Source organism: Triturus cristatus, chromosome 6 (genome assembly GCF_964204655.1).
Source record: "Triturus cristatus chromosome 6, aTriCri1.1, whole genome shotgun sequence".
NCBI lineage: Eukaryota > Metazoa > Chordata > Amphibia > Caudata > Salamandridae > Triturus > Triturus cristatus.
This window is the reverse complement of record NC_140589.1, coordinates 1,558,640,736-1,559,794,168: the sequence shown is the minus strand read 5'-3', so window position 1 is coordinate 1,559,794,168 and position 1,153,433 is coordinate 1,558,640,736. Positions and strand designations below refer to the sequence as shown.

Below are 1,153,433 nucleotides of genomic sequence, written 5' to 3'. Positions count from 1 at the left end.
GGATGGGAGAAAGGATGGTTAGAAGAAAGGGTGGCTATTGAATACTTAGATAATGGATTGGAAAGTTTGGTGAAAGAGTGGATGAGAGAAAGTAAAGCTTAATCCTGGTGGCTATCAGTGAATTAGAATGAAAAGATGAATGCATATTTGGATTGTTTGAATGAATAAGTATGCTGCTCACCTACTTTGCTTACTTGGTGTATGTAGGGTTATGCTTCAAAGCTATGGTTCTAAGTGGGGGCTATATTTTATTCTTTATTCTTCTCCCTTGACTCGTTATATTTGTTAAGTGAGCCAGATGTGTCCCACCCATCATTCATCATCTGCCCTCCCCACCCTTGGTATTTTTGCGACTAATGACCAAAGTGCAGTAACGGTCAATTTATGACTGCAGTGTTGGCTGTGAAATGTGTGCCTGCTTCAGTCAATGTGGCACTTACCATGTTTGCAATGTATTGCAAACCTTCCCTTTGCCCACTCAGTCACCTCTTAGTACTTCTCTCCTTTAATGTTTCCTAAATTCTTCCATCCTAGTCTACCAAATTGAAAAATCCAAAATAAGCCAAAGATGACGAATCGATGATCAGTGTATTGACGCCTCTATTCAATATCAAAAACGCTCTACCCTGCCTGTCTAATCCCTCTGGTCTACCCTCTGCAGTACAGTAAGTCAAGTTTCATTTCCTTGCTTATTGTCCAGCAAATGAATTTGTTGAAAATATGCAGTGGTAGGCGAGGCTAAACAGTAAAATGAGCGCAAGTGCATAATTTGATGTCAAGTTTGATGTATGGGATACACAGTGATGAATGTGTGATACACAGTGATGAACGTGCTAAATACAATCGTGTTAACCTGTTCCTTTCCCTCTAGTGCAGTCAATCAGATTCAATTTTCCCAATGTCTACTTACGGCAGACAGGATAATATTATCTGCATTTCATATGTGAGGTGTGTGATGTAGTATCTTATTTAATATGTATCTGCCTCTTTAGAGGCAGGGTAGAAAGAGAAATACATTTGTAGAAGAGCAGGGCCAGTTGAATTAAATATATATATTTGTCAACTACAGCTGCCCCAGCTGCAGCCAGTAGCAAACTACCCAAAGAGCTGGCTAGCAATGAGCATGGCTTAATTATTTTAGCACAGCTCACAACTTATACACCATAATGTGCATAGTCATACTCATTAATGGGACGTCCTTTATTTTTCAACCTAGAGTATCTTGTTATAGTTACTTAAAAAGCCTTTAGAAGAAAAAAATTATCAAATTACAGTTTTTTAAATCCTGTGATGTTATTCTGCCTTTTAACTTTTCTGCCACACAGTCAATGTTTTTTTATGCAAGGCATGTGTAAGTAAAACATAAACTTGGCCTTGTGACTCTCCTAATCATAATCAAATCAAATTCCAAAGGCCCTCGGGGACCAGCAATGTACTGTAACTGTGCCTCCCAGTAATTTAAAATAATTATTTGCACAGAGCATTATTTACTATTTCTTTTTTTTGTTTTTCTCAATATAGCTGCTTTTGCTGGTCTAGCCGCACCACTCAACAGACAGGAGACAGCAGTCCGTTTGCGGCAGTATAGGCTGGAGCATAGCCATCAAGAGTAGCAGCGGGTGGTGGTCCTGGAAGAGGAGTAGGAGCAAACAAACGCACCTCAGCCTGGCCCCAGTGCAGCCGGCCATACCATCCCCAGCACCGCCGCCAGCCAACTACTGCCACTCCCTACCACACAGACAACAGGCCATTGCTGGGCGGCATCTTGTGGCAAATGGGCACCATCGAAGGCCGGCTTACCATGATGGAGCAGAGCCTGGACCAGCTCCGGACCAACATCCACAATGCCCTCTTCTAGCTCTTTTTAAATGTTTTGCTTTGGTGGGAGGGACTTTGTGTTGGGGTTGGGTGGAGAGGGTGGGAAGGAAGTTGAGACTTGAGTGACATTTTCCTTGAACATTTTGAGTTTTGGAGCTTTGGGCTTGGATCATTTTTATTTGGGAAGAGGAGTGGGCATGTTGTTTGGGTGGAAAGGGTGGGTTTCTTTGTAAATAAATAAAGTGAAAAACTATTTTATTCAATCTAAATGTATGCCTGAAGTAGTTTGTTTTACTTTTACTTTGCACTGCTGCCTGCAGCTAGTTTTACGCAGCCTGTTTATTTGCTTGTAACTTAAGAGAGAGTGCTGCGCTTAGTTTTAGAGTTATACTTCTCTAACGATCTTGACCATTAGGGGAATGCTGCCAAGATGACCTACATTGTCTACAACAACCTAGATATGCAATAGAAGCAGTTAGTTACTCACTTACTAAGTTAACTGGTTCACTTTAATCCATACTAGTTGTTTTACCTGACTATAGAAGAAGCAATAACAGGGAAGTCGTCACAACTTCACAAGGAAGTTCCCACTTTCAGTTCCACCCAGGTGAGCTCCAATTGTACGAATAATCTGAATGATTGATTGATTGACTATCCATCATAGGTAACTAAATGGAAATAAAAATGCAGAGTTAGTGGAATATATTTTATCAATGCTTTACAAAGAATTGACACCTGACTACTACATGATGACACAACGAGAACGCCTGAGAGTGCTAACATAAAAAAAATAGCAATGCTTATACGTTTTGACTAATGGGGAGGTAGTAGCATTATTTGTGAAATCCTCTAGTTATAAAACATTTACTTGAAGTCTGGAGTGGACAAGCTTAGGTTAGGCATTCACGGTTACGGAACAGAAGGCCTGACTGCTGATGCTGATGACTGATGTTCTTCATTCTATATCTAAAATATGGATAATTTTCATGCACGGGGGGGTAATTTGCTAGTGTGGGCTATTGCTTAGAAGATCCTGTGGTAACTTGGTGTTGCTTTCACCACATCTGCCCCTTATGTGTGTGATCCATTGATGTTGTAAATTAAGCCACACCTCAATAAATCACATAGCCCAGGGGAAGAGGGTTGGGGCTTTGGTGAATGGATGGAAGGGGGGATTTGGGAAAAGGTTTGACAAAGTCAAACACTACACAAGGACAACATTCGTCTGGGCAATGAGCAGCAGCACATCATTCCCCAATAATCTTTTGTGGCAGATATCTAAATGTTCTGTCTACTACGTTGGGGAGTAAACACACCCACCCACTTCTCCAAATATGATTGATAAAGGAAATCTTAGACTGTATTGCACAATTAGGTGGCGCATCTGCATTCTCCTCAGGAATATCTACTCTTTGGTGCCTGTCTGGACTGGTCTGGTAGGTAAGCAGGAATGTTGATGAGCTCAGCTTTCGCCTTCCATTCATGCAGGAGACCTAAAGAAGGCCTGCAATTGTAAAAGAGAAACTGTATTTTAGAGTGAAGGAGAAGGAAACAAGGAAGGGACGCCTCATGAGGAGTGTATGAAGAAGACTCAGAGGCAGAGCATAAAAAACAAGCAAGGGACTCAGAGTTTCACTTTTGCCACAAGACCAATACACACACACACACAGCAGCAATATTTCACAAATGCATCTCTCTCTATTCCACATAGCTGAGTATTTGGCCTCAGACTCTTGGTTTACCTTTCAACTGAAGTCGATAGCGTCTTGCCTATAGCTGTTGAGGTAGTCTTGCAGCTCCCGCCCTGAGGTTTTGCCATCCTCCTCCTGTCTCTGAGTAACTCCGTCCCAGACAGGTCATCATCATGACCCGAGCAGGATAAAAGTGTAGTGCACTGCTGTTGAAGATCATGTAGATAAACAGAATTGCAGAATTTTGAATAGGTTTTTGTTTTTTTAACTAATGTGACTGTCCTGGTATCTAAAGAACCAGAAAAAAAGGAGAGGACCTGGCAATTAAAAGTGTGTAAGAGCAGATTAACTCCAGGGAAATAAATGATCACCCATCACTCAGGCCCCAAGCATTGCAAATCAATAATCATCTCAAGAAATGTCCTGTATTGCAGTACAACACACCCTCCCTCACTGTTAGCCTCCACATCAATCATCACTCACACTCACTCGATAATCTGATCACTTATTGGTGTAAAGGTTACTTGTTCCAATCCAAGCACGGTGGTAGGTGCACTATATCCCCTTTAATGCAAGCAGCAGATTGGAATTTAACATTCTTGGCAATAAAATGATTGTCTGAGGCAGCCATCCTGGAAGATGAAAGACAGAAGGATCATAGGAGAAGACCATACAGGTTAATTCATTTCCGACTAGGAACCGTTTGTGAAGACTAATCACCTCCAGGTAAAAAATGATTACTCAGGCCCCAAACATTGCAATTCAATCCTCCGAGTCAAGTTCCCACATGATAGTTCAACAACTTTTCTCACTCTCTGCCACCACATGAATCATCAATCATCATCATCGCTCACACAATCAGTCACTCACTGTTGCAGTAGTTGAAATTATCTCTTCCAATCAAGGCATGGGTTGTTTAGGTATTAGGTAGTTCATCTTTGATGTAGGCAACACATTGGAATTTGGTGTTGGCAAGACCTTCTAGTGCTAAGTGATGCAAAAAGGCATAGGCAATAGGCATGCAGGGGGGCGGGGTAGGCATTGTCCCTAATGTCACAGGAGTTGTTGAGGCTTCTACAATGCACGCTGGCCCAACTGGAATCCGCCAATATATGTGAATAATAAATAAAAAAGGAGGGACAGCATAAATGTGACACAAAAATATTAATGTTTCACTGGCACTTTTTTTGTTGCAAAGATAGAACTAAGTTCAACAAGAAATAATTGAAAAGTTATATGGGGGAACTGGCACACTTAGTCCAAGAAGTGGAGTTCGTCGTCAAACTCAGGTGGTTCAACGAGAAGTTGGTCAGCTAACACATTATATTAAATTTCGGACCAATCACCCTCCTCATGTGATGCTGTTTCAGAATTGTGTAATTGTGTGGTATAAAATGTTGGTTCATTTTGATCATAGTCATTCCGTCCATGTTTTAAGATGAGAGACTGGTCCTTCTCACTGTAACAACCTAACCAGTTGCACTAAACACACTGGAGACAGGACAAGCAAGATACTTTATTGCCAGCCTACTGAACTCTGGCCATTGGCTCACCTTCCCATACCAATACGTCAATGGAATGTGATCCACATAGGCCTCTTTTGGATCATTCAGATACTTCTGGAACATCCTGCAGCTGGTCATTGGTGCTGCCACTTGCTCAACCTGTTTTGCCATCACCTCTGCACTGGACTTGAGCCATGTCAATTGAAACCAATACAATGCAAAGGTTGGGTAGAGTCCTTGTGTTGCTGTTGTTGCCAGTGTTCTGGTTGATGGTGTTGTTGGCTGCTCTGAGACATGACTGCCCTCTCTGAAAGTTGTAGGCGGCACTCCAGAACTGCGAGGTGGGCCTCAAAGTTCTAGCCGTTCTTCTTCCAAGTCTCCTTTTGCTCTACAATCCACCTCTTGTACTTTGAAACATCCTCTTCGGAAAAAGGAATAAAAGTGGATCAAGTGGTGTGGCATAGATGTACTCTTTGGACACAATGATGTCATGTTGCAGCCTTGCATTACAAGCTAAGCAAAGGATTAAGGTCTCAGCGGCCAAAGTATGAGCTTCTGTGTTTTCATTCACATCTGTGGGGGTGAACCTTTCAGACATCTTCTTTAGCTGGTCCTGTAGGAGATGCAACAATGGAATAGCTTGACCCATCATACTGTCCTCCTGCTAACTTCCAGTGTGAAAACCTCAAAAGGGAGTAGCATCTGTGTAAGCCATTTGACTAGGCCCCATTTGTATGCATCCATGGTAACAGCTTTCCTAACTGCATACCCTCCTCTTTGAATGACATAGTCATTGATTTGTTTGTACTGCTCAAACCGATGCTGCAACATGTACAAAGTCCAAGTTCCAACATGTTGGCACCTCTTGTATCAAGGCTTAACTGGTGCTCTATTATTACCCTGAATTATTCACAACTACTGCTGGGTTATGAAAAGTATGTCTGAAATTAGTGCATATTCTTTTGCAGGTGGTCAGTATGTTGCTGACTATGTCTTCTTTTTTGACGAAGTCTCGCACCACCAGGCTGATGCAATGTGCCAAACACAGGACCCTGAAATATCATCCATCTGACATGGTATTAACTATGTTACTGCTATTGTCCGTGGCAACAAATCCAATTCTGAGACCTCTTAGTCACAGCCATACATACACCGTGCTGTTAAATTCCTGCAAGATGTTTACAACTGTATGTGATTTCTCCATGGCAAACATGGCCACTGTTGCATGCCGCCCAACGCTCTTAAAAATGTCTTCAGGGACAAAACCTGAAGATATCTTTTGCTTTAACCGCACAAAAGAGATCCAGTGTGCAGTGATGCACATGTAATCAGTCACCTAAAGTCAGGTCCACTTGTCTGTTGTCAAGGTGGATGGTGTGCACAACACTTTGCTACAAAGCTTGTCCAACCAACTACAGCACATTGTGATGCAGTGCTGGGATAGCAACTCTGGCACAATAGGTCCTACTTGGTACCTTCCATTTCGGGCAGATGGCTGCCACAAATTCTAAGAATCCCACTCCTTCCACAAAAGAAAAAGGGAGGAGGTCCAGGGCTAAAATTTTTGCTAGCTTCCCATTGTACAAAGGTGTGGTTGGGTGGCTCCGCTCATAGGGGCCCTCCTATCTAAACATGTAGTAGCCTGGATTTTCTTCTTTTCTTGGGGCACTGCCACAAGGGTCTTTCGGGAAGTAGATGGTGGTTGTAGACTCAATGTGCGTCATGGTGCGGCAGCCACTGTATGCCGTGGTGTCTTCATCTCACTCCGAATCTTGTGCCATTGTAAAGTTGCAGTTGTGGGTGAATCTGCTGGTGCACTGCTGGAGACAGGGCTACTTTGTGTGAAGATGTCACCCTCTTCTTTCTTCTCACCATCCACCATGATTGCACTTGTAAATGATGTGCCCCGGCACTCCTTATCACCATGACCATGTTCAGCAAATTTTTTTAAGGCGCTCCTCCCACTTGATCGTATGGTATTTTTTAATAAGGGTCATGTGGTTCCCAGTACCATGATTTGTACCAGGTTTATCGCGATGAACACTTGTGCTGCAAATGCTGCATACTGCAATGTGCTCCCCCTCTTTGCAAACCGGAAAAAAAAAAAAACTCAGTAGGAGAACTTTTTTACTGTGCCACTGCTAATGCCTGAGGAAGAACTGGAGGTAGGTGGGTGTTAGACTTGGCACCTTGGCGTGGATCTCACTTCCATTTTTCGCTGTTGCCTCATGTGTTTTTGCTGGTGTTAGATGCTTTGGGCACTGTGCCACTGCTGTCCAGTGCCACAGTGCAAGTGCTCACTATTGTAAATTGATGTATGGATTAGTGATTCCATGATTGGCTGATTTGGTTTACTTGTCAGACCCTAGTACAGTGCACCAGGAGTGCCCAGGGCTTGTAAATCCAAATGCTGCTGGTGTGCTTGCAGCACTGGTTGTGCCACCCACAGAAGCAGCCTGTAAAAGCGTGTCTAAGGCCTGCCTTTGCAGAGCCTGTGTGCAGTCCGGTACTGTCATGCTGACTGGGCAAGTGCACCCACTTGCCAGTTCCTAAACCTTCCCTTTCCTTCATATCAGACACCCCGAAGGTAGGCCCAAGGGCAGGGTGCATTGTAAGTATAAGGTAGGACATGCTCTGGTGTGTGTGGTATGTCCTAATAGTGAATTACAGACTTTTTCTTTTTTCACTATTGCAAGGCTACCTGTTCCCCATAGGCCAGAATGGGCAGTTTGATTATTACATTTTATAATCCTAACTGACACAGGGAACATGGAGGAAATTCAAATTTAGTATACCTGAGCTCAGAATGATAAAATACATCTTTTAGTGAAGTTGGTTTTACCATACTGTGTTTGAAAATACCACTTTTAGAATGTAGCCTCTGCTAGGCTGTGTTTTCCTTGTCTGGAGTTTGAGTGACAGGGGCTGGGGAATTCTAGGAGACAGGGTGAGTCAGCACAGGGCTGAATAGAGATATCTGCATGTAGATGGGTGGGAGGAGTTGCACCTGGGACCTGAATAGGGCTGTGCCTCCCCTCCACAATGCTGTCTCCACCTCCTGTGGTGCGTCTGATGTCTCTGCCCTGCACTGTGAAAGGAAAGAAGAAATCTTGTCAACAAAGACTGACCAGAACTGGTTTGGAGTTGGACTAGGCAAAGGCCTCTCTGCTTTCAGAGAAGAAAGTGAAACTGGGTATAAATATTGGGCCCCAAACCCAAGAACTTTAGATCACTTTGGGAAACAAGAAGAAACCCTTGCTGAGGAGTGGAACCAGAGAGACTGTGGAGAGACTATCCCTAATCTTGAGGGATTGGCCTGCAGTGGCTGCCTGACTGCCAAAGAAAGGAGAAAGGACTTTGTGTGCACTTTACTCAACTTGTGAAGGATCTCCAAGGGCTTGAGAAAAGAGCTTGCCTCCTGCTGAAGTCTCAGGGACAACACACTTCACCCACCAGCTCCCCAAGAGTTCTTTGAAAGTGCCTGCTGTTTTGCAAGGCTTTCTAAGGGACTGCGTGTCACAAGGAGCTGGAAGCGCGACTCACGAGCAAGAAGCATTTCACCGAACTGCCGCTTCACAACAAGAAGCGCCTCGCATCACCGGAGAAGAGGATCGACGTCGCAGCAGATGCGACCGCATCACCGGGAAGTGTGTCGCAGAAGAATCGTTGAGTGATCGCAGGTCCACCGAAGCGCCTAGCATCGCCAGGGGAGAGGATCAACGTCGCAGCGGATACCGCCGCATCAATGGGAAGCGTGTTGCAGGGCCTGTCGTGGCTCATCGCCGGAGAAGAGGATCGACGTCGCATCAGATGCCGCCGCATCTCCGGGAAGCTTGTCTCAGGGCCTGTCGTGGCTCATCGCTGGAGAAGAGGATCGACGTCGCAGCAGACGCCACCGCAACACCTTGAAGAGTGTCGCAGGGCCTGTCGCGGCTCGCATTGTGTGGAAACATCTCGCAGTGCCGGAGAAGAGGATCGACGCTGCATCAGACGCTGCCACATCAACGGGAAGCGTGTTGCATCAAGAAGAAAGCGCTATCTTTGTTTCTTTGCACCGAATCTTCAATGCATCACCGTCCTTGCAACACTTTTATTGTCTTGCGTTACGCATCTTCAGGAACACTGAACTCTGAGTGTCGCATTTACCATCTTAAGAGAACTAAGCTAAATTCTACCATTTTAAAGTAACAGAATTGTGGATTTTTGTCGTTTGTGGTCTTGTGATAAGTCTATATAAAGAATGCTTATTTTTTATATGAAACTTGTGTGGTGTCCATCTGTAGTGTTGTCACTTGATTACTGTATGTGTTCACAAATGCTTTACACACTGCCTCTGAGATAAGCCTGCCTGCTCGTGCCAAGCTGGCAAGGGGATGAGCAGGGGTTATTTTAGGAGCATACCCCCTTACCCTGACTAGACGCAAGGGTCCCTATTTGTCACAGGTACCTACCTATGACAACTAGAGAACCCCAAATCTAACAGTGGGCATGTGGTTGATTGCGTCACTGCTTCTCGTAAGGTAGGGGTTGGTGCAGGTCTCAGCTGAGGCTTTGCAAAAATGGGAGCTGGTAGCTGTACTACCTGTGCCACATCCCTCGAAGTAGGTTGAATAGCAAGGTCAGACTCCTCTGTGTCACCTTCCACTATGACTGCCTCATCATCGTCGTCATCCTCCTCATCTTCCCCCAATAAGTCTATGTCTTTCAGGAACTTTTTGTTTTCCTTGCCTCTCCTGTTGTCTCCTGGACTCTGCTGCGGTCCACTCCATGGCCCTATCATCATTATCAGATGTGAGGCTTGGAGAAGATGGTGCAGTAGTACCTATCCTTTTCATGTTGGAGATCTGGGAGCCAATGATTCTAAAAGAGGAGGTTCAATTTCTTGCTCAGTAGGAAGCTCAACCTCCTGTTCTGCTCCAACATTAGGCAAATGTACTAATGCTGGGTGTGGTTGCTTTCCACTTTGCTCTGTTTCCTGAAACAATTGTGTACTACTTTGAGAAAGGGACAAATCCAATTCAGCCTCACAACTGGTCGGCATCTACAAGATTACACTGGCTGCCTCACTGACAGATATGGTCCTACGCTTAGGTTGGGGGGTTCGGTTGATGCAGGAGTGCTGCTCTCAGCTTGCTCGCCAGAGTTTGGTGCAGTAGGTACAACTTTGCCAAAAAAAGGTTGTGGTCATCATGCTAGTGAAGGAAATCTGCTTCTTCTCCTCCCCACTGTCCACTTTCTTGGCAGCACCTTTCTTTGGGGCTATCTTGAAGGGGTCAGTTGGCAGTGGCACTTAGCTTCACAAGCTGAAGAGATGCCCGTGTTGCGTAATCAATCACACATCACGTCGTGCAAAGGCCTTGTGTCTGGCAGTACTGTGGATGATATCTCTTCTCTTGTTCACCTAAAAGCAAACCAGCAAGAAGAACATCAGTGAAACGTTGCATTGTACAGTTCAATTAGTAGTACAAACCAATAACATCATTTAGTGTGGTTACTTAAGTTATTTTAAATAATTAGCAATACTGTCTAGTCTAACTATCCATTCGTAAAACCACCCCAACATAAACTTTAATGGTATACAGTACACTCAGAAAGGATCCGAAAGAGCAACAACAACATACAGATGTAACTGTTTGCTTAATCTACATCACGTTGGAATGTAGAACTCAGGAAGGTGCAGATGACAATGGAATAATGCTGTTGTGCAGTGCACCTATAGCCGACATAGGGTTGATGCCAGATGTTAGGAAAATGGGATAAAAAAATCTATATGAAAGATAATTCAATAAAAAAAATCAAATAAAAAATTCAAATTAAAAAAATGTAAATGGGATGTGTAATAAAATTAAACTACAAAAAAAACTAAAAAAACTAAAATTAAAAAATAAAAATAAAAACATATATTTATGTGAAATTATTAGGCCTGGGCGGTAAATTTCGATCCGCTTGCGGAATTTGCGATATATTGACATTTTGAGAGCGCGAAAATGTCAAAACTTTTGCAACCTGCTGCGAAACGTAAGTATTTTTCTTGTTTGCGCTTTAAAAATGCATTCTCGTGCGTGCGGTCGCGACTTACCTGGTCCCTGCGTTCGCCAACGAGTTTTCCTATACATTCGCAGGCGCCACAAGATGTTGGATTGTTGGTAGCCGGTCGCGCTATCCTGCGAGAGTTTGCGATCGCGATCACGTCATTGCGATCGCGAACAGGAAATAAGCATCGTGAGCAAGATGGCCGCGCCCATTAGCGACCGCATGGGCAAGTTGGAGATATATTTCCCCGCAAGCACGCAAAACACTTCGCGAACGGGCGGGAAAAGCAATCTCCGCATCTTCGCAAAAGTTTTGCATGCTCGCGGAGATTTTGCGCAATTTCGCGATAATTTGCGAAATTCAATTTCCGAAATTCCGCCCACCCTTAGAAATTATGCTCAAGCATATAATTTATTAAACTACTATCTCAAAGATCCATGCAAGCATATGGCAAAGGGCCACACTGGCTGGACACACAAAATGTCTGCCTGCCAGTGCCACATGGTCATTAACACCATCAATATTGAGCAAGGAGGCATTGCCTCAACAAAAAAGACATGCAGGCTTATGGCAAAAGCACACTGACTGCCTATGCAAAATGGATCCATCCACATAGTCACAACAAGCAGAAGGCCTGGAAAACAAAGAAAGCATGCAGGCCCATGACAGAAGCACACTGGCTGACTACACAAAATGGCTACCGACCACATGGTCAAACAGCAAGCAAGGAGGCATGTCCACAACAACGAACAAATGCAGGCCTATGGCAAAAGCACACTGGTTGTCTACACAAAATGGCCACCATCCACATGGTCATAACAACAAGCAGGAGGCCTCGAAAACAAAGACCACACGAAGGCCTATGGGCACTGACTATACAAAATGGACCCTGGCCACATGGCATTGAGAACAAAGACAAATGGTGACCTATGGCAAACACACTCACACACTGGCCAGACAAGGGAGGCAATGTAACACAGAGAATACAGCATTAATTCAGCAATGCAAAAAACGGAAATTAACAATGCGAAAAATGTTTATAACAACACACATCCTCCAAAGGCATTACCCCACCTATACACTGTTTACAGGAAGAAAACAAATGTGAAATACCGTAAAAATAAACATTTTGTATTTCAATCAATTGCCATACATGGCCTAAATGATGTTTCAGTTCAACAGACTCTGCAGAAACAGTTGTTTCATGCACCCATGATTAGTACTGGGCCTACTGGCTGGAAGGCCCATTGGCATTCTATGCCCTCAATGAGAATTAAATTAATATTGCATGTTTAGTAAAAAAAATGGAGAACATGTAGTGAGCTGTGCAACATTTTTCCTGTGTAAAAGAAGAAAAATTGCATGCAAAAAACAACAACAGCCAGCAAGGAGACATGTCCACAAGAAATAACACATGCAGTCCTATGACAAAAACATACTGTCTGCCTACACAAAATGTGTGCCAGCCACATGGTTGCAACAAGAAGCAGGAGGCATGGCCACAACAAAGAACACATGCAGGCCTATGGCAAAACCACACTATCTGCCTACACAAAATGGCCACCAGACACATGGTCACAACAAAAAGCAAGAAGGCATGGGGAACAAAGAGAAGACATGCAGGCCTATGACAAAGCACAATGGCTGGCTACACATAATGGCCTGTAAAAGAAAGAAATTATGCAGGGCTATGGACAATGACTATACAAACACACATGGTGGTCTTCGCAGGTACACTCTCACACTGGCCAGGCAAAGGAGGCATGGGAACACAGAGAACACAGCATTAAATCAGCAATGCCAAAAACAAAAACTAACAGGGCTGAAAATGTTTTCAACAGCACACATCCTCCAAAGGCATTACCCCACCTATACACTGTTTGCAGGATTAAACATGAAATACCACAAAAAACATATTTTGTATTTTAATCCAATGTCATCCATGGCCTAAATGATGCATCAATTTAACAGCCACCACAAAAACAGTTGTTTCATGCACCCGCGACTAGTACTGGGCCTACTAGCTGGATGGCCCATTGGCAGACTAGGCCTCATACTGAATTCAATCAGAATTGCTGATTTATTAAAAAACATGGAGAAAATTTAGTGAACTGTGCAACATTTTTCCGTTATAAAAGAAGAAAAAATACATGCAAAACATAACTAGGCCCCTACTGAAACTGCAGGCCACCCACCACAATACATTTTCAAAATTGATTAAAAGTATAATAAATCCAGGTGCATGTCCCCAATCAAACAAACAACACCCTTATGCACCAGTTTTTCAACGTACTTGTGAAATCTCAAATACAAGGTCCTTAAATCCAATAGTAAATATGCAGCAGACTAGGAGAGCAATCCTTCCAGCTCCAAATCCCAATGAAAAGTGACCACGAGAGGGACAAAGTAATAGGAGGAGCGCGCTGGACAGGAACAGTAAGTTGGAGTCTCTGGGAATTTCCTTCCAGTTTGAAAAAAAAGTTTGAAAAAAAGGCTTCTCACTCAGAAAAATCAATTCCAGAAGCTAGTTTGAGAAGGAAATCCACTCCAAAAGCCTTTCAGCTGCATCTCTAGCAGAAAAGCTGCTCGGCTGCTCCATTTGCGAGTGGCAGTAGATTGGTGCTGTTACGTATGGAAGCCATGCAAGTGAGCCTGAAGTCCTGCGGGAGCTCGCTAGCGGTGGGAGGACTTGCGTGAGCTTGCAAGTGGTACAACGCAAAACAAACTGTAAAACCTCCTCTTTGTGTCTGAAAGGTGGAATTCAGGAACTCGGCATTCCTGCGCAGAGTGCCCAAATTCCACCAAATCCTCGAGCAGAGCAGAATTTACCATCAATGCCTTCTGCTACACAGGAATGTTAGAGCACGGTGGAGGGGTTGTAAACCATGAACTTCAAAGGAAGAAGGGGAAAGGCAGAAAATGGCAGGTCCATCTACAACCATCCCCTCTGAACCAAGCCAGATGACAGGCTTAAGAAAGAAGGGGCATATTATCAAGCACAGCGTTAAAATTATTGCCGCTTTAGCGGCAGAATACTTCCGCTAAAACGGCGATAATGGGCTTGATATTATGCCCGTGAGAATTCCAATAGAAGCCCATGTTGACACCAGAATATGGGCTTCTATTGGGATTCTCAAGGGCATAATATCAAGCCCATTATCGCTGCTTTAGCGGCAGTTTTCTGCCGCTAAAGCGGCAATAATTTTAACGCCGTTTCTTGATAATCTGCCCCGAAATTTGTAGATGTCAGGGGGAGGAGAGCTGTGGAAATGAGCCATACTGGAGGTTGATTTAGCTAGCTCTTGCTCTTCTGCTGAGATTTCAGCCATATTGTATTTTGGAAGAATAGCGTTCTCTGGGAGACCATTGTCCACGCTTTGTAGGAAGTGGTCATGCTCTGGGGTGTTGCCCTGCATCTCATTGCCTGACCCGAGAGAACACTGAATAAGTATCTGAGAGGGGCAGAGCCTTTCAGCTCTGCTGGAAACTAAGAGAAGAAGAAGGATTGTCAAGCTGGAAACTTGATTTGCCCCAATAGGCCCTGCATTTTGACTGACTGTGCCTGCTGCGTTATCTGGAACTACACATCTTTGGATGTACCTTGCTTCAAGAGTAATAAAGAGTCAGCTCCCTGCAAGCTACAGGTTAACAGAGCTTACCTGTGTCAACTCTACCAAGAGTCCCCTGCCTGGAGTACACTCAGTGGACGTTAAAGGATTTTTTGCCAGGTGCATAGTGGGAATTGTGGTCACAAACTTTCAAGGACCATCTTGGAGCTTCCAGGCACTTGGATTGTGTTTTGGGCTCTCTGGACCCTCAAGAGAAACTTCAGGAAGAAGTTCCAGAAGTTTTTAGCAATTTTGGAAGAAATCTCCATGCGGTGACTAAGTGCTACAAAGTGGGTATTCTTTAAAAATTCACATCTCCGGTTACCTACATTGTATTGTTGTAATTTTGGTGTCATTAAGATAGAAATATTTCCCATTTATATAAACTGATGTGGGGTTTTTATTGTGTGTTGTGTCTTAATTACTGAATTGGTGTTTTAAAATGGTTTACATAACTGTCTCCTAAATTAAGCTTGCCTTCTCGCAGCCAAGCTACCCAGGGTTGAGCATGGGAGTAATTTATTAAGACCTGTACTGCACCCTAGGCCGTGTTAGTGCCCTTATTGCCAGTGGTAGATACATATTTACCACTACTAATAAAAAACTTTCCAACAAGTGTCAAAAGGTTTAAATTCCCCCCAGCAAACATAACTGGTCTAGTGTAAGGATATCAACTTTTTCCAGGCTTCCCAACCTTTGGGAGGTCCCCCTACAGGGATACTAGTATTGTTCCAAATAGGTGCACATGTATGCAGTTGGGCATCAGTCTTGAAAACGTTATACTCGTGTAGCCAGGTCATCACTATGTTTTGGATCATGGGTTTCATGGACTGTGAACATGGGGTACTGTGGTTATATAGCGTGTGATAGCCTGATCCACAACATGTGATCTCCCTTTCAATGTAATCCCATAATAGGGTGTCTCCAATCTCAGCACATATGTACCAACTGAGACAGCTGGGGTGCTATGTAACACATGGTAAACTCATGGCACCACATTTATTATGGGCTCTTCATTTTGAAATTCTCAGTCTTTGTTTCCTATTACCACAGACAGCGTTTTTCACTCTCTTGTCAATAGTTCGCAAAATAGAATTCCTAGAATGTAAGTGGCACCATACCCAATATGGTTATGAATATAGGAAACACTACCATTTTCCCTGCTTACATTCTGCCACCTAGCAACTGTGGAAATATGGATTTTTATGATCAGTTATGTCCCCTATCTTGGACCCCAACGGTTTCATGTATAAATCACAAATACATGTATGTTTCCTCCAGTTCCAGTTATAAAGACGCAAACACATGTGCGTCCACCGTCAACATGTCCTCTTTCAGATCCGCCATGAATGGGCCGGATATTCTACTCCTAAGTATGAAAGGCCACCGGCTTTATATGGTTCATTTATCCCATTTTACAGTCCAGGCGAGTAGGCCCTGATTCTGCCATCAAGCCTTTCCTGCCTTCTGCCTATGAAAGCTCCAGTCTGAGCTCGCATCTGTATCCATGAACTTTGTCCTACTCCCTGCGCGGCTAACGGTGCCTGACTCGGCCTGTCGGCCTATCTGCCTGCCAAAAACTGTATTTCACCTTCTTAATTATCTGCCCTGCTCCGCTCCTCATCCGATGCATTCCTGTCTAGTAGTTTAGGTAAACATTCTTCCAGCTTCCGTGCAAAGGGGCCAGGCCTCGCTGCCCTCATGCAAGTAATTCATAGCCCTGTTACCATGGAATATTCCTACCCCCTCGCATCTAGTGTAGACACTTAGACGCTTGTACACGCACTAACAGTCAGTATAGTCAGTATAGAATAAGATTCTATCCTAAGAGACCTCTCTTTTTGGATAACACAGTTCTTTAAACATAGGATATTAGATATGATTTGGGATTAGGTTGACATAACCCCAGACTTCTGTCTCCACATGCAGAGCTAAATGTCAAGTCCCCTTCACCCTCTAGTTACACGTCAATCACACGTCATGCTGCTGCGCGCGCATCTCTGCCAAGTATTTCTGCTGACATTGCGAAATTCTTTCATGAAACCACCCATTTATGACATCATACCTGATGACGTTCTTTAGTTACGCCCAGTTACACCCATTTTAGTTACGCATGTATGTTTTATCTTTGTTATCAACTGTTACGCCTCCTGCATCTGTTTCACTGTAATGCCTATTGTATAAAAATGATTACTTGTCAATAAAGTTGGTCCTTCACTTCCTGAACCTTCGTGGTGATGGAATATGGAGTCCATCAATTCGAATTGATTTTGGAATAAAGCCCGTTCCGAACCTCTAATACCACGGATTCTGCCTCTTATTTTACTGAGCTATTATTATAGATTTTCCGCATCAAATTAAGTTCCGGTAATTAAATTATTTACCACATAAATGGCGCCCGAACAGGGACACTTTCTCATCTCACGCGCCGGAGGTGCGTTGCAGGCCCGGTCTCCTGCCACAGCTGGACGGACAACAACGCGTACCCACAGGATTTCCTGTATCTCCCTCCTGCCGAGCGGGGGTAACTGAGGCTGCGATCAACACCCAGACGAGGCGGTGAGAAGTGCGAAGTATCCCGACCAGAGCCTAGCTGAGAGAGCAAGATCCGAGGTATACAGAGGCCCACCAGTTCCGAAGTTCCGAAGTTTCGAGTCGAGTCCAGTCCGGTCCGAGTCCAGTTCAGTTCAGTTCCGAGGCCTTCCGTTCCGAGCTACCCGGTGAGTACCATTGTCGGGGAGGCGTTCTGACGTGCACATAGGTTGTGCCGGTCAAGACGGGTTTGGGTACACAAATCCGGTCTGCACTGTTTCAGCAGTGTATCTGTACTGTTCAGCAGTATATCAAGTATGTCTAGTATATAATTCAGAATTACCTAGTTAGTGTCGAGTATTATGCTTAGTGACTAGTTCCCTAAATGGCCATCATTGTTGTTCATTAAATGTTAAATGTTAAATGTTAAAATGTTTTAAATACGTTTTGCATATTGTGGTGTGAATGACTGTTCATTATTGTGTTCTGTTGTATTAAAACGTGTTCAGAATTAGGTATCAGATCAGTTCTCAATATGCCGCTCTTTTCGAAATTAAGACAGATCAAAACTAGAAAAGGGGTACTCGAAGAAGCTGTTCCCATTCCTCCTAGGGACACTCCAGGGTATTTCATGTATCATAAACACGGCCTAGACGCCATACTATTTCTTGATTTATGGGTAGACTACACCAAGGAATTACCAGAAAGTCAGAGGTGGCCCGCAGCTGGGACCTGGGATGCAGATTGCATCATGAAAGTAGAGGAAGAATTATGGAAAAAGAAAGCTAGACAATCACAGAAAGATGCCATTGAATTATGGCGTAAAGAATCGTATAGACGTACAGAAAAAGCACGTAGACAGGAAGAGAAGAGTAAGGAGAATTCAGATAAAGTCCGAGAAAACCTATTAATTGAAGAAGGTACTCGAGTAAAAGCAGAACAAACAGACAGACAAAGAAATGCCCTTATGAATGGTATGTATCCTCTTCTGGCCGAAGGGTTACCTAAGGCTACTCTGGAGATACCCAAAGACTTGCCACCCCCATTGTTTCCGATAAAAGCACATCCCAAAGGGCATCCCAGAACCGCAGAAGATGTTTTTCTTTCTTCTTATTTAGACGACGCAGCTCCCGAGTATGCTAGTACCGCGCCACATAGACCGCCTGCCGAGGGGGTTCAACGCCAAGACCCTCTTCCGTCTGTACCTCCGCAACAACAAACTCCGACACAAGTTCCGGCAAGCACATCTGTTTCTACAGCTGTACCCACACCTATGGTTGCTATATCACGTTCAACGAATCCTTTCACACCCAGCACCCCAGGCGGTGCTACAGGAGGTACAACAAACATTTTTTCCACGCCACCCAGAGTAAATAAACTTTCCTTTCAAGAATTAGCCCACCAACGTACGCCCAAACTAGTAACTCCCGACGCGCTTAAGGAACTTCTAATAGATTGTAGATATGACCCAGTGCCCGGAAAAGGGGACGAAATGCTGCTGGCATCATTACGTATCCGACGAGCTGCAATATATTTAGGGAGGCTACCAGGAATGACTACACATTTAGAAAATATATATCACTTTGTCCAGTCAGGACGAGATTCTGAAAGTATTAATAGAGCCTTGGAGTACCAGAAAGTGGAAATACAGGGGGAACTGTTACGTTTCCTCATAAATTGTGTGATCAGAAATCAAGACCGACCAGGGGTAAATCCGGAAGAAATGCAAATTCTTACCACATGGAGTCGGAATATATCAGAGGGGAGACATGATAAACGATCATGTATAGTAGCTATGTGCCGCAAGATCCGCAAAGAAGTAGAACGAATACACGAAGAAAGATTAGCAGTAGACCAGCCTGAACAAACCGAAGAGGAGGAAGAATTAGAACTGCCCACAGGACAGTTAGAAACAGTGGCCTATGTAGGTAGAGGAAGATCTTGCAATAATACTAGATGCTTTACTGATCCGATACGTCCGATACGTCCAGATAATAACAGAAATTTCCCTCCTATAATAAATATAAGGTCCCCCGAACATGCGTTCCAAGCCGCTGACAAATTACTCCGAGAACGAAGGGGTTATCATATACTCGATTCTATGGACGAACAAGAATTAGCCAGGTCAGCCGTTCACTGGGTTGACAGTCCCGGAAAAAATAGTGATGATACACTAGCACACACGTTTTTGAACCTCAACCCAGATGAACAGCGTTTAGCTGGTATCTATATGATTCAACAACTCCTCGTATTATATAAAAGCCAACACTCTGATCCTGGTCCCTTACCTGATATATTGACTGAATTACTCACGAATAAATGGAGAGGTTCAGGTACTGAGTTAATTAGAGAAATACTAGAATCCAGAAAGCAGTACATTCTTTTTGTATGCCCCGAACATGTCTCACTGCCCATAAAAGAAAGAACGACGTATTACATGGATAGACAGAATCCCTTACGCGAAGTGCACCCGATAAAAGGTGATGACAATCAGTTTAAACGTGTGTTTGTATACACACCCATATCTAAAATAGAACTATTAGAAATGAAGAAAGTGGTACCCAGTCATGACAAAGACCCAGCGGGTTTCCACCGTGAAATTAAAGACATGTTGCTCATGGGAGAGTATACCTATCCCGACATTATGACAATATTGAAGGTATTAATGTCCGCGGGCATTTACGAAAAACTCAAGGAAAAGGATTGGGAGGTGGGAGACCAGAAGATAGATTGGACAGCATTAGAAAACGAAGAAAAAGCTCGAGGTCCAGGTTCAGGGCTTGGGGAAAAGACCAAAACACTACCAGGTTTACTAGTACAGGTACTGCCACGTTTATTAACTACGAAAAAGGAAGACTGGGGTGCAATCTCAGCCTGTAAACAAAAACAAGATGAAGACACTAGTGATTTCTATGCCCGATTCGAAAAATGTTTTGGTATAAATAGTGGAATAAAAGCAAGTAGCGAATCGTATCCACATCTGTTTGTGACCAAATTAGTTGAAAATGCCCTGCCCCAAGTTAAGAATAGAGTATTGAAATTCGAGAGTACCTGGCAAGGTAACACTCCGTCACAAATGTTACAAATGCTACAGTACCATCACAATAGAATTAGAGAGGAACAAGAACATGAACAAAGACGCATGAAAGACACGAAAATGAAAATGCTAGTTTCTCAGACAGTTCCAGCTGACGGTCATAAAAAGGGTATGACACAGTCCAGTGTTTCAGCAGGTCCTGTAAAAGGGACATGCAACTATTGTAAACAGCCAGGTCATTATGTACACGATTGTCCAGTTTTAAAACATAATATCGCCATAGGTAATACAAAAGAAAGACCACGGCCACTTAGACAGGATCAGAACCAACAAGGAGCTCCGCAGCATGCACAGGCCATGCCAGCTCTGCAACAGTCTATGCCAGCCCCACCACCGCAGCCTATTGCTGCCACACAGACAACGACACGACAGATGTACCAGACCGCACAGTATGACTATCCTGATTATCAACGATACTCATGAAACAGCCTAGAGAGGGAAGTTGGCTTACCCCTTATAGAGGTCCCTGTAGATCAAGAAGGACCTTATGTACACAGTGAATTATTAGGCCAAGACAGAAAATTTCTACTTGATACAGGGGCAAGCCGAACAACCATAAAACGTAGTGAAGTTCCAGGGGCACCCCTCTCAGGCTCACAGAATATTTCCCTTGGTTTTTCAGGAAAACCTATCATTAACGAGGTATCACAGCCTCTTCCCCTTACGATTGGTCCCTTGACACGAACTACAGATTTATTGCTTACTAAATCATGTCCAGAAAACCTGTTAGGTATAAAAACTTTGAAAGCTCTAGGAGCTATAATATGTTGCTCTCCGGAAGGAGTAAGATTGTTTTTACGTGATTTCAAAGGGCACTACGTGTCCCGAGACATGGATCACCGACTGCAGACTTTACCCACACATTTATGGGCACAAGGCCCTACAGATGTTGGTTGCATGAACATTACACCATATCGAGTCACACTAAAGACAGGAGTGGTACTACCACGAATGCGACAATACAAGTTACCCACAGATGCTGTATTGGCTTTACTGCAAATCATTGACGAGCTTATTACCCAAGGAGTGGTTGTGGAAACGGACTCCAATGTATGTAATTCCCCGATAATTCCGATTCTTAAACGAACTGATCCAAAAGCCCCGCCAGTATATCGATTGGTTATTGATCTGCGCGAATTAAATAAATGTATTGTACCACAATATCCCGTAGTTCCAGACATTTCTTCATTACTGACAGCCATTGATTCCGAAGCAACGTTCTTTACTGTAATTGATCTCAAAAATGCCTTTTTCAGCGTCCCAATAGATCCGGAAAGCCAATACTTGTTCGGATTTAGTTTAAATGGACGAAGCTTTAAATTCACACGCGCACCTCAAGGATTCACAGAAAGCCCCAGCATCTATAGACAAGCACTGAAACGAGAACTTGACAGTATACACATGCCAGTCAACACTGCCCTGCTTCAATATGTCGATGATCTGCTGATCACCGCTAGAAGCGAACCTGAATGTGAAAAAGCCTCACTGACGGTTTTACAATTCTTGGCCGAAAAGGGGCACAAGGTGTCCCCTTCTAAGCTGCAATTCTGTGTCCAGCGAGTTGTTTACCTTGGTCACTCGCTGTCCAAGGAGGGAAGGCAGCTTACACCAGATCGCATCCAGTTAATTGCTAACATGCCAATACCCAAGACACAAAAGGAGGTACGAGCTTTTATAGGCCTCACTTCATATTGTAGGCAGTGGATCCCTCAGTATGCATTTCTAGCAAAACCACTCATTCAGTTGACAACACAGGAGGCGGCCACATCGACTGTCCTCCCTTGGACTCAAGAACATACACACGCCTTTGAAAGCTTAAAGAAAGCTTTATGCCAAGCACCTGTCCTAGCAACACCATGTTACAGTAAACAGTTTACACTCTTTGTTACAGAACGCGAAGGTACTGCCTTGTCAGTACTCACACAGGAACAAGCAGGATCACACAAACCATGTGCTTATTTTTCTAGTACATTAGATCCCGTAGCTCAGGCTCTGCCTGCGTGCCTGAAATCAGTGGCAGCGACAGCTTTAGCAATCAGACAAAGCGATGCCATAGTGTTAGGACATCCATTGACAGTACAAGTACCACACGCAGTAGAGGTTCTCTTGAACCGCACGCAAACACAACACTTGACTATAGCGAGACTCACCGGTTACGAACTGACATTGTTTCAGCCACACATAGAAATCAGACGTTGTAGTACATTGAATCCTGCCACACTTTTGCCAGTAAACGGAACAGACCCACTAGCACATGATTGTATTGAAGTTATTACTATCACGACGAAACCCAGACAAGACTTGACAGACGTCCCATTGTCAGATCCAGACCTGACGTTGTATGTAGATGGTTCATGTATGAGAACAAATACAGGAGAGCTAGTGGCCGCGTATGCAGTCACAACAGACACTGAAGTCATTGAAACAAATCGTATTAATACCTTGTCAGCTCAAGCAGCAGAGCTCATCGCTCTGACACAAGCCTGTATTCAAGCCACAAATAAGAAAGTCAACATATACACTGATTCACGTTATGCATTCGGAGTTGTACATGACTTCGGCGTGCTGTGGCGAGAGAGAGGTTATTTAACTTCTCACGGTGCCCACATTCAGCACGGACCCCTCATTCATGCCTTATTAGATGCAATACATCTACCCGCTGCAATATCAATTATGAAATGTAAAGCTCATACGAAAGTTACTGATATCATTTCACAAGGCAATGATCTAGCTGACAGAACAGCTAAACAGACTGCTCAAACTCACACATCTGACATGACAAAGACAATAGTTCCGACACCAACACATTGCATGATGGTTAAGGATCCCGCTCTAGACGTAATTGACATACAGACACATGCTACACCAGAAGAAATAAAGAAATGGACTGAATTAGGAGGGATCCAAACGGATCAAGGATGGATGACGAAGGAAAAATCTGTATGGTTTCTTCCCGACTCAATGGTCCAAGTTATCATTAATACAATACATAGTCCAGCGCACCTAGGAGAAAAAGCTATGCTAGACAGCATTCAACACATTTGGTTCAACAAACATTTGCGAGCAGCAGCTAAACAAAAAGTCCGTACCTGTATGATCTGTTGTCAGTTTAACCCAGGTAAAAGCATTCCCGTAGAACAGGGTGGATTTCAGCCTCCTGAGCACCCTTTTGAAGTCCTCCAGATGGATTATATCCAGATGGAACGATGTCGAGGATTTAAATACGTTCTTGTAGTTGTTTGTGCTCTTTCCCGTTGGACAGAGGCATACCCGGTTTCAGATTACACTGCCCCGACTACTGCCAAACAGTTAGTTCGAGAATTCTTCCCACGGTACGGTTTACCACGTGCTGTCTACTCAGATAACGGCCAGCCGTTCTCATCCGAACTAATGAAACACGTTTCACTTTTGTTAGGTTATCAATGGAGATTTCACTGTGTCCGACACCCCGAGGCAGCAGGTCTCGTGGAACGACATAATCAAACTCTGAAAATTAGATTGTCCAAAATATGTAGAGAGAAAGGTGTCGACTGGGTAGTAGCTTTACCAGTTGCACTCTTTTACATGAGAATGGTAGCGCACTCTCGAACAGGGTTATCCCCGTATGAGGTGATCTTCGGTAGACCACCAAATATGTGGGGGACGCCTATACCTCGTAAAATAACTGACGTTGACTGTAATATGCTGACAGATTACTTGGCTTCCTTGATGTCTGCACTACAATCTTGTCGTTCACAGGTAGCTGCAGCCTTTCCCGACAACACCGAGGTGAAACCCCATGACGTAGTTCCGGGGGACTTGGTGTTAGTGAGGAATTTTGACCGGAAGTCTCAGCTGGATCCTAGGTGGAAATCGCCTCAACTAGTACTGCTCACCACGAGGACCGCCGTGAAGATCGAAGGTCGAAAAGGCTGGATACATTCGAGTCATATCAAGAAATTTTATGGACTACCATCCGATATAGAGACTAAACCCCGTATTGCCTCAAAGACAGACTCAAAGCTCCCTTTGGTTGAGCAAACGAACTCAGAACTATATAGACAAAAATTGAGGTCCAGTCAGTCACACAATTTGATTGTTTAAGTCCTCTCCAAGGTGAATCGGTTGAATTTGTCTCTGACATGTATTCTCTGGACCGGAATAGAGAAAGAAATAATCAAATCCAGTTGAAAAAACATGCGTACTGTAAATCACTGCGTAGTCATTGCACAGTGACGTTATTAATTCTGTTTTTCTTATGTCTTTTAATAATAGTTGCAAGTATATTACTGCACATATATTATCCTATTTCTAAACATGTTTACAATGTTACTGCTGAACATTCTTTTAGTGAATTACCCCCGCATGAGTTGTCATATAGATTTGCGCTGCGCAACAACACTTTTATTAGTATGTTACATCATTCCCATCAGGCTAGCAATGCTACAAATTGTTGGATATGTGGCCGACTCCCTCCCTATCAGAACTACAAGGGAATTCTGCCTCTCTTTCCATATCCGTTCACACACAATGGCTCCTGTGGAGCATGGTTTAGTTTAATTAATTCCCTAGATTCAAATTTCGCAGTTTATCAAGACAACTGGGTATGGGGAAACCTGAACTTAGTTTTGCTTAAAGTCTGCTACCCTAACAAGGAGGGACTTCCCAAAAGAACAGGAACTGATCTAGAAAATGAAGTATATGGATTAGGTAATTTCACGCTTAATCTCATGATCCTGAATATTGAATCCGAAGCTGCACCAATTTGGCCTGCTATGTCAGTATTTCCAGTTAAAGGTGAATTGTGTATAAGAAAGAATGGCTCCATACATATGGGCCATAGTAAATGCACCACTATAATAGAATTCAGTGATCAAGGCAAATCTACATTTAGAGCTTCTCGTCATTCCTACTTTATATGTGGCCAGACCGCATATATACGTTTACCTCTAGATTGGGATGGTACCTGCTACATCGGATTCCTTTTGCCACCTGTTTTCTTAGCTCCTCCTGATTATCATAGAAATACTCATTTAGTACACCATAGACAGCAGAGAGATCTCCCAATTGTCGATTACACTGAAACAGCATGGGAAAAATACACAGATTTCAATAAAGGTTTCTTTCCTTATATAGGTACAGTCACTAATAGTAAGTTGATACGAAGATTAACCAGAACCCTTGAAGCAGTAGTGAACGAGACTATTTCCGCCTTAGGCAATTTAACAGAAGAGCAGTCTGCTATGCGGATTGTTGTGCTTCAAAATCGTCTTGTCCTTGACGTCATCCTGGCCGATAGGGGCGGAGCTTGTAGGGTCATCGGATCAAGTTGTTGCATTTTCATACCAGAAAATTCGCCGTCAGTATATAAAGCCATAACCCGCCTTCATAAGATTGTAAGCCAGATACACCAGAATCCAGGCACCTGGACTTGGTCCGGTTGGTTTTGGAGTGTATTATCTACCTTTGGATGGAGGGTCCTATCCTTCCTAGGTATTGGCTTTCTCATACTATTCAGTTGCTGCTTATGCCTACAATGTGGACCAGCGATTTATGGTCTGTGTGCCACATCGTGTATCCCACATCCAAGTTTTCGCTCAAGATCCCGGAAGAAGAAAGAAGAACAAATGATGTTATATGAACAGATCAACGGATTGATGAAGATTGATATCTCTTAAGGGCAAGTAGGGGGCAAGGAGGGAATGTGGAAATATGGATTTTTATGATCAGTTATGTCCCCTATCTTGGACCCCAACGGTTTCATGTATAAATCACAAATACATGTATGTTTCCTCCAGTTCCAGTTATAAAGACGCAAACACATGTGCGTCCACCGTCAACATGTCCTCTTTCAGATCCGCCATGAATGGGCCGGATATTCTACTCCTAAGTATGAAAGGCCACCGGCTTTATATGGTTCATTTATCCCATTTTACAGTCCAGGCGAGTAGGCCCTGATTCTGCCATCAAGCCTTTCCTGCCTTCTGCCTATGAAAGCTCCAGTCTGAGCTCGCATCTGTATCCATGAACTTTGTCCTACTCCCTGCGCGGCTAACGGTGCCTGACTCGGCCTGTCGGCCTATCTGCCTGCCAAAAACTGTATTTCACCTTCTTAATTATCTGCCCTGCTCCGCTCCTCATCCGATGCATTCCTGTCTAGTAGTTTAGGTAAACATTCTTCCAGCTTCCGTGCAAAGGGGCCAGGCCTCGCTGCCCTCATGCAAGTAATTCATAGCCCTGTTACCATGGAATATTCCTACCCCCTCGCATCTAGTGTAGACACTTAGACGCTTGTACACGCACTAACAGTCAGTATAGTCAGTATAGAATAAGATTCTATCCTAAGAGACCTCTCTTTTTGGATAACACAGTTCTTTAAACATAGGATATTAGATATGATTTGGGATTAGGTTGACATAACCCCAGACTTCTGTCTCCACATGCAGAGCTAAATGTCAAGTCCCCTTCACCCTCTAGTTACACGTCAATCACACGTCATGCTGCTGCGCGTGCATCTCTGCCAAGTATTTCTGCTGACATTGCGAAATTCTTTCATGAAACCACCCATTTATGACATCATACCTGATGACGTTCTTTAGTTACGCCCAGTTACACCCATTTTAGTTACGCTTGTATGTTTTATCTTTGTTATCAACTGTTACGCCTCCTGCATCTGTTTCACTGTAATGCCTATTGTATAAAAATGATTACTTGTCAATAAAGTTGGTCCTTCACTTCCTGAACCTTCGTGGTGATGGAATATGGAGTCCATCAATTCGAATTGATTTTGGAATAAAGCCCGTTCCGAACCTCTAATACCACGGATTCTGCCTCTTATTTTACTGAGCTATTATTATAGATTTTCCGCATCAAATTAAGTTCCGGTAATTAAATTATTTACCAAGAGTATTCTTTAAAAATTCACATCTCCGGTTACCTACATTGTATTGTTGTAATTTTGGTGTCATTAAGATAGAAATATTTCCCATTTATATAAACTGATGTGGGGTTTTTATTGTGTGTTGTGTCTTAATTACTGAATTGGTGTTTTAAAATGGTTTACATAACTGTCTCCTAAATTAAGCTTGCCTTCTCGCAGCCAAGCTACCCAGGGTTGAGCATGGGAGTAATTTATTAAGACCTGTACTGCACCCTAGGCCGTGTTAGTGCCCTTATTGCCAGTGGTAGATACATATTTACCACTACTAATAAAAAACTTTCCAACAAGTGTCAAAAGGTTTAAATTCCCCCCAGCAAACATAACTGGTCTAGTGTAAGGATATCAACTTTTTCCAGGCTTCCCAACCTTTGGGAGGTCCCCCTACAGGGATACTAGTATTGTTCCAAATAGGTGCACATGTATGCAGTTGGGCATCAGTCTTGAAAACGTTATACTCGTGTAGCCAGGTCATCACTATGTTTTGGATCATGGGTTTCATGGACTGTGAACATGGGGTACTGTGGTTATATAGCGTGTGATAGCCTGATCCACAACATGTGATCTCCCTTTCAATGTAATCCCATAATAGGGTGTCTCCAATCTCAGCACATATGTACCAACTGAGACAGCTGGGGTGCTATGTAACACATGGTAAACTCATGGCACCACATTTATTATGGGCTCTTCATTTTGAAATTCTCAGTCTTTGTTTCCTATTACCACAGACAGCGTTTTTCACTCTCTTGTCAATAGTTCGCAAAATAGAATTCCTAGAATGTAAGTGGCACCATACCCAATATGGTTATGAATATAGGAAACACTACCATTTTCCCTGCTTACATTCTGCCACCTAGCAACAAGTGCCAATTTTGCATAGTCTGTGTTAGTTTTGGCACTAAGTGGATGTAGGTTGTCTGAGATCAGTTTTTCCACACAGCTGCTGATATACCCCTGGCATTTAAGGTGCTCAGGTTTCCATTGGAATTTAAAGTGTGTTAAGGCTGCCTTTTTTGTAACAATAGATAAAGGAAGGGCCTCAAAGTTGTTCAAATTGATTCTATAAACCAATATCGCTGAGAAATTAGAAATGTTTGACATGAGAATTGAGAGGTAGGTGTGTAGGTTAGTGAATGTAAGTGAGATATTGTACACATATAGGTAGATCTTGAGGGACCAGCTAGTGTGGGTATCACAGTTATTTATTCTAATTGTCAGATGGCTGTTGCCATAGGCTTCAGAGCCAATAAGAAGATTAAGGGCAACAAGGAACATCCCAGCGTGTCCCTCTTAAAACAGAAAAAGAATCTGACAAAAAAAATAGTTGACCTGAGATGAGGGAGCCCCATAGAGCCATGTACATTTGGTAGTGAAGTCATCACATCGTCCAAGTCTCTGAACCTTGTGAAACATATTCCCATTCAATTCTGTCAAATGCGTTTCTGGTGTTGAGAGATAAGGCCGGTATGCATTCCTTAAACTCTTTGGATAACCATAGTGAATGAGTCAAGGTGCAAATGTGGTGTTATGGACGCCAATCTAGGCCTAAGTAGATAAACAACCTTCACCTACATTTGTCCTACCTTGCTCTGCATAATGATTCCAGCACTGACCTTTTTACCTAGCTATGTGCTGAATAAATGTTGATCAGTATCCTTGAAACTAGCCTCGTTTATTATGCATGAGGATTCTTGGAAAAATCCCCTGCCCATGGCGTACATAACAAGATTAACATACTCTGTAAAAAAGCCATGGTCATTTTCATCCTAGGGTGAAAGAACTACTTTGCATAATTGCAGGTATTGATTTAGGCTTATTCACATAACCATACTCATAACATATCGATTGTGTTAGGAGCCCATCTTTATGGTATAAAAGAACTAACCCTTTAGGGGGGACAATTCCACGCTGACACAAGAAATGGAGGTCCCGACCTGCAGAAGCTCCAGCACGCAGTGGTCTGAATGTCCAACTTGAGACCAAAGAGGGAGTCCTTCATTCTCTCCCATCAGGTAATGAGATTGGCTCTTTCCTAGGGGATTCTCGGCTTCGCGCCCACATATGTTCTAGGTACACTTAGGTACACTTAGGTAGGGTTGCAGCATAGGAGTATGCTTGATTACTGTCATGTTTATATGCCTGCACATAATCACTGTTTTAGCTCCATGGTAGAATTCTTTATAAGCTTCATATAGTGACTCCTACCTTTTATTTACTCTGTTGGTGCTTGAAATCTTTTACATTATCTTCTGTCTATTGATTATCGCACCACACATTTTTAATACTAGAATGATGCTGATTCAATAAATGCATATTGAAAATGTCCCCATCATTTATTCTGTGTCTCTCTCTGAGACTAAGTGAGTACGATTGACTGTGCGAAAAGTACCTTACTGTTTCCATGATCCTTGAAGGATCAAGGGTTGTCATGTTCAATAGTTGCCTGAAACTATTCACTCCTTGGTAAGGTTAGGGGGCCTATGGTGGCACTTTGAGCTAGCTGATCAAAAGGCTAACATATCCTTTGGGAGTGACCAGAATCAGTCTAGACACCAATAACCTTAGTTTATGTTGTCTGACCCCGCAGATCATATGGAACTACATGACAATGGTTGTGGGGTGTCATGTCTGCCACAAATTTCACCTGAGGGTGGGGGTAGGGGTCAGTTTCTTAAGTCGGATAGCCAAGATCTCCGCTAAGATCTTAATGTTCACATTCAGCAGGGAAATTGAACAAAAATTGCTACACATTAGTGGAAATTTCTCTGGTTTGTGAGATTTGCAATTTGTGCCTCGTTGGAAAGTGAAGATAGGCTTCTAGTCATCTTAATGTCTTTATGGGCTTCATATAGTGACTCCAATGCTTTGTCTATGACCCATTTGTAGAATTCTCCTAGGATGGTGTCTCCCCCTAGAGCTTCATTATAGGGAAGAGTGGAGATTGCCTAAGCTATTCCGTCTTTTGTTATTGCCCCCTCCAGAAGTCCTGTACCATCCTGTTTGAGCCTGGGGGCACCGGTTCTCAGACGAACTTGTTTTTGCAAGCACTATCGTATTCTAATTCAGAGCTATACAGCCCTCTATCTGGACATGCTGTGGCTATCCCCTGTGGCACTTCAATTAATTGATGTTTACAATCTTGTATGACAGGGAAAGCTATTCTAACCTATTTCTGTCTGAGCTGGACAACCGTCAGCGGCCTGCTCTTTCTCCATGTGAGAAAGTGCCTCTTTTGACATGGTTAGTCTCAACTTTGTGCCTGGAATGTGATGTGGTTTCAATTGAAAGAGCACAGGGTCCTTGTCAATCATGTCTCCTGTGCCAGAACTCCTTTACTAAAATGGTACTACGATTGGCACAACTTCAGATCCCCCTGTAAAATCCTAGTAAATGGTACATCTGGTACCAAGGCATGAGGACTGAACAGGGTCCTCTAGGGACCCCTCACCAAGGCAATGCAAACTGTCACTCCAGCCTGCATGTCTAGGTGCAGAGGAAAATGACAAAGTCGACATGGCACACTGTCTGTGTGCCATGTCAAAGCAACACTACCTAAGTTATGGGTAAGTTACCCCTCTAGCAGCCCTTACAAGCCCTAAGGCAGGGTACACTATATCTCAGGTGTGGGCATATCTGCCGGAGCAGATACTTCTCTACAATATTTAAGTTGATTCTTAATATTGTAAGAGCCATAGAAGCCTGATGCCAAAAAGCCACAGCAGCTAGAAAGAAGAAGGACCAGTGATGACTTGGCACCTTGCTACAAAAGTTGATCCTCATGCAGGCCCAGCGACCTCCAAAACCCTGGGAGGACTGCCTGCCTTCAATAAAGATCAAGAAACTCCAGTGGACAGCGGACCTGTCCAAGAAGAAACCAACTTTAAAACTGAAGAGCTCTGTCTTGAGGAAACGTGAAACCACCTCCGACCTACCTCTGCACTCGACTCCCATGACCCAAGTCCAAATCCTCTACCGGTCCTTCGAAGGATCCCCAGCAATTCTGAGCCAGAGTCCACCATGGCCTGACCCCTGCCAGACTCTACCTTGACACCTGCAGCCTCAATCTGAAGACTTCCCCTGACCACCACCTTGTTTTTTTTTTTTTTTTAGTTGACATGTTTTTATTAGGGTTTTGCATATATTACATCACGAGAAACATTCACAGTTATAAACCTGAATCACTGTACTGTAACATCATAGGCCGTTGAGAAAGCTATAGGGTGTGGAAGCTGTAGTCCATTAGCTGTTGGGTCTCCCGTGATGGCCCGAGAGACCTGTCTTCCCTTATGCTGGTTCCGTCTGGCCCCCATGTCTACCGTCCTGGTCTTGCCTATATCTTCCGTTTCGAGCAGGGGTAACGTTACCTCCCCATCTCAGTCTATGTAGCGTTCCCCTTTCTTTTTTTTTGTTTCTCAGATTCCCTATCATGTCATGTAACAAAAGCAACGGTATATAAACCACTAACTGGGACTATCTTCGCCTACACGGCGGCTTGGAAAGGGCCCTGGGGTGGGGGGGTCCCCGAAACTGAGTATGATATGAGAGGGAGGGAGGTAGTGAGTGAAGTATGGGAGGGGGGGTAAGGGGGACGCGAGGCCGGCGGATGAGGTGCTTCTGCGACGGAGTATGTATGGGTTGGTGGTAGGTGTATGCGGTGCGCTCTAGGGCTCCCCGAGGGGAGGGGGGAGGGGGTGGGCGGCTGGGCTGACCACCACCTTGTTGATAAGCAGTTTCTGATGCAAAAGGACACCCCTGCACCCGAAGCCACAGAGCCTTGGGGAGCTTGACCAACGTTGTTCTCATGTCCCCTTGCATCAGAACCTACCTGGAAAGCTGTGGGCTTTCTTCGATCAGCCTCCTGGCCCTAGCCTGCATCCTTTCTCCAAAACCGACTTCCTCAATCGATTCGCATTGGGAGCCCGATGCTGTGTTCACACTCTGCACCCAGTTGTCCCTGTGCTGCTGAGGGTGTAAGGAAGGGGCACCTTCTTGCACAAAAACAATGACTACAGGCATTTTCCACTTTCAATGCGTGCTGTATAATACAGCATGCATTGAAAGAGGAAAAAAACGAGGAGGGTGGGGTAGCACTCTGACTCATTTTCAGGTTTACGATTCCTCGTAAATCTGGAAATGTGTCTGGTTCCATGGATGTTGCGTGGGCACACCCACAGCAACATCCATGGAATGCCCCTTTCACGCAAAGTGCTGCATGTAAAGGGTCCGTATTAACAAGGACAGAAAAAGCCACGCAGGGTGCCTTATCCTATCCATGTAAATATGGGGCAAAGAAATGCGCTGCCAGTGCATCACAAAAAGTGACATAGTGGCAGCGCAAGGCACTTATAAATCTGCCCCTCAAAGTCTATAGTTAGGTCCTTAGCAGTCCTTAGCATTTTTTATAAGTTCCTAATAAGCTCCCATCTACTTTAAACATCATGTCTGAGAACCCAGGGACCTCCCAGGAGCTCCGTCTGGCCCCTATGCACATCTGGGAGTTCCAGAACTCTCCTGCAATGCATGATACACAGAAAGATAAGAGTGACTCACCAGCCCTCCCTCTTAAAAATAGAAAGTGGACAGAAGGAAGAGCAGCAGCCATTCTGGCATTGGCACATTCCCACTAGCCCTTCACCACACCAAATGAATGAAGGCTGGAAATCTTTATTGAGCAATGATTATTTATGTTTTGAGCAATAGTTCAACTAAATCAAAGGGAATGTGGAGCATATTAGGTGTGCTCAATAAAACACCAATCACAATCCCAAGTATATACATTTTCTCATTCCCTCCCCAGTCTCAAATACTCACTCCTCGCACCGTACTCTCCCCCCACCATGGCTACAACCATCACCAGCCCTATTGAAGGCTCACTTTCACAAGTGGGCTTCAATGCCTTTAAGTTTACTTACCTCCCTAACCTCACTAAAAGTGCTGCTAAGAAACTCAAACATAATATAATCAAAAGACACCCGGAAATGCTTATATCAGACACATATTTCTCTATGTCTACTGGCAACATAGTGACTGACCTAATAATCTTCACAAACAGAAGGGCCCAATGGAGGAAAACCCTCATATCCTTCTTTCAGGTCAAGCAGATAAGGAAAACACCTCATGGTTTTAGGCTTTCCATCACTTCCTCTCCAATCTTCAAAGCCGATCTCACCATTACCATTTACAACAATGGGATCGTACTCACTCAATCATTGAACTGAAATCTAGAGCAGTTTGACAAACACTTTACGAAAATTAAAAAATCATTACCTAATAATACAACTCCCCTGCAACAATACCTAGCGCTAGCAACTACAACAGCACACTATAGCGCTGCTCCACCTAGTTCGCTGAATGCTCCACCTAGTTCGCTGTCAGCAAGCCAGATGCTCGGTGTGCCCCCATCGGGATGCCCTCCCAAAACATAACCCCTCCCATCTCAGCCGTAGCTCATTCAGCTTGGGCCTCACCCTCTAACCCTTCCTCATTGTGTGGAAATATGGATTTTTCTGGTCAGTCATGTCCCCTATCTTGGACCCCAACGGTTCTATGTGCATATTACAAGTACATGTATGTTCCCTCCAGTTCCAGTTATGAAGACGCAAATACATGTGCGTCCACCGTTAACATGTCCTCTGTTGATCCGCCATGAATGGGCCGGATATTCCATTCCTAAGTACGAAAGGCCACCGCCTTTATATGGTTCACTTATGCCATTTTACAGTCCAGGCAAGTAGGCCCTGATTCTGTCATCAAGCTTTCCTTGCCTTCTGCCTCTGAAAGCTCCAGTCTGAGCCTGCATCTGTGACCATGAACTTTGTCTCATTCCCTGCGCGGCTCACGAAGCCTGACATCAGCTTGCTGCCTGCCAAGAACTGTATTTCACCTTCGAAAATTATCTGCTCCGATCCCTGCCCAATGCATTCCTGTCTAGTAGCTTAAGTAAACATTCTGCCAGCTACCGAGCAAAAGGCCCGGCTTCTCTGTCTTCATGCAAGTAATTCATAGCCCTGTTACTATGGAAAATTCCTGCCCTCGCATCTAGTGTAGACACTTAGACGCTTGTACACGCACTAACAGTCAGTATAGTCAGTATAGAATAAGATTCCACTCGAAGAGACCTCTCTTTTGGATAACATAGTTCTTTAAACATAGGATGTTAGATATGATTTGGGATTAGGTTGACTTGACCCTCCAGACTTCTATCGCCACATGTAGAGCTAAATGTCAAGTCCCCTCACCCCCTAGTTGCACGTCAATCACACGTCATACTGCTGCGCGCGCATCTATGCCAAGTATAATCTTATAGATCCACCTATATATGACATCATAACCAATTATGTTCCTTTTTACTCCTCATTACACCCATTTTCGGTTACGCATGTGAATCGTCACCTTCCTTATCAATTGTTACGCCTCCCGCATCTATTTCATTGTAATGTATGTTCTATAAAAGTCATTTCTTGTCAATAATGTATGTACTTCACTTCCTGAACCTTTGTGGTGATGGAACCTGGAGCAACCGATTATAATCGACCTCTGGAATAAAGCCCATTCCGAACCTCTAATACCACGGATTCTGCCTCTTATTTACTGAGCTATTTTATTATGTTTCTGTATCAAATTAAGTCCCGGTAATTAAATTATTTACCACATAAATGGCGCCCGAACAGGGACACTTTCTCATCTCACGCGCCGGCGGTGCGTTGCAGGCCCGGTCTCCTGCCACAGCTGGACGGACAACGCGTACCAGCAGGATTTCCTGTATCTCCCTCCGGTCAAGCGGGGGCGACTGAGGCTGCGATCAACACCCAGACGAGGCGGTGAGAAGTGCGAAGTATCCCGACCAGAGCCTAGCTGAGAGAGCAAGATCCGAGGTATACAGAGGCCCACCAGTTTCCGAAGTCCCAAGTCGAGTCCAGTGTCCGAAGTGTTCGAGTCGAGTCCAGTCCGGTTCAAGTTCAGTCGAGTTTCTGAGGCCTTCCGTTTCCGAGCTACCCGGTGAGTACCATTACTGGGGAGGCGTTCTGGCGTGCACATAAGTTGTGCCGGTCCAGACGGGTTTGGGTACACAAATCCGGTCTGCACTGTTTCAGCAGTGTATCTGTACTGTTTAGCAGTATATCTAGTATATCAAGTATAAAAATTCAGAATAATTCAGTTCAAGTCGAGTATCATGTTTAATGATTAAGTTTTTCTTAGATCATCGTCATCATCACTGTTGCTCAGTTAAATGTTAATTGTTAAATGTTTATAGTACGTTCTGCATATTGTGGTATGAATGACTGTTCATTATTGTGATTACTGTATTAAGTTTGTTCAAGATCAAGTATCAGATCAGTTCTCAATATGCCGCTCTTTTCGAAACTAAGACAGATCACAACCAGAAAAGGGGTACTCGAAGAAGCTGTTCCCATTCCTCCTAGGGACACTCCAGGGTACTTCATGTATCATAAACATGGCCTAGACGCCATATTATTTCTCGATTTATGGGTAGACTACACTAAGGAATTACCAGAAAGTCAGAGGTGGCCCGCAGCGGGGACCTGGGATGCAGAGTGCATCGTGAAAGTAGAGGAAGAATTATGGAAAAAGAAAGCTAGACAATCACAGAAAGACGCCATTGAATTATGGCGTAAAGAATCATATAGACGCACAGAAAAAGCACGTAGACAGGAAGAGAAGAGTAAAGAGAATTCCAATGAAGTCCGAGAAAATCTATTAATTAAAGAAGGTGCACGAGTGAAATTAGAACAAGTAGACAGACAGAGAAATGCCCTTATGAATGGTATGTATCCCCTTCTGGCCGAAGGATTACCTAAGGCTACCCCAGGGATACCAAAAGACTTGCCAACCCCATTATTTCCAATAAAGGTACATCCTAAGGGGCATCCTAGAACCGCAGAAGATGTTTTTCTTTCCTCATATTTAGATGACGCAGCTCCCGAGTATGCTAACCCCGCCCCACATAGACCGTTGGCCGGGGAGGTTCAACGCCAAGATCCTGTACCTGTACCCTTACAGCATCAAGTTCTGACACAAGTTCCGGCAAGCACATCTGTTTCTGCATCTGTCCCTACAACTACTTCTATAGCTGTATCCACACCTATAGTTGCTGTATCACGTTCAACGAATCCTTTCACACCCGATACCCCAGATGGGGCTACCGGAGGTGCTACCAATATCTTTTCTACGCCACCTAGAATAAATAAACTTACTTTTCAAGAGTCAGCACATTCACGTACCCCCAAACTCATAAATGCCCGTACGCTTAAAGAACTTCTTATAGATTGTAGATATGACCCTGTGCCCGGAAAAGAGGACGAAATGACCCTAGCATCATTACGTATCAGACGAGCCGCAGTGTATTTAGGGAAATTACCAGGAATGACTGCACATCTAGATAATATATATCATTTTGTCCAAACTGGGCGAGATTCTGAATGTATTAACAGAGCTATGGAGTACCAGAAAGTGGAAATACAGGGGGAACTGTTGCGTTTCCTCATAAATTGTGTGATCAGAAATCAAGACCGACCGGGGGTAGACCCGGAAGCAATGCAAACTCTTATCAGATGGAGCCAGAATATATCAGAAGGGAGACATGATAAGCAAAAATGTATAATAGCCATGTGCAGAAAGATCCGTAAAGAAATAGAACGCCTACACGAAGAAAGATTAGCGGTAGACCAGTTCGAACAAAGCGAGGAAGAAGCATCAGGACTGCCCACAGGACAGTCAGAAACTATAGCCTATGTAGGTAGAAGAAGATCTTGTAATAGTACTAGATGTCTTACTGATCCGATACGTCCGATGTGTCTAGAAAATAACAGGAAATTTCAAACACCAATAATAAATATAAGGTCTAACGAGCATTCATTCCAAGCAGCAGATAAATTACTCCGAGAACGAAGGGGTTATCATTTTCTCGATTCTATGGATGAACAAGAATTAGCCAGGTCAGCCGTGCATTGGGTTGACAGACCCGGGAAGTATAGTGATGACACAGTAGCACACACATTTTTGAATCTCACCCCAGATGAACAGCGTTTAGCTGGGATTTATATGATTCAACAACTTCTTGTACTATATAAAAGCCAACATTCAGATCCTGGTCCCTTACCTGATATATTGACCGAATTACTCACGAGTAAATGGAAAGGTTCAGGTACTAAGCTAATTAAAGAAATACTAGAATCAAGAAAGCAGTACATTCTTTTTATATGCCCAGAACATGTCTCACTGCCCATCAAGGAAAGAACCATGTATTACATGGACAGACAGAATCCCTTACGAGAAGTGCACCCAATAAAGGGCGAGGACAATCAGTTTAAACGGGTATATGTGTATACGCCCATATCAAAAATAGAATTGTTAGAAATGAAGAAAGTGGTACCCAGTCATGACAAAGACCCAGCGGGTTTCCACCGAGAAATTAAAGACATGTTACTCATGGGAGAGTATACCTATCCCGACATTATGACAATATTAAAGGTATTGATGCCTGCTGGCATTTATGAAAAACTCAAGGAAAAAGAGTGGGAGGTGGGAGACCAAAAGATAGATTGGACAGCACTAGAAGCAGAAGAAAAGGCCCGAGGTCCAGGTTCGGGGCTTGGGGACAAAACTAAAGCACTACCAGGTTTACTAGTACAGGTACTGCCACGTTTATTAACCACGAAAAAGGAAGACTGGGGTGCAATCTCAGCCTGTAAACAAAAGCAGGATGAAGACACTAGTGATTTCTATGCACGATTTGAAAAATGTTTTGGTATAAATAGTGGCATAAAAGCAAGTAGCGAATCATACCCACATCTGTTTGTGACAAAATTAGTTGAAAATTCCTTGCCCCAAGTGAAGAATAGAGTATTAAAATTCGAGAGTACATGGCAAGGTAACACTCCATCACAAATGTTACAAATGTTACAGTATCATCACAATAGAATTAGAGAGGAACAAGATCATGAACAAAGACGCATGAAAGACACGAAAATGAAAATGCTAGTCTCCCAGACAGTTCCAGCTGAAGGACATAAAAAGGGTACGACACATTCTGGCGATTTAGCAGGACCTGTAAAAGGGACATGCAACTATTGTAAACAACTAGGTCATCATGTACACGATTGTCCCGTCCTGAAGCGTAATATCGCCACGGGTATTACAAAAGAAAGACCACGGCCACTTAGACAGGATCAGAATGAACAAGGAGCTTTGCAGCATGCACAGTCCATGCCAGCTCCACCACAGACTATACAGTTTGTACCAGCTGCACCAGCGCTGCCTGTTGCTGCTACACAAACCACGACACGACAACTGTACCAGACCGCACAGTATGACTATCCTGATTATCAACGATATGCATGAACCAGCCTAGAGAGGGAAGTTGACTTACCCCTTATCGAGATCCCTGTAGATCAAGAAGGACCTTATGTACATAGTGAATTATTAGGCCAAGACAGAAAATTTTTACTCGATACAGGGGCAAGTCGAACAACTATAAAACGTAGTGAAGTTCCAGGGGCACCCCTCTCAGGCTCACAGAATATTTCCCTTGGTTTTTCAGGAAAACCTATTGTTAATGAAGTATCACAACCTCTTCCACTTACGATAGGACCTTTGACCCGAACTACAGATTTGTTGCTTACTAAATCATGTCCAGAAAACTTGTTAGGAATAAAGACATTGAAGGCTCTAGGAGCTATAATATGTTGTTCTCCGGAAGGAGTAAGATTGTTTTTACGTGATTTTAAAGGTCATTATGTGTCTAGAGACATGGATCCCCGATTGCAGACTTTACCTACACATCTATGGGCACAAGGCCCTACTGATGTCGGTTGCATGAATATTACACCATATCGAGTTACACTAAAGGCAGGAGTGGTACTACCACGAATGCGACAATACAAGTTACCACCAGATGCTGTAGTGGCTTTACTACAAATCATTGACGAGCTTATTGCCCAAGGAGTGGTTGTAGAAACAGACTCCAATGTATGTAATTCACCGATAATTCCGATTCTCAAACGAACAGATCCGAAGGCCCCGCCAGTATATCGATTAATTATTGATCTGCGTGAATTAAACAAATGTATTGTGCCACAATTCCCTGTGGTCCCCGATATCTCATCATTACTGACAGCTATTGATTCCGAAGCAACATTCTTTACTGTAATTGATCTCAAAAATGCCTTTTTCAGCGTCCCAATAGATCCGGAAAGCCAATATTTGTTCGGATTTAGTTTAAATGGACGTAGCTTTAAATTCTCACGCGCACCTCAAGGATTTACAGAAAGCCCCAGCATCTATAGCCAAGCACTGAAACGAGAACTTGACAGCATCCACATGCCAGTTAACACTGCTTTGCTTCAATATGTCGATGATCTGCTGATCACCGCCCGAAGCGAACCTGAATGTGAAAAAGCATCACTGACAGTTTTACAATTTCTAGCCGAAAAGGGGCACAAGGTGTCCCCTTCTAAGCTGCAATTCTGTGTCCAGCGAGTTATTTACCTTGGTCACTCACTGTCCAAGGAGGGAAGGCAGCTTACACCCGACCGCATTCAGTTAATAGCTAACATGCCAATACCCAAGACGCAAAAGGAGGTGCGGGCTTTCATAGGCCTCACTTCATACTGTAGACAGTGGATCCCTCAGTATGCATTTCTGGCAAAACCACTCATTCAGTTGACAACACAGGAGGCAGCCACATCGACTGTTCTCCCTTGGACTCAGGAACACACACACGCTTTTGAAAGCTTAAAGAAAGCTTTATGTCAAGCACCTGTTTTAGCAACACCATGTTACAGAAAACAGTTTACACTCTTTATTACAGAACGAGAAGGTACTGCCTTGTCAGTACTCACACAGGAACAAGCAGGAGCACACAAACCATGTGCTTATTTTTCTAGTACGTTAGATCCCGTAGCTCAGGCTCTGCCTGCGTGCCTAAAATCAGTGGCAGCGACAGCTTTAGCAATCAGACAAAGCGATGCCATAGTGTTAGGACATCCATTGACAGTACAAGTACCACACACAAAGAGGTTCTTGTGAACCGCACACAAACACAACATTTGACTATAGCAAGACTTACAGGGTACGAACTAACATTGTTTCAGCCACATATAGAAATCAGACGTTGTAACACATTGAATCCTGCCACACTTTTACCTGTAAACGGAACAGACCCACTAGCCCATGACTGTATTGATGTTATTACAATCACGACGAAACCCAGACAAGACTTGACAGATGTTCCATTGTCAGATCCAGACCTGACGTTGTATGTAGATGGTTCATGTATGAGAACAAGTACAGGAGAGTTAGTGGCCGCTTACGCAGTCACCACAGACACTGAAATTATTGAAACCAAGTGTATAAATACCTTGTCCGCTCAAGCAGCAGAGCTCGTCGCTCTGACACAAGCCTGTATTCAAGCCACAAATAAAAAAGTCAACATATACACTGATTCACGTTATGCATTCGGAGTCGTACATGACTTCGGCGTGCTGTGGCGAGAGAGAGGTTATTTAACTTCTCACGGTGCCCACATTCAGCACGGACCCCTCATTCATGCCTTATTAGATGCAATACATTTACCCACTGCAATATCGATTATGAAATGTAAAGCTCATACGAAAATTACTGATATCATTTCTCAAGGCAATGATCTAGCTGACAGAACAGCTAAACAGACTGCTCAAACTCAAAAATCCGACATGACAAAGACAATAGTTCCGACGCTGACACATTGTATGATGGTTAAGGATCCCGCTCTTGATGTAATTGATATACAGACACATGCTACACCAGAAGAAATAAAGAAATGGACGGAATTAGGAGGGATCCAAACGGATCAAGGATGGTTGATGAAGGAAAAGTCTGTGTGGTTCCTTCCTGATTCAATGGTCCAAGTCATTATTAACACTATCCATAGTCCAGCGCATCTAGGAGAGAAAGCAATGCTAGACAGCATTCAACATATTTGGTTCAACAAGCATTTACGAGCAGCAGCGAAACAAAAAGTTCGTACCTGCATGATCTGTTGCCAGTTCAACCCAGGAAAAAGCGTTCCCGTAGAACAGGGTGGATTTCAGCCTCCTGATCACCCTTTTGAAGTCCTCCAGATGGATTATATCCAGATGGAACGATGCAGAGGATTCAAATATGTTCTCGTAGTTGTGTGTGCTCTTTCCCGTTGGACGGAGGCATACCCGGTTTCAGATTACACTGCCCCGACTACTGCCAAACAGTTGGTTCGAGGATTCTTCCCACGATACGGTTTACCACGTGTTGTTCACTCAGATAACGGCCAGCCGTTCTCATCCGAATTAATGAAACACGTTTCACTTTTGTTAGGCTATCAGTGGAAATTCCACTGTGTCCGACACCCCGAAGCAGCAGGTCTCGTAGAAAGACATAATCAGACCCTGAAAATAAGATTATCCAAAATATGCAGAGAGAAAGGTGTCGACTGGGTAGTAGCATTACCAGTTGCACTCTTTTACACAAGAATGGTAGCACACTCTCGAACAGGGCTATCCCCGTATGAAGTGATCTTCGGCAGACCACCAAATATGTGGGGGACGCCTATACCACGCAAAATAACTGATATTGACTGTAATATGCTGACAGATTACTTGGCTTCCTTGATGTCTGCACTACAATCTTGTCGTTCACAGGTAGCTGCAGCTTTTCCTGACAACACTGAGGTGAAACCCCATGACGTGGTTCCGGGGGACCTGGTCCTCGTGAGGAACTTTGACCGCAAAACTCAGCTGGAACCTAGGTGGAGGTCACCTCAGCTGGTGTTGCTCACCACAAGAACAGCTGTGAAGATCGAAGGCAGAAAGGGATGGATTCATTCAAGTCATATCAAGAAATTTCATGGACTAAAATCAGACGTGAATACCTCACCTTGTGTGTCTTCACCCATTGACTCAAAACTTCCTTTTGTGGAAAAAAGTGACTCTGAACACTATAAACTAAAGCTTAGGCCCAATCAGTCGAGCAATTTGATTGTTTAAGTCCTCTCCAAGGTGAAGCGGTTGAATTGTCTCTGACATGTATCCCTTGGACCTGAATAGAGAATACACCCGAAAAATGCTGAAACGACAGGCGTACTGTAAATCACTGCGTAGTCATTGCATAGTGACGTTATTAATTTTATTTTTCTCAAGTCTTTTAATAATTACTGCAAGTATATTGTTGCACATATATTATCCTATTTCTAGACATGTTTACAATGTTACTGCTGAACATTCTTTTAGTAAATTACCTCCGCTTGAGTTGTCATATAGATTTGCGCTGCGCAATAACACTTTTATTAATATGTTACATCATTCCCATCAGGTTAGCAATGCTACAAATTGTTGGATATGTGGCCGACTCCCTCCCTATCAGAATTATAAGGGAATTCTACCTCTTTTTCCATATCCGTTCACACACAACGGCTCCTGTGGAGCATGGTTCAGTTTAATTAATTCCCAAGATTCGAAATCTGCAGTTTATCAAGACAATAGGGTATGGGGAAATCTGAACTCAGTTTTACTTAAGGTCTGCCACCCCAACAAGGAGGGACTTCCCAAAGGAACAGGAACTGATCTAGAAAATGAAGTATATGGATTAGGTAACTTTACGCTTAATCTCCTGATCTTGAATGTCGAATCCGAAGCTACTTCAATTTTGCCCGCTATGTCAATACTTCCAGTAAAAGGTGAATTATGTATAAGAAAGAATGGTTCCATACACATGGGCCATAGTAAATGCACCACTGTAGTAGAAGTTAGTGATCAAGGCAAGTCTACATTTAGAGCTTCCCGTCATTCCTATTTTATATGTGGTCAGACGGCATATGTACGTCTGCCTCTAGATTGGGATGGTACTTGCTACATTGGATTCCTTTTGCCACCTGTTTTTCTAGCTCCTCCTGATTATCACAGAAATATTCATTTAGTATATAATAGAGTAAGGAGAGATCTCCCAATAGTCGACTACACTGAAACAGCATGGGAAAAATACACAGATTTCAATAAAGGTCTCTTTCCCTATATAGGTACCGTTACTAATAGTAAGCTGATACGTAGATTAACTAGAACCCTTGAAGCAGTAGTGAACGAAACTATTTCCGCCTTAGGCAATTTAACAGAAGAGCAGTCTGCTATGCGGATTGTTGTGCTTCAAAATCGTCTTGTCCTTGACGTCATCCTGGCCGATAGGGGCGGAGCTTGTAGGGTCATCGGATCAAGCTGTTGCATATTCATACCAGAAAATTCGCCATCTGTATATAAGGCCATAACCCGCCTTCATAAGATTGTAAGCCAGATACACCAGAATCCAGGCACCTGGACTTGGTCCGGTTGGTTTTGGAGCGTGATATCAGCCTGGGGATGGAGAGTTCTATCCTTCCTAGGTATTGGCCGTCTCATACTATTCAGTTGCTGCTTATGCCTGCAATGTGGACCAGCGATTTGTGGTCTGTGTGCCACATCGTGCATCCCACATCAAGATTTTCATTCAAGATCCCGGAAAAAGAAAGAAGAACAAATGATGCTATATGAACAGATCAATGGATTAATGAAGATTGATATCTCTTGACGGGCAAGTAGGGGACAAGGAGGGAATGTGGAAATATGGATTTTTCTGGTCAGTTATGTCCCCTATCTTGGACCCCAACGGTTCTATGTGCATATTACAAGTACATGTATGTTCCCTCCAGTTCCAGTTATGAAGACGCAAATACATGTGCGTCCACCGTTAACATGTCCTCTGTTGATCCGCCATGAATGGGCCGGATATTCCATTCCTAAGTACGAAAGGCCACCGCCTTTATATGGTTCACTTATGCCATTTTACAGTCCAGGCAAGTAGGCCCTGATTCTGTCATCAAGCTTTCCTTGCCTTCTGCCTCTGAAAGCTCCAGTCTGAGCCTGCATCTGTGACCATGAACTTTGTCTCATTCCCTGCGCGGCTCACGAAGCCTGACATCAGCTTGCTGCCTGCCAAGAACTGTATTTCACCTTCGAAAATTATCTGCTCCGATCCCTGCCCAATGCATTCCTGTCTAGTAGCTTAAGTAAACATTCTGCCAGCTACCGAGCAAAAGGCCCGGCTTCTCTGTCTTCATGCAAGTAATTCATAGCCCTGTTACTATGGAAAATTCCTGCCCTCGCATCTAGTGTAGACACTTAGACGCTTGTACACGCACTAACAGTCAGTATAGTCAGTATAGAATAAGATTCCACTCGAAGAGACCTCTCTTTTGGATAACATAGTTCTTTAAACATAGGATGTTAGATATGATTTGGGATTAGGTTGACTTGACCCTCCAGACTTCTGTCGCCACATGTAGAGCTAAATGTCAAGTCCCCTCACCCCCTAGTTGCACGTCAATCACACGTCATACTGCTGCGCGCGCATCTATGCCAAGTATAATCTTATAGATCCACCTATATATGACATCATAACCAATTATGTTCCTTTTTACTCCTCATTACACCCATTTTCGGTTACGCATGTGAATCGTCACCTTCCTTATCAATTGTTACGCCTCCCGCATCTATTTCATTGTAATGTATGTTCTATAAAAGTCATTTCTTGTCAATAATGTATGTACTTCACTTCCTGAACCTTTGTGGTGATGGAACCTGGAGCAACCGATTATAATCGACCTCTGGAATAAAGCCCATTCCGAACCTCTAATACCACGGATTCTGCCTCTTATTTACTGAGCTATTTTATTATGTTTCTGTATCAAATTAAGTCCCGGTAATTAAATTATTTACCACAATTGTTTGAACACACAGGACCGATGTCACTGATACAACTTTATCCTAACACACCTAATCACCCAACGAACACCTCCACAACATCACACTACTTGTCTCCTAACAACTTTCAATCCCCTGCCACTACTTGCAATCAAGCAGGGTCCCCACAAGTTTATTAGGATGCATCCCCTCCCCCGGACCCTGGCACCACATCTCAGCTCAGGCGACAATCACAAGTGGTCCCCTCTCTCTTCAGGACCCCTCCCCTAAGCTCCTTTCCTTAAACCAACACTCAGATTTGAAGGCATGTCTGGACAAGCTATCTCTCCAAGTGAACCTTCTCACCAAGAAGTCCATGAACTGTTAGCTCTCTTGCTTAACCAGCTGCCCCTGCTCAATTCTCTGAGCTCATCAGGAAAAATATCCACAGTCCCCACCAGAGCACCCGCGGGCCTGGACCACCATGCCTCTCACCTAATTTCCAGAACGTTACCCCTCCCTAACGCCCCCTCCCGCCCTAAAAGAACGATGGTCGAACTTGTGTCCAGTGAGTTTGAGGAACTACTCTCTTTCTCAGCCACTCTAGAAATGGACAAGGTCCCTATGGCCCAAATTCATTCCATTCTTGTCAACCCACACGGGGAACCCTTGAACAAACACAGATTCGTAAATAGCGAGAACCTCAAGCAAGTGAATATCGCCCAGACTCCTACATCACACACGCTCATAAGACTTAAATGTGCATTACTCAATTGAAGTTCAGCTAACAAACATGCCTCAGATATCTTCGATCTCATACAAAACAATGAGCTAGATATTATCATCCTCTCGGAAACATGGCTAAATCCTTCCTCCACCCCCATTCTAGATCTCCTCGTGCCCCCTAGTCACAACATAACCCGTCTAGACAGAACAACAAAACTGGGCGGTGGACTAGCTTACATATACCGGAACACACTAGCTGTCTTCCACATGAAGACCCCCTCCTCACCTTTAGTTGAATACCTTTGTCTCAACATATCTAGTAACCACATCTCGGTCTGCAAACTTCACACTTTCTACCACCCTCCTGGCGACAACCTCCTCTTCACTGAATACCTAATGGAAATTATATCTTCCAATGATGACTCATCAGTATCCCAAGTATACCTTGGTGATTGAGGGCTAAAAAAGGTAGATTTCCCGTATATAAGGAGTATCGGACCTACATTATGTTAGCATGATGCATCTATGCGTACATTCCCTGTTTGATATATATGCTTTTGCTTGGAGGAAACTCGTTTATTTCCTCTCTCTATATCTATTGCTAAAAAGAGTAGGCCAAGAACCATACAGACTCCATCTTTTGAACATATGCTTGAGCACGGGCCGTGATCACGCGTTGATCACGTGCAGTTGTCAGGCCCCAGTTGATTTGAGTTACTGGTAGCAGCTGAAGGTAGTCTGTTTACTCGACTGTTCCAAGACTCAAGGTCGCATCTGCCTTTGGGGGCGATAAGCGCATTCCTGGAGGCGCCGTGTCTACACTCCCAGGCACCAAGACGAAAGGGAGTCACCCCTCCTGACCTCATCAGTAATAGATAGTCAAGCCTTTGTACTGGTCTGATGTGTGCCATATATAGTCCTTTCCTGGAGCTCGAGGGCCAACTGGTGTTTTTCCTTTTACAGTGATTGCATGTAATGAACCGAAAAGTATATAACCTCATGTTTGAATATGAGCCAACAGTCTTCTCGGCGCACCTGATGGGTGAGGTTCGAAGAGGCTCCTCTATAGAGTATTTTGTTTAATAAACGATTGAACCTTGTTTACTGCCAACTGACTGATTATTTGGTAATGGTTATGGGACTATTGGTAGGTATAGTCCTTTAGTTTATTTTTATGGTACATCAGTTGGCGACTCCACCGGGACTCCGTGACTGGGTAGTCCTTCCTGTAAACGGGTGGTAAGGACAAGGGGTAATTCTGGTCGAGCTGGTGGACGGAAAAAGGATCCTTTGAAATGTAGCCATCTTTGGTATGAACTTACTCCGCTCTCACGATCAGAATATCCCCAGCTGCTAGTGACCCTTCACTGGAGTCCTACGGGCGTAACCCAGGAGCTGACCGTGTTGGTCTTCAGGAGTTGGCAGTGGAGAACACGCAACTGTATCTGTGTGCATCAGGTGAGTGGAATTGTTTTGATGTTCATGACATGCACTGTTGAGCAGTGCTTTTGAAGCAGTTAACTGTGTAAGTATTTGGTGGTCAGTGTACCACTGAGAATCTTGGGAGTCTGACGGGGCAGCAATGTGGTGGCTGCACGTATAGATGCTCCATGGACCTTTTGTGAATAATAGAGACGCCGATCGGACGCCCGGTGTGGCACGTGTGGTGCGCACCCGGCCGGACTGCTCTCGGAAAAGCCTGTGGCTGTACCTGGGTATCCTTGGGAACACATCTGAAGCAGTGCTAATGAAGCGGGCTTAGTCAGAATAGTCCCAAGAGTGAACCAGGAAGGCTGTGGGATGGTCCGTAGGTCGGTCTGGGGTAATACCTGTCTGACGGTTTCTTGGTAGTCTTTGGACTGCTTGATTTTGGTATCTGTCGGTCTTGGAATCTGAATTTGATTGATTCTCCACGAACGGGCTCTGTTCTTTGTTTGAAAAGACGTCATTTTTTAATATCTTTGTATGTATATACTGTGTCCCACAGCATCCTCCTTGGGCGACTTGAGGAGACGGGTATTGGCGGCTTGGCATTGCAATGGTTCCGCTCCTTCCTAGACAACCGCTCCTTTTGTGTTTCCATTCCTCCCTTCAAGTCCAGGTTTCTGCCTCTGGCCATGGGGGTTCCGCAGGGATCCTCGCTGAGTCCCACGCTGTTTAATATCTACGTGAGACCGCTGGCTGATGTCGCAAGGATGTGGGGCCTAACCATGGTCTCATATGCCGATGATACTCAGCTGGCGGTTACTCTCAGCGGGGATGCGGCGGAGGATGCCCCCAGGTTTCAGTCCGGACTGAAGGCGGTGGCTAGCTGGTTGACAGCTAACTGTCTCCAGCTCAATGCCACAAAAACTGAAGTTATGGTTGTCGGGAAGGGAGTGGAGCTTTGGGGCGACCAGTGGTGGCCGAATGAGTTGGGCCCCACTCCGACTATAGTTTCGGAGGTGAGGAATCTTGGGGTCTGGTTAGACGCTGGACTTACATTCATAGGTCACACTAAAAAAATTGCAGCTTGTTGCTTCGGTCTATTAAGGGGCTTACGGCCGGTGCTTAAGTTCTTTGACGCCCCCACCAGACAGCTCGTGGTCCAGGCAACTATCATCTCTCGCCTGGATTACGCTAGCTCCTTGCTGGTGGGGGCTAATCAGGCTGAGCTAACCCGGCTACAGCGGGTGCAGAATGCGGCTGCTAGAGCCATTGTTGGACTTCCCAAGTTCTGTCTCATGTCATCCGTTCTTTGCACTGGCTTCCGGTGAGGAAGCGGATTGTCTTTAAGGTCCTGTGTTTGACCTTTAAAATCCTCAGAGGCATTGGCCCTGAGATCTTGGCCAATACCATTTCTTTTTATGTCCCCACCCGCAATCTTCGATCACAGGGTCAGGCTCTCGCTGCTGTCCCCAGATTTAGGCTCAGCAGGATGGGGGGTCGGTCCTTTAGGGTGCGAGCCGCGTCAATCTGGAATACTCTTCCAGTTGAAATCCGGCTGATAGAGGACCTGCTGATGTTTCGCAGAGCCATAAAAACCTTTTTATTTTAGTCTTCCCTTTCGGTTCCTCTCTGTGGTGCCATCTCCTTGTTATGTTATAATTGCTCCTTGTCTCGGCGCCGGGATGCTCCTTCGCTGGAGTCGCTGTGCGCTTAATAAATTGTTTTAACATAACATAACATAACATATATGTATATTATTATCTTGTGTATATTTGAATGAGCGTGAGGTGGTATGTTTTGTGAATGTTTGAACATGGCCATGTTTGGAAGTTTATATTTATGATCGAATGAGGAACCCGTGACGACAATTACCATGCCGTGTTTTAGCAAATTGAGTTGTTTTGGATGTTGTTGCCGCCCTAATGATACGCGTTTGGCTGAAAGTCAACCTGCCCCACCTGAGGGCATCCCAAGTTATGATATGTATGTAAAGCATGGTATTACACCTCTCTTGTTTAATACACTATGGCATAAATATACTAAAGATAATTGCAATGGCCTTTAACCGGGTCTTTTGATGAAAAAAAGATACATTTCCTGCAGGATCCATTATTTTCTAAACGTAGTTGACAGTCAATGTTTGACTCCCTAAACCTGTGGCAGAAGGAAGCAATGTGTAGACGTATGCGGGAGGAGAAAGTATGTAGGATGAAAGGAAATCAGACGATTACGCAGAAAGCTATAGCCTATGATAAAGCACACACTGAACAAAGGATTAAAAGGGGAGATAGACAATTTAGATTGCAAGTGGATTAGACTTATGTGGCTACGACTGAAGCGGAAGATGAGATAGAGGATTTATTGGATACTCGTCCACCTCCACCTTATGCTCCGCAGCGTATATATCCCGTTGTTCCCCTGACTCTAGTACAGGCCCCTTCAGCTTCCGCCCCTGTTGTTTCCTCTTCCCTTGCCTTTCCGGGAACGTCCTCTGTTTTGTCTCCCTCAGTGTCTGAGACGGCTACCTTATGGCCTGTTACAATGCCGTCTTCCGTTCTGTCCACAGCTGTTTTGTCTCCCCCCACCACTGTGTGGGCTTCCCTTTCTGCGAGCACGACCCCATCTAGAGCTGTTTTGACTCCATTTTGTGCTCCGGGGGATTTCGACGCACAAAGGTTGTTTACCCGTTCGGCTGTAGGACCAAATGAGAAACAGATGATTGAGAATCAGTCATCTCAGTGGATGCGACAGCCTATGTACACTATAACTGATATATGGAACACGCTTTGAGACTATGAGCCTGTTATGCAGCAACATGCCTTGAAACACATGGCTGCACGTATTATTACTCTCTGGGAACAGTGTTTTCCAGGAGGGATGGCCCCCCAAGTGATGTATAACATCCGGGACAGGGCTCATAAGTCTGAACTTAGCCCTGATGAAGTGTATAGAAATGTGGAGGTTTTATTAAACTATCGAGAATGGATGCATCAGAAGTGTCCCTCGTGGGACACTCAGCATCCTATGCGAGAAGTTCATCCTATCCTTCATCCTGAAATACCGGAACTAAAGGATGACCATGGCGTGGTGAATAGACCTCGTGTAGAGGCCCAAGTGCAGGAGCAATGGGTTTACACCCCCTGGAAGAGGAGTGAAGTCCTCTCGCTAAAATCACAATTACCCGACCCCTGTAAGAATCCCACAGCTTATTATAAAGAACTCACAGAAGCGGCCTCTTCGGCCGTCATGACCTTAGCTGACATAGAGCTATTTTTTGCGTTGTTAGTTCCCGTTGACGTATGACGTCAGGTGCATGATCAGGACCATGTTCAAGAATAAGCCGGAACATGGGAGCAGATGAAAGATTGGGACAAAAATCGTAAGCCTGGAGATAAGCCGAAACTTGAATTATTGACATTACCTGGCCGTATTATCACTTACATGCATTCCTTAATTCCGCCTCGTAAGGTGGATCGGGACAAATTGACCGCATGTAAACAGAAGAAAGATTAAAGCGTTTCTGATTTTTTCACTAGATTTGAGGGCGTATTTATTGATTTTAGTGGACAGGATTTATCGTTGGAAGACGGTAAACGATTATTTGTTAATCGTTTTGTGACAAATTTGTTACCAGAAGTCTCTGCACGGCTACAAGCCGCTGAAAGTAACTGGACCACTTCCACGCCCTCGGTAATATTGAGTATGGCCCAATATTACGAACATAGAGAAAATGAGAGTAAGGATAAGACGGAAAAGAGAACGAAGGATCTTAAAACACGGGTGTTATTGCAACAAGTTGTTCAAGGACGAAGCAGAGAGAGAGGCGGGGGAGGGTTTGTCCTGAGGGGGGCGGGAACTGGATGAGGCAGAGGGCCGGCTGTCGTTTTGGGAATAAATCAGGGTGCTTATTGTAAGGAGGAAGGGCATTGGCGATTTCAGTGTCCGTTGTTGCAGACCCAGAACGGGGCTATGAGAAGTAGAGGAAGAGGTCGGGGAAGTGTGGATCGCAGTGATATGCGACGAGAAGAGGCGACACAAGTTGGACAAGAAAATAATTATTTTGATAATCCAAGAGGTAGGCAGTATTATAATGAGGAATGTGTAATGGACGTGACCGAAGGGGATGCTTATAGATAGGATAGCCATGGACAGAGTGAGGGTCAGGTGTCAGTACCCGTTGATCAGCAAGGGCCTTATGTAGAGGCGCATTTGATGGGGACATCTGAAAAGTTTTTGGTTGATATGGGTGCAATGAATAGTTCTATTTCTCGTACCACCGGGATTCTCGGGAATTCCGGTGGTGAGCCCCATCTCCAAACCTATTCCTTTTACAATTGGTCCTATTAAGATAGACTCCCCGTTTCTTTTGACTTCCCGTTGCGGCAAAAATTTGTTGGGCTTGGATTTGTTGAAGAAATTACATGCTAAGATTCATTGTTCACCTGATGGTGTTTACTTGACTATTAATTCTCTTGGGAAGCATACTTTGCAGTGTTTCACAAAAAATGAACCCCTCCCTCCTGAGTTTGCTGCTATTCCAGCAACATTGTAGGCCACTGGTTACACAGATGTAGGATTATTAAAGATTCCGCCCGTTTCTATTACTTTGAAGCAAAATGCTTGCCTTCCTCGTATACCTCAGTACAAACTTTCTCCAGCTGGCGAGAAGGCTTTGCTCTCCATCATACAAGATTTGGTAAAAAGGGGTGTGGTGGAAGAGACAGCTGCTAATGTGTGCAACAGCCCCATTTTTCCTATTTTAAAAAAAGCCCCTGTTGGCAGCGATCCTGACTATGCTGATACCTATCGTTTTGTGATTGATTTGCGTGAAATTAATAAAATAGTGGTGCCTCAATACCCAGTGGTTTCAGACATCACTACTATTCTCACTATGATTCCTCCTACTGCTAGATATTTCTCTGTGATTGATTTAAATAATGCTTTCTTTAGCATTCCGATTCATCCTGATAGCCGCCATATTTTTGGCTTCTCATTATCTGGTCGCAGCTTCCGGTTCGGCTGCGCTCCCCAGGGGTACACAGAGAGTCCTAGTATTTATAGTCAAGCTTTGAAAACATTGTTGGATGATTTGGTCTTGTCCCCTGGTAATGTACTGTTGCAATACGTAGATGATTTGTTAGTGGCCTCTGATACCGAGGAAGGTTGTAAGAAGGCCACTGTACAATTATTGTCTCATTTGGCTGCTAACGGCAATAAAGTATCCCTTTCTAAATTTCAATATTGTCGACAGGAGGTGACCTATCTCGGTCATATACTGTCAAAGGAGGGGAGGAGACTAACCCCTGAGCGTGTGACTACCATTTTTAATATGTCTGTACCTCGTACTCAGCATGATGTTCGTGCATTTCTTGGCATAACTTCTTACTGTCGCCAATGGATCCCTAATTTTTCCCTTCTTACTAAACCCCTTCTGTACTTAACCACTAAAGATGTGCATGAACCTTTACCCTGGACTGATGCTTGCCAAGATGCTTTTGACTCTTTGAAATCTGCGCTTTGTTCTGCACCTGTTCTTGGTACTCCTGACTACCGAAAACCTTTTGTGCTTCACATTCACGAGGTGGACGGTTGCTCGCTTTCTGTGTTAACAAAAGGATTTGGTGGTAAGCAGAGACCTTGTGCCTATTTCTTGGCGGTGTTGGATAACGTCGCCAGAGCACTCCCTAGCTGTTTAAGAGCTACTGCTGCGGTGGCTATTCGACAGTCGGAAGGGCTCGTTCTGAACACTGACCTTACAGTGATGGTACCACACGCTGTGGATACATTATTGAACAAAACAAAGACCCAGCACCTTACGAGTGCGCGTCTTACCGGATACAAATTGACTTTGTTTGCTCCACATATTACGATTAAGCGATGTGCCACTCTGAACCCTGCTATGTTACTACCCCTCCCTTCTAATAAAAAGAACAATGATGTTCATGATTGTATATTTCGGACTGAGGAAGAAACGAAGGGAACGGTAGACCTGACTGACACTTCTCTATCTGACCCTCAAGGGGAGTTGTACGTAGATGGCTCTTGTTTCAAGTTACCAGATGTCACGACAACTGCTGCATATATACAATAACTACACTTCACACTATAGTTGAGGCTTCTCGAGTACCCTATCAGTCAGCACAGGCAGCTGAATTAGTGGCATTGTTTCGGGCCTGTGAGTTAAGTGAAGGACTGAGAGTAAATATTTACACCGACAGCCAGTACGCCTTTGGCGTGGCTCATAGTTTTGGCCGACTTTGGGCAGAAAGAGATTTTCACACTTCTCATGGTCAGCGAATACAGCATTGACATTACCAGAAATAGTGTCTGTAGTCAAATGTAGTGCACACAAGGCAGTGGTTGATGCAGTAGGGGAGGGTAATGCCTTTGCCGATCAAGTAGCTAAGGAAACTGCGAAATCCAAATTGACCTCAATGTTTGTGACTAGCTCTGCTAGGTGGGTGGCTGAAACAGAGATGTTTGATAATACCATGGAGAGTGTACGAGCAATACAGAAAGAAGCTACCCCTATTGAACTGGCTCACTGGAAAGAGCAAATTGGGAGATTAGATGCAGATGGTTGTTGGACTGATCTGACAGAAAAGAAGCGGTGGCTGTTGCCTAATGCATTAGTGAATGCGGTGGTGACAATGGCACATGGTTCAGCTCATATTGGGGTGAAAGGTATTTGTGCATTATTAGATCCTGTATGGGACAATCCCAATATTTCTAGGACTGCTGCTCATTTGGTACAATATTGCATGGTTTGCTTACGACATAATCCAGGGGGCAGGGAGCCTGTTCTGAGTGGAAACTTTGCACCACCATCTTTGCCTTTTGAGGTGCTTCAGCTGGAGCGCGTTAACAATTTGAAGTAAGTGGGTGGAAGCCTACCCGACAAAAGAAAACACTGCTTTGGCAACGGAAAAGGCGTTGGTAAAGGAGTATTTCCCTCGCTACAGATTGCCTCGTGTGATCTGGAGTGACAACGGAAGACATTTTAATGCAGAACTCATCACACATATGTGTAATGGACTACAGATTAAACAGAAAATCCATGCGGCTCGACACCCCCAGTCCACTGGGTAGGTCGAGAAGTATAACGGGATATTAAAGCTCTAATTAGCTAAAATTCAAGAAAGTACTGGATTGAAGTGGCCAGATGCTCTGCCGCTGGCATTAATGTCAATACGAGTTATTCCACATTCTCGTTCTGGTTTGTCTCCATATGAGGTAATTTTTGGGCGCCCTGCTAATGTTTGGGGCGTCCCGAGACCCAGAACGTTTTGTGATATAGAGTATCCTATGCTGACAGACTATTTGTATGCTTTGACTAAAGATCTTCGTTCCATTCATCAATAGGTCTCAGCAGTTTTGCAGCCCCTGCCGGAGTGTCCGGGACATCGCTTGGAACCAGGACAGTGGGTTCTGGTCCGTAATTATCAGCGAAAATCCAGTTTGGATCCTCAATGGTCTGAACTGTTTCAAGTCTTGTTGGCCACGCGGACGGCGGTAACAGTGAACGGCAAGCGACACTGGATTCTTGTGTCACATCTAAAAAAACTACCCCTCCCGCTTCCATATGATCAGCGAATCCAGGACGGGGTTCTGACTCAGGAAAGTGAGCGAGTTCCTCGATTCATCCCTTTTTCTGACGCCCAGGTAATTGGAGGAGGGCAAGGAGAAGGTGCACCGGCTCGGAAGGGGCTCTGTCATCAGCACAATTGATCGCCCCAGATTCTGTTGTTCCTACAGCTAACCCAGAGGCTCGCAGTACCCCTGTTTCACCGGATTCGTCATCCTCTGTTTTGTTCTCTGATCAAGAAGTGCCTGGCCATACTCGATACAACCTGCAGCCCAGAAAACAACACAGTACACCAGGTGAACATGGTAGGAGATAGGGAGAGACTTGAGTTATAGGGTACAGACCTGTGCTATGATGTCTGTTAGATACGCTTCTGGTGTACTGAGCGAGACACTTGACAGAACGCGCTGAGAGCCTTGAACATTTGTTTGCTCTGTTCAGAAAGAAAGACTGAATTTCATGTTCAAAGGGGCCCAGGTTGTGTTTTCTTCAAGGGTTGTGTGAGAACATAACTCCAACGTGAGAAGTTTGTTTTGGTATTATCTGTGATGAATGATAGGAGCCTGCCTGTGAGGCTCTAAATGGACACAGGAAAGAAGCACCCTCTGGGAGGTTGGACTGCATTGCCCTAGTTTATTGTTGGACTTTTAGTTCGCATGTATCCCTTTGCTCGTTTTGTTCCTGAAGAGGAACGTCCTTTTGTACCACGCTATTTTCCTACATCTATGCCTGTTTTTTCTAGTTGGACCAATCGTGTTAAAATTGCATTTATAGCTACTATAGCAATATTGCTAATTATATTACTGGGAGTATTCATATATCTAGAATTTCGCCACCCTATGCATGCTGTTTTAGGACAACTACCCCACCTCTGGAACATGTGTTTCATACTTTAGCCCCTCATAAGGAAAGGCATCGTCAGACCTATGTGAAAAACGCATTCATTGAAATGCTTCATCAAGCACACAGTGCCACCAATATTACGAATTGTTGGGTTTGTGGTCTTTTACCATCTGTTATGCACAAGCACGACTTATTTATATCTCTATCTTTGTCTCATCTGGGAAGTTGCGAGGCTTGTTTCAAATTGCTTTCTATGACGTATATGCATTACACTGTGGACTCTCAAAGGTTTTCAGAGAGGGATTATGAAATGATTTTAGCATATATTGAGGTTCATCAGGGATTTAACCCCGAAGGCAATAATGGAGAGGGAACCCTAGATCCGAATGCTTGTATGGATATGTATATAACGTATGAAAATACCACTTGTTTAAAAACTGAAATTTTGGACTTTGTTGAATTCAATTTCACTCAATATTATTGACACTTTCAGGACTGTAATGTTACTGAAGATAGGGCTATCCCAGTGCCTGTATTAAACAGTACCTCTACGTTTTGTGTTCAAGGAGTATGGTACATATCAGTAGGAGAAAGCCGATGTAATTATACTTATCAGTTGCATACCTTTAGTAGCGCTCCGTTGTTAACCCCTCCTAATGTATAATTTGTCTGTGGAGAAAGTGCCTATACTTGGCTTCCGCGAGGTTGGACTGGACGTTGCTACCTGTCCTTCCTGTACCCTCCAGTCTATATTGCCCCTTCTGATTATCACAAGGATCACCGACTAGATATACGTAGCGTGCTTATTAGGAGAAATAAAAGGGTGATAGATACCCCCGATATAGATCAGACCGATACTCCACTGCAGCATTTTACCGACATTATGAAGGGAGTGTTACCCTTTTGGGGTCCATGATTACTAGCTGAGAAGTACGACGTTTGTCTAGAGTAGTTGAGGGGGTAATTAACACCACTGCAGGAATACTGACCAATATAACAGTAGAGCTACAGGCGACCAGACTCGTTTCGGTTCAAAATCGTATGGTTTTGGACGTTATATTGGCAGATCGAGAAGGAGCATGCCGTGTGATCGGCAGCTCTTGCTGTGTTTATATTCCTGACTCCACCTCCTCCGTTCATTTGGCTATACAGAAGCTACATCGTTTAGCTTCCGAGATACATGTAGAAACTGGTACGTGGTCTCTCTCTGGTTGGTTCTGGGGTTTGCTGTCTACTTGGGGATGGAAAATGTTGATGGTGCTGGCATGTATAGCCGGTATCATATTCACGTGTTGTGTTTGTGTACAATGTGGACCTGCATGTTGCTCTTATTGCGTGACAAAACTCACTTCCTCTGTGTCTGGTCCATCCCCAACAGCGGTAAAAGCTCAGCTAGTTCAGCAGGAGCTCAAAGACCTAATGCAGATTGATGAGGGAATATTTGAAGATTGAACTGTTTTAGTTAGCTACATCATGCTAAAAGGGCTGTTCTGAGGGATAAAAAAGGTAGATTTCCCGTATATAAGGAGTATTGGACCTATATTATGTTAGCATGATGCATCTATGCGTACATTCCCTGTTTGATATATATGCTTTTGCTTGGAGGAAACTTGTTTATTTCCTCCCTGTATATCTATTGCTAAAAGAGTAGGCCGAGAACCATACAGACGCCATCTTCTGACCATATGCTCCAGCACGGGCCGTGATCACGCGTTGATCACGTGCAGTTGTCAGGCCCCAGTTCATTTGAGTTACTGGTAGCAGCTGAAGATAGGCTGTTTACACGACTGTTCTAAGACTCAAGGTCGCATCTGCCTTTTGGGGCGATAAGCGCATTCCTGGAGGTGCCGTGTCTACACTCCCAGGCACCAAGACGAAAGGGAGTCACCCCTCCTGACCTCATCAGTAATAGATAGTCAAGGCTTTGTACTGGTCTGATGTGTGCCATATATGGTCCTTTCCTGGAGCTCGAGGGCCAACTGGTGTTTTTCCTTTTACAGTGATTGTATGTATTGAACCGAAAAGTATATAACCTCATGTTTGAATACAAGCCAACATTCTTCTCGGCGCACCTGATGGGTGAGGTTTGGAGAGGCTCCTCTATAGAGTATTTTGTTTAATAAACGATTGAACCTTCTTCACTGCCAACTGACTGATTATTTGGTTATGGTGTTGGGACTATTGGTAGGTATAGTCCTTTACTTTATTTTTATGGTACATCAGTGATTTCAACCTTCACTGGTCCAAACCCAATGACCAGGCGGTGATCTGCCTTAACGCCTTCTTATCTGACCTAACCCTGGGCGTAGTACTACACTACGCTTGCGTAGTTTCCGCAGTTTGCACAACTACGCGAATTGCACGTAGCACAGTGCAAAAACACGTAGCGTAGCGGGCTTTTTTTGCTTGCTCGCGGTCCTCAACGTCAAGTTGGCAACCGCGAGCAAGCAAAATGACATCCCGGCGAGACTTTTTCCTCCTTCACGATCAGCAACATCAAGTTGCCGATCGCGAGCATGGAAAGTAAACCTCTCGGCAAGATTTTCAATGAGGGGAGGTCAGGTTTCTCATTGTGAGTGGTCGCGTCTGCTCGCGACCGCTTGTGATGAGAAACTACCAGTCCGCGTTGAGAAAACTGCCGCTCAAGTACAAATCTCCTTGAGCGGCAGAAAACGACCACTTGCACTGTGCAAGATGCCGTTTGGAATGATTGCACAGTGTGGACAAGCATCTGGCACTGTGCAATCAGTGCAAACAGCATTTTCCCTACCGCACTATGCAGCTCGCGTAGCTACGTGTAGCTTGCATAGTGCAAAGGGCACTTCACGTAGCATAGCGTAGCGCCACTACGCAAACTACGCCCAGAGTTAATCTGACCTGGACCTTATCCAATTCTGTGATCGGCCAACTGAAAACAAAGGAGAGATTCTGTACCTCATTATCTCAAAAGTTAATGTAATCACATTGGAGAACATTACCACGTGTGATTGGTCCGACCATTCCAGTATCTTCTTCTTTATCAACAGGGAGGTGATATGGAAAATGGCCCAACCAAAGAAAATTAAACAGTGGAAAAGAGACCTCAGTAATATTAACACGGACCATTTAGCTATCGGCTGTAAAAATGCTTTGTCCTCCCAAATTGACGTGACAGATGTACATGATCTCACTGATTTCTATGGGTCTACTATCTCTGGTATCATGGACTCAATGGCTCCACTACAGCAAAAAAATGCCTCTGACAAAATCTCCAAACCATGATTCAATGGCAACCTAAACTCTAAACGCCACAACCTAAGGGCTGCTGAATGTCTATGGAGAGCTAAATCCACCATCTATCGTCTAAAATTCCTTAGATCGGTTGGGAGTTCTTACAACAAAACAATCAAGATGACAAAGGCCGAATACTTTAGAGTCCAACTCACTCAAACCTCAAATCGTCCCCAAAAACTTTTCAAAATTGTCAAACAGCAATCAACAGTCACCTAACCCTCCTGCAATGATCTGGCTATCTTCTTTACGGAAAAAACTAAGCTGATCAGTCGTGAGCTCGAATCTAAGAGGGCCCTACTTACACCATCTGCGAGTTGGCCTGTTCCTGTCCTCTCAGAGGGGCAGATTTACAAGCCCCCTGCACCACCAGTACATCACTTTATGTGACGTACTTGTGGCTCAGGGGGCTCCTGCATATTTACAAGGACAGGAAAAGCCACCCTCCGTGACTTTTCCTCTCCTTGTAAATACGGCCCACTCACAAGCATCACTTTGCGTTGACGGGGCGTTCCATGGGTGTTGCTGAGGGGGTTCCCACGCAACACCCATGTAACAAGACACATCTCCAGATTTACGTGAAATCGTAAATCTGGAGATGCGTCTGCATGCTACGCCACCCTATAGGTGGCATAGCGAGGCGCAACGAGGAGAAATTTTTTAATTTCTCCTCGTTTTTTCCTCTTTCAATGCGTGCTGCATTCTATAGCACTGAATGAAAGAGGAAAAGGCCTGTAGTGATTGTTTTTGTGCAGGAAGGTGCCCCTTCCTACACAGAAACAATCTTCCCACGACGCAGGCATCCTTGTACCATGGTGCAATGGTGCCTGCACCAGCGCATTGCTGCAGTTTGTGTGCCAGCGCAGGGGGGAGCACAGAGATGCAACATATTCTTGTAAATATATTACATCCCTGGGATGCGGTGTCACACTGCGGCACTTCCTTGTAGAACTGCTCCTGAGAGTCTAAAGCCACTTAGTATTAGCACCAAGAACATGCCCACCTGGAGCTCCTTTTCCCCCTCAGTGAAAACGACATCTACAAAACTCTGTTGAACATCAACCCCTCTAATCATTCCAGCGACCCTTCAACCCCGTCTGTGTTCAAAGAAATCAAGGGCGCCCTTATACCCCTTTGGACAAACATTGTCAATGCCTCCCTATCTCAAGGCAAGATCCTAGAATGTTTAAAAGCAGCTCAGGTCTCGCCCATTCTCAAAAAACCTGATGCGGCTAGATCTGACCTCAACAACTTTCATCCCGAGGGGCGTGGCTTCGGCGTCTTCGGTGATGGCCGCCGTTTTCGGGAGCTCCGCAGTACCGTGACACAGTTCACCCTCTCCAGGATATTTTCGCTCCTTTTCGGAGCGCGGAAAGGACATATATCAGCATCGGAAGTGTATCCTGATGCAGCGCAATATTTTTTCCACCGTTTGGTGAGCTCCTAACAGTTTTTTCTCCTCAAAACGGCTGAAATGCTCTCACAGCCGCCATTTTGTTTTCATTTTTCAGGCGTTTTTCACATATCCTGATATTTTACCTCAGAAGTTGCATATTATCGCCTGAAATGTCTGCTTATCCAGATTTTTTCTACTGCCTCATTGATTTCCAGTGGTAGGATGTGCTTGGGTCATCGTATCTGATCTTTCCAGCTTTGTTACTTATTTACCAAAAGTTATTTTGCTCCGCATCTGGTTCTGGTCTTGTGGGTTAATACTCCTTTAATCAGATTCCATATATCTACCAGCTTGCCGTGTGTTACAATACTCTCTGGGTCTGACTCTTTTGAAGCCATCAACACCATTTCTGCGTCTAGCATATTTCTACACTATGGCGGCAACTCGAACCAGTCGTAAAGAGGCGCCACAGTCTGCTGGTGCCTCTTTAGAGGACTTCAACCCTTTTACTATATTGCCAGAAACTACAGATGAAGCTCTCAGCGACCCTATGGCCATAAAAACCGCCTCTTCGTCTACGACTCGTTTGGGCTCCAAGCAGGGGTCTAAAATTCCATCTTCGGCTCCCCTCACCCCTAGGAAGAGAGGGAAAGCGAATCCTCCATCTCCCACTGGCTCTTCTACACCTCTTTCAATGGAACTTCTTCTTGAGGAGATTCGTGAGATTAGAAGATAACTGGTCTCACACTGAACAGCGGGTGGAGGGTCTGGAGAAGCGTGTTGATGCAGTTCAGGAGTTTGCTGACAAGGTTCCTCTTATCCATAAAGATGTTGAACGTCTTCAGCAACAAGTTGAACAATTGGAAAATCGTAATAGGCGTAACAACCTGCGAATTTATGGTTTGGCGGAAGGTCTGGAGGGTTCTAACGCTATATCCTATTTTCAGTCATTCCTTCCGACTCTTCTTGGCCTTCCGGAGTCTCCTCCATTAAATATCCAGCGTGCGCATCGTTTGGGCCAGAGTCCCCGTTCCTCATCTCCATCAACAAAACCCAGAGGAGTAATTTTGTACTTTCTGGAATATACGGATTTACTTAAGGTCTTACAAGCAGCCAAACAGCGGGGAAAAATTTCCTGGAACGGTTCCAACCTCTTCTTCGCTCAGGATTATGCCAAAATAACTGCTGATCGTCGAAAAAGGTTTTTAGATATGAGACCAGCTCTACGCAGTTTGAATGCACGTTACGGCTTATTCCATCCCTGCCTTTTTAAAGTGACTCTTAACAATAGAACCACCAACTATGAAGATCCAGCTGTCCTGCAACAATTTTTGGACTCTTGTAAAGGAATTTCCATGGATATCTCTAAACCATGATATGTCGTGTAGTGTTTGTTGTGTTTTTACCCATTATTGTACACTTCGTGTGTATCAGTCAGTTTCGTGAATTTTTGATGTCATTATCACTTAACACATTAATTGTTATTTTATTTTATTTTTTCTCTACCAGGCTGTGTTTTCCGTGCCTCCCTACATAATATTCTACGTTTCGCCTGGATGGTGTTTCTCTGTGTACTTCGCGTCCTGCGTCCTCCCGTCTGACGTGTGGCCCTCCCCATATGGCTCCACCTACCCCATTACTCTTGTTCTTTTGTGGTATGTTTTTCTGTTATTGTACTGTTTTATCAATTGTTAGCTTTAATTTGTTCCTCTGTTTTCTATTTCTTTCTCTCTTTCCCTCCTTTCTCCTCATTCCTCTGTTCTTCTTTATCTTTGGTTGTCCTTTTATATTTCTCATATGTCTACAATGTTTCTCTTATTCTTACTCTCTTTTTTCTACACTGTTTCCTGATCTTCTCTGTTTCTCACTGCTATTTTTCCACAATAAGAAGTTGCTTTCATGTTTTGTTGTGTTTTTTGAACACTTCTGTCTTTATGCACAATTCATTCTTTTACGAACCATTTTGAATATGTTTAAATAAGTTCTATTATGTCGTTAAACATTATATCTTGGAATGTTAAAGGCTTGGGTTCTCCTATCAAACGCCAACGAGTTTTGTCTCATATTGCAAACTTAAAAGGTGATATTGTTCTTCTACAAGAAATTCATATTCCCGACACTGAGGTAACTAAATTGAGACGATGTTGGGTGGGCAATGTTTTCGCATCGCCAGGTTCTGGAAAACGCAATGGCGTTGCTATTCTCTGTCATAAACGCTTAGATGTTCAGCTCATAAGTCAAGATAATGATGCAGAGGGTAGATGGGTTGTGGTCTCTTTACTGATTGACAAGATTCCTTTCACCATTTTTAATGTTTATGCCCCCACTTCCCCTGATAAATTGTTTTGGCCTCAAATTCTCTCCCGTTTAATGCAATGTACTGATAATTATTTAATTTTTGGGGGAGATTGCAATATGATTGTGGATCCTTTTATTGACAGGAATTCCAGCTCCAGGTTTGTCCCGTCCTCTATGCATTCTCAATTTATGTCTGCTATTTCCCAAAGAGCTCTTGTAGACTCTTGGAGGCTTTGTCACCCCACACTACAAGAGTATACTTACTACTCTCCTGCCCACTCTTCCCAATCCCGAATAGATTATCTTTTTATTTCTAAACCTCTTCTTCAACACATTTCTCATTCGGACATAGGTTCTATCCTACTCTCTGATCATGCTCCGGTTTCCTTGAATTTAGATCTACTTCCTCCCACTAAAGGAAATAGACGCTGGAGATTCAATAACTCTCTTCTTTTAGATCCTAAGTTCCCGCCAGCCTTTCTCGAATTCGCTTCTTTATTCTTTAAAGAAAATGAATCCCCTCAATTATCTCCTCAACTTGTATGGGATTCTTTTAAGGCTGCTTCTAGGGATTTTATTATCTCCTTTGTTGGTCGGAAAAAACGTGCAGCTTTTCTTTTTTCCCAAGCACTTATTTCCCAAATCAAAAATCTGGAACATCTTTACTACTCATCGAAAAGTCAGTCTACCTTGAAAGAATTAATTAATGCTAAACTCTCTTTCAATAAGATTTCTACTGATTCTGCAAATTTATATTTACTCAAGTCTAGTGCTAAATTCTATAGTGCGCAGAACAAATCTGGCAACCTTCTTGCTAAATATCTCAAGATCAAAAAGGAACGTACTAAAATCGATTCTATTGTATCCTCTACTAATGCTGTGCTTCATAAAGACGAAGACATTCTTTTGGAGTTTTCTAATTTCTATAAATCCCTATACACCCCTGAATCTACTCCTCTTTTATCTGACATTGACCAATATTTAGCTTCCATTCCTCCACCTCCTTCTTTAGATGTTGATTTATCTGTTTTAGAATCTGATATCCAGACCAAGGATATTCTTACTGCTATTCAGTCACTTAAAAAGGGCAAGGCCCCAGGTCCTGATGGTTTTACCATAGAATTTTATATCCACTTTTCCAAATTACTTATTCCTAAATTACTCAACTTATTCTTGTTGTTTATATCTTCCCGAAAATCAGAAGGTTCTTTTCAAGAGGCTTTGATTTGCCTTCTTCCAAAAGAGGGTAAAGACCATGCATTGTGTAAGAACTATAGACCCATCTCTTTAATCAATCTAGATTATAAGATTTTTGCAAAGATTCTTGCACTTCGTTTGGATAATATTTTACCTCATTTAATTGGCAAAGAACAATGTGGCTTCATTAAAGGTCGTCATCTCTCAGACAATACTCGCCTCTTTTTCAATGTCCTTAGTAAATCTCAATCCCATAAGTCTTCGTTAGCAGCTGTAGCTTTGGATGCTGAAAAAGCTTTTGATAGAGTTAATTGGCAGTTTATTTTTTCGACTCTTACTTGGTTTGGTTTTGGCCCTAAATTTTTATCCTATATTTCTTTACTTTATTCTTTTCCGAGATCGTTTATTTTAGCTAATGGCCTTGTTTCTTCCTCTTTCCCACTTCTCCGTGGTGTCAGACAAGGGTGTCCTCTTTCCCCCCTTTTATTTATTTTGACGTTAGAACCCTTTTTATCTAAAATCCGGATGAACGAAAATATTACTGGCTTCCCCTATAGGGACAAACACTTAAAGATCTCGGCGTACGCTGATGATATTCTTTTATTTCTTTCTAATCCTCAGACCTCTCTACCGGCTTTTCTTTCGGAAGTTTCTTCTTTTTCTTCTGTTTCAGGATACAAACTTAATGTAGATAAATGTGAAATTCTTCCATTAAATAAATATTGTTTTCATGCTGATTTTGTATCTTCTTCTTTCCACTGGAATCCTACCAAAATTAAATACTTAGGTTTATGGTTCACCCCTTCTATTAAGGAAACTGTATCGCTCAATCTTAAGAACCTCCAATCAACTTTAATTAGTTCCACAACACGATGGCATCCCTTGTTTCTATCTTGGTGGGGTAGATTGGATTCTATAAAAATTATGTTGGTCCCTATAATCTTATTTTTCTTATCTAATCTGCCAGTTAACATCCCTAAATCCTGTTACAAACAATTATATACTATTTTATCAAAATTTTTGTGGCAGAACAAAAAGTCTAGGATGTCCTTTTCCAAACTTAAACAGCCTAAAAATTTGGGTGGGGTTAATTTCGCTGATTTTGCATTATACCATACTTCTTTCTTTCTTAAGAATTCTTCTTCCCTACTATCTCAAAATACGACTGATTTGTTTTCATTGCCTCTGTGGGTAGATATTGAATCCTCTTTCATTTACCCTCTCTCATTTGATGATTTTTTATCCATATCAAACACTCCTCAGAAATTCTCCTTTCCTATTCTTAAACATATTCGTAAAACTCTTCATCCTCTCATGCTGGATGGTTTCGATGATCGTACCCATTTCTTACAATCACCGATTTGGTATAATACTCGTATTAAGATCAAGAATCGGACCCTTTTTTGGAAGGAATGGTTCAATCTTGGTCTTAAATGGACTCATCAACTTTTCATAGGTGATACTTGCATTCCTTTCCGTATATTGCAACAACGCTTCTCTCTTCCCTCCTCATTTCTTTCTAAATACAAATTACTGTCCTCAGCTGCCCAAAGTTCCTATGATAAGCTTCCGGCTTCCTCTACACAGATTTTTTCTTCTCCTGTTACGATTTCATTTTTGAAATCGAACCCCTCAGCCTCTCAAATTTACAATAAATTGAGACACATTAATCAAACTCGGGACAAATCTGGAGTTGAAACTAATTGGGAATCCGATTTATGCACTTCCTTTTCCACGTCAGTATGGGATAACATCTGGATTAAGATAAGGAAATCTTCTAGAGCAGCAAATACTACATAAACATTATTTTTTATATACAATAGACTATTGATTACTCCAGCCAAATTACATCAGATTAACCCTAGCTCTCCCTCTACATGTTGGTCATGCCCAGCTCCTCTTGCGGACCTTAAACATATGTTGTTTACTTGCCCAGTCATTCATCAATTTTGGGTTAAAGTTTGGCAACAAATTAACAAAATATTTCACACTCATATCCCCTTTTCCTTCTCTCACATTTTTCTAGGTAGTGTTGCAGAAGTTTGGCCCTCATCCACTTCCCTTAATACTCTTATTATTGACTTACTCATTGCTGTTGCCTTTCAACAAATCACTAAGTCGTGGAAAAATGCTTCTAATGTCTCCTTTCAAGCCTGGTGGTATGGCGTTTGTTATAACCATAGGTTAGATCGAGCTTATGTTTACCCGATTACTCTGGCTATCAAACGTGACTTGTTATGGCTTCCTGTTACCAGCTTTTTAGATCTATCTGCTCAATCATTGCCATCCCATGTTCCTGCCATAGAAGAAGTTTCCAAGCCTCCTTAAATTAAGTTTAAGTTTATTAAGGTAATTTAAATGTTGTTCTATTTTATATATATTCTCAATATATAAGTGAATTTGTGGTAGTGAGTTCATTACAATGTACCTGTTATATTTGGTGTATAATATTGTTCTATGGTATTGTTATAGGAATTATTTATATTTTTCCTTTTCTCTCCTTCCCCCCCCCTCTTCTCCCCTCTCTTCTTTTTCTCTCCCCTTAGTATATATAGTGTATTTTCTATTGATATTACTTCTATATGCTAGATTGTATTATTGATGTATCTATTACTTATTTTCAATAAACTTTCTTTAAACTTAAAAAACAACTTTCATCCCATCTCCAACATCGCTATTCTGTCCAAGCTCCTTGAAAAATGCATCCAATTGCAATTCTGCTCGCACATTGATACTTTCAATCTCTTGGATCAACATCAATCGGGGTTTAGGAGCAGTCATAGTACTGAATCCGCGCTCCTTCACATCATGGACGACATCCTAAAATTGTTAGAACATAACAAATCCTGCTTACTAATCCTCCTTGATCTTTCCTCTGCATTTGATACGGTTAATGACAATATCCTCTTAGCCATTCTGGAACACAGGATGGGCCTTTCAGGTCAGGTACTGCAATGGTTTGCTTCCTTCCTTCACAATAGATCCCTAAGAATTCAAATAAACCATACGATATCCTAAACATCCACAGTCTCCATGGGGGTTTCGCAAGGGTCGGCGCTCTCTCCCATACTCTTCAATATATTTCTGGAACCACTAGCAAGGGCTCTTAAATCCATGAACATACTTTTTCATATGTACGTGGATGATACGCATCTTTACCTGAAAATCAACTCTTCTGAAGACCTCATTTCACTCAACTCCTACCTGAGGATTACCCAAAACTGGCTTACTGAGAACCATCTCCTGCTCAACACTGCCAAAACTGAATTCCTTCTCATATCCCCTCCTAAACACCCCCTCAAGATTGACCTCCGGTTGAAGCACCTCACTAACTTCAACTGCTCCCCTATTATCATCGATCCAGCTAAATCTCTCGGAATCACCCTAGAATCACACCTGAACATGAAGAAAAACATTAGTATGATGTGTAAGGGCGCCAACTACCAAATGAGGCTTCTTAGAAATCTAAAACCTTTCCTCTCTCAAGAGGACCTCAAGATGGTGGTTCATGCGCTTTTCCTGCCAAGACTAGACTATGGTAGTGTGACGTTATGTGGCCTCCCCAAACATACCTTGGCACCACTCAGGGCTTCATTGAATGCAGCTGCCAGCCAGACTGATCACTGACACAAAAAGAACTGTTCACATCTCCCCAGCACTAAGATCTCTAAAGTGGTTACCCTACGAAGCAAGAATTAAACTAAAGATTGCCTGTCTAACGCACAAAGCCCTCCACCTCAAAACCCCTGGCTACCTGGCTCAAAAACTAGAACTATCGGGGGGCAGACCATCAAGAAGTACAAATGCTCTATTATTGAAACCCTAGTCTTTTCACAAGACTTCGAGCCTTCTCAGGTTTGGCACCAAAGATCTGGAACTCGCTCCCTCCGGAAATCCGCAGAATTTCTTACACACCTGCTTTCAAACATGAAGTAAAAATACCTCTAATGGACAGGTTCCTGCCGTAAATAACCATTGGTCATCTGTTTTCTTCAAGCACTGTATTATCCAGGATTGTCTACCTTATTGTACCAAGTAATTATCATGTGCATTCTATTAAATTTTTATCACCTTATTATGTTATCCTCCACTACCGCCTTACAATGTTCCCTTTTACCGTGTTCTCCTCTCCAATTACTGTGAAGCGCTCTGATACCACTCGGGCTCTTGTTGGTGCTATATAAAACTTTTTAAATAAATACATTAATTAAATAAGGAAGGGAAACTTACCATGGGTCTTAAACTAAAAAATGCCCATCTGCAATAGTTGTTGGCAGAAAATGACAGGGCCCTGGCAAGATAATATTTCCCCATTGGGAAAGAGGATGATGGATTCCAAAAGGGAGAGGAGTATGTAGAATCAATTACTACCCTATCAGATAGCAACACCACTGGAAGTAACACCAGCATAGTTCTAGAGGAGGCAGATACTGAAGATGCAGCTCTGCAGAAGCTGGCCAAAAGGATAGCCTTAGAAATCCTCAGAGTGATTGTCCCAAAAGAGCCAATTGCCAAGTGGCATTGCCACTGGACATTGTATAGAAAATGATTATATGGAATGTGATGCCATGTGTATAGATGAATGGAGAAGACTAGGAATAATATCAGGGATAAGTAGGAAGGCTACCTTGCAGGTAATCTCCTTTGCACATTGGTGTCTTCCATCAGCCCCCTTTGTAAGCTCTCACATACCAAGAAGTGATTAAGAATCAGGCAGTAGACATGTGGTGTCTCCTCAAGTGTGCTAGGTCAAGTGGAAGGATCCTGTAAAAAGAACTAGTGTGCCTCCAAGGGTCGATTTCTTAATGTCCAGGACCAGGTAATCAAAATTGGAAAATGATTAAAATCCTGCATAGAGGTTCGTGATGAGCGCTGTTGGGATGAAAGGAGAGGTCCTGCTACTTGTGGGCAATTCGCAATTGTCAAACAAGTACTCAATCTCCTCTCTGCAAAGTGATATCTTTCACATGATTTTGCTTATCTGTATAGATTTCATTTTTTGTTTACGACCAGAATCTTCTTTGCAAATGTCTTTCTCAGTCTATGATCTGTGGTTGGGCCATTGAGTTAACCAGGTCATCATGGCTCTCCAAAACATTAAGGTTGCAGGGCTTTCCCTTGTAGTTGAGTGAGGGGTTGATTGGTAAGGTCAAATGTGGTATTTAAAACAACCTTGTAGTCCAGCTTCTCTAATGCAGCACACTGAACATCCTTCTTTAGAGTACCCATGAACCATTCTATGAGGCAATTGGCCAGGGGCCAATGAGGAGTGCTTTTTTGATGCTTTACATTTGAGATGTCTGAGAAAGTCTCTGAACTCTCAACTATGGAAGAGCTGGCCATTGTCAGATTTCAAGATCACAGGGACACTCCATGTCGCAAAGATGCCCTCTAATCTTTCAATAATCTTTTCATCAGTAATGGATGAACGATCTTCTACCAATGGAAAACCGGAGTATTCATCAACAATTACCATTAGATGATGTCCTTTCTCAAGAGGACCAAAGAAAACAACAGCAATTATTGCCCAAACATGCTGACATGTTTAAAGGGTGCTGAGTAATATGCATAAATGACAGGCATTTAACTATTTTTTAACTCTTTATGGAGATGAGGAAACCAGACTCTGTCTTGAAAAGCTCTCTTTGTGGCAGCTATTACTTGATGTCCCTAATGTGCAACTTTAATTATTTGTTGCTGTGGACCCTCTGGAATGACAATTTGTGTACAACGCAAGATGAGGCCTTCCTGAGTTACAGACAGTTTATCTCTGATATTTCTGAATTTTAAGTACTCACTGTCACTGGCGAGTAGTCGAGAGTGCTGGTTCCACGATTGATGAGCAATGATGTCTTTCAATTTCAGCATGTTACTATCTTGGCTAGTGGCAGTGACAATTTGTTCTAATGACACAGAAACTGGTGTGCTCAGTTTTACGATGTGATTTATGTAGGCTTCGGCCATCTTAGATAGAATGCCAGGGCATTGTAGTGACACTTTTGAAAAATAATCAGCAGGATTTTGATCTTTTCCTAGACATTGAACATTTTTGTAATTGTTTTCTTGTCATCTTAGACCCCGACGTTCAATACGGGGAGGCATCTTTGCTTTTGGATTGCCAAATATTGTCAATAGTGTTTAATGATCGGTCACAACTGTGAAAGGCTTTCCATATAAGAATATATGGAAATATTTACAAGCCCACACTACTGACAAGTTTTCTTTCTCATGTTTTGAATATCTATGTTCAGTTGGTGACAAGCATTTACTGGCATAAGCCACTATATGTGACTAGCTATTGTGCTTTTCAAGGATTTCACTTAACCCAATAGGGCTAGCATCAACTACAACGTATATATGAAGCTTGGGATCAAAGTGGGCCATTTCACTGCCATTCTTAATGGCTTGCTTGCTTGTCTTGAAACTTTGCTGGCACTCACGTGAACAATGAAACACAACATTTGTTTTCATCATTTCTTGTAATGGTGCACTGACCAAGGCAAAGTCTTGTATGTGCTTGGAACAGTAACTGGCAATTCAAAGGAGTGAACTTAACATAGAAATGTCCTGTGAGGAATTCACAGTAGATAGCGCTTGCACTTTAGCTGTATCAGGTGTCATACCACCATCACAAAAGATAAGGCCAAAGAATTTCTATTTTGTCTTATTGAATTCACATTTGTCAGCATTCAAAGTCAAATCAATATAATTTAGCTACTGACATACTTAAATTAGAGGTTTATCATGCTCTTCTTGTGTATCTCTGAAGCCTTATATGTCATTACTATAGTTGAAGGCATTTACAACATGCTGTATAATATGTAGAATGACATCTTGGAAAAGGTTTGCAGTAGAGGATACACTAAAACTAAGTTGCTTATAGTGAAACAGACCAATGTGTGCAGAGAAGGTTATAATATACTGGCAATTCTCTTCAAGTTCCAACTGATGATATCCTTTGTTTAAGTTGAGTCATGAGAAAAACTTTGCACCCTTCAATTGAGTTATCCTATCAACAATGTGATGACTTGAATGTTGTTCTCTCTTGATTGCCTTGTTAGTCTGATGCATGTCAAGGCAAATGCATGCTCACTGTCTCTTTTAGGCACTACTACTATGGGAGACACCAATTGAACCAGTGGAGCGGTCAATGATATTGTTTCTGAGCAATTAATTAAGTTGTCTTTCAACAGCTTCTTGCAAGTGAAATGCAATTTGTCTGTGGCTTTGGGCAACAAAAAGATGATCCTCGTTTTTATGTAACTGTAATTCCATACTTTTCAGTTTTCCTAAGCCTAAAATAATGAAGAAAATTGACTTTCTATTTCATGATGAACATTTATATTGTATCAGTCCCATATCAGCAGTGCTGTTAAAACTGAGCAGACAGGCACATGAAGCCGTACCTTGCAGTACGTCAATAGGCACCTGGACCAATATTTTCTTGTGTTTCATTGTAGATACAAATTAACCTTGACTTTTTAAAGGTGTCGACACAGCCCATGTATATACTGTAGTTTTTGATTACGTAAGTTGTGGTAAAGGAGACAACTTACAATATTTCTCCTCAGGCACAATGTTTATTGGTACTTTGCCATCAATAATAAAAGGTATCGAACACCCATTTATCTTCAGGGTAATCTTCAGAAAATGTTTGCATGTCTTTGATGCATTTTCATGTTGATCTTTCTTTCGTCTGTGTTTTTTCTCACATTCGACTAGTCTCATATGTGCATGCCTCTCTGAAGTAAACATCAATATTGCACAATTATCATTGTCACATTCACTTCAAATCAAACACTGAGCAACTCTTTGATAATGATTTTGATGATGATCGACTTCATATGGTGCTGATTTTCCTCAGTTGGTGTGATCGCTTCATCATGTGGTACCGCTTTGAACGTCGTTGATGCATCACTCCGTAGGCCATTTTGTCTTCGCACTGTGATGCACTTACTTTTCATTTTAACATGCAAATCATCACAAAATGGTTCACTTTGCCATGGCCATTGCAAATCTGTCCAATGGGAAAGACATCTACAGTCATGTGGAAAAGACAATCAACATCTGGATCACACTTTTTTTCCTGTGGCTACATTGCTGTGTGTCCCTTAGCTTTATGCTTTGACTTACTTTTCATGTTCATGACTGACGCATTATGGGCACCACCGGCCTCCATATCAGTGGATTGTCAACTAGTAGGCTCTTCTGCTCTGGCAGCCATGATGACTTGCACTAAGCTCAGAGTTTCCATTAGCATTTATCATCCAAAGGAATCTAACAGACATCCGTCTATAACTCTGAGGTTTGTAGCTTCCTCACAATTAAATTCTTTGAACTTACAGTTCTTTATAAGGATATCAAGTCTCTCAACAAATTCCTCAATGATTTCACCTACCATCTGGCATTCTTGACCAAAGATGTATCTTTCGTAATCTACATTTGGCACTGGATTGAACTTCACATTCAAGGTTGCTTTTGCTTGATCGTACGTCACTTCACGATCTTGTGGTATCTTTTTTATAGCTTCTTTTACAACTTCACTAGCCATTTTCTTCAGATACTTGATAATCGCTCTGTCATCTGTTTCATTCATTGCATCTATGAAATCCTCAAATCTCTCTATCCAAGCAGTCCATCTACTTACAATTTTGTGTTTCTTGGCAGTATCAAATGATGATGGTAATTTTAAGAAAGCAACAGCAGTATAGGCAATGGTGGACAGCAGTGATCTCTATAACGCTTCATGATAAAAATGCTTATGCAAACCCTCTCTAGACTCTTGTGACGTGCTGGTTTCAGGGTCATTCTTGACAGTTGGAGGAGTTTTGGCCTCGCCCTTGCTCTCCATTGGAGCTCTTTATTTTGATGGAGATCTGTAGGGTAGTTGTGAGTCCCCACTCTGCAGCTTTGGCGGTGGGCCGCTTCATTTATGGACAGCTCCACAAGCACAATCCCGGCCCTCCCTCTGAGGCCACTTCACAGCAGGCTGTGATATGATGACTCTCTTTAGTTGCCCCATTAAGTAGACAAGTATTTATGTGTTTGAATGATTAGATAAGCAGATAACATTATGCTATTCAATTGGCTTTGCGCTTAAATGTCTTTATGAAAGCAACTGGTTGATCTCTGCTTCATAGCACATCAGATCACAGCTTAATTTGCACTGGATTATCACAGCATGCTGTTTTTCAAAACCTGATTGCATCCGCCTTTAGCATTGTCACTCCATATTATGTTTTGCCTTATTTTGCATAGTAGCGCAGTACCTCAATTTATGGCCGTTTCATTTGATTCTCTGTTACCGATGAGTTGATTTTTGATGATGCATTCTTTATCCTCTAAAGTTTTACGCAAGCTGGTGTTGTTCTGAGACTCCGCAGGAGCCAACTTTGATTCTGCACTTTGACTGAAGCACACGTGGCACACATGAGCAGTTTGCTGGACCACGGCAAACTCTCTATGAGTGCACTGGAGATCTATGGGTTACTTATCCCCGACTCATTGTTGTAGCATCCTAACGAGCCCGCCCCCTTGCCAATTACTACACTACACATGGAGAGTAGTTATACCTTTCTTTATTCTTCAGCATGCAAGCAGGAACTCAAAGTTTTGATCCTGCATTTACTTCATTACGCTCCAACGCCTACATCATAGATCTATGGAGTCCATTGGTGACCAAAAGGGTTCCATCATTCTTTATTTGCACAATAGTACACTGTTGTAATTTTTTTTTCTGAGAACCTTGTTAGCCTATTATATAAATTAGCTTTGTGCAACCTATTTAAGAGAGCAGAAGGGGGACTAGGATGGCATGTGGGCACAAGGGCTACCTTTGTTTTATCTTGCAGAGAGAGGCCGCCTAAGCTTTTTTAAGCAGTTAGGTTAAAGGTGTTCTGCTCCATGCTTCAAGGGGTGAAACATAGGAGAAAGCTGAAAAGGGAAACAATCAAGATTATGGGCCTGGGAATTCCTGGTCTAAACTGCAAATGGAGCAGAACCTTTAATAACAACCTGCAATGGAGTCACACTTATAGCTAATGCAGAAAGTCCTACTCATACAGCTTTTTCCCAATGTGGCAAGAAGCAGATTTAAACTATCTTGGATTGAGTACAATCTGTGTACTCAACCACTTGGCCCCTCCCCACCCATCTATGACAACTAGGGGACACCACAGGATTCCTTGCCCTGCCGCTATCCATGCAGTCCACTACCTTCTTCGACTTAATGTATCTGATGGAGCAGAAATTTAGTTTTATTTGTAGGGGTGCATTATAATCAGATGTACAACGCATCCGCATATAACTTGCAAATTTTGTTAACATGAGGTGTTAGAATTGTGAAATGTATTAAGGCAATTTTGTCACATGCTTTAGTTTATGGACTAATGTCATGGAGAATTAGCGTAGGAAAAATAAAGTAACTAGCAGAAAACATCAACATGTAAAACGTGCGCTGTGAAGTTAACACCTTTAATATACTGAGGGGCAGATTTACAAGCCCCTTGCGCCACTTTTGTGTCATTTTTCCCATGTTAAAAATGACGCGAACGTGGCGCAAGGTGCTTGTAAATCTGCCCCTAAATGTGTTTAACAATAATATTTCTATAAGTAGGTAAATGTATTTGTTGAAATGCTACAATGATTATGTGAATTGTTTTGCTGAAAGTGACACGTTCCTATGGGCTGAAATTTAAGTCCCTGAAATCTCTTACTTTATAATTATTAGTTGAATTTTATGTGCACTGCAGAATCTGTTCTACCTCACGCTTCCATTACAGGTGGAGAAGCATCCGTTAGGAAAAGTTATGTCTTTGTTTTAGTGTTTCACATGGGAGAAGGAATGGGAGCCAAGGACAAATTTTTACGAAGAAGGTACATGGACAACACCATGGAAAGATACGTACAAAACTGCACCCAGAGTGGATGGCATGATACGAGGTGCATTATGGGAATGCCACCTGTGGACAACTGTTTGTTGGAACTAGGGAAAGTGCCCACTTCTTTCTTGATTTCGGAAAGAGAGCATTTAGAACCAGCTCTTTCTTTGTCATAGTGGTTTTATGCTACTTGACACTTTAATGGTGGAGCAACCTCTTAGGAAGGCTCCACACACTGAAAACGTCCTTTTTACTTTTCACTGAAAATGCTTATGGAGGGGTATCACCATAGTGCTAGTGCTGGAGCAGAGTTTTCTGTTGAAAATGTATCATGTTTTAGGCTCCAGTTTTGTTTATATGTTACGATTAAAAATATTAATTTAAAAACACTAATTAATAGTTTGTTTCGTTAAAGTCTGAATTAACCAACATTACTAATGAGAAGAAACGATTACACGTGGGATGCATATATGTTGCTTAATAATAATGTGCGGTTTAATTAAATGAGTGTTGTAAAAGTGCTATTTGTTTCATGTTTATGCTTTTAAAATAACGTGTACTAATGCTTTATTGCGTTGCAGAAGGCTAGATAATTACATACACATATGGGTATTAGTGGGGACTAACACTGTTTAATCATTATGCTGTGGTAACGTTGTTTTGTGTTTCTTTTAATTAAGATGGTCCGTTTTGGCCTAAAACAAGATGGCTGCCTTTTACAGCCTGCACTCGAGTGATTGAATTTTGACGAGAGGCCTTGCTGAACATGGTCGAGAGTCACCTGACCGCAGCCTTTGCCTGGTTAGAAAGTTTTCCGTGAGGACAGTAGCTCTGGGATCGATTCCAGCTGCCCTTGGACAAGGATAAAGCCACAATGAACAATGACTAGTCTGCGGTGGCTTTGCTAAGATATCAAGAAAGAACATTTACGAAAGATACATTTGCAAACTCGAGTTTCCTTCTTCCGTCTTTTTATTTTTGTGATTTTTCCTGAGCGGAGGTTTCCTAAATGTAACTGAGTGACATCCTTTCCTGTTCGCTCTGCTCAGTGGCTCAACGGATATTCAACATTTGTTTGTTACTTTTTATTTGTTGTTTTCCCTATAAATATGTTAGACTAGAGAGGGTCTGGGTTCTTTGGTTCCATTGCGCTTATTGCGTTCCTTGTGGTTCATCGTGTTTTGGACTTCTTCCTGAACCTATGCTGAGGACGGCAGCTCGAGAGACTTTACCGAGAGACCTGTCCTGACCCTTTTAGCTAGAATAGGTAACTATGAGAATAATGATTTTGCTAATGATTGACTTTCATCTTGAACTAATTTAGATAAATAAGCATTTGTTTGAATTACAGTGTTGGGTGTTCATTTCTTGTCATTTATTGAGTTTCAAATGTATTTCCTATGTTTAAAATCATGACTCAGGACAATATCATTCAGGTCGCATTGACCTCATTGTAGATGCAGATTGGTTTAGGTTTCCTCTCCTATATTCAGTGTGGATAGAGTAATAGTGTGAATTTAGTGTGATGGGCCCTAGCGTATGATGTGTGTTTGTGCGTGTGACTGTAGGTTTACTCTGTCCGTGGAAGCAGGGAGAATTTATATGCGCCGATCTGCAGCAGTTTCCTGGTAGCAGAGGATGGTTTGATTATTGTCTTGATCAGATTAGATTGCTTGTACATTGGCTTTGGATTCATTGATTATTGATTGATGTTGGTATATGTACTAATACTATATGTTGGAGTTGTCGTGTTGAGTTTTATGTAGTGCTTCTGGAACTTGGGAGCTGGTGACGGTTCCGTAGTAGGGCAGAGGGAAGTGTGTGCTGCTCTCGGGAAAAACGGGATTGTTGGAATTACCTGTACGTATGCAGGAAAAACGTGTGACAATTGAAGTTGCGCGTCACATTGTCTGGGTTCGGAATCAGTGACATCGTCGTGTGTTACTATTAGAGATATATTTTCAGTATAAAAGAGTGTGTATGGTAGCGAAGGTTATCTGTGAAACTCTGCTCATAAGTCCCAGGGATCCGTAAGGTTTGCCGTTAAACCTTATCGCGGGAGGAGTAATAGGTATTCTCTGAGCTTGTCTGAAGGACTGGGCAGAGGTAAGCGCTGCTTGGTTAATGTGTGTTATAATTCTGTAGTGGGACAGACTGTTCGCTGTTCTCGGGAAAGGCAGGATTCTGTGTGCATGTGCTACATTTTCTGGTGTGAAAGTGCGTGAATGTATGAGCATTTAATTGATTGTAAGACTCTTTGGAGCAGTCCTAGAGGAAACAGTTGATGGATGCATGTTAGAAGGGCAGAGTAGAGGGATGTGCTACTGTGTCAACGTAAGTAATTATTCCGTGGTAGAGCAGAGGTAAGCGCTGTTCTAGAGAGAAGCGGGATTCTTGTGAGAAAGAATTTTCTTTACTATTCTGTGGTTAGCGAAGCCGACAATGGAGATGTTTATATGTTGTAACTAATAGATTTTGTGAAATCTGAACCGAAGTCTACTGAGAAGGCTTTGTAAAGGAGGGGTAGACGAGTGACAGGAGACAGAGCAGAAGAGACTGCAGCGACTGCTGACGTCATACAGACCGCGCTCTGATTGGGTAGTGGATCAGAACAGTGCTCGCGCTGGGATTGGTGCGTTAGTGTGAGCCGCGCAGGGATTGGAAGGAGTACAGGGTGACGTAGACGCTCCAGGATTGGTGCGTTGGTGTGAGTCGCGCTGTTATTGGACAAAAGATCGTACAGTTGCGGAAGGGACTAGAGAATATTGGTAAACGTTAAAATGTATTACCAACTGGAGGAAAAGATGAAGAAATCCTTGTTCGGTAAAATAAAGAGGTGGTTCGACAAGGATAAGAACATAATAACTAGAGAGGGTGAATTCCTACCTCCAACAAGAACTCCTGCATCCTTCATGGTTGCGAAGTATGAGTATCATACCTGTATATGGTTAGATAACTGGGCTAAGTATACTAAGGAAGATGGTGTCTTAGCGTTTCCGGAACATGGTTCATTTAATCTGGCCGTGTTGAGAAATTTACGAGAAAAGATGATGTGTCTAGAGCCTAGACCAAGGCCGACACAGTTCGAGGCGTTGGTGGAATGGGAAGATGAGGTGCATGAGCGAGAAAAGCAGAGGAGTGGAGGCAATTATAGATACATTTTTGGGAGGAAATATGATCGTGAAACTCATCATGATCGAATGAGGAGATGGCGAGATGCTAGTATGTCAGAGGGATTATATCCTATGAGAACAGTTGAGGAAGCAGAAGGGAGGAAGGGTACAGAAAAGGTGTCTGATGCAGAAGTGAGAAGGTATGGGGCTAATGATAATGAGGATGAGGTCTTGGATGACATGATTTACAAGAGACCACCTCCGTATAGACCAGAACCAGAAGAGAGCACGCCAGTTGCTACTCCTGTAAGAGATACTTTGCGAATTATTAAAACTGAGGTTGTGACACCTGATCTGAAAGGTGGTAGCTCTTTCACGGAAAGGGAGAGAGAGAGAGAGCGAGAGAGAGAGAATCGAGTCAGTGATGAGAAAACAAGAGAATTAGCCAGAACGACAACCGAGCTGGCTGCGAAAATTAGAGAGCTAACGAAAAATCTTGAAGCTGTTACAGTGCCTGTAACTATAGGTCCGGTTGTGCCTATTTTTGATAAGCAAAGAATGGGTGAAAATAGTTTGACAGTTTCCTATGTTGGAAATGGTTTGGTTGGTTCTTGCACTTTGGAGGAATCAAGAATGAGGACGGGTGAAAATAATTTGAGGCAGTCGAGACATGACACATGTAGTGGAGGATCAGATGTGCAGCCTAATTCAGGATTGAATACTGGTTGTTTGGGAGGAACGATTTTGGAACCACAGAGGATGGCAGAACAAGTGGGTGCAGTGAAAAAGTCTACTGAAATAACAGCTGAAGATTTGAATGATTGGTTGAAAGTTCTTCAAAAGAAGGATAAAGATTCACAGGCAATTGATGTAGCCAGGTTGCGCATAGAATTGGAGGAGCTTATTGCAGGAACAATTCCTACAGATATACTGAAAAACCATCATGATGGAGAGTTGTTATTCATGTGTAAAAGTATCACCTGGAGGGCTAAGAGTACACATGACAGGTTAAAGGCAATAGCGAGTGAACAAGGAGTTGACATGGATAAGGTGAAAGTTTTGCAGAAGTCTTACAGGATGGATTTCCCGGACAAAGATATTGAGAATCTAAATGGTGCTGGCAGAACAGGACAGATTAAAGAAATGATTGCCTTATTGCGAAAATGGGGTGATGTAGAAAGGTGGAAGGATAGGTGGTACAAGAAAAGGGAAGATTCAGTGGACAGGACTTATTCAGCTTTTCCTATGAGAGAAAAAGAGAAAACAGTGGATGCTTATCCTATGAGAGAGATTCCTGGAGGAGGATATGTACATGTTCCATGGACTAGACAGGATATTCTATCATTTACGAATGATTTCCCTCAACTGAGAGAAAAGCCTGTCGAGTGGTATAGGCAGGTAGACAGGTTTGTGAAATTGTCAAAAGTTCTGTGGATTGACCTGAATAGTCTGTTTGATATAATTGTTCCAGCAGACTTGTGGGCAGAGTGTAAAATAGTTGTAGATTGGCCTGCTAAGGAGTATCCAAGAGATCCAAAAACAGGAGCACCAGATCCAGAGGTTATGAAGAAATACGATCGGGTTATAGTGTTCCTGAAAAATAAAGTACCCCCGAAAGAGACAGACTGGGTTAAGATAGATCGAACACATCCAGAAGCAAAATAATCAGTTCATGCTTTTTACGAAAGGCTGATACTGGCTTTTAAACAGTTCAGTGGAGATGAACACCTGGGTGACAAGGATTTGAGTCATTTTGTATACAGATTTGTATATGGCCTGAGACCTGAAATAAGTGAGAGAATACGTGAACACACAGTTGATTGGCAGAGTAAAAAGATTGATGAAATCCTGAGACATGCAAAATACTTTAGTGATGAGATTGAAGCAAAACAGAGAAAGTTGAAAGAAAAGGCAATGTGGGCACAGGTGAAAGTTGCTGAGAGACAAGAAGCACAGTTGATGGAACAGGTAAATAATCCAGGAAATAGACCCAGATATGCAGGAAAAGGAAAGGGGAATTTAGAGGAGGCCAAAAAGAAGTTCCCTTATCACAACTGTGGACAATTGGGGCATTGGAGATCCGAGTGTACCAATCCACCATTAGTGAGTAATGAAAATAAACCCTTAAATCAACAGGTGCAGAACGAGGGGTGAAATCAACAGCAGCAACAACAGAAGGTTGTCAGACAGCAGAGTCAAGAGCCAAAACCGCCCTTGCCGCAGAATAGAGGGTCCCAAAAGTATAACCAGGACTCAGGATTCTACAATGATGAGCAGGTAAACAAACCGAGACGTTCAAATCTGGTACAACAGTACTGGTTAAAGAATGAGGGGAGTGAGTCTGAAGGGGACTATTGACGGTGCCGAAGAGAGGAGGAAGAGTGCATACTTGGTGCAACTCTAGAAATAGACCAGGCAGGACCATTTGTAGATGGGAAAATAAATGGGGAGAGTGTTACTTTTTTGGTAGACACAGGAGCGACGAGATCAACTGTCAGGTCAGCAGATATTAGAAATCTTCCTCTCTCGGACGAAGCAATCCAAGTGGTTGGTGTAGCCAATACACAGATTAAGACTCGTCTTACTGAACCAGTAAGTGTGAGAATAGGGAAATGTTCAGACATGCACAGATTTGTTGTCTGTGACACTAGTCCGGTGAACTTGTTAGGTAGGGACCTATTGTGCAAGATAAACTGTACAATTTTCTGTACTCCGGATGGAATAGCTTTTGAGACACCGGATGAGGATGTTTTGTACCGGATGACTCTAGATAATAGAGAGAGTGAGATTGTTGGTACATATGCAGTGTTTAATCCAGATGATTTGCCTCAGGAATTGAGACACACAGTGAAAACAGCAGTTTGGGAGTTTACTGGAGAAGATGTGGGATTGATGAATAATGTTGATCCAGTGAAGATTTCAGTGAAAGAGGGGATTGTTTATCCTAATATTCCTCAGTACAGATTGACACCAGAAATAATTGAGGGAATAACTCCTATAATCGACAAGATGATTCAACAGGGTGTTTTGAGAGAGATACTGAGTAGCCCGTGTAATTCACCGATAATGGGGCTGAAGAAACCTAATGGAAAGTTCAGGATTGTACAGGATTTGAGAAAAGTTAACAAGATTGTGGTGGCATGTTGTCCCATTGTGCCAAATCCTTCAGTGATTTTGTATCAGATTCCTCATGATGCTGAGTGGTACACGGTGATTGATTTGTGTCATGCTTTCTTTTCAATTCCATTGCATCATGACAGCCAGCCGATTTTTGCATTCCGGTTTGGCCAGCGTATTTTAGCATGGTGTCGTATCCCACAGGGGTATACAGAGAGTCCTTCGATATTCAATCAGTTATTAAAGAAATCATTGGAGAGTTTGATCATGCCTGAAAGCTCAGTACTGGTGCAGTATATCGATGACTTACTTGTGGCATCGAAGACACGTGAAGCTTGTGAAGTAGATACCATAGCTTTACTGAATCATCTGGCAGATGGAGGGTTAAAGGTATCTCCAGCCAAATTGCAGTTTTGCAAGAAAGAGGTGCATTATCTTGGACACAATATTGAAAAGGGTCTGAGAAAGGTGACTGATGACAGGATCAAGATTATCAGAGGAATGAGAGCCCCGATGACCCAGAGAGAGGTGAGAATGTTTCTGGGAATGGTGGGTTATTGTCGTCAGTGGATAAGTAATTTCTCCCTGATAGCAAAGCCACTGATTAAGTTGACAAAAAGTGAGGTGAGAGACCCATTGGAATTGGATGGAGAACAAATGGCAGCATTTGAAGAGTTGAAGAGCAGAATGTGTGAAGCCCCTGCTTTGGGAATGCCAGACTATGAGAAAGAGTTTGAGTTGTATTGCAGTGAGAGAAATGGATGTGCACTTTCAGTGTTAATCCAGAAGCATGGACAACTAAGAAGGCCGATTGCGTACTTCTCATCGACACTTGACCCCGTAGCTGTGGGTTTGCCAGGTTGTCTGAAAGCAGTAGCTGCTACATGCAGAAGCTTGGAACAAAGTGAGGGTATAATAATGGGATATCCTGTAAGGGTATTCGTACCTCATGATGTGGCTATTCTTTTGACAAGAAGCAGGACTCAGTACATGTCACATAGTCGGCTGACTAAATATGAGAAAATTATTCTGGGAGCATCAAATGTGACTCTTGAGAGATGTGTGAATGTGAATCCAGCGACACTTCTACCAGATGCTGACAATGTGAATGTGGGAGATGATGTTGATCATGATTGTTTGGATGTGCTTGATTACTGCACAAAACCTAGACCAGACATAAGAGATTTACCATTGTCTGAGAGTGATCATGTGCTGTTTGTGGATGGATCATGTCTAAGGACTGATGATGGTGTGCTGAGTGCAGCATATGCAGTGTGCAAGGTTTCAGAAGTTATGGAAGCTTCGCCTTTGAAAGGAGTGAGATCTGCTCAAGGGGCTGAATTGGTGGCATTGACGAAGGCTTGCAAAATTGGGAAGAATCTGAGAGTGACTGTGATGACTGATAGTCAGTACGGATTTGGAGTCGTTCATGACTTTGGTCAGCTTTGGCTACAGAGAGGTTTCTTGACGTCGAGTGGGACTCCAATAAAGAATGCTGAAGTGATTGGAAAATTGCTTGAGGCGATACAGCTGCCTAAAGAGTTAGCAGTTGTGAAGTGTGCTGCTCATGGACAAGGAGATGATTTTGTTACTCTTGGTAATCGTTTTGCCAATGACATAGCACAGTATTGTGCAAAGAACAATCATTCGATTAATAGGGCACGAGAAAGGGAGATGTCTTTTTGTTCTGTGATGTTTACTAATGTCCTAGAAACGTGGGATGAAGTGAAACAGTTGCAGGATGAGGCAGGAGATGAGGAAATGAGAGATTGGATCAAGGCAGGTTGTGCCCCAAGAGAGACAGATCATGTTTGGATCTATGGAGATGGTAGACCAGTCATGCCTAACTCCATGCTGTCGACAATGGCAAGAATGTATCATGGCCAGGGACATCTGGGGAGGGACGCAATGATTAGGTCATTCAAGCAAACCTGGTACAATGCAAAGTTCAGGTTGATTGCAGAAAGCATCTGTCAGAGATGTTTGATTTGTCAGCAGTTCAATACTGGGAAAAAGACAGTGGTGAGTTTAGGAACAATAGGCAGAGAAGGAGGTCCTTTTACCAGAATGCAAATAGATTTCATTGAAATGCCTCAAGTGAACAAATTGAGGTATGTTCTAGTGGTAGTCTGTTTGTTCTCAAGATGGGTGGAGGCCTATCCGACTAGGAGAAATGATGGAATAACAGTTGCAAAATTACTGTTGAGAGAGTTGATTCCTAGGTACGGGTTCCCAGTGACAATTGAGTCTGATAGAGGTGGACACTTCTACAATGAGCTCATGGGTTTAATTTGTGAAGCATTGAGCATACAGCAGAAGCTACATTGTGCATACAGACCAGAGGCTTCTGGCGTCGTTGAAAAGATGAATGGCACAATAAAAAACCGAATTGGTAAGATGTGTTTAGCCACTGGAATGAAATGGCCTGATGTCTTGCCTCTAGTGCTGATGACCATTAGGTCTACTCCAGATAGAACCACAGGTTTGAGTCCGCACGAAATCTTAATGGGACGTGCGATGAGACATGCATTTGTGCCTGTCAACAAGTTGATGACAATAACTGATGACATGATTTTGGATTACTGTAAAGGCCTGGCTGACGCAGTTCATTCTGTGTTTCACCAGGTTGGAGAAGACGCTACCACACTTGAGAAGAAGCAAGCCCATGATCTGAGTCCAGGGGACTGTGTGAGGATTAAGGTACACAGAAGAAGAAATTGCTTGGTTCCAAGGTGGGGAAGGCCGAGACAAGTTATTCTGACTACGACAACTGCAGTAAAGTGTGCCGGTGTGAAAAACTGGGTGCATGCGAGTCATACTCTGAGAGTTCCAAATCCAAAGGATGGGACTGGTAAAGAGTATTTTGAAGAGTCAGATTCGAGTGATGATGAAGAAACTGAACCAGTGAGGAGAAAGAATCCTGAAAGAGCTGAAGGAGAAAGAGAGTCAGGTGATTCTTTCTTTCCAAGAGAGGCTTCAAGAGAAACATTGAGAGTTTCAGAGGAAAGATCAGATTCTGTAAGAGTGCCTGAAGTTCCAACAAGCAGTGGAGAAGAAAGAAGAGAAAAGAGTAATTCCACAGAGACTACTCCTGAATCAGATGAGGAGGTTGGAATTCCACTTGAGATTACACTTGAAGAAGTAAGGTCAGAAGAAGATAGAGAGGGACGGATTGCGGAAGACCCCCGAGGAGGTGTAGGGAATATTCCTGATAAGCTAGGTGAAGGGACAAGTAGACAGCAAGAAGATTGCGTGTCGGAGACCCGAGGAGGGACAGAAATAGGGAAGTCTCAATCAGTGGTGGTAAAAACTGTGGAGCAAAAGGAAACTGCTGAAGAACAAGAGGCAAATGAGACAGAATCAGATGAGAGTGAAAATGAGAAATCAGAGGGTCGAGTTCTGATAAAGAGAACTTGGATTGGAGAGAGAAATAGTAAAGAAGTGAGACCAAAGAGGGTTGTAAGAGGAGATCTTTGGCCTAACAGGATAAAGAGGCTGAGGTATAGACTGACACGAGCAAATTCATCAAAAGCTGAACAGGTGAACGAGGTGTCGAGTCAGAATCAAGCAAAAGGTGAAAAACAAAAGGTTACAAAAGAACCAGAGGAGATCAAGAGAATAAGAAAACCTAACCAGAAGGATAGGTCACCGGAATGGACGTATGTGGCACTGTCTGATGGTGAAGAGGCAGAAAGTCAAGGAAATCCAGAGGGGACCGTACGAGAAGTGGTTGAGGAGAAGACTGTTGGAATCCTGAAAGTTATCTTGACTGACATTGGAGAAGAGTCAGATGTACAGGATGTTGTTGATGATCTAATACAATTTGATGTTGCTGAAGAAGAAGTGAAAAGTGATGAAAATCCAAATTGAGTGAACTGAAGGAGTCATTTGGAGAAGAGTGAAAAGAAAAAAATCTGAGATTAGCTGTTTGAAATAATCTAGAGTTCCAAAATTTAGTAGTGGAGTAGAAGAGGCTAAGTCAAAAGACACTGCCAAGGTAGTAAAATGGCTAACACAGAGAATAATCAAAGTAGATGTGCCTTTTTGAAAAGATGGTGTAGAATGTGCTGCTGCTGTACTGGATTATTAATGCTACTATGGGGTGTACTAGCTTTACTAGTTACTTTTAGAGTTAGAATAGATACTTTTGGAATACATACTGAGAATGTGACCAATGTAGAGAAAAGTTCACAAAAAGTAGTTCCAACTAAAATTATCAATATTTACATACATAAAGATAGGTCAATTAATGATTTTTCTAGCAATGTTTTTTCAAAGTTATTGTATGAATACGTAAAGACAATGGAAGTTAGGGATTGCTACGTTTGTATGCAATTACCTGCATCCGTTTCAGAAGGTGTTACTTATCACCATTTACCAGCTACGTATGGAATTTCATGTAGTGTGTTAAGTAGTGTTTTTTATTTGTTAGGGAAAATAGATTATGAGATGTCTAACAAAGATAATATTTTTGGGCAATTGCCTATGAATAAAAAGCTGAATCCAGCTAAAGAAGCTAACATTTTTGGTGAGATTTTTATTGAGAAAGAAGAATTAACATTAGATTACATCTTTAGAAACAATTTAACTTGCAGTTTGAAAGAAGAAGAGAAGGCTTTCCTAAACATGGTAGAGGAAAGAGAATAAGCATGCATGAGAAGGCAGGGAAATATAAAGTGAGTGAGACAATTTGGGACATTGAAATGGGAAAGGAGTTGAAGAATGGGGCTAGTCCAACTTTAGCTTTAGATGCACCACAGAAGGGTAAACTATGCATTACCAGAAAGAAGTCTCAATATGATACATACTTCATTGCAACAGGATGGGGTTTTAAAGGTGGAGAAGATCCAGTTTTCCCAGGAGTGTATTATGTTTGTGGGAACAAGGCTTATTACAAGTTGCCTGACCATTGGTATGGCACGTGTTATGTGGGCCTGGTCTTTCCAAAGATTTTTCATATAAATAGGATAGAAGATGTAGAACACATTAATTTACTAACACGTTTTAAGAGAGAAACTTGGTCAGAGATAGTGGGTGATATTTTTGGTGCTTTAATTCCAGCAGTGGGAATTTCTTTAAATGCATATGGGATTCGAAAACTGTCAACAGTGGTGGATCGCTTATCGACAAGTACCGCTGGAGGGTTTCTTTTGGTAAATACGGAGATGATTGCCGTACGTGCCATGTCTATGCAAAATCGACTTGCCCTTGATTTTCTATTGGCCAAGGAGGGTGGAGTCTGTGGAATGCTGAAAGTTCAACATTGTTGCACTTACATTCCTGACGAAAGCAAAGACCTAAAGGTCTATATCAAAAATATTACTGATTTGCATGAATAATTAGTACCCCTGGAAGCTGAAAGTATTTGGACTAAAATAGCTAATAAGATAGTTGCTGTTAAGGGTTTTATTGCTAAGATAGGTAGTACCTTTATTGGTAAAATATTATTCCCTTTGACATGTGTAATTGTTGCTTTACTGATTCTAAGATTGGGGTGTTTGTGTTGTAAAAACAGGGGAGGGAAAAAGAGAATAATTAGAGGAAATATTGACAAGAAACAAAAGAGATCAAGGAGAGATCAGCAAGAAATAGAATTAGAAGAATTGAGGGAGAGTGTTTATTTGGAGTCAAAGAGGGATGATGTGAGGGAGTCTGGTGTTTAATGTTGTGATATAAAAGACATTTTCAATTTCTCCTAAAAATTGGGACTAATTTATTTTTGGGTTGGTTTTTGTGGTGATAAGATATCACCAAAGGGGGGATTGCTGGAGCAGAGTTTTCTGTTGAAAATGTATCATGTTTTAGGCTCCAGTTTTGTTTATATGTTACGATTAAAAATATTAATTTAAAAACACTAATTAATAGTTTGTTTCGTTAAAGTCTGAATTAACGAACATTACTAATGAGAAGAAACGATTACACGTGGGATGCATATATGTTGCTTAATAATAATGTGCGGTTTAATTAAATGAGTGTTGTAAAAGTGCTATTTGTTTCATGTTTATGCTTTTAAAATAACGTGTACTAATGCTTTATTGCGTTGCAGAAGGCTAGATAATTACATACACATATGGATATTAGTGGGGACTAACACTGCTTAATCATTATGCTGTGGTAACGTTGTTTTGTGTTTCTTTTAATTAAGATGGTCCGTTTTGGCCTAAAACAAGATGGATGCCTTTTACAGCCTGCACTCGAGTGATTGAATTTTGACGAGAGGCCTTGCTGAACATGGTCGAGAGTCACCTGACCGCAGCCTTTGCCTGGTTAGAAAGTTTTCCGTGAGGACAGTAGCTCTGGGAACGATTCCAGCTGCCCTTGGACAAGGATAAAGCCACAATGAACAATGACTAGTCTGCGGTGGCTTTGCTAAGATATCAAGAAAGAACATTTACGAAAGATACATTTGCAAACTCGAGTTTCCTTCTTCCGTCTTTTTATTTTTGTGATTTTTCCTGAGCGGAGGTTTCCTAAATGTAACTGAGTAACATCCTTTCCTGTTCGCTCTGCTCAGTGGCTCAACGGATATTCAACATTTGTTTGTAACTTTTTATTTGTTATTTTCCCTATAAATATGTTAGACTAGAGAGGGTCTGGGTTCTTTGGTTCCATTGCGCTTATTGCGTTCCTTGTGGTTCATCGCGTTTTGGACTTCTTCCTGAACCTATGCTGAGGACGGCAGCTCGAGAGACTTTACCGAGAGACCTGTCCTGACCCTTTTAGCTAGAATAGGTAACTATGAGAATAATGATTTTGCTAATGATTGACTTTCATCTTGAACTAATTCAGATAAATAAGCATTTGTTTGAATTACAGTGTTGGGTGTTCATTTCTTGTCATTTATTGAGTTTCAAATGTATTTCCTATGTTTAAAATCATGACTCAGGACAATATCATTCAGGTCGCATTGACCTCATTGTAGATGCAGATTGGTTTAGGTTTCCTCTCCTATATTCAGTGTGGATAGAGTAATAGTGTGAATTTAGTGTGATGGGCCCTAGCGTATGATGTGTGTTTGTGCGTGTGAGTGTAGGTTTACTCTGTCCGTGGAAGCAGGGAGAATTTATATGCGCCGATCTGCAGCACTAGAGTAGTGATAGATTAATACTTTTCACTCATCAACCCTCGATACAGGGACATTTGGAGTCATGCTTTTTCATTCTCTGTATCCTTACCTGCAGGAGGCAGAAGGTGCCACACAGGTAGGCCCTCAAAGTTCTCGCATCTAAGCTGAAAATGAAGATGTACTATGTATGCGCACTGGACTTTGCTTTCACATGTGTATAAGTAACGGGATTGTTTATTCATTTAGGGGCATATTAACAAGGGCCCCACATAGCGGTAGAAATATTATCGCCATGATAACGCTATAGTACCAATACATAGCGCTATGGCGATAATAATTCAGCGATAACGGTGTTTACCATGGAACATCGCTGGTTTTCCAGCGATGTTCCATGGAAAACAGCGATAACATTGCTGATACAACCCTGTGGTCGTGTCAGTATAATCCACCTACCAGTATTAGTATGCCTTAGTCTGGAATTTAACAGACGTTAAATTCCAGCTTTGAGGCCAAGGTAGCGCGATTTTTTTATCGCTGCACCTCCTTGTTAATATCACGAAGCTGTCTTCACGATATTTTTATGTGTTGTTTTCACAGCCACGCCTTCTTTGCATCTCATTAGCGATGCGAGGCGAGGCGAGGCTGTGAAAAAACGAGCTCTACATCAAAGAAACACGCGCTAGTGTGTCCTTGATGATATTGCGATATAATTATCGTCGCTTCTTGCCTGAAAATGGACTCTAAAGTGGCGATCATTATATCGCCAGTACTTGCTAATATGCCCCTTTGTTTCTGGTACTCTATGTTGCTCACTGCTTGTGCCTTACGAGGTCCTTCGTTTCTGGTACTCTATCTTGCTCACTGCTTGTGCCTTACGAGATAGGTATTGTTTCAGTTATTTTTAAGTGCACCAGTTGTTCACCTTAGTCCGGTGATTTTTAACAAAGAACACTATCTGTCCATTTCTATCTTGGACCCTCGGTCGGAGTTGGCTTCTGAGCGAAGGCTGATCACTCGAAATAGTTTCTTTTTAAATATAATTCGATCCCCAATCCCCACCAACTGTACCTGAACACTGGTGTGGAAAAATATCCGAAAGGTGTAATTCCATTGGACTTGCAGAATTTCAAAATCACATAGCAGTTTCAATTCTCTTAATCGGTCTCAGTGAAAGTGCTAAACTGCAATCTAATGTTTAGCCACCAGATGACTCTGTTATACTGTCTTTTATTTTTTTACGACCAGACTCGTACACAAAGCTTTGAACGTTCCTTTTTTAGTTTTTAGACTACCACTATCATTAAAGTGTCATTTAAATAATGTAAAACGTTATGGCATAATTTGAGAGATTATGCATCACACAGACCTTGCTGAAAAATCCTGACGGGTGTGATTACATGTTGAAGAGGTTATGTGTGACAAGAATCTTTCTTTAGGCATAACTGTTATGTTGCATTTCATTGCTGCAGTGATGTTTCTTGTGCTGCTTGTGTTTTGTACTGCAGCAAAAAAAAATTTATAACACAATTTATTTTTCAAATAAAGAATAACATTCACATTTCATTGCAGATAGTCACTTTACAAGCCAATCAAGTTGTACCTGACAGTTACGTACACAGTGGTAATTATTATAGCGTTGTATACTTAAGTCAGGCCTGGAATCCAGGCCCATCAGGCAAATAAATAAACACCCCGGCCTCCTCCCACACTCACAGTCCCAGAAATTTGGCTAACCGATCAGCAATGCCAGCCATGTGCAGCAATTGAACACGGATCAAGTGGAACTCGCCATGCAGCACAGGAGAACCGGGGCTCAGAAAACATCCACTCAGGCCACTCCCGCAGGCGTTATCCCGACACTAGCCTGTGTGGCAGAGGCTCGCTTAGTGGAATCAAAGTAGGTTCTCAGTGGTCCCCAAATATCCCTTGGGTGTCACGTTGGTGGCATAAGACTGGCGTATATCTCAGCATTGGTGTTGCAGTGTGCCAGACTCCCCAGCCAGTCTTGTAGCTTAGGAGTGGACTTCCTGCCCCAGTGGATGGCAACCTCTCTTTTAGCTAAAAGCAGCCCCAAAGATGCTAGTTTCCTGACTCTCTTAGGAATCTGTACCGTATACCCTAAAAGTGCTATTTCAGGGATGGGGACCATTGGAATGCCGATTATCTTCCCCAGAGTCACATGCACCGCAGACCAATAGGACTGTAAACGGGGACAGGACCATGCCAGATGTATAAAATTGTCGTGCGGTGCAGTGCATTTCAGACAGGTGTGTGGTTTATTGGCGTCTATCCTATGTGCAAGGCTGGTGTAAAGTAAGCACGGCGGAGAAATCTGAAGTGCAGCAACTTATGGCGGCTGTTAAGTGATATGTCCTTAGTAACCACACAGCACCTGGTCCATTGTTCATCTGTGATTGTGCAACCCGTGTCCACCTCCCAGGCCTGTCTGAGGCTAGAGTCATCCGCCGGCAGCATCTTAGCGCAGGCTTTGTACATTTTAGAAATAAGGCGTCTGCCACCAGGGGCCTCCAATACCAGTGTGAGTGGGGGGAAAGAGCCAGGCTCAACCGGGTAAGAGGGAAGAGCAGCACGCAGTGCAGATTTCATGCGGCTCAGGTTGAATTGCATCATAAAATTCCAATCAGTGAACCTGGCGCCCTCATCTATCGAAAAAATATGGCCACCCACTTTTGCAATATCTAGTGTGGACAGCGTGTTCTGAACCAGCCTCTCTCCAGTGATTGGGAGCCATCGGGCATTGGGCAAGGGGAGGGAGGAGGAATATAGTTATGTCGCACCCGTGCACTTTTTCAACTTGCCCCACGCCCAGGCAGTGGTGGACACTGTTTGTATGTCGTGCCTGTCTTTTGGAAAACCCCCCAGCAGCACCTCGCATAATTTGTTGGGGAGAACCAGGTCTGCCTCCGGCCGTAGAAAGGGTATACGTGCATCGGGATGGAACCAAGCGAACGCATAGTGGCATTGCGCCACTAAGTAATATAGTTGGAAGTCTGGCACATTGAACCCGCCCCTGTCATACGGTAGAGTCATTATCGACCAGCGAACATGTGGTCTCCTCCCGCCCCATATCAGTCGAGTCATGAGTGTCTGCAAAGTGCAGAAGAAGCCATCAGAAAGGGGGATCGGGATGTTGTTGAAGAGGTATAGGAATTTGGGAAGGACCACCATTTTCAATATAGCCACCCTGCCAGCCAGGGACAGCGGCAACCTCAGCCATCTGTCAACTTGTTCCTCCAATTTTTGAAAAGTCTGCCCATAATTTAAACAAATGATTTGCGTGGTGTCCAGATGAATGTGTATAACCAAGTATTTTACCGAGTCTTGGCACCATTCAAGAGGAAATTCGCATTCCCATTGGGTTGTGCATGCCGTAAGCGGGAATATGATCGATTTGTGCCAGTTTATGCCTAGCCCTGAAAATCTACCAAAGCGAACAATTTCTTGAATAAGGGGGGACAGATTGGTGTGTGGCTCCCGGACCTAAAGGATAGTATCATCAGCATAAAGGGAAGCAAGGAGCGGACCAGTGTTGGACTGCAATCTTCTATGCAAATGGCGTTCCTGGAAATGCCTCACCAAAGGGTCCATGGCTAGGATGAATAAGAGCGGGGACAAAGGGCAACTCTGTCTGGTCCCCCGGTATAGTCGAAATGGCCTGGACAGGGTGTACTGCAGCAACATTAATGAGACAGAAAGAATGCTTGAATCAAACTGCCAATCGGTGGGGTCGCATTCCAGTCCATCCTTTTTTGCCCTTCAGTTTGGCCCAGCCATGTGCAAATCAGCTTTGATCCTGCTCCTCATGGGAACTGTCCACCCTGAGCTCCGAGTTCAGGATCTTGTTATATTTTGTATTGGCTGGGTGAGTCCATCAGGTGCAGAGACGCTAGGGGTCATTGAACAGGAATAAAAGGCAACCAAGGACTGGTTTTGCCCTGATTAGGGCTCATCAGCCTAGTATATCTTGTGTCCAGTGGTATAGTGATCGTGGGAAACAAGTCGGCCATACTAGTCACACTTAGGGCGTCAACTGCAACAACAAGCAGATGGATGGGATGTTTAAATTAATCTTAGCCACTGGCAATTGCCCTGGCCGCATTCCAATCCATTTTTTGCCAGTAAGTTTGGACCTAGCCATATGCAAATCAACCTTGAACCTGCTCCTCAGAGGAACAGCCCAACCTGATCTGCTAAACCGGGTCCTCCTTGAACAACAATACAAGCAACATAGGACTGGTTTCATCCTGAAAAGCGCTCATCAGGCAGGTATAGCTTGATTCCACTTTGGGCATTGAGCAAGGTATTCGCGTCTCGGCAGGGCTGTGTGTGTATATATATACTCACCTGTGATCAAGGCGGTATTCCGCTGAAACACGTAAGGACATTGAGTATAAAATGCTGCACAGACGAATAAAGTCTTTCTTGGAAATAAGTCGGTGTTGTGGCTCTGCATCCTCTGTTGCTGTAGTGAATTCCTCCAGGATCTCCATTCCTGACAGCATAGCCCACCCTGCAGGGTCGGGGGCCCCCAGTAAAATGGAGCCTTTGCTTGTTGTTATTATCGAGGGGGCATGACCCGCGCATCCCACGTTCCAGCCATCAGAATTTCCATGGGTATTTGGCATTGCAGGAATGCGAAAGCGAGACGGGGAGGTGGCATCCTCTCTTTTAAACCCGCTTTTTATGAACTTATCAAGAAGATGCGAATACAGAACTTTGTGCACTTTTATTTTGGACACTGTTTTTCTAATTGTTTTTGCAAGTGACATTTGAAACGCTATTTCAGCATAAAGGAAATTGTCCGTGCCATGAAGGAAAAGAACTGTGTCAGTGCATGATGGGGCCTGTAGTTGTGTAACAGGCCATGTCACCACTTGGCTTTAATTTTACTCACCTGTGATCAAGGCGGTATTCCGCTGAAACGCGTAAGGACATTGAGTATAAAATGCTGCACAGACTAATAAAGTCTTTCTTGGAAATAAGTCGGTGTTGTGGCTCTGCAACCTCTGTTGCTGTCGTGAATTCCTCCAGGATCCCCATTCCTGACAGCAGAGCCCGCCCTGCAGGGTCGGGGGCTCCCAGTAAAATTGAGCCTTTTCTTGTTTTATATATATATATATATATATATATATTACCTACTGGCGGTCGCCAGTAGGTAGTTATAGTTGGGACCACATTTCCATAGGAAAACCTCAACATTCTATTTTGAATAACTTTGGCGCCGGTCGACGAATCCTCGCGAATTTCTCAAAATAGGTGGGGCGCTACGCTCCGCTCCTACCCTGAAAGTCTCGGGGGGATCCGTCAAGCGGGGGCTGAGATAAAAGGGGGGTCCCAAAACGCGTTTTTCCCATGCATTTTTCCATAGGACCTTTAGAACGAGCTACAGCCCGAACGGCTGAACAGAATTACTCAAAATTTGGCAGAGAGGTAGTCCCTAGGTCAAGGAAGTGCCTTTTGTAGGTCTGGTGTAAATCTGTTCAGTATTTCCGGAGAAAATAGCATTTAAAAGCATATATATATATATATGCGCGCAGGGTGCGCGCACCGTGCGAGCACCGTGCGAGCACCCTAACGTGCGCGAGCGTAATTCTGATTGGTGGTTACATGTTAGTCAACGTTCGAATCGGTCGAAATCAGGAAGTGTCGGCCGCCATTTTGTTTGTTTTCAGTGCGAGAGTGAAAAAGGAAGGTGGCGAACGTGAAAAGGGGGCAGGGTAGAGAGTTCCTGACCCCCTAGCCTTTGTCAGGGGGTCCCTGAAGGACCCCGAAGGCAAAAAAAAAAATTTTTTTTTTTTTAAAATCGCGGGGGTGCGCGCACAGTGCGCGCACCCTGAAAAACACAAAAAAAAATTTTTTTTTTTTGCAAAAAAAAAAAAATAATTCGCAGGGTGAAAACCAAAAAAAAAAATAATAATAATTTTTAATACGTAGTTTATTGCAAAATAAATATATAAAAAATAATACATAAATAAATTAGCATTTAAAAAACCGTACAAATTCACTGAAAAAACCATAGGTTTCACACACGTTATAGTTAGGAATTAGCATTTAAAAAACCTTGCTAATTCACTGAAAAAACCATAGGTTTCACACATGTTATAGTTAGCTGGACATTTTACTGATAAAAAACCAATGAAATTCCCCCGTTATAGTTACTGTAGGCAACTATAACTCACGCGACCGTAATCCTCTGCTGATGACATATGTGTCTTTATGAAAAAAAAATATTTGTAATATATGTATAGCTAAAATTTAATGGAAGAAGACATGGGCAAATAAGTGTCTAAATACAGTATTAGCATCAGCAGAGGATTGCGGTCGCGTGAGTTATAGTTGCCTACAGTAACTATAACGGGGGAATTTCATTGGTTTTTTATCAGTAAAATGTCCAGCTAACTATAACATGTGTGAAACCTATGGTTTTTTCAGTGAATATATATATATATATATATATATATATATCCACCAGAAAACGCCGAAACGCTTGAGGCCGCAACACAGCTGCAGGTAGGTCAACAAACCTTTATTCAAGCAAAGCAGGCAAATTCGCATCCCTTTAAATGTCCCTGGCCTGATGCATTTCGGAGCGTCTGTCTCCTTCCTCAGAGGCCGTGTGTTAAAAACCAGTTCATCACGTACGCTGCCACTCCCCTTCACATTTCAAACAATGCCTTAATTGGCCTCCGGTGTACTCCGGTATTCAATGTTCCACATGTATGCTGGGAGATGCAGTTCAATTAGTACCTTTCAATGCCCTCCAGTGGGCTCTGGTTTTAGCACCATTTCAGGACAGTTCATGGCTCTCTATTGAGCCTCGGATAGGACCTTGCCAGCTTTCAATGTAGGCTCCTGCAGCGCCAACACGTGAGGCAGTTCACCCTCGGTTGGACCCTCCACAGCTCTCGGGTTGCGCGATCCCTCTGCGGCTTCGGACCAGCCGCATAATATATCCACCAGAAAACGCCGAAATGCTTGAGGCCGCAACACAGCTGCAGGTAGGTCAACAAACCTTTATTCAAGCAAAGCAGGCAAATTCGCATCCCTTTAAATGTTGACCTACCTGCAGCTGTGTTGCGGCCTCAAGCGTTTCGGCTGGATATATTATGCGGCTGGTCCGAAGCCACAGAGGGATCGCGCAACCCGAGAGCTGTGGAGGGTCCAACCGAGGGGGAACTGCCTCACGTGTTGGCGCTGCAGGAGCCTACATTGAAAGCTGGCAAGGTCCTATCCGAGGCTCAATAGAGAGCCATTAACTGTCCTGAAATGGTGCTAAAACCAGAGCCCACTGGAGGGCATTGAAAGGTACTAATTGAACTGCATCTCCCAGCATACATGTGGAACATTGAATGCCGGAGTACACCGGAGGCCAATTAAGGCATTGTTTGAAATGTGCAGGGGAGTGGCAGCGTACGTGATGAACTGGTTTCTAACACACGGCCTCTGAGGAAGGAGACAGACGCTCCGAAATGCATCAGGCCAGGGACATTTAAAGGGATGCGAATTTGCCTGCTTTGCTTGAATAAAGGTTTGTTGACCTACCTGCAGCTGTGTTGCGGCCTCAAGCGTTTCAGCGTTTTCTGGTGGATATATTATGCGGCTGGTCCGAAGCCGCAGAGGGATCGCGCAACCCGAGAGCTATGGAGGGTCCAACCGAGGGGGAACTGCCTCACGTGTTGGCGCTGCAGGAGCCTACATTGAAAGCTGGCAAGGTCCTATCCGAGGCTCAATAGAGAGCCATGAACTGTCCTGAAATGGTGCTAAAACCAGAGCCCACTGGAGGGCATTGAAAGGTACTAATTGAACTGCATCTCCCAGCATACATGTGGAACATTGAATACCGGAGTACACCGGAGGCCAATTAAGGCATTGTTTGAAATGTGCAGGGGAGTGGCAGCGTACGTGATGAACTGGTTTTTAACACACGGCCTCTGAGGAAGGAGACAGACGCTCCAAAATGCATCAGGCCAGGGACATTTAAAGGGATGCGAAGTTGCCTGCTTTGCTTGAATAAAGGTTTGTTGACCTACCTGCAGCTGTGTTGCGGCCTCAAGCGTTTCGGCGTTTTCTGGTGGATATATTATGCGGCTGGTCCGAAGTCGCAGAGGGATCGCGCAACCCGAGAGCTGTGGAGGGTCCAACCGAGGGGGAACTGCCTCACGTGTTGGCGCTGCAGGAGCCTACATTGAAAGCTGGCAAGGTCCTATCCGAGGCTCAAAAGAGAGCCATGAACTGTCCTGAAATGGTGCTAAAACCAGAGCCCACTGGAGGGCATTGAAAGGTACTAATTGAACTGCATCTCCCAGCATACATGTGGAACATTGAATACCGGAGTACACCGGAGGCCAATTAAGGCATTGTTTGAAATGTGCAGGGGAGTGGCAGCGTACGTGATGAACTGGTTTTTAACACACGGCCTCTGAGGAAGGAGACAGACGCTCTGAAATGCATCAGGCCAGGGACATTTAAAGGGATGTGAATTTGCCTGCTTTGCTTGAATAAAGGTTTGTTGACCTACCTGCAGCTATGTTGCGGCCTCAAGCGTTTCAGCGTTTTCTGGTGGATATATTATGCGGCTGGTCCGAAGCCGCAGAGGGATCGCGCAACCCGAGAGCTGTGGAGGGTCCAACCGAGGGGGAACTGCCTCACGTGTTGGCGCTGCAGGAGCCTACATTGAAAGCTGGCAAGGTCCTATCCGAGGCTCAATAGAGAGCCATGAACTGTCCTGAAATGGTGCTAAAACCAGAGCCCACTGGAGGGCATTGAAAGGTACTAATTGAACTGCATCTCCCAGCATACATGTGGAACATTGAATACCGGAGTACACCGGAGGCCAATTAAGGCATTGTTTGAAATGTGCAGGGGAGTGGCAGCGTACGTGATGAACTGGTTTTTAACACACGGCCTCTGAGGAAGGAGACAGACGCTCCGAAATGCATCAGGCCAAGGACCTTTAAAGGGATGCGAATTTGCCTGCTTTGCTTGAATAAAGGTTTGTTGACCTACCTGCAGCTGTGTTGCGGCCTCAAGCGTTTCGGCGTTTTCTGGTGGATATATTATACGGCTGGTCCGAAGCCGCAGAGGGATCGCGCAACCCGAGAGCTGTGGAGGGTCCAACCGAGGGGGAACTGCCTCACGTGTTGGCGCTGCAGGAGCCTACATTGAAAGCTGGCAAGGTCCTATCCGAGGCTCAATAGAGAGCCATGAACTGTCCTGAAATGGTGCTAAAACCAGAGCCCACTGGAGGGCATTGAAAGGTACTAATTGAACTGCATCTCCCAGCATACATGTGGAACATTGAATACCGGAGTACACCGGAGGCCAATTAAGGCATTGTTTGAAATGTGCAGGGGAGTGGCAGCGTACGTGATGAACTGGTTTTTAACACACGGCCTCTGAGGAAGGAGACAGACGCTCCGAAATGCATCAGGCCAGGGACAATTAAAGGGATGCGAATTTGCCTGCTTTGCTTGAATAAAGGTTTGTTGACCTACCTGCAGCTGTGTTGCGGCCTCAAGCGTTTCGGTGTTTTCTGGTGGATATATTATGCGGCTGGTCCGAAGCCGCAGAGGGATCGCGCAACCCGAGAGCTATGGAGGGTCCAACCAAGGGGGAACTGCCTCACGTGTTGGCGCTGCAGGAGCCTACATTGAAAGCTGGCAAGGTCCTATCCGAGGCTCAATAGAGAGCCATGAACTGTCCTGAAATGGTGCTAAAACCAGAGCCCACTGGAGGGCATTGAAAGGTACTAATTGAACTGCATCTCCCAGCATACATGTCAAACATTGAATACCGGAGTACACCGGAGGCCAATTAAGGCATTGTTTGAAATGTGCAGGGGAGTGGCAGCGTACGTGATGAACTGGTTTTTAACACACGGCCTCTGAGGAAGGAGACAGACGCTCCGAAATGCATCAGGCCAGGGACATTTAAAGGGATGCGAAGTTGCCTGCTTTGCTTGAATAAAGGTTTGTTGACCAACCTGCAGCTGTGTTTCGGCCTCAAGCGTTTCGGCGTTTTCTGGTGGATATATTATGCGGCTGGTCCGAAGTCGCAGAGGGATCGCGCAACCCGAGAGCTGTGGAGGGTCCAACCGAGGGGGAACTGCCTCACGTGTTGGCGCTGCAGGAGCCTACATTGAAAGCTGGCAAGGTCCTATCCGAGGCTCAATAGAGAGCCATGAACTGTCCTGAAATGGTGCTAAAACCAGAGCCCACTGGAGGGAATTGAAAGGTACTAATTGAACTGCATCTCCCAGCATACATGTGGAACATTGAATACCGGAGTACACCGGAGGCCAATTAAGGCATTGTTTGAAATGTGCAGGGGAGTTGCAGCGTACGTGATGAACTGGTTTTTAACACACGGCCTCTGAGGAAGGAGACAGACGCTCCGAAATGCATCAGGCCAAGGACCTTTAAAGGGATGCGAATTTGCCTGCTTTGCTTGAATAAAGGTTTGTTGACCTACCTGCAGCTGTGTTGCGGCCTCAAGCGTTTCGGCGTTTTCTGGTGGATATATTATACGGCTGGTCCGAAGCCGCAGAGGGATCGCGCAACCCGAGAGCTGTGGAGGGTCCAACCGAGGGGGAACTGCCTCACGTGTTGGCGCTGCAGGAGCCTACATTGAAAGCTGGCAAGGTCCTATCCGAGGCTCAATAGAGAGCCATGAACTGTCCTGAAATGGTGCTAAAACCAGAGCCCACTGGAGGGCATTGAAAGGTACTAATTGAACTGCATCTCCCAGCATACATGTGGAACATTGAATACCGGAGTACACCGGAGGCCAATTAAGGCATTGTTTGAAATGTGCAGGGGAGTGGCAGCGTACGTGATGAACTGGTTTTTAACAGACGGCCTCTGAGGAAGGAGACAGACGCTCCGAAATGCATCAGGCCAGGGACATTTAAAGGGATGCGAATTTGCCTGCTTTGCTTGAATAAAGGTTTGTTGACCTACCTGCAGCTGTGTTGCGGCCTCAAGCGTTTCGGTGTTTTCTGGTGGATATATTATGCGGCTGGTCCGAAGCCGCAGAGGGATCGCGCAACCCGAGAGCTGTGGAGGGTCCAACCGAGGGGGAACTGCCTCACGTGTTGGCGCTGCAGGAGCCTACATTGAAAGCTGGCAAGGTCCTATCCGAGGCTCAATAGAGAGCCATGAACTGTCCTGAAATGGTGCTAAAACCAGAGCCCACTGGAGGGCATTGAAAGGTACTAATTGAACTGCATCTCCCAGCATACATGTGGAACATTGAATACCGGAATACACCGGAGGCCAATTAAGGCATTGTTTGAAATGTGCAGGGGAGTGGCAGCGTACGTGATGAACTGGTTTTTAACACACGGCCTCTGAGGAAGGAGACAGACGCTCCAAAATGCATCAGGCCAGGGACATTTAAAGGGATGCGAATTTGCCTGCTTTGCTTGAATAAAGGTTTGTTGACCTACCTGCAGCTGTGTTGCGGTCTCAAGCGTTTCGGCGTTTTCTGGTGGATATATTATGCGGCTGGTCCGAAGCCGCAGAGGGATCGCGCAACCCGAGAGCTTTGGAGGGTCCAACCGAGGGGGAACTGCCTCACGTGTTGGCGCTGCAGGAGCCTACATTGAAAGCTGGCAAGGTCCTATCCGAGGCTCAATAGAGAGCCATGAACTGTCCTGAAATGGTGCTAAAACCAGAGCCCACTGGAGGGCATTGAAAGGTACTAATTGAACTGCATCTCCCAGCATACATGTGGAACATTGAATACCGGAGTACACCGGAGGCCAATTAAGGCATTGTTTGAAATGTGCAGGGGAGTGGCAGCGTACGTGATGAACTGGTTTTTAACACACGGCCTCTGAGGAAGGAGACAGACGCTCCGAAATGCATCAGGCCAGGGACATTTAAAGGCATGCGAATTTGCCTGCTTTGCTTGAATAAAGGTTTGTTGACCTACCTGCAGCTGTGTTGCGGCCTCAAGCGTTTCGGTGTTTTCTGGTGGATATATTATGCGGCTGGTCCGAAGCCGCAGAAGGATCGCGCAACCCGAGAGCTGTGGAGGGTCCAACCGAGGGGGAACTGCCTCACGTGTTGGCGCTGCAGGAGCCTACATTGAAAGCTGGCAAGGTCCTATCCGAGGCTCAATAGAGAGCCATGAACTGTCCTGAAATGGTGCTAAAACCAGAGCCCACTGGAGGGCATTGAAAGGTACTAATTGAACTGCATCTCCCAGCATACATGTGGAACATTGAATACCGGAGTACATCGGAGGCCAATTAAGGCATTGTTTGAAATGTGCAGGGGAGTGGCAGCGTACGTGATGAACTGGTTTTTAACACACGGCCACTGAGGAAGGAGACAGACGCTCCGAAATGCATCAGGCCAGGGACATTTAAAGGGATGCGAATTTGCCTGCTTTGCTTGAATAAAGGTTTGTTGACCTACCTGCAGCTGTGTTGCGGCCTCAAGCGTTTCGGCGTTTTCTGGTGGATATATATATATATATATATATATATATATATTATCTACTGGCGGTCGCCAGTAGATAGTTATAGTTAGGACCGTGTTTCCATAGGAAATCCGCAACATTCTATTTGGAATAACTTTGGCGCCGGTTGACGAATCCTCGCGAAATTTTTAAAATAGGTGGGGCGCTCCGCTCCGACCCTGAAAGTCTCGGGGGGATTCATCAAGCGGGGGCTGAGAAAAAAAGGGGGTCCCAAAACACGTTTTCCCCATGCAATTTTCCATAGGGACCTTTAGTCCAAGGTACAGCCCGAACGGCTGAACAGAATTACTTGAAATTTGGCAGAGAGGTAGTCCTCAGGTCAGCGATGTGCCTTTTGCAGGTCTGGTGTGAATCTGTTCAGTAGTTCCTGAGAAAATCAAAAGTAAAATCATATATATATGTGGGCGGAGCCTAACCACACATCTCATCCTGAGATCTGATTGGCTGTCAGCACTTCATCCAAGAAGTGTTGGCAGCCATCTTGGGACCAATATACACAATAGCAGCTCATTAAAAAGCATTGCAGTTAATAGAAGGTTTTAAGACTTTAGTTACATTATAAATCATTTGTTGATGGTACCATACTCATTTTAGGAATTGTGGTGTGTTCTAAGGTGATTTCACCATGTGAAAAAGCCTTCTTCTGGGATATCATGATCGAGAGAAAAATATTTTCTCATGCTTTTCCCACAGAGGTTTGGAAGGTGATCTATAAGCTAAACTGAGAGCTTATTTTCTGTAAATTAGCATTATCTTTCTCAGTCATGTGAGAATGAAGTCTGACATTCTCAGTAAAACATGTACATCCAACAAGGGCAGAGACTGTCAGTTGATTCCTTTGTGTTCTACTGCAGCTTCCCAGAGTGTTTCAAAGAACAACTAGAGCGCTAACAGTCCTACTTATGATAAACGTATGGCACACCTGAAGCCATCTTGCTTGGATTAAAGTGGTAACTCTTAAAACATTTAATTTAAAAAGGAACAAAATGAGGGGGTTCATTTTTCCATAAAAAGTATGATTAGTGCTGCAGAAAGAAAAATTAGGGCACATTTTGAGTGACTTCTCAAATCCTCTTCTATTTCATTAAAAAATTCTGACATGCAGACTGAAACATGCACTTTCAATACCAGCAGCAGTTTTCCCTGGTGAGCAGTAGCTTTACTACAGTGATCTAATGAGCAAAAAGAGTGCTAACATTCTGAATTTATGGCAAATGTGTGACACATCTGAATGCCTTTGGAATCAAAGTAAAAAACTGAAAGTATTTCCTACTGAGGAGACTGCAGTAAATGAGGAAATTAGGAAACTTCCTAACAAATAAGTCTGCCAAGATGGCCACCAGAGACAAAAGAGCCCAAATGTAGCCCAAATATCACCCAGTTGTAGCCCAAGTATAGCCCAATGACAGAATGTCCCAGAGTGTTCTTAAAAACAACTAGAACGCTTACTGTCTTCATTATGACAAAAGTATGGCACACCTGAAGCCATCTTGATTGGAATAAACTGGTAACACTTAAAACATTTAATTTAAAAAGGAACACAATGAGGGGGTTCATTTTGCCATAGAAATTATGATTAATGCTGCAGAAAGAAAATGAGGGCACATTTTGAGTGACTTCTCAAATCCTCTTCTATTTCATTAAAAAATTCTGACATGCAGACTGAAACATGCACTTTTAAAACCAGGAGCAGACTTCCATGGTGAACAGTAGTTTTACTACAGTGATCTAATGAGCAACTAGAGTGCTAACATTCAGAATTTATGGCAAATGTGTGACATATCTGAATACCTTCATGATGGAATCAAAGTAAAAAACTGAAAGCATTTTCTACTGAGGAGACTGCAGTACATGAGGAAATTAGGAAACTTCATAACAAATAAATCTCCCAAGATGGCCACCGGAGACAAAAGAGCCCAAATGTAGCCCAAAATCACCCAGATGTAGCCCAAATATAGCCCAATGACAGAAGTGTGCAAAACACTTATTATTTTGTGTTTTTGCAGTGTTATATAGTGCAGACTTGTCAGGTATTGGAGTGCTTTACATGAGCATTGATTACATCACAAAAGAACAAATTCATTTTGGTTGTAGACATGGGGAGACTAAGTGATTTGACCAGAATCACAGAATGTCGAGCTGAAGCAGAAACTCCGACCTGGTTCCCCAGTTGCAAAGTCTGCAGTTCTGGAAGTAACACCACATCCTCTCCCCTAAGTGCAACATTTAATCAAGTGGTCAACTGGATAAAAAAACATAAAGGTAACAAATAATTTAAAAGTGCTTTCTCGCTATTTGAAAACTCAGAAAATATGTCCTTATTTTAGTCTTTTAGAGCACTAACCATAATTTTGATGCCAATAAGACCCTCTCATATATGTAATTTCTAAAGGAAATGCTCTAGGTATTACAGTTTTGATTACATCAAGATGACATCAGGCGTTCCACACTTTTGTAATAAATATAGAATGTTAGCAATCTAGTTGTTCATTAGGATACTGTTGAGAGGCAGAGGCCAGGGGCACGGACTCTGCAAATTGAAGGCAGGTAGGAGGGTGCAAAGGCAACAATTTAACCATACTGAGCAGGCAGGAAGGGCCGTGGCAGCACAACAGACTATGGAGGGCAGTGGAAAGGGGGGCAGGGGCAACAAACCAACAATACAGGACTTGCAAGAGAGGCTGTGGCAATGTAATAGACTATTGTGGGCAGAAGGAAGAGGCAATGGTAGTACAACCATACATGCCAACAGACCCGATTCAGCCAGGAAACGTCCAATGTTTTTAAGCTCAAATGGGCTTTATTTTATCTGTCTCCTGTCTACAATCTCCTCTTTTTCAATGTAACTCAAAGGGGAAAATCAATACCCCAGTTTTTTTTTCAAAATCTCCCTCTTACCAAGTTCAAAATGTTCGCAAGTATGGTACATTGGATCATGGAAGGAAATGGGGTAGGAACATGGACTTGGATAACAGAGGACAAGAGGGACATGGAGAGGTGCACCAAACTGACCCTGCAGGGAAGGCATCAGGGTTTGCAGCAGCACAATACACCACACAGGGCATGCGGGACAGGAGTGCAGCACAACAATCCATAGAAAGCAAGAGGGAGGGGACAGGACCATGCACATGGACAAAAGAGAGCAGAGGGGCAAGAGGCAGGACCATAATGTACAGACAGGAGAGATAGCAGCAGCATAACAGACCATAAAGGGCAGGAGGGATGGATCAGGGGCATTACAATGGAACAGACAAGCCAGGAGGGAGGGTGTAGGGGTCTGCACATGTAAACAGAGTGCTGGGGGCAATGGGGCAGGGCAGGAGCAGCAAGATAGCCATGGAGGTCAGGTAGGATGGGCACTAGAAGTAAGACACACCATGAAGAGCAACAGTGAGACTGTGATGGCATACACACAGACCATGGAGGGAAGGTGGGAGGGGTTCAGGGGCAGCTAACTGACCACACAGGGAAGGTGGGAGGGGCCATGGCAGCACAGAAGACCATGCATTGCAAGTGGGAGGGTTAGTGGTAGCACAATGGCTATGATGGGCAAGAAGGAGGGTGCAGGGGCATGCACAAAGGATGATGGAGGATAGAAGGGAGGGTCAGGACCTGTGCACAGACAAGAAAGTTCAGGGGAAGGGGCCTCACAACAGACCGCACGGGGCAGGCAGGAGGAGCAGTTGCAGCACAACAGACCAGGGAGGGCAGAAGGGTGTGGCAGTACAATGGACCATGTAGGACAGGAGGAAGAGGATAGGGGCATGGCATGTGGACAGGCAGGGTGGAGGTGGCAGGGACAGGTTACAGTCATCTGACAATGCTAGGCAGGTGGGAGGGTAGTGGCAGCTCAACAGAACACTCAGAGTAGATAGGAGTGGCAGGTCCATGGAACATGGTGGGCAAAAAGGATGGAGCAGGGGCATACACAAAGACATCGGAGGGCAGGGGGAAGGAGAATAGGGGCAGCAAGCTAAGCACAGAGTTTAAGCAGGAGGTCAATGATGGGGCAAAGAATTGGGCAATGGAGGGCAGGAGGAGTGGACTGGTACATCATACTAAATTGAGGGCAGTGGCAGCACATCAGACCATGCATGGCAGGAGGGAGGAGGCTAGTCCATGGATTCACACAACAGAGGATAGGGAGGAGGGGGATGGGGCAGCAAGCTAACTGTTCAGAGAAGGCGGGTATTAGGAACTTTATTGTTTTTAAAAGGTGTGTCTGTGCGAACTACTTAAAATATGAACAAGTATGCAGCATAATCTCACTTTTATTCAGGAAGAGGAGGACGTTTGTGACTGTGACTCCGGGCTCACTTGGCAGAAACACCCCCTGACCCTCCACCCCCTATCGCAAAATGTAATGCCCGTGAAAAGGGTAGGTGAACACAGTGTTATATAGAACATAGTCCTGAGAGCACGATTGAAAATGAAAACTAGATATAGTGTATGGTATAAACTATGCACCAAAAAGTGTGATATAAGATGACCCGGGCGTGAAATATAATATGCAATACATTGTGCTCAATGACAGATTCATTGGAGAGCGCGAGATAGCACAGGCACTAGCGCGTGCTATGCGATATGCGCCTTGGAGTGTAATATGCACAGGGCAGTGTTGTGTAACCTAACTAGTCTCTAAAGTTGTAATATAAAATATGTGCTGGGGAGTGTAACGTTGCATATGCACTGTGACAAAGATATGGATCCCAGATTGTAATATGTATGCCATAGCACTGTGCGTTATAACATAGGCATCGAGGAAGGCACGTTAGATGGGGCAATATAACCCATGCGAAGACAAGTGTGGCATGACATATTCACGGGGTGGTGTTACAGTGCACATGGGCTAGAGAGTGTCATAGCATATGCACTAGCTAGTGGAATACAACACAGAGGTGTGTGGCACTCAGCAGGCAATGGTGGGTGTAACACAGCATTGGGCTCTGCCAGGAGCGCGCTGTGACTCTCAAGTGATGTTCGTCCCCTTTCCAGAGAGTAAAATAAAAAGTATTACACATCCGGCAGTGGATGTGTGTTTTATTAACCGTGAGGGGGGTTTCTTGCATAGTTTTGGTCGAACTTTTGTTGAATCCCCTTTGAATGGCTTGGTGTGCATGTGTATTAAATGTGCCCGTCAATAGCTACCCATGTTTGTATAAATAAACGACAAGGGTGTCTACCGGGATTAGGCACGGTAGGGCATCAGACATGTCAGAGCTTCACTAGTGGTGTAAATACATTCCACGTGGATTCATTGTATGCATAGTCGCCTTTTAATGAATATCACGCAAATTGTCATGGTGATAGGTACGTACGGTTTGTCCAGCATGTCCTAGGTGTGTCTATAAATATATATTTTTTAAAAATAATAAAAAACAGTGGCCGGCCCTGGGGATTGGGGTCAAAAAAATATAATTAGGAGACAGGCCCTGGGGGATGGGGTCATCAGGGCCAATAAATTAGAATAAGAAGGGGAACCACACAGCCCCCCTTCTTAAAAAATTAAAATAAATAAAAGACTGGCATCGTGCCGGAGGCCACGCCCCCTCCTTGCAGCACTCTGCAAACGCGCCCCCTGGCGAGTTGTAAGTTGGGGAATTAATTCCTCTTCAATACTGAGGGTCCCTGAGGGCCAACTAGCCCAACAGGCATCTCCAGTATGCACTAGGGAGCTGCGCTGCAGACAGGTGTTCTGAGGCCAAGCCCCTTTTTACACCTCTCTGCAACGCAGCTCTGTGGCGCTTACTGGAGGTACCTAGTGGTCTAGTTTGACCCTAGGGACCCTTAGGATTCAAGGGGATTTAATCTCTCAACTTAGAACAGCCACAGGGCGCGTTTACACAGTGGTGAAGGGAGGGGACGGGGCCTGAGGTGACGTGTGCAAACACGCACTATGGCACGTTTTAAATTGGGGATATAATTTTCCTTCAATACTGAGGGCCCCTGGGGGCTAACTAGCCCACCAAGTGCTTCCAGTAAGCGCCACTGAGCTGCATTGCAGAGTGGTGGTCCAGGCCGTGCCACTTTTTACACCTCTCTGCAACGCAGCTCTGTGGCACTTACTGGAGGTACCTAGTGGGCTAGTTGGACCCTAGGGACCCTCAGGATTCAAATGAAATTAATCTCCCAACTAAAAACGGACACAGGGCGTGTTTACACAGTGGTGAAGGGAGGGGACGGGGCCTGAGTTAACGTGTGCAAAAACGCCCTGTGGCCTGTTTTAAGAGGTAGTTTTAATCCCCCTGCCCTATTATATACTAGGGGCTTACAGAGGAGGTCATGCTAATCACAGGGGGACCCCAATGCATAATGTTCCCCAGTGTATGTAGGTGTTTTCACTGTATTCTAAGTGTCTTTTAACATAGCACTGGCTCTAGGACTGGTTAGTCAGACTCAGTTACCACCAGTATCCATCTGAAAAATTTGAGGGTACAGGATGATTTTGCAACAAGGCTTCTGTCTGCTCTTCTTTTTGTTCTTTCTGCACGTTATCCTTCTTCCTGCACTTTTCTTCGTCTTTGAGGACTTCTGTTGCTTCTTTCTGCACTTCTTTTTTTTCTTTCTGTGCATGTTTTCTTCTTTCTTCACATGTCCTATCTCTGTAGGCATAGTTAGAAATTAGCATTTAAAAAAGCTTTGAAATTCAAAGAAAAAACCATAGGTTTCAGGCATGTTATAGTTAGGAATTAGCATTTAAAAAACCTCAGAAATTCACTGAAAAAACCATAGGTTTCGGGGGTGTTATAGTTAGCTGGACTTTTCACTTGTACAAAACCATTGAAATTTCCCGGTTATAGTTAGTTCAGCTAACTATAACTCGCGCGCCCGCAATGCACTGCTGATGACGTCACATATTACATTACTCATGACATGGTCAGTGACATCACTCATGACATCACTGATGACATCTCAAATGACATCACTGATGACATCATCCTTGTGATAGAGTGGCAGACCTCCTCTCACCCTAATATAACCTTTGACACACACATTCAAAAATAGAGACTTAACTTTTCAAAACAATGGACATACCAATACCAGTTACAACAACCTCTTCAGTAATTCTAAGATCCACATACACATCCACTCATTCACCAACAGTCCTATACAGTCACTCATACATGTATTCACTCATCATATGTACTCATACACCTATACATCCTGTTACACAATGCCACTCATCCATAGAGTTACTCACACACATAGTCACTCATGCTAATAAAGAATCAAACATACATTTATTTGCATATACAGTTATACACACACCACCACACTTACTTCTACGGAAACTTACACATACTTAGTCTTTTAAACAATCACTTATAGAAACACATACTTATTCATACAGGAACTCTTTCAATCTCTCACTCTCACATATACTCACTTATATACACCAATAGTCACATATACTAGTTTAAAACATATGTAGTTACTCATAAAGACACTATTGAGACAGTCATTCACTCACTAACACACCCATACACACACTCATCCACCCATACAGTCCTGCACACATGCTGTCTTCAGCACATACAAAGAGTGAGTCACTCATTCATGCACCTATGCACTACGTAATACCCACACCTAACCATGCAGACACTCAGACTGATACTCAAAAAAACAACTAATAACCTATATAGACACCCACGTAGCTACTCACCAACCCATGCAGCCACTTATACACAAAGTGAGAGACTGATACAGATATTTACATATTTAAACATTACTCACTAAGCCATGTATTCACTATGATACACTTAATCAGTCAGTTACACAATCAATTTTTCAAAAACAAATCATCCATTTAGACACTTATATACCCATTTATTCTTCCATCGACCCTGAGATATACATATATAAAACATATTTAATTTTCAGAAAAACACACATTCACTGGATGATGTCATCCGTGATGTCATTTGAGATGTCATCAGTGATGTCATGAGTGATGTCACTGACCATGTCATGAGTGATGTAATATGTGACGTCATCAGCAGTGCACTGCGGGTGCGCGAGTTATAGTTAGCTGAACTAACTATAACGGGGGAATTTCAATGGTTTTGTACAAGTGAAAAGTCCAGCTAACTATAACACCCCTGAAACCTATGGTTTTTTCAGTGAATTTCTGAGGTTTTTTAAAATGCTAATTCCTAACTATAACGTGCCTGAAACCTATGTTTTTTTCTGTGAATATATATACATATATATATATATATATATTTATTGTGATACTTCTTCTTGTGTTTCCTTCCAACAAAAGAACAGAACGGACTGCCATTACGCGTTTCGGGCCACCCAGAGCCCTTGATGACATGACATGCTTGGTTTTTCCCTGATTTTTAAAGTGACACAGTGCTTAATAGTGTTCATAGATATAAAAAACAGACTAATCCTCTTGTTCTCTGTTCTTTATACTATTGCATTTGTAATTTGTCTTAATAAATATTTTAAATATTTAAAAGAAACTTCATCACAATGTTTATATAAAATACATACATAAATAAATATATATATACTTATTTACACAACCATTTATAGATATTCAATTATGTTACTGAGTATTGGTGACTGTCGCCCTGAATATATTGACTTTTAAAACGCATACCTATTAATTGATTGCCCACAATTGGTTAAACAGGACCACAATTTGTTTATATTATTATCAGTGTCCATCTCTTTCCCACATATCCGAATAAATGCGTGTATTGTTGTCTATAAATATTATTCACAACTACTGTTTTCCTGAAAAATATACTTTGTAAAAATACTTATTTTACTTATACAAAAATATAAACCATGACATATGAAAAAATTATTATTCCAATTGGGTCATCCTTTTAACGTTTGGTATCATTATTCTGTTGTTACTGGATAATCCATATCTTCCCATTTCAGTCATTAGTGTTAGGACTCACTTATATGGTTGTGTTGAAGTTCTTAATACAGTACATGACATGTGCACAGTACGCTAAAAAAAGTGCTGAAGTGCTTGTTTATCAAAAAGTGAAACCATATTATAGTGCAAAAGATTTTTTATCTAGAATTTTACTGTATACCATGCGCCCATGCTACTACTAGTAAAAATATCGGGTATTATAACAGGACGGAGGGGCAGATTAAAATATCTTAATATATTCACAACATTGTTATTATTGTTTTCTATGTTTCAGAGTCTTGAGTTTAAAGCCAGGTGTACAAGTCTTCAGTGGTATTCAAACCGTGCGGATTCATACTATCTAGTTCTAAAATGTATTTAGTTTCTAGACGTCTGAGAATTGCCTCCCTATTATCACCTCATCTCAATGGGGGGACATTGTCGATTACATAATACTTCAACTGATTCAAATCCTTGTTATGTGATTCACTGAAGTGACGGGCTACCGGATATGAACTATCATTGTTAGTGATAGCCCGTAAGTGTTGAAGTATCCTCTTGTGGACCTGTAGACGTGTACTGCCAATATATCTTAGTCCACAAGAGCACTCCAATATGTAAACCGCAAATTCAGACTTACACGTTAGGAATTTACTAATAGGGATAGGTTTATCACTGAAAGGTGAGAGGTACATGGTTTTACTTTCCCCATATTTACATGCCTTGCATGTTGCACACCTTACAAAACCTTTACGTTTAGTCAACCAGTTGGAATTGGTAGGAACTTCAGGACTGCTGTTGACTAAGTGATCACTCGTACTGCATGCCTTTCTGAAGGTGATAACGGGAGAGGCAGGCATTTTATCACCAATAACTGGATCACTCAGGACCAGATGGCAATTATTTTTAATTATATTCCTGATACAGTTTTTTTGATTATTGTATGTTAAAATTAATCTGGGGCTATTTGTAGCATTCTCACTGTCGTTTTATCGTTTCTTGCTCTTGTTACGTGAAGGTTTGAACAATAAATCACTTTTAGTTATTATTTTAGTACGAGCAATTTCCTGATCCAACACCTTCTGTTCATAGCCTCTAGCCAGAAATCTAGATTTACACTCCTGTTGTGCTATGTTTAGGTCGCTGTCATTGCTGCAAATCCTGCTTATTCGCAGCATCTCCCCATATGGAATACTTTCAATTGTATGTCTTGGGTGGAAGCTGCTACTATGCAAGATAGTGTTCCTTGAAGTGGGTTTCCGATCTAATCGTGTTTCTATACTGTTGTTTTGTATGTATACCTCTACATCTAGGAAACATATGCTGCTTACTAATCTCTGATGTAAATTGTAAATTCATATCATTTACATTTAAATCCATAATGAACTGTTCTGCACTGGTTCTATTGCCTCGACATATTATAAACAGGTCATCTATGAATCGAATCCACTTTACCATATGTTAGTCCAACAATCAATATGTTTGGTCTTCAATACTTTCTCCTCCCACCAACCCATATGGAGACAGGCGTAGCTGGGCGAAAAACTTGCGCCTATAGCTACGCCTCTCTCCTGGTGGTATATCTGCTGTTGAAAGGTAAAATAGTTATTGTTTAGACGAAAAGTGGTAAGATCCATCAATAATCTATTGTGTGCATGAAATTCTATGGGTCTCATGCCCAAGAAGTACTCTAATGCTCTCAATCCATCCCTATGGTGGATTGAGGTATACAAATTAGAAACGCCCATTGATATGAGCACATATTCATCTTCCCATTTAAGTTCATGCAATTGTTTTAAAAAATCCGTAGTGTCCTGGATATATGATGGCAAGGCCCTCACGTGTTCTTGCAAGAATGTATCAATGTAAATTGACACATTTTCCAATAGACTGTCTTTAGCGGATATAATAGGTCTGCCGGGAGGCCTTAATTTGTCCTTATGAATCTTTGGAATAAAATAAATTGCTGGACTTCTTGCATGTTCTTTTTTTAAAAATGTAAATTCTTCTTGGTTGATTAAACCTTTATTTTTCCATGCCACTAATTTTCCAAATAATTCATCTTGTTTTGCATTCATGACAAGTTTCGAACTCAATTTCATAGCAGTTGCGATCGCCTAGTTGTTATACGGCTTCCTCCATATATTGCTCCTTGGGCCAGATGACTATATTGCCCCCCTTATCGGAGTTGCGTATGATTATGGAATCGTTTGCACGCAATTTTTTCATTAATTGGTGATATTTATGCAACTTGTTGTTGTATTTTCTCTTCTGTTGTTGAGTTTTTAAATGCAATTTCTGGACTTCAGATGTTATTACTTCACTGGAGGTATCAATGGAATCCCTGGTCATTATTGGCACAAACTTCGATTTTGCTCTAAAATTAGTTGTTGGTGCAATGTTGATGTTAGGGTTAGATTTCACTCATAGAAAACCATTGAAATTCAGTAGTTATAGTTACCTGAGCTAACTATAACTTACGCCCAGCGATGCACTGCTCATGGCCTCACATATTACATCATTCATGACATGCTCAGTTACATCACTGATGACATCTTAAATGACATCACTAATGACACCATCCAGGGAGTGTAAGTATTTTGTAAGAGTTTATGATTATCAAACATAAATACTATGCAACTACAAAAGTTAACGTAGTATACTAGGTTTACTACTAATTGAGATGTCATCAGTGATGTCATCAGTGATGTCACTGACTATGTCATGAGAGATGTAATATGTGATATCATCAGCAGTGCATTGCGGGCACGCGAGATATAATTAGCTCAACTAACTATAAGAGGCTAATTTCTCTGGTCTTATATGAGTCAAATGTCCAACTAACTATAACGTCCCTGAAACCTATGTTTTTTTCAGTGAATTTTAAGGTTTTTAAATGTTAATTCCTAACTATAACGTCTGTAAAACCTATGGATTTTTCAGTGAATTTCGAAGGTTTTTTAAATGCTAATTTCTAAGTATCACGTCTCTGAAACCTATGGTTTTTTCAATGAATTTCAAAGGTTTTTTAAATATCAAACTACTATTGTGTATTAGTCATTAATACTATTTTTTCTAACTTTTCAACTACATAAAATAAACTGCAAAAGTACTATGTAACGTAATACATTTCACAAATTACAATGAGTTTTTAAATAATACAAAACAATTTAACATTCAGGTAACAATTGTTCTCCCTTTTTTTGCTGTCATCAGCTACTACTTAACTTCACTATTCACAGTGATGCCAGTGTAGTTTCATCATAAACAGCAGGGGAAAAAAACAATGAACTACATTGTTAAAAAACCCCAAACCCTAATTCTCTCAAATGAAATACAAAATCAATACAAATAACACATCCAATAGTACTTCAAATGTTCAAAGCTTACCTTTACTTCGTAGATTGTCTGCAAATAATTTACCCAATACGCCAGATAATGTATCAAAAATGATGCTTTGAAAGCACCCAGTATGAATTCCTTCAAGATCTTATGTAGTTTCTCTGCACATTTTCCCAATACGCCAGATAATATATCAAAAATGGTGCTTTGAAAGCATCCAGTATGAATTCCTTAAAGATCTTGCGTAGTTTCTCTGCACAATTTTTCCAATACACCACATAATGTATCAAAAATTTCGCTCTGAAAGCATCCAGTATGAATTCTTTAAAGATCTCAAGTAGTTTCTCTGCACAATTTTCCCAATACACCAGATAATGTATCAAAAATTTCGCTTTGAAAGCATTCAGTATGAATTCCTTAAAGATCTTACGTAGTTTCTCTGCACATTTTCCCAATACGTCAGATAATGTATCAAAAATTTTACTTTGAAAGCATCCAGTATGAATTCCTTAAAGATCTATACACCTTCCCATTAAAGCCGAATAGTGTATCTAAAATCTTTGTTTCAGTAAAATTAACTATGAGTTGGGTAATTCATAAGGCAATCTCGGTTTCATTTCCAAGTGTGTATCATTACAGTGACTCCAACCATTATTACACTTTAAATAAACTGTATAATGTCCACTTGTAGTAGTACTTCCAGCATGGAAAACAATAGCAATTGTTGCAAAAGTTCTTCCAGAAATAGATACTTGATAAGCAACAACATTTTTATTTTGGTTTCCACTTTTCTTCCATTTGGTCGACAGCGTTGCAGCATCATAATCAAACATTTTCCATATCTTTGTAGGCATAATGCAGATAGCATTCTTGATTTACAACGAGAACACATCATCTCATGATCAGCTTCTTTTACTAATTTGGAAAATGGTACAGATTTGCAGTCAGGTATTGTTAAATATAAAAATCGTTCTCTGTCAACTATAGTCCTTGAAGATAATAAACACTCTTCACATTTATGTTCCCGTTTGTAACTGGAACATAAATGTTGTCAAAATAAACTCTCAATCTGAATTCCTTCATCTTCTAGTACTCCAAGCATAACCATCAGAAATTCTTGTGCATCTTGCTGTATATTAGCACTGAACGTTAAAGATCCAGTACATGTATCCAACAGTTGGCGAATACCAGAAACAGAATGAATCTTACTTCTATCAGTTCTCAATTCTTGAAATAAAGTGTAGAGTGCAGAACATAAAGTTTTTTCCTGAGCATAAAACCTTCTCAAACGATTATATTCTCTTACACAATTAACATCAGCACTAACCTTGTTCTCATCAAAATCAATTAAATACAAACCAGAGAACGTTCTAACTCGAGATAATGCAACATATACCATTTCCTCTTTAAAGACAGTTTTTCCAAGATTTACCAAAGCATTATCTACACTTAAACCTTGTGATTTGTGAATAGTTATTGCGTATGCTAAACAGAGAGGAAACTGTTTTCTATGAACATACAAGTCTTTTACAAGCAAAAAACGTGCGGCAGAACGTGCAATCTGTCTTACCTCTGCAATCTGATCAAATTTAGCTTTCAAAATTTCAATTCCATTTCTATTTTGATATTTCACAAAATCAACAACTTTCCCCATTGCTCCATTCACTAAACCTTCTTCTACATTCAGATTACGCTTCAAAATTACAAAAAAAATTTCTAAGCCAGCAGTTTTTGATACAGACTTTTCCAAAGTATCCAATTTAGTCTGTAGTTTTTCTGAAAGAACAATTGTTATTCCTTGATGCTCTGTTTTATCAATAGCTTCAATGTGAACTATTTCTTGATTTTCCAATTTCAGAAGCTCTCTCTTAAATGTATAAAACTGTAGGCATGAAGCAAACTATAGACTTTTTTTCTTTCATTTTCTTGTACATTACTTCTGCTGGTGTGTTTTCATTTGTAAACAAGTTCTTTAGTGGACGACTTTGAAAAGCTTGTTTACCATGTTTGCTTAGAACACCAATTCTTACATCTTTTAGAATATTTGCAGAATCTTCATCTCTTGCTCGTCGCATATTCTGAGTGAGTTCTTTATATTCAAAATGTAACCACAGATTCACATTTCCAATACTTCCCAAAAATGTCTTAGTGTCTTCATGTAGAAGAGTTTTAAACACAGGTTCTCCTTTTACAGGGGTTAGTTGTAGCAGATCTCCAAATACAATTAAATGTTGTAATCTGTTTTTAATACCTGTTGCATTCTTAAGTGTACAAAAGCAAGGATTAAGTTTGACACCATGCTCACCTCATCAATAATTAAAAGATTCATTTTCTTCAGCACTCTTGACACTTCATAAGAAGCTTCTCCAGACAACTTCTGATATTCTAATTTATTATCATGCTCCACTGGTAACATCAATAATCTATGCAAAGTAACTCCTTTAACATTGTGTGCAGCTAATCCAGTTGGAGCTGTTACCACACAACATAAATGTGAACCAGTAGTTTTTTTAAGATAACTGGTCAAAACTTTAATTAAAAAACTTTTACCTGTCCCAGCTTGACCACTGATGTACATCTGAAGAGGTTTAAAAGATGAACACAGACATTCTTTTTTTCATGCAACAAACCATGTTCTATCCGTTCTCTCACTTGCACATATATTTCTTTCTGTTCAACATTTACTTGTTCTTCTAACTTTTCCAGTGTTATATTCTCCTCAAGTGCGTGTTGCATTGCAATTTTGACTTCATGCATAGCAATCGCTGCTTCATTTTCCAGCATTGGTTTTCCAAGATGATCTTGACTACATGGACCACTACTTTGACTATCTTGAGAACTTTCATGAGCTATTTCAGCTATAATAGTCTTTTCCTGTTCAACTTCATCATTCAATATTTTTAAATATGTAGGGAAAATTGGACATCGAATGCTATCTTTACAAGCATTAAAAGAATCTTCGTATCAGTCAAACTCTCCAAGTAATTCACTTTCGCTACGCCATGGTTTAAACAGCTGCAGAAGTGCTAAATAGTAAAATTCTCGCTTATCTGGAGTTTCACTTCTAAGTTTCTTGTGGTTTATAAGATTACCCTTTGCATGTTTTACTAAACAACCATGACATCCAACTACTGCAAACGTCCCTTCTTTTAAATTCTCTTTAACATTTCTTTTGAACTTGTAATGTTGAAGTACTTCATACAGACATAGCTGTTCCAGAATTTGACTCCTTTTCGGATAGTATGTGTCCAACATATTAGTTTTAAGAATGTCTGTATTATCTGGCTCATTTGCTGCTAATTGTTCAATTTCTTCCAATGATTTCAACACTCTATTTTGTTTGCAGGCAAGACCTAAACTTACCCAAATGATTCCTCGTGACTTTGAATATAAACTTGAAGACCACAAGTGGGCTGAACATTCTACGATCCAATTTCTCAGTGGGAAAGCATTTTATAACTAAAGCTGTACGATTGTTTGCTAAGACTATTCTCTTGTGCAATTTCTTCCCACATTTGTTTAATCTCTGTTTTTTCAGATTTTGTTATTTACGATGTAACATAACGTGCAACAGCAATTGAGTTATCCGCAACATACTGGATGTCCATGTTCGCATTCCACATTTTTAAAATGACTGGATTGTAGTCATTGATATACTTTGACACTTCTGTTCTTTTTAAGTTGTAGGTATTCTTTGGAGATTTCCGAGTTATTGCGTGCCTCACAGAAGAAAAAAAATAATTTACTCTTCCTTTACAAATGACTGGACGGGGAAAACCAAACCGACATTTGGTGTAAAATGTTCCTTTAGACTTGTATTTTCTTCTGCAATACTTTCCACAACGGTGACTTTGGAAACATAAAACTTGCTGTCTCAAGCGTCTATCTCCTCCTTCTCTTGGAATCTCACATGTCACATACTGTTCGATGAAAGACAATACTGTTTCACCAGAATCATTTCCAAATATAGGTGCATCCTTGATCTATACTGGCATATGTATATGAGGTGTACCTCTTGCTTGATACTCCTTTCTCCAAAAGAAATTGGTAACTTCTCCAAGAGGTGAATTCTGTTTATTACAGATAAAAGACATCATAGCTTGAAACTTATGATTAAAATATCTGCACGCATTTACAGGATCCAATGAACACAGTTCACCAGGAGTCTTTATTTCAACATTTTTTATATTAGAATTCGCTTCTCTTAAAAACTCAAGCAAATCTTCCCATGCATACTCTGCACAGCTAAGTGTGACAAACCATGTTGGTGTACCTAAGTTCCGTAACATACTCTTGAGTTCTCCATGAGGACGATACCAATACTCATTTGTTCCACGTTGACATGCCATCAAATTGATTAACGGTGCTTCTAAATTTTCATCTGTTTTTTTAACTTTTTCCACAAATTCTTTCGCAGAAAGAAGTGATTCATGAACTCCAGTTTTAAGAATATGATTCACTGCATACGAGAGAGAAGACTGATCACTTTCAAACAAAAGGTGAAATATGTATGGAATGTACTGTCGAAATCTAGGATCTTCAGAATATAATCTTGTTGAACGATATTCTGAAGCTGGAATCCATACAGGTCGGTCATCATATCGTCCACCTTCTCCAGTAGGAAACAACTGTGGAAAACAACGAGCTTCCAAGCTTTTCTCCCATACACTCATTGGAGTGCCCTGTGCTTTTTTCATTTGAAATAACTCAATGCTACTTCCCATCACTTCTTTTGAATGCAAAGGACATATTGTATAATGTTCATAAATCTCTTCAGTCCTTGACTTGTCCACTTTCTCTGTTTGACCACTTGAAATTTCAAAATCATCTTCTAAACGTCTTACCTGTTCATCCACATTTACATTTTTGTTATAAATATTGTTCTCTATAAGATATAAGGTAGCCTTTTCAACTTTATTAACCTCCACAAATTATTGCCATATTTTCCAACTCTTTGTGGGTACACCATTCACTAAAATACCTACTGCCTCATCTTCCTCTTTCTCTCCAGCAATAGTTTCAATGCTTTTCTTAAAATCCAAAGGTAAGTACACCACTCTTCCTTTCAGCCCTCTTTGCAAGTCTGTTGGTGGCAGTTTACCTCTTTTAGGCTCCATCTGAATTATACCTTGAAAAGGATGAACAGATTGAATTAGAACCAACTCATATGTATTCAATTTGGCCAGCTCCTGCAGAATAGCTACTAACTCCAACTTATTATGCACTGCTCTAGCAGGCATTTTGTTCTCTTCCAATTTGTTGCAACAATATTTACATATACATTGATCAATACCTAACTCAAATCGACCTCCAACAAACAAGTAAGTTGCAAATTCTTCCCACTTACCATTGTTCTCCTTTTCACTTTTCCAATACAAATCAACATTCCTACTTTGACTTTTATAATGAGTACATCGACAACAAACAGAAACGTAGTTTGGTATTTCAGAGCACACTATATTAAACTTTCCAATTTCTTCTTTAAACTGATCAGTGCTAATCACTTTCTCATCTCCTTCAACATTTGTAATTGTCAAACTTTCACTTTCTATGCACTGCTCTTCTGAACTAAAATATCGCATTTCAATATCATTACACTTTTTTTGAACATCTGATAAAGAACCATATAAAAGACTTCCATTCAGTTCACTTAAACTTAATGCAGGACTTTTTACATAGTACAGTTTCTTTACAAAGTTCTGCATTTCTGAATGGTGTACTGCTAACTTCCTCAAATGATGAAAAACACTTTTGCAAACTTTTCTTGAAAGACAAGCCAGAGAATGCCCATACTTCTCAGTATATTTTCTTCTAGTCCTTGTAACAACTAATCTTCTGTTTTATACTTTTCTGAGTATATTCTCCTAGAAAATGTTGCATTATATCAATGGATTCCTGTCAAATACTACAAATGCTACGACAACTCCACTTATACACAGGAGCTCGTGGACGTTTCCCTTGCACTTCTTCAGCTATTAACTCTTCTGCACTTTTACCAACCATTTCCTCCTTTGGAAGAGGAACGCCATCTTGAAATTCGTACCAACGACCTCCAGTATCAACTGCAAATGATAAACTGTTTTCCTGGAAGCAACTTTCCTCATTAAAAAAAGGCTCAGTACTAGAAGTATGTCTCCAATGTCCACTAAAGATTTTACAAAAGTTGGTTCTGTTCACAAGTCCTTTTTTTCTACTTTAGTCTTTCAGTACTTTGACTATTTTATCCAAGACTTTCATTCTCTTTAAAATCAAAATGACCTACTTCTGTTTCAAATTGAAAGCAGTATCCACTATATTTTCAACACGCTGCTTCTCTTTGAATTGGAACATTCTTCTTTTATGTTTGCAGTATGTTTTCAATAAATTCTGAATCACTCTATATCGAAAAAGTTTCTGACGAATTTCTTGAAATTGTTTTTGTCTATGAGTACCAGATACTATTTCTTTATCATCTTCCCTTTTCCCCATATTTGAAATTGAACTCTGCTTCACCTTACTTGAAAAATTCTTCTTTTTGCTTTGTGTGATGTTTTTCTCATTAAATGTTCGTAATATTTTTTTCAAAAATTGTCTTTTGCTTTTACTGGAACAAACAGTTTCTCTACTACTCGCATTTTTTTCTACTTCAAGATCTTTCCTTTTCGTCAAATATATATTTTTCTTCTCTTTTCTTTTTTTTCACTTCTTCTAGGCATTTCCAAATTTCAATCCAAACGAAATAATTTTCTGAAAAACAAAAAATAGATTCAATTATTTTTCACATTTCTTCACTATGTTAAAATAATAACATACAATTGCAAAACTTCCACTAACAACTTCCAGACCCAGCGCTGCAACGTGATGGAGCACGACAGATGACCACTAGGATGACAAGTAGTACCATAGTACATACAGCAAGAATTTATTTAATTATTTACATACTCCTTTACAATTTATATATAACTGCACTACCTCATACTTTTCACCTCTCCACCACACCCCACCACCCCACACCACTTTCTCTGCAACTCACCGCACGCAACTTTATAAATAGTATTTTTTTAAATGTTAATCTATGTACTTAGAATGATATTATCAACCAAACAGCACACATAAAAATTTCCATTATTACGTAACAATTTTATCAACAACTTCGCAAACATCACACTGCACCCAGGGCTTTAACTGGAGGGGGTGTCTGTGGGGCTGTGACCACCAGCACTTTATTTTTGGGAGCCTCGAAACGGGTCTTTATAGGGCTCTATTTTCCGACCTCACAAACGTAATCAGTTTTTTTCTTTATTGCACTGCAGTGACATTGTGAGAGCATGCACATTGCTCACTACTTAGAAGTGCAGACACCATGCCAAGTGCCTCGCATTGTAGGAGAAGGGAAATCCTTTAAAGAGAGCCATTTTCTCTCAGTATTTCCCTTCTCTATTTGCAACGCACCAGCAACATCATCGTGGGGTGATTAGCAGACAGACCACCAGGCGCGCAACACCCATTGCCCCGGACTCTCTGACACAGCTTCCCGGGCGCACTCACAGAGCCACACCCGAGTACTTCACTGGTCTTCAAAACATCATTTTTTTGTAAAGGAGACTATGTTCTTTTTCACCCCTTTTTACAACCCCTACATGCCCACTCTGCCTATTTCTGAAAGAATTAGGCTCCCCGACATTTCTCTCTGGTTGCGCCTCTGCAATCGACCACAACAAGGCAACTCCAGCACGATCCTGCTCTCACCTTACACACGGTCTTGTTTTAGTGCTACGAAAACACACACTTTGCCTGCCTCACTAAGTTCTCACACCCCCTCTTTAATATGAACATAAAAGCTTTCCAATTACTTTTATTCCTCTACCGTACTTCACATGGAAATATAGAACTCAAGGTTCTCACCACCCCAAATTAGTTCTCTGGTATACTTTCTCAAATATAAGAAGTACAGGTATTCAGTATCTGTCAGTCATGGCCACTTTAAAACAGTGTACCTATAAATAACTCGACAAAACGTTATGTTTCTAAATTAACGTATTACACTTAAAAGCTACTTTACATTTCTTTCGCTAGATGTACCTTTGTTTAAAACACCACCAGAAAAGGGTGTTGAAGTATGCTCCACAAAGAGTAACTCAAAGCTTTGTTATGCTTTATTAAAAAATCTGCCTGTCAATGCTTTTCGTAAGCCTTTTCAACACCTTAAGAGAGTAGCTGGATGAGTATAATATGTCGTATTTAAGATCGGGGTGGACGATGCATGGATATAAGAACGTATAGTTGAATAAAGGGCGAGTGGATGCATGGCCAGATGCATCAATAGATAGATACATAGATCAATGTATCAATGTATGGATGGATGCAAAGATGAGTGAATGCAAAGACCAGTACTTACGATAGACGGGTGGGCTGATAAATGCTTAGGAATGATTCTGGGCTAGATATATCTATGCATATATAGGCAAATCGCTGCATGAATGGCACAGTGCTTACTATAGGCGAGTGCGCTCATAGATGCTTAAGATAAGCGGATGAACATATTTATGTATATATATATATATTATTTACTGGCAGTCGCCTGTAGATAGTTATAGTTAGGATCGTGTTTCCATAGGAAATCTCAAAATTCTATTTTGAATAACTTTGGCGCCGGTTGACGAATCTTCGCGAAATTTTCAAAACAAATGGGGCGCTTCGCTCAGCTCCTACCCTGAAAGTCTCGGGGTGATTCGTCAAGCGGGGGCCGAGAAAAAAGGGGGTCACAAAACACGTTTTCCCCATGCATTTTTCCATACGACCTTTAGTCGAAGGTACAGCCCGAACGGCTGAACAGAATTACTTGAAATTTGGCAGAGAGGTAGTCCTCAGGTCAGGGAAGTGCCTTTTGCAGGTCTGGTGTCAATCTGTTCAGTATTTCCTGAGACAATAGCATTTAAAAGCATATAAATATCTATACGCAATTCTGATTGGTTGTTAGATGTCAGTCAACATTCGAATCGGTCGAAATCAGGAAGTGTCGGCCGCCATTTTGTCTCTCGCACTGAAAAGCAAAGGGGGAAAAAAGGTGGAAAATGTGAAAAGGGGCAGGGAAGACAGTTCCTGACCCCCTAGCCTTTGTCAGGGGGTCACAGAAGGACCCCCATGGGTGAAATAAACATTTTTTTTTTATAAAAATCGCGGGGTGCGCGCACGGTGCGTGCATGGTGCACGGGGGCGCAGCGCACCGTGCGCCCAAAGTGCATGCACGGTGCGTGCACGGTGAAAAGCCTTTAAAAAAATATATATATATTAATAAATACATAACTTAGCATTTAAAAACCCGTACAAATTCACTTAAAAAACCATAGGTTTCGCACACACGTTATAGTTAGGAATTAGCATTTAAAAAACCTTGCAAATTCACTTAAAAAACCATAGGTTTCACACAGGTTATAGTTAGGTGGACATTTCACTCGTAAAAAAACAATGAAATTCCCCCGTTATAGTTAGTTCAGATAACTATAACTCGCGCGACCGCCACTTTATCACAAGGATGATGTCATCAGTGATGTCATGAGTGATGCCACTGACCATGTCATGAGTGATGTAATATGTAACGTCATGAGCAGTGGATTGCGGGCGCGCGAGTTATAGTTATCTGAACTAACTATAACGGGGGAATTTCATTGTTTTTTTACGAGTGAAATGTCCACCTAACTATAACCTGTGTGAAACCTATGGTTTTTTAAGTGAATATATATATAAGTAGGAATATATCCACCAATTAAAAGATGGTTGAATGGCGCAGTGCTTAGGATGCATGGATACTGCGCATTAATTATCTGGGGTCTGGGGACCGGCACTTATTTTCAGGCAGCCTCCAAACGACTCTCTACCAGACTCTATTTTCGGCCCTCTCAAAGATAGTCAATTTTTTTTTTTATTACACTGCAGCGACAGCATGCACATCGATGTACGCATGCTTATTTTGCTCACTACTGAGAACTGCAGACATCACGCTGGGTTACCCACGTTGAAGAAGAAAGGGAAATCCTTTAAACAATGTCTTTTTCCCAACATACGATAATTGGACAGGATTTTCTAAAGCACACAATGATACTTATCTTGATTTAGACCACGCCCCAACTTGCATAGCCCACACCCCATTCAGAGCTTTGCCACCCCTTTTAGAGCACCCCCACTTTTTTTTTCTCCCACTTAGAACCCTAACTACACCATAGTAACAAACAAACAGTGTAACCTTCCATTAAAATCTACAATGGCACCAAGTTTAATAATTTTCCATCAATGTATCAGCCTTCTACCATAGTAAAAGAGTGTCTATCAGCAAGAAGATGTCCTATCCACAGAAATGTTGTGTAATTTCTGTACCTGTCTGCTGGAACACTATTCACCAAAAAGTATTAAAATATGGGAATTTGCCAGAAAAACATATAAAAGCGATACATAAATGGGCACACTGCCACTGCACCACCCTCTTCCCCATCCTTCCTTAACTTTACAAAATTAAAGAAAGAGCCACACCAAACCTAGTAAACACACTATACCAATACAATAACTTAATTTCAACAACCGTCTACCGGAACGCTCATGAGCAAAGCGTATTAAAACATACAAATTTGCGGGTAAAACATATACCATGTCATGGGGCACTTTATAAGTGCTCCCAGTGGTACTACATCACCTTCTGTAGCTCGACATCTGCACGTTACTAAATTCTGTGTTTTAATCAGAAACATACCCACCTCCCCCACACCCACCCCCGCCCTTCATTAACTGTAGGAAATCAAACAGAACCCCCCACAGTAGCACCACTATACCCATGCACAGGCTTAATTTTAACAGGTGTGGGTTGGAACACTTATCAACAAAAAGTATTCAAACATGCAAATTCGCTGGAAAAACATAAATAATACCATAGCACGGTTAATAAATAGGCCCACTCAAACTACATTATCTTTACTAACTACACATGGCCACGTTACAAATGTCCATCTTATAATCAGCAACATACGCACATCGCCCACCCCCACCAATACGCATGCTTAACCTTACGAAATCAAACAACGAGCCCCTGCACTCCTGTTACCGCCACTATAGCCATAGATAGACTTAATGTCAACAGGTGTCTGCCGGAACGCTCATCAGCAAAAGCTATTAAAACTTACAATTTTGCAACTCAAACATACACCATACCATAAGACGGTTTATAGTCACAGTACCACTACACCACCTCAACACCCGACATTGCTTAACTTTGTGCAATAACAGAAAGAGTCCAAGCAAACGTAGAAACGCCACTATAGCCATACACAGCCTTAACTTCAACAGATGTCTCCTGAAAAGCTCTTCAGCAAACCGTATTAAAACATGCAAATTTGCGGGTAAAACATATACCATGCCATAGGGCGCTTTATAAGTGCTCCCAGTGGTAATACATCACCTTTAGTAGCTCCAGATCTCCACGTTGCTATATTCTGTATTTCAAACAGCAACCTAACTACCTCCCCCACACCCACCCCCACCCTTGGTTAACAGTACAAAATCAAACAGAAACCCCCCATTCCTAGTAGCGCCACTATACCCATACACAGGCTTAATTTTAACAAGTGTCTACCGGAACACTTATCAGCAAAAACTATTCAAACATGCAAATTGGCGGGTAAAACATAAACCATCCCATAGCACTGTTTATAAATGGGCCCAGTGAAACTACATTATCTTTAGTAACTACACATGCCCACGTTACAAATATCCGTCTTATAATCAGCAACATACGTACCTCCCCCACCCCCACCCATCCCTTGCTTAACCTTACAAAATCAAACAACGAGCCCCAGCACTCCCGTTACTGCCACTATAGCCATACATAGGCTTAATGTCAACAGTTGTCTGCCGGAACGCTCATCAGCAAAACCTATTAAAACCTGCAATTTTGCAACTCAAACATACACCATACCATAAGACGGTTTATAAATAGTCACAGTACCAATACACCTCCTCAACAACCGCCCTTGCTTAACTTTATGCAATAAAAGAAAAAGCCCCAGCAAACGTAGAAGCGCCACTATAGCCAAACAGAGGCTTAATTTCAACAGATGTCTTCCGAAACGCTCATCAGCAAAACGTATTAAAACATGTAAATTTGCGACTAAAACTTATCCCATGCCATAGGGTGTTTTTTAAGTGCTTCCAGTGGTACTAGATCACCTTTAGTAGCTCGACATTTGCATGTTACTATATTCTGTGTTTCAATCAGCAACATAACCACCTCTCCCACCCCCACCCCCGCGCTTGCTTAACCGTACAAAATCAAACAGAAACCCCCACCATTCCCAATAGCGCCACTATACCCATATATGACGTTAATTTTAACAGGTTTCTGCCGGATCACTTATCAACAAAAAGTATTCAAACATGCAAATTGGCGGGTAAAACATAAACCATGCCATAGGGCGCTTTATAAGTGCTCCCAGTGGTAATACATCACCTTTAGTAGCTCCAGATCTCCACGTTGCTATATTCTGTATTTCAAACAGCAACCTAACTACCTCCCCCACACCCACCCCCACCCTTGGTTAACAGTACAAAATCAAACAGAAACCCCCCATTCCTAGTAGCACGGTTTATAAATAAATGGGCCCAGTCGAACTACACTACCTTTACTAGCTAGACATCTATATGTTACGAAAGTCGTTTAAACACTCTTTAGAGTGTATAGCAGGGCATGGGGAGAGTAAACAAAGTTCTAATTCACAAACTTTTGATATACAGTCCCTTTACTGTATCTATATTAAAGATATTAAATGGAATTAATAAATTGACGAGTGTCTCAAAAGGGATAGTGAAACTCACCATCAGTAAAACAAGAACCACTTCAACACCTACATATATCCGCCACAGACGACACAGCCTGACAAATAGTATCACTTATAATCACATGTATTTCTCTAATGTCAACAAAGTCAAACAGAAAATATACTGCACATTTACATTATTTTTATCTCTCACACATTTATAAAACATCTCTTCTAAAGAAGCACTCCCCAACTACTTCTATTCCATAAGAACAGACAATAATTAATACGTTTACTACCAAATATTTTAGTATATCTACCTTTTTATTATTCACTAGTCAGAAACTACAAAAACTATTCACTATACCCAAATGTAAACCAGAAACCATATTCATATTTATTTCAACTTAGGATCACATTATTCAAACTATGCGTACATATAAAAGGAACGTATCACTTTTCCTATCTCCATCTCCTCTCCACGTAATCTCCAAACACTGTACACGGCCCCACTGTACAACAACCTACCCCGACTTACATTCAAACCTACCTCTCAGTGTCAAAAATAAGACAACAACCTGTCCACATAATATTTCTGCATTTCGTTTTATCGCTTTTAACTTAACAACACATACGTCTCCTACCACCACCCCACTATTTCCACAAGAAGTATCAGTTGCAAACGTGCAACATTTTCTTTATCTCCCCAAATACATTACAAACTCATTAACGCTGAACCTCATTTTCAAAACAATACAGTCCTCTAAAGATGACAAACTACACTTCTTTTCTGTGAAAAATTCCTAAACATATATACAATACTTATATAACAACAGCTCAAATTTTATGCATATTTCACAACCAATATCACACACCACACTTTACTAACACTATATTACTTTGAAATAAAAAATACTTTCAAAATTAAAAACATTACCTCAAATACTTAATCAATACTATAAAACACATAACACACCTTGTTTATTTCTAACTCACCTTATAGTTGTTATCCAGATTTCAAATGACACACGCATACAATTCTCTCTTTCTCACATAGTACATGTAAAGCTCCGACTTCATCAAGAATGAAACCAGGAATGGCACAATTTCTATGTCGCTCCATACATAAATACATGTAAAGAACAAATCAGAATACTTCATTCCTTTAACGAAATTCCAAAACTTACCTTCTTTGGTTAATTTTGAATTTTCCTTCCGAAAAGCTACGTATTATTCCGTGCCACATACAGGTCACAAGTTCAACCTATTTTATCACCACACTTTCTGGAACGTTGTACGACACCTGCAGGTTAAAAGTTCATCTTTTTTTTTTAACCTAACGATATACTTTTGTAACATTTTATTGAACATTCCATGGCACGTGCACGTTAAAAGTTCACAATAGGTGTCAGCAGTTCATCAGCTTTATTCCCAAATCCAGCAGCACCTCACCTTATGCCCCCAGCGCCATCAGACCCGTAGGAGTCAGTGCTTTCCACTTTCCAAATACCAAATTCATTTCATACACACAAATTTACCTTGGCACTCCCTATTTAACACCCCCTAAGCACCATACACAAGTTACAATGTTTAAAACAAAAGTTCCTCCAAGTAGCTATAACTACATGCTGACACTACTTGCACAGATGTGGCACAGCAGCCAGAGCACATGACTTCACAGCATATGACACACAGTTTGGGCTCATGCTTTCATCCCAGAGTCCTGCAGCAGCTCAGCTTAGCAGCATGAGACTCTACACACTACCTCACATATTTTCCGTACCCCAGAACTTTCAGACTAGTACGGGTCAGTAGTTCATCCTAGTAGTTATAAACACATGCTGACACTACTTCCACAACTGTACTGCAGTGGCCAGGGCACATGACTTCACAGCATAAGACACACAATTTAGACTCACGCTCTAATCCCTGAGTCCCGCACCACCTCATCTTAGCAGCATCACACTCTAGGCAATACCTCACTTAATTTTCGTAGCCTAGCACTTTCACACCGGTAGGTATCATTAGTTCACTTCGCACCCCCTCCATAGCACACCGTAAACACCCCACAGAGGTTACAGTGCGCCTACCTTCCTATTTCCCACTTTTTCCCTCCTTTTTTCCCCTTACTCGCTTCAACGGAATCAAAAAATGGCGGCCAACACTTCCTCCTTCCATGAAACTCTAGACAATACCTTACATATTTTCCGTACCCAGGACTTTCACACCACTATGGGTCAGTAGTTCATCCTAGTTGATATAAACACATGCTGACACTACTTCCACAACTGTACTGCAGCGGCCAGGGCACATGACTTCACAGCATAAGACACAGAGTGTGGGCTCACGCTTTAATCCTCGAGTCGCGCACAAGCTCACCTTAGAAACATCACACACTATCCAATACCTCACTTAATTTTCATAGCCTAGAACTTTCACACCGGTAGGTATGATTAGTTCACTTGGCACCCCCTCTATACCACACCCTAAACACCCCACAAAGGTTACAGTGCTCTTACCCTCCTCTTTCTCACATTTTATGCCCTTTTTCCCCCTTACTCACTTCAACGGAATCACAAAATGGCGGGCAACACTTCCTAGTTGCAAACACTTGCAGCGCTCACAGCCAATCAGCAGCAATCTCGTGCTCGTAACGCCTCAGCCAATCAGATAGCATAATTCCCAAATATCGATATCTGTAAATTTTGATATTTCCCAAAAACTACTGAACGGATTTACACCAAATAAACAAAAGCGTGCTTTCTAGACCAAGACCCTTCTCCCTGCCAAATTTGGGGTAATTCCGTTCACCCGTTCGACCTGTAGCCTTGTCTAAAGTTTCCTATGGAAATGAACATTGAAAAAATACGTTTTGGGACCCCTCTTTTTTTCAGCCCCCCCTTGACGAATCACCCCCAAACATTCTACATAGGAGCTGATATCAACAAAGAACTAGTTTTGAAAATTTCACGAAGATTCATCAATCGGCGCCAAAGTTATTGCAAGTAGAATGTTGCCAATTTCCTATAGTAACTAGGTCCTAACTATAACTACCTACTGGCGACCGCCAGTAGGTAATATATATATATATATATATATATTCACTGAAAAAACCATAGGTTTCAGGCCTGATATAGTTAGGAATTAGCATTTAAAAAACCTTAGAAATTCACTGAAAAAACAATAGGTTTTCGGGGTGTTATAGTTAGCTGGACATTTCACTCGAACAAAACCATTGAAATTCCTCCGATATAGTTAGTTGTACTAACTTTATCTTGCGCAATCCACTGCTGATGATGTCACATATTACATCATTCATGACATGGTCAGTGACATCACTGATGACATCTCAAATGACATCACTGTTGACATCACTGATGACATCATCCAGTGAATGTGGTTTGGTTAGTTATTTAAATATGTATGATATATATATATATATATATATATATATATAGCAATTTGCATCGAAGAATGGGTGTATATATAAATATGAATATCTGGATGAAGGATTTAGTAGCAGAGTGATTGACTGTTTACTTGACAAATTTATAGTGTCTCCCTAAATATATTGGATAGTGACAAAACTGTGTGAATATCTGTATCACTTTGTCAGTTGTTGTGTAAACTGCTGCACCAGTTGGTTACTAGCTACGTGAAAGTCTATATTATTTATTGATTAGTTAACTGAGTATTTGAATGAAAAAGTGAATGTGTGTGTGGTTCGGTGGGGGGTATGTGACTGCCCAAAGATGTGTGAATAGTTGATTCAGTAAGTATCTGAAGTTAAAACTACATGTTATAACAGTTGTTTGGGTGAGTGAATATCGTTATGGGTGTGGCAATGAGCCAATATATGTCTCAATGGTACATGTCCAACAAACTAGAAAAATAAAAGCCAGTGTATGTGTCAGTTGTTGTATATAAATAAGTATACATAAGACTCAGTGATTGTATGAGTGACTGTATGGATAACTGTATAGTTATAATAGTGTTTTTATAACACACTAAGTATGAGTTATTATCTATATGAATAGATGTAGTGGTGTTTTTATAAGTGTATAGCTAAGTAAAAGTAAGTATGATCCATTGTTTGCATAAGTGAGTAGGATGACTTCATAAGTGATTAGGATGTGTGCTGGTGTGTAACGTCGATATAGGTGTATAAGTATATTTGATAGTGTTCTATTGATCATTGACAGCATGTATGAGTGAATCTATAGGTAAGTGATTAGATGTGTGTATAGATCTAGAAATCACTGACTGGGTGTTTAGAAACTTGTATTGGTGTGTCAATGGTTTTAAATCTGGCACTCTCTATTTTACAGTGAGTGATGAAAGGTTATACTAGTGTATGATGAGGTGTATCTGATGGTCACGTGGATGATGTCATCAGTGATGTGATCAGTGATGACATTTGAGATGTCATCAGTGATGTCACTGACCATGTCATGAATGATGTAATATGTGACATCATCAGCAGTGGATTGCGGGCGCGCGAGATGTAGTTAGTAGTACAACTCACTATATCGGAGGAATTTCAATGGTTTTGTTCGAGTGAAATGTCCAGCTAACTATAACACCCCTAAAACCTATTGTTTTTTCAGTTAATTTCTAAGGTTTTTTAAATGGTAATTCCTAACTATATCAGGCCTGAAACCTATGGTTTTTTCAGTGAATTTCAAAGGTTTTTTCAATGCTAATTCCTAACTATATCAGGCCTGAAACCTGTGTTTTTTTCAGTGAATTTCAAAGGTTTTTTAAATGCTAATTCCTAACTATATCAGGCCTGAAACCTATGGGTTTTTCAGTGAATTTCAAAGGTTTTGTAAATGACAATTTTTAATATATTAATTGTTATACTGATTTTTTTGATACTGATTTACTACATTGTTTAAACTGTTTATTTTTAGATATTTTAATTTTGTATTTACATTATACATTACAATACAAAATATACTTTGTCAGAATGAATTACTTTAGTTTAAATACTTTGCAAATAGGCAATAGACTTTTAAGTACAGTAGTTACAGTTGTTGCAATGGGCAACACAATTTCAAACACAAAGCAACATTGAGCTCAATGTGAATTTCTAGTCAAATGCAATTAGTTACTTTATGGATTACTTTTCTAACCACAGGACTGGATGGTAGATTGATTCCTTGGACATCTCCTGTAAACAGTTGAGTAAAAGCGTTTTGGTTACAGTAGTAATTTTAAGGATTATTATTGTATTTTAAAAGTTGACACTTAGAACATTTTTCACATAGAATCACCAATGTTATCCTATGGCTGAAAATTCACTTAGCAGGTAAGTAGTGTTATCGTTACTTTTTCTTACTCAGTGGTGGATCCTGGATCCAGCACAGGTGAATCTCCTGTAAACAGTTGAAAGAATGTGTTTAAGTCATACAGACGATTTTTCAGGAATATTTTTAATTTGTGAAAATAGACACTGAAACTTTTCTACTTAAAAGCACACAAAGGATTCCTATGGAAGGAAATACAAGTTACTGGTAAGTATGCTTAAAATTATTTTTCAGGGTCAGTGCTGGTCTAAAAGATGCAGCCCTGGGCTCTCTCCTTATAACAGGTGAGTAAATCGTAATTCGTAGTTCGGCTGATTTTAGAGGAATATTTGTAAGTTTCAAAAATGGACATTTAGAAACTTTTCTGCTGAAAACCACACAATGGATTCCTATGGAAAGAAATACAAGTTACTGGTAAGTACGCTTATAATTATTTTTCAGGGTCAGTGCTGGGCTAAAAGATGCAGCCCTGGGTTCTCTCCTGAGAACAGGTGAGTAAATCGGAATTCGTAGTTCGGCTGATTTTAGAGGAATATTTGTACGTTTCAAAAATGAACACAAACTTTTCTGCTGAAAACCACACAATGGATTCCTATGGAAGGAAATACAAGTTACTGGTAAGTAAGATTAAAATTATTTTTCAGGGTCTGTGCTGGGCTAAAAGATGCAGCCCTGGGTTCTCTCTTGAGAACAGATGAGTAAATCGGAATTCGTAGTTCAGCTGATTTTAGAGGACTATTTGTACAAGGGTAAAGGAAGGGGGTGGGGCCTGAGGTGACGTGTGCAAACGCGCCCCGTGGCGTGTTTTAAGTTGGGGGATTAAGTCCCATTGAATCCTGAGGCCCCCTGGCGGCCAACTTGCCCACCAGGTACCTCCAGTATGAGTCAGGGAGCTGCGTTGCAGAGAGGTGTTCAGAGGCCACCCCCCTTTTTACAACACTCTACAAAGCAGCTCTGTGGCGCTTTCTAGAGGTACCTGGTGGGCTAGTTGGCCCCTAGGGGACCTCTCGATTGAAGAGGAATGAATGCTCCAACTTAAAACGCGCCACAGGGCGTGTTTGCACAGTATCACCTCAGGCCCCGCCCCCTACCTTCACCACTGTGCAAACTTAAGTTGGGGAATTAAGTCCCCTTGAATCCTGAGGTCCCCTAGTGGCCAACTAGGCCACCAGGTACCTCCAGTAAGCGCCACGGAGCTGCGTTGCAGAGAGGTGTAAAAAGGGGTGTGGCCTCATTACACCTCTCTGCAACGCAGTCCCCTGGCGCATACTGGAGGTTCCTGGTGGGCTAGTTGACCCTCAGGGACCCCCAGTATTCAAGGGGAATTAGTTCCCCCTCTGCAAACGCACCAGGGGGCACGTTTGCAGAGTAGCCCCCCTTTTTTCCCTTTTTTTGGCCCTGGGGACCCCATCCCCCAGGGCCTGCCCCCAATTTTTGATTATAAAAAAAAAAAAAATGGGGAAGGTGGCCGCGTGGCCCCCCCTCCCGAGGCCATAATTTGCCCCGGGGACCCCATCCCTCGGGGCATGGCCCTTTTTAAAAAAAAAAATGTTATGGAGGGGGCTGCGTATCCCCCCTCCTCTGGCCACTTTATGGCCCCGGGGACCCCATACCCCGGGGCCGGCCATTGTTTATTTATTTTTATTTTTTTTAATTGGGGAGGGGGGCCATGTGGCCCCACTCCCAGGCCACTTATTGCCCCGGGGACCCCATTCCCCGGGGCCTGGCCTCTGTTGGGGGCCTGGGGGGTTCCCCAATCCCCCCATGGTCCCAGCCGGCTCCCCACGTCCTGCGGGAGCTGGCATTGCTTTTCCACATGGGGAGCAGCTAACATGCTGCTCCTCATGTGGAAAAGCAATCAGCCTTGCTTCATTGAAGTGAGAGCAGTTTGCAATGACAGGGTGGGAGCTGCGAGGCTCCCGCCCTGTCATTGCAAAGTACAGTGTCCCGGGGGTGGGCACCCCGGGACACTGCAAGAGCAGGCCCTGGGGGGTGGTGGTCCCCAGGGCCTATTCAAGGCTCCAGGAGGGGGGCCACGTGGCCCCCCTCCCACACGGACAAGTTGCCCCGGGGGTGGCAGTCCCCGGGGCTGGGGGGGCCTGAGAGCCCCCCATCCCAAATAATTTTAAGCTCCTGGGGGTGGTGGTCCCCGGGGCTGCGCGGGGGCCGTGAGCCACCCGCATATAGTACCTCTGATCCCTGGGGGGTGGCGGTCCCCAGGGCATTGTGGGGGGGATTGAGACCCCTCCCACACTTTTTTTATTACTGTCCCCAGGATTTGCCCCCCCCCCCGGGGGCCAATTACCAAAGAAGCGCGGGAGCCCGCGCTTCTTTTTTTAAAATTTTTGGCCAAACTTTGCGCTGGGTGCGCGAATCTCGCCGATTTTATTTTTGAATAATGTTTTTTTTGGCACTGGGGTCCTTGTGGGACCCCCTGATCAGGCCTAGGGGGTCAGGGGGTTTCTACCCTGCCCCTTGTCACGTTTTTCGTGTTTGTTTTATAGGTTTCTTGTGCCTCGGTTCTACCGAGCCACAAGATGGCTGCCAACACTTTCTGATCTGGAGTGTTGACAGCCAATTAGAATACAGCTCGTGAACGGCAAGGTGCGCGCTGGGTGCGGGGAGGGTGCGCGGATCCTCCGAGGCCATAGATATATCTATCTTTTATCTCTAATTTTCTCAGGAACTACTGAACGGATTTACACAATTTAAGCAAAAGGCACGCGTCTGAACTGAGGACTACCTCTTTGACAAATTTGGTGTAATTCCGTTCAGCAGTTCGGGCTGTAGCTGCGTCAACAGGTCTTATGCTAAAATGCATTTGGAAAACGCGTTTTGGGAACCCCCTTTTTTCTCGGCCCCCGCTTGACGAATCACTGTGAATTTTTCGGGGTAGGAGCGGACCGGAACTGGCCAAAAGTTTGGAAAATTTTGCGAAGATTCGTAAATCGGTGCCAACGTTATTCCAAATAGAATGTTGCGGATTTGCTATGGAAAATAGGTCCTAACTATATCTACCTACTGGCGACCGCCAGTAGGTAATACACACATATATCTATGACATGCTTATTCCAAAGGACGACACAGAGCACTCGCGGGGAGACGTCCATCAATTTATTGCCACAAGTAGACGCGTTTCAGCATTTCACTTCTTCAGTACTTGTTAGTGGCACAGCAAAAACACAATGATATTTAAATGCAAATTCTGTACTCCCATTAGAGGGTGTTTCCAGAGTCAATGAAGGAGGACTACTGCCATCATGTCATATACCTATTACTTCCAGCAGACATAGATGTAAATAAACATGATGAAATACAAATCCTGCATTTCAAATGAATAAATGTTCGATGTAGTCTCAGATAACAAATGAACCATCAAGCCTTTCACAGATAAAAGGAAACACGGTGCTTTTTGATGTCAGCTGCAAAAAATGATGTCTTTTGCATCACTCTCTCACAATGCCGAAAATTTCCCAAATTGTTTTGCTGGCAAATTAAGTTCAAATTAATTAATTCCCCTTGCCACAGCTGTACTATCACAGACATTGGGCACATACCTGTGTGAACCGGACAAATGGCCAGAAGGAACCACTGAAGAGCACTTCTGGACCTAGTCAGAGGTATGAGCAGAGCCACTGGAATTATCGACTGTTTGGCTGCACCGACTTTCTCGCAATTATACATTTACCGCGTTAGCCACATACTCCTTCATCTGCAGCCAAATCTGCAGATTAGAAGAAAAAAAGACTTGTTTCTAGCTCAAACGTTACCAAAAATGCAGCGACAAGTGTTACAGCATGGTGGAAGGCCCTTGGCACACCTAGAGTGGTCACCTGTTACTTATTGCTAAATGTGGGTGTTAAATTGGTACTAATGGTGTGCAAACCACACTTGCTTCCTGCTGCACCTCTCTTGCCTCTGTCTGCATTTCTGTTGCTTCTTCCTGCACCTTTCTTTCTTTTTCTGCACTTCTCTTGCCTCTTTCTGCACATCTCTTCTACTTTCTGCACCTCTGTTGCCTCTTTCTGCACCTCTGTTGCCTCTTTTTGCACCTCTGTTGCTTCTTTCTGCACCTCACTTGCTTCTTTCTGCACCCCTCTTCCCTCTTTCTGTACCCCTCCTGCCTCTTTATGCACCTCTGTTCCTTCTTTCTGCACTTCTTTTGTTTCTTTCTGTACCTCTTTTGCATTTTTCTGCACCCCTCTTGCCTCTTCCTCCACCCCTCTTCCCCTTTTCTGCATCTCTGTTGCTTCTTTCTACACTTCTCTTGCCTCTCTCTGCACCCCTCTTCCCTCTTTCTGCACCTCAGTTGCTTCTTTCTGCAATTCTCTTGCTTCTTTCTGCACCCCTTGAGCCTCTGTTTGCACCCCTTTTCCCTCTTTCTGCACCCCTCTTGCCTCTCTCTGCACCTCTGTTCCTTCTTTCTGCACTTCTTCGGTTTCTTTCTGTACCTCTCTTGCTTCTTCTTCTTGCACCCCTCTTGCCTCTTTCTCCATCTCTCTTATCCATCCTGCATCTCTGTTGCTTATTTCTGCACCTCTGTTGCTTCTTTCTGCACCCCCTTGCCTCTCTCTGCACCCCTCTTCTCTCTTTCTGCACCCCTCTTGCCTCTTTCTGCACCACTGTTCCTTCTTTCTGCACTTCTTTAGTTTCTTTCTGCAGCTTTCTTGCTTCTTTCTGCACCCCTTGCCTCTTTATCTACCCCTCTTCCCTTTTTATGCACTCCTGTGCCTCTTTCTCCACCCCTCTTCCCCCTTTCTGCATCTCTGTTGCTTCTTTCTGCACTTCTCTTGTCTCTTTATCACCCCTGTTCCCTCTTTCTGTACCTCTGTTGCTTCTTTCTGTACCCCTCGTGCCTCTTTCTGTACCTCTGTTCCTTCTTTTTATACTTCTTTTGCTTCCTTCTGCACATCTCAGGCTTCTTTCTGCTCCCTTCTTCCCTCTTCCTGTACCCCGCTTGACACTTTCTGCACTTCTTGTGTTTCTTGCTGCAGTTCTCCTGCTTCTTTATGCACCCCCTTGCCTCTTTCTCCACCCCTCATCCCTCTTTCTGCACCTCTGTTCCTTTCTGCACTTCTTTTGTTTCTTTCTGTACCTCTCTTGCTTCCTTTTGCACCCCCTTGCCTCCTTCTCCACCCCTCTTCCCTCTTTCTGCACCCTTCTTTTCTCTTTCTACTCCTCTGTTCTTTCTTTCTACACTTCTTTTGCTTCTTTCTGTTCCACTCATGCTTCTGTCTGCACCCTTCTTCCCGCTTTATGTACCCCTCTTGCCTCTTTCTGCACCTCTGTTCCTTCTTTCTGCACTTCTTTTGTTTCTTTCTGCACCCCTTTTGCTTCTTTCTGCACCCCTCTTGCCACTTTCTCCACCCCAGTTCCTCCTTTTTGCATCTCTGTTGCTTCTTCTTGCACTTCTCTTGCCTCTTTCTGTACCGCTCTTCCCTCTTTTTGCACCTCTGTTGCTTCTTTCTGTACTTCTCTTGCTTCCTTCTGTACCCCTTGTTGCTCTTTCAGCACCCCTTTTCCCTCTTTCTGTACCCTTCTTGCCTCTCTCAGCACCTCTGTTGCTTCTTTCTGCTCTTCTTGTGCTTCTTTCTGCACCCCTCCTGCCTCTTTTTGCATCTCTTTTGCTTCTTTCTGCACCCCTCATGCCTCTTTCTGTACCTCTTTTCCTTCTTGCTGCAGTTCTTTTGTTTCTTTCTGCAACTCTCTTGCTTGTTTCTGTACCCCTCTTGCCTCTTACTCCACCCTTCTTCCCCCTTTCTGCATCTCTGTTGCTTCTTTCTGCACTTCTTTTGTTTCTTTCTGCACCTCTCTTGTTTCTTTCTGTATCCCTGTTGCCTCTCTCTGCACCCCTCTTCTCTCTTTCTGCACCCCTCTTGCCTCTTTCTGCACCACTGTTCCTTCTTTCTGTACTTCTTTTGTTTCTTTCTGCAGCTTTCTTGCTTCTTTCTGCACCCCTTGCCTCTTTATCTACCCCTCTTCCCTTTTTATGCACTCCTGTGCCTCTTTCTCCACCCCTCTTCCCCCTTTCTTCATCTCTGTTGCTTCTTTCTGCACTTCTCTTGTCTCTTTATCACCCCTGTTCCCTCTTTCTGTACCTCTGTTGCTTCTTTCTGTACCCCTCGTGCCTCTTTCTGTACCTCTGTTCCTTCTTTTTATACTTCTTTTGCTTCCTTCTGCACATCTCAGGCTTCTTTCTGCTCCCTTCTTCCCTCTTCCTGTACCCCGCTTGACACTTTCTGCACTTCTTGTGTTTCTTGCTGCAGTTCTCCTGCTTCTTTATGCACCCCCTTGCCTCTTTCTCCACCCCTCATCCCTCTTTCTGCACCTCTGTTCCTTTCTGCACTTCTTTTGTTTCTTTCTGTACCTCTCTTGCTTCCTTTTGCACCCCCTTGCCTCCTTCTCCACCCCTCTTCCCTCTTTCTGCACCCTTCTTTTCTCTTTCTACTCCTCTGTTCTTTCTTTCTACACTTCTTTTGCTTCTTTCTGTTCCACTCATGCTTCTGTCTGCACCCTTCTTCCCGCTTTATGTACCCCTCTTGCCTCTTTCTGCACCTCTGTTCCTTCTTTCTGCACTTCTTTTGTTTCTTTCTGCACCTCTTTTGCTTCTTTCTGCACCCCTCTTGCCACTTTCTCCACCCCAGTTCCTCCTTTTTGCATCTCTGTTGCTTCTTCCTGCACTTCTCTTGCCTCTTTCTGTACCGCTCTTCCCTCTTTTTGCACCTCTGTTGCTTCTTTCTGTACTTCTCTTGCTTCCTTCTGTACCCCTTGTTGCTCTTTCAGCACCCCTTTTCCCTCTTTCTGTACCCTTCTTGCCTCTCTCAGCACCTCTGTTGCTTCTTTCTGCTCTTCTTGTGCTTCTTTCTGCACCCCTCCTGCCTCTTTTTGCATCTCTTTTGCTTCTTTCTGCACCCCTCATGCCTCTTTCTGTACCTCTTTTCCTTCTTGCTGCAGTTCTTTTGTTTCTTTCTGCAACTCTCTTGCTTGTTTCTGTACCCCTCTTGCCTCTTACTCCACCCTTCTTCCCCCTTTCTGCATCTCTGTTGCTTCTTTCTGCACTTCTTTTGTTTCTTTCTGCACCTCTCTTGTTTCTTTCTGTATCCCTGTTGCCTCTGTCTCCACCCCACTTCGGCTGTTGTGCATCTCTGTTGCTTCTTTATGCACTTCTCTTTCTTATTTCTGCACCTCTCTTGCTTCTTTCTGCACCCCTCGTGCCTCTTTCTGCACCCCTCTTCCCTCTTTCTGCACCCCTCTTCCCTCCTTCTGCACCTCTGTTCCTTCTTTCTGCACTTCTTGTGTTTCTTTCTGCACCTGTCTTGCTTCTTTCTGTATTTCTCTCGCCTCTTACTGTACTCAAATGGAAAGTGCAAGCTGTCAAGTTGAAAGGTCTTGTGACTGAGGGATATGTCTACTTGTATATGTATTCTCACATGTGTTATGCATCTGAAGATGGTAGTTTAAAAAGTGGGTAGCTTCTCCTATAGGTGGTCATATTTTCTCAGTTCTGTTCTCTAGGTAAAAGCAGAGACACGCATGCATACCTTCACAAACTTGGTTAGACTTACAACAGTGATATGCTTAGGATTGCTGTTTTCTATTTGGCAGGCCTAACATTCTGAGCAGTCATTGAATAGTGAACCTTCAAGAGAAAAGTGAGGTTTAAGACTTCTCGGAAGAAGGATTAGTGATTAGGCTACTTTGTGTGAGTCTGTTGTAAGGTACAGTCAAAGTAGGCCTCTTTCTGCACCTCTGTTGGTTCTTTCTGCATTTTCGTGCTTCTTTCTGCACCTTTCTTCCTCTTCTGCACATGGCCTACCTATGTAGGTATATTTAGAAATTAGCATTTAAAAAACCTTAGAAATTCTGTGAAAAAGCCACAGGTTTCAGGGCCGTCATAGTTAGGAATTAGCATTTAAAAAACCTTAGAAATTCAATAAAAAAACAATTTCACCAATTGTACATAGCAACAGCAACTTTAAGCACTTTATATATCAGCACTTTATTCGGCACCAATAAGCACTTTATTGGTATATGGACGATTGATGATTATTAATAAAACAAGAATAACAAGGCACAACAGTATTTTACGCATTATTAGTTAGCACATAGATATGGAAATGTATTATACTGATAACCATGTGCTTAAATATGTGATGACAGCACTGTCAATATAACGTCTGTCCTCAGTTTAAATTGCTAATTATTTTAAGGTTTTTACAAAATTCAGTCAACTGTTTTTACGCATTCAATATTTACATCTACATATATTTATATATTTATTTATTTATGCAATTGTTGACTCAGAAAAACGATGGGTAATTCCCTGTATATGATTTGATGGAATGCCATGAAATTATATATCAACAAAGCTTGTGAATGGAAAATGTCTTCTATGTCCATTACCAATGTGAACTTTTCACGTAGCACTTTGTCACTTTAAAAACAAACAAAAATGGCACCGCAGTGTTATGTCATGTGATCAAGGCTCTAGTGGAGCCGAAACATGTTATGGCGGCATCGAAATAAAATAATGCAAATGAACACTTACCTCATGGTCCGTGCCCAATGCTTTGGAAGGCATTCACAGAAAAAACAACGGAGAGCTGAATATATATATATATATATGCACATGGGAGCTTGGGAGGAACTGGTCCTCAGGATACAATTTGAAGAGATTATGAGATCTAACATTGTTGTTTGGTACCGATTTATTGATGATTTATTTGTAATCTGGCAGGGTGACAGGGAATCAGCCGAAACTTTTGTCAATGCCATCAATATCAATACATTGAACCTTAATTTCACCGTAACTATGAGCCAAACTAATGTTACGTTTCTAGACACAGAGGTCTACATTAAGAATGGAACAATTGAAACTAGACTATTCAGGAAAGCAACGGCCGGCAACACCATATTGCATGCGGCCAGCGCCCATCCTCAACACCTAATTGCAAGCATACCCTTTGGTGAGATGCTGCGCCTGCGTAGAGTTTGTAGTAATGAGGAAGAATGGAACAAAGCTCAGGCATCAAGTAAGGTCAGATTTCTACAACGCGGCTACTCTAAATCAGTGATTGACAAGGCTGTAACCAAAGCTCAAGCAAGGAAGAGACAGGGATTATTGGTGAAATATGGTCCACCTGTTATTAGTGATTTGAAACCTGTCAATACAGCCAATCTACCTAATGAATTTAGATTCATTACAGGGTACAATAATCAACATCGGGAATTGTACCGTATCTTAAACAGGAATTGGCCAACATTAAAAAGTGATTCGGTTCTAGGTCCTACTCTGCCTCGAAGGGCCACTCTCACCTTTAGTCGGGCCCCCTCAATGAGGGATAGCCTTGTCAATACCAACCCCGAGACCATAGAAAAATCAACGTGGTTGCAAACCAATGGGGGATTTTATAAATGTAAAGCTTGCACACACGGGGTAAATTCCAAAACTTACAAAGATGGATTTAGTGAAAGAAAAAACAAAATTGAGAAGGTACTAACCTGTAAAACTGAGTACGCTGTATATGTCCTTCAGTGCCCTTGTGCACTTAGATATGTGGGCAGCACTAAGTTAGAAGTACACAAACGCATTCTACAACATCTTAGGGCCATTACGAACCAAGATAATATGTATCCGGTGGCCCGCCATTTCAAGGAGGCACACCGCAGTAACAACAAAGAATTATCATTCTTTGTTATTGATGCAATACCGGCTAGCAGGCGAGGAGGCAACAGGGAAGCATTGCTTCGTAGGTTAGAAACCAAATACATACTCCGCCTTGATACCAAATGGCCTACTGGTTTAAATGTTACTGAGGATTTGTATACTGGCCTTCACTAGAAACAGTAGTCTAGCTATAATATGCATACTTAGGTAAGGCTACTGTATTACTGTAACTTCTTGGCTTATTGGTCCTAAAGTGCACACAGATTTTATAGAATGTTTTATAAAATATTTTATGAAATATTTTATGGGATATTTTATGGAACATTTTAGGAAATATTTTAAGGGTTTTTAACACGCAGAGGTTGACATTTTATCTTCTCATGTATTATTTATTATTTTAGGTATAATAATGTTTACCAATACTGGATTTCAAGGCAATGAATCTTTATGATCTACAGTTGGTTTTATATATTGAGTTACAACTAATGAATGCGTGATATCTTCTATACCCTGGCACATTTGCACACTTTGTACCTTAGCACTTGATGCACTTTATTCTAATTGAACCTCGTGACTGACAAAGTATCTGTTTACATACACAGTGACTCATGATTACCAGACATAGTAAGAAATGAAGCTATAAGACCCACTATGTTTATTGGGAAGTCATCTGGGAACGACACTGTTTTTAAGGCCGCCCTTGCGGATGTGGTTGGCTCGCTGGCTCCTAGGTGTGCTAACTTTAGCATAGTAGGTGACTTAAATATACATCTTGATCAGACGTCATCTCCATCCATCAGCTCCTTGTTAGCGGACCTGGAAGCGATGCAATTTAACCAACTAGTCACCTCCCCCACCCATATAGGAGGTCATATACTTGACCCCTTTTTTACCACCTTAGTTCGGGCTAGATCATCTGACCCGATGGTGGTGGGTTGGACTGACCATCTGCTGGTTAAGGTGTCATGTCCCCTAGAAAATCCGCAATTTAAACATGTGGATAAACAGATCTTAAAGCGCAACTGGCGTAAACTCAAGTTGGAGGAGTTTGTCAGGATATTGGAGGCACAACCTCTGGGCAAACTGCAGAATGTGGAACAGGGATATGAACAGTATTGTAACTGGGTCCTTACTGCCCTCGACTCTCTTATACCTCTGCGCTGGGCTAAATGTCACGTTAAAAATCGCAGCCCTTGGTATAATGAGACTCGTGCCGAACTCAAGAGAACTTGCAGGCAAGCTGAGAGGGCCTGGCGAAAATCCTTTGATCCCACGTTAAAATCACTGTACTTTGCCCAGCTTAAAACCTATCACAGAGCTATCTGTCAAACCCGGGCTGCCTATTATGCAGCTGAGTTTTCCAACAGCCCTAACCCTTCTAAGTTAATCTTCAAGGTACTCAAAGACCTGATGGGGAAACGGGCCACCTCGCAAGAAATCTGCACGGACTCTCACTGTGAAAGTCTGGCATCCTTTTTCGTGGGGAAGGTGCAGACAATCTATCGAGGATTTATACCTTCTGTTTCCGGGGATGCTCTTAGTGATATGAAGGTCTCGGTGTCCGAAACTCTGTCCATCCTGCCGGCCATGTCTAACGAGGCATTTGACACTCTGAGCCTTAAAATTAAATCTGGCTCCCCCTTAGACCCACTGAAGCCGGAGTTCCTTATCCGTCTCCCGTCTCTCTGTCGTGAACCCATTCTGGACGTGATTAATCTTTCCCTCAGTGAGGGTGTGGTCCCGCCATCCTGGAAGCAAGCTGTGGTCAGCCCCATTCTGAAGAAACCCAACTCTGACCCCTTGCTCCCGGAGAATTACCGGCCCATCTCCCTCCTGCCTTGGACCGCCAAGGTCACTGAGGCACACGTGAATTCCATCCTGTCTGCCCATCTCTCTCGTAATAACATTCTTGACGAGAGCCAAAATGGTTTCCGCGCCCAACACAGCACCGAAACTGCTTTGCTCTTCATGACCGAGCATTTGCGGTCAGTGCTGGATGCGGGGCAGACTGCGGCGCTCCTACTATTAGACCTGAGCGCCGCGTTTGACACGGTGTCACATGACATTTTGATGCGGCGTTTGGAGGAAGTGGGTATTGAGGGGAAGGCTCTTCAGTGGTTCCGCTCCTTCCTCTCGGACCGGTTTTTCAAAGTAGCCATTCCACCTGGCCAGTCCTCTTTCCATTCTTTGGAACTGGGAGTCCCTCAGGGCTCTGCTTTAAGCCCCACATTGTTCAACTTGTATGTGAAACCGTTGGCCGCTGTCGTCAGGCAATGTGGCCTTACTATGACATCGTATGCCGACGACACGCAGCTGGCGGTGACACTCAGTGGGGACCCTGAGGTGACTGCGCCCAGGTTCCGTGCAGGACTTATAGCTGTGGCTAGTTGGATGCGTAGCAACTGCCTACAGCTTAATGCTAAGAAAACCGAGGTCCTGGTTGTGGGGAAGCAGGCGGAACTTTGGGGAGACCAGTGGTGGCCTTCTGATCTGGGGGTGTCCCTCATTCCAGCGGCCGAAGTTAAAAATCTGGGGGTTTGGCTGGATTCCAATCTTTCTTATACCAGCCATACAAAGAAGATAGCAGCTACCTGTTTTGGTATTCTGCGAGGGCTGAGGCCAGTCCTCAAATTCTTTGACCCCCCCACTCGGCAACTGGTGGTTCAGGCCTCTATTCTTTCCCGGCTGGATTACGGGAGTGCCTTGCTACTTGGAGTCAACCAGGCTGAGGCGACTAGGCTTCAGAGGGTGCAGAACGCTGCTGCACGGGCCATTGTTGGCCTTCCAAGTCGAGGCTCTGTCTCTGCTGTTCTGACCTCCCTGCACTGGCTTCCGGTCAGACAGAGAATCAAATTTAAGGCTCTCTGTCTGACATTCAAGATCCTGAAGCTTTCCTCTCCCCCTGCTTTGGCGGGCCTTATTTCTCCATACGTCCCCACGCGGTCTCTCAGGTCTGAATCTTACCATCTGGCGACCAAGCCTAGGTTCAGGCTGAGTAGGATGGGAGGTCGCTCTTTTCGTGTCCTGGCGGCTGATCTATGGAATTCCCTTCCTTTACACATTCGCGCCCTAAATAGCTTGACTCTTTTTAGACGCGCCATTAAAACACATCTGTTTGCCTCTGCTATTTGATCTTTCTCTTTCTTAGCCTTGACCTGTTGTGTTGTGTACCTGATCAGGTGCCAGGACGCCCCTTTGCTGGGGCAGCTGTGCGCCTAATAAAAGTTATTAACATAACATAACATAACATCTACTGATAGCCCATATATATATATATTAGGTGGTAAGCCTGGGCTCAGTCCCCACTATATTTATTTTCTGAAACAGTCAATTGCTGCTACTCTGGTTTTTAATTTGCTAAAGCTTAAGTTAATATAAAAAGCAAAAATACATTAATTATACATAAGAGTTTTTTTTGCTATTTGCACATATCACCAGACACTTTATTATAGCCTTCTAGGCTAACCTGGCTACAGGAATCAGGAGATTGATGCAAATGCTGATCAAAACAGTTGCTAACATGGAGGGATTAAACCCGTTAGAAACTGTTATTTATGGATGAGATCAAACAGACAGTTTGGAAAGTATCAACACGTAAGGCATATTCAACATACAGTATAATACTTTTTGTTGACAGCAGTGAATAGACAAGATAATAATGTATTTACATATCTGTGATCTAGATTTAACTATTTTACAGTCTGTTCAAGAATTGCCACAATTTATGCTTGCGTGTTGTAATCTCTTCACACTCACCTATTGTAAGAGCATCTCTCATGTGATTGATGTACTACTCGCAATCTTTCTACCGTGTCTATGCGTTGGTACCAGCATCACGTGCAGAGTGAGTTACGCCTACATAAGGGTGGTTCTTTGTTTTACACGTTGTCATGTGAACAAGGCTCAGGTGGAGCCGAAACGTTATGGCGACTAGCACGCGAGATTTATAAATAAAAAATTGCACTGAAGACCGAGGTCCGTGTCTGTATTGTTGTGGACTGGCACCAGGAGCGGGCGGACTCAACGCAAACTACGGAAAATAGCGGATATATATATATATATATATATATATATATATATATATATATATATATATATATATATATAATATATGTATGTATGTATGCATGTGTGTATATATATATATAATATATTTATACTAGTGCAGCAGCCCCTCAGCGTGTTTTAAAAAATGCTTGGCAACAAGGCCTGCTCGGCACAGGCTCACTCTACACAGCTCAATGTCCAGCACACTCATGCGTCCCATGCCATCGTAGAACACTGATAACTCTTGCTAAAAGCGAACAGTTCTCTGTGCCGTGGTGTTTAGCAGTTGTATTCGGCTATCATGAAGTGGGGAGTCTTCAACAGATATCCTAGTAATAACACACCCTAAAAGCAGTGTATTGTGCCTGTTGATGGAGGTCATTTGTGGCCACAGGCGGTAGATAATGCACATTACAATCTAGATTATGTCCATAGGTTTGTAGCCAGCTTCTACAAACTCTGGCAAAGCGTGCATACCACAGCAGAAAGTAGAAAAGAACGTTGCACCCTCCTCTGTTGCTGATGGGTTACTGGGTACTCTTAGCTTCTCATAGAGGAGGGCCTGGATCAAATCAACAGCTACTCGAGTAGGCCCATCCGCCGCAGAACCACACAAGGTTCTTTGTCTCTACCGCAGCTCCGCATGAGGCCTGGCAGCCACAACAACATCCAGGTCATCTCATGCATGGTGTTGGGATCCCCCATGGTCACACACAGTGCCACATTTAACTCCTCACCTTCTGTTTGCTTTTTATCCACCACGGTGGGCCAGGTGTGAAGCGCAGGAACTCCTGCGACAGGGCAGCCACAACGCAGCCATGCCCACCTCAAGACCAAGGTGATCGCAGACCTCAATCACAGCCGCCGCGCCCGCAGCATTCTCAGCTGGTTCCTGGGATCCGCATCAATGTGGAGATCGCCCTACTCTGCACACTCTCACCAGGCGGCGGGCCACGCCAGGTCCTACACCCACTCCAGATGGGCCTCCACAAAAGGATGGTCCTCACCCAAGATGGCGGCCAAACTCCGTCTTGGTCTGAAGGGCAGGACAGATATTGTGGGAAGCAGCATGTCGCCAGCCATCGGGACCACAGCCCAAAGCTGCCTACTTGTGGCGCAATTGTTGGGTCGCCTCAGCAGATCTCATACCCGACCTCCATTTGCAGGCCTCGTCTGTGCCACCTTCAGGGAGCAGAGCCCATAACACAGCCAGTAGGCAGACCCCCGCTGGGCTCCCCTGCCAGTCATGGCAGCGAAAAATGACTCATCCGCTGCACCTCCCCACAGGTAATGATTTGGCGCAGTTAGCAGGGAGAGATGTCTCTCCTGTGTCACGGATGTTTACAGGATTTTAGCCCGGCTGGCAGAGTGCGCTCTGCAAGTGGCCATCTTGCAGCGTGGTTAGACCACGCCCCCCACAAGTTTTATACTCAACATCAGAAAGGTGAAGTCCGTATTGATGAATTTGTTTCAAGACTTCCTGAATTATTCACCAAGAGCAATTTTGGGGTAATGACAGATGAACTTATAAGAGACCAACTTATTGTTCAGTGTGCCAACAAGAAAGTCCAGGAGAGATTAGGGGCTGCTAAAAATCCTAGCTTCAGTGATGCTATAGAGATAGCCAAATTCTGGAACAATCTAATTTGTGCATGAAGGAGCTAGAGAGGACAGAACAAAAAGTGTGTGTTTCTGAGGTGAGAGCTGCAAACAAATTCTCCCAACCTAGTTCTTCCCATGTAAAACACTTTGATCAAAGAGGTAGGACTTTGCCTTCTCCTGCCCCTTGCAAGTGTTGCAATCATTGTGGCAGCCTCAAGCATGGTTCTGATTCCAAGTATTGTTTTGCTCAGAACAAGGAATGCTTGAGATGTGGTCGATTTGGACACTCTGCAAAGTTGCATGTGTTGTTGAGGAGACTGCCCAACAAGTTAAAAACCATGATAGAATTTTATGTGTCAATGGAGGGAAGCCTGGGAATGATGAGAATGATTTATCGAGATTTAACAGACCCAAAGCATTTTTTAAAGTGAATGGCAGAGAGATGTCACTTTTGATTAGCACAGGTTCCAAGTACATGATTGTTCCCAAAACTATTTTTACATGCTTGTGGGGCGGTGAAGTTCTGGAACCCAGGGACATTACACCCACAGGTTGCCAAGGGTAAACAATCGACATTATAGGGTTTATAGAATCTTTAATTGAGTTTGGAGGGAGGTCTGTTTGTGGTAAGGTCTCTGAAAGTGGGCCTGCTCTTTTGGGTTGGGTTCATCAATACAATCTCCACATCAAAATTGATCCAAGAGCTCCAATGCAAGTCATGGTGGTAGAGGATGAATCAGTTGAGAACATTTTGAAATCATTTAAGCACGTTTCAATGAAAAATTGGGTCTACTCAAAGGTTATGTTCATAAGATTGTTCTTAAAAAGGTGCAATTCCTGTGCAACACAAGCTCTGGAGAGTCCCTGTTATTGTTAGAGAGGGCGTAAAAGAATTATTGGATGATATATTTAAAGGAGGGGATTATTGAACCAGTGGAGGTCTCCGATTGGGCTTCACCAGTGGTAATCACACGCAAAGCAGATTGTCGCCTGAGATTTTGCGTGGACTTGAGGTCTCTCAATCAGAACATCATTGCTGACTCCTACCCACTGTCAAACATTAATGAACTTGTTATGTTGCTGGAGGGAGTAAATTCATTTCTAAGCTAGACCTTAAGAGTGCATACCACCAATTCAAGCTCCACCCGGACTCAATGCCCCTCACAGCTTTCATCACTCTATAGGGAACTTTTCAATTTACCCGCATGTCTTTTGGTCTTTTGTCCATGGCAAGCATTTTTTAATGCATGATGTCAAAACATTTTAAGGGTGTGGCTAACATCTTGTATTTTTAAGATTAATTCTTAGTTTTTGGTGTTACGGTCCGGGAACACAATGCTGTGTGGAAACAGACCCTACAAAGAATTGCTGATGTAGGAATTACCTTGCTCAAGGAAAAGTGTTTTTTCTCACTGAGAGCGCTGAATATTTGGGTTATACCTTGTCATCTGAAGGTGTCAAACCTAAGCTAAGCCTTCTCCAAGCCATTGAAAAAGCCCCAGGACCCATTGATAAAGATCAGCTGAAATATTTCATGGGTCTTATTGAATATTAAGCAAAGTTTGTTAAGTGTTTGAAACTCAAGGCCCTCTTGAGGAAGGGTCAATGTTTTTTATGGAGCTCCGAACAACAGGAATGCTTCGAGTCTACCAAGAAAGAAATTTGTGGTGCAGGGATTTTGGCTCCTTTTGACATCAAACTACAGTCCATAATAAGTGTTGATGCTAGTGCGACAGGCTTGGGTGCTGTCCTCTCTCAAAAACATTGTGGAGCTGAGAGGACAGGGGCCTTCGCATCTAGGACACTAACTAAGTCTGAAAGGAACTATTCAGTTTTTGAGAGGAAGGCCTTGGCTGCCGCTTGGGGTGTGGAGTAATACCACACGCTTGTGTGGGGCACAGAATTCTTATTGTTCTCAGATCATAAACCCCTTCTTACTATTCTCTCTCCTGGAGGGGCAGGTAAGGGATCAGCTTGACTAGCCAGATTGGCAGCTAGGCTGCAAGAGTATCGTTATTCCTTGAGTACATTCCAGGTTGGCAGAATAAACAAGCTGACTGCTTATCCAGGGTGGCGTTAGACAGTTCTCAGTTTGACGACACTATGGTCTCCTGTTGCTTCTGTGGAGGATGTGGTGTGAGAAGAAGCAGGTGCTTTCTCCTTGGAGGAGTGGAGGGAGGAGATAGCTAAAGACAATACACCTATTGAAGTGATGCGTCTGGTGACTTCTGGTAGAAGAAGAGAGAGTTGTGTATCTGCATCTGTATGCCCCTTCCTAAAAACTTTGGATGAATTATCCACTTGTGGTAGCAAGGTACTTATGAGAGGGCACAGGTTTGTTCCTCCTTTTGGCTTTAGGAGCAAAATCATTAGAATGGCTCATGAGGATCACCTTGGCCAGGATTTGACTCAGCATTGGTTCAAAACTCAGTTTTGGTATCCAGGCATGGATCATCAGATTTTGGAGTGTGTCGTTAGTTGTGAGATTTGCAAGGAGGGTGAGGAGAGACTCAAGGTTAGAAAACAAGCAGTCATGAGTCTCATCTCCAATCTTGGAAAGCTTGGCTCAGTGTCTGCATTGATTTCATTGGTCCCATGTCAGAGTTGGGCGAAGACTGCAGGTTTGCTTTGGTTGTGGTGGATGTGTTTTCCAGGTCAGGTGGCACTCTGTCTTTTTTTAGGGAAATTACCACTATAGCCACCATTGTGAGTCTTTTTTGATAATAAAGTTTATTGGTTTTACACAAAAACAAAGTGAAAACATGGTGTGAACAGTACAGCATGAGTCTCAGCTTCGCAACATGTAGAATCCTGTAAGCAAACACCTTTGTGACAGTATACATTTATAATTGCACTCGCACAGCCCCGGGAATGGTCTTGGGGAAATAAGGGTAATAATCAACTCGACATACCTAGCCATTTACCCCATACCCTGCGATGTTTGGCCGGACAGCCTCCGGCTTCATATAGAGGGAGTTCCTGCGCAGCACACCAGTCCACCCCCTGCGCCATTTAGAGATTTTGGTTGGAGAGGGATTTTTCCAAGCCATTGCTATATTGCGTTTGGCCAGTACCAGGGCAGTGCCAAGAAACTTCTTGTCTGCTCTCGACCCGTCCAAACCATCTGTGACGCCCAGTAGTTTATTCAGTGGGTTATGTGTGACTACCCATCCCAGAACCTCTGTGAGCTTAGTTTCCAGGGCATTCCAGTATAGAGTTATGGGTGGGCATGACCATACCACGTGAAAGAGGTCTGCAGGTTCGGTCCCACATCTTGTGCAGGAGGGGCTCAAAGTGAGACCTGCCTTCTGTAGGCGGGCGGGAGTGAGGTAGGAGGCATGGAGATAGTATAGTTGAACCAGGCGAAGCCCGGCTGAGGTCATAATGCTTCTGGGGGCCAACAGAGCATCTCTCCAATCCTCCTCCTCCAGAGGGCCCAGCTAAACCTCCCATCTGACTTTCAGTGAGTCGAGGGATGTCGGACCAATAATTGTTAGAGGGCGATATATCCGTGAGACACCCCCTTTCCCAAGGTTGCCCATTGTGATCTGAGCTTCAAGGGGGCTGTGTTCTGGCAGGTGTGTGCCCATTTGCAGGTGTGTGTCTAGGGCATGACGAAGTTGCAGGTATCTGTAAAATTGGGATGGATGAAGTGAGTGTCAGAGTTGCAGGTCTGCAAAAGATCGGATATGATCGCTGACCCACATTTCTCCAAGCAGGGTGATACCGATGAGGTCTCAGTTTTTAAATCCCTTTAAGCCACCCACCTCCCGCAACCATGTGCCATGCCATAAGGGCATTTGCTGTGTCAGTTTACCTTTCCATTGAGTGTGTCGCAGGGCGGTCTTCCATTCTAAGAGGATTGCGCTGGGCACCGAGGGGAGATCTTTAGGAAATGGGCGATCCATGCATCATGGCCTGAATTTGTGGGAAACACAATTCTTGAAGTTCGGTTCTGTATGCAGGGTCAGGTCACCCCCTATTGAACCAATCGTGTAGGACCAGAAGGCGGGTTGCAAGATAATCGAAGTGTAGTTTGGTGAGCCCCATTCTGCTGTCATAGAGAGGGATCTGGCAGCACGAGAGCACAGACGCAGCCGTCAGTCGTTCCAGAGGAACTTTGTAATAAAGCTGTCTATACCTCTGAACCATATACATGGCAGTGGAGCAGGGTATTCTGAATAATGTAGAGGAATCAGGGGAGGATCATCATTTTAAAGAGTGCTATCCTCCCCAGTGTATTAAGTGGCAGCTTTTGTAATTTCTGCAAGTCTAGTTTAGTTTTGATGATTAGATTAGAGGAGTCACTTTAAGTGCCCAGGCAGGTTCAGGGAGGAGGGCAATCCAAGGTATTTAAAGGATTGCCGTCTAATGCAGATGGTGGATTGCCAGTCAAATCAATCCCGTGAGAGATGCAGAGGGATTAAGGTCGATTTGGCCGGGTTCATATGCAAGCCTGAAGCTTATTCAAAGGAGTGCAATATTTGTAGGCATCTGGGATCAGGTCTGTGAGATACAGCAGGACGCTGTCAGCATAGAGGGCATTTTTGTCTTCGTGTGATCCCAGCCAGTTCCAGCCTTGGACTTGGTTGTCCAATCAGATTAAATTCGCCAGGGGTTCCATCGCTAAGGCGAAAAGGAGGGAGGAGAGTGGGCAATCCTGCCGCGTTCCCCATCTGATCGGAAAGGTCTGTGAGAGGGTCCCATTAACCTGCACCCGTGCCGTTGGCTTGGAGTAAAGAATGTGAATCATGTGACGAAATGTAGGGCCCATGGTAATCCCAGTCAATCAAGTCAAAAGCTTTCTCAAAGTCAACTAGGAGGAGAGCCAAGTATGGGGTAAGACGTTGACAATTAACTAAAGCCAAGTGTAGATGCCTCAGACAGTGTCTGGGGCTGCGTGAAGGCATAAAGCCACACTGATCGGGATGAACTAGCCTCTCAAGGTGTGGCTTGAGACGCTGTGCCAGGATTGTGGTGTATATTTTTACTTCTGTGTTAATTAAGGATATGGGTCTATAGTCAGCACAGGCTGATGAGGGTGGTTGTGTTTTGAGAATTAGGACAATCGTAGCTGTATCAGTCTCCGGGGGAAGGAACCCTTTTCTATAGCTTCTTCATAAAGGGTCGCAAGATGAGGGACAGGTGTGTTGCGGTAGGCCGAGTAATATTCTTGCGGGGAGATGTCTGGGCCGGGAGTTTTACAAGCCTCAACCAGCGACAGAGCGCCTCGTATTTCCTCACATGTGATCGGGTTCTCCATACCATCGGAAGCAGTTTCTGCAAGCTGTGGAAGATGAAGGTCCCCCAGAGCGACCAACTCCATCAGTGAAGACTCTGGTTTCTGGGCAGAGTACAGGTTGGAGTAGTAGTCTGCGAAGGTGAGGGCCATCGCTTGGGGAGAGCGTTGGATGGTGCATCTTGGGTCGCGGACCTCCGGGATGATTTGGTTTGCTAGTGGTTATGACACCAGTCTGTGTAAAATTTTCCCATTCTAGTCGCCCCAGCCGTACACTCGGTCGATGGAGGATCGCCATACGATTTTCGCAGAGTCAAGGGACATTTGTCTCAGTTAGTCACGCACCAGGGTCAGTTGGCGTCTCAGAGACTCATCTGCTAATCCAGCCTTTTCTCTCTCAAGTTGGCAGGCCTGAGCTTCAAGAAGGATATGCCTTCTGTCTTGTGCCTCCCTTTGAGCTTTGAGGTGGCTTTTGGTGAGGCCACTAATAGTGGCTTTACCCGCCTCCCATAGGGTTCCTGCGTATGAGACTGAGCCTTGGTTCGTGAGGAAGTAATGTTTGACTTCATCATGGAATGCTTCTCTGAAGTCCTTATCTTGGAGGAACCAGGCATTCATACTCCACATTGGACGAAGAGCAGTGGCTGGGTCGCCTAAGGTCAGGAAGACAGGCAAGTTGTCCAAGATGACCCAGGGGAGGATTTGCATGTATCTGAATTTACGACAGTCTGGTGCCGGCATGAAAAGCATGTCGAAGCGAGAGTGACTACCATGTGCAGCTGAGGTATATGTGTATTGGGTTGCCCATGGGTTCCAGATGCGCTATATGTCACAGATACCCATGGCTTCAGTCCAAGTCACCAGTTGTTTGGCCTATGAGATACAAGCAGAGGGAACCCCTGTGGCATCGCGGTTGGCTTGCATGACGCCATTGACGTCACCTCCCACCACTGTTGTACCATGGGGAAGAGAGAAGAGTATGTTACCTATATGGTTTAGGGTTTGCGTGTGGGTGGCTGCGGGGATGTAAATGGAGACGACATTCATGGTTTCTTCACCCAGTGTACCAGAGCGGGCTACAAAGCGGCCATTGGGGTCTTCGACAGCTTGGGTTGGTACAAAGGAACGGTTTAGTTTCAGGAGAATTGCGACTCCACGTGAGCACGTTCATGAGACGGGAGTGCCAGGCTCTATCAAAGCCATGCCTTGCAAGGAAGAGGCACATGTTGCCCTTCAGGTGAGTCTCTTGGAGCATAAGAATGTCAGGAGCTTGTCTTTGGGCCTGTTTTAGGGCCATGGTCCGTTTGATCTCATCTAGCAGGCCATTCACGTTCCACGACATAACTTTGAGTGTGTTCCCCCTGGCTGTCATTACGTCGTGGGTAGAGGAGGGAGCCTGGCGTGACCCATGGGGCAGCTGTGTAGGGGATATCCCAGAGGCTGTCATGCAAGAAGCATGGATATCATCTGTTGAAGTGTGCTTGCGGTGTCATGCTGCGGACCTAAGATTGTTGAGCAACTAGAAACTCTGGGCAATGCACCAAACCCTCCTTCATCTTCCCACCCCTCCACCCTATACTTCAGGAATGGATATCATCTGTTATCCCTAACTCTTAAAATTGAATAAACTATAATGTTTAAAGTCAATGAAGCGTGGTGGACCCCTCATGTTGCAGGATCAGAGAGTACATTGGCAGAATTACCTGATTAATGATGAGTTTGTTACTGCACAGTTGGACTTTGGTTGGTGTGACCGCTCTCCCTGCAGCCTTCCATGGGGAGTTCAGCTCGGGATAACTGGACTGTAAGAGAGGTCAGAGTCTGCGGAATCAGTAGCCATGACTTTGTCGGGGATGTCCACAGCAGGAGAGCGATCTCAGGAATCAGAGCTCCCTCAGGGGCTGTCATCAGGCGACTGGACCCAGCGCTGGAAGGACGAACATATAGACGTTGGCAAGCCAGACGGCCCTACCCGTCTGCCGGCCTCTGCTGGGCTGTGTACGTCTCCTTCACGGAGAGGTGTTCTATGTAGAAGTGGATTGGACTCCGGGATTCGATGTAGGGGAGTGGAGTTGGAGGGGACGCTCCTCCATTAGCCAGATCCACGCCGCTTCGGGATTATCAAGGAAAAGTGTTTTCCCCTGGAAGACCACCCGTAGTCTCGCTGGAAAGATAAGCATGTACTGTAGGTTGATGGCGCAGAGCTTTTGTTTCACTTCTGTGTAGGAACGCCTGTGCGCTTGAACCTCTTTTGTGTAGTCTGGAAATATCATGATGGTGTGGTTTTGATATTTGACAGTTTTCAGGGTACAGGCTTGTTGCAGGATGGGGTCCCTGTCTCTAAAATTGAGGATCCACACTATGATGGGTCAGTGTGCAGCACCAGGAGGTGTTTTTGGGCCAGGGAGCGGTGTGCTCGCTCCAGTGCAAACCAGGTCGAGAGCTTATCCTTGGGCATCCACATTGATCTAATTCTCGATAAAAGACTCCATCGGATCTTGTTCTGAGCCTACCGGTATTCCCACAAAGCGTAGGTTGTTACGCCTAGACCTGTTTTTGGCATCTTCTGCCCTTCTGTGAAGCTCCCTGACCTGGGTCTGCAGTTGGGCCATTTGATTCCTCAAGCACGATACATCATCTTCAACAGAGGAGATGCGGGATTCAGTTTCGGTGATTCTGGCCATTGCATTACGGAGGACTTGTCGGAGCAGGGCCATGTCGACGTGCACCTCCCCGATCTTGTTCTCAATGGAGGCTTGAGAGGCAGAGATGGCTTGAAGGATCGTGTTGAGGTCTCCACCGGTCGGAGTACCCCCATCCGTAGCTTTGGACCAAGTCCCGGTCTTGCTGACGGTGTACTGATCTATCTTGGTTTGCGTCACGGGTGGCTTTGCAGTCTGGTCCTTCCCCATGGCCGGAAGGTGTGAGGTGATTCCTGGGTAGGTAATGGTTTGAGCAGCCGTTAGATGGAACCACTTGAGAGTAATGGCTGCTACACATAGACAGTTGGTGCAGCTCTGTGGGTTCTTTGCGGTCCCACGGTCTCGGGTCACCGTGTCAGCTTGATAAGATTATCACAGTTGAATGGCCTCCCCAGTTTCCCCGGGCCCCGTTCTGGGCTCGAGGCAGTCCACTCCACCGAACGGTTGGTCTTTCTAAAAGGCCCCGTGTTATTAAGCAGTAGCTACCTGCCGCAAAGCTGGACTGCATACACTGATGCTCTGCCAAGATCTGAGATGTGGGGGCCAGGCCTGACCCAGGGACCCCGCTGTCTGACCACAACAGCTGAACCCCCTGTTGGAGGTCCCCAAATGACTATGGGTATGGATACCAGCAGGTAAGGTATAAATCCCTAGGCAAATATGCTTAAATTGTCTGTAGTCTGTTGGTATATCTATGCCCAATTAGTGCATTTAAATTCTTAGAGATATTGGAGTGCAACTTATATAAATTCGACTAACACTTACTATATTTAAAAACATTCATTTAATGACATATTAAAAAACATTTCATAATACAAAGTGAAATACAGTTATTAAAATTTCTAAAATATTACACTTTTATCACATCACATAATAATTACAGTTACATGAGTACATATTCTTTAGTGGCTGACGAGTAGATTCTTTCTCGACGCGCGTTTCGACGCAAACTGCGTCTTCATCAGGAGGGGCCACACGTTAACCTACAACATAATGTGATAATTACATTCCAATCACTGATGTTTTACAGATCGACATTTTTGGACCTTCACCATCACCTCTGTGACTCAATTTATCTAATTGTTATAATTCTAGCTTTATACTTTTCAATTAGTGCTTTTATTCTTTTATTAGCCATGGAGATTTAAAATGATATTTTTATTGTTAATCTCTTTTGTAGCTGTTTTTTAAGAGCATATTGCTAATCATTTTCTTCTTTTAATAAATTCCTTCAATAATAATACATGCTTACGTTGTTTGTATCTTCAATACGTTTCCAACGGTCTAACAACGTTATTTCTTTTACTTTATTGTCGCTCTTGTATTAAGGCTGATTCTTCGTACTAAAAAGCAATAATATTTATTTAAGTCAAATATATATCTCCGTCGTTAGTTTGGAGACATTGACACTTCCCTTCATTACTTACAGTAGTTTGTTCTCTAGATTTGGAAATATCTTCTTTTTTATTTCATAATAACGGATGTAATTCAAGGTATACTGAAACGAAGAGACAAAACATATATACATCTCAATGTTTAGTTCTCCAATCGGATTTAATTAATATTCTATTGAAAGATTTTATGAATTTACCTAATATAACGTATTCCGTCGTTAAATGATATGAGAATAGTGATGAGGGCGACGGTCTTTTTTTAGGCAATTATCTTCATAGGGATGAAACTAAAAATAAAATGTAATATATACTCAGGCAGTTGCTATTTTACTTTTCAGTTTTTTTATGTTAATTTAAAAGACGTCGTAATTCATGAAAGTGAATATCGGTCCTCGTGATAAGTATGTCTTTACTATCTTAAAAGTATACGACATTTAGTCTAGACTAGTTTACGCATTGTTTTTGAATAAGGACTTCTAGAATCTAATTAGCACGTTATACTCTTAAATCGCCTACTTCTTTGGGACCATATGGGTCAGCTTAGTAAAACTAGCAGTCGTAGGTTCCTTACCTTAAAATATTTTTGTCGATGTATGAACCGGCGGCGTCTCTGCGTCCTACTCGGTCTGTTACGGTACGTTCTATATTTCCTTTTCTCTCTGTGTTATTTAAACATATCTTCGCGCGTGGGATCTGGTTTCTCATTGGTTAACAATTGTGTCTAAGGTCCTATTCTCTCTTGTAAATTCTGATTGGATATCAGCGGTGTTGTGACTTGACGCTGCTCTCCAATTGGTTACCTAGGGTCGAGTTAGATTCTCTTTCACAGAGTTAAGTTGGATATCAGAGGTATTGCAGCGAAAAAATCGTTTCCAATTGGTTCCTTAAGAGTAGGTTTGTAAGAGGTTTCGCTACAATCTCTCTCATAGAGTTTCATTGGATATCGAGGGTATCACACCGGGGAATTCATTTCCAATTGGTTACCTGGGGGTAGGTTAGTGCGGATTCGCTACATTCTCTTTCTACGATATCTAAGGAAAGCTGTGATAGGATTAGAGTTATACCCTGTGTTTTCTTTTTCGAATGGGCAAACTTTATTGGCAAATTATATATGATAATGCAAAATAATAATTATAGAAGGGTGGATAATCGTCTTTGCAGTTATATAGATTCTCTTATTGGGTGTTCGTATAGTATAATGTGTCAAGGTCCTAGATCCAATATAGACATTTTTCTTCTATATAAATATTAATAATTCAGGAAATTCTACTAAATTTGAGCTGTTTCTCTATAATATATATCTAATCAGATCGCATTTTCCCAAGGTAGCTCATTATTGAGCCCATTGGTTGCTGTATTAAGCGAAAAAATCCAATAGACTTCTCTCAACTTTCGGATTCTGCTGTTTTCATTTTCTCCTGAACATTTGATTTTTTCTAGTATTCTCCATTGCATTTGTTCAGGTTTATGCTCTAAATCAATGTAGTGTTTCACTAGAGGGGCAGTAAGTTTAGCAGTTCTGATTGCTGATCGGTGTTCAGTTAGTCTTGTGTGGATTGCTCTGGAAGTCTCTCCTACGTATCCTAATCTACAGGGACATATGATTAGGTAGACTACATTTTGTGTCTTGCAGTTCCACATTTCTGATGCACGAATCATATAATCATTAAAAATCAGAACTTCTCCTTCTAAGACAGAGTCACAGGATTTGCAGGATAGACATTTATAGGTTCCTTTTAAGGGTTGATTTCCATCAATTGTTTTCTGTGTGAAAGTATTAACTTTAGAAAACCGTGAGTGTACTACCATATCTTTAATGTTCTTATTGCGTTTATAAGCAAATAGAGGTTTCGGTATGGTGTACTCTTGTGTAGGATCACTATTTAAGATATGCCAGTTGGAATTTATTATTTGTTTGACTTTAGCATTGAGTGTCGAATGTTTAGTGACACATACAAGCTGTGTGGTTCTTTTTTTAGAAGTTCCTTTTAGGAGGTGATCTCTGTCGTAGTATCTGGCTCTTTTATATGATTCCCTCACCAATCGGTGTGGGTATCCTCTAGCTATGAATTTTTGTTTCATTGAGATGGCCTGATTATCAAAGTCTATTAGCCTCGTGCAGTTACGTCTAACTCTTAAAAACTGGGAGAATGGTATACTTTGTTTTTGTGTTCTAGGATGGTAGCTATCGAAGTGGAGAAGTGTATTTCTCGAGGTAGGCTTTACAAATAGGTCTACTTCTAAAGTACCACAGTTATGTTTTATGAGAATGTCCAGAAATTCTACTTCTTGTGTACTTGAATGTGCTGTAAATTTGAGATTAGGGTCAGTAAGGTTTAGCCATGTTAAGAATTCATCAAGTTCATGATCCTCGTTGGTCCAGATAAAAAAGATGTCGTCTATGTATCTAGACCAATGAGTAATCGACTCAAAGAAGGGGGCAATTTCATTAAAAATATTCTTGGTTTCAAACAGAGCCATGTATATGTTTGCTACAGAAGGCGCTACAGAGGCTCCCATACTTACGCCTTTAGTTTGTCTATAAAGGCTATTTCCAAATTCAAAGTTGTTTTCATTTAGAACAATTTCCAAACAGTCAAGTATAAATTTTGTAGGGCCTGGGACTTCATATTGATTTATGAACCATGTTACGGCTTCTAAAGCTTCCTTTTGTGGAATATTAGAATATAATGATTCTATATCAAGGGTTACTAATGTACTCCTACCTGGATTAAATTCAAGACCTTCCACTTTGTTAATTATGTCTCTAGTGTCTTTAATATAGGACTGTATCTTAGGAATATAGGGTCTCAGTTTACAGTCAACATATTTCGACAGGGGTTCAGTTACCGAGCCGATAGTGGAGACTATAGGACGGTAGGGAGGATCTAATTCATTCTTATGTACCTTTGGGATTCCATATATGCATGGCATTTTTTCAAGGGAACTATTAAGGTATTCATGTTCCTTATTACTAATTTCTCCTTTATCATGAGCACTGTCTGTCAAATTTTTTATTTTATGACTGATTTTTTTAGTAGGATTAGATTTGATTTTGGAGTAAAATCTTTGATCATCAAGCATGGTGGTCATTTTCTGTTCGTATATGGCAGTGTCAATCACTGCAATGCCTCCACCTTTATCGCAGTTTTTTATGGTCAATGTAGAGTTCTCTCTTAACTCTTTCAGAGTTAGAAATTCTTCTCTATTTAGATTGTATATTGGTTTGGGGATAAATTTACATACTTGGTTCAGACGTTTTAGCACTGTGTGTTCAAAAACGCCTACTTCTGGACCAATTTGTTCAAGTGAAGGTGTGAAATTCGATTTCACATGTAGTTCGTTGTATTCCGATGTTTCCATGCAATTATTATTGTCTCCCAAAAACTTTTTTAGTCTAATCTTATGAAAAAATGAGATAATATCTCTGTGTAGTTCAAATTTGTTGGTCACTGTGTGGGGGACATAGGATAAACCTTTAGATAGTAAAGAAAGGCTACTTGTGTTAAGGGGTTCTGTGGAGAGATTAAAGATTGGTATTTCCTTCCTTATCTCCAATACTGTCTCTTGCGTGTCTCTAGGACATGGGATGTTTCTGGTTGGTATTGGTGATTCTGATATTCTTCCCTTGCTGGTAGTTGAAAACTCACTCTCTGTCTCCCTCGTCGTCCCCCTCGTTGGGTTAAAAAAGGACGACGTGATTGTTGGTTTGGTTGATATGGTCTTTGTAAATTCTGAGGTTCATAGTAATTAGAGTTATCTTCTCCTTCTGAATCTGTGGTATCTGAGAAAGTTTTAACTTTTTGTTGTCTAGGGATATTATCACTAACATATTGGTTTTGTTTATAGAAATTCTCTCCTAAATAGGGGTACGTTTTTTCTAAAGAGTGATAACGTTTGTCTTTACTCAACTTCTCTGTTTTCCGTTTCGTTAAATAATCAGAGAAGGATGAAAGTTCTCTCTCAGAGTTCTCTAATTTCTTTTTTGCTTCTTCAAATTCATTGGATTTCTTAATTTTATCTTCTAATTCTGTAATTTCTAGTTTCAACTTGTTTACTAATTCTTTTGCAGTTTCTATAATTAAAATCATGAAATCTCTGGAGCACCTGTTGGCAATCATGCTCCATTTTTCTAGGAATTGTCTATACTCGACAAAGAGACCCGGAATATTACGAATACGTAATCCTTGTGGTATTATTCCAACTTTAAGATATTCGAGCATAAAAGCTCCATGGGCTTCCATGCGCTTCACTTTTTTCTTAAGGTCTATTAATTGGTTTATATCTTCATTATTACGAATATTTGTGTTGGAAATGTAAAAGTTACATTTCCAACACAAATATTCGTAATAATGAAGATATAAACCAATTAATAGACCTTAAGAAAAAAGTGAAGCGCATGGAAGCCCATGGAGCTTTTATGCTCGAATATCTTAAAGTTGGAATAATACCACAAGGATTACGTATTCGTAATATTCCGGGTCTCTTTGTCGAGTATAGACAATTCCTAGAAAAATGGAGCATGATTGCCAACAGGTGCTCCAGAGATTTCATGATTTTAATTATAGAAACTGCAAAAGAATTAGTAAACAAGTTGAAACTAGAAATTACAGAATTAGAAGATAAAATTAAGAAATCCAATGAATTTGAAGAAGCAAAAAAGAAATTAGAGAACTCTGAGAGAGAACTTTCATCCTTCTCTGATTATTTAACGAAACGGAAAACAGAGAAGTTGAGTAAAGACAAACGTTATCACTCTTTAGAAAAAACGTACCCCTATTTAGGAGAGAATTTCTATAAACAAAACCAATATGTTAGTGATAATATCCCTAGACAACAAAAAGTTAAAACTTTCTCAGATACCACAGATTCAGAAGGAGAAGATAACTCTAATTACTATGAACCTCAGAATTTACAAAGACCATATCAACCAAACCAACAATCACGTCGTCCTTTTTTAGCCCAACGAGGGGGACGACGAGGGAGACAGAGAGTGAGTTTTCAACTACCAGCAAGGGAAGAATATCAGAATCACCAATACTAACCAGAAACATCCCATGTCCTAGAGACACGCAAGAGACAGTATTGGAGATAAGGAAGGAAATACCAATCTTTAATCTCTCCACAGAACCCCTTAACACAAGTAGCCTTTCTTTACTATCTAAAGGTTTATCCTATGTCCCCCACACAGTGACCAACAAATTTGAACTACACAGAGATATTATCTCATTTTTTCGTAAGATTAGACTAAAAAAGTTTTTTGGAGACAATAATAATTGCATGGAAACATCGGAATACAACAAACTACATGTGAAATCGAATTTCACACCTTCACTTGAACAAATTGGTCCAGAAGTAGGCGTTTTTGAACACACAGTGCTAAAACGTCTGAACCAAGTATGTAAATTTATCCCCAAACCAATATACAATCTAAATAGAGAAGAATTTCTAACTCTGAAAGAGTTAAGAGAGAACTCTAAATTGACCATAAAAAACTGCGATAAAGGTGGAGGCATTGCAGTGATTGACACTGCCATATACGAACAGAAAATGACCACCATGCTTGATGATCAAAGATTTTACTCCAAAATCAAATCTAATCCTACTAAAAAAATCAGTCATAAAATTAAAAATTTGACAGACAGTGCTCATGATAAAGGAGAAATTAGTAATAAGGAACATGAATACCTTAATAGTTCCCTTGAAAAAATGCCATGCATATATGGAATCCCAAAGGTACATAAGAATGAATTAGATCCTCCCTACCGTCCTATAGTCTCCACTATCGGCTCGGTAACTGAACCCCTGTCGAAATATGTTGACTGTAAACTGAGACCCTATATTCCTAAGATACAGTCCTATATTAAAGACACTAGAGACATAATTAACAAAGTGGAAGGTCTTGAATTTAATCCAGGTAGGAGTACATTAGTAACCCTTGATATAGAATCATTATATTCTAATATTCCACAAAAGGAAGCTTTAGAAGCCGTAACATGGTTCATAAATCAATATGAAGTCCCAGGCCCTACAATATTTATACTTGACTGTTTGGAAATTGTTCTAAATGAAAACAACTTTGAATTTGGAAATAGCCTTTATAGACAAACTAAAGGCGTAAGTATGGGAGCCTCTGTAGCGCCTTCTGTAGCAAACATATACATGGCTCTGTTTGAAACCAAGAATATTTTTAATGAAATTGCCCCCTTCTTTGAGTCGATTACTCATTGGTCTAGATACATAGACGACATCTTTTTTATCTGGACCAACGAGGATCATGAACTTGATGAATTCTTAACATGGCTAAACCTTACTGACCCTAATCTCAAATTTACAGCACATTCAAGTACACAAGAAGTAGAATTTCTGGACATTCTCATAAAACATAACTGTGGTACTTTAGAAGTAGACCTATTTGTAAAGCCTACCTCGAGAAATACACTTCTCCACTTCGATAGCTACCATCCTAGAACACAAAAACAAAGTATACCATTCTCCCAGTTTTTAAGAGTTAGACGTAACTGCACGAGGCTAATAGACTTTGATAATCATGCCATCTCAATGAAACAAAAATTCATAGCTAGAGGATACCCACACCGATTGGTGAGGGAATCATATAAAAGAACCAGATACTACGACAGAGATCACCTCCTAAAAGGAACTTCTAAAAAAAGAACCACACAGCTTGTATGTGTCACTAAACATTCGACACTCAATGCTAAAGTCAAACAAATAATAAATTCCAACTGGCATATCTTAAATAGTGATCCTACACAAGAGTACACCATACCGAAACCTCTATTTGCTTATAAACGCAATAAGAACATTAAAGATATGGTAGTACACTCACGGTTTTCTAAAGTTAATACTTTCACACAGAAAACAATTGATGGAAATCAACCCTTAAAAGGAACCTATAAATGTCTATCCTGCAAATCCTGTGACTCTGTCTTAGAAGGAGAAGTTCTGATTTTTAATGATTATATGATTCGTGCATCAGAAATGTGGAACTGCAAGACACAAAATGTAGTCTACCTAATCATATGTCCCTGTAGATTAGGATACGTAGGAGAGACTTCCAGAGCAATCCACACAAGACTAACTGAACACCGATCAGCAATCAGAACTGCTAAACTTACTGCCCCTCTAGTGAAACACTACATTGATTTAGAGCATAAACCTGAACAAATGCAATGGAGAATACTAGAAAAAATCAAATGTTCAGGAGAAAATGAAAACAGCAGAATCCGAAAGTTGAGAGAAGTCTATTGGATTTTTTCGCTTAATACAGCAACCAATGGGCTCAATAATGAGCTACCTTGGGAAAATGCGATCTGATTAGATATATATTATAGAGAAACAGCTCAAATTTAGTAGAATTTCCTGAATTATTAATATTTATATAGAAGAAAAATGTCTATATTGGATCTAGGACCTTGACACATTATACTATACGAACACCCAATAAGAGAATCTATATAACTGCAAAGACGATTATCCACCCTTCTATAATTATTATTTTGCATTATCATATATAATTTGCCAATAAAGTTTGCCCATTCGAAAAAGAAAACACAGGGTATAACTCTAATCCTATCACAGCTTTCCTTAGATATCGTAGAAAGAGAATGTAGCGAATCCGCACTAACCTACCCCCAGGTAACCAATTGGAAATGAATTCCCCGGTGTGATACCCTCGATATCCAATGAAACTCTATGAGAGAGATTGTAGCGAAACCTCTTACAAACCTACTCTTAAGGAACCAATTGGAAACGATTTTTTCGCTGCAATACCTCTGATATCCAACTTAACTCTGTGAAAGAGAATCTAACTCGACCCTAGGTAACCAATTGGAGAGCAGCGTCAAGTCACAACACCGCTGATATCCAATCAGAATTTACAAGAGAGAATAGGACCTTAGACACAATTGTTAACCAATGAGAAACCAGATCCCACGCGCGAAGATATGTTTAAATAACACAGAGAGAAAAGGAAATATAGAACGTACCGTAACAGACCGAGTAGGACGCAGAGACGCCGCCGGTTCATACATCGACAAAAATATTTTAAGGTAAGGAACCTACGACTGCTAGTTTTACTAAGCTGACCCATATGGTCCCAAAGAAGTAGGCAATTTAAGAGTATAACGTGCTAATTAGATTCTAGAAGTCCTTATTCAAAAACAATGCGTAAACTAGTCTAGACTAAATGTCGTATACTTTTAAGATAGTAAAGACATACTTATCACGAGGACCGATATTCACTTTCATGAATTACGACGTCTTTTAAATTAACATAAAAAAACTGAAAAGTAAAAGAGCAACTGCCTGAGTATATATTACATTTTATTTTTAGTTTCATCCCTATGAAGATAATTGCCTAAAAAAAGACCGTCGCCCTCATCACTATTCTCATATCATTTAACGACGTTTACGTTATATTAGGTAAATTCATAAAATCTTTCAATAGAATATTAATTAAATCCGATTGGAGAACTAAACATTGAGATGTATATATGTTTTGTCTCTTCGTTTCAGTATACCTTGAATTACATCCGTTATTATGAAATAAAAAAGAAGATATTTCCAAATCTAGAGAACAAACTACTGTAAGTAATAAAGGGAAGTGTCAATGTCTCCAAACTAACGACGGAGATATATATTTGACTTAAATAAATATTATTGCTTTTTAGTACGAAGAATCAGCCTTAATACAAGAGCGACAATAAAGTAAAAGAAATAACGTTGTTAGACCGTTGGAAACGTATTGAAGATACAAACAACGTAAGCATGTATTATTATTGAAGGAATTTATTAAAAGAAGAAAATGATTAGCAATATGCTCTTAAAAAACAGCTACAAAAGAGATTAACAATAAAAATATCATTTTAAATCTCCATGGCTAATAAAAGAATAAAAGCACTAATTGAAAAGTATAAAGCTAGAATTATAACAATTAGATAAATTGAGTCACAGAGGTGATGGTGAAGGTCCAAAAATGTCGATCTGTAAAACATCAGTGATTGGAGTGTAATTATCACATTATGTTGTAGGTTAACGTGTGGCCCCTCCTGATGAAGACGCAGTTTGCGTCGAAACGCGCGTCGAGAAAGAATCTACTCGTCAGCCACTAAAGAATATGTACTCATGTAACTGTAATTATTATGTGATGTGATAAAAGTGTAATATTTTAGAAATTTTAATAACTGTATTTCACTTTGTATTATGAAATGTTTTTTAATATGTCATTAAATGAATGTTTTTAAATATAGTAAGTGTTAGTCGAATTTATATAAGTTGCACTCCAATATCTCTAAGAATTTAAATGCACTAATTGGGCATAGATATACCAACAGACTACAGACAATTTAAGCATATTTGCCTAGGGATTTATACCTTACTTGATAGTACCCTGCCCTAGGAATTATACAACTACTGTACAGGGGGCCCTTGCTTTTTCGTTTGAGTATGGATACCAGCAGGCCAGGGAGCCACACCAACGCGTCTGCACCACGACTCCTAAGATAGTAGCAGGCACGGGCCTCCTCCTCCCAGTGCGGCACAGCCCGCCCGACTCACCTCCTCAATGGAAGTTCTTTGCCAGTCTGTCAGCAGGGGGGCCACAGGACTCCACTCCAAGCCCTGGCCGTCTTGATTGCCTCAGAGACCAGCGGGCATCCCAGGCTTCAGGATTGATGCAGCAGAGGAGGGGTGCTCTCTTAGGGCCCGCTGCACAATACAATGGCCGGTATCCCTTTGAGGCTCGTCGACTCAGGTGTGGTAAAGGGGGAACCCGCCTTAGGTCTCACATCTCCTGGCGGCCGGGAGCTCAGAGTCCTGTACCAGTCCGCCGCTCCGGAGATTACCTACCCCTAGTGGGGTGTTCGGATCCTAGGCGTCGTTGCAGAGCCCGGCAGAGGGCCATCTGCCATGAGAGTTTGTCCGTCTTCTGGAACCGGTCCCCAGGCCCGGGTTATGACCCGGTGGTTGCCACCCTTTTGTATGTGGGCAGCTGAGGATTCAGGTGCAGCCTCCCCACTGTGGTGGTCCCAGCTTCGGTTTCACAGCGTCAGCATGGAGGTCTCGGTGCTAGTCAGGTGCTGGCAACAGGTAGGGGCAGAGGTGACTGTCAATGGCGCTGGATGTTGGAGCGGATGACGGAGGGGTTCGGAGCACTCTTAGAGTGCGACCGCCATGTTGAGTCTCCAAGCCACGCCCCTTTACCATGCCATTGTGAGTCTTAACAAAATCTCCCTGGAAGAGGGTACCCCTTCATTCCTTATCACTGACAATGACACCCAGTTAGTTTCCCAAGACATTGAAACCTTTCTCAAGAAACATGGTATCACTCATCATTGCACTGCTTTATACAACCCCCAAGGTAATGGCATAGTAGAGAGGGCCAACAGAATGGTGAAAGGAGTGATACAGATGATGGTGTCTACTGGTATAGATGTTAAGAAAGCGGCACAAGATCTAGTTTGGGCCTATTGCACTCCCACTCAGAAAACAACATCCAAGTCCCCCTTTGAGATCATTGGAAGCAGACCTCTGGGAAGCAAGTTAGTACCTTCTTGGTTGAAGGAGTGGGTATTAAGAGATGGCTCCCAGAGCCCTGAGTTAATGAATGATATGATTTCTAAGGGAAGAGTGGTGGAATTCAACTGGGTCAAAATCAGTTCTGGTCGCACTGGTAAGGGGTTGTCTAAGTTTAAAGGACTGTACAAAGGTTTGCGTGCTTTTGACTATTATACCATTCTGGAAAATGGCAAGCGCTGGAATTGGCGCAGAGTTCCCTTATATCACGAGGAGATGTTTGTGTGAGAAAAGAGGAGAGGGAGTGTGATGGCTACCTGTTCATGGATGACGCAGAGTTTGGTCACTGTGAACAAAGAAGGCATGCTCCTGCTGCATCAGGAGAACCTGTGTTTCTCATGAGTTATGATGAAAATGGCACCACTGTTGGGAACTTTGAGGGTGGTGCAACCTCTCGGGTTGGTAGAGTTTGTAGACTGCATGTGTATTTAAGAGATGACGTCTCTTAATCTCTTATCCTTTTCTTTTCTTTCTGCCTTCATCTGGCTTATGTTTTTTTTCCTTCCATTCCTATTTTCTCTGTTTTGCATGATTCTCTTGTTGAACGAAAGGGGATGTGTTATGTAGGGCTTGTGCCCCTGTACCACAAGGGCTCGAGGACACCTCGCAATTTAAGGTCTCGTGATCAACAAAGGATTGGAATGTGGGTGGTTTGAACATATTGGTAGCAGTTGGTGGCTAGCGGGGACTGGAGTCTGTTGTACCGGCCAAGTGTTGAGTCCACTCTTACCTGTGTCTCCTCAATAAATCCACGTATCCTAATCCACACAGTTGTCCAACGTCTTCTTCTTCATAACAGGGACCATGGCCCAGAGATCTGAGGAGCCACCTTCATCCCACATCAAGCAGGTGTTTACTTTTATACCAAGAGGTGGGGGCCTACTTTCCATACTTGCTTTAGGACTCACGGCACCTTTGCTACACCACTGCTCATTTGCTTTCTGGATGAAAAATTTAGTACAATGCCAGCAATTGGTCATTGCAGATCCCCCGGCACACATTCCTGGTATCAGTGCATTTTATGAAACCAAAACAGTTTTCAATGGAACATATTGCTATATGAAGAGAAGATGGGGAGTAGTTAAAAACACAAGGAGTATTCTAGAATATTACATCTTTTTCTAGTGGAGGAAAATAGGAGTTGGATGTATTTTTCAAAAAGAAAACTAGTAATGAATAAGTAAATTGTATTTTTTTATCCATGAGGAAAACAACATTCCATTGAAAAAGATACCTTCAATTAACCTCAATTTCCCACACTGAATACCATGCACGTACTTGTAGTTATTCAATCACTCATACTGCAATTATAAGTACTTCTTTTTACCTTCAGAACTGATAGAGCGCCATGTTATTCTGAAATTGTAGGGGTGCATTATAATCACAGGTAGTCCGCACCCATATATTTAGAAGAAATATATTAACGGGTGGTATTAGAAATGTAGTACTTAAGTAGTGTATAATAGTGCGAATAGAAATGTAATCATGTCCTTTATGAAGGTCAATGCAGTGTTTAATCGAAAGTGTACTTTAGATGAAGCATAATGAATTAGTTCACGTTTAATGTGATGCATTAGGTTTAAATGTGCACCATATTAAACTCTGCACGTGTAGTAGGTTTATTCATGTATGGAGAGTAATGAATTCAATGCTTATACTGTGATTTTAGAAATGTGTGTTTAAATGCCAAAGCCTGATCGCATATACGTTTACGAGAAAGGCCTATTTGTTTGTATGTTAGCCGAATATTGTAGGCCGAAAATTGTTTCCTTTGGAAAGGATCTGGGTTTTAGAAAAGTCAGCAGATCTCAGAGAGTGGAAAGTTTCTTGTTCCCATGTTTATGTTGCAGGTGCAAGGACATCTAGCTCCTTAGGAAGACTAACCCTTTGTTTTAGGAGTTAGGACGGTAGGAGAAGCAACCATGGGAGTACACTGGAATGCAGATACGATACATTCAGCAAAGAAGGTGCCTGGGACCCAAGGTCTCTCCAACGGTCTTTGGATGAAGTAAGAGTTTCGATGGAAAAATACAGAAGGAAGACCTGGCCGAGTAGGGTGTGTTCTACTATTTTGTGATTTTGAATTAGGGACTGTGCCCCGAGGGTTGAGCAGTCAAGGATTAGGTGGAAAGCTAGAAGGAGCAACTTAGGACAAGCTCTATAGCTTTGGGTACTGATTTAAGCAAAGTGAGTGTACTTCTATGGAAGTCTTCACTACTGACACCTTTTTACTCTCTTACCTGGGCAAATGCTAAGTAGGGATGTCATCTTAGAGACAGTGTAGGGATAGACTAGTGGTTCTTCCTTTATAGGTTAATGACTTCTAACATAGAGATTGGAGCAGTTATTGGTTGCCTAATGCTTCTGGAGCTAACTATTCTTCTTATTCTTAGAGTCGGATGAGACTCCTGCGTAGGATTTTCTTTGTATTAGTGCCCATTTATTTCCTTAACCTCGTGATGAGGTGCTTGTATGTGCAACTATTTTTGGCTTTGTAATACACCCTAAATTTTGGAATTCGGAGTCAGTGATCTTTGAAATATAAGGTTGAAGTTTAATTTGCTACATTGAGAAATTGGATTTTCTTCCCTTCACACTATTCAGCAGGTAAAAAGGTTCAGTCGACCTGAGGATTCTTAGGGATGGTAAAATACGATAAGATAAGAATCCAGCTTTATCAGTTGGTAGCAGAGTAGGATGGTTATCTGTGATAGTAAGGGGAGATCTAGATCAAGATAAGAGATTATCGGGTTCCATAGAGTTCAAGCGATGGTGATCCATTGGATTGTGAGCGGAGGATGACGGCAGTTGATGAAAACCGATGGAGAGTGTGTGATGTCTTGCAGAGTTGGAATGAGAGTCATGTGATTGAGGTTTGGACCGTGAACGCGCGCGGGCCAAGAGATTTGATTTTGATATCCCGGGATAAGAGATTGTGGTGTAGAAGACACCCAGAGTTGAGATTGATGACCAGAGATTATGGGAGTCATGAGACGTCGTTGACAACCCACGGATGATAGGGAGCGTATGTGTGAGTGCGTGAGTAACCGACGCTGGTCGTAGGATGCTGTATGTGGAACATTGAGAGAGTGAATCCTATCGATTGATATAGAGGAAATTGTCCAGTCGTTTCGCGGACAGACAGTTGCCAGATTTGAGGTCAAGAGTTTCGAGAGACTGTCCGGTTGTTTGGTGGACAGACAGTCAGAGAAGTGATTGTCCAGTCGTTTCGTGGACAGATAATTACTTCAGAGTGTGAATGAGACATGTGAAAGGGTGAGAATCGAATTGTAAAGGAGGGGAACTGCTGCGAGCGGAGAAAGGGTGACATCAGACGGTGCCGCGCTGCGATAGGTCTGTTGGTGTGAGTCGCGCTGGTATTGGTGGATTGACATCAGGAAGTAAACAAAAATACTGTGCGTGAACGAAAATCAGTTTCATCATTAAATGTTTTAAATTTTTACGAGAATTTTGTAGAGGAGATAGACATGTGGTTACTCGGGGAGGAGAAAAAGCCCCTCCCGAGGATACTCCAACACACTACATGGCTAAGAATGTGGGGTTGCATACCATAATTTGGCTTGAAAATTGACATAAAATGACTCAAGGAGAGGGAGAATTGATTTTCCCACGATATGGTACTTTCAGGTTAGACGTGTTGTACCAGTTGAAATCTGTGATGTCTTCTTTGCGACCTCTGCCTAGACCGACACAATTTGAGGTGCTACACGCATGGATTAGAGCAGCGTATGACAGGAAAAGAGATCGGAGTCAGGAAAGGGTGAAGAAGTCAATCAGGGCATTCCAAGATGCGAGATGGGATGCATTGGAGAAAAGGTGGAGAGTGGAAACAATTGAGGGGGATAGATTATATCCGCTAATAGAAAAGACAGGAAGTGCACAGGCGAAGAGCGTAGAGGAAGATGACAGTGATAAAGAGGACAGCTTGGTAGAGAGATTGTTGTCAGAAAGACCACCTTCATTTAATCCAGATTCTTATGAAGGAAAGTCGACGCCAGTAGAAGGGATTGGTGGACCACAGACTCAGTCGAATGTGAGATTAGCAGGGAAAATCTCAACAGGAAAAGAGGACATGAAAATACAGTCTCCAGTAGGTGCAGAAGCAGCGGGAATTGTGAGGTTACCGGATGCTCTATCAGTACTGGTTACCATTGGACCCATAGTATCGGTATATGACCCAGAACAAGAGAAAAATGGCCGCCTAGCACAGTCAACTGCAGGAGTGCGAATCAATACTGAAGGGAATGGCACAGTGAGTGAGATAGCACCGGCTCCGAGACCTATAGAATGGAGTACGCCATTGCCAGCCACTGCAGACTCCTCTAGAGGACAGGTGGATGGGAGACCGGTGAGACCAAGGTCTTTGGCCGAGTCAAGATCAGATCCGAGAATGTGGGTACCACCCGCAAGGAATCAGAATGGTAGGACGACAGGGAATAGTGAGCAAGATAAATCAGGAAACAGATAAGTCTCTAGGAACATGGTAGAAGAGAGTAGTTCTTGAGACCAGAGCTGCGAGTATGATGAACGGAATGGCGCAGCTTGTCGGGAAATGTTGAGAGGTGCAATGAGGGCAAGGATGTTGGCTGTAGTGAGGATGAAGGCAGAGGTAGATGACATAATTAATGGAAATCTGCCTTTGGACAGGATAGAAATGTATGAACAAGATAAGCTGCTTTTTGTAGCAAAGGATGTGACTCGCAAAGCAAGGACTGCGCATGAGAAACTGGCAGACTTGGCAAAGAAGTACGAGGTGGATTTGTCTAAAATGAAGGCGTTGCAGGGAAGCCATAGGTTGCAGTATAGTGATCAAGAACTGGAAGAAAAGTGGGTCATAGGATTGAGGACACACATCAGAGATTTGATTGTAGGGATGCGTGCATGGATCATGCTTGATAAATGGGAGGAAAGGTGGTCTAAGAAGAAGAGCTCCAAAAAGACTGCATGAGAGAGACCACCTACGGGTGGAGGGACGTTAGGGGTAGAGAATTACCCTTTGCGAGAAGTACAAAATGGAAGATATGTGCATGTGCCTTGGAGTAGGGGAGATTTGGCAGCATTTACAAACGATTTTCCTCAGCTGAGTGAAAGGCCTGTGGAATGGTACAAACAGGTTGACCGTTTTGTTAAAATCTCGAAGGTATTATTATTAAGGGAGTTTTATAAAGCGCTTGGTTACGCTCGGAAGCGTGTTCCCGCGCTGAAACTGAAAGACTCAGAGACAGAAATGAGGAGTGGGCCCGGATTATCTAGGGAATAGATGTGTTTTTAGTTTCCTCCGAAAACTAGATTCAGATGGATCCATGCGAAGGTTAAGAGGAAGAGCATTCCAGCTCTTCGCCACCAAATACCGAAAGGATCTTCCTCCCATTCGGGCCCTTCTCATCCTAGGGACCTTTAATAGGCCTCCATATGAGGAGCGCAAAGTGCGTGATGGTACATGCCTGATGACTAGGTTCTGGAGTGGTGCAGGCGCCTTCCCCTTGAGGATGCGATGACAAGTACAAAGGGCTTTAAATTCAACTCTGCTCCTTACTGGCAGCCAGTGGAGGGTCTGAAGATGGGCTGCCGCATTCTGTAACACCTGAAGGCGATTTATTGCCTTACAGGATGCTCCCAAATACAGTAGGTTGCCGTAGTCTAGACGCGATGTGACAAGGGCGTGCACCAGCTTTCTACGGGCGGACGTGGGGAGGAGAACTAGGACCTTCCGTAGAATTTTTAGAACACTAAAACAGCCACCCGCCACCCGGTCTATCTGGGGTCCAAAAGACAGGTCGGCATCAAGCCAGACCCCAAGGTTTCTAACTTCTTGACGGGGTGTAGGGACCTCACCTAGGCATGGGGGCCACCACGCCGACAACCACGCAGATGGGCTCCTCCCCACCACGAGTACCTAGGTCTTGTTGCCATTTAATTTACGACAATTAGTGGACATCCAGGTTGCAAGATCTTGCATGCAAGCCCTGAAACTGTCCATGGCAAGGCCGGGCGCGAGTGAGAGGGAGATGACCAGTCGCGTGTCGTCTGCGTAGGACACAATTTGCTGCCCATGGCCCATAGCAATCGGAGCCACTGGGGAAACATAGAGAGTAAAAAGGGTGGGGCTCAGGGACGATCCCTGGGGAACGCCCTGGCCCAATCCTATGTCCCTGGAGTAGTAGTCACCCTGGCGGACCTGGAAGCTTCTCCCAGTCAGGAACAATTGGATCCATTGAAGTGCAGCTCCAGATATTCCTCCACTATTCAGACACTGTAGCAAGGTGGTGTGAGCTACAGTGTCGAATGCTGCACTCAGATCCAATAGGATGAGGGCCATAGTATGACCCTCATCCGCCCCCTGGCGTAAGGTCTCCACGGCTATCAGGAGCGCGGATTCCGTTGAATGGCGGGGACGGAAGCCAAATTGGGTATCGTGTAATAAGGCAGACTTATCCACGAAATCCATCAATTGCAGATTGACCGTTTTTTCGGCCACTTTGGCAATGTAGGGTAGGAGGGAGATTGGCCGGAGGTTCTCTAGTTTATCAAAACTGACATTGGGTTTCTTCCTAAGGGGTAGAACCACCGCCTTTTTCCAGTCTTTCGGCACAGTCTTGGTGCTGAAGGACACGTCTAATAGATGTCTAATGTAAGGTTTCAATACCACTAGGCTATCCGCTAGACGTTTTGGTGTAGTAGTGTCCCGCGGAGAACCCGACTTCACAGATCGGCAGATTTTTAAGAGATCTTCTGGAGGCGGGGTGAAAAAGTTGGTCAATCTGTGTCTATCCCCCCATTCCCTAGGGCTTTCCACAAATTCAGTCCCCTTAATGGGTTGAATCGGAAATGCCAGATACATTTTAGATATTTTTTCAGCAAAAAAATCTGCGATCCTCTCGCAGGATTCAGGCGAGCAATCGTCTGGAGCGATAGCTGGTTTTCCACTCGAGAGGGTTTTATAGAGCAAAAAAATCTCCTTCATCGAGTTTCCAGCTTCGCTAATTCTCGTCGTGTAGTATGCTGTTTAAGACTTTATAATTAGCCCATGGTAAAGTCGCCTCTTAGTCAAGTAGGCATCTCTAGTTTCTTTGGAAAGAGCTCCGCGCCATTGTCTTTTGACTCTCTTCAGCGCGGCTTTCATGACTCGTAGTTCATCGTTGAACCATGGGGCAGTTTTTTGAACACGGCCCCCTGATTTGACTTTTGAGAGTGGAGCTATATAATCTAGCGCCTCATTGATGCGCTTACAAAGATTAGTATTGGCCGTCTCTGCGTCATCCCCCCCAGGGCTCCCCCCTTTAGTCAGCGCCTCACAGGATTTAGACTGGGAGAAGGTGGCCCATCTCCGCCTGTGGTGATACAGTGTCGTTGGCTGCGGGGGTCTTCCTCCAAAAATTTGCATAGAGAAAGGTACTATATAATGATCCGACCAGGGGATGGGGATAGCGGTCATGGCTTCTACTTTCCCCCAATTAACGAATATAGGATCAAGCAAGTGTCCTAACTGATGAGTAGGACCCTTTACAATTTGATTTAATTGGAGGGCTCCTAATGCCTGACAAAAATTCTTACTAACATTGTCTAAGGGGTTGTTAAGGTGTAAATTGAGATCTCCAAGCACCAGAAATTTATCTTTACATAACGCAGTCTCCATAATGCCCTCAACCAGACTCTCCTCAAACCTGGCTATAGGGCCTGGGGGTCTATAGATTAACATGCCCTTCAACGTACAGCCGTTATTCACTTTAATAGTGAAACTCCCTGCCTCGCTGTCCAGGATAGGGGAATGGTCTAGTTGGCATCGTAGACTTTCCTGGACTACAATTGCAATACCCCCTCCTCTACCTGTGGATCTATCCAGTCTATGTATTGTGTATCCCTCTGGGAGCGCCTCCAGGGCGTCAGGTGTAGATCCGTCATCTAGCTATGTCTCAGTTAGAAACACAAGATCCCACTGTTTCTCAGTGAGTAAATCATATAAGTCCAACTTGTGTTTCCGTAGTGAGCGTACATTAAGCAGCCCACAATGCATGATGTAGTCCGTAGTGGCCATGTTCCTACCAAGATCATAGGAGAAGTGACAGTATTCGCAGCCTATGTTATCCTCCACTCGCAAGTTGTGCCTACAAGACTCAGCAAAGTTGCAGCGGAAGGTAAGTAATTCTTGCTTGCTCCAGCGTATGGGGTCCTCCCCAGGGGCATAGAGTATGGCCCTGGACCGCGTACGATCGCGGATGGGCGCAGACGGGCTTGCCTTAGGCGCGCCTTCGGCGCACTGACGGCGCGCCTGCTGCGCTCGTCTGCTGCGCTTACGTAAGAGGCACATTTTGTAGGTGGAATTGATTGGGCATGGCCTAAAAAGTGGGCGTGTCCCAGCGTTCGAGCCGCGAAGGCGGCAGTGGAATCCTTCCCTGTAACAGCGCTCAAATGCGCTGTAACAGGGTGAAAGCTGGTGATTTTCGAGGGGAAAGGTGCTCAGGGTAAGTGGACACAAAGGGATTAAAAACACAGAATACACATCAAGTTTAAAAATATCAGCAATTCCTCCCGGCTTCCGCCTCAGGAGTCAATCAGTTGCGTGTTTTGGCGCGCTAACAGATCAGCTGTTATAAGGAGGTTAAGGCAAGTGGGCGTGGCCTAAAAAGTGGGCGTGTCCCAGCGTTCGAGCCGCGAAGGCGGCAGTGGAATCCTTCCCTGTAACAGCGCTCAAATGCGCTGTAACAGGGTTAAAGCTGGCGATTTTCGAGGGGAAAGGTGCTCAGGGTAAGTGGACACAAAGGGATTAAAAACACAGAATACACATCAAGTTTAAAAATATCAGCAATTCCTCCCGGCTTCCGCCTCAGGAGTCAATCAGTTGCGTGTTTTGGTGCGCTAACAGATCAGCTGTTTTAAGGAGGTTAAGGCAAGTGGCCGTGGCCTAAAAAGTGGGCGTGTCCCAGCGTTCGAGCCGCGAAGGCGGCAGTGGAATCCTTCCCTGTAACAGCGCTCAAATGCGCTGTAACAGGGTTAAAGCTGGCGTTTTTAGCGGGGAAAGGTGCTCAGGGTAAGTGGACACAAAGGGATTAAAAACACAGAATACACATCAAGTTTAAAAATATCAGCAATTCCTCCCGGCTTCCGCCTCAGGAGTCAATCAGTTGCGTGTTTTGGCGCGCTAACAGATCAGCTGTTTTAAGGAGGTTAAGGCAAGTGGGCGTGGCCTAAAAAGTGGGCGTGTCCCTGCGTTCGAGCCGCGAAGGCGGCAGTGGAATCCTTCCCTGTAACAGCGCTCAAATGCGCTGTAACAGGGTTAAAGCCGGCGATTTTCGAGGGGAAAGGTGCTCAGGGTAAGTGGACACAAAGGGATTAAAAACACAGAATACACATCAAGTTTAAAAATATCAGCAATTCCTCCCGGCTTCTGCCTCAGGAGTCAATCAGTTGCGGATTGTGGATTGATTTGAACACATTGTTTGACATTGTAGTACCAGGTGATCTATGGTCAGCTTGTAAGGTTGCTGCTGAATGGCCGACTTCTGAACCAGACAGGGATCCTGTCACGAATGGTCCATCACCTATAGTTATGAAAAATTTCGAACAAGTCATTACATGGTTGAATTGAAGATCTCACCTCAGGATGTTGATTGGGTTAAGTTAGACTGAACTGTTCAGGAACCGAAAGAGACGGTGCATGAGTATTACGAACGTCTTTTGCAAGCCCTCAAACAGTACAGTGGGCTAGACACCTTAGACAGCAAGAATATGGGACAGTTTGTTTCAAAGTTTGTTTTGGGATTGAGGCCAGAGATTAATCTCATGATACAGCAACATTTGATCTGTTGTCAGAACAAGCCGGTAGATGACATTTTGCAGTATGCAAGGTACTGTAGTGACGAGGTAGACTCGAAGCACCGGAAGGTGAAAGACAAACTGATGCTTGTCCAGATGCAAACGGCTCAGGTCCAACCTAGTGGAGGGACTCTGGGGAGAAGACAGGGAAATAATCAAGGGAATCAGAATGTGCAAGGGCAGGGAAAAGGAAAACCTGTAGACCCTAAGATGGGGATAGATGTGGCGACATTGAAGAAGACCACTGCGTGTCATCTTTGTCATCAGATTGGACATTGGAAACTCGAGTGTCCCTTGAACTTGAGGTTCTGTAATTCTCGAGTCTGACTCCATTTTGTTATGTGCCACCATTTTGTGTTGCCCTCACGTAGGCCTGTGAAGGAAGCCTAGCGAATAAAGTGGCCTGGCCTTCTTAGTTCATGTATACATTAACTAGGTTTCTTTTTGACTCTGAAATGAACTGTAAGAAACTGACCTCTGCACCTGAAACTGACCCCGCAAAGCCAATTTCCCTGATCGATCTTTGTCTGAGATTGCCAATCAATGTTCAGGACATCGTTAACTTTTAGTTTCCTTGCACATGCCTTATCTTGTTCAGCATCTGTTACCGTGTCTTTTTTTATGTTTCTTCATTACGTGGGTTATGCTTTCAATTATAGGTTTGTCCGGCTTGTAGAGATTGAATTTGGGACATTCCTAATAATTAACTTTTGGGTTGGGATACTGTAAATTGAGTTTTTGTTATGTGACACTTTGTTTGAAAATGTACCTTATTGGCTAGAATAGATCTTAAGACAAGATTTTGTACATTGATACATAGCAAATGTTTTATAATATTGTGCGTTTTGATGTTTTTAAGTATCACATTAGCTTGTGTGGGTTGGACTGTCTATGCTACACAACAGACATCTGCACCCACCTCCCAACCTATGCTTTCTTTCACTACTGTTTCTTTGCACCAGTTTTATACGTTGCCTGAACATGAACAGACAAGGAGATCAGAATTTGTCAACAACTCGTTTATACAGTTGTTGCATCAGCATCAGTTAGTAGTAAATACCACTAATTGTTGGGTTTGTGGTCTTATGCCTCATACGACAGATAAAGGTATGCCATATTTGATTTTGCCTTTTTCTTTCAATGGGTCTGTGTGGGCTTTTCAGACCATGTTTATCTATGCAAATGAGGTACGCCCCTTACGTTCCCTTAAAGATAACTCAAGCAATAGTGCCTTAATAAGGGGAATAGTAGCTATGATCCGAGATATTGATGCATATAATGCTATCCCTAAGGATGAGGTGCAGGCTTACGTTGGTTGGAACGTGACTGGATATAGTACCAGTTTGACAGAGAAGGAGAGACGAAAAAGGTCTCCCCCTATTTGGATTGTACCCCACCGAGGCCACTTTTGTTTTCTAGGTAATGGTCGGAATCCGAAAGCTCAGCTAGGTAAGAGTGTGTGTGCTCAAACCTATGTCTATTCATCTCGGACTTCTCCACCGTTTGTGCCAGCTAAAGGCACATATTTTGTTTGTCATGACAGAGCCTACACATGGTTGCACCTGATTTTTCAGGAACGTGTTATGTGGCGTTTCTACTTCCCCCTACATACACTACTGCTTCAGACTATCATAGAACGAGATATGGTAGAGGTGTCTTCAATAAGCAAGATACCGCAGCACACGAAGTAGGAGATTTCTTCAAGGGCTTCTTGCCCTTTTGGGGTCCTATGATCAATAGTAGGCATATTCTACAGCTTGTCCGCGTTGTTGAAGCTACTATTAATGAGACAGCAGGTACTCTTAGTAATGTTACAGCTGAGCTTCAAGCGAACCGCCTTATGACTTTGCAGAACCGTATGGTATTAGACATCATACTTGCAGATCGAGGAGGAGTATGTAAATTGATTGGATCCAGTTGCTGTGTTTACATACCAGATAATGCCCCTACAGTGTACCAAGCCATCTCTAGGTTGTATAAAATCTCTGAGTCTATCCATGTAGACGAAGGAGACTGGTCATTGATGGGATGGTTTTGGGGACTGCTGTCCAAATGGGGATGGAAGATTTTGACATTCCTTGGTATAGTTTTAACCATCCTTTTCTCTTGCTGTCTTTGCATCCAGTGTGGTCCCGCCATTTGTAGTCTTTGTGCTACTATGTGTGTTCGGAGACCTGTCCCGAGAGAAGTAGAGAATAATAAGATAATGCTACAGCAACACCTTGATGACCTAATGAATATCGACATAGACCTAGATTCAGATTAACATGAGTCTTAGGTTATTGCCTACGTAATGGCAAAAGGAGGGTCTGAGGTTCTGTAATTCTCGAGTCTGACTCCATTTTGTTCTGCGCCACCATTTTGTGTTGCCCTCACGTAGGCCTGTGGAGGTAGCCTGGTAAATAAAGTGGCCTGGCCTTCTTAGTTCATGTATACATTAACTAGGTTTCTTTTTGACTCTGAAATGAACTGTAAGAAACTGACCTCTGCACCTGAAACTGTCCCCGCAAAGCCAATTTCCCTGATCGATCTTTGTCTGAGATTGCCAATCAATGTTCAGGACATCGTTAACTTTTAGTTTCCTTCCACATGCCTTATCTTGTTCAGCATCTGTTACCGTTTCTTTTTTTATGTTTCTTCATTACATTGGTTATGCTTTCAATTATAGGTTTGTCCGGCTTATGGAGATTGAATTTGGGACATTCCTAATAATTAACTTTTGGGTTGGGATACTGTAAATTGAGTTTTTGTTATGTGACACTTTGTTTGAAAATGTACCTTATTGGCTAGAATTTTGTGCAGTGGGTGTACATTTATAATGTGAATATTGGGTATAAAAGGAGACGTCTCGCCTTAGTAAAATGAGCAGTCTCCTGAGAATTTACACAGTGATGTATTTCTAGGATCACTGTTACTAGCTGCAGCTAATAAACTTGGTCTCTGATGCCATCCAGAAGTATTCCGTGTCTCTGTATACCAAGACAGGTGAACTCGAAGATCTTAGGCATGCCCCTGACGCCGCTGGGTTAAACCCCGGTTCTTCAAACCCAGCAAATCAGGTGCAGCAGGAGGTAGAAGTAGTTCAGGTACCTGCGCCCGAAGTGGTCAATACAGTGAAGAGGCCAAGATCGATGAAAGGGGAGACATTCAGTCCGCAGGTACAAGTTCCCCAGCCACCAAGGGTCCCACAGGGAACTCAGACCTATCAACAGATGCCTCTTTTTGAGGGGTATGATGAGTACAGCCCAGACCCATTGGCATGACGGTGCCTGAGTGGGGAGGAGGACTGCACACTTGGAGCAGTCCTGGAGGTAGACCAGAGGGGACCGTTTGTGGAAGCAGATGTTGACGGTCACCTTTTAGGTTGACACTGCTGCTACCCGATCTACTGTAAGATCAGCAGTAGTTTCTAACCTACCCATCTCGAGACAATTGATCCAAGTTGTTGGAGTAGCGAATAAGAAAGTGACTAACCCCTTCACAGAACCGATTCCTGTGAAAGTAGGAACTTTCCAAGAACGACATCAGTTCGTGGTGTGCAACTCGAGCCCAGTCTGTCTGTTAGGAAGAGATCTATTGTGCAAGTTAAATTGTACCATCTATTGCACACCTAAGGGGGTTGTAGTAACGCAAGATGACGATGCCACCTTTAAGGTTGCCAATCAGCACTTGTGTATAGAAATATACCCAGCATTGACAGTGGAAGAGCTTCCACTCGATCTGAGAAATTCTGTGTCACATGAAGTGTGGGACTTTACCGGAGAAGAGATTGGGTTGATCAAAGGGGTAGAACCAGTGAAGAGTCAGGTCAAACAGAATTTTGAATTCCCTAGAACGCCTCAGTACAATTTGTCAACCGAGAATATTGCAGGGATTAAACCTGTGATCGAGTCTATGATCAAGCAGGGCATTCTGAAGGAGATACTCGGTAGCCCATGTAATTCACCTATCATGAGACTACAGAAACCGAGCGGGAAATTCAGGATTGTGCAAGACCTGCGAAAGGTAAACACGATAGCTGTTCCATGTTGTCCAGTGGTACCGAATCCATCAGTGATACTGTTTCAGATCCCATGTGAAGCCGAGTGATTGACTTATGCCAAGCATTTTTCTCGATACCACTCCATGAGGAAAGCCAATTTCTTTTTACTTTCCGGCTGGAAAATCGTGTGTTAACGTGGTGTCGTATCCCTCAAGGGTATACGGAGAGCCCATCAACCTTTAATCAGATCCTGAAAAAGAATCTTGAGAGTCTTGTGTTGGCACAGAGCTCAGTTCTCGTGCAATATATAGACGATTTGCTCATTGCCTCAGAGACAGAAGACGCTTGTAGAATTGATACTATAGCCCTACTGAATCATTTGGCAGAGAATGGACACAAGGTGTCTCCGAACAAATTGCAGTACTGTCTGAGCGAAGTACAGTACTTAGGTCACAGAATGGAAAAAAGGCAAGAGGAAGGTGTCACCAGACCGAATTGAGGCAATTATGAACATGGCTGTGCCTACCACTCAGCGGAAGGTCAGAATGTTCTTGAGGATGGTTGGCTACTGTCGTCAATGGATTCCCAACTTCTCTTTTGATGCGAAGCCCTTACAGAGGCTGACTCACAAGGATGTGAGCGATCCGGCACCATGGGTCAACGATTGTTTGATGTCGTTCTTAAGGCTGAGAGAGGCCATATGTCGTGCCCCGCCTTTGGGAATGCCTGATCACAACACGGTTTTCTCGCTGTTCTGTTGTGAGAGAGAAGGTTGCACATTGTCAGTCTTGACTCAGAGTCAAGGAGGTGTCCGTAGACCAGTTGTTAACTTTTCAGCTACTTTAGATCCAGTAGCTTCTGCGTTGCCTGGATGTCTCAAATCCATTGCTGCAACAGGTGTCAGTATTGAAGGATGTGAGAGCATTGTGATTGGGCATCCCTTGACTGTGTACGTACCACATTCTGTTGAATTGTTAATGACAAGGACCAAGACACAGCACCTAACGAACACCAGATTAACACGCTACGAGCAAGTCATACTTACCGCGGAGAATGTGACTCTGAAAAGGTGTTCTGGCTTGAATCCTGCTACATTGATGCCTGTACCGAATTCGGATGCTGAAGATTGTGAGGACCATGATTGTCTCGATGTGACTGAATTATGTACCAAGCATTGTCGATGAACCACTTCCTGACCCCGATGAAATTTTCTTCGTAGATGGTTCATGTCTAAGAGATAACGTTGGTCAGTTGACAGCAGCATTTGCTGTATGTACTATCACAGGAATTGTTGAGGCTGCTTGTCTAGAAGGAGTTCACTCCGCACAGGTAGCTGAAATCCTTGCCTTGACTCGTTCCTGTTTGGCTGCTGAGCAAATCTGAATCACGATCTACACTGACAGCCAGTATGGGTTCAGTGTGGTTCATGACTCTGGACAGTTATGGTCACAGAGGGGATTCATGACATCATCTGGTTCGCCCATTAGGAATGGGGCATACGTGGAGAGCGCTAGGTGGCGCTAACCAAGATGGCCGCACTGATGTGAGGCTCCTGGATGCCTGACCCCTCGTATCCGACCTGAATCCGCCACGACTGTCCTAGGTGCGAACCGGCGGTCCCCGCATGTAGCAGAGCTGCTGCCCTACCCTCGGTGAGATATCCGGCTGATTCTGAGCCACCGGAGCCAAGATGGGAGGTCCGTAAGCCACACCGGGGATAAAGGACGCACCCGGACGGTTCCGCGGCCGGCACTGCGAGCCATGAGAGCCCGCGGCGCACCACGAGGGGTGAAGGCCGCGTGACCAGCGGCGGCTGGCTGCCGGTCGTGGGAGCTTGCGGAGTGGAACCCATGCCTTCATCGGACCTCCAGTGAGTTGGGGGAAGCGACGGCTGGTGAGCCCCCCCAAGAGCTGCCGGGGGGGTGGTAGCCCGCGACTGGTAGCAGGGAGGCCCTGTCCGACGGGTGGACCGGCCCGAGCCGTGTGGGCCTGCCGGAGAGACCAGACACGGCATTGCTGTCGCTGACGCCCACTCTCCGCTTATGCTGCAGGCCACGGATCGGAGCCGACCCCTGGCCCCTCATCAGCCTACCCTGGGCGCCCGATGGGGGTACTCTTGCCTGGCGATCCCCGAGGCGGTGACGTCCCCGCCGGACCCTGAGGGCGGCCGCCGGACACGGGGCTGTGACGTTTCCTTGGTGCCCACGGCGGTGGCCGGTTGGGGATGCTGGGACGGGCCTGGCGACCGCTGGAGACCACGTTTGCCCTGCACCTTTGACCAGGAGGAACTGCCGGTAGGAGCACCCCCCTTGACCGTCTTGACCGGGCGGGGTGGCCCCCGGCGCTGTGCTTGGCTTGGTGGGGGTGGCCCCTGGCCCTTGCGCCCGGGGGGATCCGGCTGTCGGCCCGGGACCGAAGCTGGATGCGGAATTGCCCCGCTGACTGGGACGGCCCTGTGGACTGGGGCGGACGACAGTGATTCGACGGCCCGTGCGCTGTCCCTCGACTGGTGACCACCACGGGTACGGACTACAACGGGGTGCCTGCGGCGAGGTGAGTGAGGCCCAGTCCGGATCTCCCTGGGGAGGTGGCGTGCCCGTTGGATTCTGGGCCCTCCCTCACCCTTTCCTCACTTTCTCCGTCTCCGGCCCAGCGCTGGGGGCCGCTTTGCCAGGCGGGTGAGGGCCGTCTGGCGGTCCACCGCGCCCGACCTCGGGCCCGGTGCCTGTTCCCTGGGGGCCACCATGGGCAAAGAAAGAGGTCCCAGACCGCCGTCAGCGTCCCACCAAACGAAGATTGACCAATTTGCGAGCTCCGAACAAAGAATTGGCCGTCATCCTCCAGGCCATTGATGCCTCCCGCACCTCCTTGGAGGGGATGGTCGGGGAGGTGAAGGTGGATGTTACACTCCTGCGGCAGGACCTCTGCAATGCCACGGCCCGCATTACGGAAACGGAATCCCGGATCTCAACGGCGGAGGACGACATTCGCCAGCTACAGGACCAGGTCCGGGAGCTCACGACCCACTCCAAGGAGCTGCATAGATGGGCAGAGGATGCCGAAGACCGCGCCCACCGCAACAACCTTCGCTTGGTGGGCTTTCCGGAGGGGGTCGAGTCTGGCCGAGCTGACGACTTCCTGGATGCTTGGTTCAAGTCCTGGATGCCGGCGGCAAGTTTGTCAACTTGGTTCGTGGTGGAGAGGGTGCACCGGTCGCTGGCGGCCAAGCCTCCAGTGGGAGCCCCCCCGCGCCCCTTTATTCTTAGGATCCTCAACTTTAGGGACAGAGACGCTATCCTGCGGGAGGCACGGGTGAGCGGCCCCTTGACTTTTAATAACCACACCATTATTATCTTCCCGGACTACACCCGGGAGGTCCAAGAACAACGCCGCTCCTACACGGATGTGAAGCAAAAGCTGCGCTCCCTGGGCCTCCACTACCAGCTCCAGTTCCCAGCTCGCCTATGTGTCATTTTCCAGGCCAAGACACTGTTCTTTGACACTCCCAGGGCAGCATGGAACTGGCTCACCGAGGAAAGACCTATGCGCCGGTCCGGAGGGGTGTCGCCCAGTACTGAGCCCCGGGGCCCTGTTGCAGTTGGGTCCCAACGATCACGGCGCAAGAAGCGCACGCACTCCTGGCAACGCCGTGGTGCGACAGGGGCCAGGACCCGGTCCGCGAGCCTAGTTGGAAGAAAAATGAGAGACTCCTCTGCCTTGTCTGGGACATCCTCTCTTGCGGCTGGGGGGTCTCGGAGCCGTCTGTCGACTAAGCCGGGTGGGCCTCCGACCCCCCTCCAAGCGCCAATCGACCTGTCAGACCTTTCCCGCAGCCCTGCTATATGACTTTATCTTTGTTTTCTATATCCACAAGGGGAGGCGGCGACCCTGCCCGGTAGTGGGGGTGGGGGGCTCTTCAACCTCACGTTTTCTGTAGCAACCTAGGACAAGACATTGGAATCCGTACTTCAGGATGGGTCCACCACGCTCTTTACACCCGAGCGCCCACTTTGGGGCCTTATAAATGTTGGTTCAGTTAGGGCGACAGATGCTTCCTTTCTTGAAGTGTAGGGTGAGGGGTGGGGGGTTGGGGTTGGGTATTCGTTGGTTGTTCCTCCTTGGGAGGGTGTTTTGTTTGGTTTGGGTTTGTTTTCCAATGAGCCTCTCATGCAGCACCACACCACAAGTGTCGTCACGCTCCTCCGCACAGACACTGACACGCACTCCTCCGTCGTCCGTTTTCCGCCGCCGTCCACTGGCTCTCCCTAGCGTGCGATCTGTTGTAGGGTGTCTTCCTGGCGTCCCTTGGCCGCGTCGCTCCCAGCGCGTTCCGCTCCCGCCGCTGTCATGGAAGACCTAATTCCTAAGGCCCAGTTGCGCATCCTGTCCTGGAACGTGAACGGCTTGTTGGATAGGCTCAAGCACGCCGCCGTACTTAAATATGCCCAGCACGCAGAGGTAGACGTGCTCCTGCTTCAGGAAACCCACCTGCTTGCCGAGAAATGTCCCTTTCTGGCGCGCTATGGGTATGACCGGGTGTGGCATTCCGGGTTCTCGCGCAGCTCGCGGGGGTTTGCCGTCCTGCTGCGCCGCTCCCTCCCTTTTGTCTTTACCCGGGTGATCCATGACCCCCACGGAATGGGGATTACCGTTTGCGGCACGCTTGAGGGTCGGCCGCTCAGCTTCTTATCGCTTTACGCGCTGCCCTCTGGGCTGTCTCAGGCTTTAGCTCAGGTCGCCTCTCGGCTGGCAACTCTCCCTCCGGGCACTATTGTTCTGGGGGGGGACTTCAATGCTGTCTCGGCCCCGCAGCTCGACTCCTCGGGTCCGGTTTCAGACTCCCGCGCCGCGCGGGCGAAGCAGCTGGCGGGTTGGGGGAGGCTCAGGGCTTGTGCGACGCATGGCGGACCTGGCACCCGCACACACGGCAATATACTCATACTTCAGCCGCCCATCACACCCATGCACGCATTGACGCGATCTTTGTCCCCTCCCCCGCCGACTGTGTAGGCATCCAGGACATCCGCATCCTCCCCAGGGCGATTTCCGATCACTCTCCGGTCCTCCTAAGCCTGGGCCCCCCGCCCCGCGGGGCCCGCCAGATGTGGCGTTTTAACGCTTGGTTCCTCCAGGATAAGACGCTCCGTAAGGAGGTGGGGTCCGCATTGACGCATTACTATGGTGATAACGACGGGTCGGTCTCCTCGGCGGGCACCCTTTGGGAGGCCTGTAAGGCCACCATTAGGGGGGCTGCCAAGGCACATGTGGTACGGCACCACCAGACGCAACTGCAGCAGCTCACCGCCTGTGAGGCCCGTGCGCTGCGACTGGAGCAGTCTCTTTCCGAGTCCGATGATCCGGCCGGGACTCGGCAACTGCGACTTCTGCGTGATGAGATTCGTCAGCGGTCGCTTGACGTGGCTAAGTTCCTCTGGCAATCCTCGCTGGCGAGGGTGTACGGGTGGGGCGATAAGAACGGTGCGCTGCTGCACTGGTTGGCCACTTACCCCAGGGCATCACGCATCATCCCGGCAGTGGCCGACTCTGATGGCGTGCTCCAATCTTCCGCCGTGGCGATAGCGGAAGCCTTCGCTCAGTACTATTCGCAGCTATATCGGGCCCGGGCGCCGGACCTTTCCCTGGCCTCTCTACTCGCCGCTAGTAACCTACGACTACCCCAACTCCGGTCAGGAGACTGGGAGAGTCTGGAGGCGCCCATTTCTCTTGAGGAGATTGGAGATGCGATAGGGCGCACGTCCTCGGGGAAGACCCCGGGACCGGATGGCTTCCCCCAAGAGTTTTATGCCACTTATAAAGATCACCTGGTCCCACGGCTGAGTGATCTCTTTGCCGAAGCGGTCAAAAAAGGCTCCTTCCCTCCAGAGGCCGACATTGCCACGATTGTGGTTCTGCCCAAGTCTACGCCGCCACCTTGTGACAGGTCGGCCTACCGGCCGATCTCTCATATTAACACTGATATCAAGCTTTACGCAGCAGTCCTGGCCCAGCGGCTCCGACCCTTTTTGTCGTGCTTGGTACACCCGAACCAATGCGGCTTTATGCCGGACCGGGGCACTCGCCACTGCCTCTGTCGCCTTCACGTGGCCTTGGCTCACCACCATCGCTTACCTCCATATCTCACCCTCCTGCTCGCTGATTTCGAGAAAGCTTTTGACTCGGTTGGGTGGGCCTACTTGTTTGATGTCCTGACCCACATGGGTTTCGGCCCCAAGTTTGTCGGAATGGTATGGGTCCTTTACGCGCGCCCCCGCGCCAGAGTGTTGGTTAACAGGGCGCTGTCGAGGCCATTTCAGATTGGCTGGGGGACGCGGCAGGGGTGCCCGCTATCGCCCCTTCTCTTCGCGCTTGCAATGGAGCCCCTGGCTCCCCTGATCAGAACGGATCCTCTCCTTCAGAGAAGGGAGTGGCCGGGTTTGGAGGTGGACAAAATCGCCCTCTATGCAGACGACGTCCTGTTGTACCTTGGTGATCCGGCGCACTCAGGCCCACGCGCACTCCACCTCTTGGGCCGCTTTGACCGCGCATCTGGCCTCTACCTCAACCCGCGGAAATCGGTCCTTGTGCCTCTTCACCCCTCCCGGGAATGCTTTGACTGGCAGGACACTATTCCCCTCCACCGGTTGTCCTTCAAATACCTGGGCATCTGGGTCTCCCTTCTTCCGGAATTGAGCTGGGCACTTAACGTGACACCCCAGGTCAAGAAAGCCAAGGTGGACCTGGCAAGAAGGCAATCACTCCCGCTCAATCCGCTGGGGAGGGTGGCCCTATACAAAATGATGATCCTCCCCCGGTTCCTTTACGTGTTGCAGAACACTCCCGTGTCTTTCCCGAGGCTGTGGTTTCGCGAGCTGGACGGGATGGCGACCAGATTTCTCTGGGGTGGTGGGAGACCGCGGTTGGCCCTGTCGACATGTCGCCTGCCTACCTTTGATGGAGGGCTAGGCATGACTGATCTCTACCTCTACTACCTGTCTACCCGCCTTCTGGTCGTCCATGATTGGTTTGGGGGGGGATGGTCCGACCCAGCCTATAGAGTGGAATTAGAGGACCTGGGGTTCTCCTGTATTCAGGACCGCCTGTACGGCGCCCCCGGCCCCGCCTCCTGCCCAGACATCACCAAAGCGATCTTCCTGGCCTGGCGGGCGGCGCTTCGCCACACCCGGGGACCGGGAAGTTGACTCGCGCCACCCCCCTCTGGCACGGGACTTGGATGCGGGAGGTTGCGGACCTGGAGGGCTTTAGATCGTGGGATCTACTCGGCATCTCCCAGCTGGGAGATGTCTGGCGGGGGGGACGCATGTGCTCGTACTCAGAACTGCAGGCGCGCTTCTCCCTCCACGCATCCCAATTTTATAGATACCTCCAACTGCGCCATGCCATATGCACTTACACCCCACTGGACATTAGGCTGCCGGATCACAGCCCCCCGGAGGCTCAGGTCATGCTGGGCAACCTAGGGAGGGGGGGTATTTCCAGGATATTCCGTTCTCTTGTTAATAATACCCCTGTGTCCCGGGAAGACCTGAAGGAATGGTGGGAGGTGTGGGTAGGTCCCCTGGACAAGGCCGACTGGCGGGATGCCCTTATGGCCCCCAGGCTGGTGACGGCCTCCGCCAGACTGAGGCTTATTCAAATGTATTACCTCCACACTGCCTACCTCACACCGGCTCGCCTGCACCGCGCGGGCCTCTCCGTTGACGCAGCTTGCCCCCGCTGTGGCTTTGAGCCGGCTGACTTTATACACATGGTGTGGTCTTGTCCGGATCTGGGGGGGTACTGGAGGGGCATAGAAGCCGAGCTCATGGAGGTCCTGGGGTGGGAGGTGCCGCATGACCCTAGACACACCCTACTGGGCATCACTGACGGCCTAGATGGCACACGCTCAGAGAAGTTATTCCTCACGACAGCGTTAATGGTAGCGAAGCGAGACATGGCAGCGGCCTGGAAACAACCGCAGCCGCCTAGCTTGGCCAAATGGAGCACCGGAGTGGACTGGTGTGCGGCGCAGGAACGGACTCTCTACCAGGCAAGGGTTGCCACAAGAAATACCGCAAGGTCTGGGGGAAATGGTTGGGCAATGTATTATGAGCAGGCGGTTCGGGGGGAGGGGGTGGGAGGAGGGTTTCGGGGGGGGGGCGGGGATGTGGCATGTTCTCATGCTGTGTTGTTGTAAGCTGATGGATCGACGGGCTCAAGGTTTTTATGTTGTATCACTCAAAACAATAAAAATGGGGCGTACGTGAGACAGCTGTTAGATGCATTGCAATGTCCTAAGGAAATAGCAGTTGTAAAATGTCCAGCTCATGGGAAGGGGACTGATTTTGTCTCTTTGGGCAATAATTACGCTGATGAAGTTGCCCGTTTCAGTGCAGAGCAAGGATGTATATTTACAGGAGATTACACAGGAGAGGGCCAAGAAAGAACCAAGCTCAGCATGATGTTAGCCATGGCAGACACCTGAGAGGAGCTAAAACGACTGCAGGATGAGGTTACTGAACAGGAAAGTGATGGATGGATCCGATCAGGATGTCATAAAGGAGATGTTGACTTTTGGGTCTCAAGTGATGGTCGAGCAGTGTTACCAGAAAATGTATTGAGCTCAATGGCAAGATTGATACATAGTGCAGTAAATCTTGGCAGAGATGCAATGGTGCGAGTGTTTAGACAGACATGGTACAACCCAAAATTTCGTGCAGTTGCTGAAGCAGTGTGTCAGAGGTGTGTTACTTGCAAACAGATGAATGCTGGAAAGAAGACTGTGGTTACCTTGAGTCACATTGGGAGGACTGGAGGACCTTTCAATAGGATGCAGTTGGATATGATTGAAATGCCTAAGTGTGTTTTTTCACGATGGGTGGAGGCTTACCCAACATGTAGGTGTGATACTCTGACTGTAGCTAATCTGTTATTGAGGGAGCTTATCACCGAGGTTCGGTTTTCCAACCTCTTTGGAATCAGACAGGGGGACACATTTCCACAGTGAAATCATGAAGTTGCTTTGTGCCGCATTGAATGTGGACCAGAGGTTACATTGCAGCTATCGACCAGAGGCTTTTGGGATTGTGGACCAGGTTAACAGGACTTTGAAAGCTCGAATGGCAAATGTGTGCACATCGACGACTCTGAAGTGGCCTGATGCATTGCCCCTTGTGCTCATGAGCATCCGCAGTGTTCCAGACAGGAGAACTGGATTGTCCCCGCATGAGATTCTGATGGGGAGGGCGATGCATGCCTCCCATACCCGCAGAGTTCCAGCACCCTTGGAAGAAACAGCCCTTTCGTCAATGAAAATCTAATTGATGTGGCAGGGCCACATGAGAGGGCAAGTCTAGCTGTGAGGGTCGCGGAAGCAGCTGGTTGTGCACCAGAATAAGCTGAAGGGGGATGCATCAATCAGAACCCCGATTTTGATTCAGATGAAGGAGGTGTTGCTGTGGGTGGAGTAGAGTCAAATTTAGCAGAAGGGGGAAGTGGTGCACAGGGTTTTTAGGGAGAGAGCAGAAGTACGACCAGAGCAGACGAGACTTGGCCCGCGAGTCAGAGGCGACTGAATCTGACCTTGTTCCGGTGTCTGAGATGTCTGAATTGGAAACAAGTGACGGAGAACAGGCAAAAGGAGGTCCGAGAAGGTCAAGTAGAAAAAGAGTGCCGTGTCAGAGGTACGCCATCCCAGAGTAGACGTACGTGGTGACTGATGTCAGGAGTGGTGAGCTCAGGGAGGTTGAGGTCCGTGACAGTGATCAGCAAGATTCCTAACGTGAAAATCGACGTGGGATCGTTGGTTCCAGGACTTGAAATCGAAGGAGTGCTGACTCTAACAGTTCTGAATCCCCCACTTCTGAGTAGAGTTCGCCATCTGATATTGCACAGATTGACCTTTCCCGATGTTTGGTTTTGAGCCGCTGACTCATGAAACGATAATTCTTCGTCTTGTACTTTTGCAAAATGTTTTAGAGATCCTTGGAGCTGATCTTATTTTGGACTGAGAGTGAACTTTGTTGTAAATAAGACTCTACAAAGAAGATAACCTAGGCCCGAGTGAAAGAAGAATAAACTTAGGAGCTTTCCGCAGAGTCAACGAAAGAGAGCTAGGGAAGTCTTTTTGTGGACTGTGTAAATAAGGAACTGAAATTGCAAAAGGGGATTTCCAGCTTTTCTGAGTGTTGTCTGAACTGGTTAGCAAGCGACATGTGGAAGAGGAAAGAGACTCTTGAGTGTTTGCTGCTAAAATCAAGAAGCTTTTGAGAACTTTTCTGAAATCATGGAGGCTGGAGATACACACCGTAAATCTAAATTAGTAGTAGGTACATTCATAGGTGGAGTGATAGTTTCCATAATCATAGTAGTTGTGGTTTCATATATAGCCCCACATGAGCAGGCAATGGAGGTGCAAGGGACCCCTACACCCACCACTCCTAGCCAAACGGAGGTCATCATAGGTATACTAATCGAAGAGAGTCAAAGATTTCACATAGATTTGTCTAGAGGTGATTTTAAGCTTAATGCATACGCCAGGCTGCTATACGAATATGTGGATGTGATGGATGCGAAAGACTGCTATGTGTGTATGCAGTTACCTGCTTCAGTGGATGAGGGTATTAGGTATCACCACCTTCCACTGACGTATGGGATTTCATGTGGTTTGTTGCTCAGTATATTTTATGAAAGAGGTAAGTTTGAGTATTTCTTTTCCAACTACGATGCAGTGCTTCCTGAGTTTCCAGCTTACAAGCATTTGAACAAGTACAATTACTATTAACAAGAAGATAGGCTTGGAAATTATTTCATACCATCTTTGGAACTAGATACAGCTCATAGACACATTTTAACATGCTCATTATCAGAAGTAGAGAAAAGGTTTGTGGATCAGGTAGAAGATAAGTACAGAAAACTAACACAGACATGAGATACAGGAGACAGTCCAGTAGATTGGACTGAGGAAGAAAGGTCTAACAGGGCAAAAGGGAGTTATGGCCCTATAGCATTGGACAAGGAGCAGAGGGGAAAGTTGTGTGTGAGACGGTATCAGACCTATTATGAGAAGGTCCCAGTGGGACAAAGTATGTGTGATCACCTTTTTTCACTATGGAGGACTCTGCTAAGAACTTCCTGCAAGGTTCTGTACAAGTGATACCAACTGTTTATCATGTGTGTGGAAAGAATGCTTATGTTAGGTTGCCTCCGAATTGGTATGGTATGTGTTATTGGGGGATTATTTTTCCGAAGATCTACCATGCAGAGGATTTGGAGCTTTTAGAAACTGGAAAGTATTCGAGAGTGAAAAGAGCTGAGAGTGCAGGAGCAGTGATTGGAGATTTGGAGTGATAATACCAAGTTTGGGAGTCATTCTGAATGATGTGAAAATTAGAAGATTGGCGACTGTGGTTGATGAGTTGTCGATGAATACAGCAAAGTCGCTGTTACTTGTGGATGGAGAGATGTTGTCGATAAGGACAATGGTTTTGCAGAACCGCCTTGCTTTAGATGTTTTATTGGCAAAAGAGGGTGGGGTCTGTAAATTATTGAAAGTTCAGGAGTGCTGTACTTATATACCAGACAATAGCAAAGATCTGGAGAAATACATAAGTAACATCACTACCATTCATCATGAGATAGAGGATTTGACTGAAGAAGGGGTTTGGGAAAAGGTTGGGAAGGGATTCAGTCAGGTGGGAAGTTGGTTTGCAAATCTGGGGAGAGGTTTTCTTGGCTATGTATTGAGACCTCTAATCATCATTGCAGTTTGTGTGGTTTGTTTATGGGGATTTGTCAGAGCTTATAAGTGGTATAAAGGAAACAGAGTTGAGAGAGCTCTTAGGGAGAATGAGATGAGAATGCCCAGACAGCAGGACAGTCAATATCAGAACCTCAAGAATTTGGAGAGACTCCGACGGGGGAGAATGGCAACAAGTTCTGTTTAGGTCGGTTCTTTCTCCAAGGAAGTTGTGTAAAGGTGTGATGACTCTAGTCATCAAAGGGGGGAACTGATAGAGCGCCATCTTATTCTGAAACTGTAAGGGGTGCATTATTATCACCCATATATTTAGAGGAAATATATTTAACGTGTGGTATTAGAAATGTAGTACTAAAGTAGCATATAATAGTGTGAATAGAAATGTAATCATGTCATTTATGAAGATCAATGCAGTGTTTAATCGAAAGTGTACTTTAGATGATGCATAATGAATTAGTTCACGTATAATGGGATACATTAGGTTTAAACGTGCACCGTATTAAAGTCTGCACGTGTAATTTGTTTATTCATGTATGGAGAGTAATGAAATCAATGCTTCTACTGTTATTTTAGAAATGTGTGTTTAAATGCCAAGGCCTGATCGCATATACGTTTAAGAGAAAGGCCTATTTGTTCGTATGTTAGCCGAATATTGAAGGCCGAAAATTGTTTCTTTTGGAAAGGCTCTGGGTTTTAGAAAAGTCAGCAGATCTTAGAGAGTGGAAAGTTTCTCGTTCCCATGTTTCTGTTGCAGGTGCAAGGAAACCTAGCTCGTTAGGAAGACTAACCCTTTGTTTTAGGAGTTAGGACGGTAGGAGAAGCAACCATGGGAGTACACTGGAATGCAGATACGATACTTTCAGCGGAGAAGGTGCCTGGGACCCAAGGTCACTCCAACGGTCTTTGGATGAAGTAAGAGTTTCGATGGAAAAATACAGAAGGAAGACCTGGTCGAGGCGGTGTGACGAGGGCGTGTTCTACTATTTTGTGATTTTGAATTAGGGACAGTGCCCCGAGGGTTGAGCAGTCGAGGATTAGGTGGAAAGCTAGAAGGAATATCTTAGAATGAGCTCTATAGCTTTGGCTACTGATTTAAGCAAAGTGAGTGTACTTCTACGGAAGTCTTCACTACTGACACCTTTTTACTCTCTTACCTGGGCAAATGCTAAGTAGGGATGTCACCTTAGAGACAATGTAGGGATAGACTAGTGGTTTTTCCTTTCTAGGTTAATGACTTCTAACATAGAGAATGGAGCAGTTACTGGTTGCCTAATGCTTCTGGAGCTAACTATTCTTCTTATTCTGAGTCGGATGAGACTCCTGCGTAGGATATTCTTTGAATTAGTGCCCATTTATTTCCTTAACCTCATGATGAGGTGCTTGTATGTGCAACTATTTTTGGCTTTGTAATAAACCCTAAATTTTGGAATTCGGAGTCAGTGATTTTTGAAGTATAAGGTTGAAGTTCAATTTGCTATATTGAGAAATTGGATTTTCTTCCCTTCACACTATTCAGCAGGTAAAAAGGTTCAGTCGACCTGAGGATTCTTAGGGATGGTAAGATACGATAAGATAAGAATCTAGCTTTATCAGCCCCAAGCATCTCCCAGTTGTAGGCACTGCCTGGAACTTTTAATTGAGGACCAGTGGGAAACTGAACAACCGGGTGCACTGAGGCTTGTGTATACATGGACACTGCACTAATATAAGTGAGTAGACTAGCTGGGTCTGTGACAATCCTCGGTGTCCGTGAGTTCCTGTGAACAACTATTCAATAGAGAATTGTGGTAGATGGCCCAAACTGAGAGGCTGCTGGGTGTGCTGCCTAGGGACAATCATGACACAAGTGGGGACCATAGACAGCAAGATGACTATGGAACAATACCATTCACACTCAGGCTAGTGATTCCAATGCATAACACCTCAGGCGCAGGGATCTCAGAACATGTCGGAGATTAAAGCGTAATCTTTGTGCACACCTAAGAGAAATATTATATAGACTTTACAGGCAGCATACGCATCTCTACACCCTTTCCTGAAATCTTTTGTAGTACGTCCAGACAGGTGGAGCAACAGAAAGGCTCCCAAAGCTCAACAAGGTGACCTTGGCGATTACGCCTTTCTGTGACATAGCTCTGAAGGGGTGCCAGATACTTGACAATGAGTTGCAGAGGGAATCTGTCTCTAAACTATCATTAATAGATGTGATTTTGGCTCCAAAGGAATCAAGGTCTGCTTTAGAACATATTATCAACACAGTGTTGACTTCAGGAAAATATTTGACTGTTAGACCTGGCTTTTACAGCGGGTTTATCCCCAGATTTTTTGCTTTGTGGCCTTCTGTTTCTGACCTGTTTATGTTGGTTTAATGACTTTGGGCACTTTACCACTGCTGATGAGTGCTAAAGTGCATATGCTCTCCCTGTAAATTTTATGTATGGATTGGGGTTTCTATAAATGGCTGATTTGATTTACAAGTCAGTCCCTAGTACAGTGCACTGTGTGTGCCCAGGGCCTGTAGATAAAATGCTAGTAAGTGTTGTTGAACAATCTGCTGAAGATAAATCAAGAATGGGAGCTTAGACCACCATGAAACCTCCCCAATCCAACACTTAAACAATGATGGCTAGCATGAAAGATGTGGAAAGCCAAGCGAAAAAATTAACAATTTCAGGATAGTTTGAATTATGGAACAGTGTGAGTGCCCAAGTGTAGATCCTTTTACAGAAGAGTTGATTTTTAACTGTTAGAAATTGGGTTTCTGGTTGGCAGATGTGTGCACACTGTCCAAGCAGGAACCACCATCCTAGTCAGGGTAGGTCACAATACAAACTTAATTATCCTGTGCTCAACCTCCGGCAGCTTGGCACAGAGCAGTTAGGTTTCACTAAAGGCACTGTTTAAAGTATTTGTGCTTCAAACAGTAACACAGTGAAAACACCACAAAAATACTCCATACCAGTTTTGAAAAATAAAGGATATTTTTGTAAATGAAATAAGACCAATATGAGAAAAGATTCAATTAGTATAAGCTGAGATATGATTTTTTAAGAATAAATGTCAAAATAGTGCTTAGAAGCAAGAAGCTCTTAAATGAGTTATCTGGTCGCAAAAGACCAGGGCAAAGTCAAAGGTTCAGGCCGACTGCGAACCGCTGAACCAGAGTACCTTTATCAGGGATGTGTAGTCTTCAACGAGGAAGTGATGTGCAGCTGAGATGATTCATCGGTATCGAGCAACGCAGTGGATGAGATGCATCGATTTTCTGCCCACAACTGGGGATGCGTCAGTTCTAAGTGTGAGGTGCAAGTTCCAGATGTAATGTGCAGCTGCTGTTCCCATAGTAGGAGATATGTTGTTTCCGAAGGCGGTGCACTGGTTCCGAGCGCGAAGCACGGGGGTCCACTCCATGTATGTTGAGGATTTACTGGTTCTAAGGGTGATGCACAGAGTCTGCTCCACATGACAATTAGGATGGTCTGTACATATCCTGCCTTTGAAATACATGGCACTCTGCCCTGTGTGATACACAGGGTCTACTATAGGGCCGACTTATATGTATAAAAAGTGAAGTTTTAGGCCAAGCAAGAGGGTTATCCTGCCTTGTCAAAATGGCAGTTTAAACTATACATACAGGTTCTGCAGTGGCAGTCCTGAGCCATGATTAGAGGGCAACCTAAGGGAGTGGCACAACGAGCGCTTCAGGCCTACTAGTAGCATTTAATTTACATGCCCTGGGTCAGTAGCGGCTGCTGCCTGGAAGCAGCAGTGGGGTAGGTGGGGGGAAGGAGCAAGGGGGTGGGGAGATCACCATAAAAAAATAAACCCTTACCTCCAGGCCAAACAGCTGGCTGGCCGCCGCCACCTCTCCTGCCTCCCCTTCCTGTCTTTTTGTAAGAAACAAGAAGCACATGTATTTTGGTGATGTACTTCTGACTGTTATGGTTTTTGTTTCAAAAGCCAAATAAAGTTTTATTGATTGATTAGAAATGTTTTCATTTGTCCGCTTTTTTTACGCTTTGCATGTGGGATAATAAAGCATAGTTTGTGCTCAAAAACTTTGCTGACTACAATGCAGACACCCTTGAACTATGTTGCAAGGGTGTCTGCAATGGCTCATGGCAGCCAAAAGTGCCAGAAGGAGAGAGCAGAACAGCGCCACATCTTAGTATTCTAGCACTGCTCTGCTCTGTCCTGTTTATGTAACACATCACAGTAACCTCATTTGCTGTGTTGTGCTGTGTCATTTATTTGTAAGTCTGGCTCCAATTTGGGACGTAGCATGGCCTAACGCCACCCACACATGGGATTTGCAAACACTGCAAAAGGCCTGATAGGCAATTCTGTGACACTACAGAGAAAGTTGCAGTGTAACACATCAACGCAACACAATTTGACATGTTTAGGTGTACATCTGGCATTAAATACAACAACTGTAAAATATGTATTGACTTCTAAAAAGGCCAGGTTATTAAATTGCAAATGTCAATCTTGGAAGTTATGCCAACATGCATGATGTCAATAGGAATACAGAAGTGAAAGTGATTTTCCTTCTAATTCTCTTCTTAATACTTATCAATTCCTTTAAGGTTTGGGTAAGTGTTAGAAAAGAAATGGAAGGCTATTCAAGAAAAGCCTTGGTTCAGTCTTTTAACTTCATTTTAAAAGTTGCTGTGATGAAAAACTCCATGGCGAATGGTTAGAACATTACAATTCAAAGACAAAGTTGGATATATACTGCTTTTCAACAATTAGAACAAACAACACATTGAAATGTGTGCTTTTATTCCTGTATTACTAGCTTGAACGTTTTAATATGCTCTGGAAAGTAACTAAATCGCACCAGCTGATGCAGTTTCTCTATATCTGATAATATATAATCAATGTTGCTTTCTCTAGAATGAATTGATTCTGTTTGCCATTTGTTGAGGGGTAGAGTGTGAAGAATGTGAGCGCTAGAGACAGCAAAGTAGCAGTGATGGCTAGAGACGGACGTGGAATGATTGTTTTCCTAGACTAGTAGCTACATTTTCATTGTGTGATTGAAGAAACGTCCCTTCGCCGCATACCACCCTTGCCCATCGCCCAAGCCATGGCTTTCACATTTGCATCATCAAGTTATGTTCAGTTCACATTCTGTATGCTATAGAACTGGGCGCCACTAAATTAATAATCATAAGGCGATGCCACAGAAACTAATTTGAGGAATAAAATATTTTAATAAAAAAGCAAAAGGTATATTTGCTAGGATGAGAAAAAAATATCGATACTTTATTAAACCAACATTTATCTTTATGCTTGTTTCCATAATCTCAGTCATAAGTGCGAAAAATATAACCAACCATCAATTCATTTTGCTTCTATATAAGACATTTAATGTGTAAACAGCGAACTCCATAAGTACAAGAATGCAAAGTAAGTTACTGTACACTGTCACGGAAAATGTACACAAGAAACCCCCGAACCTTAATGACTTTTTAAAGTCAATTAAAGACAATATAATCGATGGCTGTGATCTCTTTCTTTAGCAAATACAAATTCACTGTAATTACAGTAGGTCTACGTGTAACATCTGTTTACTTATGTAATTATTCATGGAAGTCTATATACATTATATGCCTTGGAGCAATGTGCGGGTGTTCAAGCCTGTGTGTTTGTGTGGGTGGTGTTCACTAATGTACATGTACTGCAGTAGACTTTGGTTTATTTTCAAACTTTTTAAATGGTACCCTTTACCAATATGAACCAGCGACTCTTCAGTTTCATCAGAGATATAATACTGACTCTCCATAAATGGAACTTTAGAAAAGTCGGCATAATATGCCTTTTTATAAAATAAATGTAAAACGGTACGTTCTATGAAATTATATGTACACATCCACAGGTGTTATTAGAATATCACGTGTCCTATTTGTATTTGTGGCGTGACAAATGTGTACATTGTTATATAAATCCCAAATGTAGGTTGTGCTTTTAAAATACATTTATTTACCACCATGAAACGTAGTTATAAGACAGTTTGAAAAGAACTCTAGATTACTTATTGCAAAGGACCGACTGACTTTCAAGCATATACGTTAATGTTTCGTTTTATGGTAAGGAAAAATAAAGGAGGTATTTAACTGTGAATTGAGCGTATTGTTGGCTCTTGCTCCAGCTGTTGTCCATCTTATTGAAAATAGTTAAAATTTATTAGCTACATTACTGAAGCCAACTCGGATAACACATTGGAAATACGCATGGGGTGCAAATGGCAGGGTAAAATTTGTATTTCAATTTCTTTCACAAAGAATTTATACCACAACATGATTTAGGGAAAAGATGTCACTGTTTAATAGTTAAAATATTACCTATGGTATAACACAGAAAATTAATTTACAGTCACAAACTGTACATATTGTTGGAATAGTGAAATTATAGCTTATTTGTGGTTTAGTAAAAATAGGTTTCTTTAAAAGTAGGGACATGAGTCGTTGACAATATAGAAGACTATAAATCAATGAATTAAGATAAACAGGCTAAGGTTGACAATCTTTTTAATATACCTTACACAGAAATTTGGATAGCGTTTCAGGGTATCAGGGAATAGAAAGGAAAGTGAGAGGCATGCAACATGGTGCTAATTCTTGCTCAATATACTCTTGAGACTTCTCTCTACTGCCTCGTCCAGTTCTTCCTCCAGTTCTTCCTTCTTGGACATGGCCAGCTTGGATTGGTAATCTCTCACAATTTGGTCTATATAAGGGGCACTTTGCGTCCCATGTAGCATGAGGGTCCACTCCTTCAGCACACCCCTTTCCGGAATACTTCCAACAAAGCCAACTTCAAGCACCCATGTACCTCTAGGGTCTTCCCCCCATGTGTGAGTTGTCATGAAGGGCCATTTGTCAAAGCCCACCTTGGAGTCGTCATCCCTGGGGCGCCGACTAAGCAAAATAGATTTAGTTCCCATGGGCGATGTCATGTTGATGTTAAGATCTCCACGCCTTGTGGCATTTACAGTAATAACTGCTTGGACATGTTCAAGATAGCGAACAAAGTTTTCCTTTCCTTCACAGGCATCAGTTGAAAGTGTTAAAACAAGCTTGCCATTGGACGGGATTTTCCTGAAAGTTAAAATAAAGAACAAGATTAAAACAAGAGAAGCATGACTGCAGCTATAAGGCTTCCACTAGGTTCAATATTGTTCTTTTTATTTTCACTGTTCTTTGCCCAAATTCAGTCTTTCTGAATACCCAAATATGTGCAAATAGTTTTGTATTAAATAAAAACAAAAAATTATAAAGACAATATAAAGTGACGAGAGGTGCATCAATGGAAGGTTAAAATCACTTCAAGAGTTGTTAAATATTGATTAAGTTAAGAGCTGTTGTGATCACCAAACTAACTCAAAACATGCACCATTTGATGCTCTCTTTCTCACTCCCACTCTCTCTCTATCCCACTCTACACCTGTTATGGTATTTAACTATTTGGAGAACAAAAATGCTAAAATATTAACCGCCATCAAGTCTTGCTGAGAAGAGATGTGAATTCGATAGCCTTCAGAATTTGGATAAATAAGAGTTGAATCAACATTTCATTGGCAATTTAATGGAACATGAACATTTCTCCACAGTTTGTATAATTTCCTTTTCAGATGTGAGTATTGAAACAAATTGCCTTTGTCTGCATGTCACTCCAGATGCTTCACTTTTTCTAATCCATATTTTTGTTCCTCTTAGGTTTCTGTGCACTAAGACACTGATATTGGGAGCCACAATGTGTGTATGCTGACTGTAAAATTATATTGGTAAAACTGATTTCACTCAATGGTTTATTTAACTTTCCTGTAGGGATGTAGTAGGTGGTACAGACAATGCACTTGAGCGATAAATGTCATATGTGGGCTACAGTGCATATTCGAACCACTCAAATGTATGACAAAAATATATGATTGCCACAAGCACCACTATGCTCTGTCTGGGCTGCACTTTATATGCACTGCAGTAACACTTGGCAAGGAAAAGGGACTTCTCTCTACTTTATTGTTTATTAATAAGCAATACCTAAAGTGTTACTTGTAATAACAAAGGGCAGAGTGACTGATATAAAGGGTGGTACACTGTATATTTAAAAAGTGTGTCCTCACTATGATTGAAGTAGGTATTTAACACAAGGGAAACCCTAGTAAACACTGAGGAAATGGGACGGACAGTAGAACAAGAAATAATGAGCCCTAGTCACAAAAATATGCAATGATTCTGTGAAGTCAAATGACAACTATTAATGAAACAAATAATCAAAGAAAACAAACAGTGCAGTGAACACCAGTGCAAACCAACATGCCTAGTGCTCTTTTATAGGTGATACACACATGTGATAAACGTGATCATCTCCTGTATCAAAGTAAAAAGAACAAAGCAGCCCGTTGTTATGTTTCATAGGGTACCCCAATATAGGCCAGAGTATTCGCCTAACCTTTCACCTACATTTACAATACCATTACACTACATAATGGGTTTTGGTATTGACCTTTTTACCTAGTTAAGCACTGCATAAGATGTCGTGTGGTTAGCCCTGAAAAGAAGCCTCATTAATTACACATGAAGATTCTCAGAATCGCAGCAGGATTGCCATCTTCTGCATAATACCTATGCATAAGGTTCATCCTTTCCGTCATCCTCGGCCGACATGACACAGCAAGGTAGAATCCCCTGAGGATATGTATACACCATATCTTTGCCAAGGCAGATAGGGGAGAAAAAGACTTCCATGCTGACACACTGACGCAAGATCGCTAGCTCGCAGTGGTCTGACATCTCTCGTCGGGTGTCCATCTCGAGACCAAGACGGGGTCCCACAGTCTCTCACTTCAGATAATGGGGTTGGCTTCATCCTAGGGGGATTCTCAGCTCTACACATATATACATGCTAGGTACACTTAGGTACATCTAGTTAGGGCTGAATCATGGGAGTACGCTTTATTACTGTCATGTATTTAGATACCTGCCTGTATTCATTGTTTCAGCACTATGGTAGGAATATACCATCCTTTCACTTTGTTGGTGCTTATAATCATTTATATCTGTTTCTGTCTAATGGTTGTTTCAGCACACCTATTTTACACTAGAATGACTCTGGTTCAATAAATACTTATTGAAAACCCCACCGTTTATTTCTGTATATCTCTCTTAGACAAAGTGAGCACAAGGGACTGAGCGAAAAGTACTGTACAGTTTCCACGATCCCTGATGGGACAGAGTTGTCATGTTTGATAGCTGCCAAGAACTATTCTGTCCTTGGTAAGAGGGGTTTACAGTGTCACTGTGAGCTAGCTGGTATATAGGCAAACATGCCCGGTGGGGGTGTCGGGAATCAGTCTGGACACCAATCCCACACTCTATGTTGTCTAAACGAGCGGATTCTATATAGGTTTCTAGGAACTACACGACACTGTGACATGAAATCAAACTCAAAAACTGGTCAGTGGCTTGGTCAGTCAATTACATTTTGATCCCTAATACGATTGTGGTATCATGATCAGGACTCTAAAATACTCATGAGCCTGAGAGAGTATTTACGAAGGCACTGAGAAGGGTTATATCTTCCAAGCAGACATCCATGGAAAAATGAACCTGTCCGAGTAGTCTGAAAATCTTGGGGGAGGGTCAGTGGCCGGAGATCACTCAGCAGGATTCTGGTGCATGCTAGTACGGAAGCATTAGCTAATCACTCAGCTTCCAATCACCATGGAAGAAGGTAGGCACATACAGGGGCGAGAAATAAATGAGCGGCTGCAGGGGAAAAGCCAGTGATGGAGTCCTGTCAGCCATTAAAAGCCAAACTGTTGTGGGAACAATTGCTGCCTAGCTTGGTTGCAGAGATGCTGGTAGCAATGAAAATGAAATGCTCATGGCACTTGGGTGCTGTGATTCACAACCTTGCAGGTTTTTGGTCTTTTGAGACATCAAAAACTTGTGCTTCAGTCGGCATCAAATAAAACACTGGCCTCTGTATTTTCAAACAATGGTATGGTTCACAGTACTGAAATTATTCACATATGTGGAGTGTTGTCAGGGGTAGAAGCCTCCTTCCCATGTAACTGTTAAAACCACAAACAGAACTTTTATTCCCAAAATTAAGGGTAAGGTATGATAAGTCACTATTCCATGGTATTTTACATTGAATTGGTTTGGTGTTCTTATTATTGTCCATAAAAAGGATGCAATCACTCACTCACGCAATTCAACATGTTTCATCCTTGGGGTGTTCTTCATCAAGGACTCAAGTCGAAGGTGGGCCAAATTTACGATCTACATAGATTGGCTATCTATAGATATTGACTATCTAGAGAAATAGGTAAGGTCCTACAAATCTTAACTATAACCTTGCAGGAGTGTGGGAAAATTAAAATGTAATACCCATCACCACACGATTTTAATCCCAAAAATTGCCTTGTATATCCACAGAGCAACAGAATCACCCAACTAACCACATCTAGGAAGAAAGTTAAGGGTCCAGATGTATGACCAATTTTTGCGACACAAAGGGGTTTTAGGCCCGTTTGTGACCGCAAAAAACGTGTGGGCCATATACAAACCCTTTTGCTACTCAAACCCCTTTGCGATTCGCAAAATAGGTTTAGCGGCTAGCTATTATGAAGGGGTGTTCCAAGGGCGTGCCTTCCTAATAGCAACTCCAAAAACAACGTATGAATGTTTTGCCACCGCAATTGCGGTTGCAAAACACTCGCAGTTTACCACCCTTCTCAGAAGGGTGGTAAAGCACTCACAAACGGGAAGGGGTCCCCAGGGAACCCCTTCCCCTTTGTGAATGCATGCGCAAATATTTTTTAAGGGCAGGCAGTGGTCCCAGAGACAACTTCCTGACTTAAAAAAAAAATGGAAAAGTTTCATTTTTATTTTTTAAATGCATCCGGTTTTCCTTTCAGGAAAACGGGCGGCATTTGAAAAAACACATGCTTTAGGCTACCATCCCTGGAAGTGCCAGCCATTCCCAATGGGGTTGCAAATTGCGAGAGCCTCATTAATATTCATGAGGTATGCAATTTGCGACCCCATTGGGAATCACAAACAGTGTCTCAGACACTGTTGTACATTGAATTTTACGACTCGCAATTTGTTGCAATTTGCAAGTCGGCAAAATTCAATGGTCGTACATCTGGCCCCATGAGCCTGAATTAGGCCCAATTTGGACTTGCATTATTGAAGGGGGGCAACCCTATGATGAAGCACGTTAATTTATGGAGTAATAGGAACAACTCAGCAAATGAACTTCCAACACCATAAAATATATTTCTTACCCTTCCTTACATTGTTCTGTTTGTAGTCATTACATTACTTAATGCCATTGAATCAAGTTTGCTGCGTTCTTTCCTCGGTGTCAGGTCACCAATGAGGCATCATTAGAGGCCTCTGGAATCCTGAGGTGTACTGGCACATATACCCCATGCCACAGCAAATCTCTTCACATTTTACTTTGTTCCTTTTTTTGAAAAGGGAAGTAACTACATGGATATATTTGTGACATATTCTGGTGGTAAAATCAAAAGTATTTCTTGCACAGTAAGTAGAAGCTGAACCACAATGCTATTTTTTCATATTTGTGTACTTTGTCATCTGGGTAGGACTAGTCTACCGTGCATTTTTACATTTTCAGGAGGGCCAATCTGTTTGGTCAGTGCATGAGCCGATTTTGTGGTTGACTGTAGGTCAGTTTTGTGGCTGTGTGTGGGCTGGTGTTTTAAACATCTTTCAATAAAGACCGGGCAGTTGTAGCAACCAGCACTGTACGTGCTGTGAAGGCTGTCATCTCATGGCATGCAGGGCAGATGGAGCAATCACACTTTGTAGGTAGAAGAGCAGGGATGAATCAATGTTTTTATCTTTTTGAAGGGGAAAGAACATCGAGAATGTTAATGCTGCATTCTTCTAATATACCACTCACATTTCCTTCAGCAAGCACAGACACCTGCAGTTCCCCACCTCTCAGAGATTATATAGAATGCATTTCTTTAAAACACCAGTGTTGCTTGATTAACAAATGTGTGCCACCTTTTTTATACTTCCCAATTCATAAATGAGGACTGGGTACTCGCCAATGACTGCACCACACATGGAGTTTAGTATAACATTTCTTTATTTATCTGCTTGTAACTGCAAATCCAACATTTTAAACCTACATTCAGTTTGCTAAACTCTAACGCTTACATCACAGTTCTACATAGGCCATCAGTAGCCACAAGGGTTCCGTCATTGCTAACTCACACAACACTACATCACCCCTCTGTTAGATATCAAATTAAATTTTTTACAAGTATGTACGCAATCATAGCGCTTCAATGAGTCTTCATGGCACTTTGATCATGCAACCTGACCGTGTCTTCGGAAACTGGGGTCAGGCATTAGAAGTTACCATGACCTGCGTTGGTGATGAAGAAACAACAGCAGTCAGGAGGTCTTCACTTGTCCTTTCTCACCCAGTCTCGACATTAGCATCAGTGCCTGACGAGCGATGAGCCATATGTTGAAAATCGCACGTAATGACTTCCCAAGACATTGGGCCATCACCATGTGTCCTTTGCTGGTCACAACATGAAAGTAATCAGCATCGAAGGGAGCATCAGATTTTCATTTTCTAGATTGACAGACAAGCACTTGATCTCTGCTAGTGAAAATAATGTTGTTTGCATGTCGGCACTTGTATGCATAGGCCTTCATTTTCTTTTTTCAATCCAGGTCTTTCACACGCATTTCTTCCTCAGTACTTGATCTTCTGGTGCTCCATTGAGGAAATCTGGTCGTCATGGCTCTCCCAAAAACCAAGGTTGCAGGGCTTTCACATGTGATCGAGTGAGAGGTTGAACGGTAAGCTTGAAGAGTAGAATTCAAGACAGTTTTAAGGTCGAGCTTTTCCAAAACAGCACACTGAACAGCTTTCTTAAGAGTATTCATGAAACTTTTGACAAGGCCATTGGCCTTAGGACAAAGAGATGTGCTTTTCAGTTAATTTACATTAAGATGACTGAGAAAATCTCCGAACTCTTGACTGTTGAAATGGCAGCCATTGTCAGATTTTAAGATTGCAGGTAACGCCATGTCGCGAAGATGCCGTCTAATCTCTCGATGACTTTCTTGAGAGATAGATGAGAGATCTTCTATAAATGGAAAATGGGAGTACTAATAAGCAATACCCATCATGTGATGTCCATTGTAAAGAGGACTGAATAAGTCAACAACAAGTCTTTCCCATACACACGTTGGCAACTCTGACGTTTTTAAGGTGTGTTGAGCGGTTTTTGATGAAAGGAAGTTGTATCGATGACATGCATTCTGTTTTAACTCTCTCACCAATATGTGGCAATCAGACCCGGTCTCAGAGAGCTAGTTTTGTGGCTACGATTCCATGATACCCTTCATGGGCAACTTCTATTATCTGTTGTCTCAGACTCTCCGGAAGAACAATTCTCAAACCTCTTAGGATAATGCCTTCCTGAGTAACGGTAGTTCATCTTTAACATTTTTAAACTTTTGGTATTCACTGTTACTGGTAAGAGTTCGAGGGGGCTGGTGCCATGACTGATGTGTAATAATGTATTTTAGTTTTAGCATGTCACTATCTTGACTCGTGGCAGTGACGAGTTGTTCCAACAAAATGGCAGGTGGTGTGCTGGATTTCACAATTAAATTTATGCATGCTTCAGCCGTCTTGGAAAAGGTGCCAGAGCACTGCAGGGGCATTCTTGGGAAGTAGTGAGCAGGGTGTTCATCTTTCACTGTATGGTGTATGATTGTGTAGTTGGATTCTTGTAATCGTAGACCCCAACTTTCATGCAAGGAGGCCTCTTTGCTTTTGGAATGCCAAGGAAGGTTAACAATGTTTGATGATCTGTCACAAGCATGAAAGGCTTCACATACAATAATACATGGAAATGTTTACAAGCCCACACCTTTGCTAAGCTTTTTTTCTCAGGTTGTGAACAAGCATATTCAGTTCAGGACAAACCTGCTTTAGTGGTGTTCTGCTTTTTTATGGACAGGTCTGCAAGTGTAACCCCAGGTGCTTCCTCAAGGCTCACCCCCCCCCAGCTCGGTGGCATTAGGATCCTTTTTACCCAAGTTCTGGTAAGCAGATTACCTTTTCTTGCATTTGACTTGCTCTGCTTTTCGGCATCACTTAGTACTGTCTGACACCTGGTTGATCTCTGCCTTGGAGTGCTTCAGATTGTAGCATTATCTTGAAATTTGATGCTCTTTTAAAACCTGGTTGTATTCCCCTCTAGCATTATCACTCCATATGATGTATGGTTTTAGATTGTGTAGTAGCTCAGTAGCTCTCTTTGTGACCTTCCCATCAGGTTTTTGGCCAATGATGTGTAGATTTCTTAGCAAAGATTTCATTACATTGGCTGAAGCTGCACTTTGAATCCACATACGCCAAACGCCACTTGTGCACTTTGACGAAGGCACATGTGGCACTAACTAGCAGTTTATTGCACCACAACAAACTCTCAGGGAGAGCACTGTCAAGCTTCGGGTTACTTATTCCCTATCTCGCCAGCAGTTGTAGAATTCTCCCCAGCCTGGGTATTTGCCAATGACTACGCCACACACTGAGCTTATAATACGTCTTTATTCATTTGTGTGTAACCACAAACTCAACATTATAAACCTGCATTCATTTCGCTATACTCTTATGCTTACGTCAAGATTCTACAGAGTACATAATGAGTCACAAGGGTTTCATCATTGCTAACTCACACAACACTGAATGGGCTACTTTTATTCTGGTGCCCAGACATATTTTCTGCCCTATTCGGACCCTGACTGTCATATCTATAAAACAAGGCTGCTCTGTAAAGACTCATCCTGATTTTCTTTTGTTTTTTAGTTTCTTTGAGGGATTTAATGTCTAGATAAATCTATGTGTAAGAGGGTTTCATAGTCTGATGTACTCATAATTATAGTAAATGAGTCAATTACATTGGTGCATTCAATTTAAACTTTAAAGACTATAAAAGTAATCAACGTAAAAAATAATAATAAATACAATAGCCATATTACTTTTTGCACTCAGGCAATAAAAATATGTGATAGAAAACGACATTCTAGTGATACTAGAGTCAGCTTCCATGTATTTTATTTCTTGTAGTTTTAATTCATTTTTTGAGTAATTACTTAGATCGTACACTCAGTGCCATTACGGTGCTTGCCTACACATGCCCGAATAACCAGATGCCATGCAACAAGATATGCAAATATAAATGTTCTATCCCACCCCTCTCCAAAGGAATCGCAAAACTAGAAATATCTGAATATCAGAAGATAAATTAAAAAATTTCATCAAATATAGGAGACATCAGTTCTTGAAGAGGAAGAATTTAATTATTGCCAATTAAGGAGTCATGCGGCATCTGTAAGTCAAACATAAAATCAAGATGAGTTGATTACAAGGTCTGTTCAGCAATCGTGATGTATTTCTGTCACTGAGTGGGAGGCAGTTTGATAAAATCATGTACAGTTGCTGTGCAAGTGTTCCATCCTCATTGCCTGGGGCATCAGGGAACAGCAGCTTGAACGAGGCAGCTTGGACATACTTGAGTAATGGAATGAGAAAAAATTATAGCATTTTATGATAAGAAAAATGTACACGCGTGAGCGTTCTTGGAATTCAGCATTCGATTATATTGAGGAACCCGTGCAATCGGAAATGTACCAGAACATTTTGTCAAAATTACCTTCACATTTGCATAATTTTTCCAACTACAGAGGATATCAAATATTGGTACTGAGATTTGAATCCTTTGAAGGCATCCTGTTGTTCATATGTGGTACACTTTAGTTTAGACAACAATTACGTGTTTTTATTTTTATTAAATATTGGTGTTTCTTTTTTTTGTTAGGCAAAGTTTTCCCGCTTCAAATAACTGACTAACATATCCACCACCCAAATTACTTTAATATTTTCACTATAAAAATTCACCACTAATCCTTTATGGGTTTCCAAAGTAGCGTGCTTCTCGCTGAAAAAGCGCTTCAACACCCCATCAAGGGAAGCAAGCGCTATGTAAATACAAACCTTTTTCCCTCTTTTAACCCTCCACTATACTTCTCAATCCAAATAACTGACAAAAATATCCACCACTCAAATTACTTTCATATTTTCACTATACTAATTCACCAAAAATCGTTTATGGGATCCGGAGTAGCGTGCTACTCACAGAAAAAGCACTTCGATGCCTTTTTAGGGATAGTAAGTGCTATGTAAATGCAATACAATACAATACAATACAATTACAATACAATACATTATGTACCCAGGGCTTGTAAATTTAAATGCTACTAGTAGGCCTGTAGCACACACTGGGCCTCCACTCACTAACATCGTACCTTAAAACTGGTTTCAGGCTTGCCATTGCAGCCTATAATACAGTTTTTTTAAACTGCCAATTTGAACTGACAAAATAAACCTTTTGCCAGGATTAAATCTTTTTTTATAATACATATACGTCACCCCTATGGTAGGCCTTAAACAGCCCATAGGGCAGGGTGCAAGTTATTTAAACGTTTTGCATGTCCTGGTAGTGAAAAAATCCTAAATGAATGTATTACTACGGTAAGGCTTACCTCTCCCATAGTATAACTTTGGGTTACCTTATTACATTCTATAAGTGCTAACGGTTGATTGGGAGCAGGTAGAAATCTCATGTTTGTACTCAAATGGATTGTAATTTAAGATCCTCCTTAGTAGTAAAGTCAGACTTTAAGTCACAGTTGCACTTTTAGAAAGTTGGTATTTTTCTGCCCAAAAGTTTCTGAGGGCTTCTAGGAGTTCCCAGTTGCAGTTGCTGGGCCTGATAATGGCTCCCCCATTAAGAATTCATGTTGGGCCCAGACATGGAACAATAGACCTGGGTGTAGCTGGGAGAGGGGGATCCTGCCAGGATGGTTGAGGGCAGAGCTGTTCCCTGCACCACTAACATTTCAAAGGGCTGCCTTCAGCACACACACACACACATATACACAAAGGAACCTGACACTATTCTTTTGCCACCCCATACTTCTTTGAGCCTTGGCAGGGGAATGGAAGAATTTCCAGAACTAGTTGTGGGCATATTCTAGAAGAGTCACCCACTTCAAAGGCTGGCAGCAGGTATACATAATGGACCGCCTGAGTCACTCTTGAGTACACTGCTGGAGCTGCTGACATTATAGAAGAAGGACTGACTTTTTCCATAGAGGATGGCCCTGCTGCTTAAGGCTTGCCTTGTTCAACCAAAGGACTGCCCTGCTGCTTAAGGCCTGCCCTGCTGTCTGTGAAGGAAGACTTGACCTGCTTCCTTCATCCCAAGCTACAGAGTGACTCCATGGGTCAGTTGGCTGACCTCCTATTCTGAGCAACAAGACACAACAAGCTCCAGAGGCATCCCTGCAAATCCCCAGCTGACCTGAGCAACTAGACCTTCCTGGTCCTGCAGCTGGACCTTCCTGAGCAGTGCTGGTCTCTGCTTGAATAAGTCCTGGAGCCCCAAGAAGTGCCTCCCCTAGTCATGGATCCTTGACTGGCATCAGAGTGCACTACTCTACAAGAGAAGAAGAAATCCTGACATTCTGGACTTTTCAGTTTGCACTGGACTTTGAATAGGAACTTTTTACAGCAGGACTAACCTGGTCTCTGTATCTGGCCCATGCTAGATTGCAGTTAGCCTGAATTTTTGACTTTCCCATGGTTTAGCATGACCAGATATCCACGAGTGCTTTGTGCTTTTAGTCGTCATACTTCCTAAAAACGTTGAAATTGCATATCTCCAGTTCTACTGATTGGATTTCTGTCATTTATGTGTCATTTTATTTGTTAAAAACTTGATCCACTTTTTCTAAATTTCGTTTATGATTTTTTTTGTATTGCGTTTTCACTTTATTACTGTTTGTGTGCTGCATGAACACAGGGCCTCAAAGTTAAGCCTGACTGCTTTTGTGCCGAGCTACCAGAGGGTTAAGCACAGGTTAATTTACTGACTTTTGTGCTTCACCCTGACAAGGATTGTGATTGTTGCTTGAGTAGGAGCTCACCCACCTCAACCAATAACCCAATTTCTTACAGTAACCACCACAAAAACGCTCATAAGATTGCAAATATCTACAAAATTTGAGTTGACAAACCAATATACATCCTTTTCTAAGAGGGGTTAACAAGTTTTTTTTAAATTGCAACCCTTCTCCCTCCCGGTTTGTCAGAGGTGTAGACCAACACTAAAACCCCTGGCTATAACAGTAAATTGTGACACTTCATGTAAAAAGTAAATGTCTACAGTCATTAACATAGTGTAATACCAATCCTTCTTTAAAGGCCTATTGACTTTAGAATATGCTTTTTACAATAAATAATTCAGGACTACTGCTTTTTTCAAAATGGTTCATAATAAACTGATCTGACCTATGGTATTTGACATAGCTTTTCCCAATTAACCCCTCAAGTCATTACCCTTCGTCATTGGCTTGTCACCATAAATCACTCAGGATTACTACACTCAGCATAAGCTTTCCCACACACCATCAATCATTCATAAAGTTACAAATCCATAGAAAATAACAGTTGGCAAAACGCTGTACAACTCCTTTCAAGAGGGCCTAACAAGGATGACTACAGTGTAATTCTTCTAACCGCAGGAATTGCCAGAAAGAGTGACAAACACCAAAGCCCTTACCTACTATTTTAATCTGTGAAATTCCATGGAACAAAATGCTTGTACAAAGACTTCAGCACATAATAAGAACACTCCATCCGTAAATGACTTTTATTTATGTTTTTACAATAAATCCATCAGGCTAACTGCTTTCATATTACACAGATAAAGCCTACAGCATTTTACATAACTTTTCCCGGTGGACCAATCACACCTATAGTATTTATCATTGTTTTTTACCACAAAAAACTTAGTTTGGCTTTATTGCACTTAAGCTTTCACACAAGGCAACCACTGGACAGACAGTCCTTACATTGCAGATATGTATAAATGTTGGCAAAACAATATAGAACCTCAAATGTGTTTAACAAGGACTGCCAAAATGCATATCTCCTAACCCTAGCGCTTATTAGGAAGGGTACCCAAAACCCCAAACTTGGCTTCTACATAATCTGTGAGATTCTGTCCAACAAAGTACCTCTCTAAAGGCATTACTCCCGTGTAATAACAATCCACCCTTTAATGCCTACTGGTGTTAACATATGCTTTCTTAATACATATGTCATGTGTATATATAACAGATCAGGCCTAAAGCCACATTGGTTTATCACCATGATCCAATGTACTGAGTATATGCTTTCTCTAAAACAAAAATGGAATACAGGCACTCTTTTTCACAACTTCTGCGCAGCTTAATGCTATACCCAAGGTTATCCAGTTGTGAGTGCCGCCAAATTCACTCTTTTAGTCATGCTTCTTACGTCTCTTTTTTCTGTTGACCATATAAGGTTTTGCCACAGCAGCTCTGTCAAGCCAGACCTAAAATCCTTCTTTGATGCTAATCATGTTATTTATCCAACTTTGATGGGTTATAACTGAGTAGATATTGCAGTCTTTCTTTCATAATGAAGCCCTTTGCTGTGAAGAGAGCTTGTGCATTCGTAAAATGTAAATATGAAGGGTGTATTATCCCCAAGCAAGTCATTTTTTGAAAAGCTAAAACCATAAACAGTACAGTTGATTGAAACTTGTTTTTCAAAACCGAACGTGTTTTAATCTCTATTGCGTGTAGTTAAATGTCCCACACCATAGATTATATCCTAGCAGGTAACTATGTGATTTAATAAATGTCCCTGAAAACCTTCCGTTTGGCAGTGGATTTCGTTAACCAGTGGGCTCTGTTCTTAATGAAACTTTCATTAGAACAAAGTTGAATCATTGCTTTCAATTTCATTATATTGAAGAATTGCTCTAGTCTCACAGTCTTAACTGAACAGTGATGTTCTCTCGGCACTTCCAAAACCTTTATTGCTGGCTACGATCGAAACAGCGCCAGCGCCTCGACACCCTCATGGGTGCTTTGCTGCGCTCTATAAATGAGTGATTGATTGAGTAAAGGGCGAAAGTAGCTTGGTACTGGAGGCTCAATTCCTAAACACCTCCGCACACTTAAGTTATTTTATGTCTGCCAATGGCTGTTCTGCAACCATCATTTCATGTTTTCTATTCACAAAGCATAAATCCACACTCAGAAATCAATTTACTCACGTATAAATTTGCACAAGTATTATGCCACTTTGCATGTGGGAAAATGGGAGCTGAGGGAGAGGGGACCTCGTGCAAATGTGCGAGTTTAATGATAATTCAGAAGGCACATTTGGATGCTAGACACATTAAGAGATCTGGGGGCTTATGTATCAAAATCTCCATTTGCGAATCTCAAATAGCGATTTTTTGAGAATCGCTATTTGAGAATTGCAAAACGGGATGTATTTAAAAATTCGCACATATTTTGCGAACTCTTAATATTCCTTAATTGCGATTAGCAAATTACAAAATCGCGATTAAGGAATACCTTCCCATTCATTCCTATGGGCCATGAGGCCCATAGCACTGAATGGGAAGTCATTCTCAAATTGCGAATCGCAATATGCTAATCGCAAATTGAGAATAATTTCAAAGGTGCAAGGGTGTCATGATGACACCCTGATGCACCCCTGAAATTAGCATGTGTGCGCATATGGCGCACATACATGCCCTAAGGGCATGTATGTGTGCCACATGGCACTTTGAAAAATGCCAAAAAGTGCATTTTTCAAAGAAATCGCAAATTACCACCAACTTGAAGTTGGTGGCAATTTGCGATTTCTTAAGGAGAAATCGCACAACTTGGGTGCGTGTTACATAGCATTTAAGGAATCGCAATTTGCGATTCCTTAAATGCTTACGCAAAAGTAAGAAATCGCAAAATTAGCGATTCCTTAATAATGCGATGCTAAAATGGCTCATACATCTCATTTTGCGATTTTGTATTCGCAAACGCCTTTTTTTTGCGAATCGCAGCGTTTGCGAATACAAAATCGTTTGATACATATGCCCCATACTCCTGTCAAGGTGTCGGCCTCGAGAAATTTCCCCCTCCGACAAAAAATAAAGACAGCACGTTTTAAACTTCAAATACATTGTTTCTAAGTATTTTAAATGTGTAAATGTCCCCTTGGTTCACTTCTGCAAGAATAAGTTCACATGTGAGAATTTTTGAAATTGCAAAATAAATTAAAACTTCTCATTGGAAACTGTGACTTTGCAATTTTCCCAAAACATAAAGGTGCTTCACACCTCTGTGCAAAAGCCGGCACGATTGCATTTCTGGCTGTATTGACAATTGTCCCCATTTTGATAATTTTACTGATTTTACATATACAGGCCGAAAGAAGAGGTACACACGTTGCCTTCTGTTTTCAGAAAGTAAGAGCTGGAAGCATGCACAATAAAGGGTGTTGTAGCTATGTGGAATGCAGACTCCCCAGTGACAAAGATAAAGACACATTTATTACTGTCTTCACAAAATACATGTTCAGCGCTGCAACTGCACACACTGCACATAACAATTGTACTGCTTGCAACTGATTGCATTTGGAGAAAGCCATGGCCATGCATCGTAGATCCCAGATCCAATGGCCTTGGACTATTGGATTTGCCAAGAGGACATTTGCCAGCGGTGTCAGCTACAAGCACCTGCTTCAATCTATCCTCTCTATTAATTGGTATTTAAATCATTTGGGATTTTGACCACTGTTAGCAATCTAGACTTACAGCACCAATGTGCTTTTTCTCCCTCCTTCCCCAGTTCATTGTGCAGAACCTCAACATCCCCAGTATGCTTTTCTTGAAATGCTGCATAGTATGGCCCAATGTTAGTAACCTTGTGTGATTGGAAATGCACCATTTCAGAGTACATTTGCCCTTAACTCATCCCAACCATACCTGACTGGTTCCCTACCCACTAGCACACTGAGAAACACTAGAGGCCCTATTAAAAGGTAAACTTACACTTTTGGTAAGTTTACACTTCTAAGGTATTCACAAATGATGTAATAATAACTTTACGCCTGGGGAAACTCCACAGTCGTGCAGAGAACTCTGCACATAAAAAGATTTGCTGGCAAGTTTAGCTTTGTGAATCGAGCTCTGGCGGTTCTCACATACCGTACATCCTACTCCTGCTGACAATACTCTTGAACCCAATGAAAAATTCAAAATACAACAATGTCTGTAGGGGTGGGCATGTCCTATACATGATGTACAGTTGAGTAGGCTGCCTGTGTGTCCACCTTTGAGTATCTGGTGTCCCATTATCTTGATTATTTGGTCCCAGCCTCATACTATATTATTCTGTAATTAAAGGCCTAAGTCTGTCTTTGATATGCAACTGGTCCTGCACCTGTCCTAGACCTAGAGAGGGGCAACAAACAAGTCCTCAGTAGTGACAGACCACTACTGACACTGTCACAAAATAATGTATGTAGTATGGTGGTGGCAACAAACGGTGTTTAGCAGTAAAAGTAGTGTGACCAGGCCTTTTTTGCCTGCATCACAAGTGAGTGCCTACCTCTGGTAACGGTGAATCCACATTCCTACCTCTCAAATCCTGAGTGCTTGAATGAATGAGCGTGTACAAGGTGTGTTAGTCAATGCATGGGTATCTGAGTGAACCAAAGTTCACAAGGTGGAGGTGAGGTTGCAAAACATCATAGAATCATTTTAATGCCAATCCAATTAGGAAAGCATCATAGCTCAGAATTCAAGACAACATTCGGAGAGATTTGTGCTTTCCAGTAATGAACTACACCTTTGAAACATTAAAAACATTTCTATAAATGGTTGTATGTGATTGCATAGAAAATAATTTCATGGAATACCATCAACCTTTTACCTCCCCTACACTCCGTCCATCTCTGTACCCTAAAACCTGTTTCTATGCCCAAACTCCAATTATTCCTGACCCCTAAAACCCCTCATTATCCTAAACATTATCTATCTTTGAACCCAAACAACCCACACTGTTCCCTTTAATTTTCGATTTATTTGTATTTCCTTAAAATTGTCTTTCCTTAACATTGGTTTTTCATGATTTGGTTTCCTCCAATGTGGTTTCAGTTTTCGTTTTCCATCAATTCACACACATCACTAGGGGTGGGCGGAATTTGCGAAATTCACTTTCGCAAACTATCGCGAAAATGGTAAAAATCTATACAAAGACGCAGAAATATCGCGAAGACGCGGAAGTTTTTTTCCCGCCCGTTCGCGGTATTTTATGTGTGATCGCGGCTCACCAACTTACCCATGCGGTTGCTCACAGGCGCGAGATCTCTATCATCTCATACTCTCGCGGTGCATGATCGCGAGAAGAAAGACGTGATCGCCCGACGAATGACGTGATCGCGTGACAAATGACGTTAATGCGGGCGCAAACTGTCGCGAGACAGCGCAAATGGCTACCAACAATCCAACATCTCGTGGAGAACGCGACCGGATCGGGAAAACTTGTTGGCGAACGCGGGGATTCAGGTAAGGCGATCGCGCGCACGCGAGAATGTATTTTTTTACAGCGCGAGAAAGAAAAAAAATTCCGGTAAGATGCGGATTGCGGAAATTTTTACATTTTCGCGCTCTCCGCAGAATGCGAAAATGTCAAATTATCGCAATTTCCACGAGCTGAACAGAATTTTAGCCCAGGCCTACACCTCACTCTGAATACATTCTTTATGTTGTTCAATGTTCAATTTCGAAAATATAGACCAGAAGAATCAAAACATAAATCTTTCTTTTCATCCTTTAAACGCCAGCTGTAATAAACTATTAGAGTTGAGCAGTTACACTATTTTCTTATTACAGATGACTAGAGAAATTACAACTCCACTGTATTAAAGAAATTCGATACCAGCTTGTATTCAATAAATGCTTACTTCCATGGGTTGCATACTATTTGATATTCACTTTTTGAAAATGTAAGATTATTATTTAAATGAATGCGAATTTATTTATTTTTCTGTTTCAATGTATTTCATAAACCCCAAATGCATGTTTACAATATAAAGTAAAAGACTGACGTTAATTCTGCATATGACATAATTTATAGATCTGGTGAGCTACAAACAGATGCTCATGGCAAAATGTTTTATTTTCATGTTTACATGCATTTCAGAAAGCTCTAATCTTCGTTTTTACTATAAAAAGTAATAAGATTGCCGAAACTTCTGCAAAGAGGCCCAATGAACCCCTAACAGATTGCATTCTGTCTTGCTCTAGAGACTCTCCTAGGATCGACTGTGTCATGTTTTGTGTCCTGTGGGTCTGTGGCAGGCCTGTAATTTGTAACTTGAGGGCACTGGTGAGGTCTCCACTAAAAGGAAATGCAATCTTCCCTGAAACCTCTGCCTACGTCAATATTCTTCATTGTTACGTTGGCGCCGAATCCACAGCCAACGTTAGGGTATATTTGTTCGACTCTGACTTTATAATATACTTTGCAGGCAGCCTATTTTCCTTGATTTTAATAGGGACTCCAGTGTGACAGCTGGGTTGAATATATGAACCTTGTATAATAATTACTGTGCAGACTCAAATCGCAGCGGTTTGACTTATCCCTGCAGAGCTGCATTTCTGAGCCTTGAAAAAACGCCTGGGGCACGCAGGCAACTCGCTGCTCTTTTCCTCAGCAGAGAAAATGACATGTAAGAGGAAAACATTTCCAACATATGTCTACTTTCATGTTGTATGTGGAGATTTCCCTGATAAACAGAATCGGAGAAGGAAAGTTTCGACAAACCGTATAGCACACGGCAGACCAGTTTCAAACTAAGGAACAGGAGCTCAAAAAAATCCAGTGAGATCTTGAAGAAGCACCTTTTTCAGGTAAATGTTATATAATGTGGTCATTTATTAAGGGTGTTTGTAGTACACCCTATATATATCATTAAATCTAATGTAAGACAGATTATTTGCAGCACTCAAGCCTTCAAGACTGTGGCTGAAGAATTTAGATAAAATGTGATGTGCATGCATGAACTAGTCCTAAATTGTTAATAAACTCTGTCTATTACCATGTGGGAAAAAACATTCACATCTACCCAATGACGATATACACTGGGCCTCATTTACGAGGAAATTATGCTGTGCGGCGCGGCAAGCCATCTTACTGTGCTAAACTGCGTCATTTTAAAAGCACGAGGAGGCCTCATATTACAGCAATACGAAGCATCCCTGTGCTTTCCTCTGTGCTGGCGCATGATTGGCTGCCTAGCGTTAACGTATGGTGCAAGGTTGCCTGTGCTGCAGGGATGATTGTTGTGCAGGAAGGGACACCTTGTTGCATAAAAACAATAATTGATGGTGTTTTCCTCCTTCTATACAGAAAGAACTACAAATAAAGGTATTTCTCCTCGTTGGTCACTCACATGCCTCCCCTGGGGAGATATAGGATTCTGACGCATTTCCAGGTTTACAAAACCTTGTAAATGTAGGAATGCAGCAGAATCCATGAGTGTTGTTTGGGAACACCAACAGCAACACACATGGAACGCCCCTTTCATGCAAAATGCGTGGCCATATTTAAAAAGCTATGATAAGCCACACAAAGACATTGTAAATATGGGCAAGCAAACTGCAACGTAGGTGTGTCAATAAAAGTGATGCACCGGGGACGCAAGGGGCTTGTAAATAAGCCCCTCTGTGTTTTGGGTCACTCTGACCTTAATTATGAACCTAGCAATACTCCCCTCCCACAAATAATCTGTCCCTGCCCAATGACAGCCTGATGGTTCTTGTGTGACAGGGCAGACATTAGTGATTTACATGTTGTTTGCTTGTAGCCAAATGTTTAGCATACTTTCTGGCTTCAGTGGTAGCTGACTTGTGAAACAAACTTTGCCTAGCTGCACTTTATGTGTTTGCAGCAGCAACTGTTTCAAGAAAAGCTGGATAAGTGTCAGCAAAAAACACTTTCCACACTTTGACATCTTATTTTTGCATTTGGGCAGAAAATCAATTTTAAATCCAGAAAGAGAGATGATCACTAGTAAATATGCACATGAGTAAATCTACAAGGGTATATTTATCTTTGTGAATATGGACCACAGTTTTCACAAGACCAAAGGAGACAACTGAAGCCTCCTACCAAATATTTACCATGAGTACTGGCAGGTGCTAACATGTAAGCATTTGGAAATCTAGCATTTGTTAATTTATGAATAGTTAAAACTTGATCCTGCTTTATTCCCTCCACAATGAAAACATTTTCCCTTTGGAATAACCTCTTACCCTACACTGCTACCAGTCGTAGTGTTGATCCTTCATTTATCCCATCTTGCAAATTAATATACTTCATGCTTATTAAATGTAAACTTCGAATTGCTTGCTTAACTAACATCATACCACTTTGAAGAAATTTAGTCATATGTATGTTTAGGCAGTCCTTACGGTATGATTAAGAAAATTAATTTACAAATGGAAATTCACAAGTAGTGAATTGAAAAGATGAATTTGCAGCTGTAAATGCTGCTACTTTGCTCAGTTAAGTATTCATTAGGTACACAAAAGCTTTCTGAATCAGGCCCTAGAAACCATTTGGGGAAAGGGTTAGAGTTCCTCATACGGGGAGATCCTGGGGGTAGCCACAACGTAAAAATAAGGTATATTATCACTTTTAAAGTCCCACACCACCAAAGTCGAGTTTAAAGAAAATTTTAAATGCAGTGCTGCAACATAGGGCTGCTTTTACCTCAGCAGTGCACACATGCAATAAAGGCTGCTGGTCTCTAAACTGCCAGGCCTTATTATATACTAGGTACTTATAGGTAGCTTTCATCCCCTGGCCCTATTATCTACTAGGGACTAATAGGTAAGTCATGCCAATTATAAGTGTACCTCAATGTATGTGTTTGTGTTTAACATAGCACTGGCCCTGGGCCTGACTAGCAGAGCCTAGGACACAGTCAGAGTCTGTTACCACCAGTTCCATTCAGCACAAACAAATGGGGGTGAAGAGGCCCAAAAGGGTAATTTTCTAAGATGGCCCACTAAAACAGAGTTGAGGGGTAATTAACCTGCACCCAGGTAGTCTTTCTCATCAGCTAAGTGGAAAACCTTGAAATTCCATCTGCATTGGCATCGGCAACCCCAGGTCTGTGTTCCACTGTATAGTTTATACCCCGTAGGGAAATGGACCACCTCAATAGCTTGGGATTCTCCACCCTCATCTACATAAGCCACATGAAGAGTCTGCTGTCAGTTTGAACACAAAGGTGAGTACCAAACAGTTATTGTCTCAGCTTTTTCAAGGACCACACCAAAGCAAAGGCTTTCCTCTTATTGACACTCCATCTTTGTTCTCCGTGGAGAGATCGCCTGCTAATAAAGACAACTGGCTGATCAACGCCCTCTTCATTTACCTGCACCAACACTGCCCCTTTCCCATGTTCTGAATCATCGGAACAACACATTCCTTGGTGTAGTCAGGGGCCTGCAACACTGGGGCTGAACACATAACATCTTTCCAAGTGTCAAAAGTCTTCTGACACTCTGGGGTCCACAAAACATTCTTTGGCCTTGTCTTAGAAGTGAGTTCTGTCAGGGGAGCCACAATGGTCCCATAGTTCTGAACAAACCTTCTATAGTGCCCAGTCAGTCCACGGAAGGCCCTGACCTGTGTCTGGGTAATAGAAGCTGACCATTCCAAAATGGTTTGGATTTTGTCCTGGAGAGGCTGTACATGGCCTCCACCTACAAGGTGTCCCAGTACACCACAGATATCCGCCCAGTTTGCCACTTGCTGGCCTTAATAGTCAGGCCTGCCCGCTGCATGGCCTGAAGCACTTCCCTCAATTGGTTTAAGTGATCCTCCCAGGTAGAACTGTATACAGCTATATCATCCAGGTAAGCTGCACTGAACTGTTTCACCCCAGTCAGAACCCTGTACACCAGCCTTTGGAAGGTTGCAGGGGCATTCTTTAATCCAAAGGGCAATCTGCCAGTAGCTTGAAGACAAATCAAATATACTTAGATTCTTAACAGCCCATAACCTATCAATGAGCTCATAAGCTCTAGGATATAGGGTGAGCATCAGTCTTTGTGACTGCATTGAGTCCTATGTCGTCCACACAGTACTTTAACTCCTTCTATCTCCCCTGGGGATTAGGTTTGGGCACCAGCACAAATGGGCTGGCCCATGGACTGTCAGAGGGCTCATTTACCCCCAGCCTGGGCATCTTAGCTTCCTCATCCTTAATGCTGTTTCTGACATGATCAGACAAAATGTACAGTTTATTTTGACAGGTAGGCTGTCCCCAGTGTCAATGTGGTGCACACACCAATCAATGACACTTGAGGCCAATGAGAACAGGCCAGCAAAGTATTCCAGCACCAGCTTGCAGTCTCTGTGCTGCTGGCCTGTCAATGTGGGAGAGTATACAACTCCCTCCACTGACCCATCATGCACACTGTTGGAGATGAGAATGGGCACTGGCTCAGTCTCCCCCTCTCCACCCTCATCGGTGACCAACAACATGCTCATGTCTGCCCTGTCATGGTAGAGTTTCAATCTGTTGACCTTCAAGACCTTGTGAGAGTTCCTGGGGGAGATAAAGTCAACCAGGTAAGTAGCCTCACCCTTCTTTGGAATGATTGGATAGTGCCCAGTCCACTTGTCGTGGATGGCCCTAGGAGCCAAAGGCTCCAGCACCCATCCTAATTGACTTGGAGCATACTCAGGCATTGCAGTCTTCAGATCTTACCAGTGCTTCATGTGCTCCTGGCTGGCTTCCAGCTTCCAGCTTGCCTTGTACATGTACTCTACCATGCAAGATCCCAGCCCTAGTACATACTCAAGCACATTGTCCTTCTTTGTGAGGCTTCTCCAAAGTCTCTCTCGCAGCAGGTTCAGTGGCCCCCTCACAGGTTGCCCAAACAACTCAACAGTACTGGATCCAACCCCTTTTTGTTAGACCTTCCTATAGGCAAACATTAGGCACAGGAGGAGAACATGCCATATCCTCCTGAGTTTGTGAGACAACCCATTGAACCTCGCCACCAGACCAGGGTGATATAGGGTTTTGAACTTGTAGGTAATCCCACATTCATCCACATTGCTTTCGGACAGCTGGACAGGAGGTTTTTGTCCCTATCTGAAACAACATCCTTTGGGAACCCCACTCTGTTGAACACCCTGAGTATGGCAGTAGACACTGCAGGAGCAGTGAGTGTTCTGAGGGTTATTGCCTCAGGGTATCTTGTGGCATGGTCCACTGTTACCAACATATACTTATTCCCTGATGCAGTGGGTTTCATTAGGGGGGCAACAATATACAGCACCACCCTCTCAAAGGGCCACTGGCCTGAAAGGTGACACAGGATCTACAGAACTCCTTTACCTTCTCAGACATTCAGGCCAGTAGAAATGGTTCACCAACTGGTTCCAAGACTTGGTATGCCACAAATGTCCTGCCAAGAGGATATAACGACTTAAAGTCAGGATGAATACTTTGTACTTCTGGGACGCCACCACTCTCCTGGTGACCCCTTCCTTGAGGTTTCTGGCCTCAGTATAGAGCAATCCATCTTTCCAGTAGATTTTGTGACTGTCATCCCCCTCCTCTTGCTTTAAGGCAATCAGCCTCAAACTCTCAAGAGTGGGACAGTCGCTTTGTCCCTGACACAACTCCTCTCTGCAGAGTTCACCTACTCGTGTGGTAGGGATGGAGTCCCTTACTCAGAGGCCAGATCCACCCCTTCAGGGTCAGATTCCTGCTGCGCCTCTGGAGTTGCCTAGGCGAGCCAGATCCATTGCCCTTGTCCTGCGATGCTTGTCCTCTTGTTCCAGAGGATAAGTATTCCCCATTTCCCTTCCGGATAGTCTCTTACCTGGTCACAGAACATGCCCACTCACAGAGCTCCAATATTCTCAATATTATTTCACCACCTGACCACTCAGAAGCTTCAAGATTATTTCCCAGCAAACACTGTAATAGGAGCACAGGAGACACAGCTATCTCTTATGGGGCTGTCACAGCTCTCCATTCCAAATCCACCCTAGCCAGGGGATGGAGCTTTGTGCTGCTGTCTGCCTAGTCACCTGGTAAAACCCACCAGGTAGGATCTACTCTTGAAACACCAGTGTGCTCGTAACCATAGTCACACTGGCCCCTGTGTCTCTCAGAGCTTCCACCTCAGCCCCATTGATTTTAGGCCTCTGCCTGTACTTATCCATGCTTGGAGGTAAGATAACCAAGGTTGCAATATCCACCCCTCCCAGGGAGACTAGGGTTGCCTCTGTCCCTTCCCTACCCCTCTCTAGGGCACTCTCCATGCCCACATTTATACCAGCAAGACCTGTGGACTGTCCACCAGTGGAGAGCTTCTTGGTGCAGACTGTATCTCCCTTTTTTGCCCTGGCTGATTACAGTCAAAGCACTTTCCCAACTTTGAGGGGTCAAAGAACCTACCATTATTTCCCTGGCACCCCCCCCCCCCCCCTTTGAACTTGGGTTGGCACTGACTACCCCTTCTTTGTTTAGGTTTTTGTGGTTCTTTCCCCGGGGCTTCCCCCTTGGGGGAACCTGCCCTTCCTTCTTTTGATCATACCCCACAGGACCTAACTGGATACCCAAGTTCTCACCCACTCATCAGCTTTCCTGGCCAGTTTCCTAGGATTAGACAGCTTAGAGTCCACTAGGTACTCGCATAACTTCTCTTGCCCAGAGACAAAATATGTTCCTTCCTAGACAAATGATACAACCCTATGTGTGTTTACTTTGTAACCATCAATATAGCCTCATAGTGCCTTCTCTGAGCGATCCACATAGCCCATCCAGGACTGGGTGTTGACTTTCTGGGTATCCCTGAATTTCACCCTTTACTGTTCTGGGGTCAAACCAAATTTCTCAACTAAACGTTGCCTCATGTGAGAGTAGGATTTCTCCTCATCCCCCTGCAAGGTCAGGAGCCTAACCCTCCCAACTACTGGAATCAGTTCCCACAAAAGTGAACCCCATTGCTTGGAACAGATCCCTACATCTCAAGGGGTTTTTCTCAAATGCTGTGAGTCATTTGTCAATGTCCCCCCCTTTGTACCTGGGCACTATTCACTTGGGGTTAAACCCACTCTTCAATCTCTTCATCGTTATCACTGAAACCATTTCTTCTGTCTCTCTCTTCCCTCTCCCACTTTTTTCACATAGTATTAACTCCCATTCTCTTAGGGCTATCTCCCCCTTTAAGGGCCCACATAGAGCCTTGCTTAGGGGAGCCTGTCCTCCCCCCATCAACGGGACGCATTAACTTGGTGCTAGAGGAAAGGAAAAGGAGATCATCACCCACTTCCTGGAGGTGGTTGGAGGGGTTTCTAGAACTGATCTTCCCCAGGCCTTAAGGAACCTAACCCGCACTGCCTTCCTAATCTTGTTAGTAGCAGGTAGCCCCCTGGCCTTACAAAGAACCCTAAGCTCAGCCAGCCTGAGTTTAGTCAGTTTAGTCCAATCCAGCTCCATGGTATCCCTAGTTTTGAGTTACAATAACTACTAGTCAGACCTAGAACAACTTTAGAAAAATCAAACAATGGATTAAAAATCAGTGAAAAGTATTTCACAGCACTCACAGCACCGAGGTTGAATGTGTTGTGAATTTCCTACACTTGGGAGAAATATTATGGGCAGATTTCACTCACCAGGGTTTATAAAACCTCTTTTATAGGGACCCTGCTTATAGTTGCATTAACTCCTACCCCTGGAACACCTGGGAGAGACCTTGAGGGTACCCACAATGTAAACATAAGGTAGATTATACCGTTTAAGGTGCCATGACACCAAAGTCAAGTTTGTAGTGAGTTTTACTTTTAAAAGCAGTGCTGCAACATAGGGCTGCTTTTAAAATTACCTCAGGCTCTGTGCAAGTGAACAAAGGCTGCTAGACTCTAAACTGCCAGGCCCTATTATATATTAGGGACTTATAGATTGTTTTCATCCCCTGAACCTATTATATAATAGGGACTTTTAGGGTAGTTCATGCCAATTATTAGTGTACCTCAATATATGTGTTTGTGTTTAACATAGCACTGACCCTGGGCATGTCTAGCAGAGCCCAGGACATGGTCAGAGTTAGCTTTTCAAGGAACAATGTCTCATATGATAACCCATAGCCTAACTCACCACATAGACATCCCTTGCCTCTCACTTTCTATGACATTAACCACCCAATGTTGTCTCATTATTGGGAAACCTTGCCCCTATCGACATTGACATCCCCTTCTTCACAGTTAGTACCCTCCCATGTCACCTCTTTGAGTGCACCCTGCATCCACCCTCAACCAGGAGTGGCCTGTGCAGGTAAGAATGGTGAGCGGGGCATGGGGAGATTTGACAGACGACGAGGAGGGAAAATAAAATGTTGCACACGCCACATCCCCGATGCAGTGAGCGCAAGGTAGGTGTTTTGTTAATTTGTTTTATTTTCCCTCATCATTGTCTGTCAAGTCACCCCTAGCTCGCTCTAGTGCTCTAACTAGCACAGGCTGCTCCTGCCCTCAACTCTTATTCATCGTTAGTATGAACCTCTCTCTTATTCAGCATTCAGGTGTTTTGTGGCTGTAGTTTTGTTATGTACTTCCAAAACGTACATACTGACAATAGGAGATTCACACTTACTGCATTTCTTGGATTGAACCTCCAACACAGTGAAATCGCTCAGGAACCATCTTCCACTCTTTCGCCATCTTAACCATCGATCCCGCGTCCAATACGCCATAGCCAAAAAGATGATTGAACTCCAGGCCCACACCATTCCTCCGCCACTTGTGAACTTCATCATGGAGCTGGTTCCTTTTCGATGTGAGTACTGTCAGATGCTGCATGTCTCTCCAGCTCAGTTCTGGGCTAAATAGGATAGAAATACAAGGTTGCCCTTATGTACAATGTATTCTTTATGGTTGATTTTGCAGAAATCAAATATTATATTTAAAAAGCACAACATATCTCAAACATTATCTTCTTGAGTGAATTAGTTATAATAGTTATATTTCCCATTAAGAAAATCTTCATGCATTACAGATTCTTCTGAAGAAAGAGTTAATTATTCGCATTCATAGAAATACCAAAAAAACCACTGTTTTCTGAATAATGAGCTAAAAAACTTAGCACGATATAGTCACAGAAATGTCAAAAGCTGTTATTTTGCAGCACTTTCACATGTTTTCGTTTGATGTGTCCTGGAATGATTTACACTCGAATTTTGAATACATAAACGTTCTTGAACAACAGAATATTAACAATAGTTTGTAATTGATATTTACTAGGTGCCATTATCGATGTATATGGCTGCGAAATAAAACGTACTCTGACTACTTGCATTATCCATGAAGGAAAAGAAATAGAAACAATTTATCCAAATACTATTAAAAGCTTTGTATAATTGCTAAAGTGAATTAAGCCTCTCAGGGGGACACTGAAGCATAGAAAAGGAGAAATCGAAAAATTGCTGAGATTATCGGCGTGGAAAAGCCGTTTTTTGATAATTTTCTGCTAACTCACATGCTGAAGGAAAGTGCTATAACACTCCCCATTTTTCTACGTTTGGCGAAACTTCCCAAAAAAACAAGGTACAAGGTGATACTGAAATTAGCCAAAAGAATTCAATTATTTTTAAATCGCGAAATATCCCTCGATTTCATGCATATACCCATATACAGGATTGTGAAGCAGAAGGTCTCCTACTGTCCAGAGGGCTTTATCAGGTATGACAAGAGTTAGGTTTTCTCCAGCTAGGGAATTTTTATAATCACGAAAACCTAATCACCTGGGAAACGGTTCGACTCCGAGCCAGTACACTGACTACTGGCCTCTTTCTTAGGGGCATATTAGCAAGGGCCATATCGCCGCTTTAGCGGCACTTTTTGCTGCTAAAGCGGCGATATTTCTATCGCCCTATCAGCAAGCTGTCGCTAACAGCAGTTAGCGACAGCTTTTAGGCGATAGCGACCGGTTTTGGGGCCCGCTTTGCATGTCAGCGATATTTATCGCTAATGACATGCAAAGTGGGCGTACCCAAACTGTTAGCGACTGAAATCAGTCGCTAACACAGCTATCGCCTATTAGCAAGGCAGGCGAAGCGATGAAAAAAATCGCGCTAAGCGCGATTATCGCTATAACCTAACGCTTGCTAAAAACATGACTTACCTGTTTATCCAATGGGAGGTGGATCTTCAGGTTAAGTCCCCATTGGCGTTAATGCGTGAATATCGCTGGATTTCCAGCGATATTCATGCATTTCGCCGCTATCGCTGGATATTTTAGCACAATGGAGAAAAACGTTGCTGATAGCATATTTTTCCCGCTAAAATATCCAGCGATAGGCAGCGATAAAAACGAACGCGCTAAGCGTGTTTTGCGATAAATATCGCAACTTCTTGCTAATAGGCCCCTTAATTTCTTACAGCTAGCTAATTTCCTTAAAAACAATTATACCATGTTGGGCGAAATGGCACATCAAATCACTAAGCAGATGGCTAATAAAATGGTGGGGGTCGGATGTTGGTATCGGCTGCTTCATCAAGCGGCCCATTCTGACGAGATCTTGACAAAAGAACTCCAAAAACTCTACTCGGAGACTGGCTGTAAGTTTAATGTCAAAGAATGGAAACAACTAAGTGAGTTAGCAAATAAAGCATTTAGAGGCGCTAACTATAAGAGAATGAATTTTTTATCTAGATGGTTATTATATTATACACCCGAAAGACTCTCCAAAATGTTTCAAACAAGCCCGAATCAATGTTCTCGATGCAACAAAAATGGTAATGGTGGCTGGGTGCATATATTCTATGAATGTAATGATTTGCAGCACTTCTGCAAGGCAATTTTTGCCGTGATGTCTCTTATTTTGTCCTTGCCAATTGTTGGTGTTATTTGGCTCATCAGGAGAAATCAAGTGTTTCACAAAACATCAGGAGTATTTTATATTAATTTTTATCGCAGTTGCTAGGTCACTTGTCCTTCAGAACTGGAGAACCAATAAACAACCTAGTATTGAGCATTGGTTTAATAAAACTTCCAGGACCTGCAGATTAGAAGAGGCCTATGCCAAGCATATAGGAGCAACTTTAAGATTCAGAGGTATCTGGCAAGATTTTTCTTTTAATGTGCTTGAGAACGAAAGGTGATTATAGGATCTAGGTGATTCTTGCTATTAGCACAACACACTTTAAGTTTTGCAGGGCCCTCTTGTATCCTTCAAACAAATTTTTGCACATGGCACTTTTGAAACGATTAGAAGTATATCTGCTGCTGGATTTGTATGCATTTTATTCTTCTGCACATTGCACTTTTTTAAGTGATTAGAGGGATAACTGTCATTATGATTCTATGCACTTTAATCAAGTAAGAATGATTTCTACTTAGGGTTTGTCAAAAAAATGTTTTAGATTAGATTCTTGCTATTAGCACAATGCACTTTAAGTATTCCAGGGCCCTCTTTTATCCTTCAAACACATTTTTTGCACATGGGACTTTTGAAGCGATTAGAAGTATATCTGCTGCTGGATTTGTATGCACTTTATTCTTCTGCACATTGCACTTTCTAAGTGATTAGAGGGATATCTGCTGTAAGGATTGTATGCACTTTAATCAAGTAACAATCATTTCTACTTAGGTTTTGACATTCTTTAGTAGAAACTATAGGGAATTTCTATATCTTTTAGTGGTACCTTAATGTGGACCTTTTGGAAACATATTTTAAATTACTCAGATAAGATGTATTACGAATTTACTATGGAGTGAGTTTTAAAGCTATTATAAAGTGTGATTTCACAATTATGTGGTTTGGGTTTAGTTTGTAGCTCGTTATTATTTATGCTCTATATCTGATGCTATATATCTTGACTGTGCACTCTCTTTTTTGTGTATTTTCCTGTTCAAATAAAAAAAAAAAATTTAAAAAAGAGATTATCGCATGAGAGAATTTCATAACAAAATTTAAATTGGGAAGAATGAAACAATCAATCAATGGTAAGGCTATGGGTCAAAAGCATCAACCTATTAAATATAATTACTATTACATTGTTTTGCTAAACAAATCACCCTTGCAAAAGGGGGTTTGTGACCCATTAGGAATTGGAAACAGGAGGGTACATGAAAGGCCACACCCCTCCTATTTGGGAGTCATAGGGGAATGCATTAATGTTTTACGATTACATCTGTGGTCCTAAACCATTTATCAGATACTGGCACCTCAAAGTTGTTAGTATCGGATTTGAGAAGGGAAGCTGTTTGTGAAACATGTTTCTTGTTATGGTAGTGGAAGTCATTGTGAGCTTTCTGCAATGTTCTTCTTGTACCTATGCTTGAATATTTCTAATTCAAGAGTTGGACATGGAGAAGATTGTCCATAAGTTGACTACCATAGAGCCTGACAAGCATCTGGACTATCCCTCTTTCACAGGAAAGAGGCATCGGCTCTCTCAGTTCATTAATTATTGATGAAGTTGATTACCAGCTTGTGCTCTAGAACACATTTGACAGGTCTCAAGAAATGTGTTTTTATTAGGCAAAGTAATATGCCAAACTCTTGGCTTCAGTATTGGGAAGACCAAACAAATAAATGTTTATGACATTGAGGTATATGTTGCTAATTTACTTAATGATAAGAGCCTGCATAGGTGGATGGCAGTGTAGTTTGTTCAAAACAAACTATCTTGATGTACTGAATCTCAGTTGTGGTAAGCCATTCAGCCATATGCATGCACTGGCTCAGGTTATTACAGTAATATGGCTGCACTATTTTATTTTGCTTATAGTTCTTACGGGTGTCAATCTCACCTATACTCAGACTCACATTGTAGGAGCACACTACACAATACTAAAAAAGGGCTCAGAGTGTTTCTTCTTTTATTACCTTTTAGGGGTTGTTATACCTGACAGCCTCATGGTGTTCTTCCTTCTAACATTTGGTCTTTCTCCTCCACTTTTCTGACATAGTTTTTGCTAGTATTAGGATTTTGCACGCTTTTCCACAGCTTACCAGTGCAAAAGTGTTTGTGCACTCGCCCCTAAACAGTGGAATATTGGTGTATCCTCAATTTGCATATTTAATTTACGTACAACTCCCTAGTAAAGTAAAGGCCTGTAAATTAAATGCTACTAGTGGGCCTGCACAACTGATTGCCCTTAAGCCAAGTTTCAGACCTGCCATTGCAGAACCTGTTTGCAGTTTACAACTGCCATGTCGACCTGCCAAAATAAACTTGTGTCAGGCCCATAGCTTCCCTTTTTAGACATATTAGTCACACCAAAGGCGAAAGTCCTGGGAAACCCAGAGGGCAGGGTGCACTGTATTTAAATGGCAGTACATGTACGTTTAAGTAGCAAATGTCCTGGTAGTGAAAACTATCAAATTTGTTTTCACTACTGCAAGGCTTATATCTCCAATAGGGTAACATTGGGATTACATTTGTACATTTTATAAATGTATTTTCTAATTGGGAAGAAGACATAAACTCTTTAAGTCTGGTGTCTCTGGAATCACAAGGTAAAATCCAAACTTATGATAAAGTTGAATATTTATTTGCAATTCTGAAAATGCTACTTTTAGAACAGTTGTATATAGATTATGTGACCTATATATACATATATATTTTTAGAAAGAAAGATTTTGAACATCGTATTGATGCAAATATCGCGCTTGTGAGTTGTTTTCCATTTTTACCACTTGGCAGTAAAAGTCTGTTATATAGTTTTACATAGGTGAAGTGACCTTTTTATATGGAAATCTTTTTCAGAAAAAATAATTTGAGCATCAAGTGTATGCCAATGCAGCAACCTTCACGAGTTAATTATAGCTACTTTATGCTGAGGTATTTCAGACCCATTATGGTATTATGGAGATAGTAAGGTGCATTTGTTTGTTTTTGATTATTTGTTTTAGCGTGGATAACAGTTCTGTGTCCTGAGGATAACCGTTAAATTGTTCTGCGGGTTCAAAACGTGTTGACAAACATCTGTGCGCCACTGAACAAAAATAATTGGCACCTAGAACCGGTCAATTAATGAATGTACAGGAAAGCCATCCTTAAAGAAGAGACATCCCGGCTACTTGTGAAGAGATTTACCCGATCCTAACATTTACACCCTCGAGTTCAATAGTGTGACAAGACTGAAACTTGCAGTTGTAGGTATAGAAGACAAATCTGGGGCAAGATAACAGAAATGAGATAGCTAAAATGTACAACTCCCCTCATGATCCATATCTATCTTCTAAGGTGGAAGGGTGCACACATGGAAAAGGAGAGTGGAATAGGAAGAATCAATGGTCAAGTAAAGGAGATTTGGGGCAGTGATAGTATGTATAGTTGAGCAAGTTCATGGACACTGTAGGGAGAAGTGACGGAACTGATCTCTGACAAAAACTGAACTTGCCCATAGGACAATTCAAGACTAGTAGGTCTGCTTAGAATCTTTGGCTGCAGGAGTCCAGAGGAAAACTAAGCTGTTGATTATAGGATGCTCTGTCTGTAAGGACAGTGTAGTTCACCCAAGAACACCAACATAACATTTTAATAGCACTGCATAGGCTATGCTATTTATTAACAAATCTTTTTTCTAATGATAGGTACACGCTCTTGTTAGACCTTACACCCTTGGGTATTTGTCCCCCAAACGTTTTGCCTTCACCCTCCTAGTTTGCTGAATCATTTTTGTTGACTCTTAGGACTCTGCACTACCCACTGCTAACCTTGCTAAAGGGCGAGTGACCTTTACAACGTGGTTGTTACACTGCAATACGTTTACAACGTGGCCATTACAACGCAAGTCGTTACAACGACTTGCGCTGGATGGCACTACACACTAAGGAATAGTATGATTTACTATTCCAACACCTTCTCTACTGTTACGTAGGCTGGAGTTGGAATAGTCAAGTCAAGTCAAGAATACTTTATTCGGTTTTAAAGACAAAAAACCATGAAAGTTACAGCATTAAATTACAATTTAAATACAGACACAAGAAGATATAAAAGGGAGAAAGGTAAACTTAAAATACATCTAGACTCAGTGATTTCCTAAGTTTAAAAACGTTTTTTAAATAAGTTAAAACTGCGGTAACAGTAAGAACAGTGTCCATTCTCTGAAACTCTAAGAAGGCCAAGCGACATTTGTTAATTTTCCACTCTTTGAGGAGTGGAATAATATATGTCTTACGTGGTAAGGTATAAAAGGTGCAGAAAAACAGAATGTGAATGTCTGACTGGGATGAAAAGTCATCACACGGACATAATGGTAGGCTCAGTGGCCAAGAATTCATAACTGGAAAAGACAATAATCTAAACACAATAGACAATCTAAAACGAGTCAAAATAAAGCGTTCATAATTAGACATCGGCAAAGTTAAGTAAGGCTGCAGGCTACTGCTCGTTAGAAGGGAAAAATGCAGAGACACAGATTTTTTCTTCAATTCCTCTTGGCTTCTATTTTCTATAAGGTAATCCAGGGATAGCTTAGACAAAAGATTCCTGGATAAACCTTCCATTGAGGATGGATCTGCAAAATGGTGTTGGCGACCAATTTTGGCAAAAAATGATTTGATGTAGTTTAGCCAATCTAAACGATCCACGTTTTCCAGTTTTATAACATCCTGAAGGATAGCTCGATTCAGGGAGCATTCATCAGTTGTCCAAACCCTGTGCCACAGAAGAATAGGTTGAATTCTGATCAAATCAGATATATAGTTTAGGCCAAGTTCAGAATGACACATATAGGTCGCGACACTTTGGGGGACTCTCAAAACATGTCTCAGAAACCTATTCTCAGCTTTCTGAAGTAGATCAATATTAGTGTGGCCCCAGAGGCCCGAGCCATACATAGCAACCGAGGTACATGTAGCTTTATAAATAGTTAAAATTTCCTTAATTGGTTTCTTTCCCAGTTTTTTAATAAAATTCATTAGGGCCATTGTAGTTTTTTGAAACAAGAGAGTTCTTGCCTTTACCGCGTGAGACCACGCCCCAGTTTCATGGAACAGTACGCCAAGGTATGGGAAGATAGAGGTAGATTCCAGTGGAACGTTATTTAAAAACATTATTTTTGCATGATTGCCAGATTTAGTGCCACAGTTCATTGAAAAAGTTTTAGTGCAATTAACTTTTAAGTCTAGACTAGACATAAAGCACTCAAAAGATTTTATCAAATTCTGTAAAGCCACGGGAGTGCGGGCCATTAAAACCGCGTCATCCGCATACAGGAGTGCGGGGATAAACCTCCCCCCAACCCTAGGTATGTCCCCGCGATCACGCAGAAGATGACGCTCAAGGCCATTAATATACAACAAGAATAAAAAGGGTGCCAGGACGCAGCCCTGGCGAACGCCCCGGCCAACCTGAAATGACCTTGTGCATTGACCCTCACGGCCGTAGCGGACCGAAGCTGAGGCACCTGAATAAAGATCCTTCAAAAAACAAACAATGGAATCTTCCACACCTATCTCTCTTAAAATGGTCCATAATTTAACATGGGAGACGCAATCAAACGCCGATGAAAGGTCGACGAATGTGAGATAGAGGCGCTCCCCCTTAATCCTCAGGTATTTTGATTGTATAATCATTAAGTTTAGGCACTGTTCTTGAGTTCCAATACCCTTTTGAAAACCATATTGTAAATCGCTCATTATTTTATTTTCTTCTGCCCAGGTTTGCAGTCTGACCAAAATGATTCTCCCAAGAATCTTGACGGACGAATCTAATAGAGAAATTGGTCTGTAGCAGGCGCAGGATTGCCTGTCGCCCTTCTTATAGATAGGTACAATCACGGAGGTGAACCAAGACGGATTTAGGCCCCTAGCCAGAGCTGCATTAAATAATTGCACAAGCATGGGGCCCCAGAGCTCAACATTATCTTTAAACAGGTCAGCAGGGATACCATCAGGCCCTGCAGCCTTACCACCCTTCGTTGCATTCAAAGCCAAGTTGACTTCTTCCAAATTTACAACCAGTTTAACTACCTTGTCCGCTGTATGGACCCCGGGAGAAATATCAGTAATATGAGGATTGTCATGCGGTTTATAAAGACAAGAAAAATGCATGACCCAATCCTCCTCAGTGATGGCATTTTCTATACGCGCCTTGGTGTTATCATAAAGATGAGGGGTATTAACAACCTTCCAGAAGGCAGATGCATCCTTCTGTTGTGACGCTTCGCATAGCGCTTCCAGGGCCTCCTTTTTTATAACCATTTTCCTGTTTGTTAGGGCTTCATTATATGCTTTCCTGCAGATTCTTATTTCAGTAGTATTACGTGGTACTTGGTGGATAGCTCTTTTCAGGGAGGTTAAGGAGCTGGTGCAAGCGTTGTCAAACCAGCTCCTCTTGCTCTTTGCCCTATCATTTGCCACAACCCATAGATCTTCCTTAATAGTGAAAGCTATTAAGTTAAAATGTTCAATTATAGAATCAGGACTAGAATTATCGTCCAAGCATGTGGCAAAACTGGTAGAGCAGGTACCCAGTAATTTATCTAAAAACCTTTCCGGGACCACCTTATTCCATTTTAGGCTATACCCGTTTTGTCTACCAAGGACCACGTCCGAAACTACATGAAGCGGAAGCACATCCATTTGTTGGTCCAAAAAAAGATTTTCAATTTCCATAATCTGAGGCAGATGGTCACTCACTGGCTGGTCTATAATATTGAACTTAATAATATTATGGCGACAACTATTAGAAGAAATAATAAAATCAATAATAGACAGTGCTCCTCTACCAACAAAAGTTGGCACAAAGATAGAGGGCATTTGAGCAATTTCATTTACAAAACCTAAGTCATACATAAACAATATGTCATTTAGTAAATCCCCAATCAAAGAATGTTCAAAATGAGTTGAATTTGTTTCCTGTTCGATAGTTAAACCGCATAAACCCTGCTTGCCTTTAGTGCAGAGTTTACAGTTAAAATCCCCCCCCCCAAACAAACATAACTTCTCTATCGGTTTTGTCTATTTCATAATGTATATCATCCCTCAGCGTGGATAGAACGCTGGGGATTTCTTTCCTTGGTATATTATTATAAAAATTAATTACAGCGACATTTAGTCCCTTGCTATTCCTTAAAATTATTAAATGATAAAAACTAGATTTAGGAGAAAACCGGATAACCTCGTATTTAAGCTGATTGGAAACTAAGGTTAGTAGACCACCCTTAGCTCTTCCATGGGTGCTCCCCACAGCTGGGGTGAAAAAACTTCTGTATCCATTAATATTTACCGGGTCCAAGGACCAGGTTTCCTGGAAAGCCAGGATATCATGGCCCTCAATAATGGAGCCCCATGATGGATTGTTGATTTTCTCCCTTAAAGCGGCCACATTCCAGAATAAGAATGTACAGGCTTTCCTGATTACTTTAGTACCTTGATTACTTTGGGAGGAAGATACCTTTGTTTCCTCAGGTCGAGTACAAGTAGAGGCACCAATAGGTCCCTCAACATTTGATTTGAGTAAGAGGAGAGCCTTATGAGTGTTACTACAGCTAACCTCACTTATGTTGTCAATGATCAAAGTCTGGGTAATTTGTACAGGGGTAGCGTCCTCAGTGAGAGGTAAGGGGGCCTGAACTTTGGGGATCAACGGGACATTATCGAGTTTAGGCCCTAGCCTAGTGGAAAGATTGTCGCATACAATATTCCTATGTCAATCCACAAATTCCAAACCTGAAAAAACATCGAAATGGTTTTGAGTAGGCAGATTATAAATGGACGGGGCAATGTCATTCCCGCCCCCTGTATAATTATTCGGGCCTCTATGCAAGGAGAAAGGGTGTCTGAAGTAATGATGGTGATTGAATGGACCACAAGGTTGTACAAAAGGAGTCCGGCTATGACGATGATGAATGCGAGCAGACCTAGTGACTGTCTGCCATCTATCCGCCTGGTTCGTAGGGGATTGAGTTGGCACATATGGATAAAAATAATTCAAGTAATGTGTGGAAATAGCATCACTACTACTATGGACATACCAGTCCCCAATGTGCCTAACTGCCCTATGATCTTTAAAATTCACAATAATTACGTCCCCTTTTTTGTCTTTGGGACGCACCCCCACCCATTCACAACGCCTCACATGCAATATTTCCCCATTAATATAAGCAGGCAAGGATCTGTTTTTACGCAACCAGTAAACAACTTTGTTCCGAAGACCTTGATAATCTTCCCTAGTCCCAATAGGGAGCTCGGGAACGCCGGCTAAAATGATTACGTACGGGGCAGCTTCAGGAGGAAGGTCCACTATTGCGCGATGTTGCCGGTCTTTATTAAGGTCACTTCCAATCCCAAAGTCTTTAATGGCTGGGTTATCAAGCCTTTGAGATGGGACTGATTTTGAGTCTAAACTTGGATTGACTTTTGAATTATCAGATGTCTTACTGTGTGCAATGTTATTTGTTAGTGTGGGTGTTATAGGGGGATAAGATGGCAGATATCCTTTCTGAGTAGATGGTAAAATAGTAGGATGGCTTGGAGGTCCAGAAATAGTGTTTGTCAAGGCTTTAGCGGGTGTATAAAAAGAACTAATGTTTTTTAAACCTGACACGCAGCCCGAAAGAGCAAGAGTATTATCTGCCAGCTTTTTCTCTATAGAATCCAAGCGAGTGTTTAATAATGAAATATTATCCAGAAGGGGCTGTATTAGGGGTTTCATCACTTGGTCGATTTTGGCCAGAGTGTCGGTCGCAGTCGTGCAACCATAATTGGTCTGTGAGGGCAGATTAAGAACAGACAATTGGGCCATCGTATCCATCAAAATTGGGGTGATAATTTTCTTCAGGTTCTCAGATAGCCATTTTAAAGTTGAATCTTCAGAGCCATTCTCACAATTAGTCCCTTTAGATTCCCCATTAGTTAATATAGGGGGTGAGGCAGGAGAAAAGCTGAGCAAATTTGGAGAGCCTTCATTAACACTGCTAGAGCAGAAGCTCAGCAGAGATGCAGAGGCATTGATGGGCGTGTTTAAGGGGGAATTAGTTACAGAACAATTAACCGCGCCTGACCCTGTAAGATCTTCAACAGCAGGTTTACGAGGTGAAGTAGGAAATAAAGGAGAATTATTTGTTTGAAGCGTTAAAAATGGCACTGCATCCAAATGCCCTGAAGCGGGGTTTTTATTAAAAAGGAGACTGTATTAGGGAGCAAACTTTTTGTTTAAGGGTTGCTGAACTTTGTTGTGCATGCTTCCCCCTTTGTCTGCGTTTTACCTTTGTGTATTTTCTAGCCGTTTTGGCAGGTGGCAATGGGAGCTGTGAAGTAGCACTAGAATGCCTAGCGTTATGCACCTGCGCGGTAATCATAGTACTTTTATTTGCTCCACAAGAGGTATTACTAGTCATGGTAGTTGGAGCCAGTAAGGGAGGGGTTATGTCTTCAAAAAGTCTAATGGGACTCACCTTGCCCAAGGAGGCCCTCCTATCAATGTTAATCTGACTTACTTTTTTAATAAGATAGCTATCCATAGGGCCTGTGGTGTGCAAATGGCTCTCGTCTTTGCCCTTTGTCATCAGGGCAGATAGTTTGCCCACGTCAGTCATTACAATCAGGTTCGAGAGGAGAGGAACTGCACCCAAGGCAAGCCCGCTAAACCCACAAATATAGTAGGATGAATAACCCCCTCAAATAGACTACCAGAACATGTAAAAATAAACAGCTATGAGTTATAATTGTTGTACGAAACACAGCTACAAAGTACCTGGCCCAGTCCAGTCTCTTCGGGCCTCGGAGGGCCACAGAGGGCCCGCCCTTTGCCCGGGCTTCGCCCGGCGCGACCCGCGCGCGATCCCGCGACGCGGGAGCAGCGCCGAAAATTTTAACGCCTCCTGGCGCGCTCGGATTGGCCAGGTGGTTGTGTCCGCTAGGGCTGCTGGGGCATGTGGTCCCGTCTCCCCACTGCGGCTGCGATGGTCATCACGCAGCGGCGGGAGAACGGGATGGCTGCGGTGAGTAGAGCAACAGGAGCAGGCAAGGCAGAAATCCGCCGGTCAGGAACAGCAGGTGGGAAAGATAAACCACGTAGATGCTGGATAGATGCTGGATACTATTCCTAAGTCCAGTGCCCTCCAGCGCAAGTCGTTGTAACGACTTGCATTGTAATAACTGCGATGTAACGTACCGCAATGTATATCATCGCGTTGTAACGTCACATATTCTTGCTAAAGTGCTTGTGCTCTCTTCTTTAAACATGGTAGAATTGGCTTACACCCGACTAGCACATTCAATTTACTTATAGATCCCTAGTAGAGTGGTACATCATGTACCCAGGGCCTGTCAAATAAATGCTACTTTTGGGCCTGCTGTACTTATCTTATTATGCCACCCGCTTAAGTAGCCCTTCAAAATGTGTCTGCCCTTGTTCAGTTTTAAATTACTATTTTGAACTGGCAAAATAAAAATTTTGTCAGCCCTAAACTTTCCTTCCTATTAAATATTAGTCACCTTTTGAGTAGGCCCGAAACAGCCCATAGGGCAGGGTGAAGTGTATTTAAAAGGTTCGACATGCACTTTTAAGTTGTACATGTCCTGGTAGTGAAAAACCTCTAAATTCGTACTTAACCACTGTAAGGCCTACCTCTCCTATAGGATAACATTGGGTTACCTTATTCCATTTAATACGTGATATGTTTTGCTTCGGGAAGAGGAAGTAATGTTAACTTTCTCTCTAAAGAATTGGTATTTAAAATCCTCTATAATGGTGAAATCTGATTTTAAGTCACATTTCTGAAAATGCCACTTTTAGGAAGTTAATAAAAGTAAATAAAAAAAACCCGGGTAGGTACCCAGAGATTCAAGATGCACTACTTTAGGTTGTCACTTAATCCTAAGTGTACAGTATTTTTCTGTAAATCTAAAATATAGTTATCATGGTATTGGGAAAATCTTCATCGAAACAATAATGATCAAAATCTAAAATTCCAGCAAATTCCACAATGTCACAAAGTGAAGAACAAAGTTAATTAATCTACTTTTATTCCATCCATAGCAGAAGTTGGCTTTTTCTTGCCCTAACATTTTGGTGCATGAAGCCTGTGTTTGGGATCAGATGAATAGGTGTAGTTGGCAGCTGGCCTTTATGTAAAACTCCCAGACAGTATCACACAGTGGGACTGGGTGTTGACAGGATGGGAGGGGGCAGAGCTGTCACCTACCATATTTTCACTTCAATAAGGGCTGTCTCCTGTACTCACAAAGAGCTTCACACTAGCATTTAGTCACCCCACAAATCTTGGGACCGGGGAAGGGGAAAGAAGGGAATTCCAAAACCAGATGTGGGAGGAAGTCTAGAAGTTTCTCCCACTTCAAAGCTGGCACCAAGTACAAATATTGGACCACGAGAGCACTCTTCAGATCACTTATGGACCTGTGGAATCAATCAATCAATCAAACGCATTTATAAAGCGCGCTACTCACCCATCAAGGGTCTCAAGGCGCTGGGAGGGGGGGGGTCAGTGCTCGAAGAACCAGGTCTTGAGCTGCCTTCTGAAGGAGAGGTGGTCAGGTATGGCGCGAAGGTGGCTGGGCAGAGAGTTCCAGGTCTTCACTGCTAGAAAAGAGAAGGATCTTCCTCCGGCGGTGGCTTTGCGGATGCGGGGTACGGCTGCCAGGGCCTGTCCGGTGGAGCGCAGAGTGCGCGGGGGAGTGTAGAAGGAGACGCGGTTGTTGATGAGTTTGGGTCCGAGGTTGTGAAGGGCTTTGTGTGCGTGGGTGAGCAGTCGGAAGGTGATCCGCTTGTTGACGGGTAGCCAATGGAGTTTTTTCAGGTGTCCGGAGATGTGGTGGTGGCGAGGGATGTCCAGGATGAGTCTTGCGGTAGCGTTCTGGATCCGTTGGAGTTTCTTCTGCAGCTTGGTGGTGATGCCGGCGTACAGGGCATTCCCGTAGTCCAAGCGGCTGGTGACGAGGGCGTGGGTGACGGTCTTCCTGGTGTCGGTGGGGATCCAGCGGAAGTTCTTGCGGAGCATGCGGAGGGTGTTGAAACATACCGAGGTCAACGAGTTCACCTGTCTGGTCATGGTGAGGGAAGAGTCCAGGATGAAGCCGAGGTTGCGCGCATGGTCGGTGGGTTGGGGAGTGCTGCCTAGGGCGGGGGGCCACCAGGAGTCATCCCATGCGGTGGGAGTGGGGCCGAGGATGAGGACCTCCGTTTTGTCTGTGTTCAGTTTCAGACGGCTGTCTGTCATCCAGTTCGCCACTTCCTTCATTCCTTCATGTAGTCTGGTCCTAGCTGATGTGGGGTTGTTAGTGAGGGATAAGATGAGCTGGGTGTCGTCGGCGTATGATATAAGGTCGAGTCCGTGTTTGCGTGCGATGTTCGCCAGGGGGGTCATGTAGACGTTGAAGAGAGTGGGGCTGAGGGAGGATCCTTGAGGTACGCCGCAGATGATCTCCGTGGCTGTGGATCTGAAGGGGGGGAGGCGGACTCTCTGAGTCCTTCCGGAGAGGAAGGAGACGATCCATTCCAGGGCCTTGCTTCTGATGCCGGCGTTGCTGAGGCGGCGTATCAGGGTGCGGTTGCAGACCGTGTCGAAGGCTGCAGAGAGGTCCAGGAGTATGAGGGCCACGGTCTCTCCCTTGTCGGTCAGGGCTCTGATGTCGTCCGTTGCTGCGATCAGGGCGGTTTCGGTGCTGTGGTTGGCCCTGAAACCGAACTGTGTGGGGTCGAGGGAGTCGTTGGTTTCCAGGGCGTTGGTGAGTTGAGCGTTGACGATTTTCTCAATCACTTTGGCGGGGAACGGCAGGAGAGAGATGGGCCGGAAGTTTTTGAGTTCGGTGGGGTCTGCTGTAGGTTTCTTTAAGAGGGCGTTGAGCTCTGCGTGTTTCCAGCTCTCCGGGAAGGTGGCGGCGGTGAGGGAGGCGTTGATGACGTCTCGGAGGTGCGGTGCGATGATGTTGTCGGCCTTGTTGTAGATGTGGTGCGGGCAGGGGTCCGATGGGGATCCGGAGTGGATCGAGTTCATTATGCGGGTGGTCTCCTCGGTGGTGGTAGGGTTCCAGGTGAGGATGGTGGTGGTGTCGGTGGCGGGTTCCGGAGGGGGGCTCGTGTCGGTGGTCGGGAAGCTGTTGTATATGTCGGTGATCTTGTGGTGGAAGAAGGTTGCGAGGGAGTCGCAGAGGTCCTATGAGGGAGGGATGGAGTTGTTTTATGCTTCCGGGTTGGAGAGCTCTTTGACGATGCCAAATAGTTCCTTGCTGTTGTGGGCGTTGTTGTCAAGTCTGTTCCGGTAGGCTGTTTTTCGTGCGGCGCGGAGGTGTTGGTGGTGTTGGCGGGTGGCATCCTTGAGAGCTGACATGTTCTCTTCGGTCTGGTTAAGGCGCCACGTCTTCTCGCGGGCGCGGCATTCTTTCTTGGAGTTCTTGAGGTCGGGGGTGAACCAGGAGTTTTTCTTGTGGTTGTTGGTGCTGGCTTGAGTCTTCAGGGGGGCCAAGAGGTTGGCGCAGTCGGAGATCCAGTTTGTGAGGTTGTTGGCGGCTACGTTGGGGTCGGTGGTGCTGGTGGGTTGGTTCTGGGAGAGGGTTGATGCGAGCTGTTCCGTGGTGATACGATTCCAGTGTCTTCTTGGTGGTTGCTGGGTGGATGTGGAAGACTAAGAAGAAGAACTGCTCTGCTGCACTGCTGCTGGAAGGGTGCCCTCTTGAAAGAAGGACTGTTCTGCTGACTAAGTAAGGAAGAATGGACCCCCTCCTTGAACCCACAATGACAGAGTGGCTCCAAGGACAAGCTGCTTGGCCTCCTGATCTGAGCTACAGGGACATAACAAACTCTAGAGACCTGCCCTGCATGTGTCCAGCTGCAGGGCAGGTCTCTGTGACCTGCTTGTGCCCTGCTCCTGGCATCTGCAAGAGTGAGTCCTGATCCCAGAGAGGTGCCTCTCAGGTCCTGGACCCATGGCTGGCATCCCAATGAACTCCTCCTAGTCCAACTGTGGGCGTCCTCAGAACCGATGCAGCCCTTGGCATCTTTATGCAGGAACTCTCAACACAGCACATCACAGCTCCTGATTGGCTGCCTCATCAGAACCAGCGCAACACATCATGCTACAGGGCCTCATAGCATAGCACCTCACAGCTCCTGATCGGCAGCCTCATCGGAAGCAGGATGCAGCCTTGGCGCTCAACAAGCAATCAATCAATCATTGTACTCATAGAGCGCACTACCTACCCGTTAGGGTCTCAAGGCGCTGAGGGAGGGGGTGCTGCTACTGCTCGAAGAGCCAGGTCTTGAGGAGTCTTCTGAAGGTGAGCAGGTCTTGGGTCTGTCAAAGGTGGGTAGGGAGGGTGTTCCAGGTTTTGGCTGTGAGGACGGAGAAGGATCTGCCGCCAGAGGTCGTTCGTTGGATGCGGGGGACAGCGGCGAGGGCGAGGCTGGCGGAGCGGAGCTGGCGGGTGGGGATGTAGAAACTGAGTCTGCTGTTGAGGTAGGCTGGTCTGGTGTTGTGGAGTGCTTTGTGTGTGTGGGTGAGGAGCTTGAAGGTGATCCTCTTGTTGATGGGGAGCCAGTGTAGGTATCTCAGGTGGGAGGTGATGTGTCTGCGGCGAGGGACGTTGAGGATCAGTCGGGCGGAGGTCTTTTGGATGCGTTGCAGTCGTCGGTGGTGTTTGGCCGGGATTCCTGCATAGAGTGCGTTGCCATAGTCCAGCCTGCTGCTGACGAGGGCCTGTGTCACGGTTCTTCTTGTTACAGTAGGGATCCACTTGTAGATCCTGCGGAGCATGCGGAGGGTGTTGTAGCAGGAGGAGGAGACGGCATTGACCTGCTTCGACATGGAGAGGCAGTAGTTAAGGATGATTCCTAGGTTGCGTGCGCGGTTGGTGGGTGTTAGTGCTGCTCCCAGCGTGGTTGGCCACCAGGAGTCGTCCCAGGCTGAGGGGGTGTGTCCGAGGATGAGGACCTTTATCTTGTCCGAGTTCAGTTTTAGTCGGCTGCTCCTCATCCATTCAACACAGCACATTGCAGCTTCTGATCGATGGCCTGCATCGGAATCAATGTAACTTAATACAGCACGATGCAGGATCTCGTACCTCAGACCAAGTACAAACAGGTACATTGCCCAGCAGGCCGAACTAAGTCCTATACCCGGCTAGCTCTCCATCCGAGTTGGCTTGAACTTGGGACTTTGTCCCGGCCAGGTGCAACTAGATAACCACAGCTGGCGCTTTGCTTTTTTTGATGCTACTTTTACCTAAGACTTTGACACTGCATGTCTTTAGTTCTACGAATTTCATTTTTGTTGTTCTAATATCATATTATTTATTCAACTTTACTCTATCTTTCTAGATTAATGTGGGATTTTTCTTGTGCTCTGTTTTCACTTTATTACTGTTTGTGTGCTGCATAAATAATTTACATATTGCCTCTAAGTTTAGGCTGACTGTTTTGTGCTAGACTACCAGAGGGTTGTGTGTGGTAATTTGTGGTTAGTTTGTGTTTCACTCTGACAAGAACTGTGGTTGCTGCTTGAGTAGGGTTTCACCCCCTCAACCAGTAACATGATTTCCTACATTTATCCTATGTAAGAAAGTATATTATTAGTTGGGGTGAATGGAAGTACACTGCAAGTAATAGAGTCACTAGTCTGTTAGGTCTAGTTAAATGTTTTAGTAATTTAAACCTTAACTCAACCCCTGCCATTTTTGGCACATAGCAGTCTGGTTTAACTTGTAGAAAACATGTAGAGCATTTAAATTTACCAAAGCAGTTAACAAGTAAAAAAATTTAAAAAACACAATACAAATCCTGTCAAAATGTGTAATGAGAGAAAAGTAAATAAGTAAAATAACACCAAAACAAGACAAATCCTATTAGGGGAACCCAAGATATGCATTTGAAAGAGTTAATTTGCAAAAGTGCCAAAAGTTACAGTAGACTAGAACCAAGGTGCACTTGCAGGCCGGCCACAATTGAGCTTGGATCTGCAGTGCTAAAATGGTAAAAGAATGAGTGCCAGTGCCCACAGCTCCGCTCAGAAGCCTGCAGCCGGAGCAATTAAATGTCGGCTCACCAAATACCAAGGCTGCATAGCCTGGAATCCACCCTTATGTTTCTCTAATCCACTGCCAGATATTCCATTCCCAATTATCTCACTCTTCAGCCCTGCTTTCTCCCTTTATGATGTTTTTTCTGTCATTCTCTTCCTCTCTCTTTACATTTTGTTTGCTTTTCTCTCTCTTGATCTCGGTAAATATACGAGGCAGAAAAATAAGTGTCAGTCCACAAACCCCAAAAATTTGTGCCGGTTCTCCCCACCTCCCACCACCAGCTCAAATTAAGCACCTATCAGTCGTATACACCAATTCGATTTGTCTTGGTGAAAGTCTGGATGTCAAAACGTTGAAAAGGTTTGTAAGTCCCAATTCTAAAGGGGACAGTATTACTGTTTTTCAAGGAAAACATTGAAAGCAGAATGGGGCTTTGTCACTTTTTGTGCCAAGCTACTAGTGGGTTAGGCATAGTTTAATTGAGTGACTTTTTGTGGTTCACACTGAGGAGAATAATGATGATAATAATGATGAGAAGAGTTTCACTCCCGCTCAATCAATAACCCAATTTCTCACAGTTCTGAAAGAAAATGAATGATTAATTTTGTTGGATGGGAGTCCTTCAAAAGGAAAAGCCCACAACCTTGTCAGGGTAAGTGTGAGAAGGTGGTTCTTACTAGGCCTGGGCAAAATTTCCGTTCCGTTCGCGGAATTTGCGATAATTTGGCATTTCCGCGTTCCGCGGAGAGCACGGAAATGTCAAAATTTCCGCATTCCGCAGCTTTGCGATAATTTGGTTCTTGCTCGCGCTGTAAAATAATACATTCTCGCGCACGCGCGATCGCCTTACCTGAATCCCCGCGTTCGCCGACAAGTTTTCCCGATCCGGTCGCGTTCTCCATGAGATGTTGTATTGTTTTAGCCATTTGCGCTGTCTCGCGACAGTTCGCGTCCGCAGTGACGTCATGCGTCGCGCGATCACGTCTTTCTTCTCGCGATCATGCACCGCGAGACAACTGAAAACAAGATGGCCGCGCCCGCAAGCAACCGCAGGGGTAAGTTAGCGACCCGCAACCATGCAGAAAATATCGCGAACGGGCAGGAAAAAAACTTCCGCATCTTCGCGATATTTCCGCTTGTTTGCGGAGATTTTTAACATTTTCGCGATAATTTCCGAAAGTCGCTTTCGCAAATTCCGCCCACCCCTAGTTCTTACCAACTAATCCACCTGAATTTTTTGCTTTTTTATCACCTTATTTTTTACCTTTTAGTGTGGGAGAGCCTCATGCCCACGGTGAATTAATGTTAAAATGGACTGCGCATGTTTACTACCAGTTTCTTCCTTTTGAGATAAGGCCACTGTGATGCAGAGGTGTAAGGGGTACTGGACTGGTTACACATCGACACATGTGCTCACCTGTGTGCACACGTGTGAGGCATGCGCTTGGAAGAGTCCTGGCATGCTCAGCCCAGGAACTGTGCACAGGTAGCCTGGTGCAGAAGGGCCTATGCAGAGTTTTGTGATGATCCGGAATAGGCCTTATAATAGGGGGTATACATTTAGGGAAAGTCAATGTGCTTTACTGTCTTTGACAGTAGTGAAAATTAATTATGCTCCTATGTGAAAAGAGCGTTTCTGCAAAGTCCAAAAGCATATTAGTACAGCTTATCGGTCATCCAGGAATGCCATATTTCTCAGAATCAGCTCAGGATCAGAGCCCAGGCCTTTTGTGACCCTGCAGGGTTGGGTTGATTCTTTTACTCCCCAGATGCAGGAACAAAGGCATCACCCATCAAAGAAAGCATTTGATAGGGCATAGTTCAACTCTCCAGGAGGAAGGGAATGGCTGTAATTGCTCTGCATCAATCAGCCAGCTGTCATCCTGTACCATGAAGAGGGCCTGCTCCATGTCACTCCACAAAGGGGGGACCCCAGACCTCTGGAGCAAAACCAAAGGGGCGCTTGTTTGAAGATTTGCTGGAGGAAGACACTGGCAATGATGTCAGCAAGGCGGGAGCTGAGACCCAAGAGCACATGTGGTAAGTGACTCCTGGGTGACACTATCTTGAAGTATCCCAGAAGCCTGTGCAGGAAAGTTGAAACATGGGCAGAGAGGTGATGAGACACCTCAGGATAGGCCAGAGGTGCATCCCTGTTGGTGCCTCTCACCCCCAGTTAAAAGTTCTTGCGCAGGGAATGAGCTTTTCTGAGAAACACTGGGATTGGAGGCTGATGCCATGGACAATTGGAAGGAAAAACCACCTGAATGTCCCCTGGGCTAAGGACTCTGATTGACTCCAGAACCAGTGGGGCATTCACCAAGGACCAGGGACACTGGTCCCCCGATGCCCTCTGAGGACCAGTTGGGGGAAAGACTGGGCTTCTGCACCAGGAAGGAGGGAAACCTAGAGGAGAAGCAAAGTGAAAAGATGGCACATGGAGCCAGTAAAACGCGCTCCCCACAAATTACGGCATCCTTGGAGGTCAAGAGGTCTGAAGAGAGTGCCCTAGGTGGCAAAGGCTTGCCACCAGCAGAAAAAGGAGACCAACTCAGTCAAGAGAGACCCAAAGGAGGCCGAGATCTGCCCTTGTGAAGTTGGGCATCCTCTGACATTATGCGATGCACTGGTAACGAAGCTGGAGTTCCGCTGCTCTTTTCATCCATGCCCCATAGAAGATGTAGTGAGGGAGCGCCATTGCGCTCCCCTGTGAAAACGAGAAGGAGCCCAGGTCCCCATCCTCAGACCCCAAGAAAACCCTTGTTGCGAGAGAGCACTTTTGTGCTCCCCTGTTGGAGGGAAGAAGGGGTCTAGGACCCCATTCCTGGGCCCTGAGAAGAAGACAAAGGTAAGGGAGCACTATTGCGCTCCTCGCGAATGCAGGATGGCCAGCCCCCACAGCACGTGTATGCCTGCAGGAGAGGGCAGTCCAGAGTGAAGCTGCCGGCTCCCAAAGCAGCATGCCAGTGTGCTGGCCATGTGGGGAGCTGGTGAGAGCGGCCGGGGGGGCACCCCGAGCTGCTCTCCAACATAGCCAGTGCATGCGGAATGCCTGGGTGGGACTGGGTACCCCAAGATCAAACCAGCGCAGGGCTGATTCGCCAGAAAGACACAAAATAAAGCAGAGAACCATCGCAGCTCTCCCCAACACAGCGGAAGAGCCGCTGTCCATATATTCCCTGAAAGCATGGAGGTGCATCCCATAATGCCCTGCGGGGCTCGAAGATTTGGCCTGCATTAAAAAAAATTAAAAACACTCGTTTGTGGCTCATGATGACCCTAAGAGAGCGGGTTCACCGCCAAAATGGTGGTAGCATACGGGGGAGCAGCAGAAGCAGTGCACCCTCCCCCAAAAACTGACCAGCATACCCATCGTAAGTTAGCTGGAACTATAAGAGAATCACGTTTCCAGGATTTCCAAATGCCTTCTAATCTTACCTTTTAACAAACAAATGATGGATGGAATGCTGACAATGCAGACATTCTCCCCCAGTCAAGAGATCTGGGTTAAATCCATCGTTCTTTTGCCCACTACACCACCCCAGTTTAGACATGGCCATATGCAAATCAGTCTTGACCCTGTGCCTCATGGGAACAGTCCAGCCCGAACTGCCAAGCCATGTCTTCCCTGGACCGGAATCAAGCATCCTAGGACCGGTTTCTGGCTATCAGCCTTCATCAGCCAGGATAGCTTGACTCCAGTGGCGTAGTGAGCACTGGTCCCACGTCTGGGAATACCCATCCCACTTAGGGCGAAAAGCGTTACAACAAACAAATGATGGACGGAATGCTGACAATGCAGACATTCTCCCCCAGTCAAGAGATCTGGGTTAAATCCATCGTTCTTTTGCCCACTACACCACCCCAGTTTAGACATGGCCATATGCAAATCAGTCTTGACCCTGTGCCTCATGGGAACAGTCCAGCCCGAACTGCCAAGCCATGTCTTCCCTGGACCGGAATCAAGCATCCTAGGACCGGTTTCTGGCTATCAGCATTCATCAGCCAGGATAGCTTGACTCCAGTGGCGTAGTGAGCACGGGTCCCACGTCTGGGAATACCCATCCCACTTAGGGCGAAAAGCGTTACAACAAACAAATGATGGACGGAATGCTGACAATGTCGACATTCTCCCCCAGTCAAGAGATCTGGGTTAAATCCATCGTTCTTTTGCCCACTACACCACCCCAGTTTAGACATGGCCATATGCAAATCAGTCTTGACCCTGTGCCTCATGGGAACAGTCCAGCCCGAACTGCCAAGCCATGTCTTCCCTGGACCGGAATCAAGCATCCTAGGACCGGTTTCTGGCTATCAGCCTTCATCAGCCAGGATAGCTTGACTCCAGTGGCGTAGTGAGCACGGGTCCCACGTCTGGGAATACCCATCCCACTTAGGGCGAAAAGCGTTACAACAAACAAATGATGGACGGAATGCTGACAATGCAGACATTCTCCCCCAGTCAAGAGATCTGGGTTAAATCCATCGTTCTTTTGCCCACTACACCACCCCAGTTTAGACATGGCCATATGCAAATCAGCCTTGACCCTGTGCCTCATGGGAACAGTCCAGCCCGAACTGCCAAGCCATGTCTTCCCTGGACCGGAATCAAGCATCCTAGGACCGGTTTCTGGCTATCAGCCTTCATCAGCCAGGATAGCTTGACTCCAGTGGCGTAGTGAGCACGGGTCCCACGTCTGGGAATACCCATCCCACTTAGGGCGAAAAGCGTTACAACAAACAAATGATGGACGGAATGCTGACAATGCAGACATTCTCCCCCAGTCAAGAGATCTGGGTTAAATCCATCGTTCTTTTGCCCACTACACCACCCCAGTTTAGACATGGCCATATGCAAATCAGTCTTGAACCTGTGCCTCATGGGAACAGTCCAGCCCGAACTGCCAAGCCATGTCTTTCCTGGACCGGAATCAAGCATCCTAGGACCGGTTTCTGGCTATCAGCCTTCATCAGCCAGGATAGCTTGACTCCAGTGGCGTAGTGAGCACGGGTCCCACGTCTGGGAATACCCATCCCACTTAGGGCGAAAAGCGTTACAACAAACAAATGATGGACGGAATGCTGACAATGCAGACATTCTCCCCCAGTCAAGAGATCTGGGTTAAATCCATCGTTCTTTTGCCCACTACACCACCCCAGTTTAGACATGGCCATATGCAAATCAGTCTTGACCCTGTGCCTCATGGGAACAGTCCAGCCCGAACTGCCAAGCCATGTCTTCCCTGGACCGGAATCAAGCATCCTAGGACCGGTTTCTGGCTATCAGCCTTCATCAGCCAGGATAGCTTGACTCCAGTGGCGTAGTGAGCACGGGTCCCACGTCTGGGAATACCCATCCCACTTAGGGCGAAAAGCGTTACAACAAACAAATGATGGACGGAATGCTGACAATGCAGACATTCTCCCCCAGTCAAGAGATCTGGGTTAAATCCATCGTTCTTTTGCCCACTACACCACCCCAGTTTAGACATGGCCATATGCAAATCAGCCTTGACCCTGTGCCTCATGGGAACAGTCCAGCCCGAACTGCCAAGCCATGTCTTCCCTGGACCGGAATCAAGCATCCTAGGACCGGTTTCTGGCTATCAGCCTTCATCAGCCAGGATAGCTTGATTCCAGTGGCGTAGTGAGCACGGGTCCCACGTCTGGGAATACCCATCCCACTTAGGGCGAAAAGCGTTACAACAAACAAATGATGGACGGAATGCTGACAATGCAGACATTCTCCCCCAGTCAAGAGATCTGGGTTAAATCCATCGTTCTTTTGCCCACTACACCACCCCAGTTTAGACATGGCCATATGCAAATCAGTCTTGAACCTGTGCCTCATGGGAACAGTCCAGCCCGAACTGCCAAGCCATGTCTTTCCTGGACCGGAATCAAGCATCCTAGGACCGGTTTCTGGCTATCAGCCTTCATCAGCCAGGATAGCTTGACTCCAGTGGCGTAGTGAGCACGGGTCCCACGTCTGGGAATACCCATCCCACTTAGGGCGAAAAGCGTTACAACAAACAACTGATGGACGGAATGCTGACAATGCAGACATTCTCCCCCAGTCAAGAGATCTGGGTTAAATCCATCGTTCTTTTGCCCACTACACCACCCCAGTTTAGACATGGCCATATGCAAATCAGTCTTGACCCTGTGCCTCATGGGAACAGTCCAGCCCGAACTGCCAAGCCATGTCTTCCCTGGACCGGAATCAAGCATCCTAGGACCGGTTTCTGGCTATCAGCCTTCATCAGCCAGGATAGCTTGACTCCAGTGGCGTAGTGAGCACGGGTCCCACGTCTGGGAATACCCATCCCACTTAGGGCGAAAAGCGTTACAACAAACAAATGATGGACGGAATGCTGACAATGCAGACATTCTCCCCCAGTCAAGAGATCTGGGTTAAATCCATCGTTCTTTTGCCCACTACACCACCCCAGTTTAGACATGGCCATATGCAAATCAGCCTTGACCCTGTGCCTCATGGGAACAGTCCAGCCCGAACTGCCAAGCCATGTCTTCCCTGGACCGGAATCAAGCATCCTAGGACCGGTTTCTGGCTATCAGCCTTCATCAGCCAGGATAGCTTGACTCCAGTGGCGTAGTGAGCACGGGTCCCACGTCTGGGAATACCCATCCCACTTAGGGCGAAAAGCGTTACAACAAACAAATGATGGACGGAATGCTGACAATGCAGACATTCTCCCCCAGTCAAGAGATCTGGGTTAAATCCATCGTTCTTTTGCCCACTACACCACCCCAGTTTAGACATGGCCATATGCAAATCAGTCTTGAACCTGTGCCTCATGGGAACAGTCCAGCCCGAACTGCCAAGCCATGTCTTTCCTGGACCGGAATCAAGCATCCTAGGACCGGTTTCTGGCTATCAGCCTTCATCAGCCAGGATAGCTTGACTCCAGTGGCGTAGTGAGCACGGGTCCCACGTCTGGGAATACCCATCCCACTTAGGGCGAAAAGCGTTACAACAAACAAATGATGGACGGAATGCTGACAATGCAGACATTCTCCCCCAGTCAAGAGATCTGGGTTAAATCCATCGTTCTTTTGCCCACTACACCACCCCAGTTTAGACATGGCCATATGCAAATCAGTCTTGACCCTGTGCCTTGTGGGAACAGTCCAGCCCGAACCGCCAAGCCATGTCTTCCCTGGACCGGAATCAAGCATCCTAGGACCGGTTTCTGGCTATCAGCCTTCATCAGCCAGGATAGCTTGACTCCAGTGGCGTAGGGAGCACGGGTCCCACGTCTGGGAATACCCATCCCACTTAGGGCGAAAAGCGTTAAAAAAAACAAATGATGGACGGAATGCTGACAATGCAGACATTCTCCCCCAGTCAAGAGATCTGGGTTAAATCCATCGTTCTTTTGCCCACTAATCCACCCCAGTTTAGACATGGCCATATGCAAATCAGTCTTGACCCTGTGCCTCATGGGAACAGTCCAGCCCGAACTGCCAAGCCATGTCTTCCCTGGACCGGAATCAAGCATCCTAGGACCGGTTTCTGGCTATCAGCCTTCATCAGCCAGGATAGCTTGACTCCAGTGGCGTAGTGAGCACGGGTCCCACGTCTGGGAATACCCATCCCACTTAGGGCGAAAAGCGTTACAACAAACAAATGATGGACGGAATGCTGACAATGCAGACATTCTCCCCCAGTCAAGAGATCTGGGTTAAATCCATCGTTCTTTTGCCCACTACACCACCCCAGTTTAGACATGGCCATATGCAAATCAGTCTTGACCCTGTGCCTCATGGGAACAGTCCAGCCCGAACTGCCAAGCCATGTCTTCCCTGGACCGGAATCAAGCATCCTAGGACCGGTTTCTGGCTATCAGCCTTCATCAGCCAGGATAGCTTGACTCCAGTGGCGTAGTGAGCACGGGTCCCACGTCAGGGAATACCCATCCCACTTAGGGCGAAAAGCGTTACAACAAACAAATGATGGACGGAATGCTGACAATGCAGACATTCTCCCCCAGTCAAGAGATCTGGGTTAAATCCATCGTTCTTTTGCCCACTACACCACACCAGTTTAGACATGGCCATATGCAAATCAGTCTTGACCCTGTGCCTCATGGGAACAGTCCAGCCCGAACTGCCAAGCCATGTCTTCCCTGGACCGGAATCAAGCATCCTAGGACCGGTTTCTGGCTATCAGCCTTCATCAGCCAGGATAGCTTGACTCCAGTGGCGTAGTGAGCACGGGTCCCACGTCAGGGAATACCCATCCCACTTAGGGCGAAAAGCGTTACAACAAACAAATGATGGACGGAATGCTGACAATGCAGACATTCTCCCCCAGTCAAGAGATCTGGGTTAAATCCATCGTTCTTTTGCCCACTACACCACCCCAGTTTAGACATGGCCATATGCAAATCAGTCTTGACCCTGTGCCTCATGGGAACAGTCCAGCCCGAACTGCCAAGCCATGTCTTCCCTGGACCGGAATCAAGCATCCTAGGACCGGTTTCTGGCTATCAGCCTTCATCAGCCAGGATAGCTTGACTCCAGTGGCGTAGTGAGCACGGGTCCCACGTCTGGGAATACCCATCCCACTTAGGGCGAAAAGCGTTACAACAAACAAATGATGGACGGAATGCTGACAATGCAGACATTCTCCCCCAGTCAAGAGATCTGGGTTAAATCCATTGTTCTTTTGCCCACTACACCACCCCAGTTTAGACATGGCCATATGCATATCAGCCTTGACCCTGTGCCTCATGGGAACAGTCCAGCCCGAACTGCCAAGCCATGTCTTCCCTGGACCGGAATCAAGCATCCTAGGACCGGTTTCTGGCTATCAGCCTTCATCAGCCAGGATAGCTTGACTCCAGTGGCGTAGTGAGCACGGGTCCCACGTCTGGGAATACCCATCCCACTTAGGGCGAAAAGCGTTACAACAAACAAATGATGGACGGAATGCTGACAATGCAGACATTCTCCCCCAGTCAAGAGATCTGGGTTAAATCCATCGTTCTTTTGCCCACTACACCACCCCAGTTTAGACATGGCCATATGCAAATCAGTCTTGACCCTGTGCCTCTTGGGAACAGTCCAGCCCGAACTGCCAAGCCATGTCTTCCCTGGACCGGAATCAAGCATCCTAGGACCGGTTTCTGGCTATCAGCCTTCATCAGCCAGAATAGCTTGACTCCAGTGGCGTAGTGAGCACGGGTCCCACGTCTGGGAATACCCATCCCACTTAGGGCGAAAAGCGTTACAACAAACAAATGATGGACGGAATGCTGACAATGCAGACATTCTCCCCCAGTCAAGAGATCTGGGTTAAATCCATCGTTCTTTTGCCCACTACACCACCCCAGTTTAGACATGGCCATATGCAAATCAGTCTTGACCCTGTGCCTCATGGGAACAGTCCAGCCCGAACTGCCAAGCCATGTCTTCCCTGGACCGGAATCAAGCATCCTAGGACCGGTTTCTGGCTATCAGCCTTCATCAGCCAGGATAGCTTGACTCCAGTGGCGTAGTGAGCACGGGTCCCACGTCTGGGAATACCCATCCCACTTAGGGCGAAAAGCGTTAGAACAAACAAATGATGGACGGAATGCTGACAATGCAGACTGATTTGCATATGGCCATGTCTAAACTGGGGTGGTGTAGTGGGCAAAAAAACAATGGATTTAACCCAGATCTCTTGACTGGGGGAGAATGTCTGCATTGTCAGCATTCCGTCCATCATTTGTTTGTTGTAACGCTTTTCGCCCTAAGTGGGATGGGTATTCCCAGACGTGGGACCCGTGCTCACTACGCCACTGGAGTCAAGCTATCCTGGCTGATGACGGCTGATAGCCAGAAACCAGTCCTAGAATGCTTGATTCCGGTCCAGGGAAGACATGGCTTGGCAGTTCGGGCTGGACTGTTCCCAAGAGGCACAGGGTCAAGACTGATTTGCATATGGCCATGTCTAAACTGGGGTGGTGTAGTGGGCAAAAGAACGATGGATTTAACCCAGATCTCTTGACTGGGGGAGAATGTCTGCATTGTCAGCATTCCGTCCATCATTTGTTTGTTGTAACGCTTTCGCCCTAAGTGGGATGGGTGTTCCTAGACGTGGGACCCGTGCTCACTACGCCACTGGAGTCAAGCTATCCTGGCTGATGACGGCTGATAGCCAGAAACCGGTCCTAGGATGCTTGATTCCGGTCCAGGGAAGACATGGCTTGGCAGTTCGGGCTGGACTGTTCCCATGAGGCACAGGGTCAAGACTGATTTGCATATGGCCATGTCTAAACTGGGGTGGTGTAGTGGGCAAAAGAACGATGGATTTAACCCAGATCTCTTGACTGGGGGAGAATGTCTGCATTGTCAGCATTCCGTCCATCATTTGTTTGTTGTAACGCTTTCGCCTTAAGTGGGATGGGTATTCCTAGACGTGGGACCCGTGCTCACTACGCCACTGGAGTCAAGCTATCCTGGCTGATGACGGCTGATAGCCAGAAACCGGTCCTAGGATGCTTGATTCCGGTCCAGGGAAGACATGGCTTGGCAGTTCGGGCTGGACTGTTCCCATGAGGCACAGGGTCAAGACTGATTTGCATATGGCCATGTCTAAACTGGGGTGGTGTAGTGGGCAAAAGAACGATGGATTTAACCCAGATCTCTTGACTGGGGGAGAATGTCTGCATTGTCAGCATTCCGTCCATCATTTGTTTGTTGTAACGCTTTCGCCCTAAGTGGAATGGGTATTCTTAGACGTGGGACCCGTGCTCACTACGCCACTGGAGTCAAGCTATCCTGGCTGATGACGGCTGATAGCCAGAAACCGGTCCTAGGATGCTTGATTCCGGTCCAGGGAAGACATGGCTTGGCAGTTCGGGCTGGACTGTTCCCATGAGGCACAGGGTCAAGACTGATTTGCATATGGCCATGTCTAAACTGGGTTGGTGTAGTGGGCAAAAGAACGATGGATTTAACCCAGATCTCTTGACTGGGGGAGAATGTCTGCATTGTCAGCATTCCGTCCATCATTTGTTTGTTGTAACTCTTTTCGCCCTAAGTGGGATGGGTATTCCCAGACGTGGGACCCGTGCTCACTACGCCACTGGAGTCAAGCTATCCTGGCTGATGAAGGCTGATAGCCAGGAACCGGTCCTAGGATGCTTGATTCCGGTCCAGGGAAGACATGGCTTGGCAGTTCGGGCTGGACTGTTCCCATGAGGCACAGGGTCAAGACGGATTTGCATATGGCCATGTCTAAACTGGGGTGGTGTAGTGGGCAAAAGAACGATGGATTTAACCCAGATCTCTTGACTGGGGGAGAATGTCTGCATTGTCAGCATTCCGTCCATCATTTGTTTGTTGTAACGCTTTCACCCTAAGTGGGATGGGTATTCCTAGACGTGGGACCCGTGCTCACTACGCCACTGGAGTCAAGCTATCCTGGCTGATGACGGCTGATAGCCAGAAACCGGTCCTAGGATGCTTGATTCCGGTCCAGGGAAGACATGGCTTGGCAGTTCGGGCTGGACTGTTCCCATGAGGCACAGGGTCAAGACTGATTTGCATATGGCCATGTCTAAACTGGGGTGGTGTAGTGGGCAAAAGAACGATGGATTTAACCCAGATCTCTTGACTGGGGGAGAATGTCTGCATTGTCAGCATTCCGTCCATCATTTGTTTGTTGTAACGCTTTCGCCCTAAGTGGGATGGGTATTCCTAGACGTGGGACCCGTGCTCACTACGCCACTGGAGACAAGCTATCCTGGCTGATGACGGCTGATAGCCAGAAACCGGTCCTAGGATGCTTGATTCCGGTCCAGGGAAGACATGGCTTGGCAGTTCGGGCTGGACTGTTCCCATGAGGCACAGGGTCAAGACTGATTTGCATATGGCCATGTCTAAACTGGGGTGGTGTAGTGGGCAAAAGAACGATGGATTTAACCCAGATCTCTTGACTGGGGGAGAATGTCTGCATTGTTAGCATTCCGTCCATCATTTGTTTGTTGTAACGCTTTCGCCCTAAGTGGGATGGGTATTCCTAGACGTGGGACCCGTGCTCACTACGCCACTGGAGTCAAGCTATCCTGGCTGATGACGGCTGATAGCCAGAAACCGGTCCTAGGATGCTTGATTCCGGTCCAGGGAAGACATGGCTTGGCAGTTCGGGCTGGACTGTTCCCATGAGGCACAGGGTCAAGACTGATTTGCATATGGCCATGTCTACACTGGGGTGGTGTAGTCGGCAAAAGAACGATGGATTTAACCCAGATCTCTTGACTGGGGGAGAATGTCTGCATTGTCAGCATTCCGTCCATCATTTGTTTGTTGTAATTCTAATCTTACCTTGGCTGGAGCTGTGCCTCTACAGCTGAGATGACTTTGCCCTCTGGTGGCAAGGAATATGTTTGCAAGGTTTGTGACCAAAAGTTGCTCAATGTGAAGTTTCTAGGTTTGATTGACACCCTCGAGGGGTGAAAGACTGAAATTACATGTGTAGTGATTACAGAAGTGGTGTCCTTTAGGGACTATGTTTAAAATGTAGTATTGTAGGTTGGAAGTTTTTCAATGAGTATGCTGCAAGCCCCTTCAAGATGAATGATTATAATTGCATTTATTCCTATAATAAAATGCTTGTTGAAATAATAAGGTCGACAGCCACACCCTTTGGTACTCAAAATTATGCTCAACTCTTGGCATTTAGGGACAAGATAATGTTTAGACATGTTAGTTGTGGTACTAGACCCCCTCTTTAGGGAGGGGTACGAATGTTTATGAAAAGCCATCCATAAGTGTGTGTAATACATGTACTTTTCCTTTTTCTAAATAAAAAGCACACACTGGACAATCATTTATTGAGTGTGTTTATTGTGTACCTGTGAATGCGGATTACTAGCCAACACCACCTCCCTTGAGTAGGCCTTGGACTGCTCTGCTTCGCTACCCTGTGTGATTCAAGCGCTTCAATGGGGTGTTTTGTTCCCAGTGGAGGATAATTGTAGACCCATTATTTGTGCAGGCCACACAACTAATGACTCATTTTCTAACAGTAAGTCAAAGTTTCAATAATTTGAACCTGGCCTCTACCCCCGGTAGCTATTGGTAGCTATGGCACGGAGCAGGCTTTTCTTAGGAAAATGTAAAAAGAATTTAGCAGTAACAAAACAATTAAAAATCAAAATACAACACAATAAAAACTCCACAACCAAATTAGAAAACTAGAGAAAAGTTTAATAAGTAAAATGACAAAAATCCAATAAGGGAACCAGAGATAAGAAGTATTGAAGATTTAAGGAAAAAACGCCAATAAAAAATTAAGTGACAACCAGTAGTCATTGTTCACAGCTGATAGGGACATCAGAGTGATATCAGGCTGACCGCACGGGTCAGATACACCATGCGGGTACATCTTAGTAAAAGATTTTACGTTCTGACTTAGTCCCTGAAATGGAAGTTGCAATCCTCTGGGCTGTATATGCAAAAGTCCCCTCGAAGCCAGTCAGCCACCTGGATGAGGTCCTGATGAAGCTATTGGTATTTGTGGGAAAGTCTCTGACTTGGAGAAATTAAAATGTTGCAGACAGTGAAGTTCTTGTGACAGGCAAATTGTTTTTGCACCTTCGCCTGGTCAAGGTTTCTGCCTTCTGACTTTTGTTTTATTCATGCCTTTTTTATAGTGTTCAGAAACTTCCATCGAGGCAAGTATGAAGTTGTATTGGGTGACGTATGTTTGAAATCAGACTCCTTAGCCAAAAGATCCTACCGCAGCTCCGAAGGTCTTGGAAGTCGAAACATTTTCTAAATCCCACCATTTCAGATTTTCAGGAGCCGCTCCTCCTGGTCACTTCTAAGGCTCCAAAGACCTCAGGGAGAGCACTTGTAGGCCAAGATTCAATCCAGACAAGGCCATAAGCAGGTTCCAGTCAAGGCCCAATTGCTATTGGTCAGCTGGGCACTTCAGGAAAAAGGCCACTTGCCGCATGTTGTAGCTCTGCCAACTGACCCTTCGAGTCCACTTCTTAGTCTGCAGGCCCAACCCTCCACGTCTCCACACAGGTTTCAAACAGCAGTTCCAGTCCTCTTCTGTTCCTCGCAGGTCCAGAAAGTAGTTTCTTGAGCTGTGGTTTAGGTGCCAGCTCTGTAGGTTTCACTATACTGGTGTGGGAGTGACTCCTGGACACTCACTAACCAGTAAGAAAAAAAAGTCACTGGGGCAACTCTCCCCACTTTTGCAGCGCATCCCATTTGCTGGACTAGAAACTATCCCATGGCGCACTATTCTGAAGCAAATCTATTATGGCAGAATCTTTCTGCCACTGAAGAGAACCTGTTTACCAACCAACTTTGTGCTTAGGGAAATGAGCAGTCCTTTCCTCCTCAGCTACACTAAACTGTCTCTGGGAGCAGCTCCTTCTCCCACTAAACTGTTGCCAAACTGGCAACAAACTGACTGGGCGAATAAAGACTTCTTTTTGTCAAGTCTCTCTTTACACATAACTTTGAATGGGCAGGCCTTACCCGGGTCCCTTTCTAGTTAATGAAGATGCCTCCCCAGCTGCCCTTTCTGAGCTTATATGTGTCACATACCTTGCACCCAGATCATTCTGTGAAAAGGTCTAAGCCATTGTTATTGCTCTGAAAGTAGTTTTCATACATCACTAAGGGGAAGCACTTGCTGCGTAAACTAACAGCAGAATAATGCAATTTAGCCATGTGTAGGTTCAGGCAGACAAAAGTCTAACTTTTTTAATGTCACGTTTCCTAAATATTTTTTCGAAATCCTATTTTATCACAGAATTGGATTTTTAAAATATTGGTTTTAATATTATGTATCTTGTCCCAAACTGGAGATAGGAGAGATATGGTTTTATTCTGTTTTTTTTCATTTTCCCTAAGACAGCTAAAGCATTTTATGGGTAAAATAGCTTTATAATGTTTGTCACTGTAGCTAAATGCCAACATTAAATTCTTGCATATACCACTTTCAAATACTAGGTACCCTACCTGTGGGCTACAAGGTCTAGTTAGAGAGGACTTTTTGAACATTTTATATTGGGGTTCCATCCTGTCCAAAATGTTCTTTTGACAAGTTTGTCTACCAGTTTAAAAGCTGCAGGAACCAGGCTGCACAGGTACACCTGACGCCATGTTTCCTTTGTCAGCCTAGTGGATGGCGCAACATGTGCTGCAGTCTACAGGTGACATTAAACTTTTCCATACCTTAGTTGTATTCCCTCCACTATATACTATGGCCTTATTAGGACGTTAAATATGACAATTAGGAGTTAGGCAATTATATCATGTTTAAGGGGTCACAGTACTACATTAGGACTAGAGAGCCGCGCACCAGTGTTCTGAGCTTAAAAATCACCAGCACCATTCCACCAAATAAGTAGGTGAGTATAAAAAAGAGGCACTTTCTCATGAGTTTCCACCTACATTATTTTAATGTGATTTTCAAGTCAAAATGCTGTTTTACTTCAGATTAACAGAAAGACTAATTTTCTTAATTGCATTGGTAGACTGAACAAACTTTGCTATGTAACACTTATTAGAATTTCGGTATTTGAGCCCCACAGAATAAGTGTTCTGCATTTTCATATGATATATTACCATTTGTATTATAGAGCGAGCTTGCCATGAGACAAGAAAAAAGTAAGGCATATTGCGTATTTTGTCTCCAACTCTACTAACGTAATAGACAATAGTAGGCTAATAAGGGGATATATGTTAGTTAAAGAAACCTGTTATACTCTTGTATTTTGTCAAATGATTTTGAATCGTGGTTATATTATTTAGCTTCAAATATACATGAAAGGAAAACATGACTGGAATATATGGTACAAAAAAAAAATGCATTACCTATGTGTCTATAGCATATTTTTTCACGAGGTTTTTAGTCTGCCTTTAGGGTTAAATAAATGTTGTTGGCCAGTTAATCTGGCTGGTTTTTAATACTCCGCAAATTGCAGTTTATTCTGGTCCTTTTTACATTCTACTGAATCTTCTTTCTTCAAAGAAGGTGAATTGTGTATGCATTACATGTAAGAGAAATCATGCTATTTAATCTCTCATATTGCATAAATATATTTCCAATGTCATGCATAAATTATATTCAGCAACTAGTATTTGAAATTTTCATGATGCAATAGAATTTATTAGCTCAAAGGAAATTAATATTTTATTGGAGCAATGACAGTTTGCACATTTTGATGCACTCACTGAATGTCCAATATGCGGACAATGTCACTTGTCTGTGCCCTTACAGAACAGGTTTAAAACCTTTTCTATAAATGTTTAATGAAAAAACTGGATTTACAAGAAAAGTTTACAGTAAGGTATTGCGAATACATTTGAAGCAAAGCAAAGAAAATTTCAGATTTAATTTTAAATGTTTTTTCCCCTGTTAACTTGAACAAGAATAATTTAAATGTAACTATCACTCTCCCTTATGGATCTTGTTTACATATGGACTTTCACAGTGGAAGCGCCACAAATACTCTGAGACTATTCAGCATACTCAGTTGTATTAGTGGAGCTCTTGAATGGAAAGTTTATTATATTAATAAAAAAATTACCCAATAGTGGGAAAGTTTTGGCTCCATCAGGTAATGGTAAAGGCTGCGCTAATGCGCTGACTAAAAAGGTGTCCAACACGCGATTAGCACAATGACCTACCCCACTATCTGCCACCTTGGGGGGCCAAAACTTTACCACTAGTGGGTCTGTTTTTATTAATAGCAAGGTATACTATATACTCTTAGGATTATTTTGGGTAACTCTGTACAAACACACACCTTTAATAAACACAATCCTTAGTAGATTGGGCTTCAGTCCTGAAGAATTGCCCAGATCAACAATGATTTTAAGTGGCAAGAAACATGTCGACAACTCTATGAGCTGAATCAGACTATTACATCCACATCCAGCTACTCACTGCTTTTAACTATAACAAGAGGCAACATATAATACATTTGTAAGGGTACCTCTTAGTTCCTTTTAACTCACACCTCACCAATCTACACTTATTCACACTTGGAGCATTGCCAGTCATACTTCACAAATGACAACCGAATCAAAAGATCTCCGGCAAACAGCCCCTTTGAGGGGCCCGTTGGGCATTGCAGTGCTGGCCCAATGAGTAGCTGACATATGATGAAGAATAACACCCATTTGAGTGTGTGAGGGCCATTGCTCGTGAGCAATCATATTCCCCGATCTGCTTTCTCAGTTTACCACTGACCTTATCTTTGGTGCATTTTTCACTACACTTGATAGGAATTGGCCCTATCTATGGTGTTGCAGATGCTTCAGTCTAGGGTCTTGCTCTCCTTCAGGTTCTGTGGTGCCACTTTAATGCCCAATCCAGCCTGTGGGTGGGGGGCACCTCTTTGTCTAACCCTATAACTTGTTCGGGTCAGTTCATCACTCTGCCCTGGGTTTGTCTCCAGTCCGGCTAGTAACACAAAAGGCTGGTTTCAGGTCTCTTAGTGTGCTAGGGAAAGTCCCTTGAATGTGTAACCAGGGTATGGACGAACTCCACCCCAGCCATCCTGTCAAGAAGACCCATTCCACTCTACACCCAGGCCCTTTTGCGCATCTTCAGGCACCAATATGCATTTACCACTGCCAGAGTCATCATGAGCCTAGGAAGCTGGAAACTCACATAAACTGTAGGCAGGAAAATGCCAACTCTCTAAAGGTGGGATTTCTAAAACAATATTTTAAAATCTGATCCTCCCATTAAATAGGATTTTAAATTACAATTCAAAAGAGTGTAAGAATTGTTTTTCGAGCTGCTACAACTGGAATTTAGCATTCAATAAATGTAACAATATAGCCCAATTATTCCCTATGGCAGCAGCCAGTCTTGCTGCAGTGAAAATCATTTTGGGGGATTTTTCCTTGTAGGGACATGCTCAACATTAATTTCTACATGTCCTACTTTTAAATATGTGCACCCGGCCTTTATGGGCAATAAAGCCTTTATATGGATGACTTATACATATTTAAAAGTAAGGTTTAGGCCTGTTAAACGGCATATTTTGTCAGATCAAATTTGCAGTTTAAAGCAGCCACAGTCAGGTTATATGTGTGCAGCTACCAACCAGCTCACTACTGTAGAATCTCAGGTGCAGACTGTTCCCGTGCACACATGTTCATGTGTAACCAGCCCAGTGCCCCTTACTCTAGCTGCGTCACAGCAGCCTTATCTTAAAAGGTAGACACGGGTGGTAAACACGTTCAGTTCAATTTACCATGAAATTACTGAGATTCAGAACACAGGCAGTAAGACTCAGTCACCATAGAGGTCCAAAAACTGGATGATCCAAAGCAAAAACTCATGGGGGCAGATTTACAAGCCCCTTGTGCCAACTTTACACCACCGTTGCGTCACTTCTGTGAAGCAGCGGTGGCGTAAACAATGCGCCACGATGCACCATATTTATAACGCGACGCATCTAGGGGGATGCGTCACGTTGTAAAGCCCTGTGCTACATTATACCTGCGTCAGGTATCGTGGGGCAGATTTACAAGAACTGACGCATCCCTGCATATTAGCAGGAATGCGCTAGTTAACTTGTGTGACGCAAAAATAGCCTTGCGCCACCATGGATGGCCGCGTTTACAATGCGGCGCACCGTGGCGCAAGGATAGGCAGATGCGTGATGCATCATGTCGGTGTAAGGACAACGCATTGCTGGAGTCCATCATGTGGAGCACCCCATACAGGCGCTGCAAGTTCAGTCAGTTGCACCTATGAGATATGAAATCAGATTGGTCTGGATGCACCAGGGAGGTAATCACCTCCCGGAGCCTACTTGCTAGGATCTCTGCTTGTACCTTTGCCTCAACATTCAGGAGTGAGATCGGTCTATAAGAGCTGCACTCCATTGGTGGCTTACCGGTCTTGTGAAGCAATACTATTGTAGCCATTCTTTGATCCCTGGGAAGGCAACTTGTTGCACCCGCTGACGGGAACATGTCTAGCATTGGTTTGGCCACCTTGGTCACGCAAAGTTTGTATAAATCTATTGGCAGCCCATTTAGGCCCACCTCCTTGCCGATTGCAAATTACAGTTATCACTTCTTCTTCCGTTAAATCATGGTCCAACCTCTCCCTGTCCCTGTCCTCTCCCGCAAGAGCATGCAGGCCTATTCCATGGAGAAAGGCCTCACATTCTTCCTCTGTCTTACCCGTGATCGAGGTATACACCTCCTCATAGTACCTAACAAACGTCCATGCTATTCTGGCATTGGCTATCTGGACTGCACCCTCCTTGTCAGTTACCCCTAGCACCCAGGACCTGGTCTGGTCTCTCCTTTCTAGCCAGACCAGTAATTTACCAGCCTTGTCACCCAGCGTGACTCCTTGCCCTACTCTCCACCAGGGCTCTCAGTTCATCCTGTTTAAGCCTCAGTAAATGGGTGTGCCCTTCATTGTTGCCCTTCCTTCCAGGGCCAACAATTCCCTCTCAGCCGAATCCCACTCCAACCTTTGGCCCTTCTTTTTCCCCCTATCAGGTACTGTACCTGGCCTCATAGAATGGTCTTAAATACTTCCCAGAGATCAGTACCTGACTCGACTGAGCCCTGGTTTTCTGTAAAGTACAGCTCAGTTCCTTTCCGTAATTTGTCACTCTCGGAAGAACCAGGTATCTATTCGGGGAGCCCGTTAAAAGTCCCTGAGGGGCCCATGTAAAAGAACTCCTATGGGAGAATGATCAGAGATCCTCTTGCATAGTGTGTGGCCTCCTTGAATGTCACTGCCATTGTGTCATGTGAGAAGATATAGTCAAGGCGAGAAAAAATATTTTCTGCTGAGGAAAGGTGCATGTATTGCCTATGGGATAGATTGTGTAGCCTCCAAATATCAACCAGTCCTAACGCTTCCACAAAGGAGTACAGTGGGCCTTTCCCTCCCCTGTGGATCGCCTGACTTGTTCTGTCTGCTTCAGGATCAAACACATCATTCATGTCCCCTCCTAAAACCAGTGTTCCTGGTGGCATTGCTAAGACTAGGGAACTCACTTCTGGCAGATTCGCTTCATGCAGAGGAGGTGGGACATAAACAGAGCAACGGTGGATCATCTGACCCTCCATAGTACCAGTGACAGTCATATGCTTCCACTGTGAGTCATTCCATGTGGAGTGTACAATAAAGGCCACCAACCTTTTAAGCAGTATACCCACCCCTCTGGAGCTAGAGGTGTATCCTGAGTGAGCTATCATCTTATATCCAAAGCGATCAAGTGCTCAGTAACGTGTGCCCCTGAGGTGGTTTTCCTGGATCAGGACTACATCGTGGGAATGTCGCTTTAACAGTTGTAGTACTAGTGTTCGCTTGATTTTGTTCCCCAGACCATTGGCATTCCAGGACTATATGTTCAAAACTCCCCCTCTTGAGCATGCCATGCTGATGTAAGTGCGGTGTGCGATCTCCGTCTTATCTGTGGGGGGCACACTCCAACTCCTCAATCTTCTCCCCTCCCCCAGCACTACCTTGTGATGACACATTAACATAACTGAGAAAACCAACATCTAAACCTCCCTCTCAACCCCCGCTCCCTGCGCAGTGGGATTGAAACTACCCACCACCACAACTTGCAGAGTGCCTGTTGCCCCAGAACTAACATAAGGAAACGTGGTTAGGCTGCCTTCACCGCCACCACCAATATTATATGGATTACATTACAAATCAATCCCTTGTTAAAGACTTCCCTATGGAGGTCTCGTGATGATGCCTCAAGGGCCCATCACACGGCAAGCAAGAATTACATTTCACATTACTAATTTTTCAATCCCTCTGTCTCCTACAAGCAAATACCTCCAGCGTCTCATGTCCATGCAAACTTTCCACTTCGAGGTACCCGTTTCGCCCTAAAACACAACCATGAATTGCTTAAGAGCCCCCAGGGGAGTCCGTAGAATGAAGCCTCTCAGCGGGATCAGGCTCCTCGATCCGTCCACTGAGATCAGGCCCCTTCCGCTCGCAGTCTTCCTCCTTTTTCGACTCACAGACCACCATCCCTCCACCCAACTCCACGCATCCTCCAGGGAGGTGAAGTGCCATGACTTGCCTTCAGGTATAATGCGTAGCTTAGCTGGAAACATCATCATATACTTGATGTCTTTGTCCGTCAATGCTTTCTTCACAGGTTTGAAGCTTTGCTGTTGTTTCTGCACTTGTAAAGTGAAGTCTGGGAATTGTCGAACTGTTGCATTGTCTATGTATGAGTCACCATGCTTTCGTGCCACCTGAAGAATCACATTGCGATCTCTGTGATTGAACACTCTAGCAATTATTGCTCATGGAGGGGTACCCTGTTTCTGGCGTGGAGCCAGCGCCCTATGCGCCCTTTCAATTAAAAAAAATTTGGACAATCTCTTTAGGTGCAAGATATTCAGGGTCAAGTCTTCGAGAAACAGATCTATGCTGGGCCCCTCCAATCAAACAGGGACTCCCACCACAATGACATTATTTCTACGAGATCTCCCCTCTTTGCTGTGAGAATTGTATTTTACGTCAAGAGCGTCTGAACTTGCTCTTCCATCCTTTTAGACGTGGATTGGAGGCCGGCAATTTGGGTCTCAGTCATTTTAACTTTGTCTGAAATATTGGGAACATCTGCTCTCAGAAGATTGACACCTATTGTTACTGCATTCAGCTTTGGCTCCAAGGTGCCTTGCAAGTCTTTGATAGCCACCATTATTTTGTGTATTGAGGGTATCTCTTCAAGACATCTGCCGGGCTCAATCTCCAGGGGTCGACATTTACAGAGTGTATTTATTAAGCCTGTTCGCTGGCATATCTGAAGGCTGCCAGAGGAGGATGGATGTTGCGGCCAGCCTCGTGGGTGAGATTCTCCCCCAGCAGCAGACCAGTCCACAGACCTCTATCTTCTGCGGGTCTTGCCCTCCCAAGGCTAGCACCTTGGCACTCGGTGGCCACTGGGCCATCCCCACCGATAGCTTCTTGTTGGGCCTGCAGCAACTCAGTGCACACTCACTGGTCGGCGAGCCATAGTCAAGGGTAGGGAAAGCGTGCCCACCAGTCCCTCAGGCATGATCACTCCAGGCTGAAGGCCATTCCAATTCCGGCCCCAGCCCTCTCTGCTCCTCTCTGCTCACAAGCACCCCGCGGGTCGCCACACGTCTTGACTCCCGTAGAGCTTCGCTGGGTACTTAGCTTCTGTATTCCCTGGCCACCAGGCGCCTCAAGCTGCTTGGCCCCTTCGACAGGGCGATCGCTGCGTGTTGCCGCCCAGGCCTAGTCTCCTCCGAGCCGGGTGACCCGCTCTCCGCCAGCTGTTATATCCTGCAGCAAATGGCCCTGGATCGCTACAGACCCGACTGCGGGTGCACACGAACCTCTGCCACCGTTATGGGCTAGAGCGATGTTGGCACCTCACGGATAATGAAGGATTTATAGGGATTAAGTCACTGGCAGCTGCGGAGCTGTCTCAGTGTGTGGCCATCTTGGTCAGCGATCAGCCACGCCCCCCTATTCAGAAACTTTTAAGTTGTCACACATATGACTTTCCTTTACCAGTGGACATAGAAAGTGTCCTTAAGTTTGAAAATTCCCTTAGTGCTGGGAACTCTGTACCACCACCTTGCCTGTAAATCTAAAACCTACCATGCAGTGAAATAAAGCCATTTCTGATCTACTCTGTAATGCCAGATCTGTGTTAAAACACAGGGCTCTTGTTGCAGAACTGTGTGATTCCTTTAATATAGACCTACTTTGCCTCACTGAGACTTCACGTCACGATGCAGTCAATCCTATTCTTGATAAATAAATTCCACCTAATTATTAAATTAATTTGGAAGCACAGCGCCAGCAAACAGTGTGGCAGGGTGGCAATTATTTATGAAAACACCTTTAACAACAGATAAGCCAACTGTCAGTGATCCTTTTCAGGAGAATGATTATGCTGCGACTTTTCGTACGGTTCATCTGTTTTCAGTATCACCCCCTCAACTTTAGAAAACACTGAAACATTAAAGGAAAATATGCAAATTCAGCAAAAATAACCAACATGCTATTTTGCTGATATATTTACATTTTCAGCTGAAGCAACCAGACTGGGAACCCAAAGAGCCCCTGACAAATTATGTCAGACCAGCCCCTTTATGGTGCATAGCGCGTGAGTCTGACCACCACAGGAGGGGCTCCCCCAAGAAAATTTGGGCTAAAATGGTGCTTTCTACAACACATTTTTTTCATTATATTTTCAATTACATCAGTTTTTAAAGCAAAGTAAATGATGACCTTACACTACACCAGGATACGGCAATTTTTATTGGGGATCTTCAATGATTGGATATACAAAGACCTCTGCAGTGCTTTTAAAACTGCTGCACTGCTACAAAACTGGAGCCTGGTAACAAAAGTGGCCCCCCACCCTTCCAACCGCTTGGGGAGATGCCCCATGCCCTGTATTATCAATCCGGACATGGAAGAAACCCCGAGGTATAGTAAGGGCCGGACTGGGAACCGAAACCGGCCCAGGCAAACTGCTCTACCGACAACCCCTGTGGGGCAGGGGGGTGGGGCCGAGCTGTTTGCTAGGGCCGATTTCGGTCGATTTTGTTACAGGGGGTTGATATTGCCGGCCCCTGGTAACAAAAACGGCCCCACAGGGGCCCAAAACTGGCCCCCACCCTAGCGCCCACCAGGATAAACGCCAGGTGCCCGCTAGGGCTAGTCCGGCCCTGGGTATAGTCTAGGACTTTCTGAGCAATACACCCTTTTTTAAACTTTCCTTGTTAAATCATAAGCCCACATGTGTCAAACCATTTGCTAATGCAATTTTTATTTCACCAGGCTCACCTAGTAACATTAAGGTATACGTTCAACAACTATGGTCTGACTGTTAGATCTGGGGGTCTCTAGTTGGCAGAGGTATACACCTTAGACCAAATAGGGACCCTTGCTTCTAGTCAGGGTACAGGGACACACACGGTAGATAACCCCTGCTCACCCTCTAGGTAGCTTGGCTCGAGCAGACAGGCTTATCCCCAAGGCAATGTGTAAGGTATTTGCACGTAGACACCACAATGGTCCCCCTTCCGTACACCACAAACTTAGACCACACAGGTGAGTTATATCAAAATTAATATATCTTTATCTAGTTTCCGCAGTTGAAATCAAGCATCACAGGTTTACACAATATTCGCTTTCTTGGTTGGTCGGGATCGTAAGACGATAGTCTCTAGTCTCTTGTGTGATTCGATACTCACTGAGAATGAATCAGTTGGTAGGCTCTTGATGTTTAGGCAGCTACGTTGCTCCGGCGGTGTCGCTGCACTCGTTGTAAAAGCGCTCCTCGGGCTGTTCGGTGCAAGGTTTCCACAACTCCCTCGACGAGCCCCCAGTGACGATGTCGACGTCACTGGAGTCAGCCACTCACAGCGCGGCTTCGTAGAGCAGGGAAGTACGACTCTCGATCTGCTTCAGGCCTCTGGGTCGCGGCAAGGCACGTGCCGATGAGCACGTCGGTCTTTTTGATGCGGCGACAGGTGTCAGGCCTGGATCAGCACGGCACTCTCCAGCAAGACAGAGAGCAGCCAGCCCACTTCACAGGCAGATGTTGAGAAGCTTGGTAGAACAGTCCACGGTCCCTGCGGCACACAGCAGCGCAGGGGGGGACACAGCAGAGTCTTGAGTTTTTGGCAACCTTTCTATCCCTGGGTTGCGAAACAGGAGGCCAGCTCTTCTCAGGCCCTTGGAGATTCGGTTGAAGACACAGCACACAGCAAAGTCTTGTTTGGTCAAGTGGGTAGGGTCAGCACATAGCAAGACCCCTTCTCCTCCTCAGCTTCAGTTGTCCAGCAGAACAGGTCAGCCCTTAGAGCACACAGCAAGGCAATCTTCCTTTAGTTCTTCAGCGGTCCGTCTTTCAGCAGAGGTTCCTCTTGATGGTAGAATCTAAAAATCTGTTGTCAGGGGTCTTGTACTTATATCCCTAAAAGTCTTTGAAGTCTTTGTGCAAGTGGGTCCTGAGCCCGGTCTGATCCAGTTCTGGGTGTTGCTGGAGCACTTTGTTTTCCTGGCTTCTGCTTTCTTTTCAGAGTGAGGGGCAGAGTCGTCAGCCGCCCAGCAGGAGGTGGAGCAAGCAGTGTGGCAGGCAGGCACAGCCCTATTCACTCCCAGGTGCTATCTCCTCCCTCCACTCTCCTTGCAAATGTCGCCATTCAGCAGAGGGCTGACTCAGCCAACCTCCCGGGGGATCCCCAGCCCCTGTCACTCGCAAGCCAGACAGTCAATCCACAAGCGCGCCCATGCACACAGAAGGGTCAGACAAGAGAACAGCCACTCTCTAAAAAGTACTGTCCTCCAACTCAGGATTTAGAAACAACCTCTCCTAAAAGATGTGTTATTAAATGCTGAGCTCAGGGATATCAAATACTCATGTCTTATCTTGTTCCTATGAGAAGATAGGCCGATAGCCATTGGCACCGGCCACCCCCATGTTAGCCTATGGAGCAAGATAACCTTGCAGCAGTGAACACGCAAAATGGCCGCGGTTCACTACCAGCGCATGGTACCTGCACTAGTACATGCGCTACCTCTTATATGCACTGCACCCTGCCCAGGGGGGTACCTCGGGCCTTCCATAGGGATGACTGATGTGCACCAAAAGGGAAGGGTTAGGCCTAGTCAGTGTGGACACCGACCAGGGTGACATGGCAGTTCGGGGACTGCGGTAGGCCTGCGGCGGCAGGCCTGAGACACCATTTTAGGGCTACTCGTGTGGGTGGCGCAACCAGCGCTGCAGACCCACTAGTAGCATCTGTCATCACCCGCCCTGGCACACACAGTGCACTTTACTCGGGACTTCCGGGTGATACAGATATGCCAATCAGGTATATCCAATCAATATGATATTTTACACAGGGAGCACTTACACTCTGGCACTGATTAGCAGTGGCAGAGTGTCCAAAGCATCTAAACCAGCAAAAACGAAATCCAGCATAGCATCAAAATCCAGGTAGCAGAGGCAAAAGATAGGGGAAAAACCCACGCCAAGGATGTCACGTCTAACACTGACCATATGGCCTGCCCCCTTTCTCCTTAATATTGGTGAACATTTAAGTAAAAATCACCAAAAGCTTGTGAATGTATGGAGTGTGGAGACAATTATATTGAAATATTATTGCTTCAAACCTATTTTCTGAATGCTTAGATTAGTTTCTACCTGTGGAAACTGCTCATCTCTCTATTAATCCAAAAAGTTCATCGAATCACTTGTTCACCTCTGCATTAGCTGTATTAGGCTGCACTGAGCTTGAAAATCATGAAGATATAAGGAGAATTTGTTGTGATCCTAAAGCTAAGATTTTCAATTCACAAGTATTTTCTAGGCACAAACAAAATATCTGTGCACCTAAATGTGAATAATATTTTTCTCATTTAATTCATGCACCCAACCTGGCTAGGTAATCACTTGCTGGGCCCGATTCACAGAATTAACTTAAGACAAAATCCTAAACTTAGTACCATTTTGGTATTCACAGAATGCACTTACTACTTCTGGTATTCACAGAATGAACTTACTACTTTTGCGATTCACAGAATAAACGTATTACTTTTGCTATTCACAGAATGGATTTACGACTACTAACTTTACGTCCGCACTCGGGCCGGAAATTCCGGCCCGGAGGCGGAGCTTCCGGCCCGGAGGCGGGCTTCCGGGCCGGAGGCGGGGCTTCCGGGCCGGAGGCGGGGCTTCCGGGCCGGAGGTGGAGATTTTGGCCATGGCTAAATCTCCGCCACTGGCCGGAATCCCCACCTCCGGGCCGGAAGCTCCGCCTCCGGGCCGGAAGCTCCGCCTCCGGGCCGGAATTTCCGGCCCGAGTGCGGACGTAAAGTTAGTAGTCTTAAATCCATTCTGTGAATACCAAAAGTAGTAAGTGCATTCTGTGAATACCAAAAGTAGTAAGTGCATTCTGTGAATACCAAAAGTAGTAAGTTTAGGATGTTGTCTTAAGTTAATTCTGTGAATCGGGCCCGCCATCTTTGTCATTGATAAAACTGTTACAATTAGATTTGAAATAAATTCGGTCCTCTTTTATCTTAATAGCTTAATTGCAACAATCTTATACTTTCTCTTTAGGCAAGTAACTAAAGATGAAGTTTGAAATCTCATTTGGCCAGCCAAAGCAACAGGTTCTCTCTCTGATATATGTCCAGCTAAGCTTTTGAAACCTCTGACCCTTCATATTATGGCTGGTCTGGTATGTCTGTTGAATTATTATTCTTATCAGAGTAATGTACCAGATGCCTGGAAATCCGCTATGTTCAGACCTTTTCTGAAAAAACTCATGTTTAGCGGTGCACGATCCAGAAAACTATTGTCCTGTTTTCTTTTATTCTTACTTTGCAAAATTAGTAGACAAACTGGATTTTAGCCAACTTCAATCCTTCATAGAAGCCAACCATCTACTTTACGTTTTTCAAGAAAAGGGTTTGACCTGGTTCAAAGTGCTGAATTGGTGGCATTGATGCTGGTAAACCTCTGTTGTGCGGCTGACATTGACAAGGTATGTGTCTTGATATTCATTACTGGTCCAATCTGCAGAATTTGACACCATTGACTACACCTGAAGAGAGCGTGCACCTTTGTCCTAAAGGAGGATGTGATTTATTAGATTGGCTCATTTTTGGTCCACCTTTACTAAACAATTTCATTTTAGTCAAGTGCGTCATCTCAACTCCTGTATACTGGGAGTCCCTTGAGGACCTAAAATATCTCCCCTTTAGTTTAATATGTATAGGGCCCCTCTTGCATTGAGCACTACAAAATATGGGGCCCACTTTTACATATGCGTTGTTGTCACACAGTTTCTGTTTAAACTGGGCTCACATATGCGAATCATATTCCTTCTAGTAGTTTCAAGTATAATGACCGTGACTTTGTCTGTTCCTGGATGGGCTCAAGTTTTTTTTTAATTGAATGTCACCAAAATGAAAATAGTATCTCCAGGATCCTTGCAGCTAGCTGAAGTCCTAAATGCTGGCCTTTTTGTTGGGTCCACCTCCGCTTACTGTTAACACTGTTAAAAGTCTTGACATAAATCTGAATGCAAGTATGTCTCTGAAAAATCATGTCTCAGAGGTCTCCAGTTCTTGTTTTGGCATCTTAAGTTGTTAAAAAACAAATGTCAGCCTTGATCTAAAAAAGTTTCCATAGACAGAGCGTTACTCCAATTTAGTCTAATCAAGGTCTGCTTACTCATGCTTTCTAGCGTCCCCCAAAAAACGTATAAGAAGTCTTCAACTAATTCAAAATACCTCGAAACACGTGTCCAGGGATGGCTAACGCGACACTTATTTTCATTTTAAACTTTTGGCATAGGCGTACCCGCCTACGCTTCTTCATGGACCACAATACTTTGGAGTAACACGCTGGTAGGACTAGCAGAGTGCGGCCAATCAGATTTTTGTTTACATTCAGGCTCCCTTGAGCCGGTGGGGCTGACGAGCTCATGGCTACGCACCTGCGCGCCTTGAGTGGTACTTTACCTGAGAATATTTTTTGGCAGCCTACGCAGCAACCCTACACACATACCTACTCCCTGCTGACGACAGGCAACTACCTCGAAACACGTGTCCAGGGATGGCTAACGCGATACTTATTTTCATTTTAAACTTTTGGCATAGGCGTACCCGCCGACGCTTCTTCATGGACCACAATTCTTTGGGGTAACACGCTGGTAGGACTAGCAGAGTGCGGCCAATCAGATTTTTGTTTACATTCAGGCTCCCTTGAGCCGGTGGGGCTGACAAGCCCATGGCTACGCACCTGCGCGCCTTGAGTGGTACTTTACCTGAGAATATTTTTTGGCAGCCTACGCAGCAACCCTACACACATACCTACTCTCTGCTGACGAGAGGCAACTACCTCGAAACACGTGTCCAGGGATGGCTAACGCGACACTTATTTTCATTTTAAACTTTTGGCATAGGCGTACCCGCCGACGCTTCTTCATGGACCACAATTCTTTGGGGTAACACGCTGGTAGGACTAGCAGAGTGCGGCCAATCAGATTTTTGTTTACATTCAGGCTCCCTTGAGCCGGTGGGGCTGACGAGCCCATGGCTACGCACCTGCGCGCCTTGAGTGGTACTTTACCTGAGAATATTTTTTGGCAGCCTACGCAGCAACCCTACACACATACCTACTCCCTGCTGACGAGAGGCAACTACCTCGAAACACGTGTCCAGGGATGGCTAACGCAACACTTATTTTCATTTTAAACTTTTGGCATAGGCGTACCCGCCGACGCTTCTTCATGGACCACAATTCTTTGGGGTAACACGCTGGTAGGACTAGCAGAGTGCGGCCAATCAGATTTTTGTTTACATTCGGGCTCCCTTGAGCCGGTGGGGCTGACGAGCCCATGGCTACGCACCTGCGCGCCTTGAGTGGTACTTTACCTGAGAATATTTTTTGGCAGCCTACGCAGCAACCCTACACACATACCTACTCCCTGCTGACGAGAGGCAACTACCTCGAAACACGTGTCCAGGGATGGATAACGCGACACTTATTTTCATTTTAAACTTTTGGCATAGGCGTACCCGCCGACGCTTCTTCATGGACCACAATTCTTTGGGGTAACACGCTGGTAGGACTAGCAGAGTGCGGCCAATCAGATTTTTGTTTACATTCAGGCTCCCTTGAGCCGGTGGGGCTGACGAGCCCATGGCTACGCACCTGCGCGCCTTGAGTGGTACTTTACCTGAGAATATTTTTTGGCAGCCTACGCAGCAACCCTACACACATACCTACTCCCTGCTGACGAGAGGCAACTACCTCGAAACACGTGTCCAGGGATGGCTAACGCGACACTTATTTTCATTTTAAACTTTTGGCATAGGCGTACCCGCCGACGCTTCTTCATGGACCACAATTCTTTGGGGTAACACGCTGGTAGGACTAGCAGAGTGCGGCCAATCAGATTTTTGTTTACATTCAGGCTCCCTTGAGCCGGTGGGGCTGACGAGCCCATGGCTACGCACCTGCGCGCCTTGAGTGGTACTTTACCTGAGAATATTTTTTGGCAGCCTACGCAGCAACCCTACACACATACCTACTCCCTGCTGACGAGAGGCAACTACCTCGAAACACGTGTCCAGGGATGGCTAACGCGACACTTATTTTCATTTTAAACTTTTGGCATAGGCGTACCCGCCGACGCTTCTTCATGGACCACAATTCTTTGGGGTAACACGCTGGTAGGACTAGCAGAGTGCGGCCAATCAGATTTTTGTTTACATTCAGGCTCCCTTGAGCCGGTGGGGCTGACGAGCCCATGGCTACGCACCTGCGCGCCTTGAGTGGTACTTTACCTGAGAATATTTTTTGGCAGCCTACGCAGCAACCCTACACACATACCTACTCCCTGCTGACGAGAGGCAACTACCTCGAAACACGTGTCCAGGGATGGCTAACGCGACACTTATTTTCATTTTAAACTTTTGGCATAGGCGTACCCGCCGACGCTTCTTCATGGACCACAATTCTTTGGGGTAACACGCTGGTAGGACTAGCAGAGTGCGGCCAATCAGATTTTTGTTTACATTCAGGCTCCCTTGAGCCGGTGGGGCTGACGAGCCCATGGCTACGCACCTGCGCGCCTTGAGTGGTACTTTACCTGAGAATATTTTTTGGCAGCCTACGCAGCAACCCTACACACATACCTACTCCCTGCTGACGAGAGGCAACTACCTCGAAACACGTGTCCAGGGATGGCTAACGCGACACTTATTTTCATTTTAAACTTTTGGCATAGGCGTACCCGCCGACGCTTCTTCATGGACCACAATTCTTTGGGGTAACACGCTGGTAGGACTAGCAGAGTGCGGCCAATCAGATTTTTGTTTACATTCAGGCTCCCTTGAGCCGGTGGGGCTGACGAGCCCATGGCTACGCACCTGCGCGCCTTGAGTGGTACTTTACCTGAGAATATTTTTTGGCAGCCTACGCAGCAACCCTACACACATACCTACTCCCTGCTGACGAGAGGCAACTACCTCGAAACACGTGTCCAGGGATGGCTAACGCGACACTTATTTTCATTTTAAACTTTTGGCATAGGCGTAACCGCCGACGCTTCTTCATGGACCACAATTCTTTGGGGTAACACGCTGGTAGGACTAGCAGAGTGCGGCCAATCAGATTTTTGTTTACATTCAGGCTCCCTTGAGCCTGTGGGGCTGACGAGCCCATGGCTACGCACCTGCGCGCCTTGAGTGGTACTTTACCTGAGAATATTTTTTGGCAGCCTACGCAGCAACCCTACACACATACCTACTCCCTGCTGACGAGAGGCAACTACCTCGAAACACGTGTCCAGGGATGGCTAACGCGACACTTATTTTCATTTTAAACTTTTGGCATAGGCGTACCCGCTGACGCTTCTTCATGGACCACAATTCTTTGGGGTAACACGCTGGTAGGACTAGCAGAGTGCGGCCAATCAGATTATTTTTTTTTTTTTAATTCAAAATAGTGTTCTGTTTAATCACCATTGGTTACCAGATGAATGCAGAATTTGTTTCAAATCCTGCTTATGCTCCATAAGATTCTTTGCGAGCTGGTTCCCGCTTTTGTGGTCAAAAAGGTTTGCATGTGCTTTCCAACTCGAACTCTATGTGTGTTGGGAGAGAAAAGTCCCCCGCATTGTGATTGATGGGCACTCCTGCCATGAGTGCCCAGCTGGAATAATGTCTGGATCCCTAAAGCTGTTTTTTGTTGTCATGAGCAAACACATATCATGCATGTGCACAATGACATAGGCCTGTCTCATGGACTGCTGACTTTTTGAACCAGGAAGGGCATCCAAAGCACTACCAACATATTGGTGAAAGGCTACTGCCTTCAACAGGAGTTAAGCTGCATAGGCACGGGGGTGGCAGCATACTGTGTAGTCATCAGTAGGAGTGAACAGGTCCTTTTTACTTTCATCACAGGAGTGAAGCCTACAGGCTCACTCTTTCAAAGTATGGTGTCTGTGTGTTTAACTCACCTTTGCCCTACATCAGTTTGGTGTGGTGTGGTGTGCAGTGCATATGTGGTACACATGTGCTGGGTGTATGTTTGCCTGTGAGTGGTACAATACAGGGACAATGCAGTTCTGTGCAATGCATGTATATTATATTCACGTGCTGGATATATGTGTGACTGTGAGTGGTATAGTATATGAAAGATGAAGTGCTGCACAGTGTGTGTATTCTACATGCATGTGTTGGGTTTATGTGTGCCTGGAAATGGTACAACATACAGAAGATGCTCGGTACCATTTTGGCAGACCCAGGGATGACTGGAGAAACATGAGGAGAAGAGATAGAGGGAATCCGCCCGACAGATTTGTGGAGGGCTGCATTCCTGTGCTCTTTGATTCATAGAAAGGCCATTGGCAAGGAACCTGGGCACATCTCAGGAAGGAGATGGGGCTGATATGAGAATCATAAAGAGTAGGACTGAGTCCCTGGGATGACCTCTTGATACACATATCACTGTGGGTGACATCGATGTGTGAAACTCTAGTCTCTCCTGTTGTGAGACTATTAGAGTTGCTCCTGCTGTGACGGACTGCTTTCTGGAGGACGGGTAGGGCAAAGGAGAGGGCATTTCAAAAAGAAGCAGATTACCAACATAAACTTCAAAGACTCAGATTTTAAATCACATTTGGTGCATGGAAATGGACTATGAGAAGGGGAGCTTGAGGTCCCCAAAATGGTCACCTGTTAAGCAGCAAGTCGAACTCTGCAAGAAGGAGAAGCTATGCAACACTTCTGCTTGTGATCAGGATTGGGGGCTAAGGCCTTCCAGTCTCTAAACTGGCTATGGTGTCATTATCCAGGGTTTTGAAGACTGGAGCACCAGCACCTGCCTGTTTGCCATGACCACAGTGCTTGTGAGGCAGAGAAGACTGTTGGTTGGAGAGAGGTCTAGTGGGGGATCATAGCGATTGGATCCCTGTAGCAAGGTGTAAGAATGCATCGGGCTGTAGTCCATGTGAAAAGCTAAGCTGGTGACCCCGCATGTCATGTAGAACAACCATGAAGAGTGTTGCCTGGCCAATTGGGCAACAGCCCATAAGCGGGGCTTATTTGGTGAACCAAATGAAGATTGCTGCTGTGCCCATCAAGTCATATGAAGAACGGTTACCCTGTGTGCCAGGGGAGCCACCGGAACAAGGCAAGGATTGTGGCCTGCTTAAGACAGTCACATGAGGAAGGAAGCTGTTGTGGTGACCTGAGTGGGCCCAAACAGTGACTGAGGACCAGCACCAGGAGCATTGCACAACCCCATCTTTGGGGTGGATCCCAAGGAATCTACCAGCATCAGAGAAGCATTAAAAATCTGCCCCAGCAGCTGCTGGTCTGCATGTGAAGAACTTCAGGACACCTGACAGCAGCCCTCCTGGGTCACGAGTGGAAGGCTTACTGGAGAAAGCTACTGCAGCTTAAGTGCATCCTGCTGGTGTGTGTAACAATGATCTACGAGCCAGACGGCCCCAGGGGAAGTTGCCTGCCATACAGCACTTCAGTGCTGGAACACTTTTTTACTTTATAGGAGTCAGAGTGGGACTCCGGAGATTCGGACTACTAGTGGGGCTTAACTTGAATGTCGCCTATAATGAATGGGGAATAACAACTGCTGCTATAGAGAGGGGAGTGGGACACAACAACCCGCCTATGAAACACTAGACCCCTGACCTCAGGGTACTGTGTGTATTATTTGTGAATGTCATAATTTACTTTGGAATCATGTATAAATACTCATTTATTTTTTTAAAGAAGCAAGTATTTGACTGAAAACTAATATAAGCTGCAGAGCCAATTTTGAGTTTTGACCCTGTGTTCACCCCCTTGTGTTTGTATCTCCTCACTCCTGAGAATCATTGGGCTGCTAGACCCATGCTTACACTGAGAGTCAAGTGCTGAAGCTGTACTAGATCCAGATGCTCAGGAACCACGATAGGTCAGACATCAGGATTAGGAGGTCTCAACCCCCACGGCTGAGCCCAATAGGTCCTTTTTGTACTGGGGTCCTCTGAACAGGGTTTTGACAATGCCCTCGTGACAAACACTTCTCATTCCAGAAGTCCACACCAATACTGTTGGCTCTAGGGCTTTTTCCTATTGAGTAGCTAGTAGGTTGAACCTTCTTCTAATCTCCCTTCTTTCACTATCTTCCCATTCTCTTTTCAGAAAGCAGTTGAAAATCTGGATGTTTAAGACTGCTTTTCCTCTACTTTAACCTCTGGGCTTGTTATCAACTTTGGTTGTCAGGTGAGTAATTATTTTAGAGCCATTAAGCTACAGTGTTTTTTGCACTTAACACATAGCATTTAATAACAAAACATCCTGGAAATTCTGTCAGTCCATAAGTTGCAGACAGCACACTTTGAGAACATTGAGAGGCAACCACTGGAGTGAAACATAATCAACTCTGCAATTGCGGGTGCTTTCGATAAAACAGGTTGAGTGGATGGTTAAAAACTAATTTTGGGAAGGCAGCCAGGTTCTGCTTTACTAACCTCTGCATTTCTGAGCTAAGACATTGCCTTAATATTTATAGTTTAACAGGTCCGCACTATCCATGAAGTTGGAGGTATTGGGCACTTGGACATCACCAGGCGTCATAATTTCTAGCTGGGCAAAACTGATAGAAATAAATTATAGAGTCATGCATGTAGTGCATTTTGCACTATCAAACTAAAAGCAAATAGAGCTGTATCTCTGTTTTTACCTTTAGCTCTACTGGCAATGTGGTTTTGCATAATGGAATGCATGACTTTTGAACAGGGAATAGCAAACCCACACCGGTAACTTTATAACAATACACACTCTCTGTTTTATAAAGGCATTTACATGGAAACAAAACTATTACAAAATAAGAACAGAATCATTCCTGAATGCCTACTGAAATTGATGAAGAACCTTTGTGATGTTTTGTCATTCTCATTTCCCAAGCCTTTCTTTTAAAAAATGAATGGGTGACATTACTTTTACTACAGTCAGGAATAATAGTCCCCATTGACTTTTAAAAAGAGTGTCAGATTTATACGTAAACACCAGCATAGTTGCTTGTAAATATGTGGGAAAGTTGCTCAAGATTACCTGATGACAGTAATTTAAAAAGGTGTACACATCTTGTCACTTAATTTGTGTGTTTTTAATCAATAACTTTCATAATCTAAAGATGCTATTCAAACATATGAAATTTGGCAGATTTTTCAGTCACAAGAGAAATTATACATAGTGAAGATCAACTGACGTTTGAGGAAGGGATATAGACCAGAGGTGGCACCAAGGACACAAGTCATTCCTGCAATTCTTGTCCAGTCATAACATTCTGGTTCCTATACTCACTGTCTGAATAATGTTATTGCAGCTGAGTGGGCCACAATACCACTTAACACAGAGGCTGTTATCTGATACCCTCAAAAAACTGAACAGTGAAGTAACCTTGTGTTAGTCCAAGCAGCCTTTGGTGTGGTTATCCCCCAAACTATTTGCCTTCTTCCATCCTGTTTGCTGTACTTCATTATGTTGGCCTTAGGACTTTAAAACTGCTAACTAATGCTAAAGTGCTTCTGCTCACTCCATTAAACATGGCTAAATTGGCTAGTATCCAATTGGCACCTTTAATTTACTTATACATCCTTAGTTGAAGTGGTGCTACAGGTACCAAGGGTCTGATACTTAAATGCTACTATTTGGCCTGCAGCACTAATTGTGCCACCCAACACATGTTTCAGGTCTGCCTTTGCAGCCCATGAGCTGTTTTTAAACTGCCAATTCGACCTGGCAAATAAACTTTCTGCCAGGCTAAACCTCCCTTTTTGATACAAATAAATCAACCTTAAAGTAGGATCTAAACATACCATAGGTCAGGGTGTAGTGTATTTAAATAGTTGGACATGTACTTTTAAGTTTTATATCTCCTGGTAGTGAAAGATCTCCCATATTTGTTTGTCACTTCTGGAGGCCTACCTCTCCCATAGGAAAACACTGGGGCAACTTATTACATTTAAACATCTTCACATTTGTTTGTGGACAGGTACAAATGTCATGCTTGGTCTCAATTTCTTTTAATTTAAAATCCTATTTAATGGTAAAGTCGGAGTTTATGTAATGATTCTGAAAGGCAGCATTTAGAAAGTTGGCATTTTCTAGTTCTAGCATTTGGTGCCTGCAGCCTGTATCCTGGGTCACATGACTGTGAATAGTGTGGCAGTTGGCCTTGTTGTATTCCTGAGAGTACAAAATCAAAGGGAGAGCTAGGGAGAAAGTACAGGGGTACGTCCCTTCCCCAAATCAATACAAGACTTAAACAATGTGGACGGACCCACTATGTGTATGTAAATGCACCTAGACCAATAGTGGCTAAAAAACTGTCACTAAGCATGCACAGAAGTAAATTAGTGCTAAAAATGTATGGGGCAAATATGCGGGAAAATCGGGTCTCGGGGGGAGGGTTCATCCAAGTAACCGATCTGTAAATAAAAAAGGATAATCGCTGTGAATACAGAGTCTGTAGGAAAACCCCTCGGAGCACGCCTGATCTTACTTGGTGTTGGTAGTCCCTCCGCTGCAAACCTGATTCGGTCCCTCGCAGTCCCGGCTGGTGCTGGGAGTGCTGAGGGCAAGCAGCTTATATCGCGAGTCTGTAATACCCGGTACGTGTGAAAATACACGTCCAGGTCTGGCGATAACAAAGCAGAGGGTAGTACGCGCGTGTGCAAGCCTGCGTAGTACGGTTTTGTCGTGGTGACGTTAGCGTTGGGTCACAATGGCGGCCATCTTAGGGAGCTGTTTATAGTTAATGCGCCTACTGTACAGATACTCTTAAAGGGTGCCGATCTATGAAATATCAAAGGTTATGGCGAAATTGCTTACGGCGATTAAAGAGAAAAGTACACATGTGTCTGCCCCACTCAAACTAGGTCAGACTAGTGGGAACTCACGGGGACTAGAGGTAAAATGATAACAGGTACTAAGTGACTGTATCAATACCGTTTATGGATGGTATGCTAGAAAAGGAAATACGTCGCTGCCCATCTGTTTGTGTGATTGCGGCTGTCAAAGTATAGTAGGGGGTGCAAACCTCCAGTTAGTGGAGCACCCTTTGGTACAACAAGAGAGTATTGCTCACAGACAGTGAAACAAAGGGGGACAATGTGTTGGCAGGATGGGCATTTCTTTCGGGATGAGAGGGGCAGGTCTGTTCCCTGCCCCACTTGCATTTTAAAGGGGCTACCTCAGCACACTAACAAAGAACTTGATAACAGTCTTTTGTCACCCTAGATCTCTTGAAGTCTGGGCAGGAGAGGAAGGTAAATCCAGAACCAGAAATGTGGGATGTCTAGTTGGTTGGCCTCCTGTTCTGTTCAGGTACTGAAAAGAGTTCTGAGAACCAACAAGACTGGGAGCGAAACATCAACGCATTACCCAACTTTATTATAGAAATTGTTAACACCTATTCGGAGTCTAGTATTTTCTTTAAACTCTTTCTAGTTGTATGTTTAGAAAGTGGGCATAAAGTACATTATCACATGGTATATAAATCCTGAAATATACTGTAATGAACATTGTCAATGTATGATGAGATTTATGTTCTGACTCCCTGTAATCATTTGCTAAAATTTCTGCTTTTTCAATGTACATTTGATAATATATACACCTGCATTTTAGATTCTTTTTTCTTCGAAATTGTCCCAAAATGCATTGGGTAGCATGTAAAGAGGACGTGCCATGAGGAATATTGAACCCCTCTAGTGCTGCCAAGAAAAAGCCTTAAGAGGCACTTTTGAAAATTTTGTTAAAAAATATTAATAAAAATTGAATGATGAAGCATGACAAATTATTGGATTGAATATGGAATACCATTGGAATAAAAATACAATAAAATTGTTGAAATTATGGATATAATTTTGGCTGTGCATTTTGTTGGGGGACCTGAAGAGGCTTCTTTTTGTGAAACAAGAGGGCTAACTTGCCAGGTCGACATGACAGTTTAAAACTGCACACACAGGCGCTATAGTTGCAGGCCTGAAATATGCTTGAAGGGCTAATGAAGTGGGTGACACAATTAGTGTTGCATGCCCACTAGTAGCATTTAATTTACAGGCCCTGGGCACATTTAGTGCACTTTACCAGGGACTTATAAGTAAATGAAATATGCCAATTTTGCATCAGCCAATGTTATCATGTTTTAAGTACAGAGCACATGCATTTTAGCACTCATTAGCAGTGGGAAAAGTAACCAGAGTCCTAAAGTCAGCAAATATGAAGTCAGCAAAATAGGAGAACAGAAGACAAAAAGTCTGGTGAAAGCATGCCAAGGATGCCAGGTCTAACAGAAGGTTTATGGGGTTTTTCTGAGCACCAACTAACCAGATATGAAGTGCAGTCCCATGGGAAGGAGATTCAGTGAGTGGGGCTTACAACAGATATTGCTTACCCATCAATTATGGTACATTTAGCAACCTGAATAGCAGGCCCAGTGAATGTGACTGAAGAGAATCAGCTTCTCCTGGAGAAAAGAGGGGCTGCTACTATACATGAACAAATTAATAATACGTAACATTTTCAAGGGTAATCTCTGATGACCTGAAAGTCAGTGGAGTCTCTTCCTGACCACCAACACGTGATAAAGACCACAAATCATACTAACTGCAAGGGTATGAACCCTTCAAGCTCTCCTAAAATACAATCTTGGAGCTTAAATTAGAGCATATTATGTTAATCCACATGTAACATTATACAGCTATTATTTCTAAGGGCAGAGTATAGGAGAGGAAATATTTCCTTTATCATGTGGAAATCCTACAAACTCACTGGTATAATCTGATTATTTGCTTAGTCACTGTTAGAATCTTATCACAAGTGTAGGACTTGGCCTTTTGGGCAAAAGTTCCCTAAACTTTTTGCTTTCGACCTAGACCGTTTTCCTGACATAGAGTTGCCAATTCAGATGCTTTGGGTACTTTGCCACTGCTGATCAGTGTCAAAGTACAAGTGTTCCCTTTGTAAAGTGTAATGGTAATTGGTTGGCCATGATTGGTATGTTTGCCTTACTAGTAAAGTCCCTAGTGATGTGCACTGTGTGTACCAGGGCTAGTAATGCAAAGGTACATGGAGAAGGGAACTCAGGCCTACAGTGTAGGGCCTGCGCGCAGTTTGCTAAGTTAGCATGTTGTCCTGACAAGTGCAACCACTTGTCAGGCCTTACTTTCCCTTTTGCGTACACAGTGGGCACCGCTGTGGTAGGTCCCAGGTAACCCCTGGGCAGAGTGGGGTGTAAGTAAAAGGCATGACATGTACTGAGGTGTGTGCTATGTCCTGACAGTGAAAAGCACTCAATTTTGTTTCACTGGTGCAAGGCCATCCTGCCCATAGGACAGAATGGGGGAGGCTGAGTATTGTGAGTATTAGCCTAGTTTCCCATAGATTTAAATGGAGAGGTGAAATTCGGTATGTATGAACTCACAGTGTCATAACACATCTTTGTATGAAAGTGGTTTTGTCACTGTGTGTTCAGAAGCCAGTCTTTTAGAAAGGGGCTGAGTTTTGTATTTAAAGCATGTCTGTGTGTTTCTGCTGAATGTGTATTGACTATCTGGATCTGAGAGGTTAAAGGAGCTGGGGGAGGTCTTGACCCAGGGAGGGGTTGAGATGGCACCAGGCTGCCCTGCAGCTGGAGAGAAGTCCCGGGAGGTGAAGAGGCCTGGGCTGCTGCTATAAACCAATTGACCCATCTCAAGCTCAGTGATTAAGGATCCAGACCCCAGTATCAAAGGAAGAAAGGTGACACTGGGAGGGAGACACCGAGAGCTGATTTAGGCAGGGATCCGGGACCCCTGAGCACAAATGAACTCCAAAGACAATTAGGGGTATAACTATGAGAGCTGGGACCCCTGAACGTTGGAATGGAATGGAACAGAAATGGATTGAAACTGAAAAGGATTGGACCCATTTTGTGGTCAAGAGGAATCTCTGCTAAGGAAGAAACAACTGAAGAGACTGCTGGGGAAGAACTGACCCTTGCTTCGTGATCTGTGGCTGTTCTGCAGTTTGCTGTTTTAACCAAGGAAGAGGATGTTGGGACTGTGCTGTGGGCGCTGGGTCCCCCTGCTTGACAAAGACTGTGCTTTGTGCCGTGTCTTGTAACCCCAAGGGCCCGAGGTGAGCTGGCTCTCTGGTTGGAAACACAGGAACATAAAAGTTTCCGGAGAAGTTTCAAGCCGCGCGGTGGGTACGTGTTGTTGCAGCTTGAGACCCTCGGAAGGTGTGCCCTGTGATCTTGGACACATGAAGGAGGAGTGAGACTCGGACGCACTGGGTGCGTGTCGTGGTGCACAGGAGGCGTTGATGAGGAGCGCCATTTCAACGTGTACATCAGAAACGGAGTGAGACTCGGACTCACTGGGTGCGGGTCGTGGTGCACAGGAGGCATTGGTGAGGAGCGCCTTTTCAACGTGTGTATCGGAAGCGGAGTGAGTCTCGGACACGCTGGGTGCGTGTCATGGTGCACAGGAGTCGTTGGTGAGGATCGCCTTGTCAACGTGTGCATCGGAAGCAGAGTGAGACTCGGACGCACTGGGTGCGTGTCGTGGTGCACAGGAGGCATTGGTGAGGAGCGCCTTGTCAACGTGTGCATCGGAAGCGGAGTGAGTCTGGGACTCACCAGGTGCGTGTCGTGGTGCACAGGAGGTGTTGGAGCGCCTGGTCAATGTGTGCATCGGAAGCAGAGTAAGTCTCGGACGCACATGGTGCATGTCAGGGTGCACAGGAGGCACTAGTGAAGAGCACCTAGTCATCGGGTGCACTGGAGGAGAAGTGAGACTCGGACACGGTGAGCATGTCATGATGCGGCCGAAGGCGTTGGTTAAGAGCGCCTGGGTATCCGGGCACCGGAGTTGGAGTAAGTCTCAGTTAAACAGCGTGCGTGCTTTGGTGCAACCTGGGACTGTGGAGGTGATCGGCTGATCATCATGTGCACCGGAAGAAAGTGAGTCTCTGCAACGCGGTGTGCGTGTCTTTGTGCCTAATGAGACCGAAGGAAGGAGTGCCTGGTGAACAAGCACACGGAGTCGACGAGAAGTCCTATCAGCATTGTTTGTGGCTTTGTGCCAGAAGAGACCCGGAGGGTGCGGTGGTGAACGTGCACCCGGAGTAACGTATTCTCAGAGGCGTGGAGTACATGTGCCCCGCGGCTGCCAGAGACCTTCGTAACAGTTGCGGCCAGGACCGGCAGCCGCAGAGGAGCTGAGCTGCCAGGCTGAGCCGCTGAGGCCCATTGAGAAAGTTCGCTGACAGAGGAGAGGAGAATGGGGTCGCACCCTCAGGTAACATGGATCACTTCCTGGGCAAGGTGCGGGCTTGGAGGGACACTCTCTCAGCCTCTCATTCCTGCCGGCGACGTGAGCCTTTGCTTCATCTCAGATTGGGGCCCGTACTGACCCAGGGAGTGGTCGTACTGGGGCCAGAGCGGGAAGCTGTACTTTAGGTCATCATTGATACATGTGGGGGCAACTGATATGGAAGAGGCTGATTGTCGTAATACACATTGCCAATATTGCTGCTAACGAACTGACGGACTGTCTTATGTCTCCTGACATTATTGTTGCATAATGAAGTACACGATTGTAGCACTACGCATTGAATTATTTCTCCTTTGCAAAATACACAATTGCATCTATGCACTGCATTATTCCTTAACTGCAAAGTACATGATTGTAGCGGCACGCATTGCCATATTTCCTCATTGCGAAGTACGTGATTGGGGGTGTGACGCATTGCCTTATTCCTTCATTGCGCAGTACATGATTGTGACGTTACGCATTGCATTATTTCTCCCATTGCAGGTTACCGGGGTGTATCGTTAAGCATTGTATGATTTCTCCTTTGCCAAGCACAGGATTGTATCGGTACGCAGAGCATTATTGTTTGTCAATTGCAAAGTGTGTGATTCTGGCATTCTAGCGGTGATTGGGATTTGAACCTACCAACCAGCCAGAACAAATATTACACTTTATTATATGTTGGCTTTTGTAACGAGTGGTCTGATTGTATATCTTTTTATATAAAGTTTATGCACGTTTTATCAAACTCATGTGGAGTCCATTTGTGGTGTCACCAGTGGGTTGCTGTGGGCGTGGTTGCACACATTGTACACTCGAGCCTTGGAGATAGGCCTGGCTGTTCGTGCCAAGCTACTAAGTAGGAGAGCAGGGCTATCTCAAACGATGCCCTTCCTTGGCCTAATGTTGAGGGAGGAGTCCCAGGTCGCGCATTTGGCGACAGTGGTGCGGGACGGGGACTCCGGCTTCCAACAATGAGTGATAACTTATTTACTTAGTCTACTTACAAAGGGCTAAACCCATCAATAGTGGTCAGAAGAGATACCTCACACCACATGAATTATTTCTCAGAAGTATAGCTTTTTCTTCAAAGTTTATATTGAGAAATCTCTGGCTCATCCAAGATTGGATAGGGAATAGTCTGAGACTGAAATTGATTGATGCAATATTGACAAAGCAGGAAAATGGTCTGCTTATTGCCAATATACTAGAAGTATCTAAAGACAAATGTACTAATAAGAGCATGCAGAGGCTGGAAGCACACAGTAAAGAGTTTCGGAGGCAATACAGAGCCCTCTGGGATGATACACATAATAGGAAAGAAAAGGGCCTTGACCTAAAAAGGGAGGACAAATATTTGAACCTAGTCTGGCAAAAAAAGAATAGAACCAGTTGGTGACCATCACATAAAGAGCAGTGGCCATTAATCTCACAACTAGAGTGGCATATTTGATTGTATCACGTACAACACAGAGTACCAAAAAGACAAGCACTGCTGCACTTGTGAAGTAAACAATTATGCACAGGTCTTCAAGCAAAGCAGTCAGAACTGATTATGCATCCATGGTAGGCCAAAAGCCTAGTTAATTGAAATAGTTTTCAGACCTAAGATTAGAAGAGAACCAATGATGATTCTTCATGCACCTACCAGGTCCAGTAGATTAGGTAGACACTGTGGACTAATAACATTGAAAGTTGTTTGGAAAAAAGTTATCTACAGGGCAGTTTCTAAACCTCAGTGAGTACTCATTCTGCTACTGTCATGTCCAACCTCGACAAAAGTAAAATCACTCTCGAGGAAAATAGTGATGGAAAGAAGTGTGGGGTCAGATCTCACTCTGATTATGAACTCAAGCCAATAGTGATCTATCCTGGTCAGTGGGCATCTGCCTGGAACTTGTTGCATAACAGGTCTAGGAAAATTGAGTTCCAATGTTTGCACTTATTAGTGGGTAGGAGTATTAGACAGCTATACAGGAGCAAACCTTCTTAATGTGATATAAAATCTGAAGTGGGGCAGAGGAAGAGTCTTCCGCCCACAGGTGACATCTTAATTTGCTGTAGTTGATTAACCGTAATGTCAGTCTGCGTATGACTGCTGAAAGAAAACAAACATAGTACTTAAAAGAACAGAACAACTCACTACTGGAAAGAGTTTTGTATGTAATGGCAGCAGCCATGTGACATGGCCAGTCTCTCTTTGACATCCACATCCCTGGAGTCAGTCTTTGGTGTTGCGAATTGGTAACAGAGGTCCACTCCACTTTGCACTTGTGAGTGATGGGTTTGAGGCCATGCGTATTGGACCATTTTTTCAAGGGGGTATTTAGATTAATGCAGGAAACTAGACCTCATCTTACTCATCTCGTATTTCTCATGGGCAAGTAAATACATGGCCTGCTGCTAAAATCCCAGTTCGCCTATTGTTTACAGTAGGCCCGGAAGATGGACGTCATCCTTCCCACTGAATGCCCCCATATTTGCAGACCAGGTGTGCTGGCTCTCAGCACATTGAATACCTTTTGATTGGCACCAGTTCTCATATATAAACCAGGACTTGACACAATGTGGAGCCGGGGTCAATACCATTTTCAAAACGCAAAAAAGGTAATTAATGCTATAAGTACATTGTATTCCTGTATCATTTCTCGCAGTATTCTCCAAGAAAGCCAATATTGTAAAATTATTTTAAAGTTTTATTTTTTTATATTTACCTTTGCCTGTAGTGTCCCACTTTAGGTTCCGGTGGAAATGATAGAATTTACTAGGTAATTTGGAGACACAAAGAGAACCTGACAAGTCTATTAGGAATGATCAACATTTTCCAAATGTTCTACCTTTTGGTGCTCTCAATAGGTTTGCTTTTCCTGATGCAAATGAAACATCTGTTGCTCGAAAACATTACTGCATCGACAATAAAATAATGCGATTTCCATAACCAACTCATGAATTTCCCAGGGCAATTTATAAATAAATTATGAATGTCTGCAAAAAAGTTTTCAAAGTGTTTTGAAATAGGTCGAACACGGAATGAATAATACATTGGTCTGAGCATAGTTAATAATCTAATTAATTATGCATGAAAGTAGATGTGTTTCATATTCTGAAAGTACTAATTATATGCATTCTTTCAGACATTGCAGACCATCACACATTTACTTGACCTTGATTCTAAGTTGGCAATGAAATTCAGAGCACTAGGGTCTGACAGAAAATTTGTGAGACATCTCTCCTACACTCCCCAAAATAAGAGTGCCCCTTTCTGCAGCACTTCGATATAGCCCAGATGTGAAAAGGGTGTTTTTTTTATCATATGTAAACAAATTATGTTTGAAATGGAAGATGTAAAGATATCGTCTGAACAAAAAAAATGTTCTAGAAATGTTCTTCATGCATGTGATTTACCTTGTTTTGACATGCCAACTACACACATATCTCTATGGGAGGACTGCCAGATGCGGGACATCGATCAAACGTAGGCGGAGGTCCTGTTGAGCCTATTAGAATGTATACATAGGGATACACTCTAAATACGATGGACATGACTGCAGCTACATTTTGCCAAAAGTAACACATCAGTCAAACGCTAAATAAGTCCATATGTGTTTCAATGGTATAGCTTTTATTGTGCTGGGTTTAAAAAATAGTATAATCGCATCAGTAGAAACAATATGCAATGCAATGTTAGTCACATTCAGAGAAAATGTATTATAGTTAACGAATTGGTGAAAGTGCATTAGGGAGAGCCTATGATGATAATCAGCACTTTACAAAATGTACAAAAAAATCAAATAATCAATTCAATGTAGTACTTGATCGATGACTGCAAAGTCTTTAGAAGTACAAAGGCAACTCAATTCTAACTGAAGTAAGCTCTTGATACTGATCCTGCTGAGAGTAAATCATAGTTAGAGGGAGCAGCCTCTAATCTTAAGAGAGCGTCTTAAAATGTACCGGGGCCGTATCATACATGCAGCATATTTTCCATGTAGTGTTGAGCGCACCTTTTAGCGCAAACATGGAAAATGTGCCGTATCCGGATGAATGCGCTGCCCCCAGGGCTGACGCAAACCTCGTGCTGCCCCCATGGCAGTGCATTCATGTGAAAAACGGAGCTGCTCCTTCGAAGGTGCTCCATATTTAAAAATTTAGGCGACAACCCACCTGCACATATAATGGGGATTATAGATGCCCTTGCAGGCAGGTGCAGTGAGTGACTTCCCACTCCTGCAAGAGGGATGTTTGGGGTGTCCATTGGACCCCGTTAACCCTCTCCAGAGTGCTGCCCTCGGTGGGTGCACTGACAGTGTGCCACCTTCTTGGTGGTGCACTGTCAGTGTGCCTCCTGAAAGCTTCTTTGCCTCTTTACCCACGTCTGTAATACAGTGCAGAGGCAAAGGAATTCTCTCATTTGCATGGGGCCGCGCCCCCATGCAAATGAGGAAACGCCCTGTGACGAAGTGCCCGTTTTCACCTGAACTACCTTAGAAAAGTGAAACCATTCATTACTACGTCAGACCTCAAATTGGCAGTTCAGTCATTAGTCATATCAAGGATTGAATATAGCTGTACAACATTAACAGGTCTACCTAAAATCTCCACAGCACCACTAAAAGCCTGACTCAATGCAGCTGCAAGACTCATTACAGGATCAAGAAAATATGATCAAATTTCTCCACACTTGAAGGCATTAAACTGGCTACCATATGAAGCCAGAATTCAACTGGCATGTATTACCCACAAAGCGCTCCACTACAAAACGCCAATGTACTTAGCTCAGAAAATTGAGTTATCCAGTGGAGGCAGACCATCCCGGAATGCCAGAGACCTTTTGCTGAAACCTCCCATCTTTCAGAAGAAGAAAACGTATGACCGAGCATTCTCCGGAGCTGCCCCCAGAATCTGGAACTCTCTCCCTCCAAACATTAGAAAAATTCCAAACACGTCAACCTTCAAGAGGGAAGCAAAGATCTTCCTAATGAGCAAACTCCTACCCTAAACAACGATTGATCATCATCTGAAGAATGGATAATTACTAGGCGCTGCATAATCCTGTCAGATATGGATACATCCTACACAAGAAAGATCACAAGACCACCAAAACAGATATGGATACATCCTACACAAGAAAGATCACAAGGACACCAAAACTGCCATCTACAAAGATCTAAGAGTTATGCCATATAGATCTGATATAGGTGTTTACTTCAACAGGACAATAACGTATGTAAGGATAAACCCAGCAGTTAGCTAAGAAGGCACGTCGGGCGGTACATTTCTACACGTAATGGACCCTAATCGTGATTTTTTACTGTGGTACCTGTTGTACTCCAAAGTGAACCTAATTTTGTTTTTGTTGTTGTTGCACAGGAACCATATGTATATGTATATTATTACTGCTATACATGTTATATTCTAAACGACTAACGGCATATAACTGTGAAGCGCTCTGATGTTCGCGCTATACAAAACTCTATAAATAAATAAAAATTATATCGCTGGTGCTTTATTTGCGCCAGCACTATCGGTATTACAGAGGGAGAAGCACAAGCATCTGTAGCCCCATCTATAAAACCAAAGTGCCCCGGGGCAGGAAAAGGGAGCGGAAATGCCTGTTGCGTCCATGGGGCTTTTCCGTAATATGGTTCCTGGTGCTCAATTTGTACTGTGCCTAGTTTCACAGTAACCAAGTATATACGTGTATTTCATTAATTTAATAGCTTAGTGCTTTGCAATTGGCATAAAGTTCTTCAGTGCCAGAGAAAATAAATGGCATTTGCAAGATTTTCCAGTTCCTGATCTCTTGCATTGCAAGGTTTCCAACAAAATAGCTTTCAGGTGAAAACCTTGAAAGATCTTCATCTTTGAATTTTGTTTTTAACGCAAATTTCCTCCTGCTTTGAACCACCCATTGGATAAAAGCGAAGTCCGCTGTCCGAGGGTTAAGGTGGAAATATTTCCAAATGAAATATGTGCGGTATGTTGTGTTGGCTACTAGAGGACATCAGGTCCCACTACAGGTAAAACGTTCTCCACTCTGGCACTCACTGTTGTCTTTGGAGCTCAGGGAACGTGATTCTGCTTTTGGATATTCCATGAGGAGAACAAAATGTATATTACTGCAAACCATTTCCAGGCTTATGCAGAACTGTTAAGCACCAAAGAGGCCAAGTTTTACACTGAAGGCCTAGGTCACAATGGTAAACTTATCCTTTTATGCAGGTTCACGTTTGTTGTGATATTCACAAACATGGAGTTAATTGTAAGTTTACGATTGCAGAAACTCCAGTCGGGGCAGAGAACTACGCACATTAAAAGACAGGCATATCTTATCTTTGTTTGTGCGGGTTCTCCACCCACAGTCGTAACCTTACTATTAACTCCGTGTTTGTGAATACTAAAACAAACATAAACTTACACAAAAGCGTAAGTTAACCTTTGTGAATCAGGCCCTGAGACGTCGAACAGTTATAATGGCAACACAGAAATAAAATGGCCATATACAAAGATAACATTTATGTAGAAAGTATATACAATCAACTGTAGGCTGATTGTTTAAAGGGTCTATCCTGCCTAAATAGCTGCAATTGAAGTAGAATCAGACTAAAAGCCACTATAACAAAGAAGAAATGTACTACATATGGCCCTCAATATGATAGTGGAGCAGGCACGAATGTTAACAAACCTCCGTCTCCTCAGAAGTACAAGATCCCTGGTAACTGCGGATCATGAGTATTTAACTAGGAGAATATGCCTGCTGGATATAGGCAAAGTCTCTGGGTCAAGTATGAAGAAAAACATTCTGGGAAATAGCAGGTATTTAAGCTGTCACATGTCTGGCACTTGTGTATTCATCCTTTCCATTAACATGTTCATGATATCTTTTTTTTTACCTGGAATGTATAGTATTAAAATGTGTAATTAGAGAAGGGATGTCAGTTAGCATACCATCTGACTGTAAGGATGTGTAATTTCCTGGTATGGGCATAGTGATTTTGGTATCTTGTGAGTTAGAGATGATGATACCCTTTTGGTTCCTAAAGGACTCTGTAGAACAGTGATGTAAGTGCATGGGTGTGGGTGATTGAATTCATGATGTAAAATGTTCAGTTAAGAGTTACACACTGAGGAATAAAGACGTGTAATACCAAGCTCTGTGTGTTGGATGATCGTTTGCACGCACCAGGACAGGGAAGGGCACCACAAATTGTGACAAGGTAGGATATTAGGTAAATCCAGTGACTCGAAGAACAGAAAGTGGTTTCCCGGAGAGTTTGTTGTGGTCCAGCAAACTGCTTGTGAGTGCCACATGTACCTCAGTCAAAGTGAAAATCGTCAACTGGCGCATGTAGAGTCAAAGCGTCACTACAGCCAGTTGCAGGCCTGTGAAAAAAGTGAAGTTCTTAAAGAAAGTTTGTTTGTAGTTGGCTAAAGATTTGCGCATAAAGTTGGGACAAGATGTACTGTGCCACAACGTGACACAGAGTTGTCATTCATATAGGACAGCCACGCTTAAAGCAGCGACAAACAGGTACAGAGAAGTGCTGTGCTAGCCAAGTGCAAGGAAATGCTAAAAGTAGAGACATTTCTAACCTCAACAAACACTAAAGCCAGTGACAACCAGGTATGGCAAATGCAGGGAGCGGCGACAGCCATGTGCAAGAGAAACCTTTGAGTAGAAGCAGGTGAACGATTTTCAAACACAACTGCTTTCACAAACCATTGCTCCATAAGATGTTTCATACCCCCTCCTATTTGCTATTTAGAAAGGGTTGCAAAATCCCTTTTACGGGTTAGAAAGACTCATAAAAATCCTTTTGTACATTATGAAAAAATCTTTGTGGTTGCAAACACTGAAATTTTGTGAATCGCAGGGTTGATGATCTCAAAAGGACTTTGCATATATTGTCCACTTAGTTTGCATAACAAACAGAGACTAGATAGCAGCAATCTATAGATACCAAATAAGGTGGACACTTACGTGCACAAAACATGTTGGTGTCTATTCTCAAAACTGCATTTTGTAGCATGTGAATTAGTACTAATCATCTACGGTAAAATACTATTCACTAATCTATCTGTAAAGACCTCAATCACTCCTATCTATTCTTTATGGAGGTCTTCACCACACGTGCAGAGATCTCCCCACACATTAGTCTATGTTTTAATAGTAAATTTGTGCAGGATGGGGGACTGGTAGGAAAATGGGAAATGCTCACACCTATATTGAAAGTGATTAGGAAGGGGTAAGGAGTGAATTAGGATGGGAAATGCAAATAAGAATAACAGCCCACAAAAGACAAGGTCCATGTTCTCAAACTACACTTTAAAAGGTCCTACAAACAAAAAGGTTGCAAAATAATAGCAAACGTATTCTGGTTCAAGCTTGGAGTAAGTCTAGCAGCACACATGCCCACCCTCAAATACTGCAATGCTCTGCCTTTAGAAAGTATTGGAGACAGAGACTTAAAATAACAACACAAAAGAGCTAATGTGGGATTAGTACAATTATTTAGACTTTTAAAATATATATGTTAGATTAATATTAAAAATGTGTAATTAATATTTTAATGACATTTAATAATACGAAAACAATAGTTTTTCATTTAAAATTATATTACGCTTTTGTTAAACATTTTAAGATATATTAAATAAGAGTAAACATGTAATTGTAGGTGGGATTTTTTTTATTACTGAGTAGATTCTTCGTACTGGCAACTCTGGCAGTAAACCTCATTAAAAATAAGTTCAAGTTACTTATAACTTTCATCTGGGCTGTAAAGCATAGATATCTCGGCAAGATGACAATAAACTATATTCCTGTCAAAAATACATTTACCACTAATCTGATATGAACTCTTATTGGAAAAAATATTCCAAATAATTTACAACGTCATAAAAATATGTTTTACTTCAAATTAACTATTATTTACACTTTTGGTTATTTATCTAGCTAGCTGGACAGACGGACGGACGGACGGACGGACAGACAGACAGACAGACAGAAAGACAGACAGACAGTTAGACAGAGATAGATAGATAGATAGATAGATAGATAGATAGATAGATAGATAGATAGATAGATAGATAGATAGATAGATAGATAGATAGATAGATAGATAGATAGATAGATAGATAGATAGATAGATAGATAGATTGTTTATAGCTATATTAGCAAGTTATGTTCTCAGATTTAACTTGATGTGTATCTGCAAATTGTAACTGGTTGAAATTCAATGCAAATGCAATGCAATGTAATTCAATTGTTTTGAACATCCACAAACTCAACTTTGAGGTCATTCTCAAGCAATTGCAATCAACTTTCTACTCTATGTGAAAATGTAGATCGATATCAAAAGGTAGGTGTAAGTGGTGCGGTCAGCATGGGGAAGGCTTAGAACACTCCCATGCTGTGTGGGTGTTTTGCAAAGGATATTTCCACACGTATCACCTGAAATGCGCATTTGCACACAACAAAATATTTATATAGGATAAAGTACACTCCTGCCCCGCATTATATGCCACTGAGGAATTTCTTGATCATAAAGAAAAACGAGGCCAAATATGCTGTCTGTGGGAGACTTGAAATCCCTGAAGCATGGGATGGTGCGATTTGTCCTCGAGGTGAGACCTGGACTGGTGAAGGGCAGTATCAGACCAGACAGCCGGTGGGAGATCTAAGTCCCCAGAGCTCCCACCCAGCCACAGTGCCAGGAAGTAAGGCAGGGTTCGCAGTGGTAAAATAGGCAACAATGTACATTATTATCATACTTTTCCTGGTCTAGCATGTGTTTTTAAGGTGGTTAATCATTCCTTTCTTACTTATACCCACCTGGCTGTCCGCTTATCCTTCACTTCAGTTTCTCAATCCAGCCTTTCATCTACATTTTTCCATTCCTTTTGGTGTTTCGAAAGTCTACGATCTGTGACCTCTCCAGTGAGCCTCTCATTATTTCTATCATTAAATTTCCATAGTCATTACTAAACTCATGATTCTCATGTCTGTCTTCCTTTTCTCTGCTTTTTACTCTAGATACCAGATTCAGTCTTTTCATGTTGGTTTTCAGTAACTTCTTCTGCCTGTGGTCTAGCATAGCCAAAGTTCTCTTCCTTTCTGATCCACAACACTACGTATGATCTCTTATTCTCTCTACTTTCTTTGCTTTTCCCTTACCATGTATACTTCGATTCATAATTTGGTTTTTAGTTTGGTTTATTTTAGTTTTTTCCCTAACCACGCCATTCTTGTTGTCTGCACCTGCAGGTTGTATTTATTTAACATTAAGAAAGCCTACCCCTTACTCACCTTTTCTTTTATTAAACATCCCTATTCTTGCCTTTGATTTTGCTCACTTTTAATACTCTACCCATTTCATGATACTGTTAGGTATGTTTTGCATTATGCATCAACACATATCTCTCCTCTTCGCAGTTCCCTCCACTGGCCTTGCTTCTCCCTTCTACCCACATCTCAAAATATGCTCCTTTATTATTAAGTGTAAGAGAACTTGTGGATTAGCTCAACGTGTTTCTTTCCTAATGAGTGTCTTCAATACATGCCTCCCTGTGATCTTCACTAAGTTTCTAAAGAATTGCTGTCTTCTCTTCTTTTTGGGCTCTGTTTCATTTTTCTCCTTTTTGATCTACCAAAATATTGTCATTCTCCTTTACTTTATTTTGGTTCTGCTCCCAGTCTGTGGGAGTTTCAGTTGCTTTCAGGAACATATTCTCTAAAATGTTTAGTTTAGCAGCGTCCCGATGCTATACACTATTATATTTTTATACATCACATTTTTCTTGTACAAGTTCTAATGTTGCATAAAGTACTATTTGATGAAAGCTCTCTATAAATAAATGCATTAAACTATGTTCTCTAATGATACCTGGAGTTTATTAAACCAAAAAGTGATAGCACAATAAGTTTATATTACGTTTTTTTAAATTGTCTTAATTTTCTTTTTTTGCAGAAAAAGGAAACCACCAAAATACCTATCGTCCTTGATTTCAAGTTCTTCTGATGAATTAATTTTTCAGCCTCTGTAAGGACCTGTTGCTCACTTGTGTAATAATCTGTTTCACCATTAAACGGGCAAAGCAGCTAGTTTATATGAACTTTGAAAGTGTGTGCTTAATGTCGATTTATACAAATAAAAACATAGGTTTAATGCATAAAGAACCTATGTTGTAGAGCATGATCTTTTGTTCTGATTAATAATCCTGAGCATTGCCCTAATTAATGCCAGTGTGCTCCCTGATTGCATAAATCAAGCAACCTGGAGCTGTATCATGAAAGGCTACTCTGCCGCAAAGCTGAGCAAAGCACCTGTTGTATGCATTGGCCCCGTTTACAGAGTATACCCACTGCTTCATCTGTAAAAGAATGAGTGCCAGTGCCCAAAGCCCTGGTCAGAAGCCTGGGGCAATTAAAGAGCTGCAAACCGAATACTGAGGCTGTGCCGTCCTAAATCTACATCTTGCCTTTTTAATCCACTACCAAACATTTCCAGCTCTTTTATCTCACTCTTGCAGGATCCTGCTTTCTTCCTTTGTGTCAATTTTCCCATCTTCCTCTTCCCCACATTGTGTAGTATTCCCTCACATGCTCTAGACAATTGTCTAATCGCAAAGATAAGTGCTGGTGTGCTGGTCCCCAAAAATGAGTACCAGTGTCCCCCACCAGCAACCACCGGCTCAAATTAAGCACTTCTTAAGCACTAAGTATACCTTTAACACAGAACTTGTTTGAGTTAATGCATGAACTGCAGAAAGTGCAAGTCCAAAACTGTGAGCAGTGATTGGCTTTCTCTGTTTCTGAGCTTTGCGATATATAGATCTGAAATTAAGACATTCTTAGCTAAATGTATGCATGTTAGACAGTACAGGCACATGAAAGAAGGCCCTCAGCTCTAAGCAAGCGTAACCGTTCATAATATGTCCATGAGCAGCAAAAGAAGAAAAATGCACTCTCGCTCAGTCACAGAGTTGGCAAATTCACTGAAAAGACCAGCAGGAAAACATTTCCGGACAGAAGACTCAGCTGACCATAGATGGAGGGATCTAAAAGTCACTCTCAGATGTGTCACTGTGTGGGATGCGCTTGCAGAGACATTAATGTCCATGAAGGTGCATCCTAGGCTGAGACATTCCTCGCCCCCTAGTAGACTAGCCGCTTTATCGCTTTGACGCCGTTGGGCATTTGTTCGCGCTTTATAAGTTGTTCAATCAAATCAGACAATCCGTGAGTGCTTCCACTGCACGTGTGGCTGCTTGTGTACATGTTGTGCGCAAGTCATAGTCTAGTTTTTTGGGAAACCTGAGACGATTATTGAATTGACTCCGACATACTCATAATGAGTATAAACTGGCTGGTATAATTGTACTTACATCTGATGTGTATAAAATGTTTACATTTAATTTTGTACTTACTTGGCCTCTAGTGCCAAGGCGAACACTCCCGCTGCTTCCGGTGCCGCTGCAGATGTCCCGGAGTGACGTAGGGTACAGTTGCCGTATAAATCTGTCGTTGCCTGTAATGAAGGAGTGCAAATCAATGGCAGATTCCATTTCTTCACATGCCAATACTTGCATTAGAAGGTGGGCAGGACATACGGGTTGAGACAAACACTTCCATTTAAAATGCAGTCTACTGACAAGTGAATACCTTGACCTGAATAATAGAAATCCGTCTATAAAAGGATTAAAGTGACACCTTCCTCCAGGTCATTAGGTATACTGGGGCAGATTTACAAGAAAGTGACGCATCTGTACAGATGCGTCACTTTCCCTGCGCCACCCTTAGAAACCCTTGCGCCACCATAGATGCGCCGTATTTACAATACGGCGCACTATGGTGCAAATTTTGACAGATGCATCAGAAATTCTGACGCATCTGTTGGCGGAAAAGTCACGCATTGCTGGAGTTGTGTCGCAAGCACGACGCAACTCCAGCAATGCGTGTTGAGGCCTATTCCCACTACACTGCGTCACTACTTACACCTGCTTGCAGCAGGTGTAAGGTTTTGACGCAGAGGCGTCCTAAAAGTGGCGCAGTGAAATCTTCTAGATTTCACTGAGTCACTTTTACGAGGCCTTCCTGCGTGGGAACGCCCACCCTGCATACATTATACCTGACGCAGGTATAATGTGACGCAGGGCTTTACAACGTGACGCATCTCCCTAGATGCGTCACGTTGTAAATAGGCCGCATTGTTTGCGCCGCTGTTGTGTCAAAAAAGTGACGCAACTGCAGCGCAAAAGTCACACAAGGGGCTTGTAAATCTGCCCCACTGTGTCTAGTCTTAGACTTTTCTGTGATAGCCTGGTGCAATGTGGGGCTTGTTTTGCCTCTGTTGAACTAAACAGACTGACATACCCGAACTTCATGATTGAGAAGCTCAGGACCGGAGGCAGTGGGACTTAATTAGAGATTGGCAAATCGGATATTCTATCATAAACATGACAGATATTCCATCGGACCTATAGCAAGCCCATTGTAGCCTATGGCATTTACATTTTATTGGACGAGATATCTGCCATGTATGGCTCTTCTGCAAAATGCAAACTGCAGCCTAGAATGAAGTGATGCAATCATTCTAGAAGTGATGCCTGTGCTGGTCTGTAGAATAATTCATTGTACATTTGTTACAGTATTTTTACATTTGCCATCAAAGAAGTGTGATTTCTAGGGTTGGGTAGAACTCGGCGAGGTTCACTCTGTGGAATTCCGTTGAGCTATAAAAACTCTGCAAGATTCCATGGAGTTCCAAGCGCAGGTGGAATTCGGGACGTTGAGCTGCTTGCGGTGATTTTTAGGGCCGAGTGGCAGCTTTCTCAGCGTGAATGGTCGCGACCTTCCGTGACTACTCGCATTGAGAAATCTGGCCAAGAGGCATTGTGATAGGGGACGCAAATTCTCACTCATGCTTACCAACTCAACATTGGAGAACTGCGTGCGAGAAAAAAGCCAGTTTTGTAGGGCAGAGTTTTGTCGGAACTCCGTGTTTCAAGTGGAACGCGGAGTGAGTAAAACTCCGCGAATTCCACCGGCGAAGCAGAATTTTCACCCACCCCTAGTGTACAAGTGTAATTTATGCATTTCTGCCCTCATGCAGTTTGCATGCTAATAAAACTGCAATTTACCATACTGTGAAAATATAGTATCTCTGAATTGTTTGCACCAAGTGTTGCATCTGTACAGCATGTCATGCTTTTATCCTGGAACATTCGATGAGATCAGTCTTAGGCGAAGGAGCAACAGTGTAGTGCAGTGATTCAGAACTTTTTGGCTTCTGTGAATACCCACTTGATAGTTTTAGGATTTCAGGGACCCAGATTTAATCATTATTTGAATCCAGTGATCCCACTCTGTCATTATGAAAGCTGGGGAGCGCAATTTCGATAATTAAACCTCAACACAATACACAAAAATACAGAAACAACCAACCATCAAACAAATAAACACATTTTGAAATTGTTCATTTAATTCAAGGACAAAAATAAAAAATGCTAATTTTCATTTTAGGGGGAAGTTTCAGGCTTTTCTAAATTCAATTGAGTCCACCTATTGTCCACACTAGATTCTCTTTGATGCATTGCAGTGCTTCCAGGAACTGATCTGAGGACACCATCTTAATTTAATAGCCTTCAATTTCAAATTCCTTCACATTTACGGAAAGTTATAAATTTTCAGTTTTGCATTTTGCTTCACTTTCATAAAATGTATTAATCTGTTTATAATACTTAATTTTCTTATTATCTAAGCAGTTGCAGACCCCCTGAGTAGAAGCCCTGGTTAGGAACTGTTGGTGTAGTTTAATTCTGGTGAACAGTATTCACTAAATGCTGAGTTACTTCACCCATACCGATCTATTTTGTAGTATCCGCTTGCTTTCTTTCATGCATTTATTGCTGGTGCCATTTTGTGTCCCGTGTCCTTCCACCAACAAGAAATGAATAGCGCGATATGTATAGTGCCAACATTTTTGCAGCTGTTTATTCCCATTAAAACGAGTTGTTTATAGTATCCCATACCTCTACAGTACTTGGCCTAACTGATTGCTGCACTATGGAGTCAAACAAAAGCTAAGAAGCACCACAAGTTTATAAAAGAATTTAACAATAGTAATATATGTATATATCAACTTCAATTAAGAAGGCTGAGTATTTCTTGATTTCAATTTCTTTATTCCAATTTCAATACAGTGCGGTACAGCCGACGCGTTTCGTCCTGACACAGGACTTCTTCAGGGCTGTTAAAAATACATAGTTATAAAATTACAATTACAAAAAGAGTTTTTTTCTCTCAAACAATTAAAAAATTATCACACATTTGATGATAAATTGATACACGCGGCCTACATTGTGACAAACAATTTTTTTCTTTTTCATAAGGTCTCTAAAATTAAGGAAAGTATTTACAATCCAATACGGATATAATTTGTGTTATACATCATATCCATATTTTCATAATGAACCCCACAATGAGAACCTAACATAGCAGCATTACATTTGTCATATAGAGTTTCCATATTAATAATCATCTTACATCAGCATCAAGTGACTACTCGGAAAGGAAAGGAAAATGAAGAGAGGAAAAGAAAAGAAACTGGAAAATAAGGGGGAGATTTGTATTGCCATATGGATTTATTGTTTCGATCTGTCTTATTTCTTATCAAAAGGGTCATTCCGTAGTTAGAGATTTTTTATGTGTAATACATTTGGAGGTCCTACCCGAATCATAAATTATAGTAAGTATATATGGTACCTACCAAATCTATAAGTGAAGATTAGATCACTCCTATAGATATTGATCAGACTTTAAGCAATATAAGCTGATGGTCTCCTGTCCCAATCATACTCCTCCATCTAAGGTGTAATACAGATGCTGAAAATAAACCAAAACAAAAACAGTGTGTGTACGTATCTAATATATATCATGGACAGGTACGCTATATATAAATGAAACATATTATTATATTTATTGTTTATTATCAACAATATTCACCTAGAGACATATAGTCGCTAAAGATCAAAAAGTGTTTGATTTAATTTATGAATCAGAATGCATGGTTCATACATGCATCACATGCCTTACCAGTATATAAAGAGTTCCAGAATCGTAATCTTTTCACGAGTTTTGTGTAAGAAAAATTATTCGACACCATTAAAAGGCTGAAGGCATCCACCTAATTGAGTGGAGAAGTACCCAATCCGATCTGAAAGGAGGAAACCAGATAAGAAAGCGCCTAAGTTTGAGCTAAATTCCACTCTAGTGCTACAATAAGTGTCAAGCAGGGCTGTCTCTTAGTAGTTAACCTAGCTGAACCCATACTGGAGCCTACTTTTGTTTCAGAACCTATCCCAAAAGCCACCCTACACACGAAAAAGTAATAAAGTAAGAAATTCCTAACTACTTCTCTGTTGATCTAAGTCCCTGTCTGGGCCATATCCCCGCTCAGTGCTCACTTCAATTCCTGATATAATAGGATAAGGGGGAGATATCCCTCCTAAGTACTTGTCTTGCTTAGCCTATAGCAATCATATTTTACCTACAAAAATTGGCATGTACTTACCGTAATATGCTAATTACGGAAAGGCAAAGGGGCGGCAATACAGTCTACGGCCACACGAACGGTCCCACGATCCGGTACCCCCTTGTACAGCCAATGCTGACTTTATATAGTTTTCAAATAACCCGGCAAGTTCATTCACCTGTGTTGATTTCCAAGGTGACGCCCCTTACTGATCACATGATATTTGTCGTTTAGGTTGCGGCCATCTTTGAATATGTAATCTTTCCCGATATGGTAAAAAGCAAGACCGGCAGATTGTATAACAGAGACAATCTTGAGAGTAACGTATGCGTGAGTGAATAATAATGAAGGACTTTAAGGCAGAATGGCCAGATAGTAATCATATCCTATAAGTTCCTCCGCGAGCCTTCTCAACTAGACGCCCTAGTGGATCATGTGACTAACGGCGTAAACAGAGTGGCCATCTTTGAAAGTACATCCAAGGGTCGAGAAGTAAAGAAAAATATTTTAAACGGCCTAATTAACCGCCGAGACATTGGCTTAAGTGTAACTTACGAATACATAGAGAGCATTAATGGGTATAAAGTAGATGGGCCAAATAATAATCTTCTTCCATAAGTACCTCCATTAGCTTTCTACATAAAACACTCATATGGGTCATATGACTAGCGATATAAGTAGCGTAGCCATATTGGAATGTCTAAATTACCCGTCCCAAGGTCCAAAACAACCGGGAAAGGTGTTTAGAGCGACCTGATTTACCGCTGATCGAAGACCAAAGACTAAAGCGTGAAATATAAGTTAAAGACATGGGGCGGTATAAATATTGGAAACTTGTATGAATCCCGACCTGTATTACCATATAACAAGTCAAGAATAGACTGTAGAGATCAATGTTTATTATGGACGGAGTCCGCCCATGTAGATAACTTATATATATATATGAAGTGCAAATAAAAACTGAGAAACGATCATTTTTTCTACCTAGTAGCAGAGCGAATAAAAACTATGACTCAAGAATATATATATTAGGTTCCATATGAGAACCATTCAATACGCAATGAACAAATTTGCGACAAGTCAAATATATAATCATTCTGGCAAACCCAATTGTATACGCAACCTAAGGTCACACCATAGCTTCAGTCTATCTTGTCCATAGTTACATTATTTTAACTTGGGGATTATAATTTGATCTATATGTACACTGTTCTGATTTAAAATGTACCCATGGGAACACAGCAATATTTTGGGGGATACTTCATGGGAGTTCACTATTGCCTTTCAAGTGTGCAGGAAAGAAGCATAGACAAGAGTTTAAAGGGAGATTGAGTGACAGTAGTGAAACAAAATATAAGAGACTTTGTGACAACATTTTTACATGGTTCAATATACATATTGTTTTGACAGCGACTGGGTTGGAACATGCCTCAGACAGGACCAGGAGATGTGTTTCAATATCTTATAAGAAATAGTGCATCTCATTATCACTGTTGTGTCCCATCTCAACACTCCGTAGTCTGCATATCCACCCCGCTTCCTTCTTTCTAAGTGCGAGTTCTCTGTTTCCACCCCTGGGGTGTTCTGGAACATGATCAATACCCATAAACCGAAGATTGTCTGTGTTGGGATGTTTTTCCTGCATGTGAAAAGTCAAGGGGTACCTCATGTCCCCATTTCGGACTGCTCGAACATGTTCTTGGATTCTAGTCTTTAGGGGTCTCTTTGTGCTGCCCACATAGATTTTATTGCAAGGGCAGCATATAATGTAAACTATGTATTTTGAATTACAATTGATAAGGTGTTCAATTGTATGTTTCCGTCCAGTATTAAAACTGAAGTTTCTAGTCTTGTTCATGCCTAAGTTGCAGACGCTACATTTGTTACATGTGAAAAACCCTACTGTTTTTGTGGTGAGCCAGGTTTGTTTTTTAGGGGTAGTAACATAACTTGGGCAAAGCATATCACGAAGATTTTGTCCTCTTCTATATGTTATCTTAGGTCTCTTACCCAGTTGCTCATTTAGTCCTGGTACATCTGTTAGTAAGTGCCAGTGTTTTCTGAGAGTATTATACACCCTACTACTTTGTTCATTAAACTGTGAAGAGTCAGTGGGGGCTGCAGATAGTGAAACAAGGTCCAATACTTTTTTATTGGAGATGGAGAGGCTAAAACTAAGTGCAAAAACAGTGACAAGAGATCAAAGACAAGAAGGGGAGGGAGGAAATGGCAGAAATCAAAACAAAAACGACAAAAAGAAATCGAAACTAGAACCAGAAATCAGGGTTACGAGATCCAAGAGAACAGGGAAATAATGGGAATGAATGAGGAGGGAACATCAAAGACATTAATTGTGAACCTTTCCAATAGAGAACTGTCTAGAGATGAAATATCTGTCTTAAATAAGGGTTTGGGATTTTGCCCTAATCAACTGGGTGGTGATGTTGACATCTTTGTGGATCTATTCAAGTTTGTTAGATTGCTTAAACTTAAAGATCACTTTACACGTAATCCACCGATCTGTAACCAACCACCAAATGAAATAACATTGTCTACGTATACTGTACAAGAAATAAAAACTATTCAAACAATGATGTCCATAGAGTTGGAGACTTCAATTGATATGGAAACTGTATGTGACGAACTCAATGTTGTTGAAAATACATGCATTGACAGTGGGTTGAAATTAAAGTCTAAGTTTGTACCCATTAGCACTCATCCAAATATAGACGTCTTCTTTGAGAGAGTTACACAAGGTTTTCATAAATTTTCATCAAATCCAATCCGTGCGAATAAACGTGCCCATAATATGACTTCTGGCGAAAAGGCAGCTCTGACAGATCTGAGAACTGATCACACAATCGTCATCCGTGAGGCAGATAAGGGGGGCAATGTGGTCCTGATGGAAAAGGACTGCTATATGAAGGAAATAGAACGGCAACTCATGGACAGTAATTGTTACAAGAAAATCACAACCAACCCTATGGGGGCACTGGGGGACCACATCAACATGAAGCTAGTGAAGTGGCGGGAGGATGGTCTGATTAGTGATGAGGAATGCAGATATCTTAAAGTTGTAGAGCCATCCTTCCCCTGTATCTACATACTACCTAAAATACATAAGGGCGGCCCTTTTCCACCTGGCCGCCCTATCATCTCAGGAGTAAATTCTCCGACAGAAAAATTATCGGAGTATGTGGACCAATATATCCAACCCTTGGTACAAAATTTACCTGCGTACATAAAGGATACGAAAGATATCTTGGGCAAATTTGAGGGCTTTACATGGTCAGAAACCCTACTCTTTGTCACCTTAGATGTGACAAGCTTGTATACCTGCATTAAAAAAGAATTTGGTATCATAGCGTTACAAACCTTTCTGGGCCAGAGAGCTGCGGACCATTTCCACCATAATGAGATGCTGTTGGAAATGACAGACATGATCCTTTCCAAAAATTATTTTCTCCATGATTCTAGTTGGTACCATCAAATCCAGGGTACTGCTATGGGCTCCAGGTTTGCTCCTGCTTACGCCGGGCTCTTTATGGGCTGGTTCGAGCGGGGGCATGCCTGGGGCAAACACGCGTCAACATGGATGCACCATGTGATTTTTTGGGGCAGATATATTGACGATGTCATTATACTTTGGGACGGAATGGTAGAAGATTTGATGTCATATTATGATTACCTTAATGACAATCCATTCAATGTCAAATTTACTATCAATCATAGCTCTGAAAAAATCGACTTTTTGGACGTAACTTTTTTCATACAAAACAACCGTATCCACAGTCGAACACATAGGAAGTCCACTGCCTGCAACAGCACTCTACACTATCAAAGTTCACACCCGCAACATGTGATCAATAATATCCCTTACGGGGAAATGATCCGCATGCGTCGGAACTGCAGCATGGAGGAGGATTTTATGTCAAACTTGAGGGAGACAGAAAGACTTTTCTTAGAAAGAGGATACCCCAAACAGATTCTAAACAAAGCTCAAAACAAAGCCAAGAAAATTGACAGAACTACCACGTTAGCCATTAAGCCAAAGGGGGTGCCCAGCAAAAGTCATATTTGCCCAAGTTATGTTACTACCCCTAAAAAACAAACCTGGCTCACCACAAAAACAGTAGGGTTTTTCACATGTAACAAATGTAGCGTCTGCAACTTAGGCATGAACAAGACTAGAAACTTCAGTTTTAATACTGGACGGAAACATACAATTGAACACCTTATCAATTGTAATTCAAAATACATAGTTTACATTATATGCTGCCCTTGCAATAAAATCTATGTGGGCAGCACAAAGAGACCCCTAAAGACTAGAATCCAAGAACATGTTCGAGCAGTCCGAAATGGGGACATGAGGTACCCCTTGACTTTTCACATGCAGGAAAAACATCCCAACACAGACAATCTTCGGTTTATGGGTATTGATCATGTTCCAGAACACCCCAGGGGTGGAAACAGAGAACTCGCACTTAGAAAGAAGGAAGCGGGGTGGATATGCAGACTACGGAGTGTTGAGATGGGACACAACAGTGATAATGAGATGCACTATTTCTTATAAGATATTGAAACACATCTCCTGGTCCTGTCTGGGGCATGTTCCAACCCAGTCGCTGTCAAAACAATATGTATATTGAACCATGTAAAAATGTTGTCACAAAGTCTCTTATATTTTGTTTCACTACTGTCACTCAATCTCCCTTTAAACTCTTGTCTATGCTTCTTTCCTGCACACTTGAAAGGCAATAGTGAACTCCCATGAAGTATCCCCCAAAATATTGCTGTGTTCCCATGGGTACATTTTAAATCAGAACAGTGTACATATATATCAAATTATAATCCCCAAGTTAAAATAATGTAACTATGGACAAGATAGACTGAAGCTATGGTGTGACCTTAGGTTGCGTATACAATTGGGTTTGCCAGAATGATTATATATTTGACTTGTCGCAAATTTGTTCATTGCGTATTGAATGGTTCTCATATGGAACCTAACATATATATTCTTGAGTCATAGTTTTTATTCGCTCTGCTACTAGGTAGAAAAAATGATCGTTTCTCAGTTTTTATTTGCACTTCATATATATATATAAGTTATCTACATGGGCGGACTCCGTCCATAATAAACATTGATCTCTACAGTCTATTCTTGACTTGTTATATGGTAATACAGGTCGGGATTCATACAAGTTTCCAATATTTATACCGCCCCATGTCTTTGACTTATATTTCACGCTTTAGTCTTTGGTCTTCGATCAGCGGTAAATCAGGTCGCTCTAAACACCTTTCCCGGTTGTTTTGCACCTTGGGACGGGTAATTTAGACATTCCAATATGGCTACGCTACTTATATCGCTAGTCATATGACCCATATGAGTGTTTTATGTAGAAAGCTAATGGAGGTACTTATGGAAGAAGATTATTATTTGGCCCATCTACTTTATACCCATTAATGCTCTCTATGTATTCGTAAGTTACACTTAAGCCAATGTCTCGGCGGTTAATTAGGCCGTTTAAAATATTTTTCTTTACTTCTCGACCCTTGGATGTACTTTCAAAGATGGCCACTCTGTTTACGCCGTTAGTCACATGATCCACTAGGGCGTCTAGTTGAGAAGGCTCGCGGAGGAACTTATAGGATATGATTACTATCTGGCCATTCTGCCTTAAAGTCCTTCATTATTATTCACTCACGCATACGTTACTCTCAAGATTGTCTCTGTTATACAATCTGCCGGTCTTGCTTTTTACCATATCGGGAAAGATTACATATTCAAAGATGGCCGCAACCTAAACGACAAATATCATGTGATCAGTAAGGGGCGTCACCTTGGAAATCAACACAGGTGAATGAACTTGCCGGGTTATTTGAAAACTATATAAAGTCAGCATTGGCTGTACAAGGGGGTACCGGATCGTGGGACCGTTCGTGTGGCCGTAGACTGTATTGCCGCCCCTTTGCCTTTCCGTAATTAGCATATTACGGTAAGTACATGCCAATTTTTGTAGGTAAAATATGATTGCTATAGGCTAAGCAAGACAAGTACTTAGGAGGGATATCTCCCCCTTATCCTATTATATCAGGAATTGAAGTGAGCACTGAGCGGGGATATGGCCCAGACAGGGACTTAGATCAACAGAGAAGTAGTTAGGAATTTCTTACTTTATTACTTTTTCGTGTGTAGGGTGGCTTTTGGGATAGGTTCTGAAACAAAAGTAGGCTCCAGTATGGGTTCAGCGAGGTTAACTACTAAGAGACAGCCCTGCTTGACACTTATTGTAGCACTAGAGTGGAATTTAGCTCAAACTTAGGCGCTTTCTTATCTGGTTTCCTCCTTTCAGATCGGATTGGGTACTTCTCCACTCAATTAGGTGGATGCCTTCAGCCTTTTAATGGTGTCGAATAATTTTTCTTACACAAAACTCGTGAAAAGATTACGATTCTGGAACTCTTTATATACTGGTAAGGCATGTGATGCATGTATGAACCATGCATTCTGATTCATAAATTAAATCAAACACTTTTTGATCTTTAGTGACTATATGTCTCTAGGTGAATATTGTTGATAATAAACAATAAATATAATAATATGTTTCATTTATATATAGCGTACCTGTCCATGATATATATTAGATACGTACACACACTGTTTTTGTTTTGGTTTATTTTCAGCATCTGTATTACACCTTAGATGGAGGAGTATGATTGGGACAGGAGACCATCAGCTTATATTGCTTAAAGTCTGATCAATATCTATAGGAGTGATCTAATCTTCACTTATAGATTTGGTAGGTACCATATATACTTACTATAATTTATGATTCGGGTAGGACCTCCAAATGTATTACACATAAAAAATCTCTAACTACGGAATGACCCTTTTGATAAGAAATAAGACAGATCGAAACAATAAATCCATATGGCAATACAAATCTCCCCCTTATTTTCCAGTTTCTTTTCTTTTCCTCTCTTCATTTTCCTTTCCTTTCCGAGTAGTCACTTGATGCTGATGTAAGATGATTATTAATATGGAAACTCTATATGACAAATGTAATGCTGCTATGTTAGGTTCCCATTGTGGGGTTCATTATGAAAATATGGATATGATGTATAACACAAATTATATCCGTATTAGATTGTAAATACTTTCCTTAATTTTAGAGACCTTATGAAAAAGAAAAAAATTGTTTGTCACAATGTAGGCCGCGTGTATCAATTTATCATCAAATGTGTGATAATTTTTTAATTGTTTGAGAGAAAAAAACTCTTTTTGTAATTGTAATTTTATAACTATGTATTTTTAACAGCCCTGAAGAAGTCCTGTGTCAGGACGAAACGCGTCGGCTGTACCGCACTGTATTGAAATTGGAATAAAGAAATTGAAATCAAGAAATACTCAGCCTTCTTAATTGAAGTTGATATATATATATATTACTATTGTTAAATTCTTTTATAAACTTGTGGTGCTTCTTAGCTTTTGTTTGACTCAACTGATTATGTTCCTTAGGGAACTAGCACTGTAACAATGGGTGCTATTCAGAATGCACACATCCCCTTGATTTATGTATGATGACATGTTATTGAGGGTAAGAAAATAATAGGGTGATATTAATTTCAGGTGCTGGTAACATAGAAGGTTCCATTGTTAGTCCTTTTGGCAGTTCTGATTGCTGCACTATATTGCAGAAAGGCCAAAACTGTTGAAGTGAGAGCAATATTGACTCACAGCATGAGAAATGGTTTCATTCTTTATAGCTTGGGCCCTAAATATGGAAAGAGTATTGTTAGAAATGGGATTTCTGGTTGGCTAGGGCTTGCGCCAAAGCCAGGCAGAAACCACCACTCTAGTCAGGGCAAGGAAGGTACACGCCAAAGATAACCCCTGCTCACCCCCTTGGTAGCTTGGCACGAGCAGTCAGGCTTATCTCTGAGGCAATGTGTAAAGCGTTTGCGCGCGCACCCAGCAACAACACCCAAGGCCCACCACAAAGGAAACTCCACATGAGGGGGCAGATTTATGTTTGACTTGCGCCTCATTTACGCCGCCGTTGCGTCACTTTTGTGACGCAGCAGCGGCGCAAATCCTGCGCCATGGTGCGGGGTATTTACAAACGTGACGCATCTCCCAGATGCGTCACGTTGTAAAGCCCTGCGCCACATGTAGGCGTTCCAGGGCAGGTGGGGGCGTTCCGGCGCAGGAACGCCTCCTAAAAGTGGCTGAGTGAAATCTACAAGATTTCACTCAGTCACTTTTAGGCCCATGCTGCGTCAAAACCCTGCGCCTGCTTGAAGCAGGCGTAAGGATTGACGCAGCATTGTAGAGATAGGGCCCCCCAGATCATTGCTGGAGCTGCGTCGCGCTTGCGACGCAACTCCAGCAATGCGCCACTTTTCGGCACAGATGCGTCACGCATCTGTGCCGTTTTTGCCCCATGGTGCGCCGCATTATAAATGCGGCGCATCCATGGTGGCGCAGCTGTGGCGCATAATAACTGGCGCATCCCTGCTGATATGCAGGGATGCGCCAGTCGTCATAAATCTGCCCCGAGGTATTATATAAAAATAGCCTTTGTATTATACCAAAACACATTAGATAAAAACACACACTTTACAATGTGCCAACAGGCACGGGCAGAATTTACAAGGGATTATATATACAGGGGACAGGGCCACATGGACCACTGTCAGGAATTAGCACTTTGTAGAAATTAGCACTTAGAACATAGGAATAAAATTACTGTAGCACAAAATAACATATATGGTAAATATTTTAATTACCTGTACTATTTTTGATGCGGTAAAATACAATAAGAATAACTCAGTAAAATAAGAGGCAGAATCCGTGGTATTAGAGGTTCTGAAAGGCTTTATTCCTTACAAAGGAATTATTATGGGTCGACCCATGGCAATCAAATTCCATCACCACGAAGGTTCAGGAAGGATAGGCAATTCATTATTGACAAGTAACAATATATATAGGAAAAGCATTTACATTAAGACAGATGCAGGAGGCGTAACAGCTGATAATACAGATAAGAATACACATACGTAATGAAAAGAGGTGTAAATATAGGCGTATACTAGAAACGTCACTAAACATGATGTCACAGGTGGGTGGATCCAGAAGAGAATCCTGCAATGTCAGCAGAAATATATGGCAGAGATGCGCACGCAGCAGCATGACGTGTGATTGACGTGTAACTAGAGGGTGAAGGAGACTTGACATTTAGCTCTGCATGTGGAGACAGAAGTCTGGGGGGTCAGGTCAACCTAATCCCAAATCATATCTAATATCTTATGTTTAAAGAACTGTATTATCCGAAAGGAAAGGTCTCTCGGGCAGAATCTATTCTATACTGACTGTTAGTGCGTGTACAAGCGTCTATGTGTCTACATGAGATGCGAGGGGGCAGGAATCTTCCATGGTAACAGAGGCTATGAATTACTTGCATGGAGACAGTAAGGCCGGGCCCTTCGCTCGGTAGCTGGAAGGATGTTTACCTAAACTACTAGACAGGAATGCATTGGATGAGGAGCAGAGCAGATAACTTGAAGGTGAAATACAGTTTTTGGCAGGCAACAGGCCGAGTCAGGCACCGTTAGCCGCGCAGGGAGTAGGACAAAGTTCATGGATACAGATGCAGACTCAGGCTGGAGCTTTCAGAAGCAAAAGGCAAGAAAAGACTTGATGACAGAATTCAGGGCCTACTCGCCTGAACTGTAAAACGTGGAAAGTGAACCACATAAAGTCGGTGGCCTTTCATACTTAGGAACGGAATATCCGACCCATTCATGGCGGGTCTGAAAGAGGACATGTTGACGTTGGACGCACATGTATTTGCGTCTTCATAGCTGGAACTGGAGGGAACATACATGTACTTATAGCATGTACATGGAGCCGTTGGGGTCTAAGATAGGGGACACAACTGATCATAAAATTCATATTTCCTCAGTAGCACAAAATAACATATATAGCACACAACCAGTAATTACTGGCATCAGGTAAGTACCACCTACGCAACCCTAACCACCTTAGGAAAATGCCACGCAGGGAACTAGGACCTCACTAGCATCACCTGTACTAGGAGAAAACAAACAAGCACCTAAGTATCACAATACCTGTAGGGGTAAAAGCATAATACACATGACGCATAAAAATACATTCAGAGGTGCAGGTTAGGAACAATAGCGCAAAACTCACATTAGCCACCACCTGTGGCAGTCCCTAGGCCAACTGGCCTTGTAGGGGCTCAAACACCCTGGGTCCAGCAAAGTCAGGGCACGACTGCGCAGACCAGGGCGCGTGAGGCACAACCTACACGTTGCAGCTGCCCACTAAGTGCTGGGCAGCTGGAGAAAGTGAGCGTGGGCACCCCTGCGCCTTCTAAAACAAATGTGGCACTCTAGACAAATGGTGGGGCCAACACTGGAGCCTCACCGGGCTCTGGGCATGTCTAATGCCCCCAAAGCGACGTAGAAACCACGGGGACTCTAAACCAATACTCTGCCCCTTCGTTGGAGCCTCGTGGGCTCAGGACAACAGGAAATGCCCCCTAGAGCCTCGTGGCTCAATAACAAAGGTGCCCCGTTAGAGCCTTCAGGCTCTGAAACCAAGAGTGGGGGCCAATGTTGGAGCGGCCCGCTGCCTTCCGGGGCCGCTCTTTCTCAGTAAAACAACTGCCCCTGTATGTTGGAGCGCCACTAGCGCTCAGCAACCACCTAGGCTGCTTCATGCCCCCCCCTCAGGCCAGAGCCCCACTCACCAGACTTCGTCGGGGGAGGCTCTCTTCGGTGGCCTTGTCGGGGGAGGCTCTCTTCAGTGGCAGCACTTCTGGGTTGCGGGAGCGCGGGGTAGGCTCCCGCCCGCTCCCGCTGGCTCCTCCTTTTGGTGGCGTTCCTCTTCCCGGCGCGGGGCTTCCTCGGCCTAACGGGAGCCCCGCGTCCGTCAGCACGGACTTCCGGCTTTGACACGCCCACGTCCTCACCGCGGCTGCCTGGCTTCCTGGCCAAGCCCGGGTCGCGGCGGTGATCTTTCTTCCGTTTTCGTGGCAGCGAGGGGTGGGCTCCCTCCAAGGAACAATAAAACGAGGTAGGCACCCGCTTAGCAAAATTCAGCGAGAACGGGAAGGTCCCTGGCGGGGTGGGCACCCGCTGGGGATATTAATTCCTTAATAATGCGGGGTAGGCACCCGCGATGGTACCAGTACGCGGGGTGGGCTCCCGCCTTTAAACCACGGCAAATAAGCGGGGTGGGCACCCGCGACAGCCCCAGTATGCGGGGTAGGCACCCGCTATCAGAAATAAAGCGCTCCTGGCGCTAAGGGCAAAGCGCTTTCTGCACTAAAGGACAGTCCAGCGCTCCCAGGCGCTGGAGGCTTCAGCAAAGTCCCACATCAAGCGCTCCTAGCGCTGTAAGTCAAAATAGAAGCACTTCCAGGCGCTTCAGGGGAGAATGTAAAAGTCCAGCACAATCCTGGAAGGTAGGCAGGGGGCAAGGCTGGGCCAGGGGCCAGCTCACTGGGCCCTCCAGGCAGGAAGGCAGTCCAAAGTGGCGGTTCCTCCTGGCCTCCAGCAGCAGCAGCCCCCCTCAGGATCCTGGAAGAGAACAGCTTCTGTGGGGACACAGCCCCATTTTTATATAGTAAAGCCCTTTGTTCGTGGTTCAGGGTGAGGGGGGAAAACCAGTCGCAGCTGGTTGGGGAGCACCCTTGATGTGCTCAGCCCCTCACTCTATTCACTGGCAGGGCTAGGGTCGTCAGTCGCACCACAGGGGGCGGAGCCAGCATTGTGTGGGGAAAGCCCTGCCCTATTCAGGACCCAGGTGTACTCCTCCCACCCATCTAGCTGCTGATCACCCTATTCACCACCGGGTGACTCCTCCTGACTCTGGGGAATCCCTAGCCCGTCACATGACTCAGCCAGCCAATCACGCGACAAGGCACACATTTTACACTGCACACCGAAGTGTCCACTTCTAGAAGTGGCACTTCCATACTAGGTACATGCACGCCGCACACATCATCGCGCAGCATTCAATCACACGAGTCCGCACATACCAAACTCGGGCCTGCACACACCACGCATCAGGAACTACTAGGGACACATACATTCCCCATGCATTCCTATGGGAGGGCAGGCCTATCTCACCACATGCACTCAGAGTGCGCAGGAATCAAAAACCACTATCACCAAGTCGCCAATAAAAGCAAAAAAGTTCAGGGGTGAACCTGCCAGAAGGGCCAAGTCCAACAAGTATTATACAATGTAACTCTGCTTTACGTATGGACTAGGTTCTAGGACATCAGTGGTCCAAATTAAATCTACTACAGATTATGCTTTACCCACAGTAGTTCTGCTGTAGAGTATTTATGAATTCCCCAAAGTTCCAACATTGTACGTAGTCTGAACTTTCTTTGTCACTCATCTCCTGACTTTCCTCTGAAGCCACAGAAATACAGGATGTTGAGCCAACGCCAGGGCCGGACTGGCCGTAGCGGGCACCAGGCATTTCCCCGGTAGGCCACCAGGGTGGGGGGCGGTTTTATGCCCATGGGGGGCGTTTTTGTTACAGGGGGCAGGCAATATCAGCCCCCTGTAAAGAAATTGGTCTAAATCGGCCTTAGCAACCAGCTTGACAGCACCCGCCACCTCAATCCCAGGGAGCCGGGCGAGCGGTTTGCCAGGGCCGGTTTTGGTTCCCAGTCCGGCCCTGGACAACATTATGACTCAAACCTAGCTTGCTCAGTTCCAAAGTTGGAAGCTCTCGCTGTAATTCCACATCCTGATGAGACTTAGGGTGGCACGATGAAAGTTCATAATAGTTCGGCTCATTATGGGCTCGAATTACCAACAGGACCTCAAGCTGAGCCAGAACCAGGCTTCAGGCTAAAGCCCGGATGAAGTTTTCAGTGCCTGTCTTCCTAGTGTGTAATGTCAAGGCTCAGGTGTGGTAACAGGGACCTCCTTAACCTTAAGCTGCTATTGCACTCTGCTTGGAATCCTGGTGCTGGTGCTAAAGCACAGCCTGCTGGAAATTATAAGAGTTGAGCTGTTGAGTATAGGCATCAGCTGCTACTCTAAAATAACTCTCTAGATGCTCTGTATGCCTGTGGGTTCTCAATGGTTTGACCTGAAGGCAGGAAAATGCTAGGGGGGATGGAACTACTGGAAGAAGGAACCCCCTCAGTTATCCTCATTGACAATTATCAGATGGTATTAAGCAGAGCAGGCCATGCTGGATCTACCACTATCACCACTGTATCCTCTCGCTTCAACCTGATTAAGACCCGCAGAAGAGGAAAAGACGGAAAAGCATAAAGGATCCTGTTTGGCCAAGGACAAGACAGCATCCACTGGCCAATCATCCTCCTCCCTTATATTTGAACAGAACAGGGGAAGATGGGTATTCTGAGCTGATGAAAACAAATCTGCTACTGGGGTCCCCCACTCTTGACAAATGCTGTGAAAGGCCTGCTTGGTCAGACAAAAGTCATGAGAGGAAGGAATTTTGATGCTCAATTTGTCCACTCTGACATTCAGTGTCCCCTGAATGTAAATCGCTCTCAGTTCCAATACATTGTTCTGAGCCCAAAGAAAGATCTGATCAGAGATTCTCGACAGTGCTGGAGATCTTGTGCCCCCCTGTTTGCTCCAATAGGATGTGGCTGTCTGTCCGTACAAGGACACTTTTGCCCTTCAACATAGGAGCAAATGCCATCAGAGCCTGATTAATCGCATCCAGCTCCCTCCAGTTTGAGGACCTCAACTGCTGCACCCTTGACCAAAGACCCTGCACCTGCCGTGCACCAATCCAAGCCACCAACCTGTCGAGCTGACATCGGTTGTCAAGATGATCGGTGTCTGGGGCATTAAGCTGATCCTTTTTCCTGATGTGTGCGGACTCCATCCACCAAGAAAGCTCCTCTCTCATCACCGTTGTCATCAGAATCCTCACAGACAAATCCTGAGATCTCGGGGACCAATGACCCAGAATCTGTCTCACCACTTTGTTTATTTATATAATGCCTGAATTGCGGACATATGAGAAAGTGCAGATACTATGTGAGGCGTCTAAAACAGGAATGTTTTCTGGGATTTTCTAAAGTAAAAATGGTCCGGGCACTGCCTCAGTGTAATAGGGAGCGAATTCCAGTTCCGGGGGGCAAGGTAAGAAAAGGCCTTCCCCCCAGTCCTAACCTTATTAATACGGGGAACTTTGAGGAGGGATTTGGAGCTGGATCGAAGGTCTCTAAGGGTAATGTATTGACTGAGCTTCTCCACATGATATGGTGGACCATTGCCATACACCGCCTTCGTACGATGCAGCAAACCTTGAATTTTATTCGTTTGCGTACCGAAAGCCAATGAATCCACCTTAGCAGCGGACTCGAAGAAGATCTATAGGGAGCAATCAGTAGTAGTTGCTTTGAACTACCTGCAGGCGATCTAACAGGGCCTCAGTGGCCGAAATCAATAAAGCATTGCAGTAGTCAAAACCACTCAAGACTAATGTCTGAATGAGAGTCTTTCGTGTATGGTCTGGGAGAAACGGAAATACTTGTCTCAACAGACTCAATACATGAAAGCATGAGCTTACCGTATGAGTTACCTGCTCCTTCAAATTCAGACTCTGCTCAATGCGCACCTGTAGGAACTGGGGTCACCAGTCCCCCTGGGGGTAGCTTGGCACGAGCAGGTAGGCACCCACAGGCTTAAGTGTAAAGTGACCATACAGCACACGCATCCACTGAGACAGGAAACGCACGCAATGACTGACACCACACCAGTAAGGTTGAGTAAAAATCAAACTGCTTTTATCTAGATCAGAGTCAGGTATTCATCAAAGCATTTCATTAGACCGTTTCCTTAGAAATAAACCTGGCATTCCATTAACGCATTTCACTAAAGCGCCCAACATAGCATTTCATTAGAGGGCTAAATAGGGCAATGGCATTAGGGCGCTAAACATAGCGTTTAATCAGAGCGCTAGACATGGCATTTGCATCAGCACACTAAACGTAGCATTAAATCAGAGCGCTAAACATGGCATTGGCATTAGTGCACTAAACGTAGCATTTAATCATAGCGCTAGACATAGCATTTGATCAGAGGGTTAAACATGGCATTTACGTTAGAGTAGTGAACATAGCATATTCATTAGATCTCTTCAGCAAGAATAACCATGGCACTCCCTCAGGGCATGTCAGTAAGAATGAGCAGGTCAATGAAGGCCACTAATCAACTTTAGGCAGGAATAACCTTCTGACCGGTAGGGTTAACAGTTCCTTCAACCGGAGTAGCTTCAGCGATATCCTTATGCCCCAAATTACCCTGCTCGTTAGGCGATCAATTAGCCCTTCTGAGGGCGAGAGTTACTGGGGCCATGGGGCCATGGGCCGGCTTATTCCCTGTTCCTAGGCAGTGGGGGGGCCAACAGGGCCCAAATGATAGACTACCCCGGGGGAAGGGCGAACTCTGGGCCTCTCTCCGGCCTTCCGCCCTCCTCCCCGGGGGTTACCTGTGTCTTCGGCCTCCTCAGGGCCCTTGCGGCGGTCTTCGGCCGGGTGGGGGGCTCACTCTCCTTGGAGCCCCTCCCGCTTAGCCAGGCTCTGAGGGGGCTTCAGCGGGAGCGAAGTGTTGTGGGGCCTCCGGCGGGTCTCCAGGCCGGCCGGTGAGCCCCACGCTGACTGGAGGCCGGTCCCGGGCCCTCCGACGGCTCCTGGGACCCGGGCACCGGCAGTGATGGCTGCAGTGGATGCGCGCCCGCAGCCACCAACAGCAGCGCGGCCTGCGGGGGCGCGGCCTCCCACACCACTCTGCAGACGGCGGGGGCGGCGTTCCGCAGTCCACCCCAGTCACGTGATCTGAGGCGACGGCCTCCAGGCCCAGCGAGGCCTACTCGGAATTCCGGCGGCCCTGTCCTTGCAGAGGGCCGTCGCGGGGGCAAACAGGCTCTGGGCCTACAACGGGGGGTGCCCCGGTCGCTACGACGATGGCGGGGCCCCGCACCACCCCCAGGGGCCCTGGAGATGACGGCGGTGCCGGGCTGCGGCGGCGAGTTGAGCTACAGCACCTCAGGGGAGCAGGGCAGGCCACACACGACAGTGGCAGTTCCACTACAGGCAGGTCAGTTCACCCACGCTGGGGCAGGTCAGTTCACCCACGCTGGGGCAAGTCAGTTCGGGGGCCCCGGGGGGGGAGTCAGGGAGCGCAGGGGTGATACAGCGCTGATACCTGGTCGATCCCCCAGCAGTTCTGTGCGAATTGACTAGGTCTTCTTCGGCGCTTGCTGGTTCCTGCGCCCTCAGGAGTTAGTTTTTTGAGGGGGGGGGGTAGTTTGAGTTGGTGACTGTAGATAGGTTAGTCAGTCTCCACAGGTCGTCCATGGGTTCCCCACCCGCCGGGCCAGATCAGTGGGCTAGTTCAGTGTTCCTCACGCAGCTTAGAAGGCAGCACCTAAGCCCTGTCACTCCCAGTGGTATAGGTCCCTGACTAGGCCCTACCGCCTAAGTCTCCTGCGTAGGTTCCCCCAGGTCAGCGTTGCCCCAACTGACTAAAAAGTTTCCCTCCTTTCCTTAAGTATGCCCAGGTCAGGTGACCACTCTCTAAGGCGGCAAAAGCAGACCCCGCCCTTATTCTAGAAGGTTCCAGGAGCTTCCCTAGTCTAGCTATGGGGGAAAAAGGTGGGCTGGTGTGGCAACAATGTTTAGGGCCTCAGCCAGCTCTTGGCAACTAGGGTGCTACTAAAAAGACCACTCCGCAGTAGCAGGGGCCTGTGGCAGCCATGTTGGGTGAAGAGAGCACCTGCACCTTAGCATTGATTAGCAATGGGAAGGTGCTCGGAGACCTAAGGCCAACGAAAAAGAGGGTGGAAAAAATGAGGCAAGGGCAAAAACACAGGGAAAGACCACCCTAGGGCTGACAGGTCTAACAGCACCCCTAGATTTTTACTGATGTCTTTGAGGCAGGGGGGACACCCAGCCCACCCGGCCACCACTCTGGTGTCCACAACAATGCGGCCTCTCCGAAGAGCATAATCTCTGTGTTCGCGGCATTTAATTGGAGAAAGTTGTTACACATCCACTGAGAGATTGCTAGCATGCCGGCAGAGAAGTTGATCTGAGCTGCTGTGGAAGATTTATCAAAAGAGAAGGTAAGCTGGGTGTCGTATGGGTAAGGTATTGGTAAAAACCCATATGTCCTCATAAGATTGGCCAAGGGAGCAACAGAGATATTAAATAAGGTAGGGCTTAGACAAGATCCCTGCGGAACTCCCTTGGTCAACTTCTTAGACTTAGACCTATAAGGTCCCAGGTTCACTGTCTGGGAACGGTCGAAAGGAAGCTAGTCATCTACCGCAAGGCCTCTTCTTTTATCCCAGATTCCTCTAATTTCCTGAGCAGAATTTGGTGGTCGACTGTGTCGAACGCCGCCGAGAGATTTAATAGCACCAGAAGAGTAGATTGTCCTCTATCTAGTCCTAGCCTGATATTGTCCATGACTGCCACTAGGGCTGTCTCTGTACTGTGTTTCGGCCTAAAGCCTGATTGTGACACATCCAGGCCATCTGACGCTTCAACATGGGCTGATAAATGCTTGTTGGTATGCTTTTCCAAGATTTTGCTCAGGAGCGGTAGGAGGGATATTGGTCGTAAATTTGACATATCTTTCATAGAAGCCTTGGTATTTTTGCGTAGTGGGATGACCTGTGCTGCCTTCCATTCAGATGGTAAATTACCTTCCTTTAATGACGCGTTTAGATGGAACCTGGTCCAAGGCACCAGAAAAATGGTTGCTGCAAGGTTTCCCTGCACCTGAATCCAGTATGCTGCAGTGGGATTGGCCTGCCCCATCAATTCCGACAAATGAGAATGAATCTTGTTGATCCTCTTCTCTGTCAACGAATACTCCTGTGCTGTTCAGAAACCTTGCGCCAATGAAAGTCTGGTCCTGAACAGGAATCAGGTGGGACTTCTTCTGATTCACCAGAAACCCACGATGTTACAGAACCAAAAGAGTTCTTGTGACATGAGCCACAGAGGTTTCCAGGGAGGATGAGAATACCAGGCAGTCGTCGAGATATGGCAGGAGTGCGATGCCCTCCTGACGCAGAACTCCTACCAGAGGAGCTAGGACTTTGGTGAAGACCCTTGGTGCTGATTTCAGACCTAATGGCAGCACCCAAAATTAGAAGTGCAAGGGACCCACGGCGAACCACAGAAATCTCTGGTGACGTCTGTAACCGGGGACGTGAAGGGAGGCATCCTGAATATCAATGTTGGCCAGAAAGTGACCTTTTGATACCAAAGGAATAACTTGCTGCAAGGTTAGCATTTTGAAATGGAGTGTCTTTACCCACCAAATCACTCCTCTTAAGTCCATTACTGGCCTGTACCCTCCATTTGCCTTCTGCACCAGGAACAGAATAAAGTAAACTCCTTTGCCCCTTTCCGGAGCTGGAACTTCCATAATTGCCCTTTTCTTCAAAAGGGCGAGAATGCCAGACCACAAAGCCTCTTTCTTTACTGGATCCCTTGGAATAGAAGAAGGGAGAGTTCCTGAACTCGATCATATAGCCTCTACGAAGTAGACTGAGCACCCATTGATCTCTGATGGATTCTTGCCAAACGTGGTCAAAGTCCAACAATCTCCCTCCAACTGGGCCATCCCAATCCCAGTCGCAGGGGGGACAAGTCAGGAACAATTCTATCATGTTCCCACCTGTTTACCAGAGTCCTGTGACTTGGAGGATTTCCTAGGCAGAAATCGTCGTCTTCTGGAAGAATAACCCTTTGCAGCCTTCCTAGAAAAATCATTACGGTCCCTACTCCAACTTAGGGGGCCGTAAGACCTATAGGATCTAGAGGCAGCCCCCTTATAGGGAAAAGTGTGCTTCCTATCTTTGAAAGACTTTGTTATGGTTTCATCCAGCTGGTCTCCAAACAACTTCTTCCCTTCAAAGGTAATTTTCAGGAGGTAAGCTTTTTCTGCATAATCTGTTTTCTAGTACTGTATCCACAAATGGTGGCATGCCAGGATCGACGCACCAGAAGCCACTGCTGACGATCCAATAATATTTGAAGAAACATCAGCTAGCATCTTTGCCTTCTGTTACATTTGCAGCAGTAAATCAGAGCAGTCTACATTCTCCTGGATGGTAACAGAAAGAGACTCAAAGTCCTTTACTAAAGACTGTGCTGTGTAAGTAGCGATCTTCATGGAAACAGAACTGGCAGCAAAAGACTTCTTAGTAGCACCATCAATCCACAATGTTTGCATGAGAGCATTCCTCTGGGTTAATATCCGCCCTGCCAATCAAAGGTGCCAGAATAGAATCCAGCTTAATGTTGGCAGAAATGCCTCCTTCCATTCAGTTAGGGCATACATATTTTGCAGGAACCTTGGTACACTGGATTGATCCACCTCCTTCGAATGCCTGAAGATTAAGTCCATTATCCTCTTGTGAAGAGAGAGAGACAAAAGCAATGGCTTAGCATACTGAGGGAAGAGACCTTCTTCATCTGGCTGGGTTGAAGGCTCCTAAAAGCCCAGGTTATGTCTAACATGATCCAAAATCTGGACCAAATCCTCTCTGGAAATGTACTTCCCATAAGCTGAAGTATTAGGGCCTTCTGAACCTGCATCTTTCCCTTTATTCGGAAGACGCCGCTTCCTTTTCCTTCTTTAGGCTTTGCAGCTAAGGCCTTAGCCACTGCCAGCTCAATCATGGACTAGACCTGGGCCTCAGTCAAATAAGCAGGACTGGCAGGGGACTGTTCCCTGGGCTTCTTAGAACCCTGAGCCCCAGGCAGGCTCCTCTCAGAGTCAGAAGAGGAGGAAACCATTTGCCTTCTCTGCTCACACTTCTTGCTCTCCATAGCAGAAAAACACACCATGCACCATGGAAGAAAATCCACAAAGGACAGAAACTAGGGATCCTTATATTCCCTGTTCTGCCAACAGAACAAATGCAGTAATTAAAACTTTTGCTTACAAATGCACACACAGCCGTGACCAATAAGCAGCCCTACAAAAAGCAGCCTAAATGAACTCAACTGCGTCCACAACAAGAGAACATAATTAACCGTGAGCCACCCTGCTACCCTTCAGGTGCAAACAACTAATTGGCAGGCTACTCCACCAGTGCTCAGCAGCTCAGGAGACACCTGCCCCCACCTTTCCGTCATCCGCTGCGCCTCCGAACAGCAACCAGCCTGACTTCTTGAGTTGCGTAGATGCATGCCTCTAATCACAGCTGTAAAGTATTCCCAGGTGCCAAGCACTGCTGGTAAACGTCCTTCCTCCGTGGGCATATTGAGGCTGGAGCACACAGAGAGTCTCCTGCGCCACCCCATCAGGCACTCTGCAGCCCGAGGGGAGCTTGTCCTCACATATTTTGAAACAGCCCAGGTGCTGCCAAAGACAGGAAGAATGTACAAAAACCACCCCGCTGGCTTTCCACATTCAGAAAAAGTCAAATTAAAAAGCCAGCTTGACTTCCTGTGAAAAACAACACTGTAGCTGCAACTAGGTTACGACCTCCTGGGTGTCTGCAAGACACAACTAAAACAGGAGGTGGTGAGGGGGAGGGGCTTTTTAACGTTTTGGGAAGGGAAGTGGGTGTGTCTGTGAGGCTCTGCGGCCTAATTACGTAATTAATTAGGAGGTAATATCTTTTTTAGAAGCTTGTGTTGAGCAGTTGGTGATGGAGAACTTTCCATTATCAAATGTTGCCCTCATTGGTAAAAATGTTGTGCCATGTTTTTTAGCCTCACAAAGATAGCTGCTAAGGACTTGCTCAGGTCCTGGTATGATAAGGTGATAATGTGCATTCTTGGTCCACATTTGTATTAGAGCTAAGGTGCGCACACAGTGCTTCTTTCATTTTTTTGTCTGTCTTAGTTTTTTGTGGTGAATATTTTAATTTGACGCCAGTGCTCATGTCTATGTGGATCGACCAGAAGTTGGAGTTTTTGCCCTGTCATTCTGCCTGCTCCTCTGAGGAAGTCATTAGGGTGACTCCAGCCACCTCTTCGGGCTCAGTCTAGAATTCTGTGTATTGACCTTTTTGACTGGGGATGGTACTTTGAGGTAAGAAGTCGAGATTCATGAGTCTCTCTCTTCGGGCATGGTGGTGTGGTCATTAAGGCATGCTGTTACCCCCAAAACTCTTTGGCATGATATTTTTGACAGATCCACCACATGGTCATTTTTGTACTGTTTACCACCAGTGATGACAGTGACACACTGGAATATTTTAGAGTTGTTGTTCCTTTCTTTGTAGATTTGCTGTTGCTTATGATTTAGATTCTAGTAGCACAACTTCTTCCTCAACTCTTCTTGTCTTGAACACTTTATGCTACACTAGATGCAAACAGGTGTCACCAGCAATTACACAAAGGTGCTTATCCTACAGACCTCTACAGGATGGACAGCCCTTTCAGGACCCAAACGTTTCCCTGGCTGATCTCTGCATCTCTCAGAAATGAACACTACGTTATATTGGCTCCTTGTCTGCTTGCACGTGAAACCTTTCAGCCATGTGCCATTCAACTAAACTTGAAATGCACTGTCATTTGGCGTAGTCCCTATAACAAGAGGCAGTGTGTGTCTTGTCTTTGTGGCCACTGAGTGCTCTATCCTGATCCTCAATGTCTGGCCCTATCATTTTCCTTTACCCTCACAATCGTAAATTCTGTTGTTTTCACTGGGGACATATCCTAGTGTGTTGGGGGCGGGGGAGGCGGAGGGGGGTTAGTATGCCAAAGATGCAGTGAAGCGTGGTGGGTTAGTGCCCTTCGAATTCAAGACTGTGCTGGGGTTCAGCATTCTTAAGAGGTAATGAGATCTGAGAGGTTAGTGTTTCCAGGAGGCACTCTGCTCTTCAATATTCTTAATGAACAAAGGCCGTATGTATAAACATTTTCAGTCACGAGATGTTTTGTTACTTACCCTTCATTTGGAATTATTGTCTAAGAGCACGGAGTGCTGTTGAATTTGGTGCATGCTCTCCAGAATGCAATGCAAATTATTCGCGTTATGTTACCATTGTGTTTTCAAATTATTTGCAAATCTACTCATGGCATTGCAATAATGTAACCTGTAAGAGTTTTTATCTAGCAATGATTGCCCAAATGCAAGATAGCTCAGGAATTAATGAAGAGATGTATGGACTTGTATGCATTTATCTGACACAAGATGGAACTCTATAGGATTGGACCAGCTTCTAATGGCTTACTTGATTCCATCTGAGAAACACTAATAGGAACCATTGTTTAGATATGGGGATATTTGTATGAAATGTATTACACAATCATTATCCATTAATCTGGACACAAAGGGACATACTGTTGGTTATACTATCATAAAATTACAGGGAACTGTGGAAATATATGTCAAACTCCAAGACACCAGGACTAACACTCCCAGGCCACTTACAGGCATCCCAGTGACACACCAGGCATTCTCCTGACTGGCTGGTGCACTCACACACAGTTATTATCTACACAAAGTCATTTGCAGATATACAAAAATAAAGTCACCAGGGTAGGATTAAAAATTGTTGATTTTATAAAAAGCTAAGAGAAAAGACTTCAAACATCATGCTTCAGGGACACCACAATAATACAGTGTTTTATGTTTTCAGTTGTGGTGCAGTTAGAACAGAAACCTGCATTCACAATCTTTGCAAACAAGCATCGTTTAGCTATTGTGGCTGGCTGCTGATCCTGGCTTTTCCAAAGCTTGAGGAATTGTGGTGCATGCATTGGCAAAGCCAATAGTTGCAGGTGGTGATCTGGGAATTATATTTTGTATACTTCCAAGATGGCAGTTACATTGCAACTGACCATAATGTGTTTTCTTGGAATGGTATACGAATAAGAATGAAAATTAACATCATTATACAGTTTCAAGAAATATTTGACACATTCACAAGGATTTTAAAAGTAAAGTCTCCCCCTACAGACAGAGAGGTCTTAAGGCACTGGCAAAGCAGGCTATTGCCCAGTGCCCCCACCTTTGAAGGCCCCTCGGGACAGTGACATTTCTCTCCATTAAACCTCTGTCTATTCTATTTCTGATTATAAACCTCTCTCCCTCTCTGCCTAGATGTACCTCTGACTCTCTCTTTCTCTCCCTCTACCCAGTGTGATCTTTAGTATTTTTGGGGTCCTAGCAGACATACTGTTTGTTGAGACCCTGTTAAAGTTGAACATATAAATCAGTATTGTTTGGCATCATGCCAAGTTGAATCAACAGGAAATGGGCAAAACAATCTAAATTTGTTTGTTATAGGGGCCCCCAAAATATGACTTGCCTGGGGCCCCACAATCCTTAACATGACGCTGTCTCCCCCACTTGGTTTTTGTTCAGTCAGACTTTACTAGAGGAACATGTGTTAAGCATTTCAGAGTACCAACATGGACGTTAAGTAATTAACATGACTCAAAAAATCCGACATCAATTTATAACAATAAAACAGATTTTTAAATACATTTCAGACACCAAAATGAAGTCAATTGGATACGTATAACTAGAGATATGGATTTTAGAAGCAAACTGAAAGCAATGCAAAACATTACTGCAAACCTTCAGCATTGCATTCATTGGGAAAAGGCAGTAGTGACAATCAGTCTCTTACAGGTCGAGTTGCATGAAAGCTAAGGAAGGTTTAGGTGATGTGGGACCTAGGACCAAGCCACAACAGTTAGTTTGATTTTAACTGACTCAAGAAGTCCATGTGCAGAGTTATCCTGACTGTCCTTGGTGTTAAAGCGGGAGCCAGGGTGGGGTGGTTGCTGGTGTTACCACTTACACAGTGCTGGTGAGAAAAAGGGTGCAAAAAACCAACAACAAGGCCATTGCTGGTGTCGGATGAAGGTGTTGTGGAGTTCCTTTGAGTTGCAGCATTTAGTAAAGTTGGTGGTAAGCTCAGCAGAAAGTTATTTTGATGTCCGGAGGAGAACGGTAGCCACCTGAAACTTGCTGGAGGTTAGGACTACGTTTTCCACAATGCACAAGCCTAACGTCTTTTGGGTGATACCTCGAAGGACTCGATGCGCAGCAACTCTTTGGTTCCAGTACATTGTTTTCACCTGCAGTGTGTAGAAGACTAGTAAGTCTGGAGTTGCCTTTGGCTCTCAAAGTGGTTCCTATTTCTGAGGGAACCAGTCTTTGGTCCAGGATGAGTCACTGTCCTGCAGTTCCAGGAAGGGTGCACAAGTGCAGGGTATCATGCCTTTGGTTTGTGCAGCTCTTCTTGTCTCAGACTCGGGTCTCTTCTGTGTCCTTTGTTGCAAGTCATTAGAACTGAGGCTCTGGTGTCAAGGATGCCCCTTAAATCCTACTTTTAGGGGAATTAGGGGTGTGCCGCAAGTGGCCAATGGATGCTAGTCTCAGTGGCTAATCTGCCCTATAAGTGTGTGTGCGTGCCACCTTTACTACTTAGAACCCTCTGTTTTGCCACTTTTAAAAATGGTAGAAACCTTTCCTAGGTGTACAGACCGGGTAGTCCACCCTAGAGGTGTGACTAACTTTCTGTGGGTGTACACCTCTTGACTACATATCTATCCCGCCTGCCGGGCGCAAATGTGCCTGGGTGCAGAGGTCTCCACAGTAATTCCCCCAATGAAAATTTCAGACACCTTCTCGCTCTGCATCAATCTGCCTCTTTCGTAAATTGTTATCATAGTAGGTCACAGCGAAATTTGTCTTGTATTTACCTGGACACTGCATTCCTAGGCTATGCCCACCTTTTTATATCAAGACAGAATTTACATAGAATTTTAGCACCTTTACATGCATACCACATATCTTTTCACTCTATGTATTTTTGACTTTATATTGCACACATAGCCCATGTCAAAACCTTTTGTCACTCGTCACCTATGTTTTTTATAGTGATCAGCCTTAAACATTAAAAAGGATGGGCCCTCATTTCAGAGTCAGAAAGGGATTAAGGGAATCCTGTTCAAGGGAAGTACGTAATGTAAGCACTGAAAGTACCTCCTTAAGCAAACTTCAAAAATGACAACTAAAAAAACTCTCATAAAACATATGGTTGCACATTACAGATGTATTCTCCAGTTATCACGCACGCTGAAGATGTATATTTTGATAAATGAGAGAATACAGCAGAGAATGTATGTCGGAGATGTGTAAGGAAACACACGTCACCAGCCCCACGTCAGACTGCATAATAGTGAAAACAATTGCAAGGTATACAAATAAACCAAACTGTTCTCCAGATAATGGCACGATTTGAAACCTTTTGAATTTCAAATGAAAGGAGCCATAAAACCTCAGGCTGATTTGCTATATTAAATATTAATATCCCATATCGTGAGCTGACAGCAGATGCATCACTGGATATTGTGCACCTGAAAAATTCATTGCATCAAAGGGACATCTGCTGTCTCCAAAGGCAGCATGCGACTCAATAAGGGGAGGGGAGCTGTGTGCTCGAGGGTGGGAGAGGGGCGGTCGGAGAGAGGGCGACAGAAGGGCAGAGAGAACAGTAACTTTGGTACTTACCACCCCAGCCTCGGGATTTCTCTTCCTGCCGTTGCTGAATGTGGAGGCCAAGGTGGAGGAGCAGCTTTCGTCATAGAGAGCGGTCCGCCCATCATTAATGGCAGAGTTAATAGAAATGGTCCACATGCTGGACGCGTAGCCATCACAGTTACAGTCATCGTAGCTGCCTCCATCTCCAGAGGCCCAGACATAGATGCTTCCCTTGCCACCACGGCCCTGCGGGATGATGAAAGTATTAGTCATGTATACCACACACTTTTGAGAGAATCAGCTGTTATTTGTCCCATTAGGTCACGATGAGAATGATATTGTCAAGGACTGCGCAAAATCGAACAATGTTTATGTACAGGTCCTAGTGTACATCTTTCCCTGACATGTTCTTTTTAATTCAATTACCTTAGGATACAAATGATTTCTTGTAGTAATTGAATCGATAGAATAAAAATAGAAATAGTAAAAACACAAACAAGAAACAATAAAACATGATTATGGGATATAGTCGGTGCCTAATTTGAGCCGGTGGGACCCACCTGCACTCATTTTTGGGTACCGGCACTTATTTCCCTCATCAGATATTGACAGCGAGCAAGAGCAGGAAAAACAGAGAAACCGAATTAAGGTGGAAGAGAAAGACAGAAAAATGGACACAAAGGGAGAAATCAGGGACCAGCAAGAGTGAGATAAAGATGCTGCAGAGTCTGGTAGCAATGGCCTAACTTAACTTGAGGGCCCCCCCAGCAAAGTATATGGAGGTGGGCCCCCACGCTCCGGACCCCTTTCAGAATATAGAAATCAAGATGCAACATTACAAATTGGAGTTATCAATACGCCCGTGCACAGTGCCCCTGGAGCTTGGCCTCACCACTGGATTGGGGGGGCTCCATGGTCTATTGTTATGCCATGGGGAGCTCTTAGGTCAATTGTTATGCCACTGCCTGGTAGCAGATTAAAGAGCCCTGAGGCAGTGCTTAATTTGTAAAAATAGAAGTGACAGGGCCCTCTGCAGCAGGCCACTTCCGCTTGCACCGTCCATTGCCACTGCCGGCGCTGCCAATAACAGGAACAACACAACTACTAACCATCACACACCTACAAGTGTGTCAATTCTGACTATTCCAGATCCCCACAGCTATAAAAATAGCTTTGGCAGCAGGTATTAGTCATTTTTAAAGTGCATTGTATGAATAAACAACTGGTGTTATGCTCATCTCTAAATGAGAAAAAGATCACCACAATGCAGCAGACAGTCATAAGTGCCAGTGTTGACAATTAAGTCCCGGTGCTAAGCACCAGAAACCCCCAGCTCAAATTAAGCACTGGCCTGAGGAAATTCAACACTTCGCAGCCTTGGTATTTGATGCACCGATTTTTAATAGCACTGCTGGAGCAGAGGTTTGGGCACTGGCACTCCCTCTTTTTGTTTTTAAACAGATTTTTTTACGTTTTTGCAAAAATTAAGCACAGGGTAGTACATAAACAGGGTAGTACATAAAGAGGGTAAAGGAAATAGGGCTTATAGAATAGATAAACACAGAGGGCTTCCCTGTTAAATACATAAATAATTTCACACAAGATAGAAAATGGGAGAGTTCATGTGGCATTTCCCCTTACATTCCTAAATGAAAGTAATTTATATATATATGCATGCACATAATGTGTACAATTGAATCAGGAAAACAAAGGTTTGATGATGACTCAACATTGCCATTCATGGCTAAAACAAAATCAAAGGAAGACTGCTTAATTAATCCGGTGTCATTAATAAAACAATTGAAAAATAGGGAAGAAAATCAATTACCCTGGGATTCCGCTGCCAAAATTAATCTTGATGTAAATAATGATCCCAGTATAAACACATGCACATAACATGGTACTTACCTGCTCTGGCATACCCACAAGGTTTTAGAACAGAACAAGTATTAATGAAGCCAATAGGTCTAACGTTTAATCCATATCTCGAGATTGGCATATAAAGGTATCAATCCAGAAGTAGGCAACATTTATATTGTAGCATGCTGACATAGTTAAAACAGGACCACAGCTTCCATTGTTAAATGTTTATCCTATGTAAGAACGCGCATTATTAGTTATGGTGGATGGAGGTACACCACAAGTAATAAAGGCTGATATGCACAAAAGCATTTTTGCGGTCAGAAAGTGCCAGATGCGCTGAATGTGGGCGCACCAAATACTAAGGCTGCACAGTCTGGAATACACCTTGTGCTACTTTAATCCATTACCAGACCCTCCATTCCTCATTATCTCACTCTTTAGGTTCCTGCTTTCTCCCTTAATAACGTTTATTCTGTTGTTCTCTTACTCTGTCTTTCCATTCTGTTTACCTTTCTCTCTCTTGATCTTGGTAAATGTCTGAGGTAGAAAAATAAGTGCCAGTCCCAAAAAAATACATTTAGTGCCTGCAACCTGTCTCTGGGTCACATGACTGGATGTAGCTGACAGTTGGGCTTTGTGCTTCCTCCTAGACAGCCCAAAACGATAGAGAGCTTAGGAGGGCCTGGGTAGGCCATCACTGACATGATGGATGGGTGGAGCTGGGCACAGCTCTACTTACACTTGAACAGGCTGTGTCCTGCCTCCACACACAGGGCTGCATACTCACTGTAATTAGTCTGTAGCCAGGACAGGAAAGGCAGGATGCATGTGGAGTTGAAAGGGAACTTCTAGAAGCTTCTCCCACTTCAAAGGAGATCCCAAGTATAAATAGTGGACCACAGACAACAACTTATGAGTACACTTCTGGACCAGTGAAGACTCTGCCAGGAAAAAAGGACTGCTGTGCTGCTGAAAGGATTGCCACTCTACTGGATTATTGCCCTCCTGGAGTACTGCCTTTCTGGACTGCTTTCTTGCTGGATTGCTGCCCTGCCGTCATCCTGCTTGAGTCAGAAGGATTTGAATCTGCACTTGATCCCAGGACTCCCAGATTGACTCCAAGGGCTAATCTGCTGGCCTCCTGGCTAGAGCCACAGGAACATAAGTGGTGCCCCTTAGGTCCTGGAGCCTTGTTGCAGTCTCAGAGAGGATTAATTAAAGTTTTGGGCTCTTCACAACTGCGAACAGGCCAACCAAAGAGAAGTTCCGTCAACCCGACTCTTCACGCTAGAGCATCTACCATTTGTGTAGAGCAACACTAAGAAGCTCCAGTCAGCTGCTTGGGATGTTGACAGGACCTTCAGGCTACAGCGATGACTGTCTGTGACTCTAGGCCTGCTCTTCACGCTACATTGATGATTGTCTGCGATGCATCTTTGCTCCTCACGCCCCCCCTCCACCATGAACAGGTCTCTTTGAACTGAACTGAGAAGGTAAGGTTTCAGTGGGACTAATCTGGTCCCTGTATCCAAACCATGCTGTATCGTGGTCAGCCTGAACTTGTGACTTTCTTCGGGTCGCCTTCTGTCTTAAAAATCCATAACTCAGGTTCTACTGATTGGATTTTCGTTGTTTTGATCTTGATGTATTTATTACATTTTGCTCTTTGTTTCTAAATTGGTTTGAGATTTGTCTTGTGTTGTGTTTTCACTCTATCACTGTTTGAAGTGCTGCATAAATACTTTACACATTGGCTGTAAGTTGACTAAGCGTGCCACATTTATGGTTGACACTAGCTAGTGGGAGAGGTTGATTTCCAAGCACTCCCTAACCACTGAGTTAAAAGTTTCCAGGGGCATCCATACTCACTTTTTCAGTGTTCCATGTGCCAAGAGGCAATGCGAAGATGGCCGAAGTCTTCAACTATATTAAAACGTGGGCTCTAAGTGCTGTGGCTTGTGTAAGGGAGGATACTATGGGGATCGCCGATGTCCTCCAACATCTATCATTAAATTCTAGTTTGAAGCAGTTCCTGGGCCCACAACAAATCAGGAAACAGAAGTTTGGAAGGACAAAAGTAGGATCCTTCAGCAGCTAGGCAGGAGGATACACCAAAAGTGCATTGTGGACCTGTTTGATCCCTTTTCAAGGGTGAGAACATTTTACATGCACCTCAGAAAGACTTGTCAGGCAGGAGTTGACACTAGTGTGCCAACTGGGGGTGGGCAGGGAAGTAGCCCCCACATTGAAGGTCTAGCTGAGGACATAGAAGTCACCCTGCCCATTCAGGTTGACTTGTCAATCAAAGTGGTCTTGTATGTCGCTCCTGGGAGGAATATCACACCTCATTAAGTTTAAGTACTTGATTGACAGCTGCAGGAGAGCTAATGTAGATTAGTTCCTGGAGCTTCAGGCAGCAAAAGGTAACTTTTTAAAAGTTACTTTCCCAAAATATCTACAAAAAATCCAACTTTATCAATGTATTAGGCTTTTAATTAATATTAAAAAGAGTGAGTAACTTATTTTTTTATCTGGTCCCAAAATCAAGATAGCAGAAAGAATTTTTAAACTGTATTCAAGATTTTGTATAGGACAGCCAGAGCCTTCAACAGTAAAATCAGATTTTGGCGTCTTGTCACTGTAGGGACATGGTAACATTACATTTCTACATCTACCCGTTTTTAAATACTATGCAGCCTACCTTTTGGGCTACAACTCCTCCATTGCAATTACTTATTCATATTTGAAAGGAAGGTTTTCCCCCTCTGTAATGGCTGGATTTTCTGTTTAGATGGGATCAGCCCCCAGGGGCCCCTGTGACCCAGCCAAAACGTACTCACCTTCCCTTCTTAGATCGTATTTACAATGGGTAGATATAAAGATGAATATACAGGTCGCACCTAAGAATGGGGAATGACAATATACATATATGGATTTTCTACAATATCTTATTCACATCAGTTGGCCTCGCGGTCGCCCTGACCCAGACCGTTCTACCCTAGGGCAGATCTGACACGCAATCCGGCGTGTCTACACACGGGCCTGCAGAACCCAATGCTCCCTTTTCCAAATCGTTCGCGATCCTGCGAAACTTACACGGCGGTATCCCTCCCGCCGCTCTCATTTACACACGGGCTGCAATCCGGCAGCCCTACACGCTGGTAATCCTCCCCAGCGCTCTCATTAACGCCGCATATCAACGACGACCACATTCCTATGAAACATTATTAGGATGATATCTTAGCAATCTACTTAGGATAAAACTAAAATAATAACTTTGGATATGGATTCAGATTATATAGTGTACTCCGTGCTTACGACATCAAAGGTCCACTCACTCCCTCTTTATTTGATAACTATTCGTCTGATCGGGATTTCTCATCCGTTCGTCTAAACAGTGCTCAACTAGGAGCATCATTTACCAAGATTGGACACAAGAACCAGGTACACGATAATTCTATATGAATTAGGGCATTTATTAACCATAAACATAAATCACATTACTATGCAGCATTACATTTGCACAAGAAATAAAAGAGAAAGATTAGGGTGCACGCACTATAAGAATCGGTCGGACTTCACCTGGTTAATGGGAAATCGGGACTCGGCAGTCATCTAGGCTCCTGTCTCGTCTCTGGGTCCTGGCTCGCCTTGCAGTCACCCTCAGCCGTCACAAGTACACGTCTGCACTGATAGGCTCAAACTCGTCTGCTCTCCCTCAGGACCTCGGAACCTTGCTGTTAATTAGCTACCGTCTCTCTCTCTCTCTGGGTTAGTGCGCTCCGCGCCACTTCTCGTTCAGTCTATCTTCAGAGAGTTTCGGTCTTAAATCTTTCTCCGACTTCAAAGATGGCGACTTGTCCACCATGAAAATGAATAATGGCAGAGATGCTAACGGCTAGATGCCGCCTACGGACTGACTGACTGAAAGACTAACACCTTTGCTAATATCAAAAGCCCGTTCCTTCATGGAAATTCACGGCCAGTAACCTGCCGCCCACCAAATTCTTGTACCTCCCCGTACCAAGGACACTTTCCCAGCTGGCCAGCCTGAAGTTGTGTCTTCGGAGTGGAGAAAAATACATTCCTTCGATAAGGGTCAGCCTGAACCGGTTCTCTCCAAGCGAACAACAGCTTAAAACTAAAACATCACTTTTAACCTAGAAAGCCTTCTCGAGCTACCAGGCAGAAAGCAAAATGGAGTCTGTCTCGCTTAAGGCCTACGGAGCCCATAATATGCATAGCTCCATAAGAAACAGATCGGCATGTTAGCAAATGAGTAAATCATGACTAATACTTATATATCTAACCCCTCACTTAAATTCATAAGCCTTACTCTAAGAGAAATGGCACGAAAATGCCCTTATATCTGTAAGACAAGGTCCCTGTTTATCGGCCTAATCCCTATGCTATGGGGGTGATAGGCTGGAGTCACTCTCCATCATTCTCCTTCTCCAGAGAGCTGGCAAAAAGACAGCCATAACACCCTCTCAAAAGGGTTATTTTGGAAAGTCAGACTGCAGGTTTAAATTGCAGCAGACAGGCTATGCCAGTAGGCCTAAAGTCATGGTTACCTTGTCACACTAGTGGATGGCACAATTGATGCTGCAGTCCACAGGTGAAATTTAATCTTCTATGCCACAGCTGTATTTTCTACATCATATACTAAGGCATTAGAAAAAGTTAAATAAGCCAGTTAGTGATTAGTCAATTTCTATATATAGTCAGAGCACATACACTGGACAGCAGTGCCCCAGTGTTAGAATTGGGGGTCTCTTGTTGGCAGAGGTAAGTACCTTTGTCCAAATAGGGACCCTTGCTTCTAGTCATGGTAAGGGGGTACACACTGTTGATAACCCCTGCTCACCCCCTTGGTAGCTTGGCACGAGCAGACAGGCTTATCCCCAAGGCAATGTGTAAAGTATTTGCACCAACACACACAGTAACACAGTGAAACACCACAAATGGACACTACACCAGTTATTATAAAAATAAATTTCTTTATATTTCTTAGGTCAGATCAAAACGTCAGAAAAATGCACATACGTAAACTATTCTTTCTTTAAAAATGTCCTTGTTAGGTTTCTTAGCAAAAATAAACTTGTAGGTTCCCTTGGAGGGCCACAGTTCACTTTAGTAATGTGCTCTTTGCTATCAACCCAGTTCATTTTAGCAACACAAACTTGGGGAGCAGATGCCACAAATCAACCCCGGGCTGAGCAGGCACGCAGGAGCTGTGATGCTACAAAACTCGGGTTTCCAGCATGGGGAAAGTCAATTCCCAACAAGGTACTCGATTAAGCAACAAACGCTGGTTTATTGGTACGGTTCCTTTTTCCTTTCAAACTGGTGTTCCCTTTTCACCAATGCCCCCGCTGTAGCGTGCGCGTGTGCCGATCTTCAGCAGCGCGCACGTCTGAGCAATTTCCCCCGGGGCCGGCTGGCTATGCTAATGCGGCTGATTACCTGAACTCGCAGGACTGGACACTTCGCGCTGATCTCCGGCACTCTTCTTTGGTGCACGAGCGTGAGGCTGCCCCGGTTGCTAGGGGACGCCTCGCGCTCCAAACGACGTGACGCGGCTCTTCCTGGACGAGCCCCTCGGTTGCTAGGAAACACTTGGAGCGGGAACCAATCCCAGTGCATCTCGATCGTGATGATTCACCTGCCTCCGCTCCAGCGGCGGTGATCACAAAATCCCTCACACAACTCCTCATAGCTGACGGCCTTTCTGCTTACTTTAGTGATCACCGGATGCAGACACAGGCCGGCGGTGGTGAATCCCACGCAGCTCGTCGCAGCAAAGATCACCTAGATAGTCACAGGTGTCTGCTTGTAGGACACGAAGGAAAGCCCTCCTCAGTAACCTGGGCTCCTTGTAGTGCACCAGCCAGGTTTAAGCGCACACACACAGTGCTTCTTGGGATCGTGGAAACTTTTGTGACCCTGTGTTTCGGTAACAGGAGGCCAGCTCTCCTCAGGCCCTTGGACACTCTTAGGACACAGCACACAGCAAAGTCCTTTTTCTTCAAGCAGGTGGGGGGAACACAGCACACATCAAAGTCCCCTGTCCCCTTCCTTAGTAGTAACAGCAAACTGTAGGTCAGCCCCAGAACACAGAGCAAGGGCAGTCTTCCTTTCCAGTCTCTGCAGCTGATCTTCTTTGGCAGGGTTTCCTCTTGTTGGCAAAAGTAGTCTTCTTTGGCAAACTTTTATATCCCTAAGTTTCAACAGGAGGTCAGCTCTTCTCAGGCCCTTGGAGATTTCCTTTTTAGAAGGTGACGCAGCACACAGCAACAAGTCCTTCTCCTTTCCTTGTCAGAATAGCAACTGCAAGTCAGCCCCATAAAACACAGCAAGGGCAGTCCTTCTTCTCAGTTTCAAGCGCTCTTCTCCTTGGCAAAGGTTCTTCTTACTTCCAGGATTGATCTAATTTTACAGGGGTTTCAGGTCTTACTTTTATACCCCAAAAGTCTTTGTTCTTCATGTGTGAGGGGTCCTGGACCCAGTCCAAACCAGTTCTGGGTGCACTCTGCCAGTGCACAACTCTTCCTTTGTCAGTGGGAGCCAGGGTCATCTGACGCACCACAGGAGGTGGAGCCAGCATTGTGGAAGGCAGGCACTGGCCTTTTTAGACCCAGGTGCAACTCCTCCCACCACTCCAAATGCAGAAAGGTCTATTCAGCCTAGTGCTGACTCACCCAGCCTGCTGCAGCCACCCTCAGCCCCTGTCACTCACAAACCAGACAGTCAATACACAAACAGGCAGAGGCACACAGAAAGGTTGAACAAGAAAATAACCACTTTCTAAAAGTGCTATTTTCAAACACAGAATTTAAAAACCATCCTCCCTAAAATACGTGTGATTAAATTCTGAGTTCAGGGATACCAGATTTAAATTTTCTATCTTGCTCCTATGGGAAGATATGCAGGTAACTATGATACACAGCATTACCCATTCTAGCCTATGGGCAAGATAGCCTTTCAATAGTGAAAAACAAAAATGGCAGTATTTCAGTATCAGGACATGTCACCCACACTAGTACATGTCCTACCTTTCACATACACTGTACCCTGCCCAGGGGGGTACCTTGGGCCTACCATAGCGGTGTCTAATGTGCAAGAAAAGGGAAGGGTAAGGCCTGGCAAGTGTGTACACTGGCCAGGACAGCATGGCAGTTAGCAACTGCATACAGGCACTGCGGTGGCAGGCCTGAGACACCATTTTAGGGCTACTTACGTGGGTGGCACAATCAGTGCTGCAGGCCCACTAGTAGCATCTTAATTACCAGCCCTGGCACACTCAGTGCACTTTACAAGGGACCTATTGGTAAAACAAATATGCCAATCATGGATAACCAATCATAATATAAATTTAACAGAGAGCATATGCACTTTAGAACTGATTAGCAGTTTTAAAGTGCCCAGAGTCCTATAGCCAACAACCACAGGTCAGGAAAAACACAGGAGGAAGAAGCAAAAAGCTTGGGGATAACCCTGCAAAAAGGGCCTTTTCCAACACCCAGTGTGTAGAGCGTAAATACCTGCAATAAGATACAGCATAAAATGAGGGTGACAATGCAAAAATGAGCATTTCCTTACATCCTGTTGTGGAAATTGGTTCATAGAGGAAAAATAGAAGCTATGAATGTATATGTCATTTGTTATTCATTTGAAGATTTATGTAGCAAGCCAAGATCAGACAGATAGATGTAAGGGTGCTTTAAATAAATCAAAGATGAACAAAGGCAATGAAAACAGATTACAATAATGAATGTGGTAATTGCATCATATTCACAAATGACAGTAGACAGGAAAAAGCAAAAAAAAGGGAAATTCAAAAATAGTGGGGACTCAAAAAAGTGAAGCTAGCTGAAGGTTTGAAAAAGTTAATGGTAGACCTGACTATGAAGGACAGTAAGTAATACGAGTGTGACATTAGCTCAGGAATCATTTTAATAGATGCATTTTAAGTTACTTTTGCACACAAGTTTACTCGTAGTGAGTACCAAGTGGAAGCTTGCGCCTCTGAAAGTGTTAACAGGCTACGGTAGACTTGAATTTGGGGCTTCCATTAGCAGTGAGTCACTACAGCTCAGACTTTTAATTTATCCTGTAACGGTCAAGAGAGCAGTCGGGTAAGGAGGAGTGTTTTCATGACTAACATTATGAGTAAGGGTACAGAGTTGGAAAGTGATTCCGGCTGGGATGGAAAACCAGTGAAGGTCACAGAAGATGTGTGTGGTGGGTCTGATTTTGTTTTGCTTGACTCACTATTCAGGTGGTGAAGTGGAGGATAGGATTGAGGTGGCAAGGTAAAATAGGGACTCTTGCTGGAACTGCATCTCCAAAGTGCAGTCTTGAGATGTTTAGGGCATGTGATCATCACAGAGTTTACATGTTGCATGGTAGTGTTGTATATGAAAATTATTTTGTGTCATTTTTATGCGCAAGTCTGTGAAGGAAGGGCTCTTATTCATTTAAAGTGGAAGGGAGTATCTTGAGGTTGATAGTCAAACCAAGTTTGCAGGATTGAGAATTCCAGAGAAAAAGACACCTTGCTAACAACAGCTAATGCTTATTGCCTACAAGTATTATTACAGTAGGTTTTGCTTGTTATGTGAGTGTGAATGCATATGTTACTGCCATTTGTACTCTATGTTTGGAAAGCATTCGCCTCATGTGCCCATGATATATTCCCCTTCTACTGCCCCCTCCCCATGGAGCATGCTGTTCTCCATTTCTCCCCTTCTCTTCACTTTATTGTAACTGTACCATTCTATAATCTACCCCTGTAGTCTATTCCTTTGTCCCATCACCTCTCTCTACCCTTGCTGTCCACCATGCCCGTGTTCAGCCACTTACTCCAATCACTGAGTCTCACTATGCATAATTCTCACATCTTGTTTCTTCCTCAAGCATGATCAAGGTTACTAGTTGTGCATCTTACCCCTCTGTGAACTTAGCCTGTGGTCCTGCTTGATGGGGAGGTTGACGTATTGTGGTCAGAGCGGCCAAGGCCTGGAACAACCTACCTTCTCATATCAGATCCATAACTAACCTCCTGGCCTTAAGGAAAACACTGAAGACTTTGTTGTTTTCCTCTCTTTAGCATCCATGTTGAATAATTTCCTTGACCTGTAGTTTTAGCCAGCATCAGGGTGCCGTTCTTGGGCATACGAGTGCTTTATAAACATATTACCATAAAATAAAATCCTGTATGTGCCTTGCATCCTCCTACCTCCTTGACTCACCCTGGCCTTGATGTTGATCCCTCTCATGCCCAACTACATTTTATTCTTTCAAGTCTCTCTCACTTCCCTTTGCAGAAAATGTAGGCTCAGTGCAGTCGGGAAAACAGCGATCCGTGACCGGGCCCAAAACCCGATATCCTGGGGGAAGCGGAAAACGCAAGAGAAACTTCATACCCTGGAAATCCAAATACTAGACTTAGAATGGCGGTATCTGTCGGGAAGGGACCCACAGGTGCTTTGGCACTTGACTGATATCCAACAGCAATATAAAGCCTTAGCAACGGACGAAGCCAAAGCACAGGCACTAGCAACCCTACACAGATTATATGACGTTGGGAACAAGTCCGGAAAGCTATTGGCATGGCTAAGCCGTAAGGAAAGGGACGCCAGGTGGATAGAAGGTGTGGTCGATGGACAGGGACAGCTACGGAGGGGGGGATGCCCAGATCATTCAGATGTTTGCTTCCTAAATTTGGGAGTTCTATAAAGCCAGGAAATTAGGTGAGTCAGAAGAGATCATGGCTTACTTGTCTACTATTCAAACCTCGATCTTAATGGACGAAGAACAAGGAGACCCTCGAAACCAACATATCGGCCACTGAAATTAGAGAGGCAGTAACCAGACTCCGACCAGGGAAATCCCCAGGTCCAAATGGACTCCCAGCTGAATTTTTTAAAAAAAGGTGTTGATTTGTTGACGCCCCACCTATTAGCGTTCTTAAGGACGCAGCCCAAGAGGGTACCCTCCCACTTGACCTACGAATGGCCACGATCATACCTATATATAAACAAGGCAGGCCCCCTGAGGACTGCGCGTCTTATAGACCAATCTCCCTCCTGAATGTGGAGGCTAAGCTATTGGCGACGATCTTGGCCCTCTGCCTGCGCCAGGTGATTTCAAGCCTGGTGCACCAGGACCAGACGGGATTCCTGCCAGACAGGGCGACTAGGCAAAATTTATGACGGACCCATAATTGGCTTATGGAGGTGAAGGGGCAGGAGGATCCACATATGTTCCTCTCTCTTGACGCTGAAAAAGCGTTCGATGCTGTGCACTGGCCCTTTCTGGAGGCGGCTCTGATCAAGTTCGGCGTTGGCCCTAACTTTAGGAAATGGGTGGGTTCTATATGCAGACCCCAGAGCCCGGGTTAAGGTGAACGGGATCCTATCTGAAGACTTTCCTATTAGGAGGGGGACCCAGCAGGGATGCCCCCTGTCTCCACTGCTATTTGCCCTCACTATTGAAATAGTGGCCTGTGAGGTCCAGCAGGCTGAGGAGATACGGGGATTTCAGATATCGCAGACCGACACGCAGGAAGAAAAAATTTAGCTATACGCGGATAATATTCTGTTATATGCAGCTCAACCGGCCACTACAGTCCCCGCACTGTTCATGCTCCTGGGTAGGTATGGCTCCTTCTCGGGGTACACGATAAACTGGCATAAATCGATCCTGCATAGCCCACGACAGGAAGAGGAGCGGCCCCCTCTGCCTGCCACACTCCAGGTCACCCAGACAGGGTTTGCGTACCTGGCGATCTACCTGACTACAGACAGACACCTGTCCTATCAAAAAAAATCCAACGAGTGAGTGTGAATTTTGCGGACGATGCCCTTAGATGGAAGACCCTTCACCTCACGATAGTAGGCCTAGCCGCAATGTTTAAGATGATTACGTTGCCTTGTTTTCTATATGCCCTACAGAATGACGTTTAAGGTGATAAATGCAGAAATGCGCTCTCTGCTGTGGATGGCGAAACAACCGAGAATAGCCCTGGACACGCTCTAGAGAAATCAGTATAATGGAGGGATCTCCTTGCCAAATATGGAGGCATATTATTGGGCTGAACACCTGGCACCGATAAACGAATGGCTCCACGCGTCAGCGGATCACCCGACGTACATGCTGGAAAGGAACACCATGGCACACCGCACCAGTTTACACTATTTGTATGGGGGTGCCGGAAAGAGGCGGTTACTCCCGGCCACGCAGATAACCATAGAGGTCTGGGAAAGGACAACAAAGTTGATGGGGTGGACACATAAACCAACAAAACAGACACCGATATGGACTTGCCCATGGCTGAAGGAGCTCCACAAACTCAGGGGTTTTAGAGGATGGGATGATATCGGGATCTCCATGTTGGGGGACCTGGTGGCAAAAGGGGAGCTTAAACCCTATGGGACCCTGGCGGCAGAGTATGGACTACGTCCCGCTCAGTTCTTCAAATAAGCGCAACTGCGCCACGCCGGGAGGGTGCTCTCCTCTCCCTTGCCAGAATATGCCCCATTGGAGGGTCGCCTGTTGCAAGAACGGGTACCCAACAAGCTCGTATCCCTGACATAAAAGACCCTGAATAATAACACACCGGATAGATTGGGGAAACTGAGAGCAACCTGAGAGCAGGACTTGGGCGAGATGGACACAATAGACTGGGAAGCAGCCCTGATGCATCACAGAGAAGTCGCGATTAAATCCCGACTACAACTCATTCAATATAAGATACTACACAGGGTATACTATGATAGGGTTAGGCTACACCACATGGGTCGAGCCATTGACTCCTGTTGTCTCCAATGTCATATTATCTGGGACTGCCCCATTATCCATACCTACTGTACACAAATACTGGGAGAGTTGAGTAAGGTGTTAGAGGCAACGCTTTCTGTGGAACCAAAATTAGTTTTACTAGGGATAATTTCTGATGTAGATTTGAGCCGCCCGCACCTGATCTTTGCGATGCCAGCCCTGGTGGTGGCGAAAAGAGATGTGGCTCGTGCATGGGGAGCACCATCACCTCCCCAATTGGGGGAATGGAGGAGGGGGATGGATATGTATATGGCGGCGGAAAGGGTCACCTACAAAGCAAGAGGCTGTCCCCGGAAATTCCGCAGAATATGGAGAAAGTGGAAAACAGCAGATGAGTGTGGAGTCGGCGTGGAGATTTTTGAAGTTCCGGTGTCGTTTGGACTACTATTGGAGCTGATCAGCCCACCAGTAGCCATATACAAAATACAGGAAATTATTGGCCATAACTCCAGTGGCAGGGCACTACAAATATCGAGATAAGGAACAATTAGAGGTGGCCCAATCCTGTGTATTATTATTTTTGACGTACAAAAACGGAAGGAAGAAAGCCCAAGGGTGAAAGCATTTGCGGTACCCCTATTGATCATATGTGGGTGGTTTGTAGGTGTCGTAACCACGCTGATATAGGAAGAAACAAAGAGAAAAATTTGATACCTCGCCCTCCCCTGATCGTTGATAGTTATGACACCGGAAACTTGGGGAGATATTGATTGATCACATTAAGCCTGAAGAAGGTGGTGAATTGAATTGTGCCACCGAAACGTGTCGCTTGTTCAGCTTGTCCTGTGTTCATCTAGCACTTGAGTATCTTTCAAAGGTTAATAACAATAAAGAAAAAGAAAAAAGTGTTGATCTTGATATACTTCACCTTATGTGCTAAATGGACAAGATTTATGTTTATGTCCCCAATCAATGATTGTTGTTTTTAAATATGTTTATGTTTGTTTTTAATTTTTGATGCATAATGATGATGTGCATTTGATGGTAATAGCATCTCCTTGAGAGAAAATTATAAATTTTAATAAATAATTTTTATATCACTTTTATTGGTTCCGATTGCATGCTGGTGATGTGGATGTTGTATGCGTAATGGTTGAGAATAGGTGTATGCCTCAATAAAAGGTGCCCAAAGGGATCTTTGTTTTTGACGAAAGTGGAGAAGGTACAATGGTCTTGATGGGGGTCTGGGACCAGATTGATGCACTGAGAGTCCTTCCACCTAAAACTTTGTTCCAAGTTGCCGGAAGGGGGGGGGCCATGGGCCCTAGACCTGTGGGGAGTCGTTGGGTGATAAAAGAGTATAGCAGACTCATGCATTGTGGGAGGAGGCTGGATTTTGTTGAGCTGAGGTTCACAATGCTGTCATTGCAGATGGTGGGTGGGGGGACGGGGGCGCCTGGGTGTGTGGATAATCACCTGTGACTTGTCAGCTGTGTCTATGTTGGTTAAAATGCAAATAAAAATATTTTTAAAAAAAAGTCTCTCTCACTTCTCTGCTGCACAACCTCCAGGACTCCCTCTGACCCAACCAATCCCATGTTACAATCCAAAAGTTCTTTCCCACCCTCATTCCTGCATGTTGTCAGCTCGTTTAGCCTGGTCTTCTCACGACTCCATCTTCCTCCCTTGCCCTTCATTTACCCCTCCAAAATTCATTCATTGCTTGTTGGCAGCTTGTTTTAGCCACATCATCTTCCCCCTCAACCATCTTCCTCCCTCTCCTTTTCACAGTTCTTTCAATGCACATTACCTTACTTTCATTGACTGGGAAACTGCTCGTTCAGGCAGTTTTATTGTCTGATATCAAAATTATTGTTTGTGTCGTACTGAAATGTGCAAATGCGCTCTTATGCTTCACAGTGCATGAGGGCGATATAGCACTGTTAAATAAATAAATAAACAAAATAAATAAACAAAATATCTCTGTCAGTTAAGCTTAACATCTTTACTGTACACAAATCCCAAATAATTTGCACTATGAACGAGGTGAACTGTGTGAAGGAGTTTGGAAAGTGCAGGTACCACGATGGAAATCCTAGTGCAAGAGGCATTGCAAGGTTCAATGCATAATGCATACTACAAGACCACAGGTTTTCTACACGAAGTGCACTGAAAAGGCAAAAGTATTACTCCATTGGAAAAGTCAAATTCCATGGCATTCCCATTGTACAGTCTAAATCACTTCAGAAAACACTCTTTCTGTACACTGCCCATATATTTTAATTTATCACTTGTTTAGTGTTTGTGTACTTCCAATCTAATGCTTATGATTTCAAATATATTGCTATATATAAAATCAACATCAGTAAACATAAATCCATGCAAAGATAAATAATCAGTCTAAATAATTGAATACATAAATAGTAATTTTATAACTACATAATCCTGCAATATGTATTCTTCCTTACAAGATCCTAATCAGCAATGCTGTTTTCAGGAGCAAAGCTTATTTTAGTGACTGGCAAACAGTAAAAAATCCTTTCTTTTTTAAGCTTGCACAAAAATCGAATTGCGCTTCTGCCTGTGAGAAGCAATTCATGTTGTGCATGTTTATTTCAAATTAGAAAACAATCTCACTTCCAATCTGCCACATTCAATGTATTAGCTTAAAATGGAATTAACCAAACATAAGCACAACTTTACATCTAAAATTCTAAAATATTGAAATGTATTTATACTGTGACTATTGGAGATCTAAGCAAAATTAAGGTAGGGCACATGTTGTTCGCTCCCCACTACTTTTTTAGAGAGTCACAAGAATTGAATCCAAATCACTACACGCCCTTACAAGGCGTCCAAAATGGATGCCGGTATGAACACTTGGGGGTCTATTAAGATGGCGGGTGGAGGGCTGCAGCCGGGCCAACGGTGGTAACCGCCGGACCAGCGGTGGACATCCGTTTGCGATCGCAACCCTAAAAACCGCCGGTCCCATTATCATGGCAGTGACGACCACGGCTGTGAGAATCTCCGCCCGCCACTTTTCCGCCAGTACCAGTCCGCACGCATGCCTAGCAGGCGGACCTGGACCACTACAATGATGCCGGTGCAGGACCAGGCTCCGCCGGCATGATTATGATGCCGGCGGTAGCCAGCATTTCTGTGGCGGTGGAACCACCATGGAAAGGCATGTGGAGAATGTCTCTGGGGGCCAATTGTGGGCCCCCAATGTGTTGGGGGTGTGTGTGGGTGCACTGGGGGGGTACCCATGTACCAGGTGGAAGGCACTGTGCAGTGCCTGCCATGCAGTGCAGTGACATGCATGACATACTCCTTTTCACACCGCGGCGGTGCTGCTGGCAGCAGCAACCGCCGCAATGTTAATTGCCAGAATCCGATCACCGCAGTCGGATTTCGACTTTGGAGCATCCTAATTGGACCGGCGGTTATGCAGCGGTCCTTGCAGACGGTCTTTTCCCTCTACCATGGCGGTCGGGGAGAATTTCCGACCGCCATCCTATTATGCCGCAAGATTGGAGAGAGAGACAATATTAAGCCGACAGATGTTTTCTCTACCAATTACACTTCAACAGATAGGTGCAGAGGCTCTTACTCAGGGAATTCCTTTACTATGGAATGTCCTCCTACTTTGCCGAAGTCATTAGATATTAGAAGAAGGCACCTCTCCCACAGTTAATTGTGGCATGCTTCATCATAGGTGCTTTCCTCTCATTCAGGTAGGTAAATGCCCCCCAACTAGGCTCAACCACTACAAGGGAGCTCATTATAATGATTTTTTAAATTTATTTATAAAGTTTTGTATAGCCCGAACATGACCCAAGTGGGTATCAGAGCGCTTCACATTTAGGGTTGGTAGGATACAGTAGTGGGAAAAGAACATTTGTTACATATATGTGCAAAGCATGCTAAAGCTGGGATTCCCAGGTTTACAACATTGTAGTAGTCAATCAGAGCATCAGCATAGAGGGCAGGTAAGTAAGCATTAGAGCCAAGGCCTTTTAGGGCAGAAACTTGTTCATTAGGATTTTTTTTCACTTCCTTTTTGAAAGAAGCGGTGGATGAGATTTGACGGACTCCCGGAGAAAGCTCTGTGATATGGCCTTTTTTTGTGGAAAATCTGTGGTTTCAGGAGCAGTGAATTCACACTTTGTGGCGGTCTGCAGCCCCCTGATAATTCCAGCTTTTGAGCCAGATAAATGGGGGTCTTAAAATGTAGGGCTTTGTGAGTCATGCAGGCAATCTTTAGCAGTACTCATGCTTCATATGGCAGCCAGTCTAGGGTTTTTAGGGCTGGGAATATGTGATAGTTTCTTTTTGTACCAGAAATCAATCTGGCTGCAGTATTAATGGAAGCCCTTAGTGGGGCCAAGTTGTGTTTGGGAAGAACATAAAGCGTGGAGCTACCCCAGTCTAGCCTTGGCACTACAAGAGCTTGTACCGCCAGCTTAAAGTCATCCTGTGGAAGGAATGGTTTGAGATTCCTTAGCTTACTCATCTGGGGTTTAACTCACTTGGTTGCATTGCTGATATGATTCTGAATGTTCAAGAGCATGTCTGGAGTAATTCCAAGGGATTTAGCTGACTCAATAATGTGGAGAGAAAAGTTGAATGCTGTAAGATGTTTCATCCAGAGGTCGATCTTAGGAGTGTCAATAGGGGGAGCAATGAGGAGGAATCCCATTTTGGAGGTGTTGAGCATAAGGTGGTTCTAAGTGAGCCAGTTTTGAGTGTTCATCAGGGTAGAGTTGAGTGAAATGAAGTCTTCTGGGGAGGTGATTTTCAGATGTAGGTGAGTGTCATCCGCATACATATGAAAAAGGGTGTTTGCTGAGTTCAGAGCATTTGCCAGTGATTCCAAGAATAAATAAAAGAGTATGGGTGAAAGGGAAGACCCCTGAGGAACCCCCATAGTTACTGAATAGGGCTAAGATAGGGATTGATTTACCTTGACTCTCTCGGATCTGTTGTGGAGGAAAGAAGTAAACGATTGCAAAAGTGGCCCTGAATGGTCCATCATGTGTTCTAGAATAGATAGTAGTTTGACGTGATTAACAGAGTCAAAGGCAGAAGATAGGTCAAGGAGAATTAGGATGCACGATTCATTTTGGTCTAGCTTTTTTAAAATGTCATCCATAATGTGAATGTGTACAGATTCCGTGCTGTGACCTCTCCTAATGCGAGATTTATGTTGACCCAAAGGTTTAAATTTCTCAATCTGAAAGTAGAGTTACGATTGCATGCACTTTTCCAGAAGTTTTGCCAGAGTGAGAATGTTGGAGATAGGGCAGAAGTTATTAATATCAGAGCTGTCTGCATTTTTTTTTTTAGAATGGGGGTTACCTGTGCTGCTTTTAGGCAGCCAAGCATTGTGCCTAGCAATAGTGAAGTGTTGGCAATCTTTAACCATAAGGGGAGGGTGGCAGTTCTTTTTCTTTGAAGATGGGAGGTGATAGAGGGTCGCTGAAGTGGTTAGATGGGTTGATCGCTAGACGTGTGTTGTAGATCTTGCTTTCGCTGAGGGAAATGAAGGTGTGCCAAGAGGCATTGTTCTTGGGGCTACCACTAGAGGAACAAGCCATTCCTGGTGGGAAATAGGAGCAGTGATCCCAGAAATTGGAAGAAGAGCCCTCTTTGATTCTCGGTCGATATCAATGCATTTTGTTTTCTCAAGGAAGAAGGCGGCCAATTTGTCGCATATTGGACAGCCATTACCAAGGTCAGGGCGGTTGGGTGCCTTGAACGATTGTTGTTTAACAATTTTGAAAAGTTTCTTGGGGTCGTTTTTGGCTTGATTAAGTTGGGTTCTGCAGAAGTCGACTTTTACAATCTTGATTTATCTGTTGTAAGAGTTCCTAACAGATCTAAGATGATTTCGATGTTCGGTAGAGGGTATGGATCTCCAGGATCTTTCCGCTGCTCTTATGTTGCGACGTTCCGAGTTTAGGCTGTTGTTGAACCAAGGTTTGAAGATTATAGAGGAAGCATTTTTTTGTTGTAAAGGGGCTATAGAGTCCAGTATACCAGAAATAGAGGAATTATGGAAATCTGTGAGGACATTTACATCTTTCATGTCTGCTTGGGAAGTCAAGGCATTTTTACATTGGGTTGCTAGCTGTTCAGTGTTAATGTTGCTAAAGTTCCATTTCCATTACTTAATTTTCTCAGGGTTGGTCCCTCTTTGGGGACACCTCCCTGTTAATAAAGAAGAAGATGCAGTTGTGGTCAGACCATTCAAATGGGATAATTGAATCCAATGTAATGGTGTTTCCTTTCGATACGATGAGGTCCAGAGTTTCACCCTAGTTATGAGTTGGGCTGTCACAGAATTGTGTCAGCTCATGATCCGATAGGAAGGATTTTAGACAGTTCACTGCATGATCGTTTGGGTTGGAAAGGTGCAGGTTGAAGTCTCCCAGGAAGATTTGGGACACTATAGTATCGTCGTTGGGTGAGATGATTTCCATTAAATGCTCAATGAAGGAATGATTGTCTCCAGGTGGTGGTAGAATGTGTGTCGTTTGCATACAGGTAAGTTTTTGCTTCAAATGTTGATGCATAGACTGGAAGTCGGAGTGGTGGTTTCTGTTTGTGATACAGAGAGTGTATTTCGTTGTATGCAAGCTATTCCTCCCCTGTTTCATAGTTCTGTCCAGACGAATTATGTTGTGGCTAGGTGGGACAAGAAGGTCACGGAGGATAATGATATCAAGGTCATTAGTTAGGATGAGGTCATAGATATTGGGGCGTGTTTACTAGCTGATCTGCACTTGAGTAGTAAGCATTTCAGTTGGTCAGTAGAATGGGAGGTAGGTGTCTGGAGGATGTTAACATGCTTGAAGTTGTCACTATTTATACTTCTGAGGTTGTGGGAGGGTTCTCTGTATGGGTTAGCGTGAATGGCTTGGATTTGACCGGGTAGAGTCTTGTCAGTGTCTAATGGGTGGGAATAAGAGAGGAGTAGATCACAGAAATCCCTGGTCGATAGATCAGCCTTCAGTCCTCTGGGGCGGGAGGATGCATTTGGAAGGGGTAACGTTTTTGAGGTAAGGTGAGTGGTGTGCGGGTCAAGGACAGGAATTGGGTCTGTAAGGGTGACGGGTCGGGTCCCTAAGGTACTAAAAGTTCTGAGCAGGGAGAAATGATCGATAGTGATGGCGTTCAATTCCTGGAGTTCATCCGTGAGAAGGCGCAGGTGGATAGAGATCTCATCAAGGCGAAAATGATATTTTCTTCAAGATAAGTTCAGGGATCCATTTTATCAGACATAACTATTAACATGCCCTAAAGATATCTAAATGTATTCATTGGTTAACAATGTCATGGATGTGTTGAGTAATTCAATGGCTCATACATACAATCAATACTTGGATTTCCCTACATGTTTTAGCTGATTCTAATCATCTCATTTGGGTTTTTGGTTTCTTCAGGGACTACAAGCTCCCTTCCTGTCGGCTTTTAACTCTAGAAGACATGCAGTTAAAAGTAGAGGCGTAAGGATCTTATACCTAATTGTTGTTTATAAACCCCAACCGTTTACCTCAGTATAGACAGGTACCCACCTTGCCTGCAAAAAGTGAGGGCATCTTGGCTAACTAGGATGTAAATGTACAATACGCAATGGGTACAAACTTTGCAAAAGCTAGTTCTTTGTTATAAGATTCACTAAAATACACCATAATTTTAAAATGATTCGCTATTCAAACCTTTGTGATATCTGTATTTAACTTGAAATTTAGCGGCCAAGCAGATTAAAGTGCACTTAAGCTCCATATCACAACCTCTCAAATGAAAATATTATAAAGTAATTGTGATAAATGCATTCTATCCTCTTTTAAAATTGCCATGTATTTAATTAACCTTTGAATGATGGGTGCCAGTGCCTTTTTGACTGAGGTGCAATCACTCTTTTCTGTATACCTTTTTTTCTGAGAAATCTTACATTTCAGTTGAGAGGAAGGTAGACAAAAGCTGTCATTCATATTAGTTTTAGTATTTCTTCTTTCCATTTATCATTCTGAATTATAAGTCCCCTTCTTTGTGTTTATGGCAAAGACTCAGAGTAGATTTTCATACTCAACCCTATACCTTTTAACCATGTTGTGGAAACAGTAGGGAGGCAGGCTTTGGCCTTTCTTTGAAAACAATGTGTCTGTTCAGGTCAGGATAACGGAATGATACTGGAATACCTCTTGTAGGTCCCTAAGGCTCTGTCAATCTGCCTCAAATCTCAGGTAAGATAATTTTTATTATACACATCTAAGTTTACCCTTCAGCAAGGGATGGGGCAGGTTGATGCCTAACTCTGGGCTCATAACAAATTACCAACCTAAAAACACTTGCAACATATCCCCCCCCCCAAAGCCCTAAGTAGAGACTTTGATTCTGAAGACATTTTTAAGCAAAGTTTTTTCTTAAAAGATTTTTAGATGTGGAAAACATGCAAAAAACAGTAAAAGCTGGACGTGCTGCCCAGTTGGAGGATTTGCTAATTACAGGTTAGTTCGCATGGCAGTCAGACGTGCACTGCAAGTTCCAAGAAACTATGGTCTCAATAAAGATAGGCAGAAAAAGGACATCTGTCACAAATCGTCTGTATCCCCACCTGCAGTCATTCACTTAACGTAGAGTGCAGGGGAACGCCGTTCCTGATCCCAGAGGTACCACCAGCCCCACTGTGGTGAGCACTCTCTCTTTGTTCCTCGCACTAACTGGAAGGGCAGTGGGGGGACTGCCCAATAAACGACGGCCCCTTTATTTCTTTCCTGCTTGTTGTTTTTTGTTGTTTTTCTGCAGATTTATATAGCGCAAACTCGACCCAAAAGTATTCCAGCGCTCTACATGAGCACCAGTTACGTTACACAAGGATGCATTCATTTTTTGGTAGTTGCGGGGAGATAAAAGTGATTTGCCCAGAATCACAGGTAGCTGAGCTGACACTGAGGCTCGACCCTGGTCCCTCAGCTCCAAAGTCGGCAGCTCTGGCCATAAAGCCACAGCCTCTCCCCAACAACCTTCTGCCTGGAACTGCCATAAAACAAAACCCCGGAGGTCCTGAACACAAAAAGCAATTTAAATGCCCCCAAGTACTGGACGAAACTCTGGGTGCACTGAGGACATTGGTTGGGTAAGTCGTCGAAACCTTTCTAGAATGCTTTTATTGGATCTACGAATCCGAGAACACCAGTTTTCTTTTGTATTTCACCATAAATGTGACTATATACAAACACACACTGTCATACAGAGTACGGGATAAACAGGGAAGAACTGCCTTTTAAAATATATCCACACTATCACTTCACACATTTCAGGATCTTTCCATGAAACCAAAGCAATAGAAAAGGCCAGCAACAGCAGGCTCCCTAGATGCTCTCTAAAAGGTGATCCATGAGGCTGCATTTAGGAAAATGACTCCAAGAGTTCTAGATAAACATGTTGTTTGTCTTACTGCTGCTGAAAGGGGTCACAGGGTTAGGTGTTACAGCTACAGAGAAAAGTTACAAAAATAGAACACTATCAATGTACCTCATATAGATTGATGGTGCCTTTAAATAAACCTGCCCTGCTTTTTCATACTGTCTCCTGTACTTGTACAAATCAGTTCTGTCTTTCTCTTGTATTTACTGATGTTGCATGGGAACGTAAAGTGCCTTGCCAGGTTATTTTTTATCTTCTTAAAATGTCTCGCTTTAATACGTTAGTGCTTCAGCATTGTATCCTACCTGCCTCTGTCCACCAAACAAACTTGCATGCAGGTTTCCAATATATGCACGAAAGAAGACTTGAAGGAAACTATTTTAGTATGACAAAAGACCACCAGAGAGTGCCACTGAAATGGGTATCAAGCAAGAATTATTTAAAAATGCCCAGAAAATATAGGTTGCAGAAGTGCTTGATTTGTGGAATCGTCTGGAGACCACTGTAACGTGCACCACCCATTGACCCTGTCAGCGCTGCCAATGACATAACCAACACAACTACTAACTACTAAGTTCCTTCAAGTGTGGCTATTCAGATTATTCCAGCCCCCCCAAAGTTATAAGAATGGCTTGGTGGAAGGTATTAGTCATTTTTAAGGTATATTGATTTGACAAACGCCTGTTGTTGTGCTAGTTTCTGAAAAAATAAACAGCGCCAACCTGTGTGCAGACCATCATAAGTGCCGGTGTTGACAATTAAGTGCTGGTGCTGAGCACCGAAAACCACTGGCTCAAATTAAGCACTGGGTTGCAGACCTGTAGATGGGTTTGATATCTGCTTGCTTTTGAATATCGCTGGTGCTGTCTCTGTACTGAGTTTGTTCCTGAATGACTAGAGAAAATGGAGCATAAAACAGAGGCAAACCCTAAAGAGTGTGATATCTGCAATGGATGACACCCTCAGATAAAACTGAGCAGTCTTCAGGCATACTGGTTTTTAAGAAATTGGGTTACTGGTTGAGGGGGGTGAAACCCTATTCGAGCAAAAACCACAATCATTGTCAGGGTGAAGTCACAAGCAAACACTAAATAAACCTGTGTTCAACCCTTGGTATCTTGGCACAGACCAGTCAGGCTTAACTCAGAGGCAACGTGTAAAGTATTTGTGCAACACTTAAAGCAGTAACACCTTGATAACACACCACAAAAGTCTCCCATACCAGTTTAGAAGAAGATAGTAATTTGTCATAAATAATTCAAGACCAGAATGAAGAAATCCAATCAATAGAATGGAGATATGCCGGTTTAAAGATTTCAGTGAAAATTGCACCAAAAAGTACAAAGTGTCAACTGTGGGTATCCTGTCGCACCGGACTGGTACAAAATAACAAGTTCAGGCCGACCACGATGGAGTGTGGACCGCCTACAGGGACCCAGTCAGGACTACTACACAAGAGTACCTTAAATCCTGGTTGTAGAGCATTGTGAGGTCCCGCACTGAGGATGTGTCGGTCCTGAGAAGTTGCGAAGTGGGAATGTGAGGGCCTGCGCTGTTGTAGAGGATCCCATTGACAAAGGTTTGTGATGCAAAGTCCGGTGTCAAGGATGTGTTGTGCAGTCAAGGCGATGCATTGGCTCTGAAGAGCTGTGAGGCTGCAATGCGTGAGCCCATGTCACGTCGTAGCTGATGTCGACTATAGTTTAGCAATGCGATGGCCTGCATCAGGAAAGCTTGCACAGGCAGAGGGTTTTATGAGTCTTCTGTACCTGAAACTCTAGTCCAGAGGCCAGCCACCTAGCCCATGGAGTCACTCTGGGGACCTGGATTCAACAAATGCAGGTCTAGTCCTCTCCCAGGCACGAGGGCCACCTGTCATCACAGCAGAGGAGCAGTCCTTCAGAGTGGCAGTCCATTCAGCAGCACAACAGTCCTTCTTTCTGGCAGAGTATCCACAAAATCAGAAGCGCACTGCAGAGTTGGTGTCTGAGGTCCAATATTTATACCCAGTTCTGCTTTTGAATTGGGAGAAGCTTCTAGAGGTTTCCCTTTGATGTCCCCAAGCATCATGCCTTCCCTGTCCTGGCTACAGAGTAACTACAGGGAATATGCAACCCTTTGTGTGGAGGCAGAACACAGCCTATTCAAGTATAAGTAGGATTGTGTCAATCTCTGCCCTCACATCTTGATGCCCATCCAGGCATACCTACATTCTCTGTTGTGTGTGTTTGTCTAGGTGGAACACACAAAGCCCAGCTGTCAGCTACACCCAGTCATGTGACCCAGAGACAGGCTGCATGCAGTAAATGGCTAATGCAGGATAATGTCAACACAAAAAAATGTAATTTCAAAAAGTGCAATTTAAAATATGACTTTACTATAAAATAGGGTTTTTAATGACAATTCCAAAGATACCAAACATGAACTGGTCACCTATTCCCATTTTGAAGGTACTGCTTATTAAAGGTAATAAGGTAACTCCAATATGAGACTATGGCAGAGGTCGTCCCTGCAGTAATGAAAAACTACTAAAAGTTCATGTCTAACATTTTAAATACACTGCAACCTGCCTTTTGGGGTGTCCAGGGCCTTCCCTAATAGTGACTTATATGTATTAAGAAGGAAGGTTTGACATGCAAAAGACTTTTTTAAATCGCCTCCGGCTGCAGGCTCATTACAGCCCGGTTCCCCGACGGAGAGAGCGGTGTTCCTTCCTGAGCGGTTGCCAGGTGGAGGTGAATTTTCCACCCAGTTTTCACGGGTGATGTTTGAATCATAAAGGAGACGTACACCCTACAAGCAACTTTGGGGTGTTCACGGTATCCTTTGATACGTAATTCTTTCCTTTTTTGCAGTAGCTAACCAGGTCCTGATGAAAGCCGAGCCTAGTTAGGCGCCTTGGCTGAAACATGTCGACCATTGTCTTATTTAATGCACCATTGGTTATATTGAACTAGTGGGTCTCTCACTTTTTAATCTAGCATCGGTACGGCGGTGTTCAAAGAGATTCCTCCTTGCCGTCCCGTAACTAGTTTTAACACACTCTTACTGCACTATTATTTCATCAGCACTGCACCCCCCACTCACACCCAGCTCTTCATACGTGGATTTAGTCCACCCTTCAGTGCAAATACATAAACATTGTTGAGCTCCTACCTCTCGTAGAGGGGCTTGCGGCCCCCAGAGAGACTGAGATTTTTCTTTGGGATGAAAATCCCATGTGATGGGGCGTGTTACCCAGGGTGAGTGAGTAATTACGTTCCTAAGGGATTTCCCTTTCACTTTGTGCATTGGGCTTTTGTTTCTCATTTCACACACCACCTTTTCATCTTTCTTTCTTTGCTATTCCAGACCTCAGGGTTTTTAGTGTCTTTAAAAGACTTTTTTAGCCAGGTCGAAACTGCAGTATAAAACTGCACACACAGGCTGCAATTGCAGTCCTGGGACACGTTCAGTGTGCTACTCACGTTAGTGGCAAAATCAGTGCTGTAAGCCCTCTAGTAGCATTTAATTTACATGCCCTGGTCACGGGTACTGCCACTTGACTAGGGACTTACACGTAAATTAAATATGCCAATTGTGAATGAATTAATTCCACAATGTTTTAAGGAGAGAGAACAAGCACTTTAGCTCTGGTCAGAAGCGGTAAAATGTGCATAATTCGAAGGCCTGGAAAAACAAATTCTAGGGTAAAAGCAAAAAAACTATTTGGGGCGACCAAGCAGAGAGGGCTAGGTCCAACACTGGTGATCTCCTGACCCCACTCTCATTTCCTCAATTATTCTATTTAGATAATAAGTAACTTGGCCACTAATATCTTAAGAAAGTATAAAAAACACACTGAAGTAATCAACAGACTGTGGCACTTATTCAGAAAGGAAACCTACACTTTTGAATAAAATGACACTAGGAAGCAAGTTTACTACTTTGGGCATTCACATACTACGAGTGTAAACCTAATACAAAAGTGTAAGGTACATGTTTCCTCCCCCGGAGTAAAGTAAATGGCTTACTCTTTTATGAATGTCACCCCTCACGAAGCCTCCCCCAAACCCCTCCATGACCCTCCCTAAGCCCATCTCCTTTAGGCATAAGTCTGTCCTTTTACCCGCCACTTCCCTTTGCACTTCCCACATTTAAGTGTGCAGAGACTCAGGAGTCGAGGCAGAGAACTCCGCACAGATAGGCATGGGTAAAACGTACATCATAAGTACAATTTGTAGAACGTTTTGTAGTGCTGGAAACATATCTATAAAGTGCAGTTTGTGAATCAGGCCCTCAGTGCCCATATGGACCCAACGAAACTGACATGGAGATGGTGCAAATTGTGCATAGATTAAACACTGGCATTCTATTTGTGCATTTTCTAGACTAGTGTCAGGATTTTATTTTTGATGCAATTCAAATGATACCAGATACTTTCCCAAAGATATATTGTTTACATGCTCAATACCTGCTAATGTCTCCTGAACAGATGTAATATAAATAGCAATCTTGTCAGCATAGGAAGATAATTTAAGCCCACTGAACTGACCCACCATCCATGACCAATGCTCGACCTCGTTCTTCAAATGCTCTTTTCGCAGCAAAAGGAATGCATTCTTAGGAATTCCATATGAAGATGCACTGTTCTGCCATGGGGGGAGGGGGTATATGATGGTGTGTACTTTCCCATTAAAGAACCTGATACGTGATATCACCTAAATGAATAGTTTAACATATAACCCCCACAATAGAAAAACAATGAAATAGTCATGAATTACATTAGTTTAACCTTTGTTTTTTCAATGTATTTCTTAATGCCATAACTAACCTCCACGGGCTCCAGGCACCTGTCACGTATGGCCTAGTGACGAACTCCCTCAGTGAGTAGGACCTGCATCTAGTCCTCATGTGCTTCCATGGGACAAACCGTCAAGATATCTCTTTTTTTCACCTTTTATTTAAACCATAGTATCTTTAAAATGGCTAAGGAGATTTACACCAAATCACATAAAGCAAGCTTTCTGGATGATGGCCCGGCTTTCTGCCTAATTTTGTGCAATTCTATTCAACTGTTTTCACTCTATTGTTGATCAAAAATCCCAATGAAAATTTGCATTTGGGACTCACCCCCTTTTTATTGACCCTGCTTGACAGATCACCCTTAAATGTTCCATGACGTATCCCGAGTTGGATGAACCTTTTCATGGAAAATTTTGTTAAGATTGTTAAGATTGGCCACCAAACAGCGCCAAAGTTATTAGCAAAACTAAAAAAGCTCTTCCAATGGAAAGTCTGACTTAAGTATAACTGCACAGTGGCAACTGACACTTTGATATATATATACATAAAAACTCTGGGTATTTCCCAAGTTTAGGTGGAAAGCAGCTCAACAATAGAGCACCTTACAACACCAGCAACACTCTGAACCTGCTCACCTCAAATGTCTGTTTTTCCAGCAAAGATTTTAAGAATAGGATTAGCATAGTGTCATCCACACCAAGGTAAAAAGGGCCAACGTTTTTTGCCATTTCGACAGCAAAGTCTTTAAGCATAGGATTAGCACAGTGCCATTCATGCCGAGCTGTAAAATGACAAAAGTCTTTTACCACTCCAGACACAGTATTACAGCTTTGGATTGGTAAAATACAATCCAACTTGGACTGAAAAAACCAACCCCTGGCATGTGCTTCACTATCATTCTAGCTCTTCAGGGAGGTTTGACTGTGTCCAGAAACAAGAGAGCACCCAGTATGAGTCAAAACAATAATCTTTCAGGCTTAAAGTGCATCATAAATTATGCAACAAAAAGAAGCAGAGAACTTTGAGTAGTTTAGTAAAATATACACAATAAGTGAACAAATGCAACAAGAGCTATGGCACACATCTTTAGATGAGAATCAGTTAGCGCGAACTCATTTTTATTATAGATGGCTGTTGTTTGTGACTTTTTATTTAAACTCTGGATTTTCATCATTCTTGGCACTTAATAAGCTCTCATTCTGTTCAGCAGTTAGACCTTTGTAATGTATGATCCTGGTAGCTCCCTATGTGGGTATCAAAGATAACGTGTGCATCCGCCCAGGCGCACACTCTTGAGGAAGCAGAGGTCCTGACTGATGTAATATGTGAGGTCATAACCAGTGAATGGCAGGACTTAGTTATAATTTTAGTTCACATTTATTTTACCAGTATCAGCCCTCAGCAGGGGAGTCTGATAAAGGACTGAAGGGGTTGCTGAATCCCAGTTTCAGTTTTGTTTTACCGCCTGTTTGCATTGTAGCGCTTGATCATAGCGTTAACCATAGCCATGCCCCCTGCACTCGTCAGACTATATATAGAAATATGGTAGTGCATTCGCGCTGCTGGCACACAGAAGGCCGCACCCTGACTGCTCCTAATACCAGATCCACTTAACGTTTTAGGTCCATCAGTCTTACAGGACACAACACTCCCCTGAGGCTCTTCTAGGATTGAATACCTCAGGTAAGGACAAAGGCCGCACCTAAATCGATTTCAATGCCCTCACTAATATCTTTAATTTTACTTGCCACAGTTGGAACTCTGAGTTGCAACTCCGGTATAGAAATTCCATCATCTCTTATGACCAAGTACTAGGCCAATATTGTATACACCTTTCCTGTTAGTATGTACAGCTCAGTAACGTGCGCACTGATTAACAGGAGATTGCTCATAAAATAAAAACAGAATTCACTGAATTCCTCAAAGCCCATTATGTAGATATTATTTTTGTAACTGAAACTTGAGCAGATCATGCCTCAGATCCTGATCTGGTCTCAGCCACCTCCAATGGACATTCTCTCTTTAGACTAGATTGACAAAATAAAAGGGGTGGAGGCTTAGCCGTTCGTTATCATGACTTCATGCAAGCCACATTCCAACCCACTCGGTTCCTAGAATGTGAGGCGCTTGCATCTAACTTTGGTATAACTCACGCCCAGACAAGTAAGAGAATACTAAGTTATCGCCCACTGGGTCCTAGAAATAAGTTCATAGACAAAGCTACTGCCCTTCTCAAACCTTGCTTACACTATCCAGAATACACCATTTTAGGTGATGTAAATTTTCACCTGGAGGTGGTAACTGACAAAGATACAGAGGCCCTAACGGAGCTGATTGATTTCTATCTTTGAGCTCACCCAAAAGGTCAACACCCCACCCATCTGACTGGCCACACACTTAATGGTATCTACACAAATAATCCCGCTTTAACTTATTTTAGCACTCTTCCATTAACATGATCAGATCACAACACAATATTACTTGTAAATAATAAAATTGGCCCAAACAATCCTTAGAACAAAACCTCCCAATATACCCCAAGCCGTCAGGGCATTTAATAAGATTCAGCCGGATCACTTTAACTGCCTTTTACTGGAATCTCAACCACCTACAATCGGTGAACCATAGCATTTGTCTATTTTGTATTCCAATTGGCTTAGCTCTACAGTCTTCGCCTTGGCACCAAATAAGCAAAAAAACCTCATAGAGGAAAATTGTCTGCACCAAGGTTCTTGGGAAGACTGAGAACACTTAACCCCTTGTGTGCCACGCCCTTTCCCCGCCCTGTGCCGGGCGTTGCATTAGCGGGCGGGGTTCATGACGAGCTGGACTCGTCATGGGCACAGCGCAACCGCGGCCCATGACGAGTCCAGCTCGTCATGGGCACACAAGGGGTTAAACAAAAAGGTAGGAGACAAGAACGTAAACGGAGAACAAACTACAGTACCCTTGAGCAGGAAAAGTACAAACAGTATCTTGCTAAATATAAAATGCTCATAAAGGAAGAAAAATAACATTACTATACTCAAAAAGCGTTTCGGCCAAAAATTCAACTAAAGACCTGTTCCTGGTAGCTAATAAACTTTCCACCTTACCCAGCAATGATGCCACCAAAATCAGAAAGTCCTTCTTTATTACATTAGCGAATGGCTTTCTTAACAAAGTCAAAGTGATCTTCAATAAGTTTTCCTCCTGCAAAAAGCAAGTGATAAAAGACAGTATCTCAGATTGTTCTCTACCAGAGACTGCAAGTATTTCCCAATGTTCTCCTATTAAAAAAGATCAAGTAATCAAGCTATTTATCTCATATAAATCAAGTTCCCTACTAGAACCGTGTCCCCCTTTGGTTGATAAATTGGCCTCTGACATTATTGCAGACAAACTGACAACAATCTTTAACTTTATCTTTAATACCAGACTTTAACCAAAACAATGGAAAAAGGTAGCCTTGCTCCCTCTAATAAAATAGTTTAACCTGATCCCGCAGGACCCTAACAATTATCACCCCATTTTAAGGATTCTGCTCACAGCTAAAATTGTGGCAAAACTTATGAATCAACAATTGTCCACTTTTTTACAGGATAACCAATTCCTTGACCCAACTCAATTCGGGTTTAGAAGTGGACACAACTCAGAAACTACTCTGACTACAATTACTGTGCAGACTAGAGCTACACTTGATAAAGGAGGGAAAGCAATCAATCAATCAATCACGGAATTTGTAAAGCACACTACTCACCCGGGAGGGTCTCAAGGCGCTGGGGGAGGGGGGTAGGTTACTGCTCGAACAGCCAGGTCTTGAGCTGCTTCCTGAAGGAGAGATGGTCTTGGGTTCGCCGAAGGTGGGTGGGGAGGGAGTTCCAAGTCTTGGCTGCCAGGTAGGAGAAGGATCTTCCTCCGGCGGTGGCTCTGCGGATGCGTGGTACGGTGGCGAGGGCGTGGCTGGTCGATCGTAGCTGGCGGGTGGGCGTGTAGAAGGTCATGCGGTTGTTGAGGTACTTGGGGCCCAGGTCGTGGAGAGCCTTGTGTGCGTGGGTGAGGAGTCTGAATGTGATTCTCTTGCTGACGGGGAGCCAGTGCAGGTCTCTCAGGTGTCCGGTGATGTGGCTGTGTCGGGGGATGTCCAGGATGAGTCGTGCGGAGGCGTTCTGGATGCGTTGGAGTCTTTTTTGAAGTTTGGCTGTGGTTCCGGCGTAGAGGGTGTTCCCGTAGTCCAGTCGGCTGGTGACGAGTGCCTGGGTAACGGTCTTCCTGGTTTCAGTGTGGATCCATCTGAAGATCTTTCGGAGCATACGCAGGGTGTTGAAGCATGAAGATGAGACGGCGTTGACTTGTCTGGTCATCGACAGGGAGGAGTCCAGGATGAAGCCCAGGTTGCGTGCGTGGTCCGTTGGCTTGGGAGCGGTGCCCAGGGCCGGGGGCCACCAGGAGTCATCCCAGGCGGAGGGTGATGATCCCAGGATGAGGACTTCCGTCTTGCCTAAGCAGCACTTATTCTACTTGATCTCTTAGCAGCTTTCAATACGATCAATCACACCGTGTTCATTGGCTCTCTTTCGGAAATCGGAATTAAAGGGAATGTATTAGCCCTTCAAAGTACTTTTCTCAATGCGAGAACAAGCAGTAATATTAGGAACTTTTGAATCTGACCCTTTTTCCTTGCCTTGTGGAGTCCTGCAAGGGTCTTCACTCAGCACCACACTATTCAACATATACGTAACATCTTTGGCTACCCTTGTTCAGTCCTTTGGTTTCTCTAATATGTCATACGGTGATGATACCCAAATTGTTGTGTCTTTAGCCAGTAACAATGAGACCACCAACAGCAATTTAGTAATTGCATGTTAGTAGTCAATGAGTGGATGAGCTCAAACTGCCTTATACTGAACTCAGGAAAGACAGAAGTCATCCTCTTTGGCAAAGATACTTTCTTCTGATCACCTATTTGGTGGCCTCAAGAATTGGGTAATCTTCCAGTGCCATGGGTATATGGGCTGAACACTGCTCCCTCTACCCCTGAACTGTTCTATATGGCACAAGATACTTAGCCGGGGGCACAGAAATGTAACCAGGGATGGGACTTTTTTGCTGTGTTAAGCGCAGATCTAAATAAATCTCATACTTCAAGTATACCTCATCGCCATATGGCACAACAGTTACAATCTATCATATCTGACAACAAGTTAACAAACATCTGGCACGATAGGCACCCTCCTGACTGTGGAAGGTACATGTATCTTGATTGCATAAAATGGGTGATTGTCTGGTGAACACCAAAAGGAAATTTCAATGCATAGGACAGCATTTATTATCCTATCTAATGCGCATTGAGTTCAAATGCTTCAGTCCTCCAAAACCTGTAGCTCTCCTGCTTCTCCAAGTGATTAAATAATGTACACGCCCGGCTTACATGGCACACCCGGATTATTGCTTCAGCGAGACCCCCCTCTCTTTCGCACCATTATGGAGTATATGCTCGATGTCCTACACCATGTATCACACCACAACCTGTTTAGTTGTTTTGTATAAGTTGACATGATTGGTGTTTTCATTTCTCCTTCTCTTGGAGCCAACCTGGCCTTCGGAACTAGCGCACCCCACCTGCGAGATGCCCCTGACACTGCATCTTTGCACGCATGGTGGGGGATACTTGGGAGCAGACGCCTCATCAGGAACACAGTTGGGATTTAGGATAGCATGGGCCATGACAATGCCAACATGGGGACACATGTACATCACATTTACTACTGCAGATTATGTCTCAGGCCCTCCTGCTCTACATGGTTTGATACCCCCCGGGTCCCTTCACTGTGTGAGCACCCAGCCAGTCTGAAGTGGTTGTAGGCGACTTGCTGTGTATCTCCCGGCTCAATTGGTGTCGTTCTCTGTGTTTACGCTGCTGGCCCGGTCAGGGTTGTAGGCACCACGCTGTGTTCAATGCTATTTGTTTTTAATAAAGGTTTTTAAAGCTAAAAAAAGTATTTTTAAATGGGTGATTGCGGATTGATTATTGATTAGTCACTAAAGTCATCAGTGTTTGAGTCTGCAGTGAGGTGCACCTGCCCCAGACATTATCTGATCACACATCGGTGGTGCTCACGCTGGCCATGACTACTCCAGCCATTTACTTGTAGACTTCTGATAAATACACTCAGACAACCTCTCTATAGGGTTGCACTTAAATCAGAAACTGTAGAATTCTTTATGATTAATGAGTGCTCTGTAGAGTCCCTCTGCATGCCTTGGCAGGTCTTTAAGGTCTATATCCGTGATGCTTGCATGCCCAAGCAGCTGGCGGTACTACATGTCTGCCTGCACTTCTTACTTTGCTAGAACATGAGATGTGTGCACTTAAAGCCTAGTATTTTGCATCCGGGAATGTGTGCTTCCTGGCACAGCTTTGTGCCAAAATGAAGTATAAAGAAGATGTGTGGCAGCAGGCCTATTTCTTGTATAAGGTTGTACAGGGAGGGCAGCAGGGCTGTTAAGACTGTATTACCGAGCTGTTGGCCAGATATTACACAGGTGCTACATCAATACTACTTTGGCCTATATCAGTCGATCTCCTGTGGAGATTCGGAGAAGGTTATGAAATATTTTAACTCAGTCCAGTTAGTATAGCTGAGTATCAAAGGCAGCATCTGTATGACCCCTTTGACAAGGAAACCATTTTCCGCATAGTCCATAGTTTGCCTGGAGATAAGGGGCTGACAGGCTAACAACCCAGCACTACAAGGAATGCGTGGAGAATCTTGCTTCCCATCTACTGTTTATCCATCAGGAGGTATGAGGAACAGGTTGTCTCCCCAATCTGTTAGGGAGGCACTGATTATAACAATAGGGAAACCAAATGAACCAGCCAACAAGTACGACTACCATTCGCCACTTTCCATGATTACCTTGGATATTAAAATACAAGCTAAATTGGTGTGGGAGAGGATTGTGCCTCTTTTTTCTAACATAGTCCACCCAGATCAATCCAGATTCACGCCAGGACACTCCACTTCATATGATCCACGCACTTTCCCTGCCCTGCTCCATTCCATAAATCTGGAGATTAGGGTGACAGCGGTCTTCCTAATTGCCACCAATGAGCTTGATTGGAGTGGCCATACTTATTTGCCCTGATCTGCAGGAACAGCTTCACTCCGGCCTTCTTCTGGTGGACAAGTCTGCTATATGTGCCACCCCTCACATGAATATGGGTAAACTGTACGGTCTCAGCCTCGTTCTTGATTAGCAGAGGCATCAGAAATGGATACCAGATGTTCCTGATTTCATTTGCCTTTGCTGTGGAACCTCTTGCAGCCAGATTGCAGCAACACCATGCTGAGCGCAGCCAAAACTACACTACATGGTGAAAAGCGATATCAATTTAAGCAGATGACATGAGAGCTGAGCTCAACCTCATGCTCATTCTCTCAGAATTTCTTCAATTATGCGGCCCCAGTGGAGTCCCAGTTAGCTTAGTCCAAGTCAGTGATTTTCCTGCTCACTGCTGTGATACACAGTTTTGTTTGAAATGGGCAGGAGCTGCAATCAAATATTTGGGGATCTGATTCAATAGAGACGTGGAGAAATGATCCTGGCCAATGTGGACAAGCTCACTGTTAAGATGCTTTGCCCTGCTAAGAGGCGGGTGGTGATGCACTGGGGCCTAAGAGACTATCCTGGCGTGAACCACTGGCTAGCAGACATGTTGGACTGCCAGGAACAGCTGAGTGAGTACTAGACTTTGATACCACCTCAATCCAGATTGAAAGACATTCAGAGTCCTTTATGTATATACCTGTCCTTACGAGTCCACGATGAACATGAGGACAAGGAGGTTTGATCCTGGACTGATGAGTATACAATTGATGTGCAATATTGTATAAATCAGAACACCCTCATTGTAGCTCCTGACATAATTGCCTCAATGCCCCAATATGGAGCTCATGTAAGCACCTGCGACTGAGGAAGGGCTAAGACACAGACCCCCAGATAAAATCAGAAAGGGTATGGAAGAAGTAATTTGGTGGACCCCAGATTGTGAATGTAAAGGCATGTAATTCAGACTTGCATACAGTGTGATGCTGGAATATTATAGTGGAATGCACTGTTGACTATGTGTTTTGTATTTTCATAAAAACTTAATTTAAAAATATATATATATATATAAAGGGTATCATTCACTAAACACACTAGTTTACAATGATTCTTAACATTTATTTTTTATGACCGAATTAAACATTTATTACATAGCTGGGTGGTGCTTATACTGATTTTCATAAACTATTGACAATACAGAATGAGAGGAAAAAACAAAACAAAATAATATTAATTAAAGAGAGGTGCACACGTGAGAGAAAAAGTTTACTACTTCCATAAAGATTTTTACAATGCATTACATTAGACAGTAACTTTTCAACATATTTAGGATACTAGCGTTAAATATTTTAGCACAAAGCACTTCTATGACCCAGAGGCATTTCAAGGAGACAGTTCTTAATTGAGTGAAAGTGAATGCTGTTCCAATTTTGAAAAGTACTTGCTGTTTGATAGAAATCTTTTCTAACATATGGTTAGGTCTGTACATCATGTTTTAATTACATAGTTTACTGATAGTATAGCTGTATTACCTTACTCTCCATAGGAAGGTACCTACATCTTATTTGGATTTACAGTGTGAACACTGCAATATCAGTTACATAGTTCACTTATGTTTTTTCTCACTTGTGTTCACGTTTGCTGGGCGAGTTACGCACAAAAATCTATTTTCTCATTTGAGCCATACAACAAATTGTATTCATATCTTCTCCTATTCAGATTCCACAATGTTGTTTAATTAGCCAAGAGACCAAAACCCTGACATGCTTCCTCTTCTTGCCACTTTGTAGGCATCTACCATCCTGCTCACGTTTGTGTATTAAATTACCAACAGACCTTTCCTCATCACGATTGTATTAGCATTTACATGACACTCACTTAAGAACTGTCTCATTGAAATCCCTCCGGGTCATTGAAGTTCTGTTTGCTAGAATATATAACACCACTATAATAAACATGTTGAAAAGTGACTCTAACATAATGTGCTGTCAAAATCTTTATATTTTTTTAACAACAAGGGGACCCAGTAAGGTAAGCAAGGACCTATGAGTATCAATTTGTTTAGTGAACAATGGTCCTTATCAGAGAATAATACAGGAGAATTAATATAGAACAGAATCAATTCTATATGAAAACTTTCCAGCCGGATAGTGGAATTTAATCCAATTTATTTTAAGTAATCAAAACATTAAAAAAAACAATAGTGGGATACAATCCTGTATCCAAAGACATAAAAGTGAAGGGGTTCATGAAGAATTGGTGACTTATAAGTGAGAGAGTAAAAAACAATCACAAGATATTCAGGCAAAACAGGGAGCTTGTTGAAAATTGTGACAGATGAAACAAGCCATCGCGCTACCTGAAATCTGCATCGACCCGGTCCAGGACCCCCAGGACCCCCAGCTTCCGGCACATCCTTTCTCATTGACCCCCAGGCTAAATATCCGCTCATCGAGCATCAAGTTGCCGCCCATCTACTCGGCACATTGACCACTGTTGCTGCATTGCCATCCTTACTGTTGATCAACTGACCCCCCGCCACCGGCATAACTAATACCAGCGCACATGAAGGTTCCCTTGACTCGGCCACTTTTATCTTGGATTTAATCCCTCCTTGCCGGTTACTCCTACATCTTGACCGCCATTGACTCCTATGTATGTTCTCAGGCAATCATTCTCTGTCCTGATGATGATCCCATTATTGTTGTAAACGGGATCGAAACGTCGTCGACCTTTTAAACACCGTGCACACAAATTATCTTTGTACAACTGTGTCACGGTCATTTGAATTATTTCGCTGGTTTCATCTTTCACAATTTTCAACAAGCTCCCTGTTTTGCCTGAATGTCTTGTGATTGTTTTTTACTCTCTCACTTATAAGTCACCAATTCTTCACGAACCACTTCACTTTTATGTCTTTGGATACAGGATTGTATCCCACTATTGTCTGTCAAAATCTTTATGGCAGAAGTAAACATTTTCTATCACATGTACGCCTCTCCTAAATTAGTATAATTTTTCTTTTTTCTTTTTCCTTATTTTGTATTCTCACCATATTCTTTCTAGCTTATAACAAACCGTGTAAGCACCACTCTGCTATGTAATGAATGTTTAATTCAGTCACAAAAATCTTTGTAAAAGGACTGTGTTTGGTGAATGATCCACTTGTTTGCATTATTTCTGCTACTGTTTGAGCACAGCTTTTGGCCTTGTTCAGCTGGATGCCTGGCCTAGCTTGGGGCCAGGCACTACGCCCAATCTTGCGCAGGTACACAGCCGAAAGCTGTGCTCAGTGTAGGAGTTGGGTAAATATAATCAAAATCAACCATCCAGATATACCTATTTTTAACTCTTTCCAGATCACTCAAACTTCTCTTTAATGCAAATTTCTTGAAAACAGCTCACTGGATTACCTCCAAGTCATGATAAGCATACTTTCGAAGTAAAGTTCAAACTTCCTGTCAAATTTGGAGCCATTCGGTTTAGTCGCTGTTTTCTGTATCTCTTCCCACAATGTTATGTTGGAATGAAAATAGGAAAACAATGTTTTTGGACTCTCCCATTTTCTCGGCCCTCTTTCAAAGGATCATTCCGGTACAGGGAGCTGCGACGGATGACATTTATTTTTAGAACGTTTTTTCAGATGGAGAGAAAGTTAGCAACAAAAAAAACGGCCTTCCTGTGGAAACCCTCATCTGGCTATAACTACGGTGGCAACCACTACAAGTGGCTCAGGATTTTTCGAAGCGTATTCAACCCTGAAGGATTGGGATTATTAAAAAAGTATCCAAAATGTAAAGCCTGTACATAATCCACCCTAAAATATATTTATGCCGCAACAGAAGCTGATCATTTCTCTGTGAAATTTAACCTAGAATTGTATTGAGATTTCCTGATTTGGAAATAATGGCATTTCCCAATCTAAATAGTCAAAGTGTAGGTGAAATATTTTTGTCAAAATTCAGACGACAACCTTTTACTTTACCCCCCACTATTATAGATTTACAAAGCAATGAGGATAGCGCTAAAGTTCCATTGAATGGATTTCTAAATGATCTAGAAACAAGCAGGATCATTGCTTTGTTCTTAATTGAGGCCAACACTTTGTATTGAGGTCAAAATACACCACCGATACGATCCAGTTTATAATTCTGGTATAGAGTTGTATCCATGGATGCCTCCAAAAAAAGGACGGGAGCTATAGTATAACATTTTATGTCATGTAAATGAATGTAGAAAAGATCATGTTCATGCTATTTTGGAGACCTTTCTCACGGAAATCCGTGTATGCAAATGGAGTGCATGGTAATTCACGTAAAATACTTTGTTGGACAGATAAAAGAGCTAGAGGGACGCCACTGATCACTACCATTGAAAATAAATCATCCTGTATCTTGAATATAGATGTGTAGGTTCGATGCTTTAGATGTAACCTTATTATAAGTGGGTGTAACAATGAGAATTGGGCCAAATGCTATAGTTTGTTTTGCTATCCCTATCTATCTAGGAGCTTGGGCTTACTGGCAAACTATGCTTCTGACAATTATGGGGAAAAGGTACCAACTTTGGAACTTTGCAGTTACCAACATTTAAAATGGTAGGAAGCAATTCATACTAAAACTAAGTTTGTGCAAGGCTTCTCCCACAGGAAAAAGGGATTGTGAGAAAAGTTTCACTTTAGGATGTGTGAAGTTGACAACATTTGTGAAATCATGCATTTTCAAAATTGAATTCTGCAAACCCCTTTCTAAAACTAGCTGGGTTCTCTGGTCAGCACTGGCTTTACCAACAGAAACACATTTATTAATTTGAAGGATCAGTGTCTCGACAACAACAATTTATGTAATAAAAACATCAATTTCAAATCCAAATTAGACCCATATTCACCCTGTATCTAATACTATTGATGAAGAGGTGGTACAACTTATCACAGTATGTGGGAATATTGTCATAGGTCCCACTCAAGTAATAGTTCCCTGTTTTGCATCTCCAATTTCTTTTGCTTGGGGCTGTTATTGATAGACATCCCATTTCTGGTTTATTTTCCTTCTGTAACTTTGTGCATGCACAAATTATGGCATTTCCCCCAAACAGCACGAACACAGATCAGGGAAAAGGCTTTGAGAATCTGGCAAATTGTGTTTTTATATTTACGCTATGATAACTAGAGTCAGTTTTCACATAATACAAAAACAGCCAAGAGCAGACTGTGGATAACTGTGGATGAGGAGCTACCTGCAAAAGTGAAAAATCCAAGGAGAACTTGCTTTTAGATTGATCTGTCACAACACAAATTGTGTGGGGAGAAAAAAGAAACTGCCAAGAGTGGAGAAAAGAGAGTAACAGAACAGTAGTCAATATATGCCCTGAGATTAGATAACTTAAAGCATACCATGGCAAAACAATGTTAAAGAAGGAATAAAGATAAGTATCCTCGGTTTGTGGTGTTATGTTTTTGAACAAAATATTTCTGTTAAAGATGATAGAGCATAGGAATTACATTCCAAACATGATTATTACACAGTGAGCATAAAAATGCTTTTTTAGAAGGCTTGTACTTATACCTCAGATGATGAAATGCAACAATTAATACTGTTCTCAAGACATACTTAAATGGGCTGAAATTATTGATTTAACAGACAGCCCACATGCCTGGACTGCAGTTATTATTTTGATACGGGGTTACTCCTACCAACTTTATAAGTCAGGTTAAAATACAGTTCTGTGAGAATCTATGCTCAACCCCTGGTAGCTATGACATGAACAGCAGGTAATCCCTAGGAAACTGTATGTTACGTTTAAGAAATACCACCAATTTTATAGTAAAGAACACAACAGTATTCCTAAACCAATTGAGAAACAAATGATAAACCAAAAGACACCAAGATCATTAAAATAGGTTAGGAGGAACTGGACATGTGCTATTAGGTTTTTAAGACAAAAATTAATGTTCGCAATTGACCAGGATCTAGGGACAGTTTCAGGCCAACTGCAATTGAGAGTAGCTACACCAAGCTGGTCATCCCTTTTACGTTTACACTTTCAGATGTAGTCTCTGAAATGGAAATCAAAATCTTTGGGTGAAGCCCAAGGTTCTGGCTAGGAGGGTCACTCACAGTCAAATACATCATTGTTGAGCTCCCACTAAAGCCTTGGTTTTGACACCAAACGTTTTGAGCAGAACAAACTTGAATTTTGGAGCTACTGATGTTGCTTCGAGGGTCGGATACATGTACCACCACATCCTGGTCCAAGGCTTTCCCTTCGTACTTAGTCACTTTTTTGGAAGTCAAAATCCCCCAGCGAGGTAAGGGTGCAAGCTGTAGCCAGGTATGGCTTCACTGGGCTAGATACCAGTGTTTCAAAAATCTCCAAGTGGGATGAACCTGATTTTCTTGTCTGCCTTCTGTGCAACCTCCTTCTCCTGGTTCTTCAAAGGTAATGAAACTGACAAATTCCCATTTTTTATCAGACCGTTGACAAATGTCCTCTCGGTCATTTCTGCAGCTCTTCAGGTCAGGCTTCTAAATACCAGGTTTCTCTCAAGCTAGAATTTCTGTTGGGTCCAGTCATCTGTGGACAGTTGGGTCTTCGTGGAGTCAGGAGCCCTTCTACTTTTTGTTGTGTGATGAAAACAAACAGACGGCCTATAACCAGACCCTTTAGAGCAGTTTCAGTCCCTAAATGCTAGCAGGATTCGGGAGTCTTTGAGTCATTATGTGAGTCCTCTACGTCTGGCAGGATCCAGTAGTATTCTTGCCATAGAGTCTTCTTCTTCAGAAGGTGTCTTCCCACCTCCAGAACTGTCCTGAGGAGGTAGTGGTTCAGGTGCCAAATTTATATTGCGCATTAGCCAGTGATTGGAGGAATTCTACAACGCAATACCTACTATTTTCTTGCAGCACCCCCCACTGCCTTTTGCAGCACTTCCTCTATGCCTTACTGTAAAAAACCTGGGAGCTCTGGTTTCAAGATTGCAGAATCCTATCTGTCAAGAGAAAGCCTGTCTTCAGCTCCTTAGCTGCTCCCTATTAAGAACGAGCTCTCTCCCTGTCTGCTAGTGTCAAAACTGGTTCTCTCCCCTACTCACGCACAACAAAAAAAATGTAGTCACTTCTCCGACCACAGATCCCAAATCATCCAAATTAATTGTTCAAAAGTAAAGTGGCAAGGGAGTGAAATTCATTCATTGACAGTGAAAGAAGAAGAGTTATTGATATAACTTAATATTGAATCCATAACAAAGCCTAAGATGTAACTAACATCAAAAAGCAGAGCATTTTCTATAATGCTATATAGTCTTGGAAAACTACACAGGAGTTGTAATGTGCAGTTAATTGTACTTAGTCCAAGGTAGTACTTTCTGCTACTTACAATGCACAGGAAGCAATTCATAGAACATCAAATGTTAACAAACTGAGCGCCCAAAAGTTTTGTAACAAAAAATATTGACAAAGTGCAGCAAGTGATGATCTACTGAATATGTACACGTTTTAATAAGTACTGAAATAGACCATCACTGATCGCGTGGCACTAGCAAGGATGTGAGTTATTTCCATTAATTGTACTGTGGCATCTGTACTACAATGATTAATACAGTGTAATGCTCTCATGCTTGTAACTTACTATAACCAGCCTTGGTCACACATACGTGAACCTGCATTTGCATGATACAGGTATCCATTTGGACTTAATATGACCACACAAAAGCAGCTCTTTGTACTGGTATGTCATTGACTTTTTCTGAGAAAACGTAACGTGATAAACAGATTTATATCATTAACATTACTACAGTAGCAACCGTTTTTAAAGGGGCAGATTTATATCGGACTTGCGCCACTTTTAGGCCGCCGTTGCGTCACTTTTGTGACGCAGCGGCGGCGTAAACCCTGCACCATGTTGCGCCCCATTTACAACGTGACGCATCTAGGGAGATGCGTCACATTGTAAAGCTTGCGCCACATGTAGGCGTACCTGCACATGGGGGGGCGTTCCGGCGCAGGAACGCCTCCTAAAAGTGGCTGAGTGAAATCTACAAGATTTCACTCAGTCACTTTTGAGCCCATGCTGCGTCAAAACCCTGCGCCTGCTTGAAGCAGGCGTAAGGATTGACGCAGCATTGTAACCATAGGGCCCCCCAGAGCATTGCTGGAGCTGCGTCGCGCTTGCGACGCAACTCCAGCAATGCGCCACTTTTACGGCACAGATGCGTCACGCATCTGTGCCGTTTTTGCCCCATGGTGCGCCGCATTGTAAATGCGGCGCATCCATGGTGGCGGAGCTGTGGCGCACAATAACTGGCGCATCCCTGCTGATATGCAGGGATGCGCCAGTCGTCATAAATCTGCCCCTAAATATATAGAACGGATTACAGAGCGGCAATTGAATCTCAAAAATAGGTGGCAAGATTATAGCTCTCAAAAAGTGTAATCCCGAAGGCTGTGTGAAAGGGATGCCACACTTCCTTTTGTCGCTATTGTGCTGGCATTTCTAAAAAAGTGCCTCCGTTTCAGACACTGCTTCAACACGGCATCTGATCAGAGCATATAAGGGGATATGGCAGCTTGTTTGCACGTTTTAAATTCATAACTTGGTGCACTAATTCAAAAGCTGTTGAATATGTCTCTCGTAAAAGGCACATAGACACATTTCCTAGTGTGAGGGCCTCCCTGTTGTCCTATATCGCAGACAAAGCTTTACACTTCGATATCCCAACTGACATGGTCAACAAGCAACTGAATTAGAACAGCTCTCTGTAAAGCGATACATTTTTTATATCTGCCCCTATGCACAATATCTAGGGCATAGTGTCTGGAAGTTTTAATTAAAGGACATTTCGGGAAAACCTGAATTCTCCCAGAAGACATCTGGGGGCATATGTATCAACATCACCATTTGCGATTCTCAAATAGCGATTTTTAAGGAATCGCTGTTTGAGAATTGCAAAACGGGATGTATTTAAAAAATTGCAAACTTATTGCGATTTCTTAAAATTCCTTAATTGCGATTAGCAAATTGCGAAATCGCAATTAAGGAATACCTGCCCATTCATTCCTATGGGCCAGGAGACCCATAGGAATGTATGGGAAGTAATTCTCAAATTGCGAATCGCAATTTGCTAATCGCAATTAAGGAATAATTTCAAAGGTGCAAGGCTGTCAAGATGACACCCTGATACACCCCTGAAATTAGCATGTGTGGTCATATGGCGCACATACATGCCCTAAGGGCATGTATGTGCGTCACGTGGCACTTTGTAAAATTACAAAACGCGCATTGTTAAAAGAAATCGCAAATTAACACCAACTAGTAGTTGGTGGTAATTTGCGATTTCTTAAGGTGAGTGTTACATTTCATTTAAGAAATCGCAATTTGCGATTTCTTAAATGATTACGCAAACTTAAGAAATCGCTAAATTAGCGATTCCTTAAATTTGCTTTGGGAATTTGCCTAATACATCCCGTTTTGCGAATTTTTAATCGCAAACGCTGTATTTTGCGAATCGCAGCGTTTGCGACTAAAAATTCGCTTGATACATATGCCCCCAGGATTCATAATATGGAAAGAACCCCAAATGCAACAACAGTAGTGTGCTGCTATTTATGTGCCCCTGTGGTATAACAGAAGGGGCAGCGGGCACTTATACAGCCCCTTTGGAGATAGAGACCCCGCCGATGCAGAATGGGCGCCAGTGAGATCTCAAGGGGTTGATCCCACATTTGCATGGGGATGGGGCACTACGCAAATAAGGGATTCCTTTGCCTTTGCATCAGTGCCATATGACTAATAGAGGCACAGAGGCAATGAAACCGTCAGGAGGCTCTGTCAGCACACACAGTCACTCTGCCCCGAATGCCACTTGTTGGAAAAGGGAGGGAGAAGGGGGCCATGGGGATGTTTGCAAAAAGAACTACTGATTGACAAAATGCAGAACAATGTCATACATTTACCCCAGTACAGAGATCTGGGTCTAAATCCATCGTTTTTTTGCTCACCATGCCATTCCAGTTTGGACCAAGCCATATGCAAATCAGTCTTGACCCTGTGCCCAATGGGAACAGTCCAGCCCGAACTGCCAGGCCAGGTCCTCCTCGCTCGAAAGAGTTGGTATCCAGTCTTCTTTGTTTGTTCTTAATGTGTTCCTAAAGGGTGAGGTTGTTATTCAGGGAAAATTCAAGGGCCACATGTACAACCATTGCCTTTGGTGACTCACAATTTGCGAATTTTCCTAGTGGATATAAGTTTGTTGCTCCCTTTAAAGGTTTCTCACCTAGACATAGCTAGAGGAAATGCATTTGTCTGACCCAGAGTCACATATATTTTCAATAGATTGGGTTTCACCAAACAGTGCCCAAGTTTAATAGCTTTAGTTCACGGTGTACCTAGGGGCTTTTTAGGTCAACCCTAGCGGCAGTATGCGCTGCTCGCTCTGCAAGACTGCTGTATTAAAGTATGGGAGAGAAGCCACTCCCACTCTCCTCCCATATTTTTGACAGCCTTGTGTCATTGTCTTTTGTGAATGCTTGCTTTGGATTCGTTAATAGGTTTGTTAGACTCTCCTCAGTACGGCCTTGTCTTCATTTGTACCCTCACATGGCGACTGACCCTTTTACTTCGGTTGTTACACAGGACCTGTTATTTAGTCTGTAAGCACTATTTACTTTATTGAACTTCTCTTACTGCAGGCCGGGCATGCACTGCTTCAGCTGAAACTTCGCTGCTTCAGCTGAAACCGCGTGGGTTTTTTAAGCAGCCCGGCTGCCCCCATAACACAAGCGCCTGCTTTCAATCACTTTAACCTGGTATTATCTTGTGTCTGCTTCACCACCCCCCCAAGTAAAATGGATTTAGAAATGATTAACAAAAGTCATGAGAATTCCAGGTAGCACATAATCCTATGCTAACAGGCTGAAGCTGACAAAAGCACACCTGTGTTACACGTCATCTGTACTAAAGCCCCCTGATGGGTTGTTTTCAAAAGCCTGTTTTATTAACAACAACACCACCACCACCACCACTATCACACCTCCACCTCCACCAACACCACCACCATCACCATCACCAATACCACCATCACCACAATACCACCACCACCAATACAACCACCAATACCACCACCACTACCAATACCACCACTACCAATACCACCACCAATACAACCACCACCACCAATACCATCACCAATACCACCACCACCAATATCACCACAACCAATACCACTACTAAAACCACCAGTACCACCATAGCCAATACCACCACCACCAATACCACCAAAACCACTATCACCACCAATACCACCACCACAACCAATACCACTACCACTACCACCACCTCCACCAATATCACCACCACCAAAACCACCACCAACAATGCCACTACCAACCACCACCACCAATACCACCAATACCACCACCACCAACACCACCACCAATACCACCACAACCAATACTACCACCAGCACCAATACCACCAGCACCAATCCAATACCACCACCACCAATACCAATACCTCTACCACCAATACTAATACCACCACCAATACCACCACCACAGATACTACCACCAATACCACCACCATCAATAACACTGCCACCTAAATCACCACCACCACCAATACCACCACCATGAATATCACCAACAATACCACCACTAATACCACCACCACCAATATCACCAATACCACCACCACCAATACCACCAGCACCAATACCACCAACACCACCAATACCACCCCCATCATTACCACTACCAATACCACCATCACCAATACCACCACCACCAATACCCCCAATACCAATACCACAACCAATACCACCACCAATACCACCACTAATACCACTACCAATACCACCAGCACCACCACCAATACCACCACCACCAATACCACCAGCACCAATACCACCAGCACCAATACCAACACCACCAATACCACCACCACCAATACCACCACCAGCACCACCGATACCACCCCATCAATACCACCACCAATACCCCCATTACCAATACCACCACCACCAATAGCACCAATACCAATACCACAACCAATACCACCACCACCACCAATACCACCACCACCAATACCATCACCAGTACCATCATCACCAATACCACCACCACCAATACCACCACCACCAATACCAGTACCACCAGGAATACCAGTACCACCACCACCAATACAACCACCACCAGCACAACCACCAATACCACCACCACCAATCCCACCACCAATACCACCACCACCAAAACCACAATCACCAATCCAATACCACCAAACCAATTCCACCACCACAAATACCACCACCATGAATACACCGCCAATACCACCACCAATACCACCACCACCAATGCCACCACTAATACCACCACCAATATCACAATACCACCACCACCACCAATATTACCACCACCACCACCAATACCACCACCAATACCACCACCATCAATACAGCTACCACCATTACCACCACCACCAAATACAACCACCACAACCAATACCACCAATACCACCACCACCAATACCACCACCACCAATACCACCACCACCAATACCAATACCACCACCAATGCCACCACTACCAATACCACCACCAATACCACCACTAATACCACCACCACCAATACCACCACCACCAATACCGCTGCCACCACCAATACCACCACCACCAAAACCACCAATAATATCATCACCAATACCACCACCAACAACACCACCACCACCAATACCACCACCACCAATACCAATACCACCACCAATACCAATGCCAATGCCAATACCAAAACCACCACCACCAATACCACTTATACAATACCACCACCACAAATACCAACACCACCACTAATATCAGCTCCACCAATACCATCACCACCAATACCACCACCACCAATACCACCATCACCACCAATACCACCACCAATATCACCACCACTGCCAACATCAATACCGCCACCAATGCCACCACAACCAATACCATCAATGCCAATACCACCACCACCAATCCAATACCACTACCACCAATACCAAAACCAATACCACAAATGCCACCACCACCAATACCACCACCACCACCTCCAATACCACCACCACCACCACCACCAACACCACCACCACCAATACCACCACCACCAATACCAATACCACCACCAATACCAATGCCAATGCCAATACCAAAACCACCACCACCAATACCACTAATACAATACCACCACCACAAATACCAACACCACCACTAATATCAGCTCCACCAATACCATCACCACCAATACCACCACCACCAATACCACCATCACCACCAATACCACCACCAATACCACCACCACTGCCAACATCAATACCGCCACCAATGCCACCACAACCAATACCATCAATGCCAATACCACCACCACCAATCCAATACCACTACCACCAATACCAAAACCAATACCACAAATGCCACCACCACCAATACCACCACCACCACCACCTCCAATACCACCACCACCACCACCACCAATACCACCACCACCAATACCCCCACCACCAATACCACCATTACCACCAATACCACCACCAATACCACCACCACCAATACCACCACTGATACCACCACCACTACCAATACCACCACCACCAATACCACCACCACCAATACCACTGCCAAGAATACCACCACTAACAATACCAGTACCACCACCAACACCACCACCAATACCATTACCACGACCAGTACCAATACCAATACCATCACCAATACCAATACCAACACTAACGCCAATACCAATACCACCACCACTATCACCACAAATACCATCACCACCAATACTACCACCACCACCACCAATAACACCTCCACCACCAATACCACCACCACCAATACCACCACCATCAATACCACCACCAACACCACCACAACCAATACCAATGCCATTTCCACCAATACCAGTACCACCACCAACACCACCACCAATACCACTACCGCCATTACCAATACCATCAATGCCACCACCACCAATACCACGAATACCACCACCACCAATCCAATACCACTACCACCAATACCACTACAACCAATACCAATACCACCACCAATACCACCATTACCACCACCAATACCACTACCACCAATACCAACACCACAAATACCACCACCACCAATACCACCATCACCACCAATCCCACCACCTCCAATACCAATACCACCACACCAATACCACCACCACCACCAACACCAATACCACCAATACCAGTACCAACACCAATACCACCACAACCAATCCCAGCAATGCCACCACCACCAATACCACCACCACCGATATCACCACCACCAATACCACCACTACCAATACCAATACCACTACCACCACCACCAATACCACCACCACCACCAATACCAATACTACCACCACCAATACCACCACCTCAGCACCTCTCGCTCACTAGTAATAGCAGGGGCAGAGGTTGGGGATGCAGCAGAGACCATCCCTCCCTCCCTCCATACCTGCCATGAAACACAGCCCGCCCTGCACCAGGAGGTGAAGATAAGACCCTACTCCAGCTGGAGTTTTTTTTATTAGGCCAAAGATAGGAATGACATTATGCAATGCCACACTGCACACTCAATTCACCGAGAGGGCAGGAAATAGCCCCCCTCCCTCTCTTCCTCCTGAGCCGCGACAGTGTAATCACAGAGCGAAAGGTGTTGGAACACTTTGTTAGTGTCTATAGCTCGGATCATATGTAACTCTCACTTCACACTTTGTGTCAGTGTAATTTACAACACTTACACATCTTCTTCACTGCACTATTTATCACTACTTAAAAGACGTCAAAGGCCAGTCTCTTCCTCTGATATTTAAAATCTAACAACCGGTTGAGGAGGCCCTTTATTGCAATGCAATAAGTCTCGCATTTTCGAGTGTTTAAGCTATTAGTATTGTAAATGACAATGCCTTTTATTTATGTTTTAAAACCCAAAACATAAATAAAAGGCATTGTCATTTACATTGCCAATAGCTCAAACTCGTGTGAATGCGAGACCTATTGCATTGCAAATGCTTGTTTTTAAAGAGTAGGCAGTGGGCGATGGGACCACTGCCTGTTCTTAAAAAACGTTTCCGCTGCCAATCACAATGAAGAAGGGGTCCCTTGGGGACCACTTCCCTGTTTGAGTGGCAAACTGTGATTGTTTTGCTACTGCATTCCGGTTGCAAAGCCAATAGTACAAGCCCCTGCCACTCACTATTAGGTAGGGGCACCCTTGGCACTCCCCTTCCTTATAGCGACTCGCAAACCATATTTTGCGAGTTGGTAATAGGTTACCGACTCACAAAATAAGGTTGATACATGCAACAAACCTTTTTAGCATTCATAAATGACCCAAATCACCGTTTGCAACTGCTAAAAATGGTAGCACATGTGGCCCCGAGAGACTTGGCATTTATTGAAAGTTGGGGCTTGAAGCTATCAAGGTTTAAATCACTGAGCCAGGTCTGTACTGTTTCTTATTTGTTATTCTTGGTAAATAAGAGGAAATCTGTCTTATTTAGGTTGAGCTTCCAATAGGTGGTGGACATCAGGTCTGGATGATGTTCAGGTAGAGTTTGAAGCATTGGATGTCTGAAGCAGAGGAAACTTTAAAATTGACGTTGTGTATCATTGACGTATTGGTGTATCATGGTTTTATCTGTGAGTAGAGCACCCAGTTGCTACATCTGAGGATGAAGAGGACAGGCGACTCGATGGAACTCTGTGGGACTCCACAGGTGATAGGGTATTTTTGTGACCATGGCACCCATGTGAGCAAGCTAGTGTCAGTTAAAAAAAGAGAAAAATACCTTTAAGAAACAATTTCAAGAAAGAGGTATTGGCTCCACTCACATATTGATTTCCTTCAGTGCAATATTTGTGTGGGCAAGTATTCTGAGCTTCCACTGAAAAAGAGTGCCTGTATTCCAGCTTGTGCTTTGTAGGAATGCCTCTGTTCAATACAACAAGCCTGATTTTGTTTGGGTGGCAAGCTAATGATGAAGATTATAGGACTGATCTGTTATCAGTTAAAAGTTAAGACAATAGCACTAGGCCTGACTAATTTATTGTGAAAAGCATATGTTATGGCCATTATGCATTTAAGAGTAATAGTTATTTTGCTGGTTTATAACCTGTAGGCAGGTATTTAGTTACATTGAATATAACAGATTTCCATAAGAGTCAATGGATTTTGTGTTGATTTCCCCCTTGGGCAGATCCTTCAAGCAGAAGATTTGAAGGCATTCTTGTTAGGCGCTTTTATAAGTGTTTGTATATTTTTTTGCCAAATATAATTTAGTACATTTTTGTGATTTTAAGACTATAAACCTAATAGCTATACTGAGTGAAATCTTCTGTAGTACGCCTGAGCTGGATATGGCGACAGTCCAACGATAAAGGCTACAGTACTAACTGATTTAGTGGAAAAAGTTATGTCAGAGGCCATAGATCTGATCTTTTTATTATAAAAAGCTGCAACTGTAGGCCTCACCTACTTTACAGTGAAAAAAATATGTTACTATTAGCCCTTCAATGGTGGATTGGTATTACTCTGTGTTAAAGGATGTAGTCAGGCACAGTGCTATATAAAATCTTCTGTATTACTGCAGTAGTCAAGGTTTTTGGTGCTAGCTACCCCATCTAACAAACCCATGGGGTATAGGATTTCCACTTTAATATTCCTTAATATTCCTTATTACCAATCCCGAGATGCTTGTGTCTGGTCCAAGGAGGACCTGGCTTGGCAGTTTGGGCTGGACTGCTCTCAAGAGCAGCAGGGTCAAGACTGCTTTGTATATGGTTGGGGTCAAACTGGGGTGGCACAGTGAGCAAAAGAATGAGGTGTACCCAAGATCTCTTGACTGGGGGTGAGTGGTTCAAACGTTTCAGCACTCCGTCCATCATCTTGTTGTTTTTGCTTTATTCCTATTAGGCCCAATTAACAGGCATTGTACTTTGTTTTGCTTACTATTAATCTAGTGCATATGTGTAATTTTCTGACTGTGTACATGCTGGTTGCCTAGTGACAAAGCATGCATTCAATGTAGAAGGCCTGGTTACGGTGACAAGCTAATAAGTTCTCAGGGAAATGCTATTCCAGATTCCATTAGTATGATCTGTTATTTTGAATTGCAATGCCAAAGAAAATAGTTGGACTTGGCCCTTTCGACAGGGTCACTCCCAAACATGTTCTCTTCAACCCCCTGTTTTCAAAGCCTTTTTGTTTTGTTTTATGACTCTGAACACTTTACCACTGCAACCCAGTGCTAAAGTGCATGTGCTCTCTCCTTTAAACATGGTTAAAAGAGCTTACATCTCATTGGCACATTTTATTTACATGTAAGACTCTAGTCAATTGGTGCTACATCTACCCAGATCTGTACATTAAATGCTACTAGTGCCTGGAGCACTTTATGTGCCACCCACTTAAGTAGTTTTTTAAACATGTCACAGGTCTGACATTGCAGCCTGTGTGTGCAATTTTAAACTGCCATTTGAGCATGTAAAATAAACCTTTTGCTCATCCTCGAAGTGCTATTTGGCCGGCCTCTTTGTCAGTGCCTCACGGACAAAAGGGGCTCCAACCACCTTGATCCCAACATCTGGATTCCGTCTACTGTGAGTACTACCCCACAAGTGGAGCCGTCTCATGCCCTAGACCCTTGGAAGAGGGCCTGAAAGTGCTCTGCCAGCCCAGCTGTGGTACTGTGATGCAGCATGATGTATTCCTTGCAGCTGCATCGGAACCGCCTCTGCATGACACATTCTGGCCACAGGGCCACACATTACAATCCAAAGCTTCCTTGAAACTGCCACTGCGCAATGCATCCTCAGTGCAGGCTGTAAAATATGGGATTCCTGGAATCATCACTCTAGTCAGGGTAAGCTAGATACACACTAAAAGGTAACCTATCCTCGGGGGTGTGGCGTAACGCTGAACCCATAAGTCGCAGATTTTGGAGTGCCCCATCCGACAACATCCTGCTATTATTCTAAAATTGTGGGCCCTCAAACACACCAGTGAGCCCCTCAGAAACTGCTGCAAGCTACAACTTGCACTGGGCGCCCTCCACCACCAGGGAAATCAGAGAAACTAATGCGACTGTCACAGATCCAGCGTGGTGACACTGACAAAATGGCAGCCGGGGACAGCTGAATGCAGCGTTCAGCACTGGATCCATGCCGCGGAATAATCCCTGATGGTTCTGAGAAGGGTGAGTGCCGTGGATGTGCCTTTGATGTGCAGGGATTGGGCTGCTCTGCCTGCAGGGACCAGAAAGCAACCATTGAGGACTGCAGGAACCCTTGATGCCAAAGGAACCGGCTGCACTGAGAAACGCCAGGTGAGGTGGAGGAGAAGGCGAGGTTTTTGTGTGGTGACTGGGTCTGAGCAGGCGTGGGCTACCAAGATCTACATGCTATGCCGCCTATCGGTGGAACCCTAGTATGGTCCTGATTTGGGGATCGAGCTTCTGCCTCCGCAACCACCATACACTGAAATAGATGCGGGGGATGGTGATGCATCATACTGACCACCACAGGACACCTGCCACCAGACATGGCTGAGGGCCACTGACTCCCAGTCGGGCAGTGATTAAATGCAGTTTAAGGCCGTCGGTGGAGGTTGGTGGCACCTAACTCACTGGGGAATACAGCAGCACTGGTGAATAATGCCCTGCAGGGTGAAGTGGAGTCTCCGCTGTGATGTGCCTCTACCTCATGAACTAAGTGCTGGCAAGGCATATATATCCAAGCAATAGAAAGGGAGGTCTGTTGTGACTGGATGGCCATCCGCTGACCCCTGGGGGCGACGCTGATTGTCTGCTGGGCCTGGTGACCTGCACATCTCCCTCTGGGGAAGAACCAAATTATACCCCAAACCCTGTGTGCTACACAGCTTGCAGTTTCAAGCTGCCTTGGCACCTGCAGAGTTAAGGCAAAACACAATGGGTGTCCTGAATTGATAGGGCCCTGCAGTAACGATTATGAACATGCAAAATTGGCCAACTGAGTGCCCTGACCACGTGCTCTATAGTAACTGAATCGCTGACTTCCTGGTGAGTCCTAGGGAGGAGGATCTGGGTGCCACCATTGTGGAGACAGGCTCCGCAGGTCACCCTGAGTTGCATAGGGTTGTGCTCGTGTGAGTCATTATCCTCGCTAAGAGACAAGCCCTGTGCCCCAACTTGACTTATCAGCTCCCCAGCCTGGCAGCTGAGTGCACTCTTCAAGACATCCTGCAGGCCATTACCCCGTCCAGAGAAGCTTTGGAAGTGAAGATTGACATCCTGGGGTCAGAACTGAGTATCCTGAAAGACGATCATAGACGTCTCAGATATGGCGACAACAACGTACGAATGGCTCACACTCATGGAGGACCTAGTCCAGACTCTGGAGGTCAGAGCAGTAGATAGCAAAAATTGTTCACGTGGAAACAACATGCAAATTGTTCACGTGGAAACATCATGCGCATCATAGGAATTTCAGAGGGCATTGAGTGGAGAAACATTTTGGTTTAGCTCAAGCAATGATTGCACAAAGAGGTGGCCCCAGAGGATCTCTTTTCATTCTACACCCTAAAGAGGGCACACAGGGTTCTGGCTCCTTTGCCCCTGCCAGGCGCACCACCATGTCCAGTGGTTGTCCGACTCCTATATTATAGGGCCCGCAATCACATACTTGTCCAGCCTAGGCACAAAGGAGACATCAAAGTTGACAGCAGTAAAGTCATGATCTTTCCAGACTTTACAAAGGAAGTCCAAAGGCATTCCTAGATGCAAAACAACAACTTTGCCAAATGGGCCTACACTATGCCATGGTATACCTGGCCTGGCTACAGGTGGTGAACCCAGAGAGGGTGCATTTCCTCCTGGTGGGTGCATTTTAATCCAGTCCCGGGAGGTGGGGGACTGGATTAAAATTCACTCGCAAGCTGGCCCCAGCCAGGAGTCTCAGAGACGCACACCTGAGCATACAAAGCAAGGTGATTAGGTAGCGCTGTACCAGAAGGGGCCCTGTCCAGTGCAGAGGCCCAGAGGGAACAACAGAGAGCAGTGGAGGTGGTGGTGGCTATCAGCACAGGAGGTACAATTACAACCTCATCACTGGGTGAGGGAGATGTCCGGGACTCTGACTTAACTCATGACGCCAGCTCTACCTGAGGACTCGGACAGTGATCTACCTAATGTCACACCTGACACAGCAGAAAAACTCATTTAATGGCGATGACGAACTGTGAGGTTTATGCTGATTATTGCAGAGGAACCCTCAGTCGTTTATATGTTACTATGAGCATGGGTTGGTGGGACCCCTGAAGACACACCATCACTTAGTTCATCTGGGCAGGTGCGGGACAACCAAATGTGGTGTTCTTGAATAGCCACTGTCTTCATTAAGTTGAGTTTGTTGTGGGTGCACCTACAAATGGATGTGCGTTGTCAGATTGTGTGGATGGGGAGTGTTGTCCTGCTTGTCCTGGTATGTGGGAGTTAGGGAGTTTTTTGTTTGCTAGTTGAAGGGAGATGTTTGTGGTGTGCCCTGTGTTGCTGTTCTTTACAATGCTTTGGTGGAATGGTTTCCTATGCTTGGGACACTGGAGTCTGATGGTGCCATCCGATTTGTCTTTACCATACACAATGAATAACTCCATGACATACAAAGTCCTCTCTTAGAATATTAGGGGGATGCATACAATGACCAAGAGACACAAAGTCTTCTCATAACTTAGCAGACAATAGGTTCAATTGGTGCTCCTTTAAGACACACTCCTGACTTCCAAGGAGGGAACAGTGCTGTAGCGTAGATGGCGAGGACAGACCAATTATACCACATACGCAGCCATTGCGAGAGGAGTCATGGTGTGGATAATTCTGGGATCCCTTCCAACACACTGGGCCCCTGGTAGATCCAGCAGGCCCCCATGTTGTTGTCAGGGATGGACTGGGAACAGAAACCAGCCCTGGCAATTCCGCTCGACCAGCGGGGCTGCTTCTGAGAAACTCCGCTGCCGCTTTTGTTACAGGGGGGGGGGGGCGATATTGCATCACTGCTGCAAAACCGGCCCCAGTAAGAAAACCATCCACCATGGGTCAAAAATGGCCCCATCCTTCCGGCCCACCGGGAAAATGCCCAGTGCCCGCTACGGCCAGTCAGGCCCTGGTTGTTGTTACTGGATGGCTTGATGGCTGGGACATCGCTATAGGTAGCATATATGGGCTTGATTATCCTTGGGTGAGATTATAACTGCATAGCTGATCCTGTGTTGGAACATTCACACCCTACACTGCGGGATTCTCAGACAATCTGAGTAGTCCATGCGTTCTCTGTATGGCAAGTTTACTGGGGCTTAATTGACTCCTGTCACTTGCACCACCCAGAGGAATGGGACAATTCTTTCTTTTCCAATTTACATGGCCTCCATGTGCACCTCAATGCCCTCTTGTGTATGATGGACGTGCACAGTTTGGTTTGGACCACCAAATATCTCTCTAGGACCATCTCTGATCATAAGTCCTTCTTGTTAGGGTTGGGTGGGAGAAAACACAGCCCTGCATCCCATCCTGGAGGTTAAGTCTGGAGGCAATAGAGGATCCAGTCTTCTGTGACACGGTTGGGACTGCCACTTGACGTTCTTTTGATGAAAACACTGACTCCACTTCGTCCCTTCATGTGAAGTGGGACTCCTTAAGACTGTTATCAAGGGGTAAATGTATTTCTGGGTTGGAAGGAGTCTGGAGGACTTTACTGACAGAAGTCTTATCATACGAGGCAGCTTTGCAGACTCTGCAACAGTGCAGACAGGGGCATGGACAGACTACCTAGACAATTCTAGAGCGCATACCCAAGGTGTCTAGGAATGCCAGCTTTAAACTTATCAACCTTTATGTACTGCACAGTGCATACCTCACCCCTGAAAGAATCAACAGGTACTTTGCAGTGGAGAGTACCAGGTGTCCGAGATGCGAAGAAGTGATAGCTGAGTTTTTATCATTATTTTGGGAATGCTGAGCTCAGCAAATTATTGGAAGAACATTACTGGAGTACTAGCTGTGATCACCGAGTGGGAGGTCCTGTGCACATTGTCTTTTGAGCTGGTTCCTGTACACAGTCAAAACTAAAGCTCTGAGCAAATTCCAAGATCTGCAAAGAGGCAAATCACTATCAACTGGAAGGATCCAAAGGGACCACAGATGATGTTCTAGAAAATAGAATTGATAAGATGGGTTGGCTATGAAAGCGTAGTTAAGCTCCATGAGGCCAAATGAGGTCATGGCTCACTCAACATAGTCAGGGCTCAGGAGACTTTGGTAGATGCACTTCAGAACCCTGACCCATCTACACCTGAGGAGATTCGGAGTACCCCCTAGAAATAGTAGCTACACTGTTGGCTAGATTTCCCCATGGAGTTCACACACAAGAGACAGAGAGAGATGGAACCCCATAGGAACATGGGAGGGCATGTGGAACCACATAGAGCCACTTCCACAAAGATACTGACACATATTCCACCTACGTAAACTAGAGCAGACCTGGGGTAGGGGATTTGTGAGGAGAGAGTTATGCTAGTGGGCTGGTATGGAACGAAGACGACGATAGAGATATGTGGGGACTGACACTATTTGGGAGAGTGTTAGACTTGGCATTATTGGCGTGGGTTTCCCCTGTAAAATGTTGCCTTTGCCTCCTGTGTTTATGCTGTGTGTTGGACTTCGATTTGCTGGTCTAGATGCTTAAGGCACTTTGCCACTGCTGTTCAGTGCCAAATTGCAAGTGCTCCCTTTGTAAATTATTGTTATGGATTGGTGTTTGCTTAATTGGCTTATTTGATTTACTAGTCAGTCCCTAGTACAGTGCACTGTGTGTGCCCAGGGCCTGTAAATCAAATGCTGCTAGTGGTCCTGCAGCACTAATTGTGACACCCACATAGGCAACCTGTAAATGAAACTCAGACCTGCCATAGCAGAGCCTGTGTGCAGTCTGGTACTGCCATGTCGTCCTTGCAAGTGCATCCACTTACCAGGCCCTAACCTTCCCTTTTCTTACATGTTAGTCACCCATAAGGTAGGCCCAAAGTACCCCGGTGGGCAGGGTGCAGTGTATGTGAAAGGTAGGACATGCCCTGATGTGTGTGGCATGTTCTGATCCCTTAGGATAGAATGGGAAGTTTGCTTATAACATCTTATAAGCATAAATGCCCATGGGAACAAGATAGGAAAATAAAGTTTGATATGCCTGAACTCAGAATGTTAAGATTCATCTTTCAGCTAGGGTGATTTTTACATTTCTGGGTTTGAAAATACCACTTTTAGAAAGTAGGTATTTTCTTGCTTAGCCATCCAGTGTGCCTCTGCTAGGTTGTGTATTGACTGTCTGGTTTTGGAGTGACAGGGGCTGTGGGTGTACATTTTGTTCAGAGAGCCACTTGGGGGGTTGAGTTGTTTCCTGAATTTCCAGGGTGAGTCAGGGCTGGGCTGAATATACCTGGGCTGCATTCAAAGTAGGGGGAGAAGATTTATTTCACACCTGAATGGGCCTGGTCTGCCCAAGACAATACTGTCTCCACCTCCTGTCAGGAAGCTGCACCAGAGAGGACAGGACTGGTGTTGGCTGGGGACAGAGCTTCTCAGCCACAGAGAACAAAGGATTTTACTGTATAAAAAGAGGGGCCCAGACCCCAGACATTTAGACTACTTCTGAAAATCAAGAGGAACCTCTGCCAAGGAGAAGCTGGAAGAAACTGAAGGAGGAGTGCTGGCCCTTTGCTTTGTGCTGTCTGGGATTGGCCTGCATTGACTGTCTATGTAGGGATTCTTATAAAGCGCAACTGCTACTCCAAGGAGTGTCCTGGCGCTGATTACCGAAGAGTGTCAGCGGGGGCAAAAAGGACCTATGGGCTGGAAAAAAGCCAAGTTTTCAGCTTCTTCCAAAACACAGGCGTTGACTTGATGCTTCTAAGGGTCAGCGGCAGTTTGTTCCAAGGGGATGGGCCCAGAAAGGAGAGGGCCTTTCCCCCTGACCTAGCCTTCTTGATACGTGGGGTACTGGCCAGGAAGAGATTCACAGAATGGAGATTTCTCTGTGGGGCATGGAACAAAATCATGTTTTTTGGGTAGCCAGGGCCCATGCCATATAAGGCTTTCTGGGTCACAAGCAATGTCTTAAAGATTAAAATTTGCCTCACTAGCAGCCAATGAAGACTCCTAAAAAGGCTTGAAACATGAGCATCACTGAGAAGCACGAAAATAGTTTGGGCCGCTGCATTCTGGACCAGCTGAAGCCTATCCATAGGGTACTTAGGCATGCCTGAGTAAAGACTGTTCCCATAGTAAAGGCATGAGATGAGCAGGGCTTGAATCACTTGCTGTCTAGCTACCATGGACAATAGGAACAGAAACTTCAGAAAGAGTCACAGAAGGGAAAAGCAGGTGCCCACTACCGATTTTACTTGGGTATGGAATAGCAATTGACTGTCAAATTTAAAGCCCACGTTTTTCACCACCTGATTTTTGATAAGAGGGTGGAGCGTCTGATGGCCAAAAGGACTGCAAGGAGAGGAACTGTGTGTGTATCCTGCTTGCAAAGTGTCTCCAAGGGCTTGAAGTGGAGCTTGCTCACTGTTCAAGAGGTCTCAGGAACAGCAAAGACCTCATCATCCTTTACTGGGCACCGTCTCTGATTCGCTGGTTCCAGTCGCAGCAGAAGAAAAAAACAGCCAACTCTGTCACCGAGTCTGTTGCAGACTCTGTGTCCTGAAGGCCCTGCAGAGAGCACCAGCTTGTTTTGCAATGCAACCCTGGTCTCACCGACTCCATCAACGAGCAGCTGCTTGCAACTCGTCTTGTGGACACCGCTCTCCGCACCGCTTTACTACACGCTACATAGATGTCACCGACTCCATCACTGCCCAACTCAAACATTTACCGGCTCCGTCACCACACCGTGACCTACCAGCACCGCATCGAGCATCGTCCCACCCTGCAACGCAAGCCTTGGTCCTACCGACTCCGTCAACGAGCCGCTGCCTGCACCGAGCCGTGAGGACACCGCATGCTGCAACGCTTTCATCTCACATCGCAACCAAGACAGGTGCCCCGACTGACTCGCATCAATGCGCTGGCCACAACAAGAAAATTACTGTTTCCTCCTAGTCTGTCGACACTTTAGCTGACCCATACCGATGCAGTTGGCTGGAATTGTTAGACTCAGTCGTGTTCAGAATTGTGTTTTCACGTTATTCCTGCAATTTAAACGTTATTTTGCAGAGTAACTATTTTGACAGTATTGTATGTTGGATTTTTGTCGTTTTTGCTCTTGTTGGTTTAGATAAAGTTTTCCTTTTTTTCTAAACTGGTGTGGTGTCCATTTGTAGTGTTTTCTCTGTCTTACTGTATGCATGGAGAAATGCTTTACACACTGCCTCTGAGATAAGCCTGTCTACCAAGGGGGTGAGCAGGGGTTATTTTAGAAGTGTATCCCCCTTACCCTGAATAGAAAGATGGGTCCCTACTTGGACAACAGTAGAAATCATTGCAGACTAGAGACCCCCGTTTCTAACAGAGAGGATGGGCTATTGTAACCAAAATGTGTAAGTGTTGTATCTGAATATATTTGTATGCTTTCATTATAATTGGATGAGCATTGAAGCACTGTACAATGACTATGTAAGTTGACACAGCACTGTACTCCATCTAATGATGTATGCATTCCTTTACAAATCCAATAACATGTGTTTAAAAAAGAACTAAAGATAACCTGTGCTCACCCTCTGGTATCTTGGCAGAGAGCAGTCAAGCTTATCTAAAGAGGCAATGTGTAAAGTATTTGTGCAACACACACACAGTAACACAATGAATACACCACAAAAAAGACTCCACATAGGTTTAGAAAAATAGAGATTATTTATCTGAGCAAATAAGACCAGAAGGACAAAAATCCAATCAGTAGAAGTCAAGATATGCAATTTTAAAGATTAAATGCAAAAATAGTGCTTAGAAGTCATTAGTAGTCAAAAGGTTACCTGAGGTAGCGAGGGACCAGTGCAAATCCACAGTTCAGTGTGACCGCAATGGAGGGCAGTCCGGCTACAGGACCCATGCAGGGCCTGTTAAGAAAGTACCTTGGATGGAGCAAAGTGTTGACGCTGAGGGCTTAATGCGTCGATCTTTTCCAAGCATTCGGGTCAGTGTGTCATCATTGAAATTCGCTGAGGTGAAGGCAATGCGTCATTGTTGGGCCCGGCAGAGCTTCATTGTCTGGAAGCGCTGGCTGTAGAACTGCTGTAGCCGAACAGCTTCTGCATCTGTGTTGAAGGGCGATGCGTCGGTTCTGATTGGCGCAGTGGTGAGGATGCATCGGTTTTGAAGAAACAGCTGCAGAACGCACTTCTGAGGGTACCACAGGCAAGGGTAGGACTCTCAGATGCCAGAGTCCAGCAGCACCAGCAGAATTGCAGGAAGTCTTTTCTATCCCTGAGACTTCAGCAAGCAGGAGGCAAAACAGCAATCCCTTGGATATCACTTGGAGAGAAGGCAGAGTTCAGATCCCCTACTGCAGAGTCAGGAAGCAGCAGGCCAGCAAGCAGCAAGCAGAAAAGTAGTTCTTCCAGACCACCAGTCCAGTTGAGTCTTTTAAGCAGCAAAGCAGTCATTCTGACAGAGGTTCAGTTCAAGATCTAGAAGTGTAACACACTAACCCTGGGAAGTCCCAAGGGAGGGAACTAGCGGCACAGGGTATTGAGGTTGAGCTGGCCTCCATACTGAACTTGTATACACAAAATAAGCTACCCTGAATGTAAAATGACTGAGGGTTTAAAAAGTACTTGATAGAGTACCTGGCATCTCAAAAAAAGTGAAGGACTGTCCTCACACACCACCAGGTGTCATGCTTCATCATTGGCAGTCCTCACTCTCTAGAAACTCGGTTTGGTAGAGAGCGGTCCTACACCTGGAGACAGTGAGGCACTTCTAAATCTAAGTGGAGGCCCGTGAAAGTAAGTGCTTATTTAAAAACCATTGTAATTGCCAAAATGCTTTTATTTAAACAGGGCAACTGCTTGGTATGAAAATGAAAGAATGGGGAATTGGTACCCCATCAACATGTTTCTGCCCAAATGGCCCAAGGGGTCCACGGCATACATCAGGATGGGAAAAAGAATGTGGGTTCCTATCTTACCAAAAGTTAGTTCGAAATTACCATTGTGTAGGGTGACCTATGTCAGACTCTACCTAAAAGACTTTCCTTAAACCTGTAATGTAAACAAAGTGAGATTGCCATCAGAAACAGATTTATCTGAAAGAAATTCGGTCAAAACATTGCCCCACATGCATCAGTATACATATAGTGGCTATTTTGTGTGAAACAAGTGTCACTGCAATGGTGAGACACACATAGTTGTTTTGCACAAAAGTGTGAGACCAGCTCACAACCTTACCCTAATGGAGGTTCCTAAACACCCCATGGGAGGAGGGTGAAGGAAAGAACCCTGTAGTCACACTCTGGAAGAAACATTTGGAAGAAAAATATAAAATGATTGGGAAATAATAAATTCAGTATTTTCCTCTGAGGATGGTAAAATTGCACACTAGCATGCATTCATACCACCACTCATACTCTTCCTACATCAAGGTGTGTCTCTTGCCGTGCACCTAGTCGTGTTCGCTCCTCTTCCCCGATGTGGAAAGAAGGATGCAGGATTTTAGCCAAGTAGGTCCCTTGATTATTGAATTGGTAGCATGTGTGTTGGCAGGCTTGTTAATTGGGATTCCGGTGTCCAGAAAACAGCCTGCATGTTGATGATCAGGTGCCTGGTCTTCGCTTCAGAAAACTGCCCTTTGACTGATTGCCAACATTGCTGCCGGTAAATTAGACACGTGTGCAAACCCCGGTGTCCCAGTTTGGACTGCCTGGGCCCTGCATCAGCTGTGCGCTCTGATCAGCGGTGCTCCACTGACCTCGTTCAAGCCCATGTGTCCAAGCGAGGACTGCCTGGGCTTCGTGTCTCGGCATCACGTGTCTGGGCATGGTACGAGATATCGAGTTCTCAGCATCACCAGTGTAGTGGTGCGAAACGTGTGAGACTGAAATGCAAACCTGATTGTGATTACAATTATACTCGCATTGGGAATTCACGATAAGAGAGCACAAGGAAAATACATACATTAGTGTAATGAACTGTGGCGGATTTATGTGTTCCCTAAAGAGGGGTGCCCATTATGGCTAATATATCACTCAATGTATATCATATTGCCAAATGTTTCAGTATGTTTCAGAAACTACATTTCTATTTGCAAACACTCAGAGAGGCCAAACAGTGTCATCTATTGGTGTACCATCTATGGGGCCATTTTCTGAGCAGTCACACCCCTCCTCATGAAGTCAATTAGTAGTAGGGATGCTAGGGGTAAATTTCTATTAAATTCGGTGTACACCCTCATACTCAGATAGTAGGTCATTGAGGACAGTGTGTCCTGAGTATATATTTTTTCCTTTTTTTGCTAGGAGAGCTTTATGTTCCAGTGAGCTTGTGTTCACAGTTACTCTATTTCCCAATATGTAACCATGGGATGTCATCATTCAATCCGGTTTCCCATGTCTGGAGGCGATACACCCTTCATTGTTCCCGCATGTGAAGTTTTTTCTGAATGTCTGGACTTGTCCTCTTTATTACTTCAAGCACCACCCATTTCACATCCACATCCCTATGGATTTTTTCCAGGTAGTATCGTGTCAACTTGGTATTTGTCTTCTTGCACCTGATGGTGCTCCTGTGTTCGTTGATGTCTATCTTAATCTTTCTAGTGTTCATTCCCACATACATCAGGTTGCATGGGCACATGATAAGGTAAATTAAATTTTTGCTGTTGCAATTGCTGTAATTCTTTAACACCTATGGTCTGTTTGTCTTGATGCCGACCTCCTTAGTTGTACTAGTGTAATTGCATGCTACACAGTTGCTGCAAGGGAAATGACCGACTAGTCTTTGGTTTGGTTGCACCATAGTGTCGTCTGATTCTGGGTCTGTGGAGACGGTGATTTAGCATGGGCTAGTTCGTCCCGTAAGCTTGTGTTTCGCTTAAATGCAAAAAGTGGTTAGGGCCAATGTTTAGTTGTTCCATTGAGCGTGTGCCAGTGCTTCCGTACAAGGTTCTGTACTTTGCTTGATATCGGGGTGTACGTATTGACACACACTAGTCTGTCATTCTCCTTCTTTTCTTGGTTTGCAAGCAGTGCCTCTCGGTTATTATTTCTTGCTCTTTTCCTTTCCTTCTTGATTAGTTTTCTCGGGTAGTGACGTGTTATCAGTTTGTTTTCCAGTGTCTCAGCTTGTTCGTCAAATGCTTCAATGGAACAGCAGTTTCTTGAGAACCAAAAACAGAAGGACATGGCTGCCATGTCGGTGGTGGTGGCTTGCTTTCTTTTTTACTTTTACTTATTTTAATATTGTAAATGCCTGTTGAGTGTGTGTGGGTATTTATTATGGACGTGTAAGTGAATGGATGCACTAATAAATCAGTAAATGTATGTATAAATGAATGAGTGCAATGATGAGTGGTCTAGTCCATGCATGATGACTTATTAAGTACCTAATCTCGGGGCTATTGAAGACGCACTTTCTCTGTAGACCAGACCCATTCGCAAAGCCAATGCTTGTTGGATGGTTGAGAGGTCTAGAGTGGGCAGCAGGTTTTATTTATAAGTCTCATTTGTTTTTCTGTCTATTTATTTACGGTTAGTGGCTCTTTTGTAATGATTTGTATTATTGGAACAAAGAAACTGCTCAGCACTGCTTACCAGATCGACTGATTGCAATAAAAAATGTAGACTTAAATACTGTAATTTATGTTTGAATAAATTGCATCGTATTTTTAATATGAAAGAGGCAAGGGGAGAGTTGTTCTTCATCCTTAAGAGTGAAGACTAATGATATGATTCACTTTAATTTGCATCAGTTTCATGTGTGACGTTTTTGTGAGGAATATGGTCTTCAGCAGATAGATTTTTAGTCGGAGTAAGGTTCAATCTGATTATGCTTAGTTGGTGAATGTCTGATGTAACTGCTACCGTATGGGAATTGTCCATTTATTGCATCATAAACAGTTATTTGTAGTCACAAGAAGATTGATGCGGCAGCTTTGTCCTCTTGACAATTAAAACATATTTGTGAAAATGTAGTTTGTGGAAATCAGAAGCTGACGTTGCAATCCACTCTTCCCAGTCACGGAATGGCTCAGAATCCCACTTTTTAAAACAGAACAATGAAATGCTGAACGTTTTATTGGCTTTTGTTAATAGTAATCGTACAACAGAGTACCTGTGATGCTGGCCTGGCAAATCACAATATAATCAGAAAGCAGTTGATCTGAGAAGACTTTCCGATTGAACAAGGCAGGGAATTCAAATGTCATTCAAGTGGTTACTATTAATTATCTTCATTAGTGAACTTAATAGCATTTCATCTCATAAGAGATCTCTCATGTAATACATTCTCCGCTCAAATAAAATCTTTTAATAACGTTTCTATTTATTGAATGCTACAGAATAACGCTAGACTGGAAAGAAAATGTATTGTGTCAAGCTACACCAACTCCTGAATTACAAGATCTGTTCATGGGTTACAACACATCAACGATGAGAGCAACTCTATGTTAGAAACATTTTCATTCCGTTTATAAAAAGCAGAAGGGAAAGGGGACTGATTTAATTCGAGAGGAAGTCTACTCCATAATCAGGAACAATACAGCAATATTTTTGACATTATATGACATTTGATAATCATCTGATAAGTTCATGATATCTTTCAGCTAGCAGGGAAATATGTTCTAGGAATTTAAGGACTAAGGAGCAGATTTATGTTAGACTTGCGCCACTTTTACGCCGCCGTTGCGTCACTTTTGTGACGCAGCGTTGGCTTAAACCATGCGCCATGTTGCGCCTTATTTACAACGTGACGCATCCAGGGAGATGCGTCACGTTGTAAAGCCCTGCGCTACATTAAACCTGCGTCAGGTTTAATGTATGCAGGGTGGGCGTTCCATCGGAAAAAGCCTCGGAAAAGTGACGCAGTGAAATCTACAAGATTTCACTCAGTCACTTTTCCGACGCTGCTGCGTCAAAACCTTCCAGGGAAGACATGGCTTGGCAGTTCGGGCTGGACTGTTCCCATGAGGCACAGGGTCAAGACTGATTTGCATATGGCCATGTCTGAACTGGGGTGGCGTAGTGGGCAAAAAAACGATGGATTTAACCCAGATCTCTTGACTGGGGGAGAATGTCTGCATTGTCAGCATTCCGTCCATCATTTGTTTGTTGTAACGCGTCAAAACCTTGCGCCTGCTTGAAGCAGGCGTAAGGCATGACGCAGAATGTTAGGTATGGGCAGCCCCTAAACATTGCTGGAGTTGTGTCGTGCTTGCGACGCGACTCCAGCAATGCGCCGCCCTTACGCCATCAGATGCGTCACGCATCTGTTTATCCTTGCGCCACGATGCGCTGCATTGTAAATGCGGCGCATCTGTGGTGGCGCAAAGGTAAATTTGTGTGACGCATCTTTCCTGGCGCATCCCTGCTGATTTGCAGGGATGCGCCAGGAAACATAAATCTGCCCCTAAGGGCCCCATTACAGTGTAAGGTGAAAGGCCATCGGACAGCTCGTCGGTGGCGTTCTACCCCGACATCCGAGGCATCAGTCCGACTGCCATACTAGGATACAGGTGGTCCAACGATGCCTGTGGGGGGAATTCGCTCCGCCTTTGACAGGCTCAAATAGCCAGCGGAGAGGATGACGGATCGTCATCTACAAAACAGAGGCAGTGTCTGCTCAGGCATCTCTGTGGGGATTACAATGCATGTTTCCTACAGCCTTTTTTTTGGCGTTCTGACCACCATAGAAAGGCTGTTGTAAATGGACTTTGGAGGCTCCTAGCAGCGCCCCTGGCCTCCTGCAGCCTCGGCTATGAGGCCTCGGGGGCACCTCTGTAGCCCCCCAAACAGCCATACATTGTGTGGCAGGCACTGTATGTTGTCTGCCACACGGTGCATGGATGTTTAAAAAGTGTTATTTTCCTTTTGCGGCATGTGCGGCAGCCCGCAGAACAAGCCACAAGAGGAAATTTGCACTTCCCAACTGCTGTAAAGGTAGTCGCATCCTAATTAGGGAAGCGGGACCACCGACTCCTTGTCAGGTGGTCCCGTTTCCATTGTAGTGAGGCCTTAAGGCTTTAACTTAAGAAATATTTGCCCCAATTAGCAAAATATTTGCCTCAGCACATGAGACACCTGGTGGCACAATGTCTAGCACATTTTTGCACCATAAGTTGACTCGAGCTTTAAGCCAGGCATGTATAGTCAATGCAAAATGAGTGTAATGGGGTAGGAAAAGTATAAAACACCAACATGTTTTCACAAAAACCATATCGACTAAATTAGCCTGACCTAACTTTGTTTGAAATCCTAATTTAAATGAGCCCAGGTGCAGACAAAGGGAAATGGAATTGTTGCCTGGAGTTTCTACGTGATTACTGTGCAATTATTACACGATTATACATCTTACACAGCCTATTCTTGGGCAGTTGTCATCATGTTGATATTTCATCCGCATGTGACTCATGATCACTAGGTCTATTTTCTGAGCTTTATTATTCTAATTGTTTTAAAGAATTTTTAAAAGGAAAGCTGAACTTGGGGGCACTGTGGGAATGTGTATTGGGGAAATTGAAGTGTGTTTTCATTGTGGGGAAATTAGTCTCTTAGCGGCCACTATTGGCCCATAATTGGAGAGCGGTTAGGGCTCTAGTTGACAGCAGCCTGTCAGCTGCTCCAGGCCGGTGCTATTAAATGTGGTTGCGGTGAAGACGCGGCGATGGAGCACCGAAGGCAAGACCGTTTGCGCTGGTCTGTGTCTGAACCTGTCCAGGGGCCAGGAACACTACCCCATTGTTCTTAGGTAAGCCAACGGTTTCGCTTATCAACTGCTTACCCTTCACTCTTTTGCTACAGAGGCTTGACCCATTCTCTTATTTAGACCATATTATAGCAGTTAGAAAGTGCCCACACTGTAAGTTCATGACCATTCCCCTGCATTCAAAGCTTGTGCCCTCTTTAGGGAACCAATTGGAGCACGGCAAGCCTGTCTCTGCCCAGAATTACCATGGTTTTCAATTTTTAAAGCAAACTTGTCATTCACTTGTAAAACACCATTGGACATATTTAACTTTGTTAGGGACCATGACCATGATGCCGTCCTTTTAACAGAAACTTGGCTCACTGAGACTTCAGGGCCAGAGGTCATCTCAGCTTTCCTCCCTTCCTAGAGCATCCTGATAATGGACAGTTAATACAAATAAAAATGGGAGCTATTGCTATTAGTTTTGAAGAATTTTTTATGTGTAAAATAGATAAGTTGACAATCTCCGAGTGTGCAGCTCTTCTTTTTTCATTGCTTTTAACTAAGAACTTGACTTTGTCTGAAGCCCTTATCTTTCGCCTACCTGGCAATGTGACCACGTGGACCTCTAGTATCTCCAAAATTCTTGCATCACCTATTCTTAAATTCTCCAACTTTACATTATTAGGTGATCTCAAAATCCATTTTGATAAAGTAGATTATAGTGTGGCTTCTGTTATAGAGGATTCTGCGTTTCTCAATGTTCATCTAATTTAGAACTTCCCTACTCACGCTGCTGGCCATATGCTGGACCCTATATTTTACAACCTTAGTGGTATGCAAACTGACAAGCCTATCCCTTTAACATAGACTGATCGTTTTGCAGTCCCTTTCTCCTTGTTGATCCAATCAGGACTCCAAATGGGAGACATTCCGAAGACATCTTATGGTGGGAGCTGGTCTAAGCTTAATGTTCCAGAACTCAATTATTTTCTTGAGGCCAACTGCCCCACATAGAGTGATTCAGTAGAATTGGAAGCTCAGACTTTAGACTCTTGGATTAGATCTTCTCTTGACGGGTCAATTCCCACTTCTAGTAAAATAAATGAACCAACTCTCTACCCTTCCTGGTGGTACAATGACTCATTGTCCCAAATTAACAAAACTGTGCAAAGGGCCAGAAATAGGATGGCGTAACACCAACAGTCAGGAGGACAAATTGAGCTAACAAAGTAACCTTAAAACATTATTAGAAAGAATGTAGCATTGCTAAAGTTAAATTCTACTCAGATAAGACACAGTGATAAAAAACTGCCCTAATACCTTATTTAGGGTACTCAAGAATCTCTCACATCAGGCAAGTACCATCCCCACTACTCCTCTCACACAAGTGCAATGTGATGAAATTGCAGAAAGTAGCAGAAATGCAGTCCTGTTTTGTCGGCACTTCTGTGGTTAGCCCCTCCGACTTGTGCTTTGAATTTCTTCCATCCTCTAGATGTGACTTCATTCAGCTCTCTGCTTGTAGCTACTAGAGCAGGCTCTCCACTCAACCCCTGTAACCCCTTGACACAGGGCAAACCTGTATCACCAGTTATGGTGCAATTTACTCAACTATGCAATTCCTCCTTGACAGAAGGTGCTGTTCCGCCAGCGTGAAAGCTTGCTCTAGTTACACCTTTATTAAAAATAGAAATTTGGACCCTTTTGCACGGTCAAACTATAAACCTATATCCCTCCCACATTGGCTAAGGTACTGGAAAAACATGTCAACCTACAGGTCTCAACTTATATTTAACTAAATGGTTTATTGCATCCTTCTCAATCAGGTTCTGGTCACAGTACAGAATTTGCCCTTCTCAGCGTTTTGGAATACCTGGGCTGCCAGCATAACTGCACTGATCCTTTTTGCATCACAGTGCTGCATTCAACACTGTGAACCATTACATTCTGTTGTCCAGGCTAGGAGATATGGGCATGCAGAGTGCAGCCATGGTGTGGCTGAGCTCTTTCTTACATGACAACACCATTCAAGTGCATTCATGGCATCATAGGTCTAACTCACACCACCTAGTTTACGGGGTGCTGCAGGGCTCGATCCTGAGCCTCTACTTTTCAACCTACATGTGAGACCATAAGTTGAGACTGTATGGGCTTCCATTGGTCTTGTATACAGATGATACCCAAATTGTGGTATCCTTATCAACTAAGGATAACCACAAGGCAGAATCTCTTAACATCTGTCTTACCCAAGTTTTCATCCTGGATGACTGGTAATTCATTAAAATTGAATGGAGACAAGATGGAGGTTCTGCTGGTGGGTAACCAACCCCACCTTCGGGGACCTCATCTGTGGCTATCTGCTATGGGTACCACCCCCTTGCCAGTCCATGAGCTAAAACATTTATGGGTAAGGCTCGAAAAAGTTGTCTATGAGCCATCAGAGCACCCTTAAGTAGTTATGAAAATCTTGATGTGCCTTTCAGCCCCTGCTCAAAGAACAGTAGTCCAGGCTACGGCAATGTTCTATATTTGGGAGCTGCAGCTTCTCAGCTTAAGTGGTTTCAGACCATACAAAATGCGGCGGCATGGCTCCTTCTTCATCCACCCAGATTAATATCATCAGCCAGTATGTTATACAGCCTTCACTGGTTGCCAAACAAATGTTTGGTTCAGTTTAAAGACTTATGCTATATGCATAAATATCGTTTCAACACAGGGTCCATGTAGTTAAGACATTTGGTGTCCTGGTAGACTCCTAAATGCTCTTTCTGCTCCAGACATCTGAAGCTGGCTGTAATCCCCAGAGTTAAGAGCATTTTGCATATTTGGGAACTCAAATGTGGAACACCATCATCGAGAACCTGCAAATCGCTTACAGTTTCGTAAACTGCTCATAAATCTAGTGCCACCCAATTTCTTCCTACCCGTGCAATGGAGCATGCATTCACTGACAGAGAAATATAACTAAAATTGGAGAAATGCAATCTGACGTTCTCCTGCCAACAAATACTTGGCAGCAGAATAAAGAGTGGACCTTTGGACGTTCGATGAGATTTGTAGAGTCCTATCGATAGGGGACTGGGCTAGTCAACGTGTGGCGACAACTATACAGTTATTTTAATGTACGAACATGGTATGAAAATCTTAAATCATTTGAGAAGGCTGTATTTGTGGTGTTTGTTGTGTATTTATAAAACCTAGATAAATAAACTGATATTATTTGAAAAACGCCTCCATAGATCTCAATCCATCATGGGAAAATCCAACATAAATTAATTAAAAGAGAAAATAACTTACTCATAATAATAAAGACTGAACTTTGTTTCTGAAAATAAATACCTTTTACATATAATCACCTTGCAAAGTACTCTAAATCTCTGTATGTTTAATTTGAGAGATTATCATCAATATCATCCAATGAAGGAAGCATTTTTAAACCGTCATGTTACCCTATGTTTTAAGTAGTGCTTTATATGGGCAGGTCCTGTCTGGGACTGAGTATCTGGACTTCTTTAATTGTAAAAGGAGAGTATTGCACGTCTCAGCACTGCTGCAAGGCATTTCAATGAAACGTTCCAGCACTTCTCAGGCACAAACATGCGCTATAAATAGTGAGCACCTGCACTTCTATATTGCCATTTAAATAACTGGTTATAACTTAAGCATGAACAAACTTACTGCCCTACCACATCGGATATCAAAAGCGAGGACAGAAATAAATTAACTGACTGTTGTTCTGCCTTAAAATCGACAGGGCTTGATTACAATAATTATTCCTAGGTTTGCTTCGCAAAGATCAAATTTCTATATAAATTGATTTCTGAAATCATAAATGGGGGACTTTTACATTCAAAGGTGCATTTGCAAATTCTGAAAATGTCACCATTTTAGGTCTGCGTATAAAAGGTAGAAAAAGAGAGAGAACGCCATTGTATTACGCGAGACTGTAATGGGAGGCTTTTTATAACAAAACTCATTTCTGCCTGGAAAAGATGAAAAATAACTAGGTTGATCCACTTCTAGATTCCATTTCCACGAACAGAAATTTCTACCTGGAACATTTTGTGCTTGCTAACAATGTGCCCGCTGGTGTACTCCAGGAAATCTCACACTGTTAGAGAGTGCCTGATTTGCTGAACTCCTCCTGGCATTGTTTATGAGTCACTCAAATTTGGGGCATTAACTTAAAAAATAGTAGCAATCCTGTGAAATTGTTTCCGAATTTGTATTATTGGTCTAAGTGCAAAGTAAACTGCACAGAAACGTGCATCTCTTTGGGGTTAATTCAGAGTCATTAAAACCTAAGCAACATCTAACTTGTGATTAATAGATTGCAGTTTTGTGCTGTGCCTAAATGTCTGGGGCATATGTGGAGCATTAGGAGGAGGAGCCTCCTTATAATTTTATGATATTAATCTATGGAAAAATAACTTCACTTTTAACCGATAATTGTCTCTGTATAAGGTGAAATGTCCACCATTTGCAGTGATTTTAACTTTTTTTTATAGGCTGTTTCCAATGATTCCTCTTACCTGTTCTATATTTTTTATCTGTATTTGTGTGGTTGCAAAGACCTTTGATGGCATTTGGTTGCCAAAATAACATTATTTCACTAAATAGGTGGAGTTGCTCTACAGGAAAAATACTTGAAGACATGCAAAGACAAAAGCGAATTTTATAGTTTTTACCTCTAAAAGGAGCTAAACAAAAGACGTATTGAAAGGCTTGCAGAAAAGGTCACTCCACAGGTCTCCAGCTTACTTCCAGCTCTTCAGCATATGTCAGACAAACATAATGTGCTGAGAAAAAACCTTTCTGTGAATCAGTGCATGCGACTCATCCATTAGGTAATGGCTCAACAGGGTCTATCACAATATGCATCATTATCCTCCTGCTGCGGTTGGCTCGCGAAGGTCACACGTTGGCAGTCATCAAATCTCCCACTTCCCCTTGATGGACAAACAATACTGAAGGTCCTCACATCAGACATCATGGACAGTATTTCTTTCATTCTCTCTCAAATGACCTCTTTCGCGAACTGAGCAAAGGCAGGATCACAGCAAGAAGCGCAGCTAAAGAAAAGGAATGGTCAGATGAACATGTGAGGGAGGGGACATGGCAGGTGTCAAGCTGTACTCAAATGTATGAGATGCATGACTACTGAAACATCTTTCAAATGTGGTACAGTGATCGGATTCACTGTTAGAAACTTACCAGTTCAGATAAAATTCTTCTCTATGTAAATATTTCTCTCTATGTAAAGGTTTTTGCAGATACACCTATGCCTGTGTGTATTAATACATACATTTTGAGCACCTCACCATAGAACATCAGAGTAAGAACACATTAGAAATATACCGGGTGAGAGGAGGAAATGCCTCAAGATTGTTCACAATAAGAAAATGGGGATTTCTGTTGTCAGGTTAGTGGGCAGAGAGGCTGCAAGGGTGCATTTTTCATTGTCAGTAAGGGAAACTGCACATTCATGTTGTGAAAAGTCTTACAGTAAGTTAATATAGCCATGGTCTGTAAGCCAAAACTATGGTTCAGATTGGAAGTATTATTTTAACGGTGTGTTGTTTGCTACTTTTTTCTCTTATTATATGGTCTTGTTGTGTTCTGTTTATGGGTTAGAGTACTGTGTCTTGGTATTGGAGTGCTGGAGTGTTGCTGCATAATTTGAATTCTGGTGAGTTGCATGTTTTTTATGTTGTTTTGCTGCCTTTCTGTTGTGTTGTGCTGCTTTGGAGATATTATCCTGCGGTGCAGTGTGTTAGAATAGAAATGATTTTGTTTGTGCATTGCTCTAATGGAAGTTAGCATTTGCGGTGCCATTTTGTATCTGGGTGCCATTTCGAATCATGATCAAAACTAATTCTTTGCTATTTCCGAGAAACAGCCTCTGCTAGGTTCTTCAAAGCTGAGTTTTGCTAAACAAATGAATGCACTGTTCTTATTAGCGCATACCTTTCCCACTAGATACAGGCCTTCTCCCACTTGTCTTGTGGCAGGGATGGCTAGTGCGACCTTGCGTGGTAAATAGCGTGTGCCCGGCCTTAGAATAAAAACGTACTCCCTGTATTTCTTTGTTTAGCTGCATCTGTTTGGAAAATTCCATTGTGGGTATGCCATCGTTGGTGTTGAAATGTACATAATGTATCTTTATGCTTGCTGATATTAGTCCCTCTGCAGCACTCCTAGCGACTGGGCAGACTGGGCTCCACTCTGAGTGTACCCGAATAAACAGTTATTGGTTTGTATTCTCTGCTGTCTGACCAACTCTTCATTTGGTACGGAAGGCTAAGAGGTGGTCGTGAGTGACCCGGGTGACCCTAATCGGGCCACATCCTTCAAGTGTTATTCAATTGTTGTATGTGGTAGTGTGGTGACATTATTGTGCATTGTTATTCTCATACTTCGAATGCAGTTTATCTGCTTAAATATGCACACTGTAATCACTTTTCACATCTATCTCAAACCCATTGTCACAATACAATGGTAAAAGGTGTTTGCTACAAACAATGCCCTATCTACAACAAAGACTATGTAATAGTACCACACAAAAAAGGTGTGATTCAGCCAAATTACTTCTCAAAAAGGGACTCATAGAAAACCAGAAATTTGGCTGAACAGTAAGTGCTGTCAGGATAGGAAAAATATTCTACTTAATAAGAATTTAAAAAACAATATGTTTATAAGCAGTTGAGTTGGTTTTGTGATTTACTGAATCATCCAAAAGTGGAACGGGTATCCTTTAATTGAGATGAGGCAAAATAATTTCTATGAAAATATGGATGGAGTTTCGGGACTACTATACTGCTTTCCTGTCGTTGCCATTCAGAATATGGAGCACCAAATTATTCTGCTACATTATTCTGCTACAACAGTATTGCAGCCAGAAAATCAACTACAAAAATATCATGAAGGTATATATATATATATATATATATATATATATATATATATATATATATATATATATATATATATAGACAAGGTACATGTATGTGAGGTTAAGTATAGTATATCTATCCTAACTATTTAATCTATATTTTTATTCTTTAACTTTCCCTACTTCTCTTTTTAATTTATTTGAATTTTGTATTATTTGTTCTTTCTTTAGTCTTCTTTAGTTTCATTCTTTTTCCTAATTCTGCTTTTTTTTCTTGGTAGAGGGTTTTTTTATGCTTCATTATTATAACATGTGCATTTAGTAAACTCTTTTCGTTCTTACTTATTTCATTTTCATGATTTTTCTGACATTTTTTGTAATTTTCTTTTATTTTTCCTTCAATTTTCATTCTATTCTTTCTTATTATTGTTCTCACAGTTTTAATTGTTCTTCAGCTTTGTTTATTTTAGTGTTTTCTTTTTTTTCTTTTTGTTTTTGAGCCTTAGTTTAACTTTCTACTGCTTTGTCTTTGTTTTTCATACAATTCACTTTTCTACCTTTCTGTGTTTCTTCTTACTTCCTTGTTTATTCTATTACAATAAAATGTTTTAATTAGATGGTCTATATTGATAAGTATAAACGTAAGAAATAATATTTTTTTATTTTATTATGCAGAAGTATATCTAATTTAAAGAGCATTTTTATATATTATGTACATAAATCTGTTTACAATAAGCAAAATGGGCAATGATATATGTATTTGTGTTTGATGGCAATGTTAGTTTTCCTTTTTTGTTTTTGGTAAGATGAATAATATTTAATATGGCTCATTTCCAAAGGTTTATTTTTATTGGAGTTGGTAGTGATCCATGGTACTGCAGTCTTTCTTAAAAATAGTTTTACGAACTTATCTCTTTATTTTTGTAAATGCATACCTTTTTCCTTTAAGGGAAACAGGTTTCATTTTTTAAAAAAAGGGCTTTATTTAATAACAATCACAGGCCACTGTTCCTCTGATGACAGCAAATTCTAGCCATGGGCAATTTGCAACCTACCTCATTAATATTCATGAGGTCAGTCGAATTGTGATTTGGTATTTTGTAAACTAACCTATTAATACAAAGTTCTGTTAACATAATATCGCTGGATTCTCTAAAAGTCAGTGCACAAATTGTGACCACTTTTAACGAATCCCATAAATATACAACTTGGCCCATGGTTCTATAAAATTTTTTAACATTTTTCTGAGAGAACAGTAGCCGATCGAGTGTTCCTTCTTGTAGTTCCTGGTATACTTTTGTAATTGTCTCCAAATGTTTCATTTGGGCACACTTTTCATATTCATTTGTCTATAGACAGTTATAACACATGGCGCACGCATTGATTACTCATTAGCAGCCAATAGGATGCATATAATGGAATTATCATATAGTTGCATTACCAGGCAGTGCATTATATAATTTGATTTGCCAAATAGCAGCCCAGCAATGAGTTTAACAGCTTTCCCTACCCCAAATAAACTTTTATACTTGATAAAATGAGGCTCATTTGTGCTTTTTGATCTTACCATGTCTTCTTATTCATCTTAACATACTTTTCACATGCTATCTAACCATCCTATATGGTGCTCCTAACTGAAGGATAGACTGAGGTAAATTGAAGCACACACAAGTGCAATTATATTGCATGTTTAAATTCATGGTGTTGCAATATATCTATAAAACCGGAATATATGTATACAAGGGGAGAGTGGATAAAGCAGAAATGTTACCTTGTTGACCCCATCTGCCATTGCTTGTAATGTAAGTTCTCTTGGTCCATCTACGGTCTTGCCATCGTCTGTTGGTCCCCAGCTGGCACTATAAATGTCTATGATTTGGGGCATATGGCTGATGGAAGAAGCTTCAATGATATCTGTCATAAATGGTTGGTCTAACATACGAATACCTGTTCAAGTTAATTTGAAACAACAGGAGGAAAACGTTAGCATGAATCCCTAGGATGTAATATTTGCATAAGAGACAACAATGCATGGTGTAACCCTAAACCAGAAACACAACTAGCACATGCACAAAGAACAGAGAACTAGAAGGGGCTCATAAGGAATGTTCATATATACATAGAGCATTTTCATTCTAAAGGAGAATATGATTAATACCTTAAATTTAACAATAATTTTTGTTTACTTCTTTATGGTTGATTAAAGATTTAGATCTCTTTTTTACACATTGAGGAGTTTGCATATCATGAAGTAAATGCAATTGAATCTATCGTACTGTTCAATTTTGAAGGCTTATGAAAAGTAATAAAACACTCGGGTTCTGTACAGCGCTGCAAGTTTCCACATCCTCCCCACCAGTGTGCATCAGACTCAGTCAGAGAGTAAACACATTTAAGTGTCCTACATATTTCCAAGGCTAATACCAACAGCGCCACAGTGTACCACTTGGGGTGATGATCCACGTGTAAAGGATGTCTAGTGAGACCATTAGCTCATTTCGCACTGGCCAATAAGAAAAACACATTACTGTAGGAGAGCCGGTTCTCTGCAGACTTGGGTAAGAACTGGATCGGCTGCCAAGACTCGAACTGATGGGCAACTCCTAACCAAATATTTTTATATGTATAGTCCTGAGAATCAGAGCACTAAGTAATACAGACATGTACAGACTAGAGCATTAAGTGTGCACCCTAGGTACTACTCATACAGTGTCACCCTTATAATAAATGGTTTACAAAACATATATGGCTGGACCTTAAAGCTCTACCTCAGTCTAGCAAAACATGCAAACCAAGAGATGAACTGTTTCTTTCTCCTGCATGTCATCACAGATAGAAGAGAAACAAGATTGTAGCCCTCTCTGACTATTTCAAAAAGGTAATGAAACAAAGGTTGCTAAATGAAGCATTTCATGCGATAGCTCTTTTGATCTCCCTGTTATGATTCCGCGGTGCATCTAACATATCGTTGGACACCCAATAACACCTTTGGAGAAACCATCTAGAATCAATTCTTTATCCTAATAAAGGTTAACTACAGAGAGAAAAACTACATAATACCAAATGGAAAACCACTTTTAAATACTATGGTCCTTATTTAGAGTTTCGAATGTGGGCGACTCTGTTCTAAACGTGGTGGATGTCCCACCCTCTGTCTTACAAGTACATTATAAACTGTGGCACTTGTAATACAGTGGGCAGGATATCTGCCACATTTTGACGGAGTATTCCACCTGCAAAACTCTAAACAAGTCCCTCAAACTTTAGAGGAATAGCATTTGTAACTCCCACAGAGAAAGTGTTTTTAAGTACTCTGTAACCAGTAAGAAGACAGGATATACTTGGAGTCAGTTGCTTGAAGGACCTGTCATTTCACCACTTGCTGAGCAGGGCAACCAGTAGTATTGCAAAATCATCTCACATTTTATTGAACTGAACCAACTGATTTCTATGTTCTAGCGAAGTTGTGAAAACCCTGACACTTTTGTACTGTATAGCCAGAGACAGCTTGAATGTGTTTTATTCTTCTGCATTTGTTCTTAGTGCAGTCCATGTCTTTCAATAGTTCCTTGATCTTTTGTTGCTAAACAGAGTTTTCAAATTGCACTACAACTGCATGAGGGGACATTTTTCTATTAACTGCTTACCAGGCTCCGTCAAGTGATACTTGTAAGCCACCTGCATGAATCTGTTCCTACAAATATTTTTTTCTTCTTTCTCCAAGCATTGTGTGACTCTCAGATTCTCTGTCTCTTTTCAGGCTAAAGAGCACACTTCATATTGATTTTCTATAAAGTGACATGAGCTATGGTAAATCTACCACCTTTTTACTAAGCCATCCTCTTTAAATGTTATCTGAACAACTGCTACATATAGCAGTAGTCTTGTGGCTTTATTAGCTGCAAAAATCAGAAATATACTTTTGGTAGAAATGATTGCCATACCAAACTAACACTGCATTGGCATCAGATACAATCAATCTCAAACTTGAAAATCCTCCACATCCATTACCACTGTTCAAGAATCACTTTCTACAGAGATCTTTTTCCATGTTCTTACAGTAGCTGCGGCTTGCTTCTGAAAGCTCAAAGTATTCAGGACTATTATTTCTTGCCTTACTTCCTTAAGTATGGTTACACTTGTTAATATACATTTGTGTATGTTTAAAGTCACGCATTACATGTGACCAAGCCGAAAAACTCAAGTGCACAAGTTTCAACCCTCAAGCTCTTCTCTTTGCTTGCTTTGTTGGCTGCCACTAGAGTGTCTTGGAGGGCACTCTGAATCATTTATTAAAACTATTTACAGACAAAGAAGCAATACTCCTTGCCAAAAGTGTCGTAAGACATGTTATTTGCCACACGATGCATTCTCTTTACTGCAGAAAGAACATAAACTGGCTTCTGGTAATGCATAAACACATTAGACACAGTTCAGATTGATGATGTTCTATCCAGTATCATCATTAAGGTAATAGCTGGTTATCAGTGTTCACCAAAGTAGTAATTCAGGGCTGTGTTAAAGAAAAATCAGATCTTACAAGGGATACTGCACTTGCACAACAGAGCTTTGCTACAAGGCAGCAGGCCTTTCTCGGATAAAAATGTGTCTTAAGTCTTTAAAGTAATACCAAATATTAACATTAAAATCAAGACACTAAACAATAAAATTAGAAGAACATTTATTAGGTAAACCACCACCAAATGATACAAATCGGAGGAGTAGATCAGAAGCTGACAGAACAGCCAGTTAGTGGATGATTTCCCCAATGGGTGATTTAGACTTTGGTGAGAAATCTTGAAGGAGGTACAGAGTTCTGTGGTGTGTGAGGAAACTGCTGGGGAAAGATCAAATTGAAAATGCTGGTATTGTATTTACTCTTTTTGGGTTTACTCCTAGATTCATAATTACAATGTTTGCTTTTTAGATGATTAGCAAAAGCAGGACCTGCCATATAAGGCTGCTGACTTGGAATTTCAATGGACTAAATTCTGAATGGAGGCTCAAGAACAATTGTTCCAACTGAATCTTTACATTATTTGGATATAAGAGGCCAACATTTCAATAAAGAGATTGCCTGCTTTTGCCGTAACTTTGGTTTCCAGTTCTTCAAGTTACTATGCAGACTTGTCCATTAAAGGAGTCAGAATATTATTTAAGGGCTAATCTTAATGATAAAGTTGGTTAGGCTGGGGCTATGTTAGAACATGATGAGAGACTAGCAACCATTGGCTCAGTATGCAGTGCAAATATTGATGATTCTCTATGTATGTTCAGCTGCTTCGGGAGTCATCATAATCGGATAGCCCTCTACTTTTTTGTGAAAATATCAATGTATTATTTAATCTTTTGATGGCTAACTCTAGCAAGCATGGAAGTCAAGATGCATACTGTTCGGATTGCTATTGGGCAATTATTGAAACATTTGACTCAAACAACAGCTGACCAATGATCGTTGGAAATGCAACAGGATCGATCTTTTATTCTAAGCTACACAGACATTAATTCTGCTGTGATATAATTGTATACACCTTCGGGTTAATGCAATATGCAAAAATTCAAGTTTATCCTAAGACTCTCTCAGATGTAGCAGACTATAAATATTGTTTTAAGTCACATTGGCATTGCTCTCATATTAATGCTCATCCTAACATTCTTTCAGATCATAACCCAGTGGCTTTGGATCTGGTTGAGTTATCAGTGCAGACTTCTGGACAGCCCAAGATGTGAGTGAATGACCACTTGCTGCTACTAAATCTCGATTATAGGCATGTAATAGATAATGCTGTTCAAGAGTATATAGCGCTCAATTTTCGGTCTTCATTGAGTATAGTACAGGACAGACTAAGACACCAACTCAGGGGACACATTGAATTGTGCTATAAATTGAGACAAGAAGGCTTGTCAGGAGATTGAAAGTTTTGGTAATTGATTGCTTGGGATGAACCATGAGTATGCATGGCCTTTTTCAACACAACAGGCATCTGATAAAGAAGCTGATATTTTATAAGCAATAAGTGGCCATCAGTTACTTGCTTGACAGGCAGATGTTTAAGGCATGGTATGACCATTGTTTAAAATATTTGAGCGTAGTGAGTCAGTGAGCAACGTGCTGGTACTTAAATTAAAAAAACATGCAATGAGGAATGACATATCTAGGATTGATAATGAAGAGAGTCCACAGGTCCTCTGCAATTATGGAGGTTTTCATGGAGTAATTTTCTGAGACACCTACAGCAGGAGACTGTCAGAGAAGTATTTGAACTCAGTTGACAGGACTCCTGTTCATTTGGAATACGTAGCTCGATTAGGTGTGAAGGTCGTAGGGATTGAAGCTTCTCTCACAAATGTATAAACCATTTTAAAATGTAATTGTCCTGGAATTTCCCTGAGAAAAACAGGGACCCTAGGACTGGTGACTCATATTTTCAATTTTTGAAGTAATTTGGAGGCAAAACTCTGTCCTGAATTCTAGCTTGCCTCAATGATAAAGTTAAAGGTACCTATGCACCATTGCTTCATACCCATTCTTGACATTACTGCTTACATCAATTTGGCAACTGCAATATTAGATATAGCTTGTCACAGGGACTGGGGCCAGGATGCACCTGCTGGATGCTGAGAAAGCATTCAACAGTGTCTCTTGAACCTATCTCTGGTTCATCCTGGCCAGATTGGCAATAGGTCCTATTTGTCTAAATCAAATACAAATGCAGATTTAGGGTCAAACTGTGTTGATTGTAAGCATGAGTGTGTGTTCCGGACACTTTGACATTGCCCTTGGTAAGTGGTAAGCCCAACCCCTTTTACCCAATGTCATTTGTGCTGTATTTAATGTGTTAAATGTGTCATTTGGACATATCCCAGGATATTTCCATAGTTAATTTGGTGAGTATGGCAAATAGAATGTCTCCCTATGCAGATGACATCATCACTTTCAATCTAACCCAGTGGCAGCAGTACCAGCGATCAAGAGGGGGACTTGAATTTTTGGTCAGGTCTCAGGATATTTGATGGACATTCGTAAAACTCAGATTTTAGTCAGGCAAAATATAGTTATTGTGGATAGATGTGTTTGTATCGCTGAATATTTTAGAATAGTTATTATATCTAAGGTTAACAAGATGATTGAACTTTAAGCCAATGCTGCATGAATCAGTTGCTCAGATAGAAAGGAGAATTTGACTTCTGATCAGTATAATGCATGGATCAACATGATTAGGATGGACATAATCCATAAATGTTTATCTCAGTTTGGAGCCATTGCTTTGCTCTGCTCAGTGGTATATTTTTGCTTTGAAGAAGGAGCCTGGAGAAGTTTCATATTAAGCTATAAAAAAGATATTAGGAACTTCTGAAGGATGGTGGAGGCTGTGCAGGATGGTGGAGGCTGGGCTCTCATGGATCTAAGGCAAAAAGAACAGATGATGGATGGAATGCTGAACAATTCAAACATTCACCTCCAGTCACAGATCTGGGTTAAAACCATTGTTTTGTACTCAACATGTCAGTCCAGTTTGGACCTAGCCATATGCAATTCAGTCTTGACCCTGTTCCCCATGGGAACAGTCCAGCCTGAATGGCTAAGCCAGTTCCTCCCTGGACCAGAAACAAGCATCCTGGGACAGGTTTTGTGCATCACCCCTCATTAGCCAAGCTATCCTGAATCTGGTGGCATAGCAAGCACGGGACCCACGTCTGGGCATACCCTTCCCACTTAGGGCAACAAATGCAAAAATAAATCAAACTTTCATCCCCAGTCACATATCTGGGTTAAATCCATTGATGTTTTGCTTGCCATTTCAGTTTGGACCCAGCCATATGCAAATCAGTCTTGACCCTGCTCTCCAAAAGAATCAAAGATTCAAGGACTATGTGTACCACAAAACATTGGGGCCCTATTGAAGGCATACAATAGTTATACATTGCTCCCAAGATCTATGTTGGCTCGTGGTTTATATTTCAGTGTCAAAGATATTTAAGGGCATATTTACAAGCCCCTATCGCCACCACAACATCACTCAGTGACGTTGTGATGGCGATAGGGGCCTCACCTCATTTCCAAGGCAGCGTTTAGCCACTTAACGTGGCTAATGCTACCTTGTAAATGAGGCACTCTTTCATGCTGTGTTTAGAGTGAAAGGGAGGGCAATGGCTGTAGCGGTGGGTGTTCCACTGCAACACCGATTGATTTTGACGCTGCCCCCTATTTACAAGGGTAGCGTAAATAGGAGGCAGCACCAAGATTAAAAGCAGGGAAATCCTGGTCTTGAACAGGCAAAACAAGGAGAAACGCTTTATTTCTCCTCGTTTTTGCTGTTTCCATGTGTGCTGTGCTGTGTAGCACAAATATAAACAGCAAATTGCCTATGATTGTTTATGTGCAGAAAGGTCCCCCCTGCATAAAAGCAATCATTTAAAAACAAATGCTGCTTTGCAACTTCTTTGTGTGCTGCATTGAGCAGCACACATAGAAGTTACAAAACTGCATTTAAAGATTGTTTATGTGCGGGAAGGAGGACCTTCCTGCACATAAAGCATCTTCCCCTCAACACAGGCACCCTTGCACTATGGTGCAAGGGTGCCTGGGTAGGCGCTAGGCAGCCAAATTTAGCGCCAGCACAGGGGGAAATGCAGGACTGCACCATATTCTAGTAAATATGGTGCAGCCCTGCGTTTCTAAAGTGACAAAGCATGTTGTTAGCCTTCTTGGCTTAATGACACGCTTCGCCACTTTATTTTAAATATGGCCGTTAGAGTCATCAAGAGGGTAAACGCAGGGTTGGCCTACTTCAAACAAAAGTCACTATTTTATTCAATCAAAACATGGGTGCAGATTTGCAAAGTTGTTCCCAGACACTGTGCAGAAAACAAAGCTGCATTGGAGGGAGAGAGCAGGACAGTGCCACATCTATTTAAATGCAGCACTCTCCTGTACTCTCCCTAGCCCAGGACCACAATCTGGCTCCCTAGCTCAACACACACAGCTGTGCAGCATAGTGCAAAGTTGTTTGCATCATGACTAGTATAGGTTTTGTACCGGAAGGGTACCATTTAGTATGAAATACTATGCCTAAACACACTGACTCTTTTTCTAGCCTCAATGTGTGCTGTACAGTGAAGCACACATACAAAGTTGCAAACGTTTATAGAAACAAAAAGATTTCTGCTTTTTGCACCTCCCTAAAAGTGTCATTATTCTTTATCACAAAACCCTGTCCACTACTTTTAATAGATAGTGCTTTTCCTACAGTGAGTAGCTACATCGATCAAAATCTATCATCCAAGGACCACCCTCTTGAGGCAAAGTAGTGCAAAGCCGTGCTTACCATTACTTTCAGGTAATTTTCCAGCAAAAAAGTAAATTGCAAATAAACATTTTATGCCGGGCTGCTTCACTTTTGAAATGGAAAACAAGTGCAAAATGTTAGTAAATCTGCTCAGTAGTGTTAAAAAGCATTGTTTACTCTATATTTAAAGTCATGTATAAATAATACAGTTGCAAAAGAAGCATCTGTAATAATAATATCTGTAGTGCATCTCAGTCTAGCGCCAAAAACAAATATGCTGATGAATCATATTGAGTAAGGTGCGTCACCTGCACTTCTATTGGCCTGTCGATGTGGATAAGGGCTTCATTGGATTACGAAAAAAGAATGTTTATTTCAGAAAGTGGACTCAGACTTCCGTGATTGTGTTACAGGTCTAAAACTAGACATAGGGAAACTCATCAAATGTAATCAATACAAAATTAGTGGTGACCAATGTCAAAACCATGCAGTATTTATAAGTGAAGAATTATCCCTGCAAATCATGCCAGGTTGCTGATTGTATGAATGAATTAGAGCGTGATGCACTTCTATGCAAAGTGGACTGAGTGTGTTTAAATGTCTGGACAGTGTCAGAAATGGCAGCAAGAGGCACTACCTTTGCCACTATTGAGTTAACCTTTAAGCCTCAACTTGTTAATTTACGAAATGCTGCAATAAGCATTGCAAAAATGCAAAACAGAATGCATGTTATTGAGACAGTACAATTTGTACACAGTCGTGGCCTGTTTTATGATACTAGTAGCTAGTGTGTGTTTTATCAAAAAAAGTCAATACAGTTTTCACACCTGGAAGGACAGTGATGTGGATGATCAATTCGTTAAAGACAGTTGCAAAGTTACCAAAGTATTCTCAAACACTTTTTAAGTTGGAAAACGTAGTATGTGACCCTAAGGTAAGCTGTATGTCATCATATTAGAACCTTATTTACAGTCTAGAATTGTGGAGCGATTTGTGTAATAACATTCTTTCCCATGACTGTTCTGCTGAGGAGGCCTTTCGTGCTGGATGTGCTGTTCCTGCATGCGGGGCGTTGTAATAAAGAATCCAACATATTCATTTACTTTGAAGCGGATTTATTTCAAGAATGCTACATCAATTGGGCGACAAGGATGATCAACCCCCTGCCATCTAATTCAAATAAGGAAAATCCGTTGGATTTCATATTTCAACCGAGGATTCAACTCTTTCTACATTATTTACAAATATCGTGCGACTACCTTAAGGGAAACGACGACGGACAACTCCGCTACTTCGTGAGTTTAGTTGTTGTACTATTTTTTTTCTTTTCCCCACGCTATTAACCTCTACTGACTTTTATATTGGCCCCAACTGCCACTACATAAAGAGAAGCAACGACGGGCAACTCTACAATTTTGTGAGTTAAGTTGGTTGTGTTGTTTTTGTTTCACTTTGCGCTTTAAAGCCCTGCTGACTTTTAAAACGGCCTCAACTGCTGTACTATTAACAGTTTCACCAGCACAAGTGTTTGTTTACCTTTGATTCATCTGTTACTGCAGTTCCGCGAGCGTTCTCATTGATGCACGGACCGCTTCTGAACGACGCTCCTTGAGACTGTATTCTACCAACACACCGCGCTGATGTCATAGCGCATAAACAATAAGGTCACGCAGCGCGACCCCGGCGGCCATTTTAATTTACCAATCCTACATAGTATTTTATTACAAATCGAGCACACCGTTTGCATCAGTGCCACTAACAATTTCCTCACATCCGGCTGATCTTTGCAATTCATTTCAACTTGATGTGCTCTACATTACAGTAAGATTAATTTTTACTGTTTTTAATATTATTCTTTTTTTCTTTTCTTCACTTTATTTCATTTTTATTTGTTTTTATTACAATAGGGATGGAGAATCCAATACAGCTTCCACAGCATGTAATGTTGCACAGAATGCAAGTGTTAGCATTACCCTAAGTAATCCGAAAGAATTTTTAACTAATCAAGGAGAACCTATCATAAAATTACCAGAGTGGAAAGAATATTATATAAATTATATTGCTACTCTTGAAGACAATGGTAGTGTCATGTCTCCAGAAAGAAAAAAAAGAATTTTAATGCATTGCTTAGGACCTGAAGGCCTCAGAGTGTATAATCAAATGCAGAAAATTGAAAGAAGTGGTGACATCGATGTCTTTAAATGTGCAATAGCCGATCAGGATGACCACTATTCACCGATTGTATGTGCAGCAGTATCTAGACGCACGTTTTACAAACGTAAACAAGATACTAATGAATCTATTGAAGATTACGTGTCTGCCTTAAAAAATTTAGCTATCAAATGCAAATTTGGTTCTTTACATGACATATGATTAGAGACCAAATTGCTATGTGCACTAAAAATAAAAGTATCCAGGATAAACTTTGGATTGAAGGTGATGCTAGTCTCAAAGATATTATCATTTTGGTTACGAAGGCCGAACTTTCTGAAAGGTGCACGAAAGCAGTATCTCTTTCTAATGAAGCAGTCACTGTCAACAAAATTAGCTACAATAGAAAGGATAAAACTTTTACTAACAAACAGCCAAGATCTTACCAAAATACCAATTGGAAACCATTCCAAAACTCTAATTTAATTAAATTTAATTAATGTAAAGAAGAGAACACTTCTCAATCCGGTTTAGTGTGCTACAGATGTGGGAGTACATCTCACACAGCAAGATTTGATAAATATACTGCCAATTGCTGGACATTTCTCTAAGGTCTGTAGAAAAAAACGCTTCAAAAAGTCACATTTTACCTGTATTACAAACAACAATTCAGACTTATCTGATAATAATGAAGATGAAGATTCCTTTGAAAACTCTAATATCTCCAAGAACGCTACCAGACATGTTGTGTTTAATATTACAAGTGATGACAGCAACAAACCTTTATGTATGATCTCTTTTGGTCGTATAACTCTATAGGTTGCAGCTGATTCTGGATTTCCGTTTACCATCATTGCTAAGTCAATTTGGGATACCAAGTTTGTTAATTCTATTGGCCCACATTTAGAACTGACTGATGTAAATCCAGAAAACTTCACTGGACAAAAAATTTAAATGCTTGGTTTCAGATCTTTAATGTTTGAATTTAAAGGTAGAAGAGCATTATGTAAGTTGTATGTAGCTATGGATGGACCTTCAGTTTTAGGTTGGAAAGATCAATGTTCTCTTGACATTATTTAGAATCCAAATAGCCCTGAACAGGTTTTAGTAATGTGTGAAGCTGAAAATACAAAAACATGGGTTTTGGATGAATTTCCTAAAGTTTTTGGTGGTGGTATTGGAAATCTTGATGGTTTTACACACAAGATAATAGTCAAACCCAATGCCATTTCCAAAATTCACAAAGTGATTCACATTCCACTAATTGTATGGGATGAAGTAAAAACTGAACTTAAGAAATTACAAGATGCTGAAATAATTGAACCAATTGAAGCATTTGATTGGATTTCTCCGATTGTGATTGCCAGACTTGCTAATGGCAAAATTTGCATGTGCATTGACTTAAGGTATCTAAATGACAATATAATCATTGATCAATTTCCTCTGCCGAGGATTGACTAGATGCTCTTGTTAACTAAAGGTGCTAAATGGTTTTCAACCATTGACTTGTCCTATGCATATCACCAGATCTCTCTACACCCCATGAGTAAACATCTTGCAACTTTTTGTACCCCTTTTGGTTGTTTCCAATTTCGCCGCATGCCATTCAGATTAGCTTCCACAGCTGTGGTATTCTAAAGGCTCATGTATGAACTATTTGGTGATATGCAAGGAGTAGTATTTTTTTCAAGATGACATCCTAATAATGGGACCCAATAAGAAAGTCCATGATGAACGTTTTAGAAAAGTTGTGCGTATCTTACAAGATAAGGGAGTCACTGCTGAACTTTCAAAATGCAAATTTGCAGAAAAAGTGTGACTTATCTAGGACATGAAATCAGTTCTTTAGGCATAAGGCCAAAAGCCAGCCTGGTAAGTGCTATTAAGGATGCCCCTCCACCCAAGTCCAAAGAAGACCTTAGATCCTTCATAGGACTCGCAGAATTTTACTCAATGTTTGTTGATAAGTTTTCTGAAAAAACTCATGTCATGAGATCTTTGCTTAAAAACAAAACACAATTTAATTGGTGTGTTTCTTGCCAAAGATCTTTTGAAGAGATTAAAAAAGCTATTGCCCAAGCACCTGGTCTTCAAGGTTTTGATCCTTTTGCAAAAACTATTGTCACCACCGATGCCAGCAGCAAGGGTTTAGGAAGCGTATTGACCCAACTAGATGTTAACAATAGAGAAGTCATCATCACCTTTGCATCTCGTTCTCTCACTCCTACCGAAGAACGGTATTCTGTTGTTGAACGAGAGACCTTAGCCTGTGTCTGGAGTCTAGAGCATTTTAGGAAGTTTCTATGGGGCAGGACATTTGTTTTACGCTGTAACCATAAACCGTTAACTAAATTACTAACTACTGATGGTTTAACCAATGCTACAGCCAGAATAGCTAGATTATCTATGACATTTCAGGATTTCATGTATGACATACAATATATGCCTGGAGCTAAAAACTTTACTGCTGACTTTTTAAGTCGCATGTCCTTACCATTAATTGAACTTGACAAGAACTCTTGGAATGATTTTTCAGTCGCTCAGATAAAACTCAGAGTCGTTTTAGTAAAGAAGAGTTGCTTGAAGCGGAGAATTCTGACCAAATCTTACTTGTTCTTAAACAGTTGATTATGAAAGGTTGGGATGGTATGGACAAAATGTTTGTCAATGATGATTTAAGAGGTTTTTGGGAGGTTCGTGATGAACTCAGTCTCTGTGATACACTTGTCTTACGAGGTGACAGAATAGTGCCACAGAAAAATTAAAGAAAGAAAATACTTGATTTATGTTATGAAGGACATTCCGGAATTACACATACCAAACTTTGTTTGAAAGAGCTATATTGGTGGTAAGGGATGGACTTAGATGTTGAGAGGAGTGTAAGGTTGTGTGTCAAATGTGAAGTTTCTGATAAAACACTTAAAACATTTAATCCACCTTTAGTTTCTCCCCATTGTCCAGAATTCCCTTGGGAAGTTGTTACCATTGATTTTATGGGACCGGTCAACTGGCAAGATGGATCACAAAAGTACAATTTAGTGCTTATTGACACTTTTTCAAGATGGTTAGAAATTTTTGTAGTGGATGTTATCAAACTAAAACTGTAATTACATTCCTGGATGATATTTTCTTGAGAGAGGGTTTCCCTAAGTTCATTTTATCAGATAACGGTGTACAATTCAAATCCCTTGAAATGAGGAACTATTTGGCTGCATCTGGTATTCAACAAAGAGTCACAGCTTTATATCATCCAAGTGGAAATGGTATTGTTGAGAGAGCCAACCGTAGTATTAAAGGGGTTCTCCAACTTGCCAATAAGAGTAATTTACCTTGGGAAGAAGAGTTAAAGAAGTTACTTTTGGGCCTATAGCAGTACTACATGCCAAAGTCCTTTTTCCTTAATGAGAGGCAGAATTCCACATTCAAAAATTAATCCTGGTTGGTTAAACAAACGTGGAATGACCCAGTTTGATATACCTACTGTGAGAGAATACATTAAGGATTCTCAAATAAAGAATAAAACCTACTATGATCTAAGACATGGCACTAAACAAGTGGATTTATGTAAAGGTCAATGGGTTAAAAATGCTAAGAAAGCCTCCAAATGTGATAGTAAATTTAGTGAACCTAAATTAGTTGTAAAAGTCATGAACAACACTGCCTTGCTACAAAATGGTGAAGAGTGGCATTTCAGTCGCCTTGCACCAGTATCGTTTAATAGTAAAACTGAGAATGCGTAAAAAAAGCACAACATTTTGGTGGTGGGATACATTTGATTTCACACAAGATACTGATGATTCTAATTTGACTGGTGATAGATGTACTGTTGTTCCTGAATGTGTAACCATTATAGTATCCCTTCGATGTTCTGTGTAGACTCTCAACTTTCTGAGGATTCCGAAAAATCCCATAAGTACTCCTACTTCCCTAAACGTAAAGCCTGATTTGCATATACCAGGTTCCTCTCCGAGGTGGCATGGTGAGCAAACAACGATAGATTGTGATGCAGCCCTGAGTAATTACCATTAACTGAGATTAATTCAAGCATTCCACCCATCACTATTTTGTTTTCTTCAGTGAAGCTCCCTAAGTGTGGCACGTAAGCCCAGATGTTGGTCCTGAATATACTGGACTCATGTTACACCCAATTGAAGAGACTCAAATAGGCTGAAAGTGAAACCAGTCTGGGGTTGCTTGTGTTCCCATTTAGAGGGGACCTAGTGTGGTAGTTTGGGCTGGACTGTTCCTGCTGGAGCAGATCAAAGCTGACTTGCATATGGCTTGTTCCATCTGAGGTGGCATGCTGGGCAAAAAAATCATGAACTGGGATGTGACGCGAATAATTACCAGTGATGGAGATTAATTGAAGCATTTGACCCATCACTTTTTTGTTTTCTTCACACTTCTATAAAAAGCATTGCAGGATGAGTTCAATGGTGATTTTTGAGTATTCTGGGAGATAAGGATCGCCAACACATGGAGTGATGTGAGTGATACGAACAGGATAATAATATCAAGTTAAACGCTTGAAGTGTGCCTAAATGCATTTGTCGTTCAAAGTTCTACAGTTAAATTTTCTTCACCGTGCTAATTGTACCCATAGAAAGTGTGTAGAATTTTCTCCTCGACTAACTTCTTGTTACTCAGGTGTGACACTGCAGAGGCTAAATTCTACCACATGGTGTGGGGTTGTACATTACTGGAGAAATATTGGGAAGCGAACTTGCTTACTTAATGAAATACCAGGGACGGCTAACTGTTTTAATTGGAAATTTGCTTATTAAGCCTGTTGTTCAGACCCAAGAAGAAGAAAACTAGTTAAAGGTGTGTGGACAGAAGACAAATAACTATATGGCAGAAATGATCAGTCAAGATGACTGAATTACACAAGTGGGCAGAAACGTAAAGCTAATTATACGTCAAGCAGAGTGCATTAGAGGGGCTTAAGGGGCAGTGGAAAGGGAGAGGAATGCGGATTGGTAGGAGTGCTAAGTCCCACAATTTCGTAAAATAACCACACTTTTTGAGTACTTTCAAAACGGAGATGAGAGAGTGTCTGTGTTTTTGTCACTGTATGCATAAACAAATGCCAGGGGAAATCAGGCAGGCATCTCACCATACCCTACTGAAAGCATCTGTATCCAACGAGTTATCATAAAATACATTTATTAGGGGGTGTAACACCCATACACCCCCCTGAAGCTACACCCCTGTGCATTTCCAAATTCTGGCACTGGGCTTTGATCGCTTTTGATCTGTACACGATGCAGTGCTGTCAAGGCACACCACCTGGTCCTTCACAAGAGCCCAAAGAGCTGTGTAAGCCAGTTCCAACTGTAGTTTCTCCTAAAATCCTGCCATTCTCAGATATGCCGCGCCTCAGGTTAAATGTCAAGTCAAGTAAGCAGTGGGGGCCAAGGGCAGTTATTAAGTGTCAGCTCTATATTTTTTTTCACCTGTCTCACCCCATCTTGCACTTTTATTCAACAGTGCAGCAGCATATAGCATCTTCAATAAAGTGCCAATGCTGGTTATCCAAACTGCCTGATTTTTGTTCTTTAAAGCCCAAACTGGGGACCCTGTGAGGTTATGTCAATACTAGTTGGAATTACTGTTACAGGTTTTACCTTCCTTCCTAGAATCGAGCCCCTACCTGACAGCATGGTCTATGATCCCCTCAAAGTTAGATTCTTGTAAAAACCTCATCTTGGGAGTGCGTAAGTCTGTGTTACTATCTTTCATGTTTCACAATGCAGCCACTAGGCGGATTGCAAAGTTTCGTGCCATGTCCAAATATTCCTAGGATGTTCACTCAACTCCATTGGTTACCGGTGGAGCCGCATATACAATTTGCAACCTTTTGCATAGTACATAAGGGTTGTCAGAGAATATGTTCTATATACATTGTCCACCCGATACTGACCCTTGGCTCGCCAGGCATGGGTCTTCTTTAGTCCCATCCATTTAGCAGACAGCAGATAGTAGGCAGAGCACTTGGGGTTCAGGCTACTAAACTCTGGAACCCCCATACCTTCGATCCATGTTGAATCCCTGCTTAAGAAATTAAAAACACCTGGCCTTAACCTGAGCTTATGGGTCTAAGTCCTATTTAACTCGGTAGTAGCTTTTTGTTTCCTTTAGCACTATGAAGCTTTGAGTATGTGAACACGCTATAAATCTATAGAAAAAATACAGATAAGTGTCGGGGAAAGAAGCTCAGTAAATCATTGTAATGCTTCGCGTCGCATAAGAATGATCTGTACCCATACTTAATTTGTAAGAAATTTAATTCCAGGGCCCAAGGCATTTCACAAGGGTCTACTGCCCACAAGTCACTTTAAATTGTGAGTTTAAGTCTGAATTTTATAGTCTTTTTTTATATATATTGCATAGTTTAATACTCCACCAATGAACTATGCCTACACATACATACACAGTTCCATCATGTGGTGGATTCTCATAAATATGTGCCCTCCCCCCCCCCCCCCATTTACAAAAAAGTGCTTGGCTGAGCACCGGCAAACTCCGGCACAAATCAAGCACTGAGACTCTACATGTCAATCAAGTGGCCTGGGGCCTTTCTGTGCATGGATGATCATGTGGATGATTTTGTTGAATTCGGGAAAAAAGTTGTAAGGATTGATGTACCTATCTCCATACTTTCTACTTTTTCTGCACCTCATTTCGAAAATCTGCTTCACACCAATGTTTTTACCTTGGACCTCTTCAGCCTAAATCTACCAAAACTGTCCTGAATTAACAGTCACATTAGGACTATCTCTAGACCATAATGTGGGTTAGACCAGTGGGAAATTACCTAGGGATAGCTTTCCTATTTCTTTTTAGAAGAGGTAGAAAAGTACATTTACAACAGTGTTCCCTGTGCCTTTGAGCATTGGCACAGATAGATCAATGTACTTTTATAAGCAGATTTGGCGTGGAAATAATATCATATACTATTTTTCTCTCTTTGTGCATTGACTCCCTTAGTGCTGGAGTTGTTATGCCATGGCACAGCTAATTCGCTCTAACCCTCAAAGTTAATAAATATATATATGGAGAGTAGCTTTGCGGAGCTGGCTACGTCCATGGTCAAGAGCACATCTGAATGTTCTGAGAATCATCATCAATCACATCTAGTGACTGTGATGGTGCCCTCGGACCTCAAATACATGAGTCCTCACCCTGCTTCATCGAGTAACCAACACATTTATGTGATTCGGAGCACATCACAGTATCTCTATGTTTCTCAAATTGTAAATGTATGTAATATAAATATCGGCAAGGGCATGTCAATGTACACTAAAAAAATGAGATGTCTAAAAATATAAAAGTGTTTCCCTCAGTTCTATGCATAAACCACGGAAGTCCATGTTAGACTCAAGAGCTTTCAGTAAAGCTGGGGTCACTCCTTCAAGACTGAGATGATACAATGCACTCAGTCGCTGTGCATGCCAAGTACTGCACGCCATTGTTCCTCTGAGGCAATAGAAGAGGCTCAGAATCCAATATAAAGGCTTTACAGGGGCCTGTTGCTTACAATAGCAGCAATCTGACTGGTTCAAATGCAGACTTAAGTGGTCTGTGTGCTGTTTGTTTATCCTGCTTTAAAAGTATAATCATTCATCCTGCGATGATGGCTGAAGGAACACTGTGTTGCTATGGTGTTTCTGGCTACTGCAGACAAAGCAGGCTGAAGTTCTGAGTGACTAAAGAAACATTTTCCATTTCTGTTGTCATTATCGCATTAAATCCACTCTGCGGTAGTTTCCATCATTCTGTTTATTCCCTTTGACTTCGTTATGAACATGTTGTCTGTTTTTGGATATGCCCATAAAATAGGAATTTCGCTTCTGCGCATTAGAAAGTCTGGCCTGTATATTTTACACTCTATCTGCATCTTTGCTTATGAAAGGTAATTGAGCCACCTGGTGGGCCCTATAGCAAAGCAGTGAGTGCACAACTAATCTGGTGTGACTTATCTAATTCTTTGCACCCCGCAAGATATAGCACAACGCAAACGTCTTAAAATAACTGAAGAGCTACACAACTAGAAATGTATGCCTTGACTTAGAGATTGGCAGACAGGGTACTCCTGTGCAAACACAACTGAGTACCCTGTCCACCAAACCCGAAGTCAGCCCACTTCATTTGGAGATGGGAGGACCTTAATTGTTCCATTGACTGTGCCCCTGTTGGCTTCATCGATGTAAAAGAAAGAAACTCCAAGGGTGTGGGGGTCATTATTTTTTTGTTTCTCTGAAACAAACTTCAGCTTCAAAACTGATGGCAGCCATCCACCAAATGTTTTGTACATTAAAAGGAGCCACCATGATGATAATTATTTAGTTGTAGAAGAAAAACCTACAACTTCAACAACAGTAAAATAAAAAGGAAGTATAGCACAGTAACATGATTGCAAAAGTAAGTTGGAGTCCATTGCTCCATCTCTCCAAGCTTACACTAGCTTCCACTCAAACAGAGGGTAACTATTAATATGCTTTGTATCAGTCAAAAAGAATACTGGTGTCAAGGCCAGAAATATTGTTCTTACTATTAATATCAATATACCCTCTTGAGGTTGACATTTGACAACATGATCACCTCTGCTTCCTTTAACACTTTTCTAAAATTCATAGAAAAACATGACCTTTGCAACAAGAACAAATCAAATTCAGGAAAGACCCAAAAACCATCTTGTTTCAACAGGCCTTCCAAGACTGATGTGTGTGAACTAATGGAAAATGAAAACTGACAAAGCAAGTCATAGACAAACAATTTTAAGGAATTATCGTTTTAAGGAAGTACAAAAAAATCTAAAAGTAAAGGAAACATTTAAAGGAAAGATAATTATAAGGAAAAATCCAAAATTAAATTAAACTTGGGTGGAGTTTAGGACTACCGTGGAGTTTTTGGGTTCAGGGATGGGTAATTGTTAAGTTGATGAGAGTTTTTTAGGAGTTAGGTATAGTCGGAGTTCGGGCATATAGAGGGTTTATTAGGGTTCAGAGATGGGAGGAGTGTAGGGGTGGTGAGGGATTTTTAGGTTTCACGGATTTGTGACATTTAGGTGTGTGGTGTTTTTAGGTTTCAGGGATGGATGAGTCTAAGGTTGTTGAGGGGTTTTAGAGTTCATGAATGAGAAGAGTTTAGGGCTGGTGAGGGATTTGATATTCAATAATGGGTAGCGACAGAGGTGGTGAAGAATTTAGGGTTCAGGATGGCATGAAGTTTAGGTTGGTTAGGGGTTTGAAGGATTCCCGGATGGGTGGACTTTAGATGTAGAAAGGAGCTTTTAGGATTCAGGGATGAGTAGTTTAGGGTGATGAGGAGTTCTTATGGGCTGGTGTTTAAGGGAGGTGAGGCTTATTTAGGGTTGAGGGACAGGTGGAGTTTGAGTGTGCTGATGTGTTTTAAGGGGTATCGAATGGGAAGGGTTTAGGCATAGAAAAGGGTTTTTAGGGTTGTGGAATGGGTGAAGTTAAGAGTAGTGAGTGATTTTATGGTTCAGGGATGGTGTATTTGTGAGGTAGAAAGGGCTTTTAGGCTCAAGGGATGCATGTAGTTTAGGTGTAGCGATGAGTTTTAGGGGCAGGGATTGATGGTGTTTAGGGGTTGTGATGGTTTCAGTGATGGATGGTGCTTACGGAAGGTGACGGATCAACAAATTAAATGCATCTACTGTTTGACAATGTGAAAGTATAAAATAATTTCCCCTGAAGTAGAGAACTGAAATAAATATCTCAGATAAAACAATTTCTGAAAGTAAGACCTGAAACCATTATATTTACACTTAAGAAATTTAGCATTCAAAAGCCAATTTCGACGAAAAATACATTCGATAAATTGGTTTCTATGAAAAGGTAAATACCATTCATTCTGAAAATTTCCATTAAACAGTTTAGATGAAACGGTTTCTCAGTAATGGTATTCCGTGAAATAGTTTTTCTATGACACCACATACAACCTTCCAAGACACCACATTTGAATTTCTTCCACATTCTGCCTGAAGGGGGGCCAGCAGATGACTGTGCTCCACTGGTAGGATTAAGTTATTCTTTCCTGCAAGGAACCATTCATTTTGCTATACATTTAAAGATTTTTCACCTTTCAGCACAGGAACTGGAAGGCTTCCTTCTATTGCAACTCCTCATGTGTTCATCTTTCCTACTCAGCAACCCCCCCCCCCCCCACTCCCTCTTTCTCTCTCTCTCTCTCTCTCTCTCTGGCACTCTCAATTAGCTTTTTCACAGCATGTACTGCCTTATAAATCACCAATACACAAAAATATCTAGCTCTGACGTGCATCATCACATCCGCATATTTTTTTATCTGATCTTAGAAGGACCCCACAGACCGTAGTGTTCTGTGTCCAACGCCTAATGCTTGAGATGCTGTGGCTATGAAAATGTTTCCTGTTGAAGCTAGACCTATGCTATATTAAACACCTTAAATACAATGAAATATCAAGGTAATACTAACCTATGCAATTCCTTGGAATACCTGTCAAAAAGGAGTGCTCTATGGCATTCTAAATTGTGTTACAATTTCAGCTGCTACACTCACGTCCATTAAGAACTGTTCAAGACCTCAACTGGTGTCAAAATATGTGTTTTTATAACCTTTAAATGTTGTTTCAATGTAAGCACTCACTTCTAAACACCAGCAGAGACACCATTGAGCCTCCCCACTTCTCAATGCATTGCACATTGAGGGACATTGCACTATATGTTTGAAGGAAAACACCCCTTTTTGCATGCTCAATCCCCAATTTTTGCTAGGTATTATTGCTATTGTAGGGACTCTGAACCCAGGGACACTGCTGCCGAGTGCCCCAGACCTAATAATGTGTAGAATTAGTTAATCCATGATTGGCATATTTAATTTGCCTTTGAATCCTTATTCCCACCGTATCCTATGGAGATAAGATAATATTGGGTGAATCTGCTGCCATCTTGGAGAAGCTCATATTACGATCGTACAAAGAGGTGTTTCAGCCACGGAAGCCTGCCTCCCCTGCCCAAGTCAGACTTGAATATTCTCTGGTAAAACAATCTCTAGCCGGTCAAGGAGCTTTTGTTAGATGCTGTCATAAAATGAGGATCGCCCCTGAAGATTCATTAGCACATCTTGCCTGGGCGTAACTAATCAACAAAGGGGGAAAAGTTATTTTGCCAAGTATCTACAGAACAGCAGAGAGAATCCTGGTCTTTCAGATGTATGGCAACTGAACTCAAGTGAATAACTTTAAGAAAACTCTGAATAAATGCATCCAGCAGAAAAGTCACCTGGAGGATAAATCGACACTGGCAAAAATATCACATGGGTGGCTGGTGATAAACTCTTATGATATCAGCATGGAACAACCCTATTTGAGGCAGCGATTTCTGTAAACATCAAGAGAGAACTTATAAAAATGCGACTTGGCCTCTTTCCAACTTTGGGGGCATATTATCAAGCCAGGCGATAAAATTATCGCCGCGTTAGCGGCAGAAAACTGCCGCTAAAATGGCGATAATGGGCTTGATAATATGCTCTATGGAATTCCAATTGAAGCCCATGTTAGATGTCCTTCACATCTAACATAGATAATTTTATGGCCTGGCTTGATAATATGCCCCTTAGACTTTACACCTACATGGCAGAAGAAGGGACTATTGGAGGATATATTGTGCCGTCTGTGCCACCAGTCAAATGAAACGTTCATGAGCCTACTTGGTTCATGCCCTCATTTACTAGTACACCGGAGGGCCCTGTCACATAAAAACGTTTTATCCCTGGGAGTAAGAACCTGCTGGTTGGGCATAGCGGCTCTAAACCCACAAAACCTTATGCTGAACATTCGACTGGTGCAGTTTCTAGCAATTTTTAAAAATCAAATAAATGCACTGTAACTAGTGTTATTCTCTATGGCTTAGATGAGAGCATGGGATGGTCCTTATTATACTATGGGTGCTAAAGGGCGAAAAAAGAGAATTATAGAACCATATCACAGCATTGTTGTGAATTAGTCAAATGGGTGGGCTACTAGGGGAAGGGTACAAGGACGCTCGTGCACCTAGCATGTTTTATGTTCCCATCTGCTCGCACAAGGCACTTTGGTGCCGATTACGATCCGGGAAAAACTGGGTACGAACCGTCGGTCGGAGCGTTTTCCCCGTCCGACTCGTACCCGGTCGTAAAACTGTACAAACATGGAATTACGATTCGCACGGAAACACCATTTCCGTACGAATCGTAAAAAACACCGACCGACGAAAATATATAAACGAATGTGATCCGGGAATGCTGCGACGTGACGTCGGGACGCTTTCAGGCAGCGTTTCACGACCCAGGAATTACGATTCGAACCGACAGCAGTCCGGACGGCAATATTTCCACGGCACCCAAAAAGTGCTGCAAAAGCGAAGTACGGCGCGAATCGACCAGAGTAGGTGGGCCGGTACGCACCGTACCCCCCCCAGCCCCCGTAGGTACGCGCCGACCCCCCCTCCAGCCCCCGTAGGTACGCGCCGACCCCCCCCAGCCCCCGTAGGTACGCGCCGACCCCCCCCAGCCCCCGTAGGTACGCGCCGACCCCCCCCAGCCCCCGTAGGTACGCGCCGAACCCCCCTGTATGTACACCCGTGTACGTGTCGAACCCCCCCGTGTACGTTCGAGTCGAACTCCCACCCGTGTACGTTCGAGTCGAACCCCCCCCGTGTACGTTCGAGTCGAACCCCCACCCGTGTACGTTCGAGTCGTACCCCCACCCGTGTATGTACAGTGCGTACCCCCAGCGCGTAGCGCTGGGGGTACGCACCGTACATACACGGGTGGGGGTACGACTCGAACGTACACGGGGGGTTCGACTCGAACGTACACGGGGGGGTTCGACTCGAACGTACACGGGGGGTACGACTCGAACGTACACGGGGGGGTACGACTCGAACGTACACGGGGGGGTTCGACTCGAACGTACACGGGGGGTTCGACTCGAACGTACACGGGGGGGTTCGACACGTACACGGGTGTACATACAGGGGGGTTCGCACCGTACATACACGGGTGGGGGTACGACTCGAACGTACACGGGGGGTTCGACTCGAACGTACACGGGGGGGTTCGACTCGAACGTACACGGGGGGTACGACTCGAACGTACACGGGGGGGTACGACTCGAACGTACACGGGGGGGTTCGACTCGAACGTACACGGGGGGTTCGACTCGAACGTACACGGGGGGGTTCGACACGTACACGGGTGTACATACAGGGGGGTTCGGCGCGTACCTACGGAGGCTGGGGGGGGTCGGCGCGTACCTACGGGGGCTGGGGGGGGTCAGCACGTACCTATGGGGGCTGGGGGGGGTCGGCGCGTACCTACGGGGGCTGGGGGGGGGGTCGGCGTGTACCTACGGGGGCTGGGGGGGTCGGCGCGTATGCGGGCACGTCTCCATGGTTGCTATGGGAGTTCGGTGCGGACGGTGTTTTTTCCATACGGTTGTAACATCGGACGCACGGGATGGATCGTGATTCCTCGGTCGGACTTCACCTTTCACGTTTGTACGGTAAATCGTACGAGGACGTGTCGGACACATTTTCCGACCCGAGGACGTGTGGGGAATGATTCCCAATGCGGTTCGTATGGACTTTTTACCATGCGAATCGTGATTGCCAGTTCGTACGGCACTTGTACGATTCGTAGGGTAAAAAGACCGGATACGAGTCGCACGGGGATATTTTTTACCGGATCGTGATCGGCACCTTTATGTGTGATTTCCCTGCGTTTAGGCATGTTGATACAGGTTTCGTTTATTTATCTGAAATTGTTTAGCTGTTGTCTATCGTTGTAGATGAATGTATGATTTTATGATTGCTTGAATTGCGCACGCTTATGATTTTTATTAACTAATAGACTAATAAAAATGAAAACGGAACTATGAGTCGCTATTAAATAGTACTCTGTGTACCCAGGGCCTAAATATCACAAGTGGACTGCAGCACCCATTCTGCCACCACTAGAGTTGCACTCTAAACTGATTGAAACTCATTTATGGACAATGAAATATAAAAAAAAAAAAGACTACATTTTGAAATTCCAAAATTCAGAATAGGGAAAACATAAATGAAACTCTATCCTGGAATACATCCGATCTATTCAATATCTACTGGCTTTTCTTGATAGACTAAAAACATACCTCCTGTAACCATATCTCTAATTCTCTCTGCCAGTTATCCCTCCCTTTCTCACTGTTTAAATATGTTCTATGTTACAATTTAGTTGCAAAGTGCATAGTTGCCCCTGTGTCTAAGTCCACACTAAAGAAATACTGCAAATGAGTAAAAAAAAGTCTTATTATTTAAATTGAATATAAACAACCTGAAATCACTCATACTACTAAGTAGCTGATTGTTGACATCAGTTTTAACTTTTTTACCTCCTCCACGGTATGGACCCAACAATCATTCGGGTAGGGCGTCGGTCCACATTTCACCCACTCCCAGAATCCCCATTTTTAGGTCAAGAGTCAGAGAGTATAGGCTGTCTGCAAAAAATGTGTTGTTTTCACTGTACAGAGTGTAATCCCACCTGCTGCTTCTCACAGGTTCACTCCTACCTTGGACTTCTTTGCTGACTCCTCATTGGTTGGTACTCCCAAGACATCACTTCCGTTTCTCTCTCAGGAGCAACAGCCACAGTTTCCTTACACTGTGGATGTTCATGTGTTTGGGGACTATTTTTTAAATTTTCTGCTCAGCGAGCAACACGGAAAACAGTCTTGAGGTACAAAAGAAATGCTGGTGTTTAGGGCTTGTTGTATGTTTTTTTTATAATGCGAGGCACGCCTCACTTAATCTTCAACAACTGTAGCCGTGCGCCTTTTGTTTATTTTGCTCGGCTCGCCCAAATGTATGTTTTACTAATATATGCTTTTGAAAACAAGCACATCATGCCGCGCTTGATCTTTAATAATGGCAGCCACGCGCCTCAGGGAAAACAGTCAAACGTTCTCCGCAAGCATTTCTTCAGTATGGATGAAAACAAAAAGACGACATAGTCAGCTGGAGACTGATTCACTTCAGAGTGAGGCAAGGTCAAACTGTGGCAGTTTGCAGGCTAATGACCATAGAGCCCATCCCACACAACCTCACAGCAGGGTAAGAGTGCACTGCATTTATCTGCGCTAACTGTTCCAAATGCAGTAAATGATACATTATTGGATCCAGACCTGCAGCTCCTTACCAACACTAACCTCATTTAAGTGTCAGTGCGCCACCCTCACCCGCCCCCACCAGACTACCCCACCCCCCGTTCATACCTTAAGCCTGCTTCACAGGAAGGGCCTTTCTCATCTGCTCAAGCCAGCACACTTTAGTTCCTTTCACCCCTCTCCCTCCCAAGCCCTCAACTCCTCCCTGCCCCAAGAAAGTCAAGAGCGAACCACCAGGATAGAGACGGCTGCTTTCTGGTGCTATAGATGACGATTGCCTTGGGACACTGGTCCAGGCTGTGGGGCAGACTGCCCGAGATGTCTCGGCTTCTGCTAATCCTCTTCCTTCTTCATTGCTTGGTCAATGCACATGGGTTCAGGGTGAATGATGACCGGTCTGTATACTTATAAGACACTCTTGCCGGTTCTAAACATAATGCTCCATAAGTACACTCCGACACCCATGCACCTTTTCCTACCTCACCTCTCCTGTCCCTTCTATTCCACAGGTCCTTCTCCTTTCTTCTGTCCCCTCAATCTCCTCTCTCGTGCTCCTTCTCTTTCTTGCTCCTCCTCTTTCTCACATTCTCCTTCCCCCCTCTAAACTACTGTTCCCCCTCCCATTGCCCTGCTCTCTTTGCCCCAACTGCCTAATTCTCACCTCTCCCCACACAACTCCCACCGAATCCCATCTTCTTCCTCCTCGCCTCTGCTCCATCATTCCTCTCTATTATTCCCACAATCCACCATGCCCTTCCCTGCTTTCCTGATGCCCCCCTTCTTTCCACTAATCCTTCGCCCCTTTTTTTCTTTTTTTCAATCTCCTATCACTTGCTTCCTCTTTGCTGTACGGCTGCTTTCCTGCCTTCACTCTCGATGGTCATATGCATTGTGAAATTCACAGACGTTTGCTTCTTTATATAGTTTGTAGAAAACTGTTGGTGTACTTTTTGTTTGTGGTCTTATTTAGAGAAATAATATCTAAGAGAAAGTACTCATTGAGGAAAGAAACTTACATACACTTTCTAGGGTAAACAGACATAATATTGAATAAAAAATATCGACAGGACAGAATATCGAGTTTTTAATATAGAATGGACAGAATATCGAATTGGCAAAATATAGTAGTGAATAATATCGAAAATCAGGTAAGAAATATCGATTTAAATAATATAGAAGTAAGTAATATCGACAGTAATAATATAGTTGTTAAAAATATCGAATTTGTTTATAGTGTTTTCAGTGTTAGTATATGTGTTAAAAGTATGTGTTAATTTTGGAATGTATGTTTGAATATTTTAAAAGTAATGAATTTTAGGTTATTTAATTTGTGTGTAATTTAATTCCGGTGCGGGTTGTGGGTTTATAGGGGATTAGGGTGGGAAGTAATTTAATTATAGTACATTAAATAATAATTTTTAGGAATTATTAATAATTTTTAACTTAATTTTGCGTTTTACTTCTGTAGCGGGTTGTGGGTTTATACGGGAATAGGGTGGGAAGTAATGTAATTGTTATTAGGTAATTATTAATTGGTATTGAAAATTAATTGGTTTTTGATTAATTATTAATTGGTAAATAATTTTTATTAATTGGTAATTAATTTGTATTAATTGTTTAATTGATAATTATGTTAATTGTATTAATTTATTATATGTAGCGGGTTGTGGGTTTATAGGGGAATATAGTGGGAAGTAATTTAATTGTAAATAATTAATTATTGAAATAATTTTTGTATATTGATAATTAATTTACTATTAATAATTATTAATTGGTATTAATTGTATTTATTATTTTTTGTTATTGAAAAATAACTGGTTGTTAATTAATTATTAATAGGTAATTAATTAAAAAAATAAATTATTGGTATTTATAATTAATTAATTATTAAATATTGTGTTATTGGTAATTTATTTTAATACTTTTATTGTTGGTAATATTAATTTATTTATTTTTAATAAAATATTACATTATTATGTTCCCTACTATTGTACTCACTGGAGTGGGAATAGTAATTTTTACCCCTACGCTATCCAACGCTTTCCCTACTATTGCACTCACTGGAGTGGGAATAATAAATTTTACCCTCCCGCTATCCAACGCTTTCCCTACTGTTGCACCCTCTGGAGTGGGAATAGTAATTTTCACCCCTAAGCTATCCAACGCTTTCCCTACTGTTGCACTCTTTGGAGTGGGAATAGTAATTGTTACCCCTATGCCATCTGACGTTTTCCCTACTGTTGCACTCACTGGAGTGGGAATAGTAAATTTTGCCCTCCCGCTATCCAACGCTTTCCTTACTGTTGCACTCTCTGGAGTTGGAATAGTAATTTTTACCCCTACGCTATCCAACGCTTTCCCTACTGTTGCACTCTCTGGAGTGGGAATAGTAATTTTTACCCCTACGCCATCCAACGCTTTCCCTACTGTTGCACTCTCTGGAGTGGGAATAGTAATTTTTACCCCTACTCTATCCAATGCTTTCCCTACTGTTGCACTCTTTGGAGTGGGAATAGGAAATTTTTACCCCTACGCTATCCAACGCTTTCCCTACTGTTGCACTCACTGGAGTAGGAATAGTAAATTTTACCCTCCCGCCATCCAACGCTTTCCCTACTGTTGAACTCTCTGGAGTGGGAATAGTAATTTTTACCCCTACGCTATCCAATGCTTTCCCTATTATTGCACTCTCTGGAGTGGGAATAGTAATTTTTACCCTCCCGCTATCCAACGCTTTCCCTACTGTTGCACTCTCTGGAGTGGGAATAGTAATTTTTACCCTCCCGCTATCCAACGCTTTCCCTACTATTGCACTTACTGGAGTGGTAATAGTAAATTTTACCCACCCGCTATCCTATGCAAAAAATATTGAACATTTTAAATTAATATTACGTTAATATATATGTATTATTATTTTTTTTTACTTACATTAATTATTTATTAATGTTAAAGTTATTTAAGTATTTGTAAGTATGTTTCAGTTAATTATATGTATTATTTCATTAATTTTACATTACTTTTAAGACAATTAAAAAATTCGATATTTTGACTAACTATATTTTTACAACGATATTTTGGATTCTATATTTTTGTACTTACCTGTTTGGAGATAGGTATTCGATATTTTGGCATTCTATATTTTTCCTTCTATATTTTGGTAGGTCGATATTATCCTTCTCGATATTTTGTCAGTGATACACTTTCTAGCTTTGAATAACATGAGAAATCAGCTAGTAATGTAACTCCCACTGAACAGTCATGTTTGGCTTGGCCGGGTTATTTTCATGTTAGTAACCTAATGATGATCTTTTGATGCAGAAAACAAGTCCAGTAAAATTTTCGATTTTACTAATAAAAAGAGCTCCTCCACCCCCTTAGCACAGGCGTTTTAGCTGCAGAAATGTATGGCATTGCACTGTAGCTACAGCGACGGTAAAATCATCACATCTTTGCTTAACATGGGAAACAAGACAATGTTGCCTGCCAATGATGTGCGAGCTGAGCTTTAAACTTAGTCCAACTGGCTGGGAATTTAGGGATTTGGATGGAATTTATAATAAAGATGTCTTGGACTTTCTTATTTCATTATTTATTTGTTCATTGTAGATCATAAACTTCACAATATTGTGATTCAGAGACTTGAACAGAAGGTTTGAAATTCCAAGCAAATAATAACCAGAGCTGTTAACCAGCACAAAAGAGAAGCTTTTTTACAGTACATTGTTCAGAAATTACAGAGGGCGAGAGGATTGCAGTGCACAGGAAGTATACAATAGTAAACAAGAGATAAGTACATGAGAGGTGAAAGATTTGCTAGTCCTCGAAACAGTGCTGCAGCTGCTTCTCTGATCCCAGTGGTAATTCCTCATTCTCCGTCCTCTAGGCAGTGCTGCTAGCTGCTTCTCTGTTCCTGTTGGTAATTCTTGGTTCTAAGTCCTGTAGGTAGTGTTGATAGCTGCATTTCCGGTCCCATCAGAAACTCATCCATTCTAAGTCCTCTAGGCAGTGCTGCAGCTGTGTCTCTGGCTCCAGTGTTAATTCCTCCATTCTAAGTCCTCTAGGCAGTGCTGCAGTTGTGTCTCTGTTTCCAGTGGTAATTCTGCATTCTTAGTCCTTTAGACAGTGGTGCAGCTGCGTCTCTGGTCCCAGGGGTAATTCCTCATTCTAAATCCACTAGGCAGTGCTGCTAGCTGCTTTTCTGGTCCAGTCAGTAACACCTCAATTCTAAGCCCTCAAGGCAGTGCTGATAGCTGCTTCTGTGGTCCCATCAGTAACCCCTCCATTCTAAGTCCTCTAGGCAGTGCTGATAGCTCTTTCTGTGGTCCCATCAGGAACTCATCCATTCTAAGTCCTCTAGGCAGTGCTGATAGCTCTTTCTGTGGTGCCATCAGTAACTCCTCCATTCTAAGTCCTCTAGGCAGAGCTGCAGCTGTGTCTCTGTTCCCAGTGGTAATTCCCCAGTCCCAGTCCTCTAGACAGTGCTGCAGCTGTGTCTCTGCTGTCTACACTCCAAATCAAAACACATAGATAAGAGACATTGTAATTTACAATGCCATTAGGTCTAACGCTAAAAAATGCAAGACCTACTGCATTGCAAATGCTTGTTTCAGAATGTAACTTCAGCTCGTTTTTACCCATTCAAACGTTTATCCCACCAAGAGTTTGCTGAAAAATACCAGCCAATAAATTCCTGTTCTCCAAACAAAAAATATTTTGTATATCTATAGCTTAGGAACACATTTGGAGGCCCAAAGATATTAGTATCATTAGTAATCACAAACACATTGACTAGGAAAAAAGTGCTGAGTCCTGGGGCACATAATAAGGAATGGGGAGGGCTTTTGAGGAAAACAGGAGCGAGAATCAATTCAACCCAGGCTACCACAACACCTCCTCATTTTCTTGTGGCTCAACTTGAGTTAGAGGAACTGGAATACAATACGAGCCACCTATTTTGATCAGTTAGAAATGGTAAGTGAGGTATAATTCCCACAAGAGTCCCAGGGTTTGTAGTAAAATCAAGGCAGATGGTCTTGGAAGTCACATAAACGGTTAGTAGAGTCAGAATGCTTTAAAGCACATTTTCAAGGATTTGTGAAAGCATTATCTATGATTTGTAAACTGTTAGTTTCAGTACAGCATCTTGATATAAACCCGCACTGGAAGTCATCCAAAAGGTTGTTGTCTATGATGAATTTTTTGACCTGTTTGTTTATTTAACATTCTTCTAACTTTAGAGAGAAATATGAGTCCCAAAAGAAGACAAAAGTTGCTGAGGTCTTGGGATCAGTGGGGATTTTTTAGTAGCTGTGAGACATGACCTACTTCACATATTCAGTAAGGATACCTTGGCAGAGAGTTAGGCTGAATAGGTTGGTCCAAAGTAGTGTGAGACGTAAACTCATTTCTTTGCTTAGAGGGTTTGACAAGAGTTCAGCAAAGTGGGACCACTTGGTAGGAGCTTTTCTGCATATGATAGAGAGGAGTGGTTATTATGGGAAAGATCAAAAAGGACTTTGATCAGTCTGACTTTTTAATCAAAAAAGTAAACTTCATGTTTGTTTGTGTGGTCATTGACAATGATAGAAAGGTGGAGTCAGAAGATGGATTGCACCATCCGAAAACATTTTTGTGTAGTTTGTACTAGCTGAATCTGTGATTCGAAAGATTGTGTTGGCTTCAAATGTATCTTTTTTTTAAGGGGCTGCACAAAGGTGTGCAATGCTGGATATAAGTTTTTGATTGTTCTTAGAGCTTACTTCTCTGCATTTGGCTCCCTGATGTGCCAGAGAGCTTATTTCTTGCCCACAACTCTTTTTTTCTTTCAGGGAGGCAAAAACATATATAATGTCCTAATCAATTTTAAGTGGCAGTAACACTGTTCACCTCCTGATCCTGATCATCTACATCATTAAAGATTACTTTAAAAAAATTACATTTGACATGGAGTTTTTATGGACATCCAGCGTGGCCATAAGGTCTGTGAGCCCTGCCTCAGGGTCTGCGATGGGGAATAGAGAGCTGGGAAATGTAAAAGGATGAGATGGCAGGAAAACAGTAAAAATATGGAAGAGGATGGAGAGAGCGATGCCTATTAATTTTGGTGGGAGTGCAGTGTATTGGTTATATGAAGACATATAACTTTATCTGTATCTGGTTTTAAAAAATGGATTGGGTCTGTGTATTTTGACTGGGATAGAGGACATGCCATTAGAGCATTGCAAAAGATTTGTACTCTTGTACTGTATTTCCTGGTTTGCACCCTGACCACCAGATACGGCTGCCTTGTAAATTATTAAGTAGGTCTTGAAATTGATGAAGAGGAAGAGCTGGAACCAGTGATTATAGAAAACTTCCAAACACCTTAAATTAGATGATCTGCTGCATGTTAGACACGCTTCAGGGGTGCATACTGGGTCTCAGGATGCCGGTCAGTATATCATTGCTTCCACTAGAAGAAGACAAGAGATACTACAAGCAGTGATGTACCATTTCAAGGAACTGCAGGTGGATGACTGGACAGCAGTTAGTGAGTCTATCTTTATCCAGTTTAGGCTTCTACAGTAGGAATATGGATTGCCTAGTCTTGACGAGTCAAGAAAAACACCCAGGGTCATTGGCGTGTTAAAAATGTTCGGCTGAAATAACAGATCCTCTTTTATTTTTTTTTATTTTAGTCCTTATCACCATAAGAGGTAGTCCTCTCGTTCATTTTCCGATATTTCGGTACCACAACCTTTATTTTCAAAGGGTAAACAACATATTTCAAGGACATTTGAGAGTTATATGCCCCCCTCTTCACCTAGAAGTTTAATAGGACTTTTCGTATCATACAAATTTCCTTTTCTCTTTAATCATCTCATCACAGAGGCGGGTCTAAAACATTATTTTCTTGTTAGGATTTACTATGTATTTCTCTATTTTGACATTAATCACACTTCTCTTCTAATCTTGGCAGGTTGGTAGAAACTTCTCTTCCAATTTTGAAAGGTTGGTATATTTTCCAAAGCCCATTGTTTACATATCTCTCCCCTTGTCAGCTAAATGACCAGTTGCCTGTGCTGCATGCTACCCCTATGGCTGCCCATCTCCTCATGTTCAATATTAAAAATAAAGGGTTGCGTGCGTACCTCTATAGATTCTTCAAATGTTTTGGCTAATGCATTACTTACTTCATACCAAAATGTTTGGTGGCCCCGATATTCTGCACACATATGTAGATTGTCTGCCTCTGGAGTCCTACATTTCTTACAAGCATATACCTGGTTCTTCGCCATTTTTGCGAGTTTGGCTGGGGTTATATATATTCTATGAAGTGTAAAGAAGTGATTCTTTTTTAGACTAGCAGCAGTGATAGTGGAGTATAATGTGTTGATGGATACTTGCTAGAAGGTTTGTATTTTTTGACTTGGCAATCTCCTCTCCCATATTCCATATGGTGGAGCCATGTTTTTTCATCTGACTCACACAGCGATGCGTACCACTTTGCCACGTCTTTTTTCTTTAGGCTTATGTCTTGTATTTCTCTTTCCATATCTATAAGTGCCTGTTGTTTTGTTTTCTATGCTGAAATCAAAGAACTTAGTTGTGTGTACTTAAAGCTCGAGATATTACCCTTAGTTCTCTTCACAATCTCTTCCCATTTGAGCAGACCCTCTTCGTCCATCAAGGCCTCTCACTTCAATATCTCAGCCTCTTTCAGTAGCTTGAAGAGTTGATATTTCATACCTCTGGCATTCCTGGAGATAGCCATATTGGTGCTAATCTTCTATAGTACTGCATTACCCATTTTCTCCTTATAATGTACCATGCCCTGGCGGCTGCCTGCAACGTTTTTCAGTTTTTATCGCATTTTTGTGAGGAATGTTGGTTTGCCGAATTTGTATGGTAAGCCTCCTTGTCGGCATATTCGACTGGCCATTGCCCAGTAGATTAGCCATCTGCTAGATTCATCTGTCACCCCTACCAACACCCAACAGTTTTTAAATTGGAAGTTGGAACAATAATAAGATGTGTCTGAGAAATGAAGACACCCTTTCAAGACTTTCCTTCTTAACTTTCTCCATGCTAAACTACATCCTTCTAATTTTTGGCAATAAACACATCTTAATTAGACTAGCCCTCCCAGAAATACTTAATATGCAGATTCTGCCACTTCCTCAAAATGATATTTGTTCCTTTTGATACTTTTGACAAATATGGTGATGTAAACTCCTGTAAATTATGAGCGATAGTAATCCACAGGTATCTCATCTCTTTCACCTCAGCCCCAGTTTCGCAGTTCCATGTTATCACATTTGTTTTTATCTTTGCTTAACAGGTATCCTTTGCTTAACAGTTATCCTGAGAATTTACCAAACTCACGGGCTGCACTCTCTATAATTGGATTAGCAACTTCAGGTTTGGGTGTATAAATAACAACATCATCGACTAATGAGATATTAATCTACAATAACCTGCACATGGAAAGGGCTGGATTTCTTCATGCCCTCTAATTCTGTTTGATAAAGGCTCTAGATATTAGGCAAAAAGTAAAGGGGAGAAAGGGCATCCATGATATGTTCCTCTTTGTATTCTTATACTTTCTCTTAAATTCGTGTAACCAGTACGTTGGCGCAAAGTTTCTTTTTAAGAGCTTTAATCACTTGAATGAAACTGATGCTGATGCCAAAGCTTTCTAAGCATTCGTACTGGTTAAACCATTTGACTCTATCGAAAGCCTTGGCGCCATCTAATGTTATCACTCCAAATGGAACTTTATACTCTTCTGTCAAATCTATTATGCCTATCATTATATGTGTAAGATCCTGCAGCTGCCTTCTGTGTAAAAGAATCTTCAGGGGCCGTATTATGGAAGTGCCCCGGGGGTGCAACTGGCGCTTGTTCCCGCTTTCTGACCCGGGGCACTTTTGAATTACAGAAGGGGCCACAGACCCTTGTGCGTCCGCTTCTGTAATACGGATAGAGCTGGTGCAAGGAAATAAAGAATTGTTGAATCCACTACCTCAACTTTTGGATTTCTGTGTGCCCATAGAACTTTGTTGTTGATTTCTGGACCTCTCCAGTTGAGGAAGGATAGGTGGCTCTACCTCCTCCTGAACACCAGAAGATATTTGGACACTAAACAAAAAAGACTTATACATTTTACTGGACTTTTGACACTGTGGTAGAGTCTGCGTGCTATCCCAGCCACTTTACCTCTTTTGTCCTATGTTATATATGGGTAGGCTGCACCTCCAACTATATTGTAAGAATAGAGTGAGAATTAAAGGTTACTATATCAAAGGTACAGGAGAGAGAAAAAATTGGCAGAGGAGCTGTTTAACAATTTAAGTTCAAGTATAACAATGCCAACTAGATCAATCAGAAATCAGGGTCTTAAGGAGACATTAAAAAAATTGGAAAGACTAAAGATGAATTAACAATCCAAATGGTGGGATTCAGTTACCCAAAACAATGCATAAAACTCAATAGAAATCCTAGGGGATTGCATGCCTAAATCTTTCCCACTTATGATAATCTCGAGGATTATCATAGTATAATACATTCCATCTTAGTTACTCACTGCATACAACAACTTACATCTGTCTTTTGTAGAGTAATACAAGAGCAGCAAAAAAAAACATATACTGTAATCCTTGTACATTTATCTACACCACAGTGTTTGAAAAACCTGCAACTACAGAATTCCCTCACTCGAACCCACCCAGGGCATGAAAAATACAACATCCGCCCAATACAGTACAACATAATTAACAACAAATACCTGCAACTTCTTCACCCCACATGATATACCTTACCCAACCCCAGTGGGGACAATACCATCTAACTGTTGCGAAGCCAGAGAGGTGTTTAAGTTTTCCAAGTAGGCCTTGAAGGGCCCCCATATATCTTTTGGGCAAGACGCTAATGGCTGAATTTCTGCATGTAAATCACTATTCGTGTTACAGTAGGCTAAGCTCTTGAAAGAGGAAGAGCTCTTAATAAGATGGGAAAAAGAATTGACTAATAATTCCATGAACTTAGTGATAATATTGATCATTAATTCAGAGACAAAAGTTAGCAACCTACAAACAGAAATAAAAGCTATTGAAAAACAAAATTTAAGACATGAGTTTTCGAGATCCCATGAACAAAAGCTATGAAATCCTACAGGAGGTACTTAGGAAACATCAAGAAGCTATAAAGATGTGCAAAACAAGGAAGGCAAAAAGAGACAAGAACAACTACCTGGGAAGTAGAGTTTTTATGTTTGCAAGGAGGTTCAACCACCTAATAAATAAACAACTGACAGACAGTACAAGACTGTCAATGGAGACAATCAGTACTAGCTCTACCAGTGTACCAGCCAGTGATAATGAGATTAATCAAGACCCAGGTGAAGGCACATAAGAACATGGGAGGAATGTTTTTTTAGAGGAAATAAGACAAATAAGGATATGCAATCTGAAGGCCGATACACGCTTACACCATATAAAAAGGCCAGGCGAGGGAAAATATCAAAGGGACCAATCAAGAGACAGGGCAGGAATGCACACAAGGTCTTGGGCCAGGAAGAAACAGTCATTAGTAATGTCAGCAATAAGAAAATGTATGTAATAGTTGTGAATTTATCTGATATGGTTCTATCTGATGATATGAATAAAGTCCTTAAAAAAGGTCTCAGTTTTTGTCCATCTACAAATTTGAAAATTCATCTGGTTGAGATTGATATTTACAAATTCGTCCCTAGACTAAAACTTTAATAAATCCTTTTCTACACATGACATTGTAAGGAAACCCAATGAGAACGCACCCACACTGAGCAACTTTTCAATACAAGATGCTGGTTCCACCACAGCATTACTCTCACTCACATCGGAAGTGAAAAGGGGGACCAGTGTCAGGGAACTCCTAACACACCTGGATATAGATACAGAGCATACTAGTGAGAGTAGGATTAAACTCAGAACTAGATGGACCCCGAATCTTCCTATTGACAATTGCTGTGACTTTCCTTTTATGAATGTATGTAGAGATTTGGATTGTATTCTAAATAGAGTAATGACCAAACAATGGACAGCCACAAATAATCTTACGCCTGGAGAAAGGACAGCACTTAAACACCTACACGATGATGACACACTAATTGTGAGGGAGGCAGACAAAGGTGGGTGTGTTGTAGTCATAACCAGAAAAGACTACAACAATGAAATCTACTCACAGTTGAATAGTTACAGTTGTTACTCTCCCCTGGATATAAACCCAATACCACGCATTTCAGCAAATATAAATCATGATGTGAAGACCTGGTATGAGTAAGGGCTAATACCGTCCGAAGAATACATGTGTTTAAAAGTTGACAAACACAGATTTTCATGTTTTTACACATTGCCCAAGATACACAAAAATGGCACCTTTCTCCATGGCTGCCCTATTGTTTCTGGGATATGGGGGAGCCTACAGAAAGATAATCACAATTTGTAGTTTCTTTTTTACAGCCATTGGTCTCTAACCTACCTTCATACATTAAAGACACTAAACATGTCCTAAACCTGATGAGTGACATTGTGTGGGAGAAGGGCATGTTCCTGGGTAGACCGGATGTTATGTCATTGTAGACCAGCATACTAACAGAGTTTGGAACAACTATTGTCACACACAGAAATGCTACTCCAGATGGCACAACTGATATTGGACAAAAATGCTTTCCTATTTGAAGGAAAATTGTATCATCAGATCAGCGGGACTACGATGGGCTCCAGATTCACTCCTTCTTATGGCAACCTCTTTATGGGTTGGTTTGAGGAGGAGCTGGTTTGTGGCCGCATTGGCTCATGCTGCACTGAATACATACACTATTGGGGAAGATGTATTGATGATATCCTGATGATATGGACTGGATCTGCAGAAGATCTCCAAGAATTCAAAAGCATTTGAACAAAAATCCCAACAACATGTCATTTACTATGAATTTTGATTACCATGCAATTCATTTTCTTGATATAGAACTGTATACGTGTGATTCTAAACTACTGTGCAGGGTAGTGCCCACCCTAAGCATCACATTAGATCTATACTCCCCATGGAAGCAAGAAAAAATTGCAGTTCAGACACAGAATACACCAATAACCATGTTGATTTCAAACAAAGGTTCCTCATCAGGGGTTATGAGAGTAAAGTCATTAATGAGGCTTAGATTAGGGCGGTCAAACAAGACAGACATTTGACATTCGCCTACAAATAACCCAGGAAAGGTGTCTGTACAGAGACCATCAAACCAATAATATCCTATGGCAATAATATAGGCAACATCAGCAATGTCTTGAACTGACATTGGCACCTTTTGAGAGGAGATAGTAATATTGTACAACACATTAGTAAGATTGTGAGCATCACATTCCGGAGAAGCAAAACCTTGAAAGGAGTAATCAGCCCAATCTACCCAGGTATCAATACTAGAACCAACTGGCTGACACGTTGTATTAAGGGTTTTTACAAGTGTGGGCATTGTACAATGTGTAGATTGAGAAAAGATAGCCAACTTTTGAATAGAATCATACCCCTATATACCATATTGCCCATAGCATTCATTGTACTACACAATTTGTTTTATATGTACTAACATGTAAATGTGGGAAGATTTATGTTGGCAGCACTATTAGAATTGTGAAAGAAAGAATAATGGATAACTTCAGAGCGGTGAAACAAGGGGACCCAAAGTACCCCTTTGCATTACATACACTTGCAAGCGACTGACAGGGTCACCATAGGACGTTCCATTTTCATGGTTTGGAAATGGCACAACAAAATGAGAGAGGTTGGAATCGAGAACTCCAACTGAGACGACAGGAAGCCATCTGGAGAATGCGTCTCAAAGTAGTAGAAATGGGTTTGAACATTGACTGGGAATTCCATTACTTCCTGGGTGACTGATAGAGTTTAAAATATAATGATCGTCTGATAGGGAAATAATTAAATAATCTGCCTTTGTTTATTGATATTGATTTAGGAAATGCATGATGAAAACTGGGTGTTATCAGGCCATGTTCCCAATGAACTGAAATTGTGCTAATGTTATGTTTGAATTGTAAAAGGAGGCAGAATAACTATCCACCAATATTTATCTTATGGTGGGGCAGCTTCTTCCCCTGTGGGGGGCAACTCATAGGAATTCTCACCACCCCATTGTGGGTCACCAACACTGAATAAACACACTGGGATTTATTCCTTTCTTCATTTTCCTTATTGAAAAACTAACATTAAAATCTAGTACGCACACAGGGATACTCTCAAGAAAATAACCATAACATCTTCTACAATATATTGGGGAGATAACTTTCATATTGTAGATATGAAGCCCATCTGCCTTGTGGAATATAGCTCATAACATTATATGTGCCTTTCTCTTTCCAGAAGACCTAATGAGTATAACACTACCGGAATTCTCTTCTGAGATTTTCCTCCCAGGTCTTGACTTATTAACTCCCAATTGTGATTGACTATCGTGAATTGATAGTGTACTTTCCTACAACCGATAAGAGAGATACTTGTGATCATTTACACGCGTACATTTTATGCTAAAACCTTTGATCAGATCACAAAGCCTCATGCGAACTGGCCATGCACTTCTTAAAAACATATAACAACCATTAACTTGAAGTACTAGTTGTAAAAGGCAATAACTATGGAGTTATCAGTACATATTCTGTGTTTTTTTTAGTGGATCGATATATCATTGTTACGAATTTCACACATTAAGATGGCCACTCCTGTTTCTCAAGGTGAAGGATGATACCTGATATGGCAAGTACATCCTCGGTTTCTAGCGGCTTTTAAACGGCGGCTAATATGGCGCTCAGGTACAATGCCAATGCTCCTGATAATGCCCGCTCACACAGCGGGATCAGATGCAGCACGGAATTGAACATTGAAGAAATTAATTAACAAGTAAGTTTCTGTCACTGTTGCGTGAGTGCGCCCAACTTGGAGGTGCCTTCACTCTTAGCATATTTTGGATACTGAGGGATCTATAACTCTGATTTCTAACCCCACACGGACACTCACAGATTACACGTACACGTGGCCAGTGACAACCTATTGTGGTCTGACCTATGCAATACGAAAAGGAGACATATTGAAATACCGCCTTTTATTTACCATAACAACTGGACGGGGCAATACTAGAACGCCTATACCTTGCTGGAACTGTTATGGTTTAGCGGATCGTCTCTTTTTTTACTGATACATGAAAATAGTAATGTAGTTATACCAGTCCATGTGGGACACCGACATATGGACGAGTTTGATAAATGGCTAATACAAGGTAACATTTAACCATAGTGTGACTGACCTGACTCTCAACATCTTAGGGTAACAGGTACATTTGATGATAGATTACTAGCCTCACAGCATATTTTAGAGTCGCATACACAAGATTGGGACATCGTAAAGTAAGACATGACCTTTTCTTTTACTCTAATCCAACTGCCGGAAGTAGCTTTTATGACATTGAGACACTAAAGCTTGTGTGTCTTCCCAGATTAATGTTATGGTTCACTCCCGAAAGCTTCTTACATAAAATACATACCAGCCATGGACATTTGGAACTGAATGAGTATTCGATTGATCCTCAAATACATTTTATTATGAAAATAACTATATCCATTGACACCTAATATACACGGAACTAGGGGGATGATCTAAATGTAGCACATGGTGATGTTGGGGGATTTTCCAACATGATACCTGGTGATCAATATAGACATCACCTCATGCTCTGACTAATCAGTGCACATCAAATATCTGTCCACCTTACTGCCAAACACACATGGTACATTCGGGAACACTTGACCCAGGTGGCAGGTTCTACAACCTTCTAGATGCTCCTCCTAACAAGATTATGGCTTTGATTGAGATTTATAGTCATGATGAAGTCTGCTGTGACTGTAACAGCTAGAAATGAAACACGGGTTGGCAAAGGGTGTATGTGGGAACAAGGAAATAAAGAACTGTTGAAACCACGACCTCAATGTTTAGATTTCTGTGTGCCGGGAGAACTTTGTTATAGTTGATGGATGAGTTGGTGCTGTGTGGTTGATAATGGAAGTTTATCATGATGATCTGGGTTAATGATAGAAGGAAGTGTCAGAAGAGGAGTGATACTGTTTTGAAGATGTTGAAGAACCAGTGCTACTTACCAAGAATTGGTCACACAAAATAAGTAAAATATTAATGCTAGTGTAGATGGAATTGGAGAGCCTGTGGATTCTGGGTTTTTGCTTTTAACAGTGTATCCAACATATATATCTTAATAGTAGATCCAGAAATATTTATGGATTCCAGAAATCTTAAAACATACCTGCAACTTTTGAATTGTAGGCTACACCCACTCCACAAATGTTGTTGTTCGCTGCAGCAGATACTTCACCAGCACATCTAGTCCCATGGCTGTGGAAACAAAAAGTAATATTAATGCCAAAAACACTGTAGTAATCAAAGTAAAAGACAAGGAATTTATTAGGGACAAGGTAACCATTCCCCCTGCATGCTATCATCTGTGCAACTTTCCTCAACTTTAAAGCTCTTGAAAACATATTTAGGCATTATTCAATTGCTCAATGTTTTGGTTTTCCTTTCTAGCCTCAGAGAAAACTATGATTTAAAATGTAGGTTGCCCAGTACTAAAGCTATCTCAGAAAATATTAGTGCTACATAGAGCTCTTTAGCTGCTGACTCTTTAGCGATTTGCATGACGCAGAGCACTACACAGTATACCAAAATCCTCTAACTAGGTCCACTGCAGCCAATTTCTCAAAGTACCTTGTTTCAGTGTGCTAGGAGCCTACTAGATTATGGGTGCATTGGGTGTGTTCTCAATGTGGACTCATCATGTTAGTTATAACCAGGGCTGGCTTTAGGGGGGTGAGACTGTTGTGGTCGCACTGAGCGCGGACCTGGGGGGGGGCACTGACCTCATGGAGGGGCACTGTGTTTAGCAATAACTTACAATTTAAAAGCACATGCTGCAGAGTTCCTTGTGCTCTAGCTTTCAGTCAGCAATAAAAATGTCAAGATAACTTTTGTGATTATTGTTCCTGCTAGACAGAGAGAACAGAGTTTTGTTTAGTGGTAGGTTGGACTAATTATAAAGTAATGCAGAAGGTTACTATGCCTGTTGCAATGAACAGATCCTTATGTAATGTTGATAGCTGAGTGGATTAGTAAAGCTAACCTTTACCAGCATTTTAAAACATTTGGTCGAATGAACAAATTCGTTTTTCACTCGAAACGTGCTTTAACTTCAGCTTCAGCCTTCTACTTTCAAAGAAATAACAATCCTACAGATTGCTTCAATGGGTGATTAATCTTCAACAATATTTTTAATCTGTGTATTTCCCTTAAGCTTTAGTCTGCTTCCTATCTATCTATCTATCTATCTATCTATCTATCTATCTATCTATCTATCTATCTATCTATCTATCTATCTATCTATCTATCTATCTATCTATCTATCTATCTATCTATCTATCTATCTATCTATCTATCTATCTATCTATCTATCTATCTATCTATCTATCTATCTATCTATCTATCTATCTATCTATCTGTCTGTCTGTCTATCTATCTACCTATCTATCTATCTATCTAAAACAAGGTTTTGTGAGGGAATGCGTTTGTGAAAAGAGTGAAATTTAAGAGGGACATGAATCAATCAATCAAACATTTATAGAGCGTGGCAAATCGTCCATAAGAATTTTAAGGTGCTGGGGCTGTTTGCTGCTGCGTGGAGGTTTGATCATTCAAACATCCAGGACTTAGCTTCTCTTCTGAATTGCTGGAACGATGATGCAGTCCTGGGGTACAGGGGAAGGTTGTTCCAGGCCTTTAATACAAGGTGCAAGAAGGAGCATCCTCCGCTGTTCCAGTGTCTGCTGTGAGCCACCTGAAGATCTGGTGGAGACACCTAAAGATGTGGATGTAGGAGGATGAGACTGCGTTTACTTTCTTCTTCATGGATAGCTTGCTTTTCAGGATGATGCCGAAGTTGAGGAAGTGGCCTGTTGGGGCACGGAGTGTGCTGAGCTCCGAGGGCCACCATGTGTCTGTGTTGTTCCCAAAGATGAGGACTTCGGTGTTTTTCAGTGTTGAGTTGGAGACAGTTGTCCTTCATCCAGTCCACGATGTACATCATCCATCTGTGGAAGTTATCTTTAGTGATAGAGTGATCGTCGGGCAGTGAGTGGATGAGCTATGTATCATTGGCATAAGAGAGGATGTTGAGTCCATTTGATCAGTCTTGGCAGCCAGGGAGGCCATTTAAGTGTTGAAGAGTGTCGGGCTGAGGGACGATCCTTGGGGGACTCCAGAGATGATCGTGCCGGTGACGTACAAGGTGATCCATTTGAGGGCGTTTCCTTGAATCCCGATGTGGTGGAGTCAGTTGATAAGGATGTGGTAGGAGACAGGTCCAGGAAGATGAGGATTCTGTTTTCCCCGCTATCCAGGAAGGCTCTGATATCATCTGTGTCTGCAATCAGGGATGTCTCGGTGCTGTGATTAGCTCAAAATCCATATTGGCATGGGTCTGGGATGTCATGGTCATCTAGGGTTTGAGTGAGTCACTGGTTCACTACTTTCTCAAGGACCTACGCTGGATAGGGAAGCAGAGAGGTTGGCAGGTAGTTCTTCATTGCGGCTGGGTCGGCGGATGGTTTTATGGATCCAGGAATGCTAGTATCTACTCCCCAAAAATCACAATTGCCACTTAATAAAAAATATTCTATACAATGAACTAAAATTACAGATATAACTGAACAGCGATTTATAGTAAAGTTCTTAAGACTTTATAGTTGCAATCCTCTAAATAATCTATCTCCCACCATTTAGTTTTCATATGTTGCACTCCGAAGAATAATTGTTTTAGGTTCACATAATCATGAGTGTTCAATTTTCTTCTACCTTAATATTTGGTTTTCAGGACACAGAGCTATGTACTGATGTTCATAATAGACCTGAAGTGAATGGTTTGCTTTTAATTAAGGGTGGGCGTAGTGGGCGTAGTGGGGCTACGTGAAGCAGCACGTAGTGTGCCCAAATCTACGCACACTACGCGCTTCGCGTAGCCCCACTACGTGCCACCCACCTCCCGCCCGCCCTTCTTTTAAATAATATAAGCATTGAAAAATAAATTAAAATAAGTCGACTTACCCGTAAGCGCGGCGTCTCCGGGGCTCCCTCTTTCTGTTTCTAATTTCTTCTGGCAAATGCGCATGCGCGGACGCCCGCGCATGCGCATTTCTCGCGAGAAATGCGCATGCGCGGGTGTCCGCGCATGCGCATTTGCCAGAAGAAATTAGAAACAGAAAGAAGGAGCCCCGGAGACGCCGCGCTTACGGGTAAGTCGACTTATTTTAATTTATTTTTCAATGCTTATATTATTTAAAAGAAGGGCGGGCGGGAGGTGGGTGGCGGGTGGCAAGCAGCTACGCTTCGCCCTCGGCGTGTGCGTAGCGCTGCCCTGCTTCGCCTACTTCGGAAAGTGCGAAGCAGGCAGCGCTACGTACACTACGTGGGCGAAGCGTAGTGCTACGCCCGGGGTTACTTTTAATAAATAATTTCAGGGCTAAAGTGACCAAATCCTATTTCTAATAAATTAGGCTTTAAGCATTTGTTCTGGTGTGGAAATATGTATAATTTGTAGTCAGGGTGGGCATTCCTGCCTGGACAGTTGGGGCAGAGCTGTTCTCAGTTCCATCTATATTTCAAAGGTTTTGCCTCCAGTAAAAACAAAGGAACCTGACACTGTTTTTTTGTCACCTCAGAATTCTTGGATCCTTGACGGGAGAATGGAAGACCTTTCCAGAACCGGGTTTGGGGCGGTATAGGGAAACCCCCTGTAATCCCGCGCCCTTCCTGGGCGGGATTTCCAATACGGGCCCAGAATGAGACAAAAAGAAAGTGAGGGTAGTGCTCTAAGCGTGGCTTGGGCTGTGAAGAGGCTGCATCCAATGAGGGTAGAGTAGAAGAGCTGGTAGTAGAGGAACGAAAAAACTATGCTGAGTCATGTGCCAGAGCAACGAACCACACAGATCAGCTGGCGGTCATTGTTTTGGGAGGAGAGACACCTGCGCCTAAGGAAACAGGACGAGTGCCCGAGGAGTGATGGGAAGATGCTGAACAGGAGGAAGTAGTGGAACGACAAGACATCCCACCTAGAGGCAATGCCAAACAGTCAAACTGACCCCAAGAGGAAGAGGGTGGCGAGACTCCCTCTGCCACAACCCTGGAGGACCGTGGCTTACGGCAAGTACCTTTTTTAAAATTTCTTCATGTCTGGCAGGTGGCGGTTGTGGCACAAATAGTCTTATCCTGCACATGGTTGTTCTAGTCACTTTTTTTTTACACTAATTGCACTACCCAGACCTGGGTGAAGGTGACAGCAGAAGCACCCTTAATAAGGACCAACAAACCCGATTCTATTTATCCAGAGGGACACAGACAAGCCCCCCTCTTTCTGGTGGGACACAAAGAAGAAGTGGAGATGATCCCAGCACAGGACCAAGACTCCTTTTCAAGAGAGAGGGCCACCCAGAAGTGCAGTGAATTAACTGGCACTGTTAAAACTGTGTATCCCTTAAATGTTTTAGTTTTGAACCTCCCCCAGCTGTGCTGGTACCTGTTGCTTAATAAAGAGACAATAACACACCACCTCCGCCAGGGCATCCTGTATAACTGGGTGACCACCCCCCCCCCATTTTAAATGCTGGCACCAGGTATATATATTGGACCTTCTGAGACACTTATCAGTACACTCCTAGACATGTAGACACTACAGAAGAGGACCACCTTGTACCCCAAGGACTGCCTTGCTGCTTGAGGCCTGCCTTGTGCCTCAGAGGAATGCCTTGCTGCTATCAGAGGACAGTTCTGCTTTTTGAGTCCTGTCTTGTTTACCAGAAGACTGCCCTGTTGCTTGAGGCCTAGCCTACTCTCACCGAAAGAAGACTGGACCTGTTCCCTTCATCCCATGCTAACCTGAATGACTCCAAGGATCAGTTGGCTGACCTCCTGTATGGGGATCAGGCACACAACAAGCTCCAAAGGCCTACCTGCAACTGCCAAGCTGACTTACTGCAACTGGACCTGCACCTGGACCTCCCTAAGCCTTGGTGGCCTATGCTAGAGGTCCATGATCCCTAAGAGGGGCCTACCCAGGTTCTGGAACTTTTGCTGGCATCAGAGTTTACTCCTCAGAAGAGAAATGGGATATCCTGAAGTTTTGAGCTCTTTGCAATCGTGAACAGGCTGATTTGATGCAAGACTCTGCCAACTGTGATGACCACCAACTTGAAGCTTCAGTGAACCCGGCCCTTCACGGTTCAGTAATCTTTGTCTTTGAGCTAGGGCTATGACAGTCTGTGGTGACCACCCATTTAAATCTCCAGTAATTACCTTTTTCAAAGCCCGACTGGAACTTCGTTGACACCAGGCCTGCTCTTTGTGCTACAGGCATGACTATACGTGATGCTCTCCCTGCTCCTCACGGCCTCCTCCACCATGAATGGAACTCTTCACGCTAGTCTTTGAGAAGGTAGCTATGTCAGCTGGACTAACCTGGTCCCTGAGTCCTTCCTGCACTCCATCACGGTCACCATGAACTTGTGTCTTACCCCAGGTCTAACACGACCAGATGACCTGCACTTTGTGCTTTTAGATGCTATATTTACAAAAAATGTTTAAATTGCATATTTCTGGTTTTAATAATTGTATGTTTGTTGTTCTGGTGTCATTTGTTTGGGATGTTCTGTTTTCACTTTACTACTGTTTGTGTGCTGTAAAGATACTTTACACATCGCCCCTGAGTTAAGCCTGACTGCTATATATATATATATATATATATATATTTATTACCTACTGGCGGTCGCCAGTAGGTAGTTATAGTTAGGACCCCTTTTCCATAGGAAATCCGCAACATTCTATTTTGAATAACTTTGGCGCCGGTCGACGAATCCTCGCGAATTTCTCAAAATAGGTGGGGCGCTACGCTCCGCTCCTACCCTGAAAGTCTCGGGGGGATTCGTCAAGCGGGGGCTGAGATAAAAGGGGGGTCCCAAAACGCGTTTTTCCCATGCATTTTTCCATAGGACCTTTAGACAGGGCTACAGCCCGAACGGCTGAACAGAATTACTAGAAATTTGGCAGAGAGGTAGTCCCTAGGTCAAGGAAGTGCCTTTTGTAGGTTTGGTGTAAATCTGTTCAGTAGATTCTGAGAAAATAGCCTTTAAATCAATATATATATCTGAGCCAGCTTACGGTACGCTTACCGTAAGCTTACCGTACGCGTACGGTGGCGTGCGCGAGCGCGATTCTGATTGGCTGTTAGATCTTAGTAAACATTCGAATCGGCCGAAACCAGGAAGCGGCGGCCGCCATTTTGTGTGTTTCACTCAGAAAAAAAAGAGTGAAAACAAGAAAAGGGGGCAAGGAGGAGAGTTACAGACCCCCTTACATTTGTGAGGGGGTCAAAGAAGGACTGTAAAGTACAAAGAAAACATTTATTGATTTTAAAAAAAATCACGGGGTACGCGTACGGTAAGCTTACGGTAAGCGTACGGAAGAAAAAATAAATAAAAAAAGAAATGAAATGCAGATTTAAGTGTTTAGATATTAGGGGGCTCTAAAAAGAGCCGTTGTGTTTAAGAAGTGATTTTTTAAGTGGTACCTACAAGTAAGTACCGATGCAGAGTCTAAGGTTCAAGAGGAAGACTCTGTTCCCTTCATCATTGAAGTGCACACCATCTCCTCTATAAATGTCTTGCATGTCATAACGCAAGTTGTTGTGGTAAATGGCACCCATACCATAGTCACGGAGGAAAGCAGAAACAGATTTGTTGACGTGCTTTCTTGCTTTGTCAATTTGCGGACAGAAATGATTGGACCAGTTCCATTTTTGCCTTTGGCATATGTTGGAAAACACAAAGGCAGTTTTAGGGAAAAGTGAAAACAGTTGTGCAAAGGTGTCCTTCATAAGCATTTCCAGACCTACCCCAGTCAAAGTGCCTAGGTCATTGCCACCACAGTGCACTATTATGAGGTCAGGGTGTTGGATTTGCATGAAGGATTTCACCAATGGCATCAATTGGTGCCACTTTAACCCTCTCTGACCAATCCATTTAATGTCTACATTTGGCAAAGCAAGGTCTCTCACCATACCTGTTTTCTCTGCAAACTTTTCACTCCAGAAGACATAGCTGTGCCCTACAATCCACACTGTGAACATCTTCAAAGGAGAACTGGATGCACTCAGGAGGTGTCTTTCAGTAGAATGGCAATATGAAAAGAAAGACAGTTTGGAAATGGAGGCATACATATTTTTTTCAAAACAAAAAGAACTGATTGGCTGTTTCATACCATTCTAGAATAAAAACTAGGCTGTATGTGTAAATTAATAGAAGCATGTTTTGTATTGGTACAAAAAAATGTGTTACCAAAGAACAGTACTATGGATTTGCTGTTAGGTTTGAAAAGTCAAGCACTCTTGCTCTGTGGAATTGAAACATTGTGTGGCGAACTTCTGACCTAACTCCACACAGCAGTGTTCCATGAGCTGTTGCTATGGTAGCAGGCAGAAGTCAAGTTGGGGGAAGGGTACTAGGCAGAAGTCAAGTTGGGGGCAGGGTACTTTTGGAAAAGGGTTGGTTTTTAACCAATAGAAATGTGTGATTACATTTGAAAAAAAGGGGGAAGCACTGAGATTTGAAACTTACATGTATATGTGTGGAAAAATAGAGGGAAAGTTTGCCATTATCTGGTTCTGCTGAGAGGAGAGAGGTGTAGAGAACAGAGATCCTGGCTCTGATAATCTGCTGTTTGAGTGCCACATTTCTTTCACAACTAACTAATTTTAAAGGTGAGTTTAGAGTTTGAGAGGGGATGTATATGGTAAATTAAGAAATGAATAATAGAATTGGAATTCCTTTTGTAGAAGTTGTGTTTATTATTTTCTGTTTTGGGAGAAATTTAAATGTGAGAAACATGTAAAATAATATGGACAATTTTTTCATGATAAATTAAGGTGTACTGGTAAAAATAAGGAATACTTTAAGGGTTTGAGGTTGCAGTCAGTAATGCAAATACATTCAGCATCACTAAGGCTGGTTGCCCTTGCTGGAGTGTAGGCAGTCACCGAGGATACACATGGTGGTGGTCTGAAAAAGCAGTTTGGACATGGGCTTTTTAAAAAAATCTAAAAAGTGGATTCATAATGTGTCAGTCTGTAAAAGTGATTTTCACTTGCCAAAAAAAAAGAGCAGTAAGTGTGCATTTAAATTGGCAAAGAAATTTCGTTTTGTGACTAATGAAAAAACATGACTCTGTGTGCAAATAGGAATTACAGGCAGAGATTTATTGCGTTTTGCTCTGGTGATTTCACAGTTGCATTAGTAGGAAAAAGGGGGAGCGATTTTTTGGGGGAAGAAGCAGACTCTTAGCACACACCCAGCTCCTTTCCATGTATAATCATGCACAGTATTTAGAAGCGAGTGGGGTTTTCAGGTTTCAGTCTGTAATGCAAATACATTCAGCATCACTAAGGCTGGTTGCCCTTGCTGGAGTGTAGGCAGTCACCGAGGATACACATGGTGGTGGTCTGAAAAAGCAGTCTGGACATGTGCAATTGAAAAAATCTAAAAAGTGGATTCATAATGTGTCAGTCTGTAAAAGTGATTTTCACTTGCCAAAAAAAAAGAGCAGTAAGTGTGCATTCAAATTGGCAAAGAAATTTCGTTTTGGGACTAATGAAAAAACATGACTCTGTGTGCAAATAGGAATTACAGGCAGAGATTTATTGCGTTTTGCTCTGGTGATTTCACAGTTGCATTAGTAGGAAAAAGGGGGAGCGATTTTTTGGGGGAAGAAGCAGACTCTTAGCACACACCCAGCTCCTTTCCATGTATAATCATGCACAGTATTTAGAAGCGAGTGGGGTTTTGAGGTTTCAGTCTGTAATGCAAATACATTCAGCATCACTAAGGCTGGTTGCCCTTGCTGGAGTGTAGGCAGTCACCGAGGATACACATGGTGGTGGTCTGAAAAAGCAGTCTGGACATGGGCTTTTTAAAAAAAATCTGAAAAGTGGTTTCATAATGTGTCAGTCTGTAAAAGTGATTTTCATTTGCCAAAAAAAAAGAGCAGTAAGTGTGCATTCAAATTGGCAAAGAAATTTCGTTTTGGGACTAATGTGAAAACATGACTCTGTGTGGAAATAGGATTTACAGGCAGAGATTTATTGCGTTTTGTTCTGTTGATTTCACAGTTGCATTAGTAGGAAAAAGGGGGAGCGATTTTTTGGGGGAAGAAGCAGACTCTTAGCACACACCCAGCTCCTTTCCATGTATAATCATGCACAGTATTTACAAGCGAGTGGGGTTTTCAGGTTTCAGTCTGTAATGCAAATACATTCAGCATCACTAAGGCTGGTTGCCCTTGCTGGAGTGTAGGCAGTCACCGAGGATACACATGGTGGTGGTCTGAAAAAGCAGTCTGGACATGGGCTTTTTTAAAAAAATCTGAAAAGTGGTTTCATAATGTGTCAGTCTGTAAAAGTGATTTTCACTTCCCAAAAAAAAAGAGCAGTAAGTGTGCATTCAAATTGGCAAAGAAATTTCGTTTTGGGACTAATGTGAAAACATGACTGTGTGGAAATAGGAATTACAGGCAGAGATTTATTGCGTCTTGCTCTGGTGATTTCACAGTTGCATTAGTAGGAAAAAGGGGGAGCGATTTTTTGGGGGAAGAAGCAGACTCTTAGCACACACCCAGCTCCTTTCCATGTATAATCATGCACAGTATTTACAAGCGAGTGGGGTTTTGAGGTTTCAGTCTGTAATGCAAATACATTCAGCATCACTAAGGCTGGTTGCCCTTGCTGGAGTGTAGGCAGTCACCGAGGATACACATGGTGGTGGTCTGAAAAAGCAGTCTGGACATGGCCTTTTAAAAAAATCTAAAAAGTGGATTCATAATGTGTCAGTCTGTAAAAGTGATTTTCACTTGCCAAAAAAAAAGAGCAGTAAGTGTGCATTCAAATTGGCTAAGAAATTTCGTTTTGGGACTAATGTGAAAACATGACTCTGTGTGGAAATAGGAATTACAGGCAGAGATGTATTGCGTTTTGCTCTGGTGATTTCACAGTTGCATTAGTAGGAAAAAGGGGGAGCGATTTTTTGGGGGAAGAAGCAGACTCTTAGCACACACCCAGCTCCTTTCCATGTATAATCATGCACAGTATTTAGAAGCGAGTGGGGTTTTCAGGTTTCAGTCTGTAATGCAAATACATTCAGCATCACTAAGGCTGGTTGCCCTTGCTGGAGTGTAGGCAGTCACCGAGGATACACATGGTGGTGGTCTGAAAAAGCAGTCTGGACATGGGCTTTTTTAAAAAAATCTGAAAAGTGGTTTCATAATGTGTCAGTCTGTAAAAGTGATTTTCACTTGCCAAAAAAAAGAGCAGTAAGTGTGCATTCAAATTGGCAAAGAGATTTCGTTTTGGGACTAATGTGAAAACATGACTCTGTGTGGAAATAGGAATTACAGGCAGAGATTTATTGCGTTTTGCTCTGGTGATTTCACAGTTGCATTAGTAGGAAAAAGGGGGAGCGATTTTTTGGGGGAAGAAGCAGACTCTTAGCACACACCCAGCTCCTTTCCATGTATAATCATGCACAGTATTTAGAAGCGAGTGGGGTTTTCAGATTTCAGTCTGTAATGCAAATACATTCAGCATCACTAAGGCTGGTTGCCCTTGCTGGAGTGTAGGCAGTCACCGAGGATACACATGGTGGTGGTCTGAAAAAGCAGTCTGGACATGGGCTTTTTTTAAAAAATCTGAAAAGTGGTTTCATAATGTGTCAGTCTGTAAAAGTGATTTTCACTTGCCAAAAAAAAAGAGCAGTAAGTGTGCATTCAAATTGGCAAAGAAATTTCGTTTTGGGACTAATGTGAAAACATGACTCTGTGTGCAAATAGGAATTACAGGCAGAGATTTATTGCGTTTTGCTCTGGTGATTTCACAGTTGCATTAGTAGGAAAAAGGGGGAGCGATTTTTTGGGGGAAGAAGCAGACTCTTAGCAGACACCCAGCTCCTTTTCATGTATAATCATGCACAGTATTTACAAGCGAGTGGGGTTTTCAGGTTTCAGTCTGTAATGCAAATACATTCAGCATCACTAAGGCTGGTTGCCCTTGCTGGAGTGTAGGCAGTCACCGAGGATACACATGGTGGTGGTCTGAAAAAGCAGTCTGGACATGGCCTTTTAAAAAAATCTAAAAAGTGGATTCATAATGTGTCAGTCTGTAAAAGTGATTTTCACTTGCCAAAAAAAAAGAGCAGTAAGTGTGCATTCAAATTGGCAAAGAAATTTCGTTTTGGGACTAATGTGAAAACATGACTCTGTGTGGAAATAGGAATTACAGGCAGAGATTTATTGCGTTTTGCTCTGGTGATTTCACAGTTGCATTAGTAGGAAAAAGGGGGAGCGATTTTTTGGGGGAAGAAGCAGACTCTTAGCAGACACCCAGCTCCTTTCCATGTATAATCATGCACAGTATTTACAAGCGAGTGGGGTTTTCAGGTTTCAGTCTGTAATGCAAATACATTCAGCATCACTAAGGCTGGTTGCCCTTGCTGGAGTGTAGGCAGTCACCGAGGATACACATGGTGGTGGTCTGAAAAAGCAGTCTGGACATGGGCTTTTTTAAAAAAATCTGAAAAGTGGTTTCATAATGTGTCAGTCTGTAAAAGTGATTTTCACTTGCCAAAAAAAAAGAGCAGTAAGTGTGCTTTCAAATTGGCAAAGAAATTTCGTTTTGGGACTAATGTGAAAACATGACTCTGTGTGCAAATAGGAATTACAGGCAGAGATTTATTGCGTTTTGCTCTTGTGATTTCACAGTTGCATTAGTAGGAAAAAGGGGGAGCGATTTTTTGGGGGAAGAAGCAGACTCTTAGCACACACCCAGCTCCTTTCCATGTATAATCATGCACAGTATTTAGAAGTGAGTGGGGTTTTCAGGTTTCAGTCTGTAATGCAAATACATTCAGCATCACTAAGGCTGGTTGCCCTTGCTGGAGTGTAGGCAGTCACCGAGGATACACATGGTGGTGGTCTGAAAAAGCAGTCTGGACATGGGCTTTTTTTAAAAAATCTGAAAAGTGGTTTCATAATGTGTCAGTCTGTAAAAGTGATTTTCACTTGCCAAAAAAAAAAGAGCAGTAAGTGTGCATTCAAATTGGCAAAGAAATTTCGTTTTGGGACTAATGTGAAAACATGACTCTGTGTGCAAATAGGAATTACAGGCAGAGATTTATTGCGTTTAGCTCTGGTGATTTCACAGTTGCATTAGTAGGAAAAAGGGGGAGCGATTTTTTGGGGGAAGAAGCAGACTCTTAGCAGACACCCAGCTCCTTTCCATGTATAATCATGCACAGTATTTAGAAGCGAGTGGGGTTTTCAGGTTTCAGTCTGTAATGCAAATACATTCAGCATCACTAAGGCTGGTTGCCCTTGCTGGAGTGTAGGTAGTCACCGAGGATACACATGGTGGTGGTCTGAAAAAGCAGTCTGGACATGGGCTTTTTTAAAAAACTGAAAAGTGGTTTCATAATGTGTCAGTCTGTAAAAGTGATTTTAACTTGCCAAAAAAAAAGAGCAGTAAGTGTGCATCCAAATTGGCAAAGAAATTACGTTTTGTGACTATTGTGAAAAGAAATGTAGTAATATATTTAAATAAAATAAAGGATTTTAGTTTTTTTCAGGTATTGCTGAAGAGCAGTGGACAAAATTTAAGATGCCTACAAAATCCAGAGTTCAAAAAACGCACAAAAAAACCTATATTTGAAGACAACTAGAGGACCAAAGTTAGTAGAAGATGCTCATGTTGGGAAAAAGAAAAAATCTTCTGGTAAGCAGAAAAAACAATTTCTAAAAAATATATTCAAAAGAATGAAAAATGTACAAAATGTCTGTACTCGAAAGGATGTTTTGAACAAAAAAGGAGAGGAAAAAATTGACAATTTAGTTAATGCAAATATACCTTCAGCAACTGAAAAGATTTATATAAATAGAAAAACAGCGTTTAAAGAGATACGTAGAAAAATGTTTCAGAGAAGAGTTATGTCCAATTTGATGAAGGATGTGAAGAAATATAAGAAAAAGACAAAGTTTTATAAAAGAAAAAAAGAAATAGAAGCCATTGCAGCAAAGGCATTAGAATTAAAAAGGAAACTATTCATTTTAATTTTGAATAGGATGCGTACATTAGACAAAATGGTTAATGTACTGAAATCACATAGCAAAAGGAAAAGAGTAGTGAACAGAACAAACTTTTGTAAAGTGTTTTTAGGAAAGTGGATGCATAGTTCAAGTAGTGAACCTTTTTTTAATGAAGAGAGCTATTTTCAAAGTAATAGTTTGCTGCATGCAGTTGACACCAGAGGTCGTTCTTACGAAGTAAAAAATGGTTGCATAATGGAGAAGGAGATAATGGTTCCAAGAGATGAGGTACAAGTGATGGCAGATGAGGCTATGGGGAGACGTCCTAAAGCCCCAGTGTACACTTGGAATTGTAGTAGTATTTGCACTGTGCGTCAGGAATCTATTGACAAATTTCGAGAGTTTCTAAGAGAATATAGTAAAAAAAGTATAAAACAGAAGATTAAGGTGCTTCAAAGTCTGGATCCATGCAGAGTGAGAGAGAATACTGGTTTGCAGGGTCATTCTCTGGCTTGTCTATCTAGAAAAGTGTGCAATAGTGTTTTCCATCATTTTAGGATGCTGGCTGTTCATCATACTGAAATGAGAAAGTTTGTGAGACGGTTGTATTTTGCCAAAAGTCCAGCAATAAAGTTAAATGAATTGAATAGGGCTCTGTTCCGAGGAACGGTATCAGATGTAGAGAAGGTTGTTGATGAAATTCAGTTTTGTTACTTTGGTCCTGAACAAAACAGTGCAGAGAAGGACACAGTAAATGAGGAAGAAGTGGAAGAGAATGTAGAACCCTCTGTAAGTAACACATTTAATGATCATATAACAAAATTTGCAATAGTCTCTAATGAAAGACCAAATTTTACTTGTATTTGTTGCCGCAGAACTCATTATAGAAAACAAACTAGGAATGTTGATCTCTACAGAAAGAGTGAAAATGAAGATACATTTTGCTACATATATATTTCTAGAAAATTGTTTTGATTCGGGTGAAGATCAGCGTATTTGTAAATACTGTTACAACAAGTTAGAGGAAAATAGAATGCCGACCAGAGCTGTACATAATAATTTAGAATTGGATGCTATTCCTGCTGAACTTTCTGAATTAAATACATATGAGTCTATACTCATTCAATGTGTTCATCCGTTCCAGACCATAGTACGTATGGAGCCCAAAACTGGTAAATTACCTCCTTCTGATTTACTGAGAGGTTTAAAAGGAAGAGTGGTGTATTTGCCCTTGGATTTGAAAAAAAATATGGAAACTATTGATGCGGATACTTTGGAAACTGAACCATTAATTATTCTGGTTAATGGTGTACCTACAAAGAATAAGAAGATTTGGCAGGAGCTGGTAGATGTGCGGAAAGTACAAAGAGCAAATTTGTATTTGAAAAGGAATAACAAATGGTATGAATCAATTTATATAGAAGAAGAAGATTTACAAGAAGACACAGAAACACCAACTGGACAAATTGAAAAAGTGGACAAGTCAAATGAAGAAGAAATTTATGAACATTTTAGCATACATCCTCTTCATTCAAAAGAAGTTATGGGAGACAATATTGATCTGTTTCAGATGAAGAAAGCAAAAGGAACTCCCGTGAGTGTATGGGAGGAGAGCTTGGAAGCTCGATGTTTTCCCCAGCTGTTTCCTAAAGGAAAAGGAGGACGATACGATGAACGTCCAGAACAGATTCCAGCTTCTGAGTATCGGACTACAAGACTATATGCTGAAGATCCCAGATTTCGACAAAGTATTCCTTATTTGTTCCATCTTTTATTTGAAAGCGACTTGTCTGCACTGTCTTATGCAGTAAATCACATTTTAAAAAGTGGAGTACATTTACAAAATGTGTCTGCTAAGGATTTTATGGAGAAAGTGCAGCACCGAGATGATCATTTGGAAACACAACTGATCAATCTGATGGCTTGTCAGCGTGGGACAAATGAATATTGGTACCGACGCCATGGTGAACTAAAATGCATGTTACGGAATTTAGGAACACCAACATGGTTCGTTACCCTAAGCTGTGCGGAGTACGCTTGGGATGATTTACTGGATTTTCTACGAGAGGCAAATTCAAACATTAAAAACATTGAATACAAGACAGCAGGAGAACTGTGCTCATTGGATCCGGTTAATGTTTGCAGATATTTCAATCATAGATTTGAGGCTATGATGTCCTTCATCTGCAATAAAAAAAATCCACCTCTTGGAGAAGTAGTAGATTTCTTTTGGAGAAAAGAGTACCAGGCAAGAGGTGCTCCTCATATTCATATGCTTTTGTGGATCAAGGATGCCCCAAAGTTTGGAACAGATACTGATGAAGCAGTGTTATCTTTCATTGAAGAATATGCAACATGTGCTATACCAAAAAGCACAGAAGAGAAAAAGTTAAAGGAGCAAGTTTTACGTTTCCAAAGTCATCGGTGTGGAAAATACTGTTGACGGAAATACAAGAGCAAAGATAAATACTACACTAAATGTCGATTTGGATTTCCTAGACCTGTTCTTTCAAATGGAAGAGTCAACAGTTTTATGTCAGCTGTGAGACATACTATCACAAGGAAATCACCTAAGAATACCTACAACCTAAAAAGAAAAGAAGAATCCAAAAATATAAATGACTACAACCCAGTCATTTTATCCATGTGGAACGCTAACATGGATATACAGTATGTAGCTGACAATTCCATTGCTGTTGCTCGATATGTAACGTCTTACATTACGAAATCAGAAAAAACAGAATTGAAGGAAATGTGGGAAGAGATTTCTCACGAGAAGACCCTCAGTAAGAAGCTGTACAGTTTCAGTTTGAAGATGTTATCGCATCGAGAAATTGGATCCTACGAATGTTCAGATAGGTTATCTTCTGCAAGTCTCTACTCGAAGTCAAGAAGAATAATTTGGGCAAGTTTAGGCCTTGCAGCAATGAGAAATCGGGTACTGAAATATGTTGGAGAAATTGAATATTTGGCCGAGAATGACCCAGAAAGTACAGATATTTTGAAATCAAACATGTTGGACACATATTATCCCAAGAGAAGTCAACATCTGGAGAACATATGTCTCTATGAAGTGCTGCAGAACTACATTTATTCACGGAAAGCCGCAGAAGACATCAACAATGGAAAATATAAAGTCGTTGGTGAGGAAGGATGTTTGGTGAAGCAAACAAAAGGAAGTTTGATAAATCACAGGAAGCTGAGTTGCGACACTACTGACAAGAAGGAATTTTACTACTTGGCTCTTTTACAGTTGTTTAAACCATGGCGTACAGAGGATGAACTACTGGGAGAATTTCAAAGCTATGAAGATTCTTTTAATGCTTGCAAAGACAGCATACAATGCAGTACATTCTCAAGTTATCTGCAAATGTTAAATGAAGAAATTGAACAGGAAACTACAATTGCAGCAGAAATAGCTAGAGACAGTTCTCAGGACAGCCAAAGTTCAGGAACACTCAGTCAAGATCCCCTAGGACAACCAATCGTTGAAAATGAAGCATCAATAGCCATGAATGAAGTGGAAACGGCTATGAATCAAGCTCAAGAAGAATTTATAGACTTAGAAAATTTGGAAAGACAACTGAATCAAGAGCAGCAACAAATTTATGAAGAGATCAGAAACAAAATTGAACACGGATTTTTACATGAAAAAAAAGAGTGCTCATGCACATCATTTCATCCAATCAGGATGTATGTAAGCGGACAAGCTGGAACTGGAAAAAGTTTCCTTATAAAAGTCATCAGAAGCTACCTACAGCAAAAAACAGATTCTACTTTGTCTTGTGTGGTTACTGCTCCATCTGGGTTAGCAGCATATAACATAAAAGGAATCACTTTACATCGTTTGCTAATGTTACCAGTGGAGCATGAGAACAAAATACAATACAACAAGCTAACTGGAGAAGCATCCTTGGAAGTTTCAAGAGTATTGAAGAAGATGCAAGTTCTCATTATTGATGAGGTGAGCATGGTATCAAACTTAATGCTTGCCTTTGTGCATTTAAGAATGCAGCAAATTTTGAAGACAGACTATGACATGTTATTTGGTGGAAAACACGTCATAGTTTTTGGAGATCTTTTGCAACTTACTCCAGTTAAAGGACAACCAGTGTTTAGTACTGTCACACATGAAGACACGAAGAAGTCATTGGGAAGCATCGGAAATACAAATATTTGGTCCTTCTTTGAGTACAAGGAACTTACTACTAATATGAGGCAAGCAAGCGATGAAGAATATGGAAGTATTCTGAAAGATATCAGAATTGGACTACTCACAGAAGTTGGCAAAAAAGCATTACAGAGTCGGCTGCTACATAATTTATTTCCAAAGGAAGAAATAGTTGCAGAGAAAATATACAAGAACATTGCAGAAAACAAAAGTGTCATCTGCTTAATGCCAACTCTACGTGAATGCTCAATATTTAATGAGGAGCTTTTGAAATTGGAAAAGGAAGAGATCAGGAAATTGGAAGCAGTGGACAAAATTGAGGATGGAAGAATTACTGTCACAGTAACAGGCAAACTGAAAAATAAATTGGACTCACTAGAGAAGAACATCTCCAAAACAGCTGGATTAGAAAAAAATCTATATGTTTGCATGAACTGTAGAGTATTTTTAAGAAGAAATTTGGATGTTGAAAAAGGTTTAGTTAATGGAGCTATGGGAAGAGTTGTGGGTTTTATTAATTATCAGAAAAAAGATGGAATTGAATGTTTAAAAATAAAATTTGATCAGATAGAAGAAGTTAAAGATATTTGTCGTTGTACAGTTCGTTTCATGCTTGTGAAAGACTTATATGTACGTAGGAAGCAGTTTCCGTTTTCTCTAGCATATGCTGTAACTATTCACAAGTCTCAAGGATTGACTGTAGATTGTGCATTTGTGAACATTGGTTCAACTGTGTTCAAAGAAGGTATGGCATATGTTGCTTTGTCACGAGTGAAAACATTATCAGGTTTATTCATGATAGACTTTGATGATTCAAAAGTTAGTGCTGATACAAACTGTGTAAAGGAGTATAATAGATTAAGAAGAAGCTATGCTCCTCATTTAGGTCAGTATCCTGTGTTGGAGAAACGTGTAGTTTCTCGTAAAAGAAAAAATGAGAATATCTGTAATGAAGATGTAGAGAAGAGGAAAAAAAAGAGGAGTGATGTAATTGCAAGCAAAAAGAAAAAGGAAAATGAAGAACAGGTTGTAGGATGTCATTTTGAAAATAGCTCTGGTGTCAACTGCTACGCAAATGTAGTGCTGAATGTTGCATTTTATCTGGAAAGTTTGCAAGAGCAGATAATAGTAAATCAGGGAAAAAGATTCTGTTCTGAGCTGAGTCTCCTTTTTCAAAAGCTGAGTAAAGATAAAACTCAAATAGAAAGTGCTACTGAAATTAGAAAACTTTTAGATATATGTTCAGGACGAACACAGTTTTCTCAAAATGTACAGCAAGACGCACAGGAATTCTTGATGTATTTTCTTCAGGTACTGGAAGAAGAAGGGGTTCCCATTGAAAATGTATTTGGTCTCTCTTATAAATGGGAACATAGTTGTGAAAACTGTTATAATATATGTGGCTCTAATATTGATAATGAAAGGTTTATTTATTTGACATTGCCAGAGAGTAAAACAGTCACTTTTGCTAAATTAGTTAAAGATGCTAATCATAGCATGCAATGCGGTGAGTGTCAATCTGACATGTTTTCAACATTAATTTTAAACGAATACGGACAGTATGTAATTTTAATGATGCAACGATGTAGAGCTGATGGTTCAAAATTGGATACTTTAATAAAGAAGTTTACAGGACAGCAATTATCAATTTCAGGAAAAACTTTTGTAACTGTTGCAATAATTTTCCATGATGGACCTACTGTTACTTCTGGACATTACACAGTTTATCTTAAATGTGAAAAAGGCTGGACACTGTGTAATGATTCCCAATTGGTTTTCAAACAACGTTTGCCTTTTGATTTAGCAAATTCCTATCTAATCTTCCTGAAACCTAAATTTTAGAGAGACTTGGCAAGATCTGGACAAAATAATTTTACCATTTTACTGGATTACCATTGGAATTTTCTAAAAAAAAGATTTTTTAAATTATCATTTGGCCTAATGGAAAGATAACCAATTGTAATGTGGACTTTTTTAATTTTTAATGAAACTTTCAAAAACCAATAATTTAGAGATAATCGGTAACATCTGCACAATTTAAATTTTGGAATGTTATTGGAGTGCCATTGGAAATTTTTTCAAAAATGATTTTAAAAATTACTATTTGGCCATGCGGAAAAGTAACCAATTCTATTGTGGACTTAATAAATTATTCAAAAAATTTTCGTGAACCAAAATGTTACAGAGAATCGGTGAGATCTGGACAAATTAAAATTTAGAATTTTATTGGATTAACGTTGGAAATTTAATCCAAATTTTTTTTTAAAATTACTATTTGGCATAAAGGAAATGGAATCAGATGTATTGTGGAGTTATTTGAGATATAATATTGTGATTATACTTCTGAAACAAACATATCAGACGGTATTTTAAAGAAATAAGCATTGGTATTAGATGATATTTTTTTAGAATATTATGTATTTTTTATAATGTTAAGTTTAAGTAAAAAGAGATTCTGGGCTTTTTTAATACAATCTTTGAGATTGTTATTTTTTTTTGCCCGCTGTAAAATGATGAATGCAATTGCTTTCACAATTTATAGTGAAATGCAATATATTCTGAAAACAGCAAAAATAGGGCAAAAATATTTTTTGATAAATATGTAAATATGTGTACTGTATTATAAAATGTTTTAAAAATATTAATACTTTTTTCTTTTTTTTCAGATAGAAAATTTTCGAAAACTAGAACCATTTTTAAAGCAATTTTTTTTTAAAACAAATGAATAAATATTTTTTTGAGTGGGTATGGTAAGTCAATAATAATAATTGTAGTCTCTCAAGGACCTTGTAATGTGATAATTGATTTTTAGTGTTTTTTAAAAAAAAAAAAAAAAAATTACGCGCACCGTACGCGTACGGTAAAAAAAAAAAAAAAAAAAGTTTTTAAAAACATATATAAAAAATAGATGAAAGGTAAGGTTGGCTCTTAAAAGAGTCGTTGTGTTCATGCAGGGACAGAGGCAAGAAAGATTGGGAATATTAGACGGTACGACAAGTGTGCTGATCTATTTTACTGTTCACTAGGGAAACACTGGTCTCTCTATAAGTAATTAGATCGTGACAAGTGGCGCACCGTACTTCAACCCTCGCAAACCGAGGGTTAATTTCCAGAGGGCCAGCAAAAGGAGATGCTCCCCCCACAGATGAAGGGCTCACCTGACCGGCAGAAGAAGGAGTCAGCCCTGCAGATGATGGTCCAGGCTGAGCTGCTGTGGATGTGCTTGGTTCACTTACTGAAGGGTTACCTCCAGTAAGTCGAGCATGTGTCCTCTTGTGTACATCCTTGAGGTGCCTCATCATGGTATGATTCCCAAAGGAATACTTCCTGTCAGGATTACCTCTTGAAAGTACACGCTTACACAGCCTACAAGTTACTAAGGGTGCATTTACCTTTTGCTGGCCTTCAGGAAAAGTAAAATAATCCCATACATAAGAAGTCTTTTGTTTCCTCGCTCTCTGCCTCAAGGTAGTGCTGCTAGTGCTAGCCTCACTCTCAGAAGGGCTCTGCTGGTCTGCCATCGTATCACAAAGACAACCCAGCTCCTTCTCCTAAGGGATCACAAGCAGAAATGAGGGGAATGGGTGTGGTGTAGGAGAGTTCTAGAACTGAAAGTAGTTTCAACCAATCAAAAGTTGTGTTTCATGATCACATGACCTACCGTACGCTTACGGTACGCTTACGGTACGCTTACGGCAAAAGTGCGCATGCGCGTAAAAAAGACACGCGCTTGCACGCATGCGCATAACAGTCACTACCCGACACTTCCGCGTAACGTGCGCGTGTAGCGTACACGCGTACGCGTCCCACGCGGAGTACGCGCGGCTACGCAAATTGCGTAACTATACGCAAACAGCGTAGATAAATTACGGGCATTGCGTAAACCGTACGCTTACCGTAAGCTTACGGTACGCGTACTAAAAAAAAAAGGAAAAAATGTACTGGAAAAAATTATAACATGTTTATTTTATGAAATATATTAAAAAAAAATATTAAAGAATTTTAAAAATTTAACAATAGTCTTTAGAAAAGGTTAGAACATTAAATTAAAAATATGTTTAAAAAAATAGAAGAAAAAAAAAAAATTAGCATTTAAAAAACCTTGCTAATTCAATGAAAAAACCATAGGTTTCACACACGTTATAGTTAGGAATTAGCATTTAAAAAACCTTAGAAATTCAATGAAAAAACAAAAGGTTTCACACACGTTATAGTTAGCTGGACATTTTACTCGTAAAAAACCATTGAAATTCCCCCGTTATAGTTAGTTAAGCTAACTATAACTCGCGCGCCCGCAATGCACTGCTGATGACGTCACATATTACATCACTCATGACATGGTCAGTGACATCACTCATGACATCACTGATGACATCTCAAATGACATCTCTGATGACATCATCCCGTGAATGTGTGTTTTTCTGAAAATTAAATATGTTTAATATATGTATATCTCAAGGTCGATGGAAGAATAAATGGGTATATAAGTGTCTAAATGGATGATTTTTTTTTGAAAAATTGATTGTGTAACTGACTGATTAGGTGTATCATAGTGAATACATGGCTTAGTGAGTAATGTTAAAATATGTATATATCTGTATCAGTCTCTCACTTTGTGTTTAAGTGGCTGCATGGGTTGGTGAGCAGCTACATGGGTGTCTATATAGGTTATTAGTTGTTTTTTTGAGTATGAGTCTGAGTGTCTGTATGGTTCGGTGGGGGGTATTACGTAGTGCATAGGTGCATGAATGAGTGACTGACTGTTTGTATGTGTTGAAGATAGTATGTATGCAGGACTGCATGGGTGGATGAGTGTGTGTATGGGTGTGTTAGTGAGTGAATGACTGTCTCTACAGTGTCTTTATGAGTAACTACATATGTTTTAAACTAGTATATGTGACTATTGGTGTATATAAGTGAGTATATGTGAGAGTGAGAGATTGAAAGAGTTCCTGTGTGAATAAGTATGTGTTTCTATAAGTGATTGTTTAAAAGACTAAGTATGTGCAAGTTTCCGTAGAAGTAAGTGTGGTGGTGTGTGTATAACTGTATATGCAAGTAAATGGATGTTTGATTCTTTATTAGCATGAGTGACTATGTGTGTGAGTAACTCTACGGATGAGTAGCATTGTGTAACAGGATGTATAGGTGTATGAGTACATATGATGAGTGAGTACATGTATGAGTGACTGTATAGGACTGTTGGTGAATGAGTGGATGTGTATGTGGATCTTAGAATTACTGAAGAGGTTGTTGTAACTGGTATTGGTATGTCCATTGTTTTGAAAATTGTAGTCTCTATTTATAAATGTGTGTATCAAAGGTAATATTAGGGTGAGAGGAGGTCTGCCACTCTATCACAAGGATGATGTCATCAGTGATGTCATCAGTGATGTCATTTGAGATGTCATCAGTGATGTCATGAGTGATGTCACTGACCATGTCATGAGTGATGTAATATGTGACGTCATCAGCAGTGCATTGCGGGCGCGCGAGTTATAGTTAGCTTAACTAACTATAACGGGGGAATTTCAATGGTTTTTTACGAGTAAAATGTCCAGCTAACTATAACGTGTGTGAAACCTTTGGTTTTTTCATTGAATTTCTAAGGTTTTTTAAATGCTAATTCCTAACTATAACGTGTGTGAAACCTATGGTTTTTTCATTGAATATAGATATATATAGATATATATATATATATAAAATATATGTGTATATATATATGTATATAAAATATATATATGTGTGTGTGTGTGTATATATATTTTCTTTTCACTGGAAAATCCAAAGGTTACAGGGACACAGGGTCGTTATAGTTAGGGTCAGATTTCACTCGTACAAAACCAGTGAAATTCAGCAGTTCTATTTACCTGAGCTAGCTATAACTTATGCCCCTGCAATGCACTGCTTATGACCTCACATATTACATCAGTAAAGTGACATCACTGATGACGTTACAGATGACATCTCAAATGACATCAGTGATGACACCATCCAGTGAGTGTAAGTATTTTGTAAGAGTTTATGATTGTTATACATATATCCTAATGTACTATAAAACTCAAAGTAGTATATTAGGTGTACTAAAATGAGTGATACTCCTTTTAATGTATATCATGTGAGTGGTTGTGTGACTTTATGCATCCTTGTGTGTATGGGTGTGTGAGTGGCTGTAAAAGTAGTTGTGTATATAAGTGTGTGGGTGAGTGAGATGCTATGTGAATGGCTGTATTGGTGAGTGAGTAGGTGTGCTACTGGATATATGGGAGGGTGAGTGACGGTGTAAGTGGCTCTTTCAGTGTATAAGTGGGTGTGTAGTGACTGTATGGGTTAGTGAGTGGATGTCTGAATGGCTGTATGAATAAGTGACTGGGTAAGTAAGTGGCGGTATGGGTGAGTGAGTGGCTATTTGAGTAGATGTCTTGTTTATTGACTTTGTGTATGATTGACTGTATTGGACAGTGAGTGTCTGGGTGACTAGCTGTATGGGTGAGTACGGGAATGTGTGAGTGGTTATATGGATGTGTGAATGGGTATGTGAGTGGTTGTATGAGTGCTTCTATGGGTGAGTGAGTGCCTATGTTGAGAGGCTGATTAGGTGAGTGAGTGGGTGTGTGAATCTATAGGTAAATAAGTGGGTGTATGAGTAGCTCTATAGATGAGTGTGCGGTCATGTGGCTCGCTGTATAGATGAGTATGTGTTTGTATGAGTGGCTGTATGGGTGTATGAATGGCTCTATGGAGGAGTGAGTGGGTGTGTGAATACTGGTGTAGGTCTGTGAATGGATATGTCAGTTTTTGTATGGGTGTGTGAATGGGCATACAAGAGGTTGTATAGGGTGTGAGTAGGTGTGTGAGTGGTTCTGTGAAGGATCTTATCAGTGGTGTCATTTGAGATGTCATCAGTGATGTCACTGACCATGTCATGAGTGATGTATTATGTGAGGTCATAAGCAGTGCATTGCAGGGGAATATGTTATAGTAAGCTCAGGTAACTATAACTGCCAAATTTCACTGGTTTTCTATCATTGACATTTGACCCTTACTATAATGTCCCTGTAACCTTTGTTTTTGTCAGCGAATTTCTAAGGTTTTTTTAACTCTATTTCCTAACTATAATGTCCCTGTAACCTTTGTTTTTTCAGTGAATTACTAAGGTTTTTCAAATGCTAATTCCTAACTATAACTTACCTGTAACCTTTCTTTTTTCAGTGAATTTCCATGTTTTTTAACTAGTAATCATGTTTGTAGAGTGCTAAGGAAAGGGGGCTGGGCGTTGAACCAGCTCTTAGGAATCCCGCTGTGTAGGAATTACAAGAGGTACTAGAAGGGCTTCTTAGCCCCCAAGGTCCCTGAGGAGTAAACTGGACTTCATCCCCCAATCAGTAGTGCACCACGAGCCACATTTGCAGAGTAGTGGAGAAAGGAGGAGTGTTCCCCAAACACCTCTTACCAATCCTGCTGTGTGGGACTTACTGGTGGTATGAGGAGGGGTAGTTGGCCCCGAGGACCTCCTTGGAGCCCAACTACCCCTCCTGTTACCTCCAGTAAGTCCCACACAGCAAGATTGCTGAGACTTCATAGGAGGCCACGCCCCCTTTCTCCTCCACTCTGCAAACGTGCCTCGTAGCGCACTATTAGTAGGGGATGAAGTTCCCTTGGCTACTGAGTGTCCTTGGGTGCCATCTACTGCTCCTGTTACTTCCAGTAACTCTCACACAGCGGGTTTGCTGAGAGGTTTTTGGTGGCCAAACCCCCTTTCTCCACTACTCTACAAACACACCTCCTGGTGCATGACTAGTTGGGGGATAAAGTCCCCTTGGCTCCAGATGGACCTTGGGGGCCAAGAAGCCCTCCTGGTATCTCCTGTAAGCCCTACGCAGTGGAATTCCTGAGAGCTGGTTGGAGACCCAGCCCTCTTTCTCCACCACTCTGCAAAGCGACTGCTAAATAAAAATCTTGGAAATTCACTGAAGAATTCAAACGTTACAGGGGCGTTATAGTTAGGAATTAGCATTTAAAAAAACCTTAGTAATTCACTGAAAAAACTGAGGTTTCAGCGATGTCACAGTTAGGAATTAGCCTTTAAAAAACCTTAGAAATTTAAGGAAAAAAATAATGGTTACAGGAACGTTACAGTTAGGCTGCCATTTCACTTGTACAACACCCGAAAAATTCAGCCGTTATAGTTAGTTGAGCTAACTATAACTCACGCCCCCGCAATGCAATGCTTATGATGTCACATATTAGATCACTCAGGACATGGTCAGTGACATCACTGATGACGTCTCAAATTACATCAGAAACTCTGACGCGCCGACTCAGACTCCCATATAACCTTTCATACACCCACTCAAACTTTCACACTACCCTTCTCAAAACCATTGACACACCCATACCAGTACTTACATACTCAATCACTCATTTATACGTCTACACACACATCCACTCACTTAACCATACAGCCATTTATGCACCCACTCATACAGCCACTGACATATCCACTCATACACCCATAGAGCCCCTCACACACTGTCAGACACTCATAGAACTACTCACACACCTATTCACTCATGCCACTTACTCACCTATACAGTTATATACACACCAACTCAATTATTCATACAGATACTAACACATACAGACTCACCCATACAACCACTCTCAAAATAATTCACTCACACATACACTCCCTTATATACTCCAACACTCACATATACTGTCTTTGACATATGTAGTTACTTACCCATATTCGGCTGAGACATCTGTTTACTCATGCACATAGCTATACGCAAACTCACTCAACCATGCAGCCCTTCTCAGATGCACTCATGAACCCATACAGGCAGAGATTCACCCACTCACTCATCCATGCAGGGAGTGACACACACCCTCACCCACCCACACAGAGAGTCATGCACCCATACAGGTACTCAGACAACCAATCAATAACCCATATAGACACTCTTGTACCTACTCACCAACCCATGCAGACACTTATATGCCAACTGACAAATTGATACAGACATTCACACAGATTAGTCACTCACCATACATTCACTGAGACACATATATGTTATACCTGCTGCTCAGCCACTGTGACTGGGGTTGCAGAATGTTGGTGTGGTGATGCTGTGGAATGTTGGATGAGTGTGGAGTCAGTTGGAGAATGGGCTGAGCAGCAGGAAGGCTGCTCATGGTGGGGCTCTTGATCTTAACATCTAACTTAATAAATCAACCTACATATCTATACTGGACTTTTGAATGTCATTCTACTACAACAGTATAATCACTCACTTATACAGTCAGTCACGCACCCATTAAATCATCCATACAGGCACTCATAGACCCACTCATTCTTCAATATACCTTGACGTATATATATTTAACACTCAAACTTTGTAGAAACACTCACAGTCAATGGTGATGTCATCAGTGATGTAATTTGAGATGGCATCAGTAATGTCATGAGTGATGTCACTGCCCATGTCATGAGTGATGCAATATGTGAAGTCATAAGCAGTGCATTGCGGGGGCGTGAATTATAGTTAGCTCGGCTAATTATAACAACTGAATTTCTCTGATTTTGTACAAGTGAAATGCCAGCCTAACTATAAAGGAACTGTGGAGAGCGATTATTTTGGGGTCTGCTTTGATAGACTTCCAGGATTTTTAGTGCTACTGACAAAATGCGCTGTGTTGGCATTTGCAGTTGTTCATATATTAGAACTGTTACTGGATTAATGGTGGGTATTTGCCATGTGTATCTCCTTTTTCCTACAGCAGGCACACCACTTTGGTTGATTGTTTAATTGCAGCATTTGGAGTGCATGCAGCCACCACTATTTTGCAGGCTCTTTGATTTCAAGACCATCATTTTACTCGTGTTTGCATGTGCCACTTCATTGTACTCGTATTGCGCTCTCAACTTGCAAACCTTTTTTTGTTTAGCAGAATGGAGTGATACACTTGGTTACTGCTAATGTTTTTCACTCTCTCCTGCCATGCACTTTTTTGTGAGTCCCTGAATAGCACTTCTTATATGCTGGCATTTTGCATCTATGCTAATGTCCCTGTCTGAGGAACGTTTTTATATAATTGGTATTCTGTCCCAGGGAACTGGTATACTTTCTCACCTGGAAGTTAATATGCTATAATGGCAGGTAAGGATGACAATGGTTGTGCTATGTCTCAGAAAAGGATAATCCTCTTGTTTGATGTCGATTAGTGACTAAAAATGGTTTAGCACACATTGAGTCCTTCCTTGCTGCTAAGCAGCGTTTACCCTATTGAGCAGGGAATTTTAAAACACCCAGTCTTGAATTATCTAAAAAGTGTGTTCCAGCTCGAGAGAGCTGGAGCAGAGGTACTCACCTCCACAAAGGGTACAAGTCTAATCTATGGAACAGAGATAAACATATCTTAGGATGTGAAAAATCAAGCAGAGATGTAGAACTGCTCTTGATTTTCATCTTACATTAGGCAGATATTGATCCAAATATAGATAGGTGCAAACTATGTAAGATGGATGGCACAGGTATGCAAAGGAAAAACAGCACTGTAAAACTCTTTGAGTACTGGATATAAATTCATATTTATGGCTACCTGTATTTATTTATGTATCTATAACGAGCAACTACTAGTACAACCCTTAGCTGCATGGTGCCATATAGCAGCTAAACTAAAATGAAACTGTAAGGGTATGCATAGATTCAAACATTTAACTGGAACAGCCCAGAGTGGCGAAGAAATTAGATGAAATGAAAAATAAATATGAAATCCAGTATTTGTAAAGCACACAATTACCCAAGGGTGTCAAGGCGCTGGGGGCCGTCTGGAAGATTAAGCGAGCTATTGCCCAGAGTCACATGGTGCTGGACTAACCTGCCGCCAGCCCCGGGGATCGAATCGTGAACCCCATGGTCTGGAGTCAGGCACCCTGGCCGCTGCACCACACTTCTTCCACACAATTACATTATAATAGGGTAGGATGAAGAGGAAAGAAGGAGAGCACATAGAAATGTACAAGGTGCATGAGACATACAATATTTCAAACAGGGTCTTGAGCCAGTAGTTGCAGGTGGGGCCCAACAGCAATCATTTTTGGGGACCGGCACTTATTTTTCCACATCAGACATTTATCGCGAACAAGAGAGGGTTAAACAAATAAAGTGGAAAGACAGAGAAGTGAAGGATGAAAAAAATGTCACAAAGGTAGAAAGCAGGGTCCTGCTTGAGTGAGATTAAGGAGCAGGAAGTGCCTCGTAGTGAATTAAAGAGGCACGTGTTGAAGCAGAGCTTTGGGCAACAGCATTCACTCTTTTACAAATGAAGCACAGATATTTGGTAACTACAATCTAGTTTTGCCATGAGTGTTAGACCAATCATCCTCATCCTTAGGGTGGTCTTCGTCTAGACTGTTTGCCTTTTACCTCCTGTTTTTGCTGATTCTCTTTGTTGCTCTTAGGACTCTGAGTACTGCTAACCAGTGCTAAAGTGCATGCACTTTCCCCCTAAATATGATGACATTGGTGTGTACCTGATTGCCATATTTGATGTACTGGTAGGTCCGCTATCAAGTGGTATATCATGCAGCCAAGGCCTTCACTTCGAATGCTACTGGGCCTGGAGCACTAAGTGTGCAACTCACACAAGTAGCCTACAAACCTGTCTCAGGCCTGCCACTGCAGTGCCTGTGGGTGCAGTTTACTGCCACTTCGACTTGCCATTTAAAGCAACTTTCCAAGCCTTAAATTCCCATTTTATCTATAAGTCATGCCTAAGGAAGACCTTAAGTAACCCTAAGGGCAGAGTGTTATGTAGGAAGAAGTTAGGACATGCACTTTCATGCATTCAACCATGTTACAGAGGCTGACAACAGAGAAGGTCACTATCCATTTCAGTGAGGTGGGGGGTCAGGTCTTCTGAAAGTTGCAGTGGGCCCTGCCATGCCTGTGGACATTTTGTTAGGTAATGAACCGGACACTACCTGGAAGGAAGTGGAGCTCACGGCTCAAGTAGTGATGTCGGGGTTACCTGAGTGGATCTGTGCCATGACAAGGTCCATAGCTGCCTGGGAAGGGAGTCAAGAAGGGCTTGAGCCTGGAACAATGGCCCAGTCAGCTGATAAGAAGGAGAAAGGAAGAGTGTGTGGTAAGTCAGCCCTTGAATTTATCTCCAGTGAGATAGATACAGAACCTGTGGTGGCTGCCCCAAACTCCACTGAGGAGGACATTGCTTCACTTGGTTACCTGCATGAGATTGCTAGATGGCATGTGGAAGAAGGTCTCACCAATGAGGAGTTCTATAGGACACACAGGGAGTGCCCAACCCTTGTTGGGATGAGGCAACAGGCTGACACTCAAGCAGCAGGTGATGCCTCTGAAAGTCACCACATTTACCTACTAAGGCCAACCTCCTGTACAGTGAGCCTAACGCTCCTGGGCCTGAGACATCAAGGGCCCTGGTGGTCTCCCAATGCCACAGGGCCTTCCTGATGGAGTTGGCTCACGAAAGACAAGATCTTTATCTTTGCAAGGCTTGCCCCCTACTCCTATTGGCCTAGGATCACAAACTCCTCAGATACGTTCTGTAGGGCTTGTGTGATCTGCCACACCAGCGGTATGATTTTGCAGAGGCTTAAAGCCCCCCTTTAACCTTTGTTTGTCATTAGCACCCACTTTGAGAGGGTGGGCATTGACATTGTAGGGCCTGTGGGTCCCCAGACTGCATCAAGCAACAGTTTCATCCTTGTTCTGGTGCATCATGCCACTAGGTACCCAGAGGCAATCCCTCTGATGACTACTACTGCACTCACAGTGGCACAGGCCCTAATGGGGAATTTTAGCCAAGTGGGTTTCCCCAAAGAAGTTGTGTATGACAGGGACACAAACTTCATGTCCTGCTTATATGCAGCTGGCAGAAATTGGATTTCTGGTTGGCTAGGGCAAGCGCCTAAGCCAAGCAGAAAGCACCATTCTAGTCAGGACACGGGAGTTACATGCTGAAGATAACCCCTGCTCACCCCCTTGGTAGCTTGGCACGAGCAGTCAGGCTTATCCCAGAGGCAACGTGTAAAGCATTTGCGCAACACACACACACAGCAGTGACACACTAGGCACACCACAAAAGAAACTCCACACAAGGTTATATAAAAATAGCCTTTGTGTTACTCCTAAAACACATTAGAACGTAATCACAAATATACACTGTGCACCCCGGCATTAGGTATCACTTTACAGGGGATTATATACACTACAGGGCAAATCGGGCCACTGTCATCACAATTAGAATTATCTGAGTGACAATAAAACAACCAGCAACTACTGGCAAGAGGCACTTAGCATAAACACAGTATGCATAAACATATTAGGCATATATCACAACTTAGCACCAGTACACCACATAATGCATAGACATTCTAGCAGTACTTGGAATAAGACGGAACAATATCATCAGCAGCAATAGAGGGCAATATCACCACACCTCAGGCCCTTCTTAGGCATAATCATAATGCACCCTGTGCCACCATGTCCCTGGGAGCCCACTGGTCCCCTTCCGGCAGTCCCAGCGCCTATGCACTCACCACCTGGGCTGCTTGGTAGTCCAGAGTGATTCCTTCCCACTTGGGGACTACTAGAAGTACTCCCCTACTTTAGTAGGGAGGGGGGCCTCTGTCTAGGTCGCCCCAAATTATCATAACCCTCAACAAGGCCTCGGCCCCAAAAGGGGCCAAATGGCGCTGCAGAGTGCGCAATGTAATTCATTTTATTTATTGTATTTATATACTTAACTCAGTTCAGCTGTGTGCCGGAGTTTACTTCCCCCACCCTGCCCCACCCTGCCCCTCACTGCCCCGCCCACCGCCCTGCAGCACTCCCTCAAGGAGCCGCCACTGGAACCTGCCAAGCAGAACAGCAGTCCCTTCAGCTAACAAGCAGAGCAGCAGGTCAGTCCTCCAGTGGCAGTTCCTCCTGGCTGTACAGTAGCCTGCCAGCCGCAAGTTCCCAGTAAGCACACCAGGCCTTAAACATGGGGTCACAGCCCCAATACTTATATCACACACTGTTATTGTTCTCCCCCTTCCACAGGGCTCTGTACTCGGTCAAAACCAGTTTGGGGGGCATGCACACATTTCTTTAAGTGTACACACCAACATCCTTTGTTGGTGTAGGTTCTGGCCCCAGACACACCACAGGGGGCAAAGCCAGCATTGTGTAAGGCAGGCACAGTGCAATTCAAGTCCAGGTGCTACTCCACCCACTACTCCAAATGCTGATCAGCCTTTTCAGCCTAGCGCTGACTCACCCAGGCCCTCTGGAGCCACTGCACCTCTCCAGCCCCTGTCATCCAGAGCCAGACATGCAATACACAACAGGCAGGCATAAAGACACATAGCACACAGAAATGTCCACTTTTAAAAGTGGCATTTCTAAAATACTGATAATAAATCTACGAACACCAGTATGCAGCATTTGCTGCCACTGTTCCAAACATACCAAACTTGACCACGCTACTCCTCCCATGTCAGGAATTACCACTGAAACAATTCAGGGAATCCCCAATGCATTCCTATGAGTGGGCAGCCTCACAGTAGTGAGAAAACAAAATGGCTGTTTTTCACTACCACACAGTTAAGGCACCCAGTTAAGGCACATGTCCTTCCTTTTACCTGTAGCACACTCTGCCCATAGGGCTAGCTAGGGCCTACCTTAGGGGTGACTGATATGTAGTAAAACGAGAGTCACAGACGTGGCACCCACTTTATGTGCCATGTCACAGCAGCAGTAAACTGCGCGCGCAGGCCCTGCAATGTCAGAGGCCTGTGACAGGTTTGAAAGGATACTTTGGTGGGTGGCGCAAGCAGCACTGCAAGCCCACCAGTAGCATTTAACTTACTGGCCCTGGGTATATGAGATACCACTTTACAAGGGACTGTTAGGTAAATTAAATACGCCAAACAGGTGTAGACCAATCTTACCACGTTTACCATAGAGAGCACATGCACAAATAACACTGGACAGCAGTGATAAAGTGCCCAGAGTCCTAAAACCACCAACACCAGGTCAGATAAAATACCAGGAGGAAGTCAAAAAGTTCAGGGATGACCCTGCAAAAAGGGCGAAGTCTAACAGCAACCAATGTGGAAGGAGTTTGGGGTAACATACAGGTTCTCTAGCCCTTGCCATACACAAACCAATGGGCTTGTTGAGGGGTTCTGCAAGACCCCGAAAGGCATGATTAGAGGCCTGCCCAAGGCCCTGAGGAAAAAGTGGGATATCCTTTCACCATGCCTGTTGTTTGCTTAGAAAGAGGTGCCACAGAGAGGAGTGGGTTTTAACCTTTTTGAACTGTTTTATGGCACCCAGTCAGAGGATGGTGAAAGAAGGGTGGAAGCACGCTCTCAGGAAAATACCTCAGGATGTAGTGAGCTACATGCTGGCCTTCAGTGACCAGATGGCTAAGTTATGGAGGAAAGCTTCAAGTAAACTTGAAGCCAGCCAGGAAGTCATGAAGGAGCGGTATGACAAATTCTATCTCTGTAGAATTTCAACATGGTGGAGCTCAAAACCCCTAGGTAACCCCACAGGATGTTGCATGTAAATCGCCTCAAACCAGACTTTGAGAGGTCTGAGCTCATCATGCTGTTGGGAACTGACATAGAAGAGAAAAAGGAGAGCAAATCTCTCCCTGACCTCTTGGACTTCAAGAATAAGGATGGTCTGTGGAAGGAGTAATTCTTTCTCCCACTCTAACTCCTGAACAGCAGAGAGACTGCCACTACCTGTTGGGGCAATACCTGTCTATGTTCTCCCTGGGACTACCCACCTGTGTACCCATGATGTGGGCATGGGGGACTACCTCTCTGATAGGAATAAATCTTACATATTGTCTGATAAGGTAAGGTAAGGTCCAGCATTAAGGCAAAGTGTCCAAAATGCTAGAGTTGGGAGTGATAGAACCCTCCAGTAGGCTCTGGTTCCAAAAGCTGCCCCAGCAGGCACCAAACCTGAACTGAATTTCTGTGTGGATTATAGAGGGCTAAATTCTGTGACAAAGACCGATGCTTATCCCATCCCCAGGACGGATGAGCTCATTGACAGGTTAGGGGCTGCCCAGCGCTTAAGTACCTTTAAAATTACACCAGGGTACTGGCAGATTGCCCTAATAGAAGGTGTGGTCAGCCTTCTCCAATCCAGTGGAGAACTATCTGATTAGGGTGGTGCCCTTTGGATTAAAGAATGCCCTTGCCACCTTCCATAAACTAGTGAACAGGGTTCTTGTTGGTATGGAAGCCCTCTTTGCTGCTTATCTGGATGACATAGCTGTCTTTGCTAGCAGCTGGAATGATCAAGTTTTTCATCTGTAGGAAGTACTTCAGTCTCTGAAGCAGGCAGGCCTGACTATCAAGGCAAGTAAGTGCCAGATAGGGTAGTGGTCTGTGGTGTACTTGGGATACCTGGTGGGCAGGGGGAAGGTACACCTCCTTCAGGCTAAGATAGAAACCATAATGGCCTGGCTGCCCCTCAAAACCCAGACTGAGGTCAGAGCATTCTTGGTCCTCATTGGGTACTAAAGGAGGGTTGTCATGGCACCATTGTTCCTCCTTTGGCTGAACTGACCTCCAAGAAGCAGCCCAGAAATAAGATTTGACAGAGGCATACCAAACTGCTTTTGACTCGCTGAAGTAAGCCATGTGAACAGCTCCTGTGCTCAGGGCCCCTGACTTCTCCCAAGAGTGTATCATTCATACAGATACCTCAGGTCATGGCATAGGGGCAGTGCTACCCCAAATTAATGAGGAAGGGCTAGACCAATCTGTAGCCTTCATCTCCAGGAGGTTACTCCCCACAGAACAGAGGTGGAGTGCCATTGAAAGAAAAGCTTATTCTGTGGTCTGGGCACTGAAGAAGTTGAGGTCATATCTGTTTGGCACTCACTTCCTGATTCAGACTGAACACGGACCCCTCAGGAAGCTCATGCAAATGAGGAGTGAGAATCCAAATCTGTTGAGGGAATCAATTTCCCTTATGGACTTCAGGGTGGAACACAGACCTGGGGTAGACCCCAACCAATGCTGGTCTATCTAGGTATTTTCACCTTAGTGATGAGAACTCCCAAGGGGTTGGCTGGATCGCCCCACTTTCAGCTGGGGGTAACGTGTTAGACCTGCCATTCTTAGGGTGCTCTTCACCTAGACATTTTTCCTTTTACCTCCTGTTTTTGCTGTTTGTTGTTGTTGCCCTCTGGGCACTTTACCGTTGCTAACCAGTGCTAAAGTGCATGTGCTTCTCCCTGAAACAGGATGACTTTGGTGTATACCTGAATGCTATATTTGATGTACTGGTAAGTCCCTTGTAAAGTGGTATACCATATACCCAGGCCTTGCACTTCAAATGCTACTGATGGGCCTGCAGCTATAATTGTGCCACCCACATAAGTAGCCTTTGAAACCTATCTCAGGCCTGCCAAAGCAGTACCTGTGTGTGCAGTTTACTGCCACTTCGACTTGGCATTCAAAACTACTTGCCAAGCCTTAAACTCCCAATGTATTCACCAATAAGGAAGGCCCTAAGTAACCCAAAGGGCAGGGTGTTAAGTAAGTAAAAGGTAGGACATTTACTTTTTATGTTTTGCATGTACTGGTAGTGACAAACAGCCTACTTCATGTTTCCCTACTGTGAGATCTACCCCTCTCATAGGCCAGCATTAGAAATTCCTTAATACACTTTTGAGCTGTAATTCTTGACCAGTGAGGGGTAGCTTTTTCGTATTTCATATGTTTGGAATGGTAATGGTAAATCCTCTCTACTGGTGAAATTGGATTTAACATTACTGTTTTAGAAATGCAACTTTTACAAAGTGGACAGTGTTTTGTATCCACTTACAGCTCTATGTGCCTGACAGCCTGTCTCCAATGCACATCTAGGGTGCGTGACAGCTACACTTTGTGCATTGCCTCTAGACAGCCACAAACACAGGAAGGTTAGGCTTATCTGCATTTTGAGCACTTATCTGCATTCATCTGCATCCTGATAGGTCTTCCTGGGCAGGGAGGAATGGGAGGGGCTGACACTTACACTTCAATAGCTAATGTGTTGTCTACACACAAACCAGTGATGTACCCCCATAGACAGCTTGGCAGACAGGACTGGGTTGAAAGGGATTCATGTACACTTCAGAGAGCTGCTTTGAAGTCACTCCCTACATCAAAGACACTTTCGGGTATAAGTGCTGGGTCTCTGACCTCTTCAATTCAATTCAATTTATAATCTTTATTCGGTTCTTAAAAAGACACCATAAAAGCACAAATACAATATAAATATGCGCAAATTAAAAACACAGCAAGTGATATTCAGTTTAAAAGATATAAATATTAACATTTCTGTACTCAGGTAGAGGGCCAGGGGATTTGTAGAGATTAAATGTTCAGATCACTTTTTTAGGGGCCAATGTCTCTGGTGTTCCTCAGTCTTGTTGCAATTCGAATAAAGTTTATCGTGCAAAACAGGGTGTAAGCGTCCTCCACTTCCTGTAAGAATCTCAGCGCCAATTTTGCATGTTTGAATTTTAGCTCTTTCAGGATTCCCACCAGGAACTTGCGTCTTGGCATTGTGTAGAAAGGACACAGTAAAACGAAATGAAGGGTATCCTGCGGAGATCTAAGATCGCAGCCGCAGGTACCCTTCTCCTCCACTGTGTGGGTGAACCCAGATGGCACTGCAAGGATATGGTGTAACATGTTAAATCTGAAGCGGGTCATGAGGTAGCGATCCTGCGCATTATACATGACCCTCAGATAAGGTTCCATCCCTTGCTTCACAGTGAGGTAGTTGTACAAGTGATTGGTGGTTTTGTGCTTCTCCTTTTCAGCCCTTGATATCTTCAAATGTGTGAGAAAAAGTTTTTTAACCAGGGTCTTGCTCTCCCGGGGCAGAGAGTGTGGGGCTGAGAAGTATTGAGAGCAGCCAATCTCTGTTAGCGACTTCTTAACAAATTTCAGCCAGGGGATTACGTGGCCTTTGTCTCTTTTGAGGCAGTCCTCAATAATTTGTCTCGTAAGGGCCGCCTCAGGGTTGGTCCATACTTTCACCCATGCCAGGAGGGGTTTGGATTTAATTTTATCCTCTAAAAAGGGTTCTCCTACCTCTTCGTGTATAATGTGGGCCGAAACACTCTGTGGGACTTTTAATATTCTTCGTAAGAATTTATTTTCTTCAGTCTGGAGCGGCTGTGCTTTTTTGCCCAGAAAGCCCCACACTTCTGCCCCATAGCTTACTTTCGCACAACAGATGGATCTGTATAAGGTCAGAATTTGTTCGGGGGACCATTTCCCTAATCTTTGCCCATACCCCATGATTGCCCCAACTGCAGCTGCCAGTTTAGTAGAATGCTTCTCAATCAGGGGTTTGAACGATAAGGCGTGATCAAATAACACCCCCAAATACGTAAAAGACTTGACCTGATCTATTTTGTGTGACCCGATGTTGTAGGTGAAAGTTCCTTTTGTGGGTTTCCCAGATGACATAATGTAGGACTTTTCCAGGTTTGTTGCCAGGTCCAGTTTCTCCATGAATTTGACAAACCCGTCAATTAATTTTTGCAGTCCCAAAGGTGTTCTAGAGAGCAGGACCGCGTCATCGGCGTAGAGTAGTACGGGCACTGCTCGATGACCAATTTGGGGTGAGTCAACTTGGAGCTTAAGGAGATCCTTTTCCAATGCGTTAATGTAAATAGAGAAAAGGAAGGGCGCAAGGATGCATCCCTGTCTAACTCCACTATTGCAGGTAAAGGGATCGGTCTTTTTGCCTTCCTGACTGTGCCTTACACTTGCAGAGGTGTTCCGGTGTAGGTTTTGTAGAGTGTCGACTAGTGATTGGTCCACACCTAGCTCCTTTAACATAGCCCAGAGCTTTCTCCTGTTTACGCGATCAAAGGCCGCTGAAAGGTCCATAAACCCCATGTGTATAGACCCCCTCCCGGCAATGGTATATTTTGCAATCAGGAGGTATAAATTTAGGCATTGATCGGTGGTAGATCTGCCTTTCCTGAAGCCGTATTGGATTTCTGAGAGGATTTGTTGCTCCTCTGCCCAATCTTGCAATCTCGATAGGATGACTCGCCCCAGGACCTTGGCTGACACGTCGATGAGGGAAATAGGTCGATAGCATTGGGGGTCATCACGGTTGCCTTTTTCATAGATGGGGACTATGGTTGCCGTTGACCAGGACTGGGGGAGGCCTACCTCCCCTGCCTCGTTTAGCACCCTCATGAGTAACGGAACCCATAGTTCGGGTCTACTTAGGAATAGGTCTGGTGGAATTCCGTCCGGGCCCGCAGCTTTATTTTTGCTGAGCCCGGTTATTCCTAGTTCGACCTCCTTCAGGGTAAAATTTAGCTTTACGGGCTGGTGGGCCTCCGCCAGCTCCTCCTGGGATTCCTTGTTTGAATGGTTGTATAAGCCCTGGAAGTGTTTCTGCCATTGTTCCGGCAGAATAGTATTCATGATTTTAGGAGCCCCTTGGTCCTGGAAGAAGGGGGCATTGATCACTTTCCAGAAGGCAATAGAATCTTTTCTTTCTGCGGCGTCCCTTAAGTCTTCCCAGGCCTGGTTTTGTATGCTTTGCTTTCGTGCCTTCAGAGCTTTTTTGTATTCAGCTCTGTTCCGTGCCACCTTCGTTTTGTCCCTTGGTTGGGCATGAAAGCTATCCTTCAGGTTTTTCAGCGCCTTTGTACAATTTGAATCAAACCAGCGGGGGTTTAGGAGCGTTTTGTTCTTAGCTCCTGGGGTGTGTAAGGAGTTATTTACAACCTGTGCGATTTCTTCAAATGCCTTCACCACCTCAGCTCCGGTTACACAGGGGTCAAGACATTTATCAATTGCTGCTGGGGCTTCGAGTAATAGTTTTTTGTGAAAACTGTCCGCATCAATTTTGGCCCATTTAATTCTTCTGCCCTGGTCCACTACTCTTTCCATAATGGCAGGTCTCTTTTGGAGTGAAAAAACAAAACCTTCCATTTTAATGATCACCGGATTATGGTCACTGAAACTACTGGCCTCTATAATGATTGTACTGATGCTTCTTTTTAAATTGGGAGAGACTAGTGCAAAGTCAATGTAAGAGTGACAACCTCTTCCTTTGAATGTTGGAGTTAATTCTCCTTTCTCGTTAAATGTGACAAGGTCTAGAATTTGGATTAGGTTGTACCTTTTCATGAGTCTTTCTAAATCCCAGCCCTCAGTTGAATGGGTAAAGTGAGGGCCTTTCATGATCGTGCATCTTGACCAGTCGTTGTTGAAGGGTATTAGTTTCTCACAAAGGTGACAATTAAAATCTCCCATTAGTATTAAATCCGTGATATTTGGTGTCTTGGATAAAGAGCTCAAACAGTTTTCTAATTCATTTATGGCTATTCCCTTGTCCGTCATAGCCGGTGCATTGTACCAGTTCATAAGCAGGAATGTTAAACTTGGTGAGATGAACCTTAGTACTTGGAGGTTGGGTGTGGCCCATTTGGTGTTGGACCAGGTGCCCTTGATGTCTAGATTGACATAGACCGCGAGCCCCCCACTTGCTCTCCCCGAGGTGGCTTTTTTTGCAGGGACAAAAAAGCTTTTATAGCCTTCCAGGCTATAAGCGTGCGGTTCAGTGGCCCAGGTCTCTTGCAGGCACAAAATATGGAATTTACTTATATAGCTGCGCCAGTCCTGAGATGCGAACTTGGCCGCTAGCCCTGCGATGTTCCAGGTGGCTATTAGTAGATTGTCATGAATCATGACCTTGGGTGTTCTTTTTCCCTCGCCTTGCAAAATCTTTAATTGATTATCCGTTGCGGGAGCAGCAACCCGGCTTGGTTGCGGCCTGTGGGGGGTAGCGATTCTTCTGTGAGTAGAAAGGGAGTTGTCTATTGTGGGGTTTATCCCCTCCCCTTTTCCCCGGTTAGTATTCGATGGTGTGTTGCTGCCTCCTATGGTGTGCACAGGATCCAGAGCCTCAATTTGGCCCTGGTCGCCTCCATCTTTTATCCCTGTTGGTGGTAGAATTGGCTCCTTCCTATATTTGATTTTTGAAGGTGATCGGCCCAATCTCAGTCAGTCCACCCCTTCAAGTGTACTAAACCTGTTCCAGTGGGCGTACTGTGTAATGGAGGAGTCATAAGTTGGGAATACAGGGTTTGGCCTTTGCCATTGCGGTGGGCCAGGTTGGAAACCCAGATGCGATGTTCTGTCAGGGCCAATATTCTGCCTGGGCCTTTGAGGTGCGAAGGGGTAAAAGTAGGATAGACGAACCGGGTGAATTTGTGAGCGAGTATGACTCGGGGGGGCATTGCAGATGAAGTTAACAGCCGCCCTGTCTCTAAAGTTGACCGTAATGATATCCCCTGCGATGGTCTTAATACCTTTGCCAATCCACTCACCCCTTCTCACTGCAAGGATTTCCCCTTGAATATTAGGGGGCAAGGGTCTATGTATTTGCAGCCACTGTATGCATTTATTTTTTAGTTCAATCTGTGATTCCCGTTGACCCTCCTTTAAAGGGGGAATTCCTGTTAGGACGACTACAAGGGGCAGAGCCTCAGGCGGAAGATTGATTGTCCTGAAGCATGTTGCAGTGGTCTTATCGTCAGTGGTTGTCGCGATGGCAAACCGTGGGGACTTAGAAACCACCTTGTGGGTTGGGGCCTTATGTTTTTCTAACGTTTGTAAAAGTACGGATGGAGGTTTATTATTGCTCGTAGATGTTTGGTTTTTATTTTTGCCTGCTTGCGGGGTAGAGGCGACCTTTTGTTTTTCCTGGGCTCCTTTCTGCGTGATACTGATATTATTTAGCTTATCCCCCCCATTGATTGCTAGAGAGGCCTTATCTCTTGGTAAACTTCTTGGTGTAGGGTCCTTTAGTTTTGTCAAATCCCGTTCCTGCACAGGATAGGTTTTCGGGCTAATCCCCTTGTTATTGACCAGTGAAGTCAGTCTATCTATTTTTGCTATGAGGGGTTTTAGCAGCACCGAGATGGAATGCTCCAGGTCTAATTTAAGATCCGCCACCATGTTGGTTATCCAGCATGGTATTCCCGGTGTAGATGGGTTTATGGGCGTGATCAAGTTGTGATTACTGGGTTTGACATGACCTTTTTTCCTCCCTTGTTTGTGGGCTTCCCTGTGCGGCGTTATTTCCGCCGAGGATATGTCTTTATCATGAGTATTTATTTGAGTGCTTGTTTGTGCACCATGTCTATCCCTGCTGATTTCGGCGGGTGGCTGGGCACAAGGAAGGTCCACAAAGGATGGTGGGGTTATGGGCCGGCTAGTATCCATCTCCTCTGCCAAGTCTTTGGAAGCTTCTGATAGGTTAATCAATGAATCCTGCGTATCTTGAATAATAGTTACAGGAGGTAAGGACATTCTTCTCTCGGTGTTAGCTATGGCATCGGAAACCGCCCCTATAGTCCGTTTGAGCATTTTGTCGATGGCAGTAAAGGTCGGTAGTGGGGATGGATGATCTGATTTGGTTTTTGTACTCGATCTTAGGGTAGGCATCCTTGTTTTCTTGGTAGTTTTCCTCATTACGGGGAGTACTATATTGGGTGGTAACGAGCAGATATAGGTTGTGTCGAGGGGATAGCCAGTGGTCCGGCTAACTGTCGTGGGACTATTAGCGGTGTATTATTGGGAGGGCAATTTTAGGGGGCTGGCCCAGCCCAGCCTCTTCTGGCCCCTGAGGGCCACAGAGGGCCCGCCCTTTGCCCGGGCTTCGCTCGGCGTCCCGCTCGCGTCCCGCTAAGCGTTACCGCGCTTTGTTTGTAGGGGGTGTTACGGCCGGGGGCGTGGCTTGCTGGGGGTGCGGCCGTGCACACCTGTGCGGCGCAGGGGCTCCTGGTCTCTGTGGTCCCTGCTTCACTCGCCACCAATTGCCTTACACGGTTGTTTCTTCCTCCCGGGTGCTGGATGCTGGGTATAGACCTGCTGCCTCGACCCCACACCTGAGCGCCGCGCAGCGGCACCCGCGAAGCGGGTGCTGCAAGCTCTTAACGCGGGCCTCAGGCGGTCAGTCCCTCCTGGGATACAGGGAGGCTGCGGGCGTAAGTGGCGGTTTTCATCGGTGAGTAAAATCAGACACTTCTGGTTCTTGAACTGAATCTCTGTCAGAAGGACTGCTATGCAGCTTAAAGGACTCATCTGGACTGCTTTTCTGGAAGGACTGCTTTTCTGGAAGGACTGCTCTTCTGGAAGGACTGCTTTTCTGCTTGTTGACTTCTTCCTACTGCTCCTTGACTCTGCTGAAGGACCGATGGACTCTGCCTTCCCTCCAAGTAATCTCCAAGGATTTGCTGGCTTGCTTCCTGTTTTTGGAAGTCTCAGGCACACAAAAGACTTTCTACAATCCTGCAGATTCTGTTGGACTCTGCCTTCTGTGAGCCCTTCCATTGACTGCCGGTCGGAACTGATGCATCACCCTTCGACACCGATGCAGAGGCTGTTGGACAACAGCGGTTCTACAGCCTGCGCAGCTCGACAATGACATATTGCCGTTACTTCAGCGAAGCTCGATGATGACTCAGCAACCCGACTGCGTGGAAAAGATAGACGCATTGTGCCCTTAGCGTTGATGCATCGCTCCATCCAAGGTACTTGCTCAGCACTGCGTGGGTCCTGTAGCCGGCCTTCAATGCATCACGGTCGGCCTGAAGTTTGGATGTGCAACAGTCTACTGTGACCTCAAGTAAACTTTTGACCCCTAGTGACTTTTAAGCATTATTTTTGCATTTAATCTTTAAAAATGTCAGAACTTCTACCGATTGGAATTTTGTCCCTTTGGTCATTTTTTAATCAAGTAAATATTCACTATTTTTCTAACCCTGAGTGGTGCCTTTTTGTGGTGTATTTATTGTGTTACTCTGTGTGTGTGTGTTTGTTGCACAAATACTTTACACATTGCCTTTTTAGATAAGCCTGACTGTTCTCTGCCAATCTACCAGAGGGTGAGCACAAGTTATCTTTTGTGTGTATCTAGCTTACCCTGACTAGAGTGGAGGTTCCTGCTTGGCCTCGGTGCATACCTCTGCCAACCAGGAATCCCATTTCTAACAATGAGGTGATTTGATTGAGGATTTTTCGGCAGGGACTGGGTACCTGTTGCAGAAGTATGTTTTTGAGCTGTTTAGATTGACCTATTTTCTTTAGTACCTAGGTAGGTAGTTATGCAGTGTAATAATACCTTACTTTCACACTTTTATTCACAATGTAGGTTGAACCAATGCACAGAAACAGTGGTCTTAGATGACCAATTACTAGAAATTGAAATAAAGTTTAAGGTCCTTTACTTATCCTTTTAGACGTGCCTGGAGATTTTGACATTATACTCCAAGACTTGCTACTCACCCATATAACACATGGTTTAGGAATTTGCAGCAATGCTCTCAGGCATATTTATTTATTTCTCATAAACAGAAAGCAAGATGTTAGGCTCAGTCCCTTTACATTAGAGGAGAAGCCTCTAGCCACTGTGGTGTCCCATCAGACAGAACTATACTCACTCAAATTTACTCACTTACTAAAAAAGTAAAATCAGCATTACATAAATTAGGAGCAGTGTTAACATCAAGATCAAGGTTCCTGAACATGCCGTAGACCTATGTATATGCATATATGACTTAACTGTAGATGTGACAAATGACATTTTTTAACAGAATTAGAATGAGCAATAAGCGAGGGTAGGGTTATTAAGGCTAAAGACAACTTATGAAACAGTAAGTTCCAGTCCAGCACAAAGGTAGCTGCAGGAGTGAAAGAGTGAAAAATCAGCAAAGAATTTGAGGTATGGGGAAGGGGGTGGGAGATATTCTTAGTGTTCGTATATCAAATTGAACTAAGGATCTAGCAACTACAATGAGGTGGTTATATGCAAATTGTGACTTGGAAGTCGCGATTGGTGATTAGTCAGACAAGCAGATGTCAGTAAAGACAAACGGAAAGGCAAGGGCTCTCTAGCACAAATATGCATTTCCACAAGAGCGTCAGGGGAGAATACAAAATTGAGTCCATCTTTGTAGACATTATTACTGTAACAAGAGTAGGGGTGGGCGGAATTTGCGGAATTAACCTTCGCAAATTATCGCGAGAATGTTTAAAATTATCGCAAACAAGCAGAAATATCGCGAAGATGCGGAAGTTTTTTTCCGGCATGTTCGCGCGATTTTCTGCATGGTTGCGGGTCGCCAACTTACCCATGTGGCTGCTTGCGGGCGCGGCCATCTTGTTTTGAGTTGTTCTCGCGGTGCATGATCGCGAGAAGAAAGACGTGATCGCGCGACGCATGACGTCACTGCGGGCGCGAACTGTCGCGAGACAGCGCAAATGGCTAAAAACAATACAACATCTCATGGAGAACGCGACCGGATCAAGAAAACTTGTCGGCGAACGCAGGGATTCAGGTAAGGCGATCGCGCGCGCGCGAGAATGTATCATTTTACAGCGCGAGCAAGAAACAAATTATCGCCAAGCTGCGGAAACCGGAATTTTTGACATTTTCGCGCTCTCCGCGGAACGCAAAAATGTCAAATTATCGCAAATTCCGCGAACGGAACGGAAATTTTGCCCAGGCCTAAACAAGAGCACCCAGTCAGAATACCAGCCATGCAGGGAGAGCTACCAAGACATGGAAGAACGTATGCAGCATTTGGCTATGTTGGTGTCTTTCCCACATAATTTACCATGTGTCCTTGAAATTGTGATGTCTTTCATAGCTTTTCTTATCCCTAACCACTAGTGAGGGCAAGCCGCACAGTGTGTAGACTAAAGCAGTCAACCTTCCTGCATCTAAAGCATTGGAACCAGGACTGAGATTTGTGGGCTTTAATCTGCAAGACGACCAAAAACAATCTTGAAAGATTTTGAAGTATGTGGACCTAAGCCAAGCTTCTCTAAGTCTCTTATCAATGAGTTCTGACCAGTCATCATTTGCTAGTTCCAACTATAAGTGTACTTGTGACTCGTTTTAAGTGATGATGTTGTTGTTGTTGGCTTTGAAAACAGCTGGGCAATTATCGTGCTTTCTCTACCATAAACGTCTACATCAGACTAGTAGATGACACCAGATGGAACACAGAGGGAAATTAAGTAAGTGAAGATCTAAACAAGATTTCTGGCAGTGCATTAACTGCCAACAACTCCATACCCATGGAGAGTCAGCCTATGTTTGGTTTGTAGGTTGAAGATGATTTCAGACAATCACCAGATATATCTTTCAGTGTGTTGATTCCCACCATCAGCCAGGTTGAGTAATTGAGGAAGCAATGACTAATTTTATCTAGGATGTAGGAACATCTGCATGTAGGAAGTGGTTTATATGGAGTATTCATGTATAGAGTGTGAGGACAGGGTTGTGCAGTGCAAAATATGGGTGACATTTCTGCTGATTTCCATAGAATTACATTAAAATTCCGCAAGATTCAGCAGAATTTCGTGACAGACAGGAGTGGGCCTTTGGCACTATTTTATTAGCGCAAAATGCACCCTAGTGTCTAAAAATGGATGCGAGGATGCCTTTTGTGCTAAGAAATAGCACTGCCAAATATCAAATGCACTGCAGTGCATACCCCTTGGCACCCTTACATACTCTGCAGTGATTACTGCGGAGTATGTAAGGGCACTGAGGGGGGTGGACTGTAAGTGCATTTGGTATTTGGCAAAGCAGTGCATACCCCTCAATGCCCTTACATACTCGGCGTATGCAATGGTGGGAGGAGTATCCACTGCTGTGCATACCCCTTGGTGCCCTTACATACTCTGCAGTAATCATTGCAGCGTATACGAGGATGCTGAGGGGTATGCACTGCTGTGCATAACCCTTAGCACACTTACATACTCAGGGTATATACACCTTATATACTCTGAGTACGTAAGGGTGCCAAGGGGTATTCATAGCAGTCCAGTCAGTGAGTTTTAAACAGGGCCACAAGAGGGAGCTGTCCATCTATGTTTAAAAGTCACTCCAGATTAAAATTTAATCTGCAGAGGTTTTTAAACATAGAGGGATTGCTTCCTCTTCCAGCACTGTTTAAAAACAAAACACTGCAGATTAATTCTACCGGCAGAGTGGTGGAATTTATTAGTAATTTCACATTACAAGAGTAATGTGGAATTACCGAACTCCTCCAATTCTGCCCACCATTAATTGCCATTTCCCCCTTTGTAAGGCTCACCATTTTGTAAATCCATGGTGGTAGTTGACATCAGATCTTTTTTCGAAACTTAGACACAAAAGTTTAATTGAAGGTGTGTCTAGTTGTGTGAGACAAACAAGTTGGTGAGCCACATAATAAGAGTACATGTGAGATAATCAAAGACCACCAGATCAAATTGTGGTACATAGTTTTGAGATCTTTACTTGCAGTTTAGTAGTGTCCCACACAAATCTTTTTATGTTATCATCCAGAGTTATCAGGAGATGTTTAGGCAACTTCAGTGGTACATGCCAAGCACATCATTGAAGTGAGGGGCTATATTGGTCTTCATCACATGTTCCCTTCGCACACTAATAGATGCTGATGTTATCATCTAAGAAAGGCTGCCAACATCCTCTGTATAAATTGGTGAAGGATTCATGCATATAAGGAAAATTCATGGGAACATACTTGAAGTGATAATTTCTAAGTCAGGTCTTTCAGATGTTGAATATCATTGCCCATCCCTCCCTTAGGAAACCTCAATCAATCAATCAATCAATCAATCAATCAATCAATCAGGGTTTTTGAAGAGCACTATTCACCCATGAGGGTCTCAAGGCGTTGGGGGGGAGAGAGTGCGCAGCTCCGTTGAGGTCATTCGAAGATCCAGGTCTTGAGGTCCTTCCTGAAATTTGGTGCAGTGTTGGGCTCTGTCGAAGGTGAAGGGGGAGTTTGTTCCAGGACTTGGCTGTGAGGTAGGAGAAGGATCTTCCACTTGCTCTGGTCCTGTAAACATGTGGGATGGTGGCTAGGGAGAGATCAGCTGAGCGTAGGTTTCTCTTGGGGGTGTAGAAGGAGATTTGGTCGTTGAGGTATTGGGGTCTGGTGCTGTGGAAAGCCTTGTAGGTGTGTGTGATCAGCTTGAATGTAATCCTTCTATAGAGGTGGAGCCAGTGGAGGTTGTGGAGGTGTTGGGTGATGTGGCTGTGTCATGGGATGTTGAGGATTAGTCTAGCTGCAGCGTTCTTGATGGTCTGGAGTTTGCGGAGGAGTTTTTTGTTGATTCCGGCATAGAGGGTGTTTGCGTAGTCCAGTCTTCTGGTGATGAGTGCGTGAATGACGGTTTTTCTGGAGTCGGGGGGATCCATTTGACAGTCTTGCAGAGTATGTGAAGGGTGCTGAAGCATGCAAAGGATACAGCGTAGATCTGGTGAGTGATGAGTCGAGTATGATGCCGAGGTTACGTGCATGGTCCATAGAGGTGGGTGGGTTTCCGAGGGCAGGAGGCCACCAGCTGTCATCCCATGCAGAAGAGGTGGAGCTGAGGATGAGGACTTCTGTTTTCTCTGAGTTGAGCCTCAGGCAGCTGTTCTTCATCCAGATCACAACAGCTTTCATCCCTACTTGGAAGATGTGCCTGGTGATGTTGGGTTCTTCGGTGAGGGAGAGGATGAGCTGATTGTCATCGGCATATGAGACGATGTTCAGCCGTGGTTTCTGACTATGGCAGCGAGAGGGGCCATGTAGAGGTTGAAAAGTGTGGGGCTGAGGGAGGATCCTTGGGGTACTCCGCATCTGATCTCTGTTGATTCTGAGAGGAAGGGTGGTAGTCTTATTCTCTGTGATCTGCCAGAGAGGAATGATCATATCCAGTCTAATGCCGTTCCTTAAATGCCTGCGTCGTGGAGCCTGTTGGCTGGTGTGCACTGGGAGACGGTGTTGAATGCTGCTGATAGGTCCAGAAGGATGAGGGCTGCTGTATTGCCTTGGTTGAGGAGGGCGCAGATGTCATTGGTGGAGGCAAGAAGGGCGGTCTTGGTGCTGTGGTTGCTGCGGTACCCGGATTGCGAGGCATCTAGGATGTTGTTGATTTCTATGAAGTGTGTTAGCTGGGGGTTAACGGCCTTTTCAATGACGTTGCCTGCATAGGGAAACCGAGAGATGGGCCTAAAGTTCTGAAAGTCCGTCGGGTCTGCAGCGGGCTTCTTTAGGAGGGGTGGACCTCGGAGTGCTTCCAGTCATTGGGGAAGGAGTAGTTGATTGTTTGGCGTAGCTTGGGTGCGATGGCTGCCCTGTGGAAGATGTGTGGCGGTCAGAGGGTGCAGCGGAGTGGATGCTCTTCATTGCCTTTAAGGTGTCTTCGGTGGTGAGAGTGGTCCAGGAGAGGAGGGTTTGTTGGGTGGCAGTATGGCTTGTGCAATGGTCTTGGTCATCGAATTTATCATAGAGTGTCTTGAGCTTGAGGTGAAAGAAGGAGATGAGTTTGTCGCAGAGGTCCTGAGAGGGAGGGACATTAGCTAGTTCAGGAGTCCTAACTTTACTACTCCTAAACTGAGAAAAATCCTAACTTTAAGACTTTTGGTATTCACAGAAGGCATTTAGGAGTCCTAAATTTAGGAGTCCTAACTTTACTACTCCTAAACTGAGAAAAATCCTAACTTTAAGACGTTTGGTATTCACAGAAGGCATTTAGAGTCCTAAAGTTAGGACTCCTAACTTCTGTGAATACCGAAATGAGTAAGCGCCTTCTGTAAATACCAAAATGAGTAAGTGCCTTCTGTGAATACCAAAATGCTAGTAAGTTTAGGATTTTGTCTTAAGTTAGTTCTGTGAATCGGGCCCTTGGAGATCCGTGGTGAACCAGTTTTCTTTCTTGTTGTGTCGCCTCGTGGAGCTCTGTAGGGGGGCGAGAGTGCTGGTGGTTGGCGATCCATTGGTGGAGGTTGCTTGCAGCTGTGCTGGCTTTTGTTGCAAAAGGTGGTGGAGTGCAGGTGAGGGCGGAAGTGAGGTGTCCTTCTGAGACTTTGTTCCAGCTTCTGCGTGAGAGGTGGCACTGGTGCTTAAGTGCTGTGGTTTTCGTGAAGGAGAAATGGATACAATGGTGGTCGGTCTAGAGCAGTTCCGAGGTGTGGTTGAAGCAAATGTCGTTCCCTTCAGGGAAGATGGGGTCAAGTGTGTGTCCTGCTGTGTGGGTGGGGTTAAAGATGAGTTGCTTCAGTCCTATGTTGGTAAGGCTCTCTAGGAGGGCGGTGGTGTTGGGGTCATTGTGGTTGTCCTTTAAAATTATATCAATTAGTTCTGTTATTGAAGATTAAGGTTGATGCAAAGTAAGTAATAATCTTTTGTGGGCCTATTGATGATTTATTACCCTGCGTCCTCTCCTTTTGACATGTGTATGCTGCCAATGGTTCAGAGGGGGCAACAATAATGGGGAAACAGTCAACCCCATCTAATGCCTCGCTAAATAAGTAAGGGCTCAGACAAACTCCCCACAATTGAGTCTCATCATGGAGTTAGAATGCAGATATTTTGTGGTTTATAAATTCATTGCCCAACTTTCAGCTGGCTTCTGATAACTACACTCAACACAGTCAAACGCCTTTTTGGTGTTTAACGAGAGCTCTACTTCTCATCCTGATTATGATAACTTGCCATAAAAGATGGAAAATAATTTTTATATTATTCCCAGCGGACCCCCCTACAGAACCCACACTTTTGACAGGTGGGTGGGAAATGTAATTACCTGATTCAGTCTATTGGCCAATACTCTAGGAAGGACTTTGTTGCCAGTAAGAAGGTAGACATATAACTGGAGGTTTGCAAGGTATATTTCACAGGTTTTCATATACAGAATATTAGAGCTTTTTTAAATTCAATCTGTGTGGTGCTCAAGGACTCCTTATCCTCAAGTTACTGCAAAGCAGAATTGATACTCTGGATTTATTGATTTTGTAGAATTCCACTGGGAATTAATTCTCTCTGAGTGTCTTTCCCAATGTCATGCTTACAACAGCTTTTTATAGCTTCTTTTCAGTGATCAGTTTCAGAGGTCTGTAGGGAACGTTAGTAATGTGGCAGTTGCAAAATAGTTTTCTATTAGATCAGCAGTTAGAATTTAGTCATAGCTATTATGGAGCACTAGTCCAAACTCTTCAGGTATTTATGTTGGGTGTGCAGAGTTATGTTATGTACCATTGCTATGGTCCTGATTTCGTCCACATGGTGTAAAAGTGCTGCAAGCAGTCTCCATGCTTTCTCACAAGACTCATACTGCCTCCGTTTTCTTCTGGACAATAAGAATGTGGCTTGCAAGACAAAGCAGGTGTTGAGGTCAAATTTGGCTTTCAATAGCTTACTGAATTATGTTGATTCTAGCGATGTTCTTCAGTCATTGACTTTCTTGTGTTTTAGGGCAGAGTCACACACCATGGACTCACTACTACATGTTTGCCCAGCTTCCCACAATGTTCGGTTTGACTAAACAGCCCCTTAACTATTAATTAGAGAGCAAGATACATGAGATTGTAGTTTTTTTTAGTCAGGTTGTCTGTTTTGGGACATATTCATCAGCCATAATTGTTCTGGGTGTCTTACAAGACTCATAGAGAGCCTAGTATAACTCAGGAGTGGACAGATGGACAGTGGGCGAAGAGGTGTGGTGTAGCGGCCAGGGTGACTGAAGCCGGACGCTGGGGATCACGGTTTGATCCGGGGCACCGGCGGCAGGTCATCCCAGCACCATGTGACTCTGGGCAATAGCTCGCTTAATCTTCCCAACGGCCCCCAGCGATGCCTACGGGTAGCTGTGCGCTTTACAAATACTGGATTTACATTTGCAAGCAGGGGGGCACCCCTGACCAATGGGGTGCAGGGTGCCACCCTCAGGTATGGCAACTTCCTCCAAAGTGTGGCATATGCTTGTCTCAGAAAACTCTATTCCTTTAAAATCTGAAATACAGAAACTCTCTCCTGGAGGTTAAGATCTGGCTAAGCCAAGTAACTGGTGTGGCTACATTTCCCTAACACTCCCCTTCCAGCCCCTCTGCTAATTCAGTTGCTTGGGCTCCTGCCTGACAGGGGGTGCAGCATATAGAGGTGAGCCTGTGTTCTATCCAAACTGGCATTCCTTCTTTGAAGACCAGTTTGGTTGCTCCGGCCCCATCCTGCCTTTTGTTTGACAGCTGCAGATATACAGCCACCAGAAGTCCTTTGTCTCTATGCAGGCCACTTCACACCTCCTTAGAGCAGTTTGACTCAGCCTGTAAAAGGCTATCTAATCAGGAGAGGCTGCTGGAAGGCTGGATTTTGGCACATCAGAAACGCAAGTATTATTTTAATACTTTGACGTGTATTTTTAGCTGGATTCTCTCAGTATTTATACTTTATTAAGGTATTTCCTTGTTTGCCTATGAAATCAATATGATACAATGGGGAAAAAAGAAATTGGCAGCTTGTCTCTCTCCAGGGCATATAAAACATATTTTATAATGTCCCTGCTTGTATTTACAAAGCACACTACACCTGGGGCCCCTAGGGGAGACCTTAGGGGTGACATATGTAGACATATGTAAACATAAGGTAGTTGAATACTTTGGAAGTACCTTTAATTCCAAAGTCAAGTTTGCACATAATTTAATTTTAAAAGCAGCAGCAAAGCAGGGCTGCCTTTAAAATGACAACAGGCAACATAGCAGTGCACACTTAAGTGCATTAAACCTACTGGGCCCTCTAAACCTACATACTAGGGACTTACAGGTAAGTTGACAGTACCGATTGTAATTACTCCTAATTACCATGTACTTTTAATCAGAGCACAGGCCCTGGCTATGGTTAGCAGAGCCGAGGCCACTATCAGGGTTAGGTAAACAGCATCTAGTAGTCAAAATGGGAGGACAGTGCAAAAAGCCCTGGTTTCTCACACAACCCCCACCTCCCCAGCCAACAGCCCAGAAGACTCAGCCCAAACCTGCCAGATGCATAGTACCGCTCAGGGTCTTACCACATCTCACCTATCCATAATGAAAGTATTTTCTGAAACAAGATTGTTACATCCCCTTTTTTGCAAGCTGCCAGTCTTGTGTCACCTATAGTCATTCTACAGGTGCTACATGTTTGCAGTGCCTTATTCATCCATTCCCCTATTTTATCGGATTTTTTGGTGAAGACAACATCTTTGACAAAGAGTCCACCGCAATCGGCGAAACTCTTACCTTCAGCCTCAATGCCTGCATCAACAGAGCCACCTTCCCAGAAGCTTGGAAATATTCAGCTGTCAATGCCCCTCTGAAGAAGCCCACAACAGACTTAGCCATGCTCAAAAACTAATAACCAATCTGCCTCCTATCATACCCAGCCAACATCCTAGAAAAGGTCATGAATGGACATCTTGTTGACCAGTTCACCAGCTCCTCAATTACATTCAATCAGGATTAAGTCCAAACCACGGTACAGAGACAGCCCACGTTGCCGCAACAGATGACATACAGATGATCCTTGATATAGGAGAAACTGCAGCCCTCATCCTACTCGACCTATCTGCAGCCTTTGACCCAGTCTCCCACCCCACCCTGCTCAAAAGACTGCACAAGACTGGCATCCAAGGAACTGCCTTCTAATGGATCAGCACAGTTTTCATGGGAAGAACACAAATCATCAACTTGCTGCCTTACTTCTCAGAAGCCCAGGAACAAATTCTCAGAGTCTCGAACCTCATCAACATTTATATGACTCTACTGGCAAACGTCAGCCAAGCACTCAATATCAACATACTCACCTATGCCTGTGGCATGAAACTGATACTGTCCCTCTCTGATAAAACACCCAGCACAAGGCAAAATTTCAACTCCGACCGACCAAAGTGGCCACCAGGATGAAAACCAACTTACACAAGCTGAACACAGATAAGACCGGAGACCTCGGACATACTACCACCTCCAGTCCAAAAGCAAGAAACCTCAGAATAATCATTGTCAGAAAGCTGGACATGTCCATCCAAGTCAACTTTATCTCCACGCCCTGCTTCCATAATCCCATAAGATGCTGACAAAAATCCCCAAGTGGACCAATCAATACCAGGAAGACAGTCACCCAAGCCCTCTTCACCAGCTGACTTCACAACAGGAATGCTCTCTACGCATGAATCACCAAACAACTCATGAAAAGACTGCAGACCCTCCAGAATGTAGCAGCCAGTCCTCAACCTCCCAGGCCAGTCTCACATCACCTCACACCCAAGGGAACTCTACTGGCTCCTGATACACAAGCACACTCAATTTAGGCTATCAGAAAAGCAACATACACTTCCACTAACTGTCCAAGCATCTCCACTCAGCCAAACTCTAAGTAGCACACATCCCACACATACACAAAAGCAGGTCAGGAGGTGGTGCCTCCTTATACATCATAAAGCATGAAACAACCTCCCACTCCAAAGCAGAGCCTGCTTTCTTCTTCTCTACTGCAAGAATCTGCAAGAATCTGAAGACCTGACTTTGCGAGTAATCCCCTTGAGGCTAGCCTCACAAGCCTTAGCTGCGCCATTTTACCTGCATGTGTGATAGTGCAATATAAGAATACATGAAACATTTCATAACATAACATATGTTATGTTATGTTATGTTATGTTATGTTATGTTATGTTAGCATTGGTCTTATATAGCGCACGGCTACTCTAAAAGAGTGTCCCGGCGCTTTTATTAGTAACTACCTGAAACAAAGAACACAGCACAACAAACAGAAAAACGGCGAGCAAAGCAGGAGAAGTGCAGCCAGACTAGAGAGCAAAAAGCCAAGTTTTAAGGCCCCTCCTGAAGGTCAACAGGTTAGAGGTACTGCGCAGAGCCAAGGGCAAAGCATTCCAGCGCTGCGGTGCCAGAAACTTGAAAGAACGCCCTCCAATGCGAGCTTTCTTAACACGGGGAACTACGGCCAAGAACAGAGACTCAGACCTCAAAGCTCGGGCCGGATGATAGAAGACAAGTCTCCTTTGAAGATATTTGGCACCTGAAGCATCAACTGGCACATGCATCAACAAAGACTTTTGCGATTCCTTAATTGCGATTTTTAAGGAATCGCAATTAAGGAATTGCAAAAGCCTATGCATGTAGGAATCGCTATAAAAATAGCGATTCCTACAAATTCCTTAAATGCGACTCGCAAATTGCGAGTCGCAATTAAGGAATGCCATTCCATTCATTCCTATGGGCCTCCAGGCCCATAGGAATGAATTGGAGATTGCATGAGCAATTTGCGAGTACCAGTAGGTACTCGCAAATTGCTCATGCAATTTCAAGGGTGCAAGGATGTCAAAATGACACCCTATTGCACCCCTGAAATTGATCTGTGCACATATGTTGCACACACACATGCTCTAAGGGCATGTGTGTGCGCAACATGAAACTTTGAAAAAAGCACAAAAGTGCATTTTTCAAAGTTTTTGCAAATTACCATGAAGTTCAACTTCATGGTAATTTGCTCCCCCTATTAGCGAAATCGCTAATTTTTTCACTTTCATGCATTGCATTTAAGGAATCTCAATTTGGGATTCCTTAAATGCAATCGCAATTTAAGGAATCGCAATTTAGAGATTCCTTAAATTGCGATTTTTGCATTTGGGATGATGCATCCCAAATGCAAAAATACCGGTCGCAAAGGGGCAGATTCTGAGAATCTGCCCGTTTGCGACCGGTTTCTACATTGATGCATGTGCCTGGAAGAGCCTTATGCGTTAAAGTCAAGGCCTTAAAAACAATCCGTTTCCGAATCGGAAGCCAGTGAAGTGACTGTAGAAGGCTAGAGGCACTGGCTCGCCTGTGCAGGCCAAAGATGGCTCGCGCGGCCGAATTCTGGACTACCTGCAACCGTTGCAGAAGATATTCCGGTAGGCCAAGATATAGGATGTTAGAGTAATCCAGTCTTGAGCCAATCAAGGCCTGCACCGTCGTCTTCCTGTGCTCTTCTGAGAGCAGGGGAAGAAACTTACGTAGCATTCTCAGGAGGCCGAAACATGTTCCAGTGAGACCAAGAATCTGGGATCTTAACGACAACTCATTATTCATCTTGATCCCCAGATTCTTTGCTAGCTGAGAAGAGCTCGCTGGAGGAAACATGTTAACAGGCCACCATTCCTGCCAATAAGGGTCAGACGAACAACCAAAGAAGAGTACCTCTGATTTATCTGAGTTGCACTTGAGACTGTTACCCTGAAACCATTTAAAAACAGCCCCAAGGCACTCCCGGATACTCTCCCCGTCAAAGTCTTCGCCCTTCCTACACGTAAAGAGGAGCTGAGTATCGTCGGCATAGGAAACGATCCGAGCCCCCCGAGACTCCGCCAAAGCCGCCAGAGGGGTCATAAAGATATTAAAAAGAGTAGGGCTCAACACAGAACCCTGCGGAACTCCTACTCCCAAAGGCGGCAGAGCTAGGTGGGACCCAGACCGTTTGCTGCCGGCCTTCCAGGAAAGATCTAAACCACCTGAGCACCGTCCCCCTCAGACCGATGTCATAAAGTCTGGCGAGGAGACCCTCATGGGGGACGGTGTCAAAGGCTGCCGACAATTCTAGCATAACAAGCATTGCTTTGCCCCCTGCATCCAGCACCTCTTTAACAGCCTCAGACACTTCCAGAAGCGCCGTCTCAGTACTTAAATTGGGGCGAAAACCTGATTGAGATCAGGCTATGGGCCTCCAGAAAATTGGAGAGCACGAAATGCACATGTTTCTCCAAAATCTTGGCCAAAGCCGGAAGGAGAGAAATAGGTCTATAGTTGGCCAAGGCCTTTGGATCCAGACCAGGCTTTTTGAGAAGAGGGATAACCGACGCCTGCTTCCAGGCTCGCGGAACCAACCCCCGACTGAGGGAGAGATTTAGAAGAGGATTAGCCAATGGATTGACAGCTTCCGCAACCTTCGCCAAGAACTAGGCTGGACACGGGTCCAGGGGCGACCCAGATTTAAGATTGGCTATAAGTGCCAAAGATGATGCAATCGAGATAGGCGGGAAAACTGCCAAAACGGGGCCCGTAGGAATCCCCGAATCTAGGCCATCCTCAGAACTGGGACGTACCTTGGCGATACTCGAGGGAAGAGTATCCTGGATCAGTTTGATCTTAGTGACAAAGAAATCAGCAAGGGCCGAGGCCCACAACTCAGAGGGAGCAGCCACAGTCACATTTTGTCGTGGAGACGTGAATTCCCTGTCAACCGTGAAGATCTCCTTACAGGAGTTAGAGGCAGCCTCAATCCTCTTAGCCAGGTAATCCCTTTTTTCCAAGAGGATAGCACGATGGTATGCTTTAACCGTCATCCTATACGTCAGCCTTGCCTCCGGATCATACTGCGACCGCCAGGCCCTTTCTGCCACCTTGCACTGCCGGCGGGACGCCGACAGTGCAGCGGTGAACCAAGGGGCCGAAACCCGTTTAGATAATAACCGGGGGGCCCTCTCAGGAGCCAGATCGTTCAGTCTCTCTGTTAGCCAGACCTGCAAGGATTCTAGGTCGCTCTCCAAATCTCCCGTAAAGGAACAGGGATAATCACGAGATGCCTGAATCAGCATTTCGGGGGTCACCCGATGATATGCCCTAGATGAGCGTCCCTGGTGTCTAGGCACAATACTATAAGATTTCTTCACGCCTAATACATAGAATTTGGCCAGCCTGTGGTCCGACCAAAGCACCGGTAGAAGTGCAAGTACTTCTATAGCGGACATTGAAAAGACCTGGTCCAAAGTATGGCCTTTATCATGTGTAGGTCCTGTGAGATAAGGAACAAGACCAAGGGGAACCGTAACATCAAGGAGCTTCATCGTATCCGAGTCCGATCTGTCTTCCATATGAAAATTAAAATCCCCAGCCAGAACACAGTGCTGAGCTCTCAGAGCAAGCACGGCAATTATCGACTGGAGCTCATCAAAGAAAGAACCAACCGGACCAGGAGGTCTATAAACTAACAGCCCTTTCAAGGAATGATAGGGCGCCAATGCTAAGGAAAAGGCAAGGCATTCAGATCCTGTGATGGCATCTGTAGGGATGATGGAACATGCAACCGAATTGCTCACTACCAAAGCCACCCCCCCGCCCCTCCCGCCCGATCTATCATGACGGAAGATATTGTAATCTGGAGGAATTGCTACCGCTACATCAGGGTTGGAGGACTCCCCCAACCAGGTCTCAGTCAGCATTAAACAAAGCGGCTTTTCGGTGGCTAATAGATCGTAAATATCCTGTGCATGTCTACGCATGGATCTAGTGTTAAGGAGAGTGAACAAATGCCTTGCACAGCCCACTTCCATATATGGAATTCCTGAAGTAGAGCTATATCTGCTGTGTTGGTAGCTGAATAGGATAAAGTATTTTTCCTCATGATGCAGCCAGGATCATGTAAAAGATTTACGGAGGTAAGTGGAGAATTAACAAGGAAGCACACTCTGAAGATTAGTATCCCTACTCACCAGCTTATGCGAAGTCCAGTGGTATATAGGAAAATTTAAAGAGCATCACAATGGAAAGAGTGTGCCTGCACTAGAGCGAATACAAAAATAAAATTTTGGGTTGTTAAGTTTACTTCCTTCAAGTCTATGTAAGAGAAGTGGGGAATATAGGTGCTGTGTTTATACAGGTAAGCAAATTAGTGAAAGTGCAAAGACTTGGAAAGCGAGACAATATAAGCAAAAGGGGTGGCTGAATAAAGGTGATCAAAGAGGAGATCTCAAATGTCAAGTGGAAGGAAAGAAGAAAAAAGAGGAAGTAAAAAAGGCTTCACTCCATACTATAGTCGAGCAAGAAACTCTCAGGCTCTACTGTTTCATGGAACAACGATTCCCTTAAAGGGATAATACACCTGATAACAAAGCTGTACATATTGAAATAAGATTCATAAAGGGTCTTTGTCAAGTTGTGTTGAATATCTTTTTTTTCCTTCTTTTTTTGGAGTATACCGCAAACTTGACAGGAGGGTAACAGAGCGCTTTACATGAGCACCAGTTGCATTACAGACGAACACACTCATTTTTGTTGGGCACGGGGAGATGAAGTGATTTACAAAGAATCACAGGGTGTTGAGCATACCTGCCATGGCTTGGACCCGGTTCCCCAGCTTCAAGGTAGACCACGCTAGCCATAAGGCCACAACCTCTCCACATTATCTAGCTCCATATCCCGCTCAGTGGTCACACACAAGCTTATAAAACTATTGGTGGAGAATATTAGTACCAGTGGACGAGATATTTGGATTACCGTGGTTCCTGTAGGAGTCAGTAGATGGCATACTTCCTAATAGTTATAAGATTATGCTTATACATTCTCTAGGTGGAAACTGTATTCAAATTTCAGGGGAAGATTCTGGCCTTAAGGAAGGAGGAGAAAAGGGGGAATTACCTTGAAGGTTATTCTTAATTGGCTTATAGCCAGGTCTTCAAAGGTGATGTAGATTTCCTATAAGTGGGTTCAACATCTTGGGACTGATGCACTATGTGTTTTATCAAGATATGTAGCCTTTGAAGTTATCTCTGCCATATTACAGTTAGTACTAGACTGTGAATTGTCAATTGCGTATGACTCTATGGTTTCTAGGAACTTCCCCAGTTGTTCTGGTTCCTGAAACTCCTTGTGTTTCCCATCTATGGTCAGGTGCATGGTGGCAGCTCCCAGAGCTCTCTGCCTAATGTCCCATTTTTTAGTTGAGGTCTCAGTGGCAGGAATTTCTTGTACTTATTAGTAGTGTCTGGTGAAAAGTGTAGCCTGGTTTCAGGAGTGATTAGAACTTGTTTGATGAGGCATTTCGTCAAAGGTCTCAAGTGTCCACAATGGAATGAAGTAGGATAAACAGGATATAATATCTCTCTGTTCTTCATCCTCTTCATTATCTGAGAACCTGATATTGTCTAGTTGTTTTTCTCTTCAAGGTTGATAGTTTTCATATGCTGGTTCCACTGCTCTTGACCCTAGTATGGTGGCCTCTGCATTCGTTCATTGGCAGCCATTAAAAAGTGGCATTTTTTTTGCATTTATAGTTATTTTGATCCAGTTCAGTTCTTCTATCAGCGACTCAAGTATAACCTCAGATATTTTGCTGATTATTTTAGATATAGGTTCCACTTCTGCCTCAAAAATATTAACCGTTAAATAAGGAAGGTCACTTTTCCCAGCTTTTGCTTGGGGAGGATACCATCTAATGGAGGCTACCTATGTGCTTATATCCCCTAGTTGCATTAAAGGAGCTTCCATGGCAGCTATAGAACACTAACTCCCCATGGGGTGCAGCAGTGCCCTAAAGGAGAGCAGGCATCATGAGTGCAGCTTGGTCTTTCTTCCTCATCTTCACTTGAGGAAATATGAATTTTTATGGTCAATTGTGTCCCCTATCTTAGACCCCAACGGCTCCATGTACATGCTACAAGTACATGTATGTTCCCTCCAGTTCCAGCTATGAAGACGCAAATACATGTGCGTCCAACGTCAACATGTCCTCTCTCAGATCCGCCATGAATGGGCCGAATATTCCATTCCTAAGTATGATTGGCCAGCGACTTTATATGGTTCACTTTTCTAGTTTTACAGTTCAGGCGAGTAGGCCCTGAATTCTGCCATCAAGCCTTTTCCTGCTTCTACCTCTGAAATGCTCCAGCCTGGACCTGCATCCGTATCCCTGAACTTTGTCCTACTCCCTGCGCGGCTAACAGTGCCTGACGCGGCCTGTTGCCTGCCAAAAACTGTATTCAGCCTTCAAGTTATCTGCTCCGCTCCTCATCCAATGCATTCCTGTCTAGTAGTTTAGGTAAACATCCTTCCAGCTACCGAGCAAAGAGCTCGGCCTCGCTGTCTTTATGCAAGTAATTCATAGCCCCTGTTACCATGGAAGATTCCTGCCCCCTCGCATCTCATGTAGACACATAGACGCTTGTATATGCACTAACAGTCAGTATAGAGTAGATTCCGTCCGAGAGACTTTTCCTTTTGGATAAAACAGTTCCTTAAACAAAGATATTAGATACGATTTGGGATTAGGTTGACCTGACCCCCAGACTTCTGTCTCCACATGTAGAGCTAAATGTCAATTCCCCTTCACCCTCTAGTTGCACGTCAATCACACGTCATGCGGCTGCGCGCGCATCTCTGCCAAATATTTCTGCTGACACTGCAGGATTCTCTTATGGATCCACCCACCTGTGACATCATTTTAAATGACGTTTCTAGTATACGCCTGTTATTACGCCCATTTTCATTACGTATGTGTATTCTTATCTGTATTATCAGCTGTTACGCCTCCTGCATCTGTCTTAATGCAATGCTTTTCATATATATATTGTTACTTGTCAATAATGTATTGTCTATCCCTTCCTGAACCTTCGTGGTGATGGAATAGGATTGCCTGGTTCGAACTATAATTCCTTTGTAAGGAATAAAGCCCTTTTCAGAACCACGGATTCTGCCTCTTATTTTGACTGAGTTATTCTTACTAGACTTTTCCGCATAAAAAATAGTACCGGTAATTTAAATATTTACCACATAAATTGGCGCCCGAACAGGGACACTTTCTCATCTCACGCGCCGGAGGTGCGTTGCAGGCCCGGTCCCCTGCCACAGCTGAACGGACAAAAACGCGTACCCGCAGGATTTCCTGTATCTCCCTCCGGCCAAGCGGGGGTGACTGAGGCTGCGATCAACACTTAGACGAGGCGGTGAGAAGTGCGAAGTATCCCGACCAGAGCCTAGCTGAGAGAGCAAGATCCGAGGTATACAGAGGCCCACCAGGTTCCGAAGTTCCGAGTCCAGTCGAGTCCAGTCCGGTCCAGTTCAGTTCAATTCCGAGGCCTTCCGTTCCGTGCTACCCGGTGAGTACCATTGCTGGGGAGGCATTTAGACGTGCACATTAATTTGTGCCGGTCCTGACGGGTTTGGGTACACAGATCCGGTCTGCACTGTTTTAGCAGTGTATCTGTACTGTTTAGCAGTATATCCAGTATGTGTTGTATATAATTCAGTATTATCTAGTATTAGTATTATGTCAGTAACTAGTTTTCTTCTAATTATCATTGTTCGTTAAATGTTAAATGTTAAATGTTTACAGTGTTTAAAATTGTGGTATGAATGAGTGTTCATTATTGTGTTTATTGTATTAAATTGTGTTCAAACCTAGTTCAAGTAAGAATCAAGTAGCAAGGTTTAAAGATGCCGTTCTTTTCAAAATTAAGACAGATCAAAACTAGAAAAGGAGTACTCGAAGAAGCTGTTCCCATTCCACCTAGGGACACTCCAGGGTATTTTATGTACCATAAGCATGGCCTAGATGCCGTATTATATCTTGATTTATGGGTGGACTATACCAAGGATCTAGCAGAAAGTCAGAGGTGGCCCGCAGCTGGGACATGGGATGCAGATTGCATCATGAGAGTAGAAGAAGAATTATGGAAAAAGAAAGCCAGACAGTCACAGAAAGATGCCATTGAACTATGGCGTAAAGAATCGCATAGGCGCACAGAGAAAGCGCACAGACAGGAAGAGAAAAGTAGGGAGAACTCAAATAAAGCCCGAGAAAACGTATTAGTTGAGGAAGGTATCCGAGTAAAAACAGAACAAGTAGATAGACAACGAAACACTCTTATGAATGGTATGTATCCTCTTTTGGCCGAAGGTTTACCTAAGGCCACCCCGGAAATACCGAAAGATTTGCCACCCCCGTTACTCCCGATTAAGGCACATCTCAAGACCGCAAAGGATATTTTCCTTTCCTCCTATTTAGACGATGTAGCTCCCGAATATGTTAATGTTCCGCCACACACACCACCTGTCGATGGTGCTCAACGCCGAGATCATCCGCCCCCAACTCCGCAACCACAAACTCCTCCGCAAAATTCAACATTTCCTGCATCCACAGTTTCTACCTTACATCCCACAAATCCTTTTATGCCTAGCACCTCAGAAAGTGCGACAGGAGGTGCGGCAGCAATTTTCGCCACACCACCATTACGAAGCAAATCGTCTCTTAGAGATTTAGCAAACCAACGTACACCACAAATAGCAACGTCCGACATGTTTAAGGAACATCTTGTAGATTGTAGATATGATCCAGTGCCCGGTAAAAATGACAGAATGCTGCTATCATCACTACGTATACGACGAGCTTCAACGTATTTAACGACATTACCAGGAATGATTAAACATTTAGACAATATATATCGCTTTGTCCAAACAGGGCAAGGCCCTGAAAGTATTGACGAAGCCATGGAATACCAGAAAGTGGATGTACAGAGACTACTGTTACGCTTCTTCATAAACTGCTTGATCAGAGACAGAGATAGGTCCGAGGTAGATCAGGATGAAATGCAAGTCCTTACCAGATGGGGTCAGAATATATCAGAGGGAAAACACGATAAACAGACATGTATAGTAGCTATGTGCCGAAAGATCCGCAAGGAAGTAGAACGAACACATAAAGCCAGATCGGAGGCAGACAAAACTGAATCAGAGGGAGAGGAGGAGGAAGAATCAGAAATGCCCACAGGACAATTAGAAACGATTGCTTATGTAGGTAGGGGAAGACCTTTTAACAATACCAGATACTTTAATGACCCGATACGTCCGATACGTCCAGAATGTAACAGACATTTTCAAGCCCCTATGCTAAATGCGAAGTCCCCTGAACACTTATTCCAGGCTGCTGATAAATTACTCCGAGACCGAAGGGGGTATCATATGCTCGACTCTATGGATGAACAAGAATTAGCCAGGTCAGCAGTACAATGGGCTGACAGTTCTGAAAAATACAGTGATGATGCGTTAGCACACACGTTTTTGAATCTTACCCCAGACGAACAGCGTTTAGCTGGTATATACATGATACAACACCTCGTTATATTGTATAGAAGCCAACGTTCCGATCCTGGTCCCCTACCTGATATATTGATAGAATTACTCACGAATAAATGGAGAGGTTCAGGTACTGATTTAATTAAAGAAATTCTAGAATATCGACACCAGTACATTGTCTTCGTATGCCCAGAACATGTTTCAGTTTCCCCCAAGTTGGAAAGAAAAACGTATCACATAGACAGACAGAATCCCTTACGCGAAGTACACCCAATCAGAGGTGAAGACAATACTTTTAAACGCGTGTTTGTATACACGCCCATAACTAAAATTGAATTATTAGAAATGAAGAAAGTAGTACCTAGCCATGACAAAGACCCAGCAGGTTTCCACCGTGAGATAAAAGACATGTTACTCATGGGAGAGTATACTTATCTGGACATTATGAAAATATTAAAAGTTTTATTGCCTGCCGGTATTTACGAGAAACTCAAAGAAAAGGAATGGGAGGTGGGAGACCAAAAGATAGAGTGGACAGCATTAGAAAACGAAGAAAAAGCCCGAGCTGCAGGTTCAGGGCTTGGGGAAAAGACTACAGCATTACCAGGATTATTAGTGCAGGTACTACCACGTTTATTAACTACGAAAAAGGAAGACTGGGGTGCAATTTCAGCCTGTAAACAGAAACAAGATGAAGACACTAGTGATTTCTATTCCCGATTTGAAAAATGTTTTGGTATTAATAGTGGCATAAAAGCAAGTAGTGAGTCGTATCCACATCTGTTTGTGACAAAATTAGTTGAGAGTTCCCTGCCCCAAGTTAAGAGTAGAGTATTAAAATTCGAGAGCACTTGGCAAGGTAACACACCGTCACAGATGTTACAAATGTTACAATATCATCACAATAGAATTAGAGAAGAACAAGAACATGAACAAAGACGTATGAAAGACACGAAAATGAAAATGCTCGTTGCTCAGTCAGTTCCAGCTGACGGTCATAAAAAGGGTACGACACAGTCCAATGATTCAGTAGGTCCTGTTAGAGGGACATGCAACTATTGTAAACAGCCAGGTCATTATATACACGATTGCGCAGTTCTCAAACATAATATCTCTACGGGTATAACGAAAGAGAGACCACGTCCGCCTAGACAGGATCAGATCCAACAACAAGTACCTCAGAATATACAGCCTATGCCAGTTCCACAACAGACCGCACCACAACCACAACAACAGCCACAGCCTATTGCTGCAACACAAAACACGACACAACAGATGTACCAGTATGCACAAAATGACTATCCAGAGTATCAGCGCTACACATGAAATAGCCTAGAGAGGGAAGTTGGCCTACCCCTTATTGAGGTTCCCGTAGATCAAGAAGGTCCTTACGTACAGAGTCAAGTATTAGGGAAAGACAGAAAGTTTCTACTCGATACAGGGGCAAGCAGAACCACTATCCGTCACAGCGAAGTCCCAGGGGTACCCCTCTCAGGCTCACAAAATATTTCCCTTGGTTTTCAGGAAAGCCCACTATTAACGAAGTATCGCAGCCACTTGCATTCACAGTCGGTCCATTAACACGGACTACAGATCTATTGCTCACAAAATCATGCCCAGAAAACTTGTTAGGTATAAAAACATTGAAGGCTCTAGGAGCTGTAATATGTTGTTCTCCGGAAGGAGTACGACTATTTTTGCGTGACTTCAAAGGTCACTATGTGTCCAGAGACATGGATCACCGGTTACAGAATTTACCCACACATTTATGGGCGCAAGGCCCCACTGATGTAGGTTGTATGCACATTACACCATATCGAGTCACACTCAAAACAGGAGTGGTATTGCCACGAATACGACAATACAAGTTACCCCCAGATGCTGTAGTGGCTTTACTGCAAATCATTGACGAGCTCATTGCACAAGGAGTGGTTGTAGAAACGGACTCCAATATATGTAATTCCCCGATAATTCCGATTCTTAAACGAACTGATCCAAAAGCACCACCAGTATATCGATTAGTTATTGATCTGCGAGAATTAAATAAATGCATTGTACCACAATACCCCGTGGTCCCAGATATCTCTTCATTGCTAACAGCCATAGATTCAGAAGCAACGTTCTTTACTGTAATTGATCTCAAGAACGCTTTCTTTAGCGTCCCAATCGATCCGGAAAGCCAATATTTGTTCGGATTCAGTTTAAATGGACGAAGTTTTAAATTCGCACGCGCACCTCAAGGATTCACAGAAAGCCCCAGCATCTATAGCCAAGCACTGAAAAGAGAACTTGACAGTATCCATATGCCTGCTAACATTGCCCTGCTTCAATACGTCGATGATCTGCTGATCACCGCCCGAAGCGAACCTGAATGTGAAAAAGCATCACTGACGGTTTTACATTTCTTAGCCGACAAGGGGCACAAAGTGTCCCCTTCAAAGCTGCAATTCTGTGTCCAGCAAGTTGTGTACCTTGGGCACTTGCTGTCCAAGGGGGGAAGACAGCTTACACCCGACCGTATCCAGTTAATTGTTAACATGCCGCCACCCAAGACACAAAAGGAGGTACGGGCATTCATTGGCCTCACTTCGTACTGTAGGCAGTGGATCCCTCAATATGCATTCCTAGCAAAACCACTCATTCAGTTGACAACACAGGAGGCAGCGACATCGACTGTCCTCCCTTGGACTCAGGAACATACGCAAGCTTTTGAAAGCTTAAAGAAAGCTTTATGTCAAGCACCTGTTTTAGCAACACCATGTTACAGCAAACGTTTTACACTTTTTGTTACAGAACGTGAAGGTACTGCTTTGTCAGTACTCACGCAGGAACAAGCAGGATCACACAAGCCATGTGCTTATTTTTCCAGTACATTAGATCCCGTAGCCCAGGCTCTTCCTGCGTGCCTGAAATCAGTCGCAGCAACAGCTTTAGCAATCAGACAAAGTGATGCCATAGTGTTAGGACATCAATTGACAGTACAAGTACCACAAGCAGTAGAGGTTCTCTTGAACCGGACCCAAACACAACACTTGACTATAGCAAGACTGACGGGTTATGAATTGACATTGTTCCAGCCACACATAGAAATCAGACGTTGTAGTACATTAAATCCTGCCACACTTTTGCCATTAAGTGGAACAGACCCATTGGCACATGATTGTATTGAAGTTATCACTATTACGACGAAACCCAGACAAGACTTGACAGATATTCCATTATCAGATCCAGACCTGACATTGTATGTAGATGGTTCATGCATGAGAACAAGTACAGGAGAGTTAGTGGCCGCTTATGCAGTCACAACAGACACTGAAGTTATTGAAACAAATTGCATAGATACCTTGTCAGCTCAAGCAGCAGAGCTCATCGCTCTGACACAAGCCTGTATTCAAGCCAAAAATAAGAAAGTCAACATATACACAGATTCACGTTACGCATTCGGAGTCGTCCATGACTTCGGCGTGCTTTGGCGAGAGAGAGGTTATTTAACTTCTCACGGTGCCCACATCCAGCACGGTCCCCTTATTCAAGCTCTGTTAGATGCAATACATCTGCCGACTGCAATATCGATTATGAAGTGTAAAGCCCATACAAAAGTGACTGACATTATTTCTCAGGGTAACGACCTAGCTGACAGAACAGCTAAACAGACTGCTCAGAATCAGACTCATACAACTGACACGACAAAGACAATAGTTCCGACACCAACACACTGCATGACAGTTAAGGATCCCGCCCTTGATGTAATTGACATACAAACACATGCTACACCAGAAGAAATAAAGAGATGGACTGAATTAGGAGGGATCCAAACGGATCAAGGATGGATGACGAAGGGAAAATCTATATGGTTTCTCCCCGACTCAATGGTTCAAGTCATCATTAACACAATCCATAGTCCAGCGCACCTAGGAGAGAAAGCTATGCTAGACAGTATTCAACACATTTGGTTCAATAAACACTTGCGAGCAGCAGCTAAACAGAAAGTACGTACCTGCATGATTTGTTGTCAGTTCAATCCAGGAAAAGGCGTACCTGTAGAGCAGGGTGGATTTCAACCCCCCGATCACCCTTTTGAAGTCCTCCAGATGGACTATATCCAGATGGAACGATGTCGAGGATTCAAATATGTCCTCGTAGTTGTATGCGCTCTTTCCCGGTGGACAGAGGCGTATCCCGTCTCAGATTACACTGCCCCGACTACTGCCAAACAGTTAGTTCGAGAATTCTTCCCACGGTATGGTTTGCCCCGTGTTGTGTACTCAGATAATGGCCAACCGTTCTCATCCGAGCTAATGAAACATGTTTCACTTTTGTTAGGCTATCAATGGAAATTCCACTGTGTCCGACATCCCGAGGCAGCAGGTCTCGTGGAGCGGCATAATCAAACTTTGAAAATTAGACTGTCCAAAGTATGTAGAGAAAAAGGTGTCGACTGGATAGTAGCTTTACCAGTTGCGCTCTTTTACATGAGAATGGTAGCACATTCTCGAACAGGGCTATCCCCGTATGAGGTGATCTTCGGTAGACCACCAAATATGTGGGGGACGCCTATACCCCGTAAAATAACTGATGTTGATTGTAATATGCTGACAGATTACCTGGCTTCCTTGATGTCTGCACTACAATCTTGTCGTTCACAGGTAGCTGCAGCTTTTCCCGATAACACTGAGGTGAAGCCCCATGACGTGGTTCCGGGAGATCTTGTACTGATAAGGAACTTCGACAGAAGGAACCCGCTGGAGCCTCGCTGGCAGTCGCCTAAACTCGTCTTATTAACCACAAGGACAGCTGTGAAGATTGAGGGACGTAAAGGGTGGTTGCACTCGAGCCATATAAAAAAATTTCATGGACTATCATCCGACTTGAATTATCAGCCCTGCATTCCCTCACAGACTGACTCAAAACTCCCCCTGGTTGACAAGACAGAAAAGGAAAACTATAAACTGAAACTAAGGTCTAGCAAGTCAGACAATTTGATTGTTTAAGTCCTCTCCAAGGTGAATCGGTTGAATTTGTCTCTGACATGTATCCTCTAGACCGAAATAGAGAGAGAAATAGACAGAAACAGCTCAAGAAATATGCGTACTGTAAATCACTTCGTAGTCACTGCATAGTGACATTGTTAATTATGTTTTTTCTAAGTCTTCTGATTATCATTGCCAGTATATTATTACACATGTATTACCCTATTTCCAAGCGTGCTTTCAATGTTACTGCCGAACATTCTTTTAGCGAATTACCCCCGCATGAGTTGTCCTATAGATTTGCGCTGCGCAACAATACATTCATTAGTATGTTACATCATTCTCATCAGACCAGCAATGTTACAAATTGTTGGATATGTGGCCGACTCCCTCCCTATCAGAAATACAAGGGAGTTCTGCCTCTCTTTCCGTATCCATTCACACACAATGGCTCCTGTGGAGCATGGTTTAGTTTGATTAATTCCCTAGATTCAAATTCAGTAGTTTATCAAGACAACTGGGTTTGGGGAAACCTGAACCTAGTTTTACTTAAAGTCTGCCACCCTAACAAGGAGGGACTTCCCAAAAGAACAGGAACTGATCTAGAAAATGAAGTATATGGATTAGGTAACTTTACACTTAATCTCATGATCCTGAATGTTGAATCCGAAGCTACACCAATCTTGCCCGCTATGTCAGTATTTCCAGTTAGAGGCGAATTATGTGTAAGAAAGAATGGTTCAATACACATGGGCCATAGTAAATGTACCACTGTAATAGAATTCAGTGATAAAGGCAAATTTACATTTAGAGCTTCTCGTCACTCCTACTTCATCTGTGGTCACACCGCATACATACGCCTACCCCTAGATTGGGATGGTACCTGTTACATTGCATTCCTTCTGCCACCTGTTTTCCTAGCCCCGCCTGATTACCATAGGAATACCCATTTAGTACACAATAGACAGCAGAGAGATCTCCCGATTGTCGACTACACCGAAACAGCATGGGAGCAATACACAGATTTCAATAAAGGTTTCTTTCCCTACATAGGTACAGTCACTAATAGCAAGTTGATACGTAGATTAACTAGAACCCTTGAAGCAGTAGTGAATGAAACTACTTCCGCCTTAGGTAACTTAACAGAGGAGCAGTCTGCGATGCGGATTGTTGTTCTTCAAAATCGTCTTGTCCTTGACGTCATCCTGGCCGATAGGGGCGGAGCTTGTAGGGTCATCGGATCAAGTTGCTGTGTTTTCATACCAGAAAACGCGCCGTCAGTATATAAAGCCATAACTCGACTTCATAAGATCGTAAGCCAGATACACCAGAATCCAGGCACCTGGACTTGGTCCGGTTGGTTCTGGAGCGTGTTGTCAGCCTGGGGATGGAGGATCCTATCCTTCCTAGGTATTGGCTTTCTCATTCTATTCAGTTGCTGCTTGTGTCTACAATGTGGGCCAGCGATTTGTGGTCTGTGTGCCACATCGTGTATCCCGCCTTCGAATTTTCATTCAAGATCCCGGAAGAAGAAAGAAGAACAAATGATGCTATATGAACAGATTGATGGATTGATGAAGATGGATATTTCATAAGGGTCCGTAGGGGACAAGGAGGGAATGAGGAAATATGAATTTTTATGGTCAATTGTGTCCCCTATCTTAGACCCCAACGGCTCCATGTACATGCTACAAGTACATGTATGTTCCCTCCAGTTCCAGCTATGAAGACGCAAATACATGTGCGTCCAACGTCAACATGTCCTCTCTCAGATCCGCCATGAATGGGCCGAATATTCCATTCCTAAGTATGATTGGCCACCGACTTTATATGGTTCACTTTTCTAGTTTTACAGTTCAGGCGAGTAGGCCCTGAATTCTGCCATCAAGCCTTTTCCTGCTTCTACCTCTGAAATGCTCCAGCCTGGACCTGCATCCGTATCCCTGAACTTTGTCCTACTCCCTGCGCGGGTAACGGTGCCTGACGCGGCCTGTTGCCTGCCAAAAACTGTATTCAGCCTTCAAGTTATCTGCTCCGCTCCTCATCCAATGCATTCCTGTCTAGTAGTTTAGGTAAACATCCTTCCAGCTACCGAGCAAAGAGCTCGGCCTCGCTGTCTTTATGCAAGTAATTCATAGCCCCTGTTACCATGGAAGATTCCTGCCCCCTCGCATCTCATGTAGACACATAGACGCTTGTATATGCACTAACAGTCAGTATAGAGTAGATTCCGTCCGAGAGACTTTTCCTTTTGGATAAAACAGTTCCTTAAACAAAGATATTAGATACGATTTGGGATTAGGTTGACCTGACCCCCAGACTTCTGTCTCCACATGTAGAGCTAAATGTCAATTCCCCTTCACCCTCTAGTTGCACGTCAATCACACGTCATGCGGCTGCGCGCGCATCTCTGCCAAATATTTCTGCTGACACTGCAGGATTCTCTTATGGATCCACCCACCTGTGACATCATTTTAAATGACGTTTCTAGTATACGCCTGTTATTACGCCCATTTTCATTACGTATGTGTATTCTTATCTGTATTATCAGCTGTTACGCCTCCTGCATCTGTCTTAATGCAATGCTTTTCATATATATATTGTTACTTGTCAATAATGTATTGTCTATCCCTTCCTGAACCTTCGTGGTGATGGAATAGGATTGCCTGGTTCGAACTATAATTCCTTTGTAAGGAATAAAGCCCTTTTCAGAACCTCTAATACCACGGATTCTGCCTCTTATTTTGACTGAGTTATTCTTACTAGACTTTTCCGCATAAAAAATAGTACCGGTAATTTAAATATTTACCACACACTCCTCCTCACCATGTTCATGTTCCCTGTGACAAAATTTATTGCAACCAACAGTTTCCTCTTTCAGATGTTGCGGAATAATATTCAGATCATCTTGTATCTACCTGAAGGTAACCCAGACAACAAAACCATTTCCACATGCCTAATACCCATTAATCATATATAGACAGTAAAAATCTTTCTCAAGCTGCAAGGGACAGCTTCCATGATTCCAGGCAACCACTCCATTCAGCAAAGGGCCATCCTCAGCCCAGTCCTTTGGTCATCTGGTTTCTCAGGAAGATGTCCTTCTTGCCCTTAACATTCATGTGACCATAGTAGACCAACTGTCCTGAGGCAAGAGATACAGTTCCATTTCTTAGCTGCAAGGGAAAGGAGGCTAGATCTTATTAAACTCTAAAGGGAGTCTGACATCAAGTTCTTCCTCAAATTAATTTTTAAGTCCAACTGTGTTCTGAGGTGCTGCCGGCAGGAGACCATCAAACACAGTTCCTCAGCAATGTTAGATGGAGGGATCTCAACCTATCCCCCAAAAGGCCCTAGCCCAACATTGTAAAACTTCCTCTGACTTGGGGCAAAAATATACTAGGCGGCATTACTGGAGATTTTCAATTACAACAGGACCTTGGTGTTATTGTATAGTGATCTTTATGTCCACCTAGGCACTTTTATATTATAAAAAGGGCACTCTCATTCATACCCTTGGAAATCACACCTAGATTGGTTCTGGATGACAGGAGTCAGCCTGGTTGGCGGCAGACCACCATCAAAGTCAAGCTTCACTCTGGAGCCCCATTTACATTAAACTACGAGAGGAACAAGCGAACGGGCTTCATAAATGAGTGATAGGTATAGGACATCATAAAAACGTTTTGCATGTCTTGAATATGGCCCATTGAGAAGGGAAGGATGCAATGCTCCTGTCCCTTTAATTCTGGAAGACCTGTGATAGGGTGGGGTGGACATTCTTTACAGAGTCCCTGGTAACCAGGGACTTTGGATAAAGGTTCCTGATTTATGGAAATGTCTAACTACACTAACCCATATTCTAAAGTAACAGTGAATGTGTTAGACTCCTCCCACATCCTGGTGGGAGGGGGAGTGAGACAGGGATGGCCAGTAAGGCTGAGTGGTTCACAATGTCAAAAGCTGCTGATAAGTCAAGTAGGCTAAGTATGCATGCATCACCAACATCTAAGGATCTATATATGTCATCTGTGATATTAAGCATGGCAGTTTCGGTGCTACATACTTTCCTGAAACCTGATTGGAAGGAGTCAAGTAGGTTGGAATCCTCAATATGTCAGCTGAGTTGTTGCAAGACACACTTTTCTATAGTTTTGTCTAGGAACGGGAGGTTGGAGATAGGTCTGAGGTTGTTGAGATCATTCGGGTCAGCCCTGGGATTCTTGCGAATGGGTGTGATTTGACCTGGTTGAAGGGAATCAGGTACACAGCCAGAGGCTAGAGAAGAGGTAATGATTTTTGTCCAACACGTGGCGATAATGTGGTTAAGGTTATGTACTATTTTAGCAAGGAGGGGATCCATGGTGTAAGAAGTGGGCTTTAGTTTCACAATAATATTGAAAACCTCAAGTTCTGTCATGGGTTTGAAGACCGACCAATTTGCGTTATTTTTCAATTGGATGTTGAAAGGGTTGCCGCTAGTACAATTTGGAGCCTTTTTTTTGGCGAGGTCCACAGGAGTGACTGAGGTAGCGTGGGGAGTGTCACAACAGATTGGTTGTAAGGGGAGTGGGGTCGTGACTTGAAGGAATGATTGATCAATTTTAAAAAAAAATTCTGTGAAGAAACTGGCAATTTCTTCACAACGTTCCTTAGAGGCTATGAATTCATGTGTGGAGGAAGAAGTGGTTTGTCATTTGATAATGTTAAATAGCTCTCTGGGCCTGTTTTTTGCACGGTCAAGTTGGTTGCGGAAGAAGGTGGCTTTTTCTCTGAATATGTGCTTCATGTATGTCATCCTTGCAGTTCTGAGTAGCGTAAGATGTACTGACGATGGGTTTGTCTCCAGGTCCTTTCAGCTTGCCCAAGATGTCTTCTATCGTTGTTGAGATCTGAGTTAAACCAAGATTTTGATTGAATTGATCTTAGTTTTTTTAATTTGAGAGTTGCAACGAGGTCAAGAGCTTCAGTTACAGCAGTGTTGAAGTGTGTGGTCAGGTCATTTACGTTATGTGAGGAAGGGTGATGTTGTAGTTGTTCACAAATCTTGGCTTCAAGGTCCGTAAAAGGGACTTGTTTGATGTTTCTGGTCCATTGCTTAGGTTTAAATGATGAGGTTAAGTATGGTTTGTTGGAGGTATCAATGTTGAACAGTATGAGATGGTGGTCTGACCAGTCTATAGGTAAGATGGCACTAAGGGAGACCAGTTCATTTTTGGTGATAATCCCATCAAGTGTAGTGCCTTTTATATGTGTTGGTTTATTGCAAAGTTGATTTAGGTTGTTCATTTCTAGAAGGTTCATGAGGCGCCTGGATGTGGAGTCTTCGGCGTTGTTCCAGTGTAAGTTAAAGTCTCCCAGGAACACGTCCTACGTGTCTGTTAAGGAGAACTGAGTTAATAGGTCTGATAACTCTTCAGCGAGGAGGGCGCGATTTCCAAGGGGGGTGGTAGATGGTGTGACATTTTTATAGCTGGGGAGTCATTACCTTTAATTTCGACACCGAGGTATTCGAAGGTCGAGTATTCAGAATTATTTAGTAAGGATAGATAGATTTCAACTTTGTGGATTATGGCTGGACCTCCACCAGTTTTTTACAGTCTGTCTTGTCTTATGATGGAGCAACCAGGCTGGGTAAACGCAGATCAAGTATGGCATTTGAGTGTTCACTGAGCCAGGTTTCCGTGAGGAAGGCGATATCAATTTCCTCACTGAGTAGGGTTTCAACGATATCTGTAGCATGTTGAGCTGCCGATCTGCAGATGACGAGCACGCAATATAAAGAGGAAGGAGTGTCTTTAGCCAGTTGTAGAATCTGGATGGTGGTGAATTGAGCAGGTGGTCTGGGCGGGTCAGAAGTTACGTGAAATCTATTTCTGCCCACTATAACTGGGATGGTGGAAGGATTGTGTGCCAAGGTTTGGGTCTTTGCAGCTGATCTGCAGTTTGCGAGCATGCAAGATAACAGGCAGGGATTGTCTATTACAGATTGTAAGGGCTGGATGGTAGTGAGTTGGGCAGGGAGCCTGGGTGATTCTGTAATAACAGGGGTTCTGTTAATGCCCATTATTACTGGAATGGAGGAGGGAGGGGTGAGAACAGTAGTCTGGGGCTTGGGGAGGTAAGAGTGGCTGAGAGCCACAGCTTCCCGTATAGATAGGGGGCAGTGAGAAGGATAGGGCCTATGGGTCAGCCGGCCCAGTCGGGTGGAAGGCCAAGGGGTGCCTTGTAAGGCCATCAGTGAGTCTGAGGTAGGAGGCCATTTTAAGCTCTCGTTGGTGGGAGAGCGGGTATGAATGGCCTGAATCGATAGGTCCTGTCTAAGATGTGCTAGGTCAGTTGTGAAAGAGTCGAATATACGCTCCATACGGTGAAGAATCTGAGTGAGAGTGTAATTGATATATCCCTCATAGGAGGTGGGGAAGACTTGGCAAGTCCTGTGCATGTGAGAGTAGAGGTTGCTGTGTTATTGGGGTGCTTGGGCAAGCATCCCAACATATGCGGTGGATCTCAAGAGGCTTAGTTATAGTGTGATTGTGTGTAGGTGAGGAAGCAGGTGGGGACCTGCTTCCAGGCAATTGACTGTTGTGAGAGTTGGAGGGGGTGTCAGGGATGATGGTTGAGTGCAGGGGAATTCCAGCGTTGGATATATTGGTAATGTGAGGGTACGTATTGAGACCTGTGTGTAGGGCAGCAAGGAGCTCAAGTCTACACGGGAGGACAGTGTAATTGGGTCTGGCATTGCCGATCGTCTCTGACGTCAGGGTAGGGCTTGCATTAAGAGGAATGGGGGAAACTGTAGCCAGATTGGTAGAAGACGGTCTAAGGCTAACGCCCACTACCCGAGGTTTGGTGAGAGAGTCGTCTGGGTAAGTCATTGTGAGGGAGGGAACCAGAGAGGTCATTATAGGGGACATTGGTTGATGGTGTGTGTTGGAGGGTGTGGCTAGGGAGGGTATCAGAGAGGTCATTATAGGGGACATTGTTCGACGGTATGTGTCGGAGGGTGTGGCCAGGTTGAAGGTAGTGTTGGGAGGTGGGGGCGCGCGAGGTATTTAGTCCAGTTGAGGGAGAGGGAGGGTCTGTTTGGGATTAGCAGATAGTGGTAGAGGAGAGAGAGTAGTTTAGGGTATTTGGCCCTGTTGTGTGAGTGGAGTGGTCAGTGAAAGAAAGTGTCTATCAAAGAAGGTGAGGTAAGGGTCAGTGGCTTGGCAGTGGGTATATTCCCTGTTCTGAAAATGGATATGTCAATTTCTCCTATAAAAGATAGGAAGGGGGACGTCATCAGTTTTATTCCATAGGGTATTTTGAGTGATTTAGTGACTTGTAGGAGGAGGATGAAGATGCTTTTCTTGGTGCCATCGAGCACGCTAAGGCAGGTATCGGCTATTAGTGTTTCCGAGTGCAGCTTCAGTAGCTTATGTTTGAGACTCGTTTTTGCGTACTTGGAGAAATTTTCAGGATACAAGATGTTCAATGAGTTTGGGCCATATCTGGTCAGGGTGGAATCCAGGGGCTTGTGTAGGTCCATTGCTAAGGAAGTTCCTTGATTGATTTATGAGGAATCATTCATCCTGGTTCGAATTGGGAATACTATTCAAACATAGCATAGGTATATTAGCATGGGGCTGACTTTAGAGTAAAGCAACAAGTATACTGGGACAGTTCCCAGAAAATGCCAGGACTAAAAATTGACGATGAAGAGACATTGAAAGGAAGGTCCTTGATTGTGTTCTGAGGAATCATTCACCCTGATTTCAATTGGGAAATACTATTTAAATATATCATGGGCATGATAGCATGGGGCTGACTTTAGTTTCAAGTAACACGGATGCTGAGACAAGTAAAAGCCAGGACTGAAATTAACGATCAAGAGGCACCGTTGTAAGATGGCCGCTGCTTTGGGAACTAAAGAGAATAGTCTTACCTTTCAGTTCATGCAGTGATAGGTTGCACACAGTCCTACTTTACTTTCTGTTCATGGGCTAGAGTGCAAGTCCTATATCGGTTTCCCTCAGGTTGCTCAGGTCACCATCTTGTAGAGGAAATCTTTATTTTTAAGGATAAAAATCCACATGAACAGATATTTTGAGGATAAAAAGTCGCCGCTCTGCGATAAGAGCACCACGCACAATTCATGGGCTATTCCAGAGTGCACTTGTGTGGGACCCTCATCGTGTCAAATCCAATTTGCTGCCGTATCTTGTTTTTCAAGCAAGGAGCTCTGTCGTTCATGGTGGCGGGCTCTTATATAGCGAAGCAGAAGCAGCCAGACAAACATTTATCACAATGCAAGCGTATCCTGCTCGATCGCATTGGCAGATGTGACATGCACCACTATGGGGCCGGCAGGGCTGTACGGCTTTAGGTATAGGAGTGGGCACCAGACCCAGGTAGACAAATCATCATAGTCATCTAGACGGGAAGATCAAAAATCAGGAAAAATACCCCAGGTCATCAGATGATGGGAGGAATAACTCACTTTGGAAATTCTTCCAAGAACAGCACATCGTTGAGGTATTCCAACCGGGGCGAGACCCAAACAGCGCCTTTCCGATTGATGGAAAACATGGGAAGCAGGCCCCGCCAGTCCAGAGGAGATTAAATCATGTGCCTAGGGATATCCGATAAGGGCGACATCCAGGGACGGGAGAAGTCAGACCAGCGTGGTAGTTAGTGCAGCAAGTGCAGTTATAAGGACTCCCACTGCAGCAGCGAGAAGGCACAGCTCAGCTGCTGCGGGTAGATGAAGGTCAATCATACATGCATCGGGATTGAGCTGAGAGAGAGAAATAAAATAGAGGTAAGTGCCATCAGCTATGTTCCAATGCCGTTGTCGTGTTGATGCTGTAAGGCAATGGGTTGGATGGCAGGGCATATCCAGGGATATTTACTGTTCGGTGAACACAAGCCCCAGAGCGCCTCGGCTGAGCTCCGGCTCGGCAGCCATCTTATCATCTATATATCTCACCAGTCATTCATACCACTCTAAAGGTGTGGAGCTCAATATGTATCAAAGGCAGACTCACAAGCTGCTCCGTGCCTTTATGGCAATTTTTGGAAACCCAGGTTTCACTCTAAGCCTTGACAGCTTAGTAAAAAATGGGTGATGTATTAAAATGGGAGACGTTCCCAAGATCAAGATCAAATGAAGTTATAGTTAGGCTATGGAAAGGAGATGGGTTTAGATATACACATAGTCAACCCACTGTTATGCATTTGTGTATCAAGGCACGGTCAACAAGAGATCTAGCAGGTGTATAAAAGAGGCAAGGAGATAACTTAATCTCGGTCTCATCTAAACCACTCTGATAGAATCCAATAGGGAGATTAGGTGGCAGCTGCTATGGCATGGGTGGAGAAATCAGGGTCCCATTTTAACAATGTGCAAAGGAAAGAGATCACGGTTTACACACACAAATAAATCACACTTGTTCAGGGAATAGAGGAGGGGCTAGAAATTCTCACTCTGGTTAGACTCTACAGAATTAGTGATGAAAGGCTACATAAGTGTTTGTGTGGATGTGGTCAAAGGAAAAGTACAACTTTTATTACTAAGCTGGCTGCACAGTGAGATAACACTTTATATATTGTCACTAAGCATGTATGCTAGCTCCATATTTAACATGCATCAATACCTAGCCTTTGTAGGTGCCAGGACCTAGTTAGTGTATCTTGTCTAATGTTAAACCCAGGATGATCAACAGGTTAAAAGTGTTTATTTTAACTTTTGCTGGCTACTGTTTCTGGTTACAGATGTTCAGGGCTGAAGTGGCACTCCTACAGCCATGCTATTAAATGACTCACAGGGGTAGCATAGCACAATACATTCCTTAAGTGATAGCTGACTTTTATGCCAATGGTACTAGTTCTGAGCCATACTATTGTGGGCTTACCTAAAAGTCAGCCTGGCCAATTCTGGTTAACCAAATATTTCCCACATACAGAAGTCAGAACATATGAACTAGGAGACAGATTATCAGGTCACCCATTGACCAAGAGACCAATTTGTGCTAATACCAAAAGGGAGTCACTGTTCCTAAGTAGAGAGAGAAAGAAGGGAAGTAAGAGGTACTCCCATTGTGTGCTACTCTAATTGTGGGGTGCAGTGTGTCCTCATCTTGATGCTCTCACACACCCCGAAGGATGTCATGCTTCATCATTGCGGTACAAAAGGGGGTGGTGATGGACGGAGCATCAGAACCAATCAAACACTCACACCAAGTCAACAGATCTGGGTTTGATCCATCACCGTTCTTTAGCCCACTCTGCCACCCCACTTCAGACATGGCCATATGCAAATCAGTCTGACCCTGTGCCTCATGGGAACAGTCCAGCCCGAACTGCCAAGCCATGCCTTCCCTGGACCGGAAACAAGCTTCCTAGGACTGGTTTCTGGCATTTCAGCCGTCTTCAGCCAGGCTTGCTTGAATCCAGTGGCAAAGTGAGCAAGGGATGCTTCATCATTGGGCTTTTGCTCCTCATCGGGCCGGCGCGGCAATGCCCTACGGGCCCCCCTAAGGGTCTCTTTTTCGGAGATCTTTTGATGAAGCCGTATGGGTGCGTGGGGGTAAGAGGCAGTGAAGTCCTCGAAGGTGTATTAAAAAATGACTGGAGGGACAGTGATTAATTTTTATTTAAGGTGACCCCCTCTGTCATTATTATAACAAAGTGTATGGTGCTGGCCCATTTCTAACAGGTATTATGTCCCTTTGTAGCTGAGTAACTATAGTTACCCATAGGACATTGCAGTGCCGGCCGAAGGATAAGCAAAAGACCAATGATGAAGCATGACATCCTTTGGGGTGTGTGAGGGCATCAAGATGAGGACACACTGCCCCCACAATTAGAGTAGCACACAACGAGAGTACCTCTTACTTCCTTTCTTTCTCTCTCTACTTAGGAACGGTGACTCCCTTTTGGTATAAGTTTAACTTTGGGTGCACGGGTCACCGGACCTTTTGAATAGCTCCTAGAGTCCCCCTCTTTTGAAAAATAGGCCAATTTATGCTAGCAAATTACAGTTGACAAAATAGGGAAAATACAGAAGAACCACACAAAGAGATGTTTTCCTACAGGCTACTAGACTAGTGCATACTTAATAATACAGATTTTATGTGTTTGTGAATGGAGCAGGATAATAGCCTTTAACTTCCCCAAATGATGGAGGCAGCCTCAGAGTACAGATTTATTCTGTACAGCTAAGGACATGCCGGTATCAAAAAAGGATACCTAAGTTCATCACCTTTCTAGGTAGGCTGCTTAGAGATGGCCATCGAAGTTACAGAATGTGTTTGAAGGGTAGCATGCCTTACAGTCCCAAATGAATCAATTCAATAATTGAGTTGTTGAATTCTATGTAGGTATTGTACATCTATGATTCTATCTCGTTGTGAAGATTTTGTAGCTCACACTGGGTCAGTGTTTTGTGACCATATGATATCAATGTGTGTGTCTTTGGTAGAACACCAGGCTGTGAATTCCTAAAGGTGTTTAGTAATGGGTCCAAATACATATAAAAAAAGGGCAGGGGCAGTGATAAACCCTCAGGCAACTCAACAAAAGATGAACCTCTTGTGGAAGAAAGGGGCCCAGTTATATCTATTGTTGGAAAGGCAGTAAAAAGGACATGTCCCAACATTGGCATTTGGGTCATCACGGGCCAGTGAAGGCAGTCTTCTTAATAAGACATAATGTCAAATAAGGCAGATGGATTTTAGTAAGCAGTCTGTTCCTTTATCAGTTTAGGAAAGCAAAACCTCTTAAAAGCCTAAATTGCACTTTCTGGTCTGTGCCTTGGTCTAAAGCTCGGCTGAAGGGGAGAGAAATGGTTTTTATTGTCAAGATGTTTTTGTCAAGTTGGTGTGCAATGATGTCCTTTTCAAGTACCTGGACAAGAACGGGCAAATTAGTTACTTATCTTTAGGAAGCTGGCATGATACCCTATCATATGAATGAGTTCAGCAGCGGGCAGCTCAGTAGAGTGACATCCCGAGCGAACTGCCAAATCACCCACGCCCCTTCTTAAAGTGACTTCCGATACAACATCGGACACACATCTTTGTTACATAAAGCCAATTAAAGGTGGAGCTCTTAGTTTCTGACTGACTGATGTATGCTCTGTCATGCGGTCTGCCTTCTGAAGCTTGCAGGCTCCAGTGGTTATTAATTTGGAGCATAAAGAATGTATGCCTGGGAATCAGAGCATCTCCAGTGAAGGAACTCCTATGGGATGGACATACATCAACACCAAGACCTATTGAAATTTAGGTGAGACTTGAAAGACTGCCTATAGTTTCAGTAAATTCCATCACTGGCATGAGTGACTGCTGGTTATTGCTAGTATCAAGAAGACCCTGGGTGTAAAGTGCGCTCTATCGAAACAACAGGAAAACAAAGACAAACTTGGGAGTATCTATTTGCCCGACTGTGCCACACGTACCTGTTAAACCAGTCATCTGTGTAACGGGGGTACGGGTATGGGTCATTGCTGCTGAAGTCATAGCTTGCTTCTGCATTCTAAAAGGTAAAAATAGTTCACTAAATCTGCATTACATCATCAATAAAATGCACAAAGATTCAAAGCAAGGTAAACAGAAAAGAACAAAGTGCAAACAAAACACAAACTCCTACATTTTGGAAAAGACCTTTGCTTTTACATGTTGTTCTGCTCTTAGATTCTGTACATCCAGTTAATAGGAGAGATGAAATTGGACACGAGGCTGTTCCTTCTTCCCTTCATTATCAGTCTAAGTAATATGCTATGTGGAGTAAAAAAGAGTGTATATTTTTTTTATACCACCTTTTTTATTTTCTTACCACCTGTGGTACTATTTATATGTTCACACTGACTTTCAGTCTCCTTATTTCTTAGTATGTTTTGTTCTATTTCTTAGTATGTTTTGTTCTATTTCTTACTATGTTTGCCTTCATTCCTTTCTCTTTTGCATATTTCATTTGGCAATTTATTCTCCCTTTCTTTAACTCACAAGTCTATCTTCCCCATCTTTCATACAAAGTTAGGTCTGCCAAATTTTTAGCATTTTGACAGTGGTAGAAATCACCTGCTATGGCTCAAAAGGTGATGTTTTCACAGTTAAAAATCATTTATATAAGATACCTAAAATAAGGATCACTAGTAAGTTCTTTAACAATGGGCCAGTGATTTAAATTGCATAGTATAAGCTAGTTTGTTTTACCTTATCAAAATTGTGCTGGATGGCGCCAGTTCTTTGCACTATAAATCATGCATAATTTCTCGATTCTAATGTGATTCAGAATACTTTTCATGACTATCAGACTTAACACTTATGCGTTTTTACAAAGCATGCCTTAACCCAACAGGCATTAACATACATTGATTTTTACAACGTGTTGTAATACCATGCAGTGCGTTACCACGCATTTCTTTACAACGCAGTGAATTGGTATTGTGTGATATTCACTTGTGGGAGCAAAGTATATATACATTTTTTGGGGGGTAACTCCTAACCTCTTTTATTGAAAAAAAATGTTTTCTTTTTTTGTTTTGGGGCAACCTCCCAAACCCACCGTTTCCTCCCTTTGTCACCACCCACCTATCAAAACTAAAAAACATCTACCTTTGTTTACATTTGCCTGCCATTAAACCCTAGATACCACTTACCTCCCTTTACCTCTACCCTCCATTACACTCACCACCCTAAACCCTTATATATCCCTTTACGCCTAAATTCCTTTTTTTAAATGACATAATAATTATGACATTTAGAAAAAATACCTGTGTGGGAAAACGCCATGTAGTAAAGTATCAACAATGGGCCTGTGTGGTACTTACCTGTGTGGTACTCTCCTGCTGGGTAAAGACTATGGGGCATATTTACAATAACTGGTGCATCCCTGCATATCAGCAGGGATGCGCCAGTTATTGTGTGCCACAGCTCCGCCACCATGGATGCGCCGCATTTACAATGCGGCGCACCATGGGGCAAAAACGGCACAGATGCGTGACGCATCTGTGCCATAAAAGTGGCGCACTGCTGGAGTTGCGTCGCAAGCGCGGCACAGCTCCAGCAATGCTCTGGGGGGGCCCTATCTTGTGAATGCTGCGTCAATCCTTATGCCTGCTTCAGGCAGGCGCAGGGTTTTGAAGCAGCATGGGCCTAAAAGTGACTGAGTGAAATCTTGTAGATTTCACTCAGCCACTTTTAGGAGGCGTTCCTGCGACGGAACGCCCCCCCCCCCCCCCCTGTGCAGGAACACCTACTTCTGGCGCAGGGCTTTACAACGTGACACATCTCCCAGATGCGTCACATTGTAAGTACCCCGCACCATGGCCCAGGATTTGCGCCGCCGAAACGGCGGCGTAAATGAGGCGCAAGGGGCTTGTAAATCTGCCCCTATATCCTCTTTATACACCTAGGGCCACAATAGATACATTCATCAACGGAATGCTCATTTTCTATCTGTGCTACACTGTGCATGGGTGGGGGTGCTATGGCGAATATTTATTTGGGAGAATAGATAATTTGTCAATCCACCATGTTTAATCTACTTCTTGACAAATAAGTGTCCACTGGCATGTTACCTAATGTTCTTATCTGTGGCACAATATTATTGACCGCACTCTTGTTTTGCACTTACTTGCCCCATATTTAATTCACTCATGGCTACTGAGAGGTCCTGACCCGTTCTCCTCTCCCTGACGACCATAGATAGGTAGCGCCCATATAATTCACATAGCACCCTCTTGCGTTTTTCACATAACTGTGTTCTGAACATGAACTACAGATGTCTTTCAGAGATTTCTTGAGATTGGTTTCCGTGCATCATCACTGCGATTTTATTTCCTCATAATTAATTGTGCTTCACATGAGATTATTTTCAACTTCATTAACACAGAGCAGCATGTCTCAGAGGGATTGGGTACCCAGTAAATGCTCTGTGCCTCCTGTGTAAGGTCCGCAAAGTAGAAACAAGTGTGGGAAGTCTTGCACCTTGCGGCATTCATTTCAGGAAAATGCCATTCCTTGTTGTATGGGCACTCGTTTGATAATCGGGAGGCCGAAGTATAAACTCCCATTCGCGCATCAGAATATTGATGGCACAGCAGTGCTTAATGTGTAAATAAAGTAAGTGCCAGGGCCCTTCTCAGGAGTCCACTGCAGCCTGCACTACGAATTATGCCCTGCCAACACTGACAATAACAGTACCAAAATTATTACTAACCATTGGACTCTTAAAAGTGTCACAATTCAGACTATCCAAGGCCACCCAAAGCTACAAGAATGGCGTGGAATTGTCTAAATTGGTATTTTTTTTTAATGTATATTGAATTAGTAACACAGTTGTTGTGCTCTTCTCAGAATTAGACAATAGAGCGCCACCGTGTGGTAGACTGTCATTAGTGCTGGTGTTGAGAATTAAGTGCTGGTGTCCAGCACCAGAAACCATCTGCTCACATTAAGAACTGTGCACAGAATATTGAGGACAAAATATCAAATCCAAAATATTGACCGATAATTATAGATTCTTTGGGCCTCATTTATGAAAAGTGACGCATTACTGCGTGAAAACAGTGATGCGCCACTTTTCACTGCGCCCTCCCTGCGACTCCAGTGATGCGTCATATTTACAGTATGACGCATCATGTCGCAAGGAGTCACAGATACGTCAGTATTTCTGACGTATCTGTAGGCGCAAAAGTGACGCATCGCTGGAGTGTGTCACAAAAGTGACGCAACTCCAGCAATGTGTCCTTTCACATGGGGCAAGCCCCATGTGAAAGGGCCTGCGTCAGTCTTACGCCTGCTGTGAGGCAGGCGCAAGAAATTGACGCATTTGCACACTAGAAGTGGCGCAGTGAAATCTCGTAGATTTCACTGCGTCACTTCTACGACCCTTTGTTGCGTCAAAACGCCCCCCTTGCATACATTATACCTGGCGCAGGTATAATGTGGCGCAGAGGTTTACAAAGTGACGCATCTACCTAGATGCGTCACTTTGTAAATATGGCGCAACATGGCGCATGTTTTCTGCCACTGGTGCGTCACAAAAAGTGACGCACCGGCGGCGCAAAAGTGACGCAGGGGCTCATAAATGAGCCCCTTTATACCTAACTCCACATATATGTATTTGAGTGATTTATACATCTTCAAGGGACACAGGTGTGAAGTTGGTGGCAATAGTAGATTTATACTCACCTACATGAACTTACCTTTTGATATTTTATTACTTGATATTCTTGATATTCTTATACCACAATATTTTGGATGGGGCAATATTTTGGGGTACAATCTAATTTTCACACTCACTGGTTTGTGAATGGGTGTGCCATTTGCGATGTGGCCTATGCACTAACAGGTCATATCGCAAACAGTCCATTCACAATTAATATTTTTTAAGATCAATAGTAATTAACAATGATTAGAGTGGTTCACTTTGCGACCACGCTGATTCACTGGGAATGGAAGGCTGGAGGCCTCTCACCCTGCATTTGCGTTCTCAAACCTGGAACATTTATTTACCTCCATGCCGAATAAACAGGAGCGGCTCGTCCACTAGGGCGGAGGTCCGTCGCCCCACTGCTTTCTCGAACTGCTAGAAGCAGAAACATAAAATGGTAAAACTACCATTTTATGTTTCTGCTACTCGCACTGCGAGAAAGCAGAAGTGTTTGGTTGTGGGCAGGCGGGGCAGGGAAGGAGTGGTGTGCCCACTCCTGAATGCCCATGACTGATTTGGTCGGCCCTCTGGGACCACCCAAACCAGTCATGCACACTCTGCCCTTTCTCCATGCAGGCTGCAATGAAGCCTACATGGAGAAAATGATCTCCCATAGGCACCTGGCTAGGAACCCTCCCGACTAATCACAATGCTGCCATTGCAGCATTGTGATTGACTTAGGGGAGGGGAGGGAGGCTGCCTGCTTTGTATTCCTTAGAGCAGAAGCAGGCGCTGAGAAAACACGGGACCCAGTCGGCCGGTGGACAGGTAAGTCTTAAAAATGTATTATTACATTTCCCCTTCTCCCTATATGATCCCGCTCCCCCACCCGCGATTAATGACAGTCGGGTCTGCCAATAAAGGGACAGATGCTGGTCTATTAGACCAAAAAGGAATCTATCTCACTAGGAAAGTTTCTTCTTTGCAAATAATTTACCAACCAAACATAGGGGTTGGCAATTTACCAGTGGTTCGTCGCCGAAGTTGACTTGATAAAAACATTTTCAACTTGTGAATATGATAGGGACGCCCCTTTCCAACTTCCTCCCATTTTCAATTCAGAAAGGGTCGCAAGAGCCCTTTTATGGGTCAGAAAGTACTTCCTGAGTCATTAAATGACATTTGTACATTGTATACAGCCATTTTGCAGTAGCAAAACCGGTGATTTTGTGAAATGCTGTATTTGCTACGTCTTTAAAGCCTAGTTGATATGAGATAGCATCTGATTGTACTCCTTTACATGGTTGATGTTTGTAAAAAGCTGTCTAGTCATTGATATTTAGGACATTGACTGGACCTTTAAATTCACAAGTGTTCAATAGCTTATGAGCCAGCAAATTCTGGCTGCCCCAAGTTGCAGATTACAGGTAAATCACATATCATCTTAACCTTTCTCTTAGAAGTGTATTTTTGATAGTTAGAAATCTCCTTCTATGCTATGATTTTGTTTATTACACTCATCCCATCTTTCAGAGGAACGATATGTGGAGAAGGTTTTTTACCCAGTTCAATATCATTTTTGATCATGAAGACGTTTATCCAGCGGCGGATCCTACCCTAAGGCGGATGAGCGCCACCCCTCTGAGTGGTAAACAGCAGTGGAAAAAGGAAAAATAGAATGAATTGACACTATGTTATTATCATTTTATTTTTCCGTAGTGAGGCAGGTTTACATGGTGGGGCAGGGCTGGGGTGTTTTCACAGCCAGCAGGGGAGGAGTGGTTGGGGCATTTAAGGGTGCATGATGGTTTGGCCGGCCGTCTTCGACTGGCCAATCAGTCATGCACCCTTTGCATGTTCTCCAACAGCTGTGTGGTACTGCCTGGGTGGAGAACATGTACAGACTCATAGTCCGGTCTGTGCACCAAACCACGGAGCTCAGACCAATGATGACACTGCTGTCATGGTGACAGCAGGATTTTGATTGGCTTAGGGGAGTCTGTGTGTGCTTCCTGCTTCCGGAAGGAAAATAAGAGGAAGGAGGCAAGGTGAGGTGGCAGCCGGCAGCAAGGTAAGTCACTTTTAATTTATTTTTCTATCCCCCACCCTCGCCTCACCTGTACTGCTCTGTGGCAGCCACAACTGAGTTCCTTATGAAATTAATACCTTGGTCCGAAATGCCAACAACATATGTTGAACTCTTGATCATAGGTAAGCGCATTAATAAATTACACAAGATGAATGAATGCAAGAATACAAGTTATAGGGGTATAAGGTTTAACCTCTGTCTATGAAAACAATGCCTTCTAATCTGGACTACTTGTGCAATTATTCAGCTAGACCTTGACACATCATTTTCAGTGACAAAATCTTTTTACATTGTTTTATATGGAAAAGTTTGTCCTGGGACTAAAGTGATCATTAAAATGATACACTGGAGAACACTATGGTACACTGTCATTTGGATTATAACTCACACAAGTAATTTTCCCTTCAACTAATAATTATAGTTCTGACTGAAGTAAAATACAAGTAGACCTGCAGATTGTCAGTGCTCAAGAATCTCCCTAACATCCTGAGACATGGTTCCATAAATGTTAGGGGCATCATTAACCCTTGTGTGCAAGTCTGCTATCCTGTCATGGTGGATAACTACACCAGCCATGATGGCAGATAAAGCACTCTAGTTTGGGGAGCTGATCTGCCACTGTTTCTAATGGATTCACTCCGGATATTGAGGGGAGATCTACGTGGTGGACCCAGAGGTTTTTTCGGTCTACCCAGCGACCTCTTGACTCCAAATAGGAAATAAGACTTGTATGCCACCAGAGGCTGGGGAGGAGGGTTCATATACCTGTTTTATGGCAGATTGCCCATTAATGTCATTCTCTAAAGCAGGCTTCTGGGGCCAGACATACGACCTGGGCATTTAGTGACTTGCAAATTGCGCTCAATTACAAGTCGCAATTTGCGAGTCGCTAAATGCCACGTACAACAGTTTCAGAGACACGGTTTGCGATTCCCAATGGGGACACAAATTGCATGCCTCATCAATATTCAAGAGGCACTTGCAATTTTCGACCCCATTAGGAATGGCTGCCTTCACAGGTATGATGGCCTACTGGGCTCAGCAGATCTCCATGTCTGGGACTGCTTTTCAATAAAGCAGTGTTTTTTAAAAAAATGCAGCCCGTTTTCCTTAAAGGAAAATTGAATGCATTTAAAAAAAATAATGAAACGTTTTCGTTTCATTTTTTAAGGGCAGGTAGTGGTCCCTCTGACCACTGCCTGCCCCTTAAATTTATTGTTCCCTGTATTTGCAAAGGGGAAGGGTCCCCCTTCCCATTTGCTAGTACATTACCTCCCTCTTGAAGAGGGCAATTGTAGTGGCAAAACATTCTTACATAGAGTAGCGAGTCGCAATTAAGAAGGGACGCCCTTGGAACGCCCCTTCCTAATTGCGAGTCCAAATCCTATCAAGCAAGTCTCAAATAAATCACGACTCGCTAAATAGGGTTTGTACATTGCACTATTAGTTTTTGCATGCGCAAATGGGTCGCTAACCCGTTTGCGCATGCAAAAATGGGTCGTACATATGGCCCCTGGTTCTGTGAAGATAACCAAAAGAATATTTTGTGCATAGACTTTGCCTTTGATTTCGGCAAATAATCTAATCCCTACATTAATGCCTGGCTTTTTCGTTAGCATATGCTATGTTATTTGTTATTAAGCACAAGATTTGCTGAAGCTTCTTGGTTCTAAGAGTAATGCCTGAAAGAAGCTAGGCAAGTAGTTTCATTGATTAAGGAAATAGGTGATCAATACTGCAACCAAAAGAATCTGTCTCCAAAACTGACGGTTCTAGCTTTTGACACTTTTATAACAGCCTTGAGTTTGACCATAGAGCATGGGGAAAATATTGGATTTTGTACAGAATAGGCACTGTCCAGAATCCCTAGAGATTTAAAAACAAGCCTTTGATTTGTCAGGAGCTATTGTAGCTGTGAAAGAATAGGTGTAATGTGTGCACTTTTTGGTTATTGTGTGATGAGGCAGGTCACTGGATATTACACTAATTGCATTCTGTGTATAAGGGTGTTAGGGAACGAAAACCAGACTGAACTTTCATGAGCTAGTTTAGCTTATTTTACATCATTTATTATGCGTATATACAATTGAAGCAAATACATGTTTTTATTGATTGTAGTCACCAATAATATATCTTGCCACTTTAGACACTGTCCTAGCCAGAGAACGATCATTATTAATGTTGATGTTGAAACTGGACATAGACCAGGCCGGCATTAGGAAAGGTACCATGTTTGAAGGCTAGTCCAGAAATTCAGCTGATTTGAAACTTCTCTTGTAAGCAGGATCTAGGTTATGCTGGTATTTAACTTCAGGAAATTCAGATGCATCCACAATTTAGTGTATTGTAGGCTATGTGCAAGAATAAACTGGCTGGGATTTCATAAGTCAATCTCGCTGGTCAGTCTGTAGACGAATGTCATCAGTGTACATGTACAAATAAGATCCCATCCTGTGTGAAAGGGATGAAAAGGGGTGCAAGTAAATATTAAATAACAGTGATGACAGGGTGGACCCCTGGTGAACCCCACAATTACATTCCTTGTGTGTTGCTCTAAAAAAGGGACAACCGCAGACCGATTCCTGTCATAATGAAAGGAAATTACTCACTGTAATGCTGTACCGCTGACGCCAAAGTCCTGCAGTCTAGAGAATAGTGTAAAGTTATCATTTGTGGTGAAGGTTGCAGATCTGTCCCATATTAGGACACTGATCTCATCCCTGTCTGCTACTCTTCTCAGGTCATCCACTAGCTCTGTACTTTGGCCTAGTCAAAAAAACAGCCTGGTGGTCATGTAGAATTAAGTTTTACTCCAAATAATTATGCACTCGCTTATAGATGATTTTTTATAGGAACCTATACAAGAAAACAAGTTGGGATATTGGTCAGTAGTATTAGGTTGTGCAGGTGGTAAAGATGGCTTTTATAGCGACCACACTTCTTTCCACTAGCACAATGACATAGTTTAAAGAGTTTTGAAAACCTTAATAAAAGCTTCAGGAATTGGTAAAATTAAAGATTTGGAGAACCAGGGGGCGTACTGTTTTATAATTTCTAAGAATGAGGGTATAGTAATCTCTTGAAAATGTTCAGTGTTATTGAGCCATCAAAGACCTTGGAGATTGTCATCATGCAAACATCCTTGAATAGTATACAAGATTTGCAAATTTTCTTATTTGGAATTTCTTGACGGGTGTTGCTGGGCCTGGCACTTTTTGCAGGCCCACCTTCAGATTTGTACCCTCTGCTGCTGAAACCATTTTTTTTGCCAGTTGGTCTCGGCTAACCAGTGGTAAAGACCTTCTACTCTCTCCCTAAGACATGGCATAATTGGCATCTACCTAAATGGTGCTTTTAATTTACTTGTAATTCCCTACTAGATGGTATTGCATATACCCCAGGCCATCCAAATTAAATGCTTCTAGTGGGCATGCAGCACTCATTGTTCCACCCACTAAAGTAGCCTTTTAAAAGATGTCTCAAACCTGCAGATCCAGCCTGTCGTGCAGTCTTAAACTGCCATTTCGACCTGTCAAAATAAATATTTTGTCAGGTCTAAATCTTCATATTACTTATAATTCACCCCTAAGCTAGGTTGTAAAGGCTCATAGGTCAGGATGCATTGTATTTAAAAAGTAGTTGATGTGTACATATGTTTTACATGTCCTAGCACTGAAAAAATTCTAGAAGCGTTTTTCACTGTGACTACACAGGGTTGCCTTATTACACTTAATAAGTGCTAACTTTGGACTGGAAACAGATACAGATATGCTGTTTACTTTCAAATTAAATTCTCTGTAATGGTAAAGTCACAATTCTGAAAATGCCACTTTTAGAAAGTAAAAAAAAAAGTAATACTGCTGTCCTAGACACAAGGTGCACTACTATTGCTCACTAAAATAATGTAAATCATTTACAATGAGTATGTAAACAAATTTCAATACTGTACATCCATACGATGAATCCAAGAGCATCAACCACAGTGTGCCGGTGGCGGTTTCCCCGCCATAGTGAAGAGCTTTTCCGCCTGCCATATTACAATGGCGGGCAGTGTGCTGGCGGATGCAAAGTCTGTCTGCCACGGGTCCGCCACAGGCAATCATTGCGATTGTCTAGTGGACCCGCCAAGCATCTCTAAAATGGTGGTGGTGCCTATGTGCTTTAGGGGCCTGTAGTGGGTCCACCTTCAGCAGGGGCACTCCAGTTTTGTACATGGGGGCACCAATGGTGCCCCCCAACATTTCCCTGCACCATGTGGCAGGCACCGCGTGGTGCCTGCCATGTAGTGCAGGGTAATGCAAAACTTGCATTTTTACCATTGTGGTGAGTGCTGCAGCCAGCAGCACCCTCCGCAATGGTAAAAATGCACAATGAGACCGCTACAGTGGTGGTCGCATTGTAATTCCATGTACTGAACCGCCGCCATATAGATGGGCGGTACCAAGCCCCTGGACGATGGCAAACGGACTAAAGCCCATCCGCGATCGTAATCAGCCCCTTAGTGTGGGGTTTTCCTGTGTTGTGTTTTCACTTTAATGTTGGATGTGTGCTGCATAAATTCTCTACACATTGCTTCTAAGTTACGCCTGAAAGCTTTTGCACCAAGCTACCAGAAGATTAAGTGCAGGTTAATTTAGTTACTTTTGTGGTTCACCCTCACAAAGATTTGTGGATGTCGTTTGAGTGGGGCTTCCAACCCACCTCAACCAATATTACAATTTCGTACAGATATTAACAAACTTATCTTAAAAAAAGAGTCATAGAATGTTGCAAAATTCTTGGGATGATATCAAATCAGGGATAAATGCCTGTGAATAACGAAGCGAATTTGTTTAGAGCTTATAAAATAAATTAGCTTAAAAAATTCTTTGTACACATTCACTGAATTTGCAATCCTCTCTGGGACATATTTTTTGTAGTTTTATTCTGTTCTTTATACATTTTCAAGCGTTATTTATATTTGATGTTTGCCTCTGCGTTTTAGTCTGTTCACCATTTGCGTCCTACCCAGCTGGCAGGTACATTGGAATTTGAATTTAAAAGCTCCAGCATTATTCTCTCTTATAGGCAAGAAGATATTTTGCAGATTGACTAGATTATTATTAAACGTAGATACCAGCAGATTTGCATCTGTTACTGAGGGCTCTAGCTTAAACCGTCTACAAGTACAGTGGTTATGTTGCTTGGGCAAGAATTGTTCCAGTTTCTGTGTTTAACCAGAATTCTAATTACATTTGTTTGGGGTGTGCCGTCTACAAGAAATATGAATGTGATAGCTAGATGGTCACACCATCAAGTTCAAAAGGCTTATCCAATGTGACTGATTTGATTAAAAAAGATGAGATCCAGTAGGTGTCCTTTTTATGTGTTGGTTTGGTATAGTATGATAATATTCTGGTGACAGTGCACAAGTCGCATCCAGAGTATACAGAACCATTTTCAAGCAGACTGGAACCACATGGATCAGAAACAGGAAAAGACGTGTGGGCACAATGAACATGGAGGCAGAACAAGGACTAAGGCCAGAAACCTTTAGCCACCATGACTACTCTCATATCTGCTCCTTTCCTCTGTGACAACTGCAGTCACACAACCACAAATAAAGTAGGAAAACAAAAAGCACCTGTTTCATAGATCCAGAATTTGAAACTTACACCTGAAAATTTCAAATAATATTAAATGAACACAATATATATCCTCTGATTGAAAGATAACCATGTTCTAAGTCATTTATTGCACGAAAGAAAGGACAGATACGGGCATATTAGCAATGGTAAAAGAAAGCATCTATTCAGAGTGGAGCATACATACGTTGCATAAAATATTATTGTCATGTCCACATATCAAGGGAATAATATGTAGCTAAACATATACACCTACATCACATTCACCATGGCCAATAAACTCACAAGCTCATGCACACCTTCACACAAACATCTTTTGATGACATCAGCAGCACACATTTCTACTCTAATGCTTTTATCAAAGGAAATGCCATGTATCTTTCTATTGCTGAGTACTGGAAAAATAGCTCATCCTTCTGGAAATGGAACTCCGGCTAGCACACTTACTCTTGCAAGATTTCAGGGCGAGGCAGAGAGTCAACTGGAAAAGAAAGATCATGCAGGATGCAACTGCCAACTCCTAAATCCACTGGGATTGTCTACAAAGGGGTGGGCACGCCTGAACATACCTCTGATATGTGATGTACAACTTCACTTTGCCACATACTCCTAATGCATACCTGGGCCCTAATATGGTGTTCCATCTTGGTTTTATTAGAGATATGACATTAATGCAATAACTATGATGTAGGAACAGTATGCTACGTCGTGGGTTGTGCACCGTCAGCTCTACTCCACTTACTATTGTCTCCACACACCCGCCTGATGGTGACAGCAGACACCATCTGAAGCCATGGCTGATGAAACACTACCATAACAAAAGGAAACAGAGCAAATACAATATCATACCCTTCTTAATACAGGGTACCATTAATTGAGCTTGGGGGGGGGGGGTGATAAAACAGAGATTTGTTCACCTGCATCAAATAATCTGTCAAAGAACATTAACCCACTACAAGCAGCACATCTGCCGTATGTCTGCCTTGTGCTTCATAGCATTATCAACCACAGAACTTTACCAATTTAGGATGACTTTGGAGCTTGGGAACCAGGTTTGAGTCTTGGCGTTGGCTCCAAAAACTAAAGGTGTCCTTGTGTAATGTAACACCAATTGCTTAATCAACGTTACTCCTATTTTAGTCATTGCTGTCAGTACTGTCATGTCTTAATAAAAAATACCATAAAGTTTGTGTATAAAAAACAATTGAAATATTGGTGGTTTATAAGCGGTATCTTATAAGCTGTATGTTTATGTAACAATCTAGTTTTGTGCAATGAGCCAGAGGGCAAAAAAATAAGGTTTTAATGGCTCTAGATACGATCATTAATTGCTAATAGAGTGACAGATTGTTGCAGAACACAAAACCCTTACATTTCCTAAGGCTCATTACCTGTGGCCAGGCTGTCAATAAGTTATTATTTTCCCTAGTAATATAAAGGTAAAATTAAATGTAAGAAAATATTTGGAAATTTGCATTTGGTGAGAAATCTTAACATCTGATTATCGTAAATAAAATATGGCAAAACTGAAAATCAGTGCTTGGAAAATGCATGTAGATTGCAAGTGTCTAGAATCTGTAGTGTGTGTTACAGGCTGGACCTATGGTTCTCAGCTAATTGTAAGAAATTGGGTTACTGGTTGACTGGGGTGTGAGCCCTGGTCAAGCACCAACCACAATTCTTCTCAGGGTGAAGTCACAAGCAAACCTAAATTAAAATGTGCTCTGCCCTCGGGTAGCTTGGCACAGAGAAGTCAGGCTTAACTCAGAGGCAATCTGTAAAGTATTTGTGAAAACACATTACAAAAGGATCCCACACCACTTACGAACAATAGAGCAAATATAATAAATAAAACAACAAAAATCCAATCACTATAACCGGTGTTATATATTAAAATTTTCTTTAGGGTGAAATAGTGCCATTAAGCGCTAACCGTGGATATCTGGTCATCTTGGACCTGTTCAGGCCGACCACGATGGAGTCAGGTTGGTTACAGTTAAGCCCACTAAAGTTTAATTTCTCAAATCCATGCCAAGGGTCCAGTTAGTGGTGGAGGGGGCTGCGAGCAGGAATAGTGTAGCGGAAGGCTGCCTGTGTAGCTCGTAAAACAGGCCAGTCGTCTGAGACAGACATTACTGGAGCTTTGCGTTGGTTGTTTCAACCTAGCAGTCAACGCTGTAGCGCAAATAGACGGCTGCTGGAGTTTCGCTTTGAATTGTGGTGCAAGCGGAGAGGTTTTGGTGCAAACGAGTACCGTTTGGGGTCGCGAAGAGCCCAAAAACTTGACTACAGCTCCCTGAACCACACTAAAGGTCTAGATACCTGAGGGGCACAACTTGGGGGTCAGAAACTCACTTCTTCTGCGTCCAAGGGCTGGGGCAGAATGTGGGGAGACTTTTATGTCACTGAAGCTCCGATCAGGAGGCCAGCAGACTAGCCATTGGAGTCACTCTGGTGTCCTGAGATCAAGGGTGAAGTTGCAGGTCTAGTTCTCTTCTCACCCAATGAAAAGGGTAGCATTCAGCAGATCAGCACAGTGGGGTAGCCGTTCTTTCAGAGCAGCAGTCCCGCACAGTGGCAGTCCTTTCAGCAGCACAGCAGTCCTTCTTTCTAGGAGAGTATCCGCAGGTTCAGAAGTGTACTGAAGTATTGGTGTCTGTAGTCTAATAATTATATCTGACACCCTCTCCCCGTAAAGTGGGAAAAGCTTCTAGAAATTCTCTTTGAACTCCACAGGCATCCTTTGTCTTCCATGTCTTAGCTCCAGACTAACTACAGGTGGTATGCAGCCCTTTGTGTGGAGGTTGAATACAACCTATTCAGCTGTATGTATGGTTGTGTCCAGCTCTTTCCTACCATCTTGCCAGTGATGGCCCATCCAGGCACACTAAGCTCCCTGTTGTGCAAAGTAAAACCAAAACACATTCCACCCTGTAGCTTCGGAAATCATAACAAATACAGCACTGAATCAATAACAAAAATGCTGCATCAGTAAATTAAATCAGCTTAAACTGTAAAACATTGAAATGCTACAAACACGTGTTTTGGTTTCATTTTGGGTGGGATAATGCATTATGGGTTCTGTAGTCGGATTAGCCGATTTACAATAATGGAGGCATTTCATTTGATCTTAGTAATCACGTGGTTATATTGAAAACACCTGTGGGAGCTTTTCAAGTACTATTAGAGGCAAAGGGAGCACAAGATGACTTTTTGGGAATGAAGGCCGGCATGTAGAGGTCATAATGCTGAACACGGCTTACATGAGGTAACTGGGGTTTGTTTTTATTTTATTTTATTTTATCTGTTCATGAGGATGTGAATTCACGAGGGAGGGTTCAAGGGTGGTGATTCCTGGGGAATCATAGAGGCAATATTGAGCACGTTTTGTTTTGAAGAAAGTATTTCGTTTTTTCTGGTGAATGAAGGAGGGTTGGAATTGGGAGGTGACATCTGGGTAGAGCAAGAGGGGAAACTAGGATTTGTAAGTCGCAGAGGAAGGTCTGTCTGCGAGTGGTTGGTTAAGCGGATTCTTTTAAGGTTTTACAGCGACCCCTGACGAAGAACCGTACAGGTTCGAAATGCATTGGGTTTTACTGTGAGTCCTGAGGAAATACGATGGGCCGCACATACTTATGTTAAAGCCTGGATTGGCAACAGAAAGTATTTGAAAATGCGAAAATAAAGTATTTTGCGTAATTATGCTGTCTCCGGATTGAGTTTACGAATGTACAAGATTTGGATAACTTGAATTGAGGATTATTTGAGTACTATGGATTAAATATGGTCGAGTTTGAATAAGTGGTTTATATTGAGCATTGTTCTCACTCAAGCAGTGCAGCAGCTGGGTGAGCAAAAACGCACCCTTTTCCAGTATCTTTGATATGCTGTGAAGGGGCGATACACAGCGCTGCTTGCACGCATCCATTTGGCATTTTCAGCCAAACAATGTACATTTCTAAGAGGAGGTGTGCATTCATACATAACCTCCTAAAAGTGGCATTTTCAAAACTGTAATTTAAAATCTGACTTCAACATGAGTTAGGATTTCTTATTACAATTAGAAAGACACCAAACATGAAGGGAATCCCTGTTCCCATTTGTAAATTACAGCTTATTAAATGTAATAAGGTAACTCAGTACTATTCTATGGGAGAGGTAGGCCTTGCAATAGTGAAAAACGAATTTAAGAGTTTTTCACTACCAGGATTTATAAAACGCAATCATTGCTGTAGCCGGTTGGGGACTCCAAACCCCACAATCCACCGCTAACACAGGAGGGAGGAGCAGAGCAGCAGCCTTGTGGTCAAAAACACGCACCAACACCCGCGGCGCGGGATGCAATCATTGCTGGAGCCGGTTGGGGACTCCAAACCCCACAATCCACCGCTCGCCCAGGAGGGAGGAGTAGAGCAGCAGCCTCGCGCTCAAAAGCGTGCACCAACACCCGCAGCGCGGGACGCAATCATTGCTGTAGCTGGTTGGGGACTCTCAAACCCCACAATCCACTGCTTACCCAGGAGGGAGGAGCAGAGCAGCGGCCTCGCACTCAAAAGCGCGCGCCAACACCCACGGCGAGGGACGCAATCATTGCAGTAGCCGGTTGGGGACTCCAAACCCCACAATCCACCGCTCACCCAGGATTGAGGAGCAGAGCAGCAGTCCTGTGCTCAAAAGCGTGCACCAACACCTCCGGCGCGGGACGTGCGCAGGCCAAGGGCGGGCCCGTCCTTGCCAGGAAGAGGCAGGGCTGGGCCTGCCCTTTTGGTTCGCCATCCTTGTCTCCAACTGAGCAGGCTCTGGATTTTTGGACTATCGTGTGGACCCAAGGTACTATGCTTATTATTGAGGTCTGTAGTTGGGTTTGCTTCCTGGAGCAGCTTTCCTCAAATTTCGTCCATTATAAAAGATACATGCTACTGTCGTGTGGGGCAGGTTTTGAGGGGTTCTCAGTTTGGTATTCTTTCTTTTTGTGATATTCTCACATATTGTTAAGTAGCAAAATTAACATTGCTTTGGGTCTTTAGGGCAGATGGGTAAAAGGAAAGATCATGAGAGGGCCTCAGGCCATGACAATGCTAAGAAGAAGAAAAATTCACTTGGCGCAATTTGTCACGAAACTATGGATCGTATCGATTTGATCCTATTAGAGTGCCAGGAGATAGCTGCTCCCACACCAAAGTTGTCTACTGTTGTAGAAAACTTGGCTAGCCCTGTTACATGTGGAGAGCTTGCTGTAGAACCTGGAGCTGGGTCCCCTGGCTTATTCTTGCCCCTTACCACCCAAACTTCAATAAATAAATCAAACTCGGTAAAGAAAACCATAAACCTAATAGAGTCCTTAACTAAAATCCCTAGAAAAGATGATGTTAAGAGTTTAAGTCTATGTCACGAGCACCTTTTCAAAGAGGCTAGGGAACTGCTTAGCCGGCCTGCCAAAACAATAGGAAGTGTTACCCATTGCACTGGTACTAAGCACAATTCTAAAAGTACATGGTTTAATCAGGACTGTAGAAGGTAAATGTAAATGTCAAGGTACTTATAGAGCGCACTGTCACCAGACGGCCACCTTGCGGTATCGCCTTTTTGTGGTTTCCTGGCGCTGATACTCATACCGCTGTGGAACCCCTCCTGGCTTTCCCTGTGAAGTGTCCACTCCTGGGCAGCCCCAGGGTGAAGCCAGGCATCCTTAGCGCTGTTGGGGCCGGTGTGGAGGCTAAGCAAGCTATTGCCCAGAGTTGCAGCGTGGGGCCCGTGATTAGAATAGGCACCGAGGCGAGAATAGATAGGTCCGAGGAAATTGAGCCCGAGCCCCGCCGAGGCGGGAATCGAACCCTGGTCCCTGGCCAGAACTCTGCTTCAGGGTCTTCCGCTCTAACCATTGAGCCACACTCCTCCACCAAGGTCAAAGAGGGAGCTTATCTGTGCTATAAAGCGTAAGGTTCATCCTGAAATTGTGACTGCTGGAGCCCAGTACAGGTGGGCCGTTGACAGTGCCAAAAAGGAGTGGGAGAGCTCACTATAGCTAGCTTTACACACATCACTAATTGGTAAATATCAAAGGTCCTTTTGAAGAGAGGCAACTAATTGGCTCAAGGGAGAAAAACCAGAGTTGGAATACAATATTCAGCCCGATGAATGGATAGCCTACTTTGGGTCTCTCTATGCCAATGAGAGTTACGGTAGTGGCGAGATGGGTGAGTCGCCTGAGGAGGGGTTGAGTGGGGATTTTGAGTCCCTGATCTTTTCCATAGTAGAAACCTATTAGGCAATCTCTTCATGTGAACCAGTGCGTGCCCCAGGTCCAGACAGAATCCCCAATGATCTGTACAAAGAAGACAAATGCTTTTGGGGTCGGTATCTAAATATGTTATCCAGCCTGATTCTGTCTGGAGCACCTATTCCACAATCGTGGCTGGTTGCGGAAATTGTGCCCATCTATAAAAAAGGAGATAAAACCAAGCCATCAAACTATAGGCCGACAAGCCTAATAGATTCTCTCCAAAAGATCTTTTGTAAACAAGTCCTAAGGCGGCTCCATGACTGGATGATGGAATTTCACATTTTAAGTGACCTTCAGGCGGGCTTTTGTTCTAAAGTTTGCACCCTAGACCAGGTCTTCAGCTTCATCTGCATTTATTGGAAGGAAGTGGACCTTAAAGGGGGTAAATTATACTTGGCATTTGTTGACTTGCGCACAGCTTTTGACTCCGTGCCCCGGGCAAAACTGTGGAGAGTACTGAGAGAATTGGGCCTCCCGGCAAACGTCTTAGATATATCCTAATCAGGCTACACGCCTCAAACACAGCCCAAGTCAGGTGGGGCCCAAGAAACGAAGTAATAGAAAAACTTCCTGTAAATTGTGGAGTGAGGCAGGGATGTGTGTTGGCACCCACTCTTTTTACTCTTTTCATAAATGGGGTTATTAATTTCTTGGACAGGAATGGTTGCGATGCCCTAAAAATAAACGATAGAAGAGTGCCCACTTTGTTATTTGCGGATGATGCCCTTTTAATTGCTAAATCTTCCCAGGGCCTTCAACAACTTTTAAATGATTTTATACAGTTTTGTAATGATACCAGGTTGTTTTTAAACGAGGGAAAAACCAAATATGTGATTTTTGACAAAAGTGGGACAAAACACTCCAGTAGTTCTATTCGTGCAGGTAGCACCCTACTTGAACAAGTTGATGTTTTTGCTTATCTAGGAATTTGTGTATCCCCATCAGTAAACTAGGATGCACAAAAGGAGAAGGTTAAGTTACACCAAATATTCAAATGTAATCATATTAGCAAAATACACAGAAAAACATCATCACGGCAGATTGCTCCTGCACTTGAAATTTATAATTCTAAGGTATTGGGGGGATTAATGTACGGTATAGAGTTGTGGTGGACACGAAATATATCGATTTAATAGCTGTGGAAAATAGTTTTCTTAGATCTTTGGTTGACCTCCCCGCTAGCACCCCTTTGAAACCTTTGTACATGGATCTGGCACACAAACAACTGAAACACAAGGCAACGTATCGATTGATAATGTTTTGGTTCAGGCTATGGACTGTAGAAGAGCTGGAGACTTATCGAGAGACTCTGTTAGATCTCCTGAGATTTCCTAAGGCTTCATCAATAAACTGGTTTACCACACTACGGAAATCTCTGGCAAAATCGGATATGGATGCCTACTGGACAAATCCAGAAACCATGAGGCAAATCTCAAGAGAAAAAATGAAAGAAGTGTTTTGGGATTTTGTTTCAAAAGAAGTTCTTTCAGCTACAGTATCCAGCCTGACCAAAGTCTTTCTCAAATCTAAATGTTCTCTGTTCTTTGAGTCAACCATTAATGAAATTGTTCCACCGATGGCACGGAAACTTTTTCTGCAGTTTCGCTATAAAACACTCCCTACCAAATTGTTTTGTTCAAAATGGTCTAGCAAAAATGATTTGGTTGATTTGCGTCACACTTGCCAAGTTAGTCCTAAATCCATAGTACATTTACTCTTTTTTTGCCCGATCTATCAGTCGCTGAGGAAAAAATTGATTTTTCTTTTATCCTCCTTAGTTGGCCAGGGGCATTACTTAGAGGTCTTAAGACTTTTGTGTACTAATACTAGACAACCTATTGTATTTGGTCTTGCTAGATTCTGGCATGCCCTTTGGATTAGGCATAGAAAATTATGTAGCTGCGACACCGCGTTTTGGAAAGCCTTGCCAGACCAGAATTTTATCAAAACTTTTAAAACTTTTTGTTAATTTGTACTTGTAGGAACCCTAAGCACCTTCATTTGTGCCATACGATTTGCTGCTTTGCACATATGCACTTTACAATTGTCATGGGGGCCCTGTCATTCTGAATTTGTGTACTAATGTTTTAATGGATTTTTATTCTATATTCTTATATCTATACCTTTTGGTGTATATGTTTTAGAAATCTGTGCTGTATACTTTATAGGATCTGTGTGATCGTAATAAAGTTGTTGTACCGAAAACGTAAAAGAACATCTCCAGCATTTTAAATACACTGCATCCATCCTGCCCTCTGGTCTGTCCAGGAACTACATCAGGGTTGATTTATATGTACTGAAAAGGAAGGTTTGAGCCTGGCAAAAGGTTTACTTTGCCAGATCGAAGTGGCAGTTTAAAACTGCACACACAGGCTGCAATGTCAGTTCTGAGACATGTTGGAAGGGCTACTTAAGTGGGTGCCACAATCAGTGCTGCAGGCCCACTGGAAGCATTTAATTTACAGGCCCTGGTCACATGTAGTGCTATTTTACTAGGGACTTACAAGTAAATTAAATATGCCGTTTTGGTATAAGCCAATGTTATCATGTTTTCAAGGGAGAGCGCACGCACTGGTTAGCAGTAGTAAAGTGCACAGAGTCCCAAGGCCAACAGAAAAGACTTCAGCAAAAAGAGAGGCCCAGGTCCAACACTAATGTTTTTCACTAAGTGTTTGCTACATTGGTTTTAGGTTATGTAGAAGAGATGACTATTAATCTAGGAAAAATTATAATTTTCTGAACAATTGTTTGTAAAATTAATTTGCTCTGCATGCCTTAGCATTGCTGACACATCTCATACTACAGCTGCCAATGGGCGAACCTGAAGAGTTTACTAAGCAATGGGGAATTTAATAGTTCATTTCTAACAGAGTGCTCTAGGCTGTTTTCCACATTTGATACACTTCCCACCACCTGCAGGCTCAGCTTCACGTCCCAGAGCACAAACACAGTACATGATAACATTTGACAGTTGCTAGGAGGAGGATGGGAGAGCCATGTTTCACCTGCTCTGCAGATTTTTATTATGTTCTTCTTTATCTTGATTTTCTTCATCTTGATATCTTAAGAAAACAGGGTGAACTCATTCTTACTCAAGCACGTGTGTGTGTATTGGGGGGAGGGTGTGTATTTATTTCAGTTCATCACTTTGGGAGGGGAACACTGTAATCCTTTGGTTGACTAGAGCACAGGCTCATTATAAATACAACCGATCTCAAAACCTAGCCTTCAGTAGAGGGCACCCACGTTTATTTGATTATTTAACTGCCACCCATTAGAATTTGTTAAAAGTAACCAAGCTTTCCTGTGGTAGCCACTTCAAGGAAATTGGAGGAAGTTGTCAAAAATCAGTGGCTCATTTAGTCAAATTTTAAATTACATATAGAGCACCATTAATGGAGCCCTCAGTGGAACGGTAAATACAATGGGTGTGCATGGTTGTCCCTTAACCACAATGATCACAATGTTAAATTTACAAGAAATCATCCAGCAAATGCTGAAAATGTCTCTTCCACTCATCTCAAAAACCTTGACGAGGCCTTTCAACTGGAGCCCTCTGCCATTAAAGCCGGAGTCGCTTGCTCCTCAAGCTCCTATTCAGATTGATTCGTCGCTCAAGAGAATGAACTGCGATCCTCTATTAGAGTGAGCTCAATTAAGGTTGTTCCATGTTTGCTCGTAAGTAGTTGAAAACATCAATGACATTTGTGACAAAATATAAAGTCCCCAGGATTGCTAAGGTGATGAATAATCCTATTTCCAGAAACATGCTTTTCAACAACACCATTAAAGAGTTTGGTCCAAGCAAGCATGCATTAGAGATGTCAAATCATCGCTGAATCAATAGAGAGGACTTTAAGCCCAGGGGGACTGTAGAGAATAACTCAAATTTCAAAGCTAAGAACAGATAGGTGTCAAAACTGAGGGGGATATGTACAATGAAGTGATGGAGCTTGCCGTTAGCCTCCTGTGCTTAAAGACACGCTCTGCCACTTCGAAAACGCAGGCTGCACCATATTTACAAGAATGTGGTGCAGCCTTGAGTTTCCCCCTGAGATGGCGCTAAATTTAACAACTTAGCACCAACGCAGGCATCCTTGCACCAGAGTGCAAGGGTGTCTGTGTGCAGGGGAGGTTTGGGTATGTGAAGGAAAGTGTCCCTTCCTGCACATAAACAATCCTAAAATGCTATTTTGCTACTTTCATATGTGCAGCTTCACGAAGCACACATGAAAGTTACAAAATGGAATTTTTTTAAAAGGTTTGTTTATGTACAGGAAGGGACACCTTCCTGTACATAAACAAACCATGGCATTTGGCTTTTTCCAAGTGTTCTACACAAGGCAGCACACATGGAAAAAGCAAAAACGAGGAGAAATAATGCATTTCTCCTTGTTTCCCCGACTTAAGGGCAGGATTTTCCTGGTTTTCATTTTGGAGCTGCCTCCTATGTACGCCACCCTTGTACATAGGGGGCAGCGTCAAATACAAGGGGTGTTGAGGTGAAACGCCCTCCACAACACCCACTGCACGCCCCTTTCACGCTAAACATAGCGTGAAAGGGTGCCTTATGTACAAGGCAGTGTTAAGCCTCGTTCAGTGTCTTAACGCTGCCTTGTACATAAGGCAAGGCCCCTATCACCACGGAAACGTCACAAAAAGTGACGTTCCCATGGTGATAGGGGCTTGTACCTATGCCCCAGAGTACATTAAATGGGTCTGCTCGGTTTCGCCAAGCTTCAATCATGAAGTTACAATCTCATCAAAACTTCAGAGTCTTTGGGAGAATCGAATTACTTTTTAATCTACAGAGTATCATTAAACAAGATAGTGTTTGGTTGAGGCAGACCTTTTTTCTAAGGGTGGCAAGCCTCTGCCTTGGCCGAACAATCATACAGGAAATTTGTCATGGTGAGAGCAGTCCCGGGATTGGAGCCATATCTCTTCCTTGAAATGCCAAATTTTCGGCATCGTTTATTAACTTATTTCAGGCTGAGTTTGGTTAATCAATTGCTCTATCCTGAGAGGTAATGGTTCAAGAATTCAGGGCTGCCTTATGATCCTGTGATCAGTTCTCAACATGCGATACTTTGCACATTATACTTATTTGCCCTATTCATATAACTCTTTGTCATAGGTTTTTATAACCTCTATTTTCAACCACTGACTTTACAGGTTAAACCTGCTCCTTTGTATCTGCAACTTTTAGCCACGCCGAACATTAGCTTTTATGTGTCAAGTTTTCTCACGGGGGATTATAGTTCAGGCATCCAGGGTGGGTTATCTGCGTGTGGGACATAAATGACTTTTTTGTTTGTTTAAATCTAGATATATTTATGTCATATGTATAACAGAGGTAGCCCACCTTTAACTGAGCTGCTGTGGCTGTTTTTTGTGTTTATCTGAATAATTTATCTCTTAAAATAGAATAAAGAGTATTGATTGGTTGAATCACATACAATCAATGGTATGTGCTGCTTGCTTATCACGTGGAAGGGTTAACGTGAAAATGACATTTGTATCTGGTGAAATTCACGGACCAAAATAAAACCGATCATTTTGTATGTATGCTTAAAAACAATGCATCATTTATAAAAATTTAAAATATAAACAAACACGATTGACGTTTGGAATTTATAATTAAAACAAATATTCCCTGCTTATATTTAACAAATGGCTTAAAAATAGTTTCTCTGATTCTCTTAAACATATGGAAGTTCAGTTCAATAATATAGTGCAATCCCGTCCAAAAATATAAACAATGCTCTTTTAGCCATGCTTTAAAGATATCCACTTACCATACCCTGCATATTGTATCTTAGTAATACCACTACTAATACTACAACTAGTACTAAAAGTGATAATGTTATAGTTTATGTCTCATACCCCAGGTTCTACAATGTATGTGCACTGATTACTATTCCCCAATTTAATGATGACTAATTTATCAACCTCAGCAAGATTAGTTGCTGAGCAGGCCAAAACAGATTTCAAACCTTTGACCAACAGATTATGCCACATGTCTGAAGCGAGCATTTTAACTCTGTAAACTATCTTACAAGCTATAAAAAGTTTTTAAAAAACATTAATTCCTTTTGATGTTTAAAAAGGAGTCTTTAGCAGTAGCAGACGGGATGTAAAATGATCACAAGAATCATATATAATTCCAAAGATCAAATGTAAATGTGTCGCACTGCGGATGTAGATGAGTTATTTATCGATGGATTGAGACATAGTTTAAAACTGCCATTGTATAAATCCAACTCAGTCAGTAACCTAATGTAAATCTCTGAAATAACATGCACCCATTAAACGTCTACTCAGTTCGTTTCTGATAATTCCATGGAGATGAATTTAAGGTAAAATGATGTGTTGGCATTGACAAAATGCATTGAATGCACATTAACAATTTAAAACGTGTTCACAACAAATGTCTGCCTACATATCTTGCCCTGGCATGTACATGAATTTATTAAACAGTAGCTTTCGCATTGAAAACTGTCTTTTGCACAATAAAAGTTAAAAAAAGGTTCATTAAATACAAGAAAAGTCAACCTTAAATATACATGGTAAGAATAGGTTAATTAAAACCAGGAAGGAGAGTAAGCATAACCGTACTAATTATGCATAGTACAGAAAGGTCCACCTTCAATTTACTGCTGCAGTGGCAGTATCTTAAATCAACTTCACTACAGTGAAGAAGTCTCTTTTTCTCAATGTGTAAGCCATAATTAAGTCATAGCTCTGTATATATTCATGTACTTGATTGATGTGAACGTGGACCACGTTTGCTGCTTCCACAGGATGACTGTCTATGATGCATTAGAGCATCATTTTTCAAGTTTTTTTCTCTTTGAATCCAGCTTCTTATGAGAAATCTTTTTGACCCTTTTGTTATTTCTTCAGGGATATTGCTAAGCAGAAAGAACACAGTTCTCCATCATCGTCCGGTTGTTCATGATTGAGCAGGTCTTTGAAGCTTTATTGTTTGATCTTGGCATAGAGTTGACAATTCAGCAAAACTTGGGTTTGATCTTCGATTTGTCAACAGAGGCATGTCTCAAAAGGTGCTTGCATCCATCGCTTTTGGGACATATATTTAGTGCTACAATGCCATATCTGGCTTGAGCAAACAACCTTCTTTCTCTGTAGTTTGAAAGCTTTACTAAGTAGGACTAAACATGCTGGGAAGGATCAAAAAGACCTCCTTGGCATATTGGGCGAATGTTCTCAAGTTAGTAAACTGTTTGTTGAGGGTCATATTCCTCTGTTTTGTTGTCATGATCCTTAGAGCAGGATTTTCTTGGGTTAAAACGAGTCCTTGTCTCTTGGCTTCTCCCACAGGGCGACAATTTTTGACTTTTTATTAAGGATTAAATGCTCTCTCCTAGCTAATAGAAGTTGCAATGTAGCCACAACATCACAAACAGTTGGAAATTCAATAAATTATATTGGGATAACGTGATGAAGGACTATACAAACTCTCGAGTGCTTCTCACTTTTTTTTAATTTATGTTACTTAGCAGGTTTTCTAGAAGTTGAACCTTGGGGGATAGGCACCATAGTGGACATATTATTGAAACTTAGACCAGTGTGGTGGGGTAGAACCATTACTGTTACATCTTTTGCGTGTAAGTCCCTAATATCAGTTTGGTGAAATTTTGCAATCAATTTCTGCTAGACCACTTGGTCTGTTTTATTTAGGGTTGTTTTTAGGACCCTTTTTACACAAAAGGTGCAATTATGCTGTTGTCATGATTCAGCACTTGTGTTAGATTCATCATTCGTGATGAAGGTTGCTGTTGGAATGCTTGGCCACCATTAAGGGTTTTGTTTGAAGACCTATGCTGGTATCAAATTTGGTGCTTGGGCTTTCCGTTTTGCTTGGTCTTTCAATGCCAATATCTGGTTCTTCTCTGTGAAGATACTTTGAGCCACATTTCTTCTTAAACCCTGTCACTGTTTGTATTTTTCCTCCTAGTGAGGAAATTGTTCTTTTATTCAGCATAACTTTCATTGTATGGACTAAATATTGAATAGAAGTGTTGCATCCAATTTACCTATCATATTTTGGCTACTGGGACATTTCATTTTGTTCCTATGCTTTCACAAATTTTGCGCCATAATAGCTAGAGGTCTTTTTCCTGAGCAGCTTTTTCAATTGTTACCCACTTGTTTCGGAGAGATTCTTCTTTCTTTTGTTTCATCAGTCGTTTCTAGGAAAGTCTTGCTTTCTTGAAATGTTCCGGTGCTCAAACTGTCCATCTGCACACTAAAGTTTTTAAGACTTGTTCTATTACTCTGCATTCTTCATTGAACTATGCTATTTTTGTGAAATGCAAGTTCATCAACTCCTTCCATATTTCCAATGGCATGGTAAATCTGCACTTCTGTAGCTTTTTGCCGGTGGGAACAATGTAGTTAGAATGCCAAGTAACTAGTAGAAAAGGGGATTGATTCTCACAAGATGCTGGTCATAGTGCAGTGTTAGCAGTGTGAAGGTTTCTCAAATGAAAGGAATAGTCTGCAAAAGGTCACAAACCATCTGCATTACTAATATGAATGTTTAAATTACTTAAAAGTAGTCTTTATTACTCCTGGTCCTGTATGTCCTCGGCCCATTCATTACCAATGAGGTGATCTCCACCTCAGGACACAGAAAAGAGAACAGTAAATGCAAGTATCAGTGTCCCTCCTCTTTAGGTACTAGCCTATAAGTGTACACTTTACCCAGCATTCCACCTGGAATTCCAAGATTTCCATACATATATGAAAGTCTTCATTCTGGGAGGGAGAGAGGTACTTAATGATGAGATGAGGACATACAGGACTAAGAGTAATGAAGATTACTGGTGAGTAATTGGAGCATTACCCCCACATCCTAATGTCCTTGTCTCACTTCATTACTATTGAGGATTACCCAGGCAACCCCATACAAGACCTTCATATTCAATAAACAAAAACACTTGACATCACTAACTGAATACTGCATGTATCCCAAACGTTAATCCAAAAAAGGATATCCAGAGTTCCCAGACCAAAATTCTCATGTTCCTGTAACACATTTTGGAGATGATGTTAAACAAACATACTAGGAGCAGGCCTTGTGGCTGCCTGACAAATCTCAGAAATTGAAACTTTTTTTATTTAGTCCAGGATGAGGAGACTCCCCTTATATATAGCCCCTGAATTCCAACTGGGGTTGGAGTGCCTAGCCGGAAAATTGCCTGCTTGATCCAACGATTTATTGAAACAAATAAGCTTTCTCTCCCCTATTAAAGGAAGCAAAAGAAACAAAAAGAGATAAAGACTTCTGAAAAGATCTTGTTATATCCAAATAAACCTTCAGAGCCCTCTTCACATCCAGAAATTGCCACCCAAATGTCTGAGAAGACTCATCCCCATCTACAAAAGCAGGAAGATGTTTCTCTTGCTCCCTGTGAAAAGAAGAGACCACCTTAGGAACAAAAGATAGGTCAGGTCTCAGGACAACACCATCCTCAAAGAAAGTTGGGAAAGACCTCCCTGCCAAAAGAGCCCCTGTCTCTCCAGTCCTCCTGGCTGAGGTAACTGCCACCACAAACACAAACTTCAAAGTCACTCAAATAATATCTGCCTGCTCTAGGGGTTCGCAGAGATAAGTAGTCAAAACTTTCAATACCAATGGTAAATCCTATAGAGGAAACAAACCTTCACCACTGGAAGGGAAACAGAAAAACGTTTCAGAAGACGAGTCTTTCAAATCCCCCAATGGATGACTAAAACCTTTCACCTTCAGCATTAACATTTGACATAAAAAGGAGAGACACATAGATAACGATAGATACCCATTTAGTGGCTGATATGTACAAAGTGAAACAAGAAAACATGGGATTAATCCCGGCTTCCCCACTTAAGCAAAGGCAAATATTTTGTTTTACAAATCTCCCTTTTTCTTCATTAAACCTCAATAAACCTATAATGTAACTTTTTAATGTCAAAGCTACCACATGTTAATGAAATATGCTTTTTTTTAAATTTTGATGAGACTTTATTCTATTTTAAGTGATGTTTGTTGAATGATTTACGTTGCAAACATATCTCGAGCTCGACTCATGCAAGGTCTCTTAGAAACAAGCCAGACCCTTGGTTCGGCCTTCCCTGTAGAATTGTTGGCTCCCCACCACTACATTTTTCTTCACAAAACTAGCATTTTCTAAAAGAAATACACAAATTTCACAAAATCATCACCAAACATCACAAAATAATTTCTAGAAGAGGTGAAGACGGACTGGTAACACACATTCTCTACACGCTGAAAAAAGTCTAAATACATTTCCCCCCTCCACACACACTCTCTTGCCCCCTCACACACTTAAACACTCATTTCATCCTCGCTGAATCACATTTAGTTTCACACAAATACACAGTGCCAGTTTTCATTCTCACAGTCATACCCTCACTTGCAAACTCACACACTTATTGCTTTTACTTCCTTGCCCTCACACATTCTCTTTCACACACACTGCACAACAGTGGAGGCTCTCAAAAATGTTCACAGGTGCAGCACAAAGTCGGGGTGCACTTTTTATACAATGTACATATTGAAAAAATTCAGAGACAGCCCCAGGTATGTCTCATTGGAGTAGAGTTACTTAGGAGAGGATTTGGCTGCTGCAAATCACATACATTTATAGTTCTATAACAAATGTTTATAAATAGGTGGCATGCTAAAGAATCAATACTAGTGCTGCAGTTGTTTTCAAAATCATGAATGAAATGATTTAAGTCTTAATTCCTGCCTAATATTTTCACCTCGTGCATCAGCAGGGCCTGTAGCATGGAGGATGCATACTCTGCCAGCATGTGTCTTATCCCTAATATAAACAGATACCAGAGACAGAAGGATTTCTGACAGCCTAGATGACTGCATGAGGCTACACCTGAAGCAATGCACTGAAGAGGACTCCATTTTCAACACCAAAGAACCAAAACAACGTTTTTTTGTTGATATTTGTTTTGTGCATGATGTGTGTGGACTTCCACAAAATATGTGGTAGGGGCTTGCTAGTTCCAAAGTGACACCTTGTCATGTGACATGGTCATCTGTTCCTGATTTTTGCAATACACACATTGCATGCTGGGATTTTCCAAATCTCTTACTGAGAATGAGAAAAACAAACTACAAATCCCAAAATGCAAAGGTTTGCCAGCTAACATCCAGAACTGTATGAAAATATCTCACCTACCATCAAGCCTCCTATCGAAATTGGTCTGGTTTTACATCTGAAGCAGTAGGTTGCCACTTTAAAAAAAACATTTATTTTGCTTAGTATGCCATTTTTCTTTTAGGTTAATCAGGGAAATTGGTGGACAGAGCAGAGGTTTTCTTTCATGCCAATCCGTTTCATTTAAATTGCTGATGGGCGAAGATTTGCTGGCATTTAAAACAATGGGCCTGCTAAAAAGCTGCATTGCCTTGAACAATGTGTCCCACTCCCACGCCTATTAGGTTTCATGGTCACCTTTTAGCTCGAGGAAACACCCTGCAGCAGCGATACGCCTCTTCTCAGAACTTCCAGAGCAGCACACATAGCGCTCTGAGTGCTACTGGAGACAGCTGCTGTTCTGGCGCTTTTGTACCAGCTCAGCCCAGGCTTCAGCTCGGTTTGAAAGGCACTATAACCCATTGTAGAAAGTGCAGCCGAGGATGGAGCTCATGAGCACAGCATCAACCAACTGCTTCATAACCGGGCCCTTATGAGTACTGGTACTATCCTTGTCCGAGGTGAGGTCCTGGTACTCAAGGGGAGAACATATAAAAGGGCTGGTACTCAGTACCAGTGAGTACTGGCCCATTTAAAGCAATGGTTTTAATTGAAGAATGTGGTGGCAGGCAAGTTTCGAAGTAGGGTGAAAAAACAAAGCAATGCACACTTTGTTCGCCCTTGTGTGCATGCATGGGTGAAACCCCCTCAGTAACAGGCAGATGCATTTGTTAATGCAAATTGATAAAATGTATGTATATTTTTAAGAATGCTGCATTGTAAGGAAGCATTGAACTACATTTACACAAAATATGTCAGACTACCATCATCCACGTCCTACCCGGCAGCAAAACACACAAGATGAACTTAATGTTTTTGCTTGTTTGCAGCATTTGCTCAATGAGTAACACCAGAAATGTTTTTTTTACCTCTGATTTCAGTAAGCTGATGCTCCTGGCCTTCACTCAAAGACCAACTTATAGTAGTAGACGTCAATTTTAGTGTTTAAGATCATGTTGTGCCAGCACTGTGAATCCTTAGCCATGAACCTTAACAGGGTATGGGCCACAATGCTACAAAAAGTTGCACACTGTGTTCAGGGCCGGACTGAGAGCTCAAACCAGCCTTGGTAATTATGTCTGACCGACCCACGGGGGTTCGGAAGAGGCCGGTGCCGCCCGTACGCTGGTGAGAAACACTGCTGCTGCTTTTGTTACAGAAGGCCGAAATAGCAGCACTGCTGCCAAACCAGTCCCTAGTAACAAAAAAACGGGCCCCACCAGTCCAAAACCGATCACCACCCTTCCAGCCCACAGGGAAAACGTCCGGTGCCAACTACGGCTAGTTCAGTGCTGACTTTGTTTCTGACACTGTGGTTGTCCCTGCACCTCCCAATGTCAGGAGCTTGCAAACGCAGACTGTTAGCTGCAATATTTGGACCGCTAACTTTGTCATTTTTTTGCAAATGCCATTGCCACGCACTAACCTTTCCAATCACCTCAACAGCAATAATGGTCACAAAACAGGTTTGTGTGTCATTGTGGATCTAAAAGGAGGGGAGGCACATCTTTGTCTTACTTTCCCCTGTGATCTAGAACTTTGCAAATGTTTGGAATTTGTAACTGTAGTTATGTTATGTTATGTTGTTATGTTATGTTATGTTATGTTATGTTATGTTATGTTATGTTATATTATGTTATGTTTTGTTAGGAAAACCTTTACAGGGCACGGTTACCCTGAGGTGTCCTGGTGCTTTCTGCAGTCCTCCCGCCTTTCACAGATTGCTGCCAAAGTGGTGTTCAGAACAACCATGTTTTCAACGCCGTCCTAAAGGCCAATAGATCATCAGAATTTCTCAGATAGAAGGGGAGCTCATTCCAAGTCTTTGCTGCGCCAGCGGCAAAACTTCTGCCTCCCCATCTAACTTTTTTTATAGGTGGTACTACTGCTAGTTTCGCTCCTGATGAGCGTAAAGATCTTTTGGGCACATACCACTGGAATTGTTGTTTCAGATGAGCTGGGCCTGTACCTTGAAGAGCTCGGAAAACTTAACAGAGTGTTTTAAAATGGACCCGTTTTTTAACGGGCAGCCAATGAAGTTTTTTGATTGCACTAGAAATCGATGCAAATTTCGAGGTTCCAGTGAGCAATCTGGCTGCTGCATTTTGCAACATCTGTAGTTTTTGCATACCGCGCTCCTGCATGTTTAAGTATTGACTATTACAATAGTCCAATCTCAACATGATCAAGGCTGTAACCACTGTGCGCTGACTGTCTTCTGGCAGAAGAGGCAGAAGAGGCAGAATTTTCCTTGTTGTCCTGCGAATATGTGTTGTGGCTGAGACAACGGCATTGACTTGACCGCACATGTCAAGATGGTCATCTATTACCACTCCCAGGTTTTTAACTTTCCTGGAGGGTATCGGTAAAGTCCCCATTGAATTAGGCCACCAACTTGGGGTCCAGAAATTAACATTGTTCCCAAACAGGATGACCTCTGTTTTGCTGGAATTTAGATTTAAACAGTTTTGAGTCATCCAGCTTCCTACTGCCTCCATACATTCCTGGAGCCTCTCTCCAGTTGCCTTCTCCTGCCCTGGTCGAAGGAATACCACAATTTGAGTATCATCGGCGTATGATGTAAGACAAAAGCCGAATTACTCGATCAGGGGGGCCAACTGTGTGAAATCAAACATCCTGAAACTCGAACGTCATTTTACACTATGATTTGACAATATCTTAAATAAACCTCTCATCAGTTCATTTGAAATATATTGCACCGCAATTGATTTTTTACAAAGAATATAATGTAAACTAAGGTATAAATAATTTAAATAAACTCGTGTTGCAGAAAATCCCGCTTCTGCTAATAAAATAATCTAGAAACCAGCAGTGCAGGCCTGAATTCTGGAGCTTTCCTTCAGGCAGAGTTTAAATCATCAAAATCAGCAGCTATCCATCACCAGGAGACGAGGCTTCTATGTGGGTCAGTTTTCATATTACAGAAAAAATGAATTATGCGCTGCGCAGCCCTCAAATGTAACTGTCTAAATAATGCACATATTCGTCTTGACAGGAGCTTTCCCAGTGGATCCAACTGTATCTACAGATGGTTTTTGTGTTTCATGAATCTCTTCATTAGTTGACTCAGAGCAGGTCAACTGGTAGAAAAGGCCAAGGAGAAGTCACCCCACCAGGACGGAAACTAACCAGATCAGGGACTCCAGGAGCCACTGAGTAAACGTGAAACTGATGCGCTGTAATAAGCAAACTGACAGCAGGGGACATTCTGGAAGCAGCAGGCGCAGAAGAGATAACATATTTTAAAAATACTGTGGTGAGTATGTATTATTTACACTGCATCTTGATGTAAGCAATAATGCCTGTCAATTAAAAATGACCTGAGCCAGACGAATTACTCAATGAGTTGGACTGTCGGAGATGAAAGATGCAATGATCTGAAGGTAACAAGTTCAAAACATGGTATTTGTTTTTGCTGTCATTCGATAAATTGATCAGTATTTTTAGTAACAAATTAGATTTACAGCTTATAGTAACGTGGTCTGAAGCGCTGTAGAAAAAATGCAGAATCATTTAATGAATACAAGTCTGATCATTGGTAATGTAATGATGAATCTATAATCCAATTTCAAAAGTGCGTAAAAACTGTCTGAAAAACAAATAGAAGTTGTTTTTGCAACCAAATATAATACAGATGGGCAAGCCAGTAAATCATACAGCAAACACAACATAAAATATTATAAAGTCTCTTCAAAATTAAAAAAACTCATATTTCTTTAATGCGTGAAATCTTTTCCATTAATACGTCACGTTATAACTGCTCTGAGAAGTTAAGCTGGCTTCAGGGCAGTGCAACCAGTGCAGCCCCACTGGGTGCTGACCTGGACAGAGGGCACTGACCTCAGGGGGGGCGCTGTGCAAAGCAAAAACTTAAGATTTAAAAGCACCTGCTGCAGAGTCCCTTGTGTGTTCAGCTTTTCAGACAGAAATAACAAGCATTGGCATAGCCAATAGGTCTCGCCTTTGGGACTGTAAAAGTGTTTACCCATGCAACAGTTGATGCTGTTGCACCAAGGATATTGTGCTGCATAACTAAATACTTGTAAGGTCTCAAAGGCGAGACCTATTGGCTATGCCAATTATTGTCTTTAAGGTTGCTTCATATGTGCAGAGCAAAAACCAGCCAACGCGTTTCGTCCATACACAAATGGACTTCTTCAAGGCAGAAAAGAAGTTGAGAAATCTATTGTGTAATCCACTTGTGCAACAAGTTAGTTTCACCAGTCGATCCAGGTACAAGTCTTCCTAGAACATTCCATCAAAATGTTTAGAATTAATGACATTTCCTCCATCCCTTCGTCTAAGGTCCATGCGTCACATATGTTTCAAACAGATGCAAGAATTAGGGCAGGTCAGCCCATTACCGAACACTACAATTGGGCTCAAGTAGGAAACGGAGAAACACCCCTCTCGACCGCGGTGCCACAAGACTAACCGACAGAATATAATGCAGCAACTTCATAACAGCCACAACACAGGCACGACCCTGCCACCCTGACCACCACAAAGTCTGTCTTTCTGACTAAGCGCTATAACAATACATACAATGCATGCATGTGATAAAGAATTACATTTTGAGGTCCAATCTCTGGAAGACCTAGTGCATGTTTCTGGTACATAGACCATGTGTATAGCACCACAGAGTGGTCACATCGCTTATAAACACCGAAGTCATACATATGTACTTCAGATCTATTCCATAGGTCCCACTATATATGCACAGATATAAACAGTGAAAATAAGAGTAAAGGCAACAGTCTTTGATAAAAAATTATATGTGATGGAACACTCCCAAAATGACTTGTAGGGCCCTTGTCTCAGACTTGCGTTATAATTGTGGTTACACTGATGAATTGGTCTTGCAAGCCTCGTGAAACAAACAGAATTGCCTCTAGGCGCTTTGGGTAATGTTCAGAAAATGTATTCTTTAACTCTCAGCAAGAAATTCGAAAAAACATACCATCCAAACTGCCATGAATCAAATCTAAAAAATAAGAAAACTCAAATTCTGCTCTTGCGACACCTGCACCGCCCCCTTACAGGCCTTGGGTGCCTTTAAATACCCTTGCCTTTCTTTCCGTTTGCCCACTGCTCGGTTGCCCCTTCACTATGTTTGATCCAGGGGTGCAACTAGAGGCAAATTTCCGGTGGGGGGGGGCTAAGAAAACATTTCGGGGGGGGCTGACTCTTCCAGTAGAGTGGAGATGTAGGGGCTCTAGAAGGGGTGAAAAAAAGTCTTTGCTAAAAAGTTTCCTTCATTGCGGAGCTTGAAGTGTTCCATGCTACAAAAGGTATGTATTTAAACGTGCTTCATTGTGCGTGCCCGAACGTTAGGGAACGAGTGAAAAGAAAGAAGGACTCTGCGTGATGACGATCTTTGTACAGTGTTAGTCTACTGTGGAAAAAAAGTTGAGAAATACAGCGGTCAGGAAATGGGTTACAAGTACTGTGTATGTTGGATGTTATGTAGGGTGACCAGATTCTCAAAACAAGCACTGGTAAAGCTAAAAGGTCTTGTTATGGCTTTTGGACCTGTGCAGCGGAGCTCAAGTTTATAGAAAAAAAATCTTCGAAGTTAGCGGCGTGTCATTATGTAGGCGCACGCACCATGCATGCGCGCGCCTACAATAAGGCACCGCTGTTTTTTTCACATTTAATTATCATTCGGATTTGGATAGGTAACTAAAAAGAAATTGTGCAATAACGTTTCTTAAGCAGCTGATTGGGCTGAAGCAACACGAGGGAAGGTGATGGGGGTAACACCAACGAAAGCAACGGAGAGTGGAGGGGATGCATTGGGGGAACACAATGGAGGGAAGCAACTGGGAAACAGAGCCACACGGGGTGCAGGGGTAGAGAACTCTGTACATGATGGAGACAGCTTAAACAAGCGGCCGTGCGGCCGAGAAAGTGATCGCGATCACGATTAAACATCAAAGTGAAAGTAATCGGGGTAAAGCGCGGTGCCCGCGCACATGCACTGTAGCTCTAGGCTGGCCTGGTAGCACTTTTTGGAGCCCCCTCAATAAGTCTCGCCAGACCAGCGCATGCGCTGGGTCAGTCGAGACCTAAAAATGTCAAGATAACTCTTGAGATTAATGTTCCAGCTAGAGAGAAAAATGGGAGTTTTGTCTAGTGGCAATTTTGGCTCCCCATAAAGTAGGGCATTGGATGAAAATGCCTCCTGCAAACAACCGACCCGTATTTTATGTGGATAGTGGTGTGGATTAGTAAAGCCAGCCTTTACCAGTGCTTTAAAACACTTGGGTAGCCATTACAAAAATGGGGTATCCCAGTGGTCAAGGACCTGGGTGTAATCTTAATACAAAAAACAGTGGTCCTGAACCAATGATTGAAACATGCAAAAATTGCTCACTAAGTTATATTATTTACTTAGTCGCGAGCTAAATTATTGAAATGACTCACAATATTGAATATGAAATTAGAAGGAAGGGGGAGAAGAAGAAAGGGGACAACATCCAGTACGTAGGTTACTATACATTTATTTCTTTTTAGAGCGATTTTAAATTTTAATGTTTGTAATAAAAAATTCGGGAAGACAAATTGTTCAGTCACCAGCCTTGACTGAATCTTCCTTCTACTAGATGTGATCATGGGCTTTTGAAGATTCCCAGATACCCAGCTTCATACTTCCAAGAACATTTGGTATACGTCCCCAATTTAATTGGATCCTGTATTAATACCAGGCTCTCGATTTAATCCAAAGTCACTCAGGTTGCCCCGCCGGTCCTGATGAAGACCCGCACGGCCAAGGGTTAAAATTCCGTAAGGCCATCAAGACGGGTCGAAACGTCGACGCTCCTCCCTCAATCGCCTGGGACACATAACCTTCTTCCGTGCCAGAACATTAATTGGCTTTCACCTAATTACATAAATGTATCTTTGTAATTTGTAAATGTGGCCAGGTTATGTTTCATTTGTATTTTGACGGTGATTTACAACCAATTTATTTGTGAATTCAAATAAGTTTTCTATTTACTATGTTTCCTTTTTCTCTGTCTCACTCACTCACCCTCTAGCACCTCTTGCTTGATGCACGTTCCCTCGGGAGCAACCTTATGTGTTTTTATTAAAAACATTGAAATTTAAAATCGCTCTAAAAAGAAATAAATGTATAGTAACCTACGTACTGGATGTTGTCCCCTTTCTTCTTCTCCCCCTTCCTTCTAATTTCATATTCAATATTGTGAGTCATTTCAATAATTTAGCTCGCGACTAAGTAAATGATTTAACTTAGTGAGCAATTTTTGCATGTTTCAATTATTGGTTCAGGACCACTGTTTTTTGTATTAAAACACTTGGGGGCAGATTTACGAGAAAGTGACGCATCTGTAGAGATGCGTCACTTTCCTTGCGCCACATTAAAAAATGCTTGCGCCACCATAGATGAGCCGTATTTACAATATGGCGTACCATGGCGGATGGATTGACTGATGCATCAGAAATTCTGACGCATCTGTTGGGGCAAAAGTCACGCATTGCTGGAGTCCTGTCGCAAGCACGACGCAACTCTAGCAAAGGATTTTGTGGCCTATTCCCACTACACGGCGTTAGTCCTTACGCCTGCTTCAAGCAGGCGTAAGGTTTTGACACAGTGGCGTCCTAAAAGTGACGCAGTGAAATCTTGTAGATTTCACTGCGTCACTTTTACGAGGCTTTCCTGCGTAGGAACGCCCCCCTGCATACATTATACCTGACGCAGGTATAATGTGACGCAGGGCTTTACAACGTGACGCATCTCTCTAGATACGTCACGTTGTAAATAGGGCGCATTGTTTGCGCCACCATTGCGTCAAAAAAAATGATGCAATGGCGGCGCAAAGAGGCGCAAGGGGTTTGTAAATCTGCCCCATGAAATGTATGTGAGAGAAGGGCTATGGAAAGATGAGGGGGCAATTTTGTTGGGTGGTAGTGAGGGAACCTGAGAAGCAGGCCATTGGAGCGCCAAAAAACGATTGTGGCACCAAGGTCCTGCTGCGAAATACTCATTAAAAGTGTCAGTATTTATACATGAACAATTAGTGAGCTAAGAAACTAAATATTTGTCATGTAAACTCTGTACCTCACCCAGATTGTTATGTAGAAATATCATAGGTTTATTAAATCAAACACAATAGGTTTTTATACAACTGGTATTCTTAACTCACATATTTGAAAGTGCTTTCATACGTGATAATGTAGAAAAAAGTGCTTTGGTGAAAAAGTATCTGCCTAAACTCACACAATTGAAGTTCGTAAGACGCGATTTATCCAGGTTTTCTGATTTCACTTTGTACAAGTCAGCCTCTAACTGGGTATCTAATTGTCTTTCCTTATGTTAAGGCTTTCTTTTTTCTCTGTGCTTTTATTTAGCGTGTACACGGAGTGCTTTACAGGAGCACCATTTACATTGGGTCACGTTCATTATTTATAGGCTTGGGGAGAAGTGATTTACCTGGAATCACAGGAGGTGGAGCTGACCCTGAGATTTGAACCTGGATCTCCAGTTCCAAAGTGGCAGCTCTGGCTCTAAGCCATATCCTGGGTAGAGAGAGGGTGGCAAGAAGAAGTCTCATGAAAGCTCGGCTTGTTATGGGCTCGAGGTTCTGACTGGACCTCAAGCTGAGCCAGAGCCAGACTTCAGGCTTGAGCTGGCTCCAGCTTTCAGTGGCTCGCCCACCTCTAGTATGTAATAATATCTAAAGATAGGGTTCAAGTTTCCAGTTGTGTTTGGTTAATAAAAGTAGAGAAAATACCATTTTAGCTAAATCAAAAAACTGGAAAAAAACGATAAAACCAAACAGCGCTCAGGGCAGACGCCTCACGTTGAGCCCAATGTACATGCTAACATAGCGGTATGGCTCCTGGTATGGCAATGCAATCACGACTCCTCCCCCTCCACTCCAGCAAGCCTCACAAGACTCAAGCAAATATATCAGATGGAAGAACCGATTTCAAACTTTCGACTGATAAAGAATTCCCATGCATACATGTTGAGAGCAGGATAATCCATTTCTGTACATGTGCTTGTAGTGGACATAATATTCTCAGATGGATCTAGAAATACCTAATACATAAGTACTTGCAGCCCTATAAGCAGCTACAGCAACCTCCTAAAAAGCATGCTGAGAACAGAATGATGCTTCGATTGCCTTTTAAGAGAAACTTTCAGGTTCTGCTAAATTGATGGAGATTTTTCAGTGATGGGAATGGTAAATATGAAACCCTGTCCTAATGTCCTCCTTGTACATGTAACTTTACTTGTATCAAGATCTGTTTTTTGCAAAAATCGACCTTGCATATTCAGGTCCATCTTTGAAATATAAAAAATATCTGGGCGGAAGAGGGGCAGACGTTTTGTTTTTAAGAAGCAACCTTTGAGCATCTTGCTGGCTTTTTAAGCAGTGTTTGTGGAGGAAAGTGGCAGTCGTGAATGTTGATTCACCAAAATGCCAGGGTTAGTGGAAGTGATGTCACACACCTTTTGGCCTTAATGACATTCCAAGGAGTGACTTAATATGACCTTTGACCCGACATGTTCTCAAGAAGTGATTTCACATGACCTTAAACCTGATATCCAAAACAATATTTGACAAATCTGAAGTTACACAATCCCTGCATGACTAATATAAAAAAGCAACACAGGAAATGTATTTTAAGCTCATCCTTTATTAGGGTGCTGATATGATGCACTATCGGAACATTTCTCAATTTCTTTTTTATTACATGAAATATTATGTGTTCATCTGATGTGGATATCGTACGGCAATACACATATTAGCACTGGGGACCTAAATTATTTATATCAAAACTTGTTTTGAAATATGTTTGTTTATAGTTTATTTTTCTTTCTCAGTCAGAGGAGTGACAATTGCAACGCTGATTTTACTGAAAGGGCACAGTCCAAGTCCCAGTGGAAGCTGTAGAAAGTTAACAGAGCTTATCAAGAAATGGTTTACCTCCTGTTTTTACAGTGGCGGCTGGCGATCTTTGAAACTGAAATCACAAATGGCTACTGCGACTATTTGAGACTAAAGATCCTCGGTATCCTTTTTGCAGGAAATATCCTTCCATAGAAGACCCAAGTATGCTGAAATGTCATATACACAGTCTGAAAATATCCCAAAAGGATTGCCAAACGAGCTAGGCAACGCACATGCAATAACAACAGAGACTCCCTTTTGTGAACTCATCATAAAGAGCAATCAGATAGACTCAGCTGAGTAACCACCTTCTCACCTATAACACAGTGAAAAAAATAATTTGCTAAAACTGGAATATTCTCTGCAAAATAGGAAAAGACAGATCCCTTCCTCTCTTTTCATTAAAACAAGGACCCTGCCTAGAAGACAGATTAGTACACACAAATAGTAGCTCCCCAATACTTACAACAACTGCCCCTACCACCATTAGGGGCTTACAACTGGTCATGTGACACTACCCATGTGGCAGATGTTCCATCTGACCATTCGCCAAAGCCTATAAGGCGATGGACATTGGGATGATCAGACACCACATTCATTATAACAGGGAGAATGTTGTGTATATGATCATGTGTCCGTGTTCTTTGAGATACATGGCAGTGACCACACAAAGTTCGCATCAGGATCGTTGAGCACTGTAGTACTATCAGGTGCAGAAAGAGTTCCCCCACATGACAAACCACTTCTTTTAACAAAATCACTGTGACAGAGATACCTCATGGGTAGCCTTCAAAAGATAGTTCTAAAACCACATATTAATACAATGTAGACCCTCTTAAATGGAATGATGGTTATATCCCTTGAAAACCCAAATCCAAGGCCTGAATGATGAAATGCCCTGGTTGCAAGTTACCCCACGAGAACCTTAGGTTGAGTCTTCTATGTACAATGATTTTAAGATCTCACTTGGGTCCATAGAAACCCCCATTGACAAATATCACTCATGAAACTGAAACAAAGTGGTAATATAACACCACCACCTGCCATACAGCAGTTTCCCTGCCCTGACACCTTAGAGAATTATTGTTTTTATTTTTACTTATTTTTGGATAGTGAAGCTTTTCCTCAACTTTATTTGAAGGTTTATCCTTTTACTAAACTTTACTCGGTTTACCTCCCAGGAATTCGAGTACCTAAGGGTCTACATGTCACAGGAATCATTACTATTATACTTGTCATCGTTAGGGATGCCTGCTTACCTCCACTTTTTACTTTATCTATTTGTTGCCATTTGGACTCTGAGCACTTTACTACTGCTCACCAGTGCTAAAGTGCATGTGCTTCTCCCCTAAACATGGTGGCATTGGTGTATACCTGAATGGGATATTATGTTACCGGTATGTTCCTTATAAAGTGGTATCCCATATACCCAGGACCTGTACTCTAAATGCATAGGGTCAAGACTGATTTGCATATGGCTGGGTTAAAACTAGCATGGCGAGCAAAAAAACGATGAATTTAGGCTCAGATCTCTGTACTGGGGTGAATGTATGACATTGTTCTGCATTCTGTCCATCAACTGTTGTTTTTGCATTTGTCACCCCGAGTGGGACGGGTATGCCCAGACGTGAGTTCCATGCTCTCCATGCCACTGGAATCATGCTATCCTGGCTGAAGAGGGGTGAAACCCCAAAACCAGTCCTAGGATACTTGCTTCCAGTCCAGGGAGAACCTGGCTTGGCAGTTCGGGCTGGATTATTCCCATGAGGCACAGGGTCAAGACTGAGTTGCATATGGCCGGGTTCAAACTGGAACAGCATGGTGAGCAAAAAACACGATGGATTTAGGCCCAGATCTCTGTACTGGGGTGAATGTATGACATTGTTCTGCATTCTGTCCATCAACGGTTGTTTTTGCACTACTGGGCCCGCAGCACTGATTGGGCCACCCACACAAGTTGCCTTTTAAACTAGGCCTGGGTGTGAAATTCTGCACTGCTTGCAGAGTTTGCAGAGTTTTTGCCACTCCGTTTTGCATGCAGAGTTATGAAAAACTCCATTATGTTGAGCAGAGTTTTTTCCTTGCTCGTGCTCACTAACATTAAGTTGATGAGCGCAAGTGAATCTTACTCCAAACCACCTCACGGCGAGATTTCCCAATGCAGGCAGTACCGGATGGTGCTAAAGCTAGCATTGAGAAACCTTCTATTCACGTTGAGGAAGCTGCCACTTGAGTACAATATCTACTCGAGTGGCAGAAAGAAGCAGCACCCTCTTGCAATACTCATGGTGACTTTCGGGCTGATTTTCCAGCGCTGGACAAACACTCGACACTCAAAATCAGCGAGAATGGTGTGACCTAATGCATTTCACAGCATGCTGAACTCCACGTAGCATGGTGGAGTTTTTTTGTCACTTCGCGGAGTTGCGCATAGCGGAACTCCACAAACTCTGCCCAGGCCTATTTTAAACCTGTCTCACGCCTGCCATTTCAAGGCCTGTGTGTGCAGTTTACTGCTGCTTCGACTAGGCATTTACAACCAATTGCCAAGTCTTAAACTCCCCTTTTATTATACATAGGTCCCCCTTAAGGTAGCCCTAAGGGCAGGGTACTGTGTAAGCAAAAGGTAGGACATGTACTTTTAAGTATTACATGTCCTGGTAGTGACAAACAGCTACATTTGCGTTATACTACTGTGATGCATACTCCTCTCATAGGCTAGCATTGGGAATTCCTTAAAACACTTTTAAGCTGTAATTCCTGATTAGAAAGGAGTAGCTAAATCATGTTTCATATCTTTGAATTGATAATAATAATTCCTCTTTAATGATAAAGTTGGATTTTACATAACTATATTAGAAATGTCACTTTTAAAAAGTGGACACTTCTCTGCTCTTAACTTAGCTCTGTGTTCCTGCAGCCTGTTCCAATACATGTCTAGGCTGGGTGGCAGTTATACTTTGTACATTCCCTCTAGACAGCCACAAACACAGGAAGGGTGGGTGTGACTGAGACCTCATCTGCATTCATCTGAATTCTGATAGCCTTCCTGGGCAGGAAGTGGGAGAAGAAGCTGAAATTTACATCTGAAGAGGCTTTTTCCTGTCCCACACAAAGGACTAATTGCCCCCTTACAGATAGCCTGACAGACAGGTCTGGGATGAAAGGGGACCTGTGCACTTCAAGGAGCTGCTTTGAAGTTACCACCCACTTCAAAGGCACTTTGAGTATAATTACTGGGGCTCTGCCCCTACCAGACCTGTACATTACTGGACTGGTGAAGAACTCTGCCAGGAGTAAGGACTGCTGAGCCACAAGGATTGCCACCCTGCCTGACTGACTGTTCAAGGAAGTGCTTAACTACTATGCTGAGCTGCTCCTGCATCCTGCTGATTTCTGACCTGCTGAGGACAAGGTATGGACCCATCTCCCTTGTACCCAGAGTGACTACAAGGGCTTGCTGGCTTGTCTCCTATTTTCTGACGTCTCAGGAACACAAAAGATTTCTTGCAACTCTGCTGGTGCTGCTGGACACTGCAATCCGTACTGCTCTGAGACCTGAATTTCCACCTTGACACCATCAGTGAACCCAACTCCACCACCCTCCTAGAGAACCTTGCCAACATCAGACTGAAACAACTCATCACTGGCACAACCCACACGGCAGGACACACTCTCGACCCCATCTTTGCCGTTGGAAACAACATCTGTTTCAGTCACACCACGCTACCTTTCTTGACAGACCACCACTGCCTCCACTTCTCCTTCTCGAAACCCACTGTACACAAGCCAACGCCATGCCTCCGATGCAGAAACTGAAACAAGATCACCAAAGAGCACCTCACCTCCTCCTTCAGCTGCACCCCCCGCCATGACCGACACCAACTCTGCAGCCAAGGACCTCCACCAATGGATCGCCAACTGCGCCAACACGCTAGCCCCCCTCTGGAACTCCAACAGATGACACAACACGAAAGCCACCTGGTTCACTACAGGTCCCCAAGAATCCGAGCGCTTGTGTCATTGGCTGGAGAAAGCATGGAGGAACAGAAAATCTCCAGAAGCACGCATGTCCTACAGGGCTCCAATGACAGCATACCACCAACTCATCAGATCTATGAAGAAGAGAAGCTTCATTCAGGACAGAATCCTCTCCAACTCCCACAACTCCAAGGAACTCTTCACCATCATACAAGAATTAATCAGACTCTACAGTGAATCCTCCGACATCGTTGCCTCCCTGGACCTCTGCAAAAAACTCACCTCCTTCTTCCACCACAAAATCAGGACACTCTCTACAACTTCAGCGACCAAGTCCAGGGCATCGACCCAACACCATCCACCAGCAACACCACCAAGCCAACCCAGCCATCCCTCCTCACCTGGACCCCAGTCACCACAGAAGACACCACAAAGACTATGATGAGCATCCACTCCGGAGCACCCACTGAACCCTGCCTGCCGCACATATGCCACAGAGCCACCTCCACCATCGCACCAGAACTATGATAGATGATCAACTGCATCCTTGAAACAGGCGCGTTCCCCGATGACTGGAAAGGTGCCATAGTCAACCCACTCCTCAAAAACATCTCCGCACACCCGACGGACCTAAAGAACTACAGGCCCATCTCTCTCCTCCCCATCGCTGCCAAAGTTACTGAGAAAATCGTCAACACCCAGCTAACACACTTCATAGAATCCCCAAAAATCCTTGACTCATCTCAATCTGGCTTCCGCAGCAACCACAGCACCAAGACCACCTTCCTAGCCGCCACAGACGACATCCAAGCCCTCCTCCATTGAGGCCACACTGCAGCCCTCATCCTACTAGACCTCTCAGCAACCTTTGACACTGTCCCCCACAGCACTCTAGCCACCAGACTCCATGATGCCGGCATTCAGGGAACTACCCTGGAGCGGATCCGCTCCTTCCTCTCTGGCAGAACTCAGAGAATAAGACTCCAGCACTTCCTCTCCGAAACCACAGAGATCAGATGCAGAGTACCCCAAGGATCCTCCCTCAGCCCCACACTCTTCAATATCTGCATGGCCCCCCTCGCAACCATTGTCAGAAAACATGGACTTAGCATAGTATTCTATGCCGACGACACCCAGCTCATCCTCTCCCTCACCAACGAACCCAATATCAACAGGCACTGTTTCCAGGAAGAAATGAAGGACGTCGCCTCCTAGATGAGCAGCAGCTGCTTGAAGCTCAACTCGGAGAAAACAGAAGTCCTCATCCTCAGATCCACCCCACCGCATGGGACGACGCCTGGTGGGCCCCTCCCTTGGATCACTTTCATCTCCACGGACCATGCCCGCAACCTTGGGATCATACTCGACTCCTTGCTCACCATGAACCGACAGATCAATGCTGTATCCTCCACATGCTTCAACACCCTCCGAATACTCCGCAAGACCTTCAAATGGATCCTCCCAAATCCAGGAAGACCGTCACCCACGCACTCATCACCAGCAGACTGGTCTACGGAAACGCCCTCTACTCAGGAATCAACAAATCTCTCCTTCACAAACTCCAGACCATCTACAATGCCGCAGCCAGACTCGTCCTCTGCATACCACGACACAACCATATCACCCAGCACATCCGATACCTCCACTAGCTCCCCGTTGAAAAAAGAGTGACCTTCAAGCTGCTCACACTCCTACAAAGCCCTCCACAACACCGGATCCCAATACCTCAATGAAAGAATCTCTTTTCCTACCCCCAAGAGAAACCTCCACTCCGCTGAACTGGCCATGGCCAAAATCCCCTGCATCCACAGAGCCAGAACGGGAGGCAGATCCTTCTTCTACATCACAGACAAGACCTGGAACAAACTCGCACTCAGCATCAGACAAAGCCCTACACTGCAAACCTTCAGAAAGGACTTGGCACTTCAGATGACTTCGAAGATGCCGGAAACCCCATCCCCCCAGCGCTTTGTGTCCCTAAGGGTGAGTAGTGTGCTCTATAAACCCCTGATTGATTGATTGGATCTGTGAGCCCTACCTTTGCCTGGGCTGCCCTCTCTAGTCCTGGGCCTTAGAAGTGGGCTCTGCAGTTGTTTTTCTACAAAACCGACGCCTCATTCCACTGCGCCAATCGGAAACGATGCAGTGCCCTTCGATGCCAACACAGTGCCGAACCAAAGATATCCATGGCTGACTTGAAAACAAAGCAGCAGTGATCTGATGTCCTGACAATGAGGTTCAGATCCGATGCAGCAGCAATCCAAGGTCCCGACTGCAAGGCTTGACTTTGACGCATTGACCTGACTGAGTGAATTGAAACCGACAAATCAGACTCTCAAAGACGACGCTTTGCTCCATCCAAGGTACTTTGTCAGCAGTACCTGTTTGAGTCCTGTAGCTGGCCTGTCCTCCATCACGGTCGGCCTGAATTTTGGATTTACCCCGGTCTAAGGCGACTTCAAGTCACCTTTTTGTGCTATTGAATTCTAAACACTTGTTTTGGATTTAATCTTTAAAAATTCATACCTACGTTTCTACTTATTGGATTTTTGTCATTTTGATCTTATTTTCCTCTGCTAAATATTCAATATTTTTCTAATCCTGTGTGGAGTCTTTTTGTGGTGTTTTCATTGGGTTACTGTGTGTGTGTGTTGCACAAATACTTTATACATTGCCTCTTAAATTCACCATGCCTGCTCTGTCCCAAGCTATCAGAGGGTGAGCATTGGTTAATTTAAAGAGTGTTACTAGCTTACCTTGACTGGTCAGGCTGACTACATTTCCAATAAGCACCGCACCATCATTCACACCCCTGAGATTTTTGAGTGTACTCAGGACAACAGTCTCAGACATGCACTATCATTTGTCTTACTACTACTGCAATTCCCATGAGTCTGGCTATGCCAATAGACGTGGTGATGTCACAAGAATGCCCTGCTCCCTCAAACGATAAAAACAAGCACAACATTGTCCAGATTCATTGTTGGGAGGAGTCGTACGCCAAAGTAGGTTTAATAGCAGGGTGAGAACTTCGACGAAATAAGTGACTGTAGTGAGGTATTTGCTCTTAATGTGTTAATCGGTATCACGCGCCATGTCAAGAATGTTATACAAAACAAATAATACACAGAATACATTTTTTGAGTAGAGCACGTTTAATTACTCTCTCTTTGGTTATTACTCTAAAAGGATTCTATCAGAATATTTTTCACATACTACATATATTACCGGTATAGAGACTAACGAACATCCGTTGTTTGCATCCGGATGGTTGGTGGACTACGGAGTTTCAGAATAGCGAATGGACCCGTGTTTAAGTCAAGTGATTGTGGCTTCTATATCCAGCAGAGGAAAGGAATATCAATAGCGATATTTGCGCTGTGGACCGGCAGTGAGCCGTCATTCTGGGTTAGGGAGGTGCACCTCTCTTGCTAGTTCCACGTTAATTTGAATTCCCGCCTCATTTGCAAATTACAGCGGGGGGACTCCTTTACCTGCATATGTCTGCAGTAATGTGTTAACCTTTCCTGAGGAGGCCGAAGAAGGATTAAGGCCGAAACGCGGTCGCGTAGACACTTCAAAAGGAGGAGTCGTGGAAATATAATATTGCATTGATTTAGTTTGATGGTACACTAGGATGGCCTATATTAATTGAGAGACCTTAAGTGTATTATCTAGACTACCTCCTAGTGGTCCTTCCAGAAATTGTAAGGAGGACACTAGTAGAAAGTAATTTGCTCTAGGGTTAGTATTGATGTTCTACTGTATGGTCTGATTTATGTCATTGTGTATGTATATTTCTTTTGTGTATACATGTTCTTCTTCATGAGCAGATGCCATTTTCTATGTAGTATGTGAAAAATATTCTGATAGAATCCTTTTAGAGTAATAAGTATGCCCTAAATTACATCTAAAATACCAGTGCTAGATTTGTGCCACTAATGAATTCCATATACCATGGATGAGTCTATGTCAAAAACGTACCTCTACTAAGACAGTGCGAGCATTTTGTCATGGCTGTCTCACTCTCATATGCCATGATTGTCCTACTTTCTGCCTAAGATTACATCCAATGCGTCAATGCGAGCATTTTGCCACTGGTAGCAAAAGAATTCTCAAAAAGGTCACTGCCTGCATTTTTATCATGAGTGCTCCTGAGAACAAGATTGCTTCTAATATGCCAATCCTGGTATGCATCTCCTGATGGCATCCCTCTGGCGGGAGGAAAGGGGGTCCCTTGGACCTCCCCAGACATTCGCTTGCAGCAGGGTGCAGTCACTGACTGCATTTGCCTGCAAGGGTATCTCTAATCTCCTTCAAAAGTGAAGGTGGCAACCTGTAAAGCAGCCCCTCCGTTTTTCACCTGAATGTGCTGCCCCCAGGTCAGTGCAAGTTTCTGGCTGCCCAGGGGGCAGCGCATTAATTGTACTAGGGTGCACTTTCATTGATTATTCCGGGCGCACCATTTTAACCCCTTCGACGCGCATGACGGAACGGTTCCGTCATGCACGTCGGTTGCGCTGTGCGCATGACGGAACCGTGCCGTCATGGCCCCGCCCGCGCACGGAATCTTCAGCGCGGCGCGGAAATCCGCGCCGCGCTGAAGGGGTTAAAGGTGCGCCCGGAACAATAAACAATAAAAATGTGCTTATTGTGTAATGTGGCCCCTGGAGATGACCTGCCTTAGAGAAGAGAGAGTCAACCCTATATGAGGAGCTGAATGCCTACACGGATAAGAGCGGATGACCCTGGAGCTGTGTGTCCGTTTACCTGAGAGTCCCAAGAGCTTGATTGTTGTGCGCAGCACCAGACTTTGCCTGAGAGCATTGCACCTGTGCACACATCTGTGCACACATTACCCTAATGCTGAAAAAGAGAGGGGACTTGGAGGGGGGAAACAAAATGGGGTAAACTCACCTAAAGGTAGAGGTAGGTGTAACTGGCATACTTTTTTTCAGCGTAATTACTCGAAATTAACACAAAATTACTTATAATTATGCAAAATTATGTTAGAAGCATATTTCAGCATTTAGTGCCATTTTCATAGTGCAAAGTGCACACTTGCATCCAAAATGGGCTTGAGTATGTATTTGAGAAAATAGTACTAAATGATGCAGGTAGGGGTTGGTGTAACTGGTGTAATTCTCTCTAGTGTAACTACTCATACTTTCCACACAATTACTTGTAAATATGCTTAGTTGTGTGAGAGGCACAATCCCGCATTTAGGGTTATTTTCTTCTGAGTCGGAGAATGCATTGTACAAGAAAATAGCTCTAAATTCTGCAGGACACTACCAGCAGAAGCCACTCGCTCTCTCTTAGTTCATTGCTCCTGCTACCTTGTGAGTGATGTCACAGTACACCTCAAACTGATGCCATCAAACAAAGCAACATTTTAGAATGTCAATAGTTGCTGACTGCTAGTTCTGTGCTTCTCTGCACTGGATGACTCCTTTCAGGGGGGAAATATACAACTGTAAGTGTGGCGCACTCTAGACTGTGATTGCCCTTGAATGGTTACGGCTGATTTCAATAGAGCTCATAGGCCTGTCCAAGGATTACACTGAAGCATTTGCCTCACTGCCATGATGCAGGGAAACCTATCTGTGTCAGGTAAAGTGAGGCACCAGATTACAGCACTTTTGTCATCATACCTAAATATTTCTGACCCACTGAGATACACAACACCCTCCCTCCCCTAATAGATAATGCTTTGTATCAGCCTAGACTCAGAGCAGACAAAATGGCACCACAGCAGCATACTAACGTCACCTTCAGATAAAGTAGAGGAACAGTTTACCTAACAAACTGTTGCACGTCTTTTCCACAAGATCACCTATTCTAGTGGCCGAGATGGCAATCTGGGCAGCAGCTGGTAGGAGGACCCCATGGTCATACAGATGAGTCCCGGAGTAGGCCTTGTTCTGAAATGTACACTGAATGTGCCACTGTGGGGCTATGCCGTGCAGCACTGGCTACACCATGAGTGAGATGCAGGCCAGGACAGTGTGAGTGACAGAGCAGAATGTTCAATATATATCTACACCTCCTAGGACCAACACTTGCAATCTCATTTTGTATAGCTACACGTGCAACAGAAGATCAGCCTCCTACACAAAACAATAATTAAATACCTCCATCATGTGTAAGTGTCACCTAGCAATATATTGTTGGTATCCCACACAACCCCTCCTCCACCATCACAAAATAATACACCTGGGGCTGCTACAAATCATGTGAAAAACATTTCCCTACATAGCATTCCCAGGTCTTTCTCGCCATGTTCTCTCTCCACTTCTCAAACAAGCTCTATATAATCTAACCATACTATGCTGTCCAGGAATCTGCACCAGTGAAGGTTTAACGGTGGACTTTTGTTTCATATGCAAAATAGAGGACCCATATGTCTAGCATAATTCATAAAAACATCTGATCATTAACTGAATAATGTGCTTTAAGTCACTCTGCATTATACTTAGAGCCCTCTATAAACATAACTCCAAATAGCTCATCAAGAAACTAAAAGTCTAGAAACTTTCACACACCCTAGATTAGCATCAGTTACTCCCCGTATTGTGTGTAAATATAACAATACATAATGGGAGAACGGTGACTTTCACTCAGTAACGTCATCCTTTCTTCCAGCCTATAAACTACCAGCAATGAACAATTTACTTTTAGAAGAGTTTTGGAAATCTGTATTTTGTTTAGAAAACAAACGATTGCTCTCAGTGTCAGAGCAGTATCCCTGCCAATCACCACAAACGCCCACTCACAACGACTGACAAATCTCAGCAATCCCAAGTCACCTTTCAAGTCAGCGAACACACAGGTGAGCCTGCAACCAGAGATGCAGCCGGGGGGCAAAATGACCTATCTACACCCTGCACTTAGCTGAACTTAGCCACAACATGCAATACAGATGACCTTAGTGATGATACAAAACAACAACATGACATGAAGTCACGTGACATGGCGGGTTTGGGATCACACTAACTGGAATATTGATGGACGTTCTTTCAGCTACAACATTTAGGCATGTATGGGCTATTTAGTTACTACAACACCGACTCCTTATTTTTGTTTCATAGATTATGTTGGCCCTACATTACAGTTCATTTGATTTCGGTTGGTCACCCATATAAGGCGTTCTATGGCTCACTGCGTGTGGATTTCACATGAATGTCAATGCCTGATTAACAGAACATTTCCTGTAGGTAGCTGAACCATAATCCAACCTTAGCTGAGATATGCTCAAGAAGTTTCTGAAGTATCAAACGCTTATTCACAGTAAATGAGCTTTGATTCACAGAACTTTTGGGCATGCCTTATTCCTAGAAATACAAAGGTAATTCACACTCCTTCCTGGAATACACCTGTGAGTGTAGGCAATTTCTTCTAACGCTGTTATAATTAAACAATTGTTGATTTATCTTTAAGAGATGACTTCATCATTTAATATTACTCAGATGTTCCTATCGGTTCTGGCTGGCGAGATGTTCAAGCACAGAAGGTGGTTGTGCAGTGTGGGTGAGTGTTACAGCACAGCATCACGCTCACTGTTGATGTATTGTATGATTGTCTCTGGCTCACAGAATAGTTTCAGAATATCAACTGATGTCACAGAAAGATACCAATCCGGGGAGTGGGGGGGGGGGGGGGACCATGCCTCTTTGGATTAGATCTGGAATGTACCAAATGTCAAGTGATCACAATTTCACTGTTTCACTCCTCGACCTATTCCATCGCTTGTGGTGTCTACAGTGTTCCTTGGTTTCACCCTTCTTTTGTTTTTATTTTTAACGAGCTGAACCATTCTTTTTGAGTATATTTTTACAACTATGCCAATGACATTCGGCTGGGATATAAACTGTAGCCTCTCTGGACATTGTCACTTTGAACAATTTATCAAATTGTTATCTTGTCGTAAATCAATAGAAATGTAATGAAAAATGAACCCATCCACAACTGATACATTTGAAAGAGGTACAGAATACTGAATGCTCAGAGAGATCGTCTGCTAGCCACAAGCTCGTCGCCCTTTATGTATTTCAAACAAATAATCTAGAAATTCGTTTCTCCTACAGTGTAGGCTTGCTGCTCAAGCCATGTTCCAAAAATGAAAGCCAAGGATGCATAGCAGGGAAACCGGTTCACCTTTGTTCACTGTGCTGTGGTACATGCATACCATGCTGCTCCTCACAATACTTATTTGCAGATGTAAGAGGAGATGCATAGCCTAGTGGGCACCGACGTGGCTTTGCCAGTATCCAATGCTTTCAGTTACTTTCCCAGCAATAAAACATGTTTTCGTTCACAGTTAGTAGAATGATAATTGGCTTCTTCTTATGTGATGTGATGTCATGTCATATCATGACAATTAGTAGGGCAAACATCTCACCAAGGAGGTATCCAGGTACTAGCCAAGAAAGGGACTGAGCTGGCCGCGTCTGAGGTCCAGGTGAAGAGCCATGTCTTCAGCTTCTTGTGCAATTGAAAGATCTGAGGAGGCGACTCCGCTCTAGCGTCACAGCACTTTGGTTACAATAAGCTCGACTTAAAGTGAGACGGTAATTGGGAAATCTTACAAAAATCAGCCCTTTCCCCATTCCCACATTCTCATTTCCTTTTCACATTGGACAAGAACAAACATTGAGTTTCCAGCTGCAGAACATCAGCAAGCTCTGCTGTTGCAAACAAATTGCCAAGGAGCCTTCACCCACCATACCCCGGCCATACTTGGGGCATGTCTTTAAACACTCTTTTTCCTGCCTAAGAATGCCATGCGAGGCTTGGCAGTTCAGGAAAGGAAAATAACAATAATGCCCCCCCAGGCTCCAAGAAAGCGTTCAGCATGTCAGGGACACCATTTTCTTTTTTCCCCAGAAATTATTTTCCATACTGGGGGTTTGTTTCTAAGAAGCAAAACAAATGCCGCATGGCTGGCTGAGCTGCAATAAGACGGTGGGCCTCGCAGCATTAATCCTTTTTAGTGAAAGTGATGCCAATACTTAGATCCACACCAATAGGACTGGGAACTCAACATTTAGCAGACGGGTTGCAGTGGATTGGAGGAGGTTGAGTCCCACATCTGCTACCCCAGTGGCTTGTCAGGCCATCTGCCAAATGTTAAATGAGACCCAATTTTGTATTTCTTTTATTCCGTAACTTTAGAAATACTAGGAAAAATTATATTATAAGAATGAACAAATACACTATAAGAAGAAAAATGTAATACAAATAATTGCCTACTAATATGTATATTACAGTTGGATACTGTAGACGAACATCTGGTGGAAATTACCTATCTACATACTGTACACTGACTTCTTGAGTCAACTATGCATCAACCACCCATAATATTAATTAGCACATGATTTAGCAATCTGTGTTGGATGTAACCCTGTACCTAAATCAGCCACTATTTCCTGAATTGGCATAAGTATGGGATTTAAAACAAATTTCTTTTTATTCAATCTCAAGTGCTGTGCTTTTTGGGGAGACCAGTATACTCACCCCTGTTGCTTTGGTAAAGTTTAATTTAGTTGTTTGCTTTGCTCCCCGTGACCAGACACCTTAACATCTCTTGGAACAGTTCCTAATCTTTTTACACCTCAAATCAATCGTATCTTTTTCTTGTGAAACTGAAAAAATAGCTTCAGCAGGGTTATCAAAGTTTGCCAATTTTAGGTGGCATGTCCAAAGGCTATGTAGCTAGTCTGCACTGGCCAGTTGTCAAAAATGATTACAGTGTATAAATAACAAAACATGATGACTAAGAACAAACTTAAAAACTTGCAAGAATCTTCTCACTGTTTACAATCTTTGTTCCACCAGTACCACCATAAACATGTTGGGAGACTTAGAAATTGTAACAAACATATAGCCCCATGCAAGGCTTCGACATGCACAGCTGAGATTACCCTTTGGCTGGGCTTTGTCTGTGTGATGGTTGAGCACTGGTCGTTATCCTACTTACACTCGCCACCAGTTAGAGTCAGGATTGGCGAGGGCAAGATGAATGCTGGGCACGGAAGTCCACTTCTGTGGGCAGTAGCAATAAACTCGACATTGGTTTTTCAAACCTTGAGCCTCACCATGCACAGCCCATCAGTAATCTGTCTCAGAAGGGGCTCTGAATACTGAGAATGGATTTCACTTTCAATCAAAAGCTGTGGTAAGGAGGACCTCATTGGTACACACCTGCTACACGTGAGTCCATCAAAAAGTACCCCTCTTTCAACAAATTAGAGCTGGATTTGGGAGCAGGGAAATGCTCTCTATCTTGGGGCTGTAATTCCTCTTCTGTGGTGCAGCAGTGAAGCTTGATGGCTCCTTGGGATCAGTGGACCTTCAAATGCATATTTACAATGAAAACATGTAGGGGAAGCTTCAGGGACTTTGGGAACCAATGTATTAATTCCTTTAATTATGATGATTTAGCGGAGGTATAGAACGCAAATTGAGGGAGAGTCACTTATGAGCTGGAAAACAAATACAGCCCCACATATGGAATGTGTTTCAATAGTGAACACTCTTTAATTTTATTTATACCTATCTAATCAAGAATGCCATTGCTTTCCAACAAGATAACTAAAATCACTTCGCCGAATTCACAAAAGTATGGATTTAGACATGTACACTGCACCGTGTAATGTAGTCCTGCGCATAGGCACATTCGCCTTCCATGCGCGTATTGTTATGTTTGTGTTTATGCAGAATGCCTAGCTTAAGAAAAAGATAGGGGGGAAATGTTCTGGTACATGTTATAGGATGTATGTTTAAGTAAGTGTTTTTTTAGAATAGTTGATTTATAGATATTTGTATATAAAGGAATAATATGTCTTTAGATGATATTGGGGAAGGAGTCATTGTTGTGGGATAATAGTTACTTCATAGGATTCCTCAGTATAAGTTGATCATTTAGTATGGTAAGGTTATTTCTGCAGATCGGTGAGCAGGTAGGTCCCGGTCGCCTCTCAGCTCTCAGAGCACTTTTTTCAGTGTTTTGATCGTGCACAAACGTCCCTTCCTAACAAAACACATATTTATATACGCGACTGAATGATTCACTTTCACATGTGTGGTGTGATCCGAGATGAGAGCAATCTAAGGGGCATATTATCAAGACAGGGGATAAAATTATCGCCGCTTTAGCGGCAGAAAACTGCCGCTAGAGCGGCGATAATGGGCTTGATAATATGCTCTATGGAATTCCAATTGAAGCCCATGTCAGATGTGAAGGACATATAACATGGGCTTCAATTGGAATTCCATTGAGGATATTATCAAGCCCATTATCGCCGTTTTAGCGGCAGTTTTCTGCCGCTAAAGCAGCGATAATTTTATCGCCTGTCTTGATAATATGCCCCCAAGACTCTAGCACGCAGGTAAACAAAATTGAAGTTTATTCCATCAGTAAGGACTCCAACTTTCATCCACAGCATCCAGTCCCAGCTGTCGTTCTTCCAATCATAACCGATTGTAACATGGAATACAGAACAGAGCACAATAACCTAACACGTGTCCCAGAGTAGAGCGCAGCAGATACCACAACATGCTTTCTGAAAAAAATTACTTTGTGGTTGGCCACCTAATGTGCAATATTTTTCCCCATCTTTGTCTGTAACACTTCCTAGGGGATACTGGCATTTCAAATCTAGTGGTATTCAATGTCCTGTGATGCACCCAAGTGAGAAGATGTGGCTTAATGGCTAAGGCGGTCGATCTCAAATCTGGCGAACCAGATTCGAGTCTCGGCAATGACGCTCAACATTCTGTGATTCTGGGCAACTCACTTAATCTCCTCGGGGCAGATTTACAAGCCACTTGCGCCACTTTTGCGTCACTTTTCCAATGTTAAAAATGACGCAAATGTGGTGCAAGGGGCTTGTAAATAAGCCCCCACGTGTCTAACAAAATGAATCCGTCCTTGTGTAACGAAACTGGTGCTCATGTAAAGCGCTCTGATACCTGATACCTTCGGGTCAAGTTCGCGCTAAATAAAACTAAGAAAAAGAAAACAAAGGGACAAGTGTTGCACGCACATGTATACTACGAGCACGCTCTAGCTGTTCACATCATTATTTCAAGCCAAATCCGATTTAAGCATAGACAAAATAATTTGTAGACCCATCCCCTGAACAGTGTTTGCAGTATTGTATGCTAATGTAGAAAAGTGGAGTTCTGTTAATTGATTGTGATATTACATATTTATTTTTGTTCTGATTTGGCTGCCAAGCTGCAAAGATGAAAATGCACAGGCACTGGCTAAACCAGGCCACCCTTGCAAGTTCAGCCTTTATCAGCTTGCTCTGTAAACTGTTTGGAAAACAAGGACAGTAGAGCTTTGTAAGAGAATCCAGGTAATCTCTCTGAGGAAGAGAGTGCCACTAGATTATTAATGTAAGCCTGGCTGAGACAGTTGCAGAATGAACATAAGACCAGCACCATCAGGGCCATTGGGACCACCGGCCCACGCCTCTTTACAGTAGATTTGGGGATTTGAGACTGAGACGAGCTGCCATAGCGACAGGATTGTGGAAAGCCTTTAGTCGATGTGGCCCTGAGACTCTTCCCGCGTCTCTGAAGCCTTATCATGATCTCACCTGCAAGACATCAGTGTGTAAATATTGTACGAGTCTTCTGTATAAAACCACTTCTGCGGACATCCTTCAAGCGTGGCAATTGCTTCGGCTTTATTTGAAGAACTTGTCATGCACCATGAAAAGTAGGCCAACAGCGAGAAAAGCAGGAAAAGGGAGATGTCAAGAAACGTCAAGGAAGTGGCAAACGCGACTAATGATGTAGGACTGAAAAGAAAATGTAGCTCTCTTGGTAACCCCGTCACAGTGGAACAAAGACAGGGAGCTGAAAATGGGCTGCACTTTGTTTGCTTTGAGGATGATATCACGGAAAATGCCTCGAACAGGAACGCTTTTCCAGGGTCAGTTCTGCCACTGACTCCAGAGGAGGCATAAAACGAATGGGTACTCAGAAATCTCTCATATAATACTGAAGCCATGCACACACTGGGCCGAAACCTTCGATGCTCTGTCAGAGGACAAGAAATGTAATTACTGTTGCAAAGAACAGCAGTATTAGGAGTGATTGCGCTATATGGTGATGATATCAGTTAATCACCACACTTTACAACTTCCTGGTCACAGTTCTCACATAAAAAATTAAGTTTTGACATATACTTTTCGAGCCTACAGAAAAAACACAACAAGAGCATCCATAATGCTGCACCCATGAATTGTTACGGAGTAAATGATCAAGCATTGAAGTACCCGGGATCCAGGGGTTGTATAGAGAGAGATGTGACGTACTGGCAGACTACACTCCAAGATGGGCCACCAAATATCCGAATATGTGAATGAAAGCTGAGTTTGTATTACGTAAACTATTAGTGCAAATAGTTATGCAAATCTTTTTTTACACAGTTTCAAATAGAGTAGGTCAGAAACCTAAAAATGAGAGAGGTGCACAAGGATATAAGACTTTCAAAGTAGTCATCCCTGAACAAAAGATTGACTGGATGCTTCTGCCTCAAAGACTTTACCAAACAAAGTTGTCTTGTCCCCCTGGAGAGGCAATTTACCATGTTCATCCGGGAGAAGCACAGCTGCCACAAAAAATGACACCCGAAAAAAGGATGGCTAAATTAGTCTGTGCCACATGTTAGCCATGAAATCAGTACTGGTCCAAAGCAGTCAAAGTGAGCAGTCTGTGCTCAGGAATGCCTCGGTGATGGGCCTGATGAAGCCCTCTATGTTTGGACTTAGAAACTTTTCTGGGAGTCAGATCTTCTTCCGTGGGGCAATTGAGCAAGTTGAGGCCGACTGGTGATTCGACATCAGTGGCTACAGATTCTACAGCAATCCCGGTCTCCATTGGTTCTCCAGGCAGAAAGTTTCTAAGTCCTAACTTTTGCAGTGTGGGCAGGAGAAGTACGCTTTAACTAACACTAGCCAAGGGTCGAGGGCCTGGGGGGCAGTACCTGAAGGTTAGGACTCACTCCAACAGAGGTCAGAAGCAGGGTCCCGGGCAGGTCTCGTTGGGACTGGTCAGCTGGGTAGTTGCAGTGAGGGAGGGCTCTGGAACATGGTGTCTTAGTAGTTCAAGTAAGTGGTCAGCCAACTGACCTCTGGAGTACCTTCTGGGGTTCTGGGGTCAAGGCAAGCATGTCTAGTCTTTCTTCAGGTTCTTCAGACAGTAGGGCAGTCTTCCTTCTGATTGTCCACAGGTCCAGGAGTGTTCTGAGGAGGGTACTGGGGGTGCCACATTAATTCCCATGGCCAGCCTTTGGGATGGGAAACTCACAGCCACTCCATAATCAATGGGGTAAATGTTCCCAGGGGTGACCTTACCCACTTTTGCAGCACTTCCTGTTTGCTTTACTGTAAACTATCCCACCGCGCCCCTCTCTATCTAACTTCAAGTTGACAGAAGCTTTCTTTCCCTGCGCCCACCGATAGGTGTGCATATAATATTGGGAAAACCCTCCCTTGTGGTCACTCCAAACCAGTTCTGGGGCAGCTCGTCCTTCCCACTAAGTTTGGAGCCAAACTGAATAGGAATAGGAAAACAAAGGGAGGCAGGACTAGGAGCGAGCTGCATCTGCAAGTGACAAGGTAGGCATCCTTTAAAGCTCAGGAAGGGCCTTGGCACAGCCCAAGGCAGTCTTGCTCAAGCGAGAAAAACACATCTCCACACCTAAGCTTTTTGTGAACTATCAGAGAGCAATCCACTTTGCCTCACAGTGGAGCCATCTGCAGCTAAGTGGCACTGGTGGAAAGGCCCCTTAGGCTTAGGCAAGAAAATTAAAAAAAATTAAAAGTGATATTTCTAAAATAATTATATAAAATCTGACTTGGCCATTAAATTGGATTTAAATGACTATAACGACGAGTCCTTGAATCATTTTTATCGCTGCTTCCAAACTGAAATTATGCATTACAAGTTGTTATAATGTAACCCATTGTTTTTCTAAGAAATCCAGCCTTGCCAAAACGAAAAACATTGTTTTCACTGTTAGGGCATGGAAAACATTAACTATACATGCCTTTTGTTTAAAATACCACGCACCCTCCCCTATAAGAATTTAGGGCATAGGTTTGGTGTGAGTTATAAGTCTTAAAGAGAAAGGTTTAAGTTTTGCAACAGCTTTATCTTTCCATGTTGTAATTGCAGTTTTAAAACTGCACACTCAGGCTGCATTGGCAGGCATAGAGGCATGTTTACATTGCTACTTTAGTGGTGGTACAATGAGTGCTGTAGACCTCTAGTAGCTTTTAATTTATAGGCCCTAGGTGCATGTAGTACCATATATTAGGAACTTATAAGTAAATGCATTATACCAATTAGGACTATGCCAATTCTCTTTAGAGAAGAGAGCGCAAACACTTTACCACTGGTTAGTAGGAGTAAAGTGCATAGAGTCCTATGGCAAACAAAGCATGCTCAGCAACAGGAGGCAACATCTGGGATGACAGTGCAGAAAGGGCAAATTTCCAGCAGGGAGGATTAGGGAGTAACACTGTAAATATCACTCTCTCTTAGACACAGGAGGTGAGGTACACCAGTTTTGCTTCAATATGAAAAATTGCATTATTTTTCCCAGTCCAAATTATATAACTATTTTGCAACATGGGGGCAATGAGGGAAATGGATTGCTGAATTAAAAATGTGACTTATAATTTGCTTAGACATTTCAGATGCTTAATGTATGTTTTGGCAAAGGTAACATGCTCTACAACTGACAAATACTAAAACATACACACAAATACACAATATATACACCAAAGTCTATTTCCATAAAATCAATCTAGCATTTCATGCCTGAGTAGAAGAGGAAATATTTTTACTACGTCTAATTATGAAAAAACAGTAAACATAGACGGATCTTTATTCCTCTCTCTTGTGAATTTTTACTTTGGAGCAAACAAACAATGCTCCATTCATTGTCCATCATGCAAGCGGCTAACACGGTGTAATATATATTCCCTGAATATTTGCTATGGTGTAAAGCTTTATATAGCATGGGGATAGATCCTGGTAAGGATCCTTGAAACCGTTAACATAGGCTTATATCTGTTAGTGGGCTTTACATTTAATTTCCTGAATTATTTATTTCAGTCAAACCATTTTCTACCTCTTTGCTTAAATAATTGAAAAAGTTCAATGTAAGAGTCTAGAGATCATACATTTGGTGGCAGCATGACATGGAGGCCGACTATATTAGATCCAAGGTTTTGCTAAACACATTGACTGAGCTGGTAGTACAAAGCCAAATAGGATTCTCGCAAAGTTAGTGTTATAAATGGGGCTTCTGGTTGGCTAGGGAATACACCTAAGCCAGGTAGAACCCACAAATCTAGTCAGGGTAAAGGAATTACACACACAAGATAACCCCTGCTCACCCTCTTGGTAGGTTGGCAGAGCAGTCAGGCTTATCCCAGAGGCAATGTGTAAAGCGTTTGCGCAACACACACAGCAGTGACACACTAGGCACACCACAAAAAGAGACTCCACACAAGGTTATATAAAAATATCCTTTGTATTATACATAAGACCAAGAATCACAGAAATTACTGTGCCGCTAGGTACTTGTCCTAAAAATGCATGTAAAACACATATAACAAAGAATCACGCAGATCACTGTGCCACTGGGCACTTGTCCTAAAAATGCATGTAAAACACATACGGCCAAGAATCACATAAATCACAGTGCCGCTAGGCTCTTTTACTAAATTGCATGTAAAACATAACAGTTAGTGCCTTAGGGAGATATTCATCAGGGGCACATGTAAAAAGAAGAGGATAAAAAACTAACCCTTCCCTGCAAGGGAAGTACCAGAACGCTTTCTTCCAAAATTGTGGGCCCCCTTGACCCAGCTGGGCGTGTGGTGCTTGGCCTGCAGGTTGCAACCAGCCCGACTGCACCAAGGTAGCCTGGGTGGAGGCGAGAGTAATTTAGAGGCCCCCAGAGAGCGCTCCCACCAAACACATGGTTGCGGGTCATGCTCCCATCACTCCACCCTCACAAGTGGCTGCATGCACCCCAGTGGCACCACAGTGAGGGATTGGCGATGTGATGAGGTAGGGGGAGAGGCACTCACTGGGTCTTCAGGCTGGGACCAGCGGGTTCAGCGTCCCTGCTGCACTGTGCGGGAGGTGCAAGGGGTTTATGTTCTCCTTTGTGCAGTGAGGCAGATTCGAGTCGCAGGAGCACATCCTCAAGGTCCGCAGGCAGGCATCCAACTGGGTGAGACAACATCGTGGCTGTTTTCCCTGGAGTTGAGAGGTGGATAGGCAGCGCCTAGTGTCCTGCAGCGTCGACAGAGCAGTCACCCGCCGATCTCAGATTCCCTTATGTAAATGGAGTATCCCGGCCCCCAGACTCAGGCCCAAGGCAGTGAGCGGGGCAGCTCTCCAAGCAGGCTACTTGCTCTTCCCGGCACGTCACTGAGAGCCCAAAAATGCCTGCAGCGCTGAGGCAGATCAAAACATGGCACTGTTACAAATTCAGAGCACGCTGAGAGCAGCCAAAAATGGGGTTTTAAACCCGAAGTCCAGGGAGCGCTGTGCAGAGGAAGTCCTGGGAACGGAGAGCACACAGAAACTTTGATGTCCCTGAGTTTCTACAAATGGGAGGTCAGCACACACAAGCCAACAGAGAGTCCTTCACAAGCACACTAAAAAAAAGTGTCAGTCCTTTTTCCCCCACCACAGACAGAAGCAGCAACTGCAGGCCAACCCATCCCTTACATAAAAAATGCAACGCTCACACAGTCCTCCCACTCTTCTTCTTGGCAGGGTCCTCTTGTTCCTTGAAGTATCCTACAGTTTGGATAGCCTTTCAATAGTGAAAAACGAAATACACTGTATTTCACTATCAGGACATGTCACACACACCAGCACATGTCCTACCTTTCACATACACTGCACTATGGCCATGGGGGTACATTGGGCCTACGAGAGGGGTGTCTTACTTGTAAGAAAAGGGAACATTAGGGCCCAAATGGGTGCACTTGCCAGGTCGATATTGCAGTATAAAACTGCGTGCAGACACTGCAGTGGGAGGTCTGAGTTACATTTGCAGGGCTATTTAGGTGGGTGGCACAATCAGTGCTGCAGGCCTACTAGTAGCATTTGATTTACAGGCCCTGGCATACTCAGCGCATTTTACTATGGACTTACCAGTAAATCAAATATGCCAATCAGGGAGAACCCACTGTAATAACAATTTACACAGGGAACACTTGCACTTTGACACTGATTAGCAGTGGCAAAGTGCCCAAAGCATCTAAGCCAGGAAAAAACAAAATTCAGCATAGCATCAAAAATACAGGAGGTAGAGGCAAAAATTCAAGGGAAACCACGCCAGGTATGCCAAGTCTACCATGTGTCCCCTCCAGCTGAAAAGTGGGGAGAACTATCCACCCTCTTGGGAGTTCTCATCACTAAGGTGGAATAATCTGGACAGACCAGCAGCATTGGCATGTTATGTACTAAGGCAGTGTTCCACCATAAAGTTCATCCCCTGTGGGGAGATAGACCACTTCAACAATTTTGGGATCTTACCCCTCATTTGCATCAACCATCCGAGGGGCCTGTGGTCTGTATGAACCCAGAAGTGAGTCCCAAACAAGTAGGGTCTTAGCTTCTTCAGGGCTCAAACCACAGCAAAAGCTTCTCTTTCAATTGCACTCCACCTCTGTTCCCTGGGAAGTAGCCTTCTACTGATGAAAGCTATGGGTTGGTCCAAGACCTTGTTATTTAACTGTGAGAGTACTGCTCTCACACCATGCTCTGAAGCATCTGTCTGCACAACAAATTCTTGGGAGAAGTCATGCAGATTTCAGGGCATCAAAAGTGGTCTGACAAGCATCAGTCCAGATCACTTTTCAACAATGGTGCCATATCCCTTGACAAACCGTCTGTAGTAACGGTGGGAGTTAAAAAGGCTCTCACCTCTGTCTGGGTCTTGGAGTTCTCCCAAGCCAGAATGGTGTCTATCTTAGGCTGTAGGGGCACCACCTGGCCACTTCCTACCTGGTGCCCGAAGGAAAACACTGCAGATCCCTGCCCTATCTGGCACTTACTGGCATTGATATAGAGGCCTGCCTTCTGCAGAGCCTTCAATACTTCACAGAGGTGTTGTTCCTCCCAGCTGGGCATGACACAGAAATGGTAGTGCCCCTGTGGCATTGAAAATGTTGACTTCTCTTTTGCCCCATCAGTAAAGGCAATTTGCTAGTACCCAGACGTTAGATCAAACGTACTGGGGTACCGGGCTGTTCCCAACTGATCAATGAGCTCTTCAGCTCTGACGATGGGGTGCACGTCAGTCCTGGTGATAGCATTGAGCCCACGGTAGTCTACACAGAAGCGGAATTCAGTAGTGGCACCGGGTGCATCAGCTTTCGGAACCAAGACCACTGGGCTAGCCTAGGGGCTGCTGGAAAACTCTATCACCCCTAATGCCAACATCTTCGAAACCTCTTCTTTAATGGTGGCCCTGACTTTGTCACTTGCTCTGTAAATTATGTGTTTTACAGGTAGACTGTCCCCAGTGTACACATCATGGGCACACCAATTGGTAATTCCTGGAGTCAGTGAGAACAGGGAGGCAAACTGTCCTAGCACCTGACAACAGTCCCTCTGCTGCACTGGGGTCAGGCTAAACCATGCATGCATCTACAATGCTGCCCTAACCTCGAATGTGCCTGAACAACACATTCCTTTACCATGCATGCCTTTACCACGCATGCCTTTACCATGTAATTTGTGGAAAAGGTATGGCTGGTAAAGGGATATGTCTGGTAAAATTCACACCTGAGCCCCTTCCCCCGAGCCTTAACAACTACCCTGACCCCCCGCGAGTCTTAAAAACTACCCCACCCCGTAAGCCCTAAAAACTACCCAACCCTCCTGGGAGCCCTAAAAAGTACACTGACCCCTCAAGCCCTATAAACTACCCCGCCCCCCCCGACCCCTAAAAAATACCCGACCCAGCTGAGCCCTAGAAAGTTCCCTGCCCAATCCCTAAAAACCACCCCTGCCCCAAAAACTACCCCAAATCCTCTGAGCCCTAAAAACGTACCCAACCCCGGAGCCCTGACATCAACCCCGACCCCAACCCTAAAAATACCCCAACACTTAAAAATTAACCCCACCACCCCCAAAACCTGGCCCCAGATCCATTTAACTCACCATGTATTTCCCCGATCATTCTTGTTCCTGGACCTGCCCATTCCAGTATCTAGACCACGCATATGCCATAACCACGCATATGCATAATAAAGGCATAGCCATGGTTAAGACAAGCATGATTATGCTTGTGGGAAAACAGCATGCGTGGCTTGGCCCGCATCATAAAGGCTGTTTCTCCATCACTGTGCTTCCATTGGATGGTGGCCACGGCACCCATGTAGGAAGGTAGCTTGCACTTTATACGCCCTGCTTCTTCAAATGCCTGAACTCTTGGATCCTAAAATGGCTGGCTCATATACAGATGGGCAAGACCATTTATCATTGCTTAATTTGTAAAAGAATGAGTGCCAGTGCTCAAGGCTCTGCTCAGAAGCCAGCAGCCGGTGGTATTAAACCTCATCACAGCGAATACCAAGGCTGAGTTGTCTTTAATCTACCTCAGGCCTCTTTAATCCACTATCCTCCCTTCCCTGCCCCTTTATCTTACTCCTGAGTTCTCCCTTTGTTGTGGTTTTCTGGTTTTTCTCTTCCTCCTTTTTTCTCTCTGCATTTATTTTCTCTTGACTTGGTCAATGCCTGGTAGGGTGAAATAAGGGTCTGTCTCGAAACAAGAGTGCCAGTGGGCCACACCGGCAACCACTGGCTCAAGTTACGCACTGCATTTACCCGTTAAAAAACACAATATGCAGGTAAAAGAACACATTGTCAAAATATTTAAAGCATCACAGGGGAGTGCTTTAGAGTCAAAATGTCAATAACAGTACATACACATTAGTACCCTGCCTACTGCAGTGCTTAGTCACAAATGTTGATACTTCCGTTGGCTTTATAGACTTTTTAGCTTGTGTATTGAACTTGTCCAGCATCAAGATTTTTAGAAAACATATCTCTTTTTTTTTTTTTTTTTTAATTGAGCAGAGCAGGGAAAAAATAAATAAATAAATAAATAAAAAACAAATACAATCAAAAGAAGTCACTCTTCATATATGTCACATTCATATTCCAAATAAAACATAATTGAAAACTTTTTCTATACTATTAGATATGAAAACAGCTGATAAAACCACAACAACTTCAGGCCATATCAAAATAATCAAAAAACTGCCAGGTCTTCTTAAATTTACTCAATGCTCCCACCCTCATCGCATAAGCTTCTTCAAACGCCCTAGTACGCTTCATTTTATTGAACCATTTCATAAATGAGGGTATCTCAGGTGATCTCCAATTTTGCAAAATTAACGATCGTGCCATCAGTGAACAAATCATAACAAAAGCCTCTTCATATTTAGTCAAACCAGAGAGAGTTCTAGAAATTCCAAATAAGGCTATCTTTTCTTGAGGATCTATCGATTTATGGATGGCCTGACTTATGACTTATGGCTCGAAAAATATTTCGCCAAAATTCATTAAGCTCCGGACAGGTATAGAAAATATGAAGCCAGTTCCCTTCCTCTCCAGCTCGACAACGAAAGCATCTACTTTCTACGTCCGGAAATCGTTTACTCAGGGCCGCAGGGGTAAAATATGCTAGCCATCTACTTAGAAAAGCCATCCGTTTAAAATTAGCCGCTCTCAAAACCTTATGGCCTAGCTGAGCTTGAAGTTGCCATTCTTGACTTGAGAGAGTGCACCCCGTTCCCCGCTGAACCTTGACCAAAAAATTATTCAAGAAAGGGAGCTCACTATCCTTCCGTAGAAAAGAATACCATTTTCCTATGCCTTTCACTTTAATTTCATATAAAAGAGAAGACAGATATATCGTCGCGGAAGGAGGGGGGAAATTGGCCGTTTGGAGAAAATGAGCAATCTGAGAGTAATCAAGAAAATTAAGCACACTTTGATCTGGAAATTTGTTTTGAATCTCCTGCCACGAGATAATCCTATTATTCATGAAAAAATGTCGCAATTCCACTAAGCCCATTTCATTCCATTTCAGAATACGTCCTGGATGTAGAGATAATCCTAAAGCCTTGCATTCTTGAAGCTTTAAGTAAAGCCATCCTGGGAAACTATTTTGTTTAAATAAAGATAATAATCTAAAAGAAAAATCCCGTAATGTTTTATACCTAGTTTTTTTTCGCAATTTGATGATTTTCAAAAAAATAGGAAGTTGTACACCTGCCTCCTGAAGCATTTTGTTTAAAAAAAATGATCTTCTGAGTTATTAGTGTCTAAAAAACAAGCTATTTTATCGAGCATGACTGCCTCATAATAAGTTAAAATGCGAGTTATTTTAAAGAAATCGATTCTTTATTCAGGAACTTTATATGGGCCAAGAAGGCATCCAGGGTTAAACTTGAGGTTCTACAACTTGAGGTAGAAAATGGGGGGCTCGCCCTTCCAAAAAAAGAAAACATATCTCTCTGAGTATCTTTTCAGACATCTATCACTTGGATATATTTTCCCAGTCCTTTGTTCACTGTCTCGTCATGACTTCCATGAGGGTCAGAAGTGGAATCCCGCCTTTTCTCGCCTTAGCTAATTACGATAATGAGGTAGCCGATACTTAAGGATTTAGCAGATGCAATTAATAATGTATTCCTTGCTAAGGGCGACAAATCTGTGAATTTGCTTCAGTTTGAGTGACTGAATTCTATGGTTTAATTAGTTAGAGATAATTGCCTCTGCAAAACTTCAGAGACTGCCATAGAAAAGTACTCAATGAAAAGGATGCATTGCTGGCCCCCCGGTCGGCTAAAGATAGAATTTCATTTACATCAAGCAGAATGTTTACATTGTCTGCTCAGCTCCTCTGCACTGCAGTATGTCTTAATGTGGCGCAAAAGCACTCAGTGGGAACGAGGCTCGTGGGGGGAACAATGCACTCCGTGCCAGGAGACAGAAGCACATCTGACTGCAGATGTTCCTTGTGGCTCTCTGGGTGCTCTTCATGTACAGAGAGACTGTGGAAAGGCCACCAAGGGTCCATTTAAAATGGTAAGTGATTCAAGGGCAATTTATCAACCTGTTTACATTGTCCCATTCTTTCATATACGATTATTCCAGCAAGTCTTCGAAACCTTTCATGAAGGCAGTCTGGCAGGGACCGTTCAGGCTCTCCAGGGATAAGGGGAAATATACTTCGCTTTTAATTGAAAATGGAACGAATGGCGTAAAATGAGCCGGCAGTTCATACAGGACCCTTTTGAGGTAGGATAGTAGTATTACTAACAACACCAACCTCCCTAAGAAAGGCAAGCTAAGAAAATAATGCAAATCAATCTATTTATAATAGGATGCAAGACATAGAGTTCCAGAGTCATATTTTTGACAACTTGAGTACTGTCTGCTGAAATGAGCTGACATATGGCACCCCAAGGCTGCCAGAAATGAAAAACAGCATCTGTGCAAGAACCACCATGAAAAGCAAGCAAAACCCTTTGATGACTGTGCAGCAGTGACATATCAGATGCAAATTACAAACCACAAGTCTAGCAATGCAATCAAATATCACAATTTACCTATTGGTAGGTGCAGTTACCCTCATTCTATGAAATGATGGACAGGAAACTGATAATATGAACCACAGGCACAGGCCATGAAAGCTTGATGGCTGTAATGGCAAGAATGTGCATGTTTTTGAAATGTGCTTCAACTGAGTACAGACTATATCAAATCCATATTAAAAATGTAAAAATGGTAATTCAATAGGAGGAGCTTAACTTCCTCACTGATATATTCATCCACGCTGTCGCTAGCAACACTTTCCTATCAAATGCTTGGATGCAAAGTGTAATTACATTATATTCAGAAAGGTTCTATCCCTCAGCAGAGGCTGCTAGAGAAAATGAAAATCTAAAATTACAGGTTTTAGCAGTGAGTAGGCCACATACAGCCCTCGCTCTGACTCTCCATATCTGTACTTTGCAAATGCGCTGGGTTGCTCCTGCACAAAGGGAATTGTTATTAGATGTCAAAATGGCAAATATGCAAAGCAAAAATGGGCAAACACAGTAAAGAGAAGGATTTCTTTATAAATGAAAAAGTGGAAACTATAGCTTTACGAAATAGAATCCTGGTCCTCGGTTTGTTGCCTCCACTGAACCCAGGTGAATTTGGCATGGTGTGTGGAGGCTGAACACAGTTTTGGCTTCAGGGATTCTCAGGCTTCTTGTCAAGTGTACTAAGCAGCAGCGTAGCTGGGGGGGAGGGGGGGCGGAACGACCCAGGCGGCACTATTTAGGGCAGAGGTCTTCAAACTTTTGGATGCCGAGACCCCCCTGTCAACATTTTGAGGCGTAAGGACACCCTCCTGACAAAAATGTCTAAACCTGTTGACTAAATTGCGTGGGATGAAAATGTAAATGAGGTTATGTGATGCCGCGTATTTTGGGATAGCATTGCTTCATTATTTTGATATTTGTTACACACAGTAACGCTGAGGAAAGATTTCACCCAATCAGTACCCATTTATAACCAAAATACAGCAATTATCATCAGAAAGATTTCAAGTCAACCTTTGTGAAGGGCCTTCCACTCTGCAGCAATACGTGCTGCCACATTAGAAGCTCACCTGGCCCTGACCGGAAGAAGCAGGGGTCCCTTAAAACCCTGGCGGTTTTGTGTAGAGTTAAGCCGTATACCCATGCAGCTTTCCTCTCACCCGCTCCCTTCCATCCCTCTCTCCTCTTCTAACCCCGGATCCCTCTCTCACTTTGCAGGTCATTTTCTTTCACCCCTTTTTACAACTTTTGAACTCTCCCCATTCAACCTCTCACTTCACCTTTAATCACCTCTTGCCATTCTGTCCTTTCACTGCCCTCATCTCTAACAGTCTCTCACATTTATCTCATGGCCTCTCTGGCCCTGTCACCTCCCGTGCCCCTCAGCACTTCTCATTCACCTCGTCTCTTCATTCAAATTTTTGTCTATTTGTATCTTTCACCTCTCCAGTCCCCCCATTCCTCTTTCACATCTCCCCTTTGTTCTAACAGAAGCCCTCACCTTTGGATCACCCTCACTTCTTGCGTGTCCACACTTCTCTTCGGCAATTCACATTTCTCCTCATCCCTGACCTCTTCAATCAAATTCTCTCACTCCCTTGCTGTCCTCTCTCATTTTGGGTGCGGATGCAAGTTCAGAATGGGATGAATGAATGTATGATTACTGATGGGCTTGTTTGAGTGAGTTGCATATTGAGTAGTGAGGGGGACAGGTGAGTGAAGTGTCACATGAGTGCAGGATGAGTAGTGTACTCGTGTGACTGCAGGTTGAGGTATAGTGTGAGCAGGACAAGTGCATTTTGAGTGCAGAGTGATCACTGTGAGTGCAAGGTGAGCGGGTGAATGGTGCAAGTGCATGGTGATCAGTGTGAGTGCATTGTGATCACTGTGAGTGCAAGGTGAGCGTGACAATAAAGGGCGAGAATGAGGAATGAGTTGTCTGAATGCAGGGTGCATTCCCAGACCCATGAAGTAACTCAGCATGTTATTGACGGGGGCGTAGACTTTAAGATCTAAGTTAAACTATTGCGGCATTAATCGGGGATCGAGGGTGAAGGAAATAAATAATGTGCTGATCCTGTAACAAACTTCCAGTCCTATGGTTAGGGTTACCAGCAGATTATTTTGATGGCCCAGTCGGTACAAAAAAAAGCAGTCACCTAAAGCGGTATTTTCAGCGCTTATCTGTGCATACTTCCCAGGGCCGGCTTTAGTGCTGATGGCGCCCTGTGCGACAATGTTTGTTGGCGCCCCCCCAATGACCACCCCCACCACGGATTCTCTCACTAGCACCCTTTAACAGTGACCAAGTCTCCATAACCCCACACTCTCAGATGCATTGAATTAGTTATATAGTGCCACTCATACCAGTGTAGGGTGTCCGAGCACTCTGCATCACACACACATTACACAGAGACAATCAATCATAAGTGTGTAAATCAGTGTATAGGAAATGTTACATAAGCCAAAGGACTAAAAGTATAGGAGTCACATGTCATCCATACTGGTAGGCAGTATAGTTCAAGAGTGCTTGGTGTGGAGAAGCACAAACTCAGAGTCGAAAAAGAAACAGCATAGTTGGGAGTTTCCTTTAATAATAAGAATTGATTTCTAGCGAAATTAACCCTTTTTGCAACATTAATCAATGGTCTAATAATGTATTCTTTGTAGTGTGCATGCTGTTCTAGGATGAAAGTTAATAGCTCACTATTCTATATTAGGACTTTAAGTTATAATTTGCAAGTAACAAAAGGATGTCTCTTTTGAAAGCAGTAACCTGCTGATCTGTTTACATCATAGGCACTCTGTAATCTACTGGGTACACGTTCTTTGCAGCAGGCATATTAACCCTCTGCACTAACTTCACCTAAGTCAAAACCTCAACTATACAAAATTCTGATCTCTCTCCAGGAAGATAATTAATCACACGAGTTATCTTGACATTTATGTGAGGCCTGGTAATTGCCGGGAAAGAAACGCTGCAGCAGGTGCTTCAAAAGCACAATAAACTTTCACACATGGCGCCCCCAGGAAGCCAACTTTGTATTCCTTTCCATGAAATGCATTCTCACACTACGGCAGTGAATGTAAAATCCAAATGTAAGGAATAGGCACAGTGGGGACCCAGGGGGTACTGGAACCAGCAAAAAAACCTAAGCCTCTGTAACCAGTTTACAAAGGCATGTTAAAATGCAAATGGTCTTTAAAGACCTGTGAAAAAACACTGTGCCGGAGATAGGAATCCAGACACTGCCCAGCTGAGCCCCCAGCAGCTCAAGTTTCACTGCAGCAGCCCGGCTGAGACACAGGACGGGGGAAGTGTGGGGGGGGGGCTGAAGCCCTTGGGCCTGGGCAGAAGTGTGACTGGGAAGGCGCGACCCCCTTTGCATCACTCCACGGCCCCCCTGGGGGTCGCGCCCCACAGTTTGAAGACCCCTGATTTAGGGGGTGGTGGCCGCGCGGCACTGGCCCGTTGTGGCGGCCTTTATAGTTTATTTGGGGACACTCACTGATACTACTGTCAGTCAGTGTACCCATATAAATTATAAAGGCCGCCGCAACTGGCCAGTGCTGCGCGGCCGCCGTTTGAAGTGCAAGATCTGCGCATCAGCACCGCACGTGACGTCCTTCCTGCTCGATGCGGTGTCAGTGGGTGTCTGCAGTGCCTCTGTGCCTGAGAATGAAGTTGTGGGAGGCTCCAGGGGCAATGAGCGCGCCTCACATGCAGGAATTATTTTAAAAAATGTGTCCCTGTGAGGCTGCAACCGGACCCACCCGACCCAACCCAACCCCAAGGATCGCAGCGGCCTCTGCAGCACAGGGCACACCGTTGTGCAGCTTTTGCTGCTGAACCTGAATCATGCCCGGGCGGCATGGTTTGCCCCGGGAGTCAGTGGGGCCACGAGGAGGCCGGGCCATACCGAATTGCCGCTCGCCTGGAGTGAGGTAATTATATCTCTCACTCTGCTAGTTTTTAATAAAATTAAGAATGTGCCTTTAAATTATACAGCAGTGAGCCACACTGTGACGAAGTTGTGGTAAGCTGTGGTGGCAATCAGCGCTGCTGGCACCACGGGAATTATTTAAAACATCAAGTGAGCCCTGCCGCCTGTGACCCTCCCGATCCCGCCCTACGGACCGCGGCGGCTGTGGAGCCCAGAGCACTCGGTTGTGCAGCTTTGCTGCTTAGCTATGTTTGAATAATGCCCGTGCGCGGGCGGCATGGTTTGCCCCGGGAGTCATTGCGGCTACTATGAGGCAGCGGCGCCGTACCAAATTGCCGCATGTCTTGAGTCAGTGAAGTAATGGTTCCATTGAAAAGTACCCATTCTTGGTCTCTTAATTTTATCATAAGGCTTTTGAGAGAGTGCCTCACACTGACCTATTACTCATACTCTAGATTCACAGTGTGGTACTGGATTCTGCCAGTTCATTATACCGAGACTTTATGACCCTTCTGAGTTCATTTTTTCGATCCTTGGCACACTCTTTCCTTTCTTTGCCAAATCCTTTCATAGTTTATACTTTGGGATTTTTCCAAGTGACACGGCGTTTCTGTCCCTTGTAGTAAGTAAATAATAATCTTCTTACACTGCCATACATACCAGCCTGCTAATTGGGTTTAGAAAAAAGACTGAAATACATTTTTACTCTTACGTTTTTCACAGAGCTCTGTTTAAGCTAAATAACCTAATGCCCTGGTGAGGATGATGTCTTAAATAAACACGGGTCGAAATGTCGTCAATGCACTTTATAATTGGACCCAATAAATTATTTATTAGTTATATATGTTACAATTAATTCACTTTGTACCATTAGTTTGGGTTTGTACGGTCCATTGCTGGATCTCGCGTGTACACGCATCTTGCTCTTCGCGTATTCTTGCTCTGCTCTTCTACTAACCTTATGCAGCATTATATTATTTTTGATTGCTGTGTCCAATTGTACGGCCTATGCATGCTTGAAATTTTTTTTTGTTTTTTGTTCAGCACATCGATTGCATTTAAAATATATTCTATTTATACTATTTCAGAAGAAGCATATGTGCATTAATCATCTTTAAAACAGAGAGCTCTTGCAGTTCAAGTCTTCTCTTCTGTCATTTGTTGAACTCACAGTAAACCTCTCCCTTTCAAAACAAAACAAAAAAATATAGAGCGAAGTAATGGTATCTCTCACTCTACTAGTTTGTCATAAAATTAAAGATGTGCTTGCTGCCTTTTAAACTGGTAGCGCCTAGTGCGCAGTCATAAATATCTTCAGCTGCCTGCTCTGTTACAAGATGTAGTTTTGCAGTCACTCACAGCCTGTGTCTGTTGAATCACTCGTTTTCACGAGATGCGCCACTCCACACATAGCAGCACTAAAATCGTGTTAGGCCGCTCGACGTTTCTGAGCCACACTGTGTCACTTAAGTCAATAGAGCCTAGTGTAGCTCTGACAGCATGTGGGGGTCATGGTGTGATCTGTGCCTTGAGCAGATAGAGGTTCCCCAACCGGGGGAGGGGTGGGCGTGGACCTCTCAGGGTTAATGATCTTTATTACGGTTGGAATCAAGTTAGCTTTTGGAAAAAAACATTTCTACTCATTTATGTTGCATCGTTTATTCAACCCCAGCGTGTTTCCCTCGTCTTCATTGCTTAATGTTACTCTCGTGAAGGTGTCACTCATTGTCATTGAAATGTCACTCATAATTTCACTGAAATTATGAAAGGTCACATAGCAGTCTGAAACCTTGGCAGCTATGGTGCTTTCTCTGTTATGTGTAGAGGGAGTAGGTTGCAGGCTCTGGCCTTGGCCTTGGACGCAGGGACAAACCAGCACAGTAACAGGGGCAGTGTGTTAAATGGGCCTGCACTTCAAAATACTCTGATCTTCAGTAATGGAACATTTGTTTCGCAGTTTTGTAGCAGTACAGAGGTGTCAAAACTAAAAGTACTGCAATGTTCCTTGTATATTGAGCAGTTTTCGGGCAACACACAGTGTCAAGTAAACTCTGGTGATTAATTTACCTGCTGGAGAGAGATGGGAGTTTCATCTAGTGGCAGGTTTCATTTGTGTGAGGTAGCACAGGTGGTTAGTATCATAGCTGCCAAGTATTCATGATGCAGTGAAATGTAACACTTCAAAAACATTTTATACTGTGTTAAAATAATGAGTTGCATATTCATTGTGCTTTAAGTCATAGGTTGGGACATCGTAGCACTTTAAATACAGAAGTTGATAACCACCACTCCTTACCCACCACCACCAGGAATCTATTCCTTTACTGTCTGGTTACACTCATCTGTATTTGTAATTAATCAATAAAATATTATAATGCAAACAAATGCATTTCCTACCGATTACTTTAACTTGGATTTATCTTTAAACATACAGTGGGCCTTTATTTTATATGCTGTTACCTGAAGGTGAAGACAATCGAAACTTGGGAAAAAATAAACATATTTTGTCCTTCCAGCTTTGTTTTTCTCTTACTGCCCCTCCCAACCCTCTTCCCCCTCATCCGGCCTGGTACTGCCCCAACTACAGAACTCAAGTTAGTCTAGTGATCAGGTGCATTGGACTCACCTGTAATATCCTGAAGGTGCTGCCAGGGGAATCGTGGTCAAACCCGGTGTGGTGGACCGGTCTGCAGTCAATGCTGAAGTCATGGACAGGGCAGATCGGGGACAGGGGACAAGGGTCCTGCACAAGCTGTGATGTTATGAGTGAGATGTCACAGACAGGGTAGGTAGAACTGATGTAAGTTTTGGGTTTCCTTCTGCTTTTTCTTCAGCGGCGTAGCTAGGTGGGGGCGGTTCACCCCAGGTGGCACTATTTTGGTGACGGGGTCTGTCTAGCCCTGGACCATGTCATGTATATGCATGTAACTTGCATGACCGAGGTAGCTATTAGCGGCGCTACTACGTGTCTCTCGGACCTCTTTCAGGTGCTCGCCGTCCTTTTTCCCCAGCACCACCCCAGGGGGGCGGCAATCTGAAGGATAGCCCCGGGAGCCACAAGCTCTAGCTATGCCTCTGGTACAAAGTAAAGGCACACTTAAGGGCCAATGGTTGCCATGCACATCTCTCACTTTTACTGTCGACCGTCTTGACACAGGGACAAACGCACAGCCATGATTCCCAGTTTTCATGAAAAGCCCAGCGGCAGTCCCTCAGTCTTCCACTGATACTAAGCCATTTTGCACCTACAGTTATTTGAGTCGCCTACAAACAGGCAAGTATTGCAAGGCAGGAGACAAGGTTACTCCAAGAGTTTATTCCAGTTGGACGAAAGGGATGCGCTTCGTCTTCACTTCAAGAGTCTTAATGGTCCACAACATCTACAAAACGCAGTGGTTTCAGTGTTTCTGGCGATGCCCTGTGGCCAGGGGTGGCTCCACCGCTTAAGCAGAGGAGCGTTGCGCCACTTCAATTCCCCCCAAAGCGCCTAGGATTGGTGAAGAGAGTTGTAGCATCCTGTTCCTGTGGGCACCGGCGAAAGAAGAGGACGTCGTGTTTGATAAGTCTTTTCATTTTTTATTTAATTCCTGACCCCCCCCACCGCAGATGCCAGTCACCACTGCCTGTATATTCATCAGTGTACAATAAAAGCCTTTTCAGCTTACTTAGTTATGGCCCAAGCATTTGTGCGTTCATGGAAGACTAATGAAAGTTTTCATTTTCATTTCATAACCTCATATAAAATTAAGTTTTTATAAGCATACTATCAAACATGAATATACAATTTGGGAATTTCAATGCAAATACACATATAATACAAAATGTATAATAATGGTTGGCTTCATTTACAAGTTATGAATTTAAGCATGAAATTCAAAATATTGAAGATAGTCGCTGAAAAGTCCTCATGAAGGATACACCAAAAAGATTCGACTGGGTTCAATCCATAAATTTGTCAAAAGAGAATATTCAGGAACAAGAAGTCCAGAGGGGGGAGACATAAGAGGGCAGGAGACTTTTTCCATTGCACATGTATGTTGAAGAACGTAATAAAAATAGGATGTTGAAAGCTGACGTTAGCTTTCTGCTCAGTTGGTAGGACATCATTGATTACAGCCAGTGATAAGCAGCATCACTGGGTAGGGCTTTGGCAACATAGCAGAGGGGTTTGAAGCCAATTATGCCGGACAACAACTAGGCTAGATGCATCTGTTCTGAAAACTTTGGTTGGGAGATCTGCATGGGCAGGAATTCAATAGTCATTGCAAGAAATGTCTACTCCATGGATGAAAGCAATTAAATAATTCAATGTTGCATCTTCAGGAGATGGAGAGGATGCAATAAAAGTAATGAGAGACTTTCGTAATGTGTAGCTGCAGAACGAAGGACAGGTCTGATTTGGTATCGTACCTGCCATGCTACATGTGTGCCCATTATACAAAGCCTTTTGTTAGATCTGGGGGTCTCTAGTTGGCAGGGTATGTACCACTGTCCAAGTAGGGAACCTTGCTTCTAGTCAGGGAAAGGGGGATACACTGTTAAGATAATCCCTGCTCACCCTCTAGGTAGCTTGGCCTGAGCAGTCTAGGCTCTCAAAGGCAATGTGTAAAGTATTTGTACCAACACTCACAGTAACACAGTGAAAACACCACAGATTTACTCTACACCAGTTTTAGAAAAATAAGGTATCTTTACTAAAAACTTCACAAGACCAAATACTACAGAAAAACCAACATACAATTAAAAAGGTTACTTTAAAGATAGTTCAAGAGTTTGTAGAAAGTACTCCAGGATGTAAAAATCAGTGTCCTGCACAATGCGACTCTCAATGCACAAAATGCGACACTCTCGTGCCCAACAGTACCTGTAGTTGCGCTAAGGTTCCCAAAAGCTATAACAATGAAGATGGCAAAGGCGATGCGATACTCCTGAGACCTTGGGGAGGCTTTGCAGCAGAACTGCTTCACGCAGCAGAGGTGGATGCGCCGGCTCCGATCTGTAGGGGGAGGATGCGATGACTTTGGCTTTCGTTGCGTAGGTTTCTTAGGGGGAAGCTTCACGCACAGGTACGGTGCGACGCTCTTCGATTGGGCGCGATGCGCGGCACGGCGTTGACTTCTGGAGCCGCAACCCTCGATGTGCCACGGGACGGGACCCTGCGTCGACGCATGCAGTGACTGGATACTTTCACGCACCGGCAGTGGTGCGGTCCGCAAACTGGTTCTGCGACGACCTTCGCAGTGTCAGGAATCTTCATGCACCGGGACGATGCTCGACGCACTCGGCGATGCGGGGACTCCGGGTACTGCGATGATGCCGTGATGAAATTCTTCTCCCACTCTCGATCTTGCGACTCGCAACCGGATGATGCGACCCTCAAACGGATGATGCGATGGGTACCAGTTACTCTTCTTCACGCTTTCTGCTTTCCAGCTCCCAAACACAGCAAAACGACCTCCTGAGGCCCCAAGACTAGGCAAGCACTCCAAGGCAGGTCAGAACTCCCTCAGCAGAGTTCCAGGGGAGCTGGTGGTGAAGTCCTTTTGTTCCTGGGACTCCTTAACAGGGAGCCAGCTCTCCTCAGGCCCTTGCAGATCAGAATTTAAAGAAGGGGACACAGCAGAGTCCTTACCCTCTCCTTGGCAGCAAAGCAAAACAGCAAGCAGGCAGTCTTCTCCTCTTAAGTTCCTTCCAGCTTTCTCCTTGGCAGAGGTTCCTTCTTAGTTCCACAGTGATCTAAAGTTTAGGTGTCTGGGGTCCTCTTCTTATACCCCTCCAAGTCTTTGTCTCTCTTTGTTCCAGTGGGGGGATTCCCCTGCTCAAACCGGTTCCTGGGTCCTCTGCCCTGGAGCACCTGGTTCCTTTCAGAGTGAGGGGCAGGGTCGTTAGACGCTCAGCAGGAGGTGGAGCCTTCTTTGTGCTGGCAGAGGCAAAGTCCTCGGCCTGGCCAGCAGGGGGTGGAGCCGGCATTGTGTTGGCAGAGGCAGCCCTACTCAAACCCAGGGGCTACTCCTCCCACCCATCTAGAGCAGATCTCCCTATTCACCCTGCTGCTGACTCATCCAGACTCCTGGAGCCACCTAGCCCATCACATGACACCAGTCAGCCAATCTGCACACAGGCACACAGGAAGGTTAAACAGGAGAATAGCTACTTTCTAAAAAGTGCTATTCTCACACAGTGAATTTAAAAACCATATTTCTAAAAAGATGAATAATTAAATTCTGAATACAAAGATACCAAACTTGGATTTTCTATCTTGCCTTTAGGGGAAGATAGGCATGTAGACAGCCTTCCCCATTCTGTCCTATGGGCAAGATAGCCTCTCAGCAGTGAAAAACCGCAATGGCTGTAATTCACTACCAGAGCATGTTACACACCTCAGTACATGCCCTTCCTTTCAGATACACTGCACCCAGCCCAGGGGGGTACCTAGGGCCACCATAGGGATGCCTTACATGTACAGAAAGGGAAGGATAAGGCCTGGTCAGTGGTTGCACTGGCCAGGTAGACATGGCAGTCCTGGACTGCACATAGGCACTGCAAGCAGGCCTAAGACATAATTTTAGCGCTACTCCTGTGGGTGGCATAATCAGTGCTGCAGCCCACTAGTAGCATTTGTACTACCAGCCCTGGCACTCTCAGTGCACTTTACTAGGGCCTTGCAGGTAGAACAAATATGCCAAACATGTATAGCCAATTACATCACAATTTCCCTAGGGAGCACTTGCACTTTGACACTGATCAGCAGTGGCAAAGTGCCCAAAGCATCGATACCAGTAAAAACGACATCCAGCATAGCATCAAAAATACCGGAGGTAGAGGCAAAAAGTCAGGGGTAACCACGCCAAAAGATGCCAGGTCTAACACCTTTGTTCTGAGATACTCAGCATTAGTTGTAAGAAGAGCTTGACCATGCCCGTACTTGCAGCATGCTGCAAACATTACAGATGGGTGCACCGTTTTTCAGTGAAAATAACAAAGTCTGAATCAGCTATTCAGACCTAAGACCTCAGTGGAATTCAAATAGCCGGGCATATTTTTAAGGACATAGGGTAGACCAAATTAAATTCACTGGACAGATGCTTAGATTTTGCAGAATGTGATTATAATTTCTATTATGACTTGAAAATGTAATTTACTTTTGCCACAAATAAATAATTAGTTTTATTAAAATAATATGCTCACGATAGTATTACATTTTAAATGGCCACAGACTGGACAGGAGTGAGAGGGCCAAGAAGGGCTAAATGCACTTTGAACAGTTTTCCACAACACCCACATTTAGTTATTCGCAAACAGAGGTCAACAGAGGGCGCTTTAACAAACTTGATAAACACAACTTCTAACATTAAGAACTACACTGAGTATCATTATTATTAAAAATATAATACCTTTCTTTCTTAAAACATTTCGATTTTCACTGGTATTTCTAAGTGCTGTAAATAACGTGTTACTTTTACCCAATGTATTGGCTATCCTTTCCTTAGCTTGCTAGAGAAATGGCATAGATACAGTAAAACTATTCAGAGATAAACAATTTAAGGAAACATATTTAGAGTGGGCGGTTAAATGGCTTCATTTTCTGTCCGTCACCTGGCAGTGAGGGACAGTAAAAACAATTAATGACTCCCACACCATGGGAGAAAATATACATGGTGTGGGGGGTCATTACTTTTACATTTTCAATTTGGGAGTTTGTTTTCGAAAAATGTTAGGAAGGCCATCGTGTTTGACAGAGCCGTCCATAAAGGTTTTACAACATTGGCAGGAACAGCTGTGATGGCAGTTCCTGCCAACATTGACAGATGTCTGCAGGCTGGCCGACATCTCTAATTTTGGTGGACAACATGCCCCCAGGGCGACGGATTATTCTATCCCATTGGCCTGGCTGGCACACAGCCATCCGCCAAAGTATAAATCAGGTTCCTCAGGTCATCGGAGATTATTGCATTCCCTCCCCTGACACAGACTGCACACCAGAGTTGGAGATTCCTGAGTGCCGAATGGGGATCTCTGTGCTTTCAGTGGATCCGTCACTGCTATAGTTCTATTTTAAGCACTGTTTTTTAACCAAGCAGGGGCCATATTTGGTGCATTTTGTTTTGCAAGAACAATCTTCCAAAGCTGGAGTTGTTAAGGAACAAAATAACAACAACCTTGACATCCAAGGAGTTTTTGGTCTGACATTTTGTGATTTCCTCATCCAAGACGGTCGTGTCTCGCGCCTGGACAGGAAAAACAAATGATGGCTGTTCCATGCTAAATAGTGCATAGCAGCCACCACTACAACCTGCTGGTGTTTTGGTAGACAGATGCCCAGGTCAAATACTTCTGCCAGCTGAGGCTCAGCCAGTGGAAATGTAGCAGCCCACACACCTCAAAATGGGAAAAAGCAATTTTGACAGAACTATCCTTCCTAAATTTTATGGTTATAAATTGTTCTGCTAAAACCTAAATTATCTCCTTTATTCTGCATGAACAAATTCTCAAAGCAGGAGTTTTCATTCACAGAAAGGATGAAACAATGGGCCAAAAGCAGTGGGCCCAGATGCTGAACTCAATGCTTCCCTCACATCTGAATGGAGCAGAATAACCATGAGGTTGGCAAATTGGTGTCTACAACATTTTATGGTGGAAGCACCATTCCACTAAACTACAATTGACCCAGTTAGCCCCTGTTCTGAACCTAGCTGCTCACATAAGTGGTCAATGAGCTGTTTAAGTGATTAATATACAAACATATTTATTTATTTATTTTCGCAGTTTTATATAGCACAAACTCGACCAAAGGGCATTGGAGTCCTTTACAAGAGCACCGATTGCATGCACATGGTCAGAGTCTGTGGAGATTAAGCACTTTTCCCAGAATCACCGGATGTTGGGGGGGGGGGGGCTGGTGCCAAAGAAGATGGCGTCTGGTTGACGCCACTCCAAGTTGAAATCCGAGGAGGCTTGTTTTTTTTCAAGCAGTGGCAGCGTCTCGGCACTCGTCTTGTTAGAATAATTCGGAATATGAATCCTTCCTGCTGCAAATAATGCCTTTCAATACCCGCTGTAAGCCCTTGATATCACGTACTCTTGTCTAAAGGTGCGACGCGTCTCCGTGACTGGATTAGCTGCCGCCATTTTATGACTGTTTTTGCAACACTCTACTTGATACTGGCTCCGCTACAAACCCCCCCTTTTCTCTGACGAGAAATTATGTAAGGGCATACCATGAGACTCTTTTTGAGTTAAATTGGCTATATATTTCAAAAATTGTTGAAATCTCTTCTATCATAAGCACAATATACCTTGGAACTTCAAATATTAACATTACTCAGTTACCTGATGGTTCAGCTCTATTTAAAGGTTTCCATAAGTTCAACTGACTGTCCTAGTCCAATATTACTACCTAAACGTCAGTGTTTTTATATGAGCATTTTAAAATTCTACTCATAATTGCTCTCTTATTACTGCGAAGCTCATGTCTATGGGGAGAAATAAAGCTATTAGAGGTACAGCTTCAACTTCTACCTCTTCTCCACGCTCTAAATCCATTGCAATAGCAATCTCAAATCCTTTCTCTATATTGCAAAGCAACATGGAGGATTCTGACCAAATCATGTCTCTACAACTCACTGAAGCAACAACCATTGCGCCTGAACGTGCGTTTACTTATATTTGTAATTCGTCTCTACCAAATGGAAAAAACACTTCTCAATTAATTCCACCTTCAGTACTATCATTTACTAAGAGAATTAAAAAAGATCCTCCTTCGCCAACCACTTCTCCACCACCAGCAACCTTAGAACTCCTTTTGGATGAGATACGTATTCTAAAACCCTACATGGAGGAAACCAACACATGACTACAAGGCTTACAAGATAAATAGTTCTACTCTTGACAGCAAAATCAATTCCATGGAGCGTCAAGTAGAGTCCTTGCAAATATCTTCTCAGCAAATTCATCATATGAAAGTGGAAAACCTCAAAAACCGCAGCAGATGCAACAACCTGCGAATCTATGGTTTGGCCAAAGGATTGGAAGGCTCCAATCCTATATCTTTCTTTCAAACTTTTCTTCCACAGGTCCTCGAACTCCCGGATTCACCTCTGTTAAACATACAAAGAGCGCATAGATTTGGGCATATTCCTCATGCTTTATCATCCCAGCGCAAACCGAAAGGTGTAATATTATATTTCCTAGAATACACTGACTTACTCAAAGTCTTACAGGCAGTCAAATTCAAACGTTGCATATCTTGGCAAGGCTCACAGTTATTTTTCTCACAAGACTACGCTAAAACCACGCAGATAAACAGAAAAGCTTCGTAGCCATGGGACCAGCATTACGAACCTTAAATGCCAGATTCAGTCTAATCCATCCTTGCCTCTTTAAAGTGCCCTACAAGAATAAAACATCTACCTATGAAGATCCAATCCTTTTTCAAAGATTTATTGACAGTTGTAAAGAAGAGTCCATGGATTTTTCAAGACCATCTTCTACTTGATAATGATTCTCTGTTATAAAAGGCAAATGTAGTTTTGCATTGTTTCCATGATATGTCCTGACTAATTGTCTTTTTTCCCTTATGTTTCCCCCTACCAGGTGCCGTCACCCTGTTCCACCCATTGTTGTATAGTCCGTTTATATCCCCTCACTCCTCGTGGTTTCTCCCGGGGTTTGTTTCTTTTTGGTTGGGTGTGCCGTCTTCTCTTTGTGGCCTCAACACCCTCCACTCATGTTTGAGTTTTTGGTATGTTTTATTGTTCTTCCTTTTCTATCTTTATCCTTATCTTTCCCTTTTCCTCTTCCCTATCTCTATCCTATTCCCTTTTTTCATATTTTCTACCATCTTATCTATCTTCTTCTTACTTGAGCGCTTTACCTTTTGCAATTATTGCAAATTTTCTATTACTTAGGCTGTAAGTTTATACATTCTCTCTTTATCTGATTGATAAATGATGTTACATGTTGTTTCCTGGAATGTAAAAGATTTAGGTTTGCCTATTAAAAGGTAACGAGTTCTTACCCACCTGTCTAACATAAAGTCAGATATTGTATTCCTATAAGAATCTCACATAGTTACTTCAGAATTTCTAAAACTGAAACGTCAATGGGTAGGAAAGGTCGTTGGTTAATTGTTCATCTTAAAGTTAATAATATACCTATATCCTTGTTTAATGTGTATGCCCCCACTAAACCAGACAATAACTTTTGGCCGCACATATCTACTTTATTGATGTCTATCTCTACAACATATGTTATTTTTTGAGGCGATTGTAACTTTGTTATTGACCCATAAATCGACCACCTTTCCAAAACACCTTCTATTCCTTCTTCAATGCACCAACAGTTCACTACACTGATTTCCCATAGATCTCTTGTTGATTCTTGGCGACTATGTAATCCACAATTACATGAATATACTTTTTTCTCACCTACTCACCACTCTCAGTCACATATAGACTACTTATTTGTTTCTAAATCATTAACACAGCATATATTACAGGCAAATATTGGATCTGTATTGATTTCTGACCATTCTCCAGTAATTTTAGACCTAGAACTACTCCCCATTACTATGGCCAATAAAAGATGGTGTTTCCCTACTAGCTGAACAGACTTTCACTTCCTCTTTTGAATCTTTTATTTCTGAATTCTTTAATCACAATATACCCTCCGTTCCATCTTTTTCTGTTATGTGGGATACTTTTAAAGCTTAAGCCAGAGACTTTACTATATCTTATGTTGCTAAAAAGAAAAGACATAACTTTCAAAAAGCACTTGAACTTCTTAAACATATTAAATTACTAGAAACTCTCTAGCAACCACTAATTCTAAAACTGATCTTAATAACCTCATTGTAGAAAAATTTAAATATAATAAACTTTCCATAGACAACACTAACTCATATCTTCCTAGAGGCAGTGCTCGCTATTATGGAGGCCAAAATAAAGCATGCAAGCTGCTTGCTTCTTAACTTAAGATCAGGAAAGAACGCACAATTATAGATTATGTTTTAAAGTCCAATTCATCTCCAGTTATTAAAAATTTGGATATTTTGGAGGAATTAAAAAAATACTATACTTCTCTGTATACCCCTGAATCTATCCCAAGTTCTATTGACGTTCAAATTTACCTTGCTTCGCTACGTAAACAATTTCCCTCCAATATTGTGTTTTTTTACCATTGGAAGGCGATATCTATCTAAAAGATATCTCACATGCTTTGAAACTTATTAAAAGAGGGAAGGCTCCGGTTCCAGATGGATTCCCTGTAGAATTTAACTCTCATTTCAATAGTTCTCTTCTCCCACATCTCTATTCTTTATTTACACATTTTATTTCATCAAAGGCCTCCAGCTGTACTTTTCAAGAAGCGCTAATCTGCCTCATTCCTAAAGAAGGAAGAGACCCTCACCTTTGTAAAAATTACAGACCAATCTCTTTAGTCAATTCTGATTATAAATGATTTGCCAAAATTCTTGCACTTTGTCTAGAGCCATTTTTACCTTCTATTATTTCAATGGAACAATCCGGCTTTATTAAAGGGAGAACCATCTCTGATAATACTAGGACTTTCTTTAACGTACTATATAAAGCCACCAAATACTCCCACTCACTTGCGGCTATTTCTCTTGATGCAGAAAAAGCCTTTGATCTTATGGATTGGTCCTTTATTTTTCACACTCTCTCCTGGTTTGGTTTTGGACCTAAATATATCTCCTGTATTTCTTTATTATAGTTATCACCCAAAGCTTTTATTTTTGCTAATGGTTCCATATCTGCTGCCTTTCCTTTACAAAGAGGTGTTAGACAAGGATGTCCTCTCTCTCCACTTCTTTTTATTCTCGCTTTAGAGCCTTTTATTGCTAAAATCAAACAAAACCCAAAAATACATGGTTTCCAACATGGTAACACCCATATTAAAATGAGTGTCTGTGCTGATGATATTTTATTATCTATCTAAACCTGAACTCTCTCTCCCAGCTTTCACTACAGAAGTCAATGTTTTTTCTTTACTTTGTGGTTACAAGTTAAACCATGATAAGTGTGAAATACGTCCTGTAAATGTTTTATGTTTTAAACACGATTTTGTCTCTACTAAATTTGCATGGAACTCCCAAAAAATGTAATATTTAGGTTTATGGTTTGATTCTACTATAAAACACAGCTTATCATTAAATATGAATCAAATCTTATCCACACAATCTAATTCCATTTCTAAATGGCACCCTTTATATCTATCCTAGTGGGGCAGACTTGACACTATTAAAATAATGCTTGCTCCTTTTGTCTTTTATACTATAGCTGCTATCCCTCTCACTATTCCTTTATATATATTTTTTTAATGTATTCTATTTTATCTGCCTTTTTATGGAATAAAAAGAAACCACATATGTCCCTAGCCATGCTCAAATGCAATAAATCGCATGGTGGTGTAAATTTCCCTGACTTTCAAACCTACCATAATGCCTTTCTTCTTAATCAACTTTCTAAATTTTTAGATCAATCAACCTTAGCACCATCTCCAGTATGGAAACACATAGAACTATCCTTCCTTTTTCCTTTCTCTCTCCAAGAATCTCTTACATTTAGTCACAAGACACATTATTCTTCTTCGCCCATACATAAAACTACTCTTAAGCTATTTCAATCTATACTTAGCTCACATTTTTCAGACAAAATTGATTTCTTAACTCCTCAATCTGGCATAATCGCCTTATAAAAATTAACAACAAACCCATCTTCTGGAAAGCCTGGCGAGATAAAAGCTTGCTTTGGGTTCATTAACTTTATTCAAATTATACATTTCTTACCTTTCCTGAAGCACAAGCTCTTTTTAAGTTGCCAAAATCATATTCTAATAACTTCAAAATGTTAATTCAAATTATAACCCTTTCTCTATCTTCCTCATCTCCGATTTCATCCCCTTTACTACCTCAACGCAATATTCTCCCTAATACCCAACCAATCGATACATCTATTTATAAATTCCTCAACAAAATTCCAGAATAAAGAAATAAAACCAACATTGAATTACAATGGGAACAAGACTTTCATACTTCATGAACCACTGCTCTTTGGTCTAAACTGTGGTTAAAAATCAAGATCGGCTAGTACAATGCAAACACTTTTCTTTTTTTGTATAACCGTCTTATGTTTATTCCATCTTCCTTACATACATTTAAATCTACAATCGACACAAATTGATGGTCATGTAATGCTTTGAATGCTGATTTATATCACATGTTCTTTTCTTGTCCCTGCACTTATCAGTTCTGGTTGAAGGTATGGTCTCAAATTAATAGAATCTTCCACACTGAATTATGTTTTTCACCTATAAACATTTTTCTAAGCACGCTTTCTGAACAGTGGCAGACCATTACATGTAATACAACAATTTTAGATTTACTAATTGCAGTTGCATTTCAACAAATATCAAAAAATTTGAAAAAATCTACACAACTCTCTTTTCAAGCTTGGTGGTATAGTGTTTGCTGTAATCACCGACTCAACCGTGCATAGGTCACTCCTCCATCTCTACTTCTTAAAAGAGAACACATATGGTCCCCTATAACTATTTTCTTAGATGTCTAGCTCAGAAATCTACCCAACATCACCCATTGTTGGAAGAAGTCTTTGTTCCTTTTTAATTCTACTCTACAGTCGTTACAACTTGCGATGTTTCTAAGATGTATTAAGTTTATTCGCTCCTTTACTATTATATATAGTTATATTATTATTAGATTTTTACCCTTTCATTTTATCTCCCTTTACAAGTGTTGTAACCTTTTTCCATATTTGCAACTATTCTTTTTGATTTTGCCTATTTTTCATTATGTTATTAATCTACCCATTGTTAATAAGTGTGTTCCACTTGTATTGATTTTGTATACTTTGTTGCATCCTTTCACAAATAAAGTTCCTCTTTTAAACTAAAAAAAAGAATCACAGGATGTTGAGCCAACGCCGGAACTCGAACCTGATTCCCTAGTACCAAAGTCTGGAGATAGTGTCACATCCTCTCCCCTTCCAAAAAACAAACATCTAAGGATAAAGGGCATTTTTTACATGAAAAATGAATACAAAATAAAACCACCCAGCACGCTCAAGGTTCCTTTTCCTCCAGGTCACACGCTGGTGAGTCCCTGTCCCTGGCATATGTGTCAGAGTAAGAGAATTAAATACACAAACGCCAGCGCAGTATAGGTGCAAAGGTATATGAACATTAGGAAGTAGTTACTGTTTACTAGTGCAGAGAAGTCACCATGTCCTAAGCTCTTTCCTATGCTGTGTTCATGGTTGGTGCTCAGGTTTCTTGGTGAGATTCATTTCCACTGATTCATGTGGTTTCGCTTCCCCAATGCATTGAGACAGAACCATTAGTATTTAAAACATTAGAATACGTCTATGGGCACTGTACCAGAACTTCATCAGGTGTCAAAAGTGAAGTCAATGGCAACAAAAGAAAATGTCTTGTTGAGCCACCCAGGACCAAGTGGTAAATTCATATGAAGTTACTGTCTGTTTCCTGCTTACAGCTTTGAGAAATGAGGCCACTGCTTGAAATAGTCTTAAATTAGATAATGTGTATTGGCCTGTACAATCCACACACAACCATCATCAGAACAGATGGATGTACACGCTTTGTACAACAGGATATTTAAATATCGGTAGAAGCACAGATACATCAGTTGATTATGGTATGATGGTATTATCTAATATGATTGTCAAGCAGCTCTCTACTAAATTGAACCTGTCAAAAAGTCAGCCCAACAGGGTCTGTATTTTAAATAAGGCACACTGTTCATGTTGGCGCTATGGCTCACCTTTAAACAGGTGTGCCGGGCGCAAACTTGAACAGTGCCTCAGATTACAATGAATTCACTGCCCTCAGAGCTGCCATGAAATTGGTGCTGCCCTGAGGACAGTGCATTCAGTGAAATATGGAGCAGCGGTTTAATCAGCCACTTTGTGTTTCACAGTACAGGCGGCATGCCCGCACCACTTTGAAGAAGCGAGACAGATTCCCTTGCAGGCGGATGCAGTGGGTGACTGCAGGGGGATCCCTGGGGAGTCCATGAGATCCCCTTTCTCCCCACCACAGGACTGCCTTCAGGGGGCGAACTGACACTGCATGTTGTTTTGTGGCACACTGTCAGTGCACCTCCTGATAGCTTCTTTGCCTTTGCGACCACGTCCATAATATGGTGTGGGCACAAAGTCAAAGACATTCTCTCATTTGCATGAGGCCACGCCCCCATGCAGATGAGTTAATAACCTCTCTAGATAGTGCTGGCACTACATGTGCACCAGTGCTCTCAGTATTACAGAAAAGGCCCCACAAGTGTCTTTGGCCCCTTCTGTAATACTGAAGTGCCCTAGGAGCACACAAAGCAGGCACACACGCCCATTGTGGCCCCAGGGTACTTGTGTGATAGGCCTCTGGTATCCTATTGTTCAAGGTAAGTTAAGGGTCACCCTTCTCCATCTTGTACTCTGTAGCTTTTCTGCACCAGGATTCTAATTTGGTTCTCCATTGCTCAGGGATCACTATTCTAAAGGAGGCCTACATGTGTTCAACAATGCTGTGATACATGACAACGCTTCTTCAAAATGTGGAATACCAGGTGACAAAACATACATTGCCATAGAGGAATTTCCTAGACACAGGCTACCCTGTGTCAGCAATTCACACACACAGGAGCTTATTTGCATAGGAGATTTACACTCAGTACACATTAGTGTTGAGAGAATATTGACCTACACATGTCCTCCTACACACGCATGGGTAATTACAGAATACAGAACCACTAAACTCAGGCTTGTTTATTGCTTGAAATGTATAGGTCAATATTCTCTCTGCACCAGTAACTATGGAGTATGACCTTCTATGGAAAGAAGTGCTTAGGAATGTGCATGTCTAACACAGGGGTGCCTGTGGGCAGGGAACTCCTTATGTAGTGATATGCTACCCCTGAAAGATATATGATGCATATGTAGATGGGAGGTCCACTTCCCAAGATCTGAAGCAAAATTGGAGCTCAAATAAAGCAAGAGAGATATTCCCGCTAATTCTGACATCCTAAAAATCAAATTAGTGTGGGTGGATTGAGAGAGGATACATTTACCACAATTAACTCTGAATGGAGTAGCACAAAAATGGACAGATATTCAAGACTATACAGTGAAAGAAATGTCTAAGGCACATTTGGAGGCTATGTGTAGAAGAATAATCTACAGCTTCGCATCCTTTGCAAAATTGCGTAACAAATTGACCACGCATGCATGAGGCTTTCATTGCTTGAAGAAACATCAGAAGACTGGGAATATATTATACCATGATTTCAGTAGCACATGTAATGATACAATACAGTTGTGAATAATACAAACATCCCCTTATCTACCACATATGAGTTTTATAAAGCATCATATACATTTTTACATATTGAGACATAAATTACGACGGTATCTCAAATCTGCTTCTTCTTATGTATCCAGAGTCAAGTCTGTTTATACTCCTCTTTCTTCCAGTGACAGCTTGGCTTCAGATTCAACTGATTTGATGTAACCACCATGTTGGCTCCTTGCCTCACTATAGCCTATATTCACATTAAACTTTAATTCAAGTGACAAATTAATACAAATATGTGGAAATAGAGCTTTGCTTAGCAAGACAATGCTATTCATTTAGAAACCCAAGCTTAACCTGGTGTAATATTTTCAGGGTTATTTTCATGGAATTATATTTATTTAGACATTTTATAGAGCACTGCACGCTCACTTTCTATTACGTCAGAGTGCTAGGTATAACACAGGATACGAGGAATTGTGAAACAGACAATAAGAGTATGGTTATCTCAAATCCTTACTGATCTATTGCCACCATTGTTTGTGCTGGCCTCATGGAAATGGACCCTATGACTTGGAAACATTTTCCAATATTCAATTAGATGTTGTACCCTGAGATAAATCCTTTCTGATATGAGTCTTTGCCAAGCAAGCAACAGAAGCAGCCTAATGGCTAGAACTTTGCTTACAATTTTGTAAGAAATGCTCCATATTGACAGAACTGAAAAGAGGTCCTTTTCAGAGTATTGCGTCTATGCTTCAGGAGAGACTCTGTAAGGGCCATGCTGTGAAATGGAGATCTTTGACTTTCAGGGCAGACGTTGAGTACACCTGGGTGTAAAAATATGAACATAAGTGGAGGACAATTCAACAGACAATATGAACTAGTTATCTTATTTGGACCATGTTCCTTATCACCTTCTTTATTTCTAAGATTGTTATTGTTGCTTCCAGAGCTTCTACAACTGTTGTGGCAAGGTACAAACATTTCTCCATCAAAGATAGCCCTTCAGGTTCTGTCTACTCACCAAATTGTTTTCACAAATAAATTAAAATAGTCCATGAGCACATTATGTATCTCTTTCTAAGCTTATGTAATGACCTGCTTGACTCAGGTTTAGACAGCAATGCCAGGAATCTACCCATCTTACCTCCCTCCATGTGAGGCTTAGCTAAATTTCCCTTAGCGTTTTAGACATCTTAAATTAACCATAGAGTTGGGCATATACTTCCCTTTTACATCAATAGTCTGTCCTATACAGCCAAGTCATTGGGTGGCATCTGTTCTAGTTCCCACTACCGCTTTGCCAGCCACTCCATTTCCTATGCTAAACCTTGCCTCACCCCAGAAGTAATTCTTCTACATTAGACCTTATTTACAACTTTTAGAGCACCCAAATCAACCAGTGCAGGCAAAGTTGGGTGACAATTTGCTTTAATAATTACATAGCTTTTTAGAAATTGGGTTTCTAGTTGCTAGGGGTATTCACTCTGTCCAAGCAGGGACCTCAATTTTATTCAGGGTAAATCAGTAACACACTTAAATCAGCCCATGCACACCCTCTGGTAGCTTGGCACACAACAGTGAGGCTTAACATAGGAAGCAATGTATAAAGCAGTTTTGCATATGTGGGTACAGCAACACTGTGAAAACACCACAAAAAGGACTCCACAATAAGGTATGAAAATAGTATCTCTTTTACTCTTCAAACCAAGATAAAAATAATAAGAATTCAATTTAAGCACCTCAAGTTATGAATACTTCAAGAATGTAGTGTGCTGAAAGAGTTTTTGTGCTTTCAGTAAGTTCTTTATGGTCATGCATGGGAAATGACAGTGACCCACGCCATGGATCGGGAACAGATTTTCTACCCGGGTCAGTGCGAAGAACTGCTTCCAAAGTTATTACAGTTCAAATGTAATGTCAAGTTTGCAGGAGACTGATCTACTGGCTCCGTTCAGTACTGCTTATGAGAGTGCTGGTGAATGGCATGGACCTCGTAAGCCCGGTGTGCACAGTACCTTTCTCAGGGGATTGCAGGGGTGCCATCAGCCTAACCCTCGGGACCCGCTTTGCTGGAGTCTCCCCTTGCTGGATACAATGCAGTGATTGAGGTCTCAGAGGGCAGACGCTCGTCTTACCTTAATGCATGCAGAGTGCGCTTGGTCACACTGTACTGCCTTTGGGCGCTGCGAAGAAGTCAACAAACATGATGGTCTGCACCTGGGCAGGCAGACACTAGGTTCTTGATTGGTGCACCGTGCTGATGCGTGTGGATGCGCACAGCAGCTGCTGACACTCTGCAAAGTCCCAGAGCTGGTTGAGGGCAAGTCATGCAGAGTCAGACTTCGGATTAGCAGAGGCTAGCAGCAGTAATTTGTGTGAATGAAATCTTTGATGCCCATGAGATTTCCTGAAGAGGGGGGAACCCAACAAGCCCTTAGAGTCACTTAAGTTGCAAAAGGTTGTAGAAGCAGGGTGATCCTTCTCACTACCCAGGTCAGAGGCAGCAGACCAACACAACAGAGCAAGTAACAAACTGAGAGTCCCTCCTGTATCCCAGCAATAATGAGGCAGTAGGCCAACAAAGCAAATCAGTTAGCAAAGTGGCAGTCCCTGTTGTAGCACAGCTCCTCTTCTTGCCAGTGTCTTCCCAGGAACCCAATGTGAACTAGTAAGAGGGGGGTTATAGAGCCAAAAGTTATACCCAAATGTGTTCTTGAAGGGGGTGGGCGAAATTTGCGTAGTCACGCTATGCAAAGCTCCGTGAAACGGTAAAAAATCTCCGCGAGCACGCAGAGTTCCGCGAACAGGCGGAATTGCTTGTTCCGCCCATCCACGATGCTTTCTTCCTGTTTGCGAACGCTGTTTGCGTGCTCGGGGGGAAATATCTTGCGAACACACATTTTGAAAGCGTGAACAAGCAAAAAATTCCACAAAGCCGCGTAAATTCCACGAGCGGAATGGAATTTACCACCCAGGCCTAAAAAGCAAATCCTTTGTGGTGCACAAGCCTCTTCTGCAAGCCTATTTGTGGGGTTTTATGTCACTACCTATTCAGGTGTACATGTCAGCTCCTCCCCTCTCTCATGCCCAGGAAGACCAACCAGTATGCAGATGAATGCAGATGCAGCTGAGTGTCCTGTAATTGTGGCTTTCTAGAGAGAATGCACAAACTGTAGCTCTCTCACCCCACTCCAGACATGTATTGTAGACAGGCTGTAAGGCACACAAGAGAGTTAAGAGCAGATAAATATCCAATTTCTAAAAGTGGTATTTCTAGATTAGTAATACCAGATCCAACTTTACCACTAAATAGAATTTGTCATTACCAATCCAATGATATAAATATAAAGCCGCTACTCCTCTGCAATCAGTAATTACACTTAAAAAGGGTATTTGTATTCAAGACATTTCCAATGTAAACCTATGAGAGGAGTAGGCCTTACAGTAGTGAAAACAAACTTGGGACATGTAAAACAAAAAGGTACATGTCCTACCTTTAACTCACACAGCACCCTGCCCTTACGGCTACCTAGGGCCTACCTTAGAGTTGACTGATATGTAATAAAAGTGCAAGTAGTTGTACATGCCAAGTAATAATGGCAGTCAACTGTACCCACAGGCCCTGCAGTGGCAGGCCTGAGTCAGGTTTGAAAGGCTACTTTTGTGGGTGGCACAATCCGTGCTGCTGCCCACAAGTAGCATTTGGTTTACAGGCCCTATGTATACAGCTTAATAGGAACTTACAAGTGAACCAAATATACCAATCAATGATAAAGCATTTCTCATCACATTTTAGATAGGAGCACATGCACTTAAAGTGCTCAGAGGTCAAAAACAGGAGGTCAGAAAATAAAAAGTGTAGGGCAACCACACCAAAAGATGCCATGTCTAACATAGCTCATCAAGAATTCTACATCTAAATGAAGGGCCATCTAATGCCGGAGCCTGTATTTTCCAATTAGGATGATGGTCAAGAGTGTACTCCAATGAAATATCATTAAAAGAGGGTTATGGTCTGACAAAGTTCCGTATGCATAGCCGATATGACCATATGCCCAACTAAAGCATGTAGGTGTTTGGGGCATACCGTCCTGTCCATCCTAATATACAGGCCATGCATCGGGAAGTAAAATTTATATTTCTTAGCAGAGAATCTCTTTCTTTACAAATTCATGACTCGTGAGTTGACTAGCAAATCTTTTAGTAAACAATCTGTTTGGGTCATCGAACAGTACAGCAGAAGTGGGAAGGGCATGACTTGGTCAACTTCAACAAAACTGCTGAAAGCCCCACTAGCATCAAGGGTAAATGATCTGTAGGGGCATAGGTAATCAAAAACACCACATCGATCACATCAAATTGATCACATCGATCACATTAAATTGATCACCTTGCATGACAAAGTGGCCTTGTTTTTCAAATGGTATTTTTTTGCCATAAAAAACCCTAACATGGACCGATATCATTGGTACTGGTACTCTGGCACAGTTTGAAAATCATGTGGAAAACAGCAGCCACCTCAACACTTTTTTAATATGGGTTTCTTTTAAATATAAAGTTTCCTAGTAAGATGAGTCTACTGTAAACAAGCATTGGCAAAGCCAATAGGTTTGGCGCTCTGGTAATCATTTACAATGTTTAATTTTTATTTTCAATTTTAAACATGACACAACAATTAAAATGGAAAAGTAAACAAGCAGCCATCCAAACGTAGCTGCGGTATACTTGCACATTTGTTTTTAAAAATCTTAAAAAACATTCACTGATTCAGCAATTTTACTACTGATGTTTTTAAATAACACACATTACAGTTATGCCATGCATTCTGTTATTATTTGTGAAGAAGAAGCAACTAAAACAGCAGTTAACCAAGCACCCAAATTGCAAGCAGCTACAAAATTAAAAAGTCACTTAAACAATTTATAACAGCAACTTTAGCAAAGAGAGGTAAAATAAATCACATTCAAGGTATTAATTACTAGTTGCTCATTATATTCTGGCCCATGCATAAACCCCTGTTTGATCATGGGCCGGAATTACGAGTTTGAAGGTATTTAACGCATCCAATAATTATTGGATGGGTTAAATACCTTAACTGTTGTTAAGGCCAAACCTGCTGAAATTTAATAGGAAGAATCATATAGTATTTACTGTGCCATTAGAATTTTGATGTGTTAACATTAAATCCGCATGTTATTCCCCACAGACTCATTATAGATGTTATTTACCGCACTCGATAAATAACGTACCCCATGGTATAGTTATTTATCAGGTGGCATTAATAACACCGAGAATCATAATCAGGCTTCAAGTGGGCACCCGAAGTACAGGAAAAACGTATAGCTGGTATTTAATGTTAATATGAATAATAAATAAAACGCTCTTTGAAACAGACTGTTCAGTTAGGAGAAAGGAACTCATTTCAAGAAGATGTGAAGAATGCAGAAAGGATTTGTGCAGCCACTAATAGGGAAGGGAGCCAATTGGTAAAGTGTGCCGAACACTTGCCCCATTCTGTTTGCAAATGACCGTTTAACAGACCATGGATGAAGCCCACAGACCAAAAGTCTCTCTATGTATGTATATTTTGTATGAATCTTTTAAATAAACAATAGTCTAGTGAGACAGATAAAACAGTCTCAAATGCAAGACTTAAAAATAATATGGGTAAGCCTCTGTCAAAGTTAGACCTGGATATTATACCTCTTAATAGATTTGATCATTTTTTAGCAGGTAAGATCATGAGAAACCAAGAGTTGTATTTAGCTTTACTGTGCAGACACCTATCAGAAAAGACATGAAGAAGTCAGTTAAACCCAACAGTATCAAAAACTACTATATTAGAGCACTTTAATCATGCACTTTAATCATGCAACAGTACCTCAAACAACCGACATAAAATCCCACAAGCACACAAACAACCCCTCCCAAAGTAGGCACACTGGGATCCACAACTGAAGAATAAGTCCAAAAATATATTAATTCTCCCAAACTACATATTGCTGAGTTAAAGGCAGGGGGCGGAATTAAAAATCAAACATATTAATACCCTTTGAGCCACAGTCAGTGCTGCAGTATTCTGGTTCTCTCAGGAATATTTCCAAAGTGACTGCTACCTCACTCTCTAAGGTTTCTCACACGCTATTTCTTGCATTGTACCGATCACTAAGAGAAAGTCCTGAGGGGGAATTAAAAATTTGGATACTGGCCTGGCAAAGAATTTTCCTTTAAGAAGCCAAGACACTTAAAGCTCAACAGAACAACTATGTCAATGTTATTAGAACCTTGATTTTGCACTTAACCTTCAGGGTGGATACTACTTTCCCATTGCAAGACCTGTCCTGGCAGATTGGAGAACAGATCCTCCTGCAAATCCCAAAGCCTTAGATGCCTAATAATGCAAAATATGCCTAGTGCAGGTCATCTCATTATACAATGGGATCTCTTCTAGACTGTTTAGCACCCATAATTAACTCAGTAGCAAACCCAACATTGAAAATCGTATTGTTCAAGTTCCATTTATTAAAGTAATTAGTAAAACTCACTTCCTAACCATTGAAGCTGGTCAAACAAGTATAACCAAGACATTGTTGTTCCCAGTGTGCTAGCACTATTACCTCATACTTCAGTCCCATAGAGAAACATTGAAATTTGTTGACATAAGGGAAATACAAATGGTACACCCAATGGACAATAACAGGAAAAGACTTTCAATATAAAAAGCTCAGTTTTCAAATCCAAGTTCAAATATAGGAAACAACATATTCTGCAAGGTGGTAAAAAAGTCAAGATCAAGTCTCTCAAACTTCATGCAAAGTACTAAGCAGACAGAAGGGAACAGATTATAATCCTGTGACAAGGAATTTATATGATAGATAGAGTGTTACCAAGAGCTGTCCAGTCCTTAATTCTGAATTTCCAAAACAGGCATCAAGAATACTTTTGCCCAATTTCCTATATTATTTGCCCAACTAGATAGCTTCCTTCACTTTATAGTGCTCAACTGGTTCATATAGGCTGTTGAGTGGAAATTAATATGAAATGTTCTTCCATTAACTTGGCTTCACATTTCATTTCAGGGAGATTTATCTCAAACTCCTATGACACCCGTGTCTCAGCTATCTCTGGGTGAATGCCGGAAACGCCATGCAGTAGGAACAGACTTAAACTCCTCAACTACAGTGTTTTTATATATGTCCAAGCAAGATATTATTAACTGAAAAGTAGCGCATAAATATATGACAAGTACTAAGCATTCTGAAAGTTAAAAAAGTACGTAAGCACTGGGAACATTGTTATAACACGACCTTTGGAATCACACATGAACAAGAGGATTGTTGAGTGGAAATTAATATGAAATGTTCTTCCATTAACTTGGCTCTAATTAGAAGAATGTCAGCCTCTGGAATTATACACCTACATTTCCCAGGACTCCAACAGGATATGTCTAAATTTTAGTAAATTGATGGGCATGAAATAATTCCCAAATTCAGACAGTTCGGCCACTATCCTCTGGTCACACAGTCCATCAGACATTTTAATTATGAAGGTGCTCAGGCCCTTTTTCTATGACTATTGTACTTAGAACAGGGACATGAGGTAATTTTTGTTCACATACAATACAGATTATGAGCATAAATGTGTTATTATTTCAATAGAAGCACATGTGAAATAAAAGCTAGAGAAGTTTACTGTTGCAAAAACAAAACTCCATCTTCACTTCAGTGAAAGAAGGCATGACTTTAAGGTAGAATCCAGAACCCGGGACAGGACAAAAGGGACAAAGCCCTCTTGACCGCAGCTGCTACTCAACTCTCCTAAGTATTCCATCTCAACGTTCTCAGGAGTGCTGTAATGGAATCTTGTTGACATAATTCTAGGTACTTGGAAACATATCCTATTACACACTTCTCCCCGCTTAAATAAAGCAGAAAGAACGAGAATATTAATGATAAAAAAGAGAACATAAAAAAAGTAACATACTGATTGTGGATCAAGATTCACAATGTGGAACCTTTCAGTTATAAATATAATCATCAAATCTCCTTGGCCTTTTTCTTCTTCTGCCCAATTGCTAATATCTGTATCAGAAGATACTTCATCAGTCACCATATTCCTTCCCACATCCTTATTAATACACATTTCATTTAATCAGTCATGCCATCTTACTTTATTTAGCAACTCACCACCATCCTTCTCTTTAAATGTAGACAATTAACTTGCATGTCAAACCTTCCCATCATCGAAAAATGCAGCATTGCACAGAATTCTTTTTAACTTCAAGAGGAGGGGAAACCCTACTCTCACCCATTCTTAGCAGATTGCCCTTACCCACTCTTACTTTATCTCCCACTTGGAGATCTGCATCCTTAATACCAGGAATCTCATTAAATATTTTCTTGTGCATCATGTGGGCCACTGCAATTTTGTTTCTCACCTCTTCCTGTGACCACTCTACCATCCTTACTTTCCATCCTAAATTATCCTTTGTCAGTGGTGCCTTGCTTCTCATCAAGAAAAATGGACTTTGTTCAGTGCTTTTGCAAGGTGCGATTTTATATGCCCAACCTAGTCTCTTTGCTTTCCTCTCCCAACTGAGTCTATTCCTTTTCACTAACTCAATTATTGCTTTGAACACACACTCCTATTCCTGTGGGATGATATGCAGAGGTATTTCTGTGACACACCATTACTTTTCATATGCTGTCTGTAAGCTTCTGACATAAATTGCCCTCCACTATCACTAACAATACATTTCTGCAACACTTCCCGTGGAACGCATCATCCACAAATTTCATCACGGTATTAGCATTCACTTTCTGCACCACTTCCACTTACAGCCATTTGGAAAAGCAATCCGCCATCACTGAAACATACTTGGCAGTACCCTCTTCATGCTCGATCTGTACATTCGCCTCAATTCCTATCTTTTCCCATGGCACAAATTGACGTACAGTTGGAAGTAGTAGAGGTTTAAAGATACCTTGTGATTTATCAGAATTACTACATCCCGCAATTGCCAACACATAATTTTTTAACCTGGAACTTGGTTTTCACAATACCCAGATGACCATCATGACATAAATGTATTATTTTATCAAGTTAAGCACCTGGAGGTATGAGCCTTCCTTTCCCTGTCAATAAACTGTTTTCAACCAGTAACTCATCTCTATCTTCCCAAAATGCACTTAATACCTTTTGAACTGTATTTTTCCTCGGACATCCATTACTAGCATATTTTACTACTTCCATCAGTGGTTCATCCTTTCCAATTTCTTTTTTCCATTCCTGTTCAGTAATTCCATGTGCCTTCTCCTTCCCTTCTAACACAGTGATGGAACAATTATCACATTCATCCTCCACTACCTCTTTTATAGGCGAAGGCATCTGAATTAAGAAATAAGCTACTTTGTTCTTAACTCCAGGTATATGCTGTACAATGTAATTATAATCTTGGAGTTCTTGGACATGCAGGCAATCTTAGGTGACGTAAAATAAAGACCGTGTTTTGTTAGAACCTTTCATAGAGGCATATGGTCACTGTGTAATAAAACAGGAGATCCCCACTCAAACTGCATGAAGTGATTTATTCACACACATCCAAGGATCTCTCTTCCTAATACAGAATACTCTTCAGTCACAGCAGTTAGGGCGTGTGACACAAATGCAATTGCATTGTCTTATCCCATACCTTCCAGCTGCAACAACATAGCACCTAACCCCTTGCCACTAGCAGCTGTTGGTGCAATACTTGTAGATTTGGGACCAAATCCCTGTAACAGTGGTGCTTTACAAATCTCCTCTTAGATGTTCAGGAATGCTGCCTGGCAGTTATTTGACCATTCAAACTTGGATGCATTTTTTGAAAATTGTCTAATTTGGTATACCGTGGAAAAATAATTATCCACAAATTTTGTCAAAAATCAGTGATGTCATGAGTGATGTCACTGACCATGTCATGAGTGATGTAATATGTGACGTCATCAGCAGTGCATTGCGGGCGCGCGAGTTATAGTTAGCTGAACGAACTATAACGGGGGAATTTCAATGGTTTTGTACGAGTGAAAAGTCCAGCTTACTATAACGCCCCTGAAACCTATGGTTTTTTCAGTGAATTTCTAAGGTTTTTTAAATGCTAATTCCTAACTATAACGTGCCTGAAACCTATGTTTTTTTCAGTGAATTTCAAAGGTTTTTTAAATGCTAATTTCTAACTATGCCTACAGAGATAGGACATGTGAAGAAAGAAGAAAAAACGCGCAGAAAGAAAAAAAAGAAATGCAGAAAGAAGCAACAGAAGTCCTCAAAGACGAAGAAAAGTGCAGGAAGAAGGATAACGTGCAGAAAGAACAAACAGAAGAGCAGAAAGAAGCCTTGTTGCAAAATCATCCTGTGCCCTCAACTTTTTCAGACGGATACTGGTGGTAACTGAGTCTGACTAACCAGTCCTAGAGCCAGTGCTATGTTAAAAGACACTCAGAATACAGCGAAAACACCTACATACACTAGGGAACACTATGTGTTGGGGTCCCCCTGTGATTAGCATGACCTCCCCTGTAAGCCCCTAGCATATAACAGGGCAGGGAATTAAAACTACCTCTTAAAACGCGCCACAGGGCGTGTTTGCACACGTCACCTCAGGCCCCGTCCCCTCCCTTCCCCACTGTGTAAACATGCCCTAGGGCCGTTTTAAGTTGGGAGATTAAGTCCCCTTGAATCCTGAGGGTCCCTAGGGTCCAACTAGACCACTAGTTACCTCCAGTAAGCGCCACAGAGCTGCGTTGTAGGGAGATGTAAAAAGGGGCACGGCCTAGACCACCTCTCTGCAACGCAGCGCAGTGGCGCTTACTGGAAGCACCTGGTGGGCTAGTTGGCCCCCAGGGGCCCTCAGGATTGAAGGGGAATTATTTCCCCAACTTAAAATGCGCCATAGGGCGTGTTTGCACACGTCACCTCAGGCCCCGTCCCCTCCCTTCCCCACTGTGTAAACACGCCCTGTGGCCGTTTTTTAAGTTGGGAGATTAAGTCCCAGTGAATACTGAGGGTCCCTAGGGGCAAAATAGCCCACTAGGTACGTCCAGTAAGTGCCATTGCAGAGAGGTGTAAAAGGGGGCACGGCCTGCACCACCTCTCTGCAACGCAGAGCAGTGGCGCTTACTGGAAGCACCTGGTGGGCTAGTTGGCCCCCAGGGTCCCTCAGGATTGAAAGGGAAAGCTTTTCCCCAACTTAAAATGCGCCACCGGGCGTGTTTGCACACGTCACCTCAGGCCCCGTCCCCTCCCTTCACCACTGTGTAAACGCGCCCTGTGGCCATTCTAAGTTGAGAGATTAAGTCCCCTTGAATCCTAAGGGTCCCTAGGGTCAAACTAGCCCACTAGGTACCTCCAGTAAGCGCCACAGAGCTGTGTTGCATAGAGGTGTAAAAAGGGGCGTAGCCTCAGAACACCTGTCTGCAACGCAGCTCCCTGGCGCATACTGGAGATACCTGTTGGGCTAGTTGGCCTTCAGGGACCCTCAGCATTGAAGGGGAATTAATTCCCCAACTTACAACTGGCCAGGGGGCGCGTTTGCAGAGTGCTGCAAGGAGGGGGCGTGGCCTCCGGCGCGATGCCGGTCTTTTATTTACTTTATTTTTTTAAGAAGGAGGGCTGTGTGGCCCCCTTCTTTTTCTAATTTATTGGCCCTGGGGACCCCATCCCCCAGGGCCTGCACCCTAATTGTTTTTGTTGAAAAAAATTAATTTGGACCTCCCAAGGCCTTAATCGGCCCCGGGGACCCCAACCCCCGGGTCATGGCCTTTTTTTTTTTAATTCTTTAGGAGGGGGGTGCGTTGCCCCCCCCTCCTCAGGCCACTTATGGCGCGGGGACCCCATCCCCCGGTGCCGGCCTTTGTTTTTTATTATTTAAAAAATATATATATTTATAGAAACACCTAGGACATGCTGGACAAACCGTATGTACCTATCACCCTGACGATTTGCGTGATATTCATTAAAAGGTGACTATGAATACAATGAATCCACGTGGAATGTATTTACACCGCTAGTGAAGCTCTGACGTGTCTGACGCCCTAGCGTGCCTAATCCCGGCGCCCCCGCCGGGGGGTACTCTCCAAGTAGACACCCTTGTTGTTTATTCATACAAACATCGGTAGCTATTGACGGGCACATTTAACACTCATGCACACCAAGCCATTCAAAGGGGATTTGACCAAACTATGCAAGAAACCCCCCTCACAGTTAATAAAACACACATCCACCGCCGGATGTGTAATACTTTTTATTTTACTCTTTAGAAAGGAGACAAACCTCACTTGAGAGTCACAGCGTGCTCCTGGCTGAGCCCAATGCTGTGTTACACCCACCAGTGCCCGACGAGTGCCACACACCTCTGTGTTGTATTCCACCAGCTAGTGCATATGCTATGACACTCTCTAGCCCATGTGCACTGTAACACCACCCCGTGAATATGTCATGCCACACTTGCCTTCGCACGGGTTATATTGCCCCATCTAACGTGCCTTCCTCGATGCCTATGTTATAACGCACAGCGCTATGCCATACATATTACAATCTGGGATCCATATCTTTGTCACAGTGCATATGCAACGTTACACCCCCAGCACATATTTTATATTACAACTTTAGAGACTAGTTAGGCTACACAACACTGCCCTGTGCATATTACACTACAAGGTGCATATCGCATAGCACGCGCTAGCGCCTGTGCTATCTCACGCTCTCCAATGAATCTGTCATAGCGCATGTTATATTTCACGCCCCGGTTCATCTTATATCACACTTTTTGGTGCATAGTTTATACCATATACTACATCTAGTTTTCATTTTCAATCGTGCTCTCAGGACTATGTTCTATATAACACTGCGTCCACCTACCCTTTCCACGGGCATTACATTTTGCGATGGGGGTGGAGGGTCAGGGGGTGTTTCTGCCAAGTGAGCCCGGAGTTACAGTCACAAACGTCCTCGTCTTCCTGAATAAAAGTGAGATTATGCTGCATACTTGTTCATATTTTAAGTAGTTCGCACAGACACACATTTTTAAAAACAATAAAGTTTCTAATACCCACCTTCTCTGAACAGTTAGCTTGCTGCCCCATCCACCTCCTCCCTATCCTCTGTTGTCTGAATCCATGGACTAGCCTCCTCCCTCCTGCCATGAATGGTCTGATGTGCTGCCACTGCCCTCCATTTAGCATGTTGTACCAGTCCACTCCTCCTGCCCTCCATTGCCTAATTCTATGGCCCATCATTGACCTCCTGCTTAGCCTCTGTGCTTAGCTTGCTGCCCCTATTCTCCTTCCCCCTGCCCTCCGATGTCTTTGTGCATGCCCCTGCTCCATCCTTTTTGCCCACCATGTTCCATGGACCTGCCACTCCTATCTACTCTGAGTGTTCTGTTGAGCTGCCACTCCCCTCCCACCTGTCTAGCATTGTCAGATGACTGTAACCTGTCCCTGCCACCTCCACCCTGCCTGTCCACATGCCATGCCCCTATCCCCTTCCTCCTGTCCTCCATGGTCCATTTTACTGCCACACCCTTCTGCCCTCCCTGGTCTGTTGTGCTGCAACTGCTCCTCCTGCCTGCCCCGCGTGGTCTGTTGTGAGGCCCCTTCCCCTGAACTCTCTTGTCTGTGCCCAGGTCCTGACGCTCCCTTCTATCCTCCATGGTCCTTTGTGCATGCCCCTGCACCCTCATTCTTACCCATCATAGCCATTGTGCTGCCACTAACCCTCCCGCTTGCCATGCATGGTCTTCTGTGCTGCCATGGCCCCTCCCACCTTCCCTGTGTGGTCAGCTTGCTGCCCCTGACCCCCTCCCACCTTCCCTCCATGGTCTGTGTGCATGCCATCATAGTCTCACTGTTGCCCTCCGTGGTGTGTCTTGTTTCTAGTGCACATCCTGCCTGACTTCCATGGTCATCTTGCTGCTCCTGCCCTGCCCCCTTGCCCCCAGCCCTCTGTTTCCATGTGCAGACCCCTATTCCCTCCCTCCTGGCTTGTCTGTTCCATTTTAATGCCCCTAATCCGTCCCTCCTGCCATTTATGGTGTGTTATGCTGCAGCTTTCTCTCCTGTCTGTCCATTATGGTCAGCTAGCTACCATTGCCTCTTTCCCCTCTGTTCTCTGTTGTCCATGTGTATGGTCCTGTCCCCTCCCTATTGCTTTCTATGGATTGTTGTGCTGCACTCCCATCCCGCATGCCCTGTGTGGTGTATTGTGCTGCTGCAAACCCTGATGCCTGCCCTGTAGGGTCAGTTTGGTGCACCTCTCCATGTCCCTCCTGTCCTCTGTTATCCGAGTCCATGTTCCTACCCCAATTCCTCCTGCCTACCATGATCCAATGTACCATACGTGCAAACATTTTGAACTTGGTAAGAGGGAGATTTTGAAAAAAAAACTGGGGTATTGATTTTCCCCTTTGAGTTACATTGAAAAAGAGGAGATTGTAGACAGGAGCCAGATCAAATAAAGCCCATTTGAGCTTAAAATCATTTGACGTTTCCTGGCTGAAACGGGTCTGTTGGCATGTATGGTTGTACTACCACTGCCTCTTCCTTCTGCCCATATTGGTCTATTATATTGCCACAGCCTCTCTTGCCAGTCCTGTATTGTTGGTTTGTTGCCCCTGCCCCCCTTTCCACTGCCCTCCATAGTCTGTTGTGCTGCCACTGCCCTTCCTGCCTCCCCAGTGTGGTCAAATTGTTGCCTCTGCACTCTCCTACCTGCCTTCAATTTTCAGAGTCCGTGCCCCTGGCCTCTGTCTCTCAACAGTATCCCAATGAACAACTAGATTGCTAACATTCTATATTTATTACAAAAGTGTGGAACGCCTGACGTCATCTTGATGTAATCAAATCTGTAATACCTAGAGCATTTCCTTTAGAAATTACATATATGAGAGGGTCTTATTTGCATCAAAATTATGGTTAGTGCTCTAAAAAACTAAAATGAGGACATATTTTCTGAGTTTTCCAATAGCGACAAAGACCTTTTAAATTATTTGTAATCTTTATGTTTTTTATCCAGTTGACCACTTGATTAAATGTTGCACCTAGGGAAGAGGATGTGGTGTTACTTCCAGAGCTGCAGACTTTGCAACTGGGGAACCAGGTTGGAGTTTCTGCTTCAGCTCAACATTTTGTGATTCTGGTCAAATCACTTAATCTCCCCATGTCTACAACCAAAATGAATTTGATCTTGTGTGATGTAACCAATGCTCATGTAAATCACTCCTATACCTGACAAGTCTGCACTATATAAAACTGCAAATACACAAAAAATAAGTGTTTTGCACACTTCTGTCATTGGGCTACATGCGGGCTACATCTGGGTGATATTTGTGCTGCATTTGGGCTCTTTCGTCTCTGGTGGCCATTTTGGGAGATTTATTTGTTATAAAGTTTCCTAATTTCCTCATTTACTGCAGTCTCCTCAGTAGGAAATGCTTTCAGTTTTTTACTTTGTTTCCATCAAGAAGGTATTCAGATATGCCACACATTTGCCATCAATTCTGAATGTTAGCACTCTAGTTGCTCATTAGATCACTGTTGTAAAGCTACTGCTCACCACGGAAGTCTGTTGCTGGTATTAAAAGTGCATGTTTCAGTCTGTATATCAGAATTTTTTAATGAAATAGAAGAGGATTTGAGAAGTCACTCAAAATGTGCCCTAATTTTTCTTTCTTTAGCACTAATCATAATTTCTATGGCAAAATGAACCCCCTCATTGTGTTCCTTTTTAAATTAAATGGTTTAAGTGTTACCAGTTTATTCCAATCAAGATGGCTTCAGGTGTGCCATACGTTTGTCATAAGTAAGAAAGTAAGCGCTCTAGTTGTTCTTAAGAACACTCTGGGACATTCTGTCATTGGGCTATACTTGGGCTACATCTGGGTGATATTTGAGCTACATTTGGGCTCTTTTGTCTCTGGTGGCCCTCTTGGGAGATTTATTTGTTATGAAGTTTCCTAATTTCCTCATTTACTGCAGTCTCCTCAGTAGAAAATACTTTCAGTTTTTACTTTGGTTCCATCAAGAAGGCATTCAGATGTGTCACACATTTGCCATAAATTCTGAATGTTAGCACTCTAGTTGCTTATTAGATCACTGTAGTAAAGCTACTGTTCACCAGGGAAGTCTGCTGCTGGTATTCAAAGTGCATGTTTCAGTCTGCATGTCAGAATTGTTTTATGAAATAGAAGAGGATTTGAGAAGTCAAAATGTGCCCTAATTTTTCTTTCTGCATCACTAATCATAATTTCTATGACAAAATGAACCCCCTCATTTTGTTCCTTTGTAAATTAAATGTTTTAAGTGTTACTACTTTATTCCAATCAAGATGGCTTCAGGTGTGCCATACTTTTGTCATAAGTAAGACTGTTCGCGCTCCAGTTGTTCGTTAGAACACTCGGGGACATTCTGTCATTGGGCTATACTTGGGCTACATCTGGGTGATATTTGTGCTACATTTGGGCTCTTTTGTCTCTGGTGGCCATTTTGGGAGACTTATTTGTTATGAAGTTTCCTAATTTCCTCATTTACTACAGTTTCCTCAGTAGGAAATACTTTCAGTTTTTTACTTTGATTCCATCAAGAAGGCATTCAGATGTGTCACACATTTGCCATAAATTCAGAATGTTAGCACTGTAGTTGCTTATTAGTTCACTGTAGTAAAGCTACTGCTCACCAGGGGAGTCTGCTGCTGGTATTGAAAGTGCATGTTTCAGTCTGCATGTCAGAATTTTTTAATGAAATAGAAGAGGATTTGAGAAGTCACTCAAAATGTGCCCTAACTTTTTTTCTGCAGCACTAATCATACTTTTTATGGCAAAATGAGCCCCCTCATTTTGTTCCTTTTTAAATTAAATGTTTTAAGAGTTACCACTTTATTCCAATCAAGATGGCTTCAGGTGTGCCATACGTTTATCATAAGTAGGACTGTTAGCGTTCTAGTTCTTCTTTAGAACACTCTGGGAAGCTGCAGTAGAACACAAAGGAATCAACTGACAGTCTCTGCCCCTTGTTAGATGTACATGTTTTACTGAGAATGTCAGACTTCATTCTCACCTGACTGAGAAAGATAATGTGAATTTACAGAAAATATGCTCTCAGTTTAGCTTATAGATCACCTTCCAAACCTCTGTGGGAAAAGCATGAGAAAATAGTTTTCTCTCAAACATGATTCATGATATCACAGCAGAAGGCTTTTTCACATGGTAAAATCACCTTAGAACACACCACAATTCCTAAAATGAGTATGGTACCATCAACAAATGATTTATAATGTAACTAAAGTCTTAAAACCTTCTATTAACTGCAATGCTATCATGTATATTGGTCCCAAGATGGCCGCCAACACTTCTTGGATGAAGTACAATCAGATCTCACGATGAGATGTGTGGTTAAGCTCCGCCCGGATATATATATCTATCTTTTTAACTCTAATTTTCTCAGGAACTACGGAACGGATTTACACCATTTAAGCAAAAGGCACGAGTCTGAACTGAGGACTACCTCTTTGCCAAATTTGGTGTAATTCCGTTCAGCAGTCCAGGCTGTAGCTGCGTCAACAGGTCCTATGGGAAAATGCATGGGGGAAACGTGTTTTGGGACCCCCCTTTTTTCTCGGCCCCCGCTTGACGAATCACCGTGAAATTTTCAGGATAGAAGCGGACCGGAGCTGGCCAAAAGTTTGGAAAATTTTGCGAAGATTCGTTAATCGGCGCCAACGTTATTCCAAATAGAATGTTGCGGATTTCCTATGGAAAATAGGTCCTAACTATTACTACCTACTGGCGACTGCCAGTAGGTAATATAAATATATATATATAGTATGCAGATGTGGATTATAGACTAGTAAATCTATACATATTTGCACATACCTTCTCGATATTTTGGTCCACGAAATTTTCAGGATAGGAGCAGACCGGAGCTGGCCAAAAGTTTGGAAAATTTTGCGAGGATTCGTCAATCGGCGCCAACGTTATTCCAAATAGAATGTTGCGGATTTCCTATGGAAAATAGGTCCTAACTATTACTACCTACTGGCGACTGCCAGTAGGTAATATAAATATATATATATAGTATGCAGATGTGGATTATAGACTAGTAAATCTATACATATTTGCACATACCTTCTCGATATTTTGGTCCACGAAATTTTCAGGATAGGGGCGGACCGGAGCTGGCCAAAAGTTTGGAAAATTTTGCGAAGATTCGTCAATCGGCGCCAACGTTATTCCAAATAGAATGTTGCGGATTTCCTATGGAAAATAGGTCCTAACTATTCCTACCTACTGGCGACTGCCAGTAGGTAATATAAATATATATATATATAGTATGCAGATGTGGATTATAGACTAGTAAATCTATACATATTTGCACATACCTTCTCGATATTTTGGTCCGCGATATTTTTGATGTGATATTGTGTCCATACAATATTCCTGTTTCTGATGTCAATGATCCCCAAAAATTCGCAATTTTGGACTGACATTTACAGTTACTGGACAATGCAAAAACAATATTTGTATTAAATAAATAATGGGAAACTGCTCACCAGATGTCAATGTTTGCGTAAAATGTAATTGCAGCAGTGGAATGTTCATGCAATACGACCTTACATAGTAGTTGAAAGATGTCATCTGAGCAGGTATTGTGTGCAAGCTTATGCCTGAGAGGTTCAGGTAGGGTAGCCTAAAGTATGCAGTAGGGGGGCTAAATTATGTAGCAAAAAAGGCAAATTATGCAGCGTAATGAGGCACATTTTGTGACAGTATTTTTGGGACTTGGCTATCCCTGCAGGGTTATCCCAAAACGTTCTGCCTTCAGCCCTCCTGTTTTCTTAATTTGTTTTTGGTGGCATTAGGACTCTGCACACTTTGTCACTGCTGACCAGTCTTTAAGTGCTAGTGCTCTCTCCCTTAAATATGGTAAAAATGACATACACCTGAATTATTGGCACATTAAATTTACTTGTAAGTCCATAGTAAAGTGGTACTACATGTACCCAGGGCATGTATATTAAATGCTACTAGAGGGTTTCCAGCACTATTTGTGTCACCCACAAATACCCAAAAGGCACACAGGGCAAGGTGCATTGTATTTAGAAGGTAGGACATGTGGGTTTAAGGTTTACATGTCCTGGTAGTGAAAACCTCCTAAATAGTTTTTTTCACTGCTGAAAGGCCTATCTCTCTAATTGGATACTATTGGTTTATCTAATTACATTTAATAAGTGTCGACTTTTGATTATGAGTAGGTAGAAAGCTCATGTTGGACTCAAGTGAATTGTAATTTAAATTATTCTTTAGTGATAAAGTCACAATTCTGAAAATACCACTTTTAGTAAGTTGGCATTTTCTTGCCCTAACTATTTGGTGCCTGCTGACAGTGTTCTGGGTCATATGACATTAAAATGTCTCTGTTGTTGGCATTTGTGTATTTCTACAAGAGAGTAAGACAAATGAGACTAGGGGTAGGCAGGATGAGCGGAGCTCTTCCCTGCCACACTTGCATTTCAAAGGGGCTTGTTTCCAGCACTCAAAGGAACCTAACACTAGTCCTTTGTCACCCCAGATTTCTTGAAGCCTTAACACGGGACGTGAATAACTTTCCAGGACCAGATGTGCAGGAAGCCCAGGATGTCTCCCCACTTCAAAGGCTGGCACCAGGTTTAAATATTAGAACACCACTTCAATATATTCCTGGACGTGTGGACATTAAAGAAGGATTGTGTTGACCTGCTGAATGAAGCCTTCCTTATTTCCCAGAGGACTGCCCTGCCGCTACCAGAGGATTGCATTGCTACTTAATGACTGTCTTGTTCCCCAGGGGACTGCCCTGCTACTTAAGGCCTGCCTAGGAAGGAAGACTGGCCCTGCTCCCTTCATCCAAGGTTATCCTGAGTGATCCAAGGGCCAGTTGGCTATCTTACTGTTTTGAGCTACAGGGACACAAGAAGCTCCAGAGCCCTGACCTGCTGCAACAGGACTGGTCAGGACCTGCAACTGGACCTTCCTGAACCCTGCTGGCCTCTGAAAAAAATGGGTCCCTAATCCCAAAGAGGTGCCTCCCCAGGTCCTGCACTCTTGGCTTGTATGTGAGTGCACTCTTCTTCAAGAAAAGGAGAAATCCTGAAATTTTGGGTTCTACGCAACAGCAAACGGATCTGTTTGTACCAAGACTCTTCCACCTGCAATGACCGTCACCGCAAAACTCTATTGAACGAGAATCTTTGTGCTATAGCGACTGTCAGAGACAACCAGTAATACGAGATCTGCACTTCGTGTTACAGCAACGACAGTCTGTGGTGATCACCAACATGAACCTCCAGCAATGGCTGTCCATGATACTAGATCTTCGTGCTACAGCATTAACCATCCACGATGCCTGGCCTCCTCTTCGCAATACAGCAACGACCATCAGTGACACTCATCCTGCTCCTCACAGCCTCCTCCACCACAAAAGGAACTCTTCACGCAGAACTTTGAGAAGGTGACATTTCCAGAGGAACTATCCTGGTCCATGTATCGCTCCATTGCTGTTGCACTGAACTTATGAATTTACCCCGGTCTAGCATGACCAGATGCTTTTAGACACTATACTTAGTAAAAACCTTACAATTGCATATCTCTGGTTCTACTGATGGGTTAATGTCATTCTGATTTCATTTTGTTTATTAGGATGCACTCTATTTTTCTAAATTGGTTTGGAACGTTTCTTGTGTGGTGTCTAAACTTTATTACTGTTGGTGTGCTCCAAAAATACTTTACACATTGCCCCTAAATTAATCATGACTGGTTTTGTTCCAAGCTACAAGAAGGTTAAGCACAGGTTAATTTAGTAACTTTTATGCTTCACCCATACAAGGATTGTGGTTGTTGCCAAATTGGGGCTTCCACCAGGGTGGGTCTGGGACAGAAAAGGAGCCCGGAACCAAATAAAAGTCACCCTTTTTGCCTTAATCACCCCCATTTTTTGACTGATACTAGTGCTTACTGACTCTGAAAGTGGCCTGCATTCTGCTAACCAGGTCCCGGGCCAGTACTCTATCCTTAAAAGATATATGGTAATTGGTATAATTCTAATTGACCAAAACAGCCTACTTGTAAGTCCCTAGTATATGGTAGGTCATGTAGGTTTAGAGACCTCACTGGACTTAATGCACTTACTTGTGCACTACTGTGGTGTCTAGTGTCAATATAAAGCCAGGCCTAACGTTTTATTACATATAAGTCACCCCTAAGGTCTGCCCTATATGCCCTAAGGGTAGGGGGCCTTACAAACAACAGGGACATTATAAAATATCTTTTACATGCCCTGGTGGGGAAAAACAGCCAAAGTCAGTTTCCCCATTGTGGTGCTGTTAGCCCTCTAGGCAAACATGGGAAGGCTTTATTCAACTTTAATCAAGTCTAACTTTTGATTGGAGTTAGCTAGCAACATAATTCAAAGTATCAAAATAATAGTTACAATAAATCCACCAACTTGTCATGGTCAGATTTACTATAACTATTACAGGAAAGTAGTTTTAGAACTTACTATCCTGAAGTTACCTAAAACTGCCCTGTACAGCTGATGCTGATTAGCCTTCCTTTGACAGCCTTAGCCAAGATGCTCCCTGAGTAGGTGTGAAGAGGATTGGGCTGAAGCAATACAGACCTTTGGTGGGAGGAGATTTGCTTTCTGGGAAGCCAGGGAGAGTAACGGGGCTTGGAGATAGGCTGGACTTCAAAGACAGGAGAACAGATGTCACAGGACCCAGGCCAGACCCCACTTCCTTGATCCCCAGCCAGATGGGTGCCCCCCACTAATTAGATTAGGAGAGGGGCTGAAAGGGGTGTGTAGTGAATTGTTAGCCACACCTGTGGGTTGAGTTAGTCAGACACAAACTCCAAGAAGAGCATTTCTGCATTTTGAATTTAGGAGAACAGTGCATTCTGGGTCACAAATACACCACACTATGCAGTAAGTGGTCATAGCTGAGGGAGGCAACTTTACCCCTAATGGTTGGGGTGACCCCCTCTCTTGCCAGTCCAGAATCGAGGATAAATATGGCAGAGCTGCAGGAACTCCTCTGAACACTACCTGGAAGGGAAGAAGGACTGCACTGCTGGACCCTTGGACTGCACCACAGAAGGTGCACTATCAAGGCTCCAAAGAGAAAGGGATATGCCTGTCTTAAAGGAAAAGGAGTGGTCTCCCTGAGCAACAATAGGTAGAAAAGTGCTGAAAGAAGTCACCTGCAACCGCCAAAGAGAGGACTACTCCAGCTTACAGTCTTCACCCAGATTCACCTTGACTGCTCAGATGCATTGTGCGAGATTGAGTCCTAGCCCCCAAGTGAGCCATCTGAACCCTTGGCTAGAGTTAGAATACACTGATGTCCCTAAAGGAACCAAGAACCAATTGGGCTACAGCTCCTAAACCCTTCTGCCATGAATTCCTGAGCCCCCTAGAGGCACCTCTCAGATTGTGGGCCCTTGGGTGGATCTGTATCTTCTAATATTAAGCTTTTCGGCTCTTCCCGAATGTGAACAAGCCTGTTCGCACCCGAACCATGCCACTCACCCAAAGAATTATTGCGAACTGCCTCACATTTGTCTCTTCGCACAGCAAGAATCGTCCGCCGGTGTGGATCACCACCGTGAGGCTCCACACCATCCGCAATACCCTGCTTCCACTTCGCACCCCGTACACAATCACCAGCAATACTCTCCTTGCTCCTGGCAAACTTCTCCCCCTTAAACGGGACTCTTGGCACAGAACTTGAGAAGGTAAGCCTTCAGCAGGACCAACCTGGGACTGTATCCGACCTGTGCTCTATTGCGGTCAGCTTTAACTTTTAGATTTGGTAGATCCAGCACAAAGATTGCAGTGATTGGTGCTTTACGCTTTTTGGCACTATACTACAGTTAAGTCTGTAAAAATTCATATCTCCGATTTGCTACATTAGATTTTTGTCATTTTGGTATCATTTTGAAGATAAAAATATTCTCTATTTTTATAAATTTGTGTTGGATTTTTGTTGTGTTATGTCTTTGCTTATTTTCTGATTTGGTGATATGAAATGCTTTACACACCTGTCTCTTAAGTTCAGCCTGACTGCTTGTCTGCCAATCTACCAAGGTTTGAGCAATGAGTGATTCATTGAGACTAACTGAACCTTATTAGTGGTTGTGGTATTTTTACTAGCTGAAGATACCTACCCCCATCTAATAATAACCCACCTTCCTACACCCCTCATACGTGAATTAGAAAGCTAAATATAAGTGTCCCTTGTTTGCAAATCGGTGAAGTTTTGAACATGTAAAGACATGCTGTATAAGAGTTTTGCAAGGTATGGAAGAGTGCATGGATTTGTGCTTGCTGCAGGCAATGTTTATTTTAATATCTAAGAAATTAACAGTAAAAACCAGCCCAGCAGACCAGGAAAAGGCCCACAAAAAGTCAGATACCCAGCCCACACACATACCTATGAGACCAGCCCGTGAGGCACTGCTTGATTGCCCTATAGGCAAGTCCACCCCTGGCTTCCACCCCCTCAACCATAACCCAATTTCTTACAATATTAATTCATTATGTCGTAGTTTTTGCACATTTAGCAAAGTCTGGGCAAATGCTTCACCTCATTAGTACCAGGTTATCACCCAAATGCAGCAATAAGCATCCTAAGGGTGACCAGTCGACCTTCGCAAAGCGCCTTCCACTGCGCAGCAGCATGAGTCACTGAGTTTTAAGTAACTTTTAAACTATTTGAACTTGAAGCAATGTTTTTGGTAAAATCTGCAAACTACGATGGATTATGCGGCAAATGCATCAAATCAACAACTATGCTTAAAATGTCACAGGGTTGCAAAATTTGTTGGCTAAAAAGACAAAACAAAGAATTCGGAGTGTTATGCCTCATTTACTTGTTGCAAACTTGGAATAGGAAGTATTTTCCACAAGTGGTAAATATCTCACCATGGGGTAATGGTGCTTACCTCGTGTAGTAAATATCCCACTCTATAATGAGGGCCTGTAAAGGTGGAGGGCAGTGCATAGCTGCGTTCTGGTCCATCGCTGATGGAAATAGGTGGGCATCCATGGAATTCCAGATCCCATTGAGAGCGATAAGTGTATTATTATATATGTTACCACGGTTCGAATGCTTGGTCAGGCACGACATCGCTATTAAAGAGTTGTATGAGCAGCTACGCTGGATAACGTTCATTTTCTTCTGGTGTTACAGTGACAGGTGAAGGGAACACGCAGATATTGCATCGATGCCCACACAGTTATGTTTCCAGTTATCAGACGGTCTGTGCGGTTATGTTATTCTGTTTGAGCCAGACTCCCGGGATACGGGGTTTATCGTGCATGTGTAATGCAAGGTGAGGGAAGGAAGAACTGCAGCCCTCAGTCACAGTCCTCAGTCAGGCGTGCGGTAACAATGGGAGCCTGGGGGGCAGCCGAGCACATCGAGGTCTGCCTCCCGGGCAGATTGGGAGGGGGGAGGGGGGGGAGCGGCCGGAGCGGCCATTTTGGAAAGATTGGGCTACATTTGGGGATAGCCCAAATGTAGCCCAAATTCAGAAAAGTAGCCCAAGGGATATTTAAGGGGTTTTCGCGCTTCCCCAGCCACCATTTTAGGCTTGGTGACCTGGTGGCTGGGAGCGCTAGACGAAAAGTTTTTCTTGTGTAGGCGTTGGCTTTGTGTGGCGGTAGAATTCGTACCTGAGAGGATGGCAGCCAGGGATTACAGGGTACTGGAGGCGATACGGCTCTTAAGTGAGGCGGGGAAAATGGATCTCCTCATTCAGGACGCGACATGGACGGGGCGCCCCGTGAGGCGCGCGTCCGCGGGGGTGGCGGTCGCCGTCGCGGCTTGTTCGCCCCCCGGGAGGTCGGTTAGCGGAGCGGTGAGTGGCAGGGGCGGCGCGTATGTGAGGAGCGCGGCCCCTGTGATTATGGTGTCAGCGGCGGTGGGCGCGGGTGGGGCGGAGGCTGAGCGTGGGAGGGGAAGAGCGCCTCGGCGGGGGAGAGCGTCGGGTGCCCCCGGCCGAGGCCTCGATCTTATGAAGGCCGCTCCTCAGGCAGGGGAGCGGCCGTAGTGAGGACGACTGCGGGAGCGCGGGGACGCTCGTGGGAGGTCCGCGCCTCCAATCGGGGAGTGGCAATGGAGGGCTGGGGTTGTCGGAGCGACCGGTGAGGGGCGGGGTGGAGGGGGGAGAGCCTGGGAAGGGAATTTCGACGGAGGATGTCTCTCGGGGCAGCGCGAGGCAGGGGGATGCAGCCCCGCTGTCTGGTGCACGTGGGGAGGGTGCAGGGGACAGGGGTCTGAGGTCCCGAGATTCAGGGATGAGCACACTCGAGAGGGGCTCGCGGCGGGGCTGGCAGTGGTGCTGGCCCCAGTGGGGAATGGAGCTTGAGTGGCCAGGGGGCTCACGCGGGACAGGGGGGGACGGGTGGGGGGACGCTCGGTTCGGGAGGAGTTGGACGGGAGGATGTGGGCAAAGGACTGCCAGCGTACATTGGGGGGAGGGGCCAGGCGAATGACGGGAAGGAAGGGGGGGCAGCAGGGGGGGAATTCCCGGTGCGGTTTGACTCGGAGGGTAGCGAGAGGGACTGGGAAGGCCTGGACATCTTTGAGTCCTGGGCGGAGGGGTTGGGGGGGCGTATGGGGCAGGGGAAGGAGGCGCAGGTCCGGGTGGCACGGTGCCGGGGGCGGGGTGGGGCGGTACGGGGAGCGGTGGGGCGACAGAGGGTCAGGGGTCTGGGGTTTGGGAGGGGACCACGGAGGGGGCTGGGCCGAGCGGACAGGGGGTGGGAGGGTGTGGGGAGTGGGAGTGGAGCGAAGGGGAAGACGGGGACGGCGAGGAGGAGGAGGTCGTGGATTTGAGCGCGGTGGGCAAAGCGTGGGTCGCGGGAGCGTGGGGGGCAGGTAAGCGGGGATGGGATGGTAGTAGGAAAGGAGGTAGGCCCAGCACACCAGACCATTCCTTTTCTTTTCAGGAGGTGGATCGACAGCTTGACCGTCGCGGGGTGCCGGACTTGGTAGGGCTGGGAGCGGCTCGACGGCACCAAGGAGAAGGGAGGGTGGAGCCTTGGGCGGCGTATCCTGTACCGGCGAGGGATCCTGGCGCGGCTGGCATAAGTAGGCCCGTTACGGGCTCGCCAGCCCCAACACCCACGGGGTTACAGCGCCCCGGGGGGCATCGGCAGAGGAGCAGCGCAGTGGAGAATGTTTGTTTACCACTCAAGCAGTTGGTACCACCAGCAGGAAGCGCTGGGGGAGCAGGGCAGGAGGAATTGGATTATGAAGAGGATAGTATGGAGGAAGGGGAGTTGCGTGATGTGGGGGACGGTAGGGACGGGGGGCCGAGTAATGTTGTGCCTAGTTTCTTACAGGTGTCACGACGCCAGGCGCGGCCCACGGGTCGGACATCTAGGTGGGAAAGCAGCTCGGCCCCCAGGACTGGACGCTTGGAGGAGCGGCAGACAAAGACACTGGTGCCAGGTAATAAACATTTGCTCGGGCGCCCAGTGATGGTTTCCAGAGGGGTGGGGGGGGCTGGGGAGGAGGGGGGGTCGGGGCAAGGTTGCGTAAGGGAGCATACATGGTGGATGTGGCGGTGGGCACAGAAGGCACAGGAAAGGGGGACGAAGGTATGACCCCTAAGGGTGCGACGGACAAGAAGGAGACAGTTGACGCACAGACAGGAGAGGCGGGGACTAAATTGGAAAGCAAGGAATTGAAGATCAAACGGTTACCGTATATGGGGGTAACGAAGCCCTTGGGGGCACATTTGATGTTGACAACAAAAGAGAGGATTTGGAAAGGGGAATATGTGGAAATGCTCAAACTCCTGCACAGGGAGGTAAGGGCAAAGGAGGGCTCTAAGGAGGAGGAATTCGAGTTGGCTAAGAGGCCTAAGGTACCTCTGACAATAGAGAACTGGACAGCGGCTTTCCTCATTTACGCAATTGTGTACTGTGAGAAGTTTCCGGAGAGGTCAGTGGCCATGTTTAAATACATGGACGTCATTCGGAAAGCGCAAATTACAGGGGGTGGATATGCCTGGGCGCAGTATGATGAGGAATTCCGGGCGCGCATGGCGTGGGATACAGAGGCAAAGTGGGGAGAGCTGGACACGGACCTGTGGCAGCATACGATGGGGCTCGCGGGGTCGGGGAAGACTATTTTTACGGCCAATGGGCTACCGCTAGTGTATCAGCCCTTTCGAGGGGGTCCCACCCGAGAGGGGGTGGGTGGAGCAGGAAGGGGTACGACAAGTGAGAAAGGTGCGTGCTGGGATTATAATAAAGGAATGTGCACGCGGGAATATTGCCGTTTTCGGCACGAATGCTCAGGCTGCGGCAAGCAGCATGCGTTGGTCAAGTGTTGGGGGCCCAGGATAAGTCGCAAGGTGGGCAGCAGTGGCAGTCAGGAGCCTTGAAGGCTGGGGGACAGCAGCAGCAGCAGACACAGCAGACGGGAGGGGGGAGGGGGGCTAAGGGGCCTGGGCCAAAGGGCTCATACTCCGGTTAAGGTGGAGAATTTGTTTGGGGCTCTAGGGGGGTATCCGGACAGGACAGCGGCAGAGCGGCTACGGTTGGGGTTTCTGGACAGGTTCAGGCTGGGGTATGAGAGTCCAAGTGTACGGACATGGGCAGACAACTTGAGATCGGCACGGGAACACCCACAGGTGGTGCAAGCGAAACTGGACAAAGAGGTACAGGAGGGCCGCATGGCGGGACCCTTTCAGGATTGGCCCTAGCATAATTTGATTGTGTCACCCATTGGAGTGGTGCCCAAAAAAGAGCAGGGGCAGTTTCGCATGATACAGCATCTGTCATGGCCGGAAGGGGGATCGGTCAATGACTTTATTGAGGAAAGTGCGGCCACTGTATCTTACTCCTCTGTTGACGTGGCTATGTCACTGGTGGTGACCGCGGGCGCAACAGCGCAGATGGCAAAGTGCTACATAAAGTCAGCTTTCCGGCTGCTGCCAGTTCATCCAGATGACTGGGATCTGTTGGGCATACAATTCGGCGGTCACTGGTATGTGGACAAAGCATTGCCGATGGGCTGCTCCATGTCTTGCGCACTCTTTGAATGTTTCAGCACGTTCCTACAATGGTTGTTTATGGAACGGACAGGTCACCAAGGCGTGAAGCATTACTTGGATGACTTCTTTTTTGTCGGCACCTGAGACTCCGCGGACTGCCAAAAGGCTCTGGACAGTTTCCATGAGATCATGGGGGACATGGGCGTGCCACTGGCCCCAGAGAAAACACAGGGTCCCAGTACGGCATTGGCTTTTCTAGGCATCGAATTGGATTCCGTTCTGATGGAGGCGCGCCTCCCGGCGGATAAAAAGGAAAACATGTTGGAGCTACTGACCAATGTGTTGGCACGACAGAAGGTGACGGTCAGGGATATCCAAGTGTTGCTGGGACATCTCAACTTTGCCTGTAGGGTGGTCAGAGTAGGGCGGACTTTCTGTAGGCGACTGGGGAGAGCGTTGGAGGGGCAGAGGCCTCCACACCATCATGTGCGGCTGTCAGCCGGGGTGAGGGAGGACTTGAGGATGTGGCAGTTCTTCCTGCAGCAGTTTAACGGGGTGCCTTTGATGAGAGAGGTGGACATGGTGTGGGACGTGCAGATTTTCTCTGATGCAGCAGGGAGCAAGGGGTTTGGGCTGTATTGGCAGGAGAGGTGGTGTGCAGAGCCCTGGCCTGCTGAATGGTTGGAGGGAGGCAGGAGCATTGCTTTCTTGGAATTCTTCCCCTTAGTGGTGGCGGTCACGCTGTGGGGGGTGTTGTTAGCACACAAAAAGGTCACGTTGAGGATTGACAACATGGCAGTGGTGCAGGTGGTCAACAGGCAGTCGGCACGGGACGCGCAGGTGCTCAAGTTGTTGAGGGTTTTTGTGCTGGGGTGTTTGAGACATGATATGGCTTTTCACGTGGTGCATGTGCCAGGAGTGGACAATGACATTGCGGATGCCTTGTCTCGTTCACAGTGGGGGAGATTCCGTGGGCTCACCAAGGACGCGGACGTGAACCCGACCAGAATGCCGAACCAACTATGGGAAGTAGGCAACACAGGATGCTACAATTGGTTCTAGGCTCTTTAGCGCAGTCTACGAGGCTGGCATACCTGGCGGCGTGGGAAGAGTTTGTCCGTTCAGGGGCGAAGTGGCGGGCCTCCGGGGTGGAGAGATGGGAGGATGTCGTACAATTCATACTGGACCTGGTGGGGAAAGGGCTGATGAAGGTGACGATAGTTGGCAAGTTGGTGGGGGTTGCTTTCGTCGGGAAGTTGTTGTGGGGCTACGCGCCTTCCGCGGGGGAGCTGGGGGCTCGGATTTTAAAAGGCTGGACGCGGGAATGTGGGAGCATTGCCCGGGTGAGGAAACCACTGTCTTGGGAGCTGTTGGACGGGGTGATGGGGGTCCTGCCTGAGGTGTGTTGGGATGCAGGGGAGGCCACACTGTTTTCCACGCTCGCTCATGGCCTGGATGTTTTTCGGGGCATTTCGGGTGTCGGAATTGTTGGGGTCAAGAGGGGAGCGGGGCCTGGTCTGGTGGGAGGTCTCTTTCGGGGAGCGGGTAGTGAGTATTTGGCTCCGGAAGGCGAAAACGGACCAAAAGTGTCGGGGAAAATGGGTGGCTTTGAAGAGAGGGCGCTCGCCGACGGTTTGTCCTTTTCGGTGGGGTCTGCGGTGGAAATCATGCTCTGGAGGGCTGGGGGACCTGGTTTTCTCCCATCGGCAGGGGTGGGGCGTTAAAGCTTCGCAATTGCTGGCAGTGCTGCGTAACGCACTTAGGAGACTGGGGGTCGAGGAGAAGGGTTTTGGCACACATTCTTTCCGAATTGGGGCGGCGTCGGAGGCACATGTGAGAGGTTGGGACAGCGGGGACTTTATGAAGTTGGGGAGGTGGTCATCGAATTGCTATCAGCGTTATGTGCGCAGCGAGACAGGGGGTGGGGTTCTTTAAAAAAAAAAACAGAGCAAGAAAGGTAGTTGGGGGGGGGCTTGGCATGGTTTTCATTCTAGTTTTTCTTTCCAGGTTCGGTAATGGGACCCCTCGCCAGGGAGATGTCCATTTGGATTGTGGGGCATTCGTTTGTCAGGCGGGCGCAAATCCAGGCACAGGAGAGCTATTTTGGCGAAAGTTTGGGGTTCAATAAAGATTTGTTCTCTGTGGGGTGGAGGGGTAGGGGCGGCATGCGCTGGAAGGAGTTGGTACCGGTGTTGAATGGGATCTTACGGGAGGGTCGGTGCCTGGATGTGTTGGTGCTACATGTGGGCGAGAATGACATGGTCAGGGAGACGGGCTTGGCGCTGATGCGGGCGATGAAAAAGGACTTGGGGTCGATTAAGGAGAAATGGGCGGGTTGTTCCATTGTGTGGACTGAATTTGTCCCCCCGAGGAGTTGGAGGGGGGCAGTTAACCCGGGGGCAGTGGATAAGGCGAGGAGAAAGCTTAACACGGAGATGGTGCAGTTTTGCCGGCATTTGGGGATAGGCCGCCTGGCACATAGGGACATACGGTATGATGCACAGGAGATGTTCAGAGATGATGGGGTGCACTTGTCGCGGATGGGGATGGACCTGTATCTTTTGGAGTTGAGGGAGGTGTTGGCACGATTGCTAGGGGTTTACAGGCGTTAAGTTTTCACGCGGTTCCGCGGGGCTTGAGGGAGGGGGGGGCAGAAGAAAGGGAGGAAGAGGCGTAGCCGCCGACACTTCCCCCTTTCTTCTGGGTGGCGGGGTGGTTGACAGTTGGCCGGGATTGGCTAGAGTTTGTTGTTATTGGTTTGGTAATTTGGGTCCAGGGACAGGTAAAGGGTATCCAGGTTGGATAAGTTTAGATTAGAGGTTGGATAGTTACAGTTGCACAGAAGGCAGGTAGGGGTTACGGTCAGGGGAGTTTGGGAGTTGGAAAGGCTACATGGTGTAGGATTGGGTTATATGTTGGTTATGGAATGTTATGTTGTATTTTGGGGGATGGGGGAACTGATGTGGGGATCGTAGGGGTGGGGGAAGAAACAAGGGGTCAGGAAGTTATTGTATAGCGAGCAGTTAGTTTTGTAAGGCAGTGGCCAAGGAGTTTAAATTGTGATATGCACCTGTTTCAATAAAGCGGCCTTTTTCACACACAATAAAGTGGTCTGGTGTCGGCTTGCCCCCACCCCCCCCTCCCCCCTTAATCTCCCAATGGGAGCCTGGGGGGCAGCCGAGCACAGCGAGGTCTGCCTCCCGGGCAGATTGGGAGGGGGGAGGGGGGGAGCGGCCAGAGCGGCCATTTTGGAAAGATTGGGCTACATTTGGGGATAGCCCAAATGTAGCCCAAATTAAGAAAAGTATTCCAAGGGATATTTAAGGGGTATTCGCGCTTCCCCAGCCACCATTTTAGGCTTGGTGACCTGGTGGCTGGGAGCGCTAGACGAAAAGTTTTTCCCTCCCACCCACCCAAAGGTTAGGGGCTGAGGGGGGCGCAGGTTGAGGGGCGTTAGATGGAGATTGGAAATTATGGCAGGCAGCATTTGTTGGACCAGGTACATAGGGGCAGTTTGATGTATTTGTCGCTTGGAACAGGTGCAAGCGGGGTGGTTGACAGTTGGCCCAGATTGGCTAGAGTTTGTTGTTATTGGTTTGGTAATTTGGGTCCAGGGACAGGTAAAGGGTATCCAGGTTGGATAAGTTTAGATTAGAGGTTGGATAGTTACAGTTGCACAGAAGGCAGGTAGGGGTTACGGTCAGGGGAGTTTGGGAGTTGGAAAGGCTACATGGTGTAGGATTGGGTTATATGTTGGTTATGGAATGTTATGTTGTATTTTGGGGGATGGGGGAACTGATGTGGGGATCGTAGGGGTGGGGGAAGAAACAAGGGGTCAGGAAGTTATTGTATAGCGAGCAGTTAGTTTTGTAAGGCAGTGGCCAAGGAGTTTAAATTGTGATATGCACCTGTTTCAATAAAGCGGCCTTTTTCACACACAATAAAGTGGTCTGGTGTCGGCTTGCCCCCCCCCCCCCCCCCTCCCCCCTTAATCTCCCAATGGGAGCCTGGGGGGCAGCCGAGCACAGCGAGGTCTGCCTCCCGGGCAGATTGGGAGGGGGGAGGGGGGGAGCGGCCAGAGCGGCCATTTTGGAAAGATTGGGCTACATTTGGGGATAGCCCAAATGTAGCCCAAATTAAGAAAAGTATTCCAAGGGATATTTAAGGGATTTTCGCGCTTCCCCAGCCACCATTTTAGGCTTGGTGACCTGGTGGCTGGGAGCGCTAGACGAAAAGTTTTTCCCTCCCACCCACCCAAAGGTTAGGGGCTGAGGGGGCGCAGGTTGAGGGGCATTAGACGGAGATTGGAAATTATGGCAGGCAGCATTTGTTGGACCAGGTACATAGGGGCAGTTTGATGTATTTGTCGCTTGGAACAGGTGCAAGCGGGGTGGTTGACAGTTGGCCCGGATTGGCTAGAGTTTGTTGTTATTGGTTTGGTAATTTGGGTCCAGGGACAGGTAAAGGGTATCCAGGTTGGATAAGTTTAGATTAGAGGTTGGATAGTTACAGTTGCACAGAAGGCAGGTAGGGGTTACGGTCAGGGGAGTTTGGGAGTTGGAAAGGCTACATGGTGTAGGTTTGGGTTATATGTTGGTTATGGAATGTTATGTTGTATTTTGGGGGATGGGGGAACTGATGTGGGGATCGTAGGGGTGGGGGAAGAAACAAGGGGTCAGGAAGTTATTGTATAGCGAGGTGTTAGTTTTGTAAGGCAGTGGCCAAGGAGTTTAAATTGTGATATGCACCTGTTTCAATAAAGCGGCCTTTTTCACACACAATAAAGTGGTCTGGTGTCGGCTTGCCCCTCCCCCCCCCCTTAATCTCCCAATGTATTTGCCATTAGCGAATAGCTCCTGCGTTGCTGTCAGGTTTTCAATATATATCGTCATCACAGCACTAAACTGTCATTAACGGGTGAGGTACATGGAAACCTGAAGATTTTTTCTTTTAGATTCTACTGTTGAGTAACTATATATTTTGAGCCAATGTAACTATGGAGGAATCAGCATTCGTCTTCCTATAATGTTTTGTTGTAAAATGAGTTTATTAAGTGACTTAAAAAATAACATATACAAAAAAAAGAGAAGAGGACATGCGATGCATAGAGGAATTTAAAGAAAGTGGGTGCACACAAAAAGAGACGCAAGGCAGATAATATGTAATAAAAACAGCAATAAGAAAACATAAAGGGATTATGCGGACATAGATCACAGGTGTTGCAAATGCTTGCAAGTACCAACATAGACGTACCTGTGGCGACGTCTAGCTGTCTCCAAATCACCTCTGAAAGATTTAATTGTAGAAAACATACGGGGGCAGATTTATAAGCCCCTTGCGCCACTTTTCCCATGTTAAAAGTGACGCAAAAGTGGCGCAAGGGGCTTGTAAATCAGCCCCACGGTGCCTTGACATCAATATTGGCATTACCACCCTACATCCAGAGAACGCCATGTCACACTGAGGCCGTACAGTCGGCACTAAACAAGAATGCACTACCTTGTGTGGGAAGTTTGGCAGTGCATTTTCAGATGTAGGCTCAAATACAACAAGCATTTGCAATGCAACAAGTCTCGCATTTACGCGAGTTTGAGCTATTGACATGTAAATGACAATGCCTTTTATTTATGTTTTGGTTTTTAAAACATAAAAGGCATTGTCATTTACAATGCTAATAGCTTAAACTCTCACAAAAGCGAGACCTATTGCATTGCAAATGCTTGTTTTATATGGGGCAGACTTATTACGGGTGTTTGTAGTGAAAAACGATGACACGACTGACCGAAGCATGCTATCCTTGTATTCTTTACGTGTATTCCATAGTAAGAAACGGGAGAAACTGATTTTGCCTGACACATACTTTTATTATAAATGTGGAGAAAATTACATCCGTTCAATTTCTTTTTATACACAATCCCCAAAAATGGAGCTCTATTGAGTTTTGCCTGCTTCGAATTGGTATGAGCATACCCTGTTTGCTCCACTCTTGCTAAGCATGCTGAAAAACTGTGGAAAGGGCATTTTTTTTCTCCCAAAACGTTTATTCTGTTTTACGCAGAGTGGCCAATGAACGTTGTCTGCCTAAACTTTTTGAAGCTAATATTTGAATAATCGTTTTTTGTGTTGTTTAAATAAAAAAGTACAATTTGACGTTCACTGCGGGGGTAAATAATATGTAGACCTATTATCCAGTTTCTAAGCGCTTATTTTTAGCAACCACCTAAGGAAAGACAGTTGAGTTTGCCCTTGGCAGAACTTGACCTCATGTCCAGGAGGTTACAGTAACAGAAGATGTCAGCAGTGAGTGTTGAACTCTGTGCTACGAGTCCCCGTCTGCTGCCAGCTACTTTCAGAAGCAAACATACCTGTTCACACTTTAGGTGCTGACAGGGGTCAGCTACGGTTAATGGCTGCGTCCTGGGCGCCAGAATATTTCACAAGAGGTGGTGAAACTTGCTTTTTGCTAACCGCAGTGTGAATTCCCCTGCGTGAAAAAAACAGATCTTGCAATGTTGTCATTAGGACCTGTTAAGGTTTCTGTGCCCATAATGCTCAGATGCAAAGAAATGCATTTTCCCACTTAAACTCCGTTGGCACGCGCGTGCCAGATGTCAGGAGCTCAAATGATTAGCAGAGAAATGTTTTCATATCTCGGAAAATAACTTAATTACACAACGTGGGCGTGAGAGTAAAACGTCTAACCATCCTTAGCCGTGACAGCGGGGTTTCAGTCAGCGCAGTAAATACAGAGTTGGACATTAAAACAAGGAGCGAGGGGCGGGTGATGGTGGGGGGGTGACCACCGAGGAAAGCGGCCGTGCATATATTAAGCGTATGCGCGAACCAGGCGTCATGGCGAAAACATAACGAAGTAGTCCTTTAATTAAAAGATACAGCCCTGTAACGTAACTTAACAGTAGTTGGTCGGTGCTGCTTCCTCCAAAAACGGAAGTGACCTATGGCATCCAGAGCCAACCATAAGCCTGCTAACTGAAGCAATGCCACAGTTAACCAATGGCAGGCGGGAGGAGAAATTACCATCAATATTGTATTTACTGGAGGTCTTGCGACAGCGCATGCGCTGTCTAGGCTCAACCTAAAAATGGTCTGACTTTGACAAGCAGGCAGGAGAAAAGGAAGCGAGAATCCGCGCCGCTGCAGAAAGAGCGCGAGCGTTGTGTCTCTGCTGAAAGAGCTCGAGCCTTGTCACGAAAAAGGTGTCAATTCAATCATTCTTGAGATGTTTTCCACCTTAGCTTCCTCTTTGCTTGTACCCTGCTGCTGGGAGAGGGCCGATCCTATACACAGCATCTCCCAAGCAGGCCTCCACTGTCAAATCTACCATGCACGAAATCATTACAGTCGAGGCAGAGGCGTCTGACTTCTAATAGTAAAATATCTAAACATCAGATGAGTCATATGTTACAGTGGAGGTCGCCGTGTACTTACATAATTAGCTGCGAGGTCAGGATGAAGATAGTCGATGCCTGGAATAAAACACAAGAGAGACGTGATCAGTGATAGAATTTGGAATTAGGCCTCAGACGTCTCTTCAAACACGGCGCCTTTTTCATCAGTATGGAACACAGTCAATGATGTAAACATTGATAATTCGCCGCACAACTCCGCTTTCTCATTGGTGCGTTTAGGCGGCCTGTTCCCTAACAAAAAGCCCTGTCAGCTCGCCTTCCCTGGGTCCCTGGAGGCCACCAGCAAATGACGCCAAAATCCGCGCTGAGTGCATTCGTGACGTGATAATAGTCCCACTGAGACCTTCATTGCTTTTTTTTACATCCATTTAGCTTTTTACTGTACGGACGGAAGAGAGCCATCTACATCAATTGTGCATTGCTACCCGGGACTGTTAACTCTAAGGACATTACGGATATTGTTCATTTCGCTGTATTTTGACAGCTTTTTGGGCTGTTTTCATTGTTTCATGGAATGAATAAACGTGAGCCGCATAATGACAGGGCTGTAATGATTTTTTCTAAGGATAATCAGGCACATGCATCAACCATTTTTGCGAGTGCAAACGGTGCGATTCGCAAAAATCGTCCGTTTGCGCCCGCAAAAAGGGCTTATGTGTTGCATCAACCTGTCAACCCCTCACAATTTAAGAAATCGCAAATTATTGAGATTTCTTAAATTGCGATTGCATTTAAGGAATTGTAAATTGCAATTCCTTAAATGCAATGCATGATGGAATCGCAAATTGCAATTTTGGTAATAGGGAACGCAAATTACCATCAATTTGTACTTGATGGTAATTCGCAAAAACTTTGAAAAATGCACTAAAGTGCATTTTTCCAAGTTGTAGGTTACTCAACACACATACCCTTGGGGCATGTGTGTGCGCAACATGTGTGCGCAGATCAATTTCAGGGGTGAAACAGGGTGTCCTTTTGACACCCTTGCACCCTTGAAATTGCATGCGCAATTTGCGAGTACCTAATGGTACTCGCAAATTGCGCATGAAATCTCCCATTCATTCGTATGGGCCTGTAGGCCTATAGGAATGAATTGGAAGGCATTCCTTGATTGCGACTCGCAATTTGCGACTCGCAATTAAGGAATGTTTGGGAATCGTTAATTTTATAGCGATTGCTACATGCATAGGCTTTTACAATTCCTTAATAATCGCAATTAAGGAATCGCAAAAGCCTACATTGTACCTGCTAGTTCCTAATCGCAGATTGCTAATCATGTGCAAGAATCCATGCTAAGCCACAAAATGCAATTTCCTACACATTTCTGTAGAATCTTTTTTTATTCATTTTCATATACTGGTTAAATATAGTTTTTGACTAATACTATAGCAGTTACAGATTACAATTCTCACTTTGGGAAGGTGGTCCAGATAATAGAAAATCTCTGCCTTCATTCCTGTCACTCACTCATTCCAATTTTGATTAGCCACTTGCAATAAATGAGGTGCTATAGGAGACGATATCTATCTTAAAATTGAGCCTTCAACTGTTTTAGTATTGGGTTTGGCAAATCCCAAGCTCAGGATCATATCTTTCTTGCTTTTATTCTAAAGTTGCTCAGACTCTCTCAGTTGAAGGGGGCTTCAACTGAGAGTTAAAAAAGTAAAATCTCTGTGGGAACACTTAAATGGTAAGAGTCTGACTACATCCTGTAGCGGATGTTGCAGAAGAGGCGAAGATTAACCTACTGGCCTCCAACTCTAGATATTTATGTTTAGGAACATTAACCATCTTCATATCCGGAGTTTCCCTGTCTGCTTTTCTTGCATCCTCTCTAACCTTTAATACCCTTTCTCCTACGGAGCCAGCCTTCACGCAGAACCACTGGTCTTCTTGTCTTCTCTTCCTTCCTTCTTGTCTTCTCTTGCTTTACCGTCAAAGCCATTCCTAGAGTTCTAAATTATGCAGAAGCAGAAATTAGAATACTAGGGATGCCTGGGGTTAAACAATTATCTTCTACTGATCCTGAGCAAGTTCTAATTGCTGTCTGAAATGATCCATTCCCAACGGACTTGCAAGCCAAAATGGCAGCTACCAGTTACTCTTTTTTGGAACATGATATTTGAGTCCCTTGGTCTGACCAGCTCATCTAAATGTGTGGTCTTTAGTGCTAAGTCCTTTCCATGTTATTCAACGCTTTAACTCTTACTTTCCATGAAAACAAAATGTAATCAACTAGCATCTAGTGTCTCCTAAGGTCTGGAATCTAGTGGTCTTATCATTTGTCCACAAACGATAAACCTTTTATTGTGGCCCTGGGTTAATTAGTTGTTAAGTGGTGGTGTCTTTTGTTGACTTTCCACTGGCAAGTAGCCTGACTAGCTACTGCTGCTTCACAACTGGATTTGCTAAGCCCCAATAGTGCTGCACTCCAATTAGCCAATTTGATCCCTTTTTGTATTTGACTCATTCAATGTAGCAAAATTGAGCTGTCAAGGCTCACTTCAGGGGCTGGAAAGAGTTAGGTTAACAAGTTAATCCCTCTAGTTGCCCAGTTGTATTGGCCGACTTCCAAATATCATCCAACAACAACCAGCCATATTTGTATTATTCTGTTTAACTGTAGCATAATTATGATGGCTAGAATCTGCATTGAGATGTATACCTCCCACTACCTCTCATTGTTTTAGCAAAGCATTGCATTGTTTTTATGGAGAAATCTATTATGTCAGAACAACTCTGAAATGCAGAACCTACTTACTATGGAAGTAATTTATGAAGAGTAAGAATGCAATATAAAATGTTAAGATTTATTATGATAGTGTTGCAAAGTCATCCTGTGCCCTGGGTACCCCCCAACTTTTTGCTGAATGGTACTGGTGGTAGCTGACTCTGACTGACCCTGGGCTCTGCCTAACCAGGCCAAGGGCCGGTGCTATGCTGAAAGAGACACAATTAGAATACAGTGAAAACACCTACATACACTAGGGTACACTAGGTTGTGTACCCCTGTGGTTGGCATGGCCTACCCGTTCAGACCCTATTAAATATTAGGGCAGGGGGATTAAAACTACCTAGAAGTCCCTAGCCAACAATAGGGCATGGCAGTTTGGAGGCCAGCCAGCAGCTTTTCTGCACTTGCATGTGTGAACCGCTGAGGCCTGGGGTCAGTTTAAAAGTAGCCCTGGGTGGCAGAACTGCTTTTAAAAAGTAAATTGTGCTCAAACTCAACTTTGGGGTTTGGGGCACTTAAAATGGATAACCCACAATGTTTTGGCATATTAAGAACCCCCAGGGTCTCCCCTTGGTGTCCCATGGTTGGGGGGTCAGGTAGGTATAAGGTAGACCCTTATAAAATGAGTTTTATATGCCCTGGATTAAATGAAATTTCACATTTCACTCCCCACATTGTGATAAAGTGCTGCCCAAATTCGACTTTGATGCTTGGAGCCCTGTGGAGGGAGGATCTGCCATATTTCTACAGATTCAGAACCCCTAAAGACTCCCCTAGTTGTCCCATGGGTTGGGGGCCCTGTAGATATAAGCCAAGTACATATCAAGTATGTTTTTATAAGTCCTGGTGCTGGAAAAATGGCCCAAGCCATTGTTCCCATTGCAAATCCCCTGCTACATAGGTTAACATGGTAGGAAGTTATCAACTAATAACTATTGATAGGAGGGGGCTAGAAGTACCATTCAAAGACTTCCCCGAATGGTATTAATAAACTCATGAATATGATATGGTTGAATTTCTCCTAAGGTGTACATACAAGAAGTTATACAACTTTTTTGTTTGCAAGTCCAGATTCAGCCTTCCAGTGGTCTGTCCTGATTGGTCAGAGTTAAGTGGATTAGCTAGGCTGCCTTGAAGAGGTGATAACGAGCCCCTGGGGTTAACCAGCTCTGCTGGGAGGGCAGTGTGCTGCTACACTGGAATGCCAGAGCAGGGGGAGGAGTCGTAAACCATGGTCTTCAAATAGAAGAGGAGGCCTTAGTGTCATTTACAACTCTAAACTTTTCACCTCAGCCAAAGATAGGCTTATGGAAGTAATGCACAGATGCAAGGGGGAGTGTTTATGGAAAGTAAAACATTCTAGGGGTGTGTTTAGCCAGCTCTTACCTTCCTGCTGGAAAATCAGCCATTATGAATTTGGAGGATTTGGTGCACTCTGGGACAAAATGATTCCACACTCTACAGGAAGTGGTCATATTCTTGGGGAGTTGCCCTGCTCCCATTGGTCAGCAGTGACCGCTTCCTTGACCCAGAGAACTTGGAATAAGTATCTGAGAAGGGCAGAGCCTCTCAGATCTGCTGCTTGAAACTTAAGGAAGCAAGACGTTGCCATGCTGAGAAGTTGGGGTGAAAAATTCTAAGGCCTGCCCTCTGAAGACTGCACCAGCTGAAACCACAGTCCTGTGGATTATCTTGCTGCAAAAGAATTAAAGACTGGACTCCCTGCAAGCTACAGGTTAACTAAGCTCACCTGGACCATCACCACCAAGGATCCTCAACCTGGAGAACACCAGCCGATTTGTAAGGGTTTTGTCCAAGCGGATTGTGGGAACTAAAGTCCTCAACTTTCAAGGACCATCTTGGAGCTTCCAGACCCTTGGAGTGAGTTTGAGACACTTTGAGACCCCTTGAGAAACTTCAGGAAGAAATTCAAGAAGTTTGGAGAACTTTGGAGCAACTTTGGAAAAAAGCTCCATAGAGGGACCGACTCAACCTAGCCAGCCAGCCAAGCCGCCTGCCTTTAACCGCGAGCCGGCCAAGCCATCCAGGTTTGTCCTGCGGAATGCTCCGTAGGTCCCACTTCTAGAGTTTGACCGGGAGTAGAAGAAATCCAAGGCTGGCGAACCCTTACCGAATCCGGCCTGGTGAAGAGCATCGAGGGACCCAGTGAGAAAAAGCTCTGTAGAAGTTTCTAATTCCAAACGAAGAAAAGGTGACAGGGAGCAACCACGAAAGCCAAACCACCTGCCTTCAACCACATGTCACCCTGGATCCTGGGTTTGCTCCGCTGGAGTGCTCCGGAGGTCGGACTTCCATAAGTTTGACCGGGTGATTATCGCTAGGCAATCTGGCGAACCCTCACCGGATCCGGACTGGCTGATAGCTTCAAGGGACCCCGGGAAGAAAAGCTCTAGAAAAGTTTCTAAGCCAGAACCAGGACCTACTGCGAGTGGTAGCCGCCCAAGGCTCTACCGCGGTCGTCCTGAAACTTTGACTTTGAGCCGGTCTATCGCGACCAGATATCCCAATAAGGCGCTCTATGATTCTATACGGGCCCCTGCTCTCCTTTTTGCAGACAACACTCTGCTTATATCTAAGTCACCACAAGGGCTCCAGCAGCTGCTAGATGATTTTCAAGAATTTTTGATCGGGTCGGGGGCCGGAGATAAATAGTTCCAAAACTAAATGCATGCTGTTCTCATTTAATTCAATGACTACATGTAAGAAACAATTTTATGTGGGTGGTGAGCCACTAGAATTAGTGACAGATTTTGATTATCTGGACATTAAACTTACCCAGAATATGAGTTGGGCCCCACAACTGAATGAAGCGCAATTAACTGTGATTCACCAAACGGCAAGTATACTGAAAATCTATAAGAGAACTAGCTCTAGAAAGCTTGTTCCAGCATTGGAAATTTACAATACTAAAGCCCTAGGTGCGACTTCATTTGGTGCTGAGCTTTGGGGTTGTTCTATGGTAATAACCTCTCAGTCACTGAGCAGAAATTTCTAAGATCCCTAGTTAATCTTCCGTTGTTTACTCAGTTGATCCCTCTCTATGTAGATCTTGGTCAGAAGAGGATTTTGCATAAAATTAGATTGCGGTCACTCATGTTTTGGCATCGATTATGGACCACTACAGCACTCACCCCTTATAGGGTTGTCCTTTGTGAGCTGATGATAGCATCTTGTGTGGTTAAGATACCCTGGATGCTTGTGGTTAAGCATTTGCTAGTTAATCTAGGATTGGTTGCTTATTGGCGAGAACCAGAAACTCTCTGTCAGATTAATAAGCATAGTCTTAAAAAAGTGTATTGGGGTTTAATTGAAACTGATTTGATAATAAATTGTAAAGGATCACTTTCAAATGAATTTATGAATTTTTAACAGACCCTGTTATTTGAGCCTACACTGGATGAAATCGAACACCCATTAGCAAGGAAATTATACCTACAGTTTAGGTACGGCTGCCTACCCCTAAATCTCTTTAAAAGTAACTGATGTAAAACAGGAGAGAGCGTCGAAGACTACTGTCCCTGTTGCCTAGGGGTTTCCGAGTTACCTGAACATGTTTTATTTTTTTATCCTTTGTACTCCCGATCACATTTGAAATGGATTGACCCCCTTTGCAGAAATCTGGGAGTTAGGAGATATAAGGAGGCGTACAGAATATTGAAGACGAACACAACACATATAATTGTATTCTGCATATCCAAGTTTTTAATGGCTGTGTGGGTCAAGGGCACTAAGTACTCCCCTGCCAGTTTCTAGGATCTTGAACTTAGGGTGTACCAATTACGATGGCACCATAAAGTTTCAATCAGGGGTTCTGGTTCATCGTACAAGCACATAGCACTTTAATATGTATTTTGGCCAACTTATATTGCTGTACTGTAAATAGGCTGTGAAGGTCTTTTAATTATTCTATGTTTTGCTTTTAATAAGAGTCTAGAGGAATGGGAGACTGCTAACAGTGCCCCTAATGGTTTGTTTTCTGAGGGATCGCTCCAGGTGGGTGGGTGCAGGACCCCAGTAGTTTAGAGGGCAGTCTCAACCCTGACCCCAGCCCAGCCTAAGGGTACAGACCCTTGACTGGGATGCCAGTTGCAGGATAGCACCCCTGAACTGGTGGGCAAAATGTGCAGGACAACTGCCACTGGTGCCCTGACAACTCTGGAAGGGGGTACTGCTCCAGGTGGGAGGGTGCAGAGCCCCAGGGAAGAGGACCAGGCATGAGAGAGACAATCCGTCTTCTTTCCAGCCGCCGGGTACAGGCCCTAGGCTGGTATGTCAGTGTCAGGATGTCATCCCTGACCTGACAGGAGGGAGAGTGGACAAAAGGTGCCAGGCACCTGAGGCTACTGCCCCTCACTCTCTGACGCCACAGGGATTAGAGAATCATGAAAGGCCTGGCGCCTGGCTCTCAGCACTGATAGCTGTCAGTGGCCACTGTGTCTTGCTGTCCTGGTGGACAGAGTTGTCCCTGAGAGTGGGACCGGAGTCACTCCTTGGTGGTGGACTGTGCCACACCACTGTGTTGGCTATGTGGGTACTGTCTGTCTGTTGGGACACACCTGTGAACAAGCTAAAGTTAGGTGCTGCACAGATGGGGTCCCCAGAAGAGAAGGAGGGTTTCCCATGGGCTAGCTTAGTAGGCCCCGAGAGTATGGACAGAGGGTTCAACTGGGTTTAGCAAGGTGTAGAACCAGAACGTGCCCCCGCTGTGGTGGGCCAGGTCTAGGTTCTATTGCCTCAAGAATGGAAGTCCATCAAGGGATTGATTAGTTTACCCTGTCTTTAGGCTGGCAGGGGGTTGTGTTAGACCTGGCTTTTTCAGCAAGTTTATCCCCAGACCTTTCGCTTTTTTAGCCTCCTGTTGTTGACCCTGTTTTTGTTTGGTTTTAGGAATCTGAGCACTTTACCACTGCTGATCAGTGCTAAAGTGCATGTGCTCTCTGTGTAATGTGTTATTATGGATTGGTATTTCCATGATCGGCTTATTTGGTTTACTGTTAAATCCCTAATACAGTGCACTATGTTTGCACAGGGCCTGAAACCAAATGCTGCTAGTCGACTTGCAGCACTGATTGTACCATCCACACAAGCATCCTTGCAAAAGGTTCTCAGATCTGTCATTGAAGTATCTGTGTGCAGTTCCATACTGCCATGTCGATCTGGCAAGTACACCCACTTGCCAAGCCCTAACCTTCCATTTTCTTACATGTGAATCACCCCTAAGGTAGGCCCAGGTACCCCTGTGTGCAGGGTGTAGTGTATCTGAAACGTAGGACATGGCCCGATGTGTGTGGCATGTCCTCATAGTGAAATACTGCCAATTTAGTTTTTCATCATTGAAAGGCTATCGGTCTCATAGGATAGATGGGTGTTCATTTATAATATCTTATAAATATAACTTTCCATTGGGACAAGATTGTAAGTTAAAGTTTAGTATGCCTGAACTCAGAATATAGAGATGCATCTTATAGTAAGGATGGTTTTTACATTCTGGGTTTGAAAATACCACTTTTAGAAATAAGTATTTTCTGGCTTAGCCATTCTGGGTGCCTCTGCTGGTTTGTGTATTGACTGCCTGTCTTTGGAGTGACAGTGGCTTGGGATGTGCATTCACAGTATACAGCCACTGGGGGTTGTGGTGTGTCCTGCCTTTCCTAGATGAGTCAGGGAAGGCTGAATAGACCTGGGCTGCATTTAGAGTTGGGGAGAAGATTTCCTTTCACCTGAATGGGCCTGGTCTGCCGTACACAATGCTGTCTCCACCGCCTGCCGGCAAGCTGCACGAGAGAGGACAGAACTGTTTTGGACTGAGCAAAGAGCCTCTCTAGCTCTAGAGAACAAAGAGAAAGGGACTATAAATGTTGGTGCCTGGACCCCTGAATTTTAGATCACTTCTGGGATTCAAGCAGAACCTTTGCCAAGGTGAAGAACTGGAGAAACTGAAGAAGAAGAACTGCCCCTTTACTGTGTGCTGTCTGGGGTTGGCCTGCAGTGTCTGTTTCTGCCAAGCAAAGGATATTAACTTTGCTGTATGCTGTGTCCCCTGCTTGAGGAAGATCTCCAGGGGCTTGAAGTAGAGTTTGCCTCCTGTTCTGAAGTCTCAGGGACACAACAACTTCATCCCCTCTGTTGTTCTCCAACTGCTACTGCGGTTTCAGATGCCACAGAGCGAAATTGCATCACCGATACCGGCAAGCGATGCCGTAACCTGCACCGAAGCCGTGGGAACTGCACGGGAAGAGCACAACGCATTTCTCCGACTGCACTGTAGGCCCGATGCCTGTTGATGCTGTGCGCATCTACTTCAAAGCTGTCACCGAGGTCGCTGCTTGCACCGTAGGCGATGACACAGCTCGTGACGCTCACAACGCACCGTCTCGACTCGCACTGCAACCCCGACGCCGGTGCTTCATCAACACAGAGCCGATACTCGACATGGGTGACTCCCGAATCCATCGACACCGTACCATCGTAAGGAACCACCATCTCACTGCCACCACGATGTCACCTCCCCGGCACCAGAAAGGAACTGACGCCTCACCGCCCCCAGAACAGCAAGGAACCAACGCCTCACCTCACCTGTATCCAGAAAGGACCTGAGGACTCACCTACCCTGGGGTCTTAAGGAACCAATGCATTACCTCCCCTGTGGTCGGAAGGAAAGGAAGCCACGTGGCACCAATGAAGCATCACCTTCCCGATGCCATGCACCATCTTTGCTTTCATCCTTTCCAAGGTACTGTTCTTTGTGGAGTCAGTGCGACTCCGGGCCTGACTCCAACCACCTCGCGGTCGGCGCTGTACTTGGGGATTTTCATTTTCGTCACGACATCGTGATAACTCCAGGGGGAGTTATTTGTTGCTACTCTCATTTTCTTTTTAAGAAAAACTTGTTTTTGAGGATGTTTTGATTATTGTATTGGGGATTTTTGTTGTTTTGGTCTTCTTTGGTTTAGATAAATATTACTTATTTTTCAAAACTCGTGTGGTGTCCAGTTGTAGTATTTTCACTGTATTACTGTATGTGTGCACAGATGCTTTACACATTGCCTCTTGAAAAGCCTGTCTGCTCATGCCAGGCAACCAAGGGAGTAAGCAGGGGTTATTTTAGAAGTGTATCCCCCTTGCCTTGACTAGGAAGAAGTTCGCCAGTGGGACTGTACTTTCTTGGTTGTTTAGCGGTACGTCTAAAGGCTCTAGTTCACTGTCACTCCTGCATGGAATCCATTTAATACTGCCATTTTGGTTTAACAGTGCCTTCAATGGAATTTGTAGTGCAATGGGTTCCACCCATTTACCCCACCCAGATTATTTGCTTTCTGGACCTTTATTTACTGTGTGCGAGTCTCACTACCAGAGTCTCATGCACGGTAATTACATGGCAATTGGACTGTGTGTTTACCATCAGTGTTCTCTTTTTAAGAAAAGGTGGGTGCAATGCAGCTTAGGTAGCGGATATTGGGCAGGTTACATGTGAACATGTTTGCACTCTCGAGTGCATATGGGTGCTGGCTGCATGTGTGAGACTACCTATGTGCTCAGCCCGCTAATAGTGCATAGACAGCCTATGTCAATAGGGACAATGACAGGGTAGGTGCTGACCTAGGACAGGCCTAGGGCTATTAGTGGGCATTTATAGATAGGTCAGTTGAGTTTACTGGATTATCTGTAGCATCACTATATTATACATATAGGTGAACTCTGCCTTAAAGTGCAGTTTCACTCCACTTAGGCCTACACAACCCAGTGAGCTGTCAAACTGGAGTGAAACATGCAGGCCAAGTTTGAATATGGAAGCCCTAATGCCCTATGTTTCTATATTACGGGCTGCCCATAATTGTCATGTTTCTGTGGGTCAGTTCAGAAACAGATTTCAGGCCTTTCAAACCCTCTGCTCAGCCAAGTTAATTACTCTGTTCTCAGGCAGAGGGAACAAATGTCTCTCCACCCAAAAGGAGCAAGTCTAAGTGCTAGACTCAGTTCCTGAGAAGAAAGGGGTGGGGAGACAAATCTGTACCTGGTAATTAGCTGTTACCTGCTGTGAACCTGGTTTGAGACAGCCAAGGAACACTGAACAGAGGCACAATCCCAGACATTTGGGGTCAAGACAGGAACGACTCCCATTTGAAGTTTTGGTGGGAAAGTACCTGAAAATGACGTCAGCAGGGGGTGAACCTGAGGCCCTCAAAGGAGCTCTGAATATAGACATCTTGATGGTGCGATGTTGGATTGTCCCTGAATGCTGTGCAGTATGTTTGGGACAGAGGTGGAGGGGTGTTGCGGAATCCTAGGTTTGGCCATTGGTGCCAGGCATCTGGAACTTTTCACTCAAACTTGCAAAGCACTTGCACAAGATAGAGACAGGAAGTAAGACCCTAGACCTGGACAGCAATGGCAGCAAGACCATGGACAGTTGGTATAAGAAGCCACCTGATGCACTGCATGATAGACTATGGACTTTGGAATCCAACTGCCATCCAGGACGAAATGGGTGTCTCCAGGACCAGTGGTGCTGGCCCCCTTACACCCCCTAAGGACTAATTGGGGGGAGACCTTGACTTCAGCAGCCCAGCAGGAGGAGAAGAGCACTAGGAGCCAGGCATAGAAGAAAACCTGGAGCAGAAAGCCAGTGCAACCAGCTCTCTACAAAGTCCACTTTTTTAGAGCCTGGTGGCTAGAGCTCACTGCCAGGAGTAAAATGAACTCAGGATCGCCAAAAATATTCCAATAGGGCCAGGGTTATGCAGCTTTAAAGGATTTGACCTTTGACCCATGCTAAAAAATCAGAGCACATGTAATTCCACTGCTATTCCTAAACATACCCCCAGGGTGGTCCAGTGCCCGGGGGCCGGCACAACTTTGATTATTGTAGGGGAGAGGGCGAGCATATGCAACTTCCCTAAGAGGTTCTTTCTGCCACCTCTAGCAAATGACTTTAACTAAAAATTCCATGCCTTGCGGCAAAGGCTTTGGCCGAGCGATTCCAGGAATGGGTCCCAGGACCACATCCCAGGGACCCTTGAACTAGCCCCCAGCATAGCGAAGGCTCACACTCCAGCCGAGAGTTGTCGCAACTCAGGAATTGCCTTCCACTGCCGCAGGAGGAGAATGACTCTGCCAGATTTCTCCGGGGCTGCAGGGGCTACTTGCAGAGCACAGAGGTATTCAGCTCCCCCTGCACACCTCAACAATTCTGAAAGCTGCAAGTGACCTGGGTGGGACCAGGGCACCTGATATAAACTAAACAAAACAAAAGAAAACCCACACACAGCAAAGTTGCACAGCAGGAGAATCTGCTGTTATGATGTTCACTGCTTTGTGGCAGTGAGCACCCCATAAGACTCAGCAACAACTTGTTTTTCATATTTCTGTCTCCTTTGGTGCCCCAAGGAGGGACAATGGCACTGCCAATATCATTTTGCACTCTAGTTGGGGCTGCAGGAGTGCAGCAGAAGTACAGCAGCAGCCTCTTTTATAAGTGATTTTAAAAACTACATATAAGACTTGTGGGTCATTGAATGCATGACCTCAGGAGAGATTTTAATTGTTTTTTGAAGTAGTCTGGGGCTGCAGCTTTTGCTCTGTGTCCTGGGATTGTAGGGACATCTAGTGGTTGACACTATGGGCCCCATTAGTATAGCATGCGGACTTTGTCCACCCGCCATACCCTCGGGAAACGGGACCGCCCGCTGAGGGTGCGGCGGTCCCACACTACCGATTAGTATGCGCCCGCCACACTGGCAGGTGCATGGTGCATTTGCAACATTGTGGCGGGTGGTGCAGAAAGCACCGCCCGCCGCAATGCCACAAAGGCAGCCTGTGCCTTTCAATGCAAAACATGACAGGCACCGCGCGGTGCCTGCCACTTTGTACATTGAAATGCAGGGGGGTACCATAGGCACCCCCCATCCCCCAGAATCGCTACGGGCCCCCAATGTCAAACACCGCCTGCCGCCACGGAAAGGTAGGTCCCCGCCTGCATAGTAATATGGATGGCAGTGTCTACCAAAATGCTTTTCCGCCCAGTAGGCAATCGGGTGGATTTTTATCTACCAGCGGAAAACCGGCGGACGGTCTTCCCATCCGCCGAGGTCCCCCCCGCCATGGTAATGTGGTGGGGGGGAAATTGGCAGCGGGCGGAGGTTTTTAGCGGGCAGATCGCCACCGCCATACGGGCGGTGGCGACCCGCCCGCTATACTAATGACCCCCTTTGTCTGCATTTTATGTGCCTTAATGTGTAAAAGAAAGACTCTGTCACATGTCCTTTTCATCTGAATGCTTTGTTAAAACTATAAGGCTGATAATGATTTTTTGCAGTGGTTTTACTGACAATAACAAATGCTGTTAAACCTGGCTATTGATTCCAGTGATGTGAAGGCCATTTTCAGCTTCTGATTACCGTTCCTTTAACGTGGTGACCCATTGCAAAGCCAATAGCACTGCTTTATTTAAAATGACAGCGCTTTTAATTGGTGGACAGTCAAAATATTGATTTTTAAATATCGAAGCACATTTATATAGAGTTTTAAATATCGTAGGGACAAAGTATCGAAATCAAGAATATCTAGAATATTGAAGTTAAAGTAGGAAATATCGATGTTGCAAATATCGATGTTAAAAATATTGATAGTTAAATTATAGATGTTAATAATATCGATATTTCTATGAGTGTTTTGTATTTTGTATGTATTTTATATGTATGTGTTCTATATTTTTTGTTAAGTATTGCACTGTTTTTTTAAATATATGTATACATTTTTTAGAAATTGGTAATTTTTTTTAGAAGTGCATTTTGTGTTTTAGTACCGTAGAGGGTTGTGGGTTTATAGGGGAATAGGGTGGGAAGTAATTTAATTATAGTAAATTAAATAATAGCTTTTAGGAATTATTAATTTATTTTAATTACATTTTGTGTTTTATTTCTGTAGTGGGTTGTGGGTTTATAGGGGAATAGGGTGGGAAGTCATTTAATTTTAATCAAGTATCTATTAATTTTTAAATATTGTTATTAATAGTAATGTATTGCTAATTAATTATTAATTAATTATTATTAATTGATAATTATTTTATTTATTTTAATTTATGTTTGGAGTGGGTTGTGGGTTTATAGGGGAATAGGGTGGGAAGTAAATTATTTGTAATTAAGTAATTAATTAGGAAAAATTGAGTATTGCTAAATGATTGTTTTGTTAATGAATTATTAATTGGTTATTATTATATATTATTTATTGATATTGATATTTTGTTGTTGTCAATTAATTATACATTTTTTATAAATGTGTATTAAATATTGTTTATTGGTATTGCTAATTAATTCTTTTGTTAATTAACTATTACCTGATTAATTTTTATTACACATTATTTATTGTTATTTATAATTATTTTTTATTTATTTAATTATTAATTGCTAATTAATTTTTATAATAACTGATTAATTGAAAATTAATTGTGTGAAATGTTATGTGAGGTGTGTTGTGTGTTTATTGGGGAATAGGGTGGGAAGTATTTAATATTATTAAAGTAATTATAATTTTTTATATATTTGTAGTTTTTTTTCTAAATGTATTAATAAATCATTATTTAATTACAATATTTATTTGATGTATTAGTATGTTATTTTTAACATCTACGTTGTCCAATGCTTTCCCTACAATTGCACTCACTGAAGTAGGAATAGTAATTTTTACCTCTACTCCAACCTACGCCTTCCCTACTGTTGCACTCTCTGGAGTGGGAATAGTATTTTTTACCCCTACGCTATCCAACGCTTTCCCTACTGTTGCACTCACTGGAGTGGGAATAGTAATTTTTACACCTATGATATCAAGCGCTTTCCCTACTATTGAACTCATTGGAGTGGGAATAGTAATTTTTACCCCTACGCTATCCAGCGCTTTACCTACTGTTGCACTCTCTGGAGTGGGAATAGTAAGTTTAACCCCTACGCTATCCAGCGCTTTCCCTACGGTTGCACTCACTGGAGTGGGAATAGTAATTTTTACCCCTACGCTATACAGCGCTTTCCCTAACGTTGCACTGTGTGGAGTAAGTATATATATTAATTTATATGTATATGTTTAATTTATTTTAACATTACCTGTATTAGTTATTATTTTTAAATATATTCTTAATTTTTTTTTCTATATTTCTTTTAATTATATGTATTATTTACTTATTTTACATTATTATTGAAACTTTTTAAAAAACTATATTTTTAACATCGATATTTTTGACAACGATATATTTTTTGCGATATTTTTGTATCTACCTTTATGTAGATAGGACTTCGATATTTTTGACTTCGATATTTCTGTGTCGATATTTTTGTAGGTCGAGTTTCTGTCCGTCGTTATTCTGTCAGACATTCCTTTTTATTTTGATGTTCCATTTAATGCTCCTATTTGTAATTTAATGTGTAGTATTTAGTAGTGTCTGTGTAACAAATGTATTTTCCTTTTTAAAAGAAAGAGCGCTGGTTGGACAATCATTTATTCGGTGTAGTTATTACGTGTCAGCAAATGGAGATTACACTACCTCACCTGAGTAGGCATTAGGCTGCTCTACTTTGCTTCCCTGAGAGACTCAAGTATCACATTGGGTTCTTGATTCCCTGTAAGGAGACGACTGCGGACCTACTACATCATAGGTCTTACATCCTGCACAACTAATAACCCAATTTCTTACAGAATGGAACTCCTTCGGTGGTTTAATATTCTCTCCTAGGTTATTCTCCTCTGTCATCCCTGAGTACACATTATCGTAGACAGACTTAACCATGTCTATAATGGGATCGTCCTCTGTTGGTCCTGGGTAGACTCCAAATAATAATCCCTGTATTTAACAGTGTCTCAAATGGGATTATTCTCAGTTGCTACCAGGTGGAACCTATGCAATAATCTCCATTCTCAGCAGTACCTCCATTGTGATTGCTCCTTGTTGCTCATGAGAGGACATCCTACAGGACACCCTTGGTGGTTTAAAACCACATCCAACAGGTGGACCCTCTGTTACTACTCCTGGGTGGACTCATAGGTTGATGTGGGAGGATCTATTGGGAACTAGGTTCGCAAACCTTTTTGATTTTACCAAAACAGCGCCCATATGTTTTGTTATAAAACAGTCATTCCTGAATGGTTATTGCTGACCTTGAGTTGTTTCAGTCTGCAAGGGAAGGAGGTGATCTCCCCCACTGTGATAGGAGAAGAGAGCCAGGAAGTTTAAGAAACATGCCCTCTCTCCAGGATTCAAGCTATCTGAAAGAAATATAAATCTGTTCAATTGGTTGATCAGTACATCTAAAGTTTATTTGAGAGCCACTTTAAATGACGATGTCATTTAAAGCTTTCCTATGACAAGAGGTTATTCTTTTGAAAGGTTTAATGAGGTGGTACCAGTTCTGGAATGAGCACTTTTAATGGAAACCTATACAAATGTTTTCCACTAAGGGGCCGATTAGGATGCAGCCTAGAAAGGCTCCGAACGACAGTCAGAGCCTTCTGGGCCACATCGTAATCGACCCCTCGGTTATTTTCCGTCCTCCGCATTAACAATGCTGGTGGTCAGAAACTAAACCGGCTGGTCATTCTGGCTGGCTTCGGACAGGCTCAAGGAGACTGTTGTCCAGTAGGAACCGGCTCATAATCCCAAAGTTTTGGAATTTGACCTTTTTGCAGGGTCATTTCTGAACTGTTTGCCTTCCTCCTAGTCTTTTTTCTCTGACCTGGTGTTGGTGGTTTTAGGACTCTGGGCACTTTAGCACTGCTGTCCAGTGTAAAGTGTGTGTGCTCTCTGTGGTAAACATGATAAGATTGGCGTATTTAATTTACCTGTCAGTCTCCAGTAATGTGGTATCTCAAATACCCGGGACCAGTGAATTAAATGCTACTGTTGGGCTTGCAGCCCTGCTTGAGCCACCCACCAAAGTAGCCTTTCAAACATGTCCCAGGCCTCTGCCATTGCAGGGTCTGTGCGCGCAGTTTACTGCTGCTGTGACATGGCACGCAAAGTGGTTGCCACGTCTGTGACCCCCCTTTTACTGCATGTCACCCCTAAGGTAGGCCCTAGCTTGCCCTATGGGCAGGGTGCATTGTAGGTAAAAGGTAGGACATGTACCTTCAGTGTGTCCTGGTAGTGACAAACAGCCATTTTGGTTTCTCACTGCTGTGATGATGCCCTCTCATAGGAATGCATTGGGGATTCCCTGACAAGTGTTTCAGTGGTAATTCCTGATATGAGAGGAGCTGCGTGGTCAAGTTTGGTATGTTTGGAATAGTGATAATAAATGCTGTGTAATGGTGTGTGCAGATTTATTATCACTATTTTAGAAATGCCACTTTTAGAAGTTAGTAATAAGTGATAATGCCTACAAGGGATTTCATTTATAATTCCTAATCAGATTTCAATTAAACTCGTAATTTGGGTGTTCAACTCTACTCCGTAGCTCAACCTAGAATAAATCTAAACATCAGAGAAATTATTCATATCTTGAAATTTTAGCTAGACACTTTTGAGAAACACGGGTATACCTTTTTTTCAAAAATATACAATTTTAATGTCCATAGGGTACATTCAGAAACAATAAAACACCATGATGGAGGAAACCTAAAAGAGCCTACAAATCATGAGTGTGTACATCTATTCCAAATGAATATGTCAAGGGAAATTAAACAATAGCTAACAATTCCTCAGGAGCAATCAATGCTAGGGAAATAAATGTGACAGTCGATGTTTCGGTCTGTTGTGGTAGAATCATCCGTCAGACCTTCTTCAGGACATATAGGTAATTGTATAAAAGAGTCCCTATACTTAAATACGTTGATCAAAATAAGTCCAAAGGATCAGATCAGAACATGGGGCTTACAAATAGGCTCAAAAATTTGAAAATTTGATCGTATTCGCTTTTTCACTGTTTGGTGGCTGCAGTCATTTTTAAGGAAAGAAATGAGTCTTAGAGACCATCAATACTTCAGGGACAGGAAATTAAAATAATTAGTCGTATACAAAATTTACTTTAAGGAAAGCATACAGTCAATGTAGTGAGCGAGCTGCATAGAGTCAGTATTCCAAACAAGCGAATTGTGAATCAAGCAAAGTCTAACGCCATCGCCCGCACCACCGGCTGAGATTCGGATGCGGGATCCAGCTGCTAGCTCATGTGGTCCCTACGTGCTGGCCTGCATGTGCCAAGCTTTGCCCAGTGTGCCCTTGAACCCAGCGTGGGGTCCTTGCTAGATTCACCCCTCTGCCAGGAGTGGACTGAGCCCCCTTTGTCTTGGGGAGAACGCAGCGTGGTCCTGCTGTCGTGGACCGGCTGGATGCTGCTGAGGCCACCAGTGGCGTGAGGAGTATCTCAGGAGCTTTTGGGACCCAAAGCTCTGGTTGGCACATTATTCATAGGGAACCCCAGTGTGGGGAATCCCCCGTGCTGCAGGAAGGTGGAACGTGAGCCCACCCCGCATTTTTATTGTCCCGGGATCCGCCACGCCACAAGCAGTTTCCAGGAAGCCAGGCAAGCTGCCTGACTGTGGGCGGGGCCAGAGGAGGCGTGACGCAGAGACCAGAAGGGAGCCCGGTTTGATGGAGGCTTCGCTCTGTGTGTGCTCCAAGTTGGAGCGGTGGTTAGTGGAGGGCCGGAGCCTACGCCACGCTCGAGGGCGTCCAAGGCCCAAAGAAGGATCCTGATCTGAGGTTCAGGGGCCAGCAGAGAAGCCAATCGTGCTCGAGGCCTGCGGAAGTCAGGCAAGGTTGTAGCCTGGTGGTGGGCGGGGCTCTTGAGATGATGAGGAGAGCCCTGAGTGTCTGCCCAGAAGTGAAGGCTGTGAGGCAGCGTTTGTGCAGCCCATCCCAATGCCACATTGAGGGGGTCGCGAAGGAGCCCAGAGGTGCATCTGGACTCCTGAGGCTACAAGAAGGTGAGCCGTGAGTTGGCTAGTCCTCAGCCAAAGGAGAAGGGCCCCTGAAGGGGCCGATCGAGTGCACCAGGAGGAGCCTAGTGAACGGTGCTCCTGAGGCACTGTTGGTGCCGGTGCTCATTTCACAGCTGCACCGCAAGAGTGCGGGCAGCTGCAGCGAGGGGGCAGTCTTATTTTGATGACAAGGAAGGGGTGAGATGCACCTCCCACCCCCCTGTGCATCACGCACATTTCTCTGCTGCATTGGCAGCCAGAGGGCCAGTTGGAGGGCCCTGACTTTGGACAAAGGGCATTTGGGACTGCCCAGATGGGCCCCCAAGGAAGGCCAGTTGGCCTGGGGTCATGTTTGTGGTGTTGATAGGGCACAAGGCCCTACAATTATGCATAATGTGGTTTGTGCCTGAGGTGACGTATGCACCTAGGGAGTGTTACTACGGTACACTGATTTATGTCTAATGTGTTTATGCATAATATGTTCCCGCTAAGTACAGTATTTTACCAGTAGTCACTGGTTGTTTCATTACTTAACTGTTCTTATGGTTTTTGACAGTGGCCCGATTGGCCCTGGCCTGTCTATAATGCCCTGTGAAGTATTGCCTAGTGCCAGGTGGCACAGTGTACATTTGTGATTATGATTCTAATGTGTTTGTGTATAATACAAAGGCTATTTTTATATAACCTTGTGTGAAGTTTCTTGTGTGGTGTGCCTAGTGTGTTGCTGCTGTGTGTGTGTGTTGCGCAAACGCTTTACACATTGCCTCTGGGATAAGTCTGACTGCTCGTGCCAATCTACCAAGGGTGTGAGCAGGGGTTATCTTGGGCGTGTAACTTCCTTGCTTTGACTAGAGTGGTGGTTTCTGCCTGGCTTAGGCGCAAGCCCTAGCCAACCAGAAATCCAATTTCTAACAGCGGGCCTTTCCGCCCTTGGGATTACGATGCACGGTTTCCGGCATGTTTTCCATGCCGGCCTGTCCGACATGAAAACTGTCACTTGGTTACTAGAGATATCATCAACATCTTTAAGTTAGCATGAGCCCAGTAGCCATGATGCTGCTTTTGCACATGACACTGCATGTCTTTATTTTGCACAAATGTGTTTATGCCTTTTACATGAGAACTCTCTGCTGTGCTTGTTCTCTGCCTGTTCCTGGAGTTTAGTCTGAACATAGGGAGCAAGGTCGATAAACACTGACTCTTGTTATTCTGTTCTGGTCAGGCCCTATCACATAGTCAAAACAAAATTATACAGCTGTTTTTGCTGGAGACTCGTACTTCGATATTATCAAGATGCATGTTTAGGTAACACACACTTAGAGAGGAACCTTTCCAGGGAGAAGAGCAACGCGCACCTGTGATGTAGAAATACGATCCATGTCCTAAGGTATGGGATCTGTTGAGAAAGCCCAGAGATCTTCTGTTATATAATAATACTTTTGCTTACTAAGGGGAGGGTGGTTAGGCCTTATAGTCCTTTATCCACTGTCATTATAAAATGATATCTCACTTCATGATAAATGGCCTTGCTGCGGTGCTAACTGTATTGACCATATGCATTTTTGCTGCTGGTGGTGGCTCGTATACTACATTTTAGAGCATGTTAGTTAAAATAAATATTTAAAACTAATTTTGTGTTTCTGTTAGATCTTACTGTGGACAAGTACGAGAATGTAAGTGAAAAGGTGTGTCTTGTTACCGCGATTCCTGAGAGATACAGGAGTGTTGTGTTCTGGGGTGTCTAATCATTGGTTTCTCCATTTGTGAGAGCGAGTGAGACACTTTAGCTAGTCAGTCCTGGGTTTGTGGGCACTAAGGTGGTGAGAAGGCTTAGCCCCTATACACTGAGGTCCCATTTTCCTGCGCATTGTTCTGTGTATTTGCAGAATCCCTGCAACAAAACCATATCCGAAAGCCTGTTTAGGGACCCCCAGCAGGACCCCCTTGTATGTGCTGCCTCCAGTTGGAGGCCGAGGGGGCACCTATGGTGCTCCCCTGTTGATCCCTGCACCCCGTGGCAGGCACGTTTAGGTGCCTCCCACGAGCTGCATGGATGAACCACAGCTCCCATTTCCCTATGGGAGCACGTATTACAGACGGTTTACAGTCGTAATGCATGCTTCTATAGGGAAATGTAATAATGCAACCAAACTGTGTTCAGTCGCATCCTACTTAGGTGCTGGGGATCTTTGAACGGAGGTCGGTCGGTCCCAGGAAATGGATAGAGTCGGGCAGATATAAGTCTGCCCAATATTGTAATTAGGCCCCAAGTACAATCTGATTGCTAATATTAAATAATATAACTTACTAAAGCACTGTGAGCACTTAATGTTTTTGCATATTTTGTGGCAGCCTTTCCTACAATATTTGCAGCCTATCTTACACTGTATGATTTTTTTTAAAACTGCTGTGCTCTATTTTATAATCTACTGACTTTTATATTTGCATTGCTTTTTGTCACAGGCTCTGAAATATTATCATTATAAATAAACATATTACTATTCCCCAATGCACTAAACAAAAATTAAAATTAGTAACCCTTCGGTTATACACTCAGATATCTGAATTGACCACATAAACCAACTGAGCTTTCCTGCAAGAAAAGTGCATTTCTCCCAGACTAGTTTAACTTGTTTTTCCTTTTCAGGTACGGATTGTACATTATATTTAGAGGCAAGGCCAACACAAAATTTACAGAATATTTTGGGCCTGATTTAATGTTTAGCAGACATGAACTCTACCAGGTTTGTGACAGAGTACCTGACTGACAAACTCTAAATCAGGCCCTTTGTTCTTTCAGTCACCTCTCTGACCCAACTCCACTGTCCTCAGAATCACCGTTGCCACATTGTTTTTGTGCGCTTCAGTAATGGACTACATGTAGTACTCTCTTGGTAGCCTCTATGGATATGGTATTTTGATGTAACTGAGTGGATTCCATGTACCCTTGTGTGGCCAACTGATGCAGACTAAGGGAAACAACCTTTACAACGCAGTCATTGCATCGCACTACCTTTACAACGTAGTCATTACAACGCAACTTCCTTTACATTGCATGCCATTACAACGCAGCTATTACATCGCATGTCACTACAACGCATGTCATTACAACGCATGTCACTACAACGCATACTATTACAACGCATGCCATTGCATCGCATAGTTTTTACCCTTACACTATCCAACACTTACCCTACTGTTGCACTTACTGGAGTGGGAATAGTAATTTTTACCTCTACGCTATCCAACACTTACCCTACTGTTGCAATCACTGGAGTGGGTATAGTAATTTTTACCCCTACACTATCCAACACTTACCCTACTGTTGCACCCACTGGAGTGGAAATAGTAATTTTTACCCCCACAGTATCCAACACTTAACCTACTGTTGCACCCACTGGAGTGGGAATAGTAATTTTTACCCCTGCACTTTCCAACACTTACCTTAAATGCAATGTAATGGTATGCGTTGTAAATGTAGTTTCTAAAAATGTGTTGTGATGGCATGCGATGTAAAATCATGTGTTGTAATGGATGTTGCGATGTAAAAACTGCGTTGTAAATGCAGACATTGTAAATGTTTGCGTTGTAACATCATACAGTCACAGACCAATGACAGTTTCTAAATTTGATACTGTCCAAGCTTAATCGGGTACCATCCTGCATGTGCCACAACTATTTTAAGGCTCTCTGCTGCATCCCATGATTTTCTGCAAAAACATTAGGTGCACCGTACTTGCCTCACATTCCTTCTCAGGTCCTATCAAAACTCAAGTCATCCAATACATCCCATAGTGCCAAAATGCAAACAACACCCACTTAACCATGCATTATGATGGTGGCGAGGGATCTAACTACAAAGGGCAGTGCTGCATTGCCTCTCCAGAGAAATGAAATCAGATATAACTAATTCAACCTGACCACCCACAAAGCGCTTTTAAGTTCACACGCGGTGTAAAATGCACCCTACAAACATAAATAAAATACAACTCACATATGCATTGCACTTGGTGGTTTTGTAAGGTGAATATGCTTAACTGGTAGCAAAGGGCTCTGCTGCGTGTATTTATTGTTTGTACGTTTTTTGGCCTTTGTGTTATGAATCATAGAAATCTGGCTAGTATGTGGTTTAAGAGAAGAACTTACATACGTGGCGTTTGTAGATACATAGAGGTACAAGTCAAAACTGTCACTGTGTCACATTGCTAGCACCAACTATAGTTACACTAAAAATGCCATTCTGTGATGCAATGCAAAATGCTCACCATCATCCATAATTGCTATGGTGACCCCCTTTCCAGTGTAGCCCAATTCCCAGGCTTCAGCCACATTCAGATCGAGTCCGGGAGTTCCGTCAGCTTGACCTGTGTTGATCTAAAAAGGCAACAGAAAACAACTAGTTTAGAGAGGCAGAACAACCAGCATCTGTGCATATCCTTGAGCATGTTAATGCTTATTTGAGCCTCAATAATGCAGCCCAACATGGTGCCTCCTACTACTCAGGAAGTCTCTTCAAAGAGTGAGAAGTGATTTCAGAGCTGAAGTTTATACACGCTGTGCTTAATTTGCAATAGAATAAGTACAAGGGCCCAAAGCTTTTCTTGGAAGTCCAAAGCCGCCATTATTGGATGTCAGTGTGCTAAATATTAAGGCTCCATAGTCTGGTTCCACCTCATGCTTCTTTAAATCACCACCAAACACGTCCAGCCCTTTCAACTCACTATTACAGGCTCTTTTTATATCCCTGCTTTCTCCCTTTGCCAAGGTTTTCCGTCTTTCTCTTCCCATTCTTTCACTTTGTGTGTTTTTCTCTCTCTTGTGGTGGTACCCAAAAATGAGTGCCGTGGGCCCCACCTTCAACAACCAGCTCAAATTAAGCACTGTATGCACCGTTTTGTCAAGTGGACCTTTGTACTCTGCCCTGGCTGACAAATTTAGTTGGGATAAGGCATAGTAAATTACAAGGATGAGAGGTTGGTGAACGAGGAGACGAAAGTGTGACTACAGGGTCCACCCCTTGGCCGATCCCAGGTGGCAAGTAGCTGCCATCGCTGAAGTCAGTATTTACGACTACCCTTTTTTTAAACAAATGCACATCTCTCCAGATTCTTAACTATAGATGCACATCTCTTTAACAAATAGATAAATACTATAACTTGCAAATGATATACCCAACATGCCCATAATGCCTCCCAACGGTGTATGAGCATAGTCAGCCGGGTAAAATTGGCACATAGGATGATTGCATAGGAAGTGGAGCCCTAACGGATAATGACAAGCACAAATTGCTCTATACTGCAATGCATTTTTTATTGGTATGTGCATTGTGAAAAACAAAACAAATCCATTACTATCACAACAAATATTCTAAAAACAATCTCACATGATCCACTTAATTGCATGCCAATTAAGATAGACACATGAAAATAGAAAATTTTGCCCACATGTCTGTCAGTCTTGTATGTCTCTTAAATGTTGGTGATTGAATAAAGATAACGAACTTGCGAGTAACAATGATTCTAATTAAAATACGAAGCTAAAATTCAGGCGCATGAAAACCCTTAAACCTGGCTAAGATTAATGGAATTGCATATCACGGAACCTTGGATTGGGAGGGTCTGCCGCCCTCAACAATCCAAGTTGAAATTTACCACTGCTTGTATGTTTGTAGGTTAATAAGGTGCTTTTACTCACACTTTTCTTCACGGATAATGGAAGCGATACGGCGAAGTCCCTGTGGATTGTAAGTACAATACATGGCACAACTGTATGCCTTAGAGTGCACCCCAGCTTCCCTTTTGGTCCTGATGAAAGCCATCTGACCCTTATGGGCACATAAAAATATTGCTGAAACATGTAGACCTCTCACAGGATAGGAAGGTCAAATTTAAATCCTCCACATATCCTTCATCATTTTAACATTGACCAATACTCTCACCAATAAAGCTAAGTTCAAAATGTTCAAGAGTACTTGAGCCAGTTTTAAAACACTACACCTGAGCAATTTTCACTCACTATCACCACCTCACCCTCAAAAACAACCAGCTACAATGTAATCGGGTGTTGCAGCACACCTTAGAAACATTTGGCGACCAGGGTGGGAATACTATGATGAAGCATGTCACCTACAAGGTAGGTGAGTAAGGGTTCTTTTACAAAACCTTTGGGTTTCCCAGGCAGTGTAGACACTTGATACATCCACCCTAAATGAGGGGAAGGATGTGTGTAGGCTAAATTAAAAAAAAAAGACCCATTCTCTTTGTTTTTCATAATATTATTTGGGAAGAGGAACGGGCCCTTTTCCAGACTTCTCACTCTTATTTTTGTTGTTAAGAATGAGTAGATTAGTCTGCAGATAGGGTCCACACAATGGTGCCGATTACGATCCTGGAAAAACCGGGTACGAACCGTCGGTCGGAGCGTTTTCTCCGTCCGACTCGTACCCGGTTGTAAAACTGTACAAACATGGAAGTACGATTCGCACGGAAACACCATTTCCGTACGAATCGTAAAAAACACCGTCCGACGAAAATATACATACGAATGTGATCCAGGAATGCTCCGACGTGACGTCGGGACGCTGTCAGGCAGCGTTTCACGACCCAGGAAGTACGATTCGAACCGACAGCAGTCCGGACGGCAATATTTTCACGGCACCCAAAAAGTGCCGGAAAAGCGAAGTACGCCACGAAACGACCAGAATAGGGGGCCCGGTACACGCCGTACCCCCCCCAGCCCCCGTGAGTACGCACCGAACCCCGTGTATGTACACCCGTGTACGTTCGAGTCATACCCCCACCCGTGTATGTACACCCGTGTACGTTCGAGTTGTACCCCAACCCGTGTATGTACATCCGTGTACGTGTCGAACCCCCCGTGTATGTACACCCGTGTACGTTCAAGTCGTACCCCCACCCGTGTATGTACGGTGCGTACGCCCAGCGCGTAGCGCTGGGGGTACGCACCGTGCATACACGGGTGGGGGTACGACTCGAACGTACACGGGTGTACATACACAGGGGGGTTCGACACGTACACGGGTGTACATACACGGGGGGTTCGACATGTACACGGGTGTACATATACGGGGGTTCGACACGTACACGGGTGTACATACACGGGTGGGGGTACGACTCGAACGTACACGGGTGTACATACACGGGGGTTCGACATGTACACGGGTGTACATACACGGGGGGTTCGACACGTACACGGGTGTACATATATGGGGGGTTCGACACGTACACGGGTGTACATACACGGGTGGGGGTACGACTCGAACGTACACGGGTGTACATACACGGGGGGTTCGACACGTACACGGGTGTACATACACGGGGGGTTCGACACATACACGGGTGTACATACACGGGTGGGGGTACGACTCGAACGTACACGGGTGTACATACACGGGGGGTTCGGCGCGTACTCACGGGGGCTGGGGGGGGTACGGCGCGTACATACGGGGCTGGGGGGGTGTTGGGCGCGTATGCGGGCACATGTCTCTATGGTTGCTATGGGAGTTCGGAGCGGACGGTGTTTTTTCCATACGGTTGTGACATCGGACGCACGGGATGGATCGTACTTGCACGGTCGGACTTCACTTTTCACATTTGTACGGTAAATCGTCCGAGGATGTGTTGGACACATTTTCCGACCCGAGGACGTGTGGGGAATTATTCCCAATGCGATTCGTACGGACTTTTTCCCATGCGAATCGTACTTGGCAGTTTGGACGGCACTTGTACGATTCGTACGGTAAAAAGACCGGATATGAGTCGTACGGGGAATTTTTTTACAGGATCGTAATCGGCACCCATATGTCTCTCCTGCATGACTAAAACCTATTGAAAAGAGATGGAACTCGAAATCTTATGAACCTACTACATTCCCCAATGCTTTGAAATGATGCTCTTTTTTGTGGCAGCTGGCATCCATGGGGAGTGGTGGGCGGGCAAATGGGTGGTGGATGGTGGGTAAACATAAAAAATAAAAAGCACTTACCTGTGACATGTACGAATCCGACCTCTTCCTCACTGCATGTTTTCTTCCTGCAGCACAAGCCCTTGAGAAGTGCCTTTACCAATCCTGGAACTGCTCTCATGCTGTGAGAGCAGCACCTTGATTGAAGGGAGCGGCATCACTCCTGAGCGAGCATCAGGACAGGGTTATAATAAAAAATAAAATGGTAATAAACCAACTTTATTACCATTTTATTTTTCAATTCTGGGGCATGAAGGGGCCTTTTAACCAGAGGGGCGACGCTCCTCCGCTCAAACGGAGCAGGCGCGCCTGCCCACTACTTAGCAAATTCATACACAAGGAACTAATCATGTCTCTACACCAGGCATATTGTTTTAGTACATGTAGACACCGCTGTGTACCCATTAACACACTCTGCCAGAATTCAATGCATTAGATGTCATGTGGTACTTCGAATCTTCATAAAATTTGCTTATTTAAGGCAGAAAGCAGACCCTCTGCAGGAATGGGTGAAAAATGACAACGGGAGAAACAGTGTCACCGAGAGAAAGAGAGATAGAGAGAGAGAGAGAGAGCAAAGAAAGGGAATCAATATGTCTCCAGTTTCCGTAAGTCCATCAGATGGTGCTGACATGTTCCTGTTCAGGATTGAACAATGGTCTACACTTATACAGCTCCATTCAGGGCAAGTAGCCCACGCAATCGAAAGAGGCAAGGAGAAAAGGTGACGCAAAAGGCCATCCCAAAAAATGACCCACTTGGTGTCCAAGTGAAAGTAGGATGAGATAAATGAAAACAGAAAACAAGAATTCTTAAAGCCATCATTCAAGTGCATATAAGATTCCCATTCCATCTGTTCCAAACAAGTGGAAGGGACTGAGCTAATGAAAGTGGCCCAGTAACAGAGGACAGAAAAGAAAATACAGAGGATCCAGCAAGGGCCATGCCAATAAATGGCCTTCCGAAAACTAGCGCAATGAAAGAGAACATATATAGCAGTGACAGGAGCACTGCCGCAGCTAGAAAACTGAAAGATGAGAGATGGTTAAGAATGTGAAGAAAACAGTCATAAACAATGTGGGTAAATTCACAACTAGAGAGCTACAAGATTACATTGGCTTTCTCTTTGTACTCTCCCTAGAGAAGTGGTATAAATAGTAGGTGGATCTCGCTGCCTGGATTGCGATCTCTTTCTTGTACCCAGCCTCCTTCTTTGATTTCTGAGTGTCCAGCTCAGCGACATGCAGTAGTGCAGTCAATGCCTCTTTTTTGGTGTGGCAGGCTGGCAGATTCATCCAGTCCAAATGGAGTCCATGAAGGATGATGGCTGATAGTGCCTTCCATGAAACGTCCTATGCAAAACTGAGCAGGTCTGCATCCAGCGATGAGATGAGGTTTTTTGGGGCAATTCTCTCAAAACATCTGTGTATTGCTTCTATGGTGTTTTACTGGGGCATTGCCAGGCTACCGACCAAGATGGCCGTGTAGCTCTGAAGCTCCGCCGTCAGTCCCGACATCCTGGCACGATCCTAGCAACCAGTCACCCGACTGTCGGGACCGGACTGCGGGACCCGAGAGCTGGCCCCAGCGTGAGTTTATGACGCCCGGAGGCACAGTTAGTGGCTGTGACAGTGACCACAGTTGAGCCCGGGGCCACGTTACATGGCGCATAAATGCTATCCCTGGAGGTGCGCGTGCAAACAGACGAGGGCTGTCATCATTACTCTAACGATCGCCATATCTATTGTAAGGAGCTGAGAAGCTGAGCACGGTGCAGTGTGCGCGGAGTTACTGGCGGAGGGCACTAGTTGAAACTGGGATCGGCTGGGACATAATGTAAATAGATTGAGCGTATTGAGGGACATCCCAGCAAAATAACTGCAACTTCTCTCATTATACTCCGCGCAGAAAACGGCGGCTGCTGCCACATGCAACTGCTAACTTGAGAAACAACCCAGTGGGGCAAAAGGCGGCGCACTCCCCACTATTTGGAGCAGTAACAGCAAAGACTGCCACACACACTACCTGTGTTTGGACTCACGTAATGGTGCACAAGGACCCTAAACAAAAGGTTTTCCAATTTACCAAGCAAAGCAGAGCACCGACAGCGCCTACCGCAGGCATGCCAGAAGGGGGTTCTGAGGCGACCCGAACGGAGTGCGTATCCTCGGGCCTGGATGCCTTAATGCTGGAGTTGAAAGCCAGCTTCAAGGCGCTAGATGAGCCGCTTTGACTCTCTCTAGAAGCGCCTAGATTCCATGGGAATTAGATTGGACGATCACAAGCGGCGTTTAGACACAGTAGAGGGCAGACTATCTGACCTGGAAGATGGGGCGTAACAACCCGTGAAGCGCCTGGAATACGTAGAAAAACACCTGAAAACTGTTGCGATGAAAGCTGAAGATTGAGAGGCGAGCAGCAGGCGAAACAATTGGCAAATTCACGGGGTTTCCGAGTCCATCAACACTGGCCGAATAGACACATTTGTAGAAACGCTCCTTGCAGATCTATTCGGAAGGGAGCCCTTTACCCACACATTCTTAGTAGGCCTGGGCGAAGCACTACGCTACGCTCGCGTAGTTTGCGAAGTTCGCGCTACTTCGCACTACGCGAACTGCACGTAGCACAGTGCGAACACGCGTAGCGTAGTGTTGCGTAGTGCTGCGGTCATTTTTTGCTTGCTCGCGACCGCGAGCAAGCAAAATGACATCCTGGCGAGACTTTTTCCTTGTTCGCGATCGCGAGCATGGAAAATAAACCTCCCGGCGAGATTCCCAACGCGAGAAGGTCAGGTTTCTCATTGCGAGGGGTCGCGTATGCTCGCGACCGCTCGCGATGAGAAACTACCAGTTCGCGTTGAGAAAGCTGCAGCTCGAGTAAAAATCTACTCGAGCAGCAGAAAACTACAGCTCGCACTGTGCAAGATGCCATTTTCAATGATTGCACAGTGCCGGTTGCTTGCCCGCACTGTGCAATCATTGAAAACAACATCTTGCACAGTGCGAACATGTTACTTCGCAGTTCGCGAAGTGCTACGCGTAGCTCGCGTAGTGCGAACTTCACTTTGCGTAGCTTCGCGAAGTGCTACTTCGCGAACTACGCCCACCCTTAATTCTTAGTAGAAAGGGCGCACTGCACACTGGGTTCTCGTCCCGTCCCTGGTGCCCCACCAAGACCAATATTGTCCCGTCTCTTACATTTTCGAGATAGAGACACAGCGCTATGGCTGGCCTGAGAACAGGGCACCCTATCTTGGTAAGGCAACTCCATTATGCTATTTCCGGACTTCACAGCCATGGTTCAGGAGGCAAGAAGAAAGTACACTGGCTTGAAAGCAACACTCCGTAATCATGGTTTGTAGTATGGCATGATTTATCCAGCTCACCTGCGAGTGGACATTGAAGGGAGAAGTACAATATTTGACACGCCCTCAGACATTCAGGAATCCTGCCGCAGCTATAAGGGGCGCAACGGCTCCCAGCAAAAAAGCCAGCAGGGGGTTTCCCCAACCCACAGCGGATTGGCAACCAGCATGGAATTGTTCTCCCTAGAATGAAGCAACACCGAGACCTACCTTTAGTATATTAGTAGATCTGTCATAATTGTCTTATTCTAATTGTATAAAAATCACTGAAATGGTTGAAGGAACATACCTTTCCGAGATCTTCTCAAAGTTGGGAAGGACGGCGTGGCGTTGCTCGCCACCCAGTGTGTATCACATTTGATTGTACTTTACCACCCGAGTGTATGATGTTAATTTCAACTCCTCAGCATGTGTGGAGAAATTCATGCTGTACTTCGAAAATTGAGCAATTGGGGATCTCCCTGCGTATTGGGGTGCAGGGATGGGAGGGGGGTGGGAGGGAGGTGTTTGTTTGGTTATATAGTTTTGCCATTATGTTCTTGTTCATTACTCAATGTAGAATATATATAATCTTCAATGCTATGATAGCAGTCTTGGACTTATGCTCAGACCATGGCTACCGGGGGTAGATTGGCTACTTTCTCTGACTTAACACTGTGCACCTGGAATGTAAGGGGCCTAAATAATCCCAGAAAGGGCAAGCAAGTTTTAATGTACCTGCAACGCCACAAGGTGGATGTCACGCTTATCCAAGAAATACACTTGCCCAAAACAGCAGCTTCCCCCTCCGCGGCGATATGGTGCCCCCACAGATTTTTTGCCAAGGAGGCGATTAAGGAATATATCCGGGGGGTTTGTATTCCTAAGCATGCCGGGGTATTAAAGGATCTTAGGCGTACTCTAGCGAATATTGAACAACAGATAAACAAACTTGATTAAGCACAGGCCACGGGGCGGGTGCAGACTTCACAAAGTAGACGTCTGACACTGCTAACTGAGTTTAGAGAGGCAGCAGATCGGGGGACACACTTCCTTAGTAAGTATGCCGAGGCGCGAAGATACATGGAGGGAGAGAGACCAGGCCGTACGCTAGCTAGACTCCTGCAGCCCCCTACAGGGCGGTCATACATTGCCTGTCTCAGATCCAGTCAGGCGAAGGTATTGACTGGTACCCTGGATATTCAGGACAAATTCCTAGAGTACTACACCAAGTTGTACACGACCCGTACATTGCAACGTAGCGAGGAACGCACAACTTACCTGGAGCAAATCACACTGGTATTGATGGATAAAGTACTTCAACAATTTTTGGCAGAAACGTTTACCAGTGAGGAGGTAATGAGTGCCATTGAAGCTGTGAATGGCTCCACAGCCCCGGGCTCGATGGATTCACGGGCAATTTTCATAAGGCCTATAAGGCCTATAAAGAAACACTAGCTCTTTGCCTTTTATAGGTTTATAACGAATCCCTTGAACAACTTATCCTTCCCTCAACATTGAGGGAAGCTGTGATTATCTTGCTTCCCAAACCTGGAAAAGATCCACTCCTTTGTGGATCGTATAGAACACTCTCTTTATTAAATCTTGACTACAAGATCTTGGCGAAAATGTTAGCATTGCGATTGGTGTTGCTATTGGACAAAATAATATCGCCCGCACAGTCCGGTTTTGTACCGCATAGGTCAATAACCTTAAATCTTTGCACGCTGTTTGCCGTCATACAACTGATAGCACCGGGAGTCCCAGCAGCAGCCATGTTATTGGATGCGGAAAATGCATTTTATTCCTTAGAGTGGCCTTTCTCCCCCACTCTTAAGTGCCGTATGGGGTTACCAGTGGCATTTCTTGACCTCGTTACACTGCTATATACTTCTCCAACAGCCAGGCTCAGGATTAATGGCACACTATCTACCCAAATCTGACTCTTCAGTGGCATGAGTCAGGGCTGTCCGCTGTCGCCACTGCTCTTCATTATAGCATTAGACCCCCTGGTTAGACATTTACAGGAGAGACACCTTCATAGAGGTCTCCAACTTAATACAGGCCCCCTACTTATTTCACTCTACGCAGACGATATCATACTGTATGTCCACCACCCGCAGGAGAACCTAGAACCGCTCATAAGAGAGATTATTTGATTCAGGAGATTCTCTGGCTTAGGCATCAACTGGGGAAAATCGGAAATGTTCCCACTGACATCTGGAGCAAACAGATGAGAATGTGAATTCCCCCTGGCGTGGTGTGATGAATCCACCAGATACTTGGGCATACAAATTCACAAAGAAGTTGACCAAATTATTCTACGGAATTATGTTCCAGCACTATACAAGTTGGAACAGCAGGTCGACCATTGGATCAAACTCCCCCTTTAACTGGCAGGTAGACCAGCCATTACTAAAATGGCAGTGCTCCCCAAATTATTGTATTTGTTCCAGAATATTCCCATCCCGCTCCCAAACAGTTTCTTCCGTAAAATTTGATTGCATTTGATTTGATTGGTATGGGGTGGCGGCAGAGCTAGGATCAGCTGGGATACGCTGACCCTTCTGTACGAGAGGGGTGGACTGGGGATCCCAAATTTCCAGATATATTATTTGGTAGCGCAATGCAGCTTTGCGCATTCATGGTACCAGCGGGACGCACATCTTCCCTACTCCAGATCTGAAGCTGACCTGGTGTTACCGGCCTCACTTAAAACGATTCTGCCAAAGAGGTTTCCTAGAGATCCCCATGACATACAGACAGTGTCCACTGCTAGCTGGGCATGGAGGAATTTAACACAAGTGACGGGAGACCACTCATTATACTCTTCGGCCATACCAGTTGGGAATAACCCATGGTAACTCATCACTGAAGAAAAAATTGTGAGACGCACACTTAGCAGATGTACTTTAGATATGATGGGGGATTTTTTCCCAGGGGACATGTTTTTTCCAGCACTGAAGAGGATAGGTTCATGGATCACTTCATACTCAATAGAATCCACAGCACACTGAGGGCTACGGTAGTGGAATTTCCCCTTGAGCCTGAATCCTTCGCACCACTGACCTTACTCATTACACACAAAGAGGAAGGCCATCTTATTTCTAAATTATACAAAGCTTCCATGACAGTTATCCCTAGCACGGATACTAAGATGCGTGAGATCTGGGAACGAGATTTAGGCCACCCCATAGAGGGCGAACATTGGACTTTTTGTTGTACCCAAATTAAAGAAGTCTCCCTAAACAGTAAACACAAACTCTTACACTTTAATGCACTTTAAATTCTTATGGAGAGCATATATGTCCCAGGCCAAACTCAACTCAATAGATCCTATGAGACCCGACGTCATGGCCTAAGGACATTTGGAGCCCTTTAAAGAATTTTTATTCAACTGAAGAGACGGCACCAGTGTCACAGACCCCTGATGGTATTGTCTCCACCGGGTGAGATGAATTACAGGTGGAGATAGAGGTGTACCATTTTAGATGTATGCAGATGAAGCAACTGTGGAAACTGATTGCATGTAGATAAGTGGAACGGACTGCAGTGGTCACTGTTTGGGACTCTATTGAACAAATAAGTGGTCAGAGCATAGTTATGTTGAAATTGACGTGTCTGTATTACTGCACTGAGAAATTGTTAAACATGATGGCTAAATATAAGATGAAAATTGGTAAATAAAGTTAAAACAAAATGGTGTTTTACTTTGTAGCCTGAGGAGATATTGTTATGTGTTTTATTCATAAGAACGCTAAGTAATCAGCAAACTCTGGCCTCTGAAATGGGGGCCCATTGTCTGTCTATAGTCAAGCTGTGGATGGTTAACATCTTCCATATTGTAAGGATGACATCATCTGTTGACATGGTGGGTAGATATTTTAAATTCTGTGACTTAGATCAATTGCTGAGGACTACCAGGAGATGTCTACCATATAGCAGGCTGCCAAGGCCTACACTCACTCAATTTCATGATGCTTGTGGAATATCTTTAGGGAAAATCAGTGCGAGTGGGTTGGATGCGCGGTCCACTTGGAATGTTGCTCAATCCTTCAACATTTTCATTACTAGCTCATCAAGCAGCAGGAATCACACTTAGTTTCATAATCAGGCCTTGCTCTTAGCAATGCCTTGGTGGACGGCATGCAATAGCCTCAGGATCCGTCCCCTTAGGATGGTTAGGAAGAGTAGCCACTTTCCTCAGCTACTAGAAGTGGTCAGACCCTCTCCAGTACTAGACGTATATATTCTTCTGTCTCAGTTGCAGATTAGGAATCTTTTGGCATGGCAGGCCGCAGGTGCCTGGAAATATAATTAGCTGGATTTGACAAACCAAGTTTGTACACCACTGACAAGAAGTATTCTTGAACAAGGAAGAGATCATTTTTAGTCCTTTTTTTAAAATTTTTATTTGTTTATTGGCATTTTGAGTTGGGAACAAAACACGTACAGTTCAAGGCAGGCATTATATTTGTGTTTCATGAATACATCAGTACAGCATAAGCAATGGGTGTAAAAAAGAAAAGATCAGTACACAACCCAGTATATCTCTCCTTGGCATGAAGGGCTCAATAAATTGCTTGTTTGTAGCTTGTCGGTCTTGGTCTGTCAGCTAATATATGTCTGTGAGGTGTTATCGTCTGTGATATCTGCAGTCTGTCTCAGGAGGTAGGCGGAGAGAGGGGCCCCCAAATGTCCTGGGGCCGTGAGCGGGGTAGGACTAGCTCTGCATATATGGTGTTTTGTTCCTAACAGTAGGTAAGGTCTGCGAGCCAGTCTTTAAATTTAGGTGCCCTGCCTCTTCGCCACCTGCATGCAATTCTTCATTTGGCTATGAGGAGGCCTATTGCCAGGAATCTTTTAGTACCACCTGTGTATTCGGGAAGGTATCCTAGGAGACCCATTTCAGGGGTGAGCTCAAGCTGCTCTCCAATCATTTCTCCTAGGTCCGCCCCCACCTCATCCCAGTATTGCGCTATAGGCCTGCTTTCCCATGCAACGTGTAAAAACCCCGCTCCTTCTTGCCGGCAGCGATCGCATTTGTCGCTGTCTCGCAAATAGATTTTATACATTTTCACTGGGGTGTAGTACATTCTGTGGATACATTTAAAGTGTATTATCCTAAATCTACTGGTGGCTGTGATACATTCAGTTTGCTGACAGCAATATGCCCAGGCCTCCTCCGTAATTGGATACCCTAGTTCCAATTCCCATCCCTGTTTTGCTTTCAGAGTATTGTACATCCCTGCCCCTATAGTGGCTTTGTAAATATGCAACACGGCATGTGGTACCCCGGCATGCAACATTTGGTGCAGTGGAAGCAGTGTGGGGGGTTCCCCTGGAAATGCAGGCGTGACGGCTCTAACGTTCTGTTGCAAGTGGATATACAGGAGTCGGTCCATGGTAGTGGGGGGGGTGTTTCAGAAAAACTCTGCTACGCCCTTGAAATGCCCCGAGTGGTACATGTCTCCCCAGGTGTTCAAGCCCTGTTTGAGAAGCATGCGCTTACAGATATCTTCCTGCGTTACCGGTCGAGCTTGTTGAACTCGTAGGAGAAGTAACGGGGATTATAGCATGGTAATCTGAGACCGTCGAGCTATAGCGCGCTAGGCATTATTGGTGCAAGCTACCGTGGACCTTTTTCCTCCAGCTGTTTTATCGTCCGTTCCCAAGAACCCAACGGTAGGCGTGGGCACCATAAGTCCCTGCTCCACTGCCAGATGTGTCATGAAGGCCCTGGCTCAAACCAATACATGGCATAATGTGCCTGAGCACTAAGATAATAAAGTACCGGGTCGGACGCTACAAACCGTCCCTGAGCGAACGGTAGAGTAGGAGTACTCCATTTCATCCGAAGCTGTTTCCCGCCCCAGGCTAGACGAATAAGCTGGCTCTTCAATTTTACGAAAAAAGGGCGTCCAGGTGGGAAGGGAATGTTTAAAAAGAGAACTAAAAATCTTGGCATGATGACCATTTTCATTAACTCGACACGGCCTGCAAGGGAAAGCAGCAGAGCTATCCATCTGGTAATCAGGTCTTCCACCTTGTTAAGAACCATGCCATAGTTCGCCTTCATCAGTTCATCTTTATCGTTGGTTATATTGATGCCCAGGTAGCGGATCTCGTCTGCGCACCACTGCAATGGGTAGTCCATTGGGAAGGGGGCGGTACAACTGGTGAGAGGCATGACCTGAGGTTTACCCCAGTTAATAGTGAGGCCCGAGTAGGCCCTGAATGGTATTATTTTGCGGAGCATGGGATTTAAACCATCTGTGGGGTCCCGCACATAGAGTGTAATGTCATACGCCTAGAGCGAGATTAGAACTGGTCTCGTAGGGTAGTCCAGCGCATACTGCTTATGGTGCTATCGTAGCATGGTTGCCAGCGGCTCCATTGCTATCGCGAATAGCAGGGGTGAGAGAGGACACCCCTGCCGCGTCCCGCTGGAGATGTTGAAAGCCAGGGAGCGTTCCCCATTCAGGAGCAGTGTGGCGCAGGGACTATGATAGAGCAGTTTAATCCACATGAGGAATCCAGGCGGAAATCTCACATGTGTCAACACCGGCAAGAGGTACCCCCATTCCAGGGAGTTGAAAGCTTTGGTGGCATTGAGGAAGACCACCACCGCCTTGTCCTCCTGGTCGATACCATGCATTATGGAGAAGAGGGTCCGTAAATTGTGGGAAGTTGACCGGCCAGGAATGAAGCCAGCCGGATCCGGTCTGATGAGGTTGCCCATTAAAAGCGCAAGCGTATTTGCCAGTACTTTGGCTAATATCTTGACATCGCAATTAATTAGGGACAGAGGCCTGTACGAGTCTGGGGAGTTGGGAAGTTTCTCTGGTTTCAGTAGTGAGACCAGCATCACTTTGCGCATGGTGGACGGGAGTGTACCCAATTGGACCGCTTCTTCAAAAACCTCTTGCAGGAAGGGAGAAAGCACATCGATGTACATCTTATAAAATTCGATGACGAGGCTGTCAGGTCCTGGCGCCTTTCCATTCCCTGTTTGCATAATGGCTTCTCTGATTTTGTCTACCCCGAGATTAGCAGCCAAGAATTCTTGCTGGCTATTACTTAACCAGGCTAATTCTATCTGTTGCAAGTATTGCGGGGTTTAGGTTTGACGCGCAGCGCATGTAGAGTACAGTGTTTGATAGTGGATGATGAAGACCCCCATTATAGTCGGGGTATCCCGGTGTATCATGCCTTCCCCATCCCGGATGGACCGCACATGGTTTGCTGTTTTAGGTGGTCTGATGGTTTCTGCTAGCGCTCTGCCCAGACGCTCCCCCTCCCCATATCTGCGCGCTGTGTGATATTTACCACGGAATAGGCATTCCCGTTCTGCTTTGTCTTGATACTCTGTAAGGAGTTGGTGTATTTTAGCCAGGGCAGGGCTTCCGTGTGTCTCTTGAGTGTTTGATTCCTGTTGCTTGATCTGGCGATCTAGATTAGCAATGGAAGTGCAACTGCGAATGGCTTTTAGGACACCTCCCGTTTTGGCCATGCAGTGACCCCTAACTGTAACCTTCAACGCTTCCCATACGGTGGTTAATGACTACACTGAGCCTATGTTGAGGCGTAAGAATTCATCTAAAGTGTCCCCCAGTTCAGTCTAAAAGGCCTCATCAAGGACTGCTGTGGGTTGCAGATGCCATAGTTAGTGTAGGGCTGGTGAGCCCAGCGGAGTCAGCCGCATGAGCACCGAGGAGTGGTCCGAGTATGTGTGCGCTAAGTGACGAGTGGAGGTGGTGTGCAGTGATATATCCAGAGATACCAGCCACATATCCAGCCTCGACCAGGTGTTGTGTACCGCCGAGTGGAACATTCCCTCATGTTGGGTAGGGTGGTGATGGCGCCAGACGTCAACCAGCAGGTTATCCGTCATTATTTGTTGCAGTTGTCATTGCACTTTAGTGTAGTGATGCGGCATTGGGTTGGATTGGTCTTGTGCAGGGTAAGGCGTTAGGTTGGAGTCCCCCCATATGAGATGGGTTGAACCTATGTTCACTATGCGCGCCTACAAGGCAATGAAATATTCTTCGTCGTCCACGTTAGGCCCCTAGCTACACACTAGTGTAATGGAGGCGGACCCCAGCCTAACCCATGTCATGTAGTACCTGCCCTGGGGGTGAACTGTAGATCCCTCCTCGGTGTATGGCACCGTTCTTTTGATTAGGCTAGCTAAACCTCTCGAGAAGACTGAGTACGAGGAGGAGTACCTGTGAGAGGCCCACCTAGAGGCAAACTGGGGTTATTTTGTGGGGAGGGTGTGCGTCTCTTGCAGCATAGCAATGCCGACTCGTTGCCTGTCTAGATAAGCTAATATGTGCCGTTTTTTCCTGGGGTCCCCTAGCCCCCTAACATTCCAGGTGAGGAGACCCATGTGCACCGTAGCATCAACCCGCTGGCCTTCACCCGCCATTTCCTAGTGACTTGTGCATTTGCATGTGTTGTATACAGATGTCAATTTCAAAGTATGTGCTGTACCTACATAGCCAACTGTCTTGAGCAGACTTAGAAATTCCCACCTTGATATCCCACCCCTCCTCCCACATCAGCAACCCCAACTTGTCGTACATGCTTTCCTGCCCCCACCCCCTCCCAACAGACACCAAAAGCCCCAAAGAAACTGTGTCACAGTTCCCCCAGTCAAAGACTGCTTCGTTCCTGAAATGGAACTACAAGCCATGAGTGATGTGCAGACTTGCGTACATAATGACATGGGAGCACATACAACTCATTGGATAGATAGGAATTGGGTCTGGGGGTCATTTAAAAAACATTTCTTAACTATCCCCCCAATGTAACCACAACAAAGGCAACAGCCTAACAGTTCGGTTCCCAGTCCTAAGAAAAAGGGGAGCACCCTCAGAGGCGTGGGTTCCAGGGGGCGTGGCAGCATCTTCCGCTCTGACATGTCATGCAGGAGGGGGCCCTGGATAGCAGGGTGTAGCTCCTGTTGGGGTGACACTGTCTTAATCTGAAGATGGGGCCAGTTCAGGAGACCACTCAATAACAACATGTAACGTTACCTGTCACTCAAGGTGTACGGCCATGTGTGCAATGTCCCCCTGCAAACCTTCTGGTGCTGGGCAGGATGGTCGCAGCCTAATTTCCAGATCTCCTCAGGATGCGCCGCTCTGTCCTTGTTGCTGGACGGGGATCGCGTCACTCTCTTGGCAGCCAGGACAGATTTTTTATGGAAGTCCGCCGCCTGCTGTGGAGTGTTGCAGATGTGGTGTCTTCCCTCGTAGGTGATCTTTAGTCGGGCGGGGTAGAGCATGGCATATTCCACCCCTTCTTGCTGCATCTTCTTTTTAATGGGCAAGAATTTCTTCCGCGCCTCTTGGACGGTGAGAGTGAAGTCAGGGTAGAGAGATATTGCATTGTTCTCAAAGATCACCTTCTTCAGCTCTCTTGCTCTGCGTAGAGCAGCGTCACGGTAGTTTTGCATTCTGGCAACTATGGGCCGGGGTGGTGCCCCCGGAGGGGGCCTCAGCTCCAATGTGCAGTGCGCCCACGCCACGATGAGCATATGCGAGAAAGACTCCTGCCCGAAGCAGGTGGTGAGCAGCCTTTCGATGTAGTCCTCCAGCTTCCCAGTATTGGTTGATTCCGGAACTCCAGTGATGCGGATGTTATTCCACCGTGAGCGAGCTTCGATGTCCTCGTTTTTAGCAGTGATCACTTTGAGAAGCCGATCAGTATCTGTGAGCTGCCCGGCCGCCTGTTCATGACCGTCTTCAAGGGTGGAGATACATGTTTCGGCCTCCTTTATTCTGCCGTCCTGCTTTTCTATTTTTTGGGTGATCTGGTCCATCCTGGTGCACATGTAATCCATTTTCCCTTCAATCGAGGTGAAACTAGTCTTCATTGTATGGAGCATGTCCACTTCATCCGTTCTTTGGGTCTCTTGCCCCATACCATCGTGTTCCATGGCTGAAGGCTGCCCTCTGGGCATTCTCCGGGTGTCGACTGAGAGCTTGAGCTGTTTGCCATCGGGCTTCCCCATCTTTGTGCCGGTTGGGGTGAATTGCAGCGGTGCAGGAGGACGGTTAACGGGCGACCCTCGCTCAGGATAGTGCATTTCTGTTTTGGCAGCTGCGGAACACACAGCAGGCGCCCTGTAGAGCTCCAGGAGGGGTTGAGTGGGTCAGCAAGCGCGGCGAGTGGGTGCAATGTCCATAAAGCGTTCCACAAGGGCTAGATTCCCAAAGGCCCTTCGGCGGTGTACAAGCATCAGTACACGAGTCCAGCAGCCCAGGATCAGGGAGGTGTGGGGTCCACTCACACACGGGACCACATGGGATGGGAGCAGGCTATCACTATAACAATCCCGTAGCCCGGCCACGTCTGTGTGCTTCCCGGCTGTCTGCAGCATAGGAGATGGGTCCCCAGCCAGAGTATTACTGTGTACTAGGGCTGGTGTGCCGCTGAGGTGGACCGAACTGGATACCTCTAACAATCAAAGGAGAATAAACTGGGATTGGGTGGAGGCCCATCCCGAGGCACTAGGTGCAGTGAAGAGAAAGGTTTCCACGTTTCTTAAGAAAGCTGATAAGTCTACTGTGGAATATGTGGATGAGATAATAGGTTCCAGCCACAAATTGTTATACAAAGAGATAAGGGAAAGCTCCAAAAGTTTGAAAGATCGTGCCCAAAACTGAGATCAGATCAACAGGGCAACTGGTATACTAAGGACTGCAAGCTTAGCAAGTATGAAGTATTAAGGGCTGTAAAGCAAAAATCACACCCCGAAATAGTGATCTGTAGAGCCAGATATAAACAAGTAATTGAATCCGCAAAGAAGGAGTGGGAGGGCACCCTATGATCATCCTTGCGGAGAGGTCTCCTAGATAGAGATGCAAAAAGCTTCTGGAGTAAATCTGCGTACTGGCTAAAGGGGTACAAAAAAAACCTAGAGTTCACAGTTCAGCAAGAGGACTGGGAAACTCATTTCGGCACCTTGTACGAATCCAGGGATGAGATAATTGGGGGGCGTGAGGTAGTCCCACTTAAAGAAGTCACAGTGAGTAAACCTCTTCATCTCTCGCTTGAAGAGACCAAAGCAGCAATAGCCTCTTGCTTCCTGGCCCGCGCTCCGGGACCTGATCGAATCCCGAATCCCGAATGACCTCTATTAGGAGGATGCAACATTATGGGGCTCATATATAAACCTATTATCTAATTCAATTCTTAGAGGTAATTCTGTTCCCCCTTCATGGAAAAATGCAGAGATTGTCCCAATTTACAAAAAAGGGGACAGAGCAAACCCGTCCAGCTACAGACCAATTAGCCTCATTGATTCATTGCAAAAGATATTTTGTAAGCAGATCTTAGTTAGGCTGCTGGACTGGATTACAGAGGCAGGTGTCTTGAGCGACGTCCAGGCTGGTTTTCGAGCCAAAATCAGTACCCTGGACCAGACTTTCCGTCTATTATGTATATATTGGAAGGAAGTACACATAAAAGGAGGTGAGCTATACGTGGCTTTTGTAGACCTACGGTCTGCATTTGACTTAGTCCCACGTGACAATCTCTGGAGGGTTCCTAAGAAACAGGGCATGCCACAGAATCTTCTAGATGTTTTAATTAGGTTTTACTCTTTTAACACAGCTCAGGTTAGATGGGGTGGAAACAATCAACTTATGGACACCTTCCCTGTCCAGTGTGGTGTGAGGCAGGGGAGTGTCCTTGCCCCTTCAGGGGGGTGTCCTTGACCCCACCCTTTATATTCTTTTTATCAACGATGTTATTAATTGTTTAGATAGAGATGGCTGTGATGCCCCAAAAATTGGCAACAAGAGAATTCCAGCTCTTCTCTTTGCTGATGACACCCTTTTAATTGCAAAGACACCAGAGGGTCTCCAGCAGCTTTTAAATGATTTTATCATGTTTTGCCATGACTGGGGCCTGGTCCTGAATGAAACTAAAACAAAATATATGATTTTCAGGAAAGGAAAGGCCAAAGCCCATAAAAGACAGGTGCTAGCTGGCAATAGTAACCTGGAGCGTGTCGATGCCTTTGATTATTTAGGCATCCGCCTGACTCCATCAATTAAGTGGGAGCCACACATTGAAAAGGTGAAGATGCAACTTATACACCAGACCGCTAATCTAGGTAAAATACACATAAAGACATCTTCAAGGCAGCTCGCACCTGCTCTCGAAATTTACAATATAAAAATCCTGGGGGGCGCTCTATATGGGGCTGAACTGTGGGGAACAGGTCCAATTAACTCCTTGCTACCAATAGAACATTGCTTTCTTAGATCCCTGATAGATCTACCAGCAAGTACTCCACTGGTGCCTCTTTATATTGATTTAGCACACAGGCAGCTGGCTCATAAAATTAGTTATAAACTTTTGATGTTTTGGCATAGACTGTGGACTGTGGAAGAACTTAGCTCTTATCGGGAACCTCTTTTAGAATTACTAAAACTTCCCTTGGTCACCTCAATTCCTTGGTTTAGAACTTTGAAGGAACTACTTGAGAGGCTTGGAATGATGGGTCTCTGGTCAGACCCGGGAAACATGTCCTCTGTATCCAGGTCCACTCTGAAGGCATTGTTCTGGGAAACCACACTTGTGCAAGCTACATCCAAGGTCGAGGGCAGTCTGACAATCAATTTCCTCAATTTTAAATGTGTCCCCCGCTTTGAGGATACACTGGACGAAGTTGTCCCTCCCCTGGCCCGGAAACATTTCTTTCAGTTTCGGTATAAAACATTACCCCTCAAATCTTTTTGCCAAAATGGACTAAGGGCTTAGCCAACAAAGATTTATGTCCGGCCTGTTGTGCAAGTTCTGAATTCATTGTCCATCTGCTTTTTTTTTGTCCCAGCTACAAATCACTGAGGGAAAAATGGATTATACCCCTTTGTAAGATTGCAGGCCCTGGCCACTACTTGGAGTTGCTTAGAATTTTGAGCACTGATATCAGCAGAGTTGTGGTTTTTGGAGTGTCTAGATATTGGCATGCTTTGTGGCTCAAAAGGACTAAATTTATATCTTGATGGACCCTGATTTGTGATGTAATAATTGGTATGTATTGTATTTTTTAATGATAATTAACTACTTTTAAGACCATCCCTATCTGAAATGTATGTTTATCCTTTTTAATGGTTACATATGATATGAATTGTTTCTCTATCTTAGGTTCTTTTTGATTACTGTTTGTTTTTCTTGTGCTGTGTACTTTTATGACCCCATGGTCGAAATAAAGTATGATGATGATGATAGCGGATACCTCTCACCCCCAAGGCCCGGCAGCAGTGACTGCATCCGCAATCCAGGCAACGCAGAGCGGAGCCTCCAGAGAGGGGCCCAGCGTGAGTTCCCAGCGCCGTCTCCTGGGGCGCAGCACTTTCTGTGTCCACTGCCCCACCAAGCGTCCAGATCTAGGATGTGGGAACAGGCCTCACGCTCTACTTAGCACTTTAGGGATGCATGGAAGTGATGGCATCTCAAGGCAGCAGGCAATCTTCTGTCCCCAGCTCCGATTGCGCCACTTCTTAAGACGGGCTCCGAACTCGCCCGTGAAGTAGGCCGCAGGCCCAGGCACGCCCAGCAGCGCGGTCATCCCACCTGGCCGGCCCCACCACCCGCTCAGATCACGGCAGGCTACTGCACCACTAGACTATGCCGCAGCGCCCAGACACCGCATCCCCGCAGAGGCCCAGATGTCCAACATGACTCACCGCAGCAGCCTGGGGTTTCAACTTCGTGTGAGCGGCTCCCCGGCACAGGTGTTCCTCAACCAGTCTGCAGGCCTGATGCACCAGAGCCGCCACACTGCACAGCCGCTCCACAGAACCTCCACTCCAATATTGTGCTGGCCCGGTACAGATAGTCCTCAGCAGGGATGCGCTGTCATTGGGTGATCAGTCTCAGCCCTCAGATACATTAACGACCTCCCCTCACACACAGCCTGGCCAGCCATCCCTCGCCGCACCGGCAGCCGATGTGATCGGCGATCAATCTGGGGTCCGCCAGTCGTCTGCATTCCGAAAAAAGGGGCTCCGCCGTCGCTGCTGATTTTCCGACTCCTGTCAGTGGGTTTGCAGTTAGTGATGACCCCGCAGGTAGAGGATTAATTTAGGATTACTACTCCGGGGCGGACGGAGCCTCACTAGTGTGCGGCCATCCTGACCGTGCGCCCCCTAGCGCCTCTCATCATTTTTTGGCCTTGACAGGGATTTGGATGACAACCTTTGGAACAGGGTAACAGTGGTTTGAGATCAATTGAAACTTAGAATGAATGTCCATATATATAGATGGAAATGAAGTCATCCCCAGGGGTAGGCAGTGGCTTCCTTTTCAACGTGTAAGCAGTGCAGTCCCTTCTATGGTTTTTGTCAATTGTCTTCACATGTACGAAAATGTAATTGCTGACGTTTACGTTTTTTCTACAAAGTCTGAAAGGACCTACACCAATGCAATTCTGGTTCACCTCAGTGGTTCTTCAAATGACAAAACTAAGTCTTTTGTAGCACATCGGCCCTAGTTGAGTGGAAAATTATATTATATAGTCTGGATTTATGAGGACCTGATAGCGACTATAATTTAAACTAGAGATTGAGAGCATACATGTGCCTTCAACCTCTGCTGCCAGGTAGTGGATGGTAGATATCAGTAGCGGCCCATGGTGGGAGTGCTGCGTGGCGCTGATGGGCGGGGGAGGGGCAGGGTGGGGTGGTAGTAAAATCCGGAATACGGCCGAACAGAGGTAAGTAAACAAATAAATGAATAAAACAAATTTCATTGCGCACGCTGCATCGCCAAATGTGATGCAGCGCGCAAAGTGTTGTGTACACACAACACTTTGCAAAAGATAACTGCTCAACATTGAACTATTGATTGCAAAATGTAATTAAAGAGGGAAGCATGTGTTGTGGGTTACTATTTCTTCTTCTCTTTCTCCTTTTGGTCCTACCTTGCTTCCTCCTTTTGTGTCTGGAATGTAGGTGTACATTCCGGGTCTCATGGGGTGGAATTGTGTGGGGAGGTTCTGGAAGGGTGGGAGCTTTGGCAGTTGAAGCTGGGACTGTTGGATGCTGTGCCACTTTGTATCAGTGGTCCTATTTGTTGAACTTAATTAAATCTACAAGAAGACTATCATTGCCTCCTTCGTCTTCTTTACACTGGCGACGAGTTGAACCTGTGTGGGGACAGGTGTCAGGACCACTGGTTTCCCCATCGAACCCAGACGTGTGAGAGTGCTTCTTCATTGGTAAAAGAAAAAGAGTCGACGATTTCCAAAGGACTAATATTGTACACGTTGTTGTCTCGAAAAGCAAATGATTAACAACGGCCGTATTCTGCCTACCTGAGTTGCCTTGGCGACTGCCGTGCTGTGGAGATCTCCGGTTTCGAGTGACGCTGTCAGCGAGCTTCGTTGAGAGGCAGGGCTCCGGTACGACAGAGAGCACTTTTGGTTGGTTTCCGGAAGATTTTTGGGCATTCGCGTCAGTGGCAACAAGGAAGCGACGATCTTTCTAATGGATTTGGAGCTCGCGCATGCGCGTCGGAGGTAGCGAGGAAGCTGGAGCTGATCCCTCTGACATGCGCGCTAGGGTGTGAAGTTCCTGTCCATGCGCGGTGATGCGCACACCATTTGTTGTGATTAGCGTTTAGTCTGTGGTGAAATATATACGCATTGGAGAGTGGGCTGAATCTTTCTTTGCGCGGTGACGCGCACACCTTCATTTTTCTCGAGAATTCCTAACAAGGGCTGATTCCTTCTCTGTGCGGTGACGCGCACACCTTCATTTTGTTGAGGAACTTTGTGGTTGCCTTGCACATGCGCGGTGATGCGCACACCTCTGTTCATCAAAGGATCCTTATTGCCGTGATGTACGCACTGTCTGTGGAGGTACTGTTAGTTATTTATCTTTGACTTGCACAATTCTTCGTGTGAAGTTTTAGGGGCAATTCTTCACTGCTTCGTGATTTCTCCGTGATCAACACCAGCACTCCTTACTGAAGTACTGTTTTCTTGTGGGTGTGGGACAGTGGTACTCTTTTATCTTTTGTTTTTTTTTGCACAATTGTTAATGTAACTATAGGCTTTCATTTGTTTTTGCACTATGGCTACTGGTATGTCTCAACCCCCACAGTTTCTTTCCGATGCAGGTGATCCCATCTTACCGTGGAAGAGATGGAAGCCTTTGTTTGATTCGTATTTATTAGCTATTGGGGGTGAAAAATTTTCAGCGGTACGCAAGCAAGCTACTTTGTTACATAATTTGGGGGTTGAAGGCAGACATGTGTATGATGGGTTGGATGAGATTGTTCTTGGACGTGGGGAAGGTGAGCCTGAGAATATTTACGACATGTCTATCATGATGCTTGAGAGGCATTTTGGTTCTAAAATTAATGTGGTTTTGGAACGTCAGAAGTTTTTTAGCAGGGTTCAGGGTAAGCATGAGAGAATTACCAGTTATGTGGCTGCTTTGAAGACGTTAGCTCGCACTTGCGAGTTTGAGCAACTGACTGACTCTTTGATCAGAGATCAAGTTGTTAGATGCACGAATGATGTAAAGGTGCAGCAAAAGCTTCTTGCCAAGAATCCTGATCTTAAGGAAATCCTAGCCATTGTTGAGGGTATGGAGAACACTAATATGTGGGTGCGAGAGATGAGACCTGAGAAAAGTAATGATGCTTCAGCTGATGAGAAAGCTATTCATGAGATAAAGAAAAATGATTTAAAGAAAGATGATGCTAGAGAAAGTAAGTGGGGGTCCAAGGGTAATGTTGGTGACAAGGATAAAAAAATTCAAGATTCTGAACAATCTACTTTTAATTACAAGACTTCCAATTCTGAACAGAGTGGGTTCAAGAATATCAGACCTGGTTTTAAGTGTTTTAGGTGTGGTAGCGACAGGCATCTTCCTAATAGTTCTAACTGTTATGCAAGGTCTGTAGTTTGTAATAAGTGTGGCAAAAAGGGCCATTATGCCAGAGTGTGTCAGAACAAAGGTAGTCAGGTTGTGCGTTATGTGGATGACAATCAAGTTGTGCGTTATGTTGAAGAGGAGAAGAAATTTGTGTGTAGTGTCAAGGAGAATGGTCTGGTGGATGGTGATGGTTTAGACATGCCCATGTGCGATGTATTGATTGGTGGTCAACGTTTCCCCGTTTTGGCTGACTCTGGTTCACCCTATACGATGGTTGGTGATGCCAATTGGGATGCAGTTTTTGGTCTAGATAAGATTGAGTTATTTCCTCCTGACATCAACCCTGTAGGCTATGGGGGTGTCAGGATAGATGTTTTGGGATATGTGGTTAGGAAAATTCAGTACAAGGACAGGGAAACCGTGGGGAAGGTTTATGTGGCTAAGAGAGGTGATAATCTTTTAGGCTGGAGGCACCAACGGGACATGGGGATCATTTTGAATCCCAATTCTCCTGAAAAAGTCTTACTTTTGTCTCATGAGGTGTTAACTGGCAAGGATGTCAGTTTATGTTTTCCTAAGGTTTTCAGCGATGAGTTAGGGTTACTGAGGAATTTTGAGCATAGGATTGTGCTGAAAGAAAATGCTCAACCATTTGTTTCCAAAGTGAGGAAAGTTCCTCATTTGATGATGGAACCTTTAAAGCAAGAACTTGATAGGCTGTTGGTCATGGGGGTCATTGAAGAAATTGAGTGTTCTGAATGGTTGGCCCCCATTGTTTTGGCTTCTAAGGATGGTGGGAAAGGGATTCGCATGTGTGTGGACTTGCGCGGCTTGAACAGGCACATTTGGGTTGACAGACAACCTTTGCCTAACATTTCTGAAACTCTTGCTCTTATCAAGGATGCTAAGTGTTTTAGTGTCATGGATCTGTCATCCGCATACCATCAGGTGCTACTTCATCCAGATTCGAGACATTTGACATCTTTTGTGACACCTCTGGGGGCTTTTAGGTTTGTTCGCATGCCTTTTGGTTTGGCTTCTGCCGCAGCGTGTTTCCAGAGGGTCATGAACAAGGTGCTGGGAGGATTATCAAAGGTTCTTATCTTCCAGGACGACATTCTTGTGTATGGGAAGGATCAAGAGGAACATGATGAACATTTGTGGATGGTGTTACTAAGGCTACAGGAAGCTGGCTTGGTTATTAAGAAGGAAAAATGTAAATTTGGGGTGTCCTCTGTGAGTTATTTGGGACATACCATCTCTGCTGAGGGGATTAGTCCTAAATTGGATTTAGCAGAGAGTATTGTGAAGGCTCCTGTACCTATCAACAAGGATCAGGTACGATCATTTCTAGGACTTGCGGAGTTTTGTTCTAAATTTGTACCAAACTTTGCTGTGATTGCTTCTCCTCTTAGGCTGCTGCTTAAGAAGGGGGTGCAATTTTCATGGTCTGATGATTGTTCTTCTGCCTTTGACTCCATTAAGGGGAAGATTGGTTGTATGCCGACCTTAGGGCATTTTGATGCTCGCAGGAAAACTGTATTGTGCACTGATGCTAGTATGCTTGGGTTGGGGGCAGTTTTATCACAAGTTGTGGATGGTGAATCCAGAGTAATTGCCTTTGCGTCTCGTTCACTCAAGGGTGCAGAAGAGCGCTACTCTGTGATTGAGCGGGAGGCATTAGCGGTTTTCTGGGCAATACATCACTTTAAGTTTTACCTTTGGGGAATACCTATTGTTATTAAATCTGATCATCGCCCTTTGTGTCAAATTTTCACCTGCAGGGAGGCTGATAATATCTCACCTAGGATCAAGCGCTGGATGGAGGGGTTGATTGAATTCAATTTTGTGATTGAATACGTGCAAGGTTCAAAGAACGCGATTGCGGACTGTCTTTCGAGGTTACCCTTGCAGCAATCAGGTGTGGAAGTGGAAAATTCCTTGGTGGCATGGGTGCATGAATCTGCTGTTGGTTCTGATGAGTGGTCTTTTAATTCTCATGAGGATAAAGATTTGGAGATGCTCAAGGAGTATTCTATCAAGGGTTGGCCTGTGGACAGTGAGGTACCTGAGCCCTTGAAGCCTTTTCTTAATGTTAAGGATGAATTGTGTGTTTTTGATGAAAAATTGTTGAGGGGTAATCGGGTGATACCTCCTCAGGGGCTTAGGGGGAAGATTATCAATTTGGCACATGAAGGGCATTTGGGGAGGAATCTGACCAAGGCCAGAGTACGTGAATGGTACTGGTGGCCAACAATGGATCGTCAGGTGGAAGGTGCCGTAAAGGACTGCTGGGATTGTGCCAACAGTGACAAAAGCAAAAAAACTCGGGTGGCACCTCTTTCTCCAGTAGATGTTCCTTCTGAGCCATGGTCCAAGTTGGGTTTGGATATTGCTGGGCCTTTTGAGCTATTTCCTCCTGATGAGCGTTATGTGTTGTTATTGGTGGACTACACCTCTAAATGGGTGGTCACTAAATGTGTGTCTGTTGTCAATACTAGAACTGTTATTGAATTTCTCTCAGAGGAATTTTCAAGAGAAGGCATTCCCAAATGGCTTATTACAGATAATGGGGTGCAATTTGTCTCGCATGAGATGAGCAGATTTTTGAAAGAGTTGTCCATCATTCATTTCAAGACAGCGTTGTACTCACCGCAAGCCAATGGTCTTGCGGAAAGCATGAATAAATTGGTTAAAAATTGTGCCCAGAGGGCTTTGCAAACTAGGTCTTCTCTTAAGAAGATGCTCAGGGAGACGTGGTGGGCTCATCGCACCACTCCAAATTGGCTGACTTCTGTTTCTCCTTTTTCTATTTTAAGAGGTAGGAAGGCTCATGACAAGCTGAGTCCTGCTTGGTTGAAGTTGGATGTGAATGATTCCAAAATGAATGAGCAGGTAGACTCGAGGAGAAGTGCTTATCAGAGAGAGTATAAGCGCAGATTTGATCAGAGAAATTCCACAACTTGTAGACACTGGTGTGTGGGGGATGAAGTATTGATCAGAAATCCTGGTCTGTTAAAAAAAGGGCGGCCGCGGTTTATGGGGCCCTTTGTCATTAAGGAGGTCAGGAAGAATGTGGTTGTTTTGGACTCTGGTGAAGTGTGGAGCATGTCCAGGTTGGTCAAGTGGGAACCTGGGGTTAATGTTCGTGGATCTGTCCCGACATGTGAATCTGTTCCCAAACCAGCTTGCAGCAATGCCGCTTCCCAGGTTCCAGGTTTTGGCACTTGTAGAAGGTTGAGATGTAAGCCGAATTGGCATAAAGATTATCAGATGTCTTGAGATGTCTATTTTGTTCTACCACATTTTTCTTGCATTATTGTGTAGTGTTTTTTTGACTTCATGTATTCTGTTTTTGCATCTCTGTCTCTTGCAATGTAATCATCCTTTATTGTAGGGGTGGGGGATGTGTTGTGGGTTACTATTTCTTCTTCTCTTTCTCCTTTTGGTCCTACCTTGCTTCCTCCTTTTGTGTCTGGAATGTAGGTGTACATTCCGGGTCTCATGGGGTGGAATTGTGTGGGGAGGTTCTGGAAGGGTGGGAGCTTTGGCAGTTGAAGCTGGGACTGTTGGATGCTGTGCCACTTTGTATCAGTGGTCCTATTTGTTGAACTTAATTAAATCTACAAGAAGACTATCATTGCCTCCTTCGTCTTCTTTACAGCATGTTACACATAACCTTTTAATGTCTCCAACTGAAAGACTGAGGATGAGCTTCAGTCTGCTACTGTAAACAAAAACCTTATTTCTTTAAATTTAATTCTAGCAAGAATGACTCATACTTTGTTACAAATTGGTTTGTTTTCCTATTCATGCAGGTGCATTCTTACTTCGCATTGATGTAATAGCAGCATTTATTTGAAGAGGATACACATAATTTAGATAGATCAAAAATATTCTACATCTATGGATTAAAGTCTTGTGACTTCAATCTTAATTTGCCATCAATCAAAACACCTACATCAACATGTAGGAAAGTACACTGTGGTACTGAATATCTACCTGAAGAATATTAACATACAAGAATATCGAGAACAGAATATCGAGGGACAAAATATCAAAAGATAAGTGCATACAGGGAGGTATAAATGTACTATTCCTAACTCCACATCTATGTAACTTGAAGATATATGTACTGCCTAGGGACATATATGTGAAGTTAGGTTTAGAAAATCTAGACTTACTTACCTGCTGATATTTTTTTCAAAATGTTGCCATTATTTAGTAACATCGATATTCTGTCTTGGATATTTAGATACACACCTGCACAGTACTATCCTGCAAGGCTGTATTGTGCTGGAAAGTGCTTATTCCATGGAATCTGTGGTGTGAACTCAGATCAAATCAAAAACCTGAAGTCATATTTTAAATCACTGCTGGTATACACAGATAAAAAGAGGTTTTTTTTACAGGTGCGCTTGTTTTCTGGGGAGTAGAAAGTCACACAATCACACATTTTCTACATGAACACGTTTACTCTGGGAAGCAGATCCAACAGCGTTACATTGCTCTATTTCCATGCACGTCAAAATACTTAATTGTTTGTCAATATTTTTTAATTGGATCTGCTGAATATATGTCGTTTTATTTCTGCGTTAGGTATTTTCCATATCATATGGAACTGTTTTATTTCAATGTGTTTTCAAATGTTCATCTAGGTCCACAATATTGCTACAGAATGTGTCACTTAATTTGTATTTAAATGCATAATACTGCATTATTTACCTTTTGTTGTTTCATAATTCTGTCAAATGAGCTGCATAATTTAGCCATCTATTGCTCCACAACGGCTGCAGATGTTCAAAGGAATACAGCCAACTCCACAAAACAAAGAAATGTGTGGGTGGTAGTCATAAAATTCTGCACTGCCAAATGCTTGGCAGAGCATCTCAAATATGAAATATAGATTGTTTATTCATCCGAGTCAAAAGATGCAAACATTTTACATTTTATAATGTATATGTTGTGTTAATTTACACTACATTTATTTTTTTTAATGACATTAGATCAAAGTATCACTTTTCAAGCATTTGGCAAAATCAATTATATTATTTGTAAACCGATCATATTAGCAAGCAGCTTAAAAGCCATAAGCTTTGTACACAATAACATTTTGCCTCAAATATTTTGCTATAGCATTTGGTTGGAATATTTTATATTCAATAGCAAGTTTGTTCCTTAATTCATCCCATCATTGTACAAAAGTCAAAGAAACGGTTTCTATTCCCTCATATAATAATAGTTTCAGAAGAACCACATTGACTTTTGTGGAATGAGTGTTACCTGTGAAAATCATATTGTTTTGCCTTTTGGCCCATGTGTTTTTTTATCAGGCATCGGATTTCCAAGTAAAACCTGGCTCATTCTAAGGACCCCTATAAATTGGGCATGATCTGCAATTCCCAGTGTGTGCCTTTTATTTTGGAAACCTGGGGTAAGAGGTATTGAGAAGGTTGTGTGTGAAATGTGTTTATACGCATGTACGCATGTAGTATGAGTGAGGAAGACCGTTGTCTGACTCGGCCTTTTTCCTGAACACAGGTAGGTCTGTGTCAGATGAGGCCCATTTTTAATTGTATGTAGCATGATGCATAGTACCTCTATGCCCTAATAATGCATTTGAATACTGAATGGAATTCAACGTTCCTTGGTGATAACGTTTACAGTATATGCTTTTTTTCACAAATGCCCACCAGGTTTAAAACTGTGTTAAATTATAACTTTTGATTGACTAGTGGTATGAAGACCAGAGATGGTTCCTTGTATACCAATTCATGTGTGTAGAATGTAGCCCTAAGGTCAGAACTGCCCTAGCCCAGTTCTTTCACACATGTTTATGAGCCATGTTTTCCTGAGTTACTCTCTAATGAAAGTCACCCTTTGAGCCGCCATGCTTAGTAGAGTTAATTGTTGTGCTCCTAATCTGGCAGATCAAAGGTACCTCAGAACAATTTGCCCATTCAGGAGAGATCATTTTTTACTGTTAGATAAAGATGGGGCTTGTGAATTTCAAAAGCGGTTATCAATAACTCTAATAATTAGGGCAGTATAAGCCCCCAAACTGACCTCTGTCAAAAGGGAAGCCATGTCTTCAGTGTCCACCAGGGGTGGGCAGAGATTGCAGAGTTTCACTCCACAGAATTCTGCATAGTTACAGAAAAACTCTGCAAGATTCCATGGGATTCCACCAAAGGCAGGAAATATGCTGCTTGTACTGTTTACACTGCAGTTTAGCACCGGTAGCACGAGCTGCGCAGAAAATCTGTGCAAACAGCACCATGCGTTGAGAAAGGGGATGCAGCCATTTGAATTGATTTTGCTGCTGCTCGGTTAGAAAATCTATTTGAGCGGCAACAAATCTACTCGAACGGCAGCCCTCTCTGACGGCAACAGCTCACATCCATCAGTGTTATAGAATGGCACCAGAAGGCGCTGTGGTGACTGGAAATCGCGCCATGGGCTGGCAAACCTCGCTCGCAATTGCGCATTGTGGAGCTTTGCTTTGTTCCTGCGAGGCACAAATAGCAGAATAATTCCGTCACGCACTGATTGGCAGAATTTGGCAGGAACTCTGTGTTATAAGCATGACACAGAGTACCCAATTCCGCAAATTCTGCAAGTGGAATTATATTTCTGCCTAGTAAATCCACCAGGAAGCACCCTTGAAAAAATGGGGCCTCTTATACATTGCTGTATTTGGGAGCTTTAGCGGATTAAAGCCAGATCATCTGGATTTGCCAATTCTGGTCTATTGGTTGACACAAAATCACAACTAATACATATACGTTCATCGAGGCTGCTATGGGAGTTTCTGTTTTTAAATTATTTTTATTAGGCATTATACAACCAGTTGCCCATCTCAACAGGCAATACAGTTTTATACATTCTGCGCACGAGTGTGCATGTCCTTTGTTTTTGGCTTCAAACTGATATGAACTAAACAGTAACAAACATAACTTGGTACAGTCTATACGTCATAGTGCATTCACCAATATTATATTTCTACTATTGCATTTTAGAGAGTTCTCCTTCAGTCGTTTCCACTATGGGAGTTTCTTAAACTAATCAATAGACCATTTATGGTTGAAAGATTCACTCATTTTGGGCTACATACCTCTGGAACAATTAAAAGTGCTGCCCATGCTAACAAATGATTCCAAGTCATAATTTCACAATTTATGACAAGCCCAGAAGTTACAAGTTGTTCACCAGGCATTGTTCTACTTAGTTACCGCGAAATGAGTTAATAAACATTTTCTTAAGTTTTCAGTGTTTTGTTCTTTATGCATTATCACATACTCGAGATAACAAAATTAAATGTTCAAATGTAAAACTTACCAGATACCACTGCTTTGAGAATAACGGATCGTTCATGTTGATTTCAATATCATTTATATCTCTGTAGCCTCTTTTCTTTCTACCAAACCCCTCTTGCTGCAAAACCTTTTTTACCTAGAAATAAGATTGATGATGTCACATATTACTCCTTTCAAAAATATGTTTTTATAAAAATTTCTTCATTTTTTACATTAAAGTCGGATACCTGCACAAAGAACGGATGTGTGTTCCTAAAAATCAATACTGACAACTAAAGTGAATAACTAACGTCAGAAATTCACTACAATTGCTGTTTTTGTTCAAGAAATGTCTCTTTATTCTTAAATGAGAAACAACAAGGAATTAGCAAACTTGCTACTATTTAACATTAGGGTGTCTTTACTGAACCACTATTATTTGTGAGGGGGATTTAGTTTTTTTTTTTTTAAATTCAACAGATGTTAAACATTACATTTATCAACAATGTTATGTTTATCACGAAGGAATTGTGTAATTAGACACCTGTGGAAGTAGCTGATTTTCACCTGAACCTCCTTCCTACATTCTGCCAGCACAACAGTGAGAGATTTAAACAATGGAGACAGCTGAAAGTCTAAGGATTTGATCAATGCAATGATCTGAATTAGAAAATCCCAGAAGCAGCTATGTCCACAATTCACTGAATGTTAGCATTTCCCATGTGCGAAATGTCCCACCTCCCTTGCATATTAAAATTTAGCTAAATCAAGACGAGTATAATATTCTATAAGAAAGATAAACATTTTCTAACTTCTTAGGTTATTAAAATAAATGGTGATCCATTTTTGTTTACTTTAAATGTATATTTTCAGAAAAACATAAACCACATTTGGATGAATGTACACAGAATAAACTTACTGCATATGTTAAAATTATAAAAGATATGTGCATCAAACAAGGCTGTTCTTTTGTGCAGGTTAGCACATAAGAGAGAGTATACAGGAAAAAATTAAAAAGGAGAGGTGAATAGCAACAAGCATTTCTGACGTGTAATTCACTATTTTGTTCCAGAACTCTTCCACATATTTTAAAATAATTTGAAGATTATTTATAGTAAGTCATCTAGTCTGTCAGACCTGCAAAGGTCACTACTTCGCCTTCCTATTAGAAAACTACTCACCAAACTTAGAGATGCCCAGCCAGCAGGTGGAGCTCTCTGCCTTCTGTGGAGCTGCTACTGCAGTGGCTTCATTGAAGGAAGTGAAGCTTTGCAGACCAGGTGATATGTTTAATGCACCTGCTGGAGAATTATTTTGCTTTTCAAGTCTAAACTTCCTTCTTGAATAGCAGAACACCATGGATTTTTCTCCCTGAGTGTTTCTTCTGCCCAGGACTGCTATGCTCTGCAAATTCCTTGTTGTGGTGATTTTTCACCAATGCTGGTTCTACCAAGCAGGATTTAGAATGTATTCTCAAAAATGGATTGTATGCACACCCTAGTCTAGCATATGTGCACAAATGCACAGAATCTTTCGTGTCACTTTACAGGTGTTCATCAAACTTATTCCAAAATCCTAAAGTAAAGAATAGAAAAGCTCCCTGGAAATGTGACCTGCTTCTGGGTAAAGGGCATCACTGCTCTACAATCAAGCGTTAGATGGTGATGTTAATTTATTCGCAATTACTCACAGATGTGCATGCAGGCTTTTTATTAGAGCAATGTCATGCTAGCTTTCACAATCGTGACTAATCCCAGGCACATTACAATGCAACTTAAGAGTTGTTTATTAGTACTCCAAGGAATCCATTAATAACGGAAGCATTTTTCTTCTATTTATATACAGCAAACATTGCAGGACAGATGTACCAAAATTGAAAAATGTGTAGTCACAACCGAAAAACACAGAAAAGTAAGAAAGAAAATAACAAAGAAAAGGGAATAAAGTCAACAGATAATTCAAATTTAATACAAAGAAAATTATGAGAAACAGTAAAATAATACAAAACATGTGTTCTAAAGAAAGCCTTGAAGAGTATGAGTAAAATAGTAATGAAAATAACATGGATATACAGTACTGAATAAAAATAGCTTCAGTATAAAATCTACACGAGAATAAGCTAGTCAGCAAAAAAATGGATGAAGATAATATTTGTGTGTAAAGTTGAACAATTTCTTATGATGAATACTTTGTTTATCAACTGACTGTTCCCGTTTGATCTTCTTGAATATACTTACCTAAAAAAAACTTACCCGTCCCGTGAGGTATTTATTTATTTTGTTCGGGATGAAAAACATGGCAGCATAAGGCTACTGTTTCAGGGACCTTAAGATTAACCCAGGGCGTAGTTCGCGAAGTGGCACTTCGCGAAGCTACGCAAAGTGCACTTCGCACTTCGCGAGCTACGCGTAGCACTTCGCGAACTGCGTAGTACCTTGTTCGCACTGTGCCAGATGTCGTTTTCAATGATTGCACAGTGCGGACAAGCAACCGGCACTGTGCAATCATTGAAAATGGCATCTTGCACAGTGCGAGCTGTAGTTTTCTGCTGCTTGAGTAGATTTTTACTCGAGCGGCAGCTTTCTAAACGTGAACTGGTAGTTTCTCATCGCGAGCGGTCGCGATCATACGCGACCACTCGCAATGAGACACCTGACCTCCTCGCGTTGGGAATCTCGCCGGGAGGTTTATTTTCCATGCTCGCGATCGCCAACTTGATGTTGCTGATCGCGAACAAGGAAAAAGTCTCGCCGGGATGTCATTTTGCTTGCTCGCGGTCGCCAACTTGACGTTGAGGACCGCGAGTAAGCAAAAAATGACCGCAGCACTACGCAACACTACGCTACGCGTGTTCGCACTGTGCTACGTGCAATTCGCGTAGTGCGAAGTAGCGCGAATTTCGCAAACTACGCGAGCGTAGTGTAGTGCTTTGCCCAGGCTTACTTAAGATCTATGTATTATCTATGTTATCGCACCTGCCTGCTTCAAGGCACAAGGGAGGTTTTCAGCTCGAATCTGAATGTAATTTTCCTTAAATTCTCAACATCTTCTTCACATGTCGAAATGCGCACTGACCACTTTTTATTCCATCTAGTCTTTTCAAGGACTTGTGTGTGTGGTAAGTAAGAATAATGAATTTCACTGTCTTTAAAATGGCAGATAAGTCGCCGGCAATCACCTCGAGAAATAGCCGTATTTAACGATGGACACGGCTGCAAAGTTGTGCACCAAGGGCAATGGGAAAATGCATGTTAGCATCTATTGATTTCTCTTGACAGAAGCCATCTGCGCTTTCTGGATTTAATATTCACGCACAGTACATCAAGTCAAAGGCACAGTGCAAGGTTATTAACAGAGTCTGCGAAAGAATGAAATCCAGCAGAGATTAAAGCATACGTTTCTGCCGCTCACATCCCATTTGATCCAATCAACATTTTCTGATTCTTAGAAACCACTGTTTTTGATTAATATGCCCAAATGCTGCTAGGCAACAGCAGCACTTATTTATATAGAGCACATATATAGAGGGTCAGGTGGTGCATCACTGCACTTGAAAAGCTGGCCTGTATGAAGTGCAGTTACGCTTTCGGATCTACAACATTCTCTACGGTAAATTGGTGCAAAATTGAGCTTGTACATGCATGTATTTTTATTCGTGAGAGTGCGTATATTTCCTGAGTCCCCTTTCGGACAGCAACATAAGAAAAGAGAAACCTTTGTCTGTAAATGAATTGTGCACATACCTCATGTCCACTGTAGCTCTCCCAATTCTTGTGTACAGAACCCTGTAATTTTACATCTACCTTTACACTCTTTTATATCCACGTGTACGAACATCCTAAGAAATACAGGTCAGTCTTCACCGTCCCCCACATCTGAAGAGTGACATCCGGTAGCAGATCATTCTCCCACCTCACCACCAAGACAAGGAACACCCTCCCCATCCGCCTGCGGCAGACTGAAGACCTCCTAACCTTCAGGAGACTTCTCAAGACCTGGCTCTTCGAACAGTAGCAGTGTCTCCCCCTCCCCCTCCAGCATCTTGAGACCCTCACGGGTATGTAGTGCGCTTTATATATACTATGATTGATTGATTGATTCACCGTAACAAGTGCATTACATGACATCCAATGCACTGTAAGATTGCATAAGAATCACACTTCGGCAAACACTGTCCCTCAAGTTGTCACTGGGGCGAAGGTCACAAATGAGATGTGATTTGTATGAGGTCCTCTCAGACATTTTACGTCAATCAAGGAGCGATTTAGACAAGGCACGGTACTTGTTTATGTTGCCAATTAGCAGCGTAGCCTCCATGTCAGCATGAACATGAAAGTTTGCTATACAAACAAAATATCAGTTGTTCGCCACAAAGTATAATGTATCAAAACTGGTTGGAAAAAATATAATTAGTAAAGTGTGTATGCGGTATCATGCTATTGATAAGTAGGGTTTCTAGAGCCAGCTGCCCTCTTCCCACCCCACACCTCCGATTGTATCCTTCTCAAAGCTACTGAGGGTGGGTGGTCCCCAACAGAAGACGTATGATCACTGCTCTGCAGTCTGAGGATCAGTAGGACAATACTCTCAAAGGTGTAGCACACCCTCCCCTCTCAAACTCCCTCAAACATGGTGGGCATGAAGCTGCAAACAGTGTAAAGTGAAATGAGCATCTGTGTATGGATGGGCTCAATCTGCCACAACCTTCTACAAAGTCGTGATGAGCTGACAAAGAGAACTAGGCCCATTTAAAGAGTAGTATCTTATTCAGACTTGTGCATTGCTTCTGAAAAGAAACCTAACAGAAAGACCACATTTAAATACAATACTGTGCATTAAATGATAGGTATACTCTCTGCACCCAAAATTAGTGCATTCATTATTACATCAACAAAAATAAACGTGTGTGGCGTTCTTCTGAGTATCATTGTTAATATTATTTAAATTATGTTTATTTTTGCAGGGTGCTTACTTCAAAGAATGTCTCCCTAAGGGCCATATTATCAAGAACGACGATAACATTATCGCCGTTTTAGCAGAAGGAAACTGCCGCTAAAGCGGCGATAAGGGGCTTGATAATATGCCCTTGTGAATTCCAATAGAAGCCCAGGTTTGATGTCCTTCACACCAGAACCTGGGCTTCTATTGGAATTCTCTAGGGCATCTTATCAAGCCCCTTATCGCCGCTTTAGCTGCAGTTTCCTGTCGCAAAAACGGCGATAATGTTATCGCCGTTCTTGATAATATGGCCCTAAGAGCCTTCACATACACTATTGCTGCATGCTGTATTAGCTTGAGTACTAACAGAAAGATTTCTAGTCAAAGCCCACATGAAAACCGTCTGAATTTGACAAAATGTAGATCTGCTTAATATCTATTGATTAGCTCCATCTCAAGGGATTTTCCCGTTAGTAATTAAGTCAGTACCAGCAACATTAAACCGTACGCTTTCCTATTAACTTGGTGGAAAGAAAGGTGATAGGGCAGTGTAAGCCCTACATAGACAGCAACTTCTTGATACCGTTCAGATGGACTTTGCATGCCAGAAAGGTGCATAATTTGCTCCCATATAAGACAGGATAATTTTCTCAAATGTATTCATATGGAACATGTCTGTGCTCAGGCCTTTAGTCTATGTTGGTAAACATACTTCTTGCAATTCAATTAGGTATCAGAAAGCAACAATGAGTTGTGTTCAGTCGGTCCTGTTTGAGTGCCCAAGGATTGGCAAAACTAGGGTATTAAACCAGACACATACAATTTACAGCTTGAACCCTCGAAATCCAGGTGGCGTTTGACAGGTCAGATGGACCATTGCCACCGTGTTGCGAATGGAGCTAGGACAAAGTACAGGTTATAAATATCATTAACTGTCAGGTTCTATATTTTCAGTCAATGACAGGAAGTTGTAGTAGTTTCCAAAACCTTATTTATCTTCAAAGGATTAGGATGGTTTGGTCATCTTTATTACAGTTAGACCAGATTACAGAAAGGTTGAATGAAAGATAGATCAATGACAGCATAAATCAAACAGAGTGTTCCATAAAGGAGATTTGTTATTAAAGTAGCTAAAAGAGCCTAAACTACCCTACTTAGAGAACCCGTGAAGCGCTCTTTGCAGAAAGGAGCAAGTATTTCGGAGCATAGATAAGGTCTTGAACATCTCATGAAGAGTCATTCTGGAAACTCAACCAAGTTTCCCACAGCTGCAGTAGCAACCGTTGAATTAAATCAGTGATAACGGAATGATTGTTTAAGTAGTATTGATCAAGAAGAGTCAGGATAAAGGTAAGTAAAGTCACTGTCAGCAGTAGCTTCCAGCAACGTGGAGCAAAGAATGAGGTTTAGGATGGCTAAAGAAAAGGTTCTCAAGCCTCCTCTCTCTCTCTAGCAACACTCAACTGTACTATAAAAATGCATAATAATGTATCAACAAATAGTATGTGTATGATAGCTCAGGCAATGAAAACTGCTCATCCGATGCCGACATCAACATCCACTGCTTCTTCTCCCGATTCCCATGGAAATTCACACTGGTACATAGTAAATTCAATGTTGCAAACATGGAAACATGGAGGAAAGTTCTCAGGAGAACCTTCTTGCCTAAGATATTACCTATGTTCAGTGTCCCGATGTGAATATGAATACAAAGGGTTAGTCAAATGCAATGAAACAAATCTATCAACAATGTCCTGGTTAAGCATACATAAACTGTATCTAAATTATTCTTCATTCTAACAGTCTATTTATTATGAATCCACAGCAAAAGTCAATGTTAAGCAGGGTGATCGAATATGGTGTGGTGAAGCAAAAGAAGGCAATCTTGAAGTCAGCACATTTTTGGTAGGATGCTGGTGCTAGGCAAAATTATAAATAAACGTCTAATTAGCTGTGAGCAAAAGTCAAAAGAAAATATGGCTTGGACCTAGTTGCAGAAGCACATTGAGAATGATAGCCTACTACATTTTTTGTTCACACAGTTAAAGCAAGCACATTTTTCCTACGTGTGATTTTCTTAGGCATTCTTTTAGTAGAGTTAAAAGTGCATTCTAAAAGTGATCCTTCACACGTTTAAACTAGGCACATTTTCCTACGTGTTATTTTTCAATGCAAAATTATTTCTCCAAAGGTTTAAATGCATTCTACGGTGAAATTCTAATACAGTTTGCAAGTCAAAATTTATTTTTTAGAATGTATTTCTTACAATCTTAGGAATCAGAATGTAAGACTTGATTGTGTTCACTCGTTCCTGTTTCAGTTAACCAAGTGTCTTCCCATTTCCCTCTTTCAATACAAAAATTCCAAAATGACCTTTACTTGCAATGTAATCAACTCTTTCTTCAATGAAAATGTCAGCACATCAACTGCATCAAAACTATAACAACACTACCCTCACTTGCTCATCACAGCATCCGCTAATGGTCGTCCTTCAATATTCTCTCACACACAAACTTCAACACCATGCTCAGAGGTCTCATAGGTGCCTCCTATGATTATGATATAATACCCTTATTATAGGACTTTGCCCTCTCTGCAGGGTCAGCCACAAACTTTCTGCCTTCGCCCTCCTCTTTTATGAACCCGTTTTTGTTGGATTTTAGGACTCTGCTTATTTTACCACTGCTAACCCATGCTAAAGTGCTTGTGCTCTCTCCTTTAAACGTGGTGAAATTGACTTACACCCAATTGGCACATTTATTTTAGATATACGTCCCTAGTAAGGTGGCACTACTTGTATCCTGTAAAATCAATGGGCCTCATTTATGAAAAGTGATGCATCACTGCGTGAAAACAGTGATGCGTCACTTTTCACTGCGCCCTCCCCGCGACTACAATGATGCGTCATATTTACAGTATGACGCATCATGTCGCAAGGAGTCACAGATACGTCAGTATTTCTGACGTATCTGTAGGCGCAAAAGTGACGCATTGCTGGAGTGTGTCACAAAAGTGACGCAACTCCAGCAATGTGTCCTTTCACATGGGGCAAGCCCCATGTGAAAGGGCCTGCGTCAGTCTTACGCCTGCTGTGAGGCAGGCACAAGATATTGACGCATTTGCACCCTAGAAGTGGCGCAGTGAAATCTCGTAGATTTCACTGCGTCACTTCTACGATGCTTACTTACGTGGGAACGCCCACCCTGCATACATTATACCTGACGCAGGTATAATGTAGCGCAGGGGTTTACAAAGTGACGCATCTAGGTAGATGCGTCACTTTGTAAATATGGCGCATCGTGGCGCATGTTTTACGCCACTGGTGCGTCACAAAAAGTGACGCACCGGTGGCGCTAAAGTGACGCAGGGGCTCATAAATGAGCCCCAATGTTTCTAGTGGGCCTACAGCACTTATAGTGCAGCCCACTTAAGTAGCCCTTTAAACATGTTTCAAGCCTGCAATTGCAGCCTGTGTGCACAGTTTAAACTTGCCATGTCGACCTGGCTAAAAAAAACTTTTGACAGGCCTAAACCTTTCTTTTTAATACATATAAATCACCCCTAGAGTAGGCCATAGGCAACCCATGGGCCAGGGTGCTGCGTGTTTAAAATGTTGGACATGTATTTTTAACTTTTACATGTCCTATGAGCGACAAACCTTTGAATTATTTTTTCACTGCTGTCGGACCTGCTTCTCCCATAGCATAACATTGGGTTACATGTAATACATTTAATAAGTGGTAACTTTCAATTTAGTGCAGGTAGGAATGGTGAGATTGTTCTCTAAAGAATTGTAATTTAAAACACTCTTTAATTGTAAAGTTAATTTTGAGTCACAATTCTGAAAACGTATCTTGTAAAAAGTTGGTATTTTCTTGTCCCAACAATTTGGTGCTTGTAACCTGTAACCTGGGTCACATGACTAGGTGTAGCTGGCAGCTTGTCTTTGTGTATTGCTCTCAGACAGCGAGACACAGGGGGCATAGTTGTTGGCAGGATGGGCTATCTCTGACCTGATGACCTGACCACACTTGCATATCACAAAGTCTCTGCTTCAACACACTCCCAAAGGGCTTCTGCTGGACTTGTGCTTCTCTGCTGGGTTGTAGCCAAACCTTTTGCCTTCACCCTCCAATTTTCTGAACTCGTTTTGTTGGTGCTTAGGTCTCTGCACACTTTACCACTGCTAACTAGTGCTAAAGTGCATGTGCTCTCTCCTTAAAACATGGTAGAATTGGATTACACCCAACTGGCACATTTAATTTACTTGTAAGTCCCTAGTAAAGTGTTACTACTTGTACCCAGGACCTGTAAATTAAATGCTACTAGTGGGCCTACAACACTGACTGTGCCACCCACTTGAGAAGCACTTTAAACATGCCTCAGGCCTGCCAGTGCAGCGTGTGTGTGTGTGTGCAGTTTTAAATAGCCATGTCAACCTGGCAATAGAAACCTCTTGCCAGGCCCAAACTTACATTTTTAATACATATAAGTGACCACTTTGGTAGGCTCTGGACAGCACAGAGGACAGGGTGCAGTGTATTTAAAAAGTTGGACATGTACTTTTAAGTTTTATATGTCGTGGTATTAAAAACTATTTGTTTTTCACTACTGCAAGAGCTACCTCTCCCATTGGATAACAGTGGAGTTACCTTATTACATGTAATGAGTGTAATTTCCAAATGGGAACAGGTGACCAGTTCATATTTGGTGTCTCTGGAATTGTCATGAGAAATCCTAACTTATAGTGAAGTCGGATTTTAAATTACAATTTTGAAAATGCAACTTTTAGAAAGTTGGCATTTTCTTGCCTTAACCGTTTGGTGCCTGCAGCCTGTCTCTGGGTCATATTACTGGGTGTAGTTGGCAGTTGGGCTTTATGCATTCCTCCTAGATAGCCACACACAATAGGGAGCTTAGGTGTGACTGGCGGAGCCATAACTGGCAGGGTGGGAGGGAGCAGCTGGGACAGCTCCACTTATACTTGAATAGGTGTGTCCTGCCTCACCACAGAGCTGCATTCCCCCTGTAGGAAGTCTGGAGCCATGGCCAGGAAGGCAGAGCATCTTTGCACTTCAAAGGCAAGCCCATAGAAGCTTCTCCCCATTTCAAAAGCACAACTGTGTATAAAAGAAGGACCACAGACACCAACTCTTCAGTATGCTTCACAACCTGTGGATACTCTGCAGGGAAGAAGGTCAGTTGTGCTGCGGAAATTACTACCACTCTGCTGGACTGCTACTCTGAAGGAATGGCTGCCCTGCTGTGCTGACCTGCTGACCTTTTGCTGGAGAGGAAGAACTGGACCTGCAACCTCCTCTTGAACCCAGGACACCATACTGACTCCAGGGGCTAGTCTGCCGGCTTCCTGGCCTGAGCCTCAGGGACATAAAAGTCTCACCAACATCCTGCATCAGTCCCTGGACCCAGCTGATGTGAGGTCCTGACCCCCAAGTGGTGCCCCTCAGGTCCTGGACTCTTGGTGTTTCTCAGCGAGCTGAAATCAAGCTTTTGGACTTTCGTGACTGCGAATGGGCCTATTAAGTTAAATTAAGTTTTCATTAACACCGAGACCTTGACACTCACACTACGAATCAGCACGCAGCTCTATCAGAGAGACTCTTTGAACTGCAGCATTGACCACTTGCGGGGATCGCCAATGCAAAGCTCCAGCAACACTCGCCTGCGATGCTCAGCCTGCTCTTCGTGGTATGTCGGCAGCTTCCTGTGGCCCTCTCCCTGCTCTTCTCGGCCCCTCCAACGTGAACAGGACTCTTGGCACAGACTTTGAGAAGATAAACTTCAGCTGGCCTAACCTGGTTATGACCCACGCACCATTGCGCTCGGCCTGAAAGTGTGACTTTGACCCAGTCCAATACAACCAGATATCTCAGGTTGGTGCTTTATGTTTTTTGGTGCTATTTTAGCATAAAATCCTTTTAAAATTCATAACGCCCGTTCTACTGATTGGATCTTTGCCATTGGGTTCTTGTTTTATTTATTACGTTTCACTCTCTTTTTCTGACTTGTTGTGGGACCCTTTTCGGCAGGTGTTTTTCCCCTAATTACTGTTTGAAGTGCTGCACAAATACTTTACACATTGCCTCTAAGTTAAGCCTGGCTGCTCGGTGCCAGGCTACCATAGGGATAAGCACAGGTTAATTTAGGGTTGCTTATGCCTTACCCTGACAAGGATTTTGGTTGCTTCTTGACCAGGGTTCACACCGCAATCAACCAACAATCCAATGTCTCAGAGTTTCACACTAAGTTTTTTGTATTGCCAGATTAGCGGGGACCAGGGCAAAGAGGAAGAAACCTCCAGACACCTCTGTAGGGGAGGGTTCCAGAAACTTCTCCTACTTCAAAGTGGGCATTAGGCATAAATAGTGGACCTTCAGATTCAACTCTTTAGATCATCTCTGGACCTGTGGACTCTGCCAGGAAGAAGGACTTCCCAGCTGTGTAATCTGCCCTGCTGATTTGCTTGCTGACTAAGGACGTCTTTGCTGGCCTGCTGTTGCTGCACCAGTACTCTTCTGCTACTGTGAGCTGCCATGCTGATTCCAGACTGCTTGAGTTCACCTAGGAGTGGGACACCAAAGAATCTTCAAGGGTCAGCTGATCACCTGTTAAAAGCCACAAGGACATAACAGGTTTCTTCAACATCGACACAGCATGACGCAGCTTGCCATCGACTCCGGCACAGCATGATACAGCACAATCTCGATGCCAATGCACCTGAGTGCAAGCTTTCCAAGTCATGTCCACACCCTTGAGGATGGAGCAGGTCTTTGCCATCGCATCTCTTCATTTCATTGCTGCTCAATACATTTCCTCATCGACGGCTCTCCAACCCTCCGCTGTGCAATGCATATCGATGTCAGACCTCGCATTGCTGCTCTTCATCAACCCCGACACAAGGACTTTGGAACTCCATGTCCAGGCAGCAAGGTACTTTTCAGAGGATTAAACTCAGTCCTGTATCCAGCGTACACTCAATCATGGTTGGACTGAACTTGTGACTTGGACCTACCATGACCATAAAAACATGGTTGGTGTTTTGTTGAAATTCCATTTGCCCGGTTCCACAAATTGGATCTTTGTCATTTTGCTGCCAAATAATGTATTACATTTTACGATGTTTTTCTAATCTGGTGTGGGATTTTTCTTGTGTTGAGTTTCTACTTTATTACTGTTTGAAGTACTGCATAAATACTTTGCACATTGCCTCTGAGTTAGGCCTGAGTGCTTTGTGGCAAGCTACCAGAGGGTTAAGCATGGGTAATTTTGGGGTTCGCTTGTGTCACGAATTGCAGTTGATACTTGGGTAGGGTTTCATCCCCCTCAACCAGTAACCCAATTTTCTATCCTCATCATTCATCAAAGCCGACTATGGAGAAGCACCCCTAGCTCTCCTCAATATCACCATGCTTTCCTCTCTCAAGGCATCTTCCCGGATGTGCTCAAGAATTCCCACATTCTCCTCCTGAAGAAACCAATTGCGAGATACCAGGACCTGCTTGCAGTGTCCCCAGATTTTTTGCTCCTATTATGACTACTCGATGCTGGTTTTCTGACTCTGATTATGCCTTGGGTTCTGCTGACCAGACCCAGGGCCTTTGTTCTGATTAAAAATGTGTAATAATTATGTATAGTTGCAATTGGTACTGACAACCTACCTGTAAGTCCCTGGTATATGGTAGGGCATGTAGGCTTAGAAGTCCAGTAGACTTAGGTGCCGATTCCAATCCTGTAAAACCCGGGGACAAATGGTCGTACGGAGCGTTTTCTCCATACGACTCGTACCCGGGAATTCCACCGTACAAACAAGCAAGTACGATTCATACAGAAATACCATTTGCGTACGAATCGTAAAAAACACCGTACGGCTAAAAAATACATACAATTCCGATCCTGGACAGAGCGTACGCGACGTCTGCACGGAGTCAGGCAGCGTTTTACGGACCAGCAAGTATGATTCGTACCCACAGCACTCCGCATTGGCTATATTTTTACGGGAGCCAAAAAGTGCCGGAAAAGCTAAGTACGCCACGATGCATGCGGAAAAGGGGGCCCGCTACGCAACATACACGCCATCACCCACATCGTACGTGTCATCATGTACGGTGCGTAACCCAACATTGCATATGTACGGACCGGACCCCCACCCCCCTATGTACGGACCGTACCCCCCACCCCACCCACGTATGTACGCACCGTACCCCAGGCGTACCCCCACCCGCATATGTACGCACTGTACCCCCAGCCCCGTATGTTCACGCCATACCCCCAGCCCCGTATGTACGCGCCGTACCCCCACCCCAGCCCCGTATGTACGTGCCGTACCCCCACCCCAGCCCCGTATGTACGCGCCGTACCCCCTCCCCAGCCCCGTATGTACGCGCCGTACCCCCAGCCCCAAATGTACGTGCTGTACCCCCACCCCAGCCCCGTATGTACACGCCGTACCCCCACCCCAGCCCCGTATGCACGCGCCGTACCCCCAGCGCCTAGCGCATACATACGGGGCTGGGGTGGGGGTACGGCGCGTACATACGGGACTGGGGGTATGGCGCATACATACGGGGCTGGGGTGGGGGTACGCCGCGTACATACGGGGCTGGGGTGGGGGTACGGCACGTTCATACGGGGCTGGGGGTATGGCGCGTACATACAGGGCTGGGGTGGGGGTACGGCGCGTACATATGGGGCTGGGGGTACGGCGCGTACATACGGGGCTGGAGTGGGGGTACGGCACTTACATATGGGGCTGGGGGTACGGCGCATACATACGGGGCTGGGGTGGGGGTACGGCGCTTACATACGGGGCTGGGGTTATGGCGCGTACATACGGGGCTGGGGTGGGGGTACGGCGCATACATACGGGGCTGGGGGTATGGCATGTACATACGGGGCTGGGGTGGGGGTACGGCACATACATACGGGGCTGATGGCTACAGCGCATACATACGGAGCTGGGGTGGGGGTACGGCACGTACATCCGGGGCTGGGGGTACGGCGTGTACATACGGGGCTGGGGTGGGGGGGCCGTACAACTCGTACCCCGGGCACAAGTGTACCCGGGGTAGGGGTCGTATACAGTTCGCTCCGTACGGGACGTTTTCCATACGCTTGTGCATTCGGAACGCTGGTACGGATCGGACTTGTGCGCTCGGACTTCAGTTTTACGACTCGTACGTAAAACTGTCCGGGGACGTCTCGTAGAATTTTCCCAAGGCGATTCGTATGTATTTTTCCCGTACGAATCGTACTTCACCGTTTGTACGGTACTTGTACGATTCGTACGTAAAAAAATACGGATACGAGTCGTGCTGGAAAAAAAAATACAGGATCGGAATCGGCACCAAAATGTGCTTAAGTATGCACTAGTGGTGCCTGCTGTCATTTAAAAAGCCAGCCCTGCCTTGCAGGCAGCTTTTAAAGCAGAATTATATGCAAATTCGACTTTGGAATTAAAGGTACTTCCAAAGTAGTAAATTACCTCTTTTTACATTTAAGCCACCTCTAAGGTCTCCCCTCGGTAGCTCAGTGACAGGATGCCTTGTAACTATAAGCAGGGACATTATAAAATACATTTTATATGGCTTGGTGAGTGAAAACTCGCCTATTTCATTTTTCCCCATGTAATGCATTGACTCCATAGGCTAACTTGGGATTACTTTAATAAAGTATAACTATTGGTGGAAAGGAGCTAAAAATGAAATTGAACGACTCACAATGATAGTTATGATAAATCCAACAATTTGCCATTGTTAGATTTATTATAAATATTACAGAAAATAAGTAATAGAACTTTCTTTTCTGTAAGCCAATTCTAGACTTCCAGCTGCCCCCTCCTGATTGGCCAGCCTCTTCCAGTCTGAGCCATGCTCTCTTAATGAGGTGTGAGTTGGCCTGCTAGAGAGACAAAGGATTTCCTGGAAGAATTGAAACTGCAGAAGCGGAAAGCACAAAGAGGGTGGAGGGCCCAAGCTGGTCTTTACTGAGGGAATTACAGTTTGGACAGACTCACACCCACATCCTGCACCCCCAGGCCAGACAGGAGTCACAGTAATTAGATTAGTGAAGGGGCTGGAAGGTGAGTGTTAGAGTATCTTAGCCACACCAGGGGGTTGGCTTAGCCACATTTAACCCTTCAGGAGAGACTTTCTCCATTTTGGAAGAATAGTGCTTTTTGGGGCAAGAATATGCCACACTCTGGACGAAGTGGTCATATACCTGGGTGGCACCTTGCATCTGATTGGTAAGGGGTGCCCCCTGCTTGACATCCAGGAACACTGAATAAATATGGGAGAGTTGTCAAGCAACTCAGATCTGCGACCTGAAACAACAAGGAGAAGAAGGACTGCCCTGTTCTGCACCCAAAGGACTGAACTCTGAAGAACTGCACCTGCTTGACAATCTGATAATGAATTACTAGGGACTTTGCTAACTTCACAAGGATTTAGGACCAGACTCCCTGGAAGCTACACCTGCATCATCTCCACCAAGATGAAGCCCACCTGCATCCTCTCCACCAAGAAGTCCCCATCCTGGAATGCATCCAGAGGACTTTAAGGACTCTGTCAGGTGCATTGTGGAATTGTGGTCCCAACATCCCATGACACATATCAGAGCTTCTAGACCTTTAGACTGGAGTTTTGGACACTTTGAACCCACAAGAGGAACTTCAGGAAGAAGTTCCAGACGTTTGGAGCAAATTTTGTAAAAAGCTCCATAAGTTGACCGGGTGCATTGTGGGAGTTGTCGTCCCAGACCTCAAGAGGCAAACCAGAGCATCTGAACCCTTTGCTGGTGCTGTGGACCACTTTCCTGCATCAAGAAACACTTCTGGAAGTACATTTAAAAGTATTGCATCGTGGATGGCCTCAACTCTGGACTTTGTCCTAGTCCAGCGCAATCTTTTTTAACGCTTGGAGTGGTATTTGCTTCTAAGCATTCATTTTACTTTTAATCTTTAAAGATTCAAATATCTGGTTCCCTACATTTGATTTTTGCCGTTTTGGTGTCTATTTGTTCATAAAAATATAGCCTATTTTTATAAATTGGTGTCGGATATTTAGTGGGTGTTGTGTCTTTCTTCTTTTAATGTATTGGTGTTTTAAAAATTTTTACACACGTGTCTCCTAAGTTAAGCCTGCCTGCTAAGTGCCAGGTACCAAGGGTTGAGCAGGGAATAGTTTATTGCGACCTTGACTGGACCTTATATTGTGTTTGTGGTCTTATTACTAGTGGTAGATCCCTACCTACACCTACTAATAAACCACTTTCCAACACCCATCCTGGAACCAGACGGTCTCAGCAAAAATCTTCCCATTAGTCATCCCGCTCTCATTTGTAAATTCATTAGAATTCAACATCCAAAGCCAACCATTTCCTCCATAACAATCAATTAGATTCCAGATCATAGTGCAGCACTGAGACAGACACCATACATGTTCTAGATGTAGCTCTATTTACCATGAACAAGAATGACACCAGTCACCTCGTTACTCTAGATCTCTCCAGTGCCTTCAACACAACCCATACTCATTCAGACCCTTTAATGCAATTTGGAATCTCTACCACTGTCATACACTAGTTCTTAATAAACAAAAGATACTCTGGAACACTATTAAGAAATGGCAAATACACGACTGCAGGGGTTAATGATACTTTTAGGCCACTGATCCCTCACCAATAATGCGGCATGCTTAATCATATGGTTTGCTACTCACCTCTGTGCCATTTATGAGTGGTCTCATTGGTTCTAACCACCCAGCAATAGTTTGTACAGATGAGCATCTCAAGATACCAGAAGTTCCCAGACACCTGAACAGTATGCCAGAGCTCAATCATGTCACCCATAGATATCTCCTTACCAATGACAGCGCTAAAATTCACCAATATGCCAACAACACTCAACTCTATCTGAAGGATTGCTTAGGTCTTGATATTCACTGACTCAAAGACTGCCTCAAACTAATTGAATCCAGACAGTCTAGCATGTCCCTAAAGCTAAATCCAATCAAGACTTACATATCTTTTTTTGCCACCAATACAAAATGTAATAAGTCAAAGCTGCCTCACCAATATAAACTTGGATAGCGTCAACCACAAACTAAGCAATGAAAAGTCACTAGGAGTCACCCTTGGGACCAACACCTATTTCTGGGAAGACATCATGAAAAAAATACAAGACAACAAGGTATCAGTTATCCTACTGATAGAAATGCAACATTTTCTCCCTGAAAACAACTTCAAGGCTGCTATCCAAGTACTTGTACGCTTTTATCCAAACAGAGGCACATCCTTTACCGCCTGCCTGTCATAACACTGGGCCCTATGAAGGGTCTCCTACTCACTGCAGTGTGTCTCATCAAATGCCTGAAGAACTTTCTTCTCTTCATCCTTTGTAATGAAGCTTAATTTGATTCCCTCAACATACACATTATTTCCAGCAACAGCTCTATCACTAGCAAGACCATAAAATATGCACCCATGCCCACCTTGCTCAGAATGTATGCAACACTGGTGCCCTTTGCCTAAGTCTGAACCAAGACATTGACAGATTGAACACCAAGAAGAGTATTGAAGAAATACAGAAAACAAGCCTTATGCATCTGTGCTCACAGGATAAGGAACATCATACTAGTAAATATCACAACCATCCCAAATGTCCTCCAATTCAAGAATTATTTAAGACTTTCCTCTTCAAAGAAATTTTAATCTCAAAACCTTGTTTACAACTCTTATATCCTCGTCAATATTGTAAGCAACTGTTCTTCACCTTGTACAGCGCTCAGCTGCTCCTAACCAGGTCGACACTAAAAAAAGGACATCCATATTGCTAAATTCCATTCCACAAAATTCATTGCTGCCCTAATTTTATTTAAGACATATGTTTGCCCAAGGACATTTTCATTTGCAACGTAGTTTTTTTTAAAGAACTACATAGATTTGTCTCTGTCTGACACTCAAAATGATTCCTCTGATATGCTCTTTACAAAGCCTGTCTGTATTTTTGGCAATGTAAGCATCAAATTCCCATAAACTCAGCACATCCACTACACGTTATTTGAATCAATGCTGTAGAATGATTGTCATAACCACTCTGACATATCCTTACAGCCTGTACATAGCTATGGGTAAAATCTTAGTGACACTCCCTTGCACAGGAGAAATCCTTGGACAATTCACTTATGCCCTCATTATTTTATTTATTAATTAATTTATTTATTTAGAGGGTTTTATATAGATGGACTAGACCAGATGGCATCAGAGCACTTTACAGGGATTACATATAGATTGATTGCAGGAGGTATAGCCTTAGGATACAACATTACCATAGTTAACATATTCATTATTTACATTGTTTACAGTAGGTACTCAGTAGTGGGAGAGCAAAGTCATACCATACTTTGAAAAAAATTAAAAGTGGGAGAGAGAAGCCATACAAGACTTTACAAGAGATTGACATGTGCATCATTTGCTGTACGCAAAGCAAAAGTGGGAGATAAAAGTCATTCAATGCAGGGCAGGAAGCAGATAAACAGGGCTCATTTACAGGATATGGATAGAGATGGTGAAGCAAACCTTAGTATAGTAAATGGTGGTGCTGAGGTATCCAAAGAAGGGGTTGGTATCGCAATCAGAGTGGTCATGAGTTTATTGAATGGGGTATTAGGTAAGCCCATCCAGGTAGTTTAAGTGGAGTAGTTAGGGAATTTAATGAAAAGAGACAGTTTTATGTTTTTCCTGAAGTGAAGGTAGGATTGGTTGTCATGCAGTTCTTTGGGTAGGGCATTCTGAATACTTGGAGCAGTACCAGAGAAGGATTTAGTGAGGGATTTGGTTTTCTTGAATTTGGGAGTGATTATGAGATGGGTGTTGGAGCTTCATAGAGGTCTAGAGTGAGTTTGTTAGTGAGGTTGGTGGGATTACCAGAGTACCCAACTTTTTGTGTCATGTAGGCTGTGTTGAATATAAACTGTTCACTTCCATTGGCAACCAGTTGTGTTTCGGGAGGCTGGGAGTGATGTGGTCGAAACACCTCTCGCCAGAGATCAGTATAGCTGCTGCATTGAGTGTGGACTAAATTGACAGAAGTTGGGATTTTGGAGTGCCATTGATTATTGCATTGCCATAGTACATCTTGGATAGGACAAGGGATTGGATTATGGTCTTCAGAGGAGATAAAATGTTTGACTTTTTTTTATTGTGTTTTAAGGTATAGAAGGCACCTTTTGCAGATGTGTTAGTATGTTCTTTCATATTCAGGCATTTGTCTAGAGTAACCCCAAGTGATTTGAATGAGTTAGATGTCGACAGTATGCAGTTTAGTGCAGTTAGACTGTCAAACCAGTGGTGAATGGGGTAGGGATTGTTTTTGGGCTGGATGAGGAGGAGTTAGGTTTTGTTGGGATTTAATTTTAGGTGATTGTTGTTGAACCAGATATGTATAAGGGAGAGAGTTTTGTTGAGGTGTTGGATGTCAGTGAGTGAAGAGATCTTGAAATAGATTTGGGTGTCATCAGCATAGATATGGTAGCCAATTCTGGCTTGTTGCAAGATCTGTGCAAGAGGTTCCATGCAGAGGTTGAAAACGGTAGGGGATAGGATTAATCATTGGGAGACTCCTTGAGTGACTGATGATGTGGACAATGTGAATTTGTTTCATTTGATAAGGCTCGATCTTTCATTCAGGTACGGTGAGAACCATTGTAGGACGGTGTCACCGATGTCTGCCCGTTGTGCAAGGGTGTTGAGAAGAGTGTTGTGGTTGACTGCATCAAAGGCAGCTGGGAGATCAGGGAGGATGACGAAACAGGAATCTCCCTCATTGAGGGATTTGTGTAGTTCATCAGTGATATTCAAGATTACAGGCTCTGTACTGCAACCTTTCCTAAATCCAGATTGGAAACTATTGTGCAGATTAAATTTCTCAATGTGATTGTTTAATTGAAAAAAGACACATGTTTCAATGGGTTTAGCCAGTAGAGGGAAGTTGGTGATGGGTCTGTATTTATTGACGTCATCGGGGTCGGAGTCTTGTTTCGTGATGAGGGAGTGATTTGGCCAAATGTAAGGGTAGCTGGCAAGGAGGCCCGTATATAGTGGCTGGTAAAAAGCCCTGCTAGACTCTTCCACTGGATTAACGAATATGAGTGTATCTAGTAATTTCAGTGGAAGGAAAATATAGGGATTGTGGGATGTTGTGAAATAACATACAGCAATTTGACTTTTTGGGACGATTTCCTCACGTGTTTTCATGGTATTACACCTAAAGACTTTGCCTGTTTGAAGCAGGTTAAATATTTGGTGGAACACCACTGAGCAATGATATTCTCGCTGAACTCATGGTTTGATGGGCTAAGTATCAATTGTTACTGCGTCTATCCAAATTATTATGCCACTCATAACAGAAAAGAGAGCCATGTACCCTCCATATTACCACCTATTTACCACTTGTTCATTTGTCCAATTGCTTTCGGCCCATCTCTCCTGCCCCATTACACTAAGTATGTGCATGTTCAGCATTGGTAAATGCTGTTGAAATCTGTGCGTTTCCATGAGTGAGTCAGACCAAACGTTATGCAAATGATATGAAAGCCTAATCACAAATCCCAAGTTAAATGTGAAGACAGCTAATCTGAACAGAATTTATTCATGTATTCAGTAGTTATTCTTAAACTCTGACAGAGATCTGGCCCTCAGCCTACATTGGAGAGGTCCTCCCGCCTTGCCGTAATATTTTATTCTTTAGTCAACACATGCAAATGGGTCATGTTTCTATCCCGTTTTATTTAGTATATTAATTCATCAGTTGTTTATTAATGTTGAAATTAATAAAATTCTCCTGGTTTTGAGTCATTCATCTTTAGACTTTGTGCCTAATTACGATTATGTCCGCCCAACACTGTGCTGGTTTGGAACTGCCCGACCTGAGGTCGGCGGTTCCGGACAAAGTATTATGATGCAACACCACTATAGGGTGGTCTCAAACATCCATTTGTCAATGATAGCTTGTGCAGCAGGTGAGAAAGGCCTGCAGCACAAGCTTCCATTGACAAAGGGATGTTTGTAAACATCCCTGCAATGTGTGGCAGGCATCTCAAGGTGCCTTGGCCCCACAGCAGAGGGTCAGGAGGAGAGTGGGCCCTACTAGAGGCCCCCAAAGACACTTTCTGACAGCCTTTTCATGTTGAAAAGTCCGACATGAAAAGGCAGTTGGAAAGTGCCATCACAATCCTGATTGCGAAGCAGAGCCTGGCTCCGCCGTCATTCAAGGGATTATGGTGTTTTCTGACTCACCTACGGGCTCCTTGAGCTTGTTGGAAGCGCCACGGACAGTCCCTTTGCCTGATGCCTCTGTCCTTCACATCATATTGTGGTGGGCGTACCGCATTGCTGATGTGGGTGGGTCCGACACCAATGTGGCATCAGTGTCGGACCCACCGACATCATTAATCAGCACCTTTGTGTCGTCTGAAAGCCCCATTGTTTGCTTCATCCAGTATTCATCAAATTTTATCATGAAAACAACATTGTTGTATATTGTTTGATGTTGTTTGGGTGCTGCAGCTGAATTATAGACTACCAACAGGACTTCCACAAACCTTCCGTGCATGAGACCTTAAGAGTCTGTTAGGAGATCTTAAGTATTGAACGCAGGCACATGGTATGAAGGCTAAACTACTTTTTGTCAAAATCAAGATTTTTTTGCTACAAGAACAATGAGTTTTAATTGAGAGGTAGCATCGCCTGCGTTCCTATGCAAGACATGTTGACTTCAGCTGTGACAATGTGGCAGGTTGCTATATTTCACAATTTACATTCAATGTGCGTTAATTACAAATTTAAACATGCAATCCATATTAGGAGTGCCCTATAGGTGAGCACTCTCAAGAATGCAAGATGAGCAGTTGGATGAAAGTAAAGAAGGCACACCCACTGATTGATGAGATTCACAAAAAATGTATTGGGTAAGGTACAAATCAGTGAAGTGAATTCCTATACCCATGACATCGTGAGTAGTTGGGGAACTTTGCTCCCTCAGTTATAGTTTTGCTTTTCTAACCCAATTAGGTGTAGCTGACTGTCCTACCCAATAGAAAGGTTCGAGGGAACTGTGTTTTCACTCGGGGCTCTCATAGCTATAATCGTATTTACTTTTCATCGAAGTACCATCCTGGAGCTTTTTGCAGTAGGGAAAGAAGAATGCACACTCTTCCTGAAAAACAAGGGTAAGTAGCTGCCGAATAGGGAAGTCTATGAAACTTTTCTAGTGAATCACAGGCCCTTTTTCTCATTTTTGCTTTTAATTTTGCCATATTTGCAATATGAAGTTGGAAGATACAGTGACATGCAACTCCACACACTCCTAGTGTAAATTTGCCTGTGGAAGAGAAACACCATTATCTCTTTTTCGCTGTCATTATAGAGTGAGCCTTGCCTGGCCTCATAGTCATTGCTTTATCTACCATTGGCCCTTAAACAGTATTTTTCAACATTAGCAGTTAAAAACAGTTAACTTAGCCTCATTTTTTAACTTAAGCCACACCCATCTCCTAAAAACTTCCGGAATTTTTGTCTCTAGCTATAGTAATGTCCGTCTTCCAAATAAGTTGTTGCTCACCTGGTTCTTTTGGGGCCTGCTTGAACAAAGCCATAGATATTACCAATCCTTTTTAGGGACTGCTTACTTTTGTTGTCTTTTGTCTCCTGAGCGGGAGTAATTCTGATGATCCGTTGAGAGTGTACTTCTTTTAAGCTGTGGACACCACTGATGCCTTTTTTTAATGTTGGTGGTCTCATGCACATTAGTCTTGCGTGTTATAGAGACTGCTGACATGGGAAGCATTGGTTAGTTTCTGGCAGCGGGTTGATTAGATAAAAGTGCATAGATAGATCATAGAAAAAACTCTGAAAATCATAAACACATGGAGGAATCCAAGTATTCTTTGCTTATCTATAAGTTGGAGAGGAATCTGCAACAGCATCTTCTGTACTTCCCTTGATGTTTCCTATCCAAAAATCGATTAATAACTCAGAGGCCACAGTACTTCAAGCTACTGAAGGCTATCCTCTCCCTAAGCAATCCATGGAGTATTTGCTGAATAATGACGAGGTGGAACAACACTGTGATCAGGACATTAGAGAACAAAGATCATATTTATCTGAAGTTCTGCATTAGGCTCAATCTTTTCTTTCTGGCACCTATCTAGGATAAAGGAGAACATTTTGCTATACAATATCCAAAAAAGAGCCATAAAGACTCCCATAGCACAATGCAGCATGTCATGTTTGACAAGAAAGTGACAACATAGTGGAACACATAAAACGATATTTTCCCCATATTTCTATTAAAGAGATATCTTTGGATGGTTTCACTGATGAGTTCCCCTCTGTGGTACAAACAGACCCTCTTATGGCAGGCTGATTATCACAAAGCTTTAAAATTTCAGAGGAAGCTTCTCTATCTGACATGGTGGATAAGAAAGTGGAAGCATCATTGAAAAGATTGCACTCTGCCTCTAACTTTGCATTGCAAGCCAATGCTTACCCTACCTATGAAGTTCGATCTCTTTTGCGAGCATTCCAGACATTGGCAGAGGATGCAACAAGGAAAGATTGTACATCCATTTAGTATTTTTAGCAATGATGAAACACAACTACATTTTTATCTGACATTTCAGTAGATTTTTCTTTTGGGCATCTGTGGGATCTTCCATTGCTTTATGCCAAAACACTTGAACGCACTCGGCTGCACAGACAATTTGTAGAAATCTTTTAATGGTTCCATGCCTCTTTTATTGGTTTCAAGTTGTTCAGATCCCACATTGAAGGTTTTATTAAAAAGTTTGCTGAAGGCCAGAAATTAATGATGTTTGACCTAACAGCCTCAGGGTGGCCTTTCCCCAAACTTTCTGCCTTCCTCCTCCATTTTTGGTGTTGTCGTTTTTGTTCGTCTTAGGACTCTGTGCCCTTTAAACTGCTAACCAGTGCTAAAGTGTGTGTGCTCTATACGCTAAACATGGTAAAATTGACTTACACCCAATTGGCACATTTAATTTACTTGGAAGTCCCTAATAAAGTTATACTACATGTACCCAGGGTCCATAAAGTACATTCTACTAGTGGGCCTGCAGCACTTATTGTGCCACCAACTTAAGTAGCTTTTCATCATGTATCAGGCCTGCCATTGTAGCCGGTGTATGCTGTTTAAAACTGCCATGCAGACCTTTCAAAATAAACCTTTTGCCATGCCAAAACCTTCCTTTTAAATATATAAGTCCCCCCAGGGTAGGCCCTAAGTAGCCCAAAAGGCAGAGTGCAGTGCATTTAAAATGTTGGACATGTACATTTAAATTTGTTTTTCACTACTGCAAGAGCTGCCTCTCACATTGGATAATATTGGGTTACCGTATTACATATAATGTAATGCAGGTAGAGCAGGCAGGAATTTCAAGAATTGTAATTTAAAGCCTTATTTAATGGTGATGTCAGATTTTAAGCCACAATTCTGAAAATACCACTTTTAGAAAGTTGCCATTCTCTTGACCCAACCACTGTTGTCTGCTGCCTGTATCCTAGGTCACATGACTAGGAGTAGCTGGTAGTAGGTCTTTGTGTATTGCTCCCAGACAGTGAGACAAAGGGCAATAGGCGTTGGTAGGATGGGGCATCCCTAACTTGATGAGGGGAAGTAGCTATCAGCTTCCACACTTGCACATCATAAAGGCTCAGCCTTGGCAAACACATACAAATGGTTTGACACTAGTCATCTGTGGGCCCATAAAAGCAGAACCAGGGCAGGGAGGTAGAACATGCCAAACACCTCTGGGGGTACAAATCTCCAGAACTTTCTCCTAATTCAAAGCTGGCACCAGGTATTTTATATTGAACCCTTATACCCAACTGGCATTAGTTCTGGACCTATAGAAGACTCAGAAGGACTGCTGTGCTGCTCTGCTTGAACAACTGCTACTCTGTTGCCCTGCTGCATTGCTGCATGAGTGAAAGGACTGCATCTGCATTTTGATCCCATTACCACTAGAGTGACTCAGAGGGCTAGTTGGCTGCCTCCTGGTCTGATCCTCAGGGACAGAAAATGCTCCAACCACCTTTAACCCATCACCGGACTCCTCCTCCTGTGAGTCATGCCCCTAGTGATGCCACCCCAGTCCTGGACCTTTAGAAGTGGGCCTACAGGTGTTCTGGATGTCCAGCTGGGGTCCTCTAAGCAGAACTGATGCACTGTGACACATCTTCTCGCAATCGCATCTGAATCGCCGTAGCACAACACATTCTTGAAACTGGACTCCACATTGCAGCCAGCTGACTCCTTGGTAATGCATGATGAATCCTCAAAGCGGGCCTCTGCATCTCAAGCCCCTCGTCAACAGCATTCTTGATGGAGATGTAAGATTTCGTATTGCAGCCCGCACCTTCTTCGGTACCACTGGTGAGCAATGCATCTTCAATGCAGGACTTCGCATCGCAAACCCTTGTCGATGGCGTCATTGATGATGATGCAGGACTCTGCATCGCAGCCCTGCAGTTTTCCCTGAACGGCATATGTGCAACACAACACAAACAAGGATTTAAGGTACTTTATTCAGCGGGCCTGTTAGAAATTAGGTCACTGGTTGGCAGAGGTATGAACCGTGTCCAAGCAGGAACCACAATCCTAGTCACGGTAAGTCAGATACACACCCAAAATGAACCTGTGCAACCCCTCTAGTAGCTTGGCACAGAGCAGTCAGGCTTACCTTAAGAGGCATTGTGTGAAGTATTTATGCAACTCTTCAAACAGTAAAACAGTGAAAACACCACACAACAAGATACCACACCTGATTAGAGCTTAATTTAATGAAAAGAAACAAGACCAAAACAACAAAAATCCAATACGTAGAACTGGAGGTATGAATTTTAAAAGAATAAACTGAAATGTTGTGCAGCAAAGCATATAGCACTAACGGGGGCTTTCTGGTCACACTAGACCAGGTCAAATCCAAAAGTTCAGGCTGACAGCGATGGATCATGGGTCGGATACATGGCCCAGCCTTGGCCCACTGCAAAGTACCTTAGTTGCTTCATTGACAGAGCCAAGAAGCACGAAGCACAGGGGTGATACAACATCGTCGAACCGCAGGAGAAAGACAATGAGTTGGCTGTGAGCCACAGAGTTGACAATGTGTCGGGAATGAAGGCAATGCGCCATGCAGTCGGCGATGCTATGTCCTTGATCCTAGTGGTAGTGGAGATCCATTGTCATCAAAAGAGATGAGCCAGTCCTGAGCTGCTCAACAGCTTTGATGTGTGGATTTCTGCCGGAGCAGCACTTCCAAGGGCCCTGGGACTAAGTTGGCAGCCCTTGGCAGGGCAAGTCACACAGTTGGCAGAGCAAGGTGCTGTCACAGGGTGGTTGGAAGTCTTTAATGTTCCTGAGACCTCATCACAGGAGGCAAGTCAGCAAGCCTTTGGAGTCACTCTGGGTTCAAGTGATGCAGGTCCAGTCCTTCTCACCAGGCAAGGTGGGCAGCAGGCATGTCAGCACAACAGAAAAGAAGTTCTTCCAGTACTTAAGAATCACAGCAGTCCTTCTTCCTGGCAGAGTATCCACAGGTCCATAGTGCATTGAAGTGGAAGGGTCAGAAGTTCAGTTCTTGTACCCAGTGCTGCCTTTGAAGCGGGGGAGACTTCAAAGAGGGGATTTGAAGTGCACATAGGTCTTCCCTTCCTGGCCTGGCTCCAGACTCACTACAGGGTATTAAGCAGTCCTTTGTGTGGGGACAGGACACAGCCTATTCAGGTGTAGGTGTGAGGCTGTGTCCAGCTCCTCCTTCCCATCCTGCCCAGGATGGTCCATTAGGATGTGGATAGCTTTTTGGGGGGAATGCACAAAGTCTGGCTGTCACCCACCCCAGAGGTTTATTAGAGACAGGTTTCAAGCACACAGGGCTGAGAGCAGTAAAATGCCATCTGTATAAAAGTGGCATTTTTTAAAGTTGTAATGATAAATTCCATTGTACCATTAAAGAGGAGATTTATCATTAAAATTCCGTAGGTACTAAACATGACAGCTCTACCTCCTTCCAGTTTGGAATTACAGCGTATTAGATGCAACAAGGAATCCCAATGTTAATCTATGGGACGGGTAGGCCTCACAATAGTGAAAAACGGATTTGTCAGTTTTTCACTACTAGGACTTGTAAAACTTAAAAGTTCCTGTCCTATCTTTAAATTACACATCACCCTGCCCCATGGGCTACCTAGGGCCTAGCTTAGGGGTGACTTTGATGTATAAAAGGGGAAAGTTGGGGCCCTTGTAGGGGAAAATCGAAGTTTAGACAGAGAGCCATAATTCCTGTGCCCAAACCTCATTCTAGTCCACAAGCATAGAGAATTTAAGACGGTATTGTATTTGAAGGAAGTCAACGTTTTTATTTCAAACATCCAGTTCAAAATGCTAACACTGAAATATATCCTTCCTACAATTGCCTGAGGAAACGTTTTAGCTTCTTTAGTGCTCATGGACACATATGCAAAAACAACAATTGATGGACAGAATGCAGAACAATGTCATAAATTCACCCCAGTACAGAGATCTGGGCCTAAATCCATCGTTTTTTTGCTCGCCATGCCATTCAAGTTTGAACCCAGCCATATGCAAATCAGTCTTGACCCTGTACCCCATGGGAACAGTCCAGCCCGAACTGCCAAGCCAGGTCCTCCCTGGACTGGAAACAAGCATCCTAGGACCGGTTTCAGGCTTTCAGCCCTCGTCAGCCAGGATAGCTTGATTCCAGTGGCATGGAGAGCACGGGACTCACGTCTGAGCATACCCGTCCCACTCGGGGTGACAAATGCAAAAACAACAATTGATGGACAGAATGCAGAACAATGTCATACATTCACCCCAGTACAGAGATCTGGGCCTAAAGCCATCGTTTTTTTGCTCGCCATGCCATTCCAGTTTGAACCCAGCCATATGCAAATCAGTCTTGACCCTGTACCCCATGGGAACAGTCCAGCCCGAACTGCCAAGCCAGGTCCTCCCTGGACTGGAAACAAGCATCCTAGGACCAGTTTCGGGCTTTCAGCCCTCGTCAGCCAGGATAGCTTGATTCCAGTGGCATGGAGAGCACGGGACTCACGTCTGAGCATACCCGTCCCACTCGGGGTGACAAATGCAAAAACAACAATTGATGGACAGAATGCAGAACAATGTCATACATTCACCCCAGTACAGAGATCTGGGCCTAAATCCATCGTTTTTTTGCTCGCCATGCCATTCCAGTTTGAACCCAGCCATATGCAAATCAGTCTTGACCCTGTACCCCATGGGAACAGTCCAGCCCGAACTGCCAAGCCAGGTCCTCCCTGGACTGGAAACAAGCATCCTAGGACCGGTTTCGGGCTTTCAGCCCTCGTCAGCCAGGATAGCTTGATTCCAGTGGCATGGACAGCACGGGACTCACGTCTGAGCATACTCGTCCCACTCGGGGTGACAAATGCAAAAACAACAATTGATGGACAGAATGCAGAACAATGTCATACATTCACCCCAGTACAGAGATCTGGGCCTAAATCCATCGTTTTTTTGCTCGCCATGCCATTCCAGTTTGAACCTAGCCATATGCAAATCAGTCTTGACCCTGTACCCCATGGGAACAGTCCAGCCCGAACTGCCAAGCCAGGTCCTCCCTGGACTGGAAACAAGCATCCTAGGACCGGTTTCGGGCTTTCAGCCCTCGTCAGCCAGGATAGCTTGATTCCAGTGGCATGGAGAGCACGGGACTCACGTCTGAGCATACCCGTCCCACTCGGGGTGACAAATGCAAAAACAACAATTGATGGACAGAATGCAGAACAATGTCATACATTCACCCCAGTACAGAGATCTGGGCCTAAATCCATCGTTTTTTGGCTCGCCATGCCATTCCAGTTTGAACCCAGCCATATGCAAATCAGTCTTGACCCTGTACCCCATGGGACGGCTGAAATACCAGAAACCGGTCCCAGGAAGCTTGTTTCCGGTCCAGGGAAGGCATGGCTTGGCAGTTCGGGCTGGACTGTTCCCATGAGGCACAGGGTCAGACTGATTTGCATATGGCCATGTCTGACCTGGGGTGGCAGAGTGGGCTAAAGAACGGTGATGGATCAAACCCAGATCTGTTGACTGGGTGTGAGTGTTTGATTGGCTCTGATGCTCCGTCCATCACCACCCCCTTTTGTACCGCTTTGTTCGCCATAAGTTGCCAGGGTATGCTCAGACGTGAGTCCCTTGCTCACTTTGCCACTGGATTCAAGCAAGCCTGGCTGAAGACGGCTGAAATGCCAGAAACCGGTCCCAGGAAGCTTGTTTCCGGTCCAGGGAAGGCATGGCTTGGCAGTTCGGGCTGGACTGTTCCCATGAGGCACAGGGTCAGACTGATTTGCATATGGCCATGTCTGACCTGGGGTGGCAGAGTGGGCTAAAGAACGGTGATGGATCAAACCCAGATCTGTTGACTGGGTGTGAGTGTTTGATTGGCTCTGATGCTCCGTCCATCACCACCCCCTTTTGTACCGCTTTGTTCGCCATAAGTTGGCAGGGTATGCTCAGACGTGAGTCCCTTGCTCACTTTGCCACTGGATTCAAGCAAGCCTGGCTGAAGACGGCTGAACTGCCAGAAACCGGTCCCAGGAAGCTTGTTTCCGGTCCAGGGAAGGCATGGCTTGGCAGTTCGGGCTGGACTATTCCCATGAGGCACAGGGTCAGACTGATTTGCATATGGCCATGTCTGACCTGGGGTGGCAGAGTGGGCTAAAGAACGGTGATGGATCAAACCCAGATCTGTTGACTGGGTGTGAGTGTTTGATTGGCTCTGATGCTCCGTCCATCACCACCCCCTTTTGTACCGCTTTGCTCGCCATAAGTTGGCAGGGTATGCTCAGACGTGAGTCCCTTGCTCACTTTGCCACTGGATTCAAGCAAGCCTGGCTGAAGACGGCTGAAATGCCAGAAACCGGTCCCAGGAAGCTTGTTTCCGGTCCAGGGAAGGCATGGCTTGGCAGTTCGGGCTGGACTGTTCCCATGAGGCACAGGGTCAGACTGATTTGCATATGGCCATGTCTGACCTGGGGTGGCAGAGTGGGCTAAAGAACGGTGATGGATCAAACACAGATCTGTTGACTGGGTGTGAGTGTTTGATTGGCTCTGATGCTCCGTCCATCACCACCCCCTTTTGTACCGCTTTGTTCGCCATAAGTTGGCAGGGTATGCTCAGACGTGAGTCCCTTGCTCAATTTGCCACTGGATTCAAGCAAGCCTGGCTGAAGATGGCTGAAATGCCAGAAACCGGTCCCAGGAAGCTTGTTTCCGGTCCAGGGAAGGCATGGCTTGGCAGTTCGGGCTGGACTGTTCCCATGAGGCACAGGGTCAGACTGATTTGCATATGGCCATGTCTGACCTGGGGTGGCAGAGTGGGCTAAAGAACGGTGATGGATCAAACCCAGATCTGTTGACTGGGTGTGAGTGTTTGATTGGCTCTGATGCTCCGTCCATCACCACCCCCTTTTGTACCGCTTTGTTCGCCATAAGTTGGCAGGGTATGCTCAGACGTGAGTCCCTTGCTCACTTTGCCACTGGATTCAAGCAAGCCTGGCTGAAGACGGCTGAAATGCCTGAAACCGGTCCCAGGAAGCTTGTTTCCGGTCCAGGGAAGGCATGGCTTGGCAGTTCGGGCTGGACTATTCCCATGAGGCACAGGGTCAGACTGATTTGCATATGGCCATGTCTGACCTGGGGTGGCAGAGTGGGCTAAAGAACGGTGATGGACCAAACCCAGATCTGTTGACTGGGTGTGAGTGTTTGATTGGCTCTGATGCTCCGTCCATCACCACCCCCTTTTGTACCGCTTTGTTCGCCATAAGTTGGCAGGGTATGCTCAGACGTGAGTCCCTTGCTCACTTTGCCACTGGATTCAAGCAAGCCTGGCTGAAGACGGCTGAAATGCCAGAAACAGGTCCCAGGAAGCTTGTTTCCGGTCCAGGGAAGGCATGGCTTGGCAGTTCAGGCTGGACTGTTCCCATGAGGCACAGGGTCAGACTGATTTGCATATGGCCATGTCTGACCTGGGGTGGCAGAGTGGGCTAAAGAACGGTGATGGATCAAACCCAGATCTGTTGACTGGGTGTGAGTGTTTGATTGGCTCTGATGCTCCGTCCATCACCACGCCCTTTTGTACCGCTTTGTTCGCCATAAGTTGGTAGGGTATGCTCAGACGTGAGTCCCTTGCTCACTTTGCCACTGGATTCAAGCAAGCCTGGCTGAAGACGGCTGAAATGCCAGAAACCGGTCCCAGGAAGCTTGTTTCCGGTCCAGGGAAGGCATGGCTTGGCAGTTCGGGCTGGACTGTTCCCATGAGGCACAGGGTCAGACTGATTTGCATATGGCCATGTCTGACCTGGGGTGGCAGAGTGGGCTAAAGAACGGTGATGGATCAAACCCAGATCTGTTGACTGGGTGTGAGTGTTTGATTGGCTCTGATGCTCCGTCCATCACCACCCCCTTTTGTACCGCTTTGTTCGCCATAAGTTGGCAGGGTATGCTCAGACGTGAGTCCCTTGCTCTCTTTGCCACTGGATTCAAGCAAGCCTGGCTGAAGACGGCTGAAATGCCAGAAACCGGTCCCAGGAAGCTTGTTTCCGGTCCAGGGAAGGCATGGCTTTGCAGTTCAGGCTGGACTGTTCCCATGAGGCACAGGGTCAGACTGATTCGCATATGGCCATGTCTGACCTGGGGTGGTAGAGTGGGCTAAAGAACGGTGATGGATCAAACCCAGATCTGTTGACTGGGTGTGAGTGTTTGATTGGCTCTGATGCTCCGTCCATCACCACCCCCTTTTGTACCGCCATGGACACATATGGGCATATATCAATGCATCAAGACACTCAAAGATTCCTGTGTTTCTAAATACAGATACACCACTTTCAGTTTTAGGTTTTACCTTTCTGATTGGGATGAACACCAACAGTCTTCACAAGAGTTCTAGCAATTCTGGTTGTTATTCTACACTCTATGGCATTTCAGTCTTTCCATAGATGGGCGATTGACTAAATTTTGCCTATTCTTTTTCTAAGACATGTGAACAGCTGACCCTGGGCGGTGCCGTTCCCGAGGGCCATCTATGGCTCCAGGAGGGGGGGACGTGCGGCGCTCACTCGATTGTGGGTGGTGATCCTCGGGGTTGCCCTGGGCCAGTTGCGATCCCCAAAGCACGGAGGTTACCCAGGGCAAGCCCCGCATAAATTATTAAGAATGCCTCAGGACTTTAGGGCTCCTTTGAGGGGGCACCATGCACCCTCTCCTACAAGTTTTGGAGGTGCTCCAGGACCTGGCCCACCTGGGGGCTGATTGAAAATGAGGCGTGGGAGCCCGCGCTTCGTATTTTTTAAAATATCTCAGCGGGATTCACGGTGCCTCTGAAGAAGAAGCACAGTCTTCGAAACACGTCAGGCCTCACAGAGTTGAGCAGCTGTCGGAGAAAATGGCATGATGAACCTGACCATACTAATAAATGCTTTTGTGCAATACAGCGCAGTCCGAGTGCCTCTTAAACTGTTGGACACCTGGGAGCTTGAATATATATATATATATATATATATATATATATATATACATATATTCACTTAAAAAACCATAGGTTTCACACATGTTATAGTTAGGTGGATATTTCACTTGTAAAAAACCAATGAAATTCCCCCGTTATAGTTAGTTCAGATAACTATAACTCGCGCGCCCGCAATCCTGCTCATGACGTCACATATTACATCACTCATGACATGGTCAGTGGCATTACTCATGACATCACTGATGACATCATCCTTGTGATAGAGTGGCGGTCGCGCGAGGTATAGTTATCTAAACTAACTATAACGGGGGAATTTCATTGTTTTTTTACGAGTGAAATATACACCTAACTATAACATGTGTGAAACCTATGGCTTTTTTATGTGAATTTTGAAGGTTTTTTAAATGGTAATTCCTAACTATAACGTGTGTGAAACCTACGGTTTTTTCAGTGAATTTGTACGGTTTTTTAAATGCTAAGTTATGTATGTATTATTATTTTTTATATATATTCTTTTTACAATAAACTACGTATTAATTTTTTTTTTTTTAATGGTTTTTCACCATGCGCGCAAAAAATTGAAATGTTTTTTTCTGCCTTCGGTGTCCTTCAGGGACCCCCTGACAAAGGCTAGGGGGTCAGAAACTCTCTACCCTGCCCCCTTTTCACGTTCGCCACCTTTCTTTTTCACTCTCGCACTGAAAACAAACAAAATGGCGGCCGACACTTCCTGATTTCGACCGATTCGAACGTTGACTGACATGTAACCACCAATCAGAATTACGCTCGCTCACGTTAGGGTGCTTTTAACTGCAATTTTCTCAGGAACTACTGAACAGATTGACTCCATATATGCAAAAGGCACATTCCTGACCTGAGGACTACCTATCTGCCAAATTTCAAGTAATTCTGTTCAGCCGTTCGGGCTGTACCTTCGCCTAAAGGTCCTATGGGAAAATGCATGGGGAAAACGCGTTTTGGGACCCCCCTTTTTTCTCGGCCCCCGATTGACGAATCCCCCCGAGACTTTCAGGGTAGGAGCTGGGCGGAGCGCCCCATTAGTTTTGAAAATTTCGCGAAGATTCGCAACCGGCGCCGAAGTTATTCAAAATAGAATTTTGAGATTTCCTATGGAAACACGGTCCTAACTATAACTATCAACTGGCGACCGCCAGTAGATAATATATATATATGTATATATATATCTATATGGGTAGAGGTTTTACTTACCTTAAATATACCTTGTATGGTAAAGGCATACACCGGGTTTGGAACTTGAGAGGGTGGCACTGGAAGCACCAGTGTGCTACTTATAAGTTTACATATGTGTTCAGGAATCTGAATGACCTGAGGGTCTTTAAAGTGCAGATTTTGTGAACTTATCCAAATCCTTTATCTTTTTTCATGATGGTTTCTTATTGGGTTTGGCATTCTCAACTTTATGAAGCTATCTGACAACAATCAGAGCTTTCTACAAATATCATGGTACTTTAATTACTGAATTGACTTCAAGGTTACTAAGGAGGTTGTTTTCTTAGGCAGCAGGCTATACATTCTCCTTTGCCAACGTGGTTTCTTTCTTTTACATTACGTCTTTAGGGTCTTTCTTTTGAACCACTTTTCTCTAGGGACCTCAAATATCTTTGGTCCAAGGTTTTTTCTTTAGTGTCAGGCAATGGAATTCAGGAATCAGGGTCCTTGTTAGGGTTTTTCACACAAAGTATTGATGGGATCTTCTCCAGATTGACTTTCAAAAATTCCTTCGCCATTTTATTGCTCTTGTGACATTGTTCTGCAAGTAGTTTATCCTATCTCATCTTGTCAATCAGAGGAGCTGCTTCATTCATTGGATATTTGTAAGGCTATTTCTATTTATCTAACAAGACCAGCTTCTTTTTGCAAAACTTATTCATTGTTACCTTTGGAATATCAGAACTATGTCACTGAGTCATTGGATATGTTCTGCAGTTTCTAAAGCTTATCAAGGACAAATGGCCTTTCTTTCATATTCTGTTCAGGCATGTTTGAATAGAGGGGGTTGCCAAAGGAGTGACTTTATAAGACATTTGTAATGTAGCAGCTTGGTCTACACTCCAAACATTAACCCTCATTATCAGTTTCAAGTAGGAGGTGAGTTTTTATTAGGGGTGGGCGGAATTTGCGAAAGCGACTTTCGCAAATTATCGCGAAAATGTTTAAAATCTCCGCAAACACGCGGAAATATCGCGAAGATGCGGAAGTTTTTTTCCCGCCCGTTCGCGGTATTTTCTGCGTGTTCGCGGCTCGCCAACTTACCCATGCGGTTGCTTGCGGGCACGGCCATCTTGTTTTCACTCTTCTCGCGGTGCATGATCGCGAGAAGAAAGACGTGATCGCGCGACGCATGACGTCACTGCGGGCGCGAACTGTCGCGAGACAGCGCAAATGGCTAAAACAATACAACATCTCATGGAGAACGCGACCGGATCGGGAAAACTTGTCGGCGAACGCGGGGATTCAGGTAAGGCGATCGCGCGGGCGCGAGAATGTATTATTTTACAGCGCGAGCAAGAACCAAATCATCGCAAAGCTGCGGAATGCAGAAATTTTGACATTTACGCGCTCTCCGCGGAACGCGGAAATGCCAAATTATCGCAAATTCCGCGAACGGAACGGAAATTTTGCCCAGGCCTAGTTTTTATCAGATTGTGTTTACTATTTGCTTGCTCTTCTTCAGTTGACCCAATATTTAGTTGTTTCTGTTTTCCCTAAGAAATTTCCCTTGGTGAAATTTAGTACTATTTCTGCATTCTAGGGGCCTTATTATGAGTTTGGCGGTCCGAGTGCAGTGAGCTCGGCTGTTTGTTTGACCTCCATATTACGAGTTAGGCAGATCGGCTTTGCAAAGACTGCCGCTGGACCTTCGAGACTGCCAGCAGACTTCCGGCCACCAGGTTTGTGGTTGGAGAAAGGCAGTCGCTATAGGGCGGAATAGGGGAGCTGCACTGCCATCCATATTCCGAGTTGCCTGTTCCATAAGCAGACCCCAGCGGCCCGGCCACTTGCTTCAAGGTGGTGGTGATGAAGAATTTGGGGTGCATACTCACCCCTTTCTCCTTCCTCCAAGCAGATTCCAACATGGATCCCTTTCTCCAGGCCCCCCTTCACAGCAGGATCTTCACCCCGAGGATTATGACCCTGTTTGCAGCGATCTTCAGGTGAGTCCTTTTTTAACCATATACCCATTGCCAGTATTTCCCACATATAGGCTGATATGATATTTTTCCACATACAGCATGCATATGTGTGCATCTGAGACATCTGCAGTCAAAAAACATGCACAGGCTTTGATATTTTGTGAAAAAAACTCACCATCGCTGCAAGATCCCCATCAACTCACAGCTGACACAGTGGTGAACTCGAAATACGACAGTCTTTGGACCGCCAGCACGTGGGCTACTGGTGGTGGCGGATGCTGTCCTACAGTGATTGGACCGCCAAACTCGTAATAAGGTCGTAAGTATTCATTATTTGTAGGCCCTTTGTTCACATGTCATGGCTTTAGAATTCCTCCCTCTGTAAGAGCTGGGATGAGTGGCATGTCTTTTAGGATAGTCTCATCATGTATATCCCATTTTTACATACATTTTCCCATCCACACGACAATAATGATACTAAACAGATGACCTTATACGTAGTAGCTTGCTCCTGTCTCTTCGACACCTGGCTCTCAGTACTCTATCACAATACCTGCACCTGACGTACATGAACATGTCCCCAGGCACGGCAGAATTATTCTGTATAAGGGTCTCCACTTTTTTTCATCCTTGGCCAAAAGCCAGCTGTGCATGATCACACTTGTTTGGCAAAGAATCGTGATTGTTTTCAAAACATTGATGATTGTTTTCATAACACCCATGATTGTTTTTAAAACTTATTGATTTTAGAAAAAAACATGTAGTGACCACTTTAGTATAAAAGCCCCTCACTCCCTCCAACAAATTAGAGGAGAATTCCTTCCAAGCTGAGACAGGGGTCCTGCATGCCAAATCTCCGACACACAGCGGTCTGACATCCCTTGCGGGTTGTCATCCTCAACTCAGAAACGGGGTCCTTCATTCCCAACCATCAGGTGAGGGGGCTGGTTCTTCCCCTGGGGTTTCTTGGCTACAGATACACATAGCTATACACTTACACCTACACATCCAGGTTAGGCTCTGTACATTTTAGCAAAATTACTTAGTACGTATTTTAGGAATGTGCAAGTGCTACTGTTTTTATCTGAACTGCTTATAGTCATCTTATTAGCACTATGGTAGAAGTGTATCTACTATTTACTCTATTGGTACTAGCAATCTCTTTCTTACGCTTCTGTCTCCTAATTGTCGCAGCACATATGTTTTACACTAGGCTGTCGCTGGACAAATGAATACTTATTGAAACATCCTAATTGCCATCCTGTGTATTTTCTGAGACAAAGCAAGCACGAGTGCCTGACCAAAACGCACTGTACTGTTTCACACGATCCCTGAGGAATCAGGGTTGTCATGTTCAGTGGTTGCCAGAGACTACCTATACCACTGGAGAATATAGGGGAGTGGTAGTGGCACTGTAGAGCTACCTGGTCTAACATATCCTGTGGGGGTGTCCGGAAGTGGTTGGGACACCAAGCCCCCGGTTTAGGTCATCCAAAATGAGCAGGTCCTGGGGGACACCTAGGAACCACACGACATGAGAAGATAATGGCATAGTTAATGTCTGAAAATTGTTATTACTCTGAATTTGTCACAGTCCTTGTTTTCATATCCACTGTCTCCCAGTTTTCAGTGACTGCATGCTCTATTCCAGCTTGGAAGTGTGGCAGGGTACTTCTGCATTTTAGTGATGTGGGTGTGGCTTAAGTTAGACACAAAAGCCAAATTGTGCTTTTAAATTAAAACAAATGTTTAACAATAGGTGCGCAATGTCTGTGACAACACAAACCTCACCCTGCTAAAACTGTGACGAGTAAAACTCAGACTCACAGTAATTAAGTAACAAGGCCATGTATCACACATACGTGATGTGGTGGCAATTGTAAATTTATGAGCTAGGTATCTGGAGGACTCCTAAATGCCTTCTGTGAATACCGAAAGTCTTAAAATTAGGATTTTTCTCAGTTTAGTAGTAGTATAGTTAGGACTCCTAACTTTAGGACTCCTAAATGCCTTCTGTGAATACCGAAAGTCTTAAAATTAGGATTTTTCTCAATTTAGTAGTCCTATTTAGGACTACTAAATTGAGAAAAATCCTAATTTTAAGACTTTCGGTATTCACAGAAGGCATTTAGGAGTCCTAAAGTTAGGAGTCCTAACTATACTACTACTAAACTGAGAAAAATCCTAATTTTAAGACTTTCGGTATTCACAGAAGGCATTTAGGAGTCCTAAAGTTAGGACTCCTAACTTCTGTGAATACCGAAATGAGTAAGTGCCTTCTGTGAATACCAAAATGAGTAAGTGCCTTCTGTGAATACCAAAATGGTAGTAAGTTTAGGATTTTGTTTTAAGTTAGTTCTGTGAATCGGGCCCGATGATTCTTTCCTTGGGGAAGATTCTGGAGAAGATATGCAAGTGTGCTTAGTCACTCAAGGTATAATCACTGAAGAAGAATGGAGTGCAGGCATGCGTGATGATTTGATTATTCAACAAGTTATTTCTTATATGCGTGATGGGTGGTGTGAAAAACGCCTGTGTGATGAAGAAATCAAAGGGTTTTGGTCTATCAAAGAAGACTTATCTGTCTCCAATGATCATCTTTTCAGGGGAAGCAGGCTGATCGTCCCTTTGGTTTTGCGTAAAAAGTTGGTTGATAATGCGCATGCTAGCCACATGGGCATTGCAAAAACAAAAGAGAGACTCAGAGAGAGCTATTGGTGGCCTGCAATGGATACCTTTGTGGAAAGATTGGTGCGTGACTGCCTTCAGTGTGCTAGTAGTGATAAAGTTCTGAAATGCAGAACTCAACCTATGGTGGTTAGGAAGCAAGCTACTGGTCTTTGGATTGATATCGCTATTGATATTCTAGGCCCTGTCAAGGTAAGATCTCAGGATCAGTATGTCCTAGTTTGTCTGGATATGTTTTCCAGGTGGCCAACTATCAAAGTTGTCAATTGGGTAGATTCCTTGACTATTATTAATTTTCTGGATGAACTTTTTGCGAGTGAGGGGTTGCCATATTCCGTGTTGTCAGATAATGGAGTACAATTTGTCTCCAGAGTGGTAGAAGAGTTTTTGAGTGAAAGAGGAATTACCCATAAACGTGCGGCCTTATATCAGCCAGAATGCAATGGGGTTGTTGAAAGATTTGTAAGAGTTCTAAAGGAGGCCTTGCAATTGGCTTTAACCTCCAATCAGAACTGGGAGGAAGCTATCAAGAAGAAAGTGTTTGAGTATAGGTTCACTCCGCATTCTTCTACTGGAGTCGCTCCTTTTACTTTATTTAAAGGTAGGGTGGCTAGTACACAAGTAAGTCCTTTTTGGGTGACTTCAAGAAGGTTGGAAGTGGGTGGTGTGGTTGACAAAAATGTAGACTGGAAAAACTGTGATTTGGAAAAAATGATAAAAAGGAAACAGGTATTTGATTCAAGAAAATCTGTTAAAAAAACTATTGTTCAAGTCGGTGATTTGGTCAGGATAAAACTTCCTGAAAGAAAGTTTGGTATATCCAAGTTCAGTCAACCAATTAGAGTGACTAAACTTCTTGGTAATGCAGTCAGGACACAAGATCATAGAGTGTGGAATCTCAATAGAATAGCTAAATGCCCTCCTAAATGTAGCGAGGATAATCTCTCTGGGATTCCTAATAACTCTTCACTCTCTGAGGATATGAGACCAGTCAGGCCAAAGAAAATTCCTCTTCGATTTCAAGATTAATTGTAATGTGTTTGCCTTTTGTTTTTTCTCTCACTTGTATTTCTCTCTTTGTTTGGTTAATGAAAAGAGGGAGGTGATGTAGTGTTCTGACTGCATTATCCTAATGTGTCCATGTCAGGTTTATGATGTCATGTATTCAGAGTATGTTCCTTTTTAGAATGTTCTTCAGGTGGAATGTGATTCATTGAATGTTAAGTCAGTTATATCTGTTATGTTGGAGGATGAGGTCTTATGATTACCTACTACAATAAAGGACCCTCTAACAACTCAACTGCTTCCTGTCAGATTCATGCATACCATCCATACCTCACAGGGATAGTCCTGGAACGTAATTTATACAAATATAAGGTGTACTCGCATATCTGTGAAAGTTTGCAAATAATTTAATCAGTCATAAACTGTAGTGCGTGCAGCACGGATTCTGACATATATACGACTTTTTTTTTAATCAGATCATCTGTTGTTAATATCCTTATCTTTGAAAATTCCTGACACCCAAGCGTTATAATGCATGTTTCGCCATTCATATCTCTTGTTTATCTCTCTGCAGGAGACTTGCAAAAGCAATTGGCAATGCATCACGTCTTATATTTAGGTGTGCATGTACCCCAGCTTCATATAGCCTACATAAACATAAACAAACCATAGCGTTACTGATGTGTAATGGCCTTACAGTAATATAAGCAGTTTAAAGGGAATCCGAGGACAGCATAAGCACGGCATTCATGAAAAATAAAATAACACAATGATCAATTGATTTGGCAAACAGAGCTCCTTGAGAGGAAAGGCATCGAGCACTGTGGCTTCACGATATGCATGCCATTATCTTTTATTGTTCTATAGCTATGCCTGGAAAACTAGCTTCTCATTTGCAGGGAACTGAACTATTAGGAACATTGAGCCCCTGCAGTTAAACAGGCCTAACACATTGCGAATGAGTGACAGCTGTATAGCATGCCTCCATCTATGCAGCAGGAAACAACAGTTAGCTGCCCAGACACATTACACACTAATGGAACAGAAACGGAGCCATCTTAGGTTCCCTAGGCTGAAAAGATAGGACACTGTAAAAACAACTACTTTAAAAGTTATTATCGCGAGATACTTGGAAAAATCCAACTGTGCCGTTTCTATGCAACTACATTCACTGCTTTGATGCATATTTAAAACTGAACATCTCAGAAAGTTCTGAGCCTGATGTCACGGGTTATATACTGTGATTTCTAGAAAAACCTTCAGTTCTCGGTATTTGAGCTCAGCGCCTGTTTTTCAATTCCAAATGCATTTCCCAAGGGAGAGACGGAGGGAGCATCTAAACTCCTGCACGATATTATCATAAATGAAAAATGCACAAGTGCAGCGAAGGAGGGAAAAGACCTGGCTGCTGGTAAGAGATATCTCCCGTGTTTTATTACTAATCTACCAATAGCATTATTGAATAAAACATGAATTGAGACTAGCTCCAACAAAAGAATAAAACTCCACGTCTGGCAGACAAAAAATATAGAAAAGAGGCTGAAATTTCAAAGACCTAAGAGTAATATAGGATGTAAAACCCTGGCTCCCCGGCAAAACGAACTCTATAATATGTATTAAACTAATTATTATGTTGATATACATAGTCATAAATTAATCAATTTTACCAGACATCCCACACATTGGCAAAGAAACAACTGCAGAGATCACTGGTTGAGATAATTGGTAGTACTTGACATGAAAGAAGGCAACGCAAAGGCAGCACACTGTAGAAAGGGCTGTGACACTACCTGTGACCAGCAGGGTGAGAAAAATAATTGGCAGTCTGCATAGGGGATTGGCTGACACAGCTCTGAGAAAGTGTGTTTTTGTTCTCTTTCCATACTGTTTGTAGGAGGAAGTAACTGGTTTCAGGAGGGGGTGTAAATTGTTTACTGGCAGTGCCCACGTGGAGCACGAAGGAATGGTAAATGAATCAATCCCTGTGTGTGTCACCAGGATGTACTGCATGCAACCACCACCACCGCGTCATTGAGGTATCTGATATGTTTCATCACACAAAGGAAATGTTGTACAAACACGTTTACCCGACCTGGCTCTTCTAGGGAAGTACCACTGTATGTTATGCTATCTCATAATTCTTTTTTGCTTGGCTTTTGAGGTTTTAGTAATAGTAGATAACACAAAATACATGAAAGTGGTGTTGTGAATACAGATCATGACATGCCTGGCACATATTTATCAGCAAGGTACACGAGGTCTATCGATGTATTGTTGTCACAAGTCATATCTCACAGAACTTTAATACGTACGCAGTTGAGAGATTAACATATCTAATTTCCAGGTAAATGGCTAAGCTGTGTCTTTCCACAAATACATGTAAGCATTCTCATGATACCTATTTGACCATTCCACATAGCTAGTGTGTCTTGGGTCTATATTTGTGAGAAAAACACTAGGTGCCAGTGTCAGTAAATGTAATCTACATAAGGTCTTTACATTTTGTGATGGCTTCCTATGGGACATCTCCTAGCTTCTCTGGGCTAGTCATCAAATTCAAATACGTTTGCATGTGATTGCTGTCGACTTCCCAGTTTGGATAGATACTCCCATTGGGGGTCCTCATATGTCTCCTGGATGGAAGATGTGTGGAAGCAGCGTTGGCACATACATCTAAATCTTGCAACCAGTCTTTAACTATAAGGAGTGGACCACATCCACAACTACTAGCTACTCTGAACTTGTTGAATATAAATGCAACCACCAAGAACCACCTAGTGGGTGAGGGGAATTTATTCATGTAGCCCAGTAGAGCCAATGAGGAGGGGGTGATATAGATCTTTTTTTTATTTGCAATTTCTAAAGCACACGATTGCCCTTGGGCATCTTGGCACTAACATTTCTCTAAAACAAAACCTGAGAGCTGTGAAAAAAAATATAATGAAAGAGAGAACAACTAGGACTTTAGCTGTTTCTGACAGCTGTATAGGTTAGACAGAATTTTAAGGTGCAAAGGCAATCTGTTCCAAAGCTGGCATGTGAAAAAAACAAAGCTTTGACCACCCCACAAAGCCTTCTTCATTCTTGGAACGGAGACTATTTTAGGTGGTAGGTCACAGCAGTCTTTTTGAACTGTAGGTCAATACCACCTGCATTTTCCTTTGAGATATTCTGGTCCTGCTCCATGCAGTGCTCTGTGTGCTAGACAGAGAGCCTTAAATTTGACTCTTTCTTTCACTAGAAGCCAGTGAAGTCCATCTAGGACAGTTGAGACTGACTTATACTTAGATAGCTTTTTGAGAAGGCACACAGCTGCATTCTGCAGCATCTGAAGCTTGTGTAATGACTGTTGTTTGATGCCCAAATAAAGGGCATTACAATAGTCAAGCCTGGATAAGACCAGAACAATAACAACTGATTTTTGGAGTTTGAAAGGAATAAAGGGCAATACCTTCCTCAATGATCTTAGCATAAAAAAAACCAAGATGATGCCAATGTTGATCTGATCCACAAACTACAGCTCTGCATCAAAGACCACACCAAGGTTCCTAACCTTAGGAGCTGGCTTGGAGAGAGAGCTGAGGGCCTGCGGCAACTAAGAAGGGTTCCAAAATGAGGTCTCCTTCCCAAAAAGGAGAACCTCAATTTTATCTGAATTCATCTGCAACCAATTGCCTCTCATCCAGCTATCGATAGCAACCATGCACTTCTTGAACTGGTCAGCAACCTCCTCCACATTGCTGGAGATTGACACTAATATTTGAGTATCATCAGCGAAGGCCACTGCTGCAAAGCCAAAGGAAGGAATCAGCTTAGCCAGGGCCGCTCAGTCCTCATGATCTTCCTTATTCCATATTCTGTAGTCCTCTCTTTCACAATCACAAGTGCTGCATTCTTCTCTACTTCTGTAAATCATTCCTGTGAGCAGCCGGTCCGATAAATCCTGCCGTCACGAGAATTGATGAAATTGAATGAATCACATTATATGATGTTATTTCTTTAATAAATTTGGAACAAAAATTCTTTGGAACTGAAAAAATGGCCTGTGGACTGGACTTTCTTGGAGAAATTCAATAATTGATTGATAACATTGAAAGAAGGGGATATGCCCCTTTCCTATTGGTATTTTTTCATTGAGGATTGTGGCCTGTGAGTGGTGGGCCACGGGGAGTTGAGCGTTGCTTTTTGAATTGAGAACAATATTATCCAAGAACAACAACTTTTGCGCACATGTGTCAAGCCCTCACCGCCCTAGGTTCAGTGATTGAAAATAAATAAACCCACTTACCTTGTACTCACGGAGTCTGCGATAGTGTGAGCGCAAGGTAAGTGGTTTCTGTATTAAAATGTTATTTTCGCTCTTCCGTCATCTGTTCACTTCCTGCCTGCCCGCCGCTCTTACCTGTACTGCCCCATTCAAAAATGCATTCTTCTCCACATAGTCTGACAAAGTTTTGTTGAGATGTTTCTCAAAAATATTTACCTGATAAAGTAGCCGTGAAATACGACAAACATTTTTTCTGTTCCTTAGGATCAAGTGAAGGCTTTTTCATCAGGGGAATAATTGAGGCATTTTTCCATTCCAATGGAAAAATGCCAGCTTTGATTGATAATAGAGTTCAACAGGGCAGTTAGAGCTGGAGCAGTCTTGACCGCTGAATATTGCAGTACTTTAGGTGGAATGGGGTCTGAAGGAGCTCCTGACTTGACCTATTAACTCAATCACTTGGTCTGTAGTCAAAGGGGGGAAATTGCTGAGCTCTGCCTTGTTCTGGCTCAAAGAATAAGATTCTAAACTTAAATCTGATGAAGAGCGCGTAAGATTAAATTCCCTATATACCGCCTCCTCTTGAGTTTTTTTAGGAATACATCTAGTTTGTTGTAGAAAAACTGGCTGGGGAGGGGGCCAGTTGGAAAGTTAGGACTCAAAAGAGCCTGAACATTAAAAAGCTCTTTTGAGGAGTTAGAGGCCAGATACATTTTTTCAGTAAAATACTTGGGGGCAGATTTACAAGAAAGTGACACATCTGTAGAGATGCGTCACTTAACTGCGCCAGCATGCCAAATCCTTGAGTCACCATGGATGCGCCATATTTACAATACAGCGCACCATGGCGCAAGGATTGACAGATGCGTCAGAAATTCTGATGCATCTGTTGACGGAAAAGTCACGCATTGCTGGAGTCGTGTCGCAAGCACGACGCAACTCCAGCAATGCTCAGGGGCACCCTATGCCTAACATGCTGCGTCACTTCTCACGTCTGCTTCAAGGAGGAGCAGGGTTTTGACGCAGCATGGACGTAAATGTGACTCAGTGAAATCTTGTAGATTTCACTGCATCACTTTTATGGGGCTTCCTGTGACGGAACGTCCACCCTGCGTACATTAAACCTGACGCAGGTTTAACCCCTTGCATGCCCCGCCCTTTCCCCGCCCTGTGCCGCGCTTTGTATTAGCGGGCGGGGTTCATGACGAGATGGTCTCGTCATGGGCACAGCGCAACCGCGGCCCATGACGAGACCATCTCGTCATGGGCACTGAAGGGGTTAATGTGGCGCAGGGCTTCACAACGTTGTAAATGGGCCGCAACTTTTACGCTGCCGCTGCATCACAAAAGTGTTGCAACGACGGTGCAGAAGTGACTCAAGGGGCTTCTAAATCTGCCCCTTGGTTGCCTCCTCAATGATGAGTTTATTGCACTTCCGAATTCCTTCTCTTTATCTACGTTTTTCTGCTTCACTATAATCCGCTCTCCAGGCTTTCCCTTATCTCTGACATTTTAGTTTCAGAGCTCTTAATTTTGGAGCGAACCATGGTTCTTTTGGCCTTTATCTATGAAATATTACCATCTTTAATGGTGCCTGTCTAGAAACTGCCTCATGTATCCACTCTGTATAACTTGCTGCTGCTGCTGCATTAGGGTCTTCAGTTAGCACCAGCAGCGTAGCTTCAAGCCTCTCAGCCAAGTCTCATTATTAATCTTGTTCCGTGCCCGAAAGTTTTGCTCTTCCCTACTGGGCTCTTTGTGGGTTTTGAAGCTGAATATTAATGCTAAAGTGGACTGCCATATGATCCGACCAGATGATAGTTAATTCCGCTTCCATCTTGAGATTTGAATCTTTAGAGAAAACGCCTTCTAGGATATGGCCTTCTTCATGTGTGCCAGTTTTTACTAGCTGATCTAAGCTAAAACAGCCACAATTCTCTATTAAAAAGCTGAATCTTTGCCACTAAGATCTTCTTAGTAAAAATGTAAATCCCCTGATACAGTATAATTAGGTTAGTGAATACGTGTGTCAATGTAATTACATAAGGCATCTAAAAACATAGTTTTATGGCCAGGGGGCCTGTGAATCAGAAGTCCAAAAAACAGACACATGTTGGTTAATTTACATCTGATAGACAGGGCCTGGGGGCATGGCTAAGATGGCGGTGTGAGTGGGCTTGCTTATAGTGCTCCGTCCCCGCCAGGCCTATAGCATAACTAAAGCACTCAATCCACCCTCACCTGGATCCCAGAAGACTCCCCCTTGCAAGGGGGTGTTGCCACTGACCCTGGAGGCCACGAGAACAGAGTGCGACCCCCCCAGAAGTGAGTGACCGGGCACGGCGAGCCGGGGTCCTGAGCCTCACCGAAACCTGCCCCACAGGAAGATATTGGTGACTCCTGGGACTTTGCACCACTAGTGTCAGGGCATAGTGGTAGAGACAAGGCCTTGTTGGGGCTTCACACGTGGGTGGCGGGCCTGGTATCGGGTCGGCTGCAGGCAGCGCGGTGGAGGCGAGCGGGGCCTGCATCGGAGGCCCAGCAGTCAATAGAGAAGGCTCTTGGGGACCGCAGAGGCAGAACACCGCCCTCCTGGGAAAGGGCATTTGGTGCCCGGGACAAGTGGGTCAGAAGCGTCCATCCACCCACTCAGCCCTACTCGGAGGGCCCAAAATAGGAGGCCTGACATAGCAAGCAGGGCCCTACTGTGGCATCGGCACCCACTCGCACATTAGAAGAGGTGCCCCCCGTGGGCCACCAAGACGGCAAATGAGGCTAGGAGCGGGCGGGGAGGAGCCTGGACATCGGCCGGTGCATGACCGGTGGCCTTGGGGGCTAAGCCTCAGCTAGCCCTGCGGAGGTCTGTAAGACTTGATGTGAAGGACTCTGTCACAGTAACATGCATGATGCTCCCCCTATCCAGAAGAGGCAAGCGAAGGTGACTGCATGGACCGGACCCCAGCAGAGCACTCCCGGTGTCTACAGTGGGACACGCCCTGAGGTAATCCCCCCTAGTATTGGTTGTGGATCAAGGCCGCCAGGTGCCTACTGCCTGATGAGGAGATACTTGGACCCCTGCGACAGCGTAAAAATAGGAGCAGCAGGCTGGGTGGTGCGCAGAGGCAGGTGAGCGCTGTTTGCCACAACCGGCTCCACAGCAATAGGACACTTATATGGCACCGTCACATTGAAGGAGGTTTACGCCCCTTCAGCATCCACCCCGATTGAACTCCCCTGATAACACTGGTAACTGCAGTGTCTCTGTTGGCCCAGTCCAGACTCTACTGCTCACTCCGGGACCTCAGGAAGCACCCACTACAGCATTCCTCAACACAGTCATCTGTAGAGATGCATCATTTTCCCCGTGCCACCCTGAGAAACCCTTGTGCCACCATGGATGCGCCATATTTACAATATGGCGCACCATCGCACAAGGATTGACAGATGCGTCAGAAATTCTGATGCATCTTTTGGGTCAAAAGTCACTCATTGCTGGAGTTGTGACGCAAGTACGGCCCAACTCCAGCAATGCATTTTGAGGCCTATTTCCACTACACTGTGTCACTCCTTACGCCTGCTTCAAGCAGGCATACGTTTTGAAACAGTGGTGTCCTAGAAGTGACACAGTGAAATCTTGTAGATTTCACTGCGTCACATTTACAAGACTTTCCTGTGTGGGAACGCCCACCCTGAATACATTATACCTGACGCAGGTATAATGTGACGCAGGGCTTTACAACGTGACGCATCACGTTGTAAATTGGCTGTATTTTTTACACCACAGCTGCATCACAAAAGTGACCACCGGCAACGCAAAAGTGTCATAAGGGTCTTGTAACTCTGCCCCTAAGAGGTTCCCACAGCAGATCTGGAGGGGGAAGACGGGAGGAGTGGCCATTCTCCTCTCTAAACACTTCTCTGGAAATTAAAGGTTGCCTGTTGGCCCACCGGGTGCAGCTGGGCTAATTTCCATTTCACTGTGGCATCAATTTATGCCCTAAGCGAGAGTCCTTTCTAACAGAAGCCCTAGTCAGTGTTCTCCACACCCCGGATGCAGCGGTGGTAGTGGGAGGGGATCTGAACATAGTGATGGACACGGAGCAAGACCGTTTAGGCCTTTGATCAGGTAACACCGGGGCTCTCTTGTCGTGGGGACAGGAATGGCGGAAGAATGTGGGCTGCGAGATGTATGGCCCTCCCAGCATCCTGATGAGTGGAAATACACCTTTTATTCTGCGGCCCACAAAACATATGCCCAGTTAGATCACTTTCTGGCCTCCCCGTCTGCCTGGTAGAGGGTGCTCACTTCCAACATTGAGGCCCGCTCACTTTCAGACCAAGCACATATAACGCTAACCCTACGCACTTCTCCCATCCCCACACAGGCTCCTCCGTGGCACCTCCAGAAGACAATGCTGCTGTCCTTGCCGATGGTTGCAGCGCTTAAAAACACTAGACAAGATTATTTAGCTCTTAATGACACTGGGTCCACTGCACTGTCTTCGACTTGGGAGGCTTCAAAGCTGGTGGCCCCTGGAGCTCTTATAGAAAAAGCAGCACACGAAAATAGGTTGAGAAAAGCTAAGAGGAGAGAGCTGGAGCCCACAGTGCTGGAACTGCAATCTATTCATAAACGTACCCGGGCACCTCGGATCTGGAGGCAACTCGAAAAAGAGCGCCAACAACTTAAACACCTTGACTTGATAGAGAGGAGCATGCGATGCTACGCCTCAATCATAAATACTATGTAGAGACTAACAAAGGAGGTCATATGCTTGCGCATCGCCTCCACAGCAAGCAATTTGCACAAGCTGTTACATCGGTCCGGACTGCCGCTGAGGCGGAAGTGACTAAAGTGAATAGCATTGCAGATACATTCCAGTTCTACTATGCCGAGCTGCATGTACGCGACTCCACAAATTCTCAGATTCCACAGACTTACTTAGCGGGTGCTGCTATTGCCCTCTTCCCCCAACAGAGGCAGAAGCCCTAGACAGGTCCATCCATATAGAAGAACTGATCTCTGCGATTCCTCGTCTGAAGCCCCTGAAGGCACCGGGCCCGACGAGTTCAGTGCGGCATGCTATAAAACGTTCTGCTCGGAACTCGTCCCCATACTCACTCGCCTGTTTAATTTCTTTAATGAAACGGGTACACTCACTTAATCGATGCTTCAAGCCTCCATTTCAGTCATCCCTAAGCCCGGGAAAGACCCTACGCAGTGTAGTTTATACCGCCCGATCTCGTTTTTGAACATTGACGCAAAACTGTTTGCTAGCATCCTCGCCCAGCACCTCAATCCCTTGATGCCTGGTCTCATAGATCCGGAAAAAGAAGGGTTAAATCCTGGTTGTCAATGTGGGGATAAAACTAAACGTATTTGCCACTTAATGAACAAAGTACAGTCGTCCCAGGAAGAAGCCCTGTTATTGGGGGTGGACGCTAAAAAAGCATTTTATAGGGTGCATTGGGCCTATCTATTCACGACTCTCATTTCGGCATGGGCACGTGCTTTAGGAGATGGATTTCGAGCATCTATAGCACACCCAGTGCAGCGTTCGATTGAAAATCATTAGATCAAGCGGCTTTCCCATATATCGGAGCATGTGGCAAGGCTGTCCTCTCTCGCCACTTCTCTTTGCTCTTTATATGGAGCTCTTGGTGCAGAGATTACGTGACAACCCTAACCCTAGAGGCAACCTTTTTGGAGCAGATCAACATCTGATCAGCCTTTACGCTGATGATGTCATCTTCTCAGCCTTTAACTTCTCTCTATTGTTGCTGACCTCCGGGAGTTTGGAGCGTCCTCGGGCTTTCGGGTAAATATGCGAAAATCACAAATCTTAAATCTCACTGCTATGCCACACACAGAGCGGGCCCTGCCTCTCAGTTTGATTTCCAATGGGTCACCAAAGACCTGCCATATTTAGGCCTGGATCTTAGCAAAAGTCTTTTTAAGACCGCAGAGGACAACTATTCCAAGCTACTTGCCCTAATTTGCAAAGATCTGATGCAATGGTAGTGGCTCCCATTCCTGTGGCTTTGTAGAATTGCCACAGTGAAGATGAATGTCCTTCCTTGAGCCCTGCACATTTTCCAAACCCTTCCTCTACTTCCACCTCCTTACATGTTTAACACTCTTCAGAGGGAGATTGAGCATTTTATATGGGGGAAGCGAAACCCAGGCTGCAGAAACAGCTTCTTCAGCACTCAAAACAAGAAGGGGGGCTTTCGGTACCCAGCATGTCTCGCTACTATCAGGCCGCACAGCTACTTGGTGGGGTGGAATTGCCCACTAACGGAGAAACACGAGGTCTTCATGGACCAGACAGTAGCTGGATCACACATTTGGAGGAAAGTTGGTTGCCTCGGCCTTTCAGAGCTTGGGGCTCTACTTTTCCCCTGTAACCCGCCTGATACTTCAGATCTGTGACAGAGTAGTGAATTTAGCTGGATTTGGGCGGGACTCACCACATTCCCCTCATCCATCACATCCCTAAGACATGCAGTTTCACCACCATCAGATCATAATTAAAATGGAGAAGTGTATCTGTGTTTCAGTGCTTTTTTATTCCCATATAAAAAAGCGGAGACCTATTGCCAATTAAAGATTATTCAGCGTCGGTCTTGTGGTGCCTGTTGTCAGGAGGAACAACTCCAACTCCATTCAATTACGTTTCAAGCCCAATAGAGTACCATATTGGAAAACCTCTCTAAATATGGGAGTGAGATTTTGACGTGTGTCTCACATGAAGCAAAATGTCATCTGTGTACAAGGAGAGTTGAGTAATGTTTACCTCCCAAATAGCTGTCCATCTCTGAGTGATGCTTGTGGAGAGCACTAGCAAGGGGTTGAAGCACCATGTCAAATTAGAGAGGCAATGGTGTAAATATTTTTCTTGGCCCTTACGTGATGTCAATCTTAGATGTCAGACATTCGTTTATTCTGTCTTGGGTGCTGGGACCTGTACATGTCAAGGATAATCTGCTTGCATTGTACTGTATCTGCAACAGTGTCCCCTTGGCACACTTCTGATTGGTCCCAATGGGATTGATGCTTAGTTTAACAAATGTTCATTCAATTTATTAATCAGTTCAATAGCTCCAATTCGTGTTTAACCAATATTGAACAGAATGAATCTCATAGACTGTGTTCCACTCGTTAATCTTTTTTATTCATTCATGGTTTCATCCTTTCATTTATACATTATGGTAAAGCATCCATGGTAAGGTAATTCATAAATCCCAATGTATTTCGGGCTGATTGTCATTCATCAGGGCTATTATTTGGATAAGAAAAACATAATAAACCAAATAAGATTTAAATCAAATACAGGATCAGTAAATAATTTGTATACAAGCCGAACTATCAAGTATGTACATGATGCAAACTCAATAGATTTTAAAGATTTTAATTAATCTCAGTCATGGTAATTACTCAGGGTTGCATCCCAGTCCATCGTTATTTTGTTCACCAAGTCACCTCAGTTTTGACCAAGTCATATGCAAATCAGTCTTGACCCCGATCCAATGGGAAAGGTCCAGACCAAACTGTCACGCCAGGTCAAAACTGATTTGCTAATATGATTCAAGCATTCGAGCCACCCCTTTTTTGTATACTTTAGTGTGTCACCCTAAGTGGGACGTGTATGCCCAGTTGTAGGTCCTGTGCACAATGTGTCATGGAAGCAAGCTATACCCAGCCGATGAGTCCTAACTAGGGTGAAACTTGTGGGTTGTTTGTGTTCCAGTTCAGGAAGGACTTAGCCTGGCAATTCGGGCTGGACTGTTCCCATTGAAGCAGGGTCATAAAAAAATTGTATACGGCTGGGTCCAAACGGAAATGGCATGGTTTGCAAAATAACAGTGGACTGATCTACAGCCCCTAGTAATTATATTTGGCTAAATTTTATTCAAGCATTCCGACCATCACTTTTTTTGTATAGTTTATTTTCTTGAATTCTGCCTGATGCCTGGCCCTGCTGAAGTTTGGAGTTTTGTGCTATTCGGACTTACTTTTAACTTAAACTTGAAAAATGTATTGCTCTGGTTCTACTTATGGGCTTTATGTCATTTTGGTGTCATTTTCTTAACGCATTTTCTACTTTGCTAAATTGGTTTAGAATGTTTTGTGTTGTCATGTTATTACTGGTTGAGTACCGCATACATAATTTACACATTGCCTCTAAGTTAAGGCTGATTGCTCTGTGCCAAGCTTCCCGAGGGCTGTGCGCAAGTTTATTTAGTAACGTTAGTGGTTCTCCCTGACAAGGGTTGTGATTATAACTGAGGTGGGCCTCACCCCCCCCACCCCCCCAATTAATAGGCCAATTTCATACAATGGATGAATAGGTTTTTCAAATTTCAGTAGTTTTCCCCTTCTGACATTAGCATTATTGTTGATATCAGAGATGCTCTTCTCCTCTATGCCAATTCTCCATACATGAATATGCAGCCTTTTTCACATGGTTCATTGTCAGAGTTAGGGAATCAATATTTTCTTGCTTCTCTTTAAGCAAATAATTTCCCTTGGTCTTGATATGCTGTTCCCATTTTTGCCTATGTGAAAAGTGATATAACCTATGCTTTTGTAGCAGCGGATGCTGCCACAGGACCATCCACAAATACTGCAGATTATTAATTGGACCACACAGCCCTGGTCAGCAGATACAGACATCAAGCCAGTTCTGCAGAAGATGTCATCAATGAATAGAACAACAAGGAAAAAACACTGGAAAATGCCTTTGTAACATAAAAACTCTTGTGTCTGGCCTGATATGGCTTATGGACAACTTCTGATTTAAATACTTTTCCTGAAATAAAAAATACTAGCAGCCTACCACGTTACTCCAATATTTTTAGGCCTGGCCTAGAGACAGCTTTAGCTGTTTGGCCAGTCTCACTTTCTCCTGAAAACCCAAAACAAAAATACATGCAGCTATACATACATACAGGTGCTTTTGGTCGGCCCTCTCATCGATTGGTCTTTTCAAGTGTCATTCCCATTTTACTTCCGCCCACCACATCTTACAGCCTGGAACAGGGGGTTGGCCTACTTGATCCATTCACTGCCTGCTTGGCTGCAGACCTAGGCCACTTCTTCACTTGTATTTGTTGTAATCTTCAGATTTGTTTTCCCTTTGCATACAATGTGTGCATGCTAAAGAATAAATAAAAAAGCCATTGCGTATTTGCCAAGACTAAAAAGACCGGCTTTTCCAATGCTTGTTTAACTTTATGCAGCCATGCATATGCATCTTTGGAAAAAAGACTGGTTAATAAACAGATTTCTGAAAAGAAAAGAAAATCAATATTTCTGCCATTTACTGAGCCGCTCGGAGTTCAGTGACATTCAGGCAATGCTGGGCAAGAGGACAAGGAATCGATGTATTTCAAGGTTCTGAAGATGCATTCAGTAAATTCAGCCGAGCAATCGATAATGCTCTACTGGCTGATATTTCACATTCAAGTAAATTTGTCATGTTAAAAGTGCAGTGGGAATGGAAATGCTGTAACTATGTTCCATAACAGGGTTGTTTACGTAAGCTAGTGAGAACCCACATCGGTCCAGCGCCTTCAAGTTCCAGTGTAAAAACAGAATCTTTGCAGTGCTGTCAAGTAAAGCATGTTTATGACCTGCCATTATTCTCTTCGACTCTACTCTATATCCATTGTAAATGTGTCTGCATTTGTGATGCATTGCAGTGGTCGAGATCTAGTAATATACTCTTGACATTAAACTCGAGAAAGGCAATGTTCTCTTAAAAAAAATCTATAGCTCTTGTTGTGTGTATACATTAAATTCATACGGAGAAAACAAATGTCCCATCCTCTTTGAACAGCAATTGAATGCTATTTTGCAGTCATTTTACAGAACAGAAATATTTTCTTTCTTGGCAAAGCAAGGAAGTAGATGTATGATATGTAAAGCTGGATGGTATGTCGCGACAAGCTCCTCTTCCTTTTGTTATTCTTATCAGTCATCTGCATCATTTTCTATCCATCTTCTGAACAGACCTTCTCTCACCGAACATGTCTTACAGGAGCATTGCAGAATTTTGTTAAACGAGGAAACAAGCTCGGTCGTTTGCCAACATTTGCAGCTTCTTATCTCAATGAACCTTTCAAAGTTTTTATTTATTTATTTTATTTTCGCGATTTTATATAGCACGGACATGGCCCAGCATGATACAATGGTGTAGCAATTACAGTTACAATATTCCATTCAGACATATCGCATCGGAAGTGGTACGAAGACAAAACCAGCTGCTGGATAGGGACGTATACAGTTTAAGCATTGAATAAGATGGTGGGGAAACACAATGGAGGCAGTTCGTCTCCTGGATAGAGTACTTAGGTATGGTCGTGGGTGATTAACCCAGGTTTTTAGGTCTCGCCTGACCCAGCACATGCGCTGGTCTGGCGAGACTTTTTGTGAGGGCTCAAAAAAGTGCTACCACTGTAGCCTAGAGCTACAGTGCATGTGCGCGGGCCTGCACGCCTCACTTTCGCAACCGCTTTGATGTGCTCCGTGAGCCGGCACTTTTTTTAAAAGTAACTTTTGATCGTTTGCCATGCACTTTTGTTGACATGTAGAATTATGCGGCAGTGGTAGTAGATTAAGTAGCAAGTGCTGTCAATCCATGATTATGTGGTAAATGCTGTTGACGCCATATCACACAAATCCAGAGCACTTCCATATACCAATAGCTGTATAATCTACTGCTACTCAGACATAAACCGCATATTATAACGTTAACTTGACAGAGACTTTACCAACGCTGCACCATCTGGACACGGAAATATACCATACAGTAGAAATGTTCCAGTTCTACAAGGAAAGACTTCCAGGAGGAGGACCGGAGACAGGGGTGCCCCAATCCATTGCTAATACATCACAAATACAAAGGAAACCATGCAACGCACCGCAGACATTCGGGTCGCCTTTCTTTTTCAATTGAAACAAGCATTGGCATAGCCAATAGGTCTCGCTTTTGGGAACTTATAAGTGTTTAGCCATGCAACAGTTGATGTTGTTGCACCAAGGAAATTGTGCTGCATAACTAAATACTTAAAAGGTCCCAAAAGCGAGACCTATTGGCTATGCCAATGCTTGTTATCAAATAGGAGGAGCTTGAGGTCCTTTTTGAAGGTGACTATGCAGGTTGTTAGGCGAATGGAGGGAGGTAAGGAATTCCAAATTATTGTGGCACTACCAGAGAATGACTGGCTCATGTTCCATTCTCGACTGAAGGTGGGGGTTCCAGGAGTAGAGATAGGGCATTTCTGGAACCCCTATTTGCTTCAGAGATTTTCAGTTCATCAATTAGATAGGAGGGTGAAGAGGAGCACAGCGATCTGTGGGTAATGCACACGATTTTGAATTGGGTCCGAGCTTCAATGGGAAGCCATTGGAGGGTTAGCAGGGCTGGGGAAATGCGGCCACATTTCTTAAGGCCTAACATGAAGCATGCTGCTGCATTAAGAATGGCAAGCAGATTGCTATGACATCTGAAGAAAGGGTGGAGAACTCATTATCTGCGGAAGTATACCGCTCGCCCTGGCTCTTTCGCTTCTGGGCCATTTTAGACTTGGGCCACTGAAATAGTTTAAATTCGTGGTGCTTCAGGCCTCACCCTTCTGACCTCAGTTCCAATCATTCAGCAGCAAACATTGGGCCAGGCTTTAATTTGCTGCATTGCTACCTCAGACTAATGCGGCACCTAAATTCTGGGCTACTCCTCATTAATTCTGAGTGCAATCAACCCAAAAATTATCCTACCAGCACAATTCTGTAAAATATTTACACTTTGAACATCCCACAGACATCATTAAATAACATTCAAGACATTCTTCAAGACAATCTCCGTAAAAAAAGCATATTTTTGTGCTGCAGGTTCCTCTGCAGCACAAAAAAATTAAAGTAAAAGAGATGATGGCTAGCAAGTGTTTTAGCATATATTTGACAAAAACAAAAAAAGCTCTGGGTGAAATTCTTGAATACATTTTTTCCAGTGGTAATTACTTGTCACTGTATTACAGGCGATCATTTTATTGCTCACTGTGCTATCTCAGACAAGAAACAGGCATAAGCAAGTCAGTTTCGGACTTTCTACAAAGTCCAGCACAAATTGCCAAGCCAGCTACCTTTTGATACAAGAACACAATCAACACCAGACCGTTATCATCCGATTTAGGTCTCATCAGTGGAGTGGAGCATGAGTCCTGTAGAGATGATATTTGAGAAGTACTTTATATTTGGTCGATATGAAAAGAGATGGAAGGAAACTAAAGCACACATGCAAGAAATCCTTATGGGTATCTGACAGAAGGAGCTGCAAAATGCCAATAAGGGGTTGCTATAGATAAATGCAAAAGCAGGGAAAAATAACCATGCAAGGCAAAATTTCAAAGAAACAAAGCAAACAAGGGAATTACTTAAAATACACAAAGAAGTCACAAAGCAGGAAGCATTATAGAAAGTACCTATCATCTTAAAGCAACATGGCAAGAACATAATGACCTATTTATATTATTCTCAATTAGTCTCAATATACAAACTGATATCTAAAAATTCCCAGATCTATATGCTAGACAGTTGATCTTATCTCCCACTACCATTTGTATGTGGTGATAAGCTTCGTACAGTTTTACAAAGTGGCTAGCAAGTTGAATGTCTCGACTATTGCTTGGGTGTTGACTTCATGGAATATTAGCCTTGAAGATAGAAAGTAGAGTAGTAATGCTTCATTTCTTCAAGGAATATTTCTTGCAGTCTTAAAAATGTTAATAACTCTCATATTGCAGAAGGATACGATGAACCCACATTATCCTGCAAACTACAGACCTATGCCGAACCTGCCTCTCATTAGCTAAATCATGGAAGGTGAGGATACATGTCGATTGCAAGAGCTCATAACAGTAAATAACATGTTCCACGACAAGCAATTTGGCTTTAGACCATGGAGAGGAACTGAGACGGCAATGGCTCATATCAAAGAAGACCTGATCCTTCTTGACTTATGGACAGCGTGAGAGTAATGCAGAGTCCTCCATAACTGCAGACTGTCCTTTGCCATCTTTTACCTTTACATGGAGCTGCCTGGGGCTCTACTCACAGATAACTGCATCAAGATCCACTAGTACACTTATGATAAACAATCATACTTGAACAACTGCTCTATTTCAGGCATCCAACACCATATGCACTGCCTGGAAATCACCCAAACCTAGTTGTCCAGCGCCGACCTGAATTCCTGTTCTATTTGCCAAAACAACTAACACAAAACAATACAAATCTGGCTCAATTACATGAACCTTAAGGATGTCCAACTCAAACGCTCACAAAATGCCAAGTCACTTGAATTCACCCTGGACACCAGTTTCACCTTCAAGCAATACATTGCCAAACAATACCTGGTACAAGCTCTCTCTTCAAAAGAAGGTGCAATTATGTATTATTTAAAGAGACTTCAGAACTAATGGCCTACTTCATGGCCTCCCAGACTCCACACTGGCACCCGTTAAAGGCATCTAATATGCTGCAGCAAGTTTCATCCAAGGCCTGAAGAAATATGATCACATCGGCTTCTTCCTGATAGAAACTCCATTGGCTCCCCTTGCCAGTCCAAATCCTATTCAAAACCAGCTGCATCATTCACAAAGTCATCACAAGCAAAAAGCAATGCTTATCTTGCAGACAGACTAAGTATTTCTAGTGATATTCGGCCCACCAGCAGTTAGGACACCATCAGACTTTAGACTAAAAAATGCTAAAAAGGAAAAACAAGGAAATAAGCTTTTTTTCTATGTAGACACCCAGGATCTAGACCTCAATCTCTGTATCCATTAGGACCACCTCAATGCTGCTCCAATTCAGGAAATAGTTGAGGATGCATCTCTTTAAAGAGTTTTGTATCACAAAGCATTAACCATTCACAAACCAGCTATCTCTCCTATCTGCTAGAATATGCAAATGAGTACAAATATCTAGGTGTCTTATTTGAAGACAGAGGAACCTTCTTTTCACACGAAAAGGAGTTAAAACAAAAAAGAGGTGACTCATTAGTTGCCTTTCAAACCTTGAAAAAATCCATGGTTGGTCCTAGCTTTGACCCACTGCTAAAGGTTTTTGCTGCCAAATTGCTACCAACTTTGACATATGACAGTTAAGCCCTTCATGGGCGGGATGCCTCCACTTATGATACATTCACTTCAAAAACCTACAGGCATATCTTCTGATTACAGGCCAATACACCCCACGCTCAAAGTCATTTGGAGTTCAAGCTGGCCAAACTGTCAATTGCAAGTATGGGGGCTTACCTCAAATCTTGGCTGAACTTAAGATCATCACCTGATGATACCCTATGGCTCAAGCTATCCAGAATCGAAAGTGCTGCTGCTCAGTTTTATCTAGAATCAGCCATTAATATTTTTGGGGCACGACCACTATAGGATCTCCACATTGCTCCTGCAGTTTTTAAAAAAACAATACACTGTTTAACAGGGAAGCAGTCCACAACCGAGGATAAGGCCATCTTAGAAAAAAGTTCTCATGGTTGGATGACATTAAACGATAATGAATACTACAGACCTACTTAATCACAGGCTGGGACCTGTATCTAAAGAGAAAATGTATGGGTTTCTGCTTTGACCACCTATCAAACCTGTAGTACTCTTTACCCTGAGTTTGGCAAGGGACCACAAGCTCCTGCTGACTATGTGGAATAGGTGTTGACGATTTGACTCACCTTTTATGCAATTGCCTCATATTTCTAACTGAAAAGTGTGCTTTTGACAACAAGGGTATCCGCTCTGGTAGACAAGCAGTCACAGCCTGCCTTAAATCCCTGGACACACCTTTAAACTGCTGATTCACTAAATTCCTACTAAAAGTTGATCGAAACTTTAAAGTAATGAAAAAAAAGTGTACCTTCGGACTAATTCTCAACGTTCAATGAAATTGTATTTTACCTTGTACACATTTTTTTTCTCTTGAACAGACTTGTGGTTTGCTTGTTTGACAGCTTCTTATCACTCTCATTGACACTTTGTAATAGGAAGGGGGTCCTTTTTTAAAATAAATATGCAAATATTTCAATTAATTTTGCACAAAAAAATATTTTCAATCTTTTCTAGCTGTCTCTCCTATCACTTGTTGACTGTATGCTTGTCTTTGACCCTGTACAGAGTTCCACCACCTTTTGGCTAGTTTCACACTATAGAAAAATCACATACATACCTGCATACATGTTAGCAAAGTTGGGCAGAATCACCAGAATGGCCCTCCCATGATAAGTACTATTCTTGATAAATACATGCCACCAATGTAAAATCAGCATTTCAGACTCAACAACTAAACAGACTTCCTATGAGGTTCCTATATAGGATGCCCCAAAGATCTTCCTTTCACCATTGCTGTTCAATATTTAATTTAGGCCTCTGGCCCAGATGTTAACATAACACAACCTCCAAATGTATATTGCTGCAGATGACATCCAACTAAACATCCAGCTGGGTGTTTCGGAAGATCAAAACAAAAAATAAGGACATGCTTAGCACATGTATTGTTGGACAAAAGAGAACTGCTCAAAGACCAGAGTCTTGAGAGTAAGAACCAAAGAATGTACGTGGCAACTGGCTTCCAAAAATCTGTCTGAAAGAACTTGGTGCTACTCCAACTCCTTGTCATTTAATTAGGCGCCTAGATGTACGGTTCAATAGAAACCTTTTTTCAGCAAACGGTGATGACATTTTTTTTTTCATCTCATGCTTTGGAGAAGCCTCATCCGCTGTTGCAGATTCAACACTGCGTCTTATTCACCGGGACTTGATTGCAACATTTTTATGCTACTTCTTCTATTAACCCCTTCGCCGCGGCGGGAATTCCGCCGCGGCATTGGGGGGTGCGGGGGGGCAGCGCGGTGGCGCTGTGCTCATGACGGAGCCGCTCCGTCATGAGCCACGGTTGAGCTGTGCTCATGACGGAACGGTTCCGTCATGACTCCGCCCAGTTGCGTTGTCCCCCCGCACAGGCGGGGAAACAGCGCCGCGTGGGCGGAGCGGCCGCCAACGGTCTTGGCATGACGGAACCGTTCCGTCATGAGCACACGGCAACCGTGGCTCATGACGGAACGGTTCCGTCATGAGCGGGGAAGGGGTTAAAGTAGTTTCAATTATACATTGTCCACAATGTCAAGGAGAGAAAGTCTAGCACAATTTAAATTAAACCACTTCTCTCCAGCCCTCAAAGTCGTTCACCCTTTGCCAATGGCAAAGAGTATAAAACGCAAATCTCTCAGTACCATGTTCAGAACATGAGACAGGCTGGTTCAGAAATATCTAAAACATCTATTTGTAGCCTACATTCTCAACTGGAACCCGAGTCGATTTTAAGGCATGGTTTTATACAAAGCAACAAAGTTTAAGTATGATTCATGTGTGCAAATCAAGGGGCACGGTGGCTGAGCCCAGCGTGTCGGATTTCCTCAGGGGGCATGTCCGAGCGCTGACGGCAATTTTGGAGCTGCTTGCTCGTTCCAGCAGCAGCATTGTGAGCAAGTGGGCGAATCTAGTAAGCAGATTCTATGAAGCAGTGGCAGACTCGGCACCAGACTCTCTCTTCTTGTTAGCCTCCACATCATTGAGTATCATTATGGCACCTAAAGGTGCCAAACAGCCTAAAGAGAAAGGGGACACACTGTCTTCTGCAATGCAGGCTATATCAAGACAGGAGATTCCCCCAGTTTACAATGAGGGGAATGCAGACAAGCTGACGGACTCTCGAAATGCCAAAGGTCGGCCGGAGAGTATGGGTGCAGGTAGGAGGATTGTGCTCAGATGCTGGTCACAAAGTCTAGGGCTCTGAAGAAGGGGGCTCCTGGACCTGGTAAAGACAACCATGTCCCACCTCAACCGGCTATCACTGAATTCTTTAGACTGAAGGACGCAATTGTGGACCAACCCCCCAGTAAACTATCACGGAGCTAGAAATCGACAAGCCAAGTCAGAATGCTGCCCCTGTTCGGGATGATCAGTCTGGGCTGTCTCTGGTGTTATTGGAAGAGATTGAGGTGGTAGTTGATGGGGGATCTTTTTTCTGTGCATTGGCGCAACCCCCATTTAAGGCGATAAATGAGAAGGGTAAAGCTGTTAGCATTACCAGAGAGAAGACTCAGTTGGCCCTAGGCAAAGACCATAGAGCTACGAACGATTCTCAACCCTTGGCTCCTGGAGGAGATATGAGTGGTCTGGTCTACAATACAGAGTCTAATGATTTGGCAGTGGCCCACCTTATATCCGATGGAGTGGACACATTTTTCTCACTCACATATGGCTCTCGCTCTGAGGACTCTAATTCTGGTCTCAGCGAGGTCGGGGGTAGTTCTTCTACTTCAGGTTCCAGCACACTTGTAGCACCCGAGACAGCCCTCAAGCACAAAAGACATCAGAAAACCTCAAAGGAGAACACAGACCTGCGAAAGAGCAGAGAGAAACACATCAACAACAGTGAGTTGAAATGGGACTATTCCCACATGAAAATACAGCGGATGTCAGAGACATCATTTGATCAGACAGGGACCACTTTGTCTGTTCTGCAGGCTGTGGGGTCAGCAACAATAGATCCTGCTCTGATCCTGGATTCAATCAAAGAGCACCACGCTGGGACTCGCGCCGATAGTAAAAAAGCCAGGCAGGACACAAAAAACTGGAAGGCGCTGTCCGGAAGGATGGGAAGGCTTGCACTGAGATCGGTGAGCGACTTAACCGTATAGAAGAGAGAACTACTGCTGTGGAGACTGAACTTGCAACTGTGAGAGAGCAGACTAAGTCTCACGATGCCCAACTAACAGATGTCCTGTGGAAACTGGAGGACTTGGAAAAGCACCAGAGAAGGAACAATCTTCGCTTCGTCGGGATTGAGAAAGGCCTGGAAGGGAATGACATTTGATCCTATATGCTAGAGCCTTTCAAGGGCGTCTTTCCTGAACTTACAAGATGGAACAAGGAGGCAGAAGTCCAAAGGGTCCATCGATTCCCATCAACTCACTATAAGTCCTCACAGGTCAGCAGTGATCAAGGGCGGCCGAGGGCTATTTTTGTCTTTTTTGGCAATTTTCTGCTGCGCAAAGCCATATTTCATAAGGCCCGTCCTGAGGCAAGAAGGAAATATCAAGAGGCCTCCTTTTTCGTCGCCCTGACTTCTGCCATGTAATGGTAGAGCGCAGGTGGTGCCTACGGCAGGTTATCAAGCCTTATCAGGAGGCTGGATTTTAATCCTTTCTGTTGGCACATGTCAGATTGAAAACAATTATCAGAGGGACTGTAAAACTATTTACGTACGAAATACAAGCTAAAGACTATCTTGGACAGAAGCGGGCAGGCAGAAGTAATGTATAGTTTGTATCTCCTAGGGAGCATTAAGCTATGTTTAATATAGCGGGTTAGTCTAGTCGAACTGCTTGTAATCTGTATTACGGGGGACAGGTATTAGAATAGTAGACACCTCATGGAGAAAGGAGGGTTAGTAGTTCATGGCTTCTGGAAGGGCCAGGTGTGTTGTGCTTCTTGTCACCATTTGTTTTCTCACCGTATCATCTTTAAATATTATTACACTGGTGTGTTTTAACGTAGAGGAGGGTGCAGGGGGGAGTTTGCTGTGTTTTACGCCGTCTTCATCACACAGACCTGTTTGGTCTGGCTGCTTTCAATCGGCGGGAGGGGGAGGCAGAGTGGGGGTGTTTGCTGGGGCAGTGGGGGTGGTAAAGGGTGGGGGAAAGGGCGTTGGTTGGTATAGCACTTAAATTGAAGCAAGGTATTCTAAGTATGTTGGCTTTTTCAGGGGTATTGAATGATGTGGTGCAGGTTTTCATGAAATCCAGCCTAGGCAGTTGGGATCTCAGCCTGGCTCCTGTTAGTCTAAGGTGGGTAACGCTGGTGGTCAAAGCAAAGTTTGTGGAGGATGGCTGAGCTCCATATTGCCACTCTTAAAATCTGTGGGTTTAATGACAGTGATAAAAGGAGAAGGGTGCAAGAGGATCTTACATTTCTAAAAGCAGGTGTGCATTTTCTGCAAGAGACCCATATAGCCTGGAGCGCTAGTGTCATGTTGAACTCTATAGGGGACGTTTGCTAGGCTGGATTATTTCTTGGTGTCACCGGTATTGCTTAAGGGAGCTCAGGTTGAACTAGTTCCCAGAGTAATGTCTGACCATAACCCTGTTGTATTTGAAACCCCTCTGGATGGATTAAGAAAAGTGGCGAGAAAATTGACCTTTGAGAGGGCACTGATGTTCGACCTGGAATATGTGAATCATATGAAGGTCTGGATCATGGGATACTTTTATACTAATTGGGGTAGCTCCTCTCCGGGAATGGTCTGGGATGCTTTCAATGCCTCCGCAAGAGGGGAAACCTTGGGGTTTAGTCTCGCTAAACAAAAGCGGGCCAGGAACAGATGAAAGAGCTATATCAAAAACATAGTCTCCTGGAATCTGAACTGATTAGCATGGTGGCTAGGGAGAGCAATCTAACCCCGAGGCTTAATCTATTAGCAATAACCAAGGCGCGCATGAATGAAATTATTGTGGAGAAAATAGCAGGAGGGTCCCTGGTTAAAATTCAGGAATGTTATAAATATAGCAAACGGATGGGGCGTTATCTTGCGGTCTGGGCAAGGCAATAGCAGGCCGCAGGGCATATCAGCCAGATAAGGAACATGCAAGGCATTTTGATAGCCTGACTTGCTGTTTCAGCATGGTATGAGCGAAGTTGGAGCCCTCTTCGTGGGCCCTGAAACTGTGATGACAGAATGCTCGTCATGCACTCTTCGATTGGCAAAGTTGAAGGCCCCCCTCCTCAGGCTTTGGAAGCACGTTGGGCTGTCCTCAACACCACAGGAGCCCTCCCCACGATCCTGCAGCACGAGTCCACGCCTGGGGCTCAAGTCTCTGGCATAAAGGGAAAAGATACGCACTTCACATGTGCCACTGTAGCGGGGACCCACTCCTCTCCACGATCACAGAGGGGAAGAACACGGAGCTCTCGTAACAGCGCAATTGCTCTCTCTGCCCCTGCAACTGTAGTCCTTCACTGGAGTACAGCGCTTACTTAGTGCTAAGCTGCCTAAGCCTTGCAGGGCAGGGTCCTCAGCCCTGGGAAAATCCCTGGGGCAGAGGTCAGGGCACAGGCAGGCCAGCACGCAGGGTCCCCTAGCATAAGGACAGCCTGCTCAGCCACCCCACAGGCAGAAGGCAGTCACCAGCGGCAGTACCTCCAGGCAGTACCTTCCCCAAGTTCCAAGAAAGCACCAACAGCCCTCTTCATGGGGTCACAGCCCCAATACTAATACCCCTTAGTGTCTTTATTCTCCCCCTGCCACAGGGCTCTGCGCCCGGTACTAACTTGAGCCAAAATCCTAAACTTACTACAATTTACTCAGTTTGGTATTCACAGAAGGCACTTTCTCATTTTGGTATTCACAGAAGGCACTTACTTATCGATGAGTAAGTGCCTTCTGTGAATACCAAAATGAGTAAGTGCCTTTTGTGAATACCAAAATGAGTAAGTGACTTCTATGAATACCAAACTGGTAGTAAGTTTAGGATTTTGTTTTAAGTTAGTTCTGTGAATCGGGCCCGAAATGCAGATTGGCCTATTTAGCCTAGTGCTGACTCACCCAGCTCCTGTCACTCCAGAGCCAGGCATGCAATACACATCAGGCAGGCACAAAGACACATAGCACACAGAAATGCCACTTCTAAAAGTGGCATTTCTAAAATAGTTATAATAAATCTGCGAACATCATTGCACAGCATTACCACTATTCCAAACATACCAAACTTGACCACTCTACTCCTCTCAGATCAGGAATTACCACTGAAAAATGTATCAGGGGATCCCCAATGCATTCCTATGAGAGGGCAGCCTCACAGTAGTGAGAAACCAAAAGAGCTGTTTGCCACTACCAGGACATGCCACACAATGAAGGCGCATGTCCTACATGTTACCTGCAATGCACCCTGCCCATAGGGCTAGCTAGGGACTACCTTAGGGGTAACTGATGTGTCGTAAAAGGGGAGTCACAGACGTGGCACCCATTTTATGTGCCACGTCACAGCGGCAGTAAATTGCGCGTGCAGGCCCTGCGATGGCAGAGGCCTGAGACAGGTTTGAAAGGCTACTTTGGTGGGTGGCGCAATTAGCACTGCAAGCCCACCAGTAGCATTTAATTTATTGGCCATGGGTATTTGGGATACTGCTTCACAAGGGACTGACAGGCAAATTAAATTAGCCAAACAGGTGTAGACCAATCCTAATCATGTTTTACTATAGAGAGCACATGCACTTTATACTGGACAGCAGTGATAAAGTTCACAGAGTCCTAAAACCACCAACACCAGGTCAGAATAAAAGACTAGGAGGAAGGCAAAAAGTTCAGGGATGACCCTGCAAAAGGGCCAAGTCCAACACAACCCCCTTCCAGTCAACAGCCAGGGTAGACCAATCATTACCTTGATGGGCTTCCCTGCTTGGGGCGATAGAACATGGATGCGGGCTGCAACTGAAGGGGCACACTGCATTCTACGCCAATCTGAACCCATGTGGTTCCCTCTGTCAAAGCTCCCAGGACCAACTAAGCTACCCCACTGGGCCTCCCTAGCTGTCTGTGGCCAGGACCAGGGCCTAGGCCACCCAGTTGTCTCTGGTCCTTGCCATCTCACAGAATGGGGGGCGGTAGCCCCAGGTACATAGTATTCATTCTCCACTCTTTCCCTCATCAGTGCAGTTCTAAACTGCCACTGATCCTCCAACCTAGGGTCTGCACCCTCAGGCTAACCAGAAGTCACGGGCGAGGCTCTCCTTCCTCTACCTCTCCTTCTAGGGCTCCACACTCTCCTCCTTGGAGAGGCACCCTCAGAACACAACTCTCCTACCAGTTCAGGAACTCTCTCGAGCAACTGGTCTCCCAACCTAGGGTCTAATCCCTCAGGTTGCACCGGGGTCAGAGGCAAGGAATCCCTCCCTCCGCACCCCCTTCCAGAGTTCTGCACCCTCCCGCCTGGAGTGGTACCCCCAGAAGACAAAACAGTAGGGTCACTGGTTACAGATGTCCTTCCCTCAAGGTCAGGTGGAACCTGAACCTGGCCTCCCAACACAGGGACTAAGCCCTGCGGCTGAGTACTCGCCTGGCACACCAGGACTTGCTGGAGAGCACGCATGCCCCCCCCATGGATAAAACATATCTGATGTGTTTTTTGACAGTCTGCCTGGCGTTGATCTCCTGACCCCTGTCCATCTGACAGTGTGCATAGACCCCCCAGGACAGAAGTGGTGTCCCCATGTTCACTCCTAGGAGGCTCAACCCTTATGGCTGGCCCTTGCCCCACTGGTTCTTCCACTGGGGACTCTTTCCCCCTCTCACTCCCCCATTTGGACTCCTGCACTCTCCACTCAGGAGCGGCACCGCCAGACACCAGAACTGATGGAGGTCTGGTTACAGACACTCCAAGTTCTCCTGACACTAGGAGATCCCCCTCAACGGATGGCCTAACAGTACAGCCTAGGCTCCCTACCTTGTGTTCCCTTAGGGAACCCCCCAGGCCCTGAGACTAGGTTTCGGGTACCTTGGGACACAGCCCACTCTCACTCCTTCTCCGCGGAGACAGAACGTGAGTCCCTACACCCCTCCCACTACACCGGGACCTATCTGGGCTACTAAGAACCTTTCCCACCACCCTGGGCTGGGAAATACCTGAGCCACTCCTCTTAGGATCACTCCCCAATGCCTCCTCAGACCCTCTGGCACTCACCCAGAGGTCTGCCTCCCGTGCAAGCTCCCTGGGATCAGAGAACCCACACTCCAACAGGTGTTGGTGTAACCCCAGAAAACAACAACTGAACATGTGCTCTCTGACAATCAGATTTAACAGCCCTTCAAAATGGTTTGCCATGCTACCCATCCCCCAACCCTCCAGTGCATCACAACACTCATCCAAAAGACTGGTGAGACAATTTGCTACTGCCCCTGAACCTCAACCTATACCCTTCAGGTGTGACGCCCTCTTCCTGGGAACTAGGTATCACGCTCTGGGATCTGGGAGTGGGACATCCTTCACTGGACTCACCTCTGCTGCCACCACTGGAGCCCACCCCCACTGGTGAATCCAGACCACTAAAATTACACTCAGGGCACATATCCTCACAAGTTAGCTTTTCTCTGGCAAAGGCCCTCTCTGCCTCCGTCATCTTCTCTTGCGCTAAGAGCCTCTCAGTCTCTAGCCTTTTCTCTTCAAGGACCAACTCCTTGAGTCTCAACTCCTGAGCCAATAAGGCCCTTTTCTTAACGACACCCAGCTGCGCTATCTCCTTGGCATGCTCTAACCTGAGCCTTTCCAAAGCTAGCTGGTGCTCCCTTTCTTCCCTCCTATCTACCCACTCCGCTGGGGACAGAAAAAGGGATGGGGCACTGCCCCCAGCACTGGACCCAGCAAGGGACTCCCTCTCTATGGGGTCGTCACTACCTACTGGCGTCCCTGTCATTTCTCCCTCCTGTGCAGACTCCTCAGGGCCACCGTCTCACCCACCTCCCTCTTGGTATGCGGACAGGGCACTTTTCCCCTCATAGTACTCACGTCTCCATTCATCCGCTTGCCATTGGAGCAGAACTTTCTGGAGGCTTAGCTGGGTGTCTGACCCACTCACTGCTGTCTCTCTCCTCACAGAACCCCCTCAATTCCAACATACTGTATTTGAACAGATCACCTACAATAAAGGCAGATCCCATTTCTTGCAAGGCATTATGACACACGTGCAACAAAAGAGACCTAGCTGTAAAAAGCTGCAACAGAAGCACACAATACAAATATGACTTTTGAAAGGAGAAATAATAAAATCAGGCAAAATCCCCAAACACGTGATTGTCTAAAATGCAGAATTTTGTAGTGCAACCATGTGACACTGTGGTACTACCAAACGCAAGTCCTATCCTCACCGCTGACAACTAATGTTAGAAATGGGATTTCTGGTTGGCTAGGGCAAGCGCCTAAGCCAGGCAGAAACCACCGCTCCAGTCAGAGCAAGGGAGTTACACACCGAAGATAACCACTGCTCACCTCCTTGGTAGCTTGGCAGAGCAGTCAGGCTTATCCCAGAGGCAATGTGTGAGGCGTTTGCGCAACACACTCACACAGCAGCGACACACTAGGCACACCACAAAAGAAACTCCACACAAGGATATCTGAAGAAAATAGCCTTTGTATTACTCATAAACACATTAGAACATAATCACAAAGGTACACTATGCCATTGGGCACTTAGGTATCACTTTACAGGGGATTATATACATCACAGGCCCAATCGGGCCACTGTTATCACCATTAAAACAGGTAAGTAATAAACCAAGCAGTAATTAATGTCGATAGGGCACTTGCATATGTAGAACATATTAGACATAAATCACATTAGACATAAACCACATTATGCCTACATAAAAGGTATAATCTAAATACCAACACTGAGCATAGTACCTTTGCTCATGCACAAAAGTAGCCACAGTGCCCCCAGGGAAACACTCGCAGTAATGCCTCCTAGCCCACAGACTTCCTGTAGTGCATCTGGGAATAACACATCACAGTATGGCACCTCATGCCCACCTTAGACCTATGCAAATCACCAATACCGCACATCTGGGTGCCTTTCTGGGTAATGCAACCCCACATACATGTGAGCACCAGCATTACGATGAACAGTAACTACGGGCAGGGTTACACGGGGCCAAAAACATTATGTCGATATCACCCACAGTTTACCATATGCGGGCCACAGCGCCTCTGTACTGCCGCAGTGCTTTCAGCCCTTTAATTACTGTGTGTCCGGTGCCCTCCAGACACTTAGGTGCTCGGCTCCCCCTAGGCACTTCCAGTGGCTGAGGGGGAGAACACCAAATAGTGGGCGGATGCAGGGAGACAAGTCTTCCCGGCGAGCCAGGATTCACAGCAGCTGCCCCCAACCAAGATTTGCCAAGTTGGCGGGGAGGCCTCACTCAGACCTACCAGTGTGCTGTGACCTTGTCGGGCCTCCCACGCAATGCCCCTCCTTTACAGGCAGGGCTCGGGACACTAATTGCACCCCACGTGCAGCTGCCAACACTGGCCTCAGGCTCCCTACCCCAGGAAACTCACTTCCCCACTAGGCGTTTCTTCTACTGGGACACCCGATCCTCTTTGGGCAGCAAATCTCTGATAGGTCCCGCAGTCCGCCTTGGCTCTCAGGACAGCAGCGGCCTGCAACCATGCGGGGGGAACTCCTCAGTTGCGGGGACGTGGAGCGAAGTCTCTGTCGGTCCCGGTGTCTCCTGCTTCTTTCCTCTGCCCAGCCTTCCTCCAGCAATGGCCTCAGTCTCCGTTAAGGGATGTGGCCACACTTAGCCATACCGTGGGACTCTCCTCTTTTCATGGGAGCCCTGCCCACAACCAGGCTGCACCTCCGCCTGGCTTCCTCTCCAAGGCCACGCCCTAATTCAGGCACTCCTCACCTGACTTTCTGTTTCGGCGTGGTATGAGCGAAGTTGGAGCCCTCTTCGCAGGCCCTGAAACTCTGAGGACAGAGTGCTCGTCATGCATTCTTTGCTTGGCAAAGTTGGAGCCCCCTCCTCAGGGTCTGGAAACATGTGGGGCTCTCCTCATCACCACGGGAGCCCCACCCATGATCCTCCAGCACGAGCCCAGACCTAGGGCTCAAGTCTCTGGCACAAAGCCGTTTCTCCTCAACTGACACTATCGGGCTTACTAATTTATCGCCCCCCTGATAAACCTACACAGTGGCTAACCTCATTTGCTGACTGCGTAGCCCCCCATGCCATGAAGGCAGCGAATTTCACCATCTTGGGAGACTTAAATCTCCATTTAGAGGACCCACAGAACCGACTCAGTAGTACATTCTTATCAGATTGCGAAGCTATTAATCTAATACTTCGCAATAAAGGTCCTACTCATCGGGCAGGACACTTACTTGACCCTGTCCTCTCTAACATTCTGCTTGATTGCACCTACCCTGCCCTCCCCCTTGACTGGTCCGATCACTATGCTATTCATTTTACTTTGCCTGCTGATCTCACTAAGTGCCTGTCCCTTTCCGCCACTAGAAATTACCTTAGAGCATGGTCTAAGCTTAATATCTCGGCCTTTAACGCCTCTCTTGTGGCCAATTGCCCCGATATCAACCTTGGGTGCACTGCTTTGGCTCAGGAAGTATCTCATTGGTTAACCTCCAATATTGGCCACCATCTGCCACCACATCTTAGGCCATCAACCCCTCATCTCGCCCCCACCCCTTGGTTCACAGATGTTCTAAAAGTAACTAAATCCAAATGCAAACACTTGGAGAGGTCTTGGCGAAAAACCTATGCCCCAAATGACAAATCAATCTACCGTGTAGCACTCAGGCAATACCATCAAGCCTGCCGAAAGGCAAAAGCTCTGTTTGTCTCACAGTCTATTGAAAAGGCCATTAATCGGCCGAAAGCTCTCTTCTCTATGGTTAAGAAGTTAGCTGGCTCAAATACCGTCCCCATTCCACCCGCGTTATGGGAAGCGGAATGCAATGAAATTGCTGACTTTTTTATATCTAAAGTCGAAACTATCTACAATGCCCTGTCTCGAGCCTCCCCCATACCCCTGCCTGACTCCTCTGTCTGGACCTTATCGAGCCCATTATCCCAGGACACATTGATCTCCAAGTGGCCTCTGCTAGATTCCAACTCGCTGCATGCCTGTCTAACTAAAGTCAACTCAGGCTCCCCTTTGGACCCTATCCCTATGAGCATCCTTCGACAACTTTCCCCTGATGCTCTATTAATCATTCAAGAGCTCCTTAACTCCTCATTGCGGGAATTCATAGTCCCGGATGAATGGAAAAGGCCTCTGGTAGTGCCTCTTTTAAAAAAACCTGGTGCAGACCCTAAAACGCTTGCCAATTTCCGGCCCATCTCTTTATTGGCCATGTTCTCAAAGATCCTGGAGCGGCATATTAACTTACATCTTACATCTCGTGAGGAGACCACAGGTTTTCTACATCCATCCCAATCGGGTTTCCGCTCCCACTTTTCCACTGAAACAACCCTTCTGGGGGTTACAGAAAACCTACGTATCCATCTCGATCATGGCGAGACTGCGGCGCTTATTCTTTTACATTTAAGCGCCGCATTCGACACGGTCTCACACTCTATTCTTCTGAGAGCCCTGAGAACTGCTGGAGTGACTGGCTCTGCTCTCGACTGGCTGGCCTCTTTTCTAGATCATCGCACCTTTCAGGTTGTTTCGTCCGGTTCTTCTTCCTTTGTTCACTCATCTGCGTATGGTGTTCCACAGGGGTCTTCACTTAGCCCTATGCTCTTTAATATCTACGTGAGACCCCTAGCTACCATCGTGGAAGATTCTGGTCTTTCCCTTTACTCATACGCCGATGACACTCAGATTCTTTTCTCCCTTTCATCGGCCGCAGTTAACTCCCCATCTGCTCTTAAACTAGGACTTAGCCGAGTGGCAGAGTGGATGCAGGCTAACCTTCTGAAACTGAACGGAGATAAAACAGAGGTGCTCATTCTGGGCAAGCAAAAGCACCTTTGGGGCCCTGCACATTGGCCGACAGAAATGGGCCCATTACCTCTTCCAGCGACCCAGGTTCGCAATCTTGGCTTTGTTATGGATGAATCGCTCTCCATGCGACATCAGGTGGCTAAGGTAGCGGCCACCTGCTTCTCCATCCTGGGGTGGCTGCGTAAAATTTTGTGGATGCTCCCAGTAGGGACAAGAAGCCAGGTGGTCCAGGCTTTAGTCACCTCTCGCCTGGACTACGGCAATGTGCTCTACCTTGGCATTACCCAGGAGCTTCAGCGGAGACTTCAGCTTGTACAGAATTCAGCGGCACGCCTCCTCTGTAAGGTCCCGTGGAGATCTTCAATTTCTCCTTTTCTTAGAGACCTTCACTGGCTTCGTATTACAAACCGCATTAAATTCAAGGCCCTCTGTTTTCTGCATAAAATCAAGCAACGGTTGGCCCCACGTTATCTTAAGGCCCTGGTTCAACCATACTTTCCATCCCGCACCCTCAGATCATCAGCTCAGGGCAACTTTGTAATTCCCCGCTTCAAACTTATGAGAATGGGCGGCTGCTCCTTTTCTTGCACTGCCCCTAGGCTGTGGAATTCTCTTCCGGTCACACTGAAACTCGAACCATCTCTACTGAAATTCCGAAAAGACCTCAAAACCTGGCTCTTTCTTCTTTAACAACTGTGAGGGATAATCACTGAATCTATCGGCGCCGGGAGACCCCTTGTGGGTAGCTGTGCGCCCTACAAATTCAATTACAAATACAAATACAAGGGAAAAGATACGCACTTCACGGGTGCCACTCTAGCGGGTGCCCACTCCTCTCCACGACCATGGAGGGAGATAACACAGCGCTCTTGTAAAAGCGCAATTGCTCTCTCTGCCCCTGCAACTGTAGTCCTTCACTGGAGTCAAGCGCTCACTTAGCGCTAAGCTGCCTAAGCCTTGCAGGGCAGGATCCTCAGCCCTGGGAGATCCCTGGGGCAGAGGTCAGGGCACAGGCAGGCCAGCACGCAGTGTCCCCTAGCATGCGGGCAGCCTGCTCAGCCACCCAGCAGGCAGCCGGCAGTCCCCAGTGGCAGTACCTCTGGGCAGTACCTTCCCTAAGTTCCAAGAAAGCACCAACAGCCCTTTTCATGGGGTCACAGCCCCAACACTTATACCCCTTAGTGTCTTTGTTCTCCCCCTGCCACAGGGCTCTGTGCATGGTCCCAACCAGTTCTGGGGGCACTCACACCTTTTCTTCTAAAGGTGTAACCCCACCCCCTTTGTCAGTGTAGGCTCTGGCCCCAGACACACCACAGAGGGGCGGAGCCAGCATTGTGGAAGACAGGCACAGTCCCATTAAGTCCCAGGGGCTAATCCTCCCACCACTCCAAATGTAGATTGGCCTATTCAGCCTAGTGCTAATTCACCCAGCCCTGTCACTCCAGAGCCAGACATGCAATACACATTAGGCAGGCACAAAGACATATAGCACACTTCTAAAAGTGGCATTTCTAAAATAGTGATAATAAATCTGCAAACACCATTGCGCAGCATTTATTACAACTATTCCAAACATACCAAACTTAACCACTCTACTCCTCTCAGATCAGGAATTACCACTGAAACGTTTATCTGGGAATCCCCAATGCATTCCAATGAGAGGGCAGGCTCACAGTTGTGAGAAACCAAAATGGCTGTTTGTCACTACCAGAACATGCCACACAGTGAAGGTGCATGTCCTACCTTTTACATACAATGCACCCTGCCCATAGGGCTAGCTAGGGCTTATCTTAGGGGTGACTGATATGTAGTAAAAGGGAAGTCATAGACGTGGCACCCATTTTATGTGCCACATCACAGCTGTAGTAAACTGCGCGCGCAGGCCCTGCAATGGCAGAGGCCTGAGAAAGGTTTGAAAGGCTACTTTGGTGGGTGGCGCAATTAGAGACTGACAGGTAGATCAAATTAGCCAAACAGGTGTAGACCAATCCTAATCATCTTTTACTATAGAGAGCACATGCACTTTACACTGAACAGCAGTGATAAAATACCCAGAGTCCTAAAATCACCAACTCCAGGTCATAAAAAAAGACTAGGAGGAAGGCAAAAAGTTCAGGGATGACCCTGCAAAAAGGTTATTTATTTACTTATTTCCTTATTTAAAAAGGGAAAAGGGGCGAGGTTGTGGTGATGTGATCATTGTTCTAAACTCTATTCTAAGTTTCACCTTCCATGTTCCAAGTTCTTCGGAATCTGGAATGTGTGTTAGAGTTTGTGTTTGAAATTTCTATAGCTAGTTTATATCCTGATGCAGTTGGAGACTGTTCAGCTTATCAGTGACTTTCTTTGATGCTTTGGACATTACAACCACCAAAGAGAGTCTGGTTCCAACCCACAAGAACCTCACAAAGGTGTGTTTTGTGATTGCACTCACACTTACTAGGATCTGAATCGCTTTCTTTATTTAACAGGTAGCCACCAATCTGTGTCGCTGTGCTACACTATCTGCGAGTCTGCAAATGGTAGTCTTCTAGAACCAGATTCACAACCTTTTGCACTTATAGAGGGGACTTTCTCTCTGACTGCTTTATTTTCTAGAAATAAATTTTCAGTAAACATACTTGTCAAGGTTATGATTTGTCCTAATACTATAGAAACTACAGGACAACATCGAAGTCCCTTTGTTATAACTATACCAGAGCAATCCAGCAATGTTATTGGTTATTTTATTTCTTATTAACAATAAAAGAAATAATTGTGAAACTGAAGTGACAGTCACTGTTTATGCTAATTGAAAACCTTTATCAGCAAATGAACTAAAACTTGCTTAAGACTAAAAGAATGTGTTCAACCCATACTCCCAGCATAGTTATCCTTTAAAACTTGTAAGTTCCCACCCATAAATTAGTCACAAGGGGGCCACATATTCATGATATAGACTGCCGAACTATGGAATGACAAGCCCAAGCAGCTACTTAGAGCTTCCACAGAAACTTTGGGCACAATAAGCCAAAATACAACCAAATCTCATCTCATACTCAGGGGAGTGATTTGCAAAATGTTTGCAAAGTGTGTCTTTGACTAAGGCTTCAAATTTCCTATTTGACTAGTGCTGAAGGATACAAATCATTTGTTCTGTTTATTCACACCATGTAAAGTTAGCACAATGTATCTATGACAGTATTCTAATCGCATAAACACCTATTGATAGGTTCTAGAAGAAGCATATTTCTTTCATTTCTCACTGCATGACAAAAAGGGCCGAAAACCATACTGTAGCCATCTTGGTCTATGATAGACCACGTTTCAGATCACGTGGTTTCCTTTGCCTACCATCTTCATGATTTAGTTCGTACCAGCCCCGAGACAGGTTAGTTGTATTTACGGCCGAGGCCCAAGGTCACATCTGCTGTAGGGAGTATCAAGCAAATTCCTTCAGGCCCTGGGACGAAAAGGGAGTCACCCTGCTGACCTCCTCTGTAGAGATAGCAACCCTTTATGTAAGGCTGAAACTTAACACTGTATGAGCTCATCCAGGAGCCCATGGACTAACTGGTATTTTTCCACTTGTATGGCTTTGTATGTATATAAGTGTGGTTTTGTCAAGGAGCCAGCAGTCTTCCTCGGCGCACCTGATGGGTGAGGATCGAAGAGGCTCCTCTATATAGAGTTTTGCTTTGGCCAATAAAGCTTTTGGGCCAGGAAGAGGGATATGTATACCAGAAGGTGTTAAGTGGACATCTTTCTGGCAAGATATGAGAGTCTAAGTGTGGAGGTGTTGTGGTAGGCGCTCTTAGTTTGACCTTAGAGGAGAGGAGAAGATGGCCCAGGCCACTTCTAGACTTACATATTGGGAACAAACTTTAAACAGCTAGTTGACCTCTGTATCACAAAGTCAATAGCAAGCTGCTATTGTTATGTAGGGATTTTGGTTACAGAACCCAATTCACAGGGGTCTTATTAAGTGCAAATTGTAAGGAGAGAATACACCAACTAGATCTCACTAGTCCTTGCACATTTCTGCAAGTGAGGGCTGCGTAGGGGTGGATGAAGTAGTGAAAATAGCAGCAGGAAGAGATTAGCCATCATGTAAACAGAAATGGGACTCTGTCCATCAACTGATTTGGGACCCTTGTGCATGTGTAGTAAGCCTGCAAGGCAGTTACTTAGCTCCCAATATGGATGAGGGTCATCTAATCTTTCTCTGAATACTATTTGCTTCATAAGTATATTCAGTACAGAAAAAGGCACAACCCAGGAGTTGCCAGCTAAATGGACATGGGTGACATATCATCTGTGATTGCTAGGGTCCAGGTGACCTAAAGGAACACTGCAGGTCAGGATTAGGATTTGAAGAGGGAAAGGCTTGCTTTCTACCTTCTTTTGTGGTGATATGAACGTACCCCTTTCTCTCACTAGTGATTCAAAAATGCTGTTTACTCCTTCTACATCCATATATCTGCAGTGTGATTTGCTTTCCTTGGTATGCCAATGTTGGTTCTTTTGGCAGACTGATCTTGAAGTGCACAAAGGGAATCAATCAATATTTCCATGTGGAGAGGTGTGGCACAGCGGCCAGGGCAGCTGACTCCGAAGCATGGGCCTCACAGATCGATCCACAGCACGGGCGGCAGCTCAGGCCTGCACCATGTGACTCTGTGCAATAGCTCGCTTAATCTTCCTGACAGCTTCCAGCACCTTGAGACCCTTAGGTGTGATTAGTTTGCGCTTTACAAATACCCATTTAATATTATTATGTATGTAGATTCTAGGCTGTTTAGGGACATTTGATGTCATCTAGCTCGATATATTCAAAGAACCTATCATCTAAGGTGATTCACATTGTTCAAGGCTTCTGCAAGCTGTATTTATTGTCCCATTTCAGAGCCTTGGGTGCAGGGCTAGAAATACTTTCCATTTTATGTCGGTCCCGAAACAGAAACCTGTAGGAAGTTCTACTGTATGGTCCTTCAAGTTCACCAGGAAAACAAAGAACAAGATCACCATGAAATCATAGATGAATGTTTTCTCCTCAGCCTGCTTCCACACTCTGCTCATGCTACATAAGATCTTCAAGTGGGTACCCCTACATACGAGATACACCGGGAAAAAAGCTCTCATCACCAGCCGACGGGATTACAGCAACACTCTCCAAATACTAATCTTTGCACACTTCCTACAGAGACTTCAGATCATACAGAATGTTACAGCCAGACTCATCCTTTTATCCTTTCCCAACAAACCCACACCACACCACACCTCAGACAACTCCACTGGCTCCCCATACAGAAGAGATGCTAAGTCAAACTGCTAGACATGCACACAAGGCTCTACACAACCACCGATCTGCCTACATTAACCACAGCCTGAACTTTCACCAACCATCAAGAAGACTATGCTCCACCTCCCTCTCTCTTGCCCATACTCCGTGCATCTACCAAAGTAGAAGTGGAGGATGCTCCTTCTCCCATATCAAAGCAAAGACCTAGAACAGTCTCCCTCAAAGCAAAGACCTAGAACAGTCTCCCTGCGCAACTCTGGACCATCACCTCCCTTCTGTAATTCTGAATGGCTCTCAAGAACTGGCTTTTCGACTAAGCCTCCGGAACCTGCAAGAACCTGGATCCGTATCGGGTGATTAGCTGCGCTTTATGAATCCTGATTGATTGATTGATAACTGATCAAACCAAGCAGAGTTGAGCTAGAAAGGTGACTCCCCAGTTTACCTCAATTTGTATGGCTGTGTATGTTATCAGGTTTGGTGCTACACAGTGTGAGGATAAGCCGGCTGTATTGACTATTTATTCACCACATTGATGGTGCAGGAGTTCCATAAACCTCAGGATTCAAGGCTACAGCACCTCTGAGGGGAGCCCTTCAGCAGGCCCCTGCGACTGTCATCCTAAAGGCCTGGATGTAAGCAGTTCTGTGCTCCAGTGCAGAAAAAGGCAGATCATGTCCATAATAGGATTACAACATATAGTAAACATAGCTGGTGGTTCATCTTGGGTGCCCAGGAGATCCTTTGAGAGAACTCCATGCAAGTTCCAAGTACAAGAGTGAGACTATCGTCAGTTGACAGTAGGTGATGGGAAGAGCCCTCAGAACACTTCCGAACAGCAAGATGATTCTTGAGGCCATCTGTCACATTCCCGCTCTTCCCACGCTCCTCTCTCCTGGAGCTTCTTTCATTTTCATTTATTCCAGCAGTCCAAACCTCGTACTCTTCTCTGAGACCTCATGTTCTGGAAGATCTCCAGATCACTATCCAATGGGGAGGGTGCCAAATCTATTGTATTCTATGGTGATTCTGTATTTGGTCTTTCCTACAGTTCATTTTCTACTCCTGCCAAGTCTTGTACTGATGGGTGATCAGTGCAAGGTGAGAGGAAACTTGACCATAGATGGAGAGGGGTGATAGTTGGCTATCTCCACTGTCCCTCCATTCCAGTGTGTCTCAGTTCATCATGAATACACCTCTCCAACATCATGATGCTCCCTCCAGGCTTACTGTTTTAGGTGGGAGCCATGGAGCTGATTAACAAAGCAATGACACCTATGACCAGTCAATATCGCAAAGCACTGTGGAGAGGTGGCCATCTTGCTTGTGGCTAGTCTTTGTCTCTTCATTTGATTTCCAATGTTTTAGTCTTGTGGACACCCGCCTGCTGCTCATATAGTGTGCCAGAACAAAGCTAGGTCTCGAGAGGCAATCAGGTTGTATTTTTGCCATGCCGCATGTCATATTCCTAAAGGGAAAATCTACCTTATCGGTAAATACGTAACACTTTCGATAGCACACATATGTGATGTGGTTATAGCCTTGTTTCTTTACAGGTGACAGATTTGTTACTGAATCAGGATCCTTGTGCTAGCAAGAGCTAAAGTGTTACTTCTTACATATATCTCAAGATACTGCACAGATGTTTTCAGGTGAACCATGTGTTTATTATGTTTAATGTGGAAATCATGTCGTTGCTGACTCTACTGTTTCATTTTAGTTATCACCCATGAAGCAGTTTAAATGATTTTGTTCACTTGAAAAACATTGTTCCTATTAGAAAGGGGCCCTGGTTATGTGTGCCCTTAAAGTTTAAGTGCAATTTATAGCACTTGCTAAAATGTGAGTCCCCTGTTTTGGAATGTATCAGTGGTTATCACATCATCTGAATGTAAAATTCCATGATTACAGATTATAGACGTTCTTGCACCCAGTGACTACTAGGTACAGTAAACTCTGCGCATCTCTGAATTCTGATTACGGCACAAACAGATCTAAACAGGTGACTGAAAACTGCAGCCTACTCATAAGCAGGGCCTTAGTTGGAGATACTCATGTCATTGTGGCTAAGCCATCTTCCTGTGTTATGTAAGCTGAGGCCAAAGTGAGTTTTGGGGTTTAACCCAACATATACTTCACTACACCATTTGGATGGTATTTTGCAGTCGGATTGTTCATTTAAGCCATTTTCTTTTTGAGAACCAGTGTATCTACATTGCCACCTTTTGGCTTGTGTTGAAAATGATAATTCTTTGTCAACTTGATATCATCATCAGCGTTTTTTTGCATGGAAAATGAATCTTGAGAGAAGTTGTCTGCATTTGGCACCTACTTTTTGATTTTTGTAGCATGATTATTTTCTTTATTTCTTGATGTGACTTTTCTATGCACAATAAGCTGCACGGCTGAAATATTTTCTGTTTTATCATCACTCCCTGATGTACACATTTTTGACTTGTCATTGCCAGGAACTGATTGCAGACTCTGGTGAATGGACTTCCAGAGTGATCTTATAGCAGGTGATACCAGTTTGTGGGTGCTCAACACTTTCTTACCAGTTTATTCTTTGGTGTTTTATTTTTTCAGGGTAATGATAGCTTAATCACGGTGACTGCGTGGAATAAAGAATATGCCCATTTTTTATGAGAATTTTTTCATTTGAGTAGTTATTGATCCAAATGTTACCACATACCAAGGGTATTTCTATTTCCTCCGATTTCAGTTGAGTAACTCCTCTCTGAGTCTAAACATGCAAACGTCTGGTTTTCTAAGGATCTGGTTTAAGTATCCTGACTCTTTTAAATTGTCTGACAATTTCCCTGAATTTAAGAAGCAGTCCTCAGTCTCATGAAGATTTCTTCTCATCGTGAGGAATGGCATAAAAGGTAGCTTGTCTCTCAGCTCCCTGGGGAAATATTTGCTAACAAACCATAATTTGTGCATACCTGAAGCAGAAGACTCACTCCAGATATTGTTTCCAGATTACTATGCTTTCAAGATAAGGTTTATTCTGGAATACCCAATTGTCCTTTGATTGTAACCTGAAAAGCTTTTGTAATTCTGGTGAAAAAGCATTCCCTACTGCTGTTCCTTTTAAAGAGCACATAACATTATTTTTACAAAGTTAAATAATTATTTGTTAATGCCACAGTATGCAATCAGTTGGTATCAATCGATTCTTTCTATTTTTTCCCAAATCATTTAGGTTCACCTCTTGCGTGCTATTCTGTAGTATATTATTATAAAAGGACACTGTATGTATGTTATTATCAAATTGTTTTGTAAGTATTTTGTGGTGTTATTGATTGTGATTTCTTTTATAGTCTCGATCATGGCAACAGCGTCTTCCACATAGGCTATCTAGTGTAAGCACAAAGGGTTTCAAATATTTTATTTATATATTTCAGCAGGAGTTCTACTGAAGAGTCACACCCTGTTAACGAATAATCTACCTTATGATATATATATATACAAAACCTGATGCTTCAATATTATATGTTTTGTTTAAAATATTTGAAATGCTTTATTGAAAAGATAAATAATAAAAAAGTATAGCATATGGAAACTACAGAATAAAGTAAATAGATATGTCAATCTAAATGAAATGGAAGAATATACTCAAAAGTAGCGTATACAAAATAAAATAGGGAAATAGGTAATTGAAGCAATAGAAAAGCTATATACAATAAACTGCATTTTTGCAATTTTAACAGAACTGGGTTCCAACTATGTGCAACAATTAAAGCAAATGGCATAATGGAGTGTAGTATAACAAAAATAATATTAAAGATGAGAAAGACATTAAAGAAACTTGACAAGAAATAGTAGCAGAATTAGAGTTATTCATGGAGGCTTGAATATGTCATCTGCTGTAGTATTGAGAGGCACATTTTTAGATAAGAAGGAAGCCAAAGGAAACCACAGTAAGACTTTCTTAATGTTCATATGTATAGATGATAAATGCCATTGAAGATAGGTAATACTGTTAAGTGTCTTCCAATTTGAAGTAATAACCTGAAATCCACGGCTCGGGGAAGATCCACAAATCTGCCTGTAATTGGCATCCATAGACTTGATGTGAGAGCAACCAAAGAGCAATATATATAACATTTCAAATGGTACATTAATATTACATATTTCAGAAAGTTTATACCAAATCTTTTACCAAACTTTAGAGAAATTAGAGGAGTTAAAGAACATAAGCATAACAGCTCCAACATCAGCGTACATGATCAACTTTGATCAGTATTGAATACTTTCATATTATGGAACAAACAAGTAAAAAATAGTTTGTTATAAAATGATATTTGGGTAGTACTTGCAAAACGAGATGTGTAATGTAAATTTTTCCACAATCAATACCATGAGGAGATAGGGAATTACATATTCAAGTCATTCTCGCATAGTAATTCAATGTTATGTTTAGGCTTTTCTTTGACAGATTCACAGAGATTTTTTTACACAAGGTTTGTAATGGATTGATATCTACAAAATTTCTAGAAAAAATAGTAGTGTATATTTAGAGTGCTTATTACAACTATCATTAATTTGGCAATTTGTCAAATATTACATTAAACAATACATTTCCATACATATTTGAGACGGAGTACACTGTCCGACAACCTCTAAATTAAGCAGTAACGTGTAGTGTACCAGCTGGATACTTTTTAGAGGTTCCTGTGCACCTCTCTTTTTCCCTCATGGTTTATCTGAGTGCTCAGATCAGGGGGACATGAGTTTCTGAATAACGTGGGCAATCGTATTCCTTCTTGCTCAGTCCAGCTTCTTACTTGAAATCTTCTAAGATTCTCTTTCTTCAAGTTGAGACGGGTAAATTAAATAACACACACAGGTAATTCAGTACATTTGCCATGTTTATGGTTTGAACCCCTTTCTTAAGTGTCTTTAGATTCTAAAGGCCAAGCTGACCTTACAACAACATCATAGCCTCGGAGAACCGATGGTAATAAATATGAAATATGAAGGTTAATCACAGTGGCGGCTGGTATGGGATGGTGGAGGGGGGCTTGGTAGAAAAAAAATTAAAAAGACTTACTTGTTTTCTCCCCAGCTGCCACCTCTGCTCCGTCTGCATTGTATCCTGCCTCCCTGAAGCACCCAGGCTACCAGACTCCACTAGCCAATCACAACGCTGCCTTACAGCAGCGTTGTGACTGGTCTGACCGCCGTGGTTAGGTGCTAGGAGAGGGATTGGGAGGCTGTGCATGTTCTCCACCCAGGCTGTACAATACAGCTGATGGAGAAAAAGCATGGTGTGCATGACGGTTTATCCGCCCCAAGAAAGGCGACTAAACCGTCATGCGCACTTATGGTGCTGCCTCCACTCCTCCCTCTGGTGGCTTCACACGAGCGCAGCCCCACCCACACTAAAATGGAGCTTATAGGCAGATTAAAAATAAAAGGATAATAACATTCTGTTACTATCATTTTATTTTCCTTTGCACTGCTCCTAGAGAAGTGGGGCGACGCTCCTCCGCCTTAGCTGAAGAGCTGCTCCAGGCTGGGTGGAGAGAGAGAAAAGAAAGACGAGAAGCGAAATACCATAGTTTGGCAAGTCAGCTTGGCCAAAAGATGATAAAATAAGGGCACCTAATGAGACGAGTTAGACACAGCCACCTTTCCAAATGAAACTGCACCCGACTGATCACTTCTTTGGATAATGTGGAGCTACTTTTGTCAGGTTACTGAGATTTCCTCTGAAAGGAATAGACCAAGAAAAAAGGTTTAATAAGGAGCGAAATTCAAAGGGCAACGCGGTGGAGCCGCGGGGAGCATCTCCGGAATGAGGCACCCAGCCAGGGCGCGCGCCTTTAAAAGCAGCCGCCTTCGAAGCCTTCATGTCACCAGAGCCTCTCAATGCAATTACTGCCTGATTATGTACTCTCGGGCGTATATTAGTCTATTTATTAAACACGCAGCGCTTGACGTTCATTTTGTGAGGATTTCAGATGGTTGCACTGCTCATCAATTATGAAAAATCATATACATTGCCGCCACCGCAAACACTCATTTCATAATGGCTTTTAATTATATTCTGCATTTGTGACAATTTTTACTAATTACAGAGCATTTCACAATCCCGAGATTGGAATATAAAGAGATTCCCGTCACTTAATACAAGTCATATATTTAGGCAGCGCTGAAGAGATTCAGCAGCATTGTCAGGGATGAAGCTGGTCGTCAAATGATGTTGTCATTGTGGCTGTTTCCAATGGAAGAATGAGGTTTTTGCTAGTGCTGCCTGTTTGTAGATTGCACAGTGTGACAACTGCCAAAAACGTGCATGGAAGAGAGCGAGAGAGAGAGAGAGAGAGAGAGAGAGAGTCAGTGCCTATTTGCTATATATTAAGGGATTTTTCTCGCCCACCTGTTCATTACTATTTAAATGATGGAGACTGAACTAAAATTATTTTTTTAAACAGGATCCCATTTTTCAAGAAATGTGGGGGCATATTATCAAGCATGGAGTTAAAATTATCGCCGCTTTACCGGCAGAACACTGCTGCTAAAGCGGCGATAATGGGCTTGATAATATGCCGCAGAGAATTCCCATAGAAGCCCATATTGTCACTAAAACATGGGCTTCAATGGGAATTCTCAAGGACATATTATCAAGCCCATTAACGCCGCTTTTGCGGCAGTTTTCTGCCGCTAAAGCGGCGATAATTGTAACTCTGTTTCTTAATAATATGCCCCGTGGTTTGTACTCTATAGTTATTAACCCGGGAGATCTCCATGTATAAGCTGCCTGTGATGATTTTATGCAGCTTTATTCAGGAGGATGGGGAGGCAATAGATGGGCCTCGAATCATAAACATCCTGCTAAACCAATAACAAAATCAGCAATTTTGTGGGAAAATGATGAGCGGAGGAAATTTAATATCATTTTAATTAATTAATCGGTTCTTTATGTTGCAGAAACATTATTCACTGGTAGGTGTGCCCTCAGACACGCTGGGGCCAGGGCAGAAAGGCAATAAATTCCAGTCACCTGTGTAGGGGGAGGACTCTGGAAGCTTCTCCCATTTCAAAGTGGGAACCAGGTAGAACCCACAGACCTAACTCTTCAGTACACCTTTGAACCTGTGGAAGACTCAGAGGACTGCTGTGCTGCGCTGCTGCAAGAAGGACTGCTACTCTGCTGCCCAGCTGCCAGAGTGAAAAGGACTTGAGCTGCACCTTGAACCCAGGACCACCAGAGTAGTTCCTAGTGGTGGTTGGCTGGCCTCCTGATCAGAGCCTCAGGGACATAAATGACTCCAAACAACTTGAACCTAGCTCCTGGCTTTTACCTCCCACAGCAGAGGGCATTAACCATTGTCAACATTTGAAGCACCAGAGAGATACACTTAAATAAATAGTAGGCATGAATGTGAGATAGTCTTGGCCATCCCAATGTAATTTGATTAACAATTTGTAATATAATTTGATTAAATCCTCTGCTGGGAAGGAATACTTGCCTCCACAGGAAGACAGTGGTGGTCTCTTAACATAAGGGGGATATGGCCCAATTATTTTGCCCCTCTGATAATCTTTGCAGCTCCATGAAGGATGGCTCTGAGTGGTGTTAAATCATTTGAGGTAGGCCGCAAAGTAAAATATGTCATTTTCAGGTTAGACATTAGTTTGAAAAATAAGGATGACTACTAATTTGTGGGATATTTATCATCTACTTTACATCTCCGGTTTGAGGACATTGTTGTCAGAAGGATATGACACATCATTTCTTGGAACTTTGAGAGAGTTAAACTTCCTTTGAAATATGTGTATATTTTTATGAACAATTTATTAAAGAAAGGTTTGTTTAATTGCTGTGGTAATATGTTTTTTAGGGTGATGTAGATGTTGGTCTCTCTAAATCAGGGGTCTCCAACCTTTTCTGTAGTAAGAGCCACTTATGTTCAATGAAAATTACCCTGAGCTACTGATATTATTGTTGTTATCAATAATATAGTGGTCAACCCATCCAAGGTTATCAGCAGTGATCACCTAATTGCATCACGCATGATTGCCAGCAGCAATGAAAAAAAGGCTTTGTCAATGTGGAATGCCTCTATATGAGTATTTCATAACAGCCATAGCTGCAATGCCCCTGACACCAAGGTAATAATATTAGTAGCAAGCAGCCGCGGTCGGAAGTAGGAGTAACTGCAGGGCAGAGAAGTGGGGAGGGGGAGGGGCAGGGTGGTAGGTAGTAAACTATGGATTACGGAGGTTTACAGGTAAGTTTACATATAAATTAATAAAACGATTTTCGTTGCGTGCACTCCATCGCATTTGGGGATGCAGTGCATGCAACGAAATTCGTTTTATTAATTTATATGTAAACTTACCTGTAAACCTCCGTAATCCATAGTTTACTACCCCCCACCCTGCCCCACCCCTTTGCACTTCCCCGCCCTGCAGTTACTCCTACTACCGACCATGGCTGGTAGCAAGGCTCTTCAACGCTGCCTAATTTATCAATTAAATATCAGTTTTAAATTTATTTTGGACATTCATCCATTTTTCTCCAAATAGCAGTTTCCGAAAAAACCTCCACATATTTTCATCTCAAATACACACTTTTCATTTTCTATAATATATATTTTCAACCAAATAAAAGCTTCTCATTTAGTAACCTGGGGGCACACTGGAGAGATACTTACAGGGAGCTGGAGGGATACCAGTTAGTTGCAAGCTACTCGTTGGACAAGCTTGCTCTAAAAATTTCAATGTTCCAATATGTACAAATTATGATTCCGTAATGTAAACAAAAAAATTGATCAAATAACTTTTCACAAAAAAATGTAATACAGGCCATACGCATAAAGAATATAATGCAATAATTGAAGAAATTATTGTATCATAATTTGATTCGTTTAGAATAAGAAAAAAAATATAAAAGATTTGCTGGGTGTTTAAGTGATTCCACGTCGATGGTGTTTCTTAATCGCATTAGTGTGTGCATATATATGAAAAACAGGAGCTGTGCAAAACAAAATCTTTGCCACACACTGAACAAACAACTATTTTTGTTGATCCAAGTATCATAGTAGTCAATGATGATTTGACCCTTGTTTGCTAATGGGTTATCATCAGGACAAAGGATTAATGAGCAAATTGAAATGAACTTTGAATGTCTTTAAATGGCTTTTGTAGCACCTAGGCCTTTCATATGGTAGCATGTGCAGTGAAATAGCTTTTAGGTTTTTCAGTCGAGGTGAGGGTACACTTTTTACATGTATAATGGGTTTTGTATGTAATTGACACCCTGATTTGTGGTTGGACAAAGTACAGTTTATCTCCAAAATTGTGAAGGTACTTGTTCTTGTGTTGCTGCACTGCCTTTAAACATAAGCCATGCCAGAGCACAATGGTGCCTCTGGAAGGCAATACCTTTTGTCATATATATGAAAGATGAGTTAATACACACTTATGCCCGTATATGATATTTATCTTTGCATGTCATGGGTGCATCTTATTTACCATCTACAATTTACCTGTTGGTAAGTAAAAAGGCTAAACAGGAAAGTTAGAATTGGGGTCTCTAATTGGCAGAGATATGCACTATATGCAAATAGGGCCCACCACTCTAGTCAGGGTAAGTGTAGTACACACTGAAAGTTTACCTGTGTTCGCCCTTTGATAGCTTGTCACAGAGCAGGCTAGCTAAACTAAAGAGGCAATGTGTAAAGTATTTGTGCACACATACACACACACACAGTGACACAGTGAAAACATCACAAAAGTACTCCACATCAGTTTACACAAATAGCTAATGGTTATCTGAGTAAAACAAGACCAAAACTACAAACATCCAACATACACAAGTCAATATATGAATTTTGCAAGATTAAATAAAAATGGAGTGCTTAGAAGTCAATAGCTCCAACTAGGGCTATCTGGTCGTGCTTGACTGGGGCAATTCCAAAAGTTCACGATGGAGTGCGGGCTGGATACAGGAGTCATGCAGACCCGCTGACAGTAACTTGGATATGTCGAAGTCCGGGTGATGCATTGTCGGTGTCGTAGGCAAAGTATAGGTTCCGAAGTCAGGCAAGGTCATTGATGTGTTGATGTCAAAAGCACGGTGTGTCACTTCTGAGGCGTCGATATCGAACCGCTGGGCTAGAGGTGATGTGTTGATGAGAAGTGATGCCGGGCGGGGATGAGTCAGAGTTGGGATGGTGCATCACAGACATCGCAAAGCTGTGTCCAAGACTCACACAGCAGTGGTTCTTCAGAGAGATGCTGCGGCAAAGTCAAGGCTGCATTGTAAGTTGAGGTTGTTGTGTTGCTCACTCTGCGAGTCATGACCACAACTTGAGTGCAGGCACTGGCACCGTGTCAACACAGTCGGAGCTGCGTTGCAAGTCAAGTTTGATGCATCACACAGTCGGCGTGCTGAGACTACGGCTTCGGTTCAGGCAGTGGTGATGCGTTGAAGTTGCAGGGATGCACTGGTTCCAAAGTGATGCTTAGGAGTAGATGCATGGATTTCTTGTTTTGCAGCACAAATACCCACTTCCAAGACACCAGGACTGGATTTGGCACCTCTTGGCAGAGCAAGACTCACAGCAGGGGAGCCCAGGTGCTGGTGGGAAGATGCAGGTGAAGTATTTGCTGTCCCTCAGACTTCAACAACAGGAGGTAAGCCCGAACCAGTCCATGGGGAACCTTTGGATGAATGATGTAGAGAGTAAGATCCATTCCTCTCAATCCCAGGCAAGAAGCAACAGGCAGCAGGTCAACACAGCAAAGTGGCAGTCCCTCCTGGCAGCATGTCCTCAGTCCAGAAGTGTCCTGGGTATTTGGTGTCAGAGGTAAAGTACTTTTACCCATTTTAACCTTTGAAGTAGGGAGACTTCAAAGAAAGGTCTTTGTAGGGTACAAGACCTTGACTCCAGACACTCAACAGGGGACGTATGCAGCTGTTTGTGTGGGGACAGGCACCGCCCTATTCTTTTTTTTTTATTATTTGGTTTTATTGAGCAGAATAAAACAACATACATTAAAGTCAGCATCCCTTAACATCGATATATATTATGATATAATTAATACATCATTTTAAATTATAGAGGAGTAATCATCTTCATCCTTCTCTTGTACTAAAGTGCAGATGCAGTTAAACTCAGAACCCTGAGAATATCATTGAGTAGCATAATTTAAACAATTAGACAAATTGCCAGTACTAGTACAAATATATGCTCCAATTAGGAAGCTAAACTAAAGTGCAAGCCTTCTCTAGTACTAAAAAATTCAAAAAAAAATAGTTAATGTCAAAAAAATATCATTTGACAGTGTAATTTAGACGATCAAGTAAAGTGCAAATGCAAGTGCAGATATATACTCCCATTCTCGTAGAAAAGTAAATGAAAATATCATTGATGAGTAGCTTGTTGCCATTCTGCGAAATCGCTTACCATTCTCTAATTGAGAGATTGCAGGCCAATGCATTTTTTGTTTTTTCTAAGAAATAAGGGGCATATCAGCAACACCCGGCGATGATTATCGCTCAGCGCTCTTAACGTGGATTTTTATCGCTGAGATAGCGTGCTATTAGCAACACTTATCTCCTCAGCGATAAACATCCTCACGCTAACTGCCTAACGTGAGATTGGAAACCCAGCGATAATCTCATGCAATGTGGCGTTAGCTTGCTGATAGGGACTCACAAACTTAGCCATGATATCCACCTTCCATAGGATATCATGGCTAAGTCAGTCCTGAAGCAGGCGTAAGGAAAGTAGCGATAACAGAGGTTATCGCTACTTTTCCTGACGCTATGCTTCATAGCGTGGGGCTTGATGATAGGAGAAATGTCGCTTAGCGACATTTCTCCTGTCATGTTAGGTCAGAAACACCCACTTTGCATCTCAATAGAGATGCAAAGCAGCGCATTAGGAATCCTGACGCTAAAGCAAGGTTTCATGCGTTAGCGTGGTCTTGCTAATTAGGCGATAAAATTATCGCCGCTTTTCGGCCAAAAACGACCGCAAAAGCGGCGATAATTTTTTATCGCCTGCTTGTAAATATGCCCCTTAGTAATAATCAAAGGCTCCCCTTGATTTTGAAAAAATCTATACCAATTTCCTATGCCTCTCAGTTTAATTCTGAACACGGATGCAAAAACTGAAGGGGTGCCTGTATTACCTAAGGGTGCATATTTATTTATCCAGATCTGAGCTGCACCTCCTCCCAGGTCATGCATCTGCCTCCTAACAGAAAATGACCTAACTCTTTAAAACCTTTTAACTCCCAAAGTTTAATATGACTACTATGAATAAAAAGGCCCAAACTTCTAGCCTCTGACAACCCTAAATATTCAAATGCCGTCGATTTTGCTTTTTGCAAAAAAAACAACCGAAGTCTAGAAGAGAATTCTTGTAGTGTTTTACATCTTACTTTATTAGGCAATTTTGCTGTTTTTAAAAACACCGGCAGCTGAGTCCCTGCTGCATCAGCCATTTTCCTCATAAAAAAAACATCCAAAGTCCCCCTGTTATCAAGCAGACCAACTAGAATATCCATGAATGCTGCCTCATAATAAGTTCGAATATGGGGAAGTGACAACCCCCCCAACTTGTATCTAGATGCAAAATTGATAGTTTTACTCTTGAAGCTTTTTTATTCCAAATAAACTGGCGAAAAAGTTTATCCAATTCTCTAAAATATGCTGCGCTAACTTTAATCGGGACATTGGAAAAAAGAAAAATTAATAAGGGTAGTACTGACATCTTGATCAGGGCAACCCGTCCTATCAAGGAAAGGGAGAGGAAGCCCCATTTACCCAATAAATCTTTGATCTTACTCAATGTAGCTTCCGAGTTTAGCTTATTAAGATCCGCATATCGGTTTGATACATAGATTCCTAATTAGCGGATCGGTTCAGGGGAGCATGCTTGTTGTTTCAAAATATCCGGAAGAAAATTACAACAAACGTTAAGTGCCAATACTTCAGTTTTTTTGTGGTTAATTTTATATCCTCCAATTGCTTCAAACTGAGCGAAGTCTTTCAAGATTTGATCAACATTATGCTTTTCCAGTTTAAGGTAGAGTATCACATCATCAGCAAATAATTTAATTTTGGACATCCCCCCTATAGGAGTTTTTATATCTAAGTTCTCCCTAATCTTTACTGCTAAAGGCTCTATAAAGAAAGTAAACAAAACAGGCGATAGGGGACACCCCTGTCGGGTCCGACGTTTTATATCTATTAGACCTATAGATTTAGAATTTATCCTAATCTGGGCCTGGGCTCCTTGATAAATATTCCGAAGCATGGTAATTATTCGATCTGGAAAACCAAATTTTTCAAGACCATAAAATAGTGCTCCCCAATACACAAGGTCAAATGCCTTTTCGGCGTCAACCAACATTATTATTGCAGAAGTTCAATGAGTATTAAAATAGTCAATTGCTTGAATAAGAAAACTTGTATTTGAAGACATTGATCTTCCTGCTGTAAAGCCTGATTGATCCTTGTGAATTGCATACTGAGCCATAGATGTAAATCGATTTGCCCACATTTTCATCAAAATTTTATAATCTACATTTAGGAGACTAATTGGCCTATAAGAGCCAACTTCCCTAGAATTGTTACCCTTTTTAACAAAGCTAACTATTGATGATTCCTTAAAGGCTGTTGGAATTTCCCCTCCTGCACTAACAAAGTGAAAAAGCTCAAGCATAAAAGGAAGTAATTCTGCCGAGAAAACTTTATAAAATTCTGTCGGCAAACCATCATTCCCGCAAGCCTTACCTCCAGGCATCGAAGTTAAAGCCCTGGAAATTTCTTCTACCGAAAAGTCGGCCACTAAGGCCTCTTTTTGACCTGTTGAAAGTTGAGGGAGAGCTAGACCTTCAAAATAAAACTGTATAGCCTAATTAGCTACCTGGTAGTCAGTTGAGTAAAGGTCTTTATAATGATCTATAAAACTTTTAGAAATATTATCTTGTCCCGAAACTAGATTCTGGTTTCCAGGAATTAGCACTTCATTAATTACTGCCGCTTCTTGTTTAACCCTAGTTGACCATGCCAGTAATTTCCCTACCATCTGGCTTTCTTCATAAGTTTTTTGCTGATATGCTTTAGTACTGGATATCTCTTCAATGAAGAAAAATTCCCTCAATTCCCGTTTGGCCCTGTTAAGTTTCTCTCCGGTTACCTGACCGCTGATAGAGCAGCCTCTCCTTTTATTTGTTAAAGCCATCTCCACTGCTTTCTGGAGTTCTTCAATTCGAGCTTCACGCTCTCTAACTTGCGCAGCCATAAAAGCTATCATTTGTCCTCTAATTGCTGCCTTAAACGCCCCCCAAACTGAGAAAAGACTTGCTGTTCCTCTGTTAATTTAAAAAAAATCCCCAATCCATTCCTTCATATCCCCTACCCACTGTTGGTTGGTTAAGAGAAGTCGATCCATCTGCCACCTGGATTTCTCTCTAGCCCCCAAGCCAAAATCAATTTCTATTTTTATTAAAGAATGGTCTGAGAAAGAATTAGCCATGATCTCCGTATTTGAGCAGCTCAGAGAGCATGATACTAGAAAGAAATCAATACGGGAAGATGACATAAATTGGCTGGAGTAATAAGTAAACTGTTTTGCTGCACCATGAGCCCTTCTCCAAGGATCCACCAATTGATGATCCTGTTTAATAAGATCTATCAACTTCTTAGTCCCAGGTTTCATCTGCTTTTTAGTCTTGTTAGATGTATCTAATTGCAGATCCCGAATAAAATTGAAATCTCCTCCTAAAATGATAGGGCCTAGCGCCGTTCTTGCTCTATCATTAATACTTTTGAGCGCCACAGAGTCATCCACAACGGGTGCATAATAATTGACCAAATTCACCAAATGACCCTCCATCTTTACCTGCATCCAGATCCATCTACCATAAGGATCTCTATCAACTTGAACAATTTCACAATTTAAACCTTATCCAAGATAGATAGCCACCCCTCGAATTGCTGCCTGAGCTGAAGCAAAATAGTCCCTAGAAAAATATCTTGGAATAAACAGTTTGGGTTGATTAGTTTTGAGATGGGTCTCTTGTAAAAATAAAATTTGGGGAGAAAAGGCTGCCAACCATCTTATCAAACCACCATACTTTTTCTTATTCGAAATACCATTTACATTAATGGAAATAATACGAGCATTAGTACCCATTTTTAAGATTATTATTCAAAAGTACACCAGTAAACATACCCTTTTTCAAATTATATTGTTTAACTAAATTCTGGTTATTGCTTCTCCGTTTCTCTGTTAGCGTTCTTTCTATATATAAACTATTCTGCTCATTCATTTTTTTTACACCATCACCCTTTCCCTGTGTCACAACCCAAACCCAACCCTCCCCAAGAACCCCGTGGCCCTTAGCAGTAGGGGAATTGCTTGCCCTACCCACTGCTGGCCCCACCTGGGAGCCCTGCATAGCGGGTGTCCTGATATTGCACCCTAAAGTGATTTGCTGCCTGCCCCTCCCTAGAAAGAAAAACACACACAAAAAAAGAACATCCAGAAAAAACATTAAAAAATGGTGAGGACGGCTCATAACAATATGAAAAGCTGTTGATTCCTATTACTTGTCCTTCATGATTCGCTACAGCATCTCCTGAGCTTCATCCAGATTTGAGAACAAGTGAAACTTCCCATGAACCAGGACTTGTAGTTTTGACTGCTGGGCGATAGCTGCTTGTGCCCCCTGTGCCTTGAATAGATAAAGGAGTTTAACAAACTCCTTTCGGCGTCGTGCCGCTGAAGCACTCATATCTGAAAAAATACGGCAAAGGGGGACCTCAGATGAAGAAAATTGCTTTTTTTGAATAGCCCTGGTCAATATTTGCTCCTTTATACGATAATCTGCACTACCCTATTCAGGTGTAAATGTAAACTCCTCCCATCACTCTAGCTCAGGTAGACCCACCAGCCTGGTGATGGGCCATCAGGGTATGCAGAGCACACCTCAGCTCCCTTTGTGTGACTGTTTAGAGGGAAGGCACAAAGCCGAGCTGTCATTCTGACCAAGACGTGTATTCAATGGATAGGTGGAGGCACAGAACAGGTAAAGTAAAAAAATGTCAACTTTTTAACAGTAGCATTTTCAGACCTGCAATTTAAAAACCAACTTCACTAAAAGATGTGTTTTTAAAGTGTGAGTCCAGAGACAGCAATCTCCAATTTTCTATCTGCTCCCAATTGGAAGATACACTTGTAAAATGTTACAAGGCAGCTTCAATGCTAACCTAAGGTAGAGATAGGTCTTGATGTAGTGAAAAACAAATTTAGCAGTTTTGCACTTCCAGGACATGTAACATGTAAAACCTCAACAACACATGTCCTACATATGAAATACACTGCACCCTGTCCATGGGGCTACCTAGCGCCCACTTTAAGTGTGACTTATATTTAATAAAATAGAAGGTTTGAGCCTGGCAAATGGGTGAGCTTGCCAGGGGGAAATGGCAGTTCAAAACTGCATACCCAGGCTCTGCAGTGGCAGGTCTGAGACATGTTTGAAGGGCTACTATGTGGGTGGCGCAATCAGGGCTCCTGGTCCACTAGCAGCATTTGATTTCAAGGCCCTGGACGTATGTAGTGTACTGTACAAGGGACTTACCAGTAACCAGTCATGAAGTAACCTCATACAATTACATTTTAGACACAGGGCACATGCACTTTAGCACTGGTCAGCTGTGAAAAAGTGCCCAGAGTCCTAAAACGTGCAAGAATGAAGTCCAGCACATTGTCAAAAACAAGCGGTCATAAGCAAAAAGGGGATACCACGCCAAACATTGCCAGGTCTAACAAGAAAGTTCCAAGACAGCACATTTTAGGAGTAAATCAGAGGGATTTTAGCGGGTGTAAAACACACAGAGTTCTAAAGTCAGCAAAATCAGACAGCAAAAAGAGGAGGACTACATCAAAATAATTTCATTCAATTCAACTACAGAAACAAGGCTGTATTTTCACTCTCAGCAAACTAATGCAGAAAAGAACAGTTATATGTGACTGTAGTGATATTATTGATGATGACATGGTCATGTAATGGAACCAGTGATGTAGCCATAGAGACAATTTCTGGTTTCATCTTTTTCTACAGAGAGGCAAGGTTGGTGCAATTATCCTCACTCATTTCACATATTCTTTTAGCCTTTAGTTGTAAATAGAACACCGCAGTATCATGTTCTGTATGTGGGCTTCCCGTGCAATTGATATGTATCAAAACAAGGACATGTTTCCATGGTAAGCTAATAAAAGTGGAAACTAAGCATCTTAGATACTTCTTCCATACATCACCGGTTCCAGGCACAGAATGTGTACTTTCTGTACCATATAATTGTCTGCAGAGCCAGCTGGACAAATCCTTTAGCAGAGCATAGCAAATGGTCTTTGGCCACACGTGTACCCATGGTCCTTGGCTTTACTATTTATCATGTCCAGACTGCCAACCCTCATAGCCTGAGAGGTCATGTAGTCCGTCATGTAAGTACCCTCTGTACATATGTGGCCTTTGATCATTACCTATACAAGACCCTTAACGGAGAGCCTGTTGTTGGTATAGTAATGACTTGAGGCTGCTGCAAGAGCAGATTGTGGCATTTGGCCACCTCTTTTAGCCAGCCACGTATCCCTAGAGCCACTAGAAAGGGCCACATACCGGCTTAGGGGGATCTTTGCACAGGGTATTGTTTTGCCATGCCTGCACCAAATCACCAAGTCTGCATTCTAAGCAGGAATTGCACCTGTCTGGCTTGACCATACGCTTAGCTTTGTGACTCACACAAAGAGAGTGGCGGCCTGCTGTTTTGGAGTACTACGCGGGCTAAGACCCCTGCTGCGTTTCTTCGATGCCCCCACAAGACAGCTGGTCATTCAAGCTATGATCATCTCGCGGCTGGATTATGCCAGCTCTCTCCTATTAGGAGTAAACCAAGCCGAGATTCTTCGTCTACAACGAGTCCAGAATGCGGCAGCTAGGGCGGTGGTTGGTCTGCCTCGATCCTGCCCCACTTCTAACACCCTGCGTTCCCTGCACTGGCTCCCGATATGTAAGCGAATCCAATTTAAGGCTCTCTGCCTGGTTTTTAAAATTCTGAGAGAGTTGGCACCTGGAATACTTAACTCATTGATTTCGTCTTACGTTCCCACTCGTTCTCTACGATCCCTTGGACAGTCCTTGGTGGTCGTCCCCCGTTTCAGACTTAGTCGGATGGGGGGTCGCTCCTTCCGTGTGAAAGCCGCAACCCTCTGGAACGCTCTTCCCTTGGAAATTCGGCTCTCGAACGACCTTTTGTCCTTCCGCAGAGCTTTGAAAACCCTTCTGTTTTAATTATTTCCTGTCTTTATTTTTTATTCCGTGTCGACGGATCCTGTGTTATGTGGTGTTTTCCTTTCCCTGCGCCAGGACGCTCCTTCGCTGGAGCAGCTGTGCGCATTAAAATGTAATTAACATAACATAACATAACCTCCTGGATACTGTCCACTGGCATACTTGGCCAAAAATATTTGCATATAGTATCCTCCTGCTACTTTCTTCACCAATCCCCATACCATTAGTTCCTGTATAAAGTGTCCATTGGGTGTTTCCTGTTGGCTCTGGGCATCAAGAGTGAAAACAAAGCCGTATTTTCAATGTGAGCAAATGGATTTAAAAAATGTGATAACCTTTATTAAAGTGATTGAGATACTTCTTACAGACCACATCAAACTGTAACACACATTGCGGATGGACCTCAATTCTCTTCCAATAATGCCATATACAAAAAGTGTACTAACCACTTGATATTAACTGTGATATAACAGATGAAGTGTGTTGGCTGAATATCCATAGCAAATGGCTACAAGATATTGAATAGAAGAATATGATCAAAGGAACCTCATGATGAGAATGTGTTTTGTAACATATTTTGGTATAGAAGGCAAAAGAGCAATGTGAAATTTTGGTTACCCTTTTTTCATAAATGTGTTTATAAATGCAGGAAACAGAGCCATACACACTTTAAGAGAATGTAATGACACCCACACAATTCACTTTGTCCAAAATGAACTGGCTGTTCAATAGGCGTAACAAAGGGCCTGAGTTAGATTTCGGGGGATGGGTTTCTCCGTCACAACAGTGATGGATATCCTGACTGATGAAATATAAATACCATAAGATATTATGGGATTTACATTTTGGCAGATGGGCCCTTTACTCGCAGGGCCACAGAGAGGACTCCAGATTCTCCTCAAAGCCCAACTGTTGGACTTAGCCCTTTTTGCAGGGTTATACGCCAAACATTTTGCTTCTTCCTCCTATCTTTTCCTGACCTCTGTTTGTTGGTTTTGGACTCTGGGCACTTTACCACTGCTAATCAGGGCTAAAGTGCATATGCTCTCTGTGTAAATTGTGAGGATGATTGGTTATCCATGATTGGCATATTTGACTTACTGGTCAGTTCCTAGTAAAGTGTACTAAGTGTGCCAGGGCTGGTAAATCAAATGCTACTAGTGGGCCTGCAGCACTGATTGTGCCACCCACATGAGTAGCTCTGAAAAGGTAACTCAGACCTGCCACAGCAGTGTCTGTGCGCAGTTGTTAACTGCCATGTCGACTTATGGTAGGCCCAAGGTACCCCCTGGGCAGGGTGCAGTGTATGTGAAAGGTAGGACATGTACTGATGTGTGTAACATATTCTGATAGTGAAATACTGCCAATTTCATTTTTCGAAAGGCTATCTTGCCCCATAGGACAGAATGGGGAATGCTTTGTAATATTTTACAAGCATATCTTTCCATAGGGATAAGATATAAACCTAAAGTTTAGACTCTCTGATCTCAGAATTTAATAACACATCTTTTAAATTGTGTGTTTGAAAATGCCACTTTTACAAAGTATGCATTTTCTTGTTTAACCATTCTGTGTGCCTCTGCCTATTTGTGTATTGACTGTCTGGTTTTGGAGTGACAGGGGCTGTGCAGGTTCCTTATCTCAGACAGCCACCGGGCAAGTTGATGTGTGTCCTGCCTTTCCTGAATGAGTCAGGGCTGGGCTCACTAGACCTGGGCTGCATTCAGAGTAGGGGGAGGAGTTTTCACTAGCACCTGAATAGGCCCAGTCTGCATTTAGAGTGTTGGGAGGAGATTTCACTTGTACCTGAATAGGGCCTGAATGCCTTACAAAATGCTGTCTCCATCTCCTGCCGGGCAGCTGCACCAGAGAGGACAGAACTGGTTTGGACTGGGCTCAGAGACCCTTGCACAAAAAGATAACAAAGACATTATGGGTATAAGTATTAGACCTTAAACCCCTGAACTTTATACTACTTCTGGAATCAAGAGGAACCTTTGCCAAGGTGAAGAGCTAGAGAAACTGAGAAGAAGTACTGCCCTTGCTGTGTGTCTGGGGTTGGCCTGCAGTTGCTGTTTCTGCCAAGGAAAGAAGGACTTTGCTGTGTGCTGTGTCCCCTGCTTGAGGAAAGTCTCCAAGGGATTGAGTAGAACTTGCCTCCTGTTTTGAAGTCTCAGACACACAAAGACTTCACCCCCCCTGCTCCCCTGAACTTCCTTGCTGGGAGTTCTGACCTGCCAGTAGCGCCTGTGACTGTGTGGGGCCTCTGGAGGTTGTTTCTGCTGCTGGGATCTGGAAAGCAACTCAACAACAAGGAACTCAACACATTCCTCTTCTGGCGACAGTTTTTCAGACGCAACGCTGTGTTGCGAGAAGAATCTCCCCGCACCTCCACGCCACTGCTGAAACCGGAGCAGCGCCTGTCGCCGCTGCCGCATCGTTTGCCAACGCATCCTGGATTTCCATGCATCGTCCCTGTGCAGCAAGTTTTCCCTGATGCATCACCTGCGGTCATCTCAGAATCGATGAATCGCTTCCCCCTACAGACCGGACCCGACGCATCGCTTCTCTGTGTACAGTGGAACTGTTGCATCACATCCACAAGGTCACAGGAACAAGGCATCTCTTTGTTTTTTGACACTTCTCATCGCTGCAGCTGTTTTTCGCAAAACAGGTACTTTGCAAGAAATCAAGCATCCATAGTTTTCTATGGACTCAGTTGCTAAAACTTTTGAAAGACATTTTTCTTAATACTTGTATGTTGGACTTTTGTCGTTTTGGTCTTGTTAGGTTTAGATAAAGATATTTTATTTCTCTAAACCGATGTGGTGTCCCTTTGTGGTGTTTTCACTGTGTTACTGTAAGTGTTGGTACAAATACTGTACAAATTGCCTTTGGGATAAGCCTGTCTGCTCATGGCAAGCTACCAAAGGGGTGAGCAGGGGTTATCTAGAGTGTGTATCCCCCTTACCTTGACTAGAAGCAAGAATCCCTATTTGGACAAAGGTACCTCCCTCTGCCAACTAGAGACCCCCATTTCTAACACCAACAAACCCAAAATTAGTCAGTGTTTGCTTGTTTTTCCACTCACAGGGGACGTGTGTAAGAAAGTGGCTCTGTATATACTGTTCCCAAATAGGTACAGTGTGCACAGAGTCCACAGTCCCCAGAGGTTTGGTAGAGGCTAAAGTTAGATATAACCTTACTCTCTAAAGTGGTAGCTTGGTTGAGCAGTAAGGCAGTGTCAGAGGACAGTGTAAAGCATTTGTTGTACACACTCAGTCAGCAAATGGTCTCACACACTCAAGAACTGAACTCTAGGCCAATGGTTTGTATATAAAAATATATGCTTGTTTTATTTTAGAACCAACAATAGGTATTAAAATATACTTTCTCAGGATGAGATGCTTTAGATAAATACTTTTCAATAGGCAATAGACTTTTGAATGCAATAATTACAGTTGTTGCAATAGGCAACACAATTTCAAACACAATTATACATTGAGCTCAATGGGAATTTAGAGTTAAATGCAATTGATTACTTTTTGGATTACTTTTCTTACCACAGGACTGGATCCTAGATTCAGTCCTGGGACATCTCCTGTAAACAGTTGAGTAAAAACGTTTTGGTTACAATGGTGATTTTTAAGGAATATTATTGTATTTTAAAAGTTGACACTTTTTCTCATATAATCACCAATGTTATCCTATGGGAGGAAATTCACTTAGCAGGTAAGTAAAGTTATTGTTACTTTTTCTAACTCAGTGTTGGATTCTGGATCCAGCACTGGTGCATCTCCTGTAAACAGTTGAAAGAATGCGTTTTTGTTATTCAGGCGATTTTTAACTAATATTTGTAAGTTTGCAAAATCGACAGAAGAATTTCTGGCAAAAACCAGGACATGTTATCCTATGGAGGAAAATCAAGTTAGCGGTAAGTGCGGTTGTAATTACTTTGCAGGGTCAGTGCTGGGCACCAAGATCCAGCACTGGGATCTCTCCTGATAACAGGTGAGTAAATTCGTTTTCGTAATTCGGCTGATTTTAGATTCATATTTAAATGTTTCAAAACTCGACCTATGGAAGAAAAGTGAGTTATCGGCTTTTGGGTAAGTACTAGAATGGCAGAATTAAGGTTCTGGGCATAGACTCAGGGGTCTCCCAGGGTCAGGTAAGTACAGTTGTTACACCCTCAGTGGCACAGGGGTGCAGAGTGAGTTAGACCCAACGTTATCCTATGGGAGGCAGGGGGCCTTTGGTTGGTGGCTGCTGGCTAGCAGGCCACGCGTCTGTGGGAGCTGGGCTCCTGGTCACTTGCTCAGGGCAAATGGGGAAGTAGATTAGGACAGAGGTTGCACTCCCAGGGGCACTCGGGCGGCTGGGTGCAGGGTGCTTTTGAGTCGTCGGGAGCTCAATGGATTTCAATGGAGAAGCTCAAGAACGAACAAAGGCTGCAAGCTCGGGGACGAAGATTCTTCAGGTGCGACCACCACTTCGAGAGGTAAGTTGGGTAGTTAAAGGAAAGGTAGGCACCCAGGAGTTGGGCACAGGGGGCCGCAGGGCGCCGGGTGCAGGGGTGCCTTTTGGCGTCGGGAAATCTTACCCTCTGCTGGTCGCGGTCCCTGGTTCTGAGGCTGCAGGCGTCGTCAGGAGCGTCGAGGTGGGTCCTTGGGTGCTGGATTCGGGGTCACAGTCGCCGGGGGGACGTCCTTGTGGTCTTTGTCCACTCCGGCACAGGCCAGGCTTGGCGGGTGCTGAGTCTGCAGGGTTCACGGTTCCTGGCTGATGCCAGGGGTCAGTTACTTGCTTTGAGCAGTACCACTGCTCGTGGGAGTCTCAGTTAGTTAGAGTCACAAGGCAGTCAGGTCCTCCTGGGTTTTTGAGGTTGCTGACCACTGGAGATGCCGGGGTTTTAGCAGGAGCAGGTTCGACGGTCGACAGGCCTGTAGGGCTGGGGCCAAATCAGTTGGTGTCTTCCTCTTGTTAGCAGCTGCAAGGCAGGTCTTCTTGTTTCTTGATCTTCTTTCTTGTTTCGGAATCTGGATCTGAGGAAGGAAGGTTCAAGGTGCCCCTAAATACTAAATAAATTTAAGGGCGTTACAGGTAGGTAAAGGGCAGGCATCAATGGGTCCCTTCCCTGGGGTGGGTACATCCCCTACCCTGCCACTCTCCTGTGGGAGGGGGGCAGTAGCCTAGTCCTGATTGGGCAGGGCTTCCCATCTTCAAGATGGTGAGAGCCCAGATATGTGCTTCACCTCGCCTCCCCCACCTGAGGGGTGGGGTTGGCAGAGGTTGGCACACCCCCTTTCCTTCCTTGAGGATTCCGGCCAGTCTTCCCACCAGAGTGGGGGTCAGAACCGGTAGGGGCCAGTTGCTGAGTACAGCAAGTGGACTGGAGAAGCTCACAAAGGCGGCATGCCTTTGAAGCTTCCCCTGCCCATCCTGGGGGAGGAGACCTAGCACTTCACCCAGGATGTGCATTGTTGCAGGCCCAGGAGAGCGGATGGCTCTCTACCCAGGGGTCCAGTAAAATGTCTGCTGTGTGGCAGTCTAGGTAGCCCCTCAGACAAGACGTGGATTGTAGGTTAGGTTCAGAGGGCATCTCTAAGATACCCTCTGTCGTGCATTGTACATTAAATCCCACACTGGCATCAGTGTGGGTTTAATGTGCTGAGAAGTTTGATACCAAACTTCTCAGTCTTCAGTGTTCCATCATGGTGTTGTGGAGTTCGTGTTGACGACCTCCCAGCACCATATACTCTTAATGGCAGCACTGCATTTACAGTGCCCAGGAATGGACCTGGGTACTGAAGGGGTACAGGGCTCATGCACCTGTACCCACACCACTGGCATAGGGCACCCAGCTATAGGGGTGACTGAGGTATGCCAGGGCAGTGTGTGTTGTGGGCATGGAACACAGGGATGTGTGCCATGTCGACTCTCTATTTTGTTCTGCACCCAGACACTCAGCCTGCAAGGGCAGTGTGTGTGTGTCAGGGTACAGGGCCTCTAAGGGTGGCACAATAAGTGCTGCTGCCCTTGGGGGCCTTCTCTGGTCACAAGGCCCTGGGTACCTAGTGTACCATTTACCAGGGGCTGATATGTGGCCAGAGATGCCAACTGGGTTTAGGCTTCAACACAGTTTTAGGGAAGGAACATAGGCCCTGGGTACCTGATTGCAGGAGCCCAGGGTACACTGAGTCAAAGTACATCAGCAATTCAGTAAAAAGTGGGGGTATACAATGCAAGAAAGATGGCACTTTCTCACAACGTGGTCTTGTAGATTAGACTGTTCTGTTTCCCTTGGACAGGATAATGATTTATTAGCTTGTGTTTAGTCAAAGACTGATGACACAATTTAATAAAAATGAAGGCATGGAATGAACCCAGAGTAATTATCAGTGCTTCACTTTCCATTCATATTTTTTTTACTTCGTGATTTGCAATTTAACATTAATGTTACTGATTGTTATTTCTGATGTCATCATCGTATAAATGTGTAGGTAGAAACTAGATGCTGTTATAAGTTATCTTACTCACAGTAAATGTCCTCAAAGCCCATTTCACACAACTCTAACCACCTTCTGAGTGTGTGACCCATACTAGAATCATTTTGACCTTCTAAAATGCCCAATTCTTCCCATATAATTCACTGGAATTAATCATCTTGCAAACTGTCCTACCCTCTAAAACGTGTTCTCCTACATTGGCCTCATATCACCTGACCTCACCCCATACACAGTACATGGATACTCGCTATAATGATAAGATAGCAATTATTTACAGTTGGAAGGCTGCAATGATACATTCAGAATTCAGATGTCCCTGCCCTAGACACACATGTGATTATTAAACCCCTTCCTACTTGTCCCCTGCCATGCCTGCATCTTACTTAATAATCTTCATTTGATCTGTATCTAGGTTTGCACGATATAAATTACACACATACATATATACTCATACATTGAAAGAAGCCTGTAGCTTAGCTAACAGCAAACACATGCAGAAAATAGCAATCATCTTAGCATTGTTTTTTCTTGGCAGCGACGACATATCCCCGCATATTCGTTTTTCTAATCCAACGGAGAATGGCTGTCCTCAGTAGCTCTTGCTAATTTTTGTTATTTTACTCTGCAAAGAAACGGAGACTCCCATGGAATATTTGGTCCTCCTGCGATGTGGAAGGTCAGGGTTGCTTTAAGCTGTCCCAAACCTCCTCCGCCCACTGGTTGTATGAATGTAGAAGGACCCTTACTGCAAGCAGCTGCCTTGGCCTCTGAATGTCATCCTGACAGTAACTAGTGGATGGCCTCTGCTACTCCCACTCTGCTTCATTATTTTAATCTGCTAGATGTCTTGCCCAAAATGTCTCATCTGCTTATCAGTCTGCTTAACAACTTTAAACTAGCACCTTATACTGGGTATATCACAATTGACTGTCCCTCTAGAAGTAACCAGCAGTAATCCTCCAAAAACCAAAAGCACTTACAAGTTGTAATGACAAAAGTCCCCGACCAGCTGTACAGTGAGTCATTCACTGCATTTTTATCTATGTTCTAGGGGATCTCCAGTATTTTTCTGGTTTCAGTGACACTTCAGAAGAAAGAACCAGTTATCCCAGGGGATTCCCCAAACACCTAATGTTGAGCTCCTTATGGGCATACTGTAGTTGTGTTATAGTAGAACATCTCAGTCTCTCACTCCAGTCTTGGAAGGAAGTAGCAACTAACATGTTTTCGGCTGCAGTCGCTGTACCCTAATAAGATACCTACTGGCTTGTCTAGGTAAACCAGGTCATAAATTAGGCACCTTCAAGTTTATTTTTTAAAGAAGGGATTATCACAAACATCATGTGTATTTGCTTTCTAATAATTAACACAATCATTGGAGCAAGTGCTGATGGATGATTGATCACAATCACTTTGGGAGGGCCTATCATTAATGATACTCTAAGTTGTTTTCATACATCGTTTCTGCATTGAACTGTGAGTGCACTATGGAGGATGGCTGATGCCCACAGAGAAATAATAAGGACTACTCTTGTCTTCATCCTCTGAAGTCATATTCTTTATTAGGAAGATACCCATGGTCTGTGATAGTGTGCAAAGTTATACAGGCACAGTTTCACTTTTCCCAAGCAAATGCATAACATAGTTTTCTCTTGCAAGTGAAACCTATATGCATTAAATGCACAAGTTGGGGTAATTTGGGAGCTTGATAGGTCTTGCGCTAGGTCGTCTCCTATATACCAGTCACCTCACTGGCAAGACCCGTAGGTCTATGCAATAAAAAAGATTTGAGGAATCATCTATACAGATCTTAAATACATATCTCAGTTTTAGTATTAGTAGATTCTCAGCTATTAAAGGACATTTCACACAATGCATCCAAAAACTTGTATAACTTATATAATATTATATTATATTATAATCACAGAAGCTGCACAAAATAAGACAATGTTTCATGACATATTCAAAAGTAGATGGAACATAATTAAGAGCATTTCATTTTTACTCTGTAATCTATAACATTGATAGTCATTGATCCCCAGTACTGAAACAATCAGAGATTTTGTAAGTAATAAAAATTGTGAATTAAAAGCCTCCTTTAGGTTGCAGAGAGGAACTGAAAAAACTATTTCCACATAGTCAATTACTCATAGTTATTGCTTCTACATGTGATGATGTTGTAGACCGTGGGTTATTCGTTCATGAGAACGAGGGTCCACCACAAGTGATACTTATATAATATTATATTATATTATAATCACAAAAGCTGCACAAAATAAGACAATGTTTCATGACATATTCAAAAGTAGATGGAACACAATTAATTAAGAGCATTTCATTTTTACTCTGTAATCTATAACATTGATAGTCTTAGTAGTTATCCCCAGTACTGAAACAATCAGAGATTTTTTAAGTAATAAAAATTGTGAATTAAAAGACTCCTTTAGGTTGCAGAGAGGAACTGAAAAAACAATTTCCACATACTCAATTACTCATAGTTATTGCTTCTAAATGTGATTATGTTGTAGACCGTGGGTTATTAGTTCAGGAGAACGAGGGTCCACCACAAGTGATAGGGTGAAAAAAAGTTCATTAAATAAACCTGGGCTCAACACCCTGTTAACATTGACATGGAGCAGCCAGAGTAAATTTGGCCAACATGTGCAAAAGTATTTAGCAGTACCAAAACAGTTAAAAAGTCAAACCACTTTACAATAAGAATCCCCCAACCAATTTTTGACAATAAAGAAAACTGTCATTTAAAAAAATGATACGAAAAACCCAATCAGTGAAACAGCAGATATACATTTTTGAAGATACGAAATGTGCAAAGAAACAGCATAGCATCTCTGGGTGGGGTTGACCAAAACCAAGGTGCAAGTTCAGGCCGCCCGTGGTGCACCAGAGGCCAGCTAAGCATAATGGATTGACCCTGTCAAAGATTATAACTACACACTTACTCTTTATTCTGGAAGTAGAAACCCTCCAGCAGGACAAAGTTGAAGGCTGTATCTGACAAAGTCCTCTCAAAGTCATATATGTGTTAGACGAGGTCCTGCTGAAGCCGTTGGTTTTGATGAACATGCTCAAGCAGGAAAATTCAAATTTCACACCCACCAAAGACTTCTCATCTGCAGGATAACTGAAGTGACTTTTGAACTTTGTCTCTTTTTTGGAACTCGAAAACCCCCAGTAGAACAAGTCAGCAAACTGTAGCCAGGCAGTGTGCACCAACGTCATATAACTTATCCTCAAGTGAACGCTGAAGTCTCATCTCGGGAGCCAAAAAGCTCTGAGCAGAACCAACCTGATTTTCTTGTCTGCTGAGGTTGCACCTTGATTGGATTGTCATGGTGGTTAGCCCTGATCCCAACATTTTCTTCTGTTTTGAGCAGCCCATCTTGGCCACTCCTAAAGCTCTCAGACCTCTCAGACCCTAATGGATAATATTTAGAGACCATGATTCACTCTAGCAGAGGGCAACAGCAAAGTCCAGTAAGGGTGCACTTACTAATTTCAGGAAAGGCCAAATTAAGGTAACCCTTTAGCTACATGTGAGGTCAGCTAACTAACTATTGGAGTCCATGTTTCACCCATTTTGGGTGCATATCAGAGTAGGTTCAGCTCCTTAGGTCTCCACACAGGTCACAGATAGCAGGCGTATTATTATTCTGTTCATCCACAGCTTCAGATGTGCGCCTGAAGAATTAAGGGTGAGGTACACCCTTTATACTTTGCACTAGCCAGTCATAGGGATGACTCCTGGACACTCACTAACCAATGGGTAAAAAGTTGGCAAGGACAAACTCTCGTCCTTTTTTAGCACATACTGTTTGCCTTACTGCAAACGAATCCACAGTGTGCCATCCTCAGGTAGAATCAATATGATAGAGCTTTTCTGGTCCTGGAAGCAAGTTCTGGTATATACAAGGGTATGGTCATGGTAATGAGGAGCCCTCCCCTATTTAGCCACACCATACTGATTCTGGAACCAGCATCATTCCCCCTGTGAAAGGAGTCAGGGTGGGTTGGATCAAAAAGTTCTATACTCCATTCTTCACTATGCAATGAATTGTGAATAGCAGGTCCTTCATTCTGGTTCCTTTCAAATTAATTAAGTTCATGGACCCTTCCAAATAGTCCTTCTGAAGATAAGCTGAGTAATGCACCTGACACCAAGCCATTCTGCCACATGCACTAAATAATATTTATCTATGCTCTAGGATCAGCTTTCGAGGACAGCTACTGGTAGGCTACGGCTAAACAGCGTACTGGAACGTCAGGCAAGAAAGTAGAACTTTCTAAAAGTCATAATTCTTGTATATGCACATTATGACTTGGCCCTTTCTGCAGGGTCATCCCCAAAATGTTTGCCCTCACTCTTCCTATTTTTACAGAATCTGTTTTTCTTGACATTAGGACTCTATGTTCTTTACCATTGCTAGCCATTGCTAAAGTGGTTGTACTCTCTCCTTAAAACATTGTAGAATTGGCCTAACCTCAATTGGTGGATGTAATTTAATTGTAAGTCCCTAGTAAAGGGGTACTACCTGTGCCCAGGGCCTGTAAATTAAATGCTACTGGTGTGCCTGCAGTGCTGATTCTGCCATCCACTTGAGTAGCCCTTTCAAACATGTTTCAGGCCTGCCATTGCAGCCTGTCTGGGCAGTTTTAAACTGCCATTTTGACTTGGCAAAAGGAATCTTTAGTCAGGCCAAACCTCCCCTTTTAATACATGTAAGTCAGCCCTAGGGTAGGCCCTGGACAGCACAGATGGCAGGGTACAAGTGTATTTAAAAGTAGGGCATGTACTTTCAAGTCTTACGTGTCCTGGTAGAGAAAGATGTACATTCTTCTTCCACTACTACAAGGCCTACCTCTCCAAAGGACAACATTGGAGTTTTGTGCTTTTTAGCGCTATTTTCACAGAAATCCTAAAATTTAATATCTAATTTATCAACTGCCACAGCAAAGGATGTCAGCACAGAGGCGCTCGAACTGACTGCTTCTATCACTCTGGCGGTGGATCTGTTGGCTCCTGTTTCTTTCCGTTGCACTGCTAGGAAGAGACCCTCAGCCCCCTGGTTCTCAGAGTCTCTGAGAGCTTTAAGACAAGGCTGTAGGAGGCAGGAAAGGCTGTGGAGGGCGAGCTGGGACTATCAGGAGAGGGAAAAACATAAACTCCTCCTTAAGGGATATAAAGTGGAGGTTATTAAAGAAAAGCAGGAGTACTTTTCTAATTTGACTACCTCTCTTACCTCCCCCGGAGAACTCTTTAAAATCGCAGACTCTCTGTGCACCCTGCAAGTGCCCGACCCTATTTCCAGCTCCCAGGATCTTTGTGATAAGATCGCCCAATTTTTCCATTCCAAAATAGCCGACATTTATTCTGCCCTTGAATTGCAAAGGGCTGCGCTGTCTCCCCTCCCTTTGGTCATACCTGGTGTGGGTGATGGAACGGTGGCCCCCTCTGCGTATCTGTCTAATTTTCCACAGCTCTCCTTTCAACAGCTAGACCTGCTTCTAAGCAAGACCAGGTCAGGGTCCCCTTTGGACCCTTGTCCTCTTAAAGTTTTGAAGGAATGTCGGGAAACTCTTCTGCCCCCGCTTCTGTGTATCATGAACCGGGCAATACAGGAGGGCACTTTTCCCTCTTCGTGGAAAAGTGCGGTGGTTAAGCCTCTCCTAAAGAAGCCATCTCTAGACCCTGAAATCCTTAAAAATTTTCGCCCGATTTCACTGCTTCCTGCTCCTGCAAAGATGCTCGAAATCCATCTTAATGAGCATCTAGTGTCGAGCCGACTGTAGAATGGAAGGCTGTAAAACAGCTTTAGCAAAGAGTGGTTGAGGGTAGGTATATAAGTATAACATATCATGTTACAAAAAAGGCCCCCCAGTGGTGTATCAAAAGTAAGCTCCTACAGGAAAACCCCACTAAGGCGAGGTGCCGCTCTAGATGATCAGGTATGTAGTTAACCAGTGGGTTATAATGTCATGCAAACCGGGGGATCGATCGTAGTCCGGAGTTCAGAGACTTAAAGACTACTCCATGGAATTTCCTCATTCAACCCTTCCCTGTGTGTTGATAGCCTCATCACCCACCTCTGTTCCAACTGGAATAATTTGTCTTTGTTGATGTCTAAATAGTAGCATCCTGTTTTGTAGACTGCAATGCCTGCTTAGGGGTGACTTATTTGGTATTTAACTTCAGGTTTTTCTCTTCCTAAAAAGGGTTAATTTTTTCAGGCCCATCTGCAGGTTTAAACGTTTTACTGGTCAGCCCAGTGGATGGCATTATACATGCTACAGTCCACACGTGACCTTTACGTTCTCTACCTCTTGAGAACTTACTTAAATATGCTAATTAGGAGCTAGCCAAATCTGTCATGTCTCAGATGGCAGAGCACTTACACTGGAGAAGTGCCCCAGTGTGCAGTTTTAACAAAACTGTAGCATCAAGCCACAGAAAATGGGGGTGACCACGTAAAAAGAGGAACTTTCTCACAGCTATTTCATGAGAAACAATTACAATACTTTTGCATATAAAGAGTGAAACCATCCTTTTGTAGTTATATTGTAGTTACATAAGAACCATCTTTGGTTCTGCATACAATTGCACCATCTAATATCAGTTTGAAACTATTCTACTTGATGTAAACTAATATAAGATAGACCAACTGTATTTAGTACCAATAATTTTCTGCTCTGATTTTTATTGTTTATGTACCATGAAAAACTAAAATGACTTTCTTTATTCTACATTAGAGGGAGTAATAATGATGTGCTCTTATATACTGGTGATCTATCTAGTTCTGAAGGCGTCATGAAAATGTCTTATTTTTGTGGAGAGTTTTATGATTAATATTTTATTTATGGTGTCTGTCTTGCCTTTTTTCATTTTTTAGCCTTGAGAAAGCTACTGGTTGTGTGGAACATCTGTTGGAGGAAACAGCTGTTTGCACAAATATTTGATCTCAAGAATAATGCATACACAGATGGAACACTGTACTTCAATCATGAATAAAACAAACTTTTTATAATTTAAGGAGTACAATTTTTTGGAAGTAACATGTGAGTATTTTGTGACCACGAGCATACCCTGCCAACCTTATTTTTTAGTGCACTTTGAAAGGATACTGTGCCAAAACTCACAAGTATATTGTATTCTAGTACATACCTTGCATAGATTTTCTAGCTATGGCTGTGAAACTGTGTTGCACCAGTGAAGAGACTATTGAATGCAAGTGCATGCCTTGAATGAATGAATGAATGAATTGGCACTTGTAGAGGGCATGGCTACCAGAAGGCCTCCCAGCGCTTAGGAACAGAGCCTACACTGCTGGCCAGCTTTAGGCGACCGGGAACAAGAATGTTTTCAGCTGTCTGCGGAAGGACATATAATCGTCCTCCAAATGAATAGAATTTTGAAGAGCATTCCAGCTCTTGGAGGCGATGTTGGAGAATCGTCTTCCCCCACTCCTGGACCTATATATTCTTGGGACTACTGCCATGCATTTATTTCCAGAGCGCAAGGCTCTCCTGGGACGGTGCAGCGAGATGATGGAATGTAGAATAGGTGGAACCTTGGAGGAAAGAATCTTGTGGACAGTACATAGGGATTTTAACAGAATCCTCTCCGCAACTGGGAGCCAGTGTAGAGAGGCTATCACTGTTTGCGCAGATTCTCTGTTGGGGTCTGTAAAAGTAGTCGAGCTGCACAGTTCTGCACAGTCTGAAGCTTCTTTATCGTTGAATGCGGAGCGCCTAGGTAAAGGGAATTTGCATAATCCAGATGAGAAAGTATTAAGGCTTGAACCAGCAATTGCCTAGCATTGAATGGCAGCAGTGGATTTTCCTAACCATCTTAAGTATTCCGTAACAGGTTCCTGCTACCTTCCGCGATTGCTCCTTCAAGTCTAGCTTATGATCAAGCCAGACTCCAAGGCTTTTTATTTGTTCTTTTGGAGGAGGCATACTGTCCAGGCATTTAGGCCATACAGAGCTAGGACCTAGTGGGGAAGGTTTACCCAAAAACATTAGATCCTTTTTTGCTCCATTCAATTGTAGATAAGAGCCCTCCATCCATGCTGTCACTTTTTCCAAACAGTCATGCCTTGCATTGGTAGTCTTTATTAGTCACTAAACACAAATTACACTTGCAGACAAAATACTCTGGAAAGTCTAGATTTTTTATGGCAACACTCAACTCACAATGAACATGTATATCGGAACCTTTGCATATTTTTTTGTACATTTTAGGAGAAATGTCCAAAGCTTGTGAGAAATAAATATGCAATTGGACATTGCCTAATTAGTTCCCACCAGAACAAGCCTGTTGAGACTGAACCTGCTTGGTATAATATATTCAACAGTCCCTCTGTGCATTCAGGGAATTTGGGAAAGTATTTCTTCCCAATAGGCCTTCAAATGACATGAATGAATGAACGGCGGCATAACAGTCCCACAGAGCATTATGCGAGATCAGAAAGGCCTTTCCTCACCACAAGGCATTCAAATGACAGAAACTCTGTCACAGCCTGGTTGGTTGGGATGTAGAACTTTCCCAACATTGGCCAGTGGCAGCTCCTCCGTTATGGCAGAGTGGCGTTGCCCCACTGCTGAAAGGCAGCAGATGAAAAATAAAATGATAATAAAACAATTTTATTATCATTTTATTTTTTACTGACTCAGCCGAGTCAGCCAAGTATGCAGAGTCTAGCCCGGTTTAGGGCCATTTAATGTCAGCAGCAGCCAGGGAGGAGGAGTGGTGGGCACTGTAAGTGCGCATGCCGGTTTGTCCAGTCATCTAAGGATTGTCAAAACAATATGCGCACTTGCATGTCTCCAACCAGAGCTGTGTTGCACAGCTGGGTGGAGGCGGGCACAGGCTCCCAGGCCCTAACTGAGCACTACACCAGTCCACTCAGACCAATCCTGGCGATTCTCTCATGCTGGGTAATAGCATGAGAGCAGCATCGGGATTGGGTGTGGAGTCTGGGAGCCTGTATCCATGGGGACTGCAGCAGTGCTGGGAGAAGAGGAGCACTGAGGAGCAGCGCAGGAGCAGAGGATCACCGAGGCAGCAGCCGGCATCAGAAGGTAAGTGTACATTTTTTTTATTATTCCCTCCCACACTGCCCCACCACTTCGTATTGGCAGCAGCGGCCACTGACATTGGCTCTGATTGGTTGCAGCCTGACAAGCTACTGCAATAGACTGTGAATACAAGCTGGAGTTCCTTGCGAAGTGGCCACAAGCAAGAATTCCAATTAATAACAGTTACAATATTTATTAAAACTCAACCATTTATAACTAGCCTAAATACGAAAACAAAAAAAATATAATGGTCGAAACTGTGAAATGGTACATTTTCAGTTGGAAACTAGAATAAGCTGGACCTTTAAAAAGCAGGTATTGGAAAACTTAGCGTCTACTTTGCAAAGAAGACCATTATATAAATTTTCTGGTAAACGATTCGAGAATGAAGAAGATGCCCGCCTAGTAGGAGCACTCAGAAGAAGCTCCTAGCGCTTGGGCTCCCCCTCGTGGGAATATCCCTATCAGCGCCGCCATTCTGTAGAACCGACCTCGTAAGAGTAACAGGAGCTGCTGGATCAATTTGAGATTACCGTATTTTACACACACAGCCTTTCTTACCTGGGCACGGATCCCGGAATCGACGATGATCGTGAAGCCACCCAAGGGGCTGTTCTGGCCGTCGCTGTGAGCAGGAGAAGACAGAGCCGTTTTAGGAGAGTCTCTGGCCACCGCCACCCTCTCGAATTTGAGCTGGGTGTTCCTCAGAAAAGCGACAAGACCAGATCGTTGAGAGCAGACGTCTCAGTGGACTTTCCAGACGATTGGCAGAGCGAAGCGGCAGGACCTTTTCGACTGCTGATGGTGAGGAGCTCTTCGTTCCAGCCCTCATTGTCCCGCAGGCCGACCCTGTCTCCCGGGGACTACCGCAGGGTGCGATCTCCTGGTTCCAAGAACTGGAAAACCTCAGCCCGCAGAGGCATGATCTCCACCGGGTTTGCAGCGGCAAGTCTACGAGGACCTGGGGAGGAGGTGGAGCTTGTTCCGGCACTCTGGTGGCTGGCCCCCGGAGCCCCCCTTGAACGAGTTGGCTAGATGGCAGGGCCGCGTTCCACCGATCCATCCATCGATCACACACAAGGCAGGACGGCGGCAGCAGAGATTCACAAGCCTCAGGTTGAAACCGTTTCACAGTCCCGCCCCTTATGAAGAAACAGAAGAAACAGTCTTAACAGCACAAAATAACGCCGATAGTGCGTTCATTGCCTTGGTTATTTCCTCATTGACGGAAGTCGGATAACACATTTGGAACAAATGGTTAATACACATCGCGGCAACAACACCCCCTCCAATCAAAGAGGACCTGGATGAAGTCAGTTGCTGATTCTTATTATGCCTATACAAACATAACGACGGCAGCGTATTCATCTCTCTTTAAGGTAACGTTTCCGTTGGGGCATCTTACTCTACTATCTCGTGTTGTGCATGTTTATGTCCATCGCTATACTTTTAAGATGGCAGCGACCATAGGCTATTCTTTCCTAAAATGGCCGAGACCATAAATATTTCTTTCAATTGCCCCACTCCAAGCATCGGCCACTGCTACTTCCGTCAATCAGTCACCACCGAAATAGGACTATCTTGCTATTTTTCAGTCCCATGGACAGTGAAACTAAACCACACTTGTGGTCCCACACAGCCCCTACTACCCTAATGGACAGTGAAGTAGGACTACACGGTTGATCCCACAGTCAATGGAAACAGACAAAGGACCACATAGTTGTTCTATAAGATCGCTCCCAATGATGCGGCCATCTTAGACTGTCCACACCCTATACCTCTGATTAGACTGACCTCTACATCTTCTCACCACAAATCAGATTTTCTGTAAATCCCTCACGCGACATATTACAAGCTTCTCCACTATTAGCCCTGGCTCTTTTCCTTTTCCTTTTCCTTCCCCTCCTGCCCCTCTCATCCTACCCTGCACACTGCACCCGGGGCAGAGAAGTTACCTGAGTGCCGTCCCCCGCATCCCATTCAGCCCACTTTTACATAGCCACCTCCTCAGTTACTACTCTTCTCCCTCCTTACCCTCCCCCCCAAGCTTGCCCCGCCACATACTGTGCTGTTCGCATCATGGAGCGTGCAGGTACACACACCTTACAGCATCACTTATCCCCCTAACCTCACAAAAAAATCAGCCAAACGTTTCATGCACAACTTTATAAAACTTCACCCCGAAACTCTCTTTGCTGATCCTTATCTCTCACCACACAGCGGGATTACTACCACTGATATCATTTTCCACATGAAACGAAGAGCCCAATGGAGAAAAGCATTCCTAGCTTCTCTCTTGATCTCTTCCACGAGGAAAACCGCTCATGGTACAGCTTTCGGTATTTCCCCCTTCTAGCTCTTTCATGCGACAGCTACTATCACCATATACAATAACGGAACTATCCTCATCCAAGCCACAGACCGTAATTTAAATCTCTTGGACAACATCTTCCCCATCATTAAAAACCTGGTGTCTAAACCCCAATTGGCTACTCAATCCACTCTCTGCGCTAGCACAGAACTGATAACACCGCCCACCCTGGCAAACAGTCTCGCCCCTCTTCCACCCTGTCCACTTCCGTCCCCCACACAACTTACCCCTCCCTCCTACACACCGCACATCACCTCATCCATACCACCCTACACGCCTGACACCCTCGCCCTTCACCCGCCCCAGCCACCACTGGCATTGGTCTTTTACGGCACTCCCTCCCTGAACACCCCTCCCATCAACACACCCCACATCACCTCACCTAACCCACACACTCCACCGCCCAGCGTGACTGAGACAGCATGCGCTCCTCCCTTAGATTTGGAACCCCCTCTTCTTAAGCCCATTGCTCCCCTCCCCCCTAACAGCTTATCCCCCTAGACACCATCTCTACACCCATACTTCTTCTGCTTACATATATTCCCCACAGCACAGCCACCCCCCGTACACTGCTGGCACATAACATGACACCCCACCATCTATCTGAAACCACACTTCCCTCAGAGCAAGCCACCCTCCCTACTACTGTTCCTTCTATTCCCACACCCACACAACAGCCAGCCACCCCCACAATGCACCCATCTACACTCACGACCCACCCACACACACGCACGGCAATGCCTCCACCACCATGCACACCTGCAACTGCTCACACACCCAACCTGATCTCAGCGCAGCCATCCACATGCATAACACAGCCACCAACCTCAGTCATATCCGCACCAGACCCAAGACTAGACGTAATTATGACCGCACTTCACCAAATTAAAACAGAGCTCAATTCTTTTAAGGAGGTGTTGTCGAGACAATCATGGCATTCTATTCCCTCAAAAACCTCTAAATCAAATGAGCGCACGTCCCACATTTCATCCACCTCTAAAATGTCTCCACCCAGTTGGAAAACAGTTCCTTCCCACAATAAACTAACACGCCCAATGCTTAGCATCAATCCGCTCTCGGAGAGCAATCTTCTCTCTCTTCTACACTCTTACGAACCCTCTCTCTCCAACTCCTTTACGTCCTCTCAGATGACCATCCCGACTATCCCCCTCAACCCCTTCAGATCTGTCACCCACAACAACAGAGTAGTCAGCGATAACAACGTTAGAAGAGTCCCTCTCACTCAGGACCCCTCCTCCTCCCTCATCTCTCCCCGGCTTAAATGAACACTTCTAAACTGTAGATCGGTCTCTAGACACGCAGCTGATATAGCTGACCTCATCATTTCACAGGCATTGGACCTGATAATGTTAACTGAAACCTGGCTAACAGAATCCTCCACACCACTCATCGACATTCTAGTGCCACCCAACTATCATTAGATTGGACAGGACAGACAAGATAGGGGGAGGTATAGCCTGTATACATCGTAGCAACATCACCGCAAACAGTCATATTGCCTATTTTCCCCTTGTGCGAATACTTATGCCTGGACATTAGCTGCAATGGCAAACCAGTATGCTCACTCCACATCATCTATCATCCTCCAGGAGACAACCTCCTCTTCACTGAACACCTCATGGACATGATCTCAACTAACAACGGGTGGAAAAATACCCAAATATTCCTTGGAGACTTCAATCTCCATTGGAATGACAACGATGCAGCGGTCAACAGCCTCAAAAACTTCCTAGATGATCCAGACCTCACCCAATCCTGCAACAGCCCGGCACACAATAAAGGCTCAACCCTTGATCTTATAATCTCCAAAATTGACCTCATTCAGTTGGAGTCGATCCAACCCTGTGACTGGTCGGACCATCATATTATCGCCTTCTATATCAAGGAAACTATAAAACTCAACTCGGTTCAATCCACAAAACCAAAGATCTGGAAAAGAGACTTGAAAAAACTCAACCCCTCTTCCAGCTACAACCTGCTTCAGCCCCCTGTAGGCACCTCTGACGTCCATGATCTCACCAACCACTACCTTAACTCCATGACCTCGATAATCAACGAGGTAGCCCCCTGCAACTTAAGAGAGTCTCCACTAAAGACTCTAAGCCCTGGTACAACGGTCTTCTTAATGAGTATAGACGGGCCCTCAGAACCTTGGAGCGCAACTGGAGATCAGTCACATCTGCTAATCACCTCAAGGTATTAAGTAAAAAACGAAATGCCTACTACAAAAAGATCAAGCGCACTAACGCAGACTTCTTCAGCCACCAATTAGACCAAGCAAAAAATCGTCCCCAAAAACTTTTCGAGTTAATCAAAACTCAATCCAAGGACGCACCTCAACGGCTACAAGACTTAGCTCGCCCACAACCCAACTGTGAAGAATTCTCTACCTTCTTTAATCAGAAGACCGACAACATTAATGACCGATTACTACACACTGCTCCTCATACGAAACCCCCCACCTCACCACCAACCGCGCCATGCCAAATCCCCTCTAAGTCTGGCCCAAAAAATGATTCAGCCTGGTCTTCCTTTGACTCGTACACTGAAGAGGCTTTAGGCAAGATTCTCAACGCCCTGAAACCAGCCAATCACCTCACCGACCCTCTCCCTGCAAACGCTGTTAAAGACCTTACACCATGGCTTCTTCCACTCTGGACCAAAATCATAAACAGTTCACTTCAACAAGGCTGCATCCCGGACTCCCTCAAAGTAGGACAGGTTTCACCCATCCTAAAGAAACATACAGCTGACCCTACGGACCTTAACAACTATCGTCCTATATCCAATATTCCCACCTTGGCCAAACTACTTGAAAAATATTTACACCGCCAATTGACTAAACATATTGAACACTTTGACCTCCTAAATAAACACCAATCATGTTTCAGATAAGGCCACAGCACTGAATCAGCCATGGCACACATTATTGACGATGCGCTACAAATCCTTGACCAGAACGGATCTTGCCTACTCATCCTACTAGACCTATCCTCAGCCTTTGACACGGTCAAACACGAGAATCTAATAGCTCTCCTGAACCATAGAATGGGTTTATCAGGGACACTGTTAAACTGGTTTACCTCTTTCCTCCATAACCGTACACAAAAATTCAAGGTCAACAACACCCTCTCCAAATCCCTACCAGTAACGTTGGGAGTCCCGCAAGGGTCTTCACTTTCTCCGACATTGTTTAACCTGTTCATGGAACCTCTCACCGAACTTCTTCATGCATCTAACTTACAATTTCATATGTACGCTGATGATACACAACTCTATCTTAAGATCAACACCCTAGAAGACATTAAGTTGCTTAACTCCACACTCATGAACACCCAGTCCTGGCTAGCAGAAAACCATCTCAAATTGAACGCTCTAAAAACAGAATTCCTCCTTATAGCTCCACCTGCCAAAGTCCCATTAATGCAAGACTTGATCAAACAGCTTACTGCACTCAACGTTCAACCAACCATTGTGGACTCTGCAAAATCTTTGGGAATTACTCTTGACAGCAACCTCACTATTCAAAAACACATTAGCAACGCTACAAAGGGAGCAAACTTCCAGATAAACACACTGAGGAAGCTGAAACCCTTCCTGCCAGTCGATGACTTCAAGCTGGCAGTACAAGCTCTAGTTATCCCTTGTGTGGAGTATGGAAGTGTCTCTTTATGTGGCCTCCCAAAAGCTACAACAGCACCCCTAAGAGCCTCAATAAACGCTGCAGCGAGACTCATCACTGGCTCGAAAAGAAGCTCACACATTTCCCCAGACTTAAAATCCTTGAACTGGCTACCGCTTGAAGCCAGAATCCACCTAAAAGTAGCGTGCATGATGCATAAAGCCCTACATCATAATACACCCAGCTACCTCGCACAGAAACTGACGATCTCTGGTGGTCTGAGATCCTCAAGGAGTGCTGAAAACCTACTACTGAAACCTCAAAGGTTCAACAAGAAGAAAACATATAAACGATCCTTCTCGGGGATGGCACCCAGACTATGGAACACACTTCCCCCTGAAACCAGACAGAATGCCTCTACCTCATCTTTCAAAAAGGAAGTTAAAGCGATTCTCATGACAAAATTCACCTGAACACAGTCTAAATAGACACCGAGTTCTACAGCTCCCTTACTATTACTTGACTCAATGGGGATGTTTCCTGTTAGGTACCCTACTGCTGTTTGCACAAAATGTTTTATATATAAGTGTTACCTGCATATATTTGTTTGTATAACTAACAGTTGTTTAATGTAAAGCGCTCTGATATCCGCAAGGATCTTGTTCGTGCTCTATAAAACTCTCAAAATAAATAAATAAATAAATAAATAAATAAATACATTGTTTTTTCTCTACTACCGAAACCAATTCATTTTATGTTGATCTCTCTTTCCCATAGACTGAAGTCTTATATTTAGCACTAAATAAAAGCACAACATTGTTCAAGTTTTTGGACAAAAATAGGCAACCCACAAGCAACATTGGTAAAGCTAATGGGTATGGCCTATTTTTGAGTCCTGACAACATTGTTAGTAAAAGCATACAGTAAACAAATTTGCTTGTTTTATTCATGCAATGCTTCTCTGAGATAAATAATTTACTCCGTGAAATTCAGAGTCCTTTGATGATGTGAAAGTGCCTCATGGATTGCATTGGACATACTCTGTACACTAAGGGCCAGATTTATCAAGCTTTTTGGCATTTGCAAATGGACCAGTTCTCAGAATCAGCCCGTTTGTGATCACAAAAAAGCATTTTGGTATGTATGAAACCCAAATGCGATGTGGTAAAGTGTTACTGAATTTCAGTTTAGGTTTGCAAGCAAATACCGGCCGGTATTTGGAAGGGGCGTCCCTTTCAAATACCGAACTGGAGTTGTATGTATGATTTACCGACTACAAACAGTAGTAACCTCTTCGCAAATGGGATGGGATCCCCAAGGATCTCCTAGGAACCCAGTACCAAATGTAAAAAAAAAAGTTTGTTTAAGAGGAGGCTGTGGTCCACAGGACCACTGTGCCTTCTTAAATACACACAAAAAAAGAAGGAAACTTTTCTTTTTAAATGCAGCCCGGTGTACTTTAAGGAAAACAGGCTGCATTTAAAAAAAAAAGTAACATTGCTTTATTAAAAAGCAGTCACAGACATTGGAGTCTGCTTACCAAAGGAGGCTATCATCCCTGCGATGCTGCTGATTTTAGTGAGCCACAAATTTAGACCTACCTTATTAATATTCATGCGGTAGGTCAATTTGTGATCCACTAGGAATTACTATTTTAAAATTAAAGCTTCCAGATATTAGGATTTGTAATTTCCAAATTGCGATTTTGATCGAATCGCAATTTGGAAATTGCAATTACTGATTTTGATACATGCGGCGCTCAGCAACCAAGAGGATGCGTTGAGAGTAATACTCCTGTGGGAGTAGCCAACGTTTCCTTAATGTATAAGTTAAAGAATTGATAACAGCAGGTCCACAGACAGATGTGCTGTCAAGCCAGACCTAAGAAAGTGTAAAGGCATTTTGCATTATGCTTCTGATTCATTACGGTTGAATAACTTCATCTTTACGTTCGCCATAATACGGTATCAGTCTCTGCAGAAAAAAACATATTGTAGTTGAGAGACGTCTGTCACTTTTTGCTATTATTTGATTTACATGTTCTGACAGATCAAGAATTTTTCGAAGCAAACATAACATTCACTGATGGCGCCTGTTATTTTAACATCGAGCTGTGCACCATCTTCCTATCTCACTGTACTCCGCTTAAAAGGCAGTGTTTCAGCTCCTTCACTTTCTCATTAGCATTGATCGGTCGCAATTGTAAAATGCAAAATCAATAGATTCAAGTAGCACAGCTGGACTCAGTAGCGGTGCGTAATGACCCCTCAACTCGCGCTCTCCAAGCTCTTCACGCCACGCGGCGAATATTCATGAGCACGCGCTGCGGCTGCACAGACGAGAGGCGCGTGAGAGGCTGTCCTTGCTCTGTGAGGGACTGTGAGTACGGTCGCCCTGCAGGCCGCTGATAATTGTGCCTGATGGAACATCATCAGCCTCCAGGTTCATTTAATGGCCAAAAGATGCATTTAATAGATTTTACGAACGTTACCCCTCATTATCCCCACATATATTAAGACCAATACCCGCACGGTGCAGTTAATAATATCGCAATAAATCAGACATTGTAGTGAGTGATCTGTGCGTTCTTCTTTGTGGTAAAACCCTATTTTATGAGTGTACATTTCTCCCTTTGTAACACTGTAGATCTGAGACGACCCCGGCATTTTTTTTACAATATTATGAATGGTAAAAACCATTGGTAAACAAAAGAATACTGGTGGCCTCTGACATGTTGCAGTTTTTAGTGTCATGACTCAAAGTTTTGCATCACGTTAAATTTGCAATACAACCCAGGAGCCAGTTTCTCTTTTCCCTTACAGGCATCCTAATGTCTAATATCTTCATAGATTTGGCTATTTAGTCTTACTTTAGGCAAAAGTTAGCAACTGCATTGTAATTTATTGTGGCATAATTGAAATGTTATGTTTTAGTATAGTATATATGTCTTTAGCTCGACATACACACTATTTGGACAAAGTAGTTATATACATTTAGAAATTGGATATGAATATGCAAGTTAAAAATGTCATATGTGTGAAAGAGGGAGGGGCAGCGATAAAGAGACTTGGGGACATATTATCAACGAGGTGATAAAAAATTATCGCCGCTTTTGCGTCCGTTTTCGGACGAAAAGCAGCGATAATTTTAACGCCCTATTAGCAAGGACACGCTAACGGGTTCCTTTCCATACGTGCGGAGCTCCCCTTGCGAGTAGCGATTCAGCACTGCGCTACCACCATCGCTTACATGGTTAATCTGGTATTCAAGCTAATCTACGACACTGACCTGAGCACCGGGGGTCGCAGAAGGTTTTCCCCGCCGCCGCAGCACCATCTTTTCGAGCGGCCGCAGTGTGGGAAAGGACCACAAACCCCACGAGCCCTTGCGGCAGGAAGCCGCCACCGCCAGCTCAGATCTCGCGCCAGGAGGCGTGTAAATAGCGAGGGCATTCCCCGCGACGCGGGACCGCGCGCGGGCGGCGCCGGGAGAAGCCCGGGACAAGGGCGGGACCGTCTGTGGCCGTCAGAGGCAGGAGGAAGCAGAGCAGGGCCACATCTCTTGCCTTCGGTTTTTGAGGTACTGTTTCTTGTTATCAGACACGTTCTGTAGCTGATACATGTCTGTGTGTCAGCAGCCACGACTTCATTCCATTATTTGTCAGGACTTTGATTGAGAGTTATCTGATTTGAGATTCTGAAACTGACATCGTTATTTTACCCCGTTTATACGGGCTCACATGGGTATTGTAATTATTATTGTTTATTTATTCCTTGTTATTTCTGTTTGATCACGGTCTATGGTTGGCTGCGGCCCCGCTTGCGGAGTACTGCCCTTGCCTCCAGACCATCCTAATTTTATTATCTCACAGTATACTGTTATTGTTTTCCATTGTATATATATAGAAATACCATGACTACCCGTGCAAGTAAAGGCAGGAAATCCGCGGTGGAGGATCTGTCAGGGGGACTTTAGACCACTTCATTACCAGTGCTGCCACCGTCTTGGAGCACGAGATAGCTATTGCTGAACGGCGTCTGTCCCTAGAACCTTTGTTTCAAAAACGCTCGTCGTTGGGACACATTGTGGATGTACTTTCTCCTCCTACCACCTCTATCTCTAACCCTGCTGAACCCTGTGTATCCGATTTGAATTCTATCCCCCAGACCCCTGCTGCCACGGACACATCAACCGTGCCAAAGAAAAACAACGGGCATACTTCTGATATCTCCTATTTTACTGATAATTCAATAACAGAACTGATTCCCACTAAAACCCTCAAGAAAGTAAAGAAAAATCCCTCTAGGAATAAACCCACGAGTATTAAAATCACCAAACGTAAGAAAAATATCAAAGTCCCTCTTCCTAAATCAACCCTTTCAGTTGTCCAGACCACAACACCTGTAGAATCTGTGCAGGATGATACTCAGATAAATCCACCTTATTCTCCTAAACTGTTAATAGATATTGAGCATCTGGTGAAATCTTTACTCTCCCTTTTAGTGGAAAGAATGAAAAATCTTACTGTCCAGCTAACATCCCTGGAAACAACCGTTAGCTTGCTTACTACATCTATCAGGGATTCTAATTTTAGTTCCCAACAAAATCCCACTGACAAATGTTGGCCATACCTTCTTAGATCAAAAATTAACTCAGGTCGCACCACCACCTAGATTGGCAACTTTACCTTTAGCAAAGCCTACACAGGAAAACAGTGCCCTAGTCAGTAAGTCACCTACAGCCACCTTAAAGCATAATCCGATAGATCTCAATAATGGCTATGCCAATTCACAGCCGCTTTTGCTAGGTCCGGAGCGAATGACCGACCACATTGACCTGCCGCCAGAAGCAGCTCCATACGTGGTGATTCTCGCCGGTGTTCCGGTACTTGCCAGGGGCAAACAAGAGACCTATCAGGAACTTAAAAATAAGGTTGTACACTGGCTAACTAAAAACAGGACTCACCCCAGTGACATCAATGGGGAAATATTATATGTAAGAAGGTTGGAATGGGTTGGTTCTAGGCCAAAGGATATCAAGGGAGATGTAATCATCATAAACTTTAGAGACCGCAGGGTTTTGCGCCACATAGTAGATTGGTATACCCCTACCAGTGGCCTAGGTATTTCAACACATGCCCTAAGTTATTTCTACCCACGTTCTCTTCTGTTAAATCCCCCAAATTCACACATCTTATCCAGACCCAATGCCCAACCTTTTTACTCATCTCTTCCCACCTCAAATAGATTTGCCATCTTCTCGAGCCTGGATGACCTAGATTGACTTTCTCAGCTGAACAACGCGCCGAGTAACAATGACACCCAAAGTACTTCTCAACCCTCTTTAGAGGTAGATCGTTTCCACCTTAAGATTAACACCGTGACCCCAGGCAACCTTGAAACCAATATAGCAACACCCATCAATGCCTATAGCTTAAACTCTGAGTATAGTCCCCCACGTGATGGCTTAAATCCATCACTGAATCAAATTCAGTTTGATGTTACGGTATGTCCATTAGATCTATCTGCTCCCTGCCAGTTAAATGACACTCCTGAGCATTTTAACGGTGCCATGGGTAGTAATATCGACATTAACAATAAACCTATGGCCGTAAGGCTCCTGTCATGGAATGTGGCAGGTCTTTTCGATAAATTGTCGAACCCTTCATGGACCCAAATTGTCTCCACTTCTTGTATCATTTGTTTACAGGAAACATGGTCCATTGATGAACTCCATCTTTTAGGCTATAAGACCTTACACACCCCAGCGCTGTTGAGCCCGCATGGTAGGAATAGAGGTGGATTAGCAACTTACATATCTGTAGAGTCAGGTATATCATCTACTAATTTTTTTGGGACAGAAAATTACCAGATTATCTCTTTAAAAGGTAATCGTTTTAATAACATTACCTTGGTCAACTTTTACAATAACATACCTAGTCCCCGCTACGAAACGGTTCTAAACGGTTTAAAGGCAGACTTAATTAAAGTTGAGTCCCATCTTCAAACAGATATGTTGCTTATATGGGCAGGGGACTTCAACCGCTCCCTGTGTCCACTGAGTACCGGCGGTACCTGTGGTTTGGACTCTATCAGAAGCGACACCACTCCTCACTTTCGGCATTCGACATTAGGTGACCTTCTGAATGGACTAATATCGCATTTTAATGTGTCATATGCGAATGAATTATGTAGTCCTCCGAAAGACTTTAAACCAACTTATAATGGGAGAGGTTGCCACTCCACAATCGACTATATCTTGATATCCTCAAGGTACTCAGAGCTTATTACCAACTGGGAGACTCTGGACTGTGCCATCAGTGACCACTACCCATTAACGGCATCTATTAGAACAGTCATCACATCAAAAGATGATTTAAGGGTAAACCCGTCCCATACCCCGCCCATCACCTTGGGTTGTACGATGGGACTTTACCTTAAATGGGACAAAGTGGTCCCCCCAGTGTTCCTTAACTCTCTGATTAATAATACACATGAGCATATCCAGATATGTCTGTCCACCTCAGAAAGCCCACAGGCAATCAGAAATGCCTTCTCCATTATATCAACGGAGATTAAGAATTTACTCTCTAGGGCACCCAAGAAATTTTCACAGAGCAGTATAGGCTGGTTTGACCGATCATGCACCAAGGCCTTGAAACATCTAAAAATAACCCTGCAAAATAAACCCCGTAACCTGCCGGAAATTAGGGACGCTAGACAAAAATATCGTGCAGCACGGGTGGCAAGAACTAAACAGTTAAAAACAGAGGCATGGCAAGCGTTACAGGAAGCTGCTAACAATAGGGATAACACCGCCTTCTGGAAAGCTGTTAATGCACCTTTTCTGAAGGGTACTCGGGATGTTAAACTTGAGATGGCTATACCCGCTGATATCTGGGTCGAATTCCAATAGAAGCCCAGGTTAAATGTCCTGCACATCTAACCTGGGCTTCTATTGGAATTCTATAACGCATATTATCAAGCCCATTATCGCCGTTTTAGCTGCAGTTTCATGCCGCTAAAACAGCGATAATTTTATTGCCGGTCTTGCTTATATGCCCCAATAAGAGCAAGAAAGACAGACACAGAGAAACAGGGAGGGAGATGGAAACAGACAGAGAGAGGGAGGGAGAGAGTGGAAAATATTAGACACAGACAAAGAAAGAAACAGACATTAACCCAAACAAAAGCGCTCCTTCAACTCAATATGGCTATACTAAGAAGGGATGGAAACAGATATCTAACTACATACAGCATTAGAAATTTGAGATATGTGATTCATGGCATCCACTAACATGATGTGACCTACAAGAAACACACGGGCAAAGCAGATAAGAATGACAAGTAAATCATAACTGTCCAGGAACTACAGAAAACAACAGAAATCATATTTACAAACTAAACACTAAGATCACGAAAATAAAGGGTGATTAACCCAGCCACAGCGACCACTGCCGGAAAACTTAGTCATGGATGACTAAAAGTCACAATGACCCATGCTCACAGAATTTACTAATAATCTAAGGAGCATTGGCTCCCTCGGGTTGAAACCTTATTAGACTACAGTCAAAGTGAAGTAAAAGCTAGAAGTCATCAGCTCATCAGGGAATGTTGTGCCTTGGCACTGGAGTCTTCATAATGTGTTTTAAAACTTTCTTTAAAATGAGGGGTGCTCATCTTACTAGTGGTGAATGCAAATGTTTGTGATGATCCAAGGATTTCATACTGGAAATTTCACCAAAATGCGATAGAGTCAGGGCTCTTCAAAACTTGTTCTACCAAACGCAGCCTACTCTGTCCAAGTATTCAGTGGTCAACACCTGTTTCAGGTTCCAATAGCAGAGCAGCTTCTCTACATCAAGTTTACCGAAGCAGATTTCTGCAGCAATCAGCCTTGCCATTAGATAAAGGCTCAAACTCTGCGGGACAAGTCACAAAACCATTGCCACAGTTGTAAAATCCCAACCTGGAAGAAATAATTCAAGAGAATGGGAGAGACACACAATTTCAATGTACCATTTCTGGTGGTAAGAACTCTTCTTGAGATTAGCACTAAATCAGACTATTTTTCTGCTGGTTTTGAAGTGCAGTAGACTGAGTGTGGGAAATGGCCATCTTTTTCCTGCACCTCCGCCCCCCAGTTTCTGTGCTGTATTCTTGATTTTGAACTGGGTGCACTTCATTCCAGTTAACCAGGAGTAAAGTAACTGTGGCTTAACCCTAATTGGCATATTTCACTTTCCCTTAACGCCATAGTATGTGATGTAGAAATACACCCATGGCATGAAAAGTCAAATTTAACTTGTGGCCTGCAGCCCTTGTTGTGCTGTCTACTACAATGCCAGAGAAAATGTGGCACCAGGACTACCTTGCATAGCCTAGCTACAGCAGCTGAAAACCTGATGTACAGATCAGTCATAATAATTATTTTTGACAGGCAGGAAAGCCACCCCTAAGTCCACTTTGCTATACACCTAGTAGGGAGCCTGATTTGAAGAATTAGGACATGTGAAAAATTGGATTAGACCTGTTCATCCATTAACTGGGCCCAAAAAGCAATTTTCACCAACAGAGCAGCTGCTGGACCCATGAAAATGTCAAAGTACAAATTATAAACTTTAATCAGTAATTTCTGACAGGAAACATGTAAAAGAATTCAAATACTATTTGGAATAATAATAAAAGTCCAAAGCATCGGGTGGGCATACAGGCTCTGCACAAGGGAGGAAGGGTTTCTTCCTCTTGAATTTTTGGAGTAAGGTGCACTGTGGGACTGTTTGCAGTACAGAAAACAGGAAATGCTAAAACAACGTGGGTAGGGTTGCTCCCGAAACTTATGCCCCATTGGTTATGGAGAGCTATGGAGTAACCTCACCTACTACCTGGTGCCATCCATAAATGAGTCACCTCAGGAGCACCCTCTTCAGACCACTTTCTGGACCTGAGGAAGATCAGAAGAGGACTGGACCTTAATTTAATTCTACACAACCTTCGTTGAACTAGGCATCAACATTGTCCACATATCTACTCAGAGAGTCCAGAAGCCTCACCAGGCAAACATTCTGTGGCAAAGTGTGGGTTAGCGGTGGACACCACGTTTCACACTTTGGATAATGCGTGTCTGTCTATCCTACTGTATGGCTAAGGTAAAATGCCTGATAAATTGATCCTTCTTTCCTCAGTTCAACAACGTGTGTACCAGAACTTAAACACAATGCACAATTATTATTAGCTAGGCAGCCTGCAAATAACAACATCAAAGGCATATTTGTGCAGATAAAAACACATTATGCAAACAAATGAATGCCATTTCAAGAGATGAGCTGCAGTGACTAAACTATTTAAATAGGAACTAGGTTTAAATCCATGCCACGTCATGTGACTGAAAGTTACGTAACTCTGGGCAAATCACTTAGAGACCAATTACAAATCAGGCAAAGCAATATTTGTGGGTGAGAATACCACTTCACCCAAACATATCTGGCCTATGTTTCTCGAAAACCTCAGACAGACATCTTTATCTCTTTGTAACCCCTTATATGTTTGGATAATGTCAGTTCCAAATTCTGCCGCTGTTAACCTCTTTTTGAATGTCATATTGACCAAGCTTCTGCAGAGGGCCTGCTTACTTGTGCAAAGTGGTATCCACAAGTGTGATTTTACTCTACCCAATGGCACCATCGCAGAGGTTTCTGACGTAACATCATTATTGCTGCAGTCGTATGGATGACTGACAACACCTTTAAGTTTAATACTGAGAATAATAGGTCTTGCCCATCTGTGGACCACTCTTTGAGATCAAAAGCAAATGGTGGCAGGCTACATGGGGCCACCACTGACATGCCAGAAAGTATTATTTGACTCCTTGTCTTTTTAATTTGAAACAAGTCAGATAGCATGGAAATGCATTCTTTCACTGAAAACGTTTTGGAAAGTCTTACCCTTCCTTCGGATTTATGGTAAACAGGCATTATCAGGCAGCCTTGGATTGAGAAAAATAAACGTAATCATCATTTCCAGATTATCTAGAATGCGGGATTTTACCCACTAAATGTCTTTCAAATCCCACCCTGCCAAATTACATTGGCTTTCCTTGGAAGAAATAATTTAGTTAAGAAGAATCCATGCTTCGTGCAGGAAGCAGTCTTTCAGTCTGGTCTCCAATTCTATGTTCATACGTAGGCCTTACAATCCCTCCCCAACTCTTTAGCAGGCCTCTCGGCTCTTGTGGTGGCCCCACATTCCAGCCACGGCCGTATGGTAATTCGCATCTTCTCTGTTGAGATGTCTGTCCTTTCGAAAGGACTTCCACTAGCTCTGCCCTCCACTCCTGACCTTTTAAAATGTTGTTAAATTTTTGAAACCTAAACGTTTTTCACCTAAGCTAGCTATTGAGCAGGTTTTAGTGCAAGGACCCCTCTGGATATTAGAGTGCTTGTTAAACGCACTGTAATCAACATGACAGATATTGGAGATTTATTGGCACTATTAGGTATTATTAAAACAACAATATGTAATATATAGTCTAAATGTGTTATTGAAGCTAACTGTAATCCGTGTTTTATTTACGGCGACACAGAAACGCATATTTACTTGTGTGAAATTGCTGCACATAAATTAAATGCAGAAAACGCATGAAAAATGCATACACACAACAAAAGTGCTTTTTGGTTTAAGTAAATAATATTTTTTAATTGAGAATGATACCATTTTCTACATCAAGTAACGTACTACATGTCACAAGCGGGCCTTGTTAAATCATGCGGTTTGAAACAAAGAAAGTTACACGTCTTTTGACTCCACTATCAAAAGTCTGCTATGTAGAAAAAGCATAACGTTTTCCAATGAAGTTAACTTAAGTTCATGATCGAAAATGACAAGAGAAAAACGTACTCTAAAATGATGACATTTTGTTAAGGTGAAGAATAATTTATTTTCTGTGCCTTGCCCTTGAAAATAGAACTGAAACCCTTTAATGTTGTGAACGCTGGTTTTGTTTACCAGATAAATGAAACCCGTTCTATAATGCAGAACAGAATGCCAAGAAGTATACATTGCACATGTTATGTATGCTTTTACACATTCAGCGTTTCAGTTCATAATTTGTGCATCCATGCTTAATCAAGACCTAGGATAAAGTGAATTCTATGTGGTTACAAATTGTTCATTGTATCAAGTAAAGTTGATTATATTTCGAAATAAGCCGATTCCACCACAAGAACAACTGCTCACTCGAGAAAAGCTTTTAGTATGCGGATCATTTTGGAAAACAATGGATACATTTTTGCAAATCAGGGAAACATCTGCAGGGCTGTGTGTCTAGCTCTAGGCAGAGGAGCACGATTATCTGTGTAACGAATGTATTGTGTAAATTACCCTTACATAATAATTTGAACAACGTGAGCAGTGGATTCAGAATGCCAATCCACAGTATGACCTAGTAGAAATAACAACATTAGTTTTAGATCCAAATCCAAGCCAAAATACGTAGCTTTTTTAATTTATATTAACCACTCCTCCTAATTGATAACTGGAGTACTAATCAATATGATAAGGAGACAAGAACAAGGTATTTTCACCTTTCCCTGTCTCTGTTGTCAGGCAATTCCAGCTCTCGTTATTGGTTGACAATTGCTCTGCACCTGGCAACATCGCAACTTTTAGAAGGATAAATGTGACAAGAAACATTTTTAATTTTAAATGAAATACCTCTCTCCCTGATTAACATCTGAATAGCTACACCTCATAATACACCAAACCACAAGATTCCCACTCTCACACATATAAGGCATTCATAGAACCAGCTCAGGAGCTCTTACATTGCTCCTACAGTGGGGAACACTTCACATCAGAGCATCCTCTTTTTTAAATTCTGCATGAAGCAGAGTTTGAATTATAAAGTTGAAATAGCGCAAAAAAGCACAAAGCACCAACAAGGGACTTATGGTCGTGCCGGACCGGGACAAAGTCATATTTTCAGGCTAACAACAATGGAGTGCAGGCTGGATACAGGGACCCAGCTGAACAAAATACCTTAAATCCTGGTTGCAAAGAGTTGTGTGGATCCAGGTCAAAGAAAGCAATGTGTCAGTTCTGAAATGCGATGAGGCTGCAGTGTGAGATCCTGATGTGTCTTCATTGAAGATCCCGTTGATGGTGCTCACAATACAAAGTCCTGGCTTCAGGGATGCGGTGCACAGCTGTTGATGCATCGGTTCCAGAGAGGAAAAAATGCTTTTTGCTATTCTGCTGGTTCCTCGTGTCAGTGTTTTGAAATGTATTGCATGTATGCTAGGCGCGCGATGCCCATTGGGCTCAAAGGGCTTCAGCCCCCCTCTCCGCTGTCGTGTGTTTCAGCCCGGGCTGAGACAGCTTCCCGAGCACACACACAGCCGCACCCGAGTACTTCACTGGTCTTTAAAAGACCATTTACTTGTTAACAAGGCTTTGTTGTTCTTTCACCCCTTCTTAGAACCTCTGCATCTTCACTCTGCCGATTGCTGGAAGAATTAGACCTCCCTGAAATTTTTATTAGCTCGCCCCCCCAAATTTCACTCTAATTGCACCTCTGACGTATGCAGAGATTTCAGGAGGCCATGGGGTTCCATTATGAAGCAATCATTTCTCAATTGTTAGAACGCTACACATAACAAGAGCAGCCGTTACACCATCAGGAACCGGGGCATATAATATATTAAACAATCTTTTGCCTGGAGCTGACTGTGAACAAATATATAACAAGCATTGGCATAGCCAATATGTCTTGCTTTTTTGACCTTATAAGTATTTAGTTATGCAGCACAATATCCTTGGTGCAACAACATCAATTGTTGCATGGCTAAACATTTATAAGGTTCCAAAGGCGAGGCCTATAGGCTATGTCAATGCTTGCTCTTTTCATCCTTCATTCCTTCTACTCCCTTTTCTTTCAATCCTTCTTTTTCTCTATTCCTTACTTTTTCCTTCCTATTGTAAAAAAGACCTTATAAAATTTACAAGAAAATAACACTAGTTTTAATTAAACGTGCAGACTTAAAGTGCAATCGTCGATAAAAATAATCTTTTGAAAATGCATAATACTGTAAACTGTTCTATTCACTCATACTGGGCCTCAAAATGACTAAAGCAAGGCTGCTTAAAAAACAAGCTTGAATAAAAAATGCTGAATACACGTAAAAAGTTTTATTCTTGACCACTCCTTGAACATGTTTTCATAAAAAAGAATAAGTTGATTACATAGTTTCAAGTATTCTTGTAGAATGTTTCTACTGAAACAAAGACCACTGTTTACACATAACAATTTTTTGATGTTTAATGGGGTAATGAAGAGTCCATTAATTGAAATGCAGACTTTGAAATGTGAATTTGACTTTCTAACCTTCTTGTTTACGCCCTAATGATGATCCTGTATAAATGTTTTCTTTGAATTAATACAGCTATTTTGACTTTTACATAGTTTACTGTTCAGAAATTTGGTATTAAAAAGTTAAAGACTATGTACATTCGTGGGAAAGCAAGTCTGAATGAGGGAGACTACATATGAGAGCATAGTAGATGTCATTTGGCTGCAAATGTAACATTGCCGTCTGATGACTATTGTATTTGTGTGAGAAGATGAGAACTTCTTCTGTTCCCAGGTGAGCATCAGACAATGAATGGCTGACTAAGACGAGAAGTGCAACATGTTGCAAGAGCTTTGTGAAAACTGATGTCTGTAAAAGTGCGTGTTCCTAGGGTAGGTTACCACCTCTCTTTGCCCGTTTTCCCATTCACCTAGAATTTATGCCCTATTGCTTTGGGACTCTACCGAGTCTCCTGAGCCTCTCTTTATGGGAAGTTCTTTGCTTTGATATTTTTGATCTTCTTAAGCTGATTTTAATGTTAAAGCTTCATGCTTTTCTCCTTCTCTCTCAAACTAGAACCCATTATGGGTTATGGCTAACTCCAATTTCCTCTGGTTCTTAGAACAGTGATTCTATCCTTATTGGAGTGTACTCTTAATGCATTTTATTACATGACTGATTAACCAGTATTGATTTTATATTTCTGTCAAATATTGACTACTGAGACTAATCTGACTTTAACATTTGATTTGCAATAAAGATGATCTACTAAAATATTTGATTCATAAAACCCTTTAAACCTTTGCCAACTCTCGTTATTGACTAAGAATTAGAATAGTTGTTGTGATAATTATTTGATGTATTGCTTAAATCCTCTTCTATAAAACATTGTCAAAGATGCATCGCATTGGAGGTGAGAGGTGAGGGTTAGCCCTGAGGCTGGCAAACCTGGTCTTTTTATCCCTGTTTTCTGCTCTAACACTTTCTTTCTCACATACACTCTTATGACCTTTTTCTCCATTCTCCTCATTTCTCTTCTTTTGATTTTATTTACAGAAGCGCTTTGTCGCACTCCTCATTTCTGCTATAGTATTCCCTTGCGCTATTATTCATGACCTTTTCTTTGTAGACATCGAGACACCAGTGACCCATAAAAGATTGCTCAACTTTTCATTGTTAGCCTATGTAGCAGTCCATCAAGAATAGAGGCAAATCCTCTGCAGCTGCTAAAGTAGAAAGCTGACGATGCCACGGATCAAAATCCATCTTCCTCATTAATAATGAAGCAACAAGTAACTTTTTTAATTTGTTTCACATCCTTGTAAACCAAATTAGAGACCACCCAGACAGTGCATGGATCCAACTCCTTGCTTTTCTCCATTTCACTACAAAGGGGCAGATTCCGATCCGGGTCGGAAGGGCACCGAACGTTATCTGGCTGGAAAAACTACGAGCCGTACGTGTGTTTTCCGGCTGACTCGTACAGCTGTACGAGCTGTGGTAAATAATTTAATTACCGGGACTTAATTTGATACAGAAACATAATAAAATAGCTCAGTAAATAAGAGGCAGAATCCGTGGTATTAGAGGTTCGGAATGGGCTTTATTCCAATGGTCGATTATAATCGGTTGCTCCAAGTTCCATCAGCACGAAGGTTCAGGAAGTGAAGTACATACGTTATTGACAATCAATCACTTTTATACAATAGGCATTACAGTGAAGCAAATACAAGAGGCGTAACAATTGATAGTGTGGATAATATATTCCTGCGTAGCAAAAAGTAGGCGTAACTGGGAGTGACGAGGGAACGTCATCAGGTGTGATGTCATAATAGGGTGGTTCCATGAAAGAATTTCACAATGTCAACAGAAATACTTGGCAGAAATGCGCGCGCAGCAGCATGACGTGTAATTGACGTGCAACTAGGGGGTGAAGGGGACTTGACATTTAGCTCTACATGTGGCGACAGAAGTCTGGAGGGTCAAGTCAACCTAATCCCAAATCATATCTAACATCCTATGTTTAAAGAACTATGTTATCCAAAAGAGAGGTCTCTTGGAGTAGAATCTTATTCTATACTGACTATACTGACTGTTAGTGCGTGTACAAGCGTCTAAGTGTCTACACTAGATGCGTGGGCGGAAATCTTCCATAGTAATAAGGCTATGAATTACTTGCATAAAGACAGAGAAGCCGGGCCTTTGCTCGGTAGCTGGCAGGATGTTTACTTAAACTACTAGACAGGAATGCATCGGGCAGGGAACGGAGCAGATAATTTCGAAGGTGAAATACAGTTTTTGGCAGGCAATAGGCTGATGTCAGGCTTCGTGAGCCGCGCAGAGAATGAGACAAAGTTCATGGTCACAGATGCAGGCTCAGACTGGAGCTTTCAGAGGCAGAAGGCAAGAAGAGTTTGATGACAGAAACAGGGCCTACTTGCCTGGACTGTAAAATGGCATAAGTGAACCATATAAAGCCGGTGACCTTTCATACTTAGGAATGGAATATCCGGCCTATTCATGGCGGATCTGAAAGAGGACATGTTGACGGTGGACGCACATGTGTTTGCGTCTTCATAACTGGAACTGGAGGGAACATACATGTACTTGTGATTCATACATGAAACCGTTGGGGTCCAAGATAGGGGACATAACTGATCAGAAAAATCCATATTTCCACATTCCCTCCTTGTCCCCTACTTGCCCGTTAAGAGATATCAATCTTCATCAATCCATTGATCTGTTCATATAACATCATTTGTTCTTCTTTCTTCTTCCGGGATGAATGAAATCTTGGTGGTGGAATACACGATGTGGCACACAGACCACAGATCGCTGGTCCACATTGTAGACATAGACAGCAACTGAATAGTATGAGAAGGCCAATACCTAGGAAAGATAGGACCTTCCATCCAAAGGTAGATAATACACTCCAAAACCAACCGGACCAAGTCCAGGTGCCTGGGTTCTGGTGTATCTGGCTTACAATCTTATGAAGGCGAGTTATGGCTTTATATACGGATGGCGAATTTTCTGGTATGAAAATGCAACAGCTTGATCCGATGACCCTACAAGCTCCGCCCCTATCGGCCAGGATGACGTCAAGGACAAGACGATTTTGAAGCACAACAATCCGCTTAGCAGACTGCTCTTCTGTTAAATTGCCTAAGGCGGAAATAGTTTCGTTCACTACTGCTTCAAGGGTTCTAGTTAATCTACGTATCAGCTTACTATTAGTAACGGTACCTATATAGGGAAAGAGACCTTTATTGAAATCTGTGTATTTTTCCCATGCTGTTTCAGTGTAATCGACTATTGGGAGATCTCTCCTTACTCTATTATATACTAAATGAGTATTTCTGTGGTAATCAGGAGGAGCTAGGAAAACAGGTGGCAAAAGGAATCCAATGTAGCAAGTACCATCCCAATCTAGAGGCAAACGTACATATGCCGTCTGACCACATATGAAATAGGAATGGCGGGAAGCTCTAAATGTAGACTTGCCTTGATCACTAAATTCTACTACAGTGGTGCATCTACTATGGCCCATATGTATGGAACCATTCTTTCTTACACATAATTCACCTTTTACTGGAAATATTGACATAGCGGGCAAAATCGGAGTAGCTTCGGATTCGACATTTAGGATCATAAGATTAAGCGTAAAATTACCTAATCCATACACTTCATTTTCTGGATCAGTTCCTGTTCTCTGGGGAAGTCCCTCCTTGTTAGGGTAGCAGACCTTAAGCAAAACTAAGTTCAAATTTCCCCATACCCAGTTATCTTGATAAACTGCAGAATTCGAATCTAGAGAATTAATTAAACTAAACCATGCTCCACAGGAGCCGTTGTGTGTGAACGGGTATGGAAAGAGAGGTAGAATTCCTTTATAATTCTGATAGGGAGGGAGTCGGCCACATATCCAACAATTTGTAGCATTGCTAACCTGATGGGAATGATGTAACATACTAATAAACGTGTTATTGCTCAGCGCAAATCTATAAGACAACTCAAGCGGAGGTAATTCACTGAAAGAATGTTCAGCAGTAACATTATAAACATGTCTAGAAATAGGATAATATATGTGCAACAATATACTTGCAGTAATTATTAAAAGACTTAAGAAAAACAAAATTAATAACGTCACTGTGCAATGACTACGCAGTGATTTACAGTACGCCTGTCGTTTCAACATTTTTCGGGTGTGTTTTCTATTCAGGTCCAAGGGATACATGTCAGAGACAATTCAACCGCTTCACCTTGGAGAGGACTTAAACAATCAAATTGCTTGACTGATTGGACCTGAGTTTTAGTTTATAAAGTTCGGAATTACTCTTTTCAACAAAAGGAAGTTTTGAGTCAATGGGTGAAGACACACGAGGTGTGGTATTCACATCTGATTGTAGTCCATGAAATTTCTTGATATGACTTGAATGAATCCAGCCTTTCCTGCCCTCGATCTTCATGGCTGTCCTTGTGGTGAGCAAGACCAGCTGCGGTGACTTCCACCTAGGATCCAGCTGAGTCTTTCGATCAAAGTTCCTCACTAGGACCAGGTCGCCTGGAATTACGTCATGGGGCTTCACCTCAGTGTTGTCAGGAAAAGCTGCAGCTACCTGTGAACGACAAGATTGTAGTGCAGACATCAAGGAAGCCAAGTAATCTGTCAGCATATTACAGTCAATATCAGTTATTTTACGTGGTATGGGCGTCCCCCACATATTTGGTGGTCTGCCGAAGATCACCTCATACGGGGATAGCCCTGTTCGAGAGTGTGCTACCATTCTCGTGTAAAAGAGTGCAACTGGTAATGCTACTACCCAGTCGACACCTTTCTCTCTGCATATTTTGGACAATCTAATTTTCAGGGTCTGATTATGTCTTTCTACGAGACCTGCTGCCTCGGGGTGTCGGACACAGTGGAATTTCCACTGATAGCCTAACAAAAGTGAAACGTGTTTCATTAATTCGGATGAGAACGGCTGGCCGTTATCTGAGTGGACAACACGTGGTAAACCGTATCGCGGGAAGAATTCTCGAACCAACTGTTTGGCAGTAGTCGGGGCAGTGTAATCTGAAACCGGGTATGCCTCCGTCCAACGGGAAAGAGCACAAACAACTACGAGAACATATTTGAATCCTAAACATCGTTCCATCTGGATATAATCCATCTGGAGGACTTCAAAAGGGTGATCAGGAGGCTGAAATCCACCCTGTTCTACGGGAACGCTTTTTCCTGGGTTGAACTGACAACAGATCATACAGGTACGAACTTTTTGTTTAGCTGCTGCTCGTAAATGTTTATTGAACCAAATGTGTTGAATGCTGTCTAGCATAGCTTTTTCTCCTAGATGCGCTGAACTATGTACAGTGTTAATTATAACCTGGACCATTGAATCAGGAAGGAACCACACAGACTTTTCCTTCATCAACCATCCTTGATCCGTTTGGATCCCTCCTAATTCAGTCCATTTCTTTATTTCGTCTGGTGTAGCATGTGTCTGTATATCAATTACGTCAAGAGTAGGATCTTTAACCGTCATACAATGTGTTGGCGTCGGGACTATTGTCTTTGTCATGTCGGATGTTTGAGTTTGAGCAGTCTGTTTAGCTGTTCTGTCAGCTAGATCATTGCCTTGAGAAATGATATCAGTAACTTTCGTATGAGCTTTACATTTCATAATTGATATTGCAGTGGGTAGATGTATTGCATCTAATAAGGCATGAATGAGGGGTCCGTGCTGAATGTGGGCACCGTGGGAAGTTAAATAACCTCTCTCTCGCCACAGCACGCCGAAGTCATGTACAACTCCGAATGCATAACGTGAATCAGTGTATATGTTGACTTTTTTATTTGTGGCTTGAATACAGGCTTGTGTCAGAGCGATGAGCTCTGCGGCTTGAGCTGACAAGGTATTTATGCAATTTGTTTCGATGACTTCAGTGTCTGTTGTGACTGCGTAAGCGGCCACTAACTCTCCTGTACCTGTTCTCATACATGAACCATCTACATACAACGTCAGGTCTGGGTCTGACAATGGGACATCGGTTAAGTCTTGTCTGGGTTTCGTCGTGATCGTAATAACTTCAATACAGTCATGAGCTAGTGGGTCTGTTCCGTTTACTGGCAAAAGTGTGGCAGGATTCAATGTGTTACAACGTCTGATTTCTATATGTGGCTGAAACAATGTTAATTCGTACCCTGTAAGTCGCGCTATAGTCAAGTGTTGTGTTTGCGTTCTATTTACAAGAACCTCTACTGCATGTGGTACTTGTACTGTCAATGGATGTCCTAATACTATGGCATCGCTTTGTCTGATTGCTAAAGCTGTTGCTGCCACTGATTTCAGGCACGCAGGCAGAGCTTGAGCTACGGGATCTAATGTACTAGAAAAATAAGCACATGGTTTGTGTGATCCTGCTTGTTCCTGAGTGAGTACTGACAAGGCAGTACCTTCGCGTTCTGTAACAAAGAGTGTAAACTGTTTACTGTAACATGGCGTTGCTAAAACAGGTGCTTGACATAAAGCTTTCTTTAGGCTTTCAAAAGCTTGTGTATGTTCCTGAGTCCAAGGGAGGACAGTCGATGTGGCTGCCTCCTGTGTTGTCAATTGAATGAGTGGTTTTGCTAGAAATGCATACTGAGGGATCCACTGTCTACAATATGAAGTGAGGCCTATGAAAGCCCGTACCTCCTTTTGTGTCTTGGGTATTGGCATGTTAGCTATTAACTGAATGCGGTCGGGTGTAAGCTGCCTTCCCTCCTTGGACAGCGAGTGTCCAAGATAAACAACTCGCTGGACACAGAATTGCAGCTTAGAAGGGGACACCTTGTGCCCCTTTTCGGCTAGAAATTGTAAAACTGTCAGTGATGCTTTCTCACATTCTGGTTCGCTTCTCGCGGTGATCAGCAGATCATCGACATATTGAAGCAGAGCAGTGTTAACTGGCATGTGGATACTGTCGAGTTCTCGTTTCAGTGCTTGGCTATAGATGCTGGGGCTTTCTGTAAATCCTTGAGGTGCGCGTGAGAATTTAAAGCTACGTCCATTTAAACTAAATCCGAACAAATATTGGCTTTCCGGATCTATTGGGACGCTGAAAAAGGCATTCTTGAGATCAATTACAGTAAAGAATGTTGCTTCGGAATCAATAGCTGTCAGTAATGACGAGATATCTGGGACCACAGGGAATTGTGGCACAATGCATTTGTTTAATTCGCGCAGATCAATAACCAATCGATATACTGGCGGGGCCTTCGGATCTGTTCGTTTAAGAATCGGAATTATCGGTGAATTACATACATTGGAGTCTGTTTCCACAACCACTCCTTGGGCAATAAGCTCGTCAATGATTTGCAGTAAAGCCACTACAGCATCTGGTGGTAACTTGTATTGTCTCATTCGTGGTAGTACCACTCCTGCCTTTAGTGTGACTCGATATGGTGTAATATTCATGCAACCAACATCAGTAGGGCCTTGTGCCCATAGATGTGTAGGTAAAGTCTGCAGTCGGGGATCCATGTCTCTAGACACATAGTGACCTTTAAAATCACGTAAAAACAATCTTACTCCTTCCGGAGAACAACATATTATAGCTCCTAAAGCTTTCAGTGTTTTTATACCTAACAAGTTTTCTGGACATGATTTAGTAAGCAATAAATCTGTAGTTCGGGTCAAAGGTCCTATCGTAAGTGGAAGAGGCTGTGACACTTCATTAACAATAGGTTTTCCTGAAAAACCAAGGGAAATATTCTGTGAGCCTGAGAGGGGTGCCCCTGGAACTACACTACGTTTTATAGTTGTTCGACTTGCCCCTGTATCGAGTAAAAATGTTCTGTCTTGGCCTAATAATTCACTATGTACATAAGGTCCTTCTTGGTCTACAGGGACCTCGATAAGGGGTAAGTCAACTTCCCTCTCTAGGCTTGTTCATGCGTATCGTTGATAATCAGGATAGTCGTACTGTGCGGTCTGGTACAGTTGTCGTGTCGTGGTTTGGGTGGCAGCAACAGGCAGCGCTGGTGCAGCTGGCACAAACTGTATAGACTGTGGTGGAGCTGGCATGGACTGTGCATGCTGCGGGGCTCCTTGTTCATTCTGATCCTGTCTAGGTGGCCGTGGTCTTTCTTTTGTATTACCTATGGCGATATTATGTTTCAAAACTGGACAATCGTGTACGTAATGACCTGGCTTTTTACAATAGTTGCATATCCCTTTTACAGGTCCTGTTGAATCACCGGAATGTGTCGTACCCTTTTTATGTCCTTCAGCTGGAACTGTCTGGGAGACTAGCATTTTCATTTTCGTGTCTTTCATGCGTCTTTGTTCATGTTCTTGTTCCTCTCTAATTCTATTGTGATGGTACTGTAACATTTGTAACATTTGTGATGGAGTGTTACCTTGCCAGGTACTCTCGAATTTTAATACTCTATTCTTTACTTGAGGCAAGGAATTTTCTACTAATTTTGTCACAAACAGATGTGGGTATGATTCGCTACTTGCTTTTATGCCACTATTTATACCAAAACATTTTTCAAATCGGGCATAGAAATCACTAGTGTCTTCATCTTGCTTCTGTTTACAGGCTGAAATTGTACCCCAATCTTCCTTTTTCGTAGTTAATAAACGTGGCAGTACCTGTACTAGTAAACCTGGTAGTGCTTTGGTTTTATCCCCAAGCCCTGCTCCTGCAGTTCGGGCCTTTTCTTCTGCTTCTAATGCTGACCATTCTATCTTTTGGTCTCCCACCTCCCACTCTTTTTCCTTGAGTTTTTCATAAATGCCAGCAGGCATCAATACCTTTAATATTGTCATAATGTCGGGATAGGTATACTCTCCCATGAGTAACATGTCTTTAATTTCTCGGTGGAAACCCGCTGGGTCTTTGTCATGACTGGGTACCACTTTCTTCATTTCCAACAATTCTATTTTCGATATGGGCGTATATACAAATACGCGTTTAAACTCATCGTCCTCGCCCTTTATTGGGTGTACTTCTCGTAAGGGATTCTGTCTGTCCATGTAATACGTGGTTCTTTCCTTGATGGGCAATGAGACATGTTCTGGGCATACAAAAAGAATGTACTGTTTTCTTGATTCTAGTATTTCTTTAATTAATTTAGTACCTGAACCTCTCCATCTATTCATGAGTAATTCAGTCAATATATCAGGCAAGGGACCAGGATCCGAATGCTGACTCTGATATAGTATAAGGAGTTGTTGAATCATATAAATCCCAGCTAAACGCTGTTCATCTGGGGTGAGATTCAAAAATGTGTGTGCTACTGTATCATCACCATACTTTCCGGGACTGGCAACCCAATGGACGGCTGACCTGGCTAATTCTTGTTCATCCATAGAATCGAGAAAATGATAACCCCTTCGTTCTCGGAGTAATTTGTCAGCGGCTTGGAACGAATGCTCGTTAGACCTTATATTAATTATAGGTGTTTGGAAATTCCTGTTATTATCTGGACATATCGGACGTATCGGGTCAATAAGACATCTAGTACTATTACAAGATCTTCCTCTACCTACATAGGCTATGGTGTCTGACTGTCCTGTGGGCAGTCCTGATCCTTCCTCCTCGCTCTGTTCGAACTGGTCTACCGCTAATCTTTCTTCATGTAGGCGTTCTATTTCTTTTCGGATCTTTCGGCACATGGCTATTATACAATTTTGCTTATCATGTCTCCCTTCTGATATATTCTGGCTCCATCTGGTAAGAATTTGCATTGCTTCCGGGTCTACCCCCGGTCGGTCTTGATTTCTGATCACACAATTTATAAGGAAACGTAACAGTTCCCCCTGTATCTCCACTTTCTGGTATTCCATAGCTCTGTTAATACATTCTGAATCTCGCCCAGTTTGGACAAAATGGTATATATTATCTAGATGCGCAGTCATTCCTGGTAACTTCCCTAAATACACTGCGGCTCGTCTGATACGTAATGATGCCAGGGTCATTTCGTCCTCTTTTCCGGGCACAGGGTCATATCTACAATCTATAAGAAGTTCCTTAAGCGTACGGGCATTTATGAGTTTGGGGGTACGTGAATGTGCTGACTCTTGAAAGGTAAGTTTATTTATTCTGGGTGGCGTAGAAAAAATGTTGGTAGCACCTCCCGTAGCCCCATCTGGGGTATCGGGCGTGAAAGGATTCGTTGAACGCGACACAGCAACTATAGGTGTGGACACAGCTATAGAAGTAGCTGTAGGAACAGATGTAGAAACAGATGTGCTTGCCGGAACTTGTGTCAGGACTTGTTGCTGTAGAGATACGGATACTGGATCTTGGTGTTGAACCTCCCTGGCAGGCGGTCTATGTGGGGCGGAATTAGCATACTCGGGAGCTGCGTCATCTAAATATGAGGAAAGAAAAACATCTTCTGCGGTTTTAGGATGCCCCTTAGGATGTACTTTTATTGGAAATAATGGGGGTGGCAAGTCTTTTGGTATCTCCGGAGTAGCCTTAGGTAATCCTTCGGCCAGGAGGGGATACATACCATTCATAAGGGCATTTCTTTGTCTGTCTACTTGTTCTAATTTCACTCGGGTACCTTCTTCAATTAATAGATCTTCTCGGACTTTATTTGAATTCTCTCTATTTTTCTCTTCCTGTCGCAGTGCTTTTTCTGTACGTCTATGAGATTCTTTACGCCATAACTCAATGGCGTCTTTCTGTGACTGTCTGACTTTCCTTTTCCATAACTCTTCCTCTACTTTCATGATGCACTCTGCATCCCAGGTCCCAGCTGCGGGCCACCTCTGACTTTCTGGTAATTCCTTGGTGTAGTCTACCCATAAATCAAGAAATAATATAGCGTCTAAGCCATGTTTATGATACATGAAGTACCCTGGAGTGTCCCTAGGAGGAATAGGAACAGCTTCTTCGAGTACCCCTTTTCTTGTTGTGATCTGTCTTAATTTCGAAAAGAGCGGCATATTGAAAACTGATCTGATACTTGATTTTGAACAAACTTAATACAGTAAACACAATAATGAACAGTCATTCACACCACAATATGCAGAACGTACTTAAAACATTTACCATTTAACATTTAACTGAGCAACAATGATGATGACGATCTAAGGAAAACTTAATCACTAAACATAATACTCGACTTTAACTGAATTATTCTGAATTTATATACTTGATATACTAGATATACTGCTAAACAGTACAGATACACTGCTGAAACAGTGCAGACCGGATTTGTGTACCCAAACCCGTCTTGACCGGCACAACCTATGTGCACGTCAGAATGCCTCCCCAGTAATGGTACTCACCGGGTAGCTCGGAAACGGAAGGCCTTGGAAACTGAACTGAACTTGAACCGGACTGGACTCGACTCGAACACTTCGGAAACTGGACTCGACTCGGGACTTCGGAAACTGGACTCGACTCGGGACTTCGGAAACTGGTGGGCCTCTGTATACCTCGGATCTTGCTCTCTCAGCTAGGCTCTGGTCGGGATACTTCGCACTTCTCACCGCCTCGTCTGGGTGTTGATCGCAGCCTCAGTCGCCCCCGCTTGACCGGAGGGAGATACAGGAAATCCTGCTGGTACGCGTTGTTGTCCGTCCAGCTGTGGCAGGAGACCGGGCCTGCAACTCACCGCCGGCGCGTGAGATGAGAAAGTGTCCCTGTTCGGGCGCCATTCATGTGGTAAATAATTTAATTACCGGGACTTAATTTGATACAGAAACATAATAAAATAGCTCAGTAAATAAGAGGCAGAATCCGTGGTATTAGAGGTTCGGAATGGGCTTTATTCCAATGGTCGATTATAATCGGTTGCTCCAAGTTCCATCACCACGAAGGTTCAGGAAGTGAAGTACATACGTTATTGACAATCAATCACTTTTATACAATAGGCATTACAGTGAAGCAAATACAAGAGGCGTAACAATTGATAGTGTGGATAATATATTCCTGCGTAGCAAAAAGTAGGCATAACTGGGAGTGACGAGGGAACGTCATCAGGTGTGATGTCATAATAGGGTGGTTCCATGAAAGAATTTCACAATGTCAACAGAAATACTTGGCAGAAATGCGCGCGCAGCAGCATGACGTGTAATTGACGTGCAACTAGGGGGTGAAGGGGACTTGACATTTAGCTCTACATGTGGCGACAGAAGTCTGGAGGGTCAAGTCAACCTAATCCCAAATCATATCTAACATCCTATGTTTAAAGAACTATGTTATCCAAAAGAGAGGTCTCTTGGAGTAGAATCTTATTCTATACTGACTATACTGACTGTTAGTGCGTGTACAAGCGTCTAAGTGTCTACACTAGATGCGTGGGCGGAAATCTTCCATAGTAATAAGGCTATGAATTACTTGCATAAAGACAGAGAAGCCGGGCCTTTGCTCGGTAGCTGGCAGGATGTTTACTTAAACTACTAGACAGGAATGCATCGGGCAGGGAACGGAGCAGATAATTTCGAAGGTGAAATACAGTTTTTGGCAGGCAATAGGCTGATGTCAGGCTTCGTGAGCCGCGCAGAGAATGAGACAAAGTTCATGGTCACAGATGCAGGCTCAGACTGGAGCTTTCAGAGGCAGAAGGCAAGAAGAGTTTGATGACAGAAACAGGGCCTACTTGCCTGGACTGTAAAATGGCATAAGTGAACCATATAAAGCCGGTGACCTTTCATACTTAGGAATGGAATATCCGGCCTATTCATGGCGGATCTGAAAGAGGACATGTTGACGGTGGACGCACATGTGTTTGCGTCTTCATAACTGGAACTGGAGGGAACATACATGTACTTGTGATTCATACATGAAACCGTTGGGGTCCAAGATAGGGGACATAACTGATCAGAAAAATCCATATTTCCACAGAGCGAGCAAGTACGATGCGAGCTACATGAAATTCACCGACTGAGTCGTTTCCGGGTCCGAACCGTTCTGTACGTCTCGGTCGTAAGCTAACCGTGGTGTGCAATGGATATTATTCACGACCGAGCCAGTATGATGCACCCGTCGGACAACCTGTGCAAGCCGGAGTGTCCGGCTCGCAAATCGTCCAGGTGGTTGCCTTTGGGGGTCCGTGTCAGATCCCCTGTCACGCGCAGCCCTACGACTCGGGCACAGGGGGAGACCCATGGTTCTCCCCAACACATGGCACCGACGCGTACCCACTGTAGGGGGCGCACTTGTCCGCGACGTACCCATTCAGTCAATGGGAGCCCATGTACGCGTCGTACGACAGGCTCCCATTGACTTCTATGGGAGTCTGACCAAACCGAGTCTGGCAGCATACGGCCGCATCGTACTCGCTCTGTCGGACTGCAGGACCCTGGCTCGGTCGGAAAACACTCCGGATCCAGCTCGGTCGGAGTGCTTTCCGACCCGGATCAGAATCGGACGCAAACTGTTCAAATGACCAAGAACGGCAACCTAAATGACCTACAGTTGATGACGTCTGATGTTGTAATTGAGTCCCATTTCTTTCCTATTTCCTAAATTCCTAGGTTGGCTTAGAATAACACTGACATTTCCTGGCAGACCAGCATCATCCTTCTATTATTCTCCTAGTCTCCAGACAGATATTTGATGTATAATCTGGTATAGTCAAACCCATATCAATCATTCTCGACAGACAGTACTGTTACAACACCCCTGTCTAGGACAAGAGTAAACGATCTTGCTAAGGCGCCAATACCTTTTCCGTAAACCATAAAAAGGTGAAATAGAACTTTGAAGTTATATTATGGGCAATTAAATGTCACTACTATAAAACATATCTCACCAATAATTCAAATGCTCAACAACCAAGGAAGGGTGTCTCTCATGCTAAGGGATGCTCATATACTGAGTGAGATACACCAGAAATAATATTCTGTCGCATAGCCACCCAGGATATTACTTGAAAATAATGGTTGCTTTCTCAAAATAAATGCATAATAATGCCACTTAGGAGTTTCTGCGGTTTCAGCAACTTTCTAACAACATGTTTAGCTAACTACATAATCTTTATGTGTTCTTTAATGACAATATTTTGCCCTCCACTAATATGTGCAACATGTCTGAGAAACGGAAAACTGAATGTGACAATACGTATTGCATGCAAAGCCTTTCAATTGTTTATAACATCAAACACATCCCATATACCTTGGATACTTTATCTACCCTAAGTCAATATGGAATCAGAAATATAGAGCTATCCGGGATTGTCTTTTTGAAAGAACAACTTTGACTTCTGGGGTACTGGCTTTCCTAGTACTAATTTATCTGGCTCTATTAACAAATATCATCTTGCCAAGAAAACCAAAATGACAGAAACCATATCATTGGGCAACATGTTATTGTGTAAGGATATGCTATCTGAATTTGACCCATGAGAAGAGGCAGTTAGCAAAGTATTTATAGACACTTGCAACAGTTGTCTGCAAGGGCTCTGACAACTAGGGGCTGATTACGATGGAGGGCGGAAAGCCTTCATCTTTTCTTTGGAGGCTTTCTGAACCCCATTGTCAGTTTCAATTCAGCTAGCTGATTAAGTATCAGCGGGGCCGAATTGAAACTGGCTGGTCATTCCGGATGGATTCCGACAGGCTCAAAGAGTTTGTCCGCCAGTCAGAATGGGCTCTTAATCCCAAAGGGCGGGCCTTTCTGCCCTTGGGATTACAATGCACTGTTTCCGGCATGGTTTCCATGCTGGCCTGTCCGAAATGGAAACCTTGTCAGAAAGGGTGTTTGGGGGCCTCTAGCAGTGCTCCCTTGTGTGCTTGGTCTCCGGTTGGGGGCCGAGGTGTTGATCCTTGTATCCAGTGGAAGACACCTTGAGGTGCCTGCCACGGGGTGCAGGGATGAACAGCACCTCCCATTTCCCTATGGGAACCTGTATTACGGCCGGTTTATGGCTGTGATGCATGCTCCTATGTGGAAATGTAGGAATGCGACCGAACAGTGTTCAGTTGTGTTAGAAATGGAACTAGGTACCATGCTCTGGGATCTGGGAGTGGACGCTTCCATGCTGGGCTCTATATTGCTGCCGCCACTGGACCCCACCCTCACTGGTGAATACAGACAACTAAAACTGCACTCAGGGGACACATCCTCAAGAGCTAGTTTCTCTCTGGCGAAGGCCCTCTGCGCCTCCGCCATCCTCTCATGCGCTAAGACCCTCTCAGTCAATTGCTTTTTCTCTTCAAGGCCCAATGCCTTGATACTCAACTCCTGGGCCAACAAGGCCTTTTTCTCCTCCACACACAGCTGCGCTATCTCCTTGGAATGCTCTAACTTGAGCTTCTCAAAAGCCAGCTGATGCTCCCTTTCTTTCCTCCTATCTACCCACTCTTCATGGGACAGGGAAAGGGATGGGGCACTGCCTCCGGCACTGGCCCAGCAAGGGACACCCTATCTATGGGGTCCTCACTACCTACTGGCGTCCCTGCCCTGTCATTTTCTCTCTCCTCTTCAAACTCTTCAGGGCCACCGCCCCCCCAGGGGCATGGACTGGGAACACTCACTCTCAGAGTCCTCCCCAGAACCACCACCCTCCTAAATCTCTGTGGGCACCTTTTCAGGGAACTGTTGAGCCTATTACAGGGCCCTATGATGGTCTTTTTTCCACCTGTCCTTTTGCCACTTGAGCAGGAGTTTCTGAAGGTGTAGCGGGGTTGTTGCCCAACTCACTGCCATATTACTCTTCCTGCAGAACCCCTCTCACTTCTCCATACTGTAGTTTAACAGATCATGTATGCTAAAGGTAGATTTCATTTTGGCAAGGCACCACATACACTGGTGAAAGACAAAAGACCTAGGCGTCTGAGCTGAAGCAGGAGTATACCATTCAAAAATGACACTTTTGAGGGGAAATAAAAATCAGGAAAAATAATCTCCAAGCCTGTGATTATCTAAATGCAGAGTCTGTAGTGCAACCAGTTGTCACTGTGGTATTGCGCACACGCAAGTCCTATCCCACCGCTGCCACCAATGTTAGAAATGGGATTTTGGGTTTGCTAGAGCGTGCGCCTAAGCCAGGCAGAAACCATCACTCTAGTCAGGGCAAGAGAAGAGAACCCCTTCTCACCCCCTTGGTAGCTTGGCACGAGCAGTCAGGCTTATCCCAGAGGCAATGTGTAAAGCGTTTGCGCAACACACACACAGCAGCAACACACTAGGCACACTACAAAAGAAACTCCACACAAGGTTATATAAAAAATAGCCCTTGTATTATCCAAAACACATTAGAATCAGAATCACACATATACACCGTGTCATCTGGCACCAGGTAATAAAAACAGGGGATTATATACATGACAACAGGGCCAATCAGGCCACTGTCAGAACCATCCCAAAGCACAAGTAGCAAATATAAACCACAACCAGTAACTACTGGCAAAATACTGTACTCAGCATTAGCACTAACAACATTAACGCATAATGTCTGCATCCCATTATGCATAAAACACATTATGCATAAACATCATAAGCATAAACACTATGCAATCTCTCTAGGCATAAACACACTATCCAATAGGCATCACATTGTGCTATACGAACACTGACCCCCGGCCAACTGGCCTTCTGTGGGTCTCAAATGCACTTTGTCTTCCAAAGTCAGGGCTCCACTGGGGTGAGGGTGCTATCCACCCTGGTCTCTCTAGAGACCCAAACAATGTCCCTCACGTTGCAGCTGTCTGCAACCTTGTGGTGCAGCTGGGAAGACCGGCACCAAAAAGTACATTGGGAGACCCTCCTTCCCGGGGCTCCTCTCTCTCCAAAAATGCCCCCTTTATCAAATGAGGCCTCCAAACGGGCCCAAAGAGGAATCACCCCGCTGTTGCAGCTGCCCGCAACCTTGCGGTGCAGCTGAGGAAAGCACTGGCACCAATCGTGCTCAGAGAGCACCAACAAATGCTCCTTCTTCAGCCCCACTCACCGGGACACTTCCGACACTCCAGGGCACCTGCATCAAATGTCGGGAGCGGTCCCCAACTCGCGGCGCCGTCCCTGCCACTTACCTTCCCTCCCTACGGAAAGACTCCGGTCGGGTCTCGTTCTTCTCCTCGGAGGCGAGGGGAATGCGGAAGTGGAGCCCACAAGGCTCCGGCTCTGCCACCGCAGCAGGCCCCTCCCACAGTCAGGCATGGGCGCCTGACTTCCGTGTCTCCCGATCTCGGCGGCTCTTTACAAATGCGGGGTGGGCTCTAGCTTCTCAATACGTGCAAATGCGGGGTGGCCTCCCACTTCTCAATTAGCCCAAATGTGGGGTAGGCTTCCGCTTCTCAATACTGGCAAATGCAGGGTGGGCTCCTGCTTCCTCTGGCAATGTGGGGGAATCCTAACATCGGGATCCCCTCTGAAGAAGTCGCAGCCCAGCGCTGCAGGCCACAAACGTCTCTCCTGCCCTGGGAGAATCAAGAAGAGCGGTGCAGCGCTCATGAGGTGCTAGGAACCAGGTGCTCACCGGCACAAGGCTGGGCGCAGGCAGGCCAGCTCACAGGGCCCTCCAGCAGGGAGGCAGTCCCTCCTGGTTGTTCCTTCTGGGGCCCAGCCAGCAACAAGTATCCCAAGCACAAGGAAGCACACTTTCATGGGGTCACAGCCCCTGTACTTATACTGCCTTTTCCCTTTGTCTGCCCTTTGCACAGGGCTTTGGGAACCAGTCTCAACTGGTTCTGGGGGGTAGTGGAGCACTTTGTGTACAGTGCTCACACCCTCCTTTGTCAGGTGGGGGCTTGGTCATCAGACACTCCATAGAGGGGCAGATCCAGCATTCCCCTAGGCAGGCAAAGACCTATTCAGGGTCAGGGGACTACTGATCCTTCTACTCCAAATGCAGATCTCCTATTCAGCCTAGCGCTGACTCACCCTGCCCTCCCTGGAGCCACACACCTCACCTGCCACTGTCACTCCAGAGCCAGACATGCAATACACATCAGGCAGGCAGATACGTAGCACACAGAAATGCCAACTTCTAAAAGTGGCATTTCTAAAATAGTGATAATAAATCTGTGTACACCATTGTGCAGCATTTAATATTCGTATTCCAAACATCCAAACTTGATCACGCTGCTTTCTCATATCAGGAATTACCATTGAAACACTTATCAGGGAATCCCCAATGTATTCCTATGAGAGGGCAGCCTCAAAGCAGTGAAAAACCAAAATGGCTGTTTGTCACTACCAGGACATGTCACGCACTTAAGGTACATGTCCTACCTTTCACCTATAATGCACCCTGCCCATAGGGCTAGCTAGGGCCCCCCTCAGGGGTGACTGATATGCAGTAAAAGGGGGTCACAGATGTGGCACGTCACAGCGGTAGTAATACTGCGCGCACAGGGCCTGCAATGGCAGATGCCTGAGACAGGTTTGAAAGGCTACTTTGGTGGGTGGCGCAATCAGTGCTGCAAGCCCAACAGTAGGATTTATTTACTGGCCCTGGGTATCTGAGATACCACTTTAGAAGGGACTGACAGGTAAATTAAATATGCAAAACAGGTGAAGACCAATCTTACCATGTTAACAACACAGAAGTGCCCAGAGTCCTAAAACCACCAACACCGCGTCAGAATAAAGGCTAGGGGGAAGGCAAAAAGTTCAGGGATGACCGTGCAAAAGGAGCAAAGTCCAACAGGTTGCATCCTAATTTGGCGGCCGGTACCACCATCCAGAGGTCGGTCATTCCCATGACCAAGACGGTGTCAGGAGGACTTAATTCGCCTGGCATCGTAATTAGGCCCCTAATCTGGAGAGAGGACAAGTATGGAGGCGATATGACCTTATTTTCTGCACCCTAGTCTCACTTCCAGTGGGTGGTGTTCTGCTCATCGATCAGGTCCACAATTCTTGTAAACATACGGATTATATCCCAGTTTGTGGACCAGTCTACCACAACATAAGATCCCGCTTGAAAATGTATAAATAAGTTACACTTACAACCGAATAAGGGCATAAAATCTCAGAGGAAAAGCCTTCTAAATCAGGAAGGGAATTACAGAAGTTATCTACACCAGTGACAGGTAAATGACGCAACTATTCACAAAGAAACCTTGTAAATCAACCCAAAGTAATTTGCAAGGTAATTTGTGCTCCCTAGACGGCGGCTGTCAAATAATGTATAGAACTTGAGTGATTATGAAAAAAGCTGAAACACAACTGAAGAGGTGGGCAGTGCACATGAACTATCAAAGTTAATGCAATTGTTCTATGTCCTAATTCAGCTATACCAAAAATCAGTGCAATGTACAGAAACCAGCTCATTCCCTCCCATTCACACAATGTAGACAGCGATGCTTTGGATTGAATTACCACCATCTCAAGCCTGAGTCCATGTAAATAGGAAAGGAGTTCATAGGATACTGTACGCCTGATAGTCTGCGTCTATTAATTCACCAGCTGTAAGGACCATAGGACTTGTGACCAAGAAACCTAAAACGTTTGCGGTCCACTCCTGGATCAGCCTAATGCAGTTCACCGAGTCTTGTGTATGTGAAGTTAAGTGTGATCCTGTAAGAAGAGAAAAGCAACAAGAAAACAGCTGCTAGGACGGCTGGAAAGCTAACTACACTGAAGAGATCAAAGTGTCCCTGAAAGGCTGATCCTGGCTGTCAGTGCGCCAGAGAGGGTCATTTCAAGATGTAACATTCATGAATAGAGCTACGTGGTAAACACAGAAGAAAACCCTGTTGCGCTGATGAGCGCTTATCCCCAGCCAGAGACTCATTCAGGAGCCGATATTAAATTGAATGGTTCAGACTGAAGTGGCATTGTCCCAGATTAGGAGCATTTTCTCTTATTAGACCGAAGCTTTGCAGGTCATCCCACCCAGGCCTATAATGAGACCATTATAGGTTCCAAGAGGAACATCTACGCAGGGCTTTCAGGCGTGACTTATGGATGCAGGGAATGAGCGTTCAAATTCCTGTTACATCTGTTCTTGGAAATAAGCGAGCAGCGTTCATGCATTGTACACTGGTCGATGTGCTTTCAGCACTGTTGGATACTCCATAGATGATGTGCTTATCAATCCAGCAGAAATGGCTCAATAACCTAAGACATATTGAAATACTGAAGAAAGGGCTGGGAGATCAAGAACAAAGCTTCCCTGGAGAATTTATCTACGGATGTAAACTAATTAAAAATGAAGGTGTGATTTTAAAAAGATGTGTTTGATGGCAATGGGGTTGTTTCGAGTGAGTTTAATGATTTGTATTGTCGGCCGTGTAATGTGAGTTGTGCCTCACAGGATGTCTATTCGTGTGGTTAATATTTCTCAAGGTGGATGGATGACAGAGGTGGTGGATCTTTTTGTAAGGATAATGTAGGAAGACAATTTACTGTCCTCTGATTTGTGTGAATCTTATTCCAACAAAAATTGGTCAAATAAAAGAAAAAATATAAATGAAATGCAAAAGGAGAATTCCTGTGATCACTATTGCCATGGACAAATCTGGCATCTATGCACGTTCGGTTAAAATGATTGATTTTGCTTGAGTTCATTTTTCTTCTATTTTAACCACAAAGCTTTTAAGGAACTGCCAGTGTGAAGTCACAATGATAATCAGTGTATCCACCTGTCAACTACAGAACACAGAAGAAAGAAAAATGGAATTATAAACATTATTTTAACACATGATTTTTTGTTTGTGGATTACAATTACAGGAATAGATGTCTTAATAATGCAAACCAGATCCTATATTTTCAATATTGGTCATTTTAAAATGTTGCCAATTAAACTGCACAAATACAATATACCTTTAAGTATTCATCAATGCATACACATGTATCCCAATTAACAGCAAACAGACACATCTAAATGTAATGCCCAATATCGTGACATCGCATGTGCCTCTTCTACTTGCTAATAAACTACCTACAGAATCTGATGTTATTACTGTATTTGATTGAAAGCGCAAGGTGTGCCATTCCTTAATGGGCATGGTGGGTCATAGGAGATTTAATTATGCTAGGCAGTATGCACTAAAAACTGTACATAACAAATCGATTTATTGAGCAGCTATAGTCACCCATCCTACCAGAATGTACTCTTGAATGATAGGTGTTCTTACCCAAAAATAGAACTCAGTTTCATCATTAATAAAAAGATGAATGTCTGAACTGGCATGACAGGTCCTGAACAAGTATCTCGAATGAGGGGATGTGTAAAGGAAAGGTTTTAACTATGCATGTTAAGCTGAAGAAAATCATACTTTTCCTGTAGCCATGCAAAGCATAGTTAACCCTCGAAAGACTACACTATATTGGCATCCAGGGGAGGTGGTCAGATGGATCACCTCCTACCTCACGGGAATAACTCAGAGGTTCTACCTCCCACCTTTCACCTCTGTCTTAACCCAAGGAGATCACCTGGGGTGTCCCCCAGGACTCATCCGTCAGCCCCATGCTCTTCAACGCATATATGACCCTGCTGGCCAACATCATCAGATCCCATGTTCTCAACATAATTTCCTACGCAGTTGAGACCCAACTCATTCTCTCACTCACCGACGACCCCACCTCCAGAACCAACCTCTACAGATGCATGACAAATGTCGCCGACCGGATAAAGAACAACTGCCTGCAGCTGAACACAGACAAGACAGAAGTACTGATCTTTGGCAACAGCAGCAACACATGGAACAGCTCCTAATGGCCATCAGACCTAGGACAGACACCCACTCCATCAAAGGGCAAAGGTATGGTAAGTATGTACTTACTCACCTTTGCACTCCCTCCAACCATGCCAGAAACCTCGGAATCATCATTGACAACAAGCTCACCATGAAATCACGATCAATGCAGTCTCCTCCGCCTGCTTCCTCCCTCTGTGCATGCTACTTAAGAACTTCAAGTGGCTACCCCTACACACAAGACGCACCGTGACACAAGCCCTCGTCACCAGCCGACTGGACTACGGCAATGCCCTCTAGAACAAGGAATCGCCGCACACCTTATACAGAGAATTTAGGCCATACAGAACGCTGCAACCAGACTAATCCTTGATCTTTCCTGACATCACACCCCACCACAGGAAACTTGGGATAGTATCTTTAAAACTGCAGGAGGGTGAGTCATGCTACCTGCTGTTGGCAAGCTGGGAAAAAACTCAGGACATTTTGGGTAGGCTGGCCATGTTTCTGCTTTTTTTGTGCAGGCTCAGATCAGTTCTCACATTGACCTCAGTGACTCATATTTTTTCGAAAAACGAAATATGCATAGATTCATACACTGACTAGCTATCCGTGGTTTATAAACTATGTGAAAGTGCAAGTAATGAGACTTCAGAAATTCACATCCCCTGCGGAGTACACCCTGATTACCTCAAAGGTTATTCAAACTGCTGAGATATCTTACCAGATTGTTCCAGCGCCTCTCTAATATGTCTTCTGTTCAACGAAAGAGAATTGTAACTACTATTTTTTAATTGGTAATACTGTCAGACATTTCCAACGAAAAGTTAGTGGTCCATATTGACTGTCCATTCTATGATCCAAACATCATGACCAGAAGCTCTCTCTAAATTCTTACTTCCTCTTTAATTTTGTTTCATTACTATGTGCTACCATTTCTTTTTTACTTAAGCTATAATGACGTGACTCCACATGCACTGCTTGCACTACATGGCTACTGCATTTTTCTACGTGTCTGACATACTTGGAAAATAATTCAGAAGTTAAATCTTGGATGTCCGGAAATCTGGTCCAGATTGTCTTATTAGTGAGTCATACTCATATGTATTTAAAATAGCAGTTCACGCTATTCCATACAATGTGTTAATATTCTGTATGTTATACATGTTTTTAGTCATTACTGCCCACCTCATTAAGATAACAAATTATGCTTTTCTCACCAAAGAAGTAATGACAGTATTATAGGAAATCTGGTTCTGGTTCTATATCAATTTGCACCACATATTTAGTATAGAATTACCGTGTTTTTTTTAGCATCAGTTGTGAAATTGCTTATTGACAAAGTAATTAAATGAGAGATTATAATTTGTCTAGACTCATCCACAACAGAAAAAGTTCAGGTGAAGCAACTTAATGGACACTCATTTCATACAATTCACAAGATTACATTCGGTTGTGTGAAATCACATCTGTTGGATCTGCACTAACCTCGAAATTCAAGGCAAGAATGCTTTAGATAACGCTAATTGGGTGAGAACTAGCAATAATTAATGGCCTCTATTCCTCCCTTTCTCAATCCTTTTCTTGTTCAAATCTATTTTCCATCCCCCTTTGTCTTTTATTCACTATTTGAATTAGTTTAGTATTTCTACTTTAGATACGTATTTGCACGTTAGGGTGGCAGATTTCCCTGGTGGTGGTGTGGTGGTGAGGGGCTCAGAATATGCTGGTGGTGCTGATGCGCCACTGCCATTCATATTTTGAGTTTTCTGACTGCCGGCCTTCAATGGTGGTGAACACATCCATGTAAAAGTTGGCAGTGGGGAAACAAAGGGAAACCTGCTGTCCTATGCAGGTAGGTGTATGTATGAGGACACATGTTGTGCCCCCCTGTGTGCAAGCATCCCCCCAGTTCTATCATGGCATGTACTTTACAGTCCAGTTCCATCATGCCATGGATTTTACAGTCCATGCCGTCCTGGAACGCACTCTGCTGGTCCCACGGCGGGGCAGTATTAAAGGCTCATTGGACCCCCATGCTGCCCGCCCACCGAACAATGATTTGTATTGTAATCTGGCAGATGGGCAGGGTTTGGTGGTGCGGCGGTTACGCACTCTGCTGGTCCCACTGCGGGGCAGTATTAAAGGCTCATTGGACCCCCATGCTGCCCGCCCACCGGACAATGATTTGTATTGTAATCTGGCAGATGGGCAGGGTTTGGTGGTGCGGGAGCGGGGCATTGTGAACCAACCGCTCCAGCACCGCCAAACTCATAATGAGGCCCCAAGTGTGAATGCTTACTAGCTCACATTATTTTTATCATAAACAACTATGTTGCATGGTATAATTATCCAATATAAATAGGAGCAAGATCTTGATCTAAGAAAAGCCAAACACATGGATATCATGCCATAATTTATCATGCTGTAGGTTTCATAATAAAACAATCCCAATAGGTAATGAAGCAATCCCATGAAACCTTATGTTTGCTCTTCGACATATTAGCAACGTTAACAATGGTGTACTACTTTTACATTTCACAATTGTAGGAGGTCAATGTCAAATTGAAGTTCTAATGCAACCGAGGGGTGCACAAAAACATTATGTGCTCAGTGAATTATATAGAAATGTGATGCAATTGACAAAGCCTTCCTTTAGTGAACAGACCCAGACAAGCACTCATCACAGCTAAAAACTCGAGTGTTCATCCTACACTGCATCTAGCTTTGAAAGGTATACTTTTTCATACTGTCTTATACCTGGTGTACCTCTGTAAAAACCACAATACAGTAAAAAGTTCTGCAAATTAATGATCGGAGATCATCTTAATCTGACACTTTGAAAATAACTTAATTTTCTTAGCCTGTAATATAATTCAGGAGTAGTTGTTGGATTATCAAATATAAATATGAGGTTCAGGTCAACCGCCATTTGGTGCAAACGTCGTACTAAGCCTTTGATCATTCTTTCTTCGTAAAGACGATCATTCTATATGAATACAAGTCCAAAAACGTAGACAAGGCTCTGCGCTACTTAAATATTCAAGACAATGTCTGTAGCAGTGCAACAGCCCCAATAGATTTCAAACCTGTGTCTAGCCTTATCACCATACAATGGTATATTATTTTGTAGCCATTCTAGAAGCAAAAACCAGTGTGATAGACCTCTAGAGGTAATTTGCTGTCCTTCTTCAGGAGAGATTATGCCACACTCTTGGGGTACTTTGTGTACACATTCATGGATTGGCTTCAGCCACTAAGCTGATGCAAACATTGGGATTACCAAAAGGCCAAATCTCATTTTTCCGTTGCAAAACAGTCTATGTGATCCAGATAAAAAAGTAATTCAAGAGTATTATCAAGATGAAAACTTCTGGAGACATAGGTATTTCTAAACACTGTGCCTCGTGCACCAACCTAAAGACGGCCCTGTCTTCTGCACTGCAGAGCCAAATGACTTTTCACCAGTCTTATGAGCTTCTTTGCACACCTTGTGTTTCTAATTTCCTAGTGAGCATTCTTGGTGCACTATATTACTCTGCTTGATATATTTTGTATAAGATTCTTTTTGAACTGTTTGCTTAATTGGTGAAAGCTATTTGCCCCCTATTATTTCCTATAAGCAATTCTTGTTCTCTCTCATTATTTGTGATCTTCTGTAGAACTGTATGCTTTTGCTTTATTTTTCACACCGAATGTCACTCTTTTTACTTAAGTTGGTTTTGACCTTGCATTCTATATTACTTTCAATGTAATTGTTTACTTAATTGTTACATAAAGCACTAACATGTATCATCCAAGATTACTTTTGAGCAAGGCCACCAATCACAAGGGTGAGCTAAAAGAGCCATTATTTAAATTTGTTATCCCTAATTGTATTTTTCCTTTAGCAGTGTAGGAGCTTAGTTTAACCTTTCTTCTGATTGCATGATTGTAAATTAATATACAGACTGTATTAACAAATATGCCCAAAAATGTATACCATTATTACATGATCAGTGTATCATAAGGCTATTAGCACGTCCCCCAACCTCATTCGGGTAGAGAAACATTGGCCCACTGCCTCTGTTTGCTTCATGCCCCTGACATAAGCTGTCAATAAATTTAGAAGGATTTGGAATGCAGGCCATCAAACAGTGATTTGGGCATTCATTTCCTATTATTTAATCATTCCAAAAAGAACGTTAAATTATCTTTTCTAACCAACAGAGGGCATTATTGTGAGATAATTGTTTGTCACATAGGGTGGTGGTCCTGAGCTGAAGGGTGAGAATGAGGGATATGCATATGTGCAATTTCAGTTTTTAGTCCCCTTGCTGGTGACTGCAACTACATATACTGGAGGGATGGCTTCAATTGCAGCTGTGTTTCACTGACAGGAGCCATAAATGACACAAGGGGGAGCTATCTCAACTTTTACCAAAACCACAACTTCATTATTTTTTCAAATTGTTGACAGTGCATTCCCGCTCAAAAGATAAAAAAATGTTTATTATAATTGACCTACAGCCCACGCTTCAAAACAGTATTTAATGTCTTCATGCTGCAATCACAATCATCTAAACTTGAACCTTTCCAATAAAGTGTGTTGTTATGTTTGGTTATTACTTTATGTCACTATGTGTGTATGGTACTTTAAATGTGGAGATTCTATTGTATGTTCTAATGTTGCCATAGGAACGTTATAGTGGTGTTCTGTGCTGGGCAGATGTATGCTGGCTCCTGAAGGGATACCAACGCTGTTCCTATGCTCCTAATAAACATCTATAATCTGGAATAACAATCTCTCTCCTGTTTACTGGATTTATTGATTACAACAAATGGCGACGATCTTTGGAGACAGCAAGTAGAAATTGATGGATGTCAGAGCAGAGAGGAAGTAGCGTTTCGGTGAAAAGAACCCACTTTTGGAATTGACCAAAGAAAAAAAAAAGAAGGAGAGGGAGAAGAAAAGATAAAGCAGCGAATTCAGGATTGTTTTGGACATTGAACGAAGAAAACGGTGAAACAGCGTGAAATTGACGAAATCGGTGACTGCGTCAAACGGTAAAGTCAACTGCTACCTGTTCGTAGATCAACATCTTCACGCGACCACTCCGTGACGTCGGACATTGTTTTGTTCTTCTGCCATCCTCGTGGATGAAGTTGATCAACCTTCGAGAATCGAGCGGAGGGGACAGTGTCCATAGCTGAGCTGAGTGATCGACGGCAGTGAGTGACGAGTGATAACAGCGTCTCGACGTTTAGACGACAGTGACGCGTGCGTGATGATGTAGTTGGCGGCCATATTGGTTAAGTATGAAGTTGCCGTTGCTGTGGTAACCAACACAAGTTCAAGAGATCGCGACTGTTTCGAGTGAAATTGACATTCGTATTCAACGCGCTGAAGTGAAATGGACTACGGTTTTGAGCGGTAGTATTTCTACGGTGAAATACATGTTCTGCTTCAGACTTTGGGTTTGATGACTATAGTCTTAACAATTAAACGTATTTATTTAACGTAAAGGTTTAGGTGTTAAGGTAGTGTGCTGTTGTTGTTATTTTTTTTCTTCATTGTATTTTAAAAGAAAAGTGGAAAGCAGGGGAATATGGAGAGCATTAATGTTATAGCGCCACCTTTATTTCTTCAACAACCAGGTGATCCACCCGTAGAGTGGGAAGAATGGATCGAGATATTTGAGAATTATATTGAGGCCTTAGATGGCAAAGACTTCAGTGCCTCAAGGAAAAAAGCATTATTACTAAGTACTCTGGGAAAGGAGGGGCAACATGCTTTTAAATTTCTACCACCTGGTGTAGATGTGGAAGGTAGGGCTATAGCGAATGTATATTTGGAGGCAAAAGAGAGGCTAAGGAAACAATATGCCAAAGAAAGAAATATAGTGATGTGTAGGCATAAATTCTATACTCAACCACAGAGACAAGATGAAACCATTGATCAATTTGTAACACGCTTGCGTGAATTGTCCTTGGACTGTCAGTTTGGAAATATGAGGGAAGAGATGATTAGAGACCAGTTTATCGTACAATGCTGTAACAAAAAGATGCAGGAAAGGTTATGGGCTGCAAAGAATCCCACGCTCTCCAATGCTATTGATATTGCTAAAGTAGTGGAGCAATCGGAATCGTGTATGAAAGAATTAGAAAAGAAAAAAGAGAGTACCACAGCTGTAACATGCATAAGTAAAGACGATGTAGCAGCGCTGGGTACTAGCAAAAATAGTGAAAGCAATGAAAAGAAGGGAGCACCTGGGAGGAGGTATAGCAATAATTCCAGTATGAACTTGGATAATAATAAGATGCATGAGAAGATGTGTACTAGGTGTGGTAGTACATACCACACAAGTGACTATAAAAAGTGTTATGCTATTGATAAGGAGTGCAAAAAATGTGGTCGTAAAGGTCATTTTTACTAGATGTGCAAAACGTATAAACCTAAGGTATCGGTAGCACAAGGTGAAGTGGGGAACATAACAGCATTATGTGAGGTGGAGGGTCTCAATAAGATTCTGTGTGTGGAGGATGAAAATATAACAGATCCGGTTGGAAGGAGGGTAAGACCCAAGGCTATGTTCGTTATACATGGGAAAGATGTGGAACTAATGGTTGATTCAGGTTCGTTTTGGACAATTATTCCTCGTATTTTGTTCGAACAACATTGGCCAAACAAAGAGTTACTTCCTAAAGATATCAACCCAGGAGGGTATCAAGGGGAGAAAATAGATATCATTGGTTATATGCTAGTAGATATCAATTTTCAAGATAGGACCATAAAGGGAAAGGTGTATGTGGCACATAGTGGACCACCGATATTGGGATGGGTACATCAATATGATCTACACATAGTTATCAACCCGAGAGCTGTAAACCAGGTGATGGTGGTGGATGAAATAACGACTGATACAATCATAGAGGGAATGAGTAATGTGTTTGCAGATGGTATAGGTGAACTTAAAGGGTATGTGCATAAGATCATGCTTAAACCTGATGCAATACCAATGCAACATAAGGTCAGGAAAGTTCCTATCATTGCTAGGGAAGAGGTTAAGCGAATGATTTGTGAAATGGTGGAACAAGGTATAATAGAGCAAATTGAGACATCAAGCTGGATTTCACCTGTTGTGATCACGGGCAAACCTGATGGCTCTTATAGATTCTGTGTGGACTTGCGCACACTCAATCAAAATATTGTAGTTGACAACTATCCATTACCAAACATAAATGAACTTATTCTAATGTTAAAAGGGGGAAAATATTTTTCAAAGCTTGATTTACGCAGTGCGTACCATCAGATCAAATTACATGCAGAGTCTAAACCGCTTACAGCATTTATTACTACTGAGGGTTTATTTCAGTTTACAAGAATGCCTTTTGGTTTGGCGTCTGCGGCTGGGGTGTTCCAGCGCATGATGGGATCGGTTTTGAAAGATATAAAGAATGTTGTTTTTTTCCAAGACGATGTTTTGGTGTTTGGGGATACGAAGGAACGTCATAATCTGGTTTTAAAAGAGGTGTTATCAAAAATGGATAATGCTGGGTTGACACTCAAAAAGGAGAAATGCAAATTTGCAGTAGAAGAGGTAGAGTATCTGGGGTACACTTTGTCCAGTGAAGGGGTGAAACCAAAACGTGACTTATTGGAGGCGATAAGGAAAGCTCCATCACCCACAGACAAAGATAAACTTAGATCATTTTTAGGTCTTATAGAGTACTATGCAAAATTTGTGCACAATTTTGCGGAAAAAACGGAAGGAATTAAAATACTTCTTAGGAAAGGTGTGAAATTTGTGTGGGACGTGGAGCAACAAGAAACCTTTGAGAAGATCAAGAGGGAAATTTGCGAGGCAGGAATTTTGACTCCATTTGACACTAGGTATAGGTCAATTCTTACGGTAGATGCTAGTGCAGTAGGTATAGGTGCTGTGTTGGCACAGGTTCATACGTCAGGTCCCAAAACTGTGGCATTTGCTTCAAGAACACTTACTGATTCTGAGAGGAATTATTCAATAATTGAGAGAGAGGCTCTGGCGGCAGCTTGGGGAGCAGAATATTTTCGCACATATTTGTGGGGTTTCCAATTTACTTTACAGACTGACCATAAACCCTTAGTGAAGATTTTGTCCCCTGGTGGAGCAGGGAAAGGGTCAGCAAGGTTGGCAAGATTGGCTGCACGTTTACAAGAGTATGTATACAAGATTGAATACATTGCGGGTTGGAGGAACAGTCAGGCTGATGGATTGTCGAGACTTCCATTACCGTGGGATGAGATTGACAAGGTAAATGTGGAGGCGTTTCAGTGTGAAGGTGCGGTTGCGGTGGTGGATGAGTTGATGGAAATGTGTGGCAAAGCAATTGACAAGGATTGTTGGGTTGCTGGTATGTTAAAGGACGAAGTACTTCAGGTGGTTAAAGAATTAATTGTTAAAGGGGGCAGAAGGGAGAGTACCCTTCCGGTGGCTGTGAGACCTTTCTTGAAGGTTTTGGAGGATTTGTCCATACTTGATAATGATGGGAATGTGATTATGAAAGATGATAAATTTGTCCCTCCACAAGAGTTGAGGTTTTCTTTGTTCAAGTTGGCTCATGAGGGTCATATGGGCCAGACACTCACGAAGAAAAGATTAAGGGAGCACTTTTGGTGGCCTGCAATGGACCAACAAATTTCTGATTGGGTTGAGAGGTGTGGTGAGTGTATGGAGAGTGAGAAAAGGTTGAGGGTAGGTAGCCAAGCTGATTTTGGCAAAATTGGGGTTCCTGATATACCTTGGCACACTATCTGTCTAGATTTTATTGGTCCATTTTCTGGGTTGGGTCCAGAATTGAAGTTTGGTGTGGTTGTAATTGATGTAATGTCAAAATGGTTGTGTGTGGAGTTTGTAAGGGAAATTACCACGGGTAGCACTATCAAGGTGCTGGCTAATATTTGCAGGGAGGAAGGGTTTCCGGTAAAGTTAATCACTGATAATGGCACACAACTAACCTCCACGGAAATGGTTTCTTATTTGAAATCATGTGGAATTGTGCATTCAAGGACTTCCTTCTATAATCCACAGGGAAATGGTGTGGTGGAAAGAGCTAACCGCATGGTGAAGGGGATTATCCAAATGGCTATAGTAAATAGGAGGGATGTGAGGACTATGGTTAATGATTTGGTGTGGGCGTATCGTACAACAGCAAACAGTGTGTCTGGAAAGGTTCCGTTTGTTGTTATGAGAGGACGTACTGCTAGTACCAAGTTAATCCCGGCATGGATGAAAGAGTGTATGGGGTTGGCCAGTTTGGATTATGATGAATTAAAGGACAACAAGTCACTTCCACTTGGAACATCTATTAGACCCAATGACTGGGTTAAAGTTAAACCTGGACGCATAGGGACTGGATTTACGAAATTTCGTGGCCCGTTCAAAGTGAAGAATGTGTATAATAGGCATGTCACTTTATACAATGGAGAGAATTGGAACTTGAGAAGGGTTGCTTTGTATAAAAGAAATTCGGGTATGGACAGGGAGTTGGAGTGTAGACAAGATGGTGATCTTAATCCATACCTTCTTATTAGTGATGGTGAGATGTGTAATAGACAACCTTCTGTGGTCACTGGAGACCATGGTGATAGTATCAATAATAGGGCTGTCTTACAGAGATCCAGATGTCCACCAAGGTACTTACAAGATTATGTATGTGGGGATAAATAAGTAGGTGTCCAGGATGGTGCTTTGGGGAATAACTGGGATATGTGTTCACTTTGATTGTTTTCTTTGTTGTTATAAATATGAATAGATTAAGGGGAAAGGATATGTTATGTTTGGTTATTACTTTATGTCACTATGTGTGTATGGTACTTTAAATGTGGAGATTCTATTGTATGTTCTAATGTTGCCATAGGAACGTTATAGTGGTGTTCTGTGCTGGGCAGATGTATGCTGGCTCCTGAAGGGATACCAACGCTGTTCCTATGCTCCTAATAAACATCTATAATCTGGAATAACAATCTCTCTCCTGTTTACTGGATTTATTGATTACAACATGTGTCTTTTCCGTTTGGATAACCTCTCAAAAATATCTGATGAGAAGACTCAAAGAGGCAGTCAATGGACCTCCTCAGAGGCTCACCACCCTGAAATGGTCAAAAGGCTTGAGTGTCTCAGTGATACAGATAGCTATGCCAGTGGGAACTCAGCCTCCTGGCAGGGCTACCCAAGCTGGACAGGTCAAATGGTAGAGACAAGACAAAGTGCAATGCACTGGTCCACAAGGTTAGGAGTTGGGCACAGAGCTAACAACCTTGTCCCTTAAAAAACAAGCAAAAAAGAGTCATGCAAATACAAGGACCACTAAAGTTTCTCAGCACAAGATACTTCCAGCCGCTCTGCACGAGACATGCTTGGTTGACAGTACTCAAAGCCGCAAGGAAACAACTGACAGAGTGACAGAAGTTCTAAGTACCAACTGCAAGACATTATTGGATTCTAGAATGTACAGACTACATATGACACAGAAAAGCTGACTCCGGTAACATCTGAGTTGAGGTGCTATAACTTACATATCCTGGGCCTGATTCACAAAGGGAAACTCACACTTTACAAGTAGTATCTTTACGAGTGTGGAGTACCCACACATTAAAATATAGGACGGGGACTCCGCACTCATAAAGATACTACTCATAAATTTCTTTGTGAATAGCAAACAATTGTAAACTTACACAAATGTGTTTGTTTTCCTTTCTGAATCTGGCCCCCTGTGAGGTCAGTAAAAATAGGTGGATCATATGTGGCAGAATGAAACCCACCACAGGAGAGAATATATTTTACTCAGGATGGGACAATGACCAACATCACAAAAGATTAGCCATAATCCTGAGCAAAGGGACAGAGAAACACCTAATTTAGTGGCAGCCAGTAAACAGCAGACTCATGACAGCCGGGTTAAAAGGTACACACATCAACCTCACCATAATCCAATGCTATGCTCCAACAAATGATGCAGAGGAAACACTCAAGGACATGGTCTACCAACAGCTGCAAGATATGTTTGAAGTTAAGCCGAACCATGACCGGAAGATCGTGATGGGGGACCTGAATGCTAAGTGGGAAATGACAGGATGAACGATGAAAGAGCAATGGAAAGGGAATATTGTGGAACAACGAATGATAATGGGAAAACACAGCTTGAATTTTGTGCCACGAAGGGTATGGTCATATCCACTGTGATATGCATAAACTAATTTGGGGCTCTCCTAATGGCAGAGCCAGAAACCAGATTGATTAACTGATAAGTGACCCTCAGTGACCCTCAGAGATACACAATGTAAGATATTAGAGTGAGGAGGCAAACAGACATCAAGCAATGTTCATCATCTAGTGACTGCTCTGGTGGAGATAAAGCACAGAAAAGCAGACCTCAAAACATCAGGATGACAGCACTGTATGTATGAGGACACATGTTGTGCCCCCCTGTGTGCAAGCATCCCCCCAGTTCTATCATGGCATGTACTTTACAGTCCAGTTCCATCATGGACTTTACAGTCCATGCCATCCTGGAACGCACTCTGCTGGTCCCACGGCGGGGCAGTATTAAAGGCTCATTTGACCCCTATGCTGCCCGCCCACCGAACAATGATTTGTATTGTAATCTGGCAGATGGGCAGGGTTTGGTGGTGCGGCGGTTACGCACTCTGCTGGTCCCACGGTGGGGCAGTATTAAAGGCTCATTGGACCCCCATGCTGCCCGCCCACCGGACAATGATTTGTATTGTAATCTGGCAGATGGGCAGGGTTTGGTGGTGCGGGAGCGGGGCATTGGTGAACCAACCGCTCCAGCACCGCCAAACTCATAATGAGGCCCCAAGTGTGAATGCTTACTAGCTCACATTATTTTTCTCATAAACAACTATGTTGCATGGTATAATTATCCAATATAAATAGGAGCAAGATCTTGATCTAAGAAAAGCCAAACACATTGATATCATGCCATAATTTATCATGTTACACTGTTTGGGAGCCAAAGAAAATACCATACATCTAGAACCAAAGTATCATTATCATCAGGATTCCAAAGAAAGGAGCATTTCCTAATTGTAACAACTTTCGTGAAATTCCCCTTCTTTTACTCCAGAGTAAAATCCTTGCAAAAATCATTAAACAATACATCTCTGATGCTATGGGAAAGCAGTTGAGAAAAGATCAGGATGAGTTCCACGAGGGTAGAAGGTGTGCTCATCAGATTCTTACTCTACACAACATCATAGAGCAGTATACAGTGTGGTAGAGACCAATACCCATCAGCGTTGTTGATTTTTTAAAGCCTTTTAGAGTTTCCACCGTGACAACCTATAGCATATACTGAGAGCCTAGGGCATACCCCAGCAGCTAGTGCTCCTCATCAAGAGTGTATATGATAATTTTAACTGCAAGGTGGAAGACAGTGAGTAGAGCTTCAAGAACAGTTTGAAATGCAGGAATGTGTGATGTCAAGATTGCTTTTCAACCTATTCATCAACATGGTGATGCAGCTCACGACAGAAGAAAAAGCCAGAGGCATCAGTTGGGCCTTATTCCCTTCATTGGATTACCTTGACTATGCGGATGACCTAGCCTTACTCTCACACACACCAGCATATGAAGGAAAAGGAATCTTGCTTCAACATCTAAGCACACCAAGTGAGCCTGAAGATCAACACGAAGAAAACAGTAGTCATGTCACTCATCATCCTAAGTCTTTCATCAATCAAAGTTGATGGAAAGGACCTAGCCACACTGAAGAGTTCACCCACCGAAACAGTATTATCAGACATGATGGAGATTTAGGCAGTGACATCAAGAAGAAACTGAACAAAGCCAGGAATGCCTTCAAGATGCTGAACAATGTTTGGAGGTCATTTCAGCTCAGCACCAACACCAAGCTCATGTGTTAGCTGAGTAGTGTCCAAACTCTTGTATAGATCAGAATGCTGGCAGATGACAAAAACCAACATCACCAAGCTATCAGCCCTCCACTCCAGTAACCTGAGAAGAATCTTGCACATTTTCCGGCCATCTCCACTGAGGAATTGCTTACCAGATACACACAAGAGCATGGACACCCTCATTATGAGGAGAAGATAGAGATGGATAGGACATACCAACAAAAGAGATCAAGACTTTAACACAAGAACAGTTCTCCACTAAACTCCAGAAGGCAAACAGAAGAGAGGCAGGGCAAAGAATACTTCGAGATGACCTATGGAAACAGAAATGAAGACCTGAAGCACAGCAGGAGACCATACAGAAATTTGACCAAAACAAACAGAAGTGAAGGTCCTTCATTGCTGCCCTTCATACCAGCCTGTACTGCAGATAGTTGTAGCAGTACACACCAGGTACATTTAGTGAGCTTAACACTATCATTCTGTGATAAACTAATACTTCCCTAACAATATTAAGTTGCAATGCCTGTATTTTGTTGTCCTTAGGTGCTTCCATTTAGTTTCAAATTACAAGTAATGCTGAGTTCATGATGAAAAGATCAGGATTCCTGAACATGCAAGCAATCAACAACTATGGACACACTGAGAGGGGACCTGTAAATAAAAAGCAAGACATTTGTAAAATCTAATCCTATGAAGTGGATTATTCCCTAGGCCAGATCTACACAAAACAATAAAATAAATATAAAGAATAATAGTATCTATGGGACATGGTCATCTTTGAGGATATTAAATGGCAGACATACTCTTATCTGCACTCTGGAGCAGCCTGCGCAGGTAAGAGCGGTTGGGGGAGATTCAACAGACGACATGGAGGGGAAATTAAATAAATAATGAATTTACCCTCGTCGTCATCTGTCAAAATCCCCCCCCCCACCCGGCCCCACCGCCCCAACACTCCTACATGCACAGGCCGTGGCTGCCTGCACTTGCATCTGTGTTGTAATAGGTAAGAACTCTGGTGGATGCTGGAATATTTCACACCAAATGATGCATTCCTGTAGCAGAATACATTTTTCAATAGAAAAGTCCGGTTTTGAGCTATGTAGCTTTCTACAAGGGAGGTTGGTGAGAGTTAACCAGATGCTTTGCAAGAAATGTGCACAATCCAATTAGAGAGCAGAGCAATGACAGAAAGGAGATGGGTTGGCTGGGGCCTTACTTCAGATCATAACAATGCAGCTGTGCACAGCATAAGCGCTGCAGCGACAGTCAGCTTCTAATTAGGTAAGAACAAGCCCGACCCCTGCATCTAGAGCAGCTTCTCTTCCAGGAAAAACATTGATTTTCCTGGGTGAGAGGAGGAGATGGGTATGAGTGCAAGTTGATAAGGAAAGGAGGTTTGAATTTAGCAATTACATGCGACTCGCCCTGCGCCAAAGAGCATGTTAACACTTCCCAGGCCCACTCCTGCTAGCAAGAGTAGATACTGTGTTTACAGACAAGTACTTTACTCAGCAAATGGGTTCATTGTCTACATAATGTAGTATGTTTGGATTGCTTTATACATTGATTGATTTCATGTGTTGTCATGCATGTGTCTCAGTCAGTCAGGGTATATCGAAACCTCATTTTGGTAATAGCTATTTGGGTTAGTGTTTTACAGTTTCATTATAAGTAACAGTAAAAAAACTATGAGAAAAAGTGGCCTAGGAGAAAAACCAATATCACATAGTAAATTACTATTTGTTTTATACAATTCCTTATTTTCTACTATGTAATTGGGCGATAATATGCACTGTCAATCAGGCAACTGTACACTAACAGCAACTCTACATTTTGATTGGCTTCTAGCCAGTCAATATCCACCCAGGAGATTCATAGCTGGTTCCGAGGCAAGCGTCATTATAGTCTCACCATATATATATATCACCATGCCTTTCTCCAAAAATAGTTGCCTGTGAAGATCACAGACTTCTAATAAAGATCTAGAATGCCTACCCATGTCACAGAATGTGCCTGTAAGGGGAGGCATGATGCTAGAGAAGACAGCTTTAGAATCATTCTCATTCCTGTGTAGAAGGCTTGATATGTACATGAAAATGGTTCTTATCTCTGCTCCTGCAATAAACCAGACCCCCAAAACATCCTGTTTAATTTGATCATATTACATATTTTACAAATGATTCTGAGACTGTGAACATTGTGTAGCCCATGAAAGTCGTTATTGTATTTTAAAATAAGAGCCTCATTTTCGGTTTGATTTACAATGTTATTTCTTTTTAAATGTTTTAAGTAATTAACCTTAAATGCAGGAATGTACAAGTTGTACAGTTCAACTTATTAATAGACAATAGATATTTATGTTTGAATGTGTTGCATCATTTCCGTATATGTCAATCCCAATAAATATTATTTTGAAACCGGTGCACAGTCATGCAAGTAAAGGAAACTAGAGTATCAAAAATATACACATTTTTACTATCAGATCTTTCTGTGACTAGCTTCAAAGGAAAGGTTTTAAATTAAAAGCTTTAGTCTAACAAAATGGCATTAGGAGTAACCCCGGGCGTAGCACTACGCTTCGCCCACGTAGTGTACGTAGCGCTGCCTGCTTCGCACTTTCCGAAGTAGGCGAAGCAGGGCAGCGCTACGCACACGCCGAGGGCGAAGCGTAGCTGCTTGCCACCCGCCACCCACCTCCCGCCTGCCCTCCTTTTAATAATATAAGCATTGAAAAATAAATTAAAGTAAGTCGACTTACCCGTAAGCGCGGCGTCTCCGGGGCTCCCTCTTTCTGTTTCTAATTTCTTCTGGCAAATGCGCATGCGCGGACACCCGCGCATGCGCATTTCTCGCGAGAAATGCGCATGCACGGGCGTCCGCGCATGCGCATTTGCCAGAAGAAATTAGAAACAGAAAGAGGGAGCCCCGGAGACGCCGCGCTTACGGGTAAGTCGACTTACTTTAATTTATTTTTCATTGCTTATATTATTTAAAAGAAGGGCGGGCGGGAGGTGGGTGGCACGTAGTGGGGCTACGCGAAGCGCGTAGTGTGCGTAGATTTGGGCACACTACGTGCTGCTTCACGTAGCCCCACTACGCCCACTACGCCCACCCTTAATTAGGAGTGCCTCACTTTTGTCTTTGTGAGAAAATGCCCATTTTATGCGTGGTCGAGCTCATTTATTGGCACAATATTTTTGCTGGTTTTTAGACTGCTGTCCTGTGCCCAGGGTATTTTCTATAGGTCATAAAAACTGTCAAAATTGGCTAATTCCTCATTAGCATATTATAATTTTTTAGAAGGCCATAGTAAATGGTGCCCCAAATACAGCCATGGCAGGGAAAGTTAAATGTAACCTAGGGAATATAGCACTACTGTGCCACCCACTAGTGTGACCAGTCATACAAGACTCCAGACCTACCACTGCAATCTTGCATATCAAAACAAACCCTTTTTGACATGAAAAAAACTTCCTTTTAAATATTAAAAAGTCACCTCTATGTAGGCCTTGCAGTCCACAAGGCAAGGTGCATAGTATTTAAAAGTAGGACATATTGAAATATAAAGTTAATGTCCTTTTAGTGACTAGAACCCAACAACTATTTCCTCTGTAGCAAGGCTGGCTGCCCTATAGAAAAACACTGGGAAGCAAAATTAAACATTCATTCTGCTATCTCCAACTTGGGACCTGCTAGAAATGTGATCAAACCACTAATTTTATTATTTCTTAAAAGTCTAACTTGAGGTTGAAGTCAGTATTTTCATAAATATTAAGGAAAACAAACATTTAGTAAGTTACCTTTTCTCTGCATGAAGCTCCTGGATGCTCATTTTCATTAGCTCTCTAGCATTGGCCCACTGAGTGCTTAACCCTGATGAGGTGTGAAAACTGCTCCCAGTGCAGAGATAATGGACTGTGTGTGGGGAGGTATTTTTGTTCCTCTATCAGAAGACCAGTTACGCTGTGCCCAAGAATATGACACTCTTCTAAGGTGCCTCCCCTGTCACAAGCAGATGTCAGATGACACCTAAACATGCCCCTTCCTTTGTCCTCCCAGTCAGACAGGCACAAACCCAGTAGAAGGAAAGCTGCCCCCAGAAATAGTTTTGAGTGACAATAAAGGAGAGACTGCTTATTACCTTGGCCGCACCTCTGGGTAAGCACGCAGCCTCTGCACATGGGTAGAAGGGCTTCTCCATCTTGGAGTTAGTGAATGAGGGACACTGTGGGATTGTCTGCTGCAGGGTACACAGGACCTGCTGCAAAACTGGGAAGGGTTCGACTTGGGAACCTTTACCCTTTTGGTTATGAAGAGGTCAGGAGTAACCCCCAATGACAACCTAGTACTAGGTAGAAATGTGGCACCTAAAGACACCTTATTCAGAATACTCTGGACGTGTGGAAAAACAGAAGGACTGCAGATGCTGTTTGTGACCTGCAAGGAGACCTTAAGGACTGGATCTGCACCCAACTTGTACCCGGGACAAAGAAGTGGACTACTAGGGTCAGTTGGATGACCTACTGAGTGGCAACAGGGACACAAGTAACTACACAAGGTTTTGTTTCTGAACTGCCCAGTTGACCACTACCAGCTGGACTGGACCTGGACCCTGATGCTGCTTCTCCTTCTGTGAGTCTTGAACCCTAAAGGCCCTGGAACCCTTGGGTGTACCTAACTGGTTTCTACTACCAAGCCTGAAAATCTCGGACTTTTATACATCAGGAAGATAGAAACAAACCTTCAATCTGATTTGCTTATGGTGTGACCTACTGGGGTGAAGAGTCAGGTTACACCCTCTCTTAGTTCTCCACAACATCAAATCCGTCACTGCAAGACCTCTGCAAGAAAGTAACCAGCCTCATAGAGTGCTGGTGTGGCACAGCCCACAGACTAAGCCCAAAGGTAAATCTCTTGATCAGGCAAAGGTACAAAAAGTATCCAACCAGCGAGAGGACATCACTTGGTGCAACTTAAAAGTGCTACACTCAGAAATGTTACCACCAAATCCTAGGGCTTCCAATGCCTATCAAATGTCCTCCTTAGATACTGCCTGCTGGGGATTTTTTTCAAATTAATTTAGCATGAACCTGACCCAAAGTTATCGGAGCACTTAACATGCGCACCAGTTACATTACAGAAGGACACATTCATTTTCTATTTTTAGCAATGGGTAGGTTAAGTGGTTTACCCTGAATCACAGGACACTGAGCTGAGCCTCGAACTCAGTTCCCTAGTTCCAAAGTCAGTGGCTCTTGCCCTGCTGAAGGATTTTGACTTCCAGGAAAAAGACTAAGTCCCAGGGTAAAATCTCTGGCAGGCTTTAATCTGATTGGTGTATCTGACCTCTGAAATTGTGCCTAGATCCTGGTCTATTGTGACTTTGAACTACTATTGGCACTTTGGGCTTTTTGGTGCTATTTTTATCTTTCAAAATGTATATCTCCAGGTCCCCTTTCTGGATCTTTGTTGTTTTTATGTCATTTTGTTTATTAAAATATTCTCTGTTTTAATAGGTTGGAGTAGGATTTTTATTGTACTGTACTTTTGACTTTTTAACTATTTGGGTTTTACTAACTGCTTTACACACTAGGCGTGGGCGGAACTTGTGGAGCTTTACTCCGTGGAATTCAGTGGTTACATAGTTACTTAGAAACTCCACAAGATTCAGCAAAGTTCTGCCCACCCCTAAAAAGCCACGAGGACGTTGGCAGAATGTGCTACAAAACAAACGTGGTAGTATAGCTGCGAGATCAGGGACAGCAAAGCTAGGAAACAAAAGCTCCTTGCTCTTTGAAGTGTTTGAACAAACTGGTGTGGCACTGCTGGTGGAGTTTCAGGATTTCTGTGACAAACTGCAGACATCTAGGACAGCCTTCCTGGGACTGGAAGCACAAGGGACCCTGCAGACTTCATCCTGCTGCTGACCAGGTGGATCATCTCACAGTTACAGCAGCTCTCCACGTTCCCTGAGTCTGGCTTCCGCTCTGCTGTCCTAACACACCAAAGCAGGCAGCCATCTATTGAGGCAAAAATGGACTGCTATAAGTGTGTATGCGTAGCTATTCACTGTAAAGCATCCAAGCTACAATGTGCAATGGTGCAGTGGATGGTCGTGCTAAGTACAGAGCTCCATTGCACCCTTTTAATTGTTTGTTTCTGACTAAACCTCCCAGGGCCCGATCCGGCATCAATGCCTTTCAAGTCAGCCTCCAATGCCCCAGCCTTGTCTGGTTGATGAAAGGGTCAGTATGGTGCTGTCAGTGGTGGCATTAGGAGTGCAATATTTGTATTACAGTGCATGTCCAAATTAAGTACTAGCATAATGGTCCCACACTCAATCATTCACTTTTGTAAAACCTCATACTTGTACAGCAAGTTGTGTGTTTTTATAACTCTCGGGAATCCATTGTCCTAGTCCTCTGCGATTCTCAGAACTGTGTTGATGCCTTTTGCAGATCTGCGAGAGCTGTGCTGCAATGCGCATTAAGCAAAGTACATTGTGTGGAGTGCCCACGACTTTTCTAAGTGAAGAAGCATAATTTTGGGGATTTGCCTGGAACACGCGAACACCAATTCCTTTATTAACGAGAAGGCAATCAATTGGCCATCAAGGTTCAACTAGTATACACATGGACAAGAAAGAAACTTTTAAACGCGTGACAGAACGTGCAACAAAGTGATTTCTAACAGTCTATGTAGAGTACATGTCTATAGCAATAGACACGCAGGAACATTATCAGACATAAACATGGATTTAACCTTTATTATGGTAAACTGAGCATTCTCAGATGCAAGAGTTTTAAATATTGACTCAGATGTCAAGGTGAAAACATCAAGCAAACTAAAACATGGACATGTTGTGGGAGTGGTCTAGGAGTGGGAGAGACATGGGCAACCATGAAATGGTGGGCAACCACTGAATGGAGCCAATCCTACTGCGCTGCAGGTAATCCTGATGTGCTCATTGGCTGTGGAGTTCGCACATGCCTCTTGAGGGTACAAACACTATGCGAGATGATGGGGGGCCTGTGGCAAGTCTGTGAAAAACTGAGTAGTAAACAGGGGTGGGCACACTGAAGTTGGCAGAGTTGTTGCCAAACTCCATGGTGAGAGTGGAGTAGCAAAACTCTGCAGACTCCGCCGGAGAAGCAGAGTTTACCGCCCACCTCTACTTTACCTACAAGTTAAGACTGTTTGTTCTGAGCCATAGATACCAAGGTTTAAGGTGAATCATTTTGATGGACTTGAAAAGAGAGTCACTTTATTACTCGAGGTGGACCTCAACCCAACTAACTAATAAACACTTACTCACAGTCTTGAATACAGAATGTTAGCACTCTAATTTAATAGAGTTCTGGGGTGACATTATGGGAAAACCCTGGGGAGCCAAATAACTTTCACTCAGCATGTCAAACTTTATTTCTGACACGTATAATGAAGAAGTTTGAACATTTACAGAAAAGGTGTCCTCACTTTAGCTATCTTGAGCACTAACAATACTTTCTGTGACAAAATGAAACCCCTCATTTTCTTTATTTATTGCAAACTCCTCCATAGGAAATGCTTTCAGTCTGATTCCAACAACATGGGGTTCTAGTGTGCCTCACAGGACAACACCGGGGAATCAATTAACAGACTGCTGCTGCTGTTGGAAGTACGTTTTAATCAGTACGCCAGACTTTTTTCTCTCATGTGTTTATAAGAAATGTATCCTCATTTTAGCTTCTGCAGCACCTTTCATAATTTCTATGAGAAAATCACAAGCAAAACATTTAATCAAATCCTAGCAGAGGAGCAACATTTTTCACAGGTTACAGTCACCTTGAAGCACACCACATTACCTGCATTTAGCACGAAATCATCAACAAATAATTCATATTGAGAATACATTCTGCTGTCATGCTTTCTGTATATTGGTTTTTGTACTCTTAGGTTCAGGCATTCACTAAAATGCAATTCAATGGAACAAATGCAACATGTATGCTTCTAGTAATCCTCCACCTAATAGACCCATGAAAAACACATCTAACAAACACATTTGTGAACTTCAATCTATTTTTAAGGGTCTGATTTACAATTACAGTAATATGCAAAGGGAAGGACACTTCAAGGCATTTCTTAACCTTGGTGAATAAGGCCCTTGCTTCGCCTCGGGCCCTCTGACTCCAAAGGGGGCAATAATTGCTTGAATGGCCATATCCCTTGCGTAATATAGCTTGGGTAATGGCCTTTACGACAGGTATTGCCATTTGCACCCTGTTGTGCTAACATAATATGCTCCAGGTAAAACTCTGCATGCTTCATCTTTGGACTGATGTAAGGCAGGCTGAGCTGTGGGAACTCAAAATCCCTTCCATGTCAGCTTCTCCTGGGCCATTCTCGATCTCATGCACTCAGCGGTTGAGAAGCAGGGACACAAATACACTTCTTTATGAGCTCTGAAAACGCTGCCAGGCTCTCTCTCCTGCACCACCTTCTATTGGCAGGAAGCAGGTCCACTGACCCGTGTCCTTGCTGCCCATGTATTACACTGAGAAGGAAACCCTCTGGAAAACCCGGGCTTCTTGAACCAATTACTGTGGATAGTATGACTCATGGAGCACACTACACAGGAGCACAATAAGAAAAGATGAATTGGATTTATTGATGTGCTACTTGAAATATTACCTTCAATGTTAATTAGAATAAGGGAACCAGCAGCATCACACGTCTCGGTGTGTGCTGGCACAGCTTCATTGTTGCAATCCTCTGATGGATATGATTCACGGTAGGGGATCCCAGCTCGGTTTTTCTTCATGTGTTGGTGTCAGAAACTCTCTCTGCTCAACTGGGAGAAATGATTAGTTGCCTAAGATCCCTTTATGGGAAATGGAGCTTTACCCTGCCCCCAAGAGTACTACAGACTTTGCATCCTGCAACAGTAGAGCATTCTTGTACCGTGGTGCCTCTTAATGATGTCACTACTCACTGATACAAATACAGTATTCACTATTCACCCATTTTCTTCTGATATGCAGTTCCCAGTGGACTATTTATCATCATGAGGGAAATCTGCAAAGTGTGACACGTCACATGCTTCTGCCTAAAGTGGTTTTTAGTTGCTCTGAGAGCAGGTAGAAAAGTGTTCAGAAATCTCCAAGAAGTATCAAAAATGATTACCTACACACAGCAAAAATAGGGTGGCACATGCTGAATGAGCTGCTGTGAGAGTGTGGGCTGCATATACCCCGGAATTATCCTCCTCAGCAATGGGGACACTCAATTGTACAAATCCCAATGTTCTGCACACATTGGGCCCGATTCACAGAACAAACTTAAGACAAAATCCTAAACTTAGTACCATTTTGGTATTCACAGAATGCACTTACTACTTCTGGTATTCACAGAATGAACTTACTACTTTTGCGATTCACAGAATAAACTTACTACTTTTGCTATTCACAGAATTGATTTAAGACTACTAACTTTACGTCCGCACTCGGGCCGGAAATTCCGGCCCGGAGGCGGAGCTTCTGGCCAGGAGGTGGGGCTTCCGGCCCAGAGGCGGGGCTTCCGGGCAGTGGCGGAGATTTAAAATCTCCACCTCTGGGCCGGAAGCTCCGCCTCCAGGCCGGAATTTCCGGCCCGAGTGCGGACGTAAAGTTAGTAGTCGTAAATCCATTCTGTGAATAGCAAAAGTAGTAAGTTTATTCTGTGAATCGCAAAAGTAGTAAGTTCATTCTGTGAATACCAGAAGTAGTAAGTGCATTCTGTGAATACTAAAATGGTACTAAGTTTAGGATTTTGTCTTAAGTTTGTTCTGTGAATCGGGCCCATTAACTTTAATTAGATATGCCTGCAAACTGGCATATAGTTTAAATAACAAAGTACTGGCGTGGCGTGAGCTGTTCAATAAGTTCCAGTTACTTTTTTAGGCACTACAACAGACACATAAGTAATTGTGATATTATCAAATTGATGTGATTGGCAGATTCCAATCCTGAGACAAATAAATCAATCGCTGTCAATTGCTGTTTGTGTTATCTATGTAGGGAAACATTGTAGGCACACATTTAGAAGCACAAAGCATATTTCAATGTTGCTATATGGCGCACATGAGAATTCAGAAGAAAAGTGGTCTCTTATAGTCTGCATCATTTTTGGGGAACCAGGAACATTTCAAGGGGACTACTGCTAGAGAAGTTCAATGCTAAAAGTAGGCCTTCCGAATACTAGAATTGCTGGCCTTGAAGAATCGAGCTCTTGCTAGTTACTCCCCATAAATACCTCTAGTGCAAATAAGTGTAGATCAAAAACTGGTCCCAATCGTGGACCAGAAAAAACATGCAGCTCTAAATTAATTTTGCAGCTGTCAACACAGATTAGGAATGAGAACAAACTAATCTAAAAAAATAAAAGCGTGAATTAAAGTCTAGCGCTGTTCCTTCGAGGGAGTCATTTGCATTACAAAATAATTGTACAATTCACTCAATCCTGTAGTCTAACGAGAATGTGGTTTTGCATGGTGTGAATCACTGCTGATGGATCTAAAAGTACCATAACATCAGTCTTTAGGATATGCAGAAACAGATCACTAAACCCACTAAAAGTGAATGCAAGGTTTCTCTGACAACTAGTTATCCAGATCATGTCTGTTCAGCAGAAAGTTGACCTTGCTAGTACAGTTCCGAAATTGGTGATGATTTAGAACAAAATACACAAAACAAAACCTACAATATTCTTGAAGGGTAGTAGTACAAATTTGAGAAAGTGCCCCTTTTTGCAATGTCACCCCATTTTTCGCTGAACTTTGTTCCTGGTTTTTAGACTTTGCACACTGTGTCACTGCAGTCTAGTGTCCAGCGAATGTGCTCTGACCCCTAAAATACATAAAAATCAGCTAATCTCCGATTGGCATGTTGAACCCTTTATAAGGCCCTAGCAAATGGTGTCGAACCTACACCCATGGCATGAAAAGTTAGATAAAAGACACACAAATGATGGACGGATTGTGGAACAAATCAAACATTCACCCCAGTCAAGAGATCTGGGTTAAATCCATAGTTCTTTTGGTCACTATGCCACCCCAGGTTAGACCCAGCCATCTGCAATCAGTCTTTACCCTCCTCCTCATGGGAACAGTCCAGCCAGACCTGCGAAAACAGGTCTTCCCTGGACCAGAAACAAGCATCCTGGGACCTGTTTCAGGGTATCACCCCTCTGCAGCCAGGTTAGCTTTAATCCAGTGGCACAAAGAGCCCATGACCCACGTTTGGATATCCCGGTACCTTTAGGGGATGAAAATAAAAGACACACAAATGATGGACAGAATGAAGAACAAATCAAACATTCACCCGCAGTCAAGAGATCTGGGTTAAATCCATAGTTTTTTGATCATCATGCCTCTCCAGTTTTAATCCAGACATACGCAAATCAGTCTTGACCCTGCTCTTCTTGAAATTGAAGACTGATTTACATTTTTTGATTTCCATTTTTATATAACGCGAACTTGACCCGGTATCAGGTATCAGAGCACTTTACATAGCACCAGTTGCGTTACACATTCATTTACTTTTTTTTTTTTGTTAGGCACGGGAGATTAAGTGATTTGCCCAGAATCACAGGATGTTCACCGTCATTGCTGAGACTCGAACCCGGTTCCCCATATTCGAGGTCCATATATCGAGGTCATATGGCTGGGTCAAAACTGGGGTGGCATGGGGATCAAAAGAACGATGGATTTAACCCAGATCTTTTCGCTGGGGGTGAATGTTTGATTTACTCTTCATTCCGTCCATCATCTGTGTGTCTTTTCAGTAACGATGAGTGGGGTAAATAAACCATCCCAAATAGGGCTCTAGGCCACAGGTTGTTGACACTTGAGCATAGTTTACAATACTTCACATCTTCTGCGCCATGTCTAAACGATTATTTATGCAGTGCTCCAGGTACACTTTTTTGACACTTGGCTTAAGATTTGGGCCAATTAAAAGGGGGGAATGATATAAATCAGACAAACCCAGAGGGCCAAAAGAACCCTTCACATACTTAAGCCATCTAACATCAGGCAGTCGGAGATACAGGATCTCTTTAAACCGGCCTCTTGTGATGACCACATTTTTATCCACAATAATGGAGGTGCTAGCCCAATTACATCTTTCAAAAACAGCATATCAAGCCCTTCATGGCAAATTAAGGAGGGAGTGCTTCACGGTACTGATAATCTATGTATAAATTGGTTCTCTACACGTTGTAGGGTTTCCACATTGATATGTCTCCATAGGCCAGCACCATATACGTAAGCTGACGTGCACTTGCTCTTATAAGGATTCCACATTCCTTCAATTGGTTTATTTTGAAGTTTACTTGCAAATCTGAATATAGCTTTAATATTTCTACCAAAAAATCTGGCCTCTCAATGTGACAAGCAGGAACCAATTTAGAGACTGATTAAACAAAATCCCCAGATATTTAATTTTCGATAAAGTGGGCTCCCCCATCTTGAAAGACTTTGACTTGGTGCTAGAGCGACCGAAAGTCATAATGTAGGATTTTGAAAAAAATTAACTTTAAGTTCTTAGTCCTCCATATATGTTAAAAACAGATCTAGAAAAAGCTGAAAGCAATTTGAAGTTCGGGCTATTAAAACTGCGTTGTCCACATATAATAAAATGGGGATAAAGTATGGCCTATACGAGGAACATCTTTACATTTCTTGGTCAAAAATTCACTGATTCCATTTATGTACAACAAAATGAGGAAAGGGTCCAAAATACACCCCTGCCTGACACCCCTGATCGATCTAATACTTGGGTAACATTCGCTTGAGGGACCGTAATGAATGTTAACTGTAAGGTCCTGAAGGAGGTGCATTATAAGAGACAGTAGGTCCTGTTCAACTCCAATTTTATTCATAATTTCCCACAGCTTAGAGTGATTGATGAAATCAAAGGTGGTCGATAAATCAATAAAAGCAAGATGCAGGGAACGTCTCTTGGCTTTCACGTTCTTCCCCTAAATGAAGTATACATGTAAGCATTGCTCAATTGTCCCAATACCCTGTCTGAAGCCAAATTTCACCTGATATCATGAGTGATGTCACTGACCATGTCATGAGTGATGTAATATGTGACGTCATCAGCAGTGCATTGCGGGCGCGCGAGTTATAGTTAGCTGAACTAACTATAACAGGGGAATTTCAATGGTTTTGTACGAGTAAAAAGTCCAGCTAACTATAACGCCCCTGAAACCTATGGTTTTTTCAGTGAATATATATATATATATATATATTTATATATGAATCCAAAATGGCTCAGATGTACCCGACTTCAGGCGCTACTCGACGGGTGCGTCACCTCGCGGTTGAGCCAAACCGCCAATATCCACCACAGCACTCCCACAAGGGAAGAAGAGGTCGCACTCCAACCAGCTTTCAAACTTCGTTTATTCCTTCAAGGTCGCAGAACCAACAATTTACCAACGCGTTTCGTTATGCCAGATAACTTGTTCACGGTTGTTGTTTGCTCAATGCATTAAAAAAAAATGTTCATTTAAATAAAGTGAATTGAAGGAAGTTAGCTGACATCATTTCCCGCCATCTTTCACCATTTACCCTGTGACTTATGGGTGATGTAGTCATTGCTTCACCAGTCAATTATTTGTATATTGCGAATGTTCTCGGTAACGTATTTTCACGTTTTTCAATATTATTTGCCAACACCATTGTATGAGTCTTACAGTCTTTTACTTCGATGAGATATAACGTATTTTCACGTTTTTCAACACCATTGTGTGAGTCTTACAATCTTTTGCTCCGGTGAGATACATTTGAAGTCCTTCACAGCCCTCCAGTGGGCATGCTCCTTATGTTTGTGATGCAATTTGTTTTGACTCATTCAACTTTATGATTGCAATCTTGTAAGTTAATTTTCTTACCAGCCCTCTGGTGGGCAAACTCCATGAAATTTAAAGACAGTGCATTTTAATCCATATAATTTGTGATTGCAGTCTGAACATGATTCTGTATGTGCTCGAGAACATTCATTTGTTCAAAGATGTATATACAGTTCTTCTGACTGATTTAACCCGAATGGCGTCATGGATCTCAAGTTCAAAATATGTCTGGATTCTTTCTGGCGTAGAATTCTACGCCAGAAAGAATCCAGACATATTTTGAACTTGATATCCATGACCCCATTCGGGTTAAATCAGTCAGAAGAACTGTATATACATCTTTGAACAAATGAATGTTCTCGAGCACATACAGAATCATGTTCAGACTGCAATCACAAATCATATGGATTAAAATGCACTGTCTTTAAATTTCATGGAGTTTGCCCACCAGAGGGCTGGTAAGAAAATTAACTTACAAGATTGCAATCATAAAGTTGAATGAGTCAAAACAAATTGCATCACAAACATAAGGAGCATGCCCACTGGAGGGCTGTGAAGGACTTCAAATGTATCTCACCGGAGCAAAAGATTGTAAGACTCACACAATGGTGTTGAAAAACGTGAAAATACGTTATATCTCATCGAAGCAAAAGACTGTAAGACTCATACAATGGTGTTGGCAAATAATATTGAAAAACGTGAAAATACGTTACCGAGAACATTCGCAATATACAAATAATTGACTGGTGAAGCAATGACTACATCACCCATAAGTCACAGGGTGAATGGTGAAAGATGGCGGGAAATGATGTCAGCTAACTTCCTTCAATTCACTTTATTTAAATGAACATTTTTTTTTAATGCATTGAGCAAACAACAACCGTGAACAAGTTATCTGGCATAACGAAACGCGTTGGTAAATTGTTGGTTCTGCGACCTTGAAGGAATAAACGAAGTTTGAAAGCTGGTTGGAGTGCAACCTCTTCTTCCCTTGTGGGAGTGCTGTGGTGGATATATATATATATATATATATCTATATTATATATTCACTTAAAAAACCATAGGTTTCACACATGTTATAGTTAGGTGGACATTTCACTCGTAAAAAACCAATGAAATTCCCCCGTTATAGTTAGTTCAGATAACTATAACTAGCGCGACCGCAATCCACTGCTCATGACGTCACATATTACATCACTCATGACATGGTCAGTGGCATCACTAATGACATCACTGATGACATCATCCTTGTGATAGAGTGGCGGTCGCGCGAGTTATAGTTATCTGAACCAACTATAACGGGGGAATTTCATTGTTTTTTTACGAGTGAAATGTCCACCTAACTATAACATGTGTGAAACCTATGGTTTTTTAAGTGAATTTGCAAGGTTTTTTAAATGCTAATTCCTAACTATAACGTGTGTGTAACCTATGGTTTTTTAAGTGAATTTGTACGTTTTTTAAAATGCTAAGTTATGTATGTATTATTATATTATTTTTTTTTAAGGTTTTTCACCGTGAGCTCACCGTGCGCGCACCCCGCGATTTAAAAAAAAAAAAAAATGCTTTTGTCACCCTTCGGGGTCCTTCAGGGACCCCCTGACAAAGGCCCCCTTTTCACGTTCACCACCTCTCTTTTTCAGTGTCGCACCCAAAACAAACAAAATGGCAGACAACACTTTCGACCGATTCGAATGTTGACTGACATGTAACCACCAATCAGAATTACGCTCGCGCACGGCACCGTGCGCGCATATAGATATTGATGTACTTTTAACTGCAATTTTGTCAGGAACTACTGTACAGATTGACTCCATATATGCAAAAGGCACATGCCTGACCTGAGGACTACCTCTCTGCCAAATTTCAAGTAATTCTGTTCAGCCGTTTGGGCTGTACCTTCGACTAAAGGTCCTATGGAAAATAACATGGGGAAAACGCGTTTTGGGACCCCCCTTTTTTCTCTTCCCCCGCTTGATGAATCACCCCGAGACTTTTAGGGTAGGAGCTGAGCAGAGCGCCCCATTAGTTTTGAAAATTTCGCGAGGATTCATCAACCGGCGCCAAAGTTATTCAAAGTAGAATTTTCAGGTTTCCTATGGAAACACGGTCCTAACTATAACTATCTACTGGCGACCGCCAGTAGATTTTATATATATATATATATATATATATATATATATATATATATATATACAAAAATGCATGTATATGTATGTTACCTACTGGCGATTGCCAAACGGCAGTTATAGTTAGGTCTAATTTTCCACAGAAAAGGTGTGTTTTTGGTTTTGCTAATAACTATGGCCCGTTGATGAATCTTCCTAAAACTTTCCCCAAGTTTAAGCTCCTCCCGGGAAAGTTTTGGGGTAATCCATCAGGTGGGAGGTGAGAAAAAAAAGCAGGGTCCCTAAATTCAAAATCCAGATGCATTTCCATAGACTTCTTTAGACAAGCCTACAGCAAAAACTGCTGAACGGAATTACACCAAATTTGGCAGGAAGCTAGCTTTTGTTCTGCAGATTGTGCGTCTTGTGATTTGTTGTAAATCCAATCAGTAGTTTCTGAGAAATTAAGGTTAAAATATAATTTATATATTTGGACTGATGAGTCCGTGAGAGTCTCGCTAGAGTGCTGCGAGAGCGCGAATTCCTAAAGAGCCCTGTGATTGGCCTGTTTTTCCCATGAGCCTTCAGGCTCTCGTGGGAGCAGGAGACTCCTGTGAGAGCAGCACTAGGATGGGCTGGCTGTTGGAAGTTTGAAAATAAAATGGCCATTACTGTTTATTGTGAAAAATTGCAGGTTTTGTGGAAATGAAGTAAAAAAGCTATATAAGGGAGCAGAAGAAGGTATCCTGTCCCCCAAGATTTTGACAGGATGTCTCAAAGGTATAAGTACTGTGATGAAAGTAAATGTATATTATTTTGAAAACAAGTTTATGATCTTTTGGGACTCTTGTGGGATTGTATATAGTTAAAAGGAGTAGGTGAGTTGTACATACACTGTACAAGGAGAAATGTATATTGTGCCCTATATTATTGAGAAGAGGTGTGTAAACATAAGTACTTTGAGAACTAGAATGGTAATTCTTTTGTTTTTAAATCCATGATCTAACGAGACTCTTGTGAGATCCTGAAAAATAGGAAGTAGTAGGTGATCTTTGAATAGACTCTGGTATGCACACTTGTTACTATAGGAAGGAGCCTTAGCGAAGATGGTCTTTATCAAATCCATTGGATTTGAAAACGTTCTGAGTAAGGAGATAAGACTCTCCTAATACCCTACTATCCACAGACAATATACAAAAGAGGGGTCTTAGTGGAATGGCCAATCCCTCCACACACCCTACTATGCACACCCATCATCTGAGAGAGATGTCTCAGCATAGAGGCCAGTCTCTCCACACACTCTACTATGCTCACCCATCATCTGAGACAGAGGCCATTAGAGGAGAGGCTGGTACCTCCCCACTCCTGTCATCCAAGAGAGATGTCTCAGTGGAGAGGATACTTTCTCCACTCACCCTATTATGCACACCCGTCATTCCAGAGAAAGGTCTCGGTGGAGAGGCTAGTCCCTCCACACACCCTACTATGCATATCCACCATCTAACAGAGAGGTCTCAGCAGACAGGCCAGTCCCTCCACACCTGTCCCTGAACACCTGTCATTCGAGAGAAAGATGTAAAAGGAGAGGCCAGTCCCTCTTCACTCCCCACAATGCACACCTGTTGTCCAAGAGAGGGGTCTCAGCCGAGAGGCTAGTCCCTCCCAACACACTACTATGCATGCTTATCACACTGTGGAAGGCTGTTAGTGGAGAGATTACTCCCTCCCTGTACCCTACTATGTGCACTTGACACCCTGGGGAAAACTGTCAGCAGAGAAGCCAATTCCTCCACACACCCTACTTCACACACTGATTATGCTTGAGAAAGGTCTTAGTAGAGAGATCAGTATCTCTGTACCCCCAACTATGCACTCACCTCATTTAAGGGAGAGGTCTCAGTGGAGAGGCCAGTTCCTCCCCACACTGTACAATGTACACCAGTGTGGGTTTGACTTTATGTATGGTAATAAAATATTACTGTATGTTGGGAAAAAAACTAGAAATTCACTGAAAAAAAAGTAATGGTTTAGTTAGGTGTGATAAAAAGATCTGTTTTAAAAGAAAATAATCTTAGAAATGCACTTAAAAAACCAAAGGTTATAGTAATGTTATAGTTAGGTGAACATGCCAGTAGCAACATTAACATTTTGAACAAAAAAAGGCCATAAATTCACCAGTTATAGTTAGCAGATCTAACTATAACTGCCCCCCCCGCCAAGCACTGCTTATGACCTCACATATTACATCACTCATTACATGTTCTAAGATATTATTTATGACATCACCGATGTTCACCCTTTACTACTACCATTCTCAAACCATAAAATTACCCTTACCACCCTTTACCACTAACCACCGTTAAATCCTAAAACTACCCTTACCACTCTTTACCACTGCCCACTACTAAACCCTAAAATTACCCTTGCCTCCGTTTACCAACAGCAACCCCAAAACCCTGAAATGTCCCTTACCTTCCTTTACCAGTACCCACTCCTGAACGCTAAATTTAACCTTAACGTTCCAAAATAAAAGTTCATTCACCTCAGCTTCTTCCTGTAAAGTGTCAGGGTGATACAACAAGTGGGGGCTGAGAAAAATGGGGGGTCCGAAAACATGAAATACCAATGCAGTTTTTTATAGACTTCTTTAAGACAAGTTATAGCAAAAACTACTGAACAAAATTACATCAAATTCGGCACAAAGCTAGATCTTGGTGTGCAGATTGTGCTTTTTTGTGATTTTGTGTAAATCGGTTCAGTAGTTTTTGAGAAATTCAGAGTAAAAAAAAATATATATTTTGGCACATGGGCATACAAGAGTCTCCAAGACTCTTGTAGGAGCACCAATTAAAAAATAGAGCATTCTGATTAGCCCAGGGAGCTTTATTTCCCTTGGTCCATCTCGTTCCCGTGGGATCCAGACTACCGCAAGCACTCTGGTTGGCTGCCAGCAACATGAGAAAAAAGGTTTCAAGCTGTCATTGCAGGACTCAGTGATTAGTTCACTGTCCTGAAGTTGTAAAAAAATTAAAAGTTATATGGGGCAGGGTAGAGATACCCAGGCCCCCTGGGCCCCATGTGGGGAGTCAGAGGGACCCCCATGGGGCCAAAAAAGAAAGCAAAATTGCAAAAATGTTGCAATTTCACAAGATTCTTGCAGGATGAAAAAAACAAAGAAATGGTGGCTAGGCCACATTTATTCATAATAAGCCCTGGGGAGCCTATCCCAGGGTAACAAAAAAAATATTTGTATGGAAAGGAGAGAAGCCCCAGGGAGCCCACCCCCATGGCTAATTCTTATTATTTATGGGGAAGGGGGTGTACGCCCCACCCTCCCAGTGACTCTAATGGACATAGGTAATCCACCCCCGAAGCTGACAATGCTGAAAATGGGGAGGGACTGTGCTGTCCCCCTCCTGGAGCCAGGAAACGACCCAGGAAGCCCACCTCCAAGGCTGATTCTTTTAAGGGAGGGGGGCCTCACAGCCCCCCTCCCTGAGCGATTTTCCATCCCCAGGCCAGCTCAGCAGCTATGTCCCGAGGTGTCGAACCCTGGGACATAGCGTTTCCCTGCCGGAAGCAGCGCGGGCAGATTAACCTGTGTTTGCTCCTGCTTGGTGGGAGCATTTTTTTAATCTCCCGCTTAGTGGGAGCAAACACCAAATCCACTCCGAGCTGGAGGGAGCTTTAAAAATCCCCCCTCCTGCTGGGAGCAGACAATAGATTTGGTTTCATGCCCACAGTGATGTGGGTAGGGAAACAGATCTAAATATTGCCCCTACCCTCAGGGAGCAGTGTTAAAACCTGGTCTCTGCGGATGGCAGCATTGCTGGCTCCCGCTGGATGAGGACTCAGTTGGGGCCATGGGGGGATGGGGACTCCCCTTGCAGCCTCCAACAATACTATGGTGGTTGCCATGGATGGACACCAAGGCACCCACCTTTTACTTCACCAGACATGGTGGATGTGATCCTTGTGGCCGAAATTGGCCAGGGGAGGGAGGCCGCATACCCCCTCTCCCTAATTATGATGCCAGGCCCTGGGGGATGTGTTTCCCTGGCTTGAAATTGGCCCAGGGAGGGGGGGTGGTGTGCCCCCTTCAAAATTAAACCGGGCCCAGGGAATGCGGTCCCTGGGCCAAAATCAGCCTGGGGAGAAGGGGCTTGCATGCCCCCCTTCACATACAAATTGCATCAGTCCTTGAGGGATGGAGTCACTGGGGGCCAAAATTAGCCTGGGGAGGAGGGCCAAATGATCCCCGACCCCTTCAAATTTGCACCAGGACCCAGGGAATGGGGTCCCAGCGGCCAAGATTGGCCCAGGGAGGGGGGTTGTTTGCCCCTTCTCCATAAACATTGTGCAGGCCCTGGGGAATGTGATCCCCGGGACTGAAATCGTTCCCCCCAAACAACGTTGCCGGACCCGGGGGATGGGATCCCAGAGTCAAAATTGGCCCAGGGAAGGGGGGCGCGTGCCCCCTCCCCAAAACAAGCATGACAGGTCCCTGGGGATGGGGATGAAAGAGTAGCCCTGGTGGATGTGGTCCCAAGGGCCTAGCAAGACTGGGGGAGGAGTGGCCACATGTCCCTCCTCTCTTTTATTCAATTAAGGAGCCCTTGGGGATAGGGTCTCAGTGATGTAATCAAATATGTTATTTGAGATGTCATCGGTGATGTCATAAATGTTGTCTCAGAACACGTCATGAGTGATGCCATATGTGAGGTCCTAAGCAGTGCATGGAGGGGGCTCCAGTTATAGTTAGTGCTGCTAACTATAACTGGCGAATTTCTGTTGTTTTTGCAGTTCAAAATATTAATGTTGTTACCGACAAATTCACCTAGCTGTAACGTTACTTTCACCATAGTTTTTTTCAGTGAATATATGAAACATACTTTATTTATACTTACCTGCTTGCTAAAGATGTGTGGATGGTAAAGGCATATGTGTGGCAAAGGCATCCATTGTAGAAAATGTGTGGTAAAGGCATTTGTGGTATTTCCATGCATTGTAACGTCATACATACATATAAACAAAACCCAGAAACAAATCACAATGGTGTAACTATGTTCTTGTGCTATTTTGCTAATGGTCTTTGTTTTTATAGTCTGTCTAGCTTGTACTTTCTGCAAGGCAGCCCTGTTCAAACCTGAAAAGTGAATAAAAGTGAATGTGATTTTGAGTACGATGGGGCAGGATCAGATAGTGTGGGAGAGGGTCAGCCAGGTACCTAAAAAGAACAACAGATTCCGTAGCTAAAATGTGGTCTTTAACCTGCATATAATTGTATATAAAATGCAATAGACACCTTATTGGAACAAGCATTCACAAAGTTAATTGATCTCATGCATGATATTTATTTGTGTTGGTTATGATTTTAGCCATGGTGTACAGCATGTGGTATACAGCATGACTGCCAATAATGTAAAAAAGGTACTATGATGAGACAGTCGTGCTAATGTGGATGCATACACCTGCAAATTGAGCTAAGCATTTTTTTCTTTTTATTTACTAATCCCAGATGGCTTAGTAAACAAAATGTGTTCAGAATGCCCTTCTTGATTAACCCCTTCGCCGCGGCAGGAATTCCGCCGCGGCGCTGGGGGGGTTTGGGGGCAGTTGCTGTGGCGTTGTGCTCGTGATGGAACCACTCCGTCACGAGTCACGGGTGAGCTGTGCTCATGACGGAGTGGTTCCGTCACGTCTCCGCCCACTGCGCTAATCGCCCACACAGGCGGGGAATTAGCGCCGCGTGGGCGGAGCGGCCGCCAACGGCCGCAGCATGACGGAACCACTCCGTCATGAGCACAGTGCACCCGTGGCTCATGACGGAGTGGTTCCGTCATGAGCACGGAAAGGGTTAAAGCTCTAATGTGCTTTTAGATACAGCACTAACGCACCTGTTTTTTAAAATAAAAAATCCAAACATACAGAGGAGTATGTTGAGGGCCGGAAATGCCACTGTCAGTGCTTAATATGAACTAGTGGTTTCCGGTGCTCGGCACTGGCACTTAATTGTGGCACCATCTTGCTAATTTAGAGATGACCAAAACAATATTTAATTATTAATTCAATATACATTAAAAATGACTGTTACCTGCTGCCCTAACCATTCTTGTAGCTTATGGGGCCTGAAATAGTCCTCACACTTTCACACTTGTAGGAAGGAGTGTGATGGTTAGTAGTTGTGTTGTCACTATAATTGGCAGCATGGCAGGGGCAATGTGTGGTGAAAGTTGACAAGAGCACTGGCACTTATCTTTTTACAAATTAAGCACTGCACAGCAGATATGCGGCCCTTGAGCACAACCCAAACTAGAGTGACCTGGAACACAACAACTACAACTTAAACTGAGCTTCCAGGCTCAAGAAAGTCTGTTTTGTTGGTATTTTCTCCTGTTCAACTGTTTCTCAGCACCATAAGTGAAAGAGTTATCCATTGTGCAGCAGTTTAGCAACATAAGTCATGACATCCTAATCTACAGCATGTACATTGAGGAGCATTACGCAGCTCTATATTTCTGAGACTAAACTGGTTGGAGTAGGGTTTCATAGGTTTGGTGAGATCACAGAAAAGCATCATCCTCTTTAGGTCTGACTGTGGAGTTGTTGGAAAAGAGGGAAGGGTGTGCTGGACAATCACAGGTGTCTTCCACATGGTTTCACTACCATACAGGATTAGAGGTATGTAGTAGGAGGAGACAAAATGGCACAAATCTGCCTTTACTAATTTTATCCAACTTGGTTTAAAAAAATGCAATTTCTATAAAACTAAGAGTGGTTGCACAGTTTAGCAAACACATTAAAAAGTCATAAAAATACTATGTAAGAGGAAGCACCAGCCAAATGTACTTTCTAGCGAGAACTCCACCTGCAAAATGCTTTTATAGCATAGATCTTCTTCAAATATGTTTTGCGAGATTGCAAACTTGATGTGGTGTAAAAAGTGTCAATTTCACACAACGTTAACATTGTTATTCTAATGCCACATACTCCTACGTTTCTGCGTAGGAGCTTGTGAGTTATACAGAGTGACTTTAAGCCTACTTCAACCTGCTTCTGATGCAAGCCTTTAAGGACAATGGTGGTAAGATTACAGAACAGGCATAACTCTCTGCCATTTTTTTGTGTGGGCTGAAGTTATTTGGTGAGAGGGTGGGGAGATACCAAGATGGAGGTGACATGGACCAGCCCTGGGAGACTGAAAGCTCCAATTCTGGAACATTTTTTTTGCTTGAGTTAATTGACACAGATAGGCCACATAACAGATTGAAGTCGAAATTACATTAGTGTATAGGCTGATGACCTGAGACTTGATAGACAGGTTGTCATGTGAAACAAATGAGGTGTTTGTGCTGGTGACTGGTGGGTGCTGTGTATCCAATGCCCCAAGCCATTAGAAAGGCACATAGAGAATGCTGGCAGATCAGGAATATTTAGATTTCTCTGGTTTGAGAGCAAGGCTGTTTGAGTCTTTCATCCCTGCATGGCTCGGCGACATCCAGAGATGAGGAACACTGAAGAGACTGGCTTGTTGCCCTCTTCTAATAGTCTGAAGAGCCAAGTCAGTGCCATTAGCTGACTGTCATGACTGGTAATCGTTTCATAAATGGAATTATTTGACCTAAATAAAAGGTACTTGCCAGAGAGGTGCTCAAAAATTGAATTTCAAGTCGGGAATCGACCCAAAGGGTAAGCTGGATGCAGTGAATATATCAACAATGACATCGGTTTACAGTATGATGAAGATGGTTTGGTCATCAAACTTGTGCAAGGAGTGGGCCTCACATCTCGCATGTCCCTCTAATTTATAAGAGCACAGTTTCACAAAACAATGTCTTGACGCAGGCTAATCTGGGGTTTGACATGCCGATAGAACAGGGTTAACACTGAATTGGTCATGTGTGTTATTCCATCCCCTTCTTTCTATTTTGCATACATATGCGGACGTTTGCTGTGACTGTGAAACACATCAGAGTTAAGAATTGCTGGAGTGCATATTGGGGCCCATTATAACATGGATCATTGTAAATCCGACTACAATAAAAACCTTATATACTTCATTGCAGAGTCGTTATTTGTCAATACATGTATGGTGGCAGAGGCACACTAGGTAAAGCACAGTAATGCAACCTCACACCACATATGTTCGTTCTCCACCAACTTTGCAAAGACATCGTAAAATGTGTCGACCTAATAATGGGTGGAATGGAAGCAGCTTAGAGTAACTAACCATCATCATCAGTGTTTCAGACTGATTTAAGCATCTGCATCCATTAGTGATTTTACTGTCTGTGTGATTCACTCTAAGTCCCACCAACACATGCTACGAGCTTGCAGGGCCATAGGAACTGATGGAGCAACTCTAGGTCCAAATAGCGTTAAATGTGTCTCAACTACATGTGTTCTGCATCAGAGGGCGTGGGGGCCTAGCAGCAGATAATGTTCTTTTTGGGGGGCATACCAACGTTTTCTTTCTCTCTGTAAAACACAGACAATGTGCTTTGAGTCCGTACCAAAGGTGGAAACTGATTCAAGGCCTTACTGATATCAATTTTGGGCTACCTAGATGAACATTTGATATACAGCATTGCCATGTAATACATGATCATTATTTATTAATGGTAGGTTTTAATACAGCATTAAGCAAGCTTCAAGGATCAGTAGGACATTTTGCGGAGAATATTTTTGTAGTAGAAGCATCTCAAACATGAATGGTGTATACAGAAAAGTAGTGCTTGAGTGAATATTCTATTTTGTTATAAGACCGGAGGCTACTAGTTTGCTTTTGCTTCTTGACTTAGTTTCTCAGTAGCCAAGGACAAAAAACATATCTCCTGAACCTTTAATTCAAAACTACAAAGAAAGTCATGACGAACAGAAACCAATGAACAGTCAGCACACCCATAATCATTCTTGAATCAAAACAAGATGCTCTGTTTTTTTGCGGCCTTCAATGAAGATATATATTATAAAGTACACCAAACAGCAGAAAGCAAAATATACAGACCGAATTTGGCTCAATTGACTTCTACACAATTAAATTTCAAATAATAACATTCTTAGCCACAAGAAGATCTCACAAAAAATAGAAACATTTTGGTAAAGTCATGAAGGAGGAATTTTAGATACGCTCTCCCTATACACTAGTCTACATTTAGCCATATTTGTTGGAACTATGCCTAAATCAACATACCCGCGAATCCTTCGCCAAATGGTGAACATGATGGACACTGCGTTTCCTTCTGGTCTTGGCAATATCATCGTGATAAAAATGGTACAAGTCTTCTGCAAAGGGAAGCTGAAAGAGAGACAAAATAAATATCAGAATTGCCATACCAAGAGAGCATGCTTTTCAGTCAAACCACCAAAAACTGCTCAGTTATGTCCGTCAATGTTTATGCGTCCATTTATAACATTTATCAGACTAAATGACAACGCCACTAAAATTCATATAAATATACTATAGCTTTTGATATTCTCCTCTAAGGACCAAACATCGATTAAATTAAAGCACAATGTTGGACAGAAATCAACGAGGCGTCCTGATTTTGGCACAATATGCCTCATTAATGGCCATCACAGCAGACGCTCAGAATATTGCCCAGAATAAGACTTATTTTGTAGACACTGTTCCCAGTTCAGTAAAAGTTACAATATATCCTACAGCATGCATATGTCACCTGTAAGTATTACAAAGAATGACAAAGTACAATGCTTTTCTCTCTACTAATTTATGTCGGCACACTAACATTAACTGATGCCAGTGTGCACGCCTCCGTGACAGGATGGGCGCAGGACATGGGGTGACTACCCAGGAAGGCTGGAATGGTGCCAAGCTCTGTAGCCAATCCTTGCTGTCAATGGGCACCCTATTGTGGATGGCACTACTTATCCTGTGTGCGTTACTAAACATAACTGATCGCCTTCAGTGGTCTCGGGGCTTTGAGCCAGATCTTTACCTCACGTTTAACAGCTTTGTTTTAGAGCGAGAAATAAAACGTTTCATAAAGGGTGGTTGAAACGTATGAAAAAACTTTGGTCAAATAACACACTACATAGAAAAGTAATGGTAAGGTAGAAAATGCTTTTGAAAAGATATTTTGAAAAACGATGCTCCAACAAAGAATTCAAATTCATAGGTGGATATTTCTGGAGCTGGAAAAGAGAAATTGACCTTTGAAAACTACATGAATGTATTCCTGTTTTTGTGCCACTGTGTTAATGTGGCTCTATAGAAAATGCAGCAATCCTTTCACAATACGAACATTAAGGGTGTATTCTTAGTTCTCATACATGGTAAAGTGAGAGAGTGCATTTACCCATGATACTGGTACCCTCTTACCGAATCAGTCACACAGTCATAAAGTCAACGGAGAGATGCCATAACTGTGTTCAGGGATGAACCTCTTCCTCCAAGGTGCAGTGACACTAACAGTGTGGATAGGGCAAGCTGTGAATGTGTTTGTGGTGTGGTTGCTCCCAGTACCTGCTCTATTGAAAGGGTCTTGGAGTTACCAGCAAAGTTGGGTGCAGTGTCTGACGACACCCAGCATCATGGGCGCCTTCGTGGTCACAAAATTCAATTCAGCTACCTGTACGTAGAAGAAAAATGTAAACCACAACTCTATTACTGCTCTCTGCTGTTTGCTGTATGGAGTGGGTGCATTAACTCACTGAATATATGCATGGGCAGCAGAAAACATATGTTTTGCAATGGATAGCATGTCCACGGTCTGAGCTGGGGGTTCACCTGTGTAAACCAAGGCCAAGCACCCTTGCAATAATCTGGCCCACGGGTTCATTCTGGATGACATATTATCAAGTTCAATGTATGTCATGAGTTAATAGAGATACATCTTCACAAAGTAAGAACGAACCTGACAAATATATTCCGTTTTAAAGGTAATGTTAGTCTTGATATGCCACATAAAGCACAGTAAATTCAGACACCCTCTTTAAACCAAACATCTCTATCTATAACTGTTTTGAGTTGTGGGTTAAGAGATTAGAAACATTGTAATATATTTTATGTTTTTTATGGTAAATTATTTTTATATAAATTCAGATGGGGAATAATTGAATGCAACTTCACTGAAAATTATAGAGATTTTATACTAGATATTTAATACCTTTTGTTCATTTTCACGGATAATGTTTTTGTTCACCTCATTTTGGTTTGATGAATTTAGATATATATGTAAAATAGCTTTTGGTTTCAAATTTGTTTCCATTTCCTTCTCCTAAATAACTGGACTTTTCTATCATGTGTTATACATTTTTTAGACATTACATGGACTTATCAGAACAAAAAACATATCCTATACAGTGCATCTTAGCTAACATCATGCTCTGCATCACATCAATTAATATCTTTAGTCCAATTCGGTGGAATCCGGTGTTTGGTCTTATCTTGACAGCATTTCAAGGGGTGTCTCTTTACTACAACTCATATTCGTATAGCTCTAGTGTCTATTGCAGCCTGTGCCTTAATACTGCTTGCATAGTGAGCTCATTTGGTATTACTCTGCTAAAGATACACAGTAGAGCATCACTCATTAGCTCCCCCCATCTCATCTTCCTTACCAACACCAATTGCGTGGGAGGAGCATATATCTTAAGTCTGGGGGGGCTCGGTCAACAGCTGGATATAAATGCCATTGCCTCTTTTCAGTATGTTAGATTATTAAGCTAGTGCTCTGTTACTGGAAACAGGGCCATAGCTCATCTCATAACCACTCTCCTTTTTGCCAAGATCTGCTATTGCTTTACATTTTCCAAACAAAGTCTACAGGTCTTCAACGTAGTCCAGGAGGGCAACGAGCCCACAGTTTCGGACATCATTCAGATGGCTTAAATTTAACTGGCTGTTAGTACAGTATGTAAAGACCTGTAAGGAAAAAGTCTGCTTATCATTGTTAAATATTTCAATTGTCTGCAACAGAGATATTGTTTAGCCCTCACTGCAGCTTCCAAATCTTTATCCCAGCCATGTCTAGCTTACTGTATCATACTCCCTCTCGCTCAAGACTCATCATAGACACGTGAGATGAATCTTTGGGTGCCCATACCTTTAATCAACATTGTAAACACTTTCAGCTCGGACGTGGGTCCCTTGCTCACTTTGCCACAGGATTCAAGCTAGCCTGGCTGATGAAGGGTGTTACCCCAAAACCGATCCCAGGATGCTTGTTTCCGGTCCAGGGATGACCTGGCTTGGCAGTTCGGGCTGAAGTGTTCCCATGACGAACAGGGTCAAGAATGATTTCATATGGCTGGGTCTGAACTGGGGTGGTGAAGTGAGCTAAAGAACGATGATGAGTGTCTGAAAAGTTTCAGTGCTCCATCCATCATCTCCTTGTGTTTGCTTTACACAAATTAATAGGCAGGCATATTATTTTAATACACATTATCTGTGTTATGTGTTAGGCTTGAATTATAGTTAAGTAGTAGATTTTATTATTAATCCTTACCTATTACCTCTTCATTAATGTGTTAATAATAGGTAAGTTAATTTATAATTTTCTATTTTTATGCACTGCGTGCTAGCACCTAGGATGTACGATCATTTTTAAGACATGTATCTATTTTTTGAATTGTCTTTAAGTTGTACAGTACTTTCTCTGTATTTTTTCATAGTACCCTATCCTCTTTTTAAAAAAAAGAATAATCCAAAACACTGTAGTACACCACATTTGTGAAATACTTTTTTGTTTTTTTCTTTTTAAGTACCAAGGTACCTCCTTGGAAGTACTTCAGTACTCTGTGACATTTTTTTAAAGTATACAGACACTTTAAATAAGTGGTAAGAGGTAGGGAACATGATAAAACCTGATACTTACCCATATCTAAGCTCCTAACCCATAACACAGAGAAAGTTTCCGTAAAAACAATAGGGCTGTCTTTAACTTTTGTAAAGGCAGTCATTAACCAATCACCCGTGGCCAAAGTAAAACAAAATGTGGTACCATGGGACCGTGGTACTTTAAGACCACACAAGCTTCACTAACTTAACCTTGAGGCATATTGCAGTACCACAGGTGACGCTTGAGCTGACATTATTCAGTACTGTGAAAAAATAGGAAATAAACAAGAAAAGTGTGGGGTCTGTAGGGGGTTGGCCATATGCACGGGAAGGGCGGCCTGCAGTGTGTTGACATTTATGGGGTAAAGGGTTGTAATATGTGAAGTCATAAGCAGTGCATGATGGAGGCACATGTAATAGTTACCTCAGTTAACTATAACAGGTACATTTCAGCGTTTTCTAGTTTTTTTTTTTTTTTATCTTATTCAATACCTAACGATTACTTCATCTTAACTTTATTTTTTATAAATGCAGCACTGATCAAGTCATTTACATCCTGACATATCCCAGCAACATAATATATGTAGGGAGCATGATCTACCATGATAGAGAGCGATTATTAGAAGATATGAGGGCCATCAACAACAATTCTAAACATTATTTATTATTTTTTTTAAATTAATTTATTCACTTATAGGGCGTATCAATCATCCCCAGTCATGAGTGATGTAATATGTGAGGTCCTTAGCAGTGCATTGCGGGGTGTAAGTTATAGTTAGCTCAGATAACTATAACTACTGAATTTTTATGGTTTTGTACTAGTAAAATCTGAGCCTAATTATAATGTCTCTGTAACATTTGGCTTTTTCAGTGAATTTCTGAGGTTTTTTTTCATTGGCGGCTTCTCAGCTGAGGCAAAGGAGCATTGCCCCACTGCTTTTCAGCAGTGGAAAGAAGGAAAAATACAATGATAATAACATGTTGTTATTCTCATTTTATTTTTCCTTACTGAGGCAGTTTTACAGGGCAGGCGGGGCTGGGCTGTCTCGGAGCCGGCAAGGGGAGGAGTGGTTTGTGCACTTAGGTGTGCATGGTGGTTTGGCCACCAGATTGTGCCGGCCAAACAGCCATGTGAACTTAGCATGTTCTCCACCAGGCTGCAATGCACAGTCTGAGTGGAGAACGTGCCCAGGCTACCACTGCCTGTCCGAGCGCTGAACCACGGTGCTCAGACCACTCACAACACTGCTGTCATGGTGGCAGCAGCATCGTGATTGGCTTAGGGGAGCCTGGGTGCTTCCTGCTTCCGTAGGAGAGACAACCCTAGAGGAGAGACAGAGAGAAGGTGGCCCTGCAGAGTAGGCATGTGAGATTTTTATTTTTTTCATTCAGCTCTCCCCAAACCCCTCCACCCCACCACACCCAGTCTGTGCTGCTATTTTTCAAATTCTATTTCCTAACTATAACATCCCTGCAACCTTTGTTTTTTTCAGTGAATTTCTACATTTTTTGAAATTCTATTTCCTAACTGTAATGCCCCTCTAACCTTTGATTTTCTCAGTGAATGTCTGTTTTTATTTTTTTTTATCCTAACTGTAAACTGTAATCTGTCACATTTTTGAGTGGCTGTGTGCGTCTGTAAGTGGGTCTGTGAGTGCCTGTGTGGGTCTGTGAGTTGGTGTGTGAGTACCTGTGTGAGTGTCTGAGAGGGTGTGTGAGTGCCTATGTGGCTCTGAGAATGGGTCTGTGAGTACCTCTGTGGGTCTGCGAGTGAGTGTGAGAGTGCCTGTGTATATCTGTGAGTGGGTGTGTGAATGGTGCTATGCATTTTGAGCACCTGAATTCTAAGGATATTTAAAAGGAAGAATCAGGAACTTCGCTCTAATCAGGAGACGATGAGAAAGAAATCATTCATCACGGTCACTCCAGATCAGATTGCACTCCGATAGATCAACAATGCAGTCACCTCTCTTAAGGATTTCAGCAGGTTTTTTAAAATGTATTACAAGAGGAAACACCCTTGCTTTGCTTTCGCCAAGCCGAGAAGTTAGGATCGTTTGTGCTTTACTGAAGTTGGGTATCCACTGGGGCACCTGCTATGTTTATATTAGTAAATGCTTACTGTTGAGGTTCGATTTCTGTGAAATGCGCATCAGGGCCTGAATGGAACCTAAGAAGAGGTCCCAGTTTTGCCCAAAATGTATACCCAACTGGAGGACTTTTATCTGGTTAATTAGTATGTGCTACCTCATTGGATAAATCTCTTGTGCATATTCCGCTCTACAGCTGTGTAAAGGACCATGAGGTAATGTTTCCAGTGACCTTGTGTGTAATGTAATTTTTGCAATGTGATTGTTTCTCGAGCGTCTTCATCCACAAATCTGTGACACCGTGAATCGATGTCAAGAGAAAATGACAAGCCTACAAAGCAGTGAATCTCCACCAAACAGAGATGCTTCCTCTTAATTAAATGAAGTATGTGCTCCTTTGTTTGGTGGAGATGTCCTTTGCATCAATACCGTTTCACCAATATGGCAGGAAATGCACTTGAGCCTTTTGTGAAGCTGTCAATCAGCATGGGAAAAGGGGGAAAATCTTTACATACTACTATATAAAACGGGAAGGATGGACGTGTGGCCCCCTCCCTGGTCCAATTTTAGCCCCGGTGACCCATCCCTTGGGACCCAGCCCAAATGTAATGGGGAGGTGCAATGCCCCTTTCCCAGAGCCAATTTTGGCCCGGAGACCCCATCCCCTTGGGCCCGGCCACACCTCCCTGGGTGCCCTGAAGGCCTCCGCAGTCCCAGCTGGCTCCCCACCTCCTGCGGTAGCCAGTCTTGATTTCACACACAGGGAGTGGCCGGAAATTCAGCTCCCTGTGTACTTTCATCTCTTTCCCTGCCTGCATAAATGCGGGAAGGGAAAGAGATGAAAACTCCACTCCCTGCAAGCAAGAGCAGTTTGAAAGTTCTCGCTTGCTGGGAGCATTGTGTTTGCTTTTGCTTGGGGGAGGTGTCAGCTACTGCCAAGCAAAAGCAAACAGTTATCTCCTGAGGGTGGGCACCACAGGAGATAGCAGGACCCGGGGTGGCAGCCCCTAGTGCCATAAATGGCTCCAGGAAGGGAGCTGCATGGCCCTCTCCTTTGTTATTCTAATTTCTGCCCCGGGGAGGTGGTGTTCCCCCTCCTCCTACTTTGACAAAAACACAATTGGTCCCGGGGAGGTGGTGGGCCTAGTGGCCCTGGGGGTCGGGTGTGGTCCCCCTGTCTATTTTTCTAATTATAACCCTCTAGAGGGGCTGGTCCCAGGGGCATAAAAAAGCCCTCATAGGGGACTTCCTTTAATTTCTCACAAACTACTGAACCGATTTACACAACATAACAAAAAGCATGATCTGTGAACCAAAAGTTACCTTTTGGACAAATTAGGTGTAATTCCATGCTGCAGACATGTCTAAAGACTATGGGAATTGACATGGGAAACACTTTTTTTGATCCCCCGTTTTTGCTTGGCCCCCGCTTGACAGATCGGCCCAAAACGTTCCATGCACAACTAGAATTACAGGCACACTTTTTAGGGAAAACTCATGAAGATTCGTCAAACTGCGTCAAAGTTATAGGCAAGTCATAAAATGCTTTTCCTATGGAAACATGGTCCTAACTAGTACCTACTGGTGAAAATATATAGGTTTTGTGGAAAGCAATGCAATTTTGCTACATTTATTTTATTTTATTTTATTTACAAGAGACGCGTTAATGGGTTATACAAAGACTGAAAAGCACAACATGGTAGGCACGTCTGTTGCTTTTGTTTCATTGCCAAAGGTTTATTTGAACAATGCAGTGTTTGATTGTTTTCCGAAACAGAAGTACTCAGAAAGGTTCCTCTTGATGAGCTTCAGGCTTATTTTTTGCTCTTTTTTAATCCATCACTAAATTGAAAAGTCGTCTCTAAAAACTGTGTACTGGCAAATATATAAAAAAAGAAATACTCAGCAACTGGAGTGCCCAAGATAATGAGGGGCAATTAATCTCAAGGTTCCTTGATCCCGCAATACATTTGTCTGAATAAGATGCACTTTAGCAAGAACACCTGTGTCACCTTGAGTACTCATTTTTTCAGATACTTCAGTTCCTTACCAATATAATCAAAAGCAATGGATCTATTAGGATTGCTACACTTTCAACTTGTTTTTTACCTTGACACAAGACGGCTGTTGTGGTAGAAAAAGCATAAAACATGAAGTGTAATCAGGCATATGATGAAAAGATGGGTGCAATAAGGAAATAAACTTAACAAAAATAATAGACAGTGGGCCTAATTTACATTTTGGTGGAGAGGGAACTTGGTCTCAATGGTGACTGTGTTCCCTCGATGTCAAAAAAGTGGTCCACCAGCCCATTTAAATGGGAGCGGACAATAGTTTGGTTAAGGCAGTGACTACTCTGTCACCGTGGCGCCAAACGTCTCGGATGAAGTAAGGGCCGTCAGAGAATTGGATATATGTCCATCCGCTCAATTAGGATGGATGAACATGTAGCCAATTTTTACTGTCTGTCACCGCCAGGCAACCCCTGGCAGTAAGGGCCAGTAAAAAGTACTAAACGCCCCCCTAGGGTTCCTGACAATGCTTTAGTAAGGACTGCCTGCCTGGTAGTTATTTCTAACTTTGGTGGGTAGCATCTCCATCAGGGAGATGGAGTACTTTATTCCGCCGCCATTGTGGAGAAATGGGCTGCCCATCAACAACTAAATTAGGCCCTATGTCTGCCAACACTTGTACATGAAGTGGCAAAAACTTACCATTTTTTATCCAGTTGGCTGATATTAAACATGTTTAGAATGGATAGCCACCTGTAAGGATTTCTTGGTACACAGAAAACTTAGGGGGAATAAACACATGCTGGGCTTGAAGAAAAAAAACATGTTTTTGGACAGAGCAGAAGTATTTGTGTAAAGATCGAGAGCAAAGGAAGTCCAGAAACAGTCACAGATTGGGACGTTCCTCCGTCTAGTATACTGCTACTTAGATAGAGAGATTTTGGACATATTTAGGTTCTAAGACGTGAGATAATAAATCGGAATATAAGGGGTTAGACACTATTTAAGACAGGAAGAAAAAGAAAAAAAAATCCATCATCAGACAATTTACCTTAAAACTCATCCTGGCCTGTGTTGGTAGTCAGTGAAGCTGGTGCTGTAGAGGTTTATCATGAGTGTGCCTTAGAACCCAAAGAATCAGTCTGGGAAGCAGGGAAAGAACCACAGCCTTCATTTCAGAGATAAAGACTTGCTGCTGCAAGCAGCTAGACAATGAGGTGAAATTCAGAGAGGGGCCACATATAATGTTTCCAGATTTTATTCAGAAAGTGCAGAGACAACATCATTCATTTAAGGCTGTGAAAAATGTATCCAGAGCTAAAAGTATGAATTACATAATGTTCTTTCCAGCAGAACTAAACATTTTAAACTATGAGGATGCATACATTTTTTGTGGATCAAACTCAGGCCAGTGAATGGTTGGAAAAACCTGGAAATTCTGGAGTCGGTGTCCTAGGACACAATGAGACAGAAACATATCCAGGGATGACATGGAATGCACAGATACACAACAAGATCTATGAGACACTTGAGGCCAAAAGTAGACGGAGTCCTCTCAGGTTGCAGGTGACATAAAAATTGATTGTTGCAGTGAACCAAATACAAATGAGAAAGCAATATGCAGCAATTAATATGTGGAATATTGTCACCAAATGCACTCCATTTAAGTACTTTACTGTGAGACCCCGACCCCCCCCTCCCTGAACCTCCCAAGAGACCCTTCCCATGATGTCTGTGTGGTTGAACTTTGCCCAACTACCGACAGAGACTGGGTCTGCAAAAGCTTATTTTCAAGATTCTATATGATCCAATACATTATAATTGTTTTGTGTAGAAGTTCTATGCAAATTGCACGTAGCACATTTCAAAAACACGTAGCGTAGCGTAGCTGTAATTTTTTGCTCGCTCGCCGTCCTCAACGTCAAGTTGGCGACAGCGAACGAGCAAAATGACATCCCCGCGAGACTTTTTCCTCGTTCGCGATCAGCAACATCAAGTTGGCGATCGCGAGCATGGAAAATAAACCTCCCGGCGAGATTCTCAACGCGAGGAGGTCAGGTTTCTCATTGCGAGTGGTCGCGTATGCTCACGACCGCTCGTGATGAGAAACTACCAGTCCGCATTGAGAAAGCTCCCGCTCGAGTAAAAATCTACTTGAGCGGCAGAAAACGACAGCTTGCACTGTGCGAGATGCCGTTTTCAATGATTGCACAGTGCGGACAAGCATCCGACACTGTGCAATCATCCCGAACAGCGCACTACACAGTTTGCGTAGCGCTACGCGTATCTCGCATAGTGCGAAGTGCACTTTGCGTAGCTACGCGTAGCGCTACTACGCAAACTACGCCCAGGGTTACTTACTTCTAATGGCATATTTAACTTACCTATTAGCCATAGTACAAGGTACAAAGTGTACCAAGGGCCTGTACTAGTGTCACTAGTAAACTGCAGCTCTCAATGTGCCACCTTCTACAGTGACAGTCCAAACATGACTGCAGGCCTACCACTGTAGTATGGCTGAGGCAGTTTTATACTGCAAATCTGTCCTTTCAAAATAGCTATTTTGACAGGCTCAATCCGTACTCCTAAATAAGTCAACCCTAAATAAGCCATAACTGCCCATTAGGCATTGTGCATGATATTGAAAAGTAGGAGATATAAATGTTTAATATTAAACATGCCTTTAATGTGAAAAAGCCTCAAAAGCTATTTTTACTGTGCCAAGACAGACTGTTCCATAGGAAATCAATGGGTCACATTATTACATTTAGCAGAGCTAATTTCGGTTAGGAAACAGTTAGGAATGTTATTTAAGGACTCTTTTTAATACTTATTCAGAATCCAATTTAATAGTAACATTAACATTTTAATAACTATTTCTCCTGATCTGAGCTTTTCAGCAGCAGCAAATCTAGTTCAGCTGGACCTTGCAGAGAGGGTGTCTAGCCCGTAGATCCCTCTTTGGCTACAACTTGCAATATTGCCCCACTGAAAGAATCCAAGCTCCAAAAGATAGAATAAGTCTGAATGTAGAAAACTTGAATGGCCGAAGGTACAAAAAGTATCTGGCCAGTGAGAGGACTTCCCTAGGCGCAAATGTTGGATTTTTCTGTTTGGAGCTTTACCCGACTACACCAACGACTTCAACAGGACCCCCTCCAACGCCTATCTGGCGTCATGAAGCCCTCCTCGGTATAGCCTGCTGCCATGCACAGTTGTAGGTGTTTGACTGCCTGGAAAAAAAACAAAGTCTGACCGGGTCCAACCTGGTTGGTGTACCCAACCTGTGCTCCCTCAGGGTAAGCCTCAAATAGCACCTAGGTCCCAATTTACCATGACCAGTTGAGCCAGGTTATCGCTTAACACTTTTGGTGCCATTTTCATTTAAAACTGTAAAATTCATATCACAAGTACTCCTTATTTGATTTTTGTCATTTTGGTGTAATTTTGTTAAATAAATTATGTTTTATTTTTATAAAGTGTCGTAAGGTTTTTTATCATGTTACGTTTTCAACCTTCCCTGTATTGGTACTTGTAATTACTTTGCACATTTTCGTAAGTTAAGACTGTTTGCTCTGTGCCATAGCTACCAGGGACCATGCTCAGGTTTGAATGACTGAAATCTTTACTGAATCCAATAAAATAGTTACATTATTACTTGTGGCGGACTCCCATCTACCGCATCGAATAATCCAGTTTTTCACACTAGTAATGTGTCACAATGTACAAAGGGTTCTGTATTAGGGTAATGTTTCTGCACATACAGTGAACAAGATAGGATGGGCCAGGAAACTACCACTATATTAACATGAAATGTCTGGTGGCTAAATTACTATTGAAAAGGGTGAGGGTGGTGCATACATGCTCAGAGAGGGAATACCTTTAGTATGTTTGCAGTAAATGCATTTGGTGCTGGTGAGGCGATGATGTTCAATTTAAGTGGAGAGGTCGCTTTTACCAAGAAAGGTTTTGTACACATGCAAGAGGAGTTGGTATCTGGATTATTTTTAATGTACAATTTGCAGTGCTGAAGAAAAAGACAGATGAGCAGGGCAAGTACTTGACATCTCAAGGTCAACTAAATGCCAGAGTCATAACACTGGTGGGCATATACGCTCCAAATGCAGATTTTGCTGGTTTAATTTAACCATTAAGTGCCCAAGTGGCCCAGTATTTGAGCTCTACAATGATATGGATGGGTGATTTTAATTGTGCCTTCAATGAAAGGATGGATAGAAACCCACATAACCCCACATACAAGCAAATAATGTCTAGGTCACTGCTTTAAGTTATGGTTCGATCTTAACATTATGGAAACGTGGAGGGAATGTCATCCTATGATACAAGAGAGTATACCCATTGTGGTTCTCCTTGATGCACATACACTTGGAGCAAATTTGCACTGATTAACATGGAATAGTTGCAATACTTAACACAAATACATTTGGGAAGGACTCTATCCAATCATTCTCCAGTGTGTTTCTTTATATAATTTGCAAGGACAGAGACACTATTCCCACATGGCGTCTTCTGATCTATGCCCTGAAAGGAGCCAGAATTTAGGAATTACGATAACAGATTACTTTGATCTAAAGGAGAGAACAGCCACATCTAGGGGAGTGGAGTGGGATGTCCTCAAGATGGTTATGAGAGGAATTGCCATCTCCTAAGTGACTTCCGTAATGAAAAGGCTAGAAATGTCCGTCATCACCAAAGAGAAAGGACTGATGAGAATACAAAACTGTATGTTCCCCAAAATACAGAGGAAGCTGAACTACACCGACTCAGAACTCAGATTTGGGGAAAAGATGACTTCAAAATTGCTCCTTCCATCAGCTACAGAAAAGGGAAGGAAACAAAAGAGGTAGCTTGTTAGCATGGCTCCTTAAAAGAGAAGTAAGACCTACAAATGTTACTGCTGTGAAAGATGCCCAGGGGGTTGCTTATCATCCACAAGAGACGATAAACCAGTGTTCTGCTCATATTATAAACAGCTGTATCTAAATGGAGATGGGTCACATGGGGATGTATTTTTCCCAGTTCTCACATCGAGAGGATTGTGGCGTCTGACACTGGATCAGAGAGTACATCTAGAAGAACAAATATCTGAACAAAATAGTAGCCACAGTCAAAGAATTAAACCCGTCCAAAATCCGGAGGCAGGCCATCTCTTGGCAGAATGGTATTAAACGTCCAGTGGCAAACTATTGAATAGGCCCCTGGGGTGCATCAAGGAGATTTGCAAGTATGTATTCTGTCATGTTCTATGAGAGAAGCGTTAATAGTTGTTCTGCAGAAGTCAGGAAGGGAACCACCAGATTGTGAAGCACATTGCCAAGTATCCATGCTTACGGTTGACAACAAAACACAGAGTAGATGACTGATGTTCAGGATGAAGTGGGTAGGCCATCTTGTTTATACAGATCAATGTGGGTTTATACCTGGTTGACAGACGCCTCTTAATATCAAGAAACTGCAACATGTGATGAGCTCGACCAAGCATATTGAGGAGGACTTGACAGTTGTGTCATTGGACTCGGAGAAAGCTTTCAACACTGTGTCCTGACACTACCTATTTGCAGTGTTGCAGCCAATGAATACTGGCCCTGGTTTTATCAATATTCACACACAGTAGGGGGGTCCATGGGAAAGTTTAAAGACCTGCAAGGGTCGGTTGCCCACACAATGATTCAATTCACAATATGGGACTCTTGGGTCGGGGCAGAAAAAATAGGAAACGTATAGATCATCCAGAATGAGCCTGATATGTCCCTGGAAGGATTCATTTCTTAGGATGAAATCCCTCACCCACCATAGGTGGCATGCTTCATCATTGGGATTCTCCTTATGACGGGAAAACCTAGTCCCACCATGGGATGCATCCCCCTCTCTGAGAGGGAGGAGCCCAGGGATGTTTTTGTTTCCTAGTAGTAGGATATAATAAATCTAATAATGACGAGTAATAAACTGTGTTGGGTGAGGTACACAGCACAAAAAAGGGGTTATAAGTGAAAAGAGTGGGTTAAAACTAGCTACCAGGTATGCAGTCTACCTTTATTAATACGTCCTGGGGCCAGGATTAAAAAACAACAAGGCACTACCAGAAGAAGCACATACCTGCGAGTTGGTGACAAACTAATTGCTCTACATGTTTCAGCCAGTTGACCCTAACTAGAGGTGTTGTGGTCTTTATAAGGACCAGTTTATTGCTCGTCATTGTTGGATTTAGTATATCCTCTCAGAGAGGGGCTTGTAGCCGATGGCAGGACTAGGTTTTCCTGTCACGAGGAGAATCCCAATGATGAAGCATGCCACCTATGGTGGGTGAGGGATTTCGTCCTATGAAAGGATTCCTTCCAGGGACATATCAGGCCCATTCCGGATGATCAATACCTTTCCTTTTTTTCTGCCAGACCCGAGGGTCCCATATTGTGACCTGGTTTTATCAAGACAGACATACTCCTGTATGTGATACCATTATCCATGGTTAAGACAAATGGAATAATGTCGACAGAATGGGAACTAGAGTGGGGCATGTGACAGGAGTGTCGCTTATCCCCTGTATTGCTCGTGCTGACCATAGAGCCTATGGCATGTCAACTCAGTAGAAATATATGGTTGCAACACTTGGTATCATTGATGCAGACGACCTATTGATATATTTGCCAGACCCAACTGCCTCCATGCCGCACTTACTGAGAATACTGGAGGGGATTGGTGCACATATAATTTGTGTATAAATAAGCAAAGGTTGTCTGTGTTCCGGCTGCTTTGTCTGACTTCCTTGAAAGACACTTGCATTAATGGATATACCATGAGAAACAGAGTCATTTAGATATTTAGGGATTATGGTGTCTCACACAGAGCGGAATTTGTACAAATTAAACAGTGGCAAAAAACGGTTGTGAAGATGCAGAGGTCACTGGCTCTTTGGTTTCACTACCTTTGTCAAAGTCAGGGTGCATTGCTACATTTTAAAATGGTGGTGATACCCAGATGTTTATACTTATTGCAGTGTGCAATATATGGGATCCCTCGGGTATGTTTTCAACACATGAGATAGATGTTGAATGCCTAAATCTGGGGCAAGAAAAACAGCAGAGTCTGATTGGGAATTTCATCTGGAACTATGAATAAGTAGGTTTCAGAGTACTAGACCTCCAGGCATATTTGTTTGAAGCACAATTATAGTTTGTGGCTGGGTGGTTCGGCCTGAAGTCGAGCATAGACAAGGAGCTTTGGGTGGGGGATTGCTGAATAAAAACCCTTATAGCGTGTTTCTGCACTTTAAATCCAGGCTAGAATTGAAGGTTCCTCGACTGGTGAGGGATATGGTAGTGGTTTGGAGGTTGGTCCACTCTAGATGGTGTAAAATGATTACATGCATACGAGATCTGTTGAGATATAAGATAGGGGGCATTCTTCACAACAAGGGACCTACTTGAACTGGGTGCCATGGATTCACTGGAAGGAACAATGGTTGGATTCAATATAGATAGGGGGGCAGGTCCATCATTATTATGCCCTGCACTAGGTGGTGACACAAATATGGGGAGATAATCAACACACCCCGCCAGAGTCAAGGGTGCTGAATCTGCTGATAAGAGAGGATGAGTGAGGATGCATCACCAGACTCTATATCGCTCTCGGTGAAGGCACACCCATGAGAGAGCTAAGGACTAGGGAAAAATGGGGAACTGATTGCGGAGACAATACACAAATAAACAGTATGTCGGGAGGTCTTTCACTTATTGAAAAGGCAACCGGTAACACAAGGTTTCCTCTCCTGCACTTTAACTTTGCACACAGAACTTATGTAGTACGTGCAATGCTCCATAGGATAGACCCAAACAGAGACATTATCTGTCTTAAGCATAATGAGCAAGAGACACATTTTTCCACCTACGAATGCCCGCACATTGCTGAAACTGAGGGCAGGTGAACGCTAGATATGCAAGACATGCTCAGATTATTATACAGATGTTTCCACAGATGTGTCTATAAAAAGATTTGCACGACTTACCTTGTTGCTAGCTAAAAGATGTATTGCAATATACTGGTTAACTCCCAAGAATCCAGCACAAGAGCACTGGATTGGGGATGTTACTGAATGGACTCTGACAGAAGAAATTTGTTTGACGCTGGTTGGAAATAATGATAAACTGCAAGAAGACCGTGAGGTATGAAAGTCGCTAACTAGGAACCTAATCTATCTATCAGATGCCAGGCCCTTACGATCATTTACATATAAACCATATAACATATGTGTGATCAAAAATATAGCCGTCCTGAACAATGATCAGAAAAAACTGATGTGTGTGCAATGTATGGATTGGAACCAATATGACTGTGTAGTATGCTTCTGAAGATGTTTGTCACAAAAATATGCCTGAAGGCACCTACTGTTTGTTACTGTTTTACAAACTTCAATAAAATATACATTTAAAAAAAAAATCAGAACAAACCTCTCAGATTCGACAGTTATGGTTACCAGCACGCACAACACATCATATCCTGAACAGCTGCCATGCTCCAAACTCAGAGGGCTCAAAACAAAGAGTTATCAAGTGAACAGCATGGCTGGGGGCAGTCATTTTGGTTTGTGTTGTGTGCGCTGGTCACAATAAATGGCGAATTTCAAACATTGAAACTTGAAGCATAGTTCAGTTTTTAACTGCATTTCTTTCTGTGAATTTAATTGTTTTTAGGCTGTCTTAATTCTCCAAGACCCGCATTGCACGTCCTTTGGCTGTTTGCAGTAGCTTGGGTGAAAGGCTGTTCAGGGGAGGACCCTGCCCCAAACTCGAAGCCAGCAGCCAACTCCCATAGCACATGGGCTTTGAGGGTGAGCAGCGGGGAGTTGAGCACAGGGCCTGGCCTGTGTAGGGTGCATAATAGAGCAAGAAGGAAAATCCTGATTATTTGCCTCACCACCCTTAGGATTCTGGACTTTATCCCAAAATGAGAGCGACAAGACAATAACGTCTCTTGTTGGTTATGTAATTACCACAGGGAATCCTGGCTACACCTTCTATGCTGTTGCCCAAAACTAGCCGCGGACTGTCATCGTCTGTTGCGCTGAGCACTAAAGGACAAGGGCCTGAGAAAGTGCAGGGACGCCTCGGACTGGTACTTTTCGGAAACAACTGCTTGCCTACTTGCTAGAGTCGGCATGTTCACTCATCAAATAAGAATAGCAATTGACCCCCAGCAACTGGTTGCAGACCCAAGGGCTTCAACGTCCCAGTAATCAAATCAGCTGGTGCCCCAACCCTGGTGGAAGTTATCTAACTTAGGGGCCCACAGCGTGGTCAAACAGACTATAAGAGAGAGCCGGTCCTCGAAGGGGGCTCAATTAGAACTGGCAACAATGACTGATGAATTCTATAAAAATAGGGATTTTTACAGAACAAAGTAATCATTGGTGTGATCAGGAGTGTCTTCATAATTTTATTGCATTGTAACGTAGTCTTTTTCAGGAGTATACTGCTAATAATTGCGCCCATGCAGGCATGGTGAACTTTATTTTATCTATCTAATGTGTTTTACTGTAAAGATTTAAAGTAATGCACAGTTGATAAAGAATTTCCTGATAGAACAGGAGAGAGATATACATAAATGGTGTGATAAAGAGCGAGGGGACAAAGTTAAGGTAATACATCAGGAAGAGTGTGAGAGAAAGAAAGATGTAAAAAAAAATAGAGAGAACTGAGGGGGCCAGAGAAAGGAAAAAGAAACAGGTGGGGTATCAAGACTTGACAAGGGGCCACCACTCAGACCCTCATTACAAGTACTGCATCCTTTTGGACAGTGATACTGGGCAGCCTGAATCTCTAACTTTGTCAGGTACCCTTGCACCAAAATCTGGAAATTATAAGGTTTTCCCTGAATGGGAATGGACTACACATACCCAGGAATTTTATATCATTTTCTTTGTGTTTTTCCTTTGTTCAGGGAGCAATCCACTAAGATGTCAGCTGGACGGGCAGTAAGTATCGGTGTGTGGCAGGGGTCAGGTGCTCCGAACAGGGTTGGTTAGGAGGGAGCATTGACTGGTCTCTCCATTTTGTCGTGTGGATGTGGGAGAGCCATGAGGTTCTTTACAGCCCTGGGCTCTTCACTGACCAAGGTCTGTCCAACTTCGGGGGCAGGGAGTTTGCACTTAGCCACAGATTCTGCTATTGTCCTGAACTGTCCTAAATTGGGGGAGAGAGAAGAAAGGGGGTCACTGGGGAACCATGTTAGGCTGTCCCCACGGTACTCCATGGATTGGGTGGGGCTGGGCTTTGTTCCCTTTTCATCCCTTGCTCTCGATCCCTGGGCTGAAGCAGTTTCACTGGTTGTGCAGCTGAATGTGGTAAAGGCAGGTCTGGTCTCTCCATGCACACAAATATTTGGGTGTGGAGCATGTGGACCTGGGATTACCCGGTCTCAAATCTGCAAGCCATGTAATTCCTGGCTGGAGGAACTGTGTTATTTCAGTTTTTACACATTTAAAGGAGTCTCTACTTAAATATTTGTTAATATTAGTTAATTTTGGAATTAAATATATCCCCATTGCTTTTTGCTAAATCTCGTTCTTTCCTTATACCAGGTGTCGTCATGTGCGGGACATCGTAGCGCAGTCAAAGACAGAGAAGGAAAGCGACATGTATCTGAATTAGCACTGTTTATATTTAATGCCTGAGCCAGTTCTTACGCCACTGAGTGATTTTCAAAGGAGAGGAGACAATGGAGAAAACTGCCCTTCTGGAGAGAAGGTGACTCCACACAATGGGAAGCAGGGGGTGCCGAAAGAGAAGAAGAAAGGATTGTTAGAGACTAGCGTGTGACTTGGAAAATCTTTTTTTTTTTTAAAGTTTGAGTTTATTGAAAGAGAAAAAAGGGGGGGAGGGAAGGGGACATATTCAGCATGGTAAGCATACATAGAATAAGCAAATCAATTGAAGCATTCAATAAGAGCAAATATGACAAGCATGAAGGATACATGAACAAAACCCAAGTGTAATAATGAAAAAATATCATATAATACAGTAGAACATAATATCATAGCAAAAGGGAGCAATAAAACAAGAAAATCAAGGTGGCTTACGCACCTCGAGTGTTTCAGGGTTTGGAGAAGCGTGTACTGGAGCAGAGGAGGAGAGATAGGATACCAAAGGGAGCCAAATCAGGTCGCGTTTGACTGCTAGGGAAATGGGAGATACATAATTAGTATCTAGGCGATGATGGAAGCAAACTGCATTCCACCAAGAGTGATAGGAGATATTTGCAGCCTGTTTCCAATTGGAAGTAATTGTATGGAAAGCCACAGCAATTAAAAGGTCAAGTAATAGATAATGGGTAGGTGATTGTGGAAGTTCTGGTGACAGGGAACCTAGAAAAACTTGCACAGGGGAGAAGGGAATCTGAAAATGAAATATTTTTTGTATTTGCGTCCAGACCAGGTGCCAGAACGTGCAGATAGAAGGACATTCAAACAACATGTGTTTAAGATCTGCATCGGAACAGGGACAGGACCAGCAAATAGAGGATGCATCAAGTGAAAAACGGGATAAAGTGTGTGGAGTACATAAAGTTCTGGTATAAATAAAATATAAGGTTTGGGTAGTATTAGCGGCTCTAGAGGTTTTATGAAGCTTAGCCCATATTTTGTCGTGACTTGGAAAATCTAATGGATTGTAAAGAAATGGCCCAAATGCGTGTGAACCCTTCAAATTATATTTCTTGATGTCTATTTTGATTTGAGCAACAGAGCACCAAGAGTCAGGTTTGTCTGTGATCTGATGTTGGATTTGACTCCCTTGGACTTACCAATGCGACATTCAATATAGTGATTTTAAGCATAAATGTAAAATGAAATGTTTCTCCCCTTGGGAAAGGCACAGCGCTTAATCACACCCTGAAGCAGCATCCATTGAAAAGGATTATCGCTAAGTAATTCAAACTTCATCACACACCTCAGGTAACAGGACCTTAAATTATCAAAGCCAGAGATAACCTAGAAAGATGAAAATCTTTCCCGCATGTCATGAGCAAATACATGGAACACCTCACAGAAAATTGAAAATTAATAACACAAGTTTCAATCTAAATCAACATCATTCACAAACAAATAGCACCACAGATGGCGGTGACGAAGACACAGAAGGGATAAAGAGGGTACCAGACGTGGATTCAGTGAAAACATTCAGCCCTCTCTAGTAAATAATGCTTCTCAATTATTTGCAATACAAACACCCTGCACCTCCAGGCAATTGAGCTGGAACAATTGAACCTGCAAAGGTCAAGCCATGTCAACTACCTTTGTACACAAAATGCATACAACTCTATTAGAGAAACACACCAGAAACAAACAGTCTGCTCTACTTGGCAGCCTAAATCCTAGCGAGCAAAAGGAGGAAATGCCTCAGTCCAGGGTGAATTGTAGTATTTAACCATGCACACTGTTGTGGAAAACAGTAGAGGCACACTTCTAAGTTTTCTTCTGTACATTCTGTAATCCACTAGGCGTGTCTTCAAAAACGAAATAGCAGCAATGGTGATTCTGCACTCTGTTTTCGAAAAGCAGAGACATATTTTATCATTTGCCAAACTGCACACCTTTATGATGTTTTACTGTCAATTCTTAAATATGAAGATAATGTGGCTTATTTACAAGCCCCGTGTGCCACCTGTACGTCACTTTTCCCATGTTAAAAATGACACAATTACGGTCAACTTTCTCCTCCTGCATTATCTCATAAAAAGGAAGAGCTCATACAAAACTTCCACTAACATCCAAGCAAAATAACTCATATTTTTATTTTCTGGTTGACTTCCAACCCCCAGGTGGGTGAGGAGGACCACACATGACTGTGACAAGGAAGGCCTGAACCTGAAATAATGAAGATTACCAGGAAGTAACCGAGGAATTACCTGCTCGTTCACCTTCCTCGCCCCAGTTCCATTCTGAGAGTATACCTAAGCATTAACCAGAAAATATGAAACCATACATATCATTCAAAAACTGATGAATAAACATAATTTCAAGGGGAATGCAATACTGTATCGAACAGTATTTCTGCAAAACTTGCTGAGACACCTACCCCACCTGAAGGTGGCTACGAGACATAAAGCTATGTGGGGAAGCCTAAGGGGCTCTCATACAGATAGCTCATGAAAGCACCTTTCAACATCACCCAGGAGGCTGAAATATATCTGGTAGATCTTCCCTGCACAGCCCCAGGTAGGGAATGATTTTCACTGTTATATTCCAAAATGGAAGTCTACTTGAGCCACCATAAACCAGACCCTGGAGCTCCAAAAGTCACAAGCATAGCATGACCCTTTCTAAAGGAAGCAGTTCTTGAAATATAGCTAGGCAAAGTTTTGTATAGGTCAAGGGAATCAAGCCTTTCCTCCAATGGAGTGTAAGGAGAAGGAAAGAAAATACAAGAAAAAGATCTTGAGAAACAGGAAAATCAGATGGACCCTTGCAACTAAAGGATGGGCCTAACCTTGACACCACCTCATCTGAAAAAAAAAGAGAATGGGTCAGTACACTACAAGGGTCGCAATTCCCCAATTCATCTTCTGGATGAAATCACCACTAGAAATAACACTTTGAATAAAAGAAATTTCAAATTGCCAGACTCGAAAGACTCACAATGGGAACTTCGTAGTGCCCTAAGCACTAAGGGAACATGCAATGAATGATTCAGAGAATAACTATCCAGTCTATTAATAAAAATACTTGTGAGGAATCTAGAAACTAGAGCGTCAAGATTTGAAACCTCAATTTTCTTGAAAGCTTTAATCTCTGCCCACTGGCTGTGCAAAGTAAAACAGATACCCCAGAACAAATTCGCCATTCGGGAAATCTATAATCCTATCACAATCACATGCAGAGGAAAATAAGGATGTGCATTAACATCAGGAAACAAAAGACTTCCAATGATGTACAAAAAGCCTACGAGTGCCGCATATCTGGATTGCTGAATTGATCAAGACATTTCCACTAACCACTCCAGAGCTTGAAGATCTAACCTTTCAAGTTTCAGACCCACAGATGAAGTCAAATCTATGCTGCCATGTCCAGAATTGGACTAAACAGAGGAAGTGTATCAAAGGGAAACACCCAGTGAGAAGGTTGTGGACAACTGAAGGAGAAGCGAATAGCACTTCTATCTGAATCAACATGGAATCCACCAAGAGATCCTTCAGCCGATCTAGGAACATTTACTGAAATAACCTCAGAATTAGGAGGATTGTAAGAAAGGTGTAAAGGCGTCTCTAAAGCCATGGAACTTAGAATGCATACACTACCTAAGCGCCTCAAGGGTTAGAATGAGACTGCAACAATTGTGCATTTAATCATTTGCCTTGGATGCAAAGAGGGCTAATGAAGGGGATCCGCAATTCAATTCTATCTTTTGGAAATCTTTGGGATGTACGACTAGGGTGAATGAAGAGGAGAAAGCAAGTTCCACCTCCCAGGAGTAATCACTGCAGATAGAGAATGAAAATTACTCTCAGCCCAAATGCAAATTTCATGTGTCAAGAGTGACTAGGAAGAAGATATCATTCCTACCTGGTGACTGATAAATGATCTGGCAACTTGTTTGTCTGTCCAGATCTGCATTGATTGATTTTCGGGTACTAGAGAGAAATTAAGAAGTACTGATTGGACAGCCTTCACTTCCTTCCGATTTGAGGATCACAACTGGAATGGAATTTCCCATCTTCCTTGTACTTGCCTGTCTCCCATGGTGGCAGCCCAACTTCTCCCATTGGCATCAGCCATAATTACCTTGTGGAACTGATTGATAAAGGGGGAATTGTTAGCTACCATTGAAGATCAAATGTGTACATTTTCTGATCTGAGGGAATAATCGCTATAGTCAATGACACATCCCTCTGTTTTGTCAACCATTCCCTCATGGAAGTTTGACATTTTGCTGGAAGCCTCATCAATGTGGGACTGCAGCATGGATACGGGATATATTTGGTCTACCCAAATATACCTCACGAGCGCAAATCCGGCTAGAATTTTGGCAAGACAAGGGGCGTATATTATCACCTGGGACAAAGTGCAGAAATCCACACAAGGATCTCTAAATGAACATCTGTTGAAGGAGCTATAATAACAAACAGCCTCACCTGCCGCTAAATACCTCAATAGTAGCCTGCACAATATGGGACTGAACCAGCTCTGGGCCACTCCCACAAATCCCATCACATTAAAAAAATTGGTCTGGTAGACTGTCAAATATCTTTTGTGGATTGAGCACAATGCATCTCTCTCTAAAATGGCACATGGATGGATGACTTTAAACACCTATACGGCACCAAGCGCTCAAAATTACTTTGATCTGGGCTACGCTAAAGCCACTAAAATCAAGTTCTTGAAGCACAGACTTGTTCAGCTACCTTGCATACCGCATCTTCCGTTGTGGCTAAAGGAAAAAGCGGGCTCTATCTGCTGCTTATGAGGCTCAGCGCCAGAAGATCTGCTGCACATATTATGTACATGTAAAGAACTTTCACAAGAACGAAAACAACTGTTAAAATTATATTTTAACCAGTGAGGGGTACGTACCAGGAGACAACCAGTATTGGCATGTTTTGCACCTAATGACCCACATTTGAACTGCTGTCTAGGGAAGTTCTTGAGGTTAGTTGAAAAGAAAATGCCAATACAACACAACAGTTATAACCCATTCTAGTCGCTGGAAACAAGAGAAATATAAGTACGGAGGTTGGACGGAAACCTTCCATTTTATTACATCAGTAGTGGCACTAATGCACTTTTACCAAAGTCCAATGCTCTTTCTTTTTGCACTTTTTTCTGAAGGCTGGCATAAGGAGTGAAGGGAACCAATGGACTGGAACTAAGCACCATCGATCCCCAATAACTGAGAACACGTGCAATGTTAGTACGGAGGTTCGATGGGAAGCTTCCAAGTATCCACACCAGTTGTGGCACAAATGCACTTTACCAATGTCCAAAGCACTTTTTGCACTTTTTTCCGAAGTTTGGGATAAGGAGTGAAGGGAAGTAATAGACTGCATTAGGTACCTTTGACCCCCAATAACAGGGGCTGAAAACGTTTACTTTTGTGATAACGTGGTTAAAAAAAAAAACATAAACTATAACAAAAATTAAAATGTATATTTGTTTTAATTTGATGTTATTTGCATTGCAATGGTTTTAATTAACTATGCAAATAAACTAAACTTGAAACTTGAATTTGATGACACAAAGTCTAGTTTAAATACAGATGTGTATCTGCTGGCTTCATGTACCAACATATAATGATTTCCTGCTTCAGTAGAACATCTGGAAAATGGAAATGGAACTGGTGCCTACTGTTGCTGGTTGGTAAAATGTGATATATATCTCAGGTTTCCTACTTCCTGCACTATAACAATGTCATCAATGTGTTTTAAGCGCTTCAGGGGTTTGGGACTAGAAGTAGAAATTAGATCCTTGAAAACTCGTCTGCCTCTTGTTCGGTTGTGGGTATTAATAGCTTTTTGTAAAAAATTCACAGGAGGTACAATTTTATGTGTTTGTTTGGCTATCAATCTTCAAATGTATTGCACCTCTGAGTATGTTTATTTAGAACTTTACTGTAACGATTAGGTATATATGTTTCTTAGTCCAACTTTCATTTCCTTTTACAATTGTTATTATGCAAACAGGTAATAAAATTGTTATTGTAAACCTGTTATGGAATTGTTTGCACTTAACTTCTTGGCCCATGGTCATCTACTCATCCTGTGAGTTCCAAATGCTACTGCAGAGGATGCTTCGGATGTGGGCTTTTGCATCGAGATCAATAAAGTGTTATGGCGCACACTGACCTTACATTAGTGATGTGTTTATATCATGAGGTTTGTTGTGAAGGGTGTAGGACAAGATCTGATAATGCCATTCAGATTGTCTGGTTTAGATTTTGTAGGCCTGACAGCTAACCTGAAGAAAGAGAGAGTTGGGACAAAAATATTAGGAGTTTGTGGGAAGGACACCAGATGAAAAATGGGCGAGTGTGTAAAAACACAAGGACAATAGAGAATGATATCGAAGTTAGTTGAAAGAGTTAGTTCTGCAGCCAACAACAGCACAAATAACAGAAGTCAAGGAAATGTTACACTGTACAATGTGATTCTTGCCAAGAAGTACAGTTAACAGTTCGTGTTTATCAGCATAGTAAATGTCATTCAGGGTGAACAATTTGAGGAAACCAGTTTGACTCAAAATGGTCACCAGAACTGGTTTCACTAGGTTTGATTTTCAATTAATTCACAAGCAACACAAAAGATTACTGTTCTACTGTCAGTGGGTTGGTAACAAAATATGTGAAACAGATGAAGAGTTGTCGCTTTGGGTGATGTATAGTCTTTAAATCTGTCTTCGATCTTCTCTTCTACTCAAATATATGACCGATGTGTATCGTGGTCCAGGCTGGAGGGCTGAGGTCTGACTATGGGTATACTATATTTTGCAAAATGGCCTCATACAGAAAGCTGGGTGGAATAACAGACTCAAGAGGGGGGCAAGTGGCCCAGATTGTAAAGCACAGACCCCAGGAGTGGAGCCAAATCACAATCAGAATTCCTCATGTTAAAAGTTAAATTGCTCACAAAGGGCAATAGGATGGAGACCGGGGTTTACTGGCTGGAATTCTGAAATAGTATTTCTAATGCTGAGGAAGGGGAATTTATGCACTCATGTACCATATGCTCAGAGCCGGTGGCAAACATATCCTCCCTTATGCCTTGCAGAGGGGGAAGTCATGCCTGGGGAATGAGTCAGGGCTGCAAGCCAGTCCTTTCCCAAATTGATTTTATTAGCCAGATTTTCAAGATGATAAATAAAATGAGGTCAGATGTTCCCACACACGGAAAATCCTGGTACTGGGTCACCAAGCCACTGATAGATAAGTGAATGGAACTAATTTCCACATAGGAATTCTACTCTGCATAATTTCTTATCAAGGCCATAGAGTGCCAAAACAAGGATGCCCTTTCACACTTACCCTGTTACCTAGTCTGAGTTTCACATTCCAGCTCCACTTTAAGTGGCTGATTCTTTTCCACCGAGGTTTTGAGCCAAACACAGTGCATGATTTACAATACCCAGATGATGTGAATTTCTTGGACTCTACCTAAAAGGATCTGCAGATACAGGTAAATACTGTAAGTGATTATGCACAACAGAACCACTTTATCAATATTGTTGATTAGTCAAAGGCATGTGCTTTTTGATAGAGTCAAACTTTGTTAGGAAACTTGATGTTTCTAGCACAGAGTAGGTCCATGAGTGTGATTTCTTATGGTTGACCTTTGGTACAGCATTGATTAATCATTTGCCTATGGGAAAGATCCTTTTCAAAAGGTCGGATTATTTGCTTCAGGAACTCTACAAAATAAAGTACAAATTATGGGAAACATGTTGAATTTGTACCTAAGCACCTTATTTTTACACTGTGCTCTTCATTAGGCATGATCTATCAACTATATTGCTGAGGTAAGTTATATGGTGTAGAGATGGACGCACAAAGTTTGGAAAGGTAGATGAGTTCTCTATTTTAGCTGCACTTCAGCAGGAGATTCAAGGTTCCAGGTTATTCAGCCTTTTGCACTGAACCTTGCTTTGGTATCCACTGTGGCTGAGGATAGTAGACAATGTAAAAAGCTGCCATTAAGATCATGTATATCTTAAAGACTCAAAGAAAATGTGTTTTGTTTTATAACATAATAAACAGGAATGTGAGGATTCAAAGTTATTTGTAACAGATGAAAAGACACCCGACGTAATACTAAGAAATGTAGTTTCTGATATCTGCAGACAGACTTATTAAAATTCCAAGGTATTGCGCAATTTACACCAAGAAATCAAAATACCTGTGACTATTCTAAAAATCTGAATGCTAACCAAATGTATGTTTTTAATTCTGTCTAAAGTATCTAGGGTTTAAGGCCCAATTGATTAAACAATTATTACGGAAATTTAGGATGAATGATACATGTGCCTTCACATTTCTGCTGAAAAGCAATCAGTATGAAATATATCACCTGGCAGTATTTTTTTTAAATAAACATGCTGACTAATAGAAGGGGCAGGGCATCTGTGAGTAATGGTGCTGTAATTTCTGTAAAGGTTAGGCCGGTGTCTGGTGCCATGTGCTTAATTTTAACTATGTCTATTGTATTTGTGGAAGGCTTTTAAGTGGAGTCCATCATTGGATCCGAATCACGTCTTGACCTTTTTGATTACCTTGACTGACGCTTCTGCCTTTGTGGCTGTCCATCTATAGTCTTGAGGAAGACCTGCTCCGACGTACATCATTCTGCGCTGTTTCCAGGGTCGAAACGTCAACATTTTTCATTACATATGTCCACACAGTTTTCTTGACCACAAATTGATTCGTTAATGAGTCTTGTATTACATTTGAAAAACTAGGAGACAGGACAAGAATTCAAAATATTCCTCTTACTTTATGTCACTTGCGTATGTCATGTATATAGTGTACCGTTTATTTCACCCTTCACTATATGTCACTTTTCCACCATAGTCACTTGTTGTCTTGTTGCAATTTATTTGTATTTGTGACAGCCATTATTATTCAGTACTTCTTTGAAATATATGAGTGAATCAACTTTACTTGTGAATTTTTCTTTTGGTGTGTTCTTTTTTCCCCAATTGTCCTTTCGTTTGGTATAAATAGAGAATTGAGAGATACCTTTTCCTTTGTAGTAATATACAGTATTCGCAGCAATTGTATTACCCGACAGAACCAATTGTTCTATTTACTACTTTTATGAAGTTGGCATGTTCTTGCCTTAGCTATTTGGTGCCAATAGACTGTCTAAATGACCGGGTGTAGCTGACAGTTGGGATTAGTATATTCCTCCTCTCCCAGAGAGCCACATACAATCGGGAGCTTAGGTGTGACTGAATGGGCTATCACTGGCAGGATGGAAGGGATTAGCTGGACCCAGTCCACACTGTGCTTCTTAGAGAAGCTTGTGCAGCTGTTTCCTGCCATCCATAAGATACAAGTTTGCTATCTACCTCATCTGCAAAGATTGTATCAGCGACGGAAATGTTCCTCTTGTGCATGCTCCCATTATAGGACGAGTGGATGGCCCTCTAGCAACAGTATTTTGCACTTCATGTAGGCCTGGGGGACAGACATTCCGCGGGTTTCTGATTGGGGTCCTTCTTGAACCTGCTAACTTGATAGCTGCATACTCCCACCCCATTCCTTTAATCCTAGCACCCAGTAGAGCAACCCTACATGGTTATTCTCAACAGTTGGAGCCATTTTTAGGGCTTGCGCCCTGCGTTGAAAGGCACAGCACTGCTCGCGCAGGCGAGAGCCCTTTTGTAGGGGGTTTAGAAACAGAGCCTGGAATCGCAAACGCTTGTGCGTGTGCTTTTCCTTTTAGCTTCCGCGATTGGCCTTTGGTGCGTGTTTTTCTAAAAGATGGCACGCAATAGGCCAAAGGCGGGCGCATTGCTCCACCCATGGCCTATTGGTGTCTGTTACGCGCACCAAATGCCATGTGGTTTAAATTATCGTGCCCAGACACGGGCGCGATAATTGAAAACACATGTTCGCTGTGGCTCGCGCACCACTCACGGGTGTGTTTTTTTTTTAACTGTGAGTTCTTTTTTCAAAGCTCCCCTGCGTTCATTGCTGGTTCTGAACGGGCTTTTGACATCTCATTCCGAGGCAGCCCTGCCTCCCGCTGTCGGCCTCGCTTAGAATGCATGCATGCTAACTAGTTTTCTCAGGTGGCGGTAATTGGAGCGGTGTTTGTAATCAGGTTTCCCTGTACCCATGGTCAGTGGTGGACTGGGCGCTGAAAGCACCTGTGGAAAACGTATTCGTCCCATCCCCAAAAGGCACTGAGTCCGAACATTCCCATGATGATTTCATAGGGCAAGGGGTTGAAATTTTATACGTGTCTGCCAAAAATGAGTGTGCATTCCCTAAAAGTTGTTTGCCTGGCTCTATAGAGGGGAGCACCCCAGCTTACCGGAGGTTTCCCTAGTGTCGCGTGTGACCAGTCCAGCCCCATGCATGCTTACATTATAGGAAGTTGGGAAATCACCTTGGGGAGATACAAGGCATATCGGGGGCCCCTCACTGCTCCCCACATCAAGTGATAAGTACAATCTTAGCTGCAGCCACCGGATCCCAAACACGCGCGGAAAATCCCAAAATAGCACGTGAGTCAGAGACGCCGCTCCTGGGAGCCGGCGAATCATTTTATAAGTCCGTCGGATCGGGGCTCGGAGCCCCTTGTGTGGGAACCAGGCCCCCGCCTTGGAGCCATCCTTCGCCAGCACCCAGATCCACGGAACTCAATGTTCCTCACCGCATCCATTCCGGCCTAGCTCACGGGGGTCACATTCGGTCCCCCGCCCCCTCTAACTTCCACCGCAGACAAAAGGAGGAATTGTCCCGGAGCCAGGAATACAAGCATTTGCAATGCAATAGGTCTCACATTATTAAAGTTTGAGCTATTGGTATTGCTAAATAATGCAACACCAATAGCTCAAATTTTAATAATGCGAGACCTATTGCATTGCAAATGCTTGTTTGTGTGGTGGTGCTGGTGGGGATAGGGTGGGGCGAGTGGTGGAGTAGTGCTGTAACATCTTACAAAGTTGATCTGCTGAAATCGAGGTTTGAACTGCAGAACATAAACAGCCATTTCTGTACGCAAAGATTTTTTTTATCGGACAGAACCACGATTTCCAACCAATTCTGTACTTGGCCTATGCGTCTGTCACGTCTTCTGTACTAAAATGTTATTTTCTGTGTATGTAGAGGTGAAGCTTCTTTAGTGTGTGTGTGTGTGTGTGTGTGTAATCAGAGAATCCCAAACTTTATGAACGCGTGCATAACGGTCTGAGCATTTAGTTGTATCGGAGAAGTACTGGTTTTGATTCTTTTCCACATGGTTTAGTTTTCTTGTGCATCTGAATAAGTACACATTATTGTACTTGTGGCACATTAGAGGTGCTTTTCTTTTTGTGTGGCTCTTGGCATGGTGCAGTAGATGGTTGGACATAACATTTTTCATTTACAGCAGCCAGTGAAGTTTTGGTGAGGGGCAAACTATACTATTACAATTCTTGCTTTCTCGATTTGATAAACAGTGTGTCCCCTTTAATCTTCCAAGAATCTTTCTCATTCGTAGTGGAAAGGTATGTATGTTCCAGCAATCTGCACTGGACAGTCTGTATAATTAAAATCTGCTGGGAACGTTTCCTGAAAACAGGCGGTTTGTCTTTCAACTAGATTATGATTCAGAGGTAACTGTGCTGTCAAGTGACCAGGCTTAATGCTTTAGTGGTATAAAAGGATAATTAAGAATTTTTCAGTTCACCAAAATGGCAATGTGCCAGAAGTGACCTCAACAACCCATAAAGTAGTGGATGACATCAGATGGTTGTCTCGGATTGTGATCTAAATGGCATTCAAGTTAGCTTGTTCAAAACACACCCGCTCTCTTGATAGTTGGTGCCAAGTTTCCTCAGTACCCTCTTTTAGGGCCATATGTAGGTGGCCTAACATTTACCACTTCATAAATACCGAATTTTACCGATTCGGTATTTATGAAGTGGTAAATGCTATGTAAATGCTATGTAGGTAATCCATCGGTAATATTTACCGATTCGGAATGGGTCGGTAATTTAGAATCGGTATTTACCGATTCTGTAATGGTAACTGGCTTCCCATTGATTCCTATGGTCCAGGAGGCCCATTACCATTACCGAATCGGTAAATACCGATTCGGTAATGGGGGGAGCACAATCAAGGGTGGCAGGGTGTCCCAGTGACACCCTGTTGCACCCCTGATTCCTGCATGATCCCCTAAGGGCATGTATGTCTGCCACATTGCACACTTCTAAGTGCAAAAAAATGCTTTTTCTCAGCCATTCGTCATTTACCACCAACTTTTAGTTGGTGGTAAATAACGAATCCCCACAACAACCACACACTCCCCCTACATATCATTTCAGGATTCGGTATTTACCGAATCCTGAAATGTGCCCCCTACATACCAAAAGCCTGAATACCGGTCGATAATGGGATATTTACCGAAAATCGTCCGTTACCGACCGGTATTGGGCTTCCTACATATGGCCCTTAGTGTTAAACTAAATTTCCACTATGTTATACAACACAAACTTTTTAAGTATTAAAATCGATATGAGATGTGGGTCATATACTTGTTCTATGCTAGATGTAAGTTTTCTCTGCCATCTGCTCTTAAGTTACGGCTGTCAGTCGCCTTTACTAGAGGGTGCCTTTGGAATTATCATGGACGAAGAACACTGGTTTGTAGGGAACGTTGCTTATTTGTCTTCAACTAGGAAGGCTTTTGCTTTCAGTTGTGGGTGAAAATGCACTTGGTTGTTAACATGGTGACACAAATATTAGCAGTGTATTAGGGAAGTGACACAGCCTACTCCATGTAGTTATTTACTACAAAGTTGTATGCTCAAGTAAGTGTAATGAAGAAACTGCACTTTATAAGTTTCAATGTTTGTGTAGTTAACTTAGAAGTCATAGCTTTCTAGGCATGCAATTGGGCTTGAAAAAGTAGTCCTAATTCAGATGTTGCCGTTGGCACTAAGCCAACATTATCGTGCTCTCAGTCTACTGCTGTTCAGTGTTGACACCAGAACAACATTTACCGTAATCTCAGCATGCCAATTGCAAACTATTGGTGAGACAAATAGATGCCCAATAGATTTGGCTAGTTATTGTTGGGTTGCATGGATATGGCGTGAAAGAAGGGATGGTTGTGTATGAAATGAGTTGAAGATGATTTGCTGAAAAACCGTAATAATAAAGGAGTGAGGCATGGAACTTAGAATAGTATTTGCTTCAAGAGAAGGAATGTAGAGGACATTGGTATGGAGAGGCAGGGTAATTCAAAAAAGGATAGTGAGAATAATCAAAAGATATAATTAAGGCCAGAATTACAGGTATGATGTTAGGAAACCTTTTGGCGTAGCATTTAATTCGAGAATGTAAAACTGTAAAGCAACTATAGGTATTTTAATAGCCACTAAAATCCTATAGTCTGTCCACCTCTAATTTATTTTTTATTTATGTTTAAAAAAAAAGTAGGCATTGTCATTTACAATTTCAATAGCTGAAACTTGCGTAAATGCGAGACCTATTGCATTGCAAATGCTTGTTCATCTTGAGCCTGACTGAGCCAAGTCATTGACTATTGTTCCGGTCAGATAGGACGAACCAGGAATATCTGCGAAGCATGACCTAGGCATATAACTCTCCTATAGCCATGAAAAGCGTCTATGAAAAGTTAATGGAGGAAAAATAAAAAAATAATTAAATAAGTAGAAGTATGTGCAGTAGAATATGCAGACCAGATCAGACAGACAGACTAGCAAATTATTTATCTGAAGAACATTATATCTGGAGTTGTTAGTAAGGTAGATAAAACAGTCTGAAGACATGCTTGATAGCCCAGCAAGTTCCTGATTAGCATAACATCTTGCCCTCCAAAAAGGCCAGCCATTAGTGCTGGTTGGGTAGTGATGGCAGTGGCTGCATGAATCATTTAATTCCTTAGTGTTGTATGAGATCAGCACACCATGCTTCAGAAAATATGTCTAACTAGACTACATGCAAGGCTGAGCACACCTTACATAGACTTGAAGTCTTTGGAATGACGTGAATCTGAGTCACTGGCTACCAAGAAAGAACAAATATAATATTTTGGTTTTTTAATAGTACATCTTAAATAAATGCTACGTTAGTCCTGAAAATGAAATGATTGACGTTCTAACATGTACAACTTTTCTCCTTGTATCATTGTACTTTTCTGGCATCACTGTTGAAATGAAGGGAGATTAAAAATATATCAATTAGACCATTTGACGAGGTAGAATAAGATGTACCTTGTGTTAAGGTGCTTTTTTTTAGACAGGTGCTGATCTAAAGCAGAGATCAGGGGAAGGCTTGAAACATTGTAATGCGTCTGTTATGTCCCCTATGGCAATCTCCAACCTTAAATTGAAGTTAGGTGTATAGCACATCCTCAACTCAGAAATAGAAAATATAGTACTGCAATCAAAAGCAATCATGTTGAAACTCCTCCTATTTTAGCTACAAGTCATAATTCCACCATACAAAGTACATTACTGTGCATAAAAGACTGAGCAAGAAGTTCAAGTATGAATGATCAGCAACAAGTCACATCTTTCCAAACAAGCATTGAAAAGTGAATATGTCTCAATTTCATTTTTAAAAAAGTTTGTCATTGTTCGGTGTTTTTGCGGAATGCCTGTGTGTATTTGTCAGTGTGGTTGTGTGAATCAGTGAGTGGGTAAATGTGAGAGGGATGAAGGGATACACCAATGACTGACTCCATGGATGGACGATTGAGTCATGGGTGCATGGATGGAAGAATAGATGTAAAAGTGCCTGCAGTGGTAAACTGGAGAATGGATGCATGAATTAATAAGTGAGAGAACACATGGATGGATATTTGGTTGAATAAATACATGTGAGGTTTAATGAATATGTAAGCAATTGCACTGTGAATATGTGAGTGATTGCACAGCCAGATGAATAGGTGAGTAAGATGTGTGAGTGCATGGATGCTGATGGTGGCTCCTACGGATGCTCAGCAACTCATCCACTGAACAATACAAAAAAGTGATGGATGCTTGAATAATCTGAGCCCCTGGTAATTACTAGGGCCGTATCCCAGTCCCAGTTTGCTAGGTCGAAATTGATGGTGCTCAAAATAAATACAGACTGGGAGTGGCCCTGAGTAATTACCATTGCCCGAGATTAATTAAAGCATTCAATCCATCACCTTTTTGTATACTTTAGTGTGTCGCCCTAACTTTGATGGGTATGTCCAGACCTGGGTCCAGTGCACTCTGTGTCACTGGAACCAAGCAATACCTGCCTAAGGAGCTCTATCTAGGGCAAAACCAGTACTGGGTTGCTTGTGTTCCAGCTCAAGGGAGACCTCACCTGGTAGCTCAGGCTGGACTGTTCCAGGTGGAGCAGGGTTCAGACTGATTTGCATATGGTTGGGTCCAAACTGAGGTGGCATGGCGGGCAAACAACTATGACTGGGATTCAGACCCAAGTAATTAGCAAAGGCTAAGATGAATTCAACATTCCGTCCATCACTTTGTGGTATACTTCAGTGAGTCAGTCAAGCAAGCACTCATTCATTCATGTACTCACTACCATTCATCCATCCATTCACCCATCCATGCCATCACTCGCCTAGTTATCCACCCAGCTACTCACTCATCCATCAATTCATTTACACTTTGACTAAAAAATTCAAAATCCATTTACTCACCCATCCAAACAACCAAACACAAATGTTTAATTAATAAAGAAGCTCTTTCTATAATACAAAAAATATGAGATCTGGCATTTCCTTACTCATTTCACACTTTGTGATTAGGTTCTAATCCAACATAATTGTTTTCACAGGGTACAGAGGTCAATGGAAAGGTTATACAAGCTTCATTGACCCTCTTAGATAGTTCCCAACTTAGAATAAGTTTCCTTCAACAAGTTGCGGCATTCTTCCTCATTAGGGTAATTTACATTATGAATACAGAATCAGTTTTGCCTCCAAATAGCAGACAGTATACTTTTCTCACATCATTCATGTATTTGATATTTCTCACACTCAGAGTCCAGCACTATCCATGCTCAATCAATGTTCTGTTTTATAGTACGTAAATAATCATTTTAGGGTTTTTGAACTTATGTCTTCCTATACCACATATATAGTTCACATTCAAAATAAAATACACATTCACCATTTGTTGCTGTTACATTTCTCTTTAGGTTAAACGGTTTCAAGTTATGGCACAACAAGTGAAATAACTCATTTGTGTTTGCACAAAATGTAATCAATTAGCACTGCAAGAATGAACTGCAATGATATGCTGGTTAGAGAAAATCAATGCAGTGAGACGGAGACAGTCTCTTCGAAATGAAGTTGTCATGATTCGTCTGGGTCTGTACTCAGCAAATTAAATAAAGAACTAACCTTGCACTTTGTTCAGATGGGATTGCAGGAAAGTTGTGGACACACCCTCACCCAGTTCTCAAAAGAAATGGGTTAGGGTGAATCTCAAAATGGGGTAATGCCCGTAACAATGTGGGCAGAGCCACACGTACTGGAACACCGCAAGCGTAACCACGCTTGACTGAACAACACATCTGCATTAACCACGCAAAGGGTTCGGGGGCGGAGTAGTAGTGAACACTAACCATGCCTACCCCCTTACCATTCATGCATTTACAACTAACATCTGTGGTAAAGAAATGCGTGGTTAAGATGCATTTGTGGTTTAGGCTGCGTGGTAGAGGCAGTCGTGGTTAAGTCATGCATGTCCCTGTCTTACAACCAAAATGGGGCGAAAGCCCAGAACAATGAGGGCAGAGCCACGCGTTCTGGAACATCACAAGCGTAACCACTCTTGCCTGAACCCCACATCTGCCTTAACCACGCATATGCGTAATTATGGCAGATAGCCCTCTAGTGTTCCGGATCGGCGGGGAAGCGCTGGAACAGAAAGCTCTGGAGGCGGACAGGTAAATATGGCTGGGGTGGGTTTGGGGGGATTTGTTAGTGGTGGAGGTCACTTTTAGGTGTCAGGGTGTAGGGGGCCGGGGTACTTTTGGAAAGGGGGCAGGTTTTAAAGACTGATGGCAGGGGGAGGGGGTCTCTGTAGTTTTAAGGGCTGGGTTTGGGGGGGCAGTTTTTAGGAGTGGGGCGGTTTTAGGGCTCAGGGTGGGGGGAAGTGGGTAGTTTTTAAATTGGGGCATAGCTTTAAGCCTCAGGGCAGTGGGCGGGATTGGGGTCGTTTTGGAAAGGCTGGGTTTTTAGGGCTCGGGTGGGAGTTGGGGGTCAGGGTACTTTTAGGGACAGCATGGGGGGCAGGGGGCAGGTTAGTATATGGTAAGAGGCATGGTTTTAGGTCTCATGGCAGGGGATGTTTTATGAGCAGGGCAGGTTTAGGCCTCAGGGCGGGGAGGGTTAGGGGATTCAAATTTTAGGGCTTAGGGCGGTGTAGTGGCAAACCTTAACCTCGCATGTCCCCTTAACATTCATGCCTTTACAATTAAAATGCATGATAAAAGCATGAGTGGTTTAGGAATGTGTGATTAAGAAGCATTTGTGGTTCAGGCTGTGTGGTAGAGGCACACGTGGTTGAGCCATGTATGCCTCTGTCATACAACTCTTAAAATGACTTCAGGTTCTAACAAACAGGAATCCATTAACTGAGAGGTTGCAAGCGCTGGGAAGGGAGAGAGTGATGTTCATCGGCTGAACTTCCTTCAAATAGTTTCTTTGGTGGAAGAAACATGAAAAAGGACATTGTTTAGTATATTGGAAAACTATTCAAGAAAGCTGTTCAGTGATCATGGGGTGGTGGTGGGTATTTTTCCTATGCACACCTGAACTTGTATATGCCGTGAGAAAGATAGGATTCTATTCCATTGTTGTGGTACTCCTTTAACCTTTCTTCCAGGTAAGCACTAAATATAGCCTAGCGTGTCTTTAAAATCAAGAAATAAGATTGTAACTGAGTCATTCTATAAGTATGAATCATTAAAATTTGAAGTCAAGACTGGTTGGAGAACAATCCTCCATTCAAGAAATATGACAAAACACACCAACCTCTTCTGTGCACTATACTGAAATTGAAACCTCACATAAGAAGAAGAGGAGTAAATCATTCAGAGAAATAAGTAACTCTAAGAGTTGGGACTCCAAAAACTTCAGGAGCTATTGTCACACATCTGATTAATAATTAATACGCTCTAGAGAGTAATTAATGGCCGAGGATGAACAAGGAAATAGCTACATCAAAATCCATATGTTACCCCTAATCCTATTCCGCACTAGTACAAGAGTAATTTCAAGAAACTTAACTCACTGACAACAGGGCAACAAAAAATAAAACTAACTCACTAAATGCGGGAAGCAGGCAGCCAGAGGCATAAGCTAAGCTGCTGGGAAAAATCCACTCAGAAACACAAGTCAGAGAAACTCCAAAGCAGTGTACACCCAAACAAAGCTTGTCAGCAAACCAAAGGCTACATACAACATTAAGACAAGTGATTTTAAAGGGTAAGGTCTGCAAAGACAAGCAGTGCCATACCTGTTACTCTGACTTATAAATCTTCAAGCTGCAAACTGCTCTTGGTGTTGGCATACACAAGAAAGGAACGTAACTTCCTTTTCCAATAAACAATTTGTCTGTGCCATTGAAAGTGCATATACACGGTTGGGAGAAATTGGACGAGAGAGTTACCAAAGTCTATCACAATGTTGAGTCGCTAAACTCATCCTTCATCAAAGCTGAGGGTCTTCACTCCCAAGTTACAGCTCTACAGAGGCAGGTTGAAAACATTGAAAACAGGAACAGGAGAAACAACCTTCGTATATATGGCCTGGCAGAAGGTTCAGAGGGGTCAGACCCCATTTCTTTCTTTCAAAAGTTCCTGCCAACAGTGCTCAACTTACCTGAGGGCACCATCCTTAATATTCAATGAGCCCATCGACTAGGACTGCCACATTCAGCATCCTCAAGCGCAAGGAAACCAAGAGGCTTTATATTGTACTTTCTGGAATATACAGATCTCCTCAAGGTCTTATCAGCAGTCAATCTTATGATACGAATTTCATTCTCAGGCGATGAACTCTTTTTCTCACAGGACTATGCTAAATCAACGGCGGACCATCACAGCTAATTCCTTGCCATGAGGCCAGCATTGCGTTCTATTGGGGCTCGATTTGGTTTGTTTCACCCTTGTTTGTTCAAAGTTACTTTCAATAATAGCACCCTGACCTACGAGACCCAACCAAGTTACAGAGCTTCCTCAACACACATTGCCCAGAGCAGATGGACACTTCTAATACACACTTTAAATGAACCTTGGGGTCTTGCCTAACAATGTTTTGTTCTATATACTAATGTATCACCTCCTTTATAGTTACAAAGGATAATTTCTAGAAAGTACTCTGGTTTGCTTGTGTTAATTAACCTTTTGATTCCAGGTTATAAATTTGCAGTTCACCCTTTCAGTTTTCAAAATGCAAAATACTGAATTATATTCTGATGACATTAACTATTTTTTTTTCTTCACAGGTTCCCTCTCATTCTGTCCAATCTGTACGTCCTATATGTTGTTTCCATCCTGAAGTCTCCCCTGCCTCACCTCGTGGAGTCTGTACATGTCATTTCTCCATGTGGACTCATTCCCCCATCCCTTCATTGTTTTGAACTCTCTGTAGGTATGGTTTCTTTACTTCTACTATTCTTCATAGTGATCATTTCCCTCCCTGCTTCCCTTCTGTCTTCTTCACCTTGTGCATCACTTTTTTATGTATCTCTTTTTCCATTCTTTCATCTTTATTCTTCCTACTTTTCAAATTTTCTCAATTGGTTTTGATTTTCATTATCTTCGTACTTAATATAAAGCTTGCTCAAATCGTTTTTATAGTTCTTACTGTTGTGTACAAATACTACTGCTCAAAGTCTACAGAATGTTATTGGTTCACCTCTGTTTTCATTAATCCTATTTCACAAATGTTTTTGAAAATTGTCACATGGAATTTTCAGAGGCTTAAATTCCCCCATTAAGAGACAGTGAGTTTTATCCCACCTTTCCAAGCTAGATGCCAACATTGCGTTATTACAAGAATCACATCTCACAGAGAGCAAATCACTAAAACTCAAAAGAAATTGGGTTGGCGAAGTCTTTTTTTCACTTGGGGACGGTAAAAGAAACGGGGTTATAACTCTCTGCCATAAAGCATTGAACGCTACACTTGTTTCTCAGGAATCTGACACAGAGGGCAGATGGGTTTTACTAACCTCTTGTTGGGAAAGACCCCTCTATCTTTGCTTAACATCTATGCCCCTACCAGTGGTGAAGCCATGTTTTGGTCCCGTATCTCTCAGCTACTGCTAAAGTATCCATCAGAAAACGTCATTCTTGTAGGAGATTGCAATCAAGTGATAGACCCGTTTATTGATAGAAATTCTAAGTCTCAATTCATTCCAAACACGTCACAGAGAGCTTTTTTACGAACTATTAAACAAAGGAATTTATTAGACTCATGGCGACTTTGTAACCTGTCCACAAGAGAATACTCCTTTTTTCCCCTCCACATCAAACACAATCTAGAATAGACCACATTTTCATTTCACGTAATGTCTCTCCATCCTTTCTTTCAGCTGATATAGGCCCTAATCTCATTTCAGATCATGCGCCTGTCTCGATTCAACTGGATATTTTGAATCAATCCACACTACCAAAAAGATGGCGCTTCAACAACTCCTTACTGCTTGACCCCAACTTTAATGCTTCTTTTATTTATTTCTTTCATGAGTTTTTTTCGTATAAATCAAACGAATTATGTTTCCTTTCACACAGTATGGGATGCCTTTAAGGCCACCGCTCGTGATTTCATATTCAGATTTGTAGCAAATAAACGTAAAACATCTTGCACATTACATAATACACTTCTCGCTAAGATTAAAAAACTTGAGCATTCCTTCTATACCTCCAAGTCGAAGGATTCTCGCGAACATGTAATAATCGTCGCGAACAAGTAAAATGCACTCCCGAACACGACATGCGCATCGCGAACACGCTATACGCAACCCGGAACAGGAAATAAGGCATCGCTAGCAGACGGGACAATTGAAAAACAAGATGGCCGCGCCAATTGGTGACCGCATGGGTAAGTTCGTGAGATATTATCCCCCGAACATGCAAACAGCTCCCCGAACACGCACACCGCGCTCCCAAACAAGAAAAAGGCATCGCGAATGGGCGTAGCTCGCGTAGTGCAAGAACATCTTCACGTAGCTTCGCGTAGCACGACTACATGAACTACGCCCAGGGTTACTCCTATGTAGGAGGCAAACTCATTAACACAACCTCCAGTTGTTAATTAAGCCACAATTACAAAATAATGAGTCAAAGCAGCCTAGATTTTGAGCAAAAGATGAGGGGTATGTGATATATATTTGGCCTAATGTCATACATTGTGTGTAATGGCAGGGGTCCACCAATAAAATAAGGATTACTGAGAAAGTGATTTTCAAAAGTGGTATTCAGAAAGTAGATATCAAAAGTATCACTAAGATCATTTCCATGTGGCATACTGTTCGGTATCCTCTTTGAGAATAACTGCTGGCTCTAATCTTGTTGCTTTCATTTCTTACAAAACATTCAAACAATAATATTTAAAACTATCTTATTTACATAGCATCTAACTTCAAGCAGTCATGTATCTAGCTATCAGATACGAGCAACACAAAAGAAATTAATACAAGTAGCTCTTTCACATGATAGGTACAAAGCTAGGTTTTTCAGAAATACTAACGGCCTGATTACGAGTCTGGCGGTCCACGGGGGCACGGCGGTGTCATTCTTCCAGCCACACTTACAACTAGGGTGGTCTGACCGAAATTGCACCGATGCAACCGCCAGGAACCAGAGATTCCTGGCGGTGGTGCAGTGTTCTTGAGGCCGCAATATGCTTGGCGGGATAGCCATGGTCCCGCCAAGCATATTACAAGTTTCCTCTTTGCAATGGTTTTCATGGTGGAGAGGAAACAAAGGGGCTCTACAGTGCTCCCTGTTGCCTCTGGGCCATGGGGTGCATGCAGGGGGGATGCACCACAATACTTGTAGGGCATGGACTACTGCACCAGTCCTTGCCACCCAGGTTACCGCTTTGACATTCCAATTGTAGTGCCTATTTCATAGGCACTGCTGTGGAATGCCAGTGACTGAGAAAGTTGTAATTTTGCGGGCGGTGCACGCACAAGTTTGGCAGTTCGGCGGCGGGCAGTCCTGCTCCCGCACAACCAAACTCATAATCAGGCCCTCAATGTTTTAAAGAAACTAATATTTTACATATTTCCTACTGCACATTGTACATTTTAAAAATTATGATGAGCTTGAATTGATACTATATTGACAGGGGCGCCAGAGAGCACCCTTCAACATGGCAGTGTTTTAAATACACTCCAACTACGAGAACAACAACCCATCAATTTTATCCATTAAACACATCCATCTGCTTTTGAGAAACATTTGACCTGCCAGACGATAAAGTGGGGAATGAGGAAGAATCCCTGAAGTTGTGGAGGGTGATGAGGGTCGGAGGAAGACCTTCTCGCTGCATTGGCTGTCTACACCCGAGTGTGGCTAGGTCAGATGTATAGAGGATGGACTAGCATGTGAGCCACGCTGGGGTGTGAAAGAGAGAGCAAGAGTGCCTGCCCCTTCAGAGAGACTCCAGAGACTCTGCTCCATGGAGCCTCAGACGGGAGAGATGGCTCCATCGGAGGAAGACTGTGGAGGAACAAAGGTGAACCTGGGCTAAAGCGGGAAGGGTGGTGTCTCCTAAGCACCTGTAGGGACTGAGCCTGCACAGAAGACACTGCTGATGAGTCTACTCATAGCATCTCCATCGCCTCATTTTCTCCAGCACAAAACAAATCAATGGAGATTTGTTAGGTTATCACAAAGATTTTTACCTGGCAAAGATAGAGACCTGTAGCATAGAAAGGTCATATTAATGCTGATAGCCAGCGGACTGTCTAATACATGGTGTTGATTTGAGAGTGTCTGGTGAGAGGCTTCCCTCTTTCTCATAAGTGCACTGGGTTGAAGCTGGCTGAGTTACTTGAGGTGGGATGCTACTATACTGAGGACACATACCTGCAATGCAGATCAATTGTTTAGCTAAGAGAGAGAATTGTAGCATGGGTCTTAGATGCTGGAACATCTGCTATATAGAACTGTGCAAAAAAAGCTACATTACAGTGAGTTTATATTGCCATGGGCAAAACAGACATCAAGCAGGCCCGCTTCACATTTCTTTCACAGAAAGGTCAGCAGCAGAGGAGAATGGCCTGAAATGAAATGACAATCAGCCTAACATAATTGACTCCAAAATGGAGTCCCTTACAAGCAGACTAGATGACATGAAGGACGGGTTGAACAAGCAGCACACCGGCATCGACACTGCAGAGCACGGAATTTAAAACATTTAAAATCATGCAAATGAACCCACTAAGATATATAAAGACATCGCTAACAAGCTGTAGAAAAATAAACCAAAAATGAAGACCATGAGAAACTTTCTCAGCAAAGCAAAGCCTGAATAGTCTGGATCTCAGAGTTCATAGAGGACTATATACAGCAGATGCTGGTTGGAATCTTTGGTAGAGACAGTCTCATATAGCTTGCTGTAGAGAGAACTCACTTTACCTTAGTCAAGGGCCCATGCAGATGCTTTGAACCCCTAAATCATTGCAAAGCTCTTAAATTACAGACACAGGGGCATGATTCTGAGAATGACATGTGAGAAAAAAAAACTCTAACATGCAGGAATATTGATCTCTTTCTACTTCACTCCGAATATGCATGACGTCACAAGGAAAATTACCCCAATCAAGAAAAAACTGTAGGAAAGTAGCATCCCATATGCCATGTTCTATCCAGCAAAACATCACTTTACTTTTAAAGAAAAGACATGCCTATTAATGGACCCAAAGAAAGTCACTACGTTCCTTAACAAAAATGTATCACAGCAACAAAATGGCCACAGGCCTGACAGTACAAACTCATCTACGTTCTATGGAATGACTGATCCATTGTGACTCAGCAGTCCTTTTATAAACAATGTTACAACTCTAGTCCAAATTAGAGTTACATAAACTGTAATACCCCCACTGTGTGATATGAGGAGGTCAGCTTTTCTACTCTTTGGTACGTTGTAATTGCATATGTTTTCTGTAGGTGCTGTTGACTACATGTAAAAGTTGACACACTCAGGAACCACTGATATAAATAACGTATATTTGTAGCCTCTCCGGCCACTCCCAGTGGTATGCTAGATAACACGTTTGAGTGACCAAAATGGGATACTTGAACCTTGGTTATGACAGAATCCAGTGGAGGTTGAAGGGACTATCACTGAGAAGTTTTGAACTGGTGCGGGAGGAGGGTTGGGAACTTGAGAGTTAATGTTCGATGCCTGTTACTTACCAGCAGTCAAGTAAAGCTTGTGGAAGCCCAAATGAGAATTGGGCAACAGACAACGTTGTCGGAAATCCAAGAGGGTGATTGATGAACTGATACATAGGTTTAAGACCATTTATTAATTAAATATTACATGGAACATTAGGGGGTTGAATAATCCTTTTAAATCATAAAACATTATGGTTTAAATAAACTGGCATGGTTTTCCTGTTGTAATTCCTCAAGAAACTCATTTTACACAAGACCGGCCACGTGACTTGGCATGGGGCTTGGGGAAACATTTTTTTTTCTTTTCCTACCATACATACTTTGTCCAATTTAATTTAGAAAAATCACACATTTTAGACACATACAATAGATGATAAATTGGGTAGCAACTGCATTGCTCAGGGCATATTGGGGATGATGCTGAGTATGTTCTTTAACTCCGGTTGGGGTAATCATCAAAACCCAGAACTCTTCACCCATATAATTCACAATGCTCCATCCTTAACCCAGAAATGATCATGTGGGGAGTCGACCACAATCTAACATTGCATCCAGGGGAGGACCCAGGAGACAGATGAGAGCATGAGAAACACCATTAGATAATATGCAACAATAGGACCTTGAAGACATTTGCTGAATCAGACATGCCCTTATCAAAGAATATACATTTTGTTTCACAATCCCTGGCTCTTTCTCCAGGATTGATTTCTGGATAGGTACTACATTTGTGGGTGGCTGTCCTAAATCAATGCCACATTTTCCCACGATGCTGTTGGACCATCCCCTGCTGTTGTCACCTTGTTGGTCCCAAATGACAGATACATTCATAGAGTGTGGCCGCTACAGTCAACCGCCCTACTTGACTTAGCATTCAGAGAGGAAATAAGAGAAGCGATACAGTGCTACTTTGAATTAAATCAGGGTTTGATCTCTACAAGTGCAGTCCTGTGGGAAGCATTTAGGCTATTGATTTGGTGCGACTGTATTGCTAAAGGTCATGGGATCCTCAAGTCAATCTGCAATAGGCTCACTAAACTTGAAAAAGAAATCAGCACCCTCCAAACCCCAGACCACAATTATTGTTAGATATGCACCTTAGGCAGAAAAAGGTTAGAGAAGAAGCTAATAGAGAGATAAAATCCCTGGAGAAATATTCTACAGCTAGGTGATATTGTGAAGGCGAATTCTCAGGCCACACTTCAATAGGTGGACTCAAATATTGTCCAAATTTTAAGAGATGGGGTAAAATATATGATATCACCCGGTGTGAATCTTAACAAAATTTACTAACTACATTTTTGGAATGCAAACTCCACAGTCTGCAGAGCCCTCAGATATTCACAAATACCTAGATAAAGTCTTTTTGGCATTGCTAGAGCCTGATGAGCATATGCCTCTGTGCTAATCTATTACACTGGAGGAAATAAAAAACGTAATAAAAAGCATGCAGGATCGGCGTGACCCAGGGGGTCGAATTCCATACAGATTATGCAGAAGAACCATCCCAGGCCTTCCTAGCAGTATTGGAGAAAGCACACAAATGAAGGGATACTTACACAAGCACTGAAAGAAGTCATTGTAATGAATTACCCTGCTTAGGCCAGTAACACCCTCAACTCTTGTGACTCATACAGGCCCCCTGCAATAGATAAAGTCGGCAGAAGGATCTTAGCAAAAATACTTCCTAATATGCAGCCAACCCTCATACCTAACCTGGTCAGAACCTATCAATCCAGATTTATTCTGGGGAGATCAACCGCAGATATTTTGCTCACTCCATTTACAGTCACACTCTGAATTGATAGAGGTACAGCAGTAGTTGCTATCTTTCATGGTGTGGCTAAAGCATTTGATTCCATTGAGTGGCCATTTTTGTTTGATGTGACAGAGAGATTAGGTTTAGACAGAAACATGATATTCTGGCCAAAACTGCTATACACATCCCTGGCAGCCAGAGGTAGGGTAAATGATGGGTAGTCAGTGCCAGTAATGATCAGCAGCTGAACATAGCAGGGATGCGCGTTATTGACTATATTGTTTGCCCTGGTGGCTGAGTCACTAGCCAGTATATGTAGGGAATTTGATCATACGCAAAACATAAAATTTAGGGGATGTGGTATTCTACTATCAAAGTATGTGGGTGACATCCTTCTGCTGGTTCTAAACCTCAAAATTAATTCAAACACTATTTTTAGAGAGATTATATTCTTTAGCCTTTGGTCTGGACTGATGATCATCTGATCTTAGTCAGCAATAACTGGAGCCACAAGCCTGCCGACACTGGAATTCCCATTAAAACGGCACACTGATCCCATTAGATATCTGGGCATACAATATCACTAGGGCATCGACACTATTATAAAAGAGAATTATGGCAAATGTATGACCACCATAACATCATTAATAGCGAGGTCAATTAGACTCCCCATGTCAGTAACCGGACAAGTTGCTGTAATGAAAATGGCCCTGTTGCCAAATTCTTTCTATCTCTTTCAAAAATTCCTTTGCCCTGGATTAGAACTAGGCCTGGGCAAAAATTTCGTTCCGTTCGCGGAAATTGCGATAATTTGACATTTTTGCGTTCCGCGGAGAGCGCGAAAATGTCAAAAATTCCGGTTTCCGCAGCTTGGCGATAATTTGTTTCTTGCTCGCGCTGTAAAATGATACATTCTCGCGCGCGCGCGATCGCCTTACCTGAATCCCTGCGTTCGCCGACAAGTTTTCTTGATCCGGTCGCGTTCTCCATGAGATGTTGTATTGTTTTTAGCCATTTGCGCTGTCTCGCGACAGTTCGCGCCCGCAGTGACGTCATGCGTCGCGCGATCACGTCTTTCTTCTCGCGATCATGCACCGCGAGAACAACTCAAAACAAGATGGCCGCGCCCGCAAGCAACCACATGGGTAAGTTGGCGACCCGCAACCATGCAGAAAATCTCGCGAACATGCCGGAAAAAAACTTCCGCATCTTCGCGATATTTCTGCTTGTTTGCGATAATTTTAAACATTCTCGCGATAATTTGCGAAGGTTAATTCCGCAAATTCCGCCCACCCCTAATTAGAACATACTTTGCTCAACTGAAGGCTCTCATGAAACAACTGGCATGGACTGGCAGGCAGCCTAGGGTAAGCTGGCAAGAATGCAACCACCATTTGTAACGGGCAGATTTGCCACCTCTACCTTTAAGGTGTACTATCTGATAGCACATGCACAGTTTGCACATCACATGTTTCCTAAAGTCGGATATGCACGGCACTGCAACCTGGAAAAAGGTTTAGCTGAGCTAGGGCCCCTAAACAATGCCCTATTCCAAAAGCCCTCCTAGAGAAATACAAATGGTGACAAAAACGGTGTGGACCTTGTCAAGGTTGGATACATTGTGATGTGGTGGCTGAGATTTATTCCTCCAGACATTGTTGATTAATAAGCCTTGATGTGTGAAACAATGGTGACAAGGCAAGTACAAAAAAAGGACATTTTTCACAATTGTTCTCTTATTTACAAATAAAAAATGTAAACCATGTCTGGAATAATTAGGTTGACTTCCTAGATGACTCCCTAGATGAGCTGACATACCGCACCATGTGACACTCTGTGAAAGTACTACTCCCCTCAATCCCACTTGAATTTGAGGAGTGGTATACCCACACCCAATTAAGCTAATCACACAACAATGTACAATACTGTGATGCATAGTCTGGTTGAAGACAATATGCATTGCCAACTCAAATGGTAACATGAATTTTGAGATCACGGAGTGCAATGGGCCTTTCTCTGCCAGAAGACAGAAAAGGATTGCCTTAATAGTAGACATAGGCTAATAGTCTTTAAATGTTTTCACAGAGCAGGCTACCCACTAGGAATTATGGCTATATATGGTATGATGGAGAGTTCATGGTTCTGGTGGAACATAGTTCCAGAAGCAGACTTCGTGCCTCAAGCATGGTACTGCTCTCAAGTCATCTTGTTCTGGACTCGGGTTCTGGGGGGTGGGAACACTATGATCAAAAATACAGAAAAGTTCTACTGTGTCTCTGAACTCATCTATAGTGTCTAATCGAGAGCAGAAAACACCACCTGTCCAATATTGATTAGTGAATTGTGTATGGGTTTCAATCCAACTGGATTTCTAATTTGTGTATGTGCTTTAAACTGAGTCCTTGCACCTAAGGGTTAGAAAACGAACCCCCTGCAGTTCTTGGGGGTGAGGGACCCTATATCATGACCTACATTTATCCTAGTTCTTAATACTCTTTAAAGGATTGCAACAGGATTCATTTTGAGGAATGGTCTCAGAAGTTCGACATCTAAAAAACTCAAGATTCATTTTATGCATATACTTGCTCAATACATAAAGCTTTATATACAATGTAACAATCAACAGTACTAAACAATATATATAAACACTATGTAAGCCGTTCAGACGACATTAGAGATATGATGCACTGTGTTCAACACGCTGCTCTTACTTGCTATGGGGTGGGTATTTCATCCTAAATGTCATTGATAATCCTAAAACTAGAATCTATGTGTATCTTAGACTAGATGCTTAGCAAAACTGGTTTTGATCTCCATAAATGTGATTATTCAAATTCTGTTGCCATTGTCATTGAGAGGCTGAAAATATTTGCTAAGGGTTTTTATACTGCCAGTGTGGGCTAAATGTGGGTTCATTCAGAGACTGGTATTATATGGAAAAAATATGAATGTGGCTAAAAAACCTGGAAGAGATTTAAAGATTATTGGAACCTGATGATTCTATGTGTGAAAGACATGATTCTTTATTTATCTGTTTTGGAACTGATTACGATGTCGGGAAGACTCATGCCCACCTGACATCGCTGCAGCCTTGGGTCCGACCGACCTTCGGTTGGCGGTCCAGACACCACCATTACAATGCAACCGCAAATTGTTCTGTAGTTCATATTAATACATAGGATCTGCGTGTTTAAGCAACATAAACTAAGGGATTGGTGTCCAGACTGGTTCCAGACACCCCCAAAGGATATGTCAGCCTTTAGACCAGCTAGCTCACTGTGCCACCATAAGCCCCCTAACCTTACCAAGGAGCGAAAGGTTTTTGGCAAATATTGAACATGACAATCCTTGATCCTTTAGGGATCATAGAAACAGTGCAGTACTTTTTGCTCAGTCAATCGTACTCAGTCTCGAAGAGATACACAGAATAAACGATGGGGAAGTTTTTCAATAAGCATTTATTGATCTAGCGTCATCCTAGTAAAAAACATGGTTGCTATGATAAACATTAGACAGAAACAGATATATAAGATTACAAGCCCCAACAGAATAAATTAAAGGTAGAATTCTACCATGGTGCTAAAACAGTAAATATATGCAGGCATATCGATACATGGCAGAAATCAAGCGTATTCCTATGATGCAAACCCTAATTGTACCTACGTATACCTAGCATGTATTTGGATGCAAAGCCAAGAATCCCCTAGGAAAGAGACAACCCCATTACCTCCTGCAGGCCGGGACCTCAGTGTCATGTCTCAGAGTGGAAGCTTCTCCTCTGGTTACTTCTTTTATACCCAAAAGGTACCCTCAAGGGTTCTAACTAGATATGTAATGGCTTTCCATTATGTATGGTAGATTTGTCGTCCAAGGATGACAGTAGCCTTGACTTTTGTACAGAGTTATTATACAGAAGAGGGTAATCCTGCTGTGTGTTTCTTCTCAGGAGATTAAGATATGCTACTAGGAATCCTCATGCATAATAAATGAGACCAGTTTTGGAGTAAACTGATCAACATTTATTCAGCCTATAACTAGATCAGTGACAGAACCGTTATGCAGAGCAAGGTAGGACAAATGTAGGTAAAAGGTTGTGTAGCGACCTAGGCCTATATTGAGGTACAGTGGGGCTCATAACAACATGGTGCTGTCGCATACTCCCATTTCCCTATGGGGGCTTGTGCTGCGGCCGTAAACCGGCCGTAGCACAAGCTCACATAGAAAAATGGATGTTTTTGTTAATCTCTTCACCGCATAGCACCATAGGTGCCCCCCAGGCCTCCAACCAGAGGCTGCTGTGGCAAGGGGGCTCTGCTAGTGACCCCCAAAGTTGCTTTCCAACAGCTTTTCCTGTCAGAAAGACCAGCGTGAAAAGCCTGTCGGAAACCAACATCATAATCCCCACGCCGTAAAAGCTGTACATAGGGTATTATGAGCAACCTCCGACTGGCCAATGGGCTCCTATAGCCAATTGAAAGCCAGCCTGTCTGACTGGCTGGGTTCAAAACGACAGCCTTCATCATAATAAGACAGTCGGATTTGAAACCAACCATATAAGTCGGACAGCCTCTGACCTACGGTCAGAGACTTTCCGACTTACATCGCAATCAGGCCCTAAATTTCAAGCTTAAACCTGTAAACTGGTGAGATATTCTTGATCAGAGTTTACAAGATAAATAATGAACTTCAATTTATCAAAGTTGCAGGACGAATAACTGATCACACAAGTATACATTTATAATTCAATAGATCAGTTTAAAAATCATTATATACCCCACAAAAATTAGTTGACTTTCATCCAGAGCCTTCAGACTTTTCTTTAAAATGCCAACAAGCGTAGAGCAATCTTATATTAAAGCAAAGCTGATATTCAGCTAGAAGGAAGTGATTACATTTTGAAACGCTATCTTGAACTCAAAACGATAGGGGTGCAGAACTCTCATAAAAACTCCCCAAGATTCTGCTGAGTTCTACCAATGGGAAAAAATAGGCATGTTGCGCTGATCGCACTGTGATTTAGTGCTAATAGCGTAACAGCACATTCTGTATGGAAAAATTGGCATGAATGACCCACATTAGAAAATCTCACTGGTAGTCCTCCTAGTGACCGGAAATTGCACTAGGGGATGAGAAATCCCGCTTGTGCTCACCATGGAACCTCAAGGGAGAAAAATTCTACTATGCGGAGATTGGTGGAATTTGGCCAGAACTCTGCGAAGGGTACCACCTCAGATAATTACATAAAAAGAGGGTCTTGATTTGATGGCAAGAAAGCTAAGCTCTTTTCAGTACATTTTCACTTGCAGAACATGCATAGTCCGATTGGTGTAATTTCAGTTACAGCATTTGGCTCAAAATGGGAAGAGAAAGTTAAAATTAAATCAAAATTGTTTTTCATGTTTAAAGGTGTTTCGCCTATGCCTTGATCAGGACACATTTCAGGGATTATGTAAGGAGATTATGCAAAGGTTGGTCGCACACTGCTCGTCACACCAGCAAGTTGCCCCAAGGGACTGTGGTAGATGTAGTGGCGACGGCGGGTACGCCTGTGCCACGATGTATAAAGAACAGTATGTGTTGCGTTAGCCATCCCTGGACACGTGTTTCGAGGTAGTTGCCTCTCGTCAGCAGGGAGCAGGTCAGTGTAAAGGGGTGCCGCGTGGACTGCCAAAATGTAATTAAAACAGGTCAAGTACCTCTCAGGCTCTTTGAGCCGGTGGAGCTGACGAGCTCATGGTTACGCACCTGCGCGCTACGAGAGGTACTTTACCTGAGAACACTTATTTTAGCAGCCTACACAGCAACCCTACACACTCACCTACTCCCTGCTGACGAGAGGCAACTACCTCGAAACACGTGTCCAGGGATGGCTAACGCTACACACACTTGCACTCAAGACTCGGGCATAGGCGTACCCGCCGAAGCTGACTTCAGAGACCACAATGCTTTGGGGCAACACGCTGGTAGGTGGAGCAGTGTGCGACTAATTGGACTTTTGTTATTATTCAGGCTCCTTGAGCCGGTGGAGCTGACGAGCTCATGGTTACGCACCTGCGCGCTACGAGAGGTACTTTACCTGAGAACACTTATTTTAGCAGCCTACACAGCAACCCTACACACTCACCTACTCCCTGCTGACGAGAGGCAACTACCTCGAAACACGTGTCCAGGGATGGCTAACGCTACACACACTTGCACTCAAGACTCGGGCATAGGCGTACCCGCCGAAGCTGACTTCAGGGACCACAATTCTTTGGGGCAACACGCTGGTAGGTGGAGCAGTGTGCGACCAATTGGACTTTTGTTATTATTCAGGCTCCTTGAGCCGGTGTAGCTGACGAGCTCATGGTTACGCACCTGCGCGCTACGAGAGGTACTTTACCTGAGAACACTTATTTTAGCAGCCTACACAGCAACCCTACACACTCACCTACTCCCTGCTGACGAGAGGCAACTACCTCGAAACACGTGTCCAGGGATGGCTAACGCTACACACACTTGCACTCAAGACTCGGGCATAGGCGTACCCGCCGAAGCTGACTTCAGGGACCACAATTCTTTGGGGCAACACGCTGGTAGGTGGAGCAGTGTGCGACCAATTGGACTTTTGTTATTATTCAGGCTCCTTGAGCCGGTGGAGCTGACGAGCTCATGGTTACGCACCTGCGCGGTACGAGAGGTACTTTACCTGAGAACACTTATTTTAGCAGCCTACACAGCAACCCTACACACTCACCTACTCCCTGCTGACGAGAGGCAACTACCTCGAAACACGTGTCCAGGGATGGCTAACGCTACACACACTTGCACTCAAGACTCGGGCATAGGCGTACCCGCCGGAACTGACTTCAGGGACCACAATTCTTTGGGGCAACACGCTGGTAGGTGGAGCAGTGTGCGACCAATTGAACTTTTATTATGTAAGGAGATGTTGCCCACGTCAAGTAGGAATGTAGCATAAGTGCTAGCTAAGAATGCTTGTTTTTGACGCAGTTCTATTTTTGTGCCTATTGACTATTGCTTCAAATCATATGGTGAGGTCAGAAATATAATCATGTTCTTTATTAAAAATAGATGCGCTTCACTTCTAAATTGTTGGCGTTTACACGGTTTTGCATGCAGTCAGAATTTTCATCCTTAACGACTGAACGTCTAAAATCACAGAACTGAGCTGAAAATAAATTATCAAATGATACACAATATTAAAATGTTAAATATTATGAATGCTAAGATCATTTAGATAATTCTGGACAGTCAGCAGTGCAAGCTTCTTTGAGATTATGACATATGACAGCTAATATACATAGGGGGCACTCACACCAAGTGTGATCGAAAAAGCAATAACAGAGATAAAGGCTTCCCTGAGGCTTAGAACATTTTAGGATACTCAGTGGTAAGACTATCACCATCCTCTTTGGAGCATTTTCACATTAAAAGGTCCCCAGCTCTCTTCCAGGCTAATAACTGGTATGTTTCTGTCGGGTTCTGGCTTTACTGTGCCAGTTGTATGCTAACACAACATCACATTTGTTCTCTGCCGTACCAGAATTCCACGCAAAGAACAAAATATGGGTACATGGGGTTTCAATCATATTATTAAGCTCAATGTTTGTCACAATGGTCTATAATCTTTGCAGATACAGTCAATAGGTCTAAATAAATCTTATGGTTTGCCCCTCCAGACTTTATTAAGAACCTGATATTAAAAGGCCTGTCTACACACCCAAGATCTGGAACAATATCCCCATAGTCAACAGGACTGCCTCAACCCTGCTCCAGTCTAGGGAAGAGCTGAAAATGCACTTCTTGAAAGAACACTACTTCAAGATGCAGTAACAGGTCACTTCTGCTCCCAGAACTCAGCTACCTCTTCAATCATGCGATGCCTGCATCTTTGCTTTTGACTCAGTGGAATACTCTGCTGTCTTTAGGCTAGGTTTGTGCTATGCAAGTACCTAATACATACACACACGCTGGGCCTTTGCTGCCTTTAAGCTTTGAGACAATCACCAGAGGATGGCTGAAAGGTGGACACTCCCCTGCAACTGGTCCACCTGTTTTTCTCCACCATCAGCCACAGGGTAGCTTCCTTTAGGATCCCTGACATACTTCTGCATTTGCCTGTCAATTATTTCATTGAGGTAAATGTATACTGGCTTTTGGGCTCATACTAGAATTGGTATTTCATTCTGGCAGCAGTGAAGCGTCTGCTGGGTTTTTCATTTGAGCTCTTAGTGTACATTTCACACGTTTAACATCACTGTGTAAACGTGAGCAGAAAAGCAGAGTCACCACTGATGAAGTGAGGACATAAGGAGACCAAGGAGGCTGTTTCTCCCTGGATTCTTTATGAAATCTACTAAATATGGTTCTGGTGGATACTACACCCAGTCCATATCATGACGTAAAACTGGATGGTGGAGGTGAACTGCTAGGATAGAAATTCCCCCATAAATATCTGTTCACACAAGGCTGGGTGGCGTTTTATGACCCATTCCTCATGACACACTCCTTTGGAAGATCTGCCTACAGTTTGACACCATGAGTCACTGCATGGCAGGGGATTTCAAGCCAACACATTGCACCAGCAGGAGTTCTCCTCTTATGCTTCCACTGCAGGTGGTGGCAGATAGGAGAGCATGCCAATGAGGTTGCCTTTCCACCCTGAGTCAGCATCTATTTTCAGACATGCTGCTTTCCATTTGAGTTTCTTCTTTAATAGTCCGTGATAATTTAATACAATTTACGCATTTTTCAGTATTTTTGATATGCCTTGCTATTCTGCTTCTCCGCTGCTTTCAAAGTCTGAAAGGATTGATTTTACTCTTGCATTTTGTTTTCTGTTTCAGCCTGCAGCATACTGCACTGTGGGAAAAGTGCTCCTCAGAGATCCGATGGAGCCCCTTAGACAAACGTCCGTGATTGACGGTACTGATGAAAGAAAATGACCCTCAGCCCTGTGGAGCCTATAAAACTATGTGAAGATGTGAGTTGCGGGCTTAATGCATAATGGAAAGAATAAATAAGAACTGTGCAAGTGAAGGTTACTTTCATTACAATGTCAACAATCTAAAGGTCGTGACAGTATACAAACATGGCATTTAAACTAAGAAGCTGTTTTATTACCTTTCCACGACTCTCCATAAATAGAAGGGTGTCTTTATCAGTATGGTGCACTCTGAACATGCCAGGAATGTAGTGCCAAATATTGCTAGATCAGTGTTTTGTAGTTTCAGCTCTACAAACTGCGCTCTTCATGAAGTAGGACAGACACCCTCTCGCTTGCCTCTTTCTGCGCTACCAGTCCCCAGCCTCACTAAAGCCCATAGGTATGTTTTGACCACATGGTCATCTTCTGCATTCCAACTTTTGAGCCCCTACAATCTGACCTACAGGGAGGTCAGAATGGCGGAGGGGCATTCGCCCAGAGGCATGCTGAACTGAATCTTTCTGCTGTGGGGAGAGGGGCCATCTTTCTTACAGTCCTCCTCATGCATCCTTCCTATAACCACTGCACAGGCCCTCTCTGTCGTTTAGTAATGGTCACTGTTACTACAGTGATATGAAGCACAGAAATGATACAGAACGTGGAATAAAGCATGGAAGTCCTCCAAATTAGGTGTCCATTAATAGGAAAGCAATCTCAATCGCTAAATACCACTTAATCTGGAGAGAGTGCTTTATGACGGGAGGTACACCACATGACCCATGCTTTCAATCTGCTGTGCTCCAGAATTCCGGTTCTAAAAAAAACACAACTAGATCAAAAAAAATTCAGACAAACCTAAGCTTAACTTTGCATCACAAGTAATCCAAAAGTTTCTTCTTCTCCTGCCAAAATGCTATTGAACATGGTGCTCTTAGCGTTTAAAGTATCTCCTTTCAGTCTTGATTTTTTAAAAATATTTCTTATTTTTAACTCTACTTAATATAAAATGCATTCCTGGAAATCGGGTGTGCCGATTACTTACAGAATATTTTCATTACTCCAATTACTCCTCTTGTACGTACTTAAAAATTTGTGGTGGGTGCACTTCCCCCATGCATCCTGTGATCTAGCTATTCCTCATAAAAAACAACTATGCCTTCTTCTCTGACACCATAACCATTTCTCTAGACTCCTCACACTTAAAAGGGACAAGAAGGGGGCAGGATCCTTTCACCTCCTCCTGTCATCAGCATCACTCAGGATCAATGTTAGAGAATGAGGTCAAGGAGAGAGGGAGGTAAATTCTGAGGAGAGAAAGGTTTTTCACATTAATGAAGATTATGGTAAGTAATCAGGACATTATCTCCTCAAACCTTCCTCGTCTTAGTCATTAAAACGTTTTTGGATATATAATGTAGTAGTAAAATTGACGTGCTCACATAACAGAGAATTATGTGCAATCTACAAATGTCATTACAAGATAATGCAGTCGCGAACAACAGCTGACATAATCTGGATCTGAAAATCCAGATACTTTGTGTTATTACACCAAATTAAAATGAGAAATTATTGCAGAAGGAGTCACCCAGACAACAGACCAACAACTACTCTGACTGGATGACAAGTAAACTAAATGGAAGTGACCCTAGACTTAGCCAACATGCTCCAATACAACCAGCTGAATGCTGAACAGTGTACTAGAGAAAGAAGCACCCTCTGACTCAGCCAATGAAAATCATTGAGCTGAACTAACGAACAAAGAAAGAAGTTGTCGCAATTTTGTAGGAAAACACCAAATTCCACCCAAAAAAAATCACAAAGTTGATAATTAGCAGACCAGAAATGTTAATCCATTAAGCTGTGGTAACATTATGGAGGTGCAAAGATTCTTCCTCTTCTGAAGAAGGATTTGAAAGGAAGGAAAGAAGGGAATGTTGCCCTTCTGAAAGGTAAATACAACTTAGAGCAAAATCCTTGGCCCAGATGAAAAAAGAGTCTGAAAATAGTTTCAAATATGAGACTTTAATGGACAAAGTTCCTAAGCCTCACAGATGCCTGGCAGAGAGATTGATACCAAAAATAAACATTTGAGCATTAAAACCTTAAATGACGGAAACAGAGACTTCTGCAAAGCCTCAAAGCTCTAAAAGTCCTTTTGTAACTGAAGAAAGTGCTGTCATCATAGGTAGACCAGGAGCCAGGGATGTATTTAAGTAGATTTATTAGTTAAGGTAAGTTGGTACAGGGTGCCCCACCGGGAGCAGCATCCTGCTGCTCAGCCCCTTCAATCTAACTGATCACTCTTTCAAAGCATGCACACACTCCCAACATTCCATGACATCACACTCATGCAGGCTGAGCAGCCAGGACTAGGAAGTATAGGATATAACAAGTCCCAAGAAGGTGTAACCTGTTTTATAGCAAGATGCTGTAATGCAGATCCTCTTAGCAGATGGCTAGCTAGTCCCTCATGGAGCGAATGCCACCTTTAGCCTTACCACTGTACATGAAGAGTTGATACTGCTTGACCCTGGTCAAACCATCTTGTAGAAATTGAAAAACTAGAGATATCCAAAGCAGTCTCAATACCATGATGACATGAAACAAGACTCCTCAATGGAAGCTGGCAAAGAAGAGGAGAGGTTTAACCTCTGCAACCCTTGCCTCACAATCGCAACAACCTCCAATCTGATGTGTGAATGCACTGATAAGAGGTCAGAGAAAGAGAAGAAGGCTCTGAAGAACAAGCTCCAGAGGTCTCCATCTACATTATCCATCCCCTGTATGTGCATAACTGATAGAGTCAGAAGATATTCTTCTGCCCAACAGACTATATGGAAGGCCATGGAGACCAGCAATTGAGATGGTGTCCCTGACCTTTGTTTATTTAACTAAATGACTGGGTTGTCTGTTCAGAGGAGAACCTTCTGAACCTCCAGAAGGGGAGTAACCAAGACCAAATGTTGGCACAAAATACTGCTGCAACCTCCCTCCATTTGAAAGCTCACAATCAGTCTGAGAAGCAGGAGTGCTTGGGCCTAGGGAGACCACATGATTGCCATCATCTGAGTTTACTAGCCTCTGTTGTAATCGCCTTGACCAGAAAGATATTGTGAGTTAAGAGAGGACATAATGTTCTTGGGTCAATTGTCCGCAAGGCAAATGGAGAGTGCATTAGTCAATCATTGCAATAAGGATGCACTAGTACCCCAGTATTGTAAAGACTCAACAACAAGGCATGCAGGATCTTGGTGGTCACTCTGGGGCTGGATTTGAGTCAGAACAAGTAATACTTGGAAATGCCACTGTTAATCTTGAATGCAGAATCCAAGAAACCTCTGAAGCACTGGATAGATAGTCGCATAAATTTCAGTACATGGAAGGTTGATAGCTGTTAAAAATTCTCCTGATGTGACCAAAGGAATGATTGTCTGCAGATTCTTCACCTTGAGGTGCATTGTCTTAAGATAACCATTTCATACCCTTTAGGTTGACTATCAGCTAACACATCACAGGTGATTTATTAATTAGAAATCCTTAGGTGTAACCATAACCCATTTCTGATTGAGGGACAGGGATCACTCCATTCTGCTCATTTAGGGGCAGATTTACAAGAACTGGCGCATCCCTGCATATTAGGAGGGATGCGCTAGTTAATTTACGACACGTTAAAAAACCCTTGTGCCACCTTGGATGTGCCACATTTACAAGAAGAAATGCAAAAACAACAGTTGATGGACAGAGTGCAGAACAATGTCATACATTCATCCCAGTACAGAGATCTGGGCCTAAATCCATCGTTTTTTTGCTCACCATGCCACCCCAGTTTAGACCTGGCCATACGCAAATCCGTCTTGATCCTGTGCCTCATGGGAACAGTCCAGCCCGAACTGCCAATCCAGGTCCTCCCTGGACCGGAAACAAGCATCCTAAGACCGGTTTCGGGGTTTCACCCCTCTTCAGCCAGGATAGCTTGATTCCAGTGGCATCGAGAGCACAGGACTCACGTCTGAGCATACCCGTCCCACTCGGGGTGACAAATGCAAAAACAACAGTTGATGGACAGAATGCAGAACAATGTCATACATTCACCCCAGTACAGAGATCTGGGCCTAAATCCATCGCTTTTTTGCTCACCATGCCACCCCAGTTTAGACCTGGCCATATGCAAATCAGTCTTGACCCTGTGACTCAGGGGAACAGTCCAGCCCGAACTGCCAAGTCAGGTTCTCCCTGGACTGGAAACAAGCATCCTAGGACCGGTTTCGGTGTTTCACCCCTCTTCAGCCAGGATAGCTTGATTCCAGTGGCATGGAGAGCACGGGACTCATGTCTGAGCATACCCGTCCCACTCGAGGTGACAAATGCAAAAACAACAGTTGATGGACAGAATGCAGAACATTGTCCTACATTCACACCAGTACAGAGATCTGGGCCTAAATCCATCGTTTTTTTGCTCACCATGCCACCCCAGTTTGAACCTGGCCATATGCAAATCAGTCTTGACCCTGTGCCTCATGGGAACAGTCCTGGAGGACCTGGCTTGGCAGTTCGGGCTGGACTGTTCCCATGGGGCACAGGGTCAGGACTGATTTGCATATGGCTAGGTTGAAACAGGAATGGCATGGTGAGCAAAAAAAGATGGATTTAGGCCCAGATCTCTGTACTGGGGTGAATGTATGACATTGTTCTGCATTCTGTCCATCAACTGTTGTTTTTGCATTTACTAGTATGACGCAATGATTAGGAATGCCTATTCCTAACATGTTGTGTCACTCCTTATGACTGCTTCAAGCAGGAGCAAGGTTTTGACGTAGTGGCGTCGTAAAAGTGAGTCAGTGAAATCTTGTAGATTTCACTGTGTCACTTTTACAAGGCTTTCCTGTGTGGGAACGCCCACCCTGAGTAGCGCAGGGCTTTACAGCATGACGCACCTCCCTAGATGTGTCACGTTGTAAATATGTTGCAACGTGGGGCATTGTTTACGATGCCGCTGCATCACAGAAGTGACCCAACAGCGGCGTAAAGTTTTATCAAGGGGCTTGTAAATCTACCCCTAGTATGCAACACCCTACTGGACAGCAAACTGCCTTGATGCTTCCAGAGACCAGGGAGTGGAAACTATGCCAGGTTTTTGAGGCATCGTATCAAGTTTGCGAGAATATCCTTGTTGAATGATCAGTTTTGAGCAATGCTATCCTTACTCTAATGGTAATGCAACAGCTGGAAAGTCTTTAACCAACAATTGAGAATATTTAACTGCATAAACAACTGCCGTGGTGGTCAGATGAAAACCAGCTTATTTCTGTTTAGAGCAGCCTTTGTATAAACTACCTCTGTCATTAAAGTATCCTCTGTAAGTATGAAGGAATAGCCAGTTAAGTTTACCAAAATGGATCAACAGTCACACATGAATTAAGGTGATAAGGGCTTGACAAAGTGGCTTACTCTTGTTTGGATGGCCAGAAGTTAGGATGATGCGTTTCTGTAGCCATGGTGCTGCCACATTATATATTTTACGTGAAGGCAACAGGTGTAACTCAAGAACACGCCAAAGGAAGTAAATAGCTAAAAGACAAAAAGATATTTCTTGAAGATGTCAAAATTGAGGATCGATCTAGACAAATAGACAAAGTAAACTTAGCTCTGTACTGCACTGAAGAGAGGAGCTAGATGTGGAGAAAGGATTCTGTAAGTCGAAGATGAGAGGAAGAAAGTATTTTTGAAGGACAAAAAAAACTGGCACAAAATAGGAATGAAAGGGATGATGAAATAACACTATTCTGAATGTATTGTAGGGCACCCGCCTATGATTCAGATTCTATATACATAAATTAAACAGGAACAGGAGCCATCTTGATTTGGGAACACCTCACTATATTCCATAACCAGCACTATCTTGACTTGGGAAGAAAAAAGGTGAAGACTCCATCTTGTTTCATCACTTCCTGTGAAGATCCAGTAAGAAAATGCCATGAATTCAGGCAAGAAAATAAAGATTCTTAAAAATATAAATACACAGCCAGGTTCCACAAAAGGGAGATAGCAATACTCCATGCTGAGCAGATTCACCAACCTTTAAAGAACAGATTTCTTCTATGGTCAAGGTAGTTGTGCACACGAGGCACGTGTCATGGTTCTTGGTACCATTGTCCCAACTTGTGATGCAATGGTATCAGTAGAAAGTGTAAAATAATGCCCAGTTCTTTGTTGGCCAGTAGTTACAATTGTGTGTGTCTTTACATTCCTTCATTTCTTTGTTGATTGGCAATATGAGGGGAGACAAAATGGCACTGAGAAGGTCATCTTCTATCGGCAAGCTGATAATGTTGACTATGTACTGAAAAATCACAGTTCTTTGGAAAACGTGCCTCAGGATCTGGGCCTCATCTTCATCATCATCATCATATTCAGGAGTAGATCTAGATGAAATGAGGACGGGGAAGATACATCCCAAGATATGCTGGATGAAACAGAGGCAGACACGTTCTCACTGGCCTGTCATACTGCATAACAGGACACCTTAGCACTAAGCAGAGCCCTAGAAAGAGACAACAGTATCAGGCAGCATATGCTATTTCCATCATCATCTTCATAAGAAGAATCATTACACTTAGCAGAGTGTTTCCTCTGCTATACAATCATCCAGTAAAACAAATGGACCACAGCCCTATATTGCATATTCGCTAGACGACCAAAGCAAATGCCAGTGGAAAAGAACGACTTCCAACCCAAGGACCCTTTACAAGACATAAGTTCTATAATACCAAAGCTTTATCTCGAGCAAAGAATTCTGCCCAGGTTCAAAACTGACATAGTAGAGTATAGAAATGCTGAGGGAGATGGTGAGGGTAAAACCACAAAATTGTTACCCACTCACCTTTCACCAAGAGACTCATGAAGCAAGTTAAGGTTTTTTGCACACGCCTTCAAGAAAGCTTTAGGTTTCAGGTGGTGTTAATCTTTCATTTTTTAATCTTCACCTCAATTTCACTGGCTCTCATCCTTACAGACAGGCCAGTATGAAGTCTGTATAAATACAGTAAAACCTTTCTACTTTAAGGTCCCTGCACTGTACATCTACATGTGACACAGCACCTGACAGGCAAATCAGTAAAGGAGATTGAAGAAAGCAATAAGTGAAGGTGTAGTTCTTCTGCTTCATGAGACAGATACTAGGCAAAGAGAAGTACTGACCCACAATCGTTTCTTCACCAATAATATCGAAAAATGAAGGCAGCCCTATAGCCACATGGGCGTATCAGATCCCAGTGTCTAATTTGAAAGGCTACCGTTTTTATATGGTCTTATGCCGTGCAATAAAAAGGCTGGTAGTAATGAGTTATTAACAGCAAAGAGTTTACCACTAGTGATAATCTGGATACATTCTGACAGAATTGTTTTAATCGGAAAGTCAATGTTACCCTTTCATCTACGATGGTTTCTTTCTTCCAGATGCATTTCCCAGTTTCCAAAACAAGTAATAATAACATAATTTATTTATTTAGGAGTTTTTTATAGCTCTAGCCAGACCCGAAGGTATCAGAGCGCTTTACAACATAGGTGGAAGGGAAATTACACAAGAAATAACAGTAGTATACATGTTGACTCGTTGCGAGTCGAAATTCTCGGATCAGCATAAACATTGCATAGCACAAGATCATCGCAAAAAAATAAAGTAGTATACATGTAGACTTGTTGCGAGTCAAACAACTCAGATCGAAATACACATTGAATAACAGGAGATCACGGAGTCTTAGGGTGATATATACCTAGACTCGAGGGGAGACTGTTCCGGGAGGGGGGCATATGAAGGAGTCAGAAGGGGGGTGAGGTAGAAGTCTTAATATTAAGGTGGCTGAGTGCCTCAATAGAAATAATCTGCATTCGGGTGGTAGCTATCCATTAGGAAGGGCGCGGTTGAAAAAGAAGTCTTTGAGCTGCCTTTTGAATTTTACAAAGGAGGGGTTAGTCATGATATGGACTGGGATGGAGTTCCAGATTTTCGGTGTATTTCCAGAGAAGGATCGAGATGAGGTTTTTTGTTTGCGAGCTTTCGGGGGCATGAGTAGAGTGTTGGTGCTCCTGAGGTTCCTTGTCTGGCAGGCTTTCTTGAGTTTGGCGGCCAGGTAGGTGGGTTTCCCAGTGTGTTGAGCTTTGTGCGTGATACAGGCAGTTCTGAAATTGGCCCGCATTTCGATTGGAAGCCATTTCAGTTCTTTGAGTGCCAGCGAAATGAGTTCAAATTTCTTCACTCCAGTGACCATTCTGGCTGCTGCATTGAGAGTTGATCTAAGGGGAGCTAATCAGGATTTTGCTGTTCCTGTGAGGGTTGCATTCTCATAGTCCAGTCTAGACAACACCAGGGATTGGGTGGCTTGTTTGAGATCACTGGGAGGAATGAAGGGTTTTATTTTGTTGAGCAGTTTAAGGTTGAGGAAGGCGCTTTTAGCGGAGTTGTTGATGTGTTTGGAAAATGTCTAATTTTGGGTCCAGAGTGATCCCTAGTGATTTTACGGAGTCGGTCAGGGTGAGATTGCAGTTGAGCGCATCTATGGCTTTTAGCCTTTCTGTGACTTGGGGGTTCTGCTCCTTGTTGGAGATGAGTAGGAATTCCGTCTTGTCTTGGTTGTGTTTCAGGTGGTTGAATGTTAGCCAGTGTTTGACTTCTCTTAGAGTGTTGTTTAGTCTGTGAATGTCATCAATGGAGGAGGTTTCGAGATAGATCTGGGTGTCATCCACATAAAGGTGGAAGGGATGTTGTTTTTTTTGAGAATGTAAGTGAGGGGTTCCATGTAGATGTTTAAGAGTTGCGGGGAGAGAACTGATCCTTGGGGTACCCCCCTGCTGATGGAGTGTAGGTCCGACAGGAAGTTATTGATTTTTATTCTTTGTGTGCGGTTCTGTAGAAAGGAAGTGAACCACTGTAGGACCACCTCATCTGCTCCTACTCTTTCTAGCAGTACCTTAATGAGTAATTTGTGGTCTACCGTGTCGAAGGCTGCCGATAGGTCCAAGAGAATGAGCAGACAGCATTGGTCCTTGTCTAGAGATTTGTGGATGTCATCTATGACATCCAGGATCGCTGTCTCTGTGCTGCAACCTTTTCTGAAGCCTGATTTTTGAGGGTCTAGAAGGTTGTTGGAGTCCATGTGTTGAGTGAGTTGGAGGAGAACACATTTTTCTAAGATTTTAGCTAGGAGAGGGAGATTGGAGACGGGTCTGAAGTTATTGAGATCGTTTGTGTCAGAGCCTGGTTTTTTTAGTAGTGGTGTGACTTGGCCGATTTTGAGACAGTCCGGCAAGACTCTGGTTTTCAGGGAGCTATTTATAATCTTGGTCCAGATCGGAGCTAAGGTGAGCTTGAGCTTTTTTACCTGTTGGGGAGGAGTGGGGTCCGAGACGTGAGGTGAGGGAGTAGAGTTGGAAATCATGTTTGTATCTCAGGGACAGAGATGGGATTTAAGGAGTTCCAGTTGTTTGAGTGGGGCATGGGTGTGATAGCTTCCGTGTCAGCGAGCGAGCTATTACCGGGGGGGGTTGCAGTGAATGTCCAGGGAGAGCTCAATCTTTGTGATTGAAGAGTTCTTTCGGCCTGTTCTTAGCATTGTTCAGAGCACTACAGAAGAAGGACTTTTTTTTTCATTTTTAATGTGGTTTTTGTATTTCCTGCATATTGATTTGAGTCGATTCCGGAGAATTGTGGACGGGTTATTCTGCCAGAGTCTTTCTGCAGCTCTTAGTTGTCGTCTTTCGGAGTTTATGTCCGTGTTGAACCACGATCTGGATGGGGGTGTTTCTGACTCTATTTTGTTCCCAGGGGGCTAATTGGTCCATGATGGAAGTCATAGTAGTACTGTAGTGGGAGGTGAGCTCTGTTGTGGAGAGGCTGTCAGTGGAGGTGGGGAGGAGTGAGCTTACCCTTTCCTCCAGGTCACTAAGATGGATTTGACTTAAATTCCTCGCCCAGTGGGTAATTACCTACTTGCGGGGCATGCAATGAGTCTTTAGGTTTATGTGGAATAAAATGATGTGATGGTTGGACCAGTCAACAGGTAGGATGTGGTCGATAGTGACTATGTCTGCTTGGGCAATAATGGCATCTAGGATTGATCCTCTGTTGTGGTTTTGTTCTGTGCAGTGTTGGGTGAGGTTATTGTTGTGTAGAAGTTCGTTCAGGGTTTGGATCAGCGAGTTATTTCCTCATTCCAGTGTAAATTGAGGTCTCCTAGAATTATGTTGCTGTAGTCAAGGAGTGCTCAGTGAGTTATCAGGTCGGAGAGGTGTTCTCCGAATGTGGTGGTGTTGCCAGGGGGATGGTAGAGGAGATGGCATGTTAGTGTTTTATTGACACTTGACTTAATGTTGGCAGTTAGGCATTCAAAGGAGTTATATGTGAATGGGTCAAATTCCGATACAGATATGTTGTTTTTGTGAATGATTGCAATAATGAGGCTCCGACTCTCAGGTTCAAAGCTGATAGCATTTTCACTCCATTGGCAGATCAGATGCAGCAAGGCTCCAATTCCTGAATAATATTTTACCTGTGTGGTGCATGCTGTTGTTGCTTTCTACAGTCACTTAAGAATTCTTCTGTTGTTGATCAAAATATGGGTATATGTGTTCTCTACTATAATAACCATGACATTGCAAAGAATAGTTTGTATAAAATATATCCTTTGTTTAGCTCTGTTTAGTTTTCTGTACCTTAGTTATGTTCTCATTTCTTGTACATATTATGCTTACTGCTATATATGCCATGTACTTGAGACTAATCTTTTAGTTAAGTTACTGCACTGATTTTCTATTTGATTTGAAATGCAAACAGCATTCTAATATATAGAATTTGCTTATAGTTGCTGTGATGTTTTAGTAGTGCTGTGAGCCCTGCATATCAAATGAGAGGGGTCTATGTGGAGGACATGAGTGTATTTCCAAGTTGTGAGACATTTCAACTTGCTGCTTCCTGGGTGCCCAACGTCTTCAGCAACAAGTCCACATTAAAGGGCATTGGTTGTTATCTGACAATATCTTGTGTGATTTTGTCATAGGTTTATAAGGTAGCTGCTTGGAGCCGCTGAATAGAAATGTACAAATGACATGCAATACAGCCCATAGATGAAATATTAATAACAGATGTCTAGGACAGTGTATAAAGGCAAAATGATTTAATACCAGCGTAGAACAAAACAGCTAAATCAGCAAAATAGGCAGAATACTGTTATACAAGCAGACACAGAGAAGTAGCTTGTCTTATCCTTGGAAAATGATGTCGACATTATAATATTACAGTGTCAGACAGACATTATGCTCTTGACCCAGCCAGAAATACAGAAAACCCAGAATCAATAATAAGATGGGGTACGTAGGCTCAAGTGATATGCTTGCTGTCAGGAAACCATATTTATTCCCTCATCAGAAGATAAGGGCTGCATCACAAGTTTACACAGCGATCAGAATTAGGAGTTGTTGATAAATATCACACCCTCACATTTTTGCATGATTGATTCTGACAAGCCAAAGCTGCCAAAATGTATGTGGGACAAGTGCCCTGAAAAAACGCAAAACTTGGAGTTTAGTGTGATACAAACTGCCTCATCATGCTATGCCTCATTTTCCTTTTCAAAGCTCGAGAAAAGGAGGCTTTTGCCACATATGGTAAATGCAATCTCCCTGGGATGATTGGAGTTAGCGCATGTGGTCCCACCCTATTGTGTCCAACTCATAATGAGGGCTACAGTCTTTATAAAGAGGCTCACTAATATCGCTATGACTATTCAGGTCTCAAGCCCCAGCGATTATCTGGTGGAGAGAAAGACACAAGATGATTAAATTACCTGTTGATGCAAACAAACATTAATGACATGTATTGTAAAGTAATAAACATTTGTCCCATTCACACAGTATTTTTCAAGTACAGCTTCTACACATTCCAAATCCAAATCATATAATATGAACACTTTAAAAACGTTAAAATAAGAAAAGGCGCTTTCTGGATGATTTAGATGAACCGTTCACAGAGTTTGCACCATGACAATGATAGAAAGGATATCATTTGCACAGTGAAAGTATTATGAATTTGCATCTGCAGCATATATTCAAGTGTATTGCTGAATGTTACCCAAAACTTGTTGTAACACTGAAAGGTTTGGGGTTACTGCAGTACTAACAAATTTGGGAAGGTAGAAAACAATTTTGTACGTAGACTGCTTAAAATACCGTCCAGAACCCCTCTTGTCCCCGTATTCCTTGACATTAATCTCAAAAGAACAGAGTATTTAGCGCTATTGAGACCATTGTTGTATTGGGTTAGGGTTTGGTCAACCCCGGAGTTGAGCGATTATAAGTGTGGATTGACTGAACTAATCCAGATCGATGAGCACTTGAAAACCCCATGGCTAAAGTATATATGCAAGTGGTTTAAGAGATTAGGGCTTTCTCATTTTTGGGAGGCACCTCAGAACATGACTCTGTCCTCCCAAAAAATTCTAAAGGATACCTTCTGGTCCTATGTCAACGGCGAGCTAATGCTTGGATCTACGACTGGCATATTGACCCAGAATTTCCTAAATATAAAAGACATACCCAACTTTGAAGAATTCATGGACGAGATTGGCCCTCCACTAGCAAAATCATTATATTTGAAATTTAGGTATGGGGTCTTATTGATCAGTGCTTACACATGCAGGTGGGGCGGGGAAAAAGGTTCGGAAATGTGCACTTTCTGCTCTTTAGGGGCAAGGGAAGATGATGTCCATCTACTCTTCTTCTGCCCGGCATACAAGAAACCGAGGCTCTGTTGGATCAAACCCCTTTGTAAACACGTGGGGGTTAGATCCTACAAAGAAGCAGAGCGCATAATAAAGTCTAACAGCTCACAACTAGTGGTGTTTGGTATAAGTAGATTCTTATTTAATGTGCATCTTATCAGGAAACGGTCTGGGCATAAATTGTAATGCAAGGGGGACAATCGACCCATCTCCCTTTCCACATAGATTCAAGACACTCTGTCTTCCTCAGTCTTACTCAGTTTTATTCATTTTTTAAATCTGGCTTTTAATTAATTTAATATTCTTATTTATATCTTAATATCCGGTATTTCTTAATCATGGAGATAAACCAATTTTTGTCAATTGTATGTAATTGTATATCATGGCCATGTATGTAAAATGTGTTATTTATTGTTGTATTTGGCTTTTATGGCTATTTTGCCGAAATAAAGTATTACTGACTGACTGACTGAAAGGAGGTTAATTGCTGCCATAATATGCAAAATAATCACTAACCAATTTTTTAATTTATTGTCCACAAGAAAATACAAATAAACAAGTTAGATAATACTGCCAACTCATTTTCTTGTTAGAAAATACAAATAAACTATTTAAATAATACTACCTACTCATTTTCTTGTTAGAAACTCTAACATCTGACAGGTTGGAGAAGCAAACACCTTCTTTATCATCATATGGAACACGGGCAGCATCTGCTGACGCCATCCTGCCATTCCGAGTGTTTCTCAAGTGTGGCTATCTATTTTTAAAATCTTTTCATAAGAAACCATTTCAGTGCTTTTATATTTCACTTACTTCCTGATTACTGTTTCCTGGTGACCTCTTGCCCTTTTCTGCCACGGCTGCAGTGCCATTGTGCGGAGGGCAGTGCGGAGTTTCAGGCACCACTTCCACCCGCCTTCTTCCGGGACGGTACACAGTCTAGTATTTGCTGCCTATCACCTACTTAAACGCATGCTAGAGCAGACGTGCAACAGAGACGTGTAGAAGGCACACTGAATGTGTGCCTAAGGCAAGCCTGTCTGTGCCTGTCAATGTCCTGGAGGTGGCTGGCGCCGCCATACTGCCTTTTCTTTCCCAGGTACAACTCATACTTTTCACTACGAGTGTGATGAAATGTGTAACTTAAACGTATCTCAATCATGCCGATGTTTAGTCACCAATGTAAACAATTGGGCAAACCTTCATTGCCTGCTTGCAATTGGACCCTAGTCCGGATCATAGATGAGCCTTCTACAACATCCCGCTCTAGCTACAGGGGTAACAGCCTAGATAGATATGGAAAACACATTAGGGCTATACTACTCAACACACCCTCCCTGCAAAAACATGAGACATAAATCCATGACCTCCTGTTGATGACTGCCCGGATCTCCTATTCCTCAGAAACATCGCTGTCTGAGTCTTCTAATCCCCTTTTCGCCTCGGCTGTCCCCGTGGGATACAAAATTCTGAGGAAAGACTGGTCAAGAGGGAAAGGGGTGGCGTTGCCATTATTTTCAAACACGAGTTAGACAGCATCTCTTTTTCGTTAGACCCTATCAAAGGTTCTGAATGTTTGAGCTTTCGTTGTTACCTATCTCCCCGATAATACATAGCTGGGATCTTGCTGTACAGGCCTTCGGTGCCTGGCAATTTCCTAAAAAAACTTTATGAAGTGAATACCCCTCTTGCCCTCAAAGATAACTAGTTCCTCCTTTTGGGAGATTTTAATTTGCATACAGACAAGCCACAGGACCCCTCCATAATCTCTCTGTTTTAAACTATGTCGGCCTGCAGTCTGATCGCTTTTATCTTTGCTCCTACCTCTCATAACAGGGGTCATATTCTCGACCAAATATTTTGTAATATGCAACTGGTGATGGACAATCCATCCCCCATTAACTGGTGTGATCACCTTATTATTAATTTTAAAATACCCAGTTTAGATAAGGGGACTTTGCCTAAAGATATAAGGATGGAACATAAATATAGAGACTTCCACAAAATTCCCCTTCCGGTCTTGGCAGAGGCTCTAGAACTGTCTGTCCCGGTGTTACTCAATAACCCTGAATCTGATGTCCCAGCACTCGAATCCTGGCTCAGGTCTAATATAGATGCTGTAGCCCCTCTGACTTCTCCTACCTCAAGGAGGACCGGCCCCCCACCCCCGCCCTGTGGTTCAATTAATCCCTAAGAACTAGTTAAACTACATGTAGTGGTCTTGAAAGGAAATGGCGTAAACACTACATACTAGAAGATAAGAAGACCTATAAGGCTGCCTTAAATTCTTACTACCCACAGGTGAAAGAGGCCAAAAAGAACTATTTGCAGGCTAAGATTGTGACTGCTCACAATAAGAGAAAGGAAATTTTCAATCTAGTAAAATCCTTTACCTCCCCCATGGCTGTTAAGAAAGAATCCCTGCATTCGGCGGATTAGACCAAACAGGTTACTCTCTCCGTACACAATAAGATTGTTACAATTCAGCAGTCTTTTCTAAAGTAACAGAGGAGGACCTGGCTATACATCAACCTCTGAATGAAAAGTCTGATTCCTTGCAGCCCCCTGCATTATTAGAGCTCCCTGAAATACAACTGGATCAATCACTTACTTACCTCAAGGGCCTCAAGTCCGGCTCTCCATTAGATGCCTGTCCAGCTAAACTATTAGCATCTCTAGCTCCTACTATCAACCCCACAGTTAATAAGGTGATTAATTTATCCCTTTCCACTGGCAAAATGCCACATATCTGGAAGCAGGCAAAAATTCTACCACTTAAAAAAAAAACGCTGACCAGAACGACCCAGCTAACTAGAGGCCGATCTTCCTCATCCTTGCTCTCGATAATGTTTTAAAGAAACACGTCCAAGGAGCAATCTCAGATCATGCCGAAAACCATAATTTGCTGCATATGTCACAATCTGGCTTCAGGGCTAATTACAGCACAAAGTCTGTCCTGTTGGAAGTGACAGAGCACTTAAAGGAAAAAGTGGATCTGGGAGGTAGGGCCATCCCTACACTGCTTGACCTGTCGGCAGCCTTTGACACAGTCCCACATGTGAGACTTCTCGATAGACTAGCAACTTGCATGCTGGGGGGACGGCACTGGCCTGGATGACTTCTTTCTTGATGGACAGATCTCAGGAAATATGGATGCCTCCTTTCTCATCCCCCATGCCTAGCATGAATTGAGGAGTTTCCCAGGGCTCCATCCTTAGCTTTACCCTCTTCAATTTATACATGTCCCCCTTGCACCCCTAGCAGAGGTTAAGGGTGCTAGGATCATATCCTACGCGGATGACACCCAACTGATTTTCACCTGTGATAAGGAGATAATATTAGATCTTGTCTCACAAAGGTGTTCAACTGGCTCAAGGTGAATCAGTTGAAATACAATCCTGACACATCTGAGATAAGTTTTTTAGGCCAGCCACAAGTGAGCAATTAGATTTCATTGGGGACAGGGGAGCTGTCCACCCCCCTTTCAAACCAAACAACAGTTAAAAATATTTGTATCTTCATGGATAGTGACGTCTCCATGAGGTCCCAGGTTCAAGCACTGGTAGACTCGTGTTTAGGCATACTCCGTATGCAAAACAAATCCTCCCGCTTCTGACATCAGATACCAGGAAAAAAGTGGTCCAAGCCTTTGTGACGTAAAGTCTGGACTACGCTAATGTCTTGTACCTGGGGCTACCTGGCTACCTCATCCAGTGCCTGCAAGTGGTGCAAATCTCCGCAGCCAGGGCAATTCTTAAACCGAAACCTAGAACACATATGGCTCCTCCTTAACCCCTTCAGTGCCCGCCCCTTTCCCCGCCCAGTGCCGGCCGTTGCATTAGCGGGCGGGGTCTATGACGAGCTGGACTCGTCATGGGCACAGCGCCACCGCGGCCCATGACGAGTCCAGCTCGTCATGGGCACTGAAGGGGTTAAGACCCTACATTGGCTGCGACTGAAAGAAAGGATTAAGTTCAAAGCCCTTGTGATATTTTTCAAGGCCCTTCATGGTAAAGGAGCCAGCTATCTCAATAGGCGCATATACCGCTATATTCCAGCACAAACATTAAGATCCTCCTCCTCTAACTTTAACCTCACCCCTAAAGTACCTTTGGCCCATCCGTATAGGGGGCAAGTCTTTCAAATATATGGGTTGACAGGTGTAGAACAAAATACCCGCTATGCTGAAAGGCACTACTGACCTAGCAACTTTCAAGAAACATCTTAACACTTGGCTTTTCAAGAATTAATCACGCCTCAGAGTTCTGCCACATGTTCCTTCAGTGCCGGGAAACTCTTGTTGAGTAGCTGCACACTATATTAAATCATTTCATTCATTCATTTATTCATATAAAGACCAATAAATGCTCCCACGTAGATTGTAGGTCACAGCACACCACTATCCGCAGCAGCTCAGGATGGACCCGATGATGAAGAATGCCACCAAGGGGTAATCCTGGTGGGTGAGGGTTTTACAAGAAAAACGATGTTTTATCTGACACAGTAGAGTTATCAGGTGTACAACTACTGGGTTCTCTGTTTTGACATAATACAATTTGATCGAGGAGAACGGACCCAGGGTAATCCTCTTCCTTTTTTTTTATACATAATATTTGAAAATTCATCTAGAGAGTTAAGTTGGGTGGAAATATGATCAGGGCTGCCATTTTGTGGAGAAAATGGAATCTCCGAATTTAAATCCATTTGATAATTTTATCCAACTAAAAGGTCTTTTATGGGACAAATCTTTCTTTTTCATTATCATAAAGGATGTTCTTAACCTTATCATATAATGGGAAGTTGTGACCAAACTGCATGAAGATTTATTATCTTTCCAAAAGAAAAAGAAAACACAAAGCAGGAAAAAAAACTATTAAATAAAACTTTAAAAATGTAAATGTGCGTACATCAATCAAAAACAAAAAATTCCTTGGATGAGTTTATTTGAGCTGAGCCTCTTTAAGATGGGGATGGGACCACCACCGTCAGGCCGTAGGTGGGGGTTCCACCGCCATCAGACATGCCTTGACAGATAACCACATTACAATTGAGGGCGGATGGTAGGCGGTCAGAGAGACCAACCACCACGGATCCGTTGGGCTCCATCAGAGGAACTTGTATGCCTACAACAGTGGCAGTGCCTGCTCAGGCACCGCTGTAGCGATAACAATGTCTCTTTCCGCCAGCCGTTTCATGGTGGTTAACCCGCCATGAAAAGGCAGGTGGAAAGGGACTTTGAGGGCCCCTAGTGGGCCCCCCTTCTCCCCTTGTATTCTCGGCCTTGGGTTCTGGGGGCACCTATGGCTCCCCACTACATATCCCCACACCATGTGGCAGGCACCACATGGTGCCTGCCACGTAGTGCAGGAATATGCAAAATGTGTATATTCTGTACTGCAGCATGTGCTTGCAGCCCACAGCACACGCCGCCATAGAAAACATATACATGGCGATCTCCTTCAAGGCGGTCGCATTTTAATCCCTATGGCTGGACCACCGACAGTTAGTCGGGCGGTCCCATCCCATATGGGATGGCGGATGGACAAAAGTCTGACTACCATCATAATCAGGCCCTAAGTTACAATTTAATAATACCTCTTTTGAAAAAAGATGCATCCTGTTTACTACAGAGTAAGATTTTATGGAGTGCAAAATAAGACAGGGAAATTAACAACAAATTATCTAAAATAGGAAAGAAAGCTCAAGAATAGAACTGGAAATAAACATAACAGGTGAACCTGTTTTCAAAGATAAATACATTGCAGAGGAATTCCAACCATTCTATCAATATCTTTATACTCCTGAACAACTAACTTCAAATAAAGAAATAAACAATTATTTACAATAAATTGATAAACTGACAAAAAATATATTATCTTCTCTTTGCTGGAGACTGTTTTATCATGGAAGGAAATTGATGATGCAATTGCATTATTACATTGAGGGACACCTCCAGGCATAGATGGTTTTACAGTTGAACTCTGCTGGCATTTTTCAAATGTATTATTTCCCAAATGTATAGAATTATATCATTCTTTTTCACACTCAAAATATGCTCATGGTCCTTTCCAAGAAGAAACACGCTGTCTTTTACCTGAAAGTAATCATAATTTAAAACTTCATGAACATTATAGGCCATTTTCCTTAGTTAATTTGATCATACAATTTTTCTGTCTTAATTGATTGATCCGATCTTGCCTAAACTTTGGTTTAAAACAAGCTGGTTTTGTGAAAGGTGATTTTTCCTCAGACAATACGAGAATAGTTTTTAATATTGTTAGCAAAGCATCAAAACTTTAATTTGCATTAGCTCTGATTGTATTAGGTGTTGAGAATGCTTTTGATGGAATTAGCTGGTAATTATAATTCATTTAATTTCACGGCTATTTTTTCCAAAGGTATTTTATCAGATTATAGTCCCTTAAGAAGAGGTGCTGGACAAGATTGACCTTCATCCCCTACTCTATTCATCTCCTTTATTCCCTCTTCTATTTACAGTTGCCCAAGAAGCCGTTTATCTCTAAGACTAGAATAGACTAGAGAAGTATCCTGTTTTAGCTATACTAATTCTTCCATGAAATGATCTGAGTATTCAGATGATATTCTCATGTATCTCTCTACTCCTGATGTATCATTATCTGCTTTTATCAAGGAGGATCAATATTCTTTGCCTTGTCAAGTTATAAATTAAATCCTTTTGTTTAAAAATTATTTCGATTTTTTAGTTTCTCATAGAATTTGTCTAAAATTACATATTTAGGTTTATGGTTCACACAGTCAATTAAAGAATCTAACAAAATAAACCTTGATAACATTGCTAACTAAATAGAGAATCTAACTCAAGATTGAATAATTTATTTCTCTCTTGTTGGGGCAGTTTAAATTCTATTGACCCGCCAGCTGCTAAATGAACTTACACAGTGGAATAATTTAATATTTTCAAAAATGCGCACCTATTTCCAAACACCGAGCACGGCTAGGAGGAAATATAATCAGCCAAAGCATTACTGGTATAATACTGACTGTAGACACGCCCATGGTGCCCTTGGTGAAGCAATCAAGTCGGGTGACGGGTCTAGAGTGTGAACTGCTAGGTCCAGTTACAAGAAGGCTACTCTCTGTGCCACAAAAGCCTGGGATGAAGGTAGGTGGTTGGAATTAAAACAGACTTGTGGAAGCAGCAATTTCCAGTGGTTCTGGAATTTGGTAAAATGGGGTAGGGGAGGAACACCTCAGTCCCTGGAAAATCATGCTGATCTAGGTGTGTGGGTTAGTCACTTCTCTTCTCAGTATGATTGTGATGAAGCAGAGGACAGAGGACCTTTACCGATTCACCCCTACCCTTCTGATACAGTATTTGATGAGGCAGACGTCAGTTCTGCCCTTAGAGTACTAACAGGAGGTCGAGCCCCGGGGATAGATTGTGTTCCTTCCGATATTTTTTTGCAGGATAGGCCCAAATGGACCCAATACATATTATATTTCTATTAGCTAACGCTACTGCCAACGGTGCACCAATCCCGGACACTTGGCGGGGGCGGAGATCATCCCTGTATATAAAAAAAGGGACAAATCCTTGCCGGGTAATTATAGGCCAATAAGCCTCATAGATTCCATACAAAAAGTGGTGGCCCGGCTTGTCCTGGTCAAGGTTCATGCATGGATAGATGATAACACCATCCTTAGCCCCCTCCAGGCAGGTTTCAGGGCCCACATTGGTAGAATTGATCAGGTCTTTCGCTTTGTCCTAATACATTGGCGGACAATAGTTCTCAGCAAAGGCAGCATGTATGCTGCCTTTGTTTATCTCAAATCAGCTTTTGACATGGTCTCATGATATAAATTGTGGGAGGTACTCAAGAAGATGGAAATTCCACTTGGCCTACTTTCCCTCATCGTTCGCCTCCATGAGGATAATCATTCTCAAATCCGTTGGGGTAGTGCAGGGAAACAAGACCGATCCCTTTCTCATATAAAAGGGCATCCGTCAAGGATGCATGCTGGCTCCTACACTGTTTTCCCTTTTTATTATTGGTGTTGCAAACTTTCTTGCTGCTGTCCACATTGACGAACATGTTTTAGCTGGAAAAAAGATCCAGATTTTATTGTTTGCAGATGACACGCTGATCATCTTTAAAACCCCGAGCAGACTACAGAGTGCTCTGCGACATTATGAGGAATACTGTGTTATATCAGGTTTAAAAATTATCGCTGCTAAGACAACATTCATGGCCTTTAATCAGCACAGATCCTTCAAGGGTAGATTGACGATGGATGGGCTTCCCCTTGAGCAGGTTGATGCATTTGTTTATCTGGGCATCAAACTGCAGAAGGATAAGAGATGGAAGCCACATATAGAAGCCATGGCATTAAAACATCGGCAGTTAGCTAGAGTCCTAAGAAAATAATTCAAAACCTCCCTGACAAAGCCTCTCAGTCCTCTACTCCAAATCTATAACAGCAAAGTGGTGAGCTCAGTTCTTTATGGTGCAGAGTTGTGGGGTCTAGAGAATATGTCACAGCTAACAACTGCTGAGAACGCATTCTTGTGAGCGATAACTAGTCTCCCACAAAGCACACCCATTCTTCTATTAAGGAACGATTTAGGCAGGAAAGCTCTGGTGGCACTAGCCAGGTTACGGCCTATCCTATATTGGCGCAGAATCGCAGAATATGGTGTATGCCGGAATTGGCTGTATTTGCTGAGTGTCTAAGAAATATTATTTTGACACGGATCAATTCCATATAATCAATTGGTTGCAAGACCTGAGAAGCATTCTTAATAAGATGGGCCTATCATATTTGTGGGATTCTCCTTCCAGCTCTACGTGCCTGTCAAGAGACTCACTCAAGGAAACCTACTTGGAAATGGTTGCACATGAAGAGATCAGGCGCCATGATTGTAACTCACTTTCAGGGTGTTTTCTGTAGATAAAACCACCCCCGAACCTTCGAGCACTACTGGGATGCCATTACAAATTGGATAATTGAGAATTTTGACACTGGGATTGAATACCTAGGTGATGGGTCGGTGCAGAGGATTCGCAGAGCTGTACTACATGATCTAGTGCCCATGTGCCTACAAATCTGCTTCAACCAAGCTTTACCCGGGCCAGAGTAGGCAGGGCAGAAAAAGAGCATGTGTGAATAGGTTTCTGCATAATCGACACATACATTGATCGGAAACTGTATTTTCAACTTAGATCAGGATCATTACCCTTAAAGTGTTTTACATTTAAATGATCCACCACTGAGAACAATAAATGCCACATATGTGTTGATAATGCAGAAACCTATTCACACGTGCTCTTTGTCTGTCCCACCACTCTGGCCCACGCAAAGCTTGGTTGGCGCAGACTTGTAGTAAAATGGGCACTAGATCATGTAGTACAGCTCTGCAAATCCTCTGCACAGACCAATCACCTAGCTATACAATCCCAGTGGCAAAGTTCTTAAGGTGGATGTGGCATATTTGTTCTCAGCAAATCACAATTGAATATTGACAATGGAAATATTCTTCCAATCAAGTAGGTGAATCCGGGTTAAAAGTGATATGTGGGGTACAACTTGATTTTAAACATCTGTAAAAATATCTGAATTTTATGTGTTTATGTCTATTACGCTATGGAATTCGTAATTTGAATTATTTGTCTATTATCTTGCCATTTTACACTAACATTTTGACTCAAGATTTTAACACTTGTACTGTCTTAACTTTTTATACGCAATACTTTTATGACTTGTATAGTCAAATAAAGAATCTTTATGACTTGACTTCTATTAAAATTATGCTTACCCCTCATATCATATGTCATTCCCATGGTTCCAGTTCACATCCCATTAGCATGCTTTAAAAAACAATTCTTTGATATTGATTACATTCTTATGGAATAACAAAGAAGCTATGCTTTTCCTGTTTAAATTTCAAATTGAGCAAACAAGATGTAGGTATAATTTCCCTAATTTTCTATCTTATCATAGAACATTTTGCCTAAAACAAACTGCACATTAGTTATCCTCAAGAAATAATTATCTAAATCCTGTTTGCATTAATTTGGAACACTCTTTCATATTTTCATCATTTGAGTTTATTTTGAGGCCTACTTATTTATCATTGCCAGTAATTGCTTTCTCATGTAAAGTCCTAATTTCCCATGTAAAATCCTAAAACCTCTTTTGCATGCACCTAGTCAATAAAAAAAAGATTTCTTAAATTCCTCGTTATAGTACAATATGAATGTTAATATTATGTACTGTATATTATTATTATTTTGGAAATCCAGGGAAAGATAAAGGTCTCTCGTCGGTTTCTCATTTTTTGACAGATGGAAACATTATTTTCTTTTAAAGAAGATGCAGACACAATCATGGTGCCACGTTCATTGAAGAAAAACTATGATGTACTGGCAGACTTTTTCTAGGTCTTTTTCTTTTTGCGAACCAATTACAGTGAGCTTAAAATGGATAAAAAATTACTTCTAATAATGAGTCATCTTCCATTAGTAAGCATTTGAGTACATCTAATGTTGATAGGTTAAAATCAAAGATGGAGTTAAAATGGGAAAAGGATTTAGATGGATGTTCAAATAAAATGTAGAAGTCGACTCATAAGTCATCACACAAAACCAATTCCACTGTATTTTATGTTTTATCTATAATAGACTGTTAATTACACCAGTTTAACTCACAAAATTGGGAGTTACTACACATGCTGTATGTTCATCTTGCACTGAAAAAAGAAGTGATTTGAAATATGTTAATGACCTCCCCAAATGAATGCAATTTTTTGAGGAAGGCTACAATTCCACTCAATTCATCAACTATTTTCTTGAGAAGTTGATCTGTGAATTGGCCTAGAAACCTTGTGATAAATAAACTACTTACATTATTTATTGTGATGACTTTTCAGCAAATACCATACTCCTGGTATTAGTTTTAAATCTTGGTGTCACAATGTGTGTTTTAACAATAAATTGGACAGAGCATATGGAACTCCTATAAGACTTACTAAAAAGATGTGGATTTGACATCAATTGACTTGCATCTACAGTTTGAGCACCTTACTCCACATGTCGGGAGATGCAGGGAAGACGGCTTGTCTCAGGTTAAGGAATCAGCACAAGCCTACTGGGATAGAAGTACACATCCCCTGCCTCTTGTTGGATTACAGTGCAGGTTTGGTTAAAATGAGATAATGATACCCTGAGAATTGTGAGTGGTTCAAGAGTTTTTATTGAATTTTGAACAGGGTTATAAATTTATGCAAATCTGCTAAAACGTACTGGTGTGAATATTTATGCATGTGTACGATTGAAAGGGATGGCGACTGGCAGGGCTAATAAAAGACAATCTCTTGCAGACACTCTATTTGCAACAGAGACTTTACCAATACAAGAATTAACTGAAGTTGCTTCACTGAATTCAAACATATCACTAATCCAAAAGATTGCATAACCTTGAAAAAATTGAGGGAACGTAAATGAAATAGATGGTGGGATGTAACCACACAACAAAATGATGTACATGCTGGAAGGGTTCCACATGGTTTTGAGATTTATACTGTACCTAAAAGTGGAAACCTTAGTCCTGAATTATTGAAGGAATGGACTGATAATTCCACTCAATGCTCAGTAGGCATGTTAAAGTATTGATGAAACAGGCACAAGAAGAATATGAACACACAATTAAGAAAATCAAGACATTGGAAAATGTTAGAAAGTTCAAATATCAAACTGCGATTGACAAATTCAAACAGGGCATTGAAAACAGACTACAGAAATATTATGAAATGAAACAATGAACGTTTGAAACGGATAAGAGTTACTTTACTGGTGGGCAAATACTGATTTTCACTAAGAAGTTTGATCAAGCTGACGAAGCGGAAGTGATGATCTCAGTTCAGAAGCAAGCTCCAACCTAGATCAGAAGAAGGCAGTATTACTTGCCCTAAGTTCTAAAACCATTTTTTTTAATGTGTATAAAGTTCTATATTCGCCGAGAGTGCCAAAAACAGGGGATGGCATATGTGGAACAAAAGAAAGCAACAAAGGTTCAGAAATAAAAATAGTAGAAAACTATACAGAGGCAAATAACGTTGATTGTGGAAGATACCAACACACACATCCACTTTACAACAAAGAAAATGAGTAAAGAAGAAAAGGAGGTCCCAGGATTAGCAATGGCATTTTGCCAGGGAGCCAGTTTTGATTTCATACAAACATTCACTGGTCTTTTCCAATTTATTAAAAAATTGGTGAAAGTACACAAGATGGCACAGGAAAAAGAATAATGCCTTAGTTGATGAAAAGACAAATTAAACAGTTTGGATACTAAACTAAGCTGTAAATCTTTCTAATGTCTGTGATTTAAATCAACAAAAGTAATGTCTAGAAGATTTAGATCTGAACCATGAAAGAATCATGATGACATCATCAAGATGTTGAACAGTATGTGCATAACAACTGACTAATGCATAATCATAGCTTATACTTATGCTACCATATGACTCCATTGATGTCTTTCATGAACTAGTAATGGAAGGTTTTAAACATCTAAGATGGAAAGAAAATTCTAGACAAAAGAAGAATTTAATCTTGTCACAATATAAGGCACTGCAAACATTAGGTGGTAGCCATGAATTTATCGTTAGGTAATCAGACAAAGTAGGACATGGAGTCCTATGGCGGAGAGACAAGTGTATGAAAGAAGCATTGAGACATCTGAGAGATGAGAAATGCTATGTTAAGATTGGGATGGATTATCATGAGAAACATACTGTACAATATTATAAAATATTTATGATTGAGACAGATGAATGTCTCTTGAGCTATGATGAAAATCAATATTTAAGGATAGACCAACAAACAATTATGACTCTTTACTGACTCCCAAAGTCCATAAAGATAGAGAAAACCCATCAAAGTGACCTATAGTTTCAGCTATAGGTAATCTTTTTGAATATAAGTCAACTTACATAGACTATTCTTTCCGCTTTTGGTGAAAGATGGCTGTCCTATTTAAGGGACAGCATGGAATTTCTAAAAAAGATAGTGACTATATAGCATGGAATACAGATTAATGGTTCGTAACATTTGATGTTCAATTGTTCTATATTTGTCTTAGACACAGTGATGGATTAAGAGCTTGTGAATATTACCTGAAAGCAAGACCAATCACATTGTCTGAGCAAAACAGGATGCTGTTAAGCATGATTATGTGTTGTCTTAATGAGAATACTTTTCGTTTTAACAACTCTATGTATAGATAGATACAGGGTTCTACCATGGGCACCTGTTTGGCCCCCAACTACACTAATCTTTTGATAAACTATTGGAAGGAACATCTGTCAATGGATCCGGGTCTCCAGGATTACATGAGGGATATCAAGGCACAGCTACACTATTATCAACAAAAAATGTTATGGTCTGAAATGGAACACCTGTTTCTCCTACCAGTCCTATAAATTCTGGGCATGATATTATTATGATCTTATTGAAGTGAGCAACTTAAATTTTTTATCACTGTCTGAATATTGTTTCAGCCTTGAAAAAGCCATGATTGTGACAAAACACGAGCCGGCTGCCTTTGATGTAACAGAAATCACGATCAACTTACGTGTGGAATCTGGAGTGTATCAAGGAACATATTTGGAATAAATACTACTGAGACTGTTTTCCAAGAGATTTTGGGCCTGATGATGAATTTGGGGGTCCTCTTCTGGCACCCCCAATGCAGCGTCACCAAGACGACCACCAAGGCCATGGTCAGACCGCCCGCTGGATTACGATTGTAATCCAGTTCAGGTGGGTGGAGTGGCCTCGGTCTCACAGCGGCAGTCTGTTAGGCCCGTATGAGAGCCTAATGTGCAGAATACCACTGTGAGAGTACTGACTGCAAATTCCTGCATGACATGGCATGCACCATGTCGTGAATGCCACTCTGTGGAGGAAAGGTGGTGCTCTTTCAGGAGGGCACCACATGTGGCAACCAACAACATGCACCCCCAGTTCCAGAGGTAGCGGGGGGCCTGTTAGGGCCCCCTGAGATGCCGCTCTGACATCCTTTTCATGGCAGGCTCACCACCATGAAAAGGGCTGTTGAAAGGCAACTCAGAATATGCTTGGCGGTGCTGCTGCATCATCACCAGCATATTCCTGCAGCTGACCACTGCACCACCACTGCAGGATTCTGAATCTCCAATGGCTGCAGTGTTCCTGTGGCGGTCCAACCGCCACACTCCTAATACTGCGGGTGGGCTCCCAATGTGGTGCTGGTTGGACCGCCACTGCAGACTGCTGTACTCATAATAAGGCCCTTAGTCTTAGGGACTTCCATGTTTTGGACTTTAATATGAGTGCTTCAGTATTATTTGTTTGTGTTTTATGATCCTAAAACCTCTGGTTTATGATCCATGTAAACTCGTTGGTAGCAGGAAGCAGATACCATGTAAGCACCATCACACACTAAGGTCTTGATTACGAGTCTGGCTGTCCATGGATATAAGGAGAACTCCACCTATGTGTGAAACGGTACTAGAAGTAACTTACCTTAATAAATTCAGTTTTGAATGTCTCGAGCCCCTGAATCGATGGAGTGCAGACATGTAAATCTCCTCTTAGCTGTAAATCTACATTCAGAAATAGTGTTCTTTGAAAATCTCAAACAGTAAAAGGACCCAGTAAATGATATTGAATTTCTTTTGTTTTTCAAGAACATATTATTCTGAGAGGCGTGTTTCACGAACTTTACAGATAATATTCATCATCATATCTGTGCTATTGAAGTGTAATAGAAGTCCTTTCTGCAACAAAGAGGTTTTGCAGTTATGTAAAATTGAAAAAATATTACACTGCCTAGAATACTCAGTAATTTAATTGTACAAAAAAGGTAAATATTGAAGTCTTAAATCTCAGTGAAGGTTCGCGGTGCAAAATTAAATTTGTTCAATTTACCTCAAAGATCCATACATGAGCAGGAGGAAACCATGTATAAATGTAGCTAAAGAGTAGACATACTATTCGAGGCCGAATACTTGGAGTATAAATTGGACGAGTGGATAAAGGAAAAATATCTCATTCTCACTGTAGCCAAAGTTGTATTCTTGTTTAGAGGGAACAGGGAGAGTAGTCTATCTTTGACTTGGACCTGGATACTTCTAGACCTGTATCTTATTCTGAACTGCAGCAAGTCTAGACTTTCTATATAATTCAAATGTTTAATTCCCTTCTCATTTAAATACTATTGCTAAAGTTTCCAAACTATGCATGCTGGGAAATTGTTCCACTACTAGAAAGCAACCACAACATACAGATGTCAAGATATTTAGGGCCGGATTTGCTATTCCCATTTTCGAACCAGGGATATTACAATGAAACACTGACTGGTGTGGGGCATGGAATGCTATTTGTGATGCAAACTGTGCACAAATAGTTACTCTCCAAATTGTTCATTTGTGGGGCACTGTGGGGAGGGGTAGGAAACCATCTGTCTAATGAACATTAAATAAGGAAGGTTGCCGTTTATGACCCCCCTGTGATTGGCTGAAAATGCTGGGATGGGCACCTGCAAGGGATAGCAGACCTTGGTTCTTGCATTTGCATTGCTAAACAGGAAACTTTTAAATAGCAACCCGAATCGATTAAAAAGACCAGTTCTGCATTTTACAAAAATCCTGTTTGGCAAGACATCAGTGTGAGTTCTCTCTGAGGCCACCATTACTATTTCCAAAGGGAAGAGGTTCAGTGGGAACAGGCTTCCCATTGCAAATGAAACACCACTCCTTCGAGGTCTCCGTATTTGATTAATGCTTTGCAGTAGCAATTACGGTCACAAAGCATTCACACTGAAACATTCCATTCTGAATCACAGACCAGATTTAGACATCCCTTTCATGCCCCACCCTATTACCCATTTCCACTGGTATGCAAAACGACTTTGATGAGTAAGAAAGACTTTTTGACTAATAGAAGGACTTTATAAATAAAGAAAAGGGATTTTGTGGTCCTACATCTATTGAATTTGCGAATTGCATGATTTGCAAATGCACATTCCCTTTGTACATCAGACTCCTAGTCATCGTATTATATAACAACATTTGACAGTAAGCCACACAGTTCACTTTTACCCATTATGAAGTATTTCACCAACAAAAAAAATCTATTTATGTCAACCAATTAAAATCATCTATATCAATGCCTTTTTATTTGCAAGCTAATTCTGTTTGGAGGACAAGGGTTGATGAAGGGCTATTAATGTGTTACTGTGACACATACATCTTTGAAATGCTTGCTTCATTTTAGTAAAAAATGCTCCCCACTTGTTTATTTCTACAGTCTTTCAATAGTTTATATAGAATGGGTATAATGTAATATTCCCATATGCAAAGAAGACATTTGCAAATGGGAATGCAATTTGCAATGCAACCTGTGTCTCATATGCACTAATTGTTGTATTGCACATTATACATTCTCAGGGGATCACACAATGACCCGTTAAGCCAATATTAATTATGTCTGACTATTCGACCCCCTCTGATTAGGGATTGAGACCAGCAAGGGAGAGCAGACCTCTGTCTTTGCATTTGAAGGGAAACATTTTTTATTTAAAAAAGCAGCCCATGCCCATCAAATGAACTGGTCTTTTACGAGTTGGAAAGATTTTCCCAATTTGTAAAAGAAGCTTTTGTGAAGAGTAAATTGACATTTTGCAATTGCAGACCCTATGATTTTACTAATCACAGGTTTTGCGCCTGAAAAATTCCTTCGTATATCATGCCCTAAAACATGACACTTTTGCAAAGCATTTTATCATACCTTGAAAGAGAAAGTCAACATAATACCCACTGCTCACCTTCATGTTTTCATAAATTCTATGTTTGCACATTTCCTGTACAAACCTTAACTAGGATGCTAAGCTTTGAATATCACATTTGTATTGTAGAAAACAATATGCAATCACATATAAAGAAGAGCTATCTGGGATCAAGCACGTGAATTATAATCCAGCATTAGTGTGGAATCAAATTTTGAAAACTCATTATTAACGAGCAGTATGTATAAAATTAATAAGTAGATGCATATGAGGAGTCATTTCACGGATTGAATTGCAGAGTGAAATTTAGAATAAAGGAAGGTATAATTAAATAAATATTTTTTTCCATATTTGTCGTAATAAAAATAATGAGCAGCTTTATCTGCGCCAGTCTTTATTTAGTTCACATATTTATCAGCCGCAGCTCCTCCATTAGGGCGGGGAGAGTCGCCCTGCTGATTAAAATGTTGCCAAGTTGAAAAATGTTAATAAAATTAATTTATTACCATTATATTTTTCACTGCTCCCAGACTGAGCTGAGTATCAGAGCGGGGCTGGGCTGGGCCATTGCTCCTGATTGGCAGCAGCAGGGAGGAGTAGTGAGCACTTCAGTATAACGTGCACCTGTCCCTTTGGCTGGTTGTCTTGCGACGGTCAGCCTGACATGCGCACTTTATACTAACCCTGGGCGTAGTTCGCGAAGTAGCACTTCGCGAAGCTACGCAAAGTGCAGTTCGCACTACGCGAGCTACGCGTAGCACTTCGCGAACTGCGTAGTACCTTGTTCGCACTGTGCCAGATGTCGTTTTCAATGATTGCACAGTGCGGACAAGCAACCGGCACTGTGCAATCATTGAAAATGGCATCTTGCACAATGCGAGCTGTAGTTTTCTGCTGCTCGAGTAGATATTTACTCGAGCGGCAGCTTTCTCAACGCGAACTGGTAGTTTCTCATTGCGAGCGGTCACGAGCACACGCGACCACTCGCAATGAGAAACCTGACCTCCTCGCGTTGGGAATCTCGCCGGGAGGTTTATTTTCCATGCTCGCGATCGCCAACTTGATGTTGCTGATCGCGAACAAGGAAAAAGTCTCGCCGGGATGTCATTTTGCTTGCTCGCGGTCGCCAACTTGACGTTGAGGACCGCGAGCAAGCAAAAAATGATCGCAGCACTACACAACACTACGCTACGCGTGTTCGCACTGTGTTACGTGCAATTCGCGTAGTGTGAAGTAGCGCGAACTTCGCAAACTACGCGAGCGTAGCGTAGTGCTTTGCCCAGGCTTACTTTATACCTCTCCAACCTGAGCTGTCTTAGAGAGCTGGGTGGAGAGCACGTAAAGGCCCCCAGTGCCTAAGGGAGTGTCGAGCTAGCCTGCTCAAACAAATCCTGGTGTTTCTTTCATGCTGTTTAACATTATTAGAAGCATGAGAGTAGTTTCTTGACTGTATAAGGGTGTTGGCTCTGAAGCAAAACACGTGCTCTGCAATGGACCGAAGAACACCGAGGAGGACCGGACGATGCAAGCGTGCGGGGAAGTACATATTTCATTTTTTATTTTATGGCCCACTGACAGGCACTGTGAGAAACTCACACTGCCTTCAGCCTCAACTCCAGAGCTGCCAGTCGCCGTCCATTATAAATACTGTTTATAACGAGCCATGACTGAGCCATGACTGAGAGCTTTGGCATTGACACTAAAGGCATTCTCAATGTCTCACAGTGCCTGTCAGTGGGTCAAAATGATTGTTTTCTGTGCCTCACCACTTATGCATGCCACCAGCCACCACTGATATTTATAGAATATCACGGGCCCTAGAAGGAAGAAGGCAATATACAAAATCTGTTGTCCACTGCTAGACTGTTTAAAATAAACTTAATTATATGTCAGCCCCTGACCACTGATGATTTATGGTATGTGCAGAAAAACTTTCCGCAAGTCATATCCCCAGTTAAATACTGACGCAGAATGGGAATGAGAATAATGGATGGTGCTTATGTGTGTGATCAATTCTTTTCACCATCAAAGTTCCTGAGGCTTGCTGAGAAATGCTGGGACCTCATTTCAAATTCCCTGCTAAACAGCCTGTGAAATATTCACTCCCAGGTTTTTCTGCTGGGAATGAGGGATATTGCATTATTCGAATTAGTGTATGTGATACCATAGTGTTTTTCTGGCATTTTTTACCATTCACATTTTTTTGTAGCTTTTTCCTGGGGAAATGTGAAGGGGGGAACTTTGAAAGGGTGGTAAATTGAATAAGATTTGCAATCTTGATTCAGGTGCAAAGACTCCTGTGCCACTTATTGGTTACGTGTAGCAGGCTCGGATTGCGGTCCATTGTCGCCGCTAACACCAAAACTCACAGCAGGGTTGTGAGACAACATACTGCGCGAGAACGGTGACATATTTTAAGTCAGTAAGCTGCTCAATTGCAAAAAAGATTAAGAAAAAGGGTTTCCCTTAGAAGAAGAATAAAATCAAGACGATGTCGAGCACTGTGAAAACAAATAATGGAACTAGACATGTATATATTCATAATTAATAGTGTGTTAGCTGCAGTAGCTACATATATTGTCACTGACTTCATGTTTAGTTCAAGGTAACAGAGTGATACACAATGCAATGGTACCCCTACTCTTGATGTAGTGTGGCCTGATATACTTTGCAGTTTCTTCAACTGAACTAAAAGAATTTAGGGGCGTGACTTAGAGGTTGCAAATCTTGCAAATCTCTCTTTTTTGTTTGTATTAAATCTATTTTTTGATTATCAAAATAAAGTACATTACAAATGATTACCAATCACACTTTGGAATGGGTGTGTTTTGGGCGTTCCTTCTAAATTGTGATCAGTCCCATACGTGTCTATGGTTTGCGGCTTTAATTCCGGGCACAAACCATTGATGAGTCGCTGACTTCCAACCTGGAGTGGTGACTGATTTGTACAGAGGAAGAGGTCCCCTTTGTGCCCATGCCCCTTTGAGAATCGTCCGTCAGCATCAGTTACTCAGTGTTCATGGGCGTCCGCAGGGGGGGCAAAAAAAAAAAGAGACTCCTCTTCCTTTAAGAAAAGCGGGCTGCTTCAAAAAGATGATTTTCAATTTTTAAATGCAATGACAGGGACGGTGGTCTGCTTTCCATTGCACAACACAAGGCCCGTCTTAGCAACCAATCAATTAGGCAGGTCTTCTGTGATCACCAGTGAAACCTTATTCTTAAAACCGACATATTATCTAGATGGGCCAGTTGACAAAAATAATATACTGATCACAAACAATTGAGTCAAAATTTGCAACCACTTTTTGCAACCAATATTTTAGTATATAGGCCGTAAGTGTTTTTAATTCTCTGTGAAGCTCAGTTTTTCAAAAACATTTAGCCAGATATTGTGTGGAGGTTTATCACACTTTACCTTATATCCCTGCACCTCTTTATCGTGCTGACCACTGTGTAATATCTGGCGTGTCTCCATATAATCTCATAATAATGAAGTCCCTAGCCTTCAGTCCAACTAACAGGAATGATCCTTACAGTTGCCATTTACCAATCCTCACACTTGAAATGTCTAATTTCACTTGTCTATCTAAACATACTTCAGCACTATGGGCCATATGTAGGTAAATTACATTTACCGATTCTTAAATACCGAATTTTACCGATTCGGTATTTATGAATCGGTAAATGTAATGTAGGTAGAAAAATACCGAATCGGTAAGTGTCGGTATTTTAGAATCGGTATTTACCGATTCGGTAATGGCAACTGGCTTCCCATTCATTCCTATGGGCCTGGAGGCCCATAGGAATGAATGGGAAGCCAGTTGCCATTACCGAATCGGTAAATACCGATTCGGTAATGGGGGAGGCATCATCATGGGTGGCAGGGTGTCACATTGACACCCTGTTGCACCCCTGATTCGTCCATGTGTGCACATGTGGCGCACATACATGCCCTAAGGGCATGTATGTCTGCCACATTGCACACTGCAAAGTGCACAAAAATGCTTTTTCACACCTATTCGTCATTTACCACCAACTTTTAGTTGGTGGTAAATAACGAATCCACACAACACCCACACACTCCCCCTACATCTCATTTCATGATTCGGTATTTACCGAATCGGTAAAATTACCGATTCGGTAATTTTACCGATTCGGTAAATTACCGAATCATGAAATTATCCCCCTACATAGCAAAAGCCTAAATACCGGTCGGTAACGGTATATTTACCGAAAATCGGCCGTTACCGACCGGTATTAGGCTACCTACATGAGGCCCTATATGTGATGAATTCCAAAAAAATCTCAATGTTTTGGTTTTTTAAAGCTTTCGAAGTATGACACATGCTCTTTTGGCCTCTTGCTCAGGGTATCCATTCTGCTTTTGGCCTCTTTCGCAGGATATCCACTCTGCTTTGGCCTCTTTCTCAGGGTATCCCCTTTGCTTTTGGCCTCTTTCTCAGGGTATCCCCTTTGCTTTTGGCCTCTTTCTCAGGGTATCCACTCTGCTTTGGCCTCTTTCTCAGGGTATCCCCTTTGCTTTTGGCCTCTTTCTCAGGGTATCCACTCTGCTTTGGCCTCTTTCTTAGGGTATCCCCTCTCCGGGATGTTCAAAGCGGCAGTGAACCCATTCTGGACTTTCTTAGAGACATGGGATTATGCATTGAAAGAAGCCCACACTTCTCATTAGAATGGCATTTAACGATGCAGGTAAATGAATGCTTTTTTTAGTACGCCATCTGAATTTACTCACAGAGTTTTTTGAAGAAATGATGCCATCTTTCTTGAAGAGCTCACAAGCAAAGCAAAGATGTGTAAGATGTTTTAAGTCCTGACGCTGAAACAGATATAAGAGACAGTTTGCATCTTTTCTTAAAGATAGCCTCATTAGGGTCCAATCTAGGATGTCCGCTGCCTAGACAAAGGGATCTGAAGGGGTGCACATTTCAGCATGGGTACCTTGACGTTTGAACAAAGAATAATAGACAGAGGACCCAGAAGTGATGAGGCTGGTTCGAGAGGTCCATGAGGACCCAATGCAAGTCTACAAATTCCAAACAACGTCCATAATAACTGTTATCACTCAACACACAGCTCTCCCTACCAGATGGAAATTCTCAGTATTGGGTACATTTCACAGAAGCCTCATCCACAGCATGCACGGATCAATGGTGCCAGGGTCTCTTATTTGGGCTACAACGTTCCAAGACCGATTATATCAATCCCGAGACACATCATTTAAAATACGTTGTGAGGGTGCCACCATCTTTTTGTGGGGCGGGAGAACCTCCACTGTCTCAAAAATGGTCATTTGAAAATGTGCATGTAATTGTACAGGTCGAAGACCTGTCAACTTCCAAGACAGGGGCCATACATTAAGCAATACAAAGTATTCTTTTTTTTATAGAAAGACACATTTAACCCTATAATTGCATCATTAAATTCAACCTTTCCTACGAATACAAAATAGAGAATAGGTTTATTATATATACAGATTAGCGGGTGGCCCACTGGCTCACCAAAGATCTCTGCTTGCAGAGGTTGAATGGAAAGCAGAGAACATAGCTACGCAGGCAGTGGTTTTGTTGTATCCGCTTGGCAACATTATTTCGTTTCTTCCACTTCTAAATGGGGTGGCACAACCCAGAGTTTAGTGGGCGGGGCATCCGCTCCTTTTTGGCAGCTGTCCTGTATCTGCCAAACTTTAAATGACCCATATCGTAATTTCAAAGTATTAGCTACAAAAATATATTTTCTAGCAAGTTATAATTTACACAATCAAACACAAAGAGTGCAAACAACTCATGGCCAGATTTACAAACGATGGCAGACATCTCTACAGAAAAGGTGGAGGTTACCAGCCACAGGTTTGTGAACTGATTTTTGTAGCACCTGAATAGAGCTACTGTAATCCTACCTTATGTACTACAACATGCAATTTGAGAATCTGGCTTTAAATGTGTGCAATTCATGTTTCAAGCATTGAGCCCTATGAACATCTGTTAGTGTTACATAAAAATGCATTGACTTCTTGGAATAAATGGATTAATTTGAGTTATTCATCAAACTTTCAAAAGAACAGATCGTTTGCAAGGGCGTAAGAGTTCTAAACAAACTATGTCATTAGCCAGCTTGTCCTACATTACACTGCACACAATGAAGACTTGTTTCTGTACGAAGAGACACCGTGTGGACTACTCTTAACTCTATTTGCTGAAGTTTTGATCAATCTTATAACATAACATCAAGAGTGTTCTTTAAAAACAGTGCATCATTTTACAAATACAAGTGTTCTGAGGCAATGGCATTGCTTCTCTCACCTGTGCCAAAATCAATCACGTTTAGTTCTGAAACTACACATATGTGCTACAGAGGAGGCTTTATAATACCAAATGACAAGAGCAATGGGGCATGGTTAGCTGTCTTCTAAGATGGTAGCCAAGCACCAGTGCTCCTCCTCTTCCCACTGCTACGTTCTACACAGCCGGATCCTGCTAATTCGCTGTATTTCTGTCATTAATGAATGATGCTCCATTTGACCCCCTCCACGATTTTCTCCACCAACCCAGAAGAAGCTGTTGCTGACACCGGATGTCTGCTCTTTGCTGCCACGGCATGCTGCGCTGCTGGGAGCTGCGGAGTAGAGTTGCGGCCTTCGGATCGATGGTGCTACTCCAGGCAGGCCGACACACAGCAGTGAGGGGGCAGAGAGAACAAGACGGATGTGGATTACCTGGAGTCTGCCGTGTGACCGGGACTCGTGGAGTGAGTTACAGCCTACACCTCAGCAGCCTTATACTGGGTCGGATAATGCACCACTATGGGGGGGAAGGCCTATGGTGACCATGAGAGCTGGGTCACTGCGAATCCCCCACTGTCATAGCTCTACACAACTGCCACCTGATGATTGCTGCCGGACACTCCCATTGATGGTAATGTGCAAACACTCAGGGGTGCTCCATTCCCTGCATACACAGCTAGAGAACAAGGAGGGTGAACCAAGAGACCTGGAAAGACAATACGAGAGAGATTGATCGCCCGCGACTCTGGTCACACTGCACGTTACATTATTAGAGTACAGCGACGTAGCCAAGAGCTAAAGCAAATACTTAGGTATAGATGAAATAACATGAAGCTACAGCAAGGGTGAACGACACCTAGTAAAACACTCTCCGGGTTGCAAAAGAAGGATCGCCCACCCAAGGTAATACGCTCTTAAGGATAGCGATGGGGATGGTGCGGGCAATAATGAAGCAATACTACAGGAATTTAGCACTTACTACAAGGCCCTCAATCAAAGTAAACTATCATGTGATCACCCACTTACCACTAAACTACCTTACATATATAGCCCTGGCCTGGACTGAGGGTGAGGCTAGAACATTCTTGCAGGAATCTCTAGGGGTTCAAGAGAACATGTAAGAGATGCAAAAAGGCTCAATGGACTGATGTCTTGACTGATGAATTTTATAAGACATTCAAGGTGACTTTCACTCCCCAGCTTGCTGATCTATACCAGGTATCGATCAAGGCACATTACACTACCCCCCCTCCACAAGTCAAGAGACGTGCCAATCACAGTTATCCTAAGCCTAGTAAGGATGCCGTGGAGTGAGGGCTCACTGACCGCTATTGTTAATGAACCCAGATAACAAAATATTAGCTAACATAGTTGTGAATAGCCTTAACCCATTAATGAAAGACCTGGTGCTCCGTGAGCAGTCGTGCCGTGTCCCTGGTACAGCCAGGCTCAACAAACTTTGCACACTGTTAACTCTTCTACATCTGATTCACCCTGAGCACTCTGTGTGTTTTTGGAAGCCAAGTAGATGTTCGGTTCCTTGGAATGGCCCTTTATGTTGGCAGTGCTGTGAAAGATGAGAGTTGATTCCAATATCATGGGTCTTATTGAATTACTATACACAAATTTGACCGGCTATGTTCACATTAATGGTTACATCTCACATCTGTTTCCAATACACAGATGTACCCATCAGGGGTGCCCTCTTAAACACTTACATGGAGCATTGTGCAACATGGTTGCTGGAATCACACCTTCACCTAGATATTACTCGGTCACATAAACTGGTTAATTTGTCCGCATCATCTCAGAAATCAAAAGATTGGGGTGGGTTTCGAGGAAACATCAACTGCATAAACTCCACGATGTTTCCACAGACAGAGACTTCCTCTAAGCCTCGTAGTGCACACCCATTGCATTGGAGTGAAACATCAGTTTGATACCTAGGCACCTTCATAAATAGGGATAAATAAATGATGTTGCAAGATAACTGTGGCCCTGTCCTGGTTCGGCTTAGCAAACAAGTGGAGCACTGGATTTCTCTGCCGCTTTCATTATCTGGTTGTATCACCCTAATAAAAGGCTGGTCTTGCCGCGGTTCCTCTACCAAGTCAATAATATACCAATCGCTCTAAATAAACCCTTTTTTGGCAGAGTACGCACTCTATTCATCAGATTAGTCTGTGGCGCCATAGCGCCAGGTTGAAAAGGAACGTGGTCACACTTGCATTTGATTGCGGTGGATTTGAGGTTCCGGACTCCGCAAGATACTTCCATACTGCTTAATCACACTATGTGACATACTGGTGCGACCCCAAGTGTTAAGCCCCTCACTTACCAGTAGAGAGACCATATTTCAGAGGGGAACCTTTGTACTAACTTGCCATCTGTGAAATGGCAGACCATTATAGCAAGCTCAAACGGTCTGACGTACTAAAAGACCTCTTTGGGGTATGGCCAGGATCAGTGGTCTGACACAGATATACTCCCCAGCCCTTCCACTCCTGAACAATCCAGCTCTCCCTCCTATGCTGAGCAGAGGAATGTGAACTAGATTACAGGGGGTGGACCTGATGAGCCGGGTCAGTTGTACAGAGACAGTGAGTTTCTAACAGTCAAGCAGTTTAGTGAAGGATGTGAGATGATAACCGTTGACACATGGGATTCTTTCATAATACGTCACATTGTTTCTACCAAATGGACACAATTCCCTGACGAAGGGCACTCACATCCTCCAGAACCCTGAGGGTAAAGGCTGGATTCCCAAGATTTATAAGTTATATACAGACCTATCATCTGCCGCAGAAAACAGAGGGGCAGATTTACAAGTCTCTTGCGCTGCCAGTGCTTCACTTTTTGTGACGCACCAGCAACAAATTTTTCTGCCCCATATTTACCAGGACAGGGAAAGCCACCCAGCGTGGCCTTTCCTGTCCTTGTAAATGCAGCCCTTTTACATGCAGCACCTTGCATGAAAAGGAGCGATCCATGGGTGTTGTTGTGGGTGTTCCCACGCAAGACCCATGGAACCTGACACATTTCCAGATTTAGAAGAAATCGTAAATCTGGAAATGTGCCTGAATGCTATGCCTCCCTAGGGGAGGTGTGTGGAGGTGCAACAAGGAGAAATGTATTAATTTCTCCTCGTTGTTTCCTCTTTCTATACATGCTGCATTCTGCAGCACACATAGGAAGATGAACTCACCCCTGGGGATTGTTTATGTACAGGAAGGTGTCCCTTCCTGCACATAAACAATCCTTTAAAGAAATTACGTTTTACAAGTTCTATGTGCGCTAATAGCACACATAAAAGTTGTAAAAAGCCATTTCTGATTGTTTATGTGCAGGAAGGAACCCTTCCTGCACATAAACAATCTTCCCACGACGCAGGCATCCTTGCACCATGGTGCAAGTGTGCCTGTACCGGCGCATGGCAGCTGTTTGTGCGCCAGCGCAGGGGGAAGCACAGAGATGCAACATGTTGTAAATATGTTGCGTTCCTGTGCTTTGAAAGTGACTCAGTGCGGCGCAGCAAAATGGCTTGCAGCATGCACTGAGTCACTTTCCTTGTAAATGTGGCCCAGAGTACTGAGTAGATGGGCACAGTACATAGGAGAAACCTTTAGCCTAGCAGTCTGGAAGTTCTGCTGTAACCAAACTAAAATGGTCTCCATTAATTATAGGCAAAAACTAATACTCTATGTTTTTTTTTAAAGATTGTATTGCTACCCCACCTTTTGTCATGGAATAGATTCCGAATAGCCTACACATTGTCCCTTGGGACCTGGCGGGATTTTTCCACCTTACCAGGGTATGCCCAACCTTTGACAATTACTGGCGGGAGGTTACATAAAACATGGTCCACATTGGTAACACCTCAATCCAGTACACACCCAAACTATTGCTGACGGGATATGTAAAAAAGTTTCCCAAATGTATAGGCAGATTAGGGGCAGTATTAGCCCATTTCGCCAAGTCTAGAGTGGCCAAGATTTGGATGGAGGGACCTTGCCTTAAATTAGAGGAGGTGTTGAGGGACGCTGCATTCACTAGCGGCATCGCAGGTCCCACAGGGCAGGTAAAGGGATATATGGGATCCCCTGCACAATTATTTAGAGCACTGGTGCTCCGAGGATGAGAGCCCAACCGAGATGCATGGATCATCCGCCTGATGTGCTGGGGTTTGTTGTTTATGTCATGCTGGGAAAGTGAACATACTGTCTGTCATTACACTCCATCATTTTACGCTCTGTCCTGCTTCCCGACCTCCCCTTCAGGGCCATGCGGCGCTGTACGGCCAGTGGATGTCTATATGAACCTGCTGGGAGTACATCAACGACTATTGTAAGCATGAGGTCTTCTACCGATATTGGTATGCAACTTTGTGTTTGATGGTACTGCCTTCTCATTCATGCTTAATCTGCATATGCTGATTGGAATAATTAAACACCTTTAATAAAAAAAAATGCATGCACACTCCCCTAAGGGAGTTCATTCATTAACTTACAGGACTTCGACATGCAAATAAGGGACTCCGTTGTATCCAGGATCTTGTTTTCATCAAGAAACAAAAGGTAGGGAACCATCCAACATCCATGGGGTATTACAGAGTCTAGTTATCCCTCAGCCTGCAGAGAGGTGCAGACATGGGCTATAACACCCTTGGGCTGCTTCAGTCCCTCCCAAATCCCCATGGCGAGTTGATGTCACAGAGTCAACTAATAGGCATGGCAGGGAAAACAGCCTGGCTCTGTGCCATGAATGATACGCAATTCAAAAGGAATTCCTCTTGCATATGTGACATTTTAACACCAATCACGCATTACACAACCTGCTCGGAACCGAGAAAGAAAGCAAGAGCCAAATCAGTAATTCATTCGACAATTAGTTTGTTAAGTTGCCTTTCACAAAGTCGTTAGATAATCAGCATTCTCTGCAAAAGAAGGTGCTAATGAGGAACTAATGGGAATCAACTGTTATGCCCACTCATATTCAACACCTACCTGTTTGCAGAGTCAATTAAAAACTATCTGTGTGTGTGGAAACAAAAAGAAAGCATCCAGAGGAGCTACAGAAATGTGAATGTGCATGGTGAAACCACAATCAGCAACGATGATTTTACAACTTTAATACAAAAAGAGAAATAATGTAAGTTTTGTAATATTATGATTAGTAACTGTTCCTTTTACATACCCCAACATTAAATAGGAATCAATTGAGAACAAGCATAGGTAATGCAAATAGGTGTAGCTCAAATGATACTACCTCATCAGAGTCTGGCGAGTGTGGGCAATTAATACGTCATCATCAATTATACAATTTGTCAACCACTCTTGTACACATGCATCAAGTTGTCCACCTGCGGAATTATTTTTGCCCTCTTACCCATCCTGAATAAAACACACAGGCCCAGAAAGCACATTCAAGAGAAATTAAAATCAGAAAAATGCAAGCATGCCATCTTCATACGCTTGCAATAAAAATACAATCAAATATTGGAGTGGGCAGCAGTGTTGCGATTGTATAGTTCACAGTGTTTCATTGATTTGATGTACCATTATGGCTTCCAAGTTTAGATGCATTGTATTGAGCACCTAGTAGTAGTAAAACACAAATAAACAATACACAGTTCTAATCGAGGATGGTCACTCAATAAACATCACATTGAGCTGCCATCTTAAAGCTGTATTGCACATAGTATCTCATTGTTGTACAGATCCAAGGTAGCTGACACAATCCTTCTAAATATGTTGATCAGCTTGTAAGGGTGCAATGCTGATAAAATCTGGACAATACATTGTAATATGGTTGCTTGGTTTAGAAGCAGTTGCCACACTGTATCCAGGGCACTGCAACTGAAGTAGCAAGCAAGCAGCTTCTACCATCCAAGGAGCTGTAAGAGTTAACAACAAAAAACAAAGGAGGACAACGAATGCAATCAAAGGGGGCCTTTAAAATGGGAGATGCAAAACTGCAGGATTGATGTACATATGTGGTCAGGAAAAGGCTGTCACTTACGCAGTTGTGCCAATGACTGGATTGGGATGTTCCATTGCACCAGGCTGTATTCTGTCATATGCAGAAGCAGAATGTGAATGACACTAGAACAGACTGCAGGCAGAAGCAGCCTAACCCAAAGCTTCTTTATATATGTAGGTGTGTATTTATCAATTGTTATAACTTTTTCAATTAAATGGCCTGACAGACAACTAAACTTGTATGCCCTTCAATGAAATCCAGGGAAAGATTATCACAGTGTAAGTCATACACCCCTAGGGTTTGTCATAAGGTGTAACCAACACCAAATCCCTCACCTACTAATGTAATTGTGAGATTCCATATAGCAAAATATCTGTCTTCAGGCTTTGTCAATTTTTTTTTTTTTTATAACAACCCACTGTTAAAGACTTATTGGGATTAATGTATGATTTTTGTAATGAAAAAGTCAGACCTACTGCCTTGAATTGGAGCTTTTCATAATAAAAAGGCCAGACCTATGGCATCTGACAGCCTTTCGTAATAAACCAATTGGATCTGTAGCATTTAAAATTGTCTTTTCACCATATGTAGTCTGTTACATTCAGAATAAGCTTTCCCATAAAGCAACCATCACATTATACATATGAACAAAATGACAGTTTATAAAACATTATACAGTACCTCTTACAAGGGGCTAATAAGAATTTTATCAGTGCAAACACTACCAACAGGGTTTGTCAAGGGAATAAAAAAAGACCAAAACCTTGCCTACAAAGGTGAATTGTGAAATTCTGGGTAACATAATATAAATTCTTTGGCTTTAACATAATGTAATCCCAAGCCAACCTTAAAAGCCTATTGCCTTTAAAATATGCTTTTCATAATAAATAAGTGAGACCTACTGCTTTTTCATAACTTTTCACATTAAACCGATTAGGCCTATGATATCTTCCATAACTTTTCCAGATCTGTCAATCAGGCCTTTAGCCTTATCAATGGCTTGTCACCAAAAGCTACTCAGACCTACTGAATTGTAGTTGCGGCCGGTGCAGGTAAGAGAGGTGGCGAGGGGGAAGCAGGGAGGAAGTCGACAGATGATGAGGGAAAATAAAATGTAAAAAAAAGAAAAAGACTTACCTTGCGCTCACCGCATCTTCGACTTGGCGATGCGGTGGCGCAAAGTAAGAGTTTTTCTTTTTTTTGTTTTATTTTCCCTCTTCGTCATCTGCCAACTTCCCCCGCCCGCCGCTTTTACCTGCACCAGCAGTGCCTGCCAAATTGCATGTAAACTTTCCAACAAGGCAACCATCAGCCACAGAGGGGCCGTTTCCAATCCGGGTCGGAAAGCACTCCGACCGAGCCGGATCCGGAGTGTTTTCTGACCGAGCCGGAGTCCTGCAGTCCGACCGAGCGAATACGATGCGGCCGTATGCCGTCGGACTCGGTTCGGTCGGACTCCCATAGTAGTCAATGGGAGCCGGTCGTACGACACGTACATGGGCTCCCATTGACTGAATGGGTATGTTGCGGACAAGTGCGCCCCCTACAGTGAGTACGCGTCGGTGCCATCCACACCGTACATGCCTGTGTTGGGGAGACCCATGGGTCTCCCCCTGTGTCCGAGTCGTAGGGCTGCGGGTGACAGGGGTCCGACGTGGACCCCCAAAGGCAACCAACCGGACGATTTGTGAGCCGGACACTCCGGCTTGCACAGGCTGTCCGACGCGTGCATCGTACTGGCTCGGTCGTGAATCGCATCCATTGCACGCCACGGTTAGCTTACGACCGAGACGTACGGAGCGGATCTGACCCAGAAACAACTCGGTCAGTGAATTTCATTTAGCTCGCATCGTACTTGCTCGCTCGTACAGCTGTACAAGTCAGGCGGAAAACACGCGTACGGCTCATAGTTTTTCCGGCCGGATCGCGTTCGGTGCCCTTCTGACCCGGATCGGAATCGGCCCCAGAGTCGTAAAATTGCAAATATCCCAAATTACATTTGGCAAAAACACATATTGCCTCTTTTAATAGAGCCTTACAAGGATTACCACACTGCCAATCCACTGTGAGAGGGATTAAGCAAATCACTTGCCTAGTACAGTAATCTGTGACATTCCAAAGGACTCAATACCGGTCTACAGGTCATCATATAATAACAATCCACACTCAAATTCTTATTGGCTTTGTCACATACTTTTCACATCAATATGTCAGACCTCCTGCTTTCGTCTTAACTTTTAATAATAAATAGATCAGACATTGGTCGTATGACAAACCTTTTTCAAATGAACCAAAGGAGCCTTTACCCTTTATTACTGGTTTGTTACCATTATGAGCTAAGATCTATTAAATTATCTATAAAGTTTCCCACAAGGCAACCATGAAGCGTTAAATAAAAAAATGCAAAATTGCAGTTATACAAAATTAAAGCAGTCAAAACAGTAAATTACTTTACATTTTAAAAGTGTAATTTCCAAACAGAAGAGATGACCATATAATGTTTGGTGTCTCTGAAATCACAATTTAAAATTCTAACTGAAGGTGAAGTCAGATTTTAAATTGCAATTCTGAAAGTGCCACTGTTTGAAAGTTGGTATTTTCTCACCTTAACCATTTGGTGCCTGTGGCCAGTCTCACGTGACTGGGTGGGACTGACAGTTGATCTTTGTATATTCCTCCTAGACAGCCACACACAATGGAAGCTTAGGTGTGGCGGGATGTGCCATCACTGGCAGGATGTATGAGAGCACCTGGGCCCAGACCCACTTACACTTGAATAGGCTGTGTCCTGTCAGGGCATCTGTGCACTTCTGAGGCATGCCTCTCAAAGCTTCTCCCCACTTCAAAGGTACAACTGTGTCTAAAACAAGGACCTCAGAAACCAACTCTTCAGTACACTTCTGGACCTGTGGATAGGACTGCTGTGCTGCTACAAGGAATGCCACTCTGCTGGACTGCTGCTCTAAAGGAAATGCTGACCTGCTGCCCTTTTGCTTGGGGAATAAGAATTGGACCTACAACTTCATATTGAACCCAATATCCAGAGTGACTCAAAGGGATAGTCTGCTGGCCTCCTGATATGAGCTTCAGGGACATAAAAGGCTCCCCAACCAGCTCTTGGACCCAGCTGCAGCAAGATTCTGACCCCCAAGTGGTGGCCGTCAGATCCTGGAACCTTGGTGTGGCTCACGGAAAACCAGTGCATGCTGCCACCAGCCAGTCTTTTCGCAAAAGAAAGCATTGATTGCCTGCAGAGGACTGCCAATGTGAAGCTCCAGCCTGCCTTTCCATGATGCCTGGCCTGCTCTTCACACCACACCAATCAACAACCACAACGCTCTCCTTGCTACCCACCACCCTCTCAATGCGTACATTACTTTTGGCACAAAACCTTGAGATGGTAAAAAATTCTGCAGGACTAACCTGGCACTGCCACTGTATTCAACTCATGTTCCAATGTGGTCAGCCTGAACTTTTGACTGTGATAGCACGGGTTGGCGCTTTATGCTTTTAGGAGTTATTTTTCAGTTTATTCTTTAAAAATTCATAACTCCGGTTCTATTGATTACATTTTTGTTGTTTTGGTCTGGTTTTATTTATTAAATTCAACTCTATATCTCTAACCTGGTGTGGGATCCTATTTATGTGGTGTTTATACAGGTTTACTGTTTGAAGTGTTGCACAGATAGTTCATTGCCCTGTACCAAGCTACCAGGAGGTTTTGCACAGGTTAATCTGGGGTTTGCTCATGCCTTATCCTTACTAGGATTGTGCTTGTTGCTTGGCCAGAGCTCAAACACAGGTCAACCAGTAACTCAATTTTTAATAGGCATGAAGGAAAACATGCATTGTTGAAATGCACATAAGATATTAAGTTAAGGAATGGTGGATATTTGTATAAATCTGAAATTGAAACATGCGATCATGTGAGTCAGCAAGTATTTTGCAAAGTGTGATCCTTCTTGCACTGTGCTTATATTTGGGAGATACAAATGGAGAGATTTTAAATTCTTAATACATTTTCCAATATTTATGTTCCCACACTTCTCATGATAAACACTGCAACATACTTGTGTGGATAGGTCTAGTGCATACACCATGACAGGATCCAAAATGCAACATGTAGCTATCAAAGTCTTGCCATGAGAATTGACTACTTTGGAGATGTGGATATCTGAAATGTAGACATCCATAGAAGTCCAAAGTTGTGTGACATACCTGGATCCCACTATGTTTTCTTATCAGAGTGCCCTGCAAACTTCAAAAATTGGATAAAGGAATGCGTTTTGCTTGAGGAAAGGTTGCGGTTCTGTGGGGACCCACAAAATACTTACCACTTAGGCACCAAAATAAAAGATGGAGAAAGTATGTTTTGCCATTAAAATTGACAAGTTTTCATGATGGGGGTGTCTGCAGTATTTAGCTGCAAGCTCAGGCCCCACCTAGACAAAACTAATAAATACAGACATGTCTGTAGACTAGAAACTTAGGGGCATCCATAGTGATGTGATTTGTGTCAATTACACTCTGTTTTCTTACCCAGGAAGCCCTGCAAACCTCAAAATTTGGCTAAAGTTGAGCCTTTTCTTCTCATTCTTTTGAGGAAAAGTTCAGAATCTGTTGGTATCCACAATATCCCTACCACTCAGCATTCCCATGCTTCAGTAAACATGAATGGATGAAAACTGTGACCATAGGAAGTCAATATGGTCTCCGTATGACCCCTGATTTTGACTTTTCTCATTTCAGGTAATATGCCATGACCACAGAAATCTAATTACATCAGGTAGATCTGAAGATCACAGATTAAACGCTGACACAGCTGTTTCAGTCTACCATATATTTTCAGAGCCTATCCACTAGGATTGAAAGTCGATATATCTTCTTCCTTGGAGGTGATGAGGGAAGATCATGAGGTATAGCCAGGGTAAATCAAGGGCTGTTAAAGAATTAAGTCCTGCAGGAAATTGGTATTTCACAGATGGAATTTGAATAATTTCCATATTTCAAGTTGAATGAAATTTATAAAATGTTCTGAAACATTGTACTACTCAATTTCATTTGGTGGGAGACTAGTTTGTGCAAAATAATGTGTCACTGAAAGACAAGTTCCGCTTGAACCAGTCTCCTGATAGTACAAAGCAAGATTTTCTGAAGAAGAAGTGTGACTTCATGTGAAAAAGTGTGCAACCACATTTGCCTAGAGCATTTCGAATTTCATGAAATTCCATGAAAAGAATTCTGCAGTTTTCGAACACTGCTATTTCCAACTAAGGAAAGGTTAGAATTAGAAGATTTCATTAATGCTTATGTAGTCTAGCTCAGGTATTGGCACCTTGGTAGTATTTCATGTTTGAGTATAATTAAATTGGTTGTATCAGATGTTGCTTACAATGCTAGAAAATGTTAAATTATGTTGTCAGATTCAGGATTATCAATTTCAATTACAAATTCATAAACTTTGGGATATGAATAATTGTGCGTTACTCTTTTACTCCTGGTTTATTTGTCGAAAATTCAGGAATGAGTCATGAGTAAACTATAGAAAAATCTTTGTGGCTCAGGGCCTTGCTAGACCACAATACAATTTCTATAGGAAAATATGAGCTTAAAGAAAATATTGGCGTAACCCTTGGTAGCAATGGCACAGAGTAATAGACTTTCCTCTAGAGAAATGGTTGTTAAGTATGTAAGAAACACCAATCCAACATCAAGATCAAGGAAAAAAACAATACAATTCGCAAACCAAGATGGTTTAAAATGCTTCAATATGAAAATGTATACCAAAATTGGATAAGGAGATCGAAAAGCATACATTTTTAGAGATGCAAAGGCAAAATGCTCCAAGAAATTGTAAAGCATCTACTCTTGAAGTTGGAAAGGTCCAAAGCATGGTTACAGGCCATTTGTAATGTAGGAGGAGTTGAGTACATGTAGTGGGTTGTACTGAACATGAGTTTTACATTCTTACATTGTCTTTTTATGGAAATGCTACTCTTCACTGCTTGCTGCTGGCAAAGTGCTCACACAGTTGAATAATCAATTGTCATGGTAATATTGAGGTGTTGAATTTTGACAGTAAAAAACATCTGAGTGGGCCAACCCTAAAAATAGAGCTGCTAAAGTCCTCTACTAAATGGAATGACTGTGCTGCCATTTTCCGCTCTCATGATCTTTTAGAGCTGGATTCCTTTATTTACAATATTGGGACGCATTCTTGATTTTAACCATCCTGAGGCAGTCTATAATTCCTACTAAAATGCTCAGAGTCTGGTTCTACTCAAAGATAAAGGCATCAAAAGTCACCATGGTTTCAATGATATCCAAATCTGTTTGAAAGCCTTCTGTTTTTCAGCTATCCAATGTGTCAAACATGGCCTACACCTCATCCAGCTCTGGATTTCCAGCACTTATCTGAAGCTCAGTTCCAACAAGACAGAAATTGTGTTTGCCAAGAATAACAAACATGATATAGACCAAACCCAGTTCAATGATACAAAACTTGAGGTCTCCAAACCCCAACATTCATCCACTGCCAGGTCACTTGGATTCATCCCGCAGGGAACACATTCCCAAGAAAACCAAGCGAGCCTCTTACCCTCCATGTAAAAGTAAAATGGTTCCTCCCAGAAAGCAATTTAATTGAATTTATTGATATTCAATTAATTAAATCAATGCAGCTCAGCATAATACCAAGTATAAACAAGATAAAAACAATATTTCCTAGAAGAAAATAATATCAAGTTTATAATCCACTTTTGGAGCCTCAAACTCCCCATTCCAACTGAGCTGACACACAAAACCTTAATAATGGAAACCACATGGCCGCACACAGCTCTAAACTTTTGCCTCACACAAGAACTTATTCATGGAAACCACACAGTACCACATCGTTTTAAGGTGCCTAGAGCTAAAAGTGCTTCCTAGCACATCATTTCTGCACTAGGCTAAGGTGCTCTGTGCTAACACAGTAAAGAAAAAGAAGGCACTCTGAATTTAATTGGTCCCCAGTAGAACAACCATCTCACAAATCTTTACTCATTGAAACCTCGAGGCGGCACACAATTATAAAGTGCTTAGGGTTAAAAGTGCTTCTTAGTTCATCATTACTTCACAGTGCTAAAGTGCTCCATGCTTGTAAAGAACAGCCCAGAAGATCAAAGTGCCGTATACTTAGTAGGCTGCCAGCACAAGGGTCATCAACGGTGTTTTAGATAGCCAGTTACTCCTTTCAGTTTGGCCCCCACTGGTCCAAAGTCCTCCCTGCCAGTAAGGTGCATCCCAGAAAAGTCAAAGTGCTCAGTGCTTGAAAAGGTAAGGCCATTATAGACATTTTGAGTTACCAGTTGCTGCTTTCATGAGCTCTAAAAAGAAAAGCACCCAGATAGCTGGCAAGATTATCCTTTCAAACAGGTTAGGACAGCTGCCCAATATGTCCTCACATTTAAGATGCAAAATATTTGCCACAGCGAGCAGCACTGCATGGCTTTTAGAGCTTCACAAATGCAGATCACATGTATTGGGGACTCTTCTGATGTGCCACACAATCCGTATCATGCATCAACTTCACCTTCCTTATGACCATACCAATAACACCTATGGAGAACAAGGCCAAAGTGCATTCTCCTGAACATGGACATTGCATCGATTTGATGGGGTGGGGACTCAAAAGATGAGGTAGGGTGCCTAAGGTGTAAAGGCTCACAGCACAACTGCAGTGGGATTTTATTTTAAAGTCTCTGAGATTCCATGAATTTATCTTTGCTAGCTTCATTAACAACTTTGCTGTCGTTCTCTGTTGTAAGGTATTATTTATTAGATCTTTAGCACATAGAAATTTGATAGAGGTTGCCAAACGCTGGCCCCATATAGAGGCAAGCAGAAATGGGATTTAAGTCCACGTACACTTGCATGTCGATGGTGGAAACCCATTACTGAATAGCCTCACAGACTCAGCATTGGCCTACTCAAGAGCATCATATCCACTGCAGCATGTCTAATCCAGACAATAGGAAATATTGCCATGGATTAAACATTCAGTTCTGCTGGACCTCTACTGACTTCCCTTGCTGACCTTCACTATCACCAGAACCAGCTGAATTGTTATTGATTAACTAAGAACCCAATGACAAATATACATTAAAAAAGAGGATTTGACAGAAAGAATATGAGTTATAAAAAAATTGAAAATTTACAAAAAGGATGTCAGGAAGCTGGAAATTATTTTAAAAGTGATATAACTGATCACCACCATAAATACCAGCAAACATAAAATATGAAGAAATTCTAGAAGGGAACAACAATAAAGTTGAGCAGTAGAGATAAGGATTGCTCATCCTCTTCTAATGCAGTCGAGAACTGGAAGCCGAACTAAAGGAAAGGTAGCCAAAGATGTAGTGGCATAGATATGATTATCAAAAACAACATAAAAAAATTAAGTGACAAAAAAGCAACAATGCTCATAAAGTAGTTAACTTCTTTATAAGCATTATTGCTTTTTTCTTGTAACCATTTCTAAATAGAAACTAAAAGCCAATGAAAACATGATTTTGGAAAAGGGATTATCATTTGTCCTCACTTACCTTACAAATAATTTTGAAATAGAACTTTATTTACATTGCTTTGACAGAAAACGTAGGCAAATTACTTCATTCACATATTACTCAGACCACAGAAGCACTACAAGATACTGAAGAATTTCAAATATAATCATCATTAATACCACTGAAAATCTTTAATCCAAAAAATAATACTTTTGCACAAAATTTGGTATCACTGGATATTAAAGATTACATGTGACCATACATAGTACATATTACCAATTGTAGATAAAACTAATAATGTCAGTACAATTTATTTTCCAAAAGGAAGAAACTACAATGCTGTACAAGATCATAAAGAGGCAGTACCCTGATTTTGAAATCTGCAAAAAATCAAGCATCAGGAAGACATTCAGAAAGTTGGACTGCAACATCAACAAAAAAAGAAAGAAAAACTATTGTTTGTATTAAAATTATCAGGCCAAAGTAAGGACTCAAAAAAACAGCATTGAAACATTGAAATGTATTAGCACTAGATGATGCTTTTTGATCTCCTGTTGATACAAGACAGGTATCTGCTTTTCAATAAAGCAACAGTTTAAATAGTTGTCCAAAGCTAGAAGAATCAAAAAATATTTCAAATAGACCAATTCAAAACGGACACATGGGGCTCAAACCCACACATATAATGCTCAACATATAGTGCTTAATTTATATAAAGAATAAGTGCCAGTGCCCAAAGCTCTGCTTGGAAGGCTGCAGCCAGTGCTAGTAAATGTTGGTGCCAAATAGATAGTCTTGAATCCATCTTATACCTCTTTAATCCACTACCTGACATAACCTGCCCATTTATCTCTCATGTGCATGTTCCTGCTTTCTTCCATTTGATGGTTTTGGTATCTTTCTCCTCCTTCTTCTCCTATGTTTGTTTTCCTTCGTTTGCTCTCGGTCAATGTCTGATGAGGACAATTAAGTGTAGGTGATCCCCACCGGCAACTGTAATCTCAAATTAAGCACTGTCAATATAGCAATATAACTTAAAGATAATATTAGGATTAGTCAATAACGGAAAAACATAAAACTTAAAGAATCCTCAGCTTGTGATTCAGATCATTGCATCTATATGAATTACAATTCCCTGTTGAATGGCATTTATGGGCTCGCAGACAGGAAGGTCAGAATGAGATGGACAAGGAACGAAAACGTTTACATTTTCAATGAACACTCATTTCAAACATCTTTATAAATAATGTTAATCAGATCAGCTTTCAAGTATTAGATACCATTACATGTTGGAAAGAGGAGGAGACTGCACTAAAATATTATTTCAGCATGAAATGTATTGGTTTTCTGGATGCTGCATGCCCAAGGGGGTTAAACAAGAAAGCAAAATACTTATACTGGTGAGAACTATAGTTATTTCAAAAGAAAGACTATGCTCATAAATATTTGACAGTAACTTCACATCTGGCCTTTTAAGCAAGAGAAGGGTGTGCGCAATTGCAAAACATGCTGACACTCAGGAGCATCATGATCCCTCATTATGAAGGTTGGATTACACTAGGGAATATGTCTGGTGGTAAAATCATTATGGAGCTGAGGGGTTTGGGGAAAAATAACAAGATGGCATGTAAGAAAAGAAAAAAGAAGAAATTAATGAATTGAAAGATGCTAGATAGAGAGAGATGGGTGTAATAATTGAAGGATTCAGATTGAATGGAGGAATGAAGGGATGGATGGGTAGATGAGAGGTGGCTAGTTGGGTGCAATAATGGAGAAAAGAATAATATGACAGAAAGAAGAATGGTTTTAAGTAAGGATGATAGATTTATGGAGAGAAGTAAGGATGGATGGATGGATATATTGGACTGGTGAGTGGAGAGAAGAAGGAAAGTTAGTGAAGAGAATAAAGGAAGGACAGGGAGAAGGATCAATAAGTGAATAGATAAGCAAATTCAGTGATAATGTATCTGTAAAAGCCAGAGTTTGGCCACACTGTTAATAGGATTTCCTTGTGAAAGCATCAACTGCCTCACTCACTCACTGCCATTTGGGATATAGCTCAAAGTGGGGAGTATTTTGTTTTTCTGGCTACACCCTTGATGGCACTCACCGAGGATGCAAAGGAAGCTCTCAGGGGAGCTGTGAGATACAGTATTCTTGAGAGGTTTAACTGAATTAAGTGACATCCAATATTTTATGTTAGGGTTCAAATGTTTTAATACTGCTGAAAAAACAATAGACCCCAAAATGATTAATAAACCATTGTATATAAAACAATAAAAGTGTTGACATGAAGGGATAATAAATGTGCACGCAATAAGCTGTTATATTGAATGTGAAACGTGCATTGTTTGTATGGACAGTCTTTAGACATTGGTAGTTCATTGTATAGAGTATAGCCCGTGTGTTTAAGTGTTTCCTACAAGTGATTGAACTGTCTCAGCCAGTTCCCGAGGCATCTGAGGAAGCCACTGTATCATGTCCTTTGGTTCTTTGAATTACATTTATTGCAACTTTTTCCCATTAGTTATCAATATATTTCTCCATTTAAAAGATTCCACAACATGAGAAAGGAAAATTGATGCATTGCCTTTTCATCACCCAAGAACTTCTCTCTACTTTCCTGCAAGCCTTTAATTGCCAAATTTCTGGAAAAAGACAGCTCCAAATTGAATGGAGGTAATACAGGCTATTTTGGTAAATTGGATATCTATTCATATTCGGAAAAAGTAACTATAGGCGCTCTACTATAGTCTTTCTTTCTGTACTGCATGTTATTAGTCATATAGTTCTAATCTATCTCGTGTGTACTTTTATCTCAAGCTTGAAAGATGCTTGGCTGGGATTACAATGAATGGCTGCTGTTATATGCAAAATGCTGTTAGTTTCCTCTGTTTCTACATGTGTAATGAAAGGGTACCCCTGAGCTCAATTTTAACTGTGGTACTTGGGAACTTTAAGCAGTTTGGCACTCTCCCAAAAAATGTTATACACAATTTTGGTATTCTGTATCATACGTTCTTAAAATACTTTAATGGCCTTATTTGAAAAGTTAACCACACATTCCCTCTTGCCCATTCAAAGGCACCAGCAGACCATTATCCCTGTCTCTCTCTGTGTAGGAGAAAATTAACTGTTTATTATGCCCTAATACAACAGCTATATAATGCTTGTGCGGATTGGGATGAGCACAGCCTACACAACCTATAGCACAACCTAATTTTTATTCCTTATGCTACGTTTCTTATTATACAAAATAAATGTAGTAAATATTCTATTTAATTCATCCAAAAATCCCTAAAACATATGGAACTGTTTGGAACAGAAACATATATTAAAAGAGAACAGACAGCTTGATTAAGTCAACTTGGGCCAATATTGACAATAATTTCCGATCTGACTCTTGAAGTTATTTTACTTTATTAGCAGGGCAAATTTTTTATTTACATGGATCCAACAATATATAAAGTCTTTATTGCATGTGATAGATTTGAGGTGTGGTGGTAAAATATTCCTCTTAAAGTAAATTTCCAGCAGCTCTGTTTTGAAAGGGTTAATGGTATAGACTGAAACTGCTGAAAACTGTAAAATTACTTTCAAGAATCTCTTCAATGTTTTCGCCAACTGGCTCTCATATATGACAGCATCATCAGAGTATAATTTAACTTTGCACTTACTTAATAAGCAGCTTCAAGATATTGCATCAGCTCTAATTTTAGGGGCAAAAGGCTCTATATATAAAGGAAAGAGCCAAGGTATCACCTCTATAATCTGATTAAGAATTCAAAATATTTTCAGATGAATCTTAGACAATAAATACATTTGCAAAATTGACCTATTGAATTGGAAACAAAAATTGTTGTTCTTCAATAACTTTCACAGAATATTCTAGTTTACGGGGTCAAATGCCTTTTCAGCATTTTTTGAAATATGCAATTTTGAAAGTAAGCAATGACTTCTAGCAGGAAGTCAGTTGTTCTGCTTACTTGCTTCTTGGTATAAATCCTGTTTGATCCCATCCTACCACACTTCCCTCGACCTTTCAAATCCTACTCACTAGAATTTTCATAAAAACTTTAAGAATCTGGGGGGTTTCTTAGCTTTCTAAATTCGGCTCAGAACTCTTTTCGTAAATGCATTTGAGGGTTTACCTGTCTGTCAGATATAGTAAAACAGATTTGAAGATATCAGGATCAACAACTTCAAAATGCTTTTGTTAATTTCACAGCCCAAAAAACTGCCCCAGAAAATGTGCCTTCTGGCAGAGCCCTAATTGCCAGCTTGACCTCTTAACTTTCAATAGAATTGGCATTCTTTTTAGCAATCATATATCAATGCAGAGTATTTGTATTTCCTGCAGGTAATTTATGATGTCCACTATTCTGAGATTTAGATTCAACGTATATAAACTTTGTAAATGTTTCGAAAAAATACCCATTATCTGAGGTTCATGAACTAGTGCACAAGTTTGTTCATGTTCCATACATCTGATGTCTCTTTTCACATTTTCTTTTCTTGTTTGCAAAGCTGGTAATTGTCAATTTACTGCCTTCTTCCTTACATCTTTGTCTATAATTATTCAGATGAAATAGCTGCTCTTGGTTCTAAGGGTCTCAACAGATTAAGGGCCTTGTTTAGAATTTGACGGATGGGATACTCAATCACAAATTTGACGGATGTCCCGGCCGCCATATTTCAATTTCATTATATCCTATGGCACTTCTGTTATGGTGGTCAGGGTTTGAAGAAGTGCCCTATTCGCCAAACACTAGATAAGGCTATTAATCACCTCCATTAATTCCCTTTATGTCCCTATGATCTTTCTTCTGCTCACTAATCTGCCAGACAGTACACCAACCTCACAACACAGATTTAACTTTATCCCATCCCATGATCAGAGGTGCAATGTTAAAATTCAATTCAGAACATTGCTCAATTTTTCCTTCCACATACTCCTTGAATTGTTCATGTACTAACAGTGTGTCCTTAAATCTTGATATGAGACAGCTGTTTAGTTTTTGATCATCCTTTAGACTAGATTGCAGCTGTTTATAGTTTTGGGTTAAATGTTCACTATTTGTAGGTAGTGAGGTAGTTATTATGATAAGGCCTGGCACAATTTTTGCATTTCCACAAGAGGTAGTAATACACTGGTGCAATAGTTCCCAGCACAGTTAAGATTGTACCTTTCAGAAAGATGACACAGCATGTGCTTTCTGTATCTAAACCTTTAGGACTGCAATACAAAAATCCAAAAGTATGGTATATATTTCAACAGAAAACAAACATCACAACCATTGAATATTTCAATTTCATTAATAGCATTCCCTCATCTAATCAAAAGAGCACTTAAGAAGTGAAAATGCATGTTACTATTTAATTAGTTGGGTTTCGAACATCAAAGTTATTATTTGCCAGCAGAATTGGAGGGATTTTGGTAACTCTGCATTACTCTTGTAACATGGAATTACTGGTAAATAAAAATTCCACAGCTCAGCAAGTGAAATGAAAAATTATGCAGTGGTTTCTAAAGTTTAAAAAATACTTCATACCAATCAAAACCCAATCTCTACAGTGATTAAAAGTTGTAATCAAGCAGAGTATGTAAGAAGGGTGCTGAGTGATTTCACTCAGTGCCCATACTCTACTTACTTACGTACTCATGTCTACTACTCTTCCTGGGGTCAGGCTATCAACCAGGACTCTCCAGTCATCTCTGTCCTGGGCTTTTCTTTCAATCTGAGTCTAGGTGTACCCATTTCATTGCAGTCAGTCTCGAGGTCTTGATGTCAGGTGCTTCATGACTTTCCTCTTTTCCTTGTCACTTGAGGGTCCCAGGTGAGGGCTTGACTGATGGTGTTTGATGGGGGCTTGCGGAGAGTGCGACCGATGAAGCCCCTGAGTCTTTTTATGATTTCATTGTGAGCTGAGATTTGGAAAGTCTGCTACCATAAGTTATTGTTCCTGATGGAGTTTGCCCAGCAGATTTTAAGGGTTTTCCCCTGACAGGTGTTGATGAAGGTCTGGACATTGTTGGTGATGGTCACTGTTGTCCTCCAAGTTTCTGCTCCATACAGAAGGACCGATTTTACGTTGATGTTAAAAACCTGAACTTGGTTTGCAGTGTTAGGTCCTTGCAGCTCCATATCTTCTTTAGCTGAATGAAGGCAGCCCTTACTTTGCCAATTCTTGCCTTGACGACAGAGTCTGTGCTGCCCTGCTTGTCTATGACACTGCCCAGGTAGGTGAAGGCCTCATCCTCTTCCAGTGCATAGCCTGCAAGAGTGACTGCAATTGTCCTTTCAAGTTTCCATTGCTTGCTGCCTCCTGGGCTTCTGTGGCAATGCCATCTATGAATCTTTTCTTGTCTTCTATTAAGCTTATCTTTGCTTCATTAACTTTGGTGTATTCACCTTGAACTTCCGCTTTTTCTGCACTTGTTCAGCTGGTGTTGACTGCAGCTTTCTTTTCTTTTCTTGCTAGGATTTTGCAGAGTATTGATGGAGCTCCGTTCTTTATGCTGGTGGATGCCGCTGTTTCTTTGATTTTTTCCCACTCGTTTTCTACTGGGTCTCTGTCGTCCTCTAGTTCCTGCAGCACTTGAAACTGGATACTAGCATTGGTTGGTCAGTTCCATCCATGCTTTCTTCAAATTTAGCTTTAGCCTGGCCACGACAAGTTGTTGGTACCACGTCTACTCCTTTCATAACTCTCACATCCTGCAATGACCTCTGGAGTTGCTTTGTAATGCAGACTTGGTCGATCTGATTTTCTGATGAATGGTCTGGTGACACACAAGTTGCTATGTGTATTCTTTTACATGGGAAATACACTACCGGCTATCACCGGGCTGTTCAAGACACAGAGATCTGCGAGCTTTTCACCATTCTCGTACAGGTCGCCAAGGCCAAGACTGCCAATGACTTCCTCATATCCTGTGTTGTCGCTTCCAATCTTGGAATTGAGGTCCCCCCTCAGCATGGTGATGTCTCTCAAGGTATTTCTCCAGAATGGACTGAAGTATGTTGTAAAACTGATGTTTGTCTTTTATAGGTGGATAGCCCTGGATAATATTCATGTTGATACTATTTTTCTTTGTGCAGAACGTCACTGTGATGATTCTGGGACCATAGGCTTCCAATCCAATCAGAGCTCTGTTGACTGCTGGCATTAGCATCAGATACTCCCTGAGTATGTGGGGTGTTGTCCTCCTCGTGTTCAGAATACAGCATTATTCCTCCTGGAGCCAGTCTGTTCTGTCTAGAATGTGTCCATGTGGTCTTGCTGATGCCAAGTAGAGTAAGGTTGTATTTTTTCATCTCCACTGCCACTGGCCTGTCTTGTACATGGTCCTCACGTTCCATGTCCCAATGGTGATGGTCTTGGTCAAACAGAGGGGGATCGGCTTTGTGGATACGAGGGATCGCTGGCTTTTGCCACAGGTATCGCAGGTCTCCCTGAAGGAGATTCCTCTCTCCCCAGGGACAGGATGTCTTTTGGTTGATGGTTCTGTATCTATGATTTTTATACATGGTGGGGCAGCTAGACCCATGAATAACCCTCCTCCATTCGTAGCTGGGTTAAAGTTTAGAAACCACAATGTGCCAGTCGGAGGCGGTGCCCTCACAAACTCTGCAGTAAACCGAGTGGTATCTGGCTGCGCTAGTTTCATAGCGCAAAATGCATCCTTGCATCCATTTTTTAATGCAAGGCTGGAGCCTGCTCATGGCATAAGGTGTCTGGGAGCTGTAGTTTACCATCCTCCCGGTGAAAGTAAGAAATCTTTCTGTACCTCATTATTGGAAAGCCTTGCCCCCTATACCCTGCAAGCAGATAATGTCCTACTAGTAGGAGATTTTAATCATCATTGAGACACCATCTCCAACTCAGACTCTGCATGCCTAATAGCAGCTATGGAGTCGCTAGGCCTCTTCCCTAGAGTATTCAGCCCCACACATATAGCGGGACATACGCTGGACACCATCTTTACGAACATCCAGGATCTAATAGTAGAGCCCCCCCTTGGCACTAAGCTGGACCGACCATCTGGCTCTAGGATTCTCCTTGGGTATTCTTATACCAACAAGCCAGCCCCAATGCCGTAGGAGTTCTCATAGATCTTGGAAGAAAGTGACATTAACATCATTTAGCTCGGCGTACACTGCCCCTTCATTTAATAACTGTGTGGACAGTGATACAGCATTGGAAACATTGGAGGCCTCTGTAACTGAGGCCCTCGATATCATCACCCCGCTCAGGGTAGTTAAGATCTGGGAAAGGGCAGCCCCAACCACATCGTATTCAGGGAGCCTTAAGAGAGAAAAAGCCACTTGCAGAATTAGGGAGAGAAAATGGAGAAAAACAAAGATGGAGGGAGATAAACAGGCTTACAGAACAGCACATAGAGCATACCTAAATAGCTGTAACATAGCCAGAAGAGCGCATTTAGGCACTTGAATCATTGAAGCAAAGAGCTCTTTTATAGAGCTCTTTAAGATCCTCAAGGAGTTTACTAACCCCAGAGCAAATAATTCCTCCCTCCCGCCGACGCAAAGGCTATGTGACGACTTAACTAATCATTTTAAACAAAAGGACGATAACATTTATAGTTCATAAACAAAGGATAGCTCAGCACACTTGTGAGTATTGAATACAAGCAATCCACAGTAAAGTACATCTACAGTACAGTTGTTTGCTCAAAAAGGAGTCGATATGTTCTGTTGGTTTGGAATCTCAGAGGTTCCTCGTTCTGGATCAGAATATTCCGCGAGCACGGGTGCACACCATCACCGATACATGCCTACTCCTCAGGCAACTACAGACGTACAGTGTATGGCAAAATGTCCTTTTAAACAGGGTTCCGCTAGAAATGATGAGAAATGGATACTTGAACATACAGAAAAAGTATACATTGTGAGCCCTGAAGAAGTCCGATTGTGGACGAAAATCGCTGGCAGTTGCAAAATAAAGTTTATATGTGAATAAAAGATGAGATTTCGAACCAACAGAACATATCGACTCCTTTTTGAGCAAACAACTGTACTGTAGATGTACTTTATTGTGGATTGCTTGTATTCAATACTCACAAGTGTGCTGAGCTATCCTTTGTTTATGTTTTTAGAGAAACCAGTTAGGTTCTTTCTGGTCTCTCTATTTTTGGGACCTAGGGGATTGTGTCCCAGGCTCTTCTGCACCTTGTTTTGTGGTCAAACTATAGAGATGTTTAGATTGGTGCGTGTATTTATGCTTTGATCCCCATCTCTTCTGTGATATTTAACATTTATAGTTCCTTTGGTTCGGAAGAGGCTCTTAGGGTGGTAGTACAGCCCCCGGAAGACCCTCTTTCTCCCAGCTTAGAGTCCTTCTCAGTCATCACCTCCGAGCAAGTACTGTCCTTATTAGCGCACACTAAATCGGGCTCCCCGTCAGACCTGGCCCTTCCTTTCATTATCTCCGATCTCGCACCAGCCCTGTTCACCGAAGTCCGCAATATTTCATTAGCTACGCCCACTTTTCCTTTTATGTGGAAGAAGGCGCAAATAAAGCCATTGCTAAAGAAAGCACTAGCCGATCCTTCAGATCTACAAAATTATAGACCCATCTCTCTCCTCCCATTTTGTTCTAAAATTATGGAGACTCTGATTAACAAACAACTTTCAGGCTATTTGGAACAAAACAACCTACTTGATCCTTCTCAGTTAGGCTTCCGTGCATGTTATAGCAGCGAGTCCGCATTGACTGAAGTAACAGACACGAGAAGGATGGCTCTGGACAAGGGGACACCCACGATGCTAGTTCTTCTTGACTTGTCAGCAGCTTTAGACACCATCTCTCATAGAACCCTTTTGGATAAGCTATGAGAGATTGGTGTGAGAGGAATGGCCTTAAAATGGCTACAAAGCTTTCTGACCGACAACACAATGTGTCCAATTGGACACATTTACGTCAAAAATGAAAACCGAATAAAGCGAAATTTGAATTTGAATTTGATTTGACTTCACAGACCACGGTGGTAGACAAGGAGGTCCCTCAGGGATGCATTTAAGTTCCACCTTGTTCAACATCTATGTTTCCTCTTTGTCCACTATCATTAGATCTTTTGGGTTCGTTACGATCTTGTATGTGGACGATACTCAAGTGATAGTCCCCATAGAGACAGATCCCGCTTTCACCATATCAAAGTTTAAGAACTGTATGCTAAAAATAGCCACATGGATGAGTAAGAACTTCTTACAGCTTAACTCCAATAAAACTGAGATCCTGCTGTTTGGGAAAGCAGAGGAGCTATGGACCCCTGATTGGTGGCCAGTAGAACTCGGGGAAGCTCCTACACCAAAAAAGTGGGCCAAGAATCTGGGCATCATAATTGATGACAGACTTTCCATGGAGGAGCATGTGAAAACCATCTCGGGCACCTGCTTTGGTATGATGCGAATGCTCAGAAAAATCTTCCCTTGGATTCCCCTCTTGGACAGAAAAACCCTTATACAGGTGCTTCTAGTCAGTAGACTAGATTATGGAAATTCACAACTGATACTCCGTCAGTACCCCTTTTGCGACAATCGCACTGGCTCCCTATCAAGAAAAGAGCAGTCTTTAAGCTCCTGTGCCTAGTGTTTAAATCACTTCAGGGGATAGGTCCTGCCTTTCTAATAAAAAAATTAAAACCTTATATTCCCGCGTGCCAATTGAGATCGAGCAGCCGACAGCTGCTCTGCACCAGGAGAATTAGGAGAGCCAAAATGGGCGGTCGTGCTTTTTCTCATCTAGCCCCCGTCCATTGGAACAGACTGCCAGATGACATTCGAGCCTGCCCCAATCTGGGACAGCTCAAGAAACTGCTTAGAACCTGGCTATTTTGTCACTAACAAGCGGTGGATGGATTACCTTTCTCTGACCCCCACCGATGCCCCGGTGCTGGATGGTATTTGCATCCCTGTCCTCTTGTTTGCGGACGACACCTTGGTCATCTCTAAAACTCCTTGCGGCCTTCAGAAAGCCTTGTCGCGCTTTGTAGACTTTTGTCGCCTGCATGGGCTGGAAATAAACATTGTCAAAACCAAGGTCATGGCGTTTAATGAACACAAATCTTTTAGAGGCAATATAGTCATGGACAAATGTCCACTAGAACAGGTGGACGCTTTCACTTACCTAGGGGTGACTTTGCAGAGAGACATGCGTTGGAATAACCATATTAATTTGGCTGTCCTTAAACATCAGCAACAAGCAGGTTGTCTCCTACAAAAATTCAAAACATCACAGACTAAACCTATCCGCCCAGCTCTTGAGATCTATGGGATGAAGGTGATAAGTTCAACCCTATATGGAGCTGAACTATGGGGCTTTGAAAACGTATCCCGCTTTACTAAGGTGGAAAATGAGTTTTTTCGCAAATTGACTGGTGTACCACAAAGTACCCCTTTAATCCCTCTACAATGGGATCTAGGGAGAAAAGGGATTAAAGATTTAGTAATTTTGTGGCCATTGTTATATTGGTGTAGATTAGAATATGGAGTACAGAGGAGTTAACGCATTACGCTCGAGGCCTAATGGATATTATTAATAAGATCCTTTTCATAAAATGAAATGGCTGAGTGGGATTAGATCCCTATTAGGGAAGATGGGAATGGTAGATCTGTGGGATAATCCTCAAAATGCAACCTTCCCACGTAAAAAACTTTTAAAAGCAAGATATTGGGAAATGGTCCACCATTCAATAATGTTGGAGAAATTACCAACAAATCTCACGGGTCGTTTTCATTTTCTGTCTGCTACCTGGGCGCCGAGAGATCCCCTCCAGATGATTTGCCTACGCTATACAAATTTTAATAATAATAATAATTTTGCACTAAGAGCACAGCACCAAATGCCGACTCCGCCCCATGGAGGAATTCTGCTGAATTTTAATGCAATCACATGCAATTCTGTGGAATCAAACTCTACAAATTCTGCTCACCCCTAAAATATTTGATGAGTGTAGACAAATAGGGCAAGGTGGTATTAGTCAGTGATGGTATGCTTTCATTCCGCATTGCGTGTGCATCATTATTTTAAACACTATTAGCATATTGCAGTAGTGTTGGTTCTATAGATACCATGGTTGTTTTTTATAATCCTTCTTCCTCTCAGTGGTCTTCCGCCTCCATCTGGACCCAGAAGAACATATATTATGGCTGAGTGCATAATCCCCTCTTCCCTCTCAGGTCCCCAACTTGGTTACCCACCTTCTCTAAGGATGAAGGAAATAAATTGTGCAAGAAGAAAGCTTTGAAGAGTAGGATACACTATTTGGGTGGTTCTGGACAAGTTTTGTCAAACTTTTTTAGTTTTGAGAGATATTAGAGGTTTTTCTTAGATTTTTTCAGTTTTTATATTAGTATACACAAATGGAAGAAGCTACAGTGACTGGACATCAAAAACCTAGTCTAAAACGTAGATGTATTAATGCTTGCTTATGTAGTGTCTTGCTAATAATGTTGATTTGGTTAATATTAACTATCATTGTGCCTGTTCTAATTGTGACTAAGAACAAAACCAATACTAATAATGTGATAAGTAGGGGAGTGAATCCTGTTACTAAAGAAACTCCTAATACTAATATAGATAAGTTTCATTAAAGTATTTATCATCATGATAAATCAATTAATGATTTTTTGTTAAACGTTTTTACAAAATTACTTTACAAGTGCGTCGACACGATGGATGTGAGAGATTGTTACATGTGCATGCAATTACCTTTGTCTGTCTCACAGGGGGTGACTTACCATCACCTTCCTTCAACTTATGGTGTGTTGAGTAGTGTTTTAACAATTTTGTTTTATGTGACGGGGAAGTTGCAATACTATTATTCAAACATGGATTTAGTGTTTTCAGAAACTCCTATTGGAAAATACATGAATAAGGTGTATAGTAGTAGAAATGCAGGATACATGGGGGAGTGTTTTCATATTACACAGATACTAGATACAGTATATGCTCATAGACATATTCTTACATGTAGTTTGTGGGCTGAAGAAAAAGAATTCCTTAACATGGTAGAAGATAGAAGACAGGATTTTCAAAGAAAAGCTGCTGAACAGTAGTCACATGTATCATCATGGGCTTCCAGAGAGGTAAATTATAAGAAAGGTGCGACTTATGCTGCAATGTCTCTTGATTGATATCATAAAGGGAAACTTTGTTTGCTTAGACTAAAAACTGACTATAATAATTATTTCAGTGGTACTAGTGAATGTGAACATAATTTTTTAATAACTGGTGGATGGGGGTTGGAAAGAGGAACTGATCCTGTTTTTCCAGGAGTCTATTATGTGTGCGGTAAGAATGCCTACTATAGGTTGCCTGCACATTGGTATGGTAGTTGCTACTTCGGAAGTGTATTTCCGAAAGTTTATCATGTTGATAGAAACAATAGAATCAATGAAATAAGGCATGGACTAATACGTAAAAAGAGAGTAACTTTTTCAGAAATAGTTGGTGATATTTTTGGTGCACTGATACCCCCAGTTGGAGTTGTTCTGAATTCGCATAAAATTCGAAAATTGTCCACAATGGTTGATCGTTTATCGACAGACACTGCTGGTGGGTTCTTGATGATTGATAATGAAATGATTGCAATTAGATCAATGGTATTGCACAATCGACTTACCCTTGACAGTTTATTGGCTAAAGGGGGTGGAATCTGTGGCATGTTGAAAATTCAACACTGCTGTACTTATATCCCTGATAAAAGTAAAAATCTTGAGGAGTATATTAAGAATAATATGGAATTACATCAAGATTTGACTCAACTGGAGGTTGACGTTGTTTGGGAGAAACTGAGTAAGAGTTTTTCCTCTTTAGGTAAATGGTTTACTACATTTGGGGGTAGCTTATTAGGGAAAATACTAATACCAATTATTTCAGTAGCTGTAGTGACTTTAATAATAATAGTGGCATATAAATGTTTCAAGTGTAGATGTGGAAGAAAGGAAATGACAGAATCAGACAATAAATGTAAGCTAGAAAGAGAAAAAGAGATGAAATAGAGCTAGAAGACATGAGATGAAATTATTATGAAATGATGAAAGACTTAGATGAGAGCATGGCAAAACGAGAAAAGAATATAGCCTTTTAGATAGATTAAGTGGCAAATAGTGTGATGGTTATTTTGTGATGACTCAAAGGGCGGAATTGATGGAGCAGGGTTGGAGAAAATAAAAACCTGCTCGGATTGAATCCCCAGTAACATTTATTAATGTACAAAAAACACAGGAAAATGCTTTTGTGCATGCGTGCACTAAAGTGTGGTCAAATGCATGAAAAAAAACCTAGGCCTTATTCGTGTTCTGCTTTGAAAAAAACAAAAAGAATGCCGCTATTTCGCACATTAATGCTTTTGCTAGGAAATATAATGTGGGATAGTGCAATGGTGGGTGGTAAACAGTGAGAAATGTATTTCGTGAAATTAATAATGTCTGTGTTTTGTTCATTGTAGTAAAACAAGTATGAACCTACATCTCTGTATGTTGAAAAAGGGTAAAAATAATAACGTGAAAATGTCTGAAAATTAAGCTTCTGTAGAGGAGAGAACTGTGAAGGCAGAGGAAGATAATACCTTGTATGTCTGCCAAGTAACGAAAGGATGGCCGTGAGAACTCGAAAGATGTACAAGCTTCTTCCACAGAAGCAGCGGATATGAATGAATGGGTGACTAGAGACTCGCAACATGTTACTTGTTGGAGGAAATGTGTATTCATGGGACATGGCTAACGTAATGGGAAGATAGAAAACAAAGAACACAGTGAAAGTTATGAACGTGACTATGGTGGTGTGATAGAACACCCCCTAAATTGACCAATGAGGGACCAAGTTCTTGCAAATGTTGCTATAATCGTGGGAAAGACATTGTAGGTTTTAGGGTATAACTGAGGTGCCCAGGGGGTGTGTTTTTGGTTAGGTCATTGGAAGGCCGTCAGATGGTCGTCGAAGAGGTTGATTAAGGAGAGAGGAGAGAGCTAGAGGGAGATCATCGTTGTCCATCGGTTTTGCTGTTTTCCAGATAGAGGCCTACCTGTTCCTATCTAGTATCCAGTAATCTTTGTTCCCTGAATCCTACTCAGGGGACCCCCACTATCCCCGTGGCCAGGGGCTGGTATTTTCCTGAATCTCTTGGGTTAGTATAGCTAATGTTTCGTACTTTGCATAAACATTTGCAAATGTATGAACAGCACAACAGGGATTTGTGTTTGGGTATATGAGTATGGACCAGTGTTTATGTTATTATTGATTATCGATCCCTGATTGGTACTGGATCATATGTACCAATCAATAGTGAGGCTGTATTTGGGAAGAGTATTGTTAGAGCAAAATAGTGATGAGAGTTTTGCTTTGTCAGAAACAAATAAAGTTTTACTGTTGAATCACAGCTGAAGCACATGTGTGAGAATTTTGAAACCACAGTTGACCATCTAGCTGAAAATGGGGGCTAAAATACTTGAACTCACAAGCAAAGTCGCTTGTTAACCATCTTTATTAGGACTGTAGTGCCACTTGTGATACAAGAAAAGCACATGCTGTCCTTCAGAGACAGTGAACAGGGCCAACATGGAAATGCTTGCGTGTTGTCTGATGCCAGAGGTGGATCTGGGGATACTAGGGCTTATTCCTACACAGGATGGAGCAAATATTTTGGAGAGTCATTCTCTGTCACTCCGTTCTCCTGAGCTTTCCTGCCTCCTCTTCTAGATTTCACATGTGTCAGAGGTAAAAGGATTATAGGACTGGTGCACAGAGTCTGACAGCAAAGATATGCCCGGGTGTGACTTTATTTAGCTTTTCTAATATATACACTCCTGCTGTGTGGGTTGTGACTGCTGGGGGGGCTGTAGAAATTTGGTTATTGTCAAAATCAAATAGGTTTAAATTTTCAATGTTGCCGAGAGTGCCAGATGTAACCATGAAGAGAACACTGGTCAGGAGAAGCTTACCTTCCATTTAACATTGGTGAACCACCTAATTGACATTGTTTTCCATTATTACGACTGAAGATCGCTTGTATTAGGTGAAGGATACGTAGATTAGGAGTACTGGCAGTTATGGCCTGCTGGTACTATTGTTTATAGTTGCATAGTCAAATTAACTAGGGTCAAATCATGGTATCTTAGTACTATTAGAAATGAAAAAGCATATCTTTGAAAACAGAAAAATCTCTTAGAAGTGGGTGGATATGTGTCATTTTTGTTATAGTGGGTGGAATAAGTACATAAGTAATAGCTAGCTGGTGTTTTTTGTTTGTTCTCTATATATTAGAAAAAGTATAAATAACATGGTGACTTACTATCTTGTATCTTATGCGTCTATATGCTTCTCCATGGTGGACTCCTCAGAACAAACTGTATGGATGGTTTGATAATACCATCCCTAAGGTTTGCCAATTGACACTTATGGCTGGGCTTGTCAAACCATAAACCAATACTGGTTGTAGGATTTTAATTTCTAAGGTTGCTCCCTGCCACTTCTTCGTGAATTCCTCAGAGCATGTGGCATGGCTGGGTGCATAGTGCCTATTCCTCTATTCATCTCCTAGTGTATGTGAGTTCCTATACTGCTGTTGATGCAAGAGTGCATTGTCCCGTCACACTTAGGGCATAAATTGCAACAAAAACAAGGTGATGGATGGAATGCTTGAATGAATCTGACCCTCAGGCTGCATTCCAGCCCATCGTTTTTCACCCACCATGTCACGCTAGACAGAGGGCCACCTTATGCAAATCAGTATGGACTCTGCTGCTTATGAGAACAATCTGTTCCCATGGGGAGCACCCCTCCCCCCAAAGGGGACCACGAGCAATCGCAGACCTGTTCCTCAGTGAGGCATGGCTCGAGTCCTATGGCACAGTGAGCGCAGGACCCACATCTGGGCATTCCCAGAGGAAGCCTCACCTGACAGTTCCGGACAGACTGCTCCCATGAGGATCGGGGTCAGTGCTGATTTGCATAAGGCATGCCTTTAGCTAGAGTGGCAGAGTGGGCCAATAATGATGGAGTGGAAGGCAGCCGCAAACTATTACCAGTGGCTTATATTAACTCAAGCATTTCATCCATCACCTTGTTGTTTTTATGGTAGTAAAATAAAGCAATAATCAGGCTTCAAGCAGTCGCTCTAGGCCCCAGTGCCACTGCACCTGCTGCACTAATGCTAGAACTCATTTTTCTACTAACTAAAGGTTCTATAATGTGTTTCCCATTAAGGGGATTTAATTGGTGGGAAAAGTATGTTGCAGTCAATTAAAAGAAAGCTCCATCAGTTCGGAACCTCCGGCCTGGTTGAGAACCAGTTCCAAACATTCCTGGTTAATAGAGTGGAGCCATCATACCTGAGAATAAAAACCTCCCAAGTGTGTCTACAAAATTACTCTCTAATAGCTATGGGCAGAGTGACATTTAAAAGAAGCATGCATTGTTTTCGATTAAATCCCGGTAGACTGCAGAAATAGGAATTAAAAAGCAAATGAAATACCAGATGGTGCCGAATTATCATTAGATGCCTGTTTCTTTCAAGCTCTGGCAACCCTTCACAGAAGATGATTTTCCAAAAACATTTTCATAACCGTGGCAGGACATCAGAGCGTGTGTTTTTTTGTAGGACTGTGGCAAATCGCTGCTCGATGATACTAATGAGCATTGTGAAAATGCGCGGGGGCAGGCTCCCGGGAGCAGCCTCCGTATTAGCAGGCTCGGTAATCCCTCCATGGACTGGAGCCAAGAATACATCTGGAGCCCAAACACACTGAATAATGCACAGGGAACACAAGCGTAAAAGAACAAACGAGATGGCTTAGTGATGTATATATGTTTAGCATGAGTGCCGTTCATTTTAGCAGTGACCTGTGGCAGGTCGAGGAGACGTATCCCGCCCTAATACAACTGACTCCAAAAACAAAGGGAGCAGGCGTACAGAATAGACGCGCGCGCTGCATTATTTAGAATGGAACACAGAGGGACGGGTTCTAGGAGGTACTATTGTGAGAGTAATGGAAAATTATATAGCATAATTTATTTTAGACTTGTAATAACAGAGGTCGATGTCAAAAGAAATAGGACAAAGGGTTTTGTAACGTGCCTTACGCGCAGGAACATTCAGCAAGGACAACTGGAATAGGGTTACCGGGTGACGCCATACGACCAGGCTGTCTTGTACCTAAAGCTGTACGTTACTTTGAACAAGTGAGTGCGTTCTGGGACGTGTATTCCGTGAATTAATCAACACGGCTAGCACACCTGAATGAAAAGATCCCGAAAACCACGAGCGAGCTTGAAAAGTTGTGTGACTCCCGGGGACTTGGAATCATCTGGCAACTCTCACCCTGACTGAAGACAAAGTGGCGCAGGGGGAGGAGACAAGTATATTCATTTCCAATCCTTTCTGAAACATACGTTGATTGGTTCTCCGATGTTTGATAAAATGCAAAAAAGCTAACATCAGTGACGTAATGCAAAATAATTCACTGCGCCCCTCGGCCGCCTGAATGAGAAGTGAGGCCCTCATGCTCCGATTGCTCACATACAGGCTTAGGCCGCATGGGGGCCTCCAGAAGATTGTGAGGCCCTCTGAAGAGTTCGGGGCGCTCCTAGGCCATGGGACCTGCATCGGCCTGCTTTCGGCCCTGGCTAGTATTTTGAACATCATGCAGTTAAATTTGACTCAATCTGATCAAAGTAAAAGACACACAAATGATGGATGGAATACGGAATAAATCAAACACCACCCCACCCCCAGTCACAAGATCTGGGTTTAATCCTTTGTTCTTTTGCTCACCATGCCACCCCAATTTAGAACCAGTCATATGCAAATCAGTCTTAACCCTGCCCTTCATGGGAACAGTCCAGCCCAAAATTCCAAGCCAGGTCTTCCCTGGACCAGAAACAAGCATCCTGGGACCAGTTTTAGGGTCTCACCCTGCATCAGCCAGGTTATCTTTAATAAAGTGGCACAGTGAGCCCGGGACCCATGTCTGGGGATACCCGGCACACTTTGGCAGGGGTGGCTCCTCAGTAGGAGCGGAGGAGCATTGCCCCACTGAACATCCCGCCAAACCCCAGTAAAATAAAATGGTAAATTATTACCATTTTATTTTTCTTCCCCATCCGAAACAGAGTCTTAAGACAGCTGTGTTAGAGCAAGCCATAGCCTCAACAGCGCTGTTGATCGCCGAGTGCGTCTGCACCCTCCAATCAGGGCGCTGCTCTCATACTGGATGAGAGCAGCGCCCTGAATGGTCAAGGGAGTTGCTGCTGCCAGTAACAGGGGAGAGAACAGGACCAGAGGAGGATGTTGGGTTCAGGTAAGTTAAGTTTTAATATTTTTATTTTATTTTGCTCTCGCGAACGCCCACCCCCACTCCCCGGAGATGCCAGTCGCCACTGCACTTAGGGCAAGAAAGGAAAAGGCACACAAATGATGGACAGTGTATTCAAGTGTGCTTGTGGCTGCTCTGCAGTATACTTCAGAGAGAAAAATGCGACCGCAAGAATGTTCATCTAAATCAGACTTCACCTTTATCTTACGTCTCAATTCATCATAAACATTACAGCACAGTCACAAAAGGCAGCTACTATTCTGACGTTTCACCGCGCCCATGAGATTTTGAGCTTAATAGAGTAGCTTAATGGGGGTGTTGGACTAAATAAAGGTAATGGGTTTGCAAAGTTTTATTTTCTCTCCCTAATACCACCATCTTCCTGTGTAACACCCGCACTGTGCCCGCTCGGGAATAGCATGCAAACCTCCTTACAGAGGCCTTACAAAAGAAAGCAAACTTTTGTGTAGTTTTTGTGGTTGTTGTTGCTGTAGTTTTATTACCTCTATACGCATATTCATTTTGCAGTCCCCTGGACATAATTTTATGGCCATGGTCATAAATGATTATCATGAACTATCAGAAAATCGGTTGTCATAAATCACAAAGTGTTGCACATCACAAATCACAGGTCATAAATCAGTCGGGTGTCGTAAATCATTTGTGTCATAACTTGGTGTCATAAGACATTTGCATTAACGGTCATAAACCCATAAATCACTTGTTTGTTTTAACTCATTTGCATATCATGAATCGTAAATCACCCTGACAGTTCATTATTCCGCTGTTTTGCAGGCGTATCTCCTTTCTCGCCACCTTTGGGGTCACACATTGTTCTGTTGCTTTCCATGCCCCTTTGCGTGTGGGGGGTAGCCTCTCCGCAGAGTTAAGCCCCAACTCACTACCTTGCTAGTCTCTTTTTGTGCCCTGCGGTCCGACAGGGTCTGGGCTGTGAGCGCCGTCTCTGTTTGCTACTCCCTCTTGTCAGGCCTACTCACATTGCCGTAAGGCATCCAAAAGTGAGAGGCCTTTTCTTCTAAACACTGCTTTGTCGGTGTGCGTCCATAACTTACCAATGTACCCTTCTTATCTGTCAGCTCTGTGACACTGCTGCTGCGTAAGTGTAGGTGGGTCCTAAAAATCCTTTGGCGCCGCTCCCCAGCTCCACAGTGCAGTAGTGAGCTGAAGTGTGGGGAGCAGCGCCCTTTATCCCCCCCACAACTTTCTTGCCGAGATGGGTAGGTGTTGTGATTGGGGGGTTCGAAACACCACCTGGCCCTCCCCATTGGCCAGGTGACTAGGCACCTTACTGATGCGCTTTTTGCTTGCCAGAAGCACCCCTTCTGCTTCGGGACACCTCCAGGCAGCTGGAACTGGATACTGACAGGGCTCTGGCATCTGTTATGGTGCCAGCACTCGAGGACCCCTCCGGGGGCGGCCTCTGTAAGAACATTGTCATCTCATGTTTAAATTATTGATTAATGGCTTATGCTTTCGCGGACCAAATGCATTTACCTACATTTTAACCTTACTGCATGTTTATATGTTCAATGATTTACGTTCGAGTCTATTCCTAATTTCATTACAAATTGTTATATTTTTTTGTAAACAGGGTAGTTTGGCTCTATTGATCTCATTGTTTAATTTCACCAGGTCCACGCGTGAGTAGGTCATCCAGTGCATGTTTCTTTTCCACACTCTGGAGCTTGTAGTCCTAATTTTAAATGAAATCATGCAGACTACAAATCCCAAAATACAAGAAAGAAAAACATAAACTAGATGAGCTAACCACGCATTGAACTCGGCAATGAGAGTGCTCTAAGTGTTTATGGTTTTGTAAAGAGAATGGAGGGAGAAAAGTTCAACTAGGGACTTGCTGACCATGCTAGAGTTCTCAAGATTCCAATTTCCATGCGTGTGTAACCCAAGCTTTTTTCTGTGTATCGTGAGATCTTTACTTGTTTGTATCCCACTAGAAAATAAGGATTACAAATCTAAGAATACAGAGAAAAATCGTAAATTGAATGAGCTACTCACATATGGCTCTGGGAAACTTGAGAGCTCTGCCATGCAGTTTGGATTCTGCGATACCTGAAAGGGTCATGCCAATAGACCTTTTCACAAATTTAAGGCAAATGTATTTTGCACTATTTATTCTAGTTATGCAATAGAAAGCGATCAAACTGGTTTTGTTTCAAACATAGGCCCTGATTACCAGTTTAGGCCTAGTCGGAATTACGAGTCTGAAGGTATTAAACGCATCCCATCATTATCTGTGCTAAATACCCGAAGCTTCAATATATTTCGGCAGTTCAAACCTGCCAACATTTAACAGGTGCAATGTCTGGGGTATTTACCGTATCATGCTGACTTTGGTGAATTAAACCTCAAAATCAGCATGTTATTCTCCAATAACTCGTAACGGGTACTGTTTATCGCACCCAATAAAAAACGAACCCTATGGTCGTTATTTACCATGTGCGATATTATAGCACCGTTACTTGGAATCAAGCTTAAGTCCAGAGCTCACAGGTTGCCCATTCATTTGATTAAATAGATATTTGAGGCCAGTTTCCTTTGCATTCTGGTATTTGCAGTCCTGTTGATCTATTATAAATTGAATGCAAAAAGTACTAGAACACAAAGGAAAACTATGAGTCATCTACTCAGCCTGTAACTAGAGAATTTGAGAGCCCCAACACGGTTCTATCATTCACATTTGGACAAGGGTAAAAATGGGTCTAATTCACAAATGTGTTTGCACCTGTAAGGCTAGCTTCCAGGCGCAAAGAACCTTTTTTTTAAATTGCAAAATCTCTTATCTAATTCACAAAACTTGGCTATGCACTTGTTAAAGCATTTAATGGCAAAGAGTATTCAGTGTGAGGAAATATAATGCTGTGAATGGGGGGCGTTTAGGGTGGTAATGATCTAGATGCTTGTGAATGATCGCAAACAAACACATATGTGGCTATTTAAAGCCATATGCAGACCCTCCCCCAACGTGGAAATACTTGAACATTTTCTTCTGTCAAGGGCAGTAGTAAATCACTTCCTAGCTTGTGAATTGGAAGGGAACACTCCAAAATGTAAGTGGGTGCCTGTAGATGGTTTACCAACGTGGAGAAAATACTTTCTCCTTGAAGAAACAATATCAAGCACAGCTGCTTGTCCCAGTGCGAACATGCCCATAGGTGCATAGTCTCTTGAGAGAAAGGTTCTGACAAACTTCTGCAGAATTATGCCTGGTAAGCTGAAACTAGTGCAGGCTACCAGGCGTAACCTATAACATTTTTGTGAATTATTCATGACTCTGCTGGAACAGATTATAACTGTTTTTGAGGTCCAATGCATTTTTTTCACAACATGAAAACATAGCAAAATTAGGGGCATATCAACAACAACCGGTGATAATTATCGCTCAGCGCTCTTAGCGTGAGGATAATTATCGCTGGCTAGCGTGAATTTTTATCGCTGAGATAGCGTGCTATTAGCAACGCTTATCTCAATAGCGATAAAAATCTACACGCTAACAGGCTAACGTGAGATTATCGCTGGAAACCCAGCGATAATCACACGTTACCTTGTTGATAGGGACAGGCAAACTTAGCCATGATATCCTCCTTCCATAGGATATCATGGCTAAGTCTGAAAATTAGCAGACGTAAAAAAGCAGCGCTAACCGCGGTTAGCGCTACTTTTTTTGTCTCTAACAAGGTTAGCGACATACTTGATAATAGGAGAAATGTCGCTTAGCGACATTTCTCCTATTATTTTACTCTGGAACGCCCCCTTTGCATCTCATTAGAGATGCAAGGGGAAGCGTAGAGTAAAAGGGTGCTAACATGCAAATTTGCGTGTTAGCACCCTGTTGTTGATAGGGAGCTACTTTTATCTCTGCTTTTTTGGCTTTTAAAGCCAAAAAAAGCAGAGATAAAGCCCTTGTTGATATGCCCCTTAGTGTTGTGCTTGTTACAGTATTATTTTCAAAATTCCCTATCATACAGCGAGCAAACAATGAAAATGGATCAGTGTTTTTTTTTTTTTTTCAAAACGAGGAAAAATCTTTCATACGGTTGGGTTCTAATCCTGGTTTCAACAATTGAGCAGACGTCTGGGATCCTGGGCAAATCACTCAAATCTTACTTTGGTTCGCGCTGTAAAATCTGACATGAAATAAAAACAGTGTTCTTTTAAGTACTGTCTGTATAATTTGATAGCTCATCACACCCTTGTTCCAACAGTACCCCCGCCCACACACACACACCATTTGAAATATTTTCTTTGCACAGCAGCTACAACTACGTTTTTAAAGTGGAATGCATACAAGAGGACCTTACTCAAATGTGGTATGTTATGAGTAATGCTATTTTGGGAAAATGTCTGTTTTCTTGGTATTATTCCCTTAGAACTTCACCTCCACTCTCTCCTTCCGCACAACCTTTAGGGGCTTATTTACAAGCCCCTTGGGCCTCCCATACATCAAATTTTCGCATATTAAAAGTGACGCACCAGCAGCACGATAGGCTTAGAAGTAAGCCCTTCAGAGTTTCTTTAAATTTCCTCTGCTTTCTCAGCCCCAGCACTAGTTTTCCTTCACCACCCAAAGTGTGATGTAAGCCCATGAATCTGCCATCAACAGTGTCAGGGTATATGACTTTAGTTTTCTTATTTCAAACTATGTGTGCGCTTTGGAGGGGGCATTATGGCTTAGCAAGTTTAGCGTTTACATTGTATATGAAAATGACTCCAGAGTCTAAGAGCTGAGTATATGCCAAATGGCCCCATGTCAAGTGTGTCATTTTTCAAAAACTTGTTGCACTCTGGGACATATAGTTTTGACTATAAACATTTATTGAACTGTTCAAGATGCTCCTACTGCAATAAAGAACTTTATCTAGGATGGCCACCTACTTCCATGTCATCGGGAAACCATGTTTCCATTCTCGAGCATCTATTTGAAAATCAAATTTCCTAAGGGAGTTATATTCATGTTTGCTTTCATTGAACTTGATGTTTTGTGAAATCTGGGACTGGAAACATAAGGTACTAACACCAAAATGTTTGTTATCAACCAGATACAGACTATATATCAACTAACATAAGTGCAATAATGTTAGATTTTGGGGTCTCTAGCTGGCAGAGGTAAGTACCCTTGTCCAAATTGGGACCCTTACTTCTAGTCAGGGTAAGGGGGAAACACACTGTTGATAACCCCTGCTCACCCCCTTGGTAGCTTGGCACGAGCAGACAGACTTATCCCCAAGGCAATGTGTAAAGTATTTGTACCAACACTCACAGTAACATAGTGAAACACCACACATGGATGCCACACAAGTTATTTATAAAAATATAAATCTCTTTATCTTGATTAGGCAGAATCAAAACGTCATATCACCAAGATACATAATAAAAGTTGTTTTCAAAGCAAAAGGCTCTCTTGTAATGTTCTTTAGAATGTTCTTTGGTAAAGGTTCACTTTAGCCCCCAAAACAGGGGGGGTCAACACTTCAATTCTTAAAGGAAAAAGGGCTCCGGTACTGCAGATCATAGTAAGAATGCTGCCCTTGCTACAGACAAACGAACCCTGTCCTTTAATGTTGCCCCCGCTGTAACTGTAGCTAAATTACGGCCATAATCAATTCTTTGGGGAAGCGTCCCGCTCTGGAGAGCGGGACCCGGTACCGCAGCACGTCAGCTGTGCTGGGACGGGCCATCGGTAAGGACTGGGAGTGGAGGATCCACCGGCCGGGACACTGCCTCTTTCCCACCCCCTTCCAGGTACTTGCACACAGCCACGGTGGACCGGAGTCCGAGCGGTTACCTGGGGGGTTGCCTCGTCGTCTCTGCTCCTCCCGCTGGACATCTTCAGGTCAGCCTTGTCACCAACAGCTCTTCTCCCGTGGCGGAGTCGGGTTGTTCGGTGGCGCCTCTCACTTCCTGGTTCAGCGCAGTGATGACACCTGGCTGGGCGGTTCCTCCCACAGCAGCGCTGCCTCGGGAAAGCTTCTTGGTTGCCAGGCAGCCCTCTGACTCTTCTCCTCGGCGAACCCGGTCTCGGGCACACAGCTCGAGGGGTGGAGGTTAAACACGCAAACAGCAATTCTGGCAATCGGGGGCCGGTGGTGAAGAGATACCGGCCCTCGGCGTTTGTCTTGATCACGGGCCGGCAGCGGTGATGCACTTGGCGCTCTCAGTACTTGGGGAGAGCAGACGAGCGTGCCAGCAAGCCGGGCTGCACAGCGGCACAAAGGACATCCTGGGGACACACAAATAGCCCCAGAGACAGCAGGGACAGCGGAGCATGATGTAGGGCGAGTTTGTAGAAGTCCTTTCCAAAACGTTTGTGTCCCTGAGTTTTCAACAGGAGGCCAGCTCTCCTCAGGCCCTTGGAGACAGGTACACTTCAGAGGGGACAAAGCACACAGCACAGCTCCTCTTCAAGCAAGGGGGACACAGCACACAGCATAAAGTCCCTTAGTCCTCGTCCTCAGCAACAACAGCAGCTACAGGTCAGCTTCCAGACACTCAGCAATGGCAACACTTTTCATCAGTCTTCCTGGCTGTTCTTCTTTGGCAGGGATTCCTTCTTGATCACAAAGTTTTTCCTATTCTAAATTCTAGGGGTTTCAGTTCAGATATTTATACCCCAAAAGTCTTTGTTCTTCATGTGTGAGGGGTCCTGGACCCAGTCCAAACCAGTTCTGGGTGCACTCTGAAAGTGCACATATTCTTCCTTTGTGAGTGTGGGCCAGGGCCATCAGACGCACTGCAGGAGGTGGAGCCAGCATTGTGGAAGGCAGTCACAGCCCTATTCAGACCCAGGTGCTACTCCTCCCACCACTCTACATGCAGATATGTCTAGTGCCGACTCACCCAGCCTCCTGGAGCCACCCCAGCCCCTGTCACTCACAAACCAGACAGTCAATCCACAAACAGGCACAGGGACACAGAAAGGTTGAACAAGAAATTAGCCACTTTCTAAAAGTGCTATTTCCAAACTTAGAATTCAAAACCATCTTCAAGAAAAGATGTGCTTTAAATTCTGAGTTCAGGGATACCAGATTCCAACTTTCTATCTTGCTGCTATGGGAAGATATGCAGGTAAAACATGTTACATAGCATTTCTCATGTTATCCTATAGGGAAGATAGCCGTTCAATAGTGAAAAACGAAATTGGCAGTATTTCACTATCAGTACATTACCCACACTATTACATGTCCTACCTTTCACATACACTGCACCCTGCCCAGGGGGGTACCTTGGGCCTACCATAGGGGTATCCAATGTGTAAGAAAAGGGAAGGGTCAAGCCTGGCAAGTGTGTACACTGGCCAGGACAACATGGCAGTTCACAAACTGCGCACTGGCACTGCTGTGGCAGGCCTGAGACACTATTTTAGGGCTACTCATGTGGGTGGCAAATTCAGTGCTGCAGGCCCACTAGTAGAATTTGAATCACCAGCCCTGGCACACTCAGTGCACTTTACTAGGGACCTACTGGTAAAGCAAATATGCCAATCTTGGATACCCAATCATAATAATAATTTAACCAGGGAGCACTTGCACTTTGGCACTGATCAGCAGTGGCAAAGTGCCCAAAGCATCTAAACCCGCAAAACAAATTCCAGCACAGTGTCAAAAATACAGGGGAAACCACGCCAAGGATGCCAGGTCTAACAAATAAGTATATAATAAACTGAGCAGCTCTTCCAAAATATGAACCCATAACCTTGGCATATAGTGCAGACTTTAAGATTTATAGATGGAATGAAGTCCCCTGTGACAACAGAGCTGACAAAGTAGCCCAATTCCATAAATGAGTGAATTATCCAGTCCAGTATTTTTCTTTGCATTTTGGGACTTCCAATTCTGAATTAACAAAACGTATGCAACTAAAATTACCAGAATTCAGAGAAACCACTTTTCTAGAAACAATATACCTGAATATTGTGTGCTAAGTTTGCTCTGCAAGTTCAGATGCAATGAACCAGCGATCTCACATTAGATTAGACATGGAACTTCTTACAAAAAGCTCGAGTGGGAATACCCACTAAGGTGACATAGTCATATCCAAGTCAAATCTTTTATGGTAATAGTGCTCATATAGTCCACAGTCATACCATGGATATAATTTTTTTACAATTCCATTTTGTTCACACGTTCTAGTACTACCTAAAACAAAAGTCTTCAAATCTTCCGGTTTGGCACTTGAGACTTCAGCCTGTCTCTTTCATGTGCACTGGGTCACTACATGTCAGTTTTAAGGGCTGCGTGAATATTCACTTAAACAATTGCAGGTATGCGGCAGCTTCCTCTTTGTCAGGACGTTGTACATCCCCTGACTCAAGAGGGTTGTTTCATGTGGGCATGCAGGCTTAACTTACTGGGTCTTGGCCCATCTAGCCCATTGAGTCAGCTGAAGACTGGTACCACCAAACAAGTGGGAACAATGCTGTATGAAGAAGCACTGGCAGAGCAGGAGATAACACTCCTCAAAGTGTTCAGGCAGGCAAGTAGAAATATTTCAGTCCATCAAGTAGCAAAGCCTCATTTTCTCTTCATAATAAGGTATATTCTCTTTGAGGAGAAGGTCATATGTTTTATTTTAAAAGATAGACCAGGTAGATATTTGTCATGGATCTTGAGAATCATAATAAAATTCCCAGGCTTGCCACTCTGTCTTGAAGTAAAGTGATGCACTTACAGAACATGTGCCTTCTGGCATTACAGCTATCATAGAATTGAATAAATCCAAAATCCAAAATCATGAATCCTAATCTCTTCTGTGCTCTCCAGTGCCTTGCAACTTCTCTCCAGTGCTCCTTATCCAGAGAGCTCTCTTCACTTCCACACAAGCCCACCCAGTTCAGTCCTTTAAACTATAATGTAATTTCCTTCTCGCAGTCAACACTTGGCCCAGTCCTCCTGCAAAATTTGACATTACCGACTCTCCTTGACTTCCCATCTGAATGTTAGACAGTGCTCCAGGATCTGTTCAATGAAAAAAAAATACTTGACTAGACTAGGTCCATAGGTCTCCCACATCCCATTCAGAGTATTTAAGTTTGCCCTTTGATTTGGCAGCTTGAGATCAGGACCATTTAATGGTGTTAAATGATTGTAACACAAACAATGTAATGCCATTGGAATGCATCACAGATGAGCTCATGCAGATTACATTTGCCACCTAACTGGTAAGAGGGCATTGTGTAAGTGAAATCTAACCTCACACTCATCCTTGTAGTTAATTTCACCTGGTGATATGGCAGTGCTATTTATATTGGATGATAATAACACTAAAGCTATGTAAAAAACTAATAAAGAAAAAAGCATAGGTAATGTATGCAGATTGTTCCAAATACAGATAAAAGAGTTTTATCCTCCATTGCAAAAATAGAACCAAGTTAGACACCGAAGGATCATATACAGAAATTAATGAAACTATAAAAATAAAAGAACATCTATAAGGTTGTCAATAAATTGACAAATATCACAATGACAACAAAATAGACTTTCACCAGGTTTGGCCCTTAAATTCCAGAGAGAAGATCAGCAACTCGTAGGTGAAATTAGTTGCTCAGAGCAGAATACCACTAAGGTGGCATCTCCTTAGAACCTTTAAACAGAATCCGGTTGCCAAGCGACTGGCAAATAGCCATGTCCAACAGTCAAACATCAAGTTGCATCCCACAAAGTTGTAATGGTCTATTTCAAGTCATTGTCTAAAAATAGCTATTGTGTCCTGTAAACCCCTACAGTTTAGTCTTTCTGAATTTGTGCCCACATTCAGAAAATACATTTTATTTGGGGCTGCTGTGTTGCACCTGTGTCACTGAGGCATGTTTGACTGGCTATTGCAGGAGAATTTTGAGGGGACAGCAAACCTTTTTCCACCACTGACAACTTGGGGATCATTAGCAGGAAGAGCCGCTGCAGTCGGCAGCCGCTGGGGACAGCAGATCCCAGAATTCCTCTTGGGAGCTACACATGCAATTCATCCAGCGCTACCAAAGGCCGCCACAGTCCAGTGGTTCAGGGGCTGTTGTGTTATGCCTGTGTCACTGGGGCACACTTGACTGGCTATTCAAGGACCATTTTGAAGGGGCTGCAAAGTTTTCTCCACTGCTGACAACCTGGGAATCATTAACAGGAAGAGCTGCAGCAGCGGGTCCCAGAATGCCTGCTGGGAGCCCCACCTGCAATTTATCCAGCGCTATTAAAGTGCTCCACAGTCCCACAGTGCGGGACCGCCCCAGGCTAAGCAGGGGCCCATCTGCACCAACCCACAGCAGCACATGGCTGGGATGGGCCACCTCTCTTGGTCCTTTTTCCCGCCTGCTGTTTCATCAATGTAGGCTCTAATTATTTTACCATTCTGTTTTATTAATCTACCTCCTCAACCATGGGCAAGGAAAAAAACTCCCCAAGTTCACCAAATGTCGCCCCAAGGGAGCTGTCTCCTTCTCCTCATCACTTCCTATCTATCTAGCACAATGGGAGCTATTTCTATGGAAATGTATTTGGTTGAAACCCGCATCATAGCTGTGCAAAAGCTGATCAATGTCCCATGAATTGTGATGGGAATTGGGCAGCCTTATATCAAATTTCATTGAGTGCTGCTGGAAAGGGTCACTATTATCTGGACAGGAGACTTTAGCATTTTAAAATGCCCCTTACCAAGTGACAGATTATGCAGCTTTACAAATTGTCAAGGTGATGATTTATCCAATTTTCATCATAGCCCTTATGGGGACGTTTTTAATCACATCATATTAATGCAGATTTTGTTAAGAATGATATAGAACCTACTTCAACCTTCACAGGTAGAGGAGGTTGTGCAATCATTGATTTTATTTTGTTCTCTTCATTTTTAGTCTCATCTGTGTCGGACTATCTAACTTTGTCCTCTAATCTGTGTGATCTTAATTCTATGTCAATCTGTGTATCTTTTCCAGACATCGAGACTCATTTATCCCACTCTTGTGGGCCTTATAAACCTGTAATATAGCTAAAATAAGGGGCTTTGCTTGAAATGGAAAATTTTTAATCCCGAGACATTTTACGTTGATCTAGTAAATGAAAAATGTGACGATGTGTTCTGTTACCTTTCTGACTTAGCTGAGCATCAGATGTTAGTGGGTAGTTTTAGTACTTTGTATTAAATTATGTCTGTTTGTCGACCACTAAAAACGCTGTTATTGTTCCCCACCCACTCTGGTGATTCAATTATGCTTGCACTACCGCCTTGAAAAAGTTGAAAATGTCAACCAACTAGAAACATAGAGCAAATAAGACGACATTGGAAAATAGAAGGACAGATATTAGAGAGAAGGCATCTACTTTAAGGGATGTAAAGGTCTTTTGGGACATGATTGATCATCTATTTTCAACAGATGACAAAGCCCCAAAAATTACTTTTCACTTCTCTTCAGAACACTGGCTGATCCACCTTCCCAAATCTTTGAGGACCCGACTATGACCACTTGACCCTGGTTCTCCTGTTACACCTTCTTCCGATTTGAATCACTCTGCCCCTTTTATAACAGCTGGCAACTAAACTCTGTTTCCCATAGATGTGAGGGATGTAGTTTCCGCAATTCTAAAGAGCTCTCTTGGCAAGGCCCCTGACCATGATGGGCCTTTCAATCAATGTTTTAACTTCTTAACTGCTTAGTTTGGGACACTATAGCCCATCATGTATGCTGATGATGCTGTGCTGCTGTCACGCATAGCAAATGTGCTTCAGCACTTGTGGAAAACATTTAACGATCATGCTAGATCTGAAATTAAGGGTCAGCCACAAAAAATAATTTATTATGACACTTGGCCCTAGAAAAACTCACTCTGGCAGGCTTATTCTGGATGGTGTGGCCGTTACGACAGTGTCAAATTTGAGTTATTTAGGAATTTTGCTGGATGTAAATTTCAATCAGGCTAAACTCGATGGACAGAGAGGGCATAAATTGAATAATGCAGTCAAGGCTATTTTTAGTTTTGCTAGGAAACTGAAGCAAAAACTGGTGAAAGACCTTTTATCCCTCTATAAAACAAAATGTATTGCAGTGGGTATCTAGTGGGTGGGATTTAGGGAGTATGCAAATTGCGATCGTTTACAAGTAGCTAAAAAAACATTTCTCTCCAGATTGTTGGCAGTTCACAATAGTACCACCTTGAATATTACTCATACCAAGGCTGGCCTCCCGTACATCAAAGAAACGGTCAAATTAGCCCAGCTTCTTTTGTGGGCCAAAATCTGGAGTTCCCCATTTATCAGGTTCTTCTGCCACGTATTAGCAGATTGCATTATTTTAGACCATAGCAACAATTTTGCTGGGCTAGCATATGTTAGGAAAAACTTTTCTGATTTGGGAATCTCACAGCTTTTTCATTCTCCTAGTGAGATCACAGGGAACATAAAGTCCCTGATCCGTCCCCTTTTCCAGTCACATTGCAACCTGAAAAGGTACAATAAGTCCCAGGCTATGGACACTGCTACCATATGGAGATCATTGCACCAGAAGGAATTGAATCTTACCTAGTATAGATCCTTTATCAGGAACACAGATTTTTTTAACATGCCCTAGGCTATGTACTGTTCATTTCCTGGTCGCCTTCCCACAACAAGACAGCTGGTTCTCATCTTTTTGTCCCGCTGCCCTTGTGATAATAGAAACCAAGTCCTGGGCACAAGTCAAAATAGTGTTCGAAATAAAGTATAGGTCAATCTCAGTAGATTTTGAAAGAAATGTCAATGTTCATCTCCTGTAAATAAATTCTTGACTTTATTTTTCAAAGTGAGCAAGAGAAAACCAGCCAATACGTGTTTCGTCGCCAATGGAATTAATCCTGTGACTTCCTCAGGGCTGAAGGTGAAGGTACGGAATCTTGTTAAACGCTCCGCCGGTGATAATTCCAACCCGGCTGGTCAACTTGTGAGTTACGTAATTAAGTGAAACGGTTTAACGGATACAATTCAATAGTTACATCATAGTAATGGCGATCCGGCAATTTGTAATGTGCCGCGAGCGTATTGATGAACGGAGGGTAGTCTGTGTTCTGAGTGTGGATCTACAGCGGGTGCGCTGTGTTGTCTCGCAGCAACGGTACTGGGCAATCCGGCAATCAAAATTGTGCCGCGAGCGTTAGACGAACGCCATTACTATGATGTAACCATTTAATTGTATCCGTTAAACCGTTTCACTTAATTACATGACGCACAACTTGACCAGCCGGGTTGGAATTATTACCGGCGGAGCGTTTAACAAGATTCCTTACCTTCAACTTCCGCCCTGAGGAAGTCGCAGGATTAATTCCATTGGCGACGAAACACGTGTTGGTTGGTTTTCTCTTGCTCACTTTTAAAAATAAAGTCAAGAATTTATTTACCGGAGATAAACATTGATATTTCTTTCAAAATCTACTCGGATTGACTTGTACTTTATTTCGAACACTATTTTGACGTGTGCCCAGGACTTGGTTCTATATTACATAGTGCATGGTTTTCCCTACACACATTTAGGGGTTTCAGGGAGTATCCCCTTACCTGGTTGCACATACATAAATATAATTGCACTGATAACAACATATGTTCACATAGCAGAGCGCCATATTTCCTGAGTCACTAAAAACTCTTCAGCCAGAGCGTGCCCTTGTGATAATATCAGCTTGCAATCTACAATGCATTTTATGTTTTTTGTAGTTTTTCAAAGTTCCTAGTGTTTTTACGCCACATTTTATCATGTATTAATTGTTGACCGGCTTGACAGAGCCTCAAGTTGTTACAATATTTGACAACTGAATCCATTTGCCATGCTATTATTGGCTTTATCAGTCATGCTCCAAGGATTAGGAGAGAACTTAGGGTCTCAGTAAACAGAGAACCATGAAATTGCTACTTTTCTACCTTTTGAGGTTTTATTCTGCTTTTACTGTATCTCTTCCGCCGCAATTTTGTGCCAATTATTAACAGATTTTCACTTGCACTTCTTTTTTGATATATTTATCATGTTGGTTTTAAAATGTGTGTGCTATAACGATGATTGTATTTTAATCTTGTTTTTAAACTTCCTGTTTGGTTAACTTTGTATTCTTTTAAGGCCAATCTTGGTTGAATGAAGTTTTATTGACTTGAATTGAGACAGAATAATTAACATCCTCCACTCTGTACCAGGTCTAAGAGTATTATATAGGAAAATAGGAAAATGAGTCTTGCACAAGAGAACAATGGTCAATACATAACATCTGACTTATCAGTCACCTTTCCCTCATTCAAAATTACCAAACCGATGCTACAATTTGTTGAATTAATTCAAATCTAAGGATTAGATCATATTCATTCAAAAATAACCATTAGTATTTTGAGGTCCCATCAAACATTCCAGGATGGGAGCAAACAACTATTAGATATTACATACAACATCTAAATCTATCAGGTTCTACACTCACTCATTCTAATCAGTAAAAGGGTTACAGATTGAAGTTAATGGGGGTAAATGATTGTGTTCTGTCATCTTATGCAGGATAAAGAGAGACGGTCAAAGAGGACAGTGGATTTAGAAGGCTCAAATTGGCCTTTGATGGCTGTACAATCTATTAAACCAGTGAGGGACTACACAGAACTGATGTAGTTGGAAAATGGCTCTTTCACAACCCCCCTTATAGCATTAGTAAGCCCAGTGTCCATTACTGCTGACGTAAAATGTTTACAAGAAAAATGGCCTAATGAAACTCCCACAAGATCTAGATATTTCATTTTCATTTCACCTTCTGAACCATTATCTAAGGGATATGTTAAATGCAAGTGATATCTTGAGATCCAACCCTAACCTCTCAGTAAATACTTGTATAGATGAAGCTGTTTTTTGATTGAGAAAATCAACTTTTATTACTTTATACATCCCTACAGGTTGAAAAATCTGTATATCTTGAATTCTTCATTTGAACAAGTAGAGGACATTCAGTGATAGCATTGCAAAACAAGCATGATTGTGCACAGTTTTTTTTTTAATTCCATGCTATGTAATGGATATGTTAGTGTTTTCTGACCCGGAACCACTGTATTAATATGTGAATATTCACTTCTCCAATTCCATAACAAATCAAATTAATGAAATCACTAATTTTGCTGCATTAGGCATGCATCTTGAACCTAGAAATTGAAAAGAGAAGGGTTATGGGAGACGATCGTAGCCATTTAATGACTATTTAAATGCAAGGTTGGCTTTATATATTTAATCTACAAAATATTTGACTCTTTTACTGATTATTTTGTATGAAATCAGAAGAGATTATTGCCCCATCCTTTCCAATCTACAGATATCTTTAGTTTCACCAGAATAAACGTATGCTCTATCAAGCTAATTAGAAACAACCAAGAGAACTTGTCATAGTCAGCAAATGTAAGGTCACAAATATTACCATCATTCATCGGATGATGTATTCTGATAAGCATTTATGTTCAGTTTTGTGTTACATGTTATTTTTAATTTCTGATAAAAAATTACGCAGTAGGATAACACCTCACCATGAACCCTTTCAATGTTAAAAATAAGCATAAGATATTGACACCATTTTACAGGGCATTCTTTCTCAAGTATAAGTTTCAGCAGCAGATAGATATTAAACAAATGTGCAGAATTTTAAATTAGCCCATGTCAGTAACAAGGGGGACACATTGGGAAAATATATATAGCAAGAATGCAAGAGGTGCCAATGTGTGATTATGTCCTCCCTATATGTGGGCACAGACTATAAATATATCATCTGAGTAATCGAAATAAGGTTTAGAATTTAGATTTTAGAAAGGTTTGAATGGTTTATTAGTGCCATGTATGTGTTTGGATGACACTTGGGTACCACAGTTAAGAGTGGAGAGTACTCTTACAAGTTAAGCAGTTCTCCTTGCTTGAGTATGCACTTAGAATGTGATGTTTTTATAACAGTAATTTTGTTGTGTTCTTCTTTTCTTAATGTCTGAAAATTCTATATTATCTAACACTGTTCTTTGGTGATGGATGGTTGAATTCAGTGGATGTATTTCTGCTCACAGAGCTAAAAAGAGAGAAAGAACAAGGGTGAGATAATGAAACAGGTGTGTAGGAATTTGTGTAGCTTAACAAGCTGGCAGACAGGTCAAATTAGAAAGAGAGATCCCCGAAAGTAATACATAAGTGGACTGTTATGTCTATCACATGCAGTTTAGCACATAGTTTCTCAACCGTGCATTGCTGCTAAGCTCAAAACAATTTGGGGCTTACTTACAAGGCCCTTGCGCTACTTTTGCGTCATTTTTAACATGGGAAAAGTGACGCATAATTGGCGCATGGGGCTTGTAAATCTGCCCCTTCGTATTTAGAGAAACCTGTTGCATTTGCTAATAGTATCCATTTTTAATAAAATATGCGTATTGAAGTACTTTATAATACAATTTACCATTTTCCAAGAAATAATCATAAAAACAAAATGATATGCATGTTGTTTAAAAGAAAATTACAAAAATATGCCACTTGATTGTGATCCATCCAAATGTTATCTTAAATGCTTTTTGATATCCTCGACTCTTACATCAATAGTCAATCCAATTATTGTTCATTTGTAGGTGATGTTTGCAGAAACACAATAATTACTAGGGTTCAAACAGGGTAATTTGCCATGTTACAATTTAAAATTTAAAATGGCCACCATGCGTCATGATGCATGCACCATGATGCAACCCTGTGCGTATGGCAAGACACACATGTGTACGTGTCATAACACATGCTTGGGCCCCAGTAGCCACCTTAGAATATTTTCTTATTGAAAATCCATTCAGAAAGTTACGAGCCATGCATGTGCATGTGTCTTGATGCATGTGTTTGCATATCAGTGCAGAAAAACATTGAAAATCTAAAAGCTCTCTTTTTTCAAGCCAAGCCCTATAGACTGGGTCAATATTTGTCTATGTGTGGTTTTGTAGTGTGCATAATTTGCAAAGAGAAAATGTGTTTGCCTTCGTTTTTCTACTTGATACATATTGCTTCCATACATTATTGAAAACGCCAATATTTTTGGGAGGTGACAGTGTTGATGTAAATACCAAACAATGCCTCCTGGGGTTGATACCAAGGTAGAAATTATTCCTTGGTAGAAAAAGAACTGAAAAATAGTGAATGGATTTGCAGCATTGGCACTACTCCTCACTAGGGGATGCATAGCCATACACTGGCTCTCCTCATTGCACCCAGACTTTAATCCTGGAGGGCAGACCTGTATGAGTGGGCTCTGGTGGAGGAACGAAGATGCTAGGTGAGAATAGATAAGAATGCTGACTGGGACCCGGGAGTGTGGGAGGACATAATCACTAGGCTATTAGCCCCCATACATATCAAAATATAATATATTGTTGGATACCCATATTGATGACTCATCGGAGGAAGGAAATGCAAATTCAGAAGGAGGAGAAGATGGAATTGTAAGACCGATAGGGTAGAAGTGGAAGGTTGATTTGAAACATTGGCCAGGAATGAAGAAAGAAAGATGTGTGTACTCTGTTTTGTGATTGTAGATTGATGATTAATTGTCTGAGATTAAAGACATATACCTTGTCCACCCAACAAGATATATCTTTAGATTACCAAGGACAATGAAGTGCCCTGATTGAATTATAATGAAGATATCGGTATTCGGTTCTTCAGTAAGTTATTTCTTATATTGTTATTGGATGAAAAAATACTAATTAAAGATTTTTTTAAAGCCGTTCTGCAGCAAAAAGACTCATGCCACGCTTCGTGTTCTGCTTCCAGTCTCATGCCTGGATGGGTACCACTTGTGTGTGCCTGGAATCCTGTCCAAAGTTTTTCTCAGTCTAGCTGCCCATCCTGTTGGGTGGTCTGGACAAGAGTTCTGGGCATCGAATGCCCAGGGATAGAATCTTTCGCTATCCCAGGACAAGAGAACATGCATCTACAACAGTGACCAGAACATCTTCACCAGCAGAGGATCTACCTACTGGTAAAAAGCATTCAGGACAGTGGAGCAGCTTGTACAGAAAGTACAAAATCACAGTGGAGTCTGTAAATTTTTTATAAATTAGGGTTCATTACACAGAAAAACATCACAACAACACAGAGAGAAAGCATTGTACAGAAAATAAGCACTGCAAAAGCACAGTCATTGAAAGTGAGCACTGTGTAGACCACAGTGAAAACTGACTCATCAGTTAGTAAATGGCACCAGCCATGAAAACTAGTGCTTCACAGTGAGTCAAAAGAGTTTTAGATTCTTCATAGAAACTATACTGTATAAAAAGTGTTATTAGAAATAAATGTAAAAAGTGAAGCTGAAGGAGTGGGGCGGGGGACATCTATAGTGTAGGGAGTGAAGCAAGAGTGCACGGAGGGCACCTCAGGCAGGGGAAGTGAAGAAGGAAACACATGCAAGGAGAGCTCAAAACTAAATTAAAAAAACAGTCCTCTAAGCTATGCCGTGGAGGGGTACTAGCCATCCAATCAGAAAAGTGGAAGGCTGAAATGCTCCTGGGTGGGACTAACACAAGCATATGGCAGGAAGTCATCAACTGAAGAGCAGACAAATTAGATAAACAAGCCATACAATCATGAAAAAGACGCCAGTCAATTTGGAAAATTAGAGTAAAATTTCATAAGCAAATTGACACCATAAGATTCCAATGAGAAGAACTAGATATATGAATATTGGAAGATTCAAAGAAAAATAGAGCCACTAAGTACCAATGATCATCTATGGTCCCTTTAGACCGAACCTATGTGTGTTTTCAGGCCAACAACAAAAGAACATGGGCCGAATACATCAGCCAGGTGATCCTGGTTGGAGATAATCCATTGGGACTTAGGGGCTCATTATGATGGTGGGCGGACATGACAGATATGCGGCAGATGTGCGGCAGTCCCATTAGCCCAATTAGGATGCGCCCGCCACACTGGCGGGCGCATCCTGGCCTTTTCACATTGCGGACGGTGCTGCTGGCTGCAGCACCGTCCGCAATGTGAAAATGCCACGGTGTGCATTTCTATACACAACGTGGCAGGCACCACACGGTGCCTGCCACCTTGTGCATGGAAATGTAGGGGTGTACCATGGGTACCCCCTCAGTGCATCCCACCACCCCCACAGAGGGGGCCTGTAACGGGCCCCCAAAGCCAATCTCTGCCTGTCTTTTTGCGGCGGGATATCCGCCGCAAAAAGACAGGCAGAAGGGCTCATCCTAATCACTACGGTGGTGCCTGCATGGCACCGCCGCAATGATTCCCTGGTTCGGGGTTCCGCAAGGTAGGCGGAAAAGGATCGCCTTGCGGGACCATGGCGGATGGACTTTCCGCCCGCCGCGGTAATATTGTGATTCCCACCGCCATCCCAATTTGGCAGTGGGTGAATCACATTGTGATGGCGGGAGGATCGCTACCGCCGGCCCGGCAGTGGCGATCCTCCCGCCATCATAATGAGCCCCCTAGTCCCCGCATTGGAAGCTGAAATCCACCAGTAGGGAAACATTGCAGATTATATCAGCGGAAGTCTTCTCTTAGTTGGCTAGTTATTGGACTTGGTTCAGTTGAAGCCTTTGATTATAAAGGGAAACGCTCTGAATGGGGAAATGTCAAATTTTGCAGCCAGGGAAGTTGTTACTTCGGTCAGATACTTCTGACACCATTGACTGGTTAAGATTTCTACATTCAGACTTATGGTCACATTTACTAAACTTTCATGCAACGCAGGTCCGTAAACAGAGTCTCTGCACTGACTTGCAGGAAAGAGAGAGAGCAAAAATGCTCTATATTTACAAAGACATGGAGCATTTCTGCTCTCTCCTGTCACTGGTGCACTGTGTGCAGCCTAGCATTAATGCGCGCACCCTTGCCCCATAGTGCAAGTGTGAGAGTGTTACAGACAGGATTGTTTTTGTGCAGGAAGGAATACCTTCCTCCACAAAAACAATCCTTAGGGGCATTTTCCTCTGTCTATGTTTGCTGCAAAGTGCACCACAGATAAAAAGAGGTAAAGGAAAAATTCCACTTCGCACAAATAAGAACTGCAGAGCAATACTGCACATACTAGACATGCAATGGGGCACCTCCACGCTGATTGATCTGTACTAGCAGTGTGAAGAATTTGCAGATGCTCAGCTCCTTCTCGAATGGTGTAGCCTTTGCTCCCTCATCACCATACACCCCCCGAACCTGGTCATCCCTGGAAAAGATCTGTCAGAGTTGTGCCAACATCACTTTAGAAGAAAGCAACTCTATTGCATCAGGCTTGAGAACAAAGAACTGCCGATTATTTTTGTTGCACTCAGTACAAGGACATTCCGGCAGTATTCAGACTATTTACTGACACACAAGTAAATGCTGGAGGCTCTATACCCATATCACAATGCAGATGAAAGCAAACGCCCACTGGTTACAAATAAACAGGAGAGAGCTACTGAAAATGATAAACAGTCCTGAGCTCGGCCTTAATGCAATCAAGGAAGAACTAAGTGTCATCTGCCTCATGTTGATGCAACACCATTATTTATTAGACTTATTGACCGCAGTGGAGGGAAGGGTGTGTGCAGAGATTGGTGTGTCCAGCTGTTCTTTCATCCCAGGCAATGACATGGATAAAGGGATGCTCACGTTTGCCATCCAAACACTGCATTGACTGCAAATGGACATGCGTAAGGAGGGAGGTGCCCCAAAGCAGAAATGGTTTGGAGGCTGATTTGTGTGACTTCGACTGTGGTTTGCGGGACTGTGTATGTCATTGCTGCCGTTTCTCATTCTTGTATTGGTTTCCACAATTGGTAGTTTCCTGCTGTAAAAACGCAGTCTTCAAAGTGAGTAGAATGCAAATAAATAGAGAAGTAGTAGTCATGGAGTGTGGGGCAAATTATGTTGTTGAAAATTCAACTAAAGGGGGAATTTTAATGTGAGAAACGGCAAATACAACGACTGACGAACAACGCATTGTCTTTGCAATGTGGGTGGAATAACAAATGCATCGGACCCACGCATTACATTTACAACGCAAGTCATTACAACGACATGCGTTAGCTCAAGCAGTATTGGGCTTTAAAGTCCAACCCTTTCCCTACTGTTATGGTGATGGGGTTGGAATAGTAAATTATACTATTCCAATGTCCAGCATCCCTGTAAGGCAAGTTGTAAATGGAATGCGTGGTTCAGACATATTCGTTGTTCTGCCCGTGTTGTTAAGGAACACATGGAAAAAGAAAACTTGGTTGTGTCATACAACCTGTTAATATTGATGTCAATCTACATAACGATACATGTATATTCGAAAATGTGATCAAGTCACTGTTGTCGAAATCTCTGGAAATTACCTCTCCATCAACCCTGAGTAAGAAATAAATGGTCAGGCATGCCCTGCGACCTAGGCCTAATGCTACTGATTAAAAGATCACAGGTGGGGTGGGACATAACAAGCAGAGCTAACACACAAGCAGTTAAAACCCAGATTAGTCCCACAGATAGGCAGCAACACCACAATGGTACTAGGAGATTGGCCTCAATAAAACATATAGTGCCAGAGGGGTGTGCATGTTCCCAAAACAATAAAGTTAGATGCCACATGAAGTTAGGAACACTAAGCCAATTGGAGCACTACACACGTTGAGACCAACCTGCATTCACTATCAGGTGGCCTGATTTACACCCCATGACTTGATAACTTGGGGTCCACAATCCATTCTCTAAAATAAAATCTAAATTGTTTTATGACACTACAAACACTGTAGATAATGGCAATCATAACGAATGTATGTTATGACAGTCCTCAGACCCGTTTCTGTGGATGTTTACCGGCTGAAGTGTTTAATTAAACCAACTGTTTCTGTTTAGCTAAATGCCTCTTGCCTTTTTTTCAAGATAAATTCTTATTTCAGCAACACTTCATGCAACCTGATATGTTTTCTATAGCTCCATTAATGTAGTGTCTCAACACTGCCTACCCTATGTAAGAATACACCATTATAGGCTTTTCATCTGTACATTATTTTCATCATACTAATTTCTGGGTGGAACATGGCCTCTTTTATAAATACTTTCATACATCTTTCAGCCTGTGAGCATTACGTACAGTAAGTGCAAATCTGTCAATTATCAGCCTGGTCTGATCAAGATGGCTGCAAATGACACATTTCTAACAGTAATTGCTATATTTTTGAACAGCAGGCATCCTGCCAGTGCTGTAGAATCAACAGAAATCATCCTGTAACTAGTAAGACTTATAACAGGAAAACCTTTTTTTGTTTTATGAAAATGTAAGCCTCGATTTCTCAAAGAGCTTGTGAGGGGCATTACACAAGACTGCTGCTTGCACGGAGTAAATGATTCTGTCTTTCCTTGTGCCATTGGGGCCTAGGATCACCTGGGGTATGTTGGAGGAAGACTACAGGTAACAGAAGGAATCTCTGGGCCATCATTGTACAACACATTCTGTCAGGCCCTTATAGACTTGAACTGGGTTCACCGCGTCATTGGAAGCCATTCCAGAGCTGCAAGTGCTGACATAATATGTATGTGCTTCCTGTCAGTCGTCACGTGCCATGATGATGCATTTCGATTTGTTGAAAATGAGTAATTAAACAGAGCAGCATGAGCCTATGGAGGGAATTTCCATAGTCGAACTATGGGATTATTGCGCTTTTGGGGTTATTTAAAGCTGATTGTTAAAATTAGGCACTTATACACTCCAGCCCGAATGGCACTTGCACAGGGGGGTCTGGAGCGTTGTACCCTAATAGATCAGGACTAATGATTGGCAACAATGTGTGCATATAGTATTTGCAACTGTTTTGCATGGTTTCTTCCTGGATATGACTGTCTGTGGAAAGCTGAGAGTGAGTGATCTTCGCATTCAAGGCACAGGTGTTAAAATGTGCTTAAATACCATTTGTGTTTAGTTTGACCTTAGCGCGTGTCACTAGGTGGCCCAATTAGAATCATTTTCTAAAGTACCCTATGGTAGTGGCACATGTTAGTGACACAGCGTCGTCCAGAGGAATTTAGTAAGTGTCCCTTGAAGAAATCCGGCGCCTCTAACAGCTGGTGCAGGTACAGGAAGGCCTCATTCACTCAGGCCAGGACTACTCTTCCTAGAACTTCCCTGGCTCCCCAACACAATGAGCCTGTCTTTGCCAAAGTTCAGTCTCAAACAACTGAGACACTTAACACTAATGTAGACATGCAGATTGTGTGAGGAAGGCAGTTCCCTCCATCAAAGGCTTCCAATGAGGGAAAGGATCTCCTGTAAGGCTCAATGTTTCTGTCATAAAGTTCTGAAATTAAGAGGTCCCTGTTGTTTATTCCCCCTGATACAACCATATCAGCCCAATCGCTGCTTAAGGTCCTCTGATGCTGCTTTGGCTGTGGTGCCCAGGGTATCTAGAGCGCGTCTAGGAGAGCGCCTTTTCAGCTATCTTGCCGGTAAACTTTGGAACACCCTGCTGTGAGATCTCTGGCAGGAACTTCCCGAAACTATTTTAAGGAAGAAGTTATAAACCTGGTTTTTCATACAACTCTAAGACGAAATTCCTCTAGGTAGAATCCTTTGTAGCCACGTTTTGGTGTGGAATCCTAGCGCTGGGACAATCTATTGGAGTAACTACGGCACTCTACATATTGTCTACTACTACATGATCAGCTTTTTTGTTCGCAAATGTGTAGAAGCAAAAGAAAGAGGACAAGACCAGCATGGCCAGAGGTTGACGATATATATGTTCATGGGTGAGAGTGAGGAGCTCAGTGAAGTCACATCTGGAATCATAGGTCAGAAGAGAAGAATGCAGTAAATCTTCAGGTGCACAATAGGTGAAACAGAGACAAAACTAGTAGAGGTTGAAGACAGGCAAGCCAGATAGCTGTAAGAAGTACAAAGCCTGAAGGATCCACAATAGTGTGCTGATGGTTCAAGGAGTGTCAGCATGCCAAAGCCAGCCACCATCAGCAACCCAGTGTAGGTCACTGACTCAGTGCCCCACAGGCTCTGCTGATCCTGTAAAAAAGATGGTTCTCTGACGAAATGAATGTGGTTATTTTACAAAGACTTGTTTCAGTTATTTAGGTGTGAGTACAGCTGAAAATATGTCTGGCTGCTTCGCTAGGTTTTAAGGATTGTTAACAGCCAGAAAACTGATTCAGAATTCATGGAGGCAGCTCAAAGTAAAATATTATTTGACCCACTTGTTTGCACTGTGACTAACGTAGAAACAATAAAGGTGAGAGCTATTCCTTCTTCTTCATTAGAAGAGGTCTTGATTACACCCTGGTCTTTATTCTCCACTCAGAACTGTAGTGTAGTTCATATCCATCTAGGGACTTATTTCATAACCCATTCTCCCAGTTAACTTTGTAGCTCAATAGAGAGAGCAACCAAGAAAGAGGTATGCATGGAAGACAATGCCTGCCGATAGAGCAGGCCTAGGGCCTCATTTAGAGATTGACGGACAAGATAGCCTGTCACAAGCATGGCGGATGTCCTGTTTACCGTACTGCTAGTGCATTGCATCCTGTGGCACTTGTATTATGGTAGGTGGGATATTCATGTTATAGTGGAGTAACCCATCTGCCAAACTCTAAATAAGACCCTTAGGTTTCAATTAAATGACTAGTTTGTTAACAATAAATGCAATGGCATCCTTGCAAACAAATTTAGAGTCTCTGAACATTAGATGCAATTTTTATCCAAACTTTCTTCATTTGTTAAAAAGCATTTTTTGCATGTTTATGTGTTGCTAATTTACAGATACATGGATCAGTTCAAAAAGTGTTTTTCCATTAATAGATGTGATTTAGTCCTGAGGTAAGAGTAGGAGGTAAATCACAACTCCTCACAGTAAATTCATTGAAATTAGGCCAGCAAACACCACCAACATAAAATATTCCATGGCATGTCCCTCTTTTTGCATTAATCAATCTCTGCACCTGCTGACCACTGATAGTACTAAACATTGTACTCCATCTCAGTGCCTCCATGCAGAGTGCAGGGCGCACTGAGGGCCCGGTGCACATAGTTTTTTCTGTGGCTAGTTGTGCCTTACTCCAGGGTAGCTCTAATTTGCTCATATATTTATATGAATAAGACATGGATACAAGTTTCAAGAATCAGAAAACTTTGTTTTCTATGAGTAAGCATGACTAACACCTGGTAGTTCATGAGTAAATTGTTACTGCGACTGGAGTAAAATACAAATACTCAAAGAAAATGCTCTGTGAACCAGGCCAGAAAATTCAGGAGAAATTCACCATTAATAGTGGCGTAAACCACGTCTACTCAAAGAATAAGCTTTGTGAACTGGGCTATCAATCTTGATGTACTACTCTGGAGTTAAAAAAGGCCACTGCAGTGCTGGAGCTACGGAGTTGTGGAGTACTCTCCCTCTTGGTACAACATACTTAACAGATGTATAGACTGCATGGACACTTGGAGTATTGTACTTAGAGCCAATTGCGTTTGAAATCAGATGCTGGTGTCCCAAATATTTATCTGTTGTCATCCCTGAAGACGTTGGCTGGAATATTATTATCCAGAGACAAAACACATGTTGGCTACGCTGTGGCAAAAATTATAACATATATACGATGACTGTGGTTCATGAATAAAGAACACAATAAGACTTTTTACATAAGAGTGGGATTTTTTGTGTTGGAGCGCATGGGGATTAACCTTTCTCTGGACATTGAAGAAGATTTGGTGGCTTCTCTTCACTCTTGAGCATCCATTGGTTTTCGTATATTTCTGAATTAATGATTTATTGTTACTTTTGATACTGGGTTTGTGTGCATGAATTTACTCAGCCACAACTTTTTATACATACTATGGAGTTAAAGTCAGGTCACCCAACAATGAACAGTGAACTGTAATGAAGGGGACTTAGAACAAGAGCTACCTTATGCCAGGTCTGAAATGAGATAAATAAATGTTCAGGTAGCTATGCTTCTCTTTTCAAGAATGTTCATTGGCTAGAGAGCAACCAAGACAGTCGGTCAGATGAACATTAATTTCCTAGTCCTCCTACATTTTTGACCACTGGAAGTTGGATTCTTATATAGGAATATGTTCCATATTATTTCTGCAAATTGTTGCCTATTGGATATGTGCACTACAGCAAAGGTTATCAACCTTTTGACTTCTGGGCACCCACTCACTTAATCATTACTGGAAGCCAGGGACCCCAGCCTAAGCATTGTCGATGATTTGATCAGCAAAACAGTACACAAAAAATACAGAAAAAAAGCATTCATCAAATAAATACACAAATGATGACATGTTATTTCATTTGAAAACACATATTAATAAAAAAAAAGCATTTTTTTTTATTTTAATAGAAAGGTTGGAGCTTTTCTAAATTCAATCGAGGCCACTCATCGTCCATACTATATTCTGCTTGATGTACTTGCACTGCTCCCACAAATCTTTTTGAGTATACTTCTTTAATTTTTAGCCACCAATTTCAAATTCCTTCACATTTACAATACGTTTTAAAATTTTCAATTGTACATTTAGCTTCTTTATTTATATACACTTTATTACCCTATTCATAATATTTAATTTTCTAAGTAGGCGAGGACCCCCTGAGGAGGCTTTGCGGACTTCCAGGGGTCCCCAGACCACAGGTTGGGAACCACTGCATTACAGTGCAGAATATTCCGTGTTTTCAAGGTAATGTGTTGTTACAAGCAAATTGGTTGCCTGTAGTTTCGTCAGATAGAGACGGATTTTGCGGAGTGTATTTCCAACTGACCCCTTCACTGCAGCGATTGAGAAACATCCCTACACAGGTTAGGAAGTCGTGGAAAAGTATATGCATAACATAAATCATCCACTGATGAGCAAAACTTCAACAATCGTTTAAGGAACTCAATGGGCACCACTGAATTCCTTATGAAAATGTGTCAGGCACAAATTAATAGAGTGTATGTGAATTTATGAACCCAGTAGCTTTTCATGACATAATCTTGAGCTCATTGGAAATCTAAATTAATATGTCTTGTGCGAAAGATGTTATTAAAAATTATAGCCCAGAGGAATTTTTTGTATTTCTCGTAACTGGGACTTGAAAGTCTCTCCTGCATCCACGCCTGTGCTCTTTTGGTTTAAAACATGAAATCGATGACAAAATTGAAAAATTCCTAATAAAGTGTAAAAAAAAAAATCACACTATTAAGCAACGTAAAATAAACATGCAGAACTCTCGGATGCTTTCCTTGGGCACTTGGGTATCAGCTCAGATTGGAAGGAACAGACGATACTAGATCGGGGATGGCTCCACGCTGTGTCCATGAGTCTATGCTGCATTTTAAGGATACCAGGCAGCCCCTACTTCACCCCATCACTCCGCCCACCATATCTTCGAGTTGTTCCTTATCGAGGGTGACCTTTCCTGTGACTGACCTCTGTGACCTTTCTTTGGACTTGTCCTTTTCTTTGAGATTGACCTTTCCATTGAGCAGATCCTTGCTGTGAATGACCTTTAGTTGGGCTTGGCTCATTTGATAGTAGATTGCGTTAATAGCCACTGTGGCTGCAGTGAGGCTTCGAAGTAAAGTTTAGCCGAAGGGAAGGTCATTATCCGTGATGGTGGCCAGAGCTAAACGAGTGAAGTGAAGGGCACTGACCCTTTCTTGGCGTCCGTTTACAAACGAGGGCTTGTAGTGCATGCCATTTCCCTTTAGTTTGCATGTTGTGTGAGCGTCCATGGCCTATAGACCCTTCCCACGATCATGTGTGAGTCTGCCTGGATTGTACCCACATTATACATCCACGTACATTTACGTTTTGGAAGGTGTAGGTGAACCATGTCTGTCACGGTGTTCGTTTCCGTAGATTTCTGTGCGTTGTGCTGGTTTTGTGGGCTTTGGTGTGAAAAGGTGTCTAGATGGTGTGTAGAAAATGTGTGTTGCAGTGTGAGCACAGAGGCGGCTGATTATAGCATGGCGGGTCCCGGGCTGATTTCAAGATCACCGACTGTTAAGTCCCTCAGCGTCCAGCGGCGGTTTGCAGTCAGCAACACCGAGAAAAACAGAGATAGTGAGCGTGTATACCACAAAAACTGCTTTTGTTTTTGTATTTCGCTGCACATGCACACAAGGGAGAGGAAAGTTACTGTTTCGCCACAACACAAGCATAGTTAACGCGCTCCGTAATGGCATCCCCAGAGAGGTGACACACACACTGGCCGCTCAGAGATGGCGCCCTCCTACATGTGGTGTTGTTTTCAGAGATCGGGCTGTGGTGTGCAGCTACGTGCACTGTGCATAGCATGTTCAAACCTGTACTCCTAAGCTCTTCGCCCGCAAGCCTGTACGTGAGTCAGGCACGCGCCAAGCTCTGAATTAGGGCTGTTATCGATCAATTCAAATCAATAAATCGGAACAATTGAATCTGCCCAGAACTGCCACACTTGTTACAGCGGTGCAAACCTGAGAAATCGATCCACCTGGAGCTGCTTGATCAACACGAAGCTCCAAGGCCGTTTTACTTTAATTCCGCCCCACAAGACATCAATTTCTACATTAGTTGTGACGTGGTAGGCAGTGAATGGTCTGTGTGCGTGCAGGCGCGTAAACCTAGCCAAGCTACCTTAGCATTATAACACTAAATTAGCATATTTCCAATCCATAACTTACAAATATTCATCCAGATATACAACCACGCTTTCTGTGCGTGGCCACATATTGCAAATGATACTACTACTCCAAACAATTTAGTAAGCCACACATTAAAAAGGCGATATGGAGTTTGACAGAAAGATAGATGAATAGATGGACACGCATGTGACTAGATAGTTAAGCAGACGGATAGGCAGACAGCTAGCTAGAAAGGAAAATTGCTTTATTAATAGATAGACAGGTAGTGTCGTGGGGGGAATACGGGGTGACCTTAGAATAGGTTTTCCTCTGTGACAAAGTAGTAAGCAAGGATCTCTGTACATCATTCATACCCTGCCCCTAATGTAATGAATAGCGACGACCTCTGTCATTTCCGGGGTCCCCTCATCTCTTTTCCTTAGAGTACTACGGGGAAGCCTGAAGGAGAATGGTTCTTGTCAGCCTTAAATCAATTACGTATCAAAGAAACGGGTGCCAAACTTCAGGCATTACCAGTGTTTACCAAGGGCACGACTTCTAATGTTTAACAGGAAGTTACTACGAGGAGGACTGTGTGGACGTATGCGCGTTATATAACGGGCGCCTTCCATTAATGTGAGTGTACAATCACTATATTCCCTGACCTCGAAAACACCGCATGCAAATGAGCGCCTCTAGCATCCGAGCGCCTCATATTCATCTTAACATTTTGATTTTCCTTTTTGTTGGATGGATTCTGGTCTGTGCAGGGATACAATTAACAGCATGCTTTAAACAGATGCATTCCCTCTCCACAACTTACAGAACTAGCTCTAACTAGATGTCAATGGATGAGCAGCTAATGCAGGTATTTACCATGCACATTAAATGCCAGATCTTACCTTCCTGACACCACTAAAGCCATATTCTGCACCAAGCTGCTGAGCATCTGCCTCTCTCCCTTTGTGCAACTCAACCAAAAAATGATTCGTGAGGACAGCGTCTCCGGCACATGCAAGGACGGCAGCTCCAAGCAGAAGGAACCCGGCGATCCTGCACTCTGGGCCGTTTCCTCCCTTCATCTTCCTGTTCTGTGACTGGCGGTGATGAGGGGTAGAGGAACAGCCAAGATGTGACCGGGCTGCTCAGCTGCCGCTCCGACGCACCGCGGCACTATGTACTGCCTTCCTTACACATCCTCCGTCTCAGGATGGGAAGCCCGGGGGATGCTGCCTGCCCGTCTATGTGCACGCGAGCGCCCTGGTGCCAATCTGCATCTCCAGCTCCTCCTCATCTATAATTCAGAGGCAGCGAAAAGCGGGCACTCGCTCGGCGATGTCAGGCCGCGCCTCGACCAATCCCAGTCCAGAGATGCATGGATGCGGAGCAGGGAGGGCTGGAGAGGGGAGACCCTCCCCCGAGTCACACACCCATGCCGGGTTGGTACAGTACTGCACGCCTCGCTGCTACCGCTGCCTCCTGATTCAGCACCCTGGAGAGTTCCTCCATTGCTCAGCCGGCCGAGTGCTGGCAGCCGGGGCTGTTTACAATACATTAGGATGTGAATGCTTGGGCAGGCAACGAAAGAAGGTTTTGCCGCGGTAAGCGCATCAGTAACGACAACATTAGAATACAATAATCCACCATAGCAGCCCATTGCAATGTTAGACGTTTACATTGTGGGATTTCGGTACCTCCTCTAGCAGCCTAAACCCCGTTGTAGCCTTCTTCGGCTCCCTATTGAATTCCGCACTACCCTTCTTTTCAGCCATTAAGGGTCCCAGCAGAGCGCCTATGATAATTTAATCAGAGTGAGTATTTTGTATCTTGATACTTCAGTGGATGGGACGTGCTTTTTATTCAGAGGGGATTTGCAATGGGTTTAGCTTGTGGTTATTGTTACCGCTTTCATAGGTAACATCGGGGCCAGACTGGGAACCAAAATCGGCCCTGGCAAACTGCTCGGCTCCCCCGTGGGTGGCAGGGGGGGTGCTGCCGAGCTGTTTGCAAGGGCTAGTTTCGGCCATTCTTGTTACAGGGGGCTGATATTGCTGGCCCCCGCTAACAAAAACGGCCCCCAGGGGCCCAAAACCGGCCCCCAACCTGCCACCCCACCGGGGAAACGCCACGTGCCCGCTACGGCCAGTCCGGCCCTGGGTGACACGCACTTTTACGCTAAACTTAGCGTGAAAAGGGGCATGCAGTGGGTGTTGCAGTGGGTGTACTACCACAACACCCATTGAATTTGACGCTGCCAACTATTATCAAGGGTGGCGATAATAGGTGGCAGCGCCGAATTTAGGACCAGAATAATCCTGGTCTCAAGGTGGCGAGACAAGGAGAAATGCTTAATTTCCCCTCGTTTTTGCTATTTACATGAGTTGTGTTTTGGCCCCCCTCCTTTTTATTATTTATATTAATGGGCTGAATAACCCATGATGTCCCCGCAATCAATGGGAAAACTCTTCCTGTGTTATTATACGCAGATGATGCGGTTCTCATAGGCCGCACTCCGAATTCCCTGCGCATTTTAGAACAGATGTTTGTCAAGCACATGGACAGTTTGGACCTATGTGTTAATTTAAAAAAAAACATTTTTAATGTGCTGTGGCCCTGGGAAACGTCAGCTAAGTTCTATTGTTGTAGGTAGCCCGAAATTGGCAAGCACCCGCACATTTCCCTATCTTGGGCTGGTCTTTGCTGCGAACGGCTCCTGGACTGAGCATCTCGCTCATTCCAGGAGCAAGTTCTCAAAGGCCATTAACTCAATCCTTAGTCTTCCCCGTCCAAAGACCACTGGTGCCATTTTAGCTATTAAATTTTTTAAAAATTACAATGTGTTCCAGTAGCCACGTATGGGACGGAGATTTGGGGTATTGCAAACAGTTCCTACATTCAGCAGGAAGAAAATAGGTTTTGCAGGAAACTGTTGGGCATCCCAATTTCTACCTCACAATATATCTGTCACAGAGAACTTAACTTTAAATATATATCAGACTTTATATCAGCTCTCTTTTGGCTATCAGTTCGGAAGAATCAGGCTGCCTCCCTTACTAGAGAGATTATTACTGACTGTGTCAAGTCTGAGAAAGGGACGGATATCCCTTGGTTGACTGGAGTGCGCCTAAGCCTGCGCAGTGTTAACAAAGAATGTTTCTTTTTAAATCCCAGTATAGTTGAAACTGTGTACAAGAAGGAGCTTAGAGATGCCCTCTACACACTATATAATACAGAAAAGTTTGGCATGGAATCCAAGAAACCTTCTGTTCTTAGCCATATATCTATAGAACAGTATTACCATCCTCTGCCTATATATCTCACCCTGCCCATTAATTTTTGGGAAAGGAGCCTCTTATTCCGTTTAAGAGCAGGAACTGTCAAATTTGCACTGTGTTTTCCTCTCGGTTACCACCCCAATCTCGATTGCGCACCATGTCCATGTAACGGGGTGAGTGGCCAATCAATTTTACATGTTTTATTTTTCTGTAAATATTACATGAAATATTCAAAGTGGCTTTTATATCCATTTTTTAAAACGAAGAGGCCTATTAGTTTGGATACTGCCTACTCGTGTATACTCACTCTGGTTGATGAGGAGCTGTTTTTTCGCATAAGCACATTTCTGAGAATCGCCACTCGAGCACGTAAGACCATGTCCAATCCTTGAGTTTTAATTATGCTTGAACAACTTTGGACTATTGCCAGATGAATTGATATTTTATATAATAGTAATTTATGTATTACCATTGAATTTCTATTTAATTTGTTATTTTATTTGTTATAATGTCATGTTTATATCATTGTAATTTACTTTTTACCATGTATTTTCTAACTCTCCGCTGTTATTCAATTTGCTATGATGCTGTGCTTTTATGGGCACTAAGCTACCCAAATAAAGTTTATGAACTGAGCTATTTACATGTGTGCTGCACAGCACACATGGAAATACCAAAACGCCATGGTTTGTTTATGTACAGGAAGGTGTCCCTTCCTGTACATAAACAAACCTTTTTTTTAAAAATGCTGTTTTGTAACTTACATGTGTGCTGCATAAAGCAGTACACATGTAAGTTACTCAATGGCATTTTAGGTTTGTTTATGTGCAGGAAGGGACACCTTCCTGTACATAAACAAACCTCTCTGCTCACAGACACCCTTGCACTATGGTGCAAGGGTGTCTGCGTTGGCGTCAAATTATGAGACTTAGGGCCATCGCAGGGGGAAACGCCAGGCTGCACCACATTCTTGAGAATAGGGTGCAGGCTGGCGTTTCCAAAGTGGCGGTGTGAGGCGTTAAGCCAAGGAGGCTAACGCCTCTCACCGCCACTTCCTCATGAATATGCAATTTTTATTCTCACATAGGTAAAATAAAAGTTAGACATGACATCTGGCCTAAGGACTAAATGACTACGGTGCATAAAATGCATTATGTGGTTTATTTACAAACCCATTGCGCAGCCCGTGCGTCACTTTTTCCCATGTTAAAAGAGACGCATCGGCGGCGCAAGGGGCTTTTAAATAAGTCCCTATATTTCTAACCCCCACTTTATCGCTTGACAAATCATAGTAACCTTTGGAAAATCGCTCTTCACCTCAGGTTCTCTGACTCTGAAAATGAGGCGACTTGAAAAGAGGTCTTCCAATGGTAGTTTGTACCGTACAAAAATCTGGAAAATTATATTCCTAGTTGGTGCATTTTTATATAGCTTCCTAGATTATAATGCCACTGTCATTAAGAGAAACTGTCTCTGAAAATGCATTTATTTATAATTGGATCTGGTAATTTGGTCTAGCGTTCACACTGTTGCAACTTTCAACTGCCTTCCAAACCACAAAAGATGTGAGCTGCAGCTGTAATCCTTCAACCAGCAGGGTAACGAGTGGGATGATCAGATATTTTCTAGTCCATCGGATTTCTAGAAAAAAAATTGAACTATGCGTCTCGTGGTGAAGGAAAAAGGCAAAGTGGTTCCCAGGTGATACTTAAAGAATAAAGGGAGTCGCCCAAATGGATTTAAAATCGAAATGCTAGGCCATGGGGGGGTAGAGGTCAGAATGACATGAGCTGCAAAGGACCACCCACGAGGTCCAATCAATGACACCCGCAGAGTTAACTTGGTTTCTGTTAGTAATGCTTGACTTATCCTTAATAGCTCAGCCTTGGCTGCACGGAACTCCTCACATAAAGTGTGTTTGATATGTGTGCAATAACTAGCAAACACAACTGTTCAGAGATAAAGATCGGAAAGTCTAAACTAAGTTAATTTAAATTCCACACAGTAAAAACAATTACATCGCGCACTAGGGAATAGTTGGTAAAATAATGGAAAATTCATATGTATAAAATATATAGAATCACAAAAATATCAAAATGGCACACAAGGGAATAGTTGATAAATAATGGAAAATAAGACTTGTAAAAATATCTTATTTCTCAATTTCCACACAATCCCTCTCTAGGTTCAAGTTCTATTTTAATGAACAGTTTAAATCAAATCAGCAGGCCAAACCACAATGTTTCTTCCAGTGAAGAGGTGTAAAACACCTAACAGCTGGCTCAAGATGTAGGGTCTAGCATTGGAGCTCTGTCTAAATGATGCACAGTGGGCAGTTAAAAGTGGGATGGTAATGAGTCTTAGTCTCAGTTATACTATGTCATGTGAATTTGTAGAGCGCAGCTAATCACCTGTGAGGGTTTATCAGTGGCTCAAATTTAGTGAGGATCTAGTGAGGCGGAGGTGTACACCATATTGAACTATGAGGGACACTTACTTAAACAGTGATAGATGCATGTTACAGGAGACGTGAAGACCTAGGGGTTTGGACAATGCTATGTGAAATCTTTGACGGGGAGAAGATACTGCTCGAAGCTCAATGCATACTTGGCGTGTTTGCCGGCTCAACAAGGGGTGTCGCTGAGGCTTGACATTTTTAAGGACAAGTTGCAAAATCTGCTGTACACTTGCTTGATTTTTCAGGGACCCCTTCACTAAAACAAGCCCCTTTTAGCAGTAGATCTGAGCATATTATACTTAGTGTTAGGTTTTCTTCCCAACTCCAAGCTCTCTGGCTGCTCATAGCAAGTTCATCCACATCAGGGCAGGATCTTGTAGCGTTCACTCTACTCTACTACGCTCCAGAGTACCTCGACTTACAGAATGTTAATGTTAATGTTGTAGACTTGTAAAGCGCACAGCTACCCCAGCAACGGGGCATCCCGGCGCTGTAGACCGCTGGGGAACCCGTCCTGGCTATCCCTGTGAGATGGTCCCTTTCTGGGTATCTCCAAGGTGAAACCAGGCATCCCCGGCGTCTGTGGGGGGCCGTTGTAGAGATGAGGCAAGCTTAATGCCCAGAGTTGCCGAGTGTGTTCCTGGTTAGAGTAGGTACCGAGGCGAGAATTATCGAGTCCGTTTTGACCCTGGTCCACGACCCTGCCGCGTCGGCAATTGAACCCTGGTCCCTGGCCGATTCTCTGCTTACGGGTCTGCCTCCTCTAACTAGTGAGCCACACCTCTCCAGAAGCAAATGTCTTCAAGTGCTAGGTATTTATAAAGAGATGTGCCGACATTTTCATGTGGGACAGAAAGCAGGGTATCGATTCAGCTTCTTCTAAAGAAAATTGTTGAAGGTTGACACTCAAAACAATATTGGAGACAACTGTCTCAATACTCTGACAAGCAGTTTGGAATTTGTCCGTGCCTGCAGGTTCTCTCTTTGCAGCTGGTGAAGAAGCATGTTTTAAAAGTGGCTGTGAGTTTACTAATAGTGCCGATAACGAAATCAATCCTAATAAAATTGCTCTTCTTCACACTGATTTCTTGCTAGAGTAGGACTGTGCTGTGTGGCCTCCAAACTATCTGAAAAATAAAATCCAGGTATGTGAATGCCAAGGTGATGAAATCTTGTTTTAGCCAAGCAGTGCTCTGCCCTGCTTCCTAACTCCGCTTCTGCCCCTCTCAGATCAGTCCCTAAAGTCCACAGAAAACCCGTTCATCCAATTGACACCGTCTTCACCTCCCACAATCAAGCAGAACCAGAAATTCTACTTAGAACTGTAGTACAAAAGGAGAGGTTGGTCACATAGGGGCATTTTTATCAAAGAGTTGCACTGCCCTTGCGCCAAGCAAAAGAAGTGTGCAAGAGACACGCAACTCTGGGTGCAGCGTGGGTGTTCCCACACATCCAGTCATTGATATTGGCGCATTCCCAGAGTCACCATTACTGGTAGACGTGGGAATGCATAAAAATGCTACGCCTCCCCGGGTGAGGTATAACAAGTAGAAATATCTTTCTTTTTCCTCGTTACTTCCTCTTTCTATGTGTCCCACAGTCTGCAACACTTATAAAGAGAGGAAAATGCCTCAGAAGATTTTTTTTGTGCAGGAAGGTTTTCCTTCCTGCACAGAAACAATCCTGCTTACAATGCAGGCACACTTGCATCATGTGTGCAAGTGGGCATGCATTGGCACGAGGCAGCACATTGTGCACCAGCGCAGGGAAAAGACAGGAATGTGCTGTATGATGTTAGTTACGGCACATTCCTGCCTTTTCCCTGTCATGCTGCACAGCACAGCAAGGTAACTTGTTGTGCTGCATTGTGCTACACTGCGTGATTTTTTAATAAATAGGCCACTTAATCTATTCACTCACAGATGATAAAATAAGGCACAAAGTGCCACACCGACATCTTCTCCTTTGCCTGAGAAACATTTGAAGTGGAAGACTTAGAGCAGAGAATGTCACATAAGTGTGTTTCCAAGCAGGAACCTGGATGTTTTTTAATACAGTGTAACTGCATTCAGTAACCATTTATCTTATACTTAATAACTATTCTGAGCATCCAAGATAGCTGTAATCTAACTTTACCACTGGATTTTTCATTCCAGTTACATATTGATACACATTGGTTATGATTACATTTCAAACCAAATATTATTGATTGAATGTCACATTCCATTACAGACAACAGTTAATATGGCAGTTTAAAACACCACATTATGATGGAAAAGCAGATGGGCTAAATCTCTTCTTCCCAAACTACATCCCACATTTGAAATTGTGGCTGTTGCACACAGAAAGACATTTGAGAAGAGCTACATTTGTGGACATTTAGCAAATAAAACACATAATCATTAGGCTTGGCCTAACTTGATACCTGCAGAAATAACATTTGTCAAAATCCTATGAGTAGAGAATGAAAAAAGGTGGCATATGCAACCAATATGTATTTTGTTTGAAATTGGGTTACTGGTTGACTGGGGTTTGAGCCCTGGTCAAGCAGCAACCCCAAACCTAGTCAGGGTAAGGCACAAACAAACCCCACATTAACCTGTGCTCAACCCCCTGGTAGCTTGGCACAGAGCAGTCAGGCTTAATTTAGAGGCAAAGTGTATTTTGTATTTGTATGGGATTTGTAACGTGCTGGAATCGCCCCCGGAAGGGTATCTTCCCGCTGCAGAAGAGGAGTATGACAGGTCAGAGAAATCAGTGACGGAAAAGTTCAGTCCTAAAGAGGAGGAGATTGGAGCACTTACGCAACTCGACGGGCAATAAGTTCCAATAATTTGGCGCCAGATAGGCAAAAGTTCTGCCTCCTGTTCGAAGTTTTCTATAGCTGGGGACAGCAAGCAGCCCTTTTCCTTCTGAATGAAGCAATCTGCCCGGAAAGTAGAACATATGTTTTTCCGCCAGTTAGCTTGGACTCCCAACATGACGTGCCTTGTGGGCTAGGCAGCAAATTTTAAACATAATTCTCTGGCTGATGGGAAGCCAGCGAAGCTGCCTCAACAATGGGCGAGAAGAGGTTCTGGGAGGAATATTAAGAGCCAAGCGTGCTGCAACATTCTGAATCACCTGCATTCTACTTAGAAGGGATTCATTGGCCGATGCAAGGAGAGCGTTATAATAATCGAGCCGGCTAATGACCAAGGCTTGGATCCGGGTTCTGCGGACTGATAAAGGAAGCATCTGGAACACTCTACAAAGAAGGCTCAGCGTATGATAGCAGATGCCTGAGGTGGCCATGACTTGGTCTCCCATAGATAGAGAGTGGTCCAGTTGGACCCCTAGGTTTTTAGCCCTAAGCTTCGGGATGGGAGCTGGGCCCAGCGAAGCAGGCCACCAGCCGCGGGGACCAATTAGTTTGAGCGGTGCCAAATAGCAAGATCTCCATTTTGGCAGCATTCAGCTGGAGGACATGTTCTGTCATCCACACAGATATTGCTTGCATGCCCTCAGCAAAGAGATGTTTGGTCAAGTCTTTGTCATTATCGAAAGATAGAAGTAGTTGGGTATCGTCTGCATAGGAATAGGGAGTGAGCCCATGTTCTCTGATGATTTTAGCAAGGGGGGCCACATACACATTAAACAGGGAGGGGCTAACGCAGGAGCCCTGGGTTACCTCCCCAGTGAGCTTCAAGGTGCGAGAACGGAAGGGACTCAGGTTGAACGTTTGAGTGTGCTGGTCCAGAAAGCTTGCGAGCCACTTAGCACCTGTCCCTATATACCAGTCTCTCTCAGTCTGTGAATTAGCTTCTGGTGAGAGACAGTATCAAAGGCAGCTGTCAAATCAAACAAAAGAAGCAGCACTGCCTTGTTGTTATCCAGGGCCTTTTTGATGTGGTAGTGACACTTCTAAGAGTGGTTTCAGTAGAATGTTTGGGTCTGAAACTAACCCTGGGCGTAGTTTGCGTAGTCGCGCTACGCGAGGCTACATGAAATTGCAAAAGCACTACGCGAGCTACGCGAGCATGCGTAGTTGCTTGTCCTGTCCGTTCGCGATGTGTTTTTCTTGTTCGCAAACGTGTATTGCATGTTCGGGATGCTGTTTGCATGCTCAGGGGATAGTATCTCGCGAACTTACCCATGTGGTCGCCTATGGGCATGGCCATCTTGTTCTTCACTTGTCCCGCCCGTTCGCGATGCCTTATTTCCTGTTCCGGGTCACGTATAGCGTGTTCGCAATGTGCATTTCATGTTCGGGAACGCGTCTTACGTCTTCGCGGCGCTTTTTGCATGCTCGGGGGAAATATCGTGCAAACATTCCCACGCGGTCGCGATGGGAGCGGCCATCTTGTTTTTTCACTCTATGCTGTGGTTCTGGGCCCTGCTTATCTATCCTCCCTCTATCTTTGCAATCCTTAGGTTTTTACACTGTTTTTCTGATCTTTTTTATTTATTATCTATCCCTCTCTGTCCCTAAGTCTATCTTTTGCATTTTATTTCTACTTTTACTGCATTTGTTTCACTTTTCTACTGTTTTATATTACTTCCTTCTTTAAGCTCCTACTTCTTCCTCTAACTTTATTTTTTCCTTCTAAATATTCTTTTCCACCTCCCGCTCACCCCAGAATCATGCCTAAGGGTACTAATGGCTCCAAGGGTAAGGCGCCTGCGCCCAAGAGCCGCCTGCCTTACGGCAGACTGCGCCCTTCGGGGGTGCAGGCCCGGGAGCTTTTCGGCGAGGCGGAGGTGGCCATCCTTGTTTTTTTTGTGCAGCGCCACCTCCCCTTGACCTTGGCAGCAGGCAGCAGGCCTGGCTCCGGATACCCTACCCAGAAGCATTACTGCCGGTGGGCAAAGGTGCGCCGGGCAGTGTTTCGTCACTCAGGGGTCCGGCGCACCCATAACCAGCTGGCCCACCGGTGGTCAGACATCTTGGACCGGGAGCAGGACCTGCTGGACCTGCTAGGTGTCTAGGTCATGGGACTTGGTGAGTAGCTAATCTACTAGTAGTATAAGTATTGTGTATAATTTTTTTCCGAATAGCAAGAATATTGCTGCTTACATTGCAGGTAAGTTACGTTTCAAAATCTTCTGTGATTGTAGGACACAGGTGCTCGGCGCTACTCTTACTTGTTTGCAACTTTGCGCTCGCTTGGGCTGATTATGTAAGAGTTTACTTAGAGAACTTAAGTTAGGTAATGCTATGGCTGGAGAGACTCTAGTCCTTCCTTTGTCCTCCTGTCACTAAGAAGAGATAGTGGTGGATGGATTGAGAGGTTTAGTTAGTATTAGTTGGTAATTTTTTAGAGGTCTGCGTGACACATCCTCTGTCACTGAGTGCTGCTTACCCCAGTCCTTAGTAGAACCTTTTGTAGTTTGTTTAGTGAGTAGTAAGGCTTAGCAGTGTCACTAGCAGAACATCAGACGCAACCAATCAACAATTTGGTGTATGCACAAATTTATGCATGTGTCCTCCATCTATGCATTTTTGAGGGCTAAAATTGAAATGCAGACTTAGTGAACAATTGACCCATATGGAATATGTGGGCTAGGTCAGTTGGTACATAGGCAGTGCTCTGGAATCAGAATGGAACACTGGATTAGTGTTTTGATAAATAACAAGTAGATGGTCCGTGAATCCCGCAATAATATTACTAGTCGATCTCATTAGATAGGTCAATTTTATTGCAATTGTTGTTTCCTAAAATGTTTTTTGAGTGTTTTTTAAAATATTTTATGTTTCACAGAACACCAATCATTAATGTTTGTCTCTTTCTTTATTATATCTTACATGATCAGCACCCAGGGGCAAGAAGACGGGGTCACAGTCGGCGGGACAAGATCAAGATGCCTCCCAGGGCCAGGACCGCTCCTCTACCGAGGGCTCTGCTGCTGGCCCCAGTAAGTCCTCCAGTGGTTAATATTAATAATATTTCCCTAACTTTTACTGCACCTTATTTTTTCCGAACTATTATTTATATTATAATTATTTCCTAATTCTATTTTTTCCAAATCTTCTTTGATCTAGACTGTTTCTAATTTCTTGTTACCCCTGCCTCTAACTGCCTCTGCTATGCCTCTCTGTACTACTACTATTAGTCTGTCTGTAGCTAAGCTTGCCCAGTTGGCCACTCTTTATTTAAAAGGTTTTAAATAAAACTCAGATTCACCAATAGCTCTAGCCACTGAGTCCAGTCCTTTGCGTTGTCCTCTTCTAGTCTTCATAATCTTGAGGCTTTTCGACAATTCCCACCAACAAAATGCCCAACCAGATATTTGACTATTTTTGATAGGATATAGTACATACTAGATACTACTACTGTTGTGGGGATTCTGCACAGCCACATAGAGAACTATGCACAAGTTAATAGGATGTTGGTGATGGGAGGTTGGACCCTCCTCACACCTCAGTCAGGATCCACAATCCCCTGACGTATAGTTATAGTTATAGTTATAGTTAGAGCTATAGTCTCTCATTAGGTCCCCGAACCCCCCGAAGATACCCAATGATTAGACAACCCAGAACATAATACCCTTTCGCTCACTCACTCGTGTAAGTCCACCACACCAAATACCACAGAGTGTATGTGTAAGTTCAAAAGGTTTATTTTCAACTAACAATCTCTGTACGTTGTTCTACAATTCAATTCAGTATACTATATGAGCCAGCTCCAACAGCAAAATGCATAAGAATAAAACAATAAACATTGTTACAAGTCCGTCAAAGACAAAAGATCTCTGTGTGAATTCTGGGGGACCCCTCACCTTAGAACGTAGAAGTACTGTTTACATCAGAAGCTCTGCAAAGCTCTGGTTCGTAGAAGGGAATCTTCCGCCTGTTATGAGAAAAATGGTGCACGTGCATGTTATGGCTAAGCAATACAGACTGACCAGAACTCCATAACAAAGTGGCTTATTTTTCGACCTCTTGTATGCAATGCTCAGACAGTAGCTGTATGAGCTCATGTGGGCTCAAAGGCGTCTTACACAACAAGCTGCAAGGTAACCTCACGTGCGCAAAAGACATGAAGCTAAAATGGTTGCATGGCTCAGGCTAACTTTGCAAAGAGTAGAGTAGACAAGAATGACCCTAGGGACCATAACACTACTAGTGTCTACTCTACTCTAGTACCCGATTTGGACAAGTGATTAACCCTGGGCGTAGTTCGCAAAGTAGCACTTCGTGAAGCTACGCAAAGTGCAGTTCGCACTACGCGAGCTACGCGTAGCACTTCACGAACTGCGTAGTACCTTGTTCGCACTGTGCCAGATGTCGTTTTCAATGATTGCACAGTGCGTACAAGCAACCGGCACTGTGCAATCATTGAAAATGGGATCTTGCACAGTGCGAGCTGTAGTTTTCTGCTGCTCGAGTAGATTTTTACTCGCACGGCAGCTTTCTCAACGCAAACTGGTAGTTTCTCATCGCGAGCGGTCGCGAGCATACGCGACCACTCGCAATGAGAAACCTGACCTCCTCGCGTTGGGAATCTCGCCGGGAGGTTTATTTTCCATGCTCGTGATCGCCAACTTGATGTTGCTGATCGCGAACAAGGAAAAAGTCTCGCCGGGATGTCATTTTGCTTGCTCGCGGTCGCCAACTTGACGTTGAGGACCGCGAGCAAGCAAAAAATTACCACAGCACTACGCAACACTACGCTACGCGTGTTCGCACTGTGCTACGTGCAGTTCGCGTAGTGCGAAGTAGCGCGAACTTCGCAAACTACGCGAGCGTAGCGTAGTGCTTTGCCCAGGCTTACAAGTGATGTATGTTGTATATGTATGTATTAACTTTTTTTTTTCCAATCTTGCTAGTGAAAAAGAATAAATAGTGGGAGGTGTATATATGGCATCTAAAAATGTGTAATGTTTTTTCTAGGTGTACTACCGACCACCAGTGCCGGGCCAGCAGTGATGGCGATGAGGCCATTCCGGAGGGAGCAAGAGATGCGGCACCTGCAGGAGCTACAGGGGGTGAGCCAGCAGCAGTGGCGGGCGGTGGTAAGTTATATTCCTTACCTATTTACATTACACTAGCGGGAAGGGTGTACACTCACTGTACTGTTGAGACTTAGTAAGTGCGAAGTTGTAGTGAACATTAGACAACAGTTAAAGAAGACACCCTTTACTTAGCAATGGCATTAGCAATAGCATTAGCAGCATGAGTTGAGTAACCAATGGCCTATTCTATCTGACTCCAACTCAGCTATGAAAGTTTTAAGGAGAAGACTAAAAGTCAGATCAGATGACCATGATGGATGTGTTGAACAAAAGGGAAAGAAGGGTGGAAGGAGGAAGGACGGGCGAGAAGGATACGTTGGAAGCATGCATAGGTGGCTGATAGGAATCAGATGCATGGGTTGTTGAAGGATGGATGGAAGGTGAAAGAAAAGATGCCTGCTTGGGTGGGCCACACCGTATGGGTGGATAGGATAGCAAGAGTCGTCAGCGGTGTTTGGGTCAAACTCAAAGCCAAGGCAAGCAAGGAAGGACGCATGGGTGGTTGTTGGTGAAACAAACTAATGTTTGTTGAGAGATTAAGAAGAATGATAGACGTTTACTTGAATGGATGGATGCCTGGATGTATTCATCATAGATAGCATAGGTGGAGACATTCACGTGATGCAGACCAGAGTCTTAGTTTGAAGAGAATGTAAAAGAAACCGCGCCGCAGTAGCAAAGCCGAGGGGAATAAAAGTTGTATTTTCAGAATTCTCCCTTGACTCACAGTAGTTTACAAGGACATCATATATATATATTGTGTATGTATGTAGTTATCAAGCGCCTTCCTCCGACTCCGAGGACCACTCCCTACCTATGTTAATTTATTTTCGAGTGAGTCAGCCAGCCTGCCATGGGGGGTGGCCTATTTGTTGGTTACACAATCAATCAAAACAAAGTACCACATGTCGTCCCTTTGTAGTAGTCAGGGTAGGGTGAAAGTGAAATTGAGCAATTTTCCTTGATGTTACAGAGAGAGTATGGTCAGTGCCACCCATAATAGAAAAATACGAGCTTCCCCACCTGCAGACAGTAGTAAATAAAACTAATGTGAGTCTGCGTCATGGCTCAAGTATTTTTGTCTTGGATGAAGGCTGACTGAGCTGGCATCATGCCGGCTACAACAAGGTTATGTAATTTCGCTAAACTAGAGAGAAAAGAAGACTGGTGTACTGTGTACTGGAGTTCATAGTGCTAGTATAATGCCTGAAACTCCCACAAATGTTAGAGGCCAAGGAAGTGGGAGAACAGATACATACCACAAATGTTATGTACTGTGCTTGCTAGTGCTACTGCTACTATGCCACTATGTGTTGAATTAATTTTGTTACTGTTTTGCTAAGAGTATTGGTAATAGTCTTTTTTTCTTTCTTGATATAGCTCCTCCAAGACCAACCAGGAAGGAGTTGGCAGCCATGGCCCGGCACCGGAAGCTGGAGGCCATCTGTACAGAGTACCGGCGGCTGGTGGTTCTGGCGGAGGAGGAGGAGGAAGCGGCAGCAGCTGCAGCCTCCTCCAATGCCCCTGGCTCCAGCCAGGCCCCTCCAGTGGTACGGCACTGCGGTCAGGCAGCCGCCCGCCACCGCACACCAACAACATCCAGCACTACTGCTGCCCCCGTGGATGCAACTGCAGGGCATATGCGCGCCGCATGCTCCTCCGGAATGCGCGACTGGAGGAGGACGTAGAGGAGCTCAAGAAGAGGGTCAAGGTCCTGGAGATCGACATCCGAAGAGACTGCCGCTAAAGACCCTGTTTAATTGCCCCTTTTTTATAGGTTCTTTTGGTGGGTGGGAATCGGGCATTGGGGTTTTTATGGACAACATGGACAATTGGACATTAGATTTTTTGACTTTTTTCATTTTGGACATTGGTTGGGGTCAGGGAGAGGGGTGGGTCAGGTGTTGTTGTGGGATTTTTTACATAGTTTATTTTTGTTAGGGGATTGAATTATATATATTTATACTTTACATACAATGTGGTTAATGTTTTGTGGGTGGGGTTACTGTTTTACGTTACACTGTTTCCTTGCTGCTGCAGGGCCACAGCCAGTGTTTGATTTAAATAATTGGCTGACTTTGTAAGACACAAACAGATAGATGCAGTACCCCTCACTGAGTGACTTGTCCTACTAGTACTGTCAGTCTCTGCTCCTAGTCCATTATTATACCTCTCCCAAACATCTTTTCTTACCTGTGATTAATGTTTAATTTAGGCACAGCGATGGCTGCATGACGATGCAGGTTGGGTTTCCGAAGAGAATGGAGATGCCATGGTTGTGGTGGTAGTAGTAGACACTGGCAGTAGCCTTTACAAAAAAAGAAAATGAGACAGCCAGTCGCCTGAGAGAGACTCTGGTAGGAGTAGTAGAGCAAAGTAAATAAAACATAATGGTGGAGGGGATAGCCTAGTACAACAAGTTACAAACTGTAGTTGTGTCGAGTCACTCAACTAGGCCTACACTCTACACAAGCATAACCTTTAGTGCTGTGTGAAATAGAATGACAATCAATGCCGGCAATTAATTATGATGGATTATGTTCCTTTGTTAAAAAAGTTACCTCGCAATTATACTGATCATGGGTGGGCAAGCAAAAGAAGATCCTCCCCCTGCCTTGAAATTGAATTAGTGTTGCTTTCGCCACATCTGCCCCAGCAAGCGGGTGATCAATTATTGGTGTACATTTAATTTAGTCACACCTCAATAAATCACACAGCCCATGGGAAGAGGGCTAGGGTTTGATGAATGGTTAGGAAGGGGGGTTTGGGGAAAGGTTCGACAAAGAAAAACAGTACGCATGGACAAACAACAAAAGTAAACACAATCTCAGTAGACTACCATATCCATAAATCTGTTAAGGGTGAAAAAGTAAATGCATTATGATGATGATAACTTGATGGTTAATGATAAGTAAATTTTACTAACTACTACTAGACAATTAGACAGTACAGGGCATCAGTATATTAATATTATGCAATTTGCCTTGCCTGTCTGCCCTCATAGAGACACGGATTACATACAGTTTGTGTTCTGTTCTGTTGTGCCGGGCTTACTTTAAAGATATCAAAGAAAATTTAAAAATAGCTGTATGGATGAATTTTAAGCAGAGAGCAAATATAATTAATAATAACAACAACACACGGTAGTAATGATTGAAGACAAAAAAATAATCAAATTATTTAAAAGATGATGAAAGTTGATACTGTTACTGTGTTATCCTGGTCAAAATGGGGAGTTGCATCTCGGCATTCCTCTTGGTCCTCAGTCCCTTCCATGGATGCTCCGTCCCTCAATCTTGGGTGACGCCACTGCCTGCCTGGCAGATGTAGAATTATTGGTAAGGTAAGTGTGCTTTGTTTTTCCAAGTATAGCACAGGGTAAAAGCCGGCCTGTAAGTGTAATGGAAAAACAAATGGGATATTGAAAAATCAATGACTAAAAAAAAATGCATCAATTACGGTGAAGTGCAACAAGCTTAAATTTTGACAGAGCCAGACAAAGCACATATACAGCAACCTAGCATTTTCAAAATTAAGTGACCAAATCAATGCACCGCTGCACTCGACTCCACCACTACACGAACATGTAGGTCTGCTGTGGTTCTTGTTGACTTGTGTTTACCTTTTATACCACTTCATGACACGCAGTTATTCCATCAATCATCTCCAATCCTAAGTACTGACTGACTGCGAAGAGTATAGTGTGTGGTCATCATGATCATGGTGTCCAACTCAGTCTGTAGTGTACCGAGTGAGTCCAGAGTCCATATTCAAATATCCAATGGATCACCCTGCAGTAGAAGTAACATTTTGTTATTAACCCCTTCCCCGCTCATGACGGAACCGCTCCGTCATGAGCCACGGTTGCCGTGTGCTCATGACGGAGCTGTTCCGTCATGCCACGACCGTTGGCGGCCGCTCCGCCCGCACGGCGCTGTTTCCCCGCCTGTGCGGGGGGACAACACAACTGGGCGGAGTCATGACGGACCTGCTCCGTCATGAGCACAGCTCAACCGTGGCTCATGATGGAGTGGCTCCATCATGAGCACAGCGCCACCGCGCTGCCCCCCCGCACCCCCCAGCGCTGCGGCGGAATTCCCGCCGCAGCGAAGGGGTTAAACAACAAGTTTGTTTACAGCAGTAACCAGAAACAGTTATAGGAGAACACATATACAGCAACATAGCCTTTTCCAAAGTAAGTAACTAAATCAACACACGGCTATCAGTCATACCTCCACTACTACACTCGTGACTACTCAACTCCACCACTACACAGACATGTAGGTGTACTGTGGCTTTTGACTTATTTACCTTTTATGCCACTTGATTGGAAATGCCCCGAGTTATTCCATCAATCATCTCCGATCCAACTGACTGACTGTGAAGATAGTATGGTCATCATCATGGTGTTGTACGTGTTGTCCAACTCCAACTCAGTTTGTAGTGTACAGAGTACGACTCCGACTAAGTCCATATTCCATATTAAAAAATGCAACAGATATTGGCCTGCAGTAGTAGGAGTACAATTTGGTTATTAAACAACAAGAAGGGAAACATTGACTGCCACTTGAGTCACTTTTAGTTGGCAGATTAAATAGTAGTACAGTTCAACTTCATGCACAAAGTCATCAACACAAAAAACAGCAATCACTCTGAGTTTGCATCCAATTCATGCCATCATCATTACCTGTCTTGCTATTCTCTTTGGCTGTCAGATGCCTAGTTCTGACAGGTGTGTGTTTTTTTACAGAGGCAGTGGCCTAATTATTACTCCACATTCATTTTGAGTGTTAGTCCCTGTTTAGTTTTTCTTATTCATCTGTGGCACTTTGTCGCAGTTGAAGTTGGTTCACATGGTCGGCGCTGTGAGATGGGCCACGGTCTGGGTAGCAGTCACTGGTCAATTGAGTTTGCAGAAATGTGACATGCCATCAAGTTTCTTCGAAGAGTCTTGTCTTTCTCTGCCAAGTACCTCCTGTTCTGACATTGATGAGCTTTTGATGCCTGCCGAGGCGGTAGCCTAGTTCTGACAGTGATGAGTTTCGGCTCGGAAACAAAAGGATAGCTATAGTCATGTTACACTTCTTCTGGAGGGACTGTTAGAGGCAACATTTCTTGTACAATTCTCCATCCAATGTCTGGCTTGAGGGAAATGTATTTAGGGTGAGTCAGGAAGATGGAGCAGGACTCTGAGGAATGGACAGTTAAATGCACAGAGTTGCAACTCCAATATGGAAATAAAAAGAGAGGACGGTGGTGATGGATTTGTTGTGATTCGAACTAGAAAGACAGACACACACAAATAAAGGAAGGAAGAAAGTAACAATTTGAAAGCCTAGTTGTCAGGGAAGAGGAGCTCGTCCTCAAACTCTGGTGGTTCGATCAGAAGTAGGTCATCTAACACAGTACTTCCGTCACCTAAGTCGCTCTTCTCTTCCTGCTGTGATTCAGGTATTTTGTACTCTGGTGGTATAAAGTGTTGATTCATTTTGATCATGGTTAACCTCTCCACGCTTTTGGGCGAGAGACTGGTCCTTTTCACAGTAACAATGGCGCCAGCATTTCTGAAAACACGCTCAGAAGAGACACTTGCGACAGGGGAAGCCAGATACTTTATCGCCAGCCTGCTGAGCACTGTCCATTGGCTTCTTTTCTTTTACCAATACACCAATGGGTTTCGATCCATGAAGACCTCTGTTGTGTCATCCAGATAGGCCTGGACCATATGCTTAATGCTCAGGGGAGCTCTGATTTGCCTGGCCTATTTTGCCTGTGCATCAGCACTGGACTTACAATACCCATCCCGTAGAAACCAATCAGTTGCCAATTGTACTGTGGCTGGTGATGATCCTGTTCTTGCTGTTAGTGTTGTTGTTGGTGACTGCTGGGAGGCAAACGCACTGCCCTCTGGCTCTGAAGTAGAACTTGACTCTGGATGACCTGTAGTACTTGTTCTGGCCTGGAGTGGCGGGCCTCTAATTACCAGCCGTTAGTTTTCTAAGTCAGTGGCTTCCTCAGCTATCAAAGTTTTGTACTTGAGAACATCCACTTCCGAAAAAGGAATTACTGCCTTACTGTTCAGAAATACTTTGTACCGTGGATCCAAAATTGTGGCAGTAATGTAATGTTGATGTGACACAATCTTATTTTGAATCCTTGTATTTTCAGATAAGCGAACGGCTAAGGAGTCAGCCAAATAATATGCGTCTTGTTTGTCATCTACACCTGCGTACATTTCAGACACCTCCTTCAGCTGTTGCTCTAACATGTGCAACAATGGGATAGCTTGGCCCATAGTACAGTCCTCCTTGCTGACTTCACGTGTGAAGACCTCAAAAGGAAGTAGCATCTCTGTCAGGCATTTAACAAGGTCCCAATGGCCCATCTCAACGGTCATGCCTTTCACAGTAGGATCCCCTAATCTTTGCATTACTTAAGCATTGAGTGGTATTTACTGCTCAAACAAACAATCAAGCATGTAATAAGTTGAGTTCCAACGTGTTGGCACCTCCTGAATGAGTGCTTTGACTGGCATTTTATGCTCACGCTGAATGACCCTCAGCTGCTTCCGGGCTTTAAAAGAATGGCTGAAATGTGTGCATATTCTTCTGCAGGTGGCCAGTAAGTTGCTGACTTTGTATTCATTTTTCAGAAAGTCTTGAAAAACAATGTTAATAGGTGTGCCAAACATGGGACCCTGAAATAGCCACCATCTTTCATGGCCCTAACTACATTACTGCCATTCTCCGTGGCAACAAAACCAATGTTAAGCCCTATTGGGCGCAGCCACTCAAAGACCTTGCTGTTAAACTCATCCAAAATGTTTGCAGCAGTGTGAGATTTCTCCATGGCAAACATGGCTACAGTGGCATGTTTGCGAGTGGCATGAAAAATCTCAGCAGCGTCAATACTAGCAGATATCTTTTCTCTAACCCCCACAAAAGAGATCCAGTGTGCAGTGATGCACATGCAATCAGTGGCTTGGCGACTGGTCCACAGGTGGATACTCTGAACAGCACTCTGCTTCAAGGCTTTTCCAAGCAATTCCAGCACGTTGTGATGTAGTGCTGGAACAGCAACTCTGGCAAAATAGTAGCAGCTGGGAACCTACCATTTTGGGCAGATGGCTGTTACAAATTCCAGAAAACCCACCCCTTCAACAAAAGAAATAGAGAGAAGGTCCAGTGCTAACATTTTAGCCAGCTTCGCATTGTACAAACGTGCTATTGGGTGGTTGCGTTCATACTTCCCCTCCGCCCTAAACATGCTGATAATGGTAGGCTGCATGGTTTTACTTTCTGTTAGGCTCAACAACGCACTTTTTTTCATTGCGGTACTTCTTGCTGTCTCAGGCTGACTCTTACTCTTGTGCCACTGAGATGTTGCTGAGGATGTGGGCGATACCACTGCACTGCTGGAGACCGGGCTACTTTGTGTACCACTACCAGAGAGAATGTCTCCCTGCCCTTTCTCTTCCACCGTTTTCGGATCTTCTACTCGTTTATCCCCACCAACACCAATCGTTGCAGTTTTACTTTTTATGCCACAAAGGTGGTCCTCCTGTTGTGTTTCGATTTAGAGACCCGTACATAGGTTTCCATGAATCATGTTCTTATATAGGCACAATTTGCATTGCCCTTATTTAGGCATTGAATCCCAGTCCTTATTTAGGCATTTGCCTTGCTATCAAAATACAGGCATGGTCACCTACATCTGTCCATCCCACGTCACAATGAGTTCTTAGAAACCAGACCCTTAAGCCATCTGCTCTTTCCCTAGCTAGGATTATTGATTTCTCCATGAACTCATCTATTATGCATGAACTACTATTCTTTAGCTGTTCATCCATGACGTCTTCCTCTGCCCGACTTTACGTCAATGCTAGCATTCCTAAGCACCTTCCAGGTATAAATATGCCTTCCCTTACCACGGCAAAACCACGGCATGGCACAGCACGGCACAACTTGACTGCACGGTTCGCCAAGGCAAGTTCGGAAGAGACCATATCCTGGTCTGACACACTGACCAAACGCTGTCATCCCTGCTCACAGAGAATCCAGCTTCCAGTGTTCTGACTCCCTTCGCGGGGTGCTAGAGTTTGAGACCCAGAAAGAGATTCCCACCTCTCTCATTCTAAGGTATGGAGATGACAAGAGCCTAGAGGGACTCTTGGTATACAAAACTTAGTATATATCATACTACAGGAAACAGCACCTACTCTTACCTTGTACTACACTTAGGTTAGGTATGGCTAACCACGGCACGGCTCGGCACGACTCGACCGCACGGTTCGCCACGGCAAGTTTGGAAGACACCATATCCGGGTCTTATGCACTGACCAGAAGCTGTCATCCCTGCTCGCAGAGAATCCAGCTTCCAGTGTTCTGACTCCCTTCATGGGGTATTAGAGTTTGAGACCCGGAAAGAGATTCCCACCTCTCTCATTCTAAGGTATGGAGTTGACAAGGACCTAGAGGAACTCTTGGCATACAAAACTTAGTATATATCATACTATAGGAAACAGCACCTATTCTTGCCTTTTACTACACTTAGGTTAGGTACACTGGGGTAGAATTATTTAGAAGCATCAGACGAGTATTCACTTTTTAGCCTATGTTATTTATGTATGTATATATGAATATATGTCATATCTAAAAGATAATGCTATTGCAGTATTATTTCTTCTTACTGCTTACGCTGTGCGTATTATATCTTGCTTACTGTCTAATGATTGTAACAGCTCATATCTCTTACACGAGAAACAAGACTGTTCAATAAATCTCCTTTATTGAAACTCCCGTCTATCTATTTCTGTGTAACTCTGAAGAAACTAAGCATGCACGATTGACTGATTGAAACTGTTATCTATTGTTTCCACGATTCTGAGACATGTTCCGATTCTAAGGGAAACAAAGTTGTCATGTTTATGCGGTTATCAGAAACGAATACCTTTTTCTTGTTCATTCGAAAAGTTTCTAGTGACCTCTAAGTTAGCTGGCACACACAAGTAATTAAGTTTAATGTACTCGATAGGAGCATACTGACCTTAGTCCTATGCAAAAACTATAGTGTATGTTATTCCAATGCGCAGAGCCTATAAGGGAAATAGGAACTACACTACATGGTGCCCAACGTTTGGTAAGGCACTAATTTAACGCTAGATACTGAATTAACTCAGTCGTGCTTTTCTCAGAGACCCCTACTCATAATACTCCTAAGATGTCTGGAGTGGGTAGGGATAATATCCGCCATAGCTGAGTAGGACGAGAATCCTATGTATTAGCTGTTTGGTTTGTTCAACGTTGAAGGATACAGTGTTCCAAAATATTGTGCACCTTATCTTTGTTTCCTTGAAACTTGTTCTACATTTTTCAAAAACAATGTCCCAAAACGGGGATAATGAAGCTGCGGCTGACCAAGTCGCAACAACTTTTAATACGAGAGGTTTAAATGAAACCGATGAGGGTGTTATAAACATCCCTCCAAACTTAAGGAGAGCCATCACTCTAAAACTTATAAAACATGGCCCAGCACCAAGAGGTGGTAGAGCAGTTTTTGTGATAGAGGCACATGAATCTTTTCAGACAGAGGTATTCTATTCGTGGATTACTTTCCCAGAATCAAATCCAGTAACACATGTGTTTCACTTCTTCAAAGAAGATGAACCACCTGAGGAATACATTCCCTTCGAGGATATTGAAATTCCATTCACTTACCAGGAGCATCAGCTCTGGTTTAAAGGCGCCCTCAAACATTTCAATCACATTACCAGGCTTGGTCCACTAGGAGAGACCAGGAGCAACATGGCCGATTTTACCCAGCTTCACTCCTCATCCTGATATTGAAGAGATGTCAGAGGATGAATTACTCACTCAACTCAAGGAGTTAATAAACATTTACAGACAGTTAGTACAATATGTCATGCAGACTTTAACAGTCCAACCATTCCAAATCAAAACCCTCACCAGGGGAATACACTAAAGATAACTCCACAGACTTTACACGCAGTCATTGGTAAAATGCCCACAAAACGTGATCAAATTCCATTCTGGATAGCTCAAAAATTACTCAAATCGAAGCAGTATTTCCTAATACTAGCCCTTATGAGAAACACAGAATCTTAACAATCTGTCTACCAATGGGGATCACACCACATCTGGAAGACTGGAACACTTGGGGCACAGTCTTTGCTGCCATCTATACTAAAACACATGGTGTTCCGTCTATTGCGGTAATACCTGATGTCCTGAAATAAATTCAAAATGAATACAGGGCAGAGCCTGCTCTGAATCTAGGTATGAAATTACTAAAGAACTTCGACCAGGTCTCAACAATAATATTATCTAATATTAAAGGGGAGGCAGCAGCAGTGGCGATCCACCAATAATTAAGGGTATTTGATGTAACAGAACATCAACACGAACTACCCAGAATAATAGAAAAATCCTACGAAGAATTAGGCAGAGACAGTTTGGGTGGAAAATCAGTTACACCACAACTTTCTGAGGGTCCTGAAAAGAACTCAATTAAACACAACCCCACATCTTCTAAAAAGAAGTGGGAAAGTAACAAGCAACATTCAAAAGAAAAATGTTCTCAAAAGAAGCCCTCTGACAGGAGAGGAGATATAACCTCAGGAATGGGGATAATTTGAAAAAACCTGACAGGTATCAAGATACTGATACCCGTTCCTCTCGTACCTTTCAGACATCTTCGCAGACATCCGAAAGAAGAGGACGGTCAGATCACAAAGAAGAACGCGTGAAGTCCAGAGACGATCAACAAGTTCAGAAAAACAAAACAAAACTTGAATTCACTAAGAAAAAGGTAGCAGGTCTGAAGATCAGACATGCCGAGAATTCTGAGAACAGAACTCAAGAACGGAGAATGGGCTCAGACAATGCTGGACAGTGCAGCAGAAGTAACAATAGCTCGCCAGAACCTGAAGGAACTTCTGGAGATAGTGGACTTGAATGAGTACATCACAGTTGAGACTGTGGACACCAGGGTTAGTTCTCCACAAAAGTTATATGACATAACACTCCGGATGGAGGGAGACATACCAAGAAAAGTGAAAGCACTCTTTTGGGAAAAACTTTCAAGGGGTTATGACATACTTCTAGCAGAACAAGACTGGCCACCAAAATTTGTCAGGGAGTGCCTACATGGCGAATACATCATTAAGCCAGCTTTCTCCAACCATGTTCCTATAAATTAAAAATATACTTATGCCAGGAAATGGGCAGTTGCCCAGGCTCCAGCATTATACAAAAATCATGTAGGATGGGATGAGCAGTCACCATCCAATTAAAATGTCAACCTACTGCATAGAGACAGTACCCAAATAAGCAAGAAGCTAAAATACAGGTCAGGGAGATCTTAGATCAACTTGAATACCAAGGGGTGATTGAAACTTGCACCTCATCAATGAACAATCCTTTGTTTCTTGTTTCCAAACCAGACAACACATATCGTCTAGTTTTGGATCACAGACACCTGAACACTTGTTCTAAAACTTTTGCAGTCCAAAATGCACACAGTACAGAACTAATGAATAACATTGTGCGTAAAAAATATAAGACCACATTGGATATTTCAAATGGTTTCTTTTGTCAAAATATAGCACCTGAAAGTAGGTACTTGACAGCTTTCTCAATAATGGGGACTCAGCGTCACTTCTGTCGACTCCCTCAAGGGTTCAAGAACAGCCCGGGGTTATTCTCAGCAAGATTAACAGAATTACTACAGATTTATGATGACGAGGCATTGTCATATGTCGATGATATCTATCTGACAGACAATGACCTGGATAGGCACTTGAACAGGGTAAATACCATTATACTGGGCTTTGCCTCTGAGGGCTACAAATTCAAATAAAAAAAATCAAGAATTGCCCATCTCAATGTCACATTTCTAGGATATGAACTTTCAAGTGAAGGCAAAAGCCTGGCAGCTAACTTTTTAGAAGAGTGTGCACTGCTCCAACCTCCAAAAACGCTAAAAAACTTACAGTCGATTCTAGGTTTCCTGAATTTTGGAAGAACTTACATTCTAAATTACGCAGAAAGGGTTAAACCTCTCTACGAATTAATCAAACCTGACTTCAAAAACTAAGATTGGACACATGAACACACAGAAATCCTGCGTTCACTTCAAGCTGACATGTTAGCAACCAATCAATTACAAACACGCGTAAATGCACGCAATTTAGTGTTCTGAATAATTTCGGGTCAATGCGGATTCACCTACATAACTTTTAATGAAGGTGAAAAAATGCCAATTGCATACAAATCACATTTGTATACAGAAGTGGAAATGCGCTTCACTTCGACAGGAAAAATTCTGACAGCAGTTCAAACCGCTGTAGTAAAAGAAAGAGCTTTAGCTCAGGGGAAACGCATTATTGTTGTGACTCTGGTTCCAGCCTTAGAGGCGGTTACAAAAGCAAGTATTCCAAATGCAAAAGCTTTACATCCAAGATGGATACAATGGGTTAATTCTCTTGCTGCAACAGATGTTGAATATGTTTTTGATCCTAATTTAAAAACACTAGCATTCCTGCAATACAAACACAAATGTCCTCTGCCTATTGAGATTCTCCCTCTTGACCAGTATGAATTTATAATTTATACTGACGGATCAGCACAACCTGCTACGGGGAGTAAGCAAGCTTACAATGCAGCATGCATGATCGTTAAAGGTCGTATGCGCAATGGTAAATTCCGACCGATGGTCACTAAAACACAATCTCTAGGAGATTGTACAGCTCAGCGAGCTGAACCACAAGCATTCAAATTAACACTAGAAAATATGGATCGCAAATTCCTCACACTTATAGTGTACGATTCTTTTTACTGTGTTCAATCATATAATGAATATTTACAGAATTGGCTTCAAAATGGTTTCAAAGATGCAAAAGGTGGCACAATCAGGCATAAAACGCTTTGGGAACAAGTAGTTCAGTTGCAAAATGGACTACAACAAACACTCACGTGATCCACATGCTGAGTCATCAACGTGATGGCGTTCGCGTTGCAGGGAATTAATTGGCTGACGAAGCCGCAAAGGGGACTGTGTAAACGGCTTCCGTAGCTGCGATCACTCGTTCAAAAATGAAAATAGACAGTGAGATATTGTTGGCTGTTAATGCTTCAAGCAAAGGCAGTGGTGCAGCGTTACCTAAAATATTTCCACTCAAATACTCGTATATAATTGATGCAAACAACGTTCCGTTTGCTCGAATCCCTGGAGTGGGGGATAGCGTAATTCCAAACATGGAACGCAGATTAGGACTAATCCTAGCAGCACATGAAGTGTTAGCCTCTGCCCATGCAGGTGTTTCTGCCACAGTATCATTATTAAAACAGAGATATTGGTGGCCCAGCATTAGGAAACAGACTAAAAACTATGTTTTGGAATGTGAAATATGCCAAAAGATGAAAGTCTCTACAGTGAAACGTCATGTGCAGACGCCCCTGTTAATTTCAGATAAACCATTAGCTTGTGTTTACCTGGATCACTGCGGTCCCTTGAAAAGGCATGGTAACTATACATATATCATGGTCACAGTGGATTCGTGCTCAAGGTTCCTATGGATGTGGCCTCAGCGCTTGGCTGACGCTCGAACTGTTATAAAAGATTTGCGAGTCTTTATCGGCACATACGCAATAGGCGCGCTAAACTCTGACCAGGGCCCTGTGTTTAGCTCTCTGGCTTACAAAGAAGCCATGGCCAGTTTGGGTGTTGCATTGTGGTACTCCTCTCCATTCCATCCTGAAGGAAATTCGGTTGTGGAAAGGAAAAACCGTGACATAAAGCGGTCTATAATAGGTAGGGTATTAGGTTCGGGTGATGGGTGGGTCAAACATCTTTTTGGGGTCCAACACTCATTAAACAATTTGCCAAGAAGTTCTCTGGGGGGACACTCCATATGAGGTCCTATTTGGGACAAGAATGTGGGTTCCTGATCTCGAATGTTAAGGCACAGTAGTGGAAAATAAACTATTTGATTTCAAAGATTGTTTGGCTGTTTTACAGGACTTAAATGAACTAAGATCGAAACAAAGCAACGTGTTCCTGAAACAAACCACCACTGGGGATAATCCAGCCATCCCAGAAAGGCCTGTCAGGATCCCAAAGCTTGGGGATCTAGTCAGAGCGAACATCGCAGACAAGAAGGAATTTGGGGGCATATTAATAACGGCCAGGATAATTATCGCTGGCCGTGCTTAGCGATAATTATATTATCGCAGGCTATCTCTGGTATTTATCGCCCTGGTAGCACATTATTAACAACGTGTTACTCCAGGGCGATAATAATTGCAGAGATAGCGAGGTTATCGCCCTTTTGCAGGGAACATCGCTGGTTTTCCAGAGATGTTCCCTGCTAAAGGGCGATAACCTTGCTGATACGACCCACAGGGTCATATCAGCATAATCCACCCCGTATGTTAGGGATGACTAAATCACGATTTTAGCAGATGTTAGGTTTTGGTGAAAACTGCAATTTTCGCCAAAATCTAATGTGTGCTAAAATCATGTGGGCTGTCTTGTAAATATCGCGATGTAAACATCAGCGATATTTGCAAGGTGGTCCATCTTGGGTACGCCCAGTAACGCCCACTTTGCATCTCATTGGAGATGCAAAGTGAGGCGTTGGGAAAAAGGGTGCTAACATGCGATTATGCATGTTAGCACCCTCTTGTAAATAGGGCGCTGGTTTTATCTCCGCTTTTTTGGCTTTGTAAGCCAAAAAAGTGGAGATAAAGCCCTTGTAAATATGCCCCTTGGGCCTTCTTACAGACAACCGGTACCTGTTTTAGCCATCCAGTACTTCTGCCGCCCCTTGCTGGTAAAAAGGAGAAAAGATTTGTTTCCATTGACCTCATCAAACTACACTATGTGGCCAATACTAAGCAGTAGGCTTTGTGGATTCCAACCAAGTAGCAGACACACTCCTCTAGCTACTATCCAAGAGGTTCAAACTGAAAGACTCATCACCATTGAGAATCCAACAGTAAGAAAGGAAGGACTAACCCAAATACCAGTTCGTTCTGATACTCCTGTCTACACCAACGTAGCAAGTGATCCACTGGTTCCAGCGATGTCAATGAATCCTGAAGCAATATCTACGATTGACAGAACTGCCTCTGGCTATTTCATTAACTTTGATACATTTTCTAAGGGTCCCAGCGAACCTGAAACGACGCCAGCCAAAAGTACATTCAAAGCACAAGACTTCTTTCATCACATGAAAAAGACTTATCTGGTTTCATCATGGATTGAACTATGGATTATTTCTGGAATATTTTTCTTTCTGCTCTGGCTAGCTTTAGTAATGACTCTGAGCATGCTGATAAATGGAAGATACATTCATTTGGACACAGAAAGTAAAGATGTGACCTTACTTTTAAAACCACACAAATCATCCCATTGTGAAGCAAGGGACTTGACAGCAGTGAATATCACAGCCGTTCTTATACAAAATGGTATAGTCTTGGACAAAACGGATTATGATATATTCAGTCCGACGGAACATTTGAAGATTCCACACTTATTTAAGATATCATTAAGTGAATTTATTACCTCCAGTACCTATTCTGATGATTGGGACTTTGGGGCTGTTATTAACATGATGTCTGATCTAGAAAGGTCTGCTGCATTCTCTAACCATGAATACTGAGAGGGTTTAACTGACTATGAACAGCTTTTTTGTTATAACCACTATGGTCATCATTTCTTGCATAAATCTGCAACACCTAGAAATGTATGCATGTATAACCAATGGGAACATTGTCCTACACCACCAAGGGGTAGCTCAAAAACCTTTGAAATGAAGTTTCATATTTTTCAGGGTACAATGTATCCAATCCAGAAACATTTTACTTAAAAAATGTGAACATAACAGGAATGAAAAATATGTTAACTAATACAAAACAGATTTATTCTGCAGCCTTTATTGGCCAACTGTGTAGGCAGGATTTTGAGTTTTGGAAAAACACAAAGGACACAAAATCTGTCTGGGGTACACAAGATTGGCAAGTACAGGGGATAGAAGCTTTGTTGAGAGCCTGCATCATCCCACAGCAGATAATGTTTTTGAATGACACTGTCTAACAAACTTCTTGCCTTGGGTTAGCCAGGATCAAAGACATGAACACACCGTCCATACCTGCACCTGCAAGTAATAACACAACACAGGGGGTGGTCGACGTACATACTATTTTACAAAACAACAGATCAGATTCTGAATGGAATTTTTTTTTGCTCTGGCCCACAGACACAAACATCAGTCAAGAAAGATTCCTGAACAAAATACAAGGTTTAACAATCAATAGGCCAGACCCACGATATGTTCAAAGACAGCATCCAGCGGTAGTAACAACATACAGTGTAGGAAAACTATGCCTTGATTGGCTGAATACATCTACACTAGAGGATGTGAAACAACACTTATCTTTACTTAAATAAGACGCAGACCTTAGGGAATTCTTTCGAGGTCCAAGAAAACCGCGTCAAAAATGTTTCATATATACCGGCATCTATGCTGCTTATAATGAACTATGGAAGGTTACCCAAGCAAACGCTGCAAAAAGAATACGAGAAATTGATCGTATTCATTTAGAGAAATCTCTCGCTGTGGTCGACAATGGGTTAACGACTCTGTCATCCAGGATATATTCATTGGGCAACATTATATCCTCTGCTATGGACATTGTGGAACAAGATTTGGTCCTGCTGTGTCATGGCCAGTCTCAATTACGTTCTATTCTGTTATTAGGCTGGACGCTACAAAACTTGCGTGCAGGACATGTGCACTAGCGTTTCATCAACACGTCTTCTCTGTTTTCTGATTACAATCTCACTGATAAACAGATCAAACTGGCACAAAGGGGAGCAAGGTATACAGTGCTGAGCATTGAAAAACTGGAAAAATTGCCATTTACGGTAGCAGAAAAACCAGCTACAGAATGGATCATACATGGCCAAATAACTCTGCCTGTTACAACTTTCCATTTTCAGTATTGCCTTAGACACATGCCAGTAGACAAATATGAAAGGTTGGGTAAAGAATACATCAGGACATCCTGGGATTTACCTTACACACAGAGATGTTGGAGTGAGGGGCGTGCAGTGTTTATTAGCGGTACACACTGTGAAAATGCACTAAGCGGTTCACTCATTTGTCGGGATATTAGTTTAGATGGGGCCTGTAGCTGTTCCACTGCAAATTTATCCTGCCACCTGCAAGGTTCACCGGCCGCTGTGATTAATTTAACATTTGGACAACTTTCAAATGGGAGTTACCTCACGTTGAATGGTCAGAGCTGTTGTGGCATGTTGCCAGGTATCCCATATCTAATAACAGTTACTTCCAGGGTCACTTTCTGTATGCAAGTCTTGTTCCCCCAAATAGACACAGTCAGGGAGTCGCCTTTGTGGCCTTCACTGAACATCTCTTCTATACAAATTGATACTTTAAGCAGAATAAAAGCCATTCTTTTACAACAAACCGTGCCATTGACCTCGGCCAAAGAAACCTATGATCTACAAGTCGCAAGGACTTCAGCCTAGATACAGGCTCTGTTAAGGACAAATTGCCCTACACATTTCACAGAAATGTTGGGACGTATCTTAAACATGTCTGATACAAGCGGTATTGTGCATGTATTTAAGACCGTATGTTCGGGACTGTTAACACCTTTTCAAGCAGTCCTTGGAATCATTCCAAACTTAATGCACTCGGTGTTTGGAGGTCTGCCGCTAATTCTAGCACTTGTTGCAGGAATCCTGTTTTTATTTCTACTACTACGCTATGGCAAGCCACTCCACCAGCGTCACTCCCAGCACCTTGGAGAATGCTCTCCTGGAAAGGAAATGTCGTGAGCGCATAGTGTAACTATTGGGTTTATCTCGTCTACGAGAACTAAATACCACATGGTTTCTGTCCTTCAGACCAATCTGGCAAGATTGCATCTTACCTATTCTAGGCTGCCTGCTTTGCAGTGAAGAATGCGTGCTAGACATCTGTCTAACGTTCCCATCAGTCGTGCCAACGGATATCGAAACTCTGCTGAACCCGATAACAGCCCATGCTCTGTGTTGTCCCCAGAGGCCACCGATCCTGATGATGGCATTCATTGAGATCTCACAGACGCAACATGCTACTACTGAGGTAAGAGATGGATTAACAGGCACACAGGTAACATCGGCAACAAACACTGCTACTGACGATGCAGCACATCTATGTGCAGTTAGTCTTCTAAACGAGGTAATCGACCTATCGCCGACAATGGTAGACAGATTTTTGTCTACAGGATTAGAGGATTTCATGTTTTCCCCAACATCTTCAAATAACTGTTGATTTGGTTCACAGTGTACCATGTAATATATGAATTCAACCTTCAATTTTTTTTATTTTTAAAACAAAGACTAAATTTGGGACTTTTCTACATTCACTTTTTGTGAATAATGACTTTTTCTTTTATGGCTACAAACTCTGCTTACAGTAGAACTAGTCATAGAGAACAGACTTCTTTGAAATACTTCAAGGGACACATTGTCACCTTTCTTCACAATTATATAATCATGGCATGAAATGGCTCTGAATCTTTTTTCCTTTCTGTACAACTAGACCATTTCATTACGCGTGTATATATGTTTCGGTTCATTCACTTAGCATTCACTGTATATATATGCTTAGAACGAAACGTTGCTTTCATATGTACAGCACCTTTGCATTTCATGTCTAGCAAAGTTTTTTAACAAACAACTTCTTTTAGTATGCTTTTACAAATGTTTTTAGTGAACATGTGATACTCAATTCTATGTGTTTAGTATGTTTAGAATTTAGCATTATCGATCATTCGTCAATGGAGTGGGTGCTGTGTTTCGATTTAGATACCCGTACATAGGTTTCCATGAACCATGTCCTTATATAGGCACAATTCGCATTGCCCTTATTTAGGCATATAATCCCAGTCCTTATTTAGGCATCTGCCATGCTATCCAAATACAGGCATGGTCACCTACATCCGTCCATCCCACGTCACAACGAGTTCTTAGAAACCAGACCCTTAAGCCATCTGGACTTTCCCTAGCTAGGATTATTGATTTCTCCAAGAGCTCATCTATGATGCATGAACTACTATTCCTTAGGGGTTCATCCATGACGTCTTCCTCTGCCCGACTTTACGTCAATGCTAGCATTCCTAAGCACCTTCCAGGTATAAATATGCCTTTCCTAACCATGGCTAACCACGGCACGGCTCGGCACGACTCGACCGCACGGTTCGCCACGGCAAGTTTGGAAGACACCATATCCGGGTCTGATGCACTGACCAGAAGCTGTCATCCCTGCTCGCAGAGAATCCAGCTTCCAGTGTTCTGACTCCCTTCATGGGGTGTTAGAGTTTGAGACCCAGAAAGAGATTCCCACCTCTCTCATTCTAAGGTATGGAGTTGACAAGGACCTAGAGGAACTCTTGGCATACAAAACTTAGTATATATCATACTATAGGAAACAGCACCTATTCTTACCTTTTACTACACTTAGGTTAGGTACACTGGGGTAGAATTATTTAGAAGCATCAGACGAGTATTCACTTTTTAGCCTATGTTATTTATGTATGTATATATGAATATATGTCATATCTAAAAGATAATGCTATTGCAGTATTATTTCTTCTTACTGCTTACGCTGTGCGTATTATATCTTGCTTACTGTCTCATGATTGTAACAGCTCATATCTCTTACACGAGAAACAAGACTGTTCAATAAATCCCCTTTATTGAAACTCCCGTCTATCTATTTCTGTGTAACTCTGAAGAAACTAAGCATGCACGATTGACTGAGTAAAACTGTTATCTATTGTTTCCACGATTCTGAGACGAGTTCCGATTCTAAGGGAAACAAAGTTGTCATGTTTATGTGGTTGTCAGAAACGAATCAATCTTGTTCCTTCGAGAAGTTTCTAGTGAACTCTGAGTTAGCTGGCACACACAAGTAATTAAGTTTAATGTACTCGATAGGAGCATACTGGCCTTAGTTCTATGCAAAAACTATAGTGTATATTATTCCAATGTGCAGAGCCTAAAAGGGAAATAGGAACTACACTACACCCCTAGTCGATCAAGTGGTGTTTTTTCAGATAGGTTATTTGGCCTCCAGTACCATAGTTTGTATCAAGCTTACCCCGACTAACAGAGGTATTACAAATGGAGCATATAGCAATGTTCTCCTCCTTTTCGCTAACCGTAAAGAAGTCCCAGACTGGGGATCCTAACTTTTGTCTCCTGCTGGAGGTGACACTTCCAATGCCGTATAAACTGGAGGGTGTGCGTTGAATTTGACTCTGTGCAGTACCACTGCCTACTTCTACTGAGGTGGTGGTTGTGCTGGATGTAGGTCGCTGCTGGGCCTTTGCTAATGCAAATATGGAAGCTGTAGGTGGTGTTGGTGTTACCTGTGTTGGTGTTATCCGTGCCACATCCCTCACAGCAATTTGGGATGTGGTGGTAATGTCGGTCTCCACTGGGGTGGGAGTAATGTCCATGATGACTGGCTCATCATCATCCTGCTGTTCTACATCGACCTCCATAAGTGTAAGGCTTTCTGGAACCTTCCTTTTCCCTAGCCTGGTCTTGGGATGTGTCCCCCTCTCAGACTCAGTTTGTGGCTCCCAAGTGGCATCTAGATCATCAGAAGGGGTGCTTGGGGAAGAACTCGATGGACTTACCTTCCTTTTCCTTGCTGGGGATTTGGAAGACAATGGATCTTCTGAATGAGTGTCTTCCTCTCCTTCTTCCTCTGCATGAGGCTCAATTTCCTCAACTGCCCCTACTTTGGGAGGAACAACTACTATTGCGGGCGCTGGTTGCGGCTGTTGATGACCACTTATCTGCTGTGTTTCCTCCTGCGTTGATTGGGTACTACTTTGAGATAGCGATAAGTTTATCTCAGGCTCAGCATCACTGGTTTCCACCATTAGGCTGGCTACCTCTTCCATACTCATGTGCTTGGGACTGGGTTGGTGGGTTGGGCCCACTGATGCGGAGGTGCTGCCCCAGCTTGCCCCCCGGACACCGCTGCTGCAGGCATAATTTTTGGTTTCCCAAAAAAGGTTTTGGGCAGCACACCAGACTTAAGTGTCACTTCCTTCTTCTGTTCCTTCTTCTCAGTAGCAACTTTCTTGGTACTGGAGGACCTGGTACCTGCTTTTTTGGGGGCCATCTTCTTCAGATGTCAGCAGCACTTAGTTGCACAAGTTGCAAAGATGTCTGGTCAGATCACATGTCACGCCGTGTATAGCAGCAGGACGTCTGTCTGGCAGTACAACGGGCGATGATGACACAACTCCTCCTCAGTCTTTTGTGCACCTAAAAGAAAAAAAGCCAGAAGAACATTAGTCAAACGTGGAATTTGTTGTGCTTAAATTACTAATAATACAATCAAACAAATATAATATATAATATATAACTTAGTGTGTGGTGTTCACAATTATTACATTTTAATAACTTAGTGAACAACTACAGTGTAGCCATTTATGAGACTTTGACAACAAGGGCTTTCCTTGTGTACAGTGTACACTCAGGAAGAATAAGAATCGCAAAGGACAAAAACAACAATACAAATGTAGTGGAGTCTGTTTGGCCTTAATTTGAGCATCACGTGGGATGGATGCAGCATCAGGGAGCTGCAGCTGGCAATCGGGATGGATTTGGAAGCTGTAAGACAAGAGGAACAATGGAAAGACACGAAGGCTTATGTGGCAAAAACAGCACACTACTAACTACCACCACAAAATGGCCCCAGCAACATGGTCACTCACAAGCACAAGGCACGGAAAACAATGAACTCAAGCAGGCCTATATGGCCAGACAAAGGATGCCTGATAAACAACACATCTTTAATGCAAAAACAAAAATCCACATGGCTAAAAGGGTTGGAAAGTTACACAACAACCACAACAACACGTACACATGCAACAAAGGCATTTAGTTAACACACCCAAAAAGTACCTCTGGTCCTACTGGTTGAAAAGGCCTAACACACACCCAAAAAGTGACCCCCCCCCAACCACATTTTACAATTCAATCCAATGCCATCCATTCTCTAAATGATGTTTAAATTCAACAGACAACACAAAAACAGTTGTTTCATGCACTCATGATGATTGATGAGTACCTCTGGGCCTACTGGTAGACTAGGCCACAAGCTTGGAGGCCTTTGGCAAAAGCACAGTGGCTGGTCCCACAAAATGGCCACCACCACATGGCCAGGCCACCCACAACAACAAGAAAAGGAAGACAAGACAGACAATGCAGGCCTGTGGCAAAAGGACAATGCCTTGCTTCACAAAATGGTCGCCACCCACATGGCCAGGCCACCCACAATAACAAGAAATTGAAGACAAAGGACAGGACCAGGAAGTTGGAGACTCTGGGGAACTTCCTTCCTCTTTAAAAAAATTGTAAAAAAAGGAAAATGACTCCTTGCTCAAAAAACTACAGCTAAATGACAACCTGAAGAGTTTTTTGAGCAAAATGAATAAAATCATCATTTTCAAGAAGGTTTTATGCTGCTCAAGAGATATTCTTTGCCAGATTGCAAATTCTGCATGTTCGGAATCGCAATCTTCACAAAAAGTCGTTATCGCGCGCCCGAAAACGCATATTGAGCGTGCGAAGAGGAAAAAAGTGTAAGTCCGCATTGTCGTGCAGTGCGGAGTTGCCAAAACTCCATGAGCTGAACTCCCAGGGTTACCTACTGTCTGAAAAGGCCTATTTATTCAACACACACCAAAAAACTGAAATATCACCCCAAAACCACATTTTACAATTCAATCCAATGCCATCCATGCCATAAATGATGTTAAAATTCAACAGACAACACAGAAACAGTTTTTATGCACCCATGATGACTACCTCTGGGCCTACTGGCAGACTAGGCCACAAGCTTGGAAGCCTGTGGCAAAAGCAAGCACACTGCCTTGCTCCACAAAATGTCCGCCACCCACATGGCCAGGCCACCCACAATAACAAGAAAGTGAAGACAGACAATGCAGGCCTCTGGCAAAAGCACACTGCCTGGATGGCTCCACAAAATGGCCGCTAGCCACCCACAACAAAAAGAAATGGAAGACAGTAAGGGTGGGCGTAGTGGGCGTAGTGGGGCTACGTGAAGCAGCACGTAGTGTGCCCAAATCTACGCACACTACGCGCTTCGCGTAGCCCCACTACGTGCCACCCACCTCCCGCCCGCCCTTCTTTTAAATAATATAAGCAATGAAAAATAAATTAAAGTAAGTCGACTTACCCGTAAGCGCGGCGTCTCCGGGGCTCCCTCTTTCTTTTTCTAATTTCTTCTGGCAAATGCGCATGCGCGGACGCCCGCGCATGCGCATTTCTCGCGAGAAATGCGCATGCGCGGGTGTCCGCGCATGCGCATTTGCCAGAAGAAATTAGAAACAGAAAGAGGGAGCCCCGGAGACGCCGCGCTTACGGGTAAGTCGACTTACTTTAATTTATTTTTCAATGCTTATATTATTAAAAGGAGGGCAGGCGGGAGGTGGGTGGCGGGTGGCAAGCAGCTACGCTTCGCCCTCGGCGTGTGCGTAGCGCTGCCCTGCTTCGCCTACTTCGGAAAGTGCGAAGCAGGCAGCGCTACGTACACTACGTGGGCGAAGCGTAGTGCTACGCCCGGGGTTAGAAGACAGACAATGCAAGCCTATGGCAAAAGCACACTGCCTGCCTTCACAAAATGGCCGCCACCCACATGGCCAGGCCACAACAACAAGAAGCATAAGCCAAGGGGAATAAAGAAAAGACATGCAGGCCTATATGGAAAAAGCAGCACACTACTAAACTACCACCACAAAATGGCCCCAAGCCACATGGTCACTCACAGTCAAAACAGGCCATGGAAAACAATGAACTTAAGCAGGCCTATATATGACCAGACAAAGGAGGCCTGCTAAACAACACAGCTTTAAAACAAAAATGGAAAAACGAAAATCCACAGGGCTACGAAAGGTCGGAAAGTTACACAACAAGCACACATACACATCCAACAAAGGTATTTATTTATTAACACACACCCAAAAAGTGAAATACACCCCAAAAAACAAATTTAGCAATACAATCCAATGCCATCCATGCCCTACATGATGTGTAAATTCAACAGACACCACTGAAACATGCACCCATGGGCACCTCTGGGCCTACTGGCTGAAATTACATCAAAGAAAAACAACTAGGCCCCTACTGAAACTACAGGCCACCCTCAACAATACATTTTAAAAACGATGAAAATCCCCAAAAAATGTAGGTACAAACAATGCCCCAATCAAACAAACAAGTACACCAATTCTCCAACTTACTTGTAAAATCTCAAATCCAAAAGTCCTCAAATCCAATCCAATGATATGATGCAGCAGACAGCCACAAAAAGTGATCCTTCCAGCTTCAAATCCAAATGAAAGTGAACAGCACATGGACAAAGCACTGGGAGGAGCCTGCTGGACAGGAAGTTGGAGACTATGGGGCACTTCCTTCCTCTTGGAAAAAAAAGTAAAAAAGAAAAAGGATTCCTTGCACAAAAAATTGCAGCCAAATCACAATCTGAGGAGTTTTTTTGAGAAAAATGATCATTTTCGAGAAGGTTTTATGATGCTCAAGAGATATTCTATGCCAAATTGCAATTTCTGCGTGTTTGGGATCGCGATCTTACCAACACTCCCGCCGGCAGTCAGATGGCGCGTCTGAATGACGTGTTCGCGTTTGGACACTCTCGCGGGATCGTGCAGCCAGATTCCAAATCTGGTGGTGCACGCGAACGGATAGGAAATCTCGTCGGCGAATGCAGAATCCCGGTAAGTCATTACCGCACGCGCAAGAACGCATATTGAGGGCGTGAAGAAGAAAAACAACTACGCTACGTTGCAGATTGCGTAATATTCGGTAACTACGCGTTCTACGCAAACCGCAAAGTTACTGAAACTCCGCGAGTGTAGCGTAGTTCACCACCCAGGGTTATCTGAAACCAGACTGGGAAGGATCAAGGATGCCTTGAGATTCAAGATGTCCAATAAGCTTTGTATTGATGTACCCTTCTGTCCGTTTACTCATGAGTGGGAGGAGCAAGATAGGGCAGTAATTAGCGAACATTTCAGTGGGTACTTGTCCTTTTTTCCGAATCGGTAGCACTTGTGCCACCTTCCATTCAAGTGGGAGTGCCCCTTCACTCATAGAGGCATTTAGGATGTTGCAGATGGGGAGGGCTAGTAGCGAGGTGAGTGAGGCAAACAGATAGGCTGGCATTACTGCAGTGTAGTTCCTATATCCATGATAGGCTCTGCGCATTGGAATAATATACACTATAGTTTTTACATAGGACTGAGGTCAGTATGTCTCTATCGAGTACATTAAACTTAATTACTTGTGTGTGCCAGCTAACTCAGAGGTCACTAAAAACTTCTTGAATATACAAGAAGGGATTAGTTTCTGACAACCGCATAAACATGACAACATTGTTTCCCTTAGAATCGGAACAATCTCAGAATCGTGGAAACAATAGATAACAGTTTCACTCAGTCAATCATGCATGCTTCGTTTCTACAGAGTTGCACAGAAATAGAGAGATGGGCGTTTCAATAAAAGGGGTTTATTGAACAGTCTAATTTCTCATGCAAGAGATAAGAACTGCTACAATGGTAAGACAGGATGCGAAGTACGATACGTACAGAGTTAGCAGTAAAATAAAATAATACTGTAATAGCATGGTTTGTAGCTATGACATATATTCATAAAATACATACATAAATAACACAGGCTAAAATGTGGATACTCATCTGATGCTTCTAAATAGTTCTACCCCAGTGTACCTAACCTAATTGTAGTACGAGGTAAGAAGTATGTGCTGTTTTCTAAAGTATAGCTTAGCTATAGTTTTAGTTTTGCCAAGAGTTGCCAACAGTTTCTCTAAGTTCTAGTCTGCTCCATACCTTAGAATGTGTGAGGTTGGAATCTCTTTCCGGGACTCGATATCTAACACCCTGCAAGGGGAGTCAGAAACACTGGAGCTGGATTCTCTGCGAGGAGGATGACAGCCTCTGGTCAGTGCATCAGGCGGGAACTTGATCTCCTTCCGAACTTGCTGTGGCGAACCGCAAGTAGGCAGTTGAACTGGACCGTACCGGAACCGTGGTTTGCCAGGGCAAGTGCAGGTATATTTATACCTTGAAGGTGTTTAGGAATGCCTGTATTGACGTAAAAGTCGGGCATCGGAACGTCATGAATGAACCCCTAATGAATAGATGTTCATGCATACTAAATGAGTTCTTGGAGAAATCAATATCCAAGCAAGAGAAATTCCTAAAGGCTTAAGAGTCTGGTTTTCCAAGAACTCGTTGTGACGTGGATAGACGGATGTAGGAGACCATACCTGTATTTGGTTAGCATGGACAGTGCCTAAATAAGGGTTGAATTTTCTATGCCTAAATAAGGGCAATATGAATTGTACCTATATAAGGGCATAAACCGGGAAACCTATATATGGAATCTAAATCTACACACAACATTACGTCTAGAGGTGAACCAGATTTAGCTGTTCTCAGCATTGCTTCAACTTGAGGTATCTGCAGAGCAGGAAAGTGCTCAAGACAGGGATCCTTCATTCTCAGGGATGCTAGCGGTAGGTTTGGAGTATCCAGGAGATTAGGATCATCAGGAAATTGATCATAAATTAAATTGATTTTTCATTCAAAATAATTAGCTATATTATCACAAAATACCTGAGAGGGGGGAGTCTGCTGGGAACAGGCAATGAGATTCGTAAAAGAGTTGAGAATTTTATAAAGTTCCTTGGTAGAGTTGCCAACCTGATTTAGATAATGTGGGCTTTCCGCGACTTTTTATGTTCTTGTGGTAGCTTGCAAGGGCTACTTTATAGATTTCTCTTTCCCCGTATGGGTTTTACGCCATATTCTTTCCAATTTTTTACAGTTAGATTTTTCTCGTCGCAGGTCAGGGGTATACCAGGCAGCATGTTTCTTTTGAGTGTTAGTATGTTGCTTTATGAGCGGTGCTAGTGTGTCTATAGCTGAAGTGATGGCCTCGTAAAAAATCCTGAATCTATTATCAATATCCATAGGTTCTTTAGATGAGGGGGGTATGAAACCTTTTTCAAAGGAATCAGGCATAATTTTGTGCCATTGTCTTCTGAGATTACGTGTAGGATAAGAGGGGGAGCTATTCAGTTAGAAGCCACTAATCTGAAAATAAATCAGACAGTGATCTGACCAGATCACTGGGCAAGGGGGTTCTGCAGCTATAGAGGGCTAATTGGTGAGAATGATGTTCAAGGTGTGGCTGGCCGATGGGGTAAGGCCTACATTGATCTTTACAATGCCTAAGGAGGCCATAGCTGCAAGAAAATTAACAGCCTTCGTGTCCACACTGTCCTCACCATGAATGTTGAAATCCCCTAACAACAGAAAGTGTTTGGTCAAGATAGTGTGAGGGGCAATTTTCTCCATCATTTTGAGATTAAAATCTTTAAGAGGACCCGGAGGGGGTGTGTGTGTGGGGGGGTGGGTAACTGAGCGCGCCCTTTAGGCATTCCTGGGGAGTGAGTTCAATCTTAAAAATACATATTTCCATATCTTTGCCGGAGGTGGAGTCAATGATGGAGACATTCAATGCATCTTTGTACATAATAACTATGCCTCCACCCACTTTACTTTTCCTGTCCAGTCTGAGTATACGATACTTATCAGGAAGGGCAAGGGTAATAGTTGGTAATGAGGAGGGTTTAAGCCAAGTCTCCGTGAGGAAGCCTAAATCAGGGGAATTAGAATTCAGTAGGTCCCACTATTCAGTTGCATGCTTGGGCAGGGATCTAACATTCCCTAGAAAACCTCTCCAAATGGGAGTCAAGTTTGTGGTTTTAGGATTAACTAGGTGTTGGGGGGGAGTATCCACAAGTACCCGCTTGTCGTGACTAATGTGACAATCGCCCTACTCTAGAAAGAACTGACTCTCCAGACAGCTCTGAAAGTAGCAGCGTTTACAAGTGAATGGTCCATCAAGATAGGCAAAGTGAATAGTTGTATGGCATGTGGTAGTACGCTGTCTAACCGGTTTAAGTTGAATGACAGAGTTTTGAAGCCTGGAAGCATTAGCTGGGATCCAATGGACAGGGGTCCTGGCGCCGGCTGGGCACGGACGGGTGCAGATGGGCTTGACCTTGGTGCACCTTCGGCGTGCCAGTGGCACGCTTGCTGCACATGTCTGCTGAGTGTCTGCGAAGTCATCCCTCTTAAGTAATGTAGGTTTTGTGACGACTAGCCTGTCAACCCAGCTGGTATCCGCGGCAACCAGAAGCAGTTTAAACTTCAGTTGACGTGCTCACTCTCTCCACTCAAACGGGAAGGAAAAACCCGTGGTGGACCAGAGAGCGAGCCGGCAGTGAGTATGGGAACACCTGAATCCGGTGGGTCTGTGCAAATATACAAATTTCTAATCACTGGTTGAAATAAATTCAGCAACACTCGAAACAGTAAAACAGTGAAAATACCACTCAAAAAGATCTCACACCAATTTAGAAACATAGATCAACTTTTAATAAATAGCACAAGACCAAGATGACAAAAATCTAATCAGTAGAACAGGAGTTATGAATTTGGAAAGAATGATCTGCACTATAAAGCCTAAAAGCATAAAGGGCCATTAACGGCTATTTGGTTGTGCTGGACCGGGTCAAAGTCAAACGTTTAGGCTGACCACAATGGATCACAGGTCGAATACAGTCCCAGATTAGTCCCGCTGATGTTTTACCTTCTCAAGTTTTTGCGACAATAGTCCCTTTGTCATTGGAGAATGTAGCTGGAAGTAAGGAGAGCATCACGGTCAGTGGTCAGCATGACGCGAAGAGCAGGTCAGGCATTGCAAATGGGTGGGCTTGAGTTTTGTATTGGCAGCCCCTGTGGGCTTTCGATGCTGCTGTGGGAAGAGACGGGCTGGTAGTAGCCTGCTCTGATTTGTTGAGTGAGTGGTGTGGTTCCAGAGCAAATGGGCTCATTTGCAGTTGTGAAGAGCCCAAATGCTTAATTTCAACAGCTTGAGAGGCACACCAAAGGTCCAGGACCTAAGAAGCACCACTTGGGGGTCAAGAAGTCACTGAAGACGGGCCCAGGAGCTGTTAGGGAGAATTTTATGTCTCTGAGTCTCAGATTAGAAGGCCAGCACACTAGCCCATTGATTCACTCTGGGGTCCTGGGTTTAAGATAAAGTTGCAGATGCAGCTCTTCTTTCCCAGGCAAAAGGGCAGCAGACAGCAGGTCAGCACAGCAGGGCAGCAGTTCCTTTAGAGCAACAGTTCAACTGAGCAGCAGTCCTTGTTGCTGCACAACAGTCCTTCTTCCTGGCAGAGTATCCACAGGTCCAGAAGTGTAGTGAAGTGGTGGTGTCTGAGGTCCTTCTTTTATACACAGTTGTGCAGTAGAAGTGGGGAGATATCCTGCCTTCCCTTGCTCTAGACTAACTACAGGGGGTATGCAGCCTTTTGTGTGGAGACAGGACACAACCTATTCAAGTGTAAGTGGGGCTGTGCCCTGCTCCTCCTTCCCATCTGCCAATGGTGGCTCTTCCATACACACCTACGCTCTCATTGTGTGTGGCTGTCTAAGACGAATATACAAAGGCCAACTGTCACCCACACTCAATTGTGTGACCCAGAGACAGGCTGCAGGCATAAAATGGCTAAGGCAAACAAAGTTCCAACTTTCTAAAAGTGCAAATTTATGAATTGTAATTTAAAATCATACTTCACAATAAATTAGGATTTTAAATTTGGATTCCAGAGACACCAAACATGAACTAATTATCACTTGGTAGTTGGAATTACACTTACAAAATGTAATAAGGCAACTCCAATGTTATCCAATGCCAGAGATAGGCCTGGCAGCAGTGAAAACGAATTTAAGAGTTTTTCACTACCAGGACTTGTAAACTTTAAAAGTAAATTTCCTGCTTTTTAATGCATTACACCCTGTCCTCTGGGCTGTCTAGGGCCTACCCGGGGGAGACATATATGTATTAAAAAGGAAGGTTTGGGCCTGGCAAAAGGTTTATATTGCCAAGTCAAAATTGCAGTTGGAACTGCACACACAGGCTCTGCAATGGCAGGCCTGAGACATGTCTAAAAGGCTACTTATGTGGGTGGCACAACCAATGCTGCAGGCCCACCAGTAGCATTTGATTTGCAGGCCTGGGTACATCTAGTACCACTTTACTAAGAATGAAAAAGTAAACTAAATACAACATTTGGGTATAAGCCAATTGTACCATATTTTAAGGGGAGAGCCCAAACACTGTAGCACTGGTTAGTAGTGGTAAAGTCCTTAGAGTCCTAAGGCCAACAAAAACAAATTCAAAAATAGGAGGAGCAAAGGCAAAACGTTTGAGGTTGAGCCTGCAGAAAGGGTCAGGTCCAACAGATTTCTTCATCCGAACTCTCAGCATCTAGAGGATACCTAGAGATTGGCTAGTCAGCATTGTATGTATGAGATATACAGCTTTGAAAATTGCTCCACCAACAACCAGTTGAGGTGCGCTTGGCTCCTTTTAGTTCACTAATAAGTAGAAAATGCATTATTTTTTCCCTTTAGATTATTTGTGGTTTCTTGGACATGTGGCCTCTATACACACAATTGATATAGTTAACCAAGAAGGGGGATCACTGAGTGCCATATAATAGTTCTAGCTGGAAAATATGACAATGGACACATATTTGACTTTCAGTTTATGGTCTTCCTTCAGACACAGAGTAAAAATTAGTTTGCACTGTGGGAATACTGTGGGAGGTATTCCGTTTTACAGAAGCACTGTGGGATACCCAGAAATTAGGTTGTGCCATTTCCATTTTGGAGCTTTTTAACCAGAGACATTTAAGACACACTCGTTGCTGGATGTGTGTGTGAGAAACTCAATTACCTAGATACTTTGATATTGTAATGCTGACCTAAATGTTACTTGCATACATGCAATAGACATTGATATGTTGTTTAGGTCAGTCACAATATCAGCCATGTAGGCACTAAAGAGAGCTGAATACAATCTCAATCCTTGTGGCTTGCCAGAGGAGATAGCGGTTGTTAGATTTGGGGGTCTCTTGTTGGCACAAGTATGCACTTGTGATAAATAGGGACCCTTGCCTCTAGTCAGGGTAAGGGGGTACACTCCTAAAATAACCCCTGCTCACCCCCTTGGTAGCTTGGCACGAGCAGACAGGCTTATCTCAGAGGCAGTGTGTGAAGCATTTGTGATCACATACAGTAATTAAGTGACAACACTACAGATGGACACCACACAAGTTTTATATTAAAAATAAGTATTCTTTGTATAGATTTATCACAAGACCATAAACAACAAAGATCCACGATACTGTTACTTTAAAATGATAGAATTTAGCTTAGTTCTCTCAAGGTGGTAAATGCGACACTCAGAGTTCAATGTACCTTAGATGCGACACGCAGGGCAACGAAAGTGTTGCAAAGACGGTGATGCGTTGAAGATCCGGTGCAAATAGACAAAGATGGCGCTTTCTTCTTGATGCAACACGCTTCCCGGTGCTGTGGTGGTGTCTTTGGTGATGTCGATCCTCTTCTCCGGCGATGAGCCGCAACAGGCCCTGCGACACGCTTCTCAGAGATGCGGCGGTGTCTGCGGTGACGTCGATCCTCTTCTCCTGCGATGAGCCACGACAGGCCCTGCGACACGCTTCCCAGTGAAGCTGTGGCAACGTCGATCCTCTCTCCTGGCGATGCGAGGCGCTTCGGTGGACCTGCGTTGACTCAATGATTCTTCTGCAACCTGTTTCCCAGAGATGCGGCGGCGTCTGCAGCGATGTCGATCCTCTTCTCCAGCGATGCGAGGCGCTTCATGTTGTGGAGTGGCAGTGACAGTTTAGCGACACGCTTCTGGTTCTTGAGTCGCTTGCAGCTCCTTGCGACACGCAAGTCCTCAAAAAGTCCAGCACAACTGCAGGCACTTTAAAAGAACTCTTGGGGAGCTGGTGGGTGAAGTCTGTTGTTCCTGAGACTTCAGCAGGAGGCAAGCTCTTTTCCAAGTCCTTGGAGATACTTCACACGTTGAATGAAAATGCACACAAAGTCCTTTCTCCTTTCTTTGGCAGTCAGGCAACCACTGTAGGCCAATCCCCCAAGCAACACTTCAGCTTAGGGATAGTCTCTCCTCAGTTTCTTCTGGTTCCACTCCTCAGCAAAGGTTTCTTCTTGTTTCCCAAAGTGATCTAAAGCTCTTGGGTTGGGGTCCCAATATTTATAATAAGTTTTCCTTTGTTCTCTGAAGGCAGAGAGGCCTTTGCCTAGTCAAAACCAGTTCTGGTCAGTCCTGGAGTACTTTGTTGACATGACTCCTTCTTTCTTTTCACATTGCAGGGCAGAGACATCAGACGCACCACAGGAGGTGGAGCCAGCATTGTGGAGGGAAGGCACAGCCCTATTCAGGTCCCAGGTGCAACTCCTCCCTCCCATCTAGATGCAGATCTCTATATTCACCACTAGGCTGCCTCACCCTGTCTCCTGGAATTCCCCAGCCCTGTCACTCAAACTCCAGACAAGGAATACACAGCCTAGCAGAGGCAGGTTTGAATGGTTAGACAAGAAAATACCTACTTTCTAAAAGTGGTATTTTCAAACAAAGAATGTTAAAACCAACTTCACTAAAATATGTATTTTATCATTCTGAGTTCAGGCATACTAAATTTGAATTTCTACCATGTTCCCTGAGTCAGTTAGGATTATAAGATGTAATAATCAAACTGCCCATTCTGGCCTCTGGAGAACCGGTAGCCTTGCAATAGTGAAAAGCAAAAATGGCTTTAATTCACTATTAGAACATGCCACGCACACCAGGGCATGTCCTACCTTATCCTTACAATGCACCCTGCTCTTGGGCCTACCATAGGGGTGTCTGATATGAAGAAACAGGAAGGTTTAGTGACTGGCAAGTGGGTGCACTTGCCCAGTCAGCATGACAGTACCAGACTGCCCACAGGCCTTAGACACACTTTTACAGGCTTCTTCTGTGGGTGGCACAAACAGAGCTGCAAGCCCACCAGCAGTATTTGGATTACCAGCCCTGGGCACTCCTGGTGCACTGTACTAGGGTCTGACAGGTAAACCAAACCAACCAATCATGGAATCACTAATTCATACATCAATTTACAATAGCGAGCACTTGCACTGTGGCACTGGACAGCAGTGGCACAGTGCCCAAAGCACCTAATACCAGCAAAAACAAATGAGGCAACAGCAAAAATGGAAGGGAGACCCACGCCAAGGTGCCAGGTCTAACAGTGGTGAAAGAAGGAAAATCTCATCTTTAATGGATTTATGTGGTTTGCTATAAAGGGTCAGAACAATTGGAGAGTTATTTTATCCAGTACCACAAGATGACTTCAGTCAATGGTGGATTATGTTGTCATTTAGAGTGCTGAAGGTCTCACATAGGATAGGAAGCATCAGTGCACGTGCATGGCCCTGACACTAGCACTGAACTGTTCCTAGGGCTGTTTCAGTATCCCAGAATGCAAAGATCGCTTACTGGATAACACCGTTCAAATATACGTGAGCAAAGCAATCTGATGTTTCCACCATTAGCTTTCTATTACAAACAAAGGTGCAGAAGGCCTGGAAGAGTAACATGAAATCTTGTTCTGTAGGTAATTTTTCCTAATATAAACTTTACTGGAATAATGGTGTGTTGTAATCTCCCCACTTGGTATGTGCCCTGCACCCCTCCCCCGTGATCGCAAATGGTACAGTCTTAGAACCTTTAGATGAAGTCTACCTTAGAATGTTGATGAGGCTGACTTCATTCTAGAGGTGCATGGACGACTGACAAGCTAAGGATGCAGTATAAGTGTTAACCAATAAAGAAGTTGAATATCCTTACCAGCGTTGCTCTTTACTACATTTTTGGCGACGAGTGACAAGGGAAGCTGTGACAGGGACGGCGCTGCATCCTCCCCTGTAGAATTTCGGCTTGTGTCGCGGATTAAAGTGGACCAGGTTGGACTGAAGAGCATCTGTTGAAGAAGAGAAAAGAATACCATCTTAGCGGTGAGGCGAAATAATTGGGGCCGGATCACCGTGATAAATGGTTGGCTTGGAATGCGGATATTAAAGTGAGTTCACCGGAGGGTCCAAAGTACAAAGGAGGCGGGGTAAGCTTCTCACTGAGTTAAGGGAATAAATGGTGTGGAAGACATTGATTTTAAATGCTGGAACTAAAGCTGGTGTATGAGCGTCAAAAAAGGCTCCCTGCCTGGGTGAGCGTGAAGCTGTGCAGTGCATTTGAAAGGAAAAATTCACGGTACGCAGGGTGGAGGTTGCGGAGAAATATACCCCAGTCAGTCACGTTGAATCGGACTGTGAGGAGAGATGGATCTGGTATTGAGTGAGGCTGGATTGGGGTAGACCGCGTTACCGATTGCGGCACAATACTGAAGACGGCGCATACCTGCTGTGGGTGCCGATGTGAGGAGAATGTGCCTTTGAACTGCTGAGGGTGCCGATGTGAGGAGAACGTGAGCGAAGGACGAAAGCTCACGAGGCGTAGCCGTAGCAACGGAGCAGGAAATTTCTGAGAGGAATTCAAAGTGGAGCACAGAACGGACGGTAAAGGATTAAATAAATTTGCAAGGAGGTTACTCACCTCTCGTGAAGCGGCGCTGGTGTGTTTCCGTGATTTTCGCGGAAGTGACTCACTAAGAGGAGTTTCAAGTCAGCGCTTCAGGAGACGCCTCCCTCTTAACACCGGCTAATCGTAGGGAAGCACACAACCAGTTCCTGGGGTAGGCGGAGATACAGGAGAAAAACAAACTCAGTCATAGAAATAGGACTGAAAAAGTGTCTAATACAGTGTTTGGAATACATATTCTGTGGTAGTTAAGAGGGCATTCTATTTCAATTGTTGTGAAGCCCAAATATCTGGAGGGACATAATAAGTAAAACATTAGGACCTCTGTTGCCCAGACATTTTTATAGGTCTGAACTATCCCTCAAGGGACTTTTGTTGTACTATTCATAGAAGATTGGTGTGATCTTTATATTGAAGGAAGGTGCATCTGGAGGAAAATTTGAATTTTGAGTTCTACACCTAGAATATAATGGCAGGTGCAGGGATGAGTCAACCACCCCCATTTTTGAATGAGTTAGGGGAGCCAGATATACCTTGGAGGAGATGGGTAGGAATTTTCAAGTCCTATTTAATTGCCATAGGGGGTGGAAACTTTTCAAACATAAGAAAGCAGAATATTTTATTACACAATCTGGGAATACAAGGCAGGAAGGTGTATGAGGATGTTACAGGGAGATTGGTAGAGGATGATCCCCTGGAGGAGGATGAAGGAGCGGATGTATATGAGTATACGTTGAGGAAATTGGAGGAGCATTTCAAGGTGAAACTAAATGTGGTCTTGGAGAGACACACATTTTTCAAACGAAGTCTAAAGAAAGAGGAAAAAGTCTCCTCCTATGTAGCGGTGTTGAGAGGCATGTCAGCCACATGTGAGTTCGGTGCCCTCACTGATTCTCTCATAAGGGACCAATTGGTGAGGTGCACGAATGATGGGAAAGTGCAAGAGGAACTACTCACAAGAAACCCAGATCTAGAGGAGGCCATTAGTATAGCTAAAGGGCTGGAACACACGGCACAGTGCATGAAAGAAATGAAAATAGGGGAGGCAGGAAAGGAAAAGTCAGAGCATAAGGAGGGAGCGGTCACTGAGGCGGTGTGTGTGGTGGATCAAAAACATAGAGAGGTAGTAAACAAGAAGATGGGTAGTTTACGATGCTTCAGATGTGGTAGCCATAACCATTTAGCGAACAACTGGAAGTGTCCGGCCAGGAATATTGTATGTAGGAAATGCAACAAAAAGGGGCATTTTTCAAAAGTATGTAATGTGTTTACGCCTAAAGTACATATGATCGATCTCAATGATGCAGGAGAAGAAACAGGTAAGAATTATATTTTTCAGATTGAGGAGGAGAGCACGGAAAACAATACAGTGTATCCTACGTGTGATATTAGACTGGATGATGTATGTGTTAAAGTCTATGCAGATTCTTGTTCTCCCTTCACACTAGTTGAGAAGAAAATATTTGATGAGAAATTCGCAAAACATGATATCAAATTAGAAACAGCAGACATTTCTCCTTCATGGTACAACAAGGTCCCAATACTACTAGAGGGCATGGTGAGGATGAGGATATCTTTCAAGGATAGGCACACAGTGGGGAAGGTATACATTACCAAGGAGGGGTTGAGCTTGTTGGGCTGGAAACATCAGAAGGAGCTTGGCATTAAGCTGGATCCCAACAACAGTGAACAGGTCTTACTCATGGAACCCCCTGGGGATGGTGCCGGACTCATTAAGAGTTACCCTAAAGTTTTCAATGAGGAGTTGGGGTTGATAAAAAAACTACATGCACAAAATTGTACTGAAAGAAGGGGCAACGCCAGTAGTTCACAGGACGAGATCGGTCCCCTTATTAATGAGAGAACCATTAAGGTTGGAGTTGGAGAAATTGGTGAGACAAGGGGTTATACAGGAAATTGAGAGCTCAGCATGGTTGGCACCTATTGTCATCACGACAAAGGATGGTGGTAAGAGCATTAGGCTCTGTGTGGACTTGAGAACCCTTAATGGAAACATAGTTGTGGACAGACACCCGTTGCCAAGGATTCATGAAATGCTGAGCACTTTGCAAGGAGCGAAAGTGTTTAGTGTCTTGGATCTATCATCCGCCTATTAACAAGTAAGGCTACACCCAGAATCACAACCTTTAACGGCGTTTACCACTCCATTTGGCAATTACAAATTTCTAAGAATGCCATTTGGACTAGCCTCGGCAGCTTCCGCTTTCCAAAGAGCCATGCAGCATGTGCTCAAGGATTGCCAAAAATCCATGTGCTTCCAAGATGACATACTTATTTATGGTACAAGCGAAGGGGAACATAAGGTGAATGCAGAGAGGGTCTTAGAAAGGTTGAAAGAGGTAGGATTCACCACGAAGGAAAGTAAATGCAAGGTGGGTGTCACATCGGTAGAGTACTTGGGACACATAATATCGGAAGAAGGAATCAAACCCAAATATAGTCTAGTGGAAGCAGTGAGGAGGGCGCCTACACCTACGAGCAAGGAGGAAGTGCTTTCATTTCTGGGCCTGGCTGAGTATATGGCGAAGTTCATCAAGAATTTTGCAATGATGGCCCAACCCTTAAGAGAAATGTTAAAGAAAAAATGTGAGTTCACTTGGGGTAAAGAACAGGAAGAGGTGATAGAAAACATAAAAGAAGCCATTGCTACGGCCCCTTACATTGGCAATTTTGATGTTAAGAAGGATACCATCATTACCACGGATGCCAGTAGCAAAGGGATAGGGGCAATGTTATCACAAAGGACGGAGGATGGTGTAAAAGTGGTGGCGTTTGCTTCCAGAACATTGTCAGCAGCAGAGTCCAATTATTCTACTATTGAGAAAGAGGTATTGGCGGTGTATTGGGCTATCAAACACTTCAATTTTTACGTGTGGGGTATGCCTTTCGAAGTGTACACAGACCACAAACCTTTAGTAGGGTTGTTTGGGAAAAAAGACTTGGAGAACCTGACGCCAAGGATTGCTAAATGGATCCTTGGCTTACAAGGCTTTAACTACAAAGTAGGATTTGTCCCAGGTCAACAAAACAAAGTGGCAAATTTTCTATCTAGATCACCTCTTGAAAAGCCTTTAGAAACGGAAAGCGATAGGAAGAGGGTGATGGAAATAAAGATTCCAGCAGTAACGAGAGAAGTATGGGACTTGCACTCAGACCAGGATACCAACCTGGGCGAGGTGAAAAGGTTAGTCACCAAAGGGTGGCCCAATAAGTGCAGGGATCTGTCAGAAGACATTCAACCTTTTTGGAATGTAAGGAATGATTTGTCAATTGATGGGAGATTACTACTTAAGTCAGGAAAAATTGTACCCCCAGAGAGTTTAAGGTCAAAAATTATTGAACTGACTCATGAGGGACATATGGGCAGGAGCATGTGTACGGCACGCTTGAGAGCGGTTTACTGGTTCCCAGGAATGGATCAGCAAATGGAGGACAAAGTGAAAGACTGTTATTCATGTAGTATCAGTGACAAAACAAGAAGTATAAGACATGCCCCACTCATACCAGTGGAAATCCCAATGGTCCCATGGGACAAACTGGGGTTCGACATTACAGGGCCAATTCGTGCCAAAGGACCACAAGATTGGTACCCCTTGGTCCTCATTGATTATTATTCGAACTGGATATCTTGTAAATTTGTGAACACCCTCAACACAAAGACACTTATAGAGTTCATGAGTGAGGTTTTCTCTAAAGAAGGGATTCCCTCCACCTTGGTCACAGATAATGGGGTACAGTTTGTATCGGAGGAGATGAGAGACTTTCTTAAAGACATGTCCATATCAAATGTGCGTACCCCCCTTTATTGTCCAAAAGCCAACGGGAAGGTGGAGAGAGCCAATAGGATGTTGAAAGAGTGCATACAACTGGCGAACAAATCAGGGATGGCTATTGAGCCTGCAATTAGAAACATGCTATGGGCTTACCACACCACACCAAGTCTCTCAACGGGACATACCCCCTTTGAACTGCTGAGGGGAAGGAGGGCAGGTTCAAAGTTGTCCCCGAATTGGTTGTGCCCAAAGGAGATGGTAGTGGTCAACAAGGATGAATTCAGGGAAAAAACGGATACCCGACAGAAAAAGTACCAGGAGTGGTATGACAGGAAGTGGGGTGTTAAGGAGAAATTCCTCAGTCAAGAGCAAAGGGTGTACATCAGGAAACCAGAGATCCTGGGTGGCAAAGGGGGAAAGTACTACTCTCAGGGAAGAATTAAGGATGTCAAGAGAAATGTGGTAATCCTGGAAGATGGGAAAAAATGGAGTATGGACAGGGTGGCGTTGGATGTGAGGGAGGAGACCAACAGAGAGGACAACAGGGGACAAGAACAAGGAGCTGGGTTGGAGACGGCACAACTCATGAGAGGGTGCCGGCAAAAGAACGCTCCGAGCTGGCACAAGGATTTTAGTATGGGAGGCTCAGGTTGAATTAGAGGTTCCCACTCAGGGGCTTCAGCTGTGCTAGGGACACTTAGGGAGACCTTATTGTTTTCTTCTCCTCCTCCACATGTTGGGGTCCTCACCCCGTTCGTCTTTAAGGGGGGAAAGATATGTTGTAATCTCCCCACTTGGTATGTGCCCTGCACCCCTCCCCCGTGATCGCAAATTGTACAGTCTTATAACCTTTAGATGAAGTCTACCTTAGAATGTTGATGAGGCTGACTTCTTACTAGAGGTGCGTGGACGACTGACAAGCTGAGGATGCAGTATAAGTGTTAACCAATAAAGAAGTTGAATCTCCTTACCAGCGTTGCTCTTTACTACATGGTGCTTGACTAGCAGTGAAGCATGCATTCTTGAGCCTTGCAGGAACATCCTTTTCTGCAAGTAAGAAATAATAGTTAGGGATCCTTGAAAATAGGTGCGACTTCAGAGGTGTATTAAAAGACCCTCTCAAGAATCATGGCCTTTGCAACAAAAGATGCACCCTAATACATGTTAAATAGAATCCTGTACTTGACAAATTCCGAGTGTCTTACTTGGCAAGAAATGGCCAAAACCAACAGGCAAGAAGTTCATTATTTAATGGTTTGCATAGCACGATTAAACTGGGCATACAAAGTAAAACATTTGATTTAGTAAATGTAGGAAATTGGATTACTGGTTGAGAGGAGGGGTGAACTCCTGTGCATGCAGAAACCACAATTCCTGTCACAGTGAAGTCATAAGCTACCCCAAATTAACCTGTGCTTAACCCCTCTGGTAGAGTTGCACAAAAGCAGTCAGCCTTAACTTACGGGCAATGTGTAAACTATTTATGAAGCACATAAGCAGTAATAAACTGAAAACACAAGAAAAATTCCAGACCAATTTAGAAAAACAGAATTAGTTAAAAATTATTTGAGAGTAAAATGACAAAATTTCAATTAGTAGAACCAGATAGATGCAATTTTAAAGATTGAAATGAAAACAGTGCCTAACAGCATAAAGTGGCAACTGCGGCTATCTGCAAGGATGCAGTGCGAGTTCCTGCATTAATGATGCATTGCGCAGCGGCAGTTCAGAGGAACTGGGGGCTGCAAGTCGAGATCATGCCTCAAGAAGGCATTGGCAGCAGTGGTTCCGAAGAGCTGCAGGGCCCAAGATTCGGGATGCCTTGTGTAGTGATGGGTTCCTATGCAGGGCTGTGAAGTGATTAGTCACGCTCTGTCAGTTATGCTTGGACCTCAGCTCGGCTGGCATACCACCCTCAGACCCACTTTCAAAGGGCCAGGACGTGAGTGGCATCACTTGAGGTGGGCAGAACTACATCAGGCAGAGTCCAGGTGCTGGGCTCAAGGTGGTTGGACTCTTTTCTGTCCCTGAGGCTGTGCTCAGGAGGCCTGCCAACTAGTTCATGGAATCACCCTGGTGGTCCTGGGTTCAGAATACAGGTCTAGTCCTTTTCACACAGGCAGCAGGGCAGCAGAATAGCAGTCTTCCTCACAAATGCACATGCGCGGGCATCCGCGCATGTGCATTTGTGAGGAAGAAGTTGCCACTGAACCAGGAAGAGGGAGCCCCGGGACGCCGCACCTCAGGTAAGGCATTTTCTTACTTTTAAATACTTTAAGTTATTTTAAAATGAGGGCGGGCGGGAGGCGGGTGGCAGGCAGCTCTGCTCCGCCGCGGCGTGTGCGTAGCGCTGCCTGCTACACCTACTTCGTGGACCACGAAGCAGGCAGCACTACGTACCCTCCGCGGGCGGAGCAGAGCACTACGCCCACCCTTACACAGAACCCTGTCCTCTCTGGTACTTACTGGCCTTGATTGTCAAGCAGGCCCTCTGCAGAGCCTGGAGTTCTTCTCTGAGGTGGGACAGGTAATCCTCCCAGCAATGAACTGAAGACCACAATGTTGTCTAGGTTGGCGGAACTATTCTTCAACTTAGCCAGGACCTGATTGACCAACCTCTGGAATGTGGCTGGGGTGTTTTTCAACACAAAGAGCAGCACCCAAAACTAGAAGTGGTCTTCTGGGGTAGAGAGCACAGACTTCTCTTTGGCACCCTCAGGTAAGGTGATATGCCAGTATCTAGACATTAAATCAAACTTGCTGAGGAACTTGACATCCCAAAACCCATCACTGAGCTCATCAGCTCAGGGATGGGGTGAGCATCAATCTTAGTGACTGAATTGAGCCTCCTATGATCCATGCAGTACTGGAGTTTGGTGTGGTACCTGGATAAGCAGCCCTGAGGACCAGCACCACTGGGCTGGACCAGGGCTGCTAGATGGCTGAATTACCCCTAGCTCCAGCATTTTTAGAGATCCCTCTTGTATGATGACTGTCATATTATCAGATAGGCTGTAGATGTTTCTTTTCAAAGGCATACCGGCCCAGTGTCAATATCATGAGTGAATCATGTAGGGAGCCTTGAGGTTAGGGAGAAGAGAGAGTCAAACTGCACCAGCATGTGGCGAAAGTCCTTCTGTTCCTCTGGGATCAGTGCAGAGGAGACGTTGTCACCCTCCAATGACCCATCATGCTCTTTGGAAGAATGGAGGTCAGAAAGAGGTTTGCTCTCTTCCTCCACCCCATCATCCATGACCAGGAGCAAGGTAACCTTAGACTCTCAAAGTGGGATTTGAGGCAATTGACATGCAGGAGCCATGAAGGGTTGCAGAGTGTCTTGAGATCCACCAAGTCAGTGACCTCTCCTTTACACTCCTTCAACTCATAAGACTAAGACTAGCAGTCTTGTAGGGCCTGGGGCTTCACAGGTTCCATCACTGACACTTGTTGGCCAGGCTTAAATCCGACAAGAGTGCCTTTCTGGTCATACTAGAGTTTCACGACCTCCTGGATGGCTTTGAGATTCTCGTTTGCTTTCTTCCAGAAGCACTTCATCTGGATGCCGAGTGACAGCAGGTAGGTGACCACAGTTAGAAATGGGGTTTCTAGTTGGCAAAGGTATGCACCCTGTCCAACCAGGAACAACCACTCTAGTCAAAGTATGCTAGATACACGCTAAAAAATAACCTGTGGTCACGCTCTGGCAGCTTGACACAAAGAAGGCAGGCTTAACTAATGAAGCAATGTTTAAAGTATTTGTTCACTACACACACACACACACGCACGCACAACCACGCACACACACACACACACACACACTAACACAATGAAAACACCATAACAAGACTCCAGACAGGTTTAGAAAAATAGACAATAATTTTATGAGTAAATCAAGAGTAAAATGACAAAAATCAAATAAGTAAAAAAGGTTACTTGAGGTCACGCTCGACCGGGTTAATTCCAAAAATCAGACTGACCGTGATGGAGGACAGGCTGACTACAGGACTCAAACACGTCTTGCTGACAAAGTACCTAGGATGGAGAAAAGCGTTGTCACCAAGAGTATGATGCGTCGGTTCCGGTTAACGCTGTTGGTTTGCTGCATTGAGGCTGAGCCTCGCAGTCAGGACCTTGGATTGGATCTGTGTCAGTGGCGTAAAGAAATTTGAGGGGGCCCTCCTGCAAAGTACATGTAGGACCCCCCCTTCCGAACTTACTTGAGAGCTGTCTGGCCAGGGTACTGCGCTGAGTGGGCCCCCTGAAGCTCGGGGGCTGCCCACACTGCGGGGGCTGCGGTGGCCTTTGTTACGCCACTGATCTGTGTCAATGTTAACTTGGCAGTTGGGTCTTGTATCATTGTAGAGCTGTGCAGGGATGTCCTTGGATCAGCACTGTGTCAGCGTTGAAGAGCACAGTGTCAGTTCCAATCGGAGCAGTGGTGACAATGTATAGGTTATATAGCAATGAGCTGCAGAACTCACTTCTGAGTCTTAGGACTGGAGTGGGCACCTCAGGCAAGAGTAGGACACAAATGGCAGAGTTCAGAAGCACCAGCAGAGTTGAATGACTCTTTTATGACTCTGAGACTTCAGAAAACAGGAGGCAAGTCAGCAAGCCCTTAGAGTCACTATTGGTTCAAGTGAGTTCAGTCCTTGTCCTCAGCAGGGCAGTGATCAGCAAGCAGTAGGGCAGCTCAGCAGTTCCTTTTAACAGCTAGTCAGTAGAGTGGCAATCCTTGTAGCACAGCAGTTCTTACTCCTGGCAGAGTTCTTCACAGGTCCAGTAGTGTACTGTCTTAGTAGGGTCAGAGCCCCAGTACTTATTCCCAAATGTGCCTTTGAAGTGGGGGGACTTCAAAATAGCTCCTTGAAGTGCAAAGGTGCCCTTTCATCCCAGCTTTGCCTGCCAGGTTACCTGTGGGGGTAATCAATTCTTTGTGTGGGGACAGGACACAGCCTTATCAGGTGTTAGTGTCAGCTCCCTCTCCTCCTTCCTGCCCAAGAAGGCTATCAGAATGCAGATGAATGCAGATGGGTCCTCTGTCACACCATCCTTGCTGTGTTTGTGGCTGTCAAGAGGGAATACACAAACTGTAGCCATCACCCAGCCCAGACATGTATTGAGACCATCTGTAGGCCCACAAAGCTAAGAGCAGAGAAATGTCTAATTTCTAAAAGGGGCATTTCGTAAACAATAATGTCTAATCCAACTTTACCACTACAGAGGATTTATCATTACCATTCCAAAGATATAAAACATAATTTAGCTACTCATTTCTAAATAGGAATTATAGCTTAAAAGTGTTTTAAGACACTCCCAATGCTAGCCTATGAGATGAGAAGGTGTCACAGTAGTGCAACATTAATTTAGCTGTTTGTCACTACCAAGACATTTAAAACTTAAAAGTACATGTCCAACCTTTTAGTTACATGGCACCCTGCCCAAAAGATTACCTAGGTCCTATGTGTAATAAAATGGTAGTTTAAGGCTTGGCAAGTGGTTATAAATGCCAAGTCGAAGTGGCAGTAAACTGAACACAAAGGCCTTGTAATGGCAGGTCTGAGACAGGTTTCAAAGGCTACTTGTGTGGGGAGCACAACCGGTGCTGCAGGCCCTTTCATAGCATTTAGATTACAGGGCCTGCGTATATGGTATACCATTTTACAATGGACTTACAGGTAAACTAAATATGCTAAAGAGTTATACACCAATGTCCTCATATTTAGGACTGGTTAGCAGTTGAAAAGTTCTCAGAGTCCTAAGGCCAACAAAAAGATACAGCAAAAAGTAGAGGTAAGCAGGCAAAAAGTTGGGGGAAGACCACCCTAAGGATGACAGGTCAAGCAACCACATACTAAGGGGCTTTCCTGAGAGCTTACTCCCAACCCCCTTTACTAGGCTGAGAGGCCCTTTGACAGAGTGACCATACCAAATTTCCAAGGGGCTGAATTCAAACCCTTTCTGCGGAACCTCCTGTAGGCACACAGGCATGGCAAGAGGACATCTCACTTCTGCCTCAGGGGCTCTGATAGGCCCATGATCATTCCTTTGAGGGTCTCGTTTAACCTTTCAATGAGCCAATTGGTTTTGGGAAAATAGGGCGTGGCGAATTTGTATGCTACTCCACATTCGTCGCAAAAGGACTTCATGTATCCTGACATGAAGTTGGTTCCACAGTCAGATACAACCTCCTTGGGGAACCCCACATAAATTGATATCCCCATCAGTGCCCTGGCCACTGTGGGCTCAGATCCTGTCCTCAGAGATATAGCCTCCAGGTACTGGGTGGCATGGTCTACCAAGACCAGAATAAACCTTCTGCTGAGGGCTGCCATGGGGTCCAGAAGCCCAACAATGTTGATGCTCACCCTTTGAAATGGGGTGCCAATGACTGGAAGGGAAACCAGGGGAGCCTTGCGCTTCCCTTCCTACTTCCCACTGGCCTGGCAGGTGGGGCATGACCTGCAGAATACATGTGAGGCCGCCTTCATCTGGGGCCAATAAAACTGGGTGACAAGCCTGTCAAAGGTCTTGTCCTGCCCTAAATGACCTCTCAGAGTGACATCAGGAATTAGCATCAGTGGGAAGGTCCTGTAGCACTGGTAGAACACAAACACTTGGGTTGCAACAGGCGGCTCAGGAACCTTATGCTCACTAGATAGGAGACAGTTGTCCCACTAAATCAAGCGAGCCCCAGAGATGTTGCCAGCTGAATGGGCCTTGGCCTGCCACCGTAGCATTCTGCAGAATTCCTCCTTGGTGGGACTACCTACCTTCTGGAAATTGGTCAATTCAAGTAAGTTTTCCAGGGCAGCAATTTTCTCCACTGTATGTTCAGATGCCTCACCCTCAGGCTCAGCCTCCTTGTGAACCATGATAGTTTTGGGAGCTGGTTTCTGGTGTCCCTTGCCCTTCCTATTTTTTACAGGTACCTGGGACATTCTGCTAGGCTCCTGGTCCGCCTGACTACCCTCTTGGGCAGCCATCAGCCATGTGGTCAGGAAAACCCACTCAGGCAACTCCAACATCTCTAGGTCTGTCCGGAGCTCCACCTCTTTCCTGATGGAGTGCTCTGTGTCATTACTGAGCAGACAATACACTGGCATGGATGGACACACAGCTACCCTCAAGAAACCTGAGACCCCTCCCCCCATTTAAAGGGAACCAGAGACACTGGGTAGTGAGTATCATGGTTGTCAGCTACTCCAGTCCAGTGGAATAAATTATGGACTACCTACTCTGAGGACATCAGATGACACTTGGCGGTTATTATGCTGGCTCCTCTGCCTCTCAGAGCCACTACCCACTGCCCATGAATGATGACTTACTGCTGGGGCATTTTAGTCTTGCTAGGAATGTGGCCCCTCAACACCATCTCTCTGTCACCCAAAGGCACTATAGTAACATCTGTGACTTCACCCCATACTAACTGGGACAACTTCCTCCCCAAACATTACACTAACCAGCCCGAATGCCTGCCCACCATTGGGGAGATGTGCCCACTTGGGGCACTTGGTATCACCCTTGAAGTACCAAACCTGATGGCACTCATAGCACTTAGGGGTGAATTTCACGGATGACTTATGGTTAGAGAACCCATTCTTCTTTTTCTCAGGTGTGGATTGGGAAGCCTGCTATGTGGAATAATTTTGGGGATGTTTAGAGAACTCCTTGGTTATTTATTTATCTCCCCCATCTTTCATTTAGTGTGGACCCAGACCACCCTTGTGGTGATCCTCTCAGATACCTTCTTGTGGACCCTGGTGCTGATCCAGTGGTCTGCTTCCTTATTAGGCTCCCTGGAATCAGCGAGCTTACTATTAATCAGGTATTGAGCAGCTGTGCAAAACAAATGCTGAACATGTGCTCTCTTGCCATCAAATTATACAGCCCTTGGTTATCTTTCACTTCACTGTCTTTCACCCAACCATCCAGTGCTTTGCCACACAATCCACCCAGGACTGATGGAGCAGCTACTGGCTGTCCCTAAATGTCTGCCAGTAGTTTTCTGGAATGAGTCTGTACTGTCTGTTAAGATTATCCTTCCTTGGGGGGGCACCTGATCATGTTTCCTTCACCTAGGGCCAGCAGGGCATCCCTTACTTCACTAGGTGTATGCCTCCAGAGGCTGGCCCCCCAATCCTCTTCAGGGGCCCTATGCATCTCCAGGGTAACCTCATAGGCTTCAAACCATGTATCAATGTAATCTCTCACAGAACAGTTAGGCATTAAATCCCAAATCTTTGGGGATGTGGACCCTCTTGTCTCCAGAGGGCACTGCAGGTATGCTGCTACCATTATCGCTGGACTCTGCTTGTTTAGCTTTGATGTCCAGCTCTCTGAGGCTTAGTTTTTTGTCCAGTCTCTTTTTTTCATGGCCAGTTTTTCCCTTGCCAAGGATCTATCAACCTCAGCTTTCCTCTCCACTGTTTACAATTTGAGCTTGGGCATTTGTAAGTTAACCTTCCTTTCAGCCTTCCTGTCCTCCAGCTCCTCTGGGGACAAGCCATTGGCACATATAATGCTACCTGGCTGGGAGGGAGCACCACTCTGTGAGCATTCTGCCCCTCCCCCCCCCCCTGGGTGCTGCAATTCAAGACCTGTGTCCAGGTCCTTTGCTTTCCTTTCCACATCCTCCTCATCATCCTGGTCATATGCTGTTGCCAGTACTTGGTGAGACTCCACCCAGGACCCCAGGGCCTTCTGGAGTTCCAGTTTCCTGGTATTTCATTTAACTGGAAGCTACTTCTCCTTACAGAACTCCTTGAGCTCAGACACTGGGTAAACATCCATGTTGGCAAGCTCACAATCCATCCTTGTAGATATGGTCACAGGCACACAGTCTGGTAGAGTGAGGGTGAATTTGAAGAAGAAAAAGCCAAAGAGCCAAATCAATTAGAGGAAAAACAAACTGGAATTTATTTCAAACATTTTTAGTGTTACACAAAATCAATGTATGGCAGTGCACAAATACTAGTCATAATCCCACATCTGAACGCCAATGTAGAAAATTAACCTGTGTTTAACCCTCTGGGATATTGACACAAAAGTAGTCAGGCTTAACTTAAAGGCAATGTATAAATTAATTATGTAGCACTTCAAACAGTAATAAAATGAAATAACACCACAATAAAAATGTCATCCTAATTTTGAAATTTACAGTCACGTTTAGTACATTATTGGAGACCAAAATGACAAAAATCCAATCAGTAGAACCAGAGATTTGCAATTTCAAAGATTTAAGCGGAAATAAGGCCTAAAAGCAAATGTCAACTGTGGTTATCTAGTCTTACCAGACCAGGACAATGTCACAAGGTTGTGGATTATTGCAAGATCCCATGTGGTGGATTTGTCGTGCAGTGGTTGTTTTGATGGGCTACAGGCTCTAATGCAAAGTCTTGCTGCAGGACTGCAATGCAATGTCCTGTTTCAATGATGCATCGTGCTTCATGCAGAGGCAGTTCTGAGGAGTTCTGGGGCTGTGCCGACGAGGCCCTCCAAAGAGGAGGTGCAAGCAGCAGCGGTTCCAGCAGAGCAGCGAGGTTCTGCAGTGGGGATGTGTCAAACAGCAATGGTTGCATGGCAATATAGAGGTTCTGATTGGACCATGGCTAGGCTAGCAGAGCACCCTCAGGCCTAATTCCAAGGGTCCAGGATTGCAGTGGTACAACTTGGGGAGGCAGAGCCCAGGTGCAGGGTTCAAGATGGTCGGAGCCTTTTTCTGTCCCTGATGCTCTGATCATGAGGCCAGCCAACTAGCTCTAACAATCACGCTGGTGGTCCTTGGTGCAAGAGACAGGTCCAGTCCTTCTAAATCAGATGGCAGGACAGCAGGACAGCAGAGCAGCAGTCTTTCTTGCTGAGCAGCACAGCAGTCCCTATGAATCTTTCACAGGGCCAGAGGGATATTGAAGAGTTGGGTCTGCAGGTCCAATATTTATACCTAGTGCCAGCTTTGAAGTAGGAGCAGGTCCTGAAGGTTTTAACCCCTAGAGCTTGTCTGTGGGCATGAAAGACTAGTATCAAACTCTATGTGAGTGTGCTCAGGCAGAGATGGCCCATGATGCAACACCTACTCCCCCTTTTCCTCAATGTATGGGAACAATACAGAAAGATCAACTGGCCCCTACACCTAGTCAACACATGGGTAGGACAAGGAAATACCAACATTCTCAATGTGAAATTTTTAGAACCGTGACATAAAGTCAGTCTTTAACATTAAAGCGGGGTTTAAATTACAATTCTTTAGATAACAAACTCAACAATCCTATTTGATTGCAATTAAAAGTTAGCACTTAATAAATGTGAAAAGGTAACCCAATAGTATCCTATGGGAGAAGCAGGCCTTGCAGTGGTGAAAAACAAATTGAAGAGTGTTTACCTACCAGGACATGTTAAACTTAGAAGTACATCTTGAACCTGTTAAATGAATTGCACCCTGCCCTATGTGCTGGTTAGCACCTCCCCTTGGGGTGACTTATATATATTAAAAAGGAAGGATTGGGTTAGGCAAAAGGTTTAATTTGCCAGGTCGAAATGGCAGTTTAAAACTGCACACACAAGCTGCATTTGGATGCCTGAGACATGCATCACAAGGCTAATTCAGTAGGCGGCACACTAAGTGCTGCAGGCCCACTAGTAGCATTTAATTTACTGATCCTGGGTACATGCAGTGCCACTTTACTAGGGACTTACACGCAAATCCACAGTCTCCATTGGGTGTAAGCCAATGGGCTAGGAGAGTAGTAGACACCATACAGCCCTGTCTATAGCCATCAAATAAGGCTCGAGTTGTAGCCTAGCAGCCAACTTGATAGTGGGTGCTGAGAATAGTGAACTTTTATGAATTACCACTTTGATGGATTATATAAGTATACAACCATTATCTTTTTCTTATTTCTCACTTATTGGCATTTTTTGGTAGAGTGACTACCTAATTGCCCTGATGAATGCCCAGACCACCCTGATGGGGTCTTGAGAAGAGCATAAACATGTCAACCTAGTATGGATTGGCTTGAAGGTCTCACTTCCCTTGAGTTTAAATCTGCCACCTGGGGACTGCAATAAAGGTATTGGGCCAACAGCAGGACGTTTTAAGTTGATTTTATATCACACTCACTTTGCACTCTTCATTTACATTTGACCCCACCTATATCTAGCTCTCAAAGGGATACCACCTGACTACATATAAACACCTCAAAGAGCTCCTTCTGTTGCCTCCCTTGGTGTGAGCCTGAAGTTGTAGTCCACACTATCGAATTTCAATTCTTGGTGTGAGGAGGGGCCTTGTGATGAAGCATGCCGCCTCAGGGTGGGTAAGGGCTTTCGTCATGGAAAGAAAATATTTCTTGAGTTATAGGATTTTTGCTTGAGTCATTAGATTTTGACCTCAAGTGACACATGGCTGACTGCATCTCTATGTGTTGTAAGCCAATGTTACCATGTTTAAAGGCGAGAGGACAAGTATGTTGGCCCTGGTTAGTGGTGGTACTGGTAATGTGTGCAGAGTCCTAAGGTCAGCAAAAAATAAGTCAGCAAAAATGGGAGGGTTTACTGAATTTAGCAGTATGTAAGGCAGCTGTTGTTGTGCTTTGTAAAAGGTAGAAAGCTGCTCCTGGCTTAAATGGAAAATGTTATTTGTGACACCTTGCATTTATAAAAAGTAACACCTGCTGAATTCCACATTGCAAGTGAAGCTAAAGCCACTCTCCGAATTGGTAAACTTGTGCAAGTTTCATAAACCTATTTCTCGCTAACATGGGAAATGGGTAGGAAAGGCATTCTTTCATGATTCAACTAATAAGCACCAATAAAAATGAATAACAAATATGGAGTTTTACTTTATATGCTGCAAAGATGTGTTTTTTTATATTGTTGTCTGGTATTCTGAGAAACTAGTTAGCCCTTGTGGCAGCTGAGAACTCTGTGGTTTCCAAGTTAATGGCTTTTTGACACTGCTTCAGTTTCTAGCATTGAATGACCTCTCCCACTAATCACTTGTTTACCTGTGCCCAACTGTCAGGTGTGACTGTTATCCATCAATAGAAGTTTCTGATACTTAGGCCCTTATTTAAATTGGTGAAGGGAGATTTGCTTACACCTCCTTCCACAAAGTTCATTCACAAATTGCTTCTGATTTTGCATGGCCATATAAAAGACCAGTGCTGGGGTGTCATTGTCGCCCCCCCACTATTTGTTGGTGGAAGGCTGCTGTCTCTCCTTTCCTGGGGCTCATGAAAACTCTGGGGATCCCCTCACTAGCCTACCACATGTTTGCAATAGACTGGGTGAAATCTCCAATGATTCTGTCAGTTTCAGGGTCTGGATACAGCTCTGATCACTCCTGAACATTTAGGTGCACTGATAATCCTAAGAACTACCTTCAGTGGGGTGAATGCGCAATCCGTAACGTTACTGGGATTCCCTTGTAGACACTATATTCATGTGTAATACAAAAGCAGATCAGGGCCGGAGGGCTGCAGCAGGCACCTGGCATTTCCTCGGTGGGCCGGAGGGGTGGGAGCCAGTCTTATCACTGGGGCTGGTTTTGCCATTTCGCCCCCTGTCACAAAAGCAGGAGCAATGCTTCTCACTAGCATTTCCCACTCCCAGGGCCAGTCGAACAGAAATCTGCCAGGGCTGGTTGCTGTTCCCAGTCCGGCCCTGAAGGGGTTTACCTGTTATACTGCTCATAGATGCAGTGTCAGCAAAGGAATAAAAACGGACCCAAGTTCTACCTTCTGATTTAGTCAATTTTTGGTTCTCAAAATCCTTCAGTGGACAAGGCTTGGTGCCATCGCTGGGCAAGGTACTGTGAGGCCCAATACCTTAGCTGCTAGGTCCTGTTGAAATCATTGTCCTCATAGCCAAAAGATCAGAGAAGGACAAACACAGAAATGTGGTCCAGTGAGGGTATATCATTCTTTGTGTAACCTCAGCACCTTTCCCTAATCTTCAAGAAGTCAAAACCAAGCTTAGGTGCCAAATGTTTCTTGGTGCTGGGAAAGTCAAACATAGTCTCGCCTACAAATATCAGGTCCTCAGTACAAACTTTGAGACGCCAGGACCCTATCTAGCCAAGGTTCTCTCAGGGTTTAGTACCACGTGATCAGCTGAGTCTCCTTCGGTGCAGGAACCCCTTCTGCACTTGTGCCCCTATTGCAACAATGGGAGGCCAACCACTTGACATAAGGGGCCAAATGTACTATACTTTCACACAATGCTGTGCAGAAACCACACTGACAAATCATGTTACCTGTTGAGGAACAAAAATGTGCATTTGTAGAGGTGACTCAATTACATTTGCATAGCCAAAGGCACGGGGCACACCACAGGAGCCCAGCCAGCCCATTGTCTTATCTGGTCCCCCTAATCAAAGGCATAAAGTTTTTAGTTTGTTTTATGTTTCCTAATTGTGTAATGGAAAAGCACTTTGGCACTATACAATGCATGGAAATACATAGAATAACTAGAGTGTGCAATTGAATTTATAGTTTTGATTATGGCTGGCCTATTAGTGGGCTAAGTGGACATGGCAGAACCCCTGGACAAGCAAAGCTAAGGTCCTTCCTGTGTGCTAATCGAAAACAAAAGGACAGGCGGAGCCAAAAAATCCAAGGCAAGGGTTGGAGGGTAGAGCTGCGCAGATTGATTCAGAGGAACACTTTCCAAAGTAGAAAAGCTGTTTACGTTATGTTCCATAATAATCTCCCCTCTTGCCCCTAGAATGGCCTAGATCTGTATGTTTTCCTTATCTGTAGGTTGGTGTTGAGCTCTTGCTCACCTAGTACATGCTGCACCTGGTGAGTGAGCAACCTGAGTTTCTTCCATTAGCAAACACAGAGGACCCAAAGGGTTATCTCTGCAGCACACTCTAACCAGGCTGGGGTCACAACTATTAACAGAGCTGAGGGTGCAATGGCACTGGGCCCATCAGTTTGACGAGCCCTCTGCATGGAGAAGTGTGGCTCAATGATTTGAGCGGCAGACCCTGATGCAGAGGTCTAGCCCGGGACCAGGGTTCAATTCCCTGCCTCGGCGGGACTTGGGCTCAAAAATTCCACGGACCTGATAATTCTCGCCTTGGTGCCATTCCAATCATGGAGTCCCACTCTGCAACTCTGGGCAATAGCTTGCTTAATCTCCACAACGGCCCCCACAACGCTAAGGATGCCTGGCCTCCAACTTGGGGGTGCCCAGGAGTGGACGCCTCACAGGGAAAGGCAGGATGGGTTCCACAGTGGTATTCGTACAAGCGCCTTGAGACCCTTGCGGGTGAGTAGTGCGCTATACACGTATCAATTTCAATTTCATGTGAATTATGACAGTATTTTGTTACCTAAACGTGGCTAGGAGGGCCAAATGTCCTTATTTTCATTAGAGCTATTGGCACAATTTATATATCATTGAATCGGGCTTGCCTCATCAAGCCTTTGTGCAGAGTCCTCAGGTCACCTTACTGCATATAGGTTATTGAATGGGAAAGGAATGGTTTAGTAGCTTCCAAAAGTGTACCGAGGAGGAGTGGTCTTGAAGTAGCTGTTCATTTCACCATTTTGCAGCTGAAAGTTCAGAAGCCCCTGGACCAATGTGCAAAATACACTCTATGGATGGAGAAGTGCACCTAAGAATATTACACTTAAGCCAGCAGCAGATCCAGCCCTCGCACTGGCCCATGCACTTACACATCACTGGCACTTGCACCAATATCCTCACCTACACATGCACTCACACCTACACTGGCAAGTGCAATAGTAAATTCAGTCATGCACATAAGTAGACTTGTGCTGAATCTTACACCAGTAACCTCACTCACCTCACTCACACCTTCAGGGGCACCTGTAAACTCATTCCTATCTAAACTACAGCTCCGCCATTACACCTACATTTGCACTTGCATCAGTTACCTAACTCTCACCTGAACTCACACGATCACTTGAACCTGTAACCTAACTTCGATCTGCAATAATATGTTGAACCAAACCTCCCGTGTACCTACAATCTCACCTATGCTAGCAGTTGCACTCACACCTGCATCTAGGCCTGCACTGGCACACACAACCACAGTCATACCTGGACTGGCACTTGCAGTGACACCTGCACTGGGAAACGTACTCACACCTGAACCCACACTGAACTCGCACCACCACAAGGGCATGCACCAGTAACCTCACTTGCACCTGTGTTCACACTGACAATTGTATCAGTAACTTGACCTTGCAGCTTTAACCTCTCTCTCACAGCAATGTTATGTTATTTTATTATTATGTTGATTTGTATAACGTCCTAATCCCCCAAGACGGTATCCAGGTGCTTAGGAAGGTTATGTGGTCTTAAGTTGTTTATATGAAGAGTCAGGTCTTCAGCTTATTGCGGACCTCAAGAAGTGAGGAGGAGACTCTGATGTGTTAAGAGAGGTAATTCCATGTCTTGGGTGTGATTCAGGAGAATGAGCAACTTCCAGTTTTGCTTTTGCAGATGCAGAAATTGTGTGCAAATTACAGTGAGGCAGAGCATAAGTATCTGGTGGGTTGGTGAAATTGTATGCGGCTGTTTAGGTATTCTGGTGCTGTGTTGTTTAGGTGTTTGCATGTGTGCATGAGAAGTTTGAATTGGATGCACTTGTGAATGGGGAGCCAGTGAAACTTCCTGAGATGAGGAGTGATGTGGTTGCGGCATGGGAGGTCAAATATGAGTCTTGCTGTAATGTTCTGGATGGTCTAGAGTCTGTGTAGGAGTTGTTTGGAGATTCTGGCATAGATAGTGTTGCCATAGTCTAGCACGTTCGTGATGAGTGCTTGCATAATGGTCCATTTGGTGTTCTGAGGCAACCATTTGAAGACCGTTTGCAGTATGCATAGGATGTGGAAGCAGGAGGTGCACACTGCATTGACTTGAGCGTCATGTTGAGCTTTTTTATCTCGGATGATCTTAAGATTTCTTGCATGGTCTGTGGGTGAGGATGTTGGTCCTAGCTCCAACGCCCATCAAGTGGAATCTCATGGGGAGGTCTTGTTCGCCGAAGACTAGTACTTCCATCTTTTTGGAGTTGAGCTTCAGGCAGTTCATTTTCATCAAGTCTGCTAACATGATCATGCAGTTGCTGAAGTTGGTTCTGGTGGTGTTTGTCTTGTCCAGCAGAGAGAGGAGGAGTTGTGTGTCAAAAGTGTAGTAGATGACTATCTTGTCATGTGATCGTATTCTTTTGGCGAGCAGTGTCATGTCCCTGTGGGTCACAGCATATTAGTTTCTCTGTCTATGGTGTGAAGGGTGGCAGTCTGACCTTTTGGGTTCTTCCTACGTGGAAGGAACAGATCCACTTGAGAGTGGAACCTTGAATGCCTATTTCATTGAGTCCTCTGATGAGGGTGTTGTGGGAGACGGTGTCAAAGCCTGCAGAGAGGTCGAGCAGGATTAGGTCCACTGTTTCTCCGTGGTCCAGGAGGTTTCAAATGTTTCGGTGCTGTGATTCTTTCCAAATCCCAATTGAGTGTTGTTTAGAAGGTGATGAAATTCAAAGTGGGTTGCTTGTTGATAACCTTCTTAATCACTTTGGCTGGATAGAGCTTGGAGATGGGTCCGAAGTTTCTCTGTTGATTCGAGTCAGCCATGAGCTTCTTTAGGAGGGTGTTGATTTCTGCAAGTTTCCATTCATCCATAAAAGAGGCCATGCGTTGATGATGTGGGTCAGGGTGGTGCTTATTGGTGATGTTCTAAGGTTGTAGATGTGGTGAGGGAATGGATCAGTTGGGGACCCTGAGTGAATGGTCTGCATGATTGCTCCTATATCATTTCTGGTGAGTGGTGTCGATGCGATCAGGTGGCCATTTTGGTTGGTGATGGGTAGGTTAGCAATTAGTTCTCTGAGGTTGGGTTGGTGCGCAAAGTTGCTCTAGATGTTTCTGGTTTTGCTGTGAAAGAAGTTAGATAGATTGTTGCAGAGTTTTTGGGGGACAGCAATGTTGTTGACCGCGAGGTAAATCCTTGACAATCAAGAACATTTCCTTGCAGCTGTTGGAGCTTCCTTTGATCTGGTCTACTACTACTTTTTTCTTGGTATCTCTAATTTGCTGGTGATATCTTCTGAGTGCAGCCTTGTTGGTAGTTCTGTCGGTGGAGTCATGGCTGGCTCTCCATTTATTTTCCAACAGTTTGCTGTGTTGCTTGGTGTCTCAGAGATCCTCTGTGTCTGAGGGATAGCAGCTTGTTTGATCTACTATGATTGTTGGGTTTGATGGGTGCGAGGGAGTGCACACAGTTCTTGATACAGTTATTGAATTTTCTGATGTCCTTGCCAAGGTTGTCTGTGGAGATAGGTTGATCAGTGCCAATGGTGCTGAGCCTGTCTGCTTCTGTGATTTTGCCCCAACTGTGGCTTGAAATACTGAACCAGGTAGGGATGTTGACTTGATGTGTGCTGATGTGGAAGTCTATGATGGATGTCGGTCCATGTGAGCTGTGTGGTGGGTTGTATTTGATGTTGTCTCTAATTGTGAAGATGGGGTACAGTATGTGTCTGTCAGTATGTGTTGGTAATGAGCTGAGTGAGCCCACTATTGCTCAAGATTTTGAGGAGTGTTGTGGAGTAGGGGTCGCTTTGGTCTTCCAGGCGAAAGTTGAAGTCACCAAGGAGAATGTAGGCTCTGGAGTCGATGGTGAGCTGAGTGACGAAGTCGGTGATGTAAAAAATTATGCAAAGGTGACTGGTGGTCTGGGTGGTCGGTAGTCGAGGGGTTCCATTCAGGGTGACGTTTTAGGATGATTGCAGCTTCAAGTGCAGGTGTTCCATGAATGTGGAGTCCTAACTTTACTACTCCTAAACTGAGAAAAATCCTTTCTTTAAGACTTTCGGTATTCACAAAAGGCATTTAGGAGTCCTAAAGTTAGGAGTCCTAACTTTACTACTCCTAAACTGAGACAAATCCTAACTTTAAGACTTTCGGTATTCACAGAAGGCATTTAGGAGTCCTAAAGTTAGGACTCCTAACTTCTGTGAATACCAAAATTAGTAAGTCCCTTCTGTGAATACCAAAATAAGTAAGTGCCTTCTGTGAATACAAAAATGGTAGTATGTTTAGGATTTTGTCTTAAGTTAGTTCTGTGAATCGGGCCCCTAGAGAAGAAAATGGAAAGAAAACAATATAGGAAAGAGAAAAGACCTAAAATACAATAAGTTGAAATCTTAAATAAAGTATTTTTATTAAATTAGTAAAGCCTATTGTATGAACTGAAGACTACTGTCTGGCCCTAGTCGGTCACAGGCAGTTTAAAACTACACACACAGGCCTAAAACATGTTTCAAAAGCTACTTGAGTGGGTGCTATAATGAGTCCTGCAGGCCCACCAGCAGCATTTAATTTACAGCCCTGGGCATGGGGAGTACCACTTTACTAGGGACTTACACGTACATTAAATATGTCAAATCAGTGTAAGCCAATTCTACCATGTTCAAAGGAAAGAGCACAAGCTGTTTAGCACTGACTAGCAGCGGTAAAGTGCACAAAGGCCCAAGGCCAGCAAAAACTATATTGGCAAAAATGGAACAGTAAGACAAAAGGGGAAGACTACCCTAAAGCTGACAGGTCTAACAAATGCATTGTGTCATTTTAACTCTCACTAATTTGGCAACATTTGTTCTCACTGTATTGTAGAGTTAAAATAATGTCACCTGCCAAACGTCTACCTTTGTGTTGTTATTATTTGTTTATAAAGTTTTATGTAACGCAAACATGACACTGCGGGTAACAGAGCGCTTTAGAATGATCAAGACGTCATATATAAAAATACCAAAACATTATAAGGCAGGAACATGGAAAGGGAGAGTAACTAGAGAGAAAAGCACTCGTCCCAGGTAGACAACAACCAGTAAAACAAAATACACATATAATCTGCGAGAAATAGGCAAGGGTGCAAGCTAAGGGGTAAATCCTGCCCCGGAGTATAGATCCTGCTTTTTGTGGCATAAATTTGACCATCAGTAACCTTTTTACTTCTTTCTTGAATGAAGCAGTTGAGGGGTTCATTCTGATTTTGGTGGAAAGTGAGTTCCGGATTCTCTGTGCCATGTCTGAGAAGCCTTGGTTATATGTCTTCTTTTTGCAAAATATTGGAGGTTTTAGCAGTAGGGAACTAGTGCCTCTAGATGCTCTGACGCCACCGGACAGCTCTAGTGCTTTTGCAAGGTATCCAGGAGTGTTGAAATGTAGGGCTTTATGTGTCATGCAGGCAATTTTCAAATGAAATGGAAGCCAGTTAAGAGATTTCAAGTCAGTAGTGATGTGATTATTTCTCTTTGATCCTCTAATAAGCCTCGCAGCAGAGTTATGGGGAGAACGTTAGGGGTGCCAGCTTGACTTTGGGTAGGCTACATAAGGTTGCACTCCCATAGTCCATCCTGAGAATCACTAGGGCTTGCACAGATGACTGGAGGTCATACGGGGGTAGGAAAAGTTTTATTTTTCTTAAGATGTTAATGTGGAAGTCCGCTCCTTTGGTGGCAGAGCTGATGTGCTCCTGCATGTTCAGATTCTTGTCCAGCATGATTCCCAGAGATCTTGTCGACTCAATGTCTGGTACACAATTCAGCGCTGTCAGATGTTTCATCCATTCTGCAATGTCCGGTGCATGTTTGGGTGGGACAATTAGGAGGAATTCCGTTTTGAAAGCGTTTACTTTGAGGTGGTTACCAGTCAACCAGTTTTGTGTTTTTTGTAGACTTGGGTTTAGAGATTGAATATGTTCAGGGGAAGAAACTTGTAAGTATAGTTGTGTGCCATTTGTGTACATGTGATAGTGGATGTTCAATGAATTCAATAATTCAGTTAGAGGTTCCATGAATAAGTTGAAGATAGTGGGTGAGAGGGAAGACCCCCGAGGGACCCCTAAAGTGACCTGTGTGGGGTTGGATAGGGACATGTTGACCTTGATTCTTTGAGTTCTGTTCTGGAGAAAAGAGTCACATCAGTTAAGAACGGTACCTGAATGTCTCACCCTGCATTCCAGTAGGTCTAGGAGGCTGTCATTTTTGACAGTATTGAAGGCTGACGAGAGGTCAAGGAGGGTAAGAAGGCAGGATTCATTCTGATCCAACATTTTTAGTGCATCGTCAACTATGTTTGTGAGCACCGATTCAGTGCTGTGGCCATGGCAGAAGCCAGGTTGGAATTGATCTAAGAGATTGAAATGTAGTTGCATGGTTGAACATATACACATTTCTCAAGGAGCTTTGCTAGTGTTGGAATCATAGAGATTGGAAAGAAGCTATTTAGGTTTGAGAGGGCAGCAGTCATTTTTTTTAAAATGGGGATCACCTGTCCCGCTTTAAGGCAATCAGGGATCGAACCTTGAAGTAATGAGGCATCAACTATTTTAGTCCAGAGAGAGAGTAAGGACATTTTGATCTCATTAAAGACATTCATTGGAAACAGGTTGTTAAAGTGATTTGAGGGCTGTGGTGAATTTGAGGGTGACACTTTTATCAAAGATTTGAATATGCTCCACAAAGCTGTTGTCTCAGGGGTGTGGGGGTGCTACAATGAGGTGTGAGAGGAAGGTGCTCTGCAGATGGCCACAAGTTATTTTTGATATTTCTATTCTTTTCCATGAAGAAGGAGGTAAAGTTCTCACAATTTGGCTGACGTATAGAAGTGTATGATTGCCTCTCCCAAGGATACAACTGAAGCTCTGCCCACAGTAACAAATAGTGTTCTGTGAGAGGGCTAGACTACCAAATGTCATTGCTCAATTATGTGCCCAAGAATATCTGTTTGGATTTGTCATATACAGTTGTTGCACTCATCACGTTCCTTCTCAAATCTTTGGCATGTTTTGCATTCATAGGATACAGATGAAATGCTGTGTTAGACATACTTGAAATCTAGTGACTGTGTCAAATATACCAACCTTCAGGTGCACTGACCCTGCCCAAAAGGCTCCAGAATATCTTTATTGTATTTTGTGGAGCTATCTCAGTATCAAGGGCTCAGTTAGGTAGGCTTCTTGAGACCGACTCTGCCCCTAGACATCCTAAGCTATCGTCATATCAGAAAACAAAACCATCATTATCAAAACATCAACTTTCTTTCGTATTTGCTCTCTAGATAGCCTAGCAGGTAAAACTCTAATCGCCCTGATTCAAAGAAGGTTGTGGCTGGTTAAGGGAGTTTGTACATGCAAAGGTAAGCTTCAGGGAATTGCTCTTTTTCTTGATCACCAAGTATTTTTCTGCAGTGACAAAGTGAGATTAATTTATACATTCCACTCATCACTTTTTGTGTTTTCTCAGTAATCTTGTATCACCTTGGCTCATGCTGATAAATAATGGCATAAGATTACTTAAGGCTGTTTTGGAAAGGGGGTTTCTGGTTGGCTAGGGTATGCACCTACGCCAATCAGAAGTCACCACTCGTCAGGGTAAGGGAGTAACACACCTAAGATAGCCCCTGCTCACCTCCTTGGTAACTTGGCAGAGCAGTCACGCTTATCCAAAGGGCAATTTGTAAAGCGTTTGAGCAACACACTCACACAGCAGTGACGCACTAGGCACACCACAAAAGAAAATCCACACAAGGTTATATATAAATGTCCTTTGTATTATCCATAAAAATGAATTAGATCACAATCACATATATCACTGTGCCACCAGGCACTTGTCATGACTTCACAGGTATTACATAAACCACTTTGCCAACTGGGCAATTGTCATAAACATTACAGTTAGCGTCACCAGTAACTACTGGCAGGAATAAGTTTAGCATAGCGCATTATGCATAAACATCAGCAACAGTTGCCATAGTGCACATATCATGAGAACATCATGCTCACCTTAGGCATATGCAGATCTCTATTACTGAACATATGTGTGCTTTCCTGCCGATCGCAGGTTATGAGTCACAACATCATCTCAGGTGACTTCCTGAAATAATAAGCCGTATCCGGATACTGTGATGCAAATGACACCTAAATCTCAGTATTGTGTAGTGATAACTTAGGACTGCGCTCCTGCGCTCCTTGTACACCGCATTTGACAATAAAGTCAGGCCCCGAAGGTGGAGAGATGCCTCACAGTCTCTTTCCACCTGAAAAATGATCCCCAGCAGTCCCGCAGGCAGGCGGTGTGACTGCCAATAACAAACACATCGGTCCGATAACGGCCGGGCCTAAGCGGATTCACCACATGTGAGACCTTCCCCAGTCTCCCCCACTGCACTTACCTGGCGGCTCAGCTGCGGCAGTACGGGTTTCTTCTGGAGGAGGCTGGTTCTCCACTATCGTACAGACCACAGCTTCCATTGAGTTTAGCGCCTTTCGCCCTGGCTCCTTGAACCGCGATTGCTTTAACCAGGCGGTGCAGCCGCTCTGGCCCGAAAAATGGGACGCGGTCGGCAGAACACAGAGTGAAGTCTCCGTCGATTCCGCTGTCTTCGGCCCCGTAGGCGTTGTTGGCCACACCGAGGACCTCCCGAGATGGGATTCATCCCTGCTTCTGCGTTGGGTGGCAGCTTGGGGCCACGCAGCAGAGCCCCGGCTGCAGCAGTCCATGTTGGTGCACATTGGCAGTAAACTGCGGGTGCAGACCCTGTAGTGGCAGAGGCTGGAGACAGGTTTGAAAGGCTACTTTGGTGGTTGATGCAAGCGGCGCTGCAAGTCCACCAGTCGCATTTAATTTACTTGCCCTGGTTATTTGAGATACCACTGTTCAAGGGAATGAGAGGTAAATCAAATATACCGAACAGTTGTCGACCAATCTTACCAAGTTTACCATAGAGCCCATTCACTTTAGCACGGATCAGCAGTGATAAAGTACCCAGAGTCAGAAAACCACCAACAACAGGTCAGAAAAAATACAGGAGGAAGGCAAAACGTTCTGGGATGACCCTGCAAAAAGGGCCAAGTCCAACATCTGTATTTGGATTGACATAGCACAATTACTCAGTTTAAGTGTGATGAGAGCTTAGTCACAGAACATACAAAAGTGTAATACCTTCTAGCCCTTCAGCCCACCAGTAGAATCATACATTTCTAAAAGAACTGGGAAAATCCAACTACTGGCAAGCAACAATTAAAAGTACACTTTGATAAAACTTAGGGGTAGGTGTAAGTGGTGTAATTCTAGAGTAATTACTCATAAGTATGCATATTTGTGTGAGAAGCGTAATCCAGCATTTAGCACTATATTCTTAATGTATCTTGCATCCTCAGGCTGATGCATTTTTCGCTAAGCAAAAGAGCACTAAATCCTACAGGATACAAACAGCAGTAGCCAGCCTCTGCTTGCTCTCTCTTAGTTTGATGTTTTTGTACTGATGTGCTGGAAGTTTTGCCCCAAATTATGGTGGCATAATCGTGTACTTTCAGTAATTTTGTATCATAAGAGTAATGCTCAATCACTGAAACTACTCCAATTACTCAAGCATTATTAAAATTTCTCCCAGGCCTAATTAAAATCCATTTTCCTATTTCAAATGACAGTTTTGCTTTCCAAAAATAATTTCTCTCAGCGTCACTGCAATTTATGTAAGGATTTTAAATACATGACGATTGTTAGTCCCCCCTTAATTAGAACTAACGCCTTTAATGGATGCCAATTTTTTGATATTTTATAATTCTGAATATGAGGATGTTACTGGTGAAGATGTAAGAAAGAGAAAAGGTGTAATATTTTATAAATGAACATCTATTCATACCTCGTGGACTCAGCAATTCACTGGTAGATGAACCAAAGGCTCTCTAATGTACAGTCTGTTGACCATATGACAGTTGACTGTGCTCATGGCAAGAAACTGCATTAAGGCCCTGATTAAGGGTTGCAGGGGCTGGTGGTTAAAGGGCAAGTTACCACAAGGTCAGGTATTTACTGGGTGCGGTAAGGATCGCCTAGTCTGTGTCTTTCAAATGAGTCATAACATGAAGAGTAGATATTTGAAACACCAAATTCCGAATGTTTTGCCTTTTTTGGGGCACTTCTCCCTGTTAAATTTCAGCACGTTTGACCTACTGATATCTGTCATGGGGTAACAGCAGGGAAAGGATGATTATTGCCAGTCAAGAATTTCAATGCCTTTGCAAACTTCTCTTTGCACAGTGATCTGAATTCACCTCCAGCTTAATTCTAGCCAAAGTGTTCAAAACATTTCAAGACATCAAATATTATGAGCAGATATATGTAAGTATGCATGTTTGTGTGTATGCTGTGTACAGGTCAAAGAAAAGCATAACATCAGCGAGTGATAGGAGAGGCAACTGGTTAATGCGTTGTAATATAGTGTTTTTAGAAGTGATGAATCTTCAACCCTTTCCTAAACTGGAGCAGTGTTTGGGTGGTCCTGATGGATCTTTGTTCCACATCCTATGTACATAAATGGAAAAGGTCTGCTGCCTTGTTTTCCTTTTTTTTTTTTTTTTTACATTTGTTAGTCTTCAGTCAGATGGAGTCCTAAATGTAGATGTGCTGAGAACTACCAAAGCTTGTTTGCAAGATAAGTGGGGATGGAGGCTAGTTGTGAAGGTTTCATATATGATGCATCGACTGTTGTAGGTCAGCAGGGGAATACAATAGGGATTCTTAAGGATGGAGGGAATGTGATCATATGTCTTCAGGTCATTTATGAGACATGCTGCTCCATTAAAGAACGCCTTAATGGGTGCCAGTGTAGAGTATGGAGGTCATGGAGCATAGAGTTATCACCTTCCAGATGTAGTATTACAATGCAAAAGTAAGCCAAATATATTTGAAAAGGTTGTGGTGGAGTACAGACAGTGCAGCAGCCTCTCCAAGAGAGTGTCCCTAAGTATTCCAGGGGATTTTAAGAATGGCTTTGGTAGAGGTTTTGTCTGGGTCTGTCCTGAGTCTGTGATTTTGGAATTGGGTTTAGAGTGCTGGGATCTCTGTTGTTGGGACTGAAACTGCATTGGCTGCATAGAAGAGAGAAAGGAAGGAACTCTTACATTGGTTGCATTGTCTTTAATATGCTGTATTGACAATTATATTGTTTATACAATGTCACATGCTTTAATGCAAGTCAGTAAAATGATTTATTGATGGACACAAAGCAAATGGTCAATCATTCCATGTTTTAATGAAAGTCTTTGGTATATTTTGAATTATTTTATTGATAATTGCAAAGATAACAGTAAGTCATGACAAACCTTAATGAATGTTGATACAAGATCGTGCCATCTCTATTCATGTCCATGATTTTATATTGGCTGATTATACCATATTTCTTCTTTCATCAATGTGGTGATACCCTGGAATACCTTGTAGGACTATTTATCTGATAATGGGACCCCTTATATTATGCAAAGTATAGGTGGAGATATTGTGATTATAAGGCCCAGGATCTGCTAGATGTGGAACATATTATGAGTGTGTCATGGGCAGATTTGTAATTTCATGCATAGTATGTATGTGTGTAATAAAAGTATTTTTCTTTTTCAAAAGAAAAGGCAATGACTAGACAATAATTCATAGAGTGTTGTTTTTGTGTACCAGCAAGCTGTGATTAATGGCCCATACCACCTCCCCTGAGTAGGGCTGGGTTTGCTCTGGTTTACTATCTGAGAAAGTCAAGTATTACACTGTGTGGGGTACTTGGTTCCCAGTAGAAAAGGAATTGCAGACTTATTGGTTTGGTAAGACTCAGACCCTTCAAACTAGTAACTCAATTTCTTACAACCATATTATAATTTAACTCATTGCTACAGTTCACATTTATTTATTTATAGAGTTTTGTATAGCGCAAACTCGACTAAAAGGTATCAGAGTGCTGTATATAGTTGGCAAAAAAACAGTTACCGAAGTTACATATGGGTAAATACAATTACATATAATAGGCACAAAGACATAGCAACAGTATACACACAAGTACAGTATAAACAGTGTTGGTTATGCAAGATACATATGGAGTAAAAGCAGTTACATGGAGTAATTCCAGTTACCTGTTAGCAGTGCATACGAAGGACGGTGGGATATAAGGGTGATATAGATCTAAGGTAGTTAAGGTAGGGTGAGTCAACTTAGGTTACAGTCTGTGCATAAGCTAAAGTGTTGATGTAAGATGAGCAATGAAGCATATAAGCATAGAATATCGTATAGATATATAATAACAGTTTAGACCAGAGAGTAAGTAGATAGGTGATGTAATTCTGAGGGGGTTAAGGTAAGGTGTGCACAAGAAAGCAGTGATGATATGAGATGAGCAAGGGAGCATATATGCATAAAATAACATATCAGCATATAATAGTAATGTAGGCCAGTGAATGAGCAAAAGATCAGATAGGTTTAGTATAACAGTGTAGACTCTCAGTGAAGACATAACAGCACCCGCTTCTCGTAGTGTGATAGAATGGTCATACAGTGGCAAGTTCTGTATTAGGTGCTCCAGGGGTGAGGAGCTGTTGGAGGCAGAGTGCACAGCATGATGAGCTTCAGCTGCAGTTGTAGCTGATGCAGGAAGGTTGTGGCATTGGTGGATGGAGCTGTGGGAGCCCCCCCGTGAGGGGCAATTCATCATGCCATTCAGCCGCTGTGTGGAGCAAGCTTGAGGGGTTGGCAGTGCGAGCGATGCAGCTTAGGCACATTGTGAGGGAGCGGCAGACCCTAGCTCCTGGCACACATGCAGATAATTACCAACAATGAATTGACAAAATGGATGCAAGTTTTCTGAGTATCAATGCAACATAACATCAGTAGTGCTATCTGTACAGTACAGACCCTCAGTACTTGGAACTGCAAGTTTTATTTTACTGCCTCGAAGAGGTCATCTCTTCCACTGATACTCGGCTTAGCATGGCTGTGAAAGTCTTACAATGGTAAAATATTAATTTCCCCAGTTATCAAAGTTTCTTGAATCACTACAATGAGGTGATCTATGATATAACTCAAAAATATTTTGCCTCTCAAAATATTAGAGCTGTCAGTCACATTCCACAAAGTACTTTTCCATGAGTAAAGCTGCATGTCTGAATGAATGTTAGTCTGGGCCAGAAATGCTGTCATACTTTTTTGCCGGTTCTGTTCTTTACTCCCATTATCTATATGTAGGTCATATGAATAAACAAAAATGTCATAATTATGGGACATATTTACGAATCTTGTGTGATTTTTAAATTGCTTGCCAAATGGTTTTTGGCCGCAAAAAGGTAAATATGAAATTATCAAAGTGGTTTTTCGCAAAAAGAAAATCTTACTGACTTGCTTTTTTTTGCAACTGAAAACACCGACAAAGTTATAAATTACAAATTTACAGATGCCTAATTGCATTACCTACATGGTAAATATTAAGTGCTTGCAGTGTGAATGGTTGTAAATATGGGTGTTTGCATTCACAAATTAGCATCAAATGGGTGCAGGTCGGTACGCATAGTATCCATAAGACAACACAAAACATAATCACATAAGTTACAGTTTTGACCAAAATCGAGACTCAAACACTTGACCAATTGACATTACTGTACAATACATAAATTGACTTTTTTCAGATAATACCTTTTGTATCAACACAAATAAGTGTCCAACCTATATAGCTACATTGTACAGTTTCAACAAACACTGGGGGCAGAGTGGTGATTTTTTTAGAGTGTCCAACAAAAAGACAGTACATGTATATCCCTGGGGGTGTATTATTATCCTCCAAGTGTGTGGTCCTACAGAAACTATGAGGCCCTATATGGTCAGCCACATTGCTTTTTAATTTATAAAGGGCATTGGGAGGTGTAAATCCCCTCCATAATTGTCCTGTGTCAGGTTTTAGCCTTATGGAGGTGTGTCTAGCCTCAGAACCCACTGGACTACACCAACGCATTCTGACCTTCTCGTGGGCCTATTTATTCAATGAAAGTCTTTCTTAGGACTGTGCACTTTTTCTTGTGTGGGGCACGTGTTTGTTATCAACCAGTGTTGCCCTGTGGATGGTCCTATTATGGAGGGTACTGCATAAAGGGGAGGAAGGCCCCACCTGGGGAACAACATTTTTGTGAAGGCGCTTGTGTCCTCCTTCAGGCAGATTGATCCTGTTTGGCGGGTATTAAAACTTAGGTGTTTGCAATTAATCCTATTAAATATAGTCTTTATGTCAGGCAGGGCATTCTGTGTTTGCATCAGGATATTGTTTCCTCCTTTCTGCTCGTATGTGCTGCGCGCGCTACGAAATTCGTTTTATTTATTTAATTATTTACTTACCTGCAATTATCCATATTCCGGTTTTTAGAACCCCCCACCCTGCCCCTTCCCCGCCCCGCCTTACCGCCCCACGGAACTCCCGCCACGGGCCGCGGCTGACCTCAACTCTCACTTATCTTGCAGGAAGTTTGCCATCTCTGGTAGTTCTTGGCTAACCCACAGCCACACCATCAGCCTTCAGACTAAGAACTATAAAAACGAAAAAACAGACAACAGGCCTTTTCCATCTAGGCACCCAGGTTCTGGAACAACATCCCTGTATCCATTAGGACCACCCCAAACCTCCTTCAATTTCAGACAGAGTTGAAGACTTACCTCTTAAAAGAAAACAACATCAAAATGCATTAACTGTTCAGAACTCAGCTTCCTCCCCTATTACTCGTCGACTTTAAGCTTACTTTTGCCCATGTAAGGACAGTCTGTTGCCTTTTGACTATGTTCATGCTATAGAAGTACCATACCATATACATACATACATAGAGTCTTCATCTAAATTGATCATCTTCCTGATTGCTAATTTATCAGTCTCAGTTTTGTTTACTCTCTAATTTCCTACCTTGGGCACTGGAGATAATTGCTTAGGTGTCTCTACTGATTATCTGTGGAATTATTGGGTGCGAGTCTCCTCCACCTTTTAATATGTGTGAATTGTTTTTGACAATCAGTTTGATTAGTGTGGATGTTGGTGCCATTTGAAATGTCCCTCTACATACCATATTCTACTTCTTCAATGATTGTGATTCAAACCATTAGGTATTAACCCCTTGGCTGCGGCGGGAATTCCGCCGCAGCGCTGGGGAGGGTTTGGGGGCAGCGCGGTGGCGCTGTGCTCATGACGGAGCCACTCCGTCATGAGCCACGGTTGAGCTGTGCTCATGACGGAGTGGTTCCGTCATGACTCCGCCCACTGCGCTAATCGCCCGCACAGGCAGGGAATCAGCGCCGCGTGGGAGGAGCGGCGGCCAACGGCCGCAGCATGACGGAACCACTCCGTCATGAGGACACGGCACCCGCAGTGGCTACCCGTTCCCGCACTTTGGAGGCTTTGAAACATGATAATTGAATTCTCTTGCATGAGGCGCTGGTCAGGAAAAAGTCACATCTCCAAGTGCAGGAAGGCGCGCTATGGATTCCGCTGCCTTTGGTGCATTGGTACCCCGCAGAGCGGCCGCATTAGCTGCTCCCATAAACTGGCAGCTCCACTGTACCCTCGGAGGTTGTCGGAACACTCTTTCCTTGCTAGGGCCGAGGCAATTTTATACGTGTCACATATTTTCTCTATACGGGCCTCTATGTAGCATGGAAAGTCTAAATAATAGTTGATCGCTTTTATTTTACTCAATGCTAAAATAATATTTATGGCTTAATATATATTTACTATGCTAATCTGATTTGTATAAAGGCGGCCAAATGTTTCTATTAGTTTTTAGGGTGAAGCAACAGAGAGTGCATCATGATAAATAACGTGATATTAAAGTGACCTTGGGGCATATTATCAAGCCAGGCGATAAAATTATCGCCGCTTTACCGGCAGAAAACTGACGCTAAAACAGCGATAATGGGCTTGATAATCTGATCTATGGAATTCCAATTGAAGCTAATTTTAGATATCCTTCACATTTAACATGGGCTTCAATTGGAATTCCATAGAGCATATTATCAAGACCATTATCGCCGTTTTAGCGGCAGTTTTCTGCCGCTAAAGCGGCGATAATTTTATCGCCTGGCTTGATAATTTTATCGCCTGGCTTGATAATATGCCTCTTAGTTTGTCCCGACAAGCATCTCTTTTCTATCTTTATTTCTCTTTGAAAGCCCCTTCAGCCTTGTCACAAGTCCTGGCCTTTATCACACTCGCACTATCTGAGCTTTTTTTGCATGTAACCAAAATTTACATTTTGCGCCGCCTTAATCTTGGTCCCTAGTCATATTCCAATAAATATGAAAGACGGGAAAATATGTTTGCCTAGAAAAGAAGCTAAAGGATAGGGAAATAACATTTTCGTAACAATGATCGTTCCTACCTAGTTGGGTAACGCTTCCCATGGTGCTCAACTGAACTCAAGGCCCATTCTTGTGTCACTTCAATCAAGAACCTTAAAGTAAAATAACTACAGACCACTTCACGATATTTAGTGATTGATTAAGGTTATTGTGTATATCCAACATGCTACATGCATGGATGGCTATTGTACTTTAGAATGTTGATAAAAGGCCCAGCACGATGCTCTGCCGAATGTCCGAATGTGTACCCTCTATAAAACTATTTATAGAAGTGGGATTTATTGTACTGTTACCAGCACCCTGCAAGGATCTCCAAGGTGGTGCTGTTTTTTGGAGGGCTGTCAATCTCGCCTTCGGGTTGGTGATTTGATGCCTTGGGACTTGCCCTACCACACCAAATCTGTTAGCCGTCAGGGGGTTTACTTCGACTACTACCTCTCCTTTAAGTCACAGGTGGGCTACCTGCTCCGTCCATTTTAGAATTCTTAAGAAGATTCTCCCTTCTCATATGCATTTCTCAATTTTACAGGCAGTGTTATGCTCACACCTTGATTACTCTAATGCCTTTTATCCAGGGTTGCATTCTTTAGTTATCCAGCAGAAGCAATTGGTGCTAAATACTGCAGTTCAGTTATGCTTGAACTTCCATGCCACACATTCACTTCCGGGCATCTCCAGAAGATTCATTGGCTTCCCATCTGCAAATGATCTACGTTCAAAGGTCTCTGTATCTGTTTTAAGGCCTTACATAGCAAAATGTATACTTCCCTTTGGCAACTCTTTTCTTGGTATGCCCCCACATAACTACTCAGAGCTTCCTCAGCACATCTTTTAAGTATCCCTATGATCTCCAAACGATGGCAAAGGGACCAAGATTGCCCTTTGAGGTATGTTCGGCTTCACACAATGTCACATTCTAGGAAGCTCTTAAAAGCTCCGTTTTCAATTTTAGATCAAATAGCTAGTCTGCCTCTTTATTTCTGGAATCTCAGTACCAGGATATCTTAATTGGTATATGCATGCTTTATAATTTCATAAATAAACATAAAAAATATTTCCTTCTCATGTCAATATTCATACAAGTCTTAAACCTACCTTATCTAAATCTCAAACTCTTCCATCAGGGATACTCCTTACCATATCTAAATGGCACATATATGAATATGTGATGTTATAACGTGTGCAATTACAATGCATGCTTTTACAACGCAGTCTCTACATCGCAACTACCTTTTTCATTGCATGATTTTACAACGCATGCCATTAACGCATTTTTTTAAACTACCATTACAACGCATTCAATTACAATGCATACTGTTACAAAGCATACTATTACAATATATAATACTTTTAAGGCAACAGTAGGGTATGTTTTGGATAGTGTAGGGTGAAAATTACTATTCCCACTCCAGTGAGTGCAACAGTAGGGTAAGTATTGGATAGTGTAGGGGTTAAAATGTACTAAGTGTTGGATTGCGTAGGGGTAAAAATTACTATTCCCATGTATACCAAAACCCATACCCACCCTAATACTAAAAAAATCTCCATAACTTACCTTATAATGCGTTGTAATGGCATACGTTGTAATGGTATGCATTGTAATGGCATGCGTTGTAGTGACATGCGTTGTAATGGCATGCGATGTAAAGGCAGTTGCATTGTAACAGTTGCATTGTAAAGGTAGGTTGTTGTAATGACTGCATTGTGATGGATGTTTCCCCACGTTTAAATGTATTATAGGTATGTAGCACACTACCTTTACAAGAAAGGCTCTATTTACCCCTCATTAGATCTATTCTATAACTGACGTAATGCTTGCACCTACTGACCTAACGGGGCTCTGGCAGAGTGCGGAGTTCCCCATAATGTTAATGATAGATCACTCTGCAGTAGTTGCGAATTTATATGACTTCTTGGTTGTACATGAGATACAAAATGGCAATGTAGCATCCCCCTTCTAGGTAATTCAATTACGTCTAAAGCATTTTCGGAGCTATTTGTACTTGTCTCTTTAGGTGCTTATAGGTTATTGAGAAAGAATATTGTATGGAATGCACTAAAAGCTGCATTGAGAGGAGTTCTTATCCAGATCGCTGTTACATTTAAAAGAAAACAAAGATTGCTTATAGAGATGAAACCCCAAGGTTTCATTTAAAACTTGCCTACCGTAAACGTCTATGCTATTGTAAAGATAGTCATTAGGAGTATTGTTTTATGAAAGAAAAATGGGACAAGTCTTACAAGTTCAGGGTCAGGGAGAATCCTGCTTGCTTTAGGGAACATTACCTACAATTGTACACTTCAAAGGAGACAGGTTGTACAAACCTACATTTTAATATGGTAAAATCATCCACATGGTTGTCTTTCTTGCATCACATTGAAAGATCTAGATCAGACAGCTCAAGTTCAGAAAATTATCCTATCTATAATTTAAATGGTGGGACGTTATGCAACTGGATAAGATAGCATCTAAGTCTCCTTCTACAAGAAAGGTAAGTCTGTGCTTGGGCCCAACAGGGTTAGGTTTTATAATCCCATTTTGTAAGGAAAAAAATCCTGTTAGAAATGTGGTCTCTAGTTGACAGAGGTATGCACCCAGTCCTAGTAGGGACCACCAGTCCAATCAGGGTAAGTCAGATACACACAAAACGATAACGTGTGCTCACTCTCTGGGGGCTTGGCACAGAGCAGTCAGGTTTATCTAACGAGGCAATGTGCAACAAACAAAGTATCACAATGAAAACACCACACAAAGACTCCACACAGGTTTAGAAAAATTAACAATAATTATATAAAGAAATCAATACCAAAATTGGGAGAGGATGCAGCCTAACGGCTAGGGCGGACAATCTCTAATCTAGGGAACCGGGTTCGAGTCTTGGCAATGATGTTCAACTTCCTGTGATTCTGGGGCAAATCACTTAATCTCCCTGTGCCTAACAAAAAATTAATGTGTCCTTGTGTAACGCAACTGGTGCTTATATAAAGCCCTCTGATACCTGATACCTTCGGGTCAAGTTTACGCTATGTAAAACTAAGAAAGAAAAAATGACAAAATTCCAATAAGTAGAAGTTGAGTTGTGAACTTTTAAAGAATAAAAGGGATTCTAGCACTTAGAAACAATCAGTGCCTACGGGGGGTTATCTGATTGACCTGGACCGGGGCAAAGTCAAAGGTTCAGGCAGCACACAGTGGAGCGCAGGCCAGCTTCAGGACCCATGCACGTCCAGTGAGCACAGTAACTTATACTTGTCGCAACAGCAAGTTGCAGTGTGTAGTTGAGCGATGCACAGTGGTGGTGGTTCCCTTGATCTTGATGAAGCGCCAAGGCCAAGATGCGTTGGTTCCGAGTGTGATGTGCCAGGTTTACCCATGCAGTCAAAGGATGCGTTGTTCTCTGTAGACTGCTGCGGCTGCAAATAGCAGTTCCACGCCTCGGTTTCTGCAGGCACCGTGGCAGTTACAATGTGATGCATTGGGTTCTGCTCCTGCCACAGGGATGATGTGTAAACTTTGCTCACGCACTCAGCAGATGCCTTGGTGCCTCTGAAGCAAGTATCTAGGTCCACTTCCAGTAAACCAGACAGAAGAGCAGGTCTATTGACTTTGATAGCCCTGAGTCTCAAGCAACAGGAGGCACGCCAACAATCCCTTAAAGAACACTTTGGGGTGCAAGGCAAAGTCCAGCTTTACACAGTCTCAGATTAGTCCCGCTGAAGGTTTACCTTCTCGAGTTTGGGGTCGCAGGGAGCAGGGAGATCGTCGCGAGCGGTGGTCGCTGTGGGGCGAAGAGTAGGCTGGGGGTCATGGAGCTTTGTAGTGGTGGTCCTCCGCGGCTGATCAATGCTTGCTATGCAAAGAGATGCTAAATTTTGGGGTGAGTGGAGTGGTTCTGCTGCAAACAGGCCCATTCACGATCATGAAGAGCCCAAAAGCTTGATCTTAAGAAGCTGTGAGCCACACCAGGAGTTGTGCCTTTGATATGTGGAGAAACTTCTAGAGGCATACTTTTGCAGTGCCAGCTGCCCTGGCTTCCTGGCCCTGGTTCCAGACTAACTACAGAGGGAATGCAGCCCTTTATGTGGAGGTTGGACATAGCCTATTCTGGTATGAGTGGAGCATTGCCCAGCTACTCCCTCCCATCCTGGCAGTGATGGCCCAGAGAGTCACACCTAAGCTCCCATTGTAAGTGGCTGTCTATGACAAAGGCACGAAGCCCAACTATCACCCACACCCAATCATGTGAAGCAGAGACAGGTTGCAGGCACTAAATGGCTAAGGCAAAAAATATGCCAAGATTCTAAAAGTGGCATTTTCTGAATTGACATTTAAAAACCGACTTCACCATAAGTTCGAATATTAAATTGTGATTCCACAGACACCAAACATTAAGGGGCCGATTCCGATCCTGGAAAAATATTCCCCCATACGAATCGTATCTGGATTTTTTACCGTACGAATCGTACAAGTCCCATACAAACTGGCAAGTACGATTCGTACGTGAAAAAGTCTATACGATCGCATTGGGTAAATTCCCCGACACGTCCTCGGGTCGGAAAAGGTGTCCGACACGTCCCCGGACATTTTTACGTCGGAATCTGAAAACTGAAGTCCGAGCGCGCAAGTACGATTCGTACCGTCCGTCCGATTGTACAACCGTATGGTAAAAAGACCGTCCGGAGCGAACTCCTATAGCAACCATGGCGAGGTCCAAACAGGTGCGCGGTACGCGCCGAACACCCCCCCAGCCCCCGTATGTACACGCTGTCCCCCCCCAGCCCCGCGGATGTACGCACCGTCCCCCCAGCCCCGTATGTACACGCCGTCCCCCCCCCAGCCCCACGGATGTACGCGCCGTCCCCCCCCCAGCCCCCCGTATGTACGCGCCATCCCCCCCAGCCCCGTATGTATGCGCCGTCCCCCCCAGCCCTGCGGATGTACCCGCCATCCCCCCCAACACCGTAGGTACGGTGCGGACCCCCACCCGTGTAGGTACGGTGCGGACCCCCAGCGCTATGCGCTGGGGGTCTGCACCGTACCTACGGGAGTGGGGGTACATGCCGTACATACACGGGTGGGGGTACGTGCCATACATACACGGGTGGGGGTACGTGCCATACATACATGGGTGGGGGTACGTGCCGTACCTACGGGGGTGGGGGTACGTGCCGTACATACACGGGTGGGGGTACGTGCGGTACATACATGGGTGGTGGTACGTGCCGTACCTACGGGGGTGGGGGTACGTGCCGTACATACACAGGTGGGGGTACGTGCCGTACATACACGGGTGGGGGTACGTGCCGTATCTACGGGGTGGGGGTACGGCGCGTCCTTCCGCGGGGTGGCTGGGGGTACGGCGCGTACATCCGCGGGGGGGCTGGGGGGACAGCACGTACATCCGCACGAGGATCGGGGGGAAGGCGCATACATACGGGGGGCTGGGGGGGGGATGGCGCGTACCAGGCCCCCTATTCCGCTCGCATCGCGGCGTCCTTCACTTTTCTGGCACTTTTTGGGTGCCGTAAAAATATTGCCGTCTGGACTGCTGTCGGTACGAATCGTACTTGCTGGGACGTAAAAACATGCCTAACTCCGTCCGGACGTCACGTCCACGGTGTCCCAGATCACATTCGTATGGATTTTTCTGTCGGTCGGTGTTTTTTCCGACTCATACGGAAATGGTGTTTCTGTGCGAATCGTACTTGCAAGTTTGTATGGTGTTTTTACCGGGTACGAGTTGGACGGAGAAAACGCTCCGACCGACGGTTCGTACCCGGTTTTTCCAGGATCGGAATCGGCCCCTAACTGTTCATCTCTTCCCGTTTGGAAATTACACTTATAAAATGTAATAAGGCAACTCCAATGTTATCCTATGGAAGAGATAGGTCTTGTAGTAGTGAAAAACAAAGTTAAGAATTTTCACTACAAGGAAATGTAAAACTTAAAAGTACATGCCCTTACTTTTAAATACATTGCACCCTACCCTCTGGGCTGCCGACGTCCTACCCTAGGAGTGACTTGCATTTATTAAAAAGGAAGGTTTGGGATTAGCAAAAGATTTATTTTTCCAGGTTCAAATAGTAGTTTGAACTGCACACACAGACTCTGTAATGTCAGGCCATAGGCATGTTTCAAGTGCTTCTTAGGTGGGTTGCACAATCAGAGCTAAAGATGCACTATTAGCTTTCAATTTACAGGCCTAGGTGCTTATTAGTAAATTAAATATGCCAAATGGGTATAAGACAATGTTACCATGTTTAGGGGAAAGAACATAATACACTTTAGCACTGATTAGCAGTGGTCCTAAGGCCAGCAAAAAGGAATGCAGCAAAAATAAAAGAGTGAAGGCAAAAAGTCTGGGGATTACCCTGCAGAAAGAACCAAGTTCGACAACTGGATTTACTGTCATTATCTGAAAGGTTTAATGTTCCAATCTTCAACTCAGAATAATTCTATTTGTATTCTTCTTGGGCTTGGGAATGCTTTTTCTACCTAACTTTGCTATGGGCGTCTGATTAACTTCACAAGCAGTATTTCCAATTTCTACCATTCAAAACCTATGTTTCTCTTAATCTTTCACCAGGTTATTCCTTTGTCCTGCCTTGGGCTCACCAAAAGGCTCATTGTCTTGTTTTTCCAATTAACGATAGTTTCGCTATGTAACGTAAAAAAAACTCACACCAATAATCTTGCATGCAAGTAACACTACCTTTTTGTATTCTCAGTAATAACCCCACATTTGGGATTCCTTTATTATAGTCCTACTCTCTAAATGACTAGCTTTGAGCACTTAGTCATCCCAACAAACATTTGTTTCAGTCACATAGGGCCCGATTCACAGAACTAACTTAAGACAAAATCCTAAACTTCCTACCATTTTGGGATTCACAGAAGGCACTTACTCATTTTGGTATTCACAGAAGGCACTTACTCATTTCGGTATTCACAGAAGTTAGGAGTCCTAACTTTAGGACTCCTAAATGCCTTCTGTGAATACCGAAAGTCTTAAAATTAGGATTTTTCTCAGTTTAGTAGTAGTATAGTTAGGACTCCTAACTTTAGGACTCCTAAATGCCTTCTGTGAATACTGAAAGTCTTAAAATTAGGATTTTTCTATATTTAGTAGTCCTAAGTCTAAACTTAGGACTACTAAATTGAGAAAAATCCTAATTTTAAGACTTTCGGTATTCACAGAAGGCATTTAGGAGTCCTAAAGTTAGGAGTCCTAACTATACTACTACTAAACTGAGAAAAATCCTAATTTTAAGGCTTCGGTATTCACAGAAGGCATTTAGGAGTCCTAAAGTTAGGAGTCCTAAATTTAGGACTACTAAATTGAGAAAAATTCTAATTTTAAGACTTTCGGTATTCACAGAAGGCATTTAGGAGTCCTAAAGTTAGGAGTCCTAACTATACTACTACTAAACTGAGAAAAATCCTAATTTTAAGACTTTCGGTATTCACAGAAGGCATTTAGGAGTCCTAAAGTTAGGACTCCAAACTTCTGTGAATACCGAAATGAGTAAGTGCCTTCTGTGAATACCAAAATGGTAGTAAATTTAGGATTTTGTCTTAAGTTAGTTCTGTGAATCGGGCCCATAATGTTTTCAACAACAGGATGATCTTCCATTAAAAAGTCAACAAGAGTGACAAATGGAATTGTCCTACGAAGATTGTGAATGAGCCAGAAAACTGCCTCTGGATACCCCCCTGCACTGCCAGACGCTGGAAGACTGAAACCATTATGTTCTTCAACTGGAAACCAGCAGAATAACGAGCAGCTGCCTGAAGTCTGTACTAGTCTTTTATACCTGTGGTCTATTCCAAAATAGCAGACAAGATTTGCCGGCCTTTTGTGAGGTAAGATATTTGTATACTTAAGTTGCATACTGATGAAATTGACTGTGTAGTTCAAATCCTGATTGAGTTATGAGGCAAAATTGTTAATGAAGTGAATACCTATTTATTTAGGGCTATTAGTATACATATTGTTGTACAATTGTTTGTGATAAAGATTTTGCAATACAAATTGAGCAATGCTGTGGAATAATTAAGATATGCTGAAATGTTGTGTAATTATTGCACAGAAATCAAATTTAATATGAGTTAGACGTGGAGTAGGGAATAAAAATATGACGCAACTTGGTGACCTGTTATATCACTCAAATTATCTAATATCCTGATGAAGATTGCCGAAACTATGATATCATAGTGAATAAATAGGAGATTGACTGAAAGGAGAGCAATCTTAGGAAATAAAAGATTATGAAATTCATGAATGGTCAAACAAATAATCAGAGTTTTCTATAAATGATCTTCCCTCCATTAAGCAACATAAGGACATAATAAAGGTATGTAAGTGTGCTTGAGTTTAGAATTTCAAAAGAAAAATGTTTTTTGATTACATTCCTTGGTAAAAATGTAAATAGTGATGAAATGTATATATTTTTGTACATGAATTTATGAGAAGGTGGGTTATTAGTTGGAGTAGATGAGAGTCCACCTCAAGTAATAACGTCACTGTTTTTTTAGATGAAGAAAAGGTTTCAGTAATTTAAAACTGAGCTCAATCCCTGGTAGCCATGGCACAGAGCAGACAAACTTAATTTAAGAAAATGTGGAAAGCATTTAAAGTACCCAAACAGTTAAAAAGCCAAAAACCCAACACAATAAAAATTCCATTCCAGTTTATAAAATTAGAGAATAATTTAATGAACAAAATGACAACAAAGAAAACAATTACAAAACTCCAATGAGGAAAACAAGAGACATTAATTTTTAAAATGTATAAATAGAAATAGCACCAAAGAGCTAAGCACCAACCCCAGTAATCTGTTTGCTCTTGACCGGTACCTAGGCGCAATTTAAGGCCACTGTACGGGAGCATGGGTCGGAAACAAAAACTAGGTTCGACCATTTTCACAAATTTTACCTTCTGACTATCTGGAATGAAAGTCAAAAATCCTCACTGGAACAAGGCAACAGACTGTGGCCAAGAAAGGCTTCACAATGTTAGATAGCCAACAGATGAAGTCCCAATGAAACAGTTGACTTTTGGTGAGAAAGTTCAGAACTGGAGAAATAAAAAAATCACATCTAAGGAAGGTCCTTTGCCGGCCGTATACTTTTGGCGCCTTCACCTGGTGAAGATGGTGTGCAGACAAAATATCGAGTTTTTAATGTCGACTGACAGAAATATCGAGTGTTAAATATCATGAGTGAAAAATATCGACAGCAAGAATATCGTGGTCAAGAATATCGATTTAAGGGAAGAAATGTCGATTTTAAAAATATCTAAGTGCTTAATATAATTTGCAAAAATATAGTTGTTCCAATTATTGATTGTTTAATTAGTGTTATATATTTTAGTATATATTATAAATGCATGTGATGTATTTTTTTGTATGATAATTGTTTATATTTTATAATATATGTGTTACATTTTTAGTAGGTATCAATTTTATTTTAATTGAATTTTGCATTTTTTAGTTCTTCAGTGGGTTGTGGGTTTATAGGGGAATAAGGTGGGAAGTAATTTATTTATATTAAATTAATGATTATTTGTATTTATTAATATTTATTTAATTGAGATTTTATAGTATTAATTGTGTAAACAATGTATTATTAATTTATCATTAATTAGTTGTTAATTAATATTGATGACTTAATTGTAATTAATCATTGTAATTGTGTAATTAATTTTAGGTGCGCATTTTGTGGTTTATAGGGGTAATGGGCGGGAAGTAAGTTATTTTTGAATGATTAATAATTAGTTGTTAATTGATAATAATTAATTTATTGAAAATTAATTATGGGAATTGTGTAATTCATTTTAGGTGTGGGTTATGGGGCTTATTGGGGTAAAGGTGGGAAGTTATTTATTTTAGATTAATTAATAATTATTTGTTAATTGATATTAATTAATGTATTCAAAATTAACTATGGCAATTGTGTAATTAATTTTAGGTGCGTGTTGTGGGGTTTATATGGTAAAAGGGTTGGAAGTAATTTATGTTTAATTAATAATAATTAGATGTTAATTAATATTAATTTATAAATTGTAAATTAAATATGGAAATTGTTTAATTACTTTTAGTTGTTTATTGTGGGGTTCATAGTGGTAAAGGTTGGGAATTAATTTGTGTTTTATTAAGTAATAAATAGTTGTTAATTAATGTTGATTAATTGATATTTTTAGGTGTAAATGTTTATTTACTTTTGTGTGGTTTTTACTTTAAAGGAGTAAATGGTGGGTATTAAATACATTTTGCTTACTTTATAATTAGTTGTTTAATCGTAAAGGTTTTTCATTTGAAAATAAGTTTAATTGTGTAAATAATTATTTTACAGTTTAATTTAGGTGTGTGTTGTTGGGATTACAGGGTTAAAGTGTGGGAAGTTGATTAATTTGTATCAGCTTTTTAAAATTATTAAAATTCCTTTTCTTTGTAATTAATGATGTTAATTATAAAAGTACATTTTTGTTTTTAATTTAGAAGTGTGTTGTCATTTGTGCGGTGTTATAGGGTATGAAATAAAATAAATACATTCATGTAATGATTATTTTTTTTGATTGTAAATATTTATTGTTTATAACAATATTTATTTGTTTGAATTTTATGTTATATTTTATTTTATATAATATTTGTAGGTATTTGTCAAAGGTAATCAACACTATAATATGTTTTTTTATTTTTAATATAAAAAATGTTGTATTTAAATTTTTAACATATTGAGGCATTTATTTATTATTATTATTATTATTTTTAAATATTTTTATTTTTTATTTTTGAACTGACCAGAATGTGAATAGTAAATTTTATCCCTCCGCTATCCAGCACATTCCCTACTGTTGCACTCACTGTAGTGGAAATAGTTATTTTTACCCATCCGCTATCCAACACTTCCCCTCCTGTTGCACTCACTGGAGTAGGAATAGTAATTTATACCCATCCGCTATCCAACACTTTCCCTACTGTTGCACTCACTAGAGCGGGAATAGTCATTTTTCCCCCTCCACTATTAAACACTTTACCTACTGTTGCACTCACTGGAGCGGGAATAGTAATTTTTACCCCTCCGCTATCCAACAATTTATCTACTGTTGCACTCACTGGAGTAGGAACAGTAATTTTTACCCCTGTGCTATCAAACACTTTTCCTACTGTTGCGCTGACTGGAGTTGGAATAGTAAATGTAATCCCTCTGCTATCCAACACTTACCCTACTGTTGCACTCATTGGAGATGAAATAGTAAATTTTACCCTTTCGCTATCCAACACTTTCCATACTGTTGCTCTCATTGGAGTGGAAATAATGTTTTTTACTTCTCCGCTATCCAACACTCTCTCTACTGTTGCAGTGACTGTATTGGGAAATTTAAGTTTAAATTTTTTTAAATAGTTTAAGGTTTTAATTTATAATAGATTTTGTTATTGTATTTTAAATTATTGATTCATATATTTATATATATATATATATATATATATATATATATATATATATATATATATATATATATATATATGACGATCCAAAGAAGAGAAAACGCACTCTCAGAGGTCAGTCGTTTTTTAATTAACAATCGCTACGCGTTTCGACACAACTCATGTCTTGCTCACACGATTTTTTGCATGGTTCCTGAACGTACATATAGTCATACGTAAACACAAAAGAAGTACTAACATGTTGCTCACTCTAAGCTGTGCGTATGGCCGCCATTTCTGAACGGGTTTAGAACTCATAGAATTCAATGAGTACGTACATGTTCCCTTCACAAGGAGTCAGCAATTGGACTGTACAGCAAGATAATACTCAGCATTACTGAACTGTAAATCATGGTAATGAAAAATCATATTAACGAAAAATTGGGTGACTGGTCCGAGTTTACCATACAATGAACTACTGGTGCAGACTTGAAAGCATTGCTAAAAACTTTATCGATTGCATGTTACCTCACACTAGCAGATTTATTATAAAATAGGGTTACTAAAGCCAGGTGAGCTATAAGTATATATGTCAAGCGGACTAGTGCCTCATACGTTAGTGTTTACGTGCTGACATGCTGAAATACAAAATCTGCTAATTGTATATTTATAACGCCCAGCTTGAGGTTCTCGGACTCAGAACCCAATTGTAGATTCATCGGAGGACTAGTGCCCCACATTCAAAATGCACCCGTAAAATCTGAAAGCATGCCTCAAATGCCAGATGGCAAGTTAAAGCTGGGAGCAGTTAGTACTTCTAAATTACAACCACTTAGTGGTTAGCGCCAAACAAAATAACAACAGTGCATGCTACAGAACAGTGAATAAAATGTGCAGTTCTTATCTCATAGAGCGTGTTGTGGCATCCTCATGAAGAAAAGGGTAGGGAACCTGTTCCGTGTCATTGAGAAGTGAATGGTCCCTTCCTTTCCTCCTGGATGGTAATAAAAACAAAAGTTAAAATTACAAACAGCTCTAACTCATTTTCAGACAATCTTATCAATGTGCTAACACATTTTTTGAGCTAGCATACAATAGCAAGGAGGATATTCAATACAAATCAAAATCACTGGACATAATTCAAAGGTTAAGTCATCATGCAAATGCGTTGCCAGTTCCTCGTCAAGATTGTGCCCCCCTGGAAACTTGGTTTCTAACTCCATTATCCATTTTGATTCTCTCTTTCTCAGGGCTAACTCTCTATTACCTCCTCTTTTGGATACATGCACCTGTTCTATGGCAAAGTACTTTAAAAGAGAGTTGTTGGACTGGTGTACATCCTGGAAATGTCGTGCAATGGGATAGTTCTGGTCCTTGTTGGTTATGGCTCTAAGGTGTTCCTGTATCCGCTTTTTAACCATACAAGTTGTACTCCCAACATACCAGAGTCTGCACGGACACTCCAGGATATATACTACATAGTTTGTACTGCATGTAAGGAACTGTGGGATAGTTTTACTTTGTCGTGATCCTGTAATCTTGAATTCCTTGACCATGTGGCTAAATTTGCAGGCTTTGCAATGGCCACATGGATAGAAACCTTTAAGATTAAATCGGTTCCTATTGGGTGTTTCTGTGATGTCCCCTCTGACCAATATGTCCTTCAAGTTCCTCCCTCTCCTGTATGTTATCAGGGGTCTGTCACTGATGGTGCCACCAATGATAGAATCAGATTTCAAGATTTTCCAATTGTCAGCCAGCATTTTCTGGACCTGTTTGGATTCGTGATTGAATGTAGTTATCACCCTTGTTGGTATTTCATCCTGGTCATTCCTGGTAGAGTAATCTAGGGCTTGGGGTCTACTGATTTTATTGATCTTATTTTTAGCTTTGTTCAATACCCATTCCGGGTAACCTCGCTCCCTGAATCTACCTAGCATGAGACCTAGTTCTTTCTGGAAATCTTCCTCCGTGCTGCAATTTCTCCGTGCCCTTAATACCTCCCGAAGGGGATGCTCCATTTAAGTGGCTCCGGATGAGCACTGTGGGCATGTAACAAGCTATTCCCGGAAGTTTCCTTCCGGTGTAAGCTTGAAACCATGTTACCATCCTGTATTGTGATGACGGTATCTAGGAATTCAATTTTATTACTACTTATGTTTGAGGTGAGATGTATGTTGTAGCTGTTGTTGTTCAGTTTACTAATGAATTTCCTAGCTTCCTCTTCATTGCCCTTCCATATGACGAAGAGATTGTCAATATATCTCAACCACACCAGGACCTTCCTAAAGTCTGAATCCATGTCACTGTTGGCGCGGAGCTCCTCCTCCCACTTACCCAGGAAGAGGTTCGCAAAACTAGGTGCGAAGCACGTTCCCATGGCCGTGCCGCGGATCTGTTTGTACAGTTCACCATTAAATAGGAAGATATTGTTGTTGGCATAGCCTCATCATGTCAGCTAACATGTTGGTGTGTTCAAGATAGCAGATGTTTCTTGCCCTGAGAAAGTGGAGACATGCTTCAATGCCCTGGGTGTGATCAACGAAACTATGGGTCTCCCTGGTGGTACATGTGGGTCTTTATGTATTTTGGGGAGTAAATACAAAATAGGTAGTTTGGGGAAATCCTTTTTGAGAAAACAGTATTCCTGCCATGTAATGAGCCCCTCTTTTTGCCAGTTAGTTAGTTTTTCCCATGTATAGCTTATGCTGCAATTGTAAGCATCAGTGGTACATTTACAATAAAAGTTCACATCTGATAATTGTTTCAGTGCCTCATCGATGTACATACGTTTGTCCCACAAGACAATATTTCCTCCTTTATCTGATGGTCTAATTACCATACTGTTGTCTTGTGCTAGAGATAGGATAAAGGTTCTTTGCTGCTTAGATAAATTGGAGTTTAAGTTCTGGCGTGTACCAATTCTATGTTTATGTTTTATCATTTCCTTTGTTACCACTTCATGAAAGGTGTCTATTGAGTCGTGTGGCAGAGTCGGAAAGAAGATAGATCTGGGCTGGAAGGTAGTGCAAGCTGCCTTATGTGTACTAACACCATCTAGATCTACTGCTGTCTGAGTACCTCCCCAAAATACATAAAGACCCACATGTACCACCAGGGAGACCCATAGTTTCGTCATTAGGTAATGTCAACGAGAATGTATCTAAATACGTTGACTTTTTCCTTAGGGAGTATGTCACCCAGTTACCCTCATATATTAGGGACACCAAAGACTTTCTGAATAAAATCTCAGACATCACATGGGCAGAAGAATATCTACTCATTGCCCTGGATGTGAGTTCGTTATACACCATCATTGATCACACCCAGGGCATTGAAGCATGTCTCCACTTTCTCAGGGCAAGAAACATCTGCTATCTTGAACACACCAACATGTTAGCTAACATGATGAGGCTATGCCTTAACAACAATATCTTCCTATTTAATGGTGAACTGTACAAACAGATCCGCGGCACGGCCATGGGAACGTGCTTCGCACCTAGTTTTGCGAACCTCTTCCTGGGTAAGTGGGAGGAGGAGCTCCGCGCCAACAGTGACATGGATTCAGACTTTAGGAAGGTCCTGGTGTGGTTGAGATATATTGACGATCTCTTCGTCATATGGAAGGGCAATGAAGAGGAAGCTAGGAAATTCATTAGTAAACTGAACAACAACAGCTACAACATACATCTCACCTCAAACATAAGTAGTAATAAAATTGAATTCCTAGATACCGTCATCACAATACAGGATGGTAACATGGTTTCAAGCTTACACCGGAAGGAAACTTCCGGGAATAGCTTGTTACATGCCCACAGTGCTCATCCGGAGCCACTTAAATGGAGCATCCCCTTCGGGGAGGTATTAAGGGCACGGAGAAATTGCAGCACGGAGGAAGATTTCCAGAAAGAACTAGATCTCATGCTAGGTAGATTCAGGGAGCGAGGTTACCCGGAATGGGTATTGAACAAAGCTAAAAATAAGATCAATAAAATCAGTAGACCCCAAGCCCTAGATTACTCTACCAGGAATGACCAGGATGAAATACCAACAAGGGTGATAACTACATTCAATCACGAATCCAAACAGGTCAAGAAAATGCTGGCTGACAATTGGAGAATCTTGAAATCTGATTCTATCATTGGTGGTACCATCAGTGACAGACCCCTGATAACATACAGGAGAGGGAGGAACTTGAAGGACATATTGGTCAGAGGGGACATCACAGAAACACCCAATAGGAACCGATTTAATCTTAAAGGTTTCTATCCATGTGGCCATTGCAAAGCCTGCAAATTTAGCCACATGGTCAAGGAATTCAAGATTACAGGATCACGACAAAGTAAAACTATCCCACAGTTCCTTACATGCAGTACAAACTATGTAGTATATATCCTGGAGTGTCCGTGCAGACTCTGGTATGTTGGGAGTACAACTTGTATGGTTAAAAAGCGGATACAGGAACACCTTAGAGCCATAACCAACAAGGACCAGAACTATCCCATTGCACGACATTTCCAGGATGTACACCAGTCCAACAACTCTCTTTTAAAGTACTTCGCCATAGAACAGGTGCATGTATCCAAAAGAGGAGGTAATAGAGAGTTAGCCCTGAGAAAGAGAGAATCAAATGGATAATGGAGTTAGAAACCAAGTTTCCAGGGGGGCACAATCTTGACGAGGAACTGGCAACGCATTTGCATGATGACTGAACCTTTGAATTATGTCCAGTGATTTTGATTTGTATTGAATATCCTCCTTGCTATTGTATGCTAGCTCAAAAAATGTGTTAGTACATTGATAAGATTGTCTGAAAATGAGTTAGAGCTGTTTGTAATTTTAACTTTTGTTTTTATTACCATCCAGGAGGAAAGGAAGGGACCATTCACTTCTCAACGACACGGCACAGGTTCCCTACCCTTTTCTTCATGAGGATGCCACAACACGCTCTATGAGATAAGAACTGCACATTTTATGCACTGTTCTGTAGCATGCACTGTTGTTATTTTGTTTGGCGCTAACCACTAAGTGGTTGTAATTTAGAAGTACTAACTGCTCCCAGCTTTAACTTGCCATCTGGCATTTGAGGCATGCTTTCAGATTTTACGGGTGCATTTTGAATGTGGGGCACTAGTCCTCCGATGAATCTACAATTGGGTTCTGAGTCCGAGAACCCCAAGCTGGGCGTTATAAATATACAATTAGCAGATTTTATATTTCAGCATGTCAGCACGTAAACACTAACGTATGAGGCACTAGTCCGCTTGACATATATACTTATAGCTCACCTGGCTTTAGTAACCCTATTTTATAATAAATCTGCTAGTGTGAGGTAACATGCAATCGATAAAGTTTTTAGCAATGCTTTCAAGTCTGCACCAGTAGTTCATTGTATGGTAAACTCGGACCAGTCACCCAATTTTTCGTTAATATGATTTTTCATTACCATGATTTACAGTTCAGTAATGCTGAGTATTATCTTGTTGTACAGTCCAATTGCTGACTCCTTGTGAAGGGAACATGTACGTACTCATTGAATTCTATGAGTTCTAAACCCGTTCAGAAATGGCGGCCATACGCACAGCTTAGAGTGAGCAACATGTTAGTACTTCTTTTGTGTTTACGTATGACTATATGTACGTTCAGGAACCATGCAAAAAATCGTGTGAGCAAGACACGAGTTGTGTCGAAACGCGTAGCGATTGTCAATTAAAAAACGACTGACCTTTGAGAGTGCGTTTTCTCTTCTTTGGATCGTCATTTGGATTTTCCGGCATTGGGTTCGCCGGACAGCGCACCACCTGACTAGGGCTTGGATCCCGGAAGGACCCGACTGGTATTGAATATATATATATTCAGTGAAAAAACCATAGGTTTCACACATGTTATAGTTAGCTGGACATTTTACTCGTAAAAAACCAATGAAATTGCCCCGTTATAGTTAGTTCAGCTAACTATAACTCGCGCGCCCGCAATGCACTGCTGATGACGTCACATATTACATCACTCATGACATGGTCAGTGACATCACTCATGACATCACTTATGACATCTCAAATGACATCACTGATGACATCACTGATGACATCATCCAGTGAATGTGTGTTTTTCTGAAAATTAAATATGTTTTACATATGTATATCTCAAGGTCGATGGAAGAATAAATGGGTATATAAGTGTCTAAATGGATGATTTGTTTTTGAAAAATTGATTGTGTAACTGACTGATTAAGTGTATCATAGTGAATACATGGCTTAGTGAGTAATGTTTAAATATGTAAATATCTGTATCAGTCTCTCACTTTGTGTATAAGTGGCTGCATGGGTTGGTGAGTAGCTACATGGGTGTCTATATAGGTTATTAGTTGGTTTTTTGAGTATCAGTCTGAGTGTCTGCATGGTTCGGTGGGGGGTATTACGTAGTGCATAGGTGCATGAATGAGTGACTCACTGTTTGTATGGGTTGAACACAGCATGTGTGCAGGACTGTATGGGTGGATGAGTGTGTGTATGGGTGTGTTAGTGAGTGAATGACTGTCTCAATATTGTCTTTATGAGTAACTACATATGTTTTAAACTAGTATATGTGACTATTGGTGTATATATGTGAGTATATGTGAGAGTGAGAGATTGAAAGAGTTCCTGTATGAATAAGTATGTGTTTCTATAAGTGATTGTTTAAAAGACTAAGTATGTGTAAGTTTCCGTAGAAGTAAGTGTGGTGGTGTGTGTATAACTGTATATGCAAGTAAATGTATGTTTGATTCTTTGTTAGCATGAGTGACTATGTGTGTGAGTAACTCTATGGATGAGTGGCATTGTGTAACAGGATGTATAGGTGTATGAGTACATATGATGAGTGAGTACATGTATGAGTGACTGAATTGGACTGTTGGTGAATGAGTGGATGTGTATGTGGATCTTAGAATTACTGAAAAGGTTGTTTTAACTGGTATTGGTATGTCCATTGTTTTGAACATTGTAGTTTCTATTTTTGAATGTGTGTGTCAAAGGTTATATTAGGGGAAGAGGAGGTCTGCCACTCTATCACAAGGATGATGTCATCAGTGATGTCATCAGTGATGTCATTTGAGATGTCATCAGTGATGTCATGAGTGATGTCACTGACCATGTCATGAGTGATGTAATATGTGACGTCATCAGCAGTGCATTGCGGGCGCGCGAGTTATAGTTAGCTGAACTAACTATAACGGGGCAATTTCATTGGTTTTTTACGAGTAAAATGTCCAGCTAACTATAACATGTGTGAAACCTATGGTTTTTTCACTGAATTTCTAAGGTTTTTTAAATGCTAATTCCTAACTATAACGTGTGTGAAACCTATGGTTTTTTCACTGAATTTCAAAGGTTTTTTAAATGCTAATTCCTAACTATAACGTGTGTGAAACCCATGGTTTTTTCAGTGAATTTGCAAGGTTTTTTAAATGCTAATTTTTTTTTTATTCTTCAATTTTTTCAAACATATTTTGAATTTAATTTTCTTACCTTTTATAAAGACTATGCTTTAATTTTTAAAATCCTTAAATATTTTTTTTTAATATATTTTTTAAAATAAACATGTAAAATTTATTTCCAGTTCTTTTTTTTTTTTTTTATTTTTTTTTAGTACGCGTACCTTAGCTCACGGTAAGCGTACGGTTTACGCAACGTCCGTAATCTATCTACGCTGCTTGCGTATAGTTACGCACTTTGCGTAGCCGCGCGTACTGCGCGTGGGACGCGTGCGCGCTTACGCTACACGCGCACGTTACGCGGAAGTGCCGGGGAGTGACTGTTATGCGCATGCGCGCAAGCGCGTGTCTTTTTTACGCGCACGCGTACTTTTTGCCGTAAGCGTACCGTAAGCGTACCGTAAGCGTACGGTAGGTCATGTGATCTTGAAACACAACTTTTGATTGGTTGAAACTACTTTCAGTTCTAGAACTCTCCTACACCACACCCATTCCCCTCATTTCTGCTTGTGATCCCTTGGGAGAAGGAGCTGGTTTGTCTTTGGGATACGATGGCAGAACAGCAGAGCTCTTCTGAGAGTGAGGCTAGCACTAGCAGCACTGTCTTGAGGCAGAGATCGAGGAAACAAAAGCCTTCTTATGTTTGGGATTATTTTACTTTTCCAGAAGGCCAGCAAAAGGTGAATGCACCCTTAGTTACTTGCAAGCTGTGTCAGCGTGTACTTTCTAGAGGTAATCCTAACAGGAAGTATTCCTTTGGGAATCACACCATGAAGAGACACCTCCAGGATGTACACAGAAGGACACATGGTCATCTTTTTGGAGGTAACTCTTCAGAAAGACGAGCCAGTACATCCACAGCAGCTCAGCCTGGACCATCACCTGCAGGGCTTACTCCTTCTTCTGCAGGTCAGGTGAGCCCTTCATCTGTGGGGGGAGAATCTCCTTTTGCTGGCCCTCTGGAAATGAACCCTCGATTTCGGAAGGTTGATATTCATTGCACATTTTGTAAAGATCTAATTTGCCATAGGGAGACCAGTGTTTCCCTAGTGAACAACAAAATAGATCAGCACATTTGTCGCTTTGAATAATTTTCCCATGCTTCCTTTCCTCTGTCCCTGCATGAACACAACGGTTCTTTTAAGAGCCAACCTTATCTTTCATCTTTTTTTTACATATGTTTTTAAAAACTTTTTTTTATTTTTTTTTTACCGTACGCGTACGGTGCGCGTACTTTTTTTTTATTTTTTAAAAAAAACACTAAAAATCATTTATCACATTACATTGTCCTTGAGAGACTACAATTATTATTATTGACTTACCATACTCACTGAAAAAATATTTATTCATTTATTTTTTTAAAAAATAGTTTTAAAAATGTTTGTAGTTTTCGAAAATTTTCTATATCTATCTGGAAAAAAAGAAAAAAGTATTAATATTTTTTAAACATTTTATAATACAGTACACATATTTACATTTTTTACCCAAAAATCTTTTTGCCTTATTTTTGCTGTTTTCAGAATATATTGCATTTCACTATAAATTGTGAAAGCAATTGCATTCATCATTTTACAGCGGGCAAAAAAAAATACCAATCACAAAGATTGTATTAAAAAAGCCCTGATTCTTTTTTTAATTAAACTTAACATTATAGAAATGCATAATATTGTAAAAAAATATCATCTAATACCAATACTTATTTCTTTAAAATACCGTCTGATATGTTTGTTTCAGAACTATAATCACAATATTATATCTCAAATAACTCCAAAATACATCTGATTTCATTTCCTTTAGGCCAAATTTTTTTTTTGGAATAAATTTCCAACGGAAATCCAATAAAATTCTAAAGTTTAATTTGTCCAGATCTCACCGATTCTCTGTAACATTTTGGTTCACGAAAATTTTTTGAATAATTTATTTAGTCCACAATAGAATTGGTTACTTTTCCACATGGCCAAATAGTAATTTTTTAAATCATTTTTGAAAAAATTTCCAATGGCAGTCCAATAACATTCCAAAATTTAAAATGTGCAGAAGTTACCGATAATCTCTAAATTATTGGTTTTTCAAAATTGCATTAAAAATTAAAAAAGTCCACATTACAATTGGTTATCTTTCCATTAGGCCAAATGATAATTTTAAAAATCTTTTTTTTACAAAATTGCAATGGTAATCCAGTAAAATGGTAAAATTATTTTGTCCAGATCTTGCCAAGTCTCTCTAAAATTTAGGTTTCAGGAAGATTAGATAGGAATTTGCTAAATCAAAAGGCAAACGTTGTTTGAAAATCAATTGGGAATCATTACACAGTGTCCAGCCTTTTTCACATTATAGATAAACTGTGTAATGTCCAGAAGTAACAGTAGGTCCATCATGGAAAATTATTGCAACAGTTACAAAAGTTTTTCCTGAAATTGATAATTGCTGTCCTGTAAACTTCTTTATTAAAGTATCCAATTTTGAACCATCAGCTCTACATCGTTGCATCATTAAAATTACATACTGTCCGTATTCCTTTAAAATTAATGTTGAAAACATGTCAGAATTACACTCACCACATTTCATGCTATGATTAGCATCTTTAACTAATTTTGCAAAAGTGACTGTTTTACTCTCTGGCAATGTCAAATAAATAAACCTTTCATTATCAACAATAGAGCCACATATATTATAACAATTATCACAACTATGTTCCCATTTATAAGAGAGACCAAAAAAAATGTCAATGGGAACTCCTTCTTCTTCCACTACCTGAAGAAAATACATCAAAAATTCATGTGCATCTTGCTGTTCATTTTGAGAAAACTGTGTTCGTCCTGAACATACATCTAAAAGTTTTCTAATGTCAGTAGCACTTTCTATTTGAGTTTTATCTTTACTCAACTTTTGAAAAAGGAGACTCAGCTCTGAACAGAATCTTTTTCCCTGATTTACTATTATCTGCTCTTGCAAACTTTCCAGATAAAATGCAACATTCAGCACTACATTTGCGTAGCAGTTGACACCAGAGCTATTTTCAAAATGACATCCTACAACCTGTTCTTCATTTTCCTTTTTCTTTTTGCTTGCAATTACATCACTCCTCTTTTTTTTCCTCTTCTCTACATCTTCACTACAGATATTCTCATTTTTTCTTTTACGAGAAACTACACGTTTCTCCAACACAGGATACTGACCTAAATGAGGAGCATAGCTTCTTCTTAATCTATTATACTCCTTTACACAATTTGTATCAGCACTAACTTTTGATTCTTCAAAGTCTATCATGAATAAACCTGATAATGTTTTGACTCGTGACAAAGCAACATATGCCATACCTTCTTTGAACACAGTTGAACCAATGTTCACAAATGCACAATCTACAGTCAATCCTTGAGACTTGTGAATAGTTACAGCATATGCTAGAGAAAACGGAAACTGCTTCCTACGTACATATAAGTCTTTCACAAGCATAAAACGAACTGTACAACGACAAATATCTTTAACTTCATCTATCTGATCAAATTTTATTTTTAAACATTCAATTCCTTCTTTTTTCTGATAATTAATAAAACCCACAACTCTTCCCATCGCTCCATTAACTAAACCTTTCTCAACATCCAAATTTCTCCTTAAAAACACTCTACAGTTCATGCAAACATATAGATTTTTTTCTAATCCAGCTGTTTTGGAGATGTTCTTCTCTAGTGAGTCCAATTTATTTTTCAGTTTGCCTGTTACTGTGACAGTAATTCTTCCATCCTCAATTTTGTCCACTGCTTCCAATTTCCTGATCTCTTCCTTTTCCAATTTCAAAAGCTCCTCATTGAATATTGAGCATTCACGTAGAGTAGGCATTAAGCAGATGACACTTTTGTTTTCTGCAATGTTCTTGTATATCTTCTCTGCAACTATTTCTTCCTTTGGAAATAAATTATGTAGCAGCCGAGTCTGTAATGCTTTTTTGCCAGCTTCTGTGAGTAGTCCAATCCTGATATCTTTCAGAATACTTCCATATTCTTCATCGTTTGCTTGCCTCATATTAGTTGTAAGTTCCTTGTACTCAAAGAAGGACCAAATATTTGTATTACCGATGCTTCCCAATGACTTCTTCGTGTCTTCATGTGTCACAGTATTAAACACTGGTTGTCCTTTAACTGGAGTAAGTTGCAAAAGATCTCCAAAAACTATGACGTGTTTTCCACCAAATAACACGTCATAGTCTGTCTTCAAAATTTGCTGCATTCTTAAATGCACAAAGGCAAGCATTAAGTTTGATACCATGCTCACCTCATCAATAATGAGAACTTGCATCTTCTTCAATACTCGTGAAACTTCCAAGGATGCTTCTCCAGTTAGCTTGTTGAATTGTATTTTGTTCTCATGCTCCACTGGTAACATTAGCAAACGATGTAAGGTGATTCCTTTTATGTTATATGCTGCTAACCCAGTTGGAGCAGTAACCACACAAGACAACGTAGAATCCGTTTTTTGCTTTAGGTAGCTTCTGATGACTTTAATTAGGAAACTTTTTCCAGTGCCAGCTTGTCCGCTTACATACATCCTGATTGGATGAAATGATGTGCATGAGCACTCTTTTTTTACATGTAGAAATCCGTGATCAATTTTGTTTTTGATCTCTTCATAAATTTGTTGCTGCTCTTGATTCAGTTGTCTTTCCAAATTTTCTAAGTCTATAAATTCTTCTTGAGCTTGATTCATAGCTGTTTCCACTTCATTCATGGCTATTGATGCTTCATTTTCAACGATTGGTTGTCCTAGGGGATCTTGACTGTGTGTTCCTGAACTTTGGCTGTCCTGAGAACTGTCTCTAGCTATTTCTGCTGCAATTGTAGTTTCCTGTTCAATTTCTTCATTTAACATTTGCAGATAAGTTGTGAATGTATTGCATTGTATGCTGTCTTTGCAAGCATTAAATGAATCCTCATAGCTTTGAAATTCTCCCAGTAGTTCATCCTCTGTACGCCATGGTTTAAACAACTGTAAAAGAGCCAAGTAGTAAAATTCTTTCTTGTCGGTAGTGTCGCAACTCAGCTTCCGGTGATTTATCAAACTTCCTTTGGTTTGCTTCACCAAACATCCTTCTTCACCAACAACTTTATATTTTCCATTATTAATGTCTTCTGCAGCTTTCCGTGAATAAATGTAGTTCTGCAACACTTCATAGAGACACATGTTCTCCAGATGATGACTTCTCTTGGGATAATATGTGTCCAACATGTTTGTTTTCAATATATCTGTACTTTCTGGGTCATTCTCGGCCAAATATTCAATTTCTCCAACAGATTTCAGTACCCGATTTCTCATTGCTGCAAGGCCTAAACTTGCCCAAATTATTCTTCTTGACTTTGAGTAGAGACTTGCAGAAGATAACCTATCTGAACATTCGTAGGATCCAATTTCTCGATGCGATAACATCTTCAAACTGAAACTGTACAGCTTCTTACTAACAGTCTTCTCGTGAGAAATCTCTTCCCACATTTCCTTCAATTCTGTTTTTTCTGATTTCGTAATGTAAGACGTTACATATCGTGCAACAGCAATGGAATTGTCAGCTACATACTGTATATCCATGTTAGCGTTCCACATGGATAAAATGACTGGGTTGTAGTCATTTATATTTTTTGATTCTTCTTTTCTTTTAAGGTTGTAGGTATTCTTAGGTGATTTTCTTGTGATAGTATGTCTCACAGCTGACATAAAACTGTTTACTCTTCCATTTGAAAGAACAGGTCTAGGAAATCCAAATCGACATTTAGTGTAGTATTTTTCTTTGCTCTTGTATTTCCGTCGACAGTATTTTCCACACCGATGACTTTGGAAACGTAAAACTTGCTCCTTTAACTTGTTCTCTTCTGTGCTTTTTGGTATACCACATGTTGCATATTCTTCAATGTAAGATAACACTGCTTCATCAGTATCTGTTCCAAACTTTGGGGCATACTTGATCCACAACAGCATATGAATATGAGGAGCACCTCTTGCCTGGTACTCTTTTCTCCAAAAGAAATCCACTACTTCTCCAAGGGGTGGATTTTTTTTATTGCAGATGAAGGACATCATAGCCTCAAATCTATGATTGAAATATCTGCAAACATTAACCGGATCCAATGAGCACAGTTCTCCTGCTGTCTTGTATTCGATGTTTTTAATGTTTGAATTGGCCTCTCGTAGAAAATCCAGTAAATCATCCCAAGCGTACTCGGCACAGCTTAGGGTAAGGAACCATGTTGGTGTTCCTAAATTGCGTAACATGCATTTTAGTTCACCATGGCGTCGGTACCAATATTCATTTGTCCCACGCTGACAAGCCATCAGATTGATCAGTTGTGTTTCCAAATGATCATCTCGGTGCTGCACTTTCTCCATAAAATCCTTAGCAGACACATTTTGTAAATGTACTCCACTTTTTAAAATGTGATTTACTGCATAAGACAGTGCAGACAAGTCGCTTTCAAATAAAAGATGGAACAAATAAGGAATACTTTGTCGAAATCTGGGATCTTCAGCATATAGTCTTGTAGTCCGATACTCTGAAGCTGGAATCTGTTCTGGACGTTCATCGTATCGTCCTCCTTTTCCCGTAGGAAACAGCTGGGGAAAACATCGAGCTTCCAAGCTCTCCTCCCATACACTCACGGGAGTTCCTTTTGCTTTCTTCATCTGAAAGAGATCAATATTGTCTCCCATAACTTCTTTCGAATGAAGAGGATGTATGCTAAAATGTTCATAAATTTCTTCTTCCTTTGTCTTGTCCACTTTTTCAATTTGTCCAGTTGGTGTTTCTGTGTCTTCTTGAAAATCTTCGTCTTCTTCTTCTTCTTCTATATAAATTGATTCATACCATTTGTTATTTTTTTTCAAATACAAATTTGCTCTTTGTACTTTCCGCACATCTACCAGCTCCTGCCAAATCTTCTTATTCTTTGTAGGTACACCATTAACCAGAATAATTAATGGTTCAGTTTCCAAAGTATCCGCATCAATAGTTTCCATATTTTTTTTCAAATCCAAGGGCAAATACACCACTCTACCTTTTAAACCTCTCAGTAAATCTGAAGGAGGTAATTTACCAGTTTTGGGCTCCATACGTACTATGGTCTGGAACGGATGAACACATTGAATGAGTATAGACTCATATGTATTTAATTCAGAAAGTTCAGCAGGAATAGCATCCAATTCTAAATTATTATGTACAGCTCTGGTCGGCATTCTATTTTCCTCTAACTTGTAACAGTATTTACAAATACGCTGATCTTCACCCAATTCAAAACAATTTTCAAGAAATATATATGTGGCAAAATCCATCCACTTATAATTATCTTCATTTTCACTCTTTCTGTAGAGATCAACATTCCTAGTTTGTTTTCTATAATGAGTTCTGCGGCAACAAATACAAGTAACATTTGGTCTTTCATTAGAGACTATTGCAAATTTTGTTATGTGATCATTAAATGTCTTACTTACAGAAGGTTCTACATTCTCTTCCACTTCTTCCTCATTTACTGTGTCCTTCTCTGCACTGTTTTGTTCAGGACCAAAGTAACAAAACTGAATTTCATCAACAACCTTCTCTACATCTGATACCGTTCCTCGGAACAGAGCCCTATTCAATTCATTTAACTTTATTGCTGGACTTTTGACAAAATACAACCGTCTCACAAACTTTCTCATTTCAGTATGATGAACAGCCAGCATCCTAAAATGATGGAAAACACTATTGCACACTTTTCTAGATAGACAAGCCAGAGAATGACCCTGCAAACCAGTATTCTCTCTCACTCTGCATGGATCCAGACTTTGAAGCACCTTAATCTTCTGTTTTACACTTTTTTTACTATATTCTCTTAGAAACTCTCGAAATCTGTCAATAGATTCCTGACGCACAGTGCAAATACTACTACAATTCCAAGTGTACACTGGGGCTTTAGGACGTCTCCCCATTGCCTCATCTGCCATCACTTGTACCTCATCTCTTGGAACCATTATCTCCTTCTCCATTATGCAACCATTTTTTACTTCGTATGAACGACCTCTGGTGTCAACTGCATGCAGCAAACTATTACTTTGAAAATAGCTCTCTTCATTAAAAAAAGGTTCACTACTTGAACTATGCATCCACTTTCCTAAAAACACTTTACAAAAGTTTGTTCTGTTCACTACTCTTTTGCTTTTGCTTTGTGATTTCAGTACATTAACCATTTTATCTAATGTACGCATCCTATTCAAAATTAATATGAATAGTTTCCTTTTTAATTCTAATGCTTTTGCTGCAATGGCTTCAATTTCTTTTTTTCTCTTGTAATATTTTGCCTTTTGCTTATATTTCTTCACATCCTTTATCAAATTGGACATAACTCTTCTCTGAAACATTTTTCTACGTATCTCTTATACGCTGTTTTTCTGTTTATGTAAAACTTTTCAGTTGCAGAAGGTATATTTGCATTAACTAAATTCTCAATTTTTTGCTGTTCTCTTCGTTTTGTTACATTCTTCCCAGGACAGACATTTTGTACATTTTTCTTTGTTTTGAATATTTTTTTAAGAAATTGTTTTTTCTGCTTACCAGAAGATTTTTTCTTTTTCCCAACATGAGCATCTTCTACTAACTTTGGTCCTCCAGTTGACTTCAAATATAGTTTTTTTTTTAGCGTTTTTTGAACTCGAGATTTTGTAGGCATCTTAAATTTTGTTCACTGTTCTTCAGCAATACCTGAAAAAAACTAAAAAAAAATCCTTTATTGTATTTAAATATATTACTACATTTCTTTTCACAATAGTCACAAAACAAAATTTCTTTGCCAATTTGAATGCACACAAACTGCTCTTTTTTTTGGGCAAGTGAAAATCTCTTTTACAAACTGTCACATTATGAAACCACTTTTCAGATTTTTTAAAAAGCCCATGTCCAGAGTGCTACACTCCAGCAAGGGCAACCAGCCTTAGTGAAGCTCAATGTATTTGCATTACAGACTGAAACCTGAAAACCCCACTCGCTTCTAAATACTGTGCATGACTATACACGGCAAGCACATGGGTGTGTGCTAAGACTCTGCTTCTTCCCCCAAAAATTCACTCCCCCTTTCCATCTAATGCAACTGTGAAATCACCAGAGCAAGACGCAATAAATCTCTGCCTATAATTCCTCTATGCACACAGAGTCATGTTTTCACATTAGTCCCAAAACGAAATTTCTTTGCCATTTTTAAAGCACACTTACTGCTCTTTTTTTTTTCGGGGCAAGTGAAAATCACTTTTACAGACTGACACATTATGAAACCTTTTTTTTTAATTTATTTAATTGCACTTGTCCAAGCTGTTTTTTTCAGACCACCACCATGTGTATTCGCGGTGACTGCCTACACTCCAGCAAGGGCAACCAGCCTTAGTGATGCTGAATGTATTTGTATTACAGACTTAAACCTGAAAACCCCACTCGCTTGTAAATACTGTGCATGACTATACATGGCAAGCACATGGGTGTGTGCTAAGACTCTGCTTCTTCCCCCAAAAATTCGCTCCCCCTTTCCATCTAATGCAACTGTGAAATCACCAGAGCAAGACGCAATAAATCTCTGCCTATAATTCCTCTATGCACACAGAGTCATTTTTTCACATTAGTCCCAAAACGAAATTTCTTTGCCATTTTGAAAGCACACTTACTGCTCTTTTTTTTTCGGGCCAAGTGAAAATCACTTTTTACAATTGGAAATCACTTTTACAGACTGACACATTATAAAACCACTTTTTTTGATTTATTTAAATGCACATGTCCAAGCTGTTTTTTCAGACCACCACCATGTGTATTCTCTGTGACTGCCTACACTCCAGCAAGGGCAACCAGCCTTAGTGATGCTGAATGTATTTGCATTACAGACTTAAACCTGAAAACCCCACTCGCTTCTAAATACTGTGCATGACTATACATGGCAAGCACATAGGTGTGTGCTAAGACTCTGCTTCTTCCCCCAAAAATTCGCTCCCCCTTTCCATCTAATGCAACTGTGAAATCACCAGAGCAAGACGCAATAAATCTCTGCCTATAATTCCTCTATGCACACAGAGTCATGTTTTCACATTAGTCCCAAAACGAAATTTCTTTGCCATTTTTAAAGCACACTTACTGCTCTTTTTTTTTCGGGCCAAGTGAAAATCACTTTTTACAATTGGAAATCACTTTTACAGACTGACACATTATGAAACCACTTTTTTTGATTTATTTAAATGCACATGTCCAAGCTGTTTTTTCAGACCACCACCATGTGTATTCTCTGTGACTGCCTACACTCCAGCAAGGGCAACCAGCCTTAGTGATGCTGAATGTATTTGCATTACAGACTTAAACCTGAAAACCCCACTCGCTTCTAAATACTGTGCATGACTATACATGGCAAGCACATGGGTGTGTGCTAAGACTCTGCTTCTTCCCCCAAAAATTCGCTCCCCCTTTCCATCTAATGCAACTGTGAAATCACCAGAGCAAGACGCAATAAATCTCTGCCTATAATTCCTCTATGCACACAGAGTCATGTTTTCACATTAGTCCCAAAACGAAATTTCTTTGCCATTTTTAAAGCACACTTACTGCTCTTTTTTTTTTCGGGCCAAGTGAAAATCACTTTTTACAATTGGAAATCACTTTTACAGACTGACACATTATGAAACCACTTTTTTTGATTTATTTAAATGCACATGTCCAAGCTGTTTTTTCAGACCACCACCATGTGTATTCTCTGTGACTGCCTACACTCCAGCAAGGGCAACCAGCCTTAGTGATGCTGAATGTATTTGCATTACAGACTTAAACCTGAAAACCCCACTCGCTTCTAAATACTGTGCATGACTATACATGGCAAGCACATGAGTGTGTGCTAAGACTCTGCTTCTTCCCCCAAAAATTCGCTCCCCCTTTCCATCTAATGCAACTGTGAAATCACCAGAGCAAGACGCAATAAATCTCTGCCTATAATTCCTCTATGCACACAGAGTCATGTTTTCACATTAGTCCCAAAACGAAATTTCTTTGCCATTTTTAAAGCACACTTACTGCTCTTTTTTTTTTCGGGGCAAGTGAAAATCACTTTTACAGACTGACACATTATGAAACCTTTTTTTTTAATTTATTTAATTGCACTTGTCCAAGCTGTTTTTTTCAGACCACCACCATGTGTATTCGCGGTGACTGCCTACACTCCAGCAAGGGCAACCAGCCTTAGTGATGCTGAATGTATTTGCATTACAGACTTAAACCTGAAAACC

The 1,153,433-nt window shown here is 43.2% G+C and overlaps 1 protein-coding gene across 1 annotated transcript; it reads right to left on the bottom strand.

The window, feature by feature from the left end:
* Positions 1–196,695: 196,695 nt before the first annotated feature.
* PCSK2 (proprotein convertase subtilisin/kexin type 2) lies at positions 196,696–1,042,086 on the bottom strand. Its single transcript, XM_085612711.1, has 12 exons — positions 1,041,742–1,042,086; positions 889,021–889,125; positions 699,510–699,623; positions 668,204–668,312; positions 645,300–645,337; positions 521,889–521,965; positions 442,636–442,724; positions 402,433–402,608; positions 325,960–326,175; positions 296,309–296,409; positions 224,158–224,385; positions 196,696–198,599 (listed from the first exon to the last, which is right to left on the bottom strand). The coding sequence occupies exons 1-12, from the start codon at positions 1,041,919–1,041,921 to the stop codon at positions 198,113–198,115; spliced, it is 1,920 nt and encodes a 639-aa protein (XP_085468837.1). The 5' UTR covers positions 1,041,922–1,042,086; the 3' UTR covers positions 196,696–198,112.
* Positions 1,042,087–1,153,433: the final 111,347 nt, after the last annotated feature.

Excerpts from the sequence above, each read along its gene's own strand:
- PCSK2 (XM_085612711.1), bottom strand. The coding sequence starts at position 1,041,921 with ATGAAGGGAGGAAACGGCCCAGAGTGCAGGATCGCCGGGTTCCTTCTG. Across the intron at positions 699,624-889,020 it reads ATTTGGCGAAGGATTCGCGG|GTAAAAAAGGTTTTGCAGCA; the intron begins GTATGTTGATTT and ends TCTTATTTCTAG. Across the intron at positions 198,600-224,157 it reads GGTTCAATCCAAGAAATGCA|GAAAATCCCGTCCAATGGCA; the intron begins GTAAGTGTGAAT and ends TTTAACTTTCAG.